Source organism: Aedes albopictus, chromosome 1 (genome assembly GCF_035046485.1).
Source record: "Aedes albopictus strain Foshan chromosome 1, AalbF5, whole genome shotgun sequence".
NCBI lineage: Eukaryota > Metazoa > Arthropoda > Insecta > Diptera > Culicidae > Aedes > Aedes albopictus.
In genome coordinates this window covers 204,557,751-205,477,220 of record NC_085136.1, presented here as the reverse complement: position 1 = coordinate 205,477,220, position 919,470 = coordinate 204,557,751, and the positions used below count along the sequence as shown (strand labels likewise).

Below are 919,470 nucleotides of genomic sequence, written 5' to 3'. Positions count from 1 at the left end.
GCTCGAACTGCAGGGGAAAATGTTACAGAACGCCCCTATGTGACAAATATGGAAAATAGTACCTACTAATCTGAAAAATGTATTTTTGATGAGATATTAGTCCTGTTTAGTGAGGTAGTGAGCGACTCACTAAACAGAGCTATTTTTAACCATTTTCCAATATATTAATCTTCTTCTCATATTTTTTCCCGAAGAAAAAAGTGTTGCTGCTTAATAAATTCAATCTTGAATCATTTTAGATATCGTTTAGTCTACTTCTTTTTTCCATTACTTTTCCTGCTTCTTATTCCTTGTGTTCACCTTCTTTTTCTCTTTCCTGTTCTTTATCCTGTTCTTCCCGTTCTTCGTTTTTTTTTCAGGTCTTACATGCGAACAGCTTATTAGTATGGTTTACTATCCGCACATTCACTGTCATTATTGTCAACATTATCATTAAAGGCATTCAAAGTGTTATAAGCATAAATGACATTTGTTTGATACTTAAGTGGAAGCATTAACGATTCTAATGCATTTTCATTAAATTTTAGCGTTTTTTTTTTAAGTTAGGTCGTAAAACGGAACAGGTGCAAGTAAGGCCGTCTGCCGTGGGGCAAGCTGCCACTTAATATGGGCAGCATAGGCAATAACAACCATGCGCCTCCATGTGATTCTCAATTTCGTTGGAAATACATCTGAAAACCTTAATTGCAAGCACGAAAAACCAGAAGTTGCTAATTTTTATTGGGAAATCAAAAGATTTTTCCGTGAGTTTGCCTGTCTGGATACTGGAAGGATGTTTTATGCATACATATCTTGGCACCGTTAACCTATAAGTGCTGTTTGTAGTTAAGACGGAGTTTCTCGGCCAATCTTGATGCATGGGAAAATCCTTGCCTGAATCGCCCAAGAAACCGTTGTTCTTCGATTGCGGTACGCAGCTGAGAAGAAATGACAATTCAAATGGCATTCTCTGTAGAAAGTTTCTGACAGAAATCGATCAATAAATTTTTTGAGTGATTCTTTTTGAACACAAAACTGGGCTATAGTAATGATCAAATAACATTTAAGAATTTATGTGTTTGGACATTTTACCCACGAGTCCATTTTGGACCATGCTACTTCCAAATTTTCAAACAATTTTCATATTTGTGATTGGACAATTTATAATTATATGATTGCATTTCTACCTTGGCCATTTTGTGTACCGTTCTCTCAAACGAGCTATTTTTACCAATATCTACTTACCTTTCTCCTGATCATCGCATCGTCGCCGTCATCTTCAATGAGGAAAGAAACCAATCCGAACCTTCAAATCCAGAACGCTTCTGTGGGAAGATCGTGTGATCAGCGTCTTGTGCGGCGCTTTTGGTAACCGGTGACATGAATTAATATTCGCCTATCCATTAGCATGGAGATGACAAGGTGCAGATTTGCTGACATGGTTCCGACCGTCGTCGTCGTCGTCGTCGTCGCCTTCGTGGGATGAATATACCCAGAAGATACGAGCATTTTGCAGGGGATTTTCATTCCAAGCAGCAGCAGTAGCACCGAAGTGCACTTGCTTTTCACAATTCATCGATTGAGTCCTCAGTGCAATCAGAAGTCAAACGACTCGGCACAGGATGGGTGATGAAACAAATCGTGTAATTTCAATCCACACCAAGTGAAACTTGTCAGCTCTAATCTCCCATCATCATTTCGTGAATTGGGGACAGAGGCGGTCCAGTTAGCGTGTGAGTGCATGCTATACTATATGGAAATTTTTCTTTCGTTGGATTCAATGATAGTTCTATAGTTTTCAGTAGGTATTTTGAAAAATTAACTAAATCGAACTGGGATTCAAGGATTTCGGTATGCAAAACCACTTCAAGGACTACCAAGAACAACGTGTCACTAGTGCACAGCTAACGCCAAGCTGTCATACAACTTCCATGAAAACTTGCATATGAAAACGTGTTGTCATATGGATCATAATATGTTACTCTTCACAGGCTGAAATGCATATTAAGAAATGGGGGAATGATAATCTGCTCAACAGATTCCTGAGGCAAAAAACATAAAAAAAACTCAGTTACAAGGAACTGGGACCAACTCCAACGCCAACGCTGGAGAAGGGACTACTAAACCATTTCTTCTGCCGCCAAACCCATGCATTTCTACGGGACCACAAGATTGTATTGCTTCGAAGAGGGACTAGTGTTGTATGCTCTCTTGAGGCTAGCTGCCTTGTCTTGCAGCTACAGACTTCGAAACTCACTATTTTAGGAGGACACCAAGGTATGGAGCAGGCGTCTTTTTTATAGAAAGAGGAAATCTGTTGGTTGGCAACACCTTAGAAAACCTCATTCTGCCATTACCTTACCTTGCCTCCGCGGTACGCCCATTAGGGATGACTTCGTGGAGGGAGGGACCGTACTTACGCACTCTCTTTATCAAACGTTACCTATCACGTATAACTGTCCTCTAGGAGGCCGACTCGACTAACTGTTGGTCGGCCCACCATTTCCTCTGGAGGTGAAGCACGATTGTGGATACCGTGGTCGTTGCGGCGTTCCACTCGTCCACCCCCGTACACATCCGCTCAACTATGTTGTCGGGAGTAGTATCCCTACTGCATACCTCCCACATGCTCGACCTCAGATCCGCGAAACGCGGGCATTCCTAGAGCACGTGTTCCGCCGTATTCGCCCTATTTGCACACTCCGGGCATGAGGGCGAATCTGCATGCCCGAACCTGTGCAAGTACCACCTAAAGCACCCATGGCCCGACAGGAATTGTGTCAGGTGAAGATTCTCTTTGCCATGGGTCCCGTCTGCCGGGACACGCTCGGTATGAGCCTGTGTGTCACACCCTTGGCCGAAGAGTCCCAGTTTCTCTGCCATTTCTGGAAGAATTTTGGCGATTTGTCGCGCACTCCTTGTACCTCTTTCCACGTAGCACTCAACACCCTCGGCCAGCACTAGTGCTATGGGTATCATGCCCGCTAACACGCATACCGCGTCTTTCGAGACGATCGGGTATGCACTGGCCACTCTAAGGCACATAAGCCTGTGTGTGCTTTCTAGTCGCTCTACATTTCGCTTCACTTTGAGTGCATTCGAACATGCATCGGCGCCATACCGTAGTATGGACACCGCTACTGACGTGAGCAGCTTTCACTTACTCGAGACAACTGCCGCACTGTTTGACATCATCCTAGATAATGCCGTAACCGCCACGCTCGCCCTCTTACAGGCATACTCGACATGACTACTGGAGTTCAACTTGTCGTCGATCATGACTCCAAGATGCTTCAGTGAGCGCTTGGACTCGATCGTGGTGACCACTGCCTGTTGTGCAGACTTGCGGTTGTTCATCACCACCACCTCCGTTTTGTGGTGTGCGAGTGTCAGTTGCCTCGACCTCATCCAGCCCACCACTATGTCGGTCGCATACGCTGGCGTCAACTCAACCTCTTCAACCGACTCACCGTATACCACCAGGGTAATGTCGTCAGCAAAGCCAATTCACTTTACTCCCGGTGGTAGTGCTAGCCTCAATACGCCGCGCCGTCGTATGACGCGTTCCAGAGTACCGGGCCCAAGATTGACTCTTGTGGTTCCCCCGCGGTGGCATTGTACTGTTTTTGGCCCTCCTCGGTGTCATTAATCTGCACCCTGTTCTAGAAGTAGCTTTCCAGAATTCGCCTAAGGCTAGCCGGGACTCCTAAGCGAAGTATGGCACTCTCTATGGCGGCCCAGCTTATACTATTAAAGGCGTTTCTAACGTCTAGCGTGACGATCGCGCAGTAACGGATGCCTCTCCGTTTTTTTCTGCAGCGCTACCTCGGCCATTCCGGTCACTAACCCAATGGTATCCACTGTCGATCTATCTTTACGAAAACAAAACAGGATGTCTGATAGCCCAGCGTTGTCCGTCCTCTCGGTGTAGACCAATAACCTATCCGTTCTAGGAGTTTCCCAGCCGTGTCTAATAGGCAGTTTGGTCTGTATGCCGACGGGTCACCTGGCGGCTTCCCGTGCTTGGGCAATAGAACCAATTTTTGCCTTTTCCACCTATCCGGAAACTCGCCTCTATCCAGGCATCTCTTCATAGCCAGTCTAACCATGTCAGGGCTAGTCTTGATAGCCACTTTTATAGCCAACTTAAGCGATTTCGCAATTGCGGTAAGCTCGTCATTTGTCAATTGGGGAACCTTGCTCGGACCGAAGTGGTCTTGCAGCGTGGGTGCCCATGGTCTTACCTCGTGGTGCGGGAACAACGTTTCGACTATCCTCTGCAGCATCTCGGGAGAGCAATCCGGTGGAACAGATGTACCCTTTGTTATGCGCATGACTACCCTGTAGGCATCTCCCCCATAGGGTTGTGTTTAGAGTCCCTATAATTAGAGTCTGGCGGACTGTCACTTTCGACCGGAGCCAATCGAGCATGACGTCATAGTGTCCTCACCGATAAATGGTACACCGTGCCGTCATGCTCGATTGGCTCCGATCGAAAGTGACAGTCCGCCAGACTCTAACTAGACTGACTCTAGTTGTGTTGGCCGTCTGACAGAGATTAACAAAGCATACCCGCTTACGAGCCTAAATATTTTTGTTCAGTGCCAATTTTGCGACCCTGTATGCCTCTTCTCGCTCCGCTCTCATCGGTCCGAGCTCTTTGCATCCTTCTCCTTGCCCTGTGGCAGGATGCGCGGAGCTTCGCGATTTCCTGGCACCACCAGTATACTGGTCTAAAGACCGTCGCTAGACAGGTAGACGGCGTTCTGCTCCATTAGCAGTCGCTCCACAAATGCCGGTTTATCGAAACGCGAGGTAAGCCATCCTGGGTGAGTGTCGGTTATCCTCGACTGCTGCCGTCTACCGCCATGTTCGATACTGTAACGAATCGCCAGGTGATCACTATGCGTGTACCCGTTGGCAACTCTCCACTCTGAGCTAGGGTTAAGACCCGGGCTCCAGAAGGTCACATCAATGATGGTCTCCACATCGCTCCTGCTATAGGTGCTTGTACTGCCTACATTCGCAACCTCAACGTTTAATCCAGCCATAGGCCCGAGTAGAGCCCAACCTCTTTGGGGCTGTCCATAAACCACGTGGTCATGAGGGGGGGTTCGGTCAATGACCATTTTGTATGGACAAATAAAAAATTGTGTATGGACTAATGACTACGGGGGGGGGGGGGGTTGGTTTGAAAAGTCCCAAAAAAATGACCACGTGGTTTATGGACAGCCCCTTTCGTTCATAGAGCGACTGACTCAATCCTACTAATGCGCTTACCAGTGAGTCAAGCATGGACGAGAACTGGTCCATCGGCCACCTGAGGGGGTGGGGGGATACATAGACTTAATACTAAGACATAAAAGTCAGGAACAAATTCAGTTCGATTTCTGACGCCAGTTTTTCCCCCATGTTTCCCCCAGTAAAATCGCCCAATACTGGTTTTCTTAAAGCGACGCTTTCAATGTCAGTTGACTCCGCCCGTTTTCATCAAAGCAAGACTGAGTTCGCCAATTTAGTGACCATGACAACGAGAAAGATTGCCCAATGACGCAGTGTCAACTGACAGATTGATTTTTATACATATTTAGCAACACCATATCTTCAAGCGTTGATAGCCGTGTGGGTTAAACAAGAACTCGGTGATCACGACGTTTATGGTTCGATTCCAGTCTGCATAGTTATACAATCTTTTTGATTTATGATATTTTTTTAAATTTTGGTTGTACTCCGATAATTTACTTCTCAAATTGTAACATAGGGTCCACGGCTAGCGACGGTAATGGAAGCATATAAGCGGTTTTTCTGGTTAGAAAATGAATGTCATACCCCCTGGAACAGACACACATGCCCGCTGGTTCCCGTTGTACCCGAGTACCGGTCCAAATCCACCGATCCCGAGCTACCTCAGCGGAAAGATTCCAACCACAACGTAGTGTGGGTTAAGCCACAGGAAAAAAATAACAAAACCCGCAGCAGCAAGTTTCTTATAAAAAAAAAACAAAAGAAGATGAATGTTGTTTTTTTTTCTTTCCTGGAATGTGTCAATAAATAATCGTTTTTTCTTGTTGTCATGGTCACTAGATTTATGGACTTAGTCTTGCTTCGATAAAGATGGGCGGAGCAAACTGACATTGAAAGCGTGGCGTCAGAAACACCAGTATTGGGCGAACTTACTGGGGGAACGACTGGCGTGGCCACAACAACAGCTGCGTGGCTTCACAGTGATTTAAGTTCAACTGCGTGACCTGCGTCATTTTTGGCGGTTCTGTCCTCTATTCATACTTGGGCACTTAAGCCTACCCGTCACGTAGCCTTTGTTCGCCGTGCAAATCAGACATTTTTTTGCCGATTTGCACTCCCTGGCGAAGTGGCCTTCTACTCCATACCTTCTGCAGAGTTTGCTCTTAGAATTTCAGTATATTAGAATTTCATTGGTATGAGATTGGGGCCTCTTCATGCCCACAACCTGTGTCCTCGCTCGAAGCACAGGCGTCTATTTCCAGCTTTATTGCCAGGTCTATTGTCAGCTTAAGTGACTTACACTGCACTGGTATGACCTGCGTAACCGACTCCCAAGTTTCTGCACCTACAAATGATTGTGCGATATTTGCCAGAAAACCGTTCGCCAGAATGACAAACGCCAGAAAACCATTTACCAGAATGTACCTTTTGCCAGAATACTATTTGCCCGAAAGTACCACTTGCCAGAATGTACCAATCCCCAGAGTTTAACATTGAATATTAAATTCTTGGGATTGGTACATTCTGGCAAATGGTACTTTCGGGCAAATAGAAATTTTCTCCATTTTCTAAGAATTAATTGAAACTAAATATGTGATTGCGAAAATTTGGTGGATAGAAGGCAAAATTCACTAGTTGAACATCAACGGTTTCGGTGCAAACAACTATTTGTCTCCAACGAAACTATTCTCTCTAGTTGAAATTTTGAAATTTTCATTTTTCTAAACACAGGCTGTTCTTTCTAGTTTCACTGTAAGACTAGTTGTTGGCATAAATTGTTGATATTGTTAGAACCAGAGATGGAAAATGATGAAGATTGCAGCTGAGCAGACACAAGCCAAAACAAACATACTCGTGAACATCAGGGGCCCGAGAATACTTGCACTTCTTTATTCGTGAGTAAACGAAGCTGGCAAGCACTCGCATGTGATTCGTGAAGCTTCGTGAGTTTTTTGCATTTTAACGAAAAACGCATTCTAACGACTGACAGCGCTGCTTTTCAGGAACAATGAAGCAAAGCATTAGTTTATGTTGGATAATCATTGGATTTGCTATTATGACTACAACAAAAGGCACTTCCCGCAGTTCCACTAGTTCTTCACGAATAAAAGCTCATGAGTGTTTCTGTTTTTGTTTTGCTTCTTACTCACGAAGCAGGCGGGTGCGAATAAACTCACACACTGTTTACTCTCGCAATCGTGAGTAAGCCTTGTGTTGGCATTATACACTCGCGATTTGTTTCATGAGGAGAGTAATTCCATCACTGGTTAGAACCATACAGCAATATTGGTATTGTGGAATTAATAGTTTAATTATTGAAAAAAATAACAGATCTTAAACCCGTTTATTGTTCCTATATTTGAAAAAAGGAAAGATTTATATTTTTTTTAAATCATTGAAAAAAATATGTTTTAGTCACCTTTTAGAAGTCATTGTTTATTTTGTACTGAATTGCTACAATTAATTTTTCCCAAACCATTCTATCCTAGTTTGATAGTTTAAGGGAATCAAATACAATCTAAAATTATTTTCCTTAAAATTACAAGGAAAATAAAAATTTCCTATGAAAAAAATTAAAAAAAAATTTCAACATTAATCATAAAATCTCAAAATGTTTTCATCTCAAAAAATCCGTTCCCCAAATAGGCTTCCAGGAAAAATATAAAAGTGTGGGGATATTCAAAAATAAAAATTAGAAAAATCACAAACTGAAAATCACGAAATCGAGAATTAAAAAGAATGATCTTCCAAAACATGTTTAAATCGATTTTAGATGACGAAAAATGATATTTAGATCAAAATCAAAAATTTGGGTATTAGAGGGTTAACGCATAAAAGAAGAAAACGAAAAAAAATATGGCCATGCGGCAAAATGACTTTTTGACCTAATGAACTGCTACCAAATAATATTCGACCCAACGGCCTTCAGCCGAATGCCCTTACATCATTGATAATAAGATACTATAACAGTAGCCGTAGCGCCATTAGCCATAATTATAAGCCCAAATAAATTAAGCTCCCATGTTACAAACACCATTAAAAGGGAATATATTGGTTAAAATTGGCGTAAATAAACTAAGAATCTTATCTAGAAAGAACAGCAGATGATTAAAAGAAGGAAAAAACTCTGCTGGAAATATTAGAATTAATTTCCTCAAAAGCAAGCATTTTATAGCATTTCATCAAGTGATTTTCGGCCTAATGGTACATTCAAGCTTGTGATATTGGAGGTACTGGCTTTCGGGCAGTGACAGTTAGGCTGATGGTATAAGTAAAACCGTCACTTAAGTTATTATTTCTGTGCATTTTACTCGTTGCTTCCAAAAGATTTTTGTTTATGGTATTCGATTGACTTTAGGCAAAACTGGAAGCGTTTCCTCATTTTTTTGGTTTTTGATTTTTTATAAAATAATGAAGCAATATTTTCAAACTTAGATCTAAACATCATACGAATTGACCTCGGCTGTTTTTCTACACCAGTGTTTCAGCGTGGTCAATATGGAGTGAAAAATGTAGGCACCCACAGTGGTACTTCAACTTTGACGATTTCTGTGGCCCAAACGGCTGGATAAAAACATTTCAAATTTTGACCACAACATTTCCTATATTTACTGACGTTGCAGTGAAATTTTTATGAAGCTACTTAAATTTTTCACTGAAATACGGACTTTTGAAAAGGTATCTCAAAAAAAAGCTCTCAACGAACGAATCGTCACTGTATAATCTATCGTCGTATGTGTGGGCTTTCTTTGTGGAGATGAAATGCACCTAGCTCCGCATCAGCGCACCCCTCGGATTCTCTCCACAGCTGTCAACCCGACCCATGCGGTGGGTGTAGAATAGAAATTCAATCCAACCGAACTTTTACCGCGTCAAGACGTGTTCGCAACCTTTGTAACAGAAACCGTTAAATAAAGTTCCTTTTGTATTTTTTTCGCTTAGTAAAACCTTTTGTGTCTCGCGTGTGTTTCCGCGCTACCGAATTTCCCCACGCACGCGAATTCCACTGCATCGGAACTCTGCTAAAGTCCGTCATTCTTTAGTTCGCACGCAAACGGTAGCTTGGAAGATAGTGCTAGACGAAGTCACCCTCCAAAAGTTGCATGCAAGTTTACATACTAACATAAATCACTTAAAACTATCAAATTCGATATGGTAAAACGAAATATTTTGTGTGAGTCGTTAATTTAGATGTTAATTGACCAATTTACCTTTCGATTGCTTAACAAATATTTCCGTGCTTAATGGCTTGCAGTCAAATAAGCCCAAAATCGCATATTTTGCCCTATAAGTTGAGGTCTAGTTAAAAATTGTGGCATTCTGGAGTAAATCTGAGCCCGAATCCGGATTCAGCGACCCAAAATCTGCCAGAGACACATAAGTTTGCTCTTAAGACAGAACAAAAGTTAATTTTTGTTACGCAGCGTAATACATGTAAATAATTATTAGAAGTTCAAACATGACAAAAATAGCCTAATGCTCAGCCTCGTGCTCAGCACAGCAATAAATTAATTCCTATAATCGAATTAAGGGAAGAGTTTAGTTTTGAAGTTGATGCAAAACGTTTTCCACCCAAGCCTAGTTTTTGTATTTTTCTAAAAACACTATTCAATATACCAACCAACTAGAGGCCATTCAAATATTCGAACATCTATCGGACTTTACAGATCGCACTGAATATGATCGGGCCAGTACGTTGATGTTTGTTGGCCAGCAGCCATCAGGCGAGAAGATTTTAAATCGAAAAATTGACACTACCCGTCTTGATCGTCTTTAATCCTCCTCACGCAAGCAGTGGAGTGGAAACGAGTGCAAAAGATGTGTGGCATTGCAAAATCCAATTACGCCAATTGTCAAATATTAATAAATTCTGGAAATTATTCCTGATAGCGATTAGTGCAGATAAATTGCTCGTTGAGGCGTTAGATACTTACGTATGCTCATCGTAATCCAGAGACGTAATAAGGATCACTAGCAGCTTGAAAGAATCGTTTCCTTTTAATAGAATACATTTATATTAAGGAAAATCAGTTGCAAGTAATGAAAAAAATGATGCTTGATGGGCCTATAATCATAGAACGAAATAGTTTGAATTTTATAATAACAATAAACTTACATCACGTTATGGTGATACGGGAAACCGTGTTAATTTGGCCATTCTCCCCTTTCATCATCATTACTCTCGAAACTTTGAGGAGGCAAATCTCTAGTAAACTGATCTAGCCCTCGAATACCCAAATTTTTGATTTTGATCTAAATATAATTTTTCCTCATCTAAAATCGACTTAAACATGCTTTGGTAGGCGATTCTATTTAATTCTCGATTGTGTAAATTTTGATTTTCTAATGTTCATATCTTAACATCCCTATACTTTTATATTTTCCCTGGAAGCCTATATGGTATACCAATCTTTTAAGATGAAAACATTTTTTTATGACGAGAGTTTTTATTATTATTTTTAAAATATTTTTATTTTTTTTTCATAGAAAGTTTTTATTTCCGAGTATCTTTTAGGAAAACCATTTCAGTGTGTATTCAACTCCCTTAAACTCGTTTACCCTAATAGAATGTTTAGGAAAAAATAATATATGTTAATTGTTACGATTGAATACAAACGAAACAATGACATCTAAAAGGTGACCAAAACATGAATATGTCAATGATTTTATAAAATATTAATACGCTTTAAGAGACACCAAAAACCATTTTAAAATAAAGCCTGTATCCGCAATAACCGGGACACATAAATACAGCTGTAACTCTGTAATAAATACATTAAAGTTGCTCAAATTCGGCCTCATAACATCTTAAGATGTGTTCATTTCACCTGCAAAATTCCATGTGAATCGGCGCAGTACTTTTTGTTGTAGCAATGAAAGAGTAGACTGTGCGTCATTGAATTTTGTACAGCCCCTAGTTTTGCTTGTCAGCGCTGTAACTTTTGAATTTGGCAAAGGAAATGGCTGAAATTTTGAACACAAATCTCTCAATCTACATTTGTTGCATAGGCAAAATTTCAAAAAAATCGATGCACTATCAACAATTTTATAGTCGAAACATGTATTGGGACTAACCGTGATTTTAGCCCCTCAGACAGCAATTAGTCAGCACCCTTTATTGTTTCGATTGTACTATTGAAAGTACTACACCAATCATCATCAAACTTTGCAGACATAATATACACATATTCAACTACCTTCTGTGAAAATTTCATGGAAATTGGCAGAGAAATACAAAAGTTATGCATAGGCAAACATCGCACATGAAAAACACAAAAAAATTTCACTAACACTCACCCCTATCAACACCAGTTGCTTTCAAACCAATTGATGATAGTAGATGAAATTTTGCAAGAAAGTGTCTCTATAAGTATCATAACTGCTAACAAAATTTCATAATTATCATCATAGAACTTTTAACTGTAGCGTAAATGAACCATCTACTATGCGAATGAAAATTGGTCATGATTGTACAAAATGCTTTAAACCACGTCTGTTTGTTTTTTATCCAAAATCAAAAGTAATGCATCGATTTTTATGAAATTTGGCACTGATAATAAACATACACCAAAAAGTTCCCAGTCAATTATTTGGCCAATTTTACCGATTCATTACAGAGCTGCAGCCGTAGTTCTGTGTCCCGATTATTGCGGGTACAGGCTTTATAGGGTATATGTACCATTCCTTGGCCTAATTTGCAAGCCGCCTTGACAATTTTGACCATAACTCATGAAATAATAGCACTAGAAATAATATGTTGAGCATATCACACACTCTAGGCAATGCATGTTTCACCATTTGGAAGTAAACTAACGTAAATATTCAAGAATTTACTTAAAGAAGTTGAAAAAATTCGATGCGATGGTATGCAACGTTGGTCTATGGTACAAAAATTTTCCTATTAGTGGATACAACGTTGGCCTATTGCTTTCTACGCACTAGAATCACTAATTATCTCATTTTTCAATATTTCTGCTGAAGTATTATCTCTGTTTGTTCACAAATCTTACTTTTAAATTACAAATTTGGGACCAAATTTCTAAAAAAGTATAAATAAATCACTTAAACTAAAGTTCTTTTTTAATTTCGTAACGAAAACAACGCAATCGTATTATTGTGTTATATTTTTACAGTCACCGCACACAAAATCTTTCTTCCTGTTCGTTCTTTCTGGTTCTTACGCAAACAATGTTGTAACGTCACTTTATCGATGTTTTTGACGTCACTTTACTGATGGGCCAAGATTTGGGTACATAGTGAAAAAAATGTCCTCAATATTCGGCCCACATTCAATTTGTGAAATAGTTATTATTCGTTGAAAACAAATACACAACTTCAAAATAGTGTCTTTGACCGTCGCATTAAATGTTCAGTTATTGTAAAGTCAATTCGAAATGTTCCAGAATCATGCCATTTATGATCATGTGTATAGACTACCCACTAAGCCGAAGAATCATGGCGTCTACAAAAGCTAACAAAGTGACATTTTTATTCAATTTTAATGCTCCAAAGTGCTAAAATTGAAACGAAACGTTACAGTTGTTTGGCGTATAGCTTTTCCGATATCCAGTTATGCGTGTTTGTTTGAGTTTTTGGTTTACGTTGAAATAGGCCGAACGAGGGGACTATGCCAACGAAGCATCCCCATACCGTACAACTGGACAGTCCTAAATATCAGCCAAAAATATTAAAGTTTTGATTTCCCAGACGAGAAAAAAATGCAAAAATGCTCAAACTATACCCCGCCAAAGGCGGGATTGGGTATTAAAGGGATAACTGAAAACTTAGTCGTTTGTTCATCACATGTAAGTATACAAACGACTAATTTTCCAGCCTTTTTCATGCAGTAGAACTTGAGATTTGTATCTTCAAAGTTTGAAAGTAATTATTGATGAGTCTTCTGACGCTTCGTAAAGTTTAAAATCTTATACAACAAAAAAATATAATGTTAATGTGTTTTCGTATGTTCTCAAGCAGACCTGATTATCAAATTTAATTGCGTACATATGCCTAATAAATCAAGCATTAATTTAAAATCGACAATTATAAACTTAAGTTTGCAATTTTTCAGAACTGGCATTCTCATATAATGCTAGTACATACCAACAAATTCAACAAAAGTGACTAAAGATTTTAAAAATACAAAACGCCGGGACTCCAGTTTTCTGTGTCGTTTCCTCAGCGGTGTAATTTCGCCTCTTCATCACCACACCAGTCTCTTTATTATTGATAAACGGTTGCCGCTCCAACAAGACGTGACAAACGAAGAGAGAGAGAGCAAAAAAAAGCGCGCCAAGAAGTGAGTGGTTTTTGTTTTGATAGGTGATTTCCCTTCGACGATAAACAGTGTTTACGTGCATTCCATTCATATGGAAGTAAATTCGTTCGAAATTAGGTTCAAACAACATTGTGATATCTTTTCTGAATTAGGTAGTGAAACACTGCAGTGATAAATTCCAAAAATGGCAAATTTTGCTGAGTTACCGCGGTGAGTATTTACAATGAAGATGCGTGAACTGTTGAGTGATTCAAATGATAGGTTCTTCAGAAGGCCACGTATTTACAGGAATGCATATGCGTAGCATGAATATGTTAACGATCGTATCAGAATCACATTATTATGCATTATACGAGTAGCTCGAAATATTTGAGCAAACCTCATTCAATCACAAAAAATTTTAAACCATGATCTCTATAATGAATGATTAAATCAAATTTTGTTTACGACTCAAAATTAAATATTGTTAACGACTCTCATGAACTGTTTATTTACAAAAAAAAAGCTCGTGCTTTGTCTGGCTTAATTTAGATTGTTTTACAGGTACCGTGATTTCGGGTGAAATTGATCACTTTTCGCAGTTTTCGGCGCTTAATTTTTGAATATTTAACGATATGGTAAAACTTAATGCTTAAGAACAAGTACCACCACGGTTTTTATCAGTCAACGAGGTTGAAATTTTTACTGTAAACCATTTTTTTTTTTTATAAATGTCATATGAAATTAAAAATCCAAAATTTTACTTTCGGGGTGAAATTGATCAGTCAGTGAAATGCTTTTGTATGTTCTGAAAATATTTTTGCCACCTGAATTATCCACCCCAGAATGCGAAAAGCCATGCAACTTTACGAAATTGTTAATAATTTACGTTTAAAGTTTGAAAACTCCCAAGAAATCGCCTGAAAGTATGCAATGTACATACTAATTAAGCAAATACTAACGGAAAAGTACAATTTGATGCAAACATTTGAAATTTTTTAAAACATTTGAAATAGTGTTTAGCGAATACTTGGCAGCTAAAATAATCCATTCGTATAAACATTACATGTGCGATACTCTCACGGTAACAACAGTTTGAAAGTGTCTTTGAACTTCTTCGGAAAATATTGAATTTAATACAGAAATATGTGACTAATTGGCTGTAAAACATGTGAACTCATCATTCAATAACCCTTAAGCCAGATGATGGTCATTTTCTACAAATTGTTTTAAGTTAAAAGCATTATTTTTCACAATTGAAAATAACCCTCACGTCGATTAATTTCACCCAACTGATCAATTGCTCCCGAAATCACGGTATTCTTCGAAATAACGTACAAATGAATGAAATAAATCAGGCCAAACATGTCTAAAGGTCCAATCTGCAGAAGAGAGGCTCTCTTTGGTTTCCCTCTCTTTCGTTAATATCTCAGCTGTTTATTTGTATTATGATTGTCTCCTTGCATTGAACGATGGTCAAAACAATCGTCTTTCGATTTGTACTGCAAAAATAGTTGAAAAGTGTACCATTACATTGCAATAATTGAAAGAGAAAGTGAACAAAGAGAGCCTCTCAAATGCAGATAGGACCTATTGAAATGTTTGGCCTGAAATATTTCTTTAAAATTTCTTTGTATTTGTGAATTTTAATTTGCTAATTCTTCACAAGAAATAAATATGTTTGTGCTAGTAGTGATTTAATATTTTTTACTCAATTTCTACAGCATTGATGCCAAAGAAGTAAATAACCTCAAAATATTAGAGAATATGATGCCGTTTTAACCTTTCAGGACGCGCGCCAACTTTTGTAACACGAGAACGCGTGTGTTGTAAAAAGTACAACAGTCAGAACAGTAGCATTGAATGAATAAATTATATCTTAGGATCCACAGTACTTAGAATGTTGGTGTCTTCGGCAAAGTTGGTTGGTTGATCAAAAACCTACAGAATATGGACCATTTAATTCGGTACTTCCATCTAATATCCAACTTATTACGTATATTAGGGCGTTTCAGAACAAAATCTATTAAAAAATCAACTTTTTAAGGTTTTTCTGATAACAAATGTGATAATTGCACATCTTTCCTTCAATTTTATTGGCATACGTTGTTCGGAGATCTATACACAGGTATATTTTTCAATTTTTACCGAAACTATTAAGTTTTGACAAGTTTTAGTGTAGTTATGATTTTTTGAAGTTTAAAAATAGTCGAAAAACACAAAATTGATGTGATGCACCTCCTAATTTCAATAGATTTGGCTGAAATTTTGACCAGAAACTTCTTTTAGGATGCCAATCAAAATATGGGAGTGGACTTGAGAATCAGAGAACATTTTTTTATATATATATATTTATATATTGTAAATATATCGAATTCGCTATATCGAACATAACTAATTCGTTAATAGAAAAACTTTTTCCTCTAAATGTTTATAATAAGGATTGTATCGGAAATTACCTATAAACATTCCCAACTGCCTAAAAAATAATCTATATTGGAGATGCTATATAAATCTTTGAAATAAAGAATGGCAGTTCTGATTTTCAAAAAATAATCATTTAACTTGGACCTTTATCTCATAGATTGCACATATGTTTTTAAAATTTTGTACACCTCCTAAAAATTTGAAATTGCGCAAAACTGTGAAAATTTTTATTTTTTCTTTTATTTTTGCACAAAGATGTGCATTACGTATCTGATTCATGATATGGGAAAAATATTTTACCAAAAAACATTTCCTTCGCAGTTTAGCGCAATTCTTAAAAATTAAAAAAGGCCATTTTTGAGGAACTCTTTTTTTATGCGTCTTCAAAGAACGATTACGCAAATAAAAAATAGATAGAGTTGAAAATTCGCATTTTTTTTTCAATTGGGCAAGTACTCAAATTTATTGAAGAGGTAGTTTTACCAGAGAACGGAATTTTATAACTTTATAATTTTATAAGTTCGACCAAAAAGTAGGTGTTTTTTGGGATAGACCATTTTCTACATGTTGTAGGGTTTTCTATTCAAAATAAGAATTTTAAAAGTCGGTTTTGAGTTATTTGTTATGTGTACATCACTGCTAGTAAAAATCAAAATTTTCCAGATTTTTCCTAGTACAATTTTTTTCGCTGCGAATTATTTAAACGTTACAAAAATAGAAAAAATGCATTTTGTACAGATTGTTATTTAGTGTTGTGTACTCTTACTTACCTTACCGATCAGGCTAAGGCCGGGGTGGCCTCTGCTGTACATAGTAGCCGTCTCCACTCCACTCGGTCCATGACTGTTCGTCTCCAGTTCCGCACTCTGCGTAGGGTCCGCAGATCGTCCTCCACTTGGTCGACCCACCTAGCTCGCTGCGCTCCACGTCTTCTTGTACCGGTCGGATGACTTTCGAGAACCATTTTAGTCGGGTTGCTATCCGACATCCTGATGACGTGACCCGCCCACCGTAGCCTCCCGATTTTCGCGGTATGGACGATGGTTGGTTCTCTCAGCAGCTGATGCAGCTCGTGGTTCATTCGCCTTCTCCAAGTCCCGTCTTCCATCTGCACTCCGCCGTAGATGGTACGCAACACCTTCCGTTCGAAAACTCCAAGGGCGCGTTGGTCCTCTGCACGTAGGGTCCATGTTTCGTGCCCATAGAGGACGACCGGTCTAATCAGCGTTTTGTAGATGTTTTAACTTCGTGTTACGGCGAACTTTATTCGATCATAGAGTTCTGCGGAGTCCAAAGTAAGAACGATTTCCTGCCACAATGCGCCTCTGAATTTCTCTGCTGGTGTCGTTGTCGGCGGTCACCAGTGAGCCCAAGTACACGAATTCTTCAACCGCCTCGATTTCATCACCGTCGATATTAATTCGGGGTGGCGGGCGCGATGATTCCTCCCTGCAGCCATTTGCCATCATGTACTTTGTCTTCGACACATTAATGACTAATCCTATTCGTCTGGCTTGACTCTTTAGTCGGATGTACGTTTCCGCCATCGTCTCAAATTTACGAGCAATAATATCAATATCATCAGCGAAACCAAGCAGCTGAACGGACTTCGTGAAAATCGTTCCACTCGTGTTTATCCCCGCTCTTCTAATTACACCCTCTAAAGCAATGTTGAACAGCAAGCACGAAAGACCATCACCTTGCCGTAACCCTCTGCGAGATTCGAAGGGACTCGAGAGTGTCCCTGATACTCGAACTACGCACATCACTCGATCCATCGTCGCCTTGATCAACCGTGTCAGTTTATCCGGGAATCCGTATTCGTGCATAATCTGACATAGCTGTTCTCGATCGATTGTATCATACGCCGACTTGAAATCGATGAACAAGTGATGTGTGGGCACGTTGTATTCGCGGCATTTCTGCAACGCTCAGTAGTGTGATCGCGCGGTAGTTCCCGCAATCCAACTTGTCGCCCTTTTTGTAGATGGGACACACGATACCTTCCATCCATTCCTCCGGTAATACTTCCTCCTTTCAAATCTTGGTAATGACCCAGTGTACTGCTCTCACCAGTGCTTCTCCACCGTATTTTAGAAGCTCGCTTGGTAGTTGATCTGCTCCAGCGGCCTTGTTGTTTTTCAACCGGCCAACCTCCTCCTTAATCTCTTGGAGGTCAGGGGCCGGAAGTCTTTCGTCCTGTGCACATACTCCTAGATCTGTTACCACGCCACCTTCGGTACTTGCAACGTCGCCATTGAGGTGCTCATCGTAATGCTCCCGCCACCTCTCGACCACCTCACGCTCGCTCGTGAGAATATTCCCGTGATTATCTCGGCACATGTCGGCTTGTGGCACAAAGCCTCTGCGCGAGCGGTTCAGCTTCTCGTAGAACTTTCGTGTGTCCTTAGCGCGGTACAGCTCTTCCATCGATTCGCGATCTCGTTCTTCCTGCTGGCGCTTCTTCATCCGGAAGACTGAGTTCTGCCTGTTCCGTGCCTGTTTGTAACGTGCCTCATTCGCTCTCGTACGGAGTTGCAGCATTCTCGCCCATGCTGCATTCTTCTCGTTTTTCAACTGTTCACATTCACCGTCGTAGCAGTCGTTTCTGTGATTCGGAGTCGCGAAGCCTAGTGCTGTAGCCGAGGTACTACCTATGGCGGATCGGATGTCCCTCCAGCCATCTTCAAGTGTAGCTGCGCCAAGCTGCTCTTCCGTTGGTAGGGCCACTGCTAACTGCTGCACGTAGTCTTGAGCCACTTCTACATTTTGCAGCTGCTCGATGTTGAGCCGCGGCGTTCGACTTCGACGCGTGATTATTACCCGTTGCAAGAAAATAGAGAGCGAAAAAGGTGCAAAATCGCTAATAGATCTCCGCTGGTATGTTTAATCGTTATGGTGTCTTCTACAATAAGTGCGCGAATTGGCCAAGGAATACTGCGCCGAAAACACCGAAATGATTTTTCTTACAGGCGGAGATGTACAGTATGCGGCAGGAAAAAATGCGAAAGTGTTTTTCAACTTCAAACCAAATTTTCGTCCATTTGACATTAACCAATCTATGTTTCAACGTTCCATGATCTATAATAGGCTAGTTTTCTTAATAGTTAATTAAAAAATTTCCCATTTTGGTCACTAACCTTTACAGGGCGGCGCCTGAAGATGAAGACAACCAGAATTTTCAAACCGCAGAAAATCGCACAGGTCGCTAAATTTCGCATCTGATAAAACAAAATTTTTGATTTTCTCTACAATATCATCAAATATATGTACTTATTTCATCTGGTATGTGAAACTACATGGCTCTGGATCAGTGTGGTCTGGTTGTTCATCGAATTTGAGCTAATTTTGTTACTGTTATATTCATTTTGTTTAATGACCATTGGGCGCGCAGTTTATTGATATCCGCTTATTAGGCCTACATTATCACATGTTAAACATCAAATATGTTCATTTTTATTTTTCAGTGCTAGAATATAGACATTGACTGATACACTGTCATGAAAAAATAGTCATATATATCCCATATTTAGCGTGTAATAGTGCCTTGAACTTTTCGCATTTTTTCCTGCCGCACCCTGTATGGGCGCTTGCGCGTACAAATTTTCGCGCAACGCATAATATAACTGTCGAAAGTTTTGAGCGCATGCATACACCAACTAAGTAGTGATTGATAAGATATTCGCACTGCGGTATGTGCGGACATTGGTTATATTCGAGAAGAATTTACCGTCGATTAGAATGTGGTCGATTTGATTTTCTGTTTGTTGGTCGGGTGATCTCCAGGTGGCTTTGTGGATATCTTTGCGGGGGAAGAAGGTGCTTGTGGTGTGGTGTACTCATAGAACCATATTTTCAATAATACTTAATATTTTCCAAAATTTTTCAAGCTGTTCGCAATGGTGTTGTGTTCGCATATTGTGAGAATTTCATAAAAGACCAACCGTGCTTCGAGATAGAGCATTTCGAATGTTTATAGTTAATTTCCGATACAGTTCTTAACGGTCGGGGCACAGACAAACAAACATAACACTAGCGAAATTTACATCGACTAATTTCACAAGTTTACAAAATAAAACGAAAGTCGTGAACTTTTGTCAACGACCAAAATTTTTGAAGCACAATTTAGTGCTGGTTTCGAAACCGACCTTCGAAAAATTTTAAGTAGAACAGTTTTTGAGTTTTAGCTCAATATCGAGTTTCGCAACTTTTCAAAATATGTAATTTACCAAAATTCTAATATATTGCGTTATGTTCAACCAATTTTGAATCTTTTTCCATTAATTAAAAGCTGAATGCTGAATACAATACCATTCGATCATCTGAATACAGGTTTTGCGTCAGATTGATGAAATTCAAGATATTGGCGAGTTTTAGGGACGATCTTCTTAAATTTTAGCAAAATTCCCAAAAATTTTTGAAGAAATGATTTTTTTCAATTAGAAAAAACCAACTTAAAAATTCTTTCTCGACGTTTATTTGACATATCATATGTAGGCGAGTTACAGTAAAAATTTCAGCTCAATCGGAGCATTGATTACGGAGAATGAGATGTTTGAAGTGAGCGACTTTGCTTAAAAATAGAACAATATCGATTTCAAATCATCAGCTTTGTATGTTTTATCACATACAAACAGACGTAACATTCTGAGAATTCCCATCGTACACCGATTTAACGGTTTATTTAAAAATTTGATAGTTCTCCAGCTGCCCACCAGTGGCGCTCGCATCGTTTTTGTTCGAGTTTGACCCGCCACTTAATTAATGGTTGACCTAACACAGTCCTTTTAGAATTGGGTGAATATATTTCAGAGACTTAAATTGGCACCGAAAATGTTCAAACTATTACGTCTGTTTGTCTGTAATTTTATATTCACTACAAATAATATGAAAAATTTGTATATGTGCATAGTATCATTTAGAAATTGAACATATTTTGATTAACCTTCCTTAGTCCCTAAAAAAAAGTTACAAATAAGACCCTGGGGTCATTTTTGACCCCGAACTTCGAACGGCTCTCAAAAATCAGTGGCTGGGCCGATTTTGATTTTCTTTGGCCCAAATGAAAGCCACACATGTCTAGTTTTCAGAACCCCCGGAGAGTTCCGGATTTGGTCACTGTGGCCACCGGGAACCTGCTTCAACTAAAAAATGCCGCTTTAGAGACCCTAAATTTGGCAAGCTATAACTTTGCAACCAAACAAGTAATCAGGACCGTTCAAGAATCGTTGGAAAGGTATTCACGTGGACTTTGTTTAAAGACATTAATATTGACTAATTCTTAGGTACCGGTTCCGGAAATCCGGAACATCCGGAAAGTAATGTTTTTCACGATAATGTGCTAGAAAGCACATTCATATTATTTACAGGATAGAAGTTTTTGCATCAAACTTCTTTAGGCCATAATACAATCTGACGAGAACTATTTCTGTATGTTTCTGGTTATGTCCCGTCCTTCTGGAACCGGTTCCAGGGATCCCACAAGATGGCCAACGAGTTGACTGTAACGAAATTGAACGGTTTTCTGCTCTAAACATATCTGCGTTGGTTAACTCATGATGAAATCTCAATAATTTTACATGCTCCATATTGTTGTGATATGTAAAAATATTGTTGGACATTGTGGTCTTATGTGGCCACCGGAGTGACCACCGGAGAAACCCGTATTGAGAGACTTCCATGTTTTTGCAACAAATATAGGCATTCGACGGCTTTAACTTCATGATTTTTCATGGCCATGTGGCTTCTGGCATTAAATAGAAGAATTGACCATTCTTGTCTGTTTTGGCCACCGGAGTGACCACCGGAGAAATCCGTATTGAGGGAGTTTCATGTTTTTGCAACAAAGATAGGCATTCGACGGTTCTAACTTCATGATTTTTCATGGCCATGTGGCTTCTGGCATTGAAAAGAAGAATTGACCACAATAGTCTGTTTTGGCCATCGGAGTGACCACCGGAGAAACCCGTATTGAGGGACTTCCATGTTTTTGCAACAAAGATAGGCATTCGACGGCTCTAACTTCATGTTTTTTCATGGGCATGTGGCTTCTGGCATTAAATAGAAGAATTTACCATTCTGGTCTGTTTTAGCTACCGGAGTGACCACCGGAGAAATCCGTATTGAGGGAGTTTCATGTTTTAGCAACAAAGATAGGCATTTAACGGCTCTAACTTCATGTTTTTTCATAGCCATGTGGCTTCTGGCATTAAATAGAAGAATTGACCATTCTTGTCTATTTTGACCACCGGAGTGACCAACGGAGAAATCCGTATTGAGGGAGTTTCATGTTTTTACAACAAAGAAAGGCATTCGACGGCTCTAACTTCATGATTTTTCATGGCCATGTGGCTTCTGGCATTGAAAAGAAGAATTGACCACAATGGTCTGTTTTGGCCACCGGAGTGACCACCGGAGAAACTCTTATTGAGGGAGTTTCATGTTTTTGCAACATAGATAGGCATTCGAAGGCTCTAACTTTATGATTTTTCATGGACATGTTGCTTCTGGTATTAAAAAGAACAATTGAATATTCTGGTTCGCCACCGGTGTGACCACTGGTGAAATCCGTATTGAGGGAGTTTCATGTTTTTGCAACAAATATAGGCATTCGACGGCTCTAACTTCATGATTTTTCATGGCCATGTGGCTTCTGGCATTAAAAAGAAGAATTGACCATTCTGGTCCGTTTTGGCCACCGGAGTGACCACCGGAAAAAAATCGCATTGAGGGTGTTTTTGCAACAAAGATGGGCATGCGACGGCTATAACTTCATGATTGTGTACTATTTTGACTATTCTGGTCTGCTTTGGCCATCGGAGTGACCACATGGAGAAACACATACTAGGGAACTCCTATGTTTATTTTTAAACGCTCATATTATCTAGATTTATCACCAGAAGCAGTCTTTCGACGGCTCAATTTTCATGCTTCGACACGCGACATATTATCTTTATGCTCAGTTGTTATTCTTATTGTTCAACAAGGTTATTCTATAGTAGAGGCAATTAATGTTAAAATATACGGCGATTCTTGTAGTCCGATACTGCACTGTCAATGGTAATATGATTAGTTCGAGAATTGAGGAGAGTTTTACTTCGGTTCACAAACAAACCTTTCATCGTATATTTTGGTTAACACCACTTAACGTTTTGGTCGTCTATGTTCACTGTTCTTGAAAATCACATAGTTTCTTATCATTATCTTTTTAGATATGTTCACATTATTTGTTAGAACTTGATATGCTTTCTCCTTTCTTGCTGGCTCTATTTTCTTATACTTACGTGAAGTCAGCTTTTTCAGAATGAAAAGTTGTTTTAGTTGGTAGGAGAAGGGCTTTCTTGAGGAAGACAAACAATGTTTCACTTGAATTAGGGAATTATTAAGTTCTGCAATCGAGGAATTCAATCACAGATATTATCCATTTAGTGAGTTTTATGAACATTTCGCAATTCTTTAATTTTTTTAATTAAATTATTTCGTCTAGTAGTTTTAACTGGCATACTCTTAAAAGTTCCACGGAGGATTCCTTTCGAGTCCGACTGACATCAAGGTATACAATTAATAAAATGTGCATGCTGCCCAGGGGCAGAATTTCAAACCAAGTATCTCATCAATGAAGAATACAGTCTATCCAAGATTGCAGAATTCTGAGCTATGAGATTTTTAAAATTTGCGTGTTTACTGGTGCCACCTAGAGGCAAAATTCTGACACAAGTGTCCCATTTTGTGCAAGTCTTTGTCATACTGATCAACTTTGCCGAAGACACCATCTTCCTAAGTTGTTAGGACTCTGAGCTATACAATTTCTAAAATTTGCAAGTTCACTAGCGCCACCTAATGGCAGAATTGCGAAACAAGGTTTCCGTTTTATGTAAGTCTATGTCATACTGGTCAATTTTGCTGAAGACACCAACTTTCTTAGTTATCGGGGGGAGCGACACTAGTTTTGCTGAGCCGAAAAACTTCAAAAAAAATATGAAAAAAAACCGGTAAACGCCGCCTAGTGGCAGAATTTTGAAACAAGTGTTTATTTTTATACAAGTGTTTATTGTTATGAAAGTTTATGTCATTCTGATTAACTTTCCCAAAGACACCAACTTAATGAGTTATCGGGGAGAGCGACACTAGTTTTGCCAAGCTGAAAAACTCAAAAAAAAGCCGAAAAAAGACGCCACCTAGTGGCAGAATTTTGAAACATGTGTTTATTTTTATGTAAGTTTATGTCATATTGATCAACTTTGCGGAAGACACCAACTTCGTAAGTTATCAGGATTCTGAGCTATGAAATTTCTAAAATTTGCATATTCACTAGCGCCGCCCAGTAGAGGAATTTTGAACTTCGCAACTCATCGTCAGTAAGTTATTGGCGTACCCAACAACTTTTCCGAAGACACTATCCTTCCAAATTATCAGGGTCTCGAGCTGTCGCATATCGTAATGATAATAGGCCGAAAACCCATAAGCTCTTAGTCTCCTATTAAGCGGATTCCTATTGCGCCCACGACCACTGATCCTTCAAGAGTCTCGACTGTATATACAAAGTTATAAAATAGGTTGAAAGAGACTGGCCAGGGCCAGGGATAAACCCCAGTGCCCAGGAGTAATCAGGCACATTAAACATTAAACCACAAAGTCCGTCAAATGAATCAAAGCCTTAATTCAATAAAGCTTTCAACAACAGTATAGTAAAATTTCCACAACTGTCGGATACACAATATTTGCGCCGATAAATAAATAACGTATGATGAACATCCAGCTACGCCTCTGACAACATTACGATTGGTAACCCCTAAAAAATTTCTTGCGCCCCGTTGTTGATCCTCATCATCATATGCTCGATCATTATCCTCGTTTCGTTCCAACTACTTTGCGTGGTCTCCCCCAAACCAAACTGTCGTTAATTTATTCTTCATCATCACTTCGTCGTCGTCGTCGTCGTCGCCGTCGCCGTGAACCGAGCCAGTGCCAAAACGGACCAGAATGGTCAATTCTTTTTTTTAATGCCAGAAGCCACATGGCCATGAAAAATCATAAAGTTAGAGCCGTCGAATGCCTATATTTGTTGCAAAAACATGAAACTCCCTCAATACGGATTTCACCGGTGGTCACTCCGGTGGCCAAAGCGAACCAGAATGGTCAATTGTTCTTTTTAATACCAGAAGCAACATGTCCATGAAAAATCATGAAGTTAGAGACTTCGAATGCCCATCTTTGTTGCAAAAACATGAAACTCCCTTAATACGGGTTTCTCCGGTGGTCACTCCGGTGGCCAAAACATACCATAATTGTTAATTCTTCTATTTAATGCCAGAACCCACATGGCCATGAGAAATCATGAAGTTAGAACCGTCGAATGCCTATCTTTGTTGCAAAAACATGAAACTCCCTCAATACGGATTTCTCCGGTGGTCACTCCGGTGGCCAAAACAGACAAGAATGGTCAATTCTTCTATTTAATGCCAGAAGCCACATGGCCATGAAAAATCATGAAGTTAAAGCTGTCGAATGCCTATATTTGTTGCAAACACATGGAAGTCCCTCAATACGGGTTTCTCCGGTGGTCACTCCGGTGGCCACATAAGACCACAATGTCCAACATTATTTTTACATATCACAACAATATGGAGCATGTAAAATTATTCAGATTTCATCATGAGTTAACCAACGCAGATGTGTTTAGCGCGGAAAACCGTTCAATATCGTTACAGTCAACTCGTTGGCCATCTTGTGGAATCCCTGGAACCGGTTCCAGAAGGACGGGAAATAACCAGAAACATACAGAAATAGTTCGCGACAGATTGTATTATGGCCTAAAGAAGTTTGATGCAAAACTTCTATCCTGTAAATAATATGAATGTGCTTTCTAGCACATTATCGTGAAAAACATTACTTTCCGGATCTTCCGGATTTCCGGAACCGGTTCTTAAGAATTAGTCAATATTAATGTCTTTAAACAATGTCCACGTGAATACCTTTCCAACGATTCTTGAACGGTCCTGATTACTTGTTTGGTTGCAAAGTTATAGCTTGCCAAAGTTAGGGTCTCTAAAGCGGCATTTTTTAGTTGAAGCAGGTTCCCGGTGGCCACAGTGACCAAATCCGGAACTCTCCGGGGGTTTTGAAAACTAGACATGTGTGGCTTTCATTTGGGCCAAAGAAAATCAAAATCGGCCCAGCTACTGATTTTTGAGAGCCGTTCAAAGTTTGGGGTCAAAAATGACCCCAGGGTCTTATTTGTAACTTTTTTTATGGGAGCTCCCCTAGGGGTCGTCCAATGTTTTGGATGAATGGAAATGATAGTTTTCCACAAAAAAATAATTGTCTGAAAATTTCAGATTTCTAGGCCTTTCGAAACAAAAGCTATAGCGAATTGAAATTCGGAAAAGGTCAAAAAAGACCCCAAGACCTTACTAAGGTTTTAATAAAAGTGCCAAGTATGATCAACTTCCTAAAGCTTAAACTCTCTTGTTTATTGTAATATTTCTATACATAACCTACTAAATAAACTACATATAAAGAGCAGCTCCTATGCGTTTAAAGTTCAATTATTGCGCTTTTCTAAGTGGAAAACGTTTGGTAGATTACATAGGTAAAGTATGATGAATTTATAAACATCGTCAACTACATATTCATTTTCATTGGCTATCTACAAAATATTTACAATTTAACTATTTACATATTGGAACCTAGTTAACAGGTTACAACATTTACTATTTATCATCCCCCCTCCCTAACGAGTCAACAATCAAAGTGACAAAAGAAGAAAAGGAGATTTGTTCCGGCCTTATTTTTCCAGAAATAACTCAATCAAGTTCCCAGCCAACACACAATCGCATATACTGTTGAATAAGATGCTAAAGAGGAGACGATATGCGTACACTTCACATGCGATTATATGGAGGCATGTACGCGTATGGCCTCCACTTTAGCGTCTTAGTCTACATCATATATGACTTCGTGTTGCACGTTGAACTCCTCAGATTTCTCCAGGAGTCCTCTATAGTTTTCCTTATATGGCGTCTTCTACGAATTTCTCGGGGATCTCTCCTGGAATTCATGCTAAAAATTTTCAGGCCATTTCTGCTCAGATTCCTCTAGGAACAGCTCCAAATATTTTACCAGGACTTGTTCCTGAAATTCCCTGGTGGATTTCACCAGGAGTTTCATTTGGAATCCTAACAGGGATTTCTCGGAGATTGCAGTAGGTATTTCTTTAGAAATTACACAAGTAGTGTATCTGGGAACTCCTGCCCACGGCAGAAAATTCCGCAATAAAAAAAAAAATCTGGGAACTCCTCTGAAGGTTTCTACAGATATTACTCCCGGAATTATTTTAGAAGTTCCTGTAATGTGTCGTTTTGTAACTATACTCGGGTAATTTTTCCAGGAATTCTTCCTGGGGGTTTCTCCAGAAATTTCACCTGATTTTTGTCAGAGATTCCTCTTGGGGTTTTTAGAGTTTTCTCCAGAGATTCTTCCAAAGAGATACCTACAATGATTTTTCCTGAGATTCCTCTATGAATTTCTCCGGAGATGCTTTAACATGTAACTCAGTTTTGTGTATTTGGAAAACACAAAAAAAAACAGTTTTCTCGTCCAAATTATATTATTTGGGTTTGAAAACAAACGATCAGCGTGTTTCTATAGGCTAATGGAATTGACTGATCGTTTTTGTGTTATATTGAGTTGAATATGAACGAGAAAAACGAGAAAGCAATTTGATTTGCTCTTAAAGAAATTGTTCTTGCTGTAGAGATAAGCGTGCTTTCCTGTTCCGTTCCCAGGATTAACTGTGTGTCATGGATCACGCCGCAGGGGATGTTCTCAGCTTAGAACACTTTGGGAATGAACGAGACAAGGCAGCAAAAACGATACCCTCAAACGGGGTTACTTGCAACAGCGGTGTAACTTGCAACACGATGACATACATTGAATGTAAACTATTTTCTCACAACAATGAAAGTTAGTATGCTCCACTATTTCGGTCATCGAAATTATGTATACCAAAGATCGATGGAGTGCAAAACTCAATTTTGTTTCTTTGTTAATTGTTAAGCTACACTGTTGAAACGATTTGCTCATTTTGTGCCATAAAACATGTATGAAAATTGTGCTTTGCTTCTCTAAGTCTAACAACCTTGCTTGCAGTGCAGTTAGAGTATCTAATGGTAAGCTGAAAAAATGTTGCAAGTTACCCCATTTGACGGTACCAGTTCCGCTAAACGGTTCCGCTTCCACTGTCGTAAATGCTTTGTAATGTATATTTTTCCACGACCTCAACGTCATAATTCAATGGTGTTTTATTTTGAGTTTGTATTATCGTTTTCGAAATTCTGCAGTTTTTAGGTATCCGAAATTTATCGTTAAAAGGCATAATTATCAGAGATTATTTTGAAAATAAAATATCCGGCAAAACTTTTGTAAGAAATTTTAAATATTCAATTCCTGAACTTCTGCTCAGTGCTCATGAATGAAATATGTATATTCAATTCATGGCCCACCGAAGTGCCTATTGCTAAGCTTGATTGCGTCCTCTACCCAGTCCTCATTGAGAAATCCAAAGTCAATTCATTAAAAACGACAGCCGAGATCCGATTTTCAACGGTTGACTAATTGCTCGCCCAAGATCATCCTATTTTTCAAAGCCACTGCTCTCGGCCGACTAGTTAACACTTGTGATGGATTTTACGGAAGGCGAAACTTTCTGCCTCACTGCAAAAATATGCCAGTATCGATGAAATGTGGTATTAATTATCCACGTCTCATAATCACACCGTGTTAATTTTAACTGTGATCATGTAATCTTTTTTTTTATCAACTGAGTTTTACCCAAACTCGATTTTTGAACTGATGTCCTCACATTATTCTTCTAAAAAACTCAATGAACAACGATAACAAAAAATCCACCGAAGGCAATAGTTTTTTGCGTATTTTTTCAGTCTCGAGACACACTTGACATGAAGAATCAAAACAAACTTTGTAATCGATAATTCAGAAAAAAAAACATTATAGTGTCCCATTATGCAAAATATTTGTCTTCGTCGTGGGAACTATATTAATCGCACAATATAAATAGCTTTCACTTTTCAACGATTAAAACAGTATAATCGTTGAAGGGAGTGCTACTAAACAAAGTGAAGGCCACGCCTAGCAATATTATTCATTCAATTCGGTGGAAAAGTGCATCCTCCTGTAGTCCTGATTAAAAATATTGAAGGCATCATTACTGTTATGTAGAGCGAAAACACGTCTCCTTATCTCCACGTGCCCTTTCATAATTCTTGACCCTCAGAAGCGTTGCAATCTATACTCTTGTGTTCGCTTGCAATCCCAATCGGTTGGTGGGGGCAACAGTGTGGAAGGAAATGTGCCGATCATGTGATTTCTCCTGCCGTTAAGCGGTGCAAATTTCGATCGTAATGTTTGGCGAAATTGATTCACGCGATAACCACCACAAGCAGAGTTCGATCCAGTCGATCGTAATTATCACATTAGCGCACTTTTAGTTTTGGGACGAGAGTGCGCATGGCACGTTAGAACTACTTCAATACTATGATCTTGCGGGGATCCTTCTCGCGATGGATGCTGATGAACGGTGTTCAAATCAATTCTCGATTCAGTTGCAGCTCATCGTTCGTGGACATTCAACGGTCAGGACTAGACAAGTGGCGATCCACCAACCCGGAAGGATCTGATCAAACTCGGGACTCGGAGCGCATTAACTTTAACGGATTCGCGCTACCTTCATTCTTGAACGGATCTTCGACCGATTCGGACGTGTCTCCGCTTTCGACTGTTCAAAAGTTGATCAGACCTCTTGTGGAAAGCATACCTTGTTCAAAATCGACGGACGCGAACATGATCGGTACGGCTAAGGTGCTATCGGGCGTGGAAGTTTCCAAGTGAGTTATCGAACGAAAAAGTGTTCAAAATATCCAGAAGCAAAGGATACTAGTGTTTACTGAGAATGTTCACAGAACACCACAGTGCTTATGATAGAATATTTCTTCTAATCCTAACAACCCATTTTACAGAGAAATTCGTGATAAGTTGAAAAAAGATGTGAGTGATATAAGGAATAAAATTCCTACTTTGGTGCCAGGATTGGCCATTGTACAAGTTGGCGGTCGGGAAGATTCGAATGTGTACATCCGCATGAAGATTAAGGCTGCCGAAGAAATTGGAATATACGCTGAGCACGTGCAACTACCGAAGTCAACTACGCAGGATGAACTTCTGACAGTGGTAAGTACTGGAACTCAAGGCAATGGAAAATTGATACGAATCAAGTTCTTCTAGCTGCAAAGTATTCATAAGTGTAGCACAACTCGAATGAAGTTATCCAAACTAGCCTTTGGTAGTGTTATCATGTGGTTTGGAAGTGGATTTAAATAGGTTATTTGAAGAACCTTGGAATTGGTAGGGTGACCCATGCTTGTGGAAAAAACGGAAAATCAGAATTTAAAATTGTAAAAGTAAATAACCTTAAATTAAAAAAAGAATGTACTACGGGAATCCGTTGTCCAAACAGCCTGAATTTTACAAGGATACAACTAAATGTATGAGAAAATGCAATAATGGTTACACATTTCTAACTAAAACACAGCGCGAGCGCGGTGCAGCTATAGGATCAAACAGGCGCGCGTCCTAAAACAGGGTGTCTACTACCTGAAAAAACCTGTAAAAACGGGAATCCTCAGGGAATTTTATTTAACAGGGAAAAACCTGGAATACTCAGAGAATATCGATAATAGTCAGGAAAATGTCATAATCATTGGGTCGTATGAATATAAATTAGCATGCTTCACTTTTTGTAGATCTACTCAGAAGTAGAGCTGAGTAATTCCTTCCAGAGATTCTTCTGGAATGCTACCAGAATGTTTCCAAAACTCGCTAGGTATTTGTTTCCGGAATTCTACCTTGATTCCCCAATTCCGATTGACTTCTCCTGGAATTCATTGCGAATTTCTTCCAGTTGTTTTAAAAAGTTACCATACCCTTTTCAACCAGTAGAGGTTGTACAGACTGAACAAGCACTAAAATTAGACAACGGATAACACACATAGCACTCAGTAGCGCAGTGGAAAATTTTACATTTGACGAAAAGTTTTCCTCAGCTGGAGCTGGAATCGAACCCACACTTCAAAGTTTATGAAACGCTTAGATGACTGACACCTCTAGTCGCACGGCCACGAAGCCCGTGGGTTTTGCTAGACTTATCTCGCGATCTCCGTAAGAATTTTTCTCAGGATATATCGCATATATTGTCGCGGAATTTCTGCTAAAGTTTCGCTAGGGTCTCCCCTTGAAGCAACGATTCTTTTCCATGTTCCTCTTGGGACCTCTCAAGGGACCTCTCCAGGGGACTCCTCCACCGGTGCTACGGAGTTATTCCTGGGATTTCCAATAGAACTTCTCCAAAGGGTGCGAAGAAGATTTCCACCAATTCTCTGCGTGTATTCTTTCAGGAACATCTTCCAAAGTTTCTCCTGTAATTTCTTCAAGAAATTTCCGATATCTTTCTAGAATTGCTCCTTGGATTTCTGCAAAAGTTTCAGCTGGTCTTCTTCTTCTTCTTCATTTTCTTCTTCTTCTTCTTCTTCTTTTTCTTCTTCTTCTTCTTTATGGCTCGACGTTCGCATCGAAACTTGGCCTGCAGCATTCTTTGCCTGCCATTGCATGAATAATGTACATATTCAAAGAATATGTACCGTGATTTCGGGTGAAATTGATCACTTCTTGCAGTTTTTGGCGAATAATTTTTGAAAGCTTATCGATGTGGTTAAATTCAATGCTTTAAGGACAGACTTGTTAGAATCCCAATATGGCCGCCACAATGGCCGACTTTGGGACCTACTCACGATTTTGAGGGCACAAATCTCTTCGTAAACAAAACCAGCGCACCTGAGCTTCTTATTTGAAGCTTATTACAAGTGAGCAAGAACAGAATAATAAAATGTATTGTTGTTTGAAGCTTGTTTCTTGAGATTTGTGCGTTTGAAGTTTTGATGCACTGTTGAACCGGGATTTCAAGACGTTTGTCCTTAAAACAAGTACGACCATGGTTTTCATCAGTCAACGACGTTGAAAATTCTACTGCAAATCATTTTTATACAAAAAAATATCATTTACAATAAAAAAATCAAAAATTTTACTTTCGGGGTGAAATTGATCAGTCAGTGAAATGCTGTCGTAAGTGCTGAAAATATTTGTTCCTCCCAAATCAACCACCATGGAATACGAAAAGCTATGCAAAACTTTAACAAGTTTACTAAATTTTTAGTTATTTTAGTTTGAAGTTTAATAAATCTGAAGAAAACGCATGAAAGTATGCAATTTACATACTAAATATGTTTCAACTTCCGAAAAAGTACAATTTTATGCATAAATTTAAATATATATATAGAATTTTTGAAGGCGAAATCGGATTTAGTGAACACTTGGCAGCTAGGAACATTCATTCGAATATTCATTACATGTGCGATACAGCTACGGTAACAAAAGTTTGAAAGAGTATTTAAAGTTCGCCTAACACACAGTTTCGGAAAATATTGAATTTTATATGGAAATATGAGACTAATTGGCTGTAAAACAAGTAAACTCATCATTCAATAACTTTTGAGCCAGATGGTGGACATTTTTTACAAATTGTTTTAAGTTTAAAGCGTTATTTTTAACAAATAAAAATGACCCTCACGACGATCAATTTCACCCGAAATCACGGTACCGTAAACCGGGGTCAAATTGATCTCCGGGTCGATATTGATCAGACGTTTTTCAGTTAGATTAAGCATACTTTACATTGTTTCCATCGAAGTATTGTGATGTAGGAATCCTATACTAAACGATAAATGTGAAAAAACCATTTAAAACATACCTTATCTAACGGAAAAACGTCTGATCAATTTCGACCCGAAGATCAATTTGACCCCGGTTTACGGTACATTGTGTGGCAAGTACAATGATACACTATCCCCAGGGAGTCGAAAAAATTTTCCCGACCGGAACGGGAATCACACCCGTCGTCTCCGGATTGGCGATCCATAGCCTTAACCACTAGGCCAACTGGAGACCCTGAGCTGGTATATTTCCCAAAAGTTTTCGCGGGATTTCTTTTGAAGTTTCACTCGAGCGTTTTCTTGGATTTTTTTTTCGGGACTTCTCTCAGATGGTTCCTTCCGGTGGTGGTCCTGGGATGTCTCTCAGAGTTCTTCTGAGTTTACCCTGGACTTTCTCCTAAGATTTTTTTTCAGAATGTCTTCTGGGATCTCTGCAGAAGCTACTGCTGATATTTCTCATGAAGTTCTTCCCGTGATTTCATTCAGAGCTTTCTCCTGGCTTTTCCTAAGTAGTTTTTTACCGAATTTCTAGCAGTGATTTACCTGAGATTATTTTTTACTGATTTTCTCGAAATTATTTCCAGGGCTCTTCCCGAAATACTTACCAGAAATCAGCTTCTTAAGGGGTGTTGAGATATTTCCATATTCTTAATGTCAAACTGGGCCGAAATTCAAGTTTTCATGAATTTTGGTGCCCGGGAACCTATTTAAAAATCAATTTGAATTTTGTACAGGAGGAATTTAATGAATCACAAATTGTACAGAAGGAATTTAATGAATCACTCGTCGGATTTTGTACTGGGCAGAGCTGTGAAACAGTTGCCCAGTTGTCAAAAGGTGATTTTGAAAAATCTCCTTGAATTTGATTTTAGGTATCGAAAAAAATTTCTAAGAATCTGAAAAAATCATAGTGATTCAGAAAATAGTGCTCTTTGTATGAATTTAAAAGATCTAAATGAAATACAAAATTTAAAAAAAAACTAACTGTCCTGAGATTCTGGATGCTCCTTTTATTTATTTCTTTAATAGTTGCTACCGGAGTTCATGTAGTATTTCTTCAAGAAGTTTTTCTCGGAATGTCTCCTGGGATAAGTTACGAGATTTTTTTGTAATAAATGCCCGAGAAATATCTGAAATATTAAGCACATTCTAGGAGGAACTCTGAAAATCTAAGAGAAATCAAGGGAGGAACTACGGTCGAAATTCAAGAAAAATATAGGAAAACTCTTTGGAAGAAATCCCAGAAAGAACTTCTGCAAAAATCTCGAGAGAAACTGTTGGAAAACTATCCCGATACCACTAAAACAAATTCCTGGAAAAACTTTGGAATCCTTTTTGCAGGATCTCCGGAAGGAATTCAGTGAATAACTATGGAAGAAATGCCGGGGGATACATAGTATACACTTGCAGAACCCCCGTGAAGTTTAACCCTCTAATACCCAATACCGCCTTTAGACGGGGTATAGTTTGAGCATTTTTGTAATTTTTGTTTCGTGGAAAATCAAAATTTTTATATTTTTGGCTGATATCTAGGACTGTTTTGTATATCTCAAAATGGTTTTTGGTGTATTTTAAAGCGTATTTACATTTTTGAAAAATCATTGAAAAATTGATGTTCTAGTCACCTTCTAGAAGTCATTGTTTATTTTGCATTTAATCACTGCAATTAACATATTTTAAATTTTTCCCAAATCATTCTGTCCTAGTTTTATAGTTTAAGGGAATCGAATACACTCTAAAATTATTTTCCTTAAAATTACACGGAAAATAAAATTTTCTATGAAAAAAATTTAAAATAAAAATATTTCAACAACAATCATAATATCTCAAAATGTTTTCATCTCAAAAAATCCGTATTCCAAATAGGCTTCCAGGAAAAATATAAAACTTTGGGGATGTTCAAAAATAAAAATTAGAAAAATCAAAAACTAAAATTCACGAAATTGAGAATTAAAAAGAATCATCTTCCAAAACATGTTTAAATCGATTTTGGATGACGAAAAATGATATTTAGATCAAAATAAAAAATTTGGGTATTAGAGGGTTAATGGTCATATGGTCTGTGGAATTACTGATTGGACTCCTGAATGTCTTTTTTTCTGATTTTTTTTCAGAATGTTTGGATGATATTGTAGGTGGGAATGTCAAAACAATTTGTTGGAAATAACCCAAAAGAACTCTGAGAAAAATATAGAAAAATTCCTCAACTAATTTTTGTGTTATATTCAAAAAAGTTTTAAAAAAATTCTAGAAAGAATTCAGGAATTTGTTTGAATCTCTTGAATAATGAATCTAGCACATTTTCCTTTAAATTTTAACTTAAGTTTTGAGGACAATTCTGTATAGTTTTAGAAAAGTATTATTATTTTTATGTTTGAGTTGGCAAACATTCAAAATTTTCCCTTGAAGAAACTTGGAAAACTCAGGGAATTTTGTTTTGTTGTAATTTTTATGAGAGCAATTTGTTGAGCGACCCCTCGTCGGGTTTTAGCTGTAAAAAGGTAATCAAAAAACCTCTTGATTAAAATTAAGTTCTTAAAATTTTAAAAACTCAGAAGACTCAGAAAAGTGTGTTCTATCGAATAACATTTAAAAATCAATACATCAACTTTTAACCTTCCGTTATTCACGCGGTCGGCTACCACCACCGCGCGGGTGCTGTGTTCAGCAAGTGAGTTTTTTTCATCGCGTTGTACAAAATACAGCAGCGCGACTACTGAATGGTTTACAAAAAATAAACAATTGGTAAAGAGCGTTCAAAGCAACCCCTAGTATTAAATGTTAAAAAAATCACACTGATGGTTTTGCTTCCATAAAACTCAAAGTTCGTCTACGTTTATTTATTTTCATGAATATTGCTTTATCATGGATGGCCCATAAGCTGATGAGGGATGGGTTTGATTTGCTTGACTTCCTTGCAGCCGACTAGCATGCCGAAATTTTACCAACAGAATCGAACGGGAACGGGAATCGAACTCGCACTCCTCAGTACGATGCGACTGAATGCTTGGTGACACTAACCTCATGACCACAAAGCTCATGACCCTTGGTAGAATAGGCTTTTTAGCTGCTTCACCTCATCCAGTGCTGATAGTTCTCCTTCTTGACCGCCTTCAATTATGGTAATCATCTTCCTGAGTGCTTCTTCACTAGAGTGGGTCATCAGACCAAAGTTTTTTAGACCCCATTTCAGGACCCAAATAAGTGTGCAGAATTTGGGCAATTTTAAGTTTGTATGAGGTTTTACATGGGAAAACATACTTTTTTGCATTTCTTTTTTAACAAGCTCTAATTTTTCTATAACCATGTAACCAATAGAGTAAAACATAGTCTAGGGTGTCCTGAAAAACTTTGTCGAGGACCGCAAAGTGATCTGATGCTTATGAAAAAAGTTGGCATTGCTTGGTGAAACAGCATGATTTTGTTGCTATTGTTATTCCTTTACATGTTAAAACATAAACACATGCATGCGGTTCGTTGATTATAGCTATATTCACAAGCATCGGATCGCTTTGCGGTCTTCAACAAAGTTTTTAGAACATCTTAGGCTATCATTTTATAGTATCGGTTAAAAAGTTTCAGACAATTTTTTTCAACTTATGACAAAAATGCAAAAAGTATGTATTTCCAGGAGCCCAACACGTGCGAATTCATTCAAAGTTCTTACGTCCCCAGATCCGACCTTCCAAGCATTGCCCTTAATTAGTTGCCGGATATGTTGCCGTTAAATCAATCCGATTACTCTATTGCTTTTCTTGGCGTTCTTAGGTCTTCATCAGGCTACCTTACCGGGGCTGCTTCCTTAGGTAAAGCTGACGCAATACAGCATTTCATACTCAGCCGCGAAATGCCAGAACAGACGATCGAGACATACCTCCTCAATCTTGCTGAAGTCAGAAGGCTTCACTACCAGCTAAACAGACAACTCTTAGTTGGCAGTCCTTGTCATCGCTTGACTCGTGGAAGCATGAGGTAGGAACTTGTGAGGATCGGAGCTAAGTTGGACGCTCTCACTCTTTATCGACTCACCGTTTTGCAGCCCATGTGAGCATCATTGATCATCAAAAGCCCCCTCCCAGAGTAAATTTCTGGCTACGGCACTGGTGCATCTTATTAGGTTAGTGGTTCGGTCTAATTTTCTATATCTAGTATGAAAAAATAAGAAATACAAAAGCACTGTAACAAATGAAGCCTAGAGGATGAGAGTCTTAACGAAAACAAAATTCATGCCGTCATCAGCCAGAGGCTGCACAGATTGTGAGTTACCTACTTACAGACTTACAGTAGATAATAACAACTTACTAAGTATCGAATGGGCCTGTGGGGTATTTTTTGATCAATATGTGTCCTTGGACTAGGTGGGGGTTCCCTCATCAATCCTTCCGGTCCGCCTTAGTGTTTTATGCATTATGGTGGCCAGGTGTTGTTCTAGTTTTTCCAGCTGTATTGTAAAGCACTAGCCATAGTCTCGAAATATCTATCAATGACCGGTTATTGCTGGCAGATGCAGTAGAAAGTTTGTCTTAATACGTATCAATCGTCCCGATCAGAAAGGCATAACAAAATTATAACCGATTAAGTTATTTATTTCAAAGATTTTTCATAACAGAATGAGTTATAAAATTCACCGGTTAGGTGTTAAAATAACAAAAATTATAACTGAAATTGCTCTAGTCATAACATAATTAGAACAGGTCTTGATACAATTATAACAAGCTTATAACAAAATGAGATGTAAAAAATCAATCAAATTATATCACATGTTGCTATAAAGCAATTATAAATATATTGGGTAAAAATTAAGTAGTGTAAAACTTAACTCATTTTTGGGTAATAAATTTTTAGAGTGAAATTTTATTTTTAGTAAAAAGTTACTGGCGTCAAAAAACTTCTCCACATAGTATACACACAACCCAGGGATTCGAACCTACGACGGCTAGAACCTAGAACAGGAGCTCGTCGTTTTTACCAGCGAGGCCATCACAGCACTTGAAGTGAGGGGCGATATATGCTGAAATGGTTCTTCATATTGGAAGCTCCTCTATAAATAGACTCGGTGATCCAACATACCGGAGTCATCATACCCAGTTATGACGTCACCATGCACGTTACTACAGCCCATTTAGTCCCTCAGCTTCAATGTCGTGTGCGCTCGTTGTGCACTAGAGCCAGCGTTCAATACTTCGGAGCTGGAGCCCACATCGCTGTACCCACGCGAATGGACGTCACACGAAACTGTTTGAATACAGTTGATTGCAATTATATCTTCGTGTTATTAACTAAGTTGAACAGATAGCTAATGACTTTCAAATAGTGAAAAGTGTGTAACTAAGCACTAGTTGCGCCAGCGTTTATTTAAATGTTTAAAGCGTTTTGTGGCATGTTTTATTTCATTATTATTACTTATTGATATTCCTTCTGCAAAGTTGTTCAGTAGTATTATGCCGCTTAAGTGGTGAATGTTTCAGTAGGAATATCCACAGCAAATTCTTGTAGGAATATTCCTTTGGAGAGGAATTTATGAAGGAATTTTTAAAAGGATAGAAAAAAGCATTTCCATAATGAGTCATTGGTGTAATTGTCGATAAAATTTGTAAAGAAACTTTTCGATAAATACTTGAAGTAATTTGTTTTCGAACACAGAGCGTTCAGGAAATCCAAAAGGATATCAAACACTTCGTTTCGCTGTTGAACTGAATATTTTACTAACTTTAACAAAACAACTACACTTCATTTGCTAGTACATAACTATTTCGATCGGCAGGTATGCAAAACACAGACTATCTATGCGGAAAAAAGCTGTAGTTAATTGTAGTGATAGTGATAGTGATAGTGATAGTGAGACTGAGTGACCACATAGGAAGAAATTTCGAAGAAATTTAAACTGGATTGAAAAGTTTAACTTTAAAACTAGAACTTAATTAATTACTGAGTTCGTTCAGAATTTCTGATCAGAATTCCCTGATGGAGAATCCTTTAAGGAATTTTTGATGCATAGGCTGAAGTAATTTCTCAGACAGAAATTTTAACGAGCGGCGAAAATTGAATTTACGTTTTCCGTCCCGAATCCATTATGATACGGAAATATCGATCATTTTCATCTCTACTAGTACAAAACCAATCGTCTAATTACCGTTTTACTGAAATTGTATCGAAAAAACAGTTTTGCCGGATCTCCGCCAGAGACTAAGTCCATGTAAACAAGCTCGCTGAACTGTCAGTGCACGGCTTCGTGACGTCATCTTGCAGTATCCTATATGATTGGACCGTTTGCATGCTGAGACCAAAGCCAAACATAGAAAACTAGCTGGTCAGGATTACCCGGTGAGTTCGTTCCTTATTATTACTTTTTATATTTGAACATGACATATATGGGGATTTCGGAGGGGTAGCCTAAGGAAGTTAAATGAACTGGTTTCCGGGCAAATGTTCGTGGGGTGGCCAGACTTTGTCACGAGATAACAATTATCATGTTGTTTTCCGAAGGTCTCCAGTGAATTTAGCTTACCCTGCTACAACAAACCATCAGGTAGATCATTCCGTTCCGGTATGACTCTGCAGCCATAGGTAATCCTTGCGCTGATGGTGGGTACACAATCATCATCATCATCATCATCATCATCATAGGCTGAAGTAATTTCTCAGAATGTCTTAAAGAATCTCCCTTTTGGATTCTCTGAAGAAATTCTCAAGGGACGAAATGTATGTTGGATTTTAAACTTAAGATAAACCATGCGGGAAATCCCTATCACGAATGATCTGTATACTGTACTGAATTCATATTAATAGTTAAAGTTAAGAGCTCCGACAGATCAAAGGTAACGTAATCTGGTCGGTGAAATATAATTGGTGAATTGGAATGTGTTTCCGTGTGCCATGATCAGAGATGATGGTTCATAGGAGTGGTTAACTTGGGATCTCAACAATTCAACATGTATATGAACTAATCTTCCAACAAATCCTTGGGGCAAAGTTCTTTGAAGAATTCAAAAAGAAGGTCATGGAAAAAATCATGGAAGAATTGTTGAAGAATTCCTTAGAGGATTACCCGCAAGAATACGTGGAGGATTTTCTTATGGATTTTTGCAGAAATTCCTGGAGGAAACCTTTGAATTTTTTTGGAAAAAATTTCGTAGGAATATTTAGAGTAATTTTCTGTAGGAATCATCGGAAGCCTTTCTTCATAAATCCTTGGAGAAGTAGCTGAAGAATTTTCCAACCACAATTTCTAGAGGAACTCTAGGGAAAATCTATTTAAGAACTTTTGGAGAAATATTTGAATAATTGAATAATGGACAATCGTCAGTAAGAATTCACATAGTAATCGTTGAGAAATCTCTCGGAGAGATCTCTGGAAGAACTTCCAGTGAGCTCCCTAGAAGACCTACAAGAGAAATACTTTTAATATCTCTAGAAATATTCCCTGAAAGTTCTCCGTAGCCATCCATAATCAACATTCAACCTGTAAGACATGTACAAAATCCTGTAAACAAATGTAAACGCCGCAGTTCAATTACATATAACATTTTCCACTTGAGAGCCAAGGACTTCTCGACAACTTCGCTGATGAGTGATGATCCGAACTTCCTAGGACAGCAGAATAATGAGATTTAACATATCAAATAGCTCGTAGTAGTGAAATTGTGCATACAATTATACACCATTCGAGAATTTCAAGAATCATGAACAACTTTGCTGAACATACGAACTGTGCAGGTGAACTGGATAATAATAAGAAACATTTAAAATTACCCAATATCATCACGTAATGGTGGAGTGGGAGTTGCTTACCTCATTTTCCACCTTCCAAAGTCATAAGCTTTCTGTACAAATTTGATGAAGACATGAGCTTTATTGGTATGTAGTTCATATAATAAAAGATATCAACAATTGTGTATTTTCTAAACACAATGGCGCCATACAGCGGTTAATTTTTGCACTAAACATTACCAAAAAATGTTGATAAGTTACACATTGCATTTTAAAAATTATTACTGAGTTTGTTATAATGTTGATGTAATGATGATCAAATCACATATTCATTTATTGTAACTGACTTTGTTAGAACCTTGAAATAATACAAACTAGTTTTCGTACCGATTCCAAAAAATATATCTAAATATAACAAACCTTGATATAGATATCAACCGTTGATATAATTATGTTATGTTTTTGTTATGCCTTTCTGATCGGGGTCTTTGACAAACGAGAAAAACTGACCTCATCGATTACCTGTCTCTGAGCTAAATTTGGTATAGAGTCTTCAGTCTCCGATTAGTCGCTTCATGTTTGGTGTTCAGACGCTCAGATGTGTTCAGTAAAAAGCCGGGACATCAATCTAAGTGTGAAGGCCTACTAACTTGGAAAGGGAAATGAGAGCTATGTACGATCACGAGGAGTGAGCGTTAAAATGGAGGCCGACCTCGAGGCCAACAGAAAACTAGAAAATGGAATGTGGCGCAGACCCAGCCAACACGAAGTCGTATATTGTGTTGAATAGGATGCTAAAGTGAAGGCCATATGCGTACATGCTTCCATTTAACCGCGTGGAAAGTGTACGTATATCGCCTCCACTTTAGCATCCTATTCAACAGCATATGCGATCGTGTGTTGGCTGGGGACGCATGAATAACGAGCTATATCATGCTCAAGCCTTCAGGACGCGCGGCGTTGTAAAAAGTACAACACCACGAAAATTCCTCGCTTGTCGTATGGAGCGCGAGCGTAGTGCAGTTTTATTGTCTATCCGGTTGGAATCAAGACAGACATTCAATCAAAAATGACCATTTTTTGGTCCACAAGTGTCGCAACTGTTTCGCGTCTAGTGCGCTGTGTTGCTGACAACAACGGGAAGGATGCGCACTACTTTCGACATGATTCAAAAACGTCGCGAGTTGAGTCGCGTCGCCAGGCCCCTGACACGGTCTATATCAATGCATTGGAATCATGGTAGACAGGATGTCCTGGGCGCTAACAAATAGCGCCCACTGTCAAATGCGAAAACATCAACATTTTTTTGTTTATTTTTTATTTTGGTTTGTTGATCAGTTTTTGGAATCATTTTTTCCACCTGTTATGATCACAAAACACTTCAAACTCGCTTTAATATTAATGTACGGTAAGAGGAGCACGTGATTAGTTGAATAAAGCAACCCAACAAACACGCATTGTGAATGTGATTTCGTGTGTGGCTCACAACATCAAACAAAAGCTGCGTTTGTTGATTACACGCTCGTTTCAATTTGCACGAATATGAGTATAAGGCAGTTAGATGTTGGCTACGATATATTTCATTCATGCCAGGGGCCTGCGCGTCGCTACTTGATTGTGCGACGTCCGGTTTGGTGGCGGCCCGACAATACGATCAAACATGAGCGCGTCCTGAAAGGTTTAAAAACGATGTGAAATGAATAAAATACAGCATTTTTCAATGGGCTGGCCATGTAATGCGATTGTGAACCAGATACCGACGACTTCGTAAGCGGCCGCGATTGCACGCTGTTGAAAAGGTTAGAAGAAGAACTGGAAACCCTAAACGTTCGCAAAAATTGAAGGAACATCACCCCCCAAGTAACCACGGTGCTGAAGCCTTATTGCATGCAGATATACGGTGTACTTAGAGCAATCATTATTTTACATGCAAACTTAAAGTTGATTTAAAGTGGGAATGGGCAATTATGCGACTGATTTAAGATTATACCAGTATAATCCTAATTTGGTTCTATAATTGCCCACTTCCACTTTAAATCAACCTTAAGTTTGCATGTAAAGTAATGATTGCACTAAATATACCGTATATCTGCATGTAATAATGCTTCAGCACCGTGGTTACTTGGGCCAAGATCGACGGGAATGGTACTTTACTAAACGCTGGTACTGGGACAGAGTCTGCTTCTCACTTAGTGTTCTTTTAAAATTTCCACAATTATCAACTTTGATAAGATTTTATTTTGCCAAGTAAATTTCCATTACGAAAAGTTTCAGAACCGACCACAAATCAAGCACTGTCAGCATGATCTTGCTGAATACCCGCACGTTTACTGCTTCGGCTACACTACCCGTCATAAGTACGGACTCCCAAAAAGTATTGCAACAATATTGCATCACCCTGACTCACCTCGATATCTCTAAAACCAGAACACCTACAAAAATGCCGCCTTCAGAAAAGTTGTTGCTTTTGGTCTTCTGAATAACTTTCCTGAATACAGCATCTTTGTAAGTCCTCAGGTTTTGGAGATATCGAGGTGAGTCAGGGTGATGCAATATTGTTGCAATACTTTTTGGGAGTCCGTACTTATGACGGGTAGTGTTTATGATACTCACCAAGTGTAGTTCGCGAACCGCACGTGATGTCCAGATTTGAATGTTGTCGTAAAATGTCTTGTAATGTTCCTAATGGAGGTTGTTCAACATCCAAAATAATCAAGAATAGCGTGTTGAATGCTGGACAAATTGATACAGCTGTTGCAAAATAAGCAACTGAAAAAATAGGCCAGAGGATCACTGCCTTATGGATACACACAATACTGAAAGCTTCACGTATTATGCCTTGCCTTTCTAACCGTACATCGCAGTGATACATTTCGAAGGAGCGCACCTCACGTGCATACCAGGGAGTAATAATGAGGAATCGTTTTCAATATGAACCTCAAGGCGAAGACAAGCGTACGTGAAGTGCGAAATGAAATTTGGTCACAGCCTGAATAACGTTTCGCCATGGCAATTTCGCACCCCATGATAGCATGACATGGGGGACACAAATCACACCGCGTCATATGCATGGTCCATTAGTATGGGACAATTATCAAATTCTCGCTCCAGTTGACTTTTTTGATTCCTTTTAGGTCCCATATGGACTGTGCAAAATTTCAGCGCAATCGGTGAAACTATAATTTAGCGCAAGCGGTTCAAAGTTTTCATAGGATTTACTATGGGAAAAGTTGCACTTTCAAATAAAAATTCCCAGAGGTCGCCCCTTGTCTCCTTAATTCAAATCGATCAACGCTTCTTGTATAAAAATCATTTATGAAACTTTCCTTCGAAGACCGCAAAACGATTGGATGCTTGTGGAAAAAGTTATTGATTTATTACCGATTAGTGATCCAACGAACGGCTTTTTGTTTTGTTTTATTAGCAGCACTGTATCTGCTGCCTTGGCTGCTGCTGTTTCTGGGGGTGGTGATGCCTCCCGCCACCCCATGCTACAACGGCAGCAGCAGTGCTGCTGATAAAACAAAACAAAAAGCCGTTCGTTGGATCACTAATCGGTAATAAATCAATAACTTTTTCCACAAGCATCCAATCGTTTTGCGGTCTTCGAAGGAAAGTTTCATAAATGATTTTTCTACAAGAAGCGCTGATCGATTTGAATTAAGGAGACAAGGGGCGACCTCTGGGATTTTTTATTTGAAAATGCAACTTTTCCCATAGTAAATCCTATGAAAACTTTGAACCGCTTGCGCTAAATTATAGTTTCACCGATTGCGCTGAAATTTTGTACAGTTCATATGGGACCTAAATGGGATCTAAAAAGTCGACTGGAGCGAGGATTTATTTTTTCCATACAAGCGAGTCCCATACTAATGGTCCATCCACTCGCAACATGGAAATTTCAGACCGACATCTGTTCACAGTTATGCTTAGTTGATTAATCAAACACTTTGCGTATCCTCAGTCAGTCATTCACAGCTCTGTGGAAATTCGAAAACATGTGTCAAGTGTGATCGATCAATTGCAACAAAATTGTAACAAAATTGTGGGTGTGTGGTACGATCTGTAGATCAAAACACTCTCCCTTCTCACCTCCCTCGAGCAGGATATTTATGACGACAGCATCTCCATAAACCAGTAATGATTTATTCGCGAAGAGGGGAGTCACATATCTTTCTACAGTTGCGCTGTAATGCACTGAGGCGGATTTCGATAGTATGTATACAAATTAGTCAAATTGCCCTCAGTCAGTGTCATATATTTTAAAATCAATTGCGCATGTAGATATCCGGACCGAAGTATGCAGAGATAATTTCCAATGATGTGTATTTTTATCGATTTATTTCAGATCAAACGGCTCAATGAGGATCCTAACTTCCACGGTATTATCGTGCAGATGCCACTAGAGTCGGACAATCCAATCGATTCTCATCTGATCACCGATGCTGTCTCGCCCGAGAAGGATGTCGATGGGTAATGTAACCATTGAAAAAGTTAAAACAAAAAAAAAACAATGTGTTGAAAAAATGCTACTGTGATATACAATATTATTTGCGGTTTTATTCATAACATGCATGAACCGTATGGATAAAATTTCGCAATAGAAGTTGTACTGTTCATGTCTATTATTGAGCACCTTTTTGTTAAATCTATAAAAATTCATAGAAACAACTCAATACCTGACTAACCTACATCATTTTTAAGACTCAACACAGTCAATGAAGGCCGTGTAGCTGTAGGGGATTTGAATGGGTTCCTCCCATGTACCCCGAACGGATGTATGGAACTGATCAAACGTTCCGGAATCCCAATCGCCGGATCGCACGCAGTCATCATCGGACGTAGCAAAATTGTTGGAACCCCAATGGCCGAACTGCTCAAGTGGCACGATGCTACCGTTACAGTTTGCCATTCCAAGACGAAAAACATCAACATGACGGTAGGTGAAGTTATTTTGTCATACGATTCGTAATTGAATTCATAAGATTTTTTCTTTATTCAAATCCTAGATCAAAAAAGCTGACATCTTAGTGGTTGCCGTTGGAAAACCGGAAATGGTTCGCGGAGCCTGGATCAAACCGAGTGCTGTTGTTATCGATTGCGGTATCAATTCCATTCCAGGTAAGATTACTATACAAACAATAGTGAGGTTCCCAAGGAGGTTCCTTTACAAAAAAAATGCAACATAGGGAGGAGAGTGGGCGTGAAAAACGATCGATGTTTGCGTGACATAATTTAACCCTAAGTTATACTCCAAGCAAAATTGCGCGTCATGCCTCGAGCATGTGTGCTTGCCAACAATACAAGTGTCGCTTCACTCGTCTCGGAGCTATCATGTCGGAACATATGTGCTATTAGAATTGACGTAGGGTGTGCCAGCTCTAGTTTTGGCATTTCTAATATTTAAAAAAAAACAACAATTCTATAAAACTACCAATAGGTAACTCTCGCTGAAACCGTCCCACTATTTATACCATGTATTTTAAAATGTTTAGGGTGGCGATTTTCTGAAAATCGTTACCCTAAACATTCCTCCCAAAAAAGTAAGGCAAATGAATTTGATTAATCAAGTAGATGGGTTTGGCTCATTTAAACCCTAAAGCTAGACTTTACAACCCAAGTAACAATTTTGATTTTATCGAAGTTTTTTAGCGATTCAGAAACTCTAACCATAAAACCATTGATGCCGACTTGAAAATACTCTCGAGCTCCTTTATGCCTCCAAAAGACCATGATCTGGCTAGTTGGCCCAGCCTTATTATGATCTACAGGACTTTGTATGCAAACCGGCTTAGGATTTCGGGTTGTATCCATTGGCGTAAATAGGGGGTGGCCAGGGGGGGCCTGGCCCCCTCCAGAATAATCCATTTTGGAAAAAAAATCACGCAATTCAGGCGAAAAGTATCATTTTAGTATAAAAAATCTACATCGACATGGCCTTGGCCCCCCCTAGAGCCATGACCTAGTTACGCTTATGGTTGTATCATAGTTTTATCAACCTTCTAAATAAAACCATATTCTGACTTGTCAAATATTTGTTTTGATTATTTTTCACTATCAATGTTCGATCGTCAGTATAAATTATGCTTGGTTGTTTATCCAGCCATGATTTTTTTTGCGTTATTATAGAGGTTTAAAACCAGAGGAGTTCATTCGCCTCTTACACAGCCATGAATTGGAAAGACCAGCCGAGTGGAAGTTTTACTTTACTAGACAAATTGGAGTGGAATTTGCGAAAAAGTTACTCGTCCTCTCGGTGAAACTCGAACTCATGACTCCTACTCACTAGACAGGCGCGTTGCCAACTACACCACGTGAAGACCCGAAAATGTAGGGTAGTGGACGTATTTTGGTCATCCTTGGGAATTTTATTACATTTATCATATAACCTCTACAAAAACTTGGCAAATTACACAGCGTAAAAAAAATAACTTTTGGTCTGTCTCAAGAGCAAACTTATGTGTTTCTGACAGATTTTGGGCCGCTTAATCTGAATCTGGGCTCAGATTTGCTCCAACACGTCACAATTTTGAGCTATACCTCAATTTATAGGGCAGAATATGCCATTTTGGTCTTTTTTACCTGCCAGCAATCAAGCATGATTTTTTTTTCGAGCAACCAAAAGGTAAATTGGTCAATTAACATCTATATTAACGACTCATGCAAAATATTTCGTTTTAACAAATCAAATTTGATAGATTTAAGCATTTTATGTTAGTATGTAAACTTTCATGCAACTTTTGGAGGGTGACTTGTATGGAAAATATCGTACCTAACATAAATCGTCTAAAACTGCTGTTGCTCTTGAGACAGATCAAAAGTTAATTTTTGTTACGCTGTGTTATTTTTCTAAAAAAAAACGCCAAATTAGCCAAAACTTCAACTTCGCTTCAAAATTTAAGATGGTAATTAGAGTTCAGTTATACTTCCTCAAATTGACATGTTTTGAAAGGAAGTAACAAAATATCCGATAGTAAATTGAAACAAATTATAGGATGTATGTTAAAAATAGATCAATTTACTAAAAATTCATATAATAAATTAAATCGCTATAACTTTTTTTTTCTCATGAACAATTTTAGGTTAAGCTAAAATTAAGCTACAGTGACCGGCACAAAAAAAATAAGATCTACCACATAGTTGTAAGAGTTTCTAATGAAAACTGCATGCAAAAATGATTAAATATACTTTTCAATGAATGAATTACATCCATTTTTTATTGTTTTAGTTATCTGTGTTAAAAAAATGTTTGGTTTTAAATGAATAAAGTGATTTCTGATAAGATTGGGAAAATTGCTTGAAAATTGGGTATGACAGAAAAAAGATCCACTCAGCAATTAATTCTGAAACTTCAAATTTCCGCCAATTTTTCACACGTCTTGCTTCTTGGTGTTTGCTATTGTGATGTTTTTGACATATGACATTTATTTTGACATGAGTTTTATCAATTTTAGGGTGATATGGGGCGAGTTTATTTTTCATGGTTAGTATAATGGGTAAAGTATCACAAAAGATCAAATTATGGTCGTAGTGATAATATACCCGACAAAAAAAATAATACTAAACACAAGACTAAACAAATTGTTTAATTTTTATTTTATTTTGTTCAAATTATACCAATTTTTAATTTTGTACACCGCCACAATTTGAGGAATAAATTTTCAGTATAAAACGCCTCCAGAAGAAAATTTTTTCGGCTGCGCCGTTATTTTTCAGCTATGACTCAAATTTAATGTTCATGACATCATTGTTTACGAAATGACAGTGTCGCATAAAAAAACGTATCATTGATTGTCGAAAATCCCTCCCACAATAAATTTCTAGCTACGTCACTGTACCAAAAAAACTCGATTTCGTTCATTTAATTCATATTTTTTCTAAAAAGTTTCATCGGGCCACAGATGTTTTGACAATTCTTCAAGGGGGTCGCCACCTGAAAAAGGTTGGGAACCCCTGTTGTAAAGATTAATAAGGATTATTTGATAACTCAAAACACTCTCACGTGTGTATATCGCAATGATTACCTCCATCTGCTTGTGATACAGCATACTGGAGGTATATTCTCATAAGGTATAGTGTTATATTGTAGATTAAAGTTCTGCGAGTGTTCTTTTGCTGGCCACACTATGGTTTAACATTTTGAGTAACAGCAACACCAACACCAATATCTCCGACCCCTCTTACCCATAGTCGTGCATGGGGGTCATTATGACCCCTAAACGTGCATTACGTCAGAGAGGTGACCGTTAGCTAATGCACGAAGAAGGTTAAATTATCCACATCAAGGCTTACTGTCCATGTGTCAATTTGTGTGAATGTCATTGAACGTGGTCGCGCCTCTGGATTGTAGAGTTGTTTGCAGACAACTCGCGCCGATGATGTTCGGTCAAAAGGTTATCGAGGCTCACTTATGAGTCAAGAGTCAACAGAAAATAGCAACAGCTATTCTGTAGGTACACACGAGTGCTGAATACGCACAGTTATTATCATATGAAACACAAGTGAATGTTTTTGTTTACCAGACATTGAAATTATTGAGCAGCAGATAAGAGTTGCCTTGTGATAATTGTAATGCCAAGGATGAATTGAATATAGTGTATTTTTATACTCTGTGTTTAATTTGCAAAACGTTAAGGACAGACTTCTTAGAATCCCAAAATGGCCGCCACAATGACCAACTTTGGCACCTACTCACGATTTCATACGCACAAATCTCTTCGTAAACGAAACCAGCGTATCTGATCTTCTTATTTTAAGTTTATTACAAGTGAACAAAAACAGAATGATAAAATGCATTGTTGTTTAAAGCTCGCTTCTTGAGATTTGTGCGTCTGAAGTACTGATACACTGTTGAAGCGGGATTTCAAGACGTTTGTCCTTAATAACCTTATGGCACATGCAGAGAAATCCATCATAAAATTGACAATATTTGACTTCTTTTGATTTTTAGGTTTTTTATTTGTGTATTATAACGATCGTTAAAAAAAGGGCTTCTGATATTACGCTTTGTATTTTTTCGACAGCCAATGAAAATATTTTTATAATTTCTTTTCGTTTTCTGTGGTCTATACTATCAAAATATTTCGTTAATTTGCTTTTTCAGTATTTCTAGCTTTCAAAAGGGCGTATAGGGTCTGGGACCATTTGGACAGGAGCTCCTATTTTGGGCACTTGCTGCTATAGCACAGTCAGTTTTCAGCCAATTGACTTGAGTTTTGGAATATGATAAGATACGCACAGTATCTAGCCATGAACAAAATAACTTATCAATGGATCAATAAATTCAACTTTTCTAGTGCTCACCGCATGTGAACAAAGGCGCCACCGTATATGGCCATTAACATTGTGACAGCAGTGGAGTTATGTCAAACACACAAGCTACGGTGGCGCTACCTGTTCATTCCATAGCGGCCGTTTTAGTTATTTTAGTGATCCATTGGTTTGAAATTGACTGAGTTATAGCAGCAAGTGCCCAAAATAGGAGCTCCTGTCCAAATGGTCCCAGACCCTACTTATTAATTTAATGTAAATTTGAAATTAAATCGATCCGTACTTTAATTGTAAATCAATAGATTTTTTTTGTTTTTCATATATGGAACTGTCCATACACTACTTGGATAAATATGAAAGCGATACAATTGCTATTGTTATATTCAGCGCAAAAAAAAGTTGCTGATCAAAATATTTTATATTTGCGATATTTCAATATTTCAACGCCTTTCAGTGATTTTTTATAATTTAGTTCCGTATAGAAACCTTGTGTTTAATTTTTTTCTTACAGCTTTTTAGTAACCTTTTCAATGATGTATATGTAAACTAAAGGGTTTCTCATGAAAAAATGGTCTAAACATAAACCGAGCTTAAAGGTCTATTTTTCGTAAATTTTCAACTTCGACATGTCATATCTCAGAAACGCAAAGTGCTAGAGATTTGAAACTTTGGACTTTTCTCAATTGGGATGATTACTTTCAACAAAAAAATATAACAAAAAGATTTGGTGAGGGTCACTTTTTCGATTTTTGTCCGCCTGATATCTTATAGTGCGGGGGTTCCCGCATTCAACTTGTCGCTCTTTTTGTAGACGGAACACATGACACCTTCCATCCGCTCCTCCAGTAATACTTCCTCAAAATCTTGGTATTGAGCCAGTGTAGCGCTTCACCATCAGTGCATCTCCACCCTATTTTAGGAACTCACTTGGTTGTTGATCTGCTTCAGCGGCTTTGTTATTTTTCAACCGGCCAAATTCCACCTCAAGACTTCATCACACGTATGTCCAACAGGGCAGCCCAACAAACAACTGAATTGCTTTTCTAGATAATTAACTATTAGAAATTTACAGGTAACCATCTCAATCGACGTAGTGAAACAAAATCTTCATTGAATTGTGTTGTTTAATGAATAAAATATTGCTATTTTCTATATCCTTATCGAAAGAGCTCATTTTTCTGAGTATAAAGCGATTTTATTGCGATCCGATTCCTTTGTTTTGATGGTTAAATAAACAAAACAAATTTCATTTCTGTGGCTAGAATGACAGTTCATTCGTTAAAATGACAGTTCGTCCCGAACAAAAAAATTTCTCCATACAAACTTTAAATGCATTTTAAAAATAGTTCCCGACTACCAAAAAATATGAAATTTTTGATTTTGACTAATTTTTGGACGGAGAATCCGATTATGGAATAATCTAAATACCCCTAAAGAACCCAATTGAAAGAATAAGAGAAACATCCTTACAAGTAAATTTGATACTTACAAAAAAATGGTTTTATCACTGCTATGACTTTTATATATCTCCCTCGCGTCGTTCTGAAGCCATATCTGGACATTATTTCTACGGCTTAACTACCGACTGTTTTTCTTTGATCGTCTCTTTTGTTAAATCCACTCTACATGTAATATATAGTGAATATGCTGTATTTTGAGACAATTTAGTTTTATTTTCCAGTAAGGTTTTTATTTTTTGTAAACGAGCAACCTCACACATTCATATATATTTGAGAGACATGCGAGACATGCTCGAGCGCGAATGTTCAAAAAGTTAAGTTATAATGTCGTTGCTCTTACTTCTTTCGTCTAGAACTGCAACACTCAATCATCAGAATTTTGGTAATCAACCTACAAGCAATAACGAGTAACCTACGAGGAGATAACATAATATTCGTTATCATTGCTTTACTGTTCCAATACACATGTGTAGCCTATCTATCGCAACCAAAGTGGCAAATCCGGTAATAGGGTTTTCAGTTCGAACTCAAAGGTACTGGCGAATAATTCTGGTTGTTATGTTTCTTTACACATTCGCATCGGCGTGCGTAAAAGGATGCTAGCGGAGTAAGATATATTTTTTTTCATCTACCTGTGGGATTGAACGTTGACCACTCGTCAAACTCTATTATCAAGTGCCTTTTCTGTGGCTGATATTCTTATTACGTTCATCATCTATCTTTCGTTACACGCCTTCCTTGCTACTCACACGGACACGCTGGAAACCAGATCCCACCAAGAAAAGCGGACAACGGTTGGTGGGGGATGTGAAGTACGATGAAGCCCTGGTGGTGGCATCGTATGTCACCCCAGTACCGGGCGGCGTTGGCCCGATGACCGTGGCAATGCTGATGCAAAACACCGTTCAGTCTGCTCAGAGAGTCGCCAAGAGGCTAATCGACATGGAGTTCCGCTGGACGATCAAGACGCTCCCGTTGAAACCGCTGGATCAGGTGCCGAGGTAAGTGATGGGTATAGTGAAGGGTGCCTACTGGCTATCGAATGTATGAAATGTTCAGTTTGAAGTGATGAAGTGCGTGTATGAACTACATAGTTGCAATTTTACAAACTACAACGACTGTAGTAATTAGCCTTATCAAGGGATAATGAGGTTTATAATTTATCATTAATCCTCTAAAGACGACGGGTTATTTTCACCACCGTTAAGTGTTCTATGGGAGCAAGTTTCAGGAAACAGTTTGTCTTGAAGTGGCTGACGAAGTGTAACGTAATGACTACTGATAGTTTGAAACAGTTCAATCAGTTTGTTTAATTATTTGTCAGTTATTAGTGGATGACGTGTTGTTCTTGTTCTGACAATTTGTGGTAACAAAATTGTGATATTTAGCATGTGTAAGTTGTAAAGTACAACCTCTATACAATTTATCCGAACTTTTCTATCACACATTGGTGCTCGTAATCTTAATAACGGCCTGTCCATAAACTACGTAGACTCTTGGGAGGGAGGAGAGTCGAGGTGCAGGCCAAAGTCTACACTTCATACAAATTTTGAAAATGTTGTATGAACAATAGTCAAGGGAGGGGAAGGGGGGTTGTCTGAGCTGACCAAGAATGAGTCTACGTAGTTTGTGGACAGCGCTTAAAGTAAATAGTAAACAGCTTCGAAAGTTGTATGTTTTAAGTTCCCATTGAGCGACCCATAATAGGTAACAAATTGACCCATAATTGTTAAACAGTCAATTTTGACCCATTATAGTAGTTTTTATTATTTACCAACATTTTAGTAATTGTCGCCGCCTAAAGTGAATTTTACAAGCAGATTTTTATATAAAATAATAAAGGGGTAATATTCGTATGAAAAACGATTTATATCATGAAATGATTGCTTCTTGAGTGACCCCATAGTTGTGCAATGAGTGTATATAAAACAATATATGTCAGTACACAGGGTCAAATATTTGACCAAAAAAAACAACGCTCAAACATCTTGTTTGACACGATCGAATTTGTACTTTTCCACGTGATTTTCAACTCAAACTTAAAACTTCTGCAGTATCAAATTGATTTCAAACCAAAATATGTTTCTAGTGAATATTAACCATTGAAATTGTTTTTAAAAGTTGTCTGAGAATTGTGGTTATGGAATTTTTCTATACAAAAGACATGAAATGTATATTTAATTAATATAATCTCAATTTGAAAGTTTGTGCTCAAATTTACCAACTGAGTGAAAATAACAGTCATGCTATAATCACGCAAAAGTAAATTAAAAACTGCAAAATGTTGGTTCTATAGAGAACAATTGGTATTATGAACTTCTGTTATTTGAACAATCAATAACAGAATAAACATCATAAAACCATAAATACCTTAAAAACATCAAAAAATAGAATCTAGGTCACAAAAAAGTAAGTAACAAACACACTGATTAGCGATCAAACGAATGAGCTGGTTTGCGCTTGATAGAATTCAGAAAAATAATAAAGCTCTGCTATATTAGAAATATATGAGAAAAAAAAATCATATACATCGATATTATAATGAACACGCCTAATAATATGCCCATGACGAAATTATCTAAGTAATTTGGGCCTCAATACGTTACATTTTACTTGGTTAAGGCCACCACTACGTTTTGAATTGACAGATTTGTTTTAATTTCAAATTCTTTGATCCGTTTTAACTTACCCCGTTATATGGGGCAAGATGAAAGAGTTTTTGAGTAAAAATGTGACTAGCATATTTTCTCAAAAATAGAGGCTCTGTTAAAACTTGCAACATCGAGTTTGAAAACTTTCATGTCTGTAATGTTTGCTATTCGATGTTCGGAGGTATTCTAAAAAACATCTTACTCGGTTGAAAGTCACGATCCAAGAGACCGCTACATATGTTTTATTCATGCTGCGTATTTCGCATAGGAAGTGGTCGAAATGGAGAAACGTCGTGAAATTTGTATCGTGAAATTCCGTGACATTTCCCATCCTTGCCCTGAAACGCTCCTAAAACTCCATAAACATTTTTTGAACACCTCCGGAACGCCCATGAAACTCCCAGAAATCCCCTGGAGCACCCCTAGAACACCTTTGGAACACCTCATAAATCTCTTGAAAATTCCTGTAACATCTATGAAACGCCCTGGAAAACCCCAGAAACCCGCTCGAACTACCAGGAAGCTCCCTGAGACACTCCCCGGAACACTCCTGGAACCACCTGAAACACTATGGAACACATTGGAATGTCCCTGAAACCTCCTGAGACCCCACGAATTCCCTTGAAGTCTCTGAAACGCTCTACTTAACTCTTCTGAAATTTCCTGGACACTTCTTGAACACCTCTGAGATTTATTGAAAACTCTTGTAATTTATCTGAAACCCTCTATAACACCCAGGAAACTCTCTGAATCATTGTGAAAGCTCCCTGATACCATCTGGAATACTTCTGGAACGCTTTTAAAACCCATTGAAGCATCTGGAACGCTCCTAAAATCCCCTGAAACCCCACGGAACACCTCTGTAAACCCCATGAAACCGTTTGAGATCTCCTGAAACGCCTCTGAAAAGCCCGAAAACGACAACCCAACATAAAAACAAGACTTGAGACACACTCCAGAGCAATGATGAATAATAAACAAAAAGCATTCACCTTTTTACAATTGTCGACAAGATCCGAATGAACTGGATAGTTTGCCCCAAAGCCTTACGCAAATTTGGTTTGAGCAATCCGTTGAATTTCCCTGGAAAACCGTTCTCGTACATGATTTTCCATAGGGGAGACTGAGGAGACTTGTTCCCCCCATATTTGCTCGAAATCAAAAACATTTTTCTTCTAGCGTAATTTTTCCAAAACTACCCCTGGACAAACGACTATGTTTTGGCTACAAATGATTTCGATTGTACATTGCATTATTTTTTAACGGCTGATGGTTTGTTTTCAGTCCTTCAGAAATCTTTTAGGCGATTCCGAAAAATCTCAATAACTTTGTGAAAGTTGAACCAAATCGTGTCAAAATTTCACAGCACATAGTTTAAAAAAAGTACTTTTAAACTTATTTATCCAAATGAGGTTGTTGTTAACATATTTTAATTAATTCAGCTTAGTATACACAACAGTGACATGGGGAGACTTGATCCCTCGAGGATTACACACACATTATACATGTGAAAAATAAAATTCTATTCGGAAGCCTCTATTTACTAGGAATTCTAGTCTATTCAACGATAAAATGTGTCAGATAATTACAACTTTAGTACAAACCAAGAAAAGGGGGATCAAGTCTCCCCATATTGAAAATACGGCATATCCTTGAAAATTTAAGGAAATCTTACAATTTTAAACATTCCATATTCATCGAAAATACAAGAAAACTTGAAAAGAAAATGAATAGGAAGATTCTGGAATTATTTTCCCTTTAAATAAACCATGTGCTCAAAGGGGTATCAAGTGTCACCCATTTTTGAAAAATACATCATAAGACATGCCTCCATAAAAACACAGTTTTGAAAACTTTAACAATAATTTAAGGGCCTCCTGTTGTGTATTTACTTGCAATAGATGTTTACCTGCCATTTTGTACGGAAATCGGATCTAGTTTTGTGTTTTTTCTTAAAGTTTCAGGTAAATTAAGAAAAAGGGATCAAGTCTCCCCAGTCTCCCCTACTCTGTGCGGTCGCTGCCGATGCCGCCTTGAAGTCCCACCCGTAGCACTCGCATCGTTTTTGTTCGAGTTTGACGTTTGCCCACTACCGCCACCTAGTTACAAGTTGATAGTCGGCCAAACTCAAGTACCCATTAGACTGTTTGTCAATTGAGCAAATATTTGTCATTTTTAAACAAATATATTTGACAAATAATGTAATGGCCAAATATGTTTGACCAAATAAATAAGGGGAAATATTTGGTTGTTATTTGCAATGCATAGACAAATAATCGCAGTCCTTTTAGCATTGGGCGAATATGTTTCCATGACTATAATTTGAACCGAAAAATGTTCGAAGTGTTACGTCTGTTTGTCTGTAGTTTTAGGTTACAGCCGACGGAAGTTAATCCGGAATAGCACTTTGTTGGCGGCATTCAAAATGGTGCACGCTCTGCAGTTCTCACATTCCAAATGGTCGCCTTCTTATGAATGGGGCAGATTACTCCTTACTCCACCCTGTTCCAGGTGCTGTTCGGTTTCCCAGATCCTGACTTTCAACCGGCGCAGACAGGTGGTCAACTCTTCTGGGGTCATCTTGATGAGTTTAGCTGCGATACCATCCTTACAAGCTACTTTGTTGGTTTTGGGCTGGTGATTGACATCCTTAACTTCCCTCAGCGTGGAATTTGGATCATCTATGTATGTCCTCTGCTGTACTGACTCTGACGTAGTCGTATTTGTACATTATCTTGGTCTCCCAAGCCTACATTCTCCACGCCATTCGGTGCTCATCAAAGTAATGCTTCCACCTTCGATCACTCCACGTTCGTCTGCCAAGCGGCACCGAACTTTCGGCTCACGGCACGAAGCCGTTGTGGGATGCGTTGAGCTTCTGGTAGAACTTCCGTGTTTCTTGAGAAGCAGCTCCATTTCTTTGCTCTCCATTTCCTCCACGCAGCGCTTTTTCTCCGAAAAGACGCGGGTTCACGTTCTGTCAGATCCATTGCTGCAGCATTACCGCCCGCGCTGCGTTTTTATTTTCCAAAATCATTCGTTCCGTCGACTCCGTTCCATATGGTCGATGGTGCTCTCGACTGCGTTTGTGAAGGCTGCTTTTACTGTTCGTACTCCTATTCTCAATTTAGTTGAAAATCGGAGTTTTTGACTAGCGAAGTTGGATTTTTCTCCAAATCCGTGCGTCGGACCTAACTTCGGAAGTGGTGCGCTGTATAGTGGACCAGGTTTGCTATACAGCGCACCACTTCCGAAGTTAGGTCCGACGCAAGGATTTGGAGAAAAATCCAACTTCGCTAGTCGAAAATTCCGGGTTTCAACTGCACGTACAATACAATCCTCTAGAAGGGCCACATCGAGCTCGCCCACGTCTGGCAACGCTGCCTCAAAATTCTGCGCCTATTCTGAGGCGACATTCGATTGCTTCAGTCGCTCTAGTCTAGGTTGTACCGTAGCGGTCACCGGTACCGTAAATACCATACTTTCTGCTCCTGATTTTCGGGTGTGTGGCTCGTGTGTTGCTGGTGATTTCCAGGTGTAACGATAAGGAAGGCTGTGTTGGAAAAGGTGCTACGTATGGCGATTTTTTTTACAGGCGGGGAAATCGATGAGTCGTAGGTCGTTTTCGTTCGTCAGCTGGTGGGCTGGTGGGTTCCTCATCCTGGCCTACCTGAACGTTCAGATCTCCTATGATGACCTTGACGTTGTGGCTCTAAAGCATTGTCCAGTTAGAATCCGGACGCAGATAATCACTTATATCGCAGAGGTGGAATAACAAACAGAAAAGGTGAAGCCCTCAAAACAAAGATAATTTACTGTAGTTTCATGGAAAAATATCATTAAAATAATTTCATTTAATTTTTAATACATTTTCTCATTTTCTCCGTGATTTCTTCCTTAAAAATCTGCACAATGGTAGTAAATTTTAACAACAACCCCTTCGGCGGATTTGTTTAACAATCAGGTCATCTCTGTAGTGTCCTGAGACCCTCTACCAATCTGATTAGGATTCCAAAGAAACTTTGCCAAATATTTCTCTTCTTGCGAAATTAAGGGCTATTCAGTGAATTCCAAAGAAGCGAAATTTGAGTGTTTTTTCGTTAATAAACACTATCCAACAGTGATGACACCACTACACATCTCAGACTGTCGTGATAGCTCACCAAATTGGCTCAAACCTCTACAGATCCCTTGTGTGCATTTTTGAAAAGCAGCACGCGATTCTTGAGGTTATCATCTTTGTACACATTTGGTGTCAAAATCGTGATGTGAGAAAACGATGTCCAGAGTTCGAACTTCCTGGCAAATCTTGAAATTCCAAGCAGATTTATCCATGAATATAAACTTCAATCTTCCTTGGGCACTTCCTCATGGCATGGTTAACAACATCTGTGCACATCACACATAATGGTTATGGAGATATTAACATTTTTCGCAACTGTCGTACCTGACCACGCTTAATTTTCAGCGTGTTTGTGCAAGATTTTTTTCCTTCACTTGTCTTCAATCTGAAATAACTTTTCACTCGTAGCAAGAAAATCGATGAAATTTTCACCATCAATAGAGGACTTGTTTATGATCAGACTGCTGTAAAAAAAATATGATTATGATCATTGAGAGCGTCACAATAAATTTTCCTTTGCGTCCGGATTCTAACTGGACAATGCTTTAGCAGCGATCGTACTAGCATAGAATGCATCCTTGTCATCATCAGTACTTCCGGAGCGTGGGCTGTGCACGTTGATTAAACTGAAGTTGAAGAATCGGCCTTTGATACTCATCATGCAAATTCTTTCGTCGATCGGCTACCAACCGATCACGCGCCTTTGCATATCGCCCATCACGTTGAAAGCTGTTCCCAGCTCGCGTGTGATGCCGCCACTCTAGTAGACGTTATGATTAGCTCTAGAGTCTAGCCCAGTGGTCACCAAACTGCGGCCCGCGGGCCGCATGCGGCCCTCGACCAGGTTTTGAAATGTATTAGAAAGTGGCCATCTCATAGATATTTTAACACTTTCATGAGAATGAATTAATCACTGAAATTTTACACTGTTGAAAATGCTTTGACATCCATGTGCACAGCAGAACATGTGCCCCACATGGCTTGGTTAGCCAAAGTAAAATCAAGAAATTGACATTTACTGAAATTTTGCCAATATTATGAAGAGTTTTTCAAAAGAAATAAGATTTTTGAAAGTTTTAGAAACTGTAAAAAACAACTTTGTACCGCGAATATTCGAAATTGTTGTTAAGAATGGTGTGTTTCGCTAAAATATTGAGTTTAGGCTAAATTTAATAGGTTCTCTACCATGGATCTTGGACTTGTGACAGAACTCGTTATTAGTAATTTGTTTATTTTAACGAAAATAAAATTAAAGTAATTTCCATTTAATTTTTATCGATGAAAAATCCCTGTATTCGATGTATTTTAGAAGTGTTGAACTACCAGGAAACTATTTAAAAACATATTACAGAATTTTTGCCTACATATTTTTTAAAAGGAAGTGTTTCGGAATTTCGCTAAATACTTCAGTACTTTTGGGAATTCCTCTTAAAATATCTATGCTATATATGCTACAAATACTTGCACACATTGCTCTCAAATTCATGTCTGCAGGTTTTTCTTCATTGGCTTCCTAAAATATTACTCAAGAATAACTGAAAAAAAAACAAATCATTCTGAAATTTCTCTACATCCACGAGAAGGCCCAAAAAAACACAGTTCCAGCTTTTTTTTAAATAAAAGGTACGATATACTTTTCAAGAAATCTGCAGAAAGAAACACCATTCGGAAATTTGTCAAAACTGGATCCAGTGGTTTTACAAGAAATTTGTCTGTGTTCGTAGCTAGGACTTCCACAATTCTGCACTTATAATCTGCGCTATAAGTGCACTGTAAGTTTATCCACAATATTCCCAAAAAAGTCCATATTATTCTAGCCAGCGTCGCTATTGCTTATTTTTTGTATGAATTTTAAGTAACTAGAGTACGTGTACCAATTATGGCACTACCTAAGGAAAGCTATTTATACAAAAATAACGAGAAGACCAACGAATGTCATCAATAAGCTAAAAGACAGCTTAGTTTCCATACTTTACAGGAAAAATATAGAAACGGAGCCAAAATTACTTTTAGTATTTATTACAGCGTGTGCCAATGATAGGAACACTGTACCAGTTATGGTTACATTTTTTAACTTCGGTTCCTTTTCGCACTATTTGCCTGCATTCCTTATGGGGTTAGCCATAATTGGTACACTATGGCGAAAGAGGGTGCAAGGAAGCCGAAATTTTAAGGAAAATGATTTAGTTCTATCATGATTTGAGGAAAATGTGGAGTTTAAATGAGAGCGACTATCTTTTGTGCACGTGATCTGTTGTTTGTTCATAATTTTTTTCTTGTTGATTTACATCGTTAAAGGGTGAACATTACCTATGGCGAATCATTGGTACTATAGCCATAATTTATACACTTACCCTAGTCTAAAATAATTTGCATAACATTTTTATTACCGTAAAATGGGGTAACTTTGATAGTTTTTCAGCGAATTTTCTTAATATTTTTCCATGTATGTAATAATATTTCTCCATGTTTTATATTTTTAAAACAAGTACTGGCGTGTTAGTTATCAATTGCAATTGAAAGATTCGATCATTTAAAATATTTTGGGTGACTTTTAGTTTTCCATATAAGCGAGAATCAGATTTTCATTTTGGGGTAACTTTGATAATGCCCTGAAAAACACATCAAATCTCAAAAAATAATCACAGATTGAAATCTTAGGAGCATGAACATGATGAGAGAAGCCTTGTGGAGTATATCAGATAGAGTATTTATTATCAAAACATTGATTTTTATTTAATCCTACGTATAAAAATGTGTTTGTAAAGTATTGAGTGACAAACACAGTGAATTTAGTCATAAAAAATCATTATCTTTGTAAAAATATATGTTTATCGGTACACCAACATATGATTACATGCTATTCATGGTGAGTTCTCTTAGTTTTTGGATTGTGTTTTAATGTTTTATTAACAAATTTTGAAGAACACTGATTTATCTACATGATATTACAAGGGCATTGCATACTTTTAGGCGTTTATCATTGTATGGAGATTTATGTCACAATTTACAAAACTGCTTCAATTTCGTAAAAACACTCTTCGTTAAGAGATTCAAGGCCAGATTTGGAAGCTACTATGATGATTCTAACGAGAATAAGAGTCCATTTATGGCAAAAATAGTTGAAACGAAGTCGTATAGCAGATTGTTTGAAAAGGTTGACAAATGACAAAAAATTTAACAATTTTTATTTTGTGTCCAAAAAGTTTTAAATACAACTAGGTTTTAATAAAATACGTCTAAGATGAACTTTCATATGTATAGAATTGATCTACGTTTGCCTTTTTCTTAACTGGTTGAAGACATCATAGTTATAAGATAAACTATACACTATCAAAGCTACCCGCATTATCAAAGATACCCCGTTTTACGGTACCAAGAACTACAAAACTTAAATATTATGGCCTTAAAACCCTTATTTTTAATTCCCTACGATTTTCAGGATTTTACCAAGTGAAATAAAATCTCTGATAACTCCAGGTTGTTTAGTTCTTTGCTCTTGTTCAATATTTTCAAAAAATCAAACTAATGATTTTTTTTTCAATCTTGAAAAATGTTGAAACTCTTGAATGCCTTGCGGCCCGCAGTCTCTTTTCAAAATTCAATTTTGGTCTAGCCGTTCGCACCATGGATACTGTCCAACACACCCCCTGCAGCGCTACGATGCCCGCGGTCCTTCAGTTGATCGGTGAGAATGCGAGTGCTCCCAATGAAGTTGAGAGATCAGCAGTTCCACGGACCGAGTTTCCAATAGCAAGTCCTTTTGTAAGCTGGGATCGTTGCCGGTCATTTGGTATACATTTGACTGAGTTATAGCGGAAAGTAACCAAAATAGTTCCCTCTTTCTGAAAGGCTCCACACCTTATGTTCAAAAAGAAACATCATAGAATTAACCTTTTTGTTTACGAGCAGCTGCATATAACTCGTTTTGGAGACTATTTTGCCGATAATTTAGTTTTTTATGCCGTTTCCACGAAGAGCTCTCGAACTTGTGCTACTGATGTTCCTCTTGGAAGCCACCAATGCGTGTTTTTGTTGCAATTGACTCTTGCATATGACCATTCCATATCCCTAGGGTTGAGGTAAAATGTTTGATGTCGATTTTAATTGTTGTCCCTGTAGTAGCAGACTGGAAGCTTTAAACTGTTAATTAAGGGCAGACTTATTAGAAGCACAAAATGGCCGCCACAATGGCCGACTTTTGCATCTACTCACGAATTTAAGCGCACAAATCTCACGAATTACAAAACCGGTGCCACTGATCTTCTTATTTTAAGCTTATAACAAGTGAGAAAGAACAAAATAAAAATTACACTGTTGTTCGAAGCTTGCTTCTTGAGACTTGTGCATTTGAAGTTCTGGCGCATTGTTGAACAGGGATTTCTAGACGTGTGTACTTAATGGTCAGGAATTCAAACCTTTCTCTGCTAAAATACTACTATCAGGGCATTCCACCATCTCGTAGTAAAATCAAAACTAAGTAATATTTAATTTTGGAAGTATTCTCATGTCAAGTAATAACATATGTGATAATATTTTTGGATATTGAACATTATTATACAGAATTTCAAACTAACGAAATAATTATGCTTTATTTTTCAGTGACATCGAAATCGCTCGTTCGCAAACACCGAAGGATATATCGCTGTTGGCATCGGAAATTGGATTAATTCCGTCGGAGGTTTCTTTGTATGGCGATAAAAAGGCCAAAGTTTCTCTGAAGGTGCTGGATCGCTTGAAGAACGAAGAGAATGGAAAATACGTTGTAGTTGCTGGGTAAGTGATGCATTTTGAAAATTTCAAATATCAATTCTCGAACTCAGCCATTTTGTATCCACAGTATTACGCCAACCCCATTGGGTGAAGGTAAAAGCACCACCCTGGTTGGATTGGTTCAAGCTCTCACTGCCCACAAGCAATGCAATTCCGTTGCTTGCCTTCGGCAACCTTCGCAGGGGCCAACGTTTGGCATCAAGGGAGGAGCAGCTGGTGGTGGCTATTCCCAGGTGATTCCAATGGAGGATTTCAATCTGCACTTGACCGGAGATATCCACGCCGTTACGGCTGCCAATAATCTACTGGCAGCCCAGTTGGACGCGAGGATCTTCCATGAAGCGACGCAAACCGATCAGGCTTTGTATGAAAGACTGGTTCCGGCGATTAAAGGATCGAGAAAGTTCTCCCCCATTCAGTTGCGTAGGCTGAAGCGGTTGGGGATCGAGAAGACTGATCCGTACGCTTTGACTCCGGAGGAAATTCGACGATTTTCGCGACTGAACATCGACCCGCATAATGTAGTGTGGACGCGAGGTGAGTTCTCATAGAACATGGAAGTTATATGTATTAAATCATATTTCGACCAAAAATGTCTCGAGTGAGGTGTATTTATTTTATGGAGCTTAGTTATAGAGAATAACCGTACCTGCCACATGACAGGACAGGCAAGCCCCAGCTAATAACTGTGGAAATGCTCATATAGAACAATCTATTTAGAATTGTCGGAGAGTCCATTTTACAACACTAACACTGATTTGTAAATTTCAGTCTTGGACGTCAACGATCGCTATCTGCGTAAAATCACCATCGGGCTGTCCCCGACGGAGAAAAACATGATTCGGGACACCAGCTTTTCGATTTCCGTGTCAAGCGAGATCATGGCGATTCTTGCCCTGGCCACCAGCCTGGAAGACATGAAGCAACGCCTGGCCAAGATGGTGGTCGCTTTCGATCGTGCTGGAACTCCTGTTACGGCGGATGATCTGGGTGTGACCGGTGCCATGCTGGTACTGCTCAAGGACGCCATTGAGCCTACCTTGATGCAGACATTGGAAGGCACGCCAGTAATGGTTCATGCTGGGCCCTTTGCAAACATCGCCCACGGTTGTTCGTCAATTGTCGCGGATGATATCGCGCTGAAGTTGGTAGGAAAGACGGGCTTCGTGGTAACCGAAGCTGGATTTGGATCGGACATTGGCATGGAAAAGTTCTTCAATATTAAGTGTCGTGCTTCTGGCAAGGTACCCAATGCCGTTGTTTTGGTGATGACGGTTCGAGCCCTTAAAATGCACGGCGGTGGCCCTCCAGTCATTTCCGGAGCGCCCCTCCGTAAGGAATACACGATGGAAAATTTGGAGTTGGTAGAAAAGGGTTTGCCAAACCTGCTGAAGCACATTGAGAACGGGTTGAAGTACGGAGTTCCAGTTGTGGTTGCTATTAATGCTCACTCTAGCGACACGAAGGCTGAGCATGATCTGGTCAAGAAGGCCTGCAAACAAGCCGGAGCCTTAGCCGCTGTCGTATCCAACCATTGGGCATTGGGCGGCGCAGGAGCGGCTGACTTGGCCCAAGCAGTCATCGATGCTTGTAAAACTAAATCTGACTTCAAACTGTTGTACGAGCTGGACTTGACGATCGAGGAAAAAATCCTCAAAATTGCCAAAGAAATGTACGGAGCTGGAACAATTGAGCTAACGCCAAAGGTTAAGGACGCTATCAGGCTGTATACTGAGAAGGTAACTTATACTTCAGCTATTTACTAAGTCGCTTTTAAATCATCTCTACTACCACGTTTTACAGGGATTTGGCAATCTGCCAATTTGCATGGCGAAGACGGCCATGTCTCTGACCGGTGATCCCAGTGCCAAAAACGCCCCAAAGGATTTCAAGTTGGTCATCAACGATATTTGCCTGTCGGCCGGTGCTGGTTTCATCGTTCCGATGTGTGGAGAGATCACCAAAATGCCTGGTCTTCCCACTAGACCTTCGATCTTCGATATCGACTTGAACACCGAAACGGGCGAAATTGAAGGTCTCTTCTAAACTATTTCGTGTGCTTCATGTAATGACTAAGAAACGATGATATCATCCGCTATAACATCAATACCAAAAGCGGGGCGGGGCTTTTAATTTCAATCTCTCTGTTTTCTCCTGATAGTTTTTTCATCATAAACATTATACATAAGTATCACAAAGGACACACTTTTGAGCTTAATAGACAAAACATGTAGGTTGCTTGTAAGTTTGTCTAATAAAACTGCTTACCTTTTTACGGAACTAAGTCGTAAATTTAAGCTTGACTAACAAATAAATAACAGATCTATGATTTATTATTGATCCGAACAATTCCCTGAAGATAGTTTGAGTCAGGTAAAACTTTGTTTTAGCATTCCTTTGTTGAGGAGAAGCGGGCTCTGAGCGAGCAGAAAAAAAAAACAGTAAAGCAGCTACCGAACTTTTCAAACTAAAAAATGGACAGCTGGAAAAAATGGTGTTATGTTGTTTGTATCCATAGGGTTTATCCAGTCATTTGACAGCTCTTGTTTCGTCAACACGTGTTTCGATAAACACTAGAATCATCTGCTGTTCTTTTCTAATTTCTCACGGACTTGGTCCGTTTCGTGATTATCGAAGTTTATTTTTCCGCCAACGGAACACACTCACGCCGCGAAATGGCTTCAACAGTCGACCGCACGTTCGTCAACAGCTTCCGATTGGTACCAAGCAAGCTCAAGTACATCGACATCTCGAATTTCATCGTCCAAAAATTGAACTTCGAACTGCACCAAATCAAGCATCTCCAAGTTACCAACGGCCGTGTTTACGTAGGAACCGAATCACCAGAAGTTGCACAAAGTATGGTCCAAGAACACAACATGAAGCATCAAGTGGAATTCGACGGTAAGCTGTACACAATTCCGATCTCTATGGAAGATGGCACGATTGAGGTTAAGATACACGACCTCCGACCCAAAATAAACAATCAACAACTCGTGAATCGGATGAAGGAATACGGAGTAGTCACGGCGATTCGTGAAGAAACCTGGAAAGATTTCTTCCCCGGGGTCCCAAACGGTGTCCGGATACTCCGGATGAAGCTTTTAAAACCTATCCCATCGTACATAACGGTAGAAGCTGAGATGACCCTGGTTACTTACAGGGGCCAGTCTGCTACATGTAAACACTGCCACCGTAACGTACACTTTTCCCAAACCTGCTCGGAATACGCAAAATCGCTCAAACCGCCATCGGTAAACGACCGCCTGACTATGGCTGACGTTGTGAAAAACGTAAACACTAATCACAGTCAACCGGACGACGGCTTTATCGAGGTGAGACGATCCAAACGCAAGCTAACGGAAGCGGAAAAAGTGAAACAAACGCATACACGGTCCAGATCGAACGTTTCGCTTGCGGCAAGTATTTCATCGATTGATGAAACGGCTCTCTTGACGCAGTCTGACTACCAGCTACCAGTTGATTATCTCGCAGATCCAGTCGTGTCCCTACCGGCTATGGAAACGGCAGACGATCTCCCTCCACCACCCGTGATGCACCAAAGCCAGCAGCGAACCACACAAACAAGCGGCGGAAAATCGGTATCGCCACAGCGCATTGCCAGCCAAAACATCGGAAGAATGACCCGATCACAAACGCGCTCCAATTCCAGCTCTGGGGATCGTTCGCGATCTCCGTCAAGGCTCCGGCACAATCTGTCACCTCGTGACGTTAACTTTAAGACCCCCACCGAACACAGACAACTAGACAATCAAACTTCAATTTGAAAACGCAAATGGATAAAACAACTTTTTCGTCAGCATCGCCTCCGACTCTGAAAGTCGGTACTGTTTCCAGCATTCTCAACAGCACACAAACTACGCAAAGCCTTTCCCCGGTGCCGGCCGTTGTCGGCAGTTCGGATTGCGTAGCAAATAAAGTTTCCTCGACAGCGGCTGGCACTGTGGGGCAATGCGTCCCACAGGTCAGTCCTAATCAACCACCAATTCTCACGGGTGCTACTGCGAAATATTTTCCAGTTTCAGCATGTACAGCTGCAGCAGTTACCTCAAATATCCCAGTCGAGGGTTCAACGCCGGGATTTGTGTCGAGTGAAGATCTCTCGGTGGCCGCATCCTCGTCCTCCTTCAGCTTCCCGAGGCCAACTCTTCCAAGACGGGTGAATTTTATTCTGCAGTGGAATCTCAACGGTTACAGAGCTCGCCTTTGTGATTTAGAGTTATTGGTCAACAACAGCCGGCCCTGGGTGCTTGCACTCCAGGAAACAAACAACATCTCAGCCGTCGAATTGAATCGCACTTTAGGCGGTCAATACACATGGACAGTCAAGCGATTATCGTATCACCGTAACTCTGCTGCAATCGGTATTCGTCAAGGAATCCCTTATCGAGTCCTCGACATTTTTACCGACTTGCCCATCGTTGCTGTGCAACTGATTGGTTCTACTACTGTATCGGTAGCTTGCGCCTACCTGCCAGGTGGAAAAAACGACAACCTTCACAATGAAATTCAAAGCTACATCCGAGCACTCCCAGAACCACGGATATTTCTTGGAGACCTTAATGCTCATCATTCAATTTGGGGTTCCCCCCGATCGGATGCACGTGGAACCAACCTGGTTGATGTCTTCGAAGCAGAAGATATGTTTGTCCTCAATGATGGAGTCCCTACCTTCTACAACGGGCATTTCTCCAGTCAAATTGACGTTTCAGCGGCTTCCGGTTGCTTTGCTCGGAACCTGCAATGGAGCGCCAGCTCTGACCCTAATGGAAGCGACCACTTCCTCATACGAATTACTTTAGCCGCCGGGGCAACCATTCCACAAACAACTAGGCGACCTAGATGGAAGTACGAAAGTACGATGGAAGATTGGGTGGAATATGACACGCGAATCCGAGCATCATTGCGAAATCGTTCTCCAGAAAGCATTTCCGAACTCACTTCGACTATCTACGAAGCCGCCAAGCACTCCATCCCACGAACAAGCTCCAATCCTGGACGTAAAGCTACACGTTGGTGGTCTGATGAAACCAAAGCAGCTGTCAAGGCAAGACGGAAAGCACTTCGCAGACTTCGACGCCTCCCATTGGATCACCCCGAAAGGGACTCGGCGATACAATTGTACAGGACACTTAACAACGATTGCAAGCAAATTATCTTCGAAGCCAAAAACGCAACTTGGAAAGAATTCCTAGAAAGCATGAATGCATCACAAACCTCAGCAGAGCTCTGGAATCGCATCAATGCCTTAGACGGGAAACGGAAATTTACGCCACTCACACTACATGTGCAGGATTCTGTTGTGATCGATCCAAACGATGATGCCAATGAGCTTGGCAAATATTTCTCTAGCCTTTCCGCCATCGATAGATATGAAAGTAGTTTCAAGAACGCCGTCAACCCATCCACAATATCCATAGAAAGCTTCATCGTTCCTCCGCACACTGCAGACCCAGCGTTGGACTAGGAATTCTCATCCAGAGTGGTGGCCTTTGCCCTTGCACGCAGTAGTGGCAAATCAGCAGGATATCCTCTATTGAAAAACTTACCGAGCGTAGGTAAGCTTGCACTTCTAAACCTGTATAACAACATCTGGCTCAACGACGCTTCTCCGGACATCTGGAGAGAAAGCCTAGTGGTTCCAATTCCCAAGGCAAATACCCCCACTCGTGACCCATCCAAATACCGTCCAATCTCTCTGACCTGTTGTGCCGGAAAGATTATGGAAAGAATGGTCAACCGTCGAATCAAACAATACCTCGAAGCTAACGAACTTCTAGACCCTCGACAGCATGCTTTCCGTCAAGGTTTCGGAACATCTACATACTTTGCCGAACTCAGCAATGTTCTTCAGGAAGCTTCCGACCAAGGACACCACGCGGAAGTCATCTCACTGGATATTTCTAAAGCGTTCAATCGTACATGGACACCTTTCGTTCTAAGGCAACTAGAAAACTGGGGCACAGGCGGACATACGCTGCACTTCGTTCGTAACTTTCTTGCTGGACGGTCCTTCCGGGTCGTTGTTGGAAACACGAAATCATCTTCTTTCGCTGAGGAAACTGGCGTTCCACAAGGGTCTGGGTTGGCAGTGACGCTCTTTCTCGTGGCGATGAACGGAGTATTTGATGCAATACAGGGCAATATCCACATCTTTGTTTACGCCGATGATATTCTCATCGTCGTTGTTGGACCCACACCGACCATGACAAGGATCCGTGCTCAGGCTGCAGTGAAAAGAGTGGCAAAATGGGCATCTGACATTGGCTTCCAGCTCTCAGCTAGTAAAAGTGTTAGATGTCACATCTGTCCACTCGGGCATAAAATAAAAGGTCCACCTATAACAATTGAAGGACAGGTAATTCCACTTCGTAAATCGATCCGCATCTTGGGAGTACTGTTGGACCGTACACTATCGTTTCATCAACACTTTAACGCTGTAAAAGCCGCCTGCCGAACGAGGTTAAATCTTATCAAATCCATATCTCGTCCGCATAGATCAAACAATCGGAAAATCCGCTTTCAGGTGGCTCACGCCATCATCGATAGTCGACTCGTATACGGACTCGAAATTACCAGCATTGCCATCAACAGGTTAATTCAAGTCCTCAGTCCCGTATACAGTTCATATGTTCGACTGATCTCCGGACTGCTACCGTTCCAGATATTTATCCTCGCAGCTCTTTGCATCAAGAGTGCGACCTTCTCCAGCAAGAACACGAGCGATGACAGGGTCTTTCTTCTCATCGAGGGGAACAGAGCTCTAAACACAGTAGCCAACATGGATCTCCCTCCAGTTGCAAAGCTCCACTGACTTGGAGACAGGAGTTGGCATTCCGTACCGTCGAAAATTGACAATCGGATAAAAAACAGTTTCTCCGCCGGCTGTAACTCTGCTGCTCTGCGAAGGTCGATCGCTGAACTTTTGCGTGTCTGCTACTCAAACTTTGCTCACCGGTTTTCTGATGGATCGCTCTCCCATCTTGGAGTCGGGATAGGTGTATCAGGCGACATCCCGCCGGTCAGTATGAGTCTTCCTCCACAGTGCTCAGTTTTCTCTGCTGAAGCAGCAGCAGCAGCCTTCATCGCTGCTACCATGCCATCTGACCGCCTGATACTGGTTCTGACCGATTCTGCGAGCGTCATATCGGCGCTTCAATCTGATACACCGACACACTCGTGGATCCAGGGTATACTTATGAACGCTCCAGCTGATACCGTGTTTACGTGGATCCCTGGACACTGCGGTGTTCCGGGAAATGAAAAAGCCGATCATCTCGCTGGCTCCGGTCACGCCCGTGAACGACACACTGACAGCATCCCGCTCATGGATCTTAAACGATGGATCAAATCCACCTGCCGTCAGTACTGGGGTAACCTATGGAGCCAATCAAAAACTGCTTTCCTGCGGAAAATAAAAGACACGGTTGAACCATGGACTGATTTGCCAGTGTTCAAAGACCAGAGAGTAATCTCTCGATTGCGAACCGGGCACACACTTCTATCACACAACATGGGAGGTGGTCCGTTCCGCAAGGAGTGTGAAGTGTGCCACATCCCAGCCACAGTAGAACATGTCCTTTGCGTGTGTCCCATCTACGAAGGCCAACGTCGACTCCACAACATCGTTGGTAATATTGGAGAAGTCCTACGGGACGATCCGGATACCATCAAAACACTGTTCAAGTTTCTCCACGATTGTAACCTGTATGAATTAATTTAACAGCTCTCTCATTCGTTCATTTATTTAGTGTGTTGAATTAAGTTAAAAAACCCGGTTTAATCCACCTAGTGGTGATAGTGCCTTTCTCGCCGAATATGTACTCATGATCTTTCCGTCGACGTAAGCATCCTGAATCCTGTGAATCATTTATTTATAAAAGCAAGAATACAAGCCATCATCAAGTTACTGATGGAACATATTTCCGGTGTTATGTTCAATGTATAGGCAGAGCTGAAAAATATCAGACCTCTTAGTTGACTGCGTGACCACCTTTATTATTACTGGAATACCATCAATACCAAGACGATAATAACAAGCTTAAATATAATTTATTTCACAATCAAAAATCACTTTACAGTCTTCGATAAACTTTTTCCTGCACACTTCAGGCTATATTTTATTATCATTGGTTACTAGATTCAAACAATTTGACCAAAAACTGGAAGCAAGTGAAATTTTTCGTACTGAATCCAATTCAAATTAGAACCATATCACAGAGCGCGAGGAGCAATCAGTCGGATCAAAATTTTGATCGAGGTTGATGCGATTAAATTTCAATTTTCTCATGGAACCCCCATTCTACTGTATATTTACACCTCAGAATATGAGAAGATGCGATTTGATGAGCCTGCATCAGTTTTGTCAAGATTTTGTTCTCTTACACATATTTATCGCTTGCATTGATTATTTTCACTGTTTTTACCACTTCCTGTGAGATAGCCGGAACCGGTTCCAAGACTGTACCTATTGTCTCAAATATGGTCTGAGACTAGTCTGTCTCTTGCTAACTGTTGAACAGGTTTTCTGAAAAGCCGAAAATTGATGTGCATGCATGGATTTGATTCATTTTAAATTTTGGTCATTCTGCCGGGACATAGAAAACGGGTTTTACCGGTCGTCTCTAATGTGATCTGAGACTATTTTTTTGTAAACCGTTCATCAGGTTATCGAAAAAGCCGTGGTTTGATATGTCGCATGCATGGGTTTGGCTCTTATATGCATTTGACCACTTCCTGCAAGACACCCGGAACCGGTTCCGGAATACTACTGGTTGTCTCAAATATGGTTCGAAACCATTTTCATGCCAACCGTTCATCAGGTTATCTAAAGAGCTGCGATTTGATGTGTTGCATGCATGGATTTGGTTCACATTTACATTTGACCACTTCCGGCGGTACATCCGGAACTGGTTCTAAAGCACCACCGGTAGTCTCTGCTGGCTATTTTCCTGCTTACTGTTCACCAGGTTATCAAAAAAGCCGCTATTTGATGTTTCGCATGCATGGGTTTGGTTCACTTTAATATTGGACCACTTCCGGCGCGACATCCGGAGCCGGTTCCAGAACACAACCGGTAGTCTCTGCTGTGATTAAAGGCTATTTTCCTGCTTACCGTTCTTCAGGTTATCGGAAAAGCTGCAATTTGATGTGTCGTATGCATGGGTTTGTTTCCTATCTACATTTGACCACTTCCGGCGGGACATCTGGAGCCGGTTCCGGATCACTACCGGTAGTCTCTGCTGTGATCTAAAGCTATTTTCCTGCCTACCGTTCTTCAGGTTATCGAAAAAGTTGCAATTTAATGTGTCGCATGCATGGGTTTGGTTCCTATCTACATTTGACCACTTCCGGCGAGACACACGGAACTGGTTCCGGAATACTACTGGTTTTCCTAAATATAGTCTGATTCCATTTTATTGCTAACCGTTCATCGGGTTATCTATAGAGACGCGATTTGATGTGTCGCATGCATGGGTTTGGTTCAATTTTATATTTGGCCACTTCCGGCGGGGCACCCGGAACCGGTTCCGGAACACTACCAGTAGTCTCTGCTGGGTCAAAGGCTATTTTTCTGGTCACTGTTCATCAGGTTATCGAAAAAGCCGCTATTTGATGTGTCGCATACATGGATTTGGCTCACTTTTATGTTTGGCCATCTCCGGCGGGACATCCGGAACCGATTCCGGAATACTACTGGTTCAGATATGGACTGAGAGTATTTTCCTGCTTACCGTTCGTCAGGTTATCGAAAAAGCCGCGGTCTGATATGTCGCATGCATGGTTTTGTAGCATTTTCATATCTGACCCCTCCCTAGGGTACCGATCCGGAACACCTAAATGGCCATAACTCCGGAACGACTGAACCGATTCGAACCATTTTCAATAGGAAACAATGTGACCAGATTCCGCGTCGAATGAACCATCGGTCATAAAAATCGGTTGAGGTTTACTGCCAAAAAGTGATGTGAGTTTATTTTGTACACACACATACTCACACACACACATACACACACACACACATACATACACACACACAGACATCACCTCAATTCGTCGAGCTGAGTTGATTGGTATATGTGACTCGACTCTCCAGGCCTTCTATCAAAAAGTCATTTTTGGAGTGAACATATAGCCTTTCCAGTACACTTAGTGTACGAGAAAGGCAAAAACACAATAATAAAGAATAAAAAAATAGGGTTTATTTTAACTAACGTGTAAAAGATTGGAAGTTTGCATTGGAAACTTTATTCTAATTAATATCGATCGTTGTGAACAATTTTCATATTCAATGACCAGATTGAACCTCGCAAGTTCAACAGCAATCTCATTTATCTATTCAACCACATGCCCTTGGATCTAGTATATTATACATAGGACATATGCCCCGAACGCCCAGCGTCCTATATATAGGACAGTCTTTTGGACGTAAATATCTTCAGAATAAAACAAAATTTTAGAATTACATCCGTACCTTGTTCCTAGTAGAAAGAATTATTCGTGCATAGTTCACTAGGTGGCGTAAACGATGCTGCAAAGATTACATATTGTCATTATCGATGAGCATTTCCCATGCGAAATACATTTATTTTTCTGAAATACCTCTGGAATGCCTTAACCAATTTCAACCAAATTTGACATACCCTTTTTATAAAGTTGTGGAGGTGGTTGGTTGTATATGTAGGTATTGGAATTCCAGATGGCGGCTTGGGTTCTAGTAAAAAAATCCGATTTCCTAAGTTAAAAATTTGCACCAAGAAGAGGTGGCAGCGGTAGTCTTGATTTGTCCACGCGCAAATGTTAAAAAATAGTTATTCATGTAACGAGTTGCAAAACAATTGATTTTTTCTGCACGAGTCGTACATTTATCCAACGAGGCTTGCCGAGAGGGATAAATACGAAGAGTGCTGAAAAAATCGAGTTTTGCAACGAGTTCCATACAAAAGTTTATGCAATGATTTTTCAATATACAACTTATTTGAGTTGCATAATATTCATTATGCAACCCAAATGAGTTGCATTATGAACATTATGCAACTAGTTTGTATTATGCAACTCATATAATTTGCATTATGAACTAGTTCGGAAAAAGTTGCTATTGTCATACCAAAATGAGTTATATAAAACAGAAATTATGATACTGAATTGCATTAAGGTACCCCGGGGCAAGTGGGACCTAAAAAAATGCTAATTTGGTTTTGTCATGCCAAAAATTTCAGAACACATTTTTTTTAATAATTCCAATGATCCCAAAAGACGTTGTTGGTATATTTCTACTTATTAACGTGCATTAAAACTGTTTCAAAATTTGTACATTCCATATATTATGCATATAATGAAAAGTGTAGCAGATCTTCATTTACTGCGTTTCACGGGGCAAGTGGGACCTATTCAGAGTTTTTGTTCAAAGGGCTTAATATAAGTTGCAACAAATAAGGTAACATAAATCATAAATCCCTTATATGAATGACTATGTTTAGAGATTAAAATAAAAAGAGGTTTAAGGTATCGTGCATAAATTACGTAACACATAAAAAATCGCTGGGGAAAAAAAACTTGAATCAACTCAAGCAGCTCATGCAAAATAAAACATTTTTTTTCTATACAAAAAGGGCCGTAAAGTGAAGAGACAAATGATTTCGAAACTTGGTCTCTATATTATATAGTTGATGAATCTCGCCAAAAGTATATCTGAAGAGATTTTCAGTAATATCTTCTCCCTTACATAATCATACGGTCATTAAATAATGTTTTTATTGAATCATGAATTTTGAAAAGGTCATTTCCCTATTTAAATTTTTTATGTACGGTTCCTGAATGCTCAAAATAATTCATTATGCAGCGTAAAGTGAAAAACCCAGATTAATCCACCTAGTGGTGATAGTGCCTTTCTCGTCGAATATGTACTTATAATCTTTCCGTCGACGCAATCAATCTTGCCTTAGAGTCAGTGATCAGCCCCAAATCTCTGTGCTTTGGTAACGGACGAGAAGGAGGAAATGCTCATAACAGCGATCTGGGGCTGTACCACCTACGAATTTCTGAATCATAAGAATACTTTATTTAGAAATTCAAGGTCATCATCGAATTGGGGCACTTATTCCGACGTTATGTTCAACGTATGGGCAGAGCCGAAAGTATCAGACCTTTTAGTTGACTGCTTGACCACCTTCACTGGAGGCTGATTCATACCAAGATGACAATTACTAGCCAGGATTTAACTTTTTCACAGATCACTTTGACAAAGTTTAATCTGCACACTTTATGCTATATTTTATTATCATTGGTTACAAGTTCCATGTAAAATTTGTAATGTAGTAATTTGAATTGCCAATGCTATATCACATTCAAATATAAACAACATTACAGCACATAAAATACAATTTGCTCCATAAAAAATTGAAAATTCTCCATAACTTAAAATATTTGCACCACCAAAGCAGTGCAATGTAAAGCAATTCAGCCCTGTCGAATTAAATTATGAGAATATGCTATCTATGAAGGATTTTCAATTTTTCATGGAGCAATTCATATTTTCTATGGTGCAGTTTGATAATACTTATGGTGAATTCATCTATTTTCTATGGTGCAATTTCAATTTTTTATGGTGCAATTTAATTTTTCTATGGAGCAATATTCAATTTTCTATGGTAACAATTTTAATTTTTATGGAGCGTTTGCATTTGTCTATGGAGCATTTGTATTTTGTTATGGAGCATTTCAGTATTATTTATTGGTGCAAAATTTCACTTTTAATGAGAAAATTTTATGTTTTACCGGTACATTTTTTATAAAGTATGGAACGTTTTCAATTATTTATGGGTACCATTGCACATTTTCATGGAACATATGTTCATTCTTTATGGAGCGCTTTTTGATTTTCTATGGAGCATTTGCAATTTGTTATGGTTGCAATAACCTTTTGCCGTTCTCTTACACATATCCATCGCAAGCGTTGATTTAGTTCACTTTCGTAATTCCGCTGAAGCACCCAACGCTGCTTCTGCAACACCACCGGTAGCCTCTTATGTAGTCTCAGTCTATTTTGTATTGCTTACGAGACCCCCGGAAATGATTCCGGAACATTACCGGTATATTTTAGTGTGGTCTGAGTTTATGAAAACTGGTAATCAGGTTACCCGGAATTAAAAACACTACCGGTGGTAACTTCTATGGACTGTGCCTATTTTCTTATAATCCATGCATCAGGTTACTGACAAAAAAGCGACCAATTCCGGCGGGACACCTGAAACCTGGTTGTGGAACACTAGCGGTGGACTCTTACGTAATCTCAGCTAATTTTCTTAATAACCGTTCATCAGCTTATCTAAAACACCGCGATTTGATGAAGCGCATGCATGGAGTTTGGTTCCCTTTTACATTTGACCACATCCGGAGGAACACCGGTAACCGATTCCGGGACACTACTAGTTTTCCCAAGCATGATCTGAGATATTTTTTCTTTGTAACCGTTCATCAGGATACTTTAAATGCCATTTGATGTGTCGCGAATTTTTGTTTTTTTTTTTGCATTCGGCCACTTTCAGCGTGACACCTCGAACCGATTCCGGAACACTATCAGTAGTTTCTAATGTGGGTTTTGCTAATATTTTTGCTTATCGTACAAGTTATCGAAAAGGCTACGATTTGATGTGTCGCATTTATGAATTAGGCCACTTCCGGCGGGACATCAGGAACTGGTTTCGGGATGCTACCGGTTCAGATATGATCCGAAACCGGTTCCGTAACACTACCGGTTCAGATATAGTGCATGACTATTTTCCTATTTACCGTTCCTCAGGTTATAGAAAAAGCTGCGATTTGATGTGTCGCATGCATGTGTTTGGTTCACTTTTATATTTGGCCACTTCCGGCGGGATACCCGGAACCGGTTCCGGAACACTACCAGATCAGATATGGTCAGAGACTATTTTCCTGTTTATCTCTTTTTCTGTTTTACAGAAAAAGCAGTGATTATATGTGTCGCATTCATGGGTTTGTTTCACTTTTATATTTGGAGACTTCCGGCGGGACCCCCGGAACCGGTTCCGGAACATTACCGGTTCAGATATAGTCTGCAACTATTTTCCTGCTTACCGTTCATCAGATAATCGAAAATGCCGTGGTTTGATGGGTCGCATGCATGGGTTTGTTGCAATTTCATACCTGGCCCTTTCCTGGGGTACCGGTCCGGAACACCTAAATGGCCATAACTCCGGAACGGCTAGACCGATTCAAACAATTTTCAATAGGAAACAATGGGACATTATTCCGCGTCGATTGAAACATAAAGCGTTGAAATCGGATGATATTTACTATTCAAAAGTGAGTTGACATTTTTGTACACATACACACATACACACGCACACACATACACACATACATACACACACCCATACACACACACAGACATCATCTCAACTCGTCGAGCTGAGTCGATTGGTATATAAGACTTGGTCTTACGGGGGTTCTATCAAGATTTCATTTTTGGAGTGAACATATAGCCTTTCGGTACACCTTGGTGTACGAGAAAGGCAAAAATAATGGAAGATATTTAGAAAAAAAAAACATAAAAAATACATGCTTTTGTTTTTTTTTGTTTTACCCAAGGTTTTACCATTTTTAACAAGATTTGTTTCATCTAAATAGAGGTAATAAAGTATAATTCAACAGTAGATTACTTAACACGTCAATTTTTATTGACTTTCGTGCTAATTTCATCTTAGGCTGGACAAGGCGAGATGAACCCATAAAATTGTGTTTGTTTATTCTCATAGGTCCCACTTACCCCAGATAGCGAAATGCACTGGGGCAAGTGAGAGCAGTAAACTAAAAGTAATAAATAAAACTAAAATACAGCTTTTTCGCTTGAAATCATTTGCAAGAACTCCAAATACTATCCTGAAATCGAAAAAGTATTTGTAGAATGACAAATCTATTTTTAAACGACGAATGTAGTAGAGCACGTCAATCTCACCTAGTGAATTGAAAATTACATATAAACAACAATAACGTATATGGTCTCTTTATGGTTGAAACAATAACAATTTTTGTATTTAAAGTATCCGTAGGTGTGATACCTATGTTTTCCATGAAGAATGTTAGTCTAAAAAATAAATAATAAAAAAATACCAGCCGATTCGGTACCAGCCCACGTAAACAAACGTTTTTTCGCGCTCCGTTTTTTCGAGTATTTTTTCCGTTCTAGTCGAAGTAATATCCGCGAATCGGCATCCTGAAGTCGCATAAGGTTCCCCCGGACCCTCCCGGGCACAATGCGGCCGTGAATACGCCGCACAGATTACTCCGGAGCCAAAGTTACTCCCGAAACAAGCGAGGCCTAGAGGTGGATCAAAACACCAATGAACACAATATGCATCCTCCGCGCGCGAAGAGCCCGTACATGAACGAACTATCCTCGGGGTCGTCGATTGTCGGTACCAAATCGTGGTCCTCTTCTCAAGAACTGATCGGCCAACCTCCCAGTTGTAGCAGTGGTAGCAGCTCCCTGCAGCAAGAAGTAAACATTGCGGTAAGCAATGCATATGAAATACTGCCAAACGAAGAGTGTGATGACGATCACGAAGAAATGCCGATGCTAACTCCCGTCGTGACTGCAACAGCTCCACCAGCTAAAGTGAAAAATGTTCGCCTTCCCCCTATTACGGTAGTGAACCTAACCACCAAACACCTGCGGGATGTGATGTCTAAAAATGATATTGCGCAAACCGAATATCATATGAAGGCGACCAAGGCGGGTGTTAAGCTGCTGTGTATAAGGCATTTTATGATACGTTTCAAATCAGCTGTTTTTTGAATGTTTACCAGTTTTGAAGTCCAACCGGTGGGCGCATTTATTTACATTTTCGCTTGCATAACATGTGATACATTCCCATCCAACAAACGGGGTTCATTTAGCTGCAAAAATGCGTCAATCCGTCCACTATAATCAATACCCGTAGACCGCGGGGATGTTTTTTCATCTGCTAGTGACATGATACAGCTCGGGGGATTAATATATGCCACATTAGAAACCGAAACATCTCTGCCAGCTAAAATCTGATTGGCGCTCACCAAATGTTATGCTTCTTTTCGCGAAAACAAAAACATCAAATGTAAACAATAACAATGAGCGGCCCACCGGTAGAACGTCTCGTAAAATAGCTTATGGGAGAGAAAAGCTTTCGTAGTGCAATGAGTGCACTGAAAACATCGAACATCCAGTTCCACACCTTCACCCCAGCTGCCGAAAAACCAGTGAAAATAGTTCTTTCGGGATTATCGGTTTATGACATCTCCGAGCTTGAGGTAGAGCTTGCTTCTGTTGGCGTCGTACCAACAGAGATTAAACTGTTTTCCAAGAAGGTTGTTGGCCTGGAGGAAAGTGCACTGTACCTACTGCACTTTATTAAGGGATCTGCGAAGCTCTCGGAATTGCAGAAAGTGAAGGCACTCTTCAGCACTATAGTGCAATGGCGCTACTTTGAACGGAAATCGACAGATGCTGTCCAGTGTCACCGTTGCCAACAATTCGGACATGGAATGCGGAACTGTAACCTTGTTCCTCTGTCTGTAAAGTGTGGCGAAAAACATTTTTCTGCCGAGTGTAAACTCCCCAAGAAGGCGGACCTGGAGCACAGTGATAGGAACGAAACTCGTGGATCCATCAAATGTGCAAATTGCAGTGGCCAGCATACTGCAAATTTTCGTGGGTGTCCCACCCGCAAAAACTATCTCGAGAGGTTGGCGAAAATGAGAGCTGAGCGGCGGAATCCAGCCCCTCCACCTCCACCCCCGCGCTCTTCGCAAGGCCGTCCAAGTGGCCCAACAAATTCGTACGCTGAAGTGCTGAAAACCCAAGGAACCAATAAAGATCTTTTCACGATGTCCGAATTTCTTGCTCTGGCGAGAGAAATGTTTGACCGGCTGGCGAAATGTCAAACAAAGCAGCAGCAACTTTTAGCTCTTTTCGAGCTTACGACCAAGTATGTTTACGATGCCTAATCTAAACTACTTGCGTCTGGCTAACTGGAACGGTCGTTCCGTTCACGGTAAGAAAATGGAACTTTTCGACTTCTTGGAGAGACACAACGTGGACGTGGGAATCGTTACCGAAACCTGGTTGCAGCAAAAGCATGCTTTTTTTCATCCGAGATTTTCGTGTATCCGTTTCGACCGCAATTCCAACGACGCAGAAAGAGGAGGAGGCGTGATGATTGTGATCCGTAAAGGCATTAGGTTTATCGAGCTCAACATTTCGACGAAGGTCATCGAAAGTGTGGGAATTTCGATCACAACGTCAAACGGAAATCTACTAGTGATCGCCGCCTACTTTCCGGGTGCGAGGAGACGTTCTGTTTGGACTCAATTCCGTCGAGACATCGCCGAGCTCACAAGACGAGCTGACCCATTCTTCATAGCCGGAGACCTGAATGCACGGCATCGCCACTGGAACTGTTCTAAGGCTAACAAAGCAGGCACGTTGCTGTATCAAGAGGCAGCTAGCCGCAATTTCTTCGTCCACTTCCCAGATTCCTTCACGTTCCTACCGTCAGGTCGTGGCCGCCCATCCACTCTAGACCTAACCCTCTCAAACAACTTGCTGGACATGACCAAACCGGTCACGCTCAACGAACTGTCATCAGACCATCTCCCAGTAATGTTCGACGTCAGTCTCTCTGCCCCAATCGCAAACATAATACCAAAGGTCCGGTGCTATTCGCGGGCAGACTGGCCTCGCTTCCAACGTGTAGTAAATTCCAAATTAGACCTGTTGGATCCGGCTGTCACAACCCTCAACAACGAAGCTGAAGTTGATGCTGCAATAGAACTCCTGACAACGATTGTAATGGAAGCTGAAGCTGTCTCGGTCCCCGAAGTTCGGAAACGAACCTATCAAGTTGCTGAAATCCCGGAGAGTACTCGAAGATTGATCGCGCTGCGGAACAAACGCCGCCGGCAATGGTACAGAAGAAGAGATCCAATCTACCGTGATATAGTACTATCGCTGAACCGCAGGATCCGAGAGGAATGCGACGAAGCAAATTTCAGCAGATTTAAGGAAACGCTTCGAACATTAAACGGCGATCGCGAAACATTGTGGAAGATCACTAAGGCGTTGCGAAAATCGTCAAAGTGTAGCCCCCCGTTGCGTCACGATGACAAAATGATCGCTTCTCCTCTAGAAAAGGCTCAACTACTGGCAAGAAGCTTTGCTCGTGCACATATGAACCAGATGCCAGACGATCCAGACACTGCTGCAGCGGTGAACGAGTCGATTGTCCTCATCGATCAGACGCATCTAACTGGAGATCACCCGTGGCTGATTCGTCCAAAGGAAGTAATTATGTGCATTAGAAGGCTCAAATCCAAAAAGTCTCCTGGGGGAGATAAAATACGGAACTGTGTGATCAAAAAACTTCCGAGAAAGGCCCACATTTTTCTCGCCAAAATCTTCTCTGCCTGCATTTGTTTAGGATACTTCCCGACCAGCTGGAAGCACGCCCTGGTCATCGCCATCCCGAAACCGAATAAGGACTCCTCGATTCCGTCGAACTATAGGCCAATCAGTTTGCTGTCCTCGTTCAGTAAGCTACTGGAGCGTGTGATCCTAAATCGTGTTGAACAACATTTGGAAGGTACACGGATTGTTCCCGATGAGCAGTTCGGGTTCAAAAGAGGCCATTCCACCAATCACCAGCTGGCTCGGCTAGTCAGGGACGTAAAAACCAGCTTCACACGAGGTAAGTCCTCTGGGATGGTACTTCTAGATGTCGAGAAGGCATACGATTCTGTTTGGCAGCAGGCAATTCTGCACAAGATGCTACTTGGAAATTTTCCAATGTACATATTGAAGATTATCCGCTCCTTTTTGTTAAACCGCTCCTACCAAGTGTCTGTCAATGGGCACTCATCTGATCGCCACGAAGTACCCTACGGTGTCCCACAAGGTGCTGTGCTGAGCCCCACGCTCTACAACATCTTCACCGCTGACCTGGTGATGCTAGATGATGTCCAGTACTATCTCTTCGTTGACGATACTGGCTTTATTGCATCAGACTCTGATCCGGTTATTGTGGTAACCAAGCTACAAGCGGCCCAAAACGCCATCGAGAGGTACCAAAGAAAATGGAAGATAAAGACTAATGCGGACAAATCCCAGGCGATTTTCTTCACTCGGAAACGAAGTCCACAAAAACTACCGCAAAGTGAGATCTCTGTTTGGGGACGCCAACTACCATGGTCGGACGACGTAGGATATCTGGGCTTAACCTTGGACCGGAAGTTAACATTTGCTGTCCACATTAAAAACACTTTAAGTAAGTGCGACAAGCTTACGAGAATGCTGTATCCGCTGATCAATCGACGGTCGCACTTGGACACAAATTCGAAACTTTTGCTGTACAAGACCGTATTCAAACCAGTGATGACATACGGTTTTCCCGCGTGGTTTCACTGTGCAGCTACCCACAGGAAAAAGCTTCAGGTGAAGCAAAATCGGATTCTGAAAATGATAATGAATTTAGATCCATTCCACCCCACTGAAGATGTCCATTTCACTGCTAGGATGGAGCAAATCAACGAGTGGTTCCAACGTGTGCTTCCAAAGTTTTGGATGGGATGCGCCACATCAGCAAATCCGCTGCTGCAACGTTTACCGCAGAGACTGTGATATTAGGTATAAGTTAACTTTTCCTCTAACTATCCCAACAACCCTTTATGCTATTTCAAAGGTTTTTTTGCGCTTTTTCCTTTATCTTTAAATTAACTGAATGAGCTAGTTCTCTAATTTGTATAGATTGCCTTACTAGAATTATATAGCTGTTGAAAGGAAAGCCATATCTCAGCTTATGGAAACAAATTGTACACTAAACAGAATTAATATTGAATAAATAAAAATGAAATGAAATGAAATGAAAAAAAAAATACCAGCCATACTGCCGTGAATCGCATATCAGTCCCATCTTTGCTTGATTTCCTATGCAAATGGGACAGATATGCGATTCACGGCAGCATAGGTCTCACTTGCCCCCGATTCTCACTTGCCCCGGGGTACCTTAAGACATTTTATGTGTGTCCAGGTGGACCGTGAAACGATCTTAGACCGAAACATAAGCAAGGGTAACTATTTCCGAAGGTGTCCACTGGTCGTCTAAGGTTAGCATGGATTACGAAGGCTAGCGCTGCCATAAAAAGATTTGGGCGAATTATGTGCACTCAATGAAAAAAAATCGCAAAGAAATGCGTCAGCTATTTAACGACACGGAAGATCGAATTAAATTACAAGGACATTCATGATCCTTCGACCACAGACAAAAAAATCACATGAATACCAATGGCATCCGAAAACAACGAGTAGCGCCATGTAAGCTATAAAATGCGATGCCATTTCTGGGCAAGCTCCGATGATCGAGCAGCAGCTCTCGTCAACATTATCACCACAAACAAACAGACATAACACCTTGAACGATTTTCATGGAAATTCATCGCCCAGTTCACACTAACATCATCTGGTGGAAAAGTTGCACGAATCACTGTGTTGTGCAATATCGTCAACAGAAGGCGCTAGTGAGAAACGTCAAACGCATAGAAAAATGATGAGCGCGCCTCTGATTGTGAAAGCCACAACTATGAAAACTTAAAAATTTTAATGATTTTAATTTTTTTAATTTTTTAATTTTTTAATTTAATGATCGTTAAAAGCGTGGTCGATGAAAATTTCGCAAGTGTTACGTCTTCGATGAAGAGAAATTTATCATTGTAGATACGCCTGTATGATACTAAACGCGAGATTTTTAGAAAGTTGACAACCGAGAGTAGCACAGACGATGGATTGAATACAAGTGACAGTGTCGCCGCCGAGCTGTCAGCTCTGGAAACTAGATGCTATAAAGGTTCTAGTCTACACTTTTCGCTGCTGGCGCCAACTGGAAGCATTCAATGGAAAAGTAAACAGTTTTTACCCTATTGCATCGCTTCTCATACTACAAAAGTAACTTTGAACATTATTTAAATGAAATTTTTACAAAAATGTTTGTATGTAAACTCAACCCAAAGTTGCCAAAATTTCTAAAAAATGAATAAAAGTTACGGCAGTGTCGCTGGAAATTGGGTCGACCAAATTTTAAGATGAGAGCGTCAATATAACCTGTTTTCTATTAGCTTTCAACTGCTCTTTGCTAGACTTACTTGGCTATAAAATCTAGGAAAACAAATCACTTTTCCATGTTTTACTATATTGACTCCAAGCTTTTGGCCGAAACATCATATTGAGGGGTGACCCTAAACTTTTGGTCGATGACATCAAGAGTTAATTTACTTAATAACTTTTTTTCTAGAATTTGCAGCTAAGTTCGGTAAAAAGTAGTTAAAAACTAATAGAAATAGGTTATATTACCGCTCTTATTTTAAAATTTGGTCGACCCTATTTCTAGCTATATTGCCGTAACTTTATATTCATGTTTTAGAAATTTTGGCAACTTTAGCTTAAGTTTACAAACACACATTTTTTATTTTTTATTTAAATCATGTTTAAAGTTTTTTTTGACTTATTATCTTTTGGATGAGACCTAGGGTTTTGAAATCGGACGCAAATTTGCGGAGATATGGGCCTAAAAAATGACATGTTTTTGAGGGGGTGACCCCAAACTTTTGATCGGAAGTGTATGTAGCTTTTATATATTTGATATTGCAAGTCCAAAAATAATGAGCAAAATTCCAAGATTGTTTTTGTTCTATTAAGAATTAAGGAATTGAAAATTAACCAAGCAATAGGGGCTGAAGGGATAAATTAACATTCAGTTTTGTTCCACCATCCTGGATCATGATGTTTAGACATTTACGAGAAAGGTATCATCATCGCCAGGTGGATTAATTCAGGTTTTTGTTGTTAAGGCAGTTAAGATATGAAGTATTATCGTCGCACCACCAAATCGAAGTCGTCGCTAGAAGCACATGCGAAGTTGCAGCTGCGAAGTAAATTTGAATCTATTTTTTCTGTTGCGCATCATTAAGCTAATTAAGACCAACAATATGCACTACTCCAAATTGAGTTGCGACATTTCAAAGTAGGTTAAAAATCAATTTTCGCATGTTCGATCACTTTGTATTTCGACCAAAAGCATAATAGAAAGAATGAATGTTAATAAGCTCTCCATCGACGCTTAAGCTGAGGATGGCAATCTAACCCCACAACTCCCTACACGGTATGCTAATTCTGATATAATCATACCAGTGTAAAATTTCCTGTTAAATGGCATTCTTTCGAGTCAAGCAGCCCAATTCGGTTCAACAACAGCTACATTTATTCCGCACTTTGAACATTCCTTAGGTCATACGCACCACTGCCCTCAGCTTTGCTGATCGGCTCCGGGGGTTCTGCTCCACTTCATCGTCACTTGGCAGTACCACGTGCTTAGTCATTTGATGCCAGGAGGATTTCATCACGTTCTCCATCACCTCATGTTCGTAACTGATCGTATGGCTGCAGTACTTCAAAGGCAACGTATTGGCCATGTCATTGAGGACATTTCCCATCACGTGCCGTTTCACTATGGTGTCTTCCAGTGAATGGAACGTGATCGCTATCATTTTACCGCCGATCTTTAGATAGCGATGGGCAAGTATCATCCCGTAATTGATTTCGTTCAGCTCATTGTTTACGAAGATTCTGAGCGCTTGGAAGGTCTTCGTCGCCGGGTGGCTGGGACGCTGAAGTTTGTCCAACCGAAAGCTTCCGCTGCCAAGGCAGGATTGCACTAAATCAGCTAATTCTTTGGTGGTTTCAATTTTCTTGATCGAGTAACGGGTTTCTACAATTGCTCGTGCGATCTTCTTTGCTTGCTTTTCTTCGCCGTAAATCTTCAAAATTCGCGCCAAATCCATCTCGTCAATTTTCGAAAGGATTTCTGCAGCAGACGGCGAGTCCGGGAACCGATCCTGGTCCATTCGCATATCCAGTGGACCATTTTTACTTATGGAAAATCCGCGGGAACCTTCATCGAACTGCATCGATGAGCATCCAAAATCGAATATTACCCCATCAATCGATTGCTGATTCACATTCAGCTTAGATAACTTTTCCGGCAATTCGGAAAACCTCCCTAGCACAGGAAATATTTGGCCAGGATATTTTTTGGCCAAATCCAGTGCCATTTGATGAGCAGTTGGGTCCCGATCCAGCGCTATTACTTTAGCATTTGGGGCTACCTTCAGAATCTCCTTCGTGTGACCGCCGGCCCCGAACGTCATGTCCAGAAACAGTTCATTATCTTGCGGTTTAAGAAATTTGATCGTTTCCACGGCCATCACAGGAACATGAGGAACGTTGACCAGCGTACCAGCCAACCGATTGCCACCAAATACTAAACTTAACTTACCTAATAATCTTCTTCCGGAGAACATCTTTACTTCCGGTTGACTTCTTCCAAGAACTCCGAAGACAGAACCCCACGGCACTGCTCCCCGGTCAGCCCAGTGGCCGTCGAACTAAGCGAACGTGGATGAGCTCGCAGGTGTACGTCGTTCACGATATTTTCCAGCGATTGATACTGTTTGAACAGTCGTTCGTCGTTCACCGCAATGATGTTCGCACCGCCGAGGACGGCTTTCAACTGGTCCCGCAGGTACTGCCCCAGATCACGGCCAATCTTGCTCTGATCAACCGGCCAACGTTCCAACAGTTTCAGAAAGCGATTGTAATGCTGGGACATGATCTATTCAGATAAGAAGAGTAGGATCCTATAGCAAGAGAAAAAATAACACAATACTGCCATGTAGAATTTGTCCCGGTTCAGAGATTTAAATTACATGCAAAACTTACCCGAAAAAGTTATGTAATTTTTATAGAAGCTGTTCCGAAAAGCAGGATACGATCCGACCGCAACACATTTTCTGGATACTGGATGCCGTTTGTTTTGATACTGATGCATTTGATGCAACCGATGCAACGAGAGTCTGACAGTTCTCTTCAGTGTTGCCACATTTTAATCTGTACCGGAGGCTCAAAAATCTTTTTTATCTGTACCAGACATTCGAAACATCTGTACCCAAAATCTGTACCAAATTCGTAGCACATTTGACTAAAAATCGCTTATAATATACATGAAAGGGTATGAAATGCTAGCTCAACAGTGAAAATCAGTTGATTTAGGTAAACTGTTATCAATTTTTGAACTTTTAAAACAAAAATATCAGTATTTAAAATGTTCTAAATTTTAATTTTAATGATTTTTGTCCCCATTTCAAAAAATCTGTACCTTTCTGTACCTTTTGCTGAAAATCTGTAATCTGTACCGTACAGAATCTGTACCAAAAAGCTGGAAAAAATCTGTACTTTTCCAGAATAATCTGTACCTGTGGCAACACTGGTTCTCTTACGAGCGGTTAACACTAAACACATTCAATACAAATAAAAAAAAACTGAAAACTAAATGATATTATTTTTATTAGTATCAATAACAAATATTAACACAAGACTTAAACAATGAACGAAATTATTATTAAATTAAGTTTTTCGACTATTAAATGAAAATAAAATTTACGAAGATGGTTTTACGACATCTTTATGCGCGTCAAATTTGTTTACCGTGTTTATTCAGCTCTGTTAACACAAACAAGTAGGGTGGAACAAAAAATGGATCAAACCATAGATAACATATTCCAGAGTAATGTAAATTTTGTCGATTTCGAGAATGACCCAGCACGGAGGGTTAGCCTAACATTAGCCTAATGTGAGACTAACTGGCCAGCATGTTAGGCTAACTTTTTGTCTCACTTTTGCCTAATGTTAGTCTAAAATTAGACAGATATGACACACTTTTGTTAGACATGTTGCAAATTCGAAACATGTTTGTTAGTCTAACATTAGACTAACGTTAGACATGTTTTAGTATGGGCTGTTAGACAAATGTTAGGCATAGATTTTATGCTGCTTGTTTTCATTCCAGCTGTCATCCGAGCAAGAAGTGTGATTGTAGTAGTGAACTTTTATCGGCGTTCACTACTACAACCGCACTTCTGCCTCGAATGAAAGCTGGACGAAACATATTTAATAAAAAAAATCGGAACCTGTTTTAATTTTAATTTTAATTTTAATTTTAATTTTAATTTTAATTTTAATTTTAATTTTAATTTTAATTTTAATTTTAATTTTAATTTAAATTTAAATTTAAATTTAAATTTTAATTTTAATTTTAATTTTAATTTTAATTTTTTATTTTAATTTTAATTTTAATTTTAATTTAAATTTAAATTTAAATTTTAATTTTAATTTTAATTTTAATTTTAATTTTTTTTTTTAATTTTAATTTTAATTTTAATTTTAATTTAATTTTAATTTTAATTTTAATTTTAATTTTAATTTTAATTTTAATTTTAATTTTAATTTTAATTTTAATTTTAATTTTAATTTTAATTTTAATTTTAATTTTATTTTAATTTTAATTTTAATTTTAATTTTAATTTTAATTTTAATTTTAATTTTATTTTAATTTTAATTTTAATTTTAATTTTAATTTTAATTTTAATTTTAATTTTAATTTTAATTTTAATTTTAATTTTAATTTTAATTTTAATTTTAATTTTAATTTTAATTTTAATTTTAATTTTAATTTTAATTTTAATTTTAATTTTAATTTTAATTTTAATTTTAATTTTAATTTTAATTTTAATTTTAATTTTAATTTTAATTTTAATTTTAATTTTAATTTTAATTTTAATTTTAATTTTAATTTTAATTTTAATTTTAATTTTAATTTTAATTTTAATTTTAATTTTAATTTTAATTTTAATTTTAATTTTAATTTTAATTTTAATTTTAATTTTAATTTTAATTTTAATTTTAATTTTAATTTTAATTTTAATTTTAATTTTAATTTTAATTTTAATTTTAATTTTAATTTTAATTTTAATTTTAATTTTAATTTTAATTTTAATTTTAATTTTAATTTTAATTTTAATTTTAATTTTAATTTTAATTTTAATTTTAATTTTAATTTTAATTTTAATTTTAATTTTAATTTTAATTTTAATTTTAATTTTAATTTTAATTTTAATTTTAATTTTAATTTTAATTTTAATTTTAATTTTAATTTTAATTTTAATTTTAATTTTAATTTTAATTTTAATTTTAATTTTAATTTTAATTTTAATTTTAATTTTAATTTTAATTTTAATTTTAATTTTAATTTTAATTTTAATTTTAATTTTAATTTTAATTTTAATTTTAATTTTAATTTTAATTTTAATTTTAATTTTAATTTTAATTTTAATTTTAATTTTAATTTTAATTTTAATTTTAATTTTAATTTTAATTTTAATTTTAATTTTAATTTTAATTTTAATTTTAATTTTAATTTTAATTTTAATTTTAATTTTAATTTTAATTTTAATTTTAATTTTAATTTTAATTTTAATTTTAATTTTAATTTTAATTTTAATTTTAATTTTAATTTTAATTTTAATTTTAATTTTAATTTTAATTTTAATTTTAATTTTAATTTTAATTTTAATTTTAATTTTAATTTTAATTTTAATTTTAATTTTAATTTTAATTTTAATTTTAATTTTAATTTTAATTTTAATTTTAATTTTAATTTTAATTTTAATTTTAATTTTAATTTTAATTTTAATTTTAATTTTAATTTTAATTTTAATTTTAATTTTAATTTTAATTTTAATTTTAATTTTAATTTTAATTTTAATTTTAATTTTAATTTTAATTTTAATTTTAATTTTAATTTTAATTTTAATTTTAATTTTAATTTTAATTTTAATTTTAATTTTAATTTTAATTTTAATTTTAATTTTAATTTTAATTTTAATTTTAATTTTAATTTTAATTTTAATTTTAATTTTAATTTTAATTTTAATTTTAATTTTAATTTTAATTTTAATTTTAATTTTAATTTTAATTTTAATTTTAATTTTAATTTTAATTTTAATTTTAATTTTAATTTTAATTTTAATTTTAATTTTAATTTTAATTTTAATTTTAATTTTAATTTTAATTTTAATTTTAATTTTAATTTTAATTTTAATTTTAATTTTAATTTTAATTTTAATTTTAATTTTAATTTTAATTTTAATTTTAATTTTAATTTTAATTTTAATTTTAATTTTAATTTTAATTTTAATTTTAATTTTAATTTTAATTTTAATTTTAATTTTAATTTTAATTTTAATTTTAATTTTAATTTTAATTTTAATTTTAATTTTAATTTTAATTTTAATTTTAATTTTAATTTTAATTTTAATTTTAATTTTAATTTTAATTTTAATTTAAATTAAAATTAAATTAAAATTAAATTAAAATTAAATTAAAATTAAATTAAAATTAAATTAAAATTAAATTAAAATTAAATTAAAATTAAATTAAAATTAAATTAAAATTAAATTAAAATTAAATTAAAATTAAATTAAAATTAAATTAAAATTAAATTAAAATTAAATTAAAATTAAATTAAAATTAAATTAAAATTAAATTAAAATTAAATTAAAATTAAATTAAAATTAAATTAAAATTAAATTAAAATTAAATTAAAATTAAATTAAAATTAAATTAAAATTAAATTAAAATTAAATTAAAATTAAATTAAAATTAAATTAAAATTAAATTAAAATTAAATTAAAATTAAATTAAAATTAAATTAAAATTAAATTAAAATTAAATTAAAATTAAATTAAAATTAAATTAAAATTAAATTAAAATTAAATTAAAATTAAATTAAAATTAAATTAAAATTAAATTAAAACTAAATTAAAATTAAATTAAAACTAAATTAAAATTAAATTAAAATTAAATTAAAATTAAATTAAAATTAAATTAAAATTAAATTAAAATTAAATTAAAATTAAATTAAAATTAAATTAAAATTAAATTAAAATTAAATTAAAATTAAATTAAAATTAAATTAAAATTAAATTAAAATTAAATTAAAATTAAATTAAAATTAAATTAAAATTAAATTAAAATTAAATTAAAATTAAATTAAAATTAAATTAAAATTAAATTAAAATTAAATTAAAATTAAATTAAATTTAAATTAAATTGAAATTAAATCTACATTAAATTAAAATTGAATTAAAATTAAAGTGACTCACCGACACCGACACGATGAGGCCAAACTTAAGGGAATCGGACACTGTTTTGGTGATGACTGGTTCCGGCGACAGTGCCAAGAGAACGAACCGAACTTATTGGCCAGCAACAGCGACGAGAAACTGGCGGGTTGGACGACGGAACGACTGAAATGGTTCCTACGAGTTTAAACTAATTGAGACCGCAAATTTTTCTCATTTTCTCGACCGACGAACGCGATTTTTAAGCTGCCGCAACTAACAAAGTTTTTTTCCACTGCCATTTGCTCAACTGTCAATGACGCGCGAAAAAAATCGAACATTCAGCATAAATTCGGGGTTATGATTTATGCTCTCGAAAATTTTTCGATGAGCAACATAACTAACAAATGCCTAACATTGTCGAACGCCTAACTTCCTCCGTGCTGGGGATACAGTTCTGTTCATAAGCGTAACTAGATTATAGCACTAGGGGGGGGGGGGGGGGGGTTGCGAGGGGGTTTGGGCGGTTATGCTGACAAACAGACGTAACTCTTAGAAAAAGATATTATAGGGTATCGGGATGCTTCGTTGGCATAGTTCCCACGTTTGGCCTGTCCCAACGTAAACCAAAAACTCAAACAAACACGCATAACTGGATATCGGAAAAGCTATGTGCCAAACAACTGTAACATTTTGTTTCAATTTTAGCACTTTGGAGTGTTGAAATTGAATGAAAATGTCACTTTGTTTATGTTTTGTAGACGCCATGATTCTTCGGCTTAGTGGGTAGTCTATACACATAATCGTTATTGGCATGATTCTGGAACATTTCGAATCGATTTTTCAATAACTGAACATTTGATGCGACGGTCAAAGATGCTATTTTGAACTTGTATATTTGTTTTCAACGAATAGTAACTATTTTACAAATTGAATGTGGGCCGAATATTGAGGACATTTTTTTCACTATGTACCCAAATCTTGGCCCATCAGTAAAGTGACGTCAACAACACCGATAAAGTGACGTCAACAACATTGCTTGCGTAAGAACCAGAAAGAACGAAAAGGAAGAAAGATTTTGTGTGCGGTGATTGTAAAAATATAACACAATAATAGGGTTGCGTTGTTTTCCTTACTAAATTTTGTAGTGTCCACACTACTACAATTAAGAATCTTGAGTGAATACATTTTAGAGTGTATGCTGTCACCGATTCGTAGGCAAACGACACATAAATAAATAAGCTCAGTTCTATTCAGACCAACGTCGCGTGTACACACGTCTCTATGATGCATCCGAAAAGCACCCTCCGACACTACATTTGGCTTCGAGGATGAATTATTTTTTAATTTGTGATGAAATCTTACCGGTTCGTTTATTAATTTCGCGTTGCAATAAAGGAAAGTCGATGAAGGGACGAATCAATGTAGGCGGTCGAGTGTTCATTTTGAATAAAACAGCGGCCGTGATTTTGTGAAATTTCAAAGCAACAATGGCGGTCTTGATGGGAGAGGAGATAACATGCGAGCAGACATGGCGTAGCGGTGCTGGAAGAAAGGGCGAGAGAGTGATGTGTGTGTGATGATACTCAGCTTGTTTGCTACCGTCAGCTACGGTCGATGTGTTGTTGTATAGTGATGATGTGTCCGGCTGCTATTGCTAGGGATGATGATGATGAGGATGATGATTGATGGGGTTATGATTGTTGTGTTTAGTGGGGCGGAAAAAGATGAAGGCATATTGTTTTTGGCTCCAAAGATGTAGGAGTGATGACAGCCATATACAGATAGCGATTTCTGTGTGTACGAAGAGGAGAGGGTATTCAACATTTACGTTGTGTGTCCATTTTTGGTATGTATTGAAAGTGTTTCCCAATGCGTAATGCATTGTGGAATATATTTGTTTCTGGAACGGATTATTTAGGCTAACTTTTCGGGCATTTGCCGCTCACAAAAAAAAAATAGGCTCAACCATGATGGAACGGTGCATCACAATAGTTGTGGAGAAGTGTCTAAAGATAGTTATTTTAATACACCATTCAACGGCAAACTGTAAGTAAATATTTTGTTAATAATAATTACGAATGAAATTACTTTTTTGAAATGTATGTGCGTTTGATTTATTTATGTTGAATAACGTTTAATTTATTTATTAAGAAGTGGTATGTGAAGGGATTGCAAAATGTAGCACACTATTGAAATATCGATAAGTAGTTGACATTGCTAATTTATGGTTGAGTTGGACAACGATTTGTAGTCTGGAAAATTGACAGCGATTGGATAATTGAAGGGTTATAAGTTATAGAGTGACTTAATCTTGAAGGTGTTGGAATTCGGAAATACGTTTTCAGAATATTGTATCAAAATAACTAGTTATTCATTAGTTTGATGGTTAAAGTTAATACAGTGACATGAGTCAAAAGTGCATGTAACATGAAGGAACTTTTTTACGTGGAAATGAGTTGATGTATGGTTTCATCGAGAAAATGAGAAGATCTTATTTAGCTAAATGAAATGGGTTGAGTATCAGGTACACTACTTGAGTGCATTGGAGACAGACATGTAAATGGATGCAGTGAAATGGGTCGAGCACCGGATTCACTTATCAAGCACATGTGATGAAAATAAATACGGTGAAATGAGTCGAGCACTGGATTCACCGATAGTTTTTTACTCTCTGCGCTCTCTCAAAAGATGTAAACCATGTTCAACCTTGAATCTGTACACATGACTATAGCAAAGTTTGTTTACATTCGAGGATAATTCAGATGTTTCCAGCAGTTCTTTATGGCTTATTCACGATTTACATAGCTTCAGTACCGACTTGTTTTGTTAGAATGTGTGGACGTGGGTTGCAATGCGGTGCTCCGTGAAAGGTTGCCGTCGGAAAGGTCACGTTAGTGTTTTATTGTTTCTCGCCGGATGTGTCTCTGATCAAAATAGGAGATGGAAAATGGTTTGATCATATTTGAGATGCAGATTGTTAAAAAAATAAATTTAAATTGAAAATATATTTTTTTTAATTCCTATATGCTACAATACTTTCTAATCGATCACACAGGTTGAACATAACATCAATCTGCAATGTTTGACTCCCGATTTAGGCTTCCGCTGCGAGACTAAATTGAGTCAGTCCGCGTGACCCAGTTTATTACTTGAATGTGTAAGAGACTCAAATATAAAATAATACAGTGAAATGGGTCGAGTACCGGATTCACTGATGATTCTAGGTCATAGGTTCCCAAGCTTTCAGGTGCGTGACCCCCTTTTGCCAGCAGACGTACTTTTCGCGACCCACAGTTAGGTAAACCATGTTCTAGGTTAATTGATGTGGAGCTGATACTTCTAGATTGATTGAACGTTGATTGAACGAAGTGAAATGGGTTGTATACCGGATTCACTTATTAGGCACATGTGATGAAAATAAATACGGTGAAATGAGTCGAGCACTGGATTCACCGACAGTTTAAAAAAAAAATATTGAACGGGAGTGCTGTATTAATACTGGGATGCATTGTAAATAGCCGAATAGGCTAGTGAAATAGTGATATGTTTTGTATATCGAACTCACATTTTGAATAGATTGGAATCTGAAATAAAATTTAAAACACTAAATGGGTCGAGAATCGGATTCACTGGTGATTCTAGAATGAAGCTGATGCATTCACAAAATGCATTCGATGTGGTGAAAATAAATGCGATGGAATGAGTCGTGTACTGGATTCACTAGAAGGCAAGTAGATTTCAATAAGGGGAGTGAAGGAATAGTAATTAATAGGAATATGGAGAGGGGTACTAGATTTCTTGAAGATTGTTTTAAAAGGATTGGAAATTAGTCTTTGTTTGAACCGCTCAGGAAGTGAATGGTATACAGTCCTTAACCATTGAAGTTGGAAGTAAAACTGAGTCTTCGAATTGTAATGCTTTTGAAAACGAACTCCGCTATTGAATCATTGGCGTAATTCGTCTTGAAAATGTGTTTGAACCAGATCAGTCAAATATTACTCGAATGTGGATTGACGCAAACATTGATGGATAAATCACCGGACCTCAGAATGAGAGAACTCATACGTAGTTTTGGAAAATGATAATTTTCAAATAGGAACAACATGGTCGGCTTTTCAATTTGAGAGTGGATGGTGTTAAATATGGTTTTGTTGTAGGACTATGGGTATCACATAGCGGATTAGAACAGCTTTATGAATTGTAGGTTATTCATTTTTTATAATTGAACATATCGTAGTGAGAGATTTAATTTACTGCACGTCAAACATATATTCTACAACCATAAAAGACTTGTACCTTTTACAATTGGTTTAGTCGGCCTGAGCAAAGGTGAAATTTTGGAGATATGAGTCTATATGACGTTTAATGGAATGGTGAAACGTGAAAGAAGAGATCTAGTGATGAAGCAGTGGCCGAGACTTACACGAAACGGACTTCAAAGAATTGTCAAATTAAAACATGTGGAGAAGAAAGAAAAAAGGATATCTGTGTTTTTTTACCCTCGAGCGATCGCGCTGTTGTATTTTGTATACCACATTGAAAATCTCGTTTTTTGTACTCAGGTACTTGGTGCTGACGGTGGTGGCCAACCGCGCGAGTTACGGAAGGTTAAGGAAGGTTTTCTAATAGTTAGTTATGTTAGTTTTTAGGTGGTTCAGTATTAAGCATTTATCATTGGGGTGTGTATTTTACTTGTTGACAGCAATTATAAATATAAATGTTGATAGGGTGTTGAAACCTATAAGGAAAAAGAATAAGTGTAGAATTAGCTTAGTGTTAAAATACACGTTAGTAAAAAAATATAAGGAAAAAAGCGAATAGTTTTAGTGTTGCCGCTAACGTGATTTCTGTTAATGTTTTGTAAGGGTCACAAGTCAGGTGAAATAAAATCAGTCTATAATGTAAACACAGAGAAACAGACGTCACACTCTCTCCAACACCCATTGTCATAATTTGATGCTATCATCGACTTGTAGTCAATGTAGGCCAAATTCAATAAGAAATGCATACTGGAGGTGAACATAGAAAGTTTCCGGGATAAGCCTTAACAGAAAAGTTAAAGCCGTTAAAGATTTAATTGAGTTTGTGGTAGTACATGAAAGCGTTGCTAAGGGATGAAGGAAGAAGATTTCCTTTATCGTATTTTTTAGCCTGTACCGAGATATCATATATAGTATTTTTCGGAATGGGGTCGTCATTTTGTCACAACTGGACATCTGAATCATTAGATGGTTAAATTTTTGCAAAGCTGCCTTTAGGCAAGGTCATTTGTGTGTTGATATCTGTCAGAATGAATCAATGATGCTGGGAGTGAGAATAAAGGAACATGCAAGTTATTTAGTTGAATTTTGCTATCTAGAAATAACGTAATCACACATGCAGGGTTTCAAAATAGTTATTTTAGTTCAATTCCTTAGATTGCTCGATCAAACACAGATTAATTGGTATTAGGCGGGTACGTTTTCGTGACTATGTGTTATCATAGTTTGCTCCAATGGTTTTTTTTTTACTTATTCGTTTATTTGGAAGGCTCGAGCGCCATTTGGGCATAACGGAGCCAAAATCATTTGCATATTATAACTTTAAAATACAATATACAATTTTATAAAATACTATAATCTATTTTCGACTAATCTGATATATCGGACTTCGAACCGATTGAAGATAGTCGTGATGAACATCTTTGCTTTTTTTCTTTGGAAGATAATACACTCCTGGATGCTTTCACCTCCAAATCCCGCTTTTTCTGCTTTTCCGTCTCGTCTTCCACGCTTATCTCCGCAATTCCGTCATATTGCGTGTACAACTTGCCATTGGACCTCCACATTCGTACTGGCACTTTCTCAGACTTGGGCCCCGATGCTGACTCCTGTTCACCCATTTCTACACTTTCTTCTCGTGCCTCGATGTTATCCGCATTCGAAATCTTGTTCTCCAGGGGCTCCGCCATCTCACCGTTCTGTACCGATGTCGCTTCTTTCAATACTCCAGCATAGGTGACCGATTGTGCACTATGAACGATCTCAACCGAACGTTGTTTTCTTTTCTTCGGGCAGACGTTCATCTGATGCCCCGTCTGGTTGCAGATGAAACACTTGTCCTTGTTTCCAGAGTAGAAGATATTACCTCTCCAATTGAGGAAATGCAGCGTGGATGGAATTTCCGATTTGACGTCCATGTGAACTCCGCGAACGCCGTTGAAAATATCCAACCCGATGTCGGCAGGAAACTTCTCTCGTACCACTCTTTTCACGATTCCGTATTTTCCTAACACCAGCGATATTTCTCTATCGGGTACCTCCGGTGGTAGTTCACACACACGAACGTACTGATAGTTGCCTTCCGCATCAGATATTTGCACCATCACTGTCGTTCCGTTTGCATAATGGAAACGAAGTGGTTGTGCATTGTTTTCCAACGCTGCTCTGAATGCCTGTTGACTTTTCAACTTGAGGTACACACTATGATCCTCTGCTCGTCTGTACAGCGTATCCATGTCGCTAATGCTGACATCCAAACACTTCACGAATTTTGCGATCTCATCGTACGATGGTCGCACAGAACCCGTTGGAAAGGCAAACCTAACAGTGTTCTTGACCTCAACCATCTTTTTCTGCGTAATACCTTTCGATTTCAGCGAGTAGCAATAAGCTGATGCAGCACACAGTGACCGCGAGAGAATGTTCTGCAACCGTTCTCGTCGGCAGATGAAAGCAAACTGGCTCCAATGGTTGTCTGTTTTTCTGTGCTTAGGATCTCGTTCCCAACATCTCAAAGGAATAAATGTAGTCTCATAATTTCAAACTTCCAATTTTTCAAAATATTCGTTTATTGCAGGTATCAAAAAAATAATTTGAAAAACAAATGGAATCATTAATCATATAATTGATGATGTGTTTCACCCGGGACTTGTAGATATAAATAGATAACGTAGAAAGGAGTTTTTTAATCTTTGTATTGGTGAAACCTAGTAATTCGAAAGATACATCCAAAGTGCCGTGATGATTTCGTTGGAGCATTGATATCCGGACATATTCTGCTTAGACTATTACAGCTGGCTAACCAAGGACGTGAACACGAAACGCACAAACATTCCCCATCGCTCGAACAATCTATCCATTGTCTGTGGAGGATACCAAATTGAATGGAAATTGATCAAGTTCTTCAGAGCTGAGTTGCAGATCTTCTGTTAACAGCTTAGGATCCAGATGGTTCAAGATTAGTTTAGGCAAACCGAAAACTAGAACAACATATTTATTCTATGGAAAGGCGATTCAAAATTAAAGTAAAAGTAAGAATGAGGGGTGGAATTGTAAATTGGTATCGATTCATCAACATTGGATTAGGCAACAAAGGTCGTAGGCATGTGTTGACTGTTGAGTAGACTCGAGAATATATCATTAAGGAATGGTGTCATACTGTGTTATATACTGAAAGTTTGCAATTTAGGCCAGAGAAGAGAATTGTCAGATAAAATAGACATAGAGGAAAGCGTGGAGTTTGTGCTATGACAACTTGTAGGGATAGGATCCTAATCTAGATTTTTTTTGTTGACAAATCAGAAGCTAAATTTCTAAATTATTGCGTACTTTTGCGTACTTTTAAAATCGTGAATGATCAATTATTGTGAACTTTAGGACAGGGCTTCTTGATAGATATTCTTCGTCAGTGTTGCAGTGTTTGCCAACGTGAGGTTATCCCTCCAAAATTTTTAAACAAGGTTTAAAAATCTCTAAACTCGTAGTGTACCATCTTTATAACATTCTGTTCAAATTGGGACAAACCATGTCGCATTGGGTGATCTTCGCAACATATGCAGGTTGCGACATTGACATTATTGTTGTGTGATGGTCAAAATTTGTTTCGGTGGTCTGTCTAAACTATTGAAATACAAATGGCGTATATGCAGACGTTAGCCGTGCACCAATACCAAAGCAAATAGAGAAGAGAGTTTTTTTTTTTGTTCTAAGCTGAAGGAACGCGTTGGAGTTGCAATAAACTAGGGGAACTCACTTAAAGACGAGCCAAAAATGTTATGAAAGACCTAAATGATAAGGAGGAGGCAACAGCTGGACGAAGTCAAAACATACTTGAAGATTGAGTGGATGAAATCTGCGTAATGGGAGTATGTAGAAGCATAAACGGCTCAAGTGGCTACAATATAAAATTATCTTTTGAGGCTTGATTGCAGAAAAAAAAACAAAGTGTGATAGCAAACATCATGAAAAATATTTTAATTATTTAAGTACATTAGATATAAGTAATTGATTAAAAAAAACTGTAAAGAAAGGGAGGAATGTAGTGTCCACACTACTACAATTAAGAATCTTGAGTGAATACATTTTAGAGTGTATGCTGTCACCGATTCGTAGGCAAACGACACATAAATAAATAAGCTCAGTTCTATTCAGACCAACGTCGCGTGTACACACGTCTCTATGATGCATCCGAAAAGCACCCTCCGACACTACAAATTTAGAAAAAACTTTAATTTAAGTAATATATTTATAGTTTTTTGAAAATTTGGCTCCGAAAATGAAAATTAAAAGTAAGATTGGTGAACAAACAGAGATAATACTTCAGAAGAAATATTGAAAAATGAGATAATAAATGGTTCTAGTGCATGCAGGGCCGGATATACGGGGGCCGGAAGGGGCCCGGGCCCCCACATTTTAGGGGCCCCCACAAAGACCTTTTTTGGTTATTACACATCAACTTTTTGTTTCATCTTGCTCAAATACTGTTCGAAAACGAAGAAATTTTGTTTAAGTCCTTCGCCAAGGGGCCTCCGCATCCGCTCGGGCCCCGAGCCCCCACAATCCTTAATCCGGGCCTGAGTGCATGGAAAGCAATAGGCCAACGTTGTTATTGTAACCGTCATTTTGTACTTCGGAGTTTAATAGTGAGGTTTCAAGAAGACCGAGATCGTTGGTAGTCAAGATACAACTGAGTTATATTTCTCTGAATGTAGGACATATCTACAAGTTTCTCATTATGCAATGTCGCTGGGAACCCACCTAGTGGGTTCTTCCATTTCCCCGAATACATGTTATATCTACTGACATAACAGTTGTATCCACTAATAGGCCAAGTTTTGTACCATAGACCAACATTGCATACCATCGCAACTTAATTAAGTAAATTCTTGAATATTTACGATAGTTTACTTCCAATTGGTGAAACAAGCATTGTCTAGAGTGTGTAATATGGTCAACATATTATTTGTAGTGCTATTAATTCATGAGTTTTGGTCAAAATTGTCAAGGCGGCTTACAAATTAGGCCAAGGAATGGTACATATACCCTAGTACAAGATAAAGATTGTCGCTTTTTTTTTTGTCTGTATTAACGAAATTTTTAACCCTAGGCTAGTTCATCTCGGGACCCACGCTTTACTTCCCTTCCAAAGGAAGAACTCATTTTGGGAGTATGTCGCTAGTGTAACATTGTTCCGGCGCCGCAACATGTCAAAGCTGAATGTGGATGTCTCGAAATAAACGACATTAGTCTGCACAAATTTAGTGGCGTTGTGAACTTAAATTTACCCTCAGAATAGTAATTTCAACCGCAAGCCGTTTTTCAGTGAATGCTCAAACATCTTGTTTGACTCGATCGGATTTTCATCATTGTAAAACTGATGCCGTTTCTTGAGTTCTTTCCTTGTCAAAAATTTGACCCTGTATATTCACTTCAGTCGTGATGCGAAGTTCGTGGAAGTGCGTGAAGAAGAAGCACCGATAAACCGACGTGCCAGTTCATACAAATTTCTTAATTTTGCTTGGAAACAGATTCTCCCTAGATTGTAAGTGATTATCGTAAATGTTGTAATCATTATAATTTATTTTTATTAAACATTTTTAGTTTAGTGTTGTGTAATAACATACACCCGATACTTTTTTTTTGAACGGGTCGTTATTTTGTTATAACTCAGTCAGTTTCAAACCGATTCTCATGAAATTTCGTACACTGATAGTACTAATCGTGCCTGCATCTGTTCAAAATGTCATGAGAATCGGTTGAAAATTGACTGAGTTATAGCAAAAACCAGACCCGTGCAAAAAAGAATCGGGTGTACTCCAGAAACGTTTTCATTTGCATCCGACGGGTACGAACAGATCTAGGTATTTATGAATAAAAATCCGATCCGATTACTGTGGGTGTGGACCTTTAGGATCTGTTCCAATTGGCGAATTAAAATTAGTTTTTACTTAAATTTGACAGTTTGACAGTTAAACTTGACAGTTCTCCTAAGGAAATAGTTATCGAACTGCAGTTGTGATATATCAAGTTTAAGTGAAAATTTATTTTAATTCTCCAATTGGAACAGACCCTTAGAACTGAAGAAGATTAAAAAACTGGTAGCTTAGGTAGATGTAAAATAGGATTTTCGGATTGAGAAACTGTTCTCAAGTACTATATCTGTTGTCGCAAATTCACATAAAATTTTACATTTATTTCTTGTTTCAGTAAGATGCCACCATTTTATTTCATGTTTCATCATGATTCAAACAGCATTATATATGCCTGCATCTATTCTTCCACTCGTCTGATTCTATTACTTCCATTTGTTTCGATATTTCTTAACATATATGCTAATAAATCATTTTACCGTTCACTACTTGCTTATATGACTGCTAAAAATTAGTTCTTTCGTTTCTATATCGCTAGTTGCAAAGAGACTGTAATAGGTTTATCATTCAGTTGCAGTTTCGCGAATATTTAATGCATCAACTTGTCCTCTTTTTTGCTTGCCTCAGTCAACAAACCGCGTCCAATGCTGCTAGTTCATTGCCACTCCCGGAGGAATGCGCCATTCCATTCATACGATTGCGGAAACGAAATGGGCCAAAACTTATCGTTGCTTCTTAACCAATAGAAAGTATTGTAATCAATATAAAAATGAGAATATCTCATAAGATTTATAAAATCTCTTTACGTTAGATCCGTTTTTTGTTTTTCAAATATTTTGTTTTACTTTCTACTAATAGTGGATATATTTTAACTAGACTTTGTTTTGTTCACGCTTCTCGTTTTTTTTTTTTATCGTCGTTTATCGTGGTTAGTTTCTACTCGAAGACTACGACGAAATCAGCTAGTACGTGCTCCCGTGGCAGCAAACATTTCCGCTTGTTTCTAGTGTTTTGTAAGTTTTATGTTTTTTCTTTCTTTCTTTGAGTCAACAACACTTTCCATATTTCGTTTCGCTTTCAAGATTTGTATCTTAGATCAGTACCACCAGACTTCCCAATTAAGCCTTTATTTTTTTTGGTATGTGTTCAGGCTATGTGCGTTTTTAATCGATTTCGATAAATGTTTCTATTTTTTTCCTATAACGTTATCTGAGTATGACCGAGTATGGCTTTGCGATTTTTTGTGTTAAGAGTTTACATGAAGTCAGTAACATTTGATAAACAAATTAGACATCAGTAGATCAATTGTTGGTTATTGAACCGATGAAATGGGATCATTTTGTTATGTATTTTTGTATGTTATTGTGACAATGTTTAAGAATAAACCAAAATGTATTTGTTCAACTGCATTTTGTGCTGATGGATTTAGAAGAATAGAAGTATCTATCAATTATTAGTAAAAGTTATCAGAAGTTAGGTGAATAATTTTATCGGTTAAATCGACCCAATAATACCCTACTGCAGAAGTCAGAGCGCTGTACCCATTTTAACACTGTTTTTTTAACTTCATGTTATCGTTGACTATTTCTATCTCCCACAATGATGGATCTTCGGTGTTGACGCTTCAAACACTTGGCAGATCGCGCTAAAATTTCCAGCGTTTCAACTGGTTTGCTAGGGCGATTAATAACTATCGAGCAGTGTCTTTCATGGGCATCTTAGCATTCATCAGAGCCCCACTACGATGACTTGATATATCGTGGAGGAACGTCGTTTTGTCTCCTCGTGTTTTTGCTCACTCAATCGCAGCTTTGGTGTTCCTCCGCTTCGCTGTCTTCCTCTAGGTGTCATCTGTGATCCATTGTGTTCTCTGGTTAGGGGAAGCTCACCCAGATTATACTCGACAGTGGCGATGAAGGCTGTAGCTATGGTTGAAGAGTAAAGGCGGCCATTGATACCGTACATTGTTATTCGCGAAGAAATTCGGGCACAGTTTTATCATAGATTTAACCCTCGAGCAGTCGCGTCTTTGACTACCTGCAGCGACGCTGCGCTCACGCTGTGTGCCACAAGCATGCATTTTTCATGGTGCGTGTACTCAGTACACGACGCGACCGCTCCCGGGTTAACTTTATCATAACAACGAAAACATTCTGTTAAGTGGTTCCCCACACAAATAGGTAACATTCCGTACACTTTGGATCACATAAGTAAACATTATTCGCTCTACTAATCTGCAACAGGATACTATTGCATTAGGACGGTCTGAATGAAGATGAACGTTTGGCACTGATACTGGTAAAGTGTGTTGTTTGTCTATTTTGTTTGATGGCTATGAATATTCTGCATGAGTGTGTTAAAGATCAGTTGACGGTATATTTTTCTACAACATTTGCATATTTCTTTTTCAATATTCTGGTTAGATGCTGTTTAGTCATCGCTGCCAGATAATTGTTCTGCGTATCATAATATTTTAAAGTTACGATAAGAAATCAGAAAACCAGTCTTTTTGTCGACCGAAAGCCAGAAGAAACTGGTCTGTTCGATCACGGCTCATCCAAACGTGCGGCACGCGCAATCAAATTCTCTCTTGCACAATACTTTTTCAACGGAGTTGTGTGTTGCATGTAGCAGAATACGCGGTTTATCAGCTTCGATTTTGTATTATAATATTAGTGAACTAACTTGGTTTCAATAATCTATTTCGGGTCGGTCACGGAATTGGTTGGAAAATACTTTGTTTTTATTTTTACACAATTTTGCATTCTCCAGAATGACGAAAATGCTTATGGAAGCGAGATCTAGCCTATACACTGAACCAATAGCTAACATCACTGGAATCACATGCGATTTTTGTTCTCTATTTACATAAACGGAAATTGTACTTTTAGTTCTGACAGTAGGAATAAACCGAATTTGAAGGCAAACTTTTTGGATGTTACTCTAAATTTCGGGTAGTATGAATGATTTCTACTTAAAAAATGTCTCAATTGTGAACTTTTAAGGAAAATCTATTAAACCAAAATTGGTGTGTGACATGCACTTTTCGACTAGATTCTTGGTAGTATTTGTCACCAAATTATTAATATGTAGTAAAACTTATGATGAAGTTGTTTTTAGAAAATAGTGCAAAACAAAATTATAAAAAAAAAAAATGCTGAGAAAGTATTCCAAAGTTTTTCTTATTACCCGAAATGTCCTACTAATCAATAAATAACGAATCATCCAATTTCACCTACAACGAGACTTGTAAATCTTATCATAGATTTGCGTTAAAATGCTAGTTTGCCAAACAGTATTGAGAAAACTATAATTAGATCCGTGACTATACGTACATGCTGGTTAACTCAGAGGAATTTGACATTTTCAGAATACTACATTACCAGCCAGTCTACGACTGATTGTGATCCAGGTTCAGATGATTACTGGTGGCTACCACTACCGACAGCTCGTCGTTATCCTCGCTGTTCATTTTAACAATTACCGTACCTCCGTTCTGAACACTAGTTGCGATAGTTGTCGTTCCGCCACCCATGGGTAAACCACCGTTAGTTCCGTTGCCCGTCGGTGCGCTTTCGTTGCCATCTCCATTAGCTCCACCAGCTACACCACCGCCTCCACCGCTGTTCAGATGTGTATTGATGCTACCGTTGCTACAAATCTTACTGTACAAATCGGGCGTTGCCGTTATGATGGCAGCATCATCAAACTCCGTTCGCAGCTCGGTACACTTGAGCAGACCCAGCTCTTTCGGCATGTACGATAGTATCCGATAGATCTGTCGGATGTCTTCGTATGAACTCCAGATGCCTGGGCGTTTGTTGTGGTAAAGTTTGGCGTAGGTGTAGACATTCGCCGTCTGGTCGTACTCCAGCTGCATCGCGAGTGAACTGATACAGCAGAACTGGCACGCCTGGAAGCCACCGTACCTGTAATGATGGATTCAAAGCATACATTATTATTATAATATTTTACAAACTACGAATATAAATCTGCAAAAGCGGTTTTTGCATTACTATATGGTAACCATCATTTTATATATTTTTGTCACGGTCGCCATATTGTGTCGCCTCAGTAAACTAAGGGTTTTCAGGTCGGTCGAGGGCAAGCTCGACGTGGCCTTTCAAGAGGACTACTGGAGTAGCCATGTCTGACTCATCCGAGAGCACTGTCGGATACGTGGAAATAAGTGATTCGACTCGAAGTGCAAAAGGGATTTTGGAGAAGAATATCGTATCGCTAGCGGAGATACTGTAGCATGGAACCCGGCAGAACGAGGAAGGATACAAACAGAACTGGAAACAGCAGTCCCGTCTCCCGTCCCGTGAGGTGATTGAAAAGTGGAAGCAGCACTGTTATGACTGACCACTGACCACTGACCATCCCATGACGATGAACAAGTAGGGTCTTGTACCGCGTGCCAAGTCAAATTGTCCCACTGTTGAATTTCAATGCATAAGAGACCCACAACTGAAATTGTACCTACGCATAACAGTCCCACTATAACATTTACGCTAAATTGATGCATTAGACATTTTTACATCCCAAAGCTAGACTTTACAAATACTGGCGTGAGAAATGTACAAATTGGAGTGGAATTTGCGAAGAAGTTACTCGTTCTCTCAGTGAGACTGGAAGTCACGACTCCTACTCACTCCACATTATTGTTCATTTTTTTTTATTGTATTCAATATTGGCTGCGTACCGGGAGAGCTAGAAAACGGGGCGAAATCAACTGACATTTGCCCTGTTGCTGAATTGTAGCACTTGTAGCACCGACGAACCGACGTGACAGTGGTGATTCAAAACTGACCCCCCCCCCAATTTAACGGTCGACCAGCGAAGCGAGCAAACGCTTCTGTCAAATTAGCACAGGCGCGAACCTTCTTCTATATGAATACACGGGGGTTTGGAGTCAAGCTATCAAAAGAACGCGAACCGTTATAGAGAAGGCGGTAGTGTTCGGCTATTTTTCATTATGGCGTTGGGGACAACAAATTCGAATTTATTTGTTCTAACTGTCACGTCGGTTCGTCGGTGCTTGTAGTGCAGTATTTGGGCTTTCTAATCTGCATAGTAACATTACGCTATTTCGCCTTTTCTGGCATTAAATAAGCATTATATCTGCATTTAATGTACACAATGATTGCATTAATTGCGCATATTATGCTACAAAAATGCCGTATTTTAGTGCCTCCTGGTTACTAGGGTCACTCACTTACTCACTTGCTTATTAATTCACTCATTTACTCACACATTCACTCACTAACAAGCTCACTTATCCATTAATTTACTAACTCAATAGCTTACTCAGTTATAACTTATAAATTCACTATTTCACTTACTAGCTCAGTAAATCACTCACTTGTCTTTTAATTCAACGATCCACCTATGAACTTTCCTACTCACTAACTCTCAAACTCACTATCTCACAAACTCACCCGTTTACCCATATACTTACTAATTTACTAGCTTATTCATTTTTTTAATTTTACTCATTCATTCACTCGCTCATTTACAAAATCGCTCATTAACTAACTGAATAAATCATTTACTGACTAATTTACTAATTCACTCACTAAATACACGGAACAGATCTCACATGCCCATTAGCCTACCAACTTACTCACTGTCTCACTCACTGACTTACTCATTTATACACCCTTACTCCCTTATTCACTAAGTCACATATTCTCTTGAGCTTGAGCTCACTAACATATTCAAATTCAAGGAACAACTCTTTGCTCAAAGCTTTATAACCTTTTTAATCAGTAACTGATTCACTCACTAACTCACTCAATCTTGGGGCAGCTCACACTCACACACTTATCAATTAATCAACTTTTAAACTGATTTACCAACTCCTTCGCTCACCAGGTTTCTACTTTTCCTATCATAAAGAATGTGTCAAAGTGTGAAACCACTCTTATGTTTGTCTTTCGGTTCCGTTTTGCTTTAAGACATTTGAGGCTTATAAGAATGACAGTTTCATAATGCTTTAAGAGAAGGTAACAGTTTTTGTTATTTTAAAAACCCTATTTAATCCACCTAGCGGTGATAGCGCCTTTCTCGTGCCTTCGAAAACACATTTCAACACAACTCAAGTGACATGTTGATGAGTATCGCAATTTCATACGTTTAACAGAAATCCATTTCATGGCATCAGAGATCATATCGTTAATCTGGTTTTTGATTTTTGAGCCGCAATCTTGAAGTTTGAGCCACCATTTAGGATTAAATTCCAGCAGCTTGGAAATTCTGATCGCTATTTTTGTACTCCAGACTTCTTCCCTATACCAGATACATTCATATTGAATGGTTTTAGAGCCCAAAACTCCATTCAGCAGCTGCCATTTTGAATGTTGAGACGCCTTCTTGGATATTCTGGTAGCTATTTTTAATCTCCGGTTGTCTTTCTCATACCAAACATACCCACCATATTGAACGGTTTTAGAGCCCAAACCTCCATTAAACAGCTGCCATCTTGAAGATTATACCGCTATCTTGAATTTTGAGTCGCCATCTTGGATATTTTGGTCACAATCTTGGATATTTTAATCGTCATTTTTGGACTCCAGATTTCGTCCCAATACCAGATATACCCATATTGCAAAACATTTGAGCTGCCATCTTAAATTTTAGACCACCATCTTGGATACTCTGTTTGTCATTTTTGAAGCATAGTTTTCTTCATATTTCATTTCATATAAAATATACCCATATTGCATGGTTTCAAGTTCTAAAACTCAATTAAACAGTCGCCATCTTGAATTTTGGACCAAAATCGTGGAATTTCTGGTCTCCAGTGTTTATTGCCGCATGAAATTCGTAAACCATGCTAAAGGTTACAAAAATCGCCACAGTGTGATGTGTCCGCATGATGGGGCTTGGATCAGCTTAATATACGACCAGTTCCACCGGTGCTGGTCTGAATCACTGAAATGGCCATAACTCCGGAACGCCTCGACCTATTCGAACCATTTTTAATAGCTAACAATGCGGTAAAATTCCGGTTCGATTTGAGCTATAATCCAAAAAATCCGCCAATGGGAAGGGCCTTGAAAATGAGTGAACTTTTTTGCGCACGGACATACATACATACACATACATACATCATCTCAATTCGTCGAACTGAGTTGATTGGTATATGTGACTTGACCCTCCGAGCCTTCTATCGAAAATTGTTTTTTTGAGTGAACATATAGCCTTTCAGTACACTTCGGTTTACGAGAAAGGCAACACAATACTTTCGAGCCTATTTGTTTTAGAAAACTAAGTTATTTAACTAAACTAATTGATTGAAAGATTTTTTTGATAGAAAATTTAATAAACTTTCGAATTAGGGTTAAAAAGCTGTGATAAGTTTGACCATTTTCAAGTAATAGCCAGTTTGAGGCAAGCAATGTCAAAAACATGTAAAGTCCTTAAAAAGCTTACGGTCACCCATCGGGACCCTCGGAACCGGTTCCGGAACACTACCGGTTCAGATATGGTCTGATACCGTTTTCCTGCTAACAGTTCATAATGATCAATTTTATATTTGGCCACTTCCGGCGGGACACCCAGAACCGGTTCCAGAACACTACCGATTCTGATAAGGTCTGAGACTATTTTCCTGCTTACCATTCATCAGATTATCGAAAGTACCGTGGTTTGATGTGTCGCATGCATGATTTGGTTCTTTTTATATTTGGCCACTTCCGACGGGACATCCGGAACCGGTTCCGGAACACTACCGGTTCGGATATGGTCTGATACTGTTTTCCTGCTAACCGTTCATCAGGTTATCGAAAATGCCGCTGTTTGATGTGTCGCATGCATGGGTTTGGTTCACTTTTATATGGCAACTTCCGGCGGGACATCCGAACCGGTTCCGGAACACTACCGGTTCTGATATGGTCTGAAACTTTTTTCCTGCTTACCGTTCATCAGGTTATCGAAAATGCCGCTGTTTAATGTGTCGCATGCATGGGTTTGGTTCTTTTTACCATACTTTTAACTCCGGAACGCCTGGACCGATCCGAACCGTTTTCAATAGGAAACAATGGGACTATATGCCGCGTCGAATGAGCCATCGGTCATTAGAATCGGTTGAGGTTTACTGCCAAAAAGTGATGTGAGTTTTTTGTACACACACATACACACATACACACACACGCACACACATACACACACACACAGACATCACCTCAATTCGTCGAGCTGAGTCGATTGGTATATGTGACTCGACCCTCCGGGCCTTCTATCAAAAAGTCATTTTTGGAGTGAACATATAGCCTTTCCAGTACACTTAGTGTACGAGAAAGGCAAAAATATAACACAATCGTGCAGAAAAAGAGTATTTTTTTGTTGGACTGATATGCGTAGAAATTTAGCCGACAGGACCACGGTTCTAGGCATAACAGTTTCACTAAGTATTTTCTAGTAAAAATACTATATACATATGTATAATTTTTTGATTCAAAGTACCTCAGACATGAACATATAAGTGATTTCTCACACAATACTATGAAAACGAATATTTCATTTGTTACACCCCTTGATCGAAAGACAGCAGAAACGTTTTGAAATTTGAATCGCGTTTTTCTCAGTTTCAAGTTTTTTAACATGGGACAACTATGTATGCGTAGAACGGCAAAGCATATGTAAGTGGACGTAACCGAGCATGATAGAGTTCATCTAGACTAAGTAGTGTCACGATAGACAGAGATAACTTCAAAGTAGAGAAGGAACTCTTACTTATGGTTGAAAACGAAATGAATCATCACATATGAAGGCGTATCATTAGTGGAAGTTGTACCTATTTTAAGCTCCAGAAGGAATTGCACTAAAAATGGTTCAAATTCGCAGAAAATGTACCTTGTACAAACACCAACAAGACCGGTGATTCTATACGTTTATGAAACCTGGACCGTACTCGAGGAGCACTTGCAGGCACTTGGAGTATTCGAGCGATGAGTGCAAAGGACGATAATTGGCGATGTGCAGGAGAACGGTGTGTGGTGGCGAAAAATGAACCGCGAGCTCGTTGCACTCTACGCTGAATCAAGCATACAGATACGGTAATCGAAGTCGGAAGGATATGGTGGGCAGGGCATGTTACAAGAATGCCGGACAATTACCTTGTAAAGTTGGTGTTTGTCACAGATTTTTTTGGTTCAAGAGTGTGAGGAGCGCAGAAAAACACCATCGCTTGCAGTCACGGTCGCCATGTTATGTTCTACACTGAACCAAATAACGGAAGTTCAAATCTCCGGTGATCCGCTACTTGAGTTCTAGGGGTAGGCGGGGCATAATGAGCAGCTTAAGCATTTTACCACCAAATCCAGTAAATTAAGTGCAACCAATATGTAATGTTAACGTTCAATACTCATTTGAACCTTAACTGACAAAAGCTAATCGTTGAAATCCCGAATAAAGTTATAAATGTTGTAAAATTTTATGTTTTAAAAAACGTATAAAATCGCGATTTGCGTTTTGGTGGTGGGGCATAATGAGCACCCTAGGTGGGGCAGGATGATCAATCCCAGTTTTGTACACAATCAAATGCTAATTGACTATTCTTGTCAATGATAAGCATACCGGCAACAATCAATGAGAATTTGAAGGGATTACGGGGTTTAATTTGTAGGGAACTGTGGGGTTCCAAAGAGTCTACTGTTGAGGAATTTTTAAACGGTGATAATATACAGATACTGACATTTTCAAGCTAATAAATTGAAAGTTAATGGCAAAACCTTACAATATGCATCAAAACAAAGAAAACCAAAATAAAAATTCGTTGGTTGAAGATGTTTACCATTTTCATCATTTTTTCACCAGTTGCTCATTTTGCCCCACTCTTTTACCAACTCTTTGAAGCATATTTTTCCAACAAAATAATTTAACAATTAGTTGAAAATTGTTGCGAATACATTTCATTGGCCCAGGGAATATCAAGAAACTTGATAGATACCCACAAAATTGTTATTTCGATTCCAAAAACCTTATTTTAGGTCACCTGATTCTTATAATATTTTTCCGCTGCATGATCACTTTACGCATTTTGATTAATTTTTCAAGGTAAACGGCTTTTTTGACTAATGTTTCGTCATCAATTCATTGGATTTTAGTTAATAAAGCTACAATCAAGCAATTTGTTTTGTAAATTTGAAGATTTACAGTGAAAATACAAGGTGCTCATTATGCCTCACCTGCTCATTATGCCCCGCCTACCCCTATGGTCGAACAATAATTGAAATTACAAAGTCAAGCTAAAAAACCACACAATTCGAATTTTTCAAAGTATGTGAGATGTCAGCTAAAACACTGGCTTTTCTTTACGATATTAGACCGTGTTTGTATGTGTAAATATCTCAACTACTTACCGATCAACCACGACGATCGGACCGTTCCGGTACTGTGCGCACCTCTCGTGCACCCGCACGGCAAAGTCGTAGATGGACCGAGGGTTCGCCATGTCGGGCCACATAGGATTCTCAAACATACGAACGCTCAGCTCGTAATCGTCCTGGATGGACTGGATGACAAAGTTCCGCACAATGTAGTTATTCTCCGACGTTTCCGAAACCATGCGAATGCGGTAGTAATCGCTCTCCATCGGTTCCGAATCGTTTGGCCAGAATTGGAGAAAAGACTGAAAAGAATTTAAAATTAGCTAGATTCCCAAAAAATCATGCTTCTAGGTAGACTTACCATATTATCAGCAGACGAGAGTAGCACCACGGTCTGAGCGTTGTGATCCCAAACCATTTGCCAGAAGTCTTTGAAGGTTTCGATCAGCGGGTGTTGCGTTACGATAAAGTCCCGTAACCGCCGGAATCCGTGCAGCCAGGTGGCATTAATGTAATCGCTACCTTCTACACCCGGCTTCGGAGTCAAATGTACCCGGCTGCCCTCCAGGGGAACGAGCGAACTTCGGTTTTTGATGGCATTCACTGCTTTCAGGGCCGACGTCAGGTTGATCTCCTTCGGCTGGTAACTGGTGATGAGCTATGGAGAACATTGTTTCATTAGAAATTCTTATATAATTCCCGAGATGTCTGTCTTGATACGCACCTTATACTGACTATCTATAAAGTCAATATTGTTAACAAGCCCACCGATGGCATCCATTTTAATGTTGGTTTCCCCACTATCAATAGCTTCAACGAGGGCATCGTGTATGAAGATGTACTGCTCCTCCGTTTGTACCAGATAGTTTCGCTGCGCCCGGATGTACCTCAGGAAGCCAAAAACGTTCAGCATACCCTTGGCTTCGATCTGTTTCAACATGGCGTCCAGCACAATATACGTTCCGGTGCGACCAACCCCGGCACTGCAGTGCACTACGATTGGACCAGCGTCTGCCGGATTGGCTGCAGTGGATTTCTTCACAAAGTTGATCACAGGTAAAGGATGATCCGGCGTGCCGTGGTCCGGCCAGTTGGTGTAGTGATATTGGTAGACAAGTTTCTCCGACTGGGAAGCCTTTTTCTTCTTCAGCTTTGTGTGCTTAATCTGGAGCGTCCGAACCGTGTACGTGGCCATGACATCCTCTCGGATTAGGCGTACCTGAATCACGCCGTACATTTCCGCTCCGTCCTTGGGCCAGTACATATCGCACTTGCGGCGTCCACGTTCGACTAGATTCGTAATCATAACGATAATGGCCACTCGTTGTTCCCAAATCATCCGCCAGAAGCAATCGAAGGTACCGGGAAGAGGGCCCTGGGTACCTATAAACGAACGAGGTCTCTGATATCCATCAATGTAGTTAGCATTGATGTAATCCAGATGCTTCTTCTGCCCAGGAACCTGCCGCAGGTGCACTCTACTGTGATCATCTGAAACGTATTGAAACAAGAGTTAATTGGTCATTCACCGAATCCATTATTCATCAACCACTTACAAGCAATCACGTTCAAGTAACGATTCTTTCCCTTGTTGTCCGGATGCTGCGAATGTTCCGACGGGTATTCGTCATTCAGTGCTTCCCCCTGAATGGCTTCGTACTCTTTGCTGAAACCGATGTCACCATCCACGTGCAACGAGGCGACATGTTTGGCAAACTCCGAGACGGGAATGGGGCCACGAACTTCGCCGGCCACTTCACAGGGAGCTTCCCAGTCGATTACACCGGCCGTGTTGCCTCCTTGGCAAGCCGGAGGATCATCCAGGTAGTAGTACGCGGCGTGGAAACATTTCCTAAAATGAGATAGAGGCAAAACGGGGTTGTTAGTATATTTTATAATAGCAGAGGCATCGTGTTATCACATGTATGATTAAATTGATTTAATTGCCGTTTGTAGGCATACAGATATGCGAAGAGAGGCATGACTCATGGAAATAAAGTTAAATTTATGTCAATGAAGCCTGATTTCGGGACCTTTGATCGTAAACAAATTAATTCAGCGCCTAGGAAATAAAAAAATAATGTATAGAGTGACAAAAGGTATTATCGGCAGGTTTGTTCTCTTCGTTAGGCTGACACAAATTTCGATTTTCTCTAATGTCACCCCCCTCCGAAAGTTTTGGTCGGAATTCGACATTTTGAGGGGGGACAAAAATAAATTATTCATAAATTTAAAAATTTTGAACTGAAATTAGAGTTGTCGAGAAAATTTCTTGACAAATCTGAAGAGTTTTACGATTTTGCCTAATTGTTTGGGTAATTTTTCATCAAATACATTTATTAATTATTTATTATCCCCCCCCCCCTTGACGAGTCAACGAGCAAAGTGACAAAAGAAGAAAATGAGGCCTTATGAGGGATTTTGTGGGCCAGATTTCCTGAATTTTGGGCACATAACTCAGTTTGGTTGGGAAGGATTGGAGGCCAACTCTGAGATCAACAGGTTTCAAAAAACACCCCATGACGAAGAGAACAAAACTGCCGAAAATACGTAAGTTCCCCCATACAAGGGGGTTAGAAGCAAAGGAGTGTACTGCCTATGATCGCATAACTGTCCCATATGAATAGGAAACTCAACAAATATGGGACTGATATGCGATCATAGGCAGTGTAAGTGAGAAAACCCATCCCATAAAAGTGTATGGAGCCAGGATCCGCGTACATTTTCAGGGAAGTGGATGTAGGAAGCCGATTTGCATTGTCTTGCGGTTCGTCGGATCGTGTTTTGCGTGTGTTGGAGGGAAACGTCAGTTCCGCGTACATTTTCAGGAAAGTTGATGTAATGTCGTTTTCGGTTTTAAACCTGGGTCAGAGCAGACCCTGACTCGCAATAACCGAACGAAAACAGATCCGGATCCAACCCAAATCGAGTCAACATGTAAACATTGTGTAAATCAATCAAACTGTCAGTTGCATATTTTCGTTAAATTTTTCCTTTTAGAAATTAAACTCACGTGGAAATGTTAGTTGGCACATTCATTATTCAATGCAAATCACATTCAAGCGAGTCCTTTATCTCTAATATGCTTGAATAGTTAAGAATTTTGATTTTCTGGTTTTGTTTTGATGGATTGTTTACATCCATTTTGACGGATGAACCTCGTTCGGGTTGGATCATTCAATTTGGTTTAGAGGGCATTCTATGCTAAACCTATTGAATACTAACACCAAACCCAAGCACAGAAAACCAGTTGAATAGGATTATCCGGTGAGTTCATTCCTTGCTATTCCCTTTTATATTAGAAAATATGACATATAACATGGGGATTTCGGGGGCGTGTAGCCGAAGGAAGGTAAATGAACTGGGTTCCGGGCGTGAAGTGGTCAGGCTTTGTCACGAGATAACAACCACCATGTTGTATTCTGAATTTAGCTTACCCTGCTACAACAAACCATTAGGTAAATCATTCCGTGCCGGTATGACTCTGCATCATCATCATATATTGTAAATTTTCTAATCGTCGTAAAAATAATCTAAAAAAAGTTCCGGAAACCCTGAAATAAGAAGGATTTCTTTGATATAATCACCTCAAAATCGACATAAAGCTCACTTACACCCCTAACGATGCAGTTTTTAAAGGACATGCCACTAAACTGCAGCTTTAAAACGAATACAAGAGGCTGTATGACTCAATATACAACAGCGTTTTCCAGAAACGCTAATTGACTCAGAAATTGTACATTATTTCTCAAGAATATTTTTCAGGGTTTCGACCAGAAATGTTTCAAAGTCTTCTTTTTTAATGAATGGGATATCACAGAGAAACAGACATAACACTTAGAACAAATTTCATTTAAAACATCGTCACGAAAACACAATCGCCCAATGCTAAATTTATTGTGTTTGGCCGGGTCATCACTAGGTGGCGGTAGTGAGCAAACGTCAAACAGGAGCAAAAACGATACCAGCACCGCGAGTGGCCAATCGACCTACTACCGGATATTTGAATCCACCGTTAAAAAGGTGATCGATGGGAAGCGAGCAGAGTGTGACGTCTGTTTCTTTGTGGGGATATGAAGGCATCTGGAGACATTATTTAAACTTCAAATTCAAACGGAAATTCAGCTGAAATAGTCACGACTTATTTTGTCTAGAAATGCAAATAAGCAATACCATGAAGCAAGTCGCACAAACTTCCAGGCACAAATTTCCAGATCGTTAACGAAGCGCAGAGATTTGAGACTAACCTTCGACTATAAGACAAGAATGACGCAATCCCTCAAAAGTCGAGAGCTATCACTCCTGGCACGCCTTTGCAGACACTGAGGGCGCTTGTGAAAAAAGTTATACCCTTCACAAACCGCTTGAAGGTGGTTTAATTGTAGATTGAGAGGCATATACGTCGAAAGAGAGATGGAATTGTGAAAATATGAGTGTTCATGGTATGGGCTCGGAGTTACCTGTTCGGTGGCTTAATTGGTTAAAGCGCCGGTCTAGGAGTCGCGGGTTCTAATCCCACCAGAACGCGTTTTTTTCACAATTTCATCACTCATTTAGCCAACTAATTAACATTCTGTGTCTTATAATTTTCAAGTTTTTATAGTCCTCCATGAACTCTCGTGAATTTAGGCCTCAAGATCTACAAGCATAATCAATAGGTTGTTATAACTATAACTGATACGTTGCAACATTCTACAGGTCCAAGGATCGTTGTTCTGTAAAGAACTTATTTCCAAAATTATAGGTTCTAGGTGTTCTAGGTCATCCGAGAACTTCCGTGAGTAAATGTCTTAAGTTCTACAATCGTAATCAATAGATTGTTGTTACATTACTAATACGGTGCAACATCCTATAGGCCCATAAAGCATTGTTCTGTAAAGAACTAGTTGCCAACACTATCAGTAGTACGCGACTATCTTCTTTTTACCAGAGCATAGACGTTTGCGCCGCTACCCGCGTCGCGCCGATGAGAAATCGGCGTGAATCGGCTTGCGGCTCCCCAAGTTATTAAGAATCAAATATACAATACCCAGGTGACCAATAAGCAGTTAAAATGGCATTATTTCGGCACTATATGCGCCTTTACAGCAGGTCATGCTAATAAAATGCAGGTTTTGGCCCAATATACGGCTGATTAAATGCTTATATTTCCTATCCCCCAGATTAGTAAAAATAAAAATATTTTCGCCTGCCCATTTTACGGCATTTTTTCTTCTATTTTTATCCTCACTCTCCTGTGCAACTTTTGAGGCTTGCGGGGCACGTTTTGAATCGCTGTTGTTGTTTTTTTTTTGCTGATTTCGGCGAAATCGGGATTTGATCCTTCGATCTTCGGGTTGACGATGGTGCTGAGCCGCGTTACAGGGTAAGCTATAGATGATTAGGCTTGAAAAATACACCGGCAGTCGCTTCGCTATGCTGTGGGATCCACAAGTGCTGATAAATAAATCGAGCATAGGAAACTAATAATGGGAATTATTTGTCAAAGCTTGTTTTTTGTTGCTACCTATAAAAGACAGGACATGCAAATGATAATGGCTCCTACAGCCGAACAAATAATGACAATTTAATTAATTGAACAATTCTGGCACGTTAATTAGAAAATGGAAAAGTGTATCATCTCACCTAGAAGTTTTGTAGCAATAAAGTAGCAGTTATGCTGCTTGTTAACCAAAATATACCGTGCATTTGAAATGCTACAGAACTGCCGTTAGATCACTTAAACAGCATTTCAATTGCTAATATAGGGCAGTTTAGCAGTCGAACTGCTATGATAGGGCAGTAAGGTCGAATGCAGATATAAAACATAAATACGGCTTATTCAAATGCTTATGGGTTACCTGGGATATTTTTTTAACGGGGATTAGTAAAGGAGTGTTAAGCCCTTGCACTGCACTGGTGGAAAAAGTTTAGGGTTATGTTGTTTCAAGCCGATCCAGGAAGCATCAGCGTGTCGGCGTGGCAATCGGCGGCGGCGGCGGCGTAAAAACCGCACGCCGATTGTCGTATTCCTTCTCAGAAAGCCTAGGGTATCGAACTACTTGGGCAGCGGCCGGTATTTTGGGCACTCTGCGCTATAACTCAGTCAATTCCAAACCAATTGACTTGAAATTTTGTACACGGCCAGATACTATACGTATCTCATCGCGTTCCAAAAATTGTATCTATTGGTTTGAAATTGGCTGAGTTTTAGCAGTAAAGTAACCAAAATAGGACCCTTGCCGAGATGGTTCCACTTCCCTACCATCATCAAAATCAGGAAATTTCTGCTGCATCACATAACATAATCCGGGGTAACATTGATCAGAATTTTCGATCTTTCTTGAACAATTTATTCTCTTGTTAAAACAAACGTTACATGGTTTATATTTTTAAAACAAGTACTGGCCCTCTGAGTATGTGTTAAGCTACTCGAAAAAGTATTGTAAACCTTTAAAACATGTTTAAATAGGCTTTTAAATCTAATTTTTGATTTTGTTGATTTGGGGTAACATTGATCATGTCAGTGATTAATTTTCGTTTGTGTTGAAAGTACCCTTACTTACTAAGTTCGGGGTCGCTGATTTCGAATATGTTGTTCAAATTATTACAAATTATTTACCTTTTCAGCTATTTTAGGATTAAACCGCGAATAACGCCTGAAGGTAGGCAATGGCTTAAGTAATTGATAGCCTACTTTTATTAAATCGTATATTTAATTGAAAAAGAGCATTTTCATAAAAGTTTCGGTTTATTAAAACCAACTATGATATTCTATATTGAAGTAACACAGTGATTTTGCAGCTCGTATTGTATCTAGTATTCATGCCAAACATGAATGTTTGACAATGTATCTCATTGCGTTACGAAACACAGTTGTGGAAGAATTGATTTATTTAGATGTTTACGAAATTAAATTTTCATGAATTGCATGTCATTTAATAGCTAAATGATAGCAGTTTACGATATGCCATTCGATAGCAGAAACTGATTCAATGTAAAATGCTTGATTGAACATTTCATGAGGTCGGTCAAGCCAATCAATGTTACCCCACTGATCAATGATACCCCGTTCTACGGTAACAATAATTTTTTAATTATGCTTGTAGATCTATGATCTTTACTCGCGAAAATTCAGGGATTGCATAGGACTCCATTGGAAACGAATTCTTTACAGAACCATGCTACATGGACCTGTAGGATGATAAACCCAATCAATAATGTAACAACAATCCATTGATTATGCTTGTAGGTCTTAACGCCTTTACTCGTGGAAATACTTGGATTATCTAGAAAATATTTCATAATTATTTCTAGCATGGTCCCTTAGCTGCAGCCCTATCGTCCTGTACGATGTTGCAGCGTATCAGTAAAGTAACAACAACTGATGGATTACACTTGTAGTCTTTCAGGCCTTAACTTGCGGAAGTTCTTGGGTTAGCTAGAACATCTTTGGATAGCAGTTCTTTATAGATACATGCTCCTTGAACCTGTATGATTTTACGCCGCATTAGGGATATTATTGTAACACATTATTGGTTATGCTTGTAGAACTGCAGGCCTTCATTCACGGATGTTCTTGGATAACATAGATTATCTTTGGAAGTTAGTTCTTTGCAGAACAATATTGCATGGCCCCGTTGGATATTCCACCATATCAGTAGTATAACAACATTCCATTGAGCCTACGCGAAAGTTCTCGGATGACCTAAATAATCTTTGGAATCTACACAGTTCTTGGGACGATTTTCGGCTTGGCAGTCTCAATTGCAATCAAACGATCAGATATTCTCCTTCATCCGACGTTTCGATAGCTCAGTCGATAGCTCCCTCCAAATATCTACATAGTTCTCTACAGAAACTTGCGTCATGGCCCTATAGGGTGTTACACCGCATCAGGAATGGAACAGTAACCCTTTGCTTACACTTGTAGATCTTAAGGCCTTTATTCGCGGAAGTTCTTGGTTGGTCTAGACCAGTGTTTCCCAAACTTTTAGGAGGTTTCGCCCCCTTGGAGCTTGCGAAAAACATTTTCGCCCCCCTAAGTGAGATTTATTTTTCCATGATAAGGCTGAAAATTTGCTAAACGGAAGCCTTTGAAAGTCCACTTTTTGACGCTACTGTGGAAAATTGGTAATTAATGTCTCTTAATTAGTATCGCTCTCATTTTCATTAAGTTACTTTCCAAATGCATTGATTGTCTGCATTTGTGAAAAAAAAACTATTATTGCATGTAAAAACGAACGCTCGTTTAGCCTCAACCAGATGTTTTACCAGTGTTCTAAAAGGGGTTTATCAACACCCGAGATGTTTGGTCACAAGTACTCAAATCAGACTGGTGGGGAATTAAAAAAAAAACAATTGAGGGCGTTAGAAGCAAAGGGGTGTAAATGTCAAAAACACACTTTCGTGTAAGTTAGTTTTTGACCAATTTTTCATCATTTGTATGGAGTTTCAAAATCAACCCAGTTTTCGCTGATTTATTGTAATTTTTCCAAACATCATAGAAACAATCTCAAAAAAAGTTCCTGAAAGCTTGAAATCTGATGAGTTTTATGATATGATCAGCTCAAAATCAATAAAATGGTCACTTACATCCCTTTGATTCTGGGCCCCTCAATTACAAGAATATCTTTTATGCTAAAAGTGCAACTCAAGAACGTATTGGTGTATTTTTGAATGTAGCCAGCTTTGCTTAGTAATTCAAAATGAAATGAATTGACAAGCTTCCTATATTTCGGAGAACTTTCTAACCTTCCGTAACTCGCGCGGTTGACTACCTGCGTCAGCACCACGCTAATGCTGAGTACAAAAAGCGAGATTTTTTTAACGTGTTGTACAAAATACAACAGCGCGATCGCTCGAGGGTTAATGGCAAGTAAGCAAACATTACATGGCTTTGAAGGAATTTAACACTGAATTTGAGGAAAACAATCAAAATAGCTTCTAGCATAAGTTACGTTAGGAATTCCTTCGGGTAGCTTCTCTGAAATATTTCTAAACAATGTGTGACGACTTTTATCTGAAAAGTGTTCTGTAATCTTAAACTTCATGTTTGTGGTTAAAATTTTCATGAAAAACAAACCGCATATAAATTTAAAAAAAAAACTTTTTTATCAAATAGAAATAAACCCACTTTCAATAAACACTTTCATAATTTTTACAGAAATGAATCAGGATTTTTTGCCATGGGAGTTTCTTATTGATTGGATCTCCAGAATCACTAGAAATTCTTTCGGAAATTCGTTTTGCAATTGGGTTGTTTAGTGAATAAAATATTGCTATTTTCTATAGCCTAATCGAAAGAGCTCATTTTTCTGAGTATAACGTGATTTTATTGGATTCCAACACCTTCGTTTTGATGGTTAAATTAACAAAACAGTTTTAATTTTTGTGGATAGAATGACAGTTCAATCGATAAAATGACAGTTTGACCCGAACAAAAAATTTTCCCCATACAAATTTTAAATGCACTTTAAAAATAGTTCCCGGACTCCAAAAATTATGAAATTTTGGATTTCGACTAATTTTTGGGCGGAGAATAGGATTATGAAATAATCCGGATACCCCTAAAGAACCCAATTGTCTATTTTTCTTAGAATTTTGCCAAAAAGTCCACATAAACATCGAAAATTCTGTTCATTCAATCGATTTCGAAACAGACATTTTTCAAGAATACTGACCGGGGTTGATCACCGTGAACGATTATTATGCGGTTTTATTGGCAATTATCGGTGAAAAATAACGGAAACAGCTTATTTTGCGTGACGCGTTTCGACCTACTATTCTTCGGTCATCATCAGACGCCTAAAACATTATACATTTATTTAATACATTGATACAAGTACAAATACATTACAATTTACAAATCACAAAACACTTACATTCAGCTGGAATCACCCCTTCAACTTCGTCAGTTATATAATACTAATTTACAACACCCATCTCATGCCTACTTTCACCCAACTTTCACCCATTATGCTGTTTCACTCATTCTCTCATACACGCAGTTTTGCTCTCACGGTTGTCTTCGCAACTGAGCTAAAAGCCCGTTGTAAGCCGAGTTGAAGTTCCCACACTCTCTCTGTAGGTTCACAGTGAGATCTTCGCCTCTCTTCTTAATATGAAACACCTCTGCTATGTTCCTGGTTGCCTGGTCTTGGATTCGATCCAAAATCTTCACTTGATCGAAGTTGAAGATATGTCCTTCTTCCATTTTGTGGACTGCCAGGCCCGATTTCGGGTTTCTACCTCGGCAGTCACTCTTGTGTTCCGCCACTCTTACTTCTAGCATCCTTTTGGTTTGGCCGATGTACACCTTCTCGTCAGCCCCACATGGTATACAGTACACCACGTTCTTCTGTTTCCCTGGTGGAATAGGGTCCTTCAGTTTGCTGAATATTTGGTTTTTTATTTTGTTTTGCGGTCTAGAAGCAAGAGTGACGTCATTTTTTCTTAAGACTTTCCTCAACTTTTCGCTAAGACCAGGCACATAAGGGGCGGAAACATATTTCTGTGGGAGTGTAGTTCGGTTGTCGGCCTCCAAGGTGTTGTAGTGTTTGTGTATGCGGAGTCTTTTTAGTTTCTGTATGAACCAGGAGGGGTAGTTGTTTCTTTCTAGGATTTGTGTTGCTTGTTTTAACGTTTCTTCCCGCTTCGCCCCACATGTTAACTTAATGGCGCGATCAATTAGCGCGATCGCGGTATTTTGTTTATGTTGGAACGGGCTTTTGGACGTATAGTCCAGGTACCTTCCGTTAGAATGTTTCGGAAGCCAAGATGTATTTATTTGGTCATCCGCCCGTTCCAACATCATGTCAAGAAACTTTATTTTCCCTCCCACTTCCATTTCAACAGTAAACTGGAGACGATCGTGAAAACTATTGAACGTATCCACGATCGTTTGGATGTGCTCACTTCTAGCTATACACATGCAGTCGTCCACGTATCTATGGTACAGCTTCAGATGTATACCTTTCTCCTCTAGCTGCATCCTGCACTCCTGTTCCAATTTTTCCATCACCACATTGGAAATTACTGGTGATAATGGCGAACCCATGGGTACACCGAATGTCTGTCCGTATACATCACCCTGGTACACGAAGAACGTCGATTCCAATACTAGCTTCACTGCGGCCACGAAGTCCGTTTTGTCGATATTCGTGTGCTGCTCCACTTCTTCCCACCGCTCCTCGAGGCATCGTAGAGCGAAATCGACTGGTACGTTCGTATACAGTGAAACCACATCTAACGAAAAAAGCACCTCGTTCTCGTCCGTCTGGAACCCTGTTATTTCACTGGCGAAATCGAAACTATTGCGGACGTGGGAGTCGTGTTTGCCGACTATGTTACCGATTATGTCCGACAGGTATTTAGCTATGTTGTACGTAGCTGAGCCAATCGTTGACACAACCGGACGGAGTGGCCTGTTTTCTTTGTGCGTCTTCGGTAGTCCATAGATTCGCGGTGGGTTGCAGCTTGACTCCTTCAACCTTCTCTGCGTGCGTCCGTCTATGTATCCTTTGTTGTGCCACTCATCGAGCATGCCGTTGATTTTTCTCAAGACTCTGTTGGTTGGATTGGTCGACAGCTTCTTGTAGGTGCTTTCGTCGCTAAGAAGATCCTTCATCTTGGTTTGGTACTCTTCCGCTGTTAGGATCACCGTTCTGCTGCCTTTATCCGCCTTCGTGATGACCAAATTCGGATTTTCTTTCAGGAACTTTTTGCACTTGATGACGTCTTTCCGGATCCACTCATCCGGTGAATGTCGTGGTTGTCGCTGGTAGTTCATGTGGTTAATCATTGCATTTGTTACTTCCGATCTGATTTCGTCCGCGTTTTCTTTCGTTTGGACGCACTTTTCTATGCTCGCTACCAGTTCGATATAGGGGAACCTTTTTTCACTTTCCACATTGAAGTTTGGACCGAGCATTAGTGTTCGCTCCACATAATCTGGTAGTTCGACGTCGGTGGTGTTCTCTACCCATTCCACTTCCACATTCATCTCTCTTACGTGTTGTTCCTGCAGTCTGGAAATTTTCCGTTTTTCGGCTTCTCGGGTTTTCCTGTATACGGCCACCGTCTTGTCTTCCACCATTTTCTTCACTTTCTCCGAATCGGCTGGGTCAAAACTTTCGTGCACTCTTCGGCAAGCCTCGCGTTTCTGCGTCTTCAAGCTCGCCATTGTTCGCTTCGTGTCCGCGATCAAGATGCTGAGGAGTCGTATTTTGTGTCTCCATACAACCTTCTCCAACTCGCGGTTTGAGGCATCGTTCTCAAGGCGGATGTCATTCCTTATGTTGAGACAGTTAGGGACAATCTTACACCTTCTGCAGTTCAACAGAAACTTCATTCTGTTGTTCGCTTTCGCCAGCCTTACAGACACTTTGAGACACCGCCGAATCGTGCGCCGTCCTTCTTCGCCATACTTGTTAGTGATTTCATTGACTATTAACATCTTTTCTTTGCCAACTGATTTTTACTGACCGGGGTTGATCACCGTGAACGATTATTATGCGGTTTTATTGGCAATTATCGGTGAAAAATAACGGAAACAGCTTATTTTGCGTGACGCGTTTCGACCTACTATTCTTCGGTCATCATCAGACGCCTAAAACATTATACATTTATTTAATACATTGATACAAGTACAAATACATTACAATTTACAAATCACAAAACACTTACATTCAGCTGGAATCACCCCTTCAACTTCGTCAGTTATATAATACTAATTTACAACACCCATCTCATGCCTACTTTCACCCAACTTTCACCCATTATGCTGTTTCACTCATTCTCTCATACACGCAGTTTTGCTCTCACGGTTGTCTTCGCAACTGAGCTAAAAGCCCGTTGTAAGCCGAGTTGAAGTTCCCACACTCTCTCTGTAGGTTCACAGTGAGATCTTCGCCTCTCTTCTTAATATGAAACACCTCTGCTATGTTCCTGGTTGCCTGGTCTTGGATTCGATCCAAAATCTTCACTTGATCGAAGTTGAAGATATGTCCTTCTTCCATTTTGTGGACTGCCAGGCCCGATTTCGGGTTTCTACCTCGGCAGTCACTCTTGTGTTCCGCCACTCTTACTTCTAGCATCCTTTTGGTTTGGCCGATGTACACCTTCTCGTCAGCCCCACATGGTATACAGTACACCACGTTCTTCTGTTTCCCTGGTGGAATAGGGTCCTTCAGTTTGCTGAATATTTGGTTTTTTATTTTGTTTTGCGGTCTAGAAGCAAGAGTGACGTCATTTTTTCTTAAGACTTTCCTCAACTTTTCGCTAAGACCAGGCACATAAGGGGCGGAAACATATTTCTGTGGGAGTGTAGTTCGGTTGTCGGCCTCCAAGGTGTTGTAGTGTTTGTGTATGCGGAGTCTTTTTAGTTTCTGTATGAACCAGGAGGGGTAGTTGTTTCTTTCTAGGATTTGTGTTGCTTGTTTTAACGTTTCTTCCCGCTTCGCCCCACATGTTAACTTAATGGCGCGATCAATTAGCGCGATCGCGGTATTTTGTTTATGTTGGAACGGGCTTTTGGACGTATAGTCCAGGTACCTTCCGTTAGAATGTTTCGGAAGCCAAGATGTATTTATTTGGTCATCCGCCCGTTCCAACATCATGTCAAGAAACTTTATTTTCCCTCCCACTTCCATTTCAACAGTAAACTGGAGACGATCGTGAAAACTATTGAACGTATCCACGATCGTTTGGATGTGCTCACTTCTAGCTATACACATGCAGTCGTCCACGTATCTACGGTACAGCTTCAGATGTATACCTTTCTCCTCTAGCTGCATCCTGCACTCCTGTTCCAATTTTTCCATCACCACATTGGAAATTACTGGTGATAATGGCGAACCCATGGGTACACCGAATGTCTGTCCGTATACATCACCCTGGTACACGAAGAACGTCGATTCCAATACTAGCTTCACTGCGGCCACGAAGTCCGTTTTGTCGATATTCGTGTGCTGCTCCACTTCTTCCCACCGCTCCTCGAGGCATCGTAGAGCGAAATCGACTGGTACGTTCGTATACAGTGAAACCACATCTAACGAAAAAAGCACCTCGTTCTCGTCCGTCTGGAACCCTGTTATTTCACTGGCGAAATCGAAACTATTGCGGACGTGGGAGTCGTGTTTGCCGACTATGTTACCGATTATGTCCGACAGGTATTTAGCTATGTTGTACGTAGCTGAGCCAATCGTTGACACAACCGGACGGAGTGGCCTGTTTTCTTTGTGCGTCTTCGGTAGTCCATAGATTCGCGGTGGGTTGCAGCTTGACTCCTTCAACCTTCTCTGCGTGCGTCCGTCTATGTATCCTTTGTTGTGCCACTCATCGAGCATGCCGTTGATTTTTCTCAAGACTCTGTTGGTTGGATTGGTCGACAGCTTCTTGTAGGTGCTTTCGTCGCTAAGAAGATCCTTCATCTTGGTTTGGTACTCTTCCGCTGTTAGGATCACCGTTCTGCTGCCTTTATCCGCCTTCGTGATGACCAAATTCGGATTTTCTTTCAGGAACTTTTTGCACTTGATGACGTCTTTCCGGATCCACTCATCCGGTGAATGTCGTGGTTGTCGCTGGTAGTTCATGTGGTTAATCATTGCATTTGTTACTTCCGATCTGATTTCGTCCGCGTTTTCTTTCGTTTGGACGCACTTTTCTATGCTCGCTACCAGTTCGATATAGGGGAACCTTTTTTCACTTTCCACATTGAAGTTTGGACCGAGCATTAGTGTTCGCTCCACATAATCTGGTAGTTCGACGTCGGTGGTGTTCTCTACCCATTCCACTTCCACATTCATCTCTCTTACGTGTTGTTCCTGCAGTCTGGAAATTTTCCGTTTTTCGGCTTCTCGGGTTTTCCTGTATACGGCCACCGTCTTGTCTTCCACCATTTTCTTCACTTTCTCCGAATCGGCTGGGTCAAAACTTTCGTGCACTCTTCGGCAAGCCTCGCGTTTCTGCGTCTTCAAGCTCGCCATTGTTCGCTTCGTGTCCGCGATCAAGATGCTGAGGAGTCGTATTTTGTGTCTCCATACAACCTTCTCCAACTCGCGGTTTGAGGCATCGTTCTCAAGGCGGATGTCATTCCTTATGTTGAGACAGTTAGGGACAATCTTACACCTTCTGCAGTTCAACAGAAACTTCATTCTGTTGTTCGCTTTCGCCAGCCTTACAGACACTTTGAGACACCGCCGAATCGTGCGCCGTCCTTCTTCGCCATACTTGTTAGTGATTTCATTGACTATTAACATCTTTTCTTTGCCAACTGATTTTTACTGACCGGGGTTGATCACCGTGAACGATTATTATGCGGTTTTATTGGCAATTATCGGTGAAAAATAACGGAAACAGCTTATTTTGCGTGACGCGTTTCGACCTACTATTCTTCGGTCATCATCAGACGCCTAAAACATTATACATTTATTTAATACATTGATACAAGTACAAATACATTACAATTTACAAATCACAAAACACTTACATTCAGCTGGAATCACCCCTTCAACTTCGTCAGTTATATAATACTAATTTACAACACCCATCTCATGCCTACTTTCACCCAACTTTCACCCATTATGCTGTTTCACTCATTCTCTCATACACGCAGTTTTGCTCTCACGGTTGTCTTCGCAACTGAGCTAAAAGCCCGTTGTAAGCCGAGTTGAAGTTCCCACACTCTCTCTGTAGGTTCACAGTGAGATCTTCGCCTCTCTTCTTAATATGAAACACCTCTGCTATGTTCCTGGTTGCCTGGTCTTGGATTCGATCCAAAATCTTCACTTGATCGAAGTTGAAGATATGTCCTTCTTCCATTTTGTGGACTGCCAGGCCCGATTTCGGGTTTCTACCTCGGCAGTCACTCTTGTGTTCCGCCACTCTTACTTCTAGCATCCTTTTGGTTTGGCCGATGTACACCTTCTCGTCAGCCCCACATGGTATACAGTACACCACGTTCTTCTGTTTCCCTGGTGGAATAGGGTCCTTCAGTTTGCTGAATATTTGGTTTTTTATTTTGTTTTGCGGTCTAGAAGCAAGAGTGACGTCATTTTTTCTTAAGACTTTCCTCAACTTTTCGCTAAGACCAGGCACATAAGGGGCGGAAACATATTTCTGTGGGAGTGTAGTTCGGTTGTCGGCCTCCAAGGTGTTGTAGTGTTTGTGTATGCGGAGTCTTTTTAGTTTCTGTATGAACCAGGAGGGGTAGTTGTTTCTTTCTAGGATTTGTGTTGCTTGTTTTAACGTTTCTTCCCGCTTCGCCCCACATGTTAACTTAATGGCGCGATCAATTAGCGCGATCGCGGTATTTTGTTTATGTTGGAACGGGCTTTTGGACGTATAGTCCAGGTACCTTCCGTTAGAATGTTTCGGAAGCCAAGATGTATTTATTTGGTCATCCGCCCGTTCCAACATCATGTCAAGAAACTTTATTTTCCCTCCCACTTCCATTTCAACAGTAAACTGGAGACGATCGTGAAAACTATTGAACGTATCCACGATCGTTTGGATGTGCTCACTTCTAGCTATACACATGCAGTCGTCCACGTATCTACGGTACAGCTTCAGATGTATACCTTTCTCCTCTAGCTGCATCCTGCACTCCTGTTCCAATTTTTCCATCACCACATTGGAAATTACTGGTGATAATGGCGAACCCATGGGTACACCGAATGTCTGTCCGTATACATCACCCTGGTACACGAAGAACGTCGATTCCAATACTAGCTTCACTGCGGCCACGAAGTCCGTTTTGTCGATATTCGTGTGCTGCTCCACTTCTTCCCACCGCTCCTCGAGGCATCGTAGAGCGAAATCGACTGGTACGTTCGTATACAGTGAAACCACATCTAACGAAAAAAGCACCTCGTTCTCGTCCGTCTGGAACCCTGTTATTTCACTGGCGAAATCGAAACTATTGCGGACGTGGGAGTCGTGTTTGCCGACTATGTTACCGATTATGTCCGACAGGTATTTAGCTATGTTGTACGTAGCTGAGCCAATCGTTGACACAAACCGGACGGAGTGGCCTGTTTTCTTTGTGCGTCTTCGGTAGTCCATAGATTCGCGGTGGGTTGCAGCTTGACTCCTTCAACCTTCTCTGCGTGCGTCCGTCTATGTATCCTTTGTTGTGCCACTCATCGAGCATGCCGTTGATTTTTCTCAAGACTCTGTTGGTTGGATTGGCAACAATTGTGTCGACCAATCCAACCAACAGAGTCTTGAGAAAAATCAACGGCATGCTCGATGAGTGGCACAACAAAGGATACATAGACGGACGCACGCAGAGAAGGTTGAAGGAGTCAAGCTGCAACCCACCGCGAATCTATGGACTACCGAAGACGCACAAAGAAAACAGGCCACTCCGTCCGGTTGTGTCAACGATTGGCTCAGCTACGTACAACATAGCTAAATACCTGTCGGACATAATCGGTAACATAGTCGGCAAACACGACTCCCACGTCCGCAATAGTTTCGATTTCGCCAGTGAAATAACAGGGTTCCAGACGGACGAGAACGAGGTGCTTTTTTCGTTAGATGTGGTTTCACTGTATACGAACGTACCAGTCGATTTCGCTCTACGATGCCTCGAGGAGCGGTGGGAAGAAGTGGAGCAGCACACGAATATCGACAAAACGGACTTCGTGGCCGCAGTGAAGCTAGTATTGGAATCGACGTTCTTCGTGTACCAGGGTGATGTATACGGACAGACATTCGGTGTACCCATGGGTTCGCCATTATCACCAGTAATTTCCAATGTGGTGATGGAAAAATTGGAACAGGAGTGCAGGATGCAGCTAGAGGAGAAAGGTATACATCTGAAGCTGTACCGTAGATACGTGGACGACTGCATGTGTATAGCTAGAAGTGAGCACATCCAAACGATCGTGGATACGTTCAATAGTTTTCACGATCGTCTCCAGTTTACTGTTGAAATGGAAGTGGGAGGGAAAATAAAGTTTCTTGACATGATGTTGGAACGGGCGGATGACCAAATAAATACATCTTGGCTTCCGAAACATTCTAACGGAAGGTACCTGGACTATACGTCCAAAAGCCCGTTCCAACATAAACAAAATACCGCGATCGCGCTAATTGATCGCGCCATTAAGTTAACATGTGGGGCGAAGCGGGAAGAAACGTTAAAACAAGCAACACAAATCCTAGAAAGAAACAACTACCCCTCCTGGTTCATACAGAAACTAAAAAGACTCCGCATACACAAACACTACAACACCTTGGAGGCCGACAACCGAACTACACTCCCACAGAAATATGTTTCCGCCCCTTATGTGCCTGGTCTTAGCGAAAAGTTGAGGAAAGTCTTAAGAAAAAATGACGTCACTCTTGCTTCTAGACCGCAAAACAAAATAAAAAACCAAATATTCAGCAAACTGAAGGACCCTATTCCACCAGGGAAACAGAAGAACGTGGTGTACTGTATACCATGTGGGGCTGACGAGAAGGTGTACATCGGCCAAACCAAAAGGATGCTAGAAGTAAGAGTGGCGGAACACAAGAGTGACTGCCGAGGTAGAAACCCGAAATCGGGCCTGGCAGTCCACAAAATGGAAGAAGGACATATCTTCAACTTCGATCAAGTGAAGATTTTGGATCGAATCCAAGACCAGGCAACCAGGAACATAGCAGAGGTGTTTCATATTAAGAAGAGAGGCGAAGATCTCACTGTGAACCTACAGAGAGAGTGTGGGAACTTCAACTCGGCTTACAACGGGCTTTTAGCTCAGTTGCGAAGACAACCGTGAGAGCAAAACTGCGTGTATGAGAGAATGAGTGAAACAGCATAATGGGTGAAAGTTGGGTGAAAGTAGGCATGAGATGGGTGTTGTAAATTAGTATTATATAACTGACGAAGTTGAAGGGGTGATTCCAGCTGAATGTAAGTGTTTTGTGATTTGTAAATTGTAATGTATTTGTACTTGTATCAATGTATTAAATAAATGTATAATGTTTTAGGCGTCTGATGATGACCGAAGAATAGTAGGTCGAAACGCGTCACGCAAAATAAGCTGTTTCCGTTATTTTTCACCGATAATTGCCAATAAAACCGCATAATAATTTTTCAAGAATCCTAGAAACAAAAAATCTTGAAATGTTAGGGAGCTTTAATGATTCAGTTGACATTCAATACAATACATTTCAAAACGTTTGATTAATAAATAAAATTAATAAAAAAATCGCCCCCTTTTTAGTATTTTCGCCCCCCAATTTTGGTTTATTTCAAATTTTCGCCCCCTTCGACCTGGTTTTCGCCCCCTAGGGGGCGATTTCGCCCACTTTGGGAATCACCGGTCTAGACTCTAGAACATCTTTGAAAAGTACATCTCTAAACAACTATGCTCCATGGACCTGTACAATGTTACACATACGCATAAGTATTATGTAGCATCAATTTTTTTGATTATGCTTGTAGAACTTAAGGCCACCACTCGTGGAAATTTATGGAAGATCTAAAACATTTTTGACAACTAGTTCTTCGTAGAATAATGCTTTATGCTTTACTCCACCAAGGTCACTTCGTATTTCAATCAGAAGCATAATATTTTCCGGTTATGTTAACTTATCAGATTACTATGCTCTCAACTTGAGAGAGATAGCAATTAACATAATAAGTTTTGACTTTTAAAGAAATTCCTCTCTATTTGATTGCTTAACATTTGTGTACAATAATGTTCAAATCACAGCTGATACATAAATCAGCTTTCTGTATGCTTTTCATAAGGCGCTGTCACTCCACCCTTAGAGACTACAATGTTTATGGAAGGGCTCAAATGTGAAATGACATATCTGATGGAGCACGAATGATGGAGAGAGAGCACAAGTGAATCGCTTCGAAAATGCCTTAACTTTGCAAAGATATTGATTTTGAATTATGTCACTCCTTACAACTTACCTGTACCAATGCTTAAGCATGCTGTCACCAATATAACTGCGTATTAAAATTTCTCAGCTTCAACTAGGAAAACTTCAGCAAACCCCGAATCCATACTATTGAGAATTTTCCGTTTTACAAACTCCAACGCACTGAGCCGGTAGCTTACTCCTCAAAACAAACCTCCTTCACATTTGGTGATCAAGCTGTGCGCCCCACTAAGGTGTTGCTGTCACCCATTCGTAGTGAAACTCGCGCGCCCTGTTATCACATCTTATCGCGCACAGTCGTAAATTGAGCGATTCGATATCTGTTCTCAACGCCGTCGTCGTCGTTGTTCAAACAAAGAAAGCCCATCTATGGGGTATGGGAGCCGAGTACTTGTTCATTAGTGAAAATTTCGTACAACACTTTTCTGGTAGAATCCACGTATGATCATCATTCAGAATGAAAAGGTACACTTATTCAAACTATTCAGAAAAATAAAACGAAATATCAGCAGTACATTACTATTCCTAGTAATGTTGGCATGCGACCTTCAAAAAACCGTTCGATTCACGTTCGCACGAACTTACGAGCAAAACAAAACTGAATTACACGACCAAGAAAGCTCACGCCATTCAACGATAGGGGCTCAGCTTAGTTAGGGTGACGTCCCCTGATTACGACTCGTTTGGAAAGGGTGTGGGGTTGGGGCCAACCCAACTAGACAGAAATCATTAGAATCAGAGATAGAAACACAAAAAAAAATAAAAACCTTCTGGCGTTTCGTGATTTATGGACAGCTACGCATTAATAATTTGCGCTGCCTGCGAGTATCGGTAGTGGAGTGGCAGACTGGCTCTAGGTAGGAGACAACAACTGGATAAACCAATTCGAGTCGCGTTCGTCGCCGTCTGGAAACAAATGTAGCATATAGCAAATGTGGTTGTAGCAACACGCTCGTGAAATTAAATCAAATGATGTGCTTTTTGCGTTTTCCATCCGTGTGTGTAACGTAGGTATTGGTTGTCCGACCAGCTTCCAACGAGTTAGTGGGTACATTCCGGTCTTTAAGGTAGTGAGTCAAGAGTGATTTCTTAAGAAAAAGCTGAATTAATCGTGAATCGCTACGACAAACGAAACAATCAGGCTCAAAAGTCCAGATGAATGTTGGAGTAAATGTTGATCAATTTCGGAGGAATAATTATTACTAGTTCGTATTCACATTTAAATTTAAAATATTTTCGAAAACAATATGCCGTCTCCTAAGCCGTCTCACACTTTAGCTGGCTTCCTGTTGAGCAGCTTCTCCGGAGCTAAACAACTTAGGAGGCTCTGGGGTAAAATGCCAGTTGAGGAGGGTTCATCATTATTAGACCGGCCCACATTTGTATGGCAAGAAACAAGGCAAAATTTAAGGGGACCCTCTAAAATCGTGCCTTTGGATGAGAAGAACAATCTGTGAAAATTTCAGATTAATCGGTTTAAGGACAAACGTCTTGAAATCCCGCTTCAACATTGCATTGAAACTTCAGACGCACAGATCTCAAGATGCAAGCTTCAAACAACAATGTATTTCATTATTCTGTTCTTGCTCACTTGTAATTAGCTTAAAATAAAAAGTTCAGGTACACTGGTTTTGTTTACGAAGAGATTTGTGCCTTCGAAATCGTGAGTAGGTGCCAAAGTCGGCCATTGTGGTGGCCATTTTGGGATTCTAACAAGTCTGTCCTTAAAACTGAGCTGGCGCAAATGAGTTGAAGCTTTGTATGGGATCTTCAGACCAAATATATGGGAAATTGTATGACCTCCAGTCTCTTATTCAGTACGCTGGTTTGAAAAGTTTGATACGGCTCATAATTGAAAAAAAAAAGTTGTTGATATCCTAAGGAATAACTTTGTAGAAGATCATATAATAATACAACCTAATTTGGTTACGGTTTCAGCTACCGAAAGCAGGATGAAGACGTCTGCCCCCGTGTACTCTCGGTTGTTAGTACGTGTTTGTCATTCAAAACTTGCGCGCTACATCATATGCAACAATAGCAACAAAATCATGCTGTTTCGGCAAGCTATGCCAACGCTATAACTTTTTTAATAGCCATCAGATCGCTTCGTGGTCTTCGACAAAGTTTTCCGGGACATCCTAGGCTATTTTTTCACATATGGCTGTAGAAAAAATCGAGCTTCTCATGAAAGAAATGCAAAAAAGTATGTTTTCTCATGTAAAATCCCATATAAACTTCAAACGCGATGCATAAAACGTAGACATAATCGATCGTGCACAAATTTTGCACAGTTATTTGGGTTATGAAATAGGACCTAAAAAGCTTTGATGGGATGCCATAAAATTTGCCATTTTTCCATATAACGGATGACCCACTCTAATTCTCAGTGATGTATTTTGGAGGTATTTTGGCCCAACTAGGGAATTTTGTTACATTTGTTATGCTCTCTCTACAAACAGCCATTCCGTAGACAATCTATATAATGCAACTCCGAATGCCGTGATACTTGACGGGTTTGTAGTTTATCGAGAATAATACCCTTATTTTTTTTTATTTCGTCATTAGGGTGACCAATTTAATGATAAGGTAGTCCATAAATCAGTATTTATCAAAACTTTCAAAAAAACTTAACTTTTGAACCAGATGACTGATTTTAAACTTTTTTTTTATTTGAAAGCTTTAGAGTTTAGGTATTCAGGAAAAATACGTAAAAGGGGCTAATTTGTGTTTTTGTGCAAAACGTGTGCAAATATATCAGTTTTTTTCACGTTTTTATGGTTTCGGGACCAAAGGGGTAACCTGGTTTTATGTTTTCATCAGAAATGTCAAGAAATTTGGCGTTACATAGGGTAGCGAGCCACTTGGGCAGTGGCCGATATTTTGGGGACTCTTCGATATAACTTGATTAATTCCGAACCAATCGACTTGAAATTTTGTACATGGCTAGATACTATAAGTACGTATCTCACCGCGTTCCAAAAGTTGTGTCAATTGGTTCAAAATTGACTGAGTTATAACAGAAAAGTGCCCAAAATAGGAGCCCTGCCGAGATAGTTCCACTCCCCTATCAAAAAATCAGAGATGTATGTTTTCATTGTTTTTTAGTTTTCGAGATATGATTTTTTGAAAGTAAAAGATCAAATTTGTCCGTACCCTGGACATAGCGAATTCTATATAACTACATTTTGCTTCAATATAACGTACACCATTGAAAATTTTATTTTTTTTCCAATAATAACTCCCAGATAAACTACGAAATCATACAAATCAATGTTTTGTTGCACTATTATCCTTTTTACACAGAATTGGCGCAAATTATGAAAAGTAAGTAGTGTACGTTATATCGAAGCAAAATGTGCGTTATACCGAAGCGAAGCATAAAAAACGAAATGACTTTTTCGTGAAAACTCATGTTTTTCATAATTAGTTTTGTGAATTAAACTGAAATTATTATTTGGGGTTAATTTCACATCGAATCCATCAACACTAGAAAATTTTTGTTTCTCTGCATCGATATAACGTACAAATAGAAAACTTTTTTGTAAGTTATATCGCAGAGTACCTGTATTTTAAATCCTGATTGATAAATGAGTGATTCCCAGTGTATCAATAGATATTTTTTTTCTTTAATCACTTGACCTTATTTACAGCTCTATTGGCCACTAGGGCACTGCGTGAGCAATTCCCATTGGAAGCTGTACTTACACTTTGTACAGCGCCTAAATGTATTCTATTCTAATTGTATCGAACTGGTTGCCGTTGTGCTGCTTTCACTCTCTACTCTATTATGGTAGAATGATGAGCACGAGGATGTTGATGTGTGGTTGTTGGTTATTCCTAAAGACACTATATGCAAAGACACGAAATGTTTCAATTGGAATTCCAAATTTGCTGTCAATGTCATTCCAATCGAGCAGGAGACATGTCAAACGCGCTTCAAAAGCATTGCTCGACAGCATCATCGTCATGACGCGACAATCATCATCAACAGCAACAATCATCAGATTTCGTGTCTTTAGCATACAGTGTCTTTAGTTATTCCTTTTCCAGTCCGATTGGGGGTCCATTATGGGTTGCCGTTCGCCGATGTCCAAGTATCCGGGTGCATTTGAGCCATGGGCTCAGAAGAGGGTCGGTGTTAGCTGCTCTCAGGGGGAAAGAGCAACTGACGAAAGTGCCGAGGCTGGGATCGAACCCATGACCATCTGCTTATGAAGCAAACGCGTGACCAATTGCGCAACGGGCCCCGGCTATCCATAGATAGGATACAAAAAACACCGGAAATCACTCAAAACTGCAATGCAGAGTTTTATGGGGGTTTACAAGATCAGACTATTTTAGAGTAGCTAGTATTAAAATATATCATTAACAAATATTGAAAACGACGTATAATCAATGGTGTAGCATTGATTATACGTCGTTTTATTATTATTATTATTTATTTATCTTTATTAAAGAGATTTTCAGCCGGCGGCTGGTTCATCTCTGTATACGTCGTTTTCAAAATTTGTTACTGATATGACACCTTATTTTCAAAAACATCGTGCTTGAAAAAAAAAAAAAAACTAACGCCAAATTTCCTGATTTTTTTGATAAAAGTATAAAACCAGGGTTCCCCTATTGCTCCCAAGGCCGTGAAAACGTGAAAAAAAACTGATATGAATGCTTTTTTTGCACAAATTCAAATTTGGCACAATTTGACCATTTCTCGCTCTCTGAAACGAAAAAAAGTGGCAACTCCCTCCCGGCTGTATTGAATAACCTAAATTGTTAGTCAGAGAGTAAGTAAAGAACTCTCTTAGTTGTATACTCTCAAAAATGTATCGAAAATTAGGTTAGTAGTAAATTAGAGACATCAAAGAATACTACTGAAAACACATTACAAACTAAAACATGTAAACCAGAACGTACAACGGGATTTTTATCCATTATTCCACGGCTCGTTTCTTGGCATGAGCGGTTCAGAACACCAACGTCGATAGTGTGGTACAACTGGTACAACTTAACACATTGCTTTGACATTACTCTAATCAAAGTTCTGAATCCAAATATTAAAAACAAAAACAAAAATATGAAAATCAAACATCGCACAAATACTATTGAAAGCACGAATTCATTTGCCCAATATGGATCCTTCCATATGGATTATTCAAGCCGTGACATGTCCTATGATATCTAACAAACAAAAGTTCACAGTTCTGTAATAGTCGAGAAGGAATCTACTAACAAGTCGAACACAAACAATCTTTGCAATTTCTTCCGTATTGAAAAGAGCGTCGCTAATGCTATCAGGGTACGATGACTACTATTGTTTTTTTTTTTTATATCCTGTAATTCTTAGAATACATTGTAGATAATCATAAATGAAGTCTTTCTGGTAGACAAATGTTCACAAAGTTCGTTCAATAATGTATACATCAGTGGGTGAATTCCGCTGCCTATAATCGCATAGTTGACGTAAGCGCCACTGTAGTTTTCAGCACACTTTTGAAATTTTAACAATGATTAATGAAAAGTTTATGATTTTTTTCACGTTGATATCAAGCTAGTGATTAGATCCTTTGCTCTATTGAATAAAACTGGTCACAATTATGCACATTTAATAGATATTTGCTTGTGAGTGCGGACATGGTAATTGGTGGTTACGTCAACGTGGCTAGCCACGTTAACTACGAAAAGATTGTTTTGAAAATTCCAGTTACACTTCTTCACTGAAACACTTTTTTCACATAAACGTCTGTCGGTTCATAAAATACTGGCAAATCTACTGGTCGTACTCTTTTATATAGTAGAAAGGAGAGTTCCACAGATTCCTAGAATGTTCAGTTATTTCTGTAAAGTTCTCGAGAACATTACATAATCTCTCTCCAGAATGCTTATCTCTTGAACGTTTACGAATCTCCGGAAAATTCTCGAAATTTCATTAATTTTGATGTTCCAGAACTTTTTAGAAGGTCCATTTTATATTTTTTTCATGAATGCTCACCAACATTTCGAACATTCTCGACATTAAAAAAATATGTTCCAAAAAATTCCATAAAGCTCGTTTTCGTATTTTTTTTTCTGCTGCTTCTAATGTTTCAGCAGTTTCTAGAAAGTTTCAGGTATTTAAAACAGTTTGATGTTCCAGAATATTTTAGAGGATTTTTCTGTTTTTTGCACGTTCAGAAGCTTCCTGAAATATATCAAAAATTTCATAAATTCTGTTGTTCCAGGACATTGTCGAAGGTTATTTTTCTTTTTTTCTGGAACGTTCATAAACTTTTCACACTTTTCGTAACATTTGAAAGTTTGAAAAAGGTTTTTAATCTTGTTTTTGGGACGTCCAGAACCTTCTCGAAAGAATTTTGATGATCTAGAACATACCCGTAGATTATTATTCTTCTATTTTAAACACTTAGTAATCTCCAGAAAGTTATCGAAATTTTATGTAATTTGATGTTCCAGAACACCCCAAAGGGTTATTTATTCTTTTTGGAACGATTATTAACTTCCAGAAAGTTCTCGAAATCATGAAAAAAGTGTTACAGAACATTCCAGAAGGTTCTTCTCTTTCCTTTTTTTGAAACCTTTAGTGGCTTACAGAAAGTATTCTGTATTTGAGAAAGTGTGATAATTCGGATAATATCTCAGATGATTGTTTTACTTTTGGAACAATCAGTGCCTTCCAGGAGGTTTCTATATTTTATAGATTTTTATGTTCCAGAACACTCCAGATGGCTCTTTTTTGCTTGTTCCCTAACTTCCATTAAGTTTTCTGAATTTTCTAAAGTTTGATGTTGAGAACGTTCTAGAAGGTTCTTTTCTAAAAACTTTAACAGCTTAGAAGTGGTCGTTAGAAAAGGAAGTTCTCAGTTAATAACTATGGAAGAGCTTAAAGACAGAAGCTGAGAAGCAGGATTTGTCCCAGTTAGATGTTAGGTCAAGAAAAAGAAAAATAAGAAATTCCATAATGCTGCAGAAGATTTTTCCCCTTTTGAAGCGTCCAGAAACTTCAAGGAGATTCTCGAAACTTTAAGAAGATCAATACTCCAGAACATTCCAGAACGTTCTTTTTAGTAGTAAGGGTTGAATCTAGGGTTTAATGAGGAAGGAGACAAGGGATGGGTTATGGGGAGCAGAATGCATACTGCTTCCAAGGAAGATCGCAGAGAATATTTTGGGGTGTAAACCCTTTCTTTCCCACAAGGTTTTTTGACATTTATAAATAGATAAAATGGTTTCTAAACAAATCACCATAACAAAAGATGTATGTAAAACTATAGAAATGAAAAATTTGATTTTCGGGGTGGATCACATGTGATCCATTGGGAGGATGGATGCACTGAAAGCATATATATAATTCTTTTTGTTTTTTTTTTCCAAAACTATATATTTATAAATCGTCCAGTACACCTTTAATCTATCTCGAGATAACACAGCCCTTCTGTAATACTTAATGAAAATTGTCGGATTACTTGCAGTTATCATAGAGTAGAGTGGGGTAAAAGTTCGAGTGGGGCAAGAGTTTCTTTTGAAGTTTTTTAGCTCAATTCAAATTATTTCTTTTGGGTGTCAAGGTTGTTCGAAGCCTTTTTGAAAAAGAGTCTTTCACTCCAAAAATTATGAAAATTTATCAATATTTCGAAAAGTTATGACAAAATGTTAGTTTTTGATCAAAAAATTGTAATATGCGTTGGTCCTTCCAACGCATGGATTGGATCTAGATCTAGATCCGCCAAGAACTCCCACGCGTAAAGGCTTTAAGGTCTATAAGCGTAATCAATGGTTTGCTGTTACATTACTGATACGTTGCAACATCTTATAGGTCCATGAACCATTTTTCTGTAAGGAACTAATTTCCAAAGATTTTCTAGATCCCCCAAGAACTTCTACGAGTAAAGACATGAAAATATACAAGCATTATCAATGGTTTGTTGTCACATTACTGATGCAGTGTAACATCCTACATGCCCATTGAGCATTGTGCTGAAGATAATACATTTTCAATTATATGCTTGGTTTTTCATAAATTTCTGCGAGTTAAGGCCTTAAGATCTAAGAGTGTAATCAAGGGATTGTTCTTACATAACTGATACGGTGTAACATTCTACAGGTCCATGGAGTTTGGTTCTAGAACTACTTTCCAAAGATGATCTATGTCCTCCATGAACTCCCACGAGGTAAGGCCTTAAGATATACAATGATATGATGATAATTTAAATTTATGATATTGTTTTTAGATCATTTATCTCTTATATAAATCAAGCAAATATCACATATTCATCTCCAAATCAAAATATGCTATTATTGATCTCCTTACCTCTATCCGGGGATTGCTATACAGTGATTCTACATAAACCCGCTGAATTTTGTAAGTTTGTTAACTTTCCTGATGAGTTAAAAAGCCCTCCATGAATACTACCAGAAACTCTGAAGAATTAACTAAAAGAACTATAATTGGGTTTCAACAGAAGTTGTTCTATTCCTGATTTTTTAAATATAAAATAAAAAATAAATAAATACAAGCATTAGCGCATACCGCCGGTGCTAAATATGTACATTCTGCCGGAGCCCGTGGGGCAATTGGTCACACGTTTACTTCATGAGCAGATGGTCATTAGTTCGATCCCAGCCCTGGCACTTTCGTCAGTTGCTCTGAGCAGCTGACACTGACCCTCTTCTGAGCCCATGGCTCAAACGGACCCGGATACATGGACATCGGTGAACGGCACCTCATAATGGACCATCAATCGGACTGGAAAAACGAAACAACCAACAGCCACACATCAACATTCCTCGTGCTTATCATTAGGTATACCATGATAGGGTAGAAAGTGAAAGCAGCGCAACGGCAATCAGTTCGATATATTGGAATTAGAATAGATTACATTTAGGCATTGTACAGCTTCTAAGTGGAATCGCTCACGCAGTGCCCCCACATTCCAATTGTGCAAATTCGGAAAAATTAGCATACACGCAACCTGAGATTGGCAGATTCTAATACAATTGGGTATGAAACATATACATACAAATATTGTATTAGGGCCTTGCAAATACAAAAATTGGTAGGTGGCAGTATACCAAAAATTGTATTGGCTTCCTAGAATCTGGAAAAGGAAAATTTCGCATGTGTGCGTGTGTGTGCTCTGTCGCACTGGTTTCTCATTATTTGTTCTATTTTTAGAATGATCATGGCAGCAGCGGCGGCATCAAATACCAATACATGTTTAAAAAGAAATACGGGCGGTGGCGGGAATCGAACCGAGACACTATCATGGTGATACACAGTATCCTGCGCTCTAACCAGCACGGCTATAACTGCACATGAATAGACAAGAGGCTGAAAGCCATCATCATCAACACAAACGTGGCTTGGTGATGGAAGTGATACAGCCGCCACACTGCACAATGGGTTCAGAGCCGTATTTGCGAAGACAAAACTGTTTAAGCTTCAGCTTTAAGTTTTTAGACACATCCCAAGGAACAATTCAAAGTCATTGATAAGCATACATGTCGAACTATTGTTGGTTTATAACATCCGCAGCTGAACAAAACCAAATGCTGAATAATAAGCTGAAATGATGCTATTTACATTGTAAATAAGCCAGAGCGCAACATTTGGAACGTATGTGAACAATAATTTAATTATAAGCTTAACAAACGTCAGAAATTTTTGTTTGTTCGATTTGCCCTTACTAACTTCAATATAAGGTGAAGAAGGACTTTTTTCTACGCGTTGAAAAGCTTATGTTCCACAGTTTCCGATAGCTGATTATTGTGGTCTACATAAGTTGAACAAATGCTTGCGATGTTAATACTTCAGCTATTGTGGGATAAATAGCTTAACAGTAAGCTATTTAAACGGGTTCATGATTTATTTGTTCGATTATCACATTTCGATTGAACAACAGGTCAAAGTGATTATAATAGAGCAGTACTGGAACGTTCCTCATTATTAAATATGTATTGATGTTTGTTGCACACCAATGCAAAATATTCGAAACATTTGCTTATTTGCGTAGCAATTTCAAAGTTGCAGTCATTTTCACAACTTTTTTTTAAGAAATATTTACAACCTTCCATAAATCAGAATATTGATCATTCACAGCATTACGAACATATTACACTCTCAGCGAGCAACTTACCAATTCCAGGATGGCGTAGTCGGCAAGGCATGCGACGGGTGATTGGGAGATCACGAGTTCAAATCCCAAGTTAAGAAATTTTTAGAAGAGCTTGTGTGTTATAAATGCGTTGAGATGCGACAAATAAACATGATTGCACCTCGCACTTCAATTTGTTTTTGTTTTCGCAGCAGGTTATTATAGCTGAATACAAGTTTAATATGAGGCTGATATAACACAGATTACTTCCAACTGTAAAGCCTGTATCGCGCTTGCAGAAAAGATTGCTGAATAACTTCTCCACTTTTGTTTGAACAACGCCTGATTACAAGCTGTGATGAAATAATGTTAAACTGTAATTCAATCAAATGTGGAATAAAAAGTCATTGCAATGTTGGTTAAATGAGTGAATGTTCTTTGGGATGTTGTGTTTTAGAAAGTTTATTTTCAATTGTTGACCCTATTCCCTATTATTGTTATGTTAGGGTGGTTCGTCTGGTTAAACTGATTCAAAAATCTTCTTTCTAATAATTTTATTTGCGATGCCATGATGAATGGTGATGGATCGTTTAATTAGAAATTCCACCAATAAACGGCAAATTCTAAATTTCATATATCTCAGGACTCTCACCACTTAGAAAGTTGGTGTCTTCGACAACGTTGTTAAGTGAGTCAAGGGCTTACAGTTAATGGTCCACTAGGCGGCGCTAGTTACACATTTGCAAAATCATTCAAATGATTGATATTTTTTCGTGAAGTAATCAACAAGCTGTAAGTTTGTTTTCTTTGAACGTGTCCAAGTCAAGTCAAAGGTTTTTCAAAGAGCTATGTATTAGTCATAATTGTGCAATGTCGCATTTCATTCGGTTCACTTGATCCAGAGATATAGCAATTAAACGAAGAACACTCAAATATGAACTACTTTATTAGAGTTGCTCCAATTTTATGTAAAGTTATCCAATCGAGCCCAAATTTGTACCGTTTATAGCTTACTAGTTGTGCAACTGGCAGGAAAAATTTGAGAATATTTGGTGCATTTTTGAAAAAGTTACAGCTTGCTGAATATATTTGAAATAATAAATAAAAGTTGCATGCTTCAATTAATTCGTAACTAGTGCCGCCTTCTGACAGAACCTTGAACCAATCAGCTAATCAACTGAGCGGCCGTAACCAACCTAACAACATCGCCGAAGACATCAACTTTCTAAGTGATCTGAGTCCTGAGATATATGGAATATAATATTTGTTTGCTCACTAGCGCTGCCTTGTGGTGGAATTTTGTATCAAACGGCTCATCATTTGTTAGTTCTTGACCAGCCAAATAATATTGCCGAAGACACCAACTCTCTAAGTAACCAGGATGATGAGATATTTGGTATAAACATTTCATCAGTGTTGCGTCTGTTTGTCTCTGGTATGACAGATATCACAGACAGAAAGACGTAGCACTGGCGAAATTTCCATACCGTACATCTTAGCACCATGATTACTTAAATATTCGGTATACTTGGCAAAGTTGTTAGGCCAGCCAAGGTTTTACTGGTAATGGGCCGTTTGATTCAAAATTCCACCACTAAGGCCAGTAGTACACAGGGTCAAATATTTGACAAGAAAAGAACTCAAGAAACAACATCAGTTTGACACTAATGAAAATTCGATCGAGTAAAACAAGATGTTTGAGCATTGGTTTCTTTTTGAACAAATATTTGACCCTGTGTACTAACAGCTTAAGTAGCGCTGACGATAAATTAATTATTATATTCCATATATCTCAGAACTCTGATTACTTAGAAAGTTGGTTTCTTCGGCAATGTTGTTTGGTTTATTAAAGCGTTTCAGTTGATTAGCTGATTGGTTCAGGATTCTGTCAGTAGACGACGTTAGTTGCAAATTAGTAGAAGCATGTATCTTTTACTTATTATCTCGAATATATTCAGCAACCTGTAACTTTCTATAATGTGTAGGGAATATTCTCAAATTTTATCTGCTAGTTGCACAACTAATTAGCCATAAATGGTACAAATTTGAGCTCGATTGGATAGTTTTACATGAAGTTGGAGCGACTCTAGTAAAATGTTTCATATTTGAGTGTTCTTCGTTAAACTGCTATATCTCTGGATTAAGTGAACCAAATGAAATGAAATTTTGCACATTTCTGACTAATATATAGCTCTTTGAAAAACCTTTGACTTGACTTAAGTTTAAATATGTTTAAAGAAAACTAAATTACAGCTTTTTGATTGCTTTTCGAAGAAAAAAAACATTCATTTCCATAATTTTGCAAATGTGTAACTTGCGCTTCCTTATGGCAAAATTTCGAAACAAGTGGACCATTAACTGTAAGCCCTTGACCTACCAAACAACAATTGTCAAAGACACCAACTTTGTAAGTGACCAGAATTCTGAGATATATTAAATTTAAAATTTGCTTGACCTCTAGCACCGCCTAGTGGTATATACAAAAATATGCTAAGTTTTAAAAATTGCCTAAAACATTTTTAGCAAGTTGTATCCTTTTATAAAGTCCACCAAAACTATTCAAATTTTGATTACTTGTTCCTCAACGAGTTTGATTTAATTGGTGCAAATTTGGGCTTGATTGATTATTCAACTTTGCACGACATTAGAGCCCTTCTATCTATATCTAGTTTTTGACTTCCGTTTATCAAATTACTGTACCTTAGGACTAAGCGAACCGAATTAAATTTAATTTTGAAAGTTTGTGACTAATGTATTGGTCTTCATGTATCGTTGGACTCGACTAAAATATGACCAAAGGCAAAAAAGTTGCAGTTTATTGAAAACTTTTCGAAAAGTTCTAATGATTCGAATGTTTATCCAAGGTCTGAAAGTCTCTTGAATAAAGACAAATCAATCAAATCAATCGAATGTTTTATTTTTGTAAATTTGCTATAACTTTGTGAAACATTCTGATATTGTATAGAGAATAATTAATCAGCAGATTTTTGGATAAACCACACTTGATTGACCGTAATCATTTCACAATAATGAAAAAAAAAAGAAATGACAGAACTTGGCAGAAACATTTTTGTCTTCGTAAATACGATTCTAGAGTCTCTAGACCCATTGTGCAATGAAAAGCCCGCATCCAGCAGGTTGCTGTGTGCAAGTGGAAAATTCCATGTAGACAATAGGACGCGAAGCTCATCAGCGAAGCGAAAGTTATTTTTAGACGCAACCCGGTTCAACTTTTCGGGTTTGAATGGAGGTGTTCGTGTGTAGTGGTATGGAAGCTATGGAACCGTGTAGCGCATCTACATACAACGAATGGATTATGATTTATCACATTTTCTGTATGTTTTTAATACATAAATTGGTAGAAAAGGCATATCTCAATTTTTGGTAGCTTTTCTTGTTTTGCGTGTACCGTTTTGTCTGATTAGAACACAGCTGGAACATTGAAAACACCTCTCAATGCCCCTGAAAACAAGAACTATTATTCGCCGGAATATTTTTTTGTCTGACTGTAGGCTACTCACGACACGATGAAAATAACACTTCTGGTTATCATGTTTGTAGGGTTTTTTTTAACGGAAAGTCGAAAGGGGTCCACTATTGGTTAAATACTCTATGAACGAAGTGTTATTACATAGTGTAGTTGAAATTTTCTCTGATCATGAAAACAGTATGATATCTGAATTGAATTGCCTTAACCAATAGTTGCACAACAAATTCTATATCTTTCCTACATATTGCACATGAAAACGGTACAAAAACACCTTATATTTCTTATAAAATAATTATTTGAAATTGAGTTGTTGGGGTCCACTATTGTGTAGATCGTATTCTCTTAGCATGTTCAATCGGTGACAACAGTGTTCCCTCTAAGATTTAACCAAAAGTGGTACTCCAGACTTTTTTACATTTACATACACATTTTCTAAAAATATCCGACTTATCGCTTTCCAGCCCAGTTTCACCACATAAAACTGATTTGAGCAGGGAATTTGAGAATATTTGCAGGGGGTCCACTATTGGTTGTTGGTCCAACGAATTCGGTAGAGAAAATGGGGTTGAGGTCTCAGGGATTGAGTATTTCTGTTTTTTTTTACGTAAATGGCATCCATATTTTCCAGCCTTTGGAATTGAGTAGCTGCACATTATGCCAGGATCAGCATTTGCAAAGAAAAATCCTGAATCACATAAGACAGAAAAAGCATCAACCGAACCATTCGATAGCTTCTTTGGACTTGACCACCAATCTTTACTCGTAATGGAATGCACATATATAAGTTATATGGGTTATATTTATATGGGCCCATATAGCCGAGGCGGTAAACGCACGGGTATTCAGCATGACCATGCTGATGGTGACGGGTTCGATTCCCGGTCGGTCCAGGATCTTTTCGTAAAGGAAATTTCCTTGACTTCCTTGGGCATAGAGTATCTTCGTGCCTGCCACACGATATACACATGCAAAATGGTCATTGGCAGAGGAAGCTCTCAGTTAAAAACTGTGGAAGTGCTCATAGAACACTAAGCTGAGAAGCAGGCTTTGTCCCAATGAGGACGTTACGCCAAGAAGAGAGAGAGAGAGAGATATATAAGTTATTTGATTAAATAATGCATACGATATATCTTCACAGATGAGCATACAGAAAATACGAATCCTCTGAATTTTGAATTTAAAAAAGAAAAGCATGCAATACGCCATGTCTCTTGAGAAACGCTTTCCTCCCAGTTTCAGGTAGAGTCAAGCAGTGTTGAAATCTTGTCACATTTATCGTTAAACCTTTTAATTCAATCTTTTATAATGAACAACAGCTACAGAATATAAAGGAATCCATAGAACAAGAAATCGCGGCAATCGTCCATTTTTTTACTTATTCGTTTATTTGGAATGCTCGGGCGCCACATGGGCATAACTGAGCCGAAATCTTTTGTTACACAATCGTCCTTGTCACGAGCCAAAGTTTTCAGAAGAACAGGATCAGTCTGATAGATAGGAAGATGCAGTTTGAAATGCATAGCGTAGCTTGTTAAATTTTACTAATATGATTGTACCAAATCGGCATCAAGTGACCGAAATTCCGGGTGTGTACATTCTTGCGCGTAATTAGCGAATATTACCAACAATGCCTTTCGCACAATCCACATATGTGCAGCAGTAGCAAACCGCTGCAGTGTGCGAGCAGCATTTGGCTAATTTTATCCACGACCCGCATATGTTTATGGAATATCTACCGACTCCCGGCGGCGCGGCGAGTCAAACCACAGTCAGAATGGATGCTAGAATTTGTACTATTTTTATCTTTTTCGTGGTAGGTATAGCTGGATCGCGAATGTTAGAAAAGAGGGTTTACTTACTTCCACAGCAGGAACGACAGCACGATCAGCAACAATCCAAAGCAGCTAAACACAATTCCGGCTAAGACAGCAAGGTTGTAATCATCATATACCTGGCGCTGCGATGGTTGCGGAATTTTTTCACAGTGAAGTTGAAGTGATATCTGTGAAGTCGAAGATTATCTCGATAAAATTTACCGTATCTCTAGATATCCCAAAACTTGACTTACTTTTTTAGGTTCCGAGTAGGATCCGAGAATGATTTGCTTTGGGTTAATGACGCTAGCTGAAGCAGCTCTCACTTTCACCTCGTATACTGAATTGGTCGTTAGATTTGGAATGATCATCTGCAATCGAAATAGCAATTATTCAATTAAATGTAGGCAAACCTTAATCAACCAATTCCCATCGATCTTACCGATGTTTCTACGATCGAGGCGTTTGCACTCAACCGAATGTCTTTGTATTCACTGTGCTCTAGGTTACGGTAGCTTATAATGTAGTAGTCTATTGTGTTGTAGTAGGTTTGCGGAATGTGCCAACCAAATAGAAGCTCGTGTTGAGAATGGCAGGTAAGATTGACCACCTTCGGTGCGCTGGGACCGCTGATGTCCGTCCGCTGGGATACTTCCGATGGTTCGCCATCGAATTTCTTTGTGAACGCAGCGACGATGATTTTGTAATCGGTGTAGGGCTCTGCAAATGGAAGATTAGGTACAATTTAGGAAAGAGTTTGAAAGAATTTTGAAAAGATGCATAAACAAAGCTTTAGCTTGATTTAACGCCCGTAGATTGTACTCCAATATTGCCAGTCTAGCTACAGTTACATAAGGAACTGATGCAATCTCATCAGTGCTTGGTACTAACAGACAACTTCAGCATGCTTGGTATGGTTGGTTATCTTTTTTTGGCGAGAATGGCGCCTGCTACGTCACGTTGGTGGAATCCACTATTCAGGAACCACCCTCAATCTGGGACCTGTGGAGTACCAGGGTATCCTTCATAGTATTTTGTTCTTACTGTACCAACTGGAGCTATTGCGCAATGGACCTTGTGTTTCTCGGGAACAATTAGCTGCCCTTCTTTAGTCTCAAACTTTAGGCTGAATAAAAGCGGGATTATAAAGATATTGTTGGTTAGTTTAAATTTTACCCAATATGGTTTTGCATTACGCAATTTACACAATGTATTCTGTGCATCCTCGCCTTTGGCGTTTTCCAAACGATACCGATTTGGTTTCATTGCAGCTGTTCTTTGTTGGCCTATGATTGTAAAGAGTGTAATCTTGCCTAGTTTGGGTAGTGGCTGTGGTTAGGATAGCTCAGATCAATCTTCAGCATAAAAGAACAGCAACGATCAATATTTGCAGACTTATGCAAAATGGTACAACCCGAGCGGCGTTAGTCCAAAAACCTTACTTTCGTAAGGGGAATTTCTATCTAGGAAACCTTGTGTATCCGGTGTTTGCTACTTTCAGTAAGAATGAAATAGAAAACTCGGTGTGGCCGCGAGCCTGTGTGCTTGTCAACAACGCAATCGTTGTTGCTAAACACATCTCTGAACTAACCACCAGAGATGTATGTGTTATCACAATTGATGTCTCAACAGGAAATACATCTATTGTTCGGTGTATTTACCGCATGATGAATCGTCCCCTACGGATGCGTCAAACAAGTCATCGCATTACAATTCAAAAGGCCTTCCGCTAATTGTTGACAGTGATACTAATGTTCACCATATCATCTGGTTCAGCTCAGGCATTAACTTGAGAGGCTCTAGTTTGATGAATGGAGTACTTAAATAGTACAGATCTTGGATTACTTAACAGAGGCAATCGCTCAACTTACATGATATCTGTCAAAGAGGAAGTGTTAGACATAACGCTTTGCTCAAGCAGAATTAGTCACGAGTTGACAAATTGGCATGTGTTAGATGAAGAATCTTTATCTGAGCATCGCTACATCTGTTTTGAACACTTGAATGTTACTTCGTATGTTTTGCGTTTCAGGAATCTGAACCGATTTGGTTGAGGCCACCTTTCATGGATACTCACCATCCATTGACTCTCCAAGTGATTTATGATGTCGTTAATACTACAACAACCTTCATCATGGAAGCTTTTGAAGAAGCTTGCACTCTACAATCTGTGATGACTACAAGAGAATCCCCTTGGTGGAACTCTGAACTGACGAAGCTCTGGAAACATTCGACTCGCAAGGACTACCAGGAAGCTCTTCGGTCTGCTAAACGATCCGACTGAAGGAACATTTGTACACATGATTCCAGTTTAATGAAGTTCCAGTTCGCATGAAGAAGCGAAGAGTTCTAGACCTAAAAGTATGGCCTATTTTCTTCTGAAATGCTTAGAACGCATTGGCGATGATCACATCCGTTATGTTCATCTGGTCGTCTTGCCTTTTAATGTGAAACAACATGCTTACCAATCTGGAATGTCGACTGTGACTCTTTCACGATATCGAGAAAGCATACACTCATAAGTATAATCTTGCTTGGGCGTTTTCTTAGATATCGAGGGTGCTTTTGACAACATGTCATACGTTGCTATATTGGAAACCGCACGGAGTCATGGTATATCTCCAATGATTTCCAATTGGATTCACCAAATGCTCAACAATCGACATCTGTTTTCGACATTGCGCCACGCAGCGATTGGGGGAGTCTTGTTATCACTTTTGTGGAATATCGTAGCAGATACGCTATTGAGACAATTCAATAACAACGGTTTTTCAACTTAAGGTTTTGCCAACGACAACCTAACATTTTCCCTTTTCGACCTGATGCAAAGCGATCTTCAGGTAGTTGAAGGGTTGTGTCGCCAATATGGCCTGTCGGTATTGTGGATTTACCGGGTACTTGTATTCTACTGGTTACTTGAGTAGCCGTTATAAAGTAGCCGTTTACATATAAAAATCAACTTGATTGTCAAAAAATGAATGTCGCTGAATAGCTAGTGGCAACGAGGAATAGCGCATACAATAAAAATGTTTTAAAGCATTTTTAAGTTACTCTTTTTATAAAACGGCTACTTTGAAGACCATACTGAAGCGACCGGTAGAATACAAGTAGCCGGTAAATCCACAATAAATCCGAGTAAAACATTCATTGTTCTTTTCACGGAAAGGCTATTCCGTGATAGCATTCGACTTTTGCGTTTCGTTGATTTTGAAATTGATGAGACTGATCAGTTAAAATACGTTAGAGTTATTCTTGATTTCAAGCTTTCCTGGACATTTCACATTGAGTTCAGAATAAAAAAATCTTGTATGGGCTTTTAAACAATGCCGGCGAACCTTTGGTAAAAATTGGGGTCTAAAACCCAAGTATGTCAAATGAATTTACGCAACTGTTGTCTGACCAATATGCGCCTATAAGAATATTTTGTGTAGTGCAAAAGTAAGAACGATACAATCAAAATGCTGGAGTCACTATTCCCGAAAAATAATATACTCGAAAACGGATGATACTTACTGAGATTCGACAGCGTATACGTGTAGACGGAATTAACAGCAGCATCGGCCTTCAGGATCGGCAGGTGCAGCAACGTCTGGTTCTGGTGTACATAGTACACACGGTAGCCATGTATGGCCCCATTCAGTTTCTCCGGTTCTCGCCAGGTAATCTTGATGGTCGTCGAAGTCACCTCTAGAACACTCAGATTCAACGGTTTGCTGGGAACTGGAATGATAACGGGGATCAATGTTAATTAGCGAAATTTTTTAATGCTTGCTAGGAAACCTGCATTTATGATCGTATATATAAGAGTAAATGAAATCAACAAGAAATAAATTACCGAAATTATCATCTGCCGAAAATGTGGGATAACCATGCGTTGTAGTAAAAGGTTCATCGTTTATCTCGGGTTCTTCCAAGATCACTTTCAACACGGTGTTAATATCAGAGTGAGCTTGGTCGGGGGCTTGATTCCCCAGAGCTTGAAACTTTCGCTTACTCCGACTGTCAGCATCCGTTACGATAGAAGGAACTGGAGTAGGCTCCTTTACACTGACGGGCAAAGCCGCCTGGAGAGGAAGAACTCGGGGTTCTTCCAGTTCTTCGTAGGGGATCTCCGGCTCTGATACCACGTACGGAGTCGATCCATTAGATTCGGTGAGATTGACTGTTGCTGATGCGCAACCGTGATGATTCACTAGGACCACCAGCACCTGCACCAGTGCCAACCACGTGAGCGTGGTCAGCAGACGACTTTTCATGGTTTGTTTCCCCACAGCTGGTGTTTGTTTTTCCTGCTTCAGTTTGTCTCACTTTCCTATTGCACTCTTCCACAAGCACTGGCTGCTTTCGTGATTTGTACCAATTTCACTCTTATTTGTAATTATCTCTATGTTTGCACCTAACTCTGCATTCGCTTTGCATCATCAACCACATTGCTGCTTTAGTAGCCTTTCATTCGTTAATCACTTCTTCCGGGGGGATGGAAGCTCTCTTCTCTTTTCGTTTGTTTTATTTAGGCTTTTTAAACTACTGACTGGCACCATTCATCAACTGCGCAGAAATCATAGATGAGAGGAGAAAACTCAAAATTAAATGCAAATCGCGAAGCTATTCATTTATGGCACTCTTTTTATGTTTGGCATGGCTGCATGCAGCATCAAACATTGTTCTTTTTATGTTGATTTCTGCCTGGGTGCTTCGTACTCCGAACAATGCTCGCTTCGCTTTTAGTTCCACTGGTCTGCCAAAATTAATAACAGGGGCCTAAGTTATTGTCAGATGAAAATAAGAAGCATAAAACCCTATATGTGAGTCATAATTAGAGTCATGATCTGTCGCAATGAACTTCAGGCCTTACTTGTGTTCCAAATAATTTGTTCACTTATCTCTTTCTATTTTTTTTAAAGAATTTATTCAGAAATTTGAACACTCTTAGAAATGGCTGCAAAACGGTGGGTCGATACAAGCTCTGGTCCTCATAAGTCCCTACCTTATGCTTCCACGGGGGGTCAGTCGATGACAAAGACCGCTAGTTAAGAATTGTGGGCTTAGCTGGTAGTGCAGCCTGGGTACTGTTGTCCTTCTGACTTCAGCTAGACTGAGGAGATACGTCTCGAGCGTTTGTTCACCAAGGAGGTGCGGCTAAAACAGCGTCTGTTCTGGCATCCAGCGGCTGAATATGAGCTGCTTCTCCACCGGAATCTATACTTAAGGTGGCAGCCCCACCACGGTAGATAGGGGACCTTCGGCCAACAACCTACTCTTGTTCCCGAAACCTAATAAAAAACGTTACAGGAACCGAAAATGAAAGATTCAAACTGATTCAACAGCAACGACTTTTAGCGCGAAAACACGGACAAGAATTGGAAATTGGAATGTATTAATCCTAGCCCAGCAGGCTAAACCGGCACAGCTAGTCAATGTGGCATGCATGAAGCTTGAGCTCCCAGGACTAAGCGAAGTTCGTTGGACGAACTTTGGGGAACACAGATTGACATCGGGTCAAATTCTGTTATACTCTGGCCTACGAGGTGAACACGCTCCTCGTAACCGTGAAGTAGGTTTCCTGCTCAGTGCTCAAACCTGCGCTGATGGAGATGAAGTGGGAACCTATTAATGAGAGGGTAATTGAAGCCAGATTCAGAACATGGATTCGATGTAACGCGCCAACCGATGCTGCCGAAATGCAAGACAAAGAGAACTTTTACAGCCAACTGAATGCTTTCGTAAATAAGATTCCAAAAAGTGATATAAAGATCCTCACGGGCGACTTACTTCAACGCGAAGGCTCTGACAACTCGGACTATGAGCATGTCATGGAACGTCATGGTCTCAGAGAAAAGAGCGAAAACGGAGAGCCGTTTGAAGAGGTTTTTGGCAACAATGACATGTTGATTGAGGGATCGCTCTTTCCCCATCGATCAGTGCACAAAGTGACATGGGTGATGGCGTCCCGGAAAATAAAATCAACCACATCTACATCAGCCGAAATTGGAGACTGAGCCTTCTTGACGCACGGAACAAACGGCGTCTGACCATCGTATCCTAATCGGCGAGATCCGGCTGCGCATTGCAAGGATTCATCGATAGGAGGAAAAAAATCGGGCGCCGGTGCAACATACGCCGACTGGAAGGCGTTGCGGTGAAAAGGTCCATCATCGAGGAGCTGGAGAACCATGCCGCGGATACTCCAGAAGGTGGAAGCATAGAAGATCAATGAAGCGCCATCAAGAACACCTTCATCCCCACCTGCAAGTTTAATTTGGGTGAGCTACGCACCCGGAAAAAGCAGTGGATCACAGATGACACCTGGAGGAAGATAGAGGAGCGAAGCGAAGGAACGCCAAATCCGCGATAGAGCGAGCGAAAACACGAGGAGTCAAAGCCGTAGCCCGTCAGCGTTATTCGACTCTCGGGAAGGAAGTGAAACACTCCTGTAGACGAGGTAAAAGAGCGTGGGCGGACTCCCTAGCCGACGAAGTCGAGAAAACCGCAAATACCGGCAACATTTGTGTCCTCTACGATAGTAGACTACGCTGTCTCACATTGCCTTAGTGGGACTAAGAAGAATGCTACGATGCCCGTAAAAGACACATATGGACAGCTATTGACCGACCCGGCTGATCGGCTAAAACGCTGGTTCGAGCACTTCGGAAACCTTTCTAAAGTGTCGCACACGCCCTGAACTCCTCAGTATGATCCGCCAAGGTTTCGACGCATTACCCACATCAACACTGAAACTCTATCATTGCAGGAGATAGAAACAGCCTTGCGTATCATGAAATCGAACAGGGCCCCGAGGGTCGATCGCATATCAGTCAAGATGTTCAAAGCAGACCCCGTAGTATCTGCACAATTGCTGCATCAATAATTCTGCAACGTATGGGAAACCGCGACATTTCCGGTCGACTGGAAGCAAGGCGTCTTAGTAAAGGTGCCCAAATGGGTGACCAGACTGTATGCTTTAATTGGTGGGGTATTAAGTTGCTGTGCATCGTTCTCATAGTTCTCCGAAAATCCTTAACCGGATACAGGAGAAGATTGGTGCAACTCTACCGCAGCAAGCAGGATTCCGTGCTGGACGATCCTGTGTGGATCATATTGTCACGCTCCATATCATCTTTGAGCAAATCAATTGATTCCAAGAATCTCTCTACCTGGTGTTCATTGATTACGGAAAAGCTTTCGACCGTCTCAATCATGAAAACATGTGTGGAGCCCTCAGGCGCAAGGGTGTCCCTGAGAAATTCACAGGCCTCATTGAAACACAGTACAGGCATTTTCGTGCAGAGTACTGCCAACTGTGTCTTGTCCGATCCCATCCTGCTCGTTTCTGGAGTGAGGCAAGGATGTATACTATCGCCGCTACTGTTTTTCACCGTAATCGACGAGATCCCGGTGGGTGCGGTTGATCGTGAACCAAACCGTAGGTTGCTGTGGCAGCCAATTACCATGGAGCATTCAAATGACTTCGAATTGGCTAATAACGTAGCGCTCGAAGATTCTCTGATATGCAGGGCAAGCTCGGCCAATCGCTTCTTGGCGGCAGATCTTACGTTGGTTAACAAGGCCAAATCGTTAGATGTAAACACGGCCAACCCTTCCAGGTTTACGGTAGCTGGGCAAGCAGTGGAGAATGTTGAAAGTATGGTTCAAAGCTTCCAATATCTTGGTGGCCAAATGGTGGCCGATGGCGGTAAAATCGGAATTTTCAATTCGATCGTGAAATCTGTGCTGCTGTACGCCAGTGAAACTTGGTGTGTATCAGCGGAGAGCACTTAATGGTTGCAAGTTTTCATCAATGCGCTATGTAATTCATGCACGGTGGCCTCACACATGGATCTCCAACGTGGAGCTCCATCGTCGATGTCATCAAAAGCCGATACCGATAGAAATTTGGGAGCGAAAGTAGTAATGGGTCGACCACAAACTACGCAGGGACGGGAACGAAATATTCAACCATGCGTTAGATTGGAACCCAGCAGGACATCGCAGCAGAGGCAGACCCAGAGACTCATGGTGGCGCAGCCTCACCAAGGAAATAAAGAAAGTCGATAGAAATTTAACCTGGTCACAGGTCAGGGCGATGGCTGGCAATCGCCCAGGATGGAGATCTTTCAATTCGGCCTTCTGCACTACCATGGGTGCTTAGGACTGAAAGTTAGTACATAAGTAAGTTGTAGGATTAATGGTAGAAAACAGTTTATCGACGAAACGCAAGAATAATTTGTGTACTTTTAAACTCTAATGATGTACGAGTACGATAATTATCGTATACAAAGATGAGTAGGCAATTTCATGATAAACATGGCTGACCGCCCAAAGTTGCCAGTCTAGAATTGCTTGAAAAGCTCTTCTATGTTTTCCAGGAAGATTTGAAGTTCTGAGGTTCCTGTTCTTGTTTTGATTCTCGACAGCATATGACAGCGTTAATTAAGTTACTGTTGTAAAGTGCTACTTTTGTGGGAAAAATTGTATAAAATTCGCATTCTTCCGACTTTGCACTACCCGTGGAAACTTAATTGCCAAATGGACTGCGGTGCCAAAAATAAGAACCAAGCCATCATCGCCACAGTATGTACGCTGTTTTCCACTGGAACAGTTATCATTCCATTATGGTCTGCGTTTTACACGATCCAGAACCCCAAAACCGCACAATTGCTTCTGCCACCGCTGCTACATAGTTGGGGAAACACTTGCTCGCTTACACATAGAATTCCATTAAATCGCTACCGCGCCGCCCGGCGCACAATCATTGGAAGGCAGATGAGAGCCGGTCATCGTCACGGCCACCCCATCACTCGGGTTTGTGATAGAACGTGTCAGGCCCAAGACAGATTCCTTCTGAAGCGTGACTGACGACGCCCAAATGGAGTCCACCAACTATGTAACTGCTCGCCGCGGTAGAACAAAACGGAACTACACATAACTGATGGCCATTGCTCTTCAGCTTAGTACGGCTCTGATGGCTTTGATGGTCGAGTGGGGCGGCGCGGGAGGTAGATGTGGTCAGCCGTTAGACGCTCTGAACTACACACTACACATAACTCTACAAGCTCCCGAGGCTGGCGCATCACCCGCATGTCAGCTTCAATTGATATCAATTTAGCACACTCTCGCTCTTTGGTCGGATTTTGTGCCCTGACGACGCCGCAGAATGTCATTGGTGTCGTCGTTGTTGTTTTTGTCATGTTTTGGTGGGTTGTGTGTGCGTGATAATTGGGGGCTGGATTTGCGGTCAACATGTCGATGATGGACTGTTCTCGTTAGTTGGGCCATTGATCACCGATAGGATGGGAATAGAATGTGGTGTTCCATGTATTTTATGGGTGTTGTGTGATAGCATTTGTTTTATATTATGAGAAATTTCGAGATATTGTCAATGAAAATGTAGATATATTGTAGACGATGTAGAGTAAAGTGGGGCAAAAGTTCGAGTGGGGCAAGAGTTTCTTTTGAAGTTTTTGAGCTCAATTCAAATTATTTCTTTCGGGTGTCAAGATTGTTCGAAGCCTTTTTGAAAAAAGAGTCTTTCACTCCAAAAATTATGAAAATTGACCAATAATTCGAAAAGTTATGACAAAATCTCAATTTGTTCATCGAGCACATGTTCTGTTGTGCACATGGATGTCAAAGCATTTTCAACAGTGTAATTTCCCACATGGCTTGGTCAGCCAAAGCAAAATCAAGAAATTGACATTTGTAAGGTGCTACGGTCACCCTTACCGTATTCGGTCGGCCGAGGACCGACCCGTCGAGAGTCCGACTGCACACTAATTGCCATACCAATAAGTGATTGGAAGGCAGTGCCCGAAGCTCTCGACAATTAAAAATAACTTCCTCTCCCGCTTTGACATACATGTGCACAACAGACAATGTGTTAGATGTTCATCTAATCCCATCCGAAGGGGGTTTGGATTGTGAAAAGAAGATAACCATGTGCGATTGTGGAATCGAGTTCAGTTCTAGGCCTGCTGGCGACGGAGATAGTCGAGTGACTCCGTAGCTTGAAGGAATAGAAGCGCCCGTCTAGCGAATTGGGAGTCGTGAGTTCGAGTCTCACCGGAGTACGTGGATTTCTTTTCATAATTTCAAATCTCAATTTGTTCATCGAGCACATGTTCTGTTGTGCACATGGATGTCAAAGCATTTTCAACAGTGTAATTTCCCACATGGCTTGGTCAGCCAAAGCAAAATCAAGAAATTGACATTTGTAAGGTGCTACGGTCACCCTTACCGTATTCGGTCGGCCGAGGACCGACCCGTCGAGAGTCCGACTGCACACTAATTGCCATACCAATAAGTGATTGGAAGGCAGTGCCCGAAGCTCTCGACAATTAAAAATAACTTCCTCTCCCGCTTTGACATACATGTGCACAACAGACAATGTGTTAGATGTTCATCTAATCCCATCCGAAGGGGGTTTGGATTGTGAAAAGAAGATAACCATGTGCGATTGTGGAATCGAGTTCAGTTCTAGGCCTGCTGGCGACGGAGATAGTCGAGTGACTCCGTAGCTTGAAGGAATAGAAGCGCCCGTCTAGCGAATTGGGAGTCGTGAGTTCGAGTCTCACCGGAGTACGTGGATTTCTTTTCATAATTTCAAATCTCAATTTGTTCATCGAGCACATGTTCTGTTGTGCACATGGATGTCAAAGCATTTTCAACAGTGTAATTTCCCACATGGCTTGGTCAGCCAAAGCAAAATCAAGAAATTGACATTTGTAAGGTGCTACGGTCACCCTTACCGTATTCGGTCGGCCGAGGACCGACCCGTCGAGAGTCCGACTGCACACTAATTGCCATACCAATAAGTGATTGGAAGGCAGTGCCCGAAGCTCTCGACAATTAAAAATAACTTCCTCTCCCGCTTTGACATACATGTGCACAACAGACAATGTGTTAGATGTTCATCTAATCCCATCCGAAGGGGGTTTGGATTGTGAAAAGAAGATAACCATGTGCGATTGTGGAATCGAGTTCAGTTCTAGGCCTGCTGGCGACGGAGATAGTCGAGTGACTCCGTAGCTTGAAGGAATAGAAGCGCCCGTCTAGCGAATTGGGAGTCGTGAGTTCGAGTCTCACCGGAGTACGTGGATTTCTTTTCATAATTTCAAATCTCAATTTGTTCATCGAGCACATGTTCTGTTGTGCACATGGATGTCAAAGCATTTTCAACAGTGTAATTTCCCACATGGCTTGGTCAGCCAAAGCAAAATCAAGAAATTGACATATGTTGGTTTTTGATCAGCAAATTGTAATATGCGATGGTCCTTCCAACGCATGGAATGGAATTGTAATGAAATGGAATTCGATATTTTATTTCGGGGCGTAACTAGGTATATTATGAAGATGCTTTAGCATGTATAACTTTTTGCAAAAATATTTGGAAATCATATTTTACACATAGAGTTCGAATTGTGGGGCAAGAGTTCGAGTCATGTATCAACTTTAGGTAAAAACCTAAAATTCTGCAAATTGTATATATTATGTATCTCTAAAAATGATGGAATTAGTGAGAAAATTCGATCAAAGTTGAAAAAAAAATTTGTTTCATCTGAATTTGGCGGAAAACTACTAATTTTTGGTGTAGTAAATTTAACCCTGATTTGGGTAAAATCCAGATCGAACTTTAAAATGTATTTCAGTTTCAACATAGAATATTAATTGGTTTTCGGTATTCAGATTACCAAAGTGTCGAAATAGTGTGCTACGATTAGTGGAATTCCACAAACCTAGATTCGAACTTTTGCCCCAGTGGTGGGGCAAGAGTTCGAATTAGACACACACATACAAAAAGTGTTGTAACTCAAAATTGAAAAGACATTTGGCGTAACTTTGTTCAGCAAATTTTTAGCTCATGGATGGTAGAATCACCACACGGTATTCATTTATTTTTATATGCTTCGATTTCTTGAAAAAAGTTGAATTTTCTACTAAGGTCGAACTTTTGCCCCACCTTACTCTATTGGTATGGTAAAGCCGTCAACGACACTTCTAAATTGGCGATATTAGATCAAAAGGGTCAGCAATTATTTCAATTGATCTTACCCATCAAGTGTATGGGAAATTAGATATATCTCTATCTATCTCTACGCATGTCACGAGTTCTCAAGCGAATCATGAACGTAAACGTGAACCATCTTTAAAAAAATTCTACCCACATGTTCAAAAACGCTTCGCTAAAGCTATCGGCTAATTCTCAAGAAGGTTTGAATGGAAGGGGTAATCAGCCCCATAACCGCGAAAATCGGGAGGCTACGGTGGGCGGGTCACGTCATCAGGATGTCGGATAGCAACCCGACTAAAATGGTTCTCGATAGTCATCCGACCGGTACAAGAAGACGTGGAGCGCAGCGAGCTAGGTGGGTCGACCAAGTGGAGGACGATCTGCGGACCCTACGCAGAGTGCGGAACTGGAGACAAACAGCCATGGACCGAGTGGAATGGAGGAGGCTACTATGTACAGCAGAGGCCACCCCGGCCTTAGCCTGATCGATAAGTAAGTAAACGAGAAAGGCGACCATTACCTATTCGGAATGTGAAAATTTCCAAGCGATCAACATTTTGAATGCCGCTTACAGAGTGCTAGGTATCTCAGATCATCAACACCTAACACGAATGGGTTCAAGGGATGTTCTCAAGCCTGCTTCATAGACGGCCGTTCGATTAAGGACCATATCTTTACCGTACGGCAAATCGTCTTGAAATGACTCGAATACCAGGTTCCAAAGCATCACAAGCTCATCAAGTTAAAGGCAGCATTCTACAGTATCGACCGCGCAGAGCTAAAGAAAACCATGGACGAGAACAACTTTCCTGGACAGCTTACCAAACTGAAAAAATCAACGATGAACCGTGTGAGCGATTCCAAGCAACAGCATCAAAATTAAGGAAATTTTTTAATTCATGATTTTCTATTGAACTGAAACTTTGCACAGTTTTTCAGTTCCATCTAAATCGCCATTTTTCGATAGTAAATTTTTATTTTGAATCACGACTAACTTTTCAAAAGGGTGTATGTGAAAATGATTCAAAAATATTCAAAAATCTGCACAGCCAAAATGGTTCGTTCGATTGCTATGAATTTTTCAGCAAAGTTAGATAACTAAATGGTGATTTCTAAGAAAATATACACTGTGAAAAAAATATTTTTTAACATGAAAAAATATAATTTTTTGGCACTAAAACTCAAATATCTCAAAACCCTATTTTTTTACCAACGTAATTTTTTTAGGGAAGACGGTCCATTGTATTAGCAATCTACCATAAAAATTTGGTGATGGTAAACTAATAAACAAAAAAGTTATAACATTTCAAACATTTCACAATTTTCACAATTGGTAAATATTTTTTTCTGTGTAAATTATTTCGGTCAGAAATTGCAGTTTGATGCTAATTTTATTGTTCAGCAAAGTTAGATAACTAAATGGTGATTCCTAAGAAAATATACACTGTGAAAAAAAAACCTTTTTTAACATTAAAAAAAACCTTTTTGTCACAAAAACTCAAATATCTCAAAACCCTATCTTTTTACCAACGTAATTTTTTAGGAAAAACTGTCCATTGTATTAGCAATCTACCATAAAAATTTGGTGATGATAAACTAATAAACAAAAAAGTTAACACAATTCAAACATTTCACAATTTGCACATTTAGTAATAATTTTTTTTTAGTGTAAATTATTTCGGCCGGAAATCGCAGTTTAATGCTGATTTTATTGTTAATGGCATTGCGTGAGAAAAACAAGCTGTTTTTATTATGTATTATGTATATTATATGTACAGTAATGTTCCGATTTAAGCACGCCCTCCGCGCATCAGTCGTTTATTCATTAATTTGCTGTTACATTTGAGGACAAGTGTTTTCCCTCTTCTTCAAGATGAATGTTGAAAGCGTGTTTTGCAACGTTAAAAATATTGAAATAGGTATAGATGTTGAAAAATATTTCAAAGCATTTTTTAAAAGGGGCGTGATTAAATTGTTTAAACAGATGTCGCTGATGATACGGTGACATGACTCTCTGCACTTAGCACTTCTGGCAATTTCTCAGTTGTTGTTGTTTTCGAACTTCCTGCGCTCTGCTTTACCGATGATATACAGATGGCTCGTTTGTCAAAGTCTAGACGGCAGGACGTGCAAACGCGTAAATTTATATTCAATGTGGACATTTGGGCATAACCAGTCTCTTTCTGTTTATCTATGGTGCTTTCGGTGAGATTTCGTAACTCTTTTGAACATTTTTTTCATCAAACGGTCTACAACAGAGCGTTGAGTTAAAGACCTTTGAGAAAGCGACTGTTCATGTTGTTTGTTAGATTATAATAAACAAAATCACTTATTAGTTTTAACTGACTAGTTTGGTGTTGTTTGCTTGGCTGAAGAAAAAGTTTACTATAAAATTTTTAATATCCATAGCGGTAGTATTTTTTTGCTTTTTCGTGAGCATTGTCATGGTATGTATACAGACAAACAAACGTAACACTGACGAAATTTTCATTGACCACGCCTTTAACGATCATTTTGAATCTTGGTTGTGGCTTTCATAACCAGAAGAGTGCCCCTCGTTTTTCTTTGCGTTTGACGTTTCACACTAGCGCCTTTTGATGACGTTATTGCACAACGCAGTGTTTCGTGAAACATTTCCACCAGGTGGTGGTAGTGTGAACTGGGCGATGGATTTTCACGAAAATTGTTCTAGGCGTTTCGTCTGTTTGTCTGTGGTATGTATCTCTCATACATTTGTTGTTGTTGAAGTTACTCGCATTCTTCCGATCATAAAGTCTGTTCTCTAAGAGGTATTTTTTTTGCAGATAAACTAGACGTATACGCGTATATAAAACTTTTATTATACAGCTTTTGTCTTAAAAATAAGTTTAATTCCATTTTTCTTATAATCAACAGCTTTTCAACACTATCAAGGGATTTTTTCACCAGTCACGTACAATAAAAAGTATGACACTCAATATTTTTGATCATAACACTGGATCGCGTCTAAGTTTCAAATAGATACTATAGTAATTATGAATAATCAAACAAAAATATTGATTGATTGATTGATTTGTCTTTATTAAAGAGACTTTCAGCCCTTGGCTGGTTCGTCTCAAACAAAAATATTATGAAAACAACTTGTTTAATTCAGGCGGTAGCTTTTACAATAAAATCAGCATCAAAATATAATTCTAGAAATAATTTACACAGAAAAAAAAAAATTTTTGTTGCAAAATGTAAAAATTGTGAAATGTTTGAAATGTCATAACTTTTTTGTTTATCAGTTTACCATCACCAAAATTTTATGGTAGATAGCTGATATAATGGGCCATTTCCCCTATAAAATTGACGTTGGTAAAAAGATAGGGTTTTGAGATATTTGAGTTTTTGTGACAAAGATCATATTTTTTTAAAGTAAAAAAAGAGATTTTTTACAGTGTATATTTTCTAAGGAATCATCATTTAGTTATCTAACTTTGCTGAAAAATTCATAACAATCGAACAATCCGTTTTTGCTGTACAGCTTTTAGAATATTTTTGAACTATTTTCGCATACACCCTTTTGAAAAGTTAGTCGTGAGAGAATATGAAGGTTTAATATCGAAAAATGGCGATTTATATGAAATTGAAAAACTGTGCAAAGTTTCAGATATTTTTGAAATGGTCGCTCAGGATCGACTGACATGACCCCGTGGAATTCCTCGTGTACAAATTTCGGGTGAACACTCCACTTCACTCTGGTCTCGCCGAGGACTGCCACAAAGCGACGAACTGCCATGCCTACTCTTCAACATCGCACTAGAAGGTGTAATGCGATGACAAGTTAGCATCAACTGTGGGGATATGATTTTCACGAAATCCGGTCAGTTTGTTTGCTTTGTGGTCGACATGAAAATGAACGCCAGAATGCGACAAACTTAGATCAATATTGTTGAAATTCCCTCAACAAAAATGAACTATGCACTCCAAGAAATGGAGACCATAAATGACAGTTCAAAGGTACCACATATTGAAAGGAATGCTTATCGGGAATACTAACACAACTTTTAACTAGAATGTCTTTACGAATTTGTTTCTAGAATTTCTCGTAGACTTTTGCCAAATTGTTGTAGGGTGAACATATTTCAACATTTGCTCCCTTGCGCCATTGCTACGGATGATTCCAGTTTTTGGAGCATTTTCAGCAGTATTTTCTACAGCAGGTGCAAAAAAAACTAGATTTCCATTTTTTAGCGGAAGACCTCTTTTTTTTTTTCTTCAGAATTACATGTTTCATACTAGGTGTTCCTTATAAAAGTACTAGCAGTTTTCTAGAATTTTTTTTTTAGAAATGCCTCCTGGTTTAGTCTATTCTATCCACGGCGGGCTAATCCAACCGGTTCGGATTTTGACGTTTCATGGGGGAAAGTCAAAACAGTTTAGTTTACTCCTCCTCATTTCTTCACCCACCGTTTGGTGGCGCCAACCGATTGCGATTCCCAAGAAACGTCAAAACTCGAATCGGTTAATTGTGCCCGCCGCCGCCATTACCGCTCGCGGATAAGTGGATACATATACAGCAAAAATCCATTTTACAGCAGCTCATTTTATAAATCAATATTTAAACAAGAGTTTGTATAGTAACATGTGGCTTATTCCTTGCAAGAACTCTGAAAATGATAAAGTCGTCTACTCTACTACTATAATTGTTTTTGTCCTTATCAATGCTTACAGCTCCCTCGAAACAAGCAAATTTTAACCGTTTCAATATTACTCGTTTTCACCCATGATGGGATTCCCAAATGAAATGCAAATCCACATTGCCCAATGCCCGTCTGGTTGTTTGCTATTTTCCACCAATAGTTTGCTGTATAGCCATTTTAATGATATCTTAACGAGTTATTGGTAATAAGTAAAAATAAAAGATTGAAAAACGATTTGTTGGTGTTCTATAAATTACAGTGGGTGGTTGACGGTACACAACGTGATTAGAATCGGGCGATTTTGTTTTTGTAGTGATAGTTTTGGCATCAATGTGTTCCAAATGAAACGTCTGTTTTTCTGTGTTATTAGGATCCTGTGCATCCTATCTACCAAAATTGCTTCAAGTTTGAAGTATTCTTCAACGCCTGTTCTATAAACCCATGTATAAACCAAATTGCTCTGCAAAACGACATCAACTCAACCACAAACTCGCCATAAGACTAAAGCGGCCCACCCTAAGATGCTCTTAAAGATTTGATTTTACGTTTCTCTTAAAACTTGTTGTTCTTCCCAATATGTCCTTTAGGCGAATTACTCTCTTCTTGTAGAACTCTTCAAGTACACGATAAAACGATATTTAACTTGTCAGTGTTGTTGCTGCTGCAGCTTTTATGTTAACAGAAAAGTTTTTTGAATTAAATTGAAAAAAAAAAAACAATGATAATGACACATTATTGTTATCGGGATTAATTTATACCTAACACAAATTGAAAATATGTCCATGGTGTAACAGGGATGCCAAATACCAAGCACAATTTATCGTACATATGTTGCAAGATACTTCGAAAATTGCAACGCGCTCCGATTATAATGCACAAATAAAATATTTAAAAATATTATTCCTGGTCATGAGAAAATTGTTATTGAGTTTATCGGTGGTTTTAATCAGCATCACCATAAGATCGTCTTAAATGTATTTCAACTTAAACAAGGGTAAGAAGTATCACTCAAGAATACTTAGGTTTATAACATTCTTGATGTAGGTTTATGTTCCGCTAGCTTCCAAACTGTTCTAAGGCGAAAACATTCTGTTGCCGCATGTCTATGACATACACACTTAAAGTGGGAGCGGTTACGACAATTACGAGAAAGTACGTTTTTTACAAAAGTAAGCACTATTCTAATCAATGATGTTTTCGATCATCCGGCAATCATTTGACTCATTTGTCTATAACTTAGTTCAGAAGCCTATTAAAATGTGATGTTCGACAAACTTGTAGATTATTGTTTTTCCTACAATTATGAAATTACCAAGGACGTCATATTCTATCTCTTATATTTACGGCGTAAAAGTGTTAGTACTACCTACTCATAAGGACAGGACTCGAAAAAAATGAGACACTCAAAATAATGTATAACTTTTGATTCCGTTGACAAAAATAGCTGATTTTTTAACCAGGAATAGCATGTTATGCCCTAAAAATGCCCTAAAAATTCCATCAAAATCGGTTCAGTATTGGCGCAAATATTGCAGATACAATAAAATGTGATTTTGGAAATTTTGGCCGTCCATTTTAAAAATTGTTTAGGCTATAACTTTGTTGTTAGCTCATCAAAACGTCTGAAAATACGACTGTAAGTTCTTCAAGTAAGTCATAATAAGGAGTGAAAATTTCATAATAATCGGTTCAGTACTTTTTTTTGACAATTCAAATAAAAAACGGGGTTTTCAAATTTTGGGAATTTTTAACATTTTAAAATCAGTGTTATTATTTTGACTGTAGTATTGGCAACACTGTCCCGATTTTTTTGAAGCATTGACAGTGTAAAATCGTTGTGTTAATCTGTTCTCAGTGAAAATTTCAGCCATTTTGATTGAACATTTTAAAAGTTAGAGCAGTTTGAATGTCACTATACCTAAAACCACATCTGCTTATTGTGACATAGTGCTACATATGGGGCTGTAACTTTCTAAAGGTCAAATCAAATTGAATGAAATTTTGACACAATACATCTACATATATACTTTTTGTACAGAAAAAAAAAATCATTGAAATCGGTTCAATATTTTTGGCTCTACAGTTTTAGGTAAAAAAAAGTGATATTTTTTAAAGTGTTCACACTTATTTCTGAATTGCCTGTTCGGTACTTTTTTGACGAGATTATAACAGCAGTGCGATCTCGGTAGTTTCGGTAATCGATTTTACTGAGGCTCAGTAAAACAACTGTCAAAATCGTATGGAAAAGGTAAACAATGCATTTTTGCTGAACGAGTTCGGTGCTCAGCAGTTTTAATCTCGTCAAAAATTTACCGAACTCGGTAATCAAAATTAAGTGTGTTTGTTTGACCCAAGATTCTCAAATGGTAAGTCTCTTGTTTCGACGATATCTCCACCAACACTTAACCGATTTTGATGAAATGGTATTAGCTACACATAATGTATTATTCCTGGTAAAAAAATCAGCTGTTTTTGCGCACGCAATCAAAAGTTATACATTATTCTTTGTGTCTTATTTTTTCGAGTCCAGTCTTTACTAAACGATCGGATTTTTCAATCGTTTGAGTAGGTGGTACTAACGCTCTCACGCCGCATATATGAGATTAAGGATATGGCGTCCTTGGTGATAATTGTAGGAAAAACACTTGGAAAAACACTTATCTATAAGTTTTCCGAACATCGCATTCCAATATTATGCTTCTCAACTGAGTTATGGATAAATGAGTCAAATGATTGCCAGATGATCGAAAACATCATTGATTCTAATCCCTGAAAAAATATTTGCAGGCATCTCTGTAAAAAGAATCTCTGTAGAAACCTCTTAAAATTACCCAGAGGAATCACTTGAGAAATCCTCGGTAAAATTCTAGTTGAAATTTCTAGTGGAGTCCCTGGAAGAATTCGTGTAGAAATTACTCGAGGAATTACAGGACTAAGCACTACAGGAATTTCCAAAGGAATCCCGTAAGTAATTTCTGTAGAATTCTGTAGAGGCATCTCTATAACAATTCTATAAAATGTCCTAAAGTAATTCCTTTAAATTGGAGAAGTTCCTGTTGGAATCTTAGAAGAAGCCCCTGTTAATCTCCCTGTTGAACTCCCGGGAAATTAGCTGGAATAAATCCTTGAGAAATCCAAGCAGCAAGGGCCTGAGAAGTTCTAGCATGAAATCCAGGAGAATTCACAGCAAGAAACTCTAAGGATTTTTTTTTTGCAGAAATTCTGGAAGAAGTCACAAAAGAAATTCCTTAAGCAAGAAATATTCATGCAGTAATCCTGGAGGAATCCCAAAAGGAACTCTCGAGAAATCTATAGAAGAAACCCTATAAGGAAATCTACAGAGCAATCCTGGAGAAATTTACTAAGATAGATGTACGGGTGTATCTTCTATGTTCGACTTCTCTCCATTGACTTTCTCTTTAGACTATTCCGGAAAATAAGATGAAAGCTCCGATAATCTCTTGGTGTAGTACGATGGAAGACCACCACAACAGAAACAATCGAAGACAATTTCCCGACCTTAATAACTTGGCGAAAGAGACAATCGATGAAGAGATATCGACCATTGCAGATACGCCCGTATTATACATAACGCGAGAATTCTAGACTAACACAAAAGGACGTAACAACCATTGCGAATTTCTGCTTCTTCAGGTACTCCTGAGTGTATTTCCCATTATTCATGTTGAAGCTATGTTCATTTAGAATCCTGAATGACAAAATCACGTATATCTTAGGGATGGAATAACAAACATAAAAGCCCTCAAAACAAAGGTTATTTATTGTACTTTCATGGAAAAATATCATTGAAATTATTTATTTTTATTTTTTACACATTTTCTCACTTTTTCAGTGCCGACCTCTCTAAAAATCTGCACAACGGTGGTAAATTTTAGCTACAACCCCTTCCGCACGTTTGTTCAACAATCAGGTCATCTATGCAGTGTCCTGAGTGCCTTGACTAGTCTGACTAGGATTCCGAAGAAAAATTGCCAAACTTTTTTTTATTGCGAAATGAGGGGCAATTCAGTGAATTGAGAAAACGCGAAATTTGAGTATTTTTTTCGTTGATAAACACTACCCATCTGTGACGATACCACTGAACGTCTCCGGCTGTCATGGCAGCTTATCAAAATAGGTAAAACCTCTACCTTACCTTGTGTGCGTTTTTGAAAAGCAGCACGCGATTCTTGAGGCTGTCATCCTTGTATGAATTGGTTCTCATCATTTTGTTGTGAAAAAACCATGCCCAGAGTTCGAACTTCTTGCCAAATCTTCAAATTCAAAGCAGATTTATCAATGAACCCAAGCTTTTTTCTTCCGAGGACACTTCCTTATGCCATGGTTAACAACATCTGTGCACATAACACATAGTGGTTTTGACGATATTAACATTTTTCGCGACTGTCGTACCTGACCACGCTAGAATCCCTAGGAAAATTCCAGGATGAATCCACGGAGTAATTCTAGGACAAGAGGGTTTCCTGTAGAAATTCCTCGGAAAAGTCCTGTAAGAATATCAGTAAGAATTTCTAAAGAAATGCCAAGAAAACCTTCTAGAAGTACCCCAAGAGGAATGCTTGGGGACATATCTGAAGAGATTCTTATAATATTATTCAGAAAAATTTCTGGAATTATTGCAGGAAATCCTGGAGAAATACCAGTTGATTTTTTTTCAAGAATCCCAATAGAAATACCTGGAGGGACCGCAGTAAGAATTTCTGCAGATATCCTACTACGAATTTTGGAAGGATTTCAAATGATAATTAGAAAAAAAAAACTCTGGAAAAGACCGGCAATAAATCTGGACCCAATCCTAGCAGGATGTCTACAGTCTACTACTTAAATATCAGCATATAAAGCCTGTATTTGTTTTTTTTTGTGTAGCATAGTCTTTGGTCGGACCTCGCTCTCTTCCTTAAAATCTACGTGGTTTAAGAACGACTCCCAAGTATTTCTGGAGCAGGGTGTCTACTCATAAGACAAAACAAAATTCCCTGAGTTTTCCAGGGGGATTTTTGAAAGTTTATAACTCTAAAATTATCCCAAATTTAATAAAATTTACAAACTTTTTAAAAACTATAAAAAACAATCTAAAATTTCTAGGGAAAATGCGCAGACTGAATTTGGATATCAGTTATCAGTGCTGGTGGTGTAGTAACTTTAAGATTTCGAAATTCTTTCCATGATTCTTCCTTGAATTCCTTCTGGGATTCTGTAGGATCTAGTTAGCATAGAATTGAAGTGCTGAAAATAAATGTCATTCTAATCCTAACTGCTGTCCACGTCACTACATTTGGCGACGAGTGAAAAAATTTGAAGAGAAACGAAGGAGAAATTTGAACAAATTAGAAAATTATCAATATAATTCCGGATACTTGAAGAATGAAGAAGGAACATTTTGTTGTGGTTTCAACTTCGTGACAGTGCAAGTGTCGTTCTCGTTCTTTGGACCGTCATGACAGGGGTCGCAGAAGCCGCCGTTCTAGACAAAAATCTCGCAGCCGAAGCCAATGCGTGGATGGATGTCGTCCCGAAATCTCGGTAAGGATCGCGCCCGCAGGGCAATTAGTACGATGAAGAACGTAAGTGGGAGCGCTAGGAGCAATGATAGTTAGTGGACCCGAACATTTCAGAAGATGTGTTTCTATTTGGTATGTATTACATAATAAAATTGTGACAATCAACATTGAGAAACAATTTTAATGCGAAAACTGAGATCGCGATAAATTGTGCAGCCTGAAGCCATTGATTCATGCTAGAAGGAGGCCCGACGTAGTCGGGATGAACCTCCACGTATAAGTGAGACCCGGGACGCCGGGATGCGCCTCACAGAGAAAAAAGACTGAACGGAGGCCCGCTAGACGGGATGATCCTCCAGTGAGACCCGGAAAATCCGGGATGGTTCTCGCAGAGTCGCGTGTTGAGGCCCGGTCATCGGGATGGCCCTCAACATTTTCGGGAGACCCGTGAAATCGGGATGGCTCTCTCGAAAGAAGTTCAGTTATTTGAGGCCCGGATTTGGGATGATCCTCAAGTGAATAGAGAAACCTGACGTGATCAGGATGAATCTCAGGAAAGCTGGAATCAATGGCTGGGAACAATTTCTATCTATGAAAAATATTAAAATTGTTTGTCAATATCCATCGTTACTGTTGCTAAGGTTGACAGAAATATCTTAAACATTTGGATTAGATAAATGCATTCTCGCCTTATTTGTTGAAGGTTATGATTAACCATCAGTCATCCACCGTAAGAGACGGTAGGACTGAGAGGCATACCTTGTAAAGATAAATGCAGTTCGACATAGGAAAAGTACATGGATCTATTTGGAAACTTCGGGTGGATAACATGTTATAAATAATCGGTAGCATGTGTATCAAACAACCGTGTATTCAAGAGTTTCAAACAATTAGCATAAAGCTAAAAAGAAAAGTTTGAAATTCAAAAAGATCTTCGAATGAGTAAAGAAATATAAATGTTGCAAGCATGTAAATTTTGAAATAATATGCTAATGTAGTATTTCAAATGCATATAAATGCATATTTTGAAGGGAGCTTGATTTTGATAATTATGATTATACTTTGAAAGTGTATCTAAAATTTCATTACGGGAAATAATGTGCATTGAATATTACAATAATATGTTTCACAAATGAATGAACTTCAAAGCTTCTCAAAACAAACGAAAAAAAAAAACAAATCAATAGCTTTCTTTCAATTCTAGTGAAAAATTATAATCTTTGAACGATGCAAATTAAAAAAAAAATGAAACAGATTCTCTATAAACCCATATGTCTGACGAAGTTTCAAAGTTTCTTAATCAGTAATTAAACATTAACATTTGATGAACTAATGAGCCATGCCTGCTACTACTTTGAATGAAATTCCAGGAAACCTGAAATCAACAGAAAAACTTGGATTTCACTATGTATGATACTGATACTATATACCAGTGTCCCTCAGGCATACTGTATACGCGGGCCACAATTGGTGACCACTGCTATATACTATACTTTAATTGGTTGAAAACTTCAACAGAATACTATCCGTCAGTGTACATAGTTAGTTCATCGTATTGTATAGTATTCGGAATGATTTACTATTGTTTCATTCATTCTAGCTAAGAAAAAGTCATCACTCCATTCCAAATAGTCTCTCGAGAATGCATGAAATTAGTTCAGTTAATTATTCATCTCCTACTACAATGAAAACTCGTTGGAGATACGAAGTACTCCCAGGCCATTACATTCAAAAGACAAATAGGAATAATCACTTTGTATTGAATTTAGAAAGCCAAGATTAATGTGTTAATGAAAATATAATAATAAATCTTCGTATTATTCCTGACCATAGAAAGAAATCGCGATCAAAGTATAGAAGACAATAACACATTGGAGATAATAATACAGCAGCTATGAACTTCGATGATTAATTGAAATATTACCAGTTTACATTACACTACTTAAATGAATATGTAATTTACATGTAGATAATAAAAAGAAGGGAGGGATCTAGGATCTAGTTAGCATAGAATTGAAGTGCTGAAAATAAATGTCATTCTAATCCTAACTGCTGTCCACGTCACTACAGATTCCTCATTGAATAGCTGACGTAATAAATACTTGCGGCAATTTCTCACAGAATTCTTATTTGAATTTATCGAAGGTTTTCTTTCTGGAGGTTTGTCGGATTTTTTTCTGGCTTTCTGCTGTTCTACAGTTTCCATCCAGAGGTTTTTTTTACATATTTGCTCCCATAGAACTATTTCCGAGATTTTTTCGTATTCCGGGATTTTTGAGTTGTTCCTGAGATTTCTATCAAAGTTCTACGCATGATTTCTGCAGGAGTTTTTTACGCGGTCTTCGTTAGACCTCTAGAGGCTTTCCGGATATGTTTCTAGAGTTTCTCGCTGGACTTCTCCCAGATTTCCTTTTACAATTTATCGGAAGTTCTGTAAGGAATTTAGTTGAGTATTATCCCGGAAAAGCTTTCCGAAATTCTCGAAAGATTTCACCTAGATTCTATCCGATATTTCTCCGGGTATTTCTTACAAGGAGTAAATTATCAAATTATCCCAGGAAACATTCTGAGAAAAAATCCTAGCAAAAACTTCGGGTGCAACTTTTTAATTAGTTCTACAAGGAGCATCCTGAATCACTCTGATCAGGATGTCGGGACAGAATAATCCCTAAAAAAACTGTAAAGAAAATCATCTCAGGTGGTTCATTGCAAACTACGACCAAAAGCTCTGAAAGAAATCATGACAAGAACTGCATGTGAAATATCAGCAATTGCTTCTGCAGAAATCCCAGAAGGCCTTCCCGAGAAATATCTTAGAAGAAAGTACAGGATAAGTCCAGAAAAACTTGTCTCTTGGACCTAGGATCAACACCGGAAGGAATCTTCTAAGAGAAGTCCTAAGAGAAACTCTGACAGAAGTTTCTGGTTGAATTTCAAAAGAAATCCCACGAGAACCTTTAGGAAATATCCTAGCTTAAACTCCTGCAGAAATCCAGACAGACTTGTCTAGAAGAAAACTCACGGAAATATCTTGAATAAGTTACCAAAAAACTCCTTCAGAAACCCTGGGAGAAGCTCCTACAGGAAATTCTTCCTTCAGAAATCCTTGAAGGAGCTCTCGCAGAAATCTCAGGGATAGGTTTTGTAGCAGGGGGTTTGGATATTTTTGAAACACCATTGTCTCATCGGTTCGTCGGTGTTTTAACCACCGACAAACCGACGTGACATTTTGTTTCCAGGATTGGCAAGAAATTTGAATCTGAAACCGTTTGAAAATCGTAACTCGTTCTGTCATTTTCGTCTTTAACAAAATAAACTACGAAGAAGATGTCATGAAACAGCGAAACAAATTACAGCTGATCGATGTAAACATCATATGCACCCTTATTTCTATCTAACCTGTAGAAGAAATTATATACCGTACAATGGAATTCCTTCGCATAAGGGAAAATAGTCGATACGTTACCAAATAAAATGTTCCAAACACAAAAACTTTCAGCGGGTGACATTGCTTTTTAACGTTTATAATGAAATGTCGTCTAATTGCCCAAAATATTGATAATTAATTGATTAATAATCCACTTTAAAATGAGTAAAATAATTTAACAAGTTCAAGCTGCTGTCCGCACTTCCAGTAGAAAAATTAGCCACAGAATGTCAATGTCGCGAGTATTCGTGTGACCAACATCTATTTGCCACGCCCTTACAGCGTCAGCACCGGTCCTAGAAGTGTCAAACCAATTTTTACAACCAAAACAAAAGATCCACAACAACATCTGTATTCTAAAATGATGGATAAATACAACTGAGGTATGAAATAAAATAAATTTTACTGGCTACAGCGCCATTAGCGATCTAATTTCTCATACATCTACTGCACTTCCGCACTGTTTTAACTTCCAGAATCAACTGAGTCCGCATGGAATTTCCAGCATCGTATCGGTATCGTTGGCTTTCGATTTGCTAGATCTAGCAGCTATCCTACTGCTGCTCTAGCGCGATTATTCAGATTCTTTGTAGATTTAACTTGCTTTTCGGACAATGATCTGAAGGAATGTTCAATCTGAATTTTGTGTAAGGAATATTTGACAGCGTTAGTGTTTTCATCTTGTATTGATTTGCAACCTTACTCAAGTGAAGATTCAAATCATTACACAACTTTTTGATTGAAATTTGTTCTAGCCTGGATGTCTGTTTCTCTCCTGTTTTTTTTTGTGTGGTTTCGATAAATTGGAGTGATTTCTAACAGCTTTGGTTTAATGCTCTTTTTGTTCACAGAATTTATGAGCATTCAAAACATTAAAAAAGTTATGGATGGGAAGGTATCAATACCAAATGATGTTTGCAGACATATTGATGATACAATGCTAATAAAAAAAACTAAAAAAAAAGGAAAACGAAGTTCTCTTTAAGGACACGTACTTATACTCTTAGTGTACCAGTAGCCGCTCGTGTTGCAAAACGAGCATAGAAAACAAATTTCTCTGCATTTTTTCACGGATATTCACAATTTGTGTGCCGAATAATATCCGGATGAAGAAAATCGTACATAATTAAGCCAATAAACATAATTTTCATGACGATGAGCGGCTATTAAAACACGAGCAGCTATTGGTACACTGACGGTACATATTGTGTTGCAACTTCGTATTGTTGTCAATATCATATCCCAAGCATATATATTTTACGATTTTGGAATATTTGCATGTTTAAGAAAGTTTGTAGAACCATTCTTATATTCTGACAAATAAACTACGAAAAATACGTTTTTTTGGAAGAATGAATTGTTATAACTTTAAATCAAACTTCAAACTGACCTCAATATCCCAGAAATTTTATGATTTCAAAATATTGGTATAAAAAGAGGGTTTGAACATCGTTGATATTATTCTGACCAAAGAACTACAAAAAAAATCCGAAAACTACGATTTTTTCCAGAAAACTTACAATCTTGTTATAGCGTCGAATTTATCTTTATATCCTTTACATGTAGGGATAATTAAATGTTTGCATATTTATCCAGAAGAAGTTCGCTGAGCCAGGTTCTATATCACCGACAACTACGAAAATTTAAAAAGTTAATGAATTTTCAAGCATAAATGTACAATTTTGTTGCAGCATCGAATTTGAGTTTGAAGTTGTAAGTTAAATTTCATACAATTGTTTGGAATCGACATCGAAGACGAAGCTTGCGGCAATAGTACGGACGCTAACCCTTTCTTAAAAAAGTGCGGTATAAAAAAACATGATTTGTGCCAAGTAAAGTCTGATAATACAAAATTTGAATATCAGCCATCCTTCCCTATTAAACGAACTATCTGTTTACCATATCACAAAATACCTTTTTGCTGACGTCGTGTCGTTTAGGTTCGAGTGAATGCGAGACGATACGATATGGTGACTCACGCCCGCTAATGGCAGGAAGTAGTGAATTTGCTAGCAACGCTACCAGATGGAGATTTCTCTCTAGTATGTTAGCCTGCGATCGTATTTGGACAGCTGCATGATAAGTGCTTGACTATGTCTGTCTACGAAAATTGTGTGCACACTACGCACTAAACCTAATAACAGTAAAATTTAGTTTGATTTTAGGTTCGAGGTTGTTTAATAATTATCACTTACGGAACAATCCTCATGGTAAAAGCATGTAACTTATATTTAACTTGCACATTGCTGTTGATGATATTGTTTTGATAGAAATCTGCAATGTAAATAAAACTCGCATACACGGAGACTCTCCAGGCAGACTCTGTATTCTCACCACGCTCACAGCCAGCATCAACAACGCGTGTACGGGTGAGCGTGTCGATATTGCATGCATCTTTCTCCGTTGATGCAGGATGTAAACACACTGCGTGCTGCCGTGCTGAATGGGTACAATCAATGAGGCAGAAACATATGAATGGAACCAGTTTGGGCGAGCGAGAATCGAGGAGCATAAAACGGCGCACACAGGCAAACTTTCAGCATAGTTCCAGGCAAATGCCAGCCAAACATTAGTTAACACAAACACCAGGAGACTCAATTTTGGAAGGAAGTAGAACACACACACGCACACAGATGCAGGGCACGGATTTATCGATTTTTGTTCTACCGTTTTTGACACTTTTTTATGCAATGATCCAAAATTAGGACAAAATCTGGACGACTTCAATATGCACTTTTTTCGCTTGCACTTGCACTACAGCGGATTTCTTAATGCTTAAAAGCCACTTTGAAGACTTCTTCATCACAGTGCTCCAATCGCATTGGGCGACAATAATTTCCACTATTTAAAACTGCCTACTGCAGCAACACTAGCACATTACACACCAATAGTAGGAAGCCATCATCTCATGGATATCTGCAAGCAACACACCACAACTCCCGCTACCGATGAACCCGCGGGGTCAAACGTGAAAATCTTCGTGATTCAAGGAAGCGATAACTCGCGCCGCACTCTTACTGGAAGAAATAACGATTAGGCTATCGAATTTCGTACGCGTAGACCATTTCGAAGCGGATTTTCACCACCAATCGGTTCACGGTTTCCCGACAGACAAAGTGTCCCCTGCGTGATGCGCGAACTGTCCCGTGTGTCTGGCTACTCGTATGGGAAGGTGGGGCTTTTCTCCTTAGTTTTCCCAACACAGTCTAATAATTTCGCTTGCTGCTGCGGATTTTTTACTCTACCCACATCCAGTGCGGATTGAACTACTCTCTTGCTCTCACTGCTTACACACTCACTCACTATCATGCACGGTGGTTCTCAATCTTCAGCAGACGCATGACACGAGCGACACGTGTTAAAGTTTTGCCGAAGAGCGTCACGTTGAGTAGCAATGGCAAGGATGGAAGAAAATCCCTTCTAGCGAGAAATGATCCACGATACGAACAACCAAAGATAGCAGTTGTTCTTGTAGTAGCATGATGACGACACACCCTCGCACCGTGCTTGTAATCACAGCATCAGATGCACGTTATATCGCGGGATCAACCGTAATCGGATGATACATATTGCGTGGGCTCAATAGTGATATGATATAGGTAGCAAAGTGGTGTTGCATATTGGCGTTGTAAACATTGATTATTCCGGGTGCTATATACGGTCACGTTACTTGGAGAGCGTTTTGTGCCTTTGAACTCAAGTTGCTGCAAACAATAGTTGAAGGTGGAAAAAGGCATCTTGCGCCATCGCCTAAGTAACGAGTATACCAAGTGTAAAGATATTGCTAAGTTATTAAATCACGACAGGCTGAGTTGGGCAAGTCACGTCGCTAGAATGCCGAAAGATATGATTCAGTAGACAACCAGCGAGAGGCCGACGCATCAGTGGCAGCCCGTGAGCAAGATGGAAGACCCCATATAAGGCGACTAGCCCTGGACCGAGTCCAGCGGAGGAGCGAATAGTAGCCTGCAATTACCCATGTATGTAACGTGTGACGTGTAATCAGGGATGGGAACACTCACTTGCAAAGAATTACACTCACTTGCTATATTCTCAGCTCAGAAGCGTGCAATCAAGAAATCGACAATGATTTTTCATAAGGGCCTAACTGATTTGATCGATTTCTCTTAATCGACTCTCTCTTTCGCTAATAACTTAATCAAAACAAACAAAATCATTATTCTTTTTGTTTCTATAGCAACAAGTAGTCGTCTTCTTCGCATTTCAACCAAAAAATCTTTGAAAAACTCAATACACATTCTGTGATAACACAAAGAGAGGATCGATGAAGAGGGCTCGAAAATGTCAGGCCCACATGAAAAATCAGTGTCGAAATGATCTATGGACGACTTTTGCCTAGTGGTTTTGTCTCAAACTTTGTCGAATAGAGTAGGGGCAGGGATGGGAACACTCAGTTGCAAAGAGTTACACTCACTTGCTATTGTCTCAGCCCAGAAGCGTGCAATCAAAAAACGATGTATGGACGACTTTTGCCTTGTGGTTTTATCTAAAAGTTTGCCGAATAGAGTAGTGGTCGAACACGCATACCAAAGTCGTAATAAAGCTGTGAAAGCGACTCTTCACGAGGTGAGTGTAATTTACATTGCCAGAGTTGCCTTCGCAGCTTTGTCACGACCTTGTTATGCGTGTGTGACCACTACTCTATTCGGCAAACTTTTAGATAAAACCATAAGGCAAAAGTTGTCCATACATAGTTTTTGGATTACACGCTTCTGAGCTGAGAAAACAGCAAGTGAGTGTAACTCTTTGCAAGTGAGTGTTCCCATCCCATTCCCATACAAAAGAAACCAGTTAAAATTGTGCTGGTTTAAATTGAATGGGTTATGTTGAAAATATGATCCATGTAATATAATGGATCAGTAATCCATTTCGAGTGCAACTTAAATGTACTATTTTCATTATAATAAATTATTATTCTAATTAATGCTTTCCAATCAACGGCTTGAGAACCACCAGCTGCATTGCTGGTTTATTCCAGATTCAAGCTGGAGTTTAGCATCAATGTAAGGGTGATTGTGTTAAACTCCGATCGGCTCTCTCTTCATTCTCTCACAATCTCTTGGTTGGTATATCATTAAATTTCGTCCGAGGAGGTAAACAGCAGCGGCTGGGTAATTTTGTATATTTTTGGATTCACATTGAAACAATTTTTAGCGATTTGAATTGCATGGAGAGCTAGAGCTCTCTTAAATGAAAATTCCTTCATGATTAAGTTGTTGAAGGTGTGGCACCTGTTGGTAAAATTTTAATCAAATTTATCTAATGTACAACAGTATCTTGAACAATAACAATGAACCATTAAATTCAATGTTTGGCCATATGTAGCACAATGCAGCCTACTTCTCAAATTGAGCTGAATTGCAATCCAATTGGAATCCACCCATACACTGGCACTGGGTTCTATGTTTAGTCAGCATAAAAACGCATCATTGCAGTTTTCGTTGGTATGTGTTTAGGAGATGTCGCCCACTAACAACCAGCACTGGTAGCTGTTTTAACAACTACTACAGCGCCAACGGGGATGTTCACGAAGTGAAGTATAGATGGCTGCATCGTAGAAAATACAGTGATGATCCGATTTGGCAAATATACTCGGGAATTTGAAATAAAAATCCTTGTGATTGTGAATGATTTTTTTTATCTTATGTTTAACGTAAAAATGTTTTTTTTTTCGTGAGTTTGAATTATCCATATCGGACAGTGAGCAGTGAGCACCATGATTTTTTTTTATGTTTTATCATGGAATAATTTTCGATAAAATCATTGCGGGACATTACTGAAGGAATCAATGGAATAATTCTTCTAAGAATGTTAAGAGGAATCTCTGAAAAGTTTTGCTAAAAAATTGCTCAAGAATTTCTTGAAGGTATTGGTAGGTGGACGAATTTCTGAACGATTTTTTTTTGCATAAACTCCGAACAATTCCTTTTAATGTTTTCATAAAGAAACATTGCAAGAATTCCTGATAGAATTTTTGAAAGAATTTGTCAAAAAAAAAAGAAATGCAGTGAAAATTTACATCAGGACTCTTGAAAAATACCTTATGTTTGCCTGGAGTATTATTAGTGAGAATTCAAGTAGAAATCATTTGGAGGACTGTGAAATCCCTAGAAGTACTACAATAGAAATACGGACATCTCCAGAAGCAAACCCTGAAATAATAAATGTAAGGTACCCCGGGGCAAGAGGGACCTAAAAAAATGCTGGTTTGGTTTTGTCAAGCCAAAAAATTCTAAATATAAATAATTTTATAATTCCAATGGTTTCAAAAGACATTGTTTGTATATTTTTTCTTATTAACGGGCATTGAAACTTTTTCAAAAATTTTAAATTCTGTATATTATGCATATGATGAAAAGTGGAGCAGATCTTCATTTACACCGTATCACGGGGCAAGTGGGATCTATTGGGAATTTTTGTACAAATAACTTAATATAGTTGCTGCATATATGTAAGGTAGCATAAATTAAGACGTTAAAGGAGGTAGACCGAAAAGACGTAAAAACTTGAAGTATTTTTAGGCAAAGTACGTTTAATTGGCAAATTGAGAGATAAATTTGTGAAAAAAATACCACTTGTTTTGGTGGGATTCGAACCCACGACTCCGTTATCGCTAGTCCGGCGCTTTAACCAACTAAGCTACAGAACAAGTTACAACTCTGTAGAATAGAAAGTCAAACTGGATTCCAAGCACCACCCTAAACCGGGTCCGTCTTTCACAACTTTATCTCTCTTTCTGCTCTTAGATGCCAATCTCCCGCACTCTCGCGGCCTACCAACAACAAGTGTGCGCGTATTGTTTTTAGAATGTTGATATATTGAAGCTCGACTGACACATACTTCGTCACCAACCATATGATCGGTGCAAACTCAGTCTGCGTTGAGCGCTCAGTGTGTTCATGTGGGTCAATGCAATGGAGTTGGCTGATCGTTTTTGGGATACTTTCATGTGTGATATGCATGAGAAAACTGCATTCTCAGTTTTTGAGAATGCATCAATTTGACTTGCTGCTCAAAACTCCTTAATAATAGGAAAAAAGTAGGCTTTGTTCAGTAGGGACGTTACGCCAAGAAGAAGAAGAATAAACAGTGGAAGACTTCTGAACAACTTTACTGAATACATGAACTTTTTAGGTGATCTGAAATATGAGATGTAACATCGAAACGCACTCTCAGCAAAAAAAAACTAACAAAATTCATCAAAATACCTTATAATTTTTTGCCATAACTCAAAAGAATGGATGCCATAAGAATATTTTATGAAAATTAGTTTCATAAGTTATGCTTATGGCATGACTTAAGCATATCTTATAATGTTTTTCTCATGGCATTTAAGTAGTACCGTCGATGGGGGTGACAATGGGTCTGGGGGGTAAGATTGGGTCAAAACGGAGAAACATAAAATTTGAAATAGCTCATCAACTATCGCTAATTTATATTGAAAACTTTATATTATTTCAAAGAGGAGATGTTTTTACACGCCATGATGCAAAATAAGATGTTTTGCAATAATAGTTTTTTGTTAAATTTGTGGCTAAACTTATATGATGAAACTAATGAAACTAAGTAAATCACTCTGAAAAAAAAATCTCCTTTGTAATGTTTCACACAAGAACCTAACCATAAATTTTCTAATAAGTAGTTAGCTGTAGGTATTACCTGGTTGATGCAACGAAAAAAGCGGACTGTCAATGAACCTCTTTTTTTTAAATTCAATATTTTCGACCCTATGTCTAAATATTAAGAATGGGGGTGAGATTGGGTCAAGCAAGTTATCGAGTGCACATAACCTTAACTAAAAATTCAACTTGTTATCCAGTCCCCATTTGACGTTAGAGTGGTACTATGTTCACCGTATCTTCATAAAAGCACGCTTTCTTTCAAAAATATGTTGAGAAGTGTCAAACGAGTGTGTTAATATGTGTAGTGCCTATAACAATTTATAACCAAACACCCATGCGTTTGGACAGCTCCTCTAATCATCAGCTAAGGGTTCGTTCAAATATTACGTAACGCTAAGGGGGGAGGGAGGGGGTTCAGCGTTGCGTTACGCTTCATACAAAATTTCAAAATTTTCCATACAAAAGTTGTTACGTGGGGGAGGGAGGGGGTCTAAAATTGGCAAATTGGCAAAGCAACCCCACCTGTCATTGTGATACAGTTACTATTCGATATAACATCTCCTTCTTTTCTCCAAATGAAATCGAAAATAGAAATCAAAAGTTATCCGAGAACATATGCATAACTCTAAGATACAGTTACATTAGTTTAGTTCAACCTGATCATATACAGTTACATTAGTTTAGTTCAACCTGATAATCAAGGAATTTCTTCGGGAGTCTTATTTCTCGCATTGGGCGCCTTGTAGATTGTTCTTCCACTCTCTCTGGGAATGGAAGGGTTGAAGCAGATTGCTGCTCCTGACCGTTGTCAAGTGTTGAGTCGTTGCTTTCGGGAACCTCGCTAACATCAGCCGCTGGCTGGCGGTTCGTCGTTGCAGTGGGTTCTACCGGTTTCAGGTGCGAACAGTTTCTTCGAAGTATAGTTCCCGTCTCCGTTTGCACGACGAAACTATTTCCATTTCTCCCCAAAACTACCGCTGGATTTGGGTTGAAGTTCGGTGCCAACTTGTTTTCGCGGTGCCAGTTTTTCAACAAGACTTCATCGCCGATCTGAATAGCTGTTTCTCTGGCGTTAACTCTCGCATCACGGTATACCTTTCCATTGTATTTGTGCATCCAATCTCTTTCTCTGACTTCTTCTTCGACTAATTCCTCTCCTTCGACGTGTGGAAATCTATCCCTAAACCTTCTACCAAACATAAGCTCTGCGGGGGAGACTCCAGTCATAGTGTGTGGAGTCACAGTATACATGTAGAGATATTCTTGCAAATCCTTAATCATATCTCCTCCTCGCATTTGAGAGATCTTTAACACCTTCAATATAGAGCGGTTTTGCCGCTCAACCTCTCCATTTGCAGCTGGTCAATACGGTGTTGTATGGATTAGTTTGATGCCATTATCCACGCAGTAATCTCTAAACTCCTGGCTGCAGAAATTTGCCGCATTATCCGTTTTCAGAACGTCTGGCAGTCCCAGGCGAGTGAATATTTGTTCTAGACGTTGGATTACGGCCGCTGATGTTGTTTTAGTCATAACCTCGACCACACAGTATCTGCTAAAATAATCGACCAATACGAAAACAAACTTACCGTTTGGTAACGGTCCGAGGAAGTCGGCACACAGATGACTCCATGCTTTAGTTGGCATTTCTCGAATCTTCAACGGTTCTGGATTAGTTTCTCGTCCAACTGCTTGACATTCTCGACACTTTCTGCATCGCTGCTCTACTTCCGCGTCGATTCCAGGCCACCAAAGCGCAGCGCGCAGCCTCCTCTTCATTTTACTGCTTCCTGGATGTCCCGTATGCGCCAAATCCAAAATCCTTTTCCGTAATCCGATTGGAACAACAATTTTGTTATTCCGCAGAACTACATGGCCCACCGCGCACAGTTCCCCTTGGAATGGCTGATAGCGTTTGAGATCTTTGTTCCACTCGTTGCTTCTGATGGCGCTGTGAATTCTTTTAAACTCCTCATCCGTCTCTGAGCACTGAATTAGTTCTGACATAGTAACTGCCGACGGCAGAGTACTCTCGATTATTGCACACAAGTCCTGCTCACAATCCTTATCGAAGCTGCTTCCTTTTCCTGTTTGAGCCAGCCGTGACAGCGGGTCGGCAATGTTCTTCTTCCCTGGCACATGTTGTAGATTGAACCGGTATCCTTGTAGTTGCAGTACCCATCGTTGTTGACGAGCATTTGGAGCTGAATCGGTGCTGAAAATTCTCAACAATGGCTTGTGGTCAGTCAGGACTGTGAAGAACTTCCCACGCAGATACATGTCGAAACGATGAACGCCCCAAAATATAGCCATAGCTTCCTTGTCTAGTGCCGAGTATTTGCGCTCTGTTGCGGACAGGCTTTTGCTAGCGTAGCTTATAATTCGGAATTGTCCTCGGTCCCTCTGTAGGAGAACTGCTCCCAGCCCTGTCGCACTAGCATCTACAATCAACACCGTCTCACTCTCCGGGTTATAGTATCCCAAATTGTGAGGGTTGGATAGAGCATTCTTCACAGCATCAAACGATTCTTGAGCGTCCGCAATCCAGCGAAACCGTACGCCCTTCTTGACCAGGTCTCGCAACGGGGTACTTAAAGAAGCCAGGTTTGGTATGAACTTACCTACGTAATTGGCAAGACCCAGGAAGTAGGGCAGTTCAAATTTCAAACATGTTGAAAATTCGAAGCTCCCATATGTTCATTACAATCCTCAGTGCAAAACTAGAGCCCTGTCAAATTTTCAGCCATTTCGGTGGTGATTTAATGGTGGCCCAAGAGCAAAATAGGTTTGTATGGGAATTACTATGGAGAATTTTCAAAAAAAGTTCTCCTCGATGTAGAGCATTCATACATGGATAAAGTCATAGGGTCAAAGCCAAATTGAATTCTTCAGATCTCAATGATGAATGTTGCCGAAGACCGGAACTTAATTCGACAATCGGCAAAAAAGATATTTAACAAATTCTCACTCGAATGCGCATCTTCATACACGATGTCTTGCAAGGTGTGCAAGAAGCTAACACGCACACTATGATTGCGCGTCAAGCGTGTCGGTCGAGCTGTGGTCTTCTGTTCAAGCATGCATGGATGAATATTTATTAATAACTTCTTTTTTGTGAGTCGAAATGAGTTGCGGTCTTTGGCAACATTCATCATTGAGATCTGAAGAATTGAATTTGACTTTGACCCTATGACTTTATCCATGTATGAATGCTCTACAGCGTGGAGAACCTTTTTCGAAAATTCTCCATAGTAATTCCCATATAAACCTATTTTGCTCTTGGGCCACCATTAAATCACCACCGAAATGGCTGAAAATTTTACAGGACTCTAGTTTTGCACCAAGGATTGCAATGAACATATGGGAGCTATGAATTTTTAACATATTTGAAGTCTGAACTGCCCTACCCAGGAAGCTTCTTACTTCCTCCGATGATTCCGGTCGTCGAAAGGATTGGATAGTTGCTACCTTCTCCTGTGCAGGTAGAATGCCATTCTCCCGCAACTCATGACCCATGAACGTTACCGAAGAACATCCAAATTGGCTTTTAGTTTTTTTGATGGTGAGTCCGTGTTCGTGAAGCCGTTTCAGCAACGCAGCCAATCGTTTGTCGTGTTCCGCTTTGTTTCGCCCAAACACCAGAACATCATCGATGAAATGCCTGATTCCTTCCAAACCCTTCAGGATACGTTCTAACTCTCGCTGGAATATCTCGGCAGAACAGTTCATGCCGAACATCAGGCATTTAAATCGATAATAGGCGTTGGGGGTCACGAAGGTAGTGATATCCCGAGAATCAGGATGTAGTTCCAGTTGATGGAAAGCTTGATTTAAGTCCACCTTTGAAAATACCTTACAACCGTCTAGATGGGGCATGATCTCCTCAAAAGTGGGCAGGGGTGTCTTTGGGGGATGATGGCAGTATTCGCTTTCCGCATATCCACGCACAGTCTAACTCGTTTCCCTCCATCCTTTGGTGTTACAACAAGAGGCGAAGCCCATGTGATCTTGGGTGGCGCTGGTTCAATGATATCCAAATCAAGTAGCTTTTTCAGCTCGGCCTCTACCGTTTGTTGTAGCGGAATCCGGTTTTTTCCGAGGTTCGTCACTTTCGTAGCTGATCTTGCAGTGCTGCTTCTTAAGCATCTTCCAGGTGTTTTCGTCGATTACATTGACAGATGCGCCGGAGTCAATAACCCATTGCATCCGCACTCCGCCAACTATGCACGATATTTTCGTATTGTACTTGTCCTCGACCGACAACAGCTGTTCGCAGCTGCGGGATCGAGTGCGGGATACTCGATCGTCCACCAGTTTGGCGGAAAAGATGTGGTGAATATCGCTCTCACAACTGTCATCACTTTCCACTTCCCGCTCGGGATCGTCGTCACTGTCATCCGTATCCTCAACCTGTCGCACTTTTTTCTTCTTCTTGTCGGAAACACTTTTTGATTTGCAACACTTTTTGAAGTGTCCAATGATACCGCACTTGTCACATGTTTTCTTCCGAGCCAGACACTTTTTGTCGTTGGCGTAATGTCCAAACGAGCCGCATCGGAAACACTGGTTTTGTCCACTTTTGATTTTGTTTACGCTTGCTTGATCCGATGAAATCAATTCTGGATGACTTTGATCGATGGTTTCAAGAACTCGGCCCTCCTCCAAAATCTCGTTCAGCATCACCAATCTCTTCTTAAGGATGGCCTCCCGCAACGCGTTGGAAGAGGTTCCATCGTAGATCTGTTCAGTGATCCTTAGATCCAGAGCGTCGCCATAATCACACAGCCCTGCGTGATTTCGAAGTCGTCTGCAAAATTTTACGATACTTTCTCCTTCCCTTTGCGTCATTTTCCTGAACAAGGCTCGTTCGTGGGGAATAGACACAATCGGTTTGAAGTGTTTATCGAGTAGCTTTATCGTCTCTTCGTAGACGTCCGACGTCGCGGGCACTGCTGCATTCCGATCCGGGTCGTCAAAATAAACTTCTTGCACTTCGAGACCTGCATTGTGCAAGAGCAAGGCTTTCTTTTTCCCAGCGTCATTTGTCGGATTACACAGCAGAAACAACTCAAAAGACCGCTTCCAAGCAGTCCACCGCCGCCCCACCGACGAAGAGTCTCCAATGACGAAGGGGGCAATGTTGTTGTTGCTCATTTTCCTAGGTTAGGATACACCGTCCGATTAATTCCAATGAATGTTCCGATTCCCAGCTTTGCTGGGGCCTTTATTTTCCCGTCACTCGCTTACCGATGGTACTACCATTCGCACGGATTATCGCGACAACGGTACTTTCCCTTAAATCGTGGGTTCTTCGCGAAAAATTCCAAACTCGTCGACAAATGTAATGGAATTACGAAAGACGCGTGTTTACTCTTCCATGTTCTTTATTTCACTCACTCCATTTAGAGCAACCCCACCTGTCATTGTGATACAGTTACTATTCGATATAACATGCAGTATACTTAAACTATCATGTTTTTTTACAATCAATCTTTCAATGCGCCCTCCCTCATTGTAATCTCCCCTCCTCTAATGGAGGTTTAAACTCTTAATGAGGATGATTATGATGGCTAAAAATGGTGATTCAGTATACAAACGTTATTTTATCAAATTTCAACCATTTTTTCGGTAGTATAAGCCCTTTTAGGTGGATTAGTCATCTTTTAAAATTACCTAAGTTTTTATTCGTCATGATAACATTGTGTTTTAAGTAGGTTTACTAAATATGATCAATAAAATTAACTTATATTCTTAGATAGGTGATTTCGAATACTTTGATCCATTCTCACCCCCTCTAAGGGGTGACATTGGGTCAATTTTTAATCATTTGTAGTTTAGTAAGCAATTCATATAACGTGATACTTTCTTGCTAAACTATCATTACCACATAGGAGAGTATACATACCAAATAAAAAATTATTCCGACTTCAATTGCATTTGTCATTTAACAAACAGAGTCGGTTTTCTCGATAGGGCGATGGAAGTGCGAGTGAAAAATCCGGGTTCAGAATCGCACTACAATATTCGTTGGTCAGTCGGTTTTCTCGGTAGGGCGATGGAAGTGCGAGTGAAAAATCCGGGATCAGAATCGCGCTACAATATTCGTTGGTCAGTCGGTTCCCATGGTAGGGCGATGGAAGTGCGAGTGAAAAATCCGGGATCAGAATCGCGCTACAATATTCGTTGGTCAGTCGGTTCCCATGGTAGGGCGATGGAAGTGCGAGTGAAAAATCCGGGATCAGAATCGCGCTACAATATTCGTTGGTCAGTCGGTTCCCATGGTAGGGCGATGGAAGTGCGAGTGAAAAATCCGGGATCAGAATCGCGCTACAATATTCGTTGGTCAGTCGGTTCCCATGGTAGGGCGATGGAAGTGCGAGTGAAAAATCCGGGATCAGAATCGCGCTACAATATTCGTTGGTCAGTCGGTTCCCACGGTAGGGCGATGGAAGTGCGAGTGAAAAATCCGGGATCAGAATCGCGCTACAATATTCGTTGGTCAGTCGGTTCCCACGGTAGGGCGATGGAAGTGCGAGTGAAAAATCCGGGATCAGAATCGCGCTACAATATTCGTTGGTCAGTCGGTTCCCATGGTAGGGCGATGGAAGTGCGAGTGAAAAATCCGGGATCAGAATCGCGCTACAATATTCGTTGGTCAGTCGGTTCCCATGGTAGGGCGATGGAAGTGCGAGTGAAAAATCCGGGATCAGAATCGCGCTACAATATTCGTTGGTCAGTCGGTTCCCACGGTAGGGCGATGGAAGTGCGAGTGAAAAATCCGGGATCAAAATCGCGCTACAATATTCGTTGGTCAGTCGGTTCCCATGGTAGGGCGATGGAAGTGCGAGTGAAAAATCCGGGATCAGAATCGCGCTACAATATTCGTTGGTCAGTCGGTTTTCTCGGTAGAGCCATGCAAGCGCGAGTGTGGAATGCGGAATCAGATTAGCTTGAGAATTTTCGAATGGCAGACAATTTTCAGGTAAGAGTGATGGGGGTGCGAGTGAAAAATCCGGGATCAGCAGCTCAAACGCGAGTACGACCGCTGCCCACACCACGACGTCAAGATCATCATAGGAACCCTAAACGCCAAGGAGGCCAGGAGGAGGAATTCAAACCGACGATTGGAAAGTTCAGCGCTCACCAGCTGACTAAATTACCAACGCCTCATCGATATCGCCGCCTTCAAGAACATGGCCATTCGTAGCACCTTCTCCCAGCACAGCCTCCCGTATCATTACACCTGAAATCATTACAAACGGAATCGCAAATCGACCACGATTGATGGACGGCACTTCATCTTTCCTTATCGACGTCAGGACCTATCGTGGTGCTGATATCGACTCTGATCACTACCTGGTGATGGTTAAACTGCGCCCAAAACTCTCCGTTATTAACAATGTAAAGTAGCGGCAGCCGCCTCGGTACGATCTAGAGCGACTGAAGCAAACGGATGTCGCCACCGCTTACGCGCAGAATCTCGAGGCAGCGTTGTCGGACGAGGGCGAACTCGATGTGGCCCCTCTAGAGGACTGCCAAATACAGCTGCTGGAGTACAGCCAAAGCAGCCATCAACAACGCAGCCGAGAGCACTATCGGGTACGTAGAACGGAGTCGACGAAACGATAGGTTCCTTGAGGAGTGCAGAGCGGTTATGGAGGAGAAAGACGCAGCGCGGACGGTAATGCTGCAGGATGGAACCCGACAGAATGTGGGAATAGAAGATAAGGATGCCATCCACCAGCTCAAAAACAACAAATCGGCTGGTAAGGAATACCGCAGCAGAACTCAAAAATATGAGCCCGGAAAAATTGGCCACCTGTTTATACCGGTTAGTAGAAGGAAGGGATGAGCGAGACAGAACAAGCCTTGGCAGCGATGTTACGATAGACGGGGATACCTTCGAGGTGGTAGAAGAATTCGTCTACCTCGGTTCATTGCTAACGGCTGACAATAACGTGAGCCGTGAAATACGAAGGCACATCATCAGTGGAAGTCGTGCCTACTATGGGCTCCAGAAGAAACTGCGGTCAAAAAAGATTCACCCCCGCAACAAATGTACCATGTACAAGACGTTAATAAGACCGGTGGTTCTCTACGGACTGCAAAACGGTGAGTCGATAAGGAGAGCGTCTAACATAGCTCTGATTCTCACAAGTTCCTACCTCATCTGGTAGTGCAGCCTGGGCACTGTTGTCCTTCTGACTTCAGCTAGATTCAGGAGGTACGACCCGAGCGTCTGTTCACCAAGAAGGTGCGGCTTAAACAGCGTCTGTTCTGGCATCCAGCGGCTGAATAAGAAACGCTGCACCACGCCCAGCTAGATCCAAGGTGGTAGTCCCATCAGCGTGGTCGTCCCAGTGTTGGTTGGGACGTTAAACAGAACTGGCACGATGGCCCTCCGGCGAGACAGGAGTGTTGGCGTAGGCCCAATAAGCCACCCGTAAAAATCCCCATTGCGAATGACATAGGAGAAAATACGACTCGATACAATCGGCAAAGACCCACGCGACGAAATAAGGACTACGATTGGAAACTTGGAACATGGAATTGCAAGTCACTAGGTTTCGCAGGATGTGACAGGATAATCTACGACGAACTACATCCCCGCAACTTCGACATCGTGGCGTTGCAGGAACTTTGTTGGACTGGACAGAAAGTGTGGAAAAGCGGGCATCGAGCGGCTACCTTCTACCAAAGCTGTGGCACCACCAATGAACTGGGAACTGGATTTATAGTGTTGGGCAAGATGCGACAACGTGTGATCGGGTGGCAGCCGATCAACGCAAGGATGTGCATGTTAAGAGTTAAGAGCCGTTTCTTCAACTACAGCATCATCAACGTCCACTGTCCACACGAAGGGAGACCTGATGACGAGAAAAAAGCGTTCTACGCGCAGATAGAGCATACATACGATGGATGTTCGCCGCGTGACGTGAAAATCGTTGTCGGCAACATGAACGCGCAGGTAGGAAGGGAGGAAATGTACAGACCGGTAATCGGGCGAAACAGCATGCACGCCGTATCGAATGATAACGGCCAGCGATGCGTAAACTTTGCAGCCTCCCGTGGTATGGTAGTCCGAAGCACCTTCTTCCCCCGCAAAGATATCCACAAAGCCACCTGGAGATCTCCCGACCATCAAACAGAAAACCAAATCGACCACGTTCTAATCGACGGTAAATTCTTCTCGGATATAACCAATGTCCGCACATACCGCAGTGCGAATATAGATTCGGATCACTACTTAGTAGCTGTATGCATGCGATCAAAACTTTCGACAGTTATCACCACGCGTCGAAGTCGAACGCCGCGACTCAACATCAAGCAGCTGCGGAACGTAGAAGTGGCTCAAGACTACGCGCAGCAGTTAGCAGTGGCCCTACAAACGGAAGAGCAGCTTGGCGCAGCTACACTTGAAGACGGCTGGAGAGACATCCGATCCGCCATAGGTAGTACCTCGGCTACAGCACTAGGCCTCGCGACTCCGAATCATAGAAACGACTGGTACGACGGCGAATGTGAACAGTTGAAAAACGAGAAGAATGCAGCATGGGCGAGAATGCTGCAATACCGTACGAGAGCGAATGAGGCACGTTACAAACAGGCGCGGAACAGGCAGAACTCAGTCTTCCGGATGAAGAAGCGCCAGCAGGAAGAACGAGATCGCGAAGCGATGGAAGAGCTGTACCACGCTAAGGACACACGAAAGTTCTACGAGAAGCTGAACCGCTCGTGCAGAGGCTTCGTGCCACAAGCCGACATGTGCCGAGATAATGACGGGAATATTCTCACGAGCGAGCGTGAGGTGGTCGACAGGTGGCGGCAGCATTACGATGAGCACCTCAATGGCGACGTTGCAAGTACCGAAGATGGCGTGGTAACAGATTTAGGAGTATGTGCACAGGACGAAAGACTTCCGGCCCCTGACCTCCAAGAGATTGAGGAGGAGGTTGGCCGGTTGAAAAACAACAAAGCCGCTGGGGCAGATCAACTACCAAGCGAGCTTCTAAAATACGGTGGAGGAGCACTGGCGAGAGCACTACACTGGGTCATTACCAAGATTTGGGAGGAGGAAATATTACCGCAGGAATGGATGGAAGGCATCGAGTGTCCCATCTACAAAAAGGGCGACAAGTTGGATTGCGGGAACTATCGCGCGATCACACTACTGAGCGCTGCCTACAAGGTACTCTCCCAAATTTTATGCCGCCGTCTATCACCGATTGCAAGAGAATTCGTGGGGCAATACCAGGCTGGATTCATGGGTGAACGCGCTACAACGGATCAGATGTTCGCCATCCGCCAGGTGTTGCAGAAATGCCGCGAATACAACGTGTCCACACATCACTTGTTCATCGATTTCAAATCGGCGTATGATACAACCATCGAGAACAGCTATGGCAGATTATGCACGAATACGGATTCCCGGATAAACTCATACGATTGATCAAGGCGACGATGGATCGAGTGATGTGCGTAGTTCGAGTATCAGGGACACTCTCGAGTCCCTTCGAATCTCGCAGAGGGTTACGGCAAGGTGATGGTCTTTCGTGCTTGCTGTTCAACATTGCGTTAGAAGGTGTAATAAGGAGAGCGGGAATAAACACGAGTGGGACGATTTTCACGAAGTCCGTTCAGCTGCTTGGTTTCGCCGATGATATTGATATTATTGCTCGTAAATTTGAGACGATGGCGGAAACGTACATCCGGCTAAAGAGTGAAGCTAGGCGTATCGGATTAGTCATTAATATGACGAAGACAAAGTACATGATGGCAAAGGGCTCCAGGGAGGAATCACCGCGCCCGCCACCCCGAATTCATATCGACGGTGATGAAATCGAGGCGGTTGAAGAATTCGTGTACTTGGGCTCACTGGTGACCGCCGACAACGATACCAGCAGAGAAATCCAGAGGCGCATTGTGGCAGGAAATCGTGCCTACTTTGGACTCCGCAAAACTCTACCATCGAATAAAGTTCGCCGTAACACGAAGTTAACTATCTACAAAACGCTGATTAGACCGGTCGTCCTCTATGGGCACGAAACATGGACCCTACGTGCAGAGGACCAACGCGCCCTTGGAGTTTTCGAACGGAAGGTGTTGCGTACCATCTACGGCGGAGTGCAGATGGAAGACGGGACTTGGAGAAGGCGAATGAACCACGAGCTGCATCAGCTGCTGAGAGAACCAACCATTGTCCATACCGCGAAAATCGGGAGGCTACGGTGGGCGGGTCACATCATCAGGATGTCGGATAGTAACCCGACTAAAATGGTTCTCGAGAGTCATCCTACCGGTACAAGAGGACGTGGAGCGCAGCGAGCTAGGTGGGTCGACCAAGTGGAGGACGATCTGCGGACCCTACGCAGAGTGCGGAACTGGAGACAAACTGCCATGGACCGAGTGGAATGGAGGCGGCTACTATGTACAGCAGAGGCCACCCCGGCCTTAGCCTGATTGGTAAGGTAAGGTAAGTAAGGTTCTCTACGGACACGAGACATGGACGATGCTCGAGGAGGACCTGCAAGCACTCGGAGTTTTCGAGCGACGGGTGCTAAGGAAGATCTTCAGTGGTGTGCAGGAGAACGGTGTGTGGCGGAGAAGGATGAACCACGAGCTCGCTGCACTTTACGGTGAATCCAGCATCCAGAAAGTGGCCAAAGCCGGAAGGATACGGTGGGCAGGCCATGTTGCAAGAATGCCGGACAACAACCCTGCAAAGTTGGTGTTTGCTAGCCATCCAGTTGGTACAAGAAGGCGTGGAGCGCAGAGAGCACGATGGGCGGACCAGGTGGAGCATGACCTGGCGAGCATTGATATGGAGAGCGTCAACCACAAACCGAGTATTGTGGAGTACGTTGATTGTGTCTTGTCTTAAATGTGACGTTGAGCAAATAAATGTATGTATGAATATAAATACCCGTTGTGCTTAAATCGTTCCATAAACTTAGTGCTTTTACAATGCGAAAATTGAGGTTACCTATAGCCATCTGTTCTCAGTCAGCGCAGTAACACAGCAATTTCTGCTCTTGTGGAATAAATACAGTTGCAACAGATTTGGGAACTTTATCTTATTAGGAGCAAGCTGATTTCAAATTGAAATTAAATCCAAATTCTCGTTGCTTGTCCAGCAGCGTGGTTCGTTCGCTCAGAGAACAAAAACGTTTAGTAGATGATGAGTGAGCGGCATAAACTGACATGAAGCGGCGATGAGCTTAAGAAATGAAAGAACAAAAACTAATTTTCCTTAGAAGAAAAGCCATTCAACCGTCCAACCTCGCCCCGTCTACACAGCAATCGCTGAGCTTCTCCCAGCACTCGCTTATTCTTTCATTCGTTTACATTCTTGAGTGATCCGACCGTTCTGGGTTTCATTTCAGTTGTAGGTAGGTCTCGCCAAGCCAACCAAGCCGACGCGACGAATCGCTCTACCTCACTCTAAATTAAATGAAGCCTGAGGCACAAATATTCTGGTCCATAGCAGGATTTTGCAGGTTCTGTTTAATTTTTCGTCTGATTCAATTATGGAATTAAATTATCGAATTTTCACGTCTTTATCTGCTTCCGAAGCGAACTTGAGTGTTACCGGCCGAAGGCTGCATTCAGAAGACAATTTTTCCGCTCAGCTGGAGCCGATAGTTTATATTAGGTTTTATCGGCTTATGCTTTCAGGTGTAGGAGAACCATTATTTTATTTGTTTTATTTTAACAAATGGAACTCGATGGAACTCAAGAATCATCGGGCCATGAAAAATTATGGTGTGGTTGGAAAATGTTCAAATGGAAAACTTCCATCTTCGGTGCCTGGTGCTGTAATCAGGTATAAGTTTTTCCTTTAAAAGTAGTATCGGCAACAAGGGGAAGACCCACTGAAGAGTATAAAGAGTTCCACCCTTGACTTTACAAAACATTCTCTTTGGTGAAGAAAGCTGAAAATTCCGAGAGTCGTTCAGGTGAAAAAAGGAAGCTCACGATAATTTCAGTGCTTGGTGGGTTCCGTTTGATGTTTGCTTCCACAGTGAGCATTTTGCATGCTTTTTTTAAGTCGGTAAGTATGATTCTTTGTGGCCGAAAAAAAACTTAATTTTAGCCAGTTCAACGTGCAAAGTTGTGCACCCAAGGGGTAGCACCGTAGAGGGAGTTTGACTTTTCAAGTATTTTTGTAACCGCTTTTGGCACGTTGAATGCAGGATAAAAAGACCGCTAGGCAGATGAAAGTAGTTTTTTTATTGTGCGGGGGAGAAATTTAAAGTTGCTTCTGAAAATTTCACACTCAAAAATAAATTGCTTTTTGATTTGAAGGGAAATAATTTACGACCGACTGATGTCGGTAAGCACTTTTGTAGGTAGTGAGTGTACTCCTTGCATACAATGCCTCGCCTATTGTTGGAGATACTGTGCTGCTGATGTTAGAAGATGTTTTAACTTACTGCACATATGCTTGAATTCCCATGGTTTGGTCTCTGATATGCGAAAGGAGAATTAAAATAATTATGGTGGTACATAGTTCAACATATTCTCTAGCATTCTAATTTATTTATTTATTTATTTATTCTTTATTCGAATGAATTGGGAATTCTGTTTATTAATCATTTTCAATTATGTTTTTCTCTATCACCATCGATACGTATTTATTGGCAAGATAGCATCTTGTACTGGGCCTTAATGTTTAATCATAAATTGCAATTTTCTTCTACTAAACTAGATTGAATGTTCTTGTTCGAGGATGTTTAGGCCACAATGAAGAAGTTTTTCTGCCACTTAGAGTATTTATTAGACTGGGTCAACAAGCTCACCGGGGCCTTCAGTTAGCATTATGGATAGGGCTTTGGATCGCCAATCCGGAGACGGCGAGTTCGATTCTCATTCCGGTTGGGAAATTTTCTCGACTTCTCTGGATATTGTCTACCACTCTTTCCCACAATAAACAAATTCATGCAATGGCAGGAAAAGAAGACTTTCAATTAATAACCGTGGAAGTGCTCAAAGAACACTAAGTTGAAGTGAGGCAGGCCAAGTTCCTGTGGGAACGTAGAGCCACAAAGAAGAAGACGGTTATTTTGTTAAACAAAGCTTTTTCGATTCCTTTTAGCGTCCAAAACAATTGTGCAAAGTTTGGGAGCGACTAATTGCATGTCCATATCCCGCATTGCGATTGAAATTTGTGTTGGTTTTTGTATGAACAAACGTACTTTTTTGCATTTTTCTTTCAAGTTGAAAATTTTTGTTTAAAACTATGAAACTAATGACGTTGAAGTATAGTCCAGGATATGTCGAAAAACTTTTGCCGAATACCGCAAAGTGATCTGACGCTTAGAAAAAAGGTTATACGCTTGGTAATTTAGGCCAAAATTGAGATTGTTGCGGGAGGTGCTGGTAGCCGACTCTTTCAGCAGAATTAAGACGAGTATTTGTCTTTATCAGCTACAAAGCTGCAAAATCAAGTTTATTTATTTAAAAGGCTTAGTTTATAGTATGTCAAACATACATATTCGGTCACGGAATTAGAGAGCATAATTGGCTCTTATACTGAACACACCTCCTCACAAGTCACTAAATGTGACTTTACTGGGCTTATGCATTGCAATGTCAATCTGTATTGTTATTGGGGTTGTTGGGGGATGCGGTTCGTGGGTCGAGTATTACCTGTGGCCTTGTTCCAAAATCCTACGCTGTGTACCTCCAGTTGAGCAAGCTCCTTTCTTTCACACCAAAGTCCAATCCTTTTCCTCGTACCAACTCCTTTCCAAGTAATCCTTGTTCACTTCCACTAATCCTCCAAATTCCTTTTATACAGTCCTTCCTTCCACTAATAATCTTGACTTGGTTTTACTTAATCAAAACACTTTATTCTCCATCCAATTAACCAATCCAACAAACTTTATTTTTGTAGTAAACTTTCCGCGCGTATATTTTGCCGTCTTTATTGATAGGCTACCGGTTTGCTACTAACTACATCTCTTCAGTATCTGTCTAAATTGAACGTTTACGTCTCACTTCGTGTTGTGTGCATGTGTTATGTGTCGTTTTGTTACAATAGTGTTAAGAATTCATCGTATGTTCGTGGTGTGCTGTATAACAGTTTAGTTCAGGCGATTTCATTACTAACCCTTTGCATGCTAGGTTTAGGTAGTTCAAATTTCAAATTAGATTATTAATTACTAACAACTAACATAACCGGCCCCCTTGAAACTTGTTTCAACTAACTAATTCTAACATTACTAACATTTCATCTTATCTTTACTAATCATTCAATGTTGTCAGCAATGGGTAAGGGGCAAATACGATTGACCGGACGTCTGTAAGTCCCTCTAGACGTTCGTATGGTGACAACTCGTATGACTCCATCAGCTCCAGGGTGAACTTCGGTTATCCGGGCTAATGGCCAGTCCAGCGGAGGTATATTGTCCTCTCGAACTACCACGATGCTACCGATGCGGATGGGGCTTGGTTGAAGGTGCTTGGTCGCTTGCTGAAGCCCGGTGAGATATTCTTGGCTCCAGCGCTGCCAGTAACGTTGAAACATCTGCTGTCGTTGCTGATAGTGGGTCAGGCGGTTCGAGGGTATGGCTGTGAAATCGGGGTCGGAGAGGGCTTTCATTGACGTCCCGATTAAGAAATGGGCTGGTGTGAGGGCATTCATGTCAGTGGGATCATCTGACAAAGGGCAAAGAGGTCTTGAGTTAAGGGCGGCTGCAATTTGTACCAGCAGGGTGCAGAAATTTTCGTGGGTCAATTGGTGTGAACCAATTTCCTTTTTCAGAGCGGTTTTGGAGGAACGGACTGCTGCCTCCCACAGTCCTCCAAAGTTGGGAGCTCGGGGTGGAATGAAATGCCACAAGATTCCTTGCTGTGACAGTTCGGTCCCAATAGTAGTCTGGCCTAACTTGCTGTTCAAAAGCCTGTATAGATCGTGTAACTCATGCTTCGCACCTTGAAAATTTGTCGCATTGTCAGAATGGATTTCCTTCGGGATTCCGTGGTGGCCGATGAATCTACGAAGCGCAGAGATGAATCCGGCTGACGAGAGGTCCATGACAAGCTCAAGGTGAATGGCCTTTGTCGTGAAGCATATAAAAACAGCGATGTACACTTTCGTTGGAGCTGCTCGCCGGTGCGGGGGCTTCAAATAGAAAGGTCCGCAGTAGTCGATGCCGGCTATGAGGAAAGGTCTAGCTGGGCGTACTCGGACGGATGGGAGCTGTCCCATCGGCTGTTGGATTGGCGTGGGATTGAAGCGAAAACAGCTATGACACTTTCGAAGAACCGAAGTGACAGCTCTTTTTCCATGAATTGGCCAAAACTCCTGTCTCATTAACGCAAGAGTTGCTTGATGTCCTCCGTGAACGGTCTGAAGGTGATAATACTCAACCAGCATACGGGTAAATCTATGCGACTGTGGAAGCACTGCTGGATGTCTGGTGGCGTAGTCCTCAAGGGAATGACGAAGGCGACCTCCAACTCTGATGATTCCTTCCCGATCAACGAAGGGACGAAGAAGCTTCAATGGTGATTTGTGGGGAACTTGGTAGCATTTCTTCAAGGTTTTGATTTCCTCTGAAAACGACTCTTCCTGTACTATACGTACTAGGCACATTTTGGCGGTAGCTATTTCTGATACAGAGAGAAATGCTGTAGAAGTCCGCTGCTCAGGTCGTCGACAATTGTTCAAAAATCGTAAGCAACGTGCCACTATTCTGAGGAGAGGTAGCAGTGATGATCGAAGAGAGAATAAGCAGTTCGGCTCCACTGATGTAGTGTTTGCTTGAACGACGATACGAGGTTCCAAATCAACTTCATTCGGGAGAGGTTCGGAAGCTTCGATCATCCAGGTAGCCGGTGTTTCCTTCAACCAAATGGGTCCATTTCTCCAAAGGTCGCTCTTCAAGAAATCTTCTACAGGAACTCCTCGAGAAACTAAATCGGCCGGGTTCTCTTTCCCGGCTACATGCTGCCAAAAATGTCCAAATGTTGTAGTTTGAATACTGGAAACACGATTGGCGATGAATGTTTTCCACGTATTTGGTGGAGCTTTCAACCAGTGCAAAACAACGGTTGAGTCCGACCAGAAAAATGATTGAACGTCGTCCAGTGCCAGAGCCTTGACAACGGTCTGATGCAGACGTGCAGCTTCTCTGGCTGCACAAAGCTCTAATCTCGGTATTGTCAGCCGCTTAAGTGGTGCAACACGAGACTTGGCTGAGAGAAGTTCTATGCGTACGTTCCCGTAGCGATCGACAGAGCGAACGTATAGGCAAGCTCCGTACGCAAATTCCGAGGCGTCGGCGAAGCAGTGGAACTGTACGTCGACGTAATCCGTAATAAAGGCAAATCTTGGGATGCTGTATTCGGCCAGCTTGTCTAAACAGCGATAGAAAATTATCCATTTCTGCTCCAACTGTGATGGCACCGGAGCATCCCATCCGGTTTGCAGTAAAGCCAGCTCCTGCATGATAATCTTGGCAGTCACCACTACAGGAGCAATCAATCCAAGCGGATCAAACAGCTTGGCAATTGAAGATAAAATCTTCCTCCTAGTCCATGTTCCTTCATGATCGTCCGTGCTGAACAGGAACCTAAGTTGATCAGCTTTCGGCTCCCAAGTAATCCCAAGGGTTTTGATCCTTTCGTCGGGGTGCAATTCAAAGGTTATGGAAAGATTTGTTCCCAACTGGTCTTCCGGTACTCCAGCCAAGACTTCTGGGCGATTCGAGCACCATTTCCGTATTGGGAAACCTCCTTTCGCCATCAACGACGTTAATTCTTCGCGCAGACCGATGGCTTCCTCCACGCATGTCGCACCTCCGATGTAGTCGTCCACGTAAAAATCCTTTTCCAACGCAGCGCTTGCTGGGGAGTCCTCCGAGCCTTCATCGACAGCTAACTGTTTTAGAGCACGGGTTGCCAAAAATGATGATGGTTTCAGCCCGTACGTCACGGTAAGCAGCTCGTAGCTGTCAATTGGTTCATCTATGGAGAAGCGAAAAAATATTCGAAGACGAAGAGTGTCGTTGTCGTCCTGCCGCACCTGCCTGTACATTTTCTCCACATCTCCCACAAGTGCCACTCCGTGCTTGCGAAAGCGAATAAGTAGATTCAAAAGATCGTCCTGAATTACGGGCCCCTTCAGTAGTACGTCGTTGAGAGAGTAGCCGTTGTCCGTTTGCGCCGACGCATCGAAGACGACGCGCACCTTGGTCGTTGTGCTTGCTTCTTTAAGTACCGCGTGGTGCGGCAAGTAGAAAACCTTCCGTTGACCCGTTCCCGTAGCTTCTGCTTGTAATTCCGCTTCCGATATCCTCCTCATGTGTCCCATTTCCAGGTATTCTTTCATGAATGCGTGATACTGATCCTTCATGGCAGAGTTCCTTTCCAAACGGTTTTCCAGTTTCCGGTATCTTTCCAGCGCTGAAACCTCCGAATTGCCCAACATCCGTTCGAAGCCGAAATGCTTTGGCAACTGTACGATGTATCGTCCATCCTGCGCCCTCGAATGAATACGCTTAAAGTCCTCTTCGCAATCCTGCTCTTCCTTTGACCATGCCGGTTTATCGTCACAGCTTTCCACCTTCCAGAACCGTTCCAGCAATTCTTCCAGATTCCCGACAGTAGTTGTCGTGCAGCAACGAACTGATAGCTTCTGCTGTAGACTTCCATCCCTGCCAGCCACGATCCATCCAAATACCGAATCTACGAGCACGGGTAACTCGGGACCCAGAGAAATCCGTTTCATCTCTCTCTCGTACAAAAAGTTGAAGAAGTGTTCAGCACCAAGTAACAGATCGATGCGGCCACTGACGTTGAACTGAGGATCTGCCAGTTGGAGATTATTTGGGATTTTCCAATGAGAAATCGGAACTGTTGTCGAAGGTAATTCTGCAGTTACTCGTTGCAACACCAAGAAATCCAATCCAACCGTGTAGTCCGTGGTTCTGGAACTCACCGTTGCGCTGACGGCATGTTTCGCTGTCGATTCCGATTGTCCAACTCCTGTTATTGGAACACATATTGTTCGCCGCTTGAGTTTGAGCATTTGGCATAGTCTCTCACTCATCACGTTCACCTGCGATCCGCTGTCCAGCAACGCACGAGCCAGCTGGCTTCCCCCGTACTGATCGCGTACCTTTACCACCACCGTAGACAGGAACACGTTTGAACCTACGCTTCCCTGCTTCGTTCCAATGCTGTACGATCCAGTCGACCCATTTTCCTCGGCTTCCCTTTGATTATCTTCCACTGATTCCGTTACAACATGCGACCTAGTTGCATTATTCTTCCTTGTTGAGTTGCCTGCCGGAGTATTGCCCTCGGAGTCGTTGCTTCCGTTGTTGGATTGAAACCCAGGATGAATGAGGGAGTTATGCTTCTTTCCGCACGTCCTGCAGCTGAACTTCGAACTGCAATCCCGAACCCAGTGACCGGACTTGAAACAATTGCTGCACAACCGCTTGCTGTTGACAAAGTCCAATTTCTCCTTCAGCCCGAAACTCTGGAACTTCGAACACTTCACCAAATAATGCTGCTCACCGCAGCATTGACACAAAGGATCACTTCTCCCACTTTCCATTGACGCATGTACTGCTAACCGTTCACGTTTCACGAGCACCTTCGGCTGCACGCTGATGGCCTTACTACAGTTTGATTGTACAGCATCCAACACCCTCGTCCGCTTCTCCAAAAAGTCCGTCAACGCTGTGAAAGTTGGATCCCGTAGTGATGCCGCGTGGTCCTCCCATAGTTGCAAAGTGTGATTATCCAGCTTCGAGCACATCCAATGCACAATCATCGCTCCCCAGTGTTCGGTTTTTTCGCCCAGCTGCTTTAATATCTTTAGTCGTTGATCGAATTCGTCCACCAAACCGTGAATCCGCACCGCCGATTCCTTATCAATTTTTGGGAATTCCATGAGTGCCTGAAGATGCCGTTTCTTCAACAGATACTCATTTGAATACCGCTTCGTGATAGTATCCCATGCTATGGCGTAGTTGTCGTTAGTGATTGTTAACGACTCGATCAACTTGGCCGCCTCCCCTTTCAAGGCAGATTTCAAATAATGAAATTTCTGCACATCGCTGAGCTCCAGTGAGTCATGAATGAGCGAGACGAAGGTGGACTTGAATGACAGCCACCCTTTGTAATCCCCATCAAACTCAGGTAACGATATTTGTGGCAAGCGAACCCCCGTGTGCATTCCCAATGCACTTGTGTTCCGAATGGAGTTATCCAAATTTGGTACTGGTTGGGCAGGTACCAATTTCCCCAGCAAAGCAGCACGAATCTCGTAATACTGATTTTCGAATACTGCAAACGCATTATTCGTATCCTGCTCAAGCTCACCCTCTGTATCCAACTCGCAAATCTCTTCTTGCAACTCGTTGAATTCTTCCCAAGATTCCTCTAACTTGTCCAGCCTTGACTGAACGTGCCCATACTGTGTGTCCGGATTATAACCCTCCAGAAACTGCATATGCCGACGCAGAGCCGCAAAAAAGCGCTCGCGTTTCTTGAGTTTGTCTTTAATTCCCCCAGCCATACCCACACTATCAGATCAGCAGTCGCGAATCAATCCACGGACCGAGAAAGAGAAACCAAAAAGAACACGGAAGTACCTCCGGTGACGCTATGGAGTCAATGGACAGTCACTCACCTGTGACCTGTCCAAGTCAGGCCTTGTATCAAATACAGAAAACTCCAAGCTCCGATCTCCAAAAATACTCCGGCCCCCGTGACCAAATATCGTCCACGCTGCTGATCTTGTCGTATGTGCTCAGCCAAAATTATCGAGCGAAATAGCTCCGTTGCCGACAATCAATGAAAGAAAAGAAATCTTACGCAGCACCACCAAACCCAGAATATATATGTTGGACAGCTACTAACCTGTAGCCTGTCTACAACAGGCCTTGATCAAATAAAATGTTTCGCCTCACACCGCCCAAAATAGCAAATTCTTAAAAGTGCAGCGCTAAACGCACTCCAAATCCGAATCGTCAATCCAAAATTTCGCTTACCGCCTCTCGTCTTTGCCAAACCTTCCGTGTTGCAATCGATGCCGGTCCGTATTGGTATTACTATCCACCGATCCGCGCAGCGCAGCCACCTCCGATAACGAGTCAGATGTAAACAGTCCAATACACCAACGCGACGATTCAATCGATGATCACCGCCAGTACGTACATGAAAGGGTGAAAAAGACCCAAGAAGCACCACAACGAGAGCGATAAATATTTGGACAGGCACTCACCTGAGGCCTGTCGACAATAGGCCTTGTATAATGTATATCACAGGATGTAAACACCGGCGTCGATGTATACCCCTCTGCAGTAGTGGTAATCCGAGCAGTCACGTGGTCCAACCGAATCCAACCGATGATATCGTACACAGATTACTGCCGATCGTCTATCACTTCACTGTCGTACTCGAGGAATACTACCACGCCGTCCTCTATCTCCATACACGAGTATCCGTCCAGTGCACAACAGCAGTGTCGATCCAATTCACCGCGATAGCTGATCACAGTCGTCTATTAGGCACTGTACCGTCGCGTCGTCGCAGTAAAACGTTGATTGAAGATTTCGGACCTCACAGGAAAGGAGAAAGGGAATCCCAGTAGCACCACTCAACGGTTTAAAGAAGCAGGAACGCCACTCACCTGTGGCCTAATGCAATTAGGCCTTGTATTATATTCCGCTGCAAAATGCCTGCAGTCTCCCACAGTGAGTTGTCCGTTTGAGTGATGAGATGGTGGAAGACGTTGAAATGTTTCAGCAAAGAACTGCCAGCAAATATGGATCCGCCGCCATCCAAAGTCCAACTTCCACACCACAATAGCCCAATTATCCTCAGGGCCAACGACCTTCCCAACTCAACCGCCGATCCTGGTCACGGCACCAAAAATGTTGGGGGATGCGGTTCGTGGGTCGAGTATTACCTGTGGCCTTGTTCCAAAATCCTACGCTGTGTACCTCCAGTTGAGCAAGCTCCTTTCTTTCACACCAAAGTCCAATCCTTTTCCTCGTACCAACTCCTTTCCAAGTAATCCTTGTTCACTTCCACTAATCCTCCAAATTCCTTTTATACAGTCCTTCCTTCCACTAATAACCTTGACTTGGTTTTACTTAATCAAAACACTTTATTCTCCATCCAATTAACCAATCCAACAAACTTTATTTTTGTAGTAAACTTTCCGCGCGTATATTTTGCCGTCTTTATTGATAGGCTACCGGTTTGCTACTAACTACATCTCTTCAGTATCTGTCTAAATTGAACGTTTACGTCTCACTTCGTGTTGTGTGCATGTGTTATGTGTCGTTTTGTTACAATAGTGTTAAGAATTCATCGTATGTTCGTGGTGTGCTGTATAACAGTTTAGTTCAGGCGATTTCATTACTAACCCTTTGCATGCTAGGTTTAGGTAGTTCAAATTTCAAATTAGATTATTAATTACTAACAACTAACAGGGGTGTTCAGTTTTCTTAATCTAACATCAACGGAGTATTCAAATTTATGGCTGCGCATCTGTGCGCAACAGAGATCTTATTATTGATGTTTTGCTTTTACTTTGTAAATGTTAAGCATCATTAAACGATCTGAACGCCATACGTTTTGTTACAAGGGTCGAATCGGTTTGTCGTCTTAACCAAAGTTTTTCGGCATATCCAAGGCTACATCATAACATCATCGATTACATAGTTTAGGAAAAATGTACGCCCCTTACGAGAACAATGCGAAATAGTAAGTTTTTTCATACTAAATTTCATACAATTTCCAATCGTAATGCGGGATACGGGGGCGCAACTTATCGCTCCCAAATTTTGCACAATAGATTTAGGAGCTAATATGGATTGAAAAAGTTTTGTTCTGGGTTGATGCGATCAGTTTTTAGTTTTTCCATATCGAAAATTGATCAGCAAGATAACCTGGAAAGAGTGTTCAACATAGCTCTAGCCAGCACATGTCCCTACTTCATGCTTCAACGCGTCAGTAGTCGCACGCCATGACAGCAACGCTACCAGGATGTTCTGTCCGCGGTCACTTTATCGTTGTAAGGATCGATTTCGACCGCAGGGACGGGCTTGGTGGTCTAGTGGCTACCGCTCCTGATTCGTATGCAGAAGGTCATGGGTTGAATCCCAGGCCCGTCCCTTTCATCCTACTTTGTATCTTTCTATCCACTTTCTCTTTCTCTCTTCACTACATATACAACTCATGTATATTCATCGAGGGGACGGCAACCTATTTTTTCACTATGGAGTTTGACAGGTTGGATTGTGCCTCCTTACGTGGAGCATAAATTTATGCTCCAGCCAAAATACTCACCAACACAGTCATGAAATTTGAATGTTTACTTTTTTTACGTTTGATATCGGTACAAAACGCTTACATCACATTAGATCTCATAAAAGTAAAAGCGGCACTAATTGATAATTTTCAATTTCAGAGTGTCGATGTTTAGTTAACCTTCTGTAACTCGCGCGGTTGGCCACCACCGTCAGCACCACGCTAATGCTGAACACAAAAAGCGAGATTTTTTCAACGTGTTGTACAAAATACAACAGCGCGATCGCTCGTGGGTTAAAGTTCCTACAGAAAATGAGATTAGCTTGTGAAAAGACACACAACACCTCTTTTCGCAAACTTTGTTCGCCAAAGTGCGTTTTTCCTTATATCCTCCCGTTGCTGTATTGAGTAAATGTTGGTATTAGTGAGCACTGGTTGCACATGATAAGCGGCAACAAAATCAGATCACCGTAGCATCCCCGTGATAATCATATGTTCATAGCCATCGCTAGAACCAGAAAAGAATTGAAAAAAGTCGTTTCTCTCCCTTCCAACTTCAATTCACAGCACAGTGTATATAACGCCTACAAGTTATGCAACCAAAGCGTGCTGTGCCGCTTGACCTTATTCACCTTATTCACCACACAATCTATCACCTTACGAACACTATAAATAAATCCCTATCCATGGATCGCATCACCGACCCAACGGTGCCTCCCAGAGCTCCCATCCTTTCCGTCTAACAAATACCTCAGTCCGTACTGGTTGTGGGGATGCAGAGGTGCTCTCGGTCTTTAGTAGCAACAACCAGCACACTCTAACATTCCTTTCCCTTCCCAACTGACTATAAGGACGTGGCCGGCGCCGTTATTGATCCAAAATGCATGAGCTGCTAAAATTGCACTTTGAGAATAAGTGGAGTGTCCCAGCCCTTATTCATTTGGATCTCAGTACAATTGGTACCAGCTCAGATCAATCACGGAGGAGCAACCATTGACATGTATAGTCAGATTTGATCGTTTTTGATCGTAAGGATCGATCGACCGCAGGGAACCGGTATGACCTACGAAGCCGACTTCGTACCCCTGGACCATCTCTTGTATCGCATCTGAACTAGCCATTCTCCGAGTTCACGGTTTCTTCTAAACCAACACAAACCGGATACAGGTATACCTCGATTTAGTGGACATTTCAATTTTTGAAATGTCTATAAAATCGAATTTTACATAAAATCGAAGCAAAATTTTTTATTTCATTTTTATTTTAATTTTGTACTAAAATGTACCAAAACATATAAAAATTGCATGGAAATTGAGTTTTCGTTAAAAGGCTCAGATTTTTTGGCATATATTATTAATTCTCGCTAAATAACGATAAGCTACTATCTCGCTATTTTGTTACCATCGAAATCTTTCGTCTCCAGAACTATGTATGGTTGATTCAAAAGCCAATATTTTGAGCAATGGACATACACAAAATTCTTGTTGCATAAATGTCCCAAAAAATTGAAAAAGTTCAGAAATTCATTCAGGAATTCCCTTGAAAATGTCTCCGAGGATTTATTTACCCTGGAATTTCTTCATGAATTGCTTCATTAATTCCTCCATAGATCCCATCTGAAATTCCGTAAGGAGCTTCTTCAGAGATTCACGACAAGCTTCTTTAGAGATTCACGACAAGCACTTGATAGAGCGTGATTACTGGTTTTGCTGTATTTACCGAACGATCTTTCTGTATAAGTAGTGTTGGTTTGTACCGCTATCTGCTCAGTCGCCTTTTGTTGCAATTCTGAGGTGTTAAATAAAATTAAGTGAACGCAAAATTTTCAACTGTATTACGACGGTCTCCGAATAAAACTTCCCACATCAAATCATCATGTTTTAGAATATTTCAGAAAACCTTGCATGTGTTGCTTCAGAAGAGTCACAAAGAATTATTTTACGATATTTGGCAAAAATTGCTTAACCGATTCCGCCATGGTTTGGAGAATCTTTTGAAGGTTTCTTTAATAAATCTATCAAAAATTTCTTAAGAAATTTTTCTAAAACATCTTTCTATTTATGTTGCAGAAACTTGTCCGAGTATTTGGCCAAAAAATCCTTTACAGATTCTTTCAAAAAATCTTCCATGGATTCATTCGGAAATTTACTTCAGAGATTTGTTCAATTATTCCTTCTATTCTATAAATTTCACAAATAATTCTTTCAAAGCATCTTTCATGATTTACTTCTGACATTCCTTCACTTTTTTCCAAAAAATTATCCATGAATTTTAGCAGAAATTCCTGAAGAAATTCTTACAAAAATGCGTTCAGAGATTCCTTCAGAAATTTCTATAGACATTCAATCAGAAATTTCTCCAGAGATACCTTTAATAAAATTTTCAGTGATGCCTCCAGAAACAATTTTTCAGAAAATGTTTCAAAACTTCCTTTTAAAAATTTGAAGTGTGGTTACTTTTGAAATTTTTAAAAGGATTTCACCAATAATTCCTACGGCAACTTCCTTTTTTTGTAGAAATTCTTCCAAGGATTTATTCAGAAAATCCTTCAGAGATTTCTTTTTTTTTTTCGAGACTTTTTTAGATTTTTCGTCTTCAATAAATCATTTGGAAACTCCTTTAAGCATTCTCTCAAACGATCCCCCAAAGATTTATTCAAAAAGTTTCTACGCTACGGGGTTTGCTTTGGAAATTACTCCAGGGTTTTTTTTTAATCTGAATTTCTGTCAGAAAAACCTTCTGAGATTTCTCTAGAAATTCAAAAATTCCTCCAGGGACTCTTATAAAAAAGTGAGATCTATTCGAGAATTTTCTGCAGTGATTCCTATAGAAACTATCCTGGAGGTTCCTTCACAAATTTTTCGAGGGATTCTTTCGGAAAATCTCTCATGGCTTTAATTATAAATTCGACTAATAAATTCTTCAAAAATATCTCCAGATTTTCCTCCATAGATTTTTTTTACAAATTTCTCCAAGGATTACTTTAAAAAAAATCCTCAGACTTATTCGACAGACGGTATTCGGAAGAACCCGCATGACCGAAACAATGTAGATACAGGTAATCTTCGATATAACGTACCCTCGATATAGCGTACCCTCGATATAGCGAATTCGATATAACGTACATTTTGCTTCGATATAACGTACAACATTGAAAATTTTCAATTTTCCCCCGAAAAACCCTTCGATAAACTACGAAATCACTCAAATCAATGTTTTTTTTTGCAGTATTAGCCTTGTTACCCAGAGTTAGCGCAATTTGGGGAAAAATTTAGTGTACGTTATATAGAAGCAAAATGTACGTTATATCGAAGCACAAAAAACGAAATGACATTTTCATGAAAACTCAAGTTTTTTATCATTGCTTTTGTGAATTCCACCGAAATCATTATTTCGGATTAATTTCACATCGAATACATCAATATTGCTGTGTGCATTCGAAATGCAAATATCAAATGTGGGAGCACCAAATGCGGTAAGATTTTCTAACAAGTAACCCGATGTCAGTGGGAGCTTTTGAATCCTAGGTTGGCGGTGGTTTTGACTATGGTTGCTAAGTTGCCTTTGGTAACACTGTGTGTTGCGTAGGGTAGGGCCGAGGGTCGGATAAGCTGAACTTCTTTGAGCCGAATCAAAACCGTCGTTTGATGGATACGCTAAAGCTAAAAAAGGTTTATTAATTTCAACTAATTTCAACATAGATTCACAATCTTACAATTTTTCAGTGCGACCTCTATCTCTTCCCTCACTCTCTATGCAAACAACTATTGGCATCGGCTTTGCCGGATCTATGGTGTGCGCTGTAGTAATTGAATAATAAATTTATACACTTTCCGCAGTATGTAAATTGATACGGACTTACTTGAATATTTTCTAATAATCTGTACGGTTATTCTACAGGAATATTTAACTTTCTAATTCACTCAATTAATTAACGTTCTAAACTCTTAGCCTTCTTTTCTCTTTTCTCATTATTTCCATTTTTTTTTCCATAACGATCCTACGATGTCATAATCTGTCAAAATCCATGCTCCTATTTTGACATAGGAATCTTCGAAATAGTATCGCAACATTCTCCCCCCCGTAACACAATCATTTAATGAATGTTTTACAAAATCTAGGCGATCATTTCGTTCCTGTCCTACCATAAACGCACCAACCTAAAGCGCATTTAAAGGCTTTGGGTTCTTTAGGCATTCCTACGCAAACTATCGATGGAGCTACTAAGTGTGCATTGGACAATCCTATCAACAGCCTTGGCTTTGCCTTTTGGTATGCAAGGTAGGGTATATCTCTCAGATGATCTACTTTCCTAAACGATGCATCTAATTTTTGCACAGGCAGATCAAGATGACTGACGGTGTGCACATCTCTCAGCATAAATGGATTTGAACTACTCTCTCCGGAAATCCCCACTGTTGTAGTTGTGGTCATAATTGTCTTCACCGAACCATCAATCCATTTGAGGCGCAGTTTATCTGCATCTCCTTCGATTCCAAGCTCTTCCGCAAGCTTACTTTCCAGCATGGTACTCGATGATCCTTCGTCGATGAAGGCGATCGTTTCAATACTTTTAGCTTTTCCGTGTAATGTAATTGGGATATACTTCATCAAAGTAGGTGTACTAGTACCCAGGCCAACTGTACAGCCGCTTGTCGATGGAGTATCATCAACCTAGGGGCGGGACAGCTCTAATATTGATTAGCGGTATTAGAAGTATTAGGAAATATTAATCCCAGATCCCAACCATGTTTGAACTAAGTAAGCCACGCCAATTGAACAGCATAAATATGGAATGACAACACAATAAATTGAAAAAAGTGTCAATGGGCTATTATGAATCGGACATCTGTGCTGTATCGTAGTAATATTGTATGAATAAATAAATCAGCACTATAGAATACCAATAGAGCAATAAATAATTGGTCGATTTCGGTGCCGTTCTGGATCGTGCTTCTCATATCAAGAGAATGTTCTCTGGACATACCACTGACTGGCGGACATGATCGCCAAATTGATCTAGTTAGTGATAGCGTTGGTACGTACGCCTATTATGCAAAAGTTTATTCGAGGCCTATGTAAATATTATACCCGTTCCAATCTGAAGATTTGATACAACACCTAGGTCCTTGCCTAGGTCACACAACCGGAAAGTATTCGTTATTCAATATTCGATGGGCTTGGTGGAATAGCCTGGAATCAGCCGCGATATCCTTGCTTAAAACAGCTCGGATAAACAAAACTGGACTGCTTTATTGGTGAAAATGAAAAAAAAACGCACCGTCATACACAAAGTTTTATCTATTCATTGAATATCCAACTTAACAACAAACAGTAGTAAAAGCATAGACTTAAGTTAAAGATATCAATGTCAGGAATAAATCCGTTAAATTTTATGACGCCATTCGCTCCCCCAGTATATTCGCCTGCCTGTAATTTCGCTTGAAGCGACGCCATAACTTCATCTGCTTTTTCGCCCAACGATCTAAGCAACCAACAACGCAACCAAATTTTGATGTTTATTTACTCCACGTACACTTTAACGTCAAATATTTAGAAGTTCAGGTAAACTCCATTTCGGCAAGCGCGACCCGTCCGTTCACAACGTCTAGCCCTCGTGAGGCCACTCCCCTCCAGGGCGTGCTCATGGTCAGCCTATTCCCGATCGCCATGCAAGCTAATACAAACTCGCTCAACAGATCATCGGCCCGCGCCCCGCAAAAGATGATGGAGTTGTCATTGGATCCTATGTTGGTCACGAAGTTCATCACCCGCATGTACTCATCTCGATCTGTTGGGTGACAGTGTACATTGCGGCCAGATCCAGCGTTCCGACGTATAACATAATATATTCATGTAGCTCTGTGTCAACCGGTGAACACCCGGTGGCCACGTCGCATTCGTCATGATAGTCTGCCTATTGGGCTGGATGTCCAGAAAGAGTTGTCGAATTTACGATTCTAAGCCCATGTTCAACCTACGATCCGCCTCGTCCAATACCAGATAGGTGATTATCGATGTGTATTATCGATGACTTTGGCAGCCCCGCCACACTTGCCCTCAGAACCCCCACCCCCCATCCCCCCTCGTAGACTTTTTTCCATGCAAAAATTAGAAAATTTGTATGGAACGTAGACTTTGGCAAAAACCCCTTACTCCCCTTATAAAGTCTACGTGGTTTATGGACGGCCACCTTATTGATTCGATGTTCTTCCGGCGTCATCTTGACTACTTCTGGCAGTTCGTTATAGAAGTTTTTGATTATCTTCGGGCATCATTGTCGAGGGGTGTTTAATCAATGCACATCAGGACTCTTGGGACAACCTTTTTTTACCCTCCAAAACTGCTTGGGTCAGTCAAAGACCAAACGACCAAACCTTGGGTCAGTCAAAACGCATCGCAAAGAAAAAAAAAACAAAACAAGAGAACGAAAAACTCGAAAAAAAAACAAATGGGTAAATTGATTGACAGCAAAAATGTTAGAAGCGCCGCCTCCTTTTGGTCATTCAAAAATGATGTAGTGGGGGATTGGGGTCGTTGAAATTTGATGAAACTGGAGCCACGGGCGAATTTCCAGTTTCGTATTGATTGTTGGTAAAAGTGTTTCCTCGACCAATTTGACGAAGCCGTTTCTTTTGTTGCCCTAGTACTGCCTCATCCCCGATGATACAAGTTGCTGCTCAGATTGTTTTCATAGCTGTTAACAAATAAACAGAAATTAAGAAATTTTCAATTGAAAGAAACTGCAGAAAACCACGGGCAAACCTTATTTCCTCTTCTCGCCTACGTGACAGTTAGTTGTGACATGGAAAGTCATGGCATACTATCCAAAAATGTTGCGGTGGACGGTTAAGATTAAGACATTAATATTTATTAGGCAGTATTAGAGTCGGTATTAGAAGCTGTCCCGCCCCTAGTCATCAACAGAATGCAGCATCGGATGGTGTTTCATTTGGCATCCGTTGATACCACAACATTTGATCGTTTTACACGGCCACGGCAAGTGACGATTCAAACAACAGGGACACATCTTTAGTTCATTGATGAGCTCCCAACGTTCGTTTACCTGCATTGAAAAGATTCTCGCACAATTCGGAACCCGATGGTTGCAATCACCGCATATGTAACATCGTTTACGCTTTTCTCTTCGACTAGTGTGAGGCGACGATCGAGTAGATTCGACTTCATCACTGCTGTCGTCGTTGTGCTCATCTCGGTGTTTATATTGATCCAGAGTGATCGTGGATGTGACCTGACTTGCGGCTGTAACCAACTCAGACGTAAAATCGCTGAACGTTGCAATAGTTATGTCGTTGCGTTCTTGTTTATGACCAGCCCATCGCAGCTTCAAATGTGTTGGTAGTTTGTTTACCATTTCTTGAAGTAGGCATGGGTTGTTCAAATGTGAATGTAATCCAGCAGCGATCGGACAAATTTTGAACAGCTAGACCGTACACAACCAAAGAGTTAAGATCGTCATTTCCCGGTGCTGGTGTGTCATGAATTTGAGAGATGAGAGAGGAAATCAACAGCTCTGGTCTTCCGTAGAGCAACTCCAGAGTATTGATTACTTGGCTCACACAGTCTGGTAGTAGCAGTTTACTACAAACAGCCTGACGGGCGGGACCACGTAGACATCTTTGTAATCTTATAAGATTTTCTACGTCCGTGAATCCACATGCCTTTGTAGAGGTTCTATAGCAGCTAATGAAGATGGGCCAATCTTCAGGCTTACCGGTGAATATTGGCAGATCGGAAGGAATAACTTGGCAAGCAAACATTTTTTGCAATCCCGATTCAACGATACTACTGCTACCGCTATTGCTCTCATCATCAGTTGATTTGTGTACCTCGCACACCGGTGCAGATCGACTCGGGTGGACATGTTGTGGTGGATTCTCGATTTGTGCCTTCAGTGTGTTGAGCTGCCGCTGCAGAACATCGAATCTTTTCGCGGTGGCATCCCTCTCCAGAGTTATTTCTTCTTGCAGTCTTTGGAGTTTACGAATGACTGAAGAATGTGGTGCTGATAACGAACAATCATTGCACTCCCAATTCTGGTTAGGTGTCGAATTGTCAGCCATCACACACTCAGCGTGGTAATGATTCTCACAGGTTGCACACGTTAGGCAATTTGATAAGAGAACTGGTGACTTGCATTTTTCGCATTGGACATCCATCTCACTAGATATTGTCCAGCAAGTTTGATTCAATGAAAAATTCTTTAGTGTTGCGTAGGGTAGGGCCGAGGGTCGGATAAGCTGAACTTCTTTGAGCCGAATCAAAACCGTCGTTTGATGGATACGCTAAAGCTAAAAAAGGTTTATTAATTTCAACTAATTTCAACATAGATTCACAATCTTACAATTTTTCAGTGCGACCTCTATCTCTTCCCTCACTCTCTATGCAAACAACTATCGGCATCGGCTTTGCCGGATCTATGGTGTGCGCTGTACTGCCCCCACTCGCATAATAGTCCCATTTGACTTTTCATCACTTTTGAGTTAACGTTATGAATAGTCATCATTTTTTATGTACTTCCAAAAACAACAATAAAAATTACGAATTTTTTTGTCAATGTGTGAAAAAAATACCAAGTTATGAGCGTCCCATATCAAAAGTACCCGCATAACAGTCCCATTATGGATTTTTGTGTTACGTAACACAAAGCTGAACAACTTTGTAGTGATTGTAATATTTTTTACAGTTATATATTCATGTGCAAAGCAATCTGTAAAAGTTTCGAGATGATCGAAATATTTTTCAAATTTTGGCGATTTTTCAAAGTTTTATATGGAAACAAGTTTTCAAACTTCAAATGCCGTTTTCTCAATTCCAACTTTTTGCAAATGGGACTGTTATGCGAGTGGGGGCAGTGTAGTAATTGAATAATAAATTTATACACTTTCCGCAGTATGTAAATTGATACGGACTTACTTGAATATTTTCTAATAATCTGTACGGTTATTCTACAGGAATATTTAACTTTCTAATTCACTCAATTAATTAACGTTCTAAACTCTTAGCCTTCTTTTCTCTTTTCTCATTATTTCCATTTTTTTTCCATAACGATCCTACGATGTCATAATCTGTCAAAATCCATGCTCCTATTTTGACATAGGAATCTTCGAAATAGTATCGCAACACTGTGTTACCGCGTTTGGAGCGCATTTGAGTACCGTTTGCATCTTGAACGCACATAGCAATACTAGCATAAAATCTAATCTAATCTAATCTTATCTAACGCATACGCAGCCAGTACAAGAAAGCATCCTGGAAAATAATCGGGTTAGATTACGCCCAATTATTTTTCTTGTCAATATTGATGCTTGCAGCATATTAAAGATATGACACAAGCGTCAAAGCGGCCAGGCCTACTGCGTAGCGTTTACCGCAGAGATGATTCTTTGAAATTCTTCGACTATAATAAACTTTCGTTTAACCCTTAAAGGATGTGGACAACTTTTTTGCATAGTTTTACCTATAGCTTTTGACCCAGTGGGTGGATTTTCAAAACCAAAACGTTTTTATCAAGGGGAATAGTTGTGCTATCATATGCATATATAGAGATTATGTTATGCTAGAACATTTTGGAGATATAGCTGGAAATGTAGTGTACACCACTTGTTCTTCATTCGATTCCGCGTTTTATTTCAATGTACATGTGATATATTTCAATGGAAATTGCACAATATTCTTTGTTTGGGTTGGGGCTGTTAGATAGAAATGTCTTATGTCCTTTTACAGCTGTAACATAGATCTCCAGGTTATCCAAAACGTCCAGAAGTTTTGAACTTTATCTACTGAATACAAATAGTTGTGTTTACTTTTTAAATCACTTGAACTTGCTGAATTACATTCAAATATATATTTTGAAACATGAAATGATGGTAGTCATGACCTGATGATGTTCTGGGCAACTTAAAATAGCTCTGGAGTTCTGATTGTAAGGCCTTTACCTGTAATACTATATCAAACTAATGTATAAATGTCAGAACTGATTTCATTAGATCCATACATGTAAATCAAAGTATGAAAGACTTACTGCACATCAATGGCGATACCTTAGGCCATCCAAATCATTCTGGAGTTAAGGCCTTTATATCTACACCCGTAATAACGCATCGGGTGCATTTCAAACTTGGTATAGTGCGTTTTGGTAGTCATAGAGGATCAGTTGAATCGTATGGTACACGTATACACATCATAGAGGCATCCTGAATCATCCGAAATATTCTGAAGTTGAGAAATATGGTTTGAATTTGAAATGGTTTATCAACAGAAGTGCACAAACATCAGAGTTTGCCCATTTGATTCATACACATAGTTCAAGCCATGGGAGAGAAGTTCCCAGAGCATCAGAGATATTTGAGGTCACCTTTCAGTATCATGTGGTTAAGGCCTTCAGATCTACACTCGTAACAAAGCACCCTACACGTTCAAATGTTAGTGCAGTGTGTTTCAGTAGAGTACCCAAGTAACAATTTCAATTCCTTTTAGATTTGATTATTTTTATGGAAGCTTTATCACAGCATGACCAATTCATGGAACATTTATAGTTGTTTTTATCAAGAGAAAACAATCTTCGTTCGTTTGCGGTTTTTAAGTTGTCTTCAAGTTAATTTTGAAATTCGCGCATAAACAACTGAATTTACAAGAGCATTAAATCTTAAAATAAGTTTTAAGGCGTATTTGAAGTTATTTTCAACAAATAACATCAACATATTTTATTTAAAGTTTATGCTTCGTTTATTCAAGTGCATTTCATCTGGCTAATCCTCATTTAAAAACTTCTTGAAGCCTTCTATTCTTGCGCTAGAGCCGTTACTCTGGAACAAGAACTATGCGAAATAATGATAAGACAACGAACTATTTTTCAATCCAAATAATAAATGTAACAAATTGGTTTAAAAAACCGCGTTCTCATGCAAATATAAACACATAAACATGTTTGCTCACTGATAATTTAGCCATTCTTGTGCTAAAAAGTAATCATGTCAACGAAATAATGATTTTACGGTCAATCAAAAATGCGAGTAGCTGGCTGCTGTCGTCCTGCCTTCAACCAGTTTCTCACACAGGCCATAGCTATGCGAATCGAAAATGAAATGGGTACTTACTGTGACTTTGCTCAAGCTCATGCCATATAGTGTAATTGTAGTAAGTTGCACTTCATTATTAATAGCAAAAATACAGGGAAACAAAATAGAATTGGCACATCCCCGGGTAGAGGTGAAGTACTGACGATCATAACGTGATATTGGTTTGATTGATATAAGAGATAAAAGATCTGAAAATAATATCTGAAAAATGTTCCTGAAACATCTGAACAATATCAAAATGTGATATTTCAAGATCAAACGAATAGCTTGCTGCTATTGGTTAGATCTTACAAGATCTAAATATGATCTGATGATGATGTTCTAGGAGTAAATTTTAGATATTATTTTGAGATCTTTTATCTCTTATATCAATCAAACCAATATCTCATTTTGATCTCAATATCATAATATGCTATTATCGAGCACTTTTCCTCTACCCGGGTCTTGACGCGAAACACCGCGAAATGTACAGAGGCAACTTTCTAGCATCGAAAACGTAAACAAACAATTGTCAAAGGCTGTTACTCTTGTATAAAACGAATAAGTTTCATTTAAGACGAACAAATCTGCCTTAAGATCATAACTAGTAAAAACAATCTTCAATAAAGGCTGTAGCGTTCATGCAAGGTGACTTGGTTCCATCATTGTATTGAGGGGGTTTGGATTAAAGGTAATAACAATTGATGGCGGCTGCATGAGTTTTGTTCGCTTGGAACTGCAGCCATGCTTAGAAATAATTGAAAAAGTGGCGTAGCCTTTTGTTTTTAAAGGAAATTTATGTCTTCGTATATTAATGATTGATATTATTTTTGAGGCGCTTTGTAATTTTCATATGTTTTGGGTGGCATATCAACGAAAAAGTGGGTATGGCACGGAAAATTTCGATTCCCTGTCATCAATGATCTGTCAGGCAATTTAAATGTTTTAGCCATTTCAATTTGATGAAAATTAATTCGCAGTTCAATTAATATTTCATCCATGAAACCAAACTTGTTTGCATCTGCATAATGCTAAGGTAAAAGATTTCATTTATTATGCACTGTTGACACTTTTGAGAAAGACAGCTAAAAGATCAACATGCCTCAAGATATTCTTGTTAAAGTTTCATGAAGTTCTTAAAATCAATCATCAGCGCATAAATACATAAATACAACTAGTTTCAAAGCAGTCTTCAAAAGCAGCTTTGATGATCTCCTGAAGAGTGGGCCAGATTTTTCTTATGGATGTTTTATAGCTATTTTATCTCAGATTTGCAGAACAAAGAGCTTTATTGCTAAGTTTTATGATTCTTTCTTAGAAATTACTTCAGGATTGCCACAAAAGTATAATTGTTACTTGGGTAAGATGATAAGTGCGAACATATATCATATGACTTAAAGCTCTTCTAGATCATCCAAGCCATTCTGATTGATTTCAAACATATAATACAAGTAGTGGGAGACAAATTTCCAGCACATCAGCGATATCTGAAGCATCATTTTTTTATATATTGTATGGTTAAGTCCTTCAGATCAACGCTCGTAACAAAGCATCGGCTACACGCAGGCCCGGATTAAGGATTGTGGGGGCCCGGGGCCCGAGCGGATGTGGAGGCCCCACGGAGAGATGACCAAAAATGTTTTTCCTTATTTTCGAACAGTTCTGGGCAATATGAGAAAAAAATCTAATGTTAACAACCAAAAAAAGTTTTTGTGGGGGCCCCTAAAATGTGGGGGCCCGGGGCCCGGGCCCCCCTGCCCCCCCCCTTAGATCCGGCCCTGGCTACACGTTAAACTCACTATAACGCGATTTGGTAGTCATACATGATCACGAGATTCACGTGATAATTGAATATTCTTCTTAGAAGCTTTCCGGATCATCCAAACTATTCAGAAAATGAGACATATAATTTGCATGTGTAATGGTCTATCAAAAGAAGTGCACGAAAATCAGAATTTGCTCATTTGATTTATACATGTAATGCTATTAATGGGAGACACATTTCTAGTGCGTCAGGGATATCTGAGATCACTTGTAATAGCATATGGTTAAGGCCTTCATATCCACAACCCGTAGCAAATCATCGGCTTAGGCTCGTGCACAAGAAAGGAAGGTAAAGAAGGGGTTTTTCGTAGTTTTCGTAAAGGCGGAGTGACACATAGTTCATGGAATTTCGGAAATGTGAGGGGTTTAACCCCCAAAACTCCTCCCTTGGGCACGAGTTTGCATCGGCTACATTTCAAACTTAGTGTAGAGTATTGCAGTAGACATATTAGATCAGTTCAATAATATTTCTTGTGTGTTAGAGCTGTCCCAGATCATCCAAACCATGCTGATGATCAGATCAGTTAAAATTGGTAATGACTTTTAAAAATAGAGCCCACATATCAGATTTAATACTTATTTTCATATATGTACTGCAAGTAATATTACGCTTTGAATTTGTAGACATGCTTTCAAATGAATCTCCGAACAAAACCCAAAATAAAAGTTGTTGCAACGCACATAGAATAACATGAATCACTAGGTTCATTTTTTTCCTTCTTCACGAGATCATTTACCCTAGGCTAGTTTATATCGGGGCCCACAGCTTTACTGCCTTTCAAAAAAAGAACTAACATTTTTATGTTATTCGTCGTGTAGAAAAAAGAACAATCTCAACTTGTTGCAGAAGTAAAACAATCAACGTATTTTTATGGTGAACCCGTAAAAACCGGGATGATCTTTTTTGGTAAAATTGCAATATCTTCTTTGTTTTACGCTGGAGTCATTTTTATATTCAAGGGGAATATTTGTGATAATAAATGCATGATACCTCCCCCCTTTTACTGGTAGCCGAAGAGCTTTTTTTTTGTAAATTGTACATGTTTTTGCTCAAATTTCATCATTTTGCTAATTATCAATAGTTTTCACTGATCCTTGACATGCAACGTATTTACCCATCATAGTCTGTTGAAATTTGATCTCAGAACTATTCTTAGGCCTCCGAAGTACTCCGAAATTTGTGTCATAAATCCAAATTTTATACACGATGAATGATCACAGAACATGGTCTATGATACTAGCCTCAAAGAATCCCTCGAAAATTCATGGTACATGAATTGGGTGATCTAGGTCCACCAAACTACTCTGACATTCATTTCCTTAAGATCTACCTTCATTTGTGTTCACTCTGTTCAAGAAATATAGTCACGTTGATATCCATTAGACCTCACAATGCTACGAGTAACTCGATATTGTGAAACTTGGACATTCCGTGAAATAAAAATGACCTCCAATACACTTTGAATTTACAATATCTATCTACATACTGTATCATGCTTTAAATGTGAAAAATATTCGTGGAATGTAGTATATACTGCTGATGGAGCCTCAGTGTATAACTATAATGCTTTTGGTACATTCATGAGATATTCCTGGCATTCCAAACTATTCTCGAATTAGGACCTTCATGGTCTACAGGCTCTACTATTGTTTCACTTCACTCTATCGGCATATTTTTTTCACGATTGTGTCTGTTGCACTTCATAATATTACGAGTATGTCGATGTGTTGCTATTTGGGAGTCCACTGGCATACAAATGGACCCAATATATTTTTAAGTATGGGTGTCAATATCTGTAAATCTTTGGATATTTTTATTGTAGCGAATGCTCGCAGAATATAACGGTACTCTTACCTAGAGCCTCAGAGTACAATTCTAACTTAGCCACATTCACTTGGTGGTCTAGGTCATCCAAACTATTCTGGAATTAAGACCTTCAAGCTTTACAAGCTCTACTCTTATATCTCTTTACTTTATCGATGTTATTCTTTCACGTGTATTTCTGTTGGATCTCATAATATTTTGGGTATCTTGTTGTGTTGTGTGTGCATCCACTGACATAAAAATGATTTTTATAGTATTTTGATGTGTAGGAATTTACTCAAAAATTCTCAGAAATTCATCGGGATGTTCTCCGAGAATACCTCTACGAGTTCCTAAGAAATGTCAGTTTCTTGGAAATTCCTTCAGGAGCTATTCTGGAATTACTTCAAGAACCTTTTGAAAAATCCTGCAGGGGTTCCTCGAGAATTCCTCCAGGAATTCCACGGGAATTTCTCCGTGAGTTCCCCGTGTATCCCTCGGGAATCCTCCAAAACTTTCTCCAAGAGTTCATGCAAACCATATGTCTCATTTTCGGAATAGTTTGGATGATCCGGGAAGCTTATAAGATGTATGTTTGAGTATCTCGTGAAACAACTAATCTTCTATGACTATAAAAACGCATTATAGTGAGTTTAACGTGTAGCCGATGCTTTGTGACAAGTGTAGATTTGGAGGCCTTAACCATATAATATAAAAAATTATGCTGCAGATATCGCTGATGTACTGGAAATTTGTCTCTCACGACTTGTATTACATGTTTGAATCAAATTAGATAAATGCTGACATTAGTGCACTTGATAGGTCATGACAAACGATAACCGTATATTTTAGCTTCAGAATGGTTTGGATGATCTAGAAAGCATCAAGTTATATTATATATGGTCGAACTTATCATCTATGTCTACTGAAACATACTGCACCAAGTTTTGAACGTGCAGTATGCTTTGTTACGAGTGTAGATCTGAAGGCATTAACCACATAATACTGAAAGGTGGCCCATATAGCCGAGGCGGTAAACGCACGGGTATTCAGCATGACCATGCTGAGGGTGACGGGTTCGATTCCCGGTCGGTCCAGGATCTTTTCGTGAAGGAAATTTCCTTGACTTCCTTGGGCATAGAGTATCTTCGTGCCTGCCACACGATATACACATGCAAAATGGTCATTGGCAGAGGAAGCTCTCAGTTAATAACTGTGGAAGTGCTCATAGAACACTAAGCTGAGAAGCAGGCTTTGTCCCAGTGAGGACGTTACGCCAAGAAGAAGAAGAAGACTGAAAGGTGACCTCAGATATCTCTGATGCTCTGGGAACTTCTCTCCCATGGCTTGAACTATGTGTATGAATCAAATGGGCAAACTCTAATGCTTGTGCACTTCTGTTGATATACCATTTCAAATTCAAACCATATTTCTCAACTTTCGGATTTCGGATGATCCAGGATGCCTCTATGATGTGTATACATGTATCATACGATTTAACTGATCCTCTATGACTACCAAAACGCACTATACCAAGTTTGAAATGCACCCGATGCGTTATTACGGGTGTAGATATAAAGGCCTTAACTCCAGAATGATTTGGATGGCCTAAGGTATCGCCATTGATGTGCAATAAGTCTTTCATACTTTGATTTACATGTATGGATCTAATGAAATCAGTTCTGACATTTATACATTAGTTTGATATAGTATTACAAGTAAAGGCCTTACAATCAGAACTCCAGAGCTATTTTAAGTTGCCCAGAACATCACCAGGTCATGACTACCATCATTTCATGTTTCAAAATATATATTTGAATGTAATTCAGCAAGTTCAAGTGATTTAAAAAGTAAACACAACTATTTGTATTCAGTAGATAAAGTTCAAAACTTCTGGACGTTTTGGATAACCTGGAGATCTATGTTACAGCTGTAAAAGGACATAAGACATTTCTATCTAACAGCCCCAACCCAAACAAAGAATATTGTGCAATTTCTATTGAAATATATCACATGTACATTGAAATAAAACGCGGAATCGAATGAAGAACAAGTGTACACTACATTTCCAGCTATATCTCCAAAATGTTCTAGCATAACATAATCTCCATATATGCATATGATAGCACAACTATTCCCCTTGATAAAAACGTTTTGGTTTTGAAAATCCACCCACTGGGTCAAAAGCTATAAGTAAAACTATGCAAAAAAGTTGTCCACATCTTTTAAGGGTTAACATCGAATAACTTCTCGAATCTACAGAGGAGGAAGGATGCGTGGACATACCGAACCAAACGCTCCGAGATATTTGCAATTATATGGTTCAATATATGCAATATACAATAGAGAAATATGAAGCATGAAACGTCCTCACCAAGTTTGTCGTTTTATATCCATCTGATGATTGTCTTTTCTGAACCAGGTTCCTCTTGATGTGGGATGCTGCTGATAACTGCTTGAAAAATTTCACGCAACAAAAACGATCAACACCCGCGCACATACCTAGTTGTTGTACGAATGTTCGCAATGTTTTCTGGATAGCACAGGACTACAAGTCATTGCACTAACACACTGTTCTGATTTAAAATGTTAACACCAAGAATATAAAGCTTAACAGCATTGGCAAAAACACACGATGCGGCATGAAAAGTGGGTGTTCGCTTGTTCGCGACGTATAACCAAATCAGTCACTAGCGGAATAGCGATATCAAGTCCTTCCGGCCACAATCACAACACGAAAATCTTCAATTTGAAGATAAGAGCTTCAAAACAGCAATACAACCATTGTGCCAAACGGATTCCGCAAATCATATGCTCAAAACTTCCGGATGGCGTAGCTCTAGCCAATAATCACAAAAACCACACAAAACGGGAGAGCGAAAAAAACCGTGACAGGCAAAACAAAATCACGTCCGATCGCGGCGAGGCTTACTTCGTTTCCGAATACATCAATACTAGCATAAAAAATATTAAATTTTTTTCTGCTTCGATATAACGTACACTTCGATATAACGTACAAAGAGAAAACTTTTTTGTACGTTATATCGAAGAGTACCTGTACTGCCGAAAGCAACCATGGCATGGCCTGAAAGGACCTGTGTCAGGTGGAATGTTACTTCCCCATGGTGCCTGTTAATTTAACTTTCGGGAGCAACCTATTGGTCCACCTTCCTTTGGTGGAACTGTCCCACGCGCGCTGCCATTTGACCATAGAGGCCATCCTGGCAGTCCTGCGTATGAATCTTGTGCCGCGCATTTCGAAGCTCTCCATGTCCTCACTGATAAGGATGCCGATAGGCACCATACCAGTGATGACACAGAGAGCGTCGTGTGACTCGATACGGTACGCGCTCGCAACTCTCAGGCACATCGGCTTAAAAATACTTTACAGCTTACCCCGAGCAGAAGGGAATATCAAATTAATAACTACGAAATCACAAAACCTGTTTTTATATCTTGTTTTGTTATTATTGAATTATCAAGGCATTACGTTTCCATAACATGTTTTGTTGGACAATCTTATTTTGTTATGACCAAGCAATTGGTATGCAGCCTGTCGTGGTTTTTGGATGATGCCTTCAGTGGCCGCGGTGGGATAGAAACCGGGCGTTGCTCCTCCATCACTGTGGTCTGATTTTTGTTTCGGTATCCAACTCTTAAGGGGTAGGAAATATAATTTTCCGAATAACTCTTGGAGAGTTTGATTTCAATATATCCCGAAGGAAATTTTGAATTCAAACAATTTGGGTATCGAACTCTTAGTGGATTAGTTGCCTAGCTGTCCAAATATGGAACCAGCTTTGGCGCGCTGGCACCGTTCCCGTTATACTCACAGGGTGAGGGGAAGGCTCAGGTTGCTGCTGCTGCTGCTCAGGAGGCGACCCGTTCGCCTTGCCGTCCGACTCACGAATGAGCCGTGGTGCGGTTGCACCGTTCCCTTTATACCCTGGTGGAGAGGGAGGGAATGCTCGGATTGCTGCTGCTGCTGCTGCTCAGGAGGCGACCCGTTCGCCTTGCCGTCCGACTCACGAATGAGCCGTGGTGCGGTTGCACCTTTCCCTTTATACCCTGGTGGAGAGGGAGGGAATGCTCGGATTGCTGCTGCTGCTGCTGCTCAGGAGGCGACCCGTTCGCCTTGCCGTCCGACTCACGAATGAGCCGTGGTGCGGTTGCACCGTTCCCTTTATACCCTGGTGGAGAGGGAGGGAATGCTCGGATTGCTGCTGCTGCTGCTGCTCAGGAGGCGACCCGTTCGCCTTGCCGTCCGACTCACGAATGAGCCGTGGTGCGGTTGCACCTTTCCCTTTATACCCTGGTGGAGAGGGAGGGAATGCTCGGATTGCTGCTGCTGCTGCTGCTCAGGAGGCGACCCGTTCGCCTTGCCGTCCGACTCACGAATGAGCCGTGGTGCGGTTGCACCGTTCCCTTTATACCCTGGTGGAGAGGGAGGGAATGCTCGGATTGCTGCTGCTGCTGCTGCTCAGGAGGCGACCCGTTCGCCTTGCCGTCCGACTCACGAATGAGCCGTGGTGCGGTTGCTCCGTTTCCTTTATACCCTGGTGGAGAGGGAGGGAATGCTCGGATTGCTGCTGCTGCTGCTGCTCAGGAGGCGACCCGTTCGCCTTGCCGTCCGACTCACGAATGAGCCGTGGTGCGGTTGCACCTTTCCCTTTATACCCTGGTGGAGAGGGAGGGAATGCTCGGATTGCTGCTGCTGCTGCTGCTCAGGAGGCGACCCGTTCGCCTTGCCGTCCGACTCACGAATGAGCCGTGGTGCGGTTGCACCTTTCCCTTTATACCCTGGTGGAGAGGGAGGGAATGCTCGGATTGCTGCTGCTGCTGCTGCTGCTGCTCAGGAGGCGACCCGTTCGCCTTGCCGTCCGACTCACGAATGAGCCGTGGTGCGGTTGCACCGTTCCCTTTATACCCTGGTGGAGAGGGAGGGAATGCTCGGATTGCTGCTGCTGCTGCTGCTCAGGAGGCGACCCGTTCGCCTTGCCGTCCGACTCACGAATGAGCCGTGGTGCGGTTGCACCGTTCCCTTTATACCCTGGTGGAAAGGGAGGGAATTGCTCGGATTGCTGCTGCTGCTGCTGTTCAGGAGGCGACCCGTTCGCTTTGACGTCCGACTGTTGAATGAGCTGTGGTGCGGTGGCACCGTTCCTTTTATATTCTCCAGTGACGAGTGAGGGGAAATCTCGGTTTGAGGGGAAATCTCGGTTTGAAGGGAAATCTCGGTTTGAGGGGAAATCTCGGATTTCTGCTGTTGATGAGGCAATTTTCTTGCCTTACCGTCCCTAATGAGGGCTTATTTTTTCAATCATAAATTGGAAAACACGTGTACATCAATATTTTGGACATATTGTTTTATTAACTTAACTTAGCTCCATGAGACATCTACAATACTCATAACCCGTACTCCTAATAATAAATTTTATTTAAATCTTCATATATAATAAACCTCCATCTTATGACCTATATGTAAAATTAATCTCAAACAATTTGCTTATCTGCTCCTTCTTTTATTCATATCTCCTTGGACTTGCGGGTTGCGAAATCTTCCTCCTGTATCCTCGACGAACGCAATGTATCTCACGGGACCGTTGTTCTCATCGCCGGGAGTGTGATCTGGAAAATTGAAAAAAAAACATTTTTTTTTCTTTTTTTTAACTCCGAAGCTACTTAGTTCTGCATAATATTTACCTTGAATCATTCATAGATGTTGTAAAGCACCATATCCTTGAATCTATTCGGTTTCCTTACTGTCCTTTTTGGTCGTGGATTGGCATTTTCATCGGTTTTTTCGTCACACCCTGTTTCAATATCCGGAAGAGTATCAATGTTCCATGGCTCTGCTTCATCTGATTGCTCCTCTGTTGGGGTACTATCTGTAGACTCCTGAAGGCATTGTGGCACTTTCTTCACATCTTGTACATTACGTGAGTACTGAACTCCTCGATCGCTCCTTATAACAATTTTCGCTCCATCCCTTGCAATTACAATGTACCTTTCCGCCGAAAAAGTTGGGTCTGATTTCTGCTTTTTCTGCTGCGCTAATAACACCATATCTCCGACCTTGATATCCGAGAACTGCGCTCCTCTGCGCACATCTGCGTACTTTTTACTTTGAAGCTTCGACTCTGCGTCCTTTTGTTGAATATCAGCACGATCTAACATATCTGATGAGTTGGAACTCCAAAGACTTGGAAATGTTCCCCGAAATTTCCAGCCCACTAATAATTCAAATGGGGTAACTCCAAGGCGGGACAGAGGACGAATTTTGTTGTGAGTATGAACATACTGCTCCAAAGCTGCTCTCCAGTTTACTCCGTCCAGTCGTGCTGCCGCTAATGCCTTCTTTATGCCACTATTTTGCCTTTCGACAGCGCCGTTTGATTGGGCGCTCAAGGGAATAGATTTACGGATCTTAACTCCTCTGTCTTCCCACGTTTTAATAAACTTGTCACTCTGGAATGGTGGGCCGTTATCGCTCTGAATTGCTAGGGGATAACCCCACACATCGAAAATCTTGGCCAGAGCTGCATTGGTTGTGTCCGCATCCATATTTTTCACTTCAATCACTTGTATGTATCTAGAGTATGTATCTACTACTACTAGAAATTCTCCAAAGCCAAAATCCCTGTCCGTGAAAAAATCAATTTGTAGGATTTCCCACGGGCCTTGGGGAAGCTCTCTACTCGTGAGTGGGATAGGTGCATTTTTGCTTGATAATCTTAGACATGTCTCACAGCCATTTATGTACTTCAACACCTCCTTACTCATTCCGGGCCACCAGAAGTGATTTCGCAGAATACGTTTCATTGACGCTGCACCAATATGGCCTTGGTGTGCCAGTTCAACTGCTTTTGCTCGCAATTTGTGGGGGAGAATTGCGCGATCCTCTTTGAAAATCAATGCCCCTAAGACGCGCAAGTATTTGGCATGACACTCGTATGCACGCATTTCTCTGCTCCATGTTCCGGATTTCAAAGATTCTCGGATTTCTATCTGTTCCTTGTCCAATTCTGCCTCGGATTCTATTTCATTCCAGCTCATCTCTATGTTTCCTGTATCCAGTACGAACAGCAAGTGTTCCTCAGATGAATCGTCAAAAGAATCCGCTGGTGTAGAGGAAATCACCAATCTTGAGAGCGCATCAGCTATATTTGTATCTCCTGGGATACTCTCAACAGAGAAATCATACGGCTGCAACCTTAGCGCCCATGCCTCCGCCCTCGAGATGGCCCTTTTGCCTATTTGATGCATGCCGCCGAAGATGAACTCGTTAGATCTCGCATCTGATCGAATTTTAAACGTTGTACTCAACAGATAATTGGAAAATCGTTCCACGCCCCAAACCATGGCCAGCGCCTCTTTTTGGGTGTGGGGTATTTCTGCTCTGCTGGTGATAGGGCTTTGGAAGCGCACGCAATAACTCTCGGGTTGGAGTCTTTATCGAACTGGACCAGGACCGCCCCTAGGCCATGCGGCGAAGCATCAACATACAGCTCCGTTTTGTCTGCCTGGTTATAATATCCCAAAGTCTTGATTTTTGTCCACGCACTATGAGTGAGGTATTCGAACTCCCGATCTAAATCCTCAGACCAGTAGAAATGGTCGGATCGGGCCAACTCTCTTAACTGCCATGTTTTATCCGCTCGATTAGGAATAAATTTGTCGATGTAGTTGATCAAACCAAGAAAGCTTTTAACTTCGTCCTGATTTTCTGGCTTCCGGAAGTTTTGTATTGCCCGAATTTTGTCATCTTCTACGCTCCATCCCGCAGCAGAAAGATGAAAACCTAAGAATGGTACTTCTTGCTGACTAAGTAAGCATTTGCTTTCATTGATCTTTACGTTGTGGTCTTCCAATCGCTTCAAAACTTCCTTGAGATTCGCATCGTGCTCTTCCTTGGTAGCACCGAATACTAGTACATCGTCCAAATAGTTGACAGTTCCTTCACACCCCGACAAAATAACGGACTGCATAATCTCCTGGAATATGTCGGGGGCATTACACAAGCCGAAAGGAAGTCGTCGGCATCTATATAACCCCTCTCCTGAGAAAAAATTGGTCAAATGCCGACAGCGCTCATCAAGCTCAACGTGAAAAAAGGCATTCTTGAGATCAATAGTTGAGAACCACTGGGCTCCATGTAGTTCCATCAATATTGTCTCAAAAGTAGGCATTCTGAAAGGCGTTCGGTAAATGCACTTGTTAGGCCCTCTTAAGTCGACAACCAAACGTATGTCGTGTTTGCCTTTCGGTACCACTAGCAATGATGAACAGAAGGAGCGGTCCATGTCCTCTGATACTGGTTCTATGATTCCTGATGCTAGCAGTTCACCAAGTTTCAACTGCACCAATCTTTTAAATCCAGGCGGTATATGCGTGTACACATTTCTTGCAGGAGGCATGTCTTTGTTGTAATGCAGCAATACCGGTGGAACATTGAATTTTGGAAATTCTTCCGCAGCCGAGACCTTTACTTCCTTCACCATCGCAAGTTCGCTTTTCCATACATTCTCAATTCCACTTACGGGTACTCTCAAACCCACATCCAGCAGACTGTACCGAGCTGCTGTGCCAAAACTTAATAATGATCTCATCTCTTCGACCACGTAAAACTTTTCCACGCAAACGGGTCTATCTTTGGATATGTACAGCACTGCCGAAAACGTGGCTATTACGTTGATCACTCCGGGGGATGCATATGCGCGCAATGATTTGTCATTTTTGTAACACAAATCGATCAACTTGCTCGCTCTAGATTCGTTAGCAAGTATCTTGCCCAGTGTCTGCCGCGTAACGGTATTCACTTGGGCTCCGGAGTCGATAAAAAAGATTACCCGAGTGCCTGCTATATGGCCGACAACGTATGCGTCTTCCTCTGTCGGGATATCTACAGCAGGTATTGCACACGGCATACTCTCAGCCTGTACAGCACGTACAGAGTTGTGGCTGCTCGATGATTTTTCAGAAACCTGGAATTATTAGGTCCATAAAATCATGAAATTTCTCCTTATCAGCTACTTTTACTATAAGCTATATTATCGCACATTTCTAGATGTTATTTTGGGAGAACGAAACAAGCGAATCAAAGACAATCACCAAGCTTGGAGAATATGAACGGGAAAATCTCAAAGATAGAAAATGCACTCTTCTTAAAACTGACCAAAAGATTAGTATCCAACTTTTGTTTTATTCTACATTTCTTCAATTGTTATAAACCCAAAACACATCAAGAAATTATTTGAAGGTAAGCATCAGAGTTTACTATTCAATATCAACATTGTCTTGTACCTTGTTAGTATCCTCCTCTCCGCTCTGTGTGATAGCTGCGATCTTCGGCTTTGGCTCCTCATCGTCCCGATCATTGAGTGCACGTTTCTGCCCGACTCCGAATTGTGGCTGGGATGAACACGTACGGGCCAGATGTCCGCGCCGCTTACAGTTGTGACACACCTTGTCAATACTTGGGCACGCAGACGGATCGTGGTAGATGCTAGCACACCGCCAGCACGTACGTCGAGATGTTCCTTGGAAGCTAGCCTGTGCTCGCCTGAATGATCCTCTTCCGCGTTGAGCTCCCCTGTATCTCGGTCCACCACGTTGTTGATGCGATCTAGCATCCGTATGCTGCACTATAGCCGCAACGGAAGGACGATTTTTGCGGTTCAGTTTCTGGTACTCCTCTTCGTTGAACAGCTCCATTTCATGGTCACGAACCAGCGTGATTAAGCTGTTTATGTCGCCCTCATTCGTCCAGTTTCTTTGAGCCAGAACGCGGACACGGCTATCGGAGGCCCCTTTCAACAAGGTACGCACGACTGCCTCCATCTCTTCCTCAGATTTATAGCCGCAGAGCTTCGCAGACGCTGCCACACGTCTCACATACACAACATTCGATTCTCCTTCGTGTTGAATCATGTTGAGTAGCTTTCCACGCTGTCCGATGATGTAGTTCCGCGAGCCGAAGTAATGATCCAGCCGAGCGATCGCATTGGAGTATGGACTGGTTTGTTCATCTGGCATATTTGGAGTGGACGACGTCGCCTTCATCACCTCCAATAACTTTGGGCCGGCTTTGATACGAAAAATATCCATTTTGGCTCTCTCATTGATCGCTCCCATCAAACTGAACGAGGCGGCAAGAATCTCTTTCCAATGTTCGTAAGCCATTTTGTCCACATCGGTTTCTCCATCCGATGGCTTACACTCCGGTATGTTCAAGGAGCCGAGAGACATGTGACTCAGCGTTGCCAAAAGAGATTCGTCCTCTAGGGATGACTGCTGCCTTGGTTCCAAATTTTCGCTACTTCTGAAGTTGATGGAGCCAGAGGTCGACTCCGACACGGTTTCTCGTTCGGATCTCATTGTAGCTAATTCGGATTTCACGGCTGCTAATTCTTCCAGCAACATTTTCTTTGTCACTTTGCTTGATTTCCTGTGAACAATGGGAAAATGATATTTCAATTACTCATCTTTCCAGAGCGCGGAATAGTAACTCTGCCTCGACAATCAGAGTACATTCTGTTAGTTACTGTCATAGCTACAGTTCCAATTTTCGGACTCTCTGCCTCGGCAATCAGAGATCCTGAGCGCATAATAGGAAACTGCCTCGACTACAGTTCCCCATTTCCGGACTCTCTGCCTCGACTATCAGAGATCCTGAGCGCATAAAAGGAAACTGCCTCGACAACAGTTCCTTCTGGAGACTCTGTCTCGACTACCAGAGCTCCGCTATCTTCACCTAAATTTTGCAGTGAGAGTATACTTACCGAGAGGGAACCGCTGGTACGCTGCTACCGGATGCGCCATTGTCGTGGTTTTTGGATGATGCCTTCAGTGGCCGCGGTGGGATAGAAACCGGGCGTTGCTCCTCCATCACTGTGGTCTGATTTTTGTTTCGGTATCCAACTCTTAAGGGGTAGGAAATATAATTTTCCGAATAACTCTTGGAGAGTTTGATTTCAAAATATCCCGAAGGAAATTTTGAATTCAAACAATTTGGGTATCGAACTCTTAGTGGATTAGTTGCCTAGCTGTCCAAATATGGAACCAGCTTTGGCGCGCTGGCACCGTTCCCGTTATACTCACAGGGTGCGGGGAAGGCTCAGGTTGCTGCTGCTGCTGCTCAGGAGGCGACCCGTTCGCCTTGCCGTCCGACTCACGAATGAGCCGTGGTGCGGTTGCACCGTTCCCTTTATACCCTGGTGGAGAGGGAGGGAATGCTCGGATTGCTGCTGCTGCTGCTGCTCAGGAGGCGACCCGTTCGCCTTGCCGTCCGACTCACGAATGAGCCGTGGTGCGGTTGCACCGTTCCCTTTATACCCTGGTGGAGAGGGAGGGAATGCTCGGATTGCTGCTGCTGCTGCTGCTCAGGAGGCGACCCGTTCGCCTTGCCGTCCGACTCACGAATGAGCCGTGGTGCGGTTGCACCTTTCCCTTTATACCCTGGTGGAGAGGGAGGGAATGCTCGGATTGCTGCTGCTGCTGCTGCTGCTGCTCAGGAGGCGACCCGTTCGCCTTGCCGTCCGACTCACGAATGAGCCGTGGTGCGGTTGCACCTTTCCCTTTATACCCTGGTGGAGAGGGAGGGAATGCTCGGATTGCTGCTGCTGCTGCTGCTCAGGAGGCGACCCGTTCGCCTTGCCGTCCGACTCACGAATGAGCCGTGGTGCTTTCAGTTTAAAATTTGTTTATTCAGTCTTTTGTGTTTCTTTACAATACATTTTTTTGTTTAAGTGTTTTAGATCTTGTCTTTTCAGCCTTTGATTTTGTTTGTTGCTTTTCAGATTGCTTTTCAATTTAGTTCCTTTAAGAGTGTCTTGTGTTTGTGTGTTTGTGTGTGATTACAAACGTAGTGATTTTAATTTTATATTCTACTTAACCTACTTATCCTAAAAATTTGAAAATCCTAATCAACCAGCGCTCGGATGAGCGGGTATTCCGATCGAGCAGCGCTTTCGATGAAGCCGTCGATTGCCTCTTCTATCCGTTCCTTGACGGTCTTGTAACCTGCGCTTCGATGCAGCTCGCTGATCCTCGTATCGAAGGGGGCGTTCAGGATAAGCCGAAGCAGCCGGTTCTGGACCACCTGCAGCTTCTTCTTATGGGTCTCCGCACATGTGCCCCATACCGGCATGGCGTAGTTCACCATCGGAGCGATGATGGTTTTGAAGACGGCCAGCTTGTTCCGTCGCGACAATCGGGACCGCCGTGAGATCAGCGGATAAAGGGACTTCAACAGGCCAATGCACCTGTTCTTCAGGTTGTCTGTGTGCGTTCGGTAGGTCCTCCTGTTGTCCATGACGACCCCAAGGTAGCCAACTTCGTCTGTCCAGGGGACAATGCGGCCGTTGATCCGGATGTAGCAGTCCGGTGGCGGGAGGAGCTTCGGTGATGGTCTATGCCTAAAGACGATGGCCTGGCTCTTGGCTTCGTTGACCTTTATCTTCCAGCTCGTTAGGTAGCTGACGTAAGCCGTTACGCCCTGCTGGAGCCGGGACCTGTAGTGCATGGGTGTGCGACCGTTCGCGACGATCGCACTATCATCGGCGTAGAGTGCCAGTATGCACCCACCGGGGAGTGGCGGGATGTCTGATGTGTACAGGTTGTACAATATCGGGCCCAGGAGACTGCCCTGGGGAACTCCTGCTGGGACCGCTTGGAGCTCGGACTCTGTTCCTGCGAGATGGACTCGGAAAGATCTGTTAGCGAGATAATTTCTTACCATTCTTGTCAGGTACGTTGGGAATCCTGCCTGCACCAGCTTGTGAACGAGGCCGTCGTGCCAGACGTTGTCGAAGGCCTTCTCGACATCCAGGAGGACCATCGCCGTGTTGTTGGACAGGGCGGTGTTGCGGTGGATGGCGTTTTCCACACGGACCAACTGGTGGACGGTGGAGTGCCCTCGTCGGAATCCGAACTGCTCCGGAACGATGAGGTCCTGTTCGTCGATGTGCTCCATCATACGTTGGAGAATGATACGCTCAAAAACCTTGCTAGCTGCCGATAGCAGGGTGATGGGCCGATAACTTGACGCGTTGGTTGGATCCTTCCCGGGCTTCGGGATGGGAATAACTTTGCCTACCTTCCACCTGGATGGGAAGTAGCCAAGTTGGAGACATCTGGAGAAGACCGCCGCCAGGAAGCGGTACGCCTTACTGGAGAGTTTCTTCAGAACCAGGTTGAAGATGTTGTCCTTGCCCGGTGCCTTCATATTCTTCGTCCGCTTGACCGCTGCCCTGACTTCGTCCTCTGTGACTTGGCCGTCGAGGGGTGCGTCATCGTTTGCCTCGAGTTGGGCGATGGTTTGCCGAACCGCCGCTTCGTGGGGGCTCTGCATGTTCGCACCGAGGTTGTGCGCTTCGACCAATTTGTGGGCAATGGCGTTCGCTTTCTCCGACGGGGAGACCAGGATGCCGCCGGTGTCGTCCTTTAGCGGGGGTACGGGGAGAGGCTTCTTCTTCAGGATTTGGCCACTTTCCAGAAGGGTCTTGAGTGGTCACTCAGCTGGCCGAGGTGGTTCGAAAACTGCCGGTTCCTGATCACGTCCATCCGGTCCTTGATCTGGCTGTTTAGCATGGAGACCTCCAGCTTTTTCAGCAGGCAGCCGGTCCGTTGGAACTGCCTTCGAACGGTGTTCCGTTGTTGGATCAGCTGACGGGTATCGTCGTCGATGTTCGTGAAATTGTATCTCACTGGGACCCACCGGATGCAGGAGTCCTCGGCCGAGTGGATGGCGTTCTCGAACACGTCCAGGTTTTGGTCGATGCTTTCGGTAGTTTGGAGATTCTGTTCATCTGGTAGTTGGGAATCTACCAGGCGGCTGAATGCCACCCAATTGACTCGGTGATAGTCTCGACGCTTTGCCGGCGGGACCGACATCGGTTCGCGTTCCAGCTCGCAGGTGACTGGGAGGTGGTCCGAGCTTAACTCCTGGTGGGTTACTGGCTTGGACAGCTGCAGGTCCGACAGAAATACATCCAGTGTTGATGTTGTGCCTGCCGGGGAGACGAACGTTGGATCGTCCGGGTGGTGTAGAGCACACGTACCGGAACTGAGGTGATCTGCCAAGAGAGTCCCATTCTTGTTGTTTGTGTGGTTTTTCCACAAGGTATGGCGAGCATTAAGGTCTCCGGCCACGACAAAGCCCGTTCTGTTGCTGGTCAGTTTCCGCAGGTCATCCATGAACTGGCTTGATGTCCCGTTGTTGTCCACGCATTGCCTAGGTGCGTAGACGGCGAACAGCGTAACGGCACCACGAAGGGTGCTGATTTCGACACCGATGGCTTCGATGACGGTTGTCTTGGGATGAGGTAGGATTTTGTAGCGCAGGCCCCGTCGAATAAGGACGGCCACACCACCACCGTTGGAATTTTGTCGGTCCAGTCTCACCACGACGTGTGTTGGTAGCGAGAAGTTGATAGTTGGGTTAAGTCGTGTCTCCGTCACGACTCCGACGTCGATTCTGTGCTGGGAGAGGAATTCACCCAGCTCGAGTTTTTTCGCCCTTATAGAGCGAGCGTTCCAATTGAGAATACGGATGTTATCCTCAGGGCCCATACTTGATTAGGAAGGTTTGGACCGTCATGGTGACGGCGTTAATTTGCTCGCGCTTGGAGCGGCATGCTCCCAGCCGTTCGAACAGGCACATGGCAAGCTCGGTGACTACCTCCGGGGGGTAGAGTGTGCCATCGTCCAGCGGGTGGGCGGTGGGGGCGCTACGTCCTTGGTTTCCCCAGCCAGGAGGGGTACGGTTCTGCTCAGGCACAGCAGAGGCGGCGGCCGCAAGGCGTTGTTGCACTTGGGAGACCGGCTGGTGGTTTGCTGGGTTCCGGGTTGGAACCACTGGTGGGAGTGGGGGGAAGTGGCCCTCTGTCACCGGGGGTGGTGGTGGCCGGACGCGGCCGCGCTGGTTCTTGGCGGACGCTTTTCTGCGGATTTCAATGTATTCCGCTCTCTTCGGGCAGGCTCTGTTGTTTCCCTCGTGAGTGTCCCCGCAGTTGACGCACTTTGGGGATGTCCCTTCCTGCATCGGGGCGCAGGAATCTGTTGAGTGTTCTCCGGCGCATTTACCACAGCGGGGGCGCATGTGGCAGTTTTTGGTGCCGTGCCCGTAGGCGAGACAGTTTCCGCACTGAGTGACCTGGCGTTTCTTCGGGCGGTACCTCTCCCACTCTACGATGATTTGGAAGAGAGCCTTCACTTCCCGTAGGTCCTTCATGGAGATGGATCCCTTCTCCAGATGGACCAGATACGGCCGGTCCCGTTGGTTGGAGCCTTCCCCTCGCCTGATGGGAAAAACGTTCAGGGGCTTCAGTTTCTTGGCCTTCAGCTCCTGGATTATCTCCTCCGGGGAGTACTCCTCGAGGCCCCGTAGAAGCACCTTCAGGGGCTTGTTTCCAGGGGCATCGTGCGTGTAGAACTCCGCACGGTTCTCCACCAGGAATTTGCCAACCTCCTGGTAGTCGGCGACGGTGGTGCAGACGATTTTCGTCCCAGTACTGCACAGTTTGAAGAGCGGGTGAATCTGCTTCTTCGCCAGCTCGTTCCTGAGCGCTGCTACCTCCTTCGTGGAAGCGAAGATCGGTGGTACCTTCGGTGGCTTGGGGGGCGCGGGGGTGTTTTGATCCACCGGCAGGGTGGCAAACTTATTCTTTGCCAGCAGTCTGGCGTTTTGCTCCACTGACGAGCCGTGTCCATCCAAACGTTGCCGCTTGCTATTTGGGTGCTGCTGATCCGAGGCTGCAGCTTGATGGCCCGATGCGGGGTCCGGGGGCGGCGGTCTGCCGCGACCCATCGTCGTCGGCGATTCGGGACGACGAAAAACGGCTGCTGTTTCTTGCAGCGATTTTATCTCCTTTGCCACACCAAACAGGTGGGCAAGTGCCGGAGACAAGTCACGCGAGCGAATAATCTCTCTACGAGAGTAACGCGAAAACGGAGAAAAGCGCGGGAAAAACTTACTTCGAGCTTGGAATGCCAACAGGCCAGCGGGAACAGATAATCCGTAAGCAACCAGCGGTGTCCGCCTAAGATTACCGTGTGGGTCTTTGGGCGGATCGCTAATCGGGACTCTGAGCACACTTGTCGACTTCACTGCTCGGATGTCGAAGCTAGAATGAATCCGTCCGACTCACGAATGAGCCGTGGTGCGGTTGCACCTTTCCCTTTATACCCTGGTGGAGAGGGAGGGAATGCTCGGATTGCTGCTGCTGCTGCTGCTGCTGCTCAGGAGGCGACCCGTTCGCCTTGCCGTCCGACTCACGAATGAGCCGTGGTGCGGTTGCACCGTTCCCTTTATACCCTGGTGGAGAGGGAGGGAATGCTCGGATTGCTGCTGCTGCTGCTGCTCAGGAGGCGACCCGTTCGCCTTGCCGTCCGACTCACGAATGAGCCGTGGTGCGGTTGCACCGTTCCCTTTATACCCTGGTGGAAAGGGAGGGAATTGCTCGGATTGCTGCTGCTGCTGTTCAGGAGGCGACCCGTTCGCTTTGACGTCCGACTGTTGAATGAGCTGTGGTGCGGTGGCACCGTTCCTTTTATATTCTCCAGTGACGAGTGAGGGGAAATCTCGGTTTGAGGGGAAATCTCGGTTTGAAGGGAAATCTCGGTTTGAGGGGAAATCTCGGATTTCTGCTGTTGATGAGGCAATTTTCTTGCCTTACCGTCCCTAATGAGGGCTTATTTTTCAATCATAAATTGGAAAACACGTGTACATCAATATTTTGGACATATTGTTTTATTAACTTAACTTAGCTCCATGAGACATCTACACAGCCCATAAATAACATTTCAATATTACATTCTGTTGTTGAACAAGTTTGGATATTATTGTATTATTGAGAGTGCACACATACTTTATGGTATTGCTATCTAAACTAAAACAAATTTTGAAACAAAACCTACGTCATTCTACAACGTTATTTACAGCATTTGAGGGAAAGCAACTGCATATTCACTCATCAATTTGTCTTCCTCTTCCATTTATCATTACATCCAAACTGAGACAAAGTGCATGCCCCATATCACTAGCTAGTATTCCGTGGAAAAAAGTTTGCATAATGCACCAGAAAAACTGTTTAACGATTTTTTGAAAAGTGCGCAAAGTTAGGCCCTAGGTGCGCAAAGTATGGTACGCTTACGGTATCACATTTGATAAGAGGTGTGGTATATTACGTGACATGGAGGTGCTGTAATGTGTACAAAACAAAGTCCCTGTTGGGCGGCGCGAGGTTTTGCTAAATTTCTGAAATTGACTGAGTTGTAGCTGAAAAGTACCCAAAATACCAGCCACTGCCCAAGTGGCGCAGTACCCTGCATACATCTAAACGAGAACATAGCAGACGATATTGAAGGTTTTTAAGGTTTTCAAAGGGACGTTCCAGATTCCGCCTTTGACATGTGAATGTCAATGATAAAAATGTCAAACTTATGGAGTAAACTTGTTTGAACGAAGCTAATACAGACAGCTGAATCCAAAATTGTAGATGGTTTTGAATGGGATTTTTCAGAAATATTTTGTATTTCACATGTTTTCCCTGTCGTTCCAGAGGATGAAGTCGGATCTACCTATTTGAAAGATAGGTACATGAATAGTTGAAAATACACCTACTAGAATAGAGAGAAACTGAAGTTCGCATTCTCACATGTTGGTCTAAATATATAGAATTCTCAGCCATCACGAAGTCATATATGATGTAGAATATGATGCTAAAGTGGAGGCCATACCCGACTAGATGAACAAAATAATCAGTTGCAAAAATTACATAATTATATCAGAATATGAAATAATTTTAATTTTTAGCTGTATTACAAAAAATGAGAAATTTGATTAAGTATTCGTTTTTTTCATTGCTTGCTTGTAGAGCAAAAGGTCGATGGATAGCAGGTAAAAGATCAGAAAATGCTTATAAGGAAACAGCTTTATTCTATGTAATTGAAAAATAAAAAAAAAAAAAAAACATTCAATTGCTGTTGAGGGGCTGCAGTTTTGCTTGTTTTTCATTGCGTAGAATGCCGGAAGCGTATCCGGCTACCCTCAAAACTGAAAAGTACTCATATTTTTTCAACTTTGAACCGATTTAAGTGAACTTCGACTCGTTTGAATAAGAAATCTTTTTTTTATTGATTGGTTATGCGAATAGAACGATTGGGTTACGCGGTATTCCCAAAAGTCCAAATTTTCTGGAACATATCCTTATGCTATTGAGGGGCCCAGATGCAAAGAGGTGTAAGTGGCCGTTTTGTCGAGTTTGAGCTGAACATATCAAAAAATCTTCAGATTTCAAGCTCACAAGAACTTTTTAAAGATTATTTTTATGATTAGAAAAATTACAGTAAATCAGAGAAAATTGGGTTGATATTGAAACTCCATACATTTTGAATGGGATGAAAAACTAGTGAAAAACTTCAAAGCTCATTTACTCGAAAGTGGGTTTTTGTAACTTACACCCCTTTGCTTCTAAGCTCCTCTATTCTAATATCGGCGTTGTTGGAGTTAGCGTATTGAAAAGATATGGTCTCTCGTGAAACATGCTTCGTAATTACACTGTTGAAAACGCTTTGACACCCACGTGCAGCACAACAGAACATGTGCTCCATGAACAAATTGAGATTTGAATTATGAAAATGCTATGTTCAACCTTGGCTTGGTCAGCCAAAGCAAAATCAAGAAATTGACATTTATGCTTCGTAATGATTACTTTGAAGTCAATACTTTGGGCCTAGGCTGGGCAGATATGCTATTGGTGATTTGATGGTGCATGAAGAAGAAGAAGAACGATGGTGTTTTGAAAAATCCTATCCCTACCACACAGGAGAAGATTTCAAAATGCCTCTATAAAATCTAAAACAAAATCTAATTAAAAACGGTTTGATGTACGGTGTAAGACTTTGGACGGACTACATATTGAACGTATAAATTTAAATTTAACATTTTTTTTCTTGGTAAGGTACTTAATTTGTACCAATCACCAATTGGGTTTTTAAATTAAGAATAATATATTGATTTTTTGATTTTATTCGAAAGAGCACCGCCAGTATGATTTTTTTCAGATTTTTAAAACTTTATTTTGATACCTTAATTCAATTACAAAAAGATTTTTTGAAATCACCTTTTGACAGCTGGGCAACTGCTTGACAGCTCCGCCCAGTACGAAATGCGACGAGGGGTGATTCGACAAATCGCTACCATACAAACTTTAAATCGATTTTTAAATAGGTTCCTAGGCACCAAAGTTCATGAAAATTTGGATTTCGGCTCAGTTTGGCATGTAGATTGTGAATATGGAATTATCTCAACACCACTAAAGAAGCCAATTGCAGCTGGTCTATGGAAAATTCCACGTGTATGGCAATTCGGGTTTTTTCTTAACTCACGATGACCAGATCGGTTCAGTCGGATTTGTTTTTGATGGAAAAAATTAATCTGGATCAAATGAGATCAATATTGTCAAAATCGGAGAAAATTTATCGCAGATATAACCATTACATAGTTTACCTTCTTTATTTTATTGTCTGCTGTTTCATATTATGAAGTAAAAAATAAAGGCATTGCAACTTCTAGAAATTTCATCAGACTCTTCCGTATTTTTTATTTTATTCATTGCTATAGTTTGAGTTTTGGGTAAATATAGCATCATAGCTATTGATATGTTTATCTTTGTATTAATTTCCTTCTTTCAATATCCCAGTCCCGTTACGGTGCCAAATTCCTATCACTTTTCTACAATTCCCAATTCTTATAGGTTAAGTAAAATTTTAGCTTCAAAAAGTGATACATCTGCAAATGAGTTTTTTTTTTCATCTCAAAATTGAGTAAACTTAGTTGAATTTATATGTCATTTTAACAGTACTGCTATTCTAACCTCTAATTATAACGTCAAAAAGTACCGAACAGACTATGTAATACGAAGTAATGAATGTAAGTGAGAGTGGAGATAGCAAATATGGTACCTACTAAATAATTCTAATCAATAAAAATGTCAACTATACAGACAATTCTGCTCAATTGATGATTGCATTTGTCTATTATAACTTTTTTCTTTCGATCTATTATTATTCGATCATATATTGTTTGACATTATGTCATAAATATCTTTTTTCATTACTAAAAATAATCTCAAACAGAATAAAACTAAACAGCATCTGCAGAAGTAATCATACCGGCATATGATATAATTACCTTTTACCTTCGCTCACGTCAAAATGCACCCCATGACGAAGCTCAATCATAAATAGTCGACTGGCTATTTTTCCGTCGTTCTCTTTGTTCAACAAACGACGACGGGCCATGCGCACGCCACCACTGTTATTAGTGTTTCAGTGCGCATGTCTGCGCACCGCGATAGCGCTGTTGGTAAGAGAGAGAGGTTCATTGTTTGATCTTGCATTCAAATCTCTGTCTATTTTTGTCCTGCGACTGGCAAACATGAAATGGGGGAATGGGGAAACTGGCAATACGTAGAACCAGTAAAGCTTCTATCGTCCCTCACTGCAAGTGCTGTGATAGCCTCATTGGTAAAGGCGGCTGAAAATTTACGATAGCAGGATTGGAGGTTCAAATCCCGTCCATGTTTGTAAGTTTTATAATGAATTCGATTTTTTTTTTATGTGACCTATTATTTTCTAAAAATAGAATAACACACTTAAAATAATTACCCAAAAATGAGTAAAAAAGTTAGTTTTTACCCTAATTTTGCTTTCGGAATGTTATCAATAACTCTTTAATATCAAAATTTGTTATTGAAATATTTCCCAAATTCACTGTTATTAAGTTGTTATTGCCACTAACAAAACATGTTATTAAATTGATTTTTCAGGAACAAATTTTTGTTATGTGACTTGTTATTTTGCCGCTTATGACAGACAAGTTTATAACTCAATATGTTATGTTAATAACATGAAAATTACTAATTCCATTATGCAGTTATTTTGCCAAAATAACGCATTTTGTTATGCTGTTGTTATTCTCTTCTGCTCGGGACCACGGTAGCTTTCGGTACTTATAGCGTTGTACCCCACGCCGGGCCGCTATACCTTAGTACACTAGCCAGAAGCTTGCGCTTACTGACCTACACCGCAGCGCTATTGGACATTATCCGGGACAGTGCCACTATAGCTTTGGAGGCTCTTTTGTATGCGTAATCAACGTGGCTACCGAAGGTAAGCTTATCGTCGATCATCACACCCAAGTGTTGTCGAAGCGCTTCGAAGTGATAGTGCAATTGTCTACACTGATCACCGCTTTCTGCTCCGACTTTCGTTTGTTCACAACCATCACCTCAGTTTTCAGGTGAGCCAGCTCCAGTTTCCTGGATCTCATCCACGCTTCCACAACCTTGATCGAGTGGGCAGTAGTCAACTTCACTTCTTCGATCGATTCACCGTAGACTTCGAGCGCAATGTCGTCAGCGAAGCCGACGATCTTCACCCCCACCGGGAACTCTAACCTCAACATCTCGACCTACATGAAATTCCATAACACCGGACCTAGGATGGCACCTTCCTGAGGTTATGTGAATGCACTTCCGACGCACCTTTGTGTTGTTAACTTGTACTCGATTATGGAAGTTGCTTCCGAGAATCTTGTACATGTACCCGGGTATCCCCAGACGCGTGGCCCAGATGCACGATCGCATCTGCAATAGCCGACCAACTGGCGCTTTTGTAGGCGTTCCTTACATTCAAAGTCACTACCGCACAAAAGTGAGTCCCCCTTCTCTTACGCTCGAGTGCTTTCCCGGCGATTTTTGTAACCGACAGGATAGTGTCTACGGTCGACCTCCCTTTTCGGAAGCCCGGCTACTCGAGAAACCATTTACACTCGGTGTGCCTCAACATTCTATTGAGGATGATCTTTTCGAGCACCTTCTCCGCTGTGTCGATCATGCATATTGGTCTATATTCCGACGGGTCTGCAGGTGGTTTCCCCGCCTTTGGCAATAGAATCAGGGAAAACTCCCTCTTCCAGGCATTGCTGCATAGCAGACCTGAACATCACGGGAGCCTTTCCAATAGCTACTTTTATGGCCAGGTTCGGAACTCCGCTCGAACCTGGGGCCTTACCTACGCTAAAGGACGTTGCTATCCCCGCAAGTTTCACATCAGTGACCTTCAGCTCATTGCCAGCCCCAATCTCCGGCTGTCCTACGAAAGTCCCTCGATGATCCTCTCCAACATCCCTGGAGATTGCTCTGTAGGAGACTTTGAACCTTTAGTCTTGGCCATAACGATCCTGTAGGCGTCACCCCACGGGTTCGTATTGGCACTCTGACAGAGACCCTCAAAGCAGGCTTTTTTGCTTGCTCTTATCTCGGTCTTGAGCGCGGCTTTTGCAGCGGCGAACACCACCCGCCGTTCGTTTCGCTCTTCCTCTGATCGTGCTCGCTGCATCCGCCGCCTAGCCCGTAGGCAGGCGCGGCGCAGGTCCGGAATCGCGTCGATCCACCAGTAAGCCGGTGGCCTCCCATTTCTAGGGTGGACTCGCCTAGGCATGGTCGCATCACACGCACGTGAGAGCACCGCTACCAGCTCATCGCCGTCTAAACCGATTAAGTTTCGCTCACGGCGGAGCGCCTCCCTAAATACTCCTTCGTCGAAGTATGATGTCTTCCACCTGCGAGGGCTTGGCCTTGGCCTAGCCGCCTCTTCTTCTATCCACTGTCTGCTGTTGTTGTAGTCGATACTGTAGCGAACCGCCAGGTGGTCGCTGTGAGTGTAGCCATCATCTGCTCTCCAGTTCGAACTACTTATTAGGCCAGGACTACAAAAGGCCACGTCAATAATTGACTCCGCTCCGTTTCGACTAAAGGATGAGTCGATAATTATTGTGCCATTTTCAAACTAACGTAACTTTTTCTCTACTCCACCAAAATCAACCAAATTTTGTACAGTTTCTCCTTATAGTGTATTGTTTACATATAATGAATTGAGCAGTTACCAGTGAGATTTCGGTCTATATAGAATAAATTTTGTTAACAGTTCTAAAAAAGATGTTGTACAATCGCATGCTAAAATAAAAAATCATGATATCGCGCCTTGGAACAATTAATGATTATACATTTTCGGATCATCTTAATGATCATCAATACGTTTCAGGAACGGTTGTCAGTGAAACATAAGCTTGGAGCTGGGTGAAAATCAGGCATGATGCGCATAAACAAACCAGAGAGCTTTAATTATTTGTTTCAAGTGGAGCCTGAACATGTCCACATGGAGGGCGTTAATTGAAAATGTCGTGAATTTCACTAAAACGCATCCTAAATTTGAACCTATTCCAAAAAGTTGCAATACATACATATACTAAACTACTGTAAAAATTTGGTTTCATTTCGTAAACAGTACACAATTTGCGAATCAGTTGAAGGTAGGGTGGCACAATAATTAACGACTCACCCTTTAAAGGTACTCTTGGTACCGACATTAGCCAAGTCGACATCTAAGATGGCCAGTGTTTCTAACGGGATCTGACCCAGCTGGTTCGTGAAACGGCTTCCCCATTCCACGGCCCAGGCATTAAAGTCGCCCGCTATTACCACCGGCCTTCGCCCTGTTAGCACGGTCGTTAAGCGGTCCAGCATTTGCGTGAACTGCTCGATCGACCACCGCGGAGGCGCATAACAGATACAGAAGAAAACCCCGTTTACTTTAGCGACCACGAAGCCCTCATAGGTAGTAGACACCAACTCCTGGACGGGGTATTTACCCATCGTCCATATCGCCGCCATTTTTGTGGTCCCATCCGCGACCCAGTTGCCGTTGCCGGCGGGTACTCGGTATGGGTCCGATATGATGGCGATATCCGTCTCCCACTCAGAAACTGCCTGACAAAGCAGTTGCTGAGCCGCATCACAGTGGTTCAGGTTCAGCTGCGTTACCTGCACTGTGATTTGTTGTTCACTGCGGCTTTCTTGAAGGCCGGGCACCTTGGACCACCCATCGGATGTCTGTTGTTCGAGGATTTCCTGGTACAGATCATGCAGATGGGCGGACTCGTGCAGCTTTGGGCCTTATGACCTTCTGCGCCGCATCGCCTGTACAGTTTGCGCCTGTCGGGGCCTTTGCAGTCCCACGACTTGTGTCCTGGTTCCAGACACCTGAAGCAAACCTCTGGTGGCTCGTGGAATGTCAGGTGACATACTCACCAACCCACCTTTATGCTCCCTACTTTAACCGTTATGTGGCCGGCAAACTTTTTGCTTTTTTCTACACCGTGTATTTTAAATGGGTGCTGGGTACACGGGTACCCTGCCGGCCACATAAGGGTTAACGGACTTTTTGACGTCCGCCACAGGTAGCTGAACCAAAGCTATCTGTGTCCCTGCTGGCCCTTTCCGTAGCTTAACGGCTGCGGCGGCCACCTGCACATCGCACTGTTGCCGCAGTGCCGTGACGAGCTCTTCCACTTCGGTGATCTCATCAATGTCCTTGACCTTCAGAGTCGCCTCATGTGTCAGAGCCCTCACCTGCACACCCTCAACAAGGACCTCTTCTGCCAGCCTCTTATAGGCGGCGCCCTTGTGCTCCTTCTGGCGCTTCAGCTCCAGGATCATCTCGCCCGTACGAGTACGTCTAATACTGCGTACGTCGGCTCCAAGACCCTCAAGCTTGGCGTCGCTTCGCATCATCTTCAAGACGTCCGAGGACTTGGACTGTTCCGTCTTGATGACGATCGCATCGCCTTTCTCGCGCTTGGCACCTGCCCTCCTACGCCTTGGCTTGGCGTCCTGCACTACTATCTGCGGATTCGCCTTCTTCTTCCTCTTCCGCTCTACCTTCGTCCAAGGGGGGTCCTCCCCTTGGATCGCCCTACTCTGTGGCTGTTAAGGGCCCACCAGCGGTCGCAACCCCTTGTTTCCATCGTTCCGGGACGGGCCAGCCTTTTCAGGCCCACCCTTCCCAGCTTTCCGGGAACCCTGGCTGGGGTCCGACCTTCCGGCATTATTACCGACTTTCGGTTGCCTCGCCCGCTTCTGCGATTGCTTGCCCCGTTTGTTGCCCCGTTTGTTCGTTTCGGACTTCCTGCGAAGGAGAAGGCCTCCGTTTGGGTAAACTTCGGCACTTTCTCAATTGCAGGCTCCGCTGCTCAGCAGTCAGCAACGCGAGTGCCGCGTGCTCCTGCTTGGCATCGTCGATCGACGCCCTAAGTCGAAGCAAGGCCGTTTTCAGGTCCTTGCTTATGTTCGACTTAGTGGACGCAAAGTCGATGATTTTGCCAAGCTGCTGCTCAGCCACCTCTATTGCGGACCGTCCTTTGGATCGGTTGACGGCCCTCAACAACCATGCTCTGTCCATAACCTCCATCGGCTGGCTTGCCGGGAAGTGGACTGGAGCACCCACGCTTAAGCTGCGTACGCAACTCCCAGCGCCTATCTCCTCACTTCTCCTTGTCGGAGATCTCATCAAGCCGCTTCTTGCGAAGGGGTTGATCCCACCACTATTTCCACCTAGATTCTGATTTTTATTTGACTTCATGATTAAATCCCACGAGTAGCACGGGAAAGAATGTCCACCACGCCAGAGCCCTGCATTAACGCGGTAAGGGACAGCTTATTGTGAGGGTTGCCCAGGTACCTCACAGGCTCCGTTAAAGATCGAGCATCTTTTTCACCCCCTCGATCACTCATTCCTCAGCACGGGTCGCTTGACACCTTGAATTGGGGTTAGTAGTCCTATTCTTAGCCGGCGACTACGCAACTAAAGCAGGCCTCGCCTTCATGATCCGTGCACCTACGTCGGTCTAGGTGCCATCATCATCGGCCGCCATTTGGCTACCAAGATATTGAAAGCTTTCAACATTCTCAAAATTCGAGAAGCGTGGATAACTACTCTTCCACCTTGGGTTTCGCTTCTGATCCGGTTCAGAGCGTATCGTGCTTTAGTTGTTTCTTATACGACGAGTTAAACGATATTACCTTTAAAATTATATTCAATTAAAGGGGGACTGCGGGGTTTACCATGGATGAATGGATTATCGCAAACCACCATCGCAGTAACGCTAGAGTAAAGCTAACTGGGACATGAAAGTAAAATCATGGTTGACTGGAGATTGCACGAACGTTTCTGACATGATTCCACCCGGTATTTTGTCATTAATTTAGGAAAATCGATTTTTTCGCCAACCCTCATCATCCACGCTGACGACGGCAGTGATGAGACGACGGTAGCAGGACGGTTCGTGGGATGAAGCATTTCCTCGGGTATGATTACTACTCGGTTTTGCGCTTCTTCCTTCCTACAATGATTAAGAGACGGATGCTAATTTCATTAAACCCCTGAAAGTTCCATTTTGGCCGATTCATAATAATTTCCAAGAAATCATCATTTGTACTGAAGAATTCCGTTTCAGTTTGCTCTTCGTTGAAAAACAATTTTGCAAATGTTAGGATTGGCAATCATTAGAAGGCAAATGTTTAATAAAGCGTAAAACAGTGGGAAGCCTTTCATCTTAGAAGTCAGCAAATAAAAACGCGGAAAATCACTCACCATCAGAATTGCCATGGTATTCCATAATAATCAACCGTATAATCCGCCATTGGGATTCAAGATTCAATCAACCATAACGAAAAGGTTCTCTGTTTCCTCCCTTTCTGGTGAAAAGCTGACAAACTAATTAGAGCTCGCTGTCCCTGCTCGTTCAACTAGCTGACGGGTTTCATTAGGACGCGATTTCATATGTACGGTTTTCGAACCACACAGAGTGCACAAAACCATCACCCGAAAATGGGAAAACTAAATGAAATTTGGAAAAGTAATCTCGCTGACGCCGAACTATTCGCCTTTTTTTTGCTGCTGACAAGGCCGCGTGGCCTCATTGCTGTCTATTCACATTAAAAAGCCTTCCGAATGACTACTCACTACTCCATCGGCTCGGCACGCATAATCCATTTTCAGTGGTTTGGGCGTTTCTACCATTTTTTTTTCATATAGACAGATGTGTGGTTATATCCGTTTGTTAGTTGTGGGTTTTGATTTGCTTTTTGAATAATATCAACCTAACAACTACTGCATTGACAATATGTGGCGCAAGTCGACATTTGAATTACATTCCATTAATGAAGTTATATTCAGATCAGAATTTTGAAATCAGAAAGGTTTATCATGCATTAAGAATTGATTTTATACATTCTATTCATGTCATATGTTTCGGCATCTATGCCCGTTCGGTAAAGGCAGTTTTCGCACTGGTCATTTCCTACCACACGAATGCAAAAATAGATTAGAGGGAGGATTTTACTCATTTCGACAGATAACTCAAAAAAGAACAAAACAATGTATGCCACAAAAGTTCAGCTTATTGGACACAGTGACTTAATTTCCTCAACAGCGGGGACTATTGATAAAACAAAACGATGTTATATCTTGCTGGAGAATCTCTTGGATATTTTTTTTTCAAATTTACATTCAATCTCCTATACCCAATCCTGGAACAGGCCCTGAATGAAGATTTTGGAGCAATTCCTGGGAAAACCTCCCCAAGAATCCCAGGAGGAATCCTGGAAGGAATTCATGAAAAAGAAGAAATCCCAGAAAAGACCTTGGAGGCAAAATCTGGCAGGAATTCTGGTTAAAGCCCCTGAAGAAATCCTAAGCAGAACTCTTGAAAGAATCCTGTGAAGAATCTCTGGAGAAATCTCTGAAGGAAACCCTGATGTAATCTGGAAGAAACCCCTTTAAGAATTTGCTGAAAGAATCTCAACAGAAATCTAAAAATAAAAACCTCGGGAATAATTATCGAAAGGTTTCCATGATGAATCAATGAAAGATACTCATAAGTAGTCTCAGGAGGAGTCAATGAAGAAATCCCTGGAGAAATCATTAAAGGAATGTTGGATGGAATCCCTGAAGGAATCTCGAAACAAATTCCGAAACGAATGCAATGTGTGCAACGTGCATGAATGTCAGAGCGGGAGAGGAAACTCACGACAATTCAAAAATAATTCCTCTCCTACTCTGATATTCATGCACATCCCAGATCTAATTCCATCCGAATGAGATTTGGATTGTGAAAAGGAACATACCATGTGTACACTAACCGGGCTGCAAAACGGTGAGTCGATAAGGAGACCATCAAATATAGCTCTGGTCCTCACAAGTTCCTACCTCATGCTTCCACGGGTCAAGCGATGACAAAGACCGCCAGCTAAGAGTTGTGTGCTTAGCTGGTAGTGCAGCCTGGGCACTGTTGTCCTTCTGACTTCAGCTAGATTGAGGAGGTACGATCCGAGTGTCTGTTCACCAAGGAGGGGCGGCTCAAACAGCGTCTGTTCTGGCATCCAGCGGCTGAGTAAGAAACGCTGCACCACGCCCAGCTAGATCCAAGGTGGTAGCCCCATCAGCGTGGTCGTCCCAGTGTTGGTTGGGACGTTAAACAGAACTGGCACGATGGCCCTCCGGCGAGACAGGAGTGTTGGCGTAGGCCCAATAAGCCACCCGTAAAAAAACCCATTGCGAATAACATAGGAGAAAATACGACTCGATACAATCGGCAAAGACCCACGCGACGAAATAAGGACTACGATTGGAAACTTGGAACATGGAATTGCAAGTCACTAGGTTTCGCAGGATGTGACAGGATAATCTACGACGAACTACATCCCCGCAACTTCGACATCGTGGCGTTGCAGGAACTTTGTTGGACTGGACAGAAAGTGTGGAAAAGCGGGCATCGAGCGGCTACCTTCTACCAAAGCTGTGGCACCACCAATGAACTGGGAACAGGATTTATAGTGTTGGGCAAGATGCGACAACGTGTGATCGGGTGGCAGCCGATCAACGCAAGGATGTGCATGTTGAGAGTTAAGGGCCGTTTCTTCAACTACAGCATCATCAACGTCCACTGCCCACACGAAGGGAGACCCGATGACGAGAAAGAAGCGTTCTACGCGCAGTTAGAGCAAACATACGATGGTTGCTCGCCGCGTGACGTGAAAATCGTTGTCGGCGACATGAACGCGCAGGTAGGAAGGGAGGAAATGTACAGACCGGTAATCGGGCGAAACAGCCTGCACGCCGTATCGAATGATAACGGCCAGCGATGCGTAAACTTTGCAGCCTCCCGTGGTATGGTAGTCCGAAGCACCTTCTTCCCCCGCAAAGATATCCACAAAGCCACCTGGAGATCACCCGACCAACAAACAGAAAACCAAATCGACCACGTTCTGATCGACGGTAAATTCTTCTCGGATATAACCAATGTCCGCACATACCGCAGTGCGAATATAGATTCGGATCACTACTTAGTCGCTGTATGCATGCGCTCAAAACTTTCGACAGTTATCACCACGCGTCGAAGTCGAACGCCGCGACTCAACATCGAGCAGCTGCGTAACGTAGAAGTGGCTCAAGACTACGCGCAGCAGTTAGCAGTGGCCCTACCAACGGAAGAGCAGCTTGGCGCAGCTACACTTGAAGATGGCTGGAGGGACATCCGATCCGCCATAGGTAGTACCTCGGCTACAGCACTTGCAAGTACCGGAGGTGGCGTGGTAACAGATCTAGGAGTATGTGCACAGGACGAAAGACTTCCGGCCCCTGACCTTCAAGAGATTGAGGAGGAGGTTGGCCGGTTGAAAAACAACAAAGCCGCTGGAGCAGATCAACTACCAAGCGAGCTTCTAAAATACGGTGGAGAAGCACTGGTGAGAGCACTACACTGGGTCATTACCAAGATTTGGGAGGAGGAAGTATTACCGGAGGAATGGATGGAAGGTATCGTGTGTCCCATCTACAAAAAGGGCGACAAGTTGGATTGCGGGAACTACCGCGCGATCACACTACTGAGCGCTGCCTACAAGATACTCTCTCAAATTTTATGCCGCCGTCTATCACCGATTGCAAGAGAGTTCGTGGGGCAATATCAGGCTGGATTTATGGGTGAACGCGCTACAACGGACCAGATGTTCGCCATCCGCCAGGTGTTGCAGAAATGCCGCGAATACAACGTGCCCACACATCACTTGTTCATCGATTTCAAAGCGGCGTATGATACAATCGATCGAGAACAGCTATGGCAGATTATGCACGAATACGGATTCCCGGATAAACTGATACGGTTGATCAAGGCGACGATGGATCGAGTGATGTGCGTAGTTCGAGTATCAGGGACACTCTCGAGTCCCTTCGAATCTCGCAGAGGGTTACGGCAAGGTGGTCTTTCGTGCTTGCTGTTCAACATTGCTTTGGAGGGTGTAATAAGAAGAGCGGGGATAAACACGAGTGGGACGATTTTCACGAAGTCCGTTCAGCTGCTTGGTTTCGCCGATGATATTGATATTATTGCTCGTAAATTTGAGAAGATGGCGGAAACGTACATCCGACTAAAGAGTGAAGCCAGGCGAATCGGATTAGTCATTAATGTGTCGAAGACAAAGTACATGATGGCAAAGGGCTCCAGGGAGGAATCACCGCGCCCGCCACCCCGAATTCATATCGACGGTGATGAAATCGAGGCGGTTGAAGAATTCGTGTACTTGGGCTCACTGGTGACCGACGACAACGACACCAGCAGAGAAATTCAGAGGCGCATTGTGGCAGGAAATCGTGCCTACTTTGGACTCCGCAGAACTCTACGATCGAATAAAGTTCGCCGTAACACGAAGTTAACCATCTACAAAACGTTGATTAGACCGGTCGTCCTCTATGGGCACGAAACATGGACCCTACGTGCAGAGGACCAACGCGCCCTTGGAGTTTTCGAACGGAAGGTGTTGCGTACCATCTACGGCGGAGTGCAGATGGAAGACGGGACTTGGAGAAGGCGAATGAACCACGAGCTGCATCAGCTGCTGAGAGAACCAACCATCGTCCATACCGCGAAAATCGGGAGGCTACGGTGGGCGGGTCACGTCATCAGGATGTCGGATAGCAACCCGACTAAAATGGTTCTCGAGAGTCATCCGACCGGTACAAGAAGACGTGGAGCGCAGCGAGCTAGGTGGGTCGACCAAGTGAAGGACGATCTGCGGACCCTACGCAGAGTGCGGAACTGGAGACAAACAGCCATGGACCGAGTGGAATGGAGGCGGCTACTATGTACAGCAGAGGCCACCCCGGCCTTAGCCTGACCGGTAAGGTAAGGTAAGTATGTGTACACTAACTAGTGGAATCGAGTTCAGTTCTGTGGGACGGCGAAGGTCAAGTGCCTCCGTAGCTTGGAGGAAAGCGTCCGTCTAGCAAATTGGGAGTCGTGGGTGCGATTTTCCCACCGGAGTATGTGGATTTCTTTTCACAATTTAATCTCTGTTTTTTTTCATCAAACACGTGTTTCTGTTGTGTGCAAGAATGTCAAAGCATTCAAACGTTGTAAAACGTCGAATGTCAAAACGTTGAAAGGACAAAACGTCGAAGGGACAAAAAAAAGTCAAAAGCAAGGTCAAAAGGACAAAACGTTGAAACGTTGAAGAATGTAATTCCTGTAAAAGAATAAAGAACTCACTACTTGCTAACATTACTTGTTTTCGACGTTTTGTCTTTTTGCTGTTTTGTCCTTTCGAAGTTTTGTTCCTTCCGACGTTTTGGCATTCGGCGTTCTGTCTTCCGATGTTTTGTCCCTAAGTCGTAATAATTTTGACAGGAATCACTGAAACAATACTAAGAAGAACCTATGGAAGCAATTCAAAAAAAAACTTAGATGAAATGCTGAAAAGAATCCCGCGAAGAATCCCATTAGAAATCTCGAGAGGCATCCAGGTTGGAATCCCTGGAGGAACCCCGGGAGGGACCCCTGAAAAAACAACCAGGACTAATTCCGGCTGAAGAAATCTCGGGAGAAGTGTTCGGCAGAATAGCGGAACAATTCCTGCGAGAATTCCTGATAGAATCTCGCGAGGAATCCCTGAAAGAATACTGGAAGAAATCATTGAAGAAATTTTTAATTTTTGAAAGCCTCTTGAAGAAATCTTTAAAATAATATTGAGAGAAATCACGAAAGGAGTCTTGGGCCAATCTCTAAAGAAAGCTGTAGACCAGCGTTTCTCAAACTATGGGTCGCGACCCACTGGTGGGTCGCGGGCTGAATTTTGGTGGGTCGCGAAACCTTGAGTGATACTGTAATAAATGCCTTACTTAACTTATGTCTTACTGAAAGAAAATTTTGAAATTTGCAAGTACTATCTTAGGGAATTGGCAGAGATATTTCAAGGAACTACATTTCTCCTTAATGTAAAACATTAATAAATCCCGTTTCAATTTCGCATATAAACTTTAAAGTTACAAATCAGACGAACGAAACATCGAACAAAGCTGTATTTGATTATCCTCGCTTTGCTCACTCGCTAAAAGAGGCAGCTTTTTCAAAACAGGCCAATTTGCCTACGAATTTTTGAGATTAACGCTTTTGAAAACGTGAGTAGGGGTTCAAGTCGGTCATTGTGGCGCCATATTTGTATTTTCTGTTGTTTGACCTTAATTCAATTCAATTTATTTTTTTATGAGACTTCGTCTGGAGAACATTGAACATTAAAACTACCCAGTCAACCAGTCATCGTATAAGATGTTGTATAAGATGTTGAAGTGAAGGCGATATGCGTACATTTTACATGCGCCTAAATGGAGGCATGCACGCATATGGCCTCCACTTTATCATCTTATGCAACATCTTATACGATGACTGGTTGTCTGGGTACTGTCTGTGTTCTGATTTCGATTTTGAAACAATGAGTTTTTAATCGGAAAGTTTGAGATTCTGGGAAAATTTTAGATTTTTTGTTCTAAAAAATTGCTTTCATTACAGATTTGTGGGAATGGCAATTGACTTCGAGTAATTGCTTGCAATTTGCATTTCCAGTTAGATTTCACGTCAAGTTGAGTAGTTTGAATTTCCGAAAAAAAATACATGCAAAAAATTTCCAAATTTCGAAACGAAAGCACCGAAAATTTTGTAATCCCCACTTACTACACAGCTAAACAAGTAATCGTAATTAAATAGAAATTTAATAAGCGTATGAAAGATCGAATTACAATTTTAAAGATACTTTCCAGATTTTGCAGTTCTACAATTTAAAAAACGAGAAAAAAAACAAGCAAAATGCATGATCAGAATTACTTTCATTTGAAAGTAAGTTTCAAAAGTTCTTCAAAAGCGCTAAATTGGAGTTTTTATAAACTAAATGTTTATTTTCTCTCTAAATGTTATATAGATCACCTCAACTCTGTGAAGTTCTGTTGTGTTGCATGGAGCCAAACTGGTTTAGTTTGCATTAGAAACATGCCAACTTATCTCAAATTCTTTAGACCACGTGATACTGAACGGTTGGGCCAGTCTAAATTTTCAAAATTGGCTTGTTTTATGCTGGTGGGTCGTCAAATTCTGTAACAATCTAAAGTGGGTCGCAAGCTCAAAAAGTTTGAGAACCCCTGCTGTAGACAATTTAAATTCTTGGAGGCATCATTGAAGAAATTCCGGCAGGAACCGTTGAAAGCATCCTGGGAGGAAACTGGAGGATCCTGGGAGAAATCTCGGAAAGAATCCCTGAAGAAACAGCAGGGGAGCAGCCTCTTAAGGAATCATTAAAAAAATCCAGTAGGATTCTATGATAGTAACTCAGGAAGAACCCCTGAGAGAATAGTGAGGAAAAACTCTGAAGAAATCATAAGAGAAACCCCTAAAGGAAACCCGGGAGGAACCATCGAAGATCTTCGGGAGTAAGGAATGAGTGAATTTTGGACGGAATTCTGGGAGGACGTGATAAAGGAACCCCGGAAGGAATCATTAAATGAATCGCTGGAAAATTCTGGAACGACTATCGGTCGGAATCCCTGAAAGAATACCGGAAAAAATCACGGAACAAAATCCAAAAAAAATCCAGGAGGAATCATGGAAGTGTTGGAATATAGTAGTGTCAGCCCCCTGGTACGATGAACAGTATGACAGAAGCATCAGTTAATGATTGTGATGATTGTTTTGGTAAGTCCTAGAGTGTATACGTTGTTGAGAGATGACAAAGCTGATAGCCGATGTGTGTATTATATTGTAAATAGTCCGTACTAGTTTGTTAACGAATAAACATGTTGTAATTTACAACTTGTAAATAATCGGCGGTTTAGTTTTCGCTGTATCACGAATCTCGCGACGGTCTAGGAGTTTGTGTTGCCCACCGTGTTCGCTGTGCCAATATGAAGAAATTTCAGGATAAGGTCCTGAAAGAATGCCGTGAGGAATCCTCGAAGGTATGTCAGGAGCCATTTCTGCAAGAATTCTTGAAAAAATCCTTGAAGGAATTCCTAATGTAATCTCAGAATTAATGAAGCAAAGCAATTCTGGATGATATCCCTAAAAAAGTCCCGGGAGAAATGCTTGAAGAAATCTCGAGAGGAAACCTTGAAGGAATCCTGGAAGATTCCTGGAAGGAATGCCGAGAAAATTCCCTGAAGAAATTGCTGTACGAGTTCTGGAAAATATCAATGCGGGATTCCTCGTGAGGAATCTCTACAAGGGATCTCGGAAAGAAACCCTGAAGTTAACGCGAAAAAAATCTGCAGAATCTCTGAAGGAATTAATGATGGAAACCCCTGACTGAAACCCAGGAGAAAGAAAGACACTCTAGAAAAATCCCGGAAGTAATCTCTAAACGAACCCCAAAAACAATCAATTAATAAATCCCAGAACGATTCTCTGAAGGAATCCCAGAAAGAATATATAAAGGAATCCCAGGGAAACCCGGGATGAATTAATAAAGAAATCCCGAGAGGAATACCCTATTAAAACCCTGAATACTTCCTAAGAAATCCCTAAATGAATCCCGGCAGAAATGATACAATCCTTGTAAGAATTCCTTTTGAGAATCCCGGAAGAAATCTCGAGAAAAAGAAGGAATCCCAAACATATTCTCTGAAGGAATCCCTGAAGGAATGCCTATGAGAGCACCGAGAGAAGCCCCTGAAAGAATCCCGGAAAACATTCCCTGGTGAAATGCCATGGTACAATGCTCGAATTCTTCCAGAATACATCAATAACATTTATTATCCCAATTTGTATTTGCACCAAGGTGTTTTTCAATGATTTCAACTTTAATTATCACTAAATACCAAATTTTATCTAACTTTTTATCATATTCGCTTTCTCTACAAGTTGTCTAAGATATGACTTAAATAAAACCATATGATATGAAAAAATGAGGAGGTTTTGCGCCCGTTTGAGAATGAGCGGTGTTGTTTGTTCAACTCAAGCGGGCTTTTCCCTGCTCCTAAATAAATAAATAAATAAATAAATAAATAAATAAATAAAAACCTGGGAAAAATCGAAAAGAGATTCGCACCACATTTTTACCGCACAGTTTCTTAGCTTTTCAGAACACTTTGTTTCTTCAGCTCATTCGATTTTTCAGATGGCAAAGCTTGTCATATTAAAAAAAATTAATGCGGTAAGGAGTAATTAAGACATTCGTTTGCTTAACGTTAGTTACTACCTGTGTTGTAGAGAAATATGAAACAAAATTTTTTGCATTGACAAAGCCCATAATGATGATTCTTGTTCAAATATTTCAATGGAAATTACTTTAATTAATCGAGAATTTTTTTTTTCTTATCGAAACTTTCATTGTGTTTGTAAATACAGTCGGAATTCGCTCGTTGAGCCACAACCTCCACTCAACCAACGAATTCGATTCGTTAGTTGGGTCAAGTGACAGCAGTACAAGGGGCGTGCGCATTGTTTTTTTTTTAATCATGTTAAGGTTGGAAGTAAAAAGTAAAATTTTGTAAACTTCTCAATTTGTTTCACATTTAGAGCAAAACTAATTCGGACGCTTTTTTCGTGTCTTCGTGAAAATTTTCTTCCGCGATTCCTCTTGTGATCTGTTTAGCACTACGCCACCGGGACAGAACTTCCGCGAGTGAAAATCAAAGTGTGACCCCTAGTGTGGCCCTTCCAGTGTGTCGGAAGTGGTCCAGCGCACGATTCAGCGCAAGTGTATCGAATCGAGTGTGTTCACGGTGAGCGCGTTGCGGTGGAAGGAAGCAGCATTTTGTGTGGAAGAAGATCGGTGGAAGTGATTCATTGGACAACCATACCGGATACTTCGCCGCAATCTATCTGCTGCAGTCAACTCCAAGAATTTGCGTCGGAAGAACAAGCCAATGGGAACATTTGCTGTTGGATAAGCGTAACAAAGAATAATCGTCATTTTCTCCTAATTTGGTGAGCTCGTTTCATGCTTTTCTTCTTGAATGTATTATCCGTGGAGTTGAAAACCGTGATTTTTTCATACACAAAAATCGATTTTGCGATGCCTTGTGTTTGTAGGAAAATCAACATCGAATTAAACGTTTTATAATGACTTTCATTCCGCTCCTTTGACTTTTAAATTATTTAGCATTCTTATTTTCGTAGGATATTGTTCGGCTGATACTTTTCAAGTCAAGTAGTTGCAGGAGACTTATCTTGGTGAGCCCGTCCCAATTGAACACTAAATTAATTTCGTAACAATCCAGTCCCATAACTTAATCATACCCGACCTTTCCCGTACCAAAATCCCTTCTCCTTTCTATTTACGAGAGCGTCGGTGAGTCGCTGGCATCTCGATAAATAGATATCATCCCTTCCCTATTATCCCTTCCCATCCACATAACGTGTTTCTTAAAGTTTCAGAGAGCGATCAATGGCGCTTAAGCCTAGTTAAGTTAGCCAGGACACATGGTCCAAATGCCTGTGCCCCAACCCGGAAGCAAAATGACCCATGGAGTGACACAATTTCTTAGCTACGTCACTCCCAACGTTGGTGTTAAAAATCACTTACACTCACATCAACACATCTACATGATCAACTCGAATACACTTACACAATCTGAATCTTGCCGCATCACTCGATTATGGTGAATCCCCAAACAACCCATTCCAAAAATCCCACTCCTCGACACCTATGGGGGCGCCGGTGAGTCGCTGGCCTTTCATAAAGTAGGTGTCATATCATCACATCCTTTCCTTTCCTCGTAACGGAGAAGATGGGCGTGGCCGGCAATGGAAGTTTGCATGTCTTTTTTACTTCAACCTCTGATTGGATAGCTGTTTCTTCCTAAATAGCATTTCATAAGCAATTAGAATAGGAGTATTTAAGTTTTAACATGACAACTTTCAGTATGCAATCTACGAATTACTCCGTTACAACGCAACGCAACGCATTTAGAGCAAAACTGATTCGTTTTGCAAGATGCATATATGGCCAATGCGAGAATTGATTATCTTAATTAAATTTTATTCTGTGAAGTGAAAATACAGATGATTATGAAACCACCCGGATTAAAATGCAAGCACAAAACGCTTTCAGTGATCGACAAAATAAAGATTGCCGATCTTTTGCTTTTGTTTCGTGGTAATTATTCACTTTTTTTCAAGAAATATGGAATAGAAATTCTTCTCCTGTAAAGTCTGTTACTGTAAAGTTTAAGAAACTAAAAACTCATTTGCTCGCCCCTCGGAATTACACATTGGTTGTCATTTGTTCAACATCAAATTTTAATCATCTAGTTAACAGAGCCCTATTGTTTTACTTTTACCACAGAGAAGTTCTCTGAGAGAACAGACATCCAAGTCCAGTTCCGAAACTGTGTGAGGAATTTAACGGCCATTTGAAATCGTCAACACAAGTGGCAACATCGTGGCGCTGCAATCGGTTAATTTTCCATACTAATTTAATTCACCACTTGAAATGTTTCAATTCACCACTGACTGTGGCAATATGGTGTTTGGTGGCGTTAGGGTTTTGGTGTATTGGTTTGCAACCTTACTCAAGTGAAGATTCATATCCTTACACAACATTCAGAATGAAATTTGTTCTAGCCTTGATGTATGTTCTCTGTGGTTGATATTATTTGCTTCGTTAGAATGTTTACTATAATGGCTAGGAGAAACTTTTTTGGATATCGTGCTCAAATTGAAATGGCAGTCATTCGTTAGTGTAGGTACATATCTATAATTTCTGAAACCGTTCATAGAATACATTTCGTGTAAATCCATCGCCCAGTGCACATTACTATCACCTGGTGGAAATGTTTCATGTGGAATATCGTCAACAGAAAGCGCTATAGGGTGGGGCGGTACAAAATGGGTCACCTATGGATGGATCACCATAACTTTGTAAATACAAATCGTGTTGGTTTGTATTCGTCCGCTACTCTTTAATATACTAGTTAGCTATGCTAAAAGTCGATAAATAATAAATACAAAATATGATGTTGAACAAGCAGTTTTAAAAAGTGATCGATTTTGCGCCGTAAAAAAGTGCGGACAAGATGGGTCACCTTATAAGTATTTCACATTTTCTCGACGAAAAACGTCAAAATATAAGATTTGTTTCGCATTCATATATGCTTCATATCCATACTGAGTAAACAAGAGCTACTAGTAAACATTCTAAAAACTATTTGGAATATAAAAAAAATTTACGATTTGAGTGATCCTAAGGCGACTTGAAAATCGATGTTCTCACTAAAAAAATATCATAATTTTATGTTGTAATTTTGAGCGTTCATTCCGCTTGATTGAAGTCATTTATGAGATAGTCTTGTAATTAAAAAATAAATAACTTTTGAATGCTCCAAAAATATGTTCAAAATTGATGATGAGGTGACCCATCTTGTCAGATTATATGAAATGTATCGCATAAGAAAAATGGCCATTTTATTTTTTATTTCCAATGAGAATGAATAATTTTTCAATCAATGCCCCAAACTTTTGTATATTCATGCTGGTCATCTAACATAATTATTAACATAATCAAAACATGAGTAATGCGCCCGAAAATGGCACTGACCCATCTTGCCCCGCCCCACCCTATGCATCAAAAGCAAACAAAAACGATGCACGCGCCTCTGGTTGTGAGAGCCGAAACTATGAAGAATTAAAATGATCGTTAAAAGCATGGTCGAATTTCGCCAGTGTTACGTCTGTTTGTCCGTGACTCATGCATGAGCAAAATTTCATCTTACTTAGAGAAGGTCGCCTCTACGCGGTTCGTGTATTGAACTGGAAATGCTCAATTCCCATTTTTTATTAAAACATATAGTAGTAGCAGCAGTGGCAGTATTCTGGAAAGAAACAGATATTTTCGAATAAAAATGGGGTGGTGTACACAATTTTCTCTAAAATCACCAATAATACAGCAACTGCTCCAACCCCAGGGCCACACCACCACACTTTCTACTTTTGTAAAAAAAAAGACAACTACACCGTCTTCGACCTTGCCGACCTCTATAGACTGTACAATACTAACATTCGACAACGGACAATATACATAAAAAACCAGTGGCCCAGTGGAGAATTTTCCGTTTGACGAAAAGTTTTCCCCGACTGGAGCGGGAATCGAACCCACACTCCGAGGCTTACGAGACACCTAAATGACTGACGCCGCTAACCGCTCGGCCACAAAGCCCACAAGGTAAAGTCCCAGTCAGTTGAAAATAAAACAATTATAAATATATCTTTTGCTTCAGAACCCTTAAGCCACCTAATCGCGTTGAAGAGCCAACGAGAGCTATATTTTATTTGATTTTGTTTTCATCCCGCCACATCCCATTAGCTGAATTTTTAATAAAAGTATAATAGCCGTAATGTCGGAGGCTCGTCGATTTTTTTATTTATTCATTTTCAAGTGTTTCGAATGGCAATACTCCATCTGTAGTACCATCATCGTACGAAAGTTTTTCAGGTTTAGAAGTTTATTTTACTTTCACGCAATTTCCCACCGTTCCCAAACACTGCGCTGTTGAAAACGTGGGTGGTGAATATGCTCTAGCCGATTTATGGCTGCATTCGGTGGAAAAAAAAAACTCATAAAAAGCTTGTTTTTTTCCAACCGCGTGTATAGCGTCAGTTTTTTTCCTCGCCCCAATACTGACTGTCAAGTGGTGAAGAGCAAAAATTGAATCAAGAATTTACTGGCCACGGTGCGATCGCCACCACCGTCAGTGGTGTCTGCCTCGTTCTGTCTGAGGGATGGTGAACAAGATTTCATTTCAGTTTTATGGCCGCTATCTACATGCAACGGTAAGTTCTACATCTGTAACGCAGGACGAGGTCGTTAAATATTTATTTGAGTGCGGTCTTCAGTGTGTACGCATGGTGGTTTTATTTTTGCACCATATAGTGTTTGTTGCTAGATTAAACGTTGGCCATGTGAGCAATTTAGGCGCCCTCTGGAGAACCATATTTTACGTTTTCGTTTTCGACCAGTTAATAGGAAAAACACCTACGGGAAAAATAATAAATTCCTAGTGACGGACATATTGTTTTGAACTAATGTGGAATCCATTCTAAGTCATTGTCATATCTGTTTTAATACACATTTAAAAATAATATGATCTATTAAATTATACAAAATAACAATTCTTGATTCATTTTAGTAATCGCAGGGAGATGTTGTTAGACATAGCTGAATTCACATAAAATATACGATCATAAACCCATAAGCTGGCCCGTGCGGTTATATTGTGATATCCATATAATGTCCACTTACCTCCCTCATCGGTCATCACCAGGACTGTCGTCGGCGGTCCCAATCCTTCCGGGTTGAACACCTGTATCGACGCCAGATACTGGGTATAAGTTTCAAGGTGATGAATCTCGTGGCTCTGGAAGCGAAAGATAGAAGAAGGAACAGGTTTTCACTATAAATTTAGGTGGTGTGTTTGGAAGAGTCTTCCCCATCCCTTTGGCGGGAAATTTTTATGGTCCATTTTGCTGGTGATGATTCATTTCAGGTGCTAAGATTTAGCGTTCTCTCAAGTATTATCCTTCCGGGTCGGGAGACGTTTCACAGTCTCAGTGTCCTGGGTTTCTCTCCCGCTGCGGCGCAGAACGTGCTCGAAAAATTTATGTTATTTTCGGATGGCGGTATAAATATCGCTTTGAATTAATCTGGTGCTTCCCGCAACTGTGGAAACAGCTGTTCTGCGTACAATGGCGTAGTAAGGTTAATATATGCCCATGCCCCGAAACCATACTGCTATTATAATCTCACCACAAAAGAACCAAACAGGCGATTCAAAAGTAAATATGAAGGGCTCATATGGACGAATTAAGTAGTAAATGCGCGTATTATCAGCACAGCTATGAACAGTTCGATTCCTGGTCGGTCCAGAATTTTTCCGTTGTGGAATTTATCTTGAATTCTTGAATCTTCTTGCCTGTAGCACGAAACAGGAATACAAAACTGGTAATTATCAAAGAAAGCTATAAGTTAACTATGTATAATAAATAATTGAAAAGAGTCTCTGTCAAAGGGGTACGTTAGGCTGCAAAGAACGAGTAGCATAAGAAATGTTCTCTGACTTTAGGCAGAATATGTTTAGTTGGTTAACTTGTGATACATGGGGGCATTCAACCAATAGACAAATTTACGATTATAACTCAAACTTTTTATTGTTTTTAGCGGTTGGTACAATTTTGGCTTGCCAAATAGAAACAGCAAGCAATTTGTCCACCAAGTCTCCGTACCTATAGAACAACACACCATCCACATATCGCTGACTGAGCTCCACCAGTTTTGTGATATTTTGGACCCACACTACGTTCCACCACTTGATGGGAAAACTTTATGCGGGTACAAGATATTTCACTTCTATTTTCATTCTCTGCAAGCGCTTTTAGGGCTCTTGGGAAGGATGAAGCATACGAAAATTAGAGGATTATGTATAGCTACTGTTGTTATGATGGGCCTAAACGTGGTGGCTCCTGGCTCACACTCGTCATGAAAGGGGTTCAAATTTAAATCATAATTACCCCACAGATTGCTGCCATCGTTGTAACTTTTAATTTTTCGTGCTTATGATGGTTTTGGGTTTTCTTCAGAATAATTGTAAAATATTATTGTTTGAACGAGTATCTTCAAGTACTATAGAAAATTTATGTTTTCGGAACAAATAAGAATAAAAAATATGATTGATTCACCAAACCAACTATTGATGTGTTATTAACACATCAAGCATTTGCTCAAATGACACGGTAAAGGCTGGGTATGCTGCGCAATTCAGATCCCATTGTGATCCACTAGCCTCTGCCCAGCAAACCCTATCCCTACCTGCACGTGGTACCAGCCGGAAACTATGAGGAACCTTGGGGAAGACCGGTGGGAACTTTGGTCGCAGGCTGACAGAGAAAGGGGGTTTGCTTCGGCAAACCTGAGCGTCTGTTCTCCAGGAGGAGCGGCTCACAACAGCGTCTGATCCCCATGTTAGGGGCGGCTGATCAACGTCCGAGTGCCAGGGCAGGACTCTAAGCTCAATTGTGCACTATGGTCCTCCGGAAAGTAGGGGGTTGGTGTCAGGCCCTACGAGCCAGCCGTAAAAAAAAATATTGTAACGGAAAATCAGCAACACATTAATACGAACCGAGACCAACGGCAACGACCCCAGCGAACGAAAAGGACGATTGGAAACTCAGTACGTGGAACTGCCGATCTCTCAACTTCATTGGGAGCACCCGCATACTTGCCGATCTACTGAAGTACCGCGGGTTCAGCATCGTAGCGCTGCAGGAGGTGTGTTGGACAGGATCCATGGTGCGAATGTTTATAGGTGATCATACCATCTACCAGAGCTGCGGCAACACACGCGAGCTGGGAACAGCTTTCATCGTGATGGGTGATATGCAGAGGCGCGTGATCGGTTGGTGGCCGATCTACGAAAGAATTTGCAGGTTGAGGATCAAAAGCCGATTCTTCAACTTCAGCATAATAAACGTGCACAGCCCACACTCCGGAAGCACTGATGATGACAAGGAAGCATTTTACGCACAGCTCAAACGCGAGTACGACCGCTGCCCAAGCCACTTGACTTCTGTTTGTAACGTTCCACGTTCTGTCGGGTTTCTTGCTGCAGCATTACCGCCCTCGCTGCGTTCTTCTCCTCCAAAACCGTTCTGCACTCTTCGTCGAACCTTTCCACGTACCTGTTCCGTCGATTCCTTTCCACGTACCCAATGGTGCTCTCGGTTGCGTCTTACATGGCTGCTTTCACTGTACTCCAGCAGTCCTCTAGAGGGGCCTCATCGAGGTCGCTCTCGTCTGGCAACGTGGCATCGAGATTCTGCGCGTAAGCTGAGGCGACATCCGGTTGTTTCAGTCGCTCTAGGTTGTACCGTGGTGGTCGCCAGTACCGTACATTGTTGATAACGGAGAGTTTTGGGCGCAGTGTGACCATCACCAGATAGTGGTCGGAGTCGATGTTAGCGCCACGATAGTTCCTGACGTCGATAATGTTGGAGAAATGCCGTCCGTCAATCAGAACGTGGTCGATTTGAGATTCCGTCTGCTGTGGTGATCTCCAGGTGTAACGATAAGGGAGGCTGTGTTGGAAAAAGGTGCTATGTATGGCCATATTTTTGGAGGCGGTGAAATCAATGAGTCGTCGGTCGTTATCGTTCGTCAGCTGGTGGGCGCTGAACTTTCCAATCGTCGATCTGAATTCCTCCTACCTCGCCTATCTGAGCGTTTAGATCTGCTATGATGATCTTGGGCAGCTATCGTACTGGCGTTCGAGCGGCACGTATAATGCGTCGTTGGCATCATTTGTGGTTCCGGAATGAGGCCTGTGTACGTTGATTTTGCTGAAGTTGAAAAACTGGCCCTTGACCCTCAACTACCAACCAGTCACGCGCCTTTGCATACCTCCCATCACTATAAATGCTGTTCCCAGCTCGCGTATGTTGCCGAAGCTAGTAGATGGTATGATGACCTCTAAACGTTCGCACCATTGAGCCTGTCCAGCACACCTCCTGCAGCGCTACAATACCGAACCCGTGGTCCTTCAGTATATCGGCAAGTATGCCGCAGCTTTCGATGAAATTAAGGGATCTGCAGTTCTACGTACCGAACTTCCAATCGCAAGTCCTTTTGTTCGGCGGGGTCGTTGCCGTCGGTCTCGGTTCATATTCTCTTGTTGAAGATTCGGTGCTTGGTTTTTTATGGCCGGTTCGTTGGACCTAACACCAATGGCCCGGTTTACTGTTCGGAGGGACTCAGTATGCCTCCAGTAGGGATTATCAGAAAGAATTTCTGAAGAGAGATCTCCAATCGGATCTCCTCCTGGGAAACCCTCAGAACGAACTTTCAGAGGAACTCCCAGAGGGAAGTTCAGCAGGAATCCATTAAAGGAACTCCCGAAAGAATCCCCAGGAGCAACTCCTTCCAAAGGGAATTCAAAGTGGAATCTCCAAATGAAATTTATGGTGGAATCCCAAGAGGATAGAAATCTCCAAACAAAAATCCTTGTGAGAAATCAGGCAGAAAATAGCCAATCATTACAAATATTCTATCTTTTCTTTGACATTGTCTTATCAGGGTTTCAGTCCTGAGCACCCACGGTGGTATAGAAGGCCGAATTGTTAGATCTCCGTCCTGGGTGATTGCCCGCCATCGCCTTTACCAGTGGCCAGGTCAAATTTCTGTCGACTTGCTGAGGTTGCTGCGTTGTTGAGGCTGAGCCGCCTTGAGCTTCTGGGTCTGCCTCTGCTGCGATGTCCTGCTGGGTTCCAATCGAATGCTTGCTTGCAGATTTCGCGTCCGCCCCTGCGTAGAGTGTGGTCTACCTCCATATTCGCTCCCGTTATTCTGTCGTTCTTGGCTTTTGATGACATTGACGATGGAGCTCCACGATAGAGATCCAATTGAGTGTGGCCACCAAGCTTGAATTATATACCTACCACAGGCATTTATTGATGAGGACCTGCAGCTGTTGAGTGTTCTCCACTTATACACACCAAGTTTCGGTGGCGTACAGCAGCGCATATTTCACGTTCGAATTGAAAATTCGGATTTGGGTGCGTCAACTATTTTCAACTATATTCAACTAATTGTTTTTCCATACATTTCTTAAAATCGTTAAAGCGGACCTCGCCTTCTTGATCCGTGCACCTATGTCGATCTTGGTGCTGCCATTGGCCGCCATTTGACTACCAAGATATTGCAAGCTTTCAACATTCTTCACTGCATGCCCAGCGACAGTAAAGCTAGAAAAGGTGACCGTGTTTACATTCAACGATTTGGTCTTGTTGACGTTGATGGTAACACCTGCTGCCGCGGAACGATCGGCAAGATCATCGAGCTTGCTCTGCATATCATAGCTCCGTTGAGCTAGGGTAGCAACGTCATCAGCCAATGTGAAGTTATTTAGGTGCCCCATTGTAATCCAGCGGAGATATTTAGTATACATTTTTGCCTCACTCCAGCAACGACCCGGATGGATCGGACAAAACACCGTTGTTGTGCAGTACTCTGCACGAAAATTTCCTGTACTGTGTTTCAACAAGGCCGATGATTTTCTCAGGAACACCCTTGCGCCTGAGGGATCTCCACATTAAAACTCTCGTGATTAAGACGGTCGAAAGCTTCTTCACAATCAATGAACACCAGGTACAGAGACACTTGGAATTCATTGATTTGCTTCAGGATGATACGGAGCGTGACAGTATGGTCCACACAGGATCGTTGGGCACGGAATCCTGCTTGCTGCCGTCGGAGAACTGCGTCAATCTTCTACTGTATCCGTTTAAGGATCACTTCCCAAGGAACAGAGATAGCTGAAAAACAGTTTCTTAAGATGAAGTTTGCTTAAGAGTTGTTTGTTCAATTCATATACAGCTAAAATGTTGGTTGGGTTTCCAGAGGACTTTGAGAACGATACCCGCCTAGAAATTTACAGTTTGTCTTAGATTCCAAACAGTAAAATTCTTCTAACTGTTAATGTTGACATATCACAGACTGTTCTCTTCATGTTGAACAGTGCAAAGCCTGATGCTTTGTATTATAAAAAATGGTTTAAGCGATTCATATCAAACTGTTACAATATATTATAGAGTACAATCAATGTTAAATTATACGGAAATAAAAACACGTCATGTACTGTTGAAAAACAGCGGCACCTTTTGACAAACGGTCGATTTGCTTGCTTACGCTTTTCACTTACACACGCATTCATTACTATATGTAACAATTTTTAAACAATATGTCAAATGGTTGTACGCATTGGTATTTGTGTGCAAAACATGAAACGAAAATTTTGGCAGCTTTGTTTGTTTTTTTTAGTTGCTCTGTTTATTTTTGGGGTAAGAAGTCCGGAATCTAAAAAAAATGGATCGGAAACGGGTTGGCCCTGCAGCCTTGCCCTTAATTCCAGAACCGTGTGTAGTGCCGGAACCCGATTGTTATTTGCCGCAACTCGGTGATCACCAGCGCAACGGAACCTAGCAGCAATCGCAGTTCTACGGCAACGACGGCAGCTCCTCCTGTAAGGCAGATTTGGCTGCCAGAAGTACTCCGAGAGGCAAGTCAGGATTCAGCAACATCCTTCCTTCATAGTGGGCATTGGGGATTATGGAACAGGTGGACTTGTGGGTGAGTCATAACACCATCCACCGCAAGCTGCATCTTCATACCACCCAAAAGTTGCAGAGTTGCAGATGATTGGCCAGGCTAACTGAAGCCACTCGAGGTCTGTACGGTACAACTGACCTTGCTTCCTACCAACCGTACAACATCAACACGGCGAAAAGTGCTGCCTGGGAGTGCTTGGAATTGGAACTGCTGGAAATATGACTGGATTTGGTCAGTCGCTATTATTAGAAGCCAAATCCTTAGAGATTGAAAAAATCCGGATGGCCTACGTGTGGCAGTCGAGCTGGATTTAGATGATGGCGTTGGAATGGATAATGCAAATTCAGGTAATATTTTCTTCCTCAATCCTCTTTATTTTACTGATAATCCATGAACATTTCCAGATATTCAAGATGCCTGCGTATGCATATATCTATTTGATTGAAGTTAGGAAGATTTAACGAGTGACACCGGTGCAGAAACTCATGACGACACCGGTACCGACTTCTGGCTCGGTTTTGTTCTGCCGACCATTACCGAACCGAACTTCCCAGCAAGCATGGGAAAACTCATTCGCTCACCCGAATGCCGGCGATGCAAACTAGCAAAAAGAACGCCAACAACCCAATACTGAGTGAGAGCACGGCGCACTAAGAACGAACGGTCGCCACCGACGCCAACGAAGCGAATCAGGAGAGAAACAAATAGTGCCATTTACACTTATCAATAAGTTGATTCAACCAAGAGGTTCAATCTTTCCTTCAACTTCATCAAGAAACACAATTTGATGGAAATATTGCTAAATGTATTGCATGCATTTTTATTGAGGAAAACATGGATGATAATGTTGAATCTTGATGTAAATACTGACCAACCTGCAAAAGCGAGGATTGAGGTTGGTGATCATAATATGATATTATCCTCAATACTTCCCTTCCGAAACCACCACTATCATCCAGTTTGACCAAACCATCAAGATCATCCAAGTTCGTCAAACTTTCCTCTCGACTTGTTTGATTCGATCAATCCAGCAGTGCAAAAGAGTCAGCAGATTGAGCGAAAGAGATAGCAATTCACCAATGTTCAGCGCGCGGTTCACGGCGTTCATGGTGGCCAGTTCAATTGAATTTTATAGAATGCTTTGAAAGCAAATTTCTAGAAATAAATTGTCACGTTTTTGCTTTGTAAATAAAATAAAGACTTGATCATTAGAAAAGTGAAAATTTCGATATTTCGCTTGCTTATTCAATTCCAATAATGATTATGAAAAAATATTTTTTTGATAGTTTTGGTCATTTACCACGCCATATTCGATTTTTTTCATAAACTCATATCTATTGAACCCAATCTCTCCGATTAGCATGATGAATTGTTAAATAGTGGATCTATTTACTAATTCATCATGTTATTTTTCCTAATGTCTTGAGAAGGTTAATGTTTCTTAATTTCTAACACAAGATATGAACTTCTATCGTTGGGGGCTGTCCATTAATTACGTAAGGGAAATTTTGCGATTTTTCTACACCCCCTCCTCCCTTGTAAGATTTTTTGTATGGAAAGCCAAATATTTTTGTATGGCGCGTAAGATTTCTCAAACCCCCCCTCCCCCTATAAACCCTTACGTAATTAATGGACAGCCCCTTGAATCAAAATATTTCATACAAAATGGAGCTTAAACAATAATTGGGTTCTTTAGGGGTATCTAGATTATTGCATAATCGGAATCTCCGTCCAAAAATTAGTCGAAATCCAAAATTTCATCATTTTAGGTGCCCGGGAACTATTTTTTAAATTCATTTTAAGTTTGTATGGGGATTTTTTTTTTGTTCGGGGCGAACTGTCACTTTATCGATTGAACTGTCATTCTATCCACGGAAATTAAAACTGTTTTGTTTATTTAACCATCAAAACAAAGGAATCGGAACGCAATAAAATCACGTTATACTCAGAAAAATGAGCTCTTTCGATTAGGCTAAAGAAAAAGGGAATATTTAATTCACTAAACAACCCAATTATTAACAGTTAGGTTCGAACAAGTTTTGATTTTTGCTAAAGTCATAGTAAATATGTAAAGCAAAATAGGTTTAGAAAACAAAGGCTGATAAGAGGTTAATGCCATATTGATTTGTTTGATTCGTCTATAATTTAAAATGTTTGCTTTATCCGTTATTATTGTTCCGTCGGAGGAACAGCATAGGACCGGTAGCTCGATGGGAAGGAAGGGAACTTAGCCTTCGGAAAGGCTGTGGCTTCCACTGGGGAGGAAAAGACGGTTGTACACTAAAACTACTTAACTAGCTGTGGTAAAAATGGCCGATCCGAAAGTTCCTCGAGGAGAATGGCCTTTGGGACGAGTTGTGAAAGTGTATACCGGGGACGATGGTCTTGTGCGCTATGCAGATGTGCGGACCCAGAATACTACACTGCGTCGACCTGTAACGAAGTTGGCAGTTATTGAAGGTTTAGATTGAGTAGTTTGTATGTTAGTATGACGTCGGTCTAAAAACGAGGGGGAGAAAATGTAAGTTACTACGCCACACGGTAGAGAAAATAAGTCAACATTGTAGAATTGGCCAACTATAATTCTCGAAGAAAATAATCCTACTTTCTCAAATTGACCAACCATGATTCTTTGTAGAGAAAAAGACAAAATAAAAAGGTTAGAATTTGTTGAACACCAAACACGCAAGTTGTGTAGTTTTTCTTACTCCGTTCATTCTCCGAATGTTCCGGGGTTTCCGGGTCAATTCCTCATTTCCCGTGAAGCGAGAATTTAGGAATCGACACTAGCTATATTTCTTCTCTTCGGTGTGTACAGTTCTGTGGTTGAATGAAGACTGTTTTCTTGTTGCGCGCGCACTCTTCAAAGGCTGGGTAGAAACTGCCTTGGGGAAGGAAATTTCCTTGCATGCGCTGCGTTGTGGTGATGGTGGAATATTCCGTACATAGGCTATGGTACGATGGTTCGGGCGTCGTCAGCTGCTAGCACATAAGGACATGCCGTTCAGGCGTGATTGGTTGGTCAGTCGATCCTCGTGCATGCTCGATCACGTTGTCGCTCGGTCGGTGGGACAGGCACACAAACGACGTGGTGTGTGTAAGGATGATAGGGTGGTTGTTAGTGGGGTTGAAGCCGTAAATTACTCGCGGCGACTCGAGGTTAGTTTGGTTGGGGAGATGAGGACAAATTCTAAATGGGTCTTCGCGTTGGGAGCGAACAATTATTAATATAGGTTTCTCTATAGCTAGATTGGTAACTGAACGATAATTAAATTATATGTCCTGAGAGTGGCTTTGGGTATTTTTGGCAGTTTTTCTCTCTTTGCCATGCCATAAGGGGTTTTTGTCGTCCGAATAGCTTGAAACACTTTGATTGGCAAAGATGTGACGCCAAGTTGAGGTTTACCAGACTTTAGATGACACCCCATGACGAAGAGAACAAATCTGTCGAAAATATACTGAGTTTCCCTATATAGTTCTAGCATTTATACTAAAGGCACTAGCAAACCGCATATGCGTTAGTGGAAATAAAAGATGTGATATAAAACATGATAAACCAATGTTAAATATTAAACATTATTCCTAAATAATGTAATGAAAATTTACGATGCGCAACTTACTTGAACTTGAAAATATTTATTTGGCAGCGCTTTCTTGTTTCCTTTACCATCATTTCATCAATAGGGGAGACTGGGGAGACTTGATCCCTTTTTCTTAATTTACCTGAAACTTTAAGAAAAAACACAAAACTAGATCCGATTTCCGTACAAAATGGCAGGTAAACATCTATTGCAAGTTAATACACAACAGAAGGCCTTTAAATTATTGTTAAAGTTTTCAAAACTGTGTTTTTATGGAGGCATGTCTTATGATATATTTTTCAAAAATGGGTGACACTTGATCCCCCTTCGAGCACATGGTTTATTTTAAGGGACAATAATTCCAGAGTCTTCCTATTCATTTTCTTTTCGAGTTATCTTGTATTTTCGATGAATATGGAGTGTTTGAAATTGTAATATTTCCTTAAATTTTTAAGGATATGCCGTATTTTCAAAATGGGGAGACTTGATCCCCCTTTTCTTGGTTTGTACTAAAGTTATAATTATCCGACACATTTTATCGTTGAACAGACTATAATTCCAAGTAAATAGATGCTTCCGAATAGAATTTTATTTTTCACATGTATAATGTGTGTGTAATCCTCGAGGGATCAAGTCTCCCCATGTCACTGTTGTGCATACTAAGCTGAATAATTTAAAATATCTTAACAACAGCCTTATTTGGATAAATAAGTTTGAAAATATTTTATTTAAACTATGTGCTGTAAAATTTTGATAGGATTTGGTTCAATTTTCACAAAGTTATTGAGATTTTTTGGAATCGCCTAAAAGATTTCTGAAGGACTGAAAACAAACCATCAGCCGTTAAAAAATAATGCAATGTACAATCGAAATCACTAGTAGCCAAAACATAGTCGTATGTCCAGGAGTAGTTTTGGAAAAATTATGCTAGAAGAAAAATGTTTTTGATTCCGAGCAAATATGGGGGGAACAAGTCTCCCCAGGGATCAAGTCTCCTCAGTCTCCCCTAATTATTTCTTTCTCAAGGATTATTGATGAAATCACGAAGATCAAACCAAGTATCAATCCAATATCTTCGACATTGCCCCTTTCCAGAGAAATGGGTCTAGCCGAGTTTTGAACAGAGAGAAAATCTCCCGGCAGTATGAGAGAAGGGAGAGAAGTTAATGCATAAAGAGGAAAAAAATGTAGCATACGTGCACAGCTAGCAAAGCAAAGCCTTTTATTGATTGGTGGTGGTTGATTTTCAGTCCTACCAAACCCAATGCGGAAGATAATGTATACAATGCATTTCTGTCAAATTTTGTTTTGTTTTTTTTTGAATAAATGTGAATGGAAAACATTGTTTCTTCTTCTAAGCTTTACCATTTTTACACATTCAAACATATTATACATATTTTTTATTACGAAATATTTTTGGACAGCCCATGGGATGGGACTTTAAATACCTTCAGCGCCGTCTTGCTGAATTACCTTTATATTTCGACATTACACAAAATTACTACTGAAGGGTGTTTTTTGTCAGAAGGGGCAACGCAAGTAAGCCACCATAATTTGCAAACTATGAATTAATTTTTAATCAGTATTAACGAGATTTTTAGCATTAGGCTAGTTCATCTCGGGACCCACGCTTTATTTCCCTTACGAAGGAAGAACTCACACTTTGTAAATTTGTCGGGAGTGGGATTCGATCCCAGGTCATCGGCGTGATAGTCACGTGATTTAACCATCACACCAGGTCCGCTCCACGAATTATTAATTAACTGGTGTTAGAGACCGGCAAAGCACCAGTAATTTTTTTAGCAAAGTTCGGTGGGACACCAACCGACTTATAAGATTACATAAAAAAAGTTGTGAACTGTTTATTACCACTAATGCATTGTAATCGTTGGATTCATTACATTTAAATAAAAAATCTTGGGGAAAATACTTCTGCATACATTGTTTCTTTTGTTCGATGATTTATTACATCTGAATTCAGTTTTCTTTTTTGTATGTATTATACATTTCAATAGCTGTTTATTTAACTTTAAAAAAAATATATGTATGGCAACACGGCAATGATGATGCTCTCGATCACGCGCTGCTGCATTGAAAGGATGATAGGTTGATCTGGAGGGAAAATATTGAACCAATCAATTGATCCATGGAATAATTTGACCCATGGTTTGAGCAATCTTCGAGAGGATTGATGTAAAATTTTTGGAGGTGGGGAAATATTGAAGAGAAACTTGAAGTAAAATGCGCTATGGAGGGGAAATATTGCTGCGTGGTTGATCAAACGGAAGATAGGGGAAAAGTTGAATGATTGATATCAATCTATTTTTGAACAATATCATACCTTCAATGTTTCCATAAAACGGCCAACTATTGATCAATATATGCATCGTGTGACTGGCGCTAATAGAGAGCGAATTGAATCAGCTTGCATCGGTGTATACCATAGCTTCCCAACCTTCGTTTCGCGACCCCCCAACCGCTTGCAGGCACGCTTCGATTGTTTTACGAAAAGCGCAGTGACGACAGACTGGGGGGTCGCGAGAGTCAAGGTTGGGAACCGTGGGGTATACGAAAAGAACGTTCGCTCTCTTAACTACCGAGTGGCATTCAGCTGATTGAATCAAAACGCACTCACTGATTCAATTCCCAGTACTGAATGCTTCCACTGAACGCTAAATGAACGTTCCAAAACGAATGCTCTCGCACCCGACTCAGAACGCAAACATTCGTTCAATATTGGTTCGTTCGCCTTCGGCACTCAGATTTGGTAGCGATTCATTCGGCCGCCGTTGCTTGCGTCGCCCGGTGCTCGGCGATTAGAAAGAATGGGCAATGAAAGTGGAAAGATTCTGCTTGGCTGGGGGAGAAGCACACTCGCATCAGATTGTGCATGGATGTGAGTGAGGGATACGCAATATTTTAATGATTTTTTCCCATCCTTGCTCCCCAGATGGACGAACTTCGACGCCCTTCTATAGCATCATCACACCGCAAATCAGATAGTTCAGCAGTAAATAAAATGTAATAAAAAGCGTAATATTGGAGTTTCATTACTCAAAAAATATTACAAACGCAACAGAATCGATAGCAACACGGTACAACTGTATGAGAACTGTATACCATAAGACTTTGGAACTATGTTGCAATATAAAGTAATTATCACACATACTGTTTATTTTATTTCGATTTTATATGTCAACTGAACTAGAACTGTTTGCTTAACTGTGAATTGACCAAAAAATGTACAGTATATTGACCTTCTGGCAAACTGTAAACGAAAAATTTTGTTCGAGAAAATTGGCGATTTTTTATTGTAACATAACTTAACCGCCTATTCCACATACTGTTATTTGCTCGATAACCATTTGCCACATTGTTAAAACCGTTTATGGTACTGTTGATATATTGTTGCTTTGGATGTTATACGGTACTATTGAGATACTGTAATAAACAGTTGTGAACAGTATGATAAACAGTACTAGTACAGTTCATAGTTATGCGGGACACAGTAACATGATGCCCCGACAATTATCGCATACAGCCAGGTAACCCTTTTCGGGTACTTATACTAAGATGCCTTGCATCCAGTTGGCCGGAAATGTCGCGGTTTCCCATATGTTGCAGAATAATTGATGCAGCAATAGTATCTGCACAGGGTCAGCTTTGAGCATCTCAGATGATATGCGATCGACTCTGGTGCTCTGTTCGATTTAATGCTACGGATGGTTGTTTCTATCTTCTGCAGTGATGGAGCTTCGGTGTTGGCACGGGTAATGCGTCGCACCCTTGGTGGATCATACTGAGGTGTTCATGGCGTGGTCGATACTTGAAAATGTTTCCAAAGTGCTCGAACCAGCGTATCAATTGGTCGGCCGGGTCGGTTAATAACTGTCCAGACGTGTCTCTCACGGACATCGTAGCATTCATCTTAGTCCCACTAAGGCGACGTGAATTATCGTAGAAGAGACGGCTGTCGCCGGTGTTTGCGGCTTTCTCACCTTCGTCGGATAGAGAGCCAGCCCACTCGTTTGTTCCGTTTACATGAGCGTTTTACTTCATTCTCCAGAGCCAAGTAGCACTGACGGGTTACGGGTTTGGCTCCTCGTGTTTTCGCTCGCTCATCGCGACTTTGCCGCTAGTTCGCTCCTCTATCTTTCTCCAGGTATCATCTGTTATCCACTGATTTCTGCGGGTGCGGGAGCTCACCCAAAATATTCTCGCCGGTAACGACGAAGGCGTTCTTGATGGCACTCCATTGATCTTCTACGCTCCCACCTTCCGGAATATCCAAATCACGATTCTCCAGCTCTTTGACGGAGGGCCGCAGCGTCTTCCTGTCAGCGTGTGATGAAACGACACCCGATTTTCTCGTCCTGTCGATGGATCCCAGGAATACAGCGCCGGATCTCGCCGATTAGGAGATGATGGTCGGACGCAATGTGAGCGCCCCATGACGTGCTCATAGTTGGAGTTGTCAGAACCAATCTTCGCGTTGAAGTCGCCCATGAAGATTTTGATATTACCTTTTGGAATCATCTCCACGAAAGTATTGAGTCGGCTGTAAAATTACCATTGTCTTGCATATGGGTTGGCGCGTAACATTGGATCATGGCAAGGTTTCAACCCGAACCCGTGTTCTGAATCTGACTGCAATTATCCTCTCATTAATAGGATCCCATTTCATGAATGTAACGTGGGCGTCCGCGCTGAGTAGGAACCCAACTCTACGATGACGAGGAGTGTATTCACCTCGTAGGTCAGAGTATAGCAGAATTTGGCCCGACGTCAACAGTGTTTTTTTTTTATCTGTATAACCGAGATTTTTAGCCCTAGGCTAGTTCATCTCGGGACCCACGCTTTACTTCCCTTCCGAAGGAAGAACTCACATTATGCGAGTTTATCGGGAGTGGGGTTCGATCCCAGGTCTTCGGCGTGATAGTCGAGTGTTTTAAGTCTAACCATCACACCAGGTCCGCTCCACACGTCAACAGTGTTTTGCAAAGTTCAGCCAACGGACTTTGCTCAGTCCGAGGATCTCAAGCTTCATACGGCATGCCTCTTCGGCTAGTTTTGACAGTTTACCCTGCTGGGCTAGGGTTACTATATTCCAAGTTCCAAGTTATTGTCCGTTGTTTCGCGCTAAAAGTCGTTGCCGTTAAATCGTTTCGTAATCTTTCATTTTCGGTTTCTGTAACGGGTTTTGGGTTTCGGGAACAGCAGGTTGTTGGCTTAAGGTGCCCTTTCCAGCATGGTGGAGCTGCCACCTTAGGTATAGCTCACGGTGGAGAAGCATTTCATACTCAGCCGCTGGATACCAGAACAGACGCTGTATGAGTCGCACCTCCTTGGTGAACAGATGCTCGGGACGTACCTCCTCACTCACAGTCTAGCTTTAGTCAGAAGGACAACAGTGCCCAGGTTGCACTACCTAAGCACACAACTCTTAGCTGGCGGTGTTTGCTATCGTCATTGACACGTGGAAGCATGAGGTAGGAACTTGTGAGAGACAGGACTATGTTGGACGCTCCTTGTTGTCTCACCATTTTGCAGCCCATTGTCTTTTAACTTATTTGGAACCAAAAAGATTACTGCTTAGAATGATGGGAATTAGATAATAACCGTAAAAGGAAGAATTACTTGTCTATTTGATTCTAATGGATGTAGAGAAGCAATTGCTGTAACAGATTTGTTTGCAAAGATGATTGAACAACGTAACAATGTAATAATCTTTATATAAAATAAATATATCTAAATGAAATTGATGTCTCGAATTATTAGAAAAAAGTTGCATGTGTAACTTATTATGTCACGAGTCGCCGCAGTTCTGAATTGACTGTACAATCGCGCTTCGAAAAATGTAGGCTTTGAACCGAACTGTGGTAATATTGAGCGGTGTCAAGTGTAGGTACATGTTTAGGGAGCATGGCATTACACGGCATATTTGGTACTTCAAACAATAGTTTACGGTTTACCTCTAGTGCGTTTTCAGTGTTACAACCATTACAGCTCTTGTCGGTCTGTTTGCGGACCAAATCGATGTGGTTCGATTTGGAATTAACCGTGCACATAACTATTTACAACATGAGCGTAAACAATGCTTTGTTGAAGCTAGAGGCAGTCGGATCCCATTAGCAGTTGATTAATTCAAAGTTAAAGTAGGTTGAACACTATTATTATAATGGAAATTGCTACACTCGGAGAACATTGTACACTTACTCTCAGCCAACGCTTTCCGGTTGTTTCAAATACATTACCCCCGATTGTGTGTCACTGCAGAAAATATGCTTGCTCTATTGCGACTCCTAGTAGGTACCTATCACACCATTGATTATGTTTGCACTGGAGAGTGCACGTACAGGATGCAACTGATTTGTAGCCCATGAAGCTGTTGCGTTGAAGTTGCTGTTGTTGTGTCGGCAGCATAAATTAATTACTTCAAAATTTCTATTAAACGAGTAAATTATTCATTAATTAATTTTATAGCCGATGTGTACAGGGAGGCACTGACGGTTTCCGTTCATTATAGATTAGACAACTCCCACATGAAAAAGCGTGATGAATGGTGGTGCATCAATCTGCGTGAGCGATGCTTTTTCTACCTCTCCTGCGATATAAACGCATATAAATTTGTTGCCTGTGAACCGTTCTTGCAACGATTGCAACTAATTAGACACAGGTTTCAATTGATGAACACCTGCGTTGAAATAAGCTTTTTGTCTGTTGGTTTTAGATATTACACGATTGGTTTATTTCTCTGAAGAGAGATTAAGCATTATTGTAAGTCTAATTTATTGCTTCTTAAGTTTACAGAAATAAGTAAACAATTTAATTTGCTCTTAACTTATTATTTAAAAGTTAATTTATTTGTTCGTAACACATAATGTAGATTTCGTATTCACTCATAACTAACCGATGGTAAAAAGTGAACAACAGAAACGTAATCAAGAGAAAACCTCGCATGATTGTGACTAAATAATCGATACAAGAATTGAACCACGTTGTTGTTGTTCAATTGCATTAAGCTTTACCACAACCAATAAAGCCACCGGCAATGAAACCATTTTAATAAAATGCAAATATATGGCACTTCCCGCCAGAAAGCCAACCTTCGAGGCCGACCGGAGCAGTAATCTATAATTTCAATCAGGAAATGATATTTTCCGATAACCGCTGTCCATAGTCGGGCGGCATACCACAGCAAAGTTTTCCACTTAATCTGCACTCTCTTCGACACTTCTGATTACGGCAGGCTGGGCTCGCCAACCGGATGTTGCCATCGAGAAAGTTGTTGCTGCTTCCATAATTTGCCTACATGCTGATGTCTATACATACTACCTATTGAGAGTGTCTATACATAACTCAATAGTGGACAGTCGTCAGCTTCGTCGATATCACCGTGCTCAAGCTACCAATTTCCTTTTATTTGTGTTTAATTATGCATTATTCCATTTAGCTGCAAATCGAATTAGATGGAATCTGAATACATTCATTAGATTCGATAAAGCTTTCGATTGTAGCTCAAGAGCTACAAGATCTCAACCAATTACACAGTTAGATATCTTGACTAACAAGTTTTTCTGGTGAAAATGGTCCAATCGTGGTCGGAAATGTACAGAAATTTTGATGTTGTTTCATTGCAATCGTATAGATTTATGTCAATAAAGTTGTGTAATACCTAGTTATTTATGCGATGATTTTTATCATAAAATTGATTTGGTTTGCATAATGAACTTTATGCAACCTTTTTTCACAATACAACTTATTTCAGTTAGAAAAGTAGATCACTAAGATACTGAAACGTACAGTTGGGGATGTGTTCTGCCAACGGATTGATCGACACCTGAGACATTGAGGAATGAATGATCGAGGGGGAGAAAAAGATGCTTGATCATTAACTGGGCAGTGGGCACCCCCACAGTATTTCGTCCCTTACCGTGTTAATGCGAGCTCTGGCGGGGTGGGCCTCTTTTCCCATGCTACTCGAGGGATTTAATATGAAGACTAACAATAAAACTTAAAATCAAGTAGGAGGTAGTGTTAGTGGCGAGGCTAATCCCTTCGCAAGGAGTGTGTTGGCGAGGTCTCCGCTAAGGAGAAGTGAGAAAGTAGGAGCTTGAAGCTGCGCACGCAGCTCCAGCGTAGGAGCTCTGATCCACTCCTCGGAGCGCCAGCCGGTGGAGACACTGGACGGAGCGTAGTTGTTGAGGGCCATCAACCATAAAAGAGAAGGACTGCTCGCAATGAAGGTGGCTGAACAGCAGCTTGACAAGATCAGCGACTTTGCGTCCACGGAGTCCAACATTAGTAAGGACCTGAAACCGGTTCTGTTGCGACTTCGTAAGTCAATGGATGATGTCAAGCAGGATCACGTGAGGCTCGTGAAGGCTGCAGCAGCGGTGGAATCTTTGAAAGAAAAGATCACGAAGTCTTCCCAGACGGAAGCCTTCGCTTTCGCAGGTAGTCCGAAAGGTGTGGTGGATGCGATTGCTCGTGATAAGTACTCGCAGAAGCGGGTGAGGCAACTGTCAGGTGCGGAGCTATCTGGTGGTCCCCGCAAGGCCAGAAGGATACTAACCCCGAGGGTCGGCAGTAATGTCGGCAAGTCGGACCCCAGTCAGGCGTCCCGGAAAGCTGGGAAGGGTGGACCTGAAAAAGTTGGCCCGTCCCGGATGGAAGAGAACATGGGGTTGTGACTGTTGTTAGGCCCTCAGCAACCACAGAGTAGGGCGAACCAAGGGGAGGACTCCCTTTGGACGAAAGTCGAGTGGAAGAAGACGAGGAAAAAGCGACAAGTCGAGGAATTCAGGGATGCCAAACCGAGAAAGCGTAAAAGAGTAGGTGCCAAGCGAAAGAAAGGCAACGCGCACGTCATCAAGACCTGGCAGTTGAAGTTCTCGGAAATCTTGAAGGCGATGCGAAACGACGCACAGTGGCCGGAAGCCGGACAAAACCTCAAAAATCGACTTCAATATTTTATTTTTCTAATATTTTTTTTTTCCATCATAGATACTTCAACTAAAAAAACCCCAAATTTTCAAGTCATTTGGTCGAAAATTGAGTCTTGTGGATTTTTTCAAAGTTGAAGTTTTATGTGCTACAATATTAGTATTTATTGTCTTTATTTTATGAGCTTCCTTCATGAGTTCGTTGTAAAAGTTAGGAAGACTTGAATAATGTGACAATATTTTTTGTGTTTTTGGGTATGAATAACCATTACATTTCAGGGATTGTTTGGAATTCAATCACAAAATTATTATGTTTTTACAATATGCAAACATATTGACTTTTATGAAATTTTGGAGAAAAACTTCGTATTAAAGAGATCCAGTACTTGTTTAGGAAACATCAGAAAACGACGCCGTATCCCGGATCTGACGTGCAATTTTGTCTAGTTTTTGGCTATATAGGTCAATGTTTGCGCATTTTTGCGCTAAGAGCGAAAAAAATGTTTTTTTTCTATCAGGTCACAATGGAGCCGCATGGTGGTAGAGGAAGTGATATTGTTTAAAGTTTAAATTTTATCTTAGCATAGTTCAAATGATACTAACAATAAGAGACTTTCACCAAGTCAGATGGTCATAAGAGGGGAGGGGGGTGGTGTCTGATAATGTAGTGGCCACAGCTTTAACATTTTTATTATTATTTTTTGTTAATATTATTTTGGGTGCTCCAGTTAAAACAGTAAGCTGGAGAGGAAAAGGAGTGATGACTAAGTATGAATAAGCCTTTATTCTCTTAGACACTACCCACATGTTGCTTCGCCAGATACAACTAACTCTTTTAAGCTTCAAAATAAAAGAAAGACAAAAACAACCGTTAAAAACATGTAAAAATAACTACAAACCATTGCTCATTGATTTTATTAAACTGGTCGTTTCTTCGATTCATCCTTGTAGTATTGGTCAACTACCTTAGAAGCAATCTCTTCACGAACTTCTATCGAAGTTTCAATATATAGTGACAAAAATTCGTCGACATCTACGTGTTTCTTTTCTACACGCACATCGCTACAGTTCAAAGCAACAATCATCTATGAAATATAAAAGAAATTCACTAAACGGCGCTAAACGCTACGTTAAATGTTTTTCTACGTAAACGTCGCGATCACCAAGGCAATCTTTGAATATTTTAATCGCAATTTTATGAAACGAACATTTTACGTTCTTTAGTAAAACCCGTTATATTGTTTTTTTTTTAAACTTGAAGTTTTCTTGTATGTTCGTTAAACACATTTCTACTGAACGACACATAGAGTGATAAAGATTTTGAAAATATTTGCTGGAACTATACTGTTCATAAATATGATTACCGACCTCTGATGATTGTTTATCAAAAACTCCCTTCAATTTTGCGAATTGCCAATTCTTTATAGATAGGGTTGTTTCGGTTGCTTCGACAAGTGATAGCAGGGATCGATGGACCTTACAACCCAAACTCGGAAGAGCATATATGAAGTTGTTGAAACGAGATTGATAAAAATCAATTCAAATTTTACGCAGTTCACTATATTAGAATACTAGCTGTCCCGGCAAACGTCGTACTGCCTGCCTACTGTGTTTTTTGGCATGCAGCTCCATAGGGACGTCCCCGGCGAAGTCATTTGTATGGGAGCCCCCCGTTCCAGAGACCGGAGAGGTCTCACACCAGGCTAAGAACCTTCCCCGGTCCCCAAAATACCCACACACAAAATTTCACACCGATCGGTTCAGTAGTTTCCGAATGCATAGCGGTCAGACAGACAGACAGACAGACAGACAGACAGACAGACAGACAGACAGACAGACAGACAGACAGACAGACAGACAGACAGACAGACAGACAGACAGACAGACAGACAGACAGACAGACAGACAGACAGACAGACAGACAGACAGACAGACAGACAGACAGACAGACAGACAGACAGACAGACAGACAGACAGACAGACAGACAGACAGACAGACAGACAGACAGACAGACAGACAGACAGACAGACAGACAGACAGACAGACAGACAGACAGACAGACAGACAGACAGACAGACAGACAGACAGACAGACAGACAGACAGACAGACAGACAGACAGACAGACAGACAGACAGACAGACAGACAGACAGACAGACAGACAGACAGACAGACAGACAGACAGACAGACAGACAGACAGACAGACAGACAGACAGACAGACAGACAGACAGACAGACAGACAGACAGACAGACAGACAGACAGACAGACAGACAGACAGACAGACAGACAGACAGACAGACAGACAGACAGACAGACAGACAGACAGACAGACAGACAGACAGACAGACAGACAGACAGACAGACAGACAGACAGACAGACAGACAGACAGACAGACAGACAGACAGACAGACAGACAGACAGACAGACAGACAGACAGACAGACAGACAGACAGACAGACAGACAGACAGACAGACAGACAGACAGACAGACAGACAGACAGACAGACAGACAGACAGACAGACAGACAGACAGACAGACAGACAGACAGACAGACAGACAGACAGACAGACAGACAGACAGACAGACAGACAGACAGACAGACAGACAGACAGACAGACAGACAGACAGACAGACAGACAGACAGACAGACAGACAGACAGACAGACAGACAGACAGACAGACAGACAGACAGACAGACAGACAGACAGACAGACAGACAGACAGACAGACAGACAGACAGACAGACAGACAGACAGACAGACAGACAGACAGACAGACAGACAGACAGACAGACAGACAGACAGACAGACAGACAGACAGACAGACAGACAGACAGACAGACAGACAGACAGACAGACAGACAGACAGACAGACAGACAGACAGACAGACAGACAGACAGACAGACAGACAGACAGACAGACAGACAGACAGACAGACAGACAGACAGACAGACAGACAGACAGACAGACAGACAGACAGACAGACAGACAGACAGACAGACAGACAGACAGACAGACAGACAGACAGACAGACAGACAGACAGACAGACAGACAGACAGACAGACAGACAGACAGACAGACAGACAGACAGACAGACAGACAGACAGACAGACAGACAGACAGACAGACAGACAGACAGACAGACAGACAGACAGACAGACAGACAGACAGACAGACAGACAGACAGACAGACAGACAGACAGACAGACAGACAGACAGACAGACAGACAGACAGACAGACAGACAGACAGACAGACAGACAGACAGACAGACAGACAGACAGACAGACAGACAGACAGACAGACAGACAGACAGACAGACAGACAGACAGACAGACAGACAGACAGACAGACAGACAGACAGACAGACAGACAGACAGACAGACAGACAGACAGACAGACAGACAGACAGACAGACAGACAGACAGACAGACAGACAGACAGACAGACAGACAGACAGACAGACAGACAGACAGACGGAAATCCATTTTTATATATAAAGATCTGACCCCATAACGATTGAATTAACACACCTCCGTGCACCCACCGTAAAATTTCACGTGGTTTATGAGCAGTCCCTGAGAATAGACCACGTCTTGTCAGCCAACATTGGTATGTATCTGAATTGATCCATTGAACGAAAACGTAGGTAAACGATTTTTTCTAATGATTTATATAGTTTTGAAGATTTTGGACCACCCTAACAGCAACAAATACACAATTATAGTTTATTTCAATATCAATACATGTTTTAAGAACCCCCAAATTAAAAGGTTAATCAAAACCTACGTTCAGAAAGCACATCGTGATAGCTTATTATCGATTATTGTTACATGCTTTCCATAATCAAAATTTTGAACCACCCTAATATAGATAAATCAAAATATAAGATAAGTTCCATATCACAAATAGATTTAGGGAACTTAAGTCATCATAACCTGTGAATTTTAGCAATTTAGGTTAACATTTGAGGTTTTGTCCGACTTTTGTATGGAGGCCCGCCACTGTGCGACGCCAAGCTTGTGGATCTGGGAGCCGACGTGCGCAGCATCAGACGTACTCGTACGGGCGAGATAATCCTGGAGCTAAGGCGCGATAGGAAGCCGAGGGCGCGACACTGAAGGTGAAAAACCTAGACGAGGTCACCGAAGAGGAATTCCACGGAGTCATGTCAGTCGATCCTGAGCGACCATTTCAAAAATATCTGAAACTTTGCACAGTTTTTCAATTTCATCTAAATCGCCATTTTTCGATATCAAACCTTCATATTCACTCACGACTAACTTTTCAAAAGGGTGTATGCGAAAATAGTTCAAAAATATTCTAAAAGCTGTACAGCAAAAACGGATTGTTCGATTGTTATGAATTTTTCAGCAAAGTTAGATAACTAAATGATGATTCCTTAGAAAATATACACTGTAAAAAATTGCTTTTTTTACTATAAAAAAATATGATCTTTGTCACAAAAACTCAAATATCTCAGAACCCTATCTTTTTACCAACGTCAATTTTTTAGGGAAAATGGCCCATTATATCAGCTATCTACCATAAAATTTTGGTGATGGTAAACTGATTAACAAAAAAGTTATGACATTTCAAACATTTCACAATTTTTACATTTAGTAACAAAAAAAAAATTTTTCTGTGTAAATTATTTCGAGAACTATATTTTGATGCTGATTTTATTGTAAAGGCTACCGCATGAATTAAACAAGTTGTTTTCATGATACTTTTGTTTGATTATTTATAATTACTATAGTATCTATTTGAACCTTACACGCGATCCAGTGTTGTGATCAAAAATATTGAGATTGTCATACTTTTTATTGTACGTGACTGGTGAAAAAATCCCTTGATAGTGTTGAAAAGCTGTTGATCATAAGAAAAATGGAATTAAACTTATTTTGAAGACGAAAGCTGCATAATAAAAGTTTTATATATACGCGTATACGTCTAGTTGATCTGCAAAAAAATACCTCTTAGGGTCGATTTCTTCACCCTGGCTTAGGCGTTAAGCCAGGTTTAACTATATGGGTAAGCCTGGCTTACGGGTTAAGCCGAGGTGAAGAAATCGGCCCTTAGAGAACAGACTTTATGATCGGAAAAATGCGAGTAACTTCAACAACAACAAATGCATGAGAGGTACATACCACAGACAAACAGACAAAACGCCTAGAACAATTTTCGTGAAAATCCATCGCCCAGTTCACACTACCACCACCTGGTGGAAATGTTTCACGAAACACTGCGTTGTGCAATATCGTCATCAGAAGGCGCTAGTGTGAAACGTCAAACGCAAAGAAAAACGATGGGCACTCTTCTGGTTATGAAAGCCACAACCAAGATTCAAAATGATCGTTAAAGGCGTGGTCAATGAAAATTTCGTCAGTGTTACGTTTGTTTGTCTGTATACTAGGGTGGCCCACACTTATATGAAAAACAAAAATTTCGAAAAATGCTAAGTCTTACCTCCTAAATAAGTTGTTTTGGACTCCCAGAAGCTACGTTCAAAATTTGAGTAAAATCGGTTGAGCCTAAGGGGGCGCTCAAAACGCTTGAAGTTTATATGGGAAAACTTGGCCAAATGTATGTAGAAATTTTAAGTTTTCTAATTTTGCCGCTAGGTGGCGCTGTAAGCGTTCAATAATCAAACCCTTTGGTATTATTGTAGGTGACTATATGCCAAACAACTTTGTCGAAGACCGCAAAGTGATCCGACGCCTGTGAAAAAAGTTATACCCTAGGCAAAGTGAGGCAAAGTAGTGAGATTTCATTATTGATATTATTCTTTTACATGTATTGGAAAAACAACAATAAAGTTTATCCTCACTTTACCAAGGGTATAACTTTTTTCACAGAAGTTGGATCACTTTGCGGTCTTCGACAAAGTTGTTTGGCATATAGTCACCTACAATAAGACCAAAGGGTTTGATTATTGAACGCTTACAGCGCCACCTGGCGGCAAAATTCGAAAACATAAAATTTCTGCATACATTTGGCCAAGTTTTCCCATACGTTTGGCCAAGCGTTTTGAGCGCCCCCTTAGGCTCAACCGATTTTGCTCAAATTTTGAACGTAGCTTCTGGGACTCCAAAACAACTGATTTAGAAGGTAAGACTTGGCATTTTTCGAAATTTTTGTTTTTCATATAAGTGTGGGCCACCTTACTGTATACATACCATGAAAATGCTCACGAAAAAGCAAAAAAATACTACCGCTATGGATATTAAAAATTTTATAGTAAATTTTTTCTTCGTCCAAGCAAACAACACCAAACTAGTCAGTTAAAACTAATAAGTGATTTTGTTTATTATAATCTAACGAACAACATGAACAGTCGCTTTCTCAAAGGTCTTCAACTCAACGCTCTCTTGTAGACCGCTTGTGAAAAAAAATGTTCAAAAGAGTTACGAAATCTCATAGATAAACTGAAAGAGACTGGTTATGCCCAAATTGAATACAAATTTACGCATTTGCACGTCCTGCCGTCTAGACTTTGACAAACGAGCCATCTGTATATCATCGGTAAAGCAGGGCGCAGGAAGTTCGAAAACAACAACAACTGAGAAATTGCCAGAAGTGCTAAGTGCAGAGAGTCATGCCACCGTACCATCAGCGACATCTGTTTAAACAATTTAATCACGCCTCTTTTCAAAAATGCTTTGAAATATACTTCAACATTTATACCCATTTCAATATTTTTAACGTTGCAAAACACGCTTTCAACATTCATCTTGAAGAAGAGGGAAAACACTTGTCCTCAAATGTAACAGCAAATTAATCAATAAACGACTAATGCGCGGAGGGCGTGATAAAATCGGAACAGTACTGTACATATAATATACATAATACATAATAAAAACAGATTGTTTTACTCACGCAAGGCCATTAACAATAAAATCAGCATCAAACTGCGCTTTCCGGCCGAAATAATTTACACTAAAAAAAATTATTACTAAATGTGAAAATTGTGGAATGTTAGAATTGTCATAACTTTTTTGTTTATTAGTTTATCATCACCAAATGTTTTATGGTAGATTGCTAATACAATGGACCGTTTTCCCTAAAAAATTACATTGGTAAAAAGATAGGGTTTTGAGATATTTGAGTTTTTGTGACAAAAATGATATTTTTTAATGTTAAAAAAAGTTTTTTTTTCACAGTGTACATTTTCTTAGGAATCACCATTTAGTTATCTAACTTTGCTGAACAATAAAATCTGCATCTAACTGCTATTTCTGATCGAAATAATTTACACAGAAAAAAATATTTACCAAATGTGAAAATTGTGAAATGTTTGAAATGTTATAACTTTTTTGTTTATTAGTTTACCATCACCAAATTTTTATGGTAGATTGCTAATACAATGGACCGTCTTCCCTAAAAAAATTACGTTGGTAAAAAGATAGGGTTTTGAGATATTTGAGTTTTTGTGACAAAAATGATATTTTTTAATGTTAAAAAAGATGTTTTTTCACAGTGTATATTTTCTTAGGAATCACCATTTAGTTATCTAACTTTGCTGAAAAATTTATTGCAATCGAACGAACCATTTTGGCTGTGCAGATTTTTGAATATTTTTGAACCATTTTCACATACACCCTTTTGAAAAGTTAGTCGTGATTCAAAATAAAAATTTGATATCGGAAAATGACGATTTAGATGGAACTTAAAAACTGTGCAAAGTTTCAGTTCAATAGAAAATCATGAATTAAAAAATTTCCTTAATTTTGATGCTGTTGCTTGGAATCGCTCCGAAGTGGAATTGATCGTAACGGCACGCGGCAGCAGTGCGAGGTGCAGGCAACCGTCGAGCCGTCAGGCTACGGAAGGTGCCGACAGGGACATAGGTAGCTTTGGTTCAGCTGCCTGTAGCGGACGTATGAAAGTCCGTTAAAGTAGGGAGGATTGAGCTAGGCTGGTGCGTATGTCACCTGACGTTCCACGAGCCGCCGCAGGTTTGTTTCAGGTGTCTGGAGCCAAGACACAAGTCATGGAACTGCAAATCCCCTGACAGGAGCAAACTATGTGGGAGATGCGGCGCCGAAGGCAATAAAGCACAAGGCTGCACGAGTCCACCCATTTGTCTGATCTGTACCGGGAAATCCGTGAACTACAGGCATCCATCCCAAGCCACAGTGAACAAATCACAGTGCAGGTAACGCAGTTGAACCTGAGCCACTGTGACGCGACTCAGCAACTGCTTTGTCAGGCGGTTTCTGAGTGGGGGACGAATATCGCCATCATAGCAAGACCCATACCGAATACCCGCCGGCAACGGCAATTAGGTCGCGGATGGGTTCAGAAAAATGGCGGCGATATGGACGACGGGTTAATACCCCGTCCAGGAGTTGGTGTCTACTACTTATGAGGGCTTCGTGGTCCCCAAAGTAAACGGGGTCTTCTTCAGTAGCTGTTATGCGCCTTCGCGGTGACCATTCGAGCAGTTCACGCAGATGCTGGACTGTATGACGACCGTGCTAACAGGGCGAGGGCCGGTGGTAATAGCGGGTGACTTAAATGCCTGGGCCGTGAAATGGGGAAGTCATTTCACAAACCAGCGGGGCTAGAGACACTGGCCATCTTAGATGTCGACCTGGCTGATGTCCAAGAGAACCTTTAGTCGGAACGTTGCGGAGTCGGTAATTGACGTTACTTTTGTAGTCCTGGCCTAACATGCAGTTTGGAGAGTAGACTGGAGAGTAGACGTTAGTAACACTCACAGCGATCACTTGGCTACAACAACAGCAGGTAGCGGGTAGAGGAAGAGGCGACTAGCCAAGCCCTCGCTAGAGGAAGACATCATACTTCGACGAAGGGGGATTTAGGGACGCGCTTCGCCGTGAGAGTATTACCTACTTTGTTTACTTTGTTTAAGCGGTGATGAACTAGTAGCGGTGCACTCGCATACATGCGATGCGACCATGCCCTAGAAATGGGAGACCACCGGCTTTCTGGTGAACTCTAGCGATTGCGGACCTGCGCCGCGCCTGTCTACGGGCTAGGCGGTGGATGCAGTGAGCATGAACTGGTATTCGCCACCGCTAAAGTCACGTTGAAGACCGTTGAAGAACCCAAGTAACACACATGGTTACAAAACAGTGACGGCAGCGTATGTAAGGGTTGCACAGAAGTCACTGTGACTTACTGCGCAACTCTTGCATACGCTGCCGTCACTGTATGTTACTTAGGAAAAAAGGGCAAGCAAAAATGCCTACACATCGTCTTGAATGGCTAGTTCAGACGCCATACAAGAGGTGGTCCAAGCGTTTGTAGTCAGCTATGTAGGTCATACTGGTACAACAATAAACATGAATATTGTTTGCGTTAAATATAGCATATGGTACCATGACTGTGATAGTGTGGCACAAATCAAGATGATGGAAATATGAAGTGACAGTTTAGCAGAGTTCCAGAGTTTCCGAAAACTGCGAAAGAGTCCTGTAGGTAACTCGAGGACCGGAAGTGTAGAATGTTGATTGTGGACATTGATTTTCGAATCAGGTTACAGGGTCTGCGGAGGTTTTCAAAGGCATTGCAGTTTCAAAGAATTGTCGATGGGCCATGAAGGCGATATAGGTGTGGTTTCGATAAATTCCGAGGTTCTCAGGTGTGTTACATGTGATCCAAGAGGGTTTAAGGAGGGTGTTGGAGACATTTCAGGAATTCCTGAAACTCCCCTGAAACGACTCTGACCTGAAATGCCTCGAAAAGCCACTGAAACTTCCATATTCCCATCGAAATGCCCTCGAAATCATCATAATCAATTGAAAATGCCCCTGAGACATTCTTCGACGCCTTTAAAAGGCTCTATTAATCCCCTGAAATGCACTTGAAAAACTCTTGTAACGCACCTGCTGTCAAACGTTCATAAAACCTCTCGTAACGCCCTTAAAACGTTCCTGAAACCCCCTGAAACTTTTTGAAATATCTCTAAAATGCAATGAAATGCCTCTGAAACCCTTTGTAACGCGCTTTTAAGGCTCCTGCGATCTCCTGAATCGCCTTTAAAACCCCTTGAAACGTCTCATGAAACATTCAATGCAAAACTCAATGGTGGCTCAGAAGAGGACCAGTGTCAGTCTCGGGGGGAAAACGACAAGTTGTGCCGATGATAGGCATAAAACCCATGACCGAGCATCCGCTTAGGAAGTGAAAATACAGCCCACGGAGAAAAGGTGTTTAACCACCCTAACAGTCATTGGGCTTTTTTGAATTTGTAGTTTGATTTTCATTCTCTAGTATTTATTGAACCACAATGTTACAGTCCAATCAGTCCATGCAATTGACGCAGGGATACTTTGGGTGCGCTACTATATTAAATTGTCTCATTCATGTAGCTGTATATTTAATACCTCAATATTATCATCATTCTTAGTTCATAATGCAAAAATCAATATCGTACGTCTGACCTGAATTGCTGGTATCGTTATTGGAGCAAACCAAGGTGTCCACTTCCCTTGTTCATCCCAAAAACTGTCAATGATAAGTTTATTTATGGCCAACATTAACAGACGTCACAGTTGGATTGTTTTGAGTGCTTCAGCCAAACGGAAAGATAAACAAGCAAATGCATGCGCATTCATCTTGCCCGTACCTAGCAGATCACAAACACACAATGCTGTGTGCATTCTCGTGCCCAGCCAAGTTGAAGGGACGACAAGATTGAAGTTGTATTTCCTTCAAGAGTGTCATCGGTTGTGCTGGGACGGATGATGAGGGATATTAGGTAATGCTTATAAAACAAAGTTAAACGAAGGGGTAATAAAACCCTGCAACACTAAACTCTGAACTGTGAAAGAAAAATTGATAGATTTAATATGATTTAATCTTAAAATGTATAATTTGAATGCAAAATGATCACAAGTAAAACTATTGATGGCTTGATACTCAAGTAAAATTTTAATCTATAAAAATTCAAATAATTTATACATACTATACTGTAAGTAATAGTTTTCGGTGTCGTCCCTCTTTAGGCAAAACTCACTTGGATCCTTTCCTTCGGGAGTCCTTGCAATCAGACTCGAAACCACAAACCGAACTAACCTCAATTTGCACGAATAGACACTAGTGTGGGTCATCGGAAGCGTTTTCTCAGATCAAAGCTTTTTTGATTCCGTTTCGAGTCCTGACTATCTGTGCAAAATTTGAGCACGACCGGTTGCGTCTACACTTTGCGCATTGCAATTGAAATTTGTATGGGATTTTGTATGAGAAAACATACTTTTTTGCATTTTAGCCATAAGTTGAAAAAGTTTGTCTGAAACTTTTTAACCGATACTGTAAATTGATAGCCTAGGATGTTCTGAAGAACTTTGTTGAAGACCGCAAAGCGATCTGATACTTGTGAAAATAGTTATAACCAACGAACCGCATGCATGTGTTTATGTTTTTAGTTCGAGTATCAGGGACACTCTCGAGTCCCTTCGAATCTCGCAGAGGGTTACGGCAAGGTGATGGTCTTTCGTGCTTGCTGTTCAACATTGCTTTGGAGGGTGTAATAAGAAGAGCGGGGATAAACACGAGTGGGACGATTTTCACGAAGTCCGTTCAGCTGCTTGGTTTCGCCGATGATATTGATATTATTGCTCGTAAATTTGAGACGATGGCGGAAACGTACATCCGACTAAAGAGTGAAGCCAGGCGAATCGGATTAGTCATTAATGTGTCGAAAACAAAGTACATGATGGCAAAGGGCTCCAGGGATGAATCACCGCACCCGCCACCCCGAATTCATATCGACGGTGATGAAATCGAGGCGGTTGAAGAATTCGTGTACTTGGGCTCACTGGTGACCGCCGACAACGACACCAGCAGAGAAATTCAGAGGCGCATTGTGGCAGGAAATCGTTCTTACTTTGGACTCCGCAGAACTCTACGATCGAATAAAGTTCGCCGTAACACGAAGTTAACCATCTACAAAACGCTGATTAGACCGGTCGTCCTCTATGGGCACGAAACATGGACCCTACGTGCAGAGGACCAACGCGCCCTTGGAGTTTTCGAACGGAAGGTGTTGCGCACCATCTACGGCGGAGTGCAGATGGAAGACGGGACTTGGAGAAGGCGAATGAACCACGAGCTGCATCAGCTGCTGAGAGAACCAACCATCGTCCATACCGCGAAAATCGGGAGGCTACGGTGGGCGGGTCACGTCATCAGGATGTCGGATAGCAACCCGACTAAAATGGTTCTCGAGAGTCATCCGACCGGTACAAGAAGACGTGGAGCGCAGCGAGCTAGGTGGGTCGACCAAGTGGAGGACGATCTGCGGACCCTACGCAGAGTGCGGAACTGGAGACAAACAGCCATGGACCGAGTGGAATGGAGGCGGCTACTATGTACAGCAGAGGCCACCCCGGCCTTAGCCTGACCGGTAAGGTAAGTATGTTTTAACATGTAAAGGAATAACAATAGCAACAAAATCATGATGTTTTACCAAGCAATGCCAACGCTATAACTTTTTTCATAAGCATCAGATCACTTCGCGGTCTTCAACAAAGTTTTTCAGGACACCCTAGGCTATGTTTTCACTTTAACGGTTACACGGTTTTAGAAAAATTCGGTCTTGTTATGAGAGAAATGCAAAAAAGTGTGTTTTCCCATGTAAAACCCCATACAAACTTCAATCGCGATGCGAAAAACGTAGACATAACCGATCGTGCCCAAATTTTGCACACTTATTTGGGTCCTGAAATGGTATCAAAAAAGCTTTGATCTGATGGGATACCATTGAATTTTTCACTTTTCCATATAAACGATGACCCACTCTAATAGACACCCTTAACAATCAACTGTCTCCGAGGACACTGATACTGTTTGGAAACGTCCCGCTGGCTTTCCACCTGGTCCAGTCCTGCCCATTGCGTTTGAAAATCGAAACAAGTAGCTAGGTAGGTATGGGATAGCAACTCACCTCAACCGTACTGTCTCGGATGTAGATTTCCTGCACGTCGTCGTCGGTGCCTTTGTCGCGCGCACGGTACGTTATCCGGTAGCCGAGGAATTCTCCCAGAATCGTCTCCGGTGGTGGCGGTTTCCACGAAATGTACACCGAGGTGGCGGATGTGTTGTGGGCTATCGTCGTCACTGGCTTGCCGGTGGGTGCTGCATTTGAGGGCGAGTAAAGAAAGAAAATTTTGGAACTGAGTATGACTTCAAAAGATGTCTTCAGTTGTGGTCATTCAATTTTAAGAATAATTTTCCAATCATAGCGAATATCTCCTGAACGCACACGTTAACTTCGGCCGATCAAATATCGGCTTAATACCGATTAATGTAAAAATGATACCATTCGCATACTAAACTTTAAAAACATAAAGAGTAATTCGTAAAATTCTCTAGTAATTTCTTCAAGAGTAAATTCTTTCAGAGATGGTAAGCAAAATCTTTCCTCTTTTCAAAAATATTCCTGTTCGGGAACGAAATAAAAATCATGGATCTTTTCAGCGATTGCTTTAAACTGCAATTAGAGTATATTTAGCTTATAGATTCTTTGAACTTTGTACTATAAAAAGGAGCTTACAAATCCAGTGACTCATTAGTTTTTTATTCCTCGAACAACAGAGGTTAGAATCTGTACTTTGCTAGCTAATAACTGACCACAATTCTCACCTCCATCAAATGTAAGGACTGTTCATTAAAGAAAGTGGACATCTGTTTACCAATAGTTTAGAGTTAAAACTAAACAAAAAATTGTGAACTTTTGCTCAGTGTGTAAAAACATTGTTCACTTTGGCAACACACTCAAAGAAAACGGAAAAAAGTGAGAATTTCGAGCGATATGTCGGATTAGCTTAGCGACTAGAAGATTAATTCTGCACAAATGGTGTTCCAAAAAGTTGTCGTTTCGAGAATTGGCATACTAGTACACTTCCGGGACCGCAATTTTTCAACGCTGAGCAGGAGACAGAAGTTCTGGATAATGTAGGGAACTACAGAACTGAAAAAAAATGGGAAAAAGTTTTTGTTGGGGCAAGCTAATTGTTCATCCGGCTTAAAGAGTTCATCGTATTTCGCAATGGGAACAATCAACGGTGAAAATATCAGAAAGGAATGCGTCAAAAAACGACTTCTACCCGTCTACCGAAAACATACGGATCCTCCATTGTTTTGGCCGAATCTGGCATCCGCTTATTACGCTTCTTCTACACTAGAGATGCTCAAGAAGGAAAAAGTCGATTTTGTCGAAAAATGGCAAAATCCACCAAACTTCCCTGAACTGCGTCCTGTCGAAAGATAATGAACAATAATTAAGCGAGAACTCAAGAAAGATGAGAGAGAAGCCAGCTCTGTTAATTGCTTCAAGAAAATTTGGTCTACGGCACACCAAAAGGTTACGGAGAAAGTTGTGCAGAATCTATTGGGAGGTATCAAGAGAAAAGTCCAAGCGTTCTTTAGAAATGCGAAGTAAATGTTCAAACTCACGTGAATTCGGTCACATATATGTTGATTGTCACTAATAAAAAATTAACTTATGAATTTGTTCGAAAATACATATTTTCTATTGAAAAACAGGTGTCCACTTTCTTTAATGAACAGTCCTTAGACACTCACATAAACAAATTCAATGGAAGAGTAGATAATATCAGAAATTTAGGAAAATAAATTGGTTTGTAGTTCACATGTAGCATATCTGTTTCCACTCTTCTTTAGTTCTGATATTTGCGCAGACATGTCATGGCGAAGGTTGCTATCCGTCACCGAAGACGTCAACAGTAATCACGAAAGGGCTGTCAGTACTAACCCTGTCAACACACGATCGCATATGCTGTTGAATAGGATGCTAAAGTGGAGGCGATATGCGTACACTTTGCACGCAGTTAAATGGAAGCATTTACATATATGGTCTCCACTTTAGCATCATATTCTACATCATATACGACTTCGTGTTGACTGGGAACATTCCCCTCCCCGTAGCACAGCTAAAGCAATTGCTGAAAAGATCCGTGATTTTAATCTTTGTTCCCGAACAAACTTTAAGAAATTCAACTGCAAGATGTCTGAGTCCCGTGATAAGACACCGGTTAACAGCAACGCATTTATGTAGCTGTGTTGCCTGTCAAAGGCCGGACTCCGCTGACAAAATTGTTGCCCGTGATAAGTGTTCCGATTGGTAGCATTACTCCTGTGCCGGCGTAACAAATTTTGTGAAAACCGCAGGAAGCCCTTAACCCAAACCATTTTTTGATGAGGGGTGAAACAACCAGCAACAAGGATGGAAGATACTCCAAGAACAAGCCGTCACATGTGGGATTTGATTTAATACAACTTTGACCATTTTCATCGCCACAGGGAATATTTACCCACGTTGACGAAAAGAACCAAATGGTTTGGCGAATCAAGGCCACTCCATACCGGAGATTTAGTCGTGGTAATCGACGAGACGAAACGGAATGGATGGATACAAGGAATAGTTCTGGAGATCAACCCAGGACGCGACGGAAGGATAAGGCAGGCAGTACTTCAAATCTCAGACGGAGTGTTGGTCTGCGGCCAAGTTGGCAATTTTGGAAGTGCAGTCTCCTATAGTAAGTAAGTAATGATAATTATAAGTGAAGTTCATTGGCCTGACTTTGGAAAACACAAGCTACCATCGGGACAAGTATGTTCCGATATTCGAGGCGACAACGAAGATCCAGCTGTGAAGAGATCGTTCGTTGACAAGCTTGGAATCCGAGAAGCAGATGCTCTGGAAGGTGGCAGCGTAGACGAGCGGTTATCAAGAATGCCTTTATTTTAACCGATTAGTGATCCAACGAACGGCCTTTTGTTTTGTTTTGTCAGCAGCACTGCTGCTGCCGTTGTTGGATGGGGTGGCGGGAGGAATCACCGCCCCCAGAAACAGCAGCAACCAAGGCAGCAGCTACAGTGCTGCTGATAAAACAAAACAAAAAGCCGTTCGTTGGATCACTAATCGGTAATAAATCAATAACTTTTTCCACAAGCATGCAATCGGTTTGCGGTCTACGAAGGAAAGTTTCATAAATGATTTATCTACAAGAAGCGTTGATCGATTTGAATTAAAGAGACAGAGGGCGACCTCTGGGATTTTTTGTTTGAAAGTGCAACTTTTCCCATAGTAAATCCTATGAAAACTTTGAACCGCTTGCGCTAAATTATAGTTTCACCGATTGCGCTGAAATGTTGCACAGTTCATATGGGACCTAAATGGAATCAAAAAAGTCGACTAGAGCGAGAATTTGATGTTTGTCCCATACTAATGGATAGTTTCCCCGAAACCCTTACGCAGTTTTGCACACCATCTATCGTTGCTTTAATCAGTCTAGTCAGCTTCCCAGGAAAGCGTTTTCGTCCATGATTCTCCATGGCTCTGCGCGGTCGATACTGTCGTATGCCGCTTTGAAGTCGATGAACAGGTGATGCGTTGGGACCTGGTATTCACGGCATTTCTGGATGATTTGTCGTACGGTGAAGATCTGGTCCGGTATCGACCGGCCGTCGATGAAACCGGCTTGGTAACTTCCCACGAACTCATTTATTTTAGGTGAAAGACGACGGAAGATGATCTAAGATAGCACTTTGTAGGTGGCATTTAAAATGGTGATCGCTCGAAAGTTCTCACACATTAACTTGTCGCCTTTCTTGTGGATGGAGCAGATTACCCCTTCCTTCCACTCCTCCGGTAGCTGGTCGGTTTCCCAGATCCTGACTATCAGCCGATGCAGACAGGTGGCCAAATTTTCTGGGCCCATCTTGATGAGTTCAGCTGCGATGCCATCCTTACCAGCTGCTTTGTTGGTTTTGAGCTGGTGAATGGCATAGTTAACTTCCCTCAGCGTGGGAGTTGGTTCATTTCCGTCCTCCGCTGCACTGGCGTCGTCGTTTCTTCCGTTGCCGTGGGCTCCCGTGCCTACGTTCTCCACGCCGTTCAGATGCTGATCGAAGTGCTGCTTCCACCTTTCGATCACCTCACGTCCGTCCGTCAAGAGACCTCCGTCTTTATCCCTGCATATTTCGGCTAGCGTCACGAAGCCGTTGCGAGATGCGTTGAGCTTCTGATAGAACTTCCGTGTTTCTTGGGAACGGCACAGCAGTTCCATTTCTTCACACTCCGCTTTTTTCAGGCGGCGCTTTTTCTCCCGAAAGAGGCGGGTCTGCAGTTTCCGCTTCGGTTTGTAACGTTCCAGGTTCTGCTGAGTCCCTTGCTGCAGCATTACCGCCCTCGCTGCGTTCTTCTCCTCCAGAACCGTTCTGCACTCCTCGTCGAACCATTCGTTCCGTCGATTCCGTTCCACGTACCCGATGGTGCTCTCGGCTGCGCCGTTGATGGCTGCTATCACTGTACTCCAGCAGTCCTCTAGAGGGGCCTCATCGAGCTCGCCCTCGTCTGGCAACGTGGCCTCGAGATTCTGCGTGCATGCTGAGGCGACTTCCGGTTGCATCAGTCGCTCTAGGTTGTACCGTGGCGCGTGGCGGTCGCCGGTACCGTACATTGTTGATGACGGAGGGGGGGGGGGGAGTTTGATCATCACCAGATAGTGGTCGGAGTCGATGTTGGCGCCACGATAGGTCCTGACGTCGATAATGTCGGAGAAATGCTGTCTGTCAATCAGAACGTAGTCGATTTGAGATTCCGTCTGCTGTAGTGATCTCCAGGTATAACGATGAGGGAGGCTGTGTTGGAAAAAGGTGCTACGTATGGCCATATTTTTGGAGGCGGCGAAATCAATGAGTCGTAGGCCGTTTTCGTTCGTCTGCTGGTGGGCGCTGAACTTACCAATCGTCGGTCTGAATTCCTCCTCCTGGCCTACCTGAGCGTTCAAATCTCCTATGATGATCTTGACGTCGTGGCTTGGGCAGCGATCGTACTCGCGTTCGAGCTGCGCGTAAAATGCGTCCTTGTCATCATCAGTACTTCCGGAGTGTGGGCTGTGCCCGTTTATTATGCTGAAGTTGAAGAATCGGCCCTTGGTCCTCAACCTGCACATTCTTTCGTCGATCGGCCACCAACCGATCACGCGCCTCTGAATATCACCCATCACGATGAAATCTGTTCCCAGCTCGCGTGTGTTGCCGCAGCTCTGGTAGATGGTATGATTACCTCTAAACGTTCGCACCATGGATCCTGTCCAACACACCTCCTGCAGCGCTAAGGTCTCTACGGTAAAACTTGTTTCACAAGTGTCGTATCATTTCGTAGTCCTCGATAATGTTCTCTGGTACATCTTAGTCTATACTTTTGCATTATCGGTTACATACCTAGTTCAAGAAAGTAGAAGTCTCTAATGAGGAAAAAAAAACGAAAAAGTGTGTTTTCTCATGTAAAATCCCGTGGCGAACTTTAATCGCGATGTGCATAGCATAGGTATAACCGATAAACGTAGGCATTATATATCCCTTTCGTGACGGAGCGCAACAAATTGAAATCTCCATACAAATGGCTCAACTTTGGCTCTCCAGAACTCTTAGATTTTCCAACAAAACAACAATTATTTTACCTCATTTAGACAAACCGGAAATAAAAATTATGCAACAGACAAAACTTTTTCATGTTTTACGGTTTTTGTCCACTTTTTGTTTACCTTGCTGTGATAAATCTCACAGGCAACGTAAACAAAAGTGTGTTTACACACAAACGAGTATAAGTAATGGCTGAATTATTGAAACAGTTTACATCACATAAAACAAAGTCTAAACAGATGAAAAAAATATGCAAAACTGCTACCGCTCAACAGCACAATTGTGTTGGTTCGTCACGAAAGGGATATAGAGATACGATTGCAAAAGAAGTTATTAAAAGAGGTAAAAAAGGAAAAAAATGCCTAATTTAAAGAAAAGCTCATTAAAAGTCTCATGTGCCAATTGACAAAATTTTATTATTTTTTTTTATGGTGTGTTACACTCTGAACACTCTGAAAACAAACAAGTAAATTAGAGACATTCGTGTATCACGCATGTTGAATCTTTATTCATCCTTTCTACTTTCCGAACTTGCCCTCAAAGTTAAGAGCTCCATTGAAATGAATCATCTAGGACCAAACAGCGCACGACAACAAAGCCTGACGAAGGCTCTACCAACCAAAACATGGCACTTTATGACATGATAACAAGTTATTGTTATTGTCACCATTAACGAGAGACGCGTATTTCCACCAGTAAACATGGAAACAGCGAAAAAAAATTAAATCACACTCTGAAAGGCGCACGCAACAGTTCGTGGCTCGCGGCTTGATTGTGCTCCGGCATTTTGGAAGGGGTCCCCGACGCCGCGGCTTGATAAGAAAATTGTATAATTACTATCATGAAACGCGTTGAATGAAATTAACATAATTTCAATTTGTGCCAAAGGATGGGGGCCACAGCAATTACCTCCTCGTTCCTTGACAGCTAGCCCGCCTCAGACTGTAACAACAATGCATAGGTACAGCCTAAAAGGCGGCGGTGGCTGCGGCCACTACAGTTCAAATAATGTAGCTTCGCAACGACCGGCAGGTCTCTTTTGGGGACATGTACCTTTGCACTGCAAAGTTGTGTCGTCGTGATTATAGCCATATGCAGACGACGGATGGCGGCGAGGACGACGACGACGACGGTGATTTTGTTTCAGTCGAGCATTAAAATCATTGGCAAGGAAAACAATAGAACGTGCGACCAGAAGTTAAAATAACAATACAGCTGGTCGAGAACTTTGGGGACCAAACCTTTGTGAGACGTGCCAAAATCTTGAAGGACCTTCCTAATTGGATCCCAAGAGATTGGCATAAGTATAACGAGAACGTTTCCCGACTAGGAGAACAATAGATAAATGTATCATATTTTTATGGTTTATGAACTGTGACAATAACCACAACATGATTGATGTGTATTATAATTACAAAGATTTTTGAATACCTAATAAGATAAATTATTGATATTTGACATCATGCTTCTGCTAGTTGTTATAAAGCATTCGTTTAACAGACACCTTGGGGGATACTCAGGTATTGAGGGGCTAGGGTTATCTCCGGCTTGTAAATTGGTAACTAAGATTTTAGTACACGCTTAGGTAACTATGCACAAGTGAGCTAATAGCGACGGCATTCTATCCTCATAATAGGGTCGGGCGACATTGTTCCCAGCTTAGGCAACTAACAGGGTGAAGGTGGGCTGGCCAGATCACCACAAGGAGGTGTGATGGTAGAAGGCTAGAGTATCCCCTAGCGAGCAAGTAGCAGGAGCGACACGATTTGGTGCAGTGCCTACTTAGGATGCTTAGATGACTGGTGCAGACCTCACGAGGGCGCTAAACCGCAACAGCTGTACCTACAAGATGAGCTGATCGGTTACACGACGTACGGAGCAAAATCAGCAAGGACCTCAAGCAAAGTCTGGTCATGCTCGGTAAGTCGGTGGCTCTGGACAAGAACGAGTACGACCTTCTGACCGAAGAGCGGAGAATGTTCCATTCGAGCATGGAGCAGCGGTCCTCTCAAATGGATAGCTTCTTCTTTGCTGGCAGCGTGACTATGGCGCACGAAACCATGCATTAGGGACGATTGACCAGTAGGTTAAAGTCCCTCTGTAAAATAAAATCATACGAAACCATACAAGTCGCTGAAGCTGGAGAAGAGGGCAATCTGCACCACGACTCGAGCTGCATGGCAGAAAGCTGCTGCTGAGAGGAAGAGAACGACCAGCGCGGGCCACCAGGCTCCCCGGCCAGTTGCGAAACGCACAAAAGGCAGGGAAACGAACTTCCAAGAAGCCACTCCAAAAGAAATAGGAGCCATCCGGGATAAGGAAAGGACAACCTATGCTTACTTACTTGCCGGTCAGGCTGAGGCCTGAGTAGCCTCTGCTGTACATAGTTGCCGTCTCAATTCTACTCGGTCCATGACTTTGTGTCTCCAGTTCCGCACTCTGCGAAGGGTCCGCAGATCGTCCTCCACCTGATCGACCCATCTAGCTTGCTGCGCACCACGTCTTCTTGTACCGGTCGGACGACCCGCCCACCGTAGTCTCCCGATTTTCGCGGTGTGGACGATGGTTGATCCTCTCAGCAGCTGATGCAGCTCGTGGTTCATTCGCCTTCTCCAAGTCCCGTCTTCCATCTGCACTCCGCCGTAGATGGTACGCAACACCTTCCGTTCGAAAACTCCAAAGGCGCATTGGTCCTCTGCACGTACGGTCCATGTTTCGTGCCCATAGAGAACTACCGATCCAATCAGCGTTTTGTAGATAGATAACTTTGTGTTACGGCGAACTTTATTCGATCGTAGAGTTCTGCGGAGTCCAAAGTAAGCACGATTTTCTGCTACAATGCGTTTCTGAATTTCTCTGCTGGTGTCGTTGTCGGCGGTCACCAGTGAGCTCGAGTACACGAATTCTTCAACCGCCTCGATTTCATCACCGTCGGCACCGTGGCAGGCGCGGTGATTCCTCCCTGGAGCCCTTTGCTATCATGTACTTTGTCTTCGACACATTAATGACTAATCCGAATCGCCTGGCTTCACTCTTCAGTCGGATCAGTGACGTAGCCAGAAATTGTCTGTGGGAGGGGTTTTCAACGGTCAAGGATACCTTTTTTGGTTTGTCACTTACATTTTGGATACAGTAATGAGCAATTGTATTCGTTGTTTGAAAATAGCGGCGCAGCCGAAAAAATTTTTCGTCGCAAAGCGCTTTATACTGAAAATTTGTTCCAAAAATGTCGGCCTTGGGGTGGGGGGGGGGGGTTTAACCCAAAACCCCCCTCCCCCCCCCACCCCGTGGCTACGCCAGTGAGTCGGATGTATGTTTCCGCCATTATCTCAAATTTACGAGTAATAATATCAATATCATCAGCAAAACCAAGCAGCTTGGAATTGGTGATAGACGGCGGCATAAAACTTAAAAAAAAGACACGGACAACGTCTTCAGCTTTCGGCTGTACAGACTGTTTTAAACTTAACACTAGAGACAACGGACAACGGAGCATGCACCAGTGGAAACGGGGAAGAAACTATTCTCACGAAAAGTTTCATCGTCCGAAGCGGGAATCGAACCCTCACCCCATAGGATGGTGCGATTATAAGCTTGGTGACCCAAACCGCACGGCTACGAGAGAGTATCTTGTAAGTAGCGCTCAGTAGTTTGATCGCGCGGTAGATCTCGCAATCCAATTTGTCGCCCTTTTTATATGGGACACACGATACCTTCCATCTGTTCCTCCGGTAATACTTCCTCCTCCCAAATCATGGTAATGATCCAGTGTAGTGCTCTCACCAGTGCTTCTGCACCGTATTTTAGAAGCTCGTTTGGTAGTTGATCTGCTCCAGCGGCTTTGTTGTTTTTCAACCGGCCAACCTCCTCCTCAATCTCTTGGAGGTCCGGGGTCGGAAGTCTTTCGTCCTGTGCACATACTCCTAGATCTGTTACCACGCCACCTTCGGTACTTGCAACGTCGCCATTGAGGTGCTCATCGTAATGCTGCTGCCACCTCTCGACCATCTCACGTTTGCTCGTGAGCAGTGAAGAGAATTGTCGGACAAAAGAGGCACAAAACAAGCAACAGAGAAGACGCGGCGATTACTCTTTATCCCAACTGGTACCAGATAATGACATGATCTCGAAATTTTTTGTTGCAGACAAAACGGAAGCTGATTTTTTGCGTACTTTTTAACTCGTGAATAATCAATTATTACTAACCCAAAATCGAAACTTTTTGATGATACATCTTCAGCAGCATTGCAGTGTTTACCTACTCGAAGTAACCGCTCGAAAATCACAATGCAAGGCTTAAAAATCTCTAAACTCGTGGTGCACGATCTTTGTCCTACTCTGTTCAAGTTGGGACAAACCTATGTCGCATTGGGTAGAATGTCGCAACAAATTCAGGTTGCGACATTGTCGTTATTGTTGCACGATGGTTGAATTTTGATTCACTGCTCGTGAGAATATTCCCGTGATTATTTCGGCACATGTGGGCTTGTGGCACAAAGCCTCTGTACGAGCGGTTCAGCTTCTCGTAGAACATTCGTGTGTCCTTAGCGCGGTACAGCTCTTCCACCGCTTCGCGATCTTGTTCTTCCTGATGACGCTTCTGCATCCGGAAGACTGAGTTCTGCCTGTTCCGCGCCTGTCTATAACATGCCTCATTCGCTCTCGTACGGTGTTGCAACATTCTCGCCCATGCTACATTCTTCTCGTTTTTCAACTGTTCACATTCGCCGTCGTACCAGTCGTTTCAGTGATTCGGAGTCGCAAAGCCTAGTGCTGCAGTCGAGGTACTACCTATGGCGGATCGGATGTCCCTCCAGCCATCTTCAAGTGTAGCTACGCCAAGCTGCTCTTCCGTTGGTAGGGCCACTGCTAGCTGCTGCGCGTAGTCTTGAGCCACTTCTACGTTTTGCATCCGCTCGTTGCTGAGCCGCGGTGTTCGAAAGTTTTGAGCGTCGAAAGTTTTGAGCGCATGCATACAGCGACTAAGTCGTGATCCGAATCTATATTCGCAATGCGGTATGTGCGGACATTGGATATATCCGAGAAGAATTTACCGTTGATTAGAACGAGGTCGATTGTGTTTTCTTTTTGAAGGTCGGGTGCTGTCCAGGTGGCTTTGCGGGGGTAGAAGGTGACTATATACCAATGGAGGCTGCAAAGTTTACGCATCGCTGGCCGTTATCATTCGATACGGCGTGTAGACTGTTTCGCCCGATTACCGGTCTGTACATTTCTTCCATTTCAACTTGCGCGTTCATGTCGCCGACAACGATTTTCACGTCACGCGGCGAGCAACCATCGTATGTTTGCTCTAACTACGCGTAGAACGCTTCTTTCTCGTCATCAGGTTCCCTTCATGTGGGCAGTTGGCGTTGATGATGCTGTAGCTGAAAAAAAAACGGCCCCTTACTCTCAACATGCACAACCTTGTGTTGATCGGCTGCCACCCATTCACACGTTGTCGCATCTTCCTCAACACTATAAATCCCGTTCCCAGTTCATTGGTGGTACCACAGTTTTGGTAGAAGGTAGCCGCTAGAAGCCGCTTTTCCACACTTTCTGTCAAGTCCAATAAAGTTCCTGCAACGCCACGATTTCGAAGATCCCGTGCAGTAATGTTGAAAAAAAAAAAGCGCGAAAGGGACGACGCGCTGATCTTCAAAACTGAGGCGGATGCATACGCCGAAATGTTAAGGGCTATGTTGGGCGAAACTCGTCTCTGACCGCTGAGCGCGAATGTAAAAAGCATCCGGCTCACCAGGACTGGAGCGATGATGCTAGTGCTGAAGAAGGAAGCGGCCAAAAAGGGCACCTCCTACAAGGCACTAGCGCAAGAGGTATTGCACGATAAAGTGCAGGTGAGAGCTCTGGCAGCGGTGGTGATTCCTTCCTCACTGGTTAATGACTTGCTTCGATTGAAAAGCTTGACACCTGCCCACCATCCAAGGAAAAAAAATGAGTGGTGAGGACCATTCGGGAAATCGGCCAAGCGCTAGCATGCTACCTTTGCGGACTCCCCAAAGCGAGTCATCGATGTACGTCGCTGCAGACTACGCAGTTAACCTTGAGGGTGTGATGTGCACTGAGAGAGGCTTCTGAGGCAATACCTTCTTGGTGGTTCCGTGAGACGAAGGGTTTGGCACCATGGAAATGCTGTTTAGTGGGTCGAGGAGAGAATAATCCCGACTTTTACTTTTTTTGTGTAGAAGACGGTCCTTAACCCCACACTACACTAATACCTCTTTTTATGTATGTTATTTTTATGCAATTTAAATTTATGCACCTTTACTTATGTCCTGCATAAAAAGAAAGAAGGCTACTCAGAATCAAAATTGTGCATAAGAAAATTTATAATAATAATGATGGTAACTACTGCAACGGTGGCCAGGAGGTTTTTATAGGGCACAGCAAAGGGAAGATGCAGGGGTGTTTTAGGGGTCTCAAGGGTCTCAAGGGGTTTCAGCGGGGTACATACCAAGAGATTTCAGGGAAGTTTTTGGGATTCTGAGGGGGTTTTGGAAAGCATTGCAGAGAGTTTCAGAGGATTTTCGACGGGTTTTTGAGGCGTTACAGGTACGATTTCGGGGGTTTCCGAGGGCGGGATTCAGAGGCGTTTTCGGAAGGTCTCAGGTGTGTCACGAGATCCGGGAGCGAAAATCTTCCCTACCAAGCTGATTTATATGCTCAAATTTCAAGCAATTTGGCCCACAAAAAAGCCAACACCATTGGCGTAGCTAGAGGGGGTGCCTGGGTGATCAATTTCTGGTTTTCCAGATGAACCTCCATACAAACTTCAGACGAGTTCAGCACCGCCCAAATGTGAATGAATTAAGTTGAAAATCAGAACGCACTGAAACTTTTTGAGATGTGTTTTTTCCCATATAAGCTTGAGGTGTCCTAGTAGAATCTCTGCAGGGAATCCATGGAGAAATTCTTGAAGAATTTCTTGGAAGTATTTCCGGCGAAAAATCCTGGAATTCCCCTGAAGGAATTCCTGGACAGCTCCTGGGAGAATTCCAAAATAATCCTCTCTGGATGAATTCCTGAAGGATTACCTGGAGCAATATCCGAAAGCGCTTCTAGCATGTAAGTACTTATATATTTAAAGTTAGTTACAGTAACTGTGTAAGAATCACAGGATATATTTCCGAAAGAATCGCAGGACGACTTTATGAGGAAACTACTGAGCAGGAAGTGCAGGGAGTATTATTGAAGAAATTCATGGATGGATTCCTGAATAAATCTGTGGATGAACTCCTATAATGTATCTCGGAGATAAATTTGAAAGAATACTTGGATGACTTCTTGGAGAATTTCCATGCTACTGTATCCCTCTAAAATTATATAAAAAAAATCCAATACAAATCGCTGGAGCAATGCCTTTAGAAATCCTTCAAGTAATTCAAAAACTCTTCAGGAAATCCTGGAAAAAACTTGGGCGATTCCCTGCAAAAGATGATTGACGAGTTACTGAAATTTTTGAACGGACCCCTGAATAAATTTTTGAAAAGATCCCGAGAGAAATTTCTAAAGGAATCACTACAGGATTTCCCGGAGTAATCCCTGAATGAATTCTTTTTAAAATCCCTAGAGGAATTCCTGTAGGTATGAAATCCTGGAACCTGGAGCAAACCCTGGAAGATATCCTGAAGGAATCCCTGGATGAATTCCTGGCTGATTCCCTAGAGAAATTCTAGGAGGACTCTCTGGAGAAATTTCAGAAAAACCCTTTTGGGAAATTCCAGAAGGAATCCTTAGAAATATTTCAACAGAAATTCTTGAAAGAATCCCTTTGGGAATTCTTGGAAAAAATCCATGAAGAATTTTTTTGGAGGAACCTCAGAAGAAATGCCTGACGGAACTTCTGGACAAATTCCTGTCGAAAACCCAGGAAGAATTCCAGGATATAGGAATATCCGAAGAAATTCCTGAATCAATACCTGGAGGCATTTCTAAAGGAATTCCTGGGCTAATTCTGAAAAAAAAAATCTGTTGAGAAAATCCTGAAGAAAACCTTAGAGAAATTTCTAGAGAAACTCTTGCAAAAATCCCTGGAGGAATCCCTGGAGCAATTTCTAGCGAATCATCAGCATTCCTCCCTGGAGGAACTTCTGGACAAATTCCTGTCGGAAACCTAGGAAGAATTCCTGGAGAAATCCCTAGAGGAATCATTGGAGAAACATCTGTGTAATAATTTCTGGAGGAATTCCTTTGGGAGAAATTCTTGGATTAATTCCGGAGGAAACCATGAAAGAATTTCCGGAGGAATCCCTGAAAAAAATCCTGGAGGAATTCCTGCAAAAATGCCTGAAACAATTTCTGAAGGAATCCTTGGAGGATTCCCTGCACAAATTCCTGGATCGATTGCTGTAGGAATTTCTGAAAAAAATCACAGAGGAATTCCTGGACCAATTCCTGGATGAGATCCTGAAGAAATACCTGGGGTAATTCCTGAAGGAATTCTTGGTGGAATATCTGAAGAAGTTCCTCGAGAAATGCCTGGAGGAATATCTGAAATAATTCTAGGAGAAATTTCTGAGGTCATTACTGGAATCCCTGGAGGAATCCCTGGAGAATTTCCTGGAGGATTGCTGAAGAATTCATTGAAGGAATTCCTAGGAGAATCTCAGGAGGACCTCATGCAGAATCCTTGGAGGAATTCTTGGAGTAATTCCTGGAATCCGGGAGGATAATTTCTGTAGAAATTCCAGGAAAAACTCCGGGATCAATATCTGGAGGAATTTTAAAAGGAATTCCTAAGGTAATGCTGAAGAAACCTCTTGATGAGTTCCTGGAGGAATCTTCAGATAAATTTCTAGAGAAATTCTTGAAGAATCCCTGTGAGAATTCTTGGAAAAAAAAACTGGAGGAATCCCTTAAGCAATTTTTGGAAAAACCTCAGGAGGAATGCCTGGAGCTACTTCTGGACAGACTTCTGTCGGAAACCAAGGAGGAATTCCTGGAGAAACTTCTAGACGAAATCATGGCGGAATCTGGAGAAACCCCTAGAGGAATTCTTGGGGCAATTCCGTGGAACTATCCCTGGAAGAATTCCTGGACGAATCCTTGAATTAATTCCTGGAGGAATCTCTAAATGAGTTTTGGAAGGAATCCCTGGAAACATTTCTTAAGAAATTCCTAGAGGAATTTCCAGATGAATATCTGGAGGAATTCCAGGAGAAATCTCTGGAAGAATCCTCAGAGGAATCTCTGAAGAATTCCTGGTGTATTCCTGGGGCAATTTTTGAAGGATCCATGAAAAATTCCTGGCGGAATCTCTGGAATTCCTGGAAAAATTTCCTGATGAATCCCTGGAAAATTTCCTGAAGAAATTTCTGAATTTACCTGGGGTAATTTCTGGAGAAATGCTTGGTGGAATTCCTGGAGGAGTTCACGGAGAAATGCTTGGATGAAATCCTAAAGGAATGCCTAGAATAATTCCTGAAGAAATCCTTGAAGAAATTTCTAGAGGAATTTTAGAAGGAATTTATGCAGGAATCCCTGGAGGAATTCTTAGAGTAATTCCAGGACTAACTCTGTGAGAGATGCCTGAGGGAGTTTCTTAAGGAATAATTATTCCTGAATGAGTTCCTGTAGGGATTGCTGGAATAATTCTGGAGGAATCGCTATAGAAATCCTTAGAGGAACTCCTGGGGGAATGCCTGGAGGCATGCCTGTAGGAATATCTGGAGGAATCTCTAGAGAAATTCCTCAAGAAATTTCTAGAGGGGTTCCTGGAGGACTCCCTGCATAAACTCCATTAGCAATCCCTAGATGAATTCCTGGAGATTTTCCTTTAAGACTCACTAAAACAATTACCGGAGGAATCCCTAGAGGAATTCCTGGACGAATCTCTGTAGAAATTTTTAGAGGAATCCATGCAGGAGTTCTCAGAGGAATCCTGGAAGAATTCTCAAAGGAATATTTGAAGAAATCCCTTGAGCAGTTCCCGGAGGAGTCCCTTGAGGAATTCCCGGAGGAATCCAAGCAAGTATTCCAGATGAAATACAAAGTTCAATTTCTGAGGGAACTCCAGTAGGAGTTTCTGAGGAGATCTCATTACTGAAGAAATTGCTGAAATTCCTGAAGAAATCCTGAAATCCTGGATTAATTCCTGGAGGAATTTCTGAAGAAATCCCAAGAGGAGTTCTTGCAGGCATTTTTAAAATAATCCCGGAGGATGTTCCTGAAGAACTATGGAAGGAATTCGCGGGTGATTCCCTGCGGGAATTATTGAAGAAATTTCTGAAGAAACCCTATGGGGTATTCCTTAGGGAATCTCAGGAAAGCTTTCTTAGCGAATTCCTGGAAGCATTTTTGTAGGAATCCCTGGAAAAAAGTCTGAAGAAATTCGTATCTGTAGTAATTTCTGGACGAATTATTGTAGGAATACTTGTATGGGCCCCTAAAGAATTTTTATACAAATGTTTTAAGCAACTCCTGGATTATTTTAAATAATCGCTGGTATAATTTTCTGAAAGAATTTTTTAAATAAATTCCTGCAAAAATACTTCAAATCATTCCAGATGGAATTATTGGAGCAATTTCTAGCGCAATTCTGGAAGGAATATATGGAGAAATCCCTGTAGATATCTCTGAAGAAATACCTTGAAGGATCTCTGGAGAAATTCCTGACGGAAACCTCAAAGAGGAGGAACCACTAAAGATATCCCAGGACAAATCCTCGAAGATATGTCTGGGTGAATTCTTGAAGGAATCTCTTGAGGAATCCATGATGGAATCGCTGCAACAAGCTATGGAAAACAATCCTGGAGGAATTATTGACACTCATATAGTTTACGAAACTATGAACAAATCTAATACAGTCATTTTGATTCCTCAAAACTGCAATGCCGATTTGCATATTCACATGTCGGGCGCCCATCCCGCTTAAAAGTCATTACAAGTCAGGTCCCCCCTCCAGAAAAAACGCAAATGGCCAACACCGATCAATTCGCTCAGACTTGTGCAGTTTTTGATTATTTGTGGCAAACATTGCGTCAATCGGAGTGACTTAGCAAGTTGTTCGTTGTCCACACGATGTTTGATCAACCGTTTGACTGGTGTATAGGTACCTCAACAATTTAAATTTCGAAAAAAAAAAATACATTATCTACAACATTCCCCATAGATACGTAATCTGATATTCACTCCTAGTCGGCCTAGTAGTTGGCAACGAACCAGAATGGGGAAATTTTATGTAACAATTCGAACCGCGCGACATTTCCCGCTTTCCTTCGTCGTTGCCCAATTCAAGTGGAAGAAGTTATAGCTTCCGATAACAGGACAGTCAATGGAGGAAAACCCCTATACAAAAAGTTTTTCACCCCGAGCTCTCATTCCGCTAGTTTTCCGTCCGCCAGCGTAAGGGAAAATTTATACAATCAAAATTCCTGGAAATTCTTCAACCATCGTCTAATGGCTGCAGGATCCCTACTGGTTTGTGAAATGGCGGTCGTCGGTACCAACGGTGGATAGGTGGGGATATGATTTCACCAGTGCTGGTTGGTCGGCGTACACGCTTCAAGTAACATTTAAAAACAATTGCCGTTGCACCGTGCGATGGTATTTTACTATGGTCGCTTGTGTTTTTATTCTTCATCCACCGCACCGGGAAGCCGACAACGTACCTCAACCGTAGAACAAAGACAACCAACGGAAGCAGTGCTGCCAGCTGAAACGATTAACTGTTGCACCGTATCGGAACTCGATGCCATCAAATCTGATAATCTCATCTGCTCTCCCTTGCCATGGAATCCAATTTGCTTCGACAAGGCGATTCATTCTTTCATCCTGCCCCATCTCTGTCTATAGTCTCGTTATGTATCGCATCCATCGGCAACCTTATCCCCGTTGTTGCTGCCTTTGAACGTGAAGTATGGCCACGTGGACTCAAGAGTCATGAACAGAACAATGAATATCAGCTCCTCGTTGTTGTTGGTTGGCTTCCGCCTGAGATCCTTCAAAAGAAACAAATGGTGCAATCTGATGAGAGTCTCGATAGGATGGGGGGTTTGCAAATATTTGTGCAACCTATAGCTTTCATGTAATTATTTAACATTTGAGCTTGCAACACCTTCGATTATGTAATCGTGATTTGTTCTTGTCTCTATAATAACATCAAATAGTACATTTCATCCCGACACGAATGTTTATTAGGGTAAAGTGTCGTAAATAAATAATAATAATAATAAGTATTTTTCATATAGCTTCAGCTCTATAAACGAAAATATGCTTGAGCTCATGTTAGACATTTGATTGATTCTGGCAGAACAATTTTCTGGTCCAATGAATCCAAAAAAAAATGAAGGTTGTTTGTTGTAAGGCAAAAATGTAAACAATTTGAGCTCGTCTTTTCCTTCTGCCTTACAGTTTAGTTATAAACCTCTTCATTTTTCTTATGAACCTTCTCTAGCTTAGAAATTTCCACAACTTGTCCATCGGGATACGTCGAGATTCGCCGATACGCCTCTGCAATAGCCACTTTTATGGCCAAGTTTGGAACTCCGTCCGGGCATGGGTCCTTACCTATGCTAAGGGACTTTACTATCCCCGCAAATTCCACATCGGTGACCCTCTCCTCATCGCCAGCCCCAGTCCCCGGCTGCCCTACTTGGCCTTGGCCTAGCCGCCTCTTCCTCTGCCCGCTGCCTGCTGTTGTTTTAGTCGATACTGTAGTGATACGCTAGGTGATAGCTGTGAGTGTAGCCACAGCGAGAGTGTACTCTCCAGTTCGAACTATTTGTTAGGCCAGGACTACAAACAGTAACGTCAATAATCGACTCCGCACCGTTCCGACTAAAGGTAGTCTTGGTAACGACATAAGCCATATCGACATCTAGCACGGCCAGTGTCTCTGGTATGATCTGACCCCGCTGGTTGGTAAAACAGATTCCCCTTTTCACGGCCAAACACAAGCTATTACCACCGGCATTCGTACTGTTGGCACGGTCGTCATACAGTCCAGCATCTGCATGAACTGCTCGGTCGATCACCGCGGAGGCGCATAGCAGCTACAGAAGAAAACCCCGATTACTTTGGCGGCCACGAAGCCCTCATAGATAGTAGACACCAACTCCAGGACGGGGTATTTACCCGTCGTCCAGATCGCCGCCATTTTTGCGGACCCATCCGCGACCCAATTGCCATTGCCGACGGGTACTCGGTATGGGTCCGATATAATGGCGATATCTGTCACCCATTCGGAAACTGCCTGACAAAGCAGTTGCTGAGCTGCGTCACAGTAGTGGTTCAGGTTCAGCTGCGTTACCTGCACTATGATTTGCCCGCTACGGAGGGAATGGGATTCCTCCAGCAAGGATAGATGGACTCACAGCTTCATAACTAGCGTGTCTAAAATGACGAGCAGGCCCCATGGTGAACTTTCATTTGGCATCAGGGCCGAATCTAAGAGAGAGCCGGAGGGGCCAGGGCTCCGAGCCCCCACATTTGAGGCCCCCCCCACAAAAACCGTTTATGCTTGCTAAACATTAACCTTTTTGTTCCAAAACATCATATTTGTAACTCCGAAGGGCCTCCACATTCGCTACGGCCCCGGGCCCCCACAATCCTTAATCCAGGCCAGCTTGGCACAATTTCTGTCAGGCCATGGGTGCTTTAGGTGGTATCTGCACCGATTCGGACATGCAGGCTCCCCAACATGTCCGAAATGCGCAGGCTGCGATGAGACCTCGGAGTATTTGCTCTTTGAATGTTTACGGTTCGTGAAGCAAAGGTCGAGTATGCAGGAGATATGCGGTAGATATATCACTTCACCTTCGATAAAAGCCTATTTTGACTCACCTTCTCGCAATGTAACAAAATAGTAGGATTCTTTGGACGGTGGGCTATGGCCAAGCTCATTGACGGCTATCACCCGGAAGCTGTACACGGTGAATGGCACTAGTCCCGTAACTTGGTAGAAGGCTTCGTTGCTATTGGTGTAGATCGGCTCCACCTGGTCCCATTCGCCATTCTCACCAACCCTGTGTAAAGAAAAGACGCACAAGAAAGAAAGAGAGGAAAAAGCATATAAGTAGGATGTAACTAATGTCATGAAATTTTTCGTAGAATGTAAAGAAAAAGTATCCCGGCTAAAATTTTTTTTACAGTTGGCACTATTGCGAGGTGAGCCGATAAGTGCACGTTGCTGGGTTTTGGAATACGTTTCTTTAAAATTTATGCGCGAAAATGTTTCCACCCTTGTACCGGCGCGGCGAACGTACAGCCCCCTCATCCTAGCGTGAGTGAGTGAGTTCAATGGGGGGAGTGTTGCATACGCGAGAAGAAACCCATTTTTGGGTAGTCAACGCGGAAGCTACCACGCTGTCAAATGTGCATGTTGGTGTAGGTACGTATATGCACCCCAAATGGCAAACAGTGCAACGCCAGGCGAGTGGAAAAGAAATATTATTTCACTCTCGGGACTTTCCTCCTGGCATCAGCTTTTGAGACGTACAAGCTTTTTCCTGGCGTCACCACCCACTGTGGGCTGGGTGTGAGCTAATATGATCAAACTTGCATGATTTATGTAATTTTTTTTCAATTTTTTTTTTATTTAGTTAGTAGAGAATAAAACGACTGTAAGACGCGTTTGTGGTGTGATGATAAGAGCTGCGTAATATCAGCCCTGCACATAGGATACTGGAGGTGATCAGAGTAGGTGATTGTACTATAGGTATATCACTTCCAAGCGCTCCGTCAAACACTTGGATATGATGATCGACGATAATTTTCTGCAAAATAGCCTCCTTAGCTATAGTGTACAGTCCCAGATGATGTCCAATAGCTCTGCGGTCATCGCCGAATCGGGGTGTTATTGGCGAAGTGTACCGCCCGTCCGTCTGTTGAACGCGACCCATGTGCCCAGCTAAGGCCCGCCTTCAAAGGTAGCCAAACGGAGTGGAGTGAAGCCGCTAAGCTTTTTTCGGGTCGCTGGGCTCTGTAGCTCTGTCATCGACTGGTGAGGGACCGTCCCGGGAATCGTACGGCATCCGCCGCATACTCTCGTCGAGATAAACCGGAAGCTTCCGTCCAGCCGCCACTCCCTCCGCAACGCACACGGGTCTCCTCATCGTCGCTGTGCGCCAAAACGCAGCACCAACACGCCAGGTACCACCATCTTCGAGAACCGAAGGACGCCATCATCGAGTCGTCGGGGCGACGACGAACCCCGCCTCCAATCGCCGTCAAAAACCTGAGCAGGTACGTCAAGAGCTTTTATGGCTGGATTTATGGGTGAACGCGCTACAACGGACCAGATGTTTGCCATCCGCCAAGTGTTGCCATCGATTTCAAATCGGCGTATGATACAATCGATCGAGAACAGCTATGGCAGATTATGCACGAATACGAATTCCCGGATAAACTAATACGATTGATCAAGGCGACGATGGATCGAGTGATGTGCGCAGTTCGAGTACCAGGGACACTCTCGAGTCCCTTCGAATCTCGCAGAGGGTTACGGCAAGGTGATGGTATTTCGTACTTGCTGTTCAACATTGCTTTAGAGGGTGTAATTAGGAGAGCGGGGATAAACACGAGTGGGACGATTTTCACGAAGTCCGTTCAGCTGCTTGGTTTCGCTGATAATATTGATATTATTGCTCGTAAATTTGAGACGATGGCGGAAACGTACATCCGACTAAAGAGTGAAGCCAGACGAATCGGATTAGTCATTAATGTGTCGAAGACAAAGTACATGATGGCAAAGGGCCCCAGGGAGGCTTCACCGCGGCCGCCACCCCGAATTTATATCGACGGTGATGAAATCGAGGCGGTTGAAGAATTCGTGTACTTGGGCTCACTGGTGACCGCCGACAACGACACCAGCAGAGAAATTCAGAGGCGCATTGTGGCAGGAAATCGTGCTTACTTTGGACTTCGCAGAACTCTACGATCGACTAAAGTTCGCCGTAACACGAAGTTGGCCATCTACAAAACGCTGATTAGACCAGTCGTCCTCTATGGGCACGAAACATGGACCCTACGTGCAGAGGACCAACGCGCCCTTGGAGTTTTCGAACGGAAGGTGTTGTGTACCCATTGGCGTAACTAGAGGGGGGCCAGGGGGGGCCAGGGACCCCAGAATTTTTGCGTCTATCAAACAACGCACAAATTCAAATGGTCATTGAGGAAGTTTTAATATATTTAAAAGCTGGTGCTGCAAGATGTAATCGTAAGTTTGAAGGTATTCATGATTGGACTTGTAAAAGACTTGGTATTCATGAGATAATTGTGAAAGAATTCCTGGATGACTTCTTGGAGAATTTCTTGGCTTCTATGTCCCTCTAAAATTATCTAAAAGAATTTCAATACAAATCGCTGGAGGAATTCCTCTAGAAATCCTTCAAATTATTCAAAAAATCTACAAGTAATCCTGAAAAACCCTGGGGTGAATCCCTGAAAAACATTATGAACGGAATATGTACTGTAATTTTTTAACTAACCGCTGAATAAATTTAAAATAAATCCCGAGAGAAATTTCGGAAGAAATAATTACAAGAATTCTCGGAGCAACAATACCTGCAGGAATCCCTGGAGTAATTTGTGAAAGTATACCTGGAGAAATCCTTGGATGAATTCCTGGAGGAATCCGAAAAGCAATTATGCTAGTAATTTCAGCAAAAAAAATCTGAAGAATCCGCATCAGAAATCCCTGTAGAAATTACTAGAAAATTTTTTAGATGAATCCTTGGAGGAATTTCTGGATGCATTCCTGGAGGAATCCTTAGAGGTATTCTTCAAGAAATCACAGGAGGAGTTCCTACATTTATTTCTGGAGGATATCCGGGAGAACCTTCTGGAAAAATTCCATGCGGAATCTCTGGAAAAGTTCCTGGACTAATGCCTGGAGTATTAGCGGATTTTTTTTATTATCGTACAAATTGGTATGAAGTTTCTGAAGGTTAATGAAATTAGGTAGGGATCATATATATTTGAAAAACTAAATTGAAAAAAATCAGGGTCGCCTAATTTTCCGGAAAACTCCAGTGAAAATCAAACATTTTCCACAGACACCACCTACTTTGAAAAATCATAGAACGAAGCATCATAGGCACATTTTTTTTTATGAAATCATAAGCAAATTTTCTCAGCATTTCCAAGATGGATTTCTGGAGGAAATCCTAGAAAATTTTTTGGACAAATTCCTGGCGGATTCCCTGGAAAAGTTAATGGATTGATTGATTGATTTGTCTTTTTTAAAGAGACTTTCAGCCATTGGCTCCAAAGTTAATGGATACACTTCTGAAGGAGGCATCCCTGGCGAAGTTCCTGGAGTAATGCCTGGAGCATTAGAGAAATTTCTGATGAAATTCCAAGATAAACTTCTAGAAGAATTCCCAGAGGAATTTCTGGAGGAATTCCAGGAGGAATTCTTGGAGGAATCTCACGGAAGAATCCTTAGAGGAATCCCTGCAGGAATTTCTGGTATATTCTTGGAGGAATTCCTGGTGGAATTTCTAGAAGAACCCGTGAAATAACTCCTGGACGGATTTCTAGAGGAATCCCTGGAGTTGAAATTTATGGATTTATTCCTAGAGGAAACCTGAAAGAATTTCCGGAGGAATCCCTTGGAAAATTCCTATAGAATTTCCTGAAGAATCTCCTGAAAGAATATCGGAAGCAATCTCTAAAGGATTTCCTGCAGAAATTCCTGGAGGAATGCTGTAGGAATTTCCGAAGAAATTCCTGGAGGGATTCCTGGATCAATTTCTGAAGAAAATCCTGTATGGATTTCTGAAGAAATACCTACGGTAAATCTTGGTGGAATTTCTTGAGGAGCCCCTGGAGACACTGCGGTAGTAATTTCTGAGGAATTCCCAGAGGAATTCCTGAAGGAATTCCTATATGAATTCCTGAAGGACTTTCTGAAGGAATTCCTGGAGTATTTCTCATACACCTCATAAGGAATTCTCGCAAAATTTCTTAGAGAAATGTCTACAAAAATTCTTGAAAGAATCCCTAAAGATATTCTTGGAAAGAACCCTGGAGAAATCTCTGAAACAAATTTCTGGAGGAACCTTAGGAGGGATTCCTGGAGGAACTTCCGGACAAGTTTCAGGTGGAATTTCAGGAGGAATTTCTGGACAAATCTTTATAGGAAACCTTGGGAAATTCCATGGAACTATTCATGGATTAATTCCAGGAGGAATCCTTTAATCAATTCTTTGAGGAATCCTTCAATGAATTCCTGGAAGAATCTCTAGAGGAATTCTGGAAGGAATCTATGGAGAGATTCTGGAAGGGATCTATGGAGAAATTTCTGAATATATTCATACAGAAATTTCTAAAGAATTTCCTAGAGAAATTCCTAGAGAAATTCTGAGAGGAATTTCTAATGGAGTTCCAGAAGAAATTTCCAGAGGAGTTTCTGGAGGACTTACAGGAGCAATTTCTGGAAGAATTACTGGAGAAATCATCGGAGGAATTTCTGGAGGAATCCATGAAATAATTCCTGGAGGAATGTGTAGAGGAAACCTCGGAGAAGAAATTCCTAGATTAATTCTTGGGCGAAACCCTGGAAGGATTTCTGGAGGAATTCTCGGAACAATTCCTGAAGGAATTGCTGTACGAATTTCCGAAGAAATTCCTGGAGGAATTCCTGTATCCATTCCTGAATAAATTACCGAAAGTATTCCTGAAGAAATACCTGGGGTAATTTTTGGTGAAATTCGTGGTAGAACTCCTAGAGGAGTCCCTGAGAAATGCCTGGATGAAATCCTGGAAGAATGCCAGGAGGAATACCTGGAATAATTCTTGAATAAATTCCAGAAAGAATTTGTGGGGAAATTTTTAAAAGAACCCCTTGAGGATTACCTGGAGGATTCCTGAAAAAATATTTGAAGGAATTCCTAGAGATATCTCAGGAGGAAATCATTCAGGAATCCCAGGAAGAACTATTGGAATATTTCTTGGATAAACTCCGAGAGGAATTCTTGGGGTAATTTCTAAATGAATCCCTGGAGGATTTTCTAGATAAATTCTTGGAGAAATTGCGTTAATAATTTCTGAAGGAATCCTGGATTAATGCCTGGAGGAATCCCTATAGAAATCTCTGGAGGAACTTCTGGAGGAATGCCTGGAGTAACCCCTGGATAAATTCCTGGAGACATGTCCTTGGATGAATTCCTGGAGGAATCTCTCGAGAAATTCCTTAAGAAATCCCTGGAGAAATTCCTGGACTAATGCCTGGAGTAATCTCTGGATACATTTCTAGATGAGTACCTGGTGGAGTTTTCAGAAGAATTCTGGGAGCAATCTAGTGGAGTTTGGAGTTTTTAGAAGAACTCCCGAAGCAATCTCTAGATGAATTGCTGGAGAAATCCTGAGATGAGTCCATGGAGAAACTCCCAGGAGAAATTTCTAAAGAAACCTCTCGAAAAATTCCTAGAGGAATCCTCAGAGAAATTTCTAGAGAAATTCTTGGAAGAATCCCTGGGAAAATTCTTTGAAAAATCCCTGGAGGAATCCCTGAAGCAATTTCTGGAGAAACCTCAGGAGGAATGCTTGGAAAGTTCTGGACAAATTCCTGCAGGATATTCTGGATCAATTCCTTGCGGAATCCCAGGAAGAATTCCTGGATTAATCTGTAAAGGAATTTTTGTGGAAATTCCTTGGAACTATCTTTGGAAGAATTCTTGAATGAATTCCTGGAGGAATCTCGAGAGAAGTTCTGGAAGCAGTTAATGGAGGAATTTCTAAAGAAATTCCAAGAGAAATTTCTGAAGAAACTCCAAGAGAAATTTCTGAAGAAAATCCAAGAGAAATTTCTAGAGGAATTCCCAGAGGAATTTTTGGAGGAATTCCAGGAGGAATTCCTGAAGGAATTGCGGTAGTAATTTCTAAAGGAATTCCTATGGGAGTTCCTGGATCAATTCCTGGAGGACTTTCCGAAGGGATTCTTGGGGTAATACTTAAGTAACCTCTTGAGGAATTCCTGGAGGCATCCTTAGAGGGATTTCGAGAGAATAACTTGGAAGAATTCTTGGGGGAATTCTTGCAAAAAAAAACTGGAGGAATCCCTGAAACAATTTGTGGGAGAACCTCAGGAGGAATTCCTGGACAAATCTCTATAGGAAATCTTGAGGAAAATCCGTGGAACTATAGATCATGGGAGATCTGCAGGAGGAATCCCTAAATGAATATCTTGAGAATCCCTGAATGAATTCCTGGAAGAATCTCTAGAGCAATTCTGGAAGGAATCCATGGAGAAATTTCTGAAGGAATTCAAGGAGAAATTTTTAGAGGAATTCAGAAAGGAATTTCTGGTGGAGTTCCAGGAGGATTTTCTGGAGGAATTACTGCAGGAATCATCGGTGGAATTCCTGGAGGGATCCATGAAATAAATCCTGGAGGAATGTGTAGAGGAAACCTTAGAAAAGAAATTCCTGGAAGAATTTTCGGAGGAATTCATGGAAGAATTCCTGGATCCAAACTTGAATAAATTCCTGGAGTAATTCCTGAGGTAATACCTGGGGTAATACCTGGAGAAATTCTTGGTAGAACTCTTGCAGAAGTCTCTGGAGAAATGCCTGAATGAAATCCTAGAGGCATGCCAGGAGGAATACCTGGAAAAATTCTTGAAAAAAATCCGGGAGGAATTTCCGAAGGTGTTCCTGGAGGAATCTTTTTTTTTTGTCTGTATTAACGAGATTTTTAACCCTAGGCTAGTTCATCTCGGGACCCACGTTTTACTTCCCTTCCGTAGGAAGAACCCACATTTTGTGAGTATGTCGGGAGTGGGATTCGATCCCAGGTCCTCGGCGTGATAGTCAAGTGTTCTAACCACCACACCAGGTCCGCTCCACTAGGGCCTGGAGGAATCTCAAGATTCATTCCTGATGAAATACAAAGTTCAATTTCTGAGGGAATTCCTGGAGGATTTTCTAAAGAATACTCAGGGGAAATACTGAAGAAACCGCTGAAATTCCTGAGGAAATCCTGAAATCCTGGATTAATTCCTGCGGGAGTTTCTGATGGAATCCCAATAAGAGTTCTTCTAAAAATGTTTAAAATAATCTTGGAATTCGTTTTTGTAAGAATAACAGAAGAAATTTCCGGTGAATCCCTGGAGGAACTCTTAAAGTAATTTCTGAAGAAACCCGATGAGGAATCCCGGAAGCAAGCCCCATTAGGAACTCTTTATGGAATCTCAGGAGAGCTTTCTTAGCGAATACCTGGAAGAATTTTTGTAGGAATATTCCTGGATAAAAAAATGAAGAAATCAATGTCTGCAGTAATTGTTGAAGAAATACTAGAATCCCTAGTGGAGCGGACCTGGTGGGATGGTTAGAACACTTGACTATCACGCCGAGGGATCGAATCATACTCCCGACAAACTCGAAAAATGTGAGTTCTTCCTTCGGAAGGGAAATAAAGCGTGGGCCCCGAGATGAACTAGCCTAGGGCTAAAAATCTCGTTAATACACATAAAAAAAACTAGGATCCCTAAAGGTTTTTTGTACAAATTTTTCAAGCAATTCTTGGAGTGTTTTTTTTAAGAATCTCTAAGTAAAATTTTCTAAAAGATTTTCTGGAATACATTCCTGCAGAAATACTTCGAATCATTCCAGATGTAATTATTGGAGCAATCTCTAGTGGAATTTTGGAAGGCATATATGGAGATATCCCTGTAGAAATCTCTGAATACCTGCAGAAATACCTTAAAGGATCTCTGTAGAAATTCCTGAAGGAAACTTCGAAAAAAGCACACGAACAATTACTGGAGGAACCTCTAAAGATATCCCAGGACAAATCCCCGAAAAAATGTCTAGTGGAATCCCTAGATGAATTCTTGATTGATTTTCTGGAAAAAGCGAAGATAGAATCACTGAATTAAGCTATGAAAAAAATCTTGGAGGAACTGTTCGCACTCATAAATTTTACAAAACTATGAACAAATCTGAAACAGTCATTTTGATTACTCAAAACTACAATACTGATTTGCATATTTACACCCCTCCAGGAAAAAATCCTAGTTACGCCAATGTGCGTACCATCTACGGCGGATTTCAGATGGAAGCCGGGACTTGGAGAAGGCGAATGAACCACGAGCTGCATCAGCTGCTGAGAGAAGCAACCATCGTCCATACCGCGAAAATCGGGAGGCTACGGTGGGAGGGTCACGTCATCAGGATGTCGGATAGCAACCCGACTAAAATGGTTCTCGAGAGTCATCCGACCGGTACAAGAAGACGTGGAGCGTAGCGAGCTAGGTGGGTCGACCAAGTGGAGGACGATCTGCGGACCCTACGCAGAGTGCGGAACTGGAGACAAAAAGCCATGGACCGAGTGGAATGGAGACGGCTACTACTTACAGCAGACGCCACCCCGGCCTAAGCTTGATCGGTAAGGTAAGGTAAGGCCTCGTCCATAGTAAGTTGTGGCGGCCCGGCGCTAAGTACCGAAAGCTCCATGGTAAGCTGGAAAGTACATATGGGTTAATGTGTCTATGGTATACATCACTGGTATGGTGCCTATGGGTATACTTATGGGGGAGAACATAGAGTGCTTCCAAGTCAAGTTGGGCGCGGACTCGGAGAACGGCTTGTTCAAACCACTGACGACGAATGACGTACATATCTTTTTCCACTGAACTCGGTTCTATGCCAATCGCTTCCAGTCCTCCTGGACGTTGAATGCTCTTATAACTTCTTCGACCGCAAACAGTCATCATATGCGCGACCGCATCATACCGGTAAGGGAACGTCCATAAATTACGTCACGCAAAAATTGCCCATTTTCAACCCCCCCTCCCGCCTATGTCACACTTTTTGTATGAGGCCACTGAAATTTTTGTATGGGTTGTCACACTTTGATGAACCCCCCCTCCCCCTAAAAGCGTGACGTAATTTATGGACGTTCCCTAATCATCACGTAACGCAGTTATAGAGGAGATAGAGCGTGGACTCGGAGAACCGCCAATTCAGACTCTTCTATACATGAAATGGTTCAAGAGTTTAGAGTCGGCTACGTAGGTCATACTGGTGTCCTGCGGTCGAAATCGATCCTTACAGCGATTAAGTGTAGCGTTGCTGTCGTGGCGTTGGTCTACTGGGTTGGATCCGTTTGTGGAGGGGTCCCCTAGAGGCCGGGCCAGGTGGAGGCCCCATTGTCAGCAACTCCTTCTTGTGCTAACTGTAGTACCTCAGCTTTCAGCAGGTCAAATCGCGTTGCAAGTAATAGTTCTTGATGCTTGCAGAACAGTTTGGGCGCAGACGTGGCGGTTGACCCTTCCCGCCTTTCAAGAACAAAGGGAGTGGAGAGGACCACTCAGGAGACTGGCAAAGACCTGGTGGACACAAAGCGAGTCATCGATGTTCGTTGCCGCAGGCTACGCAGCTAAACTTGAGGGTTCGATATGCACTAGCCCTCTCTAAAGAAATGCCTTCTTGGTGGTTCCGGAGAGTCGAAGAGTTTGGCGACCATGGGAATGTTGTTTAATGGGTCGAGGAAAAAGTAATCCTGGCTTTTACTTTAGTTATAGAAGCTGGTCCTTAACCCTACACTACCTGGACCTCCCTGTTCAGGTCCACGCTATAAGTGTCGATCTTGGCCGCAGCGCACCGGTCATAACCTAAGTAGCCAACTCCGAACCCCTGGACCACTACTAGTATAGTATCTGAATTAGTCGTTCTCCGAGTCCACGCGCTACCTTCTCTGTAGCTGCGATCTGTGATGGTTACCGGTATGATGCGGTCGCGCATACGATGACTGTTTAGATCTAAGAGGCATTCAAAGTCCAGCGGGACTGATAGCGATTGGCACACGGTGTGTTGAAACAGGATTATTATCGCACTTTCATGAACCTCAAATATATTTTCGTTATAAGTTAGCCTTAGCTGTATATATTAAGATTCTGGAGGTTAAAAAATCTTTCATCGGGAAAAATTAAAATAAACTCGATTTTAGTAGTTTACCACTTTTCCCATATAATATGGTATTACGCAAATCTGATGAACCTAAACTCCGCTAGAAAAAGTCCCCTTTCTAATAATACATTTGAAACCATTTAGTGAGAAACGAATGTTAAAGTCTTCACAGCGAGTTTAAATTTGTTTGGCGTTCGTTTCATGTGTCCAGCCCACTACAGTCTGCCGAAAGTAATAAATCATAAAAGTCTACATTTCTTCCATTTGTCTGGCACATAGATATTTGCAATGGAGGTAAACAAATACTTCCCATTAGTGCTACTCATACATTTGAGGAAGCGCCATACACCTGTGACTCGTAGCATTTGCAGCACATACTCTTCATGTGCTAATTTGCCTGAAATGGTGGGTATTGGTTGCACATACTTTGTATGCCAAACCATGTAACGATACACCTAAACGACGATCACACGGCCACGAGAGGTGCTTAGATTGGGAAATCATTGAACAAATATGGTGACTTAATCACGCGTATTTTTAACATTCATGAAGGCTTAAATAACCATCATTTAGTCATCAACAATCATCCATTTTTCAAAAGCAGTTTTCTTCCTCTGAGTCACAAAACCGTCATTGAAAATTATTTCACTGCTATCCAGATGGTGGCCAGAGTACAGTGATATTTTTTTATTAATATTGGTTGAGATTTCAGCGAGAAAACTGCTTTTGAGTTTTTGCTAAAAGATGATGGTTTGTTTCCTCTTAACTGTACATTTACTTGTTTTGAGCTAGTTCAGTAGAAATACTGATAGCTCTTCGAATATAATAAGAACTTTTATGTATATTGTGCTCTGATTTTGCTGGGCTCGATGTTTTACTAACAAGTGAAAATTCATCCTATGAATACTTTTGTTTGCATGTAGGACACATAGGGCCAATTTCTTCACCCTGGCTTAAGCGTTAAACCAGGTTTTAACTATATGGGTAAGCCTGGTATACCGGTTAATCCGAGTTGAAGAAATTAGCCCTTAGAGAATAGCTTTTGATTACTCTTTCGGCACACGCCCTTGATACACGTACTTAAAGTAAGCTTATGTAATTACTTTTTTATTGTGAAATCAATCAATGTTTTATTGAAACAGTTTTAGATTTGATGATGATGAACTTGGGCATGTTAGCGGAATACATGTACGTAAACAGAATATCGGATTAAATACGAGACACTGAAGATGACCTAACAGTTGAGGTCAAAATACGTATCTATCAAGGAATGCAAACTCGTAGTGCAATTAAAAGGAACAGTCCTTAGCTCCGTTTTCTTTTTTACTTAGTTTTAGATATGTTCATCAGAGTTGATGTGCACGTGCTGTAGTCCCATGTGCGGGAGCCACATTGCAAGCAAGCTCCCAGGAGCACAGTACATTTTGAGACTGAAAGTTGTGTGCCTCATTTTTCTCAAGATGTGTCTCATAAGCTACGTCTCATGCGTTGATTAAATTAGAAAATTTCGCGACAAAAACTTCCTAAACGAACGAGAATTCAAACTTTAACCCTCGCATTGAGAGTCCCTAGTCGTATCGCATAGACCAACCAGACACTTGTGTTGTGTACGGAAAAAAGTTGTTGAGGTTCTTCGTTACCAAGAAGTTGTTTTTCACCTTAGATACCAACAGCTCACGCAGCGCATGAGACGAGTTCCCCGGGAGCTATGTGCCTAGCTCGCACCCACCAGATTTTCGTGAGCCTCCTAGCAGCGCAGCACACTGCGATTTTGAAGAGCTGGGAGATAATTTGGTGGGAGGCTCGCTGTCACATTTATGTACACATGAGCAATGGGAAACTCTGATGTTCATTGTTGTTTATGCTGAGAACAAATTCAACTAAATCTACAGATAAAATGAAAATTGAAAATGTAGAACAATATTGAGAAGACATCAATGTTCTGGGAATGCTATACAATATATTAAAAAAACAAAAACAGTGATGTGTAAAGTGAGGCAAGATTGACGCAATTTGTGGTTCCAATACAACTTTTTAAGAACTTTAATTAGTTATTTTATGTTTTATTTCGGAATCATTGGATAGATTTTGATTGCTAAATAGTTATAACACATGATTGGAAGGTATCGAGTGTACGGGTGCCATTTTAATTCGTTTTTATCACATTTCTCCCCATATTGAATCTGTTGTCAAACTCACTTTGCAAAAAATGAAGGGATTTTACTTGGGAAAAAGAAATTTCATTTTATGCAGTCATAACATTTAAACCATCAAAATACATGAAGTTTTTATCCAGACCAAAGTGTCTTATAAAATAAATCTACAGATAACCCAGACGTTTGAATGTATTAACATAATATGACAACGCCAATCTTATGTATTTTGCGTCAAGTTTTCTTGTTTGAGACTCAACAGCCCACTTAACCCTAAAGGTATCATAATTTTAAGATTTGGTATGGAAAAAAGTCCTCAACAGACCAGAGGCAGAACTTTTACAAATCATGACTCACGCTCAGTATAGTCGACTGAGTCATAGTATAGTCGACTCGACTCATACGTTTTGGCAAATATCTATGTGAATGTGGTTTGACATGCAAAGTATGTGCAATAAATAACCAACATTTCAGGCAAATTAGCACATGAAGGGTATGTGCTGCAAATGCTACGAGTCACAGGTGTATGGCACTTCCTCAAATGTATGAGTCGCATTAATGGGAAGTATTTGTTTACCTCCATTACAAATATCTATGTGCCAGAAAAATGGAAGAAATGTAGGCTTTTATGATTTTTGACTTTCGGCAGACTGTAGTGGGCTGGACACATGAAACAAACGCCAAACAAATTTAAACTCGGTGTAAAGACTTTTACATTTGTTTCTCTCTAAATGGTTTCACATTTATTAATAGAAAGGTTGCTTTTTCTAGCGGAGTTTAGGTTCATCAGATTTGCGTAATGCCATATCATATGGAAAAAGTGGTAAACTACTAAAATCGAGTTTATTTTAATTTTCCCCGATGAAAGATTTTTTAACCTCCAGAATCTTAATATATACTGCTAAGGCTAACTTATAACGAAAAAATATTTTAGGTTCATGAAAGTGCGATAATAATCCTGTTTCAACACACCGTGTGGCACAAGACCGAGTTCAGTGTAGAAAGATACTTCATTCAACGAAGCGAATTGTAGTCCACCAAGCATCCAAATAAGTATTTGCCACAACTCCACAATGTCCGACCCACAGTGTCCCTATCACTCGATAGGGACAGTAAGCCTGGCAACTATCGGAGCGTTCTCGGTGGGTTCTGCATGCACGAATGTAGGTGGTCAAACTGGAAAGTGAAGGGATGAAAGTTTATGCTGTATGTTTAGCTTAGTGTAGCTGGGAGGTTTTAATGCTTTGCTTGCGTCTTTTTGCCTGTTCCTCCACATCGGGCTAGGTGTTTGTTGCAGAAAGTCATCTTAAAAGCTACCCTTCCCGCCGCAGCATAGGGTGAGAGATATACTTTGGACCTGTATGCAATTTGGAAATGTTTGATTCTTGTTGTCTTATTTCAAAGAGCCAATAAAAGTCAAGTTAAGTGAATATCGATTGTTGGATCTATTGGACTCGATTCCGCTGTTTTGTTTTTGAAACCACGTTTGATAATTGAGAGTTCACCTGAGAAGTGCAGGTGTACAAAAGGGTCAAACACAATAGATATTAGATAAATAAATAGGCTTTAAGCACCGAATCTTTGAACGTCATCGTGCTAATAACATTGCAACATGCTAAGAAAGAATCAATATATTCTCTTGAATAGTCCTCAGCTTGTTCAAAATATATGATTAACCCTATTGGTTGGCGGCTGCATTCTGGTGATCGGCGCTTCGTGCATGCAGCAGAGTATTGGCCGGAGTAGGTGTGTATGATTTGGTTTCTGGGGGAATCCAAGCGACGCCGATGTGGTCTCATTTGTTCCCAGTGCTAGTGTTCGACCGAAATCAGAAGCATAAATTTTGCACGCAAGAATAAATAAAAAACAAATTCAGCAAGGTTGGGGACCTCATATCGGTTTGGTTTGAGGAGATGGAGTAGGAGAGAATATATGCATAGGTGTGTATACTTAACTACACATATAACGACCTAATACGATAGGTGATTGAAAAAAATGTGGTGGTCTGGAACTTATCATGATTTGCTGATATATTTATAATCGGAAGCAAGTGAGCAGAATTTATGTCATTTTATTAAGAAATATAATACAACTGGCAACTGCAGCATGGTTTCAAATTGTCATTGGCAAATACCCAGTAATGTACAAGAACTTCTAAAATCACATATGTAAGATTAAGGATCAATAAAAAAATGAACCGACTGAAGACATGACTCGGCCTTCTTATAATTACATAATTTAGTTGGCTAATTGCATATGGTCATTCAGTATTGGAGCCGGCACTTTTCGTGGACTTCTACCACCTCCCATTCCACCAATAAAAAGTCTACGTGGTTTATGGACGACCCCCATGCAAATCTCATAGTTGGTATTTATGCTAGTAACGACAGAGTACGGCTCATACTAGGAGCTTCCGCAGAACAAACTACCATTACCGAGCGCATTTGACAATAATCTTTCCACAATTTTCGTCTTGGCTTCGTTTCACTTACCCGTGTCATCCCGCTGGGACAACAAGTTGACAATTTATTTCCACGGCACCGGGGTTCAAATTTACGGTTCTGGTGACATTTCTCCAGGTGGCGTAATTTGTGTCACACATTTTATTTTATTTTATTTTATCCCCGTGCACGGTTTCTCTTGGCGCGGTCTTTTCCGCTTACTATTATTCAACGGGGATTCTAGGTGTTGCCGTCGCGTCGTACGGTAGTAGTTAGTGTGAACCTTTTTCCTTCCGTCCTTCGAGGAGCGAGAAGTTTTATTTCGTAATCCCTGCGGCGACACACGACATTGGTGACAGCTAGCCTATAGAGTCGTTCGGATGCGAGTTCCCGAATTGGACCTGAAACTGTAGGTAGTGAGTGTGCCAAAAAACCGTTGTAGATCAAAGTGTCACAGGACCCACCTCGCAAATTATTAGTTTCTACATATTTCTTCAAAACTTTTGTCATTAATTGGGTTTTCCTTAACATCACAACTAACTCTGTTAATATCCTACATTATAGATTACGGCATTTGTTCTTCATCTTGTTGGCATAAACCCTCAATTGGGAAAAAGCCTGTCACTATTCTAGTAACCAAAAGTTCAGATAAAAGGGTACTTTATAAGCTAAGCAGCTCGTTCGAGGTTGCTCATTAGCCTTCTAAGCAGCTTCATAGCCTTCTAAGCTTCAGAAGCTGGATAGCCTTCTAAGTAGCTTCTGACAGAACTCTGACAAAATTCATGCAGAACCAAAAACGTGTTTTCAAGAATCACACAACCCTGTTGGTGCGGGTTTGTGATTCATGTCCGGAAATTGTTTTTGATAATTATATATTTTCACACATGTTCGCTGCTATGTAGATTTGAACTGGATCCTCCTGCGTGACAGCCTACCGACTTTCTGCTGCGCTGCTGAAAACACTTGACAAAGTCAAGCTAACTTCACTACTGTACAAAAGTGCAAAACTAGCTACCGATAGAAAATCGGCTCAAGTCAGACTTTAGCTGCTATTCATTCAAACGCAACTATCGTACTGTGGTAGAGCGTAGGGTTCTCACGCAGCGACGTTCGGTTCAAATCCGATGGGCGGCAATTCTTTTTTGCTCAAGCCTAGTCTTCATTGATTTGATAAATTCATATATGTCTTTTATTCGTGTGTGCTTTAACAGTTATTTTCTGTAAAAGCAATAAATTTAATCTTCATTGAAACACAATGCTAGTAAACTGAACTTCTATGAACTTGAAAGTTCCTACAAAGTTCCGAGTAGCATCTTAAGCAGCTTTAAAGTTCAGCGAGGTTTAGATAAAGTTCCGAATGGAACTTTCTGGCTACTTAAGAGGCTAATGATGGGCCTTGCCGAAACTTGTGGCCAAAGTTCCAGCAAGGCTCATCGTTGGCCTCTTAAGCAGCCAAAAAGCTCCATTTGGAACTTTATCTGAACTTCACGGAACTTGAAAGTGCATTTTGTCATGGGAAGCGAAACTTTTGGTTACTTGAGTAAGCAAAGTGTTCTATGAGCATTTCCACACGCAGAAAACTGACGCTTGTTTAAAACAATAAAACGCATGGTTGATTTTCAAACTGATTTTTAAATTTATCCCAATGTTATATTTCTTTGTTTTAACATAGAGTTCATCGATAAAAACAACCAATTACCATCATGCCACATAAAATTATAAACTTCATTTGTTTCTACAAAACTGGGACCACAAACAAGTCCCGGAAGCACTCACACATCTTTGAAATTCTTACCTAAACATAGCCACAACGAAGAAGATGTAGCAAATCTATCATCCCAATTTTCAAATGAAGTTTGGACGTGATGGATAACGCGCAGGTACTCAAGACAGCATCCACAAAAAGTTGGTCGGTTTCGCCTTTTTGTCTTTTTTTTATGCGCTCTCCTTCCCTTCAGCTCACCGAGTGTCTAAAAATAGATTTCCGAGTTGTCGCAGGAGCTGCCGTCACCAACACAACCACACCACATTCGAACTTTGATAGTTGCAAAAGAGCAATCGTTAAAAACAATCTATTATTTTAAGTTGAAACTACCAAACCTTTGTTTGTTCTAACAAACTGTCAAAAATTTCGACAAATGAAAAATTTTGTAGCATCAAACAATGAAACAGTTCCGTTTAGAGTATTGTGTTGTTCTTTGATGTGCATGCATCGCTCCTGTAGGGGATGAGTGTGACAGCGTTCGCTTTTGTCTCGTACGAAAACGAAATCATTTTTTTTAAGTGTGTCGTTCCTTGCTGTGCATTAGTATGGGACACGCTTGTATGGGAAAAATGAATTCTCGCTCCAGTCGACTTTTTAGATCCCATTTAGGTCCCATATGAACTGTGCAAAATCTCAGCGCAATCGGTGAAACTATTATTTAGCGCAAGCGGTTCAAAGGTTGCATAGGATTTACTATGGGAAAAGTTACACTTTCAGATAAAAAATCCCAGAGGCCGCCCTTGTCCCCTTAATTGAAACCAATCAACGTTTCTTGTAGAAAAACCATTTATGAAAGTTTCCATCGAAGACCGCAAAACGATTGGATGCTTGTGGAAATAGTTATTGATTTATTACCGATTAGTGATCCAACGAACGGCTTCTTGTTTCGTTTTATCAGCAGCACTGCTGCTGCCGTTGTTGCATGGGGCGGCGAGAGGCATCACCACCCCCACAAACAGCAGCAGCCAAGGCAGCAGCTACAGTGCTGCTAATAAAACAAAACAAAAAGCCGTTCGTTGGATCACTAATCGGTAATAAATCAATAACTTTTTCCACAAGCATCCAATCGTTTTACGGCCTTCGAAGGAAAGTTTCATAAATGATTTTTCTACAAGAAGCATCGATCGATTTGAATTAAGGAGACAAGGGGCGACCTCTGGGATTTTTTATCTGAAAGTGTAACTTTTCCCATAGTAAATCCTATGAAAACTTTGAACTGCTTGCGCTAAATTATAGTTTCACCGATTGCGCTGAGATTTTGCACAGTTCATACGGGACCTAAATGGGATCTAAAAAGTCGACTGGAGCGAGAATTTGATGTTTGTCCCATACTACTGTGCATGCGCGTGCCGAAAAATAGTGTAGTACGATCGTTTCGTTTTTAGCGATGGGTGCACAAGTGAATGATTGATGCTTGGTTAGCTTGTTCCTTGTTTTTCTCTGAAAAACGCAGCAAATGTATCTATTAGTTTAAACTCATTTTTTTTATATATTTACTCAACAAAAACTGCAAAGTTCGTCACTTCAAGTGTCGGCCAAATGTTTCATTGATTTTGTTTAATTTTAAATAAATTCTCCTGTATTTTTATACAGTCCTTTCAAATTGTGAGATGACACATTTGTGTGAATGGATCGCATTGCTTACCATAGTGAATCCATGATCTATGCAACTATCAAACCCTCCCTACTAACAAAACTCCTTCCCGTGACAACTGTGGAGAGTCTAGTAGTACATACAACCTCTAGTAGCAACGGTTGACTAACATTCCTTTCCCTCCCCAGTAGATCGTAAGGACGTGGCCAGCGCCGTAATTGACCCAATAAAGTTTGAGCTTTCGAAACTTGTACATTGCGGATGGTGGCAAATCCCAAGCCCCAAGCCAATTGGTTCTATGTGTATTTTCGCTAGCTCTGGTCCATCTCGGTCAACTACGAAGTGTACGGTCACCAATACTTATGTACGGTCACTCATTTACTCATGCTCAAATAATGGAACAGTTCCACATAAACTAGACATCAGTTTGGCGCTGTAGGTTGATTTGAACTAGAATTCAATTGCGTTTACAATTTATTTCTCTGCGTGCACAACATCATCTGCCAGGTTTGCATGCGTGGCAGGCATGAAGATGCTCTATGCCCAAGGAAATCAAGGGATTTTAAATGAAAAAAAACCTAGACAGATAGAGAATCAAACCCGTCATCCACAGCATGGTATTGCTGAATATCCATGTACTTTCCGCATTGGCTATATGGGACCTACAAGTACTTGTATGAGTGTTAATATTAATTTGTCTGTAAAGCCCAGTTTCGTGTTCAAAAGGAATCGGTCAAGAAATTTCTTGATCAGTTCCTGGCAGAAACTTTCTACAGTGACTGGCATTTGAATTGTCATTTTTCGATTCCAGCCCCGGCACTTTCGTCAGTTGCTCTTCCTAGATGAGAGCAGCTGACACACTAACGACTGACCCTTTTCTGAGCCCATGGCCTTGGACATCGGCGAACGGCAACTCATAATAGACCCACAATCGGTCTGGAAAAATGAATAATTAACAGCCATTCATCAACATCCTCGTGCCCATCATTCTACCATGGACAGGGTAGAAAGTGACAGCAGCGCAAAGACAATCAGCTCAATATACTAGAATAAGAATAAAATATATTTAGGCGCTTACGCAGTGCCGTAGGGACAAAAGAGCTGTAAATTAGGTTAAATGATAGAAGAATAAAAGAATGGAGACACCGTAAAGGAAAAAAAAAGCCGTACTGAGTCGATTGTTCGACCGAAACTATTTGTTTTTTTTTTTCTATGGTTAAAAGTGACAAAGTGCCTAGTGGCGACCAGAGTGTCCTCCGGGTTTTGATTTGCTGTTCTGACCCGTCTGTGGACAGTTGGCTTTAGCCTCTATTTAGAAGATCACCGTGAAGCGCCGCCGCCGTGGACACACGTGGCGAATACTACTGCGGCCTCTTCTTACTCTTCTTGTGGACGGAGCATTGCCTACCGCATTATCCGGAATTGTCCTGGATAAGTACCCGCCAGAGTCCTGTTGCTGCTGCGGAGTTCGCTGCCTTTGCACTCTATCTGCTGCTGGCCGTTACTTCCATTCAAATACCAGCCGCGCTATAACCGTTTCTGGTACGTTATCCCTCGAAGAACACCTTGATATACACCACAACCCTGAAGGGTTCCCCGGTCAAACCCGAAGTTGCTGGTCCGACCAACTTCAGCCACCAGGCCTCTTTTGCTCCTCGATTCCCAGTGCTGTATTGTGAGCACATGGGAAAGTTCTCGTACCTTATTATATTATCTAATGGAGTTGGGGTTAGTTTCAGAAGATTGAATTATTTACGCATTTACTTTAATCTATCTGACAGTAGTCTACATGAATTACTGAAATACATTGTTAAATCTAATTCAATCAACCGGACCTTTCCACTTTTCTGACGAAACATCTACAATTTTTCCCCAACTTCAAACAAGTCGTCCACCAAAAAGGAAAATTCGGACACACTTGGTGAGGGGTCTCCAGTTAGTCTAGGCTAGGGGTTAAGGTTATGGATCGCCAATCCGGAGATGGCGGGTTCTCGATACCCGTTACGGCCAGGAAAATTTTCTTGTCTCTCTGGGCATAGTGTATAAGGTACCCCGGGGCAAGTGAGACCTATAGCAAGATTTTTTTTTTATTTTTTATTTTTAAGACTAACATTTTGTATGGAAAACATAGGTATCACACCTACGGATACTTTGAATACAAAATATGTTATTGTTTCAACCATAAAAAGACCATACACGTTATTGTTGTTCATACGTAATTTTCAATTCACTAGGTGAGATTGACGTGCTCTACTACATTCGTCGTTTAAAAATAGTTTTGTTATTCTACAAATACTTTTTAGGTTTCAGGATAGTATTTGGAGTACTTGCAAATGATTTCAAGCGAAAAAGCTGCATTTGAATTTTATTTATAGTTTTTAGTTAATGCTCTCACTTATCCCAGTGCATTTCAGTATCTGGGGCAAGTGGGACCTATGAGAATAAACAAACACAATTTTATGTGTTTATCTCGCCTTGTCCAGCCTAAGATGAAATTAACACGAAAGTCGATAAAAATTGGCGCCTTAAGTAATATACTGTTGAATTATACTTGATTATCTCTATTTAGATGATGAAGTTCTTGTTAAAAATTGTAAAACCTTGGGTAAAACAAAAAAAAAACGAAACATGTATTTTTATGTTTTTCTCTAAATTTCTTCCATTATTTGTTTCATTTAATGCTGCATAATGAATACTTCTGAGCATTCAGAAACCGTTCATAAGAAAAAAATAAAATATGAAAATGGCCTTTTCAAAATTCATTATTTAAGAAACCTTTCTGTAATGCTCGTAAGATTATGTAAGGGAGAAGATGTTACTGCAAATCTCAAAACCCCAGATTTATAACCATTGGCGAGATTCACCAATTATGTAATATAAAGTGCCAGTTTCGAAATCTTTACGTATTAAAAAAACAATTTATTTTGCATGAGCTGCTAGAGTTAATTAAAGTTTTTTTTCCAGCGATTTGTTATTTTATGTGTTACGTAATTTATGAACGATACCATCAACCTTTTCTTATTTTAATCTCTAAACATAGCCATTCATATAAGAGATTTATGATTTATGTTACCTCATCGGTTGCAACTTATATTAAGTCCTTTGAACAAAAACTCTGAACAGGTCCCACTTGCCCCGCGAAACGCAGTAAATGAAGATCTGCTACAGTTTTCATTATATGCATAATATATGGAATGTAAATATTTTGAAACAGTTTTAATGCACGTTAATAAGTACAAATATACCAACAACGTCCTTTGGCTCTATTGGAATTATTAAAGAATTTGTGTTCTGAAATTTTTGGGACGACAAAACCAAATTAGCACTTTTTGAGGTCCCACTTGCCCCGGGGTACCTTAATTGTACTTGCCACACAATATACAAATTCATGCAATGGCAGGCAAAGAGAGCTCTTCAATTAATACCTGTGGAAGTGCTTTAGGAACACTAAGTTGAAGCGAGGCAGGCCAAGTCCCAGTGGGGACGTAGAGCCATAAAGAAGAAGAAGAAGAAGAAGAAGAAGAAGAAGAAGAAGAAGGGGAATGTGGAGAAGAAGAAGGTAAGCGGTTATTAAAATCCATATGCCGTTCGATAAATTTGGTTTTCGCAACAAACGAAGCCTGTTGAACTGCATCGATTCTCGCAACTTTGTGACGTAACGTTCCGTCACTGTTATATTGCTACTTCTAAAATTATGACTGATTAATAAGCTCCAGGACTGGCTGGGAATCGAACCTAAACATGCACAGATAAAAATAATGAAGTTTACACGTCATGTTAACTTCATTTTAGTCATGTGAACTTCCAGTTATGGTAGTTTATATGATATATCATGTAAATTTGTGATGTAAATGTAAAAACTCTGAGTAATTCTGAATTACATGACATATAATGGAAATTTACATGGTTTTCCATGAGATTTACATGACATGTCATGTAAATTTCTTTGAAATCTCACGCTCCAATCATTTGCACAAAAATTTACACTATCTTTTCGATCTGTGTGGTTTTATCACTTTGGCCAAATGGATCAGTTGATGGAATGTGCACTTTTACATATTTTCAAGAAGATGCAATTTATTCCTCAGTAGGTTGAATTCCAGAGCCAGAAGCCGAATTGAACAAAGGAGTACAAATTAGAACCTAGTCTGTCATACATTCAGTAACTGTTGAATAAAATCTTCTTTTTCGGCAGTTTTTCAATAACGCCATTTCCTTGGACGGATTTCATTTCACGTCCCTGTATTTTCCTTATGCAGAAAAATTTTCGGCGGTTATCCAACAACGCCTTTATCTTGGACGGTTTTCACTACACGTCCCTGCATTTTCTTTATGCAGAATAATTTTCGGCGGTTATCCAAAAATGCCGTTTCCTTGGACAGTTTTAATTACACGTCCCTGCATTTTCTTTATGCAGAAAAAAATTCGGCGATTATCCAAAAACGCCTTTACCTTGGACGGTTTTCCCTACACGTCCCTGCATTTTCTTTATGCAGAATAATTTTCGGCGGTTATCCAAAAATGCCGTTTCCTTGGACAGTTTTAATTACACGTCCTTGCATTTTCTTTATGCAGAAAAATTTCGGCGTTTATCCAACAACGCCTTTACCTTGGACGGTTTTCACTACACGTCCCTGCATTTTCTTTATGCAGGATAATTTTCGGCGGTTATCTAAAAATGCCGTTTCCTTGGACAGTTTTCATTACACGTCCCTGCATTTTCCTTATGCAGAAAAAATTTCGGCGGTTATCCAACAACGCCTTTACCTTGGACGGTTTTCACTACACGTCCCTGCATTTTCTTTATGCAGAATAATTTTCAGCGGTTATCTAAAAATGCCGTTTCCTTGGACAGTTTTAATTACACGTCCCTGCATTTTCCTTATGCAGAAAAAATTTCGGCGGTTATCCAACAACGCCTTTACCTTGGACGGTTTTCACTACACGTCCCTGCATTTTCTTTATGCAGAATAATTTTCGGCGGTTATCCAAAAATGCCGTTTCCTTGGACAGTTTTAATTACACGTCCCTGCATTTTCCTTAAGCAGAAAAAATTCGGCGGTTATCCAACAACGCCTTTACCTTGGACGGTTTTCACTACACGTCCCTGCATTTTCTTTATGCAGAATAATTTTCGGCGGTTATCTAAAAATGCCGTTTCCTTGGACGGTTTTCATTACACGTCCCTGCATTTTCCTTATGCAGAAAAAATTTCGGCGGTTATCCAACAACGCCTTTACCTTGGACGGTTTTCACTACACGTCCCTGCATTTTCTTTATGCAGAATAATTTTCGGCGGTTATCCAAAAATGCCGTTTCCTTGGACAGTTTTAATTACACGTCCCTGCATTTTCCTTAAGCAGAAAAAATTCGGCGGTTATCCAACAACGCCTTTACCTTGGACGGTTTTCACTACACGTCCCTGCATTTTCTTTATGCAGAATAATTTTCGGCGGTTATCTAAAAATGCCGTTTCCTTGGACGGTTTTCATTACACGTCCCTGCATTTTCCTTATGCAGAAAAAATTTCGGCGGTTATCCAACAACGCCTTTACCTTGGACGGTTTTCACTACACGTCCCTGCATTTTCTTTATGCAGAATAATTTTCGGCGGTTATCCAAAAATGCCGTTTCCTTGGACAGTTTTAATTACACGTCCCTGCATTTTCCTTAAGCAGAAAAAATTCGGCGGTTATCCAACAACGCCTTTACCTTGGACGGTTTTCACTACACGTCCCTGCATTTTCTTTATGCAGAATAATTTTCGGCGGTTATCTAAAAATGCCGTTTCCTTGGACGGTTTTCATTACACGTCCCTGCATTTTCCTTATGCAGAAAAATTTTCGGCGGTTCGACACGCCATTAATTTGCCCAACCAAAAACCCGAGCAAAAACCAACCCAACCAACCAACACCGCGAGTATTTTACGGCAACATTCGCAATAGTCAAACACCTCTACCATCATGCACATCAACCTGTTTGCATTTACCGTTCAACCGAGCAACAACACGAGCATGTACGATCCGAGGAATCAATGAAAGCGCGACCATTCATGCCGAGCAAGAACATGAAGAAACATGCATGCAATCATCGACCGACCACCTATCCACAGCGTGCTACCAGTCGACAACAAAAATCAACCACGTCACCGCGCCTTTGTTCATGTGTTTGTGCTAGAACCAAGGCTAAAACAGAACGCGGTTGGAATGACAAAAACTTTCCGCGCTCTAGCTTTCGTCAGGAACCGCAGAATTGCAACACCCACTTCACTGTGTTTGCAGCACCACCACACACTTCACGCACCAAAACGATTTGTTTTCTCTCACTGTTTTTATGCCAAGTGATTCTACCTAGGGAGCGTCAATAAATTACGTCACGCTTTGAGGGAAGAGGGGGGGTTCAGCAATTTGTGACGACCCTTACAAAAATTTCAGAGGATCCATACAAAAAGTGTGACATAGGGGAGAGGGGGGGTTGAAAATGGTCGATTTTTGCGTGACGTCATTTATGGACGCTCCCCTATTTTATGATTAACTTGTTATTGATTATGATGCACTCCTGGCAAGATCGCCAATGTGAATACCGGGCAACTCACTGGAACAATCCGTTCCCAGCCATCTTAGCAAACTGCAGTAGAATCACTTGGCATAACACGGAACCTCACGGTGATGGCGACTTGCTCCGCCAACAGTCCACACGTCAATGAGGCAGCATCACACTGACGACGACCCCGTCATGGTGCTGGCTGTCACTGATGATTGCTAGGGGAAATACACGCATGGGGAATGCTACTCAGCTTTGTTCATACCCCACAATACTGAATTACATGACATATAATGGAGATTTACATGGTTTTCCATGAGATTTACATGACATGTCATGTAAATTTCTGTGAAATCTCATGCTCCAATCATTTGCATCATATGTCACAGAAATTTACACTATCTTTTCGATCTGTGTGGTTTTATCACTTTGGCCAAATGGATCAGTTGATGGAATGTGCACTTTTACATATTTTCAAGAAGATGCAATTAATTCCTCAGTAGGTTGAATTCCAGAGCCAGAAGCCGAATTGAACAAAGGAGTACAAATTAGAACCTAGTCTGTCATGCATTCAGTAACTGTTGAATAAAATCTTCTATTGAGATTCTGCAGAAAATCCACTTAGCATTTCTTCGCCGGTGCAAAATCATCCCCCACAAGTTCCATCAGCCATAATATGCGGCACGTAATATCAATAATGCATAATATCAGCCGGTGAACAGCAGCTTCACCATCACAACAACTAACCTACACCAGTCAGAGTTGAAAGTAACAAGGCAAGTCAATTCACCACGTACAAACGGACGAATCACTTTGAATCACGCAGTGTTTCGCAACGTTATCACTAGGTGACGGTGGTGAGCAAACTGGAGCAAAGCAATTAAATTGCTTTCAATGTGCGATTTGCGAACTACATGGCATTAGAAATAACCGTTCAAAAGATGAACGATGAGAAGCAAGTAGTGTGAGACGTCTATTTGTCTGTGCCTCAGAGTTCTGAGTGTGCTTCTCGTTCTGCCAACGGTGAACGGTTGCAGCAACGATAGCAGCATTCATGCAAGAACGGCGTAAACGAACCAAAAACAACATCATACTACGATACGAATTAAGTTACTTATTACACATTTAGTATGGTTGAGGTAAACCACCATTTCCGTGCATAATAAGGTTTACATTCGGAAGCAGCCATTTCAATGTATGATGGTATGATTTCTTCCGTTGAATTCGTTATATAAAATGGGATTCAATGTATAAATCAGATTTTCGACATTACAATTCCCGAACTGGTCGAATGCCATTTTGAATTCCTCGATGTTGTAACCTTTTAATTAGGAAAATGATGAAAAATGATAAATGTTACAAAGCAGTAAGATGTCACAGTGAGTGATTATTGATGCTTCAAAAATCATGAAGAATGAGTAGCCGCATGGTATGGGTTAGAGTAAACATGCAAATGTCCTCTACTACAGGTTCCGCCAGGGAACCCCGGTAGTGGCAATAATGGTCAGTGACCATTTTCATAGCTATCAGAGTCATATTGACGAAAAATGATGAAGAATGAGTAGTCGCATGCTATGGATTGGAGTAAAAATGCAAATGTCCTCTATTACAGGTTCCGCCAGGGAACCCCGGTTGTGGCCAAAATGCTCAGTGACCATTTTCAAAGCTATCAGAGTCATATTGACAAAAAATCATGGAGAATGAGTAGTCGCATGCTATGGATTTGAGTAAAAATGCAAATGTCCTCTATTACAGGTTCCGCCAGGGAACCCCGGTAGTGACGGAAAGGGCCAAAATGGTCAGTGACCATTTTCATAGCTATCAGACTCATATTGACAAAAAATCATGAAAAATGAGTAGTCGCATGCTATGGATTGGAGTAAAAATGCAAATGTCTTCTACTACAGGTTCCGCCAGGGAACCCCGGTAGTGCCGGAAGTGGCCAAAACGGTCAGTGACCATTTTCACAGCTATCAGAGTGATATTTACGAAAAATTATGAAGAATGAGCTGCCGCATGCTATGGTTTGAAGTAAAAATGTAAATGTCCCCTTGCACCGGTTCCCCCGGGGGCATTCCAGAGGACCTAGGAACATCCAGAGGGACTCCATATATTCTGATAATTTATAGATAGAATCAGTTTTGAAAAAAAATCGATTATACGAAGTGTTTCAAAGTTGTTTCATAGAGAAAAAAAAAAGTTCTGATTGAAATACCCCAAATGCCATAACGTTACCCCACGGGAATCCGGAATAACTCCGGAACCATACGGATTTTACCTTCATGTACCATTTGTTCAAAACTAGAATAAAAACTGGATATTGTCTCAAAATTTCATTAGGATTGGATCAAAAACACCAGAGTTATGAATTTTTCAATTTGAAAATTTAATGAGGAAATGACCTTGGTCTTTTGGGTGTTAATGACACAACGTACTTTTTTGTATCAAACCAGATGTTAAGCCAATCAAAAAATTGAGATAATTTCCAGAAGCTTCATTGGCAATGCAAATTCACGTCCAAATCATAAACTTTCGGTCTTATTTTTAAGTAGTACAAATGAGACCTCAACCATATTTTCATTAAAGCTGGTTTTCAGAATTAGAAATGTGGCAAAAAACCCGTGCTGTTATAGCAGCAAATTGAAGAAGATTTGTTCGGCTTGCCGTAAGGCATCGATCAACAAAATTACTCGTCATTGTCAACATACCGTTAGCTGATAATTTTATTCTCTCAAAGGGAGTAGATTTTGTTTCTTCCAAAAAGGAATAACCCAGGGGGAAAAATGGGTTCGTCTCACGTTTTTCGTTGAATATTCATATTGCCTCAGCTAAAGATGGGGGAAACCGAACATGCGCCGCCATTAAGTGTGTAACAAATTGGCATTTTTATTCCTTGTATAATGAAGGGTTTAATGGATTGTGGCAAATGCAACCAAGCTCACTTGGAGGACTCTTGCACACAGGAAGCGGAACTGCGCTACTGTGGCGGAGATCCACACGACTTGCAAGTTTGCCCGGCTTACAAAAGACGCATTCGAAATGAGAGTCGCTCTATTGTAAGGCGCTCCAAGCGGACCTATGCGGAGATGATGAAATCTTTTAAAACACCAGATTCCGTGTCTGAATCAGCTGTCCCAGTTGAAAATCCCTATCAGGAGTTGTCTTCCGATGATCAGGACGATGGCGAAACTGATGAGGGTGGATCTCTTTCGGAGGTACACGCACCTGGAAAAAGGAAGTCATCATCTTCCCCGGGATTGCGCCGAAAGGTCTTTTTGAAGTTTTCCCTCAAAAGTTTGCCTAATGTCAAAGGAGACGGGGTAAACTTAAATACTCCGAAGAATCAGGTTCCTCTAGCTTCAGATCCATGTTGTAGCAAAAATCTGTCACCCCCGTCTCCGCCTGTTAAATACACTTCAAAGAGAAATAATCGACAAAGTAGCAAGAAAAAAGCTACCAAAGTTCCTCGCAGTTCAAGCAAGCCTCCTAGACCCAAGCGAGGACTGTTTACTTTTAGGGTTCTCGTGGATCGCTTATATGATGCCCTCAGCGACATTTAGAGGCGTTATTGATATGTTTATACCTACAGTAGAAGAATATCTTCGGAATCTGACACAATCATGGCCCCTCCTTGCTGCGATCATATCTTTCGATGGATAATTCATCAAGTGAGGTACAAGATATGATCACTGTGCTACAGTGGAACTGTCATAGTCCAAAACCTAAATTAGACCTGTTTAAGTTTTTGATTCACAACTCTGATTGTGATATATTTGCCCTTTGTGAAACATGGCTTTTTTCTGAAGATGAACTCAACTTCCACGATTTTAACATTATACGCCAGGATAGAGATGACCATTATGGGGGAGTTCTTTTGGGGATCAAAAAGACTTACTCATTTTATAGAATTCCAATCACGACTCATCCTGGCGTAGAAATCGTCGCTTGCCAAATAAACGTAAAGGGTAAAGAACTTTGCGTAGCTTCCGTTTACATTCCTCCAAGAATTTCAATTAACCGCCGTCATCTTTGGAATGCGGTTTCTGCACTATCACATCCAGTTTTAATTCTGGGTGATATGAACGCACATGGTACAGGGTGGGGCGAACCATATGACGATAATAGAGCGGCCATTTTCTATGATTTGTGCGACGATTTCAATTTGAACATTTTAAATACAGGTGAAGTGACACGTATTGCATCTGACGGCAAAGAAAGCCGTCTCGACCTATCACTGGGATCAAGTTCACTATCATTCGATTGCTTGTGGAAGGTAATCGAGGATCCTCATGGTAGTGATCACTTACCCATTATAACCACCATAAAGCATAATAGTGAAAGGTCAGACCATCCAATTCAGGTTCCTTTTGACCTCACAAGGAATATCGATTGGCAAAAGTATGCAGAAGCGGTATCTTTTGGCATCGAATCATTCAATCCCCTCCCACCTTTGGATGAGTATCGATTCCTGTCTGAACTGATATATAAGAGTTCATTAGAATCACAAAAACGACGTGTTCCAAGTGCAACCTTCAAAAGAAGACCAGCCACACTAGGCTGGGATGATGATTGCACTCAGTTGTATCTTAAAAAATCTGATGCTTGCAAAACTTTTCGTAGGCACGCTACCTCAGATCTTTATCAAGAGTATGCAAAGCTCGAAAGACAGCTGAGAAACCTGCTGAAAGCGAAGAAGCGTAGTTATTGGCGACACTTCATTGAGGGTCTCTCAAGAGAAACTTCAATGACAACGCTTTGGAGAGTGGCTCGCAACTTGCGAAACCGCTCTTCTTCTAATTAGAGTGACGAATACTCCAACTGTTGGATATTCAGCTTCGCGAAAAAGGTCTGCCCAGACTCAGTCCCAGCACAACCGATTTCTTGGGAAACATTCCCAAGAGACGGTTCTCTGGACAGACCCTTCACCATGCTGGAACATTCTATGGCTCTTCTTTCATCAAACAATTCCGCTCCGGGACGCGATATGATCAAGTTCAATCTTCTTAAGAATCTCCCAGATATCGCGAAAAGACGACTACTGGATCTGTTCAACTCATTCATGAAGAACAACATTGTTCCGCTAGAATGGAGACAGGTCAAAGTAATAGCTATTCAAAAGCCTGGTAAACCAGCGTCAGATCATAATTCATACCGCCCAATTGCTATGTTACCATGTTTAAGGAAATTGTTGGAAAAAATGATCCTATCGCGACTCGACCATTGGGTTGAATCGAATAACTTGCTTTCAAATACACAGTTCGGGTTTCGCAAGGGCAAAGGAACAAACGAAGACAATCGTTGCTTTCAACAGATATTCAACTGGCCTTTGCGGAAAAAGGAGCAACTGGCTTCAGTTTTCTTGGATATTAAGGGCGCATTTGACTTAGTTTCCATAGGCATATTGTCAGAAAAACTGCACAATAGTGGACTTCCAGGAATTTTAAATAATGTCTTGTATAATGTGTTGTCAGAAAAACATATGAGTTTTAATCTCGGACAACTGACAACTTTCAGAATTAGTTACATGGGCCTACCCCAAGGCTCATGTTTAAGTCCCTTGCTTTATAATTTTTACGTGAAAGACATTGATAGTTGCTTGGAAGGACAATGCACGCTAAGACAACTTGCAGATGATGCTGCATATAGCCGAGGCGGTAAACGCACGGGTTTTCAGCATGACCATGCTGAGGGTGACGGGTTCGATTCCCGGTCGGTCCAGGATCTTTTCGTAAAGGAAATTTCCTTGACTTCCTTGGGCATAGAGTATCTTCGTGCCTGCCACACGATATACGCATGCAAAATGGTCATTGGCAGAGGAAGCTCTCAGTTAATAACTGTGGAAGTGCTCATAGAATACTAAGCTGAGAAGCAGGCTTTGCCCAATGAGGACGTTACGCCAAGAAGAGAGAGAGATGATGCTTTGGTTTCTCTAAAAGGCCCACATGCAGAAATGTTGCAAAGACCATTGCAAAATTCTCTAAATAATCTGTCAATCTGGGCAAGAGATTTAGGGATCGAGTTTGCTCCGCAAAAAGCTCAATTGGTTGTGTTTTCTAGAAAGCGGAACCTTGGGGTCTGACAGAGTTGGTCTTCTTCTCTAATCAGCACCTGGTGAAACATTTCACGAATGTCACCAGTTAATCCGATAAAACGCTCTCGAAACTGTAGAAGGATCGCGAGAAAAGAGCACAACATATCCGGCCCTTTTAAGAGAACTGAGGTCAGTGATGTTCCGTGGGCCCTCCCACAACAGTAGTTCTTTTCGGCACCGTTACATCAGTGCAGGGGCTGCAAAACGGTGAGTCGATAAGGAGAGCGTCCAACATAGCTCTGGTCCTCACAAGTTCCTACCTCATGCTTCCACGGGTCAAACGATGACAAAGACCGCCAGCTAAGAGTTGTGTGCTTAGCTGGTAGTGCAGCCTGGGCACTGTTGTCCTTCTGACTTCAGCTAGATTGAGGAGGTACGATCCGAGCGTCTGTTCACCAAGGAGGTGCGGCTCAAACAGCGTCTGTTCTGGCATCCAGCGGCTGAGTATGAAATGCTGTATTGCGTCAGCTATACCTAAGAAGGCAGCCCCTTCAACGCAATGTAGGCAGCGCGGCCCCGGTAAGGTAGCCTGCTGAAAACCTTCAAACACCCATAAAAGCAATAGTAGAGTAAACGGATTGATTCAACGGCAACAGACCCGGCAACGAATAAAGGACAACGATTGGAAAGTCGGATCTTGGAACGTGAGAACTTTGAATGAACCCGCACGTGTTGGGCTCCTGGCTCGTGAACTGCGGAATGTCGGCGTTAATGTGGCCGCTATCCAGGAGATACGCTGGCCCAAAACTGGAGAACGCGAATTCCGAGCGGTGGATCCCATCGCCAACACTTCATTCAAGTACCACATCTACTACAGCGGCGGCGATAAGGCAGAACGCGGAGTTGGCTTTATAGTGATCGGGAAGCAAATGAAGCGAGTTATTCGGTGGAAGCCGATAAGCGACCGAATCTGTGTGTTGAGGATGAAGGGCAAGTTCTTCAACTACAGCCTGATCAGCATCTATGCGCCAACGAACGACAAACCCGATGACATGAAGGATGAGTTCTATGAGAGCCTTGATAAGGCCTACGGAGAGTGCCCAAAACAAGATGTCAAAATAGTCATCGGAGATGCAAATGCGCAGATCGGCAGAGAAAGTTTCTTTCGGCCTGTCATTGGAACGGAAAGCCTTCATTCTGTTACCAACGATAATGGTCTGCGCCTTGTGACATTCGCTGCTGCTAGAGGGATGGCAATCAGCAGTACCTACTTCGCACGTAAGAATATCCGAAAACACACCTGGCGACACCCTAGTGGTGACACTTGCTCCCAGATAGACCACGTGCTGGTCGACGGGCGACATTTCTCGGACGTCATAGATGTGAGGTCCTACAGAGGCCCGAACATCGACTCGGATCATTATCTTGTAGCCGCTAAAATTCGGGCGCGATTATCCAGCGTCACGAGATCAAGAAACAACAGGACGATGCGTTTCAATATCCAGCGCTTGTCAGCCGAAGGGGTTGCTGCACAGTACCATCAGAAGCTAGACGAGAGGATAGGAGAGACCAACGGATCTGGAGATGTCAACAGCTTGTGGGGAAGTATCCACGAAGCAGTGACAACAACAGCGCAAGAGGTGATTGGTACCGCTCAGCGACGCCAACGTAATGGTTGGTTTGACGAGGACTGCCAACGAGCGACGAACGAAAAGAATGCCGCCAGAAGTCGAATGCTAGTGGCCGGTACCCGGCAGAACAGAGAGCGGTACAGGGTTGCAAGAGCAGAAGAGAAACGAATCCACCGCAGGAAAAAACGGCAACACGAAGAGAGTGTTATTGCTGAAGCGCAGGAAAGTATGGACAGGAACGATATGCGGAGATTTTATGCAACTGTCAATGGCGCGCGGCACAAGACTGCGCCAGTGCCCGCCATGTGCAATGACCGGGAAGGAATTTTGCTGACAGACAAAACAATGGTGGCAGCCAGGTGGAAGGAGCACTTCGAAGATTTGTTGAATGGTAGCAGCGAAGGAGCACCCAGGAACAGGATTAACATAATGGATGACAGTCAAGCAGTGGAACCACCAACACCGGATGAGGTTAAAAAGGCCCTTAAGGAGCTGAAAAACAGCAAGGCTGCTGGGAAGGACGAAATCCCGGTCGAACTTCTTAAGCACGGAAGCGAGCAGCTACATCAATCAATCCATCAGATTATTATAAAGATTTGGGAGGATGAAGAATTGCCCACTAGTTGGTTGGATGGCCTCATATGCCCAATCTACAAGAAAGGGCACAGACTGGAGTGTGCCAATTACAGAGGGATTACCCTTTTAAATTCGGCGTATAAGATACTGTCGCGAGTCCTGCTCAACAGACTGCGACCTCTTGAGGAGTCCTTCGTCGGCGAATACCAGGCTGGTTTTCGTGAGGGCCGATCAACGACGGATCAAATGTTTACCCTGCGGATGATCCTAGATAAATTCCGGGAATATAACTTGCAGACTCACCATCTGTTCATTGATTTTAAAGCAGCGTACGATTCAGTGAAAAGAAATGAGCTTTGGCAGATAATGTCAGAACATGGTTTTCCGGCGAAACTTATTAGGCTGATACGCGCAACGCTGGATGGATCAAAATCAAGTATTCGGATCGCGGACGAAGTGTCTACGTCGTTTGTGACCTTGGATGGATTGAAGCAGGGGGATGCTCTTTCAAATTTATTGTTCAACATTGCACTCGAAGGAGCGATTAGGAGGTCAGGCGTGCAGAGGAATGGCTCTATCATCACACGGTCGCACATGCTCCTCGGTTTTGCGGACGATATTGATCTCATCGGCATCGATCGTAGGGCAGTGGAGGAAGCTTATGCTCCTCTGAAGAGAGAGACAGCGAGGATAGGCTTGACGATTAACTCTACCAAGACGAAGTACATGATAACGGGTAGAGACAGAAGCAGGCCTAGTGGTGTTAGTGCTGAGGTAGTGATTGATGGGGAAGTGTTTGAAGTTGTTGAAGAATTTGTTTATCTTGGAACACTTATGACATGTGACAATGACGTTTCCCGTGAAGTGAAAAGGCGTATTGCAGCTGCGAATAGGGCCTTTTACGGATTGCGTAGCCAGCTTAGGTCCCGTAACTTGCAAACGCAAACAAAATTCGCTCTGTATAAGACGCTGATTCTTCCGGTTGCCCTCTACGGTCACGAAGCATGGACGTTAAAGGAGGTAGACCGAAAAGCTTTTGGAGTTTTTGAGCGCAAAGTGCTGCGGACAATTCTCGGTGGGAAACAAGAAAATGGAGTGTGGCGCAGACGCATGAATCACGAGTTGTACCAAGTGTACGAAGATGCGAATATTGTGAAACGTATAAAATACGGCAGACTTCAGTGGGCTGGACACGTAGTGCGAATGTCGGAAGAAAGAATAGCGAAAACAATATTCTGCAGAGAACCCGGTAGAGGTAGGCGACTTCGTGGGCAGCCGCGAACTCGCTGGCTGCACGCGGTTGAAGAAGATCTACGATCCCTACACGTTCGGGGAAACTGGAGGAACATCGCCCAAGACCGACGAAGATGGTGCTCTACTATACGCTCGGCATTGGAGTAAAGTTACTTTGTAGCCAACAAGGTATCAAGGTAGGTACATCAGTGCAGAAAAGTAGACCGGTTTATCATACTTCCTTCAACTGAAAAGTAGGACTTTTCGTAATTGCAAAATAACAAATTTTGCAATGAAAAGAGTCGCTGACGTTATAAATTTTGTTTTTCATGATGAATGCTGGTGTAATGAAATAGAGTGAATGTAAAAAAAAAGTTAAACTGCTCCGGGGTACCGTATCTGAAATACTGAAAGGTTAATGAAATAAGCTTGACAACAATTTTAATACCACGTTACTATGTAACGGTTGCCACGTCACGAGGCCAAAACGACATATAAACTGTATCCACTTTAGCGCCAAGCAAGTAAGTGAATCCTACCTGCATGTGGATCAGCAAGTTTGCCCGGCTGGACTCCTCAAGGCGAGTCCTTTATGTAAATCAATTCCGAACCAATCGCGATGCAACTTCACGTTAACCTAGGCCACAACCAAGAACGTAGACTAGGGGGCGATAAAGAAAACCAACTAACGAAACCCGAACCGATCAAACTCTTCCTTTTCTCTCGGGTTATGTGCTTCAATATTAACTAAAACCCTGAGTTCTCTAAGCACATTTGGTTATATTCAGGCATTTAAACTTATCAAGTCCTAACTTAAAACTTAGTTGCTTGTCTAGACTGCGCGCAGTGTTATTTAATCCTAATTGCGAACGTGTATGTATTAAAAAAACTAGATTGATCTGACCTGTATCTCGCTGGGCGATGGAGGTTGGTGGACGAAGAGGGGGTCACACCGGTCAACGGTACCCTACGGTAGGCTGAACCGACCGATGCTCTCACAGTCGATCGTCTCTCTGGGCGGCGGGATACCACGCGGCTCACAGTCGCCGGAGGGTGCACGCACTGGCTGGCAGTTTACCGTCTCAGCACCGGTTTCCTCCCTGAGCCGGTGGTGGCGTACACGAGTATGGGCGGTGGGCGTAATTTCGCTTGATCGGATCCCACTGTGTCGGATGTCTGGGATTAGCTGTCGACGTACGCGGTCTTCTCGCCCCGTAATACCCTTCGAGGCGGTACGGGATCGATTCGGAAATAGACTACCGAATGTCCCTTAGAAGGTCTGAAACCTTCGGTTGGCCCTGGGTGCGCAGAGGGCTGAACACGGGCTCGACGACGGGGGCAGGCCTACAAGCCGCCGGGCTTCAGGTTCGTCCCTAGAGATAGCCCAGCGTGGTACTATCCCCTACACCCCGACGTAGCACCTTCGCTTGAAGGATGATTGCGTCCTTCAAATAGAAAATACATAACGTTCGCATTACAATCTGTATATTAGTCACTAGTCACACACGATTTCTTTTTTCTAACAAATTGAAGCACAATTCAATTTACCTTCGCCTCGAGGGTACGCTGCTCGTGCGGTACTCTGGTACGGCACGGAATTTGAGTTTTCGCAACTGTTCACAATAGTGGAATAGAATTGAGCATTTTAGGACAATTGATAGGAATTTAACTAAAAACACATTACTCACAATTATGATTTAAAACTCGCACTAGGGCCTTTTATCAAAAACTTGGTGTTCAACTGGTGGTTTAGAGTATAACTGAAACTACAATATATATTTTAGGGTATAACTCTTCACTTCTAGTCACCTATGCACCACTCACTTGGACTACGATCCACTAAGCTGTAGCTATCTGTAGCTTGGATACCGATTGAATGAGGAAGTTTGGATCGGTTAACGCTGCTTGTCATGTAAGCTATACGACGCGACGCCCCTATTATTTCTTTTGTTTTAACTCATTAGCTCATCAGTTCGTATAAGAACTGATGAACCTTCTAGTCATGGTTCAAAGTGATGAGCAGATCAAAACAAAGTTACCCGAAAGGTTTTAAAAGTTGTGGTTTCATCACCCACCACCAGGGGCGCATGAGTAATATAAAAGTGCGAAATAACCCTTGCGTATCCCATGCTTCGAATTCTTTTTTTATTTTATTTTTGGCGTTTGAGGATATTGTTAATATGAAGGTTTGACGTAGTTCTTGTAACAATGTTACATTACCCCCTACTTCAACTAAAAAAAAATAGATTTACTTTGAAAATATATTTTTTTTCTTTGGATTGAGTTTTGGCCGAGCAAAACAAAAGAAAGAATGAAAAATAATCTTACCGTATTATTTCTCTTCAACTTCTAGGCTGATTGTTTTGGACTCCAAAACCTACCCGAAGTTTAATCCGAAATCAACTGAATATCTTCATCTTAAACTACGAAACTTAAACTTTTCATTTTTTTCTTACACGTACGTTTTGCACTTAACTATCATTATTTCAATATTCTAATATGTACAGAATAACCTTTCAATTTTTCGCGGAACCATATTCACATGTTTTGCGGATCACAGATATTCACTTCTTTTTTTTTCTTCCTATTCTTCTTCAGAATAATTCATCCCAAAGGATTTACGCAGATAACTATCCACGACCGAAACGAACTATACACGTTATGGAAGTGTAAACTTCCTCGTCAAGTTAATACTCGACTATTCGACGCGGCGAAACGTACCGAACTGAACTTGGTGTTCGCATATTCAGGTCACGACCCGAAAAATATCTCCTAAATTACTACCTGCTAATATGCCATCCATAAACTCCTTCCCCTGTCTCTTAAATTTACTTCGCTATACTGTGATCCGGTATCACATTCAACGACGGTACCCTCATCAACTGACAGCATTCTCTCTGAACCTATTCTCAACCTTTCTCACGACTCTCTTTTCCATAAAACAGCTGTCAGTCAGTCATTCTACCCGTCGCGAAGAAAATGGTTGCGGTTCGACGCGAACTGATCGGAAATTTGAAAATTAATAGTAAATAGTGAATTATTTTAAAAGTAATAATTATAAAGGTTATATACCGCCAATAATCTATGGAGTAGTCTTCGAAATGATCGCGATTTCATACTAGTATCATTATAGTGTTGAGCTGATTCGGTCTTTCTGAAAAAACTTCTTGCGCCTGGCGGCCATGGGGTATGGTTCAAATTATGTTGTGATGCGCTACGCACCAACTGTTGGAGTGGAGGTTAATGACCTCAGGGAAAAGAAATAGCAAATTTTGTGCCGGTTTTGTACAGTGAAAATTGGTGTTTATTGTAGAATTTAATAAATTTAAATTGGAATGCAAAGTGCTTATGTAGTGAAATAACCGAAAACGAATTTGGGTTCTTAATAGTGGGCTTACAATGTTATTTAAACATTGCGTTACCGCACTGATTATGGAATGGAGCCAGTTTGGAATTATGCTGAAACGTATTATGTGTGAGGAAAATGGTGGTCATATAAACCAACAAAATTTGTTATCTAGAGCAAAGTGAATCATGAACGGACTTACTTAGAGTGCTGAAAAGTTACTTAAATGGCTATTTATAATATTCTACGACAGTTACTGGAAACTTATCGCGCCTTTGGCTACCAGAACAAATTCTGCCTGTATTTTCTTTCTCTACGAGTGCTAGTTTGTGTACATAGCTTGAAATACGATCGTCTAAAGAAAAAACGATCTCTTTTCATCTAGTTTTTGGTCAACAACGGAGGAAACAGCGAACTAACATCTCGACGTTGGACAAGGTAAGCCTCTATGAGTATTTTAATTAGGAAATTGTTTATGTGTCCCTTCTACCAGGATCACCGTCATAGCTCGAACATCTTTGGATTTTATTTGCGTTGTAAATCCGCTGATCTATAGACTCCTAACTTATTCCCAGCTAAGTCTTCGAGTTCATAACAGTGTGTTCCACATTTTGCAATGATTTTTGCCGGAGAATATGTTTCGGCAAGTTTTGCATTAAAGTTTTTGACCTTGCTTGGCAAAAAGAAATTTTTCTTCAAAACGACATCTCCGACTTCAAAATTTGATATTGGAGCTCGCGACCGTAAATTGTAGTATTTACTGTACTTGTCATATGCTTTTTTTAAATTCAGTCGGACTTGCTCGTTTATTTCTTGCATTTCGTTGTTCAGAGCTGAGGGGTCATCGCTCACCTCGCCTGTGGTTTCCCTAATCCTCATATACTCCTCACCTGAATTTATGTAATTTCTCCCGAAATTTACAAAGAATGGGGTAAAGTCAGTGGACTCATGCACTGCGGTTCTTATGGCCATGGCAACTTGCTGTAAGTTGTCATCCCACGATTTTTGGTTGCCACCCTTCAAATGAGATCTAATAGCGGCCACTACTACCCGGTTAACACGCTCGGTAGGATTGTTGGCCGGGTGATAATTCGCATTTTTCCAATGCCGCACATGGTATTTCTTCATTAGAGTTTCAAATAACAAAGATTTAAACTGAGGTCCGTTGTCGGATATCAAAATCTCAGGTACCCCAAACAATAAGAAGACCATTGATTCCAGGAACTTGATAAGTGCTTCTGTCTTAGCTTCTCGCATGGGGTGGATTAGCACAAATTTAGAGAAATGGTCTGTTACCACCAGAAGTGAAGTATTTCCCGATTTAGATCGTGGAAATGGTCCCATGAAATCGACTGATATAACCTGCCATGGCATGGAAGCAAGTTTGGGTTTACCCATGGGAGGAGTCTTCGGCTGATTAGGGTGTTTGGACATTTTACAGGTTTCACATCCTTGACAGTAGCGCTTCACGTCCACGCTCATACCTGTCCAGTAATATTTTTCCTGTATTCGGCGAAGAGTTTTGTAATATCCGAGATGGGCAATGCCATGCTCGGCCTCGAGTATCTTTATTCGTTCGGCTTTTGACGGAATGAGCTTCCATTCAAATCTACCGTCTTCCGATCGGCCAGAAAGGACATATTTGTAAACCCTTTCGTTGATGATTTTAAAATCTTTATACCGCTCAGTATTCTGGGAAATGTTCTTTTTTAACTGTTCCAAATCTAGATCAACGTTTAAAACGTCCACTTCGACTGACCTGGATAGTGCATCCGCAATCACATTTAATTTTCCTTTTCGATATTCTAAAATTAAATCGTGCTGCTGAAGTTTAAGAGCCCAGCGTGCCAACCTTGCTGAGTTTCCTTCAACACTAACCTTGTTCAACCATTTAAGCGATTGCGCGTCCGTCACTACTCGGAACTGGGTCCCTTCAATGAAATGTCGGAACTTTTCTATGGCCAGAATTACGGCTAAACATTCACGCTCAGTGGCCGAGTATTTCTTTTGGGTTGCTGAAAACTTGCGTGAAAAGAAAGCAATCGGCCTACGAACCCCTTCAAAGTATTGCACCAAGGCAGCTCCGGCTGCCACAGCCGGCGCATCCGACTCAATCACAAATTGTTGACTAAAGTCGGGGTTGGCCAAAACGGGAGGAGAAGTGAGTATTCCTTTAACCACACTTAAGGCGTGCTCCGCCTCTTCGGTCCAGATTAGTTTTGTTTTGTTCTTTTTTAACAAATCGGTGACTGGGGCCAAGAGTGTAGAGTAATTGGGTATGAATTGTTTATAAAACCCCACCATTCCCATCAGCCTCCGGACATCCTTCAAAGTTACAGGTGAGGGATAGTTCAAAATAGGCTGGAGCTTCTCACTATCAACCGACAATCCTTCCTCCGACAGTATGTAGCCTAGATAGGAGATCTTTTTTTGGCAGAACCGGGACTTCTCGACGCTTATCGACAGATTTGCTGCTCGTAGCCGTTCTGCTATTGTTCGTAAAAGACGGAAGTGTTCTTGGATGGTCTTAGAAGTGACCACAATGTCGTCCAAGTACACGAAAACCTGAGGTTCAAGGTCGTACCCTAGTACTCGGTTCATTAACTTGGTTTTCTTTATCGCTCCCTAGTCTACGTTCTTGGTTGTGGCCTAGGTTAACGTGAAGTTGCATCGCGATTGGTTCGGAATTCGTTAGTTGGTTTTCTTTATCGGGTATTACGGGGCGAGAAGACCGCGTACGTCGACAGCTAATCCCAGACATCCGACACAGTGGGATCCGATCAAGCGAAATTACGCCCACCGCCCATACTCGTGTACGCCACCACCGGCTCAGGGAGGAAACCGGTGCTGAGACGGTAAACTGCCAGCCAGTGCGTGCACCCTCCGGCGACTGTGAGCCGCGTGGTATCTCGCCGCCCAGAGAGACGATCGACTGTGAGAGCATCGGTCGGTTCAGCCTACCGTAGGGTACCGTTGGCCGGTGTGACCCCCTCTTCGTCCACCAACCTCCATCGCCCAGCGAGATACAGGTCAGATCAATCTAGTTTTTTTAATACATACACGTTCGCAATTAGGATTAAATAACACTGCGCGCAGTCTAGACAAGCAACTAAGTTTTAAGTTAGGACTTGATAAGTTTAAACGCCTGAATATAACCAAATGTGCTTAGAGAACTCAGGGTTTTAGTTAATATTGAAGCACATAACCCGAGAGAAAAGGAAGAGTTTGATCGGTTCGGGTTTCGTTAGTTGGTTTTCTTTATCGCCCCCTAGTCTACGTTCTTGGTTGTGGCCTAGGTTAACGTGAAGTTGCATCGCGATTGGTTCGGAATTGATTTACATAAAGGACTCGCCTTGAGGAGTCCAGCCGGGCAAACTTGCTGATCCACATGCAGGTAGGATTCACTTACTTGCTTGGCGCTAAAGTGGATACAGTTTATATGTCGTTTTGGCCTCGTGACGTGGCAACCGTTACATTTGGCCTCGTGACGTGGCAACCGTTACAACTATACCTACCATACCACATAACAATCACCAAACTATTAATTACCGCATTCATCGGACTTAAATAACCCGAATAACAAAATACAGTTTGCCATACATTTCAAACAGTGAACGGCTTTTAACAGATAAGGTCACATAATCTCAAAGGGTTTATTTAATGTTGAACAGTGTTAAACCGAAAGCTGGCGACAATAAATAACATTATGACAAACACATGTCGTTCAGTGACAATATACCACAGTGTCCACTCATTTTTAAACGGTATGAAAATGGAAATTTGTATTTAATGGTGGCAAAATAAGTTCACCTTATATCAAATCTACCAAGCACAACACACTAACACTTATACGTTTCACTGTATATGACATTTGTGCAACAGTTTGCTAAATAGTTACACGCATTTGTTTCGTAAGCGACATCGTTGATAAAATTCGCTGCTTGCTGCTTCATATTTCTCGCGTAATACTTTATAAGCGTTGGTCTCACGAGCGCAACTTTTTTTTTTTGAAAAACATTTCAAGTTCAAATTTTACAGTATTTAAAATAAGCAACTTCATTTCTGTCAATATATTTAGTTGAACTTTTTATTAACACCATGAACCTCTACTGAAATGGTGAAAATGTGTAAATTTATTTGATATATTTTTGTTACTATATATTTTGTAAATAAGCCCTTTTAAAATGTTAAGCGAGTTTTCTTCACCCGGTCTCGACAAAAGCGGCAAAATAGAAAACATTAAAAAATAACCCGGCAAACTGGAAATATTTTCGTGTTGTGTTTGCAGCTTGGCAGCCAGTGAATTATTCCGGCCCAGGAACACCCAGAATGCTGAACGATAATGATTTCATCAACCCGTTTGTCGGAGAGGCAAACCAGCACTCCATCAGGGATAATTATTTTTCCTGTTACGGAGGCTAAACCCAGACTCGATCCGAAAAAGCGGATCTAGAAGGTGAGTTTTTTTTATTTTTCATTGATTTTTACCTATTTCAGTGGTATTAATAAATAATATAATAATAATAAAGCAAATTTGCTTACAGACACCTGGTCAAACTTTATTGCTCCAGTTTAAGCAAGACGGTTGCTGAGGAAAAACCTGACACAGTTCCGGCACATGCCCAAGGCGGACTGGGTGGACTGGACAAGGATGAAATGAACGGACATAAGGACGGCTGGTGATCGGGAAATGTCGCAGAAACCAGCAGAAGAAAAGTCGAAGCAGAATCCGTTGGAAGCAGTTCCAGAAACTAAGTGGGAGTTAGTTTAGGAAAGGATTCTACTAGGAGCTTGGAGTGCATTTCCTGGAATCGAATGTTAACCTGTTTCAGCATTAGCAACTGCAGTAGGAGACGGAGAAATTGGAGTTGGGCGTTGCACTTTGCACCAACGCTGCGCAATTTTTGTTTCTCGCCATCCAGCTTGCCATCCCTTATTTGTGCACTGCTGCGGTTACTTTCTTCGATTAACACTTCGTACTCATCCGAATCTCGAGTAGATCTTATTTGAGTCGATGGATTCCTTCCTTCGCATGCCAGTTGGGTTGCATTTAAGTAATTCCCGCAAATAGACAGTGATAAGTTCAGCAAATGATTTCCCGTGGTGGTGCTCCAGCTTTGATTTGATCTGCATGGTTTCATACTACACTGAGACAGCTTACATTGAACGATGGTTTGTGGCGCGGATACTTTCATCGAAATGTTTAGCATCAACTTCAAATATATTAACTTTAAATATATATTTCCATTATGTCCCTACCAATATGTTATTTTAGGTAACTGCCTCCGCACATAAAACAATTATCAGATAGGTTACATATTTTATCGTTGAAAGTGTTTCAAATTGTGTTTTAGAAAAAGTACTTATTGTAGAAAATATATAGTAATGTATATGTATAACTTATTAGTTTTATTTTTCAGTTTTGTAGCTATCCAAGCAACACACATGGTCACAAAACAGTCACGGCAGCGTAGGTAAGGGTTGCGCAGTAAGTCCCAATGACTTCTGTGCAACCCTTACATGCGCTACCGTGACTGTTTTGTAACTATGTGTGTTGCTTGGGAAACTAGCTTAAACTAAATGAGTACAATACGGGTTACTGTTATTCTACTATAAATAACTATAAATCACTAGTTGTACATACATTATTCGTTTTCTTCCATATTTATGGTTGAACTGTTTTCTAACCATTTGCTATGCAGTGAATTGTATGAAAAACTGGATAGTATGTTGACCATATCCTTTACTGTATTGCGAAAAATTTGTTCGAGAAAACGAGCGATTTTTTATGGTAACCAATCTTAACCGCCTATTCCACATACTGTAAATTGGCGGATTACCATTTGTCAAACAAGCAAATCTGTACATGGTATGGTTATCTTACTGTTATCTCGCACAGTCTGAGAAATGGTTCAATGACAATTGCTAATGGTTAACTACAGTATGAGAAACGTTGCGTTTACAGTTAGTGATTATGCGGGAAGATCCAAGAAATCGATCACGGTCTCACAGCGGGCGCTCTTATTTGCATATTTGGCAAGAGTAAATCGAGAACTAATAATAATTTGCGCAGAGTTGTGATAATTTGGCCGTTTGCCAAATGGCGAAATTAATTAAAAGCCGACAAAAACTCCATTTGGCCGTTTTTAGTGCAATGACGTGCTCCATGCAACACCCAATTTGCACTGTTCTACGACTGTGAACTATTTCTATTATGGATTGCTGAACCATCCACAGTGAGTGCACAGACCGGCTTCCGCTGGGACTCCCGCATTGAGGAAGCATTCACGATCGTTACTAATTTACGAGTGGTGAAATGAAATTTTCATTTAATGTTTTTATCACGTAGCATCACCAAACCAGCCCAGTACAGTCCAGTCCAGTCGGTGGTGCAGTTGTGTCGGTCGATGTCGGAAAAGGTGAAACAAGGGTCGCCGCCGAAAGGAGAGGATAGTTTGGCTCTGAACGGAACCTGAACCCGACCATTCATCTCACATTTCGGCAGCCTAGAGAAGTGGTTGCGGTGGGAAGAAAATGCAACTATTTTATCTCCACCCCTGCGGGCGATTCTTATTGCGGTTGGCCCCAAGGGCTGTCTTGAATAAATAAATTTTCTTGTTCGCACACTCACCGTCTCCTAGGAACGGCATCAGCTTTTGCTGACAGCCGGACCCAGCCACTTTTCATCTCGTTTCATATTGGTTAAGATTCGTTTGAGGGTGTTGAACGATCTGAATGAGCCATTTGTTGGGATTAGTTGCTACATGGGTAAGAAGTAGCTATAAACATGACTCACACAAACACCATAGTTGAAATTGAAAGAAGGACTTGATATTTTTATGGGATTCTTAGTAAGCTTGCATAATATTGCCAGAAACTTGTCTAGCATGACAAACAGTTCTACGCATAAACTTTAAGTTTAAGCTAGGGGATCCGTACGCAAAATATTCATGCATGCATTCGATGTATTCGTTCAAAGGAATCAGGTAGTAGCGGTCGGCTCCAGGGTCTCCTCCATTTGGGAAGATTTTGTCATCGCCATGAACACGAGCCTATTCATCATCTACCTGAGGGATAAGGAAAGAAATAAAGGATGGGATGGGGAATAGGAGCGTTACTCTAGAAGAGGGCACTAACGCACAAGCGTACCACAAAAATGGGTTAAAATAGCGCCCTGAAAATGGCATTATAAAATGCATAAAACATAAAGAGAGCCTATAGCTCCATACCACAGCGGGTTACGTATATTTATTTGTTCAACATCACATTTAAGATAAGACATATAAAACAATAGGACGCCATAATCCTCGATTCGTGGCCAGGCTTGGAAAGCGTCAGAGTCAACACAAGTAGTCACGTCATTTTTTACAGAAGTGCCTCTCTCAATATCATCGAAACGGGAGACGATCACCAAGAGAGTCTAACAATATTCGCTCATTTTCCGGCCATGACGGAGCGTAGCATGGTTGTAAACAAGGCAATTACTAGTCCTCGTATCGATTTTGTTATTGTTTGAATCCTTTAAGTTATGAATATATGTCCTCTCTATCTATTGAATACAATGACTAGCTTATATTTGCTTGAAACAGATGAAAATTTTAATTTTAAAGCAATATGGAAGTTTTCGTCATAACACTTGATTATTGCGAAATGACATGACGAAGTGCGCGAGTGCTCGTTTCATTTTGTGACGATGAAAAGGCCTACTTGTTCATCGTCATGGGTTGGTCACGACCAATAGCAGCACTGTTCGTGGCTATATCCCTCTCGGGACGAACCAGCACAATCGTGCTGCTTTTCGACATTGGTTTTACACATTTTTTCAATTACTTTTTCCTGAAAATATGTGATGTAAATAATTTTTATAATCGAGTTATTACTCTAAAGGGTGGTACGGTCAAAATTTGGTCAAACAATTTTTTTCATAACTTTGGACTGCGCACACCAAAATAGCTGGTCCAATAATGGTGCATTATATGTAGCTAATGCCATAAAATTTTCATCAAAATCGGTTTAGTTTTTGCGGAGATATTGTTGAATCCTGAGATCTGCAATTTTAAAATTTTGTACAAAGAGGCTTCAAAAAAGTTGGAGGGGTTATATACTAGACACGACCGCAAATCTGACGTTGAATAACGTCCGTTTATGCATTAGTTTCGATTATTGAATGCTGTTTTAACATTGATAAAGCTCCTCTCTCTCCTCTTCTTGGCGTAACGTCCTCACTGGGACAAAGCCTGCTTCTCAGCTTAGTGTTCTATGAGCACTTCCACAGTTATTAACTGAGAGCTTCCTCTGCCAATGACCATTTTGCATGTGTATATCGTGTGGCAGGCACGAAGATACTCTATGCCCAAGGAAGTCAAGCAAATTTCCTTTACGAAAAGATCCTGGACCGACCGGGAATCGAACCCGTCACCCTCAGCATGGTCATGCTGAATACCCGTGCGTTTACCGCCTCGGCTATATGGGCCCCTAAAAATACATTGATAAAGCCTGTGATGTGAAATTTTAGTTTGGTTTAGTTTGATTGTAGACGGCAATTGATAGGGGAGTTTAATTTATCATTATTTTCGATCCGATTCATTCCTTATGAACTTTGCCGTTCAATTTGAATAGGTCGTAAATTTGCTGGGATTCCTATACAGATACGACTATTCAAATCGAACGTCAGAACTCTTTAAACCTGTGTACTAGCCCAGCACTAGGTTTTCTTGGTTCACCATTTATGAGCAGCCCAGGTACTGGTAGTCGTAACTAGTTTCTCTTTCATTAAACTATGTTGTTGCTCTCGAAATACAGTGAGTCAATTTGCAAAATAATTTCAGCGGGTCAACTGTAGTTTGCTAGACCTTTGAATTTCTTTAGATGCTAACAGGTAATTATTTTGCGAAGAAAATTAATGCAGATTTCAAATCCTCTCGCACAATTTCTCTGCTTTTGCAGATTTATATATAGAAATTTAGAATGGACGCGACAAGACTTGTTCAGCGTAGTAGTTGGTTTTAAAATGTTTCCATAAACGATTTTTTCAAAACCATTTAAAAATCTTTACCTATAACAGAATTGTCTTGGTAACCGTTCATTTTATAAGAGTTTAAACAGATGCAATCCAACAGATCATTCAAAAATGCAAATCATTAAGCTTTTGCTAATTGGTGGACTGGAATTACCAATATGTAATTATATAACTAAGAATTTCTAGATATCATACAGTTTTCTTCATAGAAATGTTTAATTTTTGCGGACACAACACACATTAAAATTTGGCTGGGAAATATAAAGGATGCTACAACAATCTAATATATTTCCACTATTCCGCTTGCAAAGTTTATGCTACGGTTTTAAGACTTAGTCGGTTTTGACATATTTGTGACCCGACGCGTCGTCTAAGAAAATTATTCGATTCACTCTTGTGAGGAACATTTTTGAAGCCCTTAGAAGGGCTGTTTAATTTTATTTGTTGTACAATAATCGTTCAATTGTTGTATGAGGTGAAAATCGGTAGCTATGCCAACCAAATCCAGAACGGCATCAGTGGCGTTGATTCCGATGGGGGTTTAGCGATGGCGATGCTGCGCAAACGTGGGGCAAAAGAAAGCCCTCGTTGTTGCCGCACACCAGTTTGAACTGGCTGATTGACTGGCGCCGTGTACAACGATGCGTAGGAGAGCGTAACAGCCCACAACCACCGCGCTCGGCTTGCCAAAGCATACTGATGGAAAACGCAAACGGAGAAACTGGCTAGCTCTCCTTTCGATGCGATCCCCTCGAGGGGTCACGAAAGAATAAAGAAGATGAGAAGAAGCAGTTTGCTTATATACGGCACAATCGCCCCCTCTCGAACGTGATTGGTTAGATGTGAGGGGAGTAAAATTCAGCAATGCCATACAAATTTATCTGCATCAATTTATTATAGCGGAGTATTAAAATATACTAAAATGATTATTATTAGCCATTGCCAAATCAGTAGGTAGGCTTAGCATTAACCAATATTATAATGTTTAGTAAGGAATGACAGTATATAGTACAAAAGTCATGTATTTTCGACCAAAATTTCTAAAGATTACAGATATTTGAAGTTCTTAAATTCTTATTGAAGTTTGGCAGCGCTGGTTAACAGTTTTTATTTCCAGCAAACCTGCCATTTTTCAAAGTTGTAGAAATTTCAAACAGATTTATGATGCGCGCATAAGTTTAGGCTTTTGTTACCGTATCTTGAACTTAGAATAGATTATCAAGCGGTTAAAATATTCCCAGTTGTTGCCATGCCCATCCGCTACCGCACTGGGAAAATGCGAATGAGCCACCGCCGCGGCTGCTTCTAGGTTGCTGACGGTGCTCTCGAAGTAGGTTTCAAAATGTTTGCAGGAATTCGAATCAACTCTTACGTGGAATTTAAAATTGTAGCCCTAATAATGGCTGTTTAATTTTGATCTGAGAATTTTGATTTCACAAAACCAAACCGCGTTACTGCCGTGTCGTCGGCGCCCATCCGTTTCCGAACTGGGGAAATGATAAATTATTCCACCACCGCCGCTGCTGCTCGGTTGTCGTCGGTGCGTCCCGTCCCGCGTCCGTTCGTCTACCGCGGTCGACAGCGTGAGAATGTGCTGTGAGAAGAGAATGCTGAGCGAAAATGCAAACCGAGCTGTGCTCCTCCGTCTCTGACGAACGAGCTGCCGCACGCGAAGAGGCACCGACCACCGCGCTCGGCTTGCCAAAGAACACTAAGGGGCTGTCCATAAACCACGTGGTCATTTTTTTGGGACTTCTCAACCCCCTCCCCCCCCGCGTGGTCATTAGTCAATACAAAATTTTTTATTCGTCCATACAAAATGGTCATTGGTAATACAAATAAACAGCTGAGATTTTAACGAAAGAGAGGGAATCCAAAGAGAGCCTCTCAAATGCAAATAGGACCTATTGAATTGTTTGGCCTGATTTGTGCCGTGTTGTGCGTGATTTGCGGCTCGAGCTGCGTGGTTACTTGGGAAGTATTGTGCTCTGTAATCTAGATTTTGGTTTTAAGGTGAAGCTAAGGCTGGGCTGTGCCTCGGATTTGTTGGGCGCAGGTCGGGAGAGCTGGTGGCAGTTTGTGCTGGGGGGTTTACTCGATTGGTTATTCACTGATGGTGGCCAGTCGATCGACTTATCGGCGCTGCCTGTCATTTGGTTCTTGGGGTTTGGGCTCTCGAGGTTCGGGGCGTTGCTTCGTTGTATCTTCGCTTTAATACTAATATTCCTTGTTTGATTTAACTGACTGTTTTTTACAGGCGTTTAACTCATTCTATTTCATATATTGCCAAATTTAAGGGTAATGGTTCAATAGGGTGTTAGCTATCAGAGTGGATTAGAACGAGTTGGCGCCTACAATACACCAACACTGACACAAACACTCCAATACTTACACGCACACATGCACCTACAACTAGCTGTAAAAGACCAGTGGGCGGGACAATGGTGCCTACCCAACAGTTGTAGGTGGGGTGTTTGGCTTAGCTACATGACTTGGTCCGGCAAGCCCATAAACATCAATTTATTTATTTATTTATTTATTTATTCATATGTAAACATCAACAGGCATTTTGCCCCAATGATGTGTATTAAAACTAATTACAAAGCAATCACATACATACTTGAAACTACTACTAAAAACAAAAAAACAACAACAATCAATATTCATCGACTTCTAGGCACTAAACATCACGTAAAAGCTACATAAACCGAAAAACAAAACAACGGCGCATCTTACAAAGTCTGTCTAACACTGGTTCAACAAATTACGTATTACATTTTGGTATCCATACAAAAGTACGATTTTCAAATTCGCGATACCTTAGTCCTATAGGCCAAGTGCTCGGTTCCATTGCTAAATCTTTCAGTTTGATATCTACAACAACTTTAAACGAAATAAAATCTATCATATCAGTCGGTCTTCCTTTAGGAACCAGTTTTTTAATTCTAACTGATTTTCGATCCGTGATATCAAGACAATCACAAACCAGTCGATTCACATCCTCCTCAGTAGCACAGCAATCAATGTTGGTAAGGAACAGAGCAAACGTATCATCTTTTCTAATTGCCGCGTGAGTAGACACACCAGCGCTTGTGTCGTCGTCCAGGTTAACTTTCGTTCCATTGAATAGGCGAGTGCTCGATAAAGCCGGTGATGGAACAGAAAATGAGTTTGGGATCTCACAGATTTGTTGCTGATGAGGTACGATGGCGGCAAGTGTGTCGAAAATATCTTCGATTTTAGATCTCAGATCGAGTATATCTGATTGAACGGTAGGCGCTTGAACATCCACGTCGTCATCATCTGCTTTTGAAACGGACATTTCTGCATCACGGTTCGCACAATACTCTGCCAAACAGTCGTCGCATATCCACAAAATGTTTTTCGCAAATAAGGCACACACAGTCGCATCTAATAAGCCTACACATGTAGCGTGGTAGCGTTTGGCACACCTTCCCTCGCAAATTGTATAGCGATCGTTTTTACGATCGATAGCGAGCATACACTTATTGCACTCCATATCAGTCACTCAAGCTGCGTAATGGCCACAAAGGAAATTGTGAGACTTGCAAATTTCGTTAGTTAAACGGCAATTTTGGACGAAATTCCAAGATATCAACGTGACAATCCTAGTTCATCCAGATGATTTGATACACAGGCTCACTATGAGGGCAGCGACAATATTTGTTGCATTCCAAGTCGGTAAAAATTCGGCAATTAATCAACAGCGCGAAAACAGCATACCGGCCGAGATAAAGACTCACTCACTCACTGGTAGACGTATTGCCTAGTGAAAAGACAACGTAGATGGGCGAAAGCCAGGGGATGCGTTGATAATAGCAGAATAGCAGAATAGCAGAAGAAATACTGAACCGAATTCAATGATTTTTTTTTTCTGTATATAAAGAATGCATGTCCAAATGTTGTGTAAAAATTTCATTCAATTTGATTTTGCCGTTTCAAAGTTATATTTGTTTAAGTGGCGCTCTGTCAGTTTTTTTTCATATTCAAACTGCCACAACTTTGGAAGTATTCATACATAATGGCTCAAAATTTTACTTAGATCATATTTGTATAATAGTATGATACTGTAAAATTTTCATATGAATCGGAGCAGTATTAGTAGTTTTATAACCAAAAGTGTGCTCTACTGATCTTAAATTGCCAAAGATTTACTACGGAGCGCCTTTGTACAAAATTCTAAAAAGGCAGGTCGTTGGTTTTATCTATATATCAACCAATACTTAATAGATTTTGATGAAAATTTTATGGCATAAGCTACACATATTTTACCATTACTGGTCCAAAAATCAGCTGTTTTAGTGTACGCAGTCAGACGTTATGAAAAAATTGTATGACCAAATTTTGACCGTACCACCCTTTAACTTGTATTTCTGAGCCTCAGCTTTGATTGGAATTGTTTGTAAAAAACGCCATAATAAATTAAACAAAATGTAAACAATCACTCTAGAAGTTGAAAATATTTTATCTGTCGTTTTTGTTTAATCCAAGTATGCAGAGATAAAAATCAATACAAAAAGAGTAGTTCTGCAAAACGGCGAAGACAAAGTGGTGCTTTGTTGAAAAGCACAAGATTTCTGGGTGGCCAAAGTGAGACCAGCACAATTGTGCTGTTCCGTCCCCAAGGCGGTCCAAGTTCCATCGGAAATTGACTATTCTTAGGCGTTTTATGGTATAGAAGATTGATTTTAATTATTAAATCACTACAAAGCGTTAGTTTGTAAAAACTTAGACTTATAATCTTAACTCAAGGAACACGGTATCAGCTTGTACGAGTTTTTTTTTAAAGAACTTTGAACACCTGGGTGAATAATATTACTCCATTTTATCGAAATCATGAATTAGATTGGAACAGGGATTTTCTGTTCTTATTATCTTCTTCTTATTCACTTCTATGATTTGAATACCCTGTCAAGCTGATCTCGTGTTCCTAGATTTACAATTATACGTCTAAATTTCTGCAAACTAACACTTTCAGGGTGGCCAGCCAATTACAGATTTTGATTTCCCGGTTTTCTCCCGTTTTTTCCCGAATTTTTGAAATTTTTCCCGGTTTAAATATTGTTACTTAAATTTAAAAAAAAACCTTTCGAATCGGTTTAGGAGCTTTTCGCAATGGGAACTTTATTGGTATAGAATATCTACGTGTTTGTCATATGTTATAATAAACCAAAAAATGTCAATGGCAAAGACAACAATTATAAAAAAAAAACAGAGAAAGTGGTTTTTCAGTTACATACATTTACAGTTTTTACAAACCCTAATTTTCATTTAGAAATGGAACGACTTTGGAATTCTTAGGATTATCCTAGTAGAAACACGTATTCTATGGACAACATACATACATTTATTTGTTCAACATCATAAAGACAAGACATAATCAACAATAGTACGCCACAATACTCGGTTTGTGGCTGCCGCTCTCCATCCTCGGTCGCGCCCAATGCTCGCCAAGTCACGCTCCACCTGGTCCGCCCATCGTGCTCTCTGCGCTCCACGCCTTCTTGTGCCAACCGGATCCGTTGCAAACACCAGCTTTGCAGGGTTGTTGTCCGGCATTCTTGCAACATGCCCTGCCCAACGTATCCTTCCGGCTTTGGCCACCTTCTGGATGCTGGGTTCGCCGTAAAGTGCAGCGAGCTCGTGGTTCATTCTTCTCCGCCACACACCGTTCTCCTGCACACCGCCGAAGATCGTTCTTAGCACGCGTCGCTCGAAAACTCCGAGTGCTTGCAGGTCCTCCTCGAGCATGGTCCATGTCTCGTGCCCGTAGAGGATCACCGGTCTTATCAGCGTTTTGTACATGGTGCATTTGGTGCGTGGGTGAATCTTTTTCGACCGCAGTTTCTTCTGGAGCCCGTAGTAGGCCCGACTTCCGCTGATGATGCGCCTCCGAATTTCTCGGCTCACGTTGTTGTCAGCCGTCAGTAAGGATCCGAGGTAGACGAATTCCTCCACCACCTCGAAAGTATCCCCGTCTATCGTAACATTACTACCCAGACGGATCCGGTCGTTTTCGGTTCCGCCTACCAGCATGTACTTTGTTTTTGAGGCATTCACCACCAGTCCGACCTTTGCTGCTTCGAGTTTCAGGCGGGTGTACAGTTCTGCCACCGTTCCAAATGTTCTAGCGATAATGTCCATGTCGTCCGCAAAGCACACAAATTGACCGGATTTTGTGAAAATCGTTCCTCGGCTGTTGAGCCCGGCTCGTCGCATCACACCTTCCAGCGCGATGTTGAAGAGTAGACATGAGAGTCCGTCACCTTGTCGCAGTCCCCGGCGAGATACGAATGAACTGGATAGTTCACCCGAAACCCTTACGCAGTTTTGCACACCGTCCATCGTTGCTTTAATCAGTCTAGTCAGCTTCCCAGGAAAGCCGTTTTCGTCCATGATTCTCCATAGCTCTGCGCGGTCGATACTATCGTATGCCGCTTTGAAGTCGATGAGCAGGTGGTGCGTTGGGACCTGGTATTCACGGCATTTCTGGAGGATTTGCCGTACGGTAAAGATCTGGTCCGTTGTCGACCGGCCGTCGATGAAGCCGGCTTGATAACTTCCCACGAACTCATTTGTTTTAGGTGACAGACGACGGAAGATGATCTGGGATAGCACTTTGTAGGCAGCATTCAAAATAGTGATCGCCCTGAAGTTCTCACATTCCAAATGGTCGCCTTTCTTGTGAATGGGGCAGATTACCCCTTCCTTCCACTCCTCCGGTAGCTGTTCGGTTTCCCAGATCCTGACTATCAGCCGATGCAGACAGGTGGCCAACTTTTCTGGGCCCATCTTGATGAGTTCAGCTGCGATACCATCCTTACCAGCTGCTTTGTTGGTTTTGAGCTGGTGAATGGCATCCTTAACTTCCCTCAGCGTGGGAGTTGGTTCATTTCCGTCCTCCGCTGCACTGGCATCGTCGTTCCTTCCATTGCCGTGGGCTCCCGTGCCTACGTTCTCCACGCCGTTCAGGTGCTGATCGAAGTGCTGCTTCCACCTTTCGATCACCTCACGTCCGTCCGTCAAGAGGCCTCCGTCTTTATCCCTGCATATTTCGGCTCGCGGCACGAAGCCGTTGCGGGATGCGTTGAGCTTCTGATAGAACTTCCGTGTTTCTTGGGAACGGCACAGCAGTTCCATTTCTTCACACTCCGCTTCTTCCATGCGGCGCTTTTTCTCCCGAAAGATGCGGGTCTGCTGTTTCCGCTTCTGTTTGTAACGTTCCACGTTCTGTCGAGTCCCTTGCTGCAGCATTACCGCCCTCGCTGCGTTCTTCTCCTCCAAAACCGTTCTGCACTCTTCGTCGAACCATTCGTTACGTCGATTCCGTTCCACGTACCCGATGGTGCTCTCGGCTGCGTCGTTGATGGCTGCTTTCACTGTACTCCAGCAGTCCTCTAGAGGGGCCTCATCGAGTTCGCCCTCATCTGGCAACGCGGCTTCGAGATTCTGCGCGTATGCTGAGGCGACATCCGGTTGCTTCAGTCGCTCTAGGTTGTACCGTGGCGGTCGCCGGTACCGTACATTGTTGATGACGGAGAGTTTTGGGCGCAGTTTGACCATCACCAGATAGTGGTCGGAGTCGATGTTGGCGCCACGATAGGTCCTGACGTCGATAATGTCGGAGAAGTGCCGTCCGTCAATCAGAACGTGGTCGATTTGAGATTCCGTCTGCTGTGGTGATCTCCAGGTGTAACGATAAGGGAGGCTGTGTTGGAAAAAGGTGCTACGTATTGCCATATTTTTGGAGGCGGCGAAATCAATGAGTCGTAGGCCGTTTTCGTTCGTCTGTTGGTGGGCGCTGAACTTACCAATCGTCGGTCTGAATTCCTCCTCCTGGCCTACCTGAGCGTTCAAATCTCCTATGATGATCTTGACGTCGTGGCTTGGGCAGCGATCGTACTCGCGTTCGAGCTGCGCGTAAAATGCGTCCTTGTCATCATCAGTGCTTCCGGAGTGTGGGCTGTGCACGTTTATTATGCTGAAGTTGAAGAATCGGCCCTTGATCCTCAACCTGCACATTCTTTCGTCGATCGGCCACCAACCGATCACGCGCCTCTGCATATCACCCATCACGATGAAAGCTGTTCCCAGCTCGCGTGTGTTGCCGCAGCTCTGGTAGATGGTATGATTACCTCTAAACGTTCGCACCATGGATCCTGCAGCGCTACGATGCCGAACCCGCGATCCTTCAGTAGATCGGCGAGTATGCGGGTGCTCCCAATGAAGTTGAGAGATCGGCAGTTCCACGTACCGAGTTTCCAATCGCAAGTCCTTTTTGTTCGCTGGGGTCGTTGCCGTTGGTCTCGGTTCGTATTATTCTGTTGCTGATTTTCCGTTACAATGGTTTTTTACGGCTGGCTCGTAGGGCCTGACACCAACCCCCAACTTTCCGGAGGACCATAGTGCACAGTTGAGCTTAGAGTCCTTCCCTGGCACTCGGACGTAGATCAGCCGCCCCTAACATGGGGATCAGACGCTGTTGTGAGCCGCTCCTCCTGGAGAACAGACGCTCAGGTTTGCCGAAGCAAACCCCCCCTTCCCTGTCAGCCTACGACCAAAGTTCCCACCGGGGTTGGTTACCCGATCTTCCCTAAGGTTGCTCATAGTTTCCGGCCGGTACCGCGTGGAGGTAGGGATAGGAGTTGCTGGGCAGAGGCTAGTGGATCACAATGGGATCTGAATTGCGCAGCATACCCAGCCTTTACCGTGCCATTCTATGGACAAATAAAAATTTCGTAATTTGATTATAGGAGGATTTCCAGAAGAAACTCCTGGAGGATTCCCCAAAAGTTCTATTGTAGAAATACCAGAACGAAATCTTGGAGAAATTTTAAAGACCATTCTGGAGGAAATCCAGCAGCTTCGTGGAGAATTCCCCGATCAAAGTCATGGATGATTTCCAGAAGAAACTCATACAGAATACAAGTTAATAGCAGACACTCCGAATTCCAGAAGGAACTTCTGGAGGAATCTTAGAAGTACTTTCTGGGGAATTTCAGAAAAAAAATCTTAGAATAACATCTATAGAATCTTTTAAAAGAAAGCTCAAAGGAACTCCTGGAGGAATGTTAGTTCAACAATCGCTGTTACTAGAAACCGTGGAAAGGTGATATGACCCACTAGTTATATAAAAATACACGTCACGGTCTTTATCACGGTTATGATTTATTTGGTCACGATGACCACCCCACGCAATAGTAAGGGTCATGCGCATACGTCAACGATCGTTCAATATTAAACGTGTCAGAGCATTGATTGTTTAGTTAACCGTGAAAACCGACATTCCTACGAAAATTATCGCACGCCCCCCTACTGAAAATACCGAGCGACCCGCGAAAATAGTCGCGAGCTTCTGGTTCCGCATTCTACACTCGCATCACCATCACTGTTACCTGAATATCGTCGGCAACTCGAAACGTCTCGAGCGATTATGTTTCTGCATATGCATATGGAATATTCCACGCTCACGTTTTCATCACTCTACCGAGAGAACCAACCGACCCACGAAAATAGTCGCTAGCTTTTCACAGTATTGAACTTAGAGTATAAAGTGCCCCACACAATGCATACGTTTGCGTGTGCGTGACAGTAGTTTGACACATTTCCCATGGGAAAACTGTCAAAAAACGCAAACCTCGACGGAACGGACGCTATGTGTTCCAGACTTAAGGAGAATAAACTATCAAGCATGAATAACCATTAGTGAGTTATGTGTTTTACTAAGAGTAGTCTCATGTAATCCCTGTGATTGGCGACCGTTAAGGTAATTTAGTCAATCAAGTATTTTTAATTTTGCAATTACTTTCTTGTTATCGCTTCAATATTAGGTCAGCACCAGAGCTTACTTACCTTACCAATCAGGCTAAGGCCGGGGTGGCCTCTGGCTGTACATAATAGCCGTCTCCATTCCACTCGGTCCATGGCTGTTTGTCTCCAGTTCCGCACTCTGCGTAGGGTCCACAGATCGTCCTTCACTTGGTCGACCCACCTAGCTCGCTGCGCTCCACGTCTTCTTGTACCGGTCGGATGACTCTCGAGAACCATTTTAGTCGGGTTGCTATCCGACATCCTGATGACGTGACCCGTCCACCGTAGCCTCCCGAGTTTCGCGGTATGGACGATGGTTGGTTCTCTCAACAGCTGACGTAACTCGTGGTTCATTCGCCTTCTCCATGTCCCGTATTCCATCTGCACTCCGCCGTAGATGGTACGCAACACTTCTTCTTCTTCTTCTTGGCGTAACGTCCTCACTGGGACAAAGCCTGCTTCTCAGCTTAGTGTTCTATGAGCACTTCCACAGTTATTAACTGAGAGCTTCCTCTGCCAATGACCATTTTGCATGTGTATATCGTGTGGCAGGCACGAAGATACTCTATGCCCAAGGAAGTCAAGGAAATTTCCTTTACGAAAAGATCCTGGACCGACCGGGAATCGAACCCGTCACCCTCAGCATGGTCAAGCTGAATACCCGTGCGTTTACCGCCTCGGCTATATGGGCCCTTATGGTACGCAACACCTTCCGTTCGAAAACTCCAAGGGCGCGTTGGTCCTCTGCACGTAGGGTCCATGTTTCGTACCCATAGAGGACGACCGGTCTAATCAGCGTTTTGTAGATAGTTAACTTCGTGTTACGGCGAACTTTATTCGCAGAGTTTTGCGGAGTCCAAAGTAAGCACGATTTCCTGCCACAATGCGCCTCTGTCCCACTCGTGTTTATCCTCGCTCTTCTTATTACACCTTCTAACGCAATATTGAACAGCAAGCACGAAAGACCATCACCTTGCCGTGACCCTCTGCGAGATTCGAAGGGACGCGAGAGTGTCTCTGAAACTCGAACTACGCACATCACTCGATCCATCGTCGCCTTGATCAATCGTATCAGTTTATCCGGGAATCTGTATTCGTGCATAATCTGCCATAGCTGTTCTCGATCGATTGTATCATACGCCGATTTGAAATCGATTAACAAGTGATGTGTGGGCACGTTGCATTCGCGGTATTCCTGCAACATCTGGCGGATGGCGAACATCTGATCCGTTGTAGCGCGTTCACCCATGAATCCAGCCTGATATTGCCCCACGAACTCTCTAGCAATCGGTGATAGACGGCGGCATAACATTTGAGAGAGTATCTTGTAGGCAGTGCTCAGTAGTGTGTTCGCGCGGTAGTTCCCGCAATCTAACTTGTCGCCCTTTTTGTAGATGGGACGCACGATAACTTCCATCCATTCCTCCGATAATAGGGTCTTGTACCATTTGGGCAGGTGTACCTATTTTGGGCACTTGCCGCTATAACTTAGTCAATTTCAAACCGATTGATTTGAATTTTTGTACAGAGTTAGATACTGTACGTACCCAACTCTATACAAAATTTCAAATGATTCGGTTTGAAATTGACTTAGTTCTAGCGGCAAGTGCCCAAAATAGGTACACCTGCCCAAATGGTACAAGACCCTACTTTCTCCTCCCAAATCTTGGTAATGACCCAGTGTAGTGCTCTCACCAGTGCTTCTCCACCGTATTTTAGAAGCTCGCTTGGTAGTTGATCTGCTCCAGTGGCTTTGTTGTTTTTCAACCGGCCAACCTTCTCCTCAATCTCTTGGAGGTTAGGGGCTGGGAATCTTTCGTCCTGCGCACGTACTCCTAGATCTGTTACCACGCCATCTTCGGTGCTTGCAGCGTCGCCATTGAGGTGCTCATCGCAATGCTGCCGCAACCTCTCGACCACCTCACGCTCGCTCGTGAGAATATTTCCGTGATTATCTCGACACATGTCGGCTTGTGGCACTAAGCCTCTGCGCGAGCGGTTTAGCTTCTCTTAGAACTTTCGTGTGTCCTTAGCGCGGTACATCTCTTCCATCGCTTCGTGATATCGTTCTTCCTGCTGGCGGTTCTTCATCCGGAAGACTGAGCTCTGCCTGTTCCGCGCCTGTCTGTAACGTGCCTTATTCGCTCTCGTACGGTGTTGCAGCATTCTCGCCCATGCTCCGTTCTTCTCGTGTTTCAACTGTTCACATTCGCCGTCGTACCAGTTGTTTCTGTGATTCGGAGTCGCGAAGCCTAGTGCTGCAGCCGAGGTACTACCGATGGCGGATCGGATGTCCCTCCATCTTCAAGTGTAGCTGCGCCAAGCTGCTCTTCCGTTGGTAGGGCCACTGCTAACTGCTGCGCGTAATCCTGAGCCACATCTTCGTTACGCAGCTGCTCGATGTTGAGCCGCGGCGTACGGTTTCGACGTGTAGTGATAACTGTCGAAAGTTTTGAGCGCATGCATACAGCGACTAAGTAGTGATCCGAATCTATATTCGCACTGCGGTATGTGCGGACATTGGTTATATCCGAGAAGAAGTTACCGTCGATTAGAACGTGGTCGATTTGATTTTCTGTTTGATGGTCGGGTGATCTCCAGGTGGCTTTGTGGATATTTTGCGGAGGAAGAAGGTGCTTCAGATTACCATATCACGGGAGGCTGCAAAGTTTACGCATCGCTGGCCGTTATCATTCGATACGGCGTGCAGGCTGTTTCACCCGATTACCGGTCTGTACATTTTCTCCCTTCTTCACCGTTCATGTAGCCGACAACAATTTTCACGTCACGCGGCGAGCAACTATCGTATGTTTGCTCTAACTGCGCGTAGAACGCTTCTTTCTCGTCATCAGGTCTCCCTTCGTGTGGGCAGTGGACGTTGATGATGCTGTAGTTGAAGAAACGGCCCATAACTCTCAACATGCACATGTCGCATCTTGCCCAATACTATAAATACTGTTCCCAGATCATTGGTGGTGCCACAGCTTTGGTAGAAGGTAGCGGCTCGATGTCCACTTTTCCACACTTTCTGTCCAGTCCAACAAAGTTCCTGCAACGTCACGATGTCGAAGTTGCGGGGATGCAGTTCGTCGTAAATTATCCTGTCGCATCCTGCGAAACCTAGTGATTTGCAATTCCATGTAGTATGGAGAATAAGCCGAATGCCAAGGACGGACGGATGATGTGGAACCATAAGAAGGTCAAGAACCTAAGGAGTCATGTCGATGAGCCGTCTGTCTCTCGGAACCATGTCAGGGCGTCAAAAGGTATGGAACTACCAATAGTCCCAACGGAACATATCACCATCCGAAAAACGTTTTCATTCATTTTTGTCTGCGTCGCGTGTCATGGCGTTAGAAAGTTCGAACAAAAATTGGGCGGAAACAACTGGCGTATATTACCTTACCTTACCGGCCAGGCTAAGGTCTGAGCGGCCTCTGCTGTACATAGTAACCGTTTCCATTCTACGGTCCATGGCTGTGTGTCTCCAGTTCCGCACTTTGCAAAGGGTCCGCAAATCGTCCTCCACTTGATCGACCCACCTAGCTCGCTGCGCACCACATCTTCTTGTACCGATCAGATGGCTCTCGAGAACCATTTTAGTGGGGTTGCTATCCGACATCCTGATGACGTGACCCGCCCACCGTAGCCTCCCGATTTTCGCGGTGTGGACGATGGTTGGTTCTCTCAGCAGCTGTTGCAGCTCGTGGTTCATTCGCCTTCTCCAATTCCCGTCTTCCATATGCACTCCGCCGTAGATGGTACGCAACACCTTCTGTTCGAAAACTCGAAGGGCGCGTTGGTCCTCTGCATGTAGGGTCCATGCTTTGTGCCCATAGAGGACTAGGGTAACGGTCGAATTTTGGACCCCTAGAGGACATTAGTTTGAATTTAAGTCAAAATCAGCCAGATTCAGCGGATGTTGCACTTAATGATGATGTTAGTATGATCGTTAAGGCCTTCACTGTCAGTTAAAAATACCTACAAGGTCATTTCTGGCTTAAAATTTAATGAAAATAACTTATTTTTGAAGCATCAGTTTTCACTGTTTTGGACACCCCAATGTATTTTGGACCCTCTTCAGTATATATTTTGGACACCCGGTGTTTAAATCCGTTTGAAACTATTTTCAACGAATCTGCCACTTGAATATGCTGGATCATATCCTAATTACTTGATCGACAAAGGCCGATTAGACGAATTTTGCGAATTTAATGCGCTAGAATGGAAAATGTTTTTGTTTACATCTGCAAGTTTCCTCAGCGCCATATTCTCTTTTTGTAAACACGTTACGACACTCGCATGGATGACGAAATTAACAAAAGTTAATTTCAAGGCAAATAATTATATTTCCAGTGAGGAAATGATTGCTACCCATGCAGAGCAGTCTAATTCAGCGAACGATTCTAAAAACTTTCGTCATCTCTTCATTAAACCTGTGAAAGTTGTGATAATACGATCCAGGGGGTCCAAAATATATGGGGGTCCAAATTATATTGGTTACCCTACTGGTCCAATCAGCGTTTTGTAGATAGTTAACTTCGTGTTACGACGAATTTTGTTCGATCGTAGAGTTCTGCGGAATCAAAAGTAAGCACGATTTGCTGCCACAATGCGCCTCTGAATTTATATGCTGGTGTCGTCTTCGGCGGTCACCAGTGAGCACAAGTACACGAATTCTTCAACTGCCATCATGTACTTTGCCTTCGGCACATTAATAACTAATCCGAATCGCCTGGTTTTGAAACCCTATATTCATCCAATTTGCTATGATTCACGTTGTGGTGGTCATTTGTAGGATTTGTTTGGCCTAATATTGATCATGTCTAATGGGACCTTAATAAGTACATCACAAATATTTGGTTAAACAAACCCGACCAAAAGCCAACACAACGTGAATCATGGCAACCTTGGATGAATGTCGGACTGCAATGACAAATATTTGGCATAACGACGAACAGTCTAATGCCGTTTTTCTTTATTAACCTGGGTTGGAACTGGATTGGTGGAAAATGTGTAAACAAACAACGTCAAACAAACTTTAGTACAAGCGAAACCGAAGTCGGGTTGGGGTTGAAACTGTGATCTCATCCAGTTTCAACCCAGGTTGGAACTGGATCAAAAAGAAAAACGGCATAATTCTTCATTACACCAACAAAGCTAGTCATGAAAATGTTTGACACTTCTCACGTCATTTTGACAGACCAACCACATGCACGAAAAAGACGGATCATATATTCTACTTTATCGATCTTGTTGCCGTCCTTTTCATGCTCATTTTACATCTGTCAAACTGACCTGAGAGTTGTCAGTCATTTTGAGGTTAGGTTCGTTGGTGTAATGAAGAATGGCACCTTTAGAACGGATTCGGATTTACCGATCCAAAATATGTTGGAAACACATAAGTTTGTCTCTATGGCAAAAAAAAAAGTTTCGTTGTGTTAGCACACTAGGAAGCGTTGGCGAAGAAAAATTCAACCATGGTATTTGATAGCCAAACCTACCATGCTGGCGCATATTCAACCCTATTCAACCCATTTCTCCTACATCTTGGGTATTTCCCACGTCTAGTCGCCTTGAAATTTGAAATAATTATGCCCAATAAATTGCATACCAGCACCAGGATACTAAAACATATCATCCCACAAGTTTGGGGGCGTCCATAAATGACGTAGCTTTTTTAAGCGATTTTTAATACCCCCCTCCCCCCTCGTAGCATTTCATCACAAATTCGGATACCCCCCTACAAATGACGTAGCTTGTTAAACACCCCCCCCCCCCCCTTTCAAAATTTTGTTATGCCAAAAAGCAAAAAAAAAATCTAAACTTAGTTCGGATTTCAATTTTAACTTGTATGTTTAACGAATATTATGTAAAAACAACAAAAGCAAGAACACATTGTCGACTGCATGGTTCAGATCGCCGACATCAAGACCATAGGTGCAACCAGTGGAGATTATCACCAAAGCTAATGACTCAATAAACCACCCATCGTTCTGCTTGATGCCGAAGAACAGCATTTGCATTATATGCATTTTATTTCATTTCCTTTTTTGTGTGTTACAATTAGTTTTACATTGCAAGAGATCCTACTTTGAGTATTACAACTTTTATTACAATTTGATTAACATTTTGGTTGTTTTTGTTTCTTTTGATTTGGGTTCTAATTTACATTTTGGCTAGCTTAGCACTTGTTATTTTAATTTATTAATTTGATAACCTACCTAGTACCGAAGAACAGGAAGTTGAAGCTTCGGAAGGTAATCTATATTGCAATCTGTAAACTGTAATCTGTTAGGAATATCAAATTGGTTTCGTTTGCATTAAATGCACCATGACATTTGAGGGATCCTGCAGTAGTTTTTTCTAAAATTTCTTTTTGCAGTTGATTCTTTAATTCCTCAAGGAGCTTCCTTTGGGATTCCCATTTTTGAGAATTCCTCGCTTATTAATTCCTCCAGCATTTCCTTCAGAGATCTCTCCAAGAATTCCTTCCAGAGTTTTTTTCTTAGATTCCACCAAAAGTTCCTTCTGAGATTTCCCCGGGAGTTTTTTAAAGGTTTTTATTGAAGTTTATTGAAGGTTTCCTTCAGGAGTTCTTTCTTTGGGGAAATTAAGCCACTGTGTCCAATAACCTGAACTTTCTCTGTGGCTGAACTTTTGTGGCATTCCTCCCATAGTTCCTTCAGGAATACCTCCAGGATTTCTTTCTTAGATTTCACCAGGAGTTCTATCTGGATATCTTCCAGGATTCCACAAAATATATTTTCGAGATTCCTTCAGAAATTACTTCCGGGATTCCATCAAAAATTTCTTTCTGCAGAAATTGAACCAAGAGTTCCTTCTAAGACTCTACAAATAGCTCCTTCTGAGATTCTTCCAGGAGTTGCTTCTGAAATTCTTCTGGAAGTTCCTTCAAGGAATCCTTCTGAGATTCCTCCAAATTCTTTTGGAATGTTTTCATAAGTTTGTTTTTCTCTGTAATTCCCAGTGGGAATTCCTGTGGAAATGTTGTCCTTTTTCTGTTGGGAAAACCTATAAAGAACGCTATGAGAAATTCCTTACAAAGTTGCTAGAGGAGCTCCTTAAGAAATTATTGGAGGAATTCTTCGAGGAAGTCCTGTAGAAACTATATAAGGAACTCCTCGAATAATGCCAGAACTTAGATTTTTTTCCTTTGCAACCTTAGCGGTGTGCAGTGCTCTATAGCAAGCAGCAAACTATTGATTTTTTTCTGTATACACAACACATTATTCTTTACGCAGGATTCCAATACCATTTTCTCAGATACAGTTGTTGCGTAGGATAGTTGCATGTCTTATGGAAGGAAGCTAGCATTCGTGTCAATTATTTGTTATTTACATTAATGTGAATGGAAAAAAAATCTTGCAATTTGTGTTAACTTTGAATTACTGGATAATGATACTTAATGCAAGTAAAATTTTCATTATTTATGAAATACTTTTTAATCAATAGGCTTAGTAGAAAGCTACGTAGCATATCATAAACCCCTACCCCCCTATCGTCACACTTCGTCACAAAATCACAAACACCCCCCTCCCCCCAAAAAGCTACGTCATTTATGGACGACCCCTTTGCATTGATCCAACCAAATCCATTCAATTTTCTTGTCCGATAATAATCATCTGAAAAGTACAACTTCCTACTACCTATCTAGTACCACTCACCTGGTTTCGATGACAAAATTATTGATCGGTGCATTGCGGGGGTCCTGCGTGTACGCCCACGACAGGTTCACCGTTCGGGATGTAAAGCTAAGCACAAGCGGCCGTCCCGGTGGGTCCGGAACGTCTGCGAAAACCGGAATCAATTATTGTCGGACACAGGTCCCTAATGAACTGCTCGCTCGTTTTACCCACCTTGTACCAGCAAATCTACAACCGCATCTGGGCTGTGTCGATCGTTCACAAGGCAGCTGTATTCGTCGGTATCGGAGGCAAAAGCCGGATTAAAATGAAGACTAAAATTATCAGGTAACAGCGTAATCTGTCCGGGGGAGATAATGCAGAGAGGAGAATATCAGTTGTTTGCAAGCTGTAATTAGAAGGTGAAAATGTGATGAGCTGCTTGTGGTTTGCAAGGGTGATTTGGTGCAAGGAAACTGGTTGAATGGAAAAACTATCCCACTTTTCCGATAATGATGGTAATTTTTTGCGCCCCACGTTGGGTTAGTCCTAGCCGTACGGCCGATAAGAACATGATAATTACTGCTCTGATGGCATTCTCTGTTCTGGAATCTGCTGAGGGTAAACGAATGATGCCAGGGTTGAAAACAGTTGAATTGGATGTTCCCTCTGGGTGTTAAATTGATGAGGATTCAACCCGTAGTTTTCTCACGAAAAGCACCGAGACAACATACAACCTGCCATTAATCTCGTTTTTGTCAGATGTTGTTGATGGTTGCCGTCACTGTTGCCACTCTGGTTCGAATGCTGCCAAGATAAATTTCCATGTTAACAAGATTCATGATGAAGATGAAAGTTGGACCTGTTGTCCAGCTGCTACTTGGTTGCTTCTGTTTTATTGAGGAAAAGCTGCCAAGTGAGCCCAGCCAAGCAGCGACGACGACGACGACGTCCATTGATTTTGTGAAAGAAACCATTTTTTACGACGGATTTCGCAAAGCATGTCCTAGCAGAACCTAATGAGCTTTTTCTCGGTTAGTCACCACTCGTCGCCTTTCCATCTTAGTTGTTTGGGTAGGGCTTCTGGTGGCGGTTTCCTGTCAAAAACCATCCGGACCGTAGTAAGACGAATGATACTTGAGTAGATTTTAGCCGAGACTGATTGGTACCCTCCTCGTCAGCCAGCATCCAACCTTGAGCAGTAAGACGATGTGTAATTAGTGCTACGCTTTAATCAAATTTAGTCATAAACTTCGTCCAGCAGCTGTTCCGATCTAATAGACGAGAACAGATGTTGGCAGGATTTGTTGCTTTGTTCGCACTCAACTAAAGCTAAATCTAAAAACAAACTGCACACAGTCAAACCTTTCGAAAAACCAAGATGTCATCAGAAAATTTCAACAAATCATACTTCGGTTTGAGAAAGTAACTCCATCTCAACAACTCGACTACTCGTACCCACCACCAGTTCGAGAATCGACGAATCTTGATTAGGACTAATGAGTAGCTCCGCGGGTGATTAGTCCTAAGCTTCCATTAGCGTAATTGATTGTTTCATTGGAAGTTCTGTCTAGGTTTGCCGAAGAGATAAGGATGCCGGAAGGAAAAGAATTTGATTGGTTTCATATCTAGGGGCCAGCTATCAAAGGAGAGAAAGATGTGGTTGATTGATTGCATGATTTGAAAACGGGTCAATCAGATGGATCTGGGCTGGGTGCTGAGAAGAAATGATTATGCGATGCATTTGAAACATTTGATTCATGACCGCGTTTGGGTTGGCAGCTGGTTGTGCGGTATGACGATTTAATCAATCAACAAAAGGGTTAAAGACATTTTAAAACATTCGTTATGATGATCTGATCTGTAGAGGAATGTCCTCTTCATTTAGAATGTATTTTTCAGTAAAAGTAATTACTTCTATTGCTTTTTTTTTAATGATCACTGTTTGAAATTTATGACATTTAACTACATTTTACCCTTTGAAACCAGAATTTTTCCAAGCGTTATTATAGAGTTTTTTTCAACGTATTTCTGTGGTTTTGGTGCTCAGTAGCATAGACAGGGTAGAATATAATGCGGATTGTTTCCTGGATATCCTAAGTCATCCAAACTGTTCTTGAATTTAGATCCTAAAGTCTACGCGTGTAAGGGTAACTTCTTTCATTGTACAAAACTTCGATTTGTATTTTATAATGTCCAGTAAGTCGTCTGAAAAATCAATAGACAGTATCAGATCAGTCGGGATATCCTAGGTCATCCAAACTGTTCTTGAGCATTTAGATCCTTAAGTCTACACGTGTAACGGTAACTTCTTTCATTATAAGCTGCGATTTGTAATCTATCATGTCCAGTAAGTCTCCTGGAAGTTCAACAGACAGTATCAGAACAGTTGAGATATCGTAGGGCATCCAAACTGTTCTTGAGTTTAGATCCTGAAGTCCACAGGTGTAACGGTAACTTTTTTCATTATACAAAGATGCGATTTGTATTCTTACTTACTTGATACTTGATAGGCTACAACTCGTAGCGGTGAGTCTACGCCGAATGAAGCACTCGCCTCCACTGGTCTCGGTTATGAACCAATCGCTTCCAGTCACCCTGAACGTTTAGAGCCCTTAAGTCCTTCTCAACTGCAAAAACCCACCGTGTGCTTGGCTACCACGAAGCCGACGACCCCTTCCTGGTTCTCTGATGAATATGGTTAAAATCTGTTGAATATGGTTTTATCTCGTCGTTCCTCCGGCATACGAGATACGTGCCCAGCCCACCGCAGCCTGACGTGTTTTATTCGCTTCACTATATCCATCTCTTTATATACCTGGTACAATTCGTAGTTCATGCGACGCCGCCAGATACCGTCCTCCAAAGGCTCTCCGATCAGCTTCTCTCAACGTCCACGATTCATGGCCGTATAAAGCGACCGGAAGATTCAGAGTCTTGTAAAACACGAGTTTTGTCTTCGTTTGCAGCCTACGGGACTTCAGCTGGTTTCGTATACCGAAAAAGGCCCGATTCACAGCTACAATCCGTCTTTTGACCTCGAAGGTAACATCATTATCGCACGTTATTAGAGTACCAAGATAAATAAATTCGTCAACAACATCAAACTTTTCACCACCTTTGTGGTGTAATCGTTAGTCCAATCCGCATAGTCTCCCTTTTAAAAGGTATGAACGCCTCTTTCACGGTCCGACAGTCGATCCCGATGATGTCGATATCATCCGCGAAGCCCAGGAGCATATGCGACCTCGTAACAATGGTGACAGTTACTTCGATAGAGTATCGCCCTACTTCAGCCCTTTTGAGGTTACGAACGATGATGAAATTTCATCCGCATGATTTCGTCCCGTAAGCGTCACGAATCAGTCTAATTAACTTCGCCGGAAAACCATGTTCGATCATAATCTGCCAATCTTGAAATCAATAAAAAGATGATGGGTCTCCAAGTTGTACTCCCGAAATTCATCGAGAATCTGCCGCAGGGTGAACATCTTATCCGTCGTTGATCGCCCCTCACGAAAACCAGCCTGGAATTCGCCGACGAAGGACTCCTCAATCGGCCTTAGCTTGTTAAACAGTATTCCGGGCAAAATTTTGTACGCTGAATTGAGAAGTGTTATTCCTCTGTAGTTGGTGCACTGCAGTCGATGCCCTTTTTGTATAGAGGGCAAATCAGACCATCCAACCAACTAGCATCAATTCTTCCTCTTCCCATATATTCAATATAATACGGTGTAAGAGTTGATACAGCTGCTCACTACTACCGTGCTTGAGAAGCTCGATCGGGAGTTCGTCCTTCCCAGCAGCCTTATTGTTCTTCTTTCTTGACCTCGTCTAGCGTTGGAGGTTCCACAGCTTGTCCGTCATCGTCGATTCGAATTCTGTCTGTCGCTCTTCCATTCCCACCTCTCCTCTCCACCTGGCAGCCACCATCGTCTTGTCTGTCAGCTAGTTTCCATTACGTTCGTTGCACATGACGGGAGAAGGCGCTGTTTTTCTCCGAACGCCATTGACAGTTTCGTAAGACCTCCGCATATCATTCTGTTCCATACTTTCTTGCGCCTAAGCAATCACATTTTCCTCATGGTATTTTTTCTTCCTGTGGTGGATTCGTTTTTCGGCTGCTCTCGCTTCCATATATTGCTCCCTGTTTTGTCGGATCCCAGACACCAGCATTCGGCTTCTGGCGACATTTTTCTCATCCGTTACCCTCTGACACTCCTCGTCGAACCACCCGTTCCTAGGTCGTCTTTTGCAGTGCCTATCACCTCCCGCGCTGCCGTGGATAGACTCCCACGGAGTGTTGAGATTATCGCTCTCGTTGATTTCACTTATCCGCTCGTCCAGCTTCTGGTGATAGTCAGCTACCGTACCATCTGCTGAAAAAGGCTGGATATTGAAACGCATCCATCGCCGGTTCTTAGAGTCCAACACGGTTGATAACCCAGCCAACACACGATCGCATATGCTGTTGAATAGAATACAAAAGCGGAGGCGATATGCGTACACTTTACACGCGCTCAAGTGGAACCATGTACGCATATGGCCTCCACTTTAGCATTCTATTCTACATCATATAGGACTTCGTGTTGGCTGGGAACCGAGCTCGAATCGAGGTAGTGATCTGAGTCGATGTTGGGACCCCTAAAAGTTCTAGCATCAATGACGTCCGAAATGTTTCGGCCATCTACCAACCCATAGTCGATTTGGTTGCAAACTTCGCCATTTGGGTCTCTTCAGGTGTGCTTGTTGATATTCTTGCGTGCACAGTAGGTGCTACTAATGGCCATCCCCCTGGCAGCAACAAAGTTAACTAATCTCAGGCCGTTGTCGTTTGTTGCGAAGTGAAGGCTCTCCGTGCCGATGATTGGACGGATAAAGTCCTCTCTTCTGACCTATGCGTTGGCGTCACCGATGACAATCTTAACGTCATGTTTTGGGCATTCTCCATAGGTCTTGTCAAGGCATTTGTAAAACGCATCCTTCACGTCATCGGTTTTGTCGTTGGTCGGCGCATAGACATTGATTAGGCTGTAGTTGAAAAATTTGCCTCGAATCCTCAATAAGCAGATTCGCTCGTTGATCAGCTTCCACCTCATAACTCGCTTCTATCTGTTTCCCGATCACTATGAATCTGACCCCATGTTCTGCTTTATCGCTGCCGCTGTGGTAGATGTTATATTTGAATGTTGTGTTGGTGACGGTGTTGGTGACCCCCCTAACTCACGTTCACAAGATTTGGGCCACCGCACTTCCTGAATAGCAGCAACACACACACACAACAACTTTCTGAAATTCACGAGACAAAAGGCTCAATCTATTTATTTATTTATTCAGTTTCGTCAAACAACGTAGACTAGTACATATACATACAGTTTTTGTTTCATTTCTTAAAGCTATAGTACATGTTGTTAATAAAATACATATAAGAAAATATATAAATAGTGTATGCTGGTGGATGTGTGTATAATTTGTGCTTTTTAAATATTTTAAGTACTACTACTGATGTTATTTCTTATAGTGTTAAAATATTTCTTTAAATTATGCCGCGACATAGATAAGTCAATAGTTTCACAGTGTTGATTATAAATGTTCATGATTTGATTCAAAGGTTCATTTTTGGCATAGTTTGTGCGACTATGGGTAGTTTTAAACAAGTGTCGATTTCGCAATTGCCGTGAGGGTATTTTTTTTTTCCTGTTGGGTACATTTTCCACTGCGACCAGTTTTTTGATCTATTGTGGACGGCCCCGTTTTAATGTTCTTGCCCATATCAGTGTGTCATATCACTATGAGTTTGAGTGATTTCCACTTGCTGACGGTAGGCATTATCCCAGTACGGTATAACAGATCGAATGAAATGTATTACCTTGCTAGGAGAAGTCATCCATACATCTGATGGTTTTATAAAACCTTTATCGAAAAATGTGCATCTTTGTTGGAAAAGTGCTTCACAGGTACATAACAAATGTTCAGAATCCTCCTTGTCCCTATTACAGAAACGACAGGTATCATCTTCGAGTATACATAGTTGTTTCAAATGGTATTTACTTGCACAGTGCCCTGTTATAAGCCCACAAAAAGTATTCAAGTCTCTTTTTGACAGGCTGAGAAGTTTTTGAGTTATAATTTTGTTAGGTACTATAAATCGTTTCGATTGTCGTGCTGTTGTCGTTTTTTGCCAGGTATCATCAATCATCTTCTTTTCCCAGTTCTTTAATTCCATTTTGAAGGTACATTCTGCGGCCCCACAAAATGGCTCTGGACCTAGGAAAGAAGTTGATAACCCAAGTCTTGCTAAACAGTCTGCTTTTTCATTACCTTCAATTCCACAGAGACCAGGTACCCAGAAAAGGTTTACTGAACATTTTCTAGATACCTTCTGTAGTAATTGAACGCATTCCCAAACTAATTTAGAAGTACACGTAAAAGATTTTAACGCTTTTAATGCAGCTTGACTATCAGAAAAGATACATATGTTTGCATTTCTATAGTTACGTTTTAAACAAATATAGGCACATTCAATAATCGCCTGTATTTCTGCTTGAAATACAGTTGGCCATCTGCCCATAGATATTGATAAACTAATTCCAGGGCCACTGACACCAGCTCCAACATTGTCACCCATTTTGGAGCCATCTGTAAAGAAACTTACTGAACCTGAACGAATATTAGGCCCCCCTGATTCCCATTCAACACGATTCGGAAAAGTCACATCGAATAGTCGTTCAAAGTTATACTGCCTCTCCATCCAGTCTTCATGTGTAACTAGAGTATTGATTTTAAAACTTTTCAAAATACTAAGATGACCCCTAAGATCTCCAGCAAACAAATTTTGTGTTCTTTTCAATCTTAGTGCGTTTTTCTCAGCTTCAAACTGTACAAACAAATGTAGCGGTAGAATATGTAGCATTGCGTCCAATGCTTTTGTAGGCGTACTACGAATAGCTCCTGTGATAGAAGTTGTAGCAAGTCTTTGTAGTTTTTCCAACTTTTTTTGGATGTACTTAACTTTAGTTTTCGGCCAACAAATCAAAGCTGCATATGTTATTCTGGGCCTTACAATAGCCGTATAGATCCAATGGATCATTTTTGGCTTAAGTCCCCATTTATTTCCAAAAGTTTTCTTGCTTACCCATAATGCGTTCGTAGCATTATTTAATATTTGATCAATGTGCGAGTTCCAATTTAGTTTGTTGTCAAGAATTACTCCCAAATATTTAACCTTTAGACAGAGCGAAATTTTTGATCCATCCAAGTAAATATCTGGTATTTTGTACTTCCTTCTTCGTGTAAACGGAATGATAGCAGTTTTAAGAGGGTTTACTGATAACCCCTCATTTTTACACCACGCTGAAGTCAATTTTAGAGCATACTGCAGTCTGTCTCTAATTACTTGTTCAAATTTACCACGTACTATAATTACTATATCATCTGCAAATCCGATTATTTCAAATCCTTGAGCTTCAAGATTCGATATTAGTTCGTCAACTAGTAACGACCACAATAAAGGTGAAAGAACACCTCCCTGTGGACAACCTTTCACAGTCCTAACCACAGTTGTTGAATTACCATAATTACAAGTTATTTCTCGTTTTTGCAACATTCCAAAAATCCAATTCACTATACACATATCAAAGTTACGCTTGATCATCGCTTTTTTCATTGAATTATGAGAAGCATTGTCAAAGGCTCCTTCTACATCAAGAAATGCAGCTAACAACCTTAGCCTCAAAAGTTTTCTCAACTTTTGTTACCAGTGTATGGAGTGCTGTTATTGTCGACTTTCCGTGCTGATACGCAAATTGGTTTTTACTCAATGGAAACATTACTAAATATTTTGATTTGATGTAGTAATCTATGATTTTTTCCATCACTTTCAGCATGATTGACGAAAGACTAATTGGCCTAAAAGATTTTGGATTCTTTTTATCTTTTTTATTGGCTTTAGGAATGAATACGACACGAATTTGTCGCCAGCTTTTGGGAATATAATTCAACCTTAAACTGGCTTTAAACATTTCAGTTAAATATGGGCTCAATATGTTTTTGCTTTGCTGAATCATTATTGGACGAATTTCATCTGTGCCCGGTGATTTATATGGTTCAAAGGAATCTATAGCCCATTCAACTCTTGCTTGAGTAAAAATGCGACTTGCTAGATCTTGCATGTCTGTCCTGGTCATTTGTCGCCCAGTACTTTTTGCAATTTCATTAGCTTCCTCAAATATTCTCAACCTGGTCATTTCAGGCCCAGTTTGAATATACCGAGAAGTCGCTTCTTCACTTGATACAGGCAGAGATCCTGGGAAGTCTACTTGCATCATCAGATTCAAAGTTTCTGTTGCGTTAGAAGTAAAACAGCCGTTATCGTTCCTAAGAGTACCAAGCCCATTACAATGATCTTTTGATAAAACCTTTTGTAACCTAGCAGCCACCGGAGTACTTTCAATATTTTCACAGGTGTGCCTCCAGTTTTTGCGTTTAGATTTTCTTATCTCTGAATTATATAAGGTTAGTGCTTTTCTATATTCATCCCACTGTAAAGTACGCTTAGCTTGTTTTCTTAAATGTTCTAGTCTTGTATTCCACCAAGGGACATCCCTGTCCGTTGATCGTTCCTTTATTGGACAGCTGCTATTGAAAGCATGAATGATTCTATTTGTTACCTGATTAGAAGTTTTCTCAAGATCCTCACATGTATTGATAGCGTTTTCAAGAAAGCTACCTCCAGCTTCAAGATTCGTGTTGAAGAGTTCCCAGTTTGTTTTCCTGGAATCTCTGAAAGTTTCTTTAATAATGTCATTTACTTTATATTCAAAAATTATCTGTTTATGATCCGATAGCGAGATTTCATCGGAAACATGCCAATTATGTATTTTTTCTGAGATTGTGTTACTACAAATAGTTAGATCTAGGACTTCTTGTCTTATGGAGTTTACGAATGTAAAATTATTACCTTGATTACAAATATCGATATTATTTTGAGTTAAATACTCTAGTAAACACTCACCTCTTATGTTGATATCAGTGCTGTTCCAAACCGAATGATGCGCATTCGCATCGCACCCAATAATGAATGCTTTGTTCTTTGCTTTGCAAAAAGTCACGAATGATGAAACTTCCGGGGGAGGCACATCGTCTACATCCCCAGGAAAATATGCAGATGCCACGTAGATTTCCGTTTTTCCACGCGTAGTGGGTATTTCTATAGCTACCGCAACGATATCTCGTTTCACAAATACTGAAATAGGAATTATGTTAACATTACCTTGGGAACTGCTCTGTATTATCATATATCAACTTACACGATTTAGTGTTGATACCCAATACTTTTCCATTAACCGCCCACGGTTCTTGTATAAATGCAATATCCATTTGATTTTGTATAAATCTCCTGCAAAGTACAGCACTGGCACCCTTTGCATGGTGGAGATTTATTTGGATGAACTTGATGGTATTTTGTCTATTGAATGTAACGATTTTGTTCTTGATTTTTGGGTACTTTTGGTCGTTCCCCAGAAAAAGTTATGCAGTCGTTCACCAATTCCTTGATGCCTGCTGAAGTTTCAATCTTTCTGTATTCACGTTGTGGAAGAGTTCTTCCAGTAGTTTGGACACCGCTTGGCCCTGGGACATGTTGATTTATGGTGTTTCCGCCCATATTATCGTCTCCAGTTCTTTCGTAGGTCCTCTCCTTACTGTTAACCTCTTTAACGTGACGCTTAGGCCCTCCAGAATTCTGGACTTCTATTGATCCTGGGACTTTCGGATTAGTGATGGTCACATTCCCTTCATCGTCACCAGTATTACAAGTATTTCTGTTAGCCTCAGAACTTTCACCAATGTCTACATCCATTTTGTCACTATCCGGTTTCTTTGGGAGTTTTTTCCTGATGGGAGCATTCCCAAATTTATAATCCAGAACAAAGTCACATCCTTTCAAAGTTTTCATTGAAACTCCATCAACGCTGAACGTCAATTCTACATGACGTTTATTTATTATCTTTCTCAAGAATATCTTCCAGCTGTCAACTATTAAACCATCATTTTGAGCTTCAAGAAGAGCAAGAATATCTTCATTGCTATCTTCTGCGCTCATGGGAAAAAAAGCCAATCAGTGTTTTGCTCCCTCCCATGGACGGATATTGGAAATCGTATTTTTCAACCAGTCGGATGTTTCCTGGTTTTTACAAATTATTACCAGATAACCTGGCCTAAGCAAACAGTTGCCAAATTTTGGCTTAACCTTCTCTTTGCGTTGGTGGACAACATTATTCAGAACAGCTTTTTGCGTTGCAATCAGCTGCTCAAATGTAAGTTCTGCGTTCGGGTAGTCTTTTGGTAATATGCCTACCTTCACACTCGTTAACACTTCCTTGAAGGATGGTTTGACTCTACTCTCTGTACCTTTTGATTGTCCAGAGGATCCTGCACCATATTGTTCTAAACGATGTTGTACCGATTTTACACCCAAAGACAGTTTTGGTCCCAAAGGACGACCCTGCTTCTTCGGGCGCGGGTTCTCACCACTGCTATTGGACTCACTATTTCGGAATCTCTTAGCTGGATCCAAATTAGGAGTGTCCAAAGGTATAAGAGCGAGACGGCGAGCCTCATCAGGCTCGACGCCACTGTCAACCAAACGCTTAAATCGTTTTTTCCCAGCCCCACTAAGAGGTTTCATTATTTCTCCATCCAGTTTAGTTCCGCCATGGTCCTGCCTGGATGAATTAGCATTAGTGTTTACTGAAAGTAAAGTGACATTTACATCATCTTCATCTGAGTCATCAGAATGTTTATCGTCATCATAATGTTTACCTTGTCGTGTTTGACGAGGTGTATTCAAAATAGATGAGGAGCAAGAAAGTGACCCCTCATCTGATAAGCCATCTAAATTATCATCTTCAACATCCATTTGTTTCCCGCATTCCATTTTACTCATCGCCACAGCTCAATCTGAAATGAGTAGACAACAGAAAAAAAAACACTTTCAATACTGCAACTACCACTAACACTAATAATTTGCTTCGAGTTCGAAAAATCTTCTGATCGCTTTTTGTATCACCTGATGCTTTGTTTACAATCATTCCCATTCATCATTGACGCGAAGAGTGTGTACGCGTTCCATTCCTCATCACTACCACTTATTGCCTTCAACCACATGCAGAATAGGCGGGCAAATGTATAGTTGAAGATATTTATCCCGCCAACATCTATTGTTACATATCACGCTTCAGCATTATCACAGCAGATTTCACATCACTATTTCTTCAAACTAATGGCAAATTTCCACCTACTCGCACTAAATACATGACCCTCCGCACTTAATTCAGCGTATCACAAATCACTCGCGAATACTTTTTTCGTTTTTCACGATAATTTCGGCTGAGTTTTAGAGCAGACAATATCGCACTACTGCAAGCTTACAGTGTTGCCTGCTGATGGTATGTAAAAGTTTAATTTTGATAAGATTTCAGCTGAATCAATTCGCTGCGAAACGATGTCGTTAACAAATAAAACCATTGCAGTTTCACGACGCTGTTTCAGTGTTTGAATATTGATAAGCCTACAGCGCGCTTCATAAGATGGAAGAGGAAATGTGGTCCAACCTAATTTTCGGAGAGCATATATCGTCCAGGTTCATTTAAGGTCCTGACGTTTCAGATATCGAGTCTCCAGTCATAGTCCTTATTTCGTTGCCGGGTCGGTTTCCGAGAGTATCGTTCGAATTTTCGTCTATTATCTTCATTTTTCGTTGTGGTGTAAGGCTTCGACAGACAACCTTACCGGGGTCACGCCGCCTGCATCGCGTTGGTGGGGCTGCTACCTTAGGTATAGGTGACGCGATACAGCGTTTCATATTCAGCCGCTGGATGCCAGAACAGACGCTGTTTGAGCTGCACCTCCTTGGTGGACAGACGCTCGGGACGTATCTTCTTAATCTAGCTGAAGTCAGAAGGACAACAGTGCCCAGGCTGCATTATCAGCTAAGCACACAACTCTTAGCTAGCGGTCTATGTCATTGATTAACCCGTGGAAGCATGAGGTAGGAACTTGTGAGGATCAGAGCTTTGTTGGACGCTCTCCTTATCGACCCATCGTCTTGCAGCGATTTGTATTCTGTCACGTCCAATAAGTCTTCTGAAAGCTCAATAGACAGGATCAGATAAGTCGGGATATCCTAGTTCATCCAAACTGTTCTTGAGTTCAGATCCTGAAGTCTACGCGTGTAACGGTAACTTCTTTCATTATGCAAAGCTTTGATTTGTAAACTATCATGCCCAGTAAGTCTTCTGATAGTTAAAAAGAGAGTATCAGATCAGTCGGGATATCTTTGGTCATCCAAATTGTTCTTGAGTTTAGTTCCAAAAGTCAACGGGTGTTACGGCATTTTTTATCATTATGTAAAACGATTTGTTATCTATCATGTCCAGTAAATCAACTAAATATTCAATGGACATCATCGACTGGGGTCAACCAAACTATTATGATGTTACAAATCTAGCATCTACAGCAATTGAAGTTTCTGTTTTGGCTATATAGAGATATGTTTTATAATCTATTATACTTACTGGAGCTCACAGAATACTATCAGAGACTATTCCCTGGCTTCGGGATATTCTGATATTCTGAATCGTACACACTGTCCAGCAATATGGACAACATGCAGCATCAGTGCCGGATTTAAGCGAGGCCAGGGCCCTGGGCCCCCACATTTCAGGGGCCACCACAAAATTTCACTCCACGAAAAAAAAAAATTGCAAGAATCTTCTCTTCACTTTAGTTTTGTCATTAGAACTTGAAATTACTGTATACTGCATTATGTTTGTGATATGTTGTGATTCTTTTGAGAAAGACTGGAATTATTTAAATTTTTAATTTTGCCTTCTAAACTTATTAATATATTCCTTTGTGCAATTTCGTAAGAAAATTTACCGTTAATCATTAACCTTCCGTAACTCGCGCGGTTGACTACCTGCGATAGCACCACGCTAATGCTGAGTACAAAAAGCGAGATTTTTTCAACGTGTTGTACAAAATACAACAGCGCGATCGCTCGTGGATGACCTAAATTATCACAAATATTTCTTGTAGTGACCTTTGAGGTTCATGGATAATATTTCAAAAATATATAACGACGCTTATTGTTCCTCGAACTACTTTGTTAAATACAGCGGATGTAAAAATACTTAAGGTATACGACGAAGCCACAGCTTTCAAAAGCACAAATCTGAAGAACCGGATGTCAGCTTGCGCTGAAAAAATGATCGATTGGCTACCCGCTGGTGCCCACTGAGCACTGGTGACCAAACGATTAAGTTTTTTGCGCAAACCGACATTTGGTTCTTCAGATTTCTGTCATTAAAAATTTGAGCTGTGGCTGCGTTATATTTCATTCATTTATTTAGTTAACATCAAATTCATGATAATACTGTATCAACAATTTGCCGCCATAATACAGTCATAGCACAATCATGGGCCACCCACAATTATGGGTCAATTCCATTTGAATTGCATGGTGAACTGTCTGACTAATAATTGTGACAGAGTGACCCATAATTGTGCAATGACTGTACTCGATTTGCAGCTGCAGCTCTCCAACGTCGGTCACGCCCAACACTCGTCAGATCACGCTCCACCTGGTCCGCCCATCGTGCTCTCTGCGCTCCACGCCTTCTTGTACCAACCGGATGGTTAGCAAACACCAACTTTGCAGGGTTGTTGTCCGGCATTCTTGCAACATGCCCTGCCCATCGTATCCTTCCAGCTTTGGCCACTTTCTGGATGCTGGGTTCGCCGTAAAGTGCAGCGAGCTCGTGGTTCATCCTTCTCCGCCACACACCGTTCTCCTGCACGCCGCCGAAGATCGTCCTTAGCACCCGTCGCTCGAAAACTCCGAGTGCTTGCAGGTCCTCCTCGAGCATCGGCCATGTCTCGTGTCCGTAGAGAACCACCGGTCTTATTAACGTTTTGTACATGGTAAGGGCCCATATAGCCGAGGCGGTAAACGCACGGGTATTCAGCATGATCATGCTGAGGGTGACGGGTTCGATTCCCGGTCGGTCCAGGATCTTTTCGTAAAGGAAATTTCCTTGACTTCCTTGGGCATAGAGTATCTTCGTGCCTGCCACACGATATACACATGCAAAATGGTCATTGGCAGAGGAAGCTCTCAGTTAATAACTGTGGAAGTGCTCAAAGAACACTAAGCTGAGAAGCAGGCTTTGTCCCAAAGAGGACGTTACGCCAAGAAGAAGAAGAAGAACATGGTACATTTGGTGCGGGGGTGAATCTTTTTTGACCGCAGTTTCTTCTGGAGCCCATACTGCCTTGAATCGCATATCAGTCCCATCTTTGCTGGATTTCCTATGCAAATGGGACAGATATGCGATTCACGGCAGCATAGTAGGCACGACTTCCACTGATGATGCGCCTTCGTATTTCACGGCTCACGTTATTGTCAGCCGTTAGCAAGGAGCCGAGGTAGACGAATTCTTCTACCACCTCGAAAGTATCCCCGTCTATCGTAACATTGCTGCCAAGGCTTGTCCTGTCTCGTTCAGTCCCACCTACCAGCATGTACTTTGTCTTAGCCGCATTCACCACCAGTCCGACCTTTACTGCTTCACGTTTCAGGCGGGTGTACTGTTCTGCCACCGTTCCAAATGTTCTAGCAATAATATCCATGTCATCCGCAAAGCAGACAAATTGGCTGGATTTCGTGAAGATCGTACCCCGGCTGTTGAGCCCGGCTCGTCGCATAACACCTTCCAGGGCGATGTTGAATAGTAGGCAGGAAAGTCCATCACCTTGTCGTAGTCCCCGTCGAGATTCAAATGAACTGGATAGTTCACCTGAAATCCTTACGCTGTTCTGCACACCGTTCATCGTTGCTCTTATCAGTCTAGTCAGCTTCCTGGGAAAGCTGTTCTCGTCCATAATTTTCCATAGCTCTGTGCGGTCGATACTGTCATATGCCGCTTTGAAGTCGATGTACAGGTGATGCGTTGGGACCTGGTATTCACGGCATTTCTGGAGGATTGGCCGTACGGTGGTTGTCTGGTCCGTTGTCGACCGGTCGTCGATGAAACCGGCTTGGTAACTTCCCACGAACTCATTTACTTTAGGTGACAGACGACGGAAGATGATCTGGGATAGCACTTTGTAGGCGGCATTCAAAATGGTGATCGCTCGAAAGTTCTCACACATTAACTTGTCGCCTTTCTTGTAGATGGGACAGATTATCCCTTCCTTCCACTCCTCCGGTAGCTGTTCGGTTTCCCAGATCTTGACTACTAACTGGTGTAGACAGGTGGCCAACTTTTCCGGGCCCATCTTGATGAGTTCTGCTGCGATACCGTCCTTACCAGCCGCTTTGTTGTTTTTGAGCTGGTGGATGGCATCCTTAACTTCCCTCAGCGTGGGAGTTGGTTCGTTCCCGTCCTCTGCTGCACCATCATAGTCATTTCCTCCGCTGCCTTGGTCCTCCGTGCCTACATTCTCTTCGCCATTCAGGTGCTCGTCGAAGTGCTGCTTCCACCTTTCGATCACCTCACGTTTGTCCGTCAGGAGGCTCCCGTTATATTTTCACCTTAACGTACTGGCAAAAGCTGTTATCACAAGTGTTGAACTGAAGCCTATGGTCTTCTAAGCAGTTTGGTTGATCTGGAATATTTCAAAACTACATTGGAATGACTCATGAAATGCCAGGGGGATTACAGATTACAGTTGGATGTGTAATGGCACAGTTCACTGTGAGAATAATTACTGTTAAATACTGTCAAGAATTAAACTTCAGGAGCAGCTCATTCAACACTTTCTCTTATGTTTTGTTTAATTGGGTGCCAATAATTATGATACTCACTCTCAGACTGCTGACCAGCGGCAGTCGCCCATCCACGTACTCGGCAATGGTTTGTGTGGTTCGCCAAACCAGTGTGTCCACCAGTGAGTGCTCGGTTACCCCCGGACAGTTGAGGGTAACATTTTTGCCTGCCACGGCAATGTACTTCACCACCGGAATGTTTTCCAGATCTGAAATTAGAACGAATGGAGAAAACAAACTTTGTAGAACACTTCAAACTACGAGTAGTGCTGCAATGTATGGTTCTTGTTTTGTCGCAGCCTTTTGCTGGTAAGCTGATGCCCTTTGTAATGTGGACTCGAAAAGTTTCGCTTGTTGTACATAGCAATACTGGCGCGTTGCTTGCTGTGACGTACCGCGCGACAGCCCGACGGTTTAGCAAGAAACTATTCGACTAGAATAGGGTTTCAGTGCCATTAGTAGTTTTACGCCTCCAAATTGATCCAATTTGAAAAGAAACGACTAGGGTAGGTAATCAAAAGTTGAACAAAATTGGGGTTTTCCGAAGTAGCGCAAATTTTAAGTGATTTTTTCTCCCACATGGAAATAATTTACTACGGGAGTGCGGACGTGTGAAAGTTTTGGCTGTCACAATTTTCTCGTCCAAATATTGTTTCTGTGTAAAGTTTTCGGTTGACCACTAAATCCGTCAAAGGTGTACCGTGTAACCGAGTGTTCGCGTTCCGGGAATAGTGTCATCGTGAGAACATTCGCCAAAAAAAAAAGAAAATGTGTTGCTTCCATACTCCTGCTACTTGGCACTTGCAACCTTTGTGTGGTCAAGCAGTGAAGCAGTGAAAAGTGTTGGGAAAATGGAAGAAGAAAGTGAAGGTCGCAAGCGTTTTTAGAGTTCCAGAGTCTGCTTTTAAATAGAAACGTCTAATAATAAGTGCCCGACGGTGTATAATAAACAGAAGATCACGCACAGTTTCTTAATTGAAGAGATGGCGGCAGCAGCACCGGTGCGGTTCCTCCTTCGAGAACAAGCTGCAGAAACCTCTCCTGTTCCGCTTGTTCCTCCTGCTGCTACAGAGAACATAGGACTGTCCCTACCTGAACAATCTTCCAGAAATTCCTTATGGAGAAGTCCTTTGACGGAGAGGTAGGATCGAGTATGGTTGTCGGCATCCAGTGGCTGGTGGCTGCATCGAGCGCAGCTGTCAGCATCTCCACAACGTTGGCTGGTGACCGTGGAGTGCACGGTTGTCGGCATCCGGTGGTCGGTGACTCTGGGTAAGTCGTCGGTGCTGTTTATCCAGGTAAGTAAGTGCAACGAACCTATCTCCAGAGAACTTCAGTACGCAACAGTATCAGTTAAATTACATTCAATTATTTCAAACTATATACATTATTTTATCATAATACAGTTACATAACTTAATCATACTCAACCATACCCGTACCAAAATCCCATCTCCTTTCTATTTACGAGGGCGTCGGTGAGTCGCTGGCATCTCGATAAATAGATTCCTTCCCTGATATCCCTTCCCATCTGCATAACGCATTTCTTATCGTTTCAGAGAGCGAGCAATGGCGCTTAAGCCTAGGCTTGTTAGCCAGGACACAGTGTAAATGCCTGTGCCCCATCCCTGAAGCAAGATGGCCCAAGGAGTGACAAAACCTTTTTAGCTACGTCACTCCCAACGTTGGTGTTTAAACATACTAAAACACTCACACTCACATGAACACATCTGCATATACTCTTCAAATACACTCCCAAAATCTTGTCGTATTACTCGCTTATAGTGAATCCCAAATCAACCCTTTCCAAATATCCAACTCCTTGACACCTATGGGGGCGCCGGTGAGTCGCTGGCCTTTCATAAAGTAGGTGTCATATCATCATATCCTTTCCTATCCTCGTAACGGAGAAGATGGGCGTGGCCGGCAATGGAAGTTCTCATGTCTTTTTACTTCAACCTCTAATTGGATAGCTGTTCCTTCCCAAATAGCATTCCATAAGCAATTAGAATAGGAGTATTAAAGTTTTAACATGACAACTTTCAGTATGCAATCTACGAATTACTCCGTAACCACGCAACGCAACGCAACGCAACATGGAAATAATTTACTACGGCAAAATCTTATGAACATGAAAGCCACGGGTATTGGCGAACAAATGTGAGGTTAGGTAACGCAAAGTTTTCAACTTGGGAAGCAAAAATAACATATTTATAGTCAAAACATTGCAGGAAAGTTATGAGAATCTGCAATAATTTCACTTTTCTTCCATTAGTATCATTAGTAATTCAGTCTAGGGTTCGTAGTTCACTGTTTAGAAAAGCGCCACCTGCGCAATTTAGCTTTGCGTTTGATTGTCAATAAGCTTTCTGTTAAGTGATGAATAGTTTGTATTTGCACCGAATTTCATTGAAAAATTCGATTATTCGTCAACAATGATTTTAATCTTAATTTGAGCCATTGTAATCATAATTTGAACCAATTTTAATCTTAATTTGAACTACTGGCGGCAGCAGCTCGAGTATCTTACACAACAGCCAATTTCGTGCTGAACATTACAAAAACACATGGATCTGCTTGTGGAATTCAAGATGGCCTGCTTGGTCGGAGGAGAAAGGTGAACTGGCGTGGACCCACAGAGGGATGGAGTTGCTGGCTGAGGCGCCAGCAGCTCGGTGATGGGTGAGAGTGTATGTGTGTCACATGGTGGATGAGCGAGGGATAAGAATATAGTACGATGTCGGTTAAGGTGCACTCCACATCCCCCTCCTTGTCCAAAAAAAAATACCCAGGTCTTCTAAACAAACTCCCAAAGTACCCTAATGTATAGTAGAAGTGGTCAATTTCGGAGAAAAGTTAGCGTGATCGATAACAGATTGGAATACTCTTTGAAATAGATGAGGTGTTCTGTATTTAATGAGTCAAACGATGAGCTATTCTTGATTTCAATTAACATTTTTTTCTACTGTTGAGATAGGGCTTGTCTAGGACTTTGATAACATAGATGTTTGTCAAGAAAGCATTTTGAAAGTAAACTAGGTTCGTAGCAAGTTCGGCGAGTTGGCGGAGCGTACGTGGTCCTTCGAGGAATACTGTAACCATAAGAGAACAAATTTATATACGTGTATATTAGAGCAATTAAAATGGAATGAAACATCTCAGAATCCCGTTATGACTAAACTGTTTTCTTCTATTTGTACATTATGCTTCACAGGTTTACCTACGAATCAAACCATCTAGGGTTGCCATTAAAAACTTTTAGAAAGCAGAAGCTAAAATACAGTATTACACAAAGATACCTTTTTTGTCGAACTTTGAAATTTTGTTTTAGAAGTTACGACGAGTTTAAATTCTGAGAAGTTTCACCTGGGATAATAACGATATTAGTTTACCTGATTTACATGATTATCGTGCAGATTCTTCGGCATGCACTAAACGTATATAATCCTTCAAATACACGGGCGCGTTTCTTTCCCTTGCTTGGCGTTTCACTGCTAGTTCCTGATCTTTGTGGGTGGGATCCGGAGCACGCCATTCATGAACCCGTTTAGTTTGTGTGACATGTCTTTTCAGCTGTTGGCCATCAGGTCCCGTAAGCACCAGGTTCCCTTTGTTCTGTTCCGTGACGGTGTATTTTCTGGGGTCAAATCGACTTTCCCCTTTCGTACGTGAGTGCCGTTCAATGATAACAGTATCCCCCGGGGTGATTTGGGAACGTTTCGCGCCTCGACGTCGGTCCTCGTATTGCTTTCCGGTTAGTTTGGCCTTCATGTCCCTTGAGTTAATCTTTTCGTCATCGTGGTTCACCTTACCAGGATTCAGAAGGGGAAGCCATCGCCGTATCTTACGCCCGAACATTAGTTCTTCCGGAGGAACTTTTGTTATTGAATGAGCCGCCGAGTTGTGGGCTTTGATTGCTGACTGGAGTTCATCGTTGTAGTCAGTTCCGACAGATACTGCGGTAGCCATTGCCTTGTTGATAAGTTTCATGCAGTTTTCTGCCAGGCCGTTTTGCTGCGGGAACAACGGGGTGGAAAACACGTTCGTTATGCCACGTTCTGCGCAGTACTTGCTGAAATCCTCTCCATTAAATGGGGGACCATTATCGGTCCTTATGTGGATAGGAAATCCCTCATGATCGAAAATGTCTTCCAACACTCTGCGAGTATTTTCAAAACTAGTTGATCTTACGGGGCGCGCGATTACGAATCGTGATCTGTATTCTACTAACACCAATATGTAGATTCCACCAAATCTTGCGTATGGCCCATTAAAGTCCAGGGCAACGGTTTCCCAAACGGTCTTCGGGGCAAAGATACGCTCCATGGGGATAGCCTTTTCCGGTCTTCCGTTTGTGGCACAAGCTTCACAGGATTTTACCCATTCTTCTGCGTCTTTAGGCATTCCTGGCCACCAAACGCGCTCTCGGAGAATGCTCTTCAGTTTAGCCGTCATGGGGTGGCCTTTGTGCGCGATTTCCAATGTTTTCTTGCGTAACGCTTCTGGGATAACCACACATCCTTGTTTGACTAACATCCCGTTCTTGACGTAAAGGTCTTTGGCGACTGATTCGTATCGGTGCAGTTGCCTTGTCCATTTTCCGGATTCGAGGGCTTCCATTACCTGAGGAAGGGTAACGTCATCAGCAGTTGCGTTCCGTATGACCTCTTCTGTCAAAAAACCTGTCGCAACGGCTTCAATTCTTGCTATTTCCCATGGACTCTGTGCCTCGTTGAACGGATCATCGCTTCCAGTATACAGGCGGGATGACGGATCAGCTATGTTGAACTTACCCTCCACGTATTCTACTGTATAACTGTATGGGCTAAGCCTTAAAGCCCAGCCGTCCGCTCTGGTAAGGGCTCTCTTTGAATCTTCTCGAGAACGGTTTAAAATAAACGCAACACCCTTTGCGTCGGTTCGTAGCGTGAAGTGTCGACCTAACAGATAATACGAAAAGTATTCGACGGCCCATACGGCGCCTAGCGCTTCCCGCTGATTTTGGGCATATCGCTTTTCCGTTGCAGTCAAGGCCTTGGAAGCAAAGCTTATAATGCGTGGGGTATTGCCCTTGCCCTCTTGCACCAGGACCGCGCCAAGAGCATTTGGGGATGCGTCCGTGTAGAGTATAGTTCTATCTTTGTCAGAGAAGTACCCAAGAGCAACCGTGCTTCTTACTATTTTTGATTTGACGACTTCGAAAGCAGTTGATTGAACTGGTCCCCAGGTCCATGTTTTGGTTGTTGCGACTTCCCATAGTGGGCTGGTGATGTCGGCGAAGTTTCTTATGTAAGGGCTTATGAAGGATGCCAAGCCCAAAAAGCTACGGAGTTCGGAGGCAGTTGTTGGTTCACGGAATTTTTGGATGTGCTTAATTTTCATCTCGTCGATATGGAACCCTTGTTCGTCCAATTCATGTCCCAAGAAGTTGATGCGTTCCTTGTCGAATTCGCATTTCTCAATGTTCAATGATAGGTTATTGGCTCTCAATGCCTGTAGAACTTGGGCAACGGTTCTGCGGAGGTCTTCGATGCTGTTACCGAAAATCAAAATGTCATCTATGTAGACGATAACATTCTTTATGTCTTTCAGTATACGGCTCATCTCCCGCTGAAATATTTCGGGGGCACAGTTGACGCCGAACATCAATCTTGTGAAGCGGTACATACCACTTTCAGCAAGAAATGTTGTTAAATCTCGTGATTCTTTTGCCAGTTCAAGGTGGTAAAAGGCGCTCGTCAAATCCAGCTTAGTAAAAAATTTTGCTCCATGGAGTTGGGCTTTCATCTCCTGGATCAATGGAAGCCTAAAATACTCCCTCTTTATCGCTTTGTTCGGTGCCCGCATGTTCACAACAAGGCGAAAGTCATCCTTTCCCTTGGGAACGGCCGACATGCCGCTTATCCACTCTGGAGCGGATCTAACCCTTTCTATTATTCCTCTCTGTTCCATTTCTTGAAGTCTGCGTTTTGCTCCTTCCCTGTAGGCAGCAGGGACGTTGTAATAAGCGTTTCTTTCGGGGGGGACTGACCTGTCTACGCTAAATCTTACTTTGACACCAGGCATTTTGGGAAATATGCCCGGTTCTCCCACATCGCATTTGTTTACAAATGGTCCAACCTTCAGGAGCCCTAAGTCACTTGCAGTTGCACGTCCAAGGAGCGAGCGACGACCGTTTGGGACAACTATGAATTCTGCGCGAATTGGTGGCTTAGTGGTTTCCACAACCACGATTTCTGCGCAGAATATGCATTCGATTTCCATGGGTACGTCTGTAGCGTAACCTCTTAAAGCTTGCGTATTAGGCTTGTTGATCACGTCGATTGTAATTGAGCCTGCCTTATACTCCCGTTGAAGTTGATCCCAGTCTTGCCCTCCAATTATGTTCGCGTCCGCACCCGAGTCGATGAGGAATTCTATAGGGCTGGACGTACCCAGCCTGCAGTGTATGAGTACATCTGCCATGGAAAGTGTGTTAACGCACTGTGGATGGAATCAAGTCAGAGCGTTATTTATTTTGATTACTTGACAGTAACCGTGCATATTTAGTGATTAGTAGATTACGCCGACGCAAGAGTAGTTGTCAAGGGTTCATCGAAGGGTATATATGCCCAAACGGAAAGTCCCTTGAGGGGAGTTACGATGCTGCTGTTGGTTGCTGTAACGGTAGGTTTGTCCATTACCATATCGGCGGGGTTGTTGGTTTCCCTGGCGACGAAATGGGGCTGCTCGCTGCTGGTTGTCGGCGTGGGTGAGTTGATTGTTGTTTCCATCGAAATTTCTTGCGCGAAAGTTTGAGGGATACGAACGTTGGTTTCCATGATGGGGGGTTTCTGTACGTCCTACGGCCTGTATGGCGCCTTCCGGTAGGCTGGTAGTTCCTTTTCCAAAAGCCTCTTTCCTTGCTGCCGCCTGAACGATATACGCTGCGTCGTATCCAAATGTTCTCCCTTGGTTGGCCAGTTCTTGATCAATCATGCCGTTGAATAACTGGGTTCGTACGAAACGAACTTGATCCGCAGGGCTGTACCGGCACAATTGAACTTTCGCCATCAAACGCGCATGAAAGGCCATGGTTGATTCACCGCTCTCCTGCTTCATCTTGGTGAAAGCTTCGTGCTCCGCGGCCGTATCCGTCATGCCGTGGAAATATTCCGAAATGTTGTTGACCATCTTCCGATAACAGTCCGGTACGTCAAGGCTCGGCCGGAGTCCTGCGGCGCGCACTATCGTCTGTAAATCATCTCCGATGGCAAGGTACAGGAGTTTGGCTTGGCGTGTTGGATCAGTAATACTGTTTAATGTAATGGCAATCTCGAACTTTTCAATAAAGTGGTCGAATGCTTCCCACATTCCACCCGCAGGGATTTCCTTCGGGAATGAAGGGATATTGTCCAGCCGAATCGCGGACGCTGGTTCCGCTGGCGTAGAGCTGCCGTCAAGTCCTCCCCATGTTGCGGCTGATTCTTCGGTCGGCGGTTTTGTGGCTTCTTTTTTCTCCCAAGGCTTTTCCAGGAGCAGTTGAGCCAAGTCGACAATGGCTTTCTCCACCACTGCTATCCTGTCCGTACTACTGGGTGGCGGTGGCAAGGGCGGAGAGACAGTCGTTTCCTCAAGCATTTGTGGATCAACCGCTTCTTCAGCTTCCGAGTCGTGCTCTGAGTAGCTATCGCTTTCGCTCGGGAGCTGTTCAATTTCAGTGTTGTCCTCCTCGTCGCTTGCGTGCATGATTCGCACGTATTTGCCGGGTTCCGGTTCCATTCCGTACTTGCCGGGCTCCGGTTCCATTCTTCCCCTAGGACAGGAAGTTAAAACAGGGCTGTTAGTGTTCTTCGAAACGGTTGTTTTGATTAAAAATGTGCAATTCACTAAATTTCTAATGAAAACTTTTATTCCAAGAGAAAAAAACAATAAGGTACTATTGGATATTATTCAAAGTCTTACGTGGATCACGATAACAACAACGGGGGTGATAGCATCCAACTTTTCCTTTTTTTTTACGCTCTACTTCACGAAATGGAATGTTGTCAAAACAGTGCGTTGGGTAAGGAAAACTTACCATATCCAAGCAAAAACTACCCATTCAGATTTATCGCACTACTTAACCTAAAAAGAAGCTATATCCAACTCTGGTTCTGTGTATCTGCACTGCTTTTTATTGCAAATTAAGAGCCAAACACAAACGAAACAGAACATTCCAGCAAGGTATTCACTTTTTTTTTTACAATGCGTTCGTCTCGCAACGCTTGGAGGGAATGCAAAATGGCCGTTTTGTTTCTCGAGGTTCTTTAATCATTTCCAGCGTATGACCCACCACGCCTTGCTTGTTTTCACGTTCGTCTCGTAACGCTTGAAAAAAAGTTGCCGTTTATTCCTTTTTTTTTTAAATTGTGAAAAAAGTAGCATTCCAGTTTTTTTTCCCATCCACCTTTCACCTTCTTTTTTTTTTTTTTTTCTCTGACGCATTCGTCTCACGGTTCGTCTCGTAACGCTGGGGAAAAATTCAAAATGGCCGTATTGGAACTTTCCTAATTAATTTCTAATTCGTGACCCACCACGCCATGCTTCTTTTTTTTTTCCCGCGTTCGTCTCGCAACGCCACTAACTTTCGGAAGACGGAGTGTCCGTCCTGGATCACCCCCACTTTGAGCACTACCGGAACTAAAAGACCGCTCTGATTCTTTTTTATGAACCAGAGGAACAAAAAAACGCACGATGGCTTACCTCGAATAAATCCGGACGACGGGACGAGGGAAGAACTGCTACCACTTTCACTTTATCGATTTTATTACTCGCGGACAAAGTCTATCACTTTCCACTGGCTTCAATTAAATTTCAACAATTGTGAACGGATGAAGAAAATCATGGCGAGGATCGCCACTGTGGAATTCAAGATGGCCTGCTTGGTCGGAGGAGAAAGGTGAACTGGCGTGGACCCACAGAGGGATGGAGTTGCTGGCTGAGGCGCCAGCAGCTCGGTGATGGGTGAGAGTGTATGTGTGTCACATGGTGGATGAGCGAGGGATAAGAATATAGTACGATGTCGGTTAAGGTGCACTCCACACTGCTTATTACCATAACTAATTTTCATTAGGTAGTGGAATTTCAACTAACAATGTTCTAAACTCTTCAGGAACTTGGAAACAAAATTTGGAATTTTTCATCCCCCAAGAGTAAACAATACAACCACTGGAGATCGCAGCAACCCACGAGCGCGCGCGGACGTGTGGAAAAATGTGTCTGTCAGTTTTTTTCGTGTCCGTGTAATTTAAATTCGGCTGATCGATTTGTGAATTGGTAGAAGATTGTGCTTAAGTTGATAAAAAATGTTCGGAAACCGAACATTGATTAAACGTGCGTGCTTGAGAATGGTCCGGCTGTTCGACTTATGTGTTTGTTAGGAGGTTCTACCGGACATCGGATAATATATATAATGCAACAGCAGTTCCTATTGCAGAGAGGAGAAAGAAACTACAGGAGGCTACCTAAAAATCCGGTGAGCATGTTCTAACTTGGTTGGGATTTGGGAAGATGTATTTTTAAGCGACATATGCTGGGGTACTGCTTTTTGAATTGACAGTGATTTTCGATTTGTATTTGATTTGGTAGAGGTTGGAATTTTCCAGCATGGTTGCTGGGACTAGATCGGCTTGGCTCTAACAAATCCGTGTGTTTAACCTTCAGCGGTGGGACGGGGGAGAGAGAGTTACCGAACTGTCTTACTAGCATCATCTAAGAGGTTTCCATATTACTACATACCGCGACTGGGATGGAACCTGAAGACAACGAGATGATACCCAGTAGGGACAACGATATGGGTATGTGTTGGGATGTGGTGAGGGCAAGGTGGTTTTGATTCTGTTGATGGACTATCCACCGATGAACGGAATTCGCTCTGCCCGGGAGTTTTGATACTGGAGCGGGATTATTTCCAAACACAATTGAACGATTTTAATTGGAGATGGCCCGCTCAAGTGTCGGAATTCTAGGACCGAGTAAGTTTGGTTCACCGGTGGATGAATCCATACAGCGCAGCGGTGAACTGAGTTCATTCGGTTTGCGGTTTTAGTGCAAAAGTGGGGCAGTTTCTAACCAGAATTTTGATTTTCTTATTGGGGGTGGCCCTGCTGAGATGTCGGAGTTTTCGTGCTGGGTGGGTTTAGTTTGCCGGTGGAACCGTTCATTATAATAGGGTCCCGACAACTTTAACTTTTATGTGTGATGTGGAGCGCTAGGGTAGCGGGACCATCTGGGCGAAATTTATGTTGCCGACACTTTTTCGATGTAGCGCGATACGCGGTAAGATATGCCTTGTTCAGGGACTATTGTCGGTTGGTTTGGAGTTTCGGCCTAATATCTGAAAGAGGCCTGTTTGCTTTTGAGGCGCGTTTCTTTCTATGTGAGGCCTATCTGCGTCCGCCTACGCATGTTAGAACAACTATCAGAGAGAGTAAGTTAGGTGTGTTGACGTGTGTGGTGGGTGGATGCGGGTGAGCCCTGCAGAGGCGGAGACGTGTGTGTTTGCAAAAGGCAGTTAGGCCCTTTTCTTAATTACATGCATTGTTAAAATAATACTGTATTCCTGACCATTCCTGTACCAAAATCCTATTTCCTCTCTATTTTCGAGGGCGTCGGTGAGTCGCTGGCACTTCGATAAATAGCTATCCCTTCCCATCCACATAACGTGTTTCTTATCGTTTCAGAGAGCGATCAATGGCGCTTAAGCCTAGGCTTGTTAGCCAGGACACAGTGTAAAAGCCTGTGCCCCATCCCGGACTCAAAAAGGCCCATGGAGTGACAAATTTTCTTAGCTATGTCACTCCCAACGTTGGTGTTTAATATACTAAAACACTTTCACTCACTCCAACACAACTACATGATTAACTCAAATACACTTACAATACAATCTTGTCGCATCACTCGCTTATAGTGATTCCCAAATCATCCCATTCCAAATATCCAACTCCTTGACACCTATGGGAGTGTCGGTGAGTCGCTGACCTCTTGTAAAGTAGGTGTCATATCATCACATCCTTTCCTATCCTCGTAACGGAGAAGATGGGCGTGGCCGGCAATGGAAGTTCTCATGTCTTTTTTACTTCAACCTCTAGTTGGATAGCTGGGGTATTAAAGTTTTAACATGACAACTTTCAGTATGCAATCTACGAATTACTCCGTTACCACGCAACGCAACGCAACGCAACGCAACGCAAGAGTAAACAATACAAGCACTAGCGCAGTCTGCCGGCCAATACTGGAAGCTCGCCCCCGTTTACTAGTTCAAATTTAGATTACAAATAGTTCAACTTAAGATAACATTCTCCAAGTAAGAATTACTTAAATTTGATAACTTTATGACACATAATGCGGAATATTATTCGGTTGGTCAATTCTACGATAAATAAGCTTTCATTTGCCGTGTTCACATATTGCGTGTGATACAATGCATAAGCTGTACGATTGCACCGAAAATGTGCTTTTTCTGGGGGGAAATGGGTGAAATCACAGTGATTTTTCAATTGCCTGTTTTCCATGACAAAAACGTTTTTTTTTCAATGCTTTTAAAGTCTGTGTTATCAGGTTATATTACGGAAAGCTGTTTAACATCTTTTTCGGGACAATATTTGCCTGAAAAGTACGTCTTTTTAATGAATTTTGGAATGGTTCAAATTAAGATTACAATTTGACTAGTTCAAAGTTTGATTTCTTACCCTACGGCTTTTATGATAGATTCCGTACTCTTTAGAAACAGTTTCGTACCTCTTATTTCCGCCCTATTTTGCTTATCCTTTGACAGATACGCGTACACCTAAACCTTATTTTACGTCCACTATTGGGTTAGCGAAAAAAATTTCTACCGACAAAATAATGATCAAAATACACATTTTTATATTTTTGTACACTTCTCTTAATCACGAAGATGTTTTAAAAAATATGAAACTGTTGAGTTTGCACATTGTCTTAGCGGTAGAATTTTTTGTCGCTCAGCCAAGCATGGACCTAAAAAAAGGACGAGGTGTATTTCAGTGAAGGGAATTGTCAGACAAAAGAGGCACAAAACAAGCAACAAAGAAGACGCGGCGATTACTTTTTATCCCAACTGGTAACAGATAATGACATGATCTCGAAATTTTTTGTTGCAGACAAAACGGAAGCTGAATTTGTTGCGTACTTTTCAACTCGTGAATAATCAATTATTACTTACTCAAAATCGAAACTTTTTGATGATACATCATCAGCAGCGTTGCAGTGTTTACCGACTTGAAGTTACCGCTCGAAAATCACAATGCAAGGCTTAAAAATCTCTAAACTCGTGGTGCACGATCTTTGTCCTATTCTGTTCAAGTTGGGACAAACGTATGTCGCATTAGGTAGAATGTCGCAACAAATTCAGGTTGCGACATTGTCGTTATTGTTGCACGACGGTTGAATTTTGATTCACTGGCGTATTTCGACTACCACTTGTAATCTTCCTCAGTGTCAGTTATCCACAACTGACACTGAGGAAGATTACAAGTGGTAGTCGATATACGCGTATCTGTCAAAGGATAAGCAAAATAGGGCGGAATTAAAAGGTGCGAAACTGATTACACTCATTCGAAGAGGGTATTCTGCTTAGAGGGTTCGAAAAGTCGATACAAGAACACTAACAGCGATTGAATCCATGAATCGTTTTTAGTACACGCAGAAAAATGTCGCATATTTGAAACAAATGCATTACCACTTTGATTCAAATTCAATACTGTTTTTACCCTTCTTACACCCATAAGAAGGGTATAAATATCGCTCGAAAAACCGACTTTCGATCCGAGGCCCGGAGGGCCGAGTCTCATATACCAATGAACTCAGCTCGACGAACTGAGCAAATGTCTGTATGTGTGTGTGTGTGTATGTGTGTATGTGTGTATGTGTGTGTGTGTATGTGCGTTACAAAAAAAGTCACGCACGTTTCTCAGCCGTCTGTCAACCGATTTGAGTTCTCTTGGAAGCAAATGAAAGCTACTACATCCTAGTAGAACGCTATTGAATTTTTTTTCGATTGGACGTTTGGTTACCGAGATATCTCTCGAAGAGTACTTATGAGTCATACTTCTAAACTTTTTAAGATTTTTGACCAAGTGTATCATAATAAATATTTCGACCGTTTGTCAATCGATTTGGGTTCTCTTGGCACCAAATGAAAGCTACAGCATCCTAGTAGATCGCCCAGAAATTTTATTTCGATTGGACATTTGGTTACAGAGATATCTTTCGAAGAGTACTTCGAATTTATACAACTAAACCTTTTGAGATTTTTGACCAAAAGTATCATAATAAATATCTTAGCCGTCTGTCAACCGATTTCGGTTATCCTGGCACCAAATAAAAGCTACAACATTCTAGTAGAACCCTATACATTTTCATTAGGATTGGACATTTGGTTACCGAGATATCTTTCAAAGAGTACTTGGGAGTAATACAGGTTAACTTTTTGAGATGTTTGACCAAGGGTACCATAATAAATATCTCAGCCGTCTGTCAACCGATTTGGGTTCTCTAAGCACCAAATGAAAGCTACAATATGCTTGTATAAGGCCCTGAAATTTTATTTCGATTCGACATTTGATTACTGAGATATCTTACGTAGAGTATTTCAATAAATTATTTTTTTTAATATATTCACTTGTTATCTTGCATTTGTTTTTGACCAGTCTATGGGAAATTATTTTTCAATAAATAATGCTGATCTCATACAAAGTGTATTCTAGCAGGTTATTGTTTTCAACAAAATTATAATTAACAAATTACAAATACACAGGAATTTTATGAAAACTAACAATATGTTAAATGAAAGCTTTAAATTTATATATTGTGGGAAAAATGCAAGAACTGTACAGCCAAAATAACTAGTTAATGCCAAAACTGATTAACTTAGTAGATGTATCATTTTTGTCCTTTCAACACCATAACCATGAATACCAAGTACTTCGGAGTTAATTTATTCGACTGATTAAGAGATATTAGACAAAGTGCATCTTGCTGATTTTTTTTATCCATTTGTTAATCGATTCAAGATTATTTGGCAGTTAACAAAAGATACAATATTCCAGAATATGAAAGCTATTTTTTTAACATTCCATATAAGATTCTTGGAGGTATCTGGCATTACTGGTAAGTCCATGGTCTATGCTATTTTGGGAACCATTTCACTAGATGTCAAATCCACAATATTTTCTAGAACTTTTGACCAATCGCACAAAATAAATTTGCTTAATACGCATAATACAACAATATTTTTAATAAGTGTAAGAAGGGTTCTGTTCACCATAGGTGGATTAAATCGGGTTTTTTAAATTGAAGCAAAATAATATTTGATTCTAATACTAAGTGACTTTGATTCTAAAATAAATGTATTAGAAACAAAGTCGTTGTGTCTTTGATTTAAAAAAATAACTACTATGAAACAAATATAGCATTTTGCGCAAGTTTTTCCCCTGCCATTTTGTTTTTGTTGTCATAAGGTGAAAAAATAAAATACTCGCCGGACGAAATAGCCGAAGAAGAGGTCGTAAATAGAATACTAAAAACATTAAATTAACAATAAATTTATTTAAAACTTTTAGTTTCTCGGTGCTTTTTAGTGGGTGCTTTCATTAATGGTAAGTACAGTAAAGTGAAACTTATGGTTTATGTCTAAGATTCATATCATTTCTTCTAGATAGCGGCTACACAGCTAGCCTGCTCAGGACAATCGAGCGCAAGGAACTTGAGGAACTCATTATGTAACCGCATGTAGCGCATGTAATGGAGAAAAGTTTTGGTAAGCATCTGCTGTTAATGAAATTATGTTTATTAAGGAAACCTTTTTTATTGACAGAATCTTCCTCCGCTATCCAGCGAACCTGCATACGCCGCCGCCTCCTCCTGATATAACAAGAGACAACTGCGCATCAACTTGCTACAAACATCAGCAAAAGGCCGGCCTATCATTGGAAAATATAAAACTGCAAAATTCGACAAACTATTATTAAGATTATGTTATTAGGTTAATATAGTAAATATTGTTCCCCAAAAGTCTTATCCATTTTTATTGGATTATCTGCTTTGATTGAATGCGATATTATAACTAACGGGAGCCTTTTGATCACATGCTCTCAGTTTTTATTAGATCGCAATCAATCAAAGCAGGTAATCCATTCCAAACATATTTTCATGGTCTTTTCTATCAAATAATATTATTTTTAAAACAAAAAAATCTGTATTTGATTCAAAAATATGTGTTTTTTGATTCGAAAATAAATATTTTTGAAGTAAAGTAGTGATATATTTGTTTCAATGAAATTGAATATTAGAATCAAATATTTTTCACTTTGAATTTACTTTCAGCCTTATGACAGCCAGACTTTAAAACAAAAAAATAAACGCTTTGAAACAAATACTCGCTGTTGTTGATTCAATGAAAATCGCACTTAGGCCGTGGACCAATGGTATTTTATTTTTGTTTCAAAGTCGTTTATTTTAGAATTTAATATATATTTTTCTGCGTGAGGATGAAATCGAAAACGCTCAGCTTAGTATAGGAATAATCCTAAACCAATCTAAGTCTTCGTAAGTATTCTTGAATTTTAACATTGGATGTAAATGTAGAATTAGCATAAGTTAAAATACACGGTAATTAAAAAAAAGTTGGATGATTAAAAACAGTGAGTTTGCAGGATAAAGCTAACTCACCAGATTCCCAGTCGTACTCGTGAAAAACCCGTGAGGCTTTCACTATTTCAAGCTTTTCGACTGTTAGCTGAACGAGTACAAAAAATGTAGTAAATCGTGAGTCAGCCGAGTCTTGCCCTAGGGTTACGGGTAGTTTACCATTGTGGTACAGGATTCCTGATATTTAATATAACCAGGAGGCAACCGTGCAAGTGGTTTGCATTCAACTAAGAAATATTTTATTCTTTTGTATACCCAGCGAGCCACGCCGCACCAGTACATTTATGAACATTTTCTCCTTTCATTCCGGTGTGCTATAAAAAACGGCGTCGATGACGAACGATAGAGGGGTGCATAGCTGCGCTGAAACTATTTTGTAGTCAAATAGCTGCAAAATATTCGTTTCATCCAACGTGGCTAAAGCGTGCGTTTTTGTGTTTTGTTTTTTTTTTATTATTGTGTTTGGAACCCGAAACCTGTGCTTGTCTTTCGATCCGTAGGCGAGGTGGACCGCATTTAATAATGATTTTTTTTTATTTTGATTTATTTTTACTGCCGTCCACTGGTTGACAGATTAAGTTTCAAAAAATAAATTTAGCCTCATAGGTTTGTTGTGCAACTATTCATTGAGTAGAGCGTTCATACATTAATTGGATAACCGTAGGTCGTTGCATAAGTATGATAACAAGTAGTTGGATTTATAATTGTAATGGAGTGATAATTAATTGTGTTTTACTTAACAGTGCAAACGTAGACAAATAATAATAAACCTCTTATAAGAGATAAGAATATACAAGTTTTGCATGTAGGACTTTTAACTAATTCCCGTCATACTCGATAGTACGTACACCATCCGAGTGGAGGAAAAGAGTTCAATAATAGCATATTTTGATATGGAGATCAAAAAGTGATATAGGTTTGATTGACATAAGAGATAAAAGATCGAAAAATAAAATCAAAAAATTACTCCTCGAACATCATCATCAAATCATATTTAGATTTTGTAAGATCTAATCAATAGCAGCGAGCTATTCGTATGTTCTTGAAATATCAAATGTTGATATTGTTCAGATGTTCCAGAAACATTTTTCAGGTATTATTTTCAGATCTTTTATCTCTTATATCAATCAAACCAATATCATGTTTTGATCGTCAGTATTTTACCTCTACCCAGGCACCGCTTCGTTTAGTGTACGTACTATCGAATCACAAATTATTATTTCAAATTTCATTTTCAAATCAAAGAAAGTTATTTCTAGAACGTCAGGATTGCCAAAAAATTATATGTGGCCTAAGGGTCTCTTCATTAATTACATAATTTTGCTTGTTTAGGATCCTATCTTTATTGGAAAAATCTTCTTGTGCTCTGGGGATGCTTCGTAGAGGCATCTCGTCTCTGGGAACTTATATTGATTTTATTTGAATTATCTTTGAGAACCATCGAAACTGGTCTAGATATACTTAAATCGACCTAGATCAGTTTTATCTTGTTACAGAAACATTTTAGAAGTATTTACTCATGCAATATTTATTGCCGTGATATTTTCAAAATCTTCTGCACATTGCCTTCCAGGACACCTCCAAAAGTTTATTTTTTTTTACAAGATGGGATTCCTAGAGGTATCCCGGAGATCTTGGAGGAATCCCGGAATTCTTGGAGGAATTCAAGGAAAAAATATTTGATGAATCTTAAAAAGAATTCCTGTAGGAATCTCGGAATGAATTTCTGGAGGACTCTTGGAATGAATTCATGGAGAAATCCCGGAACGAAGTTCCTGGAGGTATTCAGGAAGAAATTCCTGAAGAAATCCTGAAAGTCCCGAAAGTATTACAGAAGAAATTCTTGGTGAAGTTTCGGAAGTAATCTCTGGAAAAATCTCTGTAAGAGACCCTGGAATCTCATTAGGAATTGTAGAAGAAACTCCTGGAAGAATCCCTAAGGAGTCCCATAAAGAATTCCTGGAGAAATCTCGGAACCAACACCTAGAAGAGTTTCGGAACTGAAAGAAACTTGAAACTTGAAGAAATTCCTAAAGCAAGCGAGAAAGCGAAATGTCTTTCCCCGCATCCCTCAATTCGGGTTCACCCAGAAACAATTGAATTGGTAAAGCCTGTAGGACAATGCAAGCCGCGGTTGCTAAAGAATTTTTTTCCTAAGTTTTTGATGTTTTGTGCCGTTTTTGTTTACGTTCGAACTTCAAGAGATTTCTTCCATCATTTCTCAAGAAGTCGCCGGAATGCTCCAGGAATTTCATCCTAGATCCTCGGCATAGTTTCTTCTAGGATGTCTCTGGATTTATTTTTTTGGGCTTCCAGAAGGTGTTCCTGGAAAATCTAGCAGCTTCACCCAGAATTTCTCTAGGAGTTCTTTCGGCAACTGTATCAGAAAATTTTACAGATTCCTTCAAAACCTCCTTGCAACAATCCATAAGGATTTCTTCCTAGAATTTCATACGAGATTCTTCCCGGAGTATCTTCTTAGAATTCTTCAGGAATTCTTTCTGAAACCCTTCCAGAAATCCTACAAGATCCCTGACAAAAACTTCATTCAGTATTCCTTTAAAAGCTTCTCCGAGATCCCTCCAGGAACTTCTACCGGTTTTTTTCGGGAGCTACTTCTGATTCAAGTACTCCTTCTGGGATTCCTACAATAATTTCACCAGGTAATCTTTCTGGGATTTTTCCAGGATTCTTTCGGAAATTCCTTCCGGGATTCCTCCGGGAATTTCTTCTGTGACTGTCAGGAATTACTTTTCAGAAACTTCTTCCGGGATTCCTCTTAGAGCTTCGTCCAGGAATTCTTTCAGAAACTGATTCCGGGATTTCTTCGAGAACTTTTTCCAGGAATCAGCCAGGGACTCTTTTTTGGTTTCTACCAAGAGCTCCGCCAGGAATTCCTGCAGACCCTTCTGGAATTCTTTCAGATGTTTGTAATGGAAATCCTCCTGGAGTTCATTATGAATTTTTTGAGTATTTTGTTTATGGAATTCCTCATGTAGTTTCTGTAGGATTTTCTTGAATAAACACAGGAAAAAGCAACTAAGTTATACATAGCTCCCTCCTAGAGGAATTCTAGAATAAGTTTGTGGAGAAACCACGGAAGGAATATCTGGAAGAGTTTCAGGAAAAATTACGAAGGTAATCCTAGAAGAAACTGAAAACGAAGGTAATCATAGAAGAAACTGAAAGAATGCTGAAGGAATCTCGAAATTAATTTCAACAGAAATCCAGGAATCTCTGGAAGAATCTCGGGGAACTTCCTGGAACAATCCTGGCAAGAGCTTTTGACAGAACCCCAGGCGGAACCTCTTAAGGAATCTCAGAAAAAAACTCCTGGGAAAACCCCAGAGGAAACTTTTGAACGAATCTTAAATAACTTCCGGAAGAATTTCATTAAGAGCTTACGGAATCCCAGAAGAAAGCTCTGGAACAAATTCGTGGACAAACCACGAGGGGAGTCCCGGATGGAATTCTTGTGGCATCCCAGAAGGAACTGCATGAGGGGAGCCACCAAGCCACCATCAAGTTATAAAACAGCACACGCACGCAAACCCCCCATTTTGAAATAAATCCAACCACTCATGATAAGCCGGCGATTTTTTTTAATGCGGGAGCTGACGATTTGTTAAAGTCCGAATAGTAAACAACAAAGCCACGAATCGTCAAAAACCAAAAAATATTTTCCTTAGCAACCGTGCAGTGCCCTACGGTACTCAAAGTTGTTTAACCCTCCTTTGGCATTAGGGTCATTTTTGACCAAAAACGTACACTACGTCAGTGAGCTGCTGCCAATGTGATGCAAAAGGAAGGTTAAATTTCCGAACTCATGGAAAACTGTCAAATATTTTATACATGATTTCATACGTATCGCAAAAAAAACGTTAATTGTTGGAAAACGAAAAAAAAAATAAGTAAGTGAACTGAAATCAATGGCTTGGGTAAGTAACTTGATGGGTTTGACTCATATTTTGGTGAGCAATCTTCGCCGAGATTTTTTATTAACGCACAAAAAAGAATCATCATGTGCCTTTTAGTTTTATTAAGTATACCCGAGCAGAAGAGAATAGCAAAATAATAACTACAAAATAACATAACCAATTTTTATATTTTGTTTTGGTCTTATTAACTTATCAAGGAATTACTTTTTCATAACATGGTTTGTTGGACAATCTTATTTTGTTATTATGCAGCAGTTGATATGCACCCATTAAACAACATTTAAATAACATGTTTTGTTATGGAGCAAACTAAGTTATTATATTGATATTGAGTGTGTACAAATATTTGATAAACAATATCACAACAATAACAAGTTTTGAAATTGTAACTACAATATTGGAGATTTACGTTCTTTACAGCATTCCGTACATATTAGCTAATTATTCTAATTATTATTCTTGTCAGCTTAATATTTTATGAACACTTCGACAATTAAGCCCTGTTTTATTTATCATTTTTTTGTATCCAGTTACATATAGTCGTATCAATTTCATAGAAAATCTCAGAATGTTGTAATACTTGGTTGATTAGTAGTTCCTCGGAAATAGTTAGACTCATATGTTATAATTCGCAATTAGCATAACTCTATCTGAAGGGTGGTCCAAACAATTTTGCTTTTGGTTTGTTATCAATAACTTTTGAAGATCAAAATTTGTTATTGAAATATTTTCCAAATTCATAGTTATTAAGTTGTTATTGACACAAACAAAACATGTTATTAAATTTGTCTTTTAGGAACATTTTTTTGTTATGATATTTGTTATTTTGCCGCTTATGACACGCAAGCTTATAACATAATATGTTATGTTAATAACATTAAAATAACTGACTTCATTACTTAGTTATTTTGTCAAAATAACGCATTTTGTTATGCGATTGTTTTTCTCTTCTGCTCGGGTAACGTCCTATGGATAAAGAAAGTTAACCTGCACATACCCAACCCCCGACAACTTATTTTGAAAATGCTGGCATTTCGTCAATTTTCATCCGATTTTTTTGAAGTCGCCCTTAATCGATCATAAATTGGTGCCAGGTTATTACACTCAAGTGGTCATTTTCTTCTTCTTCTTTATAACTCGACGTCCCCACTGGGACTTGGCCTGCCTCGCTTCAACTTAGTGTTCTTAGAGCATTTCCACAGTTAATAATTGAAGGGCTTTCTTTGCCTGCCATTGCATGAATTTGTATATTGTGAGGCAAGTACAATGATACACTATGCCCAGGTTGTCGCAACTTCACGTTGCGCCGCACCATACATCCAAACACCTCAAGAATGCGAACCTTTCAATATCATACCCCGACGAAAGCCTCTACTGTAGATATACAGCCTTGTAGTAGAATGTCATGTCAGGTAGCTATTCCCAGTACGGAGGGTTAGCCTAACATTAGCCTAATGTGAGACTAACTGGCCAGCATGTTAGGCTAACTTTTTGTCTCACTTTTGCCTAATGTTAGTCTAAAATTAGACAGATATGACACACTTTTGTTAGACATGTTGCAAATTCGAAACATGTTTGTTAGTCTAACATTAGACTAACGTTAGACATGTTTTAGTATGGGCTGTTAGACGAATGTTAGGCATAGCTTTTATGCTGCTTGTTTTCATTCCAGCTGTCATCCGAGCAAGAAGTGTGATTGTAGTAGTGAACTTTTATCGGCGTTCACTGTTACAACCGCACTTCTGCCTCGAATGAAAGCTGGACGAAGCATATTTAATAAAAAAATATCGGAGACTGTTTTAATTTTATTTTTTTATTTTATTTCAATTTAAATTTAAATTTAAATTTTTATTTAATTTTAATTTTAATTTTAATTTTAATTTTATTTTATATTTAATTTTAATTTTTATTTGTTTTAAAACTTTCATTTCAAACAAATTAAATTAAATTAAAATTAAATTAAAATTAAATTAAAATTAAATTAAAATTAAATTAAAATTAAATTAAAATTAAATTAAAATTAAATTAAAATTAAATTAAAATTAAATTAAAATTAAATTAAAATTAAATTAAAATTAAATTAAAATTAAATTAAAATTAAATTAAAATTAAATTAAAATTAAATTAAAATTAAATTAAAATTAAATTAAAATTAAATTAAAATTAAATTAAAATTAAATTAAAATTAAATTAAAATTAAATTAAAATTAAATTAAAATTAAATTAAAATTAAATTAAAATTAAATTAAAATTAAATTAAAATTAAATTAAAATTAAATTAAAATTAAATTAAAATTAAATTAAAATTAAATTAAAATTAAATTAAAATTAAATTAAAATTAAATTAAAATTAAATTAAAATTAAATTAAAATTAAATTAAAATTAAATTAAAATTAAATTAAAATTAAATTAAAATTAAATTAAAATTAAATTAAAATTAAATTAAAATTAAATTAAAATTAAATTAAAATTAAATTAAAATTAAATTAAAATTAAATTAAAATTAAATTAAAATTAAATTAAAATTAAATTAAAATTAAATTAAAATTAAATTAAAATTAAATTAAAATTAAATTAAAATTAAATTAAAATTAAATTAAAATTAAATTAAAATTAAATTAAAATTAAATTAAAATTAAATTAAAATTAAATTAAAATTAAATTAAAATTAAATTAAAATTAAATTAAAATTAAATTAAAATTAAATTAAAATTAAATTAAAATTAAATTAAAATTAAATTAAAATTAAATTAAAATTAAATTAAAATTAAATTAAAATTAAATTAAAATTAAATTAAAATTAAATTAAAATTAAATTAAAATTAAATTAAAATTAAATTAAAATTAAATTAAAATTAAATTAAAATTAAATTAAAATTAAATTAAAATTAAATTAAAATTAAATTAAAATTAAATTAAAATTAAATTAAAATTAAATTAAAATTAAATTAAAATTAAATTAAAATTAAATTAAAATTAAATTAAAATTAAATTAAAATTAAATTAAAATTAAATTAAAATTAAATTAAAATTAAATTAAAATTAAATTAAAATTAAATTAAAATTAAATTAAAATTAAATTAAAATTAAATTAAAATTAAATTAAAATTAAATTAAAATTAAATTAAAATTAAATTAAAATTAAATTAAAATTAAATTAAAATTAAATTAAAATTAAATTAAAATTAAATTAAAATTAAATTAAAATTAAATTAAAATTAAATTAAAATTAAATTAAAATTAAATTAAAATTAAATTAAAATTAAATTAAAATTAAATTAAAATTAAATTAAAATTAAATTAAAATTAAATTAAAATTAAATTAAAATTAAATTAAAATTAAATTAAAATTAAATTAAAATTAAATTAAAATTAAATTAAAATTAAATTAAAATTAAATTAAAATTAAATTAAAATTAAATTAAAATTAAATTAAAATTAAATTAAAATTAAATTAAAATTAAATTAAAATTAAATTAAAATTAAATTAAAATTAAATTAAAATTAAATTAAAATTAAATTAAAATTAAATTAAAATTAAAATTAAATTAAAATTAAATTAAAATTAAATTAAAAATAAATTAAAATTAAATTAAAATTAAATTAAAATTAAATTAAAATTAAATTTAAATTAAATTTAAATTAAATTTAAATTAAATTTAAATTAAATTTAAATTAAATTTAAATTAAATTTAAATTAAATTTAAATTAAATTTAAATTAAATTTAAATTAAATTTAAATTAAATTTAAATTAAATTAAAATTAAATTAAAATTAAATTTAAATTAAATTTAAATTAAATTTAAATTAAATTTAAATTAAATTTAAATTAAATTTAAATTAAATTTAAATTAAATTTAAATTAAATTTAAATTAAATTTAATTTAAATTTAATTTAAATTTAATTTAAATTTAATTTCAATTTAATTTCAATTTAATTTAAATTTAATTTAAATTTAATTTTAATTTAATTTTAATTTAAATTAAATTTAAATTAAATTTAAATTAAATTTAAATTGAATTAAAATTAAATTAAAATCAAAACAAAATTGAATTAAATTTAAACTAAAATTTTATTAAAATTTCAATTGAAATTGAATTAAAATTTAATTAACATTTAGTTAAAATTTAATTAAAATAAGATTAAAATTTTATTCAAATTTTATTAAAATTTTATTAAAATTTTATTAAAATTTTATTAAAATTCTATTAAAATTTTATTAAAATTTTATAAAAATTTTATTTAAATTTTATAAAAATTTTATCAAAATTTTATAAAAATTTTATTAGAATTTTATTAAAGATTTATTAAAATTTTATTAAAATTTTATTTAAATTTTATTTAAACTTTATTGCAATTTTATTATAATTTTATTAAAGTTTTATTAAAATTTTATTAAAATTAAAAAAAAAATTGAAAATTTAATTAAAATTTAATTGAAATTTAATTAAAGTTTTATTAAAATTTTGTTAAAATTTCAATAAAATTTAATGAAAATTTAATTGAAAATTTTATTAAAATTTGATTAAAATTTATTTAAAATTAAATAAAAATTAAATGAAAAATAAATCAAATTAAAATTAAAATGACTCACCGACACGATGAGGCCAAACTTAACGGAATCGGACACTGTTTTGCAGATGACTGGTTCCGGCAACGGTACGACGAGAACGAACCGGACTTATTGGCCAGTAGCAGCGGCGATTAGCTGACGGGTCGGACGAAGGAACGACTAAAATGGTTCTTACCAGGTTGTTACGGTTTTAACTAATTGAAACGCGCAATTTTTATCATTTTCCCGACCGACGAACGCTGCCGCAATCAACAAAGTTATTTTTTTAACTGCCGTTCAGGAAACTGTCAACAATGCGCGAAAGAATCGAACACTGAGCATAATTTCGGGGTTATGATTTATGCTCTCCAGAAATTTTCGATGAGCAACATATCTAACAAATGCCTAACAGTGTCGAACGCCTAACTTCCTCCGTGCTGGGTTGATATAGAAGAAGCGTCAACTATTGTCAGATAGGAAAAACATGCAAGTAACGTTGGAAGTTAAAATTCTTAATACTAAGTGAATTTGCTTATCCTAGACTAAAAGTGAACTAAAAAACAACACAAATAGTACGGCGTAGGAATCACAGCCTTTATCCGTGAAATCTTCCCGAAACGGTAGTAAACGTGTGACAAACTAAAAACACGTTCAATTCAGCAAGCTCTCATCCGATCTTGAAGTTAAACGCAATACCGAGAACACAGAAGAGATACTAAACGTGAGTAAACCTTTTTTTTTATAAAGATATTTGAATTAGACTTACACAAAGAAACCAAAACTTAAAACCAATATGTACAACATAAAACAAAAAAATGTACAACACTTTGCCAATGATTATCTACTCCATAGGAATTTTTTAACGTTGTCCCAAATAAACTACGTTTAGAAAATTGGACATCTGTCTCTTTTTCGTTGCAATTGCAACATTTTAAAAAATTCGTTTATTCGCGATCGGGGAGGCTAAAATATGTCGAAAAACCATGGGAAAGTTGCGATGCCGGGTGTGAGTTGTGGTGTGTGCAAAAATCCAGATGATAGCCGAATGGTGTGCTGTGACGACTGTGGTGGATGGTTCCATTTCGAGTGCGTGGGAGTTGATCAAGGGATCGAGGAAGCAGATTGGAGTTGTGCATCGTGCGAAGCAAAGCGAGCGGCTCAGATCACACCGACCCGTTTGACAGTCCCGGTACCAGAAGGAGCAGCCAGATCATCAGCCAGCGCCCAGGAGCAGCGGAACAGGCAACTCGAAAGACAACTGATGGAGTTCGAGGGTCAAATGCAACTGATGCAGCGGAAATTCGACGAACAGCAACAGTCGTACGAAAGAATGCTCGCGGAGAAAGATCGTGAGTTGACAAATGCAGTGGACGATTTGCAGCGCCAGTTCCAGCGTCGCTTGCAGAAAAAGGAGCAACAAATTCGGGACGAGCTGACTGCATCTGCAGCTGTACCGAGTGCGAATTCAACTACACTGGGAGTAGATAATCGTGCAGCGACTAACGTGTGCGACGTCATCGAGCGAATGCGGAAGCAGCTGGAAGAGATGGCGAAAAAGCAAGAGTTGGAGACGAAGCGACTTGAAGGCCGATTAAGGGCAATGGAAATCAACACCAGCGATCCTGTAGGAAGGAGCAGCAGTGGTCTGAACGTTAATGCGGATCCATTTGACCCGGACCGTAGTTCTGGCGTGTCGTCGGTAGCTAATCCTCACGAACTAAGCAGAAGTCAACTCGCTGCGCGGCAAGCAGTGGCGAAGGAACTTCCCATCTTTTCCGGAAACCCCGAGGAGTGGCCGCTTTTCATCGCAACATATGAAAGCACGACTAAAATGTGCGGTTTCAGTGACGAGGAAAACCTACTACGGCTTCAACGGAGTTTAAAGGGCAAAGCTCTCGAGGTGGTAAGGAGTCGGCTTTTGTACCCAGCCGGGCTTGGGGGTGTCATCAATACGCTACGAACACTGTTTGGTCGACCAGAGGTGATCGTTCATTCGCTAGTTTGCAGGATTCGGGAGATGCCAGCGCCGAAGACGGAGAAGTTGGGGACTTTGATCGACTTCGGTGTCGCAGTCCAGAACATGTGTGCAACGATCGTAGCCTGTGGATTAAACGAGCATCTTTGTAACGTGGCACTTCTTCAAGAGCTTGTTGAGAGACTACCGCCAACTATCAAGCTTGACTGGGCGAAGCACCGTCAAGCCTTGCAAGCAATCACACTATCAGACTTCAGCAATTGGTTGGGAACACTCGTAGAGGCAGCATGCGTAGTGACGGTTCCGTCTTCGATTAGTACGTACGTTAGCAAGCCTGACAAACGAGGTCGAAAGGAAGAAGTACACATTCACGTCGAAAGCAGTTCAGTTCCAGCTTCCAGTTCTTCAGTGACACCTAAAGTTACTGCGAAGTCAGCCACCAAGCAGTGTATCACTTGTGCCGGGGTCTGCAGCAGCGTAGCATCGTGCAAGAAATTCCAAGAACTGGATATCGGTGCCCGTTGGAAACTGCTTAAAGAAAACAAACTCTGCCGGAAGTGTCTAGCGAAACATTTTGGAGCATGTGTCGTCAAGCAAGCTTGCGGAAGAAACGGATGTTTATATATGCACCACGAAATGCTGCACGATGATTCCAGAAATCAGCCAAAGGAAAATTCTCGTACGACAGGTCAACAAGCCAGAACGGAATCGCCTTCCGAAACGTGCAATACACACGTAAGCAACGTTAGCAAAGTGCTTTTCCGTTATGTTCCGGTAATCCTTCATGGACGCGGTAAGTCGGTGTTCACCTTCGCCTTTTTGGATGACGGTTCTTCTGCGACGTTGATGGAACATAGCCTTCTGAAGGAACTGAACATCGAAGGCAAACCGTACCCTCTGTGCCTAGGATGGACAGCAGATCAACAACGACAGGAGCCAAACTCTAGAATGTTGGCGCTCGAGATTTCCGGAGCACACGATACGAGTACATACTGGATACCAAAGGTGCATACCGTGGAGAATCTTGCTCTGCCACGACAATCTCTTGCGATGGAGGAATTAGTTCAGAAGTACCACCACCTGAGGAATTTACCAGCCGATTCTTATCGCAATGTTCGACCGCGATTGCTTATTGGGATGGATAACTGCCACTTGGGTCATGCGTTGGATAGCAAAGAAGGAGGAAACTTCGAACCAATCGCCACTAAAACGCGTCTTGGCTGGATTGTTTTTGGACCATGCTCTGTAACATCTCAGCTACCAATGGAGTTTACTGCGCACCACAGTTTTCACTTGTGCCCGTGTTGTGAGCGGAACGACGCAGAACTGCATAACACAGCAAAATCATACTTTTCACTGGACAGTCTTGGTATTATGAGCTCAGTAAAGCCGCTTCTGTCGAAAGACGACGAACGAGCCGAAGAGTTGCTGAAATCCCAGACACATGTGAAGGAGAAGCGGTATGAAACAGGCTTACTTTGGCGATATGATAATGTCCGATTGCCAGACAGCAAGACAATGGCCATGCGGCGACTGGTGTGTCTAGAGAAGCGAATGCAACGTGATCCTGAACTAGCTGAAATATTGAAGCAGAAGATTCAGGACTATGTACGCAGCGGTTACATCGAGAAACTGACAGAAAGTCAACTGGCGGAGAAATTCGAACGTGTCTGGTATCTTCCTATCTTTCCGGTAGTGAACCCTAACAAACCGGGAAAACTACGCATTGTTTGGGATGCGGCCGCAAAAGTAGCGGGAACTTCGCTGAATTCCTTCCTGCTCCCTGGTCCAGATCAGCTATCTTCCCTTCCGTCTGTCCTACACCGTTTCCGAGAGTTCCGTATCGCTGTCACAGGCGATATCAGAGAAATGTTTCACCAAGTATTGGTTAATAAGGTCGATCAGCAGTGTCAGCGTTTTTTGTGGCGTGACGGTGAACAAAACCGAAGTCCAGATATCTACGTGATGAAAGTAATGACGTTCGGGGCTACGTGTTCACCAAGCTGCGCACAATACGTAAAGAACCATAATGCACAGCGATTCCAGAAACAATTTCCGAGGGCGACTGAAGCGATAATCGAAGAACACTACGTCGACGACATGCTGACTAGCGAAGAGTCAGAGGAAGGTGCAGTGCAGTTAGCAAAGGATGTCCGGTTCGTTCATGCGAAGGCTGGATTCGAAATACGGAACTGGCTGTCAAATTCGAAACGAGTGCTGCAGGAGCTGGAAGCGAACCCTGGAGAAAAATGTCTTAATCTGTCGAGCGAGATGGCAACAGAGAAAGTCCTCGGAATGTGGTGGTGTACCGCTACCGATACGTTCACCTACAAGGTTTCTCCGAGGATTAGCGCAGATTTACTGCAAGCCCGCATTATTCCAACAAAAAGGCAGATACTGAGCACCCTTATGATGATCTACGATCCTCTGGGACTGTTAGCTAATTTTCTGATGTTCCTCAAAATCTTACTCCAAGAGATTTGGCGGAGCGGCGTGAATTGGGATGACCAGATTAAGTCCGATCAGTTCGAGAAGTGGAAGACGTGGCTGCGAGTTTTACCACAGGTCGAGGATGTCAGCGTGCCCAGGTGTTATCGAATGAAGACCGGAGTAGGCAAACAGAATCTGGTGCAGCTTCATGTATTCGTAGACGCTTCAGAGAATGGATTCGCTACGGTTGCATATCTACGGTTCGAGGAAAACGGAGAAGTTGAATGCGCACTCATTGGTGCGAAAACACGGGTAGCTCCATTGCGATTCGTGTCAATTCCTAGACTGGAACTTCAGGCAGCAGTTATCGGAGCACGCTTGGCGAATGACATCATCGAGACACACAAGTTAAAGCCTGTTCAAAGATTCTTCTGGTCGGATTCACGTGACGTACTCTGCTGGATCAATTCCGATCATCGAAAGTATAGCCATTTCGTGGCGGTTCGGGTCAGTGAACTGCTGGAGTTAACAGAGGCAAACGAGTGGAACTGGATTCCGACAAAATTGAACGTCGCAGATGAAGCTACGAAGTGGCAAAAGATCCCGGATTTGTCCCCCACAAGTCGATGGTTCAGAGGTCCTGAGTTTATGCGAATGCCGAAAGAACAGTGGCCTGCTACTTTACCGAAGTTCGGTCAAACCGAAGAGGAGAAGCGTACGCATGTGCTCTTCCATACTGCACAGCCGGCACTGTTTAGCTGGGAAGATTTTTCAAAATGGAAGGTTCTGCTACGCCGTGCTGCGTACGTGATACGGTTTCCGTCAAATCTGCGAAAGAAACTGATGAAGAAGTCCATAGTCACTAGTCCGCTAACGCAAGAAGAATTGAAGGAAGCCGAGCTGTTAATTATCAAGCTAGTGCAGAATACTGAATTTGCCGTAGAGATAGCGCTGCTGAAGAAACCGAACCCCGTGCCGTGGAAGAACGCGCTGCCGAAGAGTAGCTCGCTGTACAGTCTTAGCCCGTACCTGGATGAGATGGGCCTGCTGCGTATGAAGGGTCGCGTAGATGCGTGTAAAGCGGTAAATGATGATACAAAGCATCCAATACTGCTACCCAAATGTCATCCTGTAACAAGTCTCATCATCAGCAGTATACATGAACGATTCCGTCACATGAATCACCAGACTGTACTGAACGAAATCCGACGTACGTTCTATATACCGCAGCTTCGTTCAACGTACAATCGGGTTCGAAAAGGATGTCAACAGTGCAAGAACCTTCAAGCAAGACCCGATGCTCCGGAAATGTCAGCCCTTCCGTCCACACGACTGAAAGCGTTTTGCCGCCCATTTTCGTACATCGGCATCGACTATTTTGGGCCAATGAACGTAGTTGTAGGCCGTCGGACCGAGAAACGATGGGGTGTCTTGATCACCTGCCTCACTGTGCGAGCAATACACCTCGAGGTTGCTCACAGTCTGACGACGGACTCGTGTATCCTCGCTATACGGAACTTTATCGCCAGAAGAGGTGCTCCTCTTGAAATAATCAGTGATCGTGGCACAAATTTCGTTGGAGCCAGTCGAGAACTTAGGGAAGCACTGAGCCAAATAAACCAGGATAAACTGATGGAACACTTCGTCACTACTGACACTAAATGGTCGTTCAATCCGCCAGCTTCTCCGCACTTTGGCGGAGCTTGGGAGCGACTTGTCCAATCCGTAAAGAAAGCCCTAAAACAAACCCAACTCACACGCACACCCACCGACGAGCTACTAAGAAATATGTTGGCTGAAGTCGAGATGATCGTCAACTCACGACCGTTAACCGAACTGCCGTTAGACGATGAGCTGTCTCAAGCGTTGACCCCGAACCATTTTCTGCTCGGTTCGTCAGATGGTACTAAGCCCCCGATCGCGTTCGACGACAGCAGCCACGCCCTCAAGCATACCTGGAAGATGTCGCAAGTCTACGCTAACAGATTCTGGCAACGATGGATCGCCGAATACCTGCCAAACTTGACCCGAAGGACGAAATGGTTTCGTCCAGCGATGCCCATTGCGGAAGGAGACATCGTTATAGTTGTGGACGAGACCCTGCCAAGGAACTGCTGGCCGAGAGGTCGGGTGGTCCGTACCATTCGTTCCAAGGATGGACAGGTTCGCCGTGCTCTGGTGCAAACAGCAACTGGAGTGTTGGAGAGACCAGCAGTGAAACTAGCGGTATTGGATGTTGGTGCAACTGTAAGTACGTCGGACCAGTGACCTCGAAGTACTGGGGGGGAGTGTCGCAACTTCACGTTGCGCCGCACCATACATCCAAACACCTCAAGAATGCGAACCTTTCAATATCATACCCCGACGAAAGCCTCTACTGTAGATATACAGCCTTGTAGTAGAATGTCATGTCAGGTAGCTATTGATATAGAAGAAGCGTCAACTATTGTCAGATAGGAAAAACATGCAAGTAACGTTGGAAGTTAAAATTCTTAATACTAAGTGAATTTGCTTATCCTAGACTAAAAGTGAACTAAAAAACAACACAAATAGTACGGCGTAGGAATCACAGCCTTTATCCGTGAAATCTTCCCGAAACGGTAGTAAACGTGTGACAAACTAAAAACACGTTCAATTCAGCAAGCTCTCATCCGATCTTGAAGTTAAACGCAATACCGAGAACACAGAAGAGATACTAAACGTGAGTAAACCTTTTTTTTTTTTATAAAGATATTTGAATTAGACTTACACAAAGAAACCAAAACTTAAAACCAATATGTACAACATAAAACAAAAAAATGTACAACACTTTGCCTATGATTATCTACTCCATAGGAATTTTTTAACGTTGTCCCAAATAAACTACGTTTAGAAAATTGGACATCTGTCTCTTTTTCGTTGCAATTGCAACACAGGTAGTTGAGAAAATTTTCCCGACCGGAACGGGAATCAAATCCGCCGTCTCCGGATTGGCGATCCATAGCCTTAACCCTTAGGCTAACTGGAGACCCCACTCAAGTGATCATGTAATATCCGGAACCATTCCGGAGACATTCCGGATTATCCTGGGCTCATGGGGTGGGGGAGAGGTCTGTTTTTTCAAATGGCTAAAAGTGATTTTTTTTTCGTGTGTTATTGTTTTTGAGAGGCCTGTTTCAGGTGTTCTGGAGCGGCCATATCAGTTGCGACGTACTTCAGACATTTTTTTCTGCCTCATTCTCTTGAAATCATGAAGCTTGATACGTCGCACGGCATGTTTTGGCTGCAAACCAGAAATGTCCACCCCCCTGTCCTCCCAGTTGGGATGTATCGCCAGAATGATGATGCCAGATATTATGACTGGCAGAAAATATCTCTGTAAAGCGAAGAATACTGCAATCATTATAGCAAACGTATTCGTTCATGCCTTTCATTTCGCTGCATTTTAAAACTGTTTAATCTTACTGAAAATCCATGTTATAGGAGTCTGCATAACACAAATTCATAGTAGCGGAGTTTCTTCTATTCGTCTACTTATAATTCAAACTCATTTTTGTAGATTAAAAACACTAGTTTACATCATTTTTGAACTCGGTAAGCTGATGATCGTTTTTGGTGTAGAACCATGCCCTGAGTTCGAAAACGCGAAGGAAAAAAAATACAGTAGAGCGGAAGCGGATTTTAAATTCCATATTTTAAAAAGTTGTTAAACTCGATATTAAACTAAAACTCAAAAACTGTTCTACTTTAAATTTTTTAAAGCACGGTTTCGAAATCAGCACTAAATTATGCTTCAAAAACTATGATCGTTGACAGAAGTTCACGACTTTCGTTTTATTTTGTAAACTAGTGAAATTAACTAAATTTTAGTGTACGTACTATCGAGGCAAAATGTACGCACTATCGAGGGTACGTACTATCGAGGTACGGACCAATAATGATCGAGTTTATTCTCGACCTCGTCTAATTTCTCATGACCAGTCTGGTTTCAATGACTAATTCATAAATTAACTTTCATATAATGTAACAACAAATTCTAAAACAACTACCATTTCCTTAAAAATAAGTTTAAATGCTGTACGTGACACTATTGTACAATGGATGGACAAAAAATATGATTTGACTGTAGTTGTGTATTCGAAAAGTCGGTCAAATTCAGCGCAATCCAAATTAAATCATGTTTTCAAAGTACGAATGAGCAGAAAGCTTTAAGGCCCATTTGAGAATAGTAAATGTTCCAGATCTAGTAAAGCTTTTTTTCCAAAATGATCATCAAATCGAAGAAAATAAGAATGTCCGATTGTTTATTCAGTCAATTATGACAATTGGACTCGCTGGTTTTGTTCGCTTTTTCGACAATCTGAAGAGAAGGGCTTTTTCAGTTTTGAATAATAAGCGATTCTCATTTGAGCCTTAAAGTTAAGATAGATGTAAGTTTAAAATAACGACCAAAACATCTCGATTTTTATTTTTGCCCACATAAAACGCCATCACAATGCAACAAAGAAATATTTCTCTGTGGTTGTGAAATACGATGTTCCGTATGCAGAAATTCTACGCACACATTTGCCTGCATCTTCACAAGGGTGAAGATAACTGCTTGTCGACAACTTACCAATGGGAAAAATCAAATCAATTGAAATTCAACTTTGAAGTGCTGCAGAGTTTCTGTGGGGTGTGCAAAAGCCAGTTCAATTAGTGAGTCTGGAGAAGTTAAAAAAAATGAACGGTGATGAAGATAAATTCGGCTAGCTGCTTCGGCTTACGCAAAATTGGGAAAAAGTCTCAAGTGGAGTGAAATTGAAACGTGAAATTTTGCGTAATTATTCGATTTCCAGTACTATAGAGGCTAATTATTGATTGATAGTATCATTTTGCTTCCATCTAATGAGTCATTGGTAAAGGTAAGTTGGAATATCTTTAATGAATTTCTGATATGACGGGAATGAGCGCATACGACGAAGTAAACTACTACCCTATTAGAAATTCTTTCCAGTTGAGATGTAGCGTCACAAATAACATACAGATGGTGAGCTCCAGCACAGAAAAGTTTTGCATTTTATGCGGTTATGCCGTGGATGCCATAAAACACATTTAAAGTCACCAATAATCCAGTTGAACGAGTTGCCGCCAGCTCTCACGCAGCAAACCGTCTACAATGGAACGTCTCACTCAGCATCTTGAATGTGGAAACAATGGAAGATCATCACAAAGCCCCGTGGTGGATGATGGTGCACCCCACGGATTTCCGTAGTGCGAGAGACGATGCTCATTGCCATAAAAAATGGGCCAAATCGCTGATCGAAGGGATTATTGTTTCGGTGAAATGTGGGCCCTTCGCCTCGCTGCTCGCTCAGTTCCACCCCATCTGACGACGGAGCGAAAGAGGTTGGCATGTTCCCATGGTGAGATTCACGTAGGAAAGAAACGTATCGTCAGCTATTTCCGGCGATTCCATTCTGTTTGTGTGGTTGATGGTCTCGCTTGTGGATGTGGGCGAACACGGTCGGTCTGAACCGAACAATGAAAGCGTTAACGCTGCTTAGATACGACGACGACGACGATGAAAAAAGAATATGACTCTCCGACAGATTATTCTTCCAGACAAAACCCCCAACCGCATAAAAAGTCGTGGGCCCATTTATGGGCGATAAACTCGGACATTGGGCGTCGGATGTGGTTAGGTACCGGGCAGAGATTGGCCTAGTGATGGTACATCCTTATGGTTTATTCCTAAATCACTCCCCAAAACGGCTGAATAACCAGACCCCACTCAGCGGCTTCCTGTTTTGCCACCACACGAATAAGAATGTAGAGATAAGCCACCAAGGATTTAATTTTATTCGCCCGCTTCCGGCGGGGTGGGGATTTGACTCCGGGGCCACTCAGGGGACAGGGATAATCTGTTTCTAAGGTAAGTGAGGAAAACAATCTTACTTACAGGAACCAGCTGAGCCTTGGGCTTCGTTTTCCTTTATAATCTACGTTAATTATTGTTTCCTTAGGATTAGCTGCTTGTTTTGTTTTCATCGGCCCGTGGACCGGAGGATATGCGTTTACTTAATTTTAACGGCGGGCATCCCAAACAATGGAGCAGGAAATAGATTTCAACAGATTATTGCGACTTGTAAAAGAATGTTTGCCTACACTGCATGATGTACGAGTATTGTGTATTATTTGTTCCGTTGTAATTCCATAAAACCTATAAAACCTTAATACTTCCGTTTTTTTTTGCACTGGGGCTTTTTTTATCCAAACCGTTTGGGGTGACATTGGGCCTGGGGATTTGATTTGGATTGCGAATAATTTGACCGTTTTTTCGGATACACAACCACAGTAAAATAATATTTTTTTGTCCATCCTATGTACTTACTTGATACTTGATGGGCTACAACTCGTTGCGGTGAGTCTACACCGAATGAAGTATTCGCTTCCACTGGCCTCGGTCCTGGACCAATCGCTTCCAGTCACCCTGAACGTTTAGAGCCCTTAGGTCCTCCTCAACTTCAAAAAGCCACCGTGTGCGCGGCCTACCACGAAGCCGACGACCCCTTCCTGGTTTTCTGCTGAATGTGGTTTTAGCTTGTCGTTCCTCCAGCATACGAGCTACGTGCACAGTCCACCGCAGCATGCCGTGTTTTATTCGCTTCACTATAGTGCACTATATAGTGCACTATATCCATCTCTTTATATACTTGGTACAATTCGTGGTTAATGCGACGCCGCCATATACCGTCCTCCAAAGGCTCTCCGATCAACTTCTTTCAACGTCCACGATTCATGGCCGTATAAAGCGACCGGAAGAATCAGAGTCTTGTACAAGGCGAGTTTTGTCTTCGTTTGCAGCCTACTAGACTTCAGCTGGTTTCGCTGACCGAAAAAGGCGCGATTCGCAGCTGCAATCCGTCTTTTCACTTCGCGGGTAACATTATTTGTATTTGTATTTGCATTTTATTGTACTTCATCTGACCTTATTGGTCTTAATGAACTCTTAAAACTAGATCAGGAACATTGCATCATAACAGCACTGAACATAAAAATGACACATATTGAAACATCGCGACGAAAACACCATGACAATTATCACAAAACTAGTTACTACATATAACAGCTAAATATCAAGATTCTACAAAGTTTACACAATTTACGAAGCAAAATGACAAACAAGAAAAATTTGCATTAGTTATGGTTTCCATGTATCGTTCTGTCGATTTTTAAATTGGCGGAATTTCACTTTTCTTGGCCAAGTAGTTTAACTCAAAGCTTGCGTTCTGTAATACTTATTCATGACAATTTTAAAGGAAACATAATCTAGTTTTGGGGGCCCATATAGCCGAGGCGGTAAACGCACGGGTATTCAGCATGACCATGCTGAGGGTGACGGGTTCGATCCCCGGTCGGTCCAGGATCTTTTCGTAAAAGAAATTTCCTTGACTTCCTTGGGCATAGAGTATCTTCGTGCCTGCCACACGATATACACATGCAAAATGGTCATTGGCAGAGGAAGCTCTCAGTTAAAAACTGTGGAAGTGCTCATTGAACACTAAGCTGAGAAGCAGGCTTTGTCCCAGTGAGGACGTTACGCCAAGAAGAAGAAGAAGAATCTAGTTTTGAAACATCTTTCTCTCTAGATACCAATTTATGAACTTCTAAGCTATCATTTGGATCAATTCCTAAACAACGCGACACCATTAAGCTGATTTCATGTTCAGTTACAACAGGATTAATATTTGATAAGAATAGATCAAAAGTGCCGTTGACGTCGTTCTGCGAATGTTGTTCGTTTTCCTTATATACAACTGCATCAGAACATTCAAGCGAAGAGCTTGTTCCTCCATGAACACAAGGCGGCGACACTGGAGTAGAATGACGTAGGTTGTTTTCGTTGGACGAATTTACAAAAATCATCCATACAGACATCACACAACCAAATGACGTTGTTCGCTAACGCGCTCCATTGTTCTACGTCTATACCAGCACATGATGCGTGAAAGCGTTTTGAGCATTTCCCTTCACACACTGTGTACATATCGCGTTCGTTGATGGCTTGCGAACACTTTACACAATCTATGGTTAGCAGCGAAACAATGAAGCAGTGGTTGATGGCAGTTAAACTCCGTACAGCAAAACTTAAAACTGTAGGGCACGGTTCGCTTGTGAATGATATCCTCCGTCGAATACTCGTAGTACGTGTACAAACAGATGCTCCTTCGATCTCAAAATGAATTAAACGGTTCCATAAACTGAATAATTTGCGTTCAACTGTGAGCAAACGGCAAGCATTCGGTAAACACAACAACACACACTCACTTATTATCGCACGTTACTAGAATACCAAAATAAACTAATTCGTCCACAGCATCAAAGTTTTCACCACCTAGCACCACTTCGTCACCACTACCACCAGCAATCATGGACTTGACCACCAGCAATCATGAACTTGGTCTATGTGGTGTTAATCGTTAGTCCAATTCACGCAGTTTCCCTTTTAAAAGGTATGAACGCCTCTTCCACGGCCCGGCGGTCGATCCCGATGATGTCGATATCATCCGCGAAGCCTAGGAGCATATGCGACTTCGTGACAATAGTTCCGCTCCTTTGCACACCAGCTCTCCTTATCGCTTCTTCGAGCGCTATGTTGAACAGTAAGTTCGAAAGAGCATCGCCCTGCTTCAGCCCGTCTAAGGTTACGAACGATGACGAAATTTCATCCGCAACCCGTACACTTGATTTCGAACCGTCAAGCGTCGCACGAATCAGTCTAATCAGCTTCGCCGGAAAACCATGTTAATCTGCCATAATTCATTTCTCTACACTGAATCGTACGCCGCCTTGAAATCAATAAACAGATGATGGGTCTGCAAGTTGTACTCTCGAAATTTATCGAGAATCTGCCACAGGGTGAACATCTAATCTGTCGTTGATCGGCCCTCACAAAAACCCGCCTGGTATTCGTCAACGAAGGACTCCTCGGTGCCTTTTTTGTATAGAGGGCAAATGAGACCATCCAACCAACTAGCAGGCAGTTCTTCCTCTTCCCATATATTCAATATAATACGGTGTAAGAGCTCATACAGTTGCTCACCACCGTGCTTGAGACGCTCGATCGGGAGTTCGTCCTTCCCAGCAACCTTATTGTTCTTCAGTCCACTAATGGCTGTCTTGACCTCGTCTAGCGTTGGAGGTTCCACATCTTGTCCATCGTTGTCGATTCGAATACTGTCTGTCGCTCTTCCATTCCCACCGTTCAACAACTCCTCGAAGTGCTCTCTCCACCTGGTAGCCACCATTGATTTGTCTGTCAGCAAGCCTTCACGGTCGTTGCACATGACGGGAGAAGGCGCTGTTTTTCTCCGCACGCCATTGACAGTTTCGTTAATCCTCCGCATATCATCCTGCTCCATACTTTCTTGCGTCTGAGCAATCACATTTTCCTCATGGTATTTTTTCTTTCTGCGGTGGATTCGTTTTTGTCTGCTCTCGCTTCCCTATATGGCTCCCTGCTCTGCCGGGTCCCAGACACCAGCATCCGGCTTCTGGCGACATTCTTGTCATCCGTTACCCTCTGACACTCCTCGTCGAACCACCCATTTCTAGGTCGTCTTTGAGCAGTACCTATCACCTCCCGCGCTGCTGTACTCATCGCTCCGGGGATAGACTCCCACAGAGTGTTGAAATTATCGTTCTCGTTGATTTCACTTATCCTTTGGTCTAGCTTCTGGTGATAGTCAGCTACCGTACCGATCGCCAGTTCTTAGAGTCCGACAGTGGTTGATAACCGAGCTCGAATCTCAGTAACTACGAGATAGTGATCTGAGTCGATGTTGGAACCCCTAAAAGTCCTAACATCAATGACGTCCGAGAAGTGTCGGCCATCTACCAGTACATGATCGATTTGGTTGCAAACTTCGCCATGTGGGTGCTTGTGGAAATTCACATGCGTGCAAAGTAGGTGTTACGAATGGGCATCCCCCTGGCAGCAGCAAAGTTTAATCTCAGGCCGTTATCGTTTGTGACAGAGTGAAGACTCTCCGTACCGATGATTGGACGGAAAATGTCCTCTCTTCCGACCTACGCGTTGGCGTCACCGATGACAATCTTAACGTCTTGTTTTGGGCATTCTCCATAGGTCTTGTCATAGCATTCGTAAAACGCATCCTTCGCGTCATCGGTTTTGTCGTTGGTCGGTGCATAGACATCGATCAGGTTGTAGTTGAAGAATTTGCCTCGAACCCTCAATACACAGATCCACTCGTTCATCGGCTTCCACCTCATGACTCGCTTCATCTGTTTCCCGATCACTATCAATCCGACCCCATGTTCTGCCTTATCGGAGTTAGAAGCGAAGGGGTGTAAGTGACAAAAACCAACTAAAAGTAAATGAGGTTTAAAGTTTTTCACCAATTTTTCATCCTATACAACATGTATGGAGTTTCGAAATCAACCAAATTTTCACCGATTTATTGTATTTTTTCCAATCATCATCATTTTTACGAATCTTAAAAAAAGTTCCTGAAAACTTGAAAACTGAAGATTTTTTTTTTATATGCTTAGCTCAAAATCAACAAAATGGTTACTACACCCCTTTGCAACTGGGTCCCTCAATTCATGTTTTGCCCGAAAAACACGTGGACTAGATGGAAATAGAATTTGAGGGACAATTATTTCAAGAGTACCTATTTTATTTTTTATTGCAAGACTAGGTTCCTCGTAACTCACTTCAATCATGCAGAATAAGCCCCCTGTATAAATTAATGATATTAGGGTATTTGTTCCCTTCTTAAGCATGTGACTCTCATTTTCATCCTACGAAAAACAAAGGATGGAAGCGCTGTTTGTTTTGTTTCTTATTTTTGTATTTTTTGTTAAAAGTGAGCACCCATGAAAACAAAAAGAACGGAAGCAATCGGTGCCGTAATCGCTTGTTTTCGAATAGGATGGACATGGGAGCGTGGGATTAATTATGGCACACATACCCTATTTTTAAGAAAGCATTGATGTTCAAGTGTTCAATTGTTTTTAGGTAGCTCTTGTTCATATGGATATGTTTTTCGTTGAGAAAAGCTGAATATCCTAAAAGTTGAAGCTGATCCATCTTTAACATTCAATATTTATTAAAATAAGTAGTAAGAAAACAAAAAAATACTCTAATATGTGTTTTTTTTATTGAAATATCTGCACTGATTTATCGCAAGGTATGGCACCACACAGATGATTACTTGTCGATCAACGCAGACGAAATGGCCTCACATCCAAATAAAAAATCCATCATTTGTCTCGCAACCCTACGTCGGCATGTTCATCTTTTCAATTGCTCAAGCTCAAAGTATTCCAATCCCCTCAATCTTTTTGTAAAATCTCCCACGTTTGGCGCACATCACAAAGGTCATATCGAAGCAATATTTCCCATTCGGCTGATAAATTTTTATACACCTGTCTGTTCCCCCGGAGTGACATGCTGTCAAACTTTCAATCATTTCCCGCTTAAGCTAGGCTCGTGAGCACCTGCTGCCACCCTGCCACGTGCTGCGTTCACCGGAATACATTTTCCCTAGCAAGACGCACCGTCGTCGTCGCCGTCGTTGTCGTGTCTTCTTTCGGCCACACTCCTTCCTTCGACTTCGGCCGTTTCGATCTCTTCTAGTGACTGATTCTAAAGAAAACCTACGCACAACACTTCCCCATCCTTGTGCAAACCGCCCAAAGGTAGGTGAAATGTAGGGGATAGTAGTGCAGAACAAACCGCGGAAAAAACATTCTGAAAGATATGCAAGATCAAGCTGGTCATCATTTAGGGTATCGCGCCACTTGGGCGGTGGCTTCTATGTTCTTCTGTTTTCCTCTATAACTCAGTCAATTTTTGACCAAATGACTTAAAATGTTGTACACGGGTGGATACTATACCTATCTCACTGCATTTCAAAAATTGTGTCAATTGGTTCAAATTAGACTGAGTTATAGCGGAAAACAGACGAAAATAGAAGCCACCGCTCAAGTGGCGCGATTTCCTATCTGCTGATTTTCTTTCCTTTCAGATGAGTTGTTCAGGCAGCTGTCTCAACATAACCAAATGATATTTTGTGCGTCTGAACGTTAACCAAACGCATCCTTTAGAGTTTACCCTTCCATCAACAACACCCAAATTCCATCAACACCATGATACCTAGTCCTGAGAGGACGTAATGGTCTGTACGTACCTTTTTTAGGTGTCCAACTAATCCTTTCTCATCCCTCAGCTGTCGCAAAAACGTGGCCAGGACAGTTCTCGACCATAAGGGGATTGCGCCAGTCTTATCGGAAAGTCAGAGATTAGTCCCAAATCTTTGTGGTTTGGTTCGGACGGGAAGGAGACAACCCTCATAACAGCGATCTAGGACTGTACCACCTACGAATTTGTGCGACCTGCTTAGTGCTAATGCTTCAGACTACCGAAAATGTAAGCAAAACTATACTTAGAAGTCCTTCTCCCGCTGCCTTTTATATCTCTTGGCCTTTCCTCTTTTTCTCACTCTCGTCTTCAAAAAGAGGTAATTCAGGCTGTGCTGCACAGTATATTTTTTGTTTGGTGACCCAAAAAAATCATGAATTTGAAATGCTACGCAATAGGGGTGATACACAAATTATGTCACGCAAAAGTTGATCTTTTTCAATCCCCCCTCCCCCCTATTTCACACTTTTTGTATGGAACCTCACATTTTTTTGTGTGGGTCGTCACGTTCCCCTAAAAGCGTGACGTAATTTGTGTACGGCCCCATAGCTGTAAGGTTTTAAGTAACCGTTCAGTTGTTAAATTAGGAGAGGACAGCTAACAATCCAATTATTGTGTAATGGCAGTAAGCAGATAAAATGTAGTTAGTTATAAGACACCTAGGCAGAATGAAGAAAATATCCAACGGAAAACTATGATCGCTGTACCATTTCACACGCGCATTCTACAGCACTTTCCCCTCGCCATATTTGAATTGCTAATGGGCCATTTCCCCATCCACTTCATTCCCGCAGCAGCCAGCCGATTGATGTGGAATGGGTCCTGTCGGCATCGGATCGGCGCGCGGCGGCATGGTGCGAAAAGAAATCCCGCCAAGTCGTTAAACCGAACGAGAAGCGATAAAGGGCGAGAGCGAGTTTCCATTTCAGAAAGCCGTTTTGGAAATTTTTGATGATGTGTTATGGCGGCGAGGATTTTTGGTTTGCCCGGTCGTCAAACGGTTCGCCGCGGCATACCTTTGAGTTGGGATGAATAGTGATTCCGTTTTCTCACTTTTTGAAAAATGCGAATTATTTTGGCGATTGAATAATGTCACGTTAAGGTTGACTGGTGTGTTACCGAGACGTCACGCACAAGTCAAGGTCAGTCAAGGAGTGGTTGTGGTTATCCGACGACATGGAACTGGGTGAGATCATTCCGATTTTTTCTTGACATTCTAGAGGGAGTTGGGGTAATTTCGCCAATGCGTTTTCATGAGGACTCCTGGAGTCTGGTTCTACAAATTAATCTTGTAGCTCTGGTGCTGAATCGGGCGAAACAGCCTGCACGCCGTATCGAATGATGACGGCCAGCGATGCGTAAACTTTGCAGCCTCCCTTGGTATGGTATTCCGAAGCACCTTCTTCCCCCACAAAGATATCCACAAATCCACCTGGAGACCATCAAACAGAAAACCAAATCGACCACGTTCTAATCGACGGTAAATTCTACTCGGATATAACCAATGTCCGCACATACCGCTGTGCGAATACAGAATCGGATCACTACTTAGTCGCTGTATGCCTGCGCTCAAAACTTTCGACAGTTATCACCACGCGTCGAAGTCGTACGCCGCGGCTCAACATCGAGCAGCTGCGTAACGTAGAAGTGGCTCAAGACTACGCGCCGCAGTTAGCAGTGGCCCTACCAACGGAAGAGCAGCTTGGCGCAGCTACACTTGAAGATGGCTGAAGGGACATCCGATCCGCCATAGGTAGTACCTCGGCTACAGCACTAGGCTTTGCGACTCCGAATCACAGAAACGACTGGTACGACGGCGAATGTGAACAGTTAAAAAACGAGAAGAATGCAGCATGGGCGAGAATGCTGCAACACCGTACGAGAGCAAATGAGGCACGTTATAGACAGGCGCGGAACAGGCAGAACTCAGTCTTCCGGATGAAGAAGCGCCAGCAGGAAGAACGAGATCGCGAAGCGATGGAAGAGCTGTACCGCGCTAAGGACACACGAAAGTTCTACGAGAAACTGAACCGCTCGCGCAGAGGCTTTGTGCCACAAGCCGGCATGTGCCGAGATAATCACGGGAATATTCTCACGAGCGAGCGTGAGGTGGTTGAAAGGTGGCGGCAGCCACTACGATGAGCACCTTAATGGTGAGGTTGCAATTACCGAAGGTGGCGTGGTAACAGATCTAGGAGTACATATGTGCACAAGACGAAAGACTTCCGGCCTCTGACCACCAAGAGATTGAGGAGGAGGTTGGTCGATTGAAAAACAATAAAGCCGCAGGAGCTGATCAACTACCAAGCGAGCTTCTAAAATTCGGCGGAGAAGCACTGGTGTGAGCACTACACTGGGTCATTACATAGATTTAGGAGGAGGAAGTATTACCGGAGGAATGGATGGAAAGTATCGTGTGTCCCATCTACGAAAAAGGGCGACAAGTTGGATTGCGTGAACTATCTCGCGATCACTCTACTGAGCGCTGCCTACAAGGTACTCTCTCAAATTTTATGTCGCCGTCTATCACCGATTGCAAGAGAGTTCCTGGGGCAATATCAGGCTGCATTTATGGGTGAACGCGCTACAACGAACCAGATGTTCGCCATCCGCCAGCTTTTGCAAAAATGCCGTGAATACAACGTGCCCACACATCGGTTTCAAATCGGCGTATGATACAATCGATCGAGAACAGCTATGGCAGATTATGCACGAATACGGATTCCCGGATAAACTGATACGATTGATCAAGGCGACGATGGATCGAGTGATGTGCGTAGTTCGAGGGACACTCTCGAGTCCCTTCGAATCTCGCAGAGGGTTACGGCAAGGTGATGATCTTTCATGCTTGCTGTTCAACATTGCTTTAGAGGGTGTAATTAGGAGAGCGGGGATAAGCACGAGAGGAACGATTTTCACGAAGTCCGTTCAGCTGCTTGGTTTCGATGATGATATTGATATTATTGCTCGTAAATTTGAGACGATGGCGGAAACGTACATCCGACTAAAGAGCGAGCCAGGCGAATCGGATTAGTCATTAATGTGTCGAAGACAAAGTACATGATGGCAAAGGGCTCCAGGGAGGAATCACCGCGCCTGCCACTCCGAATTTATATCGACGGTGATGAAATCGAGGCGGTGGAAGAATTCGTGTACTTGGGCTCACTGGTGACCGCCGACAACGACACCAGCAGAGAAAATCAGAGGCGCATTGTGGCAGGAAATCGTGCTTACTTTGGACTCCGCAAAACTCTACGATCGAATAAAGTTCGCCGTAACACGAAGTTAACTATCGACAAAACGCTGATTAGACCGGTCGTCCTTTGTGGGTACGAAACATGGACCCTACGTGCAGAGGACCAACGCGCCCTTGGAGTTTTCGAACGGAGAGTGTTGCGTACCATCTACGGCGGAGTGCAGATGGAAGACGGGACTTGGAGAAGGCGAATGAACTACGAGCTGCATCAGCTGCTGGGAGAACCAACCATACCGCGAAAATCGGGAGGCTACGGTGGGTGGGTCACGTCATCAGGATGTCGGATAACAACCCGACTAAAATGGATCTCGAGAGTCATCCGACCGGTACAGGAAGACGTGGAGCGCATCGAGCTAGGTGGGTCGACCAAGTGGAGGACGATCTGCGGACTCTAGGCAGAGTGCGGAACTGGAGACAAACAGCCATGGACCAAGTGGAATGGCGACGGCTACTATATACAGCAATTTTGGCGAGTTTCAGAGTCGTTACGTAGGCGTTTTCGGTGATTTCTGAGGGCTTTAGGTGCGTTACATGGGTCCGAGAGGGGTTTTTTTTTGGGGGTTTCGAAGGCATTTAGGGTGACATTGCCTAAATGGAGGGACTTAAGTAGAAGGAATCGCACTGCTCTTCATTCTGAACGATCCATGGCTTGAGAATGAAGTACCTTAGGACGATCATTGAATATCTTGCCCATGCCAAGTAAAATTCATCGTGCTTAGCCTGTTCGATCGCTGCTCAGCAACACTGTGGTTGTAAATGGTCTCTCGAGTTCGGCTTCCGGAATAAGAGGTCGACCGTACACGCCTTGGTATACGCTATCTTGTCGGTTAAAAGGGCAAACCATTTGTGTCTAATGGAGACGTCGGGAAAGGGAGAAAGCATGCCACTCAATCAGCAGATAACTAAGCCAATCTCATATTTGTCTTTGTCATAATTTGTTTGCGATATTAATATCGATTTCAGTTCTACGCCATTAGACGACGGAGATGATCCAGAGGAATAGAAGCGCACGTCTATCGAATGTTAATGTCATGGGTTCGATTCCGACCGGAGCACATGGATTTCTTTTCAAAATTTTGATCTCAATTTGTTCATCAAACACGTGTTTCTGTTGTGTGTATCAGAACCTATCAAAGCATTTCAATATTGTAATTTCCACTTGGTTCGTTATCCTTAGTAACTATCAAGAACATTTATATAATTTATGTCTCTGCTTTTAGCGATTGCTTAACCCACTTATCGTAATATGTTTTGCTTTAAAGTAACGGATATCAAATCGATTTATTTTTGAGTCCAGTTAAATTGGAAAAACAGAATACCAATCCTAACTGTTGAAATTCACGTCATAATTTGATACAACATTGACACGTGACACGAGAAAGGCATTTGTGAAGAAGAATTTAGGTTCGATCCTAAGTCTCCATTACACTCAAAATACGATAATTATCACATGCAACGAGATTTTATCGGGGAGCAAACAAATGCGACTGATTATCAGCTAATTACGACAAATTTTCTCCAAATTCAACATTGATGAGGGTTAGCTCCATCCATGTCCCAGAGATTGTCATTCCGCGAAGGCAACCCGGTACACCGGAGACATTAATCCCGCTCAGTAGCACTTCTGTTCATCTGGTAGCTTCTTATCGGGTCAACAACGTCGAATGACTTCCGAGAATTTCCAATTACACATGAACCTTCTCTCGTACGTAGCCGGGCTAAGCGGTACCTAAGCTATTCTTGTTACTTGACAAGAAATCCAATCGAGCGTGAATGGCGGCGGCGCGTGGGGAAGAAATGGAGTTAAAACAAGCAGGCAATACACTTAGCTCTCTCTGGTGCGACGCTATCAATCGAATTAACAGTCGTCTAATGTCGTCGTCGGCCCGCTCCTCCGGCCCGAGACAGACAAACGAACGACGAGGAACGAACGGACGGAGTTGAATTTCAAAAGCTCATTCATTTTCCAAATGACCCAAGTGTAGCACAAAATTCAATTGACATTTTATGAGATTTTGTTCGCAACGATGGAGTGGAAATGTCCTCAAACAAACAACAGGGAGGATGTGAATAGCAATAGGGTAGGGTAACCGTTCCGGAAAGGCCGATATTTTTCGGAAAGTTTCATTCCAATAGATAAAGTTTTTACTTCACGTCTTCTAATTAAATCATTTTAGCTTAATCAATAATTTTAATAAAATGAATAATGCTAGTTTAAAAAAAATAGTTCCCGTTACTACATTCCTGTGAAATTCTGGATGCTGAACATATCTGGTCACTCTTATACATGCTGATGAAAAAATACTAGGAAGATACTTTTAATCCGCATAGGGCACACAACGGCAGAAACATTACCAAGAGCGGTTTCAGAGCTGGGGAATTGTTGAGCGAAGGATGATGCTGTGTTCAGGGACGTTCCCCCGTTCCTGGAGCTGCCAGTGGTGGTGTCATCCTTCTCGCATCAACCCCGGGTAGATCAAGTTACTTCTCCATGGACTCTGTCATAGGTACCCCCACCGACCGATTGTGTGTGATTATGTGATTCTGAGCTGAAGAGCTGTTGTCCGTTTGGCCGACGATTTCAAGGGGACCCTCTGCGCTGCGAAGGACACGCATCGAAAAGCAATAGAGAACGAGATGTGCTTCAATACGTTCATTTAATTTACTGGTGAAAATCGAAATTGAAACGCTTTGCTGGCACATCTTCCTGCTCTCGTTGTCGCGTCGCTTGCCCCGAACCTGGTGAAACAACATCCCTACTAGTGGAGGACCTTATCTTCCGGAGCATGTTCCTGAATGAGTGTGTCCCTGAAAACGGTTGCCGGAACGGAAGCGTGTTTGAGTGAGTTGCCCTAATCTCGGTTCAAGCTAGGATCCTGCATTTCTGCTGGCGTGTCAAGAGTTCGGATTCAATTTACCAAATGAATTTTAAGATGAGTGTAGACGATGGGTTTGTTTACGAAAATGTTTTCCATCCTCGTTGAACACACTGCACGGTCAAGTCGATATGGTGTGTGTGAATTCCATTCCATGCTGGAAGATGAAAGCATGAGTATTTAGTTCAAGTTTGTCGCTGAAACCGCATAGATTGCAAAATAATAATGATCATTCCCTAGCAAAAGCCAAACAAAAATGTGAACTGAGGGAAAAATTAGGAGCATACAATAAGCCCTATTTTTGATTTAGGTGAATCTTTTTTCCAGTATACTCTTTGCACAAAGCTGGGCAACGTAATTTTAGCTTTTGCTGCTGGAAAACACGTAACTTGTTGGCACGATGGTGTGTCAATGGGAGACATTGGGATATGGTCAAACTGCGCCCGAAATTCTCCGTCGTCACCAATGTACACTACTTATTACCACCTCTGTACGATCAAGAGAGTACGTGAAGCCAGGGCGCAAAATTTTCGAGCAGACAAGTTGAAGTTCACCGTACGGCAATTTTCATTCACTTGCCTGCATATTCATATTCAGCTGGTCGATACTCGTTTGTCAACTGAATGAAAGTCAATGAATATTTGTAAACATCTTACAAAGTGTTCAATTGCTGATAAAATTTTAACGTTTCGATTACATTTAACGGTGCTTTACACAGATCTTTCCCCATTTGATTGATGTGGAGTGTTTTTGGAAGGAATCGTAGCCATAAACGTAGGTAATTACGAAGATGTTTCTCGATCGGCTTTATATTCAATGACTACGAATTGACTGACTATGTGAAGAGGGAGAGCGAAAATGAATTTGATTGTTTTGAATATTCAGTGCATAATCATTCAAATTCGTGCTGTTTTCAGTCAATGACTATGAAAATTTTGCGCCCTGCGTGAAGCAACCTGATGTCCCCATTGCGTATGCTTCTATCTCCAGGAAGTGTTGTCAGACGAGAGTGAACTCGGTGGTGCACTGGTTTTACCGGTATTGCTCTCAGAATATTTTGCGGAATTTCTTCCAGAAACCCTTTCGAAATTTTCTCCAATTCCTACAGGAACTTCTCTCAGTGGTATTCTGGGATAATTTCAAACGGTTTATCCCGGGCTTTTTTTGCAAGACTTTTACTGAAGTTCTTCCAGGGATTTTGTCCAGAGAATTTCCCGACAATTCTCTATCTGTTCATTGGAGGGATGTCTCCTGTAATTCCTAAGAGATTTTCATTGTTTTTCCTAGGGTTACTCTCAGGAGAATTTCCAGTTGTTATAGTTCTTCTCGGGATTTAGTTTAAATTTTATCTCGGGATTTATTCAATAGTTGTTTTGTGCTTCTTGTGAGACTTCATCACTTCTGATATTGATCCGGGAAAATACTTACAAGCAATTGTTTAGGTTATTGCAAAAGGAATGTCGGGGAAAAAAACTGCTGAAAAATCCCGACAAGGATTTTGGAAGTAACTAAATTAAAGAAATTCCTATAAAACAAAGCAGCGTCTGACAAAAATTTGACAAAATTCATGCAGAAATAAAAATGTAAATTTCACAACCTTGTTGGTATTGTGATTCAGTTGTCTGAAATTGCTTCCCGATGATTATATTTTCACGCACGTCGCTCCCGAGCAGGAACGAATAACTGACACATAACTGAGCAGCATACCAAATTCAGATATCATAACAAGACAAGGTATTGGTCGGTTATCCTGGTATTGAAAATAACTTACATTGGTATTTTGTAGGTATTGATAAAATACCTCAACGAGTTATTCGTTTGGTGTTGAGGACTGTTTGAGGTATTATTCAATTATGGGAAAATCACCATTTGTATGGAAAAATCGTCGATTATCATTTAGGTATTGCCATACCTGATGTCATTATTTACGTGTTATTCACAGAATACACACCAGTTATTATTTTAGGTATTTTACCTCTTATGCAGGGCTTCTTAATACCTCATTCAGGTTGTAGGTATTCGGTTTTCCATACCTGCGTTTGTTATTCTTCAGCCATTTTCTCCTGCTCGGGCTCCTATGTAGATTTCAAGTGGATCTTCCTCCGTGATAACCCGTTGACTTACCGCTGCGCTGACAACTTTACACTTGACAAAGCCAAGCTAACTTCACTACTGTACAAGTGTGCAAAACTAGCAGCCGTCAGAAAATTGATTCAAGTCAGACCACCCCCGCTGTTCTCACAGTGTAGTACTGTGGTAGAGGTTGGTGCTTTCATGCAGCGGCTATCGGTTCGAATTCGGCGAGCGGTTTTTTTTTTGTTTAAGCCAATTATTCATTTATTTGATAAATTTGTGTTTTATTCGTGTGTTATTAAGTTGCTTTCTGCAAAAAATACATTCATTCTTCATTGAAACACAATGCTACTAAACTGAACTCATATGAACTTGAAAGCTCCGATAAAGTTCGAAGTATCATCTCAAGCAGCTTTCAAGCTGTTTGAAAGGGTAACAATGAGCATTGCTGGAACTTGTGTCCGAAGTTCCAGCAAGGCTCATCGTTAGCCTCTTAAGTAGCTATAAAGTTTCGAAACTTTATCTGAACTTCGCGGAACTTGCAAGTGCGTTTTGTAATGGGAAGCGAAACTTTTGGTTACTTGGGTTTAAGTGAATGCTCACAAAAATCTCTGGATCCCGTGAGGGGCTCTCGAAGTAGTATCGGGAAATTTTCTAGCAGGAATTCCGGGGAAATCCTCTGCTGAATGCCATAAAATACTTAAATGCTAAAAGTACTTTGAAAGAAATTGCGACAAAATATTCAAGAAGAATCTCAGGAGAAATAATAACAGACATACTTTTTTTATACATGTGTAATTTAACTTACTAGCTAATTTTACACTTGGAGAAATATCGTGACAACATCTGAGAAATACCTATAATGGGAAAAAATTCTGTTTAAAATCCAGGATAAACTCTGGATGAATTCCCACGATAATTCTCTTTTGTTTAAATCTCTTTCACCAAGTGGGCTGCACAATGTTGAGTCGACAATGAGTATCCATCGTAGCTCTGGCCCTTACAAATTCCCACCTCATGCTTCCACGGGTCAATCGTTGACAATGTCCTTCTGACTTCACTTAGAATTTGTCAGAATTGCCCAGTATGGGGCAAAATTTCACATTTGAGTACTTGTGTTAAAATTCTTATTACTCGAACTACAAAAGGAACGTGAAAATATCTAGTACTACGTTTCGAAGGTAACATGATAGGGATTCGTTAAACGAGGTAAAACGATATTATTTTTTTTTTTGTTTAATAGTTATTTGATTTTATTTGATAGACTGTTAGGTGCGAACTTTTGTCCCGCATTACTCAAGTCCAGCAGACTGCAATCAGTTCGTTTTGAGACGTTCTTATAAATACATTTTAAATCTCCTTTTACTATGAAAATATGGCAAAATGGGGCAAATTGGGCAACTCCCGAAGATGATTCTGGTGATATTAGATTTAGCGCATTTTGTTTATGCTAAAAAATCAAACAGTTAATGCTAAAAAAGAAATCAGTAACATTAAAAATCCATTCATAATTAGGTGAAAGTGTGAATTTCCAGCAGTTGTTGGGGCATACGGGGCTAAATAAGCATTTGAAAGGATCTTTCATGTATTTTTATGATTGTTGTTCGCGCGTATCACTACGGTTTTCGGACACTTGATATAAATTCGCGGCGTTCTAATTAAACACGAAACTTTATTACGCGAACAGAACTTGAAAATTTATTGCCGAAACAAACGACGAGATGTACTTCTCGCGGCGGTATATTTACTTCTAATCAATCTGTGTATTTACAATAAACAGCTGACCGGCGGCGGCGATCGAGAGGCGATCGTATGTAAAGCGTATGATTGCTACCTGCGGATCCGATCGTTGCCCAGAACGAAACGGGCCAAGGCAAAACATGTGGCAGAACGGGATGACTAACAGTACGACGACTGTGGAACATGTTCGGTCACTCATTTTATCCCTTGCTCTACCATAAGCCGGCCGCCTTGAAATACAAACAATTTCAATACCTCCTACTCTAACTAACGTGCGTGTTCAAAACTAGCTTAGGTAGTAATACCAATGTGAACAAATTCAATTTCGCTTATACTATGTACACTGCTGCTGCTACTGGTGACGACGATGATGAGCCAACGGGATGACCTTGGCCTATATACTGTGCACCGACGACGGGCTGTCGGTTGCCTATTGCTCTTCATTGGCTTGGACGGATGGCTCGGTGTTGTGTTTTTCCTGGCAGACAAGTTTCTGCGCTGGAATTCGTTCCTTACGGTGATCAGCTGTCTGCCAGGACTTGTTGACAACCGATGTGCTCTATAGGGTGGATGGGTGGCGATGTGTGGACTGTATGTATTTTTCTTCGATGACTTGTTTTACAGGCTTCTGTACATTGCAGCGACATCGATCTTGGACGATTGGTGACTTGACCTTGACGACGACTTTTGATTCCTGCTCCTGACGACTCCTCCTCCTGACGACTACGTGATGGACTTTGGAATGCTTGGACAACTTGAGCGCCGCCGAGTATCTACTGGCGACTTGATCTGGGACGGAAGATGTTCGACTGCGTAGACGACTTGAGCGCCGCTTTCGAAGGAAATACGGGCGACTTCTGGTTACGGACGATGACGATACGACGTGCTTGGCTTAACGGACTTCTACTTGGACTTCTTGGATTTCGGATGTTGAGGCAATCTGTGCCGCGGGTGACGATGGTGGTCGCTGAATAAAATGAGAGGGTGCTTTTTGACATGTAATGATGAAAATACGAATGACTTGCCTGGACGGAGGCCCTCAGGCCTCCGTTGGACGCCCGTGTGGCGCCGACGGTCCCTCTGACGATGACGATGGTAGATTCGGCTTGTCCTGTTTCTCGATGACGTTGATGCTCGTTGGCTTCCCAGCTATCCGTGGCGATTTTGACGGAACCTCGGTGCCGGACGATCTTCACAGATTGGCCATACCCGTGGGAAATCGTGGCGGGAACCCGGGAGGTTGAATTGCGCACTTCTTCCTCCAAACGCAACGGTAGACTTTACCTCGGAACACAAACGTTTCGTGACTTTAGTGTCAGGACAGACAAAATACTACCAGACCTCTAGCCGTCTGCTAGACTGACGAGACAAACTGGACGGGATGCAACGATGCACATGCAACAACCACCAACGTACACGACACATATTACCTCAATTTCATGACAACGGACGGAGGACAACCCAAAATTTGTTTGAGTGTCGTTTGTTTGGCTGCACCAAACGGCAGGGAGGCATGTCTGAGGAAAAATGAGGAGGTTACTTTTTCGAAAGTTTAACAAATACATAACTTAACTGGGGTTGCGGAGGTCCTTTCGACCTCCGCCGTTGGAGGAGTCCTAGTTCTCCCCTTCGCCAGATGAAAAATTGTCGCGGATTGGCAGCACGCAGATCTTGGAGATCGCTCGCTGGTAACTGCCATCTTTGGTCCGCACGGTCACAACTCTGATGTTCCCGTCAGACCCAGGGTGGACCTCGGTCACCCGTGCCAACTGCCACTTCAAGGGTGGCAAATTCTCCTCCTTCAAAACAACCATAGTACCAACAGCTATGTTGTTCCTCTGCCTCGTCCATTTCGTCCGATTGTGGAGGTTGGACAGATACTGCTCCGACCATTTCTTCCACAACCTCTGGGTGAACTCTGTCATTCTTTCCCAAGCCGAAAGTCTGTGCTCCGGAACTCCACCAAGATCGGGTCCCGGAATGGCCGTCAGCGGCCGCTGGATCAAGAAATGTCCAGGGGTGAGGGCCTCAAAATCGTCCGGATCGTTGCTGATCGGGGTCAGCGGTCTTGAATTCAGGATTGCCTCTGTCTGCGCCAGCACCGTTTGCATCCTGTCGTATTCCAGGCTGCGAGTGCCAATCGTTCGCTTGAACAGGGTCTTGAACGACTTTACCGCCGATTCGCACAGTCCTCCGAAGTTCGGTGAGCGGGCTGGAATGAACCGGAACTCGATTCTGTCCTCTATCGTCTGTCGTAGCACTGCATCCGTGAACTGCTGACTCGCGAACAGCTGGGCTAGCTCATCCAGCTTCCGTCGAGCTCCGACGAAGTTCGTCGCATTATCGCACATAATCAACGAAGGTTTGCCACGACGCGCAGTGCACCGTTGCAACGTCGCAAGGAAAGCCTGCGTCGACAGATCGGCCGCTAGCTCCAAATGCACCGCTTTGGTAACTAGGCACACGTAGACTGCTACGAAGCATTTGATCGGTCGTACTCGACGCTGCGGGTACACCACGTGGAACGGACCGCAGTAATCGACGCCGACTTTCTGGAACGGGAAACAAGGCCTGACTCGCTCGGGGGGCAGATCGGCCATCAGTTGCTCCTGAATTTTCGGTTTCGCACGAAAGCACTGCACGCATTCGTGGACAACCTGCCTTGCGAGATTCCTGGCGCTCGTTGGCTAGAATCGCTCTCGGACTGCCGTGACGATTTGCTGTTGACCAGCATGGAAGTATTTGCGATGGTAATAGACTACGACGATTCTCGTGAAGGGATGCCGATGGTCGAGTATGTACGGATGCTTCCTGCCATCCGGAACAGCCGCGTTCTTCAGCCGGCCGCCAACGCACAATACGCCTTCAACTAATTGGGGATTGAGGTTTGAAATTCTAGAGGAATCCTGCACCTGTCCGTGTCGAGCGATGTCCGCGAATTCCTGTGGAAAGCATTCCCGCTGCGAAAGCTTCACCAGCTCCTTGGCTGCGTCGTCGTACTCCTGGGACGTGATACAGCCTACTTTCCGACAGGACCGATTCGCCGGCGATGAATTCCACTTGAACCGTCGAATGTGAACAGTCAGCCGAACTAGATCCACCAGCGACGAACGAAGTCCGAAGATCTCACTAGGGGCAACGGCGGGGAGGGCCGCGACAATCGCTTTCTCCTCTAAGTCTGCCTGGTCGAGACTGCCTTCATCGATCTGTGCCGAATTGGGCCAGTACTGGTTGTCCAACATCAACCATTTCGGTCCGTGAAACCATCGAGACTCGTACTGAAGCTGTGCTGGACTCATTCCTCGTGAAATAATGTCCGCCGGGTTATCCTCACCGGCGACGTGCTGCCACACACTTCCCTTGGTAATGTGCTGGATTTCGGAGACACGATTCGCCACAAACTGCTTCCATCTCGCAGGTGACGATGAAAGCCAGCAGACGACGATCGTCGAGTCTGTCCAGAAGTGGCACTTGGTGACGACATTGATATTCTGGGCGACCTTCTCATACAGGTGAGCGAGGAGAAGTGCCGAGGACAACTCTAGGCGGGGTGTTGACAGCGACTTCTTGTTTTTCTTCAAATTCTCGAGCGGAGCCACCCGAGATTTGGAGGTCAGTAGGTGAACTGACACGTTCCCATCTGCTGTCACGGTACGCACGTACACGCATGCGCCGTATGCCTTGTTCGACGCGTCGCAGAATCCGTGCAGCTCAATCGTTCCGGTGCTACGGCTCGTTCCGACCCATCGGGGAACTGCAATCCCGTCTAGGCCTGCTAGGTTTCGCCTGTACTCACGCCACTGCTCTTGAAGCTGCGAGCTAAGCGGTTCATCCCACTCGCAGTCGTGCTTCCAGAGATCTTGAAGGAAGATCTTCGCCTGGATGATTACCGGACCCACCAGTCCTAACGGGTCAAACAGTCGAGACGCATCAGACAAGACGCAACGCTTCGTAATCTCCGCGGCCTCATTCCAAGCTGGCGAACTGAATCGGAAGCAGTCCGTGCTAGGCTCCCATGTCAAGCCTAACGTTTTCACGGCGGCGGTAGACGAATCTAGCTCCAAAATCGAGCGCTCATCTCTCAAACCCTCCGGCACCGCTGACAGCAACTCTTTGCTGTTCGAATTCCACTTTCGCAAGGAGAATCCGGCAGACTGCAGTAGTTCTATCATCTGACCAACTAGTGTCTTCCCTTCTTCGATGTCGTCTACGCCGGACAGCATATCATCGACGTAGAAGTCCTTTCTGAGGACCTTTGCCGCTGCAGGATGCGACTTTTCCCCTTCATCTGCCAGGCACTGCAGACACTTCGTTGCTAGGTATGGAGCGGACGCTGTACCGTAGGTGACTGTCGTGAGAGCGAAAGTACGGATTGGCTCTGAAACGCTATCTCTCCAAACGATCCTTTGCAGCTGCTGATCGGCTGCATTCATCAGTACCATGCGATACATTTTTGCGACGTCTCCTACGAGGGCGAATCGGTGCGTACGGAACCGGAGTGTGATGTCCACGATCATGTCCTGCACAACGGGTCCCACCATTAGGGCATCGTTCAAAGAGATTCCACTGGACGTCTTGCAGGAAGCATCGAAAACGACACGCAGCTTCGTGGTCGTGCTGTCTGGCTTCAGAACAGCGTGATGAGGCAAGTAATACGACAACGCTTTCGCGTCATCGTCGGAAAGCTCCTTCATGTGACCCATGTCCAGATATTCGCGCATGAACTCCACGTACTGCTGCTTCAGTTCTGGATTCATCGCGAGCCGCCATTCTACCCCCAAGAATCGCTTGATTGCTGTAGATCTTGAATCGCCTAGTTGCTGAATCATCCTCTCCTTCTTCGGCAGTGTGACTACGTACCTCCCTTCTTCGTCCCGAAATGTGGTTCTGTCGAAAAACTCCTCGCAGGCCGATTCTTCGACCGACAGCGTGCTGGTTGACTGACAAGTCTCTACTTCCCAGAACCGGGAAAGTTGATCCTGGATCTCCGCCGTCGAACAAACGTGGGTTAAGGAGTACGTTGCAGCAGTCGGACCCTCGGGAACAGGACCGGAAACAATCCATCCGAACACGGTGTCTTGTAGAGTCGGGCCGTCGTCTGTTGCCCTCCGCCGTTCGTGTTTGAGCAGCTCCATGTAGTATTCTGCTCCGATGATGATGTCTATCGGTCCCATCTCGAAGAACTTGGGATCCGCTAGCAGCGAGGGATTCGGAAGATTCCACGTTGCGACACAGAAGCTTGCAGTCGGCAGTGAAACAGTCAGCTTCGGCAACACGTGAAACGACATTTCTTCGACGAACGACGATATGTTCGGCGACCTTGGACCTACTACAGCGGTAATCAGCTTTGTCGACACTGCTTGCGACGATCCAATGCCTTGAATCGACAGGTAGACTGGCGTTTCGTCTAGCTTCAGCTTGCTAGCGAAACCTCTTGTCATGAGACAATGCTGTGAACACGAGTCGAGCAGAGCTCGTGCTACCACGGGATTGCCGTAGCGGTCTTCAATGCTGACAAGTGCGGTCGAGAGAATGATGGTTTGTGTCGGTGTAATTGGGAGAGCTACATGTGTTTGGCTTGTGGTGGCGTGTTCTGTGGCTGGTTGAGTGTGTGAGTCTGGTGTGTTTGCAGTGTTAGCAGTCCGTGTCTGTTGGTTCGGTGTTGGCGGCTTGGATTGTGGCTGTCTAGGTTGTGGATTGACTGTCGACGGTCTTGACTGCGTGGGTGGAACGGAGGATCTGGGTGCGTCAGAGTGCAGCAGTGTGTGATGCTTCTGATGGCACTGATGACACGTTCCCTTCTCGCAGGTTCTGGCCCAATGTCCAGGATACAAACAATTCCGGCAGAGCTTGTTCCTGTTTGCAGCTTCAATCCTCTCCGGCACGCTCATCCGCTGGAATCTTGCGCACTGGAATACAGAGTGTCGTGGCTCGCTGCAGAAGTGACACTTCAGAGTGGACTTGAAAGATGTGTTGCACACCGCTGGACGAGATTGTCGTTGCTGGATGGGAACCGTAGGCCTTGATGGAGCGATCGACTGCAGAACGGAGCAGTGACTCTTCAGAAAGTCCAACACAGCGGGATACTGTGCAACTTCCTTGCTGTTGTGGTGGGTTTCCCAGTGGCGTAGGGTAGCCATGTCCAATCGGGAACAAACCATATATGCGAGAATCGTGCTCCAGTCCGATGGTTTTTCTCCGATCTTCTCCAGCATCTGAAGGTTCTTCTCGAACGTACTGATCAACCGGTTCAACTCCTCGTAGCCTTCCCTCTTGGGTGCCTCAACGGCGAAAAGTGCATCGAGGTGCGCCTTGACGATCAACTTCTTGTTTTCGAAACGGCTCTCCAACGCCTTCCACGCTACCGCGTAATTGGCTGCAGACAAATCGATGGAGTTTATTTCCTGCAGCGCATCACCGGACAACGAAGACCTCAAATAGGTGAACTTGTCCACTTCCGTGAGGAGGTTACTGTCGTGAATAAGACTCCGGAAGCTGTCTCGGAACGGCACCCATTCGTGGATCTGTCCTGTGAACGACGGCAGCCTTATTTCGGGGAGCTTCACCTTTGCAAACTGGGTTCCTGTTTGCGCATCCGGTGCTTGCGACGTGGAACTCTTCAACGTACTGCATCCAATCGACTGGAAGGCCTGCAGTTCGGACTTCAGCGCGTAGTAGACGTTTTCGAAGTCCTGTCGTATCTTGTCGTTCTGCTCAACGAGCGCTTCTTCATCGCCATCGCCTTCCTCAATCGCATCCTCCAAAAGCAGCTCGATTTGCAATCGGGTTTCGAGGAACTGACTAAACAGCTTGTCCAATGCTTCCAGTCTAACGCTCACTTGTCCCGCATCTCGCTTCGATTGGAAACCACTGACGAACTGCTGAACTCCTTCCAGCGATTTCCGAAGCTGGTGCTCCTGCTTGTTAAGCGTGCGAAGGTCAGGCATTATTGGACACTAATTACACTAACACTCACACTAACGATCGAGGTGGGCAGCTCAATCAAATAAAGTACCAAGTCACTCCACTGCACAGTCGAAAATTCACACCACTGCACTGCACTGCACTTGCACAATCACCTAGCACTTTGATCGACTCGACGAACCACCCAACGCGACCCGGATTGACAGACTTACAACCCAATAAAAACGACAGCAGCAGGGGAACCAACCATGTAAGAATCGACAGGCCAACAAAATCCAGCGAAACCGAGACCAGACCAGACTTTAACGGGCGGACAACCAGGGCTACTGCTCTTGAAATAAAATGGACTCACATCACATGCACAGAACAAATCATTTATTTGCAACAGCCACAGATTACGGCGATACATGCAATTCGCCACCACTCATGCACTCTACTCCCTTTTTCTCCGAGCAGCATCCGACTACTCCGTCCAGTATGTTCCGAGTCCGCCTCTAGGGTTCGCGCTGTCGCAGTTCCACCAAGGAGATGGCCACTATCCGCTCCGGTGGTCTCCAATTGTCTCACTGTTTCCGCACAACTGACGGCGCCAAATCTTCGCGATGGCGCAACCTTCACCGAAATGGTGACACTTTTCACTTTGGTCTCTTTGTCACCATTACCGCACAATGGTACAGCCTAAATCACTGTCCGTGGCGCAGATTGTCCAAGCACTCGCGCCGCTGTCCGAAAACCTTCACCGGAACGTGATCCGGTTCGAAGGACCAAATGTTCGCGCGTATCACTACGGTTTTCGGACACTTGATATAAATTCGCGGCGTTCTAATTAAACACGAAACTTTATTACGCGAACAGAACTTGAAAATTTATTGCCGAAACAAACGACGAGATGTACTTCTCGCGGCGGTATATTTACTTCTAATCAATCTGTGTATTTACAATAAACAGCTGACCGGCGGCGGCGATCGAGAGGCGATCGTATGTAAAGCGTATGATTGCTACCTGCGGATCCGATCGTTGCCCAGAACGAAACGGGCCAAGGCAAAACATGTGGCAGAACGGGATAACTAACAGTACGACGACTGTGGAACATGTTCGGTCACTCATTTTATCCCTTGCTCTACCAATTGTTATGAACCTCTAATTATACCTGCAGCTATTTTCAACGATCTACAGACGTGCTTGTTGTTTGAAAGTACATTTTGATTCTCTTCTTGTATGAGAAAAGAGCAAAATGGGGCAAAATAGACTACTTTCCGTGCCGTGCGGTGAATGAATTTAGCACCAATCGATTTCTCGTTTTTTTGTGCGTCAGAAATGGTCAACTTCACGTACCGAAAAAAAGCGGCGTTAAAAAATCCGTTTTTTGGGTCGATTTTTCCCACTGTGCACTGATTTGCGTAGGTATTGTTCGTACCGCACATGATAGAACAAGATACAGAAGTTGAATGGTAGATCCTAGGGGCAAGACAGATACAGCGAGAGTAACTCTGTTATCGAAGTGTTGCTCAGAATTCCTCTGGATAGTTCTGGATCACTCTGGTTTTCCCAAAATGTTGCCTGATACCAGTGAAAAATCAAGCAGTCTTGCCCGATTTCTCGCTTTGTAGAGACGTTTCTGAATGGATTCGAACAAAAAGGGTTACTCAGGATTGCTCAGAGTTGCTCCGGTTTTCACAGTGTCTTGCCCCTAGGGTAGATCGGCATACCAGCAGAAGGCGTATCGTTCGAAATAGTTCGTTGCAGTGTATCCACAATCAGGGTTTTCAACTCACTGATCTCAGAATGAAGTTTGTCTATTTCGGTGATTGGAGGCGGCTTTTAGGCGTTCTTCCAGTCGTTGAAAGCCGACATACATCGTTCGCATATCCAAACAGTGCCGTTCGTCAAAGATCGTAGATATTCTCTACTCATACCGACACATCCAACGTGAAAAGATTCTTCACGGGGTCCCACTGCATACCACATACAATGCCAGCTCCGTATAGATCACAATGGCACATTCCTTGCATTTCACGTTAACGCAGGTTGTTGGCTTCATTTCGGACAATTTACTGGCGAAATTGTTCGATTTCACCAATAGTTCAATAGCTTTATAGAAATCCGACGGTTGCGAAGTTAATTTCGGTAGAATACCTCAACAATAATTATTATACGACTTTATAATAGCTAACGACAGACGAAGGCACAACGGCGAACGACCTCATAGGAAGGCAAAATTGTTCGATTTCACAAATAGTGCAATAGGTTTATAGAAATCCGACGACTGCGAAGTTTATTTCGGTAGAATACCTCAACAATAATTATTATACGACTTTATAAGAGCTAACGACAGACGAAGGCACAACGGCGAACGACCTCATAGGAAGGCGCTCCGCCGCGAGCGAAACCTAATCGGTCTATAAGAGGTGACGAGCTAATAGCGGTGCCTTCACGTATGCGCGATGTAACAATGCCTAGGCAAGTCCACCCTATTGATATGGCAGACCACCGGCTTACTGATGGACTCAATCGATTGCGGACCTGCGCAGCGCTTACCTACGGACTAGGTGGCGGGTGCAGCAAGCATGAACTAAGGAAGGGCGAAACGAACGATGAGTGGTGTTCGCCACTGCTAATGTCACGCTGTAGGCCATGTTAAGGGCAACCAAAAATGGCTGCTTTGAGGGTCTCTGTCAGAGTGGCTAATAATGACTACAGGATCGTGATGGTCAAGACAAGAGGTGTATTAACTTCTACAGAGTAGTCTCCATAGATGTTGGAGGGGTTCGTCGAGGGGCTTTTTCCGCGTTATGATCCTAGTCCTTGGCCTCCTTTTGTAGAACAGCTGGGGAATGGGGCTGGCCATGAGGAGTAAGCCACCGATGAGTAACTTGCGCGGATAGCAAAGTCCCTTAGCGTAGGTAAAACTCCAGGTCAGGATGGAATTCTGAAGTTAGCCTTAAAATTAACTATTGCAGAGGCTCCCAGTATGTTCAGGTCTGCTATGCAGAAATACCTGGACGAGGGACCCATAGGTTTAGAAGCAGCAGAGCCTAGTTCTCTAGCCTAAGGCGGAAAAATCACCCGGAGACCCGTCGGCATATAGACCAATATGCTTGATGGATACGGCACGCCGCGACGGGGCGGGTGCTCGAAATGATCATCCTCAACAGAATATTGAGGGACACTGATGTCACGAGTTGATCTGGGAAACCGAACAGCTACCGGAGGAGTGGAAGGAGGGGTAATCTGCCCCATTCACAAGAAAGGCGACCATTTGGAATGTGAGAACTTCAGGGCGATCACTATTTTGAATGCTGGCTACAAAGTGCTATCCCAGATCATCTTCCGTCGTCTGTCACCTAAAACAAACGAGTTCGTGGGAAGTTATCAAGCCGGCTTCATCGACGGCCGGTCGACAACGGACCAGATCTTTACCGTACGGCAAATCCTCCAGAAATGCCGTGAATACTAGGTCCCAACGCATCACCTGTTCATCGACTTCAAAGCGGCATACGACAGTATCGACCGCGCAGAGCTATGGAGAATCATGGACGAAAACGGATTTCCTGGGAAGCTGACTAGACTGATTAAAGCAACGATGGACGGTGTGCAAAACTGCGTAAGGGTTTCGGGTGAACTATCTAGCTCATTCGAATCTCGCCGGGGACTGCGACAAGGTGATGGACTCTCATGCCTACTCTTCAACATTGCTCTGGAAGGTGTGATTGCGATGAGCCGGGCTCAACAGCCGGGGAACGATTTTCACAAAATCCGGACAATTTGTGTGCATTATTATCAGAACATTTGGAACAGTGGCAGAGCTGTACACCCGCCTGAAACGCGAAGCAGGACTGGTGGTGAATGCCTCAAAAACAAAGTACATGCTTGTAGGCGGAACCGAAAACGAACGGATCCGTCTGGGTAGTAATGTTACGATAGACGGGGATACTTTCGAGGTGGTGGAGGAATTCGTCTACCTCGGATCCTTACTGACGGCTGACAACAACATGAGCCGTGAAATTCGGAGGCACATCATCAGCGGAAGTCGGGCCTACTACGGGCTCCAGAAGAAACTGCGGTCGAAAAAAATTCACCCACGCACCAAATGCACCATGTACAAAACGCTAATAAGACCGGTGATCCTCTACGGGCACGAGACATGGACCATGCTCGAGGAGGACCTGCAAGCACTCGGAGTTTTCGAGCGACGCGTGCTAAGGACGATCTTCAGCGGTGTGCAGGAGAACGGTGTGTGGCGGAGAAGAATGAACCACGAGCTCGCTGCACTTTACGGCGAACCCAGCATCCAGAAGGTGACCAAAGCCGGAAGGATACGGTGGGCAGGGCATGTAGCAAGAATACCGGACAACAACCCTGCAAAGCTGGTGTTTGCAACTGATCCAGTTGGCACAAGAAGGCGTGGAGCGCAGAGAGCACGATGGGCAGATCAGAAGGAGCGTGACTTGGCGAGCATTGGGCGCGACCGAGGATGGAGAGCGGTAGCCACGAACCGTGTATTATGGAGAAATATTGTGGATTCAGTTTTATCTTGAATTTGATGTAATACTAAATAAATGAATGAATGATGTCACGAGTAACCAGTTGGACTTCCGGAAGTGGAAGTCTATCGTAGACGCAATCTTGTCGACTAGCGCTCAAGCGTAAGAGGAGGGGGTTCTCTACTGCGCAACAGTGACTCTGGCTGTAAGGAACGTGTTCAATAGCATCTATTGGGTGGCTATTGCCGATGCGTCCCTGCGTCTGGGGATACCCGAGTACCATTGATGGCATAGATGTACTGATAAATAGCTCTGCGAACAGATCATCAATACAATGTGCGCTGGTGTGTTTTGCCACGTATGTATGTGGCCCGACAGCAAACACACACCGCTCAACCGTCAAACTTTGCGTGAGAGTGAGAGTGTGTAAAAGGCTACACCAGCTGCACGAGCTCACATGTTTTTGACGTAAGCTTCGCTTTTCAGACATTTTTCCGTCAGAATTAGTAAGCTACTCCAACTGTTATACTCTTGCTTGTATTTGGCGTACAATATCTTGGTACCGTAAACCGGGGTCAAATTGATCAACGGGGTGAAATTGATCATTTGGGTACTACATTGTTATTGCATATCAGGAACTTCTAAGCGTCGCAATGATCTCAAACTTCTTACTTCACCTAGTTCATAGATGTCTAGGGATGAGTTTAATCTATTTTTTTTTAGTTTTTTTTAGAAAATATTAGTTTTGCCCTATTTTTTAAGAATTTGCAATGTATTTCTCACTTAGCTGAAATCATTGCTTCTGAACAATCGATTACCACTAGGGCTTCCCGTAATTTTTTTTGTTTTAACATTTTTGTGGAGCCTTGGTTGGAAAGTTATGAAGCTATTCTGAATATGAAGCTATTCTGAAAAAATAAGTTCTTTTTTGACGAAAAAGTCATTTATTGTACAGAAATCACTCATTTCAACGGAAATTGCCTACCTTCAGGCGTTCAATTCAAAATCTAATTTGAAATTTTAAGTGTGAAATCCACTAGTTGTAAGAGTTTTGACGCATTATTCGGGTTTAGAAGAGCAAAATTAAGTGGATAGGGAAATTTTACTTATTAACCAATGCTTAATTGTACACTGATCAATTTCGCCCTAAAGTGGCATCTTCATTTTTTTTTATTTTTGAAGTAATTTACCTAAAAGTTTAAATTTGTTGAACAAAATTTTGTCACATGGTTTCATAAAGATCCACTGGGTACTGATTTCACAGAAATTCCTTTGGCAATATTTTGATTGCCACTAATGTTATCCGTAAAAGTTGTTTCAAAGTGATCAATTTGAACCCGGATTACGGTATTAGATGTTAGTATTTTTTTATAATATTTCCAAGTGCATAACAATGTATATCAACTTCTGAATTTTAGCGCGCATCCGCACTTGTTTTAACCCTTTATAAGGCCGAGAAAACCAGGCACGGAATTTACTCGTTCAACATTGGAATATAAAGTACATGTGATGTAATGAACAAAAACGATTTTATTTTCAAAAAATTCAATGGTCGATTTTGTATGAAAAAAATTGGTCTAAATTTCAACTTTTTGTCAACAAAGTTTAAAATGTTGTTATTTTGTGATGCGTTTATCAATCATGTTGATTTTTTGATAAGTTATTGCCCCAATATTCATGAGTTATATGTGTGGATTTGAACTCGATTGGTCAATAATTTTGGACGATATGACAATTTTAGTACATGCCCATTTATAATAGTACATTTTTTCAAAAGGCTGAGTTCCTAAAACTAATGAAGCAATCAAGTTGAAATGTTGTCCACAAGTGTAAGGAACATGGGCCTTTTATTCCCCATCATTTGATTTTCAATTCGCTCACCACAACAGAAGTTCGAGCTTATAAACCTTTATGCACCCAAAAATGGCAGTTTTTGGACAGACATTTTGTTCTAAAAAAGCCCATTCATATTTGTTATGGCTCAAAAAAATCATGAGTGTTCACAAAGGCCTAATGTATCCATCAGTTAAAACAGAAGTTGTAAAAATTTTCTAAACGAACAGAAAAAAATATATGTATTAGGTGGCAATATAGTTGCCACTGCCTTATAAAGGGTTAACCCTCTAATACCCAATCCCGCCTTTAGACGGGGTATAGTTTGAGTATTTTTGTAATTTTTGTTTCGTGGGAAATCATTTTTTTATATTTTTGGCTGATATTTCGGACTGTTCTGTATATCTCAACATGGTTTTTGGTGTATTTTAAAGCGTATTTACATTTTTTAAAAATAAAAAAAAAGATGTTTTAGTCACCTTTTAGTAGTCATTGTTTATTTTGTATTGAATCGCTACAATTAACATATTTTATTTTTTTCCCAAATCATTCTATCCTTGTTTAATTGTTTAAGGGAATCGAATAACTCTAAAATTGTTTTCCTTTAAATTACACGAATAATAAAATATTATGTGAAAAAAATTTAAAATAATAATATTTCATTAATAATCTTAAAATCTCAAAATGTTTTCATCTCAAAAAATCCGTTCCCCAAATTGGCTTACAGGAAAAATATAAATGTGTGGGGATGTTCAAAAATAAAAATTAGAAAAATCAATAACTGCAATTCACGAAATCGAGAATTAAAAAGAATCATCTTCCAAAACATTAAACAATCGATTTTAGATGACGAAAAATTATATTTAGTTCAAAATCAAAAATTTGGGTATTAGAGGGTTAAAAAGATTAAACTTAGATTAGCACAAAGCATCATTGAGTTAAAATTTGTTAATCGGCCTTCTATCCCTGAATTTTTGTTGAGTATTCAAAGAGCTGTAAAAAAACTCATTTTTTCAGTTATCTTAATTACAATCGGCTAGGACCCGTTAATTTTGCAGCCATATCCGGACCAGATATCGCCATTTCCATCTCCACGCTTCACGCAAACCATTCATTCCACAGTGGGTAACCTAATTGAATCATTCCACCACCTCGCCGTAATAAATTGCCAAATTTATCAGCTTCATTTGATTTCTCCATTGGTGGTACGTATCCGCCAGATCTTTGCGGGCCTGGAGACCGGAACACCGGGCAAAGGCGGTTGCAAAATAAAATTCGGCACAAGCTCCTCGACTGATCTGCTGCACTGCAATTCATCCGCCGCCGCCCGTTTGACCGTCTTTCCGGGTCTTTGGGTTGCCGCCGGGGATTAGACGATGAGCTCAACCGCGCAAAAGCGGGGCGAATATTTTCATCATTCATTTTTCTCCTTGGCCGGAGCCCCTTCTGTACGGAAACATAATCACCTCGTTCGTTGAAAAATGGACTGGTAGGAACATAGTCATCATTTTTTCTAACTAGTTTTTCTATTTTCATTGGAGGTATTAAAGCGCCTGGTTGTTTTTTGCTGCTGCCGCTGAAGCGGCATATTGTCTCACATGTTTTATAGCAAATTTTGTGGTAAGACGTGTTCTGCGAGGAAGTAAGAGCTATGAATCGAAACTCTTGGAATGCCATGATCCCGAATGAGTCTGTTGGCTTGCAGATGGTTGGAGTGAGCAATGCTACTATACAGGAGGTGTAGTACATTCATACATATATTTATTTGTTCAACATCACATTTACGACAAGACATAATCAACAATAGTACGCCACAATACTCGGTTTGTGGCTGCCGTTCTCCATCCTCGGTCGCGCTCAATGCTCGCCAGGTCACGCTCCACCTGGTCAGCTCATCGTGCTCTCTGCGCTCCACGCCTTCTTGTGCCAACTGGATCAGTTGGAAACACCAGCTTTGCAGGGTTGTTGTCCGGCATTCTTGCAACGTGCCCTGCCCACCGTATCCTTCCGGCTTTGGCCACCTTCTGGATGCTGGGTTCGCCGTAGAGTGCAGCGAGCTCGTGGTTCATCCTTCTCCGCCACACACCGTTCTCCTGCACACCGCCGAAGATCGTCATTAGCACGCGTCGCTCGAAAACTCCGAGTGCTTGCAGGTCCTCCTCGAGCATGGTCCATGCCTCGTGCCCGTAGAGGACTACCGGTCTTATTAGCGTTTTGTACATGGTACATTTGGTGCGTGGGTGAATCTTTTTCGACCGCAGTTTCTTCTGGAGCCCGTAGTAGGCCCGACTTCCGCTGATGATGCGCCGTCGAATATCACGGCTCACGTTGTTGTCAGCCGTCAGTAAGGATCCGAGGTAGACGAATTCATCCACCACCTCGAAAGTATCCCCGTCTATCGTAACACTACTGCCCAGACGGATCCGGTCGTGTTCGGTTTCGCCTACCAGCATGTACTTTGTTTTTGAGGCATTCACCACCAGTCCGACCTTTGCTTCTTCGCGTTTCAGGCGGGTGTACAACTCTGTCACCGTTCCAAATGTTCTTGCAATAATGTCCATGTCGTCCGCAAAGCACACAAATTGACCGGATTTCGTGAACATCGTTCCCCGGCTATTGAGCCCGGCTCGTCGCACCACACCTTCCAGAGCGATGTTGAAGGGGCAGCAGGGACGGATGTCCTGGGGCCTGACACACACCCCCGCTTGCGAGTCAGCCACGTAGTGTCAAGCGTCCCGTGCCAAGGAATGAGTGATCGAGGGGGTGAAAAAGATGCTCGATCTTTAACGGAGCCTGTGGGGTACCTGGGCACCCCCCCCCCCCCCAGTATGCTGTCCCTTACCGCGTTAATGCAGAGTTCTGGCGTGGTGGACATTCTTTCTCGTGCGACTCGTGGGAATAAAATATGAGTAACAAATCAATTCAAAAAACAGGTGCAGCAGGTAGTAGTGGTGCGATCAACCCCTTCGCAAGAAGCGGGTTGATGAGGTCTCCGACAAGGAGAAGCAAGGAGTCAGGTGCTGGAAGCTGCTTACGTAGCTCAAGCGTGGGAGCTCCTGTCCACTCCACGGCAAGCCAGCCGGTGGAGGTCATGGACGGAGCGTGGTTGCTGAGGGCCATCAGCCAAGAAGTAGGAAAAGGACGGCCCGCATTAGAGGTAGCTGAGCACCAGCTTGGCAAAATAATCGACTTTGCGACAACTAAGTCGAATATAACCAAGGACCTGAAAACGGCCTTGCTTAGACTTAGAGTGTCTGTCGATGAGGCCAAGCAGGAGCACGCGGTCGCGTTGCTGGCTGCTGCAGCGGTGGAACCCGCAAAAGAGAAGGCGTCGAAGTTTACACAAACGGAGGCCTTCTCCATTGCAGGTAGTCCGAAGAGTGTGGAAGCGAATGCTCGTGACAAACGTGACAAGCATTCGCAGAAGCGGGCGAGACAGCCGTCAGGTGAGGAGCTGTCTGGCGGCGCCCGCAAGGCCAGGCGTATAATAACCCCGAAAGCCGGTGGTATTGCCGGAAAGTCGGACCCCAGCCAGGGTTCCCGGAAAGCTGGGAAGGGTGGGCCTGAAAAGGCTGGCCCGTCCCGGAACGATGGGAACAAGGGGTTGCGACCAATGGTGGGCCCTCAGCAGCCACAGAGCAGGGCGATCCAAGGAGAGGACCCTCCTTGGACAAAGGTAGAGCGGAAGAGGAAGAAGATGGCCAAGGCGTAGGAGGGTAGGTGCCAGGCGCGAGAAAGGCGACGCTATCGTCATCAAGACGGAGCAGTCTAAGGACTCGGACGTCTTGAAGATGATGCAAAGCGACGCCAAGCTTGAGGGTCTTGGAGCCGACTTACGCAGTATTAGACGTACTCGTACGGGTGAGATGACCCTGGAGCTGAAGCGCCAGAAGGAACACAAGGGTGCCGCCCACAAGAGGCTGGCAGAAGAGGTCCTTGCTGAGGGTGTGCAGGTGAGGGCTCTGACACATGAGGCGATTCTGAAGGTCAAAGACATTGACGAGATCACCGAAGTGAAAGAGCTCGTCACGGCACTGCGGCAACAGTGCGATGTGCAGGTGGCCGCCGCAGCCGTTAAGCTACGGAGAGGGCCAGCAAGGACACAGATAGGTTCAGCTACTTGTGGCGGATGTTAAAAAGTCCGTTAAAGTAGGAAGTATAAAGGTGGGCTGGTGTGTATGTCACCTGACATTCCACGAGCCACAAGAGGTTTGCTTCAGGTGTCTGGAACCAGGACACAAGTCGTGGGACTGCAAAGGCCCCGACAGGCGCAAACTGTGTAGGCGATGCGGCGCTGAAGGTCATAAGGCCCAAAGCTGCACGAGTCCGCCCATCTGCATGATCTGTACCGGGAAAACCTCGAAAAACAGACATCCGATGGGTGGTCCAGGGTGCCCGGCCTTCAAGAAAGCCGCAGTGAACAACAAATCACAGTGCAGGTAACGTAGCTGAACCTGAACCACTGTGATGCGGCTCAGCAACTGCTTTGTCAGGCGGTTTCTGAGTGGGAGACGGATATCGCCATCATTTCGGACCCATACCGAGTACCCGCCGGCAACGGCAACTGGGCCTCGGATGGGACCAGGAAAATGGCGGCGATATGGACGACGGGTAAATACCCCGTGCAGGAGTTGGTGTCTACTACCTATGAGGGCTTCGTGGTCGCCAAAGTAAACGGGGTCTTCTTTTGCAGCTGTTATGCGCCTCCGCGGTGGCCGATCGAGCGGTTCACGCAAATGCTGGACCGCTTAACGACCGTGCTAACAGGGCGAAGGCCGGTGGTAATAGCGGGTGACTTTAATGCCTGGGCTGTGGAATGGGGAAGTCGTTTCACGAACCAGCGGGGTCAGATCCTGCTAGAAACACTGGCCATCTTAGATGTCCACTTGGCTAACGTCGGTACCAAGAGTACCTATAGTCGGAACGGAGCGGAGTCAATTATTGACGTGACCTTTTGTAGTCCTGACCTAACAAGTAGTACGAACTGGAGAGTAGATGATGGCTACACTCACAGCGACCACCTGGCGGTTCGCTACTGTATCGACTACAACAACAGCAGACAGCGGATAGAAGAAGAGGCGGCTAGGCCAAGGCCAAGCCCTCGTAGGTGGAAGACATCATACTTCGACGAAGAGGTATTTAGGGAAGCGCTCCGCCGTGAGCGAAACTTAATCGGTTTAGACGGCGACGAGCTGGTAGCGGTGCTATCACGTGCGTGTGATGCGACCATGCCTAGGCGAGTCCACCCTGGAAATGGGAGGCCACCGGCTTACTGGTGGACCGACGCGATTGCGGACCTGCGCCGCGCCTGCCTACGGGCTAGGCGGCGGATGCAGCGAGCACGATCAGAGGAAGAGCGAAACGAACGGCGGGTGGTGTTCGCCGCTGCAAAAGCCGCGCTCAAGACCGAGATAAGAGCAAGCAAAAAGGCCTGCTTTGAGGGTCTCTGTCAGAGTGCCAATACGAACCCGTGGGGTGATGCCTACAGGATCGTTATGGCCAAGACGAGAGGTGTGATGGCTCCTACAGAGCAATTTCCAGAGATGTTGGAGGGGATCATTGGAGGACTTTTTCCGCGTCATGATCCTAGTCCTTGGCCTCCTTTCGTAGGACAGCCGGGGACTGGGGCTGGCGATGAGGAGAGGGTCACCGATGTGGAACTTCCGGGGATAGCTAAGTCCCTTAGCGTGGGTAAGGCCCCAGGTCCGGACGGAGTTCCGAACCTGGCCTTAAAAGTAGCTATTGCAGAGGCTCCCGAGTTGTTCAGGTCTGCTATGCAGAAATGCCTGGATGAGGGAGTTTTCCCAAGAGCTTGGAAGAGGCAGAGCCTGGTACTATTGCCAAAGGCGGGGAAACCACCCGGAGACCCGTCGGCATATAGACCAATATGCTTGATTGACGGCGGGGAAGGTGCTCGAAAAGATCATCCTCAATAGAATGTTGCGGTTCACTGAGGGAGTAAATGGTCTTTCGAGCAACCAGTATGGCTTACGGAAGGGGAGGTCCACCGTAGACGCTATCTTGTCGGTTACAAAAACCACCGAGAAAGCACTTGAGCATAACAGGAGGGGAATTCGCTTCTGCGGGGTAGTGACTCTAGATGTAAGGAATGCATTTAAAAGCACCAGTTGGGCTGCTATTGCTGAAGCGCTCTTGCGTCTGGGGATAACGGAGTACTTGTACAAGATTCTCGGAAGTTACTTTCAGAATCGTGTACTAGTCTACGACACGGAGGTGGGTCGGAAGTGCTTTCACATAACCTCAGGAGTCCCGCAAGGTTCCATCCTGGGTCCGGTGTTATGGAATGTCATGTACGACGAGGTGTTGAGGTTAGAGTACCCAGTGGGAGTGGTGATTGTCGGATTTGCCGACGATATTACGCTCGAAGTCTACGGTGAAACGATCGAGGAGGTAAAGTTGACTACCAACCACTCGATCAAGGTTGTGGAGGCGTGGATGCGGTCCACGAAACTGGAGCTGGCTCACCACAAGACAGATGTGACGGTTGTTAACAACATGCAATTGGCGCAGCAGACGGAGATCAGTGTAGGAGAGTGCACTATCATGTCTAAGCGCTCTGTCAAACACTTGGGCGTGATGATCGACGACAAGCTTACCTTCGGTAGCCACGTCAATTATGCCTGTAAAAGAGCCTCCACAGCTATTGCAGCACTGTCCCGGATGATGTCCAATAGCTCAGCGGTGTACGCCAGTAAGCGCAAGCTTCTGGCTAGTGTTGCTACGTCCATACTTAGGTATGGCGGCCTGGCGTGGGGTACCGCGCTAAGTACTGAATGCTACCGACGGAAGCTGGAAAGTACTTACAGGCTAATGTGTCTGAGGGTTGCGAGCGCGTAATGTACCGTGTCACACGACGCTCTCTGCGTCATTACTGGTATGGTGCATATCAGCATTCTTATCAGTGAGGACATGGAGTGCTTCGAAATGCGCGGCACAAGAGGCATACGCAGGACTGTCAGGATGGCCTCTATGGTCAAATGGTAGCGCGCGTGGGACAGTTCCACCAAAGGAAGGTGGACCCATAGGTTGAAACCGAGGGTAGATAGTTGGATTAATAGGCGCCATGGGGAAGTTACATTCCACCTGACACAGGTCCTTACAGGTCATGGTTGCTTCCGACAGTATCTACACCGTTTCGGGCATGCGGATTCTCCCGAATGCCCAGTGTGCAATGGTTTAGAGGAAACGGCGGAACACGTTTCGTTCGTGTGCCCGCGTTTTTGCACAATGCGTGACCGCATGCTTGCCACATGCGGGGAGGACACAACTCCGGACAACTTGGTCCAGAGAATGTGTAGGGATGAGATTAGCTGGAATGCCGTTTCAACGGCTATCACCCATATCGTCTGGGAGCTACAGAGGAGGTGGCGCGTGGACTCGGAGAGTGGCTAGTCCAGATGCAGTACAAGAGGTGGTCCAGGGGTTCGAAGTCGGCTTCGTAGGTCATACCGGTGCCCTGCGGTCGAGATCGACCCTTACAGCGATTAAGTGGCCGCGGAGAGGAAGTCCCGGTAGCGGTGCTGTCGTGGCGTCAGTCTACTGGGTTGGATCTGAGCCCGCGGTTGGAAAGGGGTCCCCGGCAAGGGTCGGGGTAGGTGAGACCCTGCTGTCTGCAACCTACGGATGCATCTGATAGGGCCTGAAGGGTAGTGATACCCTTCCTTACGGGCAGGTCAGATCGGGTTGCATGTGGGCATCAGTTCTTGATGTCCGCTCAGCAGTAGGGCGCGGGCGGGGTTGACCCTGCCCGCCTTCCGAGGACAAAGGGAGTGGCGAGGACCACTCGGGAAACTGGCTAAGCGCCAGCATGCTACCGTGATGGACTCTCCAGAGCGAGTCATCGATGTTCGTTGCTGCTAGGCTACGGCAGCTAACCTTGAGGATGCGATATGCACTAGCCCCTCTCTGAAGCAATACCTTCTTGGTGGCTCCGGAGAGACGTAGGGTTTGGCGACCATAGGAATGTGTTTTGGTGGGTCGAGGAGAGAGTAGTCCTGGCTTCTACTAGTGTTGTAGAAGACGGCCTTAACCCCACACTACCCTATCCTTCCTGTTAGGGTGTCTGATGAGCAGATTTATCCCCCTATGGTTTAGAAGAAAAAAAAAAGAGCGATGTTGAAGAGTAGGCATCCCGAGCAGAAGAGCATACCTTACAAATACAATGCGAAGAGCAATATGTGCTCTAATACCTAAAATTGTTATAGCTGTTATTCTACATTTCGTAGAATATGTTATGAAAACATCACAATAACAGTTGGGGGTATTTGAGCAGAGTTTGGTATTGATGTAGTATTTATTGGTTTAGCAGTGAAAATAACCGAAGAACAAGATTTGCTATTACATTATGAAGTCATCGAACAAATGAAACATTTAATATCAAGAAATGCTATTAGTTTGTTATTCAATAACTTTGGGATGACAAATACAGCACTTGAAATTTTAGGTATGCATTCATTATTGAAATAACAAGTCTTGTTATTTTCTAGGTGTTATTCATACAAAATTGTGGTATCCATTTTTGTTATTTTGCCTCTTATTACCACCTAATGAAGGGCATGTCAAGGTATGGTAGTATTTAAGATAAATACCTTGCTATGTTTTTCACTTGTTATTTCCTTCTGCTTGGGATAAGAGTCCATCACCTTGTCGCAGTCCCCGGCGAGATTCGAATGAACTGGATAGTTCACCCGAAGCCCTTACGCAGTTTTGCACACCGTCCATCGTTGCACAATGGGAAAAAATAGGTATAAAACGCGATTAAATTCAATATTTCAACTAGGAGTGGATGGATTTGAATGAATTTTTGACACAAACTGTAAAAATCTCTATAGTTTCAGATAAGGAGGGTGTCGTTCGCCGCACGTTGCTGGAAATCTGTGAATCGGGCTCGTTTTACCCCATTCTCTCTCATTTTCACCTTTTTGGAAAAATCCTGAAGTGGATAATAAATAATTTATTTAATTTGGGTTTGTGTAAAAACTTCCGTAGTATCGAATGGAGCTGGTTTGGCTTACCGCAGGGCCCTAAAAATTGAAATATTCTCAAATTACCCCGACATCCCCTTTTTCTTTAAAATTGCACATGCTTCACTGCCCGAAGTGGAACGCAAACCATAAGAGCAGGACCAACTCTATGTCAAAGTGCCGATACTGTGGAAGTTTTTACACAAATACGAGTTAAACAAGGTATTTATTTTGAACGCCAGACGGGAATAGAAGAGGATTTTCTCAAAAATGTGTTAGAAAGAAAGAGCGGGGTAAAACGAGCTCAACACACTGATTTCCAGCATCGTGCGGCGAATGACACCTTCATTATCTGAAACTATCGAGATTTTTACAGTTTGCGTCAAAAATTTATTCGAATCCATCCACTCCGAGCTGAGATATTGAATTTATTCGCGTTTTTTTTTTTCATATTTTTCCCACTGTGCGTTGCTTTAATCAGTCTAGTCAGCTTCCCAGGAAAGCCGTTTTCGTCCATGATTCTCCATAGCTCTGCGCGGTCAATACTGTCGTATGCCGCTATGAAGTAGATGAACAGGTGATGCGTTTGGACCTGGTATTCACGGCATTTCTGCAGGATTTGCCGTACGGTGAAGATCTGGTCCGTTGTCGACCGGCCGTCGATGAAACCGGCTTGATAACTTCCCACGAACTCATTCGTTTTAGGCATCGTGCACAAATTACGTAACGCTATAGGGGGAGGGGGGGAGTCTTGCTTAGTGTTACGAGCCATACAAAATATTTTTGGTTTTCATACAAAAAGCGTTACATGGGGGAGGGGGGGAGTCTGAAATCGCTGATTTTAGCGTTACGTAATTTGTGTACCAGGCCCTAGGTGACAGACGACGGAAGATGATCTGTGATAGCACTTTGTAGGCAGCATTCAAAATAGTGATCGCCCTGAAGTTCACACATTCCAAATGGTCGCCTTTCTTGTGAATGGGGCAGATTACCCCTTCCTTCCACTCCTCCGGTAGCTGTTCGGTTTCCCAGCCTGACTATCAGCCGATGCAGACAGGTGGCCAACTTCTCTGGGCCCATCTTGATGAGTTCAATTGCGATACCATCCTTACCAGCTGCTTTGTTGATTTTGAGCTGGCGAATGGCATCCTTAACTTCCCTCAGTGTGGGAGTTGGTTCGTTTCCGTCTTCCGCTGCACTGGCGTCGTCGTTTCCTCCGTTGCCGTGGGCTCCGGCGCCTACGTTCTCCACGCCGTTCAGGTGCTGATCGAAGTGCTGCTTCCACCTTTCGATCACCTCACGTCCATCCGTCAAGAGGCCTCCGTCTTTATCCCTGCATATTTCGGCTCGCGGCACGAAGCCGTTGCGGGATGCGTTGAGCTTCTGATAGAACTTCCGTGTTTCTTGGAAACGGCACAGCAGTTCCATTTCTTCACACTCCACTTCGTCCAGGCGGCGTTTTTTTCTCCCGAAAGAGGCGGGTCGCCTGTTTCCGCTTCTGTTTGTAACGTTCCACGTTCTGTTGAGTCCCTTGCTGCAGCATTACCGCCCTCGCTGCGTTCTTCTCATCCAAAACCGTTCTGTACTCTTCGTCGAACCATTCGTTCCATCGATTCCGTTCCACGTACCCGATGGTGCTCTCGGCTGCGTCGTTGACGGCTGCTTTCACTGTACTCCAGCAGTCCTCTAGAGGGGCCTCATCGAGCTCGCCCTCGTCTTCGAGATTCTGCGCGTATGCTGAGGCGACATTCGGTTGCTTCAGTCAGTCGCTCTAGGTTGTACCGTGGCGTTCGCCGGTACCGTACATTGTGGATGACGGAGAGTTTTGGGCGAAGTTTGACCATCACCAGATAGTGGTCGGAGTCGATGTTGGCGCCACAATAGGTCCTGACGTCGATAATGTCGGAGAAGTGCCGTCCGTCGATTAGAACGTGGCCGATTTGAGATTCCGTGTGCTGTGGTGATCTTCAGGTGTAACGATAAGGGAGGCTGTGTTGGAAAAGGTGCTACGTATGGCCAGCCATATTTTTGGAGGCGGCGAAGTCAATGAGTCGTAGGCCGTTTTCGTTCGTTTGCTGGTGGGCGCTGAACTTACCAATCGTTGGTCTGAAATCCTCTTCCTGGCTTACCTGAGCGTTTAAATCTCCTATGATGATCTTGACGACGTGGCTTGGGCAGCGATCGTACTCGCGTTCGAGCTGCGCGTAAAATGCGTCCTTGTCATCATCAGTGCTTCCGGAGTGTTTGCTATGAACGTTTTTTATGCTGAAGTTGAAGAAGTCTCGGTGACATGAGCATGAACGGTGAGCAGTTTCCAGAGTTTTGTGACAACAATGACATGGTGATTTGGGGATCATTCTTTCCCCATCGATCAGTGCACAAAGTGACATGGGTTTTCCGTGATGGCGTCACGAAAAATGAAATCGACCACATCTGCAACATCCAAAAATGGAGATGGATCCCTTGTGATGTACGGCACAAACGTAGCGCCGACAGTGCGTCAGGAGGAGAAAATCAGGCGCTGGTTCATCACACGCTGACTGGAAGACGCTGCGGTGAAAAGATCCTTCGTCAAGGAGCTAGAGGACCTTCGATGCAGTGACGAGAAAGCAGTGAATCACAAATGACAGCTGAAGGAAGATAGAGGAGCGAAGGAGCGCCAAAGTCGTAGCCCGTCAGCGCTATTTGGCTCTCGAGAATAAAGTGAAGCGCTCATGTAGACGTGACAAAAGAGCGTGGGTGGTCTCCCTAGCCGACGAAGGCTAGAAAGCCTCAAATACCAGCGACAATCGGCTCGTCTACGATGTCTCACGTCGCCTTCGTGGGACTAAGGTAAATGCTACGATGCCCGTGAAAAACACATCTGGATAGCTATTGTCCGACCCGGCTAATCAGCTGAAAAGCTGGTTCGAGCACTTTGGAAAACTTTTTCAATTGTCGGTTACGCCAATAACACCGCCAAGGGTTCGACGCCGTGTCAACACCGAAGCTCCATCAGTGCAGGAGATAGAAACAGTAATCCGTAGCATGAAATCAAACAGGGCCCCAGGGGTCGATCGCATATCAGCTGCCCATTCAACACACGATCACATATGATGTTGAATATGATGCTAAATAACCGGGGAAGTTTCTCGGCTTCGCAGTCACGCAGTTACGATACGGGATCGTTCCAAATCACATCACGAACAGCTTCAAATGCACCTTCTCGCTACTCGAACAGAACAGCCCGTTCCTACCCAAACTTCAGAGAAGTGTCAGCAGGTTTCAAAAATCTTTGCTGAGCATCGAGATCCGTCAAACCTACCACACCATTAAGACTCTACGAACAGGACAGTCAATGCTCAAAGACTCAATAACAGCCAGAGTACCTAACGCAATTTCCGAAAGCTTTTTTGCGGCGCAAGAGAGGCTCTACAATGACAATGTAGCAACAACAACGGCGACCACAAAACGTAATTTCGAACGGATCCTTTCGGCTACCGCGGGTCACTGGAATACGAACACCATCGCGCCCAATGACCGAGCGATCCATAATGCTACTAGTAAGGTCCTCCCGCCGGAGGTGTTGATGCTGCTCAGCCTGGGCCCTGAATTTGCTTTGCCATACACGTCGATGAACGAAATACCATTCAATCATATAATAGCGGATGTGGAACATGTATTAGTTTTCATACCCGACAAGGAAACACGCCTGCAAAGCCACTCGACAGTTCATCAAAGACAATCCCGATGTGGTGATTGTTGAATCTGATAAAGGCAAGCAAACCGTATTGCTGTATGAGAAGGACTACGACTCCAAAATGCGAGAAATGCTAGCAGACCAACACACCTACGAAGTCACTGCAGCGAATCCAACGTCGGGCTATCAACGAATAAACAACAACATCGTTTCCAGGCTTCGGAGTCTTTCGCTGATTGATGGCAAAACGGCATACCAGCTCAAAACGAATGCAGCGCAATCTCCCAGGATATATGGATTGCCGAAGGTACACAAACAAAACATGCCACTAAGGCCAGTGGTATCCAATATAGGGGCGCCGACGTACATGCTGTCCAAATACATCGGAAGGATAATCCAGGCGTCGATCAACAGTAGCTATAACATAAGGGACTCGTTTTCGTTCTGCAGCTTCATCAACTCGGTGAGGTTGCCAGACAACTATGTTCTAGTCTCATTCGACGTTACGTCACTGTTCACGTGCATTGCACGTGACCTGGTGTCTAGAACCGTGATTGAAAAGTGGCAGAATATCAGAGAGAATACGGACATATGCTTAGATCTGTTCCTAGAGATAGTCGAGTTCTGTCTCGGATGTAATTACTTTTCATACAAAGGGAAGTATTTCAAGCAGATCTTTGGAACTGCGATAGGTAGTCCCCTGTCCCCCGCAGTGGCAGATCTGGTGATGGAGTTTCTTCTGGATAACGTCGTCGGGAAGATTGACTGCCCAGTTCCGGTTCTAAAGAAATATGTTGATGATCTGATTCTTGCCCTTCCACCGGACAAGATAGCAGAGGTACTCAATATGTTCAACAGCTTTGATCCAAACATCCAATTAACATGTGAAATGGAGCAGAATGGAAAAATCCCCTTCCTGGATATGACTCTAGTGCGAAAACATGACCAAACGATTCGAACCGAATGGTACTGCAAGCCCATGGCGTCTGGTCGTCTAGTGGACTACCTATCAGGACATCCACTACACCTGAAAATGAACACCGTCACCAACTTCATTCACAGCCAACATAATCATCAACGAAACCCTCCGGATCAATCATTATTCAACATCGCTTCGTCATCGACTTCTAAGCAAAAACACCAATCGGACGTTGATCAACACAACCATGAATGAAACACCGACCATCTACAAACCGATGCTGCGAACAGCAGCCTCACTCAACGTTTGAGAAAGTCATTTGAAGCCGTACTTCCCAACATCACACTGGCACCGCGGTACACTCATTGCACAGTTATGGGTCACTCAAGGAACAATCATTTCTTAATATGAATCGTTTTTCATACAAAAATAACACTTTCATTATTTTTATTTTATATTCTCTTCATTGAAACTCCTTTTTATTGTTTTATATAAACATCTGCTTGTAAAATTCACTTTATGCGGTGAAAATTACTGAAATGTTGGTGAATAATGAAAACCACAATAATGGGTCAAAATTGGCTGTGTAACAATTATGGGTCAATTTGTTGCCTATTATGGGTCACTCGAGAGGAATCGGCTCAACAATAATGTTTTGTTTATTTTTTCAATGAATGATCGCTTATTCTCGATAGAACAACTATAGTAGAATCTAAAACTGGTCTCAAACCTCTTAACGAAGCGTGTTTTCGCGATTTGGAATCAATTTTTCAAATTTGGGACAAAATCTCCAACACAACCACTGATAAACGCCTAAAAGTATGCAATACCCATGTACGCAGAACTGTCAATATTATGCTGCACAAAAAGTGACCCATAATTGTGTGATTTTCGGTGTTCCTTGTCACAATAATGAGTCACTTAAATTTTGCCTGAAATAAGCTTTAATTAGCTGCAGTCACATAAATTTTTACAATTAGAACGTAAATTATACTTTTGTTCAGGTGACGATACCATTTCGCACTTAAAAATCACTAAAGCTCGCCTTTACAGAGCTTACGAAAGCAGCGCACGCACTTTCTGATGTTCAGAATCGAAGCGTTACTTTGACAGATGGTTTTATGCCGAACAAAAAAATACTGAAAATATGTATGTTTTGACGTATAAGCCCGTGTGCGATACGTATAGTGACACAAAACAAATCAACTCATCAACGAAAAATGATAATGGCTAACAAAAGCTTGCAATAAATTAGTATTTATCTATTAAAGTGGAAAGTGACTAATAATTGTGTGTGACCCATAATTGTGCAATGAGTGTACGAGAACACCACCAGGAGGATATTCAACAACATGAAAGACACCATACCGATGGAAATGAGGCACAACGTTATATATCGCATTCCTTGCCATGATTGCGATGCGAGCTATGTCGGGTTAACAACAACCTTACTGAAGCAGAGACTCAGCGGCCACCGTACAACGATGAATCAGCTAGAGAGACTGCGAAACAACAGCAACAACGATGCGACGACGGAGTACGAGCTGGAACGGTTGAAGGAAAAGACAGCCTTACTTCAACACAGCATAGAGCACGATCATAGGTTCGACCTAGAAAAAACAACAATATTGGATCAACATAGAAGACAGTCAGCCCTACCAATCCTAGAAGTATGTAGTATCATAAACACTTCTCATACAGTAAACAAACGATCTGATATTGACAGCTTAAGTTCGATGTGTGTAGGAATCCTACACAAACTAAAAAACCAACAGTCTAACTCAAGAAACACCACCACACACCAAACACACGAATAGCTAAAAGATTAGATCCACACCAGTTACCCCCACTCATTACCCACAATTGATCCAAACAATATCCACCATCGTTACATGAACAAAATGACCGTTGGATGGTCAGTGAAGATGTTTCCGAATTCAGATTTTTGTAAAAAACGTTTTTTGTTGTTCAGAGAGTATGTCAAGTGGTAGAAAAATGGAAAAAAATGTGTATGTATAAGTAATTTTTATAATTTTTTTTAGGATTTGTGCCAACACTTTTTTGGAAATTTTTTTTGACGGATCATGCTAGAACCGAGCCTGCAGAACGAGAACGATTACGAGTTCTGTGAGGTCTAATGCTAGTTAGATAATTATAAATTAGCTTATAATGTCTCGTTTTAATTGTAGAATTCTCTGAAGAAGGTGTAACAAACACCGAAACGTCGGATGAAGAGCGATATTTAGTCGTTTGATTGCGTTTGGTGACTGCGAAGCCGAGAAACTTCCCCGGTTATAAAGAATTTCAGTCGATAGCGCTCTACGATATGATGCTAAAGTTCGCCTCCACTAAGCGTACAGTGTACACGCGGTCAAATGGAAGCAAGTACGCATATCGCCTCCACTTTAGCAACCTATTCAACATCATTTACGACTTTGTGTTAGCTGGGTGAGATTCTCAAAGCTGACCCCGTAGTATCCGCTCAACTACTGCATCAATTATTCTGCAACATATGGGAAACCAAGGATATCCAAAAAGAGTGGCCTGACTGTATGCGATAATTGGCCGGGCATCATGTTACTGTGTATCGTTCTCAAAGTCCTCTGCAAAGTGATCCTTAACCGGATACAGGAGAAGATTGACGCAACTCTTCGACAGCAGCAAGCAGGATTCCGTGCCGGACGATCCTGTGTGGACCATATTGTCACGCTCCGTATCATCCTGGAGCAAATCAATGAATTAAAATAGTCTCTCTACCTGGTGTTCATTGATTACGAAAAACCTTTCGACCGTCTCAATCACGAAAACATGTGGGAAGCCCTCAGGCGCTAGGGTCTCCCTGAGAAAATCATCGGCCTCATTGAAGCACAGTACAGAGCATTTTCGTGCAGAGTACTGCATTGCTGGAGTGAGGCAAGGATGTATACTATAACCGCTACTGTTCCTCATCGTAATCTACGAGATCCTGGTAGGTGCGATTGACCGTGAACCAAATCGTGGATTGCTTTGGCAGCCCACCATGGAGCAAATAAATGACTTAGAACTGGCTGATGACGTTGCTATCCTAGCTCAACGGCGCTCTGATATGCAGAGCAAACTCGATGATCCTGCCAATCGCTCCTCACCGACAGGTCTTACCATCAACGTCAACAAGACCAAATCGTTGGATGTAAACACGGTCAACCCTTCCAGCTTTACGGTAGCAGGGCAAGCAGTGGAAAATGTTGGAAGCTTCCAATATCTTGGTAGCCGAATAGCGGCCAATGGCAGCAAGATCGACATAGGTGCACGGATCAAAAGCGAGGGCTGCCCTTGCGAGTCTAAGAAATATATGGAAAAAACAACAATATTAGTCGACGCACGAAAATTCGAATTTTCTACTCGAACGTGAAATCTGTGCTGCTATACACCAGTGAAACCTGGTGTGTATCAGTGGAGAACACTCAACGGCTGCAGGTCTTCATCAATAGATGCCTGCGGTATATAATTCGTGTATGGTGGGGGCCTCAATTGGATCTCCAACGTGGAGCTCCATCGACGGTGTCATCAAAAGCCAATAGCGACAGAAACGCGGGAGCGAAAGTGGAGATGGGTCGGCCACACTCTACGCAGGGGCGGAAACGAAATCTGCAAGCAAGCGTTAGATTGCAACCCAACATGACATCGCAGCAGGGGCAGACCCAGGGGCTCATGGCGGCGCAGTCTCAACAAGGAAATAAAGGAAGTCGACAGAAATTTGACCTGGCCACAGGTCAAGGCGATGACTGGCAATCACGCAGGATGGAGAACATTCAATTCGGCCCTCTGCACTACCGTGGGTGCCCAGGATTGAAAGTAAAGTAAGTAAAGGTCTTTGTCACCATTTGACTCGTGGAGGCATTAGGTGAAAACTTGTGAGGACCAGAGATCTTTTGCAAACACCTTGACGAATCACTATCTTGCAGCCCATTGGCAGAGAAAGCTTTCAGTAAATATCAATGTATGCTGACTGACAAGCTTTGTCTCAGTTGGTACGTAATGCCAAGAAGAAAAATAAGAAGATGAAGTTTAAAAGAAGAAGAAAAGAATAAGCATTGTGCTGAAGGGCTCGGGCTGTCGAAAAATGCACTTTCCCTGCAAAATCTGTACTTGTTCACTTTCCCTACTCGTTTAGACTGCTGTGCCTGCGGTATGTTTGATGGCGAAAGCACCGGAGATGTATTGCAGGAATATTTATACCGGTCCGATGAGCAATGGCCACTCTGCTGCTGGGAGCGATATCGCGTCCGGGGATTTTTTCCTCGTCGTCGTCATCATCGTCATCGTCGTCATAGGATTTTATTAGTATTCCACTCACGTTCTATATTGACCAGGAATTTATTCCAATTGTTGTTTTATTAAAATGATCATCATCCAATCGGATTATTAGGTTTATGTATTTCTATTGGCTACCGCTGCTGATAGAGCCGCTGCTGCTACTGCTGCTTCAATGGTGGCGGGGGTTGAGAAAAATGTTGGCACACAAATTTGCCCCAGCACCACGCGTCCGGGAGAAGCGGACAAAAATGGATTGTGCGGAAAACAGCAGATTGGGACGCTTTGGCCACTTTGAATTGATTTATTTAAAAGCAAACGAAATTTATTGAGCAGAAAGAGAGCAAACGATGAGTTGAGGCGCTGGCTGGTAGCAATCCTCCGAGAAAGGACAGTCTTGGGCGAGATTCATTGTCTAGGGGTTTCACGGGTTTAAAAAGTAAGGATCATAGTTATGTTTACTCCAAAGGGAGAAGGTTATTTGAAAATCTTCACATCTTCATTATTGGAGAAGGTTGTGTACATATTTGTACATACCCCAATTCGTCAAGATTTCATCTAAGGGACGCGAGCGTCATTGGCCGTTCAATTTATGGTGAAAACTGGCATTACACCACAGATTTTTTTACTCAAACACGTTATCAGAAATGTGTCAAGAAATGCAATAACCACTAAGCAAGTCGCACAAATTATACAAATTCAAGTGCTCTCGAGACAAAACTATTGACTTCCATCTACAGGGGGTGGCCAAAATGTTTGGGATAGGACACTGATAGGGCAGGATCGTGGCTTCCGGCTGGGATTGGTATCACACACGGGCAGAACACTACCGGGGCCGGTCACTATCGGCGGAACTTGGCAACACAAGAGTTCACCATACAAAAAACTACTACTTTTGTTCACTTTTGATCACTTTATTTCGCTTTTGGAGGAAAGAACTTTATTTCTCGAAGGTTCGATTCTTACTGACTAATTTTATTCTATTTCGTTGTGTGAAATATTTCCATTCAAATGTGCTATAAAAAACTACTATAAAATTAAACATTTCAAATTGCTACCAACTGAACTGACAGCACGGTTACTGTAGCGTACCTGCTTTCGACAGCTAACAGTTTGAGAACTGTCATCGCCGCCACCTGAAATTCAACAATTTCACTACCACTACTGTGTGGTGTTAAAAGATAATATCGGCAACTCTGTCAGTAATGCCTGTTACGCCTCTATGTTATACTGTTATACCGCATAGGGCGACTGCTAACAGTTCATGCGTTACCACCTCGAGAATGGCACGCTCGATTGCGTGATGCGGAGCACCACTCAAACCATCGCCACTTTCGTTGTCTAGCAGTGGTACGGGTAAGACCTGTTTGATAGTGCAGAGCGTGTTGGGTGATTTCTCGCCATTTTGAGGTTACACATTTTGGCAATCCTGCCAGGCTGCTGATTTTCAGCAGATAAAGCAAGTATTTTTATTTTGAGAAATCACCCATCACGCAAAATTGTTGTGAATTTCTAGTGAAGTATCCTATCTTGTTGAGAATTCTTTTGGAAAGTGAAAGTGGTAGTTAAAAGGACGCCATTTGCAAATCTTCGCTTGCGGACTGCATAAAAGGTGAGTTTGCTTTTTGGAAAGGAAAAACGGTGTACAGTACTCACGTATCAGGAACCATCCGCGTAAACCGTGTTCGTTTTTCGGGGGCGGGCCATAATGGTCACGCAGGAATTAGCCGGCTTCGCACTAGAATGCCGTGCAGGATTCGGTTGATGGTGGGTCAATTTTTGCCCTGGATTTTGTCGGTAGCGGTTCGAGATGACCGCGAACTTTTCATTTGGTAGCCGACCAGATTGGTCGTGCAGGATTCTGTCAGTGGTTCGGGATAACCGCGATCTTTTGAACTGGTAGCCGACCAGATTGGTCGTGCAGGATTTTGTCGGTAGCGTGTTACCAACAGTAACATTTGATTCAGTTTACCATATCGAGCGCGGGAAAATAGGGAACAATATTTGTATTATTTAGTTCGAACCAACGGTATGTTTAAATACGGCGTTCGGTGGGTTGACATTCACAACGCAGAACAGGTGGATGAGCGACTATGATGACAGCGATTGCTAATATGAGTACCGCGCGTGGGCGGAAACAGGTAAACGCGTGGTGACCATGAGTGGGTGAGTGAGTGGGTGTCCGGATGAAGACGGGGAAGATACGGACGCCGAGCGAGAGAAGGCAGTTAGTGTGAGGCAGTTGAACGAAAGACACGTTTTGCGACCAACCAATTAGTGGCTAGTTTGCCAGTCAAAGTTTTTTTTCTGATTGTGACACCGACGATCAGAGAGTCGCCTCGAAGTTCATACTCTCGCTTTTCCTGGACTTCGGAGAAACCGTAGGCGATCAAGCTCTCAACGAAGCCACAGAAGTTGTGCCCGCCATTCCGCTGTTACAAAGTGCGGCCACTTCACCAACAGACGGTAACCCGGCTGTCGCCGCTTCTCGACACGTTAACCCAGGCCCAGACTGCCATCGAGTGGGCCGCACTCCCGGCTTTCGGAACCATCTCGTCGAGCGCCTGCGGCGCGCTTGCCCACGAAGCCTTTTGAAAGCGGACATTTTCCGTGACAGCCTCAGCCAGTACCCCGTGACCCTCGGCGTGCCGTCTGGTGATCCCAAACAGATTTTCCGCCATCCCGGCCGGTATTGTGGTCGATCTCGAGCTCCCTGGGTCGTTTTAGGAGCGGGCCATCACTGCCGTTGCCGTTTGCATCCGTCGCTCGTACCACGTGTCACCGAGTTCTACAGCAAACGCTCCCGATCACCGCAAGTATCTCCAGTAACAGCTTCGCTCACCCTCAGCGGCCGAAGAAGGGGTTTTCTGCCATTACTGTAGGAGTTGCCGGCACCCCGGCCGGACTTGGGGCCGATTTCGGGACCCCGAAGCCCGGATCCCTTGCGACCGAACCCTTCCGTCGCCACCCTGCTCCCGCCAACTGAACCCTGCGCCGCCATCAAACCCACCGAACAATCCTTTCGGCATTGACGTAAGTTCTTTAATATATTTGTACCCACATTAAAGTTGTTAGTTCAGGTTCCTCGCGCCCGAAAACCTCCCCACGTTGGGCGCCAGTATAAGACTCCAATTTTGGGCCCTGGGACTGCTCGGTTCTGGAAGAGTACCGGAAGAGTCTTTACTCTTTAACACGAGTGATAAAACAAATAGCTCATTTCCAATTGTCAGAAAATCATCACAGATAGCGTAGAATAGTTTCGGGTAAGTTCACGATTTGAAAAGCCCGTAAAATTCTTTATTTTGTACAGCGAAAACACTTCACGTTCCACGTTTCTTAGGCATTTCATTAACAATGCCACGGTTGTCGGTTTCGGGTCCCGATTTCGGGACGCTCTACCGCAGCATGCGTGTAGACCACCTCGAGCCCGGTGAGCTCGATTACGAGCTACTTTTGCGAAATGTTGTAGTTGGCGACGACGAGTCGCGTGTGAAGCGTAGGCGCAGGCTGCGCCAGATTATGAAAGAAGAGAATGATGGACATGAGTTTATCATTCACTACGATTTAGACCCAGAAATGGACCTTAACGCGTGTAAGTTAATTTTTTCTCAACTCCTTCGAAAACTGTCGTCAGAGCCGCGAACTCAGGTAGAGGATTGCCGGTCCCGTTTGTTGCATTTGGGCCACCGCCTGGCGATTATTAAGAACCATGCAGTGGGTGAATTAAAATCCAGAAGCAGTGAGGAATTTGCGAAGGTGTTGAATTTGTTTTCGGAATACTTTTGGTCAGAACAAGAATTTTTCATGACGGGTGGAGAAGCGGGCTCAGAATCGGATGTTTTGTTAGATGAAGCGGCAGGAGGCGAGAATGTGCCAGCGCCAGCGTCGGCAACCGTGACTACGGCTACCGGGACTATACCGAAGAAACCGGACTCGTCACAATTCGTCTCAAAAACAGACTTTAACCAAGCGATGACTGACATTGGCAGTCTCATAAAAGCGTTAGCTTCTCAGGTGAGTGGATTGAAGGAAGAGATGCGCAAACAGCGCCCTCCTCCTCCAGTTCCACCAAGGCCGTCTTCGGCGCAACTAAATTCTTCAAACCCTTTTCGCAGTGATGATGTGCGTCCTAACCAATCTGGACCGGCTTCATCACAAAGTCAAAGACCAGTTGATGGGAGACAATCACGCTGGACTACGATCCCCACTTCTTCGACCAGTGGCGGCATTTCATACCCTCCACCTGTGACTCAGGGAGGAAATGGGAATGAGTCGTTCATACGCCGGATTGATGAATTCACATTTAGTCCGTTCGCTGTGGGTAACCACAACCAATCTCCAAATCCTCAAAACAATTTGCCTCCACGTCAACCAGTCGGTCCGACAGCTTCTTTCGTGCCAGCTGTTGCTCCGCTACGCAAAATGACTCCCGTTTCACAGTGGAAGGTCAGAAAATACTCAGGAAATGACCATGGACTAGGACTCAACGAGTTCTTGTCCCACATTGAACAACTCGCGCTTTCTGAACACGCGACCGAATTGGACCTGTTTGATTCAGCGGTGCACCTTTTTGAAGGTGCCGCTCTTAGTTGGTATACTTCGTGTAGAAATCAACGCTTGTTACAGAATTGGCCACAATTGGTACAGGAACTGCAAAACGAGTTCAGACACCCTGATCTCGACTCGGTTTTACGTACCAAGATCTACCAAACGCGCCAGCAGAAGGGGGAATCATTTCAGCAGTATTATCTGCAAGTGAACAAGCTGTTCCAAGCAATGAGTCACCCCCTGGCAGATTCCGAAAAGCTCGAGGTTCTAAAAACCAATTTGAGGTATGATTGTCGCAAGGCACTGGTGGGTAAGAATGTTACCACACTTAGGGAGCTGTTGACGATCGGTAAAGATCTGGACGCAACAGATTTTTCCGCCTTTACCAAAGTTTTCGGGCCTCCTAAGAGGGAAACCTGTGCAATTGACTACAACAGTCGAAACGCTACGGGTAGCAAGACTTTTGTCAATCAAAATCGACAAAGAAGTTCACCAGCACTCCCGAAAAACTCAAAGCCCGAATCAAACAATTCTAAACCCGATTCTAAACCGGGGCCAACTTCAAAGCGGAACCCATTCGAAAAGGCAGGGAAGTCAGAAGGGTCACCGCCTGACCCAAAACCGGGGCCTAGTAAACCGAGCGCTCTCCTGAAATTGATCTCCAACTACTCTCCACCCGAGGAAGGGCAATGTTTCAACTGTCGAGAGTATCACGACCTCTCCGAATGCCCAATCCCCAGAAGGGTGTTCTGCAATCGGTGTGCGTTAATTGGGTTCACGACCAACAATTGCCCATATTGTTTAAAAAACGGGCTGGGGAAGCCCTAAAGTCGCAGGGTCCCCACGCAGCGCGATCGGGAGAAGCTCCAGAAATGTGGTTGCCAGATCTCTATCAACTATACGATCAGAGATCGGAAGAAGAGGATGAGGAAGATAGGAGCTTATCCCAAGTTCATAAAATAACCCTGAACAGCATAACTGATGATAGACCCCATGCACAGCTCAAGATTTTCGATATTACTGTCAATGCCCTCCTCGATTGTGGTAGCAATCTTACGTTTATCAACGCAGCTGTTTTCCAAAAGCTAAAAAACGTACAGTTGAGGGAGCCAGCTCAGGAGGTAGAACTTCGAACTGCGGATGGTTCCTCGTTAGAAATACTTGGTGAGGTCCACCTCCCATTTTCTTTTAATGGTAAGACAAGAGTGTTGCCCACCTTAGTAGCGCCTCGTCTAACTAAAGACTGTATTTGCGGGATGGATTTTTGGAGGCTGTTTCGGATTTATCCAGCCATTTCCACGATTACGCGAAAAGGGACGGCAGAGGCACCTATTTCTGCAACCCCTCCGCAGAGTTTGAATGAAGCACAGCAGCAGCGGTTGGAAAAATTGAAGCTGCAGTTCAAAACACCTGCTGTGAACACGCTCGACACAACGCATCTTTGCGAACATGAAATCGTTCTTAAAGAGGAAAGCAAACTGTGTAAACCGATTCGCCTCTACCCGTACCCCATAGCTCCCAAAATTCAAACGGGTTTATTTGAGGAGATTGATCGATTACTCGAAATCGGAATAATTGAAGAATCCAACTCCGATTGGTCACTTAACATAGTACCAATCCGAAAAGCCTCAGGGGCTATTCGGCTTTGTCTCGACGCTCGCAAGCTCAACGAGAGGACCGTGCGTGACGCCTATCCCCTTCCGCACCCTGGACGCATTCTCGGCCGCTTGCCTCGCGCCAATTACCTTTCAACCATTGATCTCACGGAGGCCTTCTTGCAGATTCCACTGGCCCAGAGATCAAGAAAGTATTGTGCGTTCAGCGTGCAAGGGAAGGGGATGTTCCAGTTCACCCGCCTTCCATTCGGTTTGATCAATAGCCCAGCCACGCTGGCCCGATTGATGAACCGAGTGTTAGGCCACGGTGTACTGGAACCGAATGTCTTCGTGTACTTAGACGACATCGTCATAGTCACGGAGACATTCGAGGAACACGTCCGGCTTCTCGAAGAGGTTGCGAGACGTCTGAGAGAGGCAAATCTCTCGATAAAACTTGAAAAGTCCCACTTTTGCCTGAGTGAAATCCCCTTCTTGGGTTATATACTTTCCTCTCAGGGTTTGAGAATCAACCCTGAGAAGATAAGGCCCATAGTAGAGTTCGAACGTCCCACGACAATCACCAAACTCCGCCGATTTCTCGGGATGTCAAATTACTATCGGAGGTTCATCCCCGAATATAGTAAGACGACCGCAGCCCTCTCAGAGCTTCTGAAGTCCGCTTCGAAGTCAGTGAGATGGACACCGGAGGCGGAGGAAGCATTTCAGGCAATAAAGGAGAAATTAATCACTTCTCCGGTGCTTTCAAGTCCCGACTTCGACCAGAACTTTATAATACACACCGACGCGAGTGATCTCGCCGTCGCCGGAGTGTTGACACAAAAGATCAATGACCAGGAGCGAGTGATCGAGTATTTTTCAAAAAAATTGACGACGCAAGAGCGCGCGTACCATGCCACCGAAAAGGAGGGGCTGGCCGCTCTACTATCAATAGAACACTTCCGAGGCTATATTGAAGGCAGCCCGTTCGTACTGGTCACTGACTCGTCCGCGTTGACTTTTATCATGCGTACGAAGTGGAAGACTTCTTCGCGACTGAGTCGGTGGAGTCTTTCACTTCAAATGTACGACATGACGATTGTGCATCGGCGCGGCAAAGACAATGTCGTGCCCGATGCGCTTTCAAGAAGCGTTATGTCAATATCGGCCATTTCACCATCTTCGTGGTACACGGACCTGAAACTCTCTGTCCTAAACAGACCCGACGACTATCCCGATTTCCGTGTTGATGGAGAACAACTTAAGAAGTTTGTCTTCAACAATGATCTTTCCGATCACCGTTACGATTGGAAGATAATTCCAAGCCCTGAATCGCGCAGCGCGATATTTAAAGCATGTCACGACGATTTTATGCATGTCGGCGTGGAAAAAACCCTTGCTAAAATTCGTCAACATTACTACTGGCCCAAAATGGTAAGCCAAATACGAACTTACATTCAAAAGTGTGCCGTTTGTAAAATGATCAAACCTCCAAACTCATCTACGACGCCTCCAATGGGTGACATGCGGACTCCGTCGCGACCGTGGCAAATTATCGCGATCGATTATATCGGGCCGTTACCGCGTTCTAAATCGGGCAACCAATACGTCCTGGTCGCGTTGGATCTGTTCTCGAAATGGGTACAACTACACCCATTCGCTAAAATTAGTTCCAAAACTCTATGCACAGAGCTAACACGCCATTGGTTCCATAGGAACTCGGTTCCCGCGATACTGTTGTCCGACAACGCGACTACTTTTACGTCGAAAGAGTTTAAAGCGATGCTAGATCGCTTCAAAATTAAACACTGGTTATCGTCTCGGCACCACTCTCAGGCCAACCCTGTAGAGCGGGTGAACCGGGCAATCAACACGTCGCTTCGGTCGTACGCGCGAGATAATCAACGCGAGTGGGATACGAGATTGTCCGAAATCGAAGTCGTCATAAACTCGACAGTCCACTCCTCTACGGGATTTACCCCGTTTCGTATAGCGAGGGGAGAGGAAGTGGTTCTCGAGGGAGACGAACACAGCAACTACGATAACGAGGACGAAACGTCGGTCGAAGCGCGCCTAGCACGGATCCGCAAAGAATCACCAAAAATGTTCCATCTAGTCCGTAGAAACCTCGAAAAAGCTCACACGGAAGCGTCGCGTACATATAATATGCGGGTTCGTCAACATGCGAAGCCGTTTGCGGTTGGTGATACCGTATACAAACGGAACACGAAATTATCAAATGCACTAGAGTTTTATAACGCAAAGTTAGGGGCCCAGTTCCTACCTTGTAAAGTGGTCGCTAAGCATGGCTCGTCGTCGTATGAGCTCATCGATCAGGAGGGACGTAACATCGGCGTTTGGCCGGCGTGCTTGCTTAAGCCAGCGTAGTTCCAATTCAATAAACTGTTGCGTTCTGAGTCTCTGAATCTCAGAGCTGAAAAGTAATTAGATTTTATGATATTAGACCTTTAAATAACCTTGTCAAATTTCGACCTAAGTGGGTATCTCACCTTTGGCCTGAGAAAAGCATTTTGACCCATCCTGCTTTCCGCGGGGCATGGACGGGACCGGCACTTCCTATAGGCATCCTGAGTCACTTTGATCGGTAGATAATGTTTTTTTGTTTAGTGAAACGGAGACGTCCAATAGTTCACACCTTTTTAAAGTCGCGCGCGCAAGTCGATCCTCTCTTGTTGAGGACTACCGGTAAACTGATCCTTTGGTTCACAGAAACGAAAACCGATTCTGTAGGTCAGTAACCTTATTCACATCGTGAAACTGCACGAAAACCCGAACCTATTTGAAATAGGGGTAGACGCACAGCGTTTATGTATTTAGTCCAAACAATGCCCTGATAAAAGACGGGAAACCCGAAATGTTATATTGTCTTTCTAGGAACTAGTGTTGGCGAATTAGGTCGAAAAGACCGATCTTTAGTTATGTAGCATCCGAACGTAGCGGTGAAAGATCCACCAGTTTAGTTCAAATTGTACCTTCGTACATTCAACATGTGGCTCGTCGGCGCGGCGCGGTATCATTCTCTCTGGCCCGGTTTGCGTAGTGCGTGTTGCGTGGAACGTTGAGTAGAATCCGTTGTTTGTTTTGATTAGGCTTCTTCGAACGAGCCCCAAACTGTTCGATGTTATTGTTTTGGTTGGATGATCGTTGGGGATTTTGAGTGTTATGGTAGTCCGATACGTACTCGTGATATGGAGAAAAGAACAATGCATGTTTTGTTTCGTCAGAGTTCAAGTATACGGGTGATATAATGAGTATTGTTATAATTTTGTTCACTGATTTCGGGAGAATGGTGTTTTGTTTATTATTAGTTAAGCGATAAATTTCTGATTTCTTTCAATATGTATGTATGTTGTAAATAGCTTTCTTTATCCGACCAGAGGGGGGATATGTTACCAACAGTAACATTTGATTCAGTTTACCATATCGAGCGCGGGAAAATAGGGAACAATATTTGTATTATTTAGTTCGAACCAACGGTATGTTTAAATACGGCGTTCGGTGGGTTGACATTCACAACGCAGAACAGGTGGATGAGCGACTATGATGACAGCGATTGCTAATATGAGTACCGCGCGTGGGCGGAAACAGGTAAACGCGTGGTGACCATGAGTGGGTGAGTGAGTGGGTGTCCGGATGAAGACGGGGAAGATACGGACGCCGAGCGAGAGAAGGCAGTTAGTGTGAGGCAGTTGAACGAAAGACACGTTTTGCGACCAACCAATTAGTGGCTAGTTTGCCAGTCAAAGTTTTTTTTCTGATTGTGACACCGACGATCAGAGAGTCGCCTCGAAGTTCATACTCTCGCTTTTCCTGGACTTCGGAGAAACCGTAGGCGATCAAGCTCTCAACGAAGCCACAGAAGTTGTGCCCGCCATTCCGCTGTTACAAAGTGCGGCCACTTCACCAACAGACGGTAACCCGGCTGTCGCCGCTTCTCGACACGTTAACCCAGGCCCAGACTGCCATCGAGTGGGCCGCACTCCCGGCTTTCGGAACCATCTCGTCGAGCGCCTGCGGCGCGCTTGCCCACGAAGCCTTTTGAAAGCGGACATTTTCCGTGACAGCCTCAGCCAGTACCCCGTGACCCTCGGCGTGCCGTCTGGTGATCCCAAACAGATTTTCCGCCATCCCGGCCGGTATTGTGGTCGATCTCGAGCTCCCTGGGTCGTTTTAGGAGCGGGCCATCACTGCCGTTGCCGTTTGCATCCGTCGCTCGTACCACGTGTCACCGAGTTCTACAGCAAACGCTCCCGATCACCGCAAGTATCTCCAGTAACAGCTTCGCTCACCCTCAGCGGCCGAAGAAGGGGTTTTCTGCCATTACTGTAGGAGTTGCCGGCACCCCGGCCGGACTTGGGGCCGATTTCGGGACCCCGAAGCCCGGATCCCTTGCGACCGAACCCTTCCGTCGCCACCCTGCTCCCGCCAACTGAACCCTGCGCCGCCATCAAACCCACCGAACAATCCTTTCGGCATTGACGTAAGTTCTTTAATATATTTGTACCCACATTAAAGTTGTTAGTTCAGGTTCCTCGCGCCCGAAAACCTCCCCACGCCAGACGCCCTGAGACCTGGGACTAAAAGAGGTTTTGGAGACCCACCCCGTAGACGGCCGCGGCTTAGACCAGCTGTCTGGGGCTTAAGCCGGTACTCTTCCAGAACCGAGCAGTCCCAGGGCCCAAAATTGGAGTCTTATAAGCGGTTCGGGATAACCACGATATTTTGAATTGGTAGCCGGCCAGATTGGTCGTGCAGGATTTTGTCGGTAGCGGTTCGGGATAACCACGATATTTTGAATTGGTAGCCGGCCAGATTGGTCGTGCAGGATCTTGTCGGTAGTCGTTCGGAATAACCACGATCTTTTGAACTGGTAGCCGGCCAGATTGGTCGTGCAGGATTTTGTCGGTAGCGGTTCGGGATAACCACGATATTTTGAATTGGTAGCCGGCCAGATTGGTCGTGCAGGATCTTGTCGGTAGTCGTTCGGAATAACCACGATCATTTGAACTAGTAGCCGGCCAGATTGGTCGTGCAGGATCTTGTCGGTGCTTGTCGGTAGTCGTTCGGGATAACCGCGATCTTTTGAACTGGTAGCCGACTTGTTTGGTCGCGCAGGAATTTTCCCATGGTGGTCATGCATGACGGGATCCAAAAATATGCTGGCAAATTTATACCGACCGTGATTTTCGGTGATACCCTAAAATGATGATAAAGGCAAAGTGACGTTAAACTCAAAGGGAATTGATTACAGCTTTGCATTTATTGCAGGTTTACGAATATTCTGAAGCAGGATTCACGATGTCTAGTGGAGGAAAATACGTGCGAGCCCCCACATACTCTGATGACTCGGAGGAGTACATCGATTGTTCGATCGATGATTCGAACGTGAAAGTTGAGCAGTCGGACGAAGAAACTTCTGACTCCATAAACGAAGTGCTGGAAAGTGAATCCGAAAACGATGAGCTTCCGAATGCCAATCGCCGTGTTACCGGAACAACAGAGAGCGGGGATCAATCAGCTCTACGGAACGAGAATCAAGACTACGTGCGAAGGGCGGAAGCACTGCGGGATCAACTGAATCAGTTGGTCGAGGAGCTAGGTACACGTCAACCTCTCGGCTCGACAAGTTCTGCGATTCATGATGACGATCGGAGTTGGAACACCGGATTTGATGCACCTGGTCCATCTACAAGTACTGGCAGCATGCGTTGGGATAACATACAGCCATTCCCGAACGATGTTCCCGCAAACAGAATGTGGGAACAATGGAACCGGTTCATCGACCGTTTTGAAATCGCCACATCAGTCTCCAACGTTTTCGATCCGGTTAAACGATCGCAAATTCTCTTTCTCTCAATGGGGGAAAAGTTGCAAAGGATAGTCCGTGCATCTAGACTTCGTCCAAGCCTTCGAGAGCCAAATTGCTACCAGCTCTTCGTCAAGAATATCGAGAACTACCTTCAATCGATGGTCGACATCACAGCGGAGCATGAAACGTTTTCTAATTTGCGCCAGGAATCGGACGAACCGATGATTACCTTTCACGCAAGACTGATGGAAAAAGTTCGTCTGTGCCGGTACAGCAGCACAGATGAGGACAGGTTCGTGCGTATGCAGCTTCTCAAGGGGATGCGTAACAAAGAACTTGCTAAAGCAGCAAGGACATTTGGATACGAAACAGCTTTCATCGTCCAATCGGCGACCCGTGAAGAAACGTTTGAAGCGGAGGTGACATCATCTGGGCCATCTCGAGCGTTTGCGGTAGTGCGACACCGTGAAGTATCATCGTTCAGTGGGAGCAATCAAAGGAAACGTCGGTACAATTCATCTAATGATGGCCAAAATCAAGCTAAAAAACAAAGACGAGAAGATGAAAGTAAATATCGCGGAGGAGGTCGACGTACCCGCTGTCCGAAATGCCACCGCATGTACCACAAATTTGGAACCTGTCCCGCGGAGAACCGGAAATGCAACGCCTGTGGAACTACTGGTCACTTTGCTGTAGCATGCCGAAGGGGCAGCAATCAGAGTGCTAACGCAGTTCAAACCCAGCATGATCACGTGCCAGGTTGGACGGATGAAGAGGATGAGAAAGAGAAAAAGGTAAATGAATAACTACATAAATGTCGATTTGATTTCTTGAAATATTTCGCTAATAAAGTTATTAATGAACTACTTTTTGTGAAAATCAACCGAGTTTGTTTTTATCTTATAGCAAATAAATGCTCTGTCGATCACGGACGTTCTTATCGATTGCCGAGTTGATTCATCGGACCCTATACAATTTCTGATAGATTCTGGAGCCGACGTGAATGTCATTTGTGGTGACGATTGGAACCATCTAAAGCGTCAACTCCTGGAAGGCCGGATCAAACTGGAGCGTATAAAGCTTACATCCCGGAACAGTGACCTTCGAGCATACGCTTCAAGTACACCTATGTCAGTAAAATGCGGGTTCAAAGCGGAAATCGCAGTAGTTGGTCACACGAAGCCATCGGTCATCGCCGAATTTCTAGTCGTTGCCGAAGGACGCCGTTCTTTACTAGGGCGATCAACAGCGAGTGATTTGAAAATTCTACAGGTAGGCACGGCGGTCAACACCTGTGAAGCGACGAAAAACGGTAAACTTTTTCCAAAATGCCAGGAGTAATGATAAAATTCAGTGTGGATAAGTCTGTAACACCTGTGAAAAACGCATACTACAACGTTCCAGCTGCCTACAGGGACAGTGCACGAGAAAGGCTGCAGGACATGGAAGATCGAGGGATTATCGAACGTGTGACAAAAGCCCCGAACTGGATAAGTGGCATGTCGGCTGTAGCCAAAGGGAAAGACGATTTTCGCCTTGTCGTCAACATGCGCGCACCCAACAAGGCAATCAAGAGAGAGTATTTTCGCTTACCATTGGTAGAAGAGATGAAAATTAAACTTCACGGAGCAAAGTTCTTCTCTAAACTCGACCTAACCAACGCGTTTTACCACCTGGAACTACACGCCGATTCGAGAGATTTGACTACCTTTCTATCGGAGAACGGTATGTACAGGTTCACGCGGTTGATGTTTGGGGTGAACTGTGCCCCTGAAATTTTTCAGAGGGAGATGTGCCGAATTCTTGAAGCAGAAGAGAAAATAATTGTCTACATTGATGACGTGCTCATATTTGCGGATAATTTGGAGGAGCTCCGCGAAAGGGTGGCGAAAGTATTGTCGATCTTGAGGGCTCATAACTTGACCATCAACACAGCGAAATGTGAGTTCGATAAGACTAGAATTTGTTTCCTCGGACATGAGTTGGACGAAAACGGGTTCAATATTGAAGAAGCAAAGATCAGAGACATACGCCGATTCAGACGACCAACTACAGTCTCTGAACTCCGAAGTTTTTTGGGACTGGCTTCATTTGTTAGCCCATACATTGAAGGATTTGCTAACATAGCAGGACCATTGTGGGTGGCAACAAGTACAGATGGATGGACATGGGGCCCGGAGCAGGAAAATGCATTTCAACAGCTGAAGGAGCAAATTATTAAATGCACAACATCGCTTGGGTACTTCTCAGATGAACAAAAAACGATTCTATACACGGATGCATCACCAAATGCTCTCGGCGCAGTTCTTATCCAAGAGGAGAGCAATAAACCGCCTCGTGTGATAAGTTTTGCATCTAAAGCTCTGACGGCGACCGAGAAAAGATATCCACAAATTCAGCGCGAGGCATTGGCAACAGTGTGGGCAGTAGAACATTTTGCGTATTTTTTGCTTGGAAGACCATTCATACTCCGAACAGATGCTCAAGGTTACACTTTCATCCTAAACCGAACACGTGAAGACTCGAAACGTGCTTTAACCCGTGCAGATGGCTGGGCTCTTAGGCTCAGTCCATACAAGTTTGAAGTCGAATATGTGCGGGGGCGAGAAAACATAGCGGACCCGTCGTCCAGGCTGTATGAAGGCGAAGACGACCCTTTCGATGAAGAAATCAGCCCTTGGGAAATTGCTGCACTGGAAGCGAATCAGGTACAATTTTTGACAGAATGCGAAATCAAGGAAGCAACTGCGAAAGATTTGCAACTTCAGGAGGTATTATATATAAATTGCAGTTTGCACATTTTTTTCGCAGATTTGACTTTTTTCCCCCTTTTACATTTGCAATAGGTAACGGACGCCCTGGAAACAGGTACTTGGCCAGGGCATCTGAAAAGGTTCGAAGCACTAAGCGCTGACTTGGTATTTCGTCATGGAATGCTGATTAAGACCGGCTGTGCTGTTATCCCGGAGAATCTTCGTCAAAAGACACTTTCCATTGCGCATGAAGGACACCCATCAAAAGCAAAACTGAAAAGCATTCTGAGAGAGCGCGTTTGGTGGCCTGGCATGGCAAAAGAAGCGGAAGCATGGGTGGATTCTTGCGCGGTGTGTGCAATGAACGGAAAACCTGAAAAAACCACTCCGATGAAGCGAGTTTGGCACCAAAATCAGTGTGGGAAACAATCGCGGTAGATTTCAACGGACCATACATGAAATACGGGGGAGTTTCCATCTTGGTAATTGTCGACTATCGGTTACGCTATATCATCGCCAAGCCCGTAAAATCTACCAGTTTTGAAAACACTAGGCGAGTGCTGGACACTGTATTTGAGAAAGAAGGTTTTCCGCAAAGCATTAAGTCCGATAACGGCCCCCCATTTAACGGGGATGAGTATAAGCAATATTGCATCGAGCGCGGAATTAACGTTATTTTCTCCACCCCCCTACACCCACAACAGAACGGATTGGCTGAAAGCTGTATGAAGCTGGTCAACAAAGCCATGACGGCCGCAGCTTCTAGTGGGACGAATTACACTGAGGAACTTAACTCTGCAGTTCAAGCGTACAACGCTGGTGCCCACTCCATTATCAAGTTGCCCCCGGAAGAGGTTCTAATGGGGCGTAGGATAAGACGTGGTTTGCCTCTATTACGTCGAGGAAAGGTAGAGATTGATGACGAACTCTTGGACACCAGGGACAAGGAATCTAAGTTGAACTCCAAGGACCGGGAAGATCAAAGACGGGGAGCTCGTTTGTGCAGAATTAAACCTGGAGATACGGTTTTAGTTGAACGCCAGAGCCGTGCAAAAGCGGAACCTCGATTTGATCCTCGGAGGTACACCGTTCGAGAAGAACAAAACGGAATGCTTGTCCTGATCGACGAAAACGGACAAATCCTCAAGAGACATGTATCTCAGACCAAGCGAGTGGTTGCCTGGAGACATCCCAATGATGCAGCTGATTCGAAAACCGGAGTGGATGAAACAGCAAGGCGTCATTCCACAATCCGCAAGGACGACGAAGTTCCAGCCTCGGGCCGTCGCTCAATGCGAGAGAAACGGGCTCCAGGATACCTCAAGAACTACGTGCATGTGACTGAAAATGCAGATTTGCGTAAGTAGAGCTCAGAAAATTGATAGAAACTAGGCGGAATTTGCGTGCAGAAACAACGCAAACAAAAAAAAACAAATAAACGAAAATCTCACCCAAAATCTTCGGTTGTTTTCCGCTTTCTATGTTGCCATGCCGGAATTTAATCAAGAATCTCGTTCCCATGATCCTTCGGTCGTCCACAGAAGCGTTCCTTTTGTTTGCAGGATGGAAAAGATTGGGGAAAATTCATTTTTCCTAGTTGTTTCGGATGCGTTAGAGGGAAAATCCGTTGAAACTGCGTGCTGCTGAGGCTGCTGCGATGAATGGTGGTGAGACAGTTCTAGGTGACAGAGGTGTGTGTGCGTCAGCTGAACAGTCAACGTCAACATCGAAATTGTTTTGACTGTCGGGGTGTGAAGCTAAGTGTGAAGCGCGAGTTGTAGAATCTACCTACTACACGGAAACACTAGTTATGAATAAATTTGGTTTTTGACTATTAAATATTATTTAATATTGTACAGGAAATTGAAGATTAACGCTTTAAGCGATATGAAAAATATTTTTTTTCTCTTTATTTTTTTTGGAGAAGGAGGGGAATGTGTGGTGTTAAAAGATAATATCGGCAACTCTGTCAGTAATGCCTGTTACGCCTCTATGTTATACTGTTATACTGCATAGGGCGACTGCTAACAGTTCATGCGTTACCACCTCGAGAATGGCACGCTCGATTGCGTGATGCGGAGCACCACTCAAACCATCGCCACTTTCGTTGTCTAGCAGTGGTACGGGTAAGACCTGTTTGATAGTGCAGAGCGTGTTGGGTGATTTCTCGCCATTTTGAGGTTACACAACTACTACAAACTTAATCTTACGAATTCAATGAGCTTGAAACAATTGTTGACAATAAACTTTTAACATTTTTAGATTTCTTTAGGACATTCCAGGGGTAGCAGGCAAATTTTCGTTACTGGCCGACGGATAATCCCTCTGCTGGTTTGTAGATCCACGACTCGGATGAGCCCATCTGGTCCAGGGATGACATCGACGATTCTCGCTAACGGCCACTTCACAGGAGCGAGAAACTCATCGACCACGACGACCATTCTTCCAGGTTGTATTTCGGTGTTCGGGATGATTTGTTTGGTTTCCTTCTGCAGCTCTTGCAGATACTCAGCCTGCCATTGATGCCAGAATTGTTGGATGCGATGACGTAGCCTCCGATAATGATCCAGCCGGTTGATGGGAGTATGACTACAGTCGTCTTCAGGGAGAGCGGTTGCCGTAGTCCCGATGAGGAAGTGTGCCGGCGTGAGGACGGCCAAGTCATTCGGATCCTCGGTGAGCGGTATCAACGGACGGGAGTTCATTGACGACTCGATTTCTGCTAGCGCTGTTGTCATTTCTTCAAAGGACAGCCTTGAGTCGCCGAACTGTCGGTGCAAATGTTTCTTCGCGACTTTAACTGCCGCCTCCCACAATCCACCAAAGTGTGGAGCTTTCGGAGGAGTCATGTGCCATTGGATGCCCTGATTCGCACAGTAGGTGGCCACATCTCCGGATGATTCTTCCTCCTGTAGCAGCTGGTACAGTTCGCGAAGTTCGTTGCGAGCACATTCGAAGTTTTTTTTCCGTTATCGGAATGGATATGTGCCGGACAACCTCGACGAGCGATGAATCTTCGAAGTGCGGTGATGAAAGCTGGGGTAGATAAATCGCTCACAAGCTCCAGGTGCACTGCTTTTGTGGCGAAGCAGACAAACACGCTAATGTAGGCCTTGGTTGGAGACGCTCGTTTGTGGATCGCTCTGATGTATACTGGTCCGGCGTAGTCAATGCCGGTGACGGAGAACGGACGACTTGGAGTTATTCTCTGTATGGGCAGCTGCCCAATCTGCTGCCTGGCGGGAACGGGAGAGGCACGAGCGCATCGGAAGCAGTTTCGCATGACGCTGTTGACTACTCGTCGACCTTGTATGGGCCAATATTCTTGACGGATGGCTGCTAGAGTCACACGGCCGCCACCGTGGAATAGTCGCAGGTGGTAATGTTTGGCAACTAACCGTGTAAGTGGATGGGAACTGGGAAGGAGGATGGGATGTTTGGACAAGTAAGGCTGCTCGGAGAGGCGCAATCTACCACCGACTCTTAGGATTCCGTCCGAGTCAACGAAAGGACTCAAAAGGCGCAAAGTTGAGTGTTTGGATACTGACTTCCCCTTCCCCAAGTACCTTATCTCCTCTGTGAATGCATCGGCTTGGGCTAATTTTATCAGACGCATTCGGGCTATCGACATTTCATCCACAGTGATCGATTTTGTAATCGATTCCAACTCGGGTTGTGACGACGTTGACGTTTTGCGACGACAGGCGTTGATGAAGCGAATACAATATGCTATCACTCGAGTCAAACGGTTGTAGGAGGATGACGTGCTGAAGATTGGGTTCGCTTCGGGTTTGTTTTGGATCGCCGCCACCATCTTTCGCCGTTCTAGGACATCTTCAGGTGTATTCTGTTGCTTCGCTGTTACAGGCCACTCAGTTTCAGGTTGTTCGAGCCACGATGGTCCACGATGCCACAGTTCACTGCCGAGAAAGTCGTTCACCTTCATCCCTCTGGTGATGAGGTCCGCAGGATTGTGTTAACCGGCGACGTGATGCCAACGACATCCCTGGGTGATGTTTTGTATTTCCGAGACCCTGTTCGCAACGAAGGTGTTCCAGGTATACGGGGGTGAACGCAACCATTCCAGAGTGACGGTAGAATCAGACCAGAAATGCGATTCGGAGATTGGCATATCGAGTGCAACGACAACCTTCTGGTGCAATCGTGCAGCGATGACGGCAGCAGACAGTTCCAGACGGGGGAGAGAAATTCGTTTTAGTGGTGCTACCCTCGATTTCGAAGCCATTAATTGAACCTTAGTTCTGCCCTCGGTATCGGTGGATCGAGCATATATGCAAGCGCCGTAAGCTTGCTGGGATGCATCCGCGAACGTATGCAATTGGACGGTGGAATTCGGTAGGAGGGCATAACGGTCAGTTCGGTAGGAGGATATTCTAGGCAATTCGATACGGTAGCTGTCCCACTTCGCTCGTATGGTATCGGAAACTTCCTCGTCCCAGCCGCAGGGTTGCAGCCAGAGCTCCTGTAGTAGGATTTTTGCCCGTATGATGACAGGTGCAGTAAGCCCCAGTGGATCGAAATGTTTGGATACTGCAGACAGAATCGATCTTTTCGTGGGTGGGCCGCTGCTGATATCAGGAGTGGAGTCGAAGCGCAGCTGATCGGTTCCGGGTTCCCAGCTCACTCCCAGCGCCTTGGTACATTCGTTGTTGTCGAACTTTAGGGTTGGCTGAGTACCAATTTGTGACGGATCCAGTCCCTTCAGCACATTTGGGTTGTTCGATGTCCACTTTCGCAGTTGGAATCCGCCTTTTGCCAGCAGCTCGTCCAGTTCCTCTCGGGTTTGGATTGCCTCTTCCTCTGTGTTTGCTCCCCCTATGTAGTCGTCCACGTAAAATCCTTTCTTGAGTGCCGGTCTACCAAGTGGGTAGGCATCTCCCTCGTCTGTAGCCAGCTGCTGCAAGGTACGGGTGGCCAGGAATGACGATGGCGCCAGCCCGTAAGTAACTGTGGCCAACTCATAGGTATCGATGGGGTCGTTTGGATCAAATCTCCAGAGAATCCGTTGCAGTGGAGTATCGTCAGGGTGAAGTAAAACTTGCCGGTACATTTTTGCAATGTCCGCTACTAGGGCAACGGGATATTTCCGGAAACGGAGAACGAGGGTCAGTAATTCGTCCTGAACGATCGGACCAACTTGGAGGGCATCATTAAGGGAATATCCGGTGGAAGTTTTGGCTGATCCATCAAATACCACACGGACTTTCGTGGTAGTACTGGCCTCTTTTAGGACAGCATGGTGAGGTAAGTAGTGGACCTGTTGCGGTTCTGGTTCGCTTGGTGGGACAAGTCTCATGTGGCCAAGGAGAAGATACTCTTCCAGGAAGGTGTGGTATTCTTCTTTCAGATGCGGCTCTCTGCTCAGCCGTTTCTCAAGGCAATGAAAACGACGAAGGGCCGCGGATTTCGATTCACCAAGCATGTGGTCGAAGTTCGGATGGCGAGGCAGACGGACCACATATCTTCCCTCGGGAGTGCGGGAAACGTGGGAGGAATAGTGAGATTCACACTGCTGTTCTTCCACGGAGTAGCTTGGTTGATTTTCCACTTCTTCGATGCGCCAAAAGCGTTCCAGTGCTTCTTGGAGGGGATCGGAAAGTGAGACGTGGCAAGCTACGGGGGGCAATGTGAGGGGTTTTTGGTTTCTACCGGTCACAATCCAACCGAAAACGCTTTCGACAAGGACGGGATTTTCACCTTCTTCGACTCGGGTACCAGGGTTAATGTAGGTGAAAAAGTGCTCGGCTCCGAGTAGCATATCGATAGCGCCGGTCTTGTTGAAGGTGGGGTCGGCTAGGGACAGATCTTTGGGGGCATGCCAGTCATCGGCAGAAGAGGAAACCACAGGCAAGTCAATCGTAATACGGGGCATGACCAGAAAATCTAATCCGATTTCGAAGTTCGAGGTTCGCGATCGGATGGTGGCACTGACGGAGTGGTTCACGTTGGAGGAGGACTCACCGACACCGAACACAGGGATGCTGATCTTTCTCCGCTTCAGTCGTAGAAGTTGGCATAGCCGATCGCTGATAATATTGGATTGCGAGCCATTATCCAATAATGCTCGGGCGGGATGCGCTTGCCCATTGCAATCAATTACCATCAACACGACCGTCGACAACAAAACATTCGCGTTCGATGTTTGGGACGAATTGGTTGTCTGAGTAGTGACAGCATTCGTGGATGTGGGTGATCGTTTGCTGTTGTTTGTTATGGCTACCTGCTTCGTGATGGGCTTCGTTGAGCATGATGCTGTGTTAGACGAGGTAGACGATTGATCGGTGTAGAGTGGGTGGTAGCCGGGGTGGAGCAATGAATGGTGTCGTTTTTTGCAGTGACGGCAGGAGAATTTCGACTGACAATTGCGAGCGAGGTGGTCTTGGCGAAAACAATTGAGACAGAGATGATGTTCATTCACAACTTGCAGTCGTTCGGCAGTGGACATTTTCTCGAATTTAGGGCATTGGAACAGTGGGTGATGTTGATCGCAGGAGTGGCATTTTCGAGGAGTGGCTTCGGTTACAGCATGGGAAACGGTTTTGTGGAACGATTGACGACGAAACATTGGTGGTTGGTGATTCGATGCTGGCTGTGCTTGGTGGTTCACAGACATGGATTCCAGCACCCTGATGCGACGTTGGAGGAACTCGATAAGACAAGAATAGTTGGGGTTATCGGTGGTTGTAGCGAAGTCTTCCCAAGCTTTTTGTGTAGCGTCGTCGAGTCGGAGGCATAGAAGACGCTCCAACATAGTGCTCCACGAGTCGATTGGCTCACCAAGTTGGCGGAGGGTTTTGGTGTGGCGCTCATACTCGTCAACGACGGAATGCAGTGCGGCGGCGGATTCTTTCTTCATTCGGGGGCAGTCGAGAAGGGCTTGTAGGTGACGTTTCTTCAGAAGGTAGTCGTTAGCATAGCGAGAGACGAGTGTTTGCCATGCAATGGTGTAGTTGGCGGAGCTGATACCGATCGACTCAATGAGTTGAGCTGCTTCCCCTTTCAGAGCAGCGCGAAGGTAGTGGAATTTCTGAATGTCGTGAACTTCGGGATTAGAATGAATGAGGGCAACGAAAGTGTCGTGGAATGCTAGCCAATTGTTATAGTCACCGTCGAATTCCGGCAAGGTGATGGTTGGCAACTTGATACCGGAGAGCCCGGAGAGAGACGGTTGGGGAATTGCGCTAGTAGATGTAGGTACATTGGGGAGGAAAGATTGGAGAGCAGCCTTGATTTGGAAGTAGCGGGTTTCGTTGTGGGAACGGAAAGCTAGGTTCTGTGCCATACCTTGATTGGTTACTTCCATGTCCTCGAGCTGGGTCTGCACATCCTCCAGTCCCATCCACACGGTATCGAGGTTCTCGAGTCGCAGTTTCACCTGGCCTTGGTCCCGTTCCGCCTCGTACTTCTCGACGAACTGCTCGGCTCGTCCCAGTGCTGCGATAAGGGTCGTACGGCGGTTGATGAGCTGTTGCCTCGAGCGATCGTCCGCCATTGCGGAGGCAGGTTATCGTTGGTCGCACTGGATAGGATGATACAGAGAAAGACCCGGTAGAGCCGGACAAACGGAGTAGAGGATTTGGAGCGGTACTAACCTTCTTAAGGCTAGTTTTGAGCCTTGTATTTTATTCAAAAACGGCAGTTGGCTTGCGGATTCGGCGATTTGGTTTCACGGTTGATACTCGGTTGACGGTTGGCAATGGCGTAGGTCACTTGCTAGCGGTAGCAGTTAACTGTTGATCACACTTCCAGAAGGTTCGAGATTCTCCGGATCGGACACGTGGTTGGAGAAAAAGAGGAAAAAATCTCAAGGCACCCGCGGTAAACTTCTGCGCACTTCGGAATTATACGTACCGAGTGCCTAATTAGATTAGGCCTTGTATCAAAATTCAAGCGGGAACTCCGGAGAAGCTTCTCGATGGCGTCGGAGTACAAAAGGCTCCGGGGAAGATGGCGATCTTGTGAATACCCTTGGGGCACACAATGGTGCGGAACGATGGCGGTAGATAGCGTCGATGTCCGTTATGCGATGGCGGGAATTCTGGGAGGAAACCTGATCCTGGTCACGGCACCAAGATGATAGGGCAGGATCGTGGCTTCCGGCTGGGATTGGTATCACACACGGGCAGAACACTACCGGGGCCGGTCACTATCGGCGGAACTTGGCAACACAAGAGTTCACCATACAAAAAACTACTACTTTTGTTCACTTTTGATCACTTTATTTCGCTTTTGGAGGAAAGAACTTTATTTCTCGAAGGTTCGATTCTTACTGACTAATTTTATTCTATTTCGTTCTAGTTTTACCCTACGTTGTGTGAAATATTTCCATTCAAATGTGCTATAAAAAAACTACTATAAAATTAAACATTTCAAATTGCTACCAACTGAACTGATAGCACGGTTACTGTAGCGTACCTGCTTTCGACAGCTAACAGTTTGAGAACTGTCAGACACTTTTTTTCTCCCACAAAAAAAATTCAACATGCTGTAACTTTTCATAGAGTGCATCAAAAAATCTCAAATTTTGACTGTTTATCAACCTGTTATATGTGCATGATTGGTACAAAATTGGGCTCGATTGAATAATTTTTCGCAAAGTTAGAACCGTTCGGGTAAAACACTATTTTTCAGACAACTCATTTTTAAACTGTCATATCTCAGAAACCAGTGAACCGAATTGAATGAATTTTTTAACGTTTATCAACAATATATTGATACTTAATACGACGTGATAAAATGTAATATTTTCTCATGGCGAATTAAGTTATACCGGATTAAAACTTTTACCCATATAGAGGAAAATAAGTCATATTTACAATACCACACAAAAATTATTAAATGTGATCTTCCTTCAATCTAAATAGGCTCTAATGTATCTAATAAGAGATAATTTGAGAACAGAAGTGGAAAATCTTTGAATATCAACACTAAAATTTATTGACATTGATGTAAAAAAATTACATTTTTTCGAGAAAAATCCAAAAAGTGTCAATCCATGATAACTTTTTTCAACGTTTAAAAAGTACCTATGTTTTAATAGTTTGTTAAGCATTTACATATTGTTAGTGTACGTTCAAAATTTCATTCAATTCGGTTCACTGGTTTCCGAGATATGACAGCTAAAAAATGAGTTGTCTAAAAAATAGTGTTTTACCCGAACGGTTCTAACTTTGCGAAATATTAATCAATCGAGCCCAAATTTGTACCAATCATGCACATATAGTAGGTTGACAAACAGTCAAAATTTGAGATTTTTTGATGCGCTCTATGAAAAGTTATAGCATATTGAACTTTTTTGTGAGAGAAAAAAAAGTTGCCTATCCCAAACATTTTGGCCATCCCCTGTACATCTGTAGGACATCCAGCAGCGATATCGCCCAATATTAAACATTACAAAAATATAGAAGAATCCCGGCTCCCCAATATGAACAAGCAAAATTTTAACAATTCAATTATCATTACGAAATGGTAGACTAAATTAAAAGAAAAAGTTAGACTATATCCGGCATATCTTCGGAGAAGACCTGAAATATATTAAAATATTTTCACACCTCTTTCAGTATATTTCCCAACTAGAAACTTGTTCAGCAATAGCAATAACTCAAAAATTTTGCAGTCTAGCGCGTGTCATCACCAAATTATCCGAAAACGCATGTATAACAGAAGTTGTCCCACTCCCGTGCGAACAAATTTTGAACGAAATATTCAATCCTATTCGTATGTATGTAGGGTAAAAGGGTATAATGCGCCCCACCGGGGCAAAACTCCCCTCTTCATTTTCTAGCCATTCAAGCGCTTTTCGCATGCGTGATCGATTAGAAATCTCAAATATTGAAGAATTATTGCCATCAAGCTTGTCCGTTAGTGGATTGGTACAGAAAAGCAATAAAAATATCAAAAAGTCTGAAATCGAGGCTTTTGGCGTAATATTTTACCTCTTGTGAGCTGACTTCTTTGTAAACGAAGCTAGTTATGTTCACTTGTGTTACTTTGCAACTTTTATGCAGTTAAGCACTTGTTGAAAGACCCTCAGTGGATAAGCATGTGGTGGAATTATCCTTTGGGACAGTTTTATCACGGGGCTGGACGTTTTTCTTTTGATGGGGCATATTGCCCCGTTTGTTTTGAAAAGGCAAATTTTGGAACGTTTTCGAAAAACGTTTCAAAGCTTCCATAGTCACCTCCAAATGCAAAGTTCGCATGCAACACTTCACTAACTTTAGTAACAACGATTTGCAGTGAACAATAGATGCAATAAGGCGCCAGTTTCAGATGTATTGCCATTTCTGCTTAGGGGGGGGGGGGCATATTATACCTGTTTACCCTACCTATGTCGATCTGAGCGCTGAGTGAAATATGGTGGGCCGTCGAAATGGATGTCATTGATCATGCCTTGCAAGGCATCAACAGCACACGTGTTAAAATGCGACAGATTTCAGCTTTTACGATCTGACAAACGCAGGCGAGCAACACACTACTGCACTTGCACTGTGAGATGCAAAACTGTTTTCCTGCTAGGAGTACAGAGGTATCGCTGATGTTAACAGAAGCATTGCTGCATGCGCGATGCGCGCGTGTGCATCCTACCGGAACAAATAATAGTGTTATCAAATTTAGTTGCAAATCAATGCACAGTTGTTCGATATGCGACTCACGATGATTGCAACTGCTGCTGGTGGTGGCTGATGTGGTGTGATATGTATAAATGTGATAATATTTCGATTGTTCGTCCTCCTCCTTTTCTTGGCGTAACGTCAAAACTAGGGCAAAGCCTGCTTCTCAGTATTCTATGAGTATTTCTACAGTTATAAACTGAGAGCTTCCTCAGCGAATCATTATTTTGCACGTGTGGCAGGTACGAAGAAACTTTATTCCAAAAAAGTCAAGGAAATTCCCGATACGAAAAGTTCCTAGACCGACCGGGAATCGAACCCGTCACCCTCAGCATCTTCTTGCTGTACCCACGCTGCGGCTGTCTGGGTCCTACATTTCGCTTGTTAGATATTCTCGGGTGCTTTATTCGTCACAATTTCTTGCATCACAACTCACAATAGGTCTCATACGATGCATATATTCATATGCAACCACCACCATCATGTTAGAATCAGGTTGATTTGTTTTCCATCTTTTATCAGAGTACCTACCTACCTAATGATGCATACTCACGATTGATAACAAGCAAAATTGATTGCTAATAGATGAAACATTTATTTGTTGTTGAGTTGTCTGTGCTGGCTTGAGGCTTAAGATGTTCATCTGATATGCAATATGTATAAAAAATTCCACTGCTTCTAGAAGGATTTAAATGTGCAGTTAACTGGAACCTCTGTTTATGCTATAGGGTGAGGGTGTATATAGCAACGAGATCATGAAAAGGGGAAATTTTGTGCATAAATTAAATCTGGGTTTGATAAGGAAGCTTAGATCGCGAGAACAGGTCTTGCTCCTGGGCATTTGAGATGCGGCCGAAGGGTTTCCAGGAAGTTCCCAGATAGTCCAGAAAAAAAGTGTTTCAAGGGACCCCATGGATGTTTCAGAGCGTTATTCAAGGATATTTGAAGTGCCTTTCAAGGCTTTTCATTCCGACAGGTTATGTTAGCGTTTCAGTGGGATTACGGGTATTTCAGTCTTTTAGGGGCATTACAAGGGGTTTCTAATTCCTTTCAATGCATGTCGGAGAGTTGCAGAGAGTTTAATAGGCGTTTCGAGAGGTCCCAGGGGCGTTTGATAGCATTTCAGGGGTGATTTAAGGGGGTTTAAAGGGAGGTCAAAATATATCTGAAGCATTTTAGGGGCGTTTCAAAGGATTTCAGGGTCACTTCAAATTTATTACGAAGATATCAAGGGCGTTTTAATGGGAATATGGCGTTTAAGAGCGTTTCAAGGCATTTAAGGGGCGTTCCTTGGAGTTGAAGGGTTTTTCTGAAGGGGTCTCAGGAGGTCATTTCAGGGGCATTTCAAGAAATCCCCGGATACTTGATGCCTTCAGGTACCCCATTTGGAACCCCCTGAAATCCACAGGCGCCTGGGACCCACGGGAGTGTTCCTGAAATTTCCTGAAACAATCCTGAAAGCCGCTGGGAATTGTTAAAATGTTTGCAATAGAAAATCATTCGCATTTTGAACAGCATTTTGGAAGATCTATCCAAAGTAACTTAAGTTTTTGTCAAACTTTCATGCAAGTGGGTGTTTGAAGGAAGTTCAGGGAACAGCTACCAGTCAGTGTGCGTGGAAGATTCGGAAGTTCAATTGCTGAGAGTTTGTTTTTTGGCGCTAACAGTAAACAGCTAGTACTATAGACTACTCGTTGAGCTCCAACTCCCGGATGGGACCAACTTGTTGTTGGTCGGTCAACTTTTTGTTCTGTGGTTCAAGTACAATTTGGAAGACAGTGTAAGTAACGGAATCCCACTTGTCCGCCCCGTACACATAACACATCCTTTCAACAAATTTGTCCGGAGTGATATTTCCACCGCATTTCTCCTGCATACTCGACCTTTGTTCCACGAACCGTGGGCATTCAAAGAACACATGCTCCGCGATCTCGTCGCAGTCTGCGAATTTTGGACATGCGGGGGAGCCTGCATATCCGAATCTGTGCAGATACCACCTAAAGCACCCATGACATGACAGAAATTATGTCAAGTAAAAGTTCACTCCGCCATGGGGCCTGCTCGTCCATTTAGGCACGTTCGGTATGAGCTTGTGTGTCAATCTACCCTTGCTGGAGGAATCTCATTCCCTTTGCTACTTCAGCATAGACAATGTTCTGGTGATCCGCCTTGTACCTTTTATGACACGTCACTCGAAGCACACTTCATCATCTGCCACCACTACTAGTGCTATGGGCATCATGCTCGCTGGCATGCATACCGCGTCATTTGAGCTCATGCGGTTTGTGCTGACCACCCTAAGGCACATCGGCATGTAGGTACCCCTGTACCGTAGTATGGAGACCGCTACTGTCGCAAGCAGCTTACACTTACTCAAGACTGTTGCCGAGCTTTTTGACATTATCTTTGATAATGCCATTATCGCCATGCTTGCCGTTTTGTAGGCATATTCCACGTGACCTCCGAATATCAGCTTATCGTCGATCATGACCCTCAATTGCTTCAGTGAGCACTTAGAGTTGATCGTGCTCCCGCCTGTGGTGACCACTGCCTGTTGTTCCGGCTTGCGGATGTTTACCACCACCACCTTCGTTTTGTGGTGCACGAGAGCCAGCTGTCTCGACCTCATCCAGTCCTCCACTATGCCAATTGCATGAGTTGCTGTCAGTTCCACTTCCTCTATCGACTCGCCGTATACCACGAGGGTAATATCATTGGCAAAGTGAAACAGCTTTACGCCCGCTGGAAGTTTGAGCCTCAATACGCCATCATACGCCGCGTTCCATAGTACCGGACTCAGGATGGAACCCTCAGGTACCCCCGCGGTGATGTTGTAGCTCCTCTCGCCTTCCTCGGGGCCACTGATTAGCACCCCATGCTACAAGTAGCTCTCCAGTATACGGCATAAGCTAATCGGGACCCCTAGATGGTGTATGGCGCACTCGATGGCGGCCCAGCTGACGCTGTTGAACGCATTCTTTACAGCCAGCGTGACGACCGCGGATTCCCGTTCGCTTATTTTGGAGTGCTATCTCGGCCGTTTCGGTTGCAGCCCTAACAGCATCTACCGTCGATCAACAGAATGATCCGTTCCGTGTAGTTTCCCGGTGGTGTCCAGAAGGCAGATAGTTCTGTATGCCGACACGGGTCGCCAGGTGGCTTCCCGGGTTTGGATAGTAGAATCAATCTTTTCCTTTGCCACCTCTCCGGAAATTCGCCTCTGACTAGGCACATCTGCCCGTGTAGTTTCCGGTTTAAAATAGCAAAACAGGTGGTCCACCTGTTCTGGGGGTAAAAGTCCACCAAACAGGGAACCCCAATCCAAGGTGTCAGGAGTCCCGTGCTGAGGGATGAATGCTTGATGGGGTTTAAAATATACTCGATCTTTAACGGATCCCGTAGCGTGAGTAGATCACGGGGGAAGGGGGGGGGGGTTGCGTTGCGGAGAAAGATCTACCAAACCGAACCCTACTCCTTACTGCTTCCAACTAGTGGAACAGCATAACTTAGTAATCAAAGGAAAACACTTTGGTCCATATTAAATTTCACACCTTGTTGAAAGTGATTGATCTCGGTTTTAGGCGTGGCCGAGATAGATCTTGAAACAAGGACAAATGGATTAGTATTCCTAATCTTTTATTCGGTGATTACTGGTTCGAAACAGACAGGACTAGGGTTCCGATGCATGGTCAATATCGGTATCATTTCTTGACTTTATCGCTAGAGGCTCCGATTTTGACTGAAAAAGGAGCGTATTCAAAGCGGAACCTATGACTACTGTAACAAAACCGAGTACTTTATAACTTCTCAATGGCGATAAAGTAATACAACATGCACTATACAAAGGACACGGGATATACCACAATAGATCAATTTTGGTCGCAGTGGTTTATGTTCCGAACAGAGAAAAAAAGGCACTCTACATAGCCATTTTGAACATGTCAGGACTAGCCTCGGCGGCCGTCTTAATGGCTACTGTCGGGATACCGCCTGGACATAAAGCCTTGATCAACTTAAGATATTGCGATGAGCTCGATCGTTACTGGGGCGACCTTGCTTTCGCCGGTCTGGCCATAGAGGACGAGGCCCACGGCATTGTATCGTGGCGCGGGAACAACGTTTCTACGATTTTCCTCAGCATCTCGGGGGAGCGTTCTGGGGGTGCTGATGCGCCCTTCGTTTTGGTCATGACTACTCTGTAGGCATCGGTTTTTGAAGCACGCATACTTACGCGCCTTAATCTCTTTGTTCAGTTCCAGTATGCCTCACTTCGCTCCATTCTACTCTCATCGGTGCGAGCTCTTTGCATCTTCATTCTTGCTCTGAAACAGGATGCGCGAAGTTCTGCGATTCATGGACACCAACCACCAGTATACCGGTTTGCGTCCATTCTGGGTAGCGATCGTCTTGGCATTGCGGTTTCAGCAGGTCGGCTCTAGAAGCACTGCGGTTTAGGCATTGCGGTTTAGGGTTCCGACTAGATCATCGCTGGATAGAACGTCGGCGTCAGTGTTACCCTCAATAAGCAATCGCTCCACAAATGCTGGCCTATCGAAGCATGAGGTCAGCCATCCCTGATGACGGTCGATGATCTTCGCTTGTGGCCGTTTTCCTCCGTGTTCCACCCTATATCGAATCACTAGATGGTGCGTCACCGTGCGTGTATCCATCGTCCACTCTCCAGTCCCAGCTAGGGTTGAGACCCGGGTTCCAGAAGGTCACATCAATGATGGATCCTGCACCGTTCCTACTGTAGGGTCTTCGTTCAGCCTTGCGATAGCTTCGAGTAAAGCCCAGCCTCTGGTGTTAATCGATCGGCTAGGCGTTTCAGGCCTTTTGCCTTGCGGTGCACTTTTAGAGAATTAAATGCTGCGCGGTGCACCCAGCCAAAAATTCAATGGTTTTTTTAGCTGAAAGTTTGTCAAAAACACTAGTTAAACACTTCACTTGATTGATTTTTTGATTTAATACTCAACTAAGCTCATTTCCAACGGAATAATTGTTCAACCAGCACAAATGTCTTTACGATGCTTTGATTTTTTAAACAAAATCTTTGTGGGATCTTAAACAAATTTCAGGAGAAGTTTTTGTCCAATTTATTTGAAATTTTTAAAAGGAAACTTGAAAATACCCTCAAGCCAGTAAAGTCCTGCGTTTATCTGTAGCTGATTTCTGGTATTATTGTCGGTTTATAAATTCCCAAGATCAGTACTGGCAATAACTTTCGCAAATTACATGGCCAAATGATACTTGCCCGAGATTAGCAGAGATTCATGTGAAGCAATTGACAAGTTTTGCATTCAAAGAATTGCTGAAAAAATTGTTTTTATAATTGAGGGGCCCAGAATCAAAGGGGTATTAGTGATAGTTTTGTCGATTTTGAACCAAGCATATCACAAAATTCTTCAGATTTCAAGCTTTCAGGAACTTTTTTAAGATTGTTTTTACGATGATTGGAAAAATTACAATAAATAAAGAAAATTGGGTTGATTTTGAAACTTCATACATGTTGTATGGGATGTTGAAATTGGTCAAGAACTTTAAACCTCATTTACTCGAAAGTGGTTTTTTTTTCACTTACACCCCTTTGTTTCTAACCCCCTCAATTGTGATGAACTTCTTGGTAGATTTTTTCCATCATCAATCGTCTGAATTTCATAAGATTTTTAAATGTGGTTGTAAATTTTGAAATACAAGCACATTATTTAAAGTGCGCGGTGCACTTGGTAAGGTCTCGCGGTGCACCAAGTGCACCGCGGTGCACGATCTGAAAACCTCTGGGCTAGGCTACCTTACTCAATCGCCCAGGCGTTGAAGTCTCCACCGACTCCACCACTCAATCCCACTAGTGCGCATGATAGTGAATCCAGCCTAGACGAGAATTGGTCTATAGGCCACCTGCGGGGAAGCATAAGAACTGCAGCAATACACCCCGTTGATCTTCGCTATTGCAAAGCCCTCGTACGATGTGGAAATTATTTCCTGGACCGCTAGCTTGGCCTGATGGGTCTGATAGTAGGCCGATATCTGTACTTGACTTCGAGACGCAGGTATCGGTGTAGATAGCGTCGTAGCGCAGATAATCCACGTTATGTTCGTCGAATCTGTAGACTGGGAGCGTAGAGGAAAGCTTGTAGTACACTTTTTGACACTCCCCGTACTGCCTCGATTCGCACAATAGTCCCATGTGAATAGGAAACCCAGCAAACATGGGACTGTTATGCGAATAGGGGCAGCGTAGTGGTACTGAAGATCAGCACCGTATTTTATCAATAGGCGTGCCACAAAATGGTATCCGGATTGGTTCGGAAGCAATGTTGAGGTGCCGGGCTCCCTCAAGAGAAATGGTCGAGGAAGATCTTTTCTCAGAAAGATGACCATGCACGTAGTTAGACTAAACCCTAGATTGATTTTCAACGGTCCTTGATCATATTCATGTTTATTTTGTGCCAAATAATTAGTAATCCTTAATTCAAACATCTTTATCGCACTTAAAGAGCACTATGGTCATTATGGGTACAGAGGTAACAATTTTTGGAACTAATATTTCATCAGCCTAACGCTTTTTTATGTAAATTTAAATATTTACTAGCTCTCCTGGCAAACATCGTTCTGCCTGCCTACTGTGTTTTTTGACATGCTGCTCTGTAGAAAAATGCCCCACAAAATTAGTTCCCGGCACGGTTCCCGGTCGATTTTCCGAATTATTTTTTCGTACGAACACGTCGGAGACTTGCACTAATGAAACACTGAAAGAATGGTGTAGATTCGTTGGCCCGTCCCCGAGCCTATTCGTGACATACAAACACCATTCCATTTTTATTTATATAGATAGATTTGTTCCGCAATGGATTGAACTTGTTACATATAAGTATTTAGAAATCATCCCTTTTTTCCATACATGAAACTAACATCTGATTTGAATCCACACTGCTGATATACAACATCCATATTTTATACCTTTCATATTACACTTAAAATTCACGAACACGTATGGCAGATGCTAAAATCTCGTTGATCCTAATAGCAGTACTTAAACGGAAGACAAACAAAATATGCACACACATTCCTGCAAGGTGCATCTGGTTGCTGATTGTTCTACAATTATCATCCAACATTTAGTAAGATTACGGTTTTAGATGTAACCACGATTGCTTCTACCTGTTTCAAACCAGACGGTTTCCATAGCTATAGTTGGTTAGAACACGTTCCCCTGTAGATTTCTGCCCAAGCATCGGAATCATTTTCCTGTCTTCCGATATGAATGCCTCCTCCGAAGCGTCCTATGTGGCTGACAGCAGAAGTCGCAGACGGCAAACCGATACAGGAATCGTTCCGAATGAATACCTTGCATTCCTCGCCCAATTTTCCAAACAATGCATCCATGAAATATGCATATTGCAGAATGAGCTGCTGATGCTCTGAAACATCCTACAGCTGGCCAGCGCTAGAGTCTCGACCCGGCTCAGGACTTTCCCCAGTCTGCATTGGTGTGCTCTGCTCCATTTGTGACGCCTGGCTCCCCATGATGCTTATGCAGCCCGCGCCGTCAGAAGTAAAACACCCTGTTGCATTTTCCGGTGACTCTAAAAATCGTCTGTGGCTTTTTTATTTATCTCACATATGAGCGTTTGCTGTTGTTGCTTACGTAGCATCACCAACAACACCGGCGGCAGCAGCAACAGCATCAGCAAACGGCAGCAACTCTATAATGCTAACGATGTTGAAGCTTTTTGTCTGCGTCGCACATCGCCCGTCCGTAGGCCACCCCTCTCGTCACTTTCCTCGGGCTTGTTCCTATGACGGCAGCAGCAGAAAAGCGACATCAGCACTTTTGGATCCAGCCACGACGACAGCAGAGGCAGCAGCACCAAACCCAAACCGGCCAGACTAGAAACGAGCAAAACATACACACTTTTGGTTAATCCCAGCTGTTGCCTCTGGAGCGGAACTGAAATTTTGCGCCGAAAATTATTTCTGATTTTAAAAACGAGGGGAAAAGAGATGTTCAGCTTTGGGGATTAGGGGGAATTGATTTTTCCCGTCCTTTAAAATTCTGGCGAACGAGCGAAACGAGTTCATATGAGTTTTTTCGAGGTAGCGTTTTAATTCCAGGAATTTTTGGGATGTACTATTATTTTTAAGGATTAGAGTACGTCGAATATAAATAAGATCGAACCATTGTTTATCGATGATCAAATTAAATGATAATTCCAGAGATGGGCTTGATGGTCTAGTGACTGATTCGTATGCATAAGGTCCTAGAGTCAATCCTTGGCTCTGTGGAGAGCGATGATTACCCTCCGCTACATCCGCGCACCCCTTGAACATCGCAGCATAAACGGCAACCCTGCCGACCAACGAACATCAGTTCGCGCCAATAACTCGCCGAGAGCAAACGTGTACTTTTTTCGCTATTCGTTTATTAAATCATTTATACCGTAGTTTCCGCGTGTTTATTATTCCGCCGGTCTCAATCCGATTCCCCTTCGCTGTGTGTCCACTCGTCGTGACTCTGCTATCGGTCCCCGCCATCAGGTGATGGTCCCAGGAAGTGATCAATTGAGACGGAATCGGCGGTGAAAATAATCCGGTCGCTGGCGTCGGTCGGAGTATCGCGAAGAACAAAAGTGTTTGCCTGTGGTAGTGTGAAGTCGCCGTAGTGTCGCCTTGCGAGCGGCAGGCGGAGAAAAAGCTCTGTGAAAAAGCTCTCCTGTGAAGGGCAATTACGATTGCAAACGTTTTTGCTAGTGTCGTGTGCGAAGAAGAAGAAGAACCATGTCGGATGCCAAGTTTGCCATAACAAAACTGAACGGCACCAATTGGCAGACATGGAAGGTGCGAATTGAAATGTTGCTACAGCGGGAGGACCTGTGGCACGTAGTGGAAGAACCCGTCCCGGCAGATTACCTCCTGGACGATGAGTGGGTCAAAGCTGACCGAAGAGCGAAGGCAACGATCATTTTGTCGATTGATGACAATCAGTTGCCCATCGTGAAAAACAGTGTTTTGGCGCGTGACGTGTTCGCTTCTCTGAAATCGTACCATCAGAAATCAACGCGATCGGTACGGGTTTCGCTGCTTAAAAAGCTGTGTGCGTCGAATCTATCGGAACGCGGTAATCTCGAAGAACACTTGCGGGAACTCGATGAACTTTTCGATCGGTTAGATGCCGCGGGTACCGAACTCGACAAAGACACCAAAATCTGTATGATTTTGCGTAGTCTGCCACCCTCCTTCGACGGGATTGTGACCGCTTTAGACAATCGGGCTGATGACGATATTTCGGTTGACATCGTCAAATCGAAATTGATGGACGAGTTCCATCGTCGCTTGGAACGCGAAAGTGCCGGCTCGAAAACGGAGAAAGCGATGCGTTCGGTGGAAAAGTCGAAAGAGAGTCGCGTGTGCCATTTTTGTAAGAAGCCGGGTCACCTGCGCCGTGATTGCCGGAAATATAGGGCCTCAGTGAAAGAAGAAAACGGCTCTAGAAGTGAAAAAGAAAACCCGAAGGCAAAGGCAGTGCACAGTGAGGGACGAAATGTGGCATTTACCGGTGGTGACGAAATGAGCTCGCGCGCGTGGATTGTGGACAGTGGGGCGAGCGCCCACATGACCAATGACCGTGGATTCTTTGACTCGTTGGAAAACTTTGCTGGTGGGTGGATCACGCTCGCCGATGGGAAGAAGACGGAAATCCTTGGAGAAGGTAGTGGGGTGCTTCGCGGAGTGGACGATCGTGGTGAGCCGGTCAGAATCGAAGTGAGTGACATGAAATACGTGCCTGGTCTCGCGACCAGCTTGATTTCGGTGGCGAAGCTAGCCGAGAAGAAACTTGAAGTGAACTTTAACAGTGACGGTTGCCAAATCATGGATGCAGGAGGAGCTGTCGTTGCGACTGGCTGTCGTTACGGTGGCCTGTACTACTTGCGGACGATCGAGGAATCCAACAAGGCGTCGACGGGTGAGCACAACGTAAACTGCCAGCATCAATGGCACCGGCGGTTGGGCCACAGAGATTGGGCCGCCGCTGAGCGAGTCGTCAAGGAAGGCCTTGCTACGGGCATTAAGGTAAGCGACTGTGGTTTACGTCTTGTATGTGAATGTTGTATGGAAGGAAAGTCGGCAAGGCTGCCGTTTCCTCCAGTTACCGAGCGGAAGGCAGATCGGGTCCTCGACATCGTCCACACGGACCTATGCGGCCCGATGAAAACGACAACGCCCAGTGGAAATCGCTACGTAATGCATCTCATAGACGACTATAGCCGCTTCACAGTTACCTATCTACTGAAGCAGAAATCGGAAGCGACGGAGCTCATCAAGGAATACGTGAGATGGACGGAGACCCTGTTTGGAAGGAAGGTTCGCGTGATCCGCTCCGACGGCGGCGGAGAGTTCAACAACAACGAGTTGAAGGCTTTCTATCGTTCTGAAGGGATCAAGCCGCAGTTCACCGCGCCGTACTCGCCTCAGCAGAACGGCGTGGCTGAGCGGAAGAACCGCTCGATAACAGAGATGGCTACCTGCATGCTTCTCGATGCCGGTATGGACAAGCGTTACTGGGGTGAAGCTGTGCTTACGGCAACATACCTGCAGAACCGCTTACCGTCGAGGTCGCTCCAGCAAACACCGTTCGAGCTCTGGTGGGGGCGTAAGCCGGACTTGGCACATCTCCGGGTATTTGGTGCCGAAGCCTTCGTACACGTTCCGGACCAGAAGCGCAGCAAACTAGACAGCAAATCCCGCAAATTGAAGTTTGTGGGGTATTCGATGGAGCATAAGGCTTATCGGTTCGTCGACTGCGAAACCGATTTGATTACCGTTAGTCGTGACGCTCGTTTTCTCGAGTTGGGAAATGGAACATCAACAGTAGAAATCTCAACGTCGACACCGGAAAAGCGCTCTGGCGAACGGGATCGGCCTGCTTCTAGCGAGAAGGAGAACCAGAGGAAGGAGGAGCTCAACGACGCGTCCGATGCGGAAGATTTTGAAGACGCCGAGGATGAAGCTCCAGTACATGTGGAACACGCGCGCCGCCCGCAGCGGGCAACTCGTGGTGTAGCACCGCGACATCTGGAGGACTATGTGCTGGATTATGCGGTAGGCACAGCAGCGTGCGCTACTCAGGAACCCGTGAACTACAAAGAAGCCTTGGAGAGTGCTGATTGGCGAGCCGCGATGGAAGATGAGCTGGAATCGCATCGCCGAAACCACACTTGGGAGCTTGTACCGTTACCAAAAGGCAAGAAGTTGGTAGGCTCCAAGTGGGTATTCAAGCTGAAACGTGACGAAGAAGGGAAGATCGTGAAGCACAAAGCCAGAGTTGTGGCTCAAGGCTACACACAGCGGTTTGGAGAAGATTTCGAGGAAGTGTACGCTCCAGTCACAAGGCATGCGACGTTCAGGACGTTTCTGACGGTTGCGGCCAAGCGTGGTATGACAGTGAAACATTTGGACATAAAGACTGCCTACCTGAATGGAGTCCTGGAGGAAGAAGTCTTCATGCGCCAGCCGCCCGGCTGCGCGGCGCAAGGGCAGGAGAATCTCGTCTGTAAATTGCAGAAAAGCATCTACGGGCTGCGCCAATCGGCGCGCTGTTGGAACAAGCGCCTGCACGATACGCTAACGAAACTGGGATTCAAACAATCAAGTTCCGATCCGTGTATGTACGTGAGGAAGAGTGGTGCAACCAGCGTGTTCCTGCTGGTATACGTAGACGATATGCTCGTGGCTTCGTCCGATGAAGAAGAGTTGCAGAAGGTGATCCGCAGTCTCGGTGAAGAATTTGAACTGACCTGTCTAGGAGATGTCCGCCACTTCCTTGGCATGGAAGTCCGTCGGGATGAACAAGGGTACAGAATCCGTCTACAAAACCATATCGAGGAACTGCTGAAGACTACAGGAATGAGTGACGCGAAACCGGCCAAATCTCCCATGGATCCGGGGTATTTGAAGACCGAAGATCAAAGTGAACCGTTGAAAGATCCTGAAAAGTTCAGAAGCGTCGTGGGAAGCCTGCTGTACTTGTCCGTAGTGGCCAGACCGGATATCGCCAACAGTGCGGCCATTCTCGGGCGGAAGTTCGCTGCTCCTACAGAGTCGGACTGGACAGCCGCCAAGCGTGTCCTGCGCTATTTACAGAAGACGAAGAGCTGCAGCCTGCGCTTGGGCGGTGCATTCGAAGAACCGTTGTCAGGATATTCGGATGCCGACTGGGCCGGCGATTTGCGAAGTCGACGATCAACATCTGGGTTCGCGTTTCAGTTCGGAGGAGCTACCATTTCGTGGGCCAGCCGTGGACAGACAAGCGTCACACTGTCGTCCATGGAGGCCGAATACGTGGCGCTCAGTGAGGCTTGCCAGGAGGCTATCTGGCTACGACAGCTGCTCGCTGACTTCGGAGAGCGCCAAGCGGAACCAACAACTATCAAGGAGGACAATCAAGGATGCCTCGCGTTCGTCCGGACAGAGAGATCCAGTCGTAGGTCCAAGCATATTGATACGAGGGAGAAATTTGTCCAGGAGCTTTGCCAAAAGAACCAAGTTGTGCTGGAATACTGTCCGACTGAGCTGATGACCGCAGATATTTTTACCAAACCGTTGGGACCGACGAAGCACGACCGCTTCTGTGGTCTCCTTGGATTAGAGTAACTTCGATTGCGGAGGCTGCACATCGAGGAGGAGTGTGGAGAGCGATGATTACCCTCCGCTACATCCGCGCACCCCTTGAACATCGCAGCATAAACGGCAACCCTGCCGACCAACGAACATCAGTTCGCGCCAATAACTCGCCGAGAGCAAACGTGTACTTTTTTCGCTATTCGTTTATTAAATCATTTATACCGTAGTTTCCGCGTGTTTATTATTCCGCCGGTCTCAATCCGATTCCCCTTCGCTGTGTGTCCACTCGTCGTGACTCTGCTATCGGTCCCCGCCATCAGGCTCATCCTTTCCTCTAACTTTGTATCTTCATATCTCTTTTCGCCATCTTCTCTTTGTTAATACACATCGCTAGAACCGGTAACGGGTTGGAAAGTCGTTTCCTTTGCTTCGAACTTTCAATCTATCATATGACAGGGCAATCAAGCAAAATGTGCCGTATCAACTTCTGACTAAACAACACACACACACACACACACACACACACACACACACACACACACACACACACACACACACACACACACACACACACACACACACACACACACACACACACACACACACACACACACACACACACACACACACGCGCGCACATACACACACACACACACAGGGCAGCAGGGACGGATGTCCTGGGGCCTGACGCACCCCCCCGCTTGCGAGTCAGCCGCGTAGTTGCCGGCTAAGAATAGGACTACTAACCCCAATTCAAGGTGTCAAGCGACCCGTGCCGAGGAATGAGTGATCGAGGGGGTGAAAAAGATGCTCGATCTTTAACGGAGCCTGTGGGGCACCTGGGCACCCCCCACAGTAAGCTGTCCCTTACCGCGTTAATGCAGAGCTCTGGCGTGGTGGACATTCTTTCTCGTGCGACTCGTGGGAATCAAATATGAGTAAAAATCTTAAGAATCAAAATTCAGGTGGAAGTAGCGGTGCGATCAACCCCTTCGCAAGAAGCGGGTTGATGAGGTCTCCTACAAGGAGAAGCGAGGAGTCAGGTGCTGGAAGCTGCTTACGCAGCTCAAGCGTGGGAGCTCCTGTCCACTCCACGGCAAGCCAGCCGGCGGAGGTCATGGACGGAGCATGGTTGCTGAGGGCCATCAGCCAAGTTGCAGAAAAAGGACGGCCCGCATTTGAGGTAGCTGAGCAGCAGCTTGGCAAAATTATCGACTTTGCGACAACTAAGTCGAATATAAGCAAGGACCTGAAAACGGCCTTGCTTCGGCTTAGGGCGTCTGTCGATAATGCCAAGCAGGAGCACGCGGTTGCGTTGCTGGCTGCAGCAGCGGCGGAACCCGCAAAGGAGAAAGCGTCTAAGTTTACACAAACGGAGGCCTTCTCCTTCGCGGGTAGTCCGAAGAGAGTGGAAGCGAATGCTCGCGACAAAAGCGACAAGCATTCGCAGAAGCGGGCGAGGCAGCCGTCAGGTGAGGAGCTGTCTGGCGGCGCCCGCAAGGCCAGGCGTATAATAACCCCGAAAGCCGGTGGTAACGCTGGAAAGTCGGACCCCAGCCAGGGTTCCCGGAAAGCTGGGAAGGGTGGGCCTGAAAAGGCCGGCCCGTCCCGGAATGATGGGAACAAGGGGTTGCGACCAATGGTGGGCCCTCAGCAGCCACAGAGCAGGGCGATCCAAGGAGAGGACCCTCCTTGGACAAAGGTAGAGCGGAAGAGGAAGAAGAAGGGGAATCCGCAGGCAGAAGTGCAGGTCGCCAAGCCAAGGCGTAGGAAGGCAGGTGCCAGGCGCGAAAAAGGTGACGCTATCGTCATCAAGACCGAACAGTCGAAATACTCGGACGTCTTGAAGGCGATGAGGTGCGACGCCAAGCTCGAGGGTCTTGGAGCCGACGTACGCAGTATCAGACGTACTCGTACGGGCGAAATGATCCTGGAGCTTAAGCGCGAGAAGGATCACAAGGGCGTTGCCTACAAGAGGCTGGCAGAAGAGGTCCTTGGTGATGGAGTGGAGGTGAGGGCTCTTACGCATGAGGCGACTCTGAAGGTCAAAGACCTAGACGAGATCACCGAAGCGGAAGAGCTCGTCACGGCACTGCGGCAACAGTGCGATGTTCAGGTGGCCGCCACAGCCGTCAGGCTGCGGAAGGGGCCAGCAGGGACACAGATAGCTCTGGTTCAGCTACCTGTGGCGGACGTTAAAAAGTCCGTTAAAGTAGGGAGTATTAAGGTGGGCTGGTGTGTATGTCACCTGACATTCCACGAGCCACCTGAGGTTTGCTTCAGGTGTCTGGAACCAGGACACAAGTCGTGGGACTGCAAAGGCCCCGACAGGCGCAAACTGTGTAGGCGATGCGGCGCTGAAGGTCATAAGGCCCAAAGCTGCACGAGTCCGCCCATCTGCATGATCTGTACCGGGAAAACCTCGAAAAACAGACATGCGATGGGTGGTCCAGGGTGCCCGGCCTTTAAGAAAGCCGCAGTGAGCAACAAATCACAGTGCAGGTAACGCAGCTGAACCTGAACCACTGTGATGCGGCTCAGCAACTGCTTTGTCAGGCAGTTTCTGAGTGGGAGACGGATATCGCCATCATATCGGACCCATACCGAGTACCCGCCGGCAACGGCAACTGGGTCGCGGATGGGACCAGAAAAATGGCGGCGATATGGACGACGGGTAAATACCCCGTTCAGGAGTTGGTGTCTACTACCTATGAGGGCTTCGTGGTCGCCAAAGTAAACGGGGTCTTCTTCTGTAGCTGTTATGCGCCTCCGCGGTGGCCGATCGAGCAGTTCACGCAAATGCTGGACCGCTTAACGACCGTGCTCACAGGGCGAAGGCCGGTGGTAATAGCGGGCGACTTTAATGCCTGGGCCGTGGAATGGGGAAGCCGTTTCACGAACCAGCGGGGTCAGATCCTGCTAGAAACACTGGCCATCTTAGATGTCGACTTGGCTAATGTCGGTACCAAGAGTACCTTTAGTCGAAACGGAGCGGAGTCAATTATTGACGTGACCTTTTGTAGTCCTGGCCTAACAAGTAGTTCGAACTGGAGAGTAGATGATGGCTACACTCACAGCGACCACCTGGCGGTTCGCTACAGTATCGACTACAATAACAGCAGACAGCGGATAGAAGAAGAGGCGGCTAGGCCAAGGCCAAGCCCTCGCAGGTGGAAGACATCATACTTCGACGAAGGGGTATTTAGGGAGGCGCTCCGCCGTGAGCGAAACTTAATCGGTTTAGACGGCGACGAGCTGGTAGCGGTGCTCTCACGTGCGTGTGATGCGACCATGCCTAGGAGAGTCCACCCTAGAAATGGGAGGCCACCGGCTTACTGGTGGACCGACGCGATTGCGGACCTGCGCCGCGCCTGCCTACGGGCTAGGCGGCGGATGCAGCGAGCACGATCAGAGGAAGAGCGAAACGAACGGCGGGTGGTGTTCGCCGCTGCAAAAGCCGCGCTTAAGACCGAGATAAGAGCAAGCAAAAAGGCCTGCTTTGAGGGTCTCTGTCAGAGTGCCAATACGAACCCGTGGGGTGACGCCTACAGGATCGTTATGGCCAAGACGAGAGGTGTGATGGCTCCTACAGAGCAATCTCCAGAGATGTTGGAGGGGATCATTGGAGGACTTTTTCCGCGTCATGATCCTAGTCCTTGGCCTCCTTTCGTAGGACAGCCGGGGACTGGGGCTGGCGATGAGGAGAGGGTCACCGATGTGGAACTTGCGGGGATAGCTAAGTCCCTTAGCGTAGGTAAGGCCCCAGGTCCGGACGGAGTTCCGAACTTGGCCTTAAAAGTAGCTATTGCAGAGGCTCCCGAGATGTTCAGGTCTGCTATGCAGAAATGCCTGGACGAGGGAGTTTTCCCAGAAGATTGGAAGAGGCAGAGCCTGGTACTATTGCCAAAGGCGGGGAAACCACCCGGAGACCCGTCGGCATATAGACCAATATGCTTGATTGACACGGCGGGGAAGGTGCTCGAAAAGATCATCCTCAATAGAATGTTGCGGTTCACCGAGGGCGAAAATGGTCTTTCGAGTAACCAGTACGGCTTCCGGAAGGGGAGGTCCACCGTAGACGCTATCTTGTCGGTTACAAAAACCGCCGAGAAAGCACTCGAGCCTAAGAGGAGGGGAATTCGCTTTTGCGCGGTAGTGACTCTGGATGTAAGGAATGCGTTTAATAGCGCCAGCTGGTCTGCTATTGCCGATGCGCTCTTGCGTCTGGGGATACCGGAGTACCTGTACAAGATTCTCGGAAGTTACTTTCAGAATCGTGTACTAGTCTACGACACGGAGGTGGGTCGGAAGTGCTTTCACATAACCTCAGGAGTCCCGCAAGGTTCCATCCTGGGTCCGGTGTTATGGAATGTCATGTACGACGAGGTGTTGAGGTTAGAGTATCCAGTGGGAGTGGTGATTGTCGGATTTGCCGACGACATTACGCTCGAAGTCTACGGTGAAACGATCGAGGAGGTAAAGTTGACTACCAACCACTCGATCAAGGTTGTGGAGGCGTGGATGCGGTCCAGGAAACTGGAGCTGGCTCACCACAAGACAGAGGTGACGGTTGTTAACAACCTGAAGTCGGAGCAGCAGACGGAGATCAGTGTAGGAGACTGTACTATCCTGTCAAAGCGCTCCGTCAAACACTTGGGCGTGATGATCGACGATAAGCTTACCTTCGGTAGCCACGTCGATTATGCCTGTAAAAGAGCCTCCACAGCTATTGCGGCACTGTCCCGGATGATGTCCAATAGCTCTGCGGTGTACGCCAGTAAGCGCAAGCTTCTGGCTAGTGTTGCTACATCCATACTTAGGTATGGCGGCCCGGCGTGGGGCACCGCGCTAAGTACTAAATGCTACCGACGGAAGCTGGAAAGTACTTACAGGCTTATGTGCCTGAGGGTTGCGAGCGCGTACCGTACCGTGTCACACGACGCTCTCTGCGTCATTACTGGTATGGTGCCTATCAGCATTCTTATCAGTGAGGACATGGAGTGCTTCGAAATGCGCGGCACAAGAGGCATACGCAGGACTGTCAGGATGGCCTCTATGGTCAAATGGCAGCGCGCGTGGGACAGTTCCACCAAAGGAAGGTGGACCTATAGGTTGATACAGAGGGTAGATAGTTGGATTAATAGGCGCCATGGGGAAGTCACATTCCACCTGACACAGGTCCTTACAGGTCATGGTTGCTTCCGACAGTATCTACACCGTTTCGGGCATGCGGATTCTCCCGAATGCCCAGTGTGCAATGGTTCAGAGGAAACGGCGGAACACGTTTTGTTCGTGTGCCCGCGTTTTCGCACAATGCGTGACCGCATGCTTGCCACATGCGGGGAGGACACAACTCCGGACAACTTGGTCCAGAGGATGTGTAGGGATGAGTTTGGCTGGAACGCCGTTTCAACGGCTATTACCCACATCGTCTGGGAGCTACAGAGGAGGTGGCGCGTGGACTCGGAGAATGGCTAGTCCAGATGCAGTACAAGAGGTGGTCCAGGGGTTCGGAGTCGGCTTCGTAGGTCATACCGGTGCCCTGCGGTCGAGATCGACCCTTACAACGATTAAGTGGCCGCGGAGAGGAAGTCCCGGTAGCGGTGCTGTCGTGGCGTCGGTCTACTGGGTTGGATCCAAGCCCGCGGTTGGAAAGGGGTCCCCGGCAAGGGTCGGGGCAGGTGGAGACCCTGCCGTCAGCAACCTACGGATGCATCTGATAGGGCCTGAAGGGTAGTGATACCCTTCCTTTGCGGGCAGGTCAGATCGGGTTGCATGTGGGCATCAGTTCTTGATGTCCGCTCAGCAGTAGGGCGCGGGCGGGGTTGACTCTGCCCGCCTTCCGAGGACAAAGGGAGTGGCGAGGACCACTCGGGAAACTGGCTAAGCGCCAGCATGCTACCGTGATGGACTCTCCAAAGCGAGTCATCGATGTTCGTTGCTGCAGGCTACGCAGCTAACCTTGTGGGTGCGATGTGCACTAGCCCCTCTCTGAAGCAATACCTTCTTGGTGGTTCCGGAGAGACGTAGGGTTTGGCGACCATAGGAATGGTTTAGTGGGTACGAGGAGAGAGTAGTCCTGGATTTTACTTTTGTTGTAGAAGACGGCCTGTCAGACCTACACTACCCTAACCTTCTGTTAGGGTGTCTGTTGAGCAGATTATCCCCCTATGGTTTAGAAAAAAAAAAAAAAAAAAAAAAAAAAAAAAACACACACACACACACACACACACACACACACACACAATCTCTCTATCACCTTACACCTTGTATCCACGCAGTAATGTGTGAAACCCTCTGCCAAAACAACAATATTTCCTAACAACACTCCAACATGTGCATGACCTTGTGCAGACGCAGAGGCAAACGATTGCAATCCTCACTTCTTTCGGCTTTCCGATATCGATCAGCAACCTGAAGTTGCAGGTGCCATATCCGCCCAGCGTCCTATTTATGGGACAGTACTTTTGATGTGACAACGTGTCGAGGTCAATCCGTCGCAGCTCAACATCGAGCATCTTCAGAGCGTAGAAATGGCTCAAGAATACGCGTAGCAGTTGGCAGTTGCCCTATCAACGGAAAAGCAGCACACTAAAACCGCTCAGCACCTAAAATGTGTAAGACCTACTCATAAGTGCATAATTTCCAGACCACTCCAATAATGTGTAACAAACAGCTATACATACATTCACAAAAACAGCTCTTACACTCTTCTGGATGCGAAATGTCGATATTTTTTGTTTACTAAGGTCACTTTCAAACCTAGCTACTAGATTGCCGTACAATTTTTTATTTGCGAATTTCACGATTTTGCGGACGCAGGAGCTGTTTTTGTGAATGTGTAAGTGTTAGTTTGTGAATGTGTAAGTGTAGTCTGGAAATGATGCACTTTAGTGCTGAGCCGTCTTAGCGTGAGCTTGGCGCAACTGCACTTGAATATGGCTGGAGGGACATCCGATCCGCCATAGGTAGTACTAGGCTTCGCGACTCCGAGTCACAGAAACGAATGGCGAATGTGGATACTTCACTGAATAGTTAAAATACAAGAAGAATGCAGCATGGACGAGAATGTTCCAACACCGTACGATGCCGAATGAAGCACATTGTAGATAGGTGCGGAACAAGCAGAACTCAGCAGCACGAATCAATGGAAGAGGTATCGTGCGAAAGTCATACGAAAGTTCTACGAGAAGCTGAACCACTTGCGCAGGGGCTGAACCACTGGCTGTCGGCCACATGCCGACACGTGCCAAGAGAATCACGAGCGAGCGTGAGGGGGTCGAGAAGTGGCAACAGCATTAAAATGAGCACTTTAATGGCGACGTTGCGAACATTTGAGAGGGAGAAGTATTACTGGAGGGAAGGTATTGTTTGTACTGCCTATAAGATACTTTTCCAAATGTTAACTGCCGTCTATCACCAATTGCAAGAGGGCAATATCAGGCTGGATTCATGGGTGAACGCACTACAACGGATCAGATGCTCGCCATCTGCAAGATGTTGTAGAAATGCCGCGAATACAACGTGCCCCCACATCACTTGTTCATCGATTTTTCTTCCGCGTATGATTAAATTGATCGACCAGCTATTGCAGATAATGCACGAATAAGAAAAAACACACTACACCGACTTCAACCAGAGGTTGCACGGACTGAACAATCGAAAACATGAGACAACGGATAACACACGAAACACCCAGTGGTTCAGTGGAGAATTTCCCGTTTGACGAAAAGTTTTCATTGACTGAAGCGGAAATCGAACCCACATTCCAAGGTTTTCGAAACGCCTAGACGGATGGCACCGATAACCGCACGGCCACGAAACCCACAAAGACAGCATATCAGAAATAGCTTATTCAATGAAAGATTTAATACCGTTTTTAATTACAGACTTTCGACCACCCAGTCCTGCAGCGCCTAAGATGGAAAAACGAATCACATGAATAATGCAGGCAGTTGTCTCAACACAACCAAATAATATTTTGTGCGCCTGAACGTTTACCAAACGTATCCTTTGGAGATTACCCTTCCACTAACAACGTCCAAATTCCTGTGACGCCTCACATCATCACATTTAAGACAAGACATAATCAACAATAGTACAACACAATACTCGGTTTGTGGCTGCCGTTTTCCATCCTCGGTCGCGCCCAGTGCTCTCTGCGCTCCACGCCTTCTTGTGCCAACCGGATCATTTACAAACACCAGCTTTACAGGGTTGTTGTCCGACATTCTTGAACATGCCCTGCCCTTCGTATCCTTCCGGCTTTGGCCACCTTCTGGATGCTGGGTTCGCCGTAAAGTGCAGCGAGCTCGGGGTTCATCCTTCTCCGCCACACACCGTTCTCCTGCACGCCGCCGAAGATCGTCCTTAGCACGCGTCGCTCGAAAACTCCGAGTGCTTGCAGGTCCTCCTCGAGCATGGTCCATGTCTCGTGCCCGTAGAGGACTACCGGCCTTATAAGCGTTTTGTGCATGGTGCATTTGGTGCGTGGTGGGCGAATCTTTTTCGACCGCAGTTTCTTCTGATGCCCGTAGTAGGCCCGACTTCCGCTGATGATGCGCCTCCGCATTTCACGACTCACATTGTTGTCAGCCGTCAGTAAGGATCCGAGGTAGACGAATTCCACCACCACCCAGACGGATCTGGTCGTGTTCGGTTCCGCCTACCAGCATGTACTTTGTTTTTTCTTTATCTGTATTAACAAGATTTTTAGCCCTTGGCTAGTTCATCTCGGGACCCACGCTTTACTTCCCTTCCGAAGGAAGAACTCACACTTTGTGAGTTTGTCGGGAGTGGGATTCGATCTCAGGTCCTCGGCGTGAAAGGCATGCGTTTTAACCATCACACCAGGTTCGCTCCCCCATGTACATTGTTTTTGGCGCTTTCACCGACCTTCGCTGCTTCGCGTTTCAGGCGGGTGTACAGCTCTGCCACCGTTCCAAATGTTCTGGCAATAATATCCATGTCGTCCGCAAAGCACACAAATTGACCGGATTTTGTGAAAATCGTTCCCCGGCTGTTGAGCCCGGCTCGTCGCATCACACCTTCCAGAGCGATGTTGAAGAGTAGGCATGAGAGTCCATCACCTTGTCGCAGCCCCCGGCGAGATTCGAAAGAACTGTATAGTTCACCCGAAATCCTTATGCAGTTTTGCACACCGCCCATCGTTGCTTTAATCAGTCTAGTCAGCTTCCCAGGAAAGCCGTTTTCGTCCATGATTCTCCATAGCTCTGCGCGGTCGATACTGTCGTATGCCGCTTTGAAGTCGATGAACAGGTGATGCGTTGAGACCTGGTATTCATGGTATTTCTGGAGGATTTGCCATACGGTAAAGATCTGGTCTGTTGTCGACCGGCCGTCGATGAAGCCGGCTTGATAACTTCCCACGAACTCATTCGTTTTAGGTGACAGACGACGGAAGATGATCTGGGATAGCACTTCGTAGGCAGCATTCAAAATAGTGATCGCTCTGAAGTTCTCACATTCCAAATGGTCGCCTTTCTTGTGTATGGAGAAGATTACCCCTTCCTTCCACTCCCCCGGTAGCTGTTCTTGACACCCTAGGCCTGAGAGTTGTCTACATCTTCCATAGGTGTCCAAAACTAACCATCCTTTCCCATTCCTCAGCAGTCGCAAGGACGTGGCCAGGACAGTTCTCGACCATTGGAGGATTGCGTCAGTCTTGTCTAAGAATCAGAGATTTGTCTAAAATCTTTGTGCTTTGGTTCGGACCGGAAGGAGGCAACCCTCATAACAGCGGTCTAGTTCTGTACCACTGTAGCATACTCATCAATTATTTCCTAGCCTTCTCAACCACATGTTCTAGAACTTAAACTTTCCCACAGTCCAGAAACACATTTGACAAAAACCAACCGTCTTCCTAAACTCAGCTATTTGCCACTTGGTTACAAGATGGCAAGCAGCACTTCAATATTAATTATTGCTTATGCTTATTCTCAAATAACCCAGAACGACGACCCATGTCGTTGTCACCTCAAGAAACACTTATTATACAATTCCCGACACAGACGGTAAACGACCGTAATTTGATTCCTTCTTTACCGCGAAACATTGAGGCACTTGAACTCAATCTATATTTCTTGCATGCACTAATTTACCGGTCTGTCACCAAGAGCATAGCAACACAAGCAGTGGCGCCTTACTCTCACTCTCTTTAATCTCTCATTCTCTCTTATTGAACCGTATTGATCTTAGCGCAACTCCAAGCACATCCCATTAGAATAACAATAATAAAAAGATAAAGAAATGTGCATTAGACTTAAGTTAGCTGTAGTTTGAAAACCTGAAATAAAGGCAGTCAGTTTACAACCATCATGGGGATAACTTGTAATGTTACAAGATATCACACCACCTACACGCAACCTGAGATTGGCAGATTCTAATACAATTGGGTATGAAACATATACAAATATTGTATTAGGGCCTTGCAAATACAAAAATTGGTAGGTGGCAGTATACCAAAAATTGTATTGGCTTCCTAGAATCTGGAAAAGGAAAATTTCGCATGTGTGCGTGTGCTCTGTCGCACTGGTTTCTCATTATTTGTTCTATTTTTAGACTGATCATGGCAGCATCGGCGGCATCAAATACCAATACATATTTAAAAAGAAATACGGGCGGCGGCGGGAATCGTACCGAGACACAATCATGGTGATACACAGTATCCTGCGCTCTAGCCAGCACGGCTATAACTGCACATGAATAGACAAGAGGCTGAAAGCCATCATCATCAACACAAACGTGGCTTGGTGATGGAAGTGATACAGCCGCCACACTGCACAATGGGTCCAGAGCCGTATTTGCGAAGACAAAACTGTTTATGCTTCAGCCTTAAGTTTTTAGACACATATTGTGTTTTAGAAAGTTTATTTTCAATTGTTGACCCTATTCCCTATTATTGTTATGTTAGGGTGGTTCGTCTGGTTAAACTGATTCAAAAATCTGCTTTCTTATATTTTTATTTGCGATGCCATGATGGATGGTGATGGATCGTTTAATTAGAAATTCCACCAATAAACGGCAAATTCTAAATTTCATATATCTCAGGACTCTCACCACTTAGAAAGTTGGTGTCTTCGACAACGTTGTTAAGTGAGTCAAGGGCTTACAGTTAATGGTCCACTAGGCGGCGCTAGTTACACATTTGCAAAATCATTCAAATGATTGATATTTTTTCGTGAAGTAATCAACAAGCTGTAAGTTTGTTTTCTTTGAACGTGTCTAAGTCAAGTCAAAGGTTTTTCAAAGAGCTATGTATTAGTCATAATTGTGCAATGTCGCATTTCATTCAGTTCACTTGATCCAGAGATATAGCAATTAAACGAAGAACTATTTTTTGACTTCCGTTTATCAAATCACTGTACCTTAGGACTAAGCGAACCGAATTAAATTAAATTTTGAAAGTTTGTGACTAATGTATTGGTCTTCATGTATCGTTGGACTCGACTAAAATATGACCAAAGGCAAAAAAGTTGCAATTTATTGAAAACTTTTCGAAAAGTTCTAATGATTCGAATGTTTTATCCAAGGGCTGAAAGTCTCTTGAATAAAGACAAATCAATCAAATCAATCGAATGTTTTATTTTTGTAAATTTGCTATAACATTGTAAAACATTCTGATATTGTATAGAGCATAATTAATCAGCAGATTTTTGGATAAGCCACACTTGATTGACCGTAATCATTTCACAATAATGAAAAAAAAAGAAATGACAGAACTTGACAGAAACATTTTTGTCTTCGTAAATACGACTCTAGACCCATTGTGCACTGAAAAGCCCGCATCCAGCAGGTTGCTGTTTGCAAGTGGAAAATTCCATGTAGACAATAGGACGCGAAGCTCAGCAGCGAAGCGAAAGTTATTTTTAGACGCAACCCGGTTCAACTTCTCGGGTTTCAATGGAGGTGTTTGTGTGTAGTGGTATGGAAGCTATGGAACCGTGTAGCGCATCTTAATACAACGAATGGATTATGATTTATCACATTTTCTGTACGTTTTTAATACATAAATTGGTAGAAAAGGCATATCTCAATTTTTGGTAGCTTTTCTTGTTTTGCGTGTACGAATTTAAGTGACTCGCTTAATGCTAATGCTAATGCTAATGACTGATCGACTGCAGTTGCTGCTCCAGTATCGCCAGAACAGCTACAGTAACACAAGGAACCAATGAGACGGCGGCTTGGGACTAGCAGGCATCTTCAGTGTGTGTGTGTTGGTGCTCTTCTAGTTTTAGGCGCCAATAACCGCCTGCTGCGTCAGGTTGCTGGTCAATCAGGGGAAGGAGGGGGAAGTGATGATTGCAATCGCTCATTGTCAACAGGCCGTTGAGTCCTCTGCGCCTGCACAAGGTCATGCGGATGTCGGAGTGTTGACGGGAAATGTATATTTTTGGCACAGGGTTCACGCATTGGTGCATGGATTCCAGACGTAAATTGATAGATTGTGAGAAGATAACTGTAAAGCAGCATAGTTCGCTTGGTTGCATAAATTGAAGACGTTATATAATAGATTGACACTGTGCTGTGATGAAAGTTAGAATGAACAGAAAGCGGAAGAGAAAGAAGGCAGATAGTAAAATACAAAGTATGGGGGAAAGGACGAGCAAGGTTTGGACCCAGGACCTTCTGCATAAAAATCAGAAGCGGTAGCCTTTAGACCACCATGCACGGATACGGATTCCCGGATAAGCTAATACGATTGATCAAAGCGACGATGGAACGTGTGATGTGCGTAGTTCGTGTATTAGGAACGGTCTCATGACCCTTCTAGGGATTTTGTTGCACGAAGTATGCAGAAAAAAAAATCTTGTGATATTTCATCATGTTTGCTGCACAGCAGCAATCGTAAAAATGATTTACATCTTACATCCTTCTATGCAGCAAATTAGACGCGTAGTTTGAAAGTGGGTGTAGCAATCGCTAGTATCGAACCGATAGACAAGTCATAGTTAAGTAAAATACAGGCACGGCTTCGTTTACAGATCTGTTGATTGTGAGCCATATCTTTTACCTCTCGGCTATTCCACGGAATTGAAAGGTGGATGATAAAGATGAAACTGATTCTACGAATCTGCCGGAACGGGTTTGTTAATGCTATCCGGGGCCAACAAGGGTGTACATGGTAAGTGTGATAGTGGTTTGAAAACAATGTAACCAAGTGAAATTACGATCGAAAAGTTATCAGAAAATATGCGCCTGGATATAACAAAATCATTTACCGTGTACAAATAAAATGGCCTACTTCGCATTGCATTCATAATTTCGACTAAAAATCAGTAAAGAACCCCGAGCAGAAGAGAAAAACAACAGCATAACAAAATGCGTTATTTTGGCAAAATAACTGCATAATGGAATTAGTAATTTTCATGTTATTAACATAACATATTGAGTTATAAACTTGGCTGTCATAAGCGGCAAAATAACAAGTCACATAACAAAAATTTGTTCCTGAAAAATCAATTTAATAACATGTTTTGTTAGTGGCAATAACAACTTAATAACAGTGAATTTGGGAAATATTTCAATAACAAATTTTGATATTAAAGAGTTATTGATAGAAAGCAAAATTAGGGTAAAAACTAACTTTTTTTACTCATTTTTGGGTAATTATTTTAAGTGTGTTATTCTATTTTTAAAAAATAACAGGTCACATAAAAAAAACTCGAATTCATTATAAAACTTACAAACATGGACGGGATTTGAGCCTCCAATCCTGCTATCGTAAATTTTCAGTCGCCTTTACCAATGAGGCTATCACAGCACTTGCAGTGAGGGACGATAGAAGCTTTACTGGTTCTACGTATTGCCAGTCTCCCCATTCCCCCATTTCATGTTTGCCAGTCGCAGGACAAAAATAGACAGAGATTTGAATGCAAGATCAAACAATGAACCTCTCTCTCTTACCAACAGCGCTATCGCGGTGCGCAGACATGTGCACTGTAACACTAATAACAGTGGTGGCGTTCGCATGGCCCGTCGTCGGCTGTTTCGGAACAAAGAGAACGACGAAAAAGTTGCTAAGTCGACTATTTATGATTGAGCTTCGTCATGGGGTGCATTTTGGCGGCGACAAAAATTCTTTCCAGACGGAGATGATTTTTTTTTATTTTTTGTTTTGTTCGCGTTGTGAGAACGGCGATTATACACGTACCTACGTGAGCGAAGTTAAAAGGTAATTATATCATATGCCGATATGATTACTTCTGCAGATGCTGTTTAGTTTTATTCTGTTTTAGATTATTTTTAGTAATGAAAAAAGATATTTATGACATAATGTCAAACAATATATGATCGAATAATAATAGATCGAAAGAAAAAAGTTATAATAGACAAATGCAATCATCAATTGAGCAGAATTGTCTGTATAGTTGACATTTTTATTGATTAGAATTATTTAGTAGGTACCATATTTGCTATCTCCACTCTCACTAACATTCATTACTTCGTAATACATAGTCTGTTCGATACTTTTTGACGTTATAATTAGAGGTTAGAATAGCAGTACTGTTAAAATGACATATAAATTCAACTAAGTTTACTCAATTTTGAGATAAAAAAACTCATTTGCAGATGTATCACTTTTTGAAGGTAAAATTTTACTTAACCTATAAGAATTGGGAATCGTAGAAAAGTGATAGGAATTTGGCACCGTAACGGGACTGGGATATTGAAAGAAGGAAATTAACACAAAGATAAACATATCAATAGCTATGATGCTATATTTACCCAAAACTCAAATTATAGCAATGAATAAAATAAAAAATACGGAAGAGTCTGATGAAATTTCTAGAAGTTGCAATGCCTTTATTTTTTACTTCATAATATGAAACAGCAGACAATAAAATAAAGAAGGTAAACTATGTAATGGTTATATCTGCGATAAATTTTCTCCGATTTTGACAATATTGATCTCATTTGATCCAGATTTATTTTTTCCATCAAAAACAAATCCGACTGAACCGATCTGGTCATCGTGAGTTAAGAAAAAAACCCGAATTGCCATACACGTGGAATTTTCCATAGACCAGCTGCAATTGGCTTCTTTAGTGGTGTTGAGATAATTCCATATTCACAATCTACATGCCAAACTGAGCCGAAATCCAAATTTTCATGAACTTTGGTGCCCGGGAACCTACAGTGACCCCACAATTTATGAATAGGCAAAAATGACCACAGTTTATGGATCACTCCATTTGATTAACATGGTGATTCATAAATAGTGTACAAAATTTAAGGTGATTCATCGGTGTGGGGTCACTGTATTTAAAAATCGATTTAAAGTTTGTATGGGAGCGATTTGTCGAATCACCCCTCGTCGCATTTCGTACTGGGCGGGGCTGTCAAGCAGTTGCCCAGCTGTCAAAAGGTGATTTCATAAAATCTTTTTGTAATTGAATTTAGGTATCAAAATAAAGTTTTAAAAATCTGAAAAAAATCATACTGGCTTAAAAAAAGGTGCTCTTTCGAATAAAATCAAAAAATCAATATATTATTCTTAATTTGAAAACCCAATTGGTGATTGGTACAAATTAAGTACCTTACCAAGAAAAAAATATGTTAAATTTAAATTTATACGTTCAATATGTAGTCCGTCCAAAGTCTTACACCGTACATCAAACCGTTTTTATTTAGATTTTGTTTTAGATTTTATAGAGGCATTTTAAAATCTTCTCCTGTGTGGTAGGGATAGGATTTTTCGAAACACCATCGTTCTTCTTCTTCATACACCATCAAATCACCAATAGCATATCTGCCCAGCCTCGGCCCAAAGTAGGGGGATTAGGGGCATAAAGGACACCCTAAGCAAATGAGTATGTTAGGCCTGTATAACAGACAAAAACTTAACATATTATCAGTTGGCTTACAACTTTAAATTGTTTCCTACGTATTTCAATCATTTACAGCAAGTAGAATGTCATTATTGCGAAGAAATAATGAATTGTAAACCGTGTGTTTTCTTGGGGCTGGCAGGAAAGGTACGGGGCGAAATGGACACCCATCGGGGCATAATGGACACCCCTGCATATTTTATGCTGTATCTTTGATAATATCGACCAGTTAAGTAATTTGCCTACAGAGATCAATACCACAGATATAAAACTCCATTTTAGACGAGTTTACATAACATCAAAGTAAATTAAATGAATTTTAGGCTAAAATAATCGGATTGATTGTTTCCACACTCTCTAAAACGCCTAACAGTATGCAACGCGCATACATCCATTCAGAATTGCCAGTGTTCATTTCGCCCCGAATCGACTACAAAATTGAAATTGCTATTTTGAGTAAGTTCTGATAAAAAATAAAATACTTCAACCATTGCTAAATCTGCGTGTACATGTAGATATGTTAACATTTTATTTGTTTTATGGTGAACACATTCAAACACGCGTAGTACCTTATTTACAGGGTGTTCAATAAGTTCGGATACACCATATAACTTGAATTAATTTCACATCTGTAATTCAGATTTTCAAAGTAAATGTATTTGTTGAAAGGTCATATAACACTGATCAAATATAGCATATGGTTTTGAATAAAGTCTTTTTCTACTTTTTTTTATAAGCCTTAGATGTATCTAAAGTTTGTTAGTTCCGACACGCTGGAATAATTTTCGATAAGTTGCTCAAGCTACAGAAGTCCAAAACGTTGACTTTTGAGTTAACATCTCACTATACTTAATTAGAATAACTAAATTAATAGACAAACGCTTTACACTGCTATTTCAGTGATGATATGGTGATAAATTTGCAAGTTTAGTCAAAATGTGCTTAAATCTATGAAAAAGGCATAAATACATTATATAATGCCAATTTTGGTTAAAATTTGCCACACTAGGGATATAATCAAGTTTTGGAAAAGATAAGGATAGATTAAACTGAGATATAACGCAGCCTTGCTTTTTGATAAAACAAAAATCATTAAAACAGGTACAGCGGCAATTTTAGCAATTTTAAAGATTGAAATAAAATGAGTCCGTACTTCACCCAATCTGAATTTTATAGATTATTTCGTATGGCCATAGTTGCTACCACTAATGCTGAGGACAACAACCTAATCTGATTTAACTTAACACCATTACTCAATAAAAACTAGACAAAATACCAATGACAGACGTGCGTGCCGGCTGAAAGGTTCTTGAGACACATTTGCAATTATTACAAAAGGATAAAGGACAGTTTGTTTCAAAACATATACTGTATTTGATCAGTATTATGTGAGCTTTCAATTAATACATTCACTTTGAAAATCTGAATTACAGATGGGAAATAAATTCAATTTTACTGTGTATCCGAACTTATTGAACACCGTGTACTGCTGCTTCGAAATTATAAGAAATCCACCATATGAAAGACATACTTCAATTTCAATGATATTTTGGTTATTTTGAAGGAATATAAATGATACTTTTGAAAAATAGAACAATGACTTGTTCCTTTACACTTGTGCATTAAAAGTTTTACATAAAAGTCAACGGTTTCGACAAAAACAGGGGTGTACATTTCGCCCCGGGTGTCCATTATGCCCCTAATCCCCCTATTGACTTCAAAGTAATCATTACGAAGCATAAATGTCAATTTCTTGATTTTGCTTTGGCTGACCAAGCCAAGGTTGACCGTAGCATTTTCATAATTCAAATCTCAATTTGTTCATCGAGCACATGTTCTGTTGTGCTGCACGTGGATGTCAAAGCGTTTTCAACAGTGTAATTACGAAGCATGTTTCAAGAGAGACCATATCTTTTCAATACGCTAACTCCACAACAACGCCGATATTACTGCGCCACTTGGGCAGTGGCTGGTATTTTGGGTACTTTTCAGCTACAACTCAGTCAATTTCAGAAATTTAGCAAAACCTCGCGCCGCCCAGCAGGGACTTTGTTTTGTACACATTACAGCACCTCCATGTCACGTAATATACCACACCTCTTATCAAATGTGATACCGTAAGCGTACCATACTTTGCGCACCTAGGGCCTAACTTTGCGCACTTTTCAAAAAATCGTTAAACAGTTTTTCTGGTGCATTATGCAAACTTTTTCCCACGGAATACTAGCTAGTGATATGGGGCATGCACTTTGCCTCAGTTTGGATGTAATGATAAATGGAAGAGGAAGACAAATTGATGAGTGAATATGCAGTTGCTTTCCCTAAAATGCTGTAAATAACGTTGTAGAATGACGTAGGTTTTGTTTCAAAATTTGTTTTAGTTTAGATAGCAATACCATAAAGTATTTGTGCACTCTCAATAATACAATAATAACCAAACTTGTTCCACAACAGAATGTAATATTGAAATGTTATTTAAGGGCTGCATACTAATTGCTTGGTCATAACAAAATAAGATTGTCCAACAATACATGTTATGGAAACGTAATGCCTTGATAATTCAATAATAACAAAATAAGATATAAAAACAGGTTTTGTGATTTCGTAGTTATTAATTTGATATTCCCCTCTGCTCGGGACGGTGTTTGATTTTTCGTCAAATTCGTTTTTCTTAGATATCGGAATGATTTTCTGGAGGCATCGTATGGACGAATATGGGAAGAAAATAAAACAACCGACAGCATCCACCTTCCCAGCAAGCAAGACTCCAGCGAATCCGTCCACATAACCACACAAACACACGGCGACGTTATGTACACATCAGCCAACCGGATAAGCCAATTAGAATAAATTTGCATTTACATTAATTCAACCGTGGCTCGCGTGAAAAGCGAACAAACGGAAAAATCGACAGACAGACAGACTTTGACGTGGTCAGGACCGGGTTGATTTGCTTTTCCTCCAATTCCCTTCTCGTAGGGATTTTTTTTTCCTTCTCTGTTACTGCGCTTCACCACACCGCATTAAACATACGTATGAATACCGGAGAACGGCACATGTGCCGAAATTAAACACGACAAAGGCAACCGGATGGGCGGCGCGGCGGATCTTTCTGACCCCCGAGGTGCTGCGCGAAATTGACGTGGCATGCGGATTTAGCCGAGCGTGGATGATTTCCCAAATTGTACCGAGTTACGCTCGGTGAAAGTTCTCTGTTCTGATGCGAAACGTTTTGTTCTGGTGGAATACATTCGCAAAAATGTGGAAAAATTGTGTCTAACGAACTTGAAAAAAAGCATATTTGCTGATTTTTATGATAACTTTCGTGTTAAATAAAGTTGGGGGTTGGTGCTGGATGAAAAAATATTCACATGAATGTTTGGAATAGATATAAAAAGATACATTCCCCCATTAAATAAAATCCAAGTGAATCTAGGCTTTGAAAATGGCATTTCATACATGTATGTATATGTACATGTTGTACAAACATCACAATTAGTATAACTCGTAGTCAACAATTAATAGTACGTCACAATGTTCGCTTTGTGGCTGCCGCCTGTGTGGTGTAAATATAGTTTACTGTTATTCCCCTTGCATGTCCATCCCTTAGCATAGCAAGCATGTCACCATGACGACGTTGACACTGTGAAGCTGCCTCATTGACAAGAGGAGCTTTGGTGGAGCAAGTCGCCTTCATCGTGTGGTTCCGGATTATGCCAAGTGATTCTACGTAGTTTGCTAAAGTGGCGGGGAACGGATTGATCCAGTAAGTTAGGGGTAGGCGGGACAATATGGACACCCGGGGCAGAATGGACACCCTCAATATTTTGAAATATGCGAACTTTTTTTAGCTTTTAATGAATGGAAAATATAGTCCATTTATCTAAAACGTAGTTTCAGGAAAGAAACATTCTAAATTAAAATTATACTTGATTTTACACGAAAAAGTTGCGTCCTCCGTTTTTTGTGCATGGAAATTATAATTTTCGCACCATCTAAAATAAGATTTAGTGATTAATTTATTGCAGGTCGATTAAAACCTGATATTTCTAGAACACATGCAAGTAGTTTTGCTGTATCTACATGCTTAAGATGTTTATATTTTCTTCTTTATTATATCAAAAATCAAGTTTGGAAATATCTTCTGTTGCCGGGGCAAAATGGACACTCACCTTTTTGAAAGAAGCGACAAGGGAAAAATATAACCTAAATCACAGACTAACCAAATTCTTCGATTTCAGTTTATTTTCGGTTAAATGTTCACTATAGTAGACATAGGGTGAAACAAATTGGTCATAAAACGACAGCAGTGGAAAATAGTTGTTCTAGGCACAGCTGTACATGCCGACAAAAACGAAGCTTCATTCAAAACAGCCTGAATTCGAATTAACTGAACAAAAATGAACTACTTCGGCGTATTATTCATCCATAATAGTTGTTTTGTAATGAAATTACTTTATAGGTGTAAATAATGTACGAAATTCGTAAAAATTTCATGGTGTCCATATTGCCCCATGGGGGTGTCCATTCTGCCCCGTATGCTTGAAGACGGTCATGAAAAACTAACATTTTTCAAAACATTTTTTGAAGTGGTTAAATCATTTTTCTTCGTGAGCATTCTTATGCAATAGATGCTAAATAGACTTTAAAAGGATACATGTATCAAAAAACTAAACTTTTTTGACATCTTGCCAGGTAAAGTTATATATTGTTATATAAGTTATATATTGCCCCGCCTACCCCTACGCAATATTCACACCGCCCAATGTTCGCCAGATTACTATTTATTTTCAGTCCAAAGAGGGCCAAACTGAAAGATCTCCATCCTGGGCGATTTCCAGTCATCGCATCGCCTTGACCTGTGGGCAGGTAAAATTTTCGTCGATTTCCTTTATTTCTTTGTTGAGGCTGCGTCACCATGAGCCTCTGTATCTGCTTCTGCTGCGATGCCTTACTGGGTTCCAATCTAACGATTGGTTGCAGATTTCATTCCCACCTCTGCGTAGAGTGTGTGTAGGATCTTAGACTTGATCATAGTAGCCTTAATTTATGTAATTGACATATGTATCATTATAATAAATCATTATTGTTCTAACCACCGACGTGAAGAGTCTACATTTGGCGACGAGGATAAATTCGCACCGATATCAAGCAAGAAGAAAGGACGAAAGGATCACCTGGATTTGGAGAACGCGTTCAAGATTGTCTTTGGAAGGGTGATTCCTTGATTCGTAGGTATACCTGCCAGTGATTGCTCTTAGGGTTGATGCCAGTAATCTTTACAGTTGGCCCGGATTCTCAGGGATGAAGTTTACCATGAGTAAGAGTCATTGCACTGAGCGAATGCTCGTTGCTTACGTAAACCCCAGAATCTTAGGGATGGAACCAATTCGTGAAGGTACGGTCCCGGAGCAAGTTAAATGGTCTCGGTTGCTCTCAGGGATGATTGCAGCCATTCTGAAATGGGCCCCGGATTCTAAGGGATGCATTTTATAGCTAAAGAGAGTCCCTTCACTAAGTGAAAACTTCCAGTAGCTATAAAACCCGGAATCTCAGGGATGATGCCTGTTCAAGAAGGTGTGCACCCAGAGCAACGCGATTACCGTGAGTCCCAGAGGCGATTCCTCGAGGGATGAAGCTCACAAGTTATGCGGAACCCATTATATGGGATGATAGTACGCTAAATAAAATGGACCCAGAGGCGATCCTCGAGGGATGAATCCACAGATCGGCGGAACCCAATTAAATTGGGATGAAGTACGCAGTTCTACTTGAAGTAGAATGAAAGGCGGAACCTTGTTGTTGGGATGGAGTACACTGATCTATGATAGTGGAACCCAGACAAAAGGATGAAGTACGCCGGGCCATATTTGGCGGTATGATGTTTAATGGCTAGTCATGAGAGTTTTCAATCGACAACCACGAAAGCAGGACCGAGGTCAATTTGTGAAATAACTCAGGAAAAGTCCTGCTACTTTTAGAGATGGTTGCCTTACGTTTAATTCTCACAACAAAATCTATGCCCAGTATACCTTACGTGAAATTTTGTTTGTGAAATTAAACATTGGAAACCCGAAGTACAGGTAGCGAGATCAATCCATTGAAAATCTCTAGTTGACTAAACTATATTTTTATATTGAAGACATAGTAGTGAAGTCAAGACCGTAGCAAATGGATTTACCTCAGAAACTACAATCATCAGCGAGTGGAACCATTATAGATTTGATGATTTGACGAAAGAAAATAGCATGCTGCCACAATATCGCAGATTGGACTGGACAGATTGAAGCGAGGAAAATACTAGTGAGGTTTTATTTTGACAGAACATGGAACAGAGGGTGAGTTACTTATATTTTTCTTTTGAAATAATAGTTTGGAAATTATGGATAATATGAAATTAGAAAAAGACAAATTATGTCAATCAACGCCAACTGGCAATAATTGAAAACAGTAATATTTTGGGATTGTGCAAATCTACTGATCATAACTTCAAAAGAAGCATGATCAATTTGATTCGGCTTTTAGAAATGTGAAATGGCTTTATATTGTAACCGTTCGCCGAATTTGCTCGAGAGGTCTACAAAACTCGGTGGCTTTTGCGCCACTCTCGCGAACGAGAGACCACCGGTTCATTTTAAAGTTTGCCCGACTAAATTGACGACCCTTACCTCAAGGGCTTTCTCGAACGGCCATGGCTCGACTAAACACTCCGAACGCACTAAAAACCTAATACAAAGACGTTCAAACTGAAACAATAACGGAAATTTACACAAAAACGGACTAGAAACTGAAGAAACGACAACAAGTGAACAGTTAAAGGTGTTTGAACTGAATTTATTTGAATTAATTAACTAGTCAAAAGAACTAAACAAAAGACAATAAAACCAATAACTACAAGCAAAAGAATTCGTTTCAACGTATGTATATTATTTCTCACAATATGCTCGTCAAATGTTGTGTGTGTTGTGTGTGTGTGTGTGTGTAATATCATGGCCATGAACTCAAAACGTACCTGCGCAGGCTTTTTCGTTGTCGGTGCTTTGCGGCCAATCGTCGACGTCGCTCTCCTTTATGTTCGCCGGATTATAGGTGCGGAGGGGTGTCGGCGGTCCGGTACTCTGCCCGATCGTGCCTAAACTGCACGCAGGTAGGCCGGAAGTATTCCCCTTGACTCCGTTTAACTGCCAGGAACTGGCGGGCGAGGACGAGCATCAGGGGCTTAAAGCCCAAAATAAAAAGCGTCTCTTGGACGCTGAGGTCCAAGGACGAAACACAGAGTTAAAACAATATACACTAAAACGAATTCAAATTCACAATTACCTTTTATACGACAATTAAACACACAGGGAACAGAGTGTCTGCCCCTGGCGACAAAATCCAATATTAGTTAACTAAAGAGCAAAAAACAAGACAATTAATATTAAATTCACTTCAAACAACACTAATTTACTGCACTACATAAGCTCTAAAACACTACACACCTTTACAAACTAAAAACCTGGCAGAAGGTCGCCGAAGCTCACTTCCGTTCTCCAGCCGACTCAACTTCAAAGTGATCGAGTCAAGTCCAATTTTCTAGTCAAGTAAATTTCCTGCTATTGAAGCAGTCGTCTATTGAATGTACAAACAATTATTTACAAGTGCGCCAAATTCAACTCGCACATGGCTGCAAATCTATTTTGCGCCATCGAAAAAACCCTATAAGATACATAACATGAATCGTCATTAGCTTAGCCTAGACACAAACCTTACATGAAACGGATAATCTCTACTTATGAAAACGGTTCAAACTCAACGAATCTAATTCAAATGAGATTTTACTTAAAAAGATAAAAACGTCAAAAGCAACAAATTAACTAAAATAATCATGAAAACTAATAATGAAATATAAAAAAAAAACAAATTCTAAAATCAAAATCAAAATATTCAAAAATATAACAATTTAATCTAATTGAATTCAAACTTTATTTTGCTTAAAAACATAAAAACGTCAAAACGTTACATCACACCACCCAGTTTTATGAAAATTTGATCAGAGAAACTGATCAAATTTTCATAACTCACAAAATACGCAAAAAAAACTGCACAGTTGAATCAAACTTAACGTAAAACACAAAACTTATGTCCAGTTTACATTGATGGTCATAGAGCAATTAACAACACGGAAAGACTCGAACACGACTACCACAAAGGGAATTCTCCACTGTCAAACAACTTACATAATCGTTACTCGTTGAACGATTACCACAATGGAAACTCCGCAATGTCAAAAAACTTACATAGTCGTGATCTTAACGTAACGGAACTACAGTTAGTTGCATCATCAACACCCTCGTTGACACATTTTACAAATCTAACTGCTTAAACTCGGATCCTCAGAGTCCATCAGCTCATTGCGTCTGACCTCCCCCCTGATTCTCCTTAACGTAACGGAACTACAGCTGGTTGCATCATCAACACTCTTGTTGACACAATCGCAAACCAAACTGCTTAAACTCGGATCATCAGAGTCCATCAGCTCATTGCGTCTGACCTCCCCCCTGATTCTCCTTAACGGAACTAAACCACAGCTGATTGCACATCAAAACTCTGTTTGACTCATCTGCAATCAAGTACTGCATAAACGTAAGCAGAAATAAATTCTAAACATCAAACTTAATTTGACAAAACTCAGAATCTGCAAAAAATAACGCACAGCTCTATGTAAACATCCAATGTAAACTGACAGCATAAAATCTTGCATGCAAGTTCTACTACCAACTGCAACGAAACATACTGTCAACGCGCGTGACGTTTGCGCTGTCACTGACGCGAGACGGAACGGAACGGAAAAAGAAATGAAAACAAAAACGACGGTCAGTTTCGGTGGTGCTCGTCGCGGTCGGAGACACGAAAACAAAAAATAATATCATCGGATAAACCGGGGGAGTATATATTACTTTCTAACTTATTTTAAAAAGAACTAATTGCTTTATGTTTCATTTACAGATTTCGTCGAGGGACTGCATCAAGAAAAAATAACGCGATTACGGTAAAAGGTAATGTACCAATTAACCTTCATAAAAAATTTAACATGGCGACTCCTTTCTATCGTCTTAGCTACGACAGAAAAGTAAACATCGCTAATGGACTATGTTTCCACTCCCGAAGCGATTGATTGATTAACCTTTTATTTTGGTTGTCGTCCGGGGAATAAACCCAGGACTAGGTAGTGGAAACATTACGGTTTGTTTCCACTGAACACCAATATAGACGGCTATTGGCATTCAAAAACCCAACCAAAATATTAACAAACTAACTCGATATTTTCATATTATGTCATTCTAATTCACTTTTACTATTTTTAGATTACACAACGACGACGATTCGACGGTGAAATCGGTTGTGATGGAACGCGAAAGAAATGGGAAACCACAGCATTAATCAGATGACGATCCTTTTGCCTACGGGGGAAATTTTTCTTCGCACACCGGACCATCATGTGTGCCTACGGACTACCGGACCATCACATGATCGGATGCCACAGCACTTCTTCCCACGGTTTTGCAACGACAATTTCCGCGAGGGTCAAATCAACGAGTGAGTCACTTTTAATTTTTAACTAATTCTAGATTTAAAAATTAACATAGAATAAGTAAAATACTAAAATAGATTCATAAGCCTTTTCGCTAACAAAAACAATTAAGAGAAATACATTTGGTTGACTAGCTAAAGGCAGTCTACCAAACACGTCTATGAAACAAACACAAAATGAATTCGATTATCGAATTCAAGAGTAATTTTGCTTAAAAAGAGAAAAACGTCGAAACGTTACAATATGTGATTAATTAGAATGTTTGAAGTAGCAAGACTTGAAATTTAATAGATTACAATGGACTACCCGCTTGGTGCACGCCCACAGTTGATCAGCAGGAGTAAATCCATTTAATTTTGTATGGTGAAATGCATCTAAACTTGAATTACTTGAAATAGAATGCTTTTCCTGAAAACATATTTGGTAGGCTTAATAGTGGTCATCATTGTGCACAACCACTACCAAATATTTTTTCGAATAATGTATTCCACTTTGATAAATTTGTCTTTAGATGCTATTCGCCATACAATATTTTTGCGATTTACTTTTAGCGATTTTTCGCGCATAGAAGCTAGCGCCACATTGGTAGATGCGGAGAGTAGGAAAACAGCCGATGTAGTTAATTCATTGCGGAAAAAACACAAATGTTATATTATGAATAATTCGCTGTTTTTCTGCTTCCCGTACTCAATACCTACTTTGAAATTATTTCTGCAACTTAAAGCTGCAAATTAAAAATGAATCTTTAATACGGGCTTGATGAATTTATCATAAGACACAAGGATTCAACCATTTCACCCAAGTTTTCGAAGTTGTTTTTGAGATTCTACTCATCACTATGCAATGTTAAACTATGTAGATTACAAGCGGTATACAGGTTTACAATGCTAGAATAAGATGAAGATAATTCAATTTATGCTACTGATTCGCTTAGGAAAATTCAATTGCAGTTTGAGTTCTAGAGATGGGCGAACCATTCACGAACGGTTCAAAAGAAATAGTTCTAAGGAAAGAATGATTGATCAGTCGTTCGTTTGAAAAGAACGATAGTTCTTCATTCTCAAAAAAAAAAAAAAACAAGAAAACTGAATATCCCTCAGAACCATTCATCCAGTTTTTCCAAAGAACAAAGTTTGGTCTCTGAAAGAGCGAATTTTGTAAATAATCTTCCAAGAAATCTCGCAAAACAGTTCTCCAATGACATGCAGTCGATCGAAGAACAGCGATTCAGAAATTACGGGTCAACGCACTAGATCACAAATCTTATATTTGGATTTATAAAATATAAAATGGTTTTTCTGATCACGTAATATAACTTGACTTGACTAGTAGGGCTATAATATTTTGATTACCTAAGTACTAATTCTACATGAAAAAAATACGATAAAGAACTACTGGACAGTGGAACCATAGACTTAACAGTTGTTGGTGGAACTTAGGGTGGAACGGTTCACGAGAACTAAAAGACTTAAAGACTTAAAAACTTGTTAAATCGGTTAAGCGAATTATGTTTCTTCGATGAATCAATCCTGAACACTAGCAGATAGTGAAGTTTGATGAAGAACTAAAATCAAGGCATCGAAAGCTCTAGAAAAAAAAAGCAAGGAAGTAATGATACACAATGCTTTCAAATATCAAGATCATCTTATCAAAACCTTGGCAAGAAGAATATAACTGGTTCTAATATTGTATCGTAAACATTTATGTTTAGATTTATTCTACATTGTTTCCACTATTTCAGATATTGACTGGTATCAGATGTAACGATAGAAATAGTCGGTAAACCAAAAGAATGGAATACGATCAACGTACTTGAAGGCTGCTCAAATTATCTGACGCGTTTGACTCTGGACGGAAGGAATCCAGCTGCACATAGAACATCTCATATGCCATTACATAATGTATAATATATAATTAACTTTAAGCAAAATGTATGAAAGGGGGAAAGATGTAGGATCTTAGACTTGATCATAGTAGCCTTAATTTATGTAATTGACATATGTATCATTATAATAAATCATTATTGTTCTAACCACCGACGTGAAGAGTCTACAGTGTGGCCGACAAACTTTCGCTCCCGAATTTCTGCCGTGATAACATCGACGATGGAGCTCAACGTTGAAGATCCAATTTCACCTTGTACAAATTATAAACCGCACGCATCTACCGATAAAGACCTGTAGCCTTTGAGTGTTCTCTACTGATACACACCAGGTTTCACTGGCGTACAGTACAGACTCCCAAGAAGAAATTTCTAGGATATTCAGGGTGAAAGCAATGAAACTGAAACTGAGAAATCCTTATAGAAATCCCGTGAGAAATCAGTAAAATAATCACGGAACAATCCATGAAAGAATTCTGGAGAAATCTTTGAAAAAATCTTGAAAGAAACCCCTTTGGAAATGCCAGGAGGAATCTCTGAAAGATCTCAGAAATGAATTCCGGGAGGAATTCGTAAATAATATTTGAAAGGATCCCAGAAAGAATCTATAATAAAATTAATTGCACACACTACGTTGTGAACTCAAAGTTAAATGTAACAGGTTAGCCTATGAGGAAGTAAATGTAATCACAGGTTCAGTGCTGAAAAATTCATTTCGTCATATCTAAATTCAATCACCTACAGCTCATTTTGGAGTCTGAACCTGAGAATATGGTATATGAAAGACTTGTGCAGCTAGACCAGTTCTGCTAGAAAGTCACGAAAAAACCGCTATTTCTCGAATATTTAACGTAAATGTCACGGGCTACCTTTGAAAAATGCCAAATGATATTCACGGCGGATATCATTTAGCATTTTTCAAAGGTGGTCCGTGACATTTACTTTAAATATTCGAAAATATCGGTTTTTCCGTGACTTTCTAGCAGAACTGGTCTAGCCGCACAAGTTTTTCATATACCATATTCTCAGGTTCAGCTTCCAAAATGAGCTGTAGGCGATTGAATTTAGATATGACGAAATGAAATTTTCAACACTGCACAGGTTAAAGATGTGATTAAGAAAAATAAATAAATAGACAATAAATAAGTGAATATCACCACTGTATAAAGCTCGAATTTGCATGAAGAAGACTACGCTGTACGTTTTTCTTCATTTTTCGGGCCTATCCTTCCTTATAGCCAACTATCACCATCACTGTAACCGCCGTTGTCACAGTGGCTATGGAGCAGCTTTCAAAACTCATGAGTGAAATCGCCCGCTGCTGCTTCAAAACTTTTCGGTATGAATCCATCGCCGTCCTGGCTAAATACTGGATGGATAGAGTGGGCGGAAGAACTAGCCAATCCAAACCGCAGAGGATAGAAACATCGAGCGAGTGAAACGTGACTGGGTGGCACAGCTGTCCCAGTTCCCTCAGTGGCGAGATGGACCACATACGGTGCCGCGTGGGGGTCTTGTGAGGATCCTTCGTCTGTTTGTCCCTCTGTATTCCTACGTTTACGTTTATCTATAATATAGTGCCGTTTGGATGGGTTCCGGAACAAGACCAGATGGTAGTTTTATGTGGAAGTTAAATTTCATATGAAAACAAAAAACCGTTTCCCTGGCGCTTCGTCGAAAGAGTTTGTTTAACCCCCACGAATGACCACCGGTGTAAATTCAATTTTAAATGCCAACTGTTTGAAATTTAGTTAGAACGAAAAGCATTTTGGAAGCAAATAGGTGATTATTCCTGAATTAAGCACTATTTCTCTTTATTTGATGGCCCATTTAGGACGGAGTCTGCCTTTCAACGTTATACACTATAAGCACGTATAACTGAAAGCTTACTTCACCAATTAATCAGTTACTCGCTTTAGTTGTTTGATCTCAATTTCACCACATTTTAAATCATTCCCCTCTTGCTTCGACATCCGTTCCAAGAATGTTTACACACTTGCTTCTGTTGCTACTCTGTATGAACCATTTCAACCTAGGGTTCAACTATCCAACCAGCAAATCTTCGTTTGTCCATCAAGTCAATCATTGTAATGAGATATTTTTGATCATATTATCAGCAGTGTTTTCAAACAAATAAACTGAACTTTAAACTACAGGTATCCAACTGCCGAGTGCTATCGCTGCGAAGCGGTATTGATGGATAGTACAGATGGGTTCGATTCGATCCCATCGGTTGCAATTCACAGTCACCCATGGTGATATGCAACCGTAAAACCAACTGCTACTGTAGTCTATTTCGATGAAGTTCATTAGTAACCATACGGTAGCTTTCTACAGCAGGTCTCTGCGGTTGTTCAAATAACAAGTTCTAAATGTATCGGAGACGCTATCTCGTCGGTTACAAAGAACGCCGAGATAGAACTGCAAAGGAGGGGGATGCTCTGCTGTGCAGTAGTGACCCTGGATGTAAGAAACACGTTCCAATAGTGCCAGTTGGGAGCCTATTGCCCAAGCGCTCCAGCTTCTCACAAAGTACATGTACAAGACTCTCAAAAGTAACATCTCTAGTACTCCAAAATCGAGTACTAGTTTACGACACAAAGGTGGGTTGCAAGTGCTTTCACATAACCTTCACACCAAACGCTTACAGCAAAAACCAGCAAAACGATTTCCTGTATTTTCAGCAATATTTTACTGGGATCCAGCACACCTTTGTGCCCTATTAGCGCAAATTGCTGGGTGATTCAGAAAATTGTGCTGAAATTCAGCAACTTGTATTGCTGAATGGATTCAGCACAGCAAAACCAGCAAAATTAGCTGGTTAGCTGTCAAAAATGTTTAGGTTGTAAGGAGTCCCGTCAAGTATGACGAGGTGTTGAGGTTAGAGTTCCCGGTGGGAGTCGCAATCGTCGACTTCAATAGACATATATTAGACTTCTAATGTCGCTTCAACCCTTGTGACTAACATCTAGTAGGTGTGTCTTGGATATAGGGAACTGCACGCCGCGGTTGCTAGGGAAAATTCTTTTAAGTCCTTGACGTTTCGTGGCCTTGTTGTTTACGATTTGGACTTAGAAAAATTTTGCTGGTTTTACTGAGGTGCACCCAGGTGGGCAGGGTGGCTTTGATTGAAATTATCAACGCGTGGTTCGTGGGTGGCGGAATGCGCGCGTTCGGGCTCCTACTTGCAAGATTATGAAACCTGACTTGACTACAGTTATGAAGTTCAGCAATTTGTAAGGCATGATTAGCTGATGTCAGGATGAATCATTGACCACATGGTCACCACTGGCCACTCCGGGAACTTCCGGGATGACCCGAAACAACCTGGAGAACCGGTGATAGGGGTCAATTACGTTTATTTAGCAAAACATGATGAAAAACACCACGGCTCTTTTTTATGATTTTTCGTCAATTCACTTGTGACTGCATAGCAAAACTGGCCATGGTTCCCATGTGCCACTTTCGAAACTTCCGGGATGCCCTGAAGAACCGACATTAGAGGATAATCATATTCTAACAGAAAAATGTGTCATGCGACAGATCTTCCTTCATGAATTTTCATAGATATGTTTGAGGTTGTATCGATGCTAGACATGGCCCCCATTAGTGGCCACTTCTGGAACATCCAGGTACCCCGACGGAAACGACAACAAAAGCTAATTACGATCATACAACAAAACATGTAATGTGACCATCATGATTTTTAATTCCTATGTATGTGGTCGTATCAAAAGTGGCCACACTCTTGGTTGACCATTTCTGAAACTTTATGGGGCGCCCTGAGGGAACCGATGGCCAGAATCAATTTGGTTCATTCAGCGACGGTTTCATCATGTTTTTCGAGAATATGCTTGTGGTTACTGCTAAAACTTAGAGAATGCCCTCAAGAGACTGATGGCATATTGAACAAACGCGTTCATATGACAAAATGTGGTGTGTAACGCATCTTGGCTAGGTCCAGAGAAATATCTGACAGGATAAAATAACGCCTGATGGAACTTCCGAAGGATTCCCTGGCGTAATTCCTGGAGGAATCCCTTTCAAAATGTTTGAAGGCATCCTCAACGGAATTTCTTGAGAAACGTCCGTCTGGGAATTCCTCCGGGTTCTCCTCCTCCAATTCCTCCAGGAGTTTCTCTAAGAGTTCATCCTAAATTGTTTCCTTAAGTAAGTATGAAAGTTTCTTCCAAAACTTCTCCGGGAATTTCTTCTGTAATTCCGCACAAAGTCCTTCCTGGAACTCCTCTGGGAGTTTCTTCTTAAGTTCCTCTGGAATTCCCCCCGGCAGTCCCTTTTAAATTACACCAGGAGTTTCACGTAGAATTTCACTGTGAGTTTGTCATAATTTCCCCCGAGAGTTTATTCTGAAATTCTTCCACAGGCAGTTTCTCATGAAATTTCTCCGGGAATTTCCCTAGGAATTCCTACGGAAGATGCTTGTAGAATTTCTTTAGTTCATTCTAGAATATCTCTGGAAGTTCCTTCTGAAATTCCTCCGAGAGTTCATCCTGGAATTCTTCCGGGAGTTCACTCTGAAGTTCACGCGGAACCTCCAACGGTAGTTCGACCTAGAATTTATCTGTGAGTTCGCCATAGTATTCCTTCAGAGTACCATCCGGGAGTTTCCTCCTAGAATTCCTCTTAAAATTCCTCATGGAACTTCCTGGATCCCAAAAATGCTTCAGGAGTTTATCACAGAATTGCTCGGATGTTCCTCTTGAAAAACGTCCGAGAGTTCCTTCAGGAAATCTTCCGGAAGTTCCTCTGGAAGTTCGTCCTGCAATTTCTCCTAAAGTTGTTTCTGGAATTCTTTCTGGAAATTCTTCTGGAATCCTTCTAGGAGTATCTCTGGAGTTAATCTGAGAATTCCTCCCAAAATTCCTCCTTTCTTACCGAAATTTCTCTGAAGGGTCACTTTGAAACACCTTCTGAAATTCCCACAGGAGTTGCTCGTGAAATTTCTCATTAAATTTCACAGGGGACTCTACTTTTATTTCTTAGGGGGGTTTGCCTTAGAATATCTCTAGGAGTTTCTCCTAAAACTCTGGGACTTCCTATTGAAATTCCTTCTGGAGTTCCTCCTCCTCTGAGAGTTCACGCTGGAGCCCCTACGAGAGTTCATCCTGAAATCCTCCGGGAGTAAGTCATAGTATTACTTCGGATTCTCCACTTGAATACTCTCCACGAGTATCCTCCTGGTACCTCTATGAGAGTTCCTCGTAGATCCTGGAATTCCTCTATGAGTTCGTTATATTATGTCTTCGGATGTTCCTCTTGAATACCCTCCTGGAATTCCTTCGAGAGTTCCTCATGAAATGTTACCAGGAGTCCCTTCTGAAATTTCTCTAGGAATTCCTTCTGGCAGATCCTCCTGGAAATCATCAGATAGTTCCTCCTAGAATTCCTGCGGAAATCCTTTCGGTAGTTCCTCCTGAAACTACTTCGTGAGTTCATCCTAGAATTTCACAGGGAGTTTCTCATGATATTCCTGCGAGAGTTTATGCTGGAATTTCTTCGGGAGTCCCTTCTTGAGTTTCTTAGGTTATCCTTTTGAAATTCCTTCATTCCTTTGACATGCCTGATGGAACTTCCGGAGGATTCCCTGGCGTAATTCCTGGAGGAATCCCTTTCAAAATGTTTGAAGGCATCCTCAACGGAATTTCTTGAGAAACGTCTGGCAAAATGTTTGAGGAATCTCTGACTAATATATTGAGGAAATCTCTGTTGGAATTGTTGAATAAATATCTGGCAGAGATAATCCAGATGCAGTGCATTGCCCTTGCGGAACTCCTAGATGAATCTCTTAAAAAAAAAAAAACCAGATGGAATCCAAGAGCAATAATTTGCGTAAATTTTAGAGGAGTTCCTTAGCGGAGTTCCTGTATGAATTTCTTAGCGGAGTTCCTGTATGGCGGAATTTCTAAAGAAATTTTGAGAGGAATTGCAGCAGTAATCACCTGCAGTACTCTTTTTTTTACCCCCGCTGTTGGAGGAATGAAGCAGCACTCTAAGAGCAACCCCTGATGGATTTCCAGGAAAAATCCCTGATAAACACCACGAAGAATACCCTCCGGAACTGTTGGAGAAATTTCCGGAAGAACTTCTAGCTGAACTTCTGGAGCAGTCAGTGGTGGAATTCAAGATAAATTACTAGGGAATCTTCAGAAAAATCCCTGGTGAAACACTACGCACAATCCTTTACGAAACTCATGGAATGATACATGGTGGAGCTTCTGGAAAAATAACTGGCACAGCATCTGTCAGAAATCGCTAGCGCCACAAATTATTTTTAACGACTTTTGATAGGGATTTCTCCAGGAACAAGACCAGGGAATCTCCCAGAAGTTCCTTATTTTTGGTGTAGCTAGAGCGGCCACCAGGATCCGAACAATCAGAGGAACATTTGAAGAAATACTCTTACGAACTCTCGATGGTATTACAGGAAGGACTACCAAAGGAATTCTAGGAGAAATCGCCATAGGAATTTTGGGAGGAAATCCCAGGGGAACTTCTACGGAAATTCCAGGTCAAACTCCCGTGGGAATTTCAGGAGAAACTTCCGTTGACTTTCTAGGAGAAATTCCACGAGCAGCTCCCGCAGGAATTCCTCGAGGAAATCCTGGAGGAATTTCAAAAAAATAACCTAAGAAACTCAAGAAGGAACTTCCGAAGAAATTCCAGCATGAACTCTCGCAGGAATATCATGAGAAACTCCCTGTGAAATTCTAGGATGAACTCACGAAGTAGTTTCAGGAGGAACTACCGAAAGGATTTCCGCAGGAATTTTAGGAGGAACTATCTGATGATTTCCAGGAGGATCTGCCAGAAGGAATTCCTAGAGAAATTTCAGAAGGGACTCCTGGTAACATTTCATGAGGAACTCTCGAAGGAATTCCAGGAGGAACATCCGAAGACATAATATAACGAACTCATAGAGAAATTCCAGGATCTTCGAGGAACTCTCATAGAGGTACCAGGAGGATACTCGTGGAGAGTATTCAAGTGGAGAATCCGAAGTAATACTATGACTTACTCCAGCGTGAACTCTCAGAGGAGGAGGAACTCCAGAAGGAATTTCAATAGGAAGTCCCAGAGTTTTAGGAGAAACTCCTAGAGATATTCTAAGGCAAACCCCCCTAAGAAATAAAAGTAGAGTCCCCTGTGAAATTTAATGAGAAATTTCACGAGCAACTCCTGTGGGAATTTCAGAAGGTGTTTCAAAGTGACCCTTCAGAGAAATTTCGGTAAGAAAGGAGGAATTTTGGGAGGAATTCTCAGATTAACTCCAGAGATACTCCTAGAAGGATTCCAGAAGAATTTCCAGAAAGAATTCCAGAAACAACTTTAGGAGAAATTGCAGGACGAACTTCCAGAGGAACTTCCGGAAGATTTCCTGAAGGAACTCTCGGAAGTTTTTCAAGAGGAACATCCGAGCAATTCTGTGATAAACTCCTGAAGCATTTTTGGGATCCAGGAAGTTCCATGAGGAATTTTAAGAGGAATTCTAGGAGGAAACTCCCGGATGGTACTCTGAAGGAATACTATGGCGAACTCACAGATAAATTCTAGGTCGAACTACCGTTGGAGGTTCCGCGTGAACTTCAGAGTGAACTCCCGGAAGAATTCCAGGATGAACTCTCGGAGGAATTTCAGAAGGAACTTCCAGAGATATTCTAGAATGAACTAAAGAAATTCTACAAGCATCTTCCGTAGGAATTCCTAGGGAAATTCCCGGAGAAATTTCATGAGAAACTGCCTGTGGAAGAATTTCAGAATAAACTCTCGGGGGAAATTATGACAAACTCACAGTGAAATTCTACGTGAAACTCCTGGTGTAATTTAAAAGGGACTGCCGGGGGGAATTCCAGAGGAACTTAAGAAGAAACTCCCAGAGGAGTTCCAGGAAGGACTTTGTGCGGAATTACAGAAGAAATTCCCGGAGAAGTTTTGGAAGAAACTTTCATACTTACTTAAGGAAACAATTTAGGATGAACTCTTAGAGAAACTCCTGGAGGAATTGGAGGAGGAGAACCCGGAGGAATTCCCAGACGGACGTTTCTCAAGAAATTCCGTTGAGGATGCCTTCAAACATTTTGAAAGGGATTCCTCCAGGAATTACGCCAGGGAATCCTTCGGAAGTTCCATCAGGCGTTATTTTATCCTGTCAGATATTTCTCTGGACCTAGCCAAGATGCGTTACACACCACATTTTGTCATATGAACGCGTTTGTTCAATATGCCATCAGTCTCTTGAGGGCATTCTCTAAGTTTTAGCAGTAACCACAAGCATATTCTCGAAAAACATGATGAAACCGTCGCTGAATGAACCAAATTGATTCTGGCCATCGGTTCCCTCAGGGCGCCCCATAAAGTTTCAGAAATGGTCAACCAAGAGTGTGGCCACTTTTGATACGACCACATACATAGGAATTAAAAATCATGATGGTCACATTACATGTTTTGTTGTATGATCGTAATTAGCTTTTGTTGTCGTTTCCGTCGGGGTACCTGGATGTTCCAGAAGTGGCCACTAATGGGGGCCATGTCTAGCATCGATACAACCTCAAACATATCTATGAAAATTCATGAAGGAAGATCTGTCGCATGACACATTTTTCTGTTAGAATATGATTATCCTCTAATGTCGGTTCTTCAGGGCATCCCGGAAGTTTCGAAAGTGGCACATGGGAACCATGGCCAGTTTTGCTATGCAGTCACAAGTGAATTGACGAAAAATCATAAAAAAGAGCCGTGGTGTTTTTCATCATGTTTTGCTAAATAAACGTAATTGACCCCTATCACCGGTTCTCCAGGTTGTTTCGGGTCATCCCGGAAGTTCCCGGAGTGGCCAGTGGTGACCATGTGGTCAATGATTCATCCTGACATCAGCTAATCATGCCTTACAAATTGCTGAACTTCATAACTGTAGTCAAGTCAGGTTTCATAATCTTGCAAGTAGGAGCCCGAACGCGCGCATTCCGCCACCCACGAACCACGCGTTGATAATTTCAATCAAAGCCACCCTGCCCACCTGGGTGCACCTCAGTAAAACCAGCAAAATTTTTCTAAGTCCAAATCGTAAACAACAAGGCCACGAAACGTCAAGGACTTAAAAGAATTTTCCCTAGCAACCGCGGCGTGCAGTTCCCTATGGTACTCAAAGTGTCAAATTTGTTGGATTTTGATCAAAGCAATCTGCCTTCAAAAACAAACACAAATATTTACTGTCACGATTCTGTCGATTGTGTTTTTATGAGACGAGAGCAAGGTATGTGCAATTTGTTCCGGATTCCCTGGAGAAATCACCTGTATTGGTAACTGGCTACGCATAAATCGTTACACTCGATGATGAGGTAGTGTAATGCACCGTTATCGTCCAGTGGACCAGGTTTGTTAACCACCCCAGGAATCTAGTAAGTATGTGCTCTCCTAAAAGTACGCGAACCTCGAGTAAATCCATCTACCACTTATTCCGCTATTGCGCTGTTATCCTAAGGTTTTAATGCACTTGCCGGTAGAAAAGAGTTTCTGGTTGAAAGATTAAAAAAAAACTTAAAACATTAAGAACTGCATTCCATACGGCAAAATCATCCATCCATCATGCAGTAGTAATCCACCAGCTCGTTTGTTTGAAAATGGCAGCACATTAATTAATCCAATCTTTGAAAGAAAACGGAACAGTACAAAACGACGTTAGAACAGATTAGAACCTACCTCATCATTGCAGTTTTACTGGTTTACTTCACGTACCCACTTGTATCCGTTTCAAAATAAAAACAATCTGTTTGACACTTTAAGTACCGCTGCATCGCATTGTTGGAAAATCAGGGTTACTGTGATTAAAACATCCCAGTCACAGCCAGTGTATGGAGAAATAGCGCCTCTAGCGTTCTATACTTGTACTTCTATTTCGACTTCGCTGACGACATTACGCATGGAGCTCGGTGGTGAATCGATCGAAGAAGCGAAATTGACTGTAGCCCTCTCGATCGCAATTGTGGAGGAGTGGATGAGATCCAGGAAGCTGGCATTGGCTCACCACAAAACTAGGGTGGTGGTTGTGAACAACAGAAAGTCGGAGCAGCAGGCTGTGCTCAGAGTAGGCGGTTGCACTATCACTTTGAAGCGCTTCGTCAAACAGGGTTCCTGACTTCCACTCTGCATCTTCATTAACATTCGAAGCTAGTCAGTAGCGAACGGTTGTCGCCTTTTGCAAAGGAAGCCAGTGGCAAGAAGTTCGAGTTCAACAAGTGGAGCAATAGGAGGCAATCAGTGAAGTACTAGATTGAAAGTAGTGAGCTGGATTTTCGTATGGTGAGATGATCAATTCTCCATTTCTGCAATGAAATGGTGCAAACAGCGTGGGTTATATGATTTCTTGCCTAATTTGATGCTGGTTGAGCAAAAGTTTAGGTAACTGTGTTGTTGTATTATTTATTTCTTACAACTTCAACAACACAGTAACCCAAACTTTTGCTCAAACAGCATCAAATTAGACAAGAAATCATATAACCCACGCTGTTTGCACCATTTCATTGCAGAAATGGAGAATTGATCATCTCACCATACAAAAATCCAGCTCACTACTTTCAATCTAGTACTTCACTGATTGCCTCCTATTGGAACACAGCGCGATACAGTGCCGACGGAGGAAGCAAAGATGACCGGTGCGGACCTCACGTTGGCGCTGAACTGCAACAGGAGCGGGCTACCAGAGATGTTGGTAGTTGCCGAACATTTGGATGAGCTGATCGGCTACTAGAGCGGGCGGTCTACCATCAGCAGGGACCTGAAACAGGGCCTGCAGAAGCTTCGCAAATCACTGGCTCTGGCCAAGAAAGAGTACGACCTCCTGGTTGAAGATCTGAGTGCTGCTGATGCGAGCAGGGAAGAGCGGTGCACCCAAACGGACAGCTTCCTTTTTGCTGAGCCTGTTGAGCTTACTGATGAGACGCGGCCCAAGAAGAGTCCGGCAGAATCGGGTGCAAAGCCGAAGGAAAAGAAAGCATCCGGCGCACCAGAACGGGAGAGATGATGCTAGTGCTGAAGAAGGAACCAGCCAAAAAAGGCACTTCCTACAAAGCACTAGCCTAGGAGGTACTTGGCGGATAGGTGCAGGTTAGAGCCCTAACGGCGGAGGCAATTCTCCAGTGTAAAAACCTGGACAAAATTGCCGACGCAGAAGAGCTCGCAACCGCACTCAAACAGCAGTGTGAGAGAGATGTAAAAGTGCATCGATCCGCCTGCGAAAGGGTCTGGCTGGCACGCAGATTGCCACGTTCAAACTCCCCTTAGGGGCGGCAATCGGCAAGAGTAAGGCAGCTTAGTCAGTGTGCCCGTTCAGCATATACGAGCCGCCAGTGGCGTGCTTTAAGTGCTTTGAGCAAGTCCTGGACATGCAAGGGCCCCGACCGGAGTAAGCTCTGCAGGAAGTGCAGAGCAAAAGGCCATATCTCCAGGGAGTGCAACTCGGCATCAAAATGCCTGATTTGCACGGCGAAGAAGGGCCACACAACGGTCAGGTCTAAATGTCCAGGCACGCGAGGAGGTCGAAGTTCCAAATGATAATGCAGCTTACACAAGAAACCCGATGACTCTGGCCTCTTGGATAACCAGCTCGGCTTCCGGAAGAGTCGATCAACGGTGGACGCTATTAGGGCTGTAGCCAAAACGGCCGAGATATCGCACCAAAGGAAGCGAGCAGGAATCCCCTATTGCGCGGTCGTCACGCTGGAAATAAAGAATGCGTTCAACAGCGTCAGCTGGGCCGCCACCGATTTCGCAATACATCACCTAGGAGTCTCGGTTAGCCTGATTCTGTAGAGCTACTTCCAGAATAGGGTGGTTGGTTATCTATGACACCAAGGAAGGCGAGAGAAGCTACAACATCACCGCAGGGGTACCTCAGGGGTCCATCCTGGGCTATGGAACGCGGCGTATGGTCTGTGTAGTGGCAGTGGGAATGAGATTCCTCCAGCAAGGGTAGATGGACACACAGGCTCATACCGAGCGTATCCAAGTGGATGAGCAGGCCTCATGGCGAGGCGAATTTTCACTTGACTCAATTTCTGTCAGGCCATGGGTGCTTTAGGTGGTATCTGCACAGATTCGGACACGCGGAGCATGTGTTCTTTGAATGCCCACGTTTCGTGGAGCAACGGTCGAGTATGCAGGAGGTGTGCGGTAGAGATATCACTCCTTATAAAATTGTTAAAAGGATGCGTACGGGGGCGGACAAGTGGGATTCCGTTACTTCTACGGTTTCTTGAATCGTACTTGAACTACAGAGAAAATGGCGAACCGAACAATAGCTAGTTACGTTGGCCCCTCTTCCCCATCCAGGAGCTTGAGTTCAACGGGTAGTCTAAGTACTAGCCAGGACCTGAGCCTCCAGGGGAGAGTGAACAACTAAGGGCGGTAGATGATGGAACGCTTACTATTAGAGTGTATTCATGTACGGTCCCCCCTTCTCGAAGTTATCCCTAACAGGCGTACCGCGAAGATAATGAAGAAAGAGAATGAGTTTTTAGTGGGTCAATCCCCACATCACCGAGGAACCTCCTCTATAGTATCTGATCAGCAGATCATTCTATAAAAAAGAGTACCCGGGTACCCAGAACCCATTGAAAATACACAGTGTAGAAAAAGCAAAACGCGAAATGCGCGGCACAAGAGGCATAGGTAAGACTGCCAGATTGGCTTGCATGGTCAAATGACAGCGCACGTGGGACAGTTCCACCAAAGAAAGGTGGATGGGTAGATAGTTGGGTTACCAGGCGCCATGTTGAAGTAACATTCCACCAGACTCAGGTCCTGACAGACCATGGTTGCTTCCGACAGTATCTACATTGTGCTGGTTAAGAGGAAACGGCGGAACACGGTTTGCCACATGCCACATTGTCTTGGAGCTGGTGGCGCGTAGACTCGGAGAGTGGCTAAATCAGACGTGATATAAGAGGTGGTCCAGGGGTTTGGAGTCGGCTTCCCCGACATATTCCCAGCAAAATACATAACCTATACTTCGACCGCTAATGCAAACTTCGAAACGCTGTTGCTCATTTAGGAAAGCTTAAAACGAAAACACATAAATTATTGCAAATTTATTTCCTGGAATGAGTGGCCCTAGTCGACAGAACGAATCTCCATTGGGTAATATATCAGTGCGGTACAAATTGGCTGATTATGTTTTTAATTCAACGGGTGTTCCATTAATTTAGCATTACATCAACCGTTACGGATCGAGTTATTGTTTCTGTTGATTTTTATTACGTGATGTGGTGGCTGTAAAGTAGCCATCGGGAGGAGGGTAATAAAATTTAATTTTGGCATTTGGTCGTCCGGATTTCAATTTCTGGTAGCATAATTAATTCGTAATGAGAGCACGAATATAATTTATTATTCTACTGTGAGCCATTCCACTGACCAGCCTCACCATAAGCTTACGTGATGGGTGTCTGATTGCTTGCTCAGGCTCACGCTCATTGGCTTTGGTTTATTTATGCTACTTGGGCTGTTGAAATAATTCAAAGTACACTTTGAACGATTTATTTTCAGATCCTCCTTTTTCGTATGTATCAACGTCAAAGTAACACACGATGCCTGCAAGAAGTGTTAAAATCAAACACATGAGCTCCTCCTACTTTGCTTCCACAGCTCATGAAAGTAGTAAGTGTCTACATAAATAAAGCGCACTTTACAGCGTACTTTTCGCTTCGCTTTAACCTAACGTTATCAGATCTTGCCCCGGAGGAGTTCTATTGTCTAATCTTCCAAAGCATCCAACACTAACAGTTTGTTTTTCAAGTACCCAACCAGCTAGAAGCCTTTCCCTCCAACGTTTTTTCGACATCAGAGAGATGGAAGATACATAAACTTTTAACACTACTCCTTTTCACCATTTTTTCTTCGTTCCCACCTACCTTAAGCTTCGCCCACTGAAAGGTACAGTCCTTATCTAGAACAAGGAAATCCACTTCCAACTCTGCAAGTGACCGAGAAGGTGAATCCACTTTGAAGACCTATCCGGCCCAAGACAGATTTTTCTTCGTTTACCCTTTTCCTCATTTCCAAGAACCCAGGGGGCGGCCCTGAGTTCAAGGTGCGGAAAAAGTTTCACTTTTCCACATTCGCTACGCTGCTCGTTATCGTTTCCCAGTCCGTCCGACCGACCGACCGAAGAGGACGCGACGGGTCCCCGTCTTTTCGGTGAGATTTGCGATGTATAGAGAGGCTGCCTAGCTGCCTGTCTGTCGGAGGCGTTTACGATTTTCCCAACGGGTGAACCGAAACCGGAGAAGCAGGATTAAGGTGAACTAGATATAAAATTGTAGAACAAATAGGAAAAGTGGTTGCACTTATTTGTTCTGACACACGGAAGCAGGAATTTATCTTGCGTCTGGGTCGGATGCCGCAGAAGGTGGGTTTTGTTGTGCTAATCGAGGTGCTAGTGTTTTTAAGATCTCTTTCTGGAACTTTTTCTTGCTATCTGATCGAAGTCAGTTCTTGATTTGTTGGTGCAGATTTTTTTCGGGTGTTTTTTTTTTCAGATTTCCGATTCCGATAAAACTTGAAGTTAAGTACGTAAGTTATCAAATGTCATGCACGTTATGTTTTGAGCTGAGTTGGGAAAGGCAGTTATATTCATATAACTGGATAACCTGGAAGGAGTGTCCAAGATAGTTCTGATTCCCAAAAGTTTCAATTTCATGCTTTCACGGGCCAGCCGATGGCAAAACCCACCAGCATCGCTGTCATTCTGACTTCGAATAGATTGGCAATGTACGACTTGAACCACTACTTTTGACCAAGGAGGAGCGGTTCAAACAGAGTCTGTTCTGGCAACCAGCGGCTTAGTATGGAATACTGTATCTGGAGCCAGCCCCTTCAGAGCGATGTGGGCAGCTCTGCTTCTGTAAAACGCAACGAAAGTTGAAACTTGAAATGTGATATCTTTGAAAGAATCCAGACGTGTTGGCAATGGCGTAGCCTAGCTCGTGAACTACAGAATGTCGGCGTTAATGTAACAGCTAGACAAAGAGATACGCTGACCCAAAATTGAAGAACGTGAATTCCGAACGGTGGATCTTTCAGCCTGGGCTGCGAAACAGTGAGTCGATAAGGAGAACGTCCAGCATAGCTCTGGTTCTCACAAGTTCCTACCGCATGTTTCCACGGGTCAAGCGATGACAAAGACCGCCAGCTAAGAGTTGTGTGCTTAGCTGGTAGTGCAGCCTGGGCACTGTTGTCCTTCTGACTTCAGCTAGATTGAGGAGGTACGATCCGAGCGTCTGTTCACCAAGGAGGTGCGGCTCAAACAGCGTCTGTTCTGGCATCCAGCGGCTGAGTAAGAAACACTGCACCACGCCCAGCTAGATCCAAGGAGGCAGCCCCATCAGCGTGGTCGTCCCATTGTTGGTTGGGACGTTAAACAGAACTGGCAAGATGGCCCTCCGGCGAGACAGGAGTGTTGGCGTAGGCTCAATAAAACACCCGTAAAAAAACATTGCGAATAACATAGGAGAAAATACGACTCTACACAATCAGCAAAGACCCACGCGACGAAATAAGGATAACGATTGGAAACTTGGAACATGGAATTGCAAGTCACTAGGTTTCGCAGGATGTGACAGGATAATTTACGACGAACTACATTCCCGCAACTTCGACATCGTGGCGTTGCAGGAACTTTGTTGGACTGGACAGAAAGTGTGGAAAAGCGGGCATCGAGCGGCTACCTTCTACCAAAGCTGTGGCACCACCAATGAACTGGGAACAGGATTTATGGTGTTGGGCAAGATGCGACAACGTGTGATCGGTTGGCAGCCGATCAACGCAAGGATGTGCATGTTGAGAGTTAAGGGCCGTTTCTTCAACTACAGCATCATTAACGTCCACTGCCCACACGAAGGGAGACCTGATGACGAGAAAAAAGCGTTCTACGCGCAGTTAAAGAAAACATACGATGGTTGCTCACCGCGTGACGTGAAAATCGTTGTCGGCGACATGAACGCGCAGGTAGGAAGGGAGGAATTATACAGACCGGTAATCGGGCGAAACAGCCCGCACGTCGTATCGAATGATAACGGCCAGCGATGCGTAAACTTTGCAGCCTGCCGTGGTATGGTAGTCCGAAGCACCTTCTTCCCCCGCAAAGATATCCACAAAGCCATCTGGAGATCACCCGACCATCAAACAGAAAACCAAATCGATCACGTTCTGATCGACGTTAAATTCTTCTCGGATATGACCAATGTCCGCACATACCGCAGTGCGAATATAGATTCGGATCATTACTTAGTCGCTGTATGCATGCGTTCAAAACTTTCGACAGTTATAACCACGCGTCGAAGTAGAACGCTTCGGCTCAACATCGAGCAGCTGTGTAACGTAGAAGTGGCTCAAGACTACGCCCAGCAGTTAGCAGTGGCCCTACCAACAGAAGAGCAGCTTCGCCCAGCTACACTTGAAGATGGCTGGAGGGACATCCGATTCGCCATTGGTTAGTACCTCGGCTACAGCACTAGGCTTCGCGACTCCGAATCACAGAAACGACTGGTACGACGGCGAATGTGAACAGTTGAAAAACGAGAAGAATGCAGCATGGGCGAGAGTGCTGCAACACCGTACGAGAGCGAATGAGGCACGTTACAGATAGGCGCGGAACAGGCAGAACTCAGTCTTCCGGATGAAGAAGCGCCAGCAGGAAGAACGAGATCGCGAAGCGATGGAAGAGCTGTACCGCGCTAAGCACACGAAAGTTCCACGAGAAGCTGAACCGCTCGCGCAGAGGCTTTGTGCCACAAGTCGACATGTGCTGAGATAATAAGCTATTTTACGAGACGTTCTACCGGTGGGCCGCTTATTGTTATTGTTTACATTCGATGTTTTTGTTATCACGAAAAGTAGCATAACATGTGGTGAGCGCCTATCAGATTTTTGCTGGCAGAGATATTTTGGTTTCTAATGTGGCATGTATCAATCCCCCGAGCTGCATGATGACACTAGCAGATGAAAAAAAAATCCCACGTTCTACAGATATTGATTATAGTGGGCTTATTGACGCATTTTTGCAGATAAATGAACCCCGTTTGTTGGATGGGCCTGTTTCACATGTTATCCTAGCGAAAATGTAAATAAATGGGCCCACCGGTTGAACTTCAAAACTGGTAAACATTCAAAAAACAGCTGATTTGAAACGTCTCATAAAATGCCTTATTACGGGAATATTCTTACGATGAGCACCTTAATGGCGATGTTGCAAGTACCGAAGGTGGCTTGGTAACAGATCTAGGAGTATGTGCACAGGACTTAAGACTTCCGGCCACTGACCTCCAAGAGATTGAAGAGGAGGTTGGCCGGTTGAAAAACAACAAAGCCGCTGGAGCAGATCAACTACCAAGCGAGCTTCTAAAATACGGTGGAGAAGCACTGGGGAGAGCACTACACTGGATCATTACCAAGATTTGGGAGGAGGAAGTATTATCTGAGGAGTGGATAGGTGGAAGGTATCGTGTGTCCCATCTACAAAAAGGGCGATAAGTTGAATTGCGGGAACTATCGCGTGATCACACTACTGAGCGCTGCCTACAAGATACTCTCTCAAATTTTATGCCGCCGTCTATCACCGATTGCAAGAGAGTTCGTGGGGCAATACCAGGCTGGATTTATGGGTGAACGCGCTACAACGGACCAGATGTTCGCCATCCGCCACGTGTTGCAGAAATGCCGCGAATACAACGTGCCCACACATCACTTGTTCATCGATTTCAAATCGGCGTATGACACAATCGATCGAGAACAGCTATGGCAGATTATGCACGAATACGGATCCCCGGATAAACTGACACGATTAATCAGGCGACGATGGATCGAGTGATGTGCATAGTTCGAGTATCAGGGACACTCTCGAGTCCCTTTGAAACTCGCAGAGGGTTACGGCAAGGTGATGGTCTTCCGTGTTTGCTGTTCAACATTGCGTTAGAAGGTGTAATAAGGAGAGCGGGGATAATCACTAGTGGGGCGATTTTCACGAGGTCCTTTCAGCTGCTTGGTTTCGCTGATGATATTGATATTATAGCTCGTAAATTTGAGACGATGGCGGAAACGTACATCCAGGGATTGACCACCGGGGAGGAATCACCGCGCCCGCCACCTCGAATTTATATCGACGGTGATAAAATCGAGGCGGTTGAAGAATTCGTGTACTTGGGCTCACTGGTGACCGCCGACAACGACACCAGCAGAGAAATTCAGAGGCGCATTGTGGCAGGAAATCGTGCTTACTTTGGACTCCACAGAACTCTACGATCTAATAAAGTTCGCCGTAACATGAAGTTAACTATCTACAAAACGCTTATTAGACCGGTATTCCTTTATGGGCACGAAACATGGACCCTACGTGCAGAGGCCAACGCTCCCTTGAAGTTTTCGAACGGAAGATGTTGCGTACCATCGTAGGCGAATAAACCACGAGCTGCATCAGCTGCTGAGAGAACCACACTGCGAAAATCTGGAGGCTGCGGTGGACGGGTCACGTCATTAGGATGTCGGAGAGCAACCCGACTAAAATTATTCTCGAGAGTCATCTAACCAGTGCGGTACAAGAAGACGTGGTGCGCAGTGAGCTAGGTGGGTCGACCAAATGGATGACGATCTGCGGACCCTACGCAGAGTGTGGAACTGGAGACAAACAGCCATGGACTCATTGGAATGGAGACGGCTACTATGCACAGCAGAAGCCACCCGGGCCTTAGACTGACCGGTAAGGTAAGTAGGTATGTTTTGAAAGTTGGGGGCGAAAATTCAACAATTTTTCAACAACATCTACTACTATGTATATTTTGTTTACCATTTCAACACTTACGAATAATAGTTGGCTTAAAAATGAGAACTGAGTCAATACATTCGCGTCATCACATTCACAGGAGATTGCTATTGATGTGACGTTGGGGAACGAACATGTTTTTCACTCGCCTTTTCCCAGTTTCCTACTGTTGTTGTGCAGGAATCAAACTTTCGACCACACCACACCGTCGACATTGTCGTCGTTTTCAATCAATCTCCTGCCGCGTATTTGTCTGACTGGCTGCTGTGAGGGGTCTCCAAAATGTTTTTTTGTTTGTTTGTTATAAATAAAAAATTGCAAATCATTGGACTACCCAGCCCACTCATTCTGCATGCCACGTTAAATGAAAGCTCAGTATGAGCACAAAAATTAAGTGCATGGAAAATTGAGGCACCCCTCCACGCAAACCTCCGTCTGCCTGATCACATCGTTTCGGTTAAAGCTACACACGATGAGGTGTGACGTGAGAGTAAACAAAAAAGCAACTGAGTCAAACGCAACGACGACACCATCGTCGTTTCGGTGTTGATTGTTTCTAACAAATTTCCTCACCCACCCCTGGCTGACAACTGGGACGATTGGGGTGCTGAAGCGGAGATACAGTTGAAGCCCGGATCTACTACATTGAGACTTCAAAATACTCGCAGCAGGAAGAAGGAAGTTGGACAAAATGCTTCCACATTTATCTCTTTTTAACTTTTGCATTTAATCCATATACCAGAAGACCCTGTTGAGTGTGTCTGGATACGATTCGCGGTTGATTCTTGGAACTTTTATTGACTTCCTTGGGCATCTAAGTACAGATCCACATACATACGTGCCTGCCACATAAAATGGGAATAAAAAAGTTATAAGTTGATATTTTTTGAAATGTTCGTACAACGCTCAAGCGAGAAACAGACTTTCAGAATATCACTCGTTAAAGTAGATTGTTGTACATTAGTTTTAAAAACAATATTTTCTTTTTTCCTGGGATACACATACAAATTGGTCTTCCGTGGCAGTGAGAAGTTAACTAACATTCCTCCTCTACTCCTCTATTGACTTTTAGGACGCGGCCAATGTCATTGTTCTTAACGTGTGTCATTTATGTCACTTTCCCCCAACTGCTGCACAGTTGTGCCGGAAGCCAGTAGTGTTCTGAATTGCTATTGGTGTTGATGCTGTTTACCACCATATGCCCACATAGTGATACACCACGATGATGTGCTGCCTTTCACAACTATTTGGTCGGTTGACTGCACGCCCGGTGCGGTCGCGCGGAGCGATTGATTGCCTTGCCACTTCAATCTACTGGCACTGTGTTGCCCGGGAGGTACATAGATGTTCCGTTCCAGTGTGGTGGCAGATGTGATGAGTCCTACCGACACTTTCAATCTGGAACCGTGAACGACAAAACAAACAAGAACCAAACAAACGAGGCTTATTTCCATTACTCACAATTTCCTCGAGTGAATGATACCGCTGAATATATTGACGCACCTGTCCGAAAGCAATCATGAACTACAATAGAAATACCTTTCATCGGGCGTGTGTATTTAGGTTCTGGAATTTCGATTTAAATGAATGGATGAATTGGTTTATGTTGATTTGCAAAAAAAAATGTTGTTATGTATAAAACTCTGAAGTAATTTGGTACGGAACATTAAGTAGAAAGATGGCAAATAACAAATAAAGTGGATTAAGGCTAGATGCTAAGAAAATACTGAGCGACAAATGAAGATAAACTAGGACAAACTAGGATGGGGATCTTATTGAACATTGTAAGGTTATCCAAGAGCTCATGTGAGTAAAAATTGTCGGATCTACAATTGTAGCTAGTGATCTTTTGCTGTATTAAGCATGAAGTTTAAAATCACACGGGTCCTCCACGAACGCATTAAGGTGAATATATGACGAAGCCACACCTAAAATTTTCAAGAGCACGAATCTGAAGAACCGAATGTCGGTTTGCGCTGAAAAGTTGATCGATTGGTCACCACCAGCGGGTAACTAATTGATCAACTTTTCAGCGCAAACCGACATTCGGTTCTTCAGATTCGTGCTCTAGAAAAAATTAAGGTGTGGCTTCGTCATATATTCAACCTCACTGATGATTTCTACTCCCACCGGGAACTTCAACACCACGTCGTACATGACATATGATAACACCAGACCCAGTCAGTTTTGTAAACATTCGACACTTTTCACTACCTTCATTTCGTTGCCGCAGTCGTGTGTCAGCTTGCTTTGTTACACTCGTGCGCTACCGTTACCTCTTACACACAACACGAGCGGTAGAACGAATATCAATAAACATAACAAAGGATCAAATTAATGCCGTCTGACACGATGACATCGGCACCAACATTTCAAAAGGGCGTAACTGCATTTACAACCAATGCCTTCTCACAAAGCTGTGGAGCGTATTTCATCCCTCTCGAGCAATCCCCTAGCACAAATAGAAAGATAAAATCCTCCTCTTTCGATTAATGGATGTGAATTGCGTGAGATGAATAAAATACGACTCACAGCTCTGTGAGAAGGCATTGGTTGCAAAAGCAGTTACGCCCTTTTGAAATGTTGGTGCCGATTTGTCTAATTCTTGCTTTTCGCATAGATTTTCAGCCAATTTTGATTATGAACGTTAATATTAGTTTATTCTTACATGTTACATTGAATACGACATACATATGGCCAACACAGGTCTCATTAACGAAGAAGACAGGAACAACAAAAGCCGAACCGTCTCCCGAAGACGCTTTCGTGGTGAAGTGCATTCGTTTGGCATTTTTGTTTCGTACGGTAGTTCGATTACTTGTGTTGCGAATGTCGGAGACAAAGGAGACCGAATATCGCAGAAAAGGTTCCAATGACTGTGATCTCTAACAAGACTGCTCAGGATGGTGTTATGTTCGACCTAGCGTCGGAACCCTTTGCATTACACTGAATGAACCTTATTATGGAATGAACACTGTAGTGAATTCGGATTTATAGCACAGAAGTACGAAGCATGAATAAAGCTAATGTATCGATCTCTTGGATCGTGACTTTCAACCGAGTTAGACGTTTTTATAAGAGTACCTCCGAAAATCAAATAATTCGACAATGATTTTTCATAAGGGCCTAACTGACTTGATCGATTTCTCTTCGTCGACTCTCTCTTTCGCTAATAACTTTATCAAAACAAACAAAATCATTATTCTTTTTGTTTCTATAACAACATGTAGCCGTCTTCTTCGCATTTCAACCAAAAAATCTTTGGAAAACTCAATACACATTCTGTGATAACACAAAGAGAGGATCGATGAAGAGAACTCGAATTTTTTTTTTTTTTTTCTTTATTAAAGAGGCTTTCAGTCAGACGCTGGTTCACCTCTCGAGAACTCGAAAATGTCAGTTAGGCCCAAATGAAAAATCAATGTTTTTGCAGCGAAGTTTTTGTGAGCGAAGAAGTAGAGCGCAGCGCAGCGAGTTATTTGTGAGTGAAGAGCTGGAGCAAATCGAAGGCAGCATTTTATAGCTGGAAAGCCGACACCCCTTCGGAGAGTAAGAGTTACAAAGTCACGTGAGTCATTTTAGTTTTTTTTTAATTTGCATTTTTCTTAGGTATCCAATTGAATTTTAATTGCGGTAAGCATGACAACTCTTATCGGTACGGTTGACCATTATGTGCGAGGATCGAGTTTTAGCAAATACATGGATAGGATGAAAATTCTGTATCAATTAAACAATAGCTATGAAAAAAAAACCTTTTTATTACTCTTAGTGGACCGGCGATTTTTGATGAAATTTGCTTGATTTATCCAGGAGTTTATATTATGACGATTGATTACAATGAAATGATAAATGAATTAAAAGAAAGATTGGATAAATCCACCCCAGATATGATGAATAGGCTTAAGTTTCATTCTCGGGTTCAGGGCGTTGATGAGCCAGCCGAAAATTATGTTCTAGCATTGAATTATTAGCAAGTGAGTGCGGTTTTGGTGCTCACAAAGATGAGGCTATAAAAGTTCAATCATATTCGGATTGCGCGATCAGGAGCTAAAGCAAAAGCTTCTTATGAAAGATGGTATGTCGTTAAACGAGGTGGAAGAGTTAGTGGTTCGTAGTGAGCTAGCCAAGCTTAGGGCCAAAGAATTAAGGGGCTGTCCATTAATTACGTAAGGGAATTTTTACGATTTTCCGACACCCCCCTCCCCCCTTGTAAGATTTTTTGTATGAGAACCCAAAAATTTTTGTATGGCGCGTAAGATTTCTCAAACCCCCCCTTCCCCCATAAACCCTTACGTAATTAATGGACGGCCCCTAAGTTGTGCAGATGATGATCCTAGAAATGTTAATAAGGCAATCCATGACGACTTTTCGCGATGGGGATGACAGCCAAAAATGTAAACACAGTGTGAGTACTACTTAGGGGCTGTCCATAAACCACGTGGTCATTTTTTGGGACTTTTCCACCCCCCCCCCCCTCCCCCCCCCCGCGTGGTCATTTGTCCATACAAAATTTTTAATTTGTCCATATAAAATGATTATTGGCCGAACCCCCCCCCCCCCCCCCCCCCCCCATGACCACGTGGTTTATGGACAGCCCCTTAACAAAGTTTCGTCAAGTGCCGTCGGTGCTTAACAAATTCCTTTGTGTTCAATTGTCACCCCGATCATCGGATGTCAAAAATACATGGTAAACAAAGAAAATCAGCTGATCGCATCTGTCTCATGGATTGCCTTAGGGCCGATTTCTTCACCCGGGCTTAAATTTTAAACCAAGCTTAGCAAAATTTTAAGCCGGGCTTAATTTTTTTTCGATTTCTTCACCTCGGCTTAACCACTAAACCCGGTTTACTAAAGCTACGGTTTACGTTAAGTGTGGCTTATTTTAAGCGGTGCTCTGAGGTGGCTTAGCAGCGCTAAGCCAGGTTTAAGCCGCAAATTGCAGAGTTTGGGTTTCTTCACCTGCTTCATAAATAAATTTTTGAAACGTCAGAAAATATTTTTTAATAAACATGTACACTTAAGAACGATAAAATTGTAAAACGTTTGGTTGAGGTACACCGGGGCAAGTTGAAACGGGTGGGGCAAGATGAAATGCGATGTTTTGAAATAGATTTCAATACAATTTGGAAATATATCCTTCGCTAAAAGATTGTTTGAATCAAAAACTATGTGTTATGGCGATCGAACTGTTTATCATCATTCATGTTAACCCGCAGTTTCATCTTGCCCCACTCGTTTCAACTTGTCCCGGTGTACCTTACGGATGGAGACAATGGGCAAATCACTCTTTGAATATACATTTAATTTGCATCTAATGCATGAAAATGCATTTTTATGTTTTTTCATCAACTTAGCTATTTCAATGCTGACGAATGTCAAACCAAAAGTGTTCAAAACATAAAAACCCCGTTTGTGATGGAGACGATGATAAAGAAAATGATAACCTATAGCCGGCGGGTCGTCAATATAAAATATCGGGTTTGGGACAATCAAGTTTTTACATTACATTAAAAGCCTTCAAAAAGGCACCGTGTTGATAGTTATGGAAATTTGTCATACTGATTTGGAAGTCGAAAGTACATTTGCATTGAAGTCCTTCCATTATTTCAGGTCACAATAAACATTTTCGTCTCTAATGGTTCAAGAGATATTTTTTTACAAACAAATTTAGGATGACACTCAAAAAAAATCTTCTAATACAAAAAGGTATACACTGATTTCTTATAAAAACTTAGTTCAAAGCACGTTTAGCCCATCGAATGTTCAACATTTTGACCCTTAATTCTAAATATAAAAAGTTTTATACGTGGTGTACTTCTAAACATGACTTATTTTGAATTCCTAATGGATATTATTGGCAGGTTTGTCCTCTCCGTCGTGGGGGGTTTTTGCCGGCCAAAATGCCTGAAACATTGCCATATCATTCAGCTTACTTTGGAAGGATTTGAGGCCAACTTTGAGTTCAATAGGTTTCAAAATTTAGTGTCTAGCATGATAGAACACATGACTGTTCTGCCGTCCTACGCATAATTGTCCCATGTTATATGGGAATCCCATATAACATGGGACAATTATGCGTATAACGGGTTCTCATCGAACCACCGCGAAGCATGATGGTACTGATAGAAATGATCATATTCTAGTGATTTGTTTTTCATTGCAAAAATGTTTTGCAACTCGTTGCAAAGCTCTATTATTAAAGCGCACATTTAATCCCATTTTTTTCATGATGAATATTAATAGGGCACGATTATTGAAGTACTAGATTTGTAGTAATGAGCTGAATTTTTGTATGGTGAGAAGCTGAATTCTCCGTTTCTGCAAGGAAATCGTGCAAAAAGCGTGGATTATGGTTCCTTGCCTAATTTGATGCTGTTTGCGCAAAACTGTGTTGTTGTTTTGGCTATTTCTTGTCCCTTAATCAGTAAAGTTTTCCAAAGTTTTGCTCAAACAACATCAAATTAGGCAAGGAATCATAATACCCACGCTTTTTGCACGATTTCCTTGCAAAAACGGAGAATTCAACTTCTTACCATACAACAATCTAGCTCATTCAATCTAGCTTCATTAGCAGCGGTCGGAATTTTCGCTCATTCTCACGAAAATAGAATTCTCCCTCACGCCAATTTTCAGCGAAAATCTGGCTTGAGAAATCTCCCGCACAAAGAGCAGAGCGAAAACATTTTTTCACTCACTCCCAAAGGTGCGAGAATTTCGTTTGCCGTTTGTCGGTCGATTATGTTGTCTTTCCTTGACTCATATGACGCCGACGATGATTGGTTTTATGTATTATATTTTCTACACCCTCTGTGTGGTTGGCGTGGTGGTGTGGATAGAGTGCGCGTGTCGCGTATGTTTTTAGTAATGTTCCAGGTTCGAATTCCGTCGCGGGCACAATTTTTGTTAATCTGATTTGAAAAGATTTTCGTGAAAATTGGGTGAGAGAAAATTTAACAGAACGAAAAGAAATTATCTGCAGGTTGAAGCGATTTTCAGTTATCATGAATCGCTACTCTCGAAAGAAGTGCTGGAGGGGAAAAGTGTTCCTCAAGCAAAATAGTGAAAATAAGCTCTCCCGCCGCCGTGAGAATAGCCATATTTCGTATCGCTGAAACGAAAATTACGAACCCTGTTCATTAGGCTTTTTAGAAGATATTCGATGACATTGAATCTAGATAGATCGAAATTACATTTTTGTAATTACGTTTCGAAAGTGCTTACCTTTTAATCGGTGAAAAGGCAGCGAATTAGCCTACTTTTCCAACCAAACTTTAACAAGTGTGCCGAAAAGTACTACTTTTTGGCACTCTTAAGTGTGCCGAAAAGTAGTACTTTTCGGCACTGTTGTTTGATTGGACAATTTGCTCCTAGTTTTTCTTAATTTATCATAGTTAACAAAGTTAATATGCCGGAAATCTATAAATTTTATGTCCGCGCACGTCCTTTCGGTCACTTCCTGTATTATTTCTTCCAAAAACTTCTCCTCTTAGAAAAAAAGGGCCTTCTTCTTCTTCTTCTTCTTCTTCTTCTTCTTCTTCTTCTTCTTCTTTTTTCTGGCCAACTAGCACCGTTCGGCGCCAGTTGTGTTTTACGTCGGCTGGGTCTAGGAGCTAAGCCAGGGAGACAGCCACCACACCTGAGGACCCTACATATCGAACCCATCAACACATGGGCCGGGACCTACGGCTTTACTTCCTATCCGAGGGAAGGCGTTTTATGTCTCAGAAAATCCCATCGGCGTCGACGGGAATTGAACCCCGACCGACTGGGGTGAGAAGCAACCACGCTTACCACTACACCACCGACGCCGACAAAAAAAAAAAAAAAAAAAAAAAAAAAAAAAAGGGCCAGACTGAACTGGACGGAAGCTTGAAAATTTGTGACAGCCATCTCGGTCTAGGCCTAGTGAAACGCCTACTTGATCGGATAACAGGCTAAGACGGCTAATACACGTGGAAGCCCGTATGCATGTTTTCTCAGAATGTGCAGTTAAGGTTGTAATTGATGGGTGTTTTTCGTAATTACAAAAAACTTTGTATGCAACACTGCAAAACTCGATTTTTTAGCATTCGTTGTATTTATCCAACTCGGCAAGCCTGCTTGGATAAATGTACAACTCGTGCTGAAAAAATCATCATTTTTGCAACTTGTGGCATAAATAACTATTTGCAACTCAGCACTATGAAATTTGATTATTATCACAACGGACTAGTTTTTGGTACTATACATTTGCAATTCAATGATTCATGCAACTGATTTCGGCTGTAGCTTGCTTGTTCAAAATTTAGTGTCTAGTCTAGTATGCATGATGAATATGACCGTTCCCACCGAACCACCGCAAAGCACGATGGTACTGATGGAGATGATCATATTCTAGTGATTCGTTTTTCATTACAAAAATGTTTTGCAACTCGTTGCAATACTCGATCTTTTGATCCCATTTTTGCATGATTAATATTAATTACCTTTTTCGAAGATATTCGATGACATTTAATCTAGATAGGACGAAATTAAATTTTCTGCAATGTGGCACTCCAACTTTGTACAATGAAAGGCAAATTCGAACACCAAATGTTGTGGAACGATCATGTGGAGTAGGTGTGTGGTATATGTCTGACAATAAGCATCTCTCAGTGTGTTTAGAGTCTTATCCCCCAATATGTCAACAGACAACTGATAACGCACGCACATTCCCCACCCAGGGTAACGCCCACGCTATCGAGTGATAGCTGCTGACGACATCACAGCAGGCCACGACTCTTCCTCTTTCTTTGGTCAGCGTTCGACCACGTCGGACGTGCAGTGTATCGGGTCGCTGCGCTGGGCGATTCTCATCGAGGACCATCAGCTAATTCCCACAATGGCAATCCTGCCAGGCTTTATTGCGATTTTTTTTTTGCAATAAACTCAAACATAGGTGAGAATCGCTCAGCCAGTTAAGTAAAATTAAAAGTGAAAATGATTGAAAAATGCAGATCGTGGTGAAGCGGCAGGTATGAGTTTGTTTTTTTTTTCGTTCAAGTTGTGCAAAGGAGTGTCACGTCGTTCACCGAATAGAAGTTTTGGATTGAAAAATATAAAAGACGCGTCGCGAGGACCGTCCGAATGACCTGATTTTCCAGTATGCCATGCTAAGAGACGTGTCTCGAAGACCGTCAGATAGGTTATGTTCGATTTTCGGAATCGAAAGACGCGCCTCGAAGGCCGTCGGAAATGCGAAAAAAGGGCGCGCCTCGAAGGCCGTCGAAAAATGCGGAAAAAGGGCGCGCCTCGAAGGCCGTCAGAAATGCGAAAAAAGGGCGCGCCTCGAAGGCCGTCGGAAATGCGAAAAAAGGGCGCGCCTCGAAGGCCGTCAAAAAAATGCGAAAAAAAGGGCGCGCCTCGAAGGCCGTCGGAAATGCGAAAAAAAGGGCGCGCCTCGAAGGCCGTCGGAAATGCGAAAAAAGGGCGCGCCTCGAAGGCCGTCGGAAATGCGAAAAAAAGGACGCGCCTCGAAGGCCGTCGGAAATGCGAAAAAAGGAGCGCGCCTCGAAGGCCGTCGAAAAATGCAAAAAGGGACGTGCCTGGAAGGCCGTCGAAAAATGGAAAAGAAAGATGCGCCTTGGAGGCTATCGAGAAAAGGAAAAGGGTGACGCGCCTCGAAGGCCGTCGAGAAATTCAAAAGAGGATCGAGGGAAGAGGGACGTGCCTTGAAGGCCGTCGAATTGATTTTGAACTTCAAAATAGCGACTGAGGAACGTGTCTCGAAGAACGTCGTGTTTTAATGAAATGGTTTTGAAGAACCAGAAGTCTCACCGCGAAGATTTAATGGAAATCTCACTCCCAAATTCCCAATCCAACGCTCAGTCCGTCAAGGAGATCCGCTAAGTATGCATCTCTTTGTCATTTACCTCCATCCCCTCCTAGTAAAATTACGCACCATATGCAACAATCCGATGGACCTGGTAGTGGCATATGCTGACGACATATCCATCGTCATAACAGACATCCGCAAACTAATCGCCATTAAGCAAGCTTTTTTGGACTTTGGACGGTGCTCAGGATCGCTGTTGAACTTCGACAAGACGTTTGCTGTGAATATCGGAATCGAAAGTGAAGGAAGAGATTCTGTATGGCCACGAGTATGCGAATCAATCAAAATATTAGGAGTAACTTTCTTCAACTCGCAAAAGAAAATAATCGATTTCAACTGGGGCGAAACCATCAGGAAAACGTCACGGTTGATGTGGATGTTCAAACCAAGGAACCTCACGCTTCAGCAGAAAGTGGTGGTGCTTAATACGTTTGTTACTTCAAAGCTGTAGTTCCTATCATCTGTAGTCAGCATTCCGAATCAAGCTGTGGCACGGCTAACATCGCACATTGGAAGCTTCATCTGGGAACGCTACTCCTTCAGGATCCCTATCGAGCAACTCACCTTGCCTAAAAATAAGGGTGGGCAAAATTTACATCTACCAATGCATAAATGCAAAGCCTTGCTCATCACGAGGTTCCTTAAAGATCTGCAACACGCACCATTCGCTAGCTCGTTCAATCACCATCTTCAGAACCCACCGAACATACGCGCTATCCCAGCCCTCTACCCGTGTATGAAAGTCATTGCCAAGGATCTTGCTTACGTTCCCCAGCAGCTTACAGAAAACCCCTCAACAGCAACTCTACACAACTTCAATCGGGAAAAGCTGAAAACTCCCAAAGTAACAGAAGAAAACCCTGGACTAAACTGGACGAGAATCTGGAGGAATATCAGAACCAAAGGACTCACGTCAGCCGAACAATCCACGTACTACTTGCTAGTGAACGGAAAAATTCCACACGCTTTACTTCTACATCGGCAGAATCGAGCAGATAGCCCTACGTGCCAACAATGCCCAAACAAAGTGGACGATCTAGAGCATAAATTTTCCGCATGCCGAACAACAAATGGTTTGTGGAGACATCTTCGACCAAGGCTGGAAACAACTTTAGGTAGGAGGATTACATTTAACGATCTCCGGTTCCCGGAGCTGGAAAACGTTGCCAGTAGAAGGAAATATCAGGCGCTAAAGCTATTTATTACCTACATAAATTTTATTTTAGATGCCAATGACGATCTTTCCATTGATTCGTTAGAATTTGTTTTAAACTGTTTGTAAATGCGTATTTGTAAAATCCGACTAGAAAAATAAAGTTCAAATAAATGTGTTTAAAAAAAAAGATCGTTACAATCACATGTGTTGTATTCGAGGTTATATTTGCCTCAAAAGCCGCAGGTTGGGTTGACTTTGTTTTGGAATAATAAAAAAGAAATCGAAGGACGCGCTGTCGAAATGTTTAGTGTTCATTTTGCGAAATGGGACGGCGCCTCAAGAAAACTCGTGAGAAATCTTTGGTTTTGGACTTAAAGAGGCAAAAGGACAAATGTAATCGACTAGTAGATACATTCTATGAAATTTGGATCATCGACCATGTTCGAATCCCAGAACCGTTACAATAGCACTCCGAACATGTGCAAGCTGGAGTATTCATTTGTCAAGAATAAACTTCTTGAAGTACTTGTGTACGAATTAGTCGTTTTGTGAAACAAAGTTTGGACTGAACGGTACAGCAGTGATATCATCCGTCATCGCTTTGCTAGTAAGATGCGAATAGTTTAGTGGTATTATGAATTAGTAGCTTAGTCATATGTTTGATCACTTACATTGCGTAATGGACTATTTTTCACTATCAACTAAATATATAGTTGGATCGTTAAGCTGATCGATTCCCAATGTTTCCTGCACTTATAATGCGAGAAAATGCATTGATGTATGAAGAAATAGATACGTAAATTTATTGTAAATCGTATAAAATTGGTTATCAAACACGAAAAAAGGTATTGCAGTATGACGGCGCTTTTAATTGATGACTTTATATTGTTCGCCAACTTCAAAGCTTTAAGCCCACTTTTGGGTTTCTACGCCGAAGATCCGACGCGAGATCCGTTGACAAAGAAATAACTATGACAGCAGTCGCCGGACAGTTGGTTATTCTGATATTTGACGGCAGTTACCCGTTAGTTGTGTGACTGCATTAATGTCATGCAAATAGAGCATTTGCTTTGTGTCATAAGTTAATGTTGACAGATTTCTTGCTGTGTTATTGAGGAATTTAAGGATGTGCTGTATCACGTAAACCTTCGTTAAAACGCTCATGTAATTCAGCGAAGCAAAGAAAATTTTCAGTGAAAAAGGCAGTCATGCTTTACATTTGTGAAATCCCTAGGTAGGAGCATTTTTTTCTCGTTTTTCTTGAGGGAAGAAGGGGAATGTGTGGTATATGTCTGACAATAAGCATCTCTCAGTGTGTTTAGAGTCTTATCCCCCAATATGTCAACAGACAACTGATAACGCACGCACATTCCCCACCCAGGGTAACGCCCACGCTATCGAGTGATAGCTGCTGACGACATCACAGCAGGCCACGACTCTTCCTCTTTCTTTGGTCAGCGTTCGACCACGTCGGACGTGCAGTGTATCGGGTCGCTGCGCTGGGCGATTCTCATCGAGGACCATCAGCTAAATTCCCACAGTAGGTACTAAATCGAAGATCTTCGAAACTAGCGTTGGGTAAAATATCAACAGTCTAGGTAGTTAATCATTGTTAATTTCCTTCTGCATCCGAAAACATTGCCGAGCGATTCTGCTTTTTCTGCTAAAATTTTTGTTGTTGTTACTCCATACTACATATAACGGGCATTTCAAAATATCGGCGGCTTAAAATGACGTTTCCATTGGAAAGTCACTGGAATGATATGGGAAATTTCGTTAAGCTTGGCTTAGCGTAAGCCATCGCCTTCATTTGCTAAGCCGGTGTGAAGAAATGCATATATTTAAACCTGGCTTAAGAATTTGGCTTAACTTTAAGTGTGGCTTAAGATAAACCAGGCTTACGTCGTTAAGCCGGATAGGTGAAGAAATCGGCCCTTATTCAGTTAAGGTGACTCCCTATTTCAGCACTTCTTTTTCGATTCTTATTTCTAACAATCATCGAGCGCAACAGTAGTGGTGTTGCCTTTTTACATTTGTTTTATAAACAAACAAACAAAAATAGCACCTCTTTGTCACGCTTTTGCCAATGTAAACATTTCGAGATTATTAATCATTTAAAAGCAATTCAAGCAGTAGACTACTCTGTTTTGCTAAATAACAATGAAACATGTCTCAATATTACGAAAAACACCGAATTGTATGTGCAATAAGCTAAAAATGATCGAATACTCTTAGTATGTTCCTCCGCTGTTGATGTTTGCAAGCAGCAGCAGTGTTGGCAGACAGTGCGGAGGAGATTTCACAAATAAAAATTATACACACTTATTTTGTATTTAGGAGTTCGGTACTTTTTTCTACCGGGCTCAAACTGTAAACCATGCACGGTAAAAAATCTGCACGCTGATATGAACAGATTGGCACTTGAATTTGCACTACTGTCTAATCAGTTCGTTATCAATTCAATATCATTCGAAAAAGAACATTCAATGCCTCATCAATTTAAATGGGAATTCACTTCAATTCGTTGTTGACAATGTTTTGATTTCAAAACTTAAATTAAAAAAAAGTGTTCGCCACACCCAGATTCGATACCAGGACCATGAGATTCACGATCATCTGTTTTCCCACTACACTACATCTCATCTGTTAGAGAGGTGCGTATCGAAGCGAAACAGTTACTACCACCTGTCATCTATATTTACCTTTATGTCCAAAACGGTCATTACCAAACCAATAGCTTTTCACTTTGGATCGTACTGCTTTACACAGTAGTGCAAATCGAAGTGATTTTCCGTTAATTTCTCCGGTGGGTTTGTTTTGGTTCTGAAATCAAGACTGACAGCATTGTGATTTCAAAGGAAAAACATTGCTGATCATGTTGATTGGGATGTTGAAGAGTTAATGGATTTTTCCCTTACATCGAGCGTGCAGAATTTTTACCGTGTGGGATTGGCGAAAAATCAGTATTTATATTGGAAAGAATACGAACTTCAGTAAAATTCTTCCAATTTTACTGAGTTCGGTAATTTTTGGTGCTAGTTTTTCAGTAATAATCATGCTTTACCGAAAAAGAGAAAAAGTCAGTAGACACAAGCACCGACTTTTCGGTAATCATTGTGATTTTACTGAGTTTTCGCTAATATGAAACCAAAACAAACTGCTGCACTGGGAAGTACCTGTCAAACAGAATCGTCATTGCATTTCTCAACAGCAGCAGAGCAGCTGCAGAAAAATGCCGTCGACTTCGTTCTTCACATAATTATTTCAACGGAATGCCTCCTGAACGGACAGCAGGCTCGAGTTTTTTGTGACCCGCCAACTTCTAGGTAAGTAATGGATAAATTTGTGAAAGGGTGATTACACTGGCACTACCGAAACACACTCAGAAATAAAAGTATACACGGAATTACTATTATTTATGCATTTTGTATCCGCATCTCTCTTACTCTCTTTCTGTTTTCATGCTATCTGCCGTTTAGCCTGGGTTGAAGAGAAGTGTTTCGTCAACCCAGGCGAAGCACCAGATAGCATGAAAACAGAAAGAGAGTGAGAGAGATGCGGATACAAAATACATAAATAATAGTAATTCCGTGTATACTTTTATTTCTGAGTGCAGATCGGAAATGAAGCTTACAAAGCTTCTCCCGCTGGATTCTTCCAGCTTGAAATGAATTAGACGGGCTCCAGTCAGCACCAACGCCGGTACATTCCCATGCCGTGTAATCACTACTCCGAATATGCTCTATTATTCAACCAAAAGTTGGCGGGGACGCATAAATGTTCGAACATTTTGTCCGTTTTTATGAATGGTAATCCGAATTAAATAAAAAACAGAATTGTAAAACTGGGGTGCGGCAAGCGGGAAACAATCCAAAAAACTGAGTAACTCAGTAATCTTAAGTAAATAATCAATGTACTGAAAGTCAGTAAAATATTTTTACAAAAAATACTGACTAACTCGGTAATGTTTTGACAGATGACCAATTTACCAATTTACTGACTTTTCAGTATTGGAAATATTACCGAGTAGTCAGCAGTTCAAAACCCCAGTAAAATTTTACCGAACTCGGTAATCTAAACTAGCTGTGTATGCTTTTATTATAATATAATAATAGTATACTATCATATGTGATTCAAAGTACAACAATAAGCGTTCGAAGAATAGTTTTCGATTTTACGACGTATAATCGATAAATTTGAGTTGACCATTTCAATGATTAAATTTTAAATTTTTCACTGATTTTATTGATGAATTGGCCCGCAAGATCGACATCACTGCGTTCAATGATCGATGATTGTGCGCCGGACGGCACCGTCACGTCGCGCTGCTGCCGTCGTCGTTGTACTGTGGTGGGTGGTAAACATTGCCATCGAACTCTTGGTGCGGTTGAGACAAATTTGAATAATTTTCAAGTTTGAGTGAAAATATTTCTTTGTGGTATAGATATTCCGAAAGAGAATTTTAATTGGAATAGTGTGTTCTATATTTCTTTCCAAAATATCTTGCGTGAAGTGGAGAATTTTAGAGAAAAGGTAAGCGTCAATTTTCTTGTATTCTATGTATTAGTGCAATACTGTGTAAAGTTGAATTCGGATGATGATTCTGAAGAAGCCATTTTGTGATGACACAAGAAAAGGCCTTAAATATAGATTAGGAGACAAAGGGCAGCGTGACGATGTAGGGCATTCAACGAGACAGTTTACGAGAGATTATGGACGCAGACAGCGTAGTCGTAGTAGAAGTATGGAGAGAGGACGGAGTGCTTTACAGTTCGGTGCTAATTCGCCTTGACGGAGGCTCTCTGAGAGAATTGCGGTTGCGTGATTTTTTTTAACATGGGAAAGGATAGGAGCTGCATTTTCAAATGCTTCTAATTCTTTATAGAAATTTTTTCAAGCAAAACGTTCTTAATGTTATCGAATGAGATTTTGATACGCTATATTATAGACATAACATTGTAATTTAAAAACTTTTGTCTAAAACCAGTTATAATGTAGCTAATTGAAAGTATATTGCAAAACATTAACACTTTTTTCAATCTGAAGTCCCTAAAATATTTTAGAAGCATTTGAAAATGCAGCTCCTATCCTTTCCCATGTTAAAAAAAATTGATTTCACGCACAGCGCAATTCTCTCAGAGAGCCTCCGTCAAGGCGAATCGCTATAATGGAAACACACGGTAAAAAATCTGCACTGTGATGTAAACTGATTGGCACTTGAATTCGCACTACCCGAGCAGAGGAAAATATCAAAATAATAACAACGGAATCACAAAACTTGTTTTTATATCTCGGTTTGTTATTATTAACTTATTAAGTCATCACCGTTCTATAACATGTTCTGTTGGGCAATCTTATTTTGTTATGATCGTGCTCTTTGTATATTTTCTTTAAATTACATTTTAATAACATGTTTTGTTGTAGCACAAGTTCAGTTATTATTGTGTCATTGAGACTATACAAATATTTGATCAATTAAATTACAACATAACTAGCTTTGCAATCAAAACTACACCATTCGAGATTTTCGTTGTTCACAGCATTCATCAGTTCCTCTCTTACTGACATTACGTTTTAACTGTGACAGAGCCAACTTATCAGCCTTTTGTTTTATAAGCACTTTGAAAAGTATACCTGTTTTTTTGTCCCAGTATCAGTTAGGTATGAATACGAAAATAGAGAGTGTAATAAAGTGTTAGCCATTTTATGAAACATGTTGGATCAACTGGTGGAATTCAACGACGAACAACACATTTTCGACAAAAATTTAAAAAAATAAGTCCTCAAGAACTCCATTGATTATTTTAACACATTTTATTTTTATTGATTTCACTGCATCGAGCCCACTTAGATTAACTAGGATAAATGTGTCAATCAATGAGGTAATAATGTAAATTAATCTTATAAACAATGAACCACCTAATAAAGGGTTTCAAAACGACGGTAGTTTTTCATCGTAAGTTGTTTGGAAAATAAACGAAAACTATTGTTTCTCTCTGTTTTCGATAATAAATCGCTTGCGACAACAATAGCGTCCCAATCCGAGATGAACCAGCCCTGGGCTGAAAATCTCGTTAATAAAGATAATAAAAAAAGCGTCCCAATTATGAATGTAACATTCAACAATAGATCCTATTGTTGCGTATCCCATTGAATGCATATGGGACTTTGGAGGAGTTCCTATCCGCAACAGAAAAAAACGCATTTTTTTTTTTCAGATTGTTATCAATAACGTATTCATATCAAAATTTGTTATTGAAATATTTTAAAAATACGCTGCTATTAAGTTGTTATTGAATCTAACAAAACATGTTATTAAACAGGTCTTCCAGGAACATTTTTTTGTTATAATTTTTGTTATTTTGCCGCTTATGACAGACAAGTTTGTAACAGAATATGTTATGTAAATAACATGAAAATAACTCTTTCCGCTACTCAGTTATTTTTCCAAAATAACACATTTTATTATGATGTTGCTATTCCCTTCTGCTCGGGTACTGTACAATCAGTTTGTTATCAATTACATATCATTTGACAATGAACATCCAATGCCTCTTCAATTTTAATGTAACTTCACATCAATTCGTTGTTGACAATGTTTTGATTTCAAAACTAAAATTAAAAAAAAAAAATGTGTACAGCCGCACCCAGATTCGATACCAGGGCCTTTAGAGTCACGATCAATTATTTTACCACTACACTGCTTCACATCTGTTAGAGAGGTGCGAATCGAAGCGAAGCACTTTCTACCGCCTGTCATCTACACGGTAAAAATTCTGCACGCTCGATGTAAGGGAAAAATCCATTAACTCTTCAACATCCCAATCAACATGATCAGCAATGTTTTTCCTTTGAAATCACAATGCTGTCAGTCTTGATTTCAGAACCAAAACAAACCCACCGGAGAAATTAACGGAAAATCACTTCGATTTGCACTACTGTGTAAAGCAGTACGATCCAAAGTGAAAAGCTATTGGTTTGGTAATGACCGTTTTGGACATAAAGGTAAATATAGATGACAGGTGGTAGTAACTGTTTCGCTTCGATACGCACCTCTCTAACAGATGAGATGTAGTGTAGTGGGAAAACAGATGATCGTGAATCTCATGGTCCTGGTATCGAATCTGGGTGTGGCGAACACTTTTTTTTAATTTAAGTTTTGAAATCAAAACATTGTCAACAACGAATTGAAGTGAATTCCCATTTAAATTGATGAGGCATTGAATGTTCTTTTTCGAATGATATTGAATTGATAACGAACTGATTAGACAGTAGTGCAAATTCAAGTGCCAATCTGTTCATATCAGCGTGCAGATTTTTTACCGTGTATATTTACTTTCATGCCCAAAACAGTCATTACCAAATCAACAACTTTTCACTTTGGATCGTATTGCTTTTTACAGTAGTGCAAATCGAAGGGATTTTCTGTTGATTTCTCTGGTGGGTTTGTTTTGGTCCTCAAATCAACACTGACAGCTTTGCGATCTCAAAAGAAAAGCACTTCTGATCATGTTGATTACGACATTGAATAGTTAAGGGATTTTTCCCTTACATCTAGCGTGCGGAATTTTTACCGTGCAGATATGGAAATGAACAGAGAGACAGCTATAGGGAGAATCCTGATCGCCGGGAAGACAATCCACATCATGGTGTTATTTGTAATTTTTGTAAAAAGCGTGGCCATATTAAGCGCAATTGCTTTAAATTGTTGAACAGGCGAACGGTGAACTTCGTACAAAAGGAAAGAAATCAAAACATTACTACTTTAAGCGGTTGAAGATCCAAGATTCAGAAGATGAGGAGTCAGATTATTCATGCATGATGATATCGGTAAAGGAGCGTTTTAGTGAGCCGTGTGTGGTGAATGTGTTGGTTAACAATGTGCAACTAAGAATGGAGATAGACTGTGGTGCAGCCGTATCAGTTATAAGTTTCGAGCAGTATAGGAAACATTTCAATCATTTGCTGGTGATGAAATGCAATAGCAGTCTAGTAGTTGTCAATGGTGAGCGTTTAGGAATATTTGGTAAAGTAGAGGCCAATGTTGTAGTGGATGGTAACAAAAGGCAGGCCAGTTTGGTCATACTTGATGGACCAGGATAGTTCATTCCGCTTTTCGGACGTGACTGGATGGACTTATTGTACCCTCAATGGAGGAAAACCTTTAAAAACACAAGGGGTATAAACTCGTTGGAACCAAGCAGGGTGCAAATACCAATGGAACGGTCGAAAAGGCGGAGATCGAATAGCATTTCTGATGAGGAGGAATTCTTCGGCTTTCCCGGTGTTCCCATGGTCCCCGAAAACACAGGAAGTGATGGTAGGCGTTTCAAAGTTGCGAGGCGCAGTCCCATACGTACACGCAGCTATACGAGGACGAAGGAGACGAAGTAGAAGATATGGCTCTACTCGAAGTAGAAGATATGGCAATACTCGAGGCAGTGGTGGATCGATCTGATTCAAGCTGTCATTTCGAATGATTTGCAGAAAGGAAGAAAAGAGAAAATGTGTTCGATTATAAATTATGTTACATTAGGATTTAGAAACCCAAGTTTAAAGTACTTTATAGTACATTCGAAATAGTAATAAGCTCAAAACATTGGAATACGATTACACAATTCAGAGTTGAACATGTGATATAAACAGTTTGTCGACATAATTTAATTGAGGATTTCAAAGTTATAAAATCGTTGAATAGATACTCGTTTACTAAAGGGAAAAGAACTGTTATGTTCGACCTAGCGTCGCAAACCTTTGCATTACACTGAATGAACCTTATTATGGAATGAACACTTTAGTGAATTCGGATTTATAGCACAGAAGTACGAAGCATGAATAAAGCTAATGTATCGATCTCTTGGATCGTGACTTTCAACCGAGTTAGACGTTTTTATAAGAGTACCTCCGAAAATGAAATAATTAACTTTACAGATGGAACATTGCGGAATTCATGAGGTTATGTGAACGCACTTCTGATCCAACTCTATGTCGTCAACTATGTAGTACTATATTCTGGCACGGTAAAGGCTGGTAATGCGATTCCTCTTGTATCTCTTGCAAGGTCCTTCAGCCTCTCGCCATACAACTCCGACCCCTTCCTCCAAGTGGCACCGACCGGGATCCGCGCAACCTTAGGGGGGATTGGGTAACCAATCTCGGCGGACAGGGAAGAGGGGTTTGCTTCGGCAAACTTACTGGGTCCCTACGGACAGTTAACCGGGGGGTTGGCGTTAGGCCCTGCGAGCCTGCCGTTAAACAAAGCACCAAAAATCAACAAGATAATACGAACCAAGATCAACGGCAACGACCTCTGCGAACAAAAAGAACTTGCGATTGGAAACTCGGTACGTGGAACTGCAGATCTCTCAATTTAGGCATTGTAACGCTGCAGGAGATGTGTTGGACAGAAGCGCGTGATCGGTTGGTGCCCGATTAACGAAGAATGTAAAAATTGAGGATCAAGGGTCGGTTCTTCAACATTAGCATAAAAAACGTGCACAGCCCACATTCCGGAAGCACTGATGATAACAAGGACGGATTCTACGTGCAGCTTGAATGCGAGTACGATAGCTGCCCAAAACATGACATCAAGATCATCAGAGGACACTTAAACTCTCAGGTTGGCCAGGATGCGGAATTGGAAAGCTCAGAACCCACCAGGTGATGAACGAAAACGTCCTACAACTCATTGATTTTGCCGCCTCTAGGAATATGGCTATTCGTAGCACCTTTTTCCAGCACAGCCTCCCACTTGGAGATCACCACAGTAGACGAAATCTCTAATCAACCACGTCCTGAGTGACGGACGACACTTTTCCGACATTATCGGCGTCAGGACCTATCGAGTCTGACCACTACGTGGTGATGGCAAAAATGCGATAATTTACGGTACCGACGGCCGCCTCGGTATAATCTGGAGCAACTGAAGAAACCAGATGTAGCCACCCCATACGCGCAGAATCTCGAGACAGCGTTGCCAGACGAGGGCGAGCTCGATGTGGCCTCCCTAGAGGACTGCTGGAGAACAGTCAAAGCAGCCATCAACGACGCAGCAGAGAGCACCAGCGGATACGTGGAAAGGGTTCGACGAAACAAATGGTTCGACGAGGAGTGCAGAGCGTATTTGGAGGAGAAGAACGCAGTACGGGCGGTAATGTTGCAGCAAGCAACCCGGAAGAAGGTGGAACGTTAGAAACAGAAGCGTAAGCAGCAGATTCGTCTTTTCCAGGGGAAAAACGCCACCTGGAAGAAGCGGAGTGCGAGGAAATGGAATTGCTGTGCCGTTCTCATGAAACACGGAAGTTCTACAAGAAGCTCAACTCATTCCCCAACGGCCTCGTCCCACGAGTCGAAATATACAGGGATAAAGACGGAGGCCTCTTGACGGACGGACGTGAGGTGATCGAAAAGTTGAAGGAGCACTTCGAGCAGCACCTGAATGGCGTGGACATCGTAGGCACGAGAGACCACGACAACGGAGGGCAGCAGAGTATGCCAATGCAGTAGAGGACGGAAATGAACCAACTCCAACACGCTGAGAGAAGTTAAGGAGGAGTGGAAGGAACAGCTAATCTGCCCCATTCACAAGAAAAGTGACCATTTGGAATGTGAGAACTTCAGAACGTTCACTATTTTGAATGCTGCCTACAAAGTGCTATCCCAGATCATCTTCCGTCGTCTGTCACCTAAAACGAATGAGTTCGTGGGAAGTTATCAAGGCAGCTTCATTGACGTCCAGTCGACAACGGACCAGATCTTCACCGTACGGCAAATCCTCCAGAATAGCCGTGAATACCAGGTCCTAACGCATCACCCTTTCATCGACTTCAAGGCGGCATACGACATTATCGACCGTACAGAACTATAGAAAATCAAGGACGAAAACGGCTTTCCTGGGAAGCTAACTAGACTGATTGTAGTAACGATGGACGGTGTGCAAAATTGCGTATGATTTTTGGGTGAACTATCCAGTTCATTCGAATCTCACCGGGAACAGCGACGAGGTTACGGACTCTCATGTCTACTCTTGAACATCGCTCTGGAAGGTGTAATGGGACGATCCGAACTCAACAGCCGGGGTAGGGTTTTCACAAAATCCGGTTAATTTGTATGCATAGCGGCAGAACATTTGGAACTGTGGCAGAACTGCTTTGGACGCATTCACCATCAGTCCGACCTTTGTTGCTTCGCGATTTAGATGGTAAATGCGTCCAAAACAAAGTAAATGCTCTCAGGCAAAACCGAACCGAGGTGATGGAGGAATTCGTATACCTCGGATTCTTACTCACGGCTGACAACAATGTGAGTCGTATGTATGTGGCAACCCTAATCCCACCGAATGCATCTAACAGGAGCCAACATCAATTGTTTATCCACAATGGAATGCTTTGTGGATACACAAATGTTTACATTCAAGATGTTGGATTCTTAAAAATGGCGGCCTCACATCCTGGTTGTGAGTCGTGAAATATGAAGGCGCATCATCTGTAGAAGTACCAGTACGGTCTCCAGAAGAAGATGCGGTCTTAAATGATTCACCCACGCACCAAGTGCACCATGTACATGATAAGACCGGTGGTCCTCTACGGACACACGAGACATGGACCATGCTCGAGGAAGACCTGCAAGCACTCGGAGTTTTCGAGCGACGCGACGAAGGACGATCTTCGGCAGTGTGCAAGAGAATGGTGTGTGGCGGAGAAGCTCGCTGATACCCCTTAAAGGTCCCTAAAACCTCTTGAAACACCCCACGCCCCTGAGTCCCCTGGAATTGCCTGAAGAATCTCTGAGACCCCTGGAGCCTCCTGGAACTCCCTGAAGCGTCCCTGAGACCCCCTTGAACGTGCCTTGAACCTCCTGATACCCCATGAAACCCCTTGTGGCTCTCTTGAAACGCCTTTGGGATCTCCTGGTTGCCCCCATGAAACTCGCTGAAACGCTCCTGCGACCTTTCTTTGCTGGCCTGCTTACTATCACAGACAATTTGACGTTTGAGCGGTGCCGACACCGTGAACGTGCTTGCTGTTCAACATCGCTTTAGAGGGTGTAATCAGGAGAGCGGGGATAAACACGAGTGGAACGATTTTCACGAAGTCCGTTCAGCTGCTTGGTTTCGCTGATGATATTGATATTATTGCTCGTAAATTTGAGACGATGGCGGAAACGTACATCCGACTAAAGAGTGAAGCCAGGCGAATCAGATTAGTCATTAATGTGTCGAAGACAAAGTACATGATGGCAAAGGGCTCCAGGGAGGAATCACCGCGCCCGCCACTCCGTATTTATATCGACGGTGATGAAATGGAGGCGGTTGAAGAATTCGTGTACTTGGACTCACTGGTGACCGCCGACAACGACACCAGCAGAGAAATTCAGAGGCTAATTGTGGCATGAAATCGTGCTTACTTTGGACTCCGCAAAATTCTACGATCGAATAAAGTTCGCCGTAACACGAAGTTGACTATCTACAAAACGCTGATTAGACCGGTCGCCCTCCATGCGCACGAAACATGGACCCTACGTGCAGAGGACCAACACGCCCTTGGAGTTTTCGAACGGAAGGTTTTGCGTACCATCTACGGCGGAGTGCAGATGGAAGACGGGACTTGGAGAAGGCGAATGAACCACGAGCTGCATCAGCAGCTGAGAGAACCAACCATCGTCTATACCGCGAAAATCGGGAGGCTACGGTGGGCGGGTCACGTCATCAGGATGTCGGATAGCAACCCGACTAAAATGGTTCTCGAGAGTCATCCGACCGGTACAAGAAGACGTAGAGCGCAGCGAGCTAGGTGGGTCGACCAAGTGGAGGACGATCTGCGGACCCTACGCAGAGTGCGAAACTGGAGTCAAACAACCATGGACCGAGTGGAATGGAGACGGCTACTATGTACAGCAGAGGCCTTCCCGGCCTTAGCCTAATCGGTAAGGTAAGTAAGCGGTGCCGACACCACTCAAACGTCAAACTTCGTGTGAGCGTAAGCAGGCCAGTATAAATTCGTGCAGTAATCCGGAATGTACTCACGGAGCCTTCGTTGCACACCTCCACATTTAGCATCGTCAGAATTTCCAGCAGACTGTAACCTCTGGCGTTGGTCAACCTGTTTCCTCACACCACCACTTAAGCGTTGAAGCCTCCACTCATAACAACGGGCGTTTGTGATAGGGGACGTCCATTAATTACGTATCACAAAAATCGACCATTTTCAACCCCCCTTTCACCCTATGTCACACTTTTTGTTTGTGACCTCTGAAATTTTTGTATGGTTCGTCAACCCTCCCTCCCCCCCTCAAAGCGTGACGTATTTTATAGATGTTCCCATGTCAATGTGTTGGTTAGTATATCCAACATCCGAGAGTACATCGGAGGGGCCCACCTCGGGGGTGCATAACAGCTTCACGCAAAGACGCCGTTGATCTTGGCTACCACACAAACTACTACTACTTATTGTATAGGAAGTCCTCCAGTTACTTGGATTTTTGTCATCCTTCGTTTACCCAGCTATGGAGTGAGATGAAGAAGAAAAAATAGACGCGGACACCGTCTGAAAACCAGAGGCTGTACAGACCGATGAAAAACTTAACACTATACAAGGGACACACGGAGCATGCAACAGTGGAAACGGAGAAGAAACTATTCTCATGAAAATGTTCATCGCCAGGAGCGGGAATCGAACCCTCACCCCATAAGATGGTGCGATTAGAATCTTAATGACCCTAACCGCATGGCTACGAGGCTCCACAATCAAGAGATGAAGAAAGCCGTACAAGCTGTATTTATCAGTTGTCAATGTCGTTAAGGTCCCATATTTTGAGACTAATAGCAATGCATATACACTCCCGTTCAAAAGTTTGGGTTCACCCCCTCAAAAACGTCATTTTTTTAGGCCCATATCTCCGCCAATTTGCGTCCGATTTCAAAACCCTAGGTTTCATTCAAAATATAATAAGTCAAAGAAACTTTGAACATGATTTAAAAGAAACTTTTTCAAAAAATTTTGTATGTAAACTTAACCCAAAGTTGCCAAATTTCCTAAAAAATGAATATAAACTTACGGCAGTGTCGCTGGAAGTTGGGTCGACCAAATTTTAAGATGAGAGCGGTAATATGACCCATTTTCTATTAGCTTTCAATTGCTTTTTACAGAACTTAGCTAAAAAATCTAGAAAAAAAGTTATTAAGTAAATTAATCCTTGATGTCATCGACCAAAAGTTTGGGGTCACCCCTCAATATGATGTATCGGCCAAAAGTTTGGGGTCACTATCGTAAAACATGGAAAAGTGATTTGTTGATATCTTTGTCATCTTTTATTCTTCTTGGCTTTTTGAATCAAAATGAATGATACTTACTGCATAGACATTGAACCACACATATTTGTTGAAATTTACATACTAAAACTTATTGTAAAGTTGCCTCATTTTTTGAAGCGTGGTAAAATGTGCTAACTTTACATAACATATTTATATACAAAAATCGTTAAATACGTTAAGTTGAAGACATCAAACGTAAGTTTAGTTAATTATCTTTGAAATGAGCCAAAAATAATTAAAATTGAATTATAGATGACGAAGATATCACCAAATCACTTTTCCATGTTTTACGAAAGTGACCCCAAACTTTTGGCCGATACATCATATTGAGGGGTGACCCCAAACTTTTGGTCGATGACATCAAGGATTAATTTACTTAATAACTTTTTTTCTAGATTTTTTAGCTAAGTTCTGTAAAAAGCAGTTGAAAGCTAATAGAAAATGGGTCATATTACCGCTCTCATCTTAAAATTTGGTCGACCCAACTTCCAGCGACACTGTCGTAAATTTATATTCATTTTTTAGAAAATTTGGCAACTTTAGGTTAAGTTTACATACAAAATTTTTTGAAAAAGTTTCTTTTAAATCACGTTCAAAGTTTCTTTGACTTAACATATTTTGAATGAATCCTAGGGTTTTGAAATCGGACGCAAAATAGCGGAGATATGGGCCTAAAAAAAATGACATGTTTTTGAGGGGGTGACCCCAAACTTTTTAACGGGAGTGTAGTAGCAAAGTTCTTAAAAAAATAATACGAGCGATTTTTCTACGTCTCCGTCGTATAATAAGGAAGCATGATGTTTTGCATATTCACGAGAAGTTGGAAATTGTATTTTTTAGCCTTAAGTCAAATTCAAGAAATTGCGCAACTTTCTTCAATTGTGAAAAAGCTGCAAAACGTGACATTGTAGCCAGACATCGTGGTTTCCGGCGAATCGTTCCAATCTAGTGCCTGCTAGGTTATACAAATTGTAATTACAAAGTTGCTTTATTTTCGCAAAAACGAATTAAAATTTCTCACCCGTTTGAGATACCCGGCATCGTCTCACCCCTGCTTTAAATTTCAACTTTAAATCGTCTAACCAACAGCTCTTGTAATTGAGAACACGGGTTTTCCTCTGCTACCGCCCAACTGAATACTGAATAAATTCTCACTCCCGAAACACTACCATCAGCAATCGGGCGGGCCCCGTTCAAGCACCGGATGCTTGCCAGAGGTTAAGGACGAAGCTTCCTCAAACGACGTCGACGAATGAAGACGAAGGCTACGATGTCGGTGATAATGTTTTGTTTACTCTCATGAAGACAGCTCATTTTTAGGGCAATTTCGTCTTCAGTGTACGGTAAGCGAATTGTGCTCGCATTCGTGAGCTAAACTTTTGCGGGAAACAAATTTAAACTGCCCCGCGTATTCGCTAGAAGAGTGCTGGGTTGGAGTAAGGGATATACGAGAGCATAAGAAGAGTGGATACCTTGCAAATTTTTAAATGCAAATTTCTCAGCGACAGCGATATGCGTGTGCAAAACTTTATCTCTAATCCTGCAGAGTTGATAATTGTCACCTATATTCTGCACTAATAAAGTGGGACTTTCAAGTCTTTCAAGAATATCAATTTTTCCGAAAATCAGTTCTTCTGCCGACCCTGCCACGCCCTGCACAGAATCGGTACAATAATCCTGGCAGCCCGACTGTCAGAGCTTTCTGTTTCTGTTGGGATTGGTTGGGGTAACTTGGCTCTGGAAATTCTTTTTGCCATGACCCAGGAGCCCTGTATACTACAGAACTTTATGACCTACGAAGTGGATCAAGAGGAAGAAGGACGGGACAGAAAAGTCGGTCGCGCGAGGAAGAAATAATAAAAGGAAGTTTGGCATCAAGTTGTAATGAAAATTTAACAAGCGCGACGAGTTTTTATTAATTTCATTAAACATTCCGAAAAAGTTGCACGTCGCTGTATGTCTTAATAATTCTTGTGGCGCACACAGAGTGACATCCAGCAGGAAGTTATCTCCGGGTGACAGGATACGTAAACGCAATGGCATTCCGAGCGAGCTCTTCGAAGAAATGGAAAGAAAATGAGGCGCTGCGATAACACTTTGTTAAAGTTTGAGGCATCGAAGAAAGTTGTTTGATGGGGAGCTATAAATTAAGATTCAGCGCGTTGCGTTGGACAGGATTGCAAGTTTTCACATCATTGATCAAAGCTAATGGAGATGATCCACGTGAAAGAAAAAAAAATGTGGATGAGGATGTTCATTTTACAGCCCACGAAATTTCCTGACATCTAACCACATAAATCGATGATTCAACCTCCTAGACATTCAACATCTTATGTGTTTATACATGAATACAAATTTCCCGTGCCTCTGCAGCCTGATGCAGGAGGGAGGTTGGTTTCGGAATATCCAGAAAAAAAAAACACGCAGTTTATGGACAGCCCTTATAATACGCATTATACTAGAATTTATAAACTTCTGAAGAACTTTTATCAGAATTTATGGATTCTAAATGTGTGGGTGTAGAATTTTTTTTCTGAAAGTAAGTGCAAAAATTCACACACGAGACGCGAAATGAGACAAGACATAACACTTATCGTTCTTACAATCGTCAAGAAAAGATTAAAATTACCTTTACGTCGACCGGTTTTGGGCGTGATCTAGCCCATCTACAGGACAATGTCCGACTGACTGCGTTGGTTTTCGTACGTTGCTCGTACACGTCCAAAAACGAAGAGATGCTACTGTATTGTCAGGTCAGTTAGGCCGAAGAGGCACGATACGATTGGGGGATCATCCTCATTCATCAATGGCTCTTTGCTGTTTGTGATGATCATGGACTCCCACGCATTCAAATGTGAAATCTTTTGAACGCTTTTTATCAGTTTTGCTTCTTCCCAATTTATGTTGTGGTAATGCAGAAATTCTCGAAGAAATTTCTTCAGAATTTCCACCAATTTGTGAACAACATACTTTTTATGCGTTCCAATAAGTTGCACCTGAGCTTCAGAAGAAAAACATTTTTAACTGGCTGTTTAGTTGAAATACTACGGCTTGTGGTGCGAGTTTGAACACAGTTGAATATATTGTGGATAATGTTTATTGGCCGTATTAGTCTTCACAGTGGTCCAGATTTTAAAATACCTAGCAAAAATTTCCAAATCATAGTAGTCTGCTAGTTTTAGCCAAAATGAATGTATTGGAACATAATTTAGCGTTGATCATTAACCTGGCCTTGTTAGTCGAGTCAAGTACAAGACACTGAAGACGACCTTATAGTTGAGGTCGAAATACGTATCTGTCAATGGATGCACATTCTTAGTGGAATTCAAAAGAACAGTACTTAACACGATTTTCTTTTTACCTTTCTCGTACACTAAGTGTACTGGAAATGCTATATGTTCACTCCAAAATAGACTTTTTGATAGAAGGCTCGGAGGTTCGAGTCACATATACCAATCGACTCAGCTCCACGAATTGAGGTGATGTATGTGTGTATGTATGTGTTTTTTTTTTTCCTTCTAAACCATAGGGGGATAAATCTGCTCATCAGACACCCTAACAGGAAGGTTAGGGTAGTGTGGGGATGAGGCCGTCTTCTACAATGCCGGTAGAAGCCAGGACTACTCTCTCCTCGACCCACTAAAACACATTCCTATGGTCGCCAAACCCTACGCCTCTCCGGAACCACCAAGAAGGTATTGCTTCAGAGAGGGGCTAGTGCATATCGCACCCTCAAGGTTAGCTGCCGTAGCCTAGCAGCAACGAACATCGATGACTCGCTCTGGAGAGTCCATCACGATAGCCTGCTGGCGCTTAGCCAGTTTCCCGAGTGGTCCTCGCCACTCCCTTTGTCCTCGGAAGGCGGGCAGGGTCAACCCCGCCCGCGCCCTACTGCTGAGCGGGCATCAAGAACTGATGCCCACATGCAACCCGATCTGACCTGCTGAAGGCAAGGGTATCACTACCCTTCAGGCCTTATCAGATGCATCCGTAGGTTGCAGACAGCAGGGTCTCACCTACCCCGACCCTAGCCGGGGACCCCTTTCCAACCGCGGGCTCAGATCCAACCCAGTAGACTGACGCCACGACAGCACCGCTACCGGGACTTCCTCTCCGCGGCCACTTAATCGCTGTAAGGGTCGATCTCGACCGCAGGGCACCGGTATGACCTACGAAGCCGACTTCGAACCCCTGGACCACCTCTTGTATTGCATCTGGACTAGCCATTCTCTGAGTCCACGCGCCACCTCCTCTGTAGCTCCCAGACGATATGGGTGATAGCCGTTGAAACGGCATTCCAGCTAATCTCATCCCTACACATTCTCTGGACCAAGTTGTCCGGAGTTGTGTCCTCCCCGCATGTGGCAAGCATGCGGTCACGCATTGTGCGAAAACGCGGGCACACGAACAAAACGTCTTCCGCCGTTTCCTCTAAACCATTGCACACTGGGCATTCGGGAGAATCCGCATGCCCGAAACGGTGTAGATACTGTCGGAAGCAACCATGACCTGTAAGGACCTGTGTCAGGTGGAATGAAACTTCCCCATGGCGCCTATTAATCCAACTATCCACCCTCGGTATCAACCTATGGGTCCACCTTCCTTTGGTGGAACTGTCCCACGCGCGCTGCCATTTGACCATAGAGGCCATCCTGACAGTCTTGCGTATGCCTCTTGTGCCGCGCATTTCGAAGCACTCCATGTCCTCACTGATAAGAATGCTGATGGGCACCATACCAGTAATGACACAGAGAGCGTCGTGTGACACCTAAGCCTGTAAGTACTTTCCAGCTTCCGTCGGTAGCATTCAGTACTTAGCGCGGTACCCCACGCCGGGCCGCCATATCTAAGTATGGACGTAGCAACACTAGCCAGAAGCTTGCGCTTACTGGCGTACACCGCTGAGCTATTGGACATCATCCGGGACAGTGCCGCAATAGCTGTGGAGGCTCTTTTACAGGCATAATCGACGTGGCTACCGAAGGTAAGCTTATCGTCGATCATCACGCCCAAGTGCTTGACAGAGCGCTTCGACAGGATAGTGCACTCTCCTACACTGATCTCCGTCTGCTGCGCCGACTGCATGTTGTTCACAACCGTCACCTCTGTCTTGTGGTGAGCCAGCTCCAGTTTTCTGGACCGCATCCACGCCTCCACAACTTTGATCGAGTGGTCGGTAGTCAACTTCACCTCCTCGATCGTTTCACCGTAGACTTCGAGCGTAATATCGTCGCAAATCCAACAATCACCACTCCCACTGGGTACTCTAACCTCAACACCTCGTCGTACATGACATTCCATAACACCGGACCCAGGATGGAACCTTGCGGGACTCCTGAGGTTATGTGAAAGCACTTCCGACCCACCTCCGTGTCGTAAACCAGTACGCGATTCTGGAAGTAGCTTCCGAGAATCTTGTACAAGTACTCCGGTATCCCCAGACGCAAGAGCGCATCGGCAATAGCAGCCCAACTGGCGCTATTAAATGCATTCCTTACATCCAGAGTCACTACCCCGCAGAAGCGAATTCCCCTCCTCTTAGGCTCGAGTGCTTTCTCGGCGGTTTTTGTAACCGACAAGATAGCGTCTACGGTGGACCTCCCCTTCCGGAAGCCATACTGGTTGCTCGAGAGACCATTTACGCCCTCAGTGAACTTCAACATTCTATTGAGGATGATCTTTTCGAGCACCTTCCCCGCCGTGTCAATCAAGCATATTGGTCTATATGCCGACGGGTTTCCGGGTGGTTTCCCCGCCTTTGGCAATAGTACCAGGCTCTGCCTCTTCCAAGCTTCTGGGAAAACTCCCTCGTCCAGGCATTTCTGCATAGCAGACCTGAACATCTCGGGAGCTTCTGCAATAGCTACTTTTAAGGCCAAGTTCGGAACTCCGTCCGGACCTGGGGCCTTACCTACGCTAAGGGACTTAGCTATCCCCGCAAGTTCCACATCGGTGACCCTTTCCTCATCGCCAGCCCCAGTCCCCGGCTGTCCTACGAAAGGAGGCCAAGGACTAGGATCATGACGCGGAAAAAGTCCTCCAATGATCCCCTCCAACATCTCTGGAGATTGCTCTGTAGGAGCCATCACACCTCTCGTCTTGGCCATAACGATCCTGTAGGCATCACCCCACGGGTTCGTATTGGCACTCTGACAGAGACTCTCAAAGCAGGCCTTCTTGCTTGCTCTTATCTCGGTCTTGAGCGCGGCTTTTGCAGCGGCGAACACCACCCGCCGTTCGTTTCGCTCTTCCTCTGATCGTGCTCGCTGCATCCGCCGCCTAGCCCGTAGGCAGGCGCGGCGCAGGTCCGCAATCGCGTCGGTCCACCAGTAAGCCGGTGGCCTCCCATTTCTAGGGTGGACTCGCCTAGGCATGGTCGCATCACACGCACGTGAGAGCACCGCTACCAGCTCGTCGCCGTCTAAACCGAGTAAGTTTCGCTCACGGCGGAGCGCTTCCCTAAATACCTCTTCGTCGAAGTATGATGTCTTCCACCTACGAGGGCTTGGCCTTGGCCTAGCCGCCTCTTCTTCTATCCGCTGTCTGCTGTTGTTGTAGTCGATACTGTAGCGAACCGCCAGGTGGTCGCTGTGAGTGTAGCCATCATCTACTCTCCAGTTCGGACTACTTGTTAGGCCAGGACTACAAAAGGTCACGTCAATAATTGACTCCGCTCCATTTCGACTATAGGTACTCTTGGTACCGACGTTAGCCAAGTCGACATCTAAGATGGCCAGTGTTTCTAGCAGGATCTGACCCCGCTGGTTCGTGAAACGGCTTCCCCATTCCACAGCCCAGGCATTAAAGTCACCCGCTATTACCACCGGCCTTCGCCCTGTTAGCACGGTCGTTAAGCGGTCCAGCATTTGCGTGAACCGCTCGATCGGCCACCGCGGAGGCGCATAACAGCTACAGAAGAAGACCCCGTTTACTTTGGCGACCACGAAGCCCTCATAGGTAGTAGACACCAACTCCTGCACGGGGTATTTACCCGTCGTCCATATCGCCGCCATTTTCCTGGTCCCATCCGAGGCCCAGTTGCCGTTGCCGGCGGGTACTCGGTATGGGTCCGATATGATGGCGATATCCGTCTCCCACTCAGAAACCGCCTGACAAAGCAGTTGCTGAGCCGCATCACAGTGGTTCAGGTTCAGCTGCGTTACCTGCACTGTGATTTGTTGCTCACTGCGGCTTTCTTAAAGGCCGGGCACCCTGGACCACCCATCGCATGTCTGTTTTTCGAGGTTTTCCCGGTACAGATCATGCATATGGGCGGACTCGTGCAGCTTTGGGCCTTATGACCTTCAGCGCCGCATCGCCTACACAGTTTGCGCCTGTCGGGGCCTTTGCAGTCCCACGACTTGTGTCCTGGTTCCAGACACCTGAAGCAAACCTCAGGTGGCTCGTGGAATGTCAGGTGACATACACACCAGCCCACCTTAATACTCCCTACTTTAACGGACTTTTTAACATCCGCCACAGGTAGCTGAACCAAAGCTATCTGTGTCCCTGCTGGCCCTCTCCGTAGCTTAACGGCTGCGGCGGCCACCTGCACATCGCACTGTTGCCGCAGTGCCGTGACGAGCTCTTCCACTTCGGTGATCTCGTCAATGTCTTTGACCTTCAGAGTCGCCTCATGTGTCAGAGCCCTCACCTGCACGCCTTCGCCAAGGACCTCTTCTGCCAGCCTTTTGTAGGCGGCGCCCTTGTGCTCCTTCTGGCGCTTCAGCTCCAGGATCACCTCGCCCGTACGAGTACGTCTAATACTGCGTACGTCGGCTCCAAGACCCTCAAGCTTGGCGTCGCTTCGCATCGTCTTCAAGACGTCCGAGTACTTGGACTGTTCCGTCTTGATGACGATAGCGTCGCCTTTCTCACGCCTGGCACCTGCCTTCCTACGCCTTGGTTTGGCGTCCTGTACTTCTACCTGCGGATTCACCTTCTTCTTCTTCTTCCGCACTACCTTTGTCCAAGGAGGGTCTTCTCCTTGGATCGCCCTGCTCTGTGGCTGCTGAGGGCCCATCATTGGTCGCAACCCCTTGTTCCCATCATACCGGGACGGGCCAGCCTTTTCAGGCCCACCCTTCCCAGCTTTCCGGGAACCCTGGCTGGGGTCCGACTTTCCAGCGTTACCACCGGCTTTCGGGGTTATTATACGCCTGGCCTTGCGGGCGCCGCCAGACAGCTCCTCACCTGACGGCTGCCTCGCCCGCTTCTGCGAATGCTTGTCACGTTTGTCACGAGCATTCGCTTCCACACTCCTCGGACTACCTGCGAAGGAGAAGGCCTCTGTTTGTGTAAACTTCGACACATTCTCCTTTGCTGGTTCCGCCGCTGTAGCAGCCAGCAACGTCACCGCGTGCTCCTGCTTGGCCTCATCGACAGACACTCTAAGTCTAAGCAAGGCCGGGTTCAGGTCCTTGCTTATATTCGCCTTAGTTGTCGCAAAGTCGATGATTTTGCCAAGCTGGTGCTCAGCAACCTCTAATGCGGGCCGTCCTTTACCAACTTCTTGGCTGATGGCCCTCAGCAGCCACGCTCCGTCCATGACCTCCACCGGCTGGCTTGCCGTGGAGTGGACAGGAGCTCCCACGCTTGAGCTACGTAAGCTACCAGCACCTGACTCCTCGCTTCTCCTTGCCGGAGACCTCATCAACCCACTTCTTGCGAAGGGGTTGATCGCACCACTACTTCCACCTAAGTTATTTGATTTAGAATTTTTGCTCATACTTGTTCCCACGAGTTGCACGAGAAATAATGTCCACCACGCCAGAGCTCTGCATTAACGCGGTAAGGGACAGCATACTGTGGGGGGTGCCCAGGTACCCCACAGGCTCCGTTAAAGATCGAGCATCTTTTTCACCCCCTCGATCACTCATTCCTCAGCACGGGTCGCTTGACACCTTGAATTGGGGTTAGTAGTCCTATTCTTAGCCGGCAACTACGCGGCTGACTCGCAAGCGGGGGGGTGCGTCAGGCCCCAGGACATCCGTCCCTGCTGCCCCGAAATGTATGTATGTGTGTGTATGTATGTGTGTATGTGTGTATGTGTACGAAAAAACTCACATCACTCACATCATTCGACGCGGAATCTGGTCCCATTGTTTCCTATTGAAAATGGTTCGGATCGGTCCAGCCGGTCCGGAGTTACCATTTAGGTGTTCCGGACCAGTACCCTTGGAAGGGGTCATTCATAAAAATGGAACAAACACATACATGCGACACATCAAACTGCGGCATTTTCGGTTACGTGGTGAACAGATAGCAATAAAAACTGTCCCAGACCATATCTGAAACGGTAGTGTTCCGGAACCGGTTCGGGTGTCCCGCTGGAAGTGGCCAAATATAAAAGTGATTCAAACCTATGCATGCGACACATAAAATTGCGTCAATTTCGATAACCTGATGAACAGTTAGCAAGAAAACAGTTTCAGGCCATATCTGAACCGGTAGTGATCCGGAACCGGTTCTGAATGTCCCGTCGGAAGTGGCTAAATATAAAAGTGAACCAAATCCATGCATGCGACATTTCAAAGCGCGCCTTTTTTGATAACCTAATGAAAGGTTGGCATAAAAAAGGCTCAGGCCATATCTGAACCGGTAGTGTTCTGGAACCGGTTGCGGATGTCCCGCTAAAAGTGGATAACTATAAAAGTGATCCAAACCCATGCATGTCAAACATCAAACTGCGGCATTTTCGATAACCTTATGAACGATAAGCTGGAAAATAGCCTCAGACCATATCTGAACCGGTAGTGTTCTGCAACCGGTTCCGAGTGTCTCGCCGGAAGTGGCCAAATATTAAAGTGAACCAAATCTATGCATATGACATATCAAAGCGCGGGAATTTTTTGATAATAAAAGGTTGGCATAAAACCGGTAGTGTTTTGGAACCGGTTCCGGGTGTTCCGCTAGAAGTGGCCGAATATAAAAGTGAACAAAACTTATGCATGCGGCACATCAAATCACGGCTTTTCCGACAACTTGATGACCGGTTGTCAAGGAAGTATGCTAAGACCACATTAGGGACTGCCAGTAGTGCCGAAACTAGTTCCGGGTTTCCCTTCAAAAGCGGCTAAATATAAAATTGAACCAAACCCATGCATGCAATACAGCAAAGCGCGGTTTTTTTATATCCTAATAAACGTTAGCAAGCAAATAGGCTCAGAATATGTAAGACACTACCGTCAGTGTTCCGCAACCGGTTCCGGACCGGAAGTGAAACATGATTATGGTAACATGATGAACAGTTGCAAAAAATAGACGCAAGCCATATCAATGTGTTACGGAACCGATTCCAGGTTTCCCGCCAGAAATGTTCAAATGTTAAAGTGAAGACGGCTAATACCAAGACAGACAGCTCCCACCCCGTCGCATGCGACATGGTTGAAACGTCCTCAACGATTCACAGGAAGAATGGAACATGATTGTGTGCGTGAACATGCAAATATATGCACGGAAATTTCAGCATCGCACGCACACTCATGCATGATGTTGTTCCCTGAAGTCGTTCGCGACGCTAGTGTGCCTGTAGCTCTATGAGAATATGGAGCTAAAGGGTAGATGTCTGTCTTCGGTAAAAGAGAACCAATACATGCCACATATCAATGACTTATGCAGTAACATGATACACGGTTAGCCAGCAAATATTCTCAGACCATATTTGGGAGAACCGGTAGTGTTCCAGAACTGGTGACGAGACGAGAAACCCGCCGGAAGTGGTAAAATATTGAAGGAAACCAAACCATAGCGGCATTTTTGATAATCTGATGGCCGGCAACAAGAAAATAGTCTCAGGCCACATCTAGGACTTGTAATATTATTTCGGAATCGCTTGCAACCGATCACGGTGAATATCATTTGGCATTTTTCAAAGGTAGTCCGTGACATTTACCTTAAATATTCGAAAAATACCGGTTTTTCCGTGACTTTCTTGCAGAACTGGTCTAGCCGCACAAGTTTCTCATATACCATATTCTCAGGTTCAGCTTCTAAACTGAGTTGTAGGTGATTGAATTTAGATATGACGAAATGAAATTTTCAGCACTGGTTGCAGGTGTTCCATCGGAAGTTATTAAATAGAAAAGAACCAAAATCACGCATGCGACACAGTTGACAGACCATATTTGAGACATCCGGAATCGATTCTAAGTGTCCCGCCGGAAGTGGTCAGACGTAAAATTGATAAAAGCCTATGCAAGCTGCACATCAAAAAGCGAAATTATAAAAGTGAATAAAATAAATGTCGAAGCGATAAATTAAATCGTGGCTTTTTGATAGTCTGTAAACGTTGGGTAAGATTATAAGTGAAGAAATAGTCAAAGTCTTGATATATGCAAGAGAACAAAATCGTGACCAAAACGATATCATCAAATCACACCATTTCAGATTTCTGCGGTGTACATATGCATCAACGTTTTGTGGAAAAATAATAATTTAATTGCATCAACACCGAATAAAGTTTTTTCGATTTCCAATCTCCCTATGCTTCTAAGATTACTGCTCAAAATTTGGGTGCGGCTGGTTGAGCCCTCGCTCTTATAGTTGCGGTTGAAAATTGAATGAAAAATTTTCATTTTCTGATTTTTTCTCGTAAGGAGGTCAAATTTTACATGAATCTTGTTAGGCATGGTACACAAATTACGTAACGCTAAAATCGGCAATTTCAGACTCCCCCCCTCCCCCTTGTAACGTTTTTTGTATGGAAACCAAAAATATTTTGTATGGATCGTAACGCTAAGCTGGACTCCCCCCCTCCCCCTATAGCGTTACGTAATTTGTGTACGATGCCTTACCAATGATGATAAAATATAGCCTAAAGTGCGCTGAAAAAAACTTTGTCGAAGATCACAAAATGATCTGTGATTGTGAATAAAGTTAACCTTCTGGAATCATAATGACCCGAATGCACGACTAGGGTTGAGGTGGTCAAGCAGTCAACTGAGAGGTCTGATATTTTTCAGCTCTGTTTTGCTGTTGAACATAACATTGCAATATGTACCATCAATAAGTTTCTCAGATCGATGATGGCTCTGTTAATTGTTGCTTTTCTGTATAAAGTGTTATCAGGATTCAGGAACATTTTGGCTAACGTCGACGGAAAGATCATAAGTACACGACGAGAAAGGTGAATTAATCTGGTTTTTACTTATGATTTAGCACTTAATTTCATTTTAATAGCATTTTCATGTTTTGTCGATTTCTACGAACGAAACCCGAACAAAATGGATGTGTTTCATACAATTTGACGATACGCTATTGTTTTGGCAGCCCTAGGCAGTTGCATTTTTCCTTAACCGATTCTGCATACATAAACGAACATTTGAACGGAATATCCCCGTGGGCAGTAGCAGGGAGTGATTTGTAAGACACTTTGAAGTCGAAGTGTAATAATTTCTCGTACTAATGACATGTAATGCCAATTTTGAAGCCAAAAGTGTTATTTTGATCTCTTGCTCCATTGCAGATGTCTGATATACACAAGAACTTACAAATAAACTTTTGAAAGCAAGTGTATTACTTATATTAACACACTTTTGTAGTGTTTGAACTTGTTTGTGTTCTTTATCAAAAACTCAGTACTTTTCCCATCAGCAACTATTTAGTGCTGTAACAATATGCAAAATCAATATTTCCTAATTTTTTGAAGGCCAGTTAGTGCTCCTGGTATTATGGATGAATGCTCGATACACTGTATCCCATATAAGACATGTTGAAAAATTGAGTTTCTGCCAGCTTTTCTCGAGATTGGACCTCTGGTCCCTGTTACATACGGGATAGATTAGATCTGTTCATGAGTTCAGTTTCGTAGAACCAAATCGTCGTATTTCTGTATTCTTCGAGTTGTTGATAAGAGAGCAAAAGAGGCTCTCGGAGTCTGGTTCGATATTGTATACCATAAAACTTGGTTGGATACATCCAACTATAGTGCCCGGAGAGATTGTGGCTACTTCTGTCACAACCTTCAACACAGTCACTGCTTCAGTTTCCATCGAAAAGTGTACAAGCAGCTAGCAGGCTTTTTGGAAAAGGAGTTGTCTTTCCATCTTGAAATCTGCATGTGAAGCGATCATTAAGCGGTGAACGACTGCAGATCTTGATGTCCGTTTCTGGGTAGGTGGGGATGTTTTTTTTTTTATTATCGTACAAATATACACATGTGTATGAACAGAGACTAAATTGAAAAAAAAAAACAGGGTCGTAGACGCATTTTTTGTGCAGTTTTCTCAGCAATTGAAAAAAAATGGTTGTCCCCCATTTCCCGGAAAACCATTTCCCGGAAAACCGTTTCCCGGAAAGACGTTTCCCGGAAATCCATTTCCCGGAATGTACCATTTCCCGGAAAAAAATAATATTTAAAATTAATTTTCCGTTTGTGTTCTGTAAATAATAACAGTGAATTATAATTGTACAATGTTTGACAGTATTGATGTTCAAAGAAGAGTAATCGATAAGGACACAAAATCATTTTCTGCAGAATACATAAGAGACCGTCATTTTTACAATTATTGTAGTTCTCACAAATAGTAAATTTCTCCTTATTTCAAAGACTATTCATTTGAGTTTTTTGTTAAAATAGTTGTCAGCATCAAACCACCGACGAAATCAAACTGCTAAGTTTTAATCACATATTTTCCCTTCTTTCTAGCATAGGCTGTTCCTTCTAGTTAAATTGCTAAAATAGTTGTTGACATTAAGCTGCTAACAATTTCATAAGATATTTTGGTTGTATACCATTTCGCCAAAAACCATTTCGCGGATTTTTTTTCGCAGTGTTACATTTACCGGAATGAACCTTTTCGTCGAACACCATTTCGCAGAATGACGGAATGTACTGTTTCGGGGAATACCATTTCGCGGAATAATATTTCACCTAATTTAATATTTTGCAAACGATAGAAGACAAGGATGGAAATCTAGTGATCTTGATCAGATTTCGAATGTGTCGCGGTTGAACGGCATCGTGCGATCATAGCAACAACGATAACATTTTGTCGTCAAGCATCATAACAAACTACGGTCCTAGAAGAATGATTCGCTCGGCATGTTCGGGCGCGATGCGATCGCTATCATGAAGTCGAAATGATAAATTCGCGATTTCATTCACTTTTGGAGCATTCTTACTTCTTTAACTTGAATATATGCTTATGAAGGTATTATTTCTAATCATGAATGCGGTTTACGGGTGCATAAAGGGCCTAAATTGTGATGAATATAATTTATCATGACTTGTAACATGATCCGATAACGGGTCATCACGCGATAAACCGTGCATCAGATGCTTTGATTGCTCTGTGATACGAGTACGGTGTGAGGCGTCGGGATCATGCTACTGCAAGAACAAGGCTATCTTGGATTATTCGTATCCTGTATCATTTATCGCTTGAAGTGATTTTCTTCCATCCTTGATAGAAGAATCAACAGAGTAATTTCCGCATGGCTTGGTCAGTCAAATCAAAGTCAAGAAATTTACATTTGACAAAAAAAGAATGACAAATTATTTTCTCTGCTTTAATTCTTTAACTTTAACTATGCTTAACCTTAGCTCTCCGATTATACTAATTGTTTGTAAATCTAATACCTTCCTGGATAAAAATTTTCCTTGTTTGATTCGTAATCTGTTCTCAAGAATTTCGAACGTAATGCCAAAGGCCATTAGGCCAGACGTCATCAGGTCGAAAGCAATCGTTGTCACATAGATTGTACTTTTAAGCATATTGGTAACTCCATCAGAGATTCTTCCTTCTTTCAAATAAGGCTGTTCTTTCCAGCAAAATTATAGTTTGGCAACCGAATTGCTGAATGTCCCATCATTTGTCTTCTTCATCAAAGGCTATATATGTGTATATGTGTTGTTAAGTTTGCGGCGATGAAATTCGACACTCTATAGAAGATCTTTTGATGATAGGCTGAAGTTTTTAAAATTACACTGTTGAACATTTTGACCAGCTACTAAACTGCTAATCAAATGAACATTTTTCCTTCTATTAAGGACAAACGTCTTGAAATCCCGCTTCAACAGTGCATCAGAACTTCAGACGCACAAATCTCAAGAAGCAAGCTACAAACAACAGAGCAACATAACAAACAACAGAATAATAAATGTTCTTGCGCTCACTTGTAATAAGCATAAAATGAGAAGTTCAGGTGTGCTGGTTTTGTTTTCGAAGAGATTTGTGCCCTCAAAATCGTGAGTAGGCGTCAAAGTTGACCATTGTGGCGGCCATTTTGGAATTATAACAAGTCTGTCCTTAAAAATGGGCTGTTCTTCTGAGTAACACTATTAGTGTGTTTTTTTGGTGGTCAAGCTGCTGACCCTACCTTCAGAAATGTATCCTTCTCTAAGTCGGGGATTTTTTTCGAGTTGCACAGTTATGTTGTTTATTGGTGGTCCACTGCTAACTCCGTAGGAGGTTTGTTCTTCTTTTAAAATGTGTTCTCCTTTCTAATAACACTTGCTGGTGACCAAACTGGTATCTACAATTGAAAATTTTCCTTCTTTAAAGAATAAGTTGTTAACTTATAAGTTGCAGTGCTACCGTATTATTTAGTATGCCAGCAACTAACTTATTCTTATGAGATTTTTATTTCTTTTAATAATAGGCAGATCTTTAAATCCAATTGGCCTAACATCTATTAAGCCCAGTGATTAATCGCCTCATGTCAATTGAGCCTAATCTCCCAGCATCATAATTTTCGGACTGAGCCTACTTCTCAGGTTCTACACACGTACGCCCTTATTGACTGAAAGCATTATATGTTAAAATGTTGCTTTTTTGTAAACCACGTGACCGCGTAATCCGTAAGTCAAGTAACACTCCTTAGGGATAACTTTATCGGCTTTCTCTTCTTTTTGATGTTCCAACTAGCTTGTACTGTTATAACAGAAATCAAAACAAATCTTATTTTTGTATCAGAGGATTTCCTACCTATCAAACATACGCTGTTTTTTACAGATATGCTATTGATCAGATATCAGATATCAGCCCTTCTTCACAACAAAGGCTGTTCTTTGATAAAAAAAAATATGCGTTTTGCTGTTTTTAGAATAACAACTGCTAAATTAATATTATCGAAGAATTTTCCTTCTTTCATATATAGGGTAAACAGGTATAATATGCCCCCCCTAAGCAGAAATGGGAATATATCTAAAATTGGCGCCTTATTCCATCTATTGTCCACTGCAAATCGTTGTTTCTAAAGTCCGTGAAGTGTTGCATGAGAACTTTACCTCTGGAGGGGCGGCTATGGAAGCTTTGAAACGTTTTCCGAAAACGTTCCAAAATTTACCTTATCAAAACAAACGGGGCAATATGCCCCATCAAAAGAAAAACGTCCAGCCCCGTGATAAAACTGTACCAGGGGATAATTCTACCACATGCTTATCCTAGGAAGGCCTTTTAACAAGTGTTTAACTGCATAAAAGTTGCAAAATAAAATAAGCGAACAGAACTAGCTTCGTTTACAATGAAGCCAGCTTGCAAGAGGTAAAATATTACGCCAAAAGCCTCGATTTCAGACTTTTTGATATTTTTATTGCTTTTCTATACCAATCAACTAACGGATCAGCTTGATGGCAATTAATCATCATATTTAAGATTTCCAATCGATCTCGCATGCAAAAAGCGCTTGAATCGCTAGAAAATGAAGGGGGGCGTTTTGCCCCGGTGGGGCGTATTATACCCTTTTACCCTAAGCTGTTCTTTCGAAGTATACCCTTAAAAAAATTTAATTGTTGATATGAAACATTCCATGCATTCCGCGAAATGGTTAATTCTGCCAAATGTCATTACGCGGAATGTTTCACCGCGAAAAGGAATTCCGCGAAATGGTTTTCGGCGAAATGTTAAACAATCGATATTTTCCCTTCTTTTACACCTAGGCTGTTCTTCCGAGTTATCTTTTAAAATAGTTGTCAGCATTAACCTGTCCATGTTGTCATCAAATATTGTCCCTTATTTTAAACATAGGCTGTTCTTTCTAGTTACACTGTAAGAATAGTTGTTGGCATTAAGCCAGCAATATTTCCATATGATATATTCCCTTCTTTTACGCATATGCCGTTCTTTCGTGTTTATCGAGATCAAACTGCTAACTATTTCATCGAATATTTTCCCTTCTTTTAAACATAGGCTGTTCTTTAACGTTATACTGCTATACTTTCAACAAGAAGTCTTTGATATTCGTAAGATCAAAAAAACTGGAAAAGAGACAATGGTAATGCTATTGTCCCTCCGATTAGCTGTTGAGGCATACCGTAATTTAGAGACTTCAATTATTCATAATACTCGTCATAAAAAAACTAATACATATTGAATTTAGTACATAACTTTATTATTTTTATGCAAAAAAATCTTTACAAAATAATGAAAATAATAGAAATGTTGTTTTTTGATATTGAACATGTTTTCCGGGAAATGGTCATTCCGGGAAATGGTTTTCCGGGAAATGGTACGTTCCGGGAAATGGTTTTCCGGGAAATGGTACATTCCGGGAAATGGCTTTCCGGGAAACGGGTTTCCGGGAAATGGTTTTCCGGGAAACGACGTACAATCAAAAAAAATACATGTCCATGGAGTCCATCGAAGATTTCTGCAGAGATTTTTTTCAGAAATTGTCCCAGGAATTTTCCTTGGCACTTCTGTAGAAGTTTCTAAAGAAATTTCTGAAAAGATGAAAGTTGAAACTGGTCCACGGGATTCCACATAAATTCTTTCGACATTCTTACTGAGATTTAAGGTATTCTATAGAAAACTCCACCAAGGATGGATACATAAGTTCATGCTTGCACTCCATCATGTATTTCTCTTAGGCATTTCTGAAGTTTATCCAGGAATTCCTCCAAATGTTTCTCCAAAAATTATTTTACAAAGATTAAGAGATTCATTCAAAACATCATTTTGGGTTTTTCTTTAAAAAATAGGAATTTTTCTAGAAACTTTTTCAGAAATTATTGCTTGAATAACACTAGTTTACAGCATTTTTGAACTCGGTAAGCTGATGATCATTTTTGGTGTAGAATCATGCCCTGAGTTTGAAAACGCGAAAGAAAAAAATTACAGTAGAGCGGAAATTTTTTTGACTTTCCATACAAGGTTGATGATTTGAAATCTATTTTTGTTCTATTTTTAAGCAAAGTCGCTCACTTCAAAAATTTCATTCTCCGTAATCAATACTCCAATTGAGCTGAAATTTTTACTGTAACTCGCCTACATATGATATGTCAAAGAAACGTCGAGAAAGAATTTTTAAATTGTTTTTTTCTTATTGAAAAAAATACATTTCTTCAAAAAATTTTGGGAATTTTGCTAAAATTTAAGAAGATCGTCTCTAAAACTCGCCAATATCTAGAATTTCATCAATCTCACGCAAAACCTGTATTCAGATGATCGAATGGTATTGTATTCAGCTTTTAATTTATGGAAAAAGATTTAAAACTGGTTGAACAAAACGCAATATATTTGAATTTTAGTAAATTACATATTTTGAAAAGATGCAAAACTCGATATTAAGCTAAAACTCAAAAACTGTTCTACTTAAAATTTTTTGAAGGTCGGTTTCGAAATCAGCACTGAATTGTGCTTCAAAAATGTTGGTCGTTGACAGAAGTTCACGACTTTCGTTTTATTTTGTAAACTTGTGTAATTTACTCCAGCTGTTCCTTCAGGTATTATACTCCATTTATTCAAGGATTTTCTCGGGCATTTTTGTTTAAATTCTTTAAAAAAAATCTCAAGGGATTTTTCCGGAAGCTTTTCCAGGAATAGTAAGATTTTTTCACAATTTCCTTAAAATTTCCAAGGAATTTATCAAGAAATTTATCTATGCATACCTAGAGAATACTTCAGTTTTTTATTTATATTTTTCCATATATTATTACAGATATTTATTTTTTCAGTAGTTCTCTAAGGAATTCCTCCAAGATTTTTTATTGTTTTTGCAAGATCTCCCTCATATAATTTATTCAGATAGTGGCTCAGGGATTTTTGTGTACAAAACCCTTCAGAAACTGTGCAAGATTTTTTTTCTGGGAATTTCTTCTAGGAGTTCTTACAAGGAATCCTCCAGGGATCTCTCAGAAATTTATTGAAGGTTTTTTTTCAAGAACTCCTCCAATACTCCGAAATTCTGACTCCGATTTCAGCAGATACCTTTTTAAAGATTCTTTCAAAAATTCCTCTACGGATTTTTCCTGGAACCCCTCCAAAAATTTTTCCTTGGAATTACTTGGAGAGTTCCTCCATAAGTCTATCATTTTTTTTAATCAAGAGTATTCAAAGCTGTTTCTTCAGGTATTCTCTTAGATATTAGCCTACCCAAGAAGCACTATTCAGTTAAATAAACTAGCAGAGGTTCTTATTACTATCTACAAGACTAATTCGTCATAAAAAATGTTACTTGGGGTAGGCATTCATCCAGGAATTATTCCACTGATTACTTCAGAAATTGCTTCAAGACGTTTTGTTCTGGAATAAAAAAAAAAACAAGAATTTATACTAGGAGTTTCCAAAGAAATCTCCTGGAGTATTAAAGGATTCCCTGAGTCAATCCTCTATTGATTTTTTTGAAATTCATTCAGAGGTTCTTTGAAGATTGTGAAATTTCTGGAAGAATTTCTGAAAAATCCCTGCAGGGATAACTAATCTGCAGGTTTCTCTAAGGACATCTCAGAAGGTATTTCTTATACAGCCGCAGGATCATTTCCAAAAAATAATCTCTGCACAACTGCAGAAACAACTGAAGGAATTTCTCAAAGAATTGTTTGAAGAAACAGTATTAATAATTTCCGAAGCAATGCAGGATTTGTAAAGAAATTCTATAAGAAATTCTTAAAAACGCCATGGAAAAATCTTCGAAGAAATCCCTTACCGATGGCCCTAATGCAAACCCTAAAATTCTGAAACAAAGTATTGAGCAACTCATAAAAATGAAGAAATATCTGGAGGAAGCCCTGAAGAAATCTCTGTCTAATCTCTTTTTGAACTCCTGCTGGAATCTCAGAAGGAATTTCTGAAAGTATTAATGCAAAAATCTCTGGAGGAATTCCAGCAGTATTTTTCCTTAATTTCTCAAGTTTAATTAAATTATTAATCCCTGAAGAAATTGCTGGACACATTCACGTAGGAATTTTCAATGGAATACCTAGAGCAATTCCTGAACATATCTCTGAACTTTCTGAAGAAATTTTTTAACGAATGTAGAGAGAAATATTTGGAAAATTTTCGCAGAAAATACTAAAAAAAAAATTAAACAGCCTGAAAAAAAAATCTGAAGAATTCCTTTGAAAAATTCTGAAAAAATCCCTTGAGGAATTTCCGATGATCTTTTAAACAAATCGCTAGAAGTGAAATAACGTTCCTAGTGGAACAACCCATAGATACCATGAAAATAATCCTAGAGGAAATTCACGGGGGAATATCTGGAGGAACCCTATGACAAATTTTCTATACAATCCCTGGAAGAATTTCTCAAAAAAAAAAAAAAATGCCGGAGGTTTCTGTTTAAAACTTTTTTTTTATATTTAAAGACCGAGTTTTTGGAGTAATTTATGAAAGACTCCATAGATTAATTTTGGAAAATATCCATTGAAAATTTCCTTGGACTTGGAATGCTTTCCCAGTCAACCAGTGATCGATGTTGTGTAAGATGTTAAAGTGGAGGCGATATGCGTGCATTTTACATGCGCCTATAAATGGAGGCATGCACGCATATGGCCTCCACTTTATCATCTTCTACAACATCGTATACGATCACTGGTTGTCTGGGTGGACAAATTTATGGTTGAATTCCATTAGGAATGTTTGAAGTAATCCCAAGCAAAATGCCTAAAAGAAACACAAAATGAATTTCTGGCGAAATCTTTGTAAGAATTTCGGCAGGAGTCCGGGAAGGATTTTCTTTTCAAATCATTGGAGACACTTCTGGAACAACCTTTAGTTTTCTTAAAAAATCGCTGAAAGCATTTCTGAAAGCATCCGTAGATTAATTCCCGAAAGAATTCAGGTACACGTTTCTTAATCAAACGTCAGTGAATCAAAATTAACCCATCGTGCAACAATAATGACAATGTCGCAACCTGAATTTGTTGCGACATTCTACCCAATGCGACATAGGTTTGTCCCAAGGTTTGTCCCAACTTGAAAAGAATGGGATAAAGATCATGCAGCACGAGTTTAGAGATTTTTAAGCCTTGCATTGTGATTTTCAAGCGGTAACTTCGAGTCGGTAAACACTGCAACGCTGCTGAAGATGTATCTACAAAAAGTTTCGATTTTGGGTTGGTCATAATTGATTATTCACGAGTTGAAAAGTACGCAACAAATTCAGCTTCCGTTTTGTCTGTAACAAAAATTTTCGGGATCATGTCATTATCTGTAACCAGTTGGGATAAAGAGTAATCGCTGCGCCTTCTTTGTTGCTTGTTTTGTGCTTTTTTTGTCTGACAATTCTGTTCACTGTCAAACGTAAATCAATGGAGGATTTTTGAGGGAACCCATACAAGCTTTTCACTAAGGATTTTTCGGAGAACCTTTTGGAAGATAATCTAAAAACAATTCCGTAGGCAATTCTGATGCGATTCATGGAAGATGTTCTTAAGAACTTTCAAAAGAAATTCTTGAAGTATTTTCTAAAGAAATCGGAGGAAGATTTTATAAAAAGGTCCTAAGTTTTTTTCCGAGTTAATATCTGGAAAACTCTGGACAAAATTCTAAAGGAAAATGACAATTTTCCAAAGGAATCAATGGATTTTTCGGAGAAATCTCCAAAGGCATTAAGAGCAGAGTTTCCCTACAATTCTGTGAAAGATTTTCTAAAGGAATCGCTGGACGAATTCCTGAACAAGTACTTGGAGGTTTTTTGTATGAAATCAATGAAATATCAATGAGACACTAAAAGCGACAACTTCCGAATGAATTTTTGATAGATTTTTTTAAGAGCCAATAGAGAAATTTGTGGGATAATCTTTGAGAAAGTTGAACGAATTTCTGAAAGAATCCTCAAATACATCTTTCATTTGTAGATATTTCTGCAGGGATCCCTGGAAAATTTCCCAATATCACAGAAAATCTTTGCACTTGGGAAAATTCACAAAGGTTATTTATTTTTTTTTACATATAACTTATATAGTGTTGAAAATTTCATTTCGTCATATCTAAATTCAATCGCCTACAGCTAGTTTTAGAAGCTGAACCTGAGAATATGGTATATGAAAAACTTGTGCGGCTTGACCAGTTCTGCTAGAAAGTCACGAAAAAACGGATATTTTTCGAATATTTAAGGTAAATGCCACGGACCACCTTTGAAAAATGCTAAATGATATTCACCATGAATATCATTTAGCATTTTTCAAAGGAAGCCCGTGACATTTACGTTAAATATTCGAAAATTAGCGGTTTTTTCGTGACTTTCTAGCAGAACTGGTCTAGCTGCACAAGTCTTTCATATACCATATTCTCAGGTTCAGCCTCCAAAATGAGCTGCAGGTGATTGAATTTGGATATGACGAAATGAATTTTTCAGCACTGCATATAAGATGTCACAAAAAATCGTTCACTTGTTTTTATATATGGGAGGAGAAATTAAGCAGGAAACAAAGACATTCTAGGTTTGTGAAAGCGCAGAAAAATTAGAAAAATTATTAAAGCGATTTTATTGTTTTGAAGGGTGCATTAAAAATTTCCTTGTATGAAAAAGGTCAAATTCGGAGCACAACATTTTGAAAAATGTCACAGTTAATTTGTCGATTTCCGCAATCCATAAAAAAAGCATTTTTTTTTCACTTACGAGGGCACTCAGCTTGAAACATTTATAAGGGTATTTTTTCTTAAATTCGTGAGTGCGCAAACATACGAAAAACTACACAGGAGATTTCCTTATATTTAAGAGAGCAGAAGACAAATATTCAACATCATAGTAATGTTTACACATAAGAGAGCGCAAATAACACAAATGTCCCAAATGGACGATAACATGACTTTGGAGTCGGCTTTCTGATGTGAGAGCAAAACAATTAGATGTAATTTTTTATATATATATTATGAGAGCGCCAAGCTTGTACGCAAAAAAGGGGTTTTGAAGGTTAAATCCTTTAATACCCAGGTAAGCGCCCCTCCGCCTTTTTTTTATTAGGGAAACCCCCTCTCTTGGCGTCTTTTCTCTACACCGGTCTTATGGGCGAAAAATATCGAAAAATCACATAGGCTTAGGCGATTTTTTTATATCCAATAGGGCTAGCTTTATTATTACGTGTGTTAGAGCACAAAGCAATAAAAAAACATAGATGTTCTTTTTATATGTGCGAGGGTGCTCATACTAAGAGTTAAAAAATATGTTGGTATGAGCTCAAGAGCTGGTTACTCAGTGAGTAACTTGGAGTAATCACGATGGCACCACTGGCAAGGAAGTTTTATCATAAGCACTGGTTCAAAACACCATGCTGGAGCTGAATGCTTCCAGAAGCACAGTGTATCGTACTGTCTGTATCCGCACATTTATTCCATCTGTATGCTCTAATATAACCATTGAGCGTGCAGATGAAGAAGTTTTCGCTAGTTCAGAACGAACTTGAATCGAATCGATGCAGTTTTCGTGCCTCGTCGGATCGCTTTCATCGATAACAAAATATCATGCGAACTCCACAGATTCTGTTACGCTTCGAAAAAGACTTGAGCACGAAGAAGAAATGGGGGCAGATACTCAGATTAGAGAGGTCTTCAGAACTACTATTGGTGCATTTGTTCGAGAAAGTAGCAAAAAGCAACCAAGGAACCAAGCGACTGGTGTCGAGAGCCTAGCGTACGTAACATCACAAGATGTAACACCGCCGCAGCTTGCAGAATGTTCAGTCTGGAAGAATGAACCGACGTGGGTTCAAGAAGACCCGAGTACTTGCCGAAAATGAATACAGAACAATAGTTTGATTCAGAAAAAAATGGTTGAATAATACTGAGTGATTAGGGCCCATATAGCCGAGGCGGTAAACGCACGGGTATTCAGCATGACCATGCTGAGGGTGACGGGTTCGATTCCCAGTCGGTCCAGGATCTTTTCGTAATGGAAATTTCCTTGACTTCCTTGGGCATAGAGTATCTTCGTGCCTGCCACACGATATACACATGCAAAATGGTCATTGGCAGAGGAAGCTCTCAGTTAAAAACTGTGGAAGTGCTCATTGAACACTAAGCTGAGAAGCAGGCTTTGTCCCAGTGAGGACGTTACGCCAAGAAGAAGAAGAAGAAGAAGAAGATAGGGAAAACAGTACTCCGTTCGGACAAACTGCTCCAGAGTACCACACATGTTCTACATTAGTTCATTCACCTCTTATGTGGCCATAGTGTAGAATAAGCCCTAGTTTTAGGGGATTCCTAAAATCCACTCTCTAAGAGTATCTTAGGATAGGCCATTTTAGTTTTATGGAGGGTTTATATGTAGTTGAGTTGACGTCGTTTTGCAGAGCAATGTGGTTTATGCATAGTTTTAAAGAAAAGGTGTTGAAAATACTTCAAAAGCATTATACAATTAAGTTTGTTACTTGAGACATGAAGAAACCCCTGGGGTATTCTCGGAGGTATCCCTGGAGGAATTTCCTAAGACCTTTTTTATGGAGAAATAATGTAGGTATAGAAGTGCAAAAAATGAAAAAAAAAATAAAATAAAATAAAAATAGTTTTTTTCTTACATTTGCCCGGGCTCTCATACTGAAAGTTAGAACTATTTTTATTTCAAGAAATGATTACTCAGTGAGTAACTTGAAGTAACCTCGATGACACCACTGATTGGTGTGTATACCTGCATCTCATTATTGCATGATATTGTCGCGCTTATCTTAGATTCTCAACAAGTTGCGTTCGAAACGCGCAGCATCAGATCGCGCCAGACCGCGCACGTATGATTTGTACACGGTGTGCACCTTGGCTAAAACTGTTTTTGCAGCCGCCGGGTGGGAGCTGTCATGGATAATCAGCCGCCGTATACAAATCAAACGGGGCGCAATCTTTTCGCGATAAACGACGGCTGGTTGAGATCATCAGCATCTGAGTGATAAGGCTGGGATGCACAATACTAGATGATGTACTGTAGTTATGATTATCCTTTGTTGTACTAACCTGAAAATAGAAAAAGAGAAAAGAACATTGTTGTTATTGAAATCACAAACTGAAGGTGCAAACTTTAAGAAAGTATAGATAGATTTATTTATAACACTAATAATTATACCGAAAGTATCTTATACCTAATCGAGCTGTTTTTTTTTTGAAGTATAGTTCCACAAATGGAATGATTGGATTGAAACACAAACGAAAAATTAACAGAATCTTTGGAGTGGAACAACCATAACAACTGTCCATAAATTTTCACCTTGCTATAAATTTCCAATAACATTTCCTGCTAATCTGCTTAAACAATACTGTAGAATTGCCTTTCCAATTAGCACCCTCTCACACTCAGAAATCGGGCCCTGATTCCGCCTTCGCCACCGTAGTCATCGGAATCAAATAATCCGCCTCCCTAATTTCCAATCTAATCAAAGAGCATATACAATTATACGAAAAGCACATAATCACCAACTTTTTTTTTCTTCTCGGCTGTCTTGCACTCAATCCCCATTCGGTCTGGAAATCCCGGTTGATTCGACTCGTTAATACGACATCCGCCGTCGCTGGAATGTGCCTGCCACAGGAAGAGGTCGTGGCCTTACAAGGCGGTTGGCTGGCAATACCTTTCGCGTGTGGTCGTCACTTTCTGGAACTGCTATGAATGCTAACGAGACGAAGTCAGAAAAAAGGGAAATAAAAAAACATTGCCATTCAGTGGTCTCCGGCCGAATGTGGTGCACCTTACAACACAACAACTTAATCTGGGCCAAATCGATGCCTTCAGTGGGTGGTTACCACGCACGACGGTGGTTTTCAAACTACTGGTTAAGGGTGTTCCACAACAGGATAAATGGCAACTATATTAAACTGTAGTTTTGATCCTTCCAATTTCGAGACAATGGCAAAGCATCAGCCATAAATTTTTGAAAAAAAAAATTAAGCTCATCAAAGTTAAATTTGAAATTCCACACTGAACAGCCTGCAACGACATGCTCAATCGTTTCTCCTACTGAATTGCACTTCCTACAGCAGTACACACGTCTTCGTGCAATACGTACCGCCGGTAGTTCTTCGTCGCAATTACCTGTTCTTGGATGGGAACCATGAAACCTTCCGTTTTAGAGAAGGGGTCACCTCGCACGCACCCGAAACTTTCCGTCAAAAACTGGGGCGTGATGATCGACGATAAGCTTACCTTTGGTAGCCACGTCGATTGTGCCTGTAAAAGAGCCTCCACAGCTATTGCGGCACTGTCCCGGATGATGTCCAATAGCTCTGCGGTGTACGCCAGTAAGCGCAAGCTTCCGGCTAGTGTTGCTACGTCCATGCTTAGATATGGCGGCCCGGCGTGGGGCACTGTGCTAAGTACTAAATGCTACCGACGGAAGCTGGAAAGTACTTACAGGCTTATGTGCCTGAGGGTTGCGAGCGCGTACCGTACCGTGTCACACGACGCTCTCTGCGTCATTACTGGTATGGTGCCTATCGGCATCCTTATCAGTGAGGACATGGAGTGCTTCGAAATGCGCGGCACAAGAGGCATACGCAGGACTGCCAGGATGGCCTCTATGGTCAAATGGCAGCGCGCGTGGGACAGTTCCACCAAAGGAAGGGGGACCCATAGGTTGATTCCGAGGGTAGATAGTTGGATTAATAGGCGCCATGGGGAAGTTACATTCCACCTGACACAGGTCCTTTCAGGTCATGGTTGCTTCCGACAGTATCTACACCGTTTCGAGCATGCGGATTGTCCCGAATGCCCAGTGTGCAATGGTTTAGAAGAAACGGCGGAACACGTTTTGTTCGTGTGTCCGCGTTTTCGCACAATGCGTGACCGCATGCTTGCCACATACGGGAAGGACACAACTCCGGACAATTTGATCCAGAGGATGTGTAGGGATGAGTTTGGCTGGAACGCCGTTTCAACGGCTATCACCCATATCGTCTGGGAGCAACAGAGGAGGTGGCGCGTGGACTCGGAGAATGGCTAGTTCAGATGCAGTACAAGTGGTGGTTCAGGGGTTCGGAGTCGGCTTCGTAGGTCATACAGGTGCCTTGCGGTCGAGATCGACCCTTACAGCGATTAAGTGGCCGCGGAGAGGAAGTCCCGGTAGCGGTGCTGTCGTGGCGTCGGTCTACTGGGTTGGATCCGAGCCCGCGGTTGGAAAGGGGTCCCCGGCAAGGGTCGGGGTAGGTGAGACCCTGCTGACGCTGACACGGTACGGTACGCGCTCGCAACCCTCAGGCACATAAGCCTGTAAGTACTTTCCAGCTTCCGTCGGTAGCATTTAGTACTTAGAGCGGTGCCCCACGCCGGGCCGCCATACCTAAGTATGGACGTAGCAACACTAGCCAGAAGATTGCGCTTACTGGCGTACACCGCAGAGCTATTGGACATCATCCGGGACAGTGCCGCAATAGCTGTGGAGGCTCTTTTACAGGCATAATCGACGTGGCTACCGAAGGTAAGCTTATCGTCGATCATCACGCCCTACAACTCCGGACAACTTGGTCCAGAGGATGTGTAGGGATGAGTTTGGCTGGAACGCCGTTTCAACGGCTATTACCCACATCGTCTGGGAGCTACAGAGGAGGTGGCGCGTGGACTCGGAGAATGGCTAGTTCAGATGCAGTACAAGTGGTGGTTCAGGTGTTCGGAGTCGGCTTCGTAGGTCATATCGGTGCCCTGCGGTCGAGATCGACCCTTACAGCGATTAAGTGGCCGCGGAGAGGAAGTCCCGGTAGCGGTGCTGTCGTGGCGTCGGTCTACTGGGTTAGATTTGAGCCCGCGGTTGGAAAGGGGTCCCCCGCAAGGGTCGGGGCAGGTGGAGACCCTGCTGTCAGCAACCTTCTGGTGCATCTGATAGGGCCTGAAGGGTAGTGATACCCTTCCTTTGCGGGCAGGTCAGATCGGGTTGCACGTGGGCATCACTTCTTGATGTCTGCTAAGCAGTTGGGCGCGGATGGGGTTGACCCTGCCCGCCTTCCGAGGACAAAGGGAGTGGTGAGAACCACTCGGAAAACTGGCTAAGCACCAGCATGTTACCGTGGTGGACTCTCCAAAGCGAGTCATCGATGTTCGCTGCTGCAGGCTACGCAGCTAACCTTAAGGGCGCAATGTGCACTAGCCCCTCTCTGAAGCCCCTCTTGGTGGTTCCGGAGAGACGAAGGGTTTGGCGACGATAGGAAAGTGTTTTAGTGGGTCGAGGAGAAAGTAGTCCTGGCTTTTATGATTGTTGTAGAAGACGGCCTTAACCCCACACTACCCTAACCTTCCTGTTAGGGTGTCTGTTGAGCATATTTTTTCCCCTATAGTTTAGAAGAGAAAAAAATACACTTTCGACGCCGCCTTAGCAATGTGTTTGAGCTCCGGATGATGGATGTGCGTCCCATGCAAATCTTTCTGCTTTCACTTTACGATCATTTTGTCGACAGTCTTGAAGTCACATTGCAGCTGGTAATCCTCCTGCGCCAGATGCAGGGCGCTGAATCCGTGGTAAGCTTCACATACTGTGCGATCGTGACGATTCTGGCTTTCTGGCGAAATATACCCGCTGCTGGTCGATCACGGACACACATAGTTCCTGGATATCGGTGACGCCTTTTCCTTTTACTGCGCAGGATGACGCTCTCGATGGACGACTTTGGATTACGGATGCGGTGCTTGGTGAACGTAACTTTTACTGCTCGTTCTAACGTCTCGAGGTCAGCCTTGGCCTACTTTACGACCCCAAAGTTATAGGCGAACAGGGACACAACAAACGTGTTGATCGCCTTGATTTTGTTGTCAGCTGACATAAAGCTCATCAGAATACAGTTGACACGATGCAAGAACTTGTCCTGCAGCTCCTTCGTAATCGCTGTGTAACAAAAACCTCTAAGTTGGAGGAAGCCCAGGTATTTGTATGCTTCGCCTTCAACCATATTGCGAATCTTCTCCTGTTCGGTGACGTGGAAACAGTTAGCATGCACTACTTGGCCCCAGCGAAGATGGACTAACCGACATAAGTCAATTCCAAACTCCAGCTGGATGTCGCTGCTGAAACGTCATCTCAAGCAGCAACAGTTGATGCAGCCTCTGTAGTGGTTCCGCAAACAACTTCAAGTCATCCTTAAAGGAGGTGTAGGTAATTCTTGTGCGGTAATTCTCTCTTTTCAGTTGATCGCAATAATAGTTGCAATAGTGCTCTGCTGAGGAGGCTCATTGTAAGGCAGAACCATAGCGATCGAAACGTATCGCCTTGGAATATCCCCCTCCTGATGCTGAGAGTTCTGGACCGCAACACAGTTGTTATTTCGGTAATTTTCAGGGTCGTGCTTCACAATCCACATCCCCATCGCGTGTTACATTAGCCTGATGACGTTCACGTTTAATTTATACAACCGATGAACCTTAAGAAGGTACGAGTACGGTACTGAGTCGTACGCCTTCTAGTAGTGGATGAAAGCCATGCTCAGGTTCCTCTGCTTTTCGGTTGCTTGAACCACAAGGACTGCATCTATGATGACCTAATCTTTGCAGCCTTGCGTGTTTTTGCGACACCCTTTATGTTCTTCAGTCATCACGTTGTTGGAATCGCAGTGGTTTTGCATCTTCCTCACTATGACCAAAGACAGCACCATGTACATACTCGTAAGGCACGTTATTGGTCTGTACTTTGCTGGATCAGCTATGTTTGGACTCTTCAGCAGAACATAAGTGATACCCTGGTGATGAACTCTGGAAGCTGCATTGGTTCTACTGTCATCAGGTTGAAGCATTCCGCTATGCGTCCGTGGATCGTTGTGAGTTTTTTATACCAAAAATTGTGTACGAAATCGGGTCCTGCTGCAGCCCAATTTCATGTATATCCTGGGCGGTATCTACGACCGCGACCATGTCTCCAACTCTATTACACTCTCCCTCTTCTTCTGCCAACCACAGCCCATCGTCGCTGTGCTGGACAGGGTTCTCCCATAAAATGGCCCAGAACTTTCGGATGCAGCTGTTGAACTCCCTTTCGTTAATGTTGAACATCTGGTTTTGTTCTTTCCGCTTCGAACATTCTCCATAACGCCACAATTGTTTCGCAAGAGCACTTATCCGCTGTACATGGGTGTCGAGGATTTCGGAGTCCCGCGAGCTTCACAATTTCAGCAACATAACGAACTAGCCTTGTTGATCGAATCCCCTGCTTGTACTATGATAATCGACCAATCTTGGTCCACAATGTAGCGATCCGGTTCTTCGGAAGTGTGCTGAAGCGTTTGTGGCCTTCACCGTCTCCTTGGGTGCAGACGAATCACGACAGTTACTTGTATTCGATGCATCCAGCCTGACAGAACTCCTTTTCGACGTGTTGCTCGATCTTTTACTTTCCTCTTCCAATATCCTCTGCGCTTCCACACTCTTAAAAAAATCGGAATATACACGTGACGTAAACCATCAACGTACGTAAACATTTCATGACTGAATGGCAAATTTGACTCAATTTTACATCCATCATGTAAGTTTGAGTTGGTTGCACAAGATGTCAACAAACCTATCTGACCAGATAGATAGAAACAGTTTACATTTATCGTTCGTCTCACAACTCGGTGATACAGCCGGGAGATATAGAACGTGCCTCTCAATCAGCGGACTAGAGTTCGAATCTAGTACATTATTTTACTTACATATGTTTTAGCTCTCGCTTCGGCTCTAGCGATTGCTAGTTCGACTTTATTTGTGTTAGAAGACGTGAATTTGTGTCAAACGGGCCGCTCCTTTTATGTGCACCCAAGTAAACTTGAATTTACATGATTTTTTCTAAGAGTGTAGTAGTACTACACTGCAATGCAGTATTGGCGAGAATGCTGCAACACCGTACGAGAGCGAATGAGGCACGCTACAGACAGGCGCGGAACATGTAGAACTCAGTCTTCCGGATGAAGAAGCGCCAGCAGGAAGAACGAGATCGCGAAGCGATGGAAGAGCTGCACCGCGCTAAGGATACACGAAAGTTCTGCGAGAAGCCGAACCGCTCGCGCAAAGGCTTTGTGCCACAAGCCGACATGTGCCGAGATAATCACTGGAATATTCTCACGAGCAAGCGTGAGGTGGTCGAGAGGTGGCGGCAACATCACGATGAGCTCCTCAATGGCGACGTTACAAGTACCGAAGGTATTTAGGGAAGCGCTCCGCCGTGAGCGAAACTTACTCGGTTTAGACGGTGACGAGCTGGTAGCGGTGCTCTCACGTGCGTGTGATGCGACCATGCCTAGGCGAGTCCACCCTAGAAATGGGAGGCCACCGGCTTACTGGTGGACCGACGCGATTGCGGACCTGCGCCGCGCCTGCCTACGGGCTAGGCGGCGGATGCAGCGAGCACGATCAGAGGAAGAGCGAAACGAACGGCGGGTGGTGTTCGCCGCTGCAAAAGCCGCGCTCAAGACCGAGATAAGAGCAAGCAAGAAGGCCTGCTTTGAGGGTCTCTGTCAGAGTGCCAATACGAACCCGTGGGGTGATGCCTACAGGATCGTTATGGCCAAGACGAGAGGTGTGATGGCTCCTACAGAGCAATCTCCAGAGATGTTGGAGGGGATCATTGGAGGACTTTTTCCGCGTCATGATCCTAGTCCTTGGCCTCCTTTCGTAGGACAGCCGGGGACTGGGGCTGGCGATGAGGAAAGGGTCACCGATGTGGCACTTGCGGGGATAGCTAAGTCCCTTAGCGTAGGTAAGGCCCCAGGTCCGGACGGAGTTTCGAACCTGGCCTTAAAAGTAGCTATTGCAGAAGCTCCCGAGATGTTCAGGTCTGCTATGCAGAAATGCCTGGACGAGGGAGTTTTCCCAGAAGCTTTGAAGAGGCAGAGCCTGGTACTATTGCCAAAGGCGGGGAAACCACCCGGAGACCCGTCGGCATATAGACCAATATGCTTGATTGACACGGCGGGGAAGGTGCTCGAAAAGATCATCCTCAATAGAATGTTGAAGTTCACTGAGGGCGTGAATGGTCTCTCGAGCAACCAGTATGGCTTCCGGAAGGGGAGGTCCACCGTAGACGCTATCTTGTCGGTTACAAAAAAAGCCGAGAAAGCACTCGAGCCTAAGAGGAGGGGAATTCGCTTCTGCGGGGTAGTGACTCTGGATGTAAGGAATGCATTTAATAGCGCCAGTTGGGCTGCTATTGCCGATGCGCTCTTGCGTCTGGGGATACCGGAGTACTTGTACAAGATTCTCGGAAGCTACTTCCAGAATCGCGTACTGGTTTACGACACGGAGGTGGGTCGGAAGTGCTTTCACATAACCTCAGGAGTCCCGCAAGGTTCCATCCTGGGTCCGGTGTTATGGAAGGTCATGTACGACGAGGTGTTGAGGTTAGAGTACCCAGTGGGAGTGGTGATTGTCGGATTTGCCGACGATATTACGCTCGAAGTCTACGGTGAAACGATCGAGGAGGTGAAGTTGACTACCGACCACTCGATCAAGGTTGTGGAGGCGTGGATGCGGTCCAGAATACTGGAGCTGGCTCACCACAAGACAGAGGTGACGGTTGTTAACAACATGCAGTCGGCGCTGCAGACGGAGATCAGTGTAGGAGAGTGCACTATCCTGTCGAAGCGCTCTGTCAAGCACTTGGGCGTGATGATCGACGATAAGCTTACCTTCGGTAGCCACGTCGATTATGCCTGTAAAAGAGCCTCCACCCACAGCTATTGCGGCACTGTCCCGGATGATGTCCAATAGCTCAGCGGTGTACGCCAGTAAGCGCAAGCTTCTGGCTAGTGTTGCTACGTCCATACTTAGGTATGGCGGCCCGGCGTGGGGTACCGCGCTAAGTACTGAATGCTACCGACGGAAGCTGGAATGTACTTACAGGCTTATGTGTCTGAGGGTTGCAAGCGCGTACCGTACCGTGTCACACGACGCTCTCTGTGTCATTACTGGTATGGTGCCCATCAGCATTCTTATCAGTGAGGATATGGAGTGCTTCGAAATGCGCGGCACAAGAGGCATACGCAAGACTGTCAGGATGGCCTCTATGGTCAAATGGCAGCGCGCGTGGGACAGTTCCACCAAAGGAAGGTGGACCCATAGGTTGATACCGAGGGTAGATAGTTGGATCAATAGGCGCCATGGGGAAGTTTCCTTCCACCTGACACAGGTCCTTACAGGTCATGGTTGCTTCCGACAGTATCTACACCGTTTCGGGCATGCGGGTTCTCCCGAATGCCCAGTGTGCCATGGTTTAGAGGAAACGGTGGAACACGTTTTGTTCGTGTGCCCGCGTTTTCGCACAATGCGTGACCGCATGCTTGCCACATGCGGGGAGGACACAACTCCGGACAACTTAGTCCAGAGAATGTGTAGGGATGAGATTAGCTGGAATGCCGTTTCAACGGCTATCACCCATATCGTCTGGGAGCAACAGAGGAGGTGGCGCGTGGACTCGGAGAATGGCTAGTCCAGATGCAGTACAAGAGGTGGTCCAGGGGTTCGGAGTCGGCTTCGTAGGTCATACCGGTACCCTGCGGTCGAGATCGACCCTTACAGCGATTAAGTGGCCGCGGAGAGGAAGTCCCGGTAGCGGTGCTGTCGTGGCGTCAGTCTACTGGGTTGGATCTGAGCCCGCGGTTGGAAAGGGGTCCCCGGCAAGGGTCGGGGTAGGTGAGACCCTGCTGTCTGCAACCTACGGATGCAGCTGATAAGGCCTGAAGGGTAGTGATACCCTTGCCTTCAGCAGGTCAGATCGGGTTGCATGTGGGCATCAGTTCTTGATGTCCGCTCAGCAGTAGGGCGCGGGCGGGGTTGACCCTGCCCGCCTTCCGTGGACAAAGGGAGTGGCGAGGACCACTCGGGAAACTGGCTAAGCGCCAGCAGGCTATCGTGATGGACTTTTTTTTTTTTTATCTCTTTATTCGGGGATTTTCTGCCGTAGGCAGGTTCATCCCGGGTCATAGAAAAGCAGAACAAGCCAGAGGGGCTCGCCTGAGAAAAAGAACTACAGAAGTATTCCTTATGAGCTAATGTACAGAGTTTTATCGAAGTTATTTAGCACACTTGCATGAGCACAAAAAGAATACGTGATGGACTCTCCAGAGCGAGTCATCGATGTTCGTTGCTGCTAGGCTACGGCAGCTAACCTTGAGGGTGCGATATGCACTAGCCCCTCTCTGAAGCAATACCTTCTTGGTGGTTCCGGAGAGACGTAGGGTTTGGCGACCATAGGAATGTGTTTTAGTGGGTCGAGGAGAGAGTAGTCCTGGCTTCTACCGGCATTGTAGAAGACGGCCTCATCCCCACACTACCCTAACCTTCCTGTTAGGGTGTCTGATGAGCAGATTTATCCCCCTATGGTTTAGAAGGAAAAAAAAAAAGTACCGAAGGTGGCGTGGTAACAGATCTAGTAGTATGTGTACAGGACGAAAGATTTCCGGCCCCTGACCTCCAAGAGATTGAGGGGGAGGTTGGCCGGTTAAAAAACAACAAAGTCGCTGGAGCAGATCAACTACCAAGCGAGCTTCTAAAATACGGTGGAGAAGCACTGGTGAGAGCACTACACTGGGTCATTACCAAGATTTGGGAGGAGGAAGTATTACCGGAGGAATGGATGGAAGGTATCGTGTGTCCCATCTACAAAAAGGGCGACAAGTTGGATTGCGGGAACTACCGCGGGATCACACTACTGAGCGCTGCCTACAAGATACTCTCTCAAATTTAATACCGCCGTCTATCACCGATTGCAAGAGAGTTCGTGGGGCAATATCAGGCTGGATTCATGGGTGAACAGCGCGTTCACAACGGACCAGATGTTCGCCATCCACCAGGTGTTGCAGAAATGCCGCGAATACAACGTGCCCACACATCACTTGTTCATCGATTTCAAATTGGCGTATAATACAATAGATCGAGAACAGCTATGGCAGATTATGCACGAATACGGATTCCCGGATAAACTATTACGATTGATCAAGGCGACGATGGATCGAGTGATGTGCGTAGTTCGAGTATCAGGGACACTCTTGAGTCCCTAAGAATCTCTCTGAGGATTACGGCAAGGTGATGGTCTTTCATGCTTGCTGTTCAACATTGCTTTAGAGAGTGTCATAAGGAAATCGGGGATAAACACGAGTGGAACGATTTTCACAAAGTCTGCTTGGTTTTGCTAATGATATTGATATTATTGCTCGTAAATTTGAGACGATGGCGGAAACGTACATCCGACTAAAGAGTGAAGCCAAGCGAATCGGATTAGTCATTAAAGTGTCGAAGACAAAGTATATGATGGCAAAGGGCTCCAGGGAGGAAGCACCGCGGCCGCCACTTCGAAGTTATATCGACGGTGATGAAATCGAGGCGGTAGAAGAATTCGTGTACTTGGGCTCACTGGTGACCACCGACAACGACACCAGCAGAGAAATTCAGAGGCGCATTGTGGCAGGAAACCGTGCTTACTTTGGACTCCGCAGAACTCTACGATCGAATAAAGTTCGCCGTAATACGAAGTTAACTATCTACAAAACCCTGATTAGACCGGTCGTCCTCTATGGGCACGAAGCATGGACCCTACGTGCAGAGGACCAACGCGCCCTTGGAGTTTTCGAACGGAAGGTGTTACGTACCATCTACGGCGGAGTGCGGATGGAAGACGGGACTTGGAGAACGCGAATGAACCACGAGCTGCATCAGCTGCTGAGAGAATCAACCATCGTCCATACCGCGAAAATCGGGAGGCTACGGTGGGCGGGTCACGTCATCCGGATGTCGGATAGCAACCCGACTAAAATGGTTCTCGAGAATCATCCGACCAGTACAAGAAGACGTGGAGCGCAGCGAGCTAGGTGGGTCGACCAAGTGGAGCACGATCTGCAGACCCAACGCAGAGTGCGGAACTGGAGACAAACAGCCATGGACCGAGTGGAATGGAGGCGGCTACTATGTACAGCAGAGGCCACCGCGGCCTTAGCCTGATCGGTAAGGTAAGGTAAGTACACTGCAATGCGTCTGACATGATCGAACGCTGGCTGAAGAAAGAGGAAGAGTCGTGGCCTGTTATGATCTCGTTAGCAGCTGCCAGTCGATAGAGTAAGCATAACTTCGAATGGGAAATGTGTGCGTTATCAATTGTTGACTCTGTTGACACGTTGAGGGACAAGACTCTAAACATACTGAGAGATGCTCATGCTCATTGTTAGACATATACCACACCTCCTCTCCTCTTCTTGGCGTAACGTCCTCACTGGGACAAAGCCTGCTTCTCAGCTTAGTGTTCTATGAGCACTTCCACAGTTATTAACTGAGAGTTTCCTCTGCCAATGACCATTTTGCATGTGTATATCGTGTGGCAGGCACGAAGATACTCTATGCCCAAGGAAGTCAAGGAAATTTCCTTTACGAAAAGATCCTGGACCGACCGGGAATCGAACCCGTCACCCTCAGCATGGTCATGCTGAATACCCGTGCGTTTACCGCCTCGGCTATATGGGCCCATATACCACACACCCTCCTCCGATCACATTCTTTGCGGTTTCGTTTTGATCTTGTCTCCATGTTGAGTGTACTTTTTGCACCTTTTTCTTCTTCTCCTTCTTCTTGGTGTGCATTTCCACAGTTCTGAGAGCTTCCACTGCCATGTGTATATCGTTTGGCAGGCACGAACATGCTTTATGCCTAAAGAAAGTTCATATACGAGAAGTTACAGGACCAAACGGGAGTCGAATCCGTTACCCTCAGTATGGCATGTTGTATGCCCTTGCGCTTACCGCATCGGCTATATGGACCCCTAGTCTAGCAACGTCAAATTGTGTTAGATTTAGCATGTTCTCAACTGTCAGCTAGCTGCCGGCTTAGAATAGCACTACGGACCACCTGTTCCGGTGGTAAAAGTCCACCAAACAGGTAACCCCATTCCAAGGTGTCAGGCGACCCGTGCTGAGGGATGAATGGTTGAGGGGGTTTAAAATATGCTCGATCTTTAACGGAGCCCGTAGCGTGGGTAGATCGCCTTTTTGGGTTCGTTGCGGTGAAAGATCTACCAAACCGAACCCTAGTCCTAACTGCTTCCAACTAGTGGAACAGCATAACTTAGTAATCAAAGGAAACACTTTGGTCCTTATTACATTTTACACCTTGTTGAAAGTGATAGGTCTCGGTATTAGGTGTGGCCGAGATAGACCTTGAAACAGGGACAAATGGATTAGTATTCCTAATCTTTTGAAACAGTTTGAAACAGTAAGGACTAGGGTTCCGATGCATGGTCAATATCGGTATCATTTCTTGACTTTATCGTTAGGGGATTCGATTTTGACTGAAAAAGGAGCGTGTTCAAAGCGGAACCTATCAATCAGAATCCTCCCTTGCGATCAAGTTGAAAATGACTACTGTAATAAAACCAAATACTTTATAACTTCTCAATGGTGATAAAGTAATACGACATGCACTATACAAATGACACGGGATGTACCACAATAGATCAAATATTGGTCGCAGTGGTTTATGTTCCGAACAGAGAAAAAAAAAACTGCCATCTAGATTGGAAACCACTGGTCCCCATTACCATTCGTGTTATCGTGCTAACTGAAAGCGAGCAAATAGCATTCAATGAAGTCAGCAAAAATTTCTTCGAAGTGTGTTTCATCCCCCCCCCTCCCTTCTCTCTTACTACCACTGAGTTTAGGTAAGTCTATTTCATTCAATGATTTTCCCCTCACCGTGCTACCGTGGTAGAAATCATCAAGGTCGCTAACCTCCACCTTCTCACGGGGAGGACATCAGGCCGCCACTTGTCCCCGACTATCGTAAACTTCCATTGGTAATCGTTGGAAATACAGTCAGTCAAGTAATCTTCATCTCGTCATCTAGCCGGTGCGATGTAGTGTGTGCACTGCGCGGAACTCGAAGGAACATCGACAAGCGAGAAAGCCAATTTGTTCTATAATTTATTCATTCAAGATTGATTGGCCTGGTGTCGGATGACGGCACGGCGTGGCCTGGCGGTGTGGTTGGTTGTTGCCCGAAGAAAACCGCTGCTAGATTGGCGGAAAAGTTTCCTCGGGGATTGAATGAGCTGGCAAACGCGTAAGCAGCAGCTACAGGAACCTACTTTTTGGAGCACGTGGCATGACGGAAACGTGGAAGCTCAAGCTGCTGCTGCTGGTCACTAAAAGTGTGATTTGCTGTTGTTGCTAGAAAGTTGGTGAGAATAAATCGGTATAGCGCGTGAATCGCTTTCAATTGAGAGGAATGTTGAACTTTATCGGATGAAGTTTGCCAACCAATCGAAAGGGAATAAGAGTTCTTCGCTGATTGCAAACGGTATTCATCAAGGAAAACGGTCATAATAAATCTCAAGCTTTTTGCAAGATTTCGTAACAAGGAGGTGAGGACTTGAACAGTTATCGTAATCGGGTTTTGCAAAATAACCATTAAACAAAATGAATGAATGAATGAATAAACAAGGTACACGTCCGACTTTTTATAAATTCCTGCTCATAAACCATAACACAAAGGTGATGTTCAGACGAGTAACCGAAGTGCTTTTATTGCCTTCACTCAAGGTCCTAAGCTCAAACATCTCCTGTTTGCCATTAAATTCGAAAAGACCAAAAACACCTTCCAGCTAAGAGACAACCATTTACTTTGCCCACAGCCACACACACGCACACCGTAAAACATTAGTCACAAAAGTCACAAACAGCTAGAACAGACAGGCTTTAGGGCAGCAGCAAAGAGCCAGGAAACCCAAGCCAAAACTTTTACTATCAGTGCTGGTTCGGTTGATGCTCTCGGGGCAGCGAAGCAGGACCTCTCCTGCATGAATATGCGTGCTTTATCGATCTCCTGGGGGAAATTTAAGCTTTCGGGCAGGCAACAACTTCTTCCGCGCCAACCGTGCCACTCATTATTCAAAGCCCGGAGCCCGCGAGACAGATGTCTCTACCTATGCCACCCAACATGTACCTACTGCTGCAGTAGTGCTTGTGCCTAAATTTGACTGCGCTTGTTTGTCAAAATTTGGGTACTAAAATTTTAACTATCCATGAGTTGAGAGTGCCTCATCTGGATCACGTCCTCGGCGAAGACGATGACGACGACGATGTCACGGTTATTTTCAAGAGTTGGAAAAGTAGTAACAGTTGAAGGGAACCGTTGTTGTTGTTCATCCACAAGTCTTCTTTGTAGAGGATGATGGGATGTATTCACGGTACTATGTATTCAAAATTTCTACAAAAATAATGAAATTGTTTGGTTTACAACACACGCAATTTAGAATAAACAACGTTAACATCTAGTGGAGAGTAGCTGAAAGGGCTGACCAAAGTGTACAATCTCATCCGGACCGGGGACCTTCCCTACGCTGAAGGATTTTATCATCGTCACAAGTTCTCCTAATCAACCACCCCGATCCCCAGCGATCCTCGGTCCCCAGCTGCTGGGTAGGAGCCATTACACATATTGTCTTGGCTATCACGACCCTGTACGCATCATCCCACGGGTTCGAAATGCCACTCTGGCTGAGACCATCTTTGCAGGTCTTTTAGCTTGCTCTTATCTCGGTCACAAACTTTGGCAGTTGTGAAAGCCAGGCGTCGTTCATCCCACTCCTCATCAGTACGTGCTCCTCACTGCATCCGTCGCCTAATCCGTAGACAGGCACCCGCCTGTAAGTAAGGATATGAAAACGGCCCTGTTGCGACTTCTCAAGTCGATGGACGATGCCAACCAGGATCACGTGAGACTCGTTAAGTCTACCCAGAAGCAGGCCTTCGCTTTCACAGGAAGTTCAAGAGATGTGACGGATGCAACTGCTCGTGATAAGCACTCGCAGAAGCGAGTGAGACAGCCGTCAGGTGAGGACCCCGAAGGACGGCAGTAATGCCGGCAAGTCGGACTCCAGCCGGGCGTCCCGGAAAGCAGGAAAGGTTTGGCCTGAAACGGCTGGCCCGTCACGGATGGAAGGGAGCAGGGCGACCGTTATTAGGCCCTCAGCAACCACAGAGTAGGGTGAGCCATGGGGAGGACCCGCCTTGGACGAAAGTCGAACGAAAGAGGAAGAAGAAAAAGTCATAGGTCAAGGAATTCAGGGACGCCAACCAGTAAAAGAGTAGTTGCCAAACGCGAGAAAGGCGAAGCGCTCGTCATCAAGATCGAACTGTCTAAGAACTCGGACGTCTTGAGGACGATGCGAAGCGACGCCAAGCTCGTGGATCTGGTAGCCAATCAGACGTACTCGTGTGGGCGAGATGATCCTGGAGCTGGAGTCGTCTGACATTTCACGACTCGTTGGAGGTTTGTTTCAGGTGTGTGGAACTAGGACACAAGTCATGGGACTGCAACGGTGCTGATAGGAGCAAACTGTGCAGGAGATGCGGCGCCGAAGGCCATAAGACACAAGGCTGCACGAGTCCACCCATTTGTCTGATCTGTACCGGGAAATCCGTGAACAAAAGGCATCCAACGGGTGGTCCAAGGTGCCCGGCCTTCAAGAAAACCGCACTGAACAAATCGCAGTGCAGGTAACGCATCTGAACCTGAACCACTGTGACGTGGCTCAGTCACTGCTTTGTCAGGCGGTTTTCTGAGTGGGGGATGGATATCGCCATCATAGCTGATCCATACCGAGTACCCGCCGCCAACGGCAATTGGGTCGTGAATGAGTCCAGAAAAATGGTGGCGATATGGACGACGGGTAAATACCCCGTCCAGGAGTTGGTGGCTACTACCTATGTGGGCTTCGTGGTCGCCAAAGTAATCGGGGTCTTCTTCTGTAGCTGTTATGCGTCTCCGCGGTGGCCGATCGAGCAGTTCACGCAGACGCTGGACTGTATGACGACCGTGCTAACAGCACCGACGAACCGACGTGACAGCTAGAACAAACAAATTCAAATTTGTTGTCATCGACGCCATGATGAAAAATAGCCGAACACTACCGCCACCTCTATAACGGTTCGCGTTGATTTGATAGCTTGACCCCAACCCCCGTATGTTCATATAGGAAAAGGTTCGCATCTGCGCTGATTTAACAGAAGCGTTCGCTCGCTTCGCTGGTCGACCGTTAAACTTTTGGGGACACTTTTGAAAAACCACTGTCACGTCGGTTCGTCGGTGCTAACAGGGCGAAGGCCGGTGGTAAATAATAGCGGGCGACTTCAATCCCTGGCCCGCGGAATAGGGAATCCGTTCCATGAACCAGCGGGGTCAGATCCTGCTAGAGACACTGGCCATACTAGATGTCGTCCAGGATAACGTCGGTACCAAGAGTTCTTTTATTCGGAACGGTGCGGGGTCGATAATTTGGGTTTCTTTTTGTAGTCCTGGCCTAACAAGTAGTTCGAACTGGAGAATAGACGATAGCTAGTAGCTATTAGCTACCCTTACAGCGATCACCTGGCGGCTCGCTACAGTATCGACTACAATAACAGCAGACAGCGGGTAGAGCAAGAGGCGGCTAGGCCAAAGCAAAGCGCTCGAAAGTGGAAGGCATCATACTTCGACGAAAGGGTATTTAAGGCGAAACTGGAAGCATTTTCTCATTTTTTCGGTTTTTGATTTTTTATTAAATAACGAAGCAATATTTTCAAAATCGGTTTTCGTGCACATGTAGAGTATAGATCAAGGTATCTTCTGAATTTTTCTGAGGTGGAAAATGTTTTCCATTTTTACAGAAACCATGTTTTTGTGAAATTTTGTTCAAAAATGGTTTCTGCAAAAACGAAAAACATTTTCCACTACAAAAAAATTTCAGAATATACCTTTATCCATACTCTACATGTGCACGAAACCCGATTTTGAAAATATTGCTTCGTTATTTAATAAAAAATCAAAAACCAAAAAGTGAGGAAATGCTTCCAGTTTCGCCTTAAGGAGGCGCTCCGCCATGAGAAAAACCTACTTGCTTTAGACGGCGACGAGCTGGTAGCGGTGTTAACAATAACCTAATATTGATGTGCTTAGTGGGCTCTTCCCACCGGAATAGGTGCATAGACCTAAATATTCCCACACACTCCGATATTCAAAGTTCAAATATTCAACTGAAACAAAAATGCATTTTCACCCCACATTCCCAACAGCTACCCGGGGGGATTTTCATCGTAGGCGCGGCATATTGGAAGCAACGAAAAATCGCACCATTCGTTATTGACCTAGTTTTTATAACCCATCATCGTCCGGTGGTGGCCGGGTGCGATCGTGTTGCAACGCGTTAGGTCCGGTCGGTGTGATGCAATTTCAATTACGCTTGGGACAACGATGGGTAATAAACCCGAAAGAATGATATGGAACCGCGACATCCTATTGATCGCGCTGGAACAAAGATTGTTTATTTTTGTTTCAAAATCAAGGCGCCGAATTGGCCGGGTAAGGTTCTGAACTCAGGTGAACCTTAGCTGGAATGTTCTGAAATTGAGACACCGTATTGGTGGCATAGGGCGCCGGACTTGTTTTGCACTCGATTTGTTTTGACTTCGAGTAAACTGAAAGAAAAGAATGTGAGTGTATAATTTCAACCAACATCCGCGGCCGGGGGCCGGCTAGGGTTCACTGTGCCCAAGTAAGGTACACTTCAATAACAAAGCGGGTGCTTTGTTTTGGAGCATTTGGTGCCAAATTCCAAAGACGATGACGATGATGATGATGGGAAGAATGATGATGACGTCGGTTCAATTCTTTCACACACCCAAGCCTTGTATACGCTCAAATGAGGCGGGGCTAGAAGAAGAGGCCTTGCTGTTATGATTCTCAGTAGGTTTTGTGCGAACACACCCAAGTCAGGCGTGGTTAGGATATTTAAGTTTTCCGTTGGCATTAAGATTCTTGGTAGGGGTTGGGATACGCCCAAGTAAGAAGAGTCGTGATGTTTTCAAGAAGAGAAGGATGTTAATCACGATGAGGACAAGTAGGATAGGTAGAGGTCCAAGTTTGGATTTATTAGTATTTTCATTTGGTAGGGTTTTGGATACGCCCAAGTTGGTTCGGTCATTGCTAGGAATTATCGTGACATCTTCGGCAAGACGAGAATGATTGTAGGAGTTTTAGACACGCCCAAGCTGGTTCGGGTATTGCTAGGAAATTTAGGCTATAAATACGGAGGCTTTGGCTTCAGTCGGGGTCAGTCGTTGAGGGCCAGTAGTCGGGGAGTTCGGTGACAACGTTAACACAGGCAGCACATCGGATAAGTCTTGAGCTCCCATGTGGGACACCTCTAGATACTGTCCTAAGGCTGTAGGTAGGACTTAGTAGTCGGGTCAAGAAGAAGCTAGAAGTGTCTCTAGATTGTTAAACTTAGTAGTTCGGTGAAGAAATACAGAAAGGTGAAATAAGAAAAAGTGAATCGTTGTAATATAAGTTAAGTGATGGTTTGTGATACTTCAATATAGTTTACTAAAAATATATCGTCGGACTGTTATGAAATGAAAGATATCACATTCCGTGTTGTGTTTAATGCAGCCCCTGGACGGTACAGGGCGCTTCATATGGTGACAGCGAAAAACTGTTCGACAATTAGAACAGCGGGACGCCAATTTTCTGACTGGAAGAAGAAATCAGTGTCAGAATCAGTGCAAACCATAAACATTGAACAGTTTTAAACAATTAAGAAGAAAACAATGTTACAGACTGGATGGAGAAGATGAAATTCGTGGCAGCGCAAGTGATAGTGGAATACAACGTAGCATCGAATTGGAAATGGCAACGCAACAACCTGTGTATGGAACCGAGTGCCTGGACCAATGGACATCATTCAGCCTGCATTATTTGATGGTATCGTGAATATTAACCTTTTAAATGATTAAGTGTTTTGAGATGGTTTAAATTTTTTGTGAGTTGGTTTGAAATGATGAAAAATTTTAAGATGATATAAACAAAAACATTGTAATTGAAATACTGTTGTGGGAAAATAAAGAAGTTATTCAAAAATTTATAAAAAGAAGGAAATCATAGCGATTTTCAATAAATAATGGAAAAATATAACAAGAATAATTATTTCAAGAAGAACAAGTGGATGAAAAATACGAACAAATAACACTAGTTAACAAAATCAAAGGCAAGTCGCGAACTTCTGTTAACGATTAAAATTATTGACGCATAATTACGTGCTGATTTTGAGACCGTGTTTGAAATTAGAAAACTAAGAAGTACATTTTTTTTTATTATATTGTCTCGCAACCAAGTTTTTTTTTAGAATTTACTAAAATTCAAATACCGTCAAGGCGCCATTCACCGTGGGGGCTCCATTCACCGTGTGCCTTCGAATATTTTTTCATTATTTCCATATTATGATTGAATGATATGACAATTTCCCTTCAATTTCACCAATACAACACTAATGTATTGTTACCATGTCAAAACGCTCATTAGAAATATTTAAAAGTATCATTTTGACACTAAAGTGTGTTTACATGAAGCGGGTTTCTGCTCGTTCACTGCATTCATAGTGAAAAAACGAAAACTGCGCTAAGGGGATTTAGGCGATAAACTAAATGTAGTAACGTTTTTATTCCACCAAGAAGCAATTAAATTCACATATCAGGTATGTATTTTGCATTACCGAAGTAAGTTTAACAAGAAAGTACGATTACTCGTACTTTTTAATTGAAACAAAAAGGCACGGTAAATGGGTACCCTAAAAATCAATGGTCTCCATTCACCGTGCCCCATATTGTCCCATATATCTAGCAAAAATTGAAAATTTGAACATTCGCTTTTCTAATAAAATCTTGCAAGTTATTACTCGAAATAAATTTAAACGAAGAAAATTCCCTTGGCTGGGTTGTTTTGATCATTTTTAAACAAAGTTGAATAAAATTTCTCATACACGGTGAATGGGTCCCTACTACCACGGTGAATGGTGACCTACCACGGAATTAGGCGACCCTACTACCCTTTACTAATTGTACTGTATCACCAAATTTTGTGAAAATTTTTCTACTTCTGTGGATATTGCTTTAATTTTAACCTACAATGAAGGTAATTAAAAGCGGCATCAACAATTTTTATAAGACTAGTGTCAAATGACAGCTTTTATTTGCCCCGAATCCTCTTAGATCCACGGTGAATGGTGCCTTGACGGTATCTCAAGTTACAATTCACCAATTTTAAATATCTTTTTTGCAATAATAGGAAGCTGAATGTAATATGTTTTGAATATCTGATTATGTTTTTTATTTCTCGTCAGATTAGATATTGATGAGTATTGGGAACAATCTCCTTAAATTGTAGCAAAATATTCAATAAATAAAACAAGATTTGTATTTTTCTTTCAAAAAAAAAAAAAAAAATCTTTAGCAGTTGTAGCAATGTTGATTCAAAATCGCCAGCTTTGTACGGGATATCGAAAATATTTTCATCTCTACTGTATTTTTCTTTCCTTATGCTTTCAAACTTAGGGCATAATTTTACACTAAACAGGATTTTCAGCTGTAAACTAGCATTATAATGGAATGGAATCAATTAAAAGTTGAAAAAAAAATAATAATTTTGTAACTATGCAACAGACCGGCAACAATTAGGTCGTGTTAATTTGAATTAAAAAAAAAATCAGTAAAAATATCAACATAAAAATGGCCACGAATACAATGGATGAAATAGGCAACAATAACGGAGCGAACAACGCTAGATTTGAATTTCCAATAGGTTTTGCTATACAGTGTATTCCAGAATTTTATGGTAGTGCGTGTGAATTAGATGCTTTCATATATCAAATAAATTGTTTTTTGAAACCCATAAAACGGATAACTGATGCTAGTGAAACGAAAAATGCAGAAACCGTACTCATTCAAATTGCACTGTCTAAACTTAAAGGCTCAGCAGCGTTAAAATTTAAAAACATTCTTGCAAATACTTGGGATAAAGTGAAAGATAATCTCCAAAAAGAATTCGGAGTTAGTTTACAATTGGAAGAACTGTTTAACAAAATAGAGACCCTTGAGCAAGGCAAGTGTGAAAATTTTAAAAGCTACAAAGAACGCGTTCTCCAATTCAAGAGGAATATTGATGAATTTGAAAAAGATTATATTAAAAATCCTACAATTGAGTCATACGCTCAAAGACATTTAAGAACACATTTTCTAGCGGGCTTGAAAGATAGAAATTTGAAATTTTTTGCAAAAACGAAGAAAGAAGAGTCATTGGAGGATTTGGTAGATTACCTACAAGAAGAATGCATCGAGGTAGAACAACAAGAGCGCGTCGAACAGAGATTGAGGGATTCCCACATTGCAGAATCTTACAGGCAACAAAATGAAGAACAGAGATTCAGTAATCAACTAGGTATCGACCACAACTTTCATTACGATAAAAGTAGATTCAACCAGTCCGAAATAGTGCATGAGGGAAATTTCAACAATTATAGAAATCTCGGACAACAAGAAATTTATCGTGGTGATTACCAGACAAGTTTTAATGAAATAACACCTTATTGGACCACCAGAACTTTTGATGAACGCAACAGGGGAATTCAAAACAATAACATTTACTACGATGAGCGAAAAAACTAAATAACCGGAGGTTCGTTAATTGCGTCCGATCACTCCGTCAACCAGAGAATAATTTAGAAAGGCGCTTATATGCTGCAAATAATAAGACAATGATGCTCATGAACATAAATAAGAGTTATAACATACCACAAAAACAAATGGTTCAATTTGATAAATGCATTCCAGCACAAGAAAAAGTATTTATACATTGGACGGGCAATAGTCAATTTATGTTAAATATCCCCACTGTAGAAAGACCATACACAAAAATCAATTACATGATAGACACAGGCTCACAACTAAACATATTAAGATGGGATGCAGCCCCTAGAATCGGAGCAACAAACATAGATTATTCTGAATCTGAAAAGTTTTTGATTTCGGGATTCAATGAAAGTCAAACAAAAACGCTCGGATCTACTGAAGTTAGTTTAATAATTGGGAAGTCTAGGTATAAGATAAAATTTTATTTAGTTCACCACTTAAATGTACATGGTATCATAGGAGCAGAATTTTTGAAACAGCACACATTATATATTAGCCAGAACTTTGATTACATAGCCCTACGCAAGCCGGATAATGTAGAATATAATATTAACAATATTACAACAACAAAGTACGTAATGGTATCAGATAAATCTTGTCAGACTGATTTACAAGATAATAGTAATTGTATACAATATGATAACAATGTCAAAAGCTGTCAAGTAAATTTTGATATTGATGAAGTCATACATGATGAAATAGTTACACAGCCAATCGTACCGAAAAAAGATTATTCATGCAATATGTGCCTTTATGAGAAGTATTATGAAGACGAGGAATGCATAAATCAACATTTTGATGAAGAATATTATAATAATGGATGTTACAATAAGAATGTAGAGGCCGGGAATCAATATACGCCGGAGGATTTAGATACAAACCAAGATCTAAGTTTGATAGATAATTTGAATTATGAACAAATACAAGGTAAAAATCGTATCGAAAAATTGCTAGATACAATTGATTTGAAGCATTTGAAAAGCGCTAATTACGACGCAGTGGAAAATATAATGGCAAGGTATAGTGATGTATTTTATTTGAAAGGGGATCACCTGACAGTAACAGATGCAGCAGTACATGAAATTGAAACATCGACTAATGTTCCAATAAATAAAAGGCAGTATAGGTTCCCTGAATCAACGAAGAAACAAATTAATGAGGAAGTTGAAGAAATGCGTCGGCAAGGGATTATTAGGCCCAGTAAAAGTCCTTGGAATGCGCCTGTTTTATGCATACCAAAGAAAGATCTAGACGAAGAAGGAAACAAAAAGCATAGAATTGTAGTAGATTTTAGGGCATTGAATTTGATAACTAAACCATTTGTGTATCCGATTCCACAAATAAATGAAATATTGGATAGCCTAGGTGATAGCAAATACTTTTCAACAATCGATCTAAAATCGGGATTTTATCAAGTTCCTATAGACCCAAGAGATGCTGCAAAAACTGCATTTTCTACACCCAAAGGTCATTTTGAATTCACGAGAATGCCTATGGGGCTTAGAAACAGTCCCTCGACTTTTCAAAGACTGATGAACACAGTTTTATTTGAAATTGAAGATGTTAAAGCAATCGTTTATTTGGATGATATCATTGTTTTTGGAAGAACAATTCAAGAGCATAACGAGAATCTGATTAAAGTTTTGAAAGCTCTTCGTAAACATAATTTAAAAATTGAACCAACAAAATGCCAAATTTTGAAAACCGAATTGAAATTTTTAGGACATACAGTTGATAAAAATGGTATTCGTCCGCTTGATGGTAATACTAAGGCTATACGAGAAATGCCAATACCAAAAACTGTAAAAGGAGTGCGATCATTCCTAGGAACAGTAAACTTTTATGGTAAGTTTATACCAGGAATTGCAGAAAAACTAAAACCTCTGAATGATCTATTGAAGAAAAATGTAAAATTTAACTGGACCTCAGAGTGCCAGAAAGCATTTGAAGAATTGAAAAACTTTTTAACGTCTGACTCTTTGCTAGTGAGACCAAATTACAAGGACACATTTGTTTTAACGACAGATGCCAGTGAATACGCTATTGGGGCAGTTTTATCGAATGAAAAATCAATTGACAGACCCATAGCTTACGCTAGTAGGGGACTTATTGGAGCAGAACGAAAATATCATACAATTGAGAAAGAATTACTGGCCATAGTTTGGGCAGTGAATTATTTCCGTCATTATATTTACAATCAGAGATTTATTGTTTACACAGATCATAGACCATTGATCTCAATATGGCATCTAAAAGAAACTTCATCAGTCCTCACACGTTTGCGTTTGAAATTGCAAGGATTGGAATGCGATATTCGATACAAACAAGGAAAGGATACGTTGTAGCGGATTTTCTCTCTAGGTTAAATCCAGACAATGAATCAGAAGAGCAAAGTCATCCAGCCGATGAAATTAAAACCGCAAGGTCGAAACTAATTGCTGTGGTCACACGACAGCAAAAGAAATTAGCAGAACAAGAAAACGTATCCAACCCAAAGCACCGCGACCGCGATCTTCCAAACAAACAGCTGATGGAAAAAGACACAGTTCCGTGCCGCAGTAACGGGGGCGCGATCGCTGACCGGGACCCTGAAAGCGAGGGAACCAAAACAAAAACGCAAAAGATGACCTATATGAATGATAGCGTAAATAATAATTGCACGGGTTCCGACCTACGCGGCATAAACAAGGTGTCAAATTCACCTCCAGCAAGTACGAGTGCGATATCGGACGAGGCTGAAATTGAGGAATCCATTATGGCCGACGTTTTCGATTTATGCAATAGAGGCTTGCATCAAAAACATAACCTCATCGAATTCCCATACGATTTGTAAACATTGCCCTCAAATTTTTTTTGAGGGCAAGGACGGCTTTATGGACCGACGCCGAAGGAAAGAAAGAGAAGGAGATAATGATGACGTCAGCGTGCAAGCGCTCATAACACGCATAATAATGACACATTTGCGGCAAGCGCATATGATGAATTTTCAGAGATGTCCAAGAATAATCCAATTGATGTAAATCGATTAAAAATTTCTAGGAATTTGAAAAATGCAGATGCTGATTGTAACATTGTAATTTTGAATAGCAGATCAGCATTTAATGAAATTTCAAAAATTATTGATTTACCCCATGGACTGAAAGATTTTTGCGAAGATGGAGTTGTTTCTATTCCAGATAGTAATTTATTCGGAATTATTGTGGAAGGCAAAAGTAATTCAATGATTAATACCAAAACATTCTTTTACAAACTTAGCAACTGCTTCAATCAAAATAAAGCGCCGATAACAGCGTCCAAAAATATTCATTTGATTTCGTTCAGAAAGATTAAACAATTTGAAGTACTTGAGATGATTCAATTTTTAGCTTTGAAAAATCAAATAACGTTAAGCCTTTATAACGCGGATTCGGAACGCACTGAAGTACGTAATGAAGATATCGAAACAATTCTTCGCGAGTTCCATGATACTCCTTTAGGCGGACATGTTGGAGCAAGGCGAATGCGAAAACGCATTGGTCTTATTTTCAATTGGAAAAATATGAGAAAGGATATCGAAAATTACGTAAAACAATGTGATTCATGTCAGAAAAATAAAATATGTAAACCCAACAGAATTCCGTTAAAAGTAACTACAACGTCATCTGAGCCATTTGAAAAACTTTGCATGGATATTGTAGTTCTCCCAGAATCCGAATGGGGCAACAAATATGCGCTGGTCATGTAGGATGATCTTACAAGATTTTTAGTAGTAGCTCCAATGGACAATCAAGAAGCGGAGACTGTATCCAAAACTTTTGTCGAAAAATTCATTTGTAAATTCGGTACTCCGTTGGACCTGGTGACAGACCAAGGAGCAAATTTCATGAGCAAGTTTTTTAAACACGCATGTAAAATTTTGAAACTCAAAAAAATCAATACAAGTGCTTATCACCCACAAGCAAATCTAATAGAACGATCAAACAGAGAATTGAAAACATATTTACGACAATTTGTCGGAGAAAACCCGCAACAATGGGACCAACATCTTGATTATTTTACCTTTGAATACAATACTACAAATAATAGCTCAACAAGCTACAGTCCGTTCGAACTTTTATATGGAAGATAGGCAAGGATTCCTACCTCCATATACACTCCAACAGATTCAGATCTAACATATGATGACTGTTTTTGCGAAATGAAACAAATTCTTAAAAATTTGCATGAAACGCCAAAAGAGATTTGATTATTTCGAAAGAGAAACGTAAAATTATTTATGATAAGAAAACCGAAGAATGGCAACCTATGTGGGGCGAATTGGTTTTAGTACAAGCAATCCCAACAGGAACAGGTCAAAAACTTCAAAGTAAATGGAGAGGCCCATACGCAGTAGTTGACCTACCCAGTGAACAAACCACAATTATAAAAAATGGGAACAAATTTGAAAAAGTCCACAATAATAGGTTAAAAAAGTATAATGATTGATTAGCTTTGCGTAGTCGTAAATGTATAAATTGATGTAAATATTGAAAAACCAATTATTTCCTAATTACGAATGACTTTTGTAAATATTAGTTACTAAATATGTTGTTAAAAAAAAAATACCATAGGAATAATATATTAGGATAAAGGCTTGCGTAGGATAGCTAGGAATATTATTTGAATTATTATATTAAATAAACAATTAACATATATAATTGTAGTAAGGTTCAAAACAAAGCGGTTAACGATTGGAGAGCATACGAATTAACTTAATTGAAATTATATCGTAACAACTTAAAAGGAATTGAAAAAAAAAATTATGATAATAGCAATAAATCTGTATATATAAAAATGCAGTGGCATACGTGGACCGCGCATAACTTGCGAACGGAAGGTCCAATTTTGATCATCTTTGATTTGTTCTGTTAGTTTTCACCCAAGGAAGGTTTATGAGGCAAAAAACATGAAAAAATTGAGAGTTTTTGAAAAATGATCTTCCATACATTTTGTGACCGGGGACTTGGTCTTGGATAGAAGCTTGAAACGTCAAAAAACGCAGTATGCAAGACAAAGTTTGCCGGGTACAGCTAGTAAATAAATAAATTTTATGAGAATATGAAGAGACATAAAGAAATGATGATGATGAATGAATCAGGATAATGAAAATAAGTTTTCGGGAAATTTTGTACAGCTGAATTCAGTAACAAATTTTGAAAACGACGTATAATCAATGGTGTAGCATTGATTATACGTCGTTTTCAAAATTTGTTACTGAATTATAACAAAAATGCGTCCATCAATTCGGCATGAGTTTGAATGCAAGAACGATTTGAATGTACCGAAGAGCTGAAAAGGGGTAATTTGGGATGAGTAAACATAACTAAGCAAAATGGGTAATTGAAAAGGGTATATAAAAATTGGGGGATTAAGAATTGGGCATTTGATATATTGGGAAAAATATGATGGGAAATACTAAGCAATCGTATAAGATATGAAAGGGGAAATACCACTGGGTTATATAGAGTATATCGGGTAACAATAGCGGGGAATGTATAAGAAGAAAAATAATAACTAGAACTAGAGAGATTCTTGAATAAAGAAGCAGATTTAATTAAGGGAAAAAAGACATAAATTGGTGATTGAGAATTTTAATAATAAAAAGAATCAATGACAACAAACAGAAACAAAAAAAAAACAATTTAAAAACAATTTAGACCCAAATGAAACTACGGAGGACGCTCCTATATAGAAATGACCATGTTACATAACACTTTTGAAAGTATATACGAGACCGGATGAAAATTGAATGATGAGGACAAGGGAGGGCCCCCCAGAATGCTTGTGAATGTTGAGTGTGAATGATGAGTGAATAACTAATTTGGATAAAAAAATAATATGTAAATGAAAAATGAAGTAATATTTATAGATTCGGAATCATTAGGTTGCGTCAAATAACAAAAACTAGAAATAAACATAAATATATTTATATTTTTTCAAATCATGAATTAAACACAAGATCTAAGTCTCGTTACAGGTATCCATCCAAAAACCTTATTCGGTAAGGGGGAGAAGTCGTAGCAATAAGGCGATCAAGCCGAGCCTGCGAAAGGAAACGGAGCAAAGAACACGCACTAGAGAGAATTCTGTAGTGAGATTTTTTGGAATTGGTAATATAGATGTTTATAGTGACCCTACAGAAGCTTTCCATTGCTACAACTCACATTTTAATATTTTACGGTTTTTGAGTAAAAAAAAAAATAACAGACTATTAAGAAAAGTAACGGTAACAGAGCATAATTAATGTAATGGTGCAGTTTTTTTAAATACTATTGTAAAGGTTATATTTTGCACATACAAGAAGAACAAATAATAATAACATGAAGACTAAAAGTTCAGTTTGCCATGGTAGATCAATATTTTATAAATCGATGGTTTCGATAGAATTTAAATACAACTTCCTCGAGAGATGACGCGGGAGGACAAGACGAGAAGGCAACACCTGGCGAGAGCAATCAGAGGAGCAGTTCAACGGTACCTCTATGAAAACGTACCACAGCCAATTGGTACGATGACGAGAAATAATAGATCGGATGGAAAGTTGAAGGTCAAAGGTGCTGGTATGGCGGAGGAGAGAATTCAGCGAATATAATTTTATCACCGGAGACGATTCAAGGTCAACTCGGGTGGCACATCGAGACAAATATTATTGTACATCTGCGAATCTGCTAATATAAACCAACACAATGCAGAGCATCGGGAAAAACAACAACAACAACAACAACAACAACAGCAACAACAACAATTCATACCGACATATGATGAGAGAAGGACGTCTTCAAAGTTTTCCAAATTAACCGACATAATGTAATGTTCACCAATCGCATTACATTCACCATTGGAAAAGAACTTACTCAGTGCTTCATACAACAACAACAACAACAACAATTAACAGTAAACATAACCAGGAATGCAACATTTCGACATCATCAAAAGTTTTGGAATTTAAGTCAACCAATTACAAACTCTTTAAAGAGTGTGCAACAGTTCCACAATTTGCACTAGGTCAAAGACAACAATTGAGATTGATCCAATACCAACAAAATTCAGAAGGCGGGCGATAAGTAATCAATCACAACACCGTAAACGACAATGATAAACAATCCAGTTCGGAAGGCAACTTATGACACTTTTTCGAGAAACAACAGAAAGCAACAGTAAAACTAGTTCTTCTGTATGCAAACGACAGCGCGGAAATTGCCAGCAAGGAAATACGATTCAACCGAGGTAATATCCGGATACCAAATCTTCATGGTCACGTCACCATAGGAGACGACATCAACAGAATCAACTACATCATCTTCAAGACAAACCAGTACAACAGAGAAGCAACGATACCACTCATCTAAGACCTAAAACTAACCAATTGATCTGGACATTTAACAAGAAGAGGTAGAAATCAATGGCAGACGAACAACCCCTACGACGAATCAAGAGGAGCAGCAGCGAGTACCAAAGAAGTCAATCTCTTGAGGAAGAATGTAAGAAGGTTAATACAAAATTTAAAGTTTCTTTGGGATATTCAGATAAATCAACTGTAGTGGAAAATATTGTAAGACACTTACTGGGAAGATAAAGATTAGTTTAGCAGTTTCAGTTTAGAAAATTAACGATCATCGTTAACGTCATCATCTAAATGAAGTTTTGGGGGATACATTTTACCCACATCCTTACATTTGAACGTGATTTTATACACGTTCAAACTCCGCTAAGTGGGAGGGCATGCATAGACCTAAATATTCCCACACACTCCGATATTCAAAGTTCAAATATTCAACTGAAACAAAAATGCATTTTCACCCCACATTCCCAACAGCTACCCGGGGGGATTTTAGATTCAATTTTCATCGTAGGCGCGGCATATTGGAAGCAACGAAAAATCGCACCATTCGTTATTGACCTAGTTTTTATAACCCATCATCGTCCGGTGGTGGCCGGGTGCGATCGTGTTGCAACGCGTTAGGTCCGGTCGGTGTGATGCAATTTCAATTACGCTTGGGACAACGATGGGTAATAAACCCGAAAGAATGATATGGAACCGCGACATCCTATTGATCGCGCTGGAACAAAGATTGTTTATTTTTGTTTCAAAATCAAGGCGCCGAATTGGCCGGGTAAGGTTCTGAACTCAGGTGAACCTTAGCTGGAATGTTCTGAAATTGAGACACCGTATTGGTGGCATAGGGCGCCGGACTTGTTTTGCACTCGATTTGTTTTGACTTCGAGTAAACTGAAAGAAAAGAATGTGAGTGTATAATTTCAACCAACATCCGCGGCCGGGGGCCGGCTAGGGTTCACTGTGCCCAAGTAAGGTACACTTCAATAACAAAGCGGGTGCTTTGTTTTGGAGAATTTGGTGCCAAATTCCAAAGACGATGACGATGATGATGGTGACGATGATGATGATGGGGAGAATGATGATAACGTCGGTTCAATTCTTTCACACACCCAAGCCTTGTATACGCTCAAATGAGGCGGGGCTAGAAGAAGAGGCCTTGGTGTTATGATTCTCAGTAGGTTTTGTGCGAACACACCCAAGTCAGGCGTGGTTAGGATATTTAAGTTTTCCGTTGGCATTAAGATTCTTGGTAGGGGTTGGGATACGCCCAAGTAAGAAGAGTCGTGATGTTTTCAAGAAGAGAAGGATGTTAATCACGATGAGGACAAGTAGGATAGGTAGAGGTCCAAGTTTGGATTTATTAGTATTTTCATTTGGTAGGGTTTTGGATACGCCCAAGTTGGTTCGGTCATTGCTAGGAATTATCGTGACATCTTCGGCAAGATGAGAATGATTGTAGGAGTTTTAGACACGCCCAAGCTGGTTCGGGTATTGCTAGGAAATTTAGGCTATAAATACGGAGGCTTTGGCTTCAGTCGGGGTCAGTCGTTGAAGGCCAGTAGTCGGGGAGTTCGGTGACAACGTTAACGCAGGCAGCACATCGGATAAGTCTTGAGCTCCCATGTGGGACACCTCTAGATACTGTCCTAAGGCTGTAGGTAGGACTTAGTAGTCGGGTCAAGAAAAAGCTAGAAGTGTCTCTAGATTGTTAAACTTAGTAGTTCGGTGAAGAAATACAGAAAGGTGATATAAGAAAAAGTGAATCGTTGTAATATAAGTTAAGTGATGGTTTGTGATACTTCAATATAGTTTACTAAAAAGATATCGTCGGACTGTTATGAAATGAAAGATATCACATTCCGTGTTGTGTTTTATGCAGCCCCTGGACGGTACAGGGCGCTTCATAGGTTCTCCGTAGCGCTACTCTGAGCCAGCAGCTACACAGCAAAAGTCTTCAAAAGTGCAATTCTTTACCAGAAGAAAAATTCTATTTAGTATCGATATCTAGTTTTCACTTTCATCATTTACGGTTTCACCCTGTCATCCCTTACTCTCTGGATCAACACACACGGCCAACGTGCTTAATAGGCGGACATGATTCCTCACTCACTGGGTCCCTGCCGAAAACCCATACCATTTTGCACCAAGACGTAAACCGTAGCCGGGCGGCAGTGGGAATGAAGATCCTTGTGGCTCATTAACAAGCTCAAACATTTATTCGACAAAAAGGCGCAACCGACGGAGCGGAGAGCATCAGCTACACCTACATACAACCCGTGCCGCAGTGTCAGCTACACAAAAGCGGGTGTCATAAACTTTTGTGACATGTCTCTATCTCCTGACAAGGGCTTCAAGCAGGAGCACCTCACTCACTTCCATGGTTGGTCGGTCGGTCGGTCGGTAGTCCCATCACGGATGGCGGGGCTTGGAGGCTGTCAGTCACAAGAGCAAAGCAAAGGTTTCATTTCGGCGGAGACATGGACAAATCTTTCTTTATTTACCTCGTTTCGACGCGGATTTGTTGGTCGTTGCCTGTGAGTGACTGTCGGTGCCCAGGTTGGAAGGGCCACATCAACACCTGAAGATTTGGAATGTTAGTGTTGCTTTGTTCGAGGAGTTGGTAATTAGCAATAAGGAGAATGGGGAGAGCGATACGACGCGTCAGGTAAATGGGTTGTGCGACAGACAGATGAGTTATTCGTTGAATTGCATGATTGTCGCTTTGACTGAAAGCGCATTATTCATTCGTAACATGACAGGTTTTGTCTCATCCTTAAATACTATTTGTCTATCAAAATAAAATACAATAAACAAAGTTCGTGTCAATTTGTCTACATTTTGACAGTAACCTATGTTCAGAGTCAAGATTCAAAAATTAAATTCTTACATGAAATCTGCGCAACTGACTGTATGCCAGTGAAACCTGCTGTGTATCAGTGGAGAATACTTAAAGATTGCAGGTCTTCATCAACGTGGATTTTTAAAACTGAGCTCCAAAAAAAACTCGCAAGTTCGGTAAAACACTGCGTGATTTGGATCATCATTCTGTAGTAAAGTTATCTATACAACATTCGAATTTCAAATTTATCCATAGATGAATGAACACTTTGGTCTATAAAGGTTTTTCTTGCCCCTTAAAGCACCGTGCACATGTGGCGCTAAGCAATTTGAGCAAAAAAGTTTGTTCTCGTTTATTCGCAGATGCCAAATGAAATGAAATCCACTTTTCCTCAAACTTAGTTACCATCAACAACAGCCCCGAAAGAGATGTGACTTTTGCCTCGGTTCCGACTTTGGTAACGATTCTTTTTTACTTTCGCCAAACTGCGACTGCCACAGATCACTATAGACTACACTGGCAGCGAGCGGGTATCTAATGCTGTCGAAACGCAAGCACCACCACCACCACCCAAGCAGCCATACGTGTGGAACACAACAATATCTGCTTATGCTCTGTACTTTGGTTTAGGGCAAACAAAAAAAAAAAGAGTTTACGTATAGGAAATGAAGTGGCAGCTGATGCTTCTTTCCACGAAGAGAACTTCCCAGATTAAATCTCGATCTCTCGCGCTCGTCGCTGTAGCAACCCACCCAACAACGTTTTCACCGCATTCTCGAGCAAACAAGAGGATGTGGGTGAAGTTTATCCCGGGTAGAGGATGAGAACAAACTTGGATCAGAATAGCAACAAATTGTACTTTCATGACTTAACCAAATGATTGACAAACTATCAATATGTTATGAAAAAAGTAACAGTTTTTGTACATTCAACATTTTACTTGTTATCAATAAAAAAACAAAAAGGCTTAGCGGTGCCTTTCCAAAAAATGATAACCAGAAAATTTGAGATGGTGTACCAAACCCCAATTCCAAATCTTCATCTTAGATTTTCTCATCGCCAGTTCTGAACTTCGGATGTCTTCCTCATATTAAATACGACCATGGTACTGCATATTGCATTGTTCTAGAGACCAAAACACTGTAGAATAGCCATCATCTTAACCTTTTTTGAATTTTGTGGCCTTTATTTTTGGACCTCAGTTATGTTTCTCGTACAAAATATATGCACATTGTATGGTTTTAGAGTCTGAATCTCCTCACTGACTGACTGATCTGAAGCGTTATCAATGGCAACCAATGAGGTTAAACACCAACTCGATTCGTGCTAAACTCAATGGAATCGGGCTATAGAAAGTGGATTAAGGTGAAGATGAAAAAGGGTATATGTAAGGATATATGGTATACTGAATCATTTCGCTAATTAGGCCTCGATACGAAATACAATAGTGTTGTCTTGTCAAATCTTGAAGTTCAATATGACGAACATCAGAAACTGCCCACTTCTCTGTTAGCACCAGGTTTTCATAGCATCCGGGCAATTAGCCAGTGTATCCAAAATTTCTAGAGACATGTTCCAATAGCCATACTTTGCAAAATAAATTAGCTTGAAATGTCCCAATGTTTCAGAAACAGTAAAAAAGTAGCCACACCCCTGGGGACAGCAGAGGAGTGGCCAGTGTATCCCAAATCTCTAGAAGTATGTTCTAATAATATTGTCTTGTAAAACCATGAAGTTTAATGTATCGCGAACCAGGTTCCAGAATCGGTCAGAAAGTGACCACTTCCCTAGGGGCACCAAGTTTCCGAAACACCCGGAGAAGTGACCAATGTATCCAAGAAACATGTTCCAATACTCTTGTTTTGCAAAACCATGAAGTTTGGAATGCCACAAACTAGTTTCCAAAGGTGAATAAACAAATTTTGATTGAGAAACAGCTGAGAATCATTATTTTAACATTTTGAAAATGAGTGCACCACCCATGCCATAGCACCAGAACTAACATATGAATTGGTAAACCAAAACTTCGCCTTTTGAGTACCGAACTTTGTTCTGTTAAATAGTGAGTTCAATGTCTGTTTGAGGACCTCCAAGAACTCGCTTGAGTATAGGTCATCGGATTAACAATCTTAACACTCCCGGCCCCAAGATCAAAAATTTGTTGTAACTAAATTTTTAATGGGCTATATCTCAGCAATGGCTCAACCGATTTTCAAATTTTTTTTATCAATCTCATGTCCGAATCCTAAAATTTCAGATGATTGAACAGAAATTATTCTAGGGGTGCTCAAATTTCCTCTAGAACAGTGCAACCGATACAAATTTTTTTCGACATGCTTATTTAATTGTAAACGTGCAAAATATTTCAGTAAACATCATAAATCTGCGTGGTTCACATGAATAAAGTATAAAATAGCTGGATGCATATCGTAAATACAATCGAAAAATATTTTGAACATCCCTAGCGCTCTCGGCATTGGCTAGTTGTAATTAAATTCTCAATTGACTATATTTCAGCAACGGCTCAACCGATTTTCAAAATTTTTTTACCAATCTTTTCTCCGAATCCTAAAGTTTCAGATAATTGAACAGAAATTATTTTAGGGGTGTTCAAATTTCCTCTAGAACCGTGCAACCGATATATATATTTTTAAATGTTTACCTAATTAGAAGCGGTCTGAAAATTACTGTACGCATAATGGATGTGTGTGGTATAGTATAAGATAAAATATTTTGAACATCCCTAGTGCTCCTGGCACAGTGGCTAGTTGCAATTAAATTTTCAATTGACTATATCTCAGCAACGGCTCAACCGATTTTCAAAATTCTTTTACCAATCTCTTCTCCGAATCCTAAAGTTTCAGATAATTGAACAGAAATTTTTCTAGGGGTGTTCAAATTTCCTCTAGAACAGTGCAACCGATATAATTTTTTTTTTTCAAAATGTTTACCTAATAGGAAGGGGTCTGAAAATTACTGTACGCATAATGGATGTGTGGAGTACAGTATAAGATAAAATATTTTGAACATTCCTAGTGCTCCCAGCACGATGATCGAAAATTTGTTGAAACTAAATTTTAAATCAGCTATATCTCAGCGATGGCTTAACCGATTTTCAAAATTATTTTCCTTACATGTTGTCCTAATCTTCTAGTTTCAGATAATTGAATAAAAAATATTCAAGGGGTGGTCCAATTTTTTCCATATCAGTGCAGAAGATACGATATTTTTCAGCCATTTTTTCTTCATTGAGGACGTTCAAAATATTTCCTTGAACATCAGAAACCTACATTATTCAAACGGGAATAGTATAAGATCTATCTGGATACATGCAGTAAACCTCAATTAAAAAGATGTTGAACATCCCTAGTGCTCCTTGAATTATGACCGAAGCTTGACTGTAATTAAATTTTCAATCGCATATATCTCAGCGATTGCTCAACCGATTTTCAAAATTATTTTACCAATCTCTTGTACGAATCTTCAAATTACAGATGTTTGAAAAAACCCTTCTAGGGGTGTTCAAATTGCCTTTTGAACAGTTCAACTTGTTTCAAAATATTTATATCATTGTAAAAGTTCTAAATATTTCGGTAAACATCATAAATCTTCGTGATTCTAATGAGAATAGCATAAGATCACTTGATACATATTGTGAACTACATAGTAAATTGAACATCCCTAGCACTACCGGCATTGTGATCGAAATTCGGCTGTAACTATATTTTCAATGGGCTTTATGTCAGCGATGACTTGACCGATTTGCCATATTATTTGACTAATCTCTTGTCAGAATTTTGTTTTGTGTTCAAATTTCCTCAAGAGCTCTGCATCCGGTGTATTTTTTTCGACTTGTTTACTTCATTGTGAACGTTCTAAATATTTTCACAAGCATGAGAAATCTGCGAGATTCTTATTAGAACAGTATAACATAAAAGAATACATATTGTGAATCACATAAAAACACACTCGGTGATTGAAATTAAACTATAAATAAATTTTCAATTGGCTATATCTCGCAAAATAACTCAACTGGTTTTTTATATTCTTATACTCTCAGCGCTCCACGCCTTCTTGTGCCAACCGGATCCGTTGCAAACACCAGCTTTGCAGGGTTGTTGTCCGGCATTCTTGCAACATGCCCTGCCCACCGTATCCTTCCGGCTTTGGCCACCTTCTGGATGCTGGGTTCGCCGTAAAGTGCAGCGAGCTCGTGGTTCATCCTTCTCCGCCATACACCGTTCTCCTGCACACCGCCGAAGATCGTTCTTAGCACGCGTCGCTCGAAAACTCCGAGTGCTTGTAGGTCCTCCTCGAGCATGGTCCATGTCTCGTGCCCGTACAGGATCACCGGTCTTATTAGCGTTTTGTACATGGTGCATTTGGTGCGTGGGTGAATCTTTTTCGACCGTAGTTTCTTCTGGAGCCCGTAGTAGGCCCGACTTCCGCTGATGATGCGCCTCCGAATTCCACGACTCACTTTGTTGTAAGCCGTCAGTAAGGATCCGAGGTAGACGAATTCCTCCACCACCTCAAAAGTATCCCCGTCTATCGTAACATTACTACCCAGACGGATCCGGTCGTTTTCGGTTCCGCCTACCAGCATGTACTTTGTTTTTGAGGCATTCACCACCAGTCCGACCTTTGCTGCTTCGCGTTTCAGGCGGGTGTACAGTTCTGCCACCGTTCCAAATATTCTAGCGATAATATCCATGTCGTCCGCAAAGCACACAAATTGACCGGATTTTGTGAAAATCGTTCCCCGGCTGTTGAGCCCAGCTCGTCGCATCACACCTTCCAACGCGATGTTGAAGAGTAGACATGAGAGTCCGCCACCTTGTCGCAGTCCCCGGCGAGATACGAATGAACTGGATAGTTCACCCGAAACCCTTACGCAGTTTTGCACACCGTCCATCGTTGCTTTAATCAGTCTAGTCAGCTTCCCAGGAAAGCCGTTTTCGTCCATGATTCTCCATAGCTCTGCGCGGTCGATACTATCGTATGCCGCTTTGAAGTCGATGGGACCTGGTATTCACGGCATTTCTGGAGGATTTGCCGTACGGTAAAGATCTGGTCCGTTGTCGACCGGCCGTCGATGAAGCCGGCTTGATAACTTCCCACGAACTCATTTGTTTTAGGTGACAGACGACGGAAGATGATCTGAGATAGCACTTTGTAGGCAGCATTCAAAATAGTGATCGCCCTGAAGTTCTCACATTCCAAATGGTCGCCTTTCTTGTGAATGGGGCAGATTACCCCTTCCTTCCACTCCTCCGGTAGCTGTTCGGTTTCCCAGATCCTGACTATCAGCCGATGCAGACAGGTGGCCAACTTTTCTGGGCCCATCTTGATGAGTTCAGCTGCGATACCATCCTTACCAGCTGCTTTGTTGGTTTTGAGCTGGTGAATGGCATCCTTAACTTCCCTCAGCGTGGGAGTTGGTTCATTTCCGTCCTCTGCTGCACTGGTGTCGTCGTTTCCTCCGTTGCCGTGGGCTTCCGTGCCTACGTTCTCCACGCCGTTCAGGTGCTGATCGAAGTGCTGCTTCCACCTTTCGATCACCTCACGTCCGTCCGTCAAGAGGCCTCCGTCTTTATCCCTGCATATTTCAGCTCGCGGCACGAAGCCGTTGCGGGATGCGTTGAGCTTCTGATAGAACTTCCGTGTTTCTTGGGAACGGCACAGCAGTTCCATTTCTTCACACTACGCTTCTTCCAGGCGGCGCTTTTTCTCCCGAAAGAGGCGGGTCTGCTGTTTCCGCTTCTGTTTGTAACGTTCCACGTTCTGTCGAGTCCCTTGTTGCAGCATTACCGCCCTCGCTGCGTTCTTCTCCTCCAAAACCGTTCTGCACTCTTCACACTTAATTCAGATTGCCGGGATATCAGCATTTTTTCAAACTTTTGCCGAGATTCGCACAGCCGAGCAATCAGCAAACAATCATTTTGCCGGGATCTCGGCAATTTTGACAGTTCATTGCTGATAGTCGGCAATCGTTTTGCTGAGAATCAGCTAACAATCGTCACTTTTTGCTGAGATTCCAGATAAAGATTTTGCTGAGCAGACGGCTGTGCGCGATTTTGCCGAGCCCGCGAATCTGTTTTGAGTGTGTTCGTCGAACCATTCGTTCCGTCGATTCCGTTCCACTTACCCGATGGTGCTCTCGGCTGCGTCGTTGATGGCTGCTTTCATTGTACTCCAGCAGTCCTCTAGAGGGGCCTCATCGAGCTCGCCCTCGTCTGGCAACGCGGCCTCGAGATTCTGCGCGTATGCTGAGGCGACATCCGGTTGCTTCAGTCGCTCTAGGTTGTACCGTGGCGGTCGCCGGTACCGTACATTGTTGATGACGGAGAGTTTTGGGCGCAGTTTGACCATCACCAGATAGTGGTCGGAGTCGATGTTGGCGCCACGATAGGTCCTGACGTCGATAATGTCGGATTTTTTCCGACATGTTTACCTAATTGTAAACGTTCTGAAACTGTCACAGAAAAAACTATTGGGACATCACTAGCGCTCCTATAACGATGACTAAATTTTCAATCTGCAATATCGCAGCAATAGCACAACTGATTTTCAAAGTTATTTTGCTAATATGTTGTTCAAGTCTTCGAACTTCAAACAAATGAACAAAATACGTTCTAGGGGTGTTCAAACTTCCTTCAGAATAGTGCAACCGACACACATTTTTTCAGTCATTTTCACTTCATTGTAAGCGTTATGAAAAAAATCCGCAAACATCATCAATTTGCTGGCTTCAAATGAGAAAAGTATAAAATTGCCGGAAACATGTAGTTAGCCTCACAGAAACAGGTTTTGAACATCCCCAGCCCTCCCGGCACTATGATTTTTAATTGGCTGCATCTCAGCGATGGCTCGCCCGATTTTCAAAATTCTTTTACTAATCTCTTGTCTGAAACTTCATGTTTGGAACCATTGAACAAAACTTAACAAAACTTATGCTCCGGTTCATCAAATACGAGCGGAACGATGATCACCAACAACTTGCCCGAAATGAATGTGAATAAGGAGCAGCATATTTTGTGCTACATGTGCGGCATGTATTTGCAAAACACATAGAGCAAAAGTGTTCCATAAATATTGCGAGAATTGTTCCAATTGACACAGATTTGAATTGTTGATTTTTTTTTTTATTTTGATGAACATTTGGTTTACACTGAACCAGTGGTGGAAAGCATCATGCGCTTGACGTGTTTTTTGGTTCGCATCAAACACAATCTTTGCTCACGCGCTCGCGAACCCAAAAAGAGAGAACGGTTCACGATTTCCCGGATCGACGAACCAACACAAAACAAATGTCGAACGAGCAGCATCGCAGTTGGTTCGCCAGAAGGATCACAATGTAGAACACTTGGTTTGTTGCCATTTTTTGTACACTTAAAGGTAATTAGTTGGGTGTTTTTTGATTATACTGGTCAGGTACCATTCCAATAAATGATATCGACGAAAAAGTTTACAAAAATTTGGTTCCATTACAGAAATATCGGCCGCGAACCTCTAAAATAAAAAAGCATCGCGCTTGCAAAAGATGCGATGCACTCGTTGGCGTTCGTGTCGTACGATCGTGAGCCACAGACGTACGAACACCATCGCACAGCAAAGGTTTGCGATGCGATGGCATTTTTTTGTAGCGCGTAAGCACACGTTCGCGATCAATTTCCACCACTGCACTGAACTAGTGTGAATGAGTCATGAATATTTTCACTACATCAATGTTTCAAAAACCGTCAAGCCGTTTCGTTGAATTTCGTAATAAAAAAAGAGAAATTAAACTGGTACAAAACTGATTTTTATGATGGAAGGAAAAAACCTTGACTACTACTAAAGAGAATCTTTGTAGCCTTCGTGGCCGTGCGGTTAGAGACGTCAGTCGTCTAGGCGTTTCGTAAGCCTCGCAGTTTGGGTTCGATTCCTGCTCCAGTCGGTGAAAACTTTTCGTGAAACGGAAAATTCATCACTGGACGACTACTGGGTTTTTCGTGTGTTGTCCGTTGTCTCATATTTGTGATCGTTCAGTCTGTACAACCTCTGGTTGAAGACGGTGTAGTCTTTTCAAAGAGAATCTTCGCGCATGTCACGTGATATATTAAGGCAAAAATGGTAATTAGTAAAGACAACTCTTAGCTACGAACTGTGGAGCTTAAGAATTTAACGTACTGGGAGTGCTAGTATGCGAAATATTCAGAATGATTACAATGAGGCAAATATGTTGAAAAATATTTTTTTAGGTTGCACTGTTGCTGTTGTTGTTACAGAGCAACCATAGAATGATTTTTGTTAAACTGTCTGAAAATTGAAGGTTTGCGCAACATATTTTTAAAACAAACCCTGAAAACCGGCTGAGATATGCATGCAGTAATCTTATACAATTTTCATTTGAACCACGTAGATTTATGTATGATGTTTGGGGTAAAATTTCGAACTTTTGCAATGAATGAGCAAATTGAAAAAATTTAATGGTAGTAATGGTTTGCAGGAAATTTGAACGCCCTCATAATGATTTTTTTCAATTGTTTGAATCTTGAATAACTGCAGAACATGCTACTAGAAGAATTTTGAAAATCGGTTAAGCCATCGCAGAGATACAGCTGATTAAAAATTTTGTTTAAACTAATTCGATCACCGTGCCTGGAGCGCTAGGGATGTTCAAAATATTTATTCTTATGCTATTCTAATATAAACCACACACATAGATTATGCCTACGGAAATTTATAGAACGTTTAAATTGGTAAACATATCGAAAAAAAATATATCGGTTGCACAGAGGAAATTTGAACACCCCTATAATGTTGAATTGTTTGAACCTTGAAGATTATGATAAGAGAGTTCTAAAAGCATTTTGAAAATCGGTTGAGCCATCGCTGAGATATAACCAATTGAAAATTCAATTGCAACTAATCACTGTGCCGGGAGCGCTAGGGATGTTCAAAATATTTTTCTGTTAGATTAACGATATGTATCGTTATCTTATAATATTTTCATTTGAACACCTCAGATTTATGATGTTTACTAAAATATTTGGAACGTTTACAATCAGATAAACATGTCGAAAAAAAAGTGTATCGGTTGCACTAATCTAGAGAAAATTTGAACACCCCTATAATAATTTCTGTTCAATTATCGGAAACTTTAGGATTCGGACAAGAGATTGGTAAAAGAATTTTGAAAATCGGTTGAGCCATTGCTGAGATATAGTCAATTGAAAATTTAATAGCAACAAGCCACTGTGCCGGGAGCGCTAGGGATGTTCAAAATATGTTTCTGTTAGATTAACGATATGGATCCAGTTACTTCTACTATTTTCATTTGAACACCGCAAATCGGTCAAGTCATCGCTGACATTTACCCCTTTGGAAGGGGGTGGAAGCTCAGGTAAAATATTATCTCCTGGGCGCCCATTAAAAACACCACCCCCGGCGAAGACTGGCGCTCGAGCCTAGCTATCTAGCACTGTAGTTGGAGGAAATGCCAATGCAGAACCCGTAGCTTCCGGGAAGGTAAGCCCAGGTCCCTGGGTTAGTGGGTTGGTGTCAGGCCCTGCGAGCCAGCCGTAAAAAAGACTAGCACCGGAAAATCAACAAGAGAAGAATGCGAACCGATACCAATGGCGACGACCACAGCGACGAAAAGGGACTTGCGATTGGAAGCTCGGTACGTGGAACTGCAGATCTCTCAACTTCATCGGGAGCACCCGCATACTCGCCGATATACTGAAGGACCGCGGGTTCGGAATCGTAGCGCTGCAGGAGGTGTGTTGGACAGGATCTATGGTGCGAACGTTTAGAGGTAATCATACCATCTACCAGAGTTTCGGCAACACACGTGAGCTGGGAACAGCTTTTATAGTGATGGGCGACATGCAAAGGCGCGTGATCGGTTGGTGGCCGATCGACGAAAGAATGTGCAGGCTGAGGATCAAGGGCCGATTCTTCAACATTAGCATAATAAACGTGCACAGCCCTCACTCCGGAAGCACTGATGATGACAAAGACGCATTTTACGCGCAGCTCGAACGCGAGTACGACCGCTGCCCAAACCACGACGTCAAGATCATCATAGGGGATCGAAACGCTCAGGTAGGCCAGGAGAAGGAATTCAGACCGACGATTGGAAAGTTCAGCGCCCACCAGCTGACGAACGAAAATGGCCTACGCCTCATCGATTTCGCCGCCTCCAAGAACATGGCCATTCGTAGCACCTTTTTCCAGCACAGCCTCCCATATCGTTACACCTGGAGATCACCACAACAAACGGAATCGCACATCGACCACGTTCTGATTGATGGACGGCACTTCTCCGACATTATCGACGTCAGGACCTATCGTGGCGCTAATATCGACTCTGATCACTACCTGGTGATGGTTAAACTGCGCCCAAAACTCTCCGTTATTAACAACGTACATTACCGGCGGCCGCCCCGGTACGATCTAGAGCGACTGAAGCAACCGGATGTCGCCACCGCATACGCGCAGAATCTCGAGGCAGCCTTGCCGGACGAGGGTGTGCTCGATGTGGCCCCTCTAGAGGACTGCTGGAGTACAGTCAAAGCAGCCATCAACAACGCAGCCGAGAGCACTATCGGATACGTAGAACGGAGTCTACGAAACGATTGGTTCGACGAGGAGTGTAGAGCGGTTCTGGAGGAGAAGGATGCAGCGCGGGCGGTAATGCTGCAGCATGGAACCCGACAGAATGTGGAGCGATACAGACAGAAGCGGAAGCAGCAGACCCGTCTCTTCCGGGAGAAAAAGCGCCGCCTGGGAGAAGCGGAGTGCGAGGAAATGGAACTGCTGTGCCGTTCACAGGAAACACGTAAGTTCTATCAGAAGCTCAACGCATCCCGCAAAGGCTACGTGCCGCAAGCCGAAATCTGCAGGGATAAGGACGGGAGCCTCCTGACGGACAAACGTGAGGTGATCGAAAGGTGGAAGCAGCACTTCGACGAGCACCTGAATGGCGAAGGGAATGTAGGCACGGAGGACCAAGGCAGCGGAGGAAATGACTATGTTGGTGCAGCAGAGGACGGGAACGAACCAACTCCCACGCTGATGGAAGTTAAGGATGCCATCCGCCAGCTCAAAAACAACAAAGCGGCTGGTAAGGACGGTATCGCAGCAGAACTCATCAAGATGGGCCCGGAAAAGTTGGCCACCTGTTTGCACCAGTTAGTAGTCAAGATCTGGGAAACCGAACAGCTACCGGAGGAATAATAGGAAAGGAAGGGATAATCTGTCCCGTCCATAAGAAAGGCGACAAGTTAATGTGTGAGAACTTTCGAGCGATCACCATTTTGAATGCCGCCTACAAAGTGCTATCCCAGATCATCTTCCGTCGTCTTTCACCTAAAGTAAATGAGTTCGTGGGAAGTTACCAAGCCGGTTTCATCGACGGCCGGTCGACAACGGACCAGATCTTCACCGTACGGCAGATCCTCCAGAAATGCCGTGAATACCAGGTCCCAACGCATCACCTGTTCATCGACTTCAAAGCGGCATACGACAGTATCGACCGCACAGAGCTATGGAAAATTATGGACGAGAACAGCTTTCCCGGGAAGCTGACTAGACTGATAAGAGCAACGATGGACGGTGTGCAGAACAGCGTAAGGATTTCGGGTGAACTATCCAGTTCATTCGAATCTCGACGGGGACTACGACAAGGTGATGGACTTTCCTGCCTACTATTCAACATCGCCCTGGAAGGTGTTATGCGACGAGCCGGGCTTAACAGCCGGGGTATGATCTTCACGAAATCCAGCCAATTTGTCTGTTTTGCGGATGACATGGATATTATTGCTAGAACATTTGGAACGGTGGCAGAACTGTACACCCGCCTGAAACGTGAAGCAGCAAAGGTCGGACTGGTGGTGAATGCGGCTAAGACAAAGTACATGCTGGTAGGTGGGACTGAGCGAGACAGGACAAGCCTTGGCAGCAATGTTACGATAGACGGGGATACTTTCGAGGTGGTAGAAGAATTCGTCTACCTCGGTTCCTTGCTAACGGCGGACAATAACGTGAGCCATGAAATACGAAGGCGCATCATCAGTGGAAGTCGTGCCTACTATGGGCTCCAGAAGAAACTGCGGTCAAAAAAGATTCGACCCCGCACCAAATGTACCATGTACAAGACGTTAATAAGACCGGTGGTTCTCTACGGACACGAGACATGGACGATGCTCGAGGAGGACCTGCAAGCACTCGGAGTTTTCGAGCGACGGGTGCTAAGGACGATCTTTGGCGGCGTGCAGGAGAACGGGGTGTGGCGGAGAAGGATGAACCACGAGCTCGCTGCACTTTACGGCGAACCCAGCATCCAGAAGGTGGCCAAAGCCGGAAGGACACGGTGGGCAGGGCATGTTGCAAGAATGCCGGACAACAACCCTGCAAAGTTGGTGTTTGCTAACCATCCGGTTGGTACAAGAAGGCGTGGAGCGCAGAGAGCACGATGGGCGGACCAGGTGGAGCGTGATCTGGCGAGTGTTGGGCGTGACCGAGGTTGGAGAGCTGCAGCTGCAAATCGAGTATTATGGCGGCAAATTGTTGATTCAGTATTATCATGAATTTGATGTTAACTAAATAAATGAAATGAATGAATAACCCCTTTGGAAATATAGTTACAGCCGAATTTCGATCCCAATGCCAGTAGTGCTAGGGATGTTCAATTTACTATGTAGTTCACAATATGTTTCAAGTGATCTTATGCTATTCTCATTAGAATCACAAAGATTTATGATGTTTACCGAAATATTTAGAACTTTTACAATGATATAAATATTTTGAAAAAAGTTGAACTGTTCAAGAGGCAATTTGAACACCCCTAGAAGGGTTTTTTTCAAACTTTTGTAATTTGAAGATTCGTACAAGAGATTGGTAAAATAATTTTGAAAATCGGTTGAGCCATCGCTGAGATATATGCGATTGAAAATTTAGTAACAGTCAAGCTTCGGTCACAATTCAAGGAGCACTAGGGATGTTCAACATCTTTTTAATTGAGGTTTAATGCATGTATCCAGATAGATCTTATACTATTCTCGTTTGAATAATGTAGGTTTATGAAGTTCAAGGAAATATTTTGAACGTCCTCAATGAAGAAAAAATGGCTGAAAAATATCGTATCTTCTGCACTGATATGGAGAAAATTGGACCACCCCTAGAATATTTTTTATTCAATTATCTGAAACTAGAAGATTAGGACAACATGTAAGGAAAATAATTTTGAAAATCGGTTAAGCCATCGCTGAGATATAACTGATTTAAAATTTAGTTTCAACAAATTTTTGATTATCGTGCCGGGAGCGCTAGGGATGTTCAAAATAATTTATCTTATACTATACCACACACATCCATTATGCGTACAGTAATTTTCAGACCGCTTTTTTTTATTCCTGTTCCGGTTTGTCACTGCGACCAGTTTTTAGATCTATTGTGACATTCAGACCGCTTCCAATTAGGTAAACATTTTAAAAAAATATATCGGTTTCACTATTCTAGAGGAAATTTGAACACCCCTAGAATAATTTCTGTTCAATTATCTGAAACTTTAGGATTCGGAGAAGAGATTGGTAAAAGAATTTTGAAAATCAGTTGAGCCGTTGCTGAGATATAGTCAATTGAAAATTTAATAGCAACTAGCCACTGTGCCGAGAGCGCTAGGGATGTTCAAAATATGTTTCTGTTAGATTAACGATATGCATCCAGTTATCTTCTACTATTTTCATTTGAACACCTCAGATGTATGATGTTTTCTGAAATATTTGGAACGTTTACAGCCAGATAAGCATGACGAAACAAAATTTGTATCGGTTGCACTGTTCTAGAGGGAATTTGAACACCCCTAGAACAATTTCTGTTCAAGCATCTGAAATTTTAAGATTCGGACATGAGATTGATAAAAAAATTTTGAAAATCGGTTGAGCCATTGCAGAGATATAGCCAATTAAAAATTTAGTTACAACAAATTTTCGATCCCGGTGCTCCGCGTAACTTTTTTGATCTCGGTGCTCCTAGTTTTAATCAGATTGAAACGTTTTTAAGCAGTTCTGAACCCCCTTCAACGTATCTGCTGCCCTTCTGAGACCCCTGAAGCACATCAGAAAGGCTATAAAGCCTCATGGCATTTCTTCCGGAATTCCTTTTGAGATTCTTTCCGAAACTCCTCTTGGGTTTCCTTCCAGAATTCCTACTAGGAGTTCCTCAAAAAGTTAGTGCAATGAACTGTTCTGGAATTTCTCCAAGGATTTATCCAGGAGTTTCCTTCAGAAATTCATCAATGACTTATTTTTTAATCTAAAGATTCCTTCTCGGCTTTATCCCCGAATTCATTCAGAAATGTCTTTCCCCAGTCCATGAATTCCTTCGAAAGTGGCTCAAGGAGTTTCTACCAGGAAAAACTTAAGAAATCCGTCCTGTGATTCTTTCAGGAACCATATTGGGATTCTTCATTTTTTTTCTCCAAGGAATCCTTCCGGAACTTATCCAAGCATTTCTTCGGAAATTCCTCCACAGATTCTTATACGAGTTCTTTCAGCGTGCAAAAGTCAGGGATATATTGGAAGCACAAACAGACGCACCACTTTGACCATTCTTTGATTCAAAACATAGTCACGGAAACATCACAGACAACATAGTCTGTGGAAACATGTTCACCCAATGCTAAAAAAAACGGGGTCCGGCCAACCATCAACTATGCGAGCGCCACGAGTGGTTAGTTGGCTAACTATCAAATTTTAAAATTGACCGCCCAAGAAACACACATGTCACATGAAAGTTACGGCTGCGCAAGTTTTGATTGCATAGAAGTTATTTTGACGTTATTCTAACATTGTGTTTGAAAAACATCAAATTTACTTCTAAACAACCAAAACTTGCGCTGCCATAACTATTATATGACATGTGTGTTGCTTGGGCGTTAAATCGGTGACGATGAGATTTATCAGAGTGTTACGTCTGTTTGTCTGTATTTGAAGTGTTCCTTTAAACATTTCGCATGGGATTACATCAAATATGCTTCGAGGTTTTCTCTTATGACGTTTTAGGGCTTGCTCTTTCAGGAATTTCTCCAGGGATTTCCCCAGAAATTCCCTGGAAGATTCCTCAAGAGCTTTCCTCCGGAATTTCTGTAGGGATTTCTCTCTGTGATTCACAATTTTTTCAATGATTCGTTTTAGACTTTCTCCACGATTTCGCCCAAATTGTTTCCAGAAATTCCTCCAGCAGCTTCTGGAGAATTTTTTTAATGAGTTCAATCTGAGTTTCCTTGCAAAAGTCCTACAGAGACCTTTCCAGGGATCATTCTTTCTTTTTGAGTTCTTCCAAGATTTTCTTCTTGACTTCCCACAAAGATTTCTTTTTAAATACATTCAGCGTATCTACTCAAGAGGTAAGAATGAAGGCTATAATAAATAATGAATGACAGACCTTGTATTTACATTGGATACAAAACAAGCCGGTTTGTATCAAGAACCTTATACTTTCGTAAGGGGAATTTCTAGCTAGAAAACATAGTGAACCTCGTTTGCTACTTTCAGTAAAAATGAAATGACAATCTCGCATGTCCATGCCTCGAGCATGTATGCTTGTCAACAACGCAACTGTTGCTACACTCGTCTCTGAATAAATCGGCAGAGATGTATGTGTTGTATCTGTTAGAAATCTCAACAGAAAATACGTCTATTAATCGGTTTAATAACCGCTTGATGAACCATCTCCTACGCAGAGCGTACATGATTAACAAAAAAATAATAATCATGACTAATCATTGATGATTAAAATTCCAAATTCTGTGATTAATGATTAAGATTAATTATTCATTTCATTTTAAGAATGATAAATGATAATGATTAATGATTAAGTTTAGTTTTATCTATGATGAGGGATTATGAATAATGATTAAAACTGGTTTATTGATTGATTATCATGATTAATCAATCACAAAAAAGTTGGAAATAAATAAGTATTAACAAGATTTGAATTATTTAAAATATATTTGAAATTACAATATTAAAACTAAGTTTTCTGTTCCCAAATAGAGCACTCATTCTCCTTTTTTTCACAAGTGCATTTGACAACTGATCTAGTACGGGGGAAGCGTTACTTTTCCTTACGGAATAATGGAGCTGACAATTTTCCGCAAGGTAACATAGCTCTGGTCCTCACAAGTTCCTACCTCATGCTTCCACGCGTCAAGCGATGGCAAAGACCGCCAGCTAAGAGTTGTGTGCTTTGCTGGTAGTGCCTGGGCACTGTTGTCCTTCTAACTTCAGCTAGTTTGAGAAGGTACGTCTCCAGCGTCTGTTCACCGAGGAGGTGCGACTCAAACAGCATCTGTTCTGGCATCCAGCGGCTGAGTATGAAATGCTCCTCCACCGGAAGCTATACCTAAGGTGGCAGCCCCACCACGGTGGATAGGGGACCTTAGGCCAACAACCTACTGTTTTAGAAATCCAAAAACCACAACTAGCACAACTAGCCAATGAGGCATGCCGTATGAAGCTTGAGATCCTAGGACTGAGCGAAGTCCGTTGGCCGAATTTTAGAGAATACAGATTGGCATCGGGTCAAATTCTGCTATACTCTGGCCCACGAGGTGAACATGCTCCTCGCCACCGTGGAATTGGTTTCCTGTTCAGCGCTCATGCCCACGCTGCGCTCATGTAAGGGGAATCTATTAATGAGAGGATAACTGTATCCACGTGTTCGAAACCTTACCTTGATCAATGTTACGCGCCAACCGATACTGCCAAATTGCAAGACAAGGAGAACTTTTACAGTCAACTGAATTCTGTCGTGGACAAGATTCCGAAAGCTGATATCAAAATCCCCATGGGCGACTTCAACGCGAAGGTTGGTTCCGACAACTCGGACTATGAGCACGTCATGGGACACCATGGTCTCGGAGAGCTGTTTGCAGAGTTTTGTGGCAACAATGACATGGTGATTGAGGGATCGCTCTTTCCACCATCAACCAGTGCACAAAGTGACATGGGTTTCCCTTGATTGCGCCACGGAAAATCAAATCGACCACATCTGCATCAGCCGAAAATGGAGACGGAGCCTTCTTGATGCGCGGAACAAACGTAGCGCCGACATTGCGTCCGACCATCATCTCCCAAACGACGAGATCCGACTGCGCATTACTGGGATCCATCGGCAGGAGGGGAAAATCAGGCGCCGGTTCTAAAACCGCCGACTGGAAGACGCTGCGATGAAAAAGTCTTTCGTCGAGGAGCTACAGAACCGTACTGCGGATATTGCAAATGGTGGAAGCGTAAATAGAAGAAGCACCTTCATCGACACCGGCGAGAATAATTTGGGTGAGCTACGCACCCGGAGAAAGCAGTGGATCACAGATGATACCTGGAGGAAGATAGAGGAGCGAAGGGACGCCAAAGCCACGATGGAGCGAGCGAAAACACGAGGAACCAAAGCCGTAGCCCGTCAGCGTTTTTCATCGCTCGAGAAGAAAGTGAAACGCTCATGTAGATGGGACAAAAGAGCGTGGGTGGACTCCCTAGCCGACGAAGGCGAGAAAGCCGCAAACACCGGTGACATCCGTCTCATCTACGGTGTTTCACATCTCCTTAGTGGGATTAAGATGAATGCTACGATACCCGTGAAAGACACGTCTAGACAGTTACTGGCCAACCCGGCTGACCAGTTGAAGCGCTTGTTCACAAATGTCATAACATTCGAGGGAGTGGGTGGGTGTCCTTCGTGGTGTTATAGCCTGAACTAATATTTTTTCTTCCCATACAAACAGTGTTACGAAGGGGTGGGTGGGTGTCAAAATAGGTAAATTTTGGCGTTATGATATTTGTGAAAGAATCCCAAGGGTTCGCTGCATTAGCCGTGTTAACACCATCAGTGCAGGAGATAGAAACAGCCATCCGTAGCATGAAAACAAACAGGGCCCCAGGGGTCGGTCGCATATCAGCTGAGATGCTCAAAACTGACCCCGTAGTATCCGCACGACTACTGCATCAGTTTTTCTACAACATATGGTGTTGAGTGCGCCCAGTCGACAACCGCTGAGTCGGCATCCCCCTATTCATGTGGCCCTGACATACACCACGCCCAAACATATTCGGGGGATCTTCAAAGCTCCCACGAATGTAAATAACAACACTCAGGAGAAGAATGTGTCCATCATAGCCCAAAAATTGCAAATCATCATCGTAACGCAACACAAGTGAATTTATTATCTTTTATTAGCTATTAAAAGCCAGAAAAACAGAATAGCGTTAGGCTAGGAGGTGGAATTGCCCGAGAACTTTTCAGCAATCGTCAAGTTATATTTATTGCATTAGGGCGGCTGAAAGGTAAGAAAGCATATACTTATATTGTCATTAGGAATATTTCCAACTTATACAGGTTGTTAGGTTCCTGAGTGCAAACTTTTTAAAGGGTGATAGAGGTCCATAAATGAAGCAAAAAAATTGTTCTACGCATATGGTCAAATCTCAACCGTTACGTAGTTATTGAACTTCCCATGTTTATGACTCTTTTTGCCTTAACTGGCAATAACTTGAAAATGGTCAAACTTATCGAAGTTTTTTTACCCTTATTCGAAACATTATTGAATTTTCTAACAAATGGCATCTTTGAATCGATTGGTTTAGTTAAATAACTAAGTTGTCTAGAGCAAAATAGATTAAAATAGTGTATTTTTATTGGTTTTTGTCAATTATCTTTGAAACATGCGTAATAAATTAAAATTCTTTCCTTGGCAAAGTTGTGGCCTCTGTTACACTCTACAATTCGTTCTTCGACACCAAACTTCTATCTCTTATCGTTTTGTTGCAAATTCGATTTTAACATCGCATTTCAGATCATAAATTTGCAACTGTCATGGAAAGCACTTTTTTGCGCATTGTGCCGCACATTTAAATCAAAATTGCAAGAAAACGATAAGAGCCAGAAGTTTGGTGTCAAAGAACGAATTGTAGAGTGTAACAGGGGCAACAACTTTGCCAAGGAAAGAATTTTAATTTATTACGCATGTTTCAAAGATAATTGACAAAAACCAATAAAAATACACTATTTTTAGCTATTTTGCTCTAGAAAACTTAGTTATTTAACTAAACCAATCGATTCAAAGATGCCATTTGTTAGAAAATTCAGTAATCTTTCGAATAAGGGTAAAAAAACTTCGATAAGTTTGACCATTTTCAAGTTATTGCCAGTTAAGGCAATAAGAGTCATAAACATGGGAAGTTCAATAACTACGTAACGGTTGAGATTTGACCATATGCGTAGAACATTTTTTTTCTCCATTGATGGTCCTCTATCACCCTTTAAAAAGTTTGCACTCAGGAACCTAACACCCTGTATAACATATCAGGGATTCACAATCGACACGACTAGACGAGACCACGACACACTGTTGCGAAATCCGACCGAGGCTAGATCACTAACAGTAAGAACATCGTTGAAACTAACGAAAAGAAAATGTTGATACCCTGTTCATTTTATATTTATAAGAATTTTATAATTTATCAAACTCGGTTGAATAAATTTATTGAACGTGGACCTAGTACCTCACCGCAATCGCAACATATGAAAAACCGCGACATTTCCGGCCAACGGGATGCAAGGCGCCTTAGTTATGGTACCCAAAAAGAGTGACCTGACTGTATGCGGTAATTGGCGGGGCATCATGTTACTGTGTATCGTTCTCAAAGTCCTCTGCAAAGTGATCCTTAACCGGATACAGGTGAAGATTGACGCAACTCTCCGACGGCAGCAAACAGGATTCCGTGCCGGTCGATTCTGTGGACCATATTGTCACGCTCCGTATCATCCTGGAGCAAATCAATAAATTCCAAGCGTCTCTCTACCTTGTGTTTATTTGTTGAAAATGCTTTCGACCAGTCCAGATTGTTCTTTTCAACTCCCACGGCAGCCCTCGAAGTTCTCTATGACGTTTCCCCACTACACTTCTTCTTCTTTTTCTTCTTTATGGCTCTACGTCCTCACTGGGACTTGGCCTGCCACGCTTCAACTTAGTGTTCTTTGAGCACTTCCACAGCAATTTATTGAAGGGCTTTCTTTGCCTGCCTTTGCATGAATTTGTATGTTGTGAGGCAAGCACAATGATACACTATGCCCAAGGAGTCGAGAAAATTTTCCCGACTGGAACGGGAATCGAACTCGCAGTCTCCGGATTTGCGATCCATAGCAAACTACACATTTTTTTTTACTTATTCGTTTATTTGGAAGGCTCGAGCGCCACATGGGCATAACTGAGCCGAAATCTTTTGTTTTTACAATGATTTTACATTTTACAATTTATTACTGCCTTAAAGCTAAGTTAGTTTGAGAAGCCGAAGTACTCGCGGCTGTTTCGAGGTTAAGGAGTGAAAGAAAAAAAAAATAAAATAAAATTGGGAAGGGGGGGTTTATGGGTTTAAAACTAAATTATTTGCTAACTTATACTAAATCATTGATGGGACAAATTGTCCATATCTGTAACGGAACCAAAAAGAAAGGACTTTATCGGTAGAAAACGACAAGAAGAGGACAAACGGAGGGGGGTGACGACAGACAGGGGCGAACAACAAAACCAAAGGCGGACAACGAAAACAAGGAACGTACTACATCAAACTCTGACATCAACACGTTTCAAAAACTGGTAAATCAGGTTCATGTATTCCAAATCAAGTCCTGCCAACACTTCTCTAACGGGTTTCTGTTGTTTTCCTCGGACCCGGAGAATTTCATGCAGCTCAGATCTGACCTCACGATACTCATTGCATCCCCACACGACATGTTCGATATCCTGGTAAGCCACGCCACAGACACAGATATTGCTTTCTGAGAGCCCATCAAACTACACATTCATCTTAAATAAGAAGCACCTTCTTGCACTTCCCGCCTATCGGTACTCGATTTACTAGAGGAATCTACTGTGAACCACAGTTCAACACACATCTCGTTTCTCTAGTTTTGGTGGATTGGAACAAAATTGTCCTTGCTCCAAGTGATCTTACAATGGGTCAATGAAGCAAAGTTTTTTTTTTGTTCGCCGCATTTAAACAACGGCGCCACCATGTATTTCTATTCTATTCTAATCTAGTGCTTGCACAGCCAGTGTTGAAAAGCATCCTAGAAATACCGGAATTTTTTCCGATATTTTCTTGTCAGCATTAATATTTGTAGCATATCAACGAGATGACACAAATATTAAAACGACCAGGCCCACTGTGCAGACTAATGGGTTTGAAGACAATTCAAAAATGTACGGCAATCAGGTTATCCACTTATGAATAACATGATTGACGCATGTTTTTGAATTTGAAAATTGAAGAAACGGGGACAACCGTACCAACCGTTTATATCTCAGGGGAATGATTTTCGTACGTTGAATCGGTGGGAGTGGCGTGGCTAAGAAAGTTAATGCACACTCCATATCAGCGAAATATCCTGGGATGGGACAGTGATTTTTACATCGAGTGCCCTGGCCCTAATGCCTAAGGCTTAAGCGCCTATACTCGCTCTCTGAAATGAAAAGAAAAGTACCCCTTACCCCCTTCATTTGCATGTTGAAGTTTAAAATGCATTAAAACATTGATTAAGGACGAACTTACTGTGAATAATATAAAATTCCTTCAATATTACTTTTCATCATCTAGATTCGCATAGTATCTTGCCATGTACACAAATTCAAGTCAATCGGTTTGAACCCGACTGAGCTACAGCGGAAAAGTGCCCGAAATAACAGGCACTCCTCAAGTGGCTCGATTCGACATCCTAGTTATAAGAATATGAATATTAGGTAAATGCCAACTTTTGTTTCAGTAGTGGACTATTGAACAGCATTTAAAACTAAATATAAAATCTATCTATTCATAACTAACACTTTTCGTTGATGTCGATTTAAAATATCATATTCAAGATTTTTTTTTTCTTTAAAATTCCAGTCATTTCTTATTTTGGATCCCTCTAAGTACTCGCCTTCTTAACCCTTCTGGACGCTCGCTTTAGTAAAAAGTGCAACACTACCTAAAACATCGCTTGTCGTATTCAGAGCGAGCGCGGTGCAGTATCAGCTGCTTAATGGCGCGCGTCCTGAAAGGTTAAACTACCCGCCTCTTCTGGAACCATATTGACGTCGGTCTACCGGATGGCTCCAGTTTCCCTGTTGGCCAATCGACGGCTCCGGTGTAATTTTGCACTATCAACGCGGGCGAATCCACCAGCTGTTTCACCACTCGCTCCTTTTGCCTCCGTTGACTGCCAACTCCAATCCGCGTCCCTTCACCATGTGGCTTTTTTTTCGCGATCTGCTGATGGGTGTTTCTTTTCCTATAACGAACCCAAACGAAGTCCGGCTACAACAGTTTCCGAATGCGACTGCAATTCCTTTAGGTTTTCAGATGATCGCTGTTCACTTTTGAGAGGTTTGCTTGTTTGAATTCGTCCGAAATCGAAAATTGACGGCAGAGCGAGAGAAAACACGGCAAATGAAAATTTTTGCGTCCGTACTCGGGCGCAGCAGACTACGATCCTCTAAACAACGGCGCCACCATATATGGACATTAACCACCAGGGTGCGATGACGTCACGATTTCGATTCCCGCATCTTGTACCAATGCTTAGGGAACTCAAATGCATTGTTAATGGGGGAACCCAATTGATGTTGGCTGCAAACAATCCTATTGAGTGGGAATGGGGATGTCATATACAGTGTATCAAACAATTGTCCGTACAGCAATTTTTTGGTCTAAATAATTTTTCATTCAAATGTTTAAAACTTTTTTATACGTCAATCAAAAACGCTGAAATTTTGACCAATCATAAACCATATATTGCAGCTCCATTGGTAAAATTTTCAGCGAGATCGAATAAGTTTTCTGAAAGCTATAGAACTTTTAGTAAAACTTTTGGGATTTTTGAACACATTTTTAAAACATTATATCTCAATATGTAGTCGATGAAACTTTTTCAATCTTTTTTGTGTTACAGCTTATACCTAAGGCTTTCATATGCAGCTTCGTTTGAGGTTTTATATTCACTACAAAAAATATGAAAAATCTGTATATATTCAGAGTATTATTTGGAAATTTATCATATTTTGATCAATAAAAGTGCTAAGTGTTTTCAACTTTTTTAAACTCTCTTAATGTAATATTTTTATACAGGACCTACTAAACAACATATGAAGAGTAGGTCCTATGCATTTTCCGTTCAGTTAATGCACTTTTATTGGTAGAAAACGTTTGGCAGATTAAATGTTCAAAATATGGTGATTTTTTAAATGCCGTCAACTGCATAAGCAAAATTTTCATATTTTTGTAGTGAATATAAAACCTCAAACGGAGCTGCATATGAAAGCCTTAGGTATAAGATGTAACACAAAAAAGATTGAAAAAGTTTCATCAACTACAGATTGAGATTTGATGTTTTAAAAATGTGTTCCAAAATCTTATAAGTTTTACTAAAAGTTCTATAACTTTCAGAAAACTTATTCGATCTCGCTCAAAATTTTACCAATAGAGCAGTAATATATCATTCATGATTGGTCAAAATTTCAGCAGTTTTGATTGACGTATAAAAAAGTTATAAACATTTGATGGGAAAATTTTTTTGACAAAAAATTTGCTGTACGGACAATTATTTGATACACTGTACGTGACATTAACATTGTGACTTCAGTGGAGTTATGTCAAACACACAAGGCTACGGTGGCGCTATCTATTCATTTCATAACGACCGTTTCAGTTATTTTAGTGATCCATTGCTTGTATTTACCATATAGGACATTTTCCACGAAATTACCTTCCCGTAAAGAGTAAACATCTGGTTATCTGGTGAGAAGTATTTCAGACAGCATCATATGCTTAACTGATGGCTCCCTTTTTGAAGGTCGAGATGGTGCTGGTGTCTACTCTCATGAGCTAAGGCTACATCAGTCTTACTCACTTGGTTTACACTGTACCGTCAAGCTGAAATGGAGTGCAATCAGCACTTCAGCAACACGTAATGGGAAAAGTAATATACCTACTTCTGTTCAGATTGCCAGGCTGCTATTAATGCACTTACTTAGGTCTCTTCTAGGTCGAAGTTAGTTATCGCTTGGCAAATTCAATTCAACAAACGCTGTTCATCTTGTATAGCCAGGCCATTCTTCCATCGCTGGAAATGAATTGGTTGATGGTTTTGCTTGCAATGGAGCATCACATGACTTCATAAGACCTAAGCCAACTATTCTGGTATCAAAGTGTTGTGTAAAGCTTCAGGTTGATACCAGTTGTGGTACACTTATGCGTTAGAGCCCTCTTCCAGTGTGAACATCCTATCCCCCTACCTGTCGTTTCCCCCAACCCATCCCTTATTAATTTCCCTCTCCCTCAGATGATGAATTGGCCCGTGTTGATACAAATTTCCCAAATGAAGGAGAACGTGCCTTTGGTGTCGACCTATTGATACGTGATTTATGAACGACCCCTTAAGCATTTCAAGTGACACAATCAGCACTTCAGCAACACAATTTTTAAAACGTATTTATCATTACCTTGTACCCGGGCAATGTACTGAACAAGACAGCAAGCACCATTTAATGCTTGCCGATAGTGAGATTTTGATCACCCATCTCTGCATGCTCCACCAATTCAGAGGAACTGGAACCGCTCCAATCCAGATATTATTTCGCCCCTCGCACGCGGACCATGTTTCAACAGCTGGCTGGTTGAAAACTCCTGGTTGCGACGAGACAACGCCGCTGATGATGATGGTAATACTGGTGGTAACTCTGTTCTTCTCACCATCTCCCGATTGTGTGTTTGCATGTAAGAAACGCAGCTGTCACCACAAGGCAGCAAACAGCAAACACAAACTACAGCAGCCCAGCAGTTGCTGGTGATTTTTCCACATCCCTGATTCGAACCGATCAAAATCTGTTTAAACATATGGGTTCTCATCGCGTCCACCCCCACCCACTCCGGTGTCGGTGTACGATTTCCGGATTGTGAGGCTGCCGGCGGCGGTCGGTGGAGCGGTGGATGAAGCGACACCACCTCTTTAAATGTAGCATACTTGAATTTACATAGGGATTTGCATATCAATAGCGAATTTCCTCTTGGGAATGGCGGCTCGTGAAGGTGTACTCAATTGTTTCATCGTGGGATGGAGAAATTAAACAGCTTGAAACACGTTTTAAATTAATGAAGAAGAAATTGGCGCTCCATGGTCTGGGCAAGTGAAACATGTCAGTTCTGAGGTGTAAGCAAAATAACGCTGCAGAGAAGTTGAACATGACAATTTTGCGTTTTAAATAGAATAAAGTTGAAGGGAAGTAGCAGTCCAACAACTATAAACCTTCAGTAGGATACCCCAAAATAACCATCCCCGTCCAAAAATGGCGTTTAGCACTGATGTTGGAGGAAATGCCAAGGCAGAACCCGTTGCTTCCAGGATGGCAAGACCAGCTCTCGGGGTTGCACATTGGTCGGGCTCCATACAAAGGGACGGCCAAAACTCTCAAAAAACGATATTGATATTTTTAAACTTTATTCCACCATATAACAAAGTTAACGTATTGTACTTTTATGATTCTTAGCTAAAAGCATACCAGCTTTCAAGGTTGCGACCATTCATTTGCAAAGATTTACATTCATTTGCTATTATCTCAGTTCAGAAGCATGCTATCGAAAAACAATGTATGGATGAATTTAACCTTGTAGTTTTATCTGAAAGTTTGCCGAATAACATTGGGGTCGCAAACGTATACCAAAGTCGTGAGCGAGCTGTGAAGGCAACTCTCCACACGGTGAATGTAAATTCCATTCACGCTGTGGAAAGTTGCCTTCACAGCTCGCTCACGACTTTTGAATGCGTGTGCGACCCCAATGTTATTCGGCAAACTTTCAGATAAAACTACAAGGTTAAATTCATCCATACATTGTTTTTCGATAGCATGCTTCTGAACTGAGATAATAGCAAATGAATGTATTTTTTTGCAAATGAATGGTTGCCGCCTTGCCAGCTTTTGTATTTCAATGACATTTTCACTGCCAAAGTGGCCTAAGTCATAAAATTGGAAAATGAATTATTCGAAAAAAGTAAAATAATAATATTTTGAGAATGGAATATCGGCACCAACATTTCAAAAGGGCGTAACTGCATTTGGAAGTAATACCTTCTTTCAAAGCTGTAGGTCGTACTGCCTCCCTTACACTCAAACCACCGTGGTTGTCGGAAAGAGGAGAGTTTTTCCCATCTGGTACTTGTTGTGAAAAACATGGAAATCATAACACATGATCCACAGCTTTAAAAGAAGGTGACGATTCCAAAAGTAGTTATGCCCTTTTGAAATGTTGGTGTCGATATATGTTTTAAGTTATCCAGCATATGAAAGCATGTTATTGGACTGTTTGAATGCACGTATGGTGAAAAATTAATATGTCACAAAACTTTTCAAATTTTCATATATTGTACCTTAGAAATTTTGGTAATTTTTAAGTTAAAAAACGGTTCGTGTCGTCACGTGTCGCCGCAATTTCGAATAGTACATCTTAAACATTATGCTTAGAGCTGCCTAAAAACGTTTAAATATTTTGCAGAAATTTGCAGTTTTTCAAATTAGAGCTATTTAAAAAAGTCATGTTTTTTCATAAATTTAACGATATTTTTCCATGTTTTACTGAAATAAAATATATCTTTCCACATTTTTCCCACGTTTTGAACAAACTTGATTGGATTTGATCGGAAGATGATCATTTATTTAAATACGAATTGATTTTCTAACAAAAAACGCAAAAAATGTGGGGTTTACTGATTTTCACCGTTTTTGATATTATTGAAATTACGTAATTTTTGAATATCCCTTTTTAAAGACTAAAAATACTATATAACATATCTAGGCAACCTATAACTTCGATTAAACACATAAAAAAAGTTTTGGCCGAACTTTATCTTTTTCCGACCATTGTGGGTTGGCAGCAAAAGAGAAACAGGAAAACGCGGTACGTGAAACTGTACATCCCTCAGCTTCATCGGTAGCACCTGCATACTCGCCGATGTATTGAAAGGCCACGAGTTCGGCATTGTAGCGTTGCAGGAGGTGTGTTGGAAAAGGGCTGATTCTTCAACCGGGCCTTCAACCGGGTAGGCCGGGCTAGGTGGGAGGATGAAATCAGAGCTTACCACAGCAGACGGAATACCAAAACAAACAGAGGTTGGAGAAGCAGCATCGAACCGAAATGTGTGGCGTACAATTGTTGACACAGTCTTTTCGATGTAAAGCTGTAGTACTAAATAAATTAAATTAATATAGGATATCCAGCATCGAGAAAATGGAGTGTCAGCTATGCCCATATTCACTTGCACAATCATGTGCCAAATACTACAAGTAACTGTAAAACAAGATTTGACCTTTCGTATAAATCATTTTACCTTAAAGTTAAACTCTAATTATTCAAATTTCAACGATTCTTGCCATTTCCCCCCGCCAGATAGTCAGAACGACAACCACTTTGCGCCGAACATTCAATTTAATTTACAGAAACGCTCCATTCGCTGAAAAGTTCTCCGAGCGTTTCGTCGATGGACGACATACTTTCCCAACCCAACCAGAAATAGTTTATTATCCGGGCTTTCTCCTTTGTTCGTTTACCGGCTGCCATTGGCACAACTTCCTGAGAGCTACATAATCAGAGGGTGTTTATCCGATCTACGCTTTTTCAGCTGCCCCGAGTCGAGTCGGACGGACGGAGCGGAGCGATGGTTCTGTCGTTGTCACTGCTCGCTCACCATTGCTGCCTAGTTGAGAATGACTTTAGCAGATAATTAGGTTTTGGGTGCGGCGCTTGATGACGATGATGGAAATGGTTTTCTAATGCAGAAGTTTTTGGGGACTGCAGCGAGAACTTTTGCTTTCTGGTGCATGTCACTACTACCTACTCGAACGGCCAGACGAATTGTATTGAACTGGATAGTGTACCATTAAACTCTTGCTTCATGAGTTAGAAATAATGGTCAGGGTTCAGGGGAATGTAAAAATTTTCAACTAATGGTGGATGAAAATTCTTAGAATTTTTTTTTAAATCTCAAAAATGCATAAAGCCGCAAAATCATATTTTTTTACAATAAAAAAATGGCATTTTTGATGACGTAAAAATGATCTAAAACTTTTTCGCCGTTTCCTGTAAAACCAGCACATACCTTACCACGGTAACTTTCAATACTTAGCGCCGTGCCATACCTTAGTATGGGCGTAGCGGCTTCCGGGCATACACCGCAGAGCTATAGGTCATCATCCGGGACAGTGTCACTATAGCTGTGGAGGCTCTTTTGCAGGCGTAATCAACGTGGCCACCGAAAATGAGCTTATCGTCAATCATCTCACAACCAGTTGGTCGGCGTTTTTTGAGCAGATAAAAATAAGCGAAGCTATTCGATTACTCTGAACTTTTCGACGTTTCTTTGACGCAGATGGGTCATTACATAAAAGAACTATAGTTTTTCAGAAAATAATGCGCTTGATTTGATGTCCCAAGTGCTTGCAGGACATTCCCCAAAGTAATCGAAAAACAGATGGTCCGGCCTGACTTAAGGACAGACTTGTTAGGATCCCAAAATGATCGCACAATGGCCAAGTTAGGCACCTACTCATGATTTCGAGGGCACGAATCTCTTCGTAAACAAAACCAGCGCACCTGATTTTCTTATTTTAAGCTTATTACAAGTGAGCAAGAGCAGAATAAGAAAATGCACCATTGTATGAAGCTTGCTTCTGGAGATTTGTGCGTTTGAAGCTCTGATGCACTGTTGCGGCGGGATTTCAAGACGTTTGTCCTTAACGCCGACCAATTGTTTGACGGAGCGCTTCAAAGTGATTGTGCAATCATCTACACTGATCACCGTTTGCTCCTCCGACTTTCGGTAGTTCACAACCTCGGTATTGTGGTGAGCTAATTCCAGTTTCCTGGATCTCATCCACGCCTCCACGACCTTGATCGAGTGGGCAGTAGTCTACTCCTCTTCTTTGATCGATTCACCGTAGACTTCCAGCGGAATGTTGTCTGTGAAGCCGACGATCTCCATCCCCACCGGGAACTCTAACCTCAACACCTCGTCGTACATGACATGCCATAACACCAGACCCAAGATGGAACCTTGCGGGACTCCTGAGGTAATGTGAAAGCACTTCCAACCCACCTCTGTGTCGTAAACTAGTACTCGATTCTGGAAGTAACTTCCAAGAATCTTGTACAGGTACCCGAGTATCTTCAGACGCAGGAGCGCATCGGCAATAGCCGGCAAACTGGCGCTATTGATCGCGTTCCTTACATCCAGAGTCACTACTGCACAGTAGCGAATCCCCCTTCTCTTACGCTGGAACGCTATCTCGGTGGTTTTTGTAGCCGAGAGGATAGCGTCTACGGTCTACCTCCCCTTCCGAAAGCCGTACTGGCTACTCGAGAGAGCATTTTCGGTGTGCCTCAACAATCTATTGAGGATAATCTTTTCGAGCTCCATCCGAACCTGGGGCTTTACTTACGCTAAGGGACTCTGCTAGTCTGCTATATCCAAGTTCCACATCGGTGACTCCCTCCTCATCGCTAGCTCCAGTCCGGCATTTCTACGAAATTAAGCTAAGAGCTAGGATCATGACGCGGAAAAAGCCCCTTGATGATCCCCTCCCTCTGGAGACGCTCTGTAGGAGCCATTACACCTCTTGTCACGGCCACCACGACCCTGTAGGCATCACCCCACGGATTCGCATCGACACTCTGACAGAGACCCTCAAAGCATGTCCTTTTACTTGCCCTTATCTCGGTCTTAAGCGCGGCATTTGCAGCGGCGAAGCTCTTCCTCAGATCGTGCTCGCTGCATCCGCCGCCTAGCGCGTAGCCAGGCGCGATGCAGATTCGCAACCGCTTGAGTCCAACAGTAAGCCGGTGGTCTCCCATTTCTAGGGTGGACTTATCTACCCACGGTTGGCACGGTAAAGGCTGGGTATGCTGAGCAATTCAGATCCCATTGTGATCCACTAGCCTCTGCCCAACAACTCCTATCCCTACCTCCACGCGGTACCGGCCGGAAATTGTGAGCAACCTTAGGGAAGATCGGGTAACCAACCCCGGTGGGAACTTTGGTCGTAGGCTGACAGGGAAGGGGGGGTTTGCTTCGGCAAACCTGAGCGTCTGTTCTCAAGGAGGAGCGGCTCACAACAACGTCTGATCCCCATGTTAGGGGCGGCTGATCGACGTCCGAGTGCCAGGGAAGGACTCTAAGCTCAACTGTGCACTATGGTCCTCCGGAAAGTAGGGGGTTGGTGCAAGGTTGCGACCATTCATTTGCAAAGATTTACATTCATTTGCTATTATCTTAGTTCAGAAGCATGCTATCGAAAAACAATGTATGGATGAATTTAACCTTGTAGTTTTATCTAAAAGTTTGCCGAATAACATTGGGGTCGCAAACGTATACCAAAGTGGTGAGCGAGCTGTGAAGGCAACTCTCCACGCGGTGAATATAAATTTCATTCACGCTGTGGAAAGTTGCCGTCACAGCTCGCTCACGACTTTGGAATGCGTGTACGACCCCAATGTCATTCGGAAAACTTTCAGATAAAGCCACAAGGTTAAATTCATCCATACATTGTTTTTCGATAGCATGCTTCTGAACTGAGATAATAGCAAATGAATGTAAATTTTTGCAAATGAATGGTTGCAACCTTGGGTTGGTGTCAGGCCCTACGAGCCAGCCGTAAAAAACATTGTAGCGGAAAATCAGCAACAGAATAATACGAACCGAGACCAACGGCAACGACCCCAGCGAACAAAAAGAACTTGCGATTGGAAACTCGGTACGTGGAACTGCCTCAGGCGATTTTTTCAGAAATTTCTCCCAGGGTTCCTCTAGAGAATTTCCCCAGAATATTATTAAGTAATTTTTGTAAGAATTCCTCCAGCAATTCCCAAAGGTATTCTCCCAAGATTTCATTCAGGAATTTCTCCAGGGGAGATTCTCGAGGAATTACCCCCAAGAGTTTCTTCAGGTCCAGGAATTTCTCTAGGATTTATCCTTCGGAAAATATGGCAGCAAATCCAGGATTTTCTTCTGAAAATTTTCAGGATATTTTTTCAGAAATTCTTCCGGGAATTCTACAAGAATATCCTGAGGATTTTTTGAGGAATTCTTCCTGGCATTTCTCCAGGAATTTCTCCTGAGATTTCTTCATTAATTGCTTCCGGTATTTATCCAGGGATTTCTTCACAAACTTTTTCAGGGATTTTCCCAGGGATTCCTCCAGGAAATCCTACGAAGATTCCTCCAGGAATCCTCTAGGGATTTCTTCAGAAAATATTTCAGGAATTCTCCAGGAATACCTTCAGGATTTGTTTTAGGAAATTCCCCTGGAGTTTCCTCTAGAAATTCATCCAGTAGTTCTTTAAAAAATTCCTCTGGAGATTCCATCAGGAATTACCTCATGGATTCCTCCAGCAATTTCCACAGGAATTCCTCCAGAAGTTTATCAGAAATTTCAGAAACTCCTCCAGGAGTTACCCCAAGATTTTTTTCCGGAATTTCTTCAAATATTTCCCCAGGAATTGCTCCTGGACATCCTTCAGAAATTATATCAGCAAATCCTCTAGGGATTCCTCCAGGTATTTCTCCAGGAATTTCTCCTGAGATTCCATCAGGAATAGCTTTAGGGATTCCTCCAGAAATTTTTAGAAGGATTTTTCCAAGGATTTTTCCAAGAAATCCTTCGAAGATTCCTCCAGGCAATCCCCAGAAGTTCTTCCAATGACTCTTCCAGAAAATCCTCTAGAAATACCTTCAGAAACTCTTCCAGGAAATTCTCCAGGAATACTTTCAGGATTTTTTTTAGGGATTTCACCAGATATTTCTCTGAAGATGTCTCCACGGATTTCTCCATAAATTTCCTCAAGGGTTCACCCAGAGATTCTTTCAGGAATTCCTTCGGGGATTTCTCAAGGGATTTTTTTCAGAAATAGAAAAATAATGGAAATAGCAATCTCCCAGAATTCCTCTGGAGATTTCTTTAAAAAAATAATCCAGTAATTCTTTCAAGATTTCCTCTAGATATTTCTCAAGCAATTCCCACAGGAATACCTCTAGGAATTCCTCCAGGCATTCCTCCAGGATTTCATCCAGGAATTTTTCCAGGAACTTCTCCAGAAACCTCTCCAAGAAAACCCCCAGAAATTTCTTCAGGATTTCCTCCAGGAATTCCTTCTGGACAGTCTTCAGAAATTTTTTTCAGCAATTCCTTCAGGAATTTCTCCAGGAAATCCTCTAGGGATTTCTCAGGAGATTCTTCTAGGAAATGCACCAGGAATACTTTCAGGTTTTTTTCAGGGACTCCCCTAGACATTCCTCCAGGGTTTCTTCAGAGATTCCTCCAGGGATTCCTTCACGTATATCTCCAGGGATATTCACAGAGATTCCTCCAGGGATTCCTCCAGAAATTCCTCCAAGGGTTCTTCCAGTAAATCCTCCTGGAATTTCTCAAAGGATTTCTTCATAAATTTCTTCAGCAATTTCTCCCAGAATTCCTCTGGAGATTTCTTCAGGAATTTTTCCAGGGATTGCTCCAAGAAATTGCTCCAAGAATTCCAGCTGGGTCTTATCCAAGTATTCCTCCAGGAATAATGCCCGGAGTTTGTTCAGAAGTTTCTCCAGGCATTCCTCTAGGATTCTCACTAGAGATTTTCCCAGTATTTGCTCCAAGGATTCCTCCAGGAATCCCTTCTGAGATTTCTCCAAGAATTCCCCCAAGGAATCCTCCAGAAGTTTATGTAGGATTTCTTCTATGATTTTCTCATGAGATCTCTTCAAAAATTTCTCTGGGTATTCCTCCCATAATTTATATAGGAATTTCATCAGGTATACTTTCAAAAATTCTTCCAGGGATTCCTCCAGGAATTTCGCCGGGAATTCCTCCAGGGATTCTACAGGGCTTCCTCCAGGCATTCCTGTAGGAATTGCAACAGGGATTCATCCAGGTTTTTCTTCAAGGATTTATCCAGGAAGTCTTCCAGGGATTTCTCCGGGAGTCCCTCAAGTGATTTCTTCAAAAATTCCTCTCAAGTTCTCTTCAAAAATTCATTCAGGAGTTCCTTCAAAAATCTCAGAAATCCTTCAAACATCTTTTCAGGAAAGTACCCAAGAACTTTTTCAAGATAACGTGATGTTTTTTGAATTATTTCAAGAATTTGTGGAGGAATTCCTCCAGCGAATAATATTGGAAGATAATTAAAGGGGGATGCATAAAGGAACCAGGCAATTCTAGGTTAGTCTTCAAAAAAGTTTATAATTTTCAAAAGATTTCAGCTATAATTTCTTATGCATATTTTGTAGACTTCAACAATATAAAAATCAGAGCAAATAATGCACGACTGATAAAAATCCTTTATCTTCCAGAAATTGGTCACCGCTAGGGGCTGTCCATTAATTACGTAAGGGTTTTAGGGGGGGAGGGGGGGGGGGTTGAGAAATCTTTTTTTTCCCCTGTTGGGGAAATTAAGCCACTGCGTCCAATAGGCTGAACTTTTGTGGCATGTCCCGTTTTGATATTCGCATCTAGCCAGCTAATTACCATGTGTCAAGTAATCAGCTACTGCCACGACGCGTCGTCTCCCAGTCAGGTGCAATGGAATTGATAAACTCCAAGACCTTCCCAGGTTTTGCAGACCAGATCTCACTGGGTTGCAAGCAACCACTATTTAGAAATCTTTGCCTGCGCGTGTATAAAGCACCACAACTGCAAAGCAGATGTTCCGAGGTTTCACGTTCCGTATTACAGAAACGACAGATATCACTCTGAATATGGCCAATATTTTTCAAGTGATACCTGCTCGGGCAGTGTCCAGTTACTAGGCCACTGTATGTACATAGAGCTCTCTTGTTGAGCTCTAAGAGCTTTTTGGTTTTATAAGCATTTGGTGTTATAAATCCTTTTGACTGATTGCAATTTTTGACATCCATCCAATTGGATATCACCCTCTGCTCAGCCCAGCGTTTCAGATCCATTTTAATTGTACAGTTTGATATACCACAGAATGGTTCTGGGACAGCAAACTGTAAATTGGAACTACTTATAAGTTTACTGAATTCTCTTGGCACAGCCTGTGCAGTGAAAGAATGCATTCCCAGACAAGCTTTGAAGTACATTTGTAAGCGCACAATGCTTTTAGTGCAGCTTGACTATCTGAGAAAATACAAATATTTGCATATCTGTATTTTCTCTCAAGGCAGATATTTGCGCATTTCAAAATAGCAAGAATCTCTGCTTGAAACACCGTAGGATAGTGTCCCATCGCCACTGAAATTTGTATTCCAGGGCCGTAGATTCCTGCTCCCTTTTTATTCCAACTTTTGAGCCATCTGTATAGAATTTGATTGACCCTTGACGAACAGTGGGACCTCCGACTTCCCAATCTGCACGAGTTGTTTCGTGCAACTAGTAAGGAAGATCATGGTTCTCCACAGGTTTCATCCAGTCTTTAATCATTTTCATTACTGGCCTATTTTGGAAGTATTGTGAAATGCTCAGGTGACCTACAAGATCACCTGGCATAAACTTTTCAACTCGTTCAAGTCTCAGCAATTCCTTTTCTGCTTCTAATTGCACGTACTCGTGCAAAGGTAGCAGATTGAGAATCGCATCTAAAGCTTTTGATGGTGTGCTTCGCATCGCTCCTGTAACAGCAATGGACGCAAGACGTTGAATTTTCGCAAGCTTTGATTGCGTGGTAACCTCTTTTGTTTTTGGCCACCAGACAAACGAAGCATACGTCACTTTTGGGCGGATTATGGCAGTATAAATCCACATTATCATTTTTGGTTTCAAGCCCCACTTCCTGCCAATAGTTTTGGAGCATAACCAGAACGCACTTGTTGCCTTACCGATCACGGACTCAATTTGAGCATTCCAGTTCAGAAATCTTACGAGCTATACAAAAATATTTGGCTTCTCATACAAACAATCTTACAAGGGGGGGTGGGGGTGTCGAAAAACCGTGAAAATCCCCTTACGTAATAAATGAACAGTCCCCTCCATTCCACTCGGTCCATGGCTGTTTGTCTCCAGTTATGCACTCTGCGTAGGGTCCGCAGATCGTCCTCCACTTGGTCGACCCACCTAGCTGCGCTCCACGTCGTCTTGTACCGGTCGGATGACTCTCGAGAATCATTTATGTCGGGTTGCTATCCGACACCCTGATGACGTGACCCGCCCACCGTAGCCTCCCGATTTTCGCGGTATGGACGATGGTTGGTTCTCCCAGCAGCTGATGCAGCTAGTGGTTCATTCGCCTTCTCCAAGTCCCGTCTTCCATCTGCACTCCGCCGTAGATGGTACGCAACACCTTCCGTTCGAAAACTCCAAGGGCACGTAGGGTCCATGTTTCGTGCCCATAGAGGACGACCGGTCTAATCAACGTTTTGTAGATGGTTAACTTTGTGTTACAGCGAACTTTATTCGATCGTAGAGTTCTGAAGAATCCAAAGTAGGCACGATTTCCTGCCACAATGCGCTTCTGAATTTCTCTGCTGGTGTCGTTGTCGTCGGTCACCAGTGAGCCCAAGTACACGAATTTTTCAATCGCCTCGATTTCATCACCGTCGATATGAATTCGGGGTGGCGGGCGCGGTGATTCCTCCCTGGAGCCCTTTGCCATCATGTACTTTGTCTTCGACACATTAATGACTAATCCGATTCGCCTGGCTTCACTCTTTAGTCGGATGAACGTTTCCGCCATCGTCTCAAATTTACGAGCAATAATATCAATATCATCGGCGAAACCAAGCAGCTGAACGGACTTCGTGAAAATCGTCCCACTCGTGTTTATCCCCGATCTTCTTATTACACCCTCCAAAGCAATGTTGAACAGCAAGCACGAAAGACCATCACCTTGCCGTAACCCTCTGCGAGATTCGAAGGGACTCGAGAGTGTCCCTGGTACTCGAACTACGCACATCACTCGATCCATCGTCGCCTTCATCAACCGTATCAGTTTATCCGGGAATCCGTATTCGTGCATAATCTGCCATAGCTGTTCTCGATCGCCGATTTGAAATCGATGAACAAGTGATGTGTGGGCACGTTGTATTCGCGGCATTTCTGCAACACCTGGCGGATGGCGAACATCTGGTCCGTTGTAGCGCGTTCACCCATAAATCCATAGTAGGCACGATAGACGGTGATAGACGGCGACATAACATTTGAGAGAGTATCTTGTAGGCAGCGCTCAGTAGTGTGATCGCGCGGTAGTTCCCGCAATCCAACTTGTCGCCCTTTGTGTAGATGGGACACACGATACCTTCCATTCATTCCACCGGTAATACTTCCTCCTCCCAAATCTTGGTAATGACCCAGTGTAGTGCTCTCACCAGTGCTTCTCCACCGTATTTTAGAAGCTCGCTTGGTAGTTGATCTGCTCCAGCGGCTTTGTTGGCTGGTTCAGCTTCTCGTAGAACTTTCGTGTGTCCTTAGCGCGGTACAGCTATTCCATCGCTTCGCGATCTCGTTCTTCCTGCTGGCGCTTCTTTATCCGGAAGACTGAGTTCTGTCTGTTCCGCGCCTGTTTGTAACGTGCCTCATTCGCTCTCGTACGGTGTTGCAGCATTCTCGCCCATGTTGCATTCTTCTCGTTTTTCAACTGTTTACATTCGCCGTCGTTCTGTGATTCGGAGTCGCGAAACCTAGTGCTGTACTACCTATGGCGGATCGGAAGTCCCTCCAGCCATCTTCAAGTGTAGCTGCGCCAAGCTGCTCTTCCGTTGGTATTTGTGTACATCAGGCGAGCTTTTTTTAACGTACATATTGAACAAAATACAACAACGTGAGAGCTGAAGGATTAAATAATGCTTTAAGAATTTAATGTTAATATAGGGTATCGCGCCACTTGGGCGGTGGCTTCTATATTCGTCTGTTTTCCACTATAACTCAGTCAATTTTGAACCAATTGACTTGAAATGCTGTACACGGGTAGATACTATACCTATCTCACCACATTCCAAAAGTTGTGTCAATTGGTTCAAATTTGACTGAGTTATAGTGGAAAACAGACGAATATAGAAGCCACCGCCCAAGTGGCGCGATTCCCTACTCAATTTCATCGTGCTGCATTTAGTTATAAAAGCTAGTAGGTCCACATTTGCTAAGGGTGCTTGCCCCCTCCTGACCGAAAAGCTGGCTACGCCCTTGAGCTGATTAAACCTGATAGTAATATTGTAAAACTATTTTTTTTCTATTCCATGTAATCTTTAGAAGTTCCTAAAGAGGACCCTCCAGATATTTCGCTAAGAATTCTTCTAGAAAAATTTCCATGCTTAAGAAGCTTCTCTCATCCATGGCGAAATATCTGGAGGGTCCTCTATAGGATTTTCTGTAGATTTTAAGAATAGAAAAAAAATAGAAACCAATAGATGCCATTTTTATTGCCATCACGTTTAAGAAGTTGGTTCGTAAAGTGTTGACGAGCAAAAAATGTTTGTCGTTTTCTTATCGGCGTGGGATTTTTTTTTGGCGGCGTGGAAAAATATGAACAGTGGCGCGCCGGGTCAATTTAGCTGGCGGCGGCGGCGTGGAAAAATCGTCGGCGACGGCGGCGCACACGGCTACTGTTGAAAATCGGAATTTTTGACACGCGAAAATCGATTTTCCTCCTAAACCGTGTGTCGGACGTACGTCGGGCACAGTGCACTGGATAGAGGGCCAGGTCCACAATCCAGCGCACTATGTCCGACGTTAGGTTTCATGTATAGATTTTGAGAAAATTCAATTGTCGGGTGTGGGGAAACTTCGGGTTTCAACCGCGACGACAATATTTGTTAGGCTAGGATTACAAAAAAGTGACGTCGATAATCGACTCCGCTCCGTTCTGACTAAAGGTGTTTTGACAGTTCAATATAAAGTTTTAAAACAGAGATACATTCGAAGTAATTTTATTTTGATGATTTGTGCACATAGTTTTCGACCAATTCTCAAAACAAACAAACAGATTCAGTTGAGAGGATGGAACAAACGACATACATTATCTCCTAATCGGCATACGTTAAGCATTTTGAATTCAAAATGCGGGCAATCAAATGTAATCCCCAATTGAGAAGAAATGACTGCCGACCCCAAAAATCTGACCGTCCGTCCTTAGGAAACGACAACTACGTAAAAGGCAACATAACTCCCACGAGTTCTCCGCACAAGCCACTGACTGCCATTTGCCGGCAGGGATACCATTTGAAAATTGCTTAATTTATCTCTACAACAACGGACGAGCACCGCAGTGCGCTGGCCATTTCTCCACTCCGAGCCCAATTACCGAGGGAAAATATAGGGTATGTGTTCCATCAGTAATCTCACGCTCCCATATTCATCCTATTCGAAAACAAGCGATTACGGCACCGATTGATTCCGTTCTTTTTGTTTTCATGCGTGCTCACTCCTAACAAAAAATACAAAAATAAGAAACAAAACAAACAACGCTTCAATCCTTTGTTTTTCGTAGGATGAAAATGGGAGCCACATGCTTAATAAGGGAACCAGTACCCTACATGTGTTCGGGTCGGTATCGTGTTCGAATCCCAAATTACCTACCTCCGTCCGCCCAGCCAAAGCCGGCAGCGACGCCTTTTCTGTTGTTATCAAAAGTTGCGTTTTCCCAGAAACTGTCGATAACAACAGCTCGAAGCGAATTGTATTTTAATTAACTTGTCACTTGGAAGATGTTTCTTCGTTCGTTGTTTCGTTCGGTCGTAACTTGGAAACCTGGAACACGCTGGTGTGGGTATCTCTTGGTTTCGCAGCCGCGCAGCTCTGCCGCAAAAAATGAAAACTTCTATTCAGCGAAGGTTGTTTTTGTTATTTGCCGAGTGGAAATTCTCTTCCGAAAGTAGTGATAAATCGATAATTTGAGGAAAAGTTTCGACTTTGGAAACTTTTCCCTTTCTGGGAGAATGCTACACACCACTCGCGGGTTTATTACTACGCTTCCGACACAATTCACAAAGAGAGGGTTTTCTGAAATAAGGGCCAAAACTTAGGTTTTTTATTTTTTTTTTGTTATGCATTGCAATTTTTTTTTGTTTAGAGAGACTTTACCTCTAGGGCATTCATCTCTATTCATTGCAAATAAATAATATAGATTTTCAATCAATTTTTGAATACAGAAAAATTGCTTAAATACAGTACTGGCCAAAATTATAGGCAGTGGTGATGATACGATGTTTAGGTGGATGAATCTCCCTTTGAGATAGCTTTATTCAAATGCAATAATTTTTGTATTACTGTTTATTGACTATGTAATAACAATACAACGTTTCTTACTTCGAACGATTATCAATGAAGAAAATAAAATCAAAATATTGAAATTGGTCAAAAACTACCTGGCCAAAATTATAGGCACTATGTGAACCTGCTAAAGACAGTGTGATATCTTATTTCTGTGACTACTTAAAATTGAGGTTATAATACTTCCTCGAGCTTTAAATGTTCTTTTGACACGGTTTGGAATCGGGATCACTCGTTTAGGCCATTGGCGTTTGATGTATTTTGATCAAATACCTATGAAAGCTCCAACGAGTACCTGGCAATTTTTAGTTTGATAATTTTACAACTGATGATCTATATTCTTCAATTGTTCTCAATACGGTTGTTGTCTAGGCTAGTTGGCGATTAAGCTGGGACAAGAAATTCATGGCTTTGAAACCAAAGAATTGATATTTCATCATGTGATATGAATCATTGTCTTGCTGGAAGTACCATTTATCGCCATTATAACTAAAGTTTTCATCAAAGTGTTTATCCTAGACAATAGATAGGGTGATGATATATCGTTTGGCATTCAGCATACCCTTATATAAAATCAGGGGATCAATAGCTTGTGCAGAAGATATATCCCCACACACTATTACTACTCCACCTCTTTGCAATCGTACTTTGATGCTAAGTGGTATATGGCGTTATTCTACTCTCCACCTAACAGACACCCCATATTCCAGTGAATTTCCTCAAAAGTGATAAAATCAATCAAAACAACATGATACCATTGTATTTTGTTCCAATAGACATATTTGCGGCTCCATTTGAGGCGTTGGTAATTTGTTTGTTGTATCGAACTGGACACCGCTTTTTTGAGTAGCTCTATAACTTACAACGACAAGTGGGACTGGATACAAACAGTGTGTAAGACTGAAATTCTTGAATAAAAACTGGACTGCCGGTTTCATAGAAAGGTAGACTGAATGCGATTTGGTATTTCAGAACCATTTTCAATGTTCGCGAGAAATATCTCAATTAGAACTTTGGTCGTAATGATGGCTACAGGTATTTCGAACAAGCCAACGCTTCACCTCACTATTCAAAATAATAAATTTTAATGCCACACAATCAAAACTAATCCTTTACAATGCCTAGGAGTTCAAATTCTGGATGGGTTGCCCACTTATCCAAACTTAAAATCATTTAGACACGGTTGGAGGACATTTACTGTTAACTTCAAATTTATAAACTAGAAATCACAAGAATCTCGATATACCTGTCATGGACATTTTATAAAACACACCAAAAAATAAACTCATAAATTAGTGATCTCGATTCTAAACCGTACTAACAGTTCAGCTTAACAGAATATTAGAGAGTCCTGATGATTTTTATTATTAACGTCTGAGATAGAACATCAAACTTTCTTAAGAAGGTCTTAAGTGCCTATAATTTTGGCCAGACAATTTTTGACCAAATTCAAGAATTAAATTCGTTCTCTTTCGTTAAGTTTCACCTCATGTAGGAAACAATGCAATTATATTTTGTGATCAATAAACAATAATACCAACATTATTGCATTTGAATAAAGCTATTTCAAAAGGAGATTTATCAACCTAAACATCGTATCACCATCACTGCCTATAATTTTGGCCAGTACTGTATTTGTTTACATCAAATAGATGAAATCAGTAACAAATTTTGAAAACGACGTATAATCAATGCTACACCATTGATTATACGTCGTTTTCAAAATTTGTTACTGAAATATCAGTTTGAACTAAATAAAGCAATTTTAGACAGCAAAACTTCTTTTCAAATCCATTCGAGCATTTGAAAATCATAGAAAATGGGTTGAATTTCTAAACCTAATTGGTTATTTACTTCAAAAGTTTATTTTTTATTTTTTTATTTATCATTTTTTATCTCTGCCCCTAGATTTGTCTAACTGTGCGACGGTTCTGACCGGAAACAAAAACTCAGTCAACCAGGAAGCAATAAGTTTCATCAGCGTCAGCCCACCCACCACCACACCGACCGTCGCGTCGTGGTAGGACTAAAGTGGAAAGCATTTTTCCAGATCCTTCTCAACCACGGATGTTGACTTTTCTGTTAAAAGATAAAACCGAAAGTAAGTTTGATTCCGCAGAGTGGAACAAACTATGGCGGACGTTAATTGAAACGTATGGTTTTAAACATACATTTTGATGTTTCGTTTTACAGTTTGAGTGTATTTGGATAAATAGCACTAGTCTACAGTGGGAAAGTTAGCTGAATGAATAGATCAGAAAATCGAGTTGACATATGGTGGATATGCAACTCGTAAGAAATTTTAGTATTGGCCGGTTACCGTGACACCAGCCATGCTGCGAGCAACCTTTGGAAAAATCAGGCAACCAACGCACTATGGGCCAGAAATCAAAATTTCGCGACAAAAGTAAAAAAAAGTTGTTTTTCTGAGATCAATCAATTTTCATATTTGTATGATTATTTGGGCTATGTTTGATTATATACCGACTGAATTTTTCGATTTGTAACAAAATATGATCGTTTTTTGTATGGAGAAACTTCTTACAAACGAAAATTCCCGATTTTAACCAATATTAAGAAAAATGTGATTTGTGATGAAAAATGTGCCCAACAAATATAACGCATACATTTCCTTAAAGTAAATTCAGTATATTTTGCATATTTGGTGCACAAATTGCGATGCTTTTAAGTTTAAAAATAAATTTTACAATATTTACTCAAATTTTACGGTTTATTTGCTAATGTGTTCAGAAAGTAGGAGTCTTCGACCGTATTCGACATGCAACTGGTCTAGGAAGCTAGTTGAGACTCTTCTTTTTCGAATGCTTCCGGACTTTTTTGCGGGAAACCAAGTTAGAGTGATTTTAGTGCTTGCTTAAATTTTACAATGTTTCACGCTGTGCTTCAATAATCGTCCACTTTTGCCATTACGACGCAATGACTTTATGGCTTGCGAAACAATATATGTACATAGATACAAACAATTATCATGCTGGAAGGTATTGTTTGAGATATAAATGTGATTATAAGCTTTTAAATCAAGACCACATACTTGCTCAATGTGCAAAGTTTCGGTATATCAATCCGTGTTATCAATTAGAATTTTGAATTAACTCAACGTACATACATATGGACAGATGGATACATTAATAATGAAATAAGGAACAAATCCACAGCTCAAGTGAAATTTTAACTCACGACCGTCATCTGCTACACAAGTGCTTTACCGACTTTACAAGGAAAATCAAATATTTCTATTCATCGCAAATATATCCATACCACTTGTACATATGTACACAGAGCAAGCGAAATTTATTTACTGTTCAAATACCGGCTCCGAGTCATTTGGCCGACTGTCATTTGGGTGGTTGCCACTTGGACGAACGCCATTTGGCCGAAAGGGCCATTTGGCCGAACGCCATTTAGCTGAATGCCGTTTGGCTGAAGAAGAAACGATCGCGCCACTGTTCTCCACGTCAGTATACTTCAAAATAATCGCCTATGATTAAAAGGAGGAAAAATCTCTGATAAAATATTGACAGTTTCAACGCCAACTAATCGCTGAATTGTACAACTAGAAAGAATAGTCAATGAGCCAAATGCAGGACATCTACAACACCTGAGCAGCGGATTTTTTCTCCAAAAACTTATCCATATATACATAAATTGAGCTTATTAAAAATCATAATTGACCACATACATGAATTGATGTACCAAAACTTTGCACTTTGAGTAAGTGTGTGGTTTTATTTAAACGCCTACAATCACAGTCTTACCTGAAACGAAACCTTCCAGAATAATAGTAGTTTGTTGCTATGTATATTCAGCATAAGCAAGCAAGCAAGCGAAGCAAGCCATAAAGAGATTGCTTCATAATGGGAAAAGTGGATCGTAGAGTGGATGATGGTTATTGAAGCACAGCGTAAAACATAGTTTTGTAAAATTGACAGTTATTGGAGACTATTCTCAACTTGTTACTCTTTACAAGATCATTGTTCAAAATGGTCTATGTAATTACTTAGTTTGGATTTTCAATCATTATATAACCAGAATTATATAAATAGCAATGCTTTGTTAGTCTTCTTTTTGAATGGCTAAGAAATTAAATCTAAATGATAATTTCCAGGAATTCTTTGATGAGTATCTTTAAGAATCTTTGAATTTTCTAGCAGCATTACTGCAAAATATGGTTATGTGCTTCTTTGTGGAATTAAAGTACCATGTGGGAAAAAATCTGGTTAAATTTGCAATGGAATTCCAGCAAAAGTTTTTGAATTCCTATAGTGAGAATAGATGTCACATAATTAGAAATGATCCATGTAGCTCAAGCGTAAACGCGAGTATATTCTTCAAAACCATGCTGGAGGTGATTACTAGTCTGACACTAATATCTTTTATTTCGTGGGCCAGGGGTATATGTGCGTCTATCAAACAATGCACACATTCAAAAGGCCATTGATGAAATTTTAATATTTTTAAAGGCTTTTGCTACCAGGGGTAATCTTGAAGGTATTCATTATTGGATTCCTTAAAGATTTCTCGGAGATAATTGTGGAAGAATTCCTTGATGACTACTTGGAGAATTTCTTGGCTTCTGTGTCCCTTTAAAATTATCTAAAAGAATTCCAATACAAATCGCTGGAGGAATTCCTCTAGAAATCCTTCAAATTATTCAAAAAATCTACAAGTAATCCTAAAAAAAACCTTGGAGTGAATCCGTGATAAAGATTATGAACGGATTACTGAGATTTTTGCACTTATCGCTGAATATTTTTTTGAAAAAAATCCAGACAGGAATTCTCGGAGCAAAACCTGCAGGAACCCCTGGAGAAATTCAAAGAAGCAATTATGCGGAATCTAAAGAGCAATTATGCGAAAATTTCAAGATAAAAAATCTGAAGAATCCGCATCAGAAATCCAATTACAAGAAAAAATTTAGATGAATCCTTGGAGGAATTTTTGGAGGAATTCTTCGAGAAACCACAAGAGGAATTCCTAGATATATTTCTGGAGGAAATCCTGGACAACCTTCTGGACAAATTCCATGCGGAATCCCTGAAGGATTTCCTGGCCTAATGCCTGGAGCATTAGAGGATTTTTTTTTATTATCGTACAAATTGGTACGAAATCCTGGAGAATTTTCTGGACAAATTCCTGGCGGAATCCCTGGAGAAGTTAATGGAGAAATTTCTGAAGGAGGCACCCCTGGAGAAGTACCTGGAGTAATGCCTGGAGCATTAGAGAAATTTCTGATGCAATTCCAAGATAAATTTCTAAAAGAATTCCCAGATGAATATCTGGAGGAATTCCAGGAGGAATTCCATGAGGAATTCTTGGAGGAATTTCTGGAAGAATTACTGGAGGAATTTCACGGAAGAATCCTTAGAGGAATCCCTGAAGGAATTCCTGAAATTTCTGGAGGAATCCGTGAAATAACTCCTGGACGGATTTCTAGAGGAATCTCTCTCTCTCTTCTTGGCGTAACGTCCTCATTGGGACAAAGCCTGCATCTCAGCTTAGTGTTCTATGAGCACTTCCACAGTTTTTAACTGAGAGCTTCCTCTGCCAATGACCATTTTGCATGCATATATCGTGTGACAGGCTTGAAGATACTTTATGCCCAAAGAAGTCAAGGAAATTTCCTTTACGAAAAGATCCTGGACCGACCGGGAATCGAACCCGTCACCCTCAGCATGGTCATGCTGAATACCCGTGCGTTTACCGCCTCGGCTATATCGGCCCTTTCTAGAGGAATCTCTGGAGTTGAAATTCATGGATTAATTCCTGCAGGAATTTCCGGAGGAATCCCTTGGGAAAAAATCCTATAAAATTTCCTAAAGAATCTCCTGAAAGAATATCTGAACGTCTGAAGTAATCTCTGAAGGATTTTCGTGCAGAATTTCTTGAAGGAATGCTGTAGGAATTTCCGAAGAAATTCCTGGAGGGATTCCTGGATCAATTTCTGAAGAAATTCCTGTAGGAATTTCTGAAGAAATACCTGGGGTAGATCTTCGTGGAATTCCTGGAGGAGTTCCTGGAGAAATGCCTGGATGAAATCCTGGAGGAATACCTGGAATAATTCCTGGATAAATTCACAGAGAAATTTTTGGGGGAATTTCTGAAGGAATTCCTGGGCTAATGCCTGGAACAATCTCTGGAAAATTCCTAGATGAGTTCCTGGTGGAGTTTTTAGAAGAATTCTGGGAGGGACCTCTAAAAGAACTCCCGGAGTAATCTCTAAATGAATTCCTAGAGAAATCCTGGGTTGAGTCCATTGAGAAACTCCCAGGAGAAATTTCTAAAGAAACCTCTTGAAAAATTCCTAGAGGAATCCTTAGAGAAATTTCTAGAGAAATTCTTGGAAGAATTTATGGGAAAATTCTTGGAAAAATCCCTGAAGCAACCTCAGAAGGAATGCCTGGTAAGTTCTGGACAAATTCCAGCAGGAAGTTCTGGACAAATTCCTTGCGGAATCCCAGGAAGAATTCCTGGATAAATTTGTAAAGGAATTTTCGGGGAAATTCCGAGGAAGTATTCCTGGAATGAATTCCTGGAGGAATCTCGAGAGAAATTCTGGAAGCAATTACTGGAGGAATTTCAGAACAAATTCCAAGATAAATTTCTGAAGAAATTCTAAGATAAATTTCTAAAGAAATTCCAAGAGAAATTTCTGAATAAATTCCAATAGAAATTTGTAGAGTAATTCCCAGAGCGATTTTTGGAGGAATTCCAGGAGGAACTCCTGGAAGAATTGCGGTAGTAATTTATGAAGGGATTCCTATGGGAGTTCCTGGATCAATTCCTGGAGGACTTTCTGAAGAGATTCTTGGGGTAATTCTTAAGAAACCGCTTAAGGAATTCCTGGAGGCATCCTTAAAGGAATTTCTAGAGAATTACTTGGAAGAATCCCTGGGGGAACTCTTGGAAATAAACCTGGAGGAATCCCTGAAACAATTTCTGGAGGAACCTCAGGAGGAATACCTGAACAAATCTCTATAGGAAATCTTGGCGAAATTTCGTGGAACTATTAATGGAAGAACCCCAGGAGGAATCCCTACACGAGTACCTTGAGGAATCCTTGAATGAATTCCTTGAAGAATCTCTAGAGGAATTCTGGTAGAAATCCATGGAGAAATTTCTGAAGGAATTCCTGGAGAAATTTTTAGAGGAATTCTGAAAGAAATTTCTGGTGGGGATCCAGGAGGAATTTCCTGAGGAATTTCTGGAGGAATTCCAGGAGGAATTCCAGAAGGATTTTCAGGAGGAATTACTGCAGGAATCATCGGTGGAATTTCTGGAGGGATCCATGAAATAATTCCTGGAGGAATGTGTAGAAGAAACCCTAGAGAACATATTCCTGGATTAAATCTTGGAGGAAACCCTGGAAGAATTCTTGGATCCATTCTAGAATAAATTCCCGGAGGAATTCCTGAGGAAATACCTGAGGTAGTTCCTGTAGAAATTCTTAGTAGAACTCTTGCAGAAGTCCCTGGAGAAATGCCTGAATAAAATCTTAGAGGATTGGCAGGAGGAATACCTGGAATAGTTCTTGAAAAAAAAAATCCGGGAGGAATTTCCGAAGGAATCCCTTGAGGAGTTTCTGGAGGAATCTCAAGATTTATGATGAAATACAAAGTTCGATTTCTGAGAGAATTCCAGGAGGAGTTTCTGATGAATTCTTAGAGGAAATACTGAAGAAACCGTTAAAATTCCTGAGGAAATCCTGAAATCCTGGATTAATTCCTGGGGGAGCTTCTGAAGGAATCCCAACAAGAGTGCTTGCAGGCATTTTTGAAATAATCCCGGAATTCGTTTTTGAAAGAATAACAGAAGAAATTTCCGGTGAATCCCTGGAGGAACTCGAAGTAATTTCTGAAGAAACCCGATGAGCAATCCCGGAAGCAATCCCATGAGGAACTCTATGGAATCTAAGGAGAGCTTTCTTACCGAATACCTGGAAGATTTTTTGTAGGAATATTCCTGGATAAAAAAAATTGAAAAAAATTGTTGAAGGAATACTAGGATCCCTTAAGGTTTTTTTGCACAATTTTTTCAAACAATTCTTGGAGTATTTTTTAATAATTTCTGAGTAAAATTTTCTAAAAGATTTTCTGGAATACATTCCTGCAGAAATACTTTGAATCATTCCAGATGTAATTATTGGAGCAATCTCTGGTGGAATTCTGGAAGGCATATATGGAGAAATCCCTGTAGAAATCTCTGAATACCTGCAGAAATACCTTAAAGGATCTCTGGAGAAATTCATAAAGGAAACCTCGAAAAAAGCACTTGCTGGAAAAAGGAGCAATTGCTGGAGGAACCTCTAAAGATATCCTAGGACAAATCCCGGAAAAAATGTCTAGTGGAATCCCTAGATGAATTCTTGATTGAATTTCTGGAAGAAGCCATGATGGAATCACTGAAGCAAGCTATGGAAAAAAATCTTGGAGGAATTGTTCATACTCATATAGTTTACGAAACTTAAAACAGTCATTTTGATTACTCAAAACTACAATACCAATTTGCATATTCACATATCGGGCGCCCATCCCGCTTAAAATTCATCTTAAGTCAGGCCCTCCTGGGCCTCCTCCAGGAAAAAATCCTAGCTACGCCAATGTTGACAAACTGACACACGATAAAGAACATTCACACACGCCTTAATAGAAACCACCACAGCCCTAATAGAACATTGTATAACACACAACCACAGATTTCAACTAGACCACACCAATATTATAGACCATAGCCACAAACCATACACACTTCCATTTCTTGAGATGTGCCGTATTACAAACCAGACCAAACGGCGAACAAGCGAACAGACACTGATGGGCTCAATACGACATACGCCGGCTTGTTGCACGACATCAAGAATATCTATAGACGTGACAAATCTAGTAAGAAATCGCAGACCACAGAAGAATGACAATATGAAGATAGAGCAGGGCATCAAGACCACCATTTAAAAATAGACAAATTCATAATAAGAAGAATTACGCCATTAGCAAATAGTCCACCAAAGTTCACCGTAGTGTTATTAAGTGTAAGAATTATTTAATTTACCAACAAAAAATGGACATGCAAAATTTCAAAATTACTAACCAGACAAATCTACCCCAAGCATGTACCAAAAAATTATAGTCAAGACAGTTATAGTTAGCCGAAACACAAGAGACAAAACGAGAACAATATTTTAAGTCAAACACAATTAGTTAAGATATACCTAACCCTAAAAAGGATACCTTCATGGCCTCAGTTTCGTCACCTCGCTGAGTGTGTTCCATCAAAGACGAGCTCTCAATGGCGCCTGGGGTCCAATGGATCCCAGGTATCCCTTTTAGGGGTTGTAGGAACTTCTCTTTATGAGAAAGTGGTTGAGTAATAAAAAAAGAAAAGTTGTTGAATTTAATTGAAAATAAATGTGTTTGTGAATTAGTAAAGAGAAGTTCCTACAGGGGTAATCAACAAAATCAATTCCAGTTCCCCCTGATGAAGGCACCATCCCTAAGTGCCGAAACGTTGGGTAAATAATAAACCCGTTTCAAGAATAAAGACTGCGTAGCCACTTAAAGTTCACAGTTTAGAGTTTCAGTCGATCCACACAAGCAATAGTCCATTTAAAGCTATTACGTGTAAATCACAGGGAAGCCGCTCAGCACTAAAATGTGTAAGACCTACTCATAAATGCATAATTTTCATACCACTCAGAAAATGTGTCGGAGTTACACACTCACAAAATCTGCTCCTGCGTCCACAAAATCGTTAAAGTTGCATTTTTTGTATGGCTAGGTTTACTAGTGACCTCGACGAACCAAAAAATATAGCCATTTCGCATCTAGAATAGTGTACGAGCAGATTTTGCGGATGTGACACTCTTACACATTTAATGAGTGGTATGGAAATTATGCATTTATGAGTAGGTCTTACACATTTTAGTGCTGAGGAGTTTTAGGAGTTTTAACTCCTTCACAGATTGTGTAAATTTAGAGTTACTGATTTTACTATTATATTTTTTGAGTGTTTTCTTTTAAGTTAACAACGACAAATAGTATGGACTGGGATCATTTAGGCACTTGCTGTTCTAACTCAGTTAGTTTCAAGGACAAGGTATTTGGAGTACACAGTTCAAATTTTTTCGAGCACCAATCTTGTGAACCGTCAAACGGATCTGGCTGAAAATGTAACTCAATGCTTACTGTTCGGAAGCAAGCATCAAGTTACATTTTCAGCAAGATACGTTTGCGGTTCTCTAGATTTATGCTCGAGAAAATTTAAGCTGTGTACTCCAAATGCCTTGTCCTTAAATCATCTGATGCTTTTTTGACACGTGAGATACGTGCAGTGTCTAGTTATGTTACAAAAAATGAAGCCAGTTGGTTTGATATTGACTAAGTTACAGCAGCAAGTGGCCAAAAACGTATCCTCCGCTCAAATGGTCACATACACTACATTTACTATTTCAGTTGCATGATATTTCAGTCAATTGATATCTAGACTAACATAACAACCATTGTGAATTTCTGCTTCTCCAGGTCCTCCTGAGCGTATTTTCCATTATTCATGCAATCTCGGACCAGTAACAGGTAGAGCAGACTCCCTTATATCTGTCAACGGGATAAGTTTACATAAATACATTGAAATACGACTAGGAAAAACGAAGGAAGCTGAGGCGTACAATGATTGTTCCGCCCTTTTCACATGTTGGTCTAGATATGTTCAGCTTTTTGGGGATCAGGCTACAATTATTATCTATACATACGACCAGTGTTGAAAATTTCATTTCGTCATATCTAAATTCAACCGCCTACAGCTAATTTTAGAAGCTGAACCTGAGAATATGGTGTATGAAAAACTTGTGCGGCTAGACCAGTTCTGCTAGAAAGTCACGGAAAAACCGATATTTTTCGAATATTTATGGTAAATGTCACGGACCACCTTTGAAAAATGCTAAATGATATTCACCGTGAATATCATTTGGCATTTTTCAAAGGAAGCCCGTGACATTTACGTTAAATATTCGAAAAATAGCGGTTTTTTCGTGACTTTCTAGCAGAACTGGTCTAGCTGCACAAGTCTTTCATATACCATATTCTCAAGTTCAGCCTCCAAAATGAGCTGTAGGTGATTGAATTTAGATATGACGAAATGAATTTTTCAGCACTGCATACGACCCTCCCAAAAACTAGAAGTGAGTATGGGAGTTTGGCATTCATACCAATTTCAGTAGGCTGTATTCAACTGCGATACGAAAAGTATTCATAGACTGATTTGTTCAATTGTAAACCAAAATTTTCATAGTATAATGAATTATCCCGTCCCCTTTGACTCACATCTCTTTTCACATATTTTCAACGGATTACGTTAAATGAAACGGCACGAATTGAAAAATATCAAGGATATCATTCATCATTTTCCAGTAACAAATCAAGTGTGAATGAATAGCTCATACAGTTGATCCGTTTATCAATAACGGGCATACGTCAGGAAAATAAACGAATCGAGTACAGAACAAACACTCGTGTTATTTCAAACTGCCATTGAATTCCAAAACTAATGCAATATTTTCATAGGGCAAACCAAAACCTATACTCACCGAAAACTCTCGTTGCATCGGCTCCAAACATCCTAGCCGCGGTTGCCACCAACAGGACCAGTAATCCACATGCGGCTATAAATCCACGCCTGTCCACGGAACGGGCGGTCCCGGTGCTCCGCGGTGCACTGTTCATTGTGCTTCGGGTGGATTATATTGTTGATTTTTTCTCCAATTCGTGTGTTATTTTCTCCTCACTTTCGCGGATACACCTTCTCACACCTCGCACTCACACCTTTGCACAATTGTGCGATCATCAGCATCCCACTGGGTCACCAGGGAATTAATCCCCAATGCCAACAAAAACAACCGTACTGACACCATCGTTGTCCGTCGTCGTCCACGTCTGAGAGCGGAAAACACTGGCGGCCTCCTACAGACACCACCGGCAGTCGACGTTCCGGAGCCATTGTTGTGTGCAGGCGTCGCCGTCGACGCTGCTGCACCTTGCTGTGTCCGGTGCTGCTGCTACTGCTACTGCAAATGACACCGGCCAATCTAAATGGTCCATTTTTGCCTGTTTTACCACTTCACAAGTTCACCTGGACAGTATTTTTCTTTGCATTCGCAAATCCACTCTCGGGAGGAAACAGAAACCCAACAATTTCCATCATTACCGGATTTTCCCGGAACCGGGAAACAATGCACTGCCGTTGGTCGCTCCGATGGCTTCGTTCCGTTCTATTGTTTCTCGATTTGCGCCAACTGCCTTACATGCGGTGCTGCTGGTGGGGTTTTTCGTAGAAGTGTTCTTTTTTTCACATTTAGGATGTCTCTCGGGCTTTGTTTTAGAGTGTAGACGACCGACCTGTAGAAGAGAAAGATAAGCTTTGCATGAATAGAATTGTTATTTTTCGTACCTAACTTTCAAAAATGCATTCCAAATTCATGTTGGTGTAGAATTCTTGGGAGATTCTCAAGTACCGTGACTAAGAATAACCTTTCTTCATTGTTTGCAGAAATTACATATCAGAGTACTAGGTATTTTGATCTAGAGTTATGAGCAATGTGTGTTTGAATATTGTATTTAAAGCGAATCAATAATTAATCCAAAGATTGAAATGACTCATCATGTCAGCCTAGTTTGATATTCCTCTAGAGGAACCTCCAAAAATTTCGCCAAGAATTCTAGAAAACCTTTCATGATTAAAATCGAATGTGTTTCTACAGGTATACCTCATGAAATAATACGCTCTTGAGACCTCCTGGTACCTCTATAAACGCCCCCCTTGTCACAGTTGCCATAGTTACCGTCATCATTACATTTCCTCATGCACAATGGTCCACTGCACGAATTTATGCTGGCCTGCTTAGTGCTTAATCCCACACGAAATTTGACGTTTGAGCGGTGTCGGCACCACCGATCAAACGTAAAATTTTCTGTGGGAGTAAGCAGGCCAGCATAAATACGTGCTGTGGACCATTGCACGGCATAATAAAGCTGCATATATTGAAAGTGCATATAAATAACCTGAATAAAAGGAGGTTTTTTTATACATATTTAGAACAGCATTTAAACTAATTAAAATTGGATCATATGGTGAATCAATTTTTATAATGAATGATAAATCTGGAGCAACATTTGAAAAGGGCCCAAGATGTCTTGTATCTTTTTTCGAAAACGCTCCGTAAGGCATAACAGCAGCCCGCCCACGCAAATGAACACCGTTATCCGAAAGATCGAAGTTTGCTCTATCTGATAACGGTTTTAGTTTTTGTGAATAAGCTGATGGGGCTCAGGAGCGACGTGTGAAGTCATTGATTACCAATGCTTGTATGCCCTTTTCAAATGTTAATTGATTAAAGCCTGTATCCGCAATAATCGGGACACAGAAGTACGGCTGTAGCTCTGCAATGAATCAGTAAAATTGGTCAAATAATTGACTGTGAAAGCGGGCATCGAGCGGCTACCTTCTACCAAAGCTGTGGCACCACCAATGAACTGGGAACAGGATTTATAGTGTTGGGCAAGATGCGACAACGTGTGATCGGGTGGCAGCCGATCAACGCAAGGATGTGCATGTTAAGAGTTAAGGGCCGTTTCTTCAACTACAGCATCATTAACGTCCACTGCTCACACGAGACCTGATGACGAGAAAGAAGCGTTCTACGCGCAGTTAGAGCAAACATACGATGGTTGCTCGCCGCGTGACGTGAAAATCGTTGTCGGCGACAGGAACGCGCAGGTAGGAAGGGAGGAAATGTACAGACCGGTAATCGGACGAAACAGCCTGCACGCCGTATCGAATGATAACGGCCAGCGATGCGTAAACTTTGCAGCCCCCCGTGGTATGGTAGTCCGAAGCACCTTCTTACCCCTGCCAAGATATCCACAAAGCCACCTGGAGATCACCCGACCATCAAACAGAAAATCAAATCGACCACGTTCTAATTGACGGTAAATTCTTCTCGGATATACAGTGACCCCACACCGATGAATCACCTTAATTTTTGTACACTATTTATGAATCACCATGTTGATCAAATGGAGTGATCCATAAACTGTGGTCATTTTTGCCGATTCATAAATTGTGGGGTCACTGTAACCAATGCAATGTCCGCATATACCGCAGTGCGAATATAGATTCGGATCACTACTTAGTCGCTGTATGCATGCGCTCAAAATTTTCGACAGTTAGGCTGACACAAATTTCGATTTTTTCTAATGTCATCACACCCCCCCCCCCCCCCTCGTGAATTGTTAGAATTCGACATTTTGAGGGGGGATACTAAAAATTATTCAAGAAATTTAAAAATTTTAAGCTGAAATCAGAGTCGTCGAGAAAATTTGATGGGTCTATGACCAAAGTGACAAAAGAAGAAAATGAGATTCCTTCCGGCCTTACACCACGCATCGAAGTCGATCGCCGCGGCTCAACATCGAGCAGCTGCGTAACGTAGAAGTGGCTCAAGACTACGCGCAGCAGTTAGCAGTGGCCCTACCAACGGAAGAGCAGCTTAGCGCAGCTACACTTGATGATGGCTGGAGGGACATCCGGTCCGCCATAGGTAGTACCTCGGCTACAGCACTAGGCTTCGCGTCTCCGAATCACAGAAACGACTGGTACGACGGCGAATGTGAACACTTGAAAAACGAGAAGAATGCAGCATGGGCGAGAATGCTGCAACACCGTACGAGAGCGAATGAGGCACGTTATAAACAGGCGCGGAACAGACAAAACTCAGTCTTCCGGATGAAGAAGCGCCAGCTGGAAGAACGAGATGGCGAAGCGATGGAAGAGCTGTACCGCGCTAAGGACACACGAAAGTTCTACGAGAAGCTGAACCGCTCGCGCAGAGGCTTTGTGCCACAAGCCGACATGTGCCGAGATAATCACGGGAATATTGTCACGAGCGAGCGTGAGGTGGTCGAGACGTGGCGGCAGCATTACGATGAGCACCTCAATGGCGACGTTGCAAGTACCGAAGGTGACGTGGTAACAGATCTAGGAGTATGTGCACAGGACGAAAGACTTCCGGCCCCTGACCTCCAAGAGATTGAGGAGGAGGTTGGCCGGTTGAAAAACAACAAAGCCGCTGGAGCAGATCAACTACCAAGCGAGCTCCTAAAATACGGTGGAGAAGCACTGGTGAGAGCACTACACTGGGTCATTACCAAGATTTGGGAGGAGGAAGTATTACCGGAGATGGATGGATGGAAGGTATCTTGTATCCCATCTACAAAAAGGGCGACAAGTTGGATTGCGGAACAGCCGCGCGATCACACTACTGAGCGCTGCCTACAAGATACTCTCTCAAATTTTATGCCGCCGTCTATCACCGATTGCAAGAGAGTTCGTGGGGCAATATCAGGCTGGATTTATGGGTGAACGCGCTACAACGGACCAGATGTTTGCCATCCGCCAGGTTTTGCAGAAATGCCGTGAATACAACGTGCCCACACATCACTTGTTCATCGATTTCAAATCGGCGTATGATACAATCGATCGAGAACAGCTATGGCAGATTATGCACGAATACAGATTCCCGGATAAACTCAAACGATTGATCAAGGCGACGATGGATCGAGTGATGTGCGTAGTTCGAGTATCAGGGACACTCTTGAGTCCCTTCGAATCTCGCAGAGGGTTACGGCAAGGTGATGGTCTTTCGTGCTTGCTGTTCAACATTTCTTTAGAGGGTGTAATTAGGAGAGCGGGGATTTTCACGAAGTCCGTTTAGCTGCTTGGTTTCGCTGATGATATTGATATTATTGCTCGTAAATTTGAGACGATGGCGGCAACGTACATCCGACTAAAGAGTGAAGCCAGACGAATTGGATTACTTATTAATGTGTCGAAGACAAAGTACATGATGGCAAAGGGCTCCAAGGAGGAATCAGCGCGCCCGCCACCCCGAATTTATATCGACGGTGATAAAATCAAGGCGGTTGAAGAATTCGTGTACTTGGGCACACTGGTGACCGCCGACAACGACACCAGCAGAGAAATTCAGAGGCGCCTTATGGCAGGAAATCTTGCTTACTTTGGACTCCGCAAAACTCTACGATCGAATAAAGTTCGCCGTAACACGAAGTTAACTATCTACAAAACGCTGATTAGACCAGTCGTTTCGAACCGGAGTTTTCGAACGGAAGGAGCTGCGTACCATCTACGGTAGAGTGCAGATGGAAGACGGGACTTGGAGAAGGCAAATGAACCACGAGCTGCATCAGCTGCTGAGAGAACCAACCATCGTCCACCTCGCAAAAATCGGTAGGCTACGGTGGGTGGGTCGCGTCATCAGGATGTGGGATAGCAACCCGACTAAAATGGTTCTCGAGAGTCATACGATCGGTACAAGACGACGTGGAGCGCAGCGAGCTAGGTGGGTCGATCAAGTGGAGGACGATCTGCGGACCCTACGCAGAGTGCGGAACTGGAGACAAACAGCCATGGACCGAGTGGAATGGAGGCGGCTACTATGTACAGCAGAGGCCACCCCGGCCTTAGCCTGATCGGTAAGGTAAGTATGAAATATTTTTTTTTTCATGGACAATTTTATTTACCGTGTAATTTTAAGGAAAATAATTTTAAAGTGCATTCGATTCCCTTAAGGCTCAAATGAGAATCGCATATTATCCAAAACTGAAAAGCACTTTTCTCCAGAATGATGAAACAGCGAACAAAACCAGCGTGTCCGATTATCATAATTGACTAAATAAACAATCGGACATTCTTATTTTTTTCGATTTGTGGATCATTTTGGGAAAAAGTGCTTTTTGAATTCTGGAACATTTGTCATTCTCAATTGAGCCTTAAACTCTAAAACTAGGATAGAATGATTTGGGAAAAATTTAAAATATGTTAATTGTAGCGATTCAATACAAAATAAACAATTACTTCTAGAAGGTGACTAAAACATCAATTTTTCAATGATTAAAAAAAATGTAAATACGCTTTAAAATACACCGAAAACCATTGTGAGATATACAAAACAGTCCTAAATATCAGCCAAAAATATAAAAAATTTGATTTTCCTCGAAACAAAAATTACAAAAATGCTCAAACTATACCCCGTCTAAGGGCGGGGTTGGGAATTAGAGGGTTAAGTTTTGCAAAAATTTTTCGAAGCTCATTATATAAGTCATAAACGATCAGAATTTCATTGCATTCGGTTCATTGAACCCGGAGATATAGCAGTCCAAAGTTGGCTATCGGATAATAATGCCTTTTCTAGAATATTTCTAACTTCATGTCGAAAAACTCCACCTTTCCCAAATTTGATTGTTAGACAACTAGTTGACCAACTTTCAGTAAAAATTTGAGAACATTTGATGCATTTTTCGAAAAAATACAGGTAGTTGACCGTTTTTTGAAAAGTGAAATTTTTGCCTGTCCCGATCATTTTGTCTATCCCCCGTATCTGGTTGAAATTTTATATCAAAACATGGAACTTTTCCTATAATTTAACGTATGGTGAGTTCGTAAAGAGAGTTTGTTGGGTACTGAATGAAAAATTCACTCAATTATCAGAAATCATTGTGTATAATCTAACTGCTATAGTATTTTAAAGTTTGTTTATGCAACGCATAGTAAGCATTCTCTATTTAATTCAATTTTGAAATTTTAATTTGAGAAATGTTAAACTCTGCAGTTGAAATTGTATGAAATTACAAGGTGCATGCATACTTTTAGGCGTTTATCGAGTTAAAATACTGCCTCAATTTACAAGTCCTTTTTCTATTCATTCTTTTTGAGTGGTTATCACCTCTCTCACTTAGTAAGAGCTGTATTGTACCTATACGGATCAAAATATAACGATAGCGTAAAAGTTGTTCTGAAATAGAAATTGAGAAAATTATCAGATATTGAGGACCTACATTGAAGAGTTTTTTTTAAACCACACCATAGACTTCCATTTCTTTCGTCAAATCATGCTTACTTTACTGGAATTAACCTTTGATAACAAATGTATTTAAAGATTTAAACTGTGAGACACCTTGGGCGTTAACGGATTAAGGTTGAAGGATTCGTCATTGACATAACCGTCATCATCGAAAATTTTAAAGCAGTTTTCTCGTTCAAATCTGCAATTTTCACAGTGAAATTATATTCACTGTGTTGCGGGTGGAGAATGGAGTACCGTAAAACGGGGTATCTTTGATAATGCGGGTAACTTTGATAGTGCGGCAGGCATTGTGTTATTTATCTTATAACTATGATTCCTTCAACCAGTTAAGAAAAAGGTAAATGTAAATCAATTCTATACATATGAAAGTTCATCTTAGACGAATTTTCATTTAAATCTAGTTTATATACAACTTTTTGGACAAAAAATAAAAATTGTTGATATTTTTGTTTTTTTTCAACCCCTTCAAACAATCTGCTATACGACTTCGTTAGAACTATTTTTTCAATGAATAGACTCTTAGTCTCAATAGATTCATCATAGTAGATTCCAAATCTGGCCTTAAATCTCTTAACGAAGTGTGTTTTTATGAAATGGAAGCAATTTTGTAAATTGGGATATTAATCTCCATACATTGATAAACGCCTAAAAGTATGCAATGCCCTTGTAATTTCATGTAGATAAATATGTGTTGTTCAAAACTTGTTAATAAAACATTAAAAAACTACTCAAAAAAAGAAAACTAATCAGTTTTGATAGTCAAATTTATTGTGTTTTGCACTCAATACTCCAAAAACTCATTTTTATATGTAGAATTTAGTAAAAAATCAATGCTTCGATATAAAAATTCTATCTAATATATTCCACAAGCCTTCTCTCATCATGTTCATACTCCTAAGATTTCAATGTGTGATTATTTTTGGAGATTTGATGTGTTTTTAGGGCATTATCAAAGTTACCCCAAAATGAAAATCTGATTTTCGGTTATATGAAAAACTAAAAGTTATCCAAAATATTTCAGATTGTCGAATCTTTTAATTGCAATTGATAACTGATACCCCAGTACTTGTTTTAAAAATATAAAACTCGGGGGAATACTGTTGCATGTAAAAATATTGAGAAAATTCGCTGAAAAACTATCAAAGTTACCCCATTTTACGGTACAGTGGATATATTTTCAATGCAAACATTTGAGTTTTGAGCGAGAAAACTGCTTTTGAAATTGCAATGATGACGATTTTGTCAATGACGAATCCTTCAACCTTAAGCTATTATTAATATTTATTAATAACATATTACATTTAATTTGCTATAGCAATTACGATTTTTACAGACCTAATTTTTCACGTGACAGATATACATTTTTTAACTTACCCTCACTCTAGCGTCTAGCCTAACTTTAACAAAACATATAAAGAGCTTATCGTAGCAATAGAAGATTGCATCGATTTTTGACGAAAATTTGCAATGATTTTCGTTGACATCTGTTCTAATGTTTCAATATTAGACATTTGATGCAACTCATTAGTGCTATACCAGGGAGGCAACTTCAGAATCATTTTCAAAATTTTATTCTGATTCCGCTGAAGTTGCTTCTTTCTGGTACTGCACAGCAACAGGTCGACCATTGGGATAGTGTACAACATGGCCGTTCTGAAAATTTGTTTATAAATCAAAAATTTGTTTTTGCGACAAAGTTTTGATTTTCTATTAATAAGTGGGTATAAACACCTAATCACACTAGTTTACGTCATTTTTGAACTCGATAAGCTGATGATCGTTTTTGGTGCAGAATCATGCCCTGAGTTCGAAAACGCGAAGGAAAAAAATTACAGTAGAGCGGAAATTTTTTCGACTTTTCATACAAGGTTGATGATTTGAAATCGATTTTTGTTTTATTTTCAAGCAAAGCCGCTCACTTCAAACATCTCATTCTCCGTAACCAATGCTCCAATTGGGCTGAATTTTTTTATTGTTACTTGCCTACATATGATATGTCAAATAAACGTTGTTTTTTTTTCTTTTTGAAAAAAATACATTTCTTCATATATTTTTGGAAAATTTGCTAAAATTTAAGGAGATCGTCCCCAAAATTCGCCAATATCTTGAGTTTCATCAATCTGACGCAAATCCTGCATTCAGATGATCGAAAGGCATTTTTAAATTAATTAATAAATTTAAATAGCTTATAATTAGAGCATAACATTGAAGATGTTGGGGAAATTATTTTAATTTTTAAGTTCAGCTTTTAATTTATGGAAAAAGATATAAAATCAGTTGAACAAAACGCAAGATAGGGTGATAATGGGTATTATCGGCAGGTTTGTTCTCTTCGTCATGGGGGGTTTTTGTCAGCCAAATTGCCTGAAACTTGGCCATATAATTCAGCTTAGTTGGGAAGGATTTGAGGCCAACTCTGAGTTCAATAGGTTTCAAAAAACCCCCTAAGACGAAGAGAACAAAACGGCCGAGAATAGGTAATTTCCCCTATTTAAATTTTATTTAATTTTATATTTTAAAAAGTTGTAAAACTCGACATTGAGCTAAAACTCAAAAACTGTTCTACTTTAAATTTTTTAAAGCACGGTTTCGAAATCAGCACTAAATTATGCTTCCAAAATTTTGGTCGTTGACAGAAGTTCATGACTTTCGTTTTATTTTGTAAACTAGTGTTATTTAATGCACTTAGTTTGAATACCTTCTATGTGGCTTTGAAAAGCTCAGTTTGTCTGTTAAGAGTCCCAGATACTTAACTTTGTCCGAGCAATTTATTGGAGTTCCCCTCATAGTGACATTATGTCTACTTGAGGGTTTCAAATAAAAGCTCTTGGTCTCTGTGGAAATATTATAAGTACTTCGAGAAAAATTCCGATGCTTTCCATACTTGCATAGAATTCCAATAAAATAATATTTCCAAGGTTAACCGCTTTTGCAGATTTTAAGGCATTAGACGACTCTCTAAGTATATCCTAACACTAGATTTTTTAACTTGTAAGCAACAGAAGAATTAAAAAAAGTGGGTGTAAAAGCTTTCAAACAAAACGGCGAAAACCGACGATTTGGATGGAAAGCAAATGGTTTTTAGACCTACTGTTGTCCATTTAACGCAAACGAAACGCACCCATCCACCCAGTCAGCCAACCGTAATGGCAATATAACTTCGTTGCGCCTCGTTATCGCTTGTGCTGGTATGGTCGGTTGTACCTACGTCCCAGCTGGCACACCTCGTTGGCGCCACCAACGTTGACGGCCAGTCGCCTAGAGGCTGAGATTGCGTTGTAAATCACCACTTTATGTAATTATGGAACGTTGAGTTTGATTTTTTTTTTCATTTTTGCTGCATGATCCTACCTGCCGGTCTGTAAATCTGTTCACGCGCATATTTTCCACTAGCTGATTTTTGTTTCGCCGCCGGCATCCTTCTTTCCGGGATGCAATTATGTAAATCCACCATTACCACCATTTCGTTAACGTTGCGAAACACTATGCATCATTTCCCTCCGTTGAAGTCGAAATCACGTTACACAGATAATCGTCATTAATTTTTAAATCCACTTCCTCACGTGATCCACATCCTTACGCACTGGAAAAATATGTGCATGTGCTTCAGAGATAATATCGAACAGAAAATAATTCGCTATCCACAGTGTTACCATGGAGTGCTTTCGGTAGTATCTTTTGTGATTGTTTACAAACAAGCCCCTCCCCATCATGCTCCCATGGTATCTCGTGAGGCCACAATGTGTGGCCAATGCCTGTTGACAGCTTCTGTCAGATACTCACGCTGTGACGTTTCCTCGCACTTTCTTCGCTATTTCACAGCTGTTCACATCTTATCTCTTCTGAATGCTTGGAACAAGAATGTTGTACTTCATCCGCGTAGCTCCCAAATCTGGGGCGTATTCACTACGAAAGCAGCATCTTCATCACGTAATCACACTTCACCAGATGAGCTAGCACTTTCAAGAAGAGAAAACCATCCATTGTTTTTTGTTTGACATTCGTAAACTGCCGTCACCGTCAACAAAAACACCGAAAACGATCAAAAAATTAGAGCCCGTAGAGCTCGCCCACTACCGTAGGGTGCCACCGGAGGTCACGGAGGTGGGGGTTTTCTCACTCTTCCGAGACGCTCCCGGCGATTTTTGAACACACACAAAGTTTCGCTTGCTTTCCGTCGTCCTCGGAGCAGACGATGCGAGTAGTTCGCACGAGCAAAAGCAATACCACCGTGCCGCGGCGTGACGAGCGCGAGCAAAGATAACGCGAAACTGAAGTGGGACTTCGTTTCCTGGACTGTAATTAGTAGTCCTGTGAAAGGATACAGTCAGTCTCTCCGTCTCGCGGAAGTATTTCCCACGAGAGAATCTAGCCCACTCTTCTGCCTTGTTTTCTCTACTGAGCAGCAACTGCTCGAATCACAAGAGCGCATGCGCGCTCTCCCGACATTCCCATGAGCGATTTGTTTTGAATATTCCCGTACAGTGGAGAACAAAGAATGTATTTTTTAGACAGAATGAGTGCCCCCAGCATTCGAGTTCATTGATGGACCCCTCGCGTGAGTGGCCCATAAGTGAGGGAATCAGCCCTGTGAAGTGCTTTGTTTTGATGAGTGGATTTATCTTGCCGCTTTGGAATGGGAAAATGAAGATTATGTAACAGATCTTTGCTGCTGCGACATGTCTGTATGATGAGTGTGCTGTCAGGATGTTTGTTGATGAATTGAATACAGTTTTCGTGGAAAGTTTGGATTGATGAAACTAGGCAAGATATGATTGATCGTAAATTTAATTATTGACAGAATCGAGTTTTTCTAACACTATCACGTGTCTGCCACACGATAATCGAATAAAGTTCATGACTGTTACCATTTCATGAGAACTTCATAAAATACTAATATACCTATTTACACTTTACGTGCCATTACACTGTTTGTCATTAACAACAATTATTTGTCATTGAAGTCCAACATTTATCCATGGTTGCCATGATTCACGTTGTGTTGGTCAGTTGTTAGGTTTGTTTGGCCTAATATTTGCTATGTCTTCCCGTATAGAAATAAATCGTACGTTCAATGATAAATACCATGCATTTGCCTTTCCATCTAAAACCAACATTAATCGAATGGCTCATTAATTGTACAATGATAAAGGAAAATAAAAAAAGTATTGACAACTTTACTGCCGTTCTACGCATACTCATGATACGCATACGCATGATCACACGATCTTCACAAGTTGATTCATATCTACCCAAGTAACACACTTGTCACAGAAGAGTCACGGCGGCGCAGGTTTTTGTTGAGCAGAAGTTACTGTGACTTACTTCTAACAAATAAGCATTTATTTGTTAGCAGTAAGTTATTGTGACTTCTGCGCAACAAAAACCTGCGCCGCCGTGACTCTTATGTAACAAGTGTGTTACTTGGGTACAAGATCGAAACGTAGGCAATGATTTAGAATCATCAACGGTTTTTCTGTGACTGAAAGTCGAAAAAACACCAGAGTTTCCGTAAATCCAGTCAGTACCCGTAATAAGTTCGACGCATAATTGTCCCATGTTATATGGGATTCCCACATAACATGGGACAATTGGGCGTAGAACGGCAGTTACTGGTCAGTCAACTCAACCATCCCAATCACTTGGTTTTTCCTCGCCGTCAGCATGGCCTAGACTTGGTGTTAAACGCCGTCGAGAAGACCGAAGACCGGGCGTGTCGGTCCCTGCTGTAAGCGGTACAACGCAGGCGTACAAGCGAGATCGAAGTGTCTGTACCGTCTATCACGAAAGCCCCGCTACCGGAACAGTTTTGGTTGTATATGACTGGCTAGAATCCGCTAATTACCAATACTAGCGTGCAAAAAATAGTTTCGGGATGTCTAAACAATGTCTGATGGTGGTGAAGTTACGCGCCTTGTTCCCAAAGAGAAAGACGTATCGACTTAAACATGTGTATCCTACAAAATTGGGTTAGACCCTGCCCTTAAGCAATTAGCTCTGCAGCATTCATCCTGGCCTGTTGAAATGCGTTTAAGAGAGTTAATTACTACTCAAAAAACTGAATCTAAACTCAACCACCGCTTGACGATCCGTTGACCGGTTCCTGCAACACTCCTGATTAGTAGATGTGCTAGGTTCATTGAATCACCGATACCAGTCAGTTTCTGCAACAGTTTCAACACCAGGATGCATGCCTGCAAGCTTCATGGGAGCTCCTAATCCCCTTGTCAAAGTCGAGCCATTCCTGCCACGCATAGGGAAACCAAGGCGGTCTTCAGTAAATTAAACTACACATAAAACGATAGAAATTTACTTAAACATATTAATAATTGGATGAGTTATGTACCAACATTATAAAACCCCGACAGTTACAGTTCCCCAAACAAAAAACGAATACTTAATTTTTCCCCTGAAGAAAGCGCCATACCTGCGCCGAAACGTCGGGTTAAATAATAAAACTCGTTTTACGAATTAAAAAGACTGCGTTGCCGATAATCAAAACAGCATATTAATTAAGACATAACGATAGTTGGGGGGGGGGTGGGGTGTAGTTGGAGGAGGGAGTTAGGTAAGGGGCTAAGGGATCATTGCGGCCATGTGCAGGAACGGTGACAGTGTGTGTGAGAGAGATAATTTGTCTTACTTGCCCTCGGCCATTGGTTCGGGAACATTCGACCGGGTAATACTGGCCAGTTCGTCGGAGCATCATGCAGGTTCCTTCAACGACCTCTGAGCTTCATTGGGTTCGATCGGGATTGTTGGATGGGCGGGTTTGGTGGCTAGACTGTCCTTGATGGTACACCGACGTCCCAGACGCTCGCGGAACGGGGCGGTAACTCATCGGATGTCGAGCGGCGCCAAGCGGGGCAAGCCAGGTCCGTGAGCCGTCGCCTCACCTCAGAAACGTCCGTTACCTATAACCCTCTTGGCGTGTGGCTCAGCAATGGCGTTGCTTACAGACCACCAGCATCGGGCTCGCCGATGTCGCGTCCTGTTCTTCCACAGGAGCGCTTCGGTAGACGTCCTTTGGCCGGCTTAGTTCTCCTGCAGCACCAGCAGGATACGGGCTTCTCGAATCTTCCACGAGGAGATGGTCCACTGGATCCCTGATTGGGGCGACCTTCAACGGTGATCTCTACGAGGCAATGCGGCACTTGGTCACGGATACCGGACACTCGTTGGCAAACTTCTTGTTACTCGCTCAGGCGACTACCGGGCACTTTTCGGGTCACTACCGCGCGCTTCCAAAAGACGGAGGTTTCTTTTCTTTCAAGCTACTCTTGAACGGTCAAACTTTTCGGAGCTCGTTTTTTCCATGCGCTACAGATGACTATCTGAAACTTTCTGCCTCTTTATCCACCTTTTCTCTTCCAATCCCTCTTCGTCTCCTCTTTTGCCTCCTCTATCGCTCTCTCTTCTCCTGTCTCTCTCTCTCAATCGGTTTCCGTGAAACTGTCATTGCAGCAGTGGTGCCACACTCGTAGATAGAAGGATATGGATGGGGATGTGAGACGTGCCTAATTTTCGTTTTCCATATGCGTAGTAAGGGGGTTGTGGAAACTATTTATCCTAGCTTCTAGTGTTCCTAATTTGTATCTCACATTAACAAAAAAAAACTCCTATTATGCAAAACTAACTCACACAAAGCAAACTTACTAAATAACGTATGGCCTCCATAACGTGGGTATATTTAAGTTGGTTCCGAATTGTCGGTAACATGTGTCCGTTGTTTCATATTCCAGAAATTCAAACACGTCATCGAAATTCACGGTTTCCAATCCGGTTTTGAACGATATTGCAGTTTTTTTGAATGATTAGACTACTGTGCAAATATTTTTTGCACAGTGATTATTTGCACAGCTCACTGAACTCCTGCGCTACCTCACGGTTACCTCGACAACAAGTTTTCTCCTCATTGTTTTTATTTTGTTTCTAAATGTTTGATGAGTTCAATCGTGTTGGTCAATGTCAGGTTGAGATAAGAAAGCAATAAAACCGGCAACGAAAGAACCGACCGGCTCCATGATTCCGAGTCTAAGGAATCGACAGGATATTTGAATCAGTAAGGGCAAACACATGGAGGTACCGAAGACCAGAAACAATCTGAGAGTCAAGGAGCTGCTGGTTAATTGAGGAGGATGGTGTGAATTTATTTGGTCGGGTTAAGTATGGGATAGTCAGGAGAAATGTTGGATGTACTGTAATAAGGTAAAAGTCGCTATTTCTAAAAAAACAACAGCTTTGGGCTGGCTAGCATTGGTTAAATGCGGGATGCGAATGTAAGTACTGGGAGTATTCCTTATTGGATAATTCTACTGCACGGGGCTTAGAAATTGTCTTTCTTGAGCAGGAACTAACTAGTTCATCTTGTATAATAAGCCAACGTCCTTGGCATCCCGCATAGTTCGTTCCGATCTTGGCTAGTTTGGAAAGCCTCCCTCTTCGCACAAAACACTTTTTAGCTACCAGTTCGTACCTTCTGTGTTATTGTAGACCTCGCCTGGCATTGCGTCTCACTTCTGTGGGTGAAATGTCAAAAAATTAAAGCATACGCCTACTGATATTAGTGAGTGTGCAATTTTCATCTCACTAAATATAAATTGCACTAGAGTCTATAAATTCATGCAATCGTCAATACTGTGCTGATTTATTATCAGAACGCTGGTCGAATGAACTGCGAGCTAAACAAATACTTCCTAGCAACATCCAACGGCTACTACGATGTTGTAGTACTGACCGAATTCTGGCTCGATCACCGAATCACATCCAGTTCTGTTTTCGGTCCCGATTACGAAGTATGTATTTCGCTTAGACTGGAGCCCCAGAAGCAGCCGCAAACTAACAGGAGGTGGTGTCCTCATAGCTGTGAAGAAGACACGTAAGGTAACCAATATCAATTCAGAAGCCCCGTCGTTGTTTTTCTGCTCGAGTTGACCGCTATTTTATTGCTCCGATTTCAAGCTTGTTTCAACGTGAAATCCGCTGAATATATTCCATACTTAAATTTTTACTGCTTGGTGCTACTGAACTCGACCCGTGTATCAACGGATTAAGTGTCGTTAGCATCTAAGTTAAAATATACAAAAATAAAAACTAAAAAAAAAAAAAAAGATTAAGTGTCTAGACTTTTAAGAAGATTGGAATTATTGAAGATTCCTGAGTGATTTTGTTAAAGCCATTAATCAAACGCAATGGATAATCAGTGATAACAATGCTGTGCAGACATTGACACTTTGAACTGTCTTTTCACTGTGTGTGAGGGGAGATGCGCCAAAAAAATTCACGCTACGTGTGTCGCTACCCGAGCAAAGTCTGACAGCAATCTGAAAACTAATTTTGATGTTGTGATATTGCAAATTATGATAACTGAGGCTGTTGTCGTTTTGGCGTTTTAACGGTTAAAACATCAAAAATGAGAGCAGAAAAATGTTCATGTAACAACAAGTTGAAAACAGTTCCTGCTATCACTGATAGCAAATTGATAACAGTTTTTGTTATCTGCGCGAAAAAATAGAAAAACCGTCAAATAAAGATTTTTTTCGGGTAATATGAAAACCCTTATGTAATAAGATGTTTCACTAGTGGTATATCATTTGATTTATTACACAAGGTTGCCTAGAAGTTTTGAAATAACTTTAAAACGATATATTTATACTGATTAGAAAATACAGCAAAATGATATCAAAATATGAAATCAAATTTAATGAAGACAAACTGATATCAAATTGTGATATCAATTTGCTGTTGATTACAAATCGTGTTTTTGATTTGCTATCATTTTGTTATTAGACTTTGCTCGGGTATCTCTGAGGATCAATTGTGTGCACTATCCAAGAATATCATTTGGATATGTGATGACTGCATTTTCGAATTTCGCCAGGTCAGAGATCGTGTTCCGGTTTCTCCCAAGGCTAAACCGTCGGATAATACGTTATCCATAACTGAATTCGAGGAAATCAAATCACAAATCGGATCAATTAACAACTCGATCGCAAAACTGTCTATTGCTATCGCATCATCTACATCATCTGCTTCAGCACAACGACACTCAACACCAATCAACTCACCACCGCAGCCGTTAAACAATGCAAGTGAATGTTCGTCCAATAGCTTGCACATGCCTAGGCACACGCCCAGGCCCGGATTAAGCATTGTGGGGGCCCGGGGCCCGAGCGGATGTGGAGGCCCCTTGGAGGGATGACCAAAAATGTTTTTCCTTATTTTCGAACAGTACTTGAGAAATATGAAAAATAAAGCTAATGTTAGCAAGCAGAAAAGGTTGTTGTGGGGGCCCCTAAAATGTGAGGGCCCGGGGCCCGGCCCCCCCCCCCCCGGCCCCCCCTTAGATCCGGCCCTGCACACGCCAAATGACTCGTTTTCGCTGCTATTTTTTTTTTTTTTTTTATCTAGTTCGTTTATTTGGGGCTCAATCGCGTATAACGCTTTACGGAGCCGAGGATCTTTCTTTGTACTTAATAGTATACATTATACAGAGTAATAACTTTTTAATGATATCTGTTAGTAATGGGTGGAAGCCAGGGTACTCGTGGCAGCTCGAGGTTAGAAGGTCACATTTTGAGGGATGGACAGGGTAAGGATTGGGCCAAAGGTTTCACTGCTGCTCATCCGGGGGTGAATCGCATCTTGCTAGCGTATTCGGTGCCTTGTGGTGTTGGTACCAACTTGTTGTGGGACTTGGTTTTCCGGATGGCCAGGAGCAGCTTGGTAACACAAAGAGGACAAAACAGAGAAAAAAAAACTGGAGAAGAAAACACAAGCAAATTAAACTTTTATACCAGCAGAGCGAAGAAAGTCGAAAATACATCCCATGTATGTGACATCGCGGGTCCCCAACACATCTCTCACAAGAACAAAGGGTTGTCTACCTCGGGCCTCAAGGGTATCCAAAAGTAGCGCTCTGGAGGCGTCATTATCCGGGCATTGCCAAACTACGTGGTCGATGTCATCATAACCGGAACCGCACTTAGTACAAACATTGCTCAACGCGAGGTTAATCCTGTGTAAATGCGCGTCTAGCGAGTAATGGTTGGACATAAGTCTTGACATCACGCGAATGAAATTGCGACTTACATCCAGACCATACCACCACACTCGCAAAGAAACATTAGGAATAATGGAATGTAACCACCGTCCCAGCTGGCCATCTCGCCAATCATTTTGCCAACTTTGAAGAGAACTCTGGCGAACAAAATGGAAATATTCATCATGTGAAATTCTTCTATCATAGATCTCACCTTCCTGTGCGCCCACCTTTGCGAGAGAGTCCGCCTTCTCATTGCCATAAATTGAGCAATGTGAGGGGACCCATACAAAGGTAATCTTGTATGATCTTTCGACCAGTGCACCCATCTGCTCCCTTATTTTTGTAAGAAAGTAAGATGAATGTTTTACAGGTTTCATCGACCGGAGTGCCTCAATCGAACTAAGGCTATCCGAGAAGATGAAGAAATGGTCTACGGGCATGTTGGAAATCATCCCCAAAGCGAAGTTGATTGCTGCCAGCTCAGCAACATAAACCGAACAAGGTTCCTGAAGTTTGCGGAAGGCGGTGAAATTTTCATTGAAAACACCGAAACCAGTGGATCCATTTATGCGAGACCCATCAGTGAAGAATCTCTTACAGGAATTGACATTTTGGTACTTTTCGTTAAAAATGCGAGGAATAGATATACATCGAAGTTGATCTGGTATTCCATGAATAGCTTGTTTCATGGACAGATCGTATTTAACAGAGGAACTGTCATTAGTGAAGTGTACACGGGGAGGATTATAACATGGTAGGCTTATATCAGATGACATGTAGAACAGATAGATTCTCATGAATTTTGATTGAGTGTTCAGACTGAGCATTTCTTCGAAATTTTCAATGACAAGTGTGTTGCTCACTCCACACTTGATAAGTAACCTTAGCGAGAGCTCCCAGAATCGGTTCTGGAGAGGTTTCACCCCTGCCAGGACCTCAAGGCTCGCATTATGCGTTGAGTGCATACAGCCGAGAGCAATACGCAAACAACGGTATTGAATTCGTTCCAACTTTATTAGGTGGCAGTTTGCTGCTGAGTGGAAGCAGAAAGAGCCATACTCAATAACAGAGAGAATAGTCGTTTTGTAAAGTTTTATGAGGTCTTCCGGGTGAGCACCCCACCATGTTCCGGTAATTGTGCGTAGAAAGTTGATCCTTTGTTGACATTTTTGCACCAAATACTTGATTTGGGTACCCCAAGTGCCTTTTGAATCAAACCAGACCCCAAGGTATTTCGAAGTCAAAGACTGGTCGATTTCTATTCCCAAAAGATTGAGCTTCAGTTGGGCTGGGTTCCGCTTTCTAGAAAACACAACCAATTGAGTTTTTTGCGGAGCAAACTCGATCCCTAAATCTCTTGCCCAGATTGACAGATTATTTAGAGAATTTTGCAATGGTCTTTGCAACATTTCTGCATGTGGGCCTTTTAGAGAAACCACAGCATCATCTGCAAGTTGTCTTAGCGTGCATTGTCCTTCCAAGCAACTATCAATGTTTTTCACGTAAAAATTATACAGCAAGGGACTTAAACATGAGCCTTGGGGTAGGCCCATGTAACTAATTCTGGAAGTTGTCAGTTGTCCGAGATTGAAACTCATATGTTTTTCTGACAACAAATTATACAAGAAATTATTTAAAATTCCTGGAAGTCCACTATTGTGCAGTTTTTCTGACAATATTCCTATGGAAACTGAATCAAAGGCGCCCTTAATATCCAAGAAAACTGAAGCCAGTTGCTCCTTTTCCTTCTTTCCTTTGCCTTTTCGTTTGTTCCTTTGCCCTTGCGAAACCCGAACTGTGTATTTGAAAGCAAGTTATTCGATTCGACCCAATGATCGAGTCGTGATAGGATCATTTTTTCCAACAATTTCCTTAAACATGATAACATAGCAATTGGGCGGTATGAATTATGATCAGACGCTGGTTTACCAGGCTTTTGAATAGCTATTACTTTGACCTGTCTCCATTCATGCGGAACGATGTTGTTCTCCATGAATGAGTTGAACAGGTCCAGTAATCGTCTTTTCGCGATATCTGGGAGATTCTTTAGAAGATTGAATTTGATCATATCGCGTCCCGGAGCGGAATTGTTTGATGAAAGAAGAGCCATAGAAAGTTCCAGCATAGTGAAGGGTCTGTCCAGAGAACCGTCTCTTGGGGATGTTTCCCAAAAAATCGGTTGTGCTGGGACTGAGTCTGGGCAGACCTTTTTCGCGAAGCTGAATATCCAACGGTTGGAGTATTCGTCACTCTCATTAGAAGAAGAGCGGTTTCGCATGTTGCGAGCCACTCTCCAAAGCGTTGTCATTGAAGTTTCTCTTGAGAGACCCTCAATGAAGTGTCGCCAATAACTACGCTTCTTCGCTTTCAGCAGGTTTCTCAGCTGTCTTTCGAGCTTTGCGTACTCTTGATAAAGATCTGAGGTACCGTGCCTACGAAAAGTTTTGAAAGCATCAGATTTTTTAAGATACAACTGGGTGCAATCATCATCCCAACCTAGTGTGGCTGGTCTTCTTTTGAAGGTTGCACTTGGAACACGTCGTTTTTGTGATTCTAATGCACTCTTATATATCAGTTCAGACAGGAATCGATACTCATCCAAAGGTGGGAGGGGATTGAATGATTCGATGCCAAAAGATACCGCTTCTGCATACTTTTGCCAATCGATATTCCTTGTGAGGTCAAAAGGAACCTGAATTGGATGGTCTGACCTTTCACTATTATGCTTTATGGTGGTTATAATGGGTAAGTGATCACTACCATGAGGATCTTCGATTACCTTCCACAAGCAATCGAATGATAGTGAGCTTGACCCCAGTGATAGGTCGAGACGACTTTCGTTGCCGTCAGATGCAATACGTGTCACTTCACCTGTATTTAAAATGTTCAAATTGAAATCGTCGCACAAATCATAGAAAATGGCCGCTCTATTATCGTCATATGGTTCGCCCCACCCTGTACCATGCGCGTTCATATCACCCAGAATTAAAACTGGATGTGATAGTGCAGAAACCGCGTTCCAAAGATGACGGCGGTTAATTGAAATTCTTGGAGGAATGTAAACGGAAGCTACGCAAAGTTCTTTACCCTTTACGTTTATTTGGCAAGCGACGATTTCTACGCCAGGATGAGTCGCGATTGGAATTCTATAAAATGAGTAAGTCTTTTTGATCTCCAAAAGAACTCCCCCATAATGGTCATCTCTATCCTGGCGTATAATGTTAAAATCGTGGAAGTTGAGTTCATCTTCAGAAGAAAGCCATGTTTCACAAAGGGCAAATATATCACAATCAGAGTTGTGAATCAAAAACTTAAACAGGTCTAATTTAGGTTTTAGACTATGACAGTTCCACTGTAGCACAGTGATCATATCTTGTACCTCACTTGATGAATTATCCATCGAAAGATATGATCGCAGCAAGGAGGGGCCATGATTGTGTCAGATTCCGAAGATATTCTTCTACTGTAGGTATAAACATATCAATAATGCCTCTTAATGTTTCTGGAAGGCTGAGGGCATTATATAAGCGATCCACGAGAACCCTAAAAGTAAACAGTCCTCGCTTGGGTCTAGGAGGCTTGCTTGAAGTGCGAGGAACTTTGGTAGCTTTTTTCTTGCTACCTTGTCGATTATTTCTCTTTGAAGTGTATTTAACAGGCGGAGACGGGGGTGACAGGTTCTTGCTACAACATGGATCTGAAACTAGAGGAACCTGATTCTTCGGAGTTTTTAAGTTTACCCCGTCTCCTTTAACATTAGGCAAACTTTTGAGGGAAGACTTTGAAAAGACCTTTCGGCGCAATCCCGGGGAAGATGATGACTTCCTTTTTCCAGGTGCGTGTACCTCCGAAAGAGATCCACCCTCATCAGTTTCGCCATCGTCGTGATCATCGGAAGACAACTCCTGATAGGGATTTTCAACTGGGACAGCTGATTCAGACACGGAATCTGGTGTTTTAAAAGATTTCACCATCTCCGCATATGTCTGTTTGGAGCGCTTTATGATAGAGCGACTCTCATTTCGAATGCGTCTTTTGTAAGCCGGGCAAACTTGCAAGTCGTGTGGATCTCCGCCACAGTAGCTACATTTTTCCGCTTCCTGTGTGCAAGAGTCCTCCAAGTGAGCTTGGTTGCATTTGCCACAACGGGGCTTGTTGTCGCAAAAGCTATCACTGTGACCAAACTGCTTGCATTTGGTACAATTAAAAACCTTCGGCCTAAAAAGATGCACTGGGTAAAAACCACCATCAATTACAACAAATTCCGGGAGGACAGAACCTGGAAAAGTCACTCGAAAAAACGCTGAAGGCGAGTACACCTTTTTATTTCCTTCCATGGAAACCTTAGATAAGCGTTTACAGTCTAGGATAGCCACATCAGGAATTGACCTATTTTTGAATCGACCAAAGCCGGTCTTGATGTCCTCACATGTCAGAATTTCGTCGAGGATCTTCCCCTCCACCTCCACTTCTCGTGCTGGCACATAGACCGCGTATTCAACAGTAAACGCTTCGTGTTGAGCAATTTCATTTGCTGCTTTGTAGTTAGGTGCGGTAACACGCAGCTTGGATGCTTTCACTTGGTGAATAACGGTCCCAGGATACTTACGCGTCAGCTCTCGAGAAATCGAAAGCATATTCAATGGTTTGCATTTGCGCCGGAAATAGACAACCCAAGGTCCAGGCGAAGATGGCTGATAAAACCGCGTACGAGCAATGATATCATTGGGAGGCGTTTCGCCTCCAATCGAATCGTCCATGTGGAAACAAATTTATGGAAAATAACTCAAAAGTGCAAAAGAGGAAGAGAAAAACCTTAAAGTATTTACAGTGCACTTTCTTCCTTAGGACCACAACTGTTTGGTTTGTAAACCAAACAATGTTAATAATATGTAGAAAAAAAATAAAGCAAAAAAAAAACTTGTACTAATAATATACGAATTCAATTATTATGTTTATTTTAGCGCACCCTGTAGGATGCAAAAAAAAACGGTATTGAAAAAAAAACAGCTAATAAAAAAAACAAAAAAAATGTTCTGTTATTTACAGTTTGTACACCCTTACCCGTATACAGTAGTTTGGGAACCACTGTTATGGATGTCAAAAAAAAGCACGTGGTCGAATGTGGACTGGGGATACAATAGACAAAAGCGATCAAAACAAATTGGGCGGACAAAAGAGTGTATCGAAAGACTGATACTTATCTGACCGGAGCAGGTAGATATTTATCACAGGCAGGCAGATGTTAAAGCTGTCCGTCGCGTCTGCCTTCGCACCCGTCGCCGCCGTCCTCTTTGTTGACGGAGGGGCTGATGATGGCGATAATGATGACTTTTGGATGCGATTATTCGTTGACCTTGATGTACGATGATGCAAGCACCTCGCTTCCGCGTTGCGCTGGATACCACCTTGCGACACTACACTTCGCACAAGCAGGAGAACGCACGATATAAAAAACCTTCCGCAATTGCGGGGGAAAAAACTCTACTTCTACGAGGTCTATCGCGTGGTGAGATACGGAGCACACGTCCGACTCGTCCAAATGCACAACAGGGAATGATTTTTCGCTGCTATAAACAAACATCGACCGACGGGTGACCGATAACGACATTGCTCACTTAGTATTGCAGTCGCTTTGTGCTCCAGAACCCGAGTGTGCGGATGTAACAAAATTAGTTCCTCGTTGGAAAACCTGCGATGATCTGGACTACATTTCATTCAAGATTGTTTTGTCAAACCGTTGGAAGCAACTAGCCATGACTGCGACCACTTGGCCACGTGGGATAACATTTCGAGAGTTTGCTCATAGGAACAACGACCCATGGACACCACTATCGCTGAGGAACGAAACAGTTTATTGTCAACATTCCTGTATATGAAATCGTTAATACGAATTGATACACGATATATGTACATTTAAATATGCAGTTATTGTTCTTGATAAATGGGTGTGTGTTTAATTCGTTAGCTTTGTTGACATTTTTATGCAATGTATTTGTTCAATTCTAAGTAATAGTGCTGATTAAAAATGATCAATTGTAACGTGAACGTTATAGTCCTGTGCTTTGTATTGACCCGCGCTTTAGTTTTAAAGAAACCTAAATACTAGGTAAAACAGTCAGTACAGCTAAACTGAAGACGATGTAAACAAATAAATATCCAAAATAATCTTTAATAAAGCGTCGAGCAAGTGTGGGTTCCGTATCCAGTTAACAAACCGCTCTATATTCCTTTGAGGAATCTACTTTCCGCTAAATCGTATACGTCATGATTCATTGATCGATACGCACACCCTATCTATTATGTCAGTTGTCGAAATTATCTCAGCTACGGATGAAATCATCGTCATTTGGGACTTCAACCTACCAGGAAATTCATGGCAATGTGAGTGGCATCAGGGTCACAGGGGCATTCCAGAGGATCTCAGGGAATTTCAGGGATACTTAGGAAGTGAGGAGCGTTTCAGGGGGTCCGAGAGGGTACCAAGTTGTCCCTGGGGAGTTTAGGGGGTTCAAGGGGCGTTGTAGGGAGACTCTTGGGCACAGTGAGTATCAGGGGGCTCCAGGGGGACTCTTGGGCATTTTAGGGAGTCTCAGGGACACACCAGGGGGTCTCAGGAGCGTTTAAGAGAGTATCAGGGAGTCCTGATATGCCTTAGAACGCCCTTGAAACCTCCGTAATCCATTCGAAATGCCCCTGAAACCACTTGGGGCACTCTTAAACGGTTCCTGACACCCTAAAAGTCTCTGAAATACCTTGCTCTGAAGCGTTTCGGAACCCCCTTTCTGTGCTCTCAGGGAACTTCCTGAAAACCCTCTTGGCCTCATCTCAAATTCCCAGCAGCAAGACCTGTTGTTGCGAACTTAGTTTCCTCATTAAAACTCTGACTTTATGCACAACATTCCTTCTTTATATGCCATTTTAAGCTGCCCCAGCCTATAAAAAGAGGATCCAGTTATTAGTGACCTACATTTTTTAAGAATTATCAGTTCAGTAAACTGATCCATATTATAAGGTTCCTCATCGGGAAAGTATGCAGCAGTTTACATTTATTGCTCAGTTAAATCGTATCAAGCTGCAGTAAGCGAACCCCAACTAAACAGGTACCATAATCGTTATCGTTATCGCCGTGTGCCTCCGACCATAAAAACGTTCGAATTTTGATGATGTAAGTACCTACCCTCGTAGCCAATCGATTCACCAACTCAGTGGTCCGCTCGGAAGGAGAATGGGTGGCAGTTTAATCTCTCGTAAACATCATTTCAATCTCGGCAAAGGCTTGATTTGATTGAAAGTCATGTTTTCGCTGTTTCTTCTTCCGTATTTTCTCAGTTTATAGCGACAATAAAGCCTTCATCACTTTTCTCAAATCGTTGAATTTATTAAAGAATAATTCGCATCAGGAGTCACTCCACGAATCTGAAATGTAAGAAATCAAATGGCATGGGAATGGGAAGCGTTCTAGCGTCAATAATTACATATTTTCCTTTGAAGTCACTATAGTTTCTTTGAGCTGCAATCCCGCGGAAAACTTCTGGTTTTACTACAAGCACTCACACTCTTTCCGATTTGGAATTCAATCCGCGCTGCTCACGACTTTGAACCGTAGAAATCCGAGTTTCAACCAGAAACTCCTGGTTCCTTGCATCGCACCTGTCCTAGCCGAAGGAAACACCCGCATACAGATGGGACCGCATTTCTTTCCGAAACTTGAAGGTTACGCCACTACACCAGTTGCCGAGAATACTAATTACACTCTCCATTAGGACAAAGTTGTTCTCTACCGGGGTTGGGTTCGGGTCCGAGTCTGGATCCGGCGATACCTTTCAAGAAACTGCAATCACTCTCCTTTCGGTTGATGCTTTTTGTTTTGGGGGTTGGGGTTTGTCGTGATAATCTGAGATTTCCCGGAACAAAAACCGAAAGTATAATGCTCAAAGGAAGCGAAAGATGAATCAAAGCTGCACACTGGCTGGCTGAAAGTTCTTGTCGTAATTATAGCTGCACCGTGCTTTCAGCGTACCAAATCAGGTGGACGGAAAGAGATGATATGGGATGGGATGAGAAAGCGAACAAAAGTCCAGTCGCATTGGTCCGGGTGGGAGGACGAACGCGCTCGCTTTCTCAACTTTCATATCAAAGAAGATGGTTTTGATGAAAAATTAGCGCCAATTTGTAGATTTTTCTCTAGAAGGTGGCATCGAATGTTTTATGCATTAAGGAAACAGAAATAAATGGTTATACTTAATGGTATCGTGGAACGAGATGACAGAGGTTGTCTTAGTCGATTTTCTATTAATTATTCTATATTATTCTTCTAATATAAATTCTTTGAAGCTCCCATCAGCATCTTCTTGTCATATTTTTTATGTTTTGCAAATTGCCGTATGATTTACGTTTAAATGTGGGTATTATTTTTTTTCCTGTAAACTGCATTTATTGTGGATGCCACTCTAGGAGTTTGAAAATATTTTAAGAGCTGGCCTGTTGTAGAACATCACGTTATTATGCCAGTACAGTGTAGTTTTGACACTATGCGGGACTGAAATGATTGCCTACGCACCCAAAGCTCTCTACACCCAAAAATCACCTAATAAATTAATTATAGAGTTTTTGTTTTCGGCAATGTTATTCGGCTTGTCAAGGGCTTACAAGTGATGGGTCGTTTGATTCTAAATTTTCCCAATCATGCGTAGTGTCAAGCAAAGTGCAAAACACAGAGACAAGCACCAAGAGAGTGCATACGACAGAGCGCGAGAGATAGGAGACCTCCAGCCCCCGGCAAAACAAAGCGTGCAACACACAACCACTTGCACGCACTCGTCTCCTTCTGGTTTGTTGTGTTGTCTCGTAGCAGCGTGTGCGGCGCGCAATGAGTTTTGAGTCGCACCCTATCCCTGCCCATGCCACATGCTAGGTTCTCCTCCTGCACCACCTAACGGTATGACTTCAAAGGCAAGGCGTTACATGCTATGCATATCGCTTAGCCCTTCGGCTTACGTCAATTTTATTAGTAATGCTTACATTTTTGTCATCGATAGTCCCCGGCAATGACGGTGGGTCTACCCTACTCGACAAAGAGTTCCCCGACACTGGAAATTCCTCCGAAACCGATGCTTCCCGGTTAAGTGCACTTATACCAGCACCGCAGACTGCTGTTATCTTGCTACGCTCCACAGCAAAGCATGGAGACTTGAAAACTACGTGTTCCGGTGATTCCTCAATATCCCCGCACCTGGGTCAGAGTAGCGACGCTGTGTGCCCGAAGTTTTGAACGCATTTCTTGAAGCAGCCATGTCTGACAAGAATTGCGTCATATGTAAATTGACTTCTATATGAGCTCTGTTCACCCATTTCGACAGATTTGGATTAAGGTGGTGAGTCCATCTTTCACTTGCTGTGGTATTTATCTCGTGTTGCGCTTGCCAACCTTATGGCCAACAGTTTGTAGGTACTGCAAAGCTGAACGCGATTACTCTTCGTGTCAGTTGCGGTCGTCCCAAGCAACACACATGTTATAATAGAGTTACGACAGCGCAAACGTGTTCCACCGTTTCCTCTAAACCAGCACAAACCGGACATTCGGGAGAACTCGCATGACCGAAACGGTGTAGATACTGTCAGAAACAGCCATGGCCTGAAAGGATCTGTATCAGGTGGAATGTTACTTCCCCATGGCGCCTGTTAATCCAACTATCTACCCTCGGAATCAACCTATGGGTTCACCTTCCTTTTGGTGGAACTGTCCCACGCGCGCTGTCATTTGACGCTCGCAGCCCTCAGGCACATCAGCCTATAAGAGCTTTCCAGCTTACCACGGTAGCTTTCGGTACTCAGCGCCGTGCCCCAAGCCGCCTTACCTTAGCAAAAACGTAGCGACACTAGCCAGAAGCTTGCGCTTACTGGCATACACCGCAGAGCAATTGGACATCATACGGGACAGTGCCAGTATAGCTGTGGAGGCTCTTTAACGTGGCTACCGTAAAAGTGTAGTCGCCTACACTGATCATCGCCTGCTGCTCCGACTTCCGAATATTCACAACCATCATCTCAGTTTTGTGGTGAGACAACTCCAGTGAGCCACGCCTCCACAACCTTGATCGAGTGTGTATTAGTCAACTTCCCTTCTTTGATCGCATCACCGTAGACTTCCAGTGTAATGTCGTCAGCAAGGTCGCAAGCCGAAGGTCTCCAACCCTACTGGGAAATCTAACCTTAACACCTCGTCGTACATGACAATCAATAAAGCCGGACACAGGATGAAAGCTTGCAGGACTCTTGAGGTTATGTGAAAGCTCTTCCGACCCACCTCTGTGTAAACTATAGTAATCGATTCTGGAAGTAACTTCGAAGAATCATGTACAGGGACCCGGGTATCCCCAGACGCAGGAGCGCACCGGCAATAGCCGGCTAACTGGCGTAATTGAACGCCTTCCTTGCATTCAGAGTGACTACTGCACAGTAACGAATCCCCCTTCACTTACGCTGGAGCGTTATCCCGGCGGTTTCTGCAACCAACAGGGTATCGTCTACGATCGACTTCCCCTTTCGGAAGCCGTACTGGCTATTCGAGAGACCATATAAACCCTCGGTGTGTTTCACCATTCTATTGAAGATGATCATTTCGAGCACTTTCTTCGCCGTGTCGATCAAACATATTGGTCTAAATGCCGACGGGTCTCCGGGTGGTTTCCCCACCTTTGGTAATAGAACCAGGCTCTGGCTCTTCCATACTTCTGGGAGTACTCTCTTGTCCAGGCATTTCTGCATAGCAGACCTGAACATCTCGGGAGCCTCTGCAATAGCTACTTTTAAGGCCAGGTTCGAAACTCCGACCAGAACTGGGACCTTACCTACGCTAAGGGACTTAGCTATCCCCGCAAGTTCCACATCGGTGACCCTCTCCTCATCGCCAGCCCCAGTCCCCGGCTGTCCTACGAAAGGAGGCCAAGGACTAGGATCATGACGCGGAAAAAGTCCTCCAATGATGCCCTCCAACATCTCTGGAGATTGCTCTGTAGGAGCCATGACACCTCTCGTCTTGGTCATAACGATCCTGTAGGCGTCACCCCACGGGTTCGTATTGGCACTCTGACAGAGACCCTCAAATCAGGCCTTTTTGCTTGCTCTTATCTCGGTCTTAAGCGCGGCTTTTGCAGCGGCGAACACCACCCGCCGTTCGTTTCGCTCTTCCTCTGATCGTGCTCGCTGCATCCGCAGCCTAGCCCGTAGGCAGGCGCGGCGCAGGTCCGCAATCGCGTCGGTCCACCAGTAAGCCGGTGGCCTCCCATTTCTAATGTGGACTCGCCTAGGCATGGTCGCATCACACGCACGTGAGAGCACTGCTACCAGCTCGTCGCCGTCTAAACCAATTAAGTTTCGCTCACGGCGGAGCGCCTCCCTAAATACCACTTCGTCGAAGTATGATGTCTTCCACCTGCGAGGGCTTGGCCTTGGCCTAGCCGCCTCTTCTTCTATCCGCTGTCTGCTGTTGCTGTAGTCGATACTGTAGCGAACCGCCAGGTGGTCGCTGTGAGTGTAGCCATCATCTACTCTCCAATTCGAACTACTTGTTAGGCCACAAAAGGTTACGTTAGGCTACAAAAGGTCGTGTTAGGCTACAAGTCGTGTTGAGCTACAAAGTCGTGTTAGGCTACAAAAGGTCACGTCAATAATTGACTCCGCTCCGTTTCGACTAAAGGTACTCTTGGTACCGACATTAGCCAAGTCGACATCTAAGATGGCCAGTGTTTCTAGCAGGATCTGACCCCACTGGTTCGTGAAACGGCTTCCCCATTCCACGGCCCAGGCATTAAAGTCACCCGGTATTACCACCGGCCTTCGCCCTGTTAGCACGGTCGTTAAGCAGTCCAGCATTTGCGTGAACCGCTCGATCGGCCACCGCGGAGGCGCATAACAGCTACAGAAGAAGACCCCGTTTACTTTGGCGACCACGAAGCCCTCATAGGTAGTAGACACCAACTCCTGGACGGGGTATTTACCCGTCGTCCATATCGCCGCCATTTTTCTGGTCCCATCCGCGACCCGGTTGACGTTGCCGGCGGGTACTCGGTATGGGTCCGATATGATGGCGATATCCGTCTCCCACTCAGAAACTGCCTGACAAAGCAGTTGCTGAGCCGCTTCACAGTGGTTCAGGTTCAGCTGCGTTACCTGCACTGTGATTTGTTGTTCACTGCGGCTTTCTTGAAGGCCGGGCACCTTGGGCCACCCATCGGATGTCTGTTGTTCGAGGATTTCCCGGTACAGATCATGCAGATGGGCCGACTCGTGCAGCTTTGGGCCTTATGATCTTCAGCGCCGCATCGCCTGCACAGTTTGCGCCTGTCGGGGCCTTTGCAGTCCCACGACTTGTGTCCTGGTTACAGACACCTGAAGCAAACCTCTGGTGGCTCGTGGAATGTCAGGTGACATACACACCAACCCACCTTTATGCTCCCTACTTTAACGGACTGTTTGACGTCCGCCACAGGTAGCTGAACCAAAGCTATCTGTGTCCCTGCTGGCCCTTTCCGTAGCTTAACGGCTGCGGCGGCCACCTGCACATCGCACTGTTGCCGCAGTGCCGTGACGAGCTCTTCCACTTCGGTGATCTCATCAATGTCCTTGACCTTCAGAGTTGCCTCATGTGTCAGAGCCCTCACCTGCACACCCTCACCAAGGACCTCTTCTGCCAGCCTCTTATAGGCGGCGCCCTTGTGCTCCTTCTGGCGCTTCAGCTCCAGGATCATCTCGCCCGTACGAGTACGTCTAATACTGCGTACGTCGGCTCCAAGACCCTCAAGCTTGGCGTCGGTTCGCATCATCTTCAAGACGTCCGAGTACTTGGACTGTTCGCACCAAATGTACCATGTATAAGATGTTGACGAGATTGGATTATACTCGAGGAGGACATGCAAGCGCTTGAAGCGTTCGTGTGTCATCGAACTCGCTTCCCTTTACGACGAACCTACCATCCGTAAGGTGGTAAAAGCTCGCAAGATACGATACGAATGCCGAACAACATCCCTACAAAAAATTTACAAGTTAACAAGTTTCCAAGCGATTCGGACGGTACAAGTAGACCTGGAGGGTAGCGTGCAAGGTGGACGGATCATGTGGAAAGAGATCTGGTGAGCACTTGGCGTGACCGAGGTTGGAGATTTATGGAGAAATAGTGTTGACACAGTTTAGTTAAAATAATAAATGCATTTATTTCAACTTAACTGTGTCAACAATATTTTCTCCAAATCGCCAATTGGAAAATGTATAGATTATTATTGAGCATGAGCATGATTGACCGCCCGCGGTTGCTCCTCTGTTATTGCAAGGACATCTGCATTTACACAAAGAACCAACAGATGAAGCTTGGGACTAGCCTTCTCTCATTGTGTAAATGCTGGTATCGGGTATCCCAATACTTTTCAATAAGCAACACCAGCGCCGGCCGCGTCCGAATGCAGGTCAATTAAGGATAGGGAAGGAAGTGATGACGTGATTCTCGCTTAGGCCAATAACCGAGGAATTCTCTGCGTTACTACGAGAAATCACTAGGAGTTTGGATATTGGAAGGTAAGATGTGTGAGGGGATTTGTCTTGGTAAACAAATTGATACAATCACCGGACGGATTCTTAAACGATACACTCGATTACTCGACACACGTTTGAATGGATACATACCAAAGGTCTAGCTGTCCCTAGCTGCACTATACCTCGCTCCATTTAACTCCATCCCGGCTAAATACTGGCAGTTATCACACACGTAACAGAAGTGGAAGCACTCCGTAAACTCCGTGATAAATCTTGACAGAAACGACCGCATTGTTAATCCCAGGAAACTTCCATAGATCCGCCAGTTGATTTTCTCCTGTGACTGGAAAATGTATAGATTATTATTTCAGGAAAAGACAACCGACATGCAAAAAAATAAGGCGGCACAATGCCATAACCAAACAAAAATCTGTATACACCAAATAGCAGAGAATTAAATTGAATTGAAATTCTCAATGTGAAACCACTTGTGTAAACCTAGAAAATGTAATTTGCGCCCTGTTTCTCGTTTGTACTTGTTAGCGGAATTATTCGTTTGATGTTTCACAATCGCTTTCAGTAATTACCTGCTGCTTGAAATGAGAAACGAGTTGCAATTCTGCAATGCAGTTCCTGAAATGGAAACACTTTGATCGTTATGCTTTCACTCACATTCAATCGCTACACACGACGGTGGCTTGAACCAAATTGTCGCGATTACCAATGTTTAATTGCGAAACCTAACAGTTCTTTGTCAACGCGGCTCAAAAATCATCCCTGTAACTTTTTTGGACGTGAATTTCGTATTAACACACATTTCATTTTATACGCAGAAAACACCAGGGTAATGAAAATTAAACAGAACGAGCATCAAACAGCAGATTCTTCTACTGGGTACATGCTTCGTCACACTCGCTGCAAAATTCAGCATCCGTATCGGTCATTATCTGCAACAAGTAAACACTTGCCACCATAGGAAACCAGGCAGAAGCTCACGTGTTTGCGTGAGTGTGCTTGTAGTACTACATAACTACAAACTGTCGTTCTCATAAAAACCCGGAAAGTGTAGAGAGCGGCTTGGCAAGGATGTGACACATCTAACATAAATTTTGCATGATTCAACAACAATGTGTTCCAAAGCGGATGCTGCCGATCTTAGAGAAAAGTGGGAGACAGAGGCAAGTGCGACAAGGTGAGCAGAATCAGCAGCAGTGATGCAGCGCAAAATTGTGATGAAATTACCGGAAGAGCTGGATGTTACTTTATGTCGCTCCCAACTACAAAGTTTCGTTGGCCTTTTCCCATCCTCCGGCCCACCAGTAAATGAGTAGGAGCTGCTGCTGCATGCATCTCGCACTGGAAAGCCCTATTTCCTGGCGGTGGTGGACGGACATGGACGGCTTCGGTGAGCTGCAAAGATAAAACAATTGCTCTTACATTTAACAGGGTTTCTCCGTATAGGGCGAGGTTCGGGTAACAGGTTTGACTATAGGTATATAAAACATTAACGTTAAGACATAGTCAACTGGGATTAGTTGATCAGCGGGTCAGCGGGGTAACGTTGATCACTATCCACATTTTTCAACCTCTGAGGACGAATATTTTATGCAAATTATGACAGATTTTACATAAAATATCAATTTTTCTGGGTGTGTAACTCGGTGAGAAGACTGCCTTTCACGTATATCAGATGACACACAAAACACTTTTATTTATTCATGGTAGTTTTGCGATAAAATTGATGTAAACATATGAGTTTTATTTGAAAATAGCATATTTCTGCGAAAGTTAGACTATTTTTTAATGAAATTGCCTACTTTTGGGTGTTTAGTTTGGATCATTCTGGAACTTACTAAACTTAACTACAAAAATGATACATTGAGCATTGGCACCACTGCCAACAATTAGCGCAAAGCCTTTTGAAGTGCAGTATGCGAGGACTTGTTTGAAAGCATCCGTAGGGGATGGTTCATCATGCGGTAAATAAACTTAAAAACAGACGTATTTCCTGTTGAGGTTTCCAACAGATACATCGATTGTGATAGCACATTACATCTCTAGTGGATAGTTCAGAGATGAGTGTAGCGACGATTGCGTTATTGACAAGCACACATGCTACGCGAGTTTGCCATTTCATGTTTACTGAAAGTAGCAAACACCGGATTCACAAGGTTTTCTAGATAGAAACTCCCCTTTCGGAAGTAAGGTTCTTGGACCAAGGCCACTTGGGTTGTACCATTTTGCATATGTCTGCAAAGATTGATCGTTGCTGTTCTTTTATGCTGAAGATTGATCTGAGCTATCCTAACCGTAGCCACTACCCAAACTATGTAAGATTAAACTCTTCGCAATAACAGAACAACAAAGAACAGCAGCAATAAAACCAGATCGGTATCGATTGGAAAATGCCAAAGGGGGAGGATACACCGAATACACTGTGTAAATCGCACAATGCGAAACCATAAAGGTGAAAATATAATCTAATCAATGACATTTTCATAATCCCGCCCCTTTTAAACTTCAAGTTTGAGATTAAAGAAAGGCAGCTGATCGTCTCGGAGAAACACAAGGCCCACTGCACCATTGCTCCGGTTAGCGCAGTAAGGGCAACATACTGTGGAGGGCGCCCTGGTATTCCACAGGCTCCGTTAGCGGTTAGGTTTATATTAGACCCACTTAGCCATTCATTCCTAGGCACGGTAGGCATAAAGCCGCATCATACCATGAATTAGGGGTCACCTGTTGGTGGACTCTTACCTACCACTAATCCGTAGTGTTATTTTTAGCCAAATGAGACAATCGCTACCGACACTACACAGCTATTTAGGCTGATCGAGGAAAGAAGTTAACATTGATGATTAACTTCATACGGGCTCGAACAGCCTTGAACAATTAGATTTATTATATTTCCTAATGAGAAATCTTTCTTAAAGCAGCATTCCACACCAAAACGGCCCCAAATTTCACCGTCCAAATTGAAAATTTCACGGGCCGATAGACGACGGAAGATGATCTGGGATAACACTTTGTAGGCAGCATTCAAAATAGTGATCGCCCTGACGTTCTCACATTCCGCCTATGTAACGTTCCACGTTCTGTCGGGTCCCTTGCTGCAGCATTACCGCCCGCGCTGCGTTCTTATCCGCCAAAACCGTTCTGCACTCTTCGTCGAACCATTCGTTCCGTCGATTCCGTTCTACGTATCCGATGGTGCTCTCGGCTGTGTCGTTGATGGCTGCTTTCACTGTACTCCAGCAGTCCTCTAGAGGGACCATATCGAGCTCGCCCTCGTCTGGCAAAGCGGCCTCGAGATTCTGCGCGTATGCTGAGGCGACATCCAGTTGTTTCAGTCGCTTTAGGTTGTACCATGGCGGTCGCCGGTATCGTACATTGTTGATGACGGAGAGTTTTGGGCGCAGTTTGACCATCACCAGATAGTAGTCAGACTCGATGTTACCGCCACGATACGTCCTGACGTCGATAATGTCGGAGAAGTGCTGTTCGTCAATCAGAACGTGGTCGATTTTCTGTCTGCTGTGGTGCTCTCCAGGTGTAACGATAAGAGAGGCTGTGTTGGAAAAGTAGCACCTTTTATGGCTACTTTTTGGAGGCGGCTTTATTTTTGGAGGCGGCGAAATCAATGAGTCGTAGGCCGTTTTCGTTCGTCTGCTGGTAGGAGCTGAACTAACCAATCGTCGGTCTGAATTCCTCCTCCTGGCCTACCTGAGCGTTCAAATCTCCTATGATGATCTTGACGTCGTGGCTTGGGCAGCGATCGTACTCGCGTTCGAGCTGCGCGTAAAATGCGTTCTTGTCATCATCAGTACTTCCGGAGTGTGGGCTGTGCACGTTTATTATGCTGAAGTTTACGAATCGGCCCTTGATCCTCAACCTGCACATTCTTTCGTCGATCGGCCACCAACCGATCACGCGCCTCATCATATCACCCATCACTATGAAAGCTGTTCCCAGCTCGCGTGTGTTGCCGCAGCTTTAGTAGATGGTATAATTACCGCTAAACTTTCGCATCATGGATCCTGTCCAACACACCTCCTGCTGCGCTACGATGTCGATCCCGTGGTCATTCAGTAGATCGGCGAGTATGCGGGTGCTCCTAGAGAACAGACGCTCAGGTTTGCCGAAGCAAACCCTTCCTTCCCTGTCAGCCAACGACCAAAGTTCCCACCGGGGTTGGTTACCCGATCTTCCCTAAGGTTGCTCATAGTTTCCGGCCGGTACCGCGAGGAGGTAGGAATAGGAGTTGCTGGGAAAATTATGCATAATAACGACCCGATAACAAAATAAGATACACACTTAGAAATTCTGAAATTTGCACGAAACGGAATCACCAAAGAACGTAAACGTTTTCAAGACTGAATCATAATTTGGACTCAATTTTACGCGCATCATGCAAGTGCTGGTTGGTTGCGTTAGATGTCAACAATGGATTACCTGCAGAGAGTGCGTTCAATGTTGATCAGCAGGAGTAAAATAATTTTATTTTGTATGGCGAAAAGCATCTAAACTCGAATTTCTCGAAATCAAAAGCTTTTACCGAAAAAATATTTGGTAGGCCCCGAACCGGTCATCATTGTGCACAACCGCTACCAAATATTTTTTCAAATATTGTGTTCCACTTCGAGAAATACGCCTTTAGATGCTATTCGCCATACAATAATTTTGCGATTTACTTTTAGCGATTTTTCGCGCATAGAAGCTGGCGCCACATTGGTCGATGCGGAGAGTAGGAAAACAGCCAAAGCATTTAATTCATTCCGTTTCACCAGAAAAGTAGAAGCAGTATCACGTTCATCAGCCACCTTCTAACTCGGTGAAATAGCCGAGAGGTAAGAGATGTGGCTAACGATCAGGAGATCCGGTGTTCGAATCCATTCATGGTATTATTTTACTTTTCTATATTTTATCTGTCAAATCGGTTTTAGCGATTGCTAGACGCTAAGAAAAAATAAGTTTTATTTTGGGGTGTCTTGAAAGACGTAAATTTACATGTTTCAACCTCTAAATTTGTGTTTTTGGAGATGCTCGTATATGTCAGGTTCAGGACATTTAAAATTACATGATATTTTCTAGGTGTGTATGATAATAAACCTATAACAAAATTAGTTGTGATAATTTTGTAAGATCACAACTACTTAATGCGAACAATAAATCTATATATGTTGTGATGTTATCAACCTGTTTAAAAATCGGAAGTTATGTTGAGCGACTACCGATTCTCCCGAGCTAGCAATGCATATTTTTTTATTCGGTCTTAAGATTTATTTTGAACTTTTGGGTGATGTTTGGCCTATATTTTATATATTGTCATTCAAATAAAGAAGGATTCACGCACCAGAGCTTCCCTTTCTTTCGAATGTCGGTATTGTGGATTTACCGACTACTTGTATTCTACCGGTCGCTTCAATATGGCCTCCAAAGTAGCCGTTTTATAAAAAGAGTAACTTAAAAATAATTTTAAACATTTTTATTGTATGCGCTATTCCTCGTTACCACTAGCTACTCAGCGACATTCATTTTTTGACAATCAAGTTGATTTTGTAACGAATGTAATTGTTACATGGTTTTTTTATATTTAATATTAACCCTCCAGCGCGCGCGCTGTTGTAAAAAGTACAACAGCACCAAAAAACCTCGCTCGTTGTATTCAACGTGCGCGTGGTGCAGTTTTGGTTGCTTGATGGCGCGCGTCCTGAAAGGTTAATAAAGAAATTACACACAAGTTTTTAATATGTTCGTTCAAGTTTGTAGCTGCATACCAGCCTTCACTATGTTGCTTGTATGCTAGCTTGTATGTTGATTTTATCGTTTTAGCCGGTGGTGAGGTCTGTGTGTCATTATTAGAACCAGTCTGAGTTGAATTAATCGGGTTGCATATTCAAGGGCGCATAATCGATAATCCAGCAGCGATGCTCGACTCGCTGCTCGATTAATTTGAAAATTCCTGACCGGATACCATTTTCACCGGATATCTTTTCCAACCAATCAGAATTCAGAGAAATCAATAAAAGAAGAACCGGAAACCAACTTTCAGCCAATCAAAATTCAAAAGACGAAAACAATAGCAGTGGGTCGACTTTGGGGCTTTGATTTATACTCAAAACGAAATTGGAGTTACTCTTGTGGAAACCGTTGGGGAGTGAAGATCAGTTTAGATCAATTTTAAAGGTGTTTAAGCCAAAGTTACTCGCGGGTGATAGCATTTTTGAACGGTGAAGTATGTATAACTACATAGTGTTTGCAAAATAAGTTGTGACTAATTGTAATACTTTCCCTGACTACGTATAACTATTTCGTTTTCGGTTTGTGGTTCATTTAAGTAAAAAAGAGTGTCGATCAAAAATCGGTTGGATATACGGTAAGCTATTTTTTTTATTTGAAAATATGCGAGTGCTTGGGCATTACAATAGTTACGTTGAACAGGTGGCAAATCCCATTCAACGTGGGTGTTTGGGCAGGAATCCGAGTCCGTACCGTCAGGACACTCGGTCGTCGCTAGGTGGCAAGCAGCCTATCCACACCCATTCCGATTCCGGGGCCTATATAGTCCCGACGAATCCGCTGTGCGGCCACGCTAGACACGACGATTGGAACCAGGACCGAACAACGAGTGCGTCGACGCCCTGTGTGACCTTCCTACGGTGGAACCATATGCCAGCTGGCCCTCAAGTAAGTCCGTTAGATTTTGCACTCATGAGCTCGAAGAAAGCAGCCCATATAGCCGAGGCGGTAAACGCACGGGTATTCAGCATGACCATGCTGAGGGTGACGGGTTCGATTCCCGGTCGGTCCAGGATCTTTTCGTAAAGGAAATTTCCTTGACTTCCTTGGGCATAGAGTATCTTCGTGCCTGCCACACGATATACACATGCAAAATGGTCATTGGCAGAGGAAGCTCTCAGTTAATAACTGTGGAAGTGCTCATAGAACACTAAGCTGAGAAGCAGGCTTTGTCCCAGTGAGGACGTTACGCCAAGAAGAGGAGAGAGGAGAGGAGGAGCTCGAAGAAAATCCCTGTAAATATTGTAAATAGCACAAAGTAAAAGTTAGTTCGTAGTCCTTTAAAGTTTTTGTTTAACACTCTTTCGCCTATTAAATCCTTGAATTGGAATTGAATTTGCATTTTTTTACTCTGTAGTTTGGGAATAGTTTTAGAATTAGTGTTTGGGTTCGTTTCTTGATTTCTTTCGTTATACTTTCACTAGTGACCGTGCGTCTCCATAAAGTGCTCGAATTTCGTTAGAAAAGGTAAGAGTAAATTTAAGTGGTTTTTGCTATTGGTATAAGTGAATTTAGTTGAGTTTTAAGGTAAGAAGTTGGGTCTCCGGTTCCGGTATTGTAATTGTTCTTTGAGTTAGAGATTGATTGGTGAAGTGAACTGTGGAGTTTGGGAAATCCTGCCTGCCCTGACATAGGAGTCTTTTGGCCGGACTTAAACCGTACCAGTGGCCCTTCGCAAGAAGGTGGCGCTTAAGTCACTGAGTACCAGTAACCGAACCCGTAGTTTTCCTTGCTTTTTGGACCTCGAATTAACAATTTTTATATGAAAACGGCTACTTTGTAACGGCTACTTAAGGCGAAACTGGATCGATTTCCTCACTTTTTGGTTTTTGATTTTTTATTAAATAACGAAGCGATATTTTCAAAATCGGTTTTCGTGCAGATGTAGAGTACGGATCAGGGTATCTTCTGATTTTTTTACGCGAGAGAAAATGTTTTTCGTTTTTGCAGAAACCATTTTTGAACAAAATTTCACTAAAAAATGGTTTCTGCAATAACGAAAAACATTTTCTACAACGTAAAAAATTTAGATGATACCCTGATCCATACTCTACATGTGCACGAAAACCGATTTTGAAAATATCGCTTCGTTATTTAATAAAAAATTAAAAACCAAAATAAAGGAGGAAATGCTTCCAGTTTCGCCTTAAGTAACCGGTAGAATACAAGTAGCCGGTAAATCCACAATAGTATTTTATCGAAGACCATTTCATCAAGAAGACATATAACTCTGTTATTTTTCTATACAAACGGCAAACGTTACCGACAGCACTGCCGCCTGTTGGCTTGAGGTGGTGCCTTTGTATAAAAGTATAAGAGTTTATTGGTGCGAGTATGAAGATTTACATTTTTGGCGCTGCTAACGGTGACTTCAGCAGTGCTGCAAGTCTTCTTGATAAAGTGGTCTTCGTTATGCAGTAATTATCTGTATAATTATTTGTTTTCATTTTGATATAATTGTTTGTTATACATATGTGTGTAGAGACACAACCAAACAGACACTACTCACTCACTTTTCATCATTATCCTTTTTCACGGTTAGTTCAAATATTTTGTAGTTCGCAAATCGCTCGGTCACGGCGCTCGCATCGTTTTCGCTCCTATTTGACGTTTGCTCACTACCGCCACCTACTGAGTGGTTTGCGTAACACAGCTTGGTTAGTATTGGGCGATTATGTTTTCGTGACGATGATTTTTATAGCAATTTGTTCCGAGTGATACGTCTGTTTGTCTGTGGTAGAAATTTCTGGGTAAATTGAGCGTGATCATTAGAGTAATGTCAGTTTTCAATTGCTCTAATGAATTTCTGCAGGATTCTGTTTTAGCTTCCTGAATGCAGCGTTGGGAGTTTTATTACAAGAGTCCATGGGGTTGCATCAGTCGCACTTCCCGCAGACAATCTTTCTTGGACTATTTCCTGGAATTATTCCGAAAATGATGAATTCCGGAATTAATCACAGTAATATTCCTCTAAATGATAAACGTCATGATAATATTTCAACTAAAATCCTAAATGTTGAAGAAATTTCTGGTGGTTTAATTGAGAATATTTAGTGAGATATTCTTGCAAAATTTCATAGAGGAATCCTCGATAAGGAAACGTTCATAAATGACGTAAAATTTTAGGGGGAGGGGGGGGGGCTGAATGTGTGACGATTTATTAGGTGTGGGAAAAATACTACGATGGGGGAAGGGGAATTAAAAATCGGCTAAAAATGCTACGTCATTATTGGACGCTCCCTAAATTATAAGAGATATACTAGGTACAGCATTGGGTTCAACCAGATTATTTTGAGAAAATCCATCAGCAAATAGTAGTATCCTTGAATAAGAGAATTAGGGTGGAAGTTTCCCTTCTGTAGAGCTAACTGAAGAAAACTCTAGATGTGTTATTGTGCAGAGTATTGCATCTCTTCCTTCTAATCTATTGGCTGCAAAATTTAAAAAAAAAAGCCGTCGCTACCCTACCCACTGGAATATTGTAGCAGAGCTTCTACAGAAGCTTCAGGCGTAACTTCAAAACAAACTGTAGCAACTCCCAAAAGAATAGGGGCTTACGGACAGACTTGTTAGAATCCCAAAATGTCCGCCACAATGGTCGAGTTTGGCACCTGCTCAAGATTGCGATCAGGCCCGGATTTAAGGGGGGGCAAAGGGGGCAAGTGCCCTGGGCCCCCCGATTAAGGGGGCCCCCAAAGAATCCATAAGCACTATATATTTTGTTCAACGAATCCATAAAAATGCACACCAAAGACGATTATATTTAATTGTATGTCCTAGAGTTGTTATAATTGGGTTCTTTAAGGGTATCCAGATTGTTAATAATCTGAAATCGAAATCATAATTTTGAAGCATTGGAACAATTTGCAGATTGGATTCAAAGTTTTGTGGGATTTTTTTTTTTCGATATGAGCTGTAATTCTAAAGTCATAAAACTGTTTTGTCAATTCATGTTTTGAAACAATTAAATTTTGATCTTTTGATATATTCAATTGCTTAACAATTCAATTGTTTTTAGGCTGCTTGATTGCAGAAAATTAAGATCTAGAGATATATTACAGTATTCAACAATTTAGTAAAACAAAGTTTTTGTTTTATATTGGTATATGCGAGTTTTTCCAAAACCTCTTGAAAGTTCTTGTTGAGATCAGAACAACAACTTATTTTTGTTAAAATTACTGCACAAAAGCGTCTCTAAACAGAGTGCGTTAAAAGAATAGAAATACACTAGAACTCCAATGGCGCTGTAGTCTCTTTTCTCATTTAATTGTTTTGATAACGTTAATTGCAATAATTTACTATTCTCTAGTGACCATCTTGTAAAGGACCTTTTGTTTTGGTAAATAAATTTAACTTGACACTTCTAGTACCGCTGCTGACGCTGTAAGGACGTGGCAAACTAGATGTTAGTCACACGAACAGCCGCGACATTGGACTTCTGTGGCTAGTTATTCTACTGTTAAAAGATCTTAAATAATACTTGTACATCAGTCTGTTGATTATACGATCATATTCTGACTGCTTAATATCCATCTGCACAAGTTCATTGAGGACAGATTTTATCATGGGAAATAGAAGATAATGATTCCTGGAAATGTTCCTGGAAAATTCGGGCTTGTTTTGAAAATCTAGTTTCGAGAAACATCTCGGAACAGTGGTTTTAAAAATCTGTTTCACTGTATTTTTTTTAGATTTTTTTTGTCAAAGTTGTTCCCTGGCGTACTAACTTTGTTCAATCAGAATCTTAAAATACTCGCAGAACATTGCAATCCTAATGAAAACTATTTAAATGAACGCTAAGTTCTAGAATTTGAATAAATCTTATGAATTAGAATGAATGTTTAAAATATATGTTATACCTATCTGAATAAGATAACGTTTACGCTGTAAATTTGAATGCAGTATCTTGATGATTTAGTAAAAATATTAGAATAAATGTTCGTATTTTTTTTTCTTTATTTGAATAATATGTCGTGATTTTTGAGAATTGCATTGTTAAAAGTAGGATAGGACTATAGGACATCGGTATATAAGTAACATTTGGCCTTAATATTTCCTACAATAATACTATATCCTTGAAAATAATGCAAAATAAATGATAAAATAATAATGAACAAAATAGTTGTGTGACTTAGTTTTTTTCCTGAATCGCAAAAAAAAACATCAAAAATATTAAAATACAAATAATATACAACATTGAGAACAAAAAGCTTAAAAATCTTCGAAATCTTTCTTTTGGGGGCCCACTTTATAGAGTTTGCCCCGGGCCCCCCGAAGCCCAAATCCGGCACTGATTGCGATGGCTCAAATCTATTTGTAAACAAAACCAGCGCACCTGAACTTCTCATTTTAAGCAAGAACAGAATAGGGCATTTTTTTTTAATTATCGTACAAATTGCGCCGAAGGATCCCAGATTTTCATGAAATTTTTTCCACAGGCTGGGCTCATGAATATATGAACAAAAAAAATTGAGAAAAAATCAAGGTCGCATATTTTCCCGGAAAACTCAGGTGGAAATTCTTTGTTTTCCCCTGATACTACTTACTTTAAACAATTATAACTCAAGAACGAAGCATCATAGAAACAAAGTTTTTTTTTAGAAAATGGAAGCAATTTTCTCAGAAATCCAAAAAAAATATATGAACTGGAAAAAAAATGTCCACCGTTAAGAAAATTCGTAAATAAAAGCCGGAAAAACAATGCCCGAACTCGTGGAAAATTTACAAACAAAATATTTTTGAGAAGGTTATTTCATAAGCTTTAATCGCTGAAATTTTTGGAATGCACTTCATTTTCGTTTTTGACAAAGAATTTCCACCTGAGTTTTCAGGAAAAACAGGCGAACCTGATTTTTTCTCAAATTTTCCATGAGCCCTGCCTGTGGAAAAAGTTTCATAGAAATCTGGGACCCTTCGGCCCAATCCCGTACGGTAATAAAAAAATGCCCAATAATTAAATTCATTGTTGTTTGAAGCTTCCTTCTTGAGATTTGTGCGTCTAAAGTTCTGATTCACTGTTGGAGCGAGATTTCAAGACGTTTGTCCTTAAACAATCCTACATTGCAAGTTTGTATAGATAAATCGAAAGAGCATTTTTTTCTGAATATAACGAAATTTGATTTCGCCCCAATATTTTTGTTTTGATGATTAATTAAACAAATCGCAATGAACACAAGAGTTTAAGGCGTAGAACACTGGACTGTATCGGGGGGGTTATAACACGGCAGAAGAGAGAATTTCGGACCTCGGGGGAAAAATCACTTTCACTACACTTAACGCTTTATTTCTCTCTTTGCTTACTATTTACACTTTGATAATTTCACTTTACACTTCGCGTTGTTTGAGCCACGCGAACGCTCGTAACTATTTCACTGTTTGAAATCAACTGAACTGCGACCGCGAACGGGTCGCATATATATACCCAAAATCTAACGTACCAGAACCACGTGGAAGGTTCTACGCGCGCGTAGAACCCACGCGACGTGTATGGAACAAATCATCATCAGCACGCTACCTGCAGGGCGACGACGACGAGAGTCGATGATGATGATGATGGCTACGGCGGCAGCGCTCACGGCTGGCTCTCACGGCACTCACTCTCTCGCTGCTGGTCGCTGCTGTCCCGTCGGCTCGGGTGAGTGTGCGTGCTTCGTAACGATCTTCGATGACGGTTCCGATGCGATGGTTGGTCTTGGCTGCGCATATCAGTATGCTGCTGCCCACGTTGGGAGCGCATTTTCGCGAACACAGGTTATATTTTCGTGGATAGAATGACAGCTCGCCACAAACATATCATAATAATAATAATAATACAAACTAGTGGAGCGGACCTGGTGTGATGGTTAGAACACTTGACTATCACGCGGAGGACCTGGGATCGAGTCCCATTCCCGACAAACTCGCAAAATGTGAGTTCTTCCTTCGGAAGGGAAGTAAAACGTGGGTCCCGAGATGAACTTCTAAAAATCTTGTTAATACAGAAAAAAATACAATCTTTATACGTAACTAGCTGTCCCCGGCAAACTTTGTCTTGCCTACTGCGTTTTTGACGTTCCAAGTCAAAGCCCCCCGTCAACTCCCCTGTTCAAAATGTACAAAAAATCGCGTGTTAAAAACTTCTCTCCAATTTCTCCATTTTTTTATCTCATAAACCTTCCTTGGGTGGAAACTAACAGAACAAAACAAAGACGATCCAAATCGGCCGTTCCGTTTGCGAGTTATGCGCGGTCCCACGTATGCCACTGCATTTTTATACATATAGATTTAAATATAGCTTCAGTGCACCAAAATTGACACTATTTTAAATTTCGTCTAATTTTTGAGTGGAGATCCAAGTTATGCCGTCTCGATTATCTTTAATGACCCCGATTTCCAGAAAGTAATGCTTCAACTCTAAGATGCTATTTTTGAAAAAATTGCTACAAAATATTTTTGGAATTCCTCAAACAACGTAAATCTTAAATGATGTAGTTTTGATATCAAAACATGCTATTTTTGTGCTATTGATTTAACGGGACAACCAAATTTTCAAAAACTCGTCATTGAAGCATAGTTAACGTTTTTGATTCAATTATTCGTTCTTTCTAGCTGAAATAGCATTATTAATAACATGCAGTTCTGTTTTTGGACATTGATTTTCTTTTTGTTGAGTTTCCGAAATGTGTCCCGTATTTAAACGGGACAAATCTGGTCAGCCTATATTTGATGGATGCATACCAATACCGTGATCATAACAAAATAAGATTGCCCAACAAAAGATGTTATGTAGAAGCAATGTCTTGATAAGATATAACAAAACAAGATATCAAAACAGGTTATGTTAGTTCGCTGTTATTATTTTGCTATTCTCTTCTGCCCGGGGAGCGTTTGCGATTGTCGGACACACCAATTGACACATTTTTTGGAATGCGGTGAGATAGGTATAGTATCTACCCGTGTACAACATTTCAAGTCAACTGGTTTAAAATTGACTGAGTTATAGTGGAAAACAGACGAATATACAGTATGCGGCAGGAAAAAATGCGAAAGTGTTTTTCAACTTCAAACCTCGTTTTCGTCCATTTGACTTTAACCAATCTATGTTTCAACGTTCCATGATCTATAATAGGCTAGTTTTCTGAAATGTTCATTAAAAATTTTCCCATTTTGGTCGCTAACCTTTACAGGACGGCGCCTGAAGCTGAAGACAATCAGAATTTTTAAACCGTAGAAAAGTACACAGGTCGCTAAATTTCGTATCTGATAAAACAAATGTTTTAATTTTCTCTACAATATCATCAAATATATGTACTTATTTCATCTAGTATGTGAAACTACATGGCTCTGGATCAGTGTGGTCTGGTTGTTCATCGAATTTAAGCTAATTTTGTTACTGTTATAGTCATTTCGTTTAATGTCCATTGGGCGCGCAGTTTATTGATACCCGCTTATTAGGCTTACATTATCACATGTTAAACATCAAATATGTTCATTTTTATTTTTCAGTGCTAGATTATAGACATTGACTGATACACTGTCATGAAAAAATAGTCATATATATCCCATATTTAGCGTGTAATAGTGCCTTGAACTTTTCGCATTTTTTCCTGCCGCACCCTGTAGAAGCCACCGCCCAAGTGGCGCGATACCCTATAGAGTCCGAATAAACATAAGCAGACACTGCCATCGTTTTTTTTTTCTGTATTAACGAGATTTTTAGCCACGCTTTACTTCATTTCATTTTTTTGTGAGTTTGTCGGGAGTGGGATTCGATCCCAGGTCCTCGGCGCGATAGTCAAGTGTTTTAACCATCCCACCAGGTCCGCTCCCCACAGCCATCGTTGTCTTCCACCGGCTCAACATAAGTTTTCCTTCGCCCAGCTGATCAATCTTAATCAGAATCTTTCTCTGAAAGAGTTATGTTAACAAATCTCGCAATATCATGAACATTAGGTTTTTCTTTCGCCGATGATACTTTGATACCATGCACCATCTATTTCTCGGAAAATGTGAAGACCGATGAAATTCCACAGGCATACTCAGCACCTCCGAAAGGGTGTTTTCAGATACTTTTTCCGGCACATTCTTCTTATAGTTGAAGCACAATCCACTCTTGTCGGGAGTACTTGCTGGAACCGCACTCTGCAGTAGAGGATCCTCCCTCTCCAGATATCCCACTACTTCTGTACTAAATAAGATTCGTATCGGGCTGATCCATTATTGCTTGCCCTGAAAAAGTAGAGTCATAATATAACTCACGCAAAACGTTACTTACTTGTATTCCAATTTTAGAAATTTCAATAAATGTTTTCATTCACAAGGGAATGTGGTCTACAGGACTAATTCGGATGATTTACACTTTCGTACTTCTTATATTTAATTTATATTCTCAGAGGTCTTTTATTCACCTTATCATCAGTATCCACACCTCATTCTTTCTCCCCGTCCCTAACTCTCATCTCCTCGTCATCCCCTCCTCATCCTGTCACACCGTCTCTCGGAGTGTGGCTTCATTCCTCATCATGTCTCGTCAATAGGGTAAAAGGGTATAATGCGCCCCACCGGGGCAAAACGCCCCCCTTCATTTTCTAGCGATTCAAGCGTTTTTCGCATGCGTGATCGATTAGAAATCTCAAATATTGAAGAATAATTGCCATCAAGCTGGTCCGTTAGTGGATTGGTACAGAAATGCATTAAAAATATCAAAAAGTCTGAAATCGAGGCTTTTGGCGTAATATTTTACCTCTTATAAGCTGACTTCATTGTAAACGAAGCTAGTTCTGTTCGCTTGTGTTACTTTGCTACTTTTATGCAGTTAAACACTTGTTGAAAGACCCTCCTACGATAAGCATGTGGTGGAATTATTCCCTGGGACAGTTTTATCACGGGGCTGGACGTTTTTCTGTTGATGGGGCGTATTGCCCCGTTTGTTTTGAAAAGGCAAATCTTGGAACGTTTTCGAAAAACGTTTCCAAGCTTCCATAGCCACCTCTCCAAAGGCCAAGTTCGCATGCAACACTTCACTAACTTTAGTAACAACGATTTGCAGTGAACAATAGATGGAATAAGGCGTCAGTTTCAGATATATTGACATTTCTGCTTAGGGGGGGCATATTATACCTGTTTACCCTATCCCGTGCTGCCAGATGCTACAGACAGGGAACACCGGGAACATAACGTTATTTTTGATTAATTTAGCGTTTACAGATCTGTTTGACAGTTGTTTATTTTGGCTATTTATTATAAAACCAATGTTACCAGTTCGAGCAGATTTTAAATTCAATTGTACCAGTGACTCATTTGGTTTGCTGGCAACACTTTCGCGGCGTTTTAATGACAAATCCAATGCCTCGATGTGGTTTACACGTTTCAGTGAGTTTTTTTTTTTTCATATTGAAGATGTGGATTTTCCCACTCACATTGGTTTTGGTTATTGTTTTGCATCGAATTTTTGTGCTCCCCATAATCCGCATTCCCTACGCGGGAACTGTAGGTCTTGGTACCTACCTACTTGCCATAAACGTTATGCAGGTAGAGCTTTTGTGGGTGACGGTGACAGTGAAGAACCGTTATTATGGAGCACGTTGGACAGTCTGGAGAAGCCTGGTGTGTGTGGTTCTGACTGAAACTTAGCATTCTAGGGCAAGCTGGAGCATAATTCTAAAGATATCTATGAAACGGTTCTTATTCGAGCCGATCAACAAAGTTAAGTAATTACAATAACAAGTTAATAAAAAGAAAATCGCGTTAAGTACTGTTCCTTTGAATTCCACTAAGAATTTGCATCCTTTGACAGATACGTATTTCGACCTCAACTGTAAGGTCGTCTTCAGTGTCTTGTACTTGACTCGAGTCAAGTACAAGACACTGAAGACGACCTTACAGTTGAGGTCGAAATACGTATCTGTCAAAGGATGCAAATTCTTAGTGGAATTCAAAGGAACAGTACTTAACGCGATTTTCTTTTTATTTACAGATGGTCGGGGTTCTGCTAAACCGAACCAAAGACCATTTTTTGAAAAAATGAGTTTTATTAACCATTGGGTGAAGAAAATGATGATCTTCCTTCCATGTAAAAATCCAGTAATTCTGACAGCTCTTCGCGGAGTAAATTCAAAGTTTCTGTTTGGCAGAACATACAAAATATTATTATACATCCAACCAGAGTGAACTGTAAACCATTCGATAGAATCAGCAAAATATTTTAGTTTTGGTCCAGGTGATAAACATTTCAAGTTCTCCTCATCGCCGTCAGATTTCTAACTGCTAACCGACTCATAGTAACAATATGTGAGAGAAATGAACACGTTATTAGGAATATGGGTGTTGGAGGAATCAAATATGTTTCGATGGCGCTGATCGCCATTTTTCCAAATCATATTCAGCCAGACCGAACCAAGTCCACAGCATTTTAGAATCAGTTTATTCTCAAGAATACAAAAATCAACTGGTTTTTAATACAAGCGTTATGTCGATACACCTCATACTGGTAATTTAACACAGGAGCCGTCATTGAACAACAAGGCTAATTAGAATAATAAAGCTTGAAAAAAAATCAAACACTTGGTTCACTTTGGCTGATCGAAAAATGGCGTTTTCACGAAAACCATCCTTGAGAAGAATGTTTAGAACTTGATTCAGACTTAACGACAGACCTTCAGCAAGGTAATATGACCTAGAGGTAACGCGCTTGGTCATCACTCAGATGATCCAAGTTCGAATCTCTTTCATATTTTTGAAAACCTTTATTGTACTTAGTGCACTTTGGCAGAACATTTTCATGGTTTTCTTCGACCACCATAAATTTGAAGTACACAAATTGCTCCACATTCACATCTCAGGACCTCATGGCATGCAAGGACATCATTTGACATAATCACTCTTGCTCTGTGTCTTCACATGCACCGCTTATGAAAAAAAGCATGGTTGGGAAGGGCTGAGCTGGGAGGGCTTTCGCCGTTCAAATTTCAAACTATTTTGAGACCTTCGTGCTATCATACTATACGCGTCCTCTTTGATTCATGTAAAGGATTGTGAGTGATATCGAATTCAACTTGATAGACGATGAAAAATCAAGATTATTTGCACAATCCAACTGGTTTTCTCTGAAACAAAAAAAACACATTCAGCCAAACTGAACTATAAACCACTTTCTAATGTTTTTGATCAGCCAAAGTGAACTGAGTGCAAAGTACCAAGAAATAAAATGTAATTATATCAATGGTTTCAAATAATTTACATGTATTCTTCATTTCTGATTGTTAATGAAGGCTTGTAAGTTACATGTGTTCGGAAAAGTTTCAAATAATCTCCGCTGTTGTTTATTTTTGAGGTGTTGAACTTTAAGCCTAATTATCTCGGAATTATCTTTTTGGCGCTTAGTTCGGTTTAGCAGAACCCCGGCCAGATATTCCCCTAACAAGCCCAGGTTAATCATCATCAATGACAAGTTGTCTGTTCTTTGTCGGTACACAGTTCAAAATTGTTACATCCAGTTCGCTGTAACAAAATGACCTCCATCGCTTTTAACACAATTCTCCATCGGATTGTATGGATCTTGCTTACAACTTTACGTGCAAGATATTATTTTATGTAAAATCGAGTGAAATAAAATGGAAATTTAAACGTTCTAATATAACGTATAGTTTTCAGAATTTATTTTTGTGTAGCTTATAGAGCTTTTTTTTACTGCATTCTCAAGATTCTATTGTTCCCCTTCTTCCCGTATTGTTCGAGCTCGAGTGGTTGCCGGTTTGCCGATGCGTTGCAAGCATGCTCGGTTGTAATGAAGGGATTATATGCGTTGGTTGTACCTTGACAATTAATCAACATGGTTTCAGGCGGAAGACTCGGGAAGCAACAACAGGTATTATTTCACTGGAGTTTTGAGTTAATTGCTGCGCTATTTTACAACACGATGGTTTCAATGTTGGCGTAAAATGCTGCTTGTCTTATGACGTGGGTTGTCAAACTAAAGAGAGCTGCAGGGGAACTCATCGAAGCATAATGGTATACTTTGTCTTTCAATAATCTAATACACACGACCTCAATGGACCAACTATGGATTCTGATACAGAGAGAATAACGTCATAAGCTATGATTCTGTTCAAAAGCATATTACACCGTGTTTAGCCAGGCTACACAGACTGACTTCAATTACCAATAGATAGATGACGGGAAACACACTACATCGAGTGGTACAACGGCGGAAATCGATTGCTTGTTTCGTGGCTTACAGTAAACGGCTGCCGCTTCTAAACTCGTTTAGAAAACAGACTCAGCAATATTTTATGGATGTACGAGTTTATTCATACACAAATGATAATAAGGCAAAGTAGGTATCAAGTGTGGTACGAAACAATGCTAATTAAATTGATTGTTCACACGCACGTTTGATCGAGTAAATTTTGTTCTTCTCAATAAAACACTACCCAGGTAACCACTAAGCACTGTTCCGAGCATTATAACGGCCATTAAACAGCTATTCAGTGCTAAATAGCTCTATATAATTATTCCTAATGCTTATAGGCACTATAACCAGTAAGAACTAAAATAAGCCCTATAAGCCTATATAAAGCCTACAAGCTGTGAAGAGGTTTGTCAGTGCTGTCACAGGGTTTGGAGCACATGACTTTTATATCAATCAAAATAGGTTTCGACAATAACAGGCTCAAGTCGGTCATGATCAATACATTTTAAACATCCATGTCGGACGGGATTGGCGGAACGGGATCATTTTTGTTGTTGGAATGTTTCTCGGAATGGTGTTGTTAAATAGATAATGGAACCTGGTTTTTTTTATTATTCCATTTTTTTTTTAATCATGGCAAACTCCAGCTCGTTTTTCCCTCTTCTTCTGAAACGTTTCCCGACCATTTATATTGTAGCATGGTCACTTTGTTGTAAATATTATTTTAAGATTTATTCTTTATTAGATGAAATGTATATAAAATGTACATAAATTGTATAATAAATTAAATGTATTTTGATGTTCTTCAATGTTAATTTATTATTCGTGTTAATTTATTTTTCAATTCAATTTATTGTTTTCATTGTCAAGTGTACTATATTCCAAAGTTCACTATAAATGTTTTGCGATATTCAATGTCACCATTCGAAATGACATGCACTTCAAAACCGCATACAACTTGCATGCAAGTCGCCTTCTCAAGTCTAATACATGTAAATAAAATTCCTGCCGTTCTATCCACTACACCACGAAACCCGAACAATCTCGAGGTTCAATGTTCAAGCCCGAACTCTCTCGATAAAATTGGATCGGGTATTTAAAAATAGACGGAGCGATACAGATCATTCAGATGGGTATGAAAGTGAAAGAGATAGCAATTTATTCGGTTCTCATTCGTGGTTGATGAGAATTGTCCTTTGAAAAGATCGTAAAATTACTTCGGTAATTTTACATATTTCCGGCCACGAAGTCTTGGGATCCGACCTTATCTGAGGACTTACAGAACTTCTACTCGTCCATTTTGACCTGGACCGTGGAAGAGGCGGAAGTGCGTGTTTTAAGTTTAGTGTCGCGGTGTGTTATATTTGGTAATACTTATAAAATGTGAGAAGTCTTTTAGATTAAATTACAAGTTACTTTCGTTCCTTTCCGTTAGATAGCAAAGTTCAACAACCTATGTTAAAAGGTTAAGTGCGGTCAAACTAGATTGTGTGTGCGTGTTAGTGAATAGAAAAAGGTAATTGATATTTTTGTTGTGTGGAGTAAACTTTTTCGTTAAACGTGTCGAACAGCCGTTCGACGGTTTTTTATTCAGGATTTGATCCACGGCCGAAAGCTCGGCACACCGCACCTTTTTCGCTAAACGCGCTCTCGACCCCACGTCGCAGTGTTCAAAAGTCCCGGTTTGAGGGGAAAGCCGGAAGGGAACAATCGTTCCGACAGAGCGGCCAAACCACGTTTTTTCTTTGGTGTTCGTGAGGTAGCAACCATACCGACCAAGCCACCGACGACCCCCCAGCGTCAGCTCCGCCATCAACCAACTTTTTCGGTGATCGGAACATTCACCCACCGGAGGCGGCCGAAAACCACGTTTTTCCATCGGCGTTAATGTGGTAGCCACCACACCGACCAAGCCATCGACGACCCCCATCGTCATCTACACCGAGAAGCAACTGCGCCGGTGATACGGTCCGTTTAGCGACCGACAGCGAGAAAGGCGCACTTCCCAAACCGCCGCGCGTCGCGTACATTTGGTGCAATCGTCGCAATACCACCAGCGAGGATGCGCTAAGAATAGCATTCTGCTTTGCCAAGCCGTCCGTCGACCGCCACACCGTCGCTTCTGTTTTGTCGACGGCATTGATGAGTAGCTGAAAGGTACCGTGAGTAGAACAAAAGCCCAATCTTATTAACCATGCGCATGCGTTAAACTCCACACACACTAACCGAGCTCGGAGAAGAATCGTTTCGATAAACGTCGATTGAACCAGATTAGGATAATAACAAATTTAAACCGCACACACGTAGGGAAAGCTAGGAAGTAGAAGAAGATGAAATAGCATGGAAAGGAACATGAATAAAACCTAGGTTATCAAATTTTGAATAAATGTTTCGTTAGTTTTGTCGTTACCTTCAAACACGCTGTATTTTGTGAAATGTTAGTGCTTTCCCTGTAACAGTTTTTTGGTCTTGAGATTTCTCACGTTCGCGTCGTTCTACCTGTTTTTTTTAGTTATTTTTGTACGCCAGGGTAGACTGCCTGGGAAATCAGTCTCTCCACTCACGTGTCCGAAGCTAACAGGGAAATTTGAATTGGTGAGTTCTTCCAATGATGATACTCGTGAGTGGTGTCTTTGTGAGTTGGTAGAACGACGGTTAGCATCAACCATATTTTGAGAATCGCTTAAGGCGACCTCTATAAGTGAGATATCTCGATCCACCGTACTTTTGAGTTTTCTGTATCGTCCCTAAATCGCTATTTGGTCTCTTATAAAACAAACCCGCCCTGAGGTTGGGTTTCTTGCCGGGCAAACATAACTCGACAGACGGTCCTCTTCGGAGGTGGCGCTTAAGCCGTCTGTTTTCGGAGCCAGGGAACGAAGCAGAAGAGGGGAAAACTCTTAGCCGCAATTTGCGTGCTACAATATAAACATTGCTTCTCCTGCATCAATTCCTGCGTTCGTCACCACCAAGCTTACCACTGAATCATCCTTATTTCATATCCAGGCCTGGATTAAGGATTGTGGGGGCCCGGGGCCCGAGCAGATGTGGAGGCCCCTCGGAGAGATGAACAAAAATGTGTTTCCCCATTTTTGAACAGTACATGAGCAATATGAAAAATAAAGCTAATCGGATTTAACGGCTACGCAGTCTTAATACATCAAAACGAGCTGTTATCTAACCCGACGTTTCTTCACTTTGGATGGTGTCTTCTTCAGGAGAAAGAAGACACCATTCAAAGTGTCGAAACGTCGGGTTAGATAACAACTCGTTTTGATGTATTAAGACTGCGTAGGGTAATTCATGTATTTTGGACAGGCTGAAGACAACGTTGGAAAAATCATCCCATAGCTTACTTAGAAAGCAATTGATTATTTTGCAAAGTTACTAATACGCTTATAATATGACAGTACTTTGCGTTCCTGGTGACAAAAACCTTAACAAAAGCATTTTAACCTGAGAAAACCACAATTTCCAATCGCCTGTTAGAATTGCATTTTGGACACCGAATATATGTTTTGGACACCCTGAGATATATATAATTTGGACAGGGCAATTATCTCAATGTTTAGCCATGAATAATGCTAAATCATGGAAGTATCATAAATTAACAAATACTTTCTTACGAATAATCAAATTTCTCCGCTTAACAGGCATCTATTTTGATAACTATTACAGTTTTATTTAAAATAGAGAAAATATCGCCAGACCCACAGAATACGCCTCCAAGTATGCAATCGTACAGCATCCCTATGCAGATTATCAAATGACCAAAATATATTTACAGTAGAAAACTTGTAATGTATTTTGGACACCACCTATTTTAAGCGTTCTAGATGAATGTTAAGAGATTGGCTGCCTAATGCTTCTTTATTGAAAATTTTTCATTGCAATAAGGCTTTTAAATCACTTACAATTATTAATTCAACGATTTTGAGGCGAATATTATATGTGACTGCGAAGTGTATGTCGTCTTGCATACTTGTGCATTTGAGGGGTTTTAGTGAAATAATTTACATTTTCGATAATTTTGAAGTAAATTCTTAATTGTTAAGCGTATTTTCACCGTAAATCATCAGAATAGGGTCTGCTTGATCCAATAATCGATATTGAGAAATATCTTCTTTTATAAGCTCTCCGGAACAAGACATAAAACGCCGTGCCTGTCCAAATTACATACATGTCCAAATTATATTTTTTACCCTAGCCGTTAAATCCGATTCGCACAAAATACAGTCGATTCCCCCATCAATAAAGCTAATGTTTGCAGCCAAAAAAGGTTTTTGTGGGGGCCCCTAAAATGTGGGGGCCCGGGGCCCCCAGACAGTTATACTAGCAAAACTGTTTTTTTTTTAATTCAGGTTTGTAATTCTATGCTTTTTAAATTGAATGTGTATATGGACTGTTCTGGTGAACGAACGCCAAAAACTGTCCATGCCTAGCAACATGGCAAGGAAAATTTCCGAACGCTCTGCTACTCATCAAGGTGATTGCTGTTTGAGTAGGCTTTAGAACCGTATATTTCACTAGTTGGCAACAGTTCAAAAACATCGATGCTCGTGATATTTGATTTTGCTATAACCGTTTAAAAATCAGCAAAATTCTGTCCACTTCAGCGTACCCTTCAAAGGATTTTCAAAGTGAAATTCGCCAGCAACTTGATCAACATACGGAGGCAAAAAAAAACATCCAAATATCACCATCAGTAGGCAGGTATCGCGCGAGTTGGAGTGGCCTGGTAAGCTCACATCACACCTGCTCGGTTTTGCTTGTGACAGGTAACGTTGCGGATCTGATACACTACCCACTACACTCGGATGCTGGCCCTCCGCTCGGTCTGACTGACAACAGAGTAAACGAAGGTGGGGGGACTTGGTTGAATGCTCCATCAGTTGTGTGGGTTCATTGAAAGCTTTATTAACATTATTACGATGTGATTAGCATTGTACAAACATGAACCCAGATCCCTAGTGGCCATCATGTGTTTCATTGAAAGGCGCATTTCACCTCGCCTTCCCCTGCATATAGATGCCGTTACGGATGCCAACGACTGCAATGGAAAGTCTGGCCGAGGTGGCATGACTTGGAAAGTATGCAAACATAACATTTCACTTTCCCCCAAATGTTGCTGAAGCCGGCTCTAAAGCTGGATCCGAGCGGGACATACGATGTGATGTCGAATTCATTCGTTGACATTGTAGCTGCACGCGACACGTGCGTTTTTTCTTCTTTCCATTTTGCAAGTCAATCCTTAGGCCGCAGTTCAATGGGCTCCTTCCGGGAATGTGTTGCAGGCGACAGGGCTAGTGTTGGTGTCAATCATGCCTAGGGGGTTACAATATGGGGCCTTGCATCTGTTGTACTGACTACCATACCAAATGCCTAGAATAAGCGGATTGGTTTTAGAGAGTTAACATGCGTTTCAGTTTTGGACTACCAAGTGAACATATTTTGATCCACCCATCCATTGAAATGAAGGCACATTTAACTAAATTTCGCAAAAAATTCAAACTTCAAACGTAAATTTTAACTAAATGTTGTATGACGTAAGGCATCCTTTAGGAAAGTGAGTAAGTCTTTTTGAGTTTTGTAAAATATAAGGACATAACACATAATTAAAAACTATACACAAATAGGTAGTTTGTTGAGTGGGAAAATTGTCACATATGAAGTAGACTTTTCACTTACTTGGTGGGCTTCAAATCAATTCGCACCGAAGCTACAAGGAATTGAACATCCTCCGTCAATTACATCGTTCCTGGGCTATTCACTTCCAGTTGACGCTTGACGTTGATTGGATCCTCTACAACCGCTAACAGCCATCTTATGCGTGGCCTGCCGCGTAGTCACGGGTCTATTCCTGATTCTCTAATGAATATTATCTTCGATTGCCGTTCTTTCAGCATTACTAACTTACTTCCCAGACAACCAGGAATCGCATAAGTATGCACGCTGTTTATCGTATAAAGAATTTTCATTTCATATTTCAAGTCACTATCGCATATATGTACGACTGAGGGACAATTTTCATCGCATATGATGTTATTTTTTGAACTTATTGCGATGTATCTGGTAAAATCGTATAAGAGTGAAATTCAATTTTTGTCATGTATGACTACATCGTAGTAGACGGTATTCTGATGGTTTATTGCGATGAACTTTGCTGATTCGCAAAAGCGTTCGAGCGAACTCGCAAAGTGTCAATTGAATTCGCATAATTGCGTACTGCGAGGGTTATACGACTTCAATTGGTTCTTTTCTTATTATGTCAGATTATCTCGCATTGGTCTACAAACTGAGTCGCATAAAAGTAAAAATAAGCTCTCTAAAATGTGCATACAAACTCGCATAAGCTAGAATCGTTAACGTTGGCATATCGCCATGTAATATGTGATAACAATGAAAGAGGTGCTCTTGGAGAACCAAAAAGCAAAAGCAAGCAAAGCAAAGATAACCGTACATATCGTAGTTGCTACTCCGTGATTGACCAGAACAATCGACAGAAAAACTTGTAGTTGGAAGACACAGAATGTTGCTAATTGACAAATTGAGGGATGAATTTTTTGAAAAAAATCGCGTTCTGGCGGGATTCGAACCCACGACCCCGTATTCGCTAGACCGGTGATTTAACCAACTAAGCCACAGAACAGGTGATAATTCTGCGGAATAGAAAGCCAAACTGAGCCCGAGCCCTCACCATGAACATTCACTTTTTCAAGAACCATCTATCTCTCTTTCGGCTTAGATGTCAATCCACAACACAGCCTCGTTTGTGCCCAACAACTACAAGTGAGAGCGTATTATTTTTATTTGAAGCCGAGACTTACTCTCGCACTCCGCATACCTAGCCACCAAGCAGGTGGAGCGTGCGACCGTGCCGAGCTCTCGACGCATACTGAATTAGACACCAGCAAACAGACTGCTTGGTGGCTAGGTATGCGGAGTGCGAGAGTAAGTCTCGGCTTCAAATAAAAATAATACGCTCTCACTTGTAGTTGTTGGGCACAAACGAGGCTGAAAAAGTGAATGTTCATGGTGAGGGCTCGGGCTCAGTTTGGCTTTCTATTCCGCAGAATTATCACCTGTTCTGTGGCTTAGTTGGTTAAAGCACCGGTCTAGCGAATACGGGGTCGTGGGTTCGAATCCCACCAGAACGCGATTTTTTTTCAAAAAATTCATCCCTCAATTTGTCAATTAGCAACATTCTGTGTCTTCCAACTACAAGTTTTTCTGTATGTTTATGACATACCAGCTAACCTGGTAAATGCCAGTAAAGGGCAACATATATCAGCAGAACAATCGAAGTTGCACAGAGATCCAATGAATGGTGCTTGGGACTAGCTACACACTCTCAATGTGCACAATTCGAGAGTTCAATATTTTAAAGTCAATAACGGCGCCGGCCACGTCTTTACGGTCATCGAGGAAGGGGAAGGAATATTAGTTCGACAACCGTTATAACTAGAAACTGTGGAATCCACAGCATCCCCACAGTTGTCTCGGGAAGGAGTATTTGTTAGTAAGGTAGGGGAAAGTGTGGATCTTGGAGCCACCTTTGGTAGGTGATATGATCCACTAGTTACATGAAAATACACGACACGGTCTTCATCCCGATTATGATTCATTTGGTCTCGATAGTAAGGGTAATTCACATACGTCAACGATCGTTCTATATTAAATGCAACACCGCATTAATCGTTTACACAACCGTAAAAACCGTCTTTCCCACGAAAGTTATCGCACGTTTCTAGGGTATCTTGTAGGCAGCGCTCAGTAGTGCTATCACATGATAGTTCCCGCAATCCAACATGTCGCCCTTTTTGTTGATGCCTTCCATCCATTCCTCCGGTATTACTTCCTCCTCTCAAATATTTCTTCCATCGTTTTGCGATCTCGTTCTTCCTGCTGGCGCTTTTTTCTCCGGAAGACTGAGTTCTGACTGTTCCGCGCCTGTCTATAACGTGACTCATTCGCCCTCGTACGGTGTTGCAACGTTCTCACCCATGCTGCATTCTTCTCGGTTTTCAACTGTACACATTCACCGTCGTACCAGTTGTTCCTGTGATTTGGAGTCGCAAAGTCTCGTGCTGCAGCCGAGGTTACTACCTATGGCGGATCGGATGTCCCTCCAGCCATTTTTAAGTGTAGCTGCGCAAAGCTGCTCTTCCGTTGTTGGTAGGGCCACTGCTAGCTGCTGCGCGTAATCTTAAGCCACTTACGCAGCTGCTCGATGTTGAGCCGCTGTATTTGACTTAGACGTATGGTAATAGGGTCTGAGACCATTTGGGCAGGAGCACCTATTTTGGGAACTTGCTGCTATAACTCAGTCAATTTCAAACCGATTGACTTCTATTTCTGAACATATGTAGCTGGATAATGAGCGTATCTGATCGTGTCTCAAAAATCAAGTCAATTGGTTCAAAATTGACTGAGTAATAGCAGCAAGTGCCAAAAATAGCTGCTCCTGCGCAAATGATTTCAGACCCTAATTGTCGAGAGTTTTGAGCCCATGTTATGCTGCATACGGACATTGGTTATACCCGAGAAGAGTTTACCGTCGATTAATAATACTAAACAGCATCATTTTATTGAAAACTAAAATGAGGTACACTCCATAGTTACGTTATTTACGTTTCTGTAAAAACTTGCCTAGGTAGGCCAACATACTTCCACAACCCTAGTACAACATTTGACAATAAGTGAATCATCTGTAACCGGTTGGTTCCAATTCATAGGTTTTCTTGTGTATGAGTGTTTGTGTCTGTGAAAATTCACGTTTTTAAATATATAAACAAAACAGCAGGCTACACCACCCTAGCGAGTAACCGTACCTCTGCTAATGAGACTGAACTGTAAGGAGAATGAGAGCTCGTAAGATGGCAGGTGCAATAAACGAATCGATTTAGAGATGAGTGCCAATGGGCGCAGCCATCTTCTAATTTGAAAGATTGGCAGAAAGAATTTAGGCGTCCGTGTGTGAAGACCGATGAACAGTGCAGGGCAACTATCGAACCACCAAAATAGCCCCCCCCCCCCCCTAATTAGGAGCTGGACAAGGGAGCTGCCTCCGTTCAGGTAATTCGTTCTAGATAAACCTTTTACCCAGCCTGACGGAACATTTTAATCCGATTTAGGACCCCGTATCCGTAGTTTAGAACGGTCACATACGGCGGCTCGGAAGTCGAGATGGCTTCCGAGCCTAATCGCAAAAGAACCGCCATCGTCCCATTCAGGACGATTCCCTCAGGCCGTTGGCCTTAATCGTCAAGGAGGGACCCTTCTCGGCACGGTCGTTCCGGTCCCGTCCTGGGCCGTGCCGATTCCGACAATGAAGGAAGACGCCTGCCACCCGAACACCACCCAGCTACGCCCGCTGGTTCCCGTCGGCCAAGCACCGGCCCGACAAACCCGCCATTGCATTCCCGAGCTGCCCCGGCGGCGAAATTTCGGCCACACGATAGTGCAGGAGCAGCCGTGTGGGCCAAAGTTACGAGGCGGAAGTATCTGCAGCAGCGGTCGTGAGTACCATCTACAAGTCTCGCTTACACGCCACAAGAACTGTCCAACCCACACCCACACGACACACTAGGAACTTTTAATAAATTGTTAGAAATGTGAATCTTCTTAGTTTTCATACTTTGTCCGCGAAGCCCCTCCAATTACATAGTAGTATGCCAGCCCTGAGACCCAGCTCGAGGGGTCTCATGCTACTGAGCTTGTTTCCGGGTGTAATTTGGAGCCACTGTGGCTGCGGAGCAGTCCTGTAAGTCTCATTGGTTACACATCATTGTTTCAATTATCGTTGAAAACATGTTTTAAATTTGGTGCTAATATTGGCTAATGTTCGTATGCCAAAGTCCCTGACACTCACCTCTTTACATACTCGAAAGAGTGAATGTTGTAATGACTCCCCCAAGACTTGAAACCCTCCTCTCTCTCTTCTTGGCGTAACGTCCACACTGGGACAAAGCCTGCTTCTCAGCTTAGTGTTCTATGAGCACTTCCACAGTTATTAACTGAGAGCTTCCTCTGCCAATGACCATTTTACATGTGTATATCGTGTGGCAGGCACGAAGATACTCTATGCCCAAGGAAATCAAGGAAATTTCCTTTACGAAAAGATCCTGGACCGACCGGGAATCGAACCCGTCACCCTCAGCATGGTCATGCTGAATACCCGTGCGTTTACCGCCTCGGCTATATGGGCTCCCTTGAAACCCTCCTTAGTCGGAAAACAACATTCACACATACTCACAATGACAACGCCTTCCTTGGAAAAAAAAATCACAATCTAGCTGGTGATTAAGGATGTCATTAACCTTCCCGGGATTCCCCGGGGCTGTGGATGTTTCTTAATGAGTGTATATGTGCGTCATCCAGGAAGAGGCAGTATCCGTTTAATCTTATCTTGAAGCTGTTTCTAGATTTTCTCCCTCTCTATGTTTTTTTTTCTATGGAAAAAGACGGGGACGAAGTCTTCATTCAGTCTTAAAAAATGTCATCCCTTTCCGTTTCTCATCTTCTTCTTTCCGGCGTACGATACGCAAGCGAAAGCTATGCAGCCTTGGCTATGGCTAGGCATAGGCCTGGCTAGGGTTGTATGGGATTTTTTATCTCTGCCCCCAGCCAGAACCTCCTTTCGCTTTGTGGCATTCGATGACGACGACTCCACCCTTCGTTGATCTCCTGATCCGTCCGGTTCAGCGAAATGGAGCGATATGCATAAGCATAGTGAACTGATGAGGTTGGCTAATTCCATGGTAGAATGGGTTTTTTCTTTGAAGCTAGCTTTAAGTTAACTGCATGAACGGATGAAGCGTCTTGGTTATAATGCAGTATAGTTATTCAGAAGTAATACAAAGTGTTGGATGTTACACGTTACTGCTCAATTGTTGAGGTTAAGATAAATTGCTGAACCCATATCTGTCCTACGTCCTATATATGTACAGTGCCGATTCTTTCGTTAGTTGGGCTGTCTCGATAGTTGGATGTTCGCTGGTTGGACAAAACCCAACTGAAAAGCACTGTCAATGTCAAAATCGATGTCAAAACGAGTTTGACGTCTGACCGCCGTCGCATCACAGCTCCTATATACAGAACGTTTGTGCAAGTACGTGAGTGTTTCGTGACGTATTTCTCGTCACTTGCGTGTGTCCACAGCATTTTGATCAGTTGTCAGTTGCCCCAACGAACGAACATGATTCGCTAATCGGAGTGCAGTCGTGACCCAACGAGCGAATCCTCACTGTATATAGGATAGTCCTATTGACGTGATTATCTCCAGAAATAGGTTCAATTGTAGAATATTGTCTTCTGAAAAGTTGTCCTTCACATCCATACCTTGTTCATAGCGGGCAATATAATTTGTGATTGGTTCACTAGGACGCAGAATCTGGTCCCATTGTTTACTGTTGAAAATGATTCGGATCGGTCCAGTCGTTCCGGAGTTATTGTCATTTAGGTGTTCCGGACCGGTACCCCTGGAAGGGGCCAGATATGAAAATGCCATAAACCCATGCATGCGACACATCAAACCGCAGCATTTTCGGTAACCTGATGAACGGTTAGTATAAAAATAGTCTCAAACAATATTTGAACCGGTGGTGTTCCGGAACCGGTTGCGGCTGTCCCACCGGAAGAGGCCAACATAAAACCCATGCATGCGACACATCAAATCACGGCTTTTTTGATAACCTGACGAACGGTAAGCAGAAATTCAAAAACTTGATAAGAAACAATTCATATAAAGTTTTATTAAAAATCCTTTACAAAATTTATGAGATTTGTCTAGAAATTTTTACAGAAGTTGATTTTTTTTTTCAGATATTCTTTCAGGGATTAATTAAGGAATGTTTTCAGGGATACCTCCCTAAAATTTTTTAACAGATTTTGTAGGATATTTAAAGATATGTTTAATAATAAATCCTTATAGGATTTCCACCAAGCGATTCTGAGGGATAGTTTTCATAAATTTCATAAGCAACACTTTCTAGAAGTACTTCAAAAATCTCTGGGATTTTTCACATAACCCTCCTGTTACGGCGATAAATGGGGTTCTCGTGAGGCCGTTAGCCGAATTCCGTTCAGCAGATCGCAAACTCCGTGATTTGGGTGCGAGAACAGCTATAAGCTGGAATTTTATTAATTCAACAGTATAATAATTGAAATAGCAAATAATTTAGCAAGAGAACTTACATTATTCGGTTTAGGCTCATATACGAGATAGTTGATAGTTTATCCGTAACATTTTGGTGCATATCTGTGATTTACATTTAAAGTTAGAATAACAAATTTGTAGATAATAAGCTGACTTACTGTGATAAATTCTGTGATAACTCGCGTAGTTCATTACGCTATCATTAGGCTAGTTCTCATTTTAAGTAATAGCTATAAGTAAAATACAATTCTTAGCGCTATTTCAATAGTTTAGTAAAATATTCGTAAAAGTACATTAGCATGACTTTACACTTCACTGTTCTGCCTTCTACTTGACGTTTATGCATTTACAGGCGTTTGCCTGACATTTCGCTCTGTCTATTACTAGCAATTTGGTTACAGACCAGTGCTGCCAGCAACATTCTCCCCCCCCCCTTTTTTTAATTTAAATTGTGATTTTATTTGTAATAAAATTTTTATTTTACGAAATCGGCTCTTTGTTTTAGTTTGTATTATCCTAATAAGAGCTTAAATATTATCGCCACAATGTTTGGGAATATCAGTGGAATTTTGGCAACCGTTCTGATGGATCGTACAAGATTGAGAACCTGAGCTTTTACCGTAGGGGCTTCACCGAATCATTGGACCTGGGCAGACGCTCCCCATCCAAATTTCGCTAGGAACCGTTCCTCGTGCAGAATGCAAACGGCGTTCAGGCAGAGAAGCGAAGCTTCAATAAGTGACCACAGAGTGAACATATCGGTTGAATGAAGAAAGAACTAAACTAAACCAATTTCAAATTTTTGCAGTAGTTTCGACAAACAAGAATCGTTCGATTTCGCGAGAATAAAAATTTTATTACAAATAAAATCACAATTTAAATTACCTATTTTGCAGTTTAAAGCTGCACTGAACGCATAGGTCGCGTCTACGCTGCCAAGAACCCAGTGAGAATTTCCCCTTCTGCCCCCGCAACACCTCCAGAGATTCGTTTAAGAATATCTCCAGGAATTCCTACAGGAATATGATACACAATTTATTCTAAAACTTCTTCAAGGATTCTCTCAAAAATTTCTCAATGGATACCATCTTAAACTTACTCAAGAATTCCTGCAGAAATATCACTAAAGACTTCTTCAGTAGTGTAAAGATTTCTTCATGAATGAGTGTAGAATTAGCAAGCATTGTAGTACACGTAAAAAAATATAAAAAAATCTTCATGAATGTCAGTAAAAGATTACCTCCGAAATGTTTCCATAGTTTTTTTTTTAATTTTCAAAATTTTCAGAGATTGCTCAGCAATTCCTTTTGAAATTCTTAAAAGGGTTCCTTAGAAAATATCGTCATGGGTAATCGAAGAAAGGTCTAGAAGAATGAGTGTAATTAATTTTGTACCTTTTGATTCCGCCCTGTAAAAACTGGTTACACTCATTCGAAGAGGGTATTCTGCTTAGCGGGTTCGGAAAGTCGGGTCAAGAATGTCAATAAGGTTTCGTTTTTAGAATTCCTCCTGCGTTTCCTTCAGAGGTATCACCTGGGATTCCCCCAGGAATTCCTTTAGATATTTCTCCATAGATTTTCGCAGAAGTATTTTATGAAATTACATAAAAATATTGAAGTAGTTTTCAAGGGCATCCTGAAGGAATTTCTAAAGGAAAATTTCCTCAAGAGATGCCTTAACAAAATCAATTCAAGTGGAGGAGTTCTTGTTTAAAGGAATTTCTAGAATGATTCAATGAAAAAAAATGGAGAAGTATAAGAAAAAAATCTTGGAGAAGTTTTTGAGAAAACCTCGGAAAGGATTTCTAAAGTACATGCTTGAGAAGCTTCTGCATTAAATGTCGAAGAAGTTTCCAAAAAAAAGTATTCGTGAATCCGGGCAAAATTTACAAACGAACTGGAGAAGTTCTTGAATAAATCTTTTAACAATTTCCTGAATGGAATCCTGCAGGATGATAAGGAACAAACCATGGGAAAACTCTTGGAGACATTTCTGGAGCAATTCTTGAAAGAATTTCTCGCAAAATTTCCGAAAGGTGTTAGTGGATAAAAATCTCAAATTGCTTGCCTAGATAAATATTCTGAGCAAATTTAAATCAAATGGAAGAAATCTTGAAGGGAACATCAAAAGAAATAAAAATTTATTTTTTTGGAGGATGGCCTGAAAAACTGGAGAATGAAGAAGATTTTTGGGGATATTCCTGGAGCAACGCCAAGAAATAAATCCTGAAGTGATTTCTGAAGGAGCCCCTGAAAGCATATCTGAAAAGTTCCCGGAAAAAATGTAAAAGAATACATGAAGAAATCCACACAGAAGTTTTTAAAGAGAACCTGGGAGGAATTTCTGAAGAAATCACTTGAGGAATTCCTAGAACAATCCCAGGAGGAATTGCCGGAGCAATCCCAAAAATAATTTCTGAAAGTATGCCTAGAGAAATTTCTGAAGAAATCTCTTGAGAAACTTCCAGAAGACATCATAGAGAAATTTCTAGAGCAATTGTTGGAGGAATTCTGAGAGGAATCCCCAGCGTTTTTTTTTGAAGAAATCTTTTGAGGAGGGAATCTTGGAAAAATTTCTGAATGAATTTCAGGAGAAATTACTGGAGGTATTGCAGGATTGATTGATTGATTTATCTTTATTAAAGATACTTTCAGTATTTCAGGAGAAAATCCCTGAGGAATTCCTGGAAAAATATCTAACGAGAAACCAGGAGGAACATCTGGAAGAACTTCTGAACAAAATGCTTGCGTAATTTCTGGGGGAATTCTTGGAGCAATCCCTGAAAGAGTTCCTGGAGGAATGTTTGGATGAATTCCTGGGGAAATTCCTGATAAATCTCCAGAGGAATTCCAGAAGAACTTTCTGGAAAAAAAAATCCGTCGAGAAACCCCGGGAAGATTTCCTGAAAGAATCCTTGTAGGAGTTTCTGGAGAATTTTCTGGGGGAATCCCTGTAGAAATTCGTGGAAAAATTTCTGGAGGAAACTTTGAAGCAATTTCTGGAAGAATCACTCACTGTAGGAATACCTGGAGGAATGGCCTGGAGAAACTCCTCGGGGAGACCCTGGAGAAAATCCTAGATGAAATCCTGGAATAATGCCTGCATGAATTCCTGGAGGAATCCCAGGATGAATTCCTGAAGCAATCCCAGGAAAATCTCCTAGAATGTCCTGGAGAATTCCTAGAGGATTTCTTTGAGGAGTCCCTGAAGAAATTCTTGGAAGAATGTCTAGAGGAATTCCTGGGGAAATCGATGAAACAATTCCTTGAGAAATCTCTGCATGAATCTAACGAAGAATCCCTGGTAAAATGCCTGGATAAATTCCTGGATGAATGCCTAGAAGAATTTCAGGTGAAATTATTGGAGGAGGAAGTCCGGAAGGAATGCATGGAGGAGACCCTGGAGGAATCCCAGGAGGAATCCCTGAAAGATTTTCTGTCGGAATTCCTGAAGGAATCCCTGGAGGATTTCCTAGAGGAATGCCTGTAGAATTTCCCGGAGGAATCTCCAGAAGAATTCCTGGTGAAGTTTATAAAGAAATACCTAGAGGAATCTCTAGATGACATCTCTAAATGAACTTCTGGGGAATTCCTGGAGGAATTCCTTAACCTTTTGGAGCCGATTTTTTCGCCGCTGTCGACGCAACCTCGCTGGTGTCGAACACGTTTGTTATGCTCGGTTTCATCGCCGGGGTCATATATGACCCCTCCGGCTCCAAAGGGTTAAGGAGTACCTGAAGCAATTCCTGAAGGAACTTCTGAAGGAATTCGTTAAGGAATTAATGAAAGAGTTCCTGGAGAAATCTCTGCAAGAATCCAACAAGAAATCCCCGGAAGAATGCCTGGATAAATTCTTGGTGGAATTCTTGGAGAAATTCCTGGAGAAACCTTTGCAGGAATGCATGGAGGAATTTCTCAAGGAATGCTTGAAGGAACTCCTGTAGGAATCACAGAAAAAAATCTTTGGAGGAATCTCTGGAGGATTTCCTGAAGAAATGCCTCGAGGAATTACTGCATGAATTCCTGGGGGAATGCCTGGAAGAAATCCTGAAAGAATACATGGAGGAAACCTTGGAGGAATAACTATGAGAGTTAGTAATTCCTGAAGATATCCTAGAGTTATGCCTGTGTGAGTTCCAGGAAAAATGTCCGGAGGAATTCCTGGAGAAATTTCTAGAGGAATTCCTAGAGTGATTTCTGAAGAAATCCCAGAATCAATCCCGGTAGCAATTTCAAGAGGAACTCCTCTCTGGAGGAATTCCTGAAGGAATCCCTGGCGGATGTCCTAGAGGAATGCATGTAGGGATTCCCGGAGGTAGCTCTAGAGAAACTCTTGGAGGAATATCTAGAAGAATTCCTAGGGGAATCTCTAGAGGCATTTCTGGAGGAATCCTTGGAGGATTTTTTTTTTTTTTGAGAAAACGCGGTAGCCCTGCAAGAATTCTTGGAGCAATCCCTGGAGCACTCCATGAAGGAATTCGTGGAGGAATCCCTTGAGGAATTCATGGAGGAATCCCTGGATTAAAGCCAGAAGAAATCGCAGATGCAATTCTTGGAGAAATCCTGAAGGAATCCTAAGAAGATTTTATGGAGGAACTCCTTGAGGAATCCCTGTAGCAGTTCCTGAAGGAGGAATTCCCAAACATTTCCTGGAGGAAGTATTGTATTAAATTCTGGAGAAGTTGCTGAAAGAGTTCTAAAAAAAAATCCTGAAGGAATTCCAAGAAAAGTTCCTGGGGGAATCCTTGAAGGAAGTTTTAAAATAATCCTTGGAAACAATTCTCGGTTGAATCCCTGGAGGAATTCTTGGAAGAAAACCTGGAAGAATATCTGAAGAAAGCCCATGAGGAATCCCGGTAGCAATCCTATGAGGAATTCCTAAGAAAATCCCAAGAAAGCTTTCTTAACCCATTCCTGGATGAATTTTTGTAGGAATACCTTGATAAAAAAAAATCTGAAGGAATCCATGTCTGCAATAATTTCTGATGAATTATTGTAGGAATCTTTGGTTGGACTTCCTAAAGAATTTCTTAGAATGTTTTTTAAAGAATTCCTGTATTAATTTTCAAAAAATCTCTAGTAAATTTTATGAAAAAATTACTAGAAGATATTCCTTCAGAAATAATTCGTTTGGGAATCCCAGGAGAAATTTCTGAAGAAATCTTCGATAAAAAGCACTGGAACAATCACTGGCGAAACCTACAAAGATATCCCAGGAAAAGTTTCCGAAGGAATGTCTGGTGAAACCCCTAGAGAAATTAAAAAAAAAAATCTGTGGACCAATCCATGATAAATTAATGATAATTAAACTAAGGAAAAATTCCTGGATGAATTCGTCAATGCATCCTTGCAGTAGGGGATTTTTTTTATTACTGAACACTTTGGGCTGAAGGGTCTCCGATTTCAATGAAAATTTCACCAGTGCTAGAGGTCGTGGATATATGATCATATATGGAATTCAAAAAAATCATAGTGGACTATTTTCCCGGGAAATGCTAGATGAAATTTCACGATTTTTCAAAATTTTCTAAAATACCCCAAACTTCAAAAAATCATGTCTCAAAAACTATGCATCGTAGAACAAACTTTTTTTTAGTTAAATCGACGCCAAATTACCTCAGCAATCCAATAAAAATACAATGAAAAAAAAAACTTTGACACAAACGTGCATCGGAGTGCACTGACAGCACATATATGGCACTTGAGTGCCTTTTAAATGCATTAAATAGTCATGTTATGCAATGATCGGATTTCTAACTAAAGTGTGTTTCAAATAACGGGTTAACAACGAGCTAATGCCACCGGTGAGCGTAAAATTACTTATGGTACTCATACCCTATAAGTTTTTTTATTACTTGCAAAGATCGACTGAAATTCTTAACTTTGAACTTTTAGTGGCTACGCAGTCTTTATTCTTGAAACGGGTTTATTATCTACCCAACGTTTCGGCACTTAGGGATGGTGCCTTCATCAGGGGGAAAATAATGTTCTCGTTTCGTCTCTCGTGTTTCGGCTAACTTTAACTGTCCTGACTCTAATTGTTTTGGTACATGACTCAATAACACTTCGGTGAACTTATGTGGACTTTTTGCTAATGGCGCAATGAGTCATGTACCAAACAATTAGAGTCAGGACAGTTAAAGTTAGCCGAAACACGAGAGACGAAACGAGAACATTATTTTCCCCCTGATGAAGGCACCATCTCTAAGTGCCGAAACGTTGGGTAGATAATAAACCCGTTTCAAGAATAAAGACTGCGTAGCCACTAAAAGTTCAAAGTTTTTTTTATTTCAATTTAAGAAAACAATGAAAACAAAAAAAAACTATTAACGAAGAATGGTTTCAACTCAGCAAAATATCCGAAATTATACCCGACGAAAATAAAAATGCATACGAATTTCTGTCTTATTTAACTTAATTTTACATCAAATAATTTCTTGTATGGAATATTGAACGCAAGCTTCATACTGAGAGCAAGCTGTAAATTTATAAACTGATGGAAAAATGTGTGCGATACGACGAGGTTCTTTTGTTACAGATTGAATGATATAACATTTTTAACTGTGTAAGTAACAAAAATGTATAGTTGCGTATTATTTTTTTATTATAATTCTTTTGCTTCGTTCAGAAATAAAGAAAGCATTCTAGAAATTTTCAAAAGATATAGTTAAGGATCCAATTTTGATCCATGAAACTTCGTAAATGCACAGGATGTAAATTAAAATGAAGACGTTAGAGGATTTCTTGAAATTAAACATTTACTTGACATCTCAGAGCAATAAACAATTTTAGACAATATATGATTCGTATATATTATGGGTAGTAGTATGGTAGCTTGTCATGATTGTTCTCAAAACTGATGAAGTCTTTTTGAGAACAAACCATTAGTGTTGAATTGATTTTACATTTCAGTGTTTTTTTTATTAATTAATGTCAAAACTTACTTTAACGGTAATGATCGATCCTCCAGCGTACCGCGCTGCCTCAACTGTTGTCAACTCAGTAGATGTATACCGAGCTCAGTATTCATCTTTGCTAACCATTGCTGAACATTATTACCATCACTGTTGGAATTGTGTCGCATCTTAGAACATGAGCATGAGCATATATGACCGTACTATTCGTAGTTGCTACTCCGTGATTGACCAGAACAATCGAAGTTGCACAAGGAACCAACAGACGGAGCTTGGGAGTAGCTTACCGTCCTCAATGTGCATCTTCGAGAATTCCAAACTTTATTAGGTCAATAACGGCGCCGGCCACGTCCTTACGGTCATCGAGGAAGGAAAGGAATGTTATTATGACGTGCGTTGCTTACTAAAGACCGAGATCACCTCTGCGTCTCCACGTCTGTCATGGGAAGGACTTTTTGTTAGTGGGGAGGGGAAAGGGCGCATGATATGAGTTCACTTTGGTAAGTGGAGTGATTCATGCAACCCTATTAATATCAAACCACTTATTTTCATTTGGACTAAAACAAAACACATGCCGACATCGAAGATGACGAACCATTCAGATAGTTTTCGAAGTGCGAAAATTAACGAAAGAGAAAATAAAGTGATTTGAACCAACGTGGCTTTGGAACTTGGGCCGACACTTGACGTGACGAACATTTCAATGTCTGTTGACTAAAATCGCAAAAAATGTTGTTTGTTGCATTTATCGTATCATAAATCGCCCCGTACGAAGATGAGCAGTCAAATAGACGACGACGACCGAATGAAAACGCGGCCTGTACACTTTGCCTCCAAAAACTCACTCTCGCAAAAATCTAGCAAAGCGAGCGCGCGAAACTTTGCTGCTGCCGAACTACCGCACACTACTGACTGCTTGGCGTCCCGTCGTCGGAGCCCCGCAGAGAGAAGGGGAAAGAAAATCGCAAAAATCTAGCAAAGCGAGCGCGCGAAACTTTGCTGCTGCCGAACTACCGCACACTACTGACTGCTTGGCATCCCGTCGTCGGAGCCCCGCAGAGGGAAGAGGAAAAAAATCGCAAAAATCTAGCAAAGCGAGCGCGCGAAACTTTGCTGCTGCCGAACTACCGCACACCCGCACACTACTGACTGCTTGGCGTCCCGTCGTCGGAGCCCCGCAGAGAGAAGGGGAAAGAAAATCGCAAAAATCTAGCAAAGCGAGCGCGCGAAACTTTGCTGCTGCCGAACTACCGCACACTACTGACTGCTTGGCGTCCCGTCGTCGGAGCCCCGCAGAGAGAAGGGGAAAGAAAATCGCAAAAATCTAGCAAAGCGAGCGCGCGAAACTTTGCTGCTGCCGAACTACCGCACACTACTGACTGCTTGGCATCCCGTCGTCGGAGCCCCGCAGAGGGAAGAGGAAAAAAAATCGCAAAAATCTAGCAAAGCGAGCGCGCGAAACTTTGCTGCTGCCGAACTACCGCACACCCGCACACTCTGTGTCGCATCTTAGAACAGGAAGGAAAAGCTTGGTTTGAAGCAACAATGTTTTATCAGCGCGTTAAGAAGTTGTAGGCATGGTATACTCTTGGTTTTAATTTGTTGCCCGTACTAATTAGTACATTTTTTTTATCTGTATTTACGAGATTTTTAGTCTTAGGCTAGTTCATCTCCCATAATTTACTTCCCTTCCGAAGGAAGAACTCACATTTTGTGAGTATGTCGGGAATGGGATTCGATCCCAGGTTCTCGGCGTGACAGTCACGGGCTTAAACCATCACACCAGATCCAGAGAGTACATGTTTGTTCCTTTCATCTATGGTATATATCTTTTAAAGTTCTGTTAAATTTTAAATATGTGTTTTTTTCTAAAGCACATTATACAAACACATTATGCACAGACCATGCTATTTAGTAAATATTGAGTGGAAAATGGTTTCTTTATGGTGTATAGAAGAATCCACATACCAATGAACATTTAAGCAATAAAAACACTATAAAAACAAAACAAAGCTTTGCATGTGTAAAGGGACCTTATATCCACTGATCCTGATATCCACTCATCTCTAACGGTTTGCATATAATTGTTTTGATTGAAAAAAATACGTTGAAATATGCGTTGTTCGTTGCAAACTTGTTATTTGCAACGCTTTCTAGTTACAAATCCAATAATTTCAAAATTTGATAAGTTGTTGCATTTAAAGGGCACTCAAGTGCCATATATGTGCTGTCAGTGCACTCCGATTCACGTTAGTGTCAAAGTTACGTTGCAATTACCGTGTGTCATTTGCTCGTTGCAAAGCAAACATGTTGCAACAAGTGCATGGCCGCTATTGTAGATGGCTTTCTATGAAAATATAGCGACTGGCCGTTGGTTTTTTGGCTATATCTCTATAACGGTAAGAGAACGAAAGGAACAACATTAGTTTTTGCGCTAGGAAAAATTTTGTTCAAAACAATCTATGACACAGACGGTACTTTTATCAACATTTTTAGAAGTTTTTTCTCTATGGTGAAAAAATTTCTGAGAATTTTTTTTCATTGTATTTTTATTGGATTGCTGAGGTAATTTGGCGTCAATTTCATTAAAAAAAGTTTGTTCTACGATGCAGAGTGTTTGAGATATCATTTTTTAAAGTTTGGGGTATTTTAGAAAATTTTGAAAAATCGTGAAATTTCATCTAGCGTTTCCCGGGAAAATAGTCCCGAGCAGAAGAGAATAACAACAGCATAACAAAATGCGTTATTTTGGCAAAATAACTGCATAATGGAATTAGTTATTTTTATGTTATTAATATAACATATTGAGTTATAAACTTGTCTGTCATAAGCGGCAAAATAACAAGTCACATAACAAAAATTTGTTCCTGGAAAATCAATTTAATAACATGTTTTGTTAGTGTCAATAACAACTTAATAACAGTGAATTTGGGAAATATTTCAATAACAAATTTTGATATTAAAGAGTTATTGATAACATCCCGAAAGCAAAATTAGTTATGATATCAAACAATCGCACGTGCTGTTGAATAGGATGCTTAAGTGGAGGCGATATGCGTACACTTAACCCGTGGTTAAATGAAAGCATGTACGCATATGGCCTCCACATTAGCATCCTTTTCTACATCATATATGACTTCGTGTTGGCTGAGAATGCTCTACATATTTAGACCAGCATGTGAGAATGACGGAACAATCATTGCGAACTTCATTTTCTCTCTTCCCTCATAGGCGTATTTTCAACTATTCATGTAATCTTTTACCACAAATGGAACGACAGGGAAAACATGTGAAAATACAAAATCTTTCTGAAAAATTCCATTCAAAACCATCTACAATTTTGATCCAGCTGTCTGTATTAGCTTCGTTCAAACAAGTTTACTCAATAAGTTTGACATTTTTATCATTGAAATTCTCATGTCAAAGGCGGAATCTGGAACGTCCCTTTCAAACCCCACCTTCAATATCGTCTGCTATGTTCTCGTTTTGATGTATGTAGGGTGATGCGCCACTTGGGCAGTCGCTGATATTTTGGGAACTTTTCAGCTAAAACTCAGTCAATTTCAAACATCGCGGCGCCCAGCAGGGACTTGGTTTTGTACACATTACAGCACCTCCATGTCACGTAATATACCACACCTCTTCTCAAATGTGATACCGTAAGCACAATTCGCGAAATACTGTAAATAACGTTGTTGAATGACGTAGGATTTATTTCAAAACTTGTTTTAGTTTTAATAGCAATAGCATAAAGTATTTGTACACTCTCAATAATACAATAATAACCAAACTTGTTCCACAACAAAAAGTAATATTGAAATGTTATTTAATGGCTGTATACCAATAGTTTGGTCATAACAAAATAAGATTGTCCAACAAAACATGTTATGGAAACGTAATGCCTTGATAATGCAATAATAACAAAACGAGATATAAAAACAGGTTTTGTAATTTCGTAGTTATTAATTTGATATTCCCTTCTGCTCGGGGTCCACTATGATTTTTTTGAATTCCATATATGATCATATATCCACGACCTCTAGCTCTGATGAAATTTTCATTGAAATCGGAGACCCTTCGGCTCAAACCTGTTCGGTAATAAAAAAAATCCCCAGTAGTACCTATCTGTAAATATGTTTGAAGAAATGGTGGGAGCATTCCTGAAGCATTTCTTGGAACAAACTCTGAAACAATCAATATTGGAGCTCTGCAAGACTCCCATGGAAGAATTCACGATGGAGAAATTCCAGAAGAAGTCCCTTGAGGAATTCCTGGAGAAGTTCCTGAAGAAATACCTGAAGGCACTGCTGAAGGTGTGCTTGGAATAATTCATATAGAAATCCCAATTGTTTTGCTCTTAGCATGGCGTTTGTTTGAATTGAATACTAGTGTAAATTTATGAATTATGTGCTACTACACTCTATAGCAGCATATGGTTCTACAAAGTCCTTCTTTTTCCCTACAGGAATCGGTTTCGGTATATCTGTAAAGTTTGGCATGTCGTTTTTGGTATTCCATGAATAAACATAAAAAAATCCAAAAAGCCTTTCAACTTGTTGTTTGGTAAACTGGTAAAGTTCCATGATAATATATACGCACCCCACCCCTCTGTCACCCTCTGGCTACGCCCACACACGTCTGCTTTTATCTAAATAGGATCATAATTCAGATACAATCAAGTATTTACTGTGTTTAAGCTCACACTACCATTATCATTATCTGCTTAAAAACATTCTTATCATTTTTTAAATGACTTTAAAATATTGAAATGAACAAGATGCAAAGGGTGATGGAAGTATTTCGTTTAGATTCTACAGGCATTTACATCACAAACTACACATCCACAATCAATCTCTTTAAATTCAGTTTCAGTCGATTCAAATTTACCCAAAGCACGCACGGTCTCCGATTTCGGCCGAATCAAGTCGGCATCCAACTCCTTCGAAGCATATATATGTACTAAGGACTGTATCGGAAATTAACTATAAACGTTCACAATTGCCTGAAAAATAATCTGTTCGAAATAAACAAAACTTTATTTTTGGAGATACTATATAAATCTCTTAAATAAAGAATGGCAGTTCTGATTTTCAAAAAAATAATCATTTAACTTGGACTTTTATCTCAAAGATTGCACACATGTTTTTAAAATTTTGGACGCCTCCTAAAAATTTAAAATTTCGAATACTGTGGGAAAATATTCAATTTTTTCTTTTATTTTTGTGCAAATATATTATTTTCCAGAATGCTCATGATATAGGAAAATTATTTCTATCAAGAAAAATTCTCTCCGGAGTTTAGGGCAATTCTTAAAAATAAAAAAAGGCCATTTTTCGAGGAACTCTTTTTTTTTACGCGTCTTCAAAGAACGATTACGCAAATAAAAAATACATAAAGTTGAAAATTTGCATTTCTTTCAATTGGGTATGCATTTAAATCTATTGAAGAGGTAGTTTTTTCAGAGAAAGGAATTTTAAAACCACTGAAGATATTTAAAACAGAGCGTCAAAGTTCGACCAAAAAGTAGGTGTTTTTTGGGATAGACCATATTCTTAATGTTGGAGGTTTTTCTATTCAAAATAAGAATTTTAAAAGTCTGTTTTAAGTGATATGTATTGTGTACATAACTGCTAGTAATAATCATTATTTTCCAGATTTTTCCCAGTAGAAATTTTTTCTGCAACAAATATTTAAAACGTTAAAAAAATTTAAAAATAATGCAGTTTGTACAGATTGTTATTTTGTGTGGTATACTCATAGAACCATATTTTCAATAATACTAAACATTTTCCAAATTTCTTCAAGCTGTTCTAAACTTAACTATATTGTGAAGATTTCATAGAAGAACCGGAATGAAAAGACCAACCATGCGTCGAGATAGAGCATTTTGAATGTTTATAGTTAATTTCCGATACAGTCCTTATAGCCCCCTTGTGTTTGTTGTAACGTTTGCATGCAGCTTTCTCTAACCAGAACTATGCTCCATCATCATCGGAAGGTTTTTGGTATTCACTCCATTCGGTAGACAAAGTTTGCTCACATAGTTGCAACGCTCGACTAGATTCAATTTCGTTTCCCTATTGTACCATCGCGTACACCTGGGCCAAACTACTACCCAATGGCAACTGGGAATCCTAGAGTGCAAGGGCTAAATGTGTGTGGCGGAGAGTCCTAGCCTGGTCATTCTTCTTTGGTGCCGTGGAGCACTACGAGCCGATTGGAACTGATACTGCCTTTTAAGTTGAGTGATGTTGTTTATAGAAGAGTACTTCCTTAGCATAATATTGCCTGAATTTTGAATTTATGTATATTGTATATTATCAGAAAAAATGGGATCTTTTCAAAAATTGAATCCCACAATTTGCTCATGAGCCTTACAAGGAAACCAAGTGGCAACCTATCTAATGCTGTTAGTTCTTGGTATTGGGGTGATGCCCAGTGCGGGAAAACTTGGTTTGCATATCGAATTCTCTGCTGAGTAACCCACCGCACCAGCTAACGAAAAGGTAGGAACAAAGAACTATTCATAACTGAGCGCAACTGATGGCAGCAGCTTAAGCCGTCATCGCACGGATCATGAAATGGAATTGGTGCTGACTGCAACTGAAACGAGAATGTAGATCAACTCAAAACTTTTCCCTCTAAAACCCTCCGTCCAATGAGCAGACAAGTGGAATTACACCGCTCTATCCGCACATTCGGAAGAAGTAATCTTTCTTCGATATTTTCGGTTGGTGTTCTCTAAACTGGTGAGTTTGCTATTCTCGTCGCGCACAACTATTTCTCCCCAGAATAGACGCACGCTCCCCAGCTGGGGAGTGCAATTCGTACGAATAGCATTACTGCTGTTTCATATGTAGATTTTCAATTCGATTGCAACGGAAATGCTCTATTGAGTCTGCGGATAAACATCGTCCTGGAAAACCCGGTCCGGATCAGGTTAGGGATGGTTGGTAAATAAATTGAGAAAGGTAAAGCAAAAAGTTGTGGAGTACGTGATGAAAATTGAAAACACATTACTAGTATTGCTATTATCGAGAGCACGCTGAATGTGCAGCTTGATGTGGCGCTTTGTTTTCGATGGTTCAGTACAACCGTTTTTGCATAGTTTTTGAATTTGATATACAGCCATTCGGTAATTATTACCAACTGTGTGGGTAAGTTTTGGTATACGAAAATATAGTTTCTTTTAGTCAACAGAATAGAATAATACAGGGGACATGCACAATTTTCTCTTTTTAAAAAATAGACAACTAGCTGTAACTTTTCGCAAAATACATAAAAAACCTCTTTTTTTGCTGTAAGTTGGTGAATTAGTTGTCTATCAATGATCTAAATTTGAGAAACATCAGGCTATTCTACATGATGTTAGGAATACTATACATATGTAATATAACACTCAGTGGACCAAAGAATAGTTTCCCGTTTGGGCATAGCACACAAATTAGCAATTTCTTCTGAATGATTTCAGTTCTACGGCAAATTCCTTAGAAAAAAATTATTTCTTCGTATACCTTTTGACTTTTTGTGATACTTTGATTTGATTGATACAGGTAATTTCGGGTGAAATTGCTTACTTTTCGTAGTTTTTGGCGAATAATTTTGGAATACTTATCGATATGGATAAATTTAATGCTTTAAAACAAACACGACCATGGGTTTCATTAGTCAACGAGGTTAAAAATTCTACTGTTAATCATTTTATTGCAAAGAATATCATTTGAAATAAAAAATCAAAAATTTTAATTTCGGGGTGATATTCATCAGTCAGTGAATGTTTTTGTTAGTGCTGAAAATGAAGTTCGCCTGACAGACAGTTTCGGAAAATATTGAATTTCATACAGAAATATGTGACAAATTGGCTGTAAAGCATGTAAACTCATCATTCAATAACTCTTGAGCTAGATGATGAACATTTTTTACAAATTGTTTTAAGTTTAAAGCGTTATTTTTATTAAATAAAAATGATCCTCTCGTCGATCAATTTCACCCGAAATCACGGCACTTATTTGTAACCGGTTGATTTCAATCTTTACATTTTTCTTGTGTATGAATATGTGTATTGGTGAAAATTCACGTTTTTAGAATATAAGAATATAGCAGACCCTCCCTAACGAGGGTACCGCTGCAAATATTTCTGTATACGTTGCTGAAATCGCAGTGGCAAATGGGAATTGGTAAATGATAGTAAAGAATGATATAATGAGAGAAATAATACGATGGAATGATGCCACTGGGCGCGGCCATCTTCCAAATAAGAAGATTGGCCAGAAAAGAAACAGGTGTCCTTGTGTTCAGACTCGTGTAGTGCAGTGCTCATAGAATAACCCAACACACACCCCCCCCCCCTTTGAGGGGCGGAAATTGGGATACTAGCCTGCCTCCGTTCAGGACCTCATATCGTTTGCATAAAACGGTCACACACGGCGGCTCGGAAGTCGAGATGGCTTCCGAGCCTAATCGCAAAAGAACCGCCATCGTCCCATTCAGGACGATTCCCTCAGGCCGTTGGCCTTAATCGTCAAGGAGGGACCCTTCTCGGCACGGTCGTTCCGGTCTTGTCCTGGCCCGTGCCGATTTCGTCAAGGAAGGGAGCCGCCTGTCACCCAAACACCACCCAGCAATGCCCGCTGGTCCCGACGGCCAAGTATTGGCCAAGCCCTGCCATGATATCCCGAGCTGCCCCGGCGGCGTATTCCGGCCACACGGTAGTGCAGGAGCAGCCGTGTGGGCCAAAGCGACGAAGAAGTATCTACAGCAGCAGTAGTGAGTATCACAAATCCTAGTCCGTAATCTCGCTTACACGCCACACCATATTTGTTACACCCACCCACACGCCACACTAGGATTTCTAATAAATTGTTTTAAAAATGTGAATATTCTTAGTTTTTATACTTAGTCCGCGAAGCCCCTCCGATTACCGAGTAGCATGCCGGCCCTGAGACCCAGCTCGAGGGGTCTCATGCTACTGAGCTTGTTTTCGAGAGTAATTGGGAGCCACTGTGGCTGCGGAGCAGCCCCATAAGTCTCTGAAGTTACATATTATACATTTCAATCGAAACGACAAACTCGTATTTCCAAAGTTTCTGTGGTAATAGTCCTTTTTCTACAAAAAAAAAACTAATTTTTCAATTGTTATAAGCGTTTGCATTCAAATCAATCATGTATTTGTACATACATACACATACATTTAATTGTTCAACATCACATTTAAGACAAAATATAATCAACAATAGTACGCCACAATACTCGGTTTGTGGCTGCCGCTCTCTATCCTCGGTCACGCCCAATGCTCGCCAGATCACGCTCCACCTGGTCCGCCCATCGTGCTCTCTGCGCTTCACGCCTTCTTGTGCCCACCAGATCAGTTGCAAACACCAGCTTTGCTGGGTTGTTGTCCGGCATTCTTGCAACATGCCCTGCCCACCGTATCCCTTCGGCTTTGGCCACGTTCTGGATGCTGGGTTCGCCGTAAAGTGCAGCGTGCTAGTGGTTCATCCTTCTCCGCCACACACCGTTCTCCTGCACGCCGCCGAAGATCGTCCTTAGCACGCATCGCTCAAAAACTCCGAGTGCTTGCAGGTCCTCCTCGAGCATGGTCCATGTCTCGTTCCCGTGGAGGACCACCGGTTTTATTAGCGTTTTGTACATGGTGCATTTGGTGCGTGGGTGAATCTTTTTCTACCGCATTTTCTTCTGGAGCTCGTAGTAGGCCCGACCTCTGCTGATGATGCGCCTCCGAATTTCACGGCTCACGTTGTTGTCAGCCGTCAGTAAGGATCCAAGGTAGACGAATTCCTCCACCACCTCGAAAGTATCCCCGTCTATCGTAACATTACTACCCAGACGGATCCGGTCGTGTTCGGTTCCGCCTACCAGCATGTAGGGGAACAGAGCCCAAAATGCCAAGATGGGGTAAAATGGCCCAACTCATAAAATCATTCCTGAATGGGACTTGATCATTGCTGTAGGTGAATGGTATCAAGATATGTTTGCATTAATCATTCTTCTAGAAGCTAGGCCGCCAAACCCACGGAAAATCTTTTGATTTCCCAATGAAAATTTGCAACTTCCGGTTTTTCGTGCTTGCAATTAAGGTTTTTGGGTGATTTTATTACCAACCAAGTGTTTCCAAGGAGATTGAGGCACCCATGGAGACGCATGGTTGTTGATGTCTACGCTATCCATGTTAGGGGTCATTCAAATATGACGACCATCGTTTGGCGGGGAAAGGGGTGACACTCCATGTATTGAGTATATGAAAAAAACGCGACAGAGGAATGAAAGTGAGTCGAAAATGCCAGAAAATTGATGGACGTAATTTTTGAATGTTTTCATGAAGTGGCATCTTACCCCATGGCAGGTGGCCTTTTTGCACCACTTCCGTTTTACGAACCAGTTTTTGAAATCGCTAAAAATCGATGAAAATGCAATAATTTAGTGAATATTTTTGCTGAAGCACCGAGCAAATATTGTCTAGTTGCTGTTCCCACTTTGAAAGCCTAACAAATGAGGCTATATATCATTGAAAACGATGAAAGTTTGAAAAATGGCATATTGCCCCACTTTCCCCTACTTTGTTTTTGAGGCATTCACCACCAGTCCGAACTTCGCGTTTCAGGCGGGTGTACAGCTCTGCCACCGTTCCAAATGTTCTGGCAATAATGTCCATGTCGTCCGCAAAGCACACAAATTGACCGGATTTTGTGAACATCGTTCCCCGGCTGTTGAGCCCGGCTCGTCGCATCACACCTTCCAGAGCGATGTTGAAGAGTAGGCATGAGAGTCCATCACCTTGTCTCAGTCCCCGGCGAGATTCGAATGAACTGAATAGTTCACCCGAAACCCTTACGCAGTTTTGCACACCGTCCATCGTTGCTTTAATCAGTCCAGTCAGCTTCCCAGGAAAGCCGTTTTCGTCCATGATTCTCCATAGCTCTGCGCAGTCGATACTGTCGTATGCCGCTTTGAAGTCGATGAACAGGTGCTGCGTTGGGACCTGGTATTCACGGCATTTCTGGAGGATTTGCCGTACGGTAAAGATCTGGTCCGTTGTCGACCGGCCGTCGATGAAGCCGGCTTGATAACTTCCCACGAACTCATTCATTTTAGGTGACAGACGACGGAAGATGATCTGGGATAGCACTTTGTAGGCAGCGTTCAAAATAGTGATCACCCTGAAGTTCTCACATTCCAAATGGTCGCCGTTCTTGTGAATGGGGCAGATTACCCCTTCCTTCCACTCCTCCGGTAGCTGTTCGGTTTCCCAGATCCTGACTATCAGCCGATGCAGACAGTTGGCCAACTTTTCTGGGCCCATCTTGATGAGTTCAGCTGCGATACCATCCTTACCAGCTGCTATGTTGGTTTTGAGCTGGTGAATGGCATCCTTAATTTCCCTCAGCGTGGGAGTTGGTTCATTTCCGTCCTCCGCTGCACTGGCATCGTCGTTGCCATGGGCTCCCGTGCCTACGTTCTCCACGTCGTTCAGGTGCTGATCGAAGTGCTGCTTCCACCTTTCGATCCCCTCACGCCCGTCCGTCAAGTGGCCTCCGTCTTTATCCCTGCATATTTCGGCTCGCGGCACGAAGCCGTTGCGGGATGCGTTGAGCTTCTGATAGAACTTCCGTGTTTCTTGGGAACGGCACAGCAGTTCCATTTCTTCACATTCCGCTTCTTCCAGGCGGCGCTTTTTCTCCCGAAAGAGGCGGGTCTGCTGTTTCCGCTTCTGTTTATAACGTTCCACGTTCTGTCGAGTCCCTTGCTGCAGCATTACTGCTCTCGCTGCGTTCTTCTCCTCCAAAACCGTTCTGCACTCTTCGTCGAACCATTCGTTCCGTCGATTCCGTTCCACGTACCCGATGGTGTTCTCGGCTGCGTCGTTGATGGCTGCTTTCACTGTACTCCAGCAGTCCTCTAGAGGGGCCAATGGTACGGTAGCTGATTATCGCCAGAATCTGGACGAGCGCCGAGCGGGTAAGTGAGATCAACGAGAGCGATAAAATCAACACTCTGTGGGAGTCTATCCACGGAGCGATGGATACAGTACGAGAAGAGCTAGGCACTGCACAGTGGGAAAAATCGACTCAAAAAACGGATCTTTTAACGCCGCTGGTTTCGGTACGTGAAGTTGACCATTTCTGACGTAAAAAATTACAAGAAATCGATTGGTGCTAATTTCATTCACCGCACGGCACGGGAAGTGGTCCATTTTGCCCCATTTTGCCCTTTTTTCATACAAAAAGAGAATCAAAATGTACTTTCAAACAACTAACACGTCTGTAGATCATTTAAAATAGCTGCAGGTGTAATTGGAAGTTAATAGGAATCATAAGAATACATCCACAAAAATTTGAATGGTTCGTCATCTTCGGTGTCGACATTTGTAATATTTTAGTCTAAATGAATAAATGTTTTGACTCAAATAAAGGTTACATGAATTTCTGGAAAAAAGAGAGGGTCGGTAAAAGATAGACGGTGAACCATGCGGTAAGATGTTTCTGATTTATTTATAACGTGTTATTTTGTTAATACTTGTGAATTGATCGCGTTTAGCATTGTCTCGCGCGGAAACGCAAACTACAGATGCGTCGGTGTTTAGCATTGTATTCTCCTTAGTTGCGAATGAATAACTTATGTAGGGTGAGTTTTGAGACACAATAGATCGCGTTCGTCGTCCACGGTTTAGAAGGGTATTTCTTCTTGAGCGCATTATTAATCGCGAATCAAAACATGACATTCGTTTACCACGATGAAATCCTCAACTTATCTCCATTTCCCCTGTCCAAACTCCTAGTGATTTCTCGTAGTAACGCAGAGAATTCCTCGGTTATTGGCCTAAGCGAGAATCACGTCATCACTTCCTTTCCTATCCTCAATTGACCTGCATTCGGACGCGGCCGGCGCTGGTGTTGCTTATTGAAAAGTATTGGGATTCCAGCATTTACACAATGAAGAGAAAGCTAATCCCAAGCACCATCTGTTGGTTCATTATGTAAATGCAGTTGTCCTTGCAATATCAGAGGAGCAACCGCGGGCGGTCAATCATGCTCATGCTCATGCTCATGCTCATCATAAGAATACATATAAGATCCTTTTAAATGCTTATTTTGCCTCATATGCCCCAACAACTGTCGGATATTTACATTTTTCCTAATTATGAATGGATTTTTGATGATACTGACTTGAAGTTGATTTGTTCAGCATAAACAAAAAGCGCTAGATCCTTTTTCATTAGAACCATTTTCGAGAATTGTCCAATTTGCCCCATTTTGCCCTATTTTCATGAAAAATGAGATTTAAAATGTATTTATGAAAAACAAATACTGCTATGGAACGTTGAAATTAGTTGTAGGTGCAATTGGAAGCTAAAAGTTATTGTGCGCAAATATGAAAGATATTTTCCCTATTTTACCCTACATGCCCTTAAAACTGCTGGATAATAACATATTTTGTATGGTTTTGTAATGTCGCTGGATGCAAAACATGAAGCCCTGGATCATTTTTTATATATACAAATGCGGTTTTTCGAATAATGCTACAATCATTCTCGGATTGGTATAATTAGCTGTCTATTTCACCCCAATTTGCCCTGATTTTTGCCATGTAATGAATAGATCAATTGGCCCTGATTTTTGGTCAAGTATTGCATGAATTAATTTCTTTTATTAGCATTGGTACTGAAACCAATGTTATCAAAAAGACATATATATGACTTTTTCTATAATTTCAGCTATTCATGGGGAATTAAGGGCATAATAAGCATTTTATAAAATATGTCAAATGTGCGCTAAACTGATTAAATAGGGCGTCTCAAAGCACCAAATTATATAGATTTAAGATGCCTCATTTAATCAATTGTGTGCATATTTGCCACAAATTAAAATTAGCGTTAATGCTTATTATACCCTGTATTCCCCACCAAAGTCATGTTTTAACAGTCCTTTCGATAACATTGGTTTAAGTAACAAAAGTCCATCAATTCGCATCAATAAGCAAATGGGGGAAATCAATTCATTTATGAGGCGACAACAAATTAGGGCAAATTGGGGTAAAATGGACAGCTATTTGTACCCTCCCGTGAATGATTCTAAACTTTATCGATAAACCGTATTTGTATATATATAAAAAATGATCTTGGACTTCATATATTGCAACCAGTGACATTACAAAACAATAGAAAAAATGTTATCATCCAGCAGTTTTAGGGGCATGTAGGGCAAAATAGGAAAAATATCTTTCATCTATGCGCATGATAGCTGTTAGCTTACAATTGCAACTAAAACTAATTTCAACGTTCCATTACAGTATCTGTTTCTTATAAATACATTTTAAATCTCATTTTTCTATGATAATAGGGCAAAATGGGGCAAATTGGACAACTACTGAAAATTATTTTGGTAATAACATATCTAGCGCTTTTTGTTTATGCAAAAAAAAAGAAAATAACATAAAAACATTAAAATTCCATTCATAATCATGTAAAATTCACAATTTCAGTAGTTGTTGGGGCATATGGGGCAATATGAGCATTTAAAAGTATCTTTCATATATGTTTATGATTTTTTATAACCTCTAATTACACCTGCAGCTATTTTCAATGATCTACAGTCGTGTTAGTTGTTTGAAAGTACATTTTGATTCTCTTTTTGTATGAAAAAAGGGCGAAATGGGGCAAAATGGACCACTTCCCGTGCCGTGCGGTGAATGAAATTAGCACCAATCGATTTCCCGTATTTTTTTACGTCAGAAATGGTCAACCTCACGTACCGAAACCAGCGGCGTTAAAAGATCCGTTTTTTGGGTCGATTTTTCCCACTGTGCACTGTTTAATGTGACTTTGGAACGGATGGTACGACGAATTGCCAGAAGTAGGATGTTGTAAGCAGGAGTAGCCAAAATTCGAATCCACTGCAACAAGAAGTAAGACATTGAGGAAAAATTGATTGCTCAGGCGCAAAAGAGTATGGAACAGAATGATATGCGGAGGTTTTACGGAACTGTTGATGGCGTGCGGAAACTTTCGGACAAATGAAACAATGATGGCTGCCAGGTGGAGTGTGTAGGTTTTGTTGAACGGTGGGAATGAAAGAGGGATATATAAAATTCGAATCGACGACGACGGGCAGGCTATGGAACCTCCAACGCGTTGCAACGTTAGACGAGATCAAGACAGCCATAAATGGACTGATGAACAACATGTCTGCTGGGAAGGACGAACTCCCGGCAATGCTTCTTTAGCACGGTAGTGAGCAGTTGTATCACCAGAAATTTAATCAAAAACATGAATGATGCTGTTTAGACTACACACTTAATTCAGATAGTCGGGATCAGCATTTTTTCTTTCTTTTGCCGAGATTTGCACAGCCAAGTAATCAGCACAGAACCATTTTACCGGGATCTCATCGATTTTTAATGTTCATTGTTGAAATTCGGCAAACATTTTTGCTGAGAGTCAGCTAACAAACGTAACTTTTTGCTGAGATATCAGCAAATAGCTGTACTGATCACATGGTTGTGCGCATTTTTCCCGAGCCCGCAAATCTGTTTTGAGTGTATTGTGTATGCAAGTACTTAGACTATCCCCACCAGTGCGTAGTAAGTCGATGAGTAGTAGTGGTGTGCAAATCGGTTTCATTTCTGATACCCACCCGTTTTCGCACCGTGCGTTCACATCATCGTTGGTAAAATATTACCTCATCTCCCCAGCAGTGGTTGATAGTAGTACTTCATATTTTTAACAAAATCAGGCCAAACATTTCAATAGGTCCTATCTGCATTTGAGAGGCTCTCTTTGTTCACTTTCTCTTTCAATCATTGCAATGTAATGGTAAGCTTTTCAACTATTTATGCAGTACAAATCAAAAGACGATGGTCAACGTTCAGTGCAAGGAGACAATCATAATACAAATAAACAGCTGATATATTAACGAAAGAGGGGGAAACCAGAGACAGCCTCTCTTCTGCAGTTAGGACCTTTAGACATGTTTGGCCGGAAATACAGAGAAGCAATAAATGACAACATCATTTTGTTTTCCTCATATTATCGTATTGAATTGTACGAAAGTTCTAGAATGTTGATAATTAATTCCTCAAGTGTTTTGCTCATTTTTTTTAATCCCTGGGGAAATTTCTTGACGATTCTTTGATGGAAATCCTGGAGGAATCCTTGAAGGATCCCTGAAGGAACGCTTCGAAGAATCTATGATAAAAATCCTTGAAGAAACTCCTAGAAAAATCCTTGAATGAACTCATTGATGAATCCCTGAAAGAACTTCTGGAGAAATCCCTGAATGCGTTTCGTAAGATATCTTCGAATCCTCGAGAACATTCTTGGAAGAATCCTTGAGGAAATTCCGGGATTATTTCCAGAGAGAATTCCGGAAGGAAACTCTGAAGGAATTTCGGGAGAAATCTCCGAAAAAATCCGGAAAGGAACCCTAAGGAATTCCCAGAAGAATACCTGAGGGAATTCCTCGAAGGATTTCCTTGAGCATGATCCGACGGAATTCCTGACTAAATTTCTAGAAAAATCCTTTAATGTTCTCCAGAAAAACCCCAGACGAAACTCCAAACGGACGGATCTCTGAAGGTACTTCTGGACGGTTCCCTAGTGAAATGTTGAGAAAATTTCTGAGAGAACTTCTGGAAGATTCTCCGAAGGCACTTCTATTGTAATCCAAGAAGGATTCCTAAAAGATACCCTGAAAAAGTTGTTGGTTGAATCTCAAGGAACACCTGCAGAAATTTGCCAAGGAATTCCTGGAGAAATCCCTGAAGAAATTGCTGAAGAATTGCGGAGTGTCTTTTGGAGAAGCACTACGAGTATTTGGAGAAGCGGACAAATGTTGATTGGAACCATGCAGTCACCTTTGAATGTCACCTATTTTTATTCTACTCGGGGCTTGCAGTACTGCATTACCGAAGACATTAAATGCAAATTTTGCCGGTTCCTGGTGGAAATTTCAAAGAAGTTATACGAATATTCAGGTATTGCAATTCACCGTTCTTCGGTTTAATCCGACAATATCTTGCGGCATTGAATTTTATCTTTAATATGTGTCCAAACACAATCTTAAATGCATGAGAGAAAAACAGTTTAAAAAATTATAAACGATAATCACTTTTTTATATTTGAGTTGTAGAGAGCTGTCTTGTTTTTTGTTTGTTATTCAGATTGAAATCATGAAGAAAAAGTGATACCAACCGCGATAGCAACGGTTGGGTATGGTTGCCAAATATATGAACCCACTGTGCACCGGGCAGATAGGTTGTCATTTTCAAACCGATTTGGCAACGATTGGTGGGGTTCGTGCGTTATGAAGGAGGTTGCCAATTTGGGTTTACTCACGCATTGGTGGGCATCGTCTTAGTACTGCCATAAAAAATGCTATTGCTAACGCTACCCGGCTCACAACTCTACCTATGGATTACTGCACGAATTTATTCTGGCCTGCTTACTCTCACACGAAATTTGACGTTTGAGAGGTGTCGGCACCGCTCAAACGTCAATCTTCTCGTGAGAGTAAGCAGGCTAGCATAAATTCGTGCAGTGGACCATTGAAGCGAAGTAGGCAATGGCAACGCAATATCCGGGGCGAAACTGTGAAGCTGTGGAGAAAAATGCGTCGGAGAGACAGCGAAGAGGAGAGGATGCAAGTCAGGGTTAGGTAAATCGTGAAAAAAAGAGAGTGAGTCACGGGACGACTTCAAACAAAGACAGTCCAAGTTGGCCGTTTGAAACAGAAAGGATACTCAGGCAGATCAGATCGAACACCCTGCAATTCGCCAACCGAGGCCCATCCAAGCCGCGGGAAGCTGAAGTGTACAACCAAAGACCCTCTCAGGTCGAAGTTTCTTGCGGTAAACCGACCGGGACCCTTCCAGGCAGCCAGACGCCTAAGTGCCCAACTGTAGGCTCCACAGAACGTCGCACAGGGCTCTTTGTGACCGTCAGGAGACTCCGTGTTCAACATAATACCCCGCAGGACCCAGCTGCCTAGTGTAACACCATCTGGGATACTTCCAGACTGTAGGAAGGCCGTAGCCTCCGAAGAATGCCAAACGGGACTCTTCCAGATCGCTACACTGAAATAAATTTTGTTGTTGTTTCCACCGAATCCATGGTAAAATTAAGAACTGTACCAACAATTTTCAACCGAATGCAAAATTCTGTTAATTGTACTGACACATTGTCAATATTACCATGCGTGAAGTACCATTGACTAAAAACATTCTTGATGTTACTATTTTGACATTGTATTTTTGACCATGTTTATCTAAGACGCGCAACATTCAAGTCTACATGGTCGAAATTACAATGCCCAAATAGTAGAACCAAGAATGTTTTTAGTCAACAGTAATACACGCATGGTAATATTGACAATGTTTCAGCAAAGCAAAGCAAGCAAAGCAAAGATAACCGTACACATCGTAGTTGCTACTCCGTGATTGACCAAAACAATCGAAGTTGCACAGGGATCCAATGAATGGTGCTTGGGGTTAGCTTCACACTCTCAATGTGCACAATTCGAGAGTTCAGCTATTTAAAGTCAATAACGGCGCTGGCCACGTCCTTACGGTCATCAGGAAAGGGAAGGTATGTTAGTTCGACAACCGTTGCTATTAGAAACCGTGGAATCCACAGCATCCCCACAGTTGTCACGGGAAGGAGTGGTGGTTAGTAAGGTAGGGTAAGGTGTGGATCTAGGAGCCACCTCTGGTAGGTGATATGATCCACTAGTTATATGGAAATACACGTCGCGGTCTTCATCACGATTATGATTTATTTGATCACGATGACCACTGATCCCGGATTTCGTGCTCGCGTTTCCAATGCCCTACCGTGGAAACCGACTGACCAACGAATATTGTAGCGCGATTCTGATCCCGGATTTTTCACTCTTACCTGAAAATTGTCTGAATTCGAAAATTCTCAAGCTAATTTGATTCCGCATTCCACACTCGCGCTTGCTTTAGAAAACTGTTGGTGGTAGTTAAGTACCGGAAGTCGGAGCAGAAAGCGGTGTTCAATGTAAGCGATTGCACTATCACTTCGAAGCGCTCCGTCACACTTGGGGGTGATGATCGACGATCAGCTTACATTTGATAGCCACGTTGATTATGCCAGCAACAGAGCCTGTACAGCTTTAAAAGCATTATCCCGGATGATGTCAAACGGCTTTACGGTGTATGTTAATAAGCGTGAACTTCAGGTTAGTGTCGCCTCGTCAATGCTAAGGTATGCAGCCCGGCTTGGGGCACAGTGCTCAGTACCGACAACTACCATGGAAAGCAGGAAAGTACTGATAGGGTGATGTGCCTAAAAATTGCGAGCGCGTACAGTACCGTAACGCGAGATGCGCTCTGTGTCATCACTGGTATTGTGCCTACCGCTATCCTTTTCCGAGGAGAACATAGAGTGCTTCAAAATGTTCGGCACAAGAACGCAGGACTTCTAGGTAGGCCTCCATGGTCATATGAGAGTGCGCGTTGAACAGTTCCGTGATTCCGGGGGTAGATAGTTGGGCCAATAGGCGACACGAGGAAGTAATATCCCACCTGTCTGGTCCTTTCAGGCATTGGCAGCTTCCGACAGTGTCTGAACAGCTTCGGTTCATGCAGGTTCTACGAAATAACCAGTATGAGTAGCTTTAATGAAAATGGCGGAACACGTGTACCCGAGTTTTCGCAGAATGCGTTACCACATGCTTGCCGCATGTGGCGAGGAAACGACTCCGGAGTCCGGACAATCTTGTCTAGGAGATGTGTAAAGACGAGATTGGCTGGAATGCCGGTTCATCGGCTATCACCCAAATCATCTTGGTGCTACTACAGGGAAGGTGGCTCGGAGATGGTCATACCAGTTGGGGTGTCGTACCTTAGCCGCCCGCTTGGGTGCCTTTTGAGCAGATTATCCCCCCTTTGCTTCTTAGAGAAAAATAACTTTTGGCGTAAGAATAGAATGTAAAATAAAATATGAGAGCGGCAGTTCACCACAAAACAATGTTGGCCGGATGATTAAAATACCAATGGGATATTGAATATATACAGAGAAACCAAAAAATCTGATACAGAAATATACCAAAATCAACCAAAAACAACTGTCATGGCAACAAATGAAAGGAATTGAAGAGGACAATGGAAGTCATCCGATAAAAGGTTGACTGATGTCACTTGTCCGACTGCTTACACTTACCATTATACTAAAATTAGTTTCGCTCTGTCTGTTTCAATCACTTTGCCCACTCAGTGAAACGGGACGACCGACGACGGGTTCTTCCCTTATTTTTTGCCACTTCTTGCACTACTAGTTTCGAGGGAAAAGCATGTTGATAGGGGAAACAAAAAAAACATGTCTGATATTCGTCGAATCGTAGATGGGGACACTGCGCGAGGTGAAGTTTGCCATATAAAATTACACACACTGGTTGGCAACCAGCCACATGTAACATAAATGATATTTAACCATGATATGGATTATGGTTTGCGGGTAATTGATTTGATAGAATGCCGACTGTTTTCTTTTGCATAAATAAACACTGTTCAATGACCTAGGTGAATGGAAATACACAGTCAGTGATAGCATTTCAATTTGATGATTGCGAATTTCGCAAAGGCATGCTCTCTCACGAAATACAGTTTAATGAATTTATGAAACCGGAGGAGTAACCAATTTGCCAGTGAAGGGCAATTGAAACATCGATTTATCTTCAAAATAAACCCCAGATCAGCATACAGAGAAAGCAAATAATGCTCCTACGTATTTTATTTATCAGATATGTATGGAGTAATGCAATGTAAATATTTGAAAAGAACTCATTTTTTTTACGGAAACCATAATTATCAGAATATACACATTATCATATTTCACGCTTTTGACTGATAATTATAAAATACTATTCATAATTGAGGTAGGTACCTAGGTACAGTGGGTATTTAACTTTCTTTCTATCAGATGCCATATTTAATACAGATAGTCATGAAATAATGAAAAGATATTGTGCTTCTGCTGAAACGTAAACGATTCAAAACCTGCCAATTACGTTACTGACAAGATAACGATTGACAGCCGAGCTCCTATAGATGGACCCGTCCGGCTCTCATTAGAGGCATGCTTCAAAACAGACTCTGCTGACTACTGACCTGTATATTCCACTTTTCCACCAACTGGAGGGAAACTCTTTGCACGTAATGCACAAATGGAATGCCACAGCGCCGCCAAGTGTCTGGCAAATGGAAATCAATTTTCATCACACGCAATCCACCCTTGCCTGAACCAGTTTACAGCCACTTCCGAGTAGTTCAACTGGCGGCAGAGGTAGGTAAGTAGCAAATGGCGAATCAATCGATGAGTGTCAAAACACTTGTAAAACAGTCGTCTGGCGGCCGTCGGTGGTAGAAAGACACTATGTACACCACTGCGCTGTGAAGAAGAGAGAAGGCCGCCCCGGTTGGCGCTCTAATCAAATGTTAAACCACATGTTTGACCTATGTTATTACGGCAATTGCCCTTTGCCTCGCTCTGTCCCGTGCGGCCTAACAGTATACGTAAAGTGGACCTCAGGTTGTTCATATCTGTACTAACATCGGACATGGCTGGCAATTGTTGCGTGGCACTTGCTAATTAGTTTCGTGCTGGCATGTTTTTTTGTTTCACTCCTCCCCTAGTAAATGGTTGGAGACTGCCTCAATTTTACAGAAATGTACGCGGTGAGTTATGGTTACGGCTCGACTAATGGTGTTACTATCGGTGATTAAATCTATGTTACGTTTTTTCTTTTTGATTAAATTCTTTGCGACAATGCGATCATGGTCCCAACAATGTACTCTCATCTTCTAGTAACGAAGGCCGGCGCCAGAGGCACGTTATCAGCTTTCTGAATATTCGCCATGTGATAGTTGAGTCGGGGCTACAAAACGGTGAGTCGATAAGGAGAGCGTCCAATATAGCTCTGGTCCTCACAAGTTCCTACCTCATGCTTCCACGGGTCAAGCGATGACAAAGACCGCCAGCTAAGAGTTGTGTGCTTAGCTGGTAGTGTAGCCTGGGCACTGTTGTCCTTCTGACAGCTAGATTGAGGAGGTACGATCCGAGCGTCTGTTCACCAAGGAGGTGCGGCTCAAACAGCGTCTGTTCTGGCATCCAGCGGCTGAGTAAGAAACGCTGCACCACGCCCAGCTAGATCCAAGGTGGTAGCCCCATCAGCGTGGTCGTCCCAGTGTTGGTTGGGACGTTAAACAGAACTGGCACGGTGGCCCTCCGGCGAGACAGGAGTGTTTGCGTAGGCCCAATAAGCCACCCGTAAAAATCCCCATTGAGAATAACATAGGAAAACATACAACTCGATACAATCGGCAGAGACCCACGCGACGAAATAAGGACTACGATTGGAAACTTGGAACATTGAATTGCAAGTCACTAGGTTTCGCAGGATGTGACAGGATAATCTACGACGAACTACATCCCCGCAACTTCGACATCGTGGCGTTGCAGGAACTTTGTGGGACTGGACAGAAAGTGTGGAGAAGCGGGCATCGAGCGGCTACCTTCTACCAAAGCTGTGGCACCACCAATGAACTGGGAACAGGATTTATAGTGTTGGGCAAGATGCGACAACGTGTGATCGGGTGGCAGCCGATCAACCCAAGGATGTGCATGCTGAGAGTTCAGGGCCGTTTCTTCAACTACAGCATCATCAACGTCCACTGCCCACACGAAGGGAGACCAGATGACGAGAAAGAAGCGTTCTACGCGCAGTTAGAGAAAACATACGATGGTTGCTCGCCGCGTGACCTGAAAATCGTTGTCGGCGACATGAACGCGCAGGTAGGAAGGGAGGAAATGTACAGACCGGTAATCGGGCGAAACAGCCTGCACGCCGTATCGAATGACAACGGCCAGCGATGCGTAAACTTTGCAGCCTCCCGTGGTATGGTAGTCCGAAGCACCTTTTTCCCCCGCAAAGATATCCACAAAGCCACCTGGACATCACCCGACCATCAAACAGAAAACCAAATCGACCACGTTCTAATCGACGGTAAATTATTCTCGGATATAACCAACGTCCGCACATACCGCAGTGCGAATATAGATTCGGATCACTACTTAGTCGCTGTATGCATGCGCTCAAAACATTCGACAGTTATCACCACGCGTCGAAGTCGAACGCCGCGGCTCACGGTGTCAAAATTTCGATTATTATAGAACTTTCATGTACCTTGGATTTATCTTCATAGAATGTTAGAATTTCGGCTAGAATTTTGCATTTATACAGCAAAATTTGAAAATATTCTATCGGGGAAAATTAGAGTTAGATGAGTTTTAGGCTATTTTCAATACTAAAAATCAATAAATACTATTTTAGCCCAAAAAACGTCCCATACAAAATGTATGGAAAAATTTTCGCCGATGAAATATTTTCTAGTTTTCAGATTATGAATATATAGCCCAAATACTAATTATTTTCGAAGAAAAATCCGAGGTACACAAATGTTCGATAATAATCGAAATTTTGACACCGTGCGGCTCAACTTCGAGCAACTTCGTAACATAAAAGTGGCTTAAGACTACGCGCAGCAGTTAGCAGTGGCCCTACCAACGGAAGAGCAGCTTGGCGCAGCTACACTTGAAGATGGCTGGAGGGACATCCGATCCGCAATAGGTAGTACCTCGGCTACAGCACTAGGCTTCGCGTCGCGACTCCGAATCACAGAAACGACTGGTACGACGGCGAATGTGAACAGTTGAAAAACGAGAAGAATGCAGCATGGGCGAGAATGCTGCAACACCGTACGAGAACGAATGAGGCACGTTACAAACAGGCGCGAAACAGGCAGAACTCAGTCTTCCGGATAAAGAAGCGCCAGCAGGAAGAACGAGATCGCGAAGCGATGGAAGAGCTGTACCGCGATAAGGACACACGAAAGTTGTACGAGAAGCTGAACCGCTCGCGCAGAGGCTTTGTGCCACAAGCCGACATGTGCCGAGATAATCACGGGAATATTCTCACGAGCGAGCGTGAGGTGGTCGAGAGGGGGCGGCAGCATTACGATGAGCACCTCAATGGCGACGTTGCAAGTACCGAAGGTGGCGTGGTAACAGATCTAGGAGTATGTGCACAGGACGAAAGACTTCTGGCCCCTGACCTTCAAGAGATTGAGGAGGAGGTTGGCCGGTTGAAAAACAACAATGCCGCTGGAGTAGATCAACTACCAAGCGAGCTTCTAAAATACGGTGGAGAAGCACTGGTGAGAGCACTACACTGGGTCATTACCAAGATTTGGGAGGAGAAAGTATTACCAGAGGAATGGATGGAAGGTATCGTGTGTCCCATCTACAAAAAAAAGCGACAAGTTGGATTGCGGAAACTACCGCGCGATCACACTACTGAGCGCTGCCTACAAGATACTCTCTCAAATTTTATGCCGCCGTCTATCACCGATTGCAAAAGAGTTCGTGGGGCAATATCAGGCTGGATTTATGGGTGAACGCGCTACAACGGACCAGATGTTCGCCATCCGTCAGGTGTTGCAGAAATGCCGCGAATACAACGTGTCCACACATCACTTGTTCATCGATTTCAAATCGGCGTATGATACAATCGATCGAGAACAGCTATGGCAGATTATGCACGAATACGGATTCCCGGATAAACTGATACGATTGATCAAGGCGACGATGGATCGAGTGACGTGCGTAGTTCGAGTATCAGGGACACTCTCGAGTCCCTTTGAATCTCACAGAGGGTTATGGCAAGGTGATGGTCTTTCGTGCTTGCTGTTCAACATTGCTTTAGAAGGTGTAATAAGGAGAGCGGGGACATGAGTGGAACGATTTTCACGAAGTCCGTTCAGCTGCTTGGTTTCGCCGATGATATTGATATTATTGCTCGTAAATTTGAGACGATGGCGGAAACGTACATCCGACTAAAGAGTGAAGCCAGGCGAATCGGATTAGTCATTAATGTGTCGAAGACAAAGTACATGATGGACAAGGGCTCCAGGGAGGGATCTTCGCGCCCGCCACCCCGAATTTATATCGACGGTGATGAAATCGAGGCGGTTGAAAAATTCGTGTACTTGGGCTCACTGGTGACCGCCGACAACGACACCAGCAGAAAAATTCAGAGGCGCATTGTGGCAGGAAATCGTGCTTACTTTGGACTTCGCAGAACTCTACGATCGAATAAAGCTCGCCGTAACACGAAGTTAACTATCTACAAAACGCTGATTAGACCGGTCGTCCTCTATGGGCACGAAACATGGACCCTACGTGCAGAGGACCAACGCGCCCTGGGAGGTTTCGAACGGAAGGTGTTGTGTACCATCTACGGCGGAGTGCAGATGGAAGACGGGACTTGGAAAAGGCGAATGAACCACGAGCTGCATCAGGAGAGAACCAACCATCGTCCATACCGCGAAAATCGGGAGGCTACGGTGGGCGGATCACGTCATCAGGATGTCGGATAGCAATCCGACTAAAATGGTTCTCGAGAGTCATCAGACCGGTACAAGAAGACGTGGAGCGCAGCGAGCTAGGTGGGTCGACCAAGTGGAAGACGATCTGCGGACCCTACGCAGAGTGCGGAACTGGAGACAAACAGCCATGGACCGAGTGGAATGAAGGCGGCTACTATGTACAGCAGAGGCCACCCCGGCCTTAACCTGATCGGTAAGGTAAGTTAGGTAAGTATGATAGCTGAGTCGACAGTAGTTGCCAGTCAATGCTTTGACCAGCATGCTGCAATTCTGCTTTGACAGATTCTTCGCCACCCTTGGAGGTGGCTCAATACAATGCAATTTTGTTTGCCGACATGGCTCAAACTATTCCAGTATTGTTTGTGTTGAGTGGCAGCCCAGATATCAAAATCTGACGTTTTACCCAACGGTTCAATACCGGAATTGAGTTGTCCAAAAAATGTCTCACGAAACCTAATGCAAGCCTATCCATATACGTGAGAACAAAAGATGTTTACAAAGTTCTTACAGATAGATTAACACAGGAAATCTGAACACAAACCACTACCACACAGGAATTTGGATTGGTCAATAGGTGGCTCAGGTCCAATGAAGTCATGTGATGTTCCAGCGCGAGCTAACTCATCAGCCAATTCATTTCCTTTCCAGGGATGGAAGAATGGCCAGGTACCTATACAAGGTGAAGGACCGTTTGCTGAATTCAACTCACCGATTTGTGTTCGATAAGCGATAACTAACTAGTTAGCTGCTTTAATAGATCGACATTCCAAACTAAAAATATAACAGATGGCACTTTTTTATGTGGTAGTGAAATCGAATTTTCTTGGTGAAGAAGTGAAGAATACATATAAGCCTATTTCATCATTTACCTGAGGGAGAATGGGATAAGGGATGGGGATTAGGAAAGGGGAAGGTGATGAAATAGGAATGTGAACCCTAGAAGAGGTAATGAACGCATAAACGCAACGAAAGTTCATATCCCATAGCACAACGGGTTTAATCCAAGAGACCCGCAAGCGGCAAGGTAGGCCTACTGCTGATCTTTTGCGAGTGTGTTAGTGTCGACTGGCAACGCGACCTGAAGCCTGTTCGAATCCTGCTTGGATATCGGTTTGTTTTGCCGATGGGGATGGCCCTCGAAATCGCAGTGTGTTGTTTGGGAAGGCCCGCTCGATGCATGTTAGGTAGGCGTAGTTTGTTCGAGTTTGACGTGCCTGCACCCTCCCTGGTTTAATCAGAGCCCTGAAAAGGACACTGTAAAACGCATAAGCAGTGGAGCGGATCTGGTGTGATAGTTAGGCCAGTAGTACACAGGGTCAAATATTTGACAAGGAAAGAACTCAAGGAACAACATCAGTTTGACACTAATGAAAATTCGATCGAGTCAAACAAGATGTTTGAGCATTGGTTTCTTTTTGGACAAATATTTGACCCTGTGTACTAGCAGCTTTAGTGTTGGAGAAAATGCAACGGTCGTCCGGTATTCGACCTGATTGCCGAACCCCCTAGTGTCGACCTAATTGCCGACACCCCTGTTGTGCATGTATTGACAGTTCGTTTTGTGCACGTTACCAAGACAATGACAACAGTTGTATGGTCCATTGCACGAATATATTCTGGCCTGCTCACTCTCACGGAAAATTTGACGTTTGAGAGGTGCCGGCACCGCTCAAACGTCAAATTTTCGGTGAGAGTAAGCAGGCCAGAATATATTCGTGCAGTGGACCATACCAAAGATCTTGTATGTATGTTTACTGTGGAATAAATGTTCATCGCTTGACGACGGAACACTTGAGTTTTTCTCCCGCGGTATTTTTTCGAGTTTCCCGGTAGTGTTTTCGCGTTTCCACGCATTATCCGCTGCGTACCTGTCCGCTTCGTCTAACAGTTAGAACACTTGACTATCACGCCGAGGACCTGGGATCGAATCTCACTCCCGACAAACTCGCAAAATGTGAGTTCTTCCTTCGGAAGGGAAGTTAAGCGTGGGTCCCAAGATGAACTAGCCTAGGGCTAAAAATCTCGTTAATACAGTTAAAAAAACGCATGACCAGGGTACGAAAAACGGATCACGCCGAAAAACAGAAGCTTTGTCCTAAGCGGTGCATGTCGGTAACAAAACCGCTCCGCAACAAACGCATGTCAGGCGATGAGAGCAATAATACCCCAGACAGACATGTGATACGAGTGTGATTCCTGTACAACGGTACGCAGTGTCAAGAAAATTTCAACAAGACTGACTTGAACTGAGAGAATTTTCAGTATGGCACTCACTTCAAGCGCAATTGTACAGTGATTCTTGTATCACATGTGTGTCATACACTCAGCCAAATAACCTTAAGTCTTCCATAAGGCCCAACTTATGAAACGGCCTTTGAATAATTCATAATGATTCGGATGAATTTCATAAGGTCACTCTATGACGTTAAATCGTCTCACAGCTTGGCTTTTATTCATGTTTAGCAACATCGTATTCTCAAGCGTCGGTAGCCGTGTGGATAAAACACGGGCTCGGCGATCCCGACGTTCATGGATCGAATCCAGTCTGCATCATTTTAGGATTTTTTTGTTCTTTTTATAAGTCTATCTTATGAAATTTGTCATAGCAAGCACGATCAATTTTTATAAGGTTTTCTTATGTCATCCATAAGAATTAGTTATAGCAAATTTTCATAAGGTATTTCGATGAATTTCGCTAGTTTTTTTCGCTGAGTGTAAGTATAAAACAAACATCGCTTGCCGTGCGTGTGCCGATATTTCGGTTTTTCTGCTGAAATTTTCAACCCACATCATCGAATTCATAAGCATTTGGACGATATAAGACTCTTGCAAATCTCAGAGTCGAGTTTCAGTTGTTAAACAACGCTAAAATCATGATGTGAATAGAACGAGACAAATATTCCTACCGTTTTTGTTGTGAACAAACTCGGAAGCGATTTTGTCATTAGGCTGACACAAATTTCGATTTTCTCTAATGTCACCCCCCCTCGGAAAATTTTGGTCGGAATTCGACATTTTGAGGGGGGACACAAATAAATTATTCAAGAAATTCAAAAATTTTGAACTGAAATTAGAGTCGCCGAAAAAATTTCTTAACAAATCCTATGAGTTTCATGAGTTTGCCTAATTGCTTGGGAAAATTTTCATCAAATACGTTTATTATTTATCCTGCTCCCCCTTGCCGAGTCAACGAGCAAAGTGACAAAAGAAGAAAATGAGATTTGTTCCGGCCTTATCTGCTAACGAAAAAACAAAACGTTATAGGGCACTGCATGAAATTCTCCCCTTCTTTTTCACTCTTACAGAAATTTTGTAAACAACAAGGCCAAGAAACGTCAAAATCCCATACAAAATCAAAACAGTGCAGTGCCCTATTGCCGTGCCTTCTTTGTTGCCTGTTTTTCGCTTGCCATATTCTGCGTACACTGGTGATGCAGCATACCTTCCAACAGAACCGATTCACCGGCGATGAATTCCACTTGCACCGTCGAATGTGAATAGTCAGCCGAACTAGATCCACCAGCTTCGAACAAAATTCGAAGATCTTACTAGAGGAAACGGTGGATCGGGCCGTGACAACCGCTTTCTCCTCCAAGTTTGCCTGGTCCAGACTGCCCTCGTCGATCTGTGGTGAGTTGGGTCAGTACTGGTTGTCCAACATCAACCGATTCGATCCGTGAAACCATCGAGACTCGTACAGAAGCTGCACTGGACTCATCATCGAGAAATAATGTCCGCCGTGTTATCCACACCGGCGACGTGCTGCCACACACTACCATTCGTAATGTGCTGGATTTCGGAGACACGATTCGCCACAAACTGCTTCCATCTCGCAAGCGACAACGAAATCCATCAGAGGACGATCGTCGCATCTGTCCAGAACTGACAATTGGTGATGGTTTGGTTCCACCGGACAATTGGTGATGGCGTTGATATTTTTGGCGAGGTTTTTGATACAGGTGAGCAAGGTGAAGTGCAGAGGACAACTCTAGGCGATATACTGTTGAAAATGCTTTGACATCCATGTGCACAACAGAACATGTGCTCGATGATCAAATTGAGATTTGAAATTATGAAAAGAAATCCACGTACTCCGGTGAGACTCGAACTCACGACTCCCAATTCGCTAGACGGGCGCTTCTATTCCTTCAAACTACGGAGTCACTCGACTATCTCCGTCGCCAGCAGGCCTAGAACTGAACTCGATTCCACAATCGCACATGGTTATCTTCTTTTCACAGGCAGGGATGCCATATTTATATACAGATTTATCTGTATTATACAGATATTTGAGCATTCGTACAAATTTCATTTTATATGAAATACAGATTTTTGAGCTAGAGGTGCTATTTTTTTTTTTGTATGGGATACAAATTTTTGAAAATTGCGATACAGATTTTTCAAAAAATCATCTGGCATCCCTGGTTGACAGCGACTTTTTATTATTTTTTCTACAAATTTTCGAGCGGAGCTAGCCGAGGTTTGAATCAGCATGTGAACTGACACGTTTCCACCTACTATCACGGTACGCACGTACACGAATAAGCAAAAACATTTAATCGCTTTTTGATTTCGCAGTTTATAATTTTAAGGTTAATATTGATAAGAGCTATTGGTCTATAAGAGGTAGCTTTTGTTTTATCTTTGGTGGGTTTTAATATTGGAATTACTTTACTAGTCTGCCATTTTTTCGTTACTACTCCTGAATTCCATACATCGTTAGTTATCTCTAATATTTTATTCAAAAGTTCTGGCTTTATGTTCTTTAAAAAATAATATGATTGTCTATTGAATCATGCTGCTGAAGTGTCTTTCTATTTTGTATGGTTTTTACCATTGCTTTATTACTTTTTTCTCCTGCGTATCTATGTTCATCTACGTATTGAGCTGTTCTGAACATACTGAAATAAATTTTCCAAAGAGTTTTCAATTTCGTTGATTGTACTTTTTGGTGGAATATATAGAGAAATAAAGTTGGTGGGGTTTTTTATGTTTTCGATCTTTATGGCTACTATTTCTAGGTCAACGTTAGGTATAATTATTTCTTCTATGATCAGGGTAGGATGTACTAGTATACCAATACCTCCATACCCTTCCTGTCGATAGTTTTAAAAAAAGTTATAGTTAAGAAATTAATGTTACGGGTATTTTCGGCTTTCAGTCTTCGCGTAATCATAAACGGATTTATGCTATACACCTGTAGAGCATGAATGCGTTTATGATTACGCGAAGACTGAAAGCCGAAAATACTCGTAACATAACCACAATCACAGTCGATCCCCATACATCGTTATGTTTTTCGTTATATTTTTCAGAATGTTTGATCCAGACTTCTTGGATCACAAAAAGGTGGATATCATTGATTGTTAGATATGTTTTAATGCTTTCTCCTTTATTTAATGGTCTTACACTGTGACTGCTTATTTGTGCAATTTTTAGTGACTGATTGAAAGCCATGATTTGAAGGAAATTGTTATATTGGTGGTTGGGTGGCTGTGTTTATTTTTTCTATGATTTTTTGTATCATTTAGCAGATTTCAATTACAAGGAGGATCGAAGGCCGCCTCAGGTGATAAAGATTAAATAAATAAACAAACAACAATTACAAGGAGGTCCATGGTTGGATCTGCTTCCGGTTTGGAGTTATTTTCATGTACTGTCTAAAAAAAAGGTGTGTAGCTGTTTGGACATGTTCTGGAGACGTTCTGCTTCTGAAACCGCATGGAGGTTGCTCGTGATAACACTTACAGGGGATGGCCAAAATGTTTGGGATAGGCAACTTTTTTTCTCCCACAAAAAAAACCAACATGCTGTAACTTTTCATAGAGTGCATAAAAAAATCTCAAATTTTGACTGTTTTTCAACCTATTATATGTGCATCATTGGTACAAATTTGGGCTCGATTGATAAATTTTTCGCGAAGTTAGAACCGTTTGGGTAAAACATTATTATTTAGACAACTCATTTTTGAACTGTCATATCTCGGAAACCAGCGAACCGAATTTAATGAATTTTTTAACGTTCATCAACAATATACTGATATTTAATACGACGTTATAAAATGTAATATTTTCTCACGGCGAATTAAGTTATACCGAAATGAAATTTTTACCCATATAGAGGAAAATAAGTCAAATTTACAATACCACACAAAAATTACTAAATGTGTTCTTCTTTCAATCTGAATAGGCTCTAATATATCTGATTAGAGATAACATGAGAACATAAATGGAAAATCTTTGGATATCAACACTAAAATTTATTGACATTGATGTAAAAAAATACATTTTTCCGAGAAAAATCCAAAAAGTGTCAATCCATGAAAACTTTTTTCAACGTTTAAAAAGTTCCTATTTTTTAATAGTTTGTGAAGCATTTACATATTGTTAGTGTACGTTCAAAATTTTATTCAATTCGGTTCACTGGTTTCCGAGATATGATACCTCAAAAATGAGTTGTCTGAAAATAAGTGTTTTACCCGAACGGTTTTAACTTTGCGAAATATAAATCAATCGAGTCCAAATTTGTACCAATGATGCACACATAATAGGTTGACAAACCATCCCCTGTACTTTCTCAGGTATTTGCTCTACTTGAGGGAAAGTGTTTTTGACTATCGCTGGTTTTCTGACTGACTTCGAAAGTTTTTCGATGATTTTGCTGTAGTCGATCCTTTTGTATGGCCTCTCTACTTGCCGGAATCCAGCTACCTGTCTATTTGGACGTTCCAAACCAGGGAATTCTTCGATAGACTCCAAGACTGAAAACCGGTTTTGTGTTTTGGGGTACATTTCCTCAGCTTCGGTGAACGTCATTTTGTTCATCGTCATCGCTACGTTGATGTGCTCTCGTCGTTGTCTTTCTGGACATTGAATGTCGGTTGGTAGATGTTTTTTCCGCAGTTTTTGCATTTAGCTTGTGTGTTGTCGTCGCATCCTTGGTGTTCCTCGTTGATTACCGTGATTTCGGGTGAAATTGATCACTTTTCACAGTTTTTTCCTTCTAATTTTTGAATAGTTATCGATATGGTCAAACTCAATGCTTTAAAACAAGTACTACCACGAGTTTCATCAGTCAACGAGGTTGAAACTTTTACTGCAAATCATTGTATTGCAATAAATATCATTTAAGATTAAAAATCAGAAATTTTAGTTTCGTGGTGAAATTGATCAGTCAGTGAAATGTCTTTGTAAGCGCTGAAAATGAATTTTCTTTCTGAATTAACCATACCAGAATGCGAAAAGCTTTGTAAAACTTATACAAGTTTATTAAATTATTAGTATTTAAGTTTAAAGTTTAATAAATCTTTAAAAACGCCTAAAAGTATGTAATTTCCATACTAAACGAGCCATTACTTTAGCAAAAGTACAATTTTATGCATAAATTTCTATATTTATAGAACTTTTGATGACGAAGTCGGGTTTAGCAAACTCTTGGCAGCTACAAACATTCATTCGAATATTTATTCCATGTGCGCTACAGCTACGGTAACAAAAGTTTGAAAGTGTCTTTGAAATTCGCCAAGCACACAATTTCGGAAAATATTTAATTTAATACAGAAATATGTGACTAATTAGCTGTAAAACATGTAAACTCATCATTCAATAACCCTGGTGCCAGATGATGGTCATTTTCTACAAATTGTTTTAAGTTCAAAGCTTTATTTTTGACAAATAAAAATGGCCCTCACGTCGATCAATTTCACCCCACTGATCAATTTCACCCGAAATCACGGTACCTTTCCGCATCTTTTACCGGACTGTTCTCCTTGGCACGCTGCTGCCTTGTGTCCGATTCTCCAGCATTTTTTGCAGATCCAGACCGGGTATGTGTAGATCTCTGGTTTGACGGGAACTCCGTAGAGATGCACCACTCTTGGCAGTTCAGAGCCTTCCATCGTGATTTTCACTGGTCGCGTGTTTACCGGTTGGTCTTCCTTTTTCCTTTTTTTATCCATCTCCGACTTCCTTTTTTTATTCGTTCAACCCGAATTACCTTTTTGGTGCTAATAATTTTCTCGAAGATTTCCCTCTCGGTGAGAGAGGTTGGGATTTGATTAATTACTCCAGTAGTTTCCGTCAGTTTTTTTGGGATGAATGCTCTGTAGTTGTGTTCTTTGAGAATTTCCGTAGAGTTCAGAGTTGTTTCTGTGTCTTGTGGTTTTTGTACGTTAGTACTTCTGTGAACCGCAGATCAACACACACCTCGTTGTTTCCACTTTTGGTGAATTGGGTAATCTTCATGTCTGTTCATTCGTTCGTCTACGTGTTGAACACGATCGTAATATTACTGTTGAGCGTGTTGGATCCACTTGGATTAATAACATACTTCCTCAATGAACAAATGTCCATCCATGCTATTCTAAGACCTCCGATGCGCTCTGAAGTTGGATGGGACAAGGCTATTCTATATTTGGATTTGAGTTTGGGATTAAAGTGAGTATGTAGTTTTGTAACAAAATATAAAACAAATGCTAAAGTAGCTGTAACAACACTTATACATAATTAAAAAATAATAAATTCATTGGAGGATTTTAATATCAACAGCGCCTAAAACAACTGCAGGTCCTCACGCCTCCGAAACACCTTGCTACAATAGGCTTCAATCGTTAATGACAACAACCGGGAGCAATCGCTTATGCATACATTTTAATTAAAAATTGTTTCCGAATTCATTTGAAACATGAGTTGCTTACCAATGGCAATGTGGATGCATTCGACGCGCTTGCCAGCTGTGAAAACTAATGTAATTCCCATTTCACTCTATTTCGATAAACGGTGTGGGTGGCTTTCGCAATGCACATCAATAGCTTGAAAGTAGGTAAGCACGCATTGCACAGTTGGGAGTCCTATGTCATGACTCTTTCATGCTCAACACACAAAAATATCCAGGAAAATATGAAACCGCAGAATTCCGACGAAGGCTGTGGATGAAATTTGAAATAAATATTCATTGCACCTGTGTACCCACTCATAAATGTTGTTCCCTGCACTGACTGGGGATGGCAGGTGTGAGTGAGTACGTGATTAGAGCGATAAATCCAACGCACCTAATAAAGCACGCGGAATGACAGTCGGTTTTTAATTAGTTTTCAATTAGCACAATTTATTTTAGGTCAACTATAGACATAAGTAAACAAAAGGTAGATTATGAACGCGCAGCTCGACGTGATAATTGAGGGATTCTGTTTTCCCTGTCATTGGAGACTACCTACTGCGAACGGATGCCATTGGTATCACTTACAGGCCATATTGATGATATATTATGGGAGTAGTAATTTTCTAGTGTTTTTACAGTATGTTCTACCACGATGATTTTAACACGGTTTCCTGATAAAAAAAAATGTTCGCTCGATATTGTATTTGCAAGTGTTTCTTCAGACAGTCACCTTACGTGACCAGCTCAAGAATTTGGTTTGCGTTACAATTTATAGGACCAAATTAAGGTACGCGGTTCATAAATGGTCCTATTCGAAACTGTAATACGTATTTCACTAAAAAGAATACGTTACCCTAGATAGTAAAACCTTATTTTGTTTCAAAATGTTTCGCGTCCACTCCTCTTCATCAACATCGTTCGCAAAAAGGGTTGAGAAAATTTGCAATTCCATGATAAACACAAACTAACAGAGGTCCATCAAAATCCAGGCCGTGCAGTTTCGACACAGAAAGAGAACGAAGCAGTCATTAATTTCATGGATACAATTTGTGGTCACAGTTCTATCGGGAAACTTGTTAATCCTTATTGAGTACCTACTTTCCTCGTGGACGATCCTTCTCGAAACCACACACCTCTACCAATGGAAGCCGAAAAGCTGATGGAGTTTCCTCGCCCAAACCGTACGGCCACAACCATGAAAACAACTTTCTCTTGGGCCGTCTTGGTGCTGTAACCGCAAACTGAACTCCATATCAGTTTATTTCTCGTTTGTCGAAACTTGGCCGTTGGAAACTGGCTCTTCATTTAACTTCAACCAATAGCTTTATTTGAGTGCTACCCGACAGGAGCTCACCTAAATTAAGCAGACACTCGTCTTATCCAAAATCTCCACCTCCTTCAGAAGCGACTATTGGATATAGTATGCGTGTCGTGTGAACCAACCCAAACCACAGTGTTGCGTCTTCGTCGGGGTTGCACAACGGCATTTTCGTCAATTTTGAAAGAACACAAGCTCTGTTCCAGTCGGCACCACCGTTTCCCGTTCTTCCTCTCGGAGCCAAGCGAAATACGACGAAGCTTCAGTTTAGCGTATGTGATGTCGTCACCACGCTGACTGGTCCCGTTACAACAAATGGGGAAGAACTATTTCCCTCACGAGATCGTGCTGAAGTACATTTTCCGTAAACCGTATTCTTCGAGTTGCTGTTGGCAACAATAATGTGCTGCCGACAGAAGATAAGTAGATGTAAGCATCCGTCTCTACGAATGAAGATTTAATAGGTGAAATTTTGACCATAACAGCTCTCCACCTGGATTTCAATTGAAAGTGCTTTCCAAATGTACATTCAGTCTTGCAAGTGTGTATTCCAGTGGTTTTCAAATCAAAAGAATCTATGCTTTTTAAATTTGAAAAATTAAACTTAGTCATTATTTAATTTTCACCACCACCAAATTCATGATAACACTGATGCTCGTTTTCTTTTTAAACCTGAGTGGGATCTACTAACTTACTTTCAGTCTGTCGACTTGCTTGATTTCGTTGTTGAGGCTGCGTCGCCAAAAGTCTCTGGGTCTGCCTCTGCTGGGTTCTAATCTAACGCTTGCTTGTAGATTTCGTTTCCGCCCTTGCGTAGAATGTGGCGGACCCACCACCACTTTCGCTCCCGAATTTCTGTCGTTATCGGCTTTTGATGACATCGACGATGCAGCTCCACGTTGGAGATCCAATTGTCAGGCCACCATGCACGAATTATATACCGCAGACATCTATTGATGATCCGTTGAGTGTTCTCCACTGATACACACCAAGTTTCACTGGCGTACAGCAGCACAGATTTCACGTTCGAGTTGAAAATTCGGATTTTGATGCGTCGACTAATCTTGTTGTTTTTCCATATGTTTCCTCAACTCGCAAAAGCAGCTCTAGCCTACTTGATCCATGTACCTATAACGATCTTGGTGCCGCCATCGGGCGCCATTTGTCTTACCAAGATATTGTAAGTTTTCAACATTCTCCACTGATTGTTCAGCTACCGTAAAGCTGGAAGGGTAGACCGTGTTTATATCCAACGATTTGGTCTTGTTGTGTTGATGGTAAGACCTGCCGCTGATGAGCGATTGGCAAGATCATCGAGCGCCGTTAAGCTAGGAGAGCAACATCATTAGCCAATTCGAGGTCATTAAGGTTCTCCATATGACTCTTTGGCGAGCGTTCGTGCGAGACAGTCGCAAGGTTTAGTTCGTCCGGTTTGTCTCCCGATACTTTCCAGTTCGGTGGCTATTTTCAAAGTGCCAGTGTTTCCGAGTGATCAAGTTATTAAGTGACTATCCCTAGTGGGACGCGTGCGGTTGGCTAGGCCACAAATTTTGCCGCAAAAGTTCGTTTGATTTGAGTAAAGTTCACGTTTTCATTATATCACGTGGCGCATTGACCGACTATCGAGCACAGAAGTGCAGCACCCCCCGCACACCGCGCCACTCGCGCGGCGGTGATCGGCTTCTTCCAGTGAGTACCGTAAACCGGGGTCAAATTGATCAGCGGGGTGAAATTGATCACTCGGGAACTACATTGTAATTTCATACTAGGAACTCTTAAGCGTCGTAATGATCTTAAACTTTTTACGTCATCCAAGGGGGAAGACAGCTTTTGCTCTGAAGCCTACTCTGGAGCTAGATTTTGAGCAGCTCCGAGTAACTCGTGTAACTCGATTTTGGAATGTGCTTAGCAACCTGCTGTTACCCTGAGACGGCAGCTGTCAATAAACAACTTTGAATGAGAAATTAAATCTGCCAAAAGAGAGAATATTAACCTTCCTTTGACATCACGTCGGTGCAAGCTCGCTGGCGTAGTGTAAGCTTTGGGTCAAAAATTACCCCAATGCCAAAGGAAGGTTAATCAAATGTGTTTCACTTCACTGGAACAAGTTGAGCTCGGCCTCGGATTATATAGCAAAATTATTGCGACGTTGTAGGTGTGCTTTTCTTCTTCAGGCTTGTCTGGATCCGGCACGGCTTAGTGGGAAGAGTGAGATCTAACGGATTCATGTGCGTACTCCAAAACACGGGGTTACTGGTACTTGTCCCGTGTTGTTTCCGTTAAGATATAGAGCGAAAATTTCATTAAGCTGTTCCCGGTCTTAGAGTAATCGTCTCCAAAAGAATATAGTTGATCTATTCCGTAAAGTAGATTGTAGATTAGCGGTCTATTCACATCATGATTCCAGCAGTAAACAAAACGATTTTCTTAGGTGGTGGAAAAGTGGCACAGACCTTGTAAATCCATATTTGAAAAAGTAGCCAAATTTTGACTACAAAAATTCAAACGTTGCTTATAAGTAGTTATAAGTTGAACAAAAACTGCAAATCCATTGTTTACCTATTTATTAAAAATATTCTTAAAATATAATTACAATAAATAATTAATAGAAAATTTTGTCAGTGGCCAGTGCTGTTCATGAATTTTTCGTTTCCTGGATATCGCTATTTGGTATCATCTGAAGGCGTATCAAAGATTCTTCCTACGGTTTCGGTTCCTTCTGACTGGACCCTGGAAATGTTTCAGTTGAATTATATTTGTTGAGTATTCAAAATTGGTAAATAAATGTAAGTCATTTCACTTCCCGCAAATCTCAGCTTGGCTTCAGATTTCACGATGCCACCGCAACACGGAGCTTGCATTCTTGCATTCGTTTCGACTGGGTCGTTGCGGGAATCCTCATACTCGGTAGTACCGATCCTTGTTCCGATTGGTGATGACTGCTGCTATCTAGAGGTGTTCTTGCCGAAATAACAGTTATTAATTTAATAACTCCCGGTCAGCGAGAAGCGTTCAATTTTTGCTCTTTTTTTGCTGCTTTGCCTTAGCTTTTACGGCTAGAGACACCGCGGTGTACGGCGGTGGTGGCACAGTTATTGCGATGTTCCGGAGGTGCTGCTATCCGAGTGATGGTTGTCCCTTCTTCACTGTAGTAGAACTGCTCCACAAAGGCGTTTCCGGAACCACCATTGATTTGCACAAATCATGATTTCAAGCCGACCAAACATGGGGAACCAGACTCATATTTGATCGCATCTTCACCACAACTCAAGTGAAAATGTCATTCTTGTCCCTGTGGTTCAACAAGTTTAGATCGAAGTAGCCATATACATCGAACTTTTCAGAGCAAAATGTGAGTAACTCAAAGTTGCTCGAGCTACAAAGTGTTGCTCTGTGTCGAGCTGTCTTCCCCCTTGACGTCATCTGATTCGTAGATGTTTAGAGATGAGTGTAGACTTTTATTTTTAAGAAAAAAGTTAGTTTTGCCTAATTTTTCAAGGAATTTGCAATGTTTTTTTCATTTAGCTGAAATCATTCCTACAAAACAATCAATTGCTAATAAGACTTCCCGTAAATTCTCTGTTTTAACATTTTTGTGGAGCCTTGGTTGGGATGTTATGCAGCTAATCAGAGCATGAAATAGTTATAAAAAGTTCATTTTATGAGGAAATAGTCATTTATTGCGATAAAAATCATTTATTTCATGTGAAATTGCCTACCTTTAGGCGTTTGAAGGGAAATTTTAAAATTTAATTTTGCATTTAAAGTATTAAATTCACTAGTTGTAAGATTTTAGACGCGTTATTCTGTTTTGGAAGAGCAAAATTAAGCGGAGAAGGAAATTTTCCTTTTCAACCGATGCTTAATTGTAAACTGATCAATTTCGCCCCAAAGTGGCTTCTCCAATATTTTGATATTTGGAGTTATTTAACTTAAAGTTTTAATTTGTTGAACAAAATTCTGTCACATGGTTCCATGGAGATCCACAGGGTGCTGGTTTTACAGATATTCTTTTGGCAACATTTTAACAGGCACTCATGTTATCTGCAAAAGTTGTTCAGTTGTTCAGCTCAGCAGCAGCTCGCTTCCTCCCAGAGCGGGCGATCCGATCGCTTGGACCTGTCGTCGTCGAGCCTGTGGCTAAACAGAGTGCACAAAGATAAGTACATAAAGTTACCCTTCGTTGTTCCCCCCTCTCCACTGACTCTTTGATTAGATTTAATTTGGTACATAAGCAGTTTTTTCTCACTTTTCCTGTAGCGTTAATTTTGTCCCTAGTTTTTCGATTATTTCTCGTCCCCGTGATAGTGTTAGTTTTTGAGTGCCCCGTGGTGATAGTTAGCTACCACAATGGGCGATGATGACGATGGCGGGGGTACGTCGTACCGCATCAACGAAGCTTTGTTATTTCCATCGGATTGTTCGAGCCAACAAGGCGATGTAAATGCTAATTCCTTGGTCTCCCTTCACCCTGGCGCTACTGCAATGGACACCAACAGTAAATCTGTTTCGACGTCCCCCCGCCTCAAGGCCTACCCTCCCGACTTTGGCGGGCCATATGTTGTTTTCTTCCGACACAAAGGCAAACGTTTGAACACCGTTCAAATCAGCAAAGATCTGGCTAAGCGGTATTCTTCCGTTGTCTCCATTGACATGGTCAGTACAGCTAAGCTTCGGGTGACAGTAGGCGACCGAAAACACGCTAATGAGATTGTGGCCTGCGAGTTGTTTACTCTTGAGTATTTCGTTTACCTTCCAAGCGCGTCGATAGAGATTTCGGGGAAGGTCGCCGACGCATCTTTGACCTGCGAAACGATCATGCAAGGCTGTGGTCGTTTCCATAACCCTTCTCTACCTCCTGTCCAGATACTGGATTGCCGGCAACTGCATTCGGTATCCCAGGAGGGCGAGAAGAAGGTTTACACACCATCTGATGAATTTTGTGTGACCTTCTCCGGATCTGCATTACCAGATCTGCTGGCGATTGGCAAACTTCGGCTACCTGTGAGGCTGTATGTACCGAAGGTGATGAATTGCATCAATTGCAAGCAGCTGGGTCACACCGCCCAGTACTGCAGCAATAAACCTCGCTGTGCAACATGCGGGGAGAGACATGGGGACGGTGCGTGCAAAACGCCGCCCAAGTGTGTTTATTGTGGCAGCGACCGTCCACATGATCTGATTGATTGCCCAAGGTACATACAGCAGAAAAACATCAAAAACGATCGTTGCAGCAACGATCACAGCGAAGCTACGCCGAAATGCTGAAAAAAGCTGCCCCGAACGTTGAATCCCGTAACATCTACTCGTCTTTATCTCTCGATGATCAGGGCTCTGACTCTGAGGTCGGGGACGGGGTTCCCTTTGTTTTCAAGGGTGAAACGAGGAAACGGATGAGGCTCCAGAGACCCACCAAAAAACCTCGGAATCTGCCTAGCAGCGACCCCCAACCCACCATGACAAATTTCAAGAGTGGTAAGAAAGTCACAAAACGTTCCCCTCCAGGATTCAAAATCCAGGACGAACGAGACTTTCCATTACTCCCGGGAACATCTAAAATCCCAGATGTCCCACGTTTTTCGAATTCTCAACCGGAAAGACAGCATTCGGACCAGGAGCAACCTCAGGGTGCGCCATTGTTTACGCTCTCTGGCATCGTAGACATCATCCTCAGCTTCTTCAATGCTTCAGATTCCGTGAAGAACATTGTAAAAGGACTTCTTCCTTGTGTGACCCCTCTTTTGAAGCAGTTGGCTTCTAAAATGCCCATTCTTGCGACAATCGTATCTTTCGATGGCTAATTTAACCACCGAGGTCGAAGATACGATTTCGGTTCTACACTGGATCTGTCGTAGTATTACACCGAAATTAGACGTTTTTAAATGTTTAGTTACAATGCGATGTTTTTGCATTATCCGAAACGTGGCTGACACCTGATGTAACCTTACCTTTTCCCGATTATAATATCATTCGCCTTGATCGATCCTACCCGTACGGAGGGGTGCTTCTAGGGATCAAGAAACAGCACCCATTTTATAGAGTCGATTTTTATCCGATGACAGGCATTGAAGCCGTCGCATGTGAGGTGACTATCCGAGGTAAAACCCTCAGTGTTGCCTCCATATATCTTCCTCCGAGAACTGCGATATCTCGCAGGGATCTCGCTCACATCTGCTCGGTTATGCCCGAGCCTCGGCTGCTCATGGGTGATTTCAACTCCCATGATACAGGCTGGGGGGAACTGTACGATGACAGCCGTTCAACGTTGATATATGACCTCTGCGACGACTTCAACATGACAATTTTGAATACCGGAGAAGTTACACGAGTGGCACCTCCAGCTCAAGATGGCAGCCCTAGAAACAGCCGATTAGACCTCTCAATCTGTTCGAGCTCACTATCGCTGGAGTGTACATTGAAGGTTATCCAGGATCCCCATGGTAGTGTTCATCTGCCGATTGGTAGTGATCATCTGCCGATTGTTGTTTCTATTTCCAACGGGTCGCATCAGTCTCCATCGATCGATATCACCTACGATCTCACCAAGCGCATTGACTGGGAGAAGTACGCGGAAGCAATTATCGACGGTGAACAATCGGTAGAAGTTCTTCCACCGCGGGAAGAGTATCGGTTTCTGTCGGAGCTGATCATCAGTAGCGTGCTTCAGGCACAACGTCGACCAGTGCCAGGTCCGTCGGTTCGCAGGAAACCCCCCAATCCGTGGTGGGATAGTGAGTGTACAGAAATATATCACGAGAAATCCGCGGCGTTCAAAGAGTTTCGGAAACGCGGTTCGGTCGAAAACTTCCAGCGGTACGCTTCCCTTGAAAGCAAGTTCAAGAACTTGATCAAGGCGAAGAAAAGCGGTTACTGGCGTCGGTTCGTCGAGGGTTTGTCGCGCGAGACTTCGATGAGAACACTTTGGAACGTCGGAAGAAGAATGCATAACGCGTCGTCGGTTAACGAGGATCGAGAAAGCTTTCCTCGATGGATCCTCAAGTTCGCAAAAAAAGTTTGTCCAGATTCCGTGCCCGTCGAGCGAATAATTCGTGATGTTTCTGAAGATAGGGACGACATGGATAGGCCTTTTTCAATGGTTGAATTCTCACTTGCTCTTCTTTGATGTAACAATTCCGCTCCAGGAATGGATCGAATCAAGTTCAACTTGCTTAAAAACCTCCCCGACGTCGCCAAGAGGCGCTTGTTGAACTTGTTCAATCAGTTCCTGGATAACAACATCGTTCCGGATGATTGGAGACAAGTGAGGGTGATAGCTGTTCAAAAACCCGGGAAACCCGCGTCGGATCATAATTCGTACCGTCCAATCGCGATGTTGTCTTGTCTACGGAAGCTGTTGGAGAAGATGATTCTCTTTCGACTGGACAAATGGGTTGAATCGAATGGCATGTTGTCAGATACACAGTTTGGTTTCCGCAAAGGCAAAGGTACGAACGACTGTCTTGCGTTGCTTTCTTCAGAAATTCAGCTTGCCTTTGCTCAAAAGCAGCAAATGGGCTCAGTGTTTTTGGATATTAAGGGGGCTTTTGATTCAGTTTGTGTCGATGTTCTTTCCGACAAACTACACGAAAGTGGCCTTTCACCAATTCTGAACAATTTTTTGTATAATTTGCTGTTTGAGAAGCAGATGAGTTTCGCTCATGGCGACTTGACAGTCTCACGAATTAGCTACATGGGCCTCCCCCAGGGTTCATTTCTAAGTCCCCTTCTTTACAACTTTTATGTTAGAGACATAGATGAATGTCTCATGGAAAACGCACGTTAAGACAGCTTGCGGGTGACTGTGTTGTTTCTGTAACGGGATCAATAGCAGTCGATCTTCAAGGACCAGTACAGGATACTTTGGACAATTTGTCTATTTGGGCTCTCAAGCTGGGTATCGAGTTCTCTCCGGAGAAAACTGAGATGGTTGTCTTTTCTAAAAAACACAAACCGGCAAAGTTTCCGCTCGTTCTGATGGGTAAGACAATCACTCATAGCATGTCTTCACAATACCTCGGCGTCTGGTTCGACTCCAAATGCACCTGGGGGAAGCACATTGTGTATCTGATACAGAAATGCCAAAAACGAATCAACTTTATGCGAACTATTACCGGAACATGGTGGGGAGCACATCCGGAAGATCTGATCAGGCTGTACCAAACAACCATTCCATCGGTTTTAGAATACGGTAGCTTCTGTTTTCAATCCGCGGCGAAAACACACTTGCTGAAGCTTCAACGGGTTCAGTACCGTTGCCTTCGGATCGCGTTAGGTTGCATGAACTCGACTCACACAATGAGTTTAGAGGTACTTGCTGGTGTACAGCCTCTGACAGACCGCTTTGCGGAGTTGTCGTTCCGGTTCCTCATCCGATGCGAGGTTCTGAATCCGTTAGTCATAGAAAACTTCGAAAAGCTGCTCGAACAGAATCCCCAAACTCGTTTTATGAGTGTGTACTACTGGTACATGACGCTGGAGGTAAGCCCATCTCCGGTTAACACCAATCGTGACAACTTCTCAGACTTCGACAGCTCCTTTGTGGATTTCGATCTCTCTATGAGGGATGAGATCACCGGTATACCGGGATCTTTTCGTTCCATAGGTATTCCACAAATTTTTGCAAGTAAGTTCGGGCATGTTAGCGGGGCCAGACAGTTTTTCACAGATGGTTCGAAAACCGATGACCAAAGTGGTTTCGGTGTCTACAACGAATTTCATAGCGACACCTTCATGCTTCAAAAGCCATGTTCGGTATACATTGCTGAGCTCGCGGCTTTATACTACACCCCTTAGAGTACATTCGCACTCTTCCACCTGAGCACTACTTCATTTTTACCGACAGTCTAAGCTCTCTGGAGGCTTTTCGGTCAATGAAACCGATGAAGCACTCAGCGTACTTCCTGAAAGGAATACGCCAAGTCTTGAGTGCTTTGCCCAAACGCTCATACATCATCACCATAGCTTGGGTCCCTTCACATTGCTCAATTCCGGGCAATGAGAAAGCGGACTCTCTGGCTAAGGTGGGCGCTAGCGAAGGCGATATTTACGAGCGTCAAATCGCCTTCGATGAATTTTTTGCATTGGCCCGTCAGGAGACCTTGATCAGCTGGCAACACAAATGGAGAGATGGAGAGATAGGTAGATGGTTGCACTCCATCATTCCACAGGTGTCGAAGAAGCCATGGTTCAAAGGGTTGGATTTGAGCCGCGATTTCATTCGTGTAATGTGTCGGTTGATGTCCAACCACTATTTGTTGAACGCGCATACCTTCCATGTCGGGCTCTCAGAAAGCAATCTCTGCGTCTGTGGCGTGGCTTACCAGGATATCGAACATGTCGTGTGGGGATGCAATGAGTATCGTGAGGTCAGATCTGAGCTGCATGAAATTCTCCGGGTCCGAGGAAAACAACAGAAACCCGTTAGAGAAGTGTTGGCAGGACTTGATTTGGAATACATGAACCTGATTTACCAGTTTTTGAAACGTGTTGATGTCAGAGTTTGATGTAGTACGTTCCTTGTTTTCGTTGTCCGCCTTTTGGTTTTGTTGTTCGCCCCTGTCTGTCGTCACCCCCCTTCCGTTTGTCCTCTTCTTGTCGTTGTCTACCGATAAAGTCCTTTCTTTTTGGTTCCATTACAGATATGGACAATTGTCCCATCAATGTTTTAGTATAAGTTAGCAAATAATTTAGTTTTAAACCCATTAGTCCCTCCTTCCCAATATTATTTTTTTTTTCAATCCTTAACCTCGAAACAGCCGCGAGTACTTCGGCTTCCCAAACTAACATAGTTTTAAGGCATTAATAAATTGTAAAATGTAAAACCATTGTAAAAACAAAAGATTTCGGCTCAGTTATGCCCATGTGGCGCCCGAGCCTTCCAAATAAACGAATAAGTAAAAAAAAAGGTGCTCCATAGTAATGGGCTGCCACAGCAACTCACGATTTGGTTCACGATCAATCGCACCTAACAAAATCTCGTTGATTACGATGAGGAGTAGTAGCGATGATACAATCCTTGCTGCACCCCAGCAACGACCCTGATGGGATCGAACAAGACACGTGCAGTGCTCTGCACGAAAATGCCCTGTACTGTGCTTTAATGAGGCGAATGATGTTCTCAGGGATTCCCTTGCGCATGCGGGCTTCCCACATGTTTTCGTGATTGAGACTGTCGAAAGTTTTTTCGTAATCAATGAAAACAAGCTAAAGAGATTCTTGGAATTCATTGATTTGCTCCAGGATGATAGGGAGCGTGACAATATGGTCCACACGGGATCGTCCGGCACGGAATCCTACTTGCTGCCGTCGGAGAATTGTGTCAATCTTCTCCTGTATGCGGTTAAGGATCACTTTGCTGCGTTATTCTACGAAATGTTTTGAGAACATCACAATAACAATTGAAGGTATTTGAGCAGAGTTTGGTATTGATGTAGTAGTTGTTGGTTTAGCAGTGAATATAACCGAAGAACAAGATTTGGTATTACATTATGAAACCATCGAACAAATGGAACATTCAATAACAAGAAATGTTATTAGTTTGCTATTCAATAACTTTGGGATAACAAATACAGCACTAGAAATTTTAGGTCTGCATTCATTATTGAAATAACAAGACTTGTTATTTTCTAGGTGTTATTTATACAAAATTTTGGTATTCGTTTTTTGTTATTTTGCCTCTTATTACCACCTAATTAAGGGCATATCAAGGTATGGTAGTATTTAAGATAAATACCATGATATGTTATTCTCTTGTTATTTTCTTCTGCTCGGGCTTGGTCGGCTAGGGAGTCCACCACGCCACTTTATTCCGTCTACATGAGCGTTCATGTGAACGTTTCATTCCTTCTCGAGTGCCGAATAGCGCTGATGGGCTACGGTTTTGGCTCCTCGTGATTTCGCTCGTTCTATCGCGGCTTCGGCGTTCTGTGATCCATACTTTCTCTGAGTCCGTAGCTTACCCAACATCAACTTATTATCGCCGGTGGCGATGAAGGCGTTCTTCATGACGTACGCTATGTCTGAACCAGCAGATTATAAAAATTGCATGTACATCGGGTTTCTTTCCATAAAACATCAGTATTCAAGCTATATTTTCATTTGCAGAAGGTTTCAAAATATTCTATCGAAAAAAATTTGATTTTTCCATCTTTTTGACCGTTTTTCATACAAATTTGCTTGAAATCCTCATTTTCGGTCAATTTCTCTCCCATACAAAATGTATGGAAAAATTTTCACCGATTGAATATTTTAAAACCTTCTGCAAATGAAAATATAGCTTGAATACTGATGTTTTATGGAAAGAAACCCGATGTACATTCAATTTTTATAATCTGCTGGTTCAGACATAGCGTGTGACGTTCTTTGTTGGAACTAGATTGGTGGAAAATCTCAAACAAATTGCGGCGCAAGCGAACCCATGTCGTGCTGGGGTTGAAACAGTGATCTGATCCAGTTCCAAAGGTGGGACGAAGTGTTCTATGAGCACTTTTTCAGATGTTAACTGAGTGCTTCTTCTGCCAGTCAGTGACCATTTTGTATGTATATATCATGTTACAGGTACGATGATAATCTATGCCTATGGAAAATAAGGAACTTTCTTCTACAAAAAGTTTCTGGACCGACCGAGAATCGATTCTTTCGCTCTCATCATGGTCTTGCTAAATAACCGGGCTCTTACCGCATGGGCTATTTGGGCCCTACTACTATTGACAGAAGACACAACTTGAGAACCTCTGATCTCTACCATATATATACCTAATATTGCTCGTCAAGCTTCACGCAGACTGTAATTCAAAGACAAGTATGTTGACGTCGCCCCATTTACACTGGCTGGATAAAAATCGCCATGATTAGTGAACGGATTACATGCAATGTAAGGGGCTGTCCATGAACCACGTGGTCATGAAGGGGGGGGGGGGGTTCGGCCAATGACAAATTTGTATGGACAAATAAAAAATTTTGTATGGTCTAAAGACCACGCGGGGGGGGGGGGGGGGGTGGGGGTTGAAAAGTCCCAAAAAAATGACCACGTGGATTATGGACAGCCCCTAAGTCATTCATCAAATATCTTCAAGCACTATGCCATGACGAAGGTGTCAGGCCATTCGGCCGAAGGTCATTAGGCCGAAGGTCATTAGGCCGAATGGTCATTAGGCCGAATGGTCATTAGGCCGAATGGTCATTAGGCCGAATGGTCATCAGGCCGAATGGTCATTGGGTCTTCTTCTTGCCGTTACGTCCCCACTGAGACAAAGCCTGCTTCTCAGCTTATTAACTGAGAGCTTCCTCTGCAAATGACCATTTTGCATGTGTGTATCGTGTGACAGGCACGAAGATACTTTATTGATGCTGAATCTACTGATATTCTACCCATGAATTTTTCCTTCTTTTAAATATAGGCTGTTCTTTCTAGTATCATTGCTGAAATAGTTTTTGGCGCTGAAACTGCTGATATTCAATTCATAAATTTTTCCTTCTTTAAAACATAGGCTATTCTTTCTAGTTCCATTGTTAAACTAGTTTTTGTCAAAAATTGTTGGAAAAGGTAAAAACAACGGCTAACTTTCAATTCGTCCTGATGACCATTCGGCCTAATGACCATTCGGCCTAATGACCTTCGGCCTAATGGCCTTCGGCCTAATGACCCAGCATCCATGACGAACGCGTCATCCGTTTTTGCCATCCAATCACTCCCAAACGATGAACAGTGCATTTCCTTACTCTTATTTACTTCCCAGGACACGACACCTCTCAATTCGAAGGAGCTGAAATTTGCACTTACCGATGATTGATCTTTGCGGTGCAGCGTGCCGAAAACTGGAAATTTTCCAAAACAACATAATCATCTACCGTCGGGCGTTACCCCTGCCTGCCAGTCAGCGCAGCCAGCGCCTGGCAGCGGTGCCACGCCACAAGCGTCCCGCACTAATGGCTGGTCTGATGATTTGTGTGGGAGGAAATTGCTCAAAAGGTTCCCAGACTGGCAAGTTACATGTTCGAACCGTCGTCGTCTATCGCAAGCATAATAATTCAAAGACTATCAACGATGCATTTGGCCACATCCTCCCCAAGGTATGTTGCTGAAGTTTTTGCTAAATTGTTGTTTGACCGAGTGAGTAGCTACGTCAGAAGGGAAGCATTCGATCGGGAGGTGTGAAGTAGTCCGACTCCAGCTAGGGAAACCTACTGATTGATCGAATTCAGCTTTCTAGCGTGTAACCCCCGAACTGGTGCCATGTCGGTGTTTGTGTTGTGTACCTGCCTAGTTATAAATAACATGTAGAAATCACTAGCAGCAGTCAGTGAATGATTGCCAAGTAAACAACTCAATTCAAAATTTAGGGTGGAAACTCTCATTCTCTCTGGTCGAAAATTATTGACGGGGTTTGGTAACAGTTGGAGTTAGATGACTTATTGAATTTGTTTGGAGTTTTTTTTTGTAAAGGTTTGGGGAATGTATATCGATTATTTTGCGATGCGTGTTGTGAATCACGCTTTTCTCTTTACTTGATTTATCTTGTTACATATACCTACTAAGACCCAACAATGTACAACAAATTTCATTGCTCACTCCGAATATGGTTTATTCGTAGTAAGCAATGAAATTTTCTGGACATTGTAGGAGCTTGATTTACCAAGATAATCCTAATTAGTGTAATCATTAGTGTAATGTAAATTCTGCCCTGTTTTGCTAATCTCAGATACGCGTATTTCAACTACCACTTGTAATCTTCCCCAGTGTCAGTTATCCACAGTCAGTGGTCAACATGGTTGTAGACCAGGTGATTGCAACAAGGAAAAATCAGCAACTGCAATGTAAATGTCTGTAAAAAGACCATATACCTAATCGATCAGCTGTTGGCATTTGGTCTTACACTGGAATCCGTTGATTCCGGAATCACCAAAACCTCAAAGCCGAAGCAACCGACGAATCTATACTGAAAATCAATTCCAAGTAAGTTTCAACCCCGCCCTAGATGTACGCGATGTGAAAGCCGTCGCCTTTCAACCGACCCTGCCTGTCCGGCAAAATCGCAAAAGTGTCGAAGTTGCAGAGTCGTTGGACACTTCGGACAATGCTGAACACCGCAAAGAAATAAGAAGAAGTGATTCATCCGGGAAGTAAGGTAAACAGATGAGGTAAACAGCAAAGTTTTTTTTTATATCTGTTCCACTTTGGCAGTAAGTTCGAAGATCGAAATTGGAGGGTTTTTTTTTTTCTAGAATACGGAAATCTGCTGACCAAATACCCAAGAGGTGAGTCCTCGGTTATGAGGGGTTGACCCACTAAAACCTTATTCTCTCTCTTCCTTACCCTCGCGGTACGGCCGTTAGGGATGAATTCGGAAAGGGGGACCGTACATGAGTACTGGTTTGGATTGGTAAGCGTTCCACCAGTTATCGTTTTGAGTTTCCCTGCCTGCCCCGGAAAATTAGGTCCTGGCTAATACCCGTTGAACTCTAGCTCCCGGTTGCGGAGTTGGGGCCAACTCCATTTACTGTAGGGCAGCTCACCATTTTCTCTGAAGTTGAAGTACGATTCGGGAGGCTGTGGAAGAAACGAAATACCACTTCTTCGCCCCCGGTGCACATTCTTTCAACAATGTTGTCCGGATTGTTATCTCTACCGAATTTCTGCTGCATACTCGACCTTTGCTCCACGAAGCGTGGGCATTCAAAAAGCTCCACGGTCTCGTCGCATTATGTGCAGATCCCATCTAATGCATCCATGGCCTGACAGAAATTATGTCAAGTGACAGTTCACCTAGCCATGGGGCCTGCCTGTCCATTTAGACACGCTCGGTATGAGCCTGTGTGTTCATCTACCCTTGCGCTTAGAGTTGACGTGCATCAGTCTGTGGTGGCCACTGCCTTTTGTTCAGACGATTGTTAACCACCACCACCTCTGTCTTATGATGTGCGAGTGCCAACTGTCTCAACCTCATCCAGTCCTCCACTATGCCAATTGCGAGCGTTGCTGTTAGTTCCATTTGCTTTGTCGACTTGCTGTATACCACGAGGGTAACATCATCGGCAAAGTCGATCAGCTTTACGCCCGGTGAAAGTTTGAGCGGTACTTTGATTATACTGGTTTGCGTCCATTTCGGGATGATGATCGCCTTGGCATTGCGGAGTCGCATGCACGCCTAAAGGTTTTCCGGCTTTATCATCTCAGGGCAGACCGTCAGTGTTACCCTCCATAAGCAATAGCTCCACAAATGCCGGCTATAGAAGCGTGAAGTCAGCCATTTCTGATGGTTGACAATTAGCTTCGGTTGTGGTCGTCTTCCTCAGTGTTCCACCCTTTTTTCATAGAAAGAAGAAATCTGCTTTTACAGATACCCAAGAGGTGGATCCTCGGGTGATGTGGGGTGTTACCGAACGGTAACTTTGCGCTTATGGTGGGGGAATGTAGGGAAATTTGTATACAGCTACTCCAACGGTCGCTTTGAACAGTGGGCGTCGTGCGTGTCGACCCAATGCGCGCCACGGTACGTCAACGCAATGAAGAGTGGTGAGTTTCTGCAGCCGCCTGAAGCGGGTGGCGATGTGGACGGAAACATTGAGATCGAGAGAAAACCGGAGAGAAAATCGGAGAATGGGACGGCGAGGGAGGTGACGAGCGGTGTTCGAGTCAGTGAATCCCTACCCGAGCTCGAGGATCAAAGTGCAAAGTTTTAGGGTCGGAGTTGTCACGTTTGGGGCCTCCGATCCGTGTAAAGAAGTAACCTCGTTGGCGGACTAGATTACAACACCTGCTAGCTAGGGAACTACACTACGAGCTCACGTAAGCCGCTGTTTCGCCAAATCGCGACGGCCTGCCGGCCACGCTGCTCTTTGTCCTTCCGTTCCGGATCGAATCCGGACCACAGCCGATTGCCCGCCACCTCCGACTGGCACCCCACGTCTGACACTTCATCGGCCGCTCTCCGATCGCCTTCGGAGAACCTAAGGACGGCCCGATTCGCGTCGAATCTCTAGACGCCCACGCCATCTGTGACGCGGAAGCCGGATACCCAAGAAGATTTCCGCCCCAAAGGCCACTCTCCGGCCGCTTTCGGGGAATCTTAGGACGACCCTACTCGCGTCGGCTCTCTAGACGCCGACACCGCCTGGGTCGCGGAAGAACGGCGCACCCCTGTCGCCAACCCTGTGCCGCTCTACGGTTAACCTGCCGGTGGATAAGATCCGTCTTCCAGCGCTTCATCAGCCACTGCACGACGCCTTCTTCAGGGATCAATAAATCTGTAAGTAATTCGAATCACTGTTTAGGTCAAACCCCACCGAAAACTTCCCCATCCGAAACGCCCTGGGACCCGGGAGTCAAAAAAGCCCTTGTGAGCCCGCATACCGCGTCCTTTGGCACCGTACGGTATGCGCTGATGACCCTAAGGCCCCCAGGTGCTTTCGAGCCGCTCTACGTTTCGGTTAACCACAAGCACGCTCAACCATGGAGCCGTTGCCTGGACCAGCAGCTTGGGGTTTAGGCACTGCCCCTTCTGGGCCGGCGCGATCGACTCCCGGGGTCAAAAGTAGTTTCAAGGGACGGCAAGGGTCAGCCCATGGTCTGATATCGTGGCGCGTGAACAGTTTCCACGATTCTCTGCAGCATCGTTCCGGGGGGGCTAACGCTCCCTTCGTTTTGGCCATGGATACTCTGTAGGCATCACCCCAGGGTGTCATATTGGCTGCCTGGCAGAGATTCTCGAAGCACGCTCGTTTTCGTGTCTTAATCTCTTTGTTTAGTGCCAGTTTAGCCGCCCTGTAGGCCTCACTCCTTTCCGCTCTACCCTCATCGGTACGAGCTCTTTGCATCCTCCACCTAGCTCTTAGGCAGGACGCTCTGAGCTCCGCGATTTCTGGACACCACCAGTATATCGGTTTCCGTCCATTTCTGGATAGCGCGCGCCTAGGCATCGCACGCACTCCGACTAGATCTTCTCTGGATAGATCGTCGGTAATATCCTCCATAAGCAGTCTTTCGACAAATGACGCCTTATCAAAGCGCGAGGTCAGTCATCCTTGATGACTGTCGATGACCTTCGGCTGCGTCCTCCTTCTACCATGTGCCACCCTATATCGTACCGCCAAGTGGTCACTGTGCGTGTACCCATCGTCGACCCTCCAGTCTGAGCTAGGGTTTAGACCCGGGCTCCAGAAGTTCACGTCAATGATGGACTCTGCACCGTTCCTGCTGTGGGTGCTGCGCCGTGCAAATCAAGCATTTTCTACTCCGCATTTCCTACAAAGTTTACTCCGATAAGGGCCTTTGCATGTCCAGGACTTGCTCAAAGCACTTGAAGCACGCCACTGGCTGCTTGTGTATGCTGAGCGGGTACGCAGAACAAGTTACCTTGATCTTTCCGACTGCAATCGCCTTGAATATGGCAATCTGCGTGCCAGCCAGGCCCTTTCGCTACTTGGTACATCTTTCTAGCACTGCTGCTTGAGTACGGCTGCGAGCTCCGCTGAGTCGGCAATCTCGGTTTTGAAAACCAGCGCGTCGCTCCGTTCGCGCTTGTAGGCTGGTTTCACCTTTCTCAACTTATTCCTCTTTCCAACCGCAATCCGCTCCCTTCTCTCGCTTCGGCTTCGCACCCATTTCTGCTTGACGCTTCTTGGGCCGCGACTTTCCAGCAGGTTTCGACCGTGCAGCCTGAGCCGTAGGGCGGCTTGACCGCACTGCTACGGCCACGGAAACCTGCATGGTCTCGTACTGCATTGTCGCATTGCCCACAAAGAGGAAGCTGTCCGTTTGCATGGACCATTCTTCCTTGCTCGCGTCTGAGGCGCTTCGTTCCTCTACCAGGAGATAATGCTCCGTTTTTGCCAGATCCAACGATTTGCGGAGCTTCAGTAGGCCCTGTTTCAGGTCCTTGCTGATGTTGCTCCGCCCGCTAGTGTAGCCGATCAGCGCCCGCGTGAGGTCTGCACCGGTCAGTTTCCTCAGTTGGCACTGTACCGCTTCGTGCGCCACTTGTTCCACTCGCATCCGCTGAACTAGGGAGCTTGATCGTGGCGATCTGCCTGCCTGCCGGACCCTTTTGAAGGCGGATCGATGCCCTTGGTGCATAAACCTCGCGCAGCTGCTTAATTGCGTCTGCGAACTCCTCTACGTCGGTGTTCTCGTCCCGGTTTTTGCACTGGAGAGTCACCTCCACCGTTAGAGCTCTCACCTGCACATTTTCGCCCAATTCCTCCTAAGCTAGTGCCTTGTAGGATATGCAAAATCCTTCTTCAGCACTAGCATCATCTCTGCATTCCTGATGCGCCGAATGCTTTTTACATCCGCTCACAGCGATGAAAGACGATTTTTGCTTCGCATGCCTCCTAGGGCCTGTCCATAAACTACGTAGACTCTGAGGAGGGAGGTGCCAAATGATTGCTTTATGGATTAATATATCATTTGGGAATTTTAAATAGATCGGTTTTATAACTTTAACGGCGCAAAAATACTGCTTTACCCATATGAAAACATAGGGATTTTGTACAGCACAGCAAACATCAACCCGTTGAAATTCGTTTGAAGTCGTAAGTTTCGCTTTCAATTGTCATGTTGGTCTTTTTTATCTGATCACTTCCCCCAGGGGAGACATTATTTCATCAAAGTGAACGCCACACAAACCGGTAAGTTTTGTTCTCCTACGACGATATCCATCTGGTTCAGCAGAGCCACTGCCTCCGGCGAGCAGCGTCATCCTAAGGGGACTCATTTGTAAGCGATCTGCCATTGTTATTCTTTAGTGCTGCTACTTCACTGTTACCTTGAACTTTTTTTTACCTAGGTGCAATGTGCGCATTTTTACTTTTTCGCCACACTATGTCACTATGTACACCGCACCGGCGGCGGTCCTTCTGGGCACTGGTAGCCTTGGTCCTTTGTCTCGTTTCGTGGAATGATGTCGAACTTTTGTGGTAAATGTGCCGGAATTGTTTGGCTTAGCGTCCCAAATGGTTCTTAGGAATAAGAGCCTTTAAAAATTTCGAAAAAAAATCGATCACATCTTTAAGCCAATTTTCCATGCATTTGGCACCTATTTGATGTTGGTCAGTTTTATTAAATGCGGTTTCCGCTTATCCTAAATAATGGCTCCTATTTTGCCCATTACTGTCGCAACTCATGTAGATTCAAACGTAAAGCTCCTGTTTAAGCCGTTGCTGTCCTAATTATTTACTTCCAACGCTTTGCTTGCCAACCGTCCACTAAGCATCGCACCCTGTGCAACAGCAGCAGCAGCATCATTTGGAATCACGATGCAATCCAAGCGAGTTGATCCCGAGCGAAATTGATACAAGCTGGCTGCTGGAGAGAAAGCTTCGTGCAACCCGGCAGGACTGCCTGATCCCAGTTTTATTTACACAAGCTGCCAGTTTCCGAGACAAGACCTTTTATCGTAGCGTTTGCTGGGGCTGAAAGTGAAGCCGAAACGAAAGCTGCATCAATTTTCTCACTTCGGGGCGTCCTTCTCAGACCAGTCAGTGGTGGTGGTGCCCCTGCTGATGAAAACGAAACTCTGAGCATGGGGCATTCTGTGGTTAAGATTTAATGGCTAGGGAAATTCTAAGATGGAACTGGAAATTAAATCAAATTCTTCAGGCGCGATGTGAAAATCGGTCCTGCTGTGACAGACGAATGGCTTGATATAACATCGAAAGGTCACCGACGTGTTGCACAAATTATTATTATTTATTCGACGTCTTTAGTTACAAAACTACACAGACCGATACTTATTCCTATTTTTGAATTCTATTCTACTAACATTAAACTCAAATTCGTCATGAAAGGTCATAAACAGCATTAAATAATTCACATGATCTGTCGGGGTTCAGGGCGTGAGTTGAAGTCAAACCGGCTTTGTTAGCGAGAAGTATATTCAGTTGCTTCAAACTGTAAAAAATTTAGTAAGTATAAATTCTCATTCTCCTAATCTTACGTTCTACTTACAATTCGGTAAACTTTAGTTCTTTCTCTTACGCCCTTATGGAAAATCCTTGGGAAAATCTAACCTAAACCGAGGATCTTCGACTTTTCTCTTTACAGGATTTTACGAAGAAAGGATCAGCGGACTACGGAAACCGACACGGACTTCCACGGTGCGGACACCGACTATCTTAAAACAACTGAATTTCGTACAGAAGTTCGCGGAATCAATAACAGAATAATTCACTGGAGTAATTCTACTATTTAACTTTTAATAATTACTGCACAAAATGCTGTCTTACACTGTGGTCTTCTCTGTGCTACGAAATATGGCAACTCTTTCTCTCTTTCAGTCCTGGGCACCCACGGTGGTGCAGAGGGCCGAATTGTAAGATTTCCATCGTGGGCGATTGCCAGCCATCGCCTTGATCTGTGGCCAGGTCAAAATTCTGTCGACTTATTTGATTTCGCTGTTGAGGCTGCGCCGTCATGAGCCTCTGAGTTTGCCTCTGATGCGATATCCTGCTGGGTTCCAAACTAACGCATGCTTGCAGATTTCATTTTCGCCCATGCGTAGAGTGTGGCACCACCACTTTCGCTCCAGAATTTTTGTCACTATCGGCTTTCAATGACATCGACAATGGGGCTCCTGGTTAGAGATCCAATTGTGAGGCCACCATATACGAATTATACAGGGTGACTGGTAATTCGTGTTACACCCGAAAGGAGGTGAAAGTAGACCATATTTGCAGCAAAAAATTGTTCTACAGGTAGGGTCGGAAATCACTGCTAAGTGAGTTATTCAAAAATTAGTGTTATTAATCTACCCCATCTTTAAACATCTCTAACTCAGAAACTATGAACCGTATAATCAATCTTAGCGCATGGATAGAAAGCCTAAAGCTTTGTCTTTTAATGCTCTTTGGACAGGTAATTGATAAAAAGTCATTTAAGTGCAGAAATTTTGACTTTTATGTAAAAAGTGCCTAAAAATGTACCCCCTTTTCACCTTTTTTGATAGTTTACTCGTGAAAAACGTGATAAATGTGAGAAATGTTCTTCTACAAAACATTCATTTTTTGATACGCTACCAAACTGTCCTTTGGTGCAACATTGTATCTTTCATAGTTTTGCCACAATCTTGAATTCAAAATTTTGTGAAATAAATCAATGTTTTTATTGCAATACTGTCTGGCAACCCTACACGTTTGCTTGCTGTTGGTCGTCGTGCGCATGGCAACGAAGTCCAGCGTCGCGGCGGCGGTCATCGTTTGACAGAGCCAACAGTTGTCGAATTCGTTTTTGAACCTGGGTTGGAACTGGATTGGCGGAAAATGTGTAAACAAACAAACGTCAAACAAACTCAAACAAACTTTAGTACAAGCGAAACCGAAGTCGGGTTGGGGTTGAAACTGTGATCTCATCCAGTTCCAACCCAGGTTGGAACTGAATCAAAAACGAATTCGACAAGTGAAAGGCAAATTGCGCGCAATGTTTATGAATCAATCTCAAGGCATCCTTTTCTTTGGGTGAAGATTCAATTCGCCTAGATGCCATACACCCAAACCCACTCACTGGTGGAATTTAGCGAGATCATACCGCTGGGTGGCACCGTTTTAAGGGATATTCAAACCTACGGGCTGAGACTGGGTCCGGGCCGAAGCCGCGGCCGAGACTCGATAGGGCTTTTGTCGCTTCGTTCTCACTGCACACAATGCTCACCGGGCTATAGCGCCTGCGCACCAGCAATTTATGTTGCGCGAACGCACGCACAGTATGAAGTGGTTGTCATTTATTTTTGTTTTTGTTTCTGCGCACTTTCTGTGTTTGATGTACATTCATCCAGAACTTTCTTTTGTTATTTCTACAGGAATCTGGGATTCCTCCAGCTTTTTTATGATTTCCCTTGGAGTGCTTTCTGGGACTCTCCCGTAGTTCTTTCTGGAAAATCTCTAATGAGATTCTTCTAGGAGTCCTTCCTGGTATTTCTCCAGCTACTCCGTCTGGGTTTTTGTCCTTGAGTTCTACTAAAATTTCTTCTGGGATACTTTCAAGAACTGGTTTAGAATTTTTCTCCAGAAATTCCTCCAGGAGTAGCTTCCCACAGTTTATTTATTTTCAGTTCAACGGGAAGCCCTCCTGAAGTTCCTGAGAGTGAGTCCAGGAGCTCCCCAGGCATTCCTCCAGGGCAACCCCAAAAAATACCAAGGGAATTTCTTTAGAATTAGCCCAAGAATTCCTCCAGCATTTGTAGTAGAATCACCCTAGGATTTTACTGGGAATTTCTCCATTATAACTCTGGAAATTAATTCAGGAGTTCTCCAGCAATAATGCATGCTTCTCTTCAGGATTTTTCCCGAAAATTATTGAAGGACTCATGGGATTTCTTCAGAAATTCCTACATTAATACCACCAGGACTTCCTCAAGGGATTCCTCCAAAAAATCCTCCACGATGTCAACTAAAAATTCTTCCAGTAGTTCTTCCAGGAATAACTCCAGAAATTCATCTCGAAATTCCTCCAGGAATTTCTCTTCAGGAATTGTGGAAGGGATTTCACAAGACAATTTTTCAATAAATTGCTCCAAGACTTTCTTTAAGAATTCCTGCAAGGATTTATCTAGGGATTCCTCTAACGATTCCTCTAGATTTTTTTCCACGGTGTCCCCCAAGAATTCTTCCAGTTATTCCTCCATGAGTTCCTGCAGGAATTCATCCCGCAATTCTACCAGGAAACCCTGCAGGGATTCCTCCAGGAATCCAACCATAAATTCCTCCTGTAATTGCTGCAAGAGATTCTCTAGAGGTTCCTCCAAAGATTCCTCTAGAATTCCTTCCAGAATTTCTCCCAGGAAATCATCAAGAAATTCATCCCAGGAAATCATCAAGAAATTCCTCTAGAAATTCCTTCAGTAATTCCTCCAGAAATTCCTTCAGTAATTCCTCACAGAGTTCCTCTAGGCAGCATCCATTTATTACGTAACGCTAACATCGAGATTTTTATACCCCCCTCCCCCCTTCGTAACGCTTTTTTGTATGAAAACCCAAAATTTTTGTATGGACCGTAACGCTCGTCCATACTAGAGCGTTACGTAATTTATGGACGGTGTCCTAGGAATTTCTACAGGGATTCCTTCAAAACTTTCTCCAGAAAGTACTCCAGGCATTTCTCTAAGAATTACTTCTTGAATTGCTCCATAAATTATTCCAGGAATTCCTCCAGAAACTACTTCAGGTACTACTCCAAGAGTTCCTCCAAGAATTCCACCGGAAATTCCTCAAGGAATACCTCCAGAAATTCCATCAGGCAAGTCTTCTTGGAAATACTCCAGGCATAACTCCAAGAATTTCTCCGTGAGTTACTCCAGGTATTCCTACAGGATTCTTACAGATGTTTATCCAGGAACTACTGCAAGATGTCCTCCATTTTTTTTCCAGGAATTCCTCCAGTGATTCCTTCATAAATTTCTCCAGTAAATGCTCCAGAAAATTCTTTAGAGATTCCTTCAGAATTCCTTCCTGTATTTCCTCCAGGAAATCGTCCAGAAATTTCGCCAGTGATTCCTTTAATAAATCTTCTATGGATTCCTCCAAGAGTTCGTACAGAATATCCTCCAGAAATTCCTCCAGACATTCCTCCAGGAATTCCTCTAAGAATTTCGCCAGTGATTTCTTTCGTCCAGAAATTTCGCCAGTGATTCCTTTAATAAATCTTCTAGGGATTACCCCAGGAATTCCTACAGAATATCCACCAGAAATTCCTCCAGGCATTCCTCCGGGAATTCCTACAAAAAATACTCCAGGAATTCCTCCAGGAATTTCACCAGGAATTACTCCAGGAATTCATCCACGAACTTTTCCAGAAATTCCTCCAGGAATTCCTCCGAACATTCCTCCAAGAATTCTTTCAGGAATTTTTCCATAAAGTCTTCCAGGATATACTCCATGAATTACTCCAAGAATTGCTTCAGGAATAACTCGAGGAATTCCTCCAAAAATTCCTCCAAGAATTCCTTCAGCAATTCTTCCATAAAGTCTTCCAGGAAATACTCCATTAATTACTCCAAGAATTACTTCAGGTATAACTCTAGGAATTCCTCCACGAATTGCTTCAGAAATGATTCCAGAGATTCCTACGAGAATTCTTCCAGGAACTACTTCAGGCTGTCCTCAAAAGAATCCTCCAGGAATTCTACAAGGAAATACTTACGGGATTCCTCCTCGAATTCCTGATAAAAATACCTCAAGGAAATGCTTCAAGAATTTCTTCAGAAAATCCTTAAAGAACTCCTCCAGAAGTGCCTCCAGCCAATCTTTTAGGAATTCCTTCACGATTTTTTTCAGGAACTTCTCGAGATATTGCTTAGGAATATCTCCAGGAATTCGTCTTGAAGAACTATTCCAGAACGTACTCCAGGAGTTACTCCAGGATTTCCTCAAGAAATGTCTCTAGAACTTCCTTCAAGAATTCCTTCGGTTAACTTTCCAGGAGAAAATTTTTGAACGGATTCTTGATTGAAATCTTGAAAGAATTCTTGGGGGAGTTCCCGTAGCAGTTTCTGGAATAATTTCTGGAGGATTTTCAGGGAGAATTCTGGAGTGATTTTTGGGGAAGATCCTGTAGGAATTTCTGGAGGATGTCCTGGGAGAAATCCTAGAAAAGTTTATTTAGGAATTCCTCCCAGACTTCCGCCAAGAATTGCTTCAAGAATCCCTCTATGAATTTCTCCAAAAATCCCTCGAACAGTTCTTCCTGGAATTTTTTAAGGAATTTATTCAGGAATTATTTTACAAACTCCTCCAGGAATTCCTTCACAAATTCCTCCAGTAATTCCTTCAAAAATTCCTCCAAGAATTTCTCCATGAATTCCACCAGGAAATCCTCCAAAAATAACTTGTGAGATAGCTCCAGGGATTCCTCCTTGAATTCCTCCAGGTATTCCTCCAGTGACTCTTTCAAAAACTCCTTCAAGGCTTACTACAAGTATTTCTCTAGGGATTCCTAATGAAATTTCTCCAAGGAAATCCCCCAGGAATTCTTCCAAGACTCCCTCCAGGTTTTTCTTCAAAAAATCCTCCAGGGATTATTTTAGGAGTTCCTCCAAGGATTCCACCAGGGATTCTTCCAGGGAGTAATTCCTGAAAGAAACTCCGAAGGAACTCCTGGGAGGAATTCTTAGATAAATTTCCGGATGACATCCTACCTAGAGGAATTACTGGAGTGATTCCTGGAGGAATTCTTGGTGGCATTTCCTTGAGGTATTTTTATCAGGAATTCGAGGAGGAATCCCGTAAGTATTTCCTTGTAGAATTCCTGGAGGATTCTTTTGAGGACAGCCTGAAGTAGTTCCTGGAAGAATTCTCGTAGGAATCTCTGGAATCATTTCTGAAGCAATTCGTGGAGGAATTCCTAGAGTTATACCTGAAGTAATTCTTGGAGTAATTAATGGAGTATTTCCTGGAAGACTTTATGGAAGAATTGCTGAAGGAATTCTTGGAGGAATTTTTGGAGGAATTCCTCGAGTTATTCCTGAAGCAATTCTTGGAGTAATTCATGGAGTATATCCTGGAAGACTTTATGGAAAAATTCCTGAAAGAATTCTTGGAGGAATGTTCGGAGGAATTCCTGGAGGAATTTCTGGAAAAGTTCGTGGATGAATTCCTGGAGTAATTCCTGGTGAAATTCCTGGAGGAATTCCTGGAGTATTTTTTGTAGGAATTCCCGGAGGAATGCCTGGAGGAATTTCTGGTGGATATTCTGTAGGAATTCCTGGGGTAATCCCTAGAAGATTTATTAAAGGAATCACTGGCGAAATTTCTGGACGAAAGAAATCACTGGCGAAATTCTTAGAGGAATTCCTGGAGGAATGTCTGGAGGAATTTCTGGAGGATATTCTGTACGAACTCTTGGAGGAATCCATAGAAGATTTATTAAAGGAATCACTGGCGAAATTTCTGGACGATTTCCTGGAGGAAATACAGGAAGGAATTCTGAAGGAATCTCTAAAGAATTTTCTGGAGCATTTACTGGAGAAATTTATGAAGGAATCACTGGAGGAATTCCTGGAAAAAAAATGGAGGACATCTTGCAGTAGTTCCTGGATAAACATCTGTAAGAATCCTGTAGGAATACCTGGAGTAACTCACGGAGAAATTCTTGGAGTTATGCCTGGAGTATTTCCAAGAAGACTTCCTGCCTGGAGTATTTCCAAGAAGACTTGCCTGATGGAATTTCTGGAGGTATTCCTTGAGGAATTTCCGGTGGAATTCTTGGAGGAACTCTTGGAGTAGTACCTGAAGTAGTTTCTGGAGGAATTCCTGGAATAATTTATGGAGCAATTCAAGAAGTAATTCTTAGAGAAATGCCTGGAGTACTTTCTGGAGAAAGTTTTGAAGGAATCCCTGTAGAAATTCCTAGGACACCGTCCACAAATTACGTAACGCTCTAGTATGGACGAGCGTTACGGTCCATACAAAAATTGTGGGTTTTCATACAAAAAAGCGTTACGGAGGGGGGAGGGGGGTATAAAAATCTCGATGTTAGCGTTACGTAATAAATGGATGCTGCCTAGAGGAACTCTGTGAGGAATTACTGAAGGAATTTCTGGAGGAATTACTGAAGGAATTTCTAGAGGAATTTCTTGATGATTTCCTGGGATGAATTTCTTGATGATTTCCTGGGAGAAATTCTGGAAGGAATTCTAGAGGAATCTTTGGAGGAACCTCTAGAGAATCTCTTGCAGCAATTACAGGAGGAATTTATGGTTGGATTCCTGGAGGAATCCCTGCAGGGTTTCCTGGTAGAATTGCGGGATGAATTCCTGCAGGAACTCATGGAGGAATAACTGGAAGAATTCTTGGGGGACACCGTGGAAAAAAATCTAGAGGAATCGTTAGAGGAATCCCTAGATAAATCCTTGCAGGAATTCTTAAAGAAAGTCTTGGAGCAATTTATTGAAAAATTGTCTTGTGAAATCCCTTCCACAATTCCTGAAGAGAAATTCCTGGAGGAATTTCGAGATGAATTTCTGGAGTTATTCCTGGAAGAACTACTGGAAGAATTTTTAGTTGACATCGTGGAGGATTTTTTGGAGGAATCCCTTGAGGAAGTCCTGGTGGTATTAATGTAGGAATTTCTGAAGAAATCCCATGAGTCCTTCAATAATTTTCGGGAAAAATCCTGAAGAGAAGCATGCATTATTGCTGGAGAACTCCTGAATTAATTTCCAGAGTTATAATGGAGAAATTCCCAGTAAAATCCTAGGGTGATTCTACTACAAATGCTGGAGGAATTCTTGGGCTAATTCTAAAGAAATTCCCTTGGTATTTTTTGGGGTTGCCCTGGAGGAATGCCTGGGGAGCTCCTGGACTCACTCTCAGGAACTTCAGGAGGGCTTCCCGTTGAACTGAAAATAAATAAACTGTGGGAAGCTACTCCTGGAGGAATTTCTGGAGAAAAATTCTAAACCAGTTCTTGAAAGTATCCCAGAAGAAATTTTAGTAGAACTCAAGGACAAAAACCCAGACGGAGTAGCTGGAGAAATACCAGGAAGGACTCCTAGAAGAATCTCATTAGAGATTTTCCAGAAAGAACTACGGGAGAGTCCCAGAAAGCACTCCAAGGGAAATCATAAAAAAGCTGGAGGAATCCCAGATTCCTGTAGAAATAACAAAAGAAAGTTCTGGATGAATGTACATCAAACACAGAAAGTGCGCAGAAACAAAAACAAAAATAAATGACAACCACTTCATACTGTGCGTGCGTTCGCGCAACATAAATTGCTGGTGCGCAGGCGCTATAGCCCGGTGAGCATTGTGTGCAGTGAGAACGAAGCGACAAAAGCCCTATCGAGTCTCGGCCGCGGCTTCGGCCCGGACCCAGTCTCAGCCCGTAGGTTTGAATATCCCTTAAAACGGTGCCACCCAGCGGTATGATCTCGCTAAATTCCACCAGTGAGTGGGTTTGGGTGTATGGCATCTAGGCGAATTGAATCTTCACCCAAAGAAAAGGATGCCTTGAGATTGATTCATAAACATTGCGCGCAATTTGCCTTTCACTTGTCGAATTCGTTTTTGATTCAGTTCCAACCTGGGTTGGAACTGGATGAGATCACAGTTTCAACCCCAACCCGACTTCGGTTTCGCTTGTACTAAAGTTTGTTTGAGTTTGTTTGACGTTTGTTTGTTTACACATTTTCCGCCAATCCAGTTCCAACCCAGGTTCAAAAACGAATTCGACAACTGTTGGCTCTGTCAAACGATGACCGCCGCCGCGACGCTGGACTTCGTTGCCATGCGCACGACGACCAACAGCAAGCAAACGTGTAGGGTTGCCAGACAGTATTGCAATAAAAACATTGATTTATTTCACAAAATTTTGAATTCAAGATTGTGGCAAAACTATGAAAGATACAATGTTGCACCAAAGGACAGTTTGGTAGCGTATCAAAAAATGAATGTTTTGTAGAAGAACATTTCTCACATTTATCACGTTTTTCACGAGTAAACTATCAAAAAAGGTGAAAAGGGGGTACATTTTTAGGCACTTTTTACATAAAAGTCAAAATTTCTGCACTTAAATGACTTTTTATCAATTACCTGTCCAAAGAGCATTAAAAGACAAAGCTTTAGGCTTTCTATCCATGCGCTAAGATTGATTATACGGTTCATAGTTTCTGAGTTAGAGATGTTTAAAGATGGGGTAGATTAATAACACTAATTTTTGAATAACTCACTTAGCAGTGATTTCCGACCCTACCTGTAGAACAATTTTTTGCTGCAAATATGGTCTACTTTCACCTCCTTTCGGGTGTAACACGAATTACCAGTCACCCTGTATACCGCAGGCATCTATTGATGAAGACCACACCAGGTTTCACTGGCGTTTAGCAGCACAGATTTCACGTTCGGGTTAAAAATTCGGATTTTGGTACGTTGGTTGTTTTTTCATATATTTCTTAAACACGCAAAAGCAGCCCTCGTCTTTTTGACCCGTGCAGCTATGTCGATCTTGGTGCCGCCATCGGCTGCCATTTGGCTACCAATATATTGCAAGCTTTCAACATTCCCCACTACCGTAAAACTGAAAGGGTTGACCGTGTTTACATCCAACGATTTGGTCTTGTTGACGTTGATGGTAAGACCTGCCGGTGAGGATCGATTGACAAGATCATCGAGCTTGCTCTGCATATCAGAGCGCCGTTGAGCTAGGAAAGCAACATTATCAGTCAATTCGAAGTCATTTAGGTGCTCCATGGCAATGGGCTGCCACAGCAATCCACGATTTGGTTCACGGTCAATCGCACCTACCAGAATCTCATCGATTACGATGAAGAACAGTAACGGTTACCCAAGTAACCACGCTGTTGAAGCTGTACGTATTGCATAAATAACGCACATATATTGACATGCTTTACTCTATATAAACCAGTTGAATTGAAGTGGGAAGTGGCGCCACTTGCCACTTTAATTCAACTTTAATGGTTAATGTAGGGCAATGCATATCAACATATGCGCTTTAAATATACAATACATACAGCTTCAACGACATGAATACTTGGGTATAGTATACATCCTTGCCTCACTCCAGCAACGACCCGGATGGCAACTGATAACCGGAAACGATACATTGACGGGTAAACCCGTCAACGTGACGGCTGTCATTCGCATTAGCGCGGCGCTTCCGAAACTGTTGGCGGCAGGGTTGCCAGCTGGCCATCTTCTGCGTCGACATGATCTGTCCAGAGGATTATTGCGTCCATAATCAGTAGGCCTGTCCAGCTTTTCAAAAATGTTCTCTGATTCTCAAGTCCACCCCCATATTTTGATTGGCATCCTAAAAGAAGTAACTGGTCAAAATTTCAGCCAAATCCATTGAAATTAAGAGGTGGACTATTTTTGAACTTCCAAAAATCATAACTACACTAAAACTTGTCAAAACTTAATTCTTTCGGCAGAAATTGAAAGCTATACTTGTTTGCTACAACTTCTCCGAACAACGTGTGCCAATAAAATTGAAGGAATCATGTGTAATTATCACATTTGTAATCAGAAAAACCATAAAAAGTTGATTTTTTGATAGATTTCGTTCTGGAACACCCTAATATACGTAATAAGTTTGATATTTTAAAACGGCATCATATTCTCCAATATTTATTGGTTATTTGCTTCTTTGACACCAATGCTGTAGGAGCTGAGCAAAAAATATTAAAATTCGGGAAAGCCAAATATGGCCTAAAAACTAGCTTTTTGGAGGCAATCACGCTGTGGCGCGAAATTGTACTGGACGTAGTAGCTTTGCTTCCTTGTAGTTTGCCTTGGCTACCCCCTATCACGGGTGATAACAAACAAGCGTGATGACAGGTGTTGGCTATCATATCAGTGCTGACGCGATGCTACTTTTTGCGCGCCAAAGCATGATTGCACACGAAAAGCTAGTTTTTAGGCCACATTTGGCTCTCACGAATTTTAGTAATTTTTGCTCAACTGCTACAGCATTGGTGTCAAAGAAGCAAATAATCAAAAAACATTGGAGTATATGATGCCGTTTTGAAAAATCCAACTTATTGCGTATATTAGGGTGTTCCAGAACGAAATCTATCAAAAAACCAACTTTTCAAGGTTTTTCTGATTACAAATGTGATAATTACACATGTTTCCTTCAATTTTATTGGCACACGCTGTTCGGAGAAGTTGTAGCAAACAAGTATAGCTTTCAATTTCTGCCGGAAGAATTGAGTTTTGACAAGTTTTAGTGTAGTTATGATTTTTTGAAGTTCAAAAATAGTCGAAAAACATAAAATTGATTTGATGCACCTCTTAATTTCAATGGATTTGGCTGAAATTTTGACCAGTTACTTCTTTTAGGATGCCAATCAAAATATGGGGGTGGACTTGAGAATCAGAGAACCTTTTTGAAAAGCTGAACAGGCCTAATAATCAGTTCTATGTCCATTAAAGGCTAGCAGCTTAGAGTTGTCGGTTGGGTACACGGGAATGAATTCTTTGGAGCAAGCAACTGCAGTCTTTGCGGTTGGTCAGCATGTCAAAAATAAACACTCTCCACAGAAAAGTTTGTTGTTCCGATATAGTATGCAGTCCAATTAGAGCACACCTGTGTTCAAACGGAGGTAGGTTTCGGGAATCAATCCAGGACAGTCGGCGTAATGCAAATCGGACGAACCGTTTCTGAAAGTTTTCGTTTCGTAGTTCGTAGACACCGCGATATGGGGCCCAGATTTGAACTCCATATTCAAGGCCGCTGCGAACCAGCGAACAATACAATGATTTTAGGGCGTAGATGTCATCGAAATCAGCGATATTACGGCGCAAGAAGCCAAACATTGAATTGGCCTTGGTAATGGTCTTGGAAATTTGCTCATTAAACTTTATCATAATTGAATTTTATGCTGTCTAGGGCTAGTAGTCATTATCAAACTACTAGTACCTAGCCGTTCAACACGAGAACGTTAGGCAAAGGGGTCGTCGTTGTGATTGTGTTGTTCAATTATGGCCCTCTGTTAATTTTCAACTTCTATTCAATTTCTCTCGTCGCACACTTGCGATTCTATCCACCGTTTCTTTCATTACTTTCGTTACTCCCTCCTTCTTTGAGTAGTATTAAGTTCACCGAGAAAAGCCAATAAAATTCAATTATGATAGAGTAATGCGGGGCAAAAGTTCGCACGGGGCAAAAGTTCGCAGTGGGTCTTTTTCTGAGCACGAGTTAAGAACCCAAACAAATCTGTATGGGTTCGACACATAATCAGGTCAGCTACTCGTCAATAAAATTTGGAACGATTTCGTTATGGTTTGGCAGAGTTATGCGAAAAAATGTGTTTCTAGGAGTTTTGATATAATTTTTGGACCTTTTGGAATAAGAATTTGTAGTAACAGGAAGAAGAAGAATCCCATAACCTCTTTATGTCTGAGAATCGTTATTCCATAGTTGTTCGCGAGGTGCACTCGAATAAACAATAAACTCCTAGTACTTCTTGCAGAAAGGGACATTGTTAAAACCTTGACAGTGGGGCAAAAGTTCGCACTAGATTTCTGAGTCTAGTACATCAATATTATTACAGAATCTTTTAAGCAATGATAATTTCGTATAGAAACTACTATATATGCATAATATGAGTAGTATGCACCCTGAAATCGTTGCGACAGAGGGTCTGAACTTAGTTTTGTAAGAAGATTGATTGTAAGGCAAACATTATGTTCACGCATTTAAACCAATAAATGAAAAATGGCTAAAAAACATTTTCTCCGTTATCCTCGTCGTGTCTTTTCGTATATTTCTAAAGGTCTTTTGTTCATCTACTTTATCGGGGTCTTTCATAGCTTAGTTTGTAAATTCCCAGTTATAATTCATCACCATACTGACGGGGATAAGTTTCGATAACGGTCCCGTTCAACAATTTTGCTGCATATTTGATTTTTTTCATGTTATTTTTTTTGCAACACGTGTCTCTATGATTACCCCACAATGTGTTTTGACAACTACAAAAACACTGTAAAGGACAGGTATTAGTTAATAGTTGTGTAAGTTTTCATAAAAGACACTCTATACAAAAGCTGAGCACCAGGTCGTATTCCAGTTGGGCCGTAATGCTAAGAACAGAAAGAAACAGATTGCATTGCTAGAATGAAAAAAAGAACATGAATTAACATAAAATAAATGAACATCACACCTATAAACTACCCTGTACAAGGTGCGCACTTTTGCCCCGCATAATTCGAACTTTTGCCCCCACTATGGGGCAAAAGTTCGCATTGGAGTACTTGTTTTAAAAATTGTATAACTAAAACTACAAAAGGAACGCGAAAAAATCTAGTACTACGTTTTGAAGGCAGCATGATCGGGACCCGTTTAACGAAGAAAAACGGTATTGTTTTCTTTTCGTTCAATAGTTATTTTGTGAAGTCTGTTAGGTGCGAACTTTTGCCCCGCATTACTCTAAAGTCATGCGGTGATTAAACCTAGAAAGTCATTAAACTTTAGTTTGCTATCTAGAGTTATTCCAAGGTCCTTAATGGAGTAAACTCTGCAGCATCGCAGAGTCCATCAAGTACTTAAACCGTATCGGTTCCTGCTTACGAGTGTAGGTGACGACTTTTCATTTTGATGGATTTGTCCGCAATCCGTTCATCCGACACCACAATGTCAATCTGTCAATATCAAACTGAAGGGCACAGCAGTCCAGCACTGATTTGACTATGTGATAGATTTTTAGGTCATCAGCATACAACAGCTTGCAGGAACACAAATGGTCATACACGTCATTTATAAATAAAATGAAAATTAGAGGTTCTAAGAGGCCTTGGAGAAGTCAACATAAATAGTATAGATTTGATGCCGCTTCTCGATGCTGTTGGTAGCGGTACTGGTGAATGCCATTAAGTTCGATATTGTCGAGCGTTCTTTTACGAATCCATGCTGAAATTTCGATATCGCAGATTGTACTACTGGGTCCACCAAGTCATGTAGTAGACCATCCAAAACTTTGGCCAAGCAGTTCAGTATCGAGATTGGGCGGTAGTTATCTAACACATGAATATTTCCAGTCTTAGAAATCTTTGTGTTGGACGCGAGTTTCCAGGCATCTGGAAAAATCCCTTCCTTAAGCGAATGATTGAAAACGGTATACGGTCTAGTCCAGGTCCTTTCGGAGCATCGACTGTACAGAGGGCTTTGTATACAGTATCCATCCAGGCTAAAATCAGACTGTGGCAAACTGACTGTGCTGCGACGGAAGAGTTTGACTTGACTCAAATACCCTTTAAAAGAAATCAGCAAAAAGTTTAGCGGGAGCAGCAGGCGAACTCTGATCACCATAGGCCAAATCTGCTGGAATGCCTGCGGATCGTTTACGAGCATTTACATACGGATTCCACGCTAAATTCAAGAAAGACCTGACAACGATCACCCGCACCCACCAGTGCTCGCTTCGTCGTTGGAGGTGACCTGAACACCCGCCATTTAGCTTGGAGGAACTATCGTCGAAACCAGAACGGGCCTCTACTCTTCGATCATGCCCACCTGGGACAGTACACGGTACAGTTCCCGGACGCACCGACGTTTACATCTCCGGCGGGTAACCCCTCCACACTGGACATCTTTCTGACCAACATCAGCCTTTGCAAACTGGTGGCTCATAATGAACTCAGCGCCGACCACCAACCGGTGGTGACCGATCTCGACGTCAACATGGGCCCCACGCCGCAATGCCTTCGTAAGGACTACCACCACGTAAACTGGGGCCAGTACTCGCGAATGAAGGACCGTAACATTGAGGTAAACCCGCTGCTGAACACCGTAGAAGATATCGACCAAGCACTGGAGGGACTCCAACATGCCTTAGCAGTGGCAGACGAGGCGTGCGTGTGACGAGTTCCTGTGAGGGGTAAGTTTGTTGCAATTGATTCCCACACATAATTACTGATTCGACTGCGTAATGTTCGTCGACGCCAGTTCCTGAGAACTGGGGATTTGGCTCGGAAAAGCCATTCTGGAAGGTGGCCAAAGTTGTAAAAACTCATCCTAAGCCTGTTCTCCCTATGAAGGTCGTCGACTCCCTTTTGATTACCACTCTCGAGCAGGCAAATGCGATCGGCGATCACATTGCGTCATCGCATATGCTTGGCCCCAATAACCACAGTCCGCTCGAAAATCAGGTCATTGGATGTGTCTCAACTCTTGAAAATTCTCCTTGTGTCGTTCCCCCGGAGGACAAAATCACTGCCGAACATATTTGCTCGGCGCTGAAACAAGGTAAAAAAATGAAGGCACCCGGGTTTGACGATATCTTCAACTTGATCATCAAACGATTGTCCATCAACGTCTACACTGCTTACCGCTATCTTCAACAGGTCCTTGGAATTGCACTATTTCTCAAGCATCTGAAAGGTAGCCAAAGTAATTCCAACCCGCAATCCCGGGAAGGACCCAACTTTGCCTTCCAGCTATAAACCAATTAGCCTTCTTTCAGCGTTGAGCAAGTTGGTCGAGAAGCTGATACTCAATCGGCTGCTAAACTTTGTGGAGGAACATAACCTGCTCCTTCCGAAACAATTTGGTTTTAGGAAAGGTCATTCCACAACACATCAATTAGTTCGCATGATGAACATTATCCGAAGCAACAGGGCTGTATCCAAGTCCACAGCCATGGCATTGTTGGATGTTGAAAAGGCATTCGACAATGTACGGCACGACGGACTTGTGTACAAGCTCTGTTGCTTCAATATACCACTATATTTGACCCACATCATCCGCAACTACTTGCAGCAAAGGTCGTTCAAGGTGTCGCTAAATGGCTGTTCGTCGAACGATTTCACCATCCCAGCTGGAGTGCCGTAGGGTAGCCTGCTCGCACCCATATTTTACAGTATCTACACATCCGACATCCCTGCACTGGGAGATGTCTGCGTATTTTTCCAGTTTGCGGATGAAACAGCACTAGCCGTCAAAGGAAGAACACCTCGTGAAATAACCAACAAGCTTGAGCGATGCCTTGACGACTTTGTTGATTACGTTACCATCTGATCAAAATCAATGCCAGGAAAACGCAGGCAATCATGTTCCTACACAGGCAGTCCCCGAAGCTGAAACTGCACTGTGATAATGGCCGGCACAAGAGTAGAATGGTCCGCCGAGGTAATATACTTGGGATTGTTGTTCGACGAAAAACTCCTCTTCCGCTCGTGTTGAGAAAACTCTCGTCATATGCTCTGCATTGATCAGAAGCCTTTATCCTCTTATCTGTCGTAGATCGCGTCTCTCGAGAACAAACAAACTGGCGCGGCGGTCTTTAAATAAATTATTGTCCCTGTAATTTATTACGCAGCTCCGGTGTGGGATCAATGCGTACAAACACACAGAAATAAGCTCCAAGTAGCTCAGAACAGAGCGATCAGAATGATCCTTGACCGTCCTTACGACACCAGGATTACTGATCTTGCACCAAATATCGATACCAAAAATGTGATACATCTGAACATGCTTTGATTAGCATTTTGTGTATAGAAGATAAGGTGTAAATAGTAGATTAGGATAAGGTTGTTTTATATAGTAGATTAAGATTGACAAACATACCAATTCCACCAAGTGAAGAAATACAATAACGCATAGACCATGGTCCACTATTTTTTTTAGTACGTTTATTTGTAAGGTTCGCTTGTTTCTACTCTATTGAGCCGATAATCTTGTTAGCATAATTCGTTAATTTAAAAATACCTCATAGAGAGTTTTACGAGCGACTTTCTTTCGAGGAAGTGATTCAGAACTGGAACCGGAATTCGCAAATTTATATGGTGAAATTCTTATAATTTTGAAGCAGCAGAAAATAAGACATAACGAGTGTTTGAGTGTGTCCACCATAAAAACAAGTGAATTGTTACTTAACCCTTTGGAAACGGATGGGTCATATGTGCCCAGCCGAGAAAACCGATCATCACAAACGTGTTCTAGCCCAGCGAGGTTGCATCCAGAAAGGTGAAAATTCCGTCTCCAAAGGGTTAAAGTATCTCATTGCGTTGCGAAACACAGTTACGGAAAAATCGATTTATAGCAGATTCCTAAACACAATACGTATACGTGAGCAGAAACTGATTGAGCCTTAAAATAACCATCATTCAGTCATCAGCAATCATCAATTTTTCAAAAGCAGTTTTCTTCCTCTAAGTCACCAAACCGTCATTGAAAATTATTTCACTGTTATCCAGATGGTGACCAGAGTGCAGTGATAAATTTTTATTAACATTGGTTGAGATTTCAGCGAGAAAACTGCTTCTGAGTTTTTGCTAAACGATGATGGTTTGTTTCCTGTTAATTAAATACCGTCAGTGGGGATGTCATTGGGCCAAAATTACATAGTCCATCCGTTTGTGGGTCCTTACGACAATAGTTTAGCTCTAAATCAATGTTAAATTCGGTAGACACGTTCATTTTTATATTGTTTAGGATAGTTCAAAGTATAAATGCTTCAACTTTAATTTTGACAATGATACAGCCAAATTGAAATTGGCCCAATTTCACCCCTTCTAGGGGGTGACATTGGGCCAAACACTAAAATTCCAACAAAATAGTTCAACATGAGAAAATATCGCTTGCAAATCAAAACTATTGAACAAATAGATACTTGCGCACAACCTATCAGTGTTGTAGTCACTTTAAAATAACCTTTTAGATGAACAAACGTGAATGTTTGATAACATTCATAATCTACGTTCAATGATCCAATGCAATACATCTGCTATTCCTTAAAAATTTCTCCAACCAACATTCTCAAAAGACGAAAGTAATATTTCTTTATCATATACACAGTAACTGATATGCGTGCATTCTTAATTCAGTATGAATCTTACATTTATTTCAAAACTACACCGTATTATGCATAAAATAATGTGAATACTTTCAGTTGTTTAATTCACATTTGTTTGGTTCTCGTACTGATTGCATTGCTTTTATATGGCCCAAAGTCACCCCCATGATGAACTATTTGTACTAAACCTTGAATAAATAAGTTTTCCATGAAAAATAGCTTACTGAATCAAGAAAACTCATAGTATTTAACAAAACAACTACTGAATGCACCTAGTAAACAAAAATTCACTACAAGTTCGGTGTTCAGCTGTTTTCTACTGGGCATTTTAAAATAATGATATTGTACAATACGCCTAACCATAAAATTCACATCACGTTTTCTTAATGGAAACTTAACTAAATGTGACTTTTTTCTACACCGCATGGCCAACGCAAGTTATATTTAACATATACTATACCCTTTTTGATCACCACTTCGATAAATGTTAGTATTTTGAGCGAAACATCTTTCTTGATTTTTGGCCCAAAGTTACCCCCCAGGCCCAATGTCACCCCGACTGGCGATATGGTTGTTTGAAAATTTCATAACGTCGGTCAAGCCGATCAATGTTACCGCGCTGATCAATGATACCGTGGTTTCGGGTGAAATTGATCGAAATGAGGGTCATTTTTATTTGTTATTAAAAATGCTTCAAACATAAAACAATTTATGGAAAATGATTATCATCTGACTCAAGGGTTATTGAATGATGAGTTTACATGTTTTACAGACAATTAGTCACATATTTTCCGAACCTACGTGTTGGTCCAACTTCAAAGACACTTTAAAACTTTTGTTACCGTAGCTGTATTGCACAAGTAATGAATATTCGAATGAATGTTTCTAGCTTACAAGTATCCGGTAAACCCGATTGTGTCTTCAAAAATATTTAAATTTATGCATATAATCATACTTTTCGAAAGTAATGGCGTACTTAGTATGAAAATTGCATACTTTCAGGCGTTTTCTTGGGATATTTTAAACTTTAAGGGGAAGCTTACCGGGCGGGCCGGCAAAACCCGACTTCGGCGCACGTTTCGATTTTTTAAAAATTAACGAAAAGAGATATCGAAATATAAAACAAATCACGCTGTAGCTGAGATGTTGGGCTTCATTTTCATAAAAAAATATTTGATTTTACTCAAAATTTGAAAAAGTTGGACTCTCGAGAACACCAAAATTTTTGGTAGGAAAACCGCTCCCATGCTGCAAATTTTTGTGTTTGCACAACGATTTCTCCCGTAAAAATATGTTTTATCATATAACTATGTACGGTCATTTTGCTCAGAAACTAATAACGAGTCGAATGGTATATAAATATCAGGGGGTTTCATACAAAAATCTACATTGAGAGGCATTTGTATGAAAACATTTCCAAAATTATTGCGCGCCACCGCGATCGAACAGCAGCTAACGGTTTCTTGGCTGGCCTGCGGTGGGCACCCGTGCGGATGATGCAACGAAACAAAGCAGCAGATTTGCCTCACTGACGTTGATCCGGTAAAATAGTTGGACACAAATTGATTTCAGAAAAAATATGTAATTGATTGCATGTTGGTTAATGCACGTGCAGTACACGGATGATTTAGTAATAGAAATAATGCATCTAGACAAATAAACAATGGTTACTCAAATATAGTGTTTCAGGAATGGTACTCGCATTTATATTGCAGTACAATATTGAAAAAAAAAACATTTTTATTATTGAGTAGGCTGAGAAAGGAATGTGCGATATTTCTGATGAAAAAAAAAAACGCGATATTTCGCGTAATTCGTGATAAGGGCCTAAAAGCCATTGGTAACTAAGTGTGTAGCACGATGCTACCGAGTAGATAAATGAATAAACAAAAATTTAAACGCCAGCTTGATCGAGAGGAGACTGTCCTCTATCTGCCAATAGGTTAAATTTTGATGTTTACCTGCTATTCTGCACAGAAACAACGAACTACACACATGGTCACCAATAACACTAGTTTACAGCATTTTTGAACTCGGTAAGCTGATGATTGTTTTTGGTGTAGAATCATGCCCTGAGCTCGAAAACGCGAAGGAAAAAAATTACAGTAGAGCGGAAATTTTTTCGACTTTCCATACAAGGTTGATGATTTGAAATCGATTTTTGTTCTATTTTTAAGCAAAGTCGCTCACTTCACACATCTCATTCTCCGTAATCAATGCTCCGATTGAGCTGATTTAACTCGCCTACATATGATATGTCAAATAAACGTTGAGAAAGAATTTTTAAATTATTTTTTTCTTATTGAAAAAAAATACATTTCTTCATAAAATTTTGCAAATTTTGCTAAAATTTAAGGAGATTGTCCTCAAAACTCGCCAATATCTTAATTTTCATCAATCTGACGCAAAACCTGTATTCAGATGATCGAATGGTATTATATTCAGCTTTTTATTTATGGAAAAAGATTTAAAATTGGTTGAACCAAACGCAAGATATTTGAATTTTATTAAATTCCATATTTTCAAAAGTTGTGAAACTTGATATTGAGCTAAAATTCAAAAACTGTTCCACTTTAAATTTTTTTGAAGCACGGTTTCGAAATCAGCGCTAAATTATGCTTCAAAAATTTTGGTCGTTGACACAAGTTCACGACTTTCGTTTTATTTTGTAAACTAGTGTAATTTTTAGGGCGAGATCATAAGTTACACGAGTTATGATGATAAGTTCAGCTGAGGATCATTTTGGGATCATTCTCGCAGCGGTAAACGCGCGGTATCCAATATTTAAAAGGACCATGCTGGAAGTACTGAATTCGATTTCCGAACGGTCCAGGATCTTTTTTTGTGATTATTTGTGATTTTTTGTGATTATTTTGGAATTCTAATGAATATTTGAGCCTGCTGAGCTTATTGGAGGATTCTTGAAGAATGTTAGGAGTTTTCCTCTATTTTACGATAACTGAAAAATTCAGATGAATATTTGAGTACACTGAGATTGTTTGAGGATTCTTGAAGAGTTTTAGAGTATTCCTCGATATTGTGTGATTATTTAGGAACTCTAATGAATATTTGAGTACACTGAGCTTGCTCGAGAATTCTTGAAGAATTTGAGAATATTCCTCGACTTTTTGTGATTATTTAGGAATTCTAATGAATATTTGAGTACACTGAGCTTATTCGAGGATTCTTGAAGAATGTTAGGAGTTTTCCTCGATTTTATGATAATTGAAAAATTCAGATGAATATTTGAGTTCACTGAGCTTGCTCGAGGATTCCTGAAGAGTTTTAGAGTATTCCTCGATTTTTTGTGATTATTAAGGAATTCATATGAATATTTGAGTACACTGAGCTTGCTCGAGAATTCTTGAAGATTTTGAGAATATTCCTCGACTTTTTGTGATTATTTAGGAATACTAATGAATATTTGATCCTGCTGAGCTTATTCGAGGATTCTTGAAGAATGTTAGGAGTTTTCCTCGATTTTACGATAATTGAAAAATTCAGATGAATATTTGAGTTCACTGAGCTTGCTCGAGGATTCTTGAAGAGTTTTAGAGTATTCCTCGATATTTTGTGATTATTTAGGAACTCTAATGAATATTTGAGTACACTGAGCTTGCTCGAGAATTCTTGAAGAATTTGAGCATATTTCTCGACTTTTTGTGATTATTTAGGAATTCTAATGAATATTTGAGTACACTGAGCTTGCTCGAGTTTTCCTCGATTTTACGATAACTGAAAAATTCAGATGAATATTTGAGTTCACTGAGCTTGCTCGAGAATTCTTGAAGAATTTGAGAATATTCCTCGACTTTTTGTGATTATTTAGGAATACTAATGAATATTTGAGCCTGCTGAGCTTATTCAAGGATTCTTGAAGAATGTTAGGAGTTTTCCTCGATTTTATGATAATTGAAAAATTCAGATGAATATTTGAGTTCACTGAGCTTGCTCGAGGATTCCTGAAGAGTTTTAGAGTATTCCTCGATATTTTGTGATTATTTAGGAATTCTAATGAATATTTGAGTACACTGAGCTTGCTCGAGAATTCTTGAAGAATTTGAGAATATTCCTCGACTTTTTGTGATTATTTAGGAATACTAATGAATATTTGAGCCTGCTGAGCTTATTCGAGGATTCTTGAAGAATGTTAGGAGTTTTCCTCGTTTTTACGATAATTGAAAAATTCAGATGAATATTTGAGTTCACTGAGCTTGCTCGAGGATTCTTGAAGAGTTTTAGAGTATTCCTCGATATTTCGTGATTATTCCTCGACTTTTTGTGATTATTTAGGAATTCTAATGAATATTTGAGTACACTGAGCTTGCTCGAGTTTTCCTCGATTTTACGATAACTGAAAAATTCAGATGAATATTTGAGTACACTGAGCTTGCTCGAGGATTCTTGAAGAATGTTAGGAGTTTCCCTTGATTTTACGATAATTGAAAAATTCAGATGAATATTTGAGTTCACTGAGCTTGCTCGAGGATTCTTGAAGAATGTTAGGAGTTTCCCTTGATTTTACGATAATTGAAAAATTCAGATGAATATTTGAGTTCACTGAGCTTGCTCGAGGATTCTTGAAGGGTTTTAGAGTATTCCTCGATATTTTGTGATTATTTAGGAATTCTAATGAATATTTGAGCCTGCTGAGCTTATTCGAGGATTCTTGAAGAATGTTAGGAGTTTTCCTCGTTTTTACGATAATTGAAAAATTCAGATGAATATTTGAGTTCACTGAGCTTGCTCGAGGATTCTTGAAGAGTTTTAGAGTATTCCTCGATATTTCGTGATTATTCCTCGACTTTTTGTGATTATTTAGGAATTCTAATGAATATTTGAGTACACTGAGCTTGCTCGAGTTTTCCTCGATTTTACGATAACTGAAAAATTCAGATGAATATTTGAGTACACTGAGCTTGCTCGAGGATTCTTGAAGAATGTTAGGAGTTTCCCTTGATTTTACGATAATTGAAAAATTCAGATGAATATTTGAGTTCACTGAGCTTGCTCGAGGATTCTTGAAGAGTTTCAGAGTATTCCCCGATATTTTGTGATTATTTAGGGATTCTAATGAATATTTGAGTACACTGAGCTTGCTCGAGGATTCTTGAAGAATGTTAGGAGTTTCCCTTGATTTTACGATAATTGAAAAATTCAGATGAATATTTGAGTTCACTGAGCTTGCTCGAGAATTCTTGAAGAATTTGAGAATATTTCTCGACTTTTTGTGATTATTTAGGAATTCAGATGAATATTTGAGTACACTGAGCTTGCTCGAGAATTCTTGAAGAATTTTAGGAGTTTTCATCGATTTTACGATAATTGAAAAATTCAGATGAATATTTGAGTTCACTGAGCTTGCTCGAGAATTCTTGAAGAATTTGAGATTATTTCTCGACTTTTTGTGATTATTTAGGAATTCTAATGAATATTTGAGCCTGCTGAGCTTATTCGAGGATTCTTGAAGAATGTTAGGAGTTTTCCTCGATTTTACGATAACTGAAAAATTCAGATGAATATTTGAGTACACTGAGATTGTTTGAGGATTCTTGAAGAGTTTTAGAGTATTCCTCGATATTTTGTGATTATTTAGGAACTTTAATAAATATTTGAGTACACTGAGCTTGCTTGAGAATTCTTGAAGAATTTGAGAATATTCCTTGACTTTTTGTGATTATTAAGGAATTCTAATGAGTATTTGAGCCTGCTGAGCTTATTCGAGGATTCTTGAAGAATGTTAGGAGTTTTCCTCGATTTTACGATAACTGAAAAATTCAGATGAATATTTGAGTACACTGAGCTTGCTCGAGGATTCTTGAAGAGTTTTAGAGTATTCCTCGATATTTCGTGATTATTTAGAAATTCTAATGAATATTTGAGTACACTGAGCTTGCTCGAGAATTCTTGAAGAATTTGAGAATATTCCTCGACTTTTTGTGATTATTAAGGAATTCTAATGAATATTTGAGTACACTAATCTTGCTCGAGTTTTCCTCGATTTTACGATAACTGAAAAATTCAGATGAATATTTGAGTTCACTGAGCTTGCTCGAGAATTCTTGAAGAATTTGAGAATATTCCTCGACTTTTTGTGATTATTTAGGAATACTAATGAATATTTGAGCCTGCTGAGCTTATTCAAGGATTCTTGAAGAATGTTAGGAGTTTTCCTCGATTTTATGATAATTGAAAAATTCATATGAATATTTGAGTTCACTGAGCTTGCTCGAGGATTCCTGAAGAGTTTTAGAGTATTCCTCGATATTTTGTGATTATTTAGGAATTCTAATGAATATTTGAGTACACTGAGCTTGCTCGAGAATTCTTGAAGATTTTGAGAATATTCCTCGACTTTTTGTGATTATTTAGGAATACTAATGAATATTTGATCCTGCTGAGCTTATTCGAGGATTCTTGAAGAATGTTAGGAGTTTTCCTCGTTTTTACGATAATTGAAAAATTCAGATGAATATTTGAGTTCACTGAGCTTGCTCGAGGATTCTTGAAGAGTTTTAGAGTATTCCTCGATATTTCGTGATTATTTAGAAATTCTAATGAATATTTGAGTACACTGAGCTTGCTCGAGAATTCTTGAAGAATTTGAGAATATTCCTCGACTTTTTGTGATTATTTAGGAATACTAATGAATATTTGATCCTGCTGAGCTTATTCGAGGATTCTTGAAGAATGTTAGGAGTTTTCCTTGATTTTACGATAATTGAAAAATTCAGATGAATATTTGAGTTCACTGAGCTTGCTCGAGGATTCTTGAAGGGTTTTAGAGTATTCCTCGATATTTTGTGATTATTTAGGAATTCTAATGAATATTTGAGCCTGCTGAGCTTATTCGAGGATTCTTGAAGAATGTTAGGAGTTTTCCTCGATTTTATGATAATTGAAAAATTCGGATGAATATTTGAGTTCACTGAGCTTGCTCGAGGATTCCTGAAGAGTTTTAGAGTATTCCTCGATTTTTTGTGATTATTTAGGAATTCAGATGAATATTTGAGTACACTGAGCTTGCTCGAGAATTCTGGAAGATTTTGAGAATATTCCTCGACTTTTTGTGATTATTTAGGAATACTAATGAATATTTGATCCTGCTGAGCTTATTCGAGGATTCTTGAAGAATGTTAGGAGTTTTCCTTGATTTTACGATAATTGAAAAATTCAGATGAATATTTGAGTTCACTGAGCTTGCTCGAGGATTCTTGAAGAGTTTCAGAGTATTCCTCGATATTTTGTGATTATTTAGGGATTCTAATGAATATTTGAGTACACTGAGCTTGCTCGAGAATTCTTGAAGAATGATAGGAGTTTTCATCGATTTTACGATAATTGAAAAATTCAGATAAATATTTGAGTTCACTGAGCTTGCTCGAGAATTCTTGAAGAATTTGAGAATATTTCTCGACTTTTTGTGATTATTTAGGAATTCTAATGAATATTTGAGTACACTGAGCTTGCTCGAGAATTCTTGAAGAATGTTAGGAGTTTTCCTTGATTTTACGATAATTGAAAAATTCAGATGAATATTTGAGTTCACTGAGCTTGCTCGAGGATTCTTGAAGAGTTTCAGAGTATTCCTCGATATTTTGTGATTATTTAGGGATTCTAATGAATATTTGAGTACACTGAGCTTGCTCGAGGATTCTTGAAGAATGTTAGGAGTTTCCCTTGATTTTACGATAATTGAAAAATTCAGATGAATATTAGAGTTCACTGAGCTTGCTCGAGGATTCTTGAAGAATGTTAGGAGTTTCCCTTGATTTTACGATAATTGAAAAATTCAGATGAATATTTGAGTTCACTGAGCTTGCTCGAGAATTCTTGAAGAATTTGAGAATATTTCTCGACTTTTTGTGATTATTTAGGAATTCAGATGAATATTTGGGTACACTGAGCTTGCTCGAGAATTCTTGAAGAATTTTAGGAGTTTTCATCGATTTTACGATAATTGAAAAATTCAGATGAATATTTGAGTTCACTGAGCTTGCTCGAGAATTCTTGAAGAATTTGAGAATATTTCTCGACTTTTTGTGATTATTTAGGAATTCTAATGAATATTTGAGCCTGCTGAGCTTATTCGAGGATTCTTGAAGAATGTTAGGAGTTTTCTTCGATTTTACGATAACTGAAAAATTCAGATGAATATTTGAGTACACTGAATTGTTTGAGGATTCTTGAAGAGTTTTAGAGTATTCCTCGATATTTTGTGATTATTTAGGAACTTTAATAAATATTTGAGTACACTGAGCTTGCTTGAGAATTCTTGAAGAATTTGAGAATATTCCTTGACTTTTTGTGATTATTAAGGAATTCAGATGAATATTTGATCCTGCTGGCTTATTCGAGGATTCTTGAAGAATGTTAGGAGTTTTCCTCGATTTTATGATAATTGAAAAATTCAGATGAATATTTGAGTTCACTGAGCTTGCTCGAGAATTCTTGAAGGGTTTTAGAGTATTCCTCGATATTTTGTGATTATTTAGGAACTCTAATGAATATTTGAGCCTGCTGAGCTTATTCAAGGATTCTTGAAGAATGTTAGGAGTTTTCCTCGATTTTATGATAATTGAAAAATTCAGATGAATATTTGAGTTCACTGAGCTTGCTCGAGGATTCCTGAAGAGTTTTAGAGTATTCCTCGATATTTTGTGATTATTTAGGAATTCTAATGAATATTTGAGTACACTGAGCTTGCTCGAGAATTCTTGAAGAATTTGAGAATATTCCTCGACTTTTTGTGATTATTTAGGAATTCTAATGAATATTTGATCCTGCTGAGCTTATTCGAGGATTCTTGAAGAATGTTAGGAGTTTTCCTCGTTTTTACGATAATTGAAAAATTCAGATGAATATTTGAGTTCACTGAGCTTGCTCGAGGATTCTTGAAGAGTTTTAGAGTATTCCTCGATATTTCGTGATTATTTAGAAATTCTAATGAATATTTGAGTACACTGAGCTTGCTCGAGAATTCTTGAAGAATTTGAGAATATTCCTCGACTTTTTGTGATTATTTAGGAATTCTAATGAATATTTGAGTACACTGAGCTTGCTCGAGTTTTCCTCGATTTTACGATAACTGAAAAATTCAGATGAATATTTGAGTTCACTGAGCTTGCTCGAGAATTCTTGAAGAATTTGAGAATATTCCTCGACTTTTTGTGATTATTTAGGAATACTAATGAATATTTGATCCTGCTGAGCTTATTCGAGGATTCTTGAAGAATGTTAGGAGTTTTCCTTGATTTTACGATAATTGAAAAATTCAGATGAATATTTGAGTTCACTGAGCTTGCTCGAGGATTCTTGAAGGGTTTTAGAGTATTCCTCGATATTTTGTGATTATTTAGGAATACTAATGAATATTTGAGCCTGCTGAGCTTATTCGAGGATTCTTGAAGAATGTTAGGAGTTTTCCTCGATTTTATGATAATTGAAAAATTCGGATGAATATTTGAGTTCACTGAGCTTGCTCGAGGATTCCTGAAGAGTTTTAGAGTATTCCTCGATATTTTGTGATTATTTAGGAATTCTAATGAATATTTGAGTACACTGAGCTTGCTCGAGAATTCTTGAAGATTTTGAGAATATTCCTCGACTTTTTGTGATTATTTAGGAATACTAATGAATATTTGATCCTGCTGAGCTTATTCGAGGATTCTTGAAGAATGTTAGGAGTTTTCCTTGATTTTACGATAATTGAAAAATTCAGATGAATATTTGAGTTCACTGAGCTTGCTCGAGGATTCTTGAAGGGTTTTAGAGTATTCCTCGATATTTTGTGATTATTTAGGAATACTAATGAATATTTGAGCCTGCTGAGCTTATTCGAGGATTCTTGAAGAATGTTAGGAGTTTTCCTCGATTTTATGATAATTGAAAAATTCAGATGAATATTTGAGTTCACTGAGCTTGCTCGAGGATTCCTGAAGAGTTTTAGAGTATTCCTCGATATTTTGTGATTATTTAGGAATTCTAATGAATATTTGAGTACACTGAGCTTGCTCGAGAATTCTTGAAGATTTTGAGAATATTCCTCGACTTTTTGTGATTATTTAGGAATACTAATGAATATTTGATCCTGCTGAGCTTATTCGAGGATTCTTGAAGAATGTTAGGAGTTTTCCTTGATTTTACGATAATTGAAAAATTCAGATGAATATTTGAGTTCACTGAGCTTGCTCGAGGATTCTTGAAGGGTTTTAGAGTATTCCTCGATATTTTGTGATTATTTAGGAATACTAATGAATATTTGAGCCTGCTGAGCTTATTCGAGGATTCTTGAAGAATGTTAGGAGTTTTCCTCGATTTTATGATAATTGAAAAATTCGGATGAATATTTGAGTTCACTGAGCTTGCTCGAGGATTCCTGAAGAGTTTTAGAGTATTCCTCGATTTTTTGTGATTATTTAGGAATTCAGATGAATATTTGAGTACACTGAGCTTGCTCGAGGATTCTTGAAGAGTTTTAGAGTATTCCTCGATATTTTGTGATTATTTAGGAACTCTAATGAATATTTGAGTACACTGAGCTTGCTCGAGAATTCTTGAAGATTTTGAGAATATTCCTCGACTTTTTGTGATTATTTAGGAATACTAATGAATATTTGATCCTGCTGAGCTTATTCGAGGATTCTTGAAGAATGTTAGGAGTTTTCCTCGATTTTATGATAATTGAAAAAATCAGATGAATATTTGAGTTCACTGAGCTTGCTCGAGGATTCTTGAAGAGTTTCAGAGTATTCCTCGATATTTTGTGATTATTTAGGAATCCTAATGAATATTTGAATACACTGAGCTTGCTCGAGAATTCTTGAAGAATGTTAGGAGTTTTCCTCGATTTTACGATAACTAAAAAATTCAGATGAATATTTGAGTTCACTGAGATTGTTTGAGGATTCTTGAAGAGTTTTAGAGTATTCCTCGATATTTTGTGATTATTTAGGAACTCTAATGAATATTTGAGTACACTGAGCTTGCTCGAGAATTCTTAAAGAATTTGAGAATATTCCTCGACTTTTTGTGATTATTTAGGAATACTAATGAATATTTGAGCCTGCTGAGCTTATTCGAGGATTCTTGAAGAATGTTAGGAGATTTCCTCGATTTTACGATAATTGAAAAATTCAGATGAATATTTGAGTTCACTGAGCTTGCTCGAGGATTCTTGAAGAGTTTTAGAGTATTCCTCGATATTTTGTGATTATTTAGGAACTCTAATGAATATATGAGTACACTGAGCTTGCTCGAGGATTCTTGAAGAATGTTAGGAGTTTTCCTCGATTTGACGATAACTGAAAAATTCAGATGAATATTTGAGTTCACTGAGCTTGCTCGAGAATTCTTGAAGAAATTGAGAATATTCCTCGACTTTTTGTGATTATTTAGGAATTCTAATGAATATTTGAGTACACTGAGCTTGCTCGAGAATTCTTGAAGAATTTGAGAATATTCCTCGACTTTTTGTGATTATTTAGGAATTCTAATGAATATTTGAGTACACTGAGCTTGCTCGAGGATTCTTGAAGAATGTTAGGAGTTTTCCTCGATTTTACGATAATTGAAAAACTCAGATGAATATTTGAGTTCACTGAGCTTGCTCGAGGATCCTTGAGGAGTTTTAGAGTATTCCTCGATATTTTGTGATTATTTAGGAACTTATGAATATTTGAGTACACTGAGCTTGCTCGAGAATTCCTCAAGAATTTGAGAATATTCCTCGACTAGGAATTCCAATGAATATTTGAGTACACTGAGCTTATTCGAGGATTCTTGAAGAATTTTAGGGGTTTTCCTCGATTTTACGATAACTGAAAAATTCAGATGAATATTTGAGTTCACTGAGCTTGCTCGAGGATTCTTGAAAAGTTTTAGAGTATTACTTGATTTTTTTGTGATTATTTAGGAATTTTAATGAATATTTGAGTTCACTGAGATTGTTTGAGGATTCTTGAAGAGTTTTGGAGTATTCCTCGATTTTTTGTGATTATTTAGGAATACTAATGAATATTTGAGTTCACTGAGATTGCTCGAGGATTGTTCATTGAATTCAAATATTCACCAGAATTCCCAGGTCATTATAAAAATCAACAAATATTCCCAAATACTTCAACAAACCCTCGAGCAAGCTCATTGAACTGGAATATTCACCAGAATTCCCAGGTCATCATAAAAATCAACAAATATTCACAAATTCTTCAAGAACCCTCGAGCAAGCTGATTGAACTCAAATATTCAACAGAATTTCCAGAGGAATTTCCTTTCGGAATTTCCTTTCGGAATTTCCCTTACGAATTTCCTTTAGGAACGTCCTCTAGGAATTTCCTTTAGGAATGTCCTTTAGGAATTTCCTTCAGGAATTTTCTTTAATGATTTCCTTTAGGAATATCCTTCAGGAATTTCCTTTAGGAATTTCCTTTAGCAATTTCCTTTAGGAATTTCCTTTAGGATTTTCCTTTAGGAATTTCCTTTAGGAATTTCCTTTAGGAATTTCCTTTAAGAATTTCCTTTAGGAATTTCCATTAGGAATTTCCTTTAGGAATTTCCTTTAGGAATTTCCTTTAGGAATTTCCTTTAGGATTTTACTTTAGGAATTTCCTTTGGGAATTTACTTTAGGAATTTCCTTTAGGAATTTCCTTTAGGGATTTCCTTTAAGAATTTCCTTTAGGAATTTCCATTAGGAATTTCCTTTAGGAATTTCCATTAGGAATTTCCTTTAGGAATTTCCATTAGGAATTTCCTTTAGGAATTTCCTGTAGGAATTTCCTTTAGGAATTTCCTTTAGGAATTTCATTTAGGAATTTCCATTAGGAATTTCCTTTAGGAATTTCCATTAGGAATTTCCTTTAGGAATTTCCTGTAGGAATTTCCTCTAGGAATTTCCTTTAGGAATTTCCTTTAGGAATTTCCTTTAGAAATTTCCTTTAGGGCATTTTCTTTAGGAATTTCCTTCAGGAATTTTCTTTAGGAATTTTCTTCAGGAATTTTCTTTGGGAGTTTTCTTTAAGGATTTTGTTCAGGAATTTCCTTTAGAAACTTCTTTTAAGGATTTTCTTTTAGGAATATTATTTACGAATTTCCTTTCGGAATTTCCCTTAGGAACATCCTTTAGAAATTTTCTTTAGGAATGTCCTTTAGGGATTTCCTTTAGGAATTTCCTTTAGGAATTTCCTTGAGGAATATCCTTTAGGAATTTCCTTTAGGAATGTCCTTTAGGAATTTCCTTTAGGAATGTCCTTTAGTAATTTCTTTTAAGAATTTCCTTTCGGAATTTCCTTTCGGAATTCCCTTTAGGAATTTCCTTTAGGAATTTCCTTTAGGAATTTCCTTTAGGAATTTCCTTTAGGAATTTCCTTTAGGAATTTCCTTTCGGAATTTCCTTTAGGAATTTCCTCTAGGAATTTCCTTTAGGAATTTTCCTTTCGGAATTTCCTTCAGGAGTTTCCTTCAGGAATTTCCTTTCGGAATTTCCTTAAGGAATTTCCTTTCGGAATTTCCTTTAAGAATTTCCTTTCGGAATTTCCTTTAGGAGTTTCCTTTCGGAATTTCCTTAAGGAGTTCCCTTTCAGAATTTCCTTTAGGAATTTCCTTTAGGAATTTCCTTTAGGAATTTCCATTCGGAATTTCCATTCGGAATTTCCTTTAGGAATTTTCTTTCGGAATTTCCTTTAGGAATTTTCTTTCGGAATTTCCTTTAGGAATTTCCTTTAGGAATTTCCTTGAGGAATTTTCCTTTCGGAATTTCCTTCAGGAGTTTCCTTCAGGAATTTCCTTTCGGAATTTCCTTTCGGAATTTCCTTTAGGAGTTTTCTTTCGGAATTTCCTTTAGGATTTTTCTTTCGGAATTTCCTTTAGGAATTTCCTTTCGGATCTTCCTTTAGGAATTTCCTTTTGGAATTTCCTTTAGGAATTTCCTTTCGGAATTACTTACAGGAATTTCCTTTAGGAATTTCCTTTCGGAATTTCCTTTAGGAATTTCCTTAAGGAATTTCCCTTACTTATTTCCTCTCGGAAATTCCCTTACGAATTTCCTTTCGGAATTTCCTTTAGGAATTTCCTTTCGGAATTTCCCTTACTTATTTCCTCTCGGAAATTCCCTTACGAGTTTCCTTTCGGGATTTCCCTTACTTATTTCCTCTCGGAAATTCCCTTACGAATTTCCTTTCGGAATTTCCCTTACGAATTTCCTTTAGGAATTTCCTTTCGGAATTTCCTTTAGGAATTTCTTTTAGGAATTTCCTTTGGGAATTTCCTTTAGGAATTTCCATTAGGAATTACCTTTAGGAATTTCCATTAGGAATTTCCTTTAGGAATTTCCTTTAGGAATTTCCTTTAGGAATTTCCTTCAGGAATTTCCTTTCGGAACCTCCTTTAGGAATTTCCTTTTGGAATTTCTTTTATTAATTTCCTTTAGGAATTTCCTTTAGGAATTTCCTTTAGGAATTTTCTTTAGGAATTTTCTTTAGGAATTTCCTTTCGGAATTTCCTTTCGGAATTTCCTTTAGGAATTTCTTTTAGGAATTTCCTTTAGGAATTTCCTTTAGGAATTTCCTTTAGGATTTTACTTTAGGAATTTCCTTTGGGAATTTACTTTAGGAATTTCCTTTAGGAATTTCCTTTAGGGATTTCCTTTAAGAATTTCCTTTAGGAATTTCCATTAGGAATTTCCTTTAGGAATTTCCATTAGGAATTTCCTTTAGGAATTTCCATTAGGAATTTCCTTTAGGAATTTCCTGTAGGAATTTCCTTTAGGAATTTCCTTTAGGAATTTCATTTAGGAATTTCCATTAGGAATTTCCTTTAGGAATTTCCATTAGGAATTTCCTTTAGGAATTTCCTGTAGGAATTTCCTCTAGGAATTTCCTTTAGGAATTTCCTTTAGGAATTTCCTTTAGAAATTTCCTTTAGGGCATTTTCTTTAGGAATTTCCTTCAGGAATTTTCTTTAGGAATTTTCTTCAGGAATTTTCTTTGGGAGTTTTCTTTAAGGATTTTGTTCAGGAATTTCCTTTAGAAACTTCTTTTAAGGATTTTCTTTTAGGAATATTATTTACGAATTTCCTTTCGGAATTTCCCTTAGGAACATCCTTTAGAAATTTTCTTTAGGAATGTCCTTTAGGGATTTCCTTTAGGAATTTCCTTTAGGAATTTCCTTGAGGAATATCCTTTAGGAATTTCCTTTAGGAATGTCCTTTAGGAATTTCCTTTAGGAATGTCCTTTAGTAATTTCTTTTAAGAATTTCCTTTCGGAATTTCCTTTCGGAATTCCCTTTAGGAATTTCCTTTAGGAATTTCCTTTAGGAATTTCCTTTAGGAATTTCCTTTAGGAATTTCCTTTAGGAATTTCCTTTCGGAATTTCCTTTAGGAATTTCCTCTAGGAATTTCCTTTAGGAATTTTCCTTTCGGAATTTCCTTCAGGAGTTTCCTTCAGGAATTTCCTTTCGGAATTTCCTTAAGGAATTTCCTTTCGGAATTTCCTTTAAGAATTTCCTTTCGGAATTTCCTTTAGGAGTTTCCTTTCGGAATTTCCTTAAGGAGTTCCCTTTCAGAATTTCCTTTAGGAATTTCCTTTAGGAATTTCCTTTAGGAATTTCCATTCGGAATTTCCATTCGGAATTTCCTTTAGGAATTTTCTTTCGGAATTTCCTTTAGGAATTTTCTTTCGGAATTTCCTTTAGGAATTTCCTTTAGGAATTTCCTTGAGGAATTTTCCTTTCGGAATTTCCTTCAGGAGTTTCCTTCAGGAATTTCCTTTCGGAATTTCCTTTCGGAATTTCCTTTAGGAGTTTTCTTTCGGAATTTCCTTTAGGATTTTTCTTTCGGAATTTCCTTTAGGAATTTCCTTTCGGATCTTCCTTTAGGAATTTCCTTTTGGAATTTCCTTTAGGAATTTCCTTTCGGAATTACTTACAGGAATTTCCTTTAGGAATTTCCTTTCGGAATTTCCTTTAGGAATTTCCTTAAGGAATTTCCCTTACTTATTTCCTCTCGGAAATTCCCTTACGAATTTCCTTTCGGAATTTCCTTTAGGAATTTCCTTTCGGAATTTCCCTTACTTATTTCCTCTCGGAAATTCCCTTACGAGTTTCCTTTCGGGATTTCCCTTACTTATTTCCTCTCGGAAATTCCCTTACGAATTTCCTTTCGGAATTTCCCTTACGAATTTCCTTTAGGAATTTCCTTTCGGAATTTCCTTTAGGAATTTCTTTTAGGAATTTCCTTTGGGAATTTCCTTTAGGAATTTCCATTAGGAATTACCTTTAGGAATTTCCATTAGGAATTTCCTTTAGGAATTTCCTTTAGGAATTTCCTTTAGGAATTTCCTTCAGGAATTTCCTTTCGGAACCTCCTTTAGGAATTTCCTTTTGGAATTTCTTTTATTAATTTCCTTTAGGAATTTCCTTTAGGAATTTCCTTTAGGAATTTTCTTTAGGAATTTTCTTTAGGAATTTCCTTTCGGAATTTCCTTTCGGAATTTCCTTTAGGAATTTCCTTTCGTAACTTCCTTCAGCAATTTCCTTTTGGAATTTCTTTTAGGAATTTTCTGTCGGAATTACCTACAGGAATCTCCTTTCGGAATTTTCTTTAGGAATTTCCTTTAGGAATTTCCTTCCGGAATTTTCCTTACGAATTTTCTTTCGGAAATTCCCTTACGAATTTCCTTTCGGAATTTCCTTTAGGAATTTCCTTTAGAAACGTCCTTTAGGAATTTTCTTTAGGAATGTCCTTTAGGAATTTCAATGTTACCCCGGATTACGGTACTACGAATTTTTCGGTCAACTATGGTCATGCTAATCTGATTTTTTTCTGACTATTCATTACTCAGAATTTCATTAAAAATATTTCAGTAGGCCATGAATTCCAAGAGAAATTGCGCATTTTTGAAAAATCTGAACCTGATTCCGTTGCCGTAACGATATGGTAGGCTGATTTTAAAGAAGCTGTTACATAATTGCCACTTACCTCTAAATTTCCAAAGAACACAATTTTAGGGATCTTCGCATATTGGTTGATTGTGGTAGGTTTTTCTACCCTTTTTTTTCTCATGCGCACGCATGCCAATTTTATATTTGCTTTCAAGGGCGTAGCCAGCTTTTCGGCCAGGGGGAGGCGAGCACCCTTACACTGAAAACCAAATTGCAGTAAGGAGTTCAAATACTTCATCATTTAAAAAAAATAAAAGTGAAGTATGAAATATGGGTGATTGACAGGAATGGTTCAATGGAAGAATCATATATGATTATAATCCTTAGGAATTCCTCAAGATATTGCTTCAGCAATTTCTTAACAAATGCCATCATGAATTTGAATTTATCCAGCAGTTTCTCCAAAAATTTTTCTATTATTTTTCCAGGTTATTTTAATGTAGATATTCCAGCAGAAATTACCTTCGGAAAACTTGCAGTAATTCCGTTGGCAATACCTTCAGAAATTTTATCAATAATTCCTCCAGAAGTTTTATTACGAATTTCACCATGCATTCTTTTGAGAATATCCCCAGTAATTCTTTACAAATATCATTCTTAATTCCACCAGAAATCCATTTGAGAAGCTCCAGAAAATACTTTAAGAATTTCTCCGGGAATTCTTTCAAAAATTCCAATCAAACTAAGATTCCTTTCCTTGAGGAATATCCTTAGAAATGTTTGGAGAAATTTCTTCGACAAATCCTTTAATGAATTCCTAAGGAATTACCGGAAAAAATTCTTTGTAAATTTCTTAAGGAATACCTTCGGAAATTCCTGGAGGAATATCTTTGGAAGTTGCTAGAGGAATGCATTCGGAAATTTTTAAAGGAATCAATTAAAAAATAATTTCAGGAATTTATTTCGAAAATCCTTGAAGAATTCCACCGGAAATTCCTTGACAAATTCTTCAGAAATTTCTTGAGGAATTCCTTCATTTCTAAAGCTCCTTGAGAAATTCTATAAGACATTCCTTCGAGGGTTCTTCTATGATTTCCTTTAGAAGATTCTTCGGGAATTCCTTGAGGTATTTCTTTGAAATAGATATAAAATATTCCTTGAGGAACTTCTTCGGAGTTTTCGTGAGAAATTATTCCGAAAATTCCTTGAGGAATACCTTCAAAAATTCTTGGAGGAATTCATCCGAAAATTTCTGTGAGAATTCCTTCCCGAATTCCTGAAGCAATTCTTTCGAAAATATTGAAAAAAAATCCACTAAAAGTCTCATGAGATATCCCTTCTGAAATTCCATAAGGAATTTCTTTAAACATATTTCAAAACTTCCTTGAAAAAATATTTCGGAAATTCCTGAATAAATGCTTTTTGTGATTTTTTATTTCCTAGGGGAACTCATTCGGAAATTCTTTGAAGAATTCCTTTGAAAATGCCTTGATAAGGAAAATTCGGAAATTGTTAAAGGTGTTCGTTTGGAAATTTTTTTACATATGCCTGAAATGTCTTATGGAAATTTCGTGAGAAATTGTTTGATAAGTTCGTTGAGGATTTTTTTCGTTTTTTTTTATAAATCTTTACAAAATTCCTCAAGGAATTCCAGCGAAAGATCCTTGAGAAGTTTCTTCGGAAATTCCTCAAGAAATTCCTTCAAAAATGTATTGCGGAACTCCTACGAAAACTTGAGAAACTTCTTCAAACATTCCTTCAGAAACACGTTTGGGGATTATGTGAGAAAATCCTAAGGAATTTTTTTGAGGACAACCGTCAAAAATTTTTGGAGGAATTCATCCGGAAATTTTTGGAGGTATTTCAAGGCAAATCGATAAGAAATTTCTTTGGAAATTCCAGGAGGGATTTCTTTGGAAATTCGTAGAGGAATTCCTTCGGAAATTCAGGAGGAAATCCTTTGAAAATTTCTTCAGAAAATCCTTGAGCGATTCCTTCGCAAAAGTCCTGGAGGAATTCCTTCTGAAATTTATGAAGGAACTCCTTCGTAAATTCGTGAAGGAATTCCTGGAGAATTTTTTTCGAAAATTCCTGGTGGAATTCCTTCGGATATTCATGAAAGAATTCCTTCGGAAATTCCGGCAGGAAATTCTTTGAAAATTCCAGGTGAAATTTCTTTGAAAATCCCTGGAGGAACTCCACCGGAAATTACTGCAGGAATTCCCTCGGAAATTCCAGGAGGAATTCCTTCGGAAATTGCTGGAAGATTTCCTTCGGAAATTCCTGAAGGAATTCCTTCGGAAATTTATGAAGGAATTCCTTCGGAAATTCCAGGAGGAGTTCTTTCGGAAATTGTAGAAGGAATTTCTTTGAAAATTCCTGGAGGATCTCCTTCGGAAATTCCTGGAAAATTTCCTCCAGAAATTTCAGAAGAAATTCATCCGGAAATTCATGGAGGAATTTCTCAGGAAATTCCTGGAGGAATTCCTTTGCAAATTCGTGGAGGAATTTCTTCAGAAATTCGTAAATGAATTCTTTCGGAAAATTTCTGGAGCAATTCCTTCGGAAATTCATAGAAGAACTCCTTTGGAAAATGCTTTCGGATGTCCTTCGCAAAATTCCTGGAGGAATTCCTTCGGAAATTCGTGGAGGGATTCCGTCGGAAAATTTCAGGAGGAATTCCTTTGGAAATTCATGTAGGAATTCCTTCGGACATTCATGGAGAAATTAATTCGGAAATTCCAGAGGAAAAATTCTTTAAAAATTCCAAGAGGAATTCCTTTGAAAATTCCTAGAAGAGTTTCTTCGGAAATTCGTAGAGGAATTCCGTCGGAAAATTTCTGGAGGAATTTCTTCGGAAATTCGTAGAGGAATTCCGTCGGAAAATTTCTGGAGGAATTTCTTTGGAAATTGCTGGACGAATGTTATTGAAAATTCCCGGAGGAATTCCTTCGGAAAGTCGTGGAGGGTTTTTTTCGGAAATATTTTTTGGATTTTTTTTTTGAAATTCTTGCAGGAATTCCTTCGGAAATTCCTGGAGGAATTCATTCGGAGATTCCAGGAAACTCCGAAGGAATTCTTTCAGAAATTTCGGGAGGAATTCCTTCAGAAATTGCTGGACGAATTCCTTTGGAGATTCCCGGAGGAATTCCTTCGGAAATTCCAGGAGAAATTCCTTTAGGAATTCCTGGAGGAATTGTTTCGGAAATTCCTGAAGGAATTCCATCGGAAATTGCTGGACGAATTCCATTGGAAATTTCTGGAGGAATGCCTTCCATAATTCTTGGAGGAATCCCTTCGCAAATTCTGGAAGAATTCCTTTGGAAATTTCTGGAGAAATTCCATCGGAAATTCCTGAAGGACTTCGTTCGGAAATTACTGGAGGAATTTCATCGGAAATCCCTTGGCGAGGTCCTTCGAAAAATCTTGGATGAATACTTTCGGAAAGTTCTGGAGGAATTCTTTCAGAAATTTCGGGAGGAATTCCTTCGGTAATTGCTGGACGAATTCCTGTGGAGATTCCTGGAGGAATTCATTCGGAAATTCCAGAAGGAATTTCTTTAGGATTCCTGGAGGAATTCTTTCGGAAATTCCGGGAGGAATTGCTTTGGAAATTCCTGAAGCAATTCCTTCAAAAAATCCCGGAAGAATTCTTTAAAAAATTCCAGAAGGAATTCCTTCCAAAATTCTTGGAGGAATCCCTTCGCAAATTCCTGGAAGAATTCCTTCGGAAATTCCTGAAGGAATTCGTTCGGAAATTCCTGAAGGAATTCCTTCGGAAATTTCTGCAGGAATTCCTTCGGAAATTCCTTGGGGAGTTCCCTTGAAAAATCTTGAATGAATACCTCCGGAAATTTCTGGAGGAATTCTTTCAGAAATCTATAGAGCAATTCCTGAGAAAATCCTTGGATGAATTCCTTAGGACATTCCTGGAAAAAAAATTATTCTAAACTTCTTAGAGGAATGCTTTTTATGATTCCTGGAGGAATTCCTTCGGAAATTACTGGACGATTTCCTTTGGAAATTCCAAGAGGAATTCCTTCGGAAATTGCTGGAATAATTTCTTCGGAAATTACTGGACGAATTCCTTCTGAAACTCCTGGAGGTACGAAGTCCTTCAGGAATTTCCGATGGAATTTCTCCAGAAATTTCCAAAGGAATTCTTCCATGATTTGCGAAGGGATTCCTCCAAGAATTATGGAAGGCATTCCTCCAGAAATATCCAATGAATTCGTCCAGCAATTTCCGATGGAATTCCTTCAGGAATTTCCGAAACAATTCCTCCAGGAATTCCTAAAGGAATTTCTCCTGGAATTTCCGAAGGAATTCCTCCGGGAATCTCCAAAGGAATTCGTCCAGGAATTTCTGAAGGAATTCCTCCCGAAATTTCTGAAAGAATTCCTTCGGAGTTTCCTGGAATCTCCGAAGGAATTCCTCCAGGAATTTCCGAAGGAATTCCTGCAAGAATTTCAAAAAAAAATCCAAAAAATATTTCCGAAAAAAATCCTCCACGACTTTCCGAAGGAATTCCTCCGGGAATTTTCAATGACATTCGTCCAGCAATTTCCGAAGGAATTCCTCCAGGAATTTCGCATTCCTCCAGGAAGTTTGGAATTATTTTGTCCAGGAATTTCATAAGGAATTCACCTAAAGATTTCCTCACGAATTTCTCTATGGATTTCTGAAAGAATTCCTCCAGGAATCTCCGAAGGTATTCATCCAAGATTTTCCCAAGGAACTGCCACGGCCCCCATCTGCCTTCCATCACATGTTCCGGTTTGAAAACTTACTTCACTATTTCAAAAACATTATGTGTAGAAAATGTGACACAACGGAAAAAACGTTAAAATATGCTATATTGACCAATATAAATTATCCCCTAGTTCTATTACATCCGCGAACTATGCATTTGTTCCATGTGAGCATAGCGACAAATCTTTTATATTATTTTACCGTTTCATGTTCTTTCCCATCATCCGCACGGGTGCCCACCGCAGGCCAGCCAAGAAACCGTTAGCTGCTGTTCGATCGCGGTGGCGCGCAATAATTTTGGAAATGTTTTCATACAAATGCCTCTCAATGTAGATTTTTGTATGAAACCCCCTGATATTTATATACCATTCGACTCGTTATTAGTTTCTGAGCAAAATGACCGTACATAGTTATATGATAAAACATATTTTTACGGGAGAAATCGTTGTGCAAACACAAAAATTTGCAGCATGGGAGCGGTTTTCCTACCAAAAATTTTGGTGTTCTCGAGAGTCCAACTTTTTCAAATTTTGAGTAAAATCAAATATTTTTTTATGAAAATGAAGCCCAACATCTCAGCTACAGCGTGATTTGTTTTATATTTCGATATCTCTTTTCGTTAATTTTTAAAAAATCGAAACGTGCGCCGAAGTCGGGTTTTGCCGGCCCGCCCGGTAAGCTTCCCCTTAATAAACTTTTAAGTTTTGCAAAGCTTTTTGCATTCTGGGGTGGTTTATTCAGGTGGACAAATATTACCAGCACTAACAAAGGCTAAATTGGGAAAAGTGATCAATTTCACCCGAAATCAAGGCACCCCTTTTTACGGTATTCACAATGTCCTTACACTTTTATGTAAATAAAAGCTGGGATCTGCTAGTACAACCTAGCTCTAGAGGTGAAGTGTGTGAGTGCAGTGTGAGCATCAAAGGACAGCACACCTGTAACGATATGGACCCAGGATCGAAAGCTAAAATACCTTTACAACCAAACCACTATAGTACCATCAATTATCACCAATAGGCTAAACTACATGGTGAATAAGGCTTCCGCCTAGATGTACAACAGCGGAACATTGTCCTCGTGTAAGATAGAAGTGTAGGCCAAACCGGAAAGATTGAGCCGTCAGCTCTAGAGCCAGCGTTCGTCATTGGTCATGATATTGACAATAGCGGTAGAGCTTTGCTGAATCTCCTACCCACATTTCAGGTCGTCGCAGCTGATTATGCATATAATATGTCTGTAGTCGGTAGTGGCATTTATTTCAGAAGGCGAGATCGCATTAAAAAAGGTTGCATTTGGAATTATTAGCACACACTAATGTGCTAAACTGCTACTTCCACGTCATGCAGAACGTTCGAAAGTTTCTGAAGAAAAATTCCAAAGAGATCTCGAAAGATGAAATCGAACAGTTTCAGGCAGATATAAGTCGGTTACGATGACATCGCCCATGAGGCCGTCAATAAAGCCATTAGAGAATGTCATCGTCTGAAAGAAAGCGTGCCCTTCGGAATTTCTAAACCTCGAATCATCACAGTCGTTGAGAAGTATGCACCTATCGATCGTAGTCAAACACGCTAAGGAGTACAGTTTGGATATGAAGCGAAAGGCATATGATTGGCTGCACGGTGACAAGGGTTGACGCACCATGAACGATTTCAACGAGGCAATTACGTGTGCATTTTTGTAGGGAAATGGGAAGAGTTATTACGAAAATCATATCGAACGCTACAAATGCTCAAATGACGATGATGGACATATCTATAAGATAGAACCGTAACCCGGGGTAACATTGATGACAATTTTTGATCTTTTTTGAATAATTCTCTTGTTATATTTTTAAAACAAGTACTAGCCCTCTGAGTATATGTTAAGCCACCCTTGAAAAAATATTGCAAAACTTTAAAACATGTTTATTTATTAATTTAATTTATTTATTAACTACATCTTCAGCATACGCTGTACAGACTGAGTAAACTAAAACTAAACATGTACGTTTCTAATACTAGTTCTAAATCTATCTCTGCTAACATTAAAATCGAAATCACTGACATTTAACAAATTAAAACACACTTCTAAAGGATGATTCTGACCAAACACGGTACGATGCCTATTGACCAAGAACAAGGAACGAGAACGGGTACGACGCACAGGAACGAGGAAGCTAGTTTGTTGTAGTAGATCAGGGCAGTCGACTCGATTACATAAAATGTCGTAAGCGAACATTCTCCGAAGGAATACTCGGCGCGCTTGTAAATTTTCAAGCTTGATCAGCTCACATCGGTGCTCGTAAGGGGGCAGCCTCATTGGATCATTCCAAGGAAGTCTTCGTAAAGCAAAGCGCAAAAAGCAACGCTGCACTCTCTCAATACGTGCTATATGCGTGTTATGGTATGGTGCCCATATTTGAACCGCGTATTCTAGAAGACTACGAACAAAAGAGCAATAGACAGTCTTTAATGCGCACACGTCACGGAACTCAAACGCGTTCCGGCGGATGAAGCCCAACACTGCGAAGGCCTTGGCAGTAGTCATCGTGATGTGCTCGTTGAAATCAAGCTTACTATCCATCGTCACTCCCAGGTCATTAATGGACGAAACACGTTCGAAGCCGACACCGTTTGCTGTGTAGCGAAAATTGAATTGCCTTCGAGTTTTGTTAAAGCTTATTACTTTACACTTCGACGCGTTCATCTCCATACCGTTCAAAACACACCAGTCTTGTATAGCTTCAATGTCTTGTTGCAAGGCGGCACAATCAAGAGTAGAGCTGATGATACGGTAGATTTTTAGATCGTCTGCATATAGGAGGTGATGTGAGTTCAGTTTTTGGCTCAGGTCGTTAATAAAAATAATAAAGATAAGGGGACCAAGATGACTCCCTTGCGGCACGCCAGATGGAGTTCCAAAAGAGGCGGACTTGGCAAATCCCAGTTTTACGTAGGCAAACCGTTCATGCAAGTACGAACCTAGCCACTTCACCAACCAGTTTGGAAAACCAAGTCGCTCGAGTTTCTTTAACGTTAGTTCGTGGGGGACTTTATCAAAAGCTTTGGCAAAGTCTACGTAGATACCATCCACTTGGCAGCGTTTTTCCATGCTTGAGTTTAGCGCACTTGCATATACCATGAGATTTGTAGTAGTGGACCTGTTTTTCGCAAACCCATGTTGGTACTGCGATATTAGAGGTTTTGCAGCTATGTACATTTTCTCGTGCACCATTAGTTCCAATGTCTTGGCTAAGCAACAAATAATGGAAATCGGCCTATAGTTTGAAACGTCATGAATATTTCCAGCTTTGTGGATGGGCGTGACTGCAGAGAGCTTCCAGACATCCGGAAAGACAGCTGACGATAGCGAGAAGTTAAATAATCGGCAAATGGGTGGTCCGAGTTCATTAGCGCATCGTTGAATGAAAGCTGGAGGCAATTTATCCGGTCCAGGACCTTTGGACGGATCCACAGAGTTTAAAGCACTTATGACGTCAGCTGTAGTGAATGTGAGTAGCGGAAGATGAATATTATGCGATGGCAGAGAATTCAACAGTCCTGGCGAATCCGGAGGAGGGACTGCATTATAAACGGATTTGAAATAATCGGCGAAAAGCTCCACTGATCCTGCGGCGTCGTGACTGGTTCTATCGCCGAAAGAAACCTCCGAAGGAATCGAATGTGAACCCTTTCTACTTTTGAAGAAACGCCAGAAGGAGGTAGGATTCGTTTTCACCTCATCTTCAATGCGAAAGATATACTCACGGAACGAAGAAGATAAGCACTCGTTATACTCCGCCTCGAGGCTACGAAGAAGGATCCTGTTATCGTCACTTCGATGACGCATAAAGCGGCGACGAACTTTCCGGAGAACATTGCGGCGATGTCGTAGTTCGGCAGTCCACCACGGCTGACTATTTGAATGCCGAAGGGAGGGTCTGCGGAGCGGAGTGAGTCTGCTGATGATGTCAAAAAGCAGAGAGTAGAACTTATCGACTGCTTCGTTGACGTTGTCACCGGTAAGAACTTCGTCCCAATTCGTCAAATGAAGATCTTCCATGACTGCGTCATAATTACACCGGTTAAAGTCGAGGTCATGAATGTCTGAAGTTCCGTCGAAACTATCGTTGATACTATGCGTGGTCAAGCGCAGGACAAATGGTTTATGGTGACGGTCACAAGATAAAATCGGCGATGGCACTTCAATCAGTTCAACTTCGCTGCTGTTCTTTACGAAGGCCAAGTCAAGCATTCTTCCGTTGACATTACATACATTACAAATCTGCTGAAGTCCAGTAGTAATCATGTGTTCGGCAAATGCAAGCTCCTGCTCAGTAGAAGCATTCGATGGGAGGAAAGAATTAACATCGTCATCATACCATGACCATGGTACCAAATCAAACGTGGCAGATTGTAATCACCGACAACCACCACAGAATCGCCGGATGCTGCCTTGTTGAGAATTTGTTCCACGCAGTCGGAGTGTGCGACAAATTTCCCAGGGTCACTGTTTGGCCTCAAATAGATACCACAAACAAATATAGATTTGGTTGCCAAGGATATCTTCACAACAACTTGTTCAAGCACTTCGGATCGGTCAAGCTGGACTGCAATACTCGCAACAGACTTCTTAACAGCGATAAGTGCGCCACCCCCTCTCTGCAAATGACTTGTGGCGCTGTTTCGATCACAGCGGTAAATGTTGTAGTTCGATGATAACTCAGCATTGTTGACATCGCTGTTAAGCCACGTTTCGGTCAGCACGAGAGCGTCATAATCGCAAGAGGAGGTTCGTGAGAAAAAATCGTTGGTTTTGGTACGCATCCCACCGACGTTTTGATAATAGATGGTGAAAGGGATAGATTCTCCTCTCACTGGCGGCAAAACGGCGGGCGGTGGCGAGAGGGTGTGATGAGATGGTGAGAAGCAGCGCACGGAACAGGGTGCATCGGGATGGCTCTGAGTTGCAAAACAGTCCACCGATTCTTCAGGATTTAACGTTGGAGGTTGGATGGTGCTCTCGGTGTATCGGTTAGGACGATGGGGTTGGGTGTCGCCACTTCTGGTCTCCAAAAAAACTGCTTTTTGCTCCCAGCATTTTCAAATTCGCGGAAGCGTATTCCACGAGGCCACGTTTCGGGTGATAGTGCAAGAGGCTTCAGCTCAACTGGTATTCCAAACTTGTACGATACGAAGGTGAGCGTTCCGATGTCTTTCCCACGTGGTACAAGTTCAACCACTTGGGGATTCGTAGTCTGCAATTTGGACTCTACCAGTTCACGAACTTTGTCTTCCGGAACATCTGGCAGAATACCCGACAAGTACAACCAGAAATTGGCGGTATCCGGAGCAGCAGTGTCAGGAACAACAAGGTCCTCGACCGCTGAACTAGTACCGACACAGCACATTGATTTAGCCGGACGATGTCGTCTTCCCCGTCGTTCTCCCGTAAGCGCTTAGCTCTGCCAGAAGGTGCACGCGGTGTACGGTAGAGAGAAGCTGGTGTACGGGGCACAGCGTTAATCAACGTCTTGAAATTTGAATGGATTTCGTGTTTGATATCTGCCAATATGCTGTCCCGGATTTCGGATTTCATCGATTCGATCACAGATTCATTTGCCTTGTTAACAGATACCAGCGAATTAGCAAAGCGTGCCTTAGAAATCAGATTCTTGCATGCCGTGCACATCCAGACGAGATGCATGTTTGCTTTGTACGAAGCATACATGTCTTCTGCCAATCCGGAGCATCTCATGCAAACCGTTGATGAGCAGAAACCGCCACATTTAATCGACTCACCATCGATGGTGAAGCTCGAGAAGCTGAACCGCTCGCGCAGAGGCTTTGTGCCACAAGCCGACATGTGCCGAGATAATCACGGGAATATTCTCACGAGCGAGCGTGAGGTGGTCGAGAGATGGCGGCAGCATTACGATGAGCACCTCAATGGCGACGTTGCAAGTACCGAAGGTGGCGTGGTAACAGATCTAGGAGTATGTGCACAGGACGAAAGACTTCCGGCCCCTGACCTTCAAGAGATCGAGGAGGAGGTTGGCCGGTTGAAAAACAACAAAGCCGCTGGAGCAGATCAACTACCAAGCGAGCTTCTAAAATACGGTGGAGAAGCACTGGTGAGAGCACTACACTGGGTCATTACCAACATTTGGGAGGAGGAAGTATTACCGGAGGAATGGATGGAAGGTATCGTGTGTCCCATCTACAAAAAGGGCGACAAGTTGGATTGCGGGAACTACCGCGTGATCACACTACTGAGCGCTGCCTACGAGATACTCTCTCAAATTTTATGCCGCCGTCTATCACCGATTGCAAGAGAGTTCGTGGGGCAATATCAGGCTGGATTTATGGGTGAACGCGCTACAACGGACCAGATGTTCGCCATCCGCCAGGTGTTGCAGAAATGCCGCGAATACAACGTGCCCACACATCACTTGTTCATCGATTTCAAATCGGCGTATGATACAATCGATCGAGAACAGCTATGGCAGATTATGCACGAATACGAGTTCCCGGATAAACTGATACGATTGATCAAGGCGATGGATCGAGTGATGTGCGTAGTTCGAGTATCAGGGACACTCTCGAGTCCTTTCGAATCTCGCAGAGGGTTACGGCAAGGTGATGGTCTTTCGTGCTTGCTGTTCAACATTGCTTTGGAGGGTGTGTTAAGAAGAGCGGGGATAAACACGAGTGGGACGATTTTCACGAGGTCCGTTCAGCTGCTTGGTTTCGCCGATGATATTGATATTATTGCTCGTAAATTTGAGACGATGGCGGAAACGTACATCCGACTAAAGAGTGAAGCCAGGCGAATCGGATTAGTCATTAATGTGTCGAAGACAAAGTACATGATGGCAAAGGGCTCCAGGGAGGAATCACCGCGCCCGCCACCCCGAATTCATATCGACGGTGATGAAATCGAGGCGGTTGAAGAATTCGTGTTCTTGGGCTCACTGGTGACCGCCGACAACGACACCAGCAGAGAAATTCAGAGGCGCATTGTGGCAGGAAATCGTTCTTACTTTGGACTCCGCAGAACTCTACGATCGAATAAAGTTCGCCGTAACACGAAGTTAACCATCTACAAAACGCTGATTAGACCGGTCGTCCTCTATGGGCACGAAACATGGACCCTACGTGCAGAGGACCAACGCGCCCTTGGAGTTTTCGAACGGAAGGTGTTGCGTACCATCTACGGCGGAGTGCAGATGGAAGACGGGACTTGGAGAAGGCGAATGAACCACGAGCTGCATCAGCTGCTGAGAGAACCAACCATCGTCCATACCGCGAAAATCGGGAGGCTACGGTGGGCGGGTCACGTCATCAGGATGTCGGATAGCAACCCGACTAAAATGGTTCTCGAGAGTCATCCGACCGGTACAAGAAGACGTGGAGCGCAGCGAGCTAGGTGGGTCGACCAAGTGGAGGACGATCTGCGGACCCTACGCAGAGTGCGGAACTGGAGGCAAACAGCCACCCAAGCAACACACTTGGACATTAATAAGTTCCTGTAATGTGTATACCACTATATTGAAAGTTATGCCATTTGAACCAATCGTCATATTAACGACTAAATTACAACTAAAAAAGCGCAAGAGGTGGAGCCAATATAAAACATCCATTCGTGATATAAACGGTTTTAATACGCAATCGAATTATAACCAAGATACAACTTGTAGTCGACTCACAAGCTGTGACCGGTTCGACAACTAGTCAGCTAGTCACCACATTTGTCACTGCCAGTGACTATGCACCCAAAGTTTCGTTCAAGTGATCAATAATTATGTGCACAAATATACCGCAAAAAAGTCTGTCCGAGAACGTCAATTTGTGTGCCGCTCCAGATTTATCGGTAAGTCACGCATTTTGGCTCCGTATTCCCAACGCGCCTCAGTCTACCTATCATTTTGCGAGTGACAATTTAGGCATTTGTGGTAAAAATTAACTCGCCATATTGCTTTGACGGAGTACATTTAGTAGCTTATTTATTGCACCCGTAAAATGCTGAAAATTAATTTTAGAATTTAGAAAGAGACGATTTGCTAAATCATGTCTGTGGGAATCCGTATTGATAAAGTACAATGCCGCACGCGGTACACACGGAACCGCCAAACTACCCAAAATTGGATTCTTTTGATGCAATCCCATAGTTTAGCCCAATAAGTCAAAATTTGCGTGAATCGATTAAACTTATGCTAGGTAAATTGCCTTTACCTCTAGCTAAAAATATACTCAAGAGTAGGTAAATTCAACCCAAGACCTCCTTCATTCAACCCAAAATTGGATTATTTGCCTCAAGGACCCCCGTTGGATAGACACATCTTCGTTTATTTACGACAACATCGGCGGGGGAGAGAGGAAAAACAACCTAAAAAATTTGATATACTCATTTTAGGGTAAAATCGCCACAAAATAAGGTAGATTGAATTTTCCGTGTAGGACATAAGTAACCAAAAAAGCAGGCACTTGGACGTGTACTTCCCATTTACGTCGACAAGAGGCTGTCCATTTATTACGTAAGGGAAATTCCTCGTTTTTTTTTTGTAAAAAATGTAAACCCATTGTAAAATTTGTCGTGGGAAACTCCTAATATTTTTGTACGTTACGTTAGATTTCTCAAACCCCCATATATTCCCAGTGGTAGGTACCAGTCCTTCAGTACCGTAAACTGGGGTGTAGTTGATCAGTGGGGTGAACCTGATCACTCAATTACCTGCGGATATCGACTTTCAAGGAAGCAACAACTGTTTTTTGACCAGTCGCAATCCAATGACGTAGCATTAAAATGGAATGGTAACTTCCTTTAAAGTCATTATCCGTGGATAATTGAGTGATCAGGTTCACCCCACTGATCAACTACACCCCAGTTTACGGTACTGCGAAAATGAGGCTTTTTTTTATTGAGTCATTATTATACTTCCAATCAGATTTTTTTTTCTATTTTATCACTTTAACTTTATAAAATTTAGAAAATGTCGATAAATTTATGAAGAAAAAATTACATTTTATTTGTACATCATTTTCATAATTTTTGAAACATTTTGGTTTTTATAGTGCATTTTATATTTTTCACGATCACAAAAACATTTTGCCGTACATTTTGGAACTTCTACCTCTCCTGTCAAAATTGTTCGTTATGTTATAAATAAGTTCCAGGTGCAACATGTTTATAACAATCAGAATCAATGTTTTGGTTGATTTGGTTTGTAAACGGTTGTAACTAAGATTCGTTGAAACAATAATATTATACTTCAGTTACAAATTGGTTTCGTAAGTTTCGACTAATGATGACGTTTGTTTTCATTTTGCTAGTTGTTATAAAAATGTTATACCTCAGTTTGGCATTACCAACAGGATTTTAATAGGTTTTAATTTTGTTTGTTTCATGAAAACACAGTTGCAACATGTTTGCAACGATGATCATTTCCATTTTAGTTGCAGGTGCTACTTGGGCATGGACCGAGTGGAATGGAGGCGGCTACTATGTACAGCAGAGGCCACCCCGGCCTTAGCCTGACCGGTAAGGTAAGTATCGATGGTATTAGCACACTTTTCGCAAATGTCCGTCATTTCGGCAAAACTGGCAGCACTGGAAAAATGCAGCTAGTGACGGATAGATGGCCACTCCAAAGCAATTGAAAAAATATCCGTTCAGCAACAATCCCAGCCAACCACATATCGTAAATCATTGTGTGGAAAAAATCGTATATTTTCATATATTGAATCAGAATTGTACAATAATGTGTATATTTGTTGACAATGATTGCGTAAAATCGCATTTCATGCCAAATTAAATTTCAATTGCGATTTTGTTTCATATAGTCGTCTCCGATCATAAAAGGTGCGGGATACTATCGGTAGGATCGCACAGAATCGTGAAAAAAACATACATTCTTAGTGTCAAGCTGCAAGTTCGCTAGCATCGTATATATGATTTCTTTGAATCGTGGAAATCGTCGCTTCACATCGTATATGAATCTGCTTAATCGAGCTTGCTACCTAAAGGTATAATGAAAATCGGTGAAATCGTATACAACTATAACAATGTTGTATATTGATCGTTTGCGTCACACTTGCGTCGTATACAAAGTAAATGAAATCGTAGAAATCGTATATTCATTTTTAGAGTCGCATATGATTGTTACTGCACTTTTTATAGTCGAATCTTAATCTCGGGAATCGTAAATGGTTTTGTTTACATATTTGCATGATGGAGAAAACGAAAAAAATGCATTCATCACAAATTTATATTATTGTTTTTGTTGACACATTCCAACCATGGTAGCAATAATTTCAACCAAATATTTAGGTTTTCATACTAGCAGATGACTTACAATAAGTGATGTATAGATTCCAACAACGATGTGATTTCCGGGCCTCTTGCACAGCACCACTTTTGGTGCTACTCAATGCACAACAACAACGCTCCCACCACAAGTCTCGCACCGTATCAAGCTTATTTTTATTCGTTTCACGCCATTCGCTTTGAACTCTCTATTTTCAACTTGGCAGTATAGCCAATAGAGATAACGCGCAGTTCTCAATCAAAGGACCTAAGTTCGATTCCCACTGAACACCAATTTTTTTTTTTTTTTTGATAATCTTGAGTCGTATATTGGTTCTCTCAATCGTAATAAGATCATGCATAATCGTACATTTAGACGGATAAAATCGGCGAAATCGTAGAAATTTTTCGAGAAATCGTATATTATGTTGGATGGAATCCAAGTAATCGTATATATGTTTCGATATGGCCTCCACTTTAGTATGTATATGCCTGTTTCGTGCATTGAATACGATTTCTTTGGTGCTATATATGTGTGACTATTTCAGTTGCAATTTCGATATAGAAACCAAATTGCTGGCTGGGATGACAGATGGACGTGAGAAGTGCTTAGATGATTGTTTTTCCTTACGTGTCTCAAAATCTCAGCTGATTCACGATGACAGGACGAGTCGAGGCTTACGATGTTTGTCACGGATAGGGTAATTCATGTATTTTGGACAGGCTGAAGACAACGTTGGAAAAATCATCCCCTAGCTTACTTAGAAAGCAATTGATTGCTTCGCAAAGTTACTAATACGCTTATAATATGACTGTACTTTGCGTTCCTGGTGACAAAAACCTCAACGAACGCATTTTAAGCTGAGAAAACCACAATTTCCAATCGCCTGTTAGAATTGCATTTTGGACACCGAATATATGTTTTGGACACTCTCAGATATATATAATTTGGACAGGGCAATTATTTCAATGTGTAGCCATGAATACTGCTAAATCATGGAAGTAGCATAAATTAACATATATTTTCTCACGAATAATCTAATTTCTCCGCTTAACAGGCATCTATTTTGATAACTATTACACTTTTAGGTAAAATAGAAAAAATATCGCCAGACCCACAGAATACGCCTCCAAGTATGCAATTGTACAGCATCCCCATGTAGTTCGTCAGGTGACCAAAATATATTTACAGTAGAAAACGTGTAATGTATTTTGGACACCACCTATTTTAGGCGTTCTAGATGAAGGTTAAGAGATTGGCCGCCTAATGCTTCTTTATTGAACATTTTTCATTGCAATAAGGCATTTAAATTTCTTACAATTATCATTTCAACGTTTTTGGGGTGAATATTGTATGTGACTGCGAAGTGTATGTCGTCTTGCATACCTGTGCATTTGAGGGGTTTTAGTGAAATAATTTACATTTTCGATAATTTTAAAGTAAATTCTTAATTGTTAAGCGTATTTTCATCGTAAGTCATCAGAACAGGGTCTACTTGATCCAATAATCGATATTAAGAAGTATCTACTTTTATAAGTTCTCCGGAACAAGACATACAACGCCGTGCCTGTCCAAATTACATACATGTCCAAATTATATTTTTTACCCTAATCGTCTCACTTCTCGCTATCGGTCCAGCTGATGCTTGGTGAATGTTGATGACGAGAATGATGCAGCAAACACACCAGAAAAATGCAAGTCGGCCCACGTCGGACGGGTGGATGGCGGCGATGACGAGGTACGATAATGTACTACCTTGCTGGTCGAGACGTTCGGATTTGTTGTAATAATAAGGCAGGGCGGCAAGCAGGGATATATTCTCCAGATTAGGTGCAGTCACAAAGTTCGAAATTGTTTGCTATGATTTCTCGGAACGGTGCATATATAGTGAGGCAGCGGTGAGAATGATTGTCTTGGGTGAGTTGGTTTGCGTGAAGAGCAGCAGTATGTCCAGCAGGTACAGGTGGAGAGCGGCGAGGTGGGAAATTTTGCGGAGGGAGGCGACGCAAGCTTGACTTCCACTCTCTAGCCGGCTCGGATTATATTAAATCACTATCCTACCTGTCCAGAGCTGATGCTAACTAAATCGGGCGGTTGGTTGGTGATATAGGAGTCGGATATGCGGCAGATGAAGATTTGTTGACGTGGGTGCGGGCGATAATTCGAAAAAAGATTGATGAGCTACACGAGAAACAACACAAATCACAACAGCAGCAGTTCTGGCAATCCAAAGCCAATAGAAACTCCTCGAATTTCTGCTGACTACTCATTGTAATAACCCACTGACGCTGGTCTTCGATCGATCGGGAAGGGAAACGCGAGGATAACGACAGCCGTTTGGGCGTCGAAACACTGGCAGATCTTTCGGCTTCCAACGCTTGTACGCGCTTGGTTAAATCTACTATCATCTGAGTCTGATGTAGGACCTTCATTTTTAGCTGTCTGAGCTCGGGGATGATGGCGAAGCACGAAGATCCTGGTGTTTCTTCCGGAACGGCCTTGACCGAGGACGGCGACGGTGTTGTTGGCTGATGCGACGACGGCGCCGACTTTTGTGGTGATTGGATACGTCGCTGCTTCGGCACCGTGGCATCCGATGTTGATGGTGATTGGGACGGCAAATCCGAACGCACCCTTGGATAATTGGACCACGAGTTTCCTAGAAGAGGTGCCCGGAGGATGCTTGGCCTCTTCACTGATGATTTTTCTTCCGGAACGGCCTTGGCCGGGGACTTTGGTGGTGATTGGGACGGCAAGTCCGGATGCCCCTTTGCAAGTCCGGATGTCCGGGCTGAATCCACGGACCACGGATTTCCCAGAACAGATGCCCGGAGGATGCTTGTCTTCTTCACCGTTGATTTTTGTTCCGGAACGGCCTTGGCCGGGGACGGCGGCGGTGATAATTGGAGTTTACGGCTTACGGCCCCTCCTGCGACCCCCTTTGGTGTCGATGATTCCGGTGCTGGAAAATAAAACAATGAGTTTAAGATACAGCTAATAACACATAGGGTAAAAAATATAATTTGGACATGTATATAATTTGGACATGCACGACGATGTATGCCTTGTTCCGGAGAGCTAATAAAAGTAGCTACTTCTCAATATCGATTATTGGATCAAATAGACCCTATTCTGATGGCTTACGTTGAAAATACGCTTAACAATTAAGAATTCACTTCAAAATTATTGAAAATGTAAATTATTTCACTAAAACCCCTCAAATGCACAGGTATGCAAGACGACATAGGGGGATTAGGGGCATAATGGACACCCGGGGCGAAATGGACACCCCTGTTTTTGCCGAAACCGTTGAATTTTATGTAAAAATTTAAATGCAAAAGTGTAAAGGAACATGCCATTGTTCTATTTTGCAAAAATACCATTTATATTCCTTTAAAATAACCAAAATATCACTGAAATTGAAGTATGTTTTTCATATGGTGGATTTCTTATAATTTCGAAGCAGCAGCAAATAAGGTATCACGAGAGATTGAGTGTGTCCACCATACAAACAAATGAATTGTTAGCTTATGTACATGTATACGTAGATTTAGCAATGGATGAAGTATTATATTTCTGATCAGAACACACTGAAAATAGCAATTTCAATGTTGTAGTCTATTCGGGGCGAAATGAACACTGGCAATTATGAATGGATGTACGCGCGTTGCATACTGTTAGGCGTTTTAGAGAGTTTAGAAAAAATCATTCCGATTATTTTAGCCTAAAATTTATTTAATTAACTTTGAAGTTATGTAAACTCGTCTAAGATGGAGTATCATATCTGTGGTACCGTAAAACGGGGTATCTTTGATAATGCGGATAACTTTGATAGTGCGGCAGGCATTGTGTAATTTATCTTATAACTGTGATTCTTTCAACCAGTTAAGAAAAAGGTAAACGTAAATCAATTCTATACATATGAAAGTTCATCTTAGACGAGTTTTCATTAAAATCTAGTTTATATACAACTTTTTGGACAAAAAATAAAAATTGTTGATATTTTTGTCATTTATCAACCCCTTCAAACAATCTGCTATACGACTTCGTTAGAACTATTTTTTCAATGAATGGACTCTTCGTCTCGATAGATTCATCATAGTAGATTCCAAATCTGGCCTTGAATCTCTTAACGAAGTGTGTTTTTATGAAATGGAAGCAATTTTGTAAATTGGGATATTAATCTCCATACATTGATAAACGCCTAAAAGTATGCAATGCCCTTGTAATTTCATGTAGATAAATATGTGTTGTTCAAAACTTGTTAATAAAACATTAAAAAATTACTCAAAAAAAGAAAACTAACCATGAATAGCATGTAATCATATGTTGATGTACCATTAAGCATTTATTATTACAAAGATAATGAGTTTTGATAGTCAAATTTAGGGTAATTCATGTATTTTGGACAGGCTGAAGACAACGTTGGAAAAATCATCCCATAGCTTACTTAGAAAGCAATTGATTATTTTGCAAAGTTACTAATACGCTTATAATATGACAGTACTTTGCGTTCCTGGTGACAAAAACCTTAACAAAAGCATTTTAACCTGAGAAAACCACAATTTCCAATCGCCTGTTAGAATTGCATTTTGGACACCGAATATATGTTTTGGACACCCTGAGATATATATAATTTGGACAGGGCAATTATCTCAATGTTTAGCCATGAATAATGCTAAATCATGGAAGTATCATAAATTAACAAATACTTTCTTACGAATAATCAAATTTCTCCGCTTAACAGGCATCTATTTTGATAACTATTACAGTTTTATTTAAAATAGAGAAAATATCGCCAGACCCACAGAATACGCCTCCAAGTATGCAATCGTACAGCATCCCTATGCAGATTATCAAATGACCAAAATATATTTACAGTAGAAAACTTGTAATGTATTTTGGACACCACCTATTTTAAGCGTTCTAGATGAATGTTAAGAGATTGGCTGCCTAATGCTTCTTTATTGAAAATTTTTCATTGCAATAAGGCTTTTAAATCACTTACAATTATTAATTCAACGATTTTGAGGCGAATATTATATGTGACTGCGAAGTGTATGTCGTCTTGCATACTTGTGCATTTGAGGGGTTTTAGTGAAATAATTTACATTTTCGATAATTTTGAAGTAAATTCTTAATTGTTAAGCGTATTTTCACCGTAAATCATCAGAATAGGGTCTGCTTGATCCAATAATCGATATTGAGAAATATCTTCTTTTATAAGCTCTCCGGAACAAGACATAAAACGCCGTGCCTGTCCAAATTACATACATGTCCAAATTATATTTTTTACCCTATTGTGTTTTGCACTCAGTACTCCAAAAACTCATTTTTATATGTAGAATTTAGTAAAAAATCAATGTTTCGATATAAAAATTCTATCTAATATACTCCACAAGCCTTCTCTCATCATGTTCATACTCCTAAGATTCCAATTTGTGATTATTTTTTGAGATTTGATGTGTTTTTAGGGCATTATCAAAGTTACCCCAAAATGAAAATCTGATTTTCGGTTATATGAAAAACTAAAAGTTATCCAAAATATTTCAGATTATCTAATCTTTTAATTGCAATTGATAACTGATACCCCAGTACTTGTTTTAAACATATAAAACTCGGAGAAATACTGTTACATGTAAAAATATTGAGAAAATTCGCTAAAAAACTATCAAAGTTACCCCATTTTACGGTATTGATCTCCGTAGGCAAATTACTTAACTGGTCGATATTCTCAAAGATACAGCATAAAATATGCAGGGGTGTCCATTATGCCCCGATGGGTGTCCATTTCGCCCCGTACCTTTGCTGCCAGCCCCAAAAAACACACGGTTTTCAATTCATTATTTCTTCACAATAATGACATTTTACCAGCTGTAAATGATTGAAATACGTAGGAAACAGGTTAAAGTTGTAAGCCAGCTGATAATATGTTAAGTTTTTGTCTGTTATACAGGCCTAACATACTCATTCGCTTAGGGTGTCCATTATGCCCCTAATACCCCTACACTTCATAGTCACATACAATATTCACCTCAAAATGGTTGAATTAATAATTGTAAGAAATTTAAAAGCCTTTTTGCAACGAAACATGTTCAATAAAGAAGCATCAGGCAACCAATCTCTTAACATTCATCTAGAACGCTTAAAATAGGATATGTCCAAAATACATTGCGTGGTTTCTACTGTTAATATAATTTGGTCATCTGACGAACTACATGGGGATGCTGTGCGATTGCATACTTGGAGGCGTATTCTGTGGGTCTGGCGATATTTCCTCGATTTTAACAAAAACTGTAATAATTATCGAAATAGATGCCTGTTAAGCGGAGAAATTTGATTATTTGTAAGAAAATATTTGTTAATTTATGCTACTTCCATGATTTAGCAGTATTCATGGCTAAACATTGAGATAATTGCCTTGTCCAAATTATATATACCTGAGGGTGTCCAAAACATATATTCGGTGTCCAAAATGCTGTTCTAACAGGCGATTGGAAATTGTGATTTTCTTAGCTTAAAATGCTTTCGTTAAGGTTTTAGTCACCAGGAACGCAAAGTACGATCATACTATAAGCGTATTGGTAACTTTGCGAAATAATCAATTGCTTTCTAAGGAAGCTAGGGGACGATTTTTTCAAAGTTGTCGTCAGCCTGTCCAAAATACATGAATTACCCTGAGGTTAAAAACTTACCCGCAGCTACCGCCGAGTCCGTTTTGGCATGCAATGGAGGCGATAGAGATGGTAATGGCGTTTCAGGTCCGGGTGGCGTGTCCGGCAGCAGCGCCGATGCCGAGAAAATTTTCGGACATTCATCACTCATTTTCGGGACGAGGACTGTTGCATACGACGTGGACAGAGTGATTGTGAACTGTGATGTCTGCTGTTGACACGAAACCGTCCTCCGACCGCACACTGATGACCGACCGCTGATGTCAGTTTGACAGTTTGCAACATATGAAAAAGGCATATATTTTATATAGCTTAATATATGAAAAGGGCATGCTTTGCATGAAGAGGGCGTATACGCATATATATTATATATATCTTATATATTTGTATGACGGTCGTCTGACATCAATGATGGATCCTACATGACCAGCGCGGTCGGTCGGTCGGTCGTCGTCAGTGTGCGGTCGAGGTAACTTGTTACCACTGGTTGCCACGCTTGATGACCGAGTAGCATGCTTCGAGACGGTTTGCGACCTACCCCGCTGTGCTGTAGGACGCCGTAGGGGCCACATACAAAAATATCCGATATATCCGATATATATGATATATATGCGTATATGCGGACTGTGCTTCGAGACGGTTTGCAAGATAGGCCCTTTTCATATATTAACCTATATAATATATGTGCCTTTTTCAAATGTTGCAAACTGTCAAAAAGTCTGACACCAATGATGGATCCTACATGACCAGCGCGGTCGGTCGGTCGGTCGTCGTCAGTTAGGCGGGAAAACATCACTATGCATACGTACGCTCCCCCGAGAGGAAGCACACGTATAATTGAATGTATAAATATAGTTTATTGCATTGCTAACTGGACTGCGACAAAGTGCGGAATCTCAAATAAAAGTGCGATATTGCTTCAAATCGTTCCGGTGTCTTCACCGCACTTATTCATCATGAGCTAGTGAATAAGTGCGGCGAAGACACCCGAACGATCTGACGCAAAATCGCACTTTTATTTGAGATTCCGCACTTCATCGTCGCACTTATAACTGCGCAATGCGCAATATAGGCACTCAAAAATGTGTACATCGTACTGAAGGTACGATGTGCAATATGCGTTCAACTAATGCGATGCATTCGAATTAGCCCCAAACTATTCCCTCCAAATCCCTACTCTAAAATTTGCCCACGTTACGTATCGCATAAACATGCGATGCATATCGGACATCCACGCGATCACGTGTTCGTCGTGTTCGTTGCGTGGTTTGTGTTCGTCGCATGGGAACGTATTTGTAAACAACAACAATCGTTCCAAACATGTCGCCGAAGAAGGTAAGTGTTTTTTTGCGCTCCGTAAATTTTATTATAATGATTATAATAATATTTATTATAATGGTTATAATTATATTTACAGAACCCTCATCGCTCGGCCCGCCCAGCCAAGGGCATCATGACGGAGAGGCGTCCCCGAGGAGCTCGCCGGCAAGAACCGGAAGAACCGAGACATCGTAGTCGATCCCCGGCCATCCCAGTCCCGCCGCCGCCGCCGCCAAACGACCGTTCAGTTAGCCGGTCCCCGGTAACGGTCGCCGGTAGCAGCCGGTCCCCGGTAGCAGCTGCACGCGCGCGGACCCCGTCCCCACTGATGATCAACACCAGCCGGTCCCCGGCAATGACCGAGGGCGGCGCCCACGCGCGGAACCCGCCCTTTGCGACTCCAACACGACGCGCACCACGGAGCACAACAGAATCCCCCGAGGATTTCCGGGGATTTCAGTCACCGAACTCCGACTACCCACGGCGGGTGAGCTACGGGGGGGGCTGCGTCTATCGCCCCACCATCATCCGCGCCTCAAGAGTCACCGACTGCCTTGTCCGGCTTCGACAGCCGGCAATGGACGACTCTTGAGGCTATGATGGCTCGCGCAGTGCGTTACAAGACGAACTCCAAACGGTGCGGCAAGAGCTCCGCACTGTGCAGGGGCGGTTAGACACGATCCAAGAAGTAAGTAACCGCTAACCGTTGTAAATTTTCAATTAGTAATTCTTAATGTTCTCTTACAGCTTATCATCAGCCCCAATTCCGAAAGCCTTCCCGATGCCTACGTCGAGCCGATAGTGCCCTGGGACGTGTTCGTTAACGCCATCCGGGACAAATTGGCTGCAAGCGGTCTGAGACCACTACTGCACCCGCAGTGTTACGTTTGTAAATTGTTGTGACATTTTGTCGGTTTATTTTGTATGTTTTACTAAGGTTTGTACGTTTGTCCCTGAAATTTAATGTGCATTTGTAGCGCTCCAAAAATTTCAGGAGCGATCCAGTACAAAACGCACAAGCCGTCCCCTAACACGGACATCAAATTGTAGACGGTCTTGTGTTGTTGCCCGAATCTAGATGCCCGAGTAGGATTAGTTTTCCTAGACAAAAACAAGCTATGAAGGCCGCAACAGATGCTGCAAACTAAAAGGCGAACTGCCAGAAAAAAATACGATTACAGGATTGACTGATGGACCAAGCACAAAAATGAAACCTCGTCATCCTGGGTTCGGACTTAGTTATCTATTTGGATAATTGGGCACAATTTATGTTATGTGTTGCATGTTGTGTTTTGTGCATTTGTAATGTTCCATTTTATTTTGCGTATCTAAGTTCCCAGACGTGGGGCCCGATACGGAAAATAAAATGTGCATTCGTAAGGTTCCAATGTTTTCGTTACATTGGCACGAACTAAAAAACCCACGTTCATGTTATAGGTTATTGGTTACTAGCTGAATTGCCCGGCTTTGCTCGGGTTTATTTATTGAGGGGGGCTGGAGCAAATGCGAAGTCCCATATAGCCGAATGGGTAAACATGCCGCTGTTCCGCAAGATCAGGCTGAAAATAAAGAGATTCCAGGTGACATATAAGCCATATTAAAAAAACTGCCAAAAATCCAGAATTCCGAAGCATACTTAGTATACTAAACATTTAATCTACTGATACGTTTCTACGGCATAGAGTGCCATTGAGTTTTCCACACAATCTACAAAAAACAGTATCTATCTTAAAAAGAAAAACACTAAGCTGAAGAGAGGTAAGTCAAGTTCTATTCCATAACTGGAATTTTATATTGGTTTCTCATCTTTGTCACATGGCATTTGCTAGGTTTATTAGTTTCATATATTTGAATGTAAATGATGATTCTTCATGTTTTTCTCTGTCAAAATAAATTAAAGCTAAATCAAGTGCTTTCACCATTTTTCAACGGCACTTTGAGAAAGTGTTAAAGGTTCATGTAGATCTCAGGTTCCATAGATAAATGTGATCATAGCGTGATCTACCTATCGAATTGCGGAGCCGTGGTTTTAAATCTCAATCAGTAGAAATATGTTTGCGTTACAACGTGTAAGCGTATGCTGTCCGACTCGCTTACGCTCGTCGGACTTAAAAAAGGGATAACACCTCTGTTCGCATTCTACCGGGCAAATGCTTGGATGTGCTGTTCGCCTAGAAGTGAATCGACGCAAACACGGCGCATCGGACTAACGGAACATCGGCGGCTTTCTGCCGCCGATGTTCCTCAGTCCTCCATACAGTTGCAACGCAAAAAATTGCCAGAAGAAGTTAAATATTTTATGGTAAACGAATGTTTTACAGTTCGCTATCTTGATCTTCAAAATAGCGTCCGATATCGATTTTAGACATACATTCATCAAGCCCGATCAATTGACATCCACATTGCATGGTATCATAGCACAACCCTTCATTCCATGGCCGCCATCTTAGATTATGGTCCGCCATCTTGGATTCCAAAATGGCGTCAAATATCTATTTTCGATTTCTACTCGTCAAGCCCGATCGATAGATACCCGTATTGCATGTTTTCATGTATCAAACCACCATTCCATAACCGCCATATTGGATTATGGTCCGCCATCTTGGATTTATATCCCGCCATCTTGTATTTCAAAATTGTGTCAACTATCTATTTTTGACTTCTACTCGTCAAGTCCGATTGATAGATACCCATATTGCATGGTTTCATAGCTCAAACTATCATTCCATGGCCGCCATCTTGGATTATGGTCCGCCATGTTGGAATTATAGTCCGCAATATTGGATTCCGAAATGGCGTCAAATATCTATTTTTGACTTCTAGTCATCATGCCCGATCGATAGATACCCATATTGCATGGTATAATAGCTCAAACCACCATTCCATGGCCGCCATCTTGGATTATGGTCCGCCATCTTGGATTCCAAAATGGCGTCAAATATCTGTTTGCGATTTCTACTCGTCAAGCCCGATTGATAGATACCCATATTGCATGGTTTCATAGCTCAAACCACCATTCCATGGCCACCATCTTGGATTATGGTCCGCCATGTTGGATTTATAGTCCACCATATTGGATTTCAAAATGGCGTCGGATATTCATTTTTGACTTCTACTCGTCAAGCCCGATCGATAGATACCCATATTGCATGGTTGAATAACTCAAACCACCATTCCATGGCCGCCATCTTGGATTATGGTCCGCCATCTTGGATTCCAAAATGGCGTCAAATATCTATTTTTGACTTCTACTCGTCAAGCCCGATTGATAGATACCCATATTGCATGGTTGAATAACTCAAGCCACCATTCCATGGCAGCTATCTTGGATTATGGTCCGCCATCTTGGATTCCAAAATGGCTTCAAATATCTATTTTTGACTTCTACTCGTTAAGCCCGATTGATAGATACCCTTTTGACATTGTATAATAGCTCAAACCACCATTTCATGGCCGCCATCTTGGATTATGGTCCGCCATCTTGGATTCCAAAATGGCGTCAAATATCTATTTTTGACTTCTTTTCATCAAGCCCGATCGATAGATACCCATATTGCATGGTTGAATAGCTCAAACCACCATTCCATGGCCGCCATCTTGGATTATGTTCCGCCATCTTGGATTCCAAAATGGCGTCAAATATCTATTTTTGACTTCTACTCATCAAGCCCGTTTGATAGATACCCATATTGCATGGTATCATAGCTCAAACCACCATTTCATGGCCGCCATCTTGGATTATGGTTCGCCATCTTGGATTTCAAAATAGCGTCAAATATCTATTTTTGACTTCTACTCATCAAGCCCGTTTGATAGATACCCATATTGCAAGGTATCATAGCTCAAACCACCATTCCATGGCCGCCATCTTAGATTATGGTCCGCCATCTTGGATTCCAAAATGGCGTCAAATATCTATTTATGACTTCTACTCGTTAAGCCCGATTGATAGATACCCTTATGACATGGTATAACAACTCAAACCACCATTTCATGGCCGCCATCTTGGATTATGGTCCGCCATCTTGGATTCCAAAATGGCGTCAAATATCTATTTTTGACTTCTACTCATCAAGCCCGATCGATAGATACCCATATTGCATGGTATCATAGCTCAAACCACCATTCCATGGCCGCCATCTTGGATTATGGTCCGCCATCTTGGATTCCAAAATGGCGTCAAATATCTATTTTTGACTTCTACTCATCAAGCCCGATCGATAGATACCCATATTGCATGGTATAATAGCTCAAACCACGATTCCATGGCCGCCATCTTGGATTATGGTCCGCCATCTTGGATTCCAAAATGGCGTCAAATATCTATTTTTGACTTCTACTCGTCAAGCCCGATTGATAGATACCCATATTACATGGTATCATAGCTCAAACCACCATTCCATGGCCGCCATCATGGATTATGGTCCGCCATCTTGGATTCCAAAATGGCGTCAAATATCTATTTTTGACTTCTACTCATCAAGCCCGATCGATAGATACCCATATTGCATGATATAATAGCTCAAACCACCATTCTATGGCCGCCATCTTGGATTATGGTCCGCCATCTTGGATTCCGAAATGGCGTCAATTATTTATTTTTGACTTCTACTCATCAAGCCCGATCGATAGATACCCATATTGCATGGTATCATAGCTCAAACCACGATTCCATGGCCGCCATCTTGAATTATGGTCCACCATCTTGGATTCCAAAATGGCGTCAAATATCTATTTTTGACTTCTACTCATCAAGCCCAATCGATAGATACCCATATTGCATGGTATCATAGCTCAAACCACCATTCCATGGCCGCCATATTGGATTATGGTCCGCCATCTTGGATTCCATAATGGCGTCAAATATCTATTTTTGACTTCTACTCGTCATGCACGATTGGTAGATACCCATATTGCATGGTATAATAGCTCAAACCACGATTCCATGGCCGCCATCTTGGATTATGGTCCGCCATCTTGGATTCCAAAATGGCGTCAAATATCTTTTTTAGACTTCTACTTGTCAAGCCCGGTTGATAGATACCCATATTGCATGGTATCATAGCTCAAACCACCATTCCATGGCCGCTATCTTCGATTATGCCGCCATCTTGGATTCCAAAATGGCGTCAAATATCTATTTTTGACTTCTACTCGTCAAGCCCGATTGATAGATACCCATAATGCATGGTATCATAGCTCAAACCATCATTCCATGGCCGCCATCTTGGATTATGGTCCACCATGTTGGATTTCAAAATGGCGTCGGATATTTATTGCTGACTTCTACTCATCAAGCCCGATCGATAGATACCCATATTGCATGGTTGAATAGCTCAAACCACCATTCCATGGCCGCCATCTTGGATTATGGTCCACCATCTTGGATTTCAAAATGGCGTCGGATATTTATTTCTGACTTCTACTCATCAAGCCCGATCGATAGATACCCATATTGCATGGTATCATAGCTCAAACCACCATTCCATGGCCGCCATCATGGATTATGGTCCGCCATCTTGGATTCCAAAATGGCGTCAAATATCTATTTTTGACTTCTACTCATCAAGCCCAATCGATAGATACCCATATTGCATGGTATCATAGCTCAAACCACCATTCCATGGCCGCCATCTTGGATTACGGTCCGCCATCTTGGATTCCATAATGGCATCAAATATCTATTTTTGACTTCTACTCGTCATGCACGATTGGTAGATACCCATATTGCATAGTATAATAGCTCAAACCACGATTCCATGGCCGCCATCTTGGATTATGGTCCACCATCTTGGATTCCAAAATGGCGTCAAATATCTATTTTTGACTTCTACTCATCAAGCCCAATCGATAGATACCCATATTGCATGGTATCATAGCTCAAACCACCATTCCATGGCCGCCATCTTGGATTATGGTCCGCCATCTTGGATTCCATAATGGCATCAAATATCTATTTTTGACTTCTACTCGTCATGCACGATTGGTAGATACCCATATTGCATAGTATAATAGCTCAAACCACGATTCCATGGCCGCCATCTTGGATTATGGTCCGCCATCTTGGATTCCAAAATGGCGTCAAATATCTTTTTTAGACTTCTACTTGTCAAGCCCGGTTGATAGATACCCATATTGCATGGTATCATAGCTCAAACCACCATTCCATGGCCGCTATCTTGGATTATGCCGCCATCTTGGATTCCAAAATGGCGTCAAATATCTATTTTTGACTTCTACTCGTCAAGCCCGATTGATAGATACCCATATTGCATGGTATCATAGCTCAAACCATCATTCCATGGCCGCCATCTTGGATTATGGTCCGCCATGTTGGATTTCAAAATGGCGTCGGATATTTATTTCTGACTTCTACTTGTCAAGCCCGATCGATAGATACCCATATTGCATGGTTGAATAGCTCAAACCACCATTCCATGGCCGCCATCTTGGATTATGGTCCACCATCTTGGATTCCAAAATGGCGTCAAATATCTATTTTTGACTTCTACTCGTCAAGACCGATTGATAGATACCCATATTGCATGGTTTCATAGCTCAAACCACCATTCCATGGCCGCCATCTTGGATTATGGTCCGCCATCTTGGATTCCAAAATGGCGTCAAATATCTATTTCTGACTTCTACTCGTCAAGCCCGATTGATAGATACCCATATTGCATGGTATCATAGCTCAAACCACCATTCCATGGCCGCCATCTTGGATTATGGTCCACCATCTTGGATTCCAAAATGGCGTCAAATATCTATTTTTGACTTCTACTCGTCAAGACCGATTGATAGATACCCATATTGCATGGTTTCCTAGCTCAAACCACCATTCCATGGCCGCCATCTTGGATTATGGTCCGCCATCTTGGATTCCAAAATGGCGTCAAATATCTATTTCTGACTTCTACTCGTCAAGCCCGATTGATAGATACCCATATTGCATGGTATCATAGCTCAAACCACCATTCCATGGCCGCCATCTTGGATTATGCTCCGCCATGTTGGATTTATAGTCCGCCATATTGGATTTCAAAATGGCGCCGGATATTCATTTTTGAATTCTACTCATCAAGCCCGATCGATAGATACCCATATTGCATGGTATAATAGCTCAAACCACGATTCCATGGCCGCCATTTTGGATTATAGTCCGCCATCTTGGAACCCGAGCCGCCATCTTGAATTCCAATACCCTTATAACCACCTCCTTAACCTAACAAATGTGTATACCAAATTTGGTTAGAATTGGTTGAGGCACTCCAGAGTTATGCTGGAACATACATACATACATACATACAAACATACAAATTAACATACAAATTTACATACAAATTAACATACAAATTAACATACAAACATACATACATTGACTTTTATATATATAGATTTGTTGATCCATCTGGTTTAGGTTAGGTAAACTTAGAGTAGATCAGATATGACTGTCCGCAACAGTAAAGATAGATAAAGGCTAAGTGCTTGGTTGATGGAAGTTCTTTGGCCGTTGGTTAATGGCGTTAGATCATACCCTTTACCAGGATTCGCTGGCGTTATTAGTTTTAAGTTAGCCTGGTGGCAATTAGTTTAAGGTTAGCCTGGTGTCAATTTAACTCGCGGAGTTATCTGGTAAGCGTTTGGCTTACGTCTTTTAGTTAGTCTGGTGACACCAAATAAAATGATCATCGCTGCCATCAACCGACCACTTGGAAGGATAGTAAATAGGAGTTTTTTAGAATTTTTCAAGAATCGCGATTTCGATTCTTGAAAAATTCTTCCGCAGTTGCTGGTGTTGTGTTACGTTTGTAATATAGTTAATACGTTGTAAAGTAGTTTTAAGAATTTTCCATGGATTGCATTCTCCAATTCATGGAAAATTCTTCGATTGTTGCATGGAGTGTGTTACGTTTGTAAATTGTTGTGACATTTTGTCGGTTTATTTTGTATGTTCTACTAAGGTTTGTACGTTTGTCCCTGAAATTTAATGTGCATTTGTAGCGCTCCAAAAATTTCAGGAGCGATCCAGTACAAAACGCACAAGCCGTCCCCTAACACGGACATCAAATTGTAGACGGGCTTGTGTTGTTGCCCGAATCTAGATGCTCGAGTAGGATTAGTTTTCCTACACAAAAACAAGCTCTCTCTCTCTCTTCTTGGCGTAACGTCCTCATTGGGACAAAGCCTGCTTCTCAGCTTAGTGTTCTCTGAGCACTTCCACAGTTATTAACTGAGAGCTTCCTCTGCCAATGACCATTTTGCATGTGTATATCGTGTGGCAGGCACGAAGATACTCTATGCCCAAGGAAGTCAAGGAAATTTCCTTTACGAAAAGATCCTGGACCGACCGGGAATCGAACCCGCCACCCTCAGCATGGTCATGCTGAATACCCGTGCGTTTACCGCCTCGGCTATATGGGCCCTAAAACAAAAACAAAAACAAAAACAAGCTATGAATGCCGCAACAGATGCTGCAAACTAAAAGGCGAACTGCCAGAAAAAAATACGATTACAGGATTGACTGATGGACCAAGAACAAAAATGAAACCTCGTCATCCTGGGTTCGGACTTAGTTATCTATTTGGATAATTGGGTACAATTTATGTTATGTGTTGCATGTTGTGTTTTGTGCATTTGTAATGTTCTATTTTGTTTTTCGTATCTTAGTTCCCAGGCCCGATACGGAAAATAAAATGTGCATTTATAAGGTTCCATTTGTATCCGTTATAGCAGGTGGACACAGACCGCTTCGCCTTGTACCTGAACGACCGGGTGGGGAGAACGGACACGCTCCCAGAGCTCTTACGACAGGCCATTCGGTGTATTCACCCCCGTGGGCACGTGAGTGTCCAACCGATGCCCCGCACGCACGTTCTCACAGGGTCGCAACGCGACTTCATCAATCGATTAGCGGCTCTGTGGGAACTGAAATCAGGCAGCACGATCATCCGGGACTGGCGGACGCTGACGGTACGCATAAGCCAGGCTTGTGCGGCGCTCCGCCAGTCCCGAATAGTGGAGACCCCATTTTTTCTGGCGTTGCCAGCGCCAGACGGGAGCCCAGTGCCAGGGCCAAGTGATATTCGAGCTCCGGCCGCTAGCGACGACAGCGACACCGACGGCGACAGTGACGAATGAGAGCCCGCTCCCCCTTTGGCACCCCCTTTGACACCTCCCTCATTATAAGACCCCCCCATTATTGACCAAATTAAAAGTATTAAAATTATACAAAAAAACTATTTTCTAAATTTTAATTCCGAAACAACTGTATCGGGGGGATGGGTAAACGGGGTTGCACCATTGATATATCATATATGTATCATATATATCATATATGATATATGGTACTGGTACGGGTGTTTCATGATGATATATCATATATATCATATATACGGCTCAGAGGTACTGCTACGGGTGTTTCCCAAAATTCAACGATTGTGTATCGTTTTAAATAGGGTTTTTAATCTAATTTTTGATTTTGTTGATTTGGGTTAACATTGATTATGTCAGTGATCAATGTTCTTTTGTGTTGAAAATACCCTTACTTACTAAATTCGGAGTCGCTGATTTCGAATATGTTGTTCAAATTCTTATAAGTTGTGTACTTTTTGAGTTTTTTAGGAATAAAATCCTACAAACCGCGAATAACGCCTAAAGATAGGCAATGGATTAAGGAATTGATAGCCTACTTTTAAAAAAATCGTATATTTCATTGAAAAGAGCATTTTTATAAAAATTTTGATTATTAAATCCAACTCTAGGAAATCATATTGAAGTACAAATACAGTGATTTCGAACTTCATATTGTATCTAGTATTCATGCCAAGCATGAATGTTTGACAATGTATCTCATTGCGTTACGAAACACAGTTATGGTAAAATCGATTTATTTCTATGTTTATGAAATTCAATTTTTATGAATTCCATGTCATTTAATAGCTAAATAGCAACAGATTACGATATACCGTAAAACGGGATATCTTTGATAATGCGGGTAAGTTTGATAGTGCGACAGGCATTGTATAGTTTATAACTTTCTTTCCTTCAATCAGTTAAAGAGAAGGCAAACGTAGATCATTTCTATACATATGAAAGTTCATTTTAGACGTATTTTTATTAAAACCTAGTTTATATACAACTTTTTGGGCAAAAAATAATAATTGTTGATATTTTGTGTCATTTGTCAACCCCTTCAAACAATCTGCTATACGACTTCGTTTCAACTATTGTTTCAATGAATGGTCTCTTATTTTTTATACATCCATCATAGAAGATTCCAAATCTGGCATTGAATCTCGTAACGAAGTGTTTTTTTACGAAACGGAAGCAATTTTGTAGATAAGGACAAAAATCTCCATACACCAATAAACGCCTAAAAGTATGCAATGTCCTTGTGATTTCATGTAGTTAAATCTGTGTGGTTCAAAATTTGTTAATAAAACATTCAAAAACTACCCAAAAAAGAAAACTTACCATACAAAGCATGTAATCGTATGTTATGTGCCATTAAACATATATTTGAACAAAGACAATGATTTTTAATAGCTAGATTCATTGTGTTTTTCACTCAGTACTGCACAATCTAGTTTTTATATGTAGAGTTTTATAAAAAAAAACCTAATTAATCCACCTAGCGGTGATGGTGCCTTTCTCGTGCTTTAAAATATCCTTTCAACAAAACTCGAGCGACATGTTGATGACATTGACATAAATACAAATACATTTTATATTAGCATAACATCCAATATTCAGAAAATATAAGACAACGATCCAAAACTCAAACCAAACAAGTGTCATGAAGCCGCAAAATTTTGAAACGTCATTTTAGATTTTCCGGTCATCATTTTATGACTCCGGATATCTACCCCAACTGAACTAACCGCCATCTTGAACATTGAGACACCATCTTTGATGTTCTGGTATTCATTTTTGGACTCTGCACCTAAAATTACATAAAATAGTCGCCGTATTGAATTTTGGCATGTCGTTTATGATTTTCTTATTATCAGTTCTGGACGAAGACCGGCATTCTTCCCCATTCAAACTATAGTCATATTGCAGACCTTGTGAAACAGCGCACAGCTTGGGTTTTCTGATTACAAATTTTGAATTCTGGACATATTTTCATACAAAATATGCAAGAATTGAAAATCCTATTAAATAGGCACTAACTTGAATACTGGGCCATTATCTTAGACTTTGGACCGCTATTTTGGATACTCTGGTGGACTTCAAACAAATTTCCCATACCAAATACACTTATTTTACATTGTTTTAGAGCACAAAATTCCTTAAAACAGCCACCATCTTCTATTTACGCGATCAAATTCTTATTTTTCCATTCAACGTTGACCAATCCTTCTATAACTTTACACCTTAGGAACCTGAAATGGTACGATTTGATGAGATCGCTTTTGTTTTGTCTATATTTTGTTCTCATATATGAGAACTTAGACCTATTCGTCACTGTTGTTCATACCTAATGTTTATCAGGCCATTAAACAAAGCCACGATTTAATTTTTCACATGAACGTTGGTTCTTGCTACACAATAGCTAGTCTCTAATGTGATCTAAGGCTATTTTCTTGCTAACCGTTCATTAGATTATCAAAACATATGCGATCTGATGTGTCGTATGTATGGGTTTGGTTCATTTTTATACTTGGTAATTTCCGGTGGGATAGCCGGATCTGATTCCATGAGTCATGGACCATGACACTACCGGTTGTCCCAATTATGGTCTGAGAATATTTTATTGCTATTTATTCACCTTTACCTAATCACCGCGATTTGATGTATCGCATGAATGGGTTTGCTTCACTTTTACTTCTAACCACTTTCGAAGCCACAGCTGAACCCGCAACACTACCGGGAATCTAATGTGATCTGACCCTATTTTTCCATCAGGTTGTCGATAAGTCGTGATCAGTCTACGTTCTACTGCTCGTGTTGTGTGTAGGTAAGAGGTATCGATAGCGCACGAATGTAATAAAGCCAACTGACACCCGACTGCGGCAAGGAAATGAAGGTAGTAAAAAGTGTCGAATGTTTACAAGACTGGTCGTGATTTGATGTACCGCATCCATGGGTTTGGTTAAATTTTACATTTTACTACCCGGATCTGATTCCTGGTAACTACCGGCTGAACCAAATATGGTCTAACATTATTGTCTTGTTAACTGCTCATCGGTTAACCAAAAACGCTGCAAATTGAAGGTGTCACATGCAGGGTTTGACAATTTCGACGGGACTCTCTGAACCAATTCCGGACCACTACTCGTGACGTAAGGCTATTTTTTAGCTAACTGTTCATCAGGTTACCGCAAAAGCCACGATTTGATGTGTCACATGCCTGGATTTGGTTCACTTTTACATTTGGCCTCTTCCGGCCACTCAAAACCGATTCCGAAACACTTGCTGACCGTTCATTAGGTAATCTAAAAAGCCGCTATTTGATGTGACGCATGTACGGGTTTGTTTCTCTTTCAGATTAAACCACTTCGGCGGGAATCCCGGAACGGGTTCCGGAACACTACTGGTTCAGATATGATCTGAGATGATTTTCCTGCTAATTATCCATCAGGTCATCGAAAATGCCGTGGTTTGATGTGCTGCATGCATGGGTTTGGGTCAATTGTATATTTGGCCACTTCCAGCGGGACGCCTAGAACCGGTTTCGGAACACTACCGGTTTAGATATGATCTGAGACTATTTTTCTGCTTACCGCTCATCAGGTTATCGAAAATGCCGTGGTTTGATGTGTCGCATGCATGGGTTTGGTTCACTTGTATATTTGGCCACTTCCAGCGGGACGACTAGAACCGGTTCCGGAGCACTACCGGTTCAGATATGGTCTGAGATGATTTTCCTGCTCATTGTCCATCAGGTCATCTAAAATGCCGTGGTTTGATGTGTCGCTTGCATGGGTTTGGTACAATTGTATATTTGGCCACTTACAGCGGGACGCCCAGAACCGGTTCGGGAACACTACCGGTTCAGATATGGTCTGAGACTATTTTCCCGCTTACCGCTCATCAGGTTATTAAAAATGCCGTGGTTTGATGTATCTCATGCATGGGTTTGGTTCACTTTGATATTTGCCACTTCCGGCGGGACACCCGGAACCGGTTCCGGAACATTACCGGTTCAGATATGGTCTTAGACTATTTTTCTGCTTACCGCTCATCAGGTTATCGAAAATGCCGTGGTTTGATGTGTCGCATGCATAGGTTTGATGCATTTTCATATCTGGTCTCTTCCTGGGGTACAGTTCCGGAACACCTAAATGGCCATATCTCCGGAACGGCTGAACCGATCCGAACCATTTTCAATAGGAAACAATGGGACCAGATTCCGCGTCGAATGAACTGTCGGTCATTTAAATCGGATGAGGTTTACTGCCAAAAAGTGATGTGAGTTTTTTTGTACACACACATACACACACACACATACACACACACACACACATACACACACACAGACATCACCTCAATTCGTCGAGCTGAGTCGATTGGTATATAAGACTTGACCCCTCCGGAGGCTCTATCAAATTTTCGTTTTTGGAGTGAACATATAGCCTTTCGGTACACCTTGGTGTACGAGAAAGGCAAAAATCGTGTTGATATGAAAATTCTATCTGATATATTCCACAAGGCTTCTCTCATCATGTTCATAGTCATAGGATTTCAATATCGTTATTTTTTTTTAAGATTTAATGTGTTTTACAGGACATTATCAATGTTAGTCCAAGATGAAAATCTGATTCTCTTTCATATAGAAAACTAAAAGTCACCCGAAATGTTTAAGATTATCGGGTCGCTCAATTACAATTGATTACTGATACCCCTGTACTTGTTTTAAAAATATAAAACTAAGGTAAATACTGTTAGTAAAAAAAATCGCTAAAATACTACGGTACCATTTGAAAACAGAAACTGATTCAATGTAAAATGCTTGTTTGAACATTTTGTGAGGTCGGTCAAGCCGATCATTGTTACCCCGTTTTACGGTACATATAACACAAAATATTGTTCATAGGTACCCGACTAGATGGACATTACAAAATTATAACAAGCTGTGTTATTTTGTTACAATAAATTTTTATAACAAGGGTTGTTATAAAACATGTACCGTTAGTAGTTAAAATAACAAAAATTCTAACAAAATTCCCACTGAAAAGAACAAAAATGTAATAACTTGTGTTATGATCATAACAAAAATATTACAAAATTTGTTCCATGAAATATGATAGAATATAACAAAATTATAACAAATTGTGTTATAATTATTTTGACACCAATTAGGGTGAAAACTAATTTTTATACTCATTTTTTGGGTAATTATTTTGAGTGTGTTATTCTATTTTTAGAAAATAATAGGTCACGCAAAAAAACTTTCTAGTTCATTATAAAACATACATACCCGGACGGGATTCGAACCAATAATCCTACCATCGCTAATTATCAGTCGCCTTTACCAATGAGGCTATCACAGCACCTGAAGCGAGCAATGAAAGAAGCTTTACTGGTTCCACGTATTGCCAGTTTCCCTATTCCCCCATCTCTTGTTTGTCAGTCGCAGAACAAAAATAGACAGAGATTTGAATGCAACATCAAACAATGAACCTCTCTCTCTTACCAACAGCGCTATCGCGGTGCGCAGACATGCGCACTGAAACACTAATAACAGTGGTGGCGTGCGCATGGCCCGTCGTCGTTTGTTGAACAAAGAGAACGACGAAAAAATAGCCAGTCGACTATTTATGATTGAGCTTCGTCATGGGGTGCTTTCTGGCGGCGTCAAAGTTGCTGTAGTCGTGATTCTTTACGGACGGTGATGATTGAATTTGTTTTTTTTTTCTTTGCGCTGTGAGACCGACGATCATACACGTACCTACGTGAGCGTAAAATGTGGCTTTGTTTTAATTGATCACAATTATATCATAGGCTGATATGATAACTTTTGCAGATGCTATTTAGTTTTATTCTAAGATTTAGATTATTTTTGGAAATGAAAAAGTTGATATAATGTCAAAGCAAATATGGTCAAATGATAATAGGTCGTAATAAAAAAAAAGTTTGAGTAGAGAAATGCAGTGATCAATTGAGCAGAATTATCATTCACATTTGTATTGTTTAGGATTATTTAGTACCGCATTTGCTATCTCCACGCTCAATAACATCCATAACTTCTTAATACATAGTCTGTTCGGTACTTTTTGACGTTATAATTAGAAGTTAGAATAGCAGTACTGTTAATATGACATATAGGTAATCCTTGCGCTGATGGTGGGTACTCAATCATCATCATCATCATCATCAATAATATGATGCAGCAGTCAATAAACTTAAGAAGATAAATTAAGTAATAGTTATTGCTGTGGGCATTCGAAATGCAAATACAGTATTTTTCCGATTTTATCACGCCCCTTTTCAAAAATTCGTTAGAAAATTTTTCAAAATCTATACGCATTATCAATATTTTTAACGTTGCAAAACACGCCTTCAACATTCATCTTCAAGAAGAGGGGAAACAATTGTTCTCAAATGTAACAGTAAATTAATGAAAAATAAAGGATTGATGGGCGGAGGGCGTGATAAAATCGGAACATTACTGTATCAAATACGGGAACACCAAAAGATGTGAAAACTTGAACAAACTTAATAGGAGTTCTTATTAACGAAACAGCTGCTAATATATAGTACAATTCGTAATACTAACAAATCCACAAACCACCAGCGCCTTGAAGGCCGTTATGCGATATCATTACAGCTAGAAGCTGTACTAAAGAAACTGTTTGTATACCAACACGGCTTGTTGGATGTAAACATTATTGTCAAATCTAACTTGAAGCGGGATATATAGCTACTGCACAAATACTGTGAAATTATTCATGTTGCTTTTATTGCACTTAAATCTAACTCCGGAAGATTTGCCGGAAGATGTGCAAACTAAATAAGAGTCCCAGCCAATAAACCTTTGCTACTATACAGTACGTGTTCATTGATTTTAAAGTAATCATTACGGAACATGTTTCCCGAGAGACCATGTCTTTTCAATACGCTCCAACTACTCCAACTCCGATATTAGAATAGAGGGGGTTAGAAACAAAGGGATGTAAGTGACAAAACCCCACTTTTGAGTAAATGAGCTTTGAAGTTTTTCATCATTTTTTCATCCCATACAAAATGTATGGAGTTTCAAAAATAAACCGAATTTTCTCTGATATATTGGAATTTTTCAAATCATCATAAAAATAATCTTAAAAATGTTCCTGGGAGCTTGAAATCTGAAGTTTTTTTTATATGCTCAGCTCAAAATGGTCACTTACACCCCTTTGCATCTGGGCCGCTCAATAGTACAAGGACATGTTCCAGAAAATTTGTACTTTTGGTAATACCGCATGACCCAACCGTTCTACTCGCATAATCAATAATAAAAATAGTTTCTTATTTTAACGAGTCAAAGTTCGGTTCAAAGTTGGAAAAATAAGAGTACCTTTTAGTTTTGAGAGTACTCGGATACGCTTCCGGCATTCTGCGCAGTAAAAAAAACAAACAAAAAAACGAATACATAATATTTTTATTTTTATTTTTTGTAACGTATTTAAAAATCAAAATTATTTCATATTCTGATATAATTGTGTTATTTTTCCAACGAATCATTTTATTCAGTTGTAAAAATAACAAAGTTTTAACAGAATTTGTTTTGAATCATTTATAACAAAATTAGTTACAAAAGATTATAATATATTTTGTTATAATTTAGTTCGAAAAAGTAACAAACAACCCATGTCATAACAAAATTATAACATAATTTGTTAGTCATATCACAATGAGATATAATTATGATATATTTTTGTTATGATCCTCTAGTCGGGTACATTTTCTGCTTTCTAACACAAATTCATACAAACAAAACAATCACGTCTCTGTGCACGACATCGTTTCCTTCAGAAATCCAAGATACACCAGCATCGAAGAGTACAGTTAAGGCATCGGGAACGTGTATCGGGTGAAAGTGACGGCACCAGTCAGTTACCGTGACATTACACGCGCTATACGTACTTTAAGTAGAACAACTACCTGTAGTAGCTGTGATCCGTAATCGGCACACCCTCAAACCGGAAGTGAACACCTCAGCCCTTAGCGCAAGTTGTTCCCCAGGTATACCCAAATACGAGCCAAGCGTTAATCGTTGATTGATAAAGTGTTAATACATACAACCATGGAGGCCTTCGAGGGGTATGCGATTTGAAGTTCGTTTTCAAGAAACAGATGTACGTTTTGCCAAATGTCAATTGTTAGATTATCCAATAAATACACATTGAACAGAATATCAAAGTCACATCTAAAGAATACAAAATATGATATGATGCCATATTTCAATATGATATTGGGGGTAAATTACAATTTAGGTTCTGAATCAGTGAGTGTATTAATTAATTGTTTCCAATTTACTTAACGTTTCGATAGTTACAATGTGCAATTTTTGCTTCACAATCACAGATACCCTGTTTAAAAATATTAGAAAATGTATAATGATGAAGCATTGGGGTCGAAAAATGAACCAAACATGCTAGGTCGATTATGGATGATCGCTAACATTGGAAAACGAACAATCACATCAAACACCCCAAATCTTATCAAATAATTATCGTTTCCTTTGAAAAACACATAATTGCACAAAGCCTCTCAACGACATAAACGTAACGATAACCAAAGGACAATGAGCAAATTGGCTTTTTTTTCTGCGAAAAGTAACATATATTGTTTGGCGTATTCAATTAGGGAAATGTCTTTCAATGAAACCTGATCTTTTTGTGCTGGAGGGGTCGGATCAAAACGAGAAATAACATAAACAAATAAAACCAACCGTACTCAACGAGCGGCGGGCTAACCACACAACCCACAGCATTTGATGCAAGGGGGAAAACAACTCAATAACCATATTTCCCGCAAATCTATTCGTGCCATTATGTAACGAGAAAAATCTACATCATCTTTCATAAAAGGTTTTTCCACCGAAACCAAACCGAGCCAAACCAGCAGAAATGTTTTCCTCCGTTGTGTCCGATCCCGCCGGCTCCCGTTATTATTACCGCATCTCTGAACATGACTAGGAATAGATAATTTTCTCAGTTTTATTATTTCTTCACTCCTCAACTTGGCGCAAGGGGTGTTCCACACCCTCCGCCGGCCGACCGAACTAACCGGTCGGTCGGTCCTCAATGGTTCACAGTTCCCGTAGACAAGCGAGTGTCGAATGGTGAATGTGTTGTTCCATTATGCAAATGTAATTGAAGTAAATGGAAGGCAGATTTGAACGTCCATTTGCTCTTAGAAAGAGCACTGCTGGTAGCTGCTTCCGCAGCAGCCGCCGCTGCTGGCTACTGACTGGTGCTTCTATTATTGCGGGGTTAAGGTATGAGCTTCTTTCAAATATAAAGTGCAACCGGTCGGCCTTACAATCTCCCGCGTTCCGTCCACACTCTCTACCTGGTGGAGTTTGTGAGGATTCATCTGGAACATAGGTTCTCAAATTGGTTTATTTGTACCGACAACCAGACTGCGCCAGAAAATCTATTTCTTAAATCGTTCAATCATCAACTGGGAATAGAATAGGGAACAAGGCGCGGAATTCATCCTTTATCCCAACTTGTACGGATAACGATTTGATAACTAATGTTGCTCCACTAGTTGGGGGCAGCTAGGACTAGGGTTCGGTTTGGTAGATCTTCCACCGTAAAGCAACCGAAAAAGGTGATCTACCCACGCTACGGGCACCGTTAAAGACCGAGTGATTTTTAAAATAAATGATCAACAGTGATTTCTTTGCAATCAAAATTAAGCTGATGTTTTAACAATCGTCCATCGGGCCTGAGTCCTCCTCCTTGACGGCGGCGACCTTCTTCGAGTTGGTCGTCGAATCGCTTGTAACGTCACTGTATCGGCGTTTGATAGGTCCTGTTGAGTTTTCTCGAATGCCTGGCTTATGATAAGCGCGTTAGAAGTGATTTTTGGCGTTACACCTACAACAGACCTTGTCGATTGTGTAACAACATTCGGACGCTTGATGTTGTTTGCTCATGCACCTCCAACAAAGAGCCTGTGGCATTGCTGAATTTCTCACAAATTCTCGACGGTTGTATCCCCTACCTCTACTGGAACTACAGTAGCCAGGAAGACATTGCTGAACTCCTGCTCGTCAATTCGAACTTCCATCGCCATTGTTGGTTACTCCGCTCGCTTGACCATCGTAGGATACTGTAAATATAACGAGCAGCTCTAGTCTATATCGTTGATCTATGTAGGACATCCCTAGCACAGGGGTGCCAACCATCAAGCGTTAACGCTACCGTTGTCGACGGTCAAGCAACACCATCAGTAGTGTTCCAGCATCAGCAAGGCTAAGTACCACACCGCGGAGCAGGCATCACATAGGTTGCCGCCACAACGGGCATCGGCCGAAGTAAGATGAAAAGGTAAAATCGCACAATGGCTACCGTGACAGGTTTTGTGGTTGTAAGACTGCAAAAGAAAAAGTGAATCTTTGGAAAACAAGGGCTGCGATATGGAGTTTTCGAAAAGGGAAAAAGCGAAATGAATTGAAGACCCGTTGTTTTTTTTTTTTTTTTCATTTTTCAGTTTTTTTGGGTGCGTTGTGAAGGCCATCCGAGGAAATGTTGGGTTTTGTGAACAAATCCTTGTATTTATTTTAGCTGCAACGCCCCGAGACGGCCGCAGACGATGGTCAGCGACAACCAGTCAATTCTTTCAAAGCATTGGGTGACGGATAGTGGTGGCCTGGGACAAGCCTCTGAAAAAGAAGGGTTGATGGCATTGGATGCCAGATGAGCAATTCCGTGATCAATCTTGAGGTTTTGTATTAGTTATTGGTGTTCCTGGCACGTGTTGTTCTTATTATTTGCATTCTTGCTTTTGCCACTACAACTCATCCTGGAATAATTCTCGGTTGGCTGTAATAAACTACACCCAGTGCGACCTGAAGATGTGCTTTGGATTTTTTTTTGTGAACGATTTCAAAGACTGTGTTGAGGCTCCTGTAAAAGAAAGTGGTTTGAATGATCGAAATAGTGCTTAAGGGCCGTTCATAAACCACGTAAACTTTTTGGGGGGAGGGGGGGGAGGTTCTGGCCGAAGTCTGCGCTCCATACAAATTTCAAAATTTTTGTATGGACAAAAGCCTACGAGGAAGGGAGGGAGGAGGGGGGGTTTCTAAGTTGGGCAAATTTTGGTCTACGTGGTTTATGAACAGCCCCTTAGTGAGAAGCTGATATGTTGTTAGCACAAAAAGTTCGCGATAGTAAGCATTATAGATAGTAAACATAGATCCGCGGACACCGCTGACTAAAATGTTTCAAGCGTGTAAGTAGTAATTTTCAAGAGTGCGACGGTTGAATATGACGTCATGCGCTCCATTGATGTTGTTCAAATCGTGACGTCATGCTCGTTTGCATACAGATTTTGACAGTTCGTTTGGATACAACGGATTCATCAACACGGATCTATGTTTACTCTACTATCTTTAGTAAGCATGCTAATTGTACGCGTTATCCTACACGATAAAAACCTATATTTTATATTACAGTGTGATTAAAGAATGTTTTCGTATTTTGTTTTATAGCTTGTACTTTAAATGAACATGCTAGAAATGGATGGTGAAGAGTGCGAAAATGTGGAATACCTTGGCGAGGTAGAAATCAAAGCTACTAACACGGATAATAGCGGAGGATCACAAGCGTCGGAAATACGGCTGCACAACCCAGCGACGACAACCATCTAGTGGAGGGGAACGATGTCCCAATCATACCCACTGAACACTCGGAGGTTGAAGATTCAGTGGGCGTTCGTTTCACACGTCTACAGAATGCCTTTGGCAACCTGGCGAGACTGTGAGCACACTTCCGGACACCACAATACCAAAAAAGACAACAAAGGATGCCACACTTGGATTCATCGGTCCCCACGGTGCCCCACAGGCCATTATTATTATAAAAAAAAAGTCCATCAAAACTAAGTATGGGGCTCGAACCCTGAGGTCGTTCTGCACCTTCGGGCCAATTTTTAAAATAATCCCTAGGAGGAATCTTACGAAATCGTGGTTTGATGTTTTAGGCTAAGAAATTTCTAATTAATCCACGTTAAAGTAAACAAAACATCTATAAAACAGCCAAAAAAGTAAGCAAAGTTGTTTTCAACCAGTTTGTATTTGGTGCCGCTAATATATTGATACGTACAGTATGTCCCATAAAAAAATGCGAAATTTATTTTTTTCGTTTTCTAATATTTTTTGGTACAATATTGATAATGAATCCGTCCTTTTAAGATAAGGCTACAATAAGGAGGTGGTTATCATACAGGATATCTCAAATTTGTTTCAAAATATTGATTGGTTACGTACATGCGATGCCTCATAATTGCCCACAATTTCTAAAATAAATCAATATTTCCTCAAATTATTGGAGCTTAACGAATTTGGATGGAAGCTTTTCAATGCATAGGAATCACGCAGAAATAGGTACTCTTAAAAATGCCCATGTTTAGAAAACTGTTTGAAAACAATATCAGATGCTTAGGAACCGATTACTAAAAAATGGGCATATTTCAAAAGTCGTGTATTAGATTGATCAGCTAATAACTTCACACTGTTTGAAAATAAATGAAGATAATTTCTTGCTAATGAAGTTTCATAAACCTACATTCATGATAGACACAAATACGTAGTACTTGAAAACAGTTTGATGCATCATACATATTATTTTCTGAAAATTTTGATTTGTCGTACACTACAATTTTCAGTAAATGTCCCATAATTTAAAAGACAGAAATTTTTTTATTTGTTCAAACCACCAACGGACGCCTAAATACCTTGTCAAGCTATGAAAGTGCTGTGCTTGAAATAAAATTCAAGTGAACAATGTCTTCTAAAACTTTCGCATTTTTTATGAGACATACTGTATTTACTGATGGGATGTCCAATGTCTCACCCCTTACCCTAGTTTTAAGTTTTTGCCAAATTTGGCCCTTCTGGCAACACTGTTTGTGATTGTGTTTATGTTTTGAAGAAGACAACAACAACAATATAATGTTTGTAAAATTTAGTGATTCCGTAACCGCCACACTGTAAATATACCGTCCTTTCGTAAAAGTTTCGCGGCTGTTCTCGTTTATTTAAATCCTACCGAGACCGGTACGTGTGTGTCCGCCTGCACTCAAGTGAACTCTGCCTGCCAACAGGTTTTTGGCCCAGAGCGAAGTCCGAAAGGTGAAAATTGTGAGAACATGTGATCCCGCGGTCCGGCTAATTGTTCCCCCGTCGCGAGTGCGCCTCTTGTGTTGTGTGAAGATGGTTGATTTGGGGAAACTTTCGTCCGCGAAACTCAACAACACCAACTGGCAAAGTTGGAAATTCCGAATGGAAATGTTGTTGATGCGCGAAGAGTTGTGGTATGTGATTACCACCGCGAAGCCGGAGCCGGTGACGGCGCAGTGGAATAAAGACGAACAAAAAGCCCATGCGACTATTGACTTGTGTGTGGAAGACAACCAGTTTAGCCTGGTAAAAAGTGCCAAAACCGCGAAAGAATTTCGGGACAGTTTGCGCGCGTACCACGAAAAGTCGACGGTGACTTCCCAAGTGTCTTTGTTTGAGAAACTGTGTTCGTTGAACTTGTGCGAGGGTGGTGATATGGAGAGGCACCTCCTGGAAATCGAAGATTTGTATGACCGGTTGACGACGACCGGCATAGATCTCGAAGAACCACTCCGAATCGGCATGATTCTCCGGAGCTTGCCGGACTCCTGCGGTGGGTTAGCGACTGCCCTGGAGGGTCGGTCGGATGCCGATTTGACCATGGAATTGGTTAAATCGGAATTGCTAGACGAATTCGAGCGAAGGAGGGTGAAGAATGATGGTTCGCGCAGTGATGCAAACGCAATGAAGAGTTCGACGAAGAGCGGGAAGCAAAGTGGTTCGGCGCAGAACCGGAAGTGTTTCTGTTGTGGGAAGCCGGGTCACTTTCAGCAAGATTGCCGTATGCGGCAGAAGACAAGTGACGAAGAGCGGAAGAGGCCTGAAGAGAAGCAAAGTGCCAAACAAGCGAGGATTAACAGAAGTGGTGTGTGTTTTATGGCCGGAAGTGCTCCACGCGGGTCGTGGTATATAGACAGTGGGACCAGTTGTCACATGACGTGTGACGAAAGTTTTTTTGACGTGTGACGCTAAAGAAGAAAGCAGGCCCGAGAGTTTTCCTGGCCGACGGAAAAATGACGAAGACAGCCGGATGTGGAGAAGGCACAGTGCTCGGTGTGAACGGCGACGGTGGTGCAGTCAACGTGAAGCTTGTTGACGTCTTGTACGTTCCATCGTTGAAAAGCGGGCTAATCTCGGTGGACAAGCTGATTGAGAACGGTTTCACGGCCGTTTTCAAGAAGGCCGGATGTGAGATTCGTGACGCTACCGGCTCATTGGCGGTAGTTGGAGAGCGATCTGGCCGCCTGTACTGGCTGAAGCTAGCGGAGTCGTCGAAGAAAGCGGAAGAGCTGGATCGTTCCGGACGACGGAGTGGGGGTCGACAACCGTCGAGAGTTCGCCGAAAAGTGAAGACGAGTAGCCTCTTCCGGAAGTGTTGAAGCGGCCCGCTGCGGAAAAAGAAGTGGCCGAGAACGGCGAAGAAAGTGTGAGTGATGAGAGCGAATTTGAGGACCATCGCAGTGTGAACGATCCGGATCCGGACGAAGATCCCCTCGCGATGAAGGAGGAGGACGAAGAGAACAGTGAACAAAACAGTGCACAAAATGGTGAAGAAGCTGGGTACGAGAATCGACGAAGTCGTCACACCCGCGGCGTCCTACCGAGTTATCAGATTACGTGGTAGGTGTCGTCACCGAGAAAGTGGAAGGACCGGCGACATTCCAGCAGATAGTGTCCAGTGCGGACGAAGATTTGTGGAGAGCGGCGATGGACAGCGAAATCCAGTCGCACAAGCAGAACGGGAAAGTTGTAGGCTGCCTTTGGGTTTACAAAGTTAAACGGGACGAATCCAACGAAGTGGTCCGCTACAAGGCGCGGATCGTAGCCCAGGGGTTCACGCAGCGCTACGGCGTTGATTACGACAAAGTGTTCGCCCCTGTTACCAAGCACGCAATCCTACGAATTCTGCTGTCTCTGGCCGTAAAGAATGAAATGGCGCTGAAGCATTTTGACGTGCGCACCGCGTATCTCTACGGAGACATCGAGGAAGAGATTTACATGCGCCAACAACCCGGATACGAAGTTCGCGGCAAGGTGGAGATCGTATGCCGCCTTAGAAGAAGTATATATGGGCTGAAGCAGCCAGCCCGGTGTTGGAACCGGAAGTTAACCGGTGTTCTGACGGACTTGGGATTCCAAGCGAGCGCAGCAGATCCATGTTTATTCGTGGCAACCAGAAAGGGAAAGAAAGTGTACATGATCGTGTACGTCGACGACTTCCTCGTCGGATCTGAAAGCGAGGAGGAGATAACTCGCGTTCAAGAGCAGCTGAGTCAACATTTCGATCTTGTTGACCTTGGCGATGTCACGCACTTCCTAGGATTGGAAGTTCGCCGTGAGAACGGCGTGTTCAGTGTTAGTTTATCCAATACATACATTTATTTGTTCCACATCATTAAGACAAGACATAATCAACAATAGTACGCCACAATACTCGGTTTGTGGCTGCCGCTCTCCATCCTCGGTCACGCCCAATGCTCGCCAAGTCACGCTCCACCTGGTCCGCCCATCGTGCTCTCTGCGCTCCACGCCTTCTTGTGCCAACCGGATCCGTTGCAAACACCAGCTTTGCAGGGTTGTTGTCCGGCATTCTTGCAACATGCCCTGCCCACCGTATCCTTCCGGCTTTGGCCACCTTCTGGATGCTGGGTTCGCCGTAAAGTGCAGCGAGCTCGTGGTTCATCCTTCTCCGCCACACACCGTTCTCCTGCACACCGCCGAAGATCGTTCTTAGCACGCGTCGCTCGAAAACTCCGAGTGCTTGTAGGTCCTCCTCGAGCATGGTCCATGTCTCGTGCCCGTAGAGGATTACCGGTATTATTAACGTTTTGTACATGGTGCATTTGGTGCGTGGGTGAATCTTTTTCGACCGCAGTTTCTTCTGGAGCCCGTAGTAGGCCCGACTTCCGCTGATGATGCGCCTCCGAATTTCACGGCTCACGTTGTTGTCAGCCGTCAGTAAGGATCCGAGGTAGACGAATTCCTCCACCACCTCAAAAGTATCCCCGTCTATCGTAACATTACTACCCAGACGGATCCGGTCGTGTTCGGTTCCGCCTACCAGCATGTACTTTGTTTTTGAGGCATTCACCACCAGTCCGACCTTTGCTGCTTCGCGTTTCAGGCGGGTGTACAGTTCTGCCACCGTTCCAAATGTTCTAGCGATAATGTCCATGTCGTCCGCAAAGCACACAAATTGACCGGATTTTGTGAAAATCGTTCCCCGGCTGTTGAGCCCGGCTCGTCGCATCACACCTTCCAGCGCGATGTTGAAGAGTAGACATGAGAGTCCGTCACCTTGTCGCAGTCCCCGGCGAGATTCGAATGAACTAGATAGTTCACCCGAAAATCTTACGCAGTTTTGCACACCGTCCATCGTTGCTTTAATCAGTCTAGTCAGCTTCCCAGGAAAGCCGTTTTCGTCCATGATTCTCCATAGCTCTGCGCGGTCGATACTATCGTATGCCGCTTTGAAGTCGATGAACAGGTGGTGCGTTGGGACCTGGTATTCACGGCATTTCTGGAGGATTTGCCGTACGGTAAAGATCTGGTCCGTTGTCGACCGGCCGTCGATGAAGCCGGCTTGATAACTTCCCACGAACTCATTTGTTTTAGGTGACAGACGACGGAAGATGATCTGGGATAGCACTTTGTAGGCAACTATATTGCTAATCTGGTTGCCAGAGCAGGCCTTACAGAAGCGAAGACAGCGAGAACGCCCATGGATCCGGGCCATCTGAAAATGGAGGTGAAAAGCAAACCATTCGAAGATGGCACCAAGTATAGGAGCGTGGTACGCGTGGTACGGTAGCAGTGTGCGCCCGACCGGATATAGCGACGAGCGTTGGAATTCTCGGGAGGAAGTTCAGCGCCCCAACGGAGGCTAACTGGACGGCTGCGAAGCGCGTTGTACGCTACCTAAAAGGCACCAAGGACTGGAGACTGCAGCTTGGAGGAAAGGACCATGAAGGATTGGTGGCATTCTCGGATTCCGATTGGGCAGGAGATCGGAGCACACGGAAGTCGACAACCAGCTACGTTGTGTTCCGTTACACTTTCGACGAAGGGCCGAGTACGTCGCCCTGGCGGAAACCTGCCAGGAAGTTGTGTGGCTGAGGCGACTGCTTGAAGATTTCGGTGAAGAGCAAGTACAAACGACCGTGCTCAACGAAGATAACCAGGAATGCCTGGCCTTCGCCAGTTCGGAGAGAGCCAGCAAACGCTCGAAGCACATCGAGACCAAGCACCATTTTGTCCGAGACCTGTGAGACAGAGGCGAGGTGGTGCTTCAGTACTGCCCCACGGACCAGATGCCAGCTGACGTCCTGACGAAGACGCTGGGTTTCGACAAACACCAACAGTTTGCGGAACAGTTGGGATTACTTGGTGAGCGACCAAGTCGAGGTAAGGAGTCCAGCTATTGAGGAGGAGTGATGGGATGTCCAATGTCTCAACCCTTACCCTAGTTTTAAGTTTTTTACATTCTTACCCCTTGACAATTTTGGCCCTTCTGGCAACACTGCTTGTGTTTGTGTTTATGTTCTGAAGAAGACAACAACAACAATATTATGTTTGTAAAATTAAGTGGTTCCGTAACCGCCATACTGTAAATATACCGTCCATTCGTAAAAGTTTCGCGGCTGCGTTTATCTCGTTTATTTCAATCTTTCCGAGACCGGTACGTGTGTGTCCGCCTGCGCTCGAGTGAACTCTGCCTGCCAACATTTACTAATGACTTATCTCAGGCCCGTGCACAGAAGTGGCGCCAAGGGAGGGGTTTTTGCCAATTTAGGCAAAAGGCGGAGGGGCGCCCAGTGTATGGAGCGTCGGTAATGGGGAGGGCTTAACACCCAAACTGCCGTAATTCTGCAAAGTGACGTAAGCGCCATTCAAAATGTCGATATATTTTGGTATATTATATATAATATCTGGTGTAAAAATAACATTGTGGTATGCCTGCTGTATTAGAATGCAAGATCCAGTCGTAATCTATCATCTATGGAAAGAAACTTAGAGGATGAGCAAGAGCTTTATGCATAATAACCAAAAGTTGAGCCAAAACTATCAATGTCGCTTACGTCACTTTGCAGAATTTCGGCAGCAAAGGCTTCGCTTCGACCTATGAGTGATAGTGCAAGTGTATTTATCGGACAACTTCTGCAAGATTTCAGTTCTAAAGAAAACTTGTATCCATCGGTCATCTGTGGAACGTGCCGCGTGGCGTGTGGGGAGTACAGCAAGGGAGATTCAAGGATCCCGAAGATGCCCAACTCTAAACTAAAAAATTCAATCATAACGTGATCCCAGGGCGTTTTCAAATGTGAGATTTGCGTCGCTGCCGGAACACGTGAAGGCAACAGCAATTTGCCGGGATTTGTGCCCAAAAAACTCAAGCGTGGAAGACCCCGAACCAGTTCCGACACAGAGGGTGTTGGCGGCGGCAATTTATAAAACTTGCTACAGCGAATACGGAAGAGGAAAAAGGCACTGTTGCAGTTCAATCACTCGGGCATCAAATTTGAAAACTATGTTAAAACGAGGAGCAGGAGAGTCCTCGCCTAGATCTGTGGATGCGGTAGTAGCTGACTATTTGCGTTTGAAACTTGGTATGAAACCAGTAACACCTGGTAAAATGATTCTAGTTTTAATAATCTCCTAATCCTAATATTTTGGTGTTTTTTTGGCTTTATTCATTCTGAGAAATCTTCGTGGGAAGCAGTCTGTCTTCAAGAAAGACACTTCTCGTACAGAATCTTCCAAGCATCTATGTGCAGAATCTATGTTTAATGTCAAGGGCCAGAACAACCTGAGCATGAGGAAAACCTTGGGTAATTGGTACTATAATTATATAAAACAAAATTAATTTTATGTTACCTATGTATTAATAATTTAAGTGTGATAAAAAGTATTCGAGCATCAGGAGTGAGAAAGAACTTGGTGGAAAGTAACCGGCAACTCAATGATTTATTTACAGTTTACATGTCTCTATTGCGAAGCCTTCAAGTGTGAGCTCGGTACTTCCAACGGCATCCCGAGAACCAAAGGAAGCATCAAGGAAAATTGCAGAAGAAAAGAGAAGTACCTACCTTTGGTTTCCGGTAACGACGAAGAAAAAATGTTGAACCTTTGTCCGTCTCCACCCCTGCATTTCATGCTTGGAATTGTTAATACAATTTTCAAGTCCCTCGAGAGGAAAGCGCCAGATCGGGTAGACTTGTGGATTAACCAAGCACAGGTGAGGCATCAACAAAGGGCATATAGATGCGCTGGAAGAACCTATCACTCGCTTTTGGACACTGCCAAGTGTTTGGCAGACAATCCTGATCTTGCGGATTACGGCAATCATATGTTGGCGGCGTAGCAGTTTTTCCACAAATCAAAAACTAATTTGTTTCTATGTCATTGCCAGATTCCCTCAGTCGATACTATTCCCTTGCGGATTACGTCACGGTGCACGGTACTTCAAAATTCATTCGGTATTGTACTTAAAAATTCACAAATTATTAACTATTTTCACCATTACCAGGTTCTGAATCATTTCAAAAACGTATACGCGAAATGCTTTTCCTTCGAATTCGAGCATGGTTTTGAAGAATCAATTGATGGGATTACCAGCAGCTGGGAAAAGCTGCAGCTTCCGTTCACGTCGAAGTACCACATCTTAAAGTACCTTGTTCCAGAGTACTGCAGAGACACCTGACGAGGTCTTGGGTTACACAGGAACAAGCTTCCGAGTCCGTTCATGCCGATTTTGACGATATTCGGCAACGGTACAGAGCTTCCAAATCGTCCCAGATTTACAACGATCGAATAGCGCTGTGATCGAATATAACAACAATCACATGTTTTATCTTCTAATTAGTCTTAAGCTCATTCTTTTTCATTTTACTTATCTTTGACATAAACATTAAACTCGGAATCAATTGTACCTATCATTCCATTAAACATTGAAAGAAATTTTCAAAATAAAGTTATACCAAGCCATGTGGCGAAAAATATACTTAAGTCGCTTTTGTGAGTTAAGTCAGTAGTAAATACGTATAAGCTGGTTCAAAACAACATAGCCAACTTTTTGGCTGTTTTGTAGATGTTTTTGGTTACTTTAACGTGGATTCATAAAAAATTTCTTAGTCTAAAACATCGAACGATGATTTCTCGAGGTTCTTTCTAGGGATCATTTTAAAAATTGGCCCAGAGATGCAAAATGACCCCAGAATTCGAGCCCTACACTTAGTTTTGATGGACATTTTTTTTATAATGGTTTGTGATGGCACCGTGGTCCCGGTTCTGGAAGTAACGAGGGAAATGGATTCAGATGGGATCATTTTAAACCCTTTCCAAAAGGCACACCGGCTGGCAGAATGTGGGAAGCCTGGAAGAGGTTCTATGAAATTTTCCAAATGACTACCTTATTCTCCAACATAAAAGATCAAAAGCGACGTTTGGAACTCCTCTTCCTCTCTATGGGAGACCAAATGCAGGAAGTCGTTTGGGCGACACAGCTGATGCCCAACCTCAATGGCAGTAGGTAAATGTTACGATACATTCGTAGCGAACATTGATGGTTACCTAAAATCTATGCGGCAAAACACAAAGCGCTCTGCCGGATGCGCCAAGAGAGGGATGAAACCGCCATCGATTTCCATTTACGTTTGACCGACAAAATTAGGCTATGCTGTTACACAAATAGTAGGGGCATCTGGGGTAATACGCACTGTCGAGGCAAAACGCACCCCCTTTGTTTTTCAGGGATTATCGGTTTTAGAGCTTTGAAACCTTATCAGTCTAATATAACGTCTTAATAAATGAGCATCTGGAAAATTTTACACATCTGCGTTACGTAATTAGTGAGAAAAATGAATAAAATTGAAAAGCACGATTCTGATGTAATTTTCCTGATCGTTTGTCGAATGATTTGATGGTGAAAACCGACCAAACATCTAATGCTGTTGTGTTTATTCAGTTCATTGAGGGCAATGCTAAGCAGAGGAAAAATAACTTAAACAGTAATCTACGTAAATTATATGTTTTAAACGTTCTACGGGGTATGACTGGGTTTACGTAAAACTTGGTATTTTTCGGCTTTCAGTCACAGAAAAGCGTTGATTATTTTAGATCATTGCCAACGTTTCGATCCTGTGGTTGGGATCTTTATCAGGGCTCGATGTGAATCAACTTGTTTTCGATTCGTGTTGATCACACGGCGGAATGTCGTTTTCTTCTCTGCACCGCACTTGTTTCATTGGACCCTAGCACCTCGATTGAAATGGTGGGTGGGTACACAGTTCGAGTCACAAAACTTGGCACTTTGGGAACACTTCTGTTCGTGCTGGCCGGGATGGAATTACTAATTACTAATTACTAATTACTAATTACTAATTACTAATTACTAATTACTAATTACTAATTACTAATTCCATCCCGGCCAGCACGAACAGAAGTGTTCCCAAAGTGCCAAGTTTTGTGACTCGAACTGTGTACCCACCCACCATTTCAATCGAGGTGCTAGGGTCCAATGAAACAAGTGCGGTGCAGAGAAGAAAACGACATTCCGCCGTGTGATCAACACGAATCGAAAACAAGTTGATTCACATCGAGCCCTGATGAAGATCCCAACCACAGGATCGAAACGTTGGCAATGATCTAAAATAATCAACGCTTTTCTATGTTTTAAACTATTTTATTCTTTGCTATTGATTGGGGTGATATGCACTCCATTGGTTAGGGCAAAACGCACCTATAGAAAATAAGCTGTAATAATATCTATGAGTGCTCTGTAAGTAATCGCAAACTAAATTGAGCTATTGTTTGTCTTAAAACCTTATAAAACATGCATTTTGTCTAAGAAGTAAAATGATTTCTAAACTCGACGGTGCATCTTGCCTCAATGTTGTGGTGCGTCTTGCCCCTTTGTTTGAGTGCATCCTGCCCCATTGTTGTAGTGCATTTTACCCCGAGCAAGGGTGCATACTGCCCCGCATAAACATACGAAGCCGTAATGTTAGTCTTTACAAAAAACGTTATTTTCTAGAGCTGAACTGTATTAAGGCTGAAATTTTGTTTGGTTTCTCTTAGAATGAAAGTATATGCAATGAATGCATGCATTAAACCAATAAATTATTGCCATTTTATATGCATTTGGACGCATCTTCCTTAAGTGATGCGTATTACCCCAGAATCCCCTAATCGGAAGCGTTTCGTGCGAACGCAACTTTTAAAGGGTATGAGGAACGCTTGCGAAAGAGGCACACACGTTTGGATATAATGCCAACCAGTGCTGAAAATTTCATTTCGTCATATTTAAATTCAACTACCTACAGCTTATTTTAGAAGCTGAACCTGAGAATATGGTACCGTCGTTGGGGGTGACAATGGGTCTGGGGGGTGAGATTGGGTCAAAACGGAGAAACATAAAATTTGAAATAGCTCATCAACTATCGCTAATTTATATTGAAAACTTTATATTATTTCAAAGAGGAGATGTTTTTACACGTTATGATGCAGAATAAGATGTTTAGCAATAATCGTTTTTGTCAAATTTGTGGCTAAACTTATATGATGAAACTACTAGTAAATCACTCTGATAAAAATTCTCCTTCGTAATGTTTCACACAAGTACTTAACCATAAATTTTCTTATAAGTGGTTTGCTGTAGGTATTACCTAGTTGATGCAACGAAAAAAGCGGGCTGTCATTGCTCTTTTTATTAAAAAAATCAATATTTTCGACCCTATGTCAAAAAATTAAGAATGGGGGTGAGATTGGGTCAAGCAAGTTATTGAGTGCACATAACCTTAACTAAAATTTGAACTTGTTATACAGTCTCCGTTTGACGTTAGAGTAGTGCCATGTTAACCGTATCTTCAAAAAAGCATTTTTTTTTCAAAAATATGTCGAAGAAGTGTCAAGCGAGTGTATTCCTACGTTTAGTGCCTACAATCATTTATAACAATAAATCCATGCGTTTGAACAGCTCCTCTAATCATTATCTAATGTTTAGTGTACTGCAATATCGTAAGCACACAAAACAGACTTAATAGCGTGTTTTTCTCCACTTATATTTGAAATTTTAAGGAAATATCTTGAAACTACCAGACGGTAGTGGGATCCAGGAAATAAAACCGGTAACATAGCACAATGCTGGAAAGTTTTTTTTTTGTTTTTTTCCTGTGTATTTAAACTAATGCTAATACTACACTTCAATGTCGGAAAGCAAATGAACGTCGAGATGCGACATACGTGATTGCTTATTAAGTATTTAACTTGAACGTTATGAATTATGAGTGGCATATAAGGATCATTTATAAAATACATAAAAATACAAAAAAAAAACAAAAATAAATCTACCGTTGTACTAGGACTAATACAAAATTTATAAAAAAAATCCGTTTAAATGTTATTGCGGGAGAGGGTCTAATAATGTGAAATGCTGTGTAACATAACATTTGAATGACCCTTTATCTTGAGATGGAGTTATTTGCTTTGGCAATACAGGCGCCAATGACCATGTACATAAGGAGGGTTTGGATAAACATTTCTTATGCAGTATACTAAAAATATCATGTTTTTTTTTCAATCTTTCAATGCACACCTCCCTCATTGTAACCCTCCCTCCTCTCATGGAAGTTGAAACTTTAAATGAGGATGATTGTGGTATCTAAAAATAGTGATACAACATACAAACGTTATTTTATCAAATTTCAACCATTTTTTCGGTTATATTAGCCCTTTTAGGTGGATTAATCACCTTTTAAAATTACCCAAGGTTTTATTCGTCAAGGTTACATTGTATTTTAAGTAGGTTTACTAGATAAAATCAATAAAATTAACTTATATTCTCAGCTAGGCGATTTCGAATACTTTGACCCATTCTCACCCCCTCTAAGGGGTGAGATTGGGTCAATTTTCAATCATTTGTAGTTTAGTAAGCAATTCATATAATGTGATACTTTCTTGCTAAACTATCATTACCACATAGAAGAGTATACATACCGAATAAAAAGTTATTCCGACTTCAACTGCATTTGTTATTCAACAAACAATCTTTGAGTATCCTTTTTTGACCCATTCTCACCCCCAACGACGGTATATGAAAAACTTGTTCGGCTAGACCAGTTCTGCAAGAAAGTCACGGAAAACCCGCTATATTTCGAATATTTAAGGTAAATGTCACGGACTACCTTTGAAAAATGCCAAATGATATTCAGCCGCCGAAACGATTCCGCAGGGGTGCAGGCATTTCTTCAGAAGTTCCTTGGGAATACCTTCAAAAATTCCCTGTCAATGCTTCCAGGAGTTCCCCGAAAATTCCTTCAGGAGATCCTTGGGAATTCTTTTTGAGATCCTTTCTCCAGGAGTTTCCTTCTGTTATCCGAGCGTCCACGAGTTCTCGGCGATTTTTTTTCAGAAGTTATTCGGGATTTTCTTCATGGTTTCCTTGGGAATTTCTGCAGAAGTGTCTTAGGAATTCCTTCACGTCCTGGTAATTTAGGACTACCCTACCGAAAACTTTCCCCTGTTGTACGCTCTGGGGCACGAGAGACAAAATATGGTCATGACTATCCACCTCGAAAGCGGCCGTGGCTGTGACTAGCCGATTGGATCTTTGGCCGTACTTTTCTAAGTCGGCGCGATCGACCGCCGCATACTGGGCCACGAGCGGAATCTAGCAAGTAAAACCCTCTAGCGTTTTGGGAGTGCATTTTTTTGAGTTGGTGTCTTCAGAGACTTGTATTTATTTTACTTGTACTTTTATGTGGTGAAGAAATTTTGTTGGTAATTTTGCCGCATAGGTGGCGCTGCGATACTATTTTTTTTGTTTTACGTCCTAGAGGTTTCACGTCTTCTGCAAAGTTGTAGAGCGTGCAAAAATAAGTAAAGTCGCCGAAGACACCAAAATTGTGTGACTTCAAACAACAAAGTTATACTAAAAATAGTAAAATTTACGTGAAAATCACGTGTCATGGAATTTTGATTGTTATTTGCAAATTTATCAATATTAACACTTGACACGTGTTAATCAAAGTAGCCTGCGTCTGATCATATCAACTTTTCAATTTTTCCGGGCATTTAAAATGTTTTTTTGGGCAAAATAGTAAAAATTACTATGATTTTTACTAGCAGTTTCTTCAAAGAGTTGCAAATTTCGGCAAAATTTGATGCTTGCTTGAAAATATACCACTGATCTATTAAATCAGAAAGTTTGCCGAAGGTTTAACTTGGTGTTTTTGAGATATCTTGTTTTTTTTAATATTGATGTTTTTATACCTAAATTAATTTGAAAGAGAAGCAATTCTTTATTCCGGAGTTGTACTGCCAATAGATACTCACGGATCACTTTTCAATTAATAAGAGTTTTATGTTTTATAATTTAACCAATAATTTATTCGTTTTTACGAATGTACGTTGTATTAACTGAAAATCATGATTGATTCCATGGGTTGGTATAGCGGAACTTTGCACTAACGTAAGTCGCTCACACAGGATCAAAAAGCATTTTATATTTTTTTCTTTCAGTAGACCAATAAATATATGTGCACTATAGATTCAATACATTGATGCGTAAGACAATTGAACACAAAACGTCAATTTAAGGTGAAACGTGATGCCGTGTTGTTTTTCCTATCTTGCCTCTCTTTCCAACAATTAACCTCGCGATTTTGAAGATGGTAATCTCGAGTTCTATCGCACTCAAGATGCTGAAAACTAATCAGCATATGCACTATGCAAGTAAGCATACACAATGATAGGTTTTTGATGCAAAATATGAAGTATAATCTGAGATTACCATCTTAGTAGCATCAGAGCAATGGCGGACATTTCCTCGACCGTCCCGTTCGCCCTTAAAGTAATTAAGGCGTTGGGTAAACATAAAACTTTTAATTTAAAAGTGATCCGTGAGGATCTAATAACAGGGCAACTCCGGAATAAAGAATTTCTTCTCTTTCAAAATAATTTAGGTATAAAAACATCAATATTTAAAAACAAGATATCTCAAAAACACAGAGTTATCCCTCCGGCAAACTTTCAGATTTAGTAGATCTTGAGTGGTATATTTAGAAGCAAGCATCAAATTTTGCCAAAATTTGCAACTTTTTGAAAAATACTGCTAGTAGAAATCATAGTAATTTATAATATTTTGCCCCAAAAACCATTTTGAATGTCCCGAAAAATTGTAAAGTTGGTATGATCAGACGCAGGCTACTTTGATTAACACGTGTGAAGTGTTAAAATTGATAAATTTGCGATTAATATTCAAAATAGTCATGAATTTACGTGATTTTCACGTAAATTTTACTATTTTTAGTATAACTTTGTTGTTTGAAGTCACACAACTTTGGTGTCTTCGGCGACTTTACTTATTTTTGCACGCTCTACAACTTTGCAGAAGACGGGAAACCTCTAGGACGTAAAACAAAAAAGTTAGTATCGCAGCGCCACCTATACTTACCAACTAATTTTCTTCACCACATAAAAATACAAGTAAAATAAATACAAGTCTCCGAAGACACCAACTCAAAAAAATGCACTCCCAAAATGCTAGAGGTTTTTACTTGCTAGATCCCGCTCGTGGCCCAGTGTGCGCCGGGGTCAAACATTATGTTTCAGTACAATAGATTTTTTTTTACTGACCTCCACACCAGGGGTTCTTTTTAAGTTTGCGACCCACTTTTGATTTTCGAATAATTGGGCGATCCACCAGCACGAAAATTAAAAAAAAGTCATTTGATTTTGCAAATTTTGGTTGCCTTTTTAAATAAACACATTTTATCACTTTCATAGGTTGTGATAAATTTACTTTCCGTAGCCCTCACACTTAAAAAAAAAACAAAGTTTTTTTTGTTTATTTATAGTGCTCTTTTAGTTTTTTTTCTGGAAAAGTCTAGGACAAAATAAGGTGCCCAAGTTAGCAGAATCAGTTAACTCTTAGCCTTAAAAATTTGAGATAAATTCAAAGTTTCTAATACTTTTGACCAGTCTGGCTCCAAATATAGTGGTAATTTTATGCTTCTGCAGAACTTTCAATTAAAATATCGGTTGAAAATGCTATGCTTATTCACTGCCGGTGGGTAAACATCAAGTAGTTTTTGGAATTATAGTACTGCTGGATGATCAGATGAGTCCACTTGAAAATCAGCCCGCGACCCTCTAGTGGGTCGCGACCCATAGTTTGAGAATCGCTGCTCCACACCAAAAAGCTTGCGTGGATGGTTGTGGACACTACTAACAAAGAACAAAAAAACGCGGAGATTAAGAAAGTAATAATAACTCTACGCGCACTGGGCATGGTTCCAATACAGAGTTGCCACATATACTATTAGGTTAGCTAATGGAACACTGGAGCCGTGGTTTTGGTTAAAATGAATGCATTATTGGACAAATCCTATCAAGTCAATTTAGAATGGAATGATTTGGCATTTATTTATTTTTTCAAAATATTTGCCCAATGCTCAACCGACGATAGTTTAGAAGTTTGGGAAAATTTAACTAGAACCTTATTTAGGCAAATAGTTAACGAAAAATCAACGGATTCGTTGACGTTAAATCAACGCTCTGCGTTAACGTTAACGTTAATCGACGTACCTGAAAAATCAACGAAAGATACGTTAATCGTTACAATTAATGTAAACGAATTAACGAAACGGCGTTAATTTTTGATTAACGTTAACAACCCTGGTAGGTAGCTCCTGATCACGCTGTTTGGACCAATCCACTCGGCGCATGCCAAAACTGCATACAGAAGTTCCCCGGAAATTCCTCCAGGAGTTCTCCGAAAATTACTCCGGGAGTTCTTTGGGTATTCCTTCAGAAGTTTCTCCAGGGGTTCCCCGCGAATCCCTCCAGGAGCTCCTTGGGAAACATCTGGAGGAATTCCCGGCGAACTTCTGGAGGAATTTTCGAGAAACTCGTGAAGAGATTCCCGGAAATCTCCTGGAGGTATCCTCAAGGAATTTCCGGGAAACTCCTGGAGGAATCCCCGGGGACCTTCTGGAGAAAATCCCGAATAACTTCTGAATGAATTCCCTGAGAACTCCTTGAGGAATTCTTGGTGAACTCCTAAAGGAATTTCCAGGTCACTTCAGGAGGAATTACCGATGAACTTCTGGAAAAACTCCCACTACTTCTGAACTTCTGGAGGAATTCCCTGAAAATTCCTTTAAGAATTTCCGAGGAACTTCTGGAGATATTACCGAGGAACTCATGGTGAACTCATGGGGAAGTCCTAGAGGAATTTCCTAGGAACTCCTGGAGGAATCCCACTGAACATTTGGATCAAATCCCAAGGAACTCCTGGAAGAATCCTCAGAGAGAAGGAAACCCAAGAGGACTCCTACAGGAATCCAGAGGGAATTCCTGGGGGAATCTACAGGGAACTCCTGGATGAATCATTGAGGAACTCCCGGAGGAATAATCGTGGAATTTCTGGAGGATTCCCTGGAGGAATCCAGGTTGGGCTAATCGATTAATTTGCGGCATCACTAAGAATGATGAGCACGAGGATATTGATTTATGGCTGATAGTTGCTACTTTTTCCAGAGTCCGATTGGGCGGTCCATTATGAGTTGCTGTACACCGATGTTTATGTATCCGGGTCCTTTTGAGCCATGGGCTCAGAAGAGGGTCAGTGTCAGCTGCTATCAGGGGGAAAGAGCAACTGACGAAAGTGCCGGGGCTGGGATCGAACCCATGACCATCTGCTTATGAAGCAAACGTGTGACCAATTGCGCCACGGGCCCCGGCAAACTGTGATTTTCTCAGCTTTCGTTGAAGTTTTTGTCACCAGGAACGCAAAGTACAGTCATATTATAAGCGTACTGCCGTAATTCTGCAAAGTGACGTAAGCGACATTGATGGTTTTGGCACACTTTTTGGTTATAATCAGGGATGCCAGATGATTTTTCCAAAAATCTGTATCAGGGTTTTAGAAAATCTGTATTTGTCTGTATTTTGAAACTGTAACTGAAAGCCAAAAAACACCAAGTTTCCGTAGATCCAGTCAGACCCCGTAAGAAATCTGTATGTTGCACATGTAAATTTTTGTGTCCCGAACTTTGCACGAACATTTCTATTTGCAGTAAGTTTTCACTGAATGGTGTAAATAGCAGAACTTTATGATTTTGCATGGTAAAATAAATATGTATATTCTTAATTATTCTGAACTTTTACGTTTCCGAATTTTTGTGAAAATTTCTCCAGGGATTCTTCCAGGAATTTTCCCTGGGACTTTCCAGGGAGTTTCTCAAAAAATATCCTGAAACTAGTTCACGGGTTTCCGCCGAAATTCCTTTCGAAAATCCTCAAGGGATTCTTTAAAGGATTAAAGAGAAAATTCCTTCAGTGATTGCTACATAAGTTATGCTTGTATTTCTTAATATATTTTTTCAATATTTTTGGGGAAATTCCTCCAAATTTTTTTCAGGTATTTTTCTATAGAATTTATCCGAAAATTTATCAATGATTTCTTCTCACGTATCTTGAAAAGATGCAACCCCAGGAGATATTTTTCTTTAACAAACATTCAGAGATTTTATCAGAAATTCAGAAACATCCAGTTTGTATGAAGAACTAGAATAATTTAAAATACACAAAAATAAAAAAAAAATAAACTACAAGGATCATTCCAGAAATTATTGCCTACATTTCAACCTTAAGGATTACTCCATTTTTTCAGGGATTTTTTTGGAAATTCCTCTAGAAATTCTCAAAAGATTTTTGTGAAAAGTTCCTACAGGAGTTTATCCAATAGTACCTTGAGGTATTCCTCCAGGCATTGCTTTGGATTTGTTCAGACCTTTCTTCAGGATTTTTTTCTTTTTTTTTCCAAACGATTCTCTCAACAATTGCTGCAGAACTTTTTTCAAAGATTTTGTTTCTAGAAATGTTTCAAAGAATATTTGTAGAGGGTTCTCCGTTTTTTTTTAATTTCTTTATTGATTCTCTAAAGAATTCTTCCAAGAAATCTCTTCATAAACATCACGAGATTTCATTTTCTATGAATACTTCAGAAGCACCTCCAGCAGTTCTTCCAAGGATCCCTTCAGAAAATCCTCCAGGGAATCTTTAGAAATTCAATGAAGGATTTCTTAAAAAATCCACAAGTACCTTTGTCTGCATTTTTTAATCAGATTTCTCCAGAAATTCCTCCACGGATTTTCCAGGAATCCCTGCAGAAATTTCTCAAAAGTTCTTTCATTGATAGAGTTATTCCAGAAGTTTATCAAGATACTTTTTTTTTCATTTTTTCTAAAAAAAACATGAAGGAGTTTCTGCAGGAATCACTGAATGAATTTTTCAAAAAAATCTGGGAGAAACCTGGGAAGAGTTTCCGAACAAATCTCTTTAGGATTTGTGAATACACCCAAACCTTATTTTACGTCCAGTATTGGCTTAGCGAAAAAAAATTTCTACCGACAAAATAATGATCAAAATACACATTTTATATTTTTGTATACTTCTCCTAATCACCAAGATGTTTAAAAAAATATAAAACTGTTGAGTTTGCTCATTGTCTTAGCGGTAGAATTTTTTGTCGATCAGCCAAGCATGGACGTAAAAAGGACGAGGTGTAATATACTTGAAGAATTTCAGAATTTTTACTTTTTCAGGAAAACTCCATGAAGTAACTTCTTAATTTTGAAGTTTTGAAGAAACCTCTGGAAATAAATATATCTTCACATACGAATTTCTGAAGAAATCTTAGCAGGAAATACTGAAAGAAAGAGTTAGAGGAAGTAAAGTAAGTGGTAAGAAAAAAGAAAATCGGTTAAGGTACTGTTCCTTTTAATTCCACTAAGAATTGGCATCTCTGACAGATACGTATTCCGACCTTAACTGTAAGGTCGTCTTCGGTATCTCGTACTTGACTCGACTCCAGTCAAGTCCAGTCGAGTCAAGTACGAGAGACTGAAGGTGACCTTACAGTTGAGGTCGAAATACGTATCTGTCAAGGGATGCAAATTCTTAGTGGAATTGAAAATTGAAAGGAACAGTACTTAACCCGAATTTTTTTTTTTACATCCTAGAAGAAGTTTCCTAAGAACTTCCTGGGGAAACACCTGGAGAAACATTTCGGGAAATTCTTTGTGGAACGCATAACAAAACATTTGCAAAGATCCCAGAAATAAATTCTTCATGTATTTCTTAAGGAATTTCCGTAGAAATTCTTTGGAAATGTTTCTGAATGAATTTCTCAAAGAATCTGTGGAGATATCAATGGAGTTATCCGTCGACAAGAAATTTTCGATATTTTTTAAAACAAATCTCCAAAAAGCGTGTGAAAGATTTTTTTTCTGGAGTTTCAGAAGGAACCCTTCGAAATCTATTCGAAAGAATTCCTGAAGAAATTAATCAAGGAATTACTAAAAATGCCCTCTAGAAATTTCTCAAGGAATCTCTGCAACAATTTCTTTAAAAAAAATTCTTCCCATTAGCGGTGTTCCATATACGAGTAAAAAATACTCACTCACCTTACTCTTTTGTAAGTAATGCTCACAGTGTGAGTTACTCACGTATGAGTATACTCATTTGTGAGTAAGACCTCGTTGCTCACTTGCGAGTATTACTCACTTGGTCATTTTTTTTCATGTGGCTAGTTTCTATTACTGTGCAAAAAGATAGGACAAGTAATGGCCAAGAAGTGGTTTCGCTTCAAAATCCTTGAGCAGGCCTTCTCTGTGTTTCAACAAGCTAAGATGGCCAAAATTGCTAGGGCGTGATATTCACACCCAAAGGACCTGAGTACACTTTTCTTTTCATCCGCAAGGTAACGTTTAGAATGTTCAAAAATTTCCATCACATATGACGTGTTTTTTTGCTACATTCGATGCATCATATTTTCGCAAGTTGTTTTCGTACTCTGTAGTTTACAAAAGCTCTATCGGTTTTTAATCTTTAATACAATTTCATAGTTAGTACCTCAGTTGTTTGAAAGGATGTGTACTGGCTATTTCTTCTCAGGTTCAATTCGATATTATTATTAAAAAAAACTATCATTATTTTGAGTTTTCAACGAAAACATTATTCGTAAGTTTTCTGATTATTTTCATTTTATATATAAGAATGGAAAGCATAAAGAAAACCAGGTCTTTTGCTTAGCACAGTTTCCAACTTTTATTTCATTTTTGATCTTCACAACTTCAAACTTAAATTTTCCTTACAACTTATTATTTCACTGGAATCCCGTTCTTATCGTATACTTATTGCATATCTAAGACTTTTTATGTTTCGTAATATTTTCCTTTAAAATTTTCCCTTAATGAAATGATTGAAAATTGAGGTCAAATGTGAAAAATATGAATAATTAAAAGGATTTGTACTCTCAATAATTTTTATCACTTTATTTTCCACCTTGCGTGAATGTATGAGGAAACAAATATGTGGAGGAAAAATCTGTATCATGATCATGAAATCTGTATTTTTTCTGTACTCTGTATCCTGTCTGTATCAACCTCTAAAAATCTGTATAAAACAGAAAAATCTGTATATCTGGCATCTCTGGTTATAATGCATAAAACTCTTGATTATCCTCTAAGTTTCTTTCCATAGATGATAGATTACGACTAGATCTTGCATTCTAGTACAGAAAGCATACCACAGTGTTATTTTTACATCAGATATTTTAAATAATATACCAACAAATGTCGAAATTTTGAATGGCGCTTACGTCACTTTGCAGAATTACGGCAGCGTATTAGTAACTTTGCAAAATATTCAATAGGTTTCTATGGAGTTTAAGGGACAACGTTGTATTCAGCCTGTTCAAAATACATGAATTATCCTATAATATGAAATTATCCTATAATATGGAATAAATCGCAACGAATCCAGCTCAAACATCTCTTGGAACTGTTGCGCAAAAAAACGCTTTCACTGCCTTAGTTTGACAACCGCTGTTCCTCCACCTTAGCAACGCCATCACCACAGGGACAGAGGCTTTTGAAAACTGTGTTTTCTTGCATTAATAATTTGCTTAATTTATTCGGTCTCCTCGGAACGTCCATTTGAGGGCATGGCCGGCGGAATCTTCGGAAGATCTAAATAGTCCAACCATCCGAATCCCCTTTGTTCCGAGGAAGTGCCCAGCTTCATAATGTTTCCTCGCAACCTGGTATGTCCGCGTGCACCAGCAGTAGGTAGTGGCCGGCAGTGTTGAAAAATTCATTTCGTCATATCTAAATTCAATCACTTACAGCTCATTTTAGAAGCTGAACCTGAGAATATGATATATGAAAAACTTGTGCAGCTAGACCAGTTCTGCAAGAAAGTCACGGAAAATCGCTATTTTTTGAATATTTAAGGTAAATGTCACGGACTACCTTCAAAAAATGCCAATGATATTCACGGTGAATATCATTTGGCATTTTTCAAAGGTAGCCCGTGACATTTACCTTAAATATTCGAAAAAATAGCGATTTTTCCGTGACTTTCTTGCAGAACTGGTTTAGCCGCACAAGTTTTTCATATACCATATTCTCAGGTTCAGCTTCTAAAATGAGCTGTAGGTGGTTGAATTTAGATATGACGAAATGAAATTTTCAGCACTGGTGGCCGGTCCAGAGGGACGACACAAGAAGAAGGAAATTTCATTACACGACTCCGACAAGTGGCGGCGACTGACTGTGTGTATGAATTTGGGTTTGTAGGCGGTGAGCATGGGATGGAAGCGCAAAATTTGCATACTGATCCCACTCTCAAGAAAAAAGGACATCCAAAGGAAATGTTTTACCCCAAGAGGGGACAGGAATTAGAAGATTACTTACCGGGTTTCTGCATTTGGAGGGTGCTGGATTGTTTCAATTCGGTTTCCCCAGGAATGGCACAATCTGGTTGAGATTTGGCCCTTACTGGAACCGGATGGCTCTGCTTTGGTTTCATTTACTGGTCAAATGGAGCAGTAAGTGAGGGACCGTGCATTCATTACGCAAGGGTTTGCAAGAGAGAAGTATTGAAGATTTCTTACGCACCACAAAAGTGCATGAACAATTTTGATTTAAAAATCTTACAGAGGTGATCGGTAGAACAATTTAGTGAAAACGTTTTAAATTACCTGTAGACAAGATTCGGAAGGCTTGTAATGTGTACTGGAAGCTGATTCCACTACATGAAATGCCTTCAGCTATTTATTTGGGGATGTCGACGAATGTCTGTTTGCTGAGTAGGAAATCGTGGAATAGATGATCCTTTACATTATTACAAATATATTACTATTACTGGTAGATACTAGTTGTGCTCTTAATAATCCTTATTTTACAATCAGTTTATCGATTAACAAAATACCCTGGACATTTCAGTCTTCTAGTCAACTGAAGAGATATCATTTAGCTTGTTGAACGGCATTGGCGTTTCCAGCAGCTCAAATCCAATCACAGGCATCAGTGAAGCACCATCATCATCACCAGACCAGCAACAGCAGCTAGCCGAGCACCAATAAACCATCAATCAATGGGTTCGTGTGCCACACTTCTCGCGAACTGGCTGGGTTGTCGTCAATCTGTCTGTGAAAGAGCAGATAATTTAATTAAAGAAAATAAAGTTGAAGCCTCAATATGATACCGCTTTTCGCCATCAGCGACCGTGGCAGCCAGCATCGGCAGAAAACCGGGCAAAAAGGGAAAGTGGAAAATAATAAACGATGCCTTTTGGAGCACCATTCATCAACGACGTTGAAAGTCGACGGAATTGAAAGGGGCGGTCGGATGCGACATCAATCGATGATATTGTTCGACGGGGGGTCGTCGACAGGCCAACAACGGTGCACAGTGGAGTGACTCCAATGTTTTGATGACAACATCGATTATTGGTTGGGGTGGTGGGGGTAAAGTGGACAGGTGGGGTAAAATGGACAGGGTACAGTTTCATGGCTTCTATTGTTTTTCAACATGTTTTAACGATTGACGCTTATGCCTGAGCATGAATCGTTATACTTTTGCTGATCTTGAACATTGAAATCAAATAAACCTCTTTAAAATGACAAAATCTTTAAAAATAACGTGAATAATCGGAAATGATGTAAAATCTGCTTAACATGGCTAAGGTTTTTTCGTAAGTTATTTTCAAATTATTACAAGTTTTACACCCTTAACCAATGAAGACCAAGTGGAAGACTATATTTGACCGAAAAAAAAAAAAATAGTTTTGTGAAAAAAAAAATGTTTTGGGAATAATTTTAACATAATCAGACGGTGGGGGTAAAATGGACAATCGGTTCAAATTTCACCAAAATTTCATAATTTTTTATGCAAACTCCAGAATCATCAGCCATCATACATATCGTGAGATAGTTGAAGTAAAAAGTTATAAAAAAATATTTTATATCAACAAAATATAATTTTCATCCAAAAAAGTGCTTGTTTTTTACACTATTTTTACGATAATTATTTGAGTGTGTTTCAAAGTTTGTATTAAAAATTTTAAAACAACAAAATAAAGGTTTCGTATGAAATTTGATAGTTTGTAATTAAAAACATAGAAAAAATATGCTGTTATATAACTTTTAACGACTTGTTCATTTTACCCCATCGATTGTCCACTTTACCCCCACCGATTTTTTTCACGCTATTTTGATGCACGTTTTGGTGAATAAAATAATCAAAGAAAACAATATTTTTTTAAATGCAATCCTTTACGAGAATTCTAGAGTACAGCATTACCTTCCATGTTACTCGGAAAAGCAGATGGATTTTGCCGTATTTCCACTGGAAACGACCAAATTGCTTAGGTTGTCCACTTTACCCCCACCACCCCTTAAGTTTCAGGGATTCATAGCAGTTTCACTACCCCAAGAGGTGCCTTGCAGTTGAAGCAAAGCCACTGACTGATCCATCAAAAATCACGAGGGGCAACCCCAATCTTTGGGGCAGCAGGGATTGCAGTCTCGGAGTCTGACGACCTCCGCCGCTTGTGAGTCACCCGCATAGTCGTCGGCTAAGAATAGGACTACTAACCCCAATTCAAGGTGATCGAGGGGGTGAAAATGATGCTCGATCGGTAACGGAGCCTGTGGGGTACCTGAGCACTTCCTCACAGTATTTCGTCCCTTACCGCGTTAATGCAGGGCTCTGGTGTGGTGGACCTCCTTTCCCGTGATACTCGTGGTATTAACTATACAGTCAAACTTAGGAACAAACGGGAACTATGCATAGCAACGATAACAACAATAAGAAATGTACACCGTGTCACGGTTTCTAGAACGCCCATATTGACAGCTGGAACTAGTTCCAGTTCACGGTGTATATTTGCTTGTTCTCATATTTGCATTTGTTTGTTCACGTTTTTCAGAACGGATTTTTTCGCGTGTATAGCTTTGGTTCAGCTACCTGTGGTGGACGTAAAAAGTCCGTTAAAGTAGGGACGGTCAAGGTACATACCTTACCGGTCAGGCTAAGGCCGGGGTGGCCTCTGCTGTACATAGTAGCCGCCTCCATTCCACTCGGTCCATGGCTGTTTGTCTCCAGTTCCGCACTCTGCGTAGGGTCCACAGATCGTCCTCCACTTGGTCGACCCATCTATCTCGCTGCGCTCCACGTATTCTTGTACCGGTCGAATGACTCTCGAGAACCATTTTAGTCGGGTTGCTATCCGACATCCTGATGACGTGGCCCGCCCACCGTAGCCTCCCGATTTTCGCGGTATGGACAATGGTTGGTTCTCCCAGCAGCTGATGCAGCTCGTGGTTCATTCGCCTTCTCCAAGTCCCGTCTTCCATCTGCACTCCGCCGTAGATGGTACGCAACACCTTCCGTTCGAAAACTCCAAGGGCGCGTTGATCCTCCGCACGTAGGGTCCATGTTTCGTGCCCATAGAGGACGACCGGTCTAATCAACGTTTTGTAGATGGTTAACTTCGTGTTACGGCGAACTTTATTCGATCGTAGAGTTCTGCGGAGTCCAAAGAAGGCACGATTTCCTGCCACAATGCGCCTCTGAATTTCTCTGCTGGTGTCGTTGTCGTCGGTCACCAGTGAGCCCAAGTACACGAATTCTTCAACCGCCTCGATTTCATCACCGTCGATATGAATTTGGGCTGCAAAACGGTGAGTCGATAAGGAGAGTGTCCAATATAGCTCTGGTCCTCACAAGTTCCTACCTCATGCTTCCACGGGTCAAGCGATGACAAAGACCGCCATCTAAGAGTTGTGTGCTTAGCTGGTAGTGCAGCCTGGGCACTGTTGTCCTTCTGACTTCAGCTAGATTGAGGAGGTACGATCCGAGTGTCTGTTCACCAAGGAGGTGCGGCTCAAACAGCGTCTGTTCTGGCATCCAGCGGCTGAGTAAGAAACGCTGCACCACGCCCAGCTAGATCCAAGGTGGTAATCCCATCAGCGTGGTCGTCCCAGTGTTGGTTGGGACGTTAAACAGAACTGGCACGATGGCCCTCCGGCGAGACAGGAGTGTTGGCGTAGGCCCAATAAGCCACCCGTAAAAATCCCCATTGCGAATAACATAGGAGAAAATACCAGGCTTGATAATCCTCCTCGAAATCAAAAGAGTTTTGCAACATGCTCGAGAGCGGTGTTTTGTTTTTGCCTCGTCGCGAGGGAGCGAACGAACCCCAAACAGAGAGGCAATAAAAACTGAGCGAGGAAGAGGGGAACGAAAAAAGAGCCGATGATTATTTCGGGTTTTTGAGTGCGATTTTCACCTCGAGAGTCTTTCTTTGTATGGGAGTGGAACTCGCGAGAGCTTTTTGAGTGTGAGTGGACGTGAGACACACAACAAGCAATTATGAGTGTTGGACGAACTCCTCGCTGCGCGGCAAGCTCGCGCTCGCTGCTGTTGAGGATTTGCGTTGTGATTTCTGAGTTTTATTTTCACTCCTCAGAAAATCGCCGAAATCGCTTCCTCATTTTCTCGCGAGGGAGTTTCTGTCAAGCCTGGAAAATACGACTCGATACAATCGGCAAAGACCCACGCGACGAAATAAGGACTACGATTGGAAACTTGGAACATGGAATTGCAAGTCACTAGGTTTCGCAGGATGTGACAGGATAATCTACGACGAACTACATCCCCGCAACTTCGACATCGTGGCGTTGCAGGAACTTTGTTGGACTGGACAGAAAGTGTGGAAAAGCGGGCATCGAGCGGTTACCTACTACCAAAGCTGTGGCACCACCAATGAACTGGGAACAGGTTTAATAGTGTTGGGCAAGATGCGACAACGTGTGATCGGGTGGCAGCCGATCAACGCAAGGATGTGCATGTTGAGAGTTAAGGGCCGTTTCTTCAACTACAGCATCATCAACGTCCACTGCCCTCACGAAGGGAGACCTGATGACGAGAAAGAAGCGTTCTACGCGCAGTTAGAGCAAACATACGATGGTTGCTCGCCGCGTGACGTGAAAATCGTTGTCGGCGACTTGAACGCGCAGGTAGGAAGGGAGGAAATGTACAGACCGGTAATCGGGCGAAACAGCCTGCACGCCGTATCGAATGATAACGGCCAGCGATGCGTAAACTTTGCAGCCTCCCGTGGTATGGTAGTCCGAAGCACCTTCTTCCCCCGCAAAGATATCCACAAAGCCACCTGGAGATCACCCGACCATCAAACAGAAAACCAAATCGACCACGTTCTAATCGACGGTAAATTCTTCTCAGATATAACCAACGTCCGCACATACTGCAGTGCGAATATAGATTCGGATCACTACTTAGTAGCTGTATGCATGCGCTCAAAACTTTCGACAGTTATCAGCACGCGTCGAAGTCGAACGCCGCGGCTCAACATCGAGCAACTTCGTAACGTAGAAGTGGCTCAAGACTACGCGCAGCAGTTAGCAGTGGCCCTACCAACGGAAGAGCAGCTTGGCGCAGCTACACTTGAAGATGGCTGGAGGGACATCCAATCCGCCATAGGTAGTACCTCGGCTACAGCACTAGGCTTCGCGGCTCCGAATCACAGAAACGACTGGTACGACGGCGAATGTGAACAGTTGAAAAACGAGAAGAATGCAGCATGGGCGAGAATGCTGCAACACCGTACGAGAGCGAATGAGGCACGTTACAAACAGGCGCGGAACAGGCAGAACTCAGTCTTCCGGATGAAGAAGCGCCAGCAGGAAGAACGAGATCGCGAAGCGATGGAAGAGCTGTACCGCGCTAAGGACACACGAAAGTTCTACGAGAAGCTGCACCGCTCGCGCAGAGGCTTTGTGCCACAAGCCGACATGTGCCGAGATAATCACGGGAATATTCTCACGAGCGAGCGTGAGGTGGTCGAGCAGCATTACGATGAGCACCTCAATGGCGACGTTGCAAGTACCGAAGGTGGCGTGGTAACAGATCTAGGGGGCTGTCCATAAACCACGTGGTCATTTTTTTTGGATTTCTCAACCCCCCCCCCCTCCGCGTGGTCATTACTCCATACAAATTTTTTTATTTGTCCATACAAAATGGTCATTGGCCGAAACCCCCCCCTCCCCCCTCATGACCACGTGGTTTATGGACAGCCCCTAGTAGTATGTGCATAGGACGAAAGACTTCCGGCCCCTGACCTTCAAGAGATTGAGGAGGAGGTTGGCCGGTTGAAAAACAACAAAGCCGCTGGAGCAGATCAACTACCAAGCGAGCTTCTAAAATACAGTGGAGAAGCACTGGTGAGAGCACTACACTGGGTCAGTACCAAGATTAGGGAGGAGGAAGTATTACCGGAGGAATGGATGGAAGGTATCGTGTGTCCCATCTACAAAAAGGGCGACAAGTTGGATTGCGGGAACTACCGCGCGATCACACTACTGAGCGCTGCCTACAAGATACTCTCTCAAATTTTATGCCGCCGTCTATCACCGATTGCAAGAGATTTCGTGGGGCAATATCAGGCTGGATTTATGGGTGAACGCGCTACAACGGACCAGATTATGCACGAATACGGATTCCCGGATAAACTGATACGGTTGATCAAGGCGACGATGGATCGAGTGATGTGCGTAGTTCGAGTATCAGGGGCACTCTCGAGTCCCTTCGAATCTCGCAGAGGGTTACGGCAAGGTGATGGTCTTTCGTGCTTGCTGTTCAACATTGCTTTGTAGGGTGTAATAAGAAGAGCGGGGATAAACACGAGTGGGACGATTCTCACGAAGTCCGTTCAGCTGCTTGGTTTCGCCGATGATATTGATATTATTGCTCGTAAATTTGAGACGATGGCGGAAACGTACATCCGACTAAAGAGTGAAGCCAGGCGAATCGGATTAGTCATTAATGTGTCGAAGACAAAGTACATGATGGCAAAGGGCTCCAGGGAGGAATCACCGCGCCCGCCACCCCGAATTCATATCGACGGTGATGACATCGAGGCGGTTGACGAATTCCTGTACTTGGGCTCACTGGTGACCGACGACAACGACACCAGCAGAGAAATTCAGAGGCGCATTGTGGCAGGAAATCGTGCCTACTTTGGACTCCGCAGAACTCTACGATCGAATAAAGTTCGCCGTAACACGAAGTTATCCATCTACAAAACGTTGATTAGACCGGTCGTCCTCTATGGGCACGAAACATGGACCCTACGTGCAGAGGACCAACGCGCCCTTGGAGTTTTCGAACGGAAGGTGTTGCGTACCATCTACGGCGGAGTGCAGATGGAAGACGGGACTTGGAGAAGGCGAATGAACCACGAGCTGCATCAGCTGCTGAGAGAACCAACCATCGTCCATACCGCGAAAATCGGGAGGCTACGGTGGGCGCGTCACGTCATCAGGATGTCGGATACAGGGGCCTACATCGTCGAAACCAAAACATGACGCTGAAAGCGAGCGCCCATCAGCATCGGACGGACGCCGACGACGGGAACATTCAAAACAACATGCATGCGCTTCGCTTCAGCCGCCCTTCTTGTCACTTTCTTCGACGCAACGACGGGTGGCGGCTCATTTTCACACCGACTGGGATTCAGTTGAAATTTTCAAATTGTCTAAAATGTATGTTTGCTTAATATTTTTATGGGTAATGACCTATTTCAGTAAAATGTGCATAGAATACATTAACATTACACAGATTTGCCGGTTGTTACACTCATTAATTGAGTTATAACAGAGAAATTCATTCGATGTCGAACGAGCGTACGTGAGCTTGTGAGTGCGAAACAAAGTGGCGTCTGCGACGACGCAGCGCCGTCGGTTCATCGGTGACGATGACAGTCGGACTGAGCGACG

The 919,470-nt window shown here is 41.7% G+C and overlaps 11 protein-coding genes across 12 annotated transcripts; 2 read left to right on the top strand and 9 right to left on the bottom strand.

The window, feature by feature from the left end:
* Positions 1-13,555: 13,555 nt before the first annotated feature.
* On the top strand, positions 13,556-65,015 carry LOC109411581 (C-1-tetrahydrofolate synthase, cytoplasmic). The gene is made up of 11 exons (XM_029856689.2): positions 13,556-13,711; positions 29,530-29,811; positions 29,944-30,154; positions 44,807-44,931; positions 45,163-45,397; positions 45,468-45,579; positions 51,958-52,189; positions 62,565-62,738; positions 62,803-63,272; positions 63,507-64,474; positions 64,539-65,015. The coding sequence occupies exons 1-11, from the start codon at positions 13,686-13,688 to the stop codon at positions 64,779-64,781; spliced, it is 3,078 nt and encodes a 1,025-aa protein (XP_029712549.2). The 5' UTR covers positions 13,556-13,685; the 3' UTR covers positions 64,782-65,015.
* A 20,022-nt stretch (positions 65,016-85,037) lies between these two features.
* LOC109431949 (probable methyltransferase-like protein 15 homolog) lies at positions 85,038-86,159 on the bottom strand. The gene has a single exon (XM_019708252.3). It carries the CDS (start codon positions 86,157-86,159, stop codon positions 85,083-85,085), a length of 1,077 nt encoding a protein of 358 aa, XP_019563797.2. The 3' UTR covers positions 85,038-85,082.
* A 2-nt stretch (positions 86,160-86,161) lies between these two features.
* Positions 86,162-86,467, bottom strand: LOC109431950 (ubiquinol-cytochrome-c reductase complex assembly factor 2). The gene has a single exon (XM_029856677.2). It carries the CDS (start codon positions 86,465-86,467, stop codon positions 86,162-86,164), a length of 306 nt encoding a protein of 101 aa, XP_029712537.2.
* A 14,768-nt stretch (positions 86,468-101,235) lies between these two features.
* Positions 101,236-687,615, bottom strand: LOC109431943 (tyrosine-protein phosphatase 99A). Of its 2 annotated transcripts, XM_029856676.2 has the most exons (16): positions 687,478-687,615; positions 388,606-388,775; positions 372,972-373,098; positions 372,780-372,903; positions 308,859-309,040; positions 289,549-289,739; positions 258,249-258,363; positions 150,050-150,256; positions 146,979-147,256; positions 146,791-146,907; positions 146,582-146,724; positions 112,838-113,133; positions 112,006-112,772; positions 111,643-111,939; positions 111,315-111,583; positions 101,236-104,876 (listed from the first exon to the last, which is right to left on the bottom strand). In XM_029856676.2, exons 1-16 carry the CDS (start codon positions 687,611-687,613, stop codon positions 104,339-104,341), a joined length of 3,957 nt encoding a protein of 1,318 aa, XP_029712536.2. In that variant the 5' UTR covers positions 687,614-687,615; the 3' UTR covers positions 101,236-104,338. The 2 variants fall into 2 exon arrangements, with proteins under 2 accessions (XP_029712536.2, XP_062702134.1); XM_062846150.1 differs by lacking the exons at positions 258,249-258,363; positions 289,549-289,739; positions 308,859-309,040; ... (2 more) ...; positions 388,606-388,775; positions 687,478-687,615 and adding exons at positions 150,372-151,084; positions 175,042-175,564.
* On the bottom strand, positions 120,919-123,717 carry LOC134285438 (uncharacterized). The gene is made up of 2 exons (XM_062846151.1): positions 121,145-123,717; positions 120,919-121,067 (listed from the first exon to the last, which is right to left on the bottom strand). The coding sequence occupies exon 1, from the start codon at positions 123,715-123,717 to the stop codon at positions 121,279-121,281; it is 2,439 nt and encodes an 812-aa protein (XP_062702135.1). The 3' UTR covers positions 120,919-121,067; positions 121,145-121,278.
* On the top strand, positions 128,492-131,172 carry LOC134285439 (uncharacterized). The gene is made up of 2 exons (XM_062846154.1): positions 128,492-130,164; positions 130,242-131,172. The coding sequence occupies exon 1, from the start codon at positions 128,504-128,506 to the stop codon at positions 130,028-130,030; it is 1,527 nt and encodes a 508-aa protein (XP_062702138.1). The 5' UTR covers positions 128,492-128,503; the 3' UTR covers positions 130,031-130,164; positions 130,242-131,172.
* On the bottom strand, positions 227,062-229,218 carry LOC134286442 (uncharacterized). Its single transcript, XM_062848057.1, has 2 exons — positions 228,570-229,218; positions 227,062-228,235 (listed from the first exon to the last, which is right to left on the bottom strand). The coding sequence occupies exons 1-2, from the start codon at positions 228,674-228,676 to the stop codon at positions 227,065-227,067; spliced, it is 1,278 nt and encodes a 425-aa protein (XP_062704041.1). The 5' UTR covers positions 228,677-229,218; the 3' UTR covers positions 227,062-227,064.
* On the bottom strand, positions 394,891-397,624 carry LOC134286438 (uncharacterized). The gene is made up of 2 exons (XM_062848050.1): positions 397,290-397,624; positions 394,891-396,360 (listed from the first exon to the last, which is right to left on the bottom strand). The coding sequence occupies exon 2, from the start codon at positions 396,351-396,353 to the stop codon at positions 395,157-395,159; it is 1,197 nt and encodes a 398-aa protein (XP_062704034.1). The 5' UTR covers positions 396,354-396,360; positions 397,290-397,624; the 3' UTR covers positions 394,891-395,156.
* LOC134285437 (uncharacterized) lies at positions 488,107-494,496 on the bottom strand. Its single transcript, XM_062846148.1, has 2 exons — positions 492,999-494,496; positions 488,107-492,909 (listed from the first exon to the last, which is right to left on the bottom strand). Exon 2 carries the CDS (start codon positions 492,637-492,639, stop codon positions 489,103-489,105), a length of 3,537 nt encoding a protein of 1,178 aa, XP_062702132.1. The 5' UTR covers positions 492,640-492,909; positions 492,999-494,496; the 3' UTR covers positions 488,107-489,102.
* A 62,366-nt stretch (positions 687,616-749,981) lies between the features above and the next one.
* Positions 749,982-750,294, bottom strand: LOC109424301 (immediate early response 3-interacting protein 1). The gene is given in 1 exon segment (XM_029867207.2): positions 749,982-750,294. A coding segment is annotated over 1 exon segment (246 nt). The 5' UTR covers positions 750,284-750,294; the 3' UTR covers positions 749,982-750,037.
* A 112,444-nt stretch (positions 750,295-862,738) lies between these two features.
* Positions 862,739-868,268, bottom strand: LOC109431954 (uncharacterized). The gene is made up of 2 exons (XM_029867186.2): positions 867,746-868,268; positions 862,739-864,012 (listed from the first exon to the last, which is right to left on the bottom strand). The coding sequence occupies exons 1-2, from the start codon at positions 868,020-868,022 to the stop codon at positions 863,132-863,134; spliced, it is 1,158 nt and encodes a 385-aa protein (XP_029723046.2). The 5' UTR covers positions 868,023-868,268; the 3' UTR covers positions 862,739-863,131.
* Between the last annotated feature and the right edge of the window lie 51,202 nt (positions 868,269-919,470).

Bases quoted from the DNA above. Each gene is read 5' to 3' on its own strand.
- LOC109411581 (XM_029856689.2), top strand. From the start codon at position 13,686: ATGGCAAATTTTGCTGAGTTACCGCG. The intron at 44,932-45,162 runs GTAATGTAACCA...ATCATTTTTAAG, and splicing joins CCCGAGAAGGATGTCGATGG to ACTCAACACAGTCAATGAAG. The intron at 45,580-51,957 runs GTAAGATTACTA...GCTGGAAACCAG, and splicing joins CGGTATCAATTCCATTCCAG to ATCCCACCAAGAAAAGCGGA.
- LOC109431949 (XM_019708252.3), bottom strand. From the start codon at position 86,159: ATGTTCTCCGGAAGAAGATTATTAGGTAAGTTAAGTTTAGTATTTGGT.
- LOC109431950 (XM_029856677.2), bottom strand. From the start codon at position 86,467: ATGTCCCAGCATTACAATCGCTTTCTGAAACTGTTGGAACGTTGGCCG.
- LOC134285438 (XM_062846151.1), bottom strand. From the start codon at position 123,717: ATGTTAATAGTCAATGAAATCACTAACAAGTATGGCGAAGAAGGACGG.
- LOC134285439 (XM_062846154.1), top strand. From the start codon at position 128,504: ATGCTCGATGAGTGGCACAACAAAGGATACATAGACGGACGCACGCAG.
- LOC134286442 (XM_062848057.1), bottom strand. From the start codon at position 228,676: ATGGAGGAGCAACGCCCGGTTTCTATCCCACCGCGGCCACTGAAGGCA. The intron at 228,236-228,569 runs GTAAGTATACTC...CATTGTTCACAG, and splicing joins GTACCAGCGGTTCCCTCTCG to GAAATCAAGCAAAGTGACAA.
- LOC134286438 (XM_062848050.1), bottom strand. From the start codon at position 396,353: ATGGAACCGGAGCCCGGCAAGTACGGAATGGAACCGGAACCCGGCAAA.
- LOC134285437 (XM_062846148.1), bottom strand. From the start codon at position 492,639: ATGGCGGACGATCGCTCGAGGCAACAGCTCATCAACCGCCGTACGACC.
- LOC109431943 (XM_029856676.2), bottom strand. From the start codon at position 687,613: ATGAACAGTGCACCGCGGAGCACCGGGACCGCCCGTTCCGTGGACAGG. The intron at 372,904-372,971 runs GTGGGTAAAACG...CGGTTTTCGCAG, and splicing joins TGTAGATTTGCTGGTACAAG to ACGTTCCGGACCCACCGGGA. The intron at 112,773-112,837 runs GTAAGTGGTTGA...AATACGTTTCAG, and splicing joins TTACTTGAACGTGATTGCTT to ATGATCACAGTAGAGTGCAC.
- LOC109431954 (XM_029867186.2), bottom strand. From the start codon at position 868,022: ATGCCTTTTTCATATGTTGCAAACTGTCAAACTGACATCAGCGGTCGG. The intron at 864,013-867,745 runs GTAAGTTTTTAA...TTTATTTTCCAG, and splicing joins GGACTCGGCGGTAGCTGCGG to CACCGGAATCATCGACACCA.